At 47.3% G+C, this 1,153,433-nt stretch overlaps 10 protein-coding genes across 28 annotated transcripts; 4 read left to right on the plus strand and 6 right to left on the minus strand.

The window, feature by feature from the left end:
• Nucleotides 1-246,712: 246,712 nt before the first annotated feature.
• On the minus strand, nucleotides 246,713-257,287 carry Tex36 (testis expressed 36). Its single transcript, XM_047554216.1, has 4 exons — nucleotides 257,237-257,287; nucleotides 252,209-252,340; nucleotides 251,484-251,564; nucleotides 246,713-247,423 (listed from the first exon to the last, which is right to left on the minus strand). Exons 1-4 carry the CDS (start codon nucleotides 257,285-257,287, stop codon nucleotides 247,208-247,210), a joined length of 480 nt encoding a protein of 159 aa, XP_047410172.1. The 3' UTR covers nucleotides 246,713-247,207.
• A 30,885-nt stretch (nucleotides 257,288-288,172) lies between these two features.
• Nucleotides 288,173-325,972, plus strand: Edrf1 (erythroid differentiation regulatory factor 1). 5 transcript variants are annotated; one of them, XM_047552970.1, is made up of 25 exons: nucleotides 288,173-288,398; nucleotides 289,228-289,436; nucleotides 290,959-291,025; nucleotides 291,667-291,792; nucleotides 293,174-293,298; nucleotides 293,539-293,695; nucleotides 296,945-297,046; nucleotides 297,297-297,418; nucleotides 298,091-298,202; nucleotides 300,046-300,193; nucleotides 300,271-300,379; nucleotides 300,764-300,875; nucleotides 302,354-302,614; nucleotides 304,595-304,666; nucleotides 304,940-305,090; nucleotides 307,298-307,486; nucleotides 307,825-308,025; nucleotides 309,356-309,574; nucleotides 311,328-311,551; nucleotides 312,878-313,036; nucleotides 313,194-313,343; nucleotides 314,680-314,833; nucleotides 318,028-318,143; nucleotides 319,495-319,646; nucleotides 325,106-325,972. In XM_047552970.1, the coding sequence occupies exons 1-25, from the start codon at nucleotides 288,291-288,293 to the stop codon at nucleotides 325,179-325,181; spliced, it is 3,621 nt and encodes a 1,206-aa protein (XP_047408926.1). In that variant the 5' UTR covers nucleotides 288,173-288,290; the 3' UTR covers nucleotides 325,182-325,972. The 5 variants fall into 5 exon arrangements, with proteins under 5 accessions (XP_047408926.1, XP_047408924.1, XP_047408925.1 ...); XM_047552968.1 differs by having other exon boundaries at nucleotides 325,120-325,972; XM_047552969.1 differs by lacking the exon at nucleotides 296,945-297,046 and having other exon boundaries at nucleotides 325,105-325,972.
• Nucleotides 325,973-328,263: 2,291 nt separating this feature from the next.
• Mmp21 (matrix metallopeptidase 21) lies at nucleotides 328,264-334,904 on the minus strand. Its single transcript, XM_047554265.1, has 7 exons — nucleotides 334,743-334,904; nucleotides 333,091-333,610; nucleotides 332,503-332,642; nucleotides 332,135-332,276; nucleotides 331,046-331,303; nucleotides 328,797-328,966; nucleotides 328,264-328,563 (listed from the first exon to the last, which is right to left on the minus strand). Exons 1-7 carry the CDS (start codon nucleotides 334,902-334,904, stop codon nucleotides 328,264-328,266), a joined length of 1,692 nt encoding a protein of 563 aa, XP_047410221.1.
• A 6,384-nt stretch (nucleotides 334,905-341,288) lies between these two features.
• Uros (uroporphyrinogen III synthase) lies at nucleotides 341,289-370,182 on the minus strand. 10 transcript variants are annotated; one of them, XM_047553421.1, is made up of 11 exons: nucleotides 370,015-370,182; nucleotides 368,758-368,892; nucleotides 361,046-361,132; nucleotides 360,769-360,894; nucleotides 359,622-359,718; nucleotides 357,136-357,210; nucleotides 352,686-352,760; nucleotides 345,475-345,555; nucleotides 344,914-344,999; nucleotides 343,914-344,012; nucleotides 341,289-341,921 (listed from the first exon to the last, which is right to left on the minus strand). In XM_047553421.1, exons 3-11 carry the CDS (start codon nucleotides 361,106-361,108, stop codon nucleotides 341,784-341,786), a joined length of 840 nt encoding a protein of 279 aa, XP_047409377.1. In that variant the 5' UTR covers nucleotides 361,109-361,132; nucleotides 368,758-368,892; nucleotides 370,015-370,182; the 3' UTR covers nucleotides 341,289-341,783. The 10 variants fall into 10 exon arrangements, with proteins under 10 accessions (XP_047409377.1, XP_047409379.1, XP_047409381.1 ...); XM_047553423.1 differs by having other exon boundaries at nucleotides 369,616-370,182; XM_047553425.1 differs by lacking the exon at nucleotides 368,758-368,892 and having other exon boundaries at nucleotides 360,769-360,852.
• Nucleotides 370,183-370,475: 293 nt separating this feature from the next.
• Nucleotides 370,476-383,731, plus strand: Bccip (BRCA2 and CDKN1A interacting protein). The gene is made up of 7 exons (XM_047552528.1): nucleotides 370,476-370,657; nucleotides 374,768-374,842; nucleotides 375,488-375,568; nucleotides 379,406-379,495; nucleotides 380,442-380,629; nucleotides 381,950-382,121; nucleotides 383,282-383,731. The coding sequence occupies exons 1-7, from the start codon at nucleotides 370,490-370,492 to the stop codon at nucleotides 383,450-383,452; spliced, it is 945 nt and encodes a 314-aa protein (XP_047408484.1). The 5' UTR covers nucleotides 370,476-370,489; the 3' UTR covers nucleotides 383,453-383,731.
• Nucleotides 383,558-433,748, minus strand: Dhx32 (DEAH-box helicase 32 (putative)). Of its 2 annotated transcripts, none has more exons than XM_047552522.1 (12): nucleotides 433,492-433,748; nucleotides 418,750-419,267; nucleotides 410,885-411,078; nucleotides 405,177-405,549; nucleotides 400,051-400,296; nucleotides 398,728-398,827; nucleotides 398,480-398,638; nucleotides 388,890-389,081; nucleotides 388,018-388,167; nucleotides 386,266-386,453; nucleotides 385,241-385,422; nucleotides 383,558-384,039 (listed from the first exon to the last, which is right to left on the minus strand). In XM_047552522.1, the coding sequence occupies exons 2-12, from the start codon at nucleotides 419,029-419,031 to the stop codon at nucleotides 383,868-383,870; spliced, it is 2,238 nt and encodes a 745-aa protein (XP_047408478.1). In that variant the 5' UTR covers nucleotides 419,032-419,267; nucleotides 433,492-433,748; the 3' UTR covers nucleotides 383,558-383,867. The 2 variants fall into 2 exon arrangements, with proteins under 2 accessions (XP_047408478.1, XP_047408479.1); XM_047552523.1 differs by lacking the exon at nucleotides 433,492-433,748 and adding an exon at nucleotides 432,710-433,151.
• Nucleotides 432,829-519,347, plus strand: Fank1 (fibronectin type III and ankyrin repeat domains 1). 4 transcript variants are annotated; one of them, XR_007108732.1, is made up of 11 exons: nucleotides 432,833-433,113; nucleotides 497,887-498,064; nucleotides 500,982-501,106; nucleotides 509,631-509,712; nucleotides 510,734-510,808; nucleotides 511,564-511,629; nucleotides 515,172-515,337; nucleotides 518,022-518,214; nucleotides 518,718-518,795; nucleotides 518,931-518,975; nucleotides 519,081-519,167. XR_007108732.1 is itself a non-coding variant. In XM_047552524.1 (11 exons), exons 1-11 carry the CDS (start codon nucleotides 432,939-432,941, stop codon nucleotides 519,141-519,143), a joined length of 1,197 nt encoding a protein of 398 aa, XP_047408480.1. In that variant the 5' UTR covers nucleotides 432,836-432,938; the 3' UTR covers nucleotides 519,144-519,347. The 4 variants fall into 4 exon arrangements, 3 of the variants coding, with proteins under 3 accessions (XP_047408483.1, XP_047408480.1, XP_047408481.1); XM_047552524.1 differs by having other exon boundaries at nucleotides 432,836-433,113; nucleotides 518,022-518,165; nucleotides 519,081-519,347; XM_047552525.1 differs by lacking the exon at nucleotides 432,833-433,113 and adding an exon at nucleotides 433,500-433,889 and having other exon boundaries at nucleotides 518,022-518,165; nucleotides 519,081-519,347.
• Nucleotides 519,348-522,514: 3,167 nt separating this feature from the next.
• Nucleotides 522,515-855,118, minus strand: Adam12 (ADAM metallopeptidase domain 12). The gene is made up of 23 exons (XM_047554551.1): nucleotides 854,662-855,118; nucleotides 807,205-807,302; nucleotides 759,246-759,319; nucleotides 648,824-648,902; nucleotides 632,616-632,692; nucleotides 620,074-620,257; nucleotides 613,563-613,628; nucleotides 612,385-612,456; nucleotides 605,707-605,876; nucleotides 603,220-603,304; nucleotides 599,681-599,829; nucleotides 579,149-579,326; nucleotides 574,791-574,880; nucleotides 572,912-573,107; nucleotides 561,967-562,075; nucleotides 561,661-561,859; nucleotides 559,659-559,736; nucleotides 557,227-557,335; nucleotides 554,250-554,385; nucleotides 553,574-553,682; nucleotides 551,627-551,800; nucleotides 529,051-529,178; nucleotides 522,515-527,396 (listed from the first exon to the last, which is right to left on the minus strand). Exons 1-23 carry the CDS (start codon nucleotides 854,747-854,749, stop codon nucleotides 527,336-527,338), a joined length of 2,709 nt encoding a protein of 902 aa, XP_047410507.1. The 5' UTR covers nucleotides 854,750-855,118; the 3' UTR covers nucleotides 522,515-527,335.
• Nucleotides 855,119-888,527: 33,409 nt separating this feature from the next.
• On the minus strand, nucleotides 888,528-1,075,345 carry C5H10orf90 (chromosome 5 C10orf90 homolog). 2 transcript variants are annotated; one of them, XM_047553366.1, is made up of 10 exons: nucleotides 1,074,626-1,075,345; nucleotides 1,053,322-1,053,394; nucleotides 957,102-957,193; nucleotides 948,534-949,635; nucleotides 919,207-919,497; nucleotides 916,059-916,261; nucleotides 913,848-914,025; nucleotides 892,552-892,615; nucleotides 889,473-889,572; nucleotides 888,528-889,390 (listed from the first exon to the last, which is right to left on the minus strand). In XM_047553366.1, exons 1-10 carry the CDS (start codon nucleotides 1,074,863-1,074,865, stop codon nucleotides 889,352-889,354), a joined length of 2,382 nt encoding a protein of 793 aa, XP_047409322.1. In that variant the 5' UTR covers nucleotides 1,074,866-1,075,345; the 3' UTR covers nucleotides 888,528-889,351. The 2 variants fall into 2 exon arrangements, with proteins under 2 accessions (XP_047409322.1, XP_047409323.1); XM_047553367.1 differs by lacking the exon at nucleotides 919,207-919,497.
• A 27,134-nt stretch (nucleotides 1,075,346-1,102,479) lies between these two features.
• Nucleotides 1,102,480-1,110,641, plus strand: LOC124985814 (pantothenate kinase 3-like). The gene is made up of 2 exons (XM_047554414.1): nucleotides 1,102,480-1,102,490; nucleotides 1,109,383-1,110,641. The coding sequence occupies exons 1-2, from the start codon at nucleotides 1,102,480-1,102,482 to the stop codon at nucleotides 1,110,461-1,110,463; spliced, it is 1,092 nt and encodes a 363-aa protein (XP_047410370.1). The 3' UTR covers nucleotides 1,110,464-1,110,641.
• The last annotated feature ends 42,792 nt before the right edge of the window (nucleotides 1,110,642-1,153,433 follow it).

Raw genomic sequence — 1,153,433 nt, forward strand, 5'->3', positions numbered from 1 at the left:
GTCCTAGGACGGTGGTCATCTATTTCCCCTTGTAATTGTCTCCATTAGGATGGGGTAGAAGGGAGATCAATCAGAAAGCCACTGTCACAGAGAAGACGTCCCGGGTCTGTAATCCTGCTCCGAGCTGTAGCTGATGATGCTGGTGTGGCTCTGAGAGATGTCCCCTCGAGCCCCAGACCTGAGTGGAGCTGCGCTCCATCACTGGGAGCTGGGCTGGGCGGGCGACGGCCCTGGGCTCCCAGCTGGCCTTGTAAAACTTGAGTCATGGTGACAGAATTCTCTCCATCATCGCTTTCGCCGCACCTTCCCGGCTGCGTTGCTGTTATTTAGCGTCCTGCCGCCATCCATAAAGCACCTCTCTGCCACTGCCTTTTATTTCTCACTCTCCTGAGGTTGGCTGTTCTCAGTCCCTGTCTGGAGCTGAGAGAGAGAGATGAAAGGGCTCTGCCCCGGGCTGCTGCACACCAGCCCCTGCAGGGTGGGAGGCGGCCTCTCTCTGCAGGCCCCGGCCTGGGAGGTGCGCCTGTCAGGTGAGTGGGCAGGGCTGGAAAGCCGGGCGGGCCACTGTCCCCTACTGCTCTGCTTTATGACCCTGGGCAAAGCTTTCCGTCTCTTTTGTGTGTCCCGAGTCATAAAACAGACAAATGATGGTGGTCCCTGTGTTCCCCAGAGAGATGCCAGGCCAGATGTTGTGTTTCTCCCTTATGTAATAAATCCCAGAGACCAAGCAGGATCGTCAGGAAGAAAGCTCACCGGGTTCCTGAGAAGGGCACGGCTGGACTCTGCGGCTCGCCTGGATCCTTGCCAAGCAGGGCTGCTGGCTGGGAAGGCCCCGCCCCCCCTTCCACCTCCATAGTTCCTCCTCTGCTCTGTGGCCCTCCAAGGCCACCCCTGCCCCTCCGCTGGCCTCCTCCTCTGCTCACACACACCTGACAGCACCTCTGCCCCCGGCACTTGCTATTTCACAGAGCTGGTGGCTGCTCTGGCTCTTCCCTCCAACACCCCCTCCTCTGGGAGCACCTCCCTGACCGCCCTGGGCACCCTGCCTTAGTTTCTCCATGGCGCTCACACCAGCTGCGTGCTCTGGATCACACCTGTGTGTTCTACCTGCGCATCCCCTTGTCTCCGCCTCCCAGGCCACACCTGAAGGCCTCCAGGGCAGGGACGATGCTGCTTTGCCCCCGACTGAATCCCCAGCACCTTCCTCAGTGCCTGGCGCATGGTGGGTAGTAGCCACCGAGTGGTCGGTTGCGGCTGTTAGCTAGCAACGACACAGCCTGTGCGGCAAGTGGCAGAGTGCTCCGGACGCAAAGCCAAGTGGCCTTCAGGTTCTGCAGTCACAGTTGCCCATCAGGAACTCGACCTACCAAAGTGGTCACTTTATGTGCTGGGAGTGAGATTGTGCCCAATCCCTAATCCTGCCTCAGGGAGAGCCTTTCATCTTGCCAGCACGAGGACACAGCGTTCACTGTCCTCCTGCCCTGTCCCCAGGCCGATCCCAGGGCAGCAGACTCTGGCAGTGCTGCGCACTCTGACTGGCCTACCTCCCTCGGCGCTGGCTGCCTGGGCAGAGAATGGCCCTCACCCACCCCAGCCCTGGGGAGACCCACCCTCCTGCCGGTGCCGGGCTCAGCAGCCCCTGCAGCCTTGCTTTGGAGCCCCCATGTACCGGGTGCCAGGCAAGTCCTGACTCCTCAGCGACCGAGGACGGGCAGGGGGCACTTTTCCGAGCTTCCGAGCACACTGAGGAATAGCTTCTTCCCTTCTGCTTAGCAGCCACTCAGTCATTATTTCCCTCTGACTCTCTTCAAGGTCCTTTCTTCTCAGAATTCCACGAAGGAACAACTTTGGGTCTCCTGGTCCCTTAGATCTCAGAGGCCACCCGCGGGGTCGGGGAAGAGGAGGACCACGCCAGCTCTCCTCTCTCTGGCTTCCCTCAGCGTGGCTCCTGCCCCACCTGGCTTGCCCGCTTCTGGCACTGTGGCTCACACCCAGTCCACCAGTCCCAACCTTGATGGGTCAAATCCTCCAAGTCCTCTCTCTGCCAGGCTCTTGGCACCGCAAGGCTGGCTGTCAAACCACGGCTCAGGCAGGATCTTCCCAAGGTCTTTTTCAAACTCACAGGGGAAAAGCAAGGAAGCATCCAGAAGGGAGAACGTTTGGAACAATGCGTCAAAGCGTTATCTGCATCCAAGCTCACTTCTGACTCACAGTTTCCCCAAACATCTTCGCCTCCAGGGAACATTCCACCTGCATAATCCCGTTGTAGAGGCAAAGCGAAGGCCGAGGTCACGTGGGGCATGAAGAGCCCTTCCGTTCTGAAACCCTATCTTTGGTTCTAAAACTGGCCTTTTCCCTTTGGCCTCTGATGGGGCTCTGTGACAGATGGTCATCCACCCTGTAGGCCAGAGGCCTCGTGTGAGCACTGAGGTCTTCCCCAGCAGACAGGAAAAGCGTGAGTCCAGATGAATTTCTATCCCCAGCTGCGGCCACCCCAGAACGCCTCCTTAGTGGAATCACCTCCTTTGTCTCTTCACCTGTTGCTCTTGGTCTGCTTTCCTCATCCCAATGTTTGGGCCTCCTTCCCATCTGTCTTCAGTATATCTTGCTGGATAATGACTTTTTTTGTATGTTTCCCTGTCCAGTGGCAGACTCATAGGTACTTTATAATACTTTCAAGTAATAAAGGTTTTGTTAATTTTCCTCTTTAATAACTATAAAGCAGATAAAGTTGCTTTTTCAGAGAAATATTTTGTATGGGGCACAATGGTACCTGCCTGTAATTCCAGTGTCTTGGGAGGCTAGGGCAGGAGAATCTCAAGTTTGAGGTCAGCCTCAGTACCTTAGCAAGGTCCTAACAACTTAGTGAGACCCTGTCTCAGAATAGAAAATAAAAAGGGCTGGGGATGTAGCTCAGTGGTAGAGTACCACTGGGTTCAATCCTTGGTAACATGAAAGAAAGAAGGAAAAAAAAAAAAAGAAATATTTTGCAAACAACAGAAATAAGAAGTCCCTTTAGTGCCCAAAGTGGATTTTCAAAGATGCTAAAAACACCTAAGCATCCAGCTATTTCCTAAATGACTGCTTCCTTTTAGGTTAAGGAAATGATGTGTTTTTGCAAATGGTGGATTTTCTTTTATTTTATTTTTTGAAGCAATAGGACAGGTTTTGTTCAATAATAGGGTTGCAACAGGGAAAAGATCAAGTATGACTTGAACTCAGATCCCTGATAGCAAAGGCTGGAGACATTTCAAGGCTGGGGGTAACCGGGGATTTTAAAGATGTGTTTCTGCTTTGTTTGTCTCCTGCTGAGAACACTTCATCGACTCATCTGTCTTCATTCTGCTCACAAAGCATCTTTTGGTGAGAGGCTGGGTTGCGAATGCCTTCGAGTTGCCTGAAAAGTCTTCCTTATTTCTCTGGTAGTTAACCACACAGTACGCTGGGAGTTGCCTGTTTAACACACTTGAAGGGCTCCAAAATTTGGTTTCCTAATTGGTGGGAGATGCGAGCTACATTTCTAATTTTAGAGAGAGCAACAAATTAAGGTAACCTTTAGTAGTCGTTTTTATGTTGTAAAAGTACAAAGTCAGGCCAACTGTATCAAAATTCTGAGCTTGCTTTTCTGGTTTTCTTTCTACTTTCCCCCTCTTTTTTTAAAATATTTTTTTAAGTTCTAGATGGACCTTGATTTTTATTTATTTATATGTGGTGCTGAGAATGGAACCTAGTGCCTCACACAGGGTTGGCCAGTGCTCTGCCACTGGGCCACGGCCTCGGCGTCCCCCATTTATTTATCCGTTCAATAATTTTTAAGGTTAATTCACTGAGCACCTACCATATCCTGGGGACTGGGGAGCAGTCTCCAGGTAGGACCATGTCTAACCCCTCAGAGATGCACACAGAGGAGGAGGGGCCGGGAAAGCTTCCCCAGGGGAAGATGCTTGCCGTGGGCTTCGAAAGGGACCATCAGGCGAAGAAGAGCCGGGAGAGAACCTTTGCCAATTTCCAAAAGAAACTGCCTCCCCCCTTTCGCTGCAGGATCCCGCTTGGTTCTGCTGCCTCGCGCTTCTACCTGTAGCCCCTCCCTTTGTCAGCGCCTCCTCAGTTTACAGAATGACAATCTGTCTTCTGTCTCCTGCCAAACCCTTGGTCCATACAATGGTGTGGTAAGCCATTGGCTGACTGTGCCCAAGATCAGCAAGGCAAGGTCAGAAGTGTGTGTGTGCGTGGTTGGTGTGAGACAGGTTTTGTGGTGGGCTCCTCTGGGTCCCCCAGGATGGAACTGATGGAATGCGGTGCTGGAGATGAAAGAGAAGACCCCAGGGACAGAGGCAGGGGGGAGGAGAGGAGAGGGTCCGCTGGCTTCTCCAGGGTGGCCCACAAAAGTGACCCTCCAGGGAGCCAGTGAGGCGGCCTGAGTCTGGGTGCAGAGCCCATGTCTGGCAAGGAGCTGGCAGGGAGCTGGAGTAGACCAGCCATTTCCAAACCCCCACCTGGAAGGGGACATAGGGCCGATGTCATTTTCCTGAACTTTCTGTGAATACTTAGCTAACAGCAACCTTGTTCCATAATGGCTCCTCCACTTCTTCCACTGAAGGGATCACGGTACTGGATCTCCCTTGTCCGTTCTCCCCAAAGAAGGAAATGTCATCAGAGGCTGAGGCAGGAGGATGACTTGAACACAGGAATTTGAGGCTAACTTGGGCAAAACAGTGAGACGCCATTTAAAAATGAAACAACCCCAAATCATTGGAAGCAACCAAATGTTCAGCAACTGGGGACAAATTTATGTTTTTTCAGTGAAATAAAATCTAGCCACTGAAGAATGATAATTACAGAGATAATAGTGGACATGGAAAATGTTTTGATATATCTATTTGTTAAAAATGAACAAAAGGTCTACGTGCTCTAATTATAGCTGTGTAAAAATAAATCCATGCAGATTAAAAACTAGAAGGTATAGTCTGTACATAATAAAAGCAAGTTTGATTCTAGTGATTGTATTAGTTAAGGTAATACAGCAGTTATAAAAGAAAAACTTGGAAATCTCAGGGGCTTAATGTGCTAGAAGCAAATTTTTGCCCAGGTCAAGTCCAGAGCAAGTATCTGGGGGGCCCAGCTCCTTCCAGCCCTGGCTGCCTGGCCTCAGGGCCTTGCAATCGCCATTCAGAGGTGGACTAGGGGCTGCACTCCAACTCTCTGTGGCCCAGAGGCGTCAGTCTCTCTCTGCTCACATGTGATTGACCTGAATGAGTCACATGGTCCCATCTGGATGCAAGGAGGGCTGGGAAATGTAGTCCTGGCTGGGCTGCCACTTCCGGGTGACCTGCCCACACCGAGGAAGAGGTGCAACACTTCAGCACTATGCCTGGAATACTTGGGTGCTTTTAATCCTTCACGTACAGTTGTCTACACCCGCCCGTATCTTTTCTTTGTTTAAGCTTTCTTGAATTTTATTAGAAGTATTTTAAAAGAAACAAAACTAAAGACTCTGGTGAGTTCTTTCAGTTCAGAAGGGCAAAGCAGGGGCTTGTCCACTCAGGAAACCGGGTGGCTTCAGCACAGGCGGAAATGAGTGCGCAGGTCAGACGCAGCGTCCCCTGGGTGACTTACTGTTAGGGACTGAACAGCGCCCTCTCCCGCTCCTGTGCGGAAGCCTTAGCCCTAGGTACCACTGTATTTGGAATACGGCCTTTAAAGAGGCCATCAAGGTCATGTGAGGTCAGAAGAGTGGAGCCCTAACCCAATGACTGGTGTCCTTCTGAGAGGAGACACCAGGGATGTGTGTGCCCGCAGGAAAGCCAAGGAGAGGGCGGCCATCTGCCAGTCAAGCGGAGAGGCCTCAGCAGAAGCCAAACCTGCCAAGATGGCCCGCTCAGACTCCCAGCCTCCGGAGCTGAGGATGGAAATTTGTGAAGCCGCTCTGTGGCCTTTTGAAGCTGCTCTGTGGCCTTTCGTTACGGCAGCTCTTGAAAACAAACCCGTCGTTGCTGCTCCACCAACCTTTCTCGAGGACCCTAACCCCTTACTGCTCCGGTAGGTGCCACCTTGTGGGCGCCTTACCTTCACCCACGCTGTGCTGACCGCCCTCGGTGCAATCTTGTGCGTGGCTGTGTCGCTCCTGCTCTGCTGGGTACACCCCAGGCAACGGGAGAGGGGCTTGCTGGCATGGAGTGGCAGTGTTCGCTGTGACCTCCTGGCTCTGCGGAGGCAGATGCAGCGGGACCACCTCAAGCAGGCTCGGCCTCGGCACCGAGCACTTTCACACCCAGGGTGTGGTGCGGCCTCTGGATCATCTGAGTTCACGCTGCTTTTCTGCTCCACCGCGTTTCCTCTGCGCCTTCTGTCGCCATTCCTCCCTCCATGGTGAGCCAGCACCCCTGTGGCCACCGCTGCTGTTGGCTGCCCAGCCAGCCTGGCTCCAGGGTGCTCTTTCCTTTCCTTTGTTCCGAGTCTCCGAGACGCTCCTCCTGAACAAGACTGAGCTTACTGATTTCCCTCTCCACCCGCCTTCCCGAGAGGCAGAACTCCCGTGCTGGAATCCTGAGTCGGAGGGCGACCTGGAGGCAGCCTTCCTCTCTTCCGCTGTCCCTCTGGAAGTCTCTGTGGGACGGCAACATCCAGAAGGCCCTGGGTTGAGGTGCTGTCAGTAGAAAGGGTGGAGGGAAGGCCTCGAAAAATCAGCCCCTCTAAAGGAGTCATGAGAACGTGGACAAGAGGGGGCCTAACCAACTTTCCCACACTGCGGAAACTGACAAAAGGCTTGCAGCTACCTGGGGAGAATTTCCATGAGAATAAATGGCTGAATCTGGGTATAAAAAAAATGGAACTTGAAGGTGATTTAACTTGCCCCATTTCCATGTCCCTCTTCTTAGCACTGCTGTGTAACTTTGAGAACCAATGGCCTGCGATCATGGTGAAGAGCAGCAGGCCAGCAACCACTGGGAAAGGAAGAACAGAGCCGCAGCGCCCTCAAAGCCTGGTTCCCAGAGGAGAGCCCCTCTGAATGGTCTAGCGGCTTCGGGAAAGCCCCACGCACAAGGCTGACTTTATCTGTTTGTAGTTCTCCCAACGCAAACAGTCTCTTCCTCATGGACAATTTTTTAAAAATCCAAGCAAAAGAGTTGGGGCAAACAGTACACCCATCAGGAGCTTTGAAAAGCTCCGGCTTATTCTTAGCACCTAGAAGGTTATGCATACATTTATAGCCATGCATGTGCCCCGGGCTATGCACATACCCAGGAAAGATCTGAGAAAGCCCTGAACTTTTAGCTTTGGCTAATTTTGAGGCTCTGCAGAAGCAGAAAGTGAAGGCTAGGGCAGATTTCTTGCAGATTTTTTTTTTTTTTTTGGTGCTGGGGCTCGAACCCACGGCCTTGTGCTTGCAAGGCAAGCACTCTACCAACTGAGCTATCTCCCCAGCCCCTAAGGCAGATTTCTAAACTGCCCAGCTGAGTGTTGAAGGAGTGACTTAGCTGGCCCATAGAAGCCTTCAGCAAAGAACGCAAGACTCACCAGTTGTAAGCATTTAAGGAAATCTCCAGCCAATCTTTAGCTGACCACTGACCAAACTGAGACTTCAGTGGCCGCCCACAAAAAAGAACAAGACTTTACATAATTGGTCCAGAGAAGTCACTAAAAAAAATAAGAGCTCCAATAAACAGCAACAACAATAAACTCTGGGGAGGAGGTAGAATCTGATTCCCCAAGTTTCCACAGTATATTATTTTGCTTATCTAGTTTTCAGCAACAACAACAAAAACCCCATAAGATTTACAAACAAATTAGCAAAAAAAAAAAAAAAAAGATTGAGACATAGGGGGAAAATCTCAGTTAAGAGAAACTGTCCTTGTGGAAAATTTACTATTTATATAGAAATGTTTTTTGAGTGGTGCTGGGGATAGAACCCAGGGCCTCACACACGCCAGGCAAGTGCTTTGCCGATGATCCACATCCCCATGCCCGGATTTACTATTTAAATGATTTGAACTCATTCATTTAAAATGTGTGCAAAGAACTGAAGAAAACCATGCATAAGGAGCTAGGTGGAAGCATCAGAGTGATGATTCACCAAGAGGGAAGTTATGGGAAAGACCCAAAAGGAAGCTCTGGAGTTGAAAAGTACAGAGACTGAAGTGAACAGTTTACTAGAAGGGCTCAGTCACAGATCCGAGAACAGAAAGAAAAAAGAATGAAGAAAAATGAAGTTTTAAGATCTGTGTGGTTCTAGAAAGCCTAAGTACACATGCAGAGTGGGAAAGCTAGAGGAGACTGGGAGGGGCAGGGGCAGAAAAACACTTAAAGAAACAATCACACAAATCTCCCAAATTTGACAAAAACCTTCGCATAGTCAAGAAGCTCAATGAACTTCAAGTGGATGAATTCAAAACGATTCGCACCTAAACAAATTATAATCAAATTATTGAAAGTCAAAGACAGAGAGGCAGTCTTAGGATCTGTACGATAGAAGCAATTCTTCACAAAAAAAGATCCTCAAAAGATTAACAGCTGCATTCTCATCAGAAACCATGGAGACCAGGAAACATAGGGTGACATGCTCAAAGTAGCAAAAGAAAGACTGTCAAACAAAAATTAAATCCAGCAAAATCATCCTTCAAAAAAGGAAGGAGAGGTTAAAATATTCCTGGGTAAGCAAAAACTGAGAGATTTTGTTGCTAGCAGACCTCAGAAGAAATACTAAAAGAAGTGCTTAATGTTAAAATGAAGGGCACTAGACAGTGACTTGAATCCATTTAAAGAAGTAAAGAACAACAGTAAAGGTAATTTCTTAGGTAAGTATAAAAGACAATATTAATATATTTTTTTGTTTGCAATTATTTTATGACTTAAAAGAAAACATCATAAAACAATGTTTATAAATTTGTGTTAATTGACCTATAATGTATAAAAATGTAACTTGTATACCAATTAACATCACAAAATGGGAAAAGAACTATTTAGGCATAGAATTTTTATATAATATTGAAATTACATTGGCATTAATCTGAATGACTCAGTTAAAGTGTTAATTACAACCCTGGAGCAAGCACTAAGAAAATAACTGAAAGACAGGGTGTGTGAAAGAACTGCCAATGGAACTAAAATAATATATGAGACTACTTAAAATAGAAAGGAATAGAGGAAGAAGGAGTAGAGGAAGAAAAAAGATGTCAGACATATATGAAGTAAACAGACAATGGCAGACACAAAACTTACTAGTAATTATATTAAAATGGAATGGATTAAATGTTCCAACTAAAGGGCAGATATTAGCAGCATGAAAAATGATTCAATGATGTACAGTCTATAGGAAGTACATTTTAGATTAAAATATACAAATAGGTTGAAAGTCGAGGGATCAAAAAAGGTATACCATGCAAAAAGTAATTTAAGAAAGAACTATACTGAAGCCCCTCTACTTATGATGAGTTACATTCTTATAAGCCCATTGCAAGTTGAAAAATCACAAGTCAAAATGCATTTAATACACCTAACCTACCAATCATCATAGCTTAGCAGCACAGTCACAAGGATTTCTTACCCTGGTGATCATGCAGCTACTTGGGAGCCGTGGCTCACTGCTGTTGCCCAGAACTGTGAGAGAGATTGCACTGCATATTGCTAGCTTGGGAAAAGATCAAAATTCTAAGTTTGAAGTATAGTTCTACTGAATGTGTATTACTTTCACACCATCATAAAGAGAAAAAAAAATCCACAAACTAAAACATTAACCAGAGACTGTACTAATATTAGAGAAAATAGACTTTTAGAAAATAATTTTTATTAAAGACAAATAAAGATATTTTATAACAACTAAGGCGTGAAGGTAGCAAGAAGATTTAGCAATAATAAACATATATGCACCTAACAAAGAGTTCCAAAGGCATGCTACAAAGACTGATAGAATTGAAGGGAGAAATAGATGAATTCAACAGTAATACTTGGAGGCCTCAATTTCTCACTTTCATTAATAGACAAAAAGACAAAAGATAAACAAGGACATAAAAATTTGAGTAATGCTTTATACCAACTAGATCTCAAAGACATTTATAGAATACTACACTCAACAGCAGAATACTCATTCTCATGTACGCATGGGACATTCTCCTGGACAGACCCCATATATTTGCACATAAAACTACTCTCGGTTATTTTACAAGAGCTGATATTATATAAAGTATGTTCTTCAACTAAAATGGAATGAAATTGGAAATCAATTATGGAAGGAAATTGGAATATTCACAAGTATGCAGAAATTAAATAACACTTCTAGATAATGAATGAATTAAAGCAGAAGTCACAAGAGAAATTAGGAAATCCTTTGAATCAGTTAAAAAACTCCAACCCCACAGTACATCAAAAACAATGCTAGAAACTAGAAAAAGGAGAGCAATTAAATCCAAAGCTACCAAAGGAAGAAAATAATAAAAATTGGAAAGAAAGAAATAAAATAGAGATTAGAAGATTGACAAAACCGACAAATAAATCCAATGACCAGCCTCAGACTGACCAGGAAAAAAAGAGAGAATACATTTGAATAATTAAAATCAGAGGTGAAAGAAGGGACAATACTACCAAATAAGAAGGATGACAAGGGAGTCCTGTGAGCATTTGTATTCCTAGAAATAAAAAATATGAATAGAAGCAAAAAGATTAAATTGGTCATTTAAAAACTTTCTACAAAGAAAAGCTCAGGACCAAACGGCTTCACTGCTAAATCCTCTCAAAGAATAAAGAGGAATCAGCACCAAACTTTGACTATGTCTTCCAAACAGGACCACTCCCCTCCTCATTCTAGAAGCCAGTAGTACACAGACACCAACCCAGAGAAAAGAAAGCCCAAATCTCTTATGAATAGAGAGGGGGGAAAAGTCCACAAAATTCTAGTAAGCCAGATCTAGCAACACATGAAAAGGATCACACACCATGACTAGGTGGGATTTACCCAAGAATGCAGTTTGGAAGTAAATCCTAATGTACTATACCATATTCACGGAATACAGGGGAAAACCCACCAGGTTATCTCAATAGACTTCAGGAGAATCTGTGTCCAGCTCCTAACTCTGTTGCTCTCTGTGGTGTTATCTTGAGCAAATGGCTTGGCGTTCTAAGCCTTAGATTCCTCAATGGTAAAGGATCAAACTGGTTAACATGATCAGCATAATCGATAAAAGTTAATGTTTCTTATTAGGTGAGGAGTGGAGTTAGTTACATGTATGTGCATCTAACCCCAGTCTGGGGTTGAGACTTGGGGACATGCATGAAGCCTCCTGGCACATGGTAGATGCTCAGTGGATGCCAGTCCTTCCTTTCTTCCCTTGATGTGTTTCTTGTGCCTCTGGAATGATCTGGATGTGACTCATTACTGTGCATCTTGTTGTGCCCTGAATACTCTGTTGAACTCACTTATAAACTTCTTTGTGGAAGAGGGTCTGTCTTATGCCTCTGTTGGGCTTACCACAGATTACGTGCATAGTAGTTGCATAAGATTTGCTTGTGGATGATGATATATAATGGGGAGGTGGGGATGAGAGAAGACTGGAGGAACTTTACGTAGAGGGAAATGAGGGGGTTATGGAAAACGGTGGAATGAGACAGACATCATTACCTATGGACCTGTATGATTGCACAAATGGTATGAATCTACATCGTGCACAACCATAGAAACGAAAAGATGTACCCCATTTGTGTACAATGAATTAAAATGCAGTCTGTAAAAAAAATAATAATTAAAAAATAAATAAAATCACTTGTAAAAAAAGTTGTGAACTTATTAGAATTGGCAATCTACATGACACAATTAATTTTTATTTTATTTCAATTTATAAAGTCATTTGGAAATGTTATCATCTGGCAGCAATGAGCCAGATTCATTAGAGGTGCTCTTGGGGTCTCCCTACTAGCACATGATTGGCAGCTACGGTTGTACTGGGGCTCTATGGTGGCACAGCCCTGACTGCATAGTAGGTGCTTGATAAACTGGTTAAATTCACTGAGGAGCGGGAAAGCGCGGGCTCATTTTTATTGATGAGAGAACAAAGGAAAACACAGAACCTGTTTAAGACATGAGCGATGTTAGTGTCAGGATGAGCAATGTGTTCTTACCTGCACCAAATGCGCAAAGCAGACTTTCGGAGACAAAAACAAAAGGTTATTTTGAAGGCAATCAATTCTGCTTAATTTTAACATGACCACACTTATGCCAAGCGATTAGTGGTTTTCCCTAGCTTCGCAAATGTGATACAGTTAAAATATTTGGCAAATGCTGATTTTAGAAGTTAGATGTTGTGCCAACCTTGCTAAATGGCCTAGATATAATTTTTAAACCACCCAACCACTTCACGATTGTTTAAATGAGCCCTAATAGCTGCTCATCAGATGATATTTTTTTTCTTGAAGGAAAAGAAGATATTTAAACAATGGAAGATAATGTCAGAGATTAAGAAAAAAGGAACACATGTGAGGCATTTGAAAGGTGGATATATTGGACATTAAAGAAAAATCACTCCTTAGAGGAATCTGCCACCCAACTCCCACGGGGCTGTGTGCAAGGCTCTGAGTGAGTTGCTGGCCTAGATGGCATGGAAGATGCTCCGTGGGTCGCAGCAACAATGAAGGGTTCCTACTGTTCACCCTGGAATTCCATTTTGACTTTGCCTTTTCATGTCAATTAGAGACTCTTTGTTAAAATGATTACATAATTTTCACAGAACTATGTTACTGCAGACTGGAGGATATTAAGCCTCTTAAATGTGACTAATGTACTCACAAATTCCTGCCCAGAGCACACTTTCTCAAGGGGGCTTTTCACACACCATCTTTTTAAAGTATAGCAGAGAGAGATGCAAATGCCCAAGAGATGCAGGAGGCTTTGGCTGAGTTTATCCCCCGCACACTCCTGGTCGAGGCCTGGGTTGCAGAGTTTGCGGGCACTAACGCTGGCTTTGCCTGGGAACACATCTCCACGCTCGTCCCTGTCTTGTGATAAGGTTACACTGAATGGGGCTGGCATCCTTCAAGGTTACTGTTCCAGAAAATATTTGCAAATAATTTGACGTGCTGTCAGCTAGCAGGCTGCAGTGAATCCTTATAATTCAACATACTAATGTGGGTTTTCAAGCCTTAAGCTATAAATAAGTTGGATATGCAAAAGTTTCTGTAATGTTTATTTAATAACAATATTTTAAAAATAAATCTTGATTATTCCATCGCGCTCCAATGGAAGTCTTCCACTCTGACGGTTGTCTGTGACCTCGGGCGCTTCCTCCCTTCCTTTGTCTCATTTGATACCACTGAAGAAACACTCTTGCTTTTCTTTTCAGGCCTTTGCAGGATGCCTGTGCCTACTTGCTCCCCATCCAAGTCTTGGGCTGTGAAATGACTGAACTCAATTCAAGTTGAATAATCCCAGTGGGATGGAGTCCCTACGTGGGGCCTAGGCTGGGGCCACAGGGAAACGAAAGGGGCTCGCTGGGCATGGGAAGCCGCGGGCCAGCCGGAGCCCTAGGCTCAGAAAAGGCTGGCAGGGCCCTGGCACAAAATCAGTGCCCCTGGCTTTAGTAGAACATGGAGGGGGCAACTGACCAGCTTGTGGAGCAGGGGCCCTGTGGGGTCCTCTGCAGATTGTACTGCCCAGGATTCCACCAGGCACGGTGGGGAGCAGCCAGGTGGGAGGCCTGATGTCGGGGCCATGGTGACTGTGGCCCACGAGGGCAAGACAGATTGCAGTGGCAGTTCTCCCGCTGTTACTTCTTTGGAATGAGGTCATTTCAAGTCTGGGCCAGCTGAGTGTCTTGTGTGGCTCTGGGCACTCCTGAAGCTGCTGTTCAGCTGACTGCTAAGGTCAGAGTTCCAGTGAACCAGACCCTGGAGGACTGAAGGGCATCTGTCAAGCTGGGGCCCTTCTGAGTGTCCCTGAAGTCCGTGGCTACACATGCTTCCTTGGGGTGCTGCAGCCAGTTCTGAGGAAGCCTGGTGACTGAATGGAAGGACGCCGAAGGACGTCCTGCTTAAGTGGCAAGCACTTGCCCCCTGACCCACATTCGCATCGGGCTGAGTGGGGATGCTGAGGGGCAGGAGGCAGGAGGTGGGGTGACTTCCTGGCTTCACTCCATCCCCCCCACCCCCACACTTCTCTCCGGGGCCGCTTGTTCTCAGCCAAGACAGGTCCTGCCTTCTGGGCATGTGCAGAGGCAGGGTGCTAGGGACAGCTGGAGCCGAGGGCATCAGCAGCCACCTCCTTGCCAGGAGGCATAGCTTCTCAAGGAGCTGCACCGTTTAAAAAATTAAGGACCTTCATGGAGATAATTCTCGCACCACAGGATTTGGATTTGCGCATTTAAGGAGTCAGGTGACTTCAGCACATTGTTCTTTAGGGTGTTTGCAAAGGTGTGTCTCCTCCATGGCTATGGGTTTCAAGGCATGTCACCAGCCTTCAAAGAGACCCTGGTCCCTTGCACTCTTCCGTGGGTGCATCCTCACGAATCGCCTTCCTGTTCCTCCAGATCTGCCTTTTCTTACCCTACGTGTACTTGGAATCACGCAGGGGGTCTTTTGGGACAGTTTTTCCACTCAGCCCGGCGTTCTCTAGGCTCATTCTGTGGTGAACTGCAAGCTCCCAGCCAGCAGGAGCGGTGCTTTTTTGCATACCCCACTCCTACAGTTCCTAGGAAGCACCTGGTGCACAGTAGGTCTACGACACTGCAGATAGTAGTAGCTACGGGGCCTCTGTGGTCCTGGACTTGCCAGCTGCAGGCTCGGCTTCCTCCCGCTCGGCCGCAGGGTCCCGATCTTATCTGCACCCAGAGGGAGATTGCCTCTGCTTCATGGAGACTTAAAAGACTCAGAGATTTGTAAATGAGTTTGGTAAATCCTATTGTGGCATCTACATTTAGGGAAATGTGGTGGTGAGCACAGGTAAGGACTATGAAATTCTTTCAGCCTCTGGGGCTGGAGTGCCCATACTCAGTTCAGCAGCACAGACAATTTCATCAAGAGTTTACAGGTAAAAGGTTAAATCAGCCTTGAAAATATTTTTGTTGCTTTTCTGGTATACACATTATATTTGGAAAAAAAATGTACTCATTATGTTATACTCTGCTAACTAGAAATATATCTACAACTATGATTTCTTTTTACATTTTAAATAAGTAGACTGGCTTTTTTTCTCCTCAAGCAAAGTCATAATTGTATTTATTTTAAATTTATATCCTGTCTGCTTCAAAAAGGAATTTGAGGCAGCTAGGAAAATCATAAGCTATAAAATGAGCAAGCTCCATTTTATACTAATAAAATAAAAGTTAGGATCTCATCAGTGAAACAACTTCTCTTTGTGCTGTACTGTGTGCAAATATTTGGATTACTAAAGTGAATTTATGAAGCAATTACTTTTAATGCTATAAGAGGAAATTAAGTACTCATTGATTCTTGATTTATAAGCTTGAGCTAAAGATCATGAAAAAGCAAATATAACTTAATTAAATGTCCCTTGGCTTTGCTACTATTGAGGTCTTCACTCATAAAGTTAGTAAAACAAACCATTCCTAGAACATAAATGTATATTGGTTCTTCCAGTTGGGAAGGCAAATAATTTACTGGTTAAATATATTCAGCAAAGTTAACCCAAGTGAGAGATTTTCCCAGTGTCCTCCGGGGCTTGAAGAGATAAAAGCTATTGTAGTTTTAAGGAAACCATTGTCCTGGGAATGATAGGCACTAACTTGCTGTAAAAGGAGTAAACAAAGGGGTGCTTCATTTTTTTTTTCTATTAGAAAATATATTTTAATATGCTAACAAAATAGACTATAGATCTGTGAGGGAAATGGAGCTTTATAGTCTATTCATTGGCTGTACACTCGTGGTTATTCATTGCTGACAGTGAACACATTAACCTGGGATAATTTAATTGAATCTTCTAGTAATGTTGCTATTTTTCTACTCTGAAGTGTAAATGATTTTTAAAAATTGGGTTCTAAAATGTAACACTTCAAGTGATGTACACAGCAAATCAAGGAGCCATGGTGCGAGTCCCCCTTTGTACTCCATGAATTATTGACTAGAAGAGAAAGGATAAAGAAGGGGAAAATAAGAGAAAGAGAGACACAGCAGCAGAGGGATGTCAAGTGGAAATAAGACCCATTAGGACTGGGGGGTGGCTCACCGGAAGGAAGCTCCGTGTCCCACCTCCCCAGCCCTTGGCCCCCACTTACCCACAGTCAGTGCTTGGGTTGCCTGTCTAGCTGGGTAATGGAGGATTTATTCAATAGCATTTAAAGGAGAATAAACATTATGGGTTTTAGTTTCTAACGGAAAAATCAAGATTTTGAGAGTTTTTCTTTCCACCCTGGGGGCAGTTTAGAATCTCCTCTTCGGTGGTGCATGGTGGGGCTGGCTTTTGGAGGAGGTAGCACGAGCAGGGAAGGAGAGCGATGGACTCTAGACTCTGGCCAGGAAGTGTCAGGATGCTGGTTACGAGAAATGGCCACACTGGCTTTGCGAAGATGAAATCAGGCAGGGCCTGAACTGCAAAGCCACTGTTTCGGAGGCACGGTAGGCGGCCAGCCTTTCTCTTGGGTGGCTATGTAACTAGGTGGACATGTTTGCCTGGTGGCCAGTTGCAACTGGGGCACTTTTCAGTGGTGGTGATTGTTTTTCTCTCTGCAGGTCCTGTAATGGAGGGTGTGATTGACAGCATGCGCTAATCACAGGTACTAACAGGCCCAGATTGGCAGGCTGGGTATGGCAGTGGACTAAGAATGTAAGAAAATCAATGTAAGAAGATGTCTTAGTCTTTTAGGGCTGCCACAACACGGTACCACAGACCGAGTGGCCTGAGCAATAGATACTATTTTCCTAAATTTCCTGAGGCTAGATGTCCAAGATCAGGGTGTCTGCAGGGTTGGTTTTCCTGATGCCTCTCTTGGCTTAAAGACACTGCCTTCTGCCTGTGTCTTTATGTGGTCATTCCTCTGAGTGTGACTGTGTCTTAATCCCCTCTTCTTCTAAGAACATGAGTTTGTGTTGGATTAAGGTCCATCCTAATGACCTCATTGTAATTTAATTCCCTCTTTAAAGACTCCATCTCCCAATGTAGTCATATTCCAAGAGTTAGGCTTGGAACTTCAACATGAATTTGTTGGGGGAGATGGCAAGACAAATAAGTACAAACAAAAGACAAAACTGAGGTAGACACGCACAGATGGATCAATGAAAAAGGAACTGAGTGCCCAAGTCCCATCTTTCTTACAATCTGTGTTTTGTCCATTTTGACAGTGGTGTGCTGGTAAATGCTGGAATCAGCTCTCTGAGAAACAAGAAATTTGACTGGTAGTGCTTACTGATTTCCATGGTGTGACTGCCCCCTGTGTGGCCCATGTCAATCCACTAGCATGGCTTCCTCGAGTGTGGGATTGAGGCTCCCCTGTACAATCAGCTCTCCGGCAGCTGTCTCTAGAATGTCACTGGTTTCAGAGATTAAGACCAGAAGAGTAAAGGGGAAGAAATGAAAGCTCAGTTTTGGCAATTTCAAAGCTATCTCTATAAGGCTTGATAATAGGCAGAGGTTCAAAAATGTTAATTAAAATAAATTATCTATAATTTTGTGATTTTGTTCTTATTTTATCATAAAAAGTAAGTTTAGAGAAGTGGGGAGAGCAGGGACCTGGTGAAAGGAGATAATGACATAAAAAGTGTTGGAGGTGCTCCTCTTCCTGCAACGTGGCAGCCTCCGGACCCAGAGACACACACCTGGGCACATACCTTCTAGAGTCTCAGGGCCCTGATGAGTTGGTAAGGACCATTCAGAGTCCAACTCAGAGAAAGCAGAAACGGAGACAAGAAAAGGTGCCCAGAAGCAGGGTGATTCCCTGAGAGTAACCTTGAATTTTGATTCTCACAGTCCCATGGAAACAGAGAACCAGCTCAAGCTCCGCCCCAGCTCTCGGTGCGCAAGGACAACCCCTTCTGGAGCTCTGGAGCTGTTGCTTCGTAACTGGGCTGACTTCGCTACCCAGGGGACTTCGGCAGTGTCAGAAGACATTTTTGAATGTCATGGCCGGAGAGGTACTGCCGGACTCTAATAGGCTGAGACCAAGGATGCTTCTCAGCCTTCAATACAGGACATCCTCTCTCAGCATAGAACCATCTGGTTCACATGGCCAGCAATGGCCAGATTGAGAGATCCTGCTCTAAAGCCGTCAGTACGAGAGTGATCTAGAAATTAGAGGTGGTTACCTTTCTCTCAACACCCCTCCACAAAATTATGTCTTTGAACAAAATTTTTCTGGGGCTGATGTGCCTCCATAGGAACTCAGGAGCCCAAGTTCCCAAAGCAGACCTGCAGCTCAGATTTACTCTGAGGCTAATTATTCTCATGTGGCTCAGGCTGATTTAAAATAGTCCCAGGCTGGTTGTCCTCCTCATTGTTTGACAGACACAAGCCATCTCAATCCTCTCTGGGAAAATCCATCCTCAACCTAGACCACAAATTACCCATGCATGTAAAGTTCTGAGAAATATACACACCTAGTAAAAGGCTTGAGAAAATACCTCATGGAGAGTGAATGCCAACAGAAAGAGCCAAACTCCCAAAGACTTTACAGGGTACAAAAAAAGGATAGTTAATGTGCCTAAAGAAATGAAATGAGTGAAGAAAATATGATTAAAGAATAAGAGATTATAAACAATGAATGAGCAGATTTGAAAAATAAACAAGCAAAACTTTAAAAATGAAAAAAAAAAGGATTAATTTAAATACTCACTAGAAGGCAATTCTGATGAGTCAACAAACTAAAAAAGTATTCTGGAAGCTCCCAGAGCAAAGCAGAGGATGAAGAAGGACCAGGAGTGAGGGGGAGACGTGGAGGAGGGAGGGGTGGACTCAGTGGGAGTCTGGTCAGGGTCCAGCAAAGACAGGACCGAGACATCCCAGCAGACAGAAGAGTAGCCAAGACAATGGCCAGTTATTTCTCAGAACCCAGAAAAGGTGCCAACCCACAGATGAAGTCCAGATTCTCCAAACAAGATGGGCAAATAGAAAGGAATTCTACAATAGACCATCACAGGGGAACAAAGTAGAGACAACTTCTAAAAATCCAGAGGAAAGTCAGTGACCCTCTTGTCTTCAAAAGTGACAAACTGACCAATGACATTGCAATAGGACAAATGAAGCCCCAAAGCAGGGAAAGGTGTCATCACTACTGTGGGAGAAAATAACTACCAACCTAGAGTAACGTGCCAAGTGAGATACCGTCCAAGGAGACCAAGTCCTTGCTAGCAGCAGACTTGAACTTGAAGGAAATTCTAAAAGATAGAGGTTGGGCAGAAGGAATGTGATCCAGATGGATGGGCTGAGACGCAGGAAGGAACAAGGAGTGCAGACAGTCTGTGCAGCTAAACAAACACGGGCTGCATAAAGAGATACTGGCAATTCCCCTGGGCTAAGAAAGATAAGAAGACATCAAATAGCACCGACGTCTGCAGGAAGTGACCAGAATGAGAAGTGTTCTAAGGTGGATGTGGGAGTCAGATTTTTGTCACTGTCACCAAAATACTCAACAAGAACAATTTAGTGGAAGAAAGATTTATCTTGGCTCATGGTTTCAGAGGTTTCAGTCCATGGTGGGCTGGCTCCATCGGCCTGGGTGAGGCAGAACATCATGGCAGAAGGTCATGGTGGAGGAAAGCTGTTAGCTCAGGAAGAGGGGGTGCGGAGTCATGGAAGGGGCCCAGGGACAAGAGAGACCTTTCCAGGGCAGCTCCCAGCGACCTGCTTCCTCCAACGAAGCCCCACTTCCTGAAATTTCCACCACCTCCCCAAAATCTGTTCAGATTTGAATCCATCAACGGACCGATCAGAGTCCTCCTGATCCAGTCACTTTCTCAAGCACTACCTCTGAACACGCTGCATCGGGGATCACGGCTTCCACACATGGACCTTTGGGGGACACTTCACATCCAAACCAGGGCATCTTAAGGTTGTTTGAAGGGAGAGTAATACATTTTGAAATACCTATTTTGGCATAGGTAACATGCATGTTAAAATCTCTAGTGTAATCATTAAAATCACAAAAGCAAGATGCATGATTTCTAGTCTAATAGATAAGAAAGGGCCCACACACCGAGTTTAAAAATAAGCAAGGCCAGAACACACACACACACACACACACACACACGCACACACAAGAAGTGTCATGGTGTTTACTTGGTGGAGATGGAAGAATCAGATCAGAGAGAAGCACCCAGGGGACTGGCTTCAAAGACAATGCAAACCTTTTTTTAACTGGGTGATGATCATCGAACAGACATTTACATTTTAAATGTAATCAATAATATTTCATAGCTATTCAACTGCTCATCACACACACACACACACAAAGTCCAAAACACAATAACTCTCCCAAAGAAAAGATGCTCCCAGCAGGTCCCACTTCTTGGGGTGCTGATGACACTCCGGAAGTCACAGGGGTCAGGTAAATACAAGCCCTCTCCTTCTCAGCACCTGACCCAGAGCATCCCATGGCTGGGTTGGAAAACACGAGCTACTGGTTCTCTGAGCTTATATAAAAGAGAAGCTATAACTACCTAGTGTGAGTACTCAGAAATTATTCATTATTCTTCAAATAATTTAAATAAATGATTTTTCGTGGCAAAGCATACAATGGTGTCTTTCTTCTCTCAGAGGTGCTGTCTTGATTTGGGTTCCCCAGAATCAGATCTGGGGATAAGGACTAAGGCATAGGTGATTTGGGATTTGGGATTTGGGAGGTGGTTCCCGGAAGCACAGGGACGTGGGGAAGTGTGACTGGAGGGCACAGCTACGGGGCCGTCCCTGAGGGGGCTGCAGCCTGAGGCACCACCTTGTAGAAGGTGCAGAACACGCCTCGGAGCTGACCCGGACGGGCTCCCGTGTCACTGCACGGCTGCTTCCTGGGCCTGCGCTCTCCGAGGCTTCTGGCTTTCCAGTGAGCAGTGGAGCCTGCTCCGGGCCAGATGCCGCTCGCAGGAGAGGCCATGGTCTTGGGAGAAAGTGCCTTTGGCTGGCGCAGGGGATCTGGGGGAGAGGCAGATGTGTGCAAGCTCAGGAGGGGCTTCAATCGGAGGAAGTAAGTGAGAGAAGGGCCTCAGGGAGTCAAGGGATTGGAACGAAGGGGTGACCTCGGCCAGCGTCATGTCCCTATGGCAGAAGTGGCGGAGGTGCTTGTCACACAGACGGGACCCTGACAGTCCGTGCCCAGGAGGAGAATCGGAGGCGGGGCCATCACACGCACAAGCTCCGGACACTGGCTAGGTGAGACCAACGGGGAGTGTGAGGTCGCCACGAGAACTGGGAGCTTCTGCAGGGCGGGGTGAAGGGTCCACGTGGACCTTCAGGTGGACAGTGGGTGTGGCTCATTTCTAAAGGAAGAAATAATGAATATACAGAAACATACCGCATAGGACGGGCAGAGAGGGGCAAGCAGAATGGAAAGTAGAAAGAGGGGAGAGGCTACTGTGTGCATATCAAAGACTTCCAGGCACGGAATGAAACAGTCACATTGGGAAGGCGTTCCTTGGCTTTTCCCCCTTAGTATCATCCTAGTGCCCCCGCAAGGAACTTATCATCCTCCCATCACGGTGTCTCGGGTGGGAATGATATCCCTTCAGCTTTGGGATGGGCCCCAAACGAATATAGACACCTCAAAAGTCAGAGAGAAAAGAGGAAGAGAAACCAAGTTCTCGGCGACATCTTTAGGGGCTGGTGGATCAAGCCTAAAGCTTGTCTGTAAGTTACAAGAATCAGTGCATCCCATTTATTGTTTAGAGTTGGGTTCTCTATCATTTGCAAATGTTTGAGATTTTACTAATAAAAAGGGTACAGTACAAAATTAACATAAAATTGCCATAATCTTTATTAATTAAATAGTATATACCATTGAAATTCCATGAAGCAAAATCTCCAGAAGTTCAGGAGAAGATAAATAGCAATAAAATTGTAATGGAAGACTTGAAAATTCCTCTTCAGGGACCAAATATGAAACAAAACAAGCACGTGGAATCTGAGTGGTGTGAGGAGCTAGTGGGTACCTGAGCTTCACACTACAGGCCTCATGGTGGCCGGGGGTACAGGTGCACGTTTTCACAATTAAACCACCATAAAAACTGAAAGCAAAAGTCCCATGATCTTTGCCAGACAGTCAGTCTTGGGGCTAATGACAAAAACATAACAAATACCCTCAAATCCTCCAAGCCAACAAAAACCTCTGTAGTCCTTTTTTAAAAATGTTTTTAAACAAAAATTAAAACTTTAACTCTAGACTGACTATCTAGAAAATAATTGCAATAAAAATAAGACTTCAAAACCTTTGTGATGAAGTGCAAGTCAGACTCTCAGGGCATCTTCTACTGAGTGCTTCATTAAATAAGAAAGAGAAAACGCGACTCAAGCACCCAATTCAAGAGATAAAAGGAAACTGCACTTTGGGCTCCATTTTGCTGTGAACCCAAAGCTGCGCTAAGAAAGAAAGTGGATTTCAAAAAAAGGATTCATGAATCTTAGGGAAGTAGAAGTGAAAAATAGAAGTGGGTGAATTGGAAATTAATGATGGAGTTTCAGCAAAGCACAGGAGAGGGTTCCGGGGAGGCGCGCGTGCGGCGCACTCACCTGCTGGCTGCTGGCCGGGGCTGGGGCCCAGGCACAGAACCAGGATGCACACGGAGCACAGCTAAGACACGCAAGCGCCTGGAAGGTCTTCAGCTCGCTCTTGGCTCAATTTTATGCTAAGCAACTGAAATAAAAGGGCGAAGCAAACAATTTTCAAGGAAAATGTACAAGAGCATAACCAACCAAGAGATGAGTAGGAAATCCAAGGAGGAGAAGGCCGAGGAAGTCCTCTTCCTGGAGAAGGTTCCAGACCCGCGGGCATCGTGGACAATTCATTCAGACTGTCCAGGAGCAGAGTTCCAGGCCTCGCAGCCTCTCTCAGAGCCTCTCCAGCCTTGTGAGGAAGACAGGCTCGCTGGAGAAGAGAGGTGGTGACAAGCCAGCCGGCCGACTGGCAGAGGGAGCAGCCTGCCGTGGGGCCAGACTCACGTCCATGGGCTGCTGGGCGGGAAGACTGGGCAGCAGTGTGCTTGTGTGCTGCGCCCGTCCTGCGTAAGACAAGTAGGATCTTTAATATGGGACGTAAAGGAATGGCGACCGAGGGAAGCTCCAGTAAAGGGTAAAGACGGTCAGTGCAGCGGTTCTGGTACATCATCTGCCTCACAGTCTCCATAGACTAAGAATTCTTTTAGTAAGTTTCAATATCTACTCCTTATTTCAAGAAAACTCATGGCAAAATAAAGATAAATGGATACTTTGTGGATAAAATTTTAGGGTGTGTTTCAGACAAAACTATAACCAATACCCTGCTTAATGACAAAACCCCTGTGGGAACCCCCTTGTAGGCCGTAGAGAGAAGCATGGTCACTGCTGCAGTCTGACAGTTAGCACTGAGTTCCCATTCTCTGATACTGCTGCATTCAGAAATGAAGAGTTCTGGTCCTTGCCTTGTATCTGACACCTACTTTTCTGCTAAGAATGTCTTTAATCTTGATATGGTGACTTCTGACATGAAGAAACTTAAATGTTTCTACATAAGATTTTGCGTCTCATTTATTAGTAGTTTTCTGGTCTTGGTGTCTGTGTCGAGAGGACTCTGTATCCCGAGAGCAGGAAACCCTTCCCACTGTTTCATCCTGACAGTTCCCTTTTTTGGGGGAGGGTACCAGGGATTGAATTCAGGGGCACGCGACCACTGAGCCACGCCCCCAGCCCTGTTTTGTATTTCACTTAGAGACAGGGTCTCACTGAGTTGCTTAGCACCTCCCTTTTGCTGAGGCTGGCTTTGAACTTGTGATCCTCCTGCCTCAGCCTCTTGAGCCGCTGGGATGACAGGAGTGTGCCACCGCTCCTGGCTGGGACAGTTTTATAATTCTAGTTACAATTTCATGGTGAACCCTGATACGCCTGCAGCCTGTCGTGGGACGGGGCTGAGGTTCGGGTGTGGAGGGCACACAGGTTTCCCAAACCGTCCGTGACAGGCGGTCTGCTCTTCCGCCCTGGACTCCGGGCAGCGTCCCTCAACGCGGCTTCCTTCTGCGGCCTCAGGTTTGCAAGTGCACATCTGACTGGTTTCCTCGGTCTGACTATGGCCAACCTGGCACAGGTTCTAGAATCCACATTACAGGTTCTAATGTTTGCCATTATTCTAATGCAGTTTGTTTTCTTGTCATTCTCAGAAATGAGTTCTTGCAAATTAGTTTTAAAATTACTCTGTCAGCTTCCAAAAAAGTTCTGATGACATCTGACTGAGTCTCTGTTGAATTCTGGTTTGATTTAGAAGGAAAGAGTATTTGTAAGAGTAAAACATTTCTCTATTTTAAAAACCTTTTTTATTTCCCACAGTATGGGCTCATAATTTTATTCATGAGCATCCCATGCAGACTTCTCTTACTTCTTTCTGAAGACCGTTATAGTCTTGGTACTATCATAGTTCCCCCATTATATTTCTTTAACTCATAACTCTTTCCTAACTATAAGGCTATAAGGTAAAAGTTATCATCTGTATATTAATTTGAACTGGTAACCTTCTACTATTCTTCCTATTAATTTTTGAGTTCATACAAGATTCGTAATCAAACCTAAAAATAATTACTTTGCCTCCCCCTTTCCAATATTTATACATTTTATGTATTTCTATTTTCTAATAATGACTAACAATTCCAGTACAACATTAAATAATAATAGATTGCATTTGCTGAGCATGAATTATATACTATGTGCTGTACTAAAGTCTATACAGATCAACTCGTTTGATTCTCAGAGCAACCTAATAAAATTAACATTGTTATACCCATTTCTTTGATAAAGAAATTAAAATAGAGGCAGGTGAGGTATTGTACCTATATTTTCACAGCTAATAAGCAGTGAAACCAGTTTGGATCCACAAAGTCACTTCTTTGCAGAACTGTGATTTAAGACCTTGCAATTTGTCTCTGGCTTATTATTTGATTTTTATAAGTTTGTTTACAATGTGCTTGGATTGATTTTCTATTTATGAATTTTGCTTGGAATTAATTGAGCTCCTAGACTTGTGAATTGCTGTTTTGTTTAGCCAGTATGTCTTCAAATGTATTTTAGATCATATTATTCTCTTCTGGGATTCTAAATATCAGTGTGTTGGACTGCTTCATTCTGTTCTGCAGGTCAAGATTGTGTTCATTTATTTTCAATGTTTTCTATCTGTGCTTTGCATTGGATGATTTCTACAGGCCTATCTTCAAATCTACTAATTCTCTCTTTACTGAATCCCATCAACTGTTAATCTCATTCAGTGACTTAAATTCCCACTATTGTAAGTTTCCAGTTCTAGAATTTCCACTGGATTCTTTTTTATGGTTTCCATTTCTCCTCTCAAAGTCCCCTATATTTTCAGCCCCTGTGTTGATCTTTAACACATTTTCCATAGTTATTTTAAACATTTGTCTTCTAATTCCAACCTCTGTGTTGTCTGGGAGTGTTTCTATTCACCATTGCTCTTTTGACTAACTCTTCACTTGTCAGGGATTTTTAAAAATTTTATTTGTGTTTTGTATTTATACATGACAGCAGAATGCATTTTGACATATCATACATACTTGGAGTATAACTTCCCATTCTTGTGGTTATACATGATGTGGAGTTTCACTGGTCGTGTATTCACATATGAACATAGGAAAGTTATGTAGCTTCATTCTACTGTCTTCCTAGTCCCATCCTCCCTTCCTTTCCTTCATTCCTCTTTGTCTAGTCCAATGAACTTCAATTCTTCCCTTCTCCCCTATTGTGCGTTAGCATCTGCATATGAGAGGGAACACTTGACCTTTGGTTTTTTTGGGATTGGCTTATTTCATTTAGCATAATAGTCTTTAGTTTCATCCATTTACGGGCATCCACTTTCTTCTTTATGACTGAGTAATATTCCATTGTGTATATGTACCACATTTTCATTATCCATTCATTCCATTGTGTGGTACCTAGATTGGTTCCATAGCTTAGCTATTGTGAATCGAGGTGCAGAGAACATTGATGTGGCTGTGTCACTGTAGTATGCTGATTTTAAGTCCTTTGGGTATAAACGAAGGAGTGGGATAACTGGGTCAAATGGTGGTTCCATTCCAAGTTTTCTGAGGGATCTCCATACTCTTTCCAGAGTAGTTGCACCCATTTGCTGTCCCACCAAAAATGTAGAGTGTACCTTTCTCCCCACATCCTCGCCAATATATATTGATACTTGCATTCTTAATAATTGCCATTCAAGTCAGGGATTTTTTTATTGACAGCCACACACAGAGCTTGGGTCTTTCCGTCTTCCTTTGAAGAATGTCGATTTTCCTCGTAGCAGTGATTAAACTACTGACAGATCACCTTGAACTAACGGATATTTGGTTTTGGGCTTTCTTGTGGATCTCTGATGGGATCTAATTTTTGCCTCTAAGGCGTGGCCCTCTGAGATTCCAATGGATAGTCCAAGGTGTTTGCCAGATTCGCAGAGCTTGGTGACATCTGGGCCCTCAACCGGGTCTCCCCCGTGCTGAGCAGCAGCTACAGTTCTGACCAGCTCTTCAGGCCTCCAGCTGCTGTTTCCCTCAGGAGCCTGGAGGTCTAACCTGGGCATGTGCTGCTTAGGGCTCAGCCAGGAATTTGAGGTGAACATCAGATTGTGGATTTCCCTTCTCGGGGTTCTCCTTTTCAGGATCTGCCCCTCAGTTCCAACCCTCCCAGTTGCCCCTGCCTCTGTCCCATTACTCAGTCCAATAAACTTTAAACTTTCAGCCTGAATTCTTGTTGCCCTGAGTCAGGCAGAATAAGGAGACCCCCCAAGGCAAAATCCACGTAAGCGTGGATCAGTCTGTTGTTGGTTATTCTCTAGGCCTTTGAGACTTTAAATTAAAGACAGTGATTTTATTTGAGGGAGAACTATTCTGGCACACATCGCTGAATCCATGTGAGGGGTCCCGCTTCTGTCAGGACGGCCATCTCCACCCAGCACACAGAGCAGAGGGGCGCTTTAACTGGTGTTATTCAAAAGTTGTCATCACAATAAAACTTTTACCTTAAACCATGACATGCTGACATAAATAACAGATCTGTATGAAAAATAACAATATTTCCAGAAAAAGTATTATAATAACTGGAGTGGTATAAGTTTATCATTTTGTAAATTTCTTTAACGTTTGACCTAACCCAGGATGCCCTTATCTATGGTGACATCATAGAACACGTGCCCTCCGAAATTCCATTATACCCTTGTTAAAGAAGGTCAGCGAACATGACAAGCTGCATCTCTGTGTTACTATGCGATTCTCAAGATTCCCAAGGGTCCCCAAAGCTGCTCAAAACCACCATTACCGATATGGTTCACATTGGCTTGAAAACACTGTTCAAAATTGGAAGCTAGCTTTTACTTACTTTTTTGCGGTGCTGGGGATTGAACCCAGGGCCCTGTGCTTGCGAGGCAGGCGCTCTACCAACTGAGCTATCTCCCCAGCCCACTTTTACTTATTGAATGCCAACTTTGTGCCTGTTTTGCGCTAGACTCCATCCAGAATTTCAGAACAACCCTTCCTGTTAGGCACTGTCACCTCCTGCCCACTTCCACCCTGCGTCCTGTCCCTGTTCCTCCACGATTCAGAGATGAGCAAATTAAAAGACTTTGTCATTTCCTCAGCCTCCTGGATCCCACTGGGTTGTGGGTAGAACACAAACCAAGTCTGCCTAACGTCAAAGCCCAGTGCTTCTTGTTGTCCCCAGCTCCCAACACACTTCCCCTTATTAGAAATTCTGAATGAAGGTGAGGGGCCTGCTCCCCCAGCCATCTGCTTTAATGCAGTGAGCTCCCAGCACTCTGTGGCCGGGAGCCGGGCTAGCCCAGGACGTGCAGGGCTCCTGCAGGGGCTCCGCTGCCATTAATCCTGATACAGAGCTTGGAACATATTTTAGCATATTGCATCACACACTTTGGCATAAGGACGATTATTCTGTAATAAATGAAAGGCTCACATCCCCTCGTGAAGAATAGGCCGCGATGGTAGATCAATTCCTTAAAAAGATTTTCTCTTTATTACCGTCAAGGGGTTAGATCTAGGATAGTGTAGCATACAGATAATAAAGGTGAAATACAGGATACTTTGCAGATAACTACTATCCGCTTTCTTCTTTCTGACAGTTATGGAGGGAAAGGAAAACCACAGATGTCTGATAAGACCCAGAGACATCCTTTCATTATGTGTCTGAAGAGATAGGAGCAAGGGAGAGGAGAGTGGAAAGACACACAGGAAAGAAGCCGGGTCTGGAGACAGCTCCAAGCCCTCCCCACTGGAAGGACAGCTCGGCTACTGCAGATTGTGGCCAGAACTTGAGGTTTATTTCTTCTCTCTGGGGATTCCTTGGTGGGCTGGAGTTGATGTCTGCAGCTATATCTAGCTTTTGTGAAAGGATCCCTTGGCAAATTAAATTCCACGGTTTAGTCTTCATTCATAATGCATGCTCTATACATCTCTGCAAATAACCATTGGAATTTAAACGAGAAAGTGACAAAATAGGCCTGGCTGTGGGTCTAAACACAAGCGGAATGTTCGGCTATTCTGAAGTCATCTTGGATCACTCCAACTTCAGACTCGTCTTCTCCCCTGGAAATGGTTCTTTTTCGCCGTTAGGATCATCCACCGGGAAGAATGGAAGCGAGAGGCTGAAGCACAGTTTCTCGAAGTAAGTCTCTATGATAACCCCTCCACGTGCGAGATGGGAAGGCAACCACGGTGAAATTCAACAGAAAGGGACCCCAAGAAAGGCCACGGCCCCTCCCACGCTGGCCCATCCGAGAAGAGGACAGAGCCCGGGGGAGACGCAGCCTCTGTGGGCAGTCAACTCTTTTTGTTGTTGTTGTTGTTTTTAAATATATTTTTTAGTTGTAGCTGGACACAGTACCTTTGTTTATTTATTTTTATGTGGGGCCGAGAATCGAACCCAGTGCCTCACACGTGCTAGGCAAGCGTTCCACCGCTGAGCTACGACCCCTGTCCCCACACTCAAATTTTTAACACATTGATTTCAAGGTTTTGACCTTAAGTTTCCCATTAACACATTGTGAGTCCAGGTACACCTTTGGCCTTCACTCCTGTAACCTGGAGAACTAGGACACCCTCACACTGCCATTGGCCATTGAGATCACTAGCTCAGTGACTCGTGCTAACTCGTCAAAGCAGCGTCCAAGCTGCTGAGAACTGACGCTTCAGTCAGCGAGGCCGTCTGTGACCTCAGCAGATTCTTTGGAAATTTAGGTAAAACATGTTCTTTTTCTTTATTGTTTTATCTATCTATCTATCTATCTACACACACACACACACACACACACACACACCCAAAAATACATATAACTACATTTTGGCATTGGGAATTGAACCCAGGGACACTCTACCACTGAGCTACATCCCCAGTCCTTCTTTACTTTTATACAAGGTCTTGCTAAATTGCTGAGATTGGTTTTCAACTTGGGATCCTTTTGCCTCAGCTTGTGAGGTGCTGGGATTACAAGGTGTGCACCAGGGATTACAGGTGTGCACCACCATGCTTGGCTCAGCACACTGTTTTAAGGAAAGAGAAGTAAGACATAGATCACAAAGAAGCCATGAAACAGAGGATATGAAAATAAGTATTATAAAAATGTAAACAGAGAGAAAAAGAGTTGCCCATAATCTTGCCCTTTTAATGCTAATATTTGTAGCATTTTAATTTTTCCCTCCTGTTCTTTCTTCTCCCATATGTATATATAGGTACACATTCTTTTTTTAAAAAAAGGTTATATTTATATTATGATATAATACGCATCTTGTTTTTAAAAATTTAACTCCACGTCATAAGCATTCACCAAGCTCCCGTACCATCTCAACGTCAGTTTAGCGGGTGTGCCCGGAGAGGTCATTCCCTATGACTAAGTGCAAGTTGTGTCTGGTTTTGTGTCTGGTTTTGTAGGTGCTCCTTTTTGGAACATGCTGTGCACGTCTCTTTCTGGATCTATTTGAGAATTTCTTGGGATTTACGTCCAGGGTGACGTGGTGGAGTCGCAGGGCTCATGCTAACGTTGACTAAGAACAACCAGGTGGTTCTTGCAAAGGCGGTGACGCCCTGCCCTGGAGTGTGTGGAAGTTTCTCAGCTCCATGGCCCTTCCAGCGCCTGCAGTTACCTCCTTCCTAGTGTTAGCCCATCTCTTAGATGTGGGGTGGTATCTCACTGCCTGAGTAACTGTCGCTTGATTACAGCTTGCCTTTAAATTCACCTGTTCACCTTTGAGGGTGCCTCCTCTGTAAATTTCCTGTTCATATCTTCTATTTTTCTATGGGGCTCTTTTTCCTTTGATTTCCAGGACTTCCTTGAACATGCCAGATACCTCCTTTGCTTCAGGCATTGCGGATGACTTCTCCTGCTCTGTGATCTTCCTTTGATCTCTGTCTGTACTGTCTCTTGGACCAGAAGTCCTTGCTTTTAATATCATCCATTTCTGCCTCGTGACTTGTGCCTTTCTTCTAGACCATAAACCTCCTGCTTTGTGCTCTGCTGTATTGGGTTTATCATTTCATACTCCCTAATTCTACTTCAGTTCCTCTGGAGTTACTTCTGAAGATGGTCATAGGCAGCAATCTGGTTTTCTTTCCCCTTCACAGTCAGCAAGTTTTCCCAAGCCTGTCCATTAAAATGATCCGTCCTGTCCATGCCGCTGGGTGGTGTCCCCCTGTCCCGCATCAGGTTTTCCTAGAAACATGGCTCCTTCTCCATTCTCTTCTTCTTTGGTCCCCTGGTGTTGTAGCAGGTTCTAATGAATGTTAATCCTTCTTTTCATGGTTAATTTAGCTAATCATGAACCCCTTCCCATTTGTATGTCAGAAAAATAAATATATTGAATTCCTAACAAAATTCCAGAGAGAACACCGATTGAGATTTCTCTGTATTGTTACAGTAATTTGGAGACAATCAACATTTTTATGATATTAAGTCATCCTGTCCAAGGGCATGAAAGTCATGCTATTTATACAATTTCTGATCTATGTACTTTACTAAAATTTTAGTGTTTTCCATAAAACTCATTCTTTCTTAACTCCTATATTGTTTTTTATATTATAAATAGCATTTTAAAAAATTATATTTTCTAGTACACACTGCTGGTGTTCTCTAGCAATCTTACTGACTTTTCTTAGTTATTTGGTTGGTTATTTAGAAATAGAGATACTTATTTAATATTTATTTTATCAAAAGTTTAAGGGCTGGGGAGATAGCTCAGTCAGTAGAGTGCTTGCCTTGCAAGCACAAGGCCCTGGGTTCAAACTCCTGCACCACAAAAGAAAAAAAATTTAAAATTGGCACACAGTACTCAAAAATTTTTATCAAGTTTTAAAATCTCCATTGTTGGCAGTAATTTTTTCCTACATCTTTGATAATTTTGCTCTTTTCCTAAATAGATGATTATATGGTCTGCATGTAATAACCAATTAGTCTCCTCCTTCCTACAACCTACTGATCCCTCCAATCCTGTGTCTCTGTTCTACAGGAGACCACACTGGTATGAGTGGGCGTTTTTCCTCTTGTCTGATCTTAAAGAAAAGGAAACCAATGCAAAGTTGCTTCATTAAGTATAAATTTTGGTGCAAGTTTTTGATCCATAAGGTATCAAACTTCTATACTGAGTTTTCTAAGAAATATTTCCAAAACCACAAATAGCTGTTGTTTTATCATGTAGTGTTCAGGCTTCGATTTTGACAATCATTTGGTTTTCTCCTGGAAGGCTTGAGTGGGATGAGTCCCAACAGACTCTCCCCTCAGCCCTGACTAGCCCCAACAGATCCGGATGCGCTGTTAGACCTGGTTATGGTTTCGTTTGTCCATCTGTGTTCATAAATGAAGTAGATGTGTAATTTTCCTGTGTTCTTTAAATCTGACTAGGAAATTAAGAATACACTAACCTCATCAAATGATCTAGGCAGCCCCTTCTGACTTCTGGGACAACTTGCTTAAATAAATAAATTGTTTTGAAAGGTTGATACAACTCACTTGTAAAACTGGCAGGATGCTTTTTGGGAGTGCTGAGGAGGAAGATAAAATCTTTGAACACTTTTCAATTAACGACGTTTTCTTCACTGATGTCTTAAAGCACAGTTGCACATTATTGTTCTGAATTCTTTTTTATTGCACCTTAACTTTTCCACTGGGATGATAGTAATTTTATCCTCTACCTTTTGATATTCATTTATTCATTTTTTTCTCTTGATCAATAGTGGAATGGTCTATCCAACTTATCACTCTCTTGAAAGAAGTTTTGTCTCTCTTTAGTTTCCTTTATTATTTCTTTTTTCTCTATTATATTTAATTATGTTCCATTTATTATTTCTTGGTATTTGGCTTAGATTGTTCTGTAAGCTCATTTTCCAATTTCTGGCCTTAGCTTTATTCTAATCTGTGTCTTATCTTAAGCATTTGTTTTAACTGGCGTGTAATTTACATAGAGTGCCACGAGCCATCTTCAGCGTATCATTTGCTAAATATTGACAGTTATAGGCTCCTACGTGACCCAAACTCCAGTAGAAATTCATAGTGCTTCTGCAACCCCATGTTTTCTTCCTCTTTCCATTCCGTCTTCACCAGCCCTCGGGAAGGCTCCCTGTTGTGGCTCCATCTGTATGCACTGACTTGCCTGCTCTTCATCACGCGGAGGAACCCTGCAGGATGTGCTCTGGCTTCTTTGGCCTGTTGTGATCTTGAGATCCATCCTTTATTGTATGCATCAGCATTTTCCTCTTATAACTAGAAAGTATTTCATCGTGTAATTAAAAACATGGGTTGTTTATTATTCACCTGCTAGTGGACATTTACTGTTTCCCCCCCAGATCCTCATCAATAACTTTGCCAAGAACATTTTGCGTTAAGTCTTGCAGTGGACATATGTTTTCATTTTTCTTGAGTAAATCCCTAGGAGCAAAATTACTGAGTCATAGAGCAGATGTTATGTTGGGTTTATGAGAAACTACCAGAGCGTTTCCAGCGTTCCAAACACCATACTGTGCTCCCACCTCCAAGGTGGGAGAGTGGGAGTTGCCCCATATCCTTCCCGACATTTGGTATTGGCAGTCTTTTCAAATCCAGCCACGCTAGTGGTTGTGAAGCAGTTTGTCACGGAGATTTCAACGTATGTTTACCTCATTGCTAATGACCTTAAGCATCTTCTGTGTTTATTGACCATTCATATGTCTTCTTTTGTAAAGTATTGGATTATGGCCCTTGGCCAGTTTTAAGGCCGGGTCACCTTTTTAATACAATCATGTGACACCAGAATGGCTTTTCTGTCAGCGACAGACTACGCATGTGAAGGTGGTTCCATGAGATCACATCACGTTCTTTGATGCTCGTGTGCGATGACGCCTAATGACACACTTCTCACACGTGTCCCTGTTGTTCAGTGGTGCCTGGCCACACTGGCTGTGTGAATTGTTTGTGTGTCCTAAATTCGAGTCCTCTGTCAGATAGACTCATTAAGATGATTTCCTCCTGCTCTGTGGCTTGCTTTTTCCTTCTCTTAATGACATCTCCTGATAAACAGAAGTCTTAAATTTTTATAAAGTGCTACTTATCACTCTTTTCCTATCATGGCTAATGCTTCTCAGGGCCCTGCGAACAAGTAGTTGGGAAGATATTCTCATGCATACTCTTAAAATTAATTTTTATATTGCGCCCATGCTAAAATGGTAAGGGCGCCGGCGACATTGTCTGCAAAGACTTTTCTCACTGAATTGCATCGGTGCCTTGTCCAGTCTCGACGAACCATTACGGCGTGTGCCTTTGGACTCCCCATTCTGTGCCATCGATCTGTTTGTGTTATGCTAACGCCTCTCTGCTTTGATGACTGCAACTTTATAAGTCTCCAAATCATAGTATGTCTGTCAACTTTGTTTTGGTTATTTCACATCCTATGCATTTCCATAAAAACTTCAGAATCAGCTTGACAACTCAAACACGTGCACACACACACACACACACACACACACAAACCCAGCCTTTGAATTTGAATGCATTTTTTAAATCAAATCTATAGAATAATATAAGGAGTCTTAACAATTTTGAATCTTCCAGTACATGACTGGGATACATTTGTCCATTTAGGTAGGTCTAAGCAATGTTTTATAGATTTATATATGGGTCTTGCTCATGTTTTCTTACATTTATCATTAAGTATCTCATGTTATCTGAAGTTATTGTAAGTGATATTTAAAAGTTTTAATTTTACAGTTGCCCATTGTTGGTATGGAGAAATTAGTTAATTTTTAAAAACCTGACTATAATTTTCAAGTTTGTTAAATTTATTTATTAATATTAATAGCCTTTTTGTGGTTTCCTATATAGATTTGCTACGTGTGCATGAAGAAAGCTTCCCTTCTCTTTTCCAATATATATGCCTACTATAATCATAATCATTAGTATCACTTTGCTGCATTGGCCCAGGCGTTGGGTATGATGCTGGGTAGGACCAAAGGGTGAGAGTAGACAGTGTTTAGGGTTTTATCACTAATATGATACAGCTACAGGTATCTGTAGCTGTGCTTTATCAAGCTGAGAAAATTCTTTTTAATTCATAGTTTGGTGAAACTTTTCCTCTTGACTGGGTGTTGAATGTGTTTCCTCTTAAATGGGTTTCCTCCCATGATTTTTCTAAATCTATTAAGGTGATCATATGGTTTTCTTCTTTATTTGGTTTGATGTGGTGAATACATTGATTATTTAATGTTACATTAAATTGGCATTCCTATAATATAAATGGAAATCAAGAAAATGGAAAAATCAATAGTGGAGAAAATCAATAAAACCAAAAGCTGAAAAAAAAAAAAAAAACTGGTTGAGTTTTGCTTATGTTTGCAAATCAATCAAGGTTTAGGTCACCTATATGGCCTATATTGTTCTTTTTATATAATACTGGATTATCCTTGATAAATTATCATTTTATATCAAAATGAATTCGATTTACTAATATTTTGCTGAGGATTTTTACATTTATATTATTAAAGGGTATTTTAATTTCTTGGAATATTTTTTGCTTGGTCTTGATTTCAGTATAATTTTAGTCTCATACAATCAGTTGGAAATTGTAACAATATCATTTTTTTTGGTATAAAATGGATATTGTTAAAGTAAATTAAAATGGAGACCAGACCTGAAGAATCCCTGAGCAGAAAGAACCAGGTATGCCTTGAAAGTGACCTAAACCTTGTTTGATTTGCAAATGTGAGCAAAGCTCAACTTGAGCTATTTCTTTTTTTTTTTTTTTCTGTGTTTTTATTTAGTAAACCAACTTTTTTTTTGTATTGTTACTCACTTTTTTTTTATTATTGTATACAAATGGGATACATGTTGTTTCTCTATTTGTACATAGAGTCAAGGCATACCATTTGTGTAATCATACGTTTACATAGGGCAATGATGTTTGATTATTTTTTTTCCTTCCCCCCCACCCCTCCCACCCCTCTTTCCCCTCTATACAGTCCTTCTTTCCTTCATTCTTACCGCTTTCCTTATCCCTAACCCTAAACCTAACCCTAAACCTAATGATAATCCCTCCCACCCCCCATTATATGTCCTCATCCGCTTATCAGCGAGATCATTCGTCCTTTAGTTTTTTGAGATTGGCTTAGCTCACTTAGCATGATATTCTCCAATTTCATCCATTTGCCTGTAAATGCCATAATTTTATCATTCTTCATTGCGGAGTAATATTCCATTGTATATATATGCCACAGTTTCTTTATCCATTCATCAACTGAAGGGCATCTAGGTTGGTTCCACAATCTGGCTATGGTGAATTGAGCAGCAATGAACATTGATGTGGCTGTATCTCTGTAGTATGCTGATTGTAAGTCCTTTGGGTATAGGCCAAGGAGTGGGATAGCTGGGTCAAATGGTGGTTCCATTCCAAGCTTTCTGAGGAATCTCCACACTGCTTTCCAGAGTGGCTGCACTAATTTGCAACCCCACCAGCAATGTATGAGTGTTCCTTTTTCACCACATCCTCGCCAACACCTATTGTTGCTTGTATTCTTGATAATCGCCATTCTAATTGGGGTGAGATGAAATCTTAGGGTAGTTTTGATTTGCATTTCCCTTATTATTAGGGATGTTGAACATTTTTTCATATATCTGTTGATTACTTGTACATCTTCTTCTGTGAAGTGTCTGTTCATTTCCTTAGCCCATTTGTTGATTGGATTATTTGTATTCTTCGTGTAGAGTTTTTTGAGTTCTTTATAGATTCTGGAAATAAGCGCTCTATCTGAAGTATGGTTGGCAAAGATATTCTCCCACTCCGTAGGCTCTCTCTTCACATTGCTGATAGTTTCCTTTGCTGAGAGAAAGCTTTTTAGTTTGAATCTATCCCAGTTGTTGATTCTTGCTTTTATTTCTTGTGCTATGGGAGTCCTGTTAAGGAAGTCTGATCCTAAGCCAACAAGTTGAAGATTTGGACCTACTTTTTCTTCTATAAGATGCAGGGTCTCTGGTCTGATTCCGAGGTCCTTGATCCATTTTGAGTTGAGTTTTGTGTAGGGTGAGAGATAGGGGTTTAATTTCATTCTATTGCATATGGTTTTCCAGTTTTCCCAGCACCATTTGTTGAAGAGGCTATCTTTTCTCCATTGCATATTTTTGGAATCTTTGACTAGTATGAGAAAATTGTATTTATTTGGGTTTGTGTCCGTGTCCTCTATTCTGTACCATTGATCTACCTGTCTATTTTGGTACCAATACCATGCCGTTTTTGTTACTATTGCTTTGTAGTAGAGTTGAAGATCTGGTATTGCGATACCCCCTGCTTCACTCTTTCTGCCAAGGATTGCTTTAGCTATTCTGGGTTTTTTATTCTTCCAGATGAATTTCATAATTTCTTGCTCTATTTCTGTAAGGTACATCGTTGGGATTTTAATTGGAATTGCATTGAATCTGTATAGCACTTTTGGTAGTATGGCCATTTTGACAAAATTAATTCTTCCTATCCATGAACATGGGAGATCTTTCCATCTTCTAAGGTTTTCTTTAATTTCTTTCTTTAGTGTTCTGTAGTTCTCATTGTAGAGGTCTTTCACCTCTTTTGTGAGATTGATTCCCAAGTATTTTATTTTTTTCGAGGCTATTGTGAATGGGGTAGTTTTCCTAATTTCTCTTTCTGAAGATTCATCACTTATGTATAAAAATGCATTGGATTTATGAGCATTGATCTTGTAACCTGCTACTTTAATGAATTCACTTATGAGTTCTAAAAGTTTTCTGGTGGAATTTCCAGGTTCCTCTAAATATATAATCATGTCATCAGTGAACAGGGATAGTTTGAGTTCTTCTTTTCCTATTCATATCCCTTTAATTTCTTTGGTTTGTCTAATTGTTGAGCTATTTCTTATAAATGCCTGTATTTAAAAACGACAACAACAGATCGCAAAGTCAATCAATTAGAAATAGTCAACAAATTTAAAATTTAAAATTTTAGGAGTAGGAACTTTCCAATGGAACAGACCAAATTAGGCAACTGTATCACTGTGACCAATAAATGAGTTTTTATTGTGCTTCTGCATTTTCTGCATAAATACTTGCCTCTGACAGGTCATCATCAGAACACTGAACCTCTTTCTGTCTGATGATCCCCAGTTCATGAATGTCTTCTTACTCCAATAAACTCTTTCAAGGTGTGTTGTGCCTCAGATTTTTTTCTTTTCAATATCATTCCTTCCTTAAAAGTTAGATTAAATTCACCAGGGAAACATCTAGATCTAGAGTTTTCTTTGTGGGACGATTTTTGTGTTTTCACAAATTCTATTTTTAAAATTGATGCAGAGCTGTGCAAATTTTCTATTTTGTCTGGTGACAGTTTTGGTTATTTGTGTGTTTCAAGTCCTTGTCCATTGTATTCAGATTTTCAAAGTTATTGGCTTCACGTTGTCCACAATACTCCTGTCTCCTCGTTTCCACATCTACTGTAGGACCTGTAGTGATTTCCCCGCTTTCATTCCTACTATTGATAGTGTGTCATCTTTGTACTTAATCAATGTAACCAGAGTTTCATCATTTTATTGATGTTTTCAAAGAACTAGCTTTTGGTGTCATTGATTTATTACCATTATTTGTTTGTTTTCCATTTTATTGATCTCCATTTCTCTCTTCACTGTTTTCTTCTTTCTCTTTATTTTGGACTTCATTTGCTTTTTTTTTTTTTTTTTTTTTTTTTTCTAGATTCTTAAAGGGGAAGTTTAGATTTAAAGATTAGGCCATTATCTTTTCTAAAACAATCTTTGTAAAGTACATGTTTTCCTCTAAACACTGTTTTCATTTCAACCCCCGAAGTTAATACATTGCATTTTTATTATCTTTCAATTTGAAATATTTTCTAATTTTTCCTGTGGTTATTTCTTTGTCCCAGTAATGGTCTAGAAACGCATTGTTTAATTTCAACATTTTAAAGATATCATTTGTACTGATTTCCCATATAATTCTGCATCAGTTAGAGAATGAGCTTATGTCTGTCGATGGTGCTATTCTTTGCTTGATTTTCATCTTCTGGTCCACTGGTTACTGAGGGTGGAGTATTGAGAATCAACAACACTCGTTTCCTTTCCCCTACTTCTCCTTACAGTCATTTAATTTTCCAGATATGCTCTTGTGCTTTGTGGTGTTGTGTTGACACATTTAGGGTTGCTTTGTCTTCTGGGTCGCTGGACCCTTCCGTGATGAAGACTCTTCCAATTCATCGATTGCAGCATTCCTTGTCTGTGATCAGTTAATCATATACCTGGGTTGGGTTGTGGTGCGCCTTGTTCTCACCACCTGCTCGTAACCCACCGACACCTTAACAGCCTCCGTGTTTAGAGCAGAACTTTCGCAGAATGAATGTTTGGGTCTTGCTTCAATTTTAGACCAATGGAATTAGGTCTGGAAGAGACAACCCAGAGTAAAAAAAGCACTACCCCAAAAGGGGTCCAGAAACTGGTAGGAAATGGGAACAGCTTCAGTACCCAAGGGGATGTCTTGTTAATTTGGAATAAAGAACATTTTAAATCCAACAATCCAAGTGGTCTGAATTCATTAAACCATTTCTTAAGCCCTGGAATCCTGTTTTCTCGGCAGTCCTGACCCAGGAATATGTCAGAGGCATGGAGGGAGAAAGTCACTTAATTTCAACGCCTTTGGGGCAAAAACAACAAGCAAAAAAAAAAAGGTCAAATCAGGAATTTCTGCTTGTTTCGTCTCGACCTCTCCCGCTGAAGGTGTGCTCCCTGGGTCATTAAGCAGGCTGGCCATAGGGGGTCGTGGTGCGGATGCTGGGAGGCAAGATTTCACTGTTTTCCAGGAACCCGTGGCCTTAGGCTGAAGGCTCCTGAGGTGGGTGCTTCTGTCTGTGAGGGCAGCACCCCTTGGTCTTGCTGAGCACCAGCACTGCCCGGAGCTGCTGTTTCCCGCACGGTCTCCAGTGCTTGGGTATCTTAACAAATCGTCCACCGGCAAAAAGTGCTCCCAGTTCAACCAATGCGACTTCCAGGGGGTTTAATTTGCTTTTCTAATTTTTATTAATTTTTTATTTGTTCTAATTAGTGGTACAAGACAGTAGAATGCATTTATACATTTCGATAGATCATGCATCAATGGAGTGTAATCTCTCATTTTTCTGACTGTACATATTGCATTCGTACATGCACGTGAGGTCATAATGTCTGTCTCACTAATGAGCTTTTTCAAAGAAAATAATTATCAGCATCAAACAATTGGTTTTATCAGTTCTGTGTAAAATTATAAAGATCTGATTGCTCTTCAGCTAATCAATTTCCATGACATACTAATAACAGTTATAAGACTACATCTCCCAGTCTCAGCGCCTCAACAGTGGTATGTAAGCTGTAATTTTCATTAACCATAGTCATCTCAAAATACAAATCCGGAGATCATCCTACCTGATAACGTTTATGCAAGAGATATGGCTTAATATGCATATGTCCTGTGCTACCTGTCAGGGACCTAATAGTACAATCACGGTTTATCCCAGAATTTTTATATATCAGAATGTTTAACTTCACCTCAGGATTTAGTTTCTAAGTTCTCAACCTAATGTGGAATATTTTTTCTTCTTTTTTTTTCCACTTGGAAATATCGTTTTTAATACATTTGCAATTGCAACACAGGGTTGATGACCTTTTAGAAAGAGTTTGCTAAATGATTAGAATACTAATTTTAAATTCAGACTTCGAGAAACATATTGGACCATAAATTGCATTGCTATTTATAAAACTCTCCCTAAATCATGCTAAAGTTTTCTAAATTCAATAGGTTCTCTGCCACGCTGTGTTTGAAATCAGAAGGAGCGAGAATTTGTTGTTGCTGTTTCCGACTACATGTTCTGCTGCCCCGACCTTCGCTCATCCCTACTCTCTGAACTCCATACAACACTCGCTAAAACGGTGGCTGAGGCCCCTCTCGATAGCTGAAAATTCTAGATCATGAATCTTGATGGAGAAAGATGTCATTCCATAAATATGTAAGATGTCCTTAAGCTGAGAGATCTATCATTTTGGCTTAAATTGTCAGGTGCAGAGCAGCAGAACTGTTCTCCAGAGACTCTGGGGCTCCCACTGAAGTTCTTTTCTGCAAAAGAGACTTGCACACAAAGCTGTCCAGCAACTCTTTTCTTCCTGGCTGTGTTGCCCAACAGAGAAAAGCAAAGAAGCATTATTTAAAACCATGCAAAGGGAATACCCCAGCAGTCAGTACCTGGGCAAGTCTGATCTCTTCCACAGGGGAAGCCTAGGTGTAGGGGCAGGAGATTGATGTAGGTATGATTGTAGTTTGGGAACCACTGACACTTTAATTCTACTGCACGGAATTGACCTCTTGCTATTAGATGTAATATGAATCAGAGGTCAGAACTGAAATTTTGGGCTTAATTTCCTCATTTAATCATTTTGAGATACATGCAGGATGTGCAGGGTAAATGTTTAAAGCTGGTCTTCTATGAAAGCGATTTCATATAATGCCAAATAACTACAATTTATGGTTCTCTGGGAAAACAGGAGGAATCAAATTATTCATGAAGTCAGATTTAACATGGTTATGGATGGGCCATAGGAGACTGACTGACAGGTTAAAATGCTACCCGTCAACACCAAGTAGATAATGTGACCTTAAGTTCCTTCGTACTCTGCACACCTCCAGAATCAAGCCTGTCTTCCAAACTCAAAAATAGAAAGGCCACGAGAGGGGGCAGAGCCCGTGACTCAGTTATATTTGGGGGAGGGACACTCTGCTGTCACTTGCTCTTGTGAGTGTTCAGCGGAGCATTTATCATGGAGGTGGGGACAGAGGGGGAATCTCCTGAAAAACGGAATTGCAGCGAAAAGTCAACAAATAAAAGGCAAACTGGCCCTCTTGTATTTATGAAGACGTTTTCCGTTCATGTTTTCCTTTTCATTGATATACACTGGACACAACAGTTGGACTTCAGGGGAACATTCAACATTTGTTTTTGTCTCTTAATTGCAGGGTCTTGACATTTTAGAGCAGGGGTGCTCGGAGTTCTGCAGTTCAGTGTTGTCCCCCGTGGGAAGTGCTCACAGAATGTCTCTGACCAAGTTGTCCGGATTCCACTGGAACCTTCCAGATAACTGACACTTCCCTCTGGCTCAAGGCAACCCGTCAGAAGTCTCCCTCAAGGGATCAGAACTCCCACGACACCTGTTCTGCAAGGCCAACCACAACCTCTCTAACAACAGAGACGTTTTTGAAAAGACGACCCTTCCTTGTGGGAAGGCGGGGTTCCAGAACCTTCCAAAGTCCCTTTTCCAGGCTGAAGAGCTGTTCACACCCTTCTCCTTAGAAAGCATTGTGAAGCAAGCAAAAATGACTTTTAGCTTGTTTGGGTCTTTATACCCTTAGAAAACCAGATGCCAGGGAGGAACTTGTAAAGGAAACAGTTGATGCCCGTGGTCTTAAGAAAGGAGAAGAACCTCAGGACTGGCAGATCAATAAGCAACCCCTGGGTCTCCTGGCATTGCTTGGGTCATCTTGGGGGGGTATACAGGCCACTGATATCAAAGGGGAGTGGTCCGCGGAAGGAGCACTCAGCACAGGAAGGACCGGGGACATTTGCTTTTGTTTTCTTTTCAGCCAGTCTACTGACTCCAGGCTGCTTTGTTTGAAGAACTGAACGCTGACAACTTCTGCTTAACTGAAGGCCCAGGGAGCACCCAGGATCTCGTGAAGCTGTGTGCCTCTGCATGACCCGAGTCCCAGAGCGCCAGCAGCGTCAGCAGCATGCATGAGCCTGGCAGGAGACCCGCCGCTGGCCGCTCTCTCCCTTCTTCTGACCATTGTGAGCTGCGTGTGATGTCGTTGTCCCCACTGGCAGAGCTTCAGACGCTCATTACACAGCATCTGAATCACGGTGATGATGCTGGGGCCTCACAGGAAGCAGTGGGGAGAGTCCATCCCCCCCTTACTGAAGGGAAGCCAAGACTGGGTTACAGGGCCGGTGGTGGCTGCATGTGGCCACTGGACACCCTGCGTCCCCACCCACGAATCTTTCATTCACAGTGCTAATTTCCACCCAGTAGCCCAGGGAGCTGAACCTTAAGGTAGTCACACAACGAGAAGAGACTTCGGGCAATGCCATTTGTCCAAGGCTGTGTCTGTACAGCAGATGGGTTTCAAGTCCCAGGAGCAAACCTGTGTTTGTTAACTTTTGTCACTGTTAACGAAATTAGACAAGAGCAGCCTACAGGAGGAAAAGTTCCTATGTGCTTGTGGGTTCAGAGGGTCAGTCCATGGCCTGTTGACTAAATTGCTCTGGGCCGGAGATGAGGCAGAACATCGTTGCGGAAGGATGTGGTGGAGGGAAGAAGCTCGGCTCATGGCAGCGAGGAAGGGGTGGGGAGAGGTGGGCCAGGGCTGGCCCTGTGACCCACCTGCTCTAGCCATGCAGTTACCACCCAGTTAGTCCATTCAAGTCATTAGTCCATCAGATGACTCCACTGATCAGGTTACAGCTTTTACAATCTAATACTTCCATCTCTGAATATTCCTGCATCAACCCAATAATGGGGGGCACCTCATATTCAAACCATAGGGAAATCCTTTCCTGCTGGTCCCAGAGGAACCAGAGGTGGCTGGAGGAGGAGAAGCCCTAGGAGGGGAGGTCACTTATGAAAAGAGGTGGCCCTGTGCCCCTGGGGAGGTGGTTTGCCGAACTCCTGCCTCTGGGTGGTTTGAACCCTGAGACGGGGAACTGGATAACATCAAACAGAAAACACATTTCCCAAGAAGCCCCATCTTGCCCCTGGTCCCACCTAAGAATTGCCCCAGAGAACTCCATGGATAAAAACGGCCATGGGCGCAGTGGCAATTGGCTGCGTGGAGATTATCTCTGCTCTGGTTGTCGATGGCAGAGTCTGGTGACCTCCAACAACATCTGCTTCGTATTTACGCTCCTTTCTTCCCTTGCTGACCTTGAAAATGCTGGAAGATGGTGCTGGGACTGTTCACGTGGAGCTTCAGCAGTGAAGTCCAGGCACAGTGAGGAGGGAGCTGGCCACTCCTGTGTGGAAGGTCCACTAGTGTGGCAAGGCCCCGAGGGACAGGAAGCCACATCCAAGAGAGCTTGCTAGGCTCTCCAGGTAGCTGGAGGCCACATGCACGGGGTCACTGGGCAGAGAATGCACGACTCATGGGTCAGAGAAACAGAAACAGGGTGTGTGGGGAGACGCCCACAGGACTCAGGACACTTTGGGCACTCAGGGCCTAATGACAGGAAAACAGGCAGGCCATTCACTTGAAGTCTGTCAGCGAGACACTCATTTGGGGAAAATTAATAAAGAAAGACATTTAAAGATGATGAAGCTGTTTGCTTTTCTTTCTTTCTTTCTTTTTTTAGCCTCAGAAAACTGTGTGAATTCTTCAAGAACCTGGGAGATAACGGATGTCATTCCCTTTCAGTCCCTTTGCATGACCCAGGCTTTGCGGGACCTCAGTCCCAGCTGCTGTTGGACTTTTGCCCCTTTCTCAGCTGTCCTTGGGCTCTCCTCCTGCGGGCGCGGAGTCCAGCTGGCTGTTTAGGACACTGCTTGGTGCTCACTACCTTTTTTTTTTTTTGGTGCTGGGGATCGAACCCAGGGCCTTGTGCTTGCAAGGCAAGCACTCTACCAACTGAGCTATCTCCCAGCCCTGCTCACTGCCTTTTAAAATGATTTTTTTCTTATTTGCATCGAGTGATGCTTTTGTCCATTTATGGAGTGACCTGGAACTTAAAATCAATGTATCATTTTAATGAAAGTTAATCGAAGAAAAGTATTAATTAAGTTAGAGGACAGGGGTGCACAAATTCCTCCGAGCTTTGGAAAACACTGTACAAGACCAAGGGTGCAGACTCGAACTTGAACCCTGGCTCTGCCATTTCCTAATCGCCTAGCCCGCCAGGCCACTTAATCATTGTTAATTCTGTGAGCCCGCGCATGGGAGTTCTCCTCGAACGCTAAGGTAATAGTCAGTGGTCCCTTGTTACTGCCATCCGGTTCTTAGAAAGCGCCCCCTCCGAGGCACGCTGGTAGGTTTCCTTCTCGCTATGACCACTGTGGGTGGACAAGGGTCTGCAGCCGCCAGCACCTACGCTCTGAAGAATCACCCGGAGGAGTTTGCATGGAGAGCCCGGGGCTTGGGCCGGGGCAGGGAGGGGAAGGTCGGTGGTCTGGCCAGGAGCAGGAAATGCAGTTACCGTCAGTCTAATGGCCTCTTGATGGTGTCACAGAGCAAGAGCTGTCTGTCAGCGGGCTTGGGGCCCAAGCTCCTGGGCTCTCACCCCAGGAAGGGGAAGGTCTCTGCCAGCAGAGGATCCTGAGAGGGGCGCCAAGGACCCCAGCGCTGGAAGCCCATCTGTTACAGAAGGGAGCCCAGGCCTGGAGCCAGGTGGACCGTGCCAGGGAGGGATGCCCAGCCCTCCTTCGGGACCAGGTCCCTCCCCTGGGTGCCGGGAGTGTCATCTGCACTCAGAGGAGGGCAGCTTCTCAGAGCTCAGCCGCTCCCCACGGGCAGCACACTCCAGGGCCTTGTCCTCAGCGGGAGCAAAACCCAGCAGCCTCCGGCCAACACGGGAAAGCCTGTGCGCTGTCCCAGCTCCTGGGACTGCAGGCCTGGCTGAGGCTCCGTGGAGGAGCTGCGTGTCCCTGCCCAGCCCTGCCTCCTTGGTGCCCAAATGTCTGCGGCTGAGAGTGCTCCCCGGCCTTCTACACTCAGATCTCCCCTCGGAGTCCATTTCTGCAGAATATGACCTGTGACAAGAGGGACCAGGCTCACTGGCGGCCACCTGCGTGCTGCTCCAGAGCAGAACTCTGGGCCTGGCCCCTTGTCAGTCTCACGTAGACCCTGTGGTGTCCTAGGATGCAAAACAGCACGTTCCAGGCTCCATGCTTAGCGTGGTGCACGTTCAAATCCCAGGAGACCAGGCGACTTTCCCAGCTCCTGGCTAAGAAGGAGGAACGCCAGAGCCCCTCACCCCCTCCCAATCCGATTCCCGATTAGCTTGCTTCAACATTGGCCGAAATGGCTCCAGGCATTAAAGTTACAACAGGAAACCAAACGCAGGAAGAGCCCATCTTGCTCCTGCGGCGTGTCTTCCAGGTGGGACGTGGTCATCCTCCAGGCGGAGGAGTAAACTTCTGAGGCGGTCGGTAGCGGGGTGCACGTGTGTAACGCAGGCCGGAGGCTGGCAGAGGCCGCCTGATGGAGGGTCACAGAGGCAGAGAGCAGCGTGGAGTCATTGCCCGGAACTCAGAACCACGTGCCGGCTCCTGTGATTGTCGCTGGAGTCAAACCCACGAACAGGGTGCCATCTGGCCCTGATGCTAGAAGGCCAACGAGGGAAACAGACCCAGGAGGCCGCGACCCAAGGAAGGCCACCTGGCGGAGGGGCTGGGAAGAGTGAGCCGGAGGGAAGCCGGGCCTGCGGGGAGGTCGCTGGAGAGGCCCCTCTGAGGTTCCAGGATGTTTGCCAGGAGGGTGGGGTGGAGCTGAGGAGGGGAAAGTGTCACAGGCGGAGGGACCCGCAAGTGCAGAAGCCCTGAGGTCTGCAGGGCCGAGAGTCGGAAGTGGAAGACTACCATGTGCGGCGAGGGAGGCACGCAGCGCACACTTGACCCTAAGGAACACGCTCAACCTCTGGAATTGAAAGGACCGCGGGATGCGGGACAGGGCGGCCCCCAACGGAAGGCCACGGCTGATGCTCATTTTCTCACTTATCCACTGCTTTGTTTGCTTTTCCAAAAAACAGCTTTATTGAGGTATAATTGACACACGATGCGCGACACGTATTTGAAGCGTGTAATTTGATGAGTCTGGGCGTGTGTGCGCGGCGGCCGTCTCCACAGTCAAGACGGCGAGGGATCATCTCCCGCCAGCGTTTGCTCCTGTCCCTTGCTGATCCCTTCTCCCCACCCTCCCCGCACGCCCCATCTGCTTTCTGTCCTTGTGGATGAGCGCGCATTTCACAGAATTGTATGTAAACATTATTGTACAGTGTGCATTTTTTTTTAATTGCTCCTTCCACCGAGATGGCTATCCTGAGATGCAGCTCGCTGAGGGTCTCGCTCCTCAGGGCCCAAGGGTCCTGTCGGTGGATGAACCGCAGTCGGCTCCGCGATGGCCTGTGGGTGGGCGCCGGACGTCCCCCGCTCTTGGCTATGGTAAACAAAGTTGCCGCGGGCTCTTGTATACGGCCTTTGTATGAACACATGTTTTCATTTCTTTTGGGTAAATACTAGGAATGGAACCGCTGAGTCATATGGTAGGTCTATGTTTAACTTTTTAAGAAACTGCCAAAACGTTTTCAGAAGGAGTATCATTTTATATTCCAACGGAGCGCGTCTGGGGTCTTATTTCGGTGTCTCACGTCCTCGCCAGCATTTGGTGTGGTCAGTCTTTTTCGTCCTAGCCTTCCTGGTGGACTCGAGTGATGTGCGAGGGTATTCCTGGGCAGCTTGCAACCGCGTGAGAACTCTAAGCAGTTCCATGTTCTGTATTCTTCAGCAAAGTACCTGTTAAACATTTTCTCCATCCCTAATCTGGGTTGTTTGTCATCGCAGTTTAGTGATAAAAGTTCTTTATATATTCTAGATACAAGTCTTTTGACAGAAGTATTTTTACAAATTTTTTCTCCTGGACTTTCCGCTTGTGTTCTTCATGAAGAATACAGTTGTTCCAGCACCTTCTGCTGAGAGGTTACCCTTTCCCACCAACTGCCTTGGCCCCCTTGCTGGGGCAAACAAAACTGTCCACCTCTGTCCGGGCGAGCTCTGGGTTCTCTGTTGCTCTGGTTTCCCCGGCTACCTCTGGGCGGAGCCACCCTCTTGACCCCTGTAACTTCTGAGTAGGCTTGATGGCTAGGGTGCGCCTCCATTCGGGGTAGTCCATGCGGGGTGTTTCGAGGCTGCCTTCCAGTTCCAGCCTGCTGCCTGCAGGACGGCGGCTGCAGGTGTGGCTGGCCTCTTGGTGTGGGGAGCAGCCCCTCTGCTGCGTTAGCAGGGGCCAGGCAAGGCGTCGGTCTCTGTCCCTCTCTTTCCTCGAACCCTGGGCCCCTAACTTGTGTCATTATCAAGGAGCAGTCTGGTGACTAAAGTGTCTTCGTGGTGGGTCTCCCCCAGGGTGACTCCGCAGTCGGGACTGGCAGTGCAGGCGGCTGGCAGAGGGAGGGTAAGCTGGGGAGGGGGCCTTGCCGAACTGCAGCGGAAGAAGAGGCCCCTCGTCCCTGAGTGCTCCCAGCCTGTCCAGGCAGACTGACCACAGCCCTGCCCAGCGGGCAGCACCGCCTGCAGCCCAGCGCCCTGCCCCCTTCTCCTTCAATCCTCACGGCCCGTGTGGGCACATTGCGTGTGTCTTGCGAGTTTTGCACAAGTGTATATGTTATGGGTGTCTTGTGCATGCAGATCGCCCCCATTTCACAGGTAAGAAAATCTGGGCTCAGAGAAAGGCCAGGTCAGCTGCTGCTGGAGAGCTCAGGCTAAGACGGTTAAGAGCGCTGAGCCCAGGTGACCTTCCCTAGCAGCCCGGCATCGGCAGAGAAAACCCCTTCTTTATGACAAACGGACTCATTTAAAAGCTGAGTGGGAATATTTCAGGGCCTTTGGAATAGAATAGGCTCTCTCTCTCTCTCTCTCTCTCTAAGAATGTCTCACTATTCAGGTTTCAGTGCATGGAGGAGCCTGGCCGGCACAGGCGATCGTCTGGAAGGGCAAGTGCTGGGCTGAGCTGGCTGTACCTGCCCACGGCCTGCTGGGCACCCGCCGTGCTGCTCTTTGCCCTCTGTGCATTCAGGAAGCTGAATAAGACTTTTCTAGCCACAATAACACCCGCCAGTTATCTGTGCTGTAGTGTAAACAATGAAATTCTTATTATGTACTCAGAATCCACAAAGCCATTGCCATGGAAACTCTGTTTTCATGTCATATCTTTAATGAATAGGTAATGAAAGAAACGCCGCATTTACAACTTCATTACGAGTTTAAGAAACAGAGGCGCGCACGCACACACACAAACTCACACACACTCACACACACCCTCCTGGTCATAAATGTGAATCATGGTCCTTGTCATGTTTCAGAGCATGGTGAGCCTCAGAGGTATTTCCAAGGTTGTCATTTTGGAATGGAAAGCAGTCATTTCTGAGACCCTACTCACCGTGCCCACAAGCAGGGTGTTGGTTTCACTGTCTCGTTGGGATTCTAATTGTTTTGGCTCAGAACGATCCCCTGCCCTAGACCCAGCGAGCGAGCCTGGGGGTGGAGGCGGGTCTGCAGCGCGCTCCTGGGCCTGCCCCAGCGTCTCCTGCAAGACTGTTTCCTGGGGAAGCGGGGCCTGAGAGGGCCCGTGTGCTGGGCTCGGTCCAGCTGTTCCTCAGCTGCTGAGGGGAACCGATTCTGTGGCGTCCGTGCAGGTATCTTGAAAAGGAGTTCTGCAAGAATCATGAACAAAGCAAGTGATCTCCACACGGTCGGTGTGACCAGAACAGGCACGGCCGGCTGAAGCTGGGGCTGGCAAGGCGCCCCTGATGGAAGGGGCAGGGGGGTAAAATCAATCAACAGTCAATCAATTAGCCAATCACTCAATCTCAGCTGCTGTTCCATCAGCACAGAAAAAAAATTAAACCCTCATCCGCACTGTCAGTGTGTCCTGTGCCCCTTTCTTGCCCGGTCGGTTTCTTGGTGCTTGGGCAATGCCGCATGTTTTCCTGCCTGGTTATCCAGCCTCACGCCCTGAGCTGCGGAACCCCCTGAGCTTGAGGGTCGGCAGGTCCTCCTTCACCAGACCCCATGGTGGGGTTTGTGACCCACGCTGAGGGTGCCCCTCTTTCCACTCCTGGGGAGCACATGCTAAGAAGATTCACAGGGAAAGGAAAATTTCAGAGAAGATATGTCCAGTACTTTCAAGTGCCCTTGGGGGAAAGTGTCTATTTGTCTATAAAGCATGTTGTTTATTCATTAAAGTTCTTCCTCTAAGAGTTTTGGGCGGGAGTTTCAAAATTTTTTCAGTGTAACTCTGCAGTACTTGAAAATAGTCGAGCTGCGTTTCTGTCACAAGATGAGCCACACCCTGCTCCCGCGCAGCGCATGGCCTGGGCTTTGTCGCTAACTTGGCCATGTGGCCTTGGGAAACCCACTCTCTGGGTTTCTCTGGGCTTGGTTTCCTCATCTGCGCCTGGAATGGGTAGGAAAAGATGATGGCAGGACTTTCCGCTTTGACATTTTGTGAACTCCCAGCTGAGCCGCCTGCCGGAGAGACAGCTGCCTGCTGTGAACACGGAGGTGGGAGGGGCTTGGGACCGTCCCTGGACCGGTGCCCTGGGCCCCCGCCCCACTGTGGTTCATCTGCGTGCCCTGGAAAGACTCGCAGCTGGTCCTCCAGGTCGCGACCTCCATTCACAGCCTCTGCTCGCACTGCTCCGCCCTCCCCGGAGGAGGCTGGCCCAGGTCTTGGAGGTGTCCTGATGAGACACTGCTAGCGGGCTACGTGGTCCTGCGGGGAGCCCACCCCGCCCGCCGATTCCCTGCGGCGAGGCAGCAAAGACCAGAACACGATGAAGCCTGCAGTCCGCAGGGCTGGGGCGCAGGACGTGCCCTGGTTTTGAGGCCAGCTGTGGGATCCTGGGCACATCACTAGAGCTTGTGTGCAAGTGAGGACTCCAACAGCCCCCCACCAAGGATCTCTGTGAGGGTCCAAGGACCACCGAGGCCACGCGGAGGAACCGAGCTACATCCACACACGCCACACGCAGGCAGGGCTCCTTCCTGTAGGAAGCCAGAGCAGACCCAGGGCCCTCTCGGAGCTTGCAGGCTCCGTCCTGTGAGCCCCGGGGGCTGGTGCACTGGGGTCTTGGAGTCAGGCCGTGGCTGGGACCTCCATGTCCCACCACCACAGAGCAGCCTCTGCTCTCCCTGACTCAGAAGCCACTCTGCCTTCTTCCTGCCCCCAGCACCTTCCACAAGGCCAGCGACACCATATGCTTACTTCAGAAACCATGCAAAACGCAAAGCAGCGCTTCCCTGCAGAGTCATCTGCTAAAGGACACCAGGTCCTCTCGCACACGCTCCTTCCTAGGACTCAGGGCTGTAGCCAGTTTGATATGTGAAGATGTAGAGGCCGTCATCACACGTAGAGAGGTTCATTGCAGATTCGCACCTAACGAGACAAAACTTTAATTGATGTGAGCATCCAAAGCGTCTCAACTGCTTGAGGGTCCTCTGGAGAGAGGACGGCGAGCCTGGCACGTGCCCACCCTCTGGCATGCTTGAGATGCGTCTCGCCTGCCCACAGACAGCGCTCAATTATTTTTTCAGGTTTTTCATCGTAATTATTGAATCATCCTGATGGTCCAGGTTAACAGGTTTCGCTGTGACATTTCCACACAGGCCCCCTCCCCACTACGCTCTCCCCCTACCTCCTCCAGTCCCTTGCCCCTTTCCTGATAGTTTATCTTCTATTTTCAGGTCATCTTTTTTTCCCCCCAGCTTTTACATATGAGATAAAACACCCAATACTTGTCTTCCCGTGTCTGGCTGATTTTGCTTAACACGATGTTTCCAGTTCCATCCATTTTCCTGCAAACGACCTGATTTCATTCTTCTTTATGGCTGAGTAATACTCCATTGCATGTGCACACCATTTTCTTTATCCTCTCACCTGTGGACGGGCACGTGGGCTGACTCCAAAGCTTGGCCATGGTGGCAGGGCTGCAGTCAACGTGGGCGTGCCGGCACGTGTGTGCACGCTGACTTCCTTCCCTCTGGGCGTGCATGTGGAGTGGGAGAGCTGGGTGAGGCGTGGTTCTAGTCTTCTGAGGGACGCCCACCCTGATTTCCACAGTGGCTGTGCTGACGGACACTCTGCCAACTGTGTGCTGGGCTCCTTTTCTCCAGCGTTTGCCCTTTTTTGTGTTTTTGATCACGTCATTCTGAGGGCGAGGTGGAGTCTGGATGGAGACATGGTGAATGGTGTCCGTGTGCACACAGACGTCACTCGTGATGAATGACAAGCTATCACTTATTAACAGCCTTCTGCATGTCAAGAACAAGTGGCGTCTGTGCTTCCCAGGGCTTTGAACAACAGAAACGTATCGTCCACGGGCCTGGAAATGGGGGCAGGAAACCTGGGGCGATGGAGCGTTCCACCCTGGCGGAGGCCATTCGGTGTCCTGGTGTTGTAGCCCCCAGCACCCCCTGGGTCGCAGCAGCGTCTCCACTCTGCCTCGTCCCCCCGGGTGCTGTGTGTGTGGTTCTGTCCAGCGGGTGAGGACGGCGAGGCTGGCTGGCCGGCTTCATCAGCTCCATCTCACAGCCGACCGAGGCCCGGGGAGGCGTGGGGTCTGCCCGGCCGGTAGCTGCTCGTGGCCGGCTAGGCCTGGTCTCCAGACTCACCCTCTCCCCCACCCTCAAGGCGTTTCTCAAACTGGGATCCGAGGACACGTCCACAATAATTGGAATTATTTTCCTTTATTCTGACAATAGTCTCCTCAAAATCAGTGCCCTGGTGTCACAGAACTTGGCCCGGCAACCACACATCGCCCCGCGGCTCCCGAGTCCCTGAGAAGAGGCCAGGATGGTGCTGGGTGAGGGCGGACCCAGGTGAAGCCCCAGGCCGGCTGCGCGAGGAGCCTGGGGCCCAAAGGCCTGGGAACAGGGTGGAGAAAAGCACAGTGGGGGGAATGCGGAGGCCGGGAGTCGTTGGGAGACGTCCAGGAGACACCCGGGACTCGACGGCCGGGGGGGGGGGGCGGGCACGAGAGCGTCTCCAGGACAGGCCATGGGCTCTGGCGCAGTCATCCACGTGAAGGCCGTGCTTTCAACTGGACTTTTACGGGTTTTACGGTTTTCTTTGCATTTCATCTTGGAATTTGCGTGGCTTTACAGACGTGCAAGGACACAGGAAGCTGCGCCTCGCTCAGTCTGCACGCATGCGGGTGGTACTAGAGGAAGGGTCTGCGTGCCCTGGGGTTCCAGCTGCAGGGACCAGCCCTGCCCCGGCCTCCGGCCTCTGCTCCCGCCAGCGGCCCGCAGAGTAGAGCCTGCCGCCACCCTGCTCTGCAAAGGCCACCTAGCTCAGGGAAGGCCAGCGCCTCCCCAGGGGCATCGCGGGGAGGCTGACGCAGGAGCTGGGGAGACCCCAGGCGGGTCAGGACTTAGCTGTAAGTCGCAGGAAGCTCCACCCCAGCTGGCGCCACTTATCCGAGCGCGTGCAAGACCGCTCCGGGCGACGCGGGAGGTCGTTTTGACACGGGTCCCAGATGTGGGACGGACGTGGAGCAGGTCCCTCCCTGGCAGCCCGTCTTAATTCACAGGAAGGACTCTCCGGTCGGCTCTCCCAGGTCCACTCTGCCAGCCATGCCCAGAGCTGCATGTGTCTCTGGGCAGATACAAGGGGACCCAGGCCAAGGGGCAACCTGACCAGGCCACACGCTCACCTCCAAAGCATCCATGGACCGAGAGGAGCGGGTGACCAGTTGGCATATGTCCCATCACGTGCCTACCCAGAGCCCAGGGTTGCAGGAGGCCACCAGAAGCGCCTGGCCTCGGGTGGCAGAGGCAGCCTCCTCCAGAGGGAGATGGCGAGGCTCCTGGGAAAACAGAAGATGGACGATGGACACAAGAGTCACTGCCAATAGGGTCGGTGGCAGGCTCTTTCCTGCATCTGTCCCCAGCTCTACGGCTGTTCTGCTGAGCGACCTGAGCAAGTTGCTTAGCGTCCTGGAGGCTCAGGGTGCTCAGCAATGATGGAGTCAGGACAGCGGCCCCAGCAGGTGGGTTTCCGTTTGGTAAGAATTAAATGAGATACTACGCTGAAGGCAATAGCCACATCTGGGACACAGACATCTGGAAAAGTGCTGGCTGTCACCAGTAGTGGTTTCCAACTTGTCCCCAAACAGAAGCAAACAATGACAAGAAAGACATCTGGGTTGGGGCTGTGGGGACTTCTCCAGCTGGACCATGAGAACAAGTTGTACTTGTTTAGGGGGAAATATCCCCAAGTCACATGACCCTTAGGACTGGGGTTGAGGGCGAGGGTGACGGTGGAGCTTTGCAGATGTCCTGAGTTGATGGAGCAGCGTGTGTGTGTGTGTGTGTGTGTGTGTGTGTGTGTGTGAGACAGACAGTGTGGCAGAGGGGCCCCTTTGGCTGTCCGGCCAGCCAGGTCTTCCCTCGCTCTCCCTGTTTGGTGCTCAAAGGGCAAGCGACTCCTCCAGTGGGCATCAGGGGCAGAGGGTGCGTGTCCCTGGGGCGGTGTTCCTGACACGCGCAGACAGTCATCTACCCCGAGTCTGCAGAGAGGAGCCTGCGGAGGCCTTCCTCGCTGTGGCTGATCTGGAGCCCCTTGGAGGGGATGGCAGGCACCTAAACGCTCTGGGGTTCTGGTTAGGGCTCCAATTCAGGCCCATGCCGAGCATTTAATTTAACACCGTGAAGGGAATGCGGGGGTGGACCAGAGAGGGGACCCGGGTGGGCGCGGGGCGCCCGGGGAGTGCGGGCCTCTCTCCCAAGGCAGCGGAGCGTGTGCAGCGTGAAGCCCGGAACCGGGCGGCAGGGATCCGGTCTTAGAAACCCTGCCTCCCGCCGGGACGAGGGCGGAAGGCACAGCGGGTGACCCCGGGATGCATGTCCAGGGACGCTGGCCACCGTGGGCTTCCAGCCCCTGCGTGAGAGCCGCCTGCCCCCAGCGCCGAGAAGGGCCAGGCGCGTCGCTGCCGCTCGCTGGGCTCATAGCTCATCAGGAGCAGAACGGCGGCCTGTCCAGGGCGAAGTCGGGGGCTCAGAGGGAACCCGCGGGCTCCCGCCGGCTGGCTCTGCGTTTCCTTTTTAGTTTTTAATTAAAATTTCCAAAGTATTTAGGAACAGACACCCTTGACTTCAGGCTCGGTTTGAAAAAGCAGTTTAAGCCCCGCGTTCGGTCTGATTCCAGTTGCCTTCGAACGCTCGGACCCGGGCGGAAGGACCCGGGAGGGAGAGGCGCACTTCACCGGGCAGTTTCCTGATGCGGTGGCTCGCACGGGGACACGCCGCACGTCCCGCGGAGTGGACACGGGGCTACCGAGTACTGGGGCCTCCGGGATGCAGAGGCCAGCTCTCCAGGGACTCGGAAGTCCAGCAGTGCGCTTGCACCTGACAGACTGGGAAGAGGAAACTGTGGGGTGTGTCCAGGGACAGGTCCAGGCGAGCACGCACGTGCGCTGGTCCACACAGAGCCGCCCGCTGCACAGCCACCATGCTGCCTCTCAGGAGCTTCCAAGGGAGGCCAGCAGCTCCTTTGCACTCGAGGCTTCTTTCTTCTCTTACCTCATTTTTCTGCATCCAGCATGTTCTTCAAAAATTATTTTGAACACATGAAAACACACATCACAATCCCACACTTAGTATATGAAGTGAAAAAGAATATTCTTGCCCTGTCTATGGCCATACCACCCTGAACGCGCCCGATCTCGTCTGATCTCGGAAGAATATTCTTGCCCTTATGTCTATGGACACATACGCTTTAGAAAAATAGTATGGGATTATGGTATGTGTATTCTTCTGAAAATACCTTATACCCCCTTAAAAATATTTCATTTTCCCAGTCAGTATCTCTAGTTCTTCCTTTTTGACAGCTGTATAGTATTTCAGTATGTGGATGTATTATCAGTCTTATAATGCTATAAATTTTTGCAATGTAAATTTACATGTTCACAACTACAAGTAATATATCATTCTGAAGGAATTGTAATCCCAATAAAGAGCCACGGGCCTAGTCAATTGGCAAAAAAAAAAAAAAAAAAAGTGTTAAAATGCCTTATTGTGGGCTGGGATTGTGACTCAGTGGCAGAGTACTTGTCTGGCATACTGGGTTATAGTCTCAGCATCACATAAAAAATTTGAAGGTCTATCAATGACTAAAATTCTATATATGTATTGAAAATAAATTCTCTATATGTAAATAAAAAATAAATAAATAAAATGCCATATTGCTCCAAAAATGCTTTGTAATAGAAAAAAAAAAGTTTCTCTTTCCCTCCCTCCACAATTTTCAGGCTCAAGGGCTGCCCGTTGCAGATTACTGTAATATTTTACATTATCTGTGAAGTTTAGAAAAGCCGATGAGGAATTCTCTCCCTGGCAGAGCCCGTTATGGAGCAGGCCCACCTGTCTCCTGCCCGCCTTGCCCTCAGCCCAGCGCCTCGTCCGCCTTCGGTGCCCGTGGGGCAGGATATTTCAACAGGCTGCAGAAGCCTGGGTGGATGGCCTTTCCAACTGCGTGGGAATTTTTGAGGTTCGGGTTCCTGAGGTGACAGACAGGCCAGTCAATCATCAACAGCAAGGAAGCTCTGGGAATTGTCTGTCCCGAGCACCGTTCACAGACCGTGGGGTCCAGCAGACCATGGGATGGCCTTTCTGTCCGTCCCCCTGGAGGGCGCAGGGGTCTGGGAGGGGGGCTCCCTAGGTTCTCAGGCGGCAGCTCCGCGCAGCCCAGCACCAAGCTTTCTCCTTGGGGCGCCCCGACGGGCCTCCGCCATGAAGCCTGTTGTGCTCAGTTCACCTGAAACGTCCTCTAACTGGCAACCATGAGAAAAAGGGCTGCGTGTGGGACTTCAGGAGCCGATGCCCCTGGTGGGGCCGTGGGGCTGACCTTGAGCAGGGTCTGACCTTGTGCAGTGGAGACGGACGGATGGGCTGGCAAGACCCAGCGGGCGCACAGTCTGGCAGGCAGCTTGCGGTGTGGATTATGTGGTCCCCTGAGGGAGCTTGGGGGCCGTCTCCTCGCCACCTGCCCGGGGAATTTAAGTGGCATGGAATTTCACTGTCAGTATGAGCACTGGAAATGAAGCGACCCTGATGCAGAACCTTTCCCTCAGGTGCCAGGCTGCTGAGACCCGGGTGGGACAGGAGGTCTTCAGCTCCTGAGGGCGCATGCGCCCACGCGGAGCGTCTTGGGGTCCCTAGGAGTCACCTTGATTCACCCTCAGTGCCATGGCATCAGAAGACCACAGCCCATGGGCTTAGGGTTGGAGACTGGGCACAGGGCCAGCAGGTGGCCGAGGGGAAGGGCTGAGATCTGTGCCCAGTCCCCGGTGACGGCTCACGTGAGTACGTGCACAGAGGCTGACAAGAGCCCAGCGAGAAGGCGGGTCTGTTCTGCAAGATGCTGGAGCTGCTGAAACCTGCCATGTCTTCAAATGAGTTCCCAGGTCCACTCACAACCCGGGCAGCAAGCAGCAAGCAGGAGCCTTCCTGGTGACAGGCAGCCAAGGCAAGAACTTGAACTTGGCAAGGTAACTACACATTCGGGGGACCATAGAGAAGAAGAGTCCCACGATCCCAGTGGAACTGTGTCTGCCTGCCGAAGGGAGTGTGCAATGGAGTCTAGCAGTTGGAAGGTGTGCAAAGGCTTGGGCACCACGGTGGCTCCTGCCACTGCCACCGGCCTGTTGCTCCCCCTGCCGACGCCCACGGCCGTGTCCGCAGCCCCCGCCAGGCAGCCCTCAGCTTCTCTGACGCCTGGGCAGCACACAGACGTGGCTGTTTAGCCACTCCCTCAATCCCGTGAAGCCAAGCTGTGTGAGAGACTGAGTCTTCTCTGAGGCTCCAGGGGCTCTGGCTGTGGCCGTCGCTGTGCCCACACTCTGAGTGACGCAGCCTTCAACAGCAGCAAAGCAGGAGCCCCTGTGTTCCTGTCACCCGAAGTAAGTTCTTAGCCCAAGAAAATCGCTAGATACCCAGAGGGATACTCAATGGAGACAGGGGCGTTGGGGCAGGAGGTCGTAACAACCGCGCGCAGGTCTGAGTGACGCCGGCCACGAAAACTGTTGGCAGTACCAGCGGGAGGCGTGGAAGAGCCCACGGTCATGGCGGGAGGCTTCAGGCCGCCTGCGTCAGCACGGATTTAAGAAAATCCCTAAGGACACGAAGACTTGATCAATGCGACCAGCCGATCAGACTTGGGCGGCATTCATGACACCCCGCAGGAGCAGAGCAGCCTTTCCAAGGACATCTGGGACATCTACTGAGACACAGCGTGTGCTGGGCCGTGACAGGAGTCTCAGCAAATGCAGAGATTGAGGCAAGGCGGTACAGTGTTGCCTGGCCACAAGAGAATTAAACTAGGAGTCAGCAGAAACAGCTTTAGAATGTCCCCAAGCGCCTGGAAATTAAGCTAACACTTCCAAGTAAATCAGAGCAGAGAAGTGTGAAGACAAACTAGAAAATATATTGAGTGAAAATGAAGATACAACACACTGAAATGTATGATGTGCAGCTAAGGCAGAGCTTAGAGGGAAGCAGATAGCTCTCCGTGCTTACATCAGAGAAGAAACGAATTCTGGACTCGATGACCTGAGTGTCCACCTTAAAAAGCTAGAAATATAGGAGCAAATCACCCTAAATGGAAGTAACAAGGATGAAACAATGCAAAGTGGAAATCAAGAAGAGAACAAAAAGCTTGGAGAAAATTCTCAAAACCAAAAGGTTGTTCTTTGAAAGTGTCAGTAAACTGAATAAACCTCCACCTAAACTGAACCGACTGAAAAGAAAGACAGAAGATGGAATGTGCCAACAAATCAAGTGAGAGAAGGGACGCTGCCGGAGATCCCGTAGGGGCAGAAACTAGGGGTTATCAGGCGCCACAATGCCAATGCCAACCACGACCACTCAGAGGAACGAAAGACGCAGATCATCCGCGTGAACTTGAGGAAGAATAAAAACGTGAAGAGCCTCGTGCTGGCGAAGGGAAGCGACTTCTCAGTTCAGTCGTTCCTGAGAGGAATTCCAGGTACTCATGAATCTGGTGGCGAATCGTATCAAATATATAATGAAGAAATAAATAACAGAGTCTTACAGGAAACGGAGGGAGGGAGGACTCTTCCGTGTTGTTTTGGTGGTCCTGGGGATGTTCTGCCTCTGACCTACATCCCAGCCCCTCCTCCTCCTCCTCCTCTTCATCATGATCATCAGCAGCAGCATATTTGGGGACCCAAAATACAAGGTCAACATTCAAGAGTCAACGACCTTTTTATGCGCTAGCAGTGAACAATTAAAGAATAAAATTAATTTTATTATTTCCTTCTTACTACTTAATTCGGGTTTAATTTGCTTATTGATGAAAGCACCAAAAACCATAAAGTATTAATTTGACAAAATATGTGCAACACTGTACATTACAGAATAATACTGATGAGACAAAAATTAAAATGCAAAGAAAAGGAGAGACGTCAGGTGCACAAGGATCGGACGATAACATCATGACCATGTCAGGGTCCCCGACTTGAGGTAAAGTCATTCGGGTCCAACTCTTGGTTGGCTTTTTTTTTTTTTTTGCATACATTCTCAAGTTAATTCTAATTCATATGAAAATTCAAAGGACTAGAAGAGCCAAAATCTTCTTTAAAAAGCAACCACCTTGGAGGACTCACGTTACCTGATGGCAGGCTCAGCAGAGTCACAGTGATCAAGATGGTGTGGTGTTGACAGAAGGATGGAGTACAGTCTCCTATTTACACGGTTAACTATTTTTCCACCAAGGACCAGGGTGATTCACTGTAGAATTCTGGTCTTTCAACAGCTGTGTGGGGACAATCGGGTGATCCTATAGAAAATGAGGAACCTCCCCAACTTTCCACCATCCATAAAAATTAACTAAAAATAGATCCTAGACTTAACCACATGAACCTAAAACTCAAACTTTCTAAAGTCAACATCAGAGGGGGCCAATGTGACCTTCAGCTAAAAGAATATTTATAACACACACACACACAGACCCGCGCACACACACCCGCGTGCGCGCACACACACACACACACGAAGTGAAACGGCGTGGCTTTCAGTAGCGCCGGGGAAGCCAACGGGAAAGCCACAGCCGAGGGCACGTCTGAACTGAGATCCGGCAGAGGCCTCCGGGATAGGCCTCCGGAATAGGCCTCCGGGATAGGCCTCCAGGATGTGTGCAGAACTCTGCAACCAAGTGAATGAAAAATAAACGACACAATTTAGAAAACGATCAAGAGATCTGAACCAACACTTCACACGAGAAGAGGGACTGGTGGCCGGTGAGGAGACAGAAAGAGGCTCATGGACTCGAGTTAGGCCAGGGTGGACCCCACGCATCAGCCGCTGGACTGGCTCACGGGGACGCGGGGAAACAGAGGCGGTCCGGAGCCGGGCAGTTCTGCCAGAGTCCAGCCTGGCCCGGGTGAAGGAGTCCACACCCATCCAGTGCCCGCCCCGAGGGCAGAAGCCGCCCGCAGGGTCAGCGCCTGCCGGGCCCCCGCAGCGACGGCCCCTCCTTTCCTGCTGCGACTTCACCGCGCCCACCCTGCTCCGCACCCCTCCCTGCGGTCCAGCAGGACGCCCGAGGCAGGAGCAGCCCCAGAGCGGCGTCTGAACCCCAACGCCCACACTTCATCCAGCACCGTCCACACTTCATCCTCTTTCACTTGCTTCTTCTCTGATCCAGATCCCTAAGGCTTCCATCGCCTCTGATCCCCTTCCCTCCTTCCCTGGAAGTCAGCGAAGCAGAGGGCCAACCAGCTCCTGTGAACGGCCTTCCACACGGTGGAGGAGGGTCCTGAAACCATTCACACCCTTCCACCCTGACTAAGTACTCCCACTATTTGCATACTTTGTATTTCTCCCTAAAGAAAGGCCTCTGGGGCTTCTCCTTGAGAGGACACTGTGGGAAGATACACTGTTTGCCAGGAACTCAGAATCTAATATTTCAGGAAGCAGGAAATGAGTTTAACTTCAGTTTATGCTACTGATTCCTTGTGCAATCTTGAGGCAAGTGCCTCTCTGAACCTCAGTCTCTTCATCTGATTATTGGGCATCATACTGTCTATGAGATGTGCTGACAACGAATTTGTATCCTGCACCTTTGCTCCATAACACGGAAACATGCTGAGTCCCCTTGTCCCTTGGAAAGCGTTCCTTGGAGAGTGCTATGACTGAACTCTACTTATCTGGGTGATTAAGATATTGCTTAGACACTGTACTTTTGAAATTAATGTAGCAAGATAGTAATACCTAGTATTGATATAGTCTTTGGTCTGTTATCTTAATTATGCTTTATGAAGCTACTATAAAACTGTTAAGTAAGATTACTACAAATTAATTAATATTTATTATACTCTTGGAAGCAAAGTAGGCCTTTATAAATCAGGTAGAATGAACTAAAGAAAATTCTCCCTGAATTTGCAGGATCCAGTGCCACCAAAGCTAAATTAACCCTCGAATTTCAGCAACGATTGCTAAACTCATTAGGGGCCCTTTTGGCTGGAACTAGGACCTAAGGACTTACCGAGCTGCCTGCAAAGTGACAATAACTGATTTTTTTCATTTGATTTCCTTGCTTTTCTTTCATTCTCAAGGCTGACTTCCTAAGTTCTCTTTTCCCTTTAGCCCATGTGGGATAAGGGGGAAGGGAGAGGAGGGTGTGGCCAGTGGTTGGGAGGGGCCAAAAGATGCCAGAGCAGCTGTCGACCTGTCAATCAGTTTGATTTGTGCTGCTGCAAGGTTCAGTTGCCTGTGCCTGTTTGAGGTTGTGAAGCCTGGTGGGTGGTAGGTATTTACAGTTTGCTGACTCAATAAATAAGTACTAGTATTTGGTTTCCATACAGGCTCCAGGTCGGTGACCATGCAATGCCTTTGGTAAGGTATGAATATGCTTTGCAGAGTCTCTCTCTCTTTCAGTGCAGATTTTGTTTGAGTTTGTTTCAAAATTGGTTCACGTTTAATTCTCTTGACCAACGCGGGGAGAGAGGGTTGGTTACTCTATCTCTAAAAGCCTATCTTGGGCCCAGAACAGGCTTGTGTGTGCGTGTGCGTGTGTGCGCTCTGTGCACACATCGCTTGTATATAAATATTGACATAGTACCATATGTACAACCCATATTTCTAGGATTTGTTTAGATGTTGGGATTTGACTACAGTGTGGTGCAGGGGAAGGAACCACACTCAGTCGAACGGCCCGAGCGCAGATCCTGGCTCGGGCAAAGTCAGGGAGCCAGCTGAGCTTCCTCTGCCTGGGGTTCCTCATCCAGAGCACGAGACAACGGCACAGCAGTTCTAAGGATCCTGCCGCCACTGACCAGGCCTGTGCTTTCCAGGCACACACACCGGACACAGGAGAGCCAAGCACCGACCCCTGGACGCTGAAAACCGCCCAGTCACCTGGTGTCTTCTCCTTCCTTACGCCAGCCGTGAAGTCTGCAGGGCTGAGGACTGAATCCTGGGGACCAGCTGACCTTGGACCATCATCTGGCTCCATGCCTTAGCAGCCAGGCGATGCCAACAACGTAATCTCTATGAACTCTGGTTTTCTCATTTTGGAGTAAAAATATCATTAGCATCTATCCTGCAAAGTTGTCATAAAGATTAAATGAGACTACGATTACAAAATGATTTCTGATGTTAGTAAACGTTCAGGAAAGTCTAGCTGTTAAAAAAGAAAGAAAAAAGAAAGAAAGCTTCATAAACTTAAATTCTGCCCAACTGTAGTCACTGCTTCTAGATTTTCTGGTAGCAGATATCCAGACTCTTGGGTCGGAATCGGATTGCATTCAACATGAACAACAACTTCTCTGGTTTTCAAAGACATAAAGTCCATGTTTCCCACAATGGGTCAGCTCCTCGCACCACTAAGATGACTATTATCAAGGAACCCAGGGTAAAAAAACAAGCGTTGGCAAGGAGGAACACCAGAGCCCTGTGCAGCCTGGCGGAATGCAGCCCAGCGCTGCTGGGGAGAACCGCAGGGCCGCTCCCAGGACAGTCAGCAGGAAATCACCACGCCATTCGGAAACTCCACAAAAAAGTCCCAAAGCCTGTGGACGAGGGCTTGAGCAGATGTCTGTAAACCAACGTTCACGGCAGCATTATCCACAGTCACTCAAAAGAGAAAACCACCTACTGGCGGGTAAATGGATAAATGCGACCTATCCAGACAATGGAATATTATTCAGTCTTAAAAAGGAAGAAAATCCTGATATACGCTACAACATGGACGGATCTTGAAGACGTGCTAAATGGAATAAGCAGACACAAACGGACAAATGCCACATGATTCCACTTACTTGAGGTGCCCAGAGCTGCCAGATTCAGAGATGGAAGGTAGACCCGAGGTTGGCGGGGATCAGGAACGCTGGGCCGAAGTCATCCAACAGGGTTTCAGGCGGGGACGGTGCAGCGCTCTGGGGACGGATGGCGGTGATGGGCACACGGAAACGTGAACGGTGCACCCAACAACTAAACGGCGAATCGTTTGCTTCCAAAGCCTCGGGCTGGAAAGGCTCAGGAGCTGCCTCGCTGGCCGCGGATTTGGCGCGGAGGGTCCCGGTTCTGCCGCGCATTCGAGGCGTCCAGGGTCGGCTTGCGCCACGCCGCGCGACCGTCCGGGCCTTCCCAAGCAGTCCCTTGCTCCCGCCTCGGTGGCACCCCCTGGCCTTCCTCCGCGCCCAGACCCCGCGGCTTCGCCAAGGCCAGCTTCGTCGCAGCCGCGGGCCTCCTCCCGTCCCTCGTGCTGGCGCCCGGGGTCTCGGGAATTCATCGCCCGTCCGTCAAAGCACAGCCCGCCCGCTGCGCAGACCCTCAGATGACCTCAGACGACACTCAGACCGTCTAGTTCCCTCCCAGGGGAGGCCGAGTCACCCGCCGCGCCCCGGGCGCCGCCGGCCCAGCTCCCCTCCTCCGGGAACACCGGGTCTTCCTGGACCAGGACGTTTCCCACGGCAGGTCACCGTTCGTCCTGGGCGATGAAACGTTTTCTCACTTCTGCGTTCATCGTCCTCCATCCCGCCTCTCCCTGGACCTCGAAGCTGTCGCTGTTGGCCCGGCTCAAACCCTGGGCGTGTGTTGGGCTCCTCTTCCCCACCCGCCGAGATGCTGCGGCCTCTTCTCAAGTTCATTTCCGTCTCCCTTCGCCGGTGCTGACGCTTTTCACAGTGTCTCTGCCTTGGACATTGGAAACGTAAGCACGCTTTCTGGGCTCCTCCTTTCCAATTGCTGTGACGACATGAAGAAAACGCCGAGGGTCATGATGGCTCTTCCCCGCCGAGCCAGGTCCGCTCTTTCCATCATCCTGGCGTTTAATCACGGGGTCCTACATGTCCCATTTCCGTCTCCACCTCCCTTTGACCGAGTGCGGGCTCCAGCAGCCCCCAGGAGTGGCGGGCTGGAGGTGAGGCCTGCTGGCTGTGGACAGGGAGCCCTCCCTGGAGAGCTGACCCAGCCGCCCTGAGCAGGCGTGCAGGCTGGACACCAGCCCCGCTCTTGCTGGTCTGTTGTAGCTCTGTGAACCTGGGAATAGAACTCATCCCTGCGGCCCTGTTTCCTGGTCTGAGACCTGAGGGTCTTTATGGCTCCACACTGCAGTGGGACTTAGTGAGCAGAGCACAGAAGGGCTCTGTAGCTGCTGTGGTCCCTGTGTCCAGCGTCACTGGGCCTGGGCTCCCCAGCTGCCCTGGGCAGGACCTGCCTGGCCCACCACAGCGTCCCTGGGCCCAGCACCGGGCCAGCTGGCATGAGCCTGGAGGCACGGAGAGGGCTCAAGGCAGGCGGTGCCTTCTGGAACCGGGTGCGCCCTGAGGTTCTCTTTCTGAATGCTGAGCCCCCGGTGGCCGGATTTGCGTAGGAAACACACAGGCCTCCCTCTCCTGCCTCCGCCCTCCGACTCCCGCTCTGCTTGCCCTGTGCACGCCCCAGCCGTCCTGCCAGGCTCACCTACGGTCACTTTCCCTCCGCCCCTTCTCTGCCTGGGGCCTCCCTCCAGGAAAGGGAGTTGTGCCTGCCTTTGCTTGCATCTTGGGCAAGCACGTCAGCTGTCTAGGGAAAGCCCTGCGTGTTGCTAGAATGTGATTTTAACGGCGCCGGGCTCCCAGTCTTGGGAAACCTTCTTCCATTTAAACCATGTCTCAGCCGCTGCCCTGCCACTGCGTTTGAACCCAGCTCTCCTACTCTCTAACTGTGCAACCCCGGGCAGGTTGCTCAACCTCTCTCCGCACAATGGGAGTGTTAAAATCCACGCCTCACAGGGTTGTTATGGGGGTTAAACGAGATAACGTCTGTAAAATGCATGATGTTTACAATGTACTGTGGTTCCTGCTAAATATTTTTATTGTGATCCTAATACAAGTACCAAGTCAACCATAGTTTTCTGTTTCTGCTTTTGGCTCAGTCAAGCCACCCAGAGATCCCAGGGAGAAATCCTGGACCGAGCTCACCTCTGCTTCCTGCCCTGGGTGTCAGCGCCTCTCTCCTGACCAGCCATTGCTGTCCTGGGCCTTCGTCCAGGTGCCGGAAGCACTGGGCGGGGGGTGGAGGTCTTGCTGAGCGTCAGGGCAGGTGAAGCCACTCGACTGAAGTCGGCACGTTTGTCTCTGGGCCTCCCAGAACCACCAGCTCCAGCTCCTGGACAAACACTTCTGGGCTGGTCACCATGCGCGTGCGTCCCAGGGACACAGAGGAGGCAGGGCTGGGGCTGGAGGGTGGCCTGGGGGAGTGGGGCACATTCCAGGCAGAGGGGACATCCTGAGCTGAGGAACAGAGACCAGAAACATACCCGGCGAGCCCGGGGCTGGCTGCAGACAGGGTTTTCAGAGTGTTGGGAGACGTGGGGTGAGTTGGACACAGAGCCTGCCATCTGCGATGCTCCCGTCGGGTAACAAACACTTACAGACCTTAGTTAGAGACCTTAGTTAGTGACCGCTTCCCCCAAATAAACTTACCTCCCAAAGCTTTGGTCTCTCCCTCAGGGGCAGAGCCTGCCCGGGGCCATGGCAGCACACAGGTGGGCGCCAGGCAGGTGAGCCCCACACCTGAGGAGAGAGAGCTTCCAGAGTGAGACGCGGAGGGCCCCGGGCGCCGGCTCAGCTCCTCTCGCCTCTCTCCGGCGCACCAGGACCCCCAGTTCTCCTCTTTGGGAGCTGAGGAGAGGAGAGGGGGCCCCTGCCACGGTTGACCCACCTGGTCACTCGAGGTGCTTCTCGGTCCCCTGTGTGTGTAGAGAGTGCCGCTCGGTGCTGGCCTTCCCGTGCTCGGCTCTCCCACCCTGGGTACCAGAATCTTGCCCAGCCATCCCCTGCTGTGTGCGAGGTGCCGACTGCCTGGATGGATTTAAAACCAGAACTGTGCACAGACATCTGTCTGCAGGGCATCTCCCACTCCACCTTACTCCGTCCCCGGTCCTCGCTCAGTGTGGCCTGTGCCAGCAGTTGTCACCCCTGCCATCCATTCGCACAAGCAAGAGATTGGAGCCACCCTTGACGTTTCCTCTCCCACCCCTCCCTTGCCCGCCAGTTTCCCAACTGCCTCCCAGCCCATCCACATCTTCCCCTCTTCTTGTCGAACCCCAGATGTGAGCTGTCATCATGTCCTCCCGGGATTCCTAGGAGAAGTCCCAGCTGGGCTGTGCCTCAGCCTGGATTCCTCCTGGATCTCTCCCGTGCATTGCCAGCCCAAGCCCAGGGAGACTGTTTGCACACTAGAACTCTGACCAGGTCTCCACGGGGCAGCCCCTTCTCTGGTTTCCCACTGCAGCTAGGATGCAGAGCCCAACTCCTGCCAGGACCTGCGGGTGTCCTGGGGGCCCAGCCTCTCCTCCCACGCCTCTCCACCAGCGTCCCACACCCCCTGATTCCTCCCGGGCCTTTGCACGCCTTCTACAGGAGTTGTTCTGCACCCCAGCGTCACTCCCAGGAATCTTCCCCCAGGAAAGCCTTCCCTGACCCTCAGGGCCAGGTGGGTTCTGGTTAGAAGAGCTGGAGCATCCGGCTCCCTCCCAGCCCCTGCTGTGGCTTGTCACTTCTGCTTCTGCTGTCATTACTGCCAGTCTCTTTCACAAGACCACAGGTTCCCCGAGCAGGGTTTTCTTTACTCCTGTCTCCCCAGGGCCCAGGACAGTAGTAGAAATGCAATATAAATTAATGAGTTCATTATTAATTTAGAGGCCATTGAGCGGAGCCCCACCAATGGGCTCCTTCAGAATGAAATTTGGTGCCAAATTCCTATGAAATTTTAAATAGCCCTTTTACTAAAATGTGGGGAGACATGTCTTAATGAGAGCCACCCTGGGCAGGTGGCTATACATTTTGTATATATTTGCAGAGGTGGGGATGTGTATAAAAGGACATCCTCTGGAAGTATTCCCAGACTGTTAACATTCACTCCAGGTTAACACTCAGGCCATTTCCCCAGGGAGTTCACAGAACCATCAAATAAGCCGTGAGGGTGCGGCTCCGAAAAGGAGGTCCGAGCCTCTCCTGACTTCAGGAGAAGGAGGGGATCTTCCCCAAGCAGGAGGGAGCGAGACAGCGTGTTCGCAGCGACTGCTGTAACAGATTCATTTTCGGTTGTGAGATGGTGCAATACAGACGTGGAATTCATCATCTCTATCATTAGGGTGCTAATGAGAAAGCATCACACACATCTCACCTGAGAGCGTCAATTGAAAGAACCAGGGTATCACCGGAAGAAGCTAGAAATGGAGTAATCAACATCAACAAAATCTATTGTTCCCAGGTTGCAAAATTGAGGGATTATTTCTACTGCAAGTCAAAATGAAACCTGTTTACATTTGTCAGCAAAATGATCACATTTTACACCATTAACATTTGGCAAGACGGAGCACCCTCCATTAGCTAATCTGCAGATGCCCCAGCCGCAGATTCAGGAAAACAAAGAGCAGCCAGCCCAGGGCTGCCTGTCTCCATCAGGTCGGACGAGGAGCCGAAGCCGTGGCCGGGCTTCAGCTCGGCCATGGTGGGCAAGATGGCCATCAGCACTATCAGGAGCTGTTGGTGGCTGGGAAGAAATGGCATCGGGATGCTTGGAGTGTCAGGAGGTAGTCAGGTGGGGACCACTGGCAGGGCAGGACACAGAGAGTGTAGCCAGAAGAGGCTTGGGACACTGCAGTCCATAAAATGCACCCTCGTTAAGTGACCGTCCCAGGGACAGCGAGCAGTACCCGTGAGTTTGGCTCTGATGTCCTTTCTTGAGCACCACCTCCCGCCCCTGCCTTCGGCTCCCACTCTGCCATGACGGCTGCCGTGTGGCTGCCCAGGCAGCGGCATCTGTCCTGACTTCTCCCAAGGACGCAGTCACCTCCCTGTGTCCTCTGATTTTAGCGCTTCTTCACGGGGTCTAGCTAACAGCTTTCCAGCTTAAACTGCCCCCACGCCCAACTCCCCTTCTCAGCTCAGAAGGAGTCACCTGGGTGCTGTGGTTCACAGGTACCCAGACCCTGGCCACTGTGCATTCTCACCAGAGTGACCGGCCCTCACAAGAGACTGCAGAGTACCCCTTGCTGGCCTGGGAACGGATGGCGCCCTACAGCAAGCCGTGAACTCTGTTGTCGAGGATGCTCCTCGTGACTCAGTGGAGACTATCTGGCAGATCTTTCCAGATCAAACATTGGCAATTGCTTCCCAAATTTGTGTTAATAAATGGCCAGCTTTATAAATATGAATCTAAGAAACTAAAGTACCAACAATGTAAGATTTATTAAGAGAGAAGCATACTTCAGAATCTGTGCTGACACATAATGGGCATGAGTATTTATGGAAGGAAGGAAGAGGCCCGAGCCCAGGAACAGACCTAGCACCGTGGAGCAAAACTAGGCAGTCCGGACGTCTTAGTACCCGAACTATCTTACTCGGCAGAAACAGGACAAAAACCAGTCTACACGAAGTAAATAAATATAGGGCCCAGGAAGCAGAGTCGCACAAAGGCTTGCTTCATGCATCAGGATCAGTGATCGGGGAAACCGAGGACCATCAGCACAATGTCCCCTCAGTCAGCATACTGGTCATTGGTCTGTTCCAGCAGGACAGTTGCCAGTTGCAGCAGAATGGAACCTCTGGCTCAGAAGGCCACACCAATGCTTTGCCAGTGTCACCCGAGAGCTAGGAGGATGAGTCTGCGCCCTGGACAACAATGTTGGTGCTTTGCATCTGTGTCCTGCTCTGCAAACTGAACTCTTTCCTTTGAGTTTCATTTGCACACAGTGTCTCTGGGAGGAGAGGGGGCAGAACTGTCCTCTTTTGTGAAGCTACAAGAAGGGCTATGGCTGCTCCCGGTAGCCATGGCTCAGGTGACTGGACAGCTCAGCTCCACCTGAGCCTGCAGGGGACCCAGTTCCCCCAGGACTGCTAGTCTTCCTGCCTCTGGCTGCCGGTCGGAGATGCTCCCTCCCCACCCACCAGTCCTCAAATCTGTAAGGGGGCCTGTCTGCCACCCTTCACATCTCGGCTTGAGGGGATCCTTGGGGACGTCTCCCCAGGCCAGTCATGTCCTTCCCAGAACTTAGCAGGCTCTGCGATTATGTTCCCGGGCGTTTTCCAATGCCGGTCCATCTCAGGAGCCCTGAACACAAGGGGCAGAGACCTTGCGGAGGGTCCCTATAAGCCGGCTCAGGGTCCTCATCTGCCCCTGCTGTCTGTAATTAAGCCCTGCCTGTCAGCCCAAAGCTGGCCCTGCACTCAGGCACAGGCAGATCTCTGCAACGCCTCTCCTGGCCGGCGGGGCCCAGGCGGGCGCTAGAGGGAGCCCAGAGAGGGAGGCTGGCGGGCAGAGGAAGAGGGCTCAGCTGCGGTGGCTGCCTCTTCCGCGAGCTTCCCAGCAGTGTCTTCTGTGTTTGTGTCTTTCCCTACTGGTTGCAAGTGTGTTTCTTCTTTTTCTTTCCACACTTGGAGACGTTCTCACTGTGTCCCTGGGGGCTCAGCGGTCTGGTTCTCAGCTCAGCAGGGGCTCCCTGACAGACAGTCGGGGTCAGACAACAGAACAGCATGGCATGGCGCAAGAATACAGTACTCTAGGTAACAATGTCAGCGTCCCCAGCCCCAGCGCGCTGCTTCCTGCAGTCGCTCTGTCACTTCCCTGCGCCTTCACTTCTGCTCCCCAGTGACTATTTAACCAGTTTCTTATGTTACATTCTTTCTGCTAAAATCACCGGTGCAGCTTCTGCCTCCCTGAGGGTCGCAATCCCCACCTTCATCATCCTGGTGGGCGGGGGGGGGGGGGATCCTCGTGTTTATTGTGCGCCAGACTCTGTTCCGGGAGTTTCACATGAATCTGTATAATTGGCCCAACCCCGTGAGGTGGGCACAACCACTGCCCTCCGTTACAAAAGGAAGTGGAGAAGCAGAGGGCTCGGTAAGCTGCCCGTCTGCACAGCTACCGAACAGCAAGCTGCGTCCCTTCCGAAGGGCCAGTGAGCCGCTCAGACCACCAGGGATCTGCCACACCCAGGAACCGCCTGGTCAGTGCACGGGACCTGTTGGGCCATGGGTTTGCTGGGCTCAGAGGCCCTTTCATTTCTGCTGACGTCCAGTCTGAACGTTCCCAGCTGCTGCTCTTTAGGTCTTTCTCACACATAGGCCTGGCGGGGCTCCTGACCGTAGGTGCAGCCTCTACCCCCAGCTCGGGGCTCTGTGGGTGGCACTGGAAGCGTGACTGGGGGTGTCACCCGGGAAGTCGGTGGGGTCCTGCTGCAGGGCTGTGGGGTCCATCAGGCAATCCTGGTGCTGCACGACCCTCTGCTGCACCAGGCCCTGAAGAGCCTGCGGGAAAGGCAGAGCCCCTGGCGGGGGCATGATTCAGAGGATCCTTCAGAGGCTGGCGAGGCCTGACACTTAGCGGAGCTCTGGTTTGGGAGGAACGGTAGGAGGCGTTCCGCTGCACTCTTTGTCTAGGGTACTCTGGTAGAAGAGGTTTTCCTCTACTCTGCAGATAATTACTTCAATTTCCCTCACTCACACGGATGTTTAATTTTATAACATTGCTATTGGGCCCGGAAAAATCCCTCCAGAGTCCATTATTAACATCCTGAAAATGGAGAGCATAATCTCAGGACAAATAGCTAAAATAATATTTTTCCCGGGTTTTAGTTTTTGCGTTGTAAGGGAGGAATGGTAGGAGTCTCTCTCTTTCTCTCTCTTTCCCTTTTCCATCTGGAGTTTGGTGTGCTCACACAAAAATGCTTTAGAAACAAAGGACACTGGATGGAATGGGGTGGGAGGGGCCCGAGGCTTCTTTCCTCCCCAGCACCTGGGAGCTCCGTGATCATGGCCTTGGCAAAGAGGGGGCGTCAGCCAGCCATAGAGGGGAGGCCTCCTGGAAGACCCAGCCTCCTGCACCTCCCCTGCTCGCTCCTCTGTGGTGGCCTTGTCCCTCCCCACCATTTGCCTCTTGCATCTGTGAGCTCAGAATTACTCTCCCAAATAATCAATTCTTTCGACACACTGCACTCTTGGTCCTAGCTCCATTGCTCCGTATCTGTCCTCCTCCTCTCTGGAGCTTCAGGCGGGCAAATGGGGACTCTCAGTCCCCAGGCTGAGAGTCTGGCTCAGCCTCTTCCCAGGGCCCCAGTTCAAATGTCTCCCTGAAAACAAAGGACACTGCGGTTTCCCTCTTGCCTGAGTTCCCTGCTATCTGCATCCAGTTGGAACTATCGGTCGGTGGATCCTGGTGGACCTGTGGTCGGGCTTCCTGCCCCAGATCTTGCCCTAGGCGCAGGCGAGGACTCTAGCTCTGTGTCCTCTCCTGCAGGCATGATGCCTGGGCTGGAGCAGCCCTGGCTGAGCCATTTTCATGAAGCGCTTTACTAAAACACAGGATTTTAATGACATTCAATTTTATCTCATAAGCAATCATTAAGAGAGTGATGTATAAAATGCACGTACAGTTTCGTGGCACAGGAAGCCCTCACTTGGAGACTTAGGCAGAAAGAGGCATTAAAATCACAATCTGGAAATACAATTCAGACTGTAAATAAATCCACGCAGTGGTCCCCGCACTTTGAGATGTGGTGGGTGCCAAGTCAAGGTTGGCCTCCGTTCTGGCGTTCTGGCCCCTGACTTCCAATCCCTGCATTGCGTTGGGCAGGTTGGAGGGTGTGCGGGAACCCTCTAAGACTGCAGACGACGTTCCTCGGCCGAGAGGGAGGCCAAGGGAAGGGCCGGGGCTGGCCGCGCTGCAGAAGCAGGCTGGTCAATGCAGATGCCCGTGTGGTCCATCCGCAGTGTTCCGTGCCACATGTGGGAGGCGGTCCGCCCCCAGGAGGGGCCCTGCGCCGGCCCTGCGCTCTGGGCTCTATTTCATCCACTTAACGCCCTGCGCTCCCGCTCAGGTACTTACAATCTCCCATTACCATCGCTCTGGCTCCTTTACGGCTTTTTTTATTTGCTCTATCATTTCACAGTCCAGTTGTTCTTTTCGGTCAGGTGGACTATAAAATACTCCGATAACAAGTTCACACCGGCGGTCGGTGGCGGGCTCCCTCCGTAATGACCGCAGACTCTTCCATTATGAGCGTGTCCCAAGTCAGGGCTTTCCAAGCCGCCTCCCGCCCGAGGACCCACCTTCCCTGCTCTGCCCGGCGGCTCCGGCGAGGAAGCTCTTTTCATGCTCACATTTTTCTTTTAAATAATCAAAGCTTTTCCACCCTTGCCTCTTAATTACCTCTCTTCTCTAAAGGTGTTTTAATCTATTGCTGTGCATTTAATATTTTTCCTCTCTACATTAGTGTTCATAAATATGAAGGAAAGCGGTCTCCGTGGAATGGCTTCATTAGCATGCCACCTCCGTCCCTGTCTCCAGGGCACACCTTCACAGGCTCGGTACCTGGCGGTGAGGGACGCTGGCCGAGAGCCTGTTCCCAGGCAGTGGGGGGACCCAACTGCCTGTGGTCCCCCACGCTATCACTCCTGCCTCTTCTGTGCAGCGACCTTGACCTCTCTGGGCCTCTTTCCCATTTCATCTGTGATACAGGGATGCTGGTCCCTCCTTTCTTCCTTGGGGGTTCTCATGAGGTTGGAAGGAGATGGCCCGGCGAGCACGGGGCCCACGCCAGCCCTCACCGCGCAGGCGCCTGGACAGCCCTTCTCTCCTCGAGAATGGTGGCTCAGGCAACAGCACTGACCTTGCCTCTTCTGTCCAGCCTGTTCCCATCTCAAGAACGAAGGATCCAGCCAACGTTCAAAACCCACCATGCTGGGCCTGAGAACAGAGCTGGTCCTGAGCAGGTGGCTATGACGTGGGAAGTGGGGCATTTGCTACCAGGTCATGAATTCAGGGCCAAGACTACTTTCATGCTTGTGCTGACCCAGGAACAACCTGGGTCAGCACAATTTACTTTTAAATTTAAAGTAAATTCATGCCACCCAATTTACTTTTAAATTTATTTTCCAAAAACATATCCCATATAGCTTATCCTATCATTGACCAGAGTCTGGTACCCATCAGGACAAATTCAAGAGTATCATCGTTGCTGTTGTTCTTTAAACCTGATTTACTACATATTAACTGTGCTGGGCTGAGCGCAAGGTGCTTGGTAACACTCTTAACTTGTAACACCCTGTGTCATGAGCATTAATTCCACCCATTCCACAGGTAAGAAAACTGAGCTCAGAGAGGCTAAAAGTCTTTCCAAGGTCAAGTGGCCAGAAATTAAGTGGGGACAGGACACAAGCCCAAGCCTGCCATCCCCTGCTCTCAGATGCACTTCCCAGGTCCACCCTCTGCAAGGGCTTGGGCTTGGACAGGCCGACTCCTCACTCCCATGACCACCTTGTCTCCTAGTGCCTGAACCAGGGTCAGAATGTGCCGGTGGATCAGAGCAAGGTGTGGAAGGCACCAGAACATCAGCCCTGAGTGTGGGGGATGGAGAATTCATCGTCTGTGATGGTTCTTCACATTGAACTCCCGCTGTGCCGATTACCAGCTGGAACCCCATTCAGCTCCATCTAATGACAACAGTGTATTCGGATCACATCCATCTTATTTTGCATGAAATTTGGGAACTTTTTCCTCCCAATCTATTCAACTAAGAATAATAATCTAAAGTCGAGATTCTTCAATCTTCCATCTTACTTTCCTCTAAGATATTTTATCCTTGGAATAGAAAGAATCTTGAACATAAAGTGAATGGATAATTCATCAGCAGGATGTGAAATCCCCTGATGATCCCAGATAATTATATTTATTTGTAAGGTAGCCCCATTCATTTCTTAAAGTTATTTGTGGTGACATATGATAAAAACTATACAGAGGCCAAGATCATTAAAACAAGTAAAAAAAGAAGTTGAGGCCCATAGATCTGCAGGGAGCAGGCAACACCCAGCCAGGTGAGAATGGTCAGGACAGCACAGGTTGCTTCTGCTACTTCTGAACACGTACTCTGCTTCCCTCTCATCGAAACTGTAGTCAAGCATAGCACGAAGGTGTGAAGTCAATGACAGGTCAGGGGTCCTGTAGGTTGTGATGGAGCTGAAACATTCCTATTGTTTACTGATATCATGCCTCCTTGCAGGGCAAAGCCTCACTCACCTGCCTGTGCTGGTGCTGGTAAGCAAGCCTGCGCCTGCCTAGTGTTCAGAACGGGAGCACCTGCACAGGCCTGCAACGAGGAGCCACGGGCCACCTTCAGCCTAGGCGTTCTCAGTGACGATCACAGAGAAATGGCCTATTAACACATCCCACTGTTAACTACACAAGACTGTGTTTCACCAAAGCCATCCAATGCCCTGAGGATGTATGCGTTGTGCCCTGGCTTCAGGATGGGAGGACAGACCTGTGACTATGGGAATTCGTCCGATGCCCAGCTTCTGCAGGTCCCAAGGAACACACTGCCTGCAGGGCGGCTCACAGGGCTGCACAGAGCTCCACCCCACGGCTTCCCGCCCCCACGTCTTCGGAAACTGCTCTCTCCAGACTGTGCCTCTTCCCCACCCGCCCCTTCCTCTCCCTGTTCTTTGACGCTAGTCTGTCTTCTCAGATGCCTCGCTTGTTTTCCTCACCCCGTCGCCTTGTCATCTTCCCTCCTATCCCACATCCAGGGATGCCTGAATCAAGAAGCACAGCCTCCCTTGGTCGCAGGATAGCTCTTGCCATTGCAGTGGGACCTGCCAGCACTCAGACCACCCTGCTATTGGCCCCCATCACCCTGAGTAGGTCTTGAGCTACCTGGCTGTCACCTGCCAAATCATCCTCCTTTCTTCAAGGCCACAAGCTCCCAACCATCGCCCCTGGGTGACTTGTTTATTGCAAGGGCCCAGTGAGTATGTACTGAACAAGTGGGTCACTCACTAAGTGATGGGGAGATCACTGGCAGAAGCCACGGGCTTCTCAGACGCCTGAGACCACACCTGCAAGGGGCAGTACCCAAGTTTGCCATCTCCAAAGCTTAGGCTCTTTCCTCTGTGACTTCTTGATCTGTATCCAAGCGTGTTGGGCACTGAGTGTGCTGCACGGCCTCAGTCCTGTCCAACTTGGGTTCCCTGAGGATGGCGCTTCCTGGAGATATGCAGAGACCCACCCCTGTCCTCCCTCTGCCACCCTGGCCTTCTGTAAAATCTCCCCAACAGCAAGAAAGTCTACCCACTGCAATTCCGGAAGGCGGGATGTGGCCTGGTACCCTGCCTCTGCCATCAAAGATGTATCTGTTACCGTGCTGCTGCTGGCCAGTCCTCAGTGGGAGGGACTTAGACAAGGATCAAACTTCACAAGTTGAGGCGGCTGTCTCTGCCTGAAAAGGAACAATGGCATCTTCCGTGAGAGTCACACTTGGCTTCCTTATAATGCCCATTCAATAGATTGCTTTGATGGAAACATCACAAATCCATTTTGTGAAAAACCAATGATATTTGCACCCAAGAATTCAATAATAGGACATGAAACTCAGGGAAAGAAATAATCAAATTGTCCATCCAGAGTGGAGTTAAAATTGTCATAAACATTGATCCTTCATTGCAGGGAACAGAAATAATAAACAGTTGCTGAAATTGCATAGCTGCAGAGATTTCATTCTCTAATTGTCAGAAAGCATTAAACATCAACTATTTATTTTGCGGCGGAGGAAGCAGAAACAGACTTCAGTGCATCCCTTCACCAGAGGTTGTCCCTAATTGTCATGCATGGATTGCAACAGAGGTTACTGAGAAAAATTGTTTGCATTTATTAATCAAAAGGAGTCAAAGACACACAAAGATATCATCAAGGCTCCCTTGTGCTGGGGAGGCTGACAACGAACATTCCTGATGAAGTGTTTGCAGAGTGCTTGCAATCTGTTCAAAGGCTTTTTTCTTTGCAGGTGCAAACCTTTCTATCGGCAACATCAAAGAAACAATTGAGAATTAAACAGAGTAAACATGGCGATGCAGGTTTCAATCTTCCATTTTTTAAGACAATGGGAGAGGTATAATTAATTTCGAGGCAATATTTGTGTTCTTTCAAAATTCATTTGTGCACATTAGCATCTCGTTAGCTGTGTGGGAAGCACTGTTGCTCTTTCCCCCGCTTTTTTTTGCCCCTTTGTTTCTGAAAAATTAGGAAGTTGAACTGCTCCCGAGACCTCCTTTACTCCAAAGCGTCCATGCGTAGATAATTATCTTGTTCTGCCTGTTTGATCAGTAGAATAAGTCAGAACTGCCTGGGTAAAGTCAGGCCGCAGAAAGTAGATTAAGGGAGAAAGAATTCCTTTATGGGGATGGGGACGTAAGAACTTCAGAGGCAAATGTGGCCTTACTAAATGTTGCTACTGAATAATGTATTTTAATATACTCGTGGTAGGACCTTTTAATATGTTAATATTCTTTAATTGCTTCTCCCCATCCCCATTCCTTTTAGGTTTCAACTCCTTTCCACTCGAGATAAGTTAAATGAAAAGACAACCTGTAAATTTATTTTGTTTAACATCTGAATGTTAGAAGCGTGTTTTGCATATTTTGGTTTTAATCATATCTGGTCTTTGGATACTGTATTTAACTGGTGAGTTTTTTTTTTTTTTCCCTGAATTATCTGAGTTAGACACTAACAACTTTCTCCCGTAAGGTCTATTAATTTTACAGATTTTGGACAGGAGATAGACTTTCTCAGTGTACAAGGACACTAATCTTAATAAAAACACAACACTTTATTGTGCACCAGGAAATGGCACAATTTAACATGAGTTCTGTTGTCACTAATATTTTCTAGCAAATAAAATATTTGAGATTTTGATTGAAAATATTGAGATGATGAGTTGTTCAGTTAATTTGTCCAGTACTCAAACCTGATGTATACAACTATTCTATGCTTGTTTAAAATCCTTAATTTGTGTAGGGAATTAAATTTTTGTTAGAGAAAATTTAGCATTGAGACTAAATGACCTTAACCCTGTCCGTGGCAGATTGCCTTCGACCCACCTCCTGAGACAGCTCACGTAACAGGCTCAGTCACGCAACAAGCCGTGATCCACTGTTGAAATATGCTCATGAATATCATAGCCCCTTCTCGGGAGCGGGCCCTTCCCAAAACAAGAGTGGATGGAAGTGGTTCATGTTCAAGTTTCCCTGGCCCATTATAGCATTTCAGAAGTACGGTAACAGGAAACCCATAAACATGTTAATGGGGTGATTTTTTGCAATGACACAGGATGGTCACCCTGTCCTCCTACTCAGCCTGAGAGTGGTAGAGGAGCTGACCCTGAAGCACTCTACCTGGGTTATGAGTCTGACCAGCAGAATAGCCCCAGCCCGCCAGGCTGAGTCGGAGCCTGTGCGCCCGGTTTCTTCTCTTGCACGTGGAGATGCGCTACCGTCTCTCTGAGGGGCCCCTCTCCCAGATTTCCATCCCAGGATCTTAACCAAGTGCAGGCGAGGTGCAGTGTGACCCTGTACTCCGAGGAAAGGGGAAGAAAGTCTCAATCAATGGTTGGTCTGTTTTGTTCTTGTTTTAATGCTGATCTTTTGGTTGAAAATATTAAATAACCCAATGGGGAACAAATGAAGTGTTTTCCAGTCGTCGGGTTGGGAGGAGAGGTTTTCTGGCTTCCCACCTTACTGAGACAGGCACTGTGTAGGGGGTTTTCTTTTGAAAACCACAGAGAAGCCTCCGAGTCTTCTCGAGGGGCAGGCAAAGCCCTCTCTTCCCTTGCTCCTGCCCTCCCGGGGTGGGCTCTTGCACGTCAAGCCCCTCATTGTCCAAACAGTGTGAGGAAAATGGGGGAGATCAGCCCAGGCCTAGGAGTCAGTGTTCTGGGTGTGACAGCCCCGTGTCACCTGCGTGGCTGCCTTGGTGACCTCCTGCATTCTGCGTGGACTCGGGGCCCTCAGATGCCCGTCCAGCATCAGGCTGGGACACGTGGCACTGCTTTGAAGCCTGCAGCCGCTCTGGAGCAGGTGGTTGAGGAACACTCTGGAGCGCCCTGTAATCTCCGTGTGCGAGGACTCCTGGCAGGTGCATTTTGAGGCTGGAGAGAGTGGGCAGAGAGCAGTTTGCAGATGAAGCGGACCTGCTCTCCGGAGGGCTCACAGCTGGAGCAGCACTTTGACATCCTCCCAGGCTTTGGAGACAATCCGGCGCACTAGCTTCGTGTGCCCGGGAATGAAGGGTAAGTCCAGGGTAGCTTTGTTTATTTGCTAGGTCAATAATTTCAATGACTCTTTTCAAAGACCTCCTTCAGAGCGGAGGGAAGCAGTTGGCTCAGATGTGGAGTTAAAGGATCTTCGGTGAGAAACGCTGTGTTTTTCTTTTGAGAGCCTCAGGCCACATACTGATCAAGAAATACAACTTCCCTTTTACACGGAGTAGGGAGATTTGAGCTGCGATGAAACTCGAAGTGTAGAGTTCCCCAAATTTCGTACGCCTGCTGAGACCTGAAAATGATTCCGTTCTGGGGAGATTAAAATTTTCCATTCAAGTCCAAAAAGAACAGGATTATTTTATTCTTTTCTGTGGCTCTAAAGTGACTTGCTGTGTGACCAAAGAGGAAGGCAGTCACTCATTTCGTAGGAAAAATTCAGTGAGTACCAACTGTGTGACAAACCCTGAGTTCATTTCTAGATGTGCAGATGAAAGCGCCGGTCCTTCTGGGGCAGATTACCGAGGGGAAGGTGAGCAAGTCGTGGTTGGGAAGACCGGTCCCTTCCAGCAAGTGGCAGCGGTGCCTAAGTCCATGGTGCCGTCCCCTTGGGTCTGGGGCACAGAGCTGGACGGAGCATGGAGGCCCAGAATCAAAACCAGTGACTGCACGTTCGTTTAATGACCATGTGGCCAGAGTTGTGAGGGCATGGAGAGGGCACCTGTCCACACCCAAGGAGCCTGAGGAGGAAGTAACACACGTATCAGTCCACAAGGCCGCCAAAGGCAGAGTGTGCTTAAGATTTATATTTATGGTGATTTTTTAAAAGCCTCAATGTGGTCACTGTGTGAAAACTCAGAACTCTTGGGATGGCCGTCCTGTTATGGCATGATTCAGTCTTGTCTTTGATCTCGTGACGTTTTGCAGAGAGGCGCTCTCTGTCACTTCAGGGCTTCAGCCTTTAACAGTCTCATCCTGCTTCTGGGCTGCTTCTGGGCTGGGACCAGAGGAGGCTCATCCACAGAACCAGACTGAGAGTCAGGGGCATTGCTCTGAAGAGTGAAGAGACACCCACCTGGAGCTGACGGTCGTCAGGTTCGCGTGTTTAGGACCCTTCTGCCCGCTGTGGGGGGTGCAGAGGAAGTCCAGGTGCGCCTCTTACCCAGCTCAGCCTCCCAGCGCCCCTCCGCTTACGCCCAGCCTCCCCCCGCCCTTCCCAGCTGCCTAGCCCATCTCAGACCCTGGTGTCACTTAGCCACCTGCTTACCTGAGGACAGTGCCCAAACTATTGAAGTGTGCTGCAGAATTGAGCTCTGTCCTCACAAGGGCACCTGACACTACCTGACAGTCCCCCTAACCTCTCAGTATATTGAGTTTTCTCATCTACAAGTAACTATTTCATACCTTCCCTCTCTTCTGGAGTCTCCTGGACTCCTCCTGCTCTTGCCGTCACCATTCACTGTCACTACCCCGTCCCCGCCCTCTGACCTCGGCCACCTGCGCCTCCACTGCTGACCATATCTGGCTGCGCTGGTCTTCTGCTCTTCAGATGCATTAAGCTACTTCCCTGAGGAAAGAGAGGCCACTTTACCCATCGCCCCGCACGCACGCCTGCACTCTGGGCCCTTCCTCCTGCTGCCTCGAGCAGGCGTCTCCGCTCCTATGAAAGCAGAGCTGTGTCCCGGCGTCCAGCCCCCCACCCACCAGCCTCCGCCTGCACCTTTCTGCAGCCCAGCATCTCTTCCTTTCTGGCTTTCCCCACGGGCACTGGTGCAGGTCTGAACTTGCCGCGAGGCAAACATCACCTGCACAGGGCCGCTGAGGCTCTGCGGGGCGAGCATGAGTCCACGCACCCGCTCCTCCCACCCCACTTGCTCTTGGGCCCTCTCTCCCATACAGAGGGCTCCACTTCCAAGCCACAGCCTCAATCCCACCACGTCTGTCCATCTCGATGATCTCACCTCATCCAAACTCCTCGTGTTTCTTCCTAGCTGAGGGCAGCAGCCTCCAGACCTGTCCCCTGCAGCCAGACTCACCCTTGCTGTGCATCACCACAGAGTGGTCTTTGGAAACTCAGATGCTCCTGTGTCACTGCCGCTAGAACCTTCCACCAGACTGAATGCTTCCACCTGATCTCTTCGCCCATCCCGAACTGCACCCACCCCAGCTGCAAGTCTCTGCCTACCTTCTCTTCCTGCTGACCCCTGGGGTCTGTCTTCTGTCTCTTCCGCACGTCAAAGCCCTTGCGGCCTGGGCCTCTGCACCTGCAGCTCCCTCAGCAGGGAAGTTGCTCCCTGAGACCCGCTATGCTTGCTGCCCCTGCCTCCCCTCCTGTCTTCGAGTGTGTTTCCTTCATTGCCCCGTCACTGCCTGGGCTCGTCCTGATTTACCGGCTTACTTGTGGGCTGTTTCCTCTCCCACTGGGATAGATGCCTTGGGAGGATTGGGTTTGTTTGCTCGCAACTGGGTCTGCGACCCAGAACAGTGCTGAGCATGTGGGACTCGCTCAAGAACCAGTCACCTAAAAAGGAGTGCATTTAACGGGAACCTAAATAACCAAGGTGACTTTAACCTAAGTGTTGCAACATGGGAAGATCAAACTCACACTCAGTGCCCTGAGAAGTTAAAGGAAAGGAGGTCGGGAGGTTTCAGCTCCAGTGAGCTCTGAGCCGGTTGTCTCAGATGCCCCTGGCTGTGTGCTGGGGTTATGTCCCATAAATCTCTCATAAATTAGAAATATCACAAATCAAAACACACTTCACCCATCCTGGCCGGCAGTGGCGCTGTGGAGTGCCAGTTACGCCCCTCTCGGCCGAGGCGCTGTCCCATGTCCAGGGCGGAGCGGCAGGTTGTCAGACTGGGAGAAGGGCGAAATGCAAAATTTAATGTATGGCTTCTGCCAGATGCGTCTCCCTTTTGCACCATGGAAAAGTTGAAGAATTGTTAATGGAACTCTCGGGAATTGGAGAGAGTGTGTATGAGACCGTCGTGTATATGACCCTAGGATGTTGACCTTCTTTTGATACCTATTTTTATGAGGCGCTGAGGTTTGAACCCAGTGCCTCATCCATGCCAGGGACGCGCTCTACCTCTGAGCCACGGCCCAGCCCCGGTTGTTGCTATTTGTTGTCCTGTGGTGTAGATGAGGAAAAGGGAGGCCTATGGAGATTGAGGACAGGAGGTAGGCACTGGCCAGCTGCACTGGTTGGCTCTGGCCCAAGTCCGGTTCTGACTTGGGCTGTGGTAACCAGACACGAAGCGAACCATCACTCTGTATATTTCTGTGAAGGTGTTTTGGGGATGAGATTAACATTCACTTTGGACTTTGCATTAAAGCAAATCACCCTCCGTTCTGTGGGCAGGCCTCGTGCAGGCAGTCGAGGCCTGAAGAGAACAAACAACAACCACCTTGTCCAAGCAAGAAGGAGTTTGGACAGGAAACACAACTGCTCCGTCTAACCCTCGGACGTGGGGACTGGCCAGGCCGCTGTCTGTCAGCTGCCTCTCTCCTCATCTGAGACAACCGGCTCGGTTCTGTTTTTCTGGGAACCCTAACAGGGCCTCTGAAAGGAAATGGGATTTGTACCCTGGGTTAAAGAACTTCAAAGCCTGTACTCTTTCCACTGGCCCATGTGCTTCCCAGATAAAAAGGGAAGAAATAGGCACCAGGAAGAGAGATTCAGGGACAAGCAGCGGTGTGCGAGGGACTGAGTCTGTCTTCTCCTCCTGGGGCCCCATAAGCTGGGTCGAGTTCCCATCAAGAGAATTCCTGTGCCCTCCGAGGGCTAATGGTGGCCAGAGAGAGTGACGGCAGGACCACAAGTGGGTGGAAAATCTCTCCCCAGCCTGGTGTGTCTTTTCTTCACAAACCGATGGACTGTGACATCCGTTGCCCGGCGATGTCCCCACCAACCTGGGAGAGCTACATTTAGGGCTCTGGGGCTGAGGCCTGACCCTCAGACCTGGGAACAGTTCTCTGATGAGACTGTGTTGCTCCCGCAGCATGTCTGTGACACCGTGACCAAGAGAGGCAGCTCGACCAGAGGTTGGGACTATAATCCAATTAGCAACTCGAGGCCCCCATGTGCGATTATGTCCAAAAAATGCTTTTAAATCGCCATGTTTTTAATGGAGAGATGAAAAAAAGGGATTTTTTTATTAAATATTTATCTCATTAATAAACACAAGATAATCATTGCTTTTTATTTTGAATTAACTTTTCCATTTGGGTTCAATGCACATTTCACAGACGTTCTTTTCTCTTGATGTGAGGGACTTAATTACAAAAGCACAATTGGACTTCTACTCTGTATGAAAATGAAGCAGATGAAATTGCTTTTCTCCCCCCAATGGTTGTGGCTGCAAAGAAACAGGATTGAATTTGACAGTTCTCTGCTACCCCGGAATTGTTTGTGGATGAAGTTTGGGGATTATATGCAATTATACAACAGTGAATTTTCCATGACCACTCATGTTCAAGGACTTATTTTAAAAATCAAGTGAAAGCCAAGCTGCAGAATAAATGGAACTCTGATAACAAACGCCCTTGACACCTCTGTCATTCCAGCGTAGCAGAGACGGTGATGTAGCTGTGCATCAGAAGCCGGTCTAAGAAAACAGGCAGCAGGAGGCAGACAACCCAGCCTGCTAATTCAGTCCGCAGGAAAACCTTGTCCGCGCGGCATGGCGTCTTCTTGCACTTCCGTTTCTGTGTCCCAGATATTCATGGCTCTTCCTCCTCATGTGGTTCTTTCTTTCTTCTCTACTGTGTGGTCAGCTGAGATAAAGTGGAAGTTTAGGCCTTGGGCATCTGGTTAATCAGAACTGTGTAGCCCCTGTGGGTTGATGGATCGGCATCATCCCGTCTCCTTGCTCTCACCCCAGGCCCTGGCAATTAGTCTGCAGATGGTCCCAGCAAGAACCACAGCCTGAGAGTGCTGTGTACAACTGCACAGTGTGTGCACTGCCCAGTGGCCGAGGCAGGTGAGGGAGAGGGGACAGCGCTCACACAGACAGCGGGGTGGGTAGCGCCTCCACTTTCTAAAACAACCCCTCAGAGACAGGGGTGGTGTCTCAACCACCATCTGGTTGGCGTCTGTGACCTGGCCCTCAGCTCCTTGCATCTGCTGGTCCCTTAGTCCTAAGGGTCCTTCATGACGTCTAGCCCAGGAGCCCTTTGCCCCTGAGTGGACCCTGGAGCTGCAACACCACTTCCCCTGGTCACATAGGTTGGCTCAGGGCTCTGAGATCCGGCTTCTGACTCAGTTTTTCCTACCCCACTACTGATGGTTGTCTGGCTCTGGAGTCCAGCTCGTCCCTGCAGTGTGGGAGTCCCCCCAGCTGGCCCCCAGCCCTTGCTCACCCCTTCCAGAGTCCCAGCCGCCCTGATCCCACCTGGGATCACGGTCAGAGCCTCGGGAAGGAGCGCGGCCCGTCTTCCTGGGTTCCCACTTGTGTCTGTCGGGTCCCATCCTCTCACTGGACACTCAGAGCGTCCAGAGCTGGGCCTGAGGGGTGACGATGGCACTCCTTCCACCTGGTGTCCACCTGGTCTGGGACTGGGCCAGTCTCTGGGCAGTCTGGCAGCGCCCCTTCTCGGACAAGCATCCCGGGAGAAGAATTCCAGGAAAGAATTTTATCTGATCACTGCTGGCAATGATCAAAGAAAACTAATTCCACGGAGTTTGAAACAAGAACCCCAGTGAAAGGAGTCAAGAGTACGTCTCAGAAGGAACATCATGTATGCGATAAAGGTCGGTGAGCAATTAACGGATGCCTCGCCTGGGACACAGCACTGGTCAAAACCAAGCACACGGCAGCCACAGCCCGCACATGTCCCCAAGTAGGGCGTGGGTCGCTGGCCGCCCCGTGTGAATGAGCAAATGGGAGGAAAGTCCAGCCATCTCTTCAAAGGAAACCACCATGGAAAGGAGAATGGAACCCAATCATTTTGAAACCCAGTTGCAACTCAGTTAAAATGTCCCTATTGGTCTCCACTTCAGGCTTCCATGAGTCAGAGACAATCACTCGCTGGGCCTGAGTCACGGTTTATGGTGCTGAGAATCCCAGGGCTGTCCCAAATTCAAACCAGTTCACGTGTCACATGAGAAAACTAGTCTAATTATCTACAAATGGCGACGAGGACCCCGGGGAAGGACTCGTGACCAGTGCTGTGCTGTTGCAGCCCCAATCCCTGTCCCACCCGGCTCACCCCACCGTGCTCCTTGGGAGGCTGGAGTCAGTAGGTAGGTGGGTTACCAACTAAGGACTAGCTAACACACGCACTGGGCACACGGGCACACGGGCACACCCACCGTAGAGGAAGCCACTCTAGCAACTAAACTGCATCCACATTTCCTTTCACTCCAAAATGCTCAGCCCATCTGGATCACCCTCGTTACGCATCATAGTTGATTGGAAAGGGTTTTATTGTTGTTTCTGTTTTGTTTTGCTGTGCTGGGGATTAACTCAGAGGTGCTGTACCACTGAGCCACATCCCAGTCACTTTAATTTATTTTAAAGATTTTATTTTATTTATTTTTTCTCATTAAATTGCCCAGGCTGACCTTGAACTCGTGATCCTCCTGCCTTGGCCTCCAGAGTAGCTGGGATTACCGGTGCACACCACCACACACGTGTGTAATACACACATAGGTGCTTATAAAGTGAGAGGAGCCGAGTGCATCTAACAGAATGGTTTGTGTAATTCTAAAAGCAAAGGGGTTTTTCTGAAGGCTGGCAGACCCAGATGTCTCCAGGTAGGCGTCAGGGATGTGCTGAGTGTGGGCTTAAGACAATGTCACTAAACAGAGCGTGGCTTCAGGGGTGCGCGGTGGCCTGACGCCTGCTCACCGCAGCTTCTCGTGTGGACCGCCTGCCCCACTTTGCTGCCCTACTCCGGCCCTGCCTCCCTCTCACGTTCACAGAGAGAGTTTTAAGACAAGCACACGTAGATGACAGGTCACGCTCAGCCTTCAGTCTTGCCTTCACCTTTGTGTCCTAAAAACCGGTCTGGTCGGGGGGTCCTGATGGCTTTGGCTGCGGCCACCCCGGTTGCCCACTGAAGCCAGCCTAACCATGTCCCGGGCCTGGGCTTTCGTTTGCTCTCTTTTCGCTGTTAGAGTGGAAACTGCTCCAGTGCGGCAGCCGAATTTCTGCCCAGCCTCGCGATGAGACGTCACTTGGGAAGTGCCTCCTCGAACCCGTGCTGAGCTCGGCCAACGCAAAGGATCTCAAAGCTCAGGCACGCCTCATTCTTGTGGGCTCCGAGGAAGCGCTTTCTCACCCAAAGGCCCCCTGCACCGCAGCTGCGTCCCGTCCGTCAAACACCGCTGCGTCCCATCAGTGCGGAGCGCGTTGTGTCTTCCTTCACCAAGTCCTACGAGAGCCCACAGGCCATTCCTATTACGATGCCTGTTTCTCAGGACAGAAACTCGGCAGAGAGCTCCCAGCCATACCCAGGTGACACAGCCGCTAGGGACAGACCTGGGCTCAGAACCACACTGTGTGACCTGGCAGACCCCACCCGTGCACAGCGGCCTCTGTGACTGTAAGACTGCCCGTGTTCTTGTGCAGACCTCTTGCTCCCCACGCCAGCTTCCCATCAGACCTCGGAACACGTGTGATAATAACGGAAGGGCAGGGCTGACCAGCAGCTCTCCCCCCTCCTGCCCTACGCCCTGGGCAGAGCAGGAAAACAGCTCTGTTGTTTAAATGACTCCATGGCATTGGACAGGAAAGAAGTGCGCAGGACTTCCTAGATAAAAGAAAACTCTGGGACAGCCTCCTGGGGCGAGGCGGCTGGGGGCCTTTCCAGGAACCCGCAGGCCGGCAGACCAGCAGAAGCCGCCCTGGGATAGCATAGTCTAGAAGCCCCAGCGAATATCCTTGCTATAGAACTCGCTAAACCAAAACAGAGAATAAACATTCTCTCAAACCTCCACGAAGCAGCCACAGCAAACAAACATGATTTATGCCGAAAATAATATCCCAAGACATTCCAAGAGGCAGAAAGTTCAGTGCCCACCTTGCCTGCTGTGCTGCATCCGAATGTGAAACTGGCAATGAAGAGTGGGAGACTCGGGAACGGGGGTGGCCATGGTCTGAACGGGCCACCCAAAGCTCGGTGTTGGGAACTTAGTCCCCAGGGCAACAGGGTGGTGATCAGACCGGAGGGCTCGGTCATCGGGATGAACGGACGCTGGGATTTCACATCGGTGGGCCGGTTATGACGGTGAGTTTGGCCCAACGGGCCCTTGTTCTTTACTCACCCACCTTCCAAGGATGCAGCAGAAAGTCCCCACCACAGTGGGCCCCTGGTGCCCGCCTTCCCAGACTTCAGAACTTCAGAACTTCAAGAAATACAGCTCTTTCTTATTTTTTTTTTTTTTATCTTTTTGTGCTGGGGATTGAACCCAGGCCTTGGGCTTGACAGGCAAGCACTCTACCCACTGAGCTACATCCCCAGCCCCACAGCTCTTTGCTTTATTAATGATCCAGTCTGTGGTATTCTGTGGTAGCAGCACAAAACAGATTAAGATGGGGTAAGAAAATTCATCTTTTTGATTTGTTTATTATTTATGAATGAAATATTGAAGTGCCATGTCATAGGTATAAGCAAAGATATGATGAGGGACAATTTTACGATGAAGTGGGTGGAAGATAAAACCCAAAGCACTCAGGAATGGAGTCCTCCTTGACTGCGGTCCAGTCTCGCTTGCCTGAGCATGAGCCCGTCTTGTTCACCACTGGATCTGAGTCTAGCAAAGGCCCAGTGATTATTTTTGGTGTAAGTCTGTATTTAGACCTATCCACAAGCATGTGATCCTACTTGATGGGCCATTGACACTTAGCTACCAATCCCATGCCTGGTCAAACCTTGAGAGATGATGACCATCTTACTTGACAAAGCTTTTCAACCTCAGCTATTTAGTTCCAAACCTTAAAACAAGATTATTATTCCTATTTTTGAGATGCTGAAACCAAGGCCTGATTCATCCAATATCACAACTGGCAAGTGGCTGAGCTAAGATCTGGACTCATCTATTCTAGAAGGAAATCAAGGAGTCTAAGAAAATTAGTAAACAAACTAATGTTTACTAAGGGTTTATTGTGATAGATGCTTTTTATAATTATATTTTTTATAATATTTTTATTTTCTAGTTTTTATAATCATTAACATTTTCCTACATAAGAACCTTGGAAGAGTATTTACAATCTGTATTAATTTTATATACCCATGAGGACTCTGTCCAAGATCACATGGCCAACAAGTGTAGGAGCTTGAACGTGAATCCAGGTCATGGGTCAAGGTTCATGCTCTCCTCACGCTGACCCTGAAGTGTGGTCAGAGCACCACCCAGTGAAAATGTCAATGCAATTTAAGTCTGACCTGGAACTTTCCTCAAGGAGAATGGAGCTTTTGGAATTTGAAAGTGATGTTTTTGAAACTGAGCTAAGGAACTATTTGAGGAAGGGAAATACCATTGATTGCTTAATAGCCACTGCATAAATCACCAGGGGACACAAGTCATCCGTTGCTCCCGAAAGAGCAGGAGCTGAGCATCCGGGAGAGGAGAGCCAGTGACGACATGTGTGTATTAGAATCCCGGGGAGGCCCACCATGGCGGTGGCTGATAAATATTTCATGGGCTCAAGCGTTATTTGTCCTATAGTTCTGGTTTTTATAAGACATCATAATCCATTATTTTTAAGGGAATATCTAGAAGAGGATCTTAAATTCTGGTAGGTAAATACAATAGTATTATAAAAGCACAAATCATCTGGGTTAATTTTAAGCGAAGCCTAGTCTAAAAGATATCAATTTATTGATTTAAGAAATAGGTTTGGAGACACAAGCAATTCTGGGAGCCTTTCATACAGCAAAATGAATAGCTTTAATTATTAAGTATAACACCCACTCTCTGTTTGCTACAAATTTTACAGCCATAAATTTAAAAGCTACTTAGTGCTCTATATTTTAAAAGTGAACTGAAATTAGGATCAATTTCCACTCATACTAGAATATTGCCTTGAAAGAACAAACAACAAACTCCCATTTTTTTTTTCCCCCAGAGGGGAAAAACACAAAGACTGAGAAGTTTACGTTGGGACGTAGACCAGGTTGGTGACGGGTGTGCCCATGCATTCTCTCCCTTATTCACAACTTCAAGGAGCATTTGTGGAAGAGCTACAAGGTGCCATTTGGTTAACTGTTTGGGGCAGGAGATGAGGTATAGGTAAGTTGGAGGCAGCATGAGTCATTGATTAGTATCCCCTAAAAACTTCAGGGACATTGGTGCTCTGGCTTGGAACTGGAGAGTGCCCCAGAGTCCAGATGTTGAAGACTTGGACCAATCAGCAGTGTTCAGAGGCGGGCTCTAGGAAGTGATTGGCACATGAGGCTCTGACCTCCTCACTGGATTAGTCTAGTGATGGGTTCATAGCTGATGACACTGTTGGGGGGTAGTGCATACTGCAGGATGTGGGACCTCTCTAAAGGTCATAGGTCCTTGGGAGTGTGTCCTTGGGGACTGAGTTAGTCAGCTTTTCATTGCTGTGACCAAAATATCTGACAAGAACAGCTTAACAGAGGAAAAGTTCATTTTGGTTCATGGTTTCAGAGGTTCAGAACATGGTGACTCCTTAGCTATGGGCCTGAGGTGAGGCAGAGTATCATGGCGGACACGACTGAGGAACGCTTCTCAGCTCATGGCAGCCAAGAAGCAAAGAGAGACAGAGAGAGAGGGAGAGAAAGACAGAGAGAGAGGGAGGGAGAGCACTAGCCATCCAGGGACAAAATATAATCCCCAAGGAAATGCCCCCCGCCACCTACTTCCCCCAGTTACCCCCCACCTGCCTACAGTTAGCACCCAGTACACTAGTCCTTTCCGATTATCAATCCAGCAAATGGATAATCCACTGATTAGGTTACAGATCTCATAATCCAATCACTTTACCTCTGAACATTCCTACATTGCTCCATGAGCTCTTGGGGGGACATCTCCTGTCCAAACCATAAGAGACTCTATTTTGCCCCTGACCCCTTCTGCTCTCTTTCTCATACATTAGCATGTATTTTGTAGAATTTCATATAACTGAAATCATGGCATGTACTATTTCATCTGGCTTCTTAAGTCAGCATAATGATTTTAAGATTCATCCACATGGTTACGTGTATCAATAGTTTATTTCCTAAAGTTCTGAGTAGCACTCCACTGTGAAGCTGTAACTTCCGCATCTGTTCACTTGTTGATAGACACTGGTATTTCTAGTTTGGGTCTATGACAAATCAATCCATGGTGAACATTTGCGTACCAGCCTTTGAGTGAATTTAAGTTTTCATTTCTCTTGGTCAAATACCCAGCCGTGTGACAGCTGATTCATATGGTAGGTCTAGGTTTAACTTTTTCAGAAACTGAATTCCACCCAGGCTTGATTCAGGTGGACCTAAACACACCCTGGTTCCTCCCACTGCGGGCGTTCCAGTTGCTCCTCATTCTCTCCAATGCTCCTTTGGCCCTTTAGCCACTTGTCATTTGTAAACAAGTTCTCCAGTCAGCTCATCTTCTCATTCTCTTAACAATGTCTTTTGAAAAGCAGGAAGATCCATATAGCTGGATCTTGTTTTATTTTTCTAAATCCAGTCAGATGACCCCCGCGTGTTGAAGTGCCTAATCCAGTCAAGTTAAGGTCATCGCTGGTGGTCAGCTTACGTCCGCCATTTTGCTTTTGTCTTCTCCATGACCCAGGAGAACGCTCTCCTTCCTTCTTTGCTGCACTCCTGGGTCCTAAGTAGGCATTTCCGAGTCAACCTCCTGCCTCCTTTCTTGGTGCTACTGCTATTATGTACATTTCATCTACACACTTTAGAAGTCCAACCATACAGTTTATAATTATTACTTTTTAAAATCTTATGTCTTTTAAAGAGAAGAAAGAAGGAAAGTGGCCACATTGTCTTCCACGGGAGGCCGCATGCTTTCCACGTTGGTGGGCATTTGTCACTCATGTCATATTGTGTTGTGTGTTCAGTCACACAACTTGATAACTGTTGTTTATGCAATTGTCACTTAAATAAATCCATGGAAGGAAGCAGGAGAGATGCTCTTCTGCCGTCCTTTGTAATTCCTCTTGCAGTGACTTTTGCTGGTACTGGTTTCTTTGTGTGATTCGAGCTGTATTCTCTTTCCTTCCAACCTGAAGAACTTCTCTTAGTACTTTGGGTGTAGGGTTTGTGCCCTCTGCTCTGAAGGAAGTCGGCCCTGGTAACCTGGCTGCTCCGTGAGCTGGGGCTCGGTGTCGGGGAGAAAGGTGGAGCTGGTTGTGACCCTCTGGGTGTGCTGCTCGCCAGACACCTGGTCTTGCAAGACCACCATTGAAGTCTCACTTCACTGCCCCTGTGTCGCCCCGTCCATTCTTTGAATTGGGGCAGGTGAGCATGTTTCTTGCAGGTGCAAAATCAGGGGTGTAGAGACCTGAGTCCCAGGAAGCCAATAACGGCAGCAAATGACCCAGGAGTTCCAAAGCAAGACATGTCCTTCCCTGAGGGGTCGGGAAGGCTCACAACCGCTGCGTTTGAATTCTTGCAGGATTTTCTCAGAGCACGGTGCACTTTGAGGGAGGACAGTGGTGAGAACAGGAAGGCGTTGCAGGCAGATGTCTGCCTGCAGCAGGGTCTTCCGCAAGCTGGGTGGGGGAGGTCGGGAGAGGGCAGCGTGGGGCCAACCTACAGAAGACCTGATGGACAGCCTGAGAGTTGGGCCCTGATTTTGCTAGAATTGTGCAGGAAATCGAAGTTCCAGAAGCACCACTCACCTCCGCATGCCCTAGAAGGATAGATTCAAAACGTGGGCTCATGGCGTCAGCATGATGGCGAGTGGCTCTGTGAGGGGTCACGTTGGACCTTGAGTGAGGACAGGAGGGCGGCAACATCTCTCAAAGAATCGACAGCACTTGCATGCGCAGCGGGGCGTGGGGTCCACCATGTCACTGGGTTTTACACTAATCGTGAAGGCTGAAGCTCAGGGCCTGTAGAACAAGATGGAAGCGGAGTCTTTCCTGGAAGAACGAGCCAACTCAAAAAACCTCAGAGCGCTGACTCTAAACTGGCTTTTCACTATTCCTTTTCTGGATCCACCAATAGGACAGTGGTGCCATCCACTCTGGTGATAGAACAGATCTTCAAGTGAACAGCTCGAATCCACTGAGACGCCCACTTCCCCTGCCAAGCAAGGCTTCACATTATAAAAACCAGCACTTTCAGAAAGGCTTTTCGGTTTCTGCATCAGGACCAAGATTTCTAAGAAGACAGAGGCGAGCTCCTTCAGACGTCCCACGCTGGGAACCACACTTGAGGGACAGTCACAAATAAACCAGGAGAAGCCACAGGCAGGTGAGTAGATGCGACCAACACCCGTCACATTCCAAATGGTCCATCAGACTCAGAGCAACTCGAATGTGACCGAGGCCTGTGACGATGGAAATAAGGATCTCAGGACAAGGGACACTTCTTGATTTGCAAATTTAAGTACACAGCAAATATTCATCCACATCCAACTGGCAACTTTCGAGATCTGACCATTTTGTATGACTGAACAGTGGGGATACTTTGAGAATGAAAGGAGAAACAAATAATTCACCTTCAATTTTAATTCCAATACAATGGCAGAAGACAGTGCCACACTAGCCATGTGAACGATACACAGAGGGTATCCGTTTTACATTCCAGAGTATCTCTGTTTGGGCAGAATGGTTCTCTTACTGGAATTGTTCACAAAGCAACCTATTATATGGTGAGAGGTACCCTCCGGGCACCATTGAAATTAATATGAAAGGAACAATCGAGATGCCAAGCGCAGTGCATAAAGCACAGGTAGGTGGTGGGAGACAGATAAGAAGCCGAGGAGGTTTAAGTTTCAGAATCCGAAGCTGCAGAAAGATGGGTCGTGTGTTTTGCATTACAACCACTCACGATTTTAGAATGGGTAATGAAAAGCTCATATAGTTAAGTATTGAATCCATAAAAAACACAAAAAGCTTTGCAGCACAGGCAGCTAAATGATGGGCAAGAGACAAAGGAGGTATCAGGGAGCGGGAGGAGAGAGCTGGATGCGCGGGCACAAAATTCGTCTGGTTCTGGCGGCTTCACCTCCACGTTCAACGTGGTGATGTGACCGTAGTTGGGTCATTTTAAAAACAGGGTTTGTCATCCTCGGCATGACTGATACTTTTGGTCAGATGAGTCTCGTGGTGGGGAGTCGTCCTGTGCGTCCTTAGCAGCACTTCAGACCTTACTTTCTGGATGCTGGCAGCACCTGCCCCCCAGTTGTGACCATCCAAAATATCAAAATGTCACCAAATGGTCCCTGGAAGGAAAAATCATCCCCTCCTTTGAGAACCATTACCTTAAAGGAAGGCAGCAGTATAAACAATTTCAGTGAATTACTTCACCTTATGATCTTAGGTACTTCACCCTTTAAAGATCATTACTTATAATAAAATGTTAATATTGGTCAAAAAGTCAAATTCATCCGGAGGGTAAGCTACTCATAGTTTCAATAAACCAATTTGCAAGCGATCTAGAGACATCTCTTTGTTGATTTCTCCCTCAATCTATCTTAAAGCCACTGGGGAAGTGTTTGGTCTCCCACCCATTCATGTAGTGAACGTCGCTTTGCCAACTAAATAGAACCACAGGCTGACACCCTCCTGAGGAGGAGGCCAGAGAGTGGTCCCACACTTTCTCCACTTGAGGACATGTGAAAAGAAAGCCGGGTATGTTTCTTATTCAGAGAGTGAGAGGAGAACCCGAGAGGGGCAGATCTGCAGGGCTGAGGCCCGGCGGCATAGGTCTCCCGGTCAGTCAGCTCTCAGAGGCGTGAGGTGGCCCTTTGATTCTTTCTAGTGAGTTCCTCTTAAGCTCTGCTGATGTCATTTGTGCTACGTCTTTTTCTGACCCAGAGATAGAACGGGATTGTTACCTCCACGAGGGCAGCCATGCTATCTTTATATCAGCAATGCCTGGCCCAGAGCCTGCTCCATCGCCATCACCCTGCTAATGCTTCCTGAATGAATGGGCGGGACGGCGATGCCAGCTTCCCAGCAAATAGGCCACAGGCCTGCTCCTTCACAAGGTCTGGTTTCTGTGCCCAGTCAGCTCCTTGGATGGTGCACGGAGTGTTTGCAGAGCTTGTCACGTGAGATTCTGTCGGTGCTGTTGGGGCAGCAGAGCCATCTGGCTGGGCCCTGGCAGTGTGCGGCCTGAACCTTGGTTCAGATCCCTGGAGCACCGACTGGCTCCCTGCTCACCTGTTTGGTTGTGTCCTTGTGCATCACAAGGACGATCTTCCACCAGAAAGACCAGAATTAAGACATCTTGAGTGAAAGACGTCAGTGCAAGCTTTGCCAAAGGATAGCCTCTCGGTTTGGCAGAAGAGGACACATGCAGAGTTGGTTCTTCAGTGTCACAGTCCTGTTACTGGAGAATTTCTCAGGCGCCATTACAGCCACCCACAAGCAGGACGGGACCTTACCCGCCATGCTGCAGTTTGGGCCAAGTCTGTGCAGATGAAATCATCTGAGCCATCAGGAGCTCATCCTCATCCTAAGGGCGTTCTCTCTCATGCTGAAACTTTAACAACGCATCTAAAATGAAAATTCAGGAGAGTGCCAAAGAGCAGAGCTGCTGGGGGTACGTGGACGTGGCTCCTGGGGAAGGGCTGAGGCTCTCCCCAAGAGCGCAGGGCTCCGGGAGTGGCCCGCAGGGATGTGCGGAGGCTGGTGGGACGACCGTGCCCAGACTTTGCTGTGGATGGCAATGACAGACAAGAAAATGCCCCTTTAAGAATCCAGCAAAAGATAAAGACAGTAGATTGTAGCAGTGCTGCAAAAACCAGCCATTGCAGATGAGCATAGGCAGGGCAAGGAAACACAACTTAGAATTATTCAATCATACCAAATGCTTGCCGGGAAACTAGGCCAAGAAAGCAATCCAAATCAACGAGAAGCAAGGTGTGTTTATACAACTCAGCGGCTCGAAAAAATCGGAAATGTATTGCAAAGATGTTTCAAGGGGTTCTAGCTCCAATTTAAGAGGGAAAAACTAATGAAGCACACAGTTCTGTGTTCTCAACCCACCTCCCAAGAGGCCTTTCCAGAGTCATGGCGGTTCCCGTGAGAATTCCAGGATGAGATCATAACGCAGGACACACTGAGGCAATTTGAGTCAAGTTTGCTTGTACCACGTGTGTGGCAGACCTCTTGAATTAATTGCATTAAATGTTTTCAGTTATAGAAAGAAGATTCATGACTCACCAAGGCCGTAAATGAAACACGGCATACAGGTGGTAATTACCTCGAATTGCATTCTTGGGTCTTTGAAGATAAATTAGCCAACAATGAGAATTTGATAGCTAATGTTGTAATTAGTTATAGGTACGGCACGGTGACCTATATAACTTACTATTTTTTAAAAAAAAAATCTAAAATTTACACAGGTTAATGGCATAAAGGATTCTTTGCTGTTACTCACGGCTTGCTCCAGCATGGCCTTCTTATAATAATGGCTGAACTTCATAAGGAGGTAGAATTACCCAGGCTAATTCTTTGGCTATGAACAGGAAAGGCTCTGATTAGCATTCACTTCTGTGTCCTCGACACGGAGGGTTCCTCATTCCATCTTCCTGTTGGTTGTGTGGGGTGAGATATGTCCCATCCCACAAAGGTGGGAAAGGTAGGAGGTGGTGGTGACACGGATCCCCCTGAGGAAGTGCATCCCCTTCTCATCACCGGGCAAGGGCTGGAGATCCTGTCAAAGCGCTCTGGGTGAGTCAATAGGCAGGGCTGGTCTTCAAACACAAGCTGTGGGCTGCCAGTCATTCCTTCTTCCAGGAATCTTCCAGCTCTCCCTCAGCCCCAAGAGTCTTGCTAGACATAGGGCTGAGTGGCACCCACCCAAGTCCAGGAAGGAACATGTGGTCCTGGCTGGCCACTCAGCACAGGACAGTGCTGGGTCAACCCCAGAACCTACTCCCTGGGTTCCTAAGCTCAAAGGACCACAAGGTCTGAGCTGCAGCAGTTACGCCGTTTAATGTGAGGCACACCTGCCTGAGAAGAGACCATCCGGGGACTCAAGATGGACAGAGATGCCTGATCACCCTCTGGTTAACTCCAGCCTGAAGCTTTCTGTCTATGAAGCACACATTTTTAAAAAACCAACCAGGTTCCCTGCACTATTAAAATTTTTATTAATTTTTTTCCCAATGACCCTCTTCTGTCCCAGTCCCCCAACCAGATCACCATGTGACATTAAGTTGCCAGGTTTCCTTAGACCTCACCGCACTGTGGCAGTTTCTCAGATTTTCCTCCTTTTGTTGACCTTGGTAGTTTTGAGGAGGGCTGGTCAGGACTTGGTGGAATGCCCTCCATGTTGGTTTGTCTGATCGTCTCATGGTTCGGTTGGCGTGATGGTGTGTGGGAAGAAGCCACGAAGGCTGAGAGTCACTCTCATCTCACGTGTGTCAAGGGCACAAGAGTTGTCACTGAGGCTCTGAGTGTCCTTTGAAGACCCCCAGGACACACCTGCATGCACACAGGTTTCTTACTCCTTGCAGTGAGAGAGGATGCACGCCACAGGGAGCTGTGGGCATCTCAGGAGGACGATGTTGCAAAGAATTTGTGGTAGAATTCAGGCTTTGGTCGGGCCATTTGGGGGCAGACCTAAGGAAGCAGAGCTCCCACCAGGTTTTCAGCTAGCAGGACGATTCTATGGCTAGGTGTCTCCATAAATCATATCTGTAGAGAGGAAAGACTAGCCCAAGTGGTTCCACCCCTCCTCTGGACCGAAATAAAAATTGTCATTGAAAAACTGACACCAAACAGGAGATCACTGCAAATTGTATCAGTCTGATTTTCATTACAACAAACTGACCAAGGCTGGGTAACTTATAAAGAAAAGGAGTTTGTTTAGATTACAGTTTTGAAGCATGATGCAGGCTCTGGCGAGGCCCCCGGCTGTGTCACCTCGTGGATGATCTGGCCGGCCTGTGTGCCAGAGGAAAACAGGAAGCCAGAGATGGGGAAGGGCCAGGTCCATCTTTTAAGCCAGTCACTCCCTCAGAACTGAGGTCCTACAGGAACCACATGATCCCTTCCAAGGGTGATGTCCCCAGTGACCCAATCATCTCCCAGCCAGCTCCACTTTTTTAGGATCCCACCACCTCCTCACATCACCACACTGGGGACCAACTTTTGACATATGAACCCTTGGGGGACACACTTAAACCATACCCAAATCATGGCATATCGTTGGAACTGGATTTCATGGAGATGTGAGACGGGGACCACAGGGACCAATGGCAAGTGCACTCCTGGGTCTGGGCTCACAGTCTGTCAGGAGAGCCCAGGAGGCTTGGGGTGTGCCACCCTCTCCCAGTGTTGGCTTTGCATCACTAAGGCAGCACCCTGTGCGAGTGCCCTTGAACAACTGGGGTAACTGAGCACAGGGCAGGGTGCTTGAGCTGAGTACACCTAGGCCAACTGGCAGCCCCACCCTGCAAGTAACCCATGGGACAGGGTTACTTCTTTGGATCAGGGAGCCAGGCTGACGTCTTCTCATTGGAGCTGTGTCCCTTCCTGAACGGAAGCCCCAGGGAAAGTCGCCTGTGTGTTTGCTCTGCTGACTTGATTTCACTTCCATCATCACTGGGTGAAAACACCCCAGCGTCCGGCATCACGGGGCGGGATTTCCAAACTCCAGAACTGCCAACTGCGAACTCTTTCTGCAACAAAACACAAAGCCAGGAAGCTGCGTGGGTGACCGCGGTCGCCTCCTTGTCAATGAACGTCCTTTTCTGAGCCAGGCTTCTCCTTTGCTGGCTGGCACAGCCCTGCTGACCAGCCTACACAAGGAATTACTCTGAGCATGGCGGCTAGTCGTCAAGATCTTGTAGCAACCTGGACATTTTACATCCACAAAATAAGCACATTGGATTTTGAGCTGGTTGCTTCTTTTTGTAATTTTTCTTTTCCTTTTCCAGGGATGGACGTAGTAAATCTCTAGCCACAGACACGCTGGTCCTTGCCTGGGCCATCTCTCTGTGGGTCGCCGGCTGTGGCTCTCGGAATCTTATCATTAGGAAGGGGAGACCAACTCAGGGGAAGGTCTGGTTGTAAAGAGGTAGCCGGTGCTGGTTTGGGCTGGCCTAGAGGGAGTGTTTGGTATTTTCTGGGAGGCAGAGTGATTAGTCTGTGATTAGACAAAATTATGAAGTGCTTTGTCTCATTTTATCACAGTCTCAGAATAATTTGGAGTTTGCTTTCCTGAGAGATTGTCTGTCAAATTGGAAAATAGTCTGGTCTGGCTGTGGAAGACAGAACGGCCTCTGAATGTCAGGACGCCTTCTCTCAGGGCCGCCCCTGACCCCTCTGCCGGCCACGTCCTCCTCTGTGGAGACACTGCCCGTCCTCCCATACGCTCTTTGAGGGAAGTTGTAAAGGGTAACTGAGATGGGGGGGGTCATGCTCCAGCTCCTCGAGGGGTTATCTCTGAAATCCTAGGTCTCTTTCTGACATAAGCTGCTTTGAGTTGGGACTGGGGAGCCCCAGATAGCTCTGACGACTCTTCTCAGCCTGTCTCCTTCTTCCCGGAGGTCCTTTGCCTCTGCCTGGGCCTGGCCTCCTCTCTGCAGTTCCTGATCCAGGAAGGCCCCTGACAGGAAGTCATGTCCACCTGGCCTCCCCAGAACACCTCCTGGGGAGGGCCAGCTTTCCTCCCTGATTCTGGTCACCTGGCTCTGTCCTCTGCAGCCTGGAGTGGCTCCCTTGCACCACTCACCTGGCTCCGGTGAGGGGGGCCACTGGGAGAGCCATGCTGGAAAGGGTTAGTCCCATGAGGAGGCTGTTGAAGGGGAACTTGGGGTGCTTCCCTGGAATGGACCGAGACACGGGATGGAAATGGGATGGAAATGGGAGTGAACTGAAGCCTGCAGAGGTGGGAACGCCCGGGGCCATTTCTCTCCCTGGTTTTCCTGAAGATGGGACTGGTTTCCAAGCTCCCAACAGGAGCAGGGCCTTGTCAGCCATCTTTGGCTCCCAGCCCTCCCACTTCAACCAAGTCCCATACCACTTGGATCCCTCCACGTGCTCCTGACCTTCAGAGCAGTAGGGGGAGCTTCAGATGGCTGCCCCGGGGAGAGTGTGAGGTGCAGGGATTGTCCCCTCTCACCCTCAAGCCAGAGGGATGGCAGCTGACAGGGAAAGAAGGCGTGAGCTCCGTGGTCGAGCGTGCTTGGCATCTCCCCCGCCCAAGGCCCGAGCCTGGTTCCTTCCACGGTGACTGTGTGACTCTGCAGGTACTTAACCTTCCAGCGCCTGATGTTCTCGTCGGTAAAATGAGAATAAAATCAGGACGAGACACACAAAATGATCTCTTCAACCACTTTATGTGGCAATGACAGCCGAGTCATATATCCTCCTGCCAGCACCCAGTCGTGTCTGGGAAGATGCAGTGAGAGACCAAGGCCAGCTCCGGCCACGTCAGGGCCCAGCATGGACCCCTCCTTAGCAATGGGGCAGCTGTCTGTGGCCCTCTCATTGGTGAGGTCACCAAGATTTCTTTAAAGTCAGACTAAGGGAGGTGACATGTCCAGACACCGAGCTGGGCCCTGGTTTTTCCAGGCATGGTGCTGGGGGAAGGGCCCTCTGTGGCAATCCAGACCCCGCCCGGCGAGGGATCCTGAGTGTGGGGGAAATGCAGCCGCCTCTGGGAGCTGCGAGTCTCCTGGGCTCAGAGAAGAACCAAGTCTAAAGGTCCAGCCCCAGCAGAAAGCCAAGTGCCCTGCTGCCCAGTGAGTCCACCAGCAGCAGGAGCCTGCCCACTGATGGACAAGTAGCCGCCTTCTGGCCCCGGCTGGCAAGATCTGAGGAAAAGAGGTTGCTCTTAAAAAGAGAGAGAGAGAAAAAAAAATAGGAGCTTTTGTTCAGCACTAGAGAAGATAGAGTTCTTTCGCTTCAGCCGCCAGTTTCCGTACACCACGGGCGTTCTCCTGCCCAGGAAAATCAATAAAGACAATAAATAAATGGCAATCCCATTGAGGGCTGCTTACCAAGTGATTAAATGTTTCAAAGCCCAAAGACTCGCACGCTTCAGGGAGACAAGTCTGAATGAACATATGTAAATGGAATTAATGCTCAAATAATTTTCTAGTTACTTAGCACAAATGTGCAATTATTAATACCACCATAATTTATGTTTGAATATTTATCCCCATTTTCCTCTGCATAAAACCTTTAATCTACTTTTCTGACATAATTTGAAAATAGACATGGGAATCTTTTTTAATCATCTCATGCTTTTCATGGAGAAGGGAAAGAGACAAAAATAAAAAAATAAAACCCCAAATCCAAAAGCCTGCCAGGGCACCTGTTCCCAAGGTGAGGAGGGACACTCAGAGTTTCTCCAAACGCTGCCGAATTTGTCATGAGAAATCAGGTTTCTATTTTTCTCTCACTTGCAAGGATTGACAATGAAAATAAGGTTTCACATGGTTTTCGCAGGAAAGGGTGTCCCCTTGCCTTGGCTTCAAAATCTTGCTCTTCGAGGTGCTTCCCAAGATGGCCTCAACGTCCATGCAGGACCAGAAGTTCTGCAACCACTCCTTCGCCCCACACTCCCACCACCCCCTAGAAGGAGACACACCAACACTCAGCAAGGCCATGAAGACAGCCACGCCATCCCCACCATCTGTGTCCCTTCTCTGAAAAAGGTTTGGGTTTGAGTTCCAGTTCTGCCCCCACTCGCTCAGTGGCCTTGGAGAAAGTTCTCTGCTGCAAACCTCCTTTTATCATCTGTGAAAGATGAAAGGGGGAAAGGCTGGGGCAGAGGTGAGGAAGCGGGAGGGAGGACGGAAGAGGGGAAGAGAAGAGAGGGAGAGGTGGGAGGAAGAGGAGCAGCTTCTCCTGAGCTGGGCAGCCTGTGGATCTGAATTCCCAGCTCCCTGGACCCTGGTTCACTGGGCCTTCTGCTGGCTGATGTGCCCTGCCCCCTCCCACAGGCTGACTACATTGTGACTGTGATCTTACTCTGTCAAAAAGTCCAACAAAGTAAGATTAGAATCCAGAACTGTCACTGCCCACAAGGCTCCAGAGTTCCAGGGACCTTGGGATTGGGGAAGGAAGCTGGTCTGAGGGCCAGTGGGACCAGCATATCCCTGTGGCACCAGGGAATGTGTTTGACTTAAACATTGGAGAGTGGAGAATCAGGAGGAAGAAAACTATTAAAGGTTGATTTGGTTATAAAAGTAAATAATAGTGTTATTTATGTTGAACCCTTACTTATATCTCATTGCCACGAAGAATAATGTTACCCAGAAATATATGCTAGATTAAATTGCTTAAAAATTTAAATATATATTTATTGTGTATCGCTAAGCAGCATCTCATTCACCAAGGTTGAGCAGTGCGGAGCTGGCTGGCAGCCCCCGTTCGCCTCCCTAGAGGCAAACATCAACACTGGGCTCCGGCACACCTTGTTTACAAAAGAAAACATATGGGTTATAAATAACGAGTGGCCATAACCTGTGTACATTTTATATCATTAAAAAACCAACTGGTCATGTGGGTTCAGCCCTCACAATTGCTCATTAACTTGAAAAAACTTGGGCATATAGTGATCATCACTGACTGCACGCAGTGCTTTCTGTGTGGTTTTCTTATACCTGGAACATCCAGGAACACGCCATGTAAACCAGGGAGGGCGTATTTTGTTTTACTGGTCACTTGAATGCACGACCTTTGCTGTTTGAGGAAATCCTGCAGCCAGCCTGCCGGCGCCTGTGCCCACCTTGACGCTCAGGCTCATTCTGTCTGATCATGATTTAGAAACCAAAGACCTAGAGATGGGCATCGGGTATGATTTCAAATCGAGTGAGCAGGAAAATATCAACAAAATTAGCACAAAAAGAAAAGGCAAGGCATCAATAAAGATAAATGCAGATATGAATAAATTTGCAAACAGAAATGGCTGAATAAAGTCAAGAGTACTTTTTTTCCTAGTAGGAAAGAAAGAAACCCACAGTAACATAAACAAACCACTTGCTAGACAAATAAAAAAAAAAGTGAGAAAGTATGAAAATTAGAAATAAAAATAGGAAAATAACCACGGGTATAAAGGGAGTTAAAAGAATTCAAAATAGTGTTTTGCACAAATCTAGATAAAACATTTGAAAAAGTGGATAAGAAGCCAATCACAGTTCTGTTCCTGTTCCCAGCCTCCCTCGCCAGGGCCATCTGTGGGGAGTGTCCGTCTTCCTGATAAAGGGTCAGAGCAGAGGTCTCTGGGAGCCATTGCGGCTTGCAGCCACGGGGGAAAGCCCGGGGGCTCAGGCGTGGTGGAGCCTTGGAGGGAACGACATCTCTCGTTTCCTTGTTATCGGAGAAAAGGAACTTTTGTTAGACTCTCTGTTGCCGTGTTTTCTGTATCCATTCGTCTGTTGAAGGGCATGTAGGTTGGTTCCGTAGTTCAGCTATTGTGAATTGACCCGCTATAAACATTGATGTGGCTGTGTCACTGTAGTGTGCTGATTTTAAGTCCTTTGGGATAACCGAGTCAAATGGCGGTTCCATTCCAAGTTTCCTGAGAATCATTGGATTAGACAAAGGGGAATGAAGGGAAGAGGGATGGGATTAGGAAGGACAGTAGAATGAGTCAGACATCACTTTCCTATGTTCATGTTTGAACCAGTGAAACTCCACATCATGTCCAGCCACAAGAATGGGATCCCAATTAGAATAAGTTATATTCTGTGTATATACAATATGTCAAAATTGTATATACAAATTGACAACACTCTGTTGTCATGTGTTTACAAAAAGAACAAATAAAAAATATTACCTGAGCCTTCTCTTATTTGCAGTAAAATACATTTCTAACTGGAAAGGTTCCCTTTTCACCTTGCCAAAGCCAATGCCTTGCATTCATTTAGAAAACAGAACAAGACCAGGACAACTCTGTGGCAGTTACCTCTTGTGCTGAAAGCACTGGCCAGTGAAAAACCAAACGAGAAACCCAAGTGGAAAATGGAGAAGGCAAATTATCATTATTTTTGATTCTATGTCTGATAATTAGAGTACCCAAATGAATTGAAAACAATTAGAAGTATAACTTAATAAGGTGACTGGCTACAAAATTAATTGACAAAAGTAAATGCATCAACTATAAATATGATCACTAACTAGAAAATATAATGAAGGAGAAGATCCTACTTATAATAGCTTACAAACTGATGAAATAATTAGGAACACATTTGGAAACAGGGTTTAAACCTGTATAATTTTTCTTATTCTTAAAGGGTGATGCTTAATATTATAATGCAAGTCCTCTCTATATAAATTACAAATTCAATGCAATATTAAGAAGAAAGTTAGTGGAAAATTAAAGCAAACACAGATGGAAATCAGGAGGAAAATGTTAAATGGAACAAAGATACTTGATCTTGTTAGAGAACCAATCAACTAAGCAAATTAAACAGTTAAAATTATCTGTATGTTTAGAATTGTGAAATGTAAGAACTGTTAGAAAAATCAAAGCAATACTAGCAAAATCACACTAACAGAATTTGGGAGATCCAAGATGGCAGACTAGAGGGAGGCTCGTTCCTTATCGCTCCCTAACTCCAGTTTCAAGCAGAGGATATCTGTTTCTTGATTGCTCACTGTCAGGCACCTATCATCCTCCATTTGCCTGCCTCTTGCCTGTCCATCGCCTGCCTTACACCTATCCATCACCCAATGCATGAGGTTCACCTCCCGATCATCCAACAACAGTCAGCAAACTGATCACCAACCGCCAGTGGAGCACCAGCTGCCTGCTGTTACCTGGAAGTTCACTTTTACAGTACCTGCAGGATCCCTCAGCCTGACCAATCACTCCCTGCCTCTGGGGCCCTCACATCGACTGACTGCTTCCTGCCACCAGGACCCCCAGACCAACTGACTGCTCCCTATCACCGGGACCCCAGACGGACTGATTGCACCCTGCCTCCAGGATCCCACAACCACACCAAACACACCGGACCTCCAGGACCCCTGCATGATCAACTGCATCCCACCTCCAGGACCTCCAGCTGACTACGTCCACACGCTGAGCTGCAGCTCCCCATTTGCCAACACTTTTCGAAGTCAGAGCAGCCATCTTGGATAATCCCGGAAACTGTAGCTCCAATCTTTAGGTGGGGCAAAACCCATGCTGAGACGCCTGCTGGAGGCTTGAAGCTCATTGGCAGGGTCTATTTGGTCTAGGATTGCATAGTGTCTGATTTGGGCACTGCTAATATTGATCTCTCCTTAAAGAAAGGGTTTTGGAAACCTACAGGGCCACTATAAGCCTATAGGGGGAAATCTGTAATATCCCAGATCTGCACTGCTAGAGGGGAAGATACATGAACAACATGAAAAAACAAGGGAAGAAAATGATCCAAACAAATTTAGATTCTATATTAATAGAATCCAATGACAGTATGTTAGAAGAAATGTCAGAAAAGGACTTCAGATGATTAAGATGATTCATGAAGCAAAGGATGAGATAAGAGAGCAAATGCAGGCAATGAATGATAATACCAATAAGCTGAAAGAGCAACTGCAGGAAGCAAAAGATCATTTCAACAAAGAGATAGAGATTCTCAAAAAAAAAACCAAACAGAAATCCTTAAAATGAAGGAAACAATAAGCCAAATAAAAAACTCAATGGAAAGCATCACCAAAGACTAGACCACTTGGAAGACAGAACCTCAGACAATGAAGACAAAATATTTAATCTTGAAAATAAAGTTGCCCAAACAGAGAAGATGGTAAAAATCATGAACAGAATCTCCAAGAACTATGGGACATCATGAAAAGACCAAATTTAAGAATTATTGGGATTGAGGAAGGCACAGAGATACAAACCAAAGGAATGAACAACCTATTCAATGAAATAATATCAGAAAATTTCCCAAACCTGAAGAATGAAATGGAAAATCAAATACAAGAGGCTTACAGAACACCAAATGCACAAAATCACAACAGGTAACACCAAGGCGCATTATAATGAAAATGCCTAACATTCAAAATAAAGATAGGATTTTGAAGGTCATAAGAGAAAAGCATCAGATTACATATAGGGGGAGACCAATAAGGATAGCAGCCAACTTCTCCACCCAGACTCTAAAAGCTAGAAGGGCCTGGAACAACGTATTTCAAGCTCTGAAAGAACATGGTTGCCAACCAAGAATCCTATACCCAGCAAAACTAACCTTCAGATTTGAAGATGAAATAAAATCCTTCCATGATAAACAAAAGTTAAAAGAATTTACAAATAGAAAGCCTGCACTACAGAATGTTCTCAACAAAATATTCCATGAGGAGGAAATGAAAAACAACAATGTAGGTCAGCAAAGGGAGGAACTATCTTAGAGAAAAACCACTCAAAGGAGAAACCAAGCCAACTTAAAAAACCAAAAATAAGCCAAATGACTGGGAATTCAAATCATATCTCAATAATAACCCTGAACGTTAATGGCCTAAACTCATCAATCAAAAGACATAGACTGGCAGAATGGATTAAAAAGAAAGATCCAACAATATGCTGCCTGAAAGAGACTCATCTCATAGAAAAAGACATCCACAGACTAAAGGTGAAAGGATGGGAAAAAACCTACCACTCACATGGGCTCAGTAAAAAAGCGGGGGTTTCCATCCTTATATCAGATAAAGTGGACTTCAAGCCAAAGTTAGTCAGAAGGGATAAAGAAGGACATTTCATACTGCTTAAGGGAACCATAAATCAGGAAGACATAACGATAGTAATATTTATGCCCCAAACAATGGTGCATCCCTGTATATCAAACAAATTCTTCTCAACTTCAGGAATCGCATAGACCACAACACAATAATTCTGGGTGACTTTAATGCACCGCTGTCACCACTAGATAGATCTTCCAAACAAAATCCAACCAAAGAAACCATAGAACTCAATAACACAATCAATAACCTAGACTTAATAGACATATATAGAATATTTCATCCATCAATGAGCGGATTCACTTTCTTCTCAGCAGCACATGGAACCTTCTTGAAAATAGACCATATGTTATGCCACAAAGCAGTCCTTAGGAAATGCAAAAAAACAGAGTTACTGCCATGTGTTCTATCAGATCATAATGGACTGAGAATAGAAATCAATGACAAAATAAAAAACAGAAATTACTTTAACACCTGGAGACTAAATAATATGCTATTGAATGAAACATGGATAACAAAAAACATCCAGGAGGAGATAAAAAAATTCTTAGAGGTCAATGAGAATGATGATACAACATATCAAAATCTCTGGGACACTATGAAAGCAGTACTAAGAGGAAAATTCATTGCATCGAGTGCATTCCAGAAAAGAATGAAAAGTCAACAACTAAATGACCTACCATTACAGCTCAAAGCCCTAGAAAAAGAGGAACAGAATAACAGCAAATGTAGTAGAAGACAGGAATAATTAAAATCAGAGCTGAAATCAATGAAATTGAAACAAAAGAAACAATTCAAAAAATCAACAAAACAAAAAGTTGGTTCTTTGAGAAAGTAAACAAATAGAGAAACCCTTAGCCACACTAACAAAGAGAAGGAGAGAGAAAACTCAAATTACTAAAATTCATGATGAAAAAGGAAATATCACGACAGACACCACTGAGATACAGAACATAATGAGAAGCTACTTTGAAAATCTGTATTCCCAACAAAATAGAAACTACTGAAGACATTGACAAATTTCTAGAGACATATGCTCCTCCCAAACTGAACCAGGAAGACTTACACAATTTAAACAGATCAATATCAAGCAATGAAATAGAAGAAGCCATTAAAAATCTACCATCCAAGAAAAGCCCAGGACCAGACAGATTCTCAACCGAGTTCTACAAGACCTTCAAAGAAGAACTCATTCCAATACTTCTCAAAATATTCCAGACAACATAAAAGGAGGGTACCCTACCTAACTCATTCTATGAAGCTAATATCACCCTCATACCCAAACCAGGCAAAGACACATCAAGGAAAGAAAATTTTAGACCAATATCCTTGATGAATATAGATGCAAAGATCCTTAATGAAATATTGGCAAACTGTATCCAAAAACATATTAAGAAAATCGTGCACCACGATCAAGTGGGGTTCATCCCTGGAATGCAAGGATGATTTAACATTCGTAAATCAATAAACATAATCCATCATGTCAATAGACTTAAGGATAAGAATCATATGGTTATTTCAATTGACACAGAAAAAGCGTTCAACAAAATACAACACCCCTTCATGCTCAAAACACTAGAAAAAATAGGGATAGTAGGAACATACCTGAACATTGTAAAGGCTATTTATGCTAAGCCCATGGCCAACATCATTCTTAATGGGGAAAAACTGAAACCATTCCCTTTAAAAACGGGAACAAGACAGGGATGTCCTCTTTCACCACTTCTATTCAACATTGTCCTCTAAACTCTAGCCAGAGCAATTAGGCAGACTAAAGAAATTAAAGGGATACGAATAGGAAAAGAGGAACTTAAGCTGTCACTATTTGCTGATGACATGATTCTATATTTAGAGGATCCAAAAACCTCCTCCAGAAAACTTCTAGACCTCATCAATGAATTCAGCAAAATAGCAGGCTATAAAATCAACATGCCTAAATCTAAAGCATTTTTATATGCAAGCGATGAAACAGCTGAAAGGGAAATGAGGAAAACAACTCCATTTGCAATAGCCTCAAAAAAATAAAATACTTGGGAATTAATCTAACCAAAGAGGTAAAAGATCTCTACAATCAAAACTACAAAACATTGAAGAAAGAAATTGAGGAAGACCTTAGTAGATGGAAAGATCTCCCATGTTCTTGGATAGGCAGAATTAATATTGTCAAAATGGCCACACTACCAAAAGTGCTATACAGATTCAATGCAATTCCATTTAAAATCCCAATGATGTACCTTACAGAAATAGAGCAAGCACTCATGAAATTTATCTGGAAGAATAAGAAACCCAGAATAGCTAAAGCAATCCTTAGCAGGAAGAATGAAACAGGGGATATCGCAATACCAGAACTTCAACTATACTACAAAGCAATAGTAACAAAAACGGCATGGTATTGACACCAAAACAGACAGGTAGATCAATGGTACAGAATAGAGGACACGGACACAAACCCAAATAAATACAATTTTCCTATACTAGACAAAGGTGCCAAAAATATGCAATGGAGAAAAGATAGCCTCTTCAACAAATGGTCTTGGGAAAACTGGAAACTCATATGCAACAGAATGAAACTAAACCCCTATCTCTCACCCTGCACAAAAATCAACTCACAACGGATCAAGGACCTTGAAATCAGACCAGAGACCCTGCATCTTATAGAAGAAAAAGTAGGTCCAGATCTTCAACTTGTTGGCTTAGGCTCAGACTTCCTTAACAGGACTCCCATAGCACAAGAAATAAAAGCAAGAATCAACAACTGGGATAGATTCACACTAAATAGCTTTCTCTCAGCAAAGGAAACTATCAGCAATGTGAAGAGAGAGCCTACAGAGTGGGAGAATATCTTTGCCACTCATACTTCAGGTAGAGTGCTAATTTCTAGAATATATAAAGAACTCAAAAAACTCTACACCAAGAATACAAATAACCCAATCAACAAATGGGCTAAGGATATGAACAGACGTTTCACAGAAGAAGATCTACAAGCAATCAACAAACATATGAAAAAATGTTCAACATCTTTAGTAATAAGAGAAATGCAAATCAAAACTACACTAAGATTCCATCTCACCCCAATTAGAATGGCGATTATCAAGAATACAAGCAACAATAGGTGTTGGAGAGGATGTGGGGAAAAAGGAACACTCATACATTGCTGATGGGGCTGAAAATTAGTGCAGCCACTCTGGAAAGCAGTATGGAGACTCCTTAGAAAACTTGGAATGGACCCACCATTTGACCCAGCTATCCCACTCCTTGGCCTATACCCAAAGGACTTACAATCAGCATACTACAGAGATACAGCCACATCAATGTTCATAGCTGCTCAATTCACAATTGCCAGATTGTGGAACCAAACTAGATGTCCTTCAAATGATGAATGGATAAAGAAACTCCGGTATATATATACAATGGCATATTACTCAGCTATAAAGAATAATAAAATTATGGCATTTGCAGGCAAATGGATGAAATTGGAGAATATCATGCTAAGTGAGATAAGCCAATCTCAAAAATCCAAAGGACGAATGATCTCACTGATAAGCGGATGATGACACATAATGGGGGGTGGGAGGGGGGCAAGAATGGAGGAAGGAGGGACTATATAGTGGGAAAAGAGGGGTGAGAGGGGTGGGGGGGAAGGAGAAAAATAACAGAATGAATCAAACATCATTATCCTATGTAAATGTATGATTACACAAATGATATGTTGTTACTTCATGTACAAACAGAAACAACATGTATCCCATTTGTTTACAATAAAAATAAATAAAAAAACACAGAATTTAACAGGACTCTTTCAGAAACTGACAGATAAACGAAGACATGAGGAATTTGAGTGACATAACAAAGAGTCAAAATCTAATAGATACACACAGAAAACGCTCATTCCACTCAAAATCATGTAACATTTCAAAATATATGTTCATATATTATGCCACACAGAAATCTCAGTTTGTGAAGGAGGCAGAAATCGTAAATGCTGCTTTCCCTGGTTGTAACTAAATCAGAGAAACTTAGGCATTTAAAAACTTTACTTTGGATAATGCAATTGAGAAAAGAAAATACAAATGGAAGTTTAGAACATTTACAAACTAACAAACACCCACGTTCAACAAATCAAAGTTCTTGGGATGTGGCCAAAACAATACTAATAGAAGAAAACTGTCTTAAAGCACATTTATTTGAAAACAAGGAAGACAAGTTAAATGAGTAAGCACGCCATTCAGAAGTTACCAAAAGAAGAGCAGTAACACGAACAAAGGTGAATCTACGCCTAGGTCAAGAAAGAAGCTAGAGGTACTGAAATAGAAAGCAAAGAGGTGAAGTTGACAAACACCACTGAGAGTTGGCTCTTCAAAATAGCCAGGAAAAAGGACCAATCTCTGGCAAATCTAATGGAAAAACAGGCTTAAAAATGTTACAAAAGAAACACAGTCATTATCAAAGTCAGGGGGAAAATCACGTAAAAAAAACACTTGCACACTTTCTCTGTGCTAAGAAGAGGTTTTAATAAACATTATGAATTATGTTACAAGAACCCTCACAGCTTCCCGGCAGAGGAGCGCATGGGTGAACTCAGCTCTGCTTCGAAGCTCTCTCCTCCTGCCGCTGGCCTCAGTGTTGTTAGTAACACTGGAGGTACCATAAGCAGTTGGATTTTTCACCTAAATTGACACCCCTTGGGGTCCCATGAAAGACACCAAATGTCCTCAAAGCTGACCACACCTCGATGGAATATTGACGAGGTGGTTTAGCTCAGAAGTTGCCTGGAGTTCAAATCTGTCTAGTGTTGATATTGTAGACCCTGGTTTCTTTCCACTTAACGCCTGTTGTGTTGTGAAAGTTGTCAGAATAAAAATGAAATCACTTTGTTTACAATAAAAAAAAAAATGAAATCACTTACATCAAACTCTAATAAAATGGAGTTGGGAGACCTTGGAGGGAGGCTTTCAAGGTCAAGGGTCCATCTGTTGCAGGGAGACTCCGGGAGCAGAGAGGACCCATCCTTGGCTGCTTCCTAGGAGAGACCACAGAATCATGGGACAATTCTAGCTATGAAAACAACGTGATTGCATGCCCAGGGCAGGTACTTGTATCAAAAGGGAACTGGAAAGAAACAGTGCCCCAGAGGATGGACCCCGGACCCAAGGCTAGTCACATGATCCTGTTCTTCAGTAGAGGAAACAAGGCTCCTTGGAGAAATGGAGATTCAAGGACAGGGGCAAGGTGCAGCCTGGAGCTCCTGTTAGGACAGGAGGTAAGAGGGGCTCAAAAACAGACCAGAAAACGGGGGGCTAGGGGAAAGACCCACAATGACAATGAGAGGGTGTGGTAGAGGGACACAGGAGCTAAATGAAAAGAAATTCCAGAAGCTGAAGATGGAGCAATTTGAGCAAAAGGAAATAAATACATAGTAGTATTTGACTATAATCCAAAGCATGAAATAAGTATCCAGAAATCCATACTGATGTAAGCAATGAATGAATAGACTCATCAGTGGAGAGAAGAGGGGGTCTCCTGCAGAATCCCAAACTACTCAGGTGGGTGCTCTGCCCGCAGCTGGGAAGCACGAGCTCCCTCGGTAGGTGTCCACTGCACACAGCACCTTCCTTCCCAAGTGCACGGCAGGGACAGGGAAAGAACCGCTTGACAGCAGAGGGACCTCACACACGACCTCAGCCAACCTTCAACCAGCATCCACAGTTGTAAACCAGGTGGGCAGCAGGTTCGGGTGAACGCTTAGCGAACTGGTATGGTACCTCTGTGGCCTTCCTGCCAAAGACCCAGAGCCCAATCTTATGATGGAAAAAGTATGGGACAGATTCCAAGGGGGGACATCTGAGAAGGCTCCTCAGAACTGTCAAGGTCATTGGAAACAGGAAAGTGAGAAACTGCCATGGCCAAGAGGAAGCTAAGCAGACATGGCAGGGAAAGTCACGTGGGCTCGGAGATGGGACCTTGGATGAGAAAAGGGACACTAAGAAGAAACTAAAGGAAGCTAAATCAACTATGATCTTCAGCTAGCAACCATGGAGGAACCTTTATTCATTCATTATAGCAAATGTGGCCTAGTAATGTAACTTGTTAATAACAGAGGAAACTGCATGTGGGGTATGTAGGAACTCAGTTTTCTATAAACCTAAAACTAAAACTAAAAATAAAGTCTACTCAAAAAATGGTTAAGTGGTGGTGGCAGAATATAGACAGGCAGCTGGACTCCCCAGACCATATTGTGAACCAAGTAAATACTTCATAGGAGAATAAAAATGACTGTTTTCTCAACAGAGGGAATAAAAGCCTGCACAGGGCAGGGCACCTGATGGGTGGAACGGGTCATCACACCCAATGCCTTTGGCCTTCCCTCCCCAAAAGGCACCGGGCCCACGTGGCTTAACAAACAAGTTTGGCCAAAAGAACTCAGGACTCTTGTGGCACTTGGTTTTTCAGAAGAATTAAAAGAAAAAAATCACAAACACAAATGTAACCCGATGCCTTTAGTGAACATTCATATAAAATCTGAAGCAGCAATGTTAGGAGGGTGCTGGGGTAGTCCAGGGGTCTACAGGGAGGCCGGGGGCTGCAGCTGTTTGCCACCTAGGATGGAACTAGTTCAGAATCGGACAGCTTTTCTGGTATGTTCTGGCTGACGGTCAGCCAGCCCTGGAACAAGCCCATTTATGTGGCATGTCTGCACGTGTTTACGTTTCTAAGTCTGTAAAGATGTCACTGGGACGGGAAGGGTGCACCACGAACTGCCGGCAGGGGTGAAGGGATTAGAATTAGGACCAGGGTTGGTTGTAAAGGCAACTTGTGCCTTCCACTCAATTGTCTTCTGTTACTTGGTTTTTTAATAGGGAAAGTATGAGTTATGTGTTCAATACAGTTCAACCATAATTCCAGTGAAAACTTGTTTGATATGATGATATGATAAAGGGGCTGGAAAACCCGGCTGTGAAAACAGCATGTGCAAATGGAGAATCAGGAGCTTACGGGGTGAGGCCCGGGACAGCTAGGTTCAAGCACATTGGAAAGGCGGTGTTTTACAGTGTCATTGTGACTCAGGGCGAGGGAGAAATGTCGATAGATCAGAACACACTGTCCGGAAATAGACTCCAGCATATACAGAAATTTAACGCATGATAAAAGTGGCATTTCAAATCAATGGGGAAATGATGGATGACTCAGATGGCTAGCCATTTGGAAAACATAAAGTTAGATCTCTATTGCACTATTTACACTGAAATAGATGGTACATGCTTCAAGGATTTAAATGTAAAAATCTACAACCAGGAAAGCACTAGAAGAATACATGAGTGACATATACTCTTGGCGTGGGAAAGACTTCTAGAGTGGTGAGAAAACCAGAAATCATGCAGAACTGGATGACGAGGCTCCCTAAAAATTAAACACTTTGCACATAATCAGAGTTAAAAGATATATCGGGAGGGGGAATGGGGATCTTTGCTCTACAGGAAGGACTAAAATTCATCTTTTGCAAGGAATACAAAAAGTTGAAAATTTCAAAGACCAACTTGAATGGGAAGTGCTGATCGGGGAAATGGCTAACTCCTCATGACAAGCCGTTTCAAGGTCCTTCTTGACCTCATAAAATGGGCATGCTCTGGTCTGGACATTCCACTCCTAGGAATCCACTCTCTAGAAGTCCAAAAATGGCAACATTGGTTGACATAAGAAAATTCTGTAAAAATCCAAATGTACATGAGTAGTATTGATTTAATAAATTGTGGTCTATCCATAGAAGGGGATATTCTGCAAGCATGGAAAATGAAAAGGTAAATCTGTAGCTGCTGCTGTGGAAGTGCTGAAGACAATTAAGTGAAAAAAGTCGCCCGGCGGAATGGTCACATTTTTGTGAAATAATCAGAACATGCGTATTTGTATGAATGCAGAAAAACGTCTCTTGACTACATATCAATCTGTTGCAAGGACGCTTTCTGAGGAGTGGAAAAAGGGAAATTACAGGAGATATCTCTGTTCCGTTCCCTACATGACACTCTGTGCTATTTGAATTTTTTTTGTTTGCAATCTATCATCAAGTAAAATAACAATTAGAATTCAGGAATGACTTTGAAATTGTTAAGGTTCTTTTCTCACTTCCATATTCTGCATTATTAGCAAAATGAAAACTTCCAGAACTGAGAGCAGGCCACCCGTCGGACCCGGAAGGCGGCTGAATGAGTTGGGTGTCCTAGGAAACTCAGTTCTGGGCTCAAGTGTCGGGTCATTCCGAGGGAACTTTCAGACACAGGAGTAAGAGACAAGCCTGGGGCAGAGGCAGGGGAGACCACTGCAAGTGGTGTCCTGTCCCTCCCTGTCCTAGCAGGCCCATGGTAGCATTAGCTCAGGACATTGAATGGTGAATGAAAAGCTTTGGACAGGAAGTTGTCACTCAGTAGGAAACTTGGCACAAAAACCAAATGAACAGAGGGAAGGGAGCCCACCAGCTGCGGGACAGGACGGGCAGCCATGGTCCAGCGAAGGGGACGTGGAGTGGGGCAGCTGGGTCGGGCGTCCCTTGGTGAGGAAGATGAAGAATCAGATAATGTCTTGGAGCCTCACTTTCTTCACCTAGAAGTGGGATGGACGCCGCCTACCTCACAGGGTTGGCTGGAGGTGATATTTCAATCTGTGCTTCATGAATGGCCCATGTGTGAGTTGGTGCCCTGCCATGTGTGGCATGTGCTGACTCACAGAGGGCAGGAGTGGGGCCACAGCACTCAGCTCCTGGAGACAAACACCACCCAGGCTGCGGCTGCTGGTAAACACAGGATGCCCAGCTGAACTGGATTTCAAGTATCAATGAATAATTTTTTGAGTGTAAGCATGTCCCATGCTAACGGAGTCCAAGCTAGCTTTAGTTTTAACTATTTTTTGTTCTCTCTGCATTTCTCATAACCCCAGCAATTTTAAAAGCTCCACGGAAGTAAAGATTGCCTGGTGTGTTAATCTTGGATCCTCCAGGCTGCTTCAGCACTGTCTCATGCTGAGTGGGTGCTAAATAAATGCCATCCAGAGCAGGGCTTGCTTTGGATGTCATTAGCACCCCTGATCCCATCAGGCCTTGCACACACAACCGGATATCCGGTGACCCTGTCTCTCATCTGGCTGCTCTGAAACTGTGAATCTGCTGGTGCTCAGGAGCTTAGGTATTGGCCTACCCTGGGAATCAGGGAAAGAAGATCTCAGAGATGTGGGCTCCCACATCAAGTAATAACTCCGGGGTGTTCCTAAGTCTCCTGGACCTCGGCTCAAAAATCTTAAAATTGCTTTCTGGTTATGATTCACTGGGGGATAAATAGAAAAGTTTAAACTTTATTTGAGGCATTTAAAAAGAAAAGATAATTTACGCCTTTAAACACAGGAACTAAAGTTTGGCTGGGTTTTAAGCTGCTGGATTTTGAAAAGGAGGCAGCTTTTCCTAAACCACTGATCTCTGTCATTCTTTCTTATTTGGCTCTTTTTTGCTAAACTTCTCAATGAGATTTTGGAACTGCCACAAATATCCTTGAGTTAAAAGAACATATTGAATCAGTGTTTGTAAGAAGGGAGAGGAAAACAAAGAATATGGGAATCATTCCAACCACGGGCAAGGCGATAACCTGGATGCACTCTGCATAACCAATGGTATTTTTTTTTTTTAAGGGAAGATACAAGGTTTCCTCAGAATTCTTTGATAAAATATACACTGACTCGCAAAAAAGAAAATGTGGTAAGAAATGCTTTGCATACAGAGCGGTGGCCATGGTTATGTAGGAGTGTACACCATTTCCAATTAAACAAAGAAATAGGCAGTAGAAAACACTTTAAAAAAAACAACAACTGCAGAGTCTCTTTGAAAGAAGAGTGGAATTTTCACTCTACCTTATTCATTAAAGTTAGAAACTGCCATCCCTTTAATGAGCAGCCCGAGGGTGGAGAAACAGTCTTGAATAGCTATATTCCAGAGAGAGCTTGGCATCATCACTGAAACATAATGTGGGATTGCAATTGTGTGGAGTTTTTTCCCAGTGAATAGGAAGTGATCAAAGATAACATTGCTTGAGAAAGAATTAAAATAGTGTAACATTGCATCAAGTTATAGCCAATGCCAATCATTACATGGGTGAATGAACAAGACCCTTTAAATAGTGGTATGGACGTGCTGTGGCATTCAAAATATAATGACCAACTTCAGTGGGGTTCAAATAAAAATGCAAAAGCATGTGCCCACTCATCTGGCCAGAACAGTGAAGTGTAAGCACGTCGCTCTAAGTAGATCTGTAAGCCACATCCTTCATTTACATCATCTATAAAACACTGGACTCTGGGAAGTAAATTAATTCACAAAGGCTGCCTTAGGAATTTTATTTTAGAAATGGAAATGCTATCTATGAGGAAACTAGAAAAATTAGAGGCACAATCAGGAAAGAATAAAGTAAAAGGACTTAAATAATTGCCTGTGATCACCTTTCCCTCTGTCAAAGGACAGGAAAGCACAGCGTAGGAACTGAATTCATCAGTGTGCAGATGAGAGCTCCTGGCATATAATGCCAGACAGAGCTATTTACTGGAGAAAGTGCTGGTTTATTTACATGCTAAACAGCACCACCTTCTACCTTCCACAGACGAATAACAACCTCGCAGGGAAGAGAAAGAAAAGGCAGTCCCCATTCCAGAGAGAACCAGGACAGGACAGGCAGGGATTGTCACAGACAGACATCTTGTATCTTGACCCCATCGTTACAGAATGGAATGCTCGGCTTCTCCAAATGTCTCCCAGGAGCTAATCTTTGATCTTTTTTTTTTTTTAAAGACAAGAATCCTAGCAAGGAAACCTGACTTCGCCGCAGAAGGTGAGAGGTGGGGAAATCAGCATCCTCCTAAATCTAGGCAATCCCTCGTACAACTCTTTACAACCAAGGGAAAAGAGACATTTAATCTTTGTCCGAGGATTCACAAATAGGGCCAAATGCACCGCCTTGTGCACTTCGCAACAAAACAACAACAAGTAAAGCTGAAAAAATCTGCGCCGATGAGCAAAGGCGGACCGATGAACGGAGCTGATCATTTTAATACCGCAAACAGGAGATCTGAGCGAAGAGATGGAAGGAGCCCGGGGAGCAGAAGGCACCCACAACCCGGTTGCTCCCGGCCGGAGGCTGGAGTAGAACTGGTGACTGTGCAGGGCCACTCTGTCACTGATTCTAATCTTGTCGGGCACAACCTTGGTGCTCCCACTGAAAGCTGTCCCTTTTAAGATTTAGAAAATAAGGCTTGAACTTGCAGTTGGTGTATGTAAATTCTGACCGACACCAGGAGGGCACTGCATGGGAAAATGGGTTAGGATCTTGTCCCAGACCTGTCATTCCTTGCCATATACAAGCTTTGGAAGATAATTTTGTCTCAGGTTACTTTCGTGTGTTTACCTCATCCTAAACATTGTTTTTACAACAATTTTTTTTTTTTTTTTTTTTTTTTTTTTTTTTTTTTTTTTTTGCGGTGCTGGGGCTCGAACCCAGGGCCTTGTGCTTGCAAGGCAAGCACTCTACCGACTGAGCTATCTCCACAGCCCCAACAATTTTTTAATACACCAAAAAGAGATTTTTTTTTTCCCTTAAAAACAAAACAACGATGACAAAGACTGGAGAGAAAACTCACCTCAGGAGCTGTATGGAGGACGTCCACGTTTGTTTTTCCTCATTCAGTGCGGAGTGAGGTGAAGCCTAGGAGGAGGACGTCCAGGTGACATTCCTCTACACGACTCCAAGTGTGTTCACGTGGCTGTAAAGAGGTGACTGGACTAAGATGGGCAATCCTTGTTGGCACTACTCTGTGGGGTTTTACCAGAATGAGAGCCACCTCACAGCGGAGCAGCGCTGGGACGGAGGCGGGGCCATGACAGGGAAGGCAGGTGGTGGGCGGCCCAGAACCTGATCGTGTTCTTTCGTCCATGGAAGCGCTTCAGTGTGTCAGCCAGTGGCTTTGAAGGTGGTGGGCCCTCACCAAGGGTGTGCCCTGTGAGGAAGTGGGCCACACGTCGCCATGGTTTCTCTGAGCCCAGCTGGGCCCAGCCACCATTGCTGGCGGTGGTTGGAGGGCAAGATGTCACCCTGCCATCCTGCTGAGTTTAAAGGGATGCAGAGAAAACTGTGTGCACCACGGCTTGCTTCTGGGTGGAGAAGGACTGGTTGGGACACTGTGTGGTGGGACAGCCTGTCCAAGAGTGGGACAACCATAAGCTTCTGCTTTCCCTGCTGCCAGCCCTTGTTGGGTCCACCCCTGGGCTTCCTCCCTCATCCCTCATCCCATCTATAAGTAAATCCATGGGATGGTGCTCAGAGATGGAGCAGGAGGACTTGGGTTCAGCAGGAGTGTCACCCTGTCGTGTTCCAGACCCAAGTGTGGTGACTTTGGTGTGGGTAGGACAGGCCCAGGTTTGGATGCCTCTGTATCAGAGGTGTCCCCATGAAGCACGAACTGGAACAGAGCTCCAGAGCATCAGGAGGACTCATCCACAGCAACTGGGAAGGGCCGGGAGAGAGCTGGGGAGCAGCACAGGGGTCCTGGCTCCATGGGGAGAGGAATCAGGGAAATGTGCTTTGAGGCTGCCATTGTGTCTATTTTCTGCACAGGCTCTGTGGCCTGGGGAACGTGGGTAATTGAAGCTGCCACAGCACCTCTGAGGCTGGACTTCTGACAAACAAGGGCTGGCAGAGACTGGCTTTGGGAGCTCAATTGGCAAGCAGGCCCTGTTGCTGAGAGTGTTCCACTCGCCTTCCTGTGTTCAGGAGTGACCTGGGTCTTGGCACCCTGGACCAGTCCAGCACACCAGACGTCCCCAAGCACAGTGGGCCTCTCCTTCCCGCTGAACTCATCTGTGGCCCGTTGGGTTTGGCTCAAGTGTTCATATTAATGAGGTTTCCAGGCCCAATCTCAAGGGGTAGAAAGATTTCTGAGAAGAAACCAATGGCAACTGGATTTGCTCCTTTTCAAGACTTCAAAATCCACCCCAGACCTATATGCAAATTGTAGACTTGAATGACATCCTAGGACAGCATGAAGGAGGAAAGGTTTTGAAGGAGAAATGGAACCTCCAGCCTGGATGTAAGATTTCATCTTGGAAACATCAAGGTCAAAAGCTTATCACAATCTTCTCGGTATGAACGGATTAGGTAAACAAAGAGATGCAGCTATTGTATCATTTCTGAAAGAAAATATTACGCATCACTAGCACCCCTTGGGTAAGGTCAATTTCTTGGTCTTGTTTTGCATTTTTAGGAGAAGGCATTCCTGATGAAAACAGACTTCACGAGGAGATGGCCCAAGTGCTGGCCCCCCGGAAGCCTGGCCAGCGGGCAGTGGATCTTCGTAGCACAGGACGTGGTCTTTACTGGGCACCTTCACCCAGTGCTCAAGCAGAAAGTATGTAGGCTCCTATTGGAACTTCTAGGGTAAACTCAACAGCTGGTGGAGAAAGACACTCCACAGACTTGCTCTGCTCCTGATGCAAATCACAGACGTTGAAGCTTGACAATAATTTTTGATACCGGGGATGTGCAAAGAAAGAGAGGGACCATGTAAGTCATTAAAAGGAAAAAACACAGGTTGAGAGATTGTCTTGATTATTAAGTAATTTATCTACTAAGGAACTTAGGTGAACATGAGCATATAAAGAAATAAACTATGACATAAAATGATGGAATCTTCCAGATATCTGGATTAAAAATTCACCAGTATTGCATTAGAAAACTTCAGTCATCGGCATGAATGAAGGATTGTAGCACCCAAGATTTCCCAAATTAAGGGACTAAGATAATGAAATTCACCTTCTAATCCTTATCTTTTAGACCAAAATAAACTTAGATTTAAATTTGAAAGCAGGCAAGTATTCAGATCCTTACACTGTGATTTTATTCTGAATAATCGCCTTTTATTTTCAACGCCTATTGTGTCTTTACTGCACCTCATGTCACAATTTAATCTCTCTTTAAACTTAATTTAATGCCCAATTTAATCTCAATATGACAGCTAATAATTAAGAGAGCTCATGTCGTGTGGCTTAATGTTTGGTTGTGGTGGTCATGTGTACATGTCATGGACGATCTTGTTTCATACCATGCAATTTAATGAGCAGCATCACTTGATATGTTTATTCCCAAAGAACAAAAAACCAAGCCATCATTGTTTGAGAGTCAAAACAGAGGTTCTTGTGGTCCTATCATGAACAGCAAAAGACTTCACAAGTGACAGAGGTCTGCTGTTAATATTTGGACATCACATACATAAATCTGGAGTTTACATGTTCCTTCCATGCACAAATCTGAACATGATATGCACAAATCTGAGACGATCATTTCATAGTCTTGGATTTCATATCATAGTCATTTCAATTACTTGGATTTGGGATTTGTATATTACTGTTACAATAATTTGTACTAGATACAAACTATCTGTAATTTTTATTGGTAGTGATTTTTATTGCCAGTTATTTTTATTGTCAGTGAGACCTTTCAAAGTAACCCTCACCTGGAAGTCCACTATGCAAAACAGGCCAGGTGGCTCTGCTTTGATGGGAGTGGGGGGGGGGGCGGGAGATGGCCACAGGGCCAGAGGCAGCCTCCTGGTCCCCTGCGTGGCCCTCCCACCCTCCTGGCAGCCCTGGGATTCCTGGAGCACCCTGGGGACCATGGGCTTTGACAATGTCCTCCGCGTGCAGAGGGCTTCCCTATGTTACTGCATCTCAGCCTCACAACGTGGGTCAGGGCCGGCCACTCCACAGGTGGGCATGTGAGGACACAGAGCCGTTCATTTCCCAGAAGCCATGTGAGCGATTCGGGCTGGAATCTGCACCCGAGCCTCTGACTCCAGCCTTCTCCCCACACACCATGTTTCATACTGAGTATGACAAGAGAAAAGGAGTCCAAGAAGGATGAGACAGCTCACGTGCAGTGCAAGGGTGCCTTGGTCCTTGCCCGCCTCGGCTGCTGTGACCCACCATCCTCATGGGGGGTCACGCTCCTCTGCTCCCCAGATCCCCAGCTGCAGAGAGCCATAGGTGTGTGGACCCTGGCTGCCAGCCGAGCACCGGGACAGGGTGATGTCGTTGTCTGAATCTGTGCTTATTTACAAACAAGGTGAACAGTTCATGAATTTGAGTAGTTTCCTTATTAGTGGCAATAATTGCCTTCTGTCATCTTTGCAAGAGACACTTATATAAAGAAGTAGAATCTGTGATTTGCACCTTGAGAAATGACATTAGAACCGCAAGTTACCTTGGCGGGAAGAAACCCTGTAGGAATCAAGGAAAAAGGAAAATCCAGAAAGAAAGATAAACGACCTATGAGATGGGGAATGTTTGACTGGAATTAATGCAGCGTAGGAACCGTGAGTTTCAGGACAGTGACAAAGCCTTCATTTCTCATGTGGTCAGATGTTCCCCAAGTCTCCCAGTTCTACACACGTTTTCTAGAACATGGTAAGAAGCAACTACGACCTAAGGTCCTTGAGAAGAAGGTAGAGAGGGAATATTGTGGGAATGGGAGGAAATAACTGGAGGCCTGCGACCCCGAAGCAGGAGCAGGGGACCCTCCTGCCCCGTCTCTGACAGGTGGGATGAGGCGCCACAGGAGCGGCACCAGAGACCTTCCTGGAGATGAGTGTGCAGACGGACTGGGGTGGGAGGAAGGGCAGCCGAAGGGACCCTGTGGCAAGAGTCTCCCTTATCGCAACAGCTGTTTCCGAAGGCGAGGGTGAGGACCAACCAGGGCCTTGGAGGTTTTACGACTCCTGTGGCCATCCCAGTGCCAGAGAGTTTTCAGCAGAGGAATTGTAGACACGTAGTAGCGTCCCACTCAATGTTAGTAAATGCCACGAGGTTCTGGGTTTGTGTTCAGATCCCGTTGGGAGGCAGAACGTCTGCCAGTTATACGAGGGCCTTGGGGAAGGACTTCTCAGAGCACTTGATGTGTTCATTTGCACTGTAAAGCTGAGCACGAAAACTAGAGGCAGCTGATAAACTTAAGAATCCCCCCTCCTCACACTTCCCAGAACACTAGAGTTCCCTGAGCCGGTTTGGGAAGGGCTGAGGCCGTGTTTTGGGGCAAGGATGCACAGTTAGGAAATTGGCAGATAGCTCTTAATTAATAAGAAAATTGGCTCTGCCTGGGGCCCAACTTAGCGATTTGACTGCAGTTCTTCTCTGCCCACCACGAACCACACAGGATAAGGGCTCCGTGTCCCTCGAGACATGCCATCCCACACCAACACTTTCTGCTCTCCCAGTGCAACCTGTAAATTCCCACTCCCCTTCCGGCTTCACTGGTGTTCCTCTCTTAGGGTGCCCTGCACTGAACACCCCTTGAACACCCACAGAGCAGAGAGCTGCGGCTGGCCAGGAGGCAGGTGAAGGGTCCTGTCCTGGTTCCGCACGCAGCCTGGCCCGGGACTTCCTAAAGCCCACTGTTGTGTTGGCCCTTTGGATCCTGTAGCTGGGTTCACACCTCTCTTGTTAACTCTTACCATATTTGGCTTTGCACAACAGTACTTTAAAGTTAATATTGACTGGGCACTGACCCCATGCCAGGCGCTGGGCCAGTGCTGCAGAGGCCCAGCGGTGGAGCCTGGCCTTTGTAGCAGTTAGCATCAGGGTGCACGGAATACATGCAGAGGTAGGTGTCGTTCGCCAACATAGGACTCAAACGCTGTCTGGGGGGAAAGGCATGTGGTTTCCCTTAGTTTTAGACAGGCAGATGGACAGACACACCCTCCAATGCTGGTTTTCCCTGCCTGCCCTTTCTAGCCTCCGGTCCCAAACAGGAAATGAAAGCCTTCTTCCTAATAAAGCTTCAAATTCATATATCTCTGTACATAGACATGTGACCATGTCTAAAGTGCCCTGAACTGGCTTTTAAATTAAATGATTTGAAGGAGAGGAGGAAATTTAATATCCATGTTGCCCAATATTATATCCTTTCTTTTTTCTTTGCAATCTTTTGGGCTTACCCTTTATTTCTTAATTGTTTTCTTCTTCCACATGTGTTTTTTCCACTTGAAGTCAAATAGCACAAAATGAAACGAAAGTGGAAATATTAAAAAGAAAACAATTATTCAGTATTACCCCTTAGAATTTTGCTTTATGAAAATATTTTTAAAGCTATTACTCATGTTGAAGTTCTAGCATTCATTAATATATGTATTTTGTGCAAAATCAGCAAATTCTACATTCCCAGTTTGGCTGTTATACACACAAATTAATGAATGTACTTAAATGAATTTGATTAATATGCAAGCCATTTAAGATCCACTTTGTATTATTAGCACAGAAATTTTCCTCATTGAATGCTGCTGAATCAGAATGCTGTGTTTGCTTGGAGAGCCTATCACACCACATGCACACACGCACACTCACACACCCCACAAATAATGTAAAGCTAAGATTTTCATAATTATCATAATTCACTCATTAAGATATTAGCAAACTGTCATAACCACAAGAGATTCTCCATGCATGGAATTTTCCATCTTCTGCCTGCACCAAAGATGTACATGAAGTGCCAGTGCCAGAGTGTTAAATGGAAACTCTACTTCTGCATTTTATTAGCGAATTTTGCAAACTACAAACAGCTTGAGTGTTGTATAAATTTATAGTTGTACTTGCACATTTGTGATGGTGGTTTTCAGAAGGCAAGTTTTATCTAAGAGCTTTTACTTGGAACTGCACAGAGCAATTCCAAAGCCTCAAAACTAAAGGAAAATAAAATTGAAGTGCCTTTACAATTGAGTGATTTATACATTAAAGTATTTATTTTAAAACAAGATTAAAAATATTGCACTTCTAGAAACATTCTCTCCTGGTAGAAGCACTCAGATGGAAAATTTCATCCATTTCAAACTGATTTTTTGCCTGAATGGCTCTCCAATATTTTCCTAAAACCTAGTCATGTCAAATGATTTATTCTACTTTAACAATACAGTGCCGGTAGCCTGGAAGCTGCAAGTGTTGAAGGAATGGAAGGTAGCTGGCCAATTAGGCATTGGACTGTATTTTGAATTTTTATGCTAACTCATATTTAATCTTTTCTTCCCTTCTGATCCCCTACTCTGCAGTACCTTCTTCTAGATGAGGATTTTTTGCATATTTCTGTCTTGGAAGTTTTTAGCAAAAGTTGAACTATGAAATACATTTTAGATCAAAATCCCAAATAAAGATCAAGTGGAAAAACCCATTTTCCCATAGTTTAGGAATTAATAGAAAGAGACCAGGTATGCCACATAAAGGACACACTTATTACCAATGTCCCCTCCCAAGGTGCACTCCGATTCCACCCTCATGTCCAGCACAGTGCCACCTGTGCCATCCCATGCCCCTTAGTGTGGGATGCTCTGAACCTTGCCAACAATGGCTCACGTCACTCAGGAAGTCACTTTTCAGATAACTGATGCCCTCCAGATTTTTCATTCTTTTAATGCAAACTTTTTCCTCCCTACTTCAACTATTGCCATTTATTCACCATCCTCCGTGGCAACATATATTGTTTTGGGAAACTTGATTATAAGGAAAACAAGTAACATGTGACTTTCCTAAGAAGCACTTAGGAGGCAGAGAAGTTAGTGGGAGTCTGTTTTTCTCTGGATGGGTTCATGTCATGAACTGAGATCTCAATTTATGATCTCAGGTGGAGAAAGCTACAAACAGGTCCAAACTTTGAAAGATGGAACTCGGTGTGACTGTTGGAAGGAGACGGCAGTGGCAGCAACGGTCTGAGGATTTTCTCAGCAGCCATTCTGATTCCACTGGAGTCATCCAGGGAGCCACCACTGTCTTTGTAAATAGCAGAACCAGAGGTGAACCAAGAGACAAGCAGGCTGGGCAAGGTTGCTACCTTAAAGCCTCGGCACTCCTGAGGAAGTCCCCGAGTGAGCGGCGATGGAGCTTCCTGGGGCCACGTCAGGCCGTGCACAGAGAAAGAGCCACGGTCAGCAAGGCCTGCCTGAAGCACTGTGCAACTCTGACGCCAGCAGACTGAGCAGGCCTGTCTCAGCCTTCCTCCTTTACAATACGCCATTGAGAACAAAGCGATCACATCACAACAGCTCAACTATGGAGCCAACCTAGGGGGCCCTTCAACAGGTGAATGGATCTTTCTGTGGTGTGTATTCACAGTGGAATATTACTTAGACTTAAAGAAGAATGAAATGACAGCATTTGCCAGTAAATGGATGGAGCTGGAGACTATCATGCTAAGTGAAATAAGCCAATCCCAAAGAACCAAAGCCAGAATGTTTCCTCTGACAAGCAGATGCTAATTCATAATAAGGGAGTGAAGGGAATAGTGGTATTTTGGACTAAACAGAGAGGAGTGAAGGGAGAGGAGGGGACTTGGGGTAGAAATGATATAGAATGAATCAGACATTACTACCCTATGTGCATATATGATTATATGACCTGTGTAACTCTGCATCATGTTTAACCAGAAAAATGAGAAGTTATACTCCATTTATGTATGATGTGTCAAATGCATTCTAATGTATAACTAATCAGAACAAATTTTAAAAAGAAAAAAAATAAAAAGAGTAAAGAAATGAACCCTTTCTTGCTATATCCTGACATAGTTTGTGCAGGGGTAGAAAGATAACCTGTCAGTGCTGTCCATCAAATGTTATTGTGACTTCCAGCTGTTCCTTAAGGGCTATTTTTACTGTTCCTAATTCAAAGACACTCATTTAATCAAAATGAAAATATGAGGTTCCCTAGAAAAACAGGGTGCCTCTTTTCCACCATCCAATGACACTTTGAACTTCACAAAGCCACAGATTTGTTTGTGATGTACAGTTTAAGGCACAAGTGGTGCCCCTGGACCTATGGCTAACTTGGAATGCCAGGAGAAAAACATCTGTGGACCACTAAGTCTTTGAAGAACACACATTAATAGCATTCTTCCCCAATTTGGGGAAATGTGTGTTGACGATGTATCAGTCAGGGTTCTGGAAATAGAAAGCATTGTCACTATTGTTAACAGAAAGAAGTGCTGCACAGGGAACCAGGGACTCATGCATTGGAAGTCTTGGTGGCTTTAGGGTGACCCCCAGGCAGAGCCTGGCTCCCAAGGACACTGAATCAGGAAGCTGTAGTGGTAACTGCCTCCAGGATCACTCCATATCTCCCAGTTTAACTGGTTTCCAGAGACTGGAAGGTCACTGCTACAAGTCACCTAGGTGGTGACCACCTAGGCTACAGTCTGCAGATGAGAAACGGCAGTTAGAGCTGTTGGCCTTGGGGCCATGCTACGTCCTTGAAATCCACAAGAGGAAAATGGGCGTTTCCCACATCACCGCCTGTCCACCCCTCCACTGCTTGTAAGAGTGCCTCTGATTGGTTGACCCTAAATCACATCTGGTTCTTTAGGGGCAAGGGAGTCTGGAGAATGCAGTTTTTGGGAGATTTCTAGCCTTTTCAATGCGGAAAGGCTGCTGAGAGGAGGTTAGAACAGAGTTGAGATAGTTTACCAAATCTACTCCAATATCTGTAGACTCACTTTCTACGACTGATTAACTTGGCACAAAATGCTTCATAGTTCATTTAAAAATTGGTATTATTCCCTCTCTTAGTCCTTACATAGGGTTATCTTAAGGCCATTTTGAGGTTGCCCCATCCCTTCCTCCTCCAGGAATGAGTTGGTCTAGTGTAGAAAGCACATCATACCCTCAGGAGTTGTCCACCTCCTAATCCTCAGGACCTGTGAATAGGTTATATGGAAAGGGAGTGTTAAGCTTGCAGACGGAACTGAAGTTGTTAATCGACTGGCCTTAGCACAGAGAGGTTATCCTGGATTATCAGTATGGGTCTGAGGAAATCAGCTCCTTATGTATGAAAGAAGGAGGGGGAAGAGGATGGGGGCGTAGCGTGAGAAGGACTTGCAACTGCTGCTGGCTGTGATGATGGTGTGTGTTCCTTCGAGTCTCTAACTTCACAGTAATTTGTTACAGCAGCCATAGGAGACTAATACGCCTGATATTTGAGACAGCTGGCTGCTCTTCTGGCTGTTTCTTTTCCCCCTGAGCTTTGACATCTCAGCTCACAGAATTAACCTGAGTAGGGGTTCCTGCTTTGCTGTTTGTGCCCGCTAGGAAGCTCCCAGGACCCCAGGTCTTCACCTGGCTGATCAGCAGCCAGTCCCACAGTGCTGTTGGCCAGCACCAGGCTAACAGGCGCATGGCCCAGGTGCTGGAACACGCGTCCCTCTGCTGGCTCCCGCCACTCCACTCCAGCATCCAGGGCACGGCAGCTAGGGCCTCTTGGCTCCTTTGCATATCAGAATGCCCGACCCTCCCTCGGTTGTATGAAGATCAGCTCCGGTCCCTGGCTGCACATGCTTGCTCCCCACAGGAGTCAGTCCTCCCACCCTGCCGGGCCCTAGTGCCCAGAGCCCTCAGACCCATGGCTGATGACACAGTGTGTACCTTGTCATTCTGTTTCTGGCACCCAAGGAGTGTCACACCCTCCTGAACACAACCATGCCTGTACCTCTGTGTTATCCATCGAATGTGAAATGCAGCAGGTACAACACATATGAACGCTTGCCTGCGTATTTTGTCACGGCCGTGTTTGCAGCAGAGGGTGAAACCCCAAGCGCTCTCTGGACCAAAGAACCGCCCCGTGGGGGATGGAAGATGTGCACCGGACCTTCCACCGGGCCCTGCGCCCCAGCGTACACCCTGGCTTAGCTGAAGAGACGGTGCAGTGGGTGGTGAGGGAACACCGTCGCTGTTAGCAGTCGCTTTCTGTTCCCAGGCGTGTCACTTTCTCTAACAAATAATACCCTCTTGGCAAAGGCTGGGCTGGTGGAAAATTATAAGAGAAAGTTTCATTGTATTGCACTTTCAGGCGGTCGTTCCAGAGATTCATCCTGAAACTTGCTATTTCGGGAAGCTGGCTCAGCTCCTGATTCTTCCGTCGTCCATCCATTCCATAAATTGGTGAGGCGAGACTGGAGGATGATTGTTAGGGTCAGGAGTGGGGAGGAACAGAACACCAGGTGTTACATTAAAAAGGTGGCATAAGTCCCTGGTTTAGTCATGTACTTTAAGAGTGTGGAAAAAGCTGTTCACAGTTAACACCAGAAGTGCTCATTAAACTGATTTTCTGTTGGGAATGATTCCTCCAAAATGTCGCAAGCTATCAAGTAGCTAGAATTCTATCAGGATTATGATGCCCACTGAGTTGCAAGTCATAAGAAATGATACTTGAAATAAAGGCTTTGCAGGCAAATTAAAATAGTAATAATTTCAGTTAATGTAATGATATCTTTTTTTAAATCCCTTAATATCATTCAGCCAAAATTACATATTTGGAAAAAAATGAGCCACTAAAGAAGATTTCCTAATTGTATGTAATGTGCCTGAAGGCAGATTGCGGATGTAATTCAGATGCCTGGACGCGGAGGAAGATGGTTCTGACGACCACTGTTCTGACGCTGTGCGACAGAACACATTTAGTCACAAACAGTCATAATGTAGCATTATTTCCAGAAAGAGAAAGCCAGGAGAAAGCGACAGTATCCACAGCCAGCTCTGTAATCCTGGCTGCACTCAGAAGATCATATGTCTACGTAGGCAGACTTCTCTGTGAGCCCCCAACCTTTCAGATCAAATCTTGACATCTAACATCTCGGTATTGTGTAAGTGATAGCACTTATTTTCCTGAAATTCAGTCGCGTCTTTGGCTTTCTCCAGTTTATGCCCATGTGGTGTTCTTTCAGTTGGTTCATTCTGGTTCTCCTCCCGTCTCATCTACAGGATAACAAAACCCCAAATACATTTTTTTGAGGTGAAAGGAGAATCACATAAACCATGAATCCTTTTAACTTTGTACAAGGGGCTGGGGCTGTAGCTCCATGATAAAGTGTGCATTTAGCCTGTGTGAGGTCCTAGGTTCAATCCCCAGCACCACAAAAATAAACAAACTAACCAAAACACCACAAACCAAAGTGAACTTGCAACAGGTATTTGTACTTGCAAATTGTGTGTGCGTGTGTGCGTGCATGCGTGCGTGTGTGTGTGTGTGTGTGTGTGTGTGTGTGTGTTTTGCTGGAGATTGAGCCCAGGGCCTCACTAACTTGTTTTTATCTTTTATATCATTCTTGAGCTACAACTTGCTGTCTATCAATTGTCCATTAAAGTTCTTACATTTATTACTGTCCAGGGACCATAGGGTTTTGCACAGACGCTCATGAAGATGCACAAGTGATCTTGAACAACTCCTTTAGTGTGCCATGTGCTGACCTCTGGTCCTGCTCAGGAGAGTAAACTTGACATTGGAGTTTTGTCTGTTACTCAGGCAAGGCTCCACACCAGGTTGGGAAGGCATTCCTGAAAGCCAGTGTCCTGCTGGTTGAGTCACTGAGCTGCCCAACACAGAACCATTAAAGCACCAGGATCCATGTTCCCTTCCAACCCCCTAATCCCGTGGTTTCTTTTCTTGCCTTTGCTGGCTCAGAGATCTGATACCATCCCCTCTACTGTGCTGATTTCAATCTTCCTGAGATAAAGGCTCAAAAACCCATCTGGTCTGCACTGTGGCGGGCTTAGCCTGGGGTCAGCCCTGGGCAACACAGTGTGGACCTACTCCTTCAGCAAGGTGGGCTCCCTTTCTGTCTTCCCACATTCCTTCTGCACTGGGATAAATGCAGCCCACAGGGCGGCAGAGCAGAGGGCTGTACCGCTCCTGGTTGCCTGTGGGTGGTCACAGCTTCCACGGGCTTCTGGGCTGGTGAGTCTGGGCTCAACGCCCCGCCTCCTTCATAGGCCAGTGGTCCATTTGCACCTGTCTCCCAGGCATCGTGCCAGCTTTGTGGTGGCTTGTCAGTTGCCGCTCAGCCCTGCCGGAGCCCAGCTGATGGTCAGGACTATCATGGGTGGGGCTTAATGCATCCAAGGCAGAGCCAGGGATGGGAGAGCAAAACAAAAAAGAACAAAAAAGAGTTGAGAGTCTCTCAACTCTTTCCAGACACTTAGAGAGAAAGATGGTGTTCAGGACAAGATCCAGACTCAAGTCCTTCCAGAAGATGAGATGAAGGCCCATTCCTAACTTCAGGCCAGGCCCCGTAAGATTTCCTCCACTGCAGAGGCTCGGTGAGGTGCCTCCAGAAGAGAGGAGGCCTAGCTTCTGTGTGTTTCCAAGGGAAGATGGGCAGGTGCGATTGGGAGGAGAATGGCCGAGGCTGGCAGGCATAACCAGCAGTGAGGAGGAGGTGGATCGAGCCGTGCTTTGTCAGAGGCAGTGTGATAATGCAGAGCAAGGCAGGGACTTTGGCTAAGCCTTGTGGGTGACCTCCCATTTCATGAGGCTAGAGGTCACCCTTCCTGCCTGGCCTGCTGTCAGCAGTATGGAGAGAGACTCAGGGTGTCTCCCCTCCCTTCACAGGACCAAGGTCTGCGTCCTTGTCTGTTTCTTCGGTCTACCTTTGTGTTTCTTAAGCTACTCGTGTGCAGCCTTCGTGCACGTGGGGAAGGAAGGGAGAGGCTTTGAACTAGGACCTGAGGACCCAGGGTCCCATTCAGACCCATGAGCCAGTGCTCCCTGGTTCTCAGTTGTTTCCTCTGCAAAGAGAGTTGACAGAACCAAAGCTGCTCTGGGGTCCTGGTTTTGTTGAGGAGGGCAGATCAGGAAAGGGGTGTGCACACCCTTGGAAAGAAGTTCACAGACATGTATGAGAGCTGTGTGGCGGGCAGCCAGTGGCGCACCAGGTATTGGGGTTTAAAGGGGAAGGGGTGGAGTGTCTTCAGGAGACCTGGGCTTTTAGCGGCTGAGAGGTGGACCCAACCCTCAGGTGATGGCACTTCATATGTCCGCCTGATTGCCCCTGGACGCCAACTTCCTCTTGCAGCATGGCAGCACTGGGGGAGGAAAGGGCAGTGAGGATGGAGAGACACGTCAGACCTGCACCCTCAGCACCACCAACCCCTGTCCCTCTTCAAGATGTGCAGGTGGAGTCTCGGTGCTCAGGGTCTCAGTTTGCTATTCGTAGGAAAGGCTGGGACAGGGCTGGGGACCTGCCTGCCCAGGGTACAGACCAAGACGATGATGATTTGAGACCTTTGAGGAACTCTTCATCTTAAACAAAAGAACCGGGGAAGTTCTCCAAGGTCCGGCTGCCTCGAATTCATTGTGTAATTTATTGTTATTTATTTGGATCCCCTTCACTGAGTGGTGAGCAAAAGAGGTAATTTCTTATTCTTTCTCTCAATAAGTCAATAAAGAAGAAAGAGTTCCTGTGCATTCTAACCTATGTGGTCTCCCACAGTGCCCTTTAATTTGAAAGATGAAGAATTATTATAGAAATGCACCAAAATATTTTAATGCAAAATGAGCAGAGCTGTTTTGTTTCTGGGCTGGTGGTGCAATATTTTCTCACGGTTATGTTCTTGAACCATGAATCTGTGATAGTTTAAGAGCTGAATACATAATTTAATACTGCCCAAGGCTAGCATTCGCTAAAGCAGATGTTTGTGAAAGACGCGTGCCTTCGTGAGGGTCGTGCTGCCCGGTCCCATCCACTTCCCATGCCCAGCCCATCCAGCCCCTCTGCAATGAAGATCATTGGTGCCTCCCTAGAAGGTCTACCTGGAGGGTGGACCTGCAGGCTGCCCGGTAGGCTTTCAAGGTAAAGCTGCCCAAGACAGATAGGGTGACTGTCTTTGGGGGCTATATGCATGTCCTTCCATTGGCACGTCATTACATCCCTGAAGTTCACAAGTGGAAGGCCTGAGAAGGCCACTGGTTGTCCTTGATGCCTGGGTCATCAGCTGGCTGAACACCTTCACGGACGGGAAGCTTCAGAGCTGCACACTTGCCCTGGCAGCGTAACTCTCACAGGGAAGGGGCTGGAAGATGGAGACGAATAGCAAGATCCCAGCCCGAGGCCATGGGGCTCTGGAACCCTCGCTCTGCCCTGTCTTGAATGGGGCATGTGGATGCCCTTGTGCTAGCTGATTCAACCTGCCCGTAGCTGCCTTCTTGTGACATGTTCCCCACAGGGCCGCCCTGAGGATCCAGTGAGATGGTGGCTATAACCCGCTAACAGCGTCTGGCATGTCCCAGGGATGAAGTCGGGGCAGCCATTGCCACAGCCTAGTTTCTAGTCAGCGTCTTCGCTGGGATCTCCACCCACTGGCTCTGGCTCTTCCGCTAGAACTTCCGGCTCACAGCAGAGCCCCGTCCCTCTCCCAGGTGACCATCTTTCAGAGGTTTGAACGCAGTCCTTGTCTTTGCCTCTTTCCCTCCAGCCTTTGGACTCTGTGCCCTCACCCGGAAGCACTTTGCTTTCTCCCTGTGCCCTGTGCTTCTCACGCAGGCTTTTGCTCATGCTGTTTTCGCTCAGCCTGGGTTTCCTTCTGGTCAGTTCCATCCCTCCTTAGGCCTCTGTCCTTCAGGTCTCTGCTAAGATGGTACTTACATAAGGACTCTGTAAGTAACAAGTATCTCAACTGGAAAATCATGTCAAGTGGAGGGCCAGGCCAGCAGATGTCATTTTCTTGAAGAGGCTTCCACCCACCAGCACCAGCAGTGGTCTGTGTGAGGGAGCAGAGGGCCTGAGACAGGGAGGGCAGGGTTGCCCCGAGGCCGCCGGAAATGCAGCAAAGTGGAAACATCCCTGCCCCTTTCTGCTCCCCTCTAAAGCACACGGGAGAGGCGCCGATCTTTGCCAGCCAGGCTTAGGCACATTCAGTAGGAAACAGACAACCCCAGCGGCACAGCCAGCCGCCCCCGAGGCTGGGGGAAGAGCAAGGAGGGTTTTGGTGTGATCACTGCGGGGACTGACAGAGCCTACCATGTGGGCAGGCAGAGGGGTGCTGGTGTGCACTGGTGTGTACCCAGAGCCCATGTGGCTCTGACCCCTGCAGCCCGGCAGTGTGACCAGCCAGGCCTCTGGACACGCGGAGGACCCTGTACCAGTGACTAAGCGGCTGGAGAAGTTGAAGGCAATCCCAGGCTTCCTGCTCACGGGGCCGGTGCCCTCGGAGATGCAGCTGGCCTGATCTCACCACACTGTCCCCTCTCAGTGAGGTCCAGCAGAACCCACGGGAGGGTCTTGGCCAAGCTTTTTTGCCCTCCCAACTTCGTGCTCCGTTTGAGATCTGTTAGTGTGTGCTGCCAATGTTCTTTATTCCTCCAAAAACCATGTTTCAGGTTGTGTATGTGTGTGCGTTAAAACTGAAAGACATCCGTCAAAAAATTGTTTCATTTAAAATAGTTTTTGTTTGTCTTTTCGTGGGTTGGGAAATGTTTTACTTTCCTCTACTGTTTGTCTTCCTTCATCTGGCAAAGCTGAAGCCTTCTGTCTGTCCCCGGTGATTGAGGACAGAGGAGGAATTCATATCAGGGCCTTTGTGTAACAGCAGTGACTTCAGCTGCCATTAAACAATTTTACTTCCTCCCTGAGTAGCCGAGAAACTGTCTTTCCTCAACCGAAATGTCAAATGAACACCGTCCTTAAATAAGAACATGAATTTGACCTTTACCAGATGTCTTTATTCTTTAGCATTCTTTAGAGATGCACACTTGGAAAGTTAGTGCATATGATACCCAGCTCGATGCTTCCTTGTCTGCTGTTTCCAAGCTGCCTGAGGCTTTCTGATGTGGACAACATGACTATTTCTGTCATAATGGGACACAATTATTTATTCACCTAGCATAGCTGAGGAAATAATTTTTAGATGAAAAACACGAAAAGGTTTGTTCCTACCACAAACTTCCCACAAAAGCAGAAATCCTATTTCCTAAGTAGAACCAGACCCTCACTCCATTCTTTGCCCAGCAGAAAAAAATTACATGGCTTTTAGCTTTAATGGCCTTTTAGGCTTGTCGCCAAAAGAAGTTCCAAAAAACTTTGCTGGTCCCAATTTGCCCTCTTGGTCCAGCTCTTTTGAGGGCGGGGAGGAGCCGCTGGAGAGGGGCCAGCACCAGGCTCATGCAACGAAGCCAGGGGCCCGAGAGCCACTCCACACAATTGAGAGGAGAGAAAAGGAGCCCCAGGGTCGCGGGGAATCAGACTGAACCGGGCAGGTTTCAGGATGGCGCTGTGCTTAACTGATGGAGCGACTTGTCGGTGCAGCGTTATTAAGGGGATACAGCTCAGCGTGGGCTCCTGAGGTGGGCTGGGCGCACTTGGCACAGGCTCCCTGCTGCCCGGTGCCCGAGCTCATCTGTTTCCGCCTGCGGTAAACAAGCCTGGCCTTCTCTGGAAAGGTTGAGGTTTCATCTCACCACGTCACACCCCAGTGCTGAGCCGACTTTGCAGCAAAGAGCCTTTGAGTTCTTCTAGGGACTCCAAGTGCGGAGGTTCCAGGAGAGTCTGGGAACGAAGAAGGCATGGACACGGGGTATCTGAGGGCCACATCCCTCCTTGCCTGGCAGGATGTCGCCCTCGTACTCCCTCAGGGCCTCCCCGGGCTGCGGATCAGCTGCGCCCGTGCCAGCTCTTCCTCCCCCAGTCGCTGGCCCCCGCCTCCATCTGGTCCTCCCTCCATCCCTTCCACTGGTCACGTGCTGCTGGAGTTTGAATTCAGTGCAGTACTAGCTTCAGAGAACTCGGAGTTCTGCTGGGAGGTCCGGGAGTGGGGCACGACGACAGGAAGAGCAGCCCTGCTTGTCTGAAATCTCGAGTGACCTTGGAAGGTTCCAGAAGGACAGCTGAGTTCCCATGCAGCGCCGACCACGCAGAGGCGCATCCCCGTGGCCAGGTCTGCAGGGACCAGGGCCCTTCCCGCTCAGCTGCCTGAGCATGAAGAGTCACTTCTCTCCACTTCCTGAGGGAGCTGGAAAATGCCTCGGTGAGCCTGGTGGCTGTGCCCCAGGCACTGGCTCCCAGTCATCCAGGGCGACACATTTTTGCATCTTTTTTTTTTTTTTTTTTTTTTGGTGGTGCTGGGGATTGAACCTGGGGCCTTGTGCGACACATTTTAAAAGCTGACACAAATAACAAAAAATAAAAGCCTTCAACGATCTGAATTTGAGGAACTTTTATACATACATATATTCAAAACAAAGAGGGGAATGTTCCAGTGCATAATTCAACTGGGACGGAAACTGTGCTGAGGTGCTCTCTGGGCCCCACCTTGGAGTCGTGTAATGTTCTGGACAGCTGGGAGATTCTCAGACTCGAGGAGCAGGCCAGCACCCCGCTATCCTCTGGAGATGGAGCTGGTGTGACTGTTATCAAAATAAAAGATGATTCCTGAGAAACAGGCGCCTGCAGAGGCGTTGACAAACTCACACCTCAGTTTGGTACGCACACACCTGAACCTGTGACTGCAGTGTGCTCACAGTTCTTAAGTTCCCAGAGCTCGAAGTGTTTCTCCCGACCGGGTCATGACTGTGGAGATGCCAGAGAAGACAGCCGGGAGAAAATGACACCCGTCTGTGTAAGGGTCAGAGAGCCAGAAATGCCATCTCTAGGCACAAACATCCCCAAACCTTTCAAATAGATGACAACACAGTCAAATCATTTTTATAATCGGCATAAAATAAAACTTAGTATAGAATATTAAGTGTTTATGAGTACAGACGCTGCTTTTAACAATGTCCCATTTAGATGGGATGATTTTAGTCATGGAAATTATCTGGCGATTACTCTCCTTGATTCATTAAGTCCCCTCAGTTTCACCCCCAGGCATCTCATGGCAGGAGACAATGGCGTCCTCATCACATTTGAAATGCCAGCTCTGCGGCTGGGGGACTCTGCCACAGCGCCTTTGCCTCTCTGTCCCTCTTCTCTCAACGGTGCAGGTTCCAGACCCTGGAGGCTGCGCTGGGCACAGAGCTCCACCCCTCTCGGCTGCACCCTACAAGTTCTGCCCTCAGCTGAATTGAGCAAGGGCGCCCCAGGGGAAAGGCTGCGGGTGGCAAAGCTATCCTGCTGCAGAGGCCACTTGTCCAGGCTTGGTGGGGTGTGGGAGCTTTCGCCCAGGCAGACCGGGTGGATGGGGACAGGCTCCATTGCCCCCCACCGTTTTCTGGGATCATGCCGCCCCCAGACACCCCACCTGGGTTACATCTGGCTACTGCAGTATGAGTGATAAAGAAGCTGGTAGAAATCCATCCCAAAGCCCGTGGGGTCGAGCAAGGTAGTCTCTGTGCATGAAACCACCGTGGCCGGAGCAGGTGCCTAGGCTGGGGGAAGGTGGCTTACGGGGCCAGGTGTGCATCGAGGAGGAGCGGCCTCAGGGTGCGGTGCTCACGAAGAGGCGGAGCCTGCGTGAGTGGAGAGGGCACGCCCACGGGGCTGGGACTGAAGCCACACTTCTGATCAGGGTAATGGGATCCGGTTTCTGGTTGTTGGAGAAGGGAGGGACATCCACAGGGAAGAAGAAAGCCAAGCCTGCGAGGGCGGCGTGGACTTGCAGTTTTTAGTGCGCGTATGGGTAGGAGGGTCCCCCTCCGTGTGCATGTGTGTGTGTGCACACCAGCTTCCCAGCTCTGTCCGCAGGAAGGACTTGGACGCTGGCCCCCGCAGCAGCGCTAACCACACCCACACTCAGATGCGGGCTAATTAGTTCCATTCTTTGCTGAAAGAAACCAGGGCTCCTTGGAGAAATGGCTGATCCCATGAGTGACACAGAGAAAGGGCAAGATGAGCTTGGAATTCCCTTTTGTGCCCCAAAGTGAGCAAATGCCTAAAGAATGATGGGGGTATGTCAAAAGGACACAAAAGTCAGTAGAAGGGGCCAATTTGAGGGTCAAAGTAAGTGACTGTAGTAATGCATTATAACTGATGGAGTAAGATAGGAAACCCCGAGTCTACGTCAATATGGATAAATGAACAGAAGTCCACAAACACTCGTTCACTACAAATGGCAAAGAACTTCCGCAGTGGCAAAGCTGAAGGACCCCAGATTCATCCATCGGTCAGTGGCCAATATCAGCGACAGGACCAGGGAGACAAGTGCCACCCAAAGAGGGCAAGACCCAGCGTTGTGTCTGTCACAGGTGTCAAAGCAGACCGAGACTCCCAGCACGAGGAAATATCAAGCCCAAACCAAAGGAAAGTCCGCTAAATACCAGCCTGTAATCCTGAAGTATGAAGATCGTGAAGTCAAGGAAAAACTGTAAGAGAAACAAGGACTGCAGCTCTGGACTCTGAACTGGATCTTCTGCTAGAAAGGACATCCCTGGGCCCTGAGTCGAACCCCAGTACTGCAAAAAAAAAAAAAAAAAAAAAAAAAAAAAAAGGACATCCCTGAGACTACTGAAAACTGTGAGTGACTCTGTCACTCAGCGAGTCCTTTCTGTCCACGTTAATTTCCCGATCGTAGGATTGGGTTTTCTTATACAGGAATCCACCAAGCAAGCTGGATGTTCATGTTGGCAACTTCTTCTGCAATGTTCCTAAGAAGAATTCTCTGTGCCACACGTGTCTTTTTTATTTTCCTGTGACTGCTTTTGAGTAGCTGATCAACTGCCTCTCTCTGCAATGTACCTTGACTCTAACGATGAAATCTGCCCTGGGCCATTCTGAAATACACACACGGATGAGAAGATGGAGTTTGAAAGCCTTAAGAACAGTTTGCTGTATACAAAATTCAATTTCTGTTCTTATTACAAACAGATCCTGAATTTTCTTTGTCAGTCACATATTCTCTCAGGAATTACCCCACTGCCGAAGATTTCGGCTAGTGACAGTACCCATTTCAATTATTTAGTTACAGTGTTGCATATGACCAGATCATCTTGATGTATACAGCTTCCAATATAGATTTGCCTGGTTCTTGAACCTCAGGTGCACCAGACCGAGGCCCAGTAAGTAAACACCTGGCAAGTGAACTGGCCCTTCGGTTACTTTCTTCTTGATCTCAACCATTATTATTTCTTAAAAGCCATGCTGTGGTTAATCTCTTGGAGAGAGCCTTTGAGTCACCCCACCCTCAGAATTTTCTGGATTTCTGTTCTGCTTCATAATTGCTTTGTTTCTCTATTAGAAAGTAAACTGCTTTTGTACGAATCATCAATGAAGTAACATCCTTTTAAAGTGGAACGATTATTTTTATTTCTTTCGTATGTTTGCATTATTTCTCAGTAGATTGTATGCACTCATTTCATGTCGTTGGCAAACTTAATAGTTTTTAATACTAATAATTCCATTTTTTATGTTTCAGTACTTATACATAAAAAGGATCATATTATGCACATATTTCTGCATCTTGCTTTTGAAACTCAACAAACCTCAGGGTAATTCCTTCCAAACAACAAGTATAACTTTAATTCATTGTAAAGTGCTGTAATAATATTTTATAATGTGGGTATGCCATAATTTACTCAGCCTCCTACTATGGACAGGATATTTAATTTCTCTCTCCTTTTAGCTATTTTTTTTTGACCAAGTTATGCACAGGTAAACATTCTCTTATATATGTCTTCAATCTGCTTTTATGTCTATGGGTTAGTTTTCTTTTTCCTTTTCAGTACTAGGGATTCAACCCTGGAGCATCAGTCTCTGTAGGTTGGATCCTTAAAAGTGACGACTATAAACCGGGCTTGGTGGTGCATACCTGTGATCCCAGCAACTCAGGAGGCTGAGCAGGAGGATCACAGGTGTGAGGTCAGCCTCAGCAATTTATCCAGACCCTGTCTCAAAATAAAAAAATAAAAAGGACTGGGGATGTAGCTCAGTGACAGGACACCTCTGTGTTCCATCCCCAGGACCAAAAAATAAAAAAGAGCAATGGCTATACATTTGCCCCCATGGGTTCCACACTTATAGACCCAACCATCCATTTAATGTTTCAACCAACTACTCAGTATCTTCAGATCAAAAATATTGGAAACAATACTGTGTGTGTACTGAAGATACACTTTCCCGTCATTATTCCTTAGCAGGGTACAGAACAGCGACTATTTATGTCGCATTCACTTTGTAATAGGCACTGTGAGGTGCAGGAGGCTGTGTGTGGGGTACATGCAGACACTATGTCACTTTGTATTCAGGACCTGTGCATCTGAAGTCTTAGGTACCATGGGATTCCTGGAACCAATCCCTGAAGTTACCAGGGGATGACGCCACTTTGTTAATTTTGACAGACCTTTCCAGATAGCATCTAAAATTGACTGTAACTTTTATTCTGTGCACAGATCCTTTTATGCTTATTCCTAACAATACTCAATATTAGAACTTGAGTGATGTAAGCCTTTTTATAGTGGGGCTGTGCTGCCATTCACTCAGTTAACAAACATATATAGGACACTGTCTGTATACAGTTGTTGGCACCAGGGATGCAGCAGTGAACCAAGCTGGTCTGGGGCCTGCATCCACTGAGCTTCCAGTAAACACCTAGGTCCCCCTGGTGGGTCAGAGGGGACCTGAAGAAGAGGGGCAGGAAGGGCAAATGTGGTGCCTTGTGGGGGCGGTGCTCAGGAACGGTGTCTAGAGGTGACATTCAAGCACAAACCTGAAGTGAGTGTGGAACTGGGGCGGTGCAAGGTGGGGTGTCGGGGAGGAAAGCCAGGGCAGGTGGATTGCAGAGGAACCTGCCACTGCACACCTCCAAACTTCCTGGAAAGCCAGCTGAGAGGCGGTGTCCCTGGAACTCTCTGGGGCTGGGCACTGCCAGGTGTCCCACGTGCTATCCACAGCAGGAGCATGCTGAGACATGCGGGGACCAGGAAGACCCCTTCTACCATTTCCTCTAGTGCCTCTGTAGGTAAAACTGGCACCTGACTGTTGTCCTGTTCTGCTTGACAAATGTTTTCCCCAAAATCGTCTTCTGCCTGTTGACTTTGTAAAGAGCCAAACTTGTCTTCTAAAAGTTTAAAAACTAGATCTAGTCATATCTATATTTCACTATTATTTTGGTAACCTATAACTTTAAGGTTTCTAACCATAGTTAACAAAAACAGCGCCTCAGTCCCTAGATGGACAGTACAGACACGCAGGCTGTGTTGGAATTTTCAGCTTGATTTTTTTACATTTAAGTCTGGAGTCCACCTAGGTTTTATTTTTTCACTGTGATGTACGATAGGGATCCAATTATATTTTCTTTCAGATAGCCTTTGTGCTGACACTATTTATTAAATAATCCATCTTTTTCCCACTGAAATGAAACTTTGTCATATATTATGGTTTTGTCTTTGCTAGCATCTATTTTTGGGTTCTCTGTTCAGTTCCACGGATCTATTTGTCTATTCCTCTCGGCTACCCCATGACTTGATTGTAGGGCTCTATGTCTCAAACTGTTATTCTGCAAGGAAATGTACTTGCTGTTCTTTTCCATAACTTCCTTAGCTACTCTGGAGGCATTATTCCTCTATGTTAGCTTTAACATCATTTTATTCAACTAAAAAAGAAAGAAAGAAAGAAAGAAAACTCTCACTGAGGCTCTAATCAAAATTAGATTTCTTTTACACATTAATTTGGGAGAACTGACATTTTATGATATTAAGTCTTTTGGATTATTTGCTCAGATCTTGTTTTATGCCATTCAAGGAGAGTCTTTGGTTTTCTTCTTTTAGATCCTGCTTTTGATGGATTGATGAATTCATTTCGAAGCCTGGTGGCTTGTACTATGGCTGTGAATGAGATTTGCCACTTTCTACCTCGAGGTGCTCTCTCAGCGACCCAGCAGGAACACATGGACGGCTCAACAGGCTGGGAAGCCCAGGAGAATTTCGGAAAAAAGCATCTGGAAGGGTACGAGCTGAGTTAGGAAGTCAAGAGCAGGGGAGAGGCAGCCCCGGGAGAACTAGGGCCGGGGCTGGCACGGAAGGAAGCAGTTCCTAGAACCTGCAGGGAAAGGCGGTCGCTCCAGGAGAGGTTCCCTGGAGAGGGGCTGAGCCTTTGGTGGAAGAGTCTGGCTCACCTACCCTCAGTCCTGCAGAAAGACAGCTCCTCTGCTGCATCCCATTGGTGGAACCAGCTGGAAGCCTTGAACTGGCCACCTTGGATTTTATCACATTGATTCCAGTAACCTAAAATAATTGGAGCCCTTAGGTTTTGAGGGTACACAGTGTGTCATTTTTTAAAGAGGGTGATTCTATCTCTTCCAATGTTTGTATCACTTGTTCCATTTTCTTATTATATTAGTTATATAAGCTGGTTGAAATGCCTGAAATTTCTGGGGAAAGAAGTCCAATATCAAGGTATTGGTAGGGTCTGCTTCTTCCAAGGCCACGTGGTCAGCTTTTCATCACTGTGACAAAATACCTGAGAATAACGACTAAAAGAGGGAAGCTTTCTCTTGGCTGGTGGTTGCAGAGGTTTCAGTTCATGGTTGTCTGGCACCAACAGTTTCTGGGCCCGGATGAGTCAACATCACTGCGCAAGGCTGTAGTGGAAAAGCTGCTCCCTCTCCGGGCAAGAAAGCAGAGAGAGAGAATGGGAGGGGAAGCCTGCTCCCTTCAACCGCGTCCCCCTGCAGTGTCCGCCACCTCTCGGTAATGTCACCAAAGCGTGACTCCATTGGGGGATGAATCCACTGGCGAGATCAGAGTCCTCAAGACCCATTTACTTCCCCAAAGCCCCTGAGCACTCGGCTCTGGGGACCAAGCTCCAACACATGCACCTCGGGGGACTTTCCAGATCAAACCACGGTGGACGTAGAATCTGTTCCAGTCACCCCCTGGCTTCTGGCTTCTTGCTGGCCATCTGTGGTGTGACTGGGCTTGGGGGCTCCCTCCAGCTCTGCCTTTGTGTTTTCAGGACATCCTTCTGTGTGTGCCCATGTCCAGAATTGCCCCTGATGAGGACCCTGGTCACACTGGATCAGGGCCCAACCCCAGTGACTGCATCATGGCTGACCTTCTGTGAAGAGCTCATTTCCAGATGAGATCACATTCACAGGGACCAGGGGTTAGGACATCCACAGTCTTTGGGGGGACAAGTTTGCATAATATAGATTTATTTATCTAATCTTTAAAAGTTGGATAAAGTGCAACTGGGAACCCACCTTATTCTGTATGGTTTGTTTTCTCTTTTTTTTGTTGCTTTATTTTATTTTATTATTTTTTATTTCCATGTGGATCAAATCAGTGCCTCCCGTGTGCTAGGCAAGCGCTCTTCCACTGAGCCACAACTCCAGCCCATTCTGTGTGTTTCCTGTGTGTTTCTCTAAGCTGTCTTACGATTTCGTCTATGGTCATTGTCTTATTAAATGTGTTCACCTCTTATTGAGTCACTTAGGCAATTTCTAATCAGTTTTTTTTAATCCACATTTTTAAAGTATTTGCTATGCTGTTACACAAAAATCTTGTATATTTTTGCTCTCTCACTATCCCTCCGTTAATTAAGCTGGAAAGGAATTGATCTTTTGGGTTGTTCTTTTCAGAGAAACAGCTTTGGGATTAATTTGCCTTTCTACTATTTTTCTTGCTATGGTTCTTTATTTTATTAGTTTCATCTTTTAAATTAATGAATCTCCATTTTCTAGCTTCTTTTTATTTTTTGTAGTTCCCTTTCTAATTTTGATTTAGTTTGATCATTTTATCTTACTTTTAATTTTATTGCTTTATTTTCACCTATGATGATTAAATATATAGATTCAAAAGCCTGTATGTGTGTACCATAGGTATTTATTTATTAAAAACTGTACATATTTAAGGTATACAACATGGTGTTTTGAATTACATGTACCATACATAATACCATATATACTATATATTACTACAGATACATCCATCACCTCACATAAATAACATTTTTTTTGGTATGGTACAATTAAGACCTATTCTAATAGCGATTTCAAGTATACAGTTCAGAATTAACTACAGTCACCATGCAATTCATTTGACTTTCAGAACTTGCTCCTACTTAACGGAAATCTTCCGTCCTTTGACTAATATCCCCATCTCCTCACCTGCCTGTGTCTGGTAATCACATTCTACTTTTCTGCTTCTACGACTGAACTTTCCTAGATTCTATGTATAGGTGACATCATCCAATATTTTCCTTTCTGTGTCTGGTTTACTTCATTTAGCATAGTGCCCTTCAGGTTCATCCATATGGCCACAAGTGGCAGAATGTTCTTCTTTCTAAAGCCTGAAAAATATTCCCCTCTGTGTGTGTGTGTGCGCATGTGTGTGCACACACATGCACAGACCCTTGGGTGGCTTCCACAGCTTGCCTCTTGTTAACAGAGCTGCAGTGAACTTGGGTGTGCAGGTATCTCTTCCATATACCGATTTCATTTCCTTGGGGATTCCATATTCTGGACCCTATGGCTGTTCTCGTTTTAGTCTTCTGAGGAATCTCCATGCTGCTTTCCGTAGTGGCTCTATCCATTTGTGTTTCTAACAACATTGTACGAGTGTTCCCTTTTCTCTGATCCTCCCCTACACTCTCTATCTTTGTTTTTCTTAGAGAAACTGTCCTGGCAGGGGTGAGAGGCTGGCTCACAGTGATTTTGGTTTGCCTCTTCCCAGTGATGAGTGATGAGCCATTTGTCTTCTTGGGAAAATATCTGTTTAGGGACTTTGCCCCTTTTGGGATTGGGTTATTTTAACTTTATTTTAGTTTTGCTACTGATTCCCAAGTTCCTTTCGTATTTTGGAATTGACCTTAGAATCATGGTGTATCCTTTTCCTTGCCAATCGTTTCTTTGCTATGTAGAAGCTTTAGTTGGAGGTAGTGCAACTTATTGTTGCTTTGGTTGTCTGTGCTTTTGATGTCACATGCAAGAGAACCATTGCCAAGACCCGTGCCAAGGAGCTTCTTATCCTATTTTCTTCTAGGAGTTTTATGGTTTTGGATTTTATGCTTAAATTTTTAATCCTTTTGAGTTGATTCTCGGGTGTGGTGTAAGATGATCGTCCGGTTTCGTTCCTTGCTCACGTGGGTATTGGGTTCCCCAGCACCACCTGGGAAGAGACAATGTGCAGGTTTGCTCCTGGGCTGTCCATCCTGTGCCAGCGGATACAGCATTCTTCTCATTGTTTTCTAAGTAGTTTTCTATTCCTGTTTAATTTTCTATTACTTGATCCAATGGTTAACTGGGATTGTGATTCTTAATTTACAAAATTTTTCATTGGTATTTAATTATTTGTTTATTTTGGAAATTAATATAATAATGCAACCTTTAAATGTCTGTTTTCCGTTTTAAGATTGGTTTATGGGAACAAGAGGGACATGAGTGACTTTTGTAAATGATTAATGTACACAGAAACAAAGAGTACCTTATCAATTTGAGCAATATAAGGTTCAAATTTGCCAGTGGAGTCAAATTTATTGACAGTATTATTGAATTCCTTCACATCCTTCCTTTATATCTAAATACTATTTATATCATGATAATACTATTTGGAGAGGGGTACTGGAGATCTAACCCAGAGGTACTTAACCATCAAGTCACATCCCCAACCCTTTTTATATTTTGAGACAGGGCCTTGCCAAGTTGCTGAGGTTGTCCTTGAACTTGTGATCCTCCTGCCTCAGCCCCCTGAATCACTGGGATTATGGACATGTGCCACCACATCTGGTCATAACAGTATTCTTTAGATAAGTTTCCCCTGCATTTGTAATAGTTCAGATATTTAATTAATTGCTACATTGTTGGGCACACATTTATGACTATCATTTCTTCTTTATAAGCTTTGCCTTTATCATTATACAATGCACTCATTATTCTATTTAGTGTTTTGAACCCAGAAGTCCATTTTGTGATATTAATATTGTCATGCCAACTTTTTTTAGTGTGCTTTGTCTGCTAGCTCTTTGATTACTAGCATTTCCAATTTTTCCACTAAGCTTTGCTCCAGTGCGTTTCTTATAAACACAGAGCGCTGGGTTTTGATTTTGAACCTAATCTGATTCTCTGTCTCTTACCAGGATCATTTGGCACTTCGCACAGTGTAATAACTGATATCCTTGGTTCTGATCCTCTGTCTTCATGCTTGTTTTTCATTTTTGTCTCCTCTCTTTCTTGTTTCTTTTTTTGTCAAGTTCTTATTGGTTTCATTTTCTTCTGGTTAATGTGGAACTTCAACCAAACATTTCTATGCAATTAATGGCCACGGGCTTTCCCCCAGAACTCTTAATCAGAAACATACTTCTAAATGATTATTTGAAATTGAGATACTAAGACGATTTCCCTCACAAGAATGAACTATTTCTTCTTCTACTCCATTCTAGTAAGATGAAACCACTCTCAAGATGTTCTTAGTTACTTTTGAGATTTGATTCCCATAAAATTTAGAGTTGACTTGTTAAGCAAAAATAAACAAAAAACTCAAAACTCAGAAGGAAAAGGGGATCTTGGCGGGAACTGCAGCAACCTGGCCTTGAGGGATGGTGGCCCTTCCGACATTGTCTCTTCCGGTCTGAAATCATCACCTGTCTCCACCTCTTCAGGGGTATATATTTCTGTACAACTGCATTTGTCTTTTCATATTAAAGTTATGCATTTGCCAATTTCATTGCCAGATTTTATACTTTTAATTGCTATTGTGAGTGGGAGCTCTGTTTCCATTATCAGTCTCTAGCTGGTTGTCACTCTTATAAAGGAAAGCAACTGAATTTTGTATAATCATTGTTTGGTAGGTGGTAGCTGTAGGTGATGGGGGAGACTGGAGGAAGGAGGTCACTGGGGTGTGGTGTGGGGACTCTATCTGTCCTTTGACCCTGCCCCTCATGAGCTGAGCAGCTTGCCTCCACCACACCCTCCCACCACGATGTCTCTGTTTTAGAGGTAAACAACCGTGGACTGAATCCTCTGAAACAGTGAGCTAAAAGAAGTCCTTCCTCCTCTAAGTTGTTCTTGTCTTTTTTTTGGTCACAGTGGTGAAAAGCTAACAAATACAATCATCATGTAACTATTCAGAAAATAGCCAGCATTAGGAGAGAATTAGTTGCCATAATTATTCCACTGATTCTCTTGAATTGTCTAGATAGGCAATCATTCAATCTGTTATTAATGATGATTTTCAACATTTACATCTTTTATTTTGTTTTTCTTGTTCTATTGCACTGGCTAGACCTAAAGCATATGAGGAATCATGGCACTAGGTGTCTTATTCCTAACTTCATCTTCAGTGTAATCCTATTGAGTAGTAGTTTGTTATGTTCTAATACATGTTCTATAACACTGCAACAAACCTTGATTTCACAGCTATTTTCTAAGAGTTTTTGCTTTTTTAAAAATGTCCAGACTAAATCTGAATTTTTAAGGATATCTTGTTGTCTCTTGAGATGATCACATGAGATTTTCTTTCCTCATCTCAATGTAATGATTTGCCTTAGTAGAATTCCTAAAAGTTGATCTTCTTCACATTTTTAACCTGTTTTATATCCTATTAATTGATTTGCTTAAAATTTTGTTTTGCAGTTGCATTTTTGTTCATTAGTGTAAATGACCTGTAATTTTCCTATCTTCAGTTGTATTTGTCTGATTTTGATATAAGGGATATGTTAGTCCTTTGAGATGTCTGAAAGATGCTTTGAATGTGTTTTTCCAAAAAAATAAATAAATAAAAAAAGGAATACATCTTAATTGTATTGAGAAGTGTGAGGCAGGCTGATCAACTCTCTTGAAAGGAAAGGATTCCATGGTCCAGCAGTTCTGGGAATGTATCTCTCCATTAGAGGTCATACCACGTGCAAAACCTCTGAAGTTCTTGCAGGGAAGAAGCCCATTTCTTCAATCCAGCCTTGGTTAATTCAGCCCTTTCCAAACTAATTCAAGCACAGGGCACTTGTAAGGGGAGGGGTGAAGATTACCTATTAAACATTCTGATGGCTTTTTCTCTTTTTTTGATACAGGGAATTGAACCCAGGGAGCTATTTATCACTGAGCTACATCCCCTGGCCTTTTCATTATTTTTTAAAAATCTTTTTTTTTTTTTTCAAATTAGGGTGAATGTATTAGATTAGAGCTGTCATATTCCAATCATTTCACCTCTGAACATTCCTGCATTAACACAGAAGCTTTTGGGGGACACCTTATATCTTAACCATAATATTCCACCTCTGGCCCCCAAAAGCTCATGTCTACCTCACAATGCAAAATGTTTTTAGTTTGTCTCCAAGTGTCCCATAGTGTTAACCGTTACAACATTGTCCAAAAGTTCAATTCCAAGGACTCTTCTGAGACTCAAGGTAAACTGTTGGCTATGAGCCCCTGTAAAGAAAAAAAGCAAGTTGCATATAGCCAGTATACAGTGGCACAAAGCAAACATTTCCATTTCAAAAGGGCATGGAATGAAGGCATAGGGCCAAAACAAGACCAAAATACTGTTGGGCTAAAAGCTCCCAGAACTCCATCCGACCTATTCATACAGCACCTAGGACGCCTGACTGTGAGGTATTAGTTTCAAAGGACTTGGGCAGTCCTGCCCCTTTGCTCTTGCTGGTTGCTGCTCACATGGGCTCTCTTTTATCTGCAATCATCAGGTTTTCTTGATAGACAGTCCTTGTTACTGGCATCTCTTAATTACTGGGGTCTTCATTCCAGTTTCAGATTCACCTCTACCGTTTCACACGTGGCCCTCTCAGGGGTGGCCTGCAGGGACTCTGATCCTGTTACACTTTACCTGCCCTCCCAGGCTTTCCTTTTATTTTATTTTTATTTTTATTTTTATTTTTTGGATTACTTTGGAATTTATTCTCAGTTTCTGACCATAAGGTCAAATGGATTCTTCATATGCTCATAATTCATCCATGAGAATACAGTGTGAATAAAACATTAAATGCTTATGCAAACTCGGAATGAGAGTTATTCAAAACCGCATTATTGAGTGGCAACCGTAGCCTCCTATCTTCTGAAGTTAGGAAGTCTTCCAAGTTCTCTTTTCTATCTGAAGATCGGAGTTCCTCCAGAGAAGATAATCCCAGTATTTCCTAGTTTCTCACTTCAGGTATATTCTTGGAAATATTTAATTTACCTGATCCATATTTTATCATAAAAAGAAATTGACATTTATTTAATTATCTTCTATCATTTCCTAAGTTCATGTAAAATATGGGCACATTTAAATTCCCTTTAGAGAAAGGGCTCATGTATTCTGTGTGTTCTGATCCATGCTCTTAGCTTCCCATGGAGTATTATGCCCATTGTGTGTCCCCAATAAACTTTATTAATATTGTAATAAAAATGAAATTCCTCTATTCATGCTAATCTTGTTGCTTCAGGGGATTCCCTTTCTTCCACTATTTTTTTTTATTGTAAACAAATGGGATACATTTTGATTCTCTGTACATGGAGTAAAGGCATACCATTCGTGTAATCATAAATTTACACAGGGCAATGTTGTTTGATTCATTCTGCCATTTTCCCCCCGTCCCCCCCCCACCCCTCCCACCCCTCTTTTCCCTCTATACAGTCCCTCCTTCCTCCATTCTTGCCCCCCTCCCTAATCCTAACCCTAAACCTAACCCTAACCCTAACGCTAATCCTTCCCACCCCCCATTATATGTCATCATCTGCTTATCAGCGAGATCATTCGTCCTTTGGTTTTTTGAGATTGGCTTATCTCACTTAGCATGATATTCTCCAATTTCATCCATTTGCCTGCAAATGCCATAATTTTATCATTCTTTATGGCAGAGTAGTATTCCATTGTATATATATATGCCACAGTTTCTTTATCCATTCATCAATTGAAGGACATCTAGGTTGGTTCCACAATCTGGCTATGGTGAATTGAGCAGCAATGAACATTGATGTGGCTGTATCTCTGTAGTATGCTGATTTTAAGTCCTTTGGGTATAGGCCAAGGAGTGGGATAGCTGTGTCAAATGGTGGTTCCATTCCAAGCTTTCTGAGGAATCTCCATACTGCTTTCCAGAGTGGTTGCACTAATTTGCAACCCCACCAGCAATGTATGAGTGTTCCTTTTTCCCCACATCCTCGCCAAAACCTATTGTTGCTTGTGTTCTTGATAATCGCCATTCTAATTGGGGTGAGATGAAATCTTAGGGTAGTTTTGATTTGCATTTCTCTTATTACTAGAGATGTTGAACATATCTTCATATATCTGTTGATTGCTTGTACATCTTCTTCTGTGAAGTGTCTGTTCATTTCCTTAGCCCATTTGTTGATTGGATTATTTGCATTCTTGGTGTAGAGTTTTTTGAGTTCTTTATAGATTCTGGAGATTAGTGCTCTATCTGAAGTATGAGTGGCAAAGATTTTCTCCCACTCTGTAGGCTCTCTCTTCACATTACTGATAGTTTCCTTTGCTGAGAGAAAGCTTTTTAGATTGAATCTATCCCAGTTATTGATTCTTGCTTTTATTTCTTGTGCTATGGGAGCCCTATTAAGGAAGTCTGATCCTAAGCCGACATGTTGAAGATTTGGACCTACTTTTTCTTCTATAAGATGCAGGGTCTCTGGTCTGATTTCAAGGTCCTTGATCCATTGTGAGTTGATTTTTGTGCAGGCTGAGAGATAGGGGTTTAATTTCATTCTGTTGCATATGGTTTTCCAGTTTTCCCAGGACCATTTGTTGAAGAGGCTATCTTTTTTCCATTGCATTTTTTTTGGCACCTTTGTCTAGTATAGGAAAATTGTATTTATTTGGGTTTATGTCCATGTTCTCTATTCTGTACCATTGATTTACCTGTCTATTTTGGTGCCAATACCATGCCATTTTTGTTACTATTGCTTTGTAGTATAGTTGAAGTTCTGGTATTGCGATACTCCCTGCTTCGCTCTTTCTGCTGAGGATTGCTTTAGCTATTCTGGGTTTCTTATTCTTCCAGATGAATCTCATAATTGCATGCTCTATTTCTGTAAGGTACGTCATTGGGATTTTAATTGGAATTGCATTGAATCTGTATAGCACTTTTGGTAGTATGGCCATTTTGACAATATTAATTCTGCCTATCCAAGAACATGGGAGATCTTTCTATCTTCTAAGGTTTTCTTTAATTTCTTTCTTTAGTGTTCTGTAGTTCTCATTGTAGAGGTCTTTCACCTCTTCTGTGAGATTGATTCCCAAGTATTTTATTTTTTTCGAGGCTATTGTGAATGGGGTAGTTTTCCTAACTTCTCTTTCTGAAGATTCATCACTTATGTATAAAAATGCATTGGATTTATGAGCATTGATCTTGTAACCTGCTACTTTACTGAATTCACTTATGAGTTCTAAAAGTTTCCTGGTGGAATTTCCAGGTTCCTCTAAATATATAATCATGTCATCAGCGAACAGGGATAGTTTGAGTTCTTCTTTTCCTATTCATATCCCTTTAATTTCTTTGGTTTGTCTAATTGCTCTGGCTAGAGTTTCAAGGACGATGTTGAATAGAAGTGGTAAAAGAGTGCATCCCTGCCTTGTTCCAGTTTTTAGGGGGAATGCTTTCAGTTTTTCACCATTTAGAATGATATTGGCCATGGGCTTAGCGTAGATGGCCTTTACAATGTTAAGGAATGTTCCCACTATCCCTATTTTTTCTAGTGTTTTGAGCATGAAGGGATGCTGTATTTTCTCGAATGCTTTTTCTACATCTATCGAAATAATCATGTGATTCTTAACTTTAAGTCTGTTGATATGGTGAATGACATTTATTGATTTCCAGATGTTGAACCAACCTTGCATCCCTGGGATAAAACCCACTTGATCATGGTGCACTATCTTTTTAATATATTTTTGGATGTGATTTGCTAAAATTTTATTGAGAATTTTTGTGTTGATGTTCATTAAGGATATTGGTCTGAAATTTTATTTCCTCAATGTGTCTCTGTCTGGTTTAGGTATCAGGGTGATATTGGCTTCATAGAATGAGTTTGGGAGGGTTCCCTCCTCTTCTATTTCATGGAATACTTTGAGGAGTATTGGAATGAGCTCTTCTTTAAAGGTTTTGTAGAACTCGGCTGAGAACCCATCTGGTCCCGGACTTTTCTTTGTTGGTAGGTTTTTGATGACCTCATCTATTTCATTGCTTGAAATTGATTTATTTAAGTTGTTGTATGTGTCCTCCTCGTTCAGTTTAGGTAATTCATATGTGTCTAGAAACTTGTTGATGTCTTTGAGGTTTCCTGTTTTGTTGGAATATAGATTTTCAAAATAGCTTCAAAATACAAAATTATGTTTTGTATTTCACTCGTGTCTGTTGTGATATTTCCTTGTTCATTCCGAATTTTAGTAATTTGAGTTTTCTCCCTCTTTCTCTTTGTTAGTGTGGCTAAGGGTTTATCAATTTTGTTTATTTTTTCAAAGAACCAACTATTTATTTTGTTAATTTTTCCAATTATTTCTTTTGTTTCAATTTCGTTGATTTCGGCTCTTATTTTAACTATTTCCTGTCTTCTACTACTTTTGGTGTTGGTCTGCTCTTCTTTTTCTAGGGCTTTGAGCTGTAGTATTAAGTCATTTATTTGTTGATTTTTACTTCTTTTTTTGAATGTGCCCCATGAAATAAATCTTCCTCTAAGTACTGCTTTCATAGTGTACCAGAGATTTTAATATGATGTGTCTTTGTTCTCGTTTACTTCTAAGAATTTTTTTATTTCCCTACTGATGTCTTCTGTTGTCCGTTCATCATATAATAGCGTATTATTTAATCTCCAGGTATTGGAGTAGTTTCTGTTTTTTATTCTGTCATTTATTTCTAATTTCAATCCATTATGATCTGATATAATACAAGGTAGTATCTCTACCTTCTTGTATTTGCTAACAGTAGCTTTGTGGCATAAAATATGGTCTATTTTAGAGAAGGATCCATGTGCTGCTGAGAAGAAAGTGTATTCGTTCTTTGTTGGGTGGTATATTCTATATATGTCCGTTAATGTTGATTGTGTTATTGAGATCTATGTTTTCTTTATTCAGTTTTTGTTTGGAAGATCTATCCAGTGGTGAGAGAGGTGTGCTAAAATCGCCTAGTATTATTGTGTTGTGGTCTATTTGATTTCTGGAATTGAGAAGGATTTGTTTGACGTACATGGATGAGCCAATGTTTGGGGCATAGATATTTATGACTGTTATATCTTGCTGATTTATGCTTCCCTTAAGCAGTATGTAATGTCCTTCTTTATCCCTTCTGACTAGTTTTGGCTTGAAGTCCACATTATCTGAAATGAGGATGGATACTCCAGCTTTTTTGCTGTGTCCAAGTGCATGGTATGTTTTTTCCCATTCTTTCACCTTTAGTCTATGGGTACCTCTTTCTATGAGATGAGTCTCTTGCAGGCAACATATTGTTGGATTTTTCTTTTAAATCCAATCTGCCAGTCTATGTCTTTTGATTGATGAGTTCAGGCCATTAACATTCAGGGTTATTATTGTGATATGATTTGTATTCCCAGTCATTTGACTCATTTTTGTTTTTTGACACAACTTGGTTTCTCCTTTATTTGGCTATTCCTTTAGGTTAGTTCCTCCTGTTGCTGATTTGCATCGTTGTTTTTCATCTCTTCCTCATGGAATATTTTGCTGAGAATGTTCTGTAATGCCGGCTTTCTTTTTGTAAATTCTTTTAGCTTTTGTTTATCATGGAAGGATTTTATTTCGTCGTCAAATCTGAAAGTAAGTTTTGCTGTGTATAAGATTCTTGATTGGCATCCGTTTTCTTTCAGGACTTGGTAAATGTTGTTCCAGGCCCTTCTAGCTTTTAGGATCTGGATTGAAAAATCTGCTGATATTCTTATTGGTTTCCCCTGAATGTAATTTGATTCTTTTCTCTCGCAGCTTTAAAATTCTGTCTTTATTTGTATGTCAGGTATTTTCATAATAATGTGCCTTGGTGTGGGTCTGTTGTAATTTTGTATATTTGGAGTCCTATAAGTCTCTTGTATCTGGTTTTCCATTTCATTCTTCAGATTTGGGAAATTTTCTGATATTATGTCATTGAATAGATTGTTCATTCCTTTGGTTTGTTTCTCTAAGCCTTCCTCAATCCCAATAATTCTTAAATTTGGCCTTTTCATGATATCCCATAATTCTTGTAGATTCTGTTCATGATTTCTTACCATCTTCTCTGTTTGTTCAACTTTGTTTTCAAGATTAAATATTTTTTCTTCAGTGCCTGAGGTTTTGTCTTCCAGGTGTTCTATCCTATTGGTTATGCTTTCTATGGAGTTTTTAACTTGGTTTATTGTTTCCTTCATTTCAAGGATTTCTGTTTGGTTTTTTTTTCAGTATCTCTAACTCTTTATTGAAATGATCTCTTGCTTCCTGTATTTGCTCTTTTAACTGTTGATTGGTGCTATCATTTAATGCCTGCATTTGCTCTTTCATCTCCTCCTTCAATGGCTGCATTTGCTCTTTCATCTCCTCGTTTGCTTCTCTGATTGTTTTAATTATGTACATTCTGAACTCCCTTTCTGACATTTCTTCTGCTGTGCTGTCATTGGGTTTTATTGATATAGTATCTAGGTTTGTTTGGGACATTTTCTTCCCTTGTTTTCTCATATTGGTCAGATGTCAATGGGACTCTGAGATATTGCAGATTTCCTCTTTGGCTTATAGTGTCCCTGTAGATTTCCAGTGTATCACCTCCCAGCCTTCAGTAGCCTGAAGTCTTGGAAGAACTTGATAATGCAGTGCTTCCGAAGAAAGCTGCCCCTAGCCCGCTACTGGTTCCAGGGCTGGGGGCTGGCTCTGTGTGGAAAGGCTCTCACTGGGCGGCCTGCTCCAAGAAGCTGGCTGTGGAAGGAGCCTGCTGCCGGAGGGAGCAAGGCTGCCTGGGGAAGTCTCTGGCTGCCCTGTCCTACTCCGAGAAGCCGCCCCTGTCTGGGCCTGCCGCCCAGGCCGAGCTTTGCCTGGTGGGAGAGACTCACCCCGGGGCTCTCTGTTAGTCTGAGTCTCTCATTGCCTCCCCTTCTTGAATCCTGGGTTCTGGAGCGATGGGAGATGCAGTCACCCTCTAGTCCGCCATCTTGGATCCTCCTCTCTTTAAAAATCTTGATAGTGTCTTGCTAAGTCACCATGGCTGGCCTTGAACTTGCAGTTCTCCTGCCTCTGTCTCCTGAGTCGCTGGGATTGTAGGTGTGCACCACACACCCAACTCCTACAGAATATCTTTTTTAAAAAGCAGTTTTAGAAATGTTGCTTTAAGCACAAAGGTTCTTTTTGCAAATTATTTATAATAGCAAAGATTAGGGAACAAGAGGGGAATGTTTAGGTAAATTATAATAGACTGGAACATGATAAGGTCATAAGCTGATGTGTACCAAATGTTATCAAAAGCATGTAAATGCATTCATTTTAACATTAACTGGAAAATCAAGACAAAAATTCTATGTGATCACACCTATATTAAAACCAGAGTACTGGCCCAAGCCCTGCGGATGCTGCCTGCGCTGCAGCTTCCTACCTTACAATGCTTTGGGATGCCTCTGCCGCCATCCTGGATTATCCCTGACACTGCCATCTTTAGTTGGGGTGGCTTCCATCCTGGGACACCTGGAGACTAGAAGCTCATTATCAAGGTACCTACAGGTTAACTGCTGCTACTGCCACCAACTTGGGACATGGCCGCTTACAGCCAGGGGTATCAGCCAGGCCCTGAAAGATCATCACCAAGGGCCCTGAAGGCTTGGTCCCATCTGAGCTATCCCTGCCAGGTGTGCTAATGGCCACCGTCTTGCTGCAGAGGGAGGAGAGAACCTTGCAAGGGGTTGGTAGGTGGGAAAAGCGTGTGAGGGCATCTTGACTCTGCTCGTCCAGTCAACCAGCCAGGCACCCACCGCGATCCCAGAGACAACTTGGGAGCATTTGCTGGGACCCAACGTCTGCCTCGTCCATGACTCCACTGAGGACCTGGTCTCTCCAGTTTGACAATCAACAGGGCCCTTTGGCTCCTCAATCCCCAGTCTCCCAACCATCCCCTGGCTACCAACCGGCCCAGTGCCTACAGCTACGTGACTGACCCACAGCTTTCAACGTCTGGTCCTGATTTGCCCAATACATGACAGCTTTCCAAGTAGGTGCACAGGTCCTGGTGCGCAGCCCTAAGGACCTAGGGACAGAGGTCCTGACTGGGAAGTCAAAGGGCAGGAGAGACACAATTTAGAGAGTAAATTATAGACCAGGAATTGTCGGGTACACAAGTGAGGGAAGGGGCTAACACCAGGATCCTCTGTCACATGAGTGGACCCCAAAGGAGAGTCCTGGGGTACAGTCTTCCAGAGGGACTGGCAATTGCTACACCCTGCCTCCGGGAGTCCCAGCTCCCAGTCTAATCCTCCCACTTGAGTAACCGTCACCATCCTGAGGGTGGAGTCACCAGAAAACTCCAGACGACCCTGCCTACCAGAGAGAGGGAGGCAGAGAAGATACGGAACTCCAACAGAAACAATTGTTCAGTTTTCCTTCAAGACACTTTTTTTTTCTTTTCTCCTTTTTTTTTTTTTCTTTTGGCGTTTCCCACTCTCACATCCCCATCATCTTTGAAAGCAAGTACCTTTCATGCATCAGGCTAATGAAGTCTGGGAGGCCTGAATAGCATATTACAGTTTTGTTGTCGATTCTTTTAAAAATATTATTATTATTTTAAAAATATTTTTTATTTTCATTTTTATTTTCTTACTCTATTTTCCCCTTATTTATCTGTTTCCTCAGTGTCTTTCTCCCTTTTCTTCTGCTAACAACCAACTTCTTTTTGATTCCTCTTTCACTCTCCCTATGATCTAGTACCTCTATATTCTCACTTCTTACCTCATTAACTTTCCATTCTACACCCCTCCCCTGTCCTCTTTGTCCACCATTAGAAATTGTAGACCTTATTGCAAAGCTATTATTTATGATGTAGAGAATAACCAAATACATCACATATGTTTATTATGACAATACTATTAATGTCTTAATAGGGGATATTTGGTTTAAGGCTGTATATTGATCACATTGGGTGCTGTTAACATTGATCTTCCCCTTAAAGGTGAGGTTTTGGAAACCTGTAGGGACACTATAAATCTATAGAGTGGAAACTGAAATACCTCGGATCCTCATTGCTAGAGGGGAAGACACACAAACAACATGAAAAACAAGGAAGGGGTTCTATAAATATAGCATCGTGGTTTGTTTGGGGTGCTTTCTTCCCTTGTTTTTTCATGTTGTTTGTGTATCTTCCCCTCTAGCAGTGAGGATCCGAGGTATTACATTGACAGAATGGTAGAAGAAATATCAGAAAAGGAGTTCAGAATGTACATAATTAAAATGATCTGTGAAGTAAAGGATGATATAAGAGAGCAAATGCAGGAAGCAAAAGATTATGTCAACAAAGAGATAGAGATTCTGGGAAAAAAATAGAAATCCTTGAAATGAAGGAAACAATAAACCAAATCAAAAACTCAATAGAAAGCATCACCAACAGACTAGATCATTTGGAAGACAGAACCTCAGACAAGGAAGACAAGATATTTAATCTTGAAAATAAAGTTAACCAAACAGAGAAGATGGTAAGAAATCATGAAAGGAATGTCCAAGAATTATGGGACATCATGAAAAGACTGAATTTAAGAATAATTGGGATTGAGGAAGGCAGAGATACAAACCAAAGGAATGAACAACCTATTCAATGAAATAATTTCAGAAAATTTCCCTAACCTATATTAAAACCAAATAAACAAATAAAAACATTAAAAATCTAGGGTTAAATTCATAGAGATATCAAAGAGCTATCTTGGATTTTTTTTTTTTAATTTTCTTCTTTCTACATTTTGATGAGCATGTACTGCTTTCATACTTTGGAAGAAATGACAAAGTCAAAAGAAAAGAAACCTTTCATTTCCACCCAAAGGGAGCACGGAGGTAGTAGTGTGTTGGCAGACGGCCAGGAGAAGGTGTGGGTGTGAGTGCCTCAAATGTTCTTTTTTCCTACTGTGGGCAGTGCCCCTGGTGTGGTCTCGAGTGACAGCATTCCCACTGCAGACCGACGCCGGGTTCCACCTTAGCACAACAGGCTGCCGCAGCACCCTCTGCACCCACTCCTGCTTACTCCCTTCCCTTCCCATCCTGGACTCTCCGCTATGGCTCTTTCCCACTGGACCATAGGCTTCTCTGAGGATGGGGACATGGCCCCCTCTGGCAACAACACAGGGCTTCATGCATGACACATGTCAACAAGTGTCTGTTCACATTCTGGACGTTAAGTAGAGTCCTTCTCTTTAGGTGCCTTTGTAAGTCAGCCCTGCTCAGCACAGAACACGGAGAAAGCAGCGGGTTCCCGCAGCTCTGGGAAAATGGCAGGCTTCGGAGGGACAATAGGTGCTGTGGGTTCTCTTCCTCCAAATCCAGTTTCTTCCCTCTGGAATCTTGGTCCCCCTCACTTTCAAAGTAAGAATTTTCATCTATTGAGGGGCACCTAGGTTGGTTGGCTATTGTGAACTGAGCTGCTATAAACATTGATGTGACTGTGTCACTGTAGTGTGCTGACTTTAAATCCTTTGGATGTAAACCAAGGAGTGGGGTAACTGGGTGAAATGGTGGTTCCATTCCCAGTTTTTTGAGGAATCTCCATACTGCTTTCCAGAGTGGTTGCACTGATTTACAGCCCCACCAGTAATGTATGAGTGTACCCTTTGTATTCGTGATAATTGCCATTTTGACCGGAATAAGATGAAATTCCAATGTAGTTTTGATTTGCATTTCCCTAATTGTTAGAGATGCTGAACATTTTTTCATATATTTGTTGACCATTTGTATTTTTTCTTATGAGAGTTATCTGTCTAGTTCTTTTTCCCATTTATTGAATGGGTTATTTATTCTTTTAGTGTTAAGTTTTTCTAAAAATAATTTTTAGTTGTTGATGGACATTTATTTAATTTGTTTATTTATATGTGGTGCTGAGAATCGAACCCAGTGCCTCACACGTGCTAAGCAAGCGCTCCACCACTGAGCCACCCCGGCCCTAGTGTTAAGTTTTTTGAGTCCTTTGTATATTCTGGATATTAATGCCCTATCTGAGGAGCAGGTGGCAAAGATCTTCTCCCCTTCTGTAGGCTCTCTCTTCATGCTCTTAATGGTTTCCTTTGCTGTGCAGCAGCTTTTAAATTTGATGCCATCCACTTATTGATTTTTTTCTTTTATTTCTTGTGCTTTAGGAGACTTGTTAAGGAAGTTGGTTCCTGTGCCGACATGTTGAATGGATAAAGAAAATGTGGTATGTATACACAGTGGAGTATTAGCCATAAAGAAGAGTGACATTATGGCATTTTCCAGTAAATGGATGGAACTGGAGACTATAAGCTAGGTGCAACAAGCCAATCCCAAATGTCAAAGGTCCAGTGTTTTCTCTGATCTATGGAGCTTATCCAAAATGGGGGTTGGGTGGGTGGGACATAAAAAAACAAAAGAAAGAGAGAGAGAGAGAGAAAAGGGAGAAGGAATTTTATCAAAATTAAGGAAAGATTAGTAGAGAAGATGAAGGGGAATGAGGAAGAGGAAGAAAGGACTGGAAAAGGGAGGAAGGGTGGAGGTAATCTGACAGAACTGCCCTCCGCGCATGCATGGATGTGGCAGGGTGGGTCCAGGCATCTGGACGCTAATTAAAAAGAACAGTAAACTGTAAATGGATTTGAGAGGGGTTGTGGCGTGGGGGAGAGTGCTGGGGACCGAATCCCAGCGGGTTGTGTTCCAGGCTTCTGTGATTATTGGGGTGTATCCTGGTGTCCTATATAACTAAAAAAGAAAAAAATGAAAATCTAAAAAGTAAGGGTCTTCTGCCTGCAGAATGGAGGTCTAACGGACCACATATGACTAGTGCCCAGTTTCAGAGTAACAGTGAAATACTGTATATGGGACAGTCATCGGTGAGGGACATCTGTTTTTCAGACAGAGAGAACTGATTTATCTGGTGGCAGCTCCAACTCTTGCCATGTTTATTAATGGTAGGCTGATTCTAACCAATTACACAAGGGTTTACAAATCCTTTACCTCTCCTAACACAGGGAACATCTTGTTATCCAATTTCTGAAGGCTTAGGGGACCGAATGTCCTGCAAGGGCTAAACCCACACCACCCCAAGGAGGATCCCTGTCCGACCTTCAAAATCCAACATGCAGTCCAGAATCCGTCTGGCCGCTCCATAACTCTATTATTTTCATCTTCTCTGACAAGTAAGACAAAGTCTCATTTCCTAAGTTCTTAGCCTGGTTTAGATAAGCGACAGCCTCCTACCAAGAGCAGATGATCACGTCAGTCCCCATGGACTGAGCTCTTCCTAGGTGCCAGTGCTGCCTGTGTCATAGTCCCCCTGGCACTGAGTCCTGCTGCCAAAGATAAGCCAGCCAGGGCACAGGGAGGGTAGGTCACTACACAGATGGCACAGTTAGTAAGTCTGTGGCAGACCAGGCCTTGGGTACAAGTCTTGGTGATTTTCTGCAACGCCCTGCCATTTGTCGGTAACTGCTGCATGGAAAAAGTGCACTTAGCACCTAGACGCCAGGCATCAGAAAGGCATGGAGGGGGAGCCCCAGTTGGCTCACCCCAAGCAGCACTTCACCCGAGCCAGGCACTGTTCTGAGTCCTCGTCGGATCTGAGCTTATTGCATTCTCTGATTGACTCTCCGAGGTAGGACCTGTTGTCTCCAGCTCACAGGTGAAGCTATCAAGTGCTGGGAGGTTTGCCAACTGGTCCAAGGCCAGGTTCCCTTCTGCAGCAGGGTGGGGCCTGGAAGCCAAGGAGTCCAACTCCACCTCCGGGGGGAAAAAGGTGCTCTACCTCTGGTGAGAACAGCGGGACCTGGCGGCTCTCTTGTAGCTGCTGGTCATCCCCATTCATCAGGATTCCCTGCCATCCCCAGCATGGAGGCTGGATGATCCTTGGACACCAGGGCCCATGTTTGCTGTGACTCAGTCAAGCTGCCCAGTCTCCTTTCAGCTGGATGCACCTTCAAGCACTTTGGGGGAAGGGGGTGGAGAAAACCTGGCTGTTGAGTCAGTTTTGCTCAACCTGCGTGTCACTTTGGGCTTTGCACTGACCTTTTGCCTTAATCCAACATCTCTATCCTGGTGGGGGTGTGTCCTGGGAGAGGACCTCCCTCCAGATCTTACTGAGTCCGGCTTATTATTTAACAAGATGGCAGAAGGAAGCAAGTTATGTATCGTGCATCGGCTGCCCTAGAGCCACGTCGCTGACACTGATGAAGGACTGTTTTCCTAAGAGGTTTTTGTTCTCAGAAAGGAGCCTCATGTTCACATTTTCCTCTTCACATTTATTATTTGGCTTCAAATTACCTCAGTCAATAAAATTACCATTGTTGGTTCGCACCTTTCAGAAAATTTGTGTGCATTAAGCACTTTGGCAATATTTATTTATTCTGCCATCTGTCTCAGCATCTACACATTCTCAACAGTCTGGCCTAGAAAGAGCCCGAAATCACCTGAGCATCGTAAAATTAGTCCACGGCTGTCAGAGTATCGCATGGAGAACACAGCTGCTGTCCTGCTGCCTGACTTAATGAGGTTCCGAAAGTATGTGGACGAGGATGCTTTCCCTTGGTTGCCATGGAAACAGAGGTGCTCAGAGCCGTGCCAGCAGCACGGAAATCAGGATGAATCAGCTGATGGTTTGTCATCTGAGGAGGAGCTGGCCACACCCCGGTGGCCCCAGTGCTGGATAGTCTCTGTTCCTCCAGAACAGAAATCCAACTCTCTCCAGACTTCATTCTAAACATATTGTGTTGCCATATAAACTTTGTCAGCCTAGAAGAACTTACACTTGGAGGATTTCAAAATTAGAAATTCAGAGTACTTCTGTTCTTTCAGATCCTAATTAATTGGTGATCTGTTGTTTTATTTAAGAAGACAGAAACAATACAAGATGGACCCCAGTTCCAACCTCCTCCAATCTGGGTGTATTTAATTTTATTCGAAGTCAAACTTGCTTCAGGAAGAAACTTTTTGTTTTAATGAGCAGGTTAGAATACCCAGTGCTCTGTCTCCACTCACAGTGGGTAGGGCCAAAGCTTTTTGCACAAAGCGGTTTTTCCTCCTGAATTCTGCTGCCAAGGTGATGCAGCATAATTGATAAACTTCAGTGTGAGCTCTGTGGGTGATTTCTCAGGCTCCACATCACCTGGGAAGAATAGAAAACATTAATGTTAAATAAATTAAAATTCTCCTTAGTTCATTGTATATTCACAATACTGCTTTCAGGTGAGAAGGCAGGAGTGGAGAAGGGGGTAACTAAGTGGAAAAGTTCCTGGAGAACCAAGAAAAGATGGAACACTACTCTTTGGAAAGTTCCAGTTAGTCATCAGACTCTTAAAGCAGAATGACCCCCCTCTCCAACTTTTGCAAAGGGAAGGAAACTTTAAGCCTCTAACTTGATCTTCTTAAGATTTTTCTCCATCTTTGCAGGGGATCAAATAGAGTGCATTAGCCAATTAGCTCAGAGAAAATAAGGCAGTGTATATGCTACTTCATGTAGAAAAAGAGCAAAGTGTTCAATTTTTCTGCTTTTTGGCTGAACTGACAGATATTCTTTGTTCTTTGGGAATGTGATGATTTAGACCAAAATTCTGCTTCCTGAATAATTCAGATAATTGCCTCAACTCCACACTTTGCTCGGGTGTAAGAGATTTGACTTCAAAAGGCAGGTGGTCGAATCAGAATGTTTTGATGGATTTTGAAAGTCCTTTTAGAAAGAAAAAGATATTTACTGCTTAATTAAGCATCTTGATGTTTTTTGAAAACATAAATGAACCACACAAATGCTGAACATGACGGGCAGAACGCTGAGTGGTGAGCAGTGGAACCCTCTTTCCGAATGAGAGCAGGACGTGTCTGGGCCACCAGACTTTGTTCCATAGGAATCATCCAATCAGGCGTTCTTGTCAAGCAGATGTTACCGTTTCCGTGTTTGAGGAGACGAAGCTTTCATCCCGGCCCTCGGGAGCTGTGTGCACAAAGTGATGCTTGTTACGCGGCTCTGTAGCTGTCAGTCCGTGTCATGTCACTCAGCGCCAGTGTCCTGTGCTGTAAACAGAAGAGACTGTGGGTTAGAGTCAGATGAGCATTTCTCGGGGCATTATTGACATAGGAACCTGAAACACGTGCACATAGAACAAAAGTTACCGCATAAAAAGAAATTCAATAAAAAGATTTAAAGAAGCTGTCACGTCGTTAGACTGATGGAACACGCGTTTCACGTTGAACCCCAGTGTGGTTGTCTGTTCACTTTGTGGACATGTTCTCAGGCCCTGGGCAGCCCTCCTAACTTAGAATAGCTTTCTACACCAACATAGTTTAACCACCGAGTTGTCTGCCTGGCAAGTCCATAATTTAACACGAGCCATCTGCATGGTGTCCCGAGGGAACAAAGCGCCAGGTTTGTGCGCCACTAGTTCCAGAGCAGGAAAGAATCAGAGGGAGTTATGTGGTCCTCACAGGTGACCCCAGAGTCAGAGTGCACCCCAAAGTGCTCTTGCCACAGTCCAGGAAGCAGGTGATGGGGCCTGAGCAGAGCCATTTAGTAAGAGTCAACAGCTGGTGGGAGGCTGGGTGTGGGGGTGAAGGAGAAGACACCCCCACCACGCACACACACACCCCTAAGGCATCTGACTGGAGGCTCTGGAAACACACAGACTTTTCTCCTGGAAGGGACCCCAGAGCCCAGCTGGCCCACAGACCTTTATTCATGTGATGAGCGTGCATGAATCACGCCTGTAAACAGATCAAAAGTGGAGCCTCCTGTGGATGGGCGCTCAAGTCTTGCCGTATAGCCTCCCCCTCTCCTGCACTAGAGGCCCCTGAGCATGCCCAGAGGAGCCCCCGCAGGCCCTGAGCTGCAGGCAGACAGCACACCAGAGCCAGGCGGGGGGTAAGTGGCTCAAGTTCTGCAGGCCCCTTAGCCTCATTGGTGACAGGCCATAAAGACGGTCCTGCCTGCTTGGCGCTGGTGCACTTGACAGATGAGGCCACAGAGCACACTACGTGTGCGAGAGTCCGCACTGCGTACAGGCCGCTGCGAGGCCTGCTCTGCCCAGGGCAGCTCTCTGGGCTGGGGGTGGACCCGTGGCTCCAGTGGGGTGGGATGAGTGACCAGGCTGGCCTGTGCTAGCTCAGGGGCTGGCACTCATCTGCCAGGGGTATTTCATGATATGTATTTTAGGCTCTGGGGGCCCCGCGGTCTGCCCACAGCTCACTCCTGCCTTGTGGGAGGAAGCAGCCACCCACGAGATGCAAATGGCAGACCTGGCTGTGTGCCAACAGCACTTTATAAAACCAGGGGCCGGCCATGGCTCTCAGTTGTCAAGAATGACAGCACATCTTTGGTCCCAGAATTCTGGGACCCCTGACTACCCGTGGCTGGAGTAATTCAGCCAGCACTCAGCCTGGCCTGGTCACCATGACCACCTCCTGCCTGTGGTGTGTCCACCCGGGGTCAGGGTGTGTCGGCGACCTCTCCCTTGACACCTTCCACCTCCCAAGGGTCAGACCCCTCCAGTGCGCATGGCTCCCCGAGCCCAGGGACCGCCTGTCCTCGGGGAGCTGCTCGGCCCCTGTGGTGCTGGCCGAGGCTTCCACCTCTGCAAGCCCAGAGCTGCCTCCTACTTGGGCCCCCTGCAGGGGAGTGTGGGACGGGGCCTGGGTGCAGTGGTCCTTGGGAGGGCGTCCCAAGAAGCATGAGTGGCAGCGTGAGGGGCGCAGGACGGGCTGTGGCAACATGTGCTGACCTGCTGTCTCAAGCCGAAGCCGCTGACGGCCCTGGGACTCCAGAAAGGCGGCGGGGCCTGTCTTCAACGTGCGGCAAGCTGGCAGACCTTCGGGGAGGACGTCCTCCACATTCCAAGGCCGGAAAAGAGCCTCGGTCACCAGAGACTGATAGTCGGGGCTGCAGCGAACCGGAGTGAACGGCCCCGTGGAGTCGCCTTATCTTCGACTCGCCCCCATTTCTCTTAGTGACAGCCCTGGAATTTAACCCTGGAGCTGTCCTTCCCTCACAGAACCACTGGTTTTTGTCCAAAGAGTCAACGGCGTCATGCTTTGGTCATTTCTTTGACTTCACTCTCTCGTGAAGATCCTCATACATGTAAAATTAATAAAACTGTTACGCTTTGTTCTTATGAATCGGCTCTAGTATTAACTGGGTGCCCAGATCCAGCCACGGAGCCCACAGAAGAACTAAGGGAGGGAGGAGGACTCTCTCTCCTACAAGAGGAAAGTGGCAGGGGAGAGAGGAGCCTGCAGAGGGTGCGTCCTGCAGAGACCTTGAAGGAGCTGTGGGACCTTCCAGAACTGGCCCACTAGCAAGCAGGAGTAGGGGGTGTTTAACAGCCGTCCGCCCCTCCTCGACCCTGGCGTGCTGTACCCCTGGTACTTGTGAGCAGCCCTCCTGGTGGAAATCACTGCAGCGCTGCCGAGAGCAGAGACTGGACCCTGGAGGTTCAGGTAGTCCTGGGGCCAGAACCTGACCCCAGGAAAGGCCGGTGACAAGGAGCCATGGCCGCCAGGACAGCCTCCAGCCCGCCTCTCCCTGTCCTTCCGTGTCACACTGCCTGGCTGCACCTCCACCCTGCCCTGGCCCCGAGGCAGGCCCTGGGCTCAGTGACTCCCTCCCGGGCCCCTGACTGTCACATACCCTGCCCCCACATCCCCGTCACTCTCCACCGCCCGGCAGCTCCAGGCTGTCACTGCTCAGCGCACTCCCTCCGCCTCGCTGCCCAGGCCCGGCCTGACCTCCGTCTTTCCTCCTGACTTGCTGGCCCTCGATGTGTGCTCAGCAGGTCTTTGCCAAGCCCTCCATGAAAGGCTGTGGCACAGGGTGAGCAGGGACCAGGACAGACACAGCCCTGCCGCCAAGGAGCCGCCTTTCCACACGGCCTCCCCCTGCGTGCACTTGGCCCTCCGTGGTTCGGCCATTGAGCCCTGCAGCCTCTCCTGGCCTCTGCTTCCTGCTCCCTGCCCTCTTCTGCCTGCAGCACAGAGACCTTCTAGATTTAGCCTCACCATCCTATGCTGCCTGCTGCATCGCGGGTCCAGAGACCCACAGGCAACATCCCTACTGGCATGTGCAGCCCCCACCTGGCCCTGGGCTCTCACCCTCCTGGGCCCTCAGCCTCGCCCTTCCCATCGACCACCAAACACGAGCAAGCACACCCAGCTGCCAGCTTTAGAAAGGCCCGGACCCCCTCCTGGCCCGCCTCCCTTTCCCTCCCTCTTTCTCCTCTCCCCTTCGCAGAGCTGCTTCTGCTTCAGCACTGGCCCATGGGCCCCCTTCCTCCCCTCCCACCCCGCACACCACAGGGTCCTGCGTGGGCCTCCTGCCCACCCCACTATGCCCACTGGGAGCCGCCGGGCTGGGGTCTCCCATTTGCACCATGAACAGACCCTGGAGGAGACACTCGGGCACGACAGAGTTGCAGGACCCCCACCCCACAACCACCGACTAGTGATCACCCTCCGAGCAATTAGACTGAACACCATAAGTAGAGATTCCGCTTTGAGGACACCCACAGACCCAAAGGGAAAGCCAGCGCCACCCTCGGCTTGCTTGAGATGATGCATGGGGTCCCATCTGTGCTGGCCTGGCCATTGTGACCCGCCCCTCCATCAAGGCTGCCGCCAATCGTTGCCACAACAGAGCTAGGGCAGTGCAGTCGAGGCCGGGACGAGGCCTCCAGGCCAGGGCCAGCTTCTGCTGTTCTCTCTGCTCGCGCTCTGGGGACCAAGAACGTCTTCCTTAGCCAGCACAACTGCTCAGAGAAACGTGGAAGGGACGGCTCCTGCCCTTGGTGGCATCACCCCACGCCGCCTGGGCTCCAGCACGGTCCCCTCGCCCCAGGACGGGGTGGACGGGCAGCCTCGCATCCCTCTTCTCTCACACCCAGCGGGTGCCTCTCGGGTGTGTGGTGCCAGCCCAGGTGCCACAGGAACAGCTGTCTCACAGGATGCTCCCCGGCTGCTGGAGGAGATAGGCCAAGGACGGGCCACCAGCACGACCTTGAGAGTAGACTGCGGATTCCTCGAAGAAAGGAGACCATTGTGCGTGACCTCGGTGCCAAGCTGAACGAGGCTGGGTGAAGGGAGCTGCTCAGGTGCGCTGGGAACGGGCGTCGGGCTGGACGGGAGGGCCACGTCCTGTTGGGGCCGTGCGGGAGGGTCAGGGCGCCCCGGAGGTGGGCCTGTGGGAGCAGGGGCTCCCGAGAGCCCGTAGGCCTTCTTTGCTGAAGCCTCTGCAGGTAGTGAGCCCTGGGGCTCCTTCTGCCGCCATCTTCCCCGCCCAGCACCACTGCCAGGAGGGTCGCCTCGCAGGCCCTTCACGTCACAGGGTTTGCTCCTGGGTTTTTGTTTGTATTTTATTTTACACTGTAGTTAGGATACCGAATGTCCCCAAGTGCTCTTCTGTTAAAATTTTGGTCCCCGGGGTGGCACTGTGGGGAGATGGTGGAACCCTCAGAAGTGGGGCCTACCTTAGACGGCTGGGGGTGCCTGTGGGACCCTGTCCTGCCCTCGTGGTCACTTCTGTTTCCTGACTTGAGAGGCGAGCAGCTGGCTCTGCAGCACACTCCTACCATGACCTGTGGACTTGTCAGAGATCCAACGTGATGAGGAGACTCAATCTTGGACTCAAACCATGAGCCAAAATAAACTTTTTCCCTTTATAAGCTAATTGCTTCAGGTATTTTGTTATAGTGACAGCAAGCTGACTAATATATTTTGATCCAAACAAATTAATGCAGTTTCATCATAAATTTTAAAAGTAGAAAATAGTTTGAAGAATTAGGGGGACACTCACCTATAACCCCATTACCTAGAACTAACCGTGATTATTTTTGGCATATTTCCTTATGGTGTTCTTATATGCATTTTTAATGTTGATGAACACATATTAAATACACAATTTAGAGCTTTTCCTCTGTCATTAAAAACTCTTTAAAAAAGTAAAAGAAGACTGGATTTTTTTTCCTTGTGGTAGAGTGCTTGCCTAGCTTGTGCAAGGTCCTGGGTTTGATCCCCAACATTGCAAAAAACAAAACTTACCCAAACTAAACTAAAATACTCTTAAAAACTCTAAAGACATTACAGTTTATGCCGTAACTTAAATTTCCATCATGCTTGATATTTGGGTTGTTCTAATTTTACATTAACGTGAACAATGCTGAAATGCCACCTCTGGGCCCCAGAGTGCAGCATGAGAGGGAATTACGGGATCATGGAGTTGGCACTCAGGGTCCTTCTAGAAGGCTGCCCCACCAGCCTGCACTGTGCCGGCAATACTGAGCCCGAGACCTTCTCGAGCACGCCGCTGCAAGACCAAGGATCCCCAGACAAAGGGACTTAAAGTACCAGCCATTTATTATCTCTCACAATTTTGAGGGTCAGGAATTCAGACAGGCTCAACAGGTTCTGCCCGACAGGCATGGACTGAGGTTTCCTGGGGGTGTCCAGCTAGCAGCTGGTCAGAGGGTCCAAAGGAGCATCCCACATGGCCAGAGCCCAGGATGGTCACTGGAAAGTGGACTGAGTGGCCTCCCTTCCCCTCTCCCTGAGTTCTCAGGGCCACTCCACCAGTCCTCTGCCATGGGACGGGCAGGTGGGCTCAGGACACCATGAGGGAGCAGGGGTCCCAGAGGCCAGGGGTGGAAGCTGCCTGTCTCTTAAGGCAGAGTTGTCTCTACCATATTCAGCTGCTCAAAGCAGTGAGAGGGCCACCTACGTTCAAGGGCAGAGACTAAGACCTCCTCAATGGAGGAAGTGTCAAAAAGTGCGTGGCCACCTCTGACTTACCACGCTGGTACTGAATGTCAGCAAGGGACATATTGGTTGGCTTGCAAGTTTGAAAATGAGACATAGGAAACCAGGGTAGCTTCTGTTTGAATTTACTCATTCCAATCTTCGACTTTTTCATACACATATTAGCTACTGGAATGTTCCCACCTGTGCCTTGTTTGATCCTACCCTTGGGTCCCCAGCTCTGCCACAGCCAGTGTGGGGTGTTGGACGGGCTAGCTGAGCACTGAGCCCCCTCTTCGTCTGAAAATGAGGGTACAATGACCTATCTGCAAACCAGAGAGGGCTACCTTGAAGTTCAAGCAAGAGAGACTCTGGGTGCTTATTTAGCACCACGCTGACCCCGAGAGATGCTGGCCATGCTGCTGCTCAGAGTACCGTTGTCCAGAGCCTGTCACAGAGCTCAGGTGCCATGTATCTGGGAAAGGCAGGCCCTGGATTACTGGAGGGCCTGGCGACTCCAGAGGAAAGAAAAGCCAAGCCCCCTCTGTGCTCTGCCCCGTGCCAGGTTAAAGCCACGATTCCTGGCACCTCCGCCCAAGGGCAGGAGCTGCCGGCTCTGAGCGGGCGCCATGCCATCCGCGAGATGGGAATGAGTGCAGGCGGCCAGGGGATCATGTGTGTCCTGCCGTGTCTGTTAAACAAACTGCTCCCAGCCGGGCGCCCGGAAACAGCTGTCAGTCCTGGTCTCAGGGCCCGAAACAGACACGCAGCCATTAACCCAGCCCTGCGAGGAGCTGCCTTCCGACTTTCTTTTCTTAAAGAAGCAGTACGGCGCTCCCCCCAGATGCAGAGCAAAGGGGGTTTGGCATTGATTAATCCTCACGCCTCAACGAAATAAATGCTGTTCCACGGAAACAAGACCCAAGCTTGGACCTGGAGGAGTAACTGTGCTTGCGGCCCTGACTGAGGAGGACTCCTGCTTGTCACTCCCTCCTCTTGCCTGCAAGTGACACTGCACCTGCCACCACCAGCCCAAGGGCTTCTAGTGACTTCCTCCCCACCAGTGACAGTGGGCGCTGTCCCACCACCTGTTCCCTTCCCGATTTGAGCCTCTCAAAGCTGACCCAAGGTGGGAGCCTTTTGGGGTGACATCCTGGACCACAAGGAGACAGGCCACAGCCTTGCTGACCCTCTGCAGGCACCCCGAGATGTTCCAGGTGAGTGAAGGGCCTGGGCAGACAATAGGCAGGTGACAGAGAGGGAGAGGCAGGCAGCGAGGACTCAGAAGGCAAGGGCTCCCCATCACCAAAACTCCTGACTCGGGCTTCCTGGGCCTCGGTTTCTACATCTGCTGAGTGGAGATGCACATGCTGCCCTGCCTGCTTCATAGGAGCACGAAAGCACCCGAAATGGGGTCCTCGTCACCGTATGAGGTGCAGCCCGAATGGAGACAAGCATCCTGTGTTCTTTCTATGTGGTCCTCCAAAAAGGGCTTTGGGGTCTGGCATGTTACGCTGTCAGGTCTGGAAGGGGTTAAGAAGCCTTATTTTCCATTTTACAGAGTGGAAAGCTGAGGTGTGCTCAGAACCAGGGACTCGCCAAGGTCACAGAGTGGACCCAGGTCTCTGGCTTCCCAGCAGTCCTGCCCTGGACCTCCCTGGCTCCAGGTGGCAGGAGGCAGGACCTGGATTGCGTCCCAGCAGGTCAGTTCCGGCTGGGCCTACCACGCCACACACAGGTCCTGCAGCTGTGGGTTTGTCACTGGAAGCTCCTGGAAGTCTTATCTTCATCCCTCTCAGTCCTCAGACCTGACCAGGTCTGGGCTCGCTGGGAGGGACTCAGGGGACAGCGTGGCATGAGTGTGGCAAGGCAAGCACCCTCCTGGAAAAGCCCGGCTGCCAGTCAGCAAGATTGGTCTCAACTCCTCCACCTGCCGGGTGGGTGAGGCCCTCAACCTCTCAACCAGCTGTGGGATTAGATGATGCTCAGCGTGTGCAGTATCAGACCTGGTGCCTGGGGCAGCACAGCGGGACCATGTGCTCCTCCTTCCCTCCTTCCTCCTTCTTTCCTCCCTCCCCTCTCCCTCCTTCCTTCCTTCCTCCCTCCCTCCTTCCCTCCCTCCTTCCTTCCTTCCTCCTTCCTTCACATTGTCTCTTTCTTTTCTTTCTGCCTTTCACTCTTTCCTTGGGGATCTTGGAAATGCCACTCACATGAACCATAATAACTTGGATTTGGGGCTCATCGAGCTGACCCACCTACACTTCTGTTCTTCAGATCTGCTCAGACAATGAGGGGCTCAAGCAGACACACTGCAAGCTCTCTGGGTTCCACGGGGCTTCGAAAGGACCAGGCGATGAGGAAAGGGGAGACATCTGCCCGGAGATTGATTCCCAGCCCTCGAGCGTTGGCCGTGGGCACATGGCTCCTCTCTTGTTGGGCAGTAAGGGGTCTCGGAACCCTGAGAGCTGTTCTTTTCCAAGCCAACCGAGTGCAACCCGAGCAAGTCCTCGGCCCCATGTGGCCCAGTGTCTGCACTGTGTGTCACATCTGAAACTGCTGAGCAAGAACAAATGAGTGAAATACTTCCAACCTCCTTCACAAGGGTATCAGCAGAAATCCCAATCCCAATATCCAGAGGCACGTTTCCAGCCCCCTTTTCCTTCTTTTCTCTCCAGTTCTTACACCATCTGCACTGGGGCTCTGAACGCTGAACACTCAAAATAAGGCCTCCAGGTGTCCAAGAAACCACAGTCCAGAGCTCTCTGGTCTGTTCCTTTGATTCCTCTTCCGGTCACCTCTCCAGCCCTGTCTTGCTTTGCTCAGTCTCCTGACTGTAACTCAGAAGTCTGGGACCAAACTCTCTTTGAGGACAGGGAGCGAGGAGCAGATGAGCCAAGCACGCGTGATTGTCGTTCCCCTCCATGTCTGGGGCCAGCAAGACTCCCCAGCATAAGGTGCTTGGGAGGCCAAGATGATGGAGCAGAGACGGGACATGGTGGCCCCCACCGTCCCCGGTATTCCTGAGGGTGGGAATGAGGACCCAGGGACCTGTGTGTAAGGGGTCTCCAGCACGATGAGGTCTCTTCCTTTTGCTTAGAAGTACTGTGCAATTTTAAAATCACTGTGTAACTGGGAATAAACTTTGTAGATTTCTCTAACATAGCCACTGGGTTTCTGTCCCAACCAAAGACATTTTCGAACCTGCCTGCATGGAGTGAAGTTTGGGCAAGGCTTATCATATTCCAGGATAGAGCGAGGCCTTTCTTCCCTGGACGGCTGTAGTTCCACCTGACTCCGCCATGTGCTCGGTCGTATCACTGCCTCTCCAAACTCTTGTCTGGCGGGGTGTACCGCCCGCAGCGGCTCCACTTCCTGTCGCTAGCTTAGCTACAGAACGTTGGCTTAGACGCCTGCCTGCTCATTTAACCTGGTGGTGGATGACAGAGTCCTGCTGAAAGGAAGGCTCCTCCCTTTCCCAAGACAGACACCACCCTCCTGTAATCCTGCAGGCGTGCTGTGCCCTCCGAACAGTACCCTGTCCCCACACCCTTCCTCATCCAGCCACCGAGGCTTAGTTCAGTCCCAGGCAGCCTTCCCGGCGCCCCTCAGCCTTCATCCAGCAAACACCTGTTGGCTGTCTGCGGAACTAAAGCACAGGAGACAGGGCAGAGCCTGATTCCAGAGCTTTCTGCATCTGGGCTGTCGCCTGGGTTGTCTGCATCCTGCTGTGTGAACTCCTGGGCGGGGTCGTGACCCTGTTGGTGTGCCTCCTCCCACTCCGACACAGGCTCCAGCTTTGTGTCCCAGGTACTCACTGAGCACAAGGATCAAGTGGGTCAAGGACCCTCCCCAGGAAGTCCACCCCAGGTCTGTACTGCACTGTACCATCTGAGATGCCACCATTATTCATACTGTCCCCTCAAGAAGTTGCCAACAGCCCATGTGCCGAGTGGAGAAGTTCTCTGGAGTTCCCTGGGGAACAAGGCGACTCCCTTTCAAGGAGATTCCCTCTGAGTCCAGTTGAAATGCCCACTTTCCGCCACTGTGTGCCTTTCCTGCAAACTCGAGTCAGGTTAGGTTGCTCCGAGACAAGCGTGCCAGCACCCAGTGCAGGGGATTATGAAGGGTGTGCTCCTGGGGACACAGGTGGGTCAGGGAGCAGGAAGGGGGAAGGGGACATGCCAAGCCAGGGGGCAATTCTGGGAAAATTTGGCCTTGGCCTGGTCCCATGGGCAATCTCTAGTTGGAATGGCACCTCAGCGTTGAGGCTAGCAGTGGGCTTCATTGCCTGAGCCCCTGGCATAGGCTGGGAGCCCCAGGGGAACAGTCCCTCAGGCCCTTTGGGTTCCAGGACCTGTGGCCCTCAGACAGGGCTGTGAAGGAGCCACGGGTACAGGGGTGACAAAGCCAGAAGAGACAAAGCCTGCAAACTGGGGTCGGGGGGAGAAGAGGTTGTCCTCTACAGCCTGTGGGGACAAGGAGACCAAAGAGCCTTGTTTCTATGACTACTTCGGGGTCTGTGCCTAACTCACCGGATGCTGTGCTGGGCAGGAGCCTGGCTCACCTCTGCTCGCGCACGGCTGGTTGATGCCATGGACGTAGCCTCACCCAAACGTGGGCTCCTTGTCCAGTTCCACACGGGCCTGTACTGCAGGTGAACTGCATCATACGGTGCTGGGCAGGGGACGCTTGGTCACCCTTTGCCTTGCCAGGAGGACAGAGGAAGATCCTCCTGGGGAGCAAGCATGTTCCTCTGACAGCTGGCAGTTTGGTGCAGGCTGCACAAGAAGGCAAGGAAGCCTCCCCTGGCTTCTCTGGGGTGGGTTTGTTTCTAGAAAAGATTACTGTTTGAACATCATTAAGAGTTACATTCACGGACACGGTGGCCAAGCACAGTAGGACATACTATCACCGCTTTAGTCCCTAGTGTCCCCAATTCATAGGAATGAAAGTGTTTTTCTCCAGGAAGATAAAGACTAATGTTAGAACTAAGCACTTGGGGAATGAGACCACTTAACTAATTTCTTAAGTGTTTACAGCAAACACAGCCTTGGTATAAACTTCAGAAGGCAAGAGGGAGCCTTTCAAAGCCTTTGCATAAGGTAGCAGCACCCCTCTGACACCAGGAACAAGGGGGGCCACACATAAAAGCGTGTCTTCAAACTCCAAAGGAAGAAAGGACAGGGGCCAGGGAGGGAAGCAGCGGACACATAAAAAGACATTATTCCCACCCGTGCTGATGGTGGAGCCCGGGCCCGTCCTCCCACGCCGGAAAGAACAAAGTGCTCATTTTTAGCAACTTGAGAACAGAAGAAGGGGATATTGGCGGAACCTCTTCATATTAAGGGGCAATTAAGTTATTAGGAGCTTTTGGGGAAGTCCCAGCTGCACAGAGGCCCTTTTCCACATCAGCAGGCGCCCAAGCCGTTGGAAACCACCAAACCCAAGGCTGCCATGTTGCTTTGACTGTTAGTCACTCATTCGTTCAACAAATATTTATAAAGTGATCTGCATGTGTGGGTCCTAGAAAATGATCTTATGGACACAACAAAATACTGTAAAAAAAAAAAAAAAAAAAAAAAATCTAAGGGCTGGAGCCGGGAACCCTAGATCAGAGTGACTGCTTTGACAGGCAGAGATTTTAACATGACATTGAAAAGCCAATTCCTGGGCCTCAGTTTTCTTATCTGGGAAATGACACTCCAACACTGCTGTGCAGAGCACATGAAGCAGAACCGCAAATGCCAAAGTCCTTCCCAAGCCGCGTTGCCATTATTTTTATCACATTTCCTAACAGCCTGGAAAGACCTCTCACCCTGGTTTGCCCAAAACAGTCCCAACTGCACCTGTTCCCCCCCCCCTTGCCATTCCCACAGGAGTGCCACCTTGGCAAACCAATGATCCAGGCCCACTGACTGGGCCCTCTGTGTCAGAGAAGAGTGAGAGAGGGTGACCCGAGTCCCACAGTTGGGTGGCAGTAAATTCCCAGACCTTACTGTTTGTAGACATTTCTCTCTGCCTAGTGATATCAGAGCTCTTTGAAGTTGCAACCAACTCAGATGTGAAAATTAAGTGTGGGCAGCAGTGAGTATTCTGTGGAGGTTTAAGTGCACAGAGGTTTCTCGAAAAAAAAGAAAAAAGAAAAGAAAGAAAGGAAGGAGCAATTAGTGGGGCACTTCCCAAACGCAGGATGTGGACGTAGGAAGCATTGGGCAGAAGGCACTCTTTAACTCATAAGCAGAAACGTGTCTCAAGCCAACATCGCTGTCCCAGTGGTGAACGTGGCGACTGGGACTTACTAAGTGGGACCGGGCTGCTGAGTTGCAGCCGGGCGGAGACATGGCCCAGGGGCGGGTCTTGCATTGGACTCTGGCTCAGCTGCCCTTGGCTGGGTCCCATGGCCTCGCCCAGGTTTTGCCTGCTGACGGGGGAGCAGGTCTGACGTGGCACTTCGAGGATTGGGAGGGGCTACAGAGTTTGACACTGAAAAGCACCCGCGGGATTCCTCTGGGCCTCAGGAAACCCTCTGCAGGAAGATACAGCTCTCACGCCCCAGCGACGAAGAAGCGGAAAAGAGAGAAACCCGAGGAAGGAGGCACGCTCTCTCCATGTTATAGGTGGGGCCACGGGGGTGAGCGTGGCAGCCATTAGTTCTGCTGCAAAACAAAGCATTCCCAAGCGCTGTCTCAACGCCACGCTCTCAGTCCACTATGCTGCCGTCACCCGTGTGGGCTGGACTGGGTGGGTCGCTAAGCATTCCTGGTCAGCTGGCAGGTCAGCTGGAGGCCAACAATCTGCAATGGCCTCACCCACCTGTCTGCTAGTTGGCTGGCCATCGGCCAGTGACGTAGATGGCTGGCCCAGGTCTCTCATCTCCCATCAGTCTATGCTGGGTCCATTTGTACGGTGGTGGCCTGGTTCCAAGGGCAGCAGGAGAGTCAGCCTCCACGTGCAAGCACTTTTGAAGCCCTTGCTGTCTTCTTTGCTAATGTCCCAGTATCCAAAGTGTGACCTAAGGCCAGCGCAGAGTGTGGGGGGAGACAATGGGGGGAGGGGTTGATAGAGGAAGTCAAATAAGTCATGGCTATTTTTGTAACCTACCACAAGCACCTTGCTCGAGGCACACAGTGAAAGCATGTCGAACTTCCTTTTGTCCGTGGGGCTGACAGGCATGTGGCAAGCACAGCCTTACATGAACCTAATGTGCTCCAGACGCACATATCACTTCCCACATGGCCGTGTTAACTCCCTGGTCCTCACCAGACCTTTGGTCTACTGATCCCAAGAGCCTCGTGTCTCCGGAGTTAAACAGAAACGAATAAACGCATTTGCACAGCCTTTGGAAAAACTGTATGAATGTCTTCAAAGCAACATTTACTTTCAGAAAAAGAAACTTGTGTGTGTGATTCAAGACTGAATCCCTGAAAGCATTTCTATACAGTGAAGTAGGGGATCCACAGATCTCTGCCCGCAGGCCGGCCTGGTTCCTCAAGAAGCACCAAGGAGTCCTCAGGTCTCGACAAGTGAGCTTCTGTGATGTAGCTGTGTTCAGATCCACCCACACATCTCGCACCGTGTATCTGTCAAAGGGCAAAATCATTTTCCAAATTGGAGAGGACAGAGAATGGGAGAAACATAGTCAGAGTGATTGCAATTCGTTACACTTTGGAATATCCTGGAGAAAGGCTGCTCTTGAGTTATTACTGATACTGCGAAATTGGGGGGGCTAAAAAGACCACAGGCCCCGTTAATTAACCGCCCCATCCTTTTTATTTCCCTGTGCATTGTTTCTGATGGGCAGAAGATCATGGGGTCAAACCCTTCTAGAACTGCTGGCATCCAGGCATTCTCAGAGCCCAGGCCACTGGCCTTCCAGAAACGGGAAGCACTGTGGGCAGGGGCCACACTCGGTGGGTTGGGCTCCCAGGTGTTTGTCAGATAGGTCCCTCCTCCATGTCTGCTGGCCTCCAAAGCTCACAGGGAGCTTCCTGGGGGACTTCTCCTTCTTCCATAACCTCCACCTTTCTTGGTGCCTTGCAGTGGACACTGGGGCCTCTGCCCTGATCCCGGTTATGACTTCTTTCCTGCACTTCTCATAGCTGCAGCACTCATTGGTAATTGCCGCCAGCCATGGAAAACAGCCTCATCCAAGGTTCTGACCCTCCTGGGGCAGTCTGCAGTCAGCAACTGGCTGAGTCCAACCCATTTCCCTCAACTTGGGGACAATGCTAAAGAACCCACCTGGCTTCAGAACTCCCAGGAGATCAGCTGAGGCCCCTGCTGCACCTGGGTTACTTTCTGATGGCTTCTGGTCCCGAGGACACTCCCTAAGGACCTTCCCCACAGTTCCTGAGGACACTCCCTAAGGACCTTCCCCACAGTTCCCTGCCTCCCCTCTTTCCAGGGAGTTGGAGCTGGGACTCTTCGTCACAGCCCCTGTATCTTATTTTATGTTTGTAAGCTGGGTGCTCTGAGGCTGAATTCTCCCTGATACAGTTTTGTAAATCTAATGACTAAAAATGAGGAAAACTCTTATTTTTGAAGTTGTCTGCAGTTTCCTGTTTGCCTATAGAAAGAGGCCAATCATGTCCCTGGGGATAGACTGCACAGCTGTTTGTTTGAGGGTGGAAAGGACTTTCCAGTGTTCTTGTGGTCATGTGAAGTAGAACCCCATACCCGTTCTGGGGATGAAGTGGTTGAGATCACAACATGACTGAGTTCAAGGTCATCCTTGCCAGACAAGGAGTCCCATCTCAGTTGAGACTGTGGTGATGCTGGGAAAACCAGTCACGGGGAGGAGTGGGTTCCCTCCCTTCTCCCTCCTCCGACTTGAATTGACTCAGGGTCAGAGGAGTATAATGAAAGCTGTCCCTTCATTCCTGTGACCAGCTGGCCTGCCTTGCCAACAGCAGCAGTCCCAGATGGACATCTAGGAAGAGAGTCAGAGTAGACGCTTGTGAGCTGGTTGTGGTGGCACATGCCTGTAATCCCAGTGACTCAGGAGTCTGAAGCACGAGGTCTGCAAGTTTGAGGTCAGCTTCCTCAACTTAGCAAGACTGTCTCAAAATAAAAAATAAAAATGGGTTAGGGATGTGTAGCTTGATGGTAGAGAACCACTGGGTTCAGTCCCCAATATTGGGAAAAAACAAAAAGGCAGTCCCTTGATAAGGGCATGGCCAGTGGACTCTGCATGGGGGTTTCAGAAATAATCCAGTTTCTAGACTGTGCCCTGATGCCACCCCCAAGCCTCCCCGGCCTTCATCCCGGCCTGGTCTTTGCTAAACTCTGTCGGGTTGAGGTAGGTGCCTGTGTTCACACTCAGGGTGGACGAGGAGACACCCGGCAGCCTAGATGCTGAGAGTGACCAGGGGGTCCTGTGCCACAGGGCAGCCTTGGACTTGAGTGCGGGGCACTGGAGGAAGAGGGCCTCCTGGAGAATAGGCCTGATGACGCCGGGCTGATTGCCGACTGCAGCACAGGGACCCGGCCTCCCTCCTTTCCTGGGACACCTGACTAATATTTGGTTTTGGACTCAAAACCATCTCTGCACCCAGTGATTGCTCAGAGGAGATGTGTGCTGCTGGGGTCCCTGAGCGAGAAGTGACTGAGCAAAGACCTGGATGTGCAGACCCCAGGCTTCGCTCCTCCCATCTGGACACCCTTATGCTTAGGGCGTAGAGAAGTAGGGCCAGCTTCAAGCTCCTGGAGGAAGACTCTGAGTTTCCCTGGGTCAAGGGGGCACTGCCGAGCAGCCAGGGGCCAGTGACTCCAGTCCAAGGTCTCTGAGGGGGCAGGATTCTGAGAGGGCCCTGCCCCTTGTGCATCTCCCCCGAGGTGGGTACCATGAGACCTCACTCCTGTGATCATGATGTGGAAAGGGACTTAGCAGCTGTCATTAAGGTTACTAATCAGGTGACCTTCCGGAAAGGACATTATTTAGGTTGGTCTAACAGTTTTCTCAGGCTGGTGGTAGACAGGGAAGTTTTGAAGCACGAAGAGCAGTCGGCATGCTGTGTGGCCTGGGAAGGAGGAGAGGCAGTGCAAGGGCTGGAGAGCGTGCTACAGCGTCCAGAGCAAGCCCATCCAGCCATCAGCAGGGCTCGGGACCCGACCCGACAACCACGGGGGAACCAAATTCTGCCAGCGACCCCAAGGAGCCTGGAAGCATCTTGACTTCAGTCCTGTGAGGCCCTAAGCAGAACCCCACTGAGTCCAGCGGTCTCGTGATCTACAGCACTGTGACATAAATACATGAAACTTACCTGATTGAGCTCCGGTGACACTGCTTGTTCCCTGTACCACCTCTGACCTCACTGTTGTCATCTGTAAAGTGATGGGTGTAAAACCGACCTTGCAGGGTTGTCCCAGTTACTAGAGTCTGGGAATCTGGGGTCATGGACTCTATTCCCTAGGAGGTGGCTGCTCATGGTAGAATCACTTAACCATTCTGCATCTCAGTTTTCCCCTCTGCGAAATGGCCACATGATTCCTCACCACTTTTCTAAGGATTATATCAAGGAAAGCAATGATTCGGGACACAACACCATGCTCCTTATTTATTCTACCAGCCTGATCACAAGCCACAGACATCACACACTCAAGAACAGTCCGTAAAGGGCCATTTCCTGCAAACATTGTCAAGCACCATCAGTTCTGTATAACTTTTTGTGTGGTTTAGGGCCCTTTGTTTAAGAAATGTGATAAACATTTAAGAAAACTGCCTAAATACCATGTTATCCTTTTGGTAACCAAGTATCTTAGTGCAATATATTCTTCAATTAAAAAATAAGACATCAGGCTGGGGATATAACTCAGTTGGTAGAGTGCTTGCCTTGCATGCATGAGTCCCTGGTTCCATCCCCAGCACCAATAAATAAATAAACAAAGAAAGAAAGAAAGAAGGCATCATGGGAACCCAGAGGAGGTCCTGCACTTAGAGCTTGTATCAGGAACGAGCTGGATTGACTTCGCTCTTCTCCAGAGAACCCTATCGCCAAGAGCTTTTGCCATGAGAAGCTGTCAAATCAGAAACTATGTTGTCATTCATCTGTTCACTCAGATCGCCTCCTGGATGTCACACAGGAAAAGCTCCTGCTTAACATCCAGGTGGGCTGTGAATTAGGAGACGGAGCTGCCTGGTTCTGCCCGAGGAAGCCTTGTGGCCAGCTGATAGGCCCCTGGGAGGTGGCTGTCTCCCAGGTGCACCCTCTTGAGCCCAGCGTCCCAGGCAGTGATTCATGGGTGCCCCCATCACAAGCCCCATGTTATCTAATAGATTGCTGAAGTTTTCCACCAAGCATTTTATTTTCAATGACAGTTATTTCTATTAATGGGTGGGCCCTGTCAGTTTCCTGACCCCGGGCAGGAAGGATGTCTCTCTGTTCAAATGGCAGTCATCATTTCTGTGAAGTGATGCATGTAAAAGACACAGCCAGGGCGAGGCACCTCACACGGGGCTGTCACTCAACTTGACATCTCCATGTGGGAGCATTTCTCCAAGTTTTCTCCATGTGACCTGCAAGTTAAAGATCAGGGGGCTCCCTTCATCCAAGCCATCCACGTGCCAATCATCCTTACCTAAAAATGAAAGTTACAAACAAGCCAGGCCTACGATTTCTACCCCTGCCTGGCCCATCTTTTGCCTGTCACTCTCTCTCCTTAAGGATACAGGGCGCCTCTTAGCCACGGAGACCGAGGATGAGCTGCCCCCTCTCTATGGCGCTTTCCCTCTACCTTTTGTGATGTTTTGTAAAACAATTATGTCCCCCTGGCCCTACGGCTTTTCTCTACTAGTGGAAGAAGACGTTCCCCTCTTTTGTTCCTCCTGTTTCTCTCCCTCCCTTTCTGGCCGGCCCTCTTTCCTTCCTCCCTCCCCCCTTCCTCCTTCCATCTTTCCTCTTTCCTCCTTCCCGCTTTTCTCTGGTCTCCTCTTCCTCGTTCTTTTCCACTCCTCATTCTTCCTCTGCCTCGGTGTCTCCTTTCTTCCCTCCCTTTCCTGAGGTCTTCACAGAGGCTGGTAGGAGGTCACCAGTGCTGTTCAGTCCTCCCTGGAGCCGACTTGCTGTCTGCCCTGCAAGGGCCCCTCCTGCACCTGCCAGGCCTCTTGCTGGGCTGCCAGTCTGACTGCAGGTGACACCCTCTTCTGCCAGTTGAACTGTCCACTTCTGACAGACTCACCTCCTGCTGAGCCTTTCCTGTCCCCTGGGATCAGCCTCCCCATGAAGCACCGTCTTGAGTCAACCCCCTGCTTGTTCCCTGGACAGGTACCCACTGCACATCTCCTGGGTGTGGCCCTGAAGAGGCTCTGGAGCATGTGGTTAGCTGGACAGTCAGAACCCTGCCAGCAAGAAGCATGACACCCACCAGGGAGAAGAGACCCATGTAAAAGGAAGCCTCTGTCATCTGTCAACACTTGGCCTTGTGAGCCCTGCTCCCCATGAGGTCCCCCTGACCCCAGTGCTGCCGGTCAGTAAAGCTACTCCTTAAGAACATTCTGGTTTGAAGACCCTCCCTCCCTTGAGCACGGTCCCCATCTCAGGGTGGATGAGTCCCCTTGCTGTTGAAGGACATCGTCAGAGCCACGCTGGATGCCGGGAGGGGAACGGAGAAGACCTGCCGAGCTGCGTGGTCCCTCGCGGCCCGGGGCGCCCAGGCCCGTTCACGCCATGTCTGAAGTGTTTTGCTCAGTCTCAAGTGTATTGTCGAGTGTCTTGACCTGAAGTGAGGCCCTCTGAGCCCTGCTCGGCCCTCCCTCCCACGCAGGCGCCTCTGCCAGCCCTGCCCGGCAGCCCCCGCTCAGCAGCCCCCACCCAGCAGCCTGGCACCGAAGCCTGGGCACTGAGCTGCGGCAGCCCACAGGGCCTGTTCAGCAGGGGGAAGGAGAAGAAAGCGAGTCCTGAAGCTCAGAGGCAGTGGAGAGAGAAGACGGGTTGGCCAGTGTCCCCGCCTGCTCTCTCAGGTGTTAGATGGGGTGACGAAAGTCGCTTCTGGAGCGTTGCAGATCATTCGCCCCCGTGAACGTGGACCCCCCACTGGCGTTGGCAGTTTAAAAGTCCCGTTGAGAATGCAGCTATGACGTGTCCGAGGGGGCAGGGGACTCTGCACGGGAAGTCAGCCCTGGTGGGTGCGGGTGCCGGGAGGGGCGTGGAAGGAGTCTGTCGTCAGAACAGGACAGGGAGAAGGGAGGAGACAGGGCACACGCCTTCTCTACCTCTTCCTCTCCTTCTTGGTCATGTGAAAGGAGGTGCCTGGGAGTGAACCGAGGAGGCAGTGACCGAGAGAGATGACGAACCACGCTGCGGGCACTGGGTTCCCTGCTCAGGCCAGCCTTGGGGTCTTCCACGGAGGTGCTGGCAAATGGAGACCGTGACAGCCTTGTGAACTTTCCTACCGGGCGTCTCTCCTGGAATCTCAGGAAGTTAATGCACGCGCACAACTATGGGAGGCAGACATTGCCAACCTAACTGACTCGGTGGCTGGGGAATCGCACACTTGACCTGGACAGCCGACTCCAAGACAACAGACATTAAAATAAGAAAGAAAAAAAAAACCTACTGTTAACTTTAAAATCGCAACCCAAAGTCAGACAATTAAATGGCGAAGCCATGCACAAATGTCACACAAAGGAGAGGAGATCAAAGAAACTGCGATCCCTGATAAAGATCAAGAGGGACCGCTCAGATTTTTAGAGCATTTGCTGACAAATGGCTGAAGTGGAAAAAACAGCCCATGATTTGGTTTCTCAGTATCTCTGCAGACTGACCAAGGATCCTCTGCAGGGATCAAAGGCTGGCCTTGGACATAGCGCACCACAAGAAATGGCATGTGCTTTGTTTTTATTGTTATGTGGGTCTCAAGGCTGGGAGCCTGGGAGCCTGTGTCGGGAGAGCTGGAACAGTGGACACTACTGGGAGACGCCTGTCCCTCTCATCCTGCCCTTTCCTGTATCTCTCAGACCCTCCCGGTGAAGCACAGGTCAGGTGTTCTACCACTGTAACTTCTGGAATTTCTTTCTCAAAAAACATCCCCACGGGGCTGGGGAGATAGCTCAGTTGGTAGAGTGCTTGCCTTGCAAGCACAAGGCCCTGGGTTCGATCCCCAGCACCGCAAAAAAAAAAAAAAAAAAAATCCCCATGCCCTGGCCTTTCCCCCACCAGCTCTATCTTCTGCATCTTGTTCATCACCCATCGTCTGAGGTTGGTCTCCTTTGAGTCACCATAGTTACATCTGTGTCCACAGCCCTGAAAATCAACCATGCCCTGGTCCATCCACATGCATAGATGTTGAGTGGCAGCAGGCCAATAAAGAATCCAGATATGAGACTCCTTCAGTTTTCATCTGGAACTTTGGCATAAGGTCATGATCTCTTGGAGAGAAGCAGGACCATTCTTTGGAGATTCCATACTTGGTCACCATTATGCTAGCTTTTGTTATGTTTGTGTATTTACCAACTCATCTAGGTAACTCTCGATGAGCATAATAATGTGGTTAATATTTTACACAAACAATTATTCTTCAAATGTAAGTTAGTAAATGGATTACGAGTGAATCCAAGAATATTTTGGCAGATATCCCTGGGAAGCTGTGTGGAGACTAAAGCCATGGTAACAGAGCAAGGTATTCCGGCTGGGGAATCAATGGTTTGTTTGGAAAGCTTAATAAACATTAAGATTGTTGATACTGCTTATGCCAGGAAGGCAGGTAGAGAAGTTTAATCAGTGACCAGGTGACATAGACAACATAAGTAAAATAGGACAGAAATGTGTGTCCTATAATTGTGATATTTATTTCTCTCTGGTAGAAAAGTACATCACAGAACCGTGCTCAGGTTTTATGACGTGTTAGAGGAACCGAAGAAGCCCTTGCGGATGATGCTCCTGTTGGGTGTGGTCCGGTCTCGCAGCACAGAGCTGCCCTCGTCCTCTTTCCTGGAAGCCATTCCTGTGGAAACTGTGGTTTAGTCCAAGCTCCTACATCGTTGGAACTTCTGGACGTTCCAGAAATCCAGATCCTCTATGGCTGTCTCTCAAAGTAGCTGTTGCTAAAAAGAGCTATCTTCTTTTCTTAGTTGCTTTTTATTATGGATATTTTCAAGCATACACTTTCCTAAATTTTACTCCATTCTAAGTGTATTTACTAAATTTATTCTAAATGAATTTTACTAAATTCTATTTCACTAGAATAGAGACAGCAGCATAATGAACTTCAATGGACCCATCACTCAGCTTCCACACTGAACATCTTTTCAGTCTTAGAGCTTTCTTCTCTTTTTTATTGTAGTAAAAAAAAACGACATAAAATTCACCATCCTAACCATTTTTAAGTGCACACTGCAGTAGTGTTAAGTATATTCACGTTGCTTTAAAATAGATCTGTAGCACTTTTCCATCTTGCAAATCAGAAACTGGACCCGTTACACACCAACCCCCGGGGGCCCCCTCCTCGCAGGCCTGGCAGCCATTGTGCTTTCCGTCCCTATGAATTTGGCTACTTCGGAGACCCGTATATGGAATCACACAGCATTTGACTTTCTCCTCACTGACTTATTTCGCTCAGCATAATGTCCTCAAGGCCCGTCCACGTTGTAGTATGAACTGTTTTAAGGCTGGGACGTCCCACTGTGCATGTACGCCATGCTGTTTAGCCCTTCATCCCTCGATGGGGAAGTTTCTTCCACCTCTGGGCCATTGTGAATACTGCTGCTATAAACAGGGGAGCACGTGCGTGTCTCTGAGACCCAGCTTTCAGTTCTTGGTCATATACCCAGGAAGGGCACACTGGACCCCTTGGCAGTTCTATTTCTGTTCTTCGAGGAACCTTAGTGCTGTTCTCCATGCAGAGGCATCATTTTTCAATTCCACTGACGAGGGTCCTGATTTCTCCACGTCTTCGCCAACACTTCTCATTTTCTGTTTTTGACAGTAGCCGGTCAGTGGGTGTTAAGGTGGGCATTTGCATTTCCCTGATGATTAGCAATAGAGCATTTTGCTTGTGCTTGCTAGCCATTTCTCTATCATCTTCCAAGAAATATCTGTTCCAGGCATTTGCCTCCCCCTTCCCCCAGGTACCAGGGATTGAACCCAGGGGCGCTCAACCACTAAACCACATCCTCAGCCCTTTTCTATTTTTTATTTTGAGACAGGGTCTTGCTAAGTTGCTTAGGTCCTTGCTAAATTGCTGGGGCTGGCTTTGAACTTGTGACCCTCCTGCCTCAGCCTCCAGAGTTACTGGGATTAGAGGCGGGCACCACCACGCCTGGCTTATTGGCCCACTTTTTAATTGGGTTATTTGATTTTTTGCTGAGCTGGGATTTTTTTCAGGAAAGACATAAGGAAGATTTTCTGTTTTGTTTTTAACCATAACAAAAGAAAAAGAAAACAAATGGCTAGATTGTTGTAATGGAGATACAGATGGTCACACAGAGGTGGTTTCCAACACGAGCCAGAGACAATTGGTAGGCAAACTTGGACTGTGGACCTGGCCAACAGGACTCGGGGAACAGGCCCCAAGGCCCTGGGATCTGACTGGGTAAAAGGCGAGACTTCCATCTAGGAGTCTATAGCGGTTCTGGGCAAGACAAGGCCTTTCGGTTTTACTTTGACTTTGTTTTTTATTTTTGCTGTGCTGGGGGTCAGCCCAGAGCCTCACCCGTGTCAGGCCAGCGCTGTACCGCTGAGCACACTGCACCCCTCGGTTTCATTTTTAAAAACAGCTTTACTGAGACAGACTGCCTATACCACACACTTCGTCAATTTCAAGAATGCGATTAAATGGGTCTGGTACAAAACCTTAACTAATTTTTAAAATTACGGTAAAAAATAAATAGCATAAATCTTTCCATTGGAGCCATTGTTAAGTTGTTTGACTTTTTAGATCCCAGGACTGTCCAGCTGTTGAAGGCGTCTGCCTGCGTGCTGCCTGCAGGGCCTGTGGAGTCTCTGGGAGGTGAAAATGGAATGACGGACAGACAGAGTCAGATGACCCAGCTCTGAACCCCTAGACTCACACTTGCTGGGCCTGCTTCATAGGCAGCTCCAGACCCATACCACAGCTGGGGAAGTGGCAAATCAGACCTCTGCACAGGCCCTCTATGGGTGCTGAGTCACTGTCCCGGTAACCTGGTCCTCCTACGACCTCAGACTGGAGAGTCGGGTGCTCTTCCTGATTGCATGTGAGAGAAGGTAAACACAAAGACCTCATTCCTGCCTCCTTGTTACCCTCACTCAAAGGACAAATACGACAGATTTTCCATTAAATAAGTATTTGATATTTTAACAAATTATTCCTTCACTAGCCTCAAATATGGAAGGCATCAAGTAAAAACCCTTCAGTTCCTTCCCATCCCATCTGCTGATGCCCCAAACCACAGGGGACCAGGATTATTAGATTTGCTTTTTGCTGTTCTTTTTCCTTAAAGACATTTAAAAACATTTATAAGCCAACACAGATGTATACCCTTCTCCTCCCAACTTTTGCCATAAATGGTAGCATATTATACAGCGCATTGTTCTGCATCTTGCATTTTTCACTTAACAATATATTTGGAGAGCCTTCGTGATGAGTTTTTGATCATCACAAATAGTAAGAAATCAAGACCCCTGATGGGAGTAATTTTTGCAAAGTGTTTGGTTATTACTTGATGACTATGTGAGTCATTTACAATCAGTGTCTACAGAGTGCAACACAGTTCACAGCCCCCATTACCTGGATCACTTAGGTGGAGAGAGACCCCGTTTCCCTGAATTATCCAGGCAATTGTGGTTGATTAGAGTGGATCTAAAAATACATAGCCCCTTCCTGTTTCCCATCAGGGACACACAGCGATCCAGATCCCAACTTATTTTCAAAATGAGCATAGCTGGGTGGAGGCTCAAATTGATTCGCCAGCTTTTTAAACGCAAGGCCATAGCTCAGAAAGATGAGAAGTGGCTCAACAGAGCCATTTTGTATTCTAGAACATGGCAGAACACTCTGGAGAGTAAATAAAGAGAGGCCTGAAACACGAAAGCCATTTACGAATGTGAGGTGGCAGGTTCTGAATCAGTAGATCAGCTCCCCTAAGCAAATGGCATCATTTATCAAAAGTGAAAGGAATTGCCTTTTCATGAGTGATGTATATTGTGGGAAACTCAACTCGAAAATTCACCTCGTCACTACTGATGGGCTTGTCTTGAGCAGAGCTTTGATTCTCGGCCAGAGCTTAGGTCACACGGCAAAGGTGTGTGGGATTAATTCCATCAGAGGAAGCAATGGAGCACAGAGGTGGGTTATTGAGGATTAAAAGGGACTAACTTAATGCACGGCAAGTAACGAAACTTCGCTCTGGAACTTGTGTGGGGGGAAAAAACAGGTAAAAAAGAAATGGGCAAGTTTCATGGGGGTGGGAATATTCCATGTAGAAGTCTCGGTGATAACATTCACCATCACCCACCTGCAAAATCATCTTCTCCCTGTAAAATTGTCACCTGAGTCAGACCCACAGCTACCTCATCCCACCTCTCTTCCTCCTCTCTTGGCGTCTCAGCTGTCAGTTCATTTGAAATCGGTGCTACCAAACACTCCATCTCCCCTTCAGTCCTAACGAAAGGGAGGGCTCCGTGCAGGTGTGTGCGTCCTGCGTGGGCTCTGTTCCCGAGGCTGTCTCCATCCCTGATGGACAGCGCCTGCCACCTTGTTCTTTCACCCGCAAGCAGCTCCTTCCTTTCTCCTCTGGCAATGCTCAGGAATTTGCAGAATGTTAATATCATCCCCAGATGTCCCACAATTGTGCCAATTCAATGTTTTAAAATACTCTTTATTTTATTCCGTTGATCCCGTTAAACAGATTTATGACTTAACATTTCCTTAGTAGCACAAATTTGCGAGGGTTTTAACCAGAGAAAGCGGGTTAAATCACTGGAAATTGTCTGTTGCAACATTATTCTTAAGCCTCTGGTGAGAGGGGCTGGCCGAGAGCTTCGGTGTGTGCCAGGGGATGAATTCATTTGTGCCACCTGCCCCAAAGCCGTGACATGGTTTGAGCAGGGAGAAAGCTGGGGTTTGCAAGTGCATTGTTTTGGAGAAAGATAACGTGGCAGGAGGTTGTTATTTAATAACCAGTTGCCTTCTGAGCTGGAGAGTTAATCACTACCATTAAGCAGGGATCGCTCCAGGTGAGACGATGAGAACGTTTCACGTTTGTGAAAGTTTGGAAGTCAAAAGCTAATGGGATGATGCAGCCGAGCTTGATAAGAAGGATGTTTTTTGTTTCAAGTGCATTCCAGCTTCAATGCCTTGCTTTTGGGTTGAGTTCCTCTCCTTTTTTTTTTTTTTTTTTTTTTTTGGCTAAATAAAAATTAAAACAAAACAACTAGATACCAGGAGACTGGCCCTTTCTAGGTTTTATCTGTCCATCATGCTTGGAAATGTCTACAATAAGCCTGTATAATTTTTTGTAATTAGAAAAAGCAATTGACATTTTTGAAAACAAAAGGCAACAGTTTGTATTTTCATTCTTGCTTTTTGTCTAGCTCAGTCTTCTGTGGCGAACAGTAGGAGCTCAGGGTTCAAGGCTGTTGATCCAATTGTGGTAAACAATGGCAGATTCTTGCTTGTGCTTTCTGACTCTGTGAAAGCTGAGATCCGCGAAGACTGTTTCCAAGTAAGACAGCAAAATTAAAAACAACAAAGAAGACGGAGATGAAAATAGTCATCATTTCTATCCCACTAGGCATTTGTCTTTGAGTTCCCTGAAGCCATTCGGAGCCTCTGCCAAGAATCAGCTCCGGCATTAAGAGTCAGAGAACTTAATGTGCGGGTGGGAGTGGCATGTTCATGGAGGGATAAATTCAGCTGATCCTGGCTGGGTGACGCTGCCACTCAAACTTGCCGCATTTTTAATCACCTGGGGAGCCTTACAAGTCGCTGACGTCTGAGTCCGCCCCCAGAGACTCTGATGCTATTGGTCTGGATACAGGCCAGGTGCTTCTATTGTGCTGTGAAGTCTAGGACCGTCACCGGACTCCTCCCCGTTTCCACCCCCTGCCACCCCTCCCAGCCTCAACTACCCAAGCGCACCCCTAGTTCCCTAGGGGTCTCCTCTTCAAGATCATCTCCTTATTGAAGAGGTCCAGAACAAGCCACTGAGACATAAAATTATTTTGAGCTAAAGGCAGTTGGTTCCTGAAATCCCTTTCTCTGCCTTAAAAACAGAGATCCTTAAAAGAATTCGATGATCATAAATTCCCCCTGGAAGCAACTTTATACCCTCTGAGGTGAGAAATCAGCTCCATACTCAGACTGACAATGTCACAAAAACATCGGACCACCCATCTCTTTCCCTGAGGGCACATTTATTTTTCAAAAGAGGCATTTGTTTTGCCATGCGTGTCCTTTGTCCACTCTTCTAAGACGTTATTTGTCCTCCCAGAAGTGCCCTCTGTCCTTCCCCATCACTTGCTAAGATGGCACTCGAGCCCCAAGTCCTCACCACCTCCTTGAGTCATGTTCCTCGTGACCCCTCAGTTGCATCCATATGGAATTTAATCTGGTTTTGTTTCTCTTGCTAATTTGTCTTTTGTCAGGTTAATTTGCAAGTCTTAAAGCAGAACCAAGGGGTACAGGGCAGGAGCTTCCCTCCCTGGCACTGATGCCCAGCTCAGGCTGCAGCAAAGCCACCTGGTGCCAGGCTCCACCCAGATCCCTCGACTTCCTGCGTGTCCCTGGACACTCGAAGCCCCACCTCCAGCCCCGACCAAAGCCTTATCCCGTCTGGTCCCCTACTTAGTCTTCCTCACTCTTCTCCCCTGGGATATCCCACTCTTCAAACCAGCCTCAGCATTGCCCCATCCAGGATGGCTGTCCCCATTTTCTTCCAAAAAGGGTTTGGTCACAGTGGTCGCTTCTCTGGGAGGTATCCTGGCCAGACTTGCTTCCTCTGCCTTTGCCCACCTAACTAAATTCTAAAGAAAAACCGCACCCAAGTGATCACGATGTTGACTGCTAACTAATCTGTTTTCAGAGTTACAGAAACCAGAACATCTGGAGACCCTCCTTATTCTTTCGTCCTGTGCATGAACTGACACAGGCATTAAGTCACTGTGGGGAGAATTGTCTATAGAATTAGAGGAACTGGCCCCAGGTCAGTTGTGAAGTTCTGGACAGGGAAAGAAAAGAACAAGACCCCTGCCCTGGAGGTGAGGCCGCCCAGCACCGTCTTCACTGCCCTGCATCCTCCCTCCCTCCCTACTGAGCCTTTTCCAGGACCTGGGTTCCCAAAGATGGTCTTTTAGGTGGATAGCCCCCATCTTCTCAGGGTGGTTGCCCCGTGAATACACTTCATTCCTTCCATCACTGGTGTCCCTGAGTGCTGGCTCTCCACTGGTGGACAGACGGCCTGGGGTCTGGTTACAGGTACCTAGTGCCCCCATCCCAGAACCTATGTGGTACCTTGTACTGGGGAGGTGCTTGGAAAACAGTTGGTTTGAATAAGTGGATGGATGGAATAAAAACCTTGTTTTCCAAAGCTTGCCATCCACAATATGGAGAATATTTGAAGATCAGGACTACCATTAGTTCCAGGCAAGAGGGGCCTCCATCCCGGGTTCTGACTTTCCAAGGGCTCTTCATATCACAAATACACTTGGTGAATGTTTTAAAGAAGCATGGATGCAGCTGTCACCTGGGGTGTGACAGGTAATAAATATTGGAATAGTGTCACCAGCAACCCTAAGGGTCCCTGAGGGTGAATAACAGAGAAGCACTTGTCAACATCTGTTTCCCTATTCCTCCAAACCAAAACCAACTGAGCTGGCCACAGTGAGGGTCTCTGGGCGTGCCTCTCCTGTCAGGAACACACTGTGGCAGAATGGGGGCCCGGAGAGGGGCCGGAGCAGCAGGCGTGCTTAGGTGAGATCCACGACTGATCAGCTACCTCCTGAAACCCGTCTCCTGCAGAAGTGCCCATAGTGGAATCCCGCAGGAGGAAGCTTCTCTCTCTGCTAGGCTGCAGGTTCATTTTTGCATGCCTCTTCATTTTCTAATTGTGGCCCAGAGATACTGAAGAGTCAGTGCTTCCCTTGCAACCATTACATCTGATCTCTGAAGAGTATATTGCAATACTGAAGTATTTCATATTACTTTTAAATTTGCAAACACAGGAATCTAGGCGTAACGGGAAGAAAGCCTGATACTGACATGTGTTTGCAGCTAGGTGGCCATCGATACCAGGGCTGAAAGGTGCCCTGTTTTTGTTAACTATTTAATAACATTTAGTTGGATTTTCAAAATTAAATGAAAGTCTCATGTCAATGTTTCCCTTTTTTTTTTTTTTTTGCAATGCTGGGGTTTGAACCCAGGATCTTATGCTTGTGAGACAAGCACTCTAGCAACTGAGCTAAATCCCCAGTCCCCGTTTCACTTTTGTATAACCATTAATTCTACTTTTCCCTTTTAATTGTAATATTTAATGTTATTAAAGTAATTTTTTCAAACATATAAAATAATATTTTTCACATTTACTTTGTTTTTGACCCAAGTATTTGAATTTCTTTTACTTTAAATACAAATCTATTCTCTTTTTAATCTTTAAATCATTGATTATTATTAGGCAGTTATTAGAAGAATAAAAAATAGTAAGTGCAACTCAGAAAATCTTAAAAAAATTTAAAAGAAAAGAGAAATATAATATCTTTCTAGCAAGTGGATTTTTAGAGCTAGAAACAATAAAAGTAAGAAGTCTTATATCAGGCATGATTCACATAAAATTTGCTAGTATAAATTACAAATTCTATTTTGAACAAGTTTTAATAACCAATCAAAACAAATGTGAACAAGAAAATTATTCTCATGAAATTCACAGTTTCACAAGGTCAGCAGAAATATCTGAAGCCTCCTATTCTTCACTACGGGGAGATTAAATTAGGAATCAAAGAATGAGACTGAGAAAGGCGATTGTTCATAACTAATCCATACCGAGGGGCAGCGAGGGGAACTGGCCTGTCCTGCCGAGGAAGAAACTGAGCTCATTCATGAGTTCAGCAACCTGGGAGGGAGGCGACCGCTCCCGAGTTTCACTCACTTGAGATAATCTGAAAAACTGTGCTGGCCACGTCCTGCTGATGGCCAGAGACTCTCTAGAAAAACGAAATCTGATTCAATCAGCAAACATGATTTTTCAGAGGATGAGGCTGACAGAGAACTTACCTTTTCACTTTACCATCATTCTTTCAGATGGAGAAAGACCCAGGAGCGGAGCGCATTTCACATCCCGAGGCAAAAGGTGTTTTGTTCCGTGTGCTATGTGAGTCACGCCAATTTTCAAGATCAATTTTAGCCCAAGAAGTTCTCTGGGAACAGAAGCATTTGAATTTTTAACCAAAATAACACAAAGTATCACTCACACACATGCAAAAAAATACACATGCAAGTACTAGTAATTTTTAAATAGCAAACTTGTAACAGCGTTCAACAATGATAAAGAAATGCCAGTTTAGAACACCGTTAGAATGTTCTAAAAATATACTTTAGGTCTACTATTTAGCCAGGAGTAATGTGGTTTTCATAACACTAATAAGCATAATACTTACAGAAAGCAATAAACAATTTCTAGACTTAATAGAAATAATTTCAATTTTTGTTCTAGCATGGTTAAAAATGTAAGCCGGACAAAAGTAATGAAATAATCACTGTGTAGGATAAATAATTAAAAATGAGATTATTAATTTAGTATGTAAGAAAGTGAAAGAATAATACATTCATAAAATACAAACACAAGCAAATATTAGTTAATGTAACTAGTTGGTACCAGAGACAAAAGACAGGTGGAACAACTAACTCATATTTCATGTGCTTTTGAAGAAGGGAACAAGAACTGGCTACATTGTGGTTACACCTGGAAGTACAAGCTTGGATTTCAGTGAAAGATAGTTTCCAATTTTAGGCATTGAATTGAAAGGTTGTTGAGGGTAATGTGAGAAATAAAAAGTGCAGTGGTTCATTTTCAGAATACAGCATTTAGCCTTAAATGTAAAATTGGGATGGAAGAAAGGCAGCAGGAGGAGAGAGCAGAGTGTGAAGTTGCAAGCAGGTGACACTTGGGTGTGACAGATTCACAGCCCCTTGACAGACAGAAGGTGAGGGGGAAGAGGCTGAACATGGCCAACTGCATACCCCACACAAGGCACTCAATCCAAGAAGACTTCCTGCCACAGGAGAGCAGATGGGGAGGGGACTAAGGTGCATTTCTTTAAATAATCCAACAGGAGACAGTGAGACCTGAGTGGCACTGGGAAAACTGTGCCCCCACAGTGCTCAGCCAATGAGGACCGGGGGAGGGCCCTCACTCTGTGGGATAAGATGCTGGGGTAACCGCTCTCAGGGGTGCCTGCTTCCCCAGACACCAGACTTTGCAAGACCCTCAGTAAAGCCTCCCTTTCTCTGTACCTTTGTCTCTCAGTCCATTCTTTGGGTTTGGACAGGTGAGCCTGTTTCTCACAGGTAAAGAAAATGATGTATGTACCAGAAAGTTGGTCAAAAATTCAGAAGCCTCCCAGGTAAAGCTCACAGTTGGAATCTGCTGTTAGAACATGAGGTCTCAACTTGAACCATTGTGACATTCTCAGAGCAACAATGCATATAGATGGATATATTTTGGATCTACCCCAAAAGGGAACATCTTAATGAAACATACCGAATTTGACCTTAGAATCTCTCAGCACAGGATGGGAAGTCCCATAATTGCTGTTCAAGCACTTAGATTGAACTTAAGATACAAGAAGAGGTAAGTAGACTAACATAAGACCCACTAAAAAAGATTAAATTAAGTTATATATATATATATGTATATATATATATATATTTGTAATGTATGTGGTATGCATTATTGCCTACTCTTAATTATATTATCAAAATCATTACAAAGAAGCTTCTAAATTTTCCAAGCTTCCAAAAGAAAAAATAATTTAAGTGTGGGTATTTCATTTTTTTAATTATTCAAAAGTATTTTTTTTAATTTTGAAGAAATAATTTTCTTAAAGGGAAATGCATGTAAAATATGTGGCATTCCGATAGAATGTAAAGGAATTAGAACAGGGAACCAAAAAGAATCGGATAACCACAGAGGAGATCAACATGAGAATAATTACCAAATTACCAAATAATTACCAAATAAAAAAGGAATAATTCCCTAATTGGTTTCTGGATAGCAGAAGAGTCTTAGTTGAGTAGGGTTATGAAAAAACTGAGCAAATTTACTGAAAACTGAGCAGTTTTCTTTATAATATCCCATGACTGAAAAATTTGAGAGGAGATTAAGAAATACTCAATCAGACAGTGTCCCTCTGGGGACGGCCGCGCTCCCTGGAGAGCCAATGCATGCTCTCTCTGGGGCAGCCCTCCTCCTCCTGGAACCTGTCTCTGCTTTCCGACCTCCGCCATTGTCTGTGTCTCTGAGTGGCACATGCTGAAGTTCTTTTCCATACGCCAAGGACCCCCTTGTCCTGAGCCAAGGACCCCTCTCTGGGCCTCCTCGGACCTCCGGTGTCATCTCTTTTCTGGTGACCACAGCAGGACTACTCACTGAGGTAAGCTCTCCAGAGAAACTTAGAAAGAACCAGCCAAAACCACCAACCAGGTCACTCTGACTCACCCCGTTAGATGACGGCGTCAGCGTTGCCCATCGTAATCCCAAATTCCCTGCCCAGGGTGTTCCTGTCTGCCGTGTTTTTGAACATGCAATATGTGACCTGAGACTGACAGACTCAGGAGTGTGCCCATCTCCACATGTGATGAGGAGTCTTTCCTACGTGAGTATGTAAAAGTTCACCCCAATAAAACACTCTTGCTTTCTTGATTTGGGGAGACACTACTTTTAAAGTACATCTATTAAATCAATCTAGATACTCCTTTAAAACATGGATGAAACTGCCAAATAAATGACTTGATAAAACTGTAATGTTTTCCATAAGTCGTCAGAAGTGCTTCCATTAGCTGTGCGAATGTGATATCTCAAATCCTCAGTCTGCTTTGGAATCTTGCTTACAGAAGCTGACTGATGCTTCACAGAGCAGCTTCTTCGATTTGAAGCTAACAAAATAAAATAAGAAGTATGTTAACTCAAGAAGTGTCTAATTTGGCATTATTCTATAAAGTGTGTAAATTATATGGAAATCTTAATTATAACAATATAATTAGTGATTTTATTGACATAAAAATGAGAAATAAACTTTATGGAAGAAGTATGTAATTTCTGAGTTATGTATATCTATTTTATTTATTTTGGGATGCCTGGAATTAAACCCCCACATCCCAGTCCTTTTTATTTTATTTCGAAACAGGGTCTCACTAAGTTGTTTAGTGCCTTGCTAAACTGCTGAGGCTGGCCTTGGACTTGTGATCCTCCTACCTCGGCCTCCAAGCCACTGGGATTACAGGTGTGTGCTACCATGCCCAGCTCTCTATTCTTTTCACCAATCTATCACCGAAGCATCCATAAATACTCAGACATTCACAATAATAACTGAATTCTGTCAAGTTGGAGAGTTTGCCAACGTTTTGTCATGTCAGACAAAAATTACAGTCAAACATTTTAACATACCTAACATATTTATTTATCATGTTAGCATTTAACCTACGTTTAAATTTCTAACATAAACATTTCTAATTGTTCTTATGAGGTGTAGCTCTTGAGTTAGGGACAGGACTTATTTAACTACCTGTTGGCTTGGTGATATTTTTAGCAGTAGGGTATGTGGCAGGAAGGCCTCTACTTGCATCTTGTCCCAGGCCCTGCAAGGGTCAGGAGCAGCCTTCTTGGGCCCAGCGACGTACCCCTAACCCCAGGCTCTTCAGTGTCACTCCTGGGATGCCAACTGCCTCTTCCTTTCCTCTCACGTTGGCTTGAACTCAGCTGCTGGGAGGTGGAGATGGGGCTGGGGAGTGCCCATTATTGCCTTTCCCCACGGACCCTGGGGGCTCAGGCTGCCCTGTGCCAGGCATAGTGCCCGGTTGGGGACACTGCAGAAGGGACATACGGGCCTTCCCTGCACACAGAACCAGATGGGGCAAAGGCTGTGGTGGACAGGAGCGGGGGAGGGACGGGTAGCTGCCTCCCCGCCCTGCAGCCTCACCCACTCCCTCTGCAGGATGCTGCACCCAGGCTGGTTCTCACACCCAGACCCAACCATGGCGCTCTGCTGGAAACCCTTCCATCTTGCCCCACAGCCCCTGTGGGGAAGACGGCCCTCCAACCCGGTTTACAGGCCCTTGGATGTGGGGCCTTGGCCTCCCCTCCCCCAAGTCTCTCATGACTTCTCCTCTTACAGCCTCCTGTGTCTTGGCTCTGGGCCTTTGAACATGCTGTTTCCTCAGCCAGGAATGCCTTTCTACCATGTCCACCCCTCACCTCCCTGGCCTCTCTTCCCTTCTCCACCCTTCTTCAGGGCTCGGGTAGGACACAGGCTCCATCTTAAACATTTCCGAATTGGTTTATGGAATAAAGCTGAACTAAATCACATTCCACCCAGCGGTCTCACAACCTGCCATGGCAGTTTTCTTGTCCTTGTCCCTGGCTCCTCTGAAGTTCCCTGAGATCTGGGACCACACTCCTTATTGTGTTGTATTGCCAGTACCTGATGTGGTACCTGGCGTATAGACGATGCTCAGAATGTTTGTGGATGGATGGGTGGATGGATGTATGGATGGATGGACAGACTGGTCTCAGTTTTCCCACCCTAACCCATCAACCCCTCCTGGGTCAGAGCCCATCCTGCCTCCCAGTCTCCAGTCTGGGCAGGAGTCCTGCTCTCGGTCTCCAGCCTGTACACACCCCTCAGAACCACAGTGCTGTAAGCCTCCCTCAGCACCTCCATCCCCCAGTGCACCCACCCTCCATGGAGCCTGGGACCACCCCCACACCAGGCCAGCCTCTCCAACTCCTGAGTCCCTCCGAGTCCTTCCTGCCTCCCCAACCCCCGGATGGAGGAAATGCCCTAGCTTATGGCCTGGGACCGTACATCCAGGAGCTGTATTTTATTCCCTAGAGCACTCTCAGTTTTATATGTGGCTTTTTCTGATAGCATGACATGACACTGAGAGAACTTTATCTATTCGGTGTGTTAGTTACCCTTTTGGATTTCTGAGCAAGGTGCACCCTTTTAGATGCTCTCAAACAACTGAAGACGATGTTTCATCGGGAGAAAATGGTCCCATCTGACTTCGAGGATTTATCTATTTACTCTGAGAGTGAAACAATAGAATATATCTCACTGCCTTAAGAAGCAGAAAGAGCACATCATTAGAGCACTTTTTCTGCCTGAGACACTGTCCCGTGACGTGGCTTCAATTTATTTCTCAAAGGAGACTATGAATACAGAGGTCCCTTCTTATTCACTGTTTGCTTTCTGAGCTTTTGTTTACCCACAGTCTAAAAATAAAGTGGAATATTCTAGAAATAGACAAATCGTGTTTCAAATTGCCTGAGTAGTGTGATGAATCCTTGTGCTGTCTGACTGTGTCCAACGTGAAACATGAATCATCCCACTGTCCAGAGGGTCCATGCTGCGTACACTACCTGCCTGGGAGTCTTTCGCTGAGCAGCCATCTTGGTTACCAGATGACTGTCACAGCACTGAGTGCTTGTGTTCAGGTGATCCTTATTCTGTTTAATGGTCCCAAAGCCCCAGAGTAGCGATGCTAGCACCAGATAGGCCACAGGGAAGCCAGGAAGTATTTCCTTGAAGAGAAAAGGTAAAAGTAGAATAAGATATTTTAAGAGAAAGCTCATGTTCACGTAACTTTTATCACAGTGTTTTATACTTGCTCTATTTTATTATTTATTGTAGTTACCCTCTTACTGGGCCTAATTTATAAACTTTATTATAGATGAGAATAGGAAAAGGCATAGTGTGTATAAAGTTCAGCACTACGAGTGGTTTCAGGTCCCCCCTGGGGAACCTGGAACACACTCTGCTCCTGTAGATAAGAGGGGACTCTGTAAATACTAACCAAGCAGGCAAGACTAAATGGTATTGTTTTTTCCCTAAATAATACACATTCTATTAGTTAGGATTCTGGGGCAACTGACAGAAACCTGTCCCCAAAGAGCTTGAGCTATAAGAAGGGGGATCATCCAGTTCTCAGAGGCAGCAACAGGATACTCAATGGCTTCTGGGACCCCGGGCCTCCTGTCTGATCCCCTGAGGGTCTACTGATGCCACCCTTCCTGTGAGGAAGAGGAGAAATCACGCACAGCCTCGCGCTGGAATCCTAGCAGTTCAACCATCACAGCAGGAAGGGAAACTTGCTCTTAAACTAAAAACCAAAATCCAGTGGAAGGATGTAGTGTGACCTGTCCCAAGTTCTGTGCCCGTTGCTGAACTGGGGCCAGAGTCTGGGCGTCCCTGATGGCTCCCTCCGAATCACACGTGTCCACACATGTCACAGCAGGAACAGCGATGGGCACACTTTGAGGGCCAGGTGAAGAAAGGGTCTCCGAAGCTCAGTAGGTAGCGACTACAGATTTTCAGTAGTCAAATCATGGAAAAAATCCTGGAAATGTGGAGTGAGACCCTTCCCCACAAGGCCGTGGTCTTGAAACAATGTAATCAACAGTGTGGAGTATTTCCCTCCAAGCCTCCCCCAGGCGCCGATGCAGTCCTATCACACGGTAGAGACAAGTTGGCTTCCTACTCCTTTCATTTGAAATTAAAGTAGAAGACTTTTCTCCTGTTATCTGGTCCCTGCACAATCTACCTCCCCTCCCACTCAGCTCTGGCAGAAAATGTTGCAGACTGCACAAGGAACTCAAAGGAGTACTGGCTTTGGGGGCTTGGGGGATTTAAACAAAGAGAAGAGAAAGAAGGATTAAAGGGCAGGTTTCTGGGACCCTCACAGGCCGCTCCGATGACCAAACGGTGTTCCGTGGAGGGCTGGGCCGCTGTCTATCAGAGCCAGAGTCCTTATCCGTGCACAAGCTTTGCCCAATTTTTAAATAACGGATCCCAGCAGACAGTCTTGACCTGGCGGGGAGTTGTCCTCTCCGACCACAGGCAGGGTAAGTTGTTTAGGGCCTCTCTGAGTGCCCCTTGGACTTCTCTACTAGCTTCCGGAAAGCTGAATTAATCTTCGAGCTATAAAAGGGGCCCCTACCATTCATTAGGGTCAGGAAAGTGCAAGTCGTATTTCTGGTAAGGGAAAGTAAAAGCAGGAATCTAACTAAAATGTCAATTGCCCTAAGGTGTGACAAGTATTTTAAAATTCTTCATTTGCTCTTTTGTGAACACATTCTTTGTCAAAAACCTCTTCTCCAAATTTTATTCAAGTTTGATAAATGGAAGAGAGTTTCCCTGAACACCACAAAACACTCCTAGCTAGATGAAGCTTAGGAGTCTAACACTTTCCTGATTGTCCCAGTGTCTAGAGGGGTGAAATTAAGAGGTGGAAAACGGAGGCGGGTAGTAAGGATCTGTAGAACGTGAAGACTGCCGGGACAGCAAAGGACGGTCTTGAATCTTGAGCCCAGCAGCCTGCTGAGAGGGAAAGAATCAACACCCAAACCCCTTTCATCAACGTGCACTACTGAGCCCGGCTAGATCAGCTGGCGGGTGCTGGCCAAAGTCCGAGGGCCAGAAAGGACCACACGCTTCTCCCGGCCTCACTGACACACGCTCCCACTTCGGTTGACAGGCGGTCACTAGGCATGCGCAAGGAATCTATCCTGGGCCAATCATAACCCTCCATCACCTAACTACCGTGATTGGACCAAGGAACGGTCACATGACCCAACCAGGCCAATCAGAATCCTCCCTGGAATTTCCCAGTTGGGAGCTGCAAAGGAAGAATCCCTCTTCATCTCTGAGGACTCAGTCCAGAGAGGCTTCAGGTGAGTTCCCTGGAGAAAGGCCACGTGCTTCAGAGGGAGCGAAACAGCCCAGCAGAACGGACGGAGGAGACAGAGTCCCTGGGGCATGCGTGTCCAGACGGAAGGTGCTGCTCGCCTGGGCCGCCTGGGTCCTCCAGCCGCAGCACGGCTTCCCAGCTAACATCCCTGGGTCTCTCTTCTCTGCCCGAGGCCTTTCTCCAGGGGCCTTCTGGCTGGGATGCAGCCCCAGGCACAGCCCCAAGGAGAAGCGTATGTTCCCAGGGCACCCCTCCACCAAGAAGGGAAGAGAGGTGCTGGATCAGCTCCCACGGAGGCAGCCGTGCGAGCAGACAGCCCGCTCACACGAGGCCGCAGTGACACGTCATTCTCAGGGCAAGCAGGGGTCCCCCAGATTGGGGTGATGGCAGTTTTAGAGCAACCACCTGGAGAAGGCAAGAGGAGGTAACTGAGTAAGAAGCAGAGACATGCGGCCCTTTCCGCTGAGCTTACTGCTCAGGGAGCCCCCACTGACGTCCAGGGGTGGAGACCTGCTGGACCTGCAGCCCAGACATCGCTGCCGCGTCACTTCCAGAAAAACTGTGCCTTTCTTCTGGGCGACGTCAGATTATAAAGCACTTTTGCTCCTGTTATTTACGTCCATCTCCTTTTTTAAAAAATATTTGTTACTTTATGATTAGTTTTTGTGTTGGACATTGAATCTAGGGCGCTTAACCATTGAGCCACAACCCGGCTCTTTTTAATTTTTTTATTCTGAGACAGGTCTTGCTAGGTTGCTTCGGGCCTTGCAAGTTGCTAAGGCTGGCTTTGAACTTGCCGTCCTCTTGCATCAGCCTACTGAGTTGCTGGGATTGCAGGCAAGCACCACTACACCTGGCTACATCCATCTTCCTAACCTAGAATTCTGGAGCATAGATTTTGTGCACATTTCGAAAGGGAGGGTGATAAGGTTCTGACTCTGGAGGGTGGGGTGGTTGCCAGTTCTGCAAGAACAAGGGGCATCCTCTAGAAGAAAAAGTAACTTCCTAGACTCCAGAGCACAGGCATGCCATTCAAATACACAGAGAGCCTCAAGTTTGGCTACTCCCTTTGCTGAATGTGGGCTTACAGATCCAAATTGGTGGCCAAAACGCACTATATTCCTCCTGTTGATTTGAGTGAACTTGATGACTTAATTAGCCTCTTGAGGGTTCAGCTTATGAGTGACTCAACTGCATACACCTATCAGCACAAATCCATTTGTTCTCGCAGACAATCAGCAAATAAACCTCCGGAATTTACGGGGATTAAGAATTCAGAGACTTCTTGAGATGTCATTTTTCAATGCTTATTCACTTTGGGTTGCTAGGAGATAAATTGGGTTTTTTTAAAGCAATTTGCATAAAGACCAGGAAAGCATTTTAATAATGTCGATGTATAGCCAAATGGACTAAAGTGCTAAAGTGACCATTTTTCACTGGATAATTAAGCTTCCAAATTTAAATGTTATAAAAGAGATATACTTGTATTCCATGGAGGTCTATTCCACTTAGGTAGCTAATTATTTCTCAAGAACAACAGTGAGTCATGTTAGACATCTTCTTGCTAATCTAATAATAGGCCACCGGGAGATGGTTCCTGTCCCACCACATCATCAGCAATGGGAAACTGGTAGGGCTTTAGTTGCAGAATTCCAGGAAATTCATTCTTCTAATCACTAGTACAAATGTGACAATCTGTCCGGCAGCCAGGAACCAAATTGAAACCTGGAAGCATAGAGCCCAGGCATAATTGAAGTGTTCTTTCTTTAAAACATATGCTGTAAATTTTACTAATTCACAGTAAGTGAGAGGAAGAGGGTCTTGGTCTACTTTTGCTACCATCACATAATGCCTGAGAATGGGTAATTTATAAAGAACAGAAATTTATTGCTCATGGTTTTTGAGGCTGAAGCCCATGATCAAGGCACTGATCTGCTTCCAAGATGGCTCCACGCTGCCTCATCCTCCAAGGAGACAAATGTTGTGTCCTCACAAGGTGGGAGAGACAGAAGGGTAAAGGTCTTAATCCCATTCATAACAAAAAAAGCTCTCACAACGTCAATCTGCTCCAGAAGTCCCCACACCTGAATACTGGCCCATTGACTGTCGAGTTTCAAAGTAAGAATTTCAGGAGACATGTTTAGACCCTAGTAAAAAGCTAGTTGATTTGGGTAAAGCATCATCAACTCTAAGACCTCCCCAATACTTTTTAAAGTTTCCTCCCATAGGAAGTATGGGACTCAGAACACAAGACCCCAAAACAAGATGCCTTGGCTTGCGGAGAGTCGTGACCTGTGGCAAAGTGGGAGGCCCAGAAGCAAGGTCCCTTGGACCCCCTCCTGCTCTCTCCCCGCCAGTGGGCTTCATGGAATCTAGAACGTCTTTTCCCCAAAGCAGGCCACACTACCCAAGGGTCAGTCTCTGACCTCCTGTCCTCCCCGCACTGAAGTCCTCAAGTGACAAGTGTCCGCCCATCCCTAGGGGAAGTGTCTGCACAAGCAGGCCTGGCTGTGTTTGCCCCGAAATCTCACTGACTTCTCTTTTTAGGTCAGTTGATCCTCTTGGGTTTTCAGGTCAACAACTGTAACACCTGCAAATAACGGCCACTCTTCCTGTCCTCTCCCACCATGCCATATGATATTCCTTTCTTTCCCGGGGGTCTCTTCTTACACTGATGTAGTTTCCAGAGGGCAGCAGGTCATAGGGTGGTAGTGGCCAGGTTTCTCTCACCCCTGACTGTCGGGTTTCCAGCATGGCACAGTTATGTGTGATTTGGGTTGATAGTTTGAGATAGATACTCTTTAAACAGCATAAAGAAGTGTCCTTCAATTTTTGTTACTGAGAGACTGTTTTTTAAAAATTTAATCAATGATACTGGACATGAAGTTTTAGTAAAATCTTTTCAGAATATATTCAGAGAATCACATTTTTTCTTTGTCATTTATGATGAAGTGTATGGATAGATTTCTGACCCTGAACTGTCCCTGCATTCCTGGAATAGGTGTTAAGCTTCTGACAGTGCACGATTCAGTTACACAGTGTATCAGTCAGGATTTCTGCATCTCGTATGTATAATCCCATGAAAAGCTACAGAATGCTTTTCTGGGGGGGTTTGCTTGTTTGTTTTCTAAGAAGTTCATTGTATGACCTTGGGCTATTACTGGAATAATACCATCTGATGAAGACACACAATTTCTCTTATGCCGATCTTGACCGATGTTCGTAAAGTCTGGATGTCACGATTGGATTGTTCTTGAGCAGTCTTCATCTGCAAGTGGAATTTTCTCTTCCAGATTTGCACAGTCAAGTCGCAGCTTAATCTTACAGCCAGCATCACCTGTCTGCAGGTGTCGGCAGGGCGGACACTTTTAGTGGATTCTCTTCGATGGATCGGAAGACATTTTATAAAAACATCAGCGTAGTGTTCTAGAGTGAGTGCTCAAAACCTGGCGGATTATTAGCCATTGCTGTTGCTGAGGCTCAAAGCCTCTCATGCTGGCCAGTCCCGTCTGGTGGACGTGAACGCCGCAGTGGACTTCCTGGCTGTGAGTCTGGTGGAGGCACAAGGAAGACCATGCTTGTGACACTAAAGCAGTACCCAGATGTCTGCTGTTGTCAGAATCACACTCCTAACAAGGAACCCGAATTGCCTCAGAACACAAAGCACCTTCTGAATTGACATGCTCTGCAGGGACACGCTGTGGCAGCACACAGACATATGAACACACACACGCGCGTGTATGGACGATACTGTACAAGAGTACTCAGAAAGTCGTTCCACTGCACAGTTTCAGTGTTCCCCTGCGGTTCTGCAACATGCGTGATTTTAACGGAATGCAGATTTCCCAACATCTGGCTGGAGGTAAGGGGTCTCCACGTTGGAGCCAGTCCGTGTGGCCCCACACCCGACGGACAGCACGACCTGGTGGTGGGAGTGGGGATTGGGAGCCCATGGATGGCGCCGGGGGATCTTTGCTTTTTCCTTCCTCTCTGCCTACTCTGAGATTCGCACAAATGATTGTCTTCCCTGCATCTTGGAATGATAGTGACAGAAATCGCCCTCATCTGGAACTGTAAGCATCAAAACGTGAATTAGCGACAGTGAAATGTTTGGACTCACGCCTGGCCTCCGGGAAGCCCTCCTGAGGGTGACACCGTTCGTATTATTTTAACTGCTGTGCTCTAGGTATCCACAGGAGAGACTCGGGTGGCGGATGGTGAAAGTGTGAAAGATGGCAGGAGTTGGTTTTCACAGGAGATCCCACCCCCAACCCCACTCCCCGACTCCTCACCGTTCAGTTCTGCCCTTCGTAACTGGGAGCCAGCAAGGCCCAACGCGAGGGGCCCCAGATTGCACGGGTGTCCTGCAGATCTCCTGCCAGGGCAGTTGAGAGCAGGGCCTTCCTTCTCTGTGTGCCCACACTGGGGACCTCCCTGGGAGACGCCCACGTGGGCAAGGTTCTCCCTCCACTCTGATTTACTGGGTCAACAGAAGGTGACTGTCCCTATCAGAGCAGACTGCAGTCTCCACCGTGATGGTGCACCAGTAACGCACACTGTTATGGTTTGGATGTGAGGCGTCCCCAAAGGCTCACATGTGAGACGATGCAGGAGTGTTCAGAGAAGGAATAATTGGTTACAGGAGCCTTAACACAACCCATGAGCTAATCAGCTGATGGGATGAACTGAGTGGTTACAGAGGGCAGGTGGGGTGTGGCTGGAGGAGGTGGGAATCGGGGCGTGACTTTGGGGTATATATTTGTATCTGGCGAGGGGAGTCTCTCTCTGCTTTCTGATCATCATGTGAGCTGCTTCCCTCCACCACACTCTTCCTCCATGATGTTCAGTCTCACCTTGAGCCCCAAGGAACAGAGTCTGCTGTCTATGGATTGAGACCTCGGAAACCCTGAGCCCCTAAATAAACTTTTCCTCCCCCAACATTGTTCTGATCAGGTCTTTTAGTTCCAGCAGTGAAAAAGCTGACTAGAACAACATCCGTGTGCATGCAGCTGCCATGTTAAAGGGAATGTCCCTCAAACTCAGAGGAGCAATTGGCAGATACTGGTCTGTTTACTCAACCATTGTCAACTTTTCTTTGCTGAAACCAACCTCCTGGTCTTTGTGAGAATCATCAGCACCCAAAAGGAAAGACAGGCCTTTGCCTTTCCCAAGCCAGGGAGCCTTCGATTCTGGGCCGGACCCAGGCTCACCAATATTTTTACGAAGTGATAGTTATAATCAAGCCCTGATGCATGACCGTCCCACATGACAGGACAAATAAAACCCCACATGCTGAAGGCACATGCCGTTCCTTTCTGTTTGCAAACATGCTCTGTGAGATTTGGACTGTTTAAGGGTCAGGAGAAACAAAGTGGTTTTCAGCACATTTGGGCCCTGGTTGATTTTTCTGGCCTTCGAGAAATGCCCAGCATTCCCCGCCCCTGGGAGAAAACCCTTGGTGCAATGACCAGCAGGAGAAAGTAAAGTGGGAGGTGGCAGATGGATGCCACCATGTGAGGCCAGCCAGGCATCAGGCCGCTCTCTCCAGTGAGCACCGTGGACCCCTGACCTCCACACAAGGACCCTCTTCTAGCTGCATGCTCACAAATTCAACACAGACCTTTCTTTGTCCAGGTAAAATGCAGTTACTTGAATTTTGTGTTTCAATTTCTATAGGAGAAACAGAAATAAAACAAAGCCAAATGTTTTTCCTACTCTCTTACAAAGTCATTCAACTCAACATTCCTGACACGGGTTTCCGCCCCCACCACACACACACACACACACACACACACACACACACACACACGCTCGCATGCACAATGCTCCAGCAGACACCAGTTCACTCGGATAACATCTACCTGGGGTAGCATCCGCTTCCAAACGTCGAGTTTCAGTCCCACTGGCTACCCCCAGCTTTCCATGGCAATCGCAGACCCCAGGCTGTGGCCCGTGCTTCGGAACTTACAGCTCTAGAGGGGAGCCCGAGACCCGCTCCCTCTCTCAGGTTGGAGGAGTCTGCTACTGCAGGTAGCGCTTTGCTTAGATCTTGTAAAGGGTGTTCCAAAGGATACAGGTGGACAGCCAGGCATTAGAGAACCACAGGGCGGGCCATGGGAAGGCGCCTGGACTTCCCGGCCCTCTAGGTGAGCCATCCTCCAGGTGCCGCCCCCTGTTCTGCTGTTACACGGAGTCTTTCTTACACAGTCATCGTGACTGATCGAGTGCTTGGCCCTGGGTGACACGTGGCCCTTCAACCCCAGCCACCCCCAGGCTGGAAAAGGGGCTGGAAATGCCAACCCTCCAATCCCACCATTGGCTCCTCCAGCTGTCAGCCCCACCCTGCGGGTATCCATCCCAGAGCCTCCAGTCCCAGTCATTTATTAGCCTACAAAAAGACGCTGGTGACTTTAGAGATTCCAAGGTTTTAAAGGAGTTGTGTACCAGGAACCATGGGTAGGTATCAAATATGATTCCTTCTTTCCTTCCTTCCTGCCTTCCTTCCTTCCTTCCTTTCTTCCTTTCTTTCATACTGGGAATTGATCCCAGGCGCTCTCTACCACTGAGTACACCCCAACTCTTTTTATATTTTTTTATTTTGAGACAGGGTCTCGCTAAACTGCCAAAGCTCACCTTGAATTGGCAATTCTCCTACCTCAGCCTCCTGAGTTGCTGGGATCATGGGTGTGCGTCACTGCGCCTGGCTCTGTTTCTTCTTTTATCTTATCAGCAGATTCAAGAGGAAAGAAAGAAACCTCAACTTCTGAGAATTTGCCAGATTCCAGGAAGAATAACAGAATCTGAAGTTATGGGCTTCTTTCCTAATTCTGCCACTGCCGTGTGACTTTAGACAGTACAGCAGCTTCTCTGGACTTCAGTTCATTTAGGGTGGTCAGCTCTGCTGAGGTGCCTTCTGGTATCATGCATTAAAAAAATCCTCAGAGGGTGCAAAGTGTCACATAAGATATAAAGTATTCTTTTTAAAGTGACATGTGAGGCTAACTTAGGAAATGCTTTGATGAGGAATAGTAAAATAAAATTTAAAAACGAACAGATGTGCAAAAGGACTACTGTGGTTCCCTGGGGACGCCACCCCTTGCATAGGCCAATTCACAGACCGGTGGTCATTTGGGAGCAGTGGGAGGGTGGGGAGAGGGTGCTGAATGGGGGGATCTCCATGCAGGACCAGGGGCAGCCCTGGAGGTAGGTGGATGATGGTGGCCAGAGAACCTGAGTACACCTGATGATCTTGAACTGCGCAGGCCGGCGGTTACTTGTGTCTTATGTAAATTCCATCCAAATCCTGTTGAAAAAGAAAAAGAAAACAAAGGTATGGGTTGTCCCAGCAGAGCTGGGTCAGGGACAGAGGAGTCCAGAGGAGGGATGAGCATGCTGTCCTTCCTGGGCAAGAGGGGCCGCCTGAGTAGAGTCTCCAACACCCAGATTCCCCCGGTGGGAGCCCAGCTGCCACCTGGGCCACACTGGGGGAGGGACCTGCTGTACCTTCGCCCACAGGAACTTAAATTTTAAACTTTTGGTTTCTCCTGTAGTAGCCAATGGTCTTCTCCAACCAGGAGAGAGATAGTCCATTTACTAGATCACTCTTAAATAAGTGATGAACACAGGTCCCCACTAAGAAAAAACAAAAAGAAAGCAGATGTGATGAAATTAATACCAGACAAATTTTCATGATGAAAATCATTAAAGGAGACAACAGGGATATTTAATATTGATGGAAAGTTTAAGCTTGAGCTCGCCTATGCTTAGCAATGCAGCTTTCAGATCTGTGAGATCAGAAGGGATTGATAAGCCCACATTGTGGGTTAACACATCTCTCAGAAATTGATCAGGCATATGAAAAAGTTTCTACCCAAAGAGTCCCCAAACCCACGTATTTAGAAATTTAAAAATCACAATTCTTCAGAATGCATATTTGAAGAAGAAATTATGCTGACATTTTTTTAAATATTAGGATGTACATGGTCAAGAAAGTGTAAAATATCAAAATTTGTGTGTTTTTACTAAACATTATTTAGGGAGAAAATCAGAATTATATATATTCGAAAAAAGAAAAGATTACGAATTGATAAGTTTGGTTTAACTTAGAACAGAAGCAAGAAAAGCAGAAGGGAGGGAATAAATGATAAGACTAGCCAGAAATAAATGGAACAGAGGAACGGGGGAGCCACAAAGCCCACACCTGCTTTGTTTAACTGAAACAAACATCTGGCATGATCGAAGAAGAGATAAAAGAAGAAAGAGAGAGGGGTCATGGCAACGTGTATTAGTCATAGAAAGGGGGATTTAACTACAGCAATAATTAAGATCTCAAAATTCAAAGGAAGGTGGTGCAGTAGATAATATTCTTTGTACCACAATGTTTAAAAACAAGTGAGATGGATAATTTTCTATAAATATATATATTACAAGTGGTGGGTTTAGAAAATGAGAATGTGCCTATTAAATAAGAGAAATCAGGGTCAGAAATTTTCTCACACCATAGGGCTCTGACCCAGCCATCTTGACGGGTGAGTTTTACCAGACCTTAGAATAGTAAATGACTTGTTCCTTCTTATATAAACCACCCTCCCTCCAAAATAAATACATAGAGGAACTGTTCCACAATGCATTCTGTGAAGCTAACATCACCCTGATATCAAAGCCAGACTGGAATGTTCAGAAGAAGGACAATTGTTGGTGATTTTCTGGGTAATCTTCAGTCACCTGACAATTCTCCCAGCTCCTGTTCTCGTCACCTTAGGGTTTAGCTTCCTTGCAGCCCAGAGTGAGCTACTTAAAGAATAAGTAGGTTATGTCAGTGCCCTGCTTAAAGTTGCCTTCTGCTCAGTAAGTCCTGCATGCCTTCTGTGCTCTGGCCCTAGTCACAGCTTCCTGTCCTCTACTGCTGACTGTACAACCCCTTTGCTGCCCCATCACACCAAGAGTGCTCCTGTCTCAGACCTTTGCACTGGCCATTCCCCTGACGTTCACATGTCCCACTCCCCTTTCTCCAGCCTCTGCTTGAAAGCCCCCTCCTCAGAAGAGCCTGCCCTGAATCCTCAATCTAAGATGCTAGTCACTTCCCACTTCCTTCCCCTAATTAAAAATAATATAACACATTTACATATTAATATAACATGCATAGAATATAACAAGTCTTCATATAGTAAATATTCATCGTGTGTTTATTATTGTCTTCCCCTCTAGAGTGTAAAGTCCACAAGGAAGTGACTTTGTCTATCTTGTCTCTTGATGAATGCTAAAGTCCTGGAACAGCATCTGATATATTGTTAATACTCTGGAATATTTGTTAAAGAAAGAAATCTCATTTACAAAGTTAGATGCCAAGATCCTTATTAAAATTGGCAATCTGAATACAGAAATTGCTTAAAAATAGTAATTACAATAGCATCCTGAGTAGGTGGTGTTTATCTCAGGAATGCAAGGATGGTTCAACATGAGAAAATGTGCTAATGGAATGTGGTAGCTGAACAATGGCCCCAATTATACTATACCTAATTCCTGGAACCTGTGAGTATGTGACCTTATATGACAAAAGGACCTTTGCAGGTGGGGTTTACATGCTGACACTGAACCATCGTCCTGGATGATTCAGTTGGACCCAAATTTATCACCAAGATCCTTCTGAGAGAGCAGGGATCAGTGTCTGAGAACCAGATGTGAGAGCAAAAACAGAGGTGAGGGGAAGGGAAAAGGAGTTGGAGGAGAGAGACAGACTGACTTTTGAAGAGCTAAACTGTTCCCTTTGAAGACAAGAAAGGGACCATGACAGAGGAACGAATGCCAGAGGTCCGAGAATCAGGAAAAGACAAGAAGACAGACCTCCTGCACCTGTAGAAGGAGTGCTGACAGCTTGATTTCAAGACTTTTGGTCTCCAGAATGAAAGGCCTGGTCAGCCATTCTCTGCAATGAGAAGAACAGGTGACCTGGGACCCTGGATTCAGGCCTTCCTGCCTGGGATGCTGGTAGCTCCAGCTACTTTCCTCGTCTGTAAAACAGACTGAAGAACAACCCACACTTCAGAAACCCACCCTGGGATCTCATGACACCACCCAGGAACACTGCCAGAATCCGCGCCCGTGAGCCGCCCAGGAAGAGTGCTGGCTGCGCCCTGTGGGTGAGCTCGACCAGCTCAGGGTGGTGACCCTTCAAACCGCAGGTGTCGCTGCCACCCAGAACTGCAGGGCAGGAGCACCTCCTGGCTCCGTGCTCCACCTGTCTCTCCCTCCCCTGCAGGGGAGCCTTCGAACCTGAGGCTCGGCCTTCACAGCTCCACCACGTTAGGTCAGCCCATCGTCCCATGTGGTGAGCTCCCTCCAGAGCCCAGCCACGTCCTCAGGCTGTGTCCACCTCCATGGTTGATTCCAGCTTGGTGCTGGGGACAGCAGGACACACTGGTCTCCTCACTCTCTCATGCGTGGTTGTTTGCCCTGTTCCCCAGCTTCCATGTGGGGCTGTGATGCCAGTAGTAAATGTAACGATGACAATCATAAGGCACGTTGTGGGCTGGGGAGGTAGCTCAGTTGGTGAAGTGCCTGCCTTACAAGCACAGGACCCTGGGTTCTGGGTTCGATCCCCAGCACCACAAAAAAAAAAAAAAAAAAAAAAAAAAAAAAAAATAAGGCACGTTTTGGGGCTGGTATTGGGGCTCAGTGGTAGAGCGCTTGCCTGGCATGTGTGAGGCCTTGGGTTTGATACTCAGCACTGCATATAAATAAATAAAAGATCCATTGACAAATAAAAAAATTGTTTAAATAATAAGGCACTTTTGTTGAAGTCTTAGTTTAGGTTGGGACCTGCCCATCTGTTTTTTATAAGGTCACAATAACCCCATAGGGTAGCTAGCAACAGTGGAGGATGTAAGATCACAAAGACTGAGCCAGTCACCCCATTCAGTGACCCTGAGGCCATTGCGCTCTCTGTCTGCACCCTGGGCCTGGTCTGGGTTTGCACACTGTTCCCACTAATCCCTAGGAACAGATCCTTGGGAAAGTCTGTCCTTTGGGACCATGACAAGGCCAGCTGTCCCGGACCAAAAGAGCCCATTGCTGATTATCCATTGCCAAATCGGCCACACTGGTGCTGAGAAAATAAATTCAGAAAGTGCATTTTTACCATTCTCAACATCTCTTTGTAACTCCATATTTTGCTAATCAGTAGATTTTACTGATTTTTCCTTGAAGGTTTTTAGAGACCCAGCAGATTCATTATAGGAAATCAAACCCACTCAGAGTGGCCGAGCCACGCTTCATCATCAGCCAGGCCCAGCATTGTCTACACAACAGCTCACGCCACTTGAATTAAGCTGCACCCTGGCAAACATTGACTGAGTTGCCTTGAAAACGCCGTACCAGGGTTGGAACCTCCAATCCAAAAGTGCATCTTGAGTCCTATTGATTAACAAATCAGGTGAATATGAAGCCGACCACATCAACCGTATTCTTCCATAAATGGGAAGTTCTCTGTGGAGTCTCACTTTTTCTTAGCTATAGCCTTCTCTGCCCTGCCCCTTGCCCTCTCCCTCACCTTCCTGAAGAACAATGGAGGATTAAAAGGGAACTCATCTGAAATTTCTTTCCTTAACAAAATGAGGGGGGCATCCTTTCATTATAAAATACAAACCATAAGAATTTGGCAAATGGGGGAGAAAATACCACACCATCGTCCCAGCAAACAAAACAGTTAATGGCACATGGCCACACTGTGGTTCTTCAAGATGTTAAGACTGAAATCCAGCTCAATGTGTAACCATGGAGACTTGCGTACCTGGCCTTGGGACGGGCTGAGGACCAGCTGACATGGGGAACAGGCCACCGCACTGCCCGTCAGGGGCAGCATCCTAGTGTCCATGCAAGTAGGAACAAAGCCCCTCTTGTCCTTTGGTGGAGGCCCATTCCTATTCATTTTGTGTTTTCGGCTCCTCCTTCCAGGCAAGGCTGCTGAGAGATGCATCTTCTGTTACCCACGTGCACAAGCTCCACCTACAGGACACGGGGAAGTACTAGGTGGCCGTTGCCCGTCTGCTGTGGAGATGGCCACCAAGCTCTGAGGTGCACCCTCCCCAGGGTCACACTTCTGCTGCTCCAAACAACTTGCTAGAACATTCTTTAATGACATCTCCCCAAAGTGCAGAAGCGCCTCGTCTCCTGTTTGTGCCCAAGTCACTTCATAACCCAGTATTTGGGGATGGGCACTGGTCAGAAGCTCCCAAAGTGTGACTCCTTCTCTGAGTCTCAGCTTCCCCATCTGTAAGTAGGAGGAGTCTCTCTGGGCCCCGCAGGTGGGCCTCCCCCAGCTCCCCGGCCACCCCAGCCCTCCTCAAAGGCAGCTGTGACTGAGAGACCCTCCTCCCCCACGCAGCCCTGTCCTAGACTGCAGGCCCAGGCTGACCTGAGGAAGGTAGAGTTCTGAAGCTCCAGCCCCACGGACAGGATTGTCCACTTGATCCAACCCTAAGGTCCCTAGTCCAGTTCAGGAATCTGGACTTGGGTTCAATTTATTCAGGCAGCAAATATGATGACCACCTTTCCCCTGTGCCTGGTTTACTACAACGAACTTCGTGCCTTCAACATCCTCTAACCTCTAGCCGATGTGATTGTCCTGAATGTAAATCTGCCTGGCACCTCCCTGCTTAAATCCCTTCTGTGGGTCAATACCCTACGCTCTGTGGGCTTGTCTGCCATCCCCTTTTCCCTGGCCGTCCACCCACCTGATGCTAGGCTCCTGCCACGCTGGCCTGTTTTCACTTCCTCCTGCAGTCCCTCTCACCTCAGGACATTTACACGTGCCACAATTCCTTTCTGTCTACCCCTGGCTCCCTCCCTCCCTCTGGATCAGCCCAGGTCACTATCCTGCCCTGACAGTCTGCCCACTGCTGCCCCTACCTCCAGGACAAGAGTTTCTCCTGCACTGTGCTTACCATGCCCTGCTGTGGCGATTCTCAAGGACCAACAGCAGCAGCACCTGGAAACGTGTTAGAAAGACAAATTCAGGCCCCAACCCAGCCCTCCTGAGTCAGAGACCAGGCAAGGCCTAGTCATCCTTGCTTTAACTAGCCCTCCACTGAGTCTGATGCCCTCGCCCTTCGGAACCTCGGCTGCGTCGTCACCGCAGGTCTTTGGTCCTCCTTGCTCTTGTGAAAGCTTTGAGAGTGGTAGAAAGACCAGCACATGGTAGTTTCTGGGTAAATATTTGTGGAAGGAAGGGAAAAAGAAAAGGAGGAAAGGAGGGAAAGTGGAGGAGGCAGGGAAAGAGGCGGGGAGGCAGGGAGGCCCAGTCCCGGGAAGATGCGAGATTTCAAAACATCTGGTCACAGATAAGAAAGCCGAGGGTCAGGGAGACAGGACTTGGCTCATGAGGATAGTCGCTGAGACAGGAAGTCAGGTCTGCAGATGCATTGGCTAACTCTCATTCCCCTGCCCACGAGCTTCCCTGTCAGATAAGGGCAGAACTGAAACAAAAAATGCCAAGAAAGTCCTGTGCAGAGAAGCCTCTGGAAGCCTGGCCAAGCCAAGGGAAGTCCTCAGAGGCCGTCCTGTGTCAACACCCTCCAGATGCGGGAAGAAGGTGGGAAGCAGCACAAAAGGAAATAAAAAGCATCTCTGGGTATTTTCTGGGCAGTTTCACGCTGCTTGATCCCTGAAGGACATGTCCCTGTCCCTGATTTGCTGAGGGGTGCGAGAAGGCTCCCCTCTCTACCCCAGGCCACACCCAAGGAGCAGGCAATTGATCCAGGGGGAGCCTGTCCACAGGTTGGTCAGTGATTCGTGGCCCATTTCACCTACTGCAAGGGTCCCATTCCTTCCTCGAGGAAATCCGGGGAATTGGGACAGTCAGCTGGCGGGGCATGAGATGCCTGAGTCTGCGTTGAGGGCCAGGAGGTCCTGAGGGGTCACATGCAGGCTGATGAGGGAGTGGAAAATGGGAACCTGGGGCCGGAAGAGCCAGCCTGGGGGCAGAAACACAGGGAGCTGGAGAGAGGTCCTAAGGACCACCCGTAGCTGTCCCGCCTCACCCCCAACAGCCACGCCTGTTGTACTGCCGATAGCCCTTCTCCTCGAGCTGCTATGAATGGGTTCTGCTCCTACTTGAATTATTTAAAAATAAGAAAAAGGGAAGGGCTCAGATCTAGGTGGAAACCTAGAATCACTGGCAGGCAAGTCCCTGGCCCGACCACCCAGTGATACCCCAGGATTCAATCATAGCCTGTTGAGTTATACAGCAAAAGAGGGCAGCCCTCCCATGTTTGACCTAAACACAAGTCATTTCGATTCTAAATATAACCCCGTGGTATGACCTGGAAATCTCTGGGCATCTCATTAGTGCTTCAAGGTACATGAATCCCTATCTATTACACTGTATAAAGATTCGGTTTCACAAATGTGAGCTGCTGACTACCACAGTTGATTGCCACGTGGGTCTTACCTGGCACTGCACTCATCTCAAGAGCCCAGCTGATGCCTTAGCAAGCAAGACCAATTGCAAAAGAATACCATATATTTCCAGAGTCCCAAAGCAATTTTATTTGAGCTCACTTGTTTGGCCAGAGGAGTTGGCATGTGTACATGTTGATTCAATTTGGTTCTCTGGTTGAAATAGAAGATTGGGGAAACTAAACATATTTGTGACATCTAAGCATATTTGTGTCTATTAATGCCTATATCCTAATATTTGGAGTTTACTTTTCAGTTAATAAGGACAACTGACGTTTATTGTAAGTTCACTATGTGCAAGGAACTTTTAATTAATATTCACATTTAATCTTTACAGTAACCCTATGAGACAGGCATATTATTGAGGAAACGTGATAATGACTACAAGAGGGAACTTCCTGTAACTTGCTGAAGATGTACAGCCAGGAAGTGGCAGCACCAGGTGCTCACCTCAGAGGTCTACTCTCTCCCAACCTTTTAGCCTTATCTTCCCGAGGAGGGTCAGCTAAGGAAACAGATGATTGCCTGTTTGTTTGAGGTACAGACAGAAGATAATTCAGGAATCCCTGCTGGGGGATATTAGCTGGCATTAGTCTAATGTGAATCGCGACACTTGTTTCTGGCTGAGTTATTACCTGTGCACAATGGTGCTCCCAGCTTGCCAGCTCAGCTTAGAAAATGCCGGGAAAGATGTCACTCGCTGCCTACTGCCAATGGCTCAACCCAACAACCAAGGTCCAGTCTGCCCTATATTGTTAGCTGACCATGTCGCACCTCAGTCCTACCTCTGGAGGTGAGTGGAGACCCTGGACATGTGTCACCGCCCACGGACTCTTCAGGTGCCCTCTGAGAACACTACACTGCTAAAGCAGGAAGTGGCAGCACCAAGTGCCCACCTCAGAGGTCTACTCTCTCCCAACCTTTTAGCCCTATCTTCCCAAAGAAGGTCAGCTAAGGAAACAGATGGAAGGGCAGCGCTCAGCTCAGCCAGACTGGATGGCAAGCTTCCTCAGGGTCTCCTCCCTGAACAGGGCCCAGGGGCAGCAGCTAAACTCTGGAAGCATTCGCGTCCCTAGTCTTGTTGCTCTGCAGGAGACCCAGGGTGTACATCCAAGAGCTGTGCCCATGCCCCCAGCAGGGAGATGACCACGTTCTCAGCCAGACCCAGGGAAGCTGTGGGGCAGAGAGCCTGTCCAAGTGCCCCGTCTGGAATCTCAGCTTCCTTACCTGTCTAAAAGAAAAGGCAAGGCTGTCCTGGGTGGACAGGGCTCAGCTGCACCGAGAGGCAGAGACGCCTCCCATTTTACTCTTGGGATGTGGGGCTAGCCCAGCGTCTGTCTCCTGCCAGGTCCACCTAGAAAAACCAGGCCGCTCTTTCGCCATGAAATCTGAAGTGAAATTTGCCGTTCTTTGCCTTAAAACGTGAGAGGGGAAGCCCTCTTCATCTGTTCGGTAAGTTCCCGCCTCCAGCACAGCCCTCAGCGCTCGGGCTGTGTCCACGCCGGGGAGGAATGGTTGGTTTGCTCTGCCCAGGCCCCCTCACACCCACGGACGGGCTCAGGTGGTCCTTCAGCCCCAGGCTCCCCGGCAGCTGGGAGGCAAGTGCGTGTCCCTGCGCCCAGCCCCAGGGAGGCTCTCCTTCTGTCCACCCTCGCAAGGCAGCGAAGGCCCAGCTCACTCCTTCCACCTGCAACCCGCCATCCGGGTGCTCCCAGAAGAGCCTCGCGGTCCTTCCTTCGACCCTCTGAGCGGGGAGAGGTCACCACGGGAAGCGGAAGAGGAGCCTCCCCAGACCCTCCTGCCAGGTTTTTGCTTATTTTAAGTTCTTGATTATATCTCCACACCCCGTGCTCCACGCCCCGTGGAACTTCGCCCAATTTGGAGGAATGACCTTGATCCTTCCCTGGATGCCGCTGATCCACTGGAGGCGCGCCGGCCGGGGAGGCCAGCGCCGTCGCCCACCCACCCGTGCACCCCGCGGCTGAGCGCACGTCCCCGGCCCGGAGGCCGCCACCCGCGCCGGCCCGGCGCTGGCTGGGAGGAGGGAGCGCGGCGGCCCTTTTCCCAGGAGCGACCCCGGCAGGCGCCTGTCCTGAGAGTCGCGTGGCTCCCACCAAAACCATTTAAATGCATTGCCGCTCCGGCTACGGCTACGGCAGGAGGCGGTTTCCCGGTCCCCCGGTTCCCAAGGACCGGACGCCCTGCCCTGCGCCCGAGAAGGGAGCAGGGTTAGGGGAAAGCCCTGGGCTCCCGCGCCCCGTGCCCTGCCCCGCGCCCTGCCCCGCGGCCCTCGGCCGCGCCCTCGGCCTCCCGCCCTCCCGCGTGCCACCCACTCTCCTGTGACAGGCCCCACGCTTGCCGATCGCTCGCCGCAGTGGGCACCCAGAGGCTGGGTCATCCTGGCACCCAGACTGGCACTCGCTGACCGCGAAGTGTGGGAGCAGCTAAGGTGAAACTGACGCTGCAACCCGGAGGTTGATTCCGGGGCCGCGCAGCCACCTGCCTGGGCTGCAGGGGCAGTGTGGCCGGCGTGAGCCTGGACTCCTGTCCTGGGACCTCTCTAGGAACAGAGCACAGCTCCCCACAGCTGCGCTAGTGTGAAACTCACACCCCCAACCCACAAGTCCCCGCTCTCACGCCGCCGGAGAGCAGGACCCTCCAGAGGACACCCTGGCAAGTGCCACAGTCCAGAACAGGGTCCAGGTCAAAGGGAGACCCTGGGTGGGCACAGGGGGCCGGTCAGTTGAACAGTGCATTTGACTCTGCCGCCGCAGGATGAAAACTTGGGCCTTAGTCTGGTTCGGTCCAGGACACTCCCGGGAGCCGCGCTGGGGGTCCTCAGAAAAGACTCGCGAAGGAGCATCGGAGGAGGATCCAGGTGCAAGAGTTGGTAAGTGGGAGGCATGCCTCGGAAAAAAGATGTTTCCTATAAAACAGTGTGAGATAAAATTTGTCAAAAGCAGGGAGAAAGGACTTGGTATGGGAGGGGGCAGAGTGGCCAGTCCTCGCCCCTGCTGGGACAGGGCTGCAGTGCCAAGGCTTCCTTCTCCCACCCCTTTCCTGCCCTCCCTCACTTTATTTTCTTGCCAGACTGTGACGTCTATAAGGTCAGACCACACCTTCCCGGTTAATCTCAGTATCCAGCATAGTGATGTGACAAGTGCTTACTATGTTTTTTGTTGAATGAAAAAAATAAAAGATGTATAAATAAATGATGAAAGGAATGAAGGAAACCCAGAGTCCAAGATTTGTCTACTTTTAGATTCCAGTGGCAGAGAATCTATCCACATTTCTCCTTATTTATCAAAAACAATTATTTGAATTTTAAAAATGCATTCACTTTATTCATTGGCAAAGCTTTTATTTAACATCTACTATGTACTTTTTGTATGGGCAGTTTGCTAGACCTGTGGGAATGTTCTTAGATTGTATCAGGGTTCTAAAAATCAATTCCTAGAATACTGGCAGTCGCCTTAATAGGAAAGAGAAAGAAAAAGTCCTTCTAACTGAGCACTTCGGTAGGATTATTTTTTTTCCTTTGGTGAAATATATTCAAGAAAGACGAGATGTCAATAGAGTCCTAAATTTTCAAACATGTCTGCAAAAATCCAAACCTTAGACCACATCTTCCCGCCTGTCCAAACAGGTAATTATGCTTTGTGTATTAAAGCCTTATATCTTTGACCTATCCAGTGCACAAAAAACAGTTTAACCTTTAAACCAAGTCATGTACACCATTTTACTCCTAGAAAGATGAATTTGTGTTATTCCGTCAAATCAGTATCAACCTGACCTTTAAACACATCAGTGTTTCTTGGAAAAGTATTATGGCTGGGATACCTACCGCGGTAAACAATATGAGCTGCCGCCGCCCAGGGTTGAGCCATGCTGTGCTGTGGCTTATCAAAATAAGGGGTTGGGAGCCAGAGCTCTTCTGACAAACTCTACAGGATATGAAGAACAATGTAAATGCACCAGAGTTGGCAGATGTATTCCTCTATTACTGTTCCAGAGATAACAGCTAAGGTGAATCATTTCCCACCACCTACCATTCCAAATTATTTCAAATTCTGAAGGGACCCTATTTATTTCATTGGTAGCTAGCAATTTACTTAGCTGAAGATCATTATATTTATGTGTCTGTGAAATCCTCACAATAATTACACATTTGAGCTGTCTCAGATGTGCTATACGTATTCTCATTAGTCATATACTTGCAAGGATATTATCACATTTTTTGTAGCAACCTTCACAACATTCATATAAAACGCCCAACAGGATGTGAACTTTGATTCTTGTGGTTTTCTTACATATCAGATTTATCAAACAGCAGGACAGCCTGCATTCACATGCAAATGCTTACAGAATGCTGGGAAATTGTCTTAATTTCCCTTTTCTCTGGATCACTTTAGTGCCGCAGCCCTGGAAGATATTGTATTGGGCAGCAGGGAGAACAAACCTAGCTGAGGTCTGAAATTACTTTAGGAGCTTACCAGAAAGTTCCATAATAGGAAATATTTATAAGGCAGTACACTTCCTTCCAAATCATAAAGTCACTGAAGGGTAAGTATGAAGCATTTCTATTTCCAGCATTCTCAAGCAAGCATCCTCAGGTTGAATTCTGGACAGTATTTGGGCAGCTGATCAGTTTATCTGAGAGGTTTGTTTCGTCGTTTTAAAGCCAGAATCATAAAAGGGAGCAGTCTGGTGGCTTTGCTTGTTTCTACCTTCCCTGTGCCTCTACCATCATAAACGTGATTCTTGGAACATCTCTATCCTTGACAGCAGGCAAGAACGGTTCTCTCTCCTGAGCAATGACTTCAGGAAACATGGGGTTTATTCAGGTGGCAAAGAACATTATAGAACCTGAGCTCAGGGTCAGGTTTATACTGCGTTCACCATGATCTGGCAGAACACATTATTCTGTGTGGTCTTTGGATTTACCTCGCCCCCAACCTCATGGGAAGCCCCGTGAGCATGTGGACTATACCTGCTGTATCCTCCTTCATCTCCCAGCATCTAGGTGCTCCATGAATATCTACTGGTTAGGAAATGAGGGAGTTATCTAAAGCAGCTCCGTGTCTTTCATCTGTAATCCACGTCATACTTGATCTGTCAGAGGCTGAGAATTCTCATGGTTTTCCCATAGAAGGTTGAAGCCAGAATGAGAAGTCAAATCTCTAGACCCATCGGGTGCCATCCACATCCCTCTGTTCATGAAATAATGGTTTAATGAGCACCTACTAGGAACAGCCACGGTGAACAAATCACACAGACGGGGCCCTGACAGAGCTCAATCTTAACAGGAAACATGTCTAGCAAGAGCTCACAAGCAAATAGAGAAACAACATGTATCCCATTTGTATACAATTAAAAAAAAATAAATAAATATATATATAAAAAAAAAAGCATGAAAGAAAAAAAAAAAAGAGCTCACAAGAAAGGAGATTCCGTAGCATGAAAAGAGACAAGAACTAAGTACATCCTTCACAATAAAAAGAGCCCACGCTGGCCTTCCTGTGAAAACAACCACACCAAAGGCTGGTGGCTTAGGAGGGTGCTGTGGATGGTTCAAATGTCCTGCATTTCCATGTGACGGTCACACCAGGTCTGTGCATTTGTCCAAATTCATCAAACTGTAAAGGATGAATTTTCTAAACAGAAATGATTTCTCAAAATCTGACTATATAGACTAAACAACCAGAACACAGCACGCACAGAAGGTATCCCAACTGGGACTCAGGGGTGGACATGGTGAGAAGTTTGTCTCTCCTCCCTGAAGCCTGGGACCTGGGCTGGGAAGTCCCACAGGCTAGAAGTGGCCAAGAGCTTCAGTCCCTCCAGGGCCTTGCACTTGTCTGTTGCCTGGGTGCTGGGGTCCAGTGACCAGAAGGCTAGAGTGTCACCTGAACACCCCCGCTTCAGCCTCTCCATGCCACAGATCCTACCAGCACCAGGCACCGTTGAGGACCCTAGGGACACACTAACATCATGGACACATATCCACCCTGCTGGTGTTCCAGAGGGAAGACAGACAAGGAACAAACATTGTGGGTAGTAAAGCCATGGAATGTTAGAGGTAGCACACACGGAGTAAAACTTTAAAGAAAAGAAAGGAGAATGGGGAGGGAGGGGAGGGACGATTCCCCAAGAATGCCATTTCCTGTAGCTGAGCAGCTGGTGGCCCTGATGTGCTGTTTTGCCAATCTGACAGTGAAAAATGATTTTAATCACATTTCCTTGGTTACTAGTGAGCTGAGTAACTCTTCAGAAATGTGGCAGAGACTGCTAGCTGGTTGGCAGCAGGGTGCCTTTTTCTTGGACACGGTTTGACTACATCTCCCAGCCTCCCCTGAAATGAGCTGTGGCCTTAAATGGCGTTCCAGTCAATGGGTGTGAAGGGAAGCTCAGGCACCATTTCCAGGTCCAGCAGAGCTCCGCCTCCCCTCAGCAGCCTAGAACACATCTCTGTTTATATAAGCAAGAAAGAAACTTCCGTGGTCGGGTCTGGACGTCGCAGCAGCACCCACATCCTAATACCCGTTTATTGGCCATTTGGTTTCTCTTTTCCAAGGATCACCTGCTTGGTGCCTCTGCCACAGTTACTCTGAGGTTCTTATTCTATATATTTACTTATCTGTAGGAGTCTTTTATGTCCTCTTTATTCAAAATGTGGTCTGTGGACCAGCAGCATCAACTGCACCTGAGACTTTGTTAAAAATGCCCCACCCCACCCAGACCTGCTGAATCAAAACCTGTGTTTCAAAAACCTCCCAGTGAGTCCTGTATACATTAATTTTAACGTGCACTGTTTCAAATGTTCAGAGATCATTTTTTTCCCTTTTTTTCTGTGCACTAAATTCATTTCTGTCAGTCTACAGCTGCCTTTGCATTTTTTGGCTCTGAATCCTAATGTACAGATTTTTTAACAAATTTGAGCATTGTCATATTTATCAATATTTTACTTTATGGTTCATCTGTTCCCTTTGTCACTTAAGAACTACCTGTTCATGAGTTCTCTCATTGCATCTTCAATTACATAAAAGCATTAATATATTAAAAAAAAAAAAGAAATCCTTTCTCCGAGGTCATCCAGACCTGTGCTACGTTGTCTCCTAGGAGTCTCAGGTGTCCCCTCCCAGATTCTCATTCCCTCTGGAACCTACCTTTGTCTGTGGTGTGCTGGAATGCTCCTGTTTGCTTTCTCATATGGACCCTCAATGAGCCCAGTGCCGTTCACTGAATTAGCCACCCATTCTCTCATGCTCTGGGGCCTGGTCACAGGCAGTGAATCGGGTTTCCAGTCACTGGTGTGGGCTCCATGTCTTTGGTCTCCCTATTTGCTTTCCCCCCATTGAGTCACATACTGGGAACGTGTACCCCCTCAGCAGGTGTTCTACCATGTAACTGTCACTGTTCATTTTGTTAGTGATGTTGTTTTCAGTTTTCCTCTTTGGTAAATAATGCTGGGGTTAATATCCTTCTCTCTGTCTCTGCACACAAGTGCATTGATTTCCTTAAGACAAATTCTTTGGGTGAAATTACCAAGTAGGCATATTTTTAAAGCCTTCGATGGATACTGCCAAATTACCTTCCAGAAAAATCGTACCAATTTATATTCCCACCTGTTTCCTGCCACTCTCCTCAGCATTTTAGTACCTCGCCACTTGAATCCCTGTCAATTTCAAAATAAATAAATAATAATGGCATACTGTTGTTATAATTCATTTGCCTTTGATTCCAACCAAAAGCAAATGTTTTTATGTGTTTCTTGGCCTTTTATATTGACTTATTCTAATGTGTGTGCTAACTGTCCTAAGTTCACTCTATTTTGGTAGTCGTAAGTGTCTTTTATTGATAGAAAAAGCTTTTTGTATTTGAAAATTATAACTTCTGCTTGAGTTGACTGCAAACAGGTTTTTCTGGCTTGCACTTGCCTTTGGCTCTTGCTGATGGTGTCTTTTCAATGCAGAAGCTTTAAACGTGGACAGGGTCAAATCTAGCAGGGTTTTGTTTTGTTCATTTGGTTGGTTGGGGTTTTTTGTATGATGCTAATAAGTAAATAAGTCCTATCCTTAAATTATTCCTCTAAGTTTTCTTTCAGATTTTGTTTTTCACACTTACTGTTTAATTTACTTTTTAGCCACGCTCAGCCCTCAGGTGGCGACTGTGTCTTTCCTGACTTCCCAGGCCAGGTGAAGTCCCAGCGATGCTCAGCACCAGGTTCCCTTTGTGGCACCTGGGGCAGTGTTTTCCAGGTGTGCCGCTTCTGACGAATGTTGTGTCCTTCCATAGCACGCAGGCCCCGTGAAGCAGCTGCTCTTTCTCTTTTCCACTCTTGCGTGGAAGTGTCAGGCACCTGCATCAGCTCAGGTGTGACCACTCAGGGTTAAAAATGCAGAAATCTTGGACCTACCAGCCCCTGCCTGTATCTAGTTGGCTCCAGCAGTGTGCATCTAGACATAACATGTGTCTGTACACACACACACACACACACACACACACACACACAGTTTCATAGTTGTACAGTGATGTCCTGTCAGGCCTTTCATAATGACCCTGCAGTCAGGGAGGGGCCTGTTGTGTCTTAGTGCCCTGTTGTCCCCTTCTTACCTACAGTAGCTTTCTAGGTAATTCTCTGGGCTTTAGAAGCAGGCAGATATAATATCTGAAAGTAATCGAGGTCATCTGCAGTTGTAACTCACATTTGTGTTTATTGCATTGGCTAAAACTTCCTGTACACATAACTCTTTTATAATCAGAAAACAAAGCATATAAAACCAAAATAAAAGGTGGCTACATTTCATTTAGGTTGTAAGTTTTTTCAGGTACAATTTTAAAAGTCACCCAGAAGATCTCTGGAGGGGCGCACAAAGACAGTGTTCATTCCCCAACAGCAGCCCCAGCGGCCCCTGGGGTCATTTTGCACCAGCTTGGTGAGTCTAGCATTCCAGCTGGAAGCAGGGGTCACGCCCCCCCAGCCAAGAGCTTCAGGGGGCATGGTGGGTGCTGTGTGCTGCTGCACCCCCAGGCTGTCAGGAGGCTGCCCCTGAGCTGGCACCCCGTCTTAAACACATCACTGTCCCTCTGCCCATCTCCCCTCCCTGCTTTCCAGTGGGGTGACTGCCAACCAACCAGCCTGCACCCCGGCACCTCCCGGGGCTCCGGGCTCTGCCACAATGATCCTTCTGACAATATAAGGTCCTGCCACCTCCCACCCTTGGTCTCCATCTCGGAGAAGGGCCATCTTTGAGGGAGGGGACACAAGCCAAGTGGCGACTTAGCTGATCTGTGCTCACTCCCACCTGCTGCAGTGAGGGTGATGAGGGGCTGCATGTTGGTAGCTGTCCTCCATTGGCTGAGTGGGGCCTGTCCAGGCCACGTGGAGGACAAGCCCCAAAGCCCTGTAAGCCCCACACAGGTGCAGAGCACTGACGCCGGGAAGGACAAAGGCACCCAGGCCAGTGGCAGCAGAGACCAGCAATGGCACCACCCGCAGGCATCCCTCCTGTGCCCTCCCAGGCCCCCGCCAGCGCCGTCACACCTGGAGGTCAGGGACCTGCCTCCTCCTCTCTGTCTTCTCTGAGAGGCTCAGGTAGTGGCATGTTCTTCATTTTTTTCGAATCTTGTTTTTTCTAGTTCGGAAATATCAAATGCTGGCTTTCTAGTATTTAGAAGCTACGGAAAATCAGAGGAAAACCCATCATCGCCACCTCCAGAATCCAGAATCTAGAAATCACGGATCGCATTTTGGTGTATTGTATTTCTTCTCTGCTTTCTATAGATTTTTTTAAACAAAACTGATCCTACTGTACACACGACCTACATGCTTATGTCATTGTAAACTTTTCTTAAATCATTAAATATCCTTCTAAAATATGATTGTTCTGGTTTGGATGTGAGAGTTCCACAAAAGCTCACGAGTGAGACAATGCAAGGTTTGGAGGAGAAATGATTGGGCTATAACCTTAACCTAATCAGTGGGTTAATTCCCGATGGGAGTACGGAGTGGTAACTGGAGGCAGGTGGGGTGTGGCTGGAGGAGGTGGTTAATCGGGGTCGTGGCTTTGGGGTGTATATTTTGTATCTGGAGAGTGGAGTCTCTCTCTGCTTCCTGATCACCATGTGGGCTCCTTCCCTCCACCACCCTCTCCCACCATGATGCTCTGCCTCATCTCAAGCCCTGAGGAATGGAGCCTGCTGCCAGGAATGGAGCCAGACCTCTGAAACTGTGAGCCCCAAGATAAACTTTTCCTCCTCTACAATTGTTCTGGTTGGCTCTTTTAGTCACATAGACTAAAAAGCTGACTTAAACAATATTTCAATCAATTTTTTCATCTTGGTGTTAAGTATTCTGTTTTGCCAGGAATTTAGTCCTGGACTTTGAGCTGTTATAAATACCTCAGTAATAGGCATCTTTGCTCCCAAATTTTTGTCTAAGTATTTTGTTGGTCCTTCAGATTAATCCTTATTAGGTCAAAAGATTTGAACTCTTACTGGCTACTGATAGTGCTATCACCCTTCCTTAGAGAAATGTGCCAATTCTCAAGCTATCCATCTAACAAAATCCTTGCCAGTTTTAGATATTTAAATCATCATAATAAAAATCTTTACTCGTTTCATAGTGAGAAATGGAAACTCATTGTTGCTTTAATGGGCTTTTCTTTGATTGTTAGTGAAGCCGAACATTTTCTCATTTGGTGACTATCCATTTGTAATTTACCTTTTGTGGATTTTCTATTCATTCCTTCTTCCCTTCCTCCCTCTATCACTCCTGATTTTCCTTTAACATTCAGTAGAAAGTGCTTAGCATCTATTTGTTGGATCCTGGTCCAGACCTCAGTAGACATGGATCAGGAAGACACAGTCAAGGACTCAACACACCTGGGGCCCAGACTCCACCTGGCAGCTGAGGTCAACTGCTTTGAGAGGGCAGCCATGAATGATTTCTGAATTTTAATAAAACTTGCCATCTTATCTTTTCTTTTCAGTTCTGAGCTGGAACACAGGTTCTCGTACGTGCCAGGCAATCGCTCTGCCACTGGGCTCCGTCCTAACCATTTTTAAATGTTCACTTCGGTGCTGTTAAGTATGTTCATATTGTCATGCAATCAGTCTCTAGAACTTTTCATCTTGCAAAACTGAAACTCCACCCCCTTTAGGTGACAGTTCTCCACCTCTGCCTCCACCCACCCTGGTAGCTAGCATTCCACCTCCTGTCCCTACAAACATGGCGGCTTTAGGAACCTTGCATAAGTGGAACCGCACGGAGATTGTCTCTCTGTGGCAGCTTATTTCATTTAGCAGAAAGTCCTCAAAGTTCATCCACATTGTCACAGGCATCAAGCTTTCCATCCTCTTTAAAGCCAATGGTCTTCCATTCTACGTAGAGACCCATTCGTCTGTTGGTGGGCCTTGGGTTTCTTCTGCCTTTCGTAGATCGTGCTACTTGAGAAATGGCTGTACAGAGATCTTCAAATAACTTCTGCGTAGATATCCAAAATATTTTGGAATAAGTGGAATTGCTAAATCATACAATGATTCTGCTTATAACCTTTTGAGGAACCACCATACCGTTTCCCAGGGTTGTATTATTTTACGTTTCCACCAGTAGTGCTCAAGGGCTCTGGTTTCTCCATATCCAAACCAACACGTGGCGTTTGGGGCATTTTCTTCCCATTCCTCCTCCTCCTCCTCCTCCTCCTCCTCCCTCCCCTCCCCTTTTCCTGTTCTTCTTCCATATAGCAGTCATCCTGGTATGTTTGAGGGGCTATCTCAGTGGTTTTGGTTAGCATTTATTTCCCTGATGGTTAGTGATACTGAGCGCTTCCTTGCGTGCTGCTTGGCCATTTGTATATCTTCCTGACACACGATTTATGGCACTGCCCTTACCACCGTTGTGTGTAGCATAGTGTGTGTAGCATAGTGATGCTGGGGGTTGGGATTCTGCTTTAGCTCACACCTTTAGAATACCTGTCATACCAGGCGGGCTTGAAATCGTCCCGTCAGCCCCTGAGACAGTAAGGTGGAGACCCAGCAGGGACCCGGTAGGTAGGGCTGAAGTGGCTCTGTGTGTGTGAGAAAATCACTCTGCCTTCCTCCCAGCTCCTCTCAGCCTTACTGTGAATGTTGTATCAGCAAATATGTACCCAGGGATTTAATAACACATTAAAGAAAGGATTGGAGGTAAATTATTTTGAATGACTGTCTATGCCGTTTGAATCTACAAATATTCAGTTCCCCTTTGCTTTGACTCTGGAGACGTGGGGACACATGAATGGCAATCATCTTATCCCCACCTTAGAGTGGACACATGTGAGAATCAGTGGGATTAACATGTCTGGACAGCCGGAAGGTTTTCCAAGACATTGATTTTCTCCTCTTTAGTATCATCAATTCTTAAGTCTCTGCTTTCAAAATTATCTGCAGTACTTTTTAAATCCTCAGCTTAGCAAATGTTGTGGACCAGTTCCCTTCTCCAAGCTGTGAATTGTTATGGACTCAGAGAAGCAAGTTAATCTCAGCATTTGTAGATGCAAAATGCATTCTGGCTGTTGGATCTTTTGATCTCCTCCCTAAAGTCCACTATCAAACAGACCAAGAACCTCCCAATGATAGCGGAGGACGCGGATGCTCATGTGAATTTTGGCAGGATTCTCCTTCCCCTGAGAGGGAGCAGGTGTGACTCGGCACTGGGTGAGCTTGCTAGCAAGCTGTTTGGGGTCAAAGGACTTGATTCTGCACCGTGTTCTGCAGAAGAGATCAGTCAGGCTAGAGGAGGAGATGGGGCAGGTCATTACTGGCCCAGCCGGGTGGTAGCCAGTCAGAGGAGATCATCTGGGCCCCCACAGCCTGCTGTGCTCCCTGTCTAGCTTATTCTTGTGAGCTGATCTTAATGGAGCGGGTGAGGAAGGACGTTTCCTCGAGAAGACTCATGAGAAGCACAGTTCTACAGCTAAAAAAAAAAAGGGGCATGCAAGCAACAGCTGAAACCATACGCACTTGTCCAGTGACCGGGGGGAAATGGACGCACAGAGGGCTTTGTGAGAGGAGGCTCAGAGGCAGAGGATTCCAAGCAAAGCAACCGTCCCTCCAACGGGCAAGCACAGAGATCTGAGAGCAAGCTGCCTTTGTGCATGGAAAGATAAGGAAGGGGCAAGAGAGGCAAACCGAGGAGCCATGACTGCAGAGAGGGCCAGGGTGACCTTGGCGTTTGGAGAATAAACATGAGCGAAAAGCAGTTTCCAGGAGACGGGCCAAAGACTCCAGATAGCAATCTCATCACGTCTGGCAAGGACAGCACCTCTTCCAGAAAACCCGTGCCGACCCTGGCCCTCCCTTGTCCTCTGGTGGCTCGGCCACCCCTTAGCTCTTCTCATGACACACACCTGGAGCTCTGGCCACACAGGAGTCTCTCCCGGGCAGGGACTGTGCCTCATTCGGCCTGTGTCTAAGCCCAGAGCCGGCCACGGTGCCCAGCACTAAGGGGGTGCTCAATTAAACTTCGAGGGAAAGGAACTGGAGATAGGTTAGATCCTGCCCAAGGGTCTTGCTTACTTTTTAGTCTTTATTCGACTGAGATGGGAGGCTGTTGAAGAGTTTGAGTAGAGAGTGGAGTGTTGTTTAAATTTAAAGTAAAATTCAGGATCGAGCCAAAGGTTATTTTGATGTCCTGGCTCTGTTCACAACTTAGCTCTAAAGTGTCCGTTTTAGACATTTGTGGTTGGCAGACCTGTTTGCTTATGATATTTTCTCTTTTAAAAGGAATAATAGGCTGAATGGAAGTTTAAACAAATGCAGTTGCTACAAAGTGTTGAGCAATTGCAACAACTTTATGGAGGTGTAGTTTTTATAATGTATAATCAGAGAGTAAATATGTCACTCAACACAACCCCACCCCCAGAGCAAGAAACAACATTGTCAGAAGCCCACGGGACCTGGCCTCCCGAGGGCCCCAGCACCTGTCCAAGTGCAGAAATACTGTGGCCACAAAGACCCTCCTGTCCACCTTGGCTGTTTTTTCCAGTGGAAGCCACTGCACAGTGGGTGAAGGTTGTGCAGAACCCAACACCCTCAGCTCCAAGAATGCTCCCTGTAAGATTAGTGTAGTGGACACTGTTGTGTGCTGCCCAGACTCCCTTCATAGAGGGAGGTCTTAGCTCTGGGGGCTGCAGCTGTGAAGACCTGCTTCTAAGTCTCATCCCTTCCTGGGGAGACCATGTCCAGGGATGGTCAGTGCAGGGTCTGGAGGTCGAGCCAACTCAGGGCAACTCCAGAGGGCCACTTGAGCTCAGGGCTCCCGAGGGCCTGCCAAGGCTGTCACTGAGCTGCCAGTCTTGCAGCCCAGCCTCCACCTCTGCCCTGCCCAGGCTCCTTGCTCTCAATCCTCTCCACAGGTCGGGTCCCCTGGGCCTTCCTGCTACGAACATCCTGGACCCTGAACTCACTTCATACTCTGTGTCCAGGGTCCAGACCTCCTGTGGTTGAGCTCCATCAGCAATCCTGCCTTCACTTTCCCTCGAGGGATCTGAGTGCCCTCTCCTTGCCAGGTGAGGCACCAGGGGAGGCACCAGGTGGGGCACCAGGTGCCAGCAACCACAGGGCGCAGTCATGGCCACGGGTTCTTCTCGTGGTGCTACACTGTCCACAAAGCATGTCCTCACACCTTCTGGTTTGCTTCTTCGTCTGATCTTTCTTTCTTTCTTTCTTTCTTTCTTTCTTTCTTTCTTTGGTGCTGGGGATTGTACCCAGGACCTTGTGCTTACAAGGCAAGCACTCTACCCACTGAGCTATCTCCCCAGCCCCTCGTCTGATCTTTCATTCACTTATTTACCCAAGGGACATTGCCAGCTTACCTGCTTCCCACAGGAGTGAGAAAAAAGGAAGAAAAGGAAACATCCCCATCTCAGAGAGCTCACATCCTGTGCACCAGGTTGATGCCAAGTTAGAGAATTCTCCCGGGCACTGAAGGCCAGCACAGGAAGGGTGCAGAAGGATGGTAACTGGGGAGGACTGTCTGCGGAGATGAGGCTGCTGGCTGACCACACAACCAACCTTGGGAGAATGGGCTGAACCGAGCACTGACTCAGTTCAGACCCAGACGGCCCCAACAGCAATGTCCCCTGCACGCGGCACCACCAGCCACAGGAAGTGGGGGAGACCCAGTGGACTCTGCATTCCTCTAGTGAGGTCTCCCAGGACCTCCTTCCCACTGCTGCTGGGTTCAGGCAATAAAGCTGGAAAGAGAGAGGGACTTTCTAGGTGGTGGGCAATGGGATTCCGAAAAAGAGTAACATGATCTTGGCAGACTGCCCCAGCTCCCGCTTCAAACCTGGATTAGCTTAAATCCTCCTTTGCTACTTTCCAGAGTCAACAGGATTTTCTTAATTTTGTATCTCCTGCAGGGGAGAACCTCGAGAAAACCAGATGAAAAACTCAGGGAAGTGAGATGTTTTCACTGATCTGAATTTGGGGCATGTTACACTTGGGAAAAAAAAAACTAAATGCTAACTGTGGGGTCAGGCATTCTTCTTTAGAGCAAATTCGGAGAGAAGAACAATGGACATCAGTTCATGCTTTTGGATGTTGCAAAGATGAGAATATATCTTGGCTATTTATCAACTTAATCACCCTATAATGTAAAGACAAATGGGATTCCTAGGGCAATATTCAGCTGGTAATTTAATGCCCAAGTTTTTCTGATCAATAAACCATTGGCCTGTTAGAATATTTAAGTCATGCTTAAAGTCATTCATGAAAAAAAAAAATCTATTAACTTAAGTTCTTTGAAAGCGTGTCTTTAATTTAAAATGTCATTTCCTATTTAAGCATTGCATTGTACATTATTCTAAAACCACCCTGATCTTGATTTTATTAAAAAAGATTAAAACAAATATTTTGGGTCAAAAATGTCATAATTTATTGTCTTCTCTTCAACAAATATTTGAGAGCCTATCTATACACCACCTCATTATACAACTCCAGGGGGCACCATTCAAGTTGTGGTCTCAAGAAAGGGGCCAGGTCCGTGTGAGGCTCCTGGGATACCAAGGGATAAAAGATATTCTCTTGGGAGCGTTGGACATAAGCTCAGGGCCCTGCAGGTCCCAGAGGAGAGTAGTGACCTCTTCATGGGATTTGGGAAGGGGTCGGGTGGTGATTCCTAGCATTGTAAAAGCTGCAAGACTCCTTGAAGATGATCCACGTAAAAGACTTAGAGGCTTGTCCAGGCTCACCCAAGTGACTTTAAGACTGCAGTGATGATTTATTCCCTGTCCAGATTTAGTATGCTTATACTCATGGGCTAAAAGTGATGCAAGTTATAGGTGCCTTATAAAAAACCCTAATATTCTATATTTGACATAATGTAATGATAAGAAACATTTGGCACGTGAAGGATAACAAAAATGCAAGTGTAAAATTCTTCCCTGACAAAACATCTGCTTTGTATGCTTGTCCTGGAGGAGCGACGCTTTCCTGAGGTCCATTTAGAGCCGCAGCATAAGCCAGCCCCGCTTAATGCAAACAGGCTGCAGAGCAGTGTGTGTCCTGTCGAGGGTGATTTCCCACTCAGCACCTGGAACGTGGAAGCACAGTTAATGTCCCACTACATCTTACTTGTTACTGTGGCCTCTGGTGGGGTCTGGTGGCAGTAGTGCAAAACCTTCCTAGAGTCATAATGCAGGGAGCCTTCAGAGAGGGGATCAGAAAATGAGCCATTCTGGAAGTTGCTTCCTTTTGGAATAGATGAGCGTGTAGGTCTCTGGTGACATCGACCAGGAAAATGGGCTGAGAAGGCGTCATCCATCTCCATGTTTTCCCCAGAGATAATAGATCCTCAGATGCAAAGAGTCACAAAAGGAGCATCCGTGTTGGAGGAATCTTCTAAAAGACCTCGGAGAGGTCGTGCATGTGTATACAGCTGCTAAAGTAGGTGTAAAATTTATCTAACATCTTTGTCTTCAAACCTTTAAGACTTTTAAAGAACAGAAAGTGGAGCAGTAAAAAGTAGCTAACAGTCTAGCGAGTGTCTGCTGCACCCCAGGCCCAGTGGATGTTCTGCAGGTGACGTGTGACCTCAGGTGTGGGTGGGGTGGAGCAGTCACTGAGTGCTAGTCATAGACCAGGCACAGAGCTTGGTGCTTTACGTCTGTTATCCCATCCAATGCTCCCAGCATCTTCTTGGGGAAAATAGACATGTGATCCCCATTTTACAGATGGGAAACTGAGGTTCAGAAGAGCCGATGAGGTGCCCAGAGACACACGCTCTTACCCACGCTCAGGGCAAACGGCAAGGGGTCCACCCATTAGTCCTCGCTCTTCCAGCGCTGCCTGCACCGTGGCAGCAATCAGTCATAAAACTCAGGCCGAGTGTGGGCAGGTCTGAAGCCTCCATGAAACATTTTGAGAGGACAATTTGTTATCAGCAAAAAAAAAAAAAAAAAAAAAAAAAAAAAAGACCACAGGTTCTAAGAAGGCTGTTTCTTCATCTTTCTTGGAGAAATGAAGGAGACTTCAAATTACCCGACAAATTAGTTCATTTTAATGTCAGAATGCATGGGGGGTTCTGAGGTGAAAGAAAAATAAGTGTAATTGCTTCTTTTTTCAAAATCGCATATTACTTTGTTCATTATGAAATAATGAAGCATTATTTAATCCCATTATGAAGTAAATGAGATTGAGTAAATAGCACATCTGCATTCATGCAGTGACACAAAGTCAGGAAATGTTTATCCCACTGACATTTAAAAATAGCAGCTCAATTTTTCTTAGTAATGAAATTGTAGGTGTTTTCATTATAAAAATATATTTTATAATAAACACAAATATGGCATTGTTAAATTAACTGTTAGGAAACTCACTGAAGGCTTTCCTAGCTGGCCGGGTTTTGAAATGCAGACTCACTTCTTCAAAACCGAAGCTTGTCTGTGGACAGTGATCAATAGGAAACAAAGTCACTGGTGAAATTAAAAAAGGAAAAAAGAAAAAAATCCTTAAGAGAGACGAGGATTAAGTGAAGGAAACCCTATTCCAGTATGTGCACCTGCCCTCTTGTGGCATGCATCTGTACCATCACTGAGCATTTTTAAGACTGAGAAATGGGGTATCCCAATCAATATTCAGAGTGGCTGTCCATACATCTGACCACAGAGCCTTATCCCCAAATAGTACTGATTTCTTTCATCAACCATTTCCTAGATGCTGCCTCTCCCAGGACTTAACCCCAATCCCACCAGAGGTGCCCACAGCTGGTGACGGCAGTATTGGAACAAAATTTTCCTTCAGACTTTTCATTATTTTTTTTTCCAGGCCCTAGGGCTATGCAACATGTCACCCCAAAACTTAATGGTACACACAACCCTTCTATGAGTCAGGAATTCAGACGGAAGGTGGTTTGTGCGGGTCCTCAGGTGGAAGACTCAAAAGGTGGGGACCTGTTATATTTGAAGGTCTTTTCACTTGAGTCAGATGATTGAGACTGGCTGTAGGCTGGGGGTCTCAGGTTCTTTCATTATGTGTGGGTTTGTCCCATATGCTGCTTTGGACTTTCTTCAAATCAGAGTGACTGTGATCTAAGGTTCAGGAGAGAGAGAGAGAGAGAGAGAGAGTGAGAGAGAGAGAGAGAGAGAGAGAGAGAGAGAGAGAGAGAGAGAGAGAGCCAGGCAGAAGCTCTATCCATTTTCTGACTTAGTCTCAGAAGTTAGAAATGCAGTACACTTGTATACAGGCATTGAAATGCCACACTTTACCTTGTAAATATGTACAATTATTGCATGTTCAATAAAAGGAAAAATCAAATTTTAAAAAAGTATGCAGGAGCGTGTGTATAGATTACATGCACATGTTGCACCCTGGCATCAGCAGAATGTGGTTTCCTTGGGGGTCCTGAGAACTAACCCCTGTGGATGCTGAGGCAAGACTGTCCCTGCCAAGTATGTCATTCTGACTCTTGGTGGCAAAGACCAAAGCTTGCACAAGGCCTCAAGCCAGGGGTGTGTGATTCAGAGCCAGGGAGCAGACGGCCCTGGGGTCCAAGGCAGCTCTTCCCGTCATTGTTCCAACAAGGATCTTGTCCCCCTGCTCTGCCTTTGCTGCCTCTCTGCCCGCTCTTGGCCTTTGCTTTCTTTGTAGTTTTTTTTTTGTTTGTTTGTTTGTTATTTCTCCACTCATTAGTGGGTTCTCCCCCCATTTTATCATCCAAATTCCAAATGGAAAAAACTGACCCATTTGGCCAAAATGAAGAAAGGTAGCTAGGATGGCTTCCACAGTATCGTGCTGGTCACTAAGGGTCAGCCCTCATTCAGGATGGGAGGGGAACACCGAGGCCAAGGAGGGAGGGAGGCCTGGGGCCCTGGGGCCCCCCTGAGGACTACCATGTGCCGCAGTAACAGCAGTCTTGCGGAGGGGCAGGCACCCAGTCCTGACACTCTCCACCCAGTGTGGACCTGAGGGCGTCTCCAGGAAAATGATCAAGGGAGAAGTCCTAAAAGAGGAAACACTTCCAGAGAAGAGGCTAACGCTTCCCGGATTTGGCTCTGGAAAAAAAAAAAAAAAAAAATGAGAGGGAGGGGAGGGACTCTAGTGCAGAGGATGAGGAGTGATGGGGCTCCCGGGGAGGGGGCGTGGGGACTTCTTTCCACCCTCCTCTTTAGCCTGCCTTGGAGGCCCCCTTTCCCTACCGTCCTCCACCTAGCATTTTAAGAGAATTCTATCAACGACTTCTCAGAGAAATACAAAGGATTAATAAACATAAAAAAAAAAAAAAAACCCAACTCAGTCTCACCAGTAACCCTGGAAACAGACATTGAAGCAATAATCAGACACCCTGGGAGGGATTTTTAGGTAGGAAAGGTGTGGTCAGAAGGTCATCTCCAATGCAAATGCATTTAATCCAAAAATGCAAGGCTGTCTATAATTACCAAGAAGTCTCATCCGAATTCAGATTCATTTTTAAAAAGATGAGTGTTCTGATTCTTTAAAGTGCATCCTGATGTTCAGAAAGATCAGATGCTGGTACTATGCTCACTATTCACAAGTTATCTCAGGAGGCAGCTGGGCAGCAAAGGCGCTCTCTGGGAGTAGCCAAACCAGTAAGACAGAGGAGGTCTCACTGCCGATCTTGAATGTTCCACTGTCAGAATGAGAGACGCATGTAGTCTGCAAATACGGTATGAATGACCAACCAACGGGACCCCAGGAGGCCGTCACTCATCGTGCTTGGGACTGGGGTAGAAAGATGATCAGAGTGAGGTTTGGGTATGTCAGGATATACAGAAGGTGGGTGGCCCTGGAGTCTTGAGTGGCAGGTGAACAGGAGGTGCGACCTCCTTTCTGGGGAGAGACGTTCTAGGTGAAGAGAGCAGTGTGCCCCCGAGCTCAGTGGTGTTGAAGGGGCCCTGGACTTGGGAAATGGTATGCATTCGGGGGCCCTGGTTGGTGACACAGGAAGTAGGTGGTTGTGAGCAAGCCATCTACTCGTGGAGGTTGGTCAGGGCGACTGCAGGGGAGCTGGGCTCCGTCCACTCGCCAGGAGCCTTTGATGATCTGAGCAAGGGCACCATGAGTTTTTAGGGGAATCAGTCTGTGCCAGGTGGTTCACGGAGCAGGGAAAGGTTGTGCCTGAAGACAACAGAGGGAAGTTAAAAGTGAAGGGTAACTGGGGTACTGGCCATGCACGTGGAAAGAAGGAAATGATTAGGGACATTTCTCAAGCAGGAGGGTAAATTTGCAGCCTGCTGGTGTCTATGATTATATACATGGTGGTGTCCTAAACCAAAATGTGGACTCCAGAAAGGAGGAAAAGTGAGTCTGGGGAGGGCTTGAGCCCACATTTTGACTGGCTGAGTTACATGCTTAAGAGACATCCAGGGAGTAAGTCCAGGAGGAACCGACCCTGGCCCTGCCTTGGAACCTCGATCTTGTGAAATCAGTGTGGCTCATCCATATGTCTTCCAGCCACAGGAAAGCATGCGTTTCATGATCCCCGGGGAAAGAGACTCTCCTGGTCCTGCCTGGCTCCTTGAAGGAGTTCTACAGATTTTGCTGCATAAATGGCTGCCCATAGAAGTGATCAGCCCACAGGCTGCAAGGGAGAGGAGAGGAAGTGGAGGGCAGGGGAAGGGAGACTAACTCTGAGACCATTAGAGAGGTGTTGAAAACAGAGAAGCCAGAGAAGGTTAGGGAACAGAACAGAAGGGAGGAGCAAGAGCTCGGGCCAGCAGGTGTACTTGCCCCTGAGCTGTAGTCCCTCTTCAGGCTGACAGCTTGGGCTGGCCGGTCAAAGCTGGTTCTGCCCATCTTCATGAAGGGTGAACAGTCCCAGGAATATTCCTACTTGGATCTCTCAAGCCATTTGTCACTAAAGATGGGAATTGTGTGCACAGCTGATAGCCCCTCTTCCCACTTCATCTCTTCTTAAAAAGAGATGGAAAAGCTTCTTAAACACTGTTGACGACTGAGAGAACCCAACAGGTGGAGAGACACGATGAGGGCTTGTATTTTTTAATGAATGGTCGCAACTTAGGACGTCTGTAGGAGTCAACCAGTCTGCAGACGAAAGCTAAGGAATTCTCTTAGGGCAGTCACTTGAATTTCCCCAATTTGAGCTGATTTGCTTAAGCTTGCCAGCCTCGAGGGGTGCATTGTTCTGACTAATAATGTCTATTAAGCAATCAAATAATTGTTTGATTTTTTTAAAACAATGCTTTGTTGTAAAGCTAAGAAAGCAGCAGAAAGCTTAGAAAACCGGGTGAACGGCCTCCCCATCCCTGCCCAGCAGGACTATGCTGGGAGGGCCGTGCCTGCCCACCCGCCACGGGCGGCCACTCACAGCTGGAGGCAGTGTGCCTATGGCCTGCTTGTTCTCACTCGACATTATCTGATTCTTTTTTATGAGCAGTGAAATGTGATCCGAGGCGCTGCTCCCATGATGTTTTGAAAGACCATTGTTGGGAGGCTTGGGGGGCACTTTCCAAGCCCCATCGACTTCGGGGAATCAGGAAATTAAACTTTTTATTTATGGGTCTTCGACTTGCCCATAAATGGACACAGTTCTACCTTGTTTGACTGCATTGTTAAAGCAGACCGGGCGGGACCGACAAAGGCCTGCCGACAGTCATTAGGCCCTGGCGGGAGGTGGGGCGGAGCTTGATGGGCCACTAGCACCCACTCTGCCTCTGAGGTTCAAGTCTGCCCCTCTGCCGCTCCAGGCCTTTAGTTTCTCTGTTTTTTTGTTTTGTTTTGTTTTGTTTTTGTTTTTTAATGACCTTACATGATTTTTGCTTTGTGTTATCCAAATGTTTAAAAACAACAAACTCATCTTTTCACAGTCATTTAAGGGAAAGGATAAAGGAAGTTTGTGGTTTAAAAAGGAAAAGAACCCTGCTCTCCGATTCTGATTCACCTCTCGTAGCACTTGAGTGCTGGGGACTTGAATGGTAGGGAGTGTCGTTTGTTCTGCCGAACCAATGGGAGCCCGTGCCCAAGCTGTCAGCGTCCCTCTTTGGCACAAAGAAGAAGAGGTGCCCTGATCTCATTGGCCTCTGCACACTGTGTGGCGCCCCAAGCTCCTTGGAAGGCCCTGGACCGGTGAGCCCCCACCGCGTGCTGGGAAGCCGGTGTCTGCTTCAGACCCTTCCTTGTGGAATGCTTCGCTTGATGTGCTTAGTCTAGAGCGAAATTGCCATCTTCCCTACCTGTGATCACAGCTATTAAGTAAATAACCGAAGGGACTCTGTCTTCAGAGAAGACGCGCTGGAGAGTCTTTCCCACAAATACAACCTTAGTAAAATGTTGTTGTCTTTGCAGGCACAGTTTTACTCACTGCTGCAGCTTTGTAAAACAAATGGCTCGTTGCTGCTTGCTAGAAGGGTAACGTCCACTTTGTGAAAACCAGATGGTTAAAAACACCCAGATCTGCAAACACTGGTTTAGTGGTTGGCTGTTTTGAAAACATTCATTAGTGCACTAACTCCTTTAATGCACTAAATCATCACTGGGGGGCTGTGAAAGAGAGAGAAGAGAGAAAGAGAGAAAGAAGAGGGAGGGAGAGAGAGAGAGAAGCACGCTAATCTCTGGGGCTAAATGTGACTTGAATGGACATGGAACCCAGGCTCTTGAAGCCTGGGAGGAAGATGAAGCTGGGCAGAGTGCCTCAGTGGCCAGCAGGCATGCCAAGGTTGTGAGGGGTTCAGAGGAGGGGTAATGTTAGCTGCAGCTGGGCTGGTAGGAAATGACCAGATCTTCTCTTAGCAAAGGAAGAAGGGGCGAGGTCACACCAGGCCCACCGCCAATCAACATTCCTCTATTCTCCAGGAACCAGCAGACTCTACTGTGAGTGCATATGCATTGTAACGAGGCACCTGATTTCAACTTAATGGCAATCTTTACAGTCATGGCTCCATCCAACTAGAAGGGACACAGAAGGGTCACCCTGAGGCCTCACTGACTGGCTGTTAGAATCTTCCAGATAGTTTGGAAGCAGCTTGCCCAAGGTAATAAAGATAGAAAGTAACTGGGCTGGGTACCATAGCTTTGCTCCCAGTCAGTAAGCCAAGACAAGCCTTGTGAAGACCTTCTGGAAAGCTCTTTTAGCCATCCCCTGCAATAAGGCCCTGTATGTTGCGCAGGGCACTGCGTGCTAGTGTTGAAGGTCTTGTCCCCAAATACTGCCACCCTGTGAGCCTGGGAGCCTGGCACTGTCCTGGTGTTCTCTCACCCCTGGGGCCTCCTTTCATTCTCTGTGCACACTGGCCAGCGCCCCGGTCAGGACATGAGTGAGCTTCTCGGATGGCAGGTTCCACTCACAGCCTGAATGTCTAAGGCTTTCCTAATGTTTACACATTGTGTTTGCTGAACCCTACTACACAGGTGATTCACTAAGTGAATGGCCAAATGAGACTTGACTTTGATACCTACATGTAAGTTCTGAACAACTTCCCAAGTATGACTTTAAAATCCTGTTTCATTTCTGCAAATCTGCTCCACATATTGTGACCCACCATCATACCAGTTCTGGTCCGCCCCACCCCCCTCATCTCCCTGCTCCCATGCAGGTTGGCTCTAGTCTTCTCCAGAAACGTGCCTCTCACCCTCCCTCTTACCCTCAGTCCCCTTCCAGCATCTTCAAGAGACCTAGTGTATTTTCTTGTGACTGTGTAAGAACACTTACCCTGAGATCTAGCCTCTTAGATTCTAAGTGTACATACAACACATTGTCCTTGGCTATTGGCACAGAGCTGTGTGGCACAGCTCTGGAGCCGATTCATCTTATTTAAGTGAAATTTCTTGCTTATGCCCCAGCCCCTTGGAACCACTATTATAGTGTTTGTTCTTATGAATTTGACAGTTTTAAAGACATTGTATAAGCAGAATTGGGCAAAATTTGTCCTTCCATTTCTATTTATTCTGCTTAACCTCTGCCCACAAAGTCCGTACATGTCGTTGCCTATCACAGAAGTTTCTTCCTCTTCAAGACTGACTAGCTTCTTGCTGTGTCTATGCATGGTCTTTATCTGCTCATCCACTGGTGGACACTTTGGGGGTTTCCATATCATGACCATAGTGCATCATGCTGCAAAGTTGTGAACATGCAGATGTCTCTCTTTTTTTGATTTTTAGTTGTAGATGGACACAAACACCTTTATTTACTTACTTCTATGTGGAGCTCACAGTGCCTCACATGTACAGGGCAAGTGCTCTCCCACTGAGCTGCAACGCCAGCCCTGCAGATGCCTCTTTGAGACCCTAGTTTCAGTCCTTTGAATAGACTTTTCTTTGCATCCACCAGCAGTGCTCAGCCCTGCTGACCTTGCACCACCTGGGGTAGCCTTTGTAAAATGCTGAAGCTGGTCCTACCTTGGCTGGCCCAGTGGGACCCAGGACCTGGCGGTTCTAGTTGGGCTCCCCAGGACACCTGCAGGGCGGCCAGCCTGGGGAGCCTCGCCGGCCTCCTCCTGCACACGTCTCCTAATTTCCCCCCAGGGCCGTTTTCACGCCACTTTTATAATTTCTCCTGCCCCACACTGCACCTGCTGAGCCCAGTTGGGAAAATCCTGAGAAAGGATGGTGGGCCCTCTACAAATCCAGACCATGTCTCTGCTTCTGAGCCTCCTCCAGCTTCATCTGGTGTGGCCTTCCCGAACCGTGCCCACTTCCCGTCTCGGAACCTCATTCCCAGTCGAAGACCCACCTCCACCTCTCTACATGAAGCAGCTGCTCCAGGCTCAGCTGCCTCCCTCCCCCTTTGAAGTTCCTCTCATCTCTTCCCAGCTATCCATGCACCAGGGGATCCCACCCAGAGGTGAGCCCCTTTCCAGGTGCCCACCTTGCCCAACACTGGACAGCCCTCTCACACTCCTGTCCTCCAGAGAGCCCTGTCGATTTCTGTCCCCTTCTTTGCCTTGGTCTGTGAGCATCACCCTTTCCCATGTTAGGAAGAAAGGGAAGGAGGGAAGAAGGAAGGAAGGAAAACCTAAAACAGAGAGTGGGAGGGGAGGGACTTAGGGGACAGAACCAGAGACCCGGTGTGAGTGGGACTTGGCTCAGCGTAGCTGGCTCTGCAGATGAAGGAAGGGCCACACACCCAGGCTGCCTGCAGAACTTGGACAGGGAGAGCGAATAGCCTTCCCCTGGAGCCACCGGACAGGAAAGCAGCCCTGCTGACACTGTGATTTTTGTCCAGTGAGACCTATTGTGGACTTTTGACCTTCCTGCAAAACTATAATAAATTCGTGTTGTTTTCAGAAAAGAAAAATTCTTCTGCTGCCTGATCCCCCATCAGACATCATCGTCTCTCCCTCAGTATCTCATCCTCCTCCTGAGCTACTCCAGAGCTGAGCCACCATGCTCAGCTCTGTGCTAGGGACCTCCCTCTGCCTCCTCCCACACCACAAACTGAACCTGTCTGCAGCTCTCCGGTGGGCTTCCCAGCCTGGTCCCCCCGCTGGGTCCTGCAGATCTCTCAGTTCCAGCAGGAGCCGCACACTCCCGACGTCACCCAAGAGCAATCCCTGTAACTTTGAGTTCCCAGATGTAAGGTGGGAAAACAGCAGACCTCGCTCCATCTGCTGAATAAACCTATTATCCCTCCCTGTTACACTATTAATTCTTCATTTTACCTATCATTAGGTTTTCAGTAAATAAATAAATGAAGCCAAAATAACTGCTTATATCCATAAGTAATCAAAATGTATTTAGTGCATTAGTAAGTAGTTTGTTTTTCTAATTTTCTTCTAATTAGCAGAGAAAGAATTAAAATCAATTCCTTATCCAACAGACAAAAAATTAAGCTCAGCTTTTGCCTTTACATGTATCCAAATTTTAATGTATACAAGAAACAAATTCATAATTGTTCTATAATATAATATGTATCCCATATTAAACACGTTGCTATGACATTTATCTTCTCTCCCTGATCACGGCTTACTACAATTATAATTATGACCTTTCAAAGTCTCATCGCCTGATCCACACTTACTTGGCATCCTTAGCTCAGCCTGGGCTGTCGTAAGTGGCGGGGGGCTGCACTCTGCCGTCTGACATTCTGGTCTGGATGCACTGTTGCCCGCCCTTGTACCCCAGGGACCAGCAGAGTGCTGATCACAGAGCAAGGGCTCAACAAATAGTCCCTGAATGATGAGTAAGTACGTGAGCCTTTGGCATGGCTTTCGGCATGCTTGCTGGGACACACGGAGAGTGGCAGCACACCCATCCCAAAAGGGAGCAGCTGGGGGGTGGGAGGTGAGAGGCAGGGCTGTGTTTGGGCTGAGTTGTAGGACAGTTGGCAAACGTGTCTGCTTTGACACAAGCTATCCTAATTGACTGAGAGACCAAACTCTCAGGCTGCTGTGTGTCAGCAAAGCCAGATCCTTCCTTGACAGACTTGGAATGTCACAGATATTGTGAAATATTCTTTTGAGGAACAAGAAGACTTCCCCTGAGGGATCACACTGAGAATGCTCAGCCCCTTCGGAACCACAGTGGCATTCGCTGGATACACAGATCGTGGCTGATACCAGCCGTGGAGTTTTAGACAGGGTTATAGACGGCAGGAGAATGTTCAGGATGGTTCAGTGTTTCTTTTTCTGGCCTACGGAGCAACTGCATATCTCCAGAAGAGAAGAGTTCTCTGCTCTGGCCCCTTACAACCCAGCAAGGAGCTGCTTGCAAGGTGGAGAATGAGCAGCGTTGTCCCTTCCTGCGGGTACGCACATGCCCTCTGCAACAGCACAGGTGAAGCAGAGCTGAGAGGCCTGGAAGTCATGGCCCTTGGACCCAAACTTCCGATGCCAGCTCCTACTGGGGCAGCAGGAGCAGCAGAAGGGAAGAAAAGATGAACCGCATTGTGGGGCCTGTGGTAACTGACCTGGGAACTGGGTCTGCTTCGTCCTGACTAGGAGACAGACACAGCAGTTGAGGTTATTTTGGTCCCTCTGTAGAAATCACAGGCGACACCTAACAAACTCAATTCCACAGAGCTGCAGACAAGCACACGGGTTACAATTTTATTCATTCCATTTATTCAGTGAGTCAGGCTCTGACAGGGGGCTGATTTGTTGTTTCTATTTGGGGGGATTATTTTGGTGTATTGGTGAGTTGTTTACTTAAATACTGCGTGTGCGACAAGATGCCTTTATTTTGAGGGGTGCTTGCAAGGGCAGCGTGCCGCACATCACACTTAGCACGCTCCTGCCGTGACAGTGCTCCTGGTTCCGACTGCCCTGTGTGTCTGGGAGGTGCCATCCTGGCCCACTCAGAGAAAGGCAGAGTTCCTGCAGGACTGCCCAGCCTCAAGACCCAGGGCAGAGGGAAGGGGTCTTCCCCAGTGCTGACCACCCACCATGCTAGGACTAAAGAGGTGGGCAGCCTCACAGAGCCTAGAGGAGAAAATCGATTATTCTTGCTTGTTTTATGGTTCTTAGGGTGTTACCATAACAGCACAGATTCCTCTCCGAACTCCACATAACATATGGGCAGGCTATACTTAGCTTACCACTTCAAGCCCTCCTCCCCCACAGCCACCTCTCCCCCCAGGAATCCTCAGTATGGGACCAGTTCTTCTGTAGATGGAAATACAAAAGTTGAAGTGAGTGAAGTGTCCTCTCCTCCTGACCCGAGGGACAGCAGTGACAATTTCTGAACTTTGGAGTTGCAGCTGAGCACTGAACTATGAGGTGGAGAGATTTCTAGAATGGCGATTGTTCTTGTCTGCCCCAGGAGAACAGTCACTGTGTTTGACTCAGGAGCTTGGCCACCAGAGCAGAACGACTTTGGCCAAAGCCAGGCCCAATTTGCTCTAAACAAAAGGAAGTCACAAGGAATTTTTAATCATCGACATCAACATCAAACAGACCAACTGAGAATGTGCTTCTCCGTCTAAAAATAGGTGGCACTTAAGAGTTGACTTCAAAGAGGAAACTGTCAATCTGCTCCTTTAACCGTGGTATCTAAGGACCCCTAAATCTGACTTTTGCGAATATAGAGACTCAGCAGTTAAGCACATGCCTACTATGCCCTGGAGTGACCAGGACTTCCCGGGATGGTTCAGGATGGGGAACTAGATAGCATCTCTCCAAAACACGATTACTAAGCCGTCAGTCGTTACTTTAGTGTCTAAGTCATTCACTCCCAGGATGGCCCAGGTCCAAGTCTAATTCATTAAAACCAAGGAAATCTATAAACACCTGCATGTAATTGATTAGTAAGTTGGGGTTTCCTTAACTGGCTGCTTGTTTATTTCTCTGTTCTAAACAACCCACTAAAACAAGGAGCCAACAAAAGCAAGTCACTGGCACTGTGCCAGGCTACTGAAGACTTTTATTTACCTAAAGTGGGTTATTGTACCTGGGGCCCCAGACCTACCCTCCCATTAAAGCATGACTTTCTTTTGTTTGTAGTCCACTGAATTGAGAATCATGAGATCTTTGGATGGTGTTTTTTGTTTGTTTGTTTGTTTGTTTTTTATAGAGAAAACATTTGAGTGAAACAAGATGATAAAAATAACCCCAAATCATTAGACCCCACAGTCCTCCTTTACCTGCTTGCAGATTTGGTTTTGTATACTTCTTTGGTAATTTTTTAAAAATTTGATTCCCAGGAAATTGAATTACAAGTCACTCTTATTGGAGATTGTTGGTGTTTGGGCAGAGAAAGAAGAGGTGGGAAGCTCTGTGAGTGAGGATTTTTTCTGAGGATTCTTGGGAGAAGAAAAGAAAGCAGAGGAAAATGCATTCATTGAGAACAACACTCCTGCATGTCAGTTGGGTAGCAAAGTGCTTCTTAGACAACGTGCAGAGCTGAAGCTGTGCCACCCTGTGTATCGGACATGAACTTGAGAAGTTATACACCATGCAACCCCAAAACGCATCCAGTGACTGGGTCTGCAACAGAGGTGAGACCCACAGGGCGGGACTGGACATCAGAGGCACCTCCATTGTCACAAAAGCTGCCTGTTACCAGGTCTTCTGCAAAAAGAGCCACCAGAAAAACTGAGTGTCTTTCTGAATCTAGGGACAGGAGGGATGCCAACAAGGCTTCCTTCAGAAAGGAAACAGAAGGCAGAACTACCATGATTACTGACTTAGGGTGCCTAAGGTGTCATTTGCTATTCTCTTCATGTCCGCTTTTTAAATTTAGTTTTAATAAGTATTAAGCCCCTTAGTCTGTATTTCCTAAGGTATGGGAGGCAGTTTTTAGGTAGTTACCAGATGCAGCATTAAATAATACTGACTTACATATTAAGAAAGGTATTTCTTTTTCTATTCTATTTCGAAGCGTCTGTTGAGGTCAAGCAGAGAATCTTGGGTTTGGTGATAATATGTTTAACATCCCTCTAATACTTACTAATCTCCTATTTCAACAAACCAAGGGCAGGCCTCGACACCAGCTGGAATTTAATCACATCGGCTTGTTTGTTTGTTTCCCTCTGTGTTGTCTTTAGATTACCCTCTGCCTATGACACATTATCCTAATCTTCTAAGGGATGGAAGACTGACAGGATCAAATTGTACCCACCAGATCTGCTGTGAAAGTGCTAACTTTTGCCCCCACGGTGCTGACATGGAGGCAGTGAATGAAAGAACAGCTAGGACCCAGGGCACTGGGAAGTGTTCTTTATCGGGATTCTCCACCTGGCAGGTTCCCATCTCTACTATGGACTGGGTTCACGCCAGTGCCTAGGTGGGTAAGTCCAGGGGATCAAAGCAGTGTCCCAGGAAAATGTCAGGAGACAAACTGGGACCCCCCTCCCAAAGAGGAGTCAGTGGCCACAGCCATGGCCATCAGTTCCAGCCTCGTGCTGACAGTGTGAGAACATAAATGCTGCTTACGGATGATGAGCTTTCAGGGACCCTCAAAAACCAATATGAGCATCAAACCAAGAATCAAAATATGTCTGCACTATGCGAGAGAAGCAAGCACAGCAATACCTGAGGAGGAGCATGTGGAGGATGCAACAAGGTATTGTCACAAGTACAGTTAGGATCAGGCAGAATTAAACATGGTGTCATGAAGAGAGTCCTTGGAGATTAAAATGTTGTTTGGTTGTAGGAAAACGTCAGTAGATTGGTCAAAGAACAGAATGGATAAGTGAAGAGCCCCTTATTGAACTGAAAGATGAAGCTTAGGGATTCTTCCCCTATGACCCTATTGTTATTCTCCCCTCAAAAAAATTATTTAAAAAGGAGATTACACATCCATTAAACATACATGTAGAACACTCTCAGAAATTGGCCATGCATTGAACCACAAGAACATTTTAAAACTCTCAGTAAACAGAAATCATACAAACCTCAATGGCTGAATATGTAGAAATTAATCATCAATCAATTAATAGAACAGTGACAAAATAAAAGAACAAACTTTAAAATATAATTTTTAATAGTTCTTGGATTTTGTAAAGAAAGCAATTACAAGGTATTTTTAAATGATACAAATGAACAAAATGAGAGGACCATAATGATGATGTGATGACAGTGTGACGGTGATGGTAGTGATGATGGTGGTGATGGTGATGTTGATGATGGTGATGATGATGGTGGTGATGGTGATGGTGATGGTGATGGTGATGATGGTGATGGTGATGATGATGGTGGTGGTGATGGTGATGGTGGTGATGACAGTGGTGATGGTGATGGTGGTGATGGTAGTGATGAATGTGGTAATGGTGATGATGGTGATGATGATGGTAGTGATGATGGTGGGGATGGTGATGGTGATGATGGTGATGATGATGGTGGTGATGGTGATGGTGGTGATAATGGTGGTGATGATGGTGGTGATGATGGTGATGGTGGTAATGATGATGATGGTGGTGGTGGTGATGGTGATGATGGTGATGGTGATGGTGATGGTAGTGATGACAGTGGTGATGGTGGTGATGGTAGTGATGAAGGTGGTAATGGTGAGATGGTGATGATGATGGTGGTGGTGGTGACGATGATGATGTTGATGATGATGGTGATGGAGATGTGGTGATGATGATGGTGATGATGGTGATGATGGTGGTGATCATGGTGATGGTGGTGACGGTGATGATGATATGTGTATTTGAAAGAAATAGCCTTAGTTACATTTATAATAAAATAGAAAAGACTGAAAATAATTGGGTTCTGCTTTTACCTGGAAAAACTAGAAAAAGAAAAATCAAAATAAACCCAAGCAAGGAAATCAGTAAATATAAAAGCATAATTTAGAATCAAAAGCAAAGAACAGGGTAGGGAATGAGAGAATAATGGGGGAACTTTAGAATATGTAGAAGGAAATGAAAGGGGGGGTATGAAAAATGGTGGAATGAGACAGGCATCATTACCCTATGTACATATATGATTACACGAATGGTATGAATCTACATTGTGTACAGCCATAGAAACAAAATTTTGTACCCCATTTGTGTACAAGGAATCAAAATGCAGTCTGTAAAAAATTAAAAGCTAAATAAAAATAATAATAATAATTTAAAAAGCAAAGAACAGCAACAAACTGTGGAGTTGATAAACAGCAGAGGCATGTGAACAACTTCAAAATGTCAAAGGGTGGGACATGGTTTCACAGTCCTAAAGAGAAGAAATTAAAACACTGAAAATGATTAAATCCTCACAGAGCAAATGATTTTTTCCAAAAATAAATATGATCAAAATTAGAAAGAAAAGAAATAAATAGCACCATACAGACCAATTCTCATAAAGTAAAGGGAACGGACTTCTAAGATCTGCACCTGACAACGGCACCAGCTCCGGGAGCTTCCCCGGAGAGTCCTGGATACTTGCAATTGGTGTGCACAGAGTAGGAGGGCGGAACAGGAGAGCAAGCTGTCTTCACCCTCAACTAAAGCTACAGGAGTCAAACAAAGGCGACAGGTGAAATATTTGCATGTCAGATCCTGAAAGTATCCACAGAATTAGTCATCATGACCAAATGAAGATCGACCCAGTACAGTAGAATGGTTCAAGAGTAGAAAACCCATTACTACGCTTCTTACATTAACGGATAAACGCACAACATTTATATGATCCTCTCAATAAATGCTAGAGATTGCTATGTCACCGTATGCATGAACACTAAGAACTATAACAGAAATTTAGACTGATTTAATGTCAAAAATAGTTCTAAGCAAGGCACAAAATCCAGAAATCATCAAGTAAAAGATTCATTCATTTTACTACGTTAAAAAACGTGCAGGGCTGAAAATACAGGTAGGTACGGCACCAATGCAAAATGCTAATAGAGGAGGACCTGGAAGGGGAGAACAGAGAGAGGGACCTTGGGGAATTCTGTACTTTCAATTTTTCTTTAAACTTTAGACTAAGAAAGAGTCTCTTAATTTAAAATATGTGGGTGCTTGCGCATGTGTGTGTGTACATGTGTGTATGTGTATAAAACACAGGAACAAAAACCAACAAACTACATAAATTATTTGGAATATGTTTGATTTAAAAAACTTAATACTGTATATAGGCAGATCATCCGAATGATTGAAGAATAATATAAACTAACAGAAAACTAGTGAGCAGTTCACAGCAAGAATAATAGGATAGCTTTTTTATAACTACACACAATGAAAGAGATGTGAATTAAAATTCAGTACCATTTTTAGGCTAACGAATTGGCAAACATAAAGTTTGATCATGCAAGGGTGTAGGAAGATAGGCGCTCTCTTATCTCTCACGTCTCCTTAGCGAAACTGGAAGCTGGAATATAACCTCTTCCAGAAAATTTGACAATATGAACTAAAATGAAAAATCTACATACTCTTTAATTAACAAGTTTATTTTTATAGGTTTACATAAAGAAATGTTCATAGATGGATGCAAATGCTTATCTGTAAAGCTGTTTGCCCCAGGTTATTTATGGTAGGGAAAGACCAGGAATTGCCTAGCTGGCCCTCAGATTATAGGAGCTGTAGCACATCCCTGGGCAAAGATCATATTTTTTTTTCAGAAAGTAGATTTTTAAGTGTTAATATGGAATGTCTTGGAGGACATATTCAGAAGTGAGGAGGTGGGAAAATGTCAGGCATCCAGAATGGAAAAGGTCTACCCTAGTGTTCCTTAAAGTGAGGAGTGTGTAAGAGAGACAGACTTCCCAGGGAAGGATGCAGAGGTATGAGGGAGGGGTTTTTATTTTTATTATTTAGTCTTACTTTCTTCAAACTTTCCCCATATACATACACTTTAAAAATATTTTAGGGCCAAAACAAAAACAAAACAAAACAGAAACCTAAAAAACTAATAACATCAGAAAACAGGCTTAACTAGATATTAAGTAAAAGTTACCTGTCTGAAAAATAAAATAACCTACAATAAAAGTCAGGTTTCTTGGTGACACATTAGAAGTAGCCCATTAAATCCAGATAGAAAATAAAGATATTCACTGTCCATGATGATGGTGACATTGTACCCAGGTCCACTCCAATGCAATGAGATGGGGGGAAATGGAAATGTTAGAAATTACACAAAATTGTCACTTTTGCAAATGATTTAATTGTTTCGATAGAAAATCCAGAAAAGAGTCAATTGCAATGTTATTAGAACTTAATTTTTATTATTAGAAGGTTTTATTTATTGGAAGGTTAGCAAGTGATTAAATACAAGATTCATAAACAGAAATCAATGACTTTCTCACACTTTCACCAAAACCAACCTAAAAGTGCAACTGGAAAAAAACATTGAAATAGCCACAAATTTTCAAAGTATGCAAGAATGAGGATAGGAAAAAACATGTCAGATCTATGTGAGGAAAATTATGAACTTCACTGAAGAATATAAAATAAAATTAATAGGGAGATACACCACAGTATAAAGTTGTCAACTTACCCATAAATTGATGTCTAAATTTGGGAAAATTCCTATCAACTTGGCAGTGGATTTTTTTTTTAACTTGACAAGCCTATTATAAAATTTATGTATAGGAAAAATGTCAAAAATAAACAGGCAAATTTTGGTAGAGAATAACAGTAATACTGCTCAGTTAAGGAAGGGAAATAAAAATGACAGTTGTATGGGAAAAGATATCAAATTTTGCCAGTAATTAGAGAAAGGCAAAATAAAAAAAGAATGACTTTTTTTGTCCTTAAACATTGTCCTTTTTTGTTCTTAAATATCCAAAAGATAAAGTGAAGGGAGAGAAACAGAGCTCACAGATACCATTGGCAGGGGTTAATGGGTCACTCTTTCGAGGACAGTTTGGCAGTAAACTCCGACTGCGTCCTGTCCCCTCCAGCACTAGCCAGATATGTGTTCAATATCTGCTCCTGAGATGGGTGCACTCCGAGAGTGTGATCTAGCATGCTCTTGTGACATCGTGTCTGACCCAAAAAGTTATTTACAATTCAAATTCCCATCAATTAAAAAAAATAATAATTAAAAAAAAATAGGCTGAGTGTAGTGGCCACACCTGTAATTCCAGCTACTCGGGAGGCTGAGGCAAGAGGATCACAAGTTCGAGACCAGCCAGGACGACTCAGCCAGAACCTGACCCAAAATAAAATTTAAAAAGGTGGTCTGAAAACGTATCTCAGAAGTAAAAGCCATCCCTGTGTTTAATTCCATATGGCAAATAAATAATCACTCTATTTATAGTGACATAACAAGAATGCCAAGATACATAATTAACTATCAAAAGGAAGTTATTATATGGTGGATATCATGAGACAAAGTTCATGTTCCAATGTTACACATGCACATACATGTGCAAAGACATGGAATAAAAACCAGTGTCTGGCTGACTTGGGGGACAAGGGCTGGAGATGTGGTGGAATCGGAAGTCTTTTGCTTCCTCTGCATTGTTTGAAATTACAAAATTAAAACATGACCATATAGGAAGTGTGTAATTTCTTAAGCTCCCCCAAAAGTAAATGTGACAATTTTAAATGTTTATTTACACGTGTATATAGCTGCACATATCTTACTTTATAAGGATCTGAATGTTTTCCAACTTATTAAAAACTATGAAAGTATTTCAAAGACCGAAGGGTAACATTGGATCAGAAGGCACATGCTTTCAGAATGCCTGGTTAAAAAGTAACATCACAAAACTCTTCATGAGTCTTCTGGGAGGATCGGGGCTCCCGTAGAAGGGCTGCATTTTTGCCAATTGGGAATTTGTCTTTTGGTTTCTTTATCAAAAACTCTGTGTAGTTTCACCGGGAAATAAATGTGAAACAGCTCCATAGCTCATTATATCGTCTTGGAAAGCGTCTGAAGTTTGGGCTCGTCACGGCCTCCTGGTAGACATAGGATATTCGGTTATTTGAAAAGCCATCAACACAAGATGGAACATAGTCACATGCCCAGAGATTGAAATTTCTAGAAACGTGTTGCCTTTTATCTGGGGGAATCTTCTTACGTCCGAAACCCTGGGGAAGAATGGTAAGATCAGAGAGGAAACATTCAAGATCGCGTAGTTTCGAGATTTGCAATGAAACCAGCTACATGATGTGTTATGTTGAAATGTACCCGTGCCAAGAGGTCCCCTATGCCAGCCTGCTGAACACCATAAACCCACAACAGCCTGGTAGCGTCTCATTATTGTTCTCACGCTTTCCCGTACTACCAAGGGGACTGGACTTTCAGAGACACGGAAGGCAAAACCAGAGCAAGACCAGCCAGCAATGCCTGGTAACCAGCCTCAAGTCCCAGGGACCTCGGCGGTTCTTTGAACGCCAGTGACTCCTGCGGATCCTTTCCCTGGCTGCCTCCCCATCATGCTGCAGGACAGATGCGTCTTTCTCAAAGAAGATGGGAGGCTGAATTCCTTCCCAACCCGGGGGTTCCCTGGAAGGAAGCAGAACCTTTGTCTCTGCCTACAGGCTTGCTTGTTAATTTGTGGCACCAGACATGGGAACCTGAAAATTACGGTGAACTCAAAGTTGTACATTTGCTTTTATCACAAGTAGGTGAAAGAAAACCCTATGTTAACACAAAGGACCAAGAGGAGGTGGCCACTAGATCACCCAGACTTCGCGTCAGTCCAGTGAGGGGCTCAGTTCGCAGTGGCCAGCAGCAGTCAGGTTTGCAGAGTGAAATGGTGGCACAGCTAAACTCAGACCATCCGAGCCGAGCTTCTAAAGGGACAGCAGGTGGCCACCTATATTCTTGAGTTCTACGACCTTGGATGGAAGCGACCAACCTCCAATTCTCTGACTGTGGATTGAAAATATTTTTTAAATTGCATCTGTGTTAGACGTGTACAGAATTTTTGTGTCATTATTCCCTAAACAATACAACAATTACTGACCCTGCGTTTACATTGTTTGAAGTACTATAATTAATCTAGAGATGATTTATAGTGCACGGGAGTGTTGCCGAGGTTGTATGTAGATACTATACCATTTACATAAGGGACTCAAGCATGCTGGTGATTGTAGCCTTGGGGGTCTCAGAACCAGTCCCTGTGAACACCGAGGGACGAGGTGTGAGGGACCTGCAGGGGCCGTGCAATGGCTCTGATGTAGTCCACAGACCAGCCTGTGGGCCAGGGCAGCAGGGAGCAGGGGGCAAGTGACTCTGGAGGGACAAACAAGGTGCTGGACACACCAGCAAAATGAAAAAGATACAGTAGGAAAGACAAAGAGAAAGGGGAAGAGCAGCAAGGAAAACCTGCCATCAAGTCTAAGTAATTGGTGAGAACATTTGTGCTTGAACTTGAGTAAGAATTCACAGAAAGGAAGGAAGGGAGGTTGCAAGAAGTAATGAGAAAGAAGGAGAAGGAGAAGGAGGAGGAGGAGGAGGAGGAGGAAAGGAAGAAGAGGAAGGAGGAGGAGGAAGGAAGAGGAGGAAGAGGAAAAAGAACAAGAGAGGGAGAGAGAGAGAGAGAGAGAATGACTCTACAACTGAAATTGCAGGTTGGCCCTCCCTGGGGAAACCAGGTCTGTGCTTCCATCTCCAGGAGCCAGAGAGGCCAGCCAGAGCCACCAACAGCTCCAGGAAGGGACGTGCAAGGATAAGCACTCAAAGACCTGCCTTATCCTTGGGGGAGAGCTAGAGATAACTGTTTCTATAATCAGAATAATATGATATTATTATGTTTATTAAACATGTGTACTTGAAGGCAACTACTATAGAAAAGCAACAGAAATCAAAGGGAGCAAATAAGTTCAACCTAGCAAAATCAGAAGAGGGGGGAAAAAAAGAAAGAATGGAGACCTGCCCTGATAAACAAGAAACACGAGAGAGGACAGAAACAAAACCAAAAACACAAACCATCGACATAATGTGAATGGGTTAGATTCTTATATGAAGAAACAAAAATTCTTGGATGCCGTAAAAAGCTCTGCTATATACTATGTATAACAGAAGATAAACCCAAAGCAATCTCACTGAAAATGATGAAGACAAAGGCGTGCAGCCTAACACAGATAACAGGCATGGGTACCCTGCGGACAGGTGGAGCCCAGGCCGGGGCACTGAGGCCCCTCAGAGGTGCCTGCACGCAGGTGGGTGGGCGAAGGATGCCATGAGCCCAGGAGGATCTTAGGCTGAAAGACGGGGTCAGACAAAACCAAAGCTGTTTAGAAATTCAAGGATAATTCTAGAGACAGAAACTGGCAGATCAAACCGAAAACAGAACAAGAAAGATTTCAATAACAAGTCATGAATTAATAAAGAACTTTGTAACTAAAAGGGGAAATTATACTATTTTAAACACTGATAAAAAAAAAAACACTTTAAAATTACTCACAAAGATAATTTCTATAATTGAAAAAATTCAAAATCACAGATTGTGCTCTATAAACTTATTATTGCCCATAAAACTAGGTAGCAGCAACATACAGCAACTTTGTTAGATGGTCTGACAAAACTCTAACCATGTAGAAAATTCAAAATACTCTTATATTTTTTAGTTAAAAAGGAAATTAAAAATTAAATCATAGACTATTTAGAAGCACATAATGATAACTTAATTAGAAGGAACTTTGAGATGTAGCCAAAGCAATACTCTGAAGAACATTCATGGTTTTCATAAATGTATTAACCAAAAATTACAACTGAAAAAATTTCTAAAATAATAGTATTTTAAGAGATAGTATACCACTAAATTGAAATGAATTATATAAAATTCAGTCAAATACATCAGCAAAATCTACACAAAAGGAGGTAGAATGTTTGAATAGATTAATTCTCAAGCAGAAAAGGAAAATGTAGTAAAACTTATTCCAAAAGGCAACAGGACACAGGCATACCGCAGTAGCTACTGAGCACTTGGAATTGGGTATGTAAAATATAAACTGGATTTTAAAGACAGATTGGATTAATTAATTGATATATTATTAAAAATTTGTTTATATTGATTACATATTGAATTGGTAATTTGGGGAAAATATTGTGTTAAATAAAATGTGCAAATTCTCCTTGACATATATTCTGATAAACCTGTCGGAAGTTGAAAATAAGTAGAAAATGCATGTAGGCTGGGTGCGGTGTAGGCATGCCTGTAATCCCAGCAATATGGGAAACTGAAGCAGAAGGATCACAAGTTCAAGACCAACCTCAGCAACTTATCAAGACCCTGTCTCGAAATTAAAAATAAAAAGGGCTGGGGATGTGGCTCAGTAGTTAAGCACTCCTGGGTTCAGTCTCCAGTACCAAAAAAAAAAGAGCCTCTGAAGCAGCAAGCCTCCAGCTGACCTAGCTCAGCACTACCACACACTGTCATGGCCGGGAGTTTCCCTGGTGATTGGGTGACTGCCTGCGAGCTGTGGCTGCATGCTACTGTCAGGCTTCACAAGAGAGTGTGGTACCACATATTGACACCTGGGAGAAGAGCAAAGTTCAAAATTTATGTACGGTTCCTACTGAACGCCCATTACTCTTGAACCCCCATAAAGTTGAAAAACTTGTAAATCAAACCATCTTAAGTAGGAAAACATTAACTTCATGTTTCTCTTTACTTACTATAGCTACAAGAAAACTTAAAATCACATATGCAACTTGCTCTATATTCCTGTCACACAGTGCAGTTAACCACCACTAACAAGTGCTAGCCAGCTTTAAGTTCACCAGTGACGGGGAACTCACCACCTTTAGAGAAAAAAACAACTCCGTGTGTTCCGAAGTCCTTCCTTCTGTTCTGTTCGCTCCTCCCTCCTGGAGAGCCTAGCTCTGCCGCCCAGAGACACGCACACCCCTCCTTCCCAGGACAGATCGGCACAAGAAAGCTCCCAAGGGAAGGGCACTTTGAGAAGCAGGACAGGCACATTAACAGGACAGAAGGCTGGTGCAGCCTCGGAAAGCTACTGGCCACTTGAGAGTTCCCAGAGGTGTTTCCTGCAACCTGTTCTGAGTCTTCTTTAAGACCCCACTCTGTTTGGACCTTGTTCGGTTTTGGGATCAGTCGTGTCCCCCCACAGGCCTGTGAAAATCAAGAGCCCTGAGGTCACTCCCTGTGTTATCAGTCATTTGGAAAGAAATACTCACGGAGTCGAGGTAGTATCCAGAGTTCTCAAAACTGTGGCGATTGTCGTGCACAGAGAAGGGGAAGCTGTTCTTCGCTGCTTCCTGGAGGAGGTGAAAAGGCACTGTCAGAACTCCGGGGCCCTGTAACACTAGATTATGACAGGAAGAGGGCCCACAGGGCACAGCGTCTCAGGGAGACTACTAGACCCGCCCCAGCCAGCAGCAAGGGCTCAGGAACGTGGAGGGCACGGGAACGTGGGGGGTGGGGGGCATGTCAGGGATCTGAAAATCAACCTTATTGCCAATTTTCTGAAAATCAGAAAAATCCTCTTTCCAAACACCTTCTTTGGGTACAGGTTCACAGAATAAAAGCTGAAAAGGAACTGCGGTCACATGGGCCAGCTTCTTTAACCAGTAAGGATCCCAGAAGACCAGAACCCTGGCCTGGTGGCCTAGCACCGTGCCAGCCCCTCCCCATGCCACCACAGCGCCCCTGAGTTGCTCCTGAGCTGGCCAGGGAGGCAGAGTGGGGGCCAATGAACCAAGAGCACCACCTGAGATGACTCTGGAGGAGCCGGGCTCACTGTGGACCAGGAGGCAGCCGCTTTGACAGAATACCCAGCCTGGCACAAGGACCCAGCAGGAAGTGGTCACTGAGCGAGTTTCTTGCAAGGCAGAACTGCCTGGCCAGAATGCTAAGGGGCTGTCCCTCAAGAGTCACAGCTTGCGGCTGCAGCCCGACTCACCTTCTCCCGGACTTTGTATATGGGCGGCAGCTTCCCCTCCACTCGCCCAGATGAATGTGGATAATGAGGCTCTTTCAAAGTAGCACTTGTGATGGATTCTGGAGTCTTCTGTGTTAGTCCAACATGAGGGAACTGGAAATCAGCACGCACCCTGTTTAGAACTGGACCCTATGACAGTAACCAAGGTTCAGGGTCTCCTCCGTGAAGTGATTAAAGTGCAGCTTGGGTGCTTCTGGCATGCAGTGGAAATGGGATAATTTGGTAATTCTCAAGTATTTTATCCAAGACAAAAAAAAAAAAATTGAAATGGCCCAGGTCCATCCCTGTGGTTGTCTCAGGCTGCAGGGGCGACCCTGCCGTGTGGGAGCCTGGGAATGTTTCCATGGTCTGGTGAGGAGACGTGGACTCTGGAGCAAGCACCTGCACACTGGGAGACTGCAGACTGAAACAGGCTCTCTAGACTCCACTGCCCAGGGAGCTCCCATGTAGGAGCCCATCAGAGGGATGGGCCGACCTCCGGCCACGCAGGCATGAGGTGGACCTGGGGGGAAGGTGAGGGGGAGGACAGCGACTCTCACGGTGGTGTGAGGCAGCAGAGGACAGGAGAAGTCAAGGAGGGAAAGAGGAGGAGGAGGAAATGAAGGAAAAATAGGACAAGGAAGGTTATTTGGAGTTGCCCTCAGCTCTTCCTACAACAGGAAGAAAGGGGCAGAGCAAGATTGTCCTAACTAGGGCCTCAGCTGACACTCTGGGAAGTTCTGGGCACAGGTCGGTCCTTCAAAGTTGCCTTGAGTTGGGGCAAAGGGGCCCTGGCCTTTGTGGGCTTGGATTGATTCCCGGGTGACCTTGAGGAAGCAGGCTCTTTGGTCATGGGGTCCTAAGGTGGTCTTGGCAGCTGGAGCAATGGTCCTTCTTTCCTGAAGGCAAGCATGATCAGCACTGGGTACACCAGTAGCTCACTCTAGTTTTATTTGAATGGCACCTCTTAAAAGCCACCCCCCAAAAAATGAACTTTCATGGAGGGATCTCTAGGAGAAGAAAACAAATGGAAACCAAAGTCAGCAAAAGAGGAGACTCAACACTAGGCGGGAATTCCCACAAAGGGAAGAGGAAGCGTCCACAGTGGCTGGGGCCCGGGCTACAGACTCAGAGGGCCTGCGTGAGGCCAGCTCTCTCCCTCCTGCTATGTAGAGAGAACTCTCCAGGTCTCCGCTTCGTTATCTGTGAAGTGGGAATAATAGTGCCGACTCAACAGGGTAGATTTGGTTAAAGGAGAAAACTCAGGTACCAGATAGTGCTCTATAAAGGTCAGCAGGTCCTATATTCACACACAGCTGTCCCCTTCCTTGTCCCCAACCCATGGCCATTGCCTTGGGTCAGTCCCCCTTTCTTCCCTGTTGGAGTATGACATTGACCAACTCTGTGATTCCCTTTCCACCCTCTCAAGCCACAAGACAAGTGTATATTCAGGAGGATGTGATGAATGTCTGCACAAGGGTGTGTTCAGTAGGTTACATTTGTGTAAAAAGGTCCAATGATATGTTACAAGTGTTATGTATGTGAGAGGGGGCATGTTCTCTGCAGCCACAAGAAGTAAGTCTCTAGAGGACACAAGGCAATGGGTACATCTTTTAAATGCAGGGCAGAGTGGGAGGAATAAAGACATAGAATGAGATATACCAGCCATCACCATTGATGTGAGTCGACTATCCGCAAACACAAAACCACATACTGGTTGACAAGAACACATGGAAAGAGAAGAATTCCCACTGAACACATTTAATGGCTGCCTGTGGGTGAGGGGAGGGGAAATGGGTGTCAAGGGGACTATGCCTGTCTGTGCCTCTCTGTGCTCAGACTCTCCAGAGTACACACAGGGGACTGGCCACCGGGTCCTCTGAGGAAGGGCCCCAGGGAAGGGGCAACTTCCTCTCCACTGACCACCACTGTGCATCATTTAAGTGTTTCCTAACTAACTTGTGTGTATTACATTGTCTTTTTTCATCAAAAAAATAAATGTATTTGTTTCCATTGAGAAATCTAATACATACTCCCAGTTTTCAAAACTCAAACGATAAAGAAAAACATGGAAAATAAAACACCCCTGAACTCCTATGACCCTTTCCCCTTAACTCTGTGAAGACCACCCCTTCATGATCCTACACAAATGTGCATCTATGTGCATGGATGACCTGACATGATATGATATGATACAGTACATGACATGATATTGTGGATAATTATTTTATCAGTCTGACTTCCAAAAGCTGTGGATACCTTTTCATGTGTTGGTACTTTTATATATTAGTACTTCTGCCCACTCTCTTCACTCCAACTGCACCCCATGGTGGTACTGAGCCCTCATGTGATCACAAACGCGTGTACACATTGAGAGTTCTACTGCTTTACAGATCAGATGGCATCTTGCTTTTGCCATTTAACAATAGACACTAGAAGACTTCCAGTCAACTCACATGCGTATGTTTCTAGCTCATTCCGTGTTCTATATTTCAAATATTTTTGAAGGTGAATGCAGTTAATACAAAGGGGCTCCAGGTTTGCCACCTTCCCTTTGCCCTCCCTCAGGTCTGACTGAGCCCCACCCCACTGGGGGAGGTTGGGGCCGCCTGTTCTGACATCAGGAATGATTGCTCTCTCCCTGTAAATGACAACTGACTTGAGTTCATTTGTATTCTGCAAGTCTGTGGACTAAATCGCTATAAAAAAAAAATGGCTCTAGCATTTTAATTTCACTCTTTTAACATATATATTTAATGGCTATAACATGATAGCTGTGAAATAAACCCTTCTGTTAGATATTGTAACCGTGAAATATAGCTTTTTAACTAGTTGGCGGTGAAATTTTTGCTGCATTCAATCACTCAATGACTGAAATATTAAATAGGAAAGTGAAAGTATGTGGAAAAAGCCTTTGCTATGCGACGACAGCCAGATTACAACCAGCAAGGTCAACTGCAAAATGACTGTCACCTCTAATGTGGCAATTACTGTCCTCCCAAATGGGCCGCTGCTGACTCAAAGCCAACAATTTCTTTAATTTTCTCAACTCGTCTACAAGTTACTTTGGGAAACTTCCTGATCAGCAATATTCTTTTTATACTCTTAGGTGCTGACAGCAGAAAGGACTCATGCCAAAGACTCAAGTCAAACCCTGGGGGAGAGTGACCTTCCACCTAAAACCCGGGCACTAGGCTGCATTCCTGGGCTCTTGACTAGAGAATGAAATGAAATGTGGATTCTTGCTTTCTCTTGGCTCCATTTGAAATGACAGTGTGGTTATTTAGGAAACACCTCCCTAGACTCTCTCACAGCCATGTGACCCAGTGAGCCAGAGGCAAGTGTCTGCAGGGTCCAGCTCCTGGGAAAGCAGAAAGGACAGCCTTACTGCCAGGCGCCTTGGAACAGCCCTGCACTAAGGACAGCAGAACACAAGGCCAAGGAGAACGTGGGCCTCTGAGGACTCGGGGACAGTTTCTCAGCCCTGCATCCCTGCACCCCTGCTTCGGGATTGTATTGTTACTTGAGAAATAGAAACTCTCCCTGATAAGACACTATAGTAGCTTTTTATTCAGGCAAACATAATCTTAAATGATATGTAAGTGATAGAAAAGTAGAAGCTTTTTGTATTTTTCTCTTCACAGGAAATTAGTATTATATAGTTGACACTATTTCCCATTTAAAGCTCAATTTCTTCCCAATCTCAGTCTCTTATTCTAACCTACATTTAGATTGACTATATATTTTAATTTTATTTCTACTTATTTTATTTTGTATATTTTCCATATATTACTTCCAATGTCAGTGAAATGAAACAGGGTATGCAGTGTGTGTGTATGTGTGTGTGTGTGTGTGTGTGTGTGTGTGTGTGTGTGTGTGTTGCTGGGGTTGAAACCCAGGGCCTTGTGCGAGCTGGGCCCCAGCCTTACCCTGAGCACTTCTGAACACATCATTTCATTAACCCTACCGTGGTACACCACGCTCCCATTTTACAGGTAAAGAAACAGATTAGACCATTAGTCTCAGTTCAAGGTTATATCTAACTGGCTGCAATCAGTTTTTTAAAGACTATGGACCCAAATTTGCCAAGGTCTTTCTATTTTTCTTTTCTGCTTTAAACAAACAAACAAAAATGTAACCGTTTTCTGCATATTGCTGCTCTGAAAGAAGTCAGCCAAGCTTTTCCTCGGGTTTTGCCTCTCCCGTGAGTGTTGGGGAGGACCAGGACAACCCTCTGCTGCCGGGATTCCCCTTAAACTTCCTTTTGTGAGTGAGCTGTGGAAATCAGAAAGGGGAAATACCTGTCAGACCTGGAATGCACACATCAAAGAGCCAAAAAGAGAAGCCAGGGTCCACAGCACTAGCCACACACAGGAGGTTTCCTGAAGGTGCTGGAAGGGCATACACCCCCCTGGACAGAGGGGTCCTGCTGGCAGGTTGCCTTGAACCCAGGGGTTTGGGAACAGCCTGAGCAACATTTAAAAAGTGGGGAGGGGCCTAAGGCCATGCACAAAGCTGGGAAGGGAAGGTTTCCCGATGACAGAGAGGGGTGGACGTGCATTCTTGAACTCTGCTGGCTTCCTAGGGTGGGCCTGAGGGAATTCCCAGAGGACGGAATTTGTTTAGGTGTCTAGTATCATGTTAGCTCCTTCAACAATGCTTACCAAGTGTGTCTTGTGCATTAGATCACGTTCCAGGCTTTGGGGAAACATCAGTGAGCAAAAAAGACCAAGGTCCCAGCCCCATGAAGCTTAAGCTCTAGGAAGCAGAGACAACCAGAGCCGGCTGCCTAGCGGGCAGCCACGCGGTCCCCGCATGCCAGGAAGTCTACACGCGTTATTTCAACTTTCCTATGAATGCAGAGACTCCCACTTCACAGAAGGGATTGAGGCCAGTGGAAGGAGCTTGTCAAAGCTCAGGCTGCGTTAGCGGAAGGGGCTCTGCAGTCCTCTGTGCCCTCGACTATAGCGGGTGGCACAAGAAGTGTCCGGAGGGCGCCATCTCTCTTACCCATGTTCCGTCCTTGTCTAGTGGGGGGTTGAAGCGTCTGCCTTTGGGCATTCTCTCCAGAAGCTGAAGGGGCGAGGTTGGCACCCCCACCTCCCGGGGTCCCAGAAGCTCCACGCTGGTGGGGAGCCACACCCCTCCTCTTCCTGGACGTTAGTCCTCAGCCTCTGCCGGGAGGGGAAGCCCGGGTGCCATTGTTGTCATGGAGCCACCATCACAATGGGTGGGCCAGTCTTTGAAGCCCCTGAGGATTCCTGTCTCTGGTTCCTTGCAGCTGAGGTTCCCCAAAGTACCAATCAGAGAGCTACCAGGTCCCAGCGGGGGAGTCCCAGGGAGAGGTCAAAAGGGGAGGACAAGGTAATCTTGGAGTAATGGAGAACATTTTGCACCTCAAAATCCTGGAACCGATAATATTTGAGTTGACATCCCCATAATAACCCCCATCTAACCTCTTAGTTATAATCCTGGGGAGAGGACAACCCGTCCACATCAGGAGCACTTCTGTGCCAGATCCCATGCCTGCTACTGTCTCCTTCCCTGGCTGTCCCTGTGTCCCAGTTAAGCTTTAGCTTAGGACACTCTCATGCGTGCTCTCTCTCGCCTGCACAGCATGGAGGCACAGGAAGTAACGTTCCTGAATAATTATCATATGCCAGGAGCTGCGCTAAAGGAGACAGACACTTCCCTGTGTTTTCCTTTTCTTTTTTAATGTTTTATGTCATAGATGGACACGATACCTTTATTTGATTTATTTATTTATGTGCGGTGCTAAGGATCGAACCCAGTGCCTCACACACGCTAGGCAAACACTCTACCACTGAGCCACAACCCCAGTCCCTTTATTTGTTTTCCATAACAAATTTCAGCATCGATAAATGGGAAATGAGGGTCACACAGTAAATGGATGGGACACTGGAAGTCAAACCAAGGTTGTGGGGTAGTTCCAGAGCCCATGAGCCTTTCCAAGGACCACCTGGCCTCCCTCAGGCTACAAAGGCTGTGCCTGAAACCTGGCCTTCCTCCCAGGACCTGAACACACAAGTACCACCTCACTTCTGTTTCTTACCGTTTCTCTGTCTTTCTCCTTTGCGGTCTGACAGATTCTCTCAGCTGTCCCATGGGAAGGTAGAGTAAGCATCTACAGGATCATCTGTCTGGCTCTCTTGCTAAGAAAGTATGTCCCCAGCCTCACCCCCCAGATCCTCTCCCTGGGTTCCAACAAGAGTTGCCATGGAAGTGAGATGGAACCTTATCCTCTGCCGTACTGACAACCAGTCTGAGGAGGGCTCCTGCCTCTGACTCCAGGGGTGCAACAGCCCTGCTACAGCCGGGACGCCAAGCTACATGTTTGAGAGACGGCAGGAGGCACAGCAGGCTCTGCTGGTGCTCGGAGCCACTGTGCCAGCCCCAGGCAGGCCACGCTGACCCCGGTCACACGCCTTCCTGGGATTCCGCCACGGGCATCTAACGCAGCCTTCTTCACCTTTGAAAGGCGCTGCTGCCTGCTCCCCAGGGCCACGGTGGAACCCTCCCTCCCAGCAGCAGCACCAGAGTCCTGTTGTTCCCCAGCCTGGCCAAGATTTGGTGTGTGGCTTAGGATCAAGTTCAGTCAGGACAGGAAACCCAAAATAACAGGGGCTTAAACACAATCAATGTTCATTCTCTCTGTCCAGGGGGAGAGTCCAGGCTGTGCCACCAGGGTCCTCAGAGATGAGGCTCCCACCTGTCACCTCTCCACCATCCCCAGAGAACAGCTGCTACCTCGTGGCCCCAGCCAGATGTGACATCTGTATTCCAGGTAGCACAGAGGAGGAAGTGGGGACGGGGGTTCCAATGTTCACACTGGGCCAATCCTGACCCCTGGCCAGGACACACACTTGTCACCAGCTCTCAAAAGGTAAGGGGGCAGCTGCACACAGCACTTCCTCTCATATGACCCAGCTTAAGCCACAGGACCACACCTTGCTATTGGCTCCATTGGTGGGGGCCAGGATACAGCTGGTCCTGACCCCAGGGTCAAGGCAAAATAGGCTTTGTTCTGGTGGGGTCTCTGTCCTGCTAGGAGCTCTGACACCACCACAGGAGAGACAGAGACCGCATGCACATCAAAGGACAGGCCGCAGCCCTGCCGACCCAAGGGGTGCTCCCTAACCTTGAATTTGAATTTCCTGGAATCCTGACAGGGATAAGCCTGACTTCATTCCTTACAGCAATGTTAGTCAGTTAGCCAGCATAGCAGAAGAGGAGGAAGCCTGCCGTCCACTCTCAGCACCATGGCAACATGGACCCAAAAAGTCCTTGGTCAATTCTAAAGCACTTTACAAAAACAAGGAAGGACTTCAAGGTCTAAGTTTTTCAATGTTCACTTTCAATAACTTTCCCATCAACCCCAAGACATAGGCTGGTTACTTTTCTTTGCATGTACCCCCACCGACCCCATTCAGTGTCTGTCCATTCCCACCCTGTTCTGCACCCCAGAGTCCAGCTACAAAGACTGCATCACCTACTCCTTGACCCTTTGGTTGGATTCACCCAATAGGAAGTACCAGTGTGAATTGGAACTAGAACCCAGGTGTAGTGAAGACAAGGTCAATACCTGCACCAAACAGGGTTTACTATGCTACAGTTCCTTGACCCTGTTAGACTACTGGGCAGTTACGTTGCAAAGGTTGCCTTTAATTCCCTTTTCTAATCGCCTAAAACAGGGCCTGTTGAAATGCCTACCACTGGGCCCTCCAAGGTGAGCTCTTGTAGACCAAGGGCCAGCTGGTTGACACTATGTGCTGCCCCAGGGCCATCTCCAGTGGAAGCAGAGATGGGGGTTGGGGACAGGCAGGGGGGTCTAACAGGTGGAGGAGGTGGGCCATGTAGGATGCAGCTGGTCCTGACCTTAGGTTTAAAGATGGAGTCTGTAAGAGGTGGGGAAGCCACAGGCCCGGACCTAAAACCTAAAACCTAAAACCAGTGCCATCTCCACACAGCACTCTTTGTATGTCACTTTGTCCCCAACAGTGGAGTCAAAAATCTTGTAGAGCAGAAACCTCATTGTTAAATATATTGGGCATCTTTTAGTCTTATCCTCTGTTAAACCATGTAGATGAACACTGGTTAAGGTAATTCCAATCTGGGCCTTTTAAATGGTTGTTCAGACTTCTAACAAAGTTGTCCAAGAAAATCAAAACCAAGTTGAGAAACCTTGGTCAGGAAAAATGAAATAGAATTTTTCTTCAGCTAGGATTTCTCAGTCACAGATTGGGGTGGGGCTGTTCATCACTGGTGCTGTTATCTTCAAAGGTTAAGTTACAGGGCTGGACTTTGTGACCCGCCATTCTGAAAACACGACCTGTAGCACTCAGGGACCTCAAACCACGGGGTTGAGAACGCAGAGGGTCAGGGCGATCCTGCTCCTTCCTTTGCTTGTTCCGTGTCCAAAATGGCCTGCTAGGGAGTGTCTGCAGGGCAGCACCAGTGCATGGCAGGGCTTACCGGTTCCTCCAACAACTATGATTGCACATCCACCGTGGGTCAGCATGATTTCTAGATAACACTACAGCAAACACCAAAGGGCAGTTCTTTAAAAATAAATAAAGCAAATCATGACTTTAGCAATGCATCCAATGATTGGTGCCCCAAGTTACTGACTAACCACAAATTATTATTTTCACTGAACTATCTACAATGTGAATAGCAAATTATTTTGCTCACTGTATTTTTTGACATGACAGTTTTTGTGTGCTTGGAATTTTAGCTCTCTTTCAGCCAGTGTTAAGGATTTTACAAAGGTGGATATGTCTGTTTCAGGCCTTTCGTGCAGTGTACCATTCCTTGTCCTACTTAATGATTCGCTGTCTTTTGCAGAAGATAAAGCGGTAGAATTACGGCTGCTGTGCAGGAGCATTCTCACATAGGTGTGTACATGTGCCCCCCCAGGAATGCACCCAAACACTCAGGTTCTGCACACGGCACACTATGTTTTGTCACACTACCAAATCAAAGTTTCATTTCCAGTTTGTGCCCACAAACCCTGGACAATTAAACAGGCACTCAGGGAAAGCCAATCCATTCGCAGGTGGAAGTCTGGCTGACTATCTGAGATGTTCCCAGGTGTCTGAATACCAAGCACATGTTTGTTTCACCCTGCAAGAGCGAATCTGGATTCTTTCTGCAAACAGCCCACGAATCGAGGGGACTCAGTTACACTAACTTTGTCACAATGAGTGGTGCATATGGTTCCAATGGAAACTGGACAGGAGGAAAAGGATGTTTGTACAACATCTTGACAAGTACCCAGGCATCAGTAATAGGAAGCAGTTTTGGTTTTATCTTGAGCTGCAAACTCTCTGGAAGATTCCCTGCATGTCTCCCTCATACTCAAGAAAGCAATTCCTGCGTGAAGACAATTGAGACTATCTGAAAGACAAGAAGGGTACGGTGACCAACCAGAAAGTCCTTCAATGGACGGTATAAACTTGCTGTAACCTTTATTTTAGAAACTCTTGATTCTGCTGACTCTTGACCAGTCTGACATCCCAAATTCAAATTCCATATGACACTGTCTTTGACATTACTGAATATTTGATTTTCTGACTGAAATACAAATTGCCATAAACTTTTCAAATGCTTTCTAGAAACGTTCCTGGTTGGTAATCTGGAGAAATGGTCACCCCAAGCATTGCTGCAACGTGGCAACTTGTTCTCCATGCAGCGATGGCTGTGTGGATATGTCACTGTCCTCGTGAAATGGCTGTCTGGCAGAGAGAGACATTGCCACAGAGTTAATAGGGAATACCTGTGAAGGGTACAGGGTGCCCCCAAAGCATATGACGGGGGACACTAAGTTAATCTGAAAGGTTATGAAGGAGTGAAGAAGGACCCCAGTGAGCCCGGGGAAGGGGAGTGAGCATCCCAGGCAGATGGACAACCTGATGGAGTCCCGGTGCTGGGAGGAGCCTGGCTCACTCAAATGAAGAGACCAGAGCGGCTTCCCCACCCGCTGGAGCGAGAGGCGGGCCATCCAGGCGGTCCCCAGCGCTGTGGACAGCACCTGACTCGCCGTGACCTTGACCGGCTCAGCGTCAGCAGGTGACAGAGATGCTGGCAAGAGGCGACAATAACAGCAACAGCAGCAAAAAGGAAGAGCCGAGCTTTGACCTTTGGATGAAAAGGATCTTTTCTTCTGCAGGGTGAGAAATAAGACTCACCCTAAGATGTAGCAGGCAGGTTGAGTTTGTTTGTTCTTTCTCTAAATTCTGAAAGGAACAAAAAGAGAGAGAGAGAGAGGGAGAGAGAAAGAGAGAGAGAGAGAGAAATCGCTGGTTCAATTCCTGCCTCTCGGCTTGCTGGGGTTTGTGCCCATTTCCCCTTCTGTGTTTCAGTTCTGATGCTGGGCTGTGCTTCACCCCCTGGAAAGGCAGCTACTTCCGTCCTTGCAGTTTGAATGGGACAGTCCTCGGAAAACCCAGGATAAAAGACAGCAGTGATCACACGTAGGTTCAGAACAAGGAGCCCGAGGTGGAAAACACCAGCCTCCAGGATCGCACAACAAAATACACATCTATTTTTCAGCTGAAGAGAAAATAAACAGTGTCTTGGAACATGACCGAAAGTTCATTTCTACCTCACACTGAGAAAGAGGCAGGGGAGGAAGGGCCCCAGAAACGAAGATATCTTTGAAAAAACCTCCCTGATCCTCTTATTTTGCACTATAAAACATAATGGAGATTTCATCAACTTGGCAGGAAATTGTGAGCTAATAAAAGAGCCTTGTTACAAAGATAATAAGAAGACAAAGTCATAAAAGAGACTCGGGCTGAATTCTGGCTGCAGGCCTCACTCTCTCCAACTCTGCCGGGACCCAGGGTTCATCAACTCGGTTAATCGTGTGGACGGCCAGGCATTTGTCCTTTCTTGCTCTTGTTCTTCCTTCACATTCCAGGGCGTTTCGCCCACAGGGTTGCCTTGAAAGGCAGATAGGAAATGCGCCTGGACTCAAGCCTTACCGCGCTGCCTTCTACACACCCGCCTCTCCAGCTCAGTGAGGTCCCCTGATGGAGGTAGAGGGGTGTGCCTCAAGTGGACTCTTCCTCCTGGGTTTTAACCTACCCACGGACTTCCAACATGTCTTGGCACCAAAATATTAGCAGCCTTTTCTCCCTTCCTTCCCTGAAATTTGAGAACCCTCCTCCCTGTTCCAGTTGCAGAGTTGGAGCAGCACCAACTTACCTGGGAGTTTCTCTCGGGCCTGACCCAGACCTTCTGAATCAGAATCTACCTTTTAACAGATTCCCAGGTGATTCACGTGCACACTGAGGTTCCAGCAGAGCTGTCTGAGAGAGCCAGGAAGTGCACCTTCACCCTATCTGTGTTGAGTGGTTCCCTCAGTTCTAGGGAAGAACCCATAAAGTGAGGTGCCTTCAAGCACCTTAGCTATTGCACCTACAGATAAGCACCGAAGCCTGGTCTCAACCTGCTACCTTCAGTTGAACAGTAGTCTCTAGACTTTTAAAGATTCTGAAGGCTAAGTTGGAAGCTAAAGGGGTGAGTTTGCCCTGTTACCTTGCAGGTTTCCCCTTGGGACCTATGAAACTTTCTGGAGGGTACCACAGCCACCTTCCAATGTGCCTGATACGGAAGTAGAGAAGTGGCTAATGTCTTCCCCCATAGAGTCCTGAGACATGCCGCTGCCCTGCACAGTTACATAAACAAGCGGCAGTGTGCTTGCCTTAATGTTTATTTAGATTGCTGCCCCATTGATTCAACTGTGGCTCAGGCAAATGAGAGTAAACCAAAATCATGGTTTTGCCACGCCATGGTCCAGCCGTTCTGACTGTACAAGAATGACCACATAAGGGCTGTGCGCCTAATTAAGCACTTAGTCAATAACCCACTCCCTCTGGACTAAGTCATTTGCTTTATCCATTGCGGGGATGAGATCAAGCTGGGCAGTGAATGTGGGTAATTCATGCAGGAAGAACTCATTTAAGGTGCAGCTGGATTGATTGGAATTAGTTATTGCAGACAGCAGAGAGAAAGTGGGTTCCCTCCTCAGGTGATTCCAATACTCCTTTAGAAATGATCATGCAAGGTCTGAATCCAGATGTCAGGACCACCTGTGTGTGAGGGGACCCTTTAGGGCTAGTATCCCAACGCAGAGGAGATCGCCTTGCCCCGAGGAGCTCAGATACTCGGGGACAGGCTCTGCTACTGGTATGCATGCAGCTGGCTGCTGTATGATTTTTTAAAAGTAATTTGATGCGTCTAATTGTTCTGCGGTGAGATAAGAACACTCCATTTTATCTGAAGGCACAAGGCAGCTTATTGACTGCACTGTCTTTCTGGTGCAGCACATAATAGCATTGTTAGGGGAAATGTCAGCGAAGGCACTGGAGGGTGGAAAAACACGAAATCAAATTTCTCACATGACAATAGCTTGAATATCTGTTGGGCTTTTGCTCCTACCGAATATGGCTGAGCATTCTTTTCCGGCTGATTCGATCAGCCACAGTACAGTGTTTGTCCAGCCAATCTTGCCGGCAGTTACACATTTTAACAAGCCCCCTACTCTCCTTCCTCCCAGGAAGAGGTCTGGACCCTCTTCCCCACGTTTCTCCTCCCAGAGAAATCAGTTTTCCAACATCCAGCGTCTATGACTTCATGCTGTATTCTTTCATCAGCCATCTGCCAGGGTAGAGGCATCCGCAAGACGTCTTCCTTTGCCGGCATAATTAGAAGAGATTCTCTCCTTTCAAATGTTGTGTTACATTTACATTCAAAGTTATTTTGCTCTCTCTTTGCCCTTGCCCTCAAGGAATTGTGGGAATTCAAGTTAATAGGCTTTTAATGGTTCTGTGATAACTGTGATTATAAACTGTGAATCAGATCAGGGGGAGCATCCAAGTTCAGCGGAATCTCGTGCAAAGACTCCACCGTTGCTTTTGATCCTTGGTGGAGATTAGTTTTCAGTGTTCAGACACCACCATCCTTTAAAAAAAAAAAAAAATTAAAGGCATCTCATTTGCTTTGCAATTGCTTTGATAATAATTTTAAAGCCTTTAACTACAATTCTCCTTTTGATATGTTAGCAGTATTTAGAAACACATCCTGTTGCTAAAAATTAAATTTCAAAGCCTACAATTGTATTTCCTGCTTCCTTTTAGAGGGGAAGATGCTGAGTTTATTTAAAACACATGCAACACGTTGGGGGTCACACCACACACGCTCGCACACGCACACATACCGCCTTCAACCTTTCACTGCCAAATATTTAGAAATAAATTTTTACTGTGTTCTCTGAACATATAATTATTGCTTTGAGGCTAGTTAATGAAAATACACTTTTCTTTGAAACATGTTGGCTCTACTAAATGAGCCTGTCCTTGTGAGTCCATAGATGAATCGGTTGTGAGCCTCCTTGAAAAAAGAGGCATCTGATCATTGTTGCCAGATGTCTCAAGAAAGCCTGCCAAGCTGGGGCTAGAAACACAGCCTTAAAATAGTAGGCACGTAATTGCACCATCAGCCAATTAGGGCCCTTAGAGCAAATTAGCTCTTGTTGCCATTGGCCAGAGCAGCTGCGACTTTAGCCCGGCTAGCCCAGGGCCATTCCCGCAAGCCTCGCCTTCTCTGGCCAATTACTGCTGGCATCTGAACAGGCCACACAGCATGGCGGCCCTCCTTTTAAAACCAGCTCCCCTCCCAGCAAAATCCCTACGGCCAACCCTGGAGACCAGGCCATTGTCAAGGCAGAATAACTCCTGTGGGTGGAGGATTCCCCAGTGGGAAAGACCCTGGAGAGCAGGGCTTGACCACAGGGCTGCCCACCCTGGAGACCCAGGAGAATACGAGATGAGCAAGGAGCACAGTCTTCTCAAGAGCCGGTCTCAAGGTGGAGACCACATCACCCATTTTGGAGAGAGATTTGAATATGAAGCGGTGGGAAGGAGGGGACACTTGGAGGCGAGTTGGGGAACAGAGCACTGATAGCCAGAGGTCTCCTCCAGCAAGTCTGGCTGGCAGCAGCCCAGGGCCACAGGGCAGGGGGCACACTGTGCAGTTGTGCTTCCAGGACTGGCATTGGGACTGAGAACCAGGAAATAACTATTGGCAGCAAGGCTTCTATCGGTAGCAGTGGCTCCCCGAATCCTTTATGATCCAATAATTCTACCTCTGAGAATTTACCCCAAGGAAATACCCACATATTTGCACAAAGATTTATCCTTAAGTATGCTCATTACAGTATTTGTTAGGGTGAAAGACTGAAACATAACAAAAATGCAATTGAACCCAATGCAGTTATGAAGAATACGAAAGAATGGCACAGAAAAAATACATGGTTCCATAAGACAGAAAGGCGAATACATACATAGGATGATTCTATTTTTGTAAAAATCATATACAAGATTAGTGAAAAAATAAAAGATTACACAAATATTTTAGAATTGTTTTTTTTTTTTTTTCTTCTTGGGTTTTTCCAAATTTCTAATAATGAATGTATATTGTTATTGAGATCAGGAAGAAAATTAATTTTTTCGTGCTAGGTATTGAACTCAGGGGAGTTTTACCATTAAGCTACATCCCCAGTCCTTTAAAAAATATATTTATACATACTTATATGTATATGACCAAGACTGGCCTTGAACTTGGAGTCCTCTTGCCTCAGCCTCCCAACTCTCTGGGATTATAAATGTGCACTGCCACACCCAGCTCAGCTTTTTAAAGAAAGCTTTAAAGAGGTTTGTTTTTAAAAGAGAAGGCAATGAATCAACCAATGGATTGCCAATGTCTTGCAGCCCTTTGGGATCCAGACGCGAAGGCCACGTAATTAACCTGCAGCATACACAGAATTGGTGACGTCTGCTAAGAACAGAGGGCAAGACTGGCTATGGTCAGAAAATGAACTTGCAGCCATCCAGAAATGTGCTGTGCAGGCAGTCCTCCAGACTGCCACAGGATGGGAGGTAGCCCACTCTCCAGGACTCAGCCTGAAGAATACGTCCCCATTTCCATGGAGCCTTGTCACTTGAGCCCTGTGGCCGGCACAGAAGTTCTCCTGTCAGCTCCTTGGAATCCACTGTGATGTGTCTTGCATTATGGAAAGGGAAATCATAAAAAGCACCAAGTCTGCTGGGGCGGCACTTGGCTTTGCCCCAGACTCTGAAGGGAGAAGGCTTGTAGTCCAGCAACCAGGCCTAGCAAAGCTCTGGCTCCAGCAGCCCTCTGACAAGAGCTGTGAGTGGGAAATCCAGGACCGGCTGAAGACTTCTTTCTCAGAACACAGCTGAGACACTTTCAAAGCTTCCACCCCTAGGAATCAGACCCCCCAAAAGCTATAGCATGTCTGTTTTGGAGGGATGTGTGTGTATATCCTCTGCAATATTGAAAAACTTTTGAAGCTTTCAGTATGATTCCTTGAGTATCAGTACTAATTTTTATAATAATTATACCACCTAATAAATTCTTCCTCAAAGGATTTTGGGCAGATCCTGTGATCAAGACCAGGAGTTAGTGCCGGGAACCAGATCTTATTTATTTATTTATTTATTTGGTACCAGAGATAGAACTCGGGGGTGCTTAACCACTGAGCCACATCCCCAACCCCTTTTTATGTTATATTTTAAGACAGGGTCTCACTACGTTGCTTAGGACCTCCCTACGTTGTTGAGGCTGGCTTTGAACTAGTAGTGATCCTCCTGCCTCAGCCTTCTGAGTTGCTGAGATCAGAGGTGTACACCACCACACCTGGCCCAAATCTTATTTTAAAGGGTAATCATGGGGTACTAGGAGGCAGGAGAAACAGGTGTTGGGGAGGGGATTTAGAGCTTGCCTCTCCAGCATCCCTCCTTCTCTCAGCAATGACCCTCATTTCCTCACCCCATTGTGTTCCTGGTGGTTTAGGCAGAGCTAAGTCTGCTTCTTGCTCCCACACCAGCCAATCAGAGCATCGAATTCCCCTGAGAATGTTTGGTTCTGGAACTAGCACATGACCCACACTGGAGCGAGTCAAACTCCATTCCAGAACTCTTACTGGAGCAGAGGGAGAATCTCCACCTTTCCTGACTCGGGCTGCTGTTTCTGCTGCCACCGTCCCGCCCACACCTCCACACCCTGCGGGCGAGGCCAGCTCACAGAGGAGACCTGTTAGAGCTGCGGAGGAAGCTTGGACACATGGTTGGACCTGCTCCAGAGCCAGCAGCTCCCATGAACTCTTCAGGACGTGAGGCAACAGAGTTTCCTTCTTGCTGTCAAAAGAGAACTAGGAGTGCGGGAGAAGTAGGGGAAGAAGGTGTGGACGCGGCGGTGGAGAGAAGGAAGAAACCGGAGATTGGGCTCCTAGATCCCTAGTTTCTAGTTGCCCCAGGAACTGTGCCTGTGGAGAGCCCAGCACGGTGGGGTGAGGAGGGAAGGGCTCCAGATCCCCAGTCCTCATGGACCCTCCAGTGCCCGACTCTAACTCCTACTCTGGGTTTGAACTCAACCCCAAACACCATCTGTTTCTCCCTGGGAAGGGCTTCTCTCAGCAATCTCAGGGTCTCCGTGACAGCCCCATGTCCTGTGATTTGGGCTCTTCCTCCAGCTGGCAGACAGCCCCAGACACTTGCCCCAGGGATGTAACGACCCCTTCTTATGCATACATAGCACACGCTCATGTGCTGCCCACAGGACCGTTTCTGCCTTTGGGATATCACCACCCAGCATGGAAACCATAATGACTTTAAAAGCAAATAGCAAAAGCCCCACCAGTCCCATTTCACTGAATAAGGATCTTAAGTTCCATATTTAATTGATTTCCTTACTAATCTTCATATCAGTATCATTAACATAAAGTTATATCTTTTTTCTGTTAAAAAATAGACACTTGTATGCTGCACCTTTGTTGATCATAAAATTTTCTCAATTTTCTTGTCCTTGGACTCTGAAAAGTGCCAGCCCCTGGTCTGACCCAATCTCCAGTGGTTTATCTAGAATTGCCTGTTGTCTGTTCTCCGAGTCATACTTGGAAGCAACTACCACCTGGGTGCTGATGCCTCACTAGTTCTCTGAATAACAGGAAAACCGTCCAGGGGTTGGCCAGCAAGCAGAGAAAGCCCTGGAAAAAGCCACCCAGAATGGCCCTGGGGACACCATAGCCCTGTGGGTAACAGCTCGAGTTTCAGGGGTAGCCAGCCTGGCTCACCCCTGGCAGTGCCACTTGAGATGTGCAGTCTTGGACAGGTTACTTTACTGCTTCCTGCATCAGTTTTCCCATCTGTAAAAGGGAGATAATCATAGTGCTTACCTGGAGCACTGGAGAAGGCAGAAGAAGGCAGTGTAGGAAACCAGAAAGGAGCACAGTGCTCTTTCACAGCTGCTGCAGCCAGGAGGCTCTGAAAATCCACCCTGCAGTCCAACTGTGAGATAGCAGGGGAGGTGCAGAGGCGGATGCCCTCCACAAAATCCAAAGAGCCATCTAGAAGGTTCTCCTTGCTGGCATCTCTGCCAGCTCTGCCCACTGTCCTGCCCCTGGAGCTTGCCTCCCGCTCTCATCCCTGTTCTGCTTGGTGTATCTGTCCTTCTGATGGCTTGGGGCAGAGGGAATGCAGCCAGGTGGCAGGTAGCTAGAGGTCCTAATGGAGAAGGGTACCCAGCAACAATTCAGGGGTGTGGAAGTCTCTCAGGCACATATGGATTCCTTACGGCTCTCCTGATGGGAAGCCTTGCTTCAGTGTGAATTCAGGTCCTACAAGAAAACCCGTGAGCAGAGACGGGCTGTCCGCTATGTGTTCAGTCACAGGCCAAAGATCGAGCTTTGCTGAACCAGAGTGAAGAAAAGAAAGGCAGTGAAACATCTTCTTTGTGGGCACATGGGCTGCAACGGGCTGTCCACAAGGTCATCCTGGAAAGCCAAGGACAGCGCAGACACCTCCTGGCTCTCCCAGTAATAGACGGAAGCAATGGTGCAGATAATCCAGCCAAATGGTGGGTAATCCAAAAGCCATTTCTCTTTGGCCTTGGGAGAAGTTCCTCAGTGTGGGTGGATGTTAACCTCCCTGCCAGATGGGTGTGCACAGAGAGTTCTGGGCACTGCTGGACATCCCGGCTGTCCCCCGGGGAGGGTGGCCCTGGCCGGCAGCAGCAGAGGTGCTGGGCTTAGCAGGGAGCAGGTGAGGAAGAGGTGGTTCAGGAGGTGCTTCTCTGTTTTCATCCTCCTCAGCCCTGCCCGGAAGTCTGACCCCTGTGGGCAGCACGGCCTGGGCACCCTTGCTCTCTGGCTTCCAAGTAGGTTTGAGCCATAGGAGACGAAAAAAAGAAAGAGAGAAGCTAGGGCATCTTGCCCTGCTCCCTTCCTGCCCTGGCACCGCCTCTCCAGGTGCCCCTGCTGCCCGCCCCCTCCTCCCTGACCCATTTTCCGTGGGCATCTGGGACGCCATTCTCCCCCATATCCCAGTACTCTGGGTGTGTAAGAGAGCCTCGCCACTCGTAGGTCCCCTCACCTGCCCACACTTTTCACCAGCGGTTCCTTCACCAAAGCTTTTCCTACAGGGCATCTGAGGCGAGCTCTGTTTCCTGTGCACATGCTGCCGGGGGCGGTGGAGAGTAGGGTGCAGGTGGGGTTGGGGAAGTGTGAGCGCTTAACCAGACAGGGACCTAGGGACCCTGCTGGGAGGGCGGCCCCCTCACTAGCTAGACCTTCCTGAAGCCCATGGCCTCTTTGCTCAGAGCCAGCCTGCCCCAGGTCCCATACAGGTGGGGTCAGCTGCTTCCACCTGGATCTCCATCCAGTGTTGGAGGCTGGCTTGCCTCCTCCTTTTGGTCACCAAGGAGGATACAACCCTCCAGATAGGTTTGGTTCCCCTTGGAAATGATGGTTTCAAGTTTGAAAAGGAGGAATTTACCCAACAGCCTTGAGTTTTCTTTCTCTGGAACCTTTTCCTCCAAGACCAGAATTGAGAATTTGTCAGCTGGTCCCTTGGTCCACGCATGATCTTGACCCTGACCCTATTTTCTAGATTCATGACTCGCGTTCTTCCTCCCTGGTCTGTCTGACTTTCTGTCAGGTTAAGGTCCTGGATGCTTCCATTTTGCTTCTCTCACAGTCTATTTGATCTTGTAATTCGGTTGATGAATGATCCTGTTGCTTCTGGTAGTTGTTAAATTTGGTTACTTTCTGAGTTTCCTGCTCCTGTGTCACCACCGTCTCTCAAGTTCTAGACACCAAAGACGCAGCCATCATCCTGTCTTCTCCTCCACGCCCAAATCAAGTCATTCCCAAGCCCCGCCATGTCTCCCGCTTCGGCTCCGGACGCTGGTCTAAGTCACCACTACTTTGTAGCTAGCTGACTACCTCCTTCCTGGAATCGCTCTCTTCACACCAGCCTCCTTCACCCTGTGCCTTTGAAAATATGAATCAGGCCATGTCAATGCTGGAAAACCCCTTCAGTGGCCTCCATGACCCAGCACTGGAGATGGAAGTCCTGCGTACACTGTGCACGTGCGAAGCTCCGGCCTGCCTTCGTCCTGGCTGCGCCTCCGCTCTGGACTCCTCCACACGCTGTGCTCTCTGCCACCACATGGCCTCTGGAAGCTCTCTGCCTGTGCTCCAAAGTTCCCGCTCCCTTGTCTACCCCACTCCCATGCATCCTTCAGATCTCAAGCATCACCTCTGCAGAGATCTGAGAACTCCTCTAGACCAAGTCCAGGGCCCCCGTTAAGGGAGGAAACCCACACCCTCCTCTGGAGCAGCTACCACAGTTTGCAATGGGACACGCACTCACGCTGCAGTCCGAGGGCGAGCTCCAGGCCAGAGCTGTCCCTGGTTGGCACGCACCAGCACAGACCCTCCGTCGGCAGGGCGTGGCGCCTCTCAGTAGTCCTGCACCAGTGAAGCTTTGCCATTAAAATACACCTCAGAGTCCTTCCGTGGCAAGTTGACCACATGCTTCGATTCCCTGTCCTTCTAGAAGCCCTCCACTAGTGGAAGCTTTCAACGGCGTAGATCCACCAGAACTAAGAAAACCACGGGGGAGACCACAATGAAAGGATTTTGGCAAGTCTGGGAATGTCAGACGCAGGCAGAGAAACAGTAGTTTGTGCAGAAAAGAATAGCCATATCCCAGGGGCTGACAGGAAGTTAACCAGGTGGTACCCAGACCCAGGGAAACCAAGCCCTGGAGACACCACAAGGGAACACTGGGCTGAAATGGAAAGTTGCCTAAAACTCTGTGCACAGAGTAGCTAAGCCCTCAGACTCCTCAGCCCATGGAATCAAGCACCCCTTTCTCCACGCCTACACCCCCAGGTAGAGAGCAGAGGCTTGCTCTCCAAAGAAAAGTGAGCCTGGGAGTCTCCACAGGTGGGGAGCTGAAGCAGGAACTGAGAGTGCCCAGGGCAGCCGCAGCTGGGGAGCAGAGCCCTCGGGCACAGGTGAGCGGGTGCTGAGGGACCAAGCTGGACTCATGTTATAAATATCTTGCTATGGTAAGACAATTGGGGAATGTGAGAGAACGTCTCTGTCCTTAGAACAGCCACACTGATGTATTTAGGATGGAAGCATGATGATGTCTACACCTGTCAAAAGTTCAACAAATACATTATGTGATACAAATGTTTATGAATATGTGCATAGATAGCCAAAGGGGCAAGTCAACGCACAGAAAGAAACAAGAAACAAGAAGCCAATGTATCAAATGTTGCAATAATGAATCAAATGTGTAGTATTTAGATGTTCATTATTCTTTTCTTTAGTTTTTTATTTTTTTGTGTAGGTTTAAAATTTTGCCAAATAAAAGAGAAAAAAAGAAAGTAACACAAGATTTCTCAACAGCAAAACTGAGGGCTTAAGACCAAGAACAAGGTTGGCTTACAGGATACTAAGGAAAACTGATGTTCAGCCCAGAAGACTGTCCCCAGCTGTCTGATCTACCAAAATAGTGAGGGTAGAACAGATACACGAATAGATACTTTGTTTTCTGTTTGTTTTTGTGGTGCTAGGGATTGAATTTAGGGCTTTGTGCATGCTAAACAAATGCTCTACCACTGAGTCACATCCCCAGTCCTTTTCAAAAATATTTCATTTAGAGACAGGGTCTGGCTGAGTTACTTAGGGCCACGCTATGTTACTGAGGCTGGCTTTAAACTTGCAATCCTCCTGCGTGTGCCACCGCGCCTGGCAGCACATTTGAAATCTCAAAATATTGATCTCCTGTGCACTTTCCTTATGAAGCTATTAAGAGATGTACTTTGAACTACAAAGTTGGGATGCAAGAAATAGCACCAAAAAGAAGGGAAGTCTGGGGACAGTGGAAAATGGGAGCCACAAGATGACAAGGGCACAACTCATACATTGCTGGCGGGACTGCAATTTGGTGCAACCTCTCTGGAAAGCAGTATGGAGATTCCTCAAATTCTTGGAATGGAACCACCATCTGACCCAGTTATCCTACTCCTTCCTTGGCATATATCCAAAGGTTTTTAAATCAGCATACTACAGTGATGCAGCCATATCAAAGTTTATAGCAGCTCAATTCACAGTAGCTAAGCTATGGAACCAACCTAGGTGCCCTTTAACTGATGAATGGATAAAGAAAATGTGGCACACATACACAGTGGAATATTACTCAACCATAAAGAAGAATGGAATTATGGCATTTGCTGGTAAATGGATGGAACTGGAGACTATCATGCTAAGTGAAGTAAGCCAATCCCAAAAAACCAAAGGTCAAATGTTTTCTCTGACATGCAGAAGCTAATCCAAAATAAGATGGTCGGGGGCGGGGGGATAAAAAAGGAATAGAAGAAGGATCAGGGAGAATACATAAAGGGAAATGAAGGGACAGGATGAAAGATGTGAAATGAATGTGACCTAACTTTCCTGTGTACATATATAAATAAACCACAGTGAATCTCAACATCATGCACAAACATAAGATGCTAATTTTTAGAAAATAACCTAAAGTAAATAGCAGATCAGAAGAGTAGAGGGAAGAGAACAGGGAGGGAGGGGAAAGAGATGGGATGTACTGGGGACTGAATTAGAACAGATTATGCTCCATGCTCCTCTAATCATGTCAAAATGAATTCTTTTGACATGCATAACTATAAAGAGTTGATTTTTTAAAAAGATGGCCAAGGGGAACATCCAGACCAAAGCTGAAGGATACTTGGCTTCTGGAAAAAAGAAGGAAAAGAGAACAAAAGAGAAAATTAAAAAGAAAAAAGAATACCTGGTTTTGACCAAAAGGAACTCGTTTTGGTCAACATGCAGCAGGGTATTGAGGAAAATGTACTGATGAGACAGAGACACCATGGCAAATGTAAACTGACACCGTCGCTAACTGCAGAGAAAAGGGGCAAGTATTCAGAAACAGAGATATGAGCCTAGAATACATTTGGCTTCACAGCTGATCATATCTTATAGTTATAATAAAGTGCTAATTTTCACCAAAGTTGGGGTGTGGGTGGGAAGTATGTAGGTAAAAGGACAGGGAGTTGATTAAAATCAGGATCTCTTCTGCACATTGACCATGGAAGTAATGAGATAATGTAAAAAACTGATACACCAAGAAAGAACTACAGGGCACAGTGGCACATGCCTGTAATCCTAGCAACTCAGGAGGCTGAGACAGAAGGATCACAAGTTCGAGGACAAACTAGACAACTTAGCGAAGCCCTAAAAAACTTAGTGAGACCCTGTCTCAAAAATAAAATGGGCTGGGAATGCACCTCAGTAATACAGTACCTGGATTCGATCCCTAAAACCAAAAAAGATCTGCCCAGAAGAATTGAACAGGGGCTTCAACAGTTACGTGTGCACCCATGCTTTAGCAGCATTATTCACAGTAGCAATAGTCAGTTAAAACCAAATATCCATTGATGGATAAATGGTTAAACAAAATGTGGTATATCTACATGGTGGAATATTATTCAACCTTAAAGAAGAATGACATTCTGGTACATGCTACAGCATGACTGATGCTTGAGAACATTTTGCTAAGTGTTAACAAGCTAGTCACAAAAGGACAAATGGTGTATGATTCCACTTCTGTGGGGTCCCTAGTGTGGTCACGTTCTTAGAGACAGAAGGCGGAATGGTGGCTGGCAAGGGCTGGTGGAGGGGGATGTTCAGAGTTTTTTGGGGACAGTGTTTTCATTTGGGAAGGTGAAAAAGGGTTAGAAATGGGTAACAGTGAAGATCGTGCAACGCTGTGCATGTAAACAAGACACTTAAAACAGTTAAGATGGTTTTAAAAATAGCCATATTAGGATAACATTTGAGGTCATGGTGGGCACTATCGGGAAGCAGAGCAGTCACTAACTCAGTGCTGGGAGACTGAGGTGCTGCAAGACACTGAGGGTTTCCATTACACTCTTCAGTGCTGTTTTACTTTGAAAAGTGCCACAACAAGGGCTGGAGTTGGGGCTCCGTGAGGAGCGCTTGCCTGGCACGTGTGAGTCCCTGGGTTCCATCCTCAGCTCCGCATATAAATAAATAAATAAAATAAAGATTCATTGACAACTAAAAAATGTTTTCAAAAAAAGTGCTGCAATAACATTTATACTGCACTTACTGTGTGCCAAGCATGCTTTAGATACATCGCGGACAGGCCCACGGATCCCATCGCTGCTACAAAGCAGGGGCCATGGTCCACGTGTTGCAGAGAAGGAAACGGGGACACTCAGAGGCAGAGGAGCTCCCCGCCCGGGGAAGGCTGCCCCAGAGTCCTCTCTGCCCCTGGCTGCCCTCTTTTGCTGCCTCTTTTGAATCTATGTGACTGGGATGAGGGTAAAAAATTAATTTAAAAAACATGCTGCGGTGAAAATCCTTATATGCGCATTGTATACGCGTGTTTGAGGATATCTGATTCCTAAAAGCAAAATAACTTCCACTTTTATAACAAGACCCAATATGACATTGGATCACCACGTAGGCATAAAAACTATTAGAATAATGCCAACACTGACCTTGTACTCGCTGAATTATGGAATTGAATCACAGAAGCAAATGACTTTTCTCCATATTCATGATTTTTATCAGGTCCCCGGTTCTTCCAGCCCCTCAAATTTGTCCCCTCACCTCCCTGCACAGTAATCATGGGAACAGTACCTGTGAAAAAAACATAAGAAAAATGAGTGCCACCAGCTAAATCCTGCGCCTTTAGAAGGAGAGGGACATAATTTTGCAGTTGGAAAACACGTTGAAATACTATCTTTTACAGGGAAAATAGTTACATCACAATCCTAAATTACATTTCCATTTGAAATGGAGTTGATTTGCACCACCTACTGGAATATATAGCTCTATATAGTCACAGGTTCAAAATTACGGAACCACTTTTAAGAATTATAGAGTTACATTTCCCGTTATCTGTAGGAGACCCGCCCCTGTGACGTGTTAGGAAGGCCAAGCACTGATTTCCTTCAGGGACCATTTTCTAAAACACGCTCTCTTCAGAAGCCAAATTTAATCATCTAGCTAAATTAACGAATTGTACAACTGCTTATAAAAATAAAATGGTTAAGCCAAATACATCAACCAAAGAGATAAAAATGTAAATTAGAGGCAAAACTGAAATCAATACACATTATCAGTCACTAAATCACTTTTAAAAAACAGGATTCAAGCAGACAACTGGAAAACGACAGGAAACATAAGCAAACGGGACAATAAACAGAACATAACTCGACATTAATTAAAAAAGAACTTGCCCCATGAAAATTTGATCGAGTTTATATCAAAAGCAATAATCATCGTCACAGCTTAATTACAGTGTGAACATCGAGATAAAAGTCTTCATATTTAGGCTCTTTGACATTTAAAAGGAAATCGCAACAAAAATTCTCATTTTTCATGACAAACTACTCCAAGCAATAAATTTCTGACTATGTAGGAGCAACATTTATTATTGTATAATTGACAGAGATTTGTAAAAAATTACATCTACAACATCTACTATTCTAGATGAAATTGCTTTAGAATAGAAGCCTAAATATATTACATTTTAATTTCTTGAAACCTATTACACCATTTCACTTATTTTATGGGTATTTTGTCTGAAAATTGATTTTATTTTTATATGTCAACTAAATTAGATGTCAACTAAATTAACTGAAGCATAAAATATGCTGGCAAGATATACTTACAAATCCACATGGCGGAATGGTGTGCAGGGAACAGGAAGCTGACTTAGACTCCTCCTGGTCCTGGCCCCTCTCGGCCATGGCAGGCGATTCGTGGATGACAAGGCCGGTGTCCTCCAGGTGAGCTGGTCTTCCTTTTCAGCTCACTCCGGCACTCGGCGGGATTTCATTTTTAAAGTTCTCACCGGCTTTGGGAAGCTTGGGTGGCTCCACTTCCATCAGTAGCAGCCCTCGCCCAGAGTCACCGCCAGCTGCTTGGAGGGACTCCTGCACCTGTCCTCCGAAGCCCCATCTGCAGCTCAGCTCGTATCTCCTCCTGCCTCCTGGCGGTCCTCCTGGATGCCCGGTGGGTCCACGACCATGTGTCTCGGGGTCGACTTGTGACCTGCCCATACAACCTCATTCCCCCTCACATCCCCAGCTCACTGGCCCTGTTCCTCCAACCAGGCATCCCTGCTCCCGAGTGTCCCCTGCATTCCTGATCCAATCCCCACCCCACCCAGCAAGGGTCTGACTTTCTAAACCTCCTTGGAGCCCCGAGGCCTCTCTCCATCTCCACCACTACCCAACTCCTCGAAGAAGGAACCTGTCCCAGGACTGCGGGCAGACGCCTGTCTGGGTGGGTCTGCTTTGGGCTGCCTAGGTGGCCCCTGGTCTGCTACCCCCTGCAGCCCCTCTCCCTCCTGGGTTGGGCCTGCTTCCGCCCCACCTCCCTGGTCTTCCCGCGTTCCCCGCTGCGTCCTCGAGGACAGGGCCCAGGGCTCTTTGCCTGTGGTTCTCTTCTGGCTCACTTTTTTGCACAGCTATTCACTGGGTCAACTTGCACCATAGGGTACAGCCTGGGAGGCACTGAAAGTTCCCGTGCGTGCCCACAACTATCTTTACTCAGCTTTGTGTTCCCAGCACCCGTCGACGGGCACCAGGGAAAAGTGGAATGATTCACTCAGAGCAGAGCCAAATGCGGAGGTGCCCCAGGGGACACGCGGGGCTCACCAGGAGCGACTGGGAGCCTGTCCCGTGAGCTCCAGTCCTGGTCCCAGACCCTGTCCTCCAGAGGAACCCTGTGCACAGCCTGCCCCAAGGGGTGGCCCAGGGGGCCGCTGTTGCAGAGGTAGCAGAACAGGACATCATTATACTTAAGACTTTCCAAAGGAAAGCTGTTATGAAGATGTGTGTCACGGAAGGAGGACAGAACATGTTCCAGTGAACAATTTGCTAGCTTCGCCCAGGGCAGCTTTAAGTATGTAGGCATGAGCTACGCAGGCGTCCACTTCAGCCTTCCCCAGGCCTGCAGTGTTGACCGACATTAACTTCAGTATCTGAGGATAAACTTTATTCTGACCCACTAAGGAGTATCTCTACGAAAAAGGGCAGAGAAGAGAATTCCAGCCAAGATATCCATCCAGAGGGTCCCCGGGACCCCTTCTGAAATCTGATCAAAGGAGAATTGATTCCTCAAGTCAACAGAAGTATAGACACAATTGCCCAAGCTCACGGAGAAGCATGCTGGGTGGGGAGAGGGTGAGTACTGGAGTCTTTCAGTCCTGAAAAAATGTTGCAAAATCATTATACGACACCAAAGTACCGAAGATGGTGTTCTCAGGGTTGTGGGACAATGAATTTTCCTGCCTTTTCACATTTTGCTGCCACTTCAGTATTCTTTTATTAAAGTGTTAACATTTGTAATGAAAATCCTATTCTTTAAAAAAAAAAAAACAAGTTACTATTCTGTTTCACTACAAAATAGGAACATTTTGCCAAAACTTTCCATCTTCTTTGTCATCCCTCACATGAAAGCAATGCTAGCAATGTCCTGTCCATGGATTTACTGCCCTGGCCGTGGCAAATACCTTACATTTTCAGAATCTGGTGGAAAGAACTATGGCTTAACTTATACCTTATGTATCAGAAATCGTGGACAAGCCTCGTATACAAATTAAAAACGACCTGTTGCTGACAATCCCAGTGACTTGGGGGCTGAGTCAGGAGGGTTGCAAGTTGGAGGCCAATTTACTGAGGCCCTGTCTCAAAAAAAAAAAGCGTTGCTGCATTCCCTGGTGGGTGGACCAGCGCGCACCAAGTTTGGGTTGCTGCCCGAGTGTCCACGTGTCGCCCCTGGTGTCTGCTTCTCACTGAGCCCGCCTCGGTCTCTTTGTTTCCCAACTGGGGTCTGCAGTTTGTTTCCTAGGAGCTGGGCTTCTAGAAATCCAGTTTTGTTTCTCGTTACTTAGAATCACCAGGATATTAAGCTAGGAAGAACCCAGGGTTTCTTCAAGAGCCTGCCCACCTGTCTGCCCTGACCGGGTGTCCCCCACAGGGCCCTTGCACAGTGCGTTCCAGCCCACTGGTCTCCTGCAGGGACATCCCACCTCCCTGCCCCAGTGTTTTCCTCTGTCTCTCCCGCCCCTGCCCAGCCCTCCCGTCTCTCCACGGCCCCGGGTTCACAATGCTCCTGAGCCTCCTCCACCGTCAGCCTCTGTGGGCACATGCTCATCACGCCTGGTACCTTTCCTTCCTTCACTGGTGACCACATCCTGCCTTTCAGGGTTCAATACCTGCCACTGCCCCCATCCACTGCCCAGACCTAGAGCACAGTCCCCAGAGGCCAGGTATCACCTTTCCGGATGACGCCTTCCCTCCAGCACTGCACCCAGGACTCCAGGGACTGTTGAATGACGCATACCTTCTTGGTCAACCCCAAAACTGCAATCGCTCAAAACTGCCGAGAGCTCTCTGGAGACGTGTCTTTCCTGGCTAACTCCACAGACTGACTGACAACACTGATTGACAGAACAGAAGAAATGCAACAGGGAGGATTAAATCAAACGTAATTAAGCGTCAACTAACTTCACTAATAACCTGAGAAGGGAGGAAGGGGGGTGGAAAGAAGTAGATCACCCCTGTGGAGAAAGGTGGGAGGGAGGGTCATGGTGATGGGCACTTGGAGGCTTGTTTTCCATCTCATTTGGTTTGAACTTGAAATTATTTGTGATGAAAAGATGTGAAGAAGACAAGAGAGAAAGAGAGGCAGCAGCTGATTTGCAGAGAGTAAGGAGGTCCGGGTGGAGGTGTGAGGGAGGGGCTCCGGAACGCCAGCCTCCCACCCTTGGACCCCCTTCCTGTGGCAGCCCTCCAGTCCTCCCAGCACCCCACCCCGTTCATTCATGTCGACCTGGCGTCAGACTTTTGACCCAAGTAACACCACCCCAGGCTCTGCCCCTGGGGTTGCTCCATGGGAAGGTCCTGGAACCTTCCCAAATGGGAAGGGATTCCCTAGGAGCCAGGCTCCACACCAACTCATCCAGCTAGCACCCCCTGTGACAAGACACACACCAAGATCTTCTGGGACAGAGAGTCCCTTTGGTGCCTCTTAAGTCACACTGGGCAGCCCTCCCTGAGAAAGGTCACGAGAACCATCTTGGTGGAACTCCTCCTTTGTCCTGGGAGGCCAGTGCAGACTGTGCCCTGTCCAAGGTCACTGCCTTCTAGATGGTTCCTCAGGGTGGCCTCCCTCTGGCGACTCTCCCCAAGGTCACTGCAACCAGATAATAAATATCCTTGTGCATTATCCCAAAACAATTCATTAGGCCCACACTGATTAGGTCCGACCAGTTCTGCAGATAAACAAGCCCCAGGCCCTCCCAGGCAAGAGCCCATGTTTGGGTCCCTCTCCTCCGTGTGGCTTGTGTCTTCCCCACCTCCAGAACATTGAGTGATGATACTTATGATGCCGATGAGGTCAGTCCTTTTGCCCAGACAGACTAAGGAAGATTCCAGGAGAAATGCTGCAGCGGCAAATGAATATAAATGATGCTTTTCCACTTTGTGCTTATGAAATGCCTTTTGTAGCCGAGTCTCAAAGCTCTCCAGGAAGCGAGGATTTGACTGGCACTTTCGCTTGGGGTAAATGTGAATGGTCAGAGCTTCCTAAGTCATTTGTGATAAGAAAGAACAAACATCCGAGGCTTTTAAAATGCAATATTCTTGCCTTCTGGGTAGTAAACAAAAGTGTGCAGATGGATAATGACATCTGTGGATTCTGGCTCCATTTCCTAGAGAGGGAAAAAATGTAAATAAATATGTAAAAAATTGTCATATGCGGGTAACACCCGTGGTTCTTCCAGTGGTCGCTGTCCTGCTCAGCCTTCGCAAGCAGCGGATTCCATGGCTGGGTGCCTTGAGACCGAGTGACACTGAGCAGGCAGAGCAAGTCTCAATGCCCAGGGGAAGACAGATGCTACGGAAATGTTTAGTGAAAGGTCCAAGCAGTGGCTTTGACACTTGATGCCTTGCACGAGGGACTGATTTCCTTTTGTTCTCTCTGTGGGAAGCCTCCTTATAAATGTTTAATAGCTAAATGATTCACTTGGGTCTGCAAAGGCCACACCCTGAACTGGAAAGGCCGGGGAGGCTCACCAGCAGTGCCTGACCGTCAGGCTGACTGGAAGGTTCACTGGAGAATTCTTCCCCTCTCATCCTCAGCTTAAGATGCACGTGCGGCAGCACAAATATCTGCTTGGGCTCCAGCCACCGACATGCCTGAAGAGCAGATGTTAGCGACTTTGCAACCATTCCTAGGATTCATTTAGGGTATTAATCAGCCTCAGAAGATAAAACTCAAAGACTCTAAGAATATTGCTGCTGATGCGAAAGTGATGCTGAACTGTCTGCCCTTAGGATCGCTCGCCTCGTTGTTCTGAAAGCCAATGCCAAGAGCTTGCAAAAGAATCTGGGTTCCCAGGAGTCCAGAAAACAGACTCCTTCCAACAAAGCCCTAAATACTGTGCTTCAATGTTGTTAATCTTCAGAACAGCAATAATTATCAGTTAATGATTAAATCCGATATCAGATAGCCAGGACCAACAGTATCTTGCTATCACACTGGTAAGCAGCACACCCAGACTCGCATTGTCTTACACACTAACATTTTTCCACTCTTGTCAAATTAAAGTGTAAAGCGAAGTGTAGCTCATTAACTTGCTAATTGTTCTTGACTTGAACAGTAGCTACCATTTGGTCGTCAGTACCGCAGTGAGTCTAAAATAGTCGTTCTAAAAGCAGTAGTCTATAAACTTTTTAAAATCACTACTCCTTATTAAAAAGATGTTCGAACGTAGGACCCTGACATATGCATATTTATCTGTTTGTAAATATGTATTAGCACTAATCATTAACATAAAACATTGAAGTAAGAAAACAGAAGTGTCAAACAATATTTGAAACATTTTTATTCATGAACTACAAACCAGTTCTGTTCACGTTAATGTTTTTTGAAATGAAAGCAAAGTGGAAAACTTGGTTGAAAACTTTGCTATGTAACAGTCTGAAGTCTCCTTCCAAATCAGTTCATTTTAAAACTTGGCTTAATGGCTGTCCTCCCTTACCATATCTCAAAGACAAGCCCATTGCATGGGCTCAGGGCTCACCAAATGAAACTGCTCATTTCAATTGTATCCACAAATTATGCAAAGGTTTTAACTGAAATTTGGCTGGTTAAATTTCCATTTTCTTTGAAGTCCACCAGTCGTTCCTACAAACCAATTAAACAGTGTCAAGGAAGAACTCAGAGGTCATTCATCAGTCATTTTATGTGCGTTGGACTTGCTCATACATGAAAAAGAATGGTTGACAGACTGTTGTCATGAAATAAAATTAAAAGCAGGATGTGCGACAGGAGAAAGGGAAAGACCTGCTAGCTGCCTGCAAGGAGGAGATATTACAGGTATGTCCTTTGGTGAACACATCACTCTGCAGCTGATGAAGAGATTCATCTGGGTATCAGAGTTAGCCAACTACAGTATCAAAATCACAATTAAGGAGCTGGGGTTGTGGCTCAGTGGTAGAGCACTCGCCTGGCATGTGTGAGGCACTGGGTTCCATTCTCAGCACCACATATAAATAAATGAAGGTCCATCGATAACTAAAAAAAAATTTCTTTTAAATCACAATTAAGCGTGGGTAGCTTTTTTAGAACACCCTGACAGTGCTCTGAGAAACACAGGAGCTTGCTGCCTCTGCGTGACCTCATCTGGCTCCCTTCCCTTAGCAACTGCCCTTCCTGGACCAGACTTGAGCCACCGGCCTCCCAAGAAAGCCTCCCTGTTTAAAACCCAGCTCCCCCGGGAAGGTTTCCCCAGGCAGTGAGAAACTTCACTTCTAAGTTGGGTGTGCAGATACGAGATGTTACCAGCAACACATCATTTTTGGCAACAAAATCACATAATGTTGGAAAGATTTCCAAACATCTATTTTCAAAGGTGCTGCCTCCATAGGATAAGATTCTTCTGAAAGCCAAACACTTTCTCCTCACTGCTAAGGCAGCACCTTCTTCTTGAAGGAACACATTAAGTCTGTTTGTGTTTGTGAGACTATCTCCTCTGTAGTATCCTAATGACAGCTACTTGTCATCACAGACAAGGAGAGAAAATGTGGAGCCCTCTTTGTTAAAGAAAACAGCAACTTGTTTCTAAGCTTGACGACTCTTCTGAGTACTTCCTCACTGAAGACCCGTGACCTCTGTGGCACATGAGGTGCCCAAGGTCATTCCCCATCTCATTACAAAATTCCAAAAAGATTCTCCTGGCAGCCACATTTTCTTACCAAATTCAACTGGACCATGGCATCTGGCTGCAGCCTATTCAGGCCACCCTGTCCTTGGGGCAGGCTGCTCGATGGTCACAAATAGCCAATATCCTCCTCAGGGGAGCCTTAGTCTCCCTTTCCTCACTGATGCCAGGGTTGGCCCTGTGTTTTATCCCTACCCCTCAAAAAAGTAAGAGGCAGTGATGTTTGTTACTTCTGATGGGAAGATTTAGGAGACAGCTGACTGTTCCCAATCTCTCCTCGTCCCTCTGCCCTTCCAACAGGCAATGCTCCATCAGCCTGGGTTCAGAAGAGAGATGACATGGACTAAGCATAAGTATGTCTCAAACATTACATGGGACATACTTATGCTGCTACTCCATACATTTCTCAGCCTAATTATTTTTTCACTGTTCACCTGAAATCCAAATTTAAATCAGTTTCTTGTATCTTACCTGGCAACTTTAGCTGTAAGCTACTGACATTTTGAGACCATTTATTCCAGTTGCATACCAAATCTCACTTGACTGATAGGCCAGCTGACCATGACCCAAGGAAGGGCTTCTGTAATAATCTTATGTTTAGTAAAGCTTAAGTTTGCCCTGATTTGCAGATTTAAAAAAATGTTATAGTTCTTCTTGCATCCAGAGGATTGTCCCGAGAGACCTCTGTGCCAAGGTGATAGTTACAGACCAACGTCTGCTAAAACTAGTAGTCTCTCCAAATAAGGCAGATTCCTTGGCGGCACCCTAGAGATCCTGATTTAGAATCTGGTGGTGGTAGGAAGATCTGCTCTCTTAACAGGTGGTTATGAAACAAATTAACTATGGACTATGCCTGCAATGAAACTTTTTAGAAGGCTGCCTGAATAGGAAACCTAAGAACTAGTCCTGGCTTTGCTACTTAACTGGGTTTTTAAAAAATTTTTTCCTTAGTTGTCAATGGACCTTTATTTATTCATATGCAGTGCTGAGAATCAAACCCAGTGCCTCACATATGCTAGGCAAGTGCTTTAACACTGAGCTACAACCCCAGCCCTGCTACTTACTAGTTTTGTATGATGTTCAGCCAATCAATTCTATTTTCCTTTCTGGAGTTCATTGCTCTCTTCTAAAGGAAGAAGTTGGTTCAGATCATCTCAAAGTCCTCTCCCAGCTCAGTCCAGGATCAGGACTTAGAAACAGAGCCTTCTAGCATCCCACAAGCAAATTAATGAGGCTAGTTAGGTGGAAGATACTAAGTTATAGAGGGGTCTGTAGCAAACTGAAGAGCAAGCACCCCAAATTTCACTGAGTGTAGAAGTTTGGGAGTTTGGCATCCTCTGCCAGTATATCTGTATAGGCACTAAGTATGCCAGGTTCTCCTATTTCCTGCAGCATCCCAAAATCGCGTCTGCCTTTTATATAGTTGTCTTGTTGAAAAAGTTTTTGAAAGGGTTTCTAATTTTGCTTTGGAAAACACTGTGCACTGTGAATAACAAAATGAATTTAGGATTGACTGGGATTTTGCAGAAATCATCCTGCATGCTGGGAGGAATTTTGCAAACTGTGAAAGTCTAACCTACAAAATTGTTTTGGAATAGAACAAACTGTATGTCAATACTAACTTTAATAATTAATGACATTGACAGTGTAATGTTTTAGAGTTACTTCATTAGACAGCCTAGCTTTGATTTTGCAGATTAAAAAATATTTTGGAGTCAACAACATTGTTTTTATGTCTCATACATTTTGATAAGCGTTTTTAAAGCCTGTCATCCCTAGTCGTTTTCCCTACATTGCCTAAGGGCTAAAACAGTTCTGTCAGCTGCTGCTGTGCTCGGTGTTGGTGAAAGGAAGATGATCAGACAGGACACCCGCCTTTGAGGAGCTCACAGGCAGCAAGAGAGGCAGATAGAAACAGGTAATTTTTCTATAATGTGACAAGTGCGGGATAAAGCCATGCAAGCGATGGGAACAAAGAAAGGGACCCTGAGGGGTAAGAAGAGAGAGGTGTGAGGAGAGACTTGAGATGATACCTGAATCTTGAAGATGGTTAGGAATAAGCCAGGTGAGGCAGGGAAAGGTATTCTAAGCAGAGGGAAAGCTCAGCTCATGTGGATCTTATGGAATAAGTTGTGGGAGCAGCACATTCTAGACAGCTCACTAACTCAACAAACACAGGGCAGCTGGCAAGCATGTGAGTGCCCCAGCTGGGTACCAGAACCAGTAGCCCTGACAGGGCATGGATGAAGAGGCCATCCCCGATAGACCTGGGGTGGGGCACTCTGGTATGATAGAAAAAGGAAGATCAATTAGGGTCTTAAAATTTGAAATTGTGTAATAAATCATGTTTTCCCCATGTTATATTTCAGCCATTTACATTAGAAACAATTATGACTTAAAAAAAAAAAAAAACAAACCCACAGCATGTAAAAAGCATTTGAATACAGAAAAAGAAAAATAAGCCCTTAGAGTTAGAAGAATGTTCAAATTTTATGTAACCCAGATGTGCCCAGTTTCTGCAGCCTCAGGGATCACCCTCCTTTACTAACTAAATTAGTCCCAGCCCTGTGGGTGGGCCGTTGGAGACTCAGGCCCTTCCCGGGCATCCCTCCACAAGTAGTTCCTGAGGGGCCTGAAGCCCTCATCTCTCCCAACCTAACCAACTGCCCTAGGAGTCTTTCTTTTCCTGTGCAAGATCTTCATTGTCTCATTCTTCTCTGGCTTTTCACCAGAGGTTTTCAGCCCATCTTCCCACTAGGCAACATTAACAAGGATCCAGGAACTTCCTTCTCAAGAGGCATGCATAATATTTGAGTCCTGAGAAAAGAATTACCTCACTCCTTACATAGACTTATACAACAAAATTGAAACATTACCAAAAGCTAAATTCCATATGTGCAAAAGCTTAATAAAATTATAGTTAATTATAAAATGAAGGATCATAGGGGAAACTTGAAAAAAACGAATGTTTAATCACCTCATCTCACTCCGATCTTTTTTGTGGACAAAGACAGAAATAAGACACGCTTTTGAGACTGGGATTATAGTGCATATTTACTTTTACAAATTTGACTTATTTAATGTAATATGATGTACAATTTATGCATTTTGAATATTCTTGAAAAGTGAGATAATGATTGCATAGGTCTTATTATGTACCAAAAATAAGCTTAACCATCCTCCTGTTTTAGATATTTAAGTTCAACTTTTTACTAATATATAACTTGCAAAAAGCAATTACTGACTGCAAAATATGAACGAGTAAACATTAAAATGAATACGTTAAAATCTCCAAAGTATTGTCAAATTGTTATATTAATCCACAACTTTTTTTGTTACATTTGAAAACAATTTGTAAGTTGGGCTTGCTCATTCATAAGGATTCCTGAAGATGCCCACGATTAGTAAGCTGTTAGAGTCAAATGTAAATTACAAATTGAGGTAGACCCACTTCAAAGGCAAAATTAATTAAAAAAAAAAACTTTTATTACTGAAAAAGAAACAAGTTTTGCCAAACATTTTTAGGACGTTTCTCTGTTTAATCTCGGTTGGTTAGTCCAAAAGCAAGAGAGCCTAAGCTTTCTAACATTTAAACAACCCTGGTTATTTCTGTGAGAAATGCAGACGCTCAGGCCCTGGCAGAGCCAGAGTCAGAACCTGCACGCTGGCAGGAGCCCAGGCACTCTGACGCCTAAGGCAGGCATCACCTGGAGGTTCTCGGCTCCCGCCCCGGGCTCCCGGCAGGCACTCCCGGCCCACCTAAGCAGCGCCTCCCGTCCAGCTGCGCCAGCTCAGAGTGCGCCCCGCGCCCCGCGCCCCGCGGCCGCGAAGCCCCCGCCCTGCACCCCTGCATTGTGATGCAGGAGTAACTGGCTGCGGCCGGGAGCCGGCACCTGAGCGCGCCTCTCCCTTGGGTCTCGTGTGCACTGCAGGACGCGGAGGGAGGAGGGCTGACGCTACCAACTCGTACAACCCGTGAGGGCGTCCCGCCCCGCGCAGAGGGCACCTCCCGGACTCCGACTTTGTCCCAAGCTTCGGTCCGAGAACTACATGCCAACAAAGACAAGCGGCGTGAGAGGGGCGGAGCCTGGGCGGCAAGTACCGCGAGAAGTGGCCTCGCGAAGCAGCTTTGACAGGCTCTGGCGCTCGACAGCCCTCGCCCCCGGAGGCGGCCTCCGCAGCAGGAGGCGGGGCCCGGCCTCTGTTACAAAGATCGCGAGATTTGGCCGCGTCACCGCCAGCCTTCCTGTCAGGGGCCGGAAGCGCGGTCCGCGGAGTGTCTCCGGCGCTTGGGCCGCGGGGCTGCTGCGCCTGTGGGCCGGGGTTCGCGTTGCCGCCCCTCGGCTGCCGCCGGGTCGCGTCCGCCCTGGGCCGCAGTGATGGGGGACCTCAAGGAGTCCGGAGCCGAGGCTCCGCCGGCGGGAGCCGGTGCTCGAGGCGGGCTGAGCCTCCTGTCCCAGGGAGATTCCGAGGAACCTTGCGCGCAGGTGAGTCCTCCGCGGGCCGCGCGGCCGGGGCGGCTGGCAGGACCCCCGCGGCCCCCGGCGCCGTCCACGCCCCCGACACTCCGCGGCGCGGAGGCCCGTTGCCGTGCGCAGTGTGCAGGTCCCGGAGCCGACGCGCCCTCGGCCCCCCACCGGCGGCCAGCGCGGCGCGGCGGACGCGGTCTCCGCCCTGGAGCCGGCGTGTGAGCGCGGGGCCGGGACGCGCCAGGCAGCAGGGAGGGCCTCCCGGGGCGCGCACGGCCGGCGGCCGGGCGAGGGGAGGCTGGACGCACCCGGCTGAGCCTGCCGGGGTGCGGGAGCGCTCGTGGGGCCGGCGCCTTGCTGCGGGTGCCGCGCTTCCGAGTGCGAGGGCCACGGACCGACCGAGCGGTGCGCCCAGCGGCAAGACAGGCCCAGATGCCCCACCAGAAGCTACTTTGCGCATGGTGTGCACTGTGGAAGTGAAAATGTTTCTCGGATACGGAAGAGCTGCTTTATGAAAGTTTGCATTTCGTCAACACGACGCTATTGAGTGCCCTTGGTTTGCGCTCCTGTGTTTTATATAAGTAGATTGAAAAAGGCAGATTGGTTGACCTGTTTCCAAGCTGAAAACCATAACCATCATGCTTCTTGATGCATCCATCCTTTTTTCTCTGAAATTATTGGAAAAGAGCTAAGTAAATGTGATAATGTATGCTAAGATTTATTGTTATCAGTAACAGGTGATACACATTCCTGGTGAAGCCTGCTGTAGTGGGTTCCTGCTTTTTATAAAGGTGAGATTTTCATTCCTAAGAGTGTCCATTATAGTGTCATTCAATATGTTAATTAGGGGTCAGCTTTATTTCTTGGAGGCAATGAAGTGAAGAGCCGAGCTGTGGTGAAATATTCTTCAGCCCCTCCTCGAACAGCATTTGCACGCCTGGAAGAGAAAACAGACTTGAAACTCCCACCTGCCAACTGGTTAAGAGAGAGTGCCAAACTTGGGCCAGCAGGAACTACCATTCTTGGCAATAGTAAGAAAAGCAAGCCATTTTCAAGGTAAGTATTAGTAGATTGAATTTTTACCTCCCGCTTCACCCCCACTTAAAACTAATAACTTTTCAACTTAATTTGTGATGTACGTTAACTTGTTGAGTTTTTTACCCCAAAGATCACATTTGATTTTTCAAAGTGTGTCCCCCCCCAGAATAGGATATGTAACAATATGAAGATATTGGTTGCATGTGTTTCTTTTATGTCTACATCATGTTATAACAAAGATGAATTTTGACTACAAATCGGTTGATTTTATTTTAGCTAATTTGCATATGTTTTGAATGCATGAAAACAAAAGAATCAGGGTGGTACATGAGAAGGAAAACCCTTACCACTCTCTGATCTGTTCTCCTGAGTTTTGCCTTAAACTATGGTGTACTGTCTGGTCTGGAAAAGCCTGATGTAAAATTCTAGCATATTGGGTGACCTATACCTTTGACTTTGGACCTGAGAATTCTGTTAGTGGTATTTAAAGATGAGAGAGTGGCCTGGCATCTTATAGAGAAAAATGTACTTGTGTCGTATTCTTGTAGGCCATTTAAAATGTGGGGTTCTTTTCTTTTTCTCTGTAATTCAACCTAAAACATTTGCTTTTAGCTTATAGTAAGAGCCATAAACACATTAATGTCTTATGAGCTCATGGTTTTAGAAATTATCTTACTGCCTCAGAAAGTAAAAGTTATGTATACAAATTGTTTATATGTGACATTATTTATATTAGCAAAAAGTTGAAAATAACCCAAATACCTTTTTTGGAAGAATAGCTTAATAGATTATGATATTGTTATGAGATGATTTAAATAATTATATTGACAATAGGAACACTGTGCTATTTTATGTTTATCTCATTTAATGCTCATAGCAGTCTTTTGAGCGAGTTACTGTTAACTATTTTGCACATGAGAAAACTGAAACTAAGAAAGGGTAAGTAATTTACCTAAAGCATATGATAGATTGTAAGAGCATGCTCCAGTATTTGGCAGTCCTGGGTAAGCATTCCTGACTGCCATTTACTAACTGGAATACGGTGACAACGGCTACTTATTCTCCTTATAAACTACAGATGTATCTCATGTGGTACCTGGCATGAGTTGGGTGTACATGTGTTTTTCTTTTCTAAATTGGTGTCTGGTGCATTTTTCTCATTTTTTTTAAAACAATATCTTTCTATAAACAGTTCAGTCCTAGAAACTAAAATCATAATTAATTGTTTGTTTTTATCTTTCCATGTAAAAAGAATAAATCTTAAACTGGAGGAGATTTTTTGAGTTTTAAAGGACAAAAATAAAAATACCCACTAAGTATTCTAAATGTTTCCTAATGACTTCTTATAATTATTACTGATTCATTAAATCAAAGATGCTTTTGATTTTAAGATACTATTTTATGTATGAAAAGGAAACACTAGCCAACTCTAATTCATGTTGATTTCAGAGACATTAGAATGTGGAAAATGTGTATCCTAGAAGCAAGGATATCTGGTGTTCTGTTCACCTTTAACCCGTGGCCTCTTTTCCTTTGGTAGTTTTGGCATGGCGTATGACTTTATTGATTCTGTGGGAAATGATGTGGATGTTGTCTCTGATTCTGAAGTAAGTGTTCCTTATTATTTAAGTGGAAATTTTGGATGTTTTATGCTAAGTGTTTTATATCATGTACTGTTTCACAGTCTTGAGAAATTCCTGATTAAATGATATGATTATCCAATTTTTTGTTACCTTTTTTGTTTCTAAATTATTACTCTTTACCACATGTCCTTTCCTCAAAGAAAAGGGAACAGTTCCCAAAACAACAGTAGTGATAATATCAATACTAATACTATCTGCTGAATTTTAATAATGGTAATTGAAATAGATTATACTGCTTGGGATTATTCTGACATAGGTTACCAATCGAGAATTATATTTCCAGTAAATTCTATTGATTTTTAGTTGGCAGTTTTTTTTTTAATATGCTAAAAATTTAGATCAGTGCAATAGTGTGATGGGTATGCACTTATCCTTAAGAAATTCTATCTCATAAAAATAAACCTTTGACTATCATTTACATTAACATGTTAGTATGACTCATAAAGTACAGTGGTTCTGATTTTAAAGGTCCATCTGTGTAAATTACAGTATGTATAACCTTAAGGAGAGGTTCGTTATCCTTAACATTGAATGAAGTTGAAATTTGAAATTACAGATAACTCTAAAAAGGTCTTTCTAAATTATCTTTCCTTATTGCTTCTAAGAATATAAAAAAGCTCCTGAAGATCCCTTACAGCAAGTCTCACGTGAGCATGGCGGTGCACCGCATAGGAAGGACCCTGCTGCTGGACGAGCTGGACATCCAGGAACTCTTTATGAGGTCATCTCAGGTAAACTCGTGAAAGACACCCCGAAAAGTGTTGCACAACCGAAGAGCACTAGAAATGTTTGTGTTCCAGAGAAAGCCCAGAGTGAAAATGAAGTGGAGTATTTCAGCAATCAAAAGTTGAAAAAATTGACTGAAGATAAGAAAGCTTTAGTAAAGAAAAATAGAATGGGGAAGAAAATTATTTTGTTCCTTCTGACAGCCAGGATTCTTTCTTACAAGGAAAGGAGTGAAGTTAGTAAAGAAAAAGTTCAGAAAAATATGGGAAATTTAAGAAGCAGTTTAAATTATTAAAAAATACTTTCTCTCCATTATAGAAATTCTCCTGAAACAATTGTTACCAGATGTGAAAAATGTCTTAAAGCCTGGTTTTTCAAACTGCGTGTTGATAAACTGCTATTTTTCCTTTATGTGTCAATGTTGGACACTTTTATAAAATATAATAACAATATTTCAGTTTCTCTAGGCTTGTTCTCCAGTTCTGTACCCAACCTTTAGTTTACTGGTATCAAGTAGTTGATGGTTCTGCTGGTTCATAGGCTACTCTTTAAATAGCATCACTTCAGTGTTTTGATAGAGGAAAATGAGTTAGTGATTTAAATTGACATTTAAAATATTATTCTCTTCGAAAAAATAATGGTTAAGTTTAATCTGTGTGTGCACTGGGTACTGGACAATGTTTTGGGAGATGTGAGTGAGTAAATCACAGCCCTCAATCTCAGTAGTTCACAGTTTTGATGTAAGAACACAGGTGTTGATATTTCCATGAAGTATGAAGTAGGTCATACTTCAGGCACTCAAGAAAATATACAGAAGGTTACTTCTCTTGGCCTGGCCTAGGAGATGAAAAATATGTGGACTTCTTAAAAGAGTTAAAAAGAGGTAATATGAATTGAGTCTAGAAAGATAGGTGTTTTGTGAGTGTGCTTATGCAATGATATTCAAAAAATAGAGACTCAGTTATAAAAGAGTAATAGGTATGTCTTAGCTTTCATTCTGTGACAAAATACCCAAGATATTCAGTTTAAAAGGAGGAAAGTTTTATTTTGGCTCGTAGTTTCAGAGGTTTCAGTTATGACAAGCTGGCTTCTTTGCTTTGGGCCTGTGGTGAGGGAACATATTATGTTGGGGAGCACATGGTAGAGGAGTGCTTACCTCATGGTGGCTAGGGAAAGCAGGGTCCCCATGTCCTCTCCAAGAGTATGTCCCAATGACCTAACTTCTTCCACAAGGTCCCGCTCCTAAATGTTCCACCACCTCCTAATAGTGCCACAGACAGGGGACCAAGCTTTCAACACCGAGTCTTTGGGAAACATTCAGGATCCAAATAGTAGCAAGTTTCAACTACATGTGTGTTGTATTTGTTTAATTTTTCTCTTACTCAGACTGGTGATTGGACTTGGTTGAAAGAATTTTATCAAAGACTAATAGATCAGAAGTGGCAGAGGAAGAAAAAGAGCAAGGAGCACTGGTACCAGAAGGCTATTCTTTCTAAGTTTTTGTATTACAGGTACTTGGCTACTTGTTTATTTTTATCTTAAGAAGAAAAAGGAAATTCTGATCTAAAAGTTAATTTGAAGTTAGTAAAATTAATTTTTTTTCACTGTGATATATTTACATTTTTCTTTTTTTTTAGAAGATACATGCTTCATTACAAAGTCTAATTTTACAAATGGTAGATTGTTACATAAAGTTAACCTTGTCAAAAACGTGTGGGTTTTTTTTTTTTTTTAATTTCTGATTTGGGCAGTATCAATGGTGATGGAGCTGCTCAGCCTGTCCCATCAGCTGCAGAACAACAGGAATCAACCAGCTCCCATCAGACACATGACTCAGAAGGGGCTTCCTGGCCTGCTCCTTTTGAAATGCCTTCCTCAGTTTCTGAAGACCCCAGTGCTTCCAGTCAGGTTTGTTCATACTTGAATTCTTCTTCCATAAACTCACATTTAGAAAACAGAACTGTCTTATTAAAAAACTAGACAAGTGGAATAAGAAATCTTGTATCAGTTTGTTTCACAATTAGTGGAAAAAAGCACATTTCAGTTTTTCATGATAGAACTTATAAGAACTATTACAAATAGCCAGATCAGTTTTATAATTAAATCAAACTGTTCTAAAGAAGCCTACTGCCAAGCATAACCATATAGATTTTCTCCTTAAAGTCATAAGAATACTATATAGCATAGAGATAAAGTGTATTTTTTAACTTTAGACATGAAGTACCTACCAAATATTGAGACTGATAGGCCTGTTCATAATGTAAATATTATTTTAACCAAAACTTCTAGTCAGATTGTTAGTCCTAAAATATCCCTTAAGATTTTCTGAATGAAATCCCTGAGTGTTAGCCCACATTCCTATTATAAAACTTTTAAAAAGAAAAAGAGAAAGAATATGCTGTCTGATTTGTATTTTATATTCTTGATTTCTTAATATTGTTTATGTTGTCCTTGTTGTGTCTATTAAGGAGTAAAGTGGCTCCACAGACATAACTGTGGCATGTGTGTATTTAGGAACATATATTGACAAACCTGATTTAAAATACACACACACACACACACCCAGGCCCTTTTGTGTGCTAGGCAAGCACTCTACTATTGTACTATATCCCAAGCCCTTTTTATTTATTTATTTATTTTTTTGTGAATGCGCTCTTTTATCATTTTTTTTTCTTTTTAGTTATACATGACAATAGAATATATTTTGACATATTATACGTACATGTAATATAACTTCCCATTCTTGTGATTGTACATGATATGGAGTTATACTGGTGGTGTATTCATACATGAATATAGGCAAGTTATGTCTCATTCATTCTACTGTTTTTACAGTTCCCATCCCCCCTCCCTTCCCTTCATTCCCCTTCGTCTGATCTAATACCCAGTCCTTTGTATTTCTTATTTTAAGATAGGGTCTTAATAAGTTGCCAGAGCTGGCCTTGAATTTGCCATCCTGCTGCCTTAGCTTTCTGAATACCTGAGATTATAGGTATCTGTGCCACCATGTCTGGCTAAAAAATAAGATCTTTAACTTGGTAAATTGTTTTTTTTCCCCTCTTCTGTGTTTCCATAAGCTGAACACTATTCAACCAGATTGTTTTAGTCTTCACAAATTATAGGGTTACAGGGAATGAGCACATTTAACTTGATTTTGATTATAGTAGGTTTTAAAGTAGAGAACCCTTCCATAAAACTACACAATGAATTTTTTTTCCAAAGTTAGAAAATTATAAAAAAAGGAAATAATTAACATGCAAGTCAGAATGGTAACTACCAAGAGGTGGGGATGTTTTGTGACTAAGAGGGGACGTGGTAGGTACTAAGTGCTAAAACAGTGTCCCACATTATGATTTGGGTAATAGTTGTATGGTAATTTGCTTTGTAATTAAGGAGGCAGCGGTGTAGCTCAGTGGTAGAGCATTTACCTAGTATGGTGAGGCCTTGGTTCAATCCACAGTATTGTCAGAAAAATAATAAAACCTAAATTTATTTGTATTTATTATTCTGAATTCTTTGGTTTTTATACTTTATTATGTGTGAATATTTGTCACTGAAGAATTTTTTATTTGATATTCCTTGTTTTCAAAACCTATTCCTTACAAAAATAACCACATAATAGAAATACCACTCTGTGGCTGCCCATCTTACCCTTGTCCTGGCCTTTTCCTTGTGTCCTTACCTTGATTAGGAGTTACTGTGAGAAATCTTAGAGATTTTGCAGAATCTGTAGGCTTGATGTGCCAGAAGCAGACCAGCATTTACTTAGTGCCCCCCGTAGGCCATGTACTTTAATATGTGTTTGTAGAAATTTATTTTCACCCCTGGAGCTGCATGTGCAGTGAGTATTGTTGATGAAAGCTCCTAAGCAGGAGGTGATCTTCTGTGATAATACAGCTGGTGAAGTCCAGGCTAGGTTTCCATACAGCTCTCTCTGGCCTCAGAGACCTGTTCTTACAGCAGGACTCCACTGTGACCCTACACACCACACATTTAGGAAGGCTCTAGAAGCAGATTGTATTAGCAATGGCATGCCCCTCAGCAGAACTAGCCTGCCATAAAAACAATACTTTACAGAATATTTTTCTATGTGGATTTCAAAATTTGGAGATCTGTTTGCAAACTGTCACCTCTTTAATTCTTGTTCTCACAACTAAAACCACCAGGTTGAGGCCTTCGTTTAGCAGTGATAGAAGTTACTCAGGTGTCTGAGATATAGCCTAAGAGCCAAACCTTTTTTTGAGACCAGTGAGCCTGTCACAGTCTATACTCCCTCTGAAGCTACCTCACAAATTTAATTTTGGGAAGTGACCCATTAGGTTGATAATTTGCATAAACAAATGATGAAATAAAAAGATCAGTGTCCTCTTTGGATTCCTGAGGGAGGAAACAAGACAGCAAAGGTGCTGACAGTCTCCCCTGGCTTGACTCGTGCACACCACACAGAGGGGCACAAGCCTCTTGGGTGCGCACACAGATAGAGTAAGATGGACCTTCATGGAATAAGCAACACATACAGATGTCCATCTTGGGGTCAGATAGAACACTGACATTAAATTAGGCTTAAAGTACCATTTCTTAGTAACAACTGTTCTAATGGTTGAAAAACTGAAGAGTGGGCTGAGTTTACCCATTTCCAAAATGCCTGCCATAGAATATGTTAAGAACAAAAAGTGTTCTGAGATTAACTACATTTGGAAAACCTTGGTTTATACAGGGATGAAGTAGATTTTTCTATTGCAAGACCATTTTTTTAGTCGTTGAACAATAAACATTGTTACTCTCAAAAGCAAGTATAAAATGGTAAGTAGCATTTTTTTCAACCTGACTCTGAAAAGTTTCACTGGGTGTCCAGGAGTAGGATTCTGTGAAGCTCCTGTTAGGACATGCTAAACTAGAGACTATTCAGATGACAGATCTCTCAAATTATGACTGAGGTATTTAGGAATTTTCTATTCAGTAGAGATGGGGTAACCCAAAAGAGCAATGGTAATCATTGTTACTAAAAAAATGAGGGAATGAAAACTTTGTATTGGCTAATTCACTAAGGTAGACTTGAGATGAGCGCTTCAGTGTTTGGATAACACTCTTTAAAAGTGGGTCAATTTTAAGAAGTGTTGGCAGCAGAATCACTCCTTATCCTTGCACTTTTCACAGGGAAGTGAGCCTCTTGAGCCCTCATACATAGTGGGGCATGTGGCCTCAGCACCCAAAGAACAAAACCTGACTACTTTATTCAATGACGGGGAGAACAGTCAGGTATGCTTTCCACATTGCCAAGTCGAAACACCTAGTCCCCGGTCGACTTTGTCATCCAAAAACCAGTCTCGATTGGAATGGATAGGGAAAAAAATCCACTTGATCCTGAGAATTCCTTGTACACATCTCTCTGATCTCATAGCTCTGGGTACTTACTCTGTCTTCTTTTTTCTTTTTTCTGGTCTGTCTGTGGATCATGGGGAAACCGTGGATCTCCCTTTTCTTATAATCTCTCCATTTTAAATCAAAGGGTCTTAAAAATGATTTTGTTCGGAATATCCTGTGGACATTTGAGGACATCCACATGTTGGTGGGATCTAACATGCCTATCTTTGGTGGAGGCAGGTATCCAGCAGTCAGCTTACGTCTCAGGTAAACAGCGTGCCCCCTCATGCTTATGTTATTTTAAATGCTTCCTTTAGAATCAGCATTCCATCTGCTTTTCCTTATCTGTCTAGGTATCCTCTTTTTCTAGGCTTTCTTACCTCCCTTCTTCCCCTGCCATTTGAAATGGCAAATGTCCTGAAAGCCCCATAGCTAAGTGCTCATTCTAGACCTAATTTAATGGAGCCAAAGGTCTGTTGAACTGGCATAGTCTTATGCTTGAATCTACAACTTGTGAGCGTACAAGAAAATTTATTGGTTAAGGAGATGTTTTGCTAACTTCCTGTTAACTAATTGTGAACATTCTTCTTAATGCTTCATGAGTATTCATATTACCCAATGTGAATTCTGGCTTGGGCATTATTATCTGTGCTCAATCTTGATTCAGATTGTGTAAGGAGCAGTAGGCTTAGTCATCTATTTTTCTTTTCTTACTGAAAACATAGTACCAATTAGAAATAGAAACAGCTTTTGGAAAGATGTGAGATATAACACCATTGAGTTTTGTGTGTGTGTATGTATCTCATCAGATGAAGCATATATGGCATCTTCCATCTAGGGAGCATAGAGTAAAATACTTAAATGGGAAAATAAGTCTTAGATGATTCATTATGGAACATCTCAATTAAACCAAATAACATTAGAAATATATATTTTTAGGGATAACAACAAACCAATTAATGTGCTAACTGGAATTGACTATTGGTTGGACAACTTGATATGCAATGTACCCGAGCTTGTGATGTGTTTTCATGTAAATGGAATTGTACAGGTAAGACACAGTGTGACTTTTCTAATAATCTCTCAAAAGCAAATTGGTACGGAGAATACCTCACCAAAGTTTTTAAGGCCTCTGAATACTATGGTTTATTTTGTCAGGGGAGGTAGGTGTGAATTAACTGAAATTTGAGTGTTTTCACTTGAAAGTTCATAAGTGTACTTAAGCATAGATTTGTAACCACAGAACTCTTTAAGTGTCAAGTCCATGATGGCAAAGTGAAAATGCCAGTGGTTGGATGTGTTCTTCATTGTATAGCTGTCTACTCGATTTGAGCCTGTATCTGCCAAATAATTTTTTTTCTTTTTCTTTTTTTTCTTTGTTTTTTGTTTTGCTTTTTTGTTCTCATTTTTGGTGCTGGGATTGAACCTGGGATGCTCTAACATTAAGCTACATCTCCTAGCACTTTTTATTTTTTATTTTGAGACAGGGTCTCACTAAGTTGCTGAGACTGGCCTTTCTCCTTTCTCAACCTCCCAAGTAACTGGAGTAACAGGTGTGCACCACCACACCCAGCCAGAAGCCATCCTTTTAACCTTTATAACTTTTCTTCACCTGGGCTGTCATCAGAATCACTTGGCACCCCTGTGTGCCCAGCATGGTAGGGTCTGTGTATTTTTTTTTTTTTTTTCCAGGAAGTTTTGCATGTGATTGATTTGCAGCCCTGGTTGAGAACCTCTGTCACACCATTACCTTAAGTGGCAACATTTAGTGAGAGGCTTATGGTGGGGGCAGGGGAGAGGGGAGAGGTAGGTACAGTATTAGTGAAACTGAAGGGAGGAAGATACCAAGGAACCCAGGATCCTAGGACAACAATAATGGTGGTATCTCTTGCTAAGATAGGGGCACTGAACTGGTGTAGGCAGGGAAGGTGATGTGTTTTTATCACACACTCAGCTTGAGGAAGTCTTAAGAGGTCCAGTGAGCATTCTGCAGTGACAGTCTTCAGAGAAGATGGGGCTGGAAGAAATACTGAAGCACCATGGGGTACTGCTGGGTTCATCACTGTGGAATCTCTCCGAATCACATGTTGGAGCCTTTCCCTGTGTGGGTGGATGGGGGAGAGGGCATTTGAGAGAGGAACCAGAATAGTGCAGTATGGATTGTGGGAGGAAGGGAAGTACAACCGTGGGGCCTTTAGATGATCTCAGGAGGATGAAAACCAACCTTAGGCAGCCTTGTCTGGTGTCCTGATCAGTTGCTTCAGGGCTTTCAGTCTTACAGTACTTCAGGAAATATGGAAAGAAACAAAGAGGTACTTTAAAAATGGTAGTAGTACCGGCCATGCAGCCTTTGCTCCTATTGCCACCTCCAGCTCTGTGCTCTGTCCCTGCAAAAGAACAGTCCCTAACTCAAGGGAAGAGAAGTGACTACCAGGAAAACATCTCAAGTGATGCTCTTCCTTTGAGCCATGCTCTGGTGTGTATGTGGGTGGGTGGAAGAGACCAGAAACACATTATTTTTAAAAAGCTTACAGAGTAAAGTCTACCTTCACTTACTAACTTCCCTATTGAAACCAGCAGAATGGGGAAGGAAGTGTTCAGTACTGTGTGCAGTTAGAACAGAAACAGTGGTAAACCTGAAGCTCTAGATCTGGTATGACACCTGCCCCCTCACCCCGCACCCCAAGAGTGTTTCCAGTAGTGGGCCACGGTCAGTACTGGGTCTGGATCCTGGGGATGTTGGAGCAGGAAGAGATAGAAAATCACTGACTTACACTCTTGGATGCTACATGGATCTCTGTTTGCAGATTTGTGTTTGGTTGCTTTTTAGGAAGAAAGGTGTTTCTGCCTCAGGTTACCTTTCTCTTGAACTGCCTCCCATCCATGTTTTACAGAAGTATGAAATGATAAAGACGGAAGAGATTCCCAATTTGGAGAACTCTAATTTTTCTACTAAAGTCATAAAGGACATTGCACAGAATATTTTATCATTTCTGAAATCTAATTGTACCAAAGAAGGACATACCTATTGGCTCTTTAAAGGTAAACTAGTTCTTGAATAGACAATGATTGATCTGGATGACTGCTGTAAAATGAGGTTTATTTGTTTTTCTTTTTAGCAAGTGGCAGTGATATAGTGAAGCTCTATGATCTCACTACTCTTTGTGAAGAAACAGAAGACAAATACCAGAATCCATTCACAATGCCAGTAGCCATTCTCTTATATAAGTGAGTGCTTTAAAAATTTAAGTTGAATTAGCCTTATGTAAAATTTTAGTGTATATTCACACTCTTCAAGTCAAGGCTGTAAAATACTTAAGGTTTTCAAAGTGGGAAAAATGTTTACATATATGTGTATATATGTACATATGTGCGTGTGTGTGTATAGGAGAGACAGGCACGCATTCACACATATAAACACATTGTACCAAATATCATTCTGTTTTCTTGTGAAACCATAGTATAATATAAACCTTTCGGGGTAGGTGGGCAAAATGCAATATTTAGTTTTTTCTTATAACCCTTATTCTGCTGGGAAGATGCAGGAGTGTTCCCAGACTTGAGTGTTGCAGAGGATGAGGGGGAGTAAAGTGATATAACCTTCTCTTTCAGGGTTGCTTGTAACATGATGATGAAGAAGAATCAAAATAAAAAACACTATGGGACTATTAGAACATTGCTTCTTAATTGTGTCAAATTGCTGGACAAAAGCAGACATCCTCAAGTAAGATAACATTCATACGCTTTCTGACAAAATGTTAACAATCTGACCAAGAACTGTCTGTCGCCTGGGCAGTGAAACCTCCTTAGCCAGGTCCTAGCCTGCCTCACCTGGCATGGCAGCAGCAGCCTCTATGGCTGTGGAGCACTTAATAATGTGCCTTATCCGAATTGAGATGTGCTGTCAGTATAAAATACAGACAATTTTGGGGCGTGTGTTTGTATGTACACGTCATAGTTTGTAGATATTGGATTAAATATAATAATTTTACCAGATTTCACTTTTTTGATGCAACTACTTAAAATGTATGTCATTCACGTTATAATTCTTTTAGTTAGCATTGCTTAATCCATTTAGATCTTGTGCGATTTTAACAGTTCTATCACTATTTGAAGATCAGAAACTTGTATCTTAAAATTATTTACACAACTGGGCCATGTTATTTATTAGTGTAAATAGGTTCGCCTCCCATACTTTGGTACATAAAAACACCTCTTAAACTATTCTCTTAGACATACTCCTTGCAATTTTATGCCACTCTTATCCTCAGTTGTTGGAATTTGATAGCTGTATTTTTTGGTACAAGACTAATTGTATGCTACTTAGATCAGAAAAGGTATATAGGATATGCACTTTTCCTTTAAAGATTCAAATTAATTTTTATTGTAGCCACATCCAGATTGTAAATACATTATCCCAGAGGCCAAACTTAAAAATTTTTTGTTTGAATAAAAATGAGAAAAGAATTTTTTTTTTTTTTTTGAGATGGGGGGGGCAGTTTCACTACATTGCCCAGACTGGCCTTGAACTCACATTCTTCGAGCCTCAACCTCCTGAGTAGCTGGGATTACAGACACAGAACAATTTCCGACTTAAGTATCTAATTACTGTGTGAGATGGTGGTGGTTAGTGGCACTTGAATGTTTTATGTGAAAGTTAAAAAGTGTTTATTGTCTATGATAGAGAATCAATAAATAATAGCAAGATAAATGGTAATATGCAAGTGCTGACTTAAGAGCAATCAGGGAGGGACTTTTCCCTTTTTAATCTAGTGAGGTTTTTGCCTTTAGAAGTATAAGTCATATAGTAAATATTGCCTTTTAAAGATAAGCTGTAATCAGATTATAAAGAAAAGTTCCCATTTCTCACTTGGTTTGGGTGGGATTTACTGACATTTGAGTTAACCCTTAAAAGCTTTTGCTTGTCCCCTGTGAAATGCAGTAGACACCTGTTTTCAGAGGGAAGGCTCAGGGTGGAATAATTTCCAGAAATGAAACTTTGAACCACGAGGATCTCACAGAGCACACTCAGGACTTTTAGCTTTGAGAACCTTTCTGTGTGTGCGATGGTCTGTATGGTGAAAATAGACCAATGTGCAGACACCCTACCAGACCTGTGCATGTGGTGGTGAAATTGCTTCGTCTTCAGATGATGAGACAATTTTGGTGACAGTCACTTACACTTATTTTTCTTTTTATAAGATTATTGCCTCAGCCAATTACATGCTTTCAGAACTTTTTCAATTGGATGAGCCTAAAAAGGAAGAAAATTCAGAATCTCCTTTACATGAGAATTCTGATGAAAGTTACAGTGAAGAGGAGGAGGAGATGCCTGACAGTGATGAAAATGGGTCCTACAGCACCAGCTCCGACCCATCGGACGATAACAAAGCAGTCGCCATCATCAAGTCTGTTGGAGAACTGTCAGTGCCAGAAAAGTACAAATCCATCCACCAGATCAGAGTGAGCAAGTGGGATTTCTATTAAAGGTCTATTAGTGGAAAAAGAAACAGGTGTTAATTGAATGCAATTAGCCTCTCAAACATGGTGTGCTTTAGTAAGTCTTTTGTGATTCAGGGTCTAATAATTCTTGGCTTTCTGAATTCTAAACTTGGTTTTAGAACCCCACAGTGAAATAGTCTTGTCCTGGGATAACTGACCCACATTGTGCAATGCTGGTGGCCTGAGTATACCAGCAGCCACCAGGGCATGCCTGCCAGGTTTTGAGTTGCTGGGAAATGGCATATACGGGTTGTTTTTGAACGTAGAGTCAGAGGAGAAGTGGGAGGTTGTACTTTGATCCATATGTAGAGCTATCTGGTATGTTGTCCTGCTGCAGGTAGGACTGTACTTTTCTATGACCTGGGGTAGACAGTCTCTAACACTGCACACCCTTTACCTTTCCCTTGGCATGGGCTTTAAGACTTCTATCAGTCTGTCGCCAGTGTGCTTTCCTGTGTGCTGCCTCCCTACGATTAGATCCAGTCAGCCTTGGGAGAGTTCTGGCTGTTCCATGAGCGGAGATAGTCACATTTACAGATAATCTCTTAAGCTCCAAGTGTGATGTTCAGTTGGAAACTTTATATCCAACCAAGTTTTGTGAGGCCATCTCTTTGTTACTTTAAAAGATAGCCTGTGTCTCTGGCCTTCTCATCCTTCACTTTCCCCTTCCTTTCCCACAGCCCCACTAGTTCTGTTGTCTGTCTCAAAAGGTTCAAGGGTATCTAAGGGCCTTTGCCTTGATTGCTGTGCGCCTCTGATTGGACATACCTCTCCCTAGAACTTACTCATGGCTGCCCTTTCAACTGAACTGTTACCTCTTAGAGGAGACCTCCCCTGACCACTCTGCGGCACCGCCCTGTGTCAGCTCCTTGGGCCTCTCTGTACCCACCTTGGTGTGTGCCATCTCCGCTCTCTGGAATGTGAGCACACTGCAGGTAGATCCTTCTCCGCCTCCCGTGTCTGGGACACGGTGTGTGCTCAGGAAGTACTCGACTCCATGACCGTAGGGAAGAGCCACTAACTGTTCATCTGAGTCTTAGTTCACTTTCAGCCTGAGCCCCACAGTGGAGCAAAAACCGTTTTTCTGGTTAAATCATCTATTGTGAAAGTTACATGTACTTGGGAAGCTGCATTATAGCACAAGGCCCTGGACTGTGAGGCAGTTAGATGATGATTAAAGATGCAGCAGTATGTCGTCATCACTCTTGAAGAGACAGCACTTTACTAGCATCTGAGGCATTCAGAAGTGCAGTCATAGTATTCACTAAAACATGCTGTAGCTAGTTTTGTCTGTGTTGGCTGATTTGAAAAATGGGCAATCAGAGTCCAGAGTCCCTGCTTTTCCACTCATTCACTTTGTCCTCAGATTCCTGTGCCATCTTGTGGGCATCTCTGTGAAAGGATTCAGCCTTCCAGGATTCTGCAAAATGAAATGCTTCTAGAGGCCTGTACACATGCTGATACTTAGTGGGTGTACATTGTTAACTAGTTTTGCTCCTCATTTAAGCAGATAAACTATACAGTGAGTCCTTGGGTGATGAGTGATTCTTGTTAACCTTCTGGTAAATTAATGGTATTGTTTACTGAGCTACCAAGTATCAGTGCTTATTAAAGTTGAGCTAATCTATTGGATTTAATATGCATTTATATAAAACATTACTACCCCTCATTGCTTTTTTGTTAGAATTAGTTTTAGAATTTTAAGTACTTAAAGCAGTCATATGCTGGAAGATCTTTTTTTAAGCTAGATTTGTTGATGATGCTTATAATAATTTAATCTACAGAAACAGTGCATAAACCTTTGTATCAGAAACCTCGCCAAGTTGAATATAAGAGCATATTTCTAACTTACTGGTTTGTAGAGTTTTTGAAATTTCCAGAGGTGAGCTAGGAGATGTGTTGTTGTAGCACAGTAATAACTTTAAATGTTTGTTTCTGAAGCCCAGTTGTGCATTTCCAGTTTGCCATGATACAGAAGAGCGCTGCAGACTAGTACTTAGCTATGTTCTGGAGGTAAGTCAAAGTTTAGTCTTCGTTTTCCTCAGTGAAGTTTTTACTTGATATGCAAATAGCACTTGTTCATAGGTGTCTGAATGTTATTCTGAGTATTGTTCTGTGATTTTTTGTTCTTTAAGCCTAAAGTGAAAACCAAATTAGTGCTTCCCAAATCTTGCAGATCAAACATAGTTTTTTGAAATCTGTTTCTAAAACAGAAATTTTGCCTTATGTTTTTCATTTGACCATTAGTAAATAATATATAGTAAATGTGTTTCCTTCTTTTTAAAGGGTTTAAAATCTGTAGATAACAGCATCAAAAAAGAAAGTGACCTTCCAGCAGCTGATCCCAGCACCCCAATCCCCTTAAAATATGAAGATGAATCAGCAAGGGGGGGTCCTGAGGGACTAGAGAAGCAGATGGCCTTGTTTTTGGACAAAAGTAAGTTGAATTGATGTGCAAATAAGGCCTTCAATAGAGTAATATATTGGTCCTTTATGTCAATTAAGGCATTCCATTGAAAGGAATTGAGAAAAAGGATGTCATGTGAATGAGAAGTAGGGCAACATAGCTTTTCATTCAAAATATAGAACAAAGCAGGGTAATTTTGATATTCCTTAAACATTTTTCTTTTTTAAAAAATATATTTTTAGTTATAGGTGAATACTATACCTTTATTTATTCTATTTTTATGTGGTGCTGAGGATAGAACCCAGTGCCTCACATTCCAGCCCCCATAAATATTTCTGATAAGAGCATAAGGACCCTGCGTTTCTCCCTAGCCTCTGTGAGGAACTGGTGCCTTCAGCCCTGTAGAGTTCTTCAGAGCAGTTGCTGCACCCACAAGAGCTTGGGATGGTGCTGAGCACAGGCTGACCAAACCGCCCAGCCACCGGCCCTGGCTTGCTGAGGGCTCATTTCCCATTTCCTTGAATTGCCTTTTCTCTCTCAAATTGGACCTAATAATAGTGCCGACTTTTGAAGGTTGTCACAATGATTAAATGCTTAACATAGGACCGTGTACGCAGTAAGTGCCATAGAAGTGGTGGCTGTAGTCATTTCACATCTGATAAGCTGGCAGGGCCACCTTAGATGATCTGACGTGTTTCAGGAATGTCCCTTTATGAAGAACTTGTGGACTTTGAGATAAAAGTCTTGAGATTTTGGAGGTTTTTTAAATCTGTCATATTTCTTAATCCAGCCTTATCTCTTCTCCCATTTTAAACAATTTCAATTGTTTTAAAAACAATTCTTTTGAAAGCCTGCAAATTTGAAATAATACTGAGTGCTTTCTGGACCTTTCTTCTTTTCATGAACAGGGTTGCAGAGGTGGAGGTGAGGTGACTTTGCTCTCCCAGCAGCTGTGTATGGTGCTTCTTATGTGCCAGGCTTACCTGCCTGCAGTGAGAACCACACTGTGACTTCTGTTCTTTTTCTGAAACACCTTTTCTATCTCTTCTTCCCTCTCCATTATCCCAGTTGAAAATCCTGTTCAAATTCAAAATCACCATGCTCGCCTCTCTCTCCAGTCAGTTTCTTCATCCATTACCATCGAGAGCTGGGAGCACACACCAAAGCCTGTCTGTCCTACTCACTAGTATTAAATAGTTTCCCAAACCACACACATAGTTGTGAGCATGACCTTCATCTTACTCAGTGTCTGGTTTTTTCAATGCTTCACACACAAATAATGCTTACAGCAGCGAGGAAAAGGAAATCAACGCACAATGATATCATCGTAGAGACTAAGTAGTTTTTGTTGACTTGAAAGATTCATATGTCTAGCTGATGATAAAATGGAAACTCTTTTTTTTTTTTTTTTTTTTTTTTGCGGTGCTGGGGATTGAACCCAGCGCCTCGTGCTTGCAAGGCAAGCTTTATCTCCAGCCCTAAAATGAGAACTCTTAAGGCTGGGGAAAAGGCATGTGTTTTTGTTCTTTGTTCCAAAGCATGTTGCTCTTACCTCTGTGATTACACCCAGCATATTTTGGTGTGCTTCGTGTTGTCAAGGCAGAGACCTTATAACTCCACGTCACTGTTCCTGGTGCCTGGCACTGTGCTTGGCACAAAGGTGGTCACTGGTGGAGTGGAGCAGGCTGGGCTTTTGAGTGTTCCTGACAGGAAACCGTGGGCTGCTGTGGGAGCCAGGAGAAGCCAGGCCTCTGCAGAGGCGATAAGCAGTGATTGAGTTTAGCTGATGCGCAGTAGGGGTGGAGCAGCAGGAAGACTGAAAAATGGCACCCAGGAAGCAGCCCAGATGTGTAAGGTTAGCAAGTGGTAGAAGCCTTGTCCTGTCTAGGACCTGCTTTGACTGAGGTTGGGGCTGTGCTTTAGGAGGTCATGCTATTTGGCAGGTTGCTTTAGACTGGACACCAGAGGCAGTTGTCAGTCATGAATTGGCTCTGTCAGCACTCCTGGAAGAGAGTGACAGTTACCCCCCATGGGAAGCGGAAGGCTTTGGAAAACTTCCACGCAAGGGTTTGAACACTGCCGTTCGATGCCCTTGAGTTTAGGCAGGAAGCGTTGTATTCACCGGTCTCATCATGGCATAGCACTCAAGTCTCGTGTTTCTGTCAAGAACAGGCGATATCTTTTTATTGTGAGATGTGCCTTCAAGTAAAAATGTGCTCTTTTCCCCCGTGTTACAGTGGGCTCCCTTCAGAAGGGTAATTATTCCAGTCAATCTGGAATGATCCCTGGTTCTTGGCAACATAAAATGAAACTCCAGCTGATTCTCAAGTCATCAAAGGCCTACTATGTCTTGTCCGATGCTGCCATGAGTCTTCAGAAATATGGGAGAGCTCTGCGATACATTAAGCTGGCCTTGCAGAGCCATGGTAAGCCACCAAGCATGAGTGGGGACGTGGGAGGGAGGCCAAGGCATCCGTCACTGTGGGCCCTCGCTCCGGCTTCCATTGTGGAGTCTGATCTTAAAACAACTTCTTCCATTCCTCTGTATGTTACCTAGTATTTTATTTTGTGCTCAGTTGCTTAGTATCTCTTCATTTTAGAATACATAAAGCCACCTGAAATACGTCTGCTACCTGGCGTAAAATGAACTTTGAGCAGATGCAGTGCTACGTAACTTTCAGCTGGTAACAGGTTTTCTTCATTTACTGTGTTCGATAATTTTAATGCCCCTGTGTTTTTCTCCTTCCCACTATTTTCCAAATAGATACTTACTGCTGCCTCTGCACCAATATGCTTTCTGAAGTGCTGCTGTTTCTTTCTCAATATTTGACCCTGTGTGGTGATATCCAACTCATGCTGGCCCAGAATGCAAATAATAGAGCAGCACACCTGGAAGAGTTTCACTACCAAACCAAAGAAGATCAGGAGATCCTGCACAGCCTCCACAGGGAGTCCAGCTGCCAGGGTATGCCACAGAGGCCTCTTTTGGCTCACAGTGGTGTTGTCCATAAGCTTATTTGTGCCTGGACAATGGTAGAAACATAAGTCTTTAACATTTGCTATATTGTCTCATTCTTAGTTTTAAAATCAAGCATGATCTTGTTTTTATTAAAAGTTTAAAATATTTTATAATTACTGTTGATGAGTATAAAGCAAGGTGTGAAGACAGTTTTGAGTTGTCTCTGAGCACATTTCTTTCTAGGAGGGTTTTCTAGGTATCACTTCTGGTCACAGACCAAGCCATACTTTGAAAAATAGTAAGTTGGTGAGAGTGGATTAATTAACTTCTGAATGAAGATAAAGAGATGATCATTTTTAAAATCAGTTCACAGCCACTGTCTTACGTGGCTCTGCTCAGGGTGTCTGGTTCTGAAGCTGGGACGAGGTCATGTAATACATAACTGCAGTCTCAGCCCAGCGCTGGTCAGTGCACAGGCTGCGGTCAGGGCAGATGAGGCAGAAGACCAGTCTGCTGCAGGAGCTTGTGAAATGTATCATGTGGTGGTGGTTGTTGTTTTAATTTTTCTTTTAGTTGTAGATGGACACAATACCTTTTTGTGTCTTTATTTTTATGTGGTGCTGAGGATTGAAGCCAGTGCCTCACACATGCCAGGCAGGTGCTCTACCACTGAGCTACAGCTCTAACCCCCTGTGGTTGTTTTTTATGCTCTAAAATTTTTCATAACATTTGATATTCACCTCCCAGAGAATCCTGCACAGTGGGCGGCTGAAGGAGCATAGGAGGGTGTACTGGCCTTGCCTGATATTTTGCCCTCTTTCTTCCCTGTCTCCCCCTCTCTCAAGTGGTCATTGTATGTTAATAGACACAGTAGAAAAACCTGTAGGTTTGACTACTCCTGTCAGTTTCCTTTAAAACACTTCTTTGTGCAAATGACCTTCTCCCATATCTAAGTGTTAGAAAGAGGAACACTGTCTTTTCTCCCCTTGAACATTGGGTTCTGCGCTTACTTAATCCAGTCCACTAGAAGGCATTTGTAAGTTTGAGGACTTATCTAGGACTTATATGCTTTAGTGACTTTATATTGGCACTTTACTTCAAGAATTATTTCTATTAATACTAAAAACTGTTTACCATGTGAATAGCTTTTGGTCTGTACTAGTTCACCTGGAAAAATCTGGGTATTTATGAAACTATAAAATTGTGTTTATTGATTTAAAATAGTATATTTATGCTACATTGCATTTTGTATTTTCACTAAAATATCTGACTCACATAGATATTAAGGAAGAAGAGTTTATATGGCTTATGCTGACATTTCTTTCTTTTTTTTAAGGATTTGCATGGGCAACTGATTTGTCTACAGACTTAGAAAGTCAACTTTCAGTTAGTTGTAAATGTTATGAGGCTGCTAATGAAATCTTACAGTTTAGTGACTTAAAAAGCCAAAATCCAGAACATTATGTACAAGTGTTGAAGAGAATGGGCAACATTAGAAATGAAATTGGTGTGTTTTACATGAATCAGGCTGCTGCATTACAGACTGAGAGAATAGGTGAGTATCTTGGGATTCTTTCTCTTCTCTGTTCTGTTATATAAGTCATGCTGATTTTATGTGGGCTGGTAAGAACTGTTGCATTTGACTGTAGGTTATTAAAAGGAACTCTGTTTAGGGGCTGGGGAGATAGCTCAGTCAGTAGAGTGCTTGCCTTGTAAGCACAAGGCCCTGTGTTCAATCCCCAGCACCAAAAAAAAAAAAAAAAAAGGAACTCTGTTTAAAAAGCTTTTATTGTGGGGCTGGAGTTGTGGCTCAGTGGTACAGCACTTGCCTGGGATGTATGAGGCCCTAGGTTTGATACTCAGTACCACGTATAAATAAATAAAAGATCCATTGACAACTAAAAATATTTTTTGAAAAAGCTTTTATTGTTAAATTCTCAAGAAATAAAATTAGGGGAAAACATTAATTTCTCCTAGAATCCATCAGTTCCGTGTCTTCTTCCATTCCCACTTTTATACTTCATACCATCTGGTCAGTTCAGAGACCACTTGAACAGTGAGCCAAGTGCCAGGCTCTCTGTTGGATGTTTAACTGGTCCCCTTCTGGTTGGCAAGCCTGCTGTACATAGGTTCAAATGCAGTACAGTAGGAGAGTGGGGAAGGAAGATGTTTATCGAGGTTGTAGGGTTCTCTGTGCTTGAGAGGAGCAGTGTGCCCTGTGGAACTCACAGGCAAATGTGAAGGAAGGAGAACTTTACGGATGGGGCAGCACAGGGGAGGGGTCGGGGGAGGGTGCGGTGCACTGGAGAGGAGCAGCAGGGCCTTGAGGGCCACGGGCCCCTGTGGGACCTGTGTGCGCAGAGGCCTGTTGGCAGTGTGCTTGGAGCTGCCAGGGCCACTGCAGCACCGAGAGCCCTTCCCAGGGGTCACAGCTAAAGCCATAGTAGCTGACAACAACCTGAAAGCTGGCAGTGAGAAGGATGGGGCTGGGATGGAGCTGCAGCTGAATTGAATACAGCTGGGCGCCTGCTGAGTTGCGCATGTGCCTGTCCAGGAGTCACACGTGGGGCGAGTAGAAGAACCTGTGCAATGAAGGGCGTCTGGAGAGGTGGCTGGTGAGGGGCATGGAAGTGGCTGTCCAGAACCTGGGACAGCCTGACAAAACACTGTGCCCTTGTAAAAGTCAAGGGACCACAGCGTTTGAGTCTATAAAAATAGCACTTTGCTCAGGTGTCTTACCTTGCTTGTCTTGATGTCTATCCATTAACAATGAGGGCTCTGCGTAAATGTTGGATTGTTTTACTGGGGCTGATACAAAATACCCCAGACTGTGATTTGAACCATAGAAATTTACTTGCTCATGGTTCAAGAGGCCAGAGCCCAAAACCAAGGTGCCAATAGGATTGAATTCCTCTGAGGCTGCTTTCTGTGGCCTGAAGTTATGTCCCTGCTTTATCCTTTCTCTGCACCGCCCTGGGTCACCCCTCCAATTACAGGCCCACCAGTCATGTTGACTCGGGGCCCCACCTCATGACCCCATTTAACCTGAGTTTCCTCTTTAAAGTCCTGATTCAAATACAGTCACATTTTAAGGTGGGGGGGAGTTAGGGCTTCAGCCAAGTGGACTTGGGGGACACCTTCCGTCTGTGTAAGTCATGGTGGGAGCAGAGCGCTGCAGTGGACCAGGTGGCTGGCTTTCCACCAGGCTCCTGTCACTGCTTTGCTCCTGTCACCCTCTCCTGGAGGGACGGTGCTGGGTTCACTCTGATGTCTGCTCATGCAATTGTTTTCTTTCTTTCTTTGTGAAGTGAGCAAATCTGTGTCTGCTGCAGAGCAACAGTTGTGGAAAAAAAGCTTTTCTTGTTTTGAAAAGGGGATTCACAACTTCGAGTCCATCGATGATGCTACGAATGCCGCCCTTCTGTTGTGTAACACGGGGAGACTGATGCGCATCTGCGCTCAGGCACACTGTAGCGTGGGAGACGAGTTCAAACGCGAGTTCTCGCCAGAAGAGGGCTTGTACTATAACAAGGTAACCTCCACATGTATGTCTGTCTGGTCTGTTCACTCCTGGCATCTGCGTACATTAAAATATTACACAACTAAAAGCTGTTGACCCATGGCGATGACAGGATGTGACATGCTTAGAAACTGGCCTAATAGTGGTGAGAGTTTACTGTCGATGCATCTCAAGTTAGGGAAAAGGTGATTCAGTAAATCGTGTGGGTGTATCCAGAGAAAATCCAGTAGATTGAGGGTTGACCTGGAGAAGGTGAAGCTAAAGGCTCCAGAAGAAAATGGAGGTAGAGGTTGGCCTGATGGATGGGGAAGGACCTCCCCAGTGTGGCGCAGGAAGCAGAAGATGAACGAACTTCAGCATGTGAACATGCACCGCAGAAGGTAAAGTTGAGAGCAGATCATGATCCAGGGTAGTAACTCACTTCCTATTACACAGATGATCATCAGTTAGTACTCCTTTAGTATACGAAGAATTAAAAACCATGAAAAGAAACCACTCCAGTAGAAAAAGGGCAAATAAATGCGAACTAAAAATATACACACGTAAAAAAAGTAAATGCCTTTATATAAAATTTAAAATTGTCCAATGACCACATGGTAGCATCTGTTGTCAGAGAGGTCACAGGAAATGAGCACTTCCATAATTGATTATTTTTATGCTATTTGATGACATTTGTGAAGAATGTTCACGGTGTAGTAAATTTTAAGTTTCTACATACACTGAAGAAAACACCAGAAATTTAGCAGTTACTGTGATTTAAGTGCAAGGGTCACATATTTGAGGATGAGGGAGATAGGGTGAGAGGAGTGATTTCTTATAGTAAAATCTCTAGTTGTTTTCTCCAGTTGACTAGCTATACACACTGTAATTTTCATTCAGAAAGGGAAAAAAATGCAGCTTGTGCACCAGGATGTTAGAAAGCAGCACTGAGGACTGACCTGCTGGAGGCTTCGATAAAAGGTTCAGTCCACTGTAAATAAATTTGTTAAAATGTTTTCATTGGCTTTCTTTTTCCCTTTCTTCATAATATTATCCTTTTATAAGTTTTCCCCACATTAAATTGACATCTGGGTGGTTTTGATTATTTTTTTGCCAGACATGGTGGTGCATACCTGTAATCCCACTGGCTAGGGAGGCTGAGGTAGGAGGATCACAAATTCAAAGCCAGCCTCAGCAATTTAGCAAGGACGTAAGCAACTTAGCAAGACCCTATTTCAAAATAACAAGGGCTGGAGATGGTTCAATCCCTAGTACCAAAAAAAAGTATGCTTTATTTTAATGCAGTATTGGCATATGTGTAAACAAAGTCAAAAATTTATACCTCTTCTTCCCTTGCAGGCTGTTGATTACTATTTGAAAGCTCTGAGGTCATTGGGAACACGAGACATACACCCAGCTGTCTGGGACTCGGTGAACTGGGAGTTGTCCACAACTTATTTTACCATGGCAACTCTACAACAGGATTATGCTCCATTATCCAGAAAGGCTCAGGAGCAGGTAGGGAGTTTGCTGGATTACAAAATAAGTCTTCAACCTAATTTATTCCTTTTTTGTCACCTTTTCCTTGACAACCAATATTTAAACATTATGAAATTCTTAGTCTGTGATTGCAAGCTTGTCATTTTTTTCTGCCCCTTTAAAAAAAAATAAACAGATTGAAAAAGAAGTCAGCGAGGCTATGATGAAGTCCCTGAAGTATTGTGACGTTGACTTGGTGTCTGCTCGACAGCCTCTCTGTCAGTACCGAGCTGCGACCATCCATCACAGGCTGGCCTCCATGTACCACAGTTGTCTGAGGAATCAGGTATGACTGTTTCAGACCAAGACCATTCTCAAGTGCTCTGGGCGCTTTTCTCACATTCCATGCTGTGATTCTAAGTAGCCACTTGAGAAAACCCGTGGAATAGGTGTTCTTCCCTCTCCCCTGTACCATGTTTTCTGCTACAGTTGATCAGGTCTTGGTTGAAGATTGCACATTTGCTGGGTGGGTTCTTAGTTGGTCTTATACTCAGGCCTGTAGTAATGGTTCTAAGGCAACTTTGAAGTTCACTCTCCTAGGTTTTTTATTGTGACGCAAAGCATCCCCCCCACCCCACCCCAGAGCACAGGTGGAGCAGAGGTGCAGGTAAAGACTGACAGAGGAAACCCCTGTGAACCTGGCCTGGAGTTTGAGCACAGCGCTCTCAGAGAGCCCCCGCGCACCCTTCTGGTGTCGCCCTGCCAGGCACCCAGATTGGTGCAGAACTGAGACCACTTGGTGCATTACACTGTACGTGGTTGTAAGCCTTGTGGAGTGATTTGGGTTGCGAGTGTCCTTCTGTGGCTTACTGCCCTCTGCTTAAAGGCATGTTTTTGAGATCCACCTTCTTGGTGTATGTAGCTGTTCCTTTCACAGCTTGGTAGTGCTTGTTCAACGAAGCTATCATAGTTTATTTACCCGTATTAGGGTAATTGAACTTCATATTTTTCAGTTTGAGGTGGATCCTGGTGCTCAGTTGCCCTGGGTTGCTAGAAAGCACCTGATGCCCAGGTTGAAGCTGCCCTCTTCCAGAGAGTTTGCTTTGCTTCTGCAGAAGACTTGTGCTTATAGTTTCTCAGTTTGTTGTTGTTTCATTGTTTGTTCCCCTTTTTTGGCTAAATACCTGGATACCATACCTTACAGTCCCTTGGGCCTGCTTGTCTTCTGGGATTCCCTCATCCTGAGTATTGGCCTTTGAGACCCAGCTTCACCTGGAAAGGGTTTCTTTCCACTCTGCTGTAGGAGCTCCCCATCCAGGTCCCCTTACTGTAGGTGACCCCCAGCTGAAATTCAAGTTTGCCCAAATGGCCTAGTACCCTCAGGGCAAAAGCAGGCTGAAGGTTGCTGAGACAGTTCAGTGGGGGAAGAGTAGTCTCCTCAGCATACAGGGCTGGCACAAGTGGCCATCCACATGCAGAAGAATGGAAGTGGACTCCTGCTTCACCTCATAGGTGAAAACTAACTGTAAGTGACTTGAAGACCTAAGAGCTAAAACTTAAAGAGTTATAGGAAGAAAGTGAAAAACTGAAAAGCATTGATCCAGTCAGAATACTTGAATGACTAATTTCTGTGAAACCCAGGTCTTAGGAATTGCTTTTTTAAATTTTGTTTTTGGTTCTAGGTTGGTGATGAACATCTTAGGAAGCAGCACCGGGTGCTGGCGGATCTTCATTACAGCAAAGCCGTCAAGCTCTTTCAGCTCCTCAGAGATGCTCCGTGTGAACTGCTCAGAGTACAGTTAGAAAGAGTAGCGTTCGCAGAATTTCAGATGACGAGTAAGTCTGATGTCTCACTCCTCAGATCATGTGCGTCGGCTCAGTGTGGGATCGTCCTAGAGCCTGTGGGTTGCTCTTGGATATAACCGGTGGTGTTTTCGTATTAATTTGCCCACAGTCATGCCTTTGTGTAGGGACCAGGTGAAGTTTCTATGCTTTTTGAGGTACTTTTTAAAACAGCATTTTAGACAGAGTTTTAAGTCAGCAGGCAGAACTTGGGGATGGAGAAGCAGAAGTAAAAAGTCCTGATTGGGTGCCTTTAAATATGGAACTGACGCTCGGCAACTTTGGGTTGTGGTTCTACAATAGACTCTAAAGTAGAGCCCACCCAAGTTCAGGATAATTTGGAACATGGGAGAATGTTGAAAGGAAGGGAGCACTTCCTGTGTTGCTTCCATGACAGGAGCCAAGTGGCCACTCCAACCACTTAGAGACAGGATCTTGCTGAGTTGCTTAGGGCCTTGCTAAGTTACTAAGGATGGGTTAGAATTCACGATCCTCCTGCCTCAGCCTCCCTAGCTGCTGGGGTCGTAGGCATGTGCTACTATACTCGGCTGAAAAATATCTCTTGTGTGGTAAGGAAACAAATGTAGCAGTTCATTTGGCTACATTTTGGTATTTTTCTTTTTAAAATTAAAATTTTAATTTAAAGTTTCAGATTTTGGAGTCTTTCATATTTCTGATTTTGTGAATAAGGATGCTCGACCCATAAAGTTTATGCAAATACTACAAAATCGAGAAAGTCTGAAATTTGAAACACAATCCCAAGTGTTTTGGATAAGGAACATTCAGTTACCCCATACTTTTCAAAATATGTATGTGTGTGTGTGCATATATACACATATGTACATGTGTCTTAGTGTGTAGGTGTTCAGCAGCCCTGGAAGGATGTGCAGGAAAATGATACATTACTGCCTCAGGAGGGAACTGGGAAGGCATTTCTACTGCAGACTTATTTGAACCTTGTAAACTTAGGGAAAGTATTATCTTTTTAACAGTTTCTAAAAATACTTTCTTAAAATTTTGCTGTTGTATTAATGCGTGTTATACATATGGGTTGACCTCCAGGACCAACAGTAGCTCTTTGTGGGATGGGTTTGAGATGAACTTTTTGCCATGTTTGAGTTCGTTCGGAAAAACAGGCTTTTTTTTTTTTTTTTTTTCCTTTGTGTGCACGGAGATGGGGACAAGGGAGTATTGGGATTTGAATCCAGAGGTGCTGTACCATGGAGATACATACATACACATGCACGCAAGCACGCATGCATACATCCATACATTCTTTTTTTTTTTCTTCCCTGAGTTAGGGTCTCACTAAGCTGCCCAGACTGGCTTCAAACTTGTGATCCTCCTGCCTCAGCCTTCCAAGTCCCTGGCATTATAGGTGTGCACCACCACACCCAGCTTTAGTAGGCATCATTTTTACAAAATGAATAGAGATTTTGAGAATAAGTCTGCTAAGATGATGTAGTTAATTCTGTTTTTTAAGTGTTTTAGTAGCTGGAGTGGTAGACACTTGCCTAAAATGTATGATATCCTGGGTTTAATCCCAATGTTACTTAAAAAGAAAGAAAAAAAAGAGTTTTAATAGTGTGTGTGCCTTAAGTACTTCAGAAGGTTTTGTTAGCCAAGCTTGTGGGTTTTGTAAGCCACCTTAATAAATACTTTATAAAACCTTCAGAGGATCATTTGACCTTGTATTTTTTTGTCCAGTACGTGTGACTCAGATTTACCTCCTTTGTTGTCTCTCTGCCCCAACAGCTTTTCCATACATAGGCCATGGCTTTCTTCCCCATGTCAGAGCTACCCTGAAAACAAATCTATCCACTGATTTTTTCCCCCAGTGACATTTTTTATTTCTTCTCTTTAGATACGTGACAATTGAGTGTATTTTGACAACTTATTCTAATTAGGATTCCATTCTTCTTGTTGTACATGATGTGGCATTTCACTAGTTATATGTTCATATATGAACATAGGAAAGTTATGTCCAGTTCATTCTAGTGTTTCCCACTGATTTTTAAAGATTGGTTGTTTTAAAGTTCGGGCTTATGCTCCAAAGGAAGACAGCAACGATTGTCCCAGGCCCACTTCCACTTCTGACACTATCCTCAAGTTTGAGGGTCCCCCTCCGGCTTGGCAGTTCACTGGTACAACGCACTGAATTCACTGAAAGCTGTTCCACTCTTGAGTGTGGCTTCTTAGAGAAACAGGGTACGTGTTAAAGTCAACCGCAGGAAGAGGTACTTGGGGTCGAGTCCAGGAGAGGGCTGAGCACATGACTTCCAGTCGTCGTCTCTGGTGAAGCTGTAAGTGGTGCCGGCACTCCCCACAGTGGTGTGGGATGTTATGTGTAGTGGATTGCTAAGGGAGCTCACCCATGCTTGGTGTCCAGAGTTTTTGTTGGGATTTAGTCACGTAGACATGGTTAACTACCACATGGTTGATCTTGGTCTCCAGGCTTTCTGGAGGTTGAACTATTACCATGAGGCCAAAGACCCCCATGATAAGTTACATCCTTATGGTGTGGCCCAAGGCCTCCCAGGTAAGCAGATACGTTTACCAGAGGGGGACATTCCAGAGGCTAAGAAATCACTCTCCAGGAGCCAAGGACGAAGCGTAGACCTCCCTCTGGAGAAGATGAGTGCTCTAGTGCATGCCACCGCACATACATTGGCATAAGCTCCAGGAGAGTAGGGTCAAAGGTGCTTTGTGCTGTCTGATAGCTTTAGAAATACTTTATCAAAAGGCCCTAGAGTAGAATTAAACTTACTCATCTGGTCTGACTTCCTGACTTCAAACAGAAAGATAATGTGCTTACTATGTAATGGGACAGCTGACACAAAGTGCTAAGTGATTTGACCTACATTGTGCAGCTGGCGAATAGTGGGATGGCCTTCAACCAGACTCTTCTCTATTGGTCCCCTTGACCCTAATGCTCCAGATAGGGCTCCTGTCCCAAGGTGTGTTCTCAACCTGACAAAATCAATAATGAGGCTGGGGAACAATGACTTTATTGCTTTGTCTAGATTTAATACTTTTCTCAAGGGAAAATTAAACAGAAGTTAGAAGATTTGTTGGGATTCTCATGAGCTACCCCTATCACATTTGAAAAGCAGTTTTTCATTGAAACATTAATGTGGACGGGTTTCTAGGTTGGTAGATAAATGATCATTTTGTGTTTACTATTTTAGGTCAGAATAGCAACGTTGGAAAGTTAAAAACGCTCTCTGGGGCTCTGGATATCATGGTGAGGACTGAACATGCATTCCAGCTCATCCGGAAGGAGCTTGTAGAGGAATTTGACCAGGTAGACGAAGAAAATCACCATTTTAATGCTAAAGGGTGCATGTTTATAGTGCTCATATGGCATGTCCTTATGAATGTGTCTGTACACACATGTATGTGTACATATATATGCTCTGCATAAAACATGTTGAAAATGGTTTTTTAATGTCATAGTCTGTCTTGTATTGCTATAACAAAATTCTGGAGGCTGGTTAACTTACAAAGGAGTATATTTAGTTCACAGTTCTGGTAGCAGAGGGTCCAAACAGCGTGGAACCATTGTCCTAGTAAGGGCCCCTGTCTGTGTCACAACATGTTGGAGAGTCAGAAAAGGAACTTAACATGTACAGAAGGGGCCAAGGTGTGAGGTGGCTGCTTTCCAGCTGCCTGCTCTTGTGAGAACTAAGCCAGTCACAGGAGACCTGACCCACTTCTGAGAGATGGCATTTGTGAGGGTGGAGCCCCCATGACCCAGTTACCTCCCACTAGACCACACCTGTTCAAGGCTCCACCAGCTCAGCACCATCACCCTAGAGACCCAGCCTACACTGCATGTGTGAACCATAGCAGTTATATCTGCATGGTAGAATTAAACATTTTTAGTCAGTTTGCAAGTATATCTTTTATGTATTAAAAGTTTTTTAAGAACATGCCATAATGAGGCAGGCACAGTGGCTCATGCCTGTAATCCCAGCAATTTGAGAGGCTGAGGCAGGAGGATTATGAGTTCAAACCCAGCCTCAGCAGATTAGCAAGGCACGGAACAACTCAGTGAGACCCTGTATCTAAATAAAATATAAACAAGGGCCGGCGACATGGCTTAGTGGTTAAGCACCCCTGGGTTCAATCGCCAATACCAAAACCAAAAAAAAAAAAAAAAAAGAAAGAAAGAAAGAATATGCTATAGTGAGGCACTGGTTAGCAAGTTATAAAGTCTCTTCAATTTTTATGTTTGGGGTTTGTTTTGGTTTTGCTCTTGAAAGAAAAAGTCTGAGCCTCTTTTCTTAATTTCTACTGTACTGCCTGGAACTGTTGAATGGTGAGTGGCTTAAACAGACACCCTCCTGGGGAAGGAATTTCTAGTTTTCAGGGTGATCTAGAACTCAGACTGCCTTTAGAAAGCTGCCCTGAATGTCCTGGGTGGTACCCTTTCCATGGTATTCCTGCAGGGAGTGATGTGGGGAGTCAGGAGCTTGTCATGCAGGGTTAAGTACTTTTATTATGTGTTTTCCTCTATCAAAATGATTTTGGTCTGGTTTTTATTTTGATTTTGGTTTTAAATTAATGGATAAATGAAACTGCAGCTCCATCACTTCCATGTGAAACTATAGTTGCTGGATAGCTTAGGAAAGTAACAATTTTGGTTTTTTTAGCCTAAGGGTGATGAGACCAGTCCAGCTGCTGATTCTTCTCCTAGTCTTAACAGAGAAGAAGTAATCAAACTCCTCAGTATATTCGAATCTCGGTTGTCCTTCCTCCTCCTGCAGTCCATCAAACTGCTGTCTTCAACTAAAAAGAAAACAAGGTAAATCACATGGTTATTAGTGAAAACGTCTTTGCCTATGAAAATAGTGTGAATAATCTCTACTGACATTGTAAAGAAATAGTTGTATCCTTTCTTGTCTTTTATTTGGAAAATCCAAATTTTAAGTGGAATTCTTTCTTAACTTCAACTAGGTGAGAAGCATCTCTGTCTGGCCCACTGCATGTCAGTTTATAGATAGAAAAGTCTTGCTGCCTAGAGTAGATACCTGTTGTGATCTGTTCCATGAAAGGGATGAGTGACCCCGAGAGGAAGACTCCAGATGTTCAAATGACGCTTCTGAATGTCACCGTTAGTGGGAAGTCTGGGCTGTAGTTTGGATACCAGGGTGACTTGTACCATAAAAGGAGATGACAGTGGGGCACAGTGGTGCAGGCCTCTAATCCCAGCAGCTTGGGAGGCTGAGACAAGAGGAGTACAAGTTTGAGACCAACTTAGCAGTTTAACAAGGCCCTAAGCAACTCAGTGAGATCCTGTCTCAAAATAAAAAATTAAAAGGACTAGAGATGTGGCTTAGTAGATAAGTGCCTCTGGTTTCAATCCCCAGTACCCGCTTGCAAAGAACACTGAAGTCTCTAAAGTCAGGAAATTGGAGAAAAAAGGAGTGAGCACCTCGGCCAATATGTTCCCAGGCCCCTCTGCCATCTTGTGCAGTACCTGGGTTTGCCAGAGCTTTCATTATGGCAGTATTGATTTAATTTGGAATTTCAATAGATCGGGAAAGTAATGGGAATAGTATACCTTTCTTTTTAAAAATGTAAGTACAGTCTGGCTCATAATACAAAAATTGGAAAATAGAGAAGAGAACCGTCCTAATGTATCCATTGTTAGTTGTCTTGTGTGTGAATTACCAGTTTATGATATAAGGGTATAGATACTTTTTGTATTTTATTTACAGTGACATTCTGTGTGGTATACAGTTCTTCAAGCTTTAACAAATACGTCCAAGTATGCCAATCACATTTGGGACCCAGCATGGTTCCATCACTCCAAAACCTCTTTCTCTGCTGAGATTACGGGGCTGGTCATGAATGTATCCGAGTTTCCCGTTGGAACCTCAGACATACCAGCCACTGTCCTTGGCAGTGCTGTGAGCAGTTCCCACCTTGGCATCCGAGTCTGGTTCTGTGGATCTTGCATCTCTAATCAGGTTGCTGCTCCTGCCTTTCCTTTCACAATCTCCAGTTGTTGAAAACTGGGCGTCTCGTGTCAGTCAGGAGAGACTGAGGGAGATAATTATTGTGTCTGGAAAGTTTTTATGTCCTTCACCTGCTAGGCCATTGGTGCGAACTGAGTTCAGTTTTGTAGCTTGGAGTTGAGTTGTGGTTTTTTTGTTGTTGCCATGGTTACCATACATGGGCCACGGGCTTAGTTCTTCCAGCAGTGTAGTAGACCCCCGAGAGCTAGACTTTCACTTCTTAAGGTTTCAGTAACCCATGGTCAGCTCTGGTGCCAAACTATCAAATGGAAAATTCAAGAAGTAAGTTTTTGCACAGCATTCTGAGTATGGCGATGAACCCTGGGGCTGTCCCTCCGGGGCCTGGACCATCCCTTTGGCTAGCACGTGCTTGTGTGTCGCTTCTACCCGCTGATCCTTGGCAGCTGCCTCTGTCATTAGCTTGGCTGTTGCAGTGGCTGTGCTGTGTTTCAGTGGCTTAGTTTACGTAAGAACGGCCCAAAGCATAAGAGTAGCCATGCTGGCAACTCAGATATGACAAAGAAGATCCCTAAGGTGGCAAGGTGATAGTTTCTTTTTCTTTTTCTTTTTCTTTTTTCTTTTTTTTTTTTTCTTTTTTGGTAGTTGTAGATGGACAGAATGCCTTTATTTTGTTTGTTTATTTTCTATGCTAAAGATTGAACCCACTGCCTCACACATGCTAGGCGAGCGCTCTGCCACTGAGCCCCAGCCCAATAGTTCTTGACTTAAGAAAAAACAGGAGGTCGAGGTGACTGAGGGCTGTGCTAAATTGTTGTTAATCTCTTGCCATGCCTAATTTATAAACATCACAGGTGTGTGTACTTCCAGGCGTCCACTGGGGACCTTGGAAGATGCCTGCTGGCTCAGAGGAAATGACTGCACCTTCAGGGTGGGCAAGTCCGCAGAGATGGCTCTGATGTCTGCTCCACCTGGCAGAGCACCTCTGCACTGTCAGGCTCTGCCAGCCACATTCCACCGAGTCTTTGGTGCTTACTAGTCTTCTTAGGAGAGGAGGGCCAGCTGGTCAGGACTTCTTAGTTGTTCAGGATACACCTGGGTCTCAGGAGACCGACTGCTTTTGAATTGTATGTACCAGGAGAGCTCTTTAAGAGTATTGCCATCTTGGTCAGCCCCGTGGTCGAGCTTCAGTTTCTGCTGCACCAGGTTCGGGTACCCAGTACAGTGTGTTGATGTGTCCACTGCAGTTAGCAGATAAATCTGTCTTCTCAAAGAATCAAAGAGAAAGGTAGGTAGTGCATGTAGTGACACACAGTTGACAAAGTGATGTGGCTTTTCTCGCTGGGCAACAGTAGGTAACTTTTTAAAATTTTTACTATTTTATTGGTGATATAAATATATGTGAGAAACAGTAATTCATTGATTTGCACAAATTGATGGTTAGGGTAATAGACTGACAGGTAATAGTTTCAGTCTTACAATAGTGTTATAACAGTCCTCTATGTGAGCTAAGTAATTTTTATCTTAGTGAATGGTTTCCCAACCTGTTTATTCAAGTTATTAATATTCTGTTGGAAGACAATTTTAATCTAGAGTTTCATGTATGATACTTAAAGTAATTAGCAAATTTGGGCTTTTTTTTCAGATTTATTAAAGACTATTAAATGGTATTACAACAAATACTGTTGACAGGTTTAGAAACAACTGCCTTGGTTACTAAGTCCATGCCTGGTTCTGTCTCGCTTCACTAACATGCAAATCAGGCCTCTGGTTCTGTTGTGAAGAGGCCTCTATGCAGGCCTAGTTATTCCACCACAAAGCGGAGGGCATACCCTCGTGGATGAAAGGGAAATCAGAATGAGACCTTAAAAGAAAGAAAACATTAATAATTTGTTTTATTTTGACTGCTATTCCTTTTCAGTCCCCTAAGGGAAGAAACAAAAATAAGAAAGGAAATTGGGTATAATAATAATAACGCTCAATTTTCTTAGATTGCTACAAAATTACAGTGAAATCTAAGAAAATTAAGATGCATTTAATTTGTTCAAGAATTTTCGTTTCCAGCTCATGAAGGCACTTCATCTTGTGACAGTGGCATTAGCATTGCTCTGCTAGAAATGCTAGTTTATTAGGTTGTGGAGGGCCTGATTCGTTGTTGTGTTGTTGCTTATTTTTGGATTAAGACTTTATTTGCTCTTAGTATTCATTGCTTTAGCAAAAGAGGCCTCTTGACATTTTGGTGGCTTTGGGGTTTAATTTAATGAAAAAGCAGAAGTAATATGTGCCAGTGACACTGGTGATGAGAATGGATTAAGGAAGGGCATGATTTGTAGTAACTAGGAGATGAAGAGCTAAGATGTAGAAGTATGATCTGAAGAAATCAAAGGGTTTAGCATTTGATTCCAGTGACCATCAGTTACCTCAGGCATCCAACCAAAGTAACAAAATGATGTTATTGTCCTAAGAAAATAATTCATATTCTGAACACCTTTACTTATTGTTAAATGTTATTGCCCGATTACTGTAAAAAAATGATGTAAATTTCCTGTTAAGGTTATCAGGAGTTCTGTGATTAGTAATATTCTGCCCCCGCCCCCCCCAAAAAAAAACCTATAGCTAAAACACAGCCAATCTTATGTCCAAGTACAGACGACTTGTGACTGGTATGCTGTGGTAGATTTGGGGGAAGAAGCACTCGCCTGATAAAAAGAAGTGGCAATTGAAAGGGAGGAATGATCCTAAAGAGGGCGTCAGGCTGTGGGAGAGGGTGACTAGAGTCTGACCTCGGGAAGGGGAAGGGGCCTTCCTGACAGCTCAGTCGCCAGGGAAGCAGCTTGGCACCTGGGTGCTCTCTGGCAGGCCCAAAGGTCACCTGGGCAAAGGGAGAGGATTCGCACACTAGAAAGGAGAAAGCACAGCATTAGACATCAGGAAGCAAGCCCTGTGTAGCGGCGCACGCCTGTAATCCTAGTAGCTCAGGAGGCTGAGGCAGGAGGATCACAAGTTCAAAGCCTGCCTCTGCAACTTAGCAAGGCCCTAAGCAACCTAGCAAGACCCTGTCTCAAAAGATCAAAAGGACTGGGGGTGTGGCTCAGTGGTAAGCACCTCTAGGTCAGTTCCAAGGGAAAAAAAAGTGGGAAACATGATGCTTTGGCCTCCATCCAAAGTGTAGGCCTTTTGTGGGCCCTATCATTCTCTGTAAAATCAAACCAGTCCTTGCCTTTGCAGGGGGCAGTGTTGTCCTGTGGTGGTGTGTCACGTACTGGAACGAGCTGTGGAACTGCCCTGTGACCTGGTTACGTGAGCCAGGCCTCTGCGTATGGACTCATTGAAAGGAGGGTGGCTAGATTGGAACCACATAATTACCAGTCTTACATATAAAGTATTGATCCATTATAAAGGGTAAAAATTTTCAGCATCAACTAAGCAGTTTTAAAATGGGGTGGTTTAACGTGCTCCTGGGCTGAGAGGCATCGCCACCAGAAGGTGCACAGTGTCCTTAGAACAGAGGCTCCGCTACCCTGAGTCTGCTTCCCATCCTGGGGCTCCAGCACACTAGCTGGCACTCTGCAGTTGGTTCAGAGTAGAGGACACAGAAGTGGTGGCACAGGCCCCTAACCCCAGCGACTCAGGAGGCCGAAATGGAAGAATTAGGAGTTCGAGGCCAGCCTGAGCAATTTAGAGAGCCCGTTTCAAAATTCAAGGGCTGAAGGTATAGCTCAGTGGTAGTCTGTGTGCGAAGCCCTGGGTTCAATCCCCAATACTGTTAAAAAAAAGAGTGGAGGAATACCATCTGGCTTCCCAGTGCCCTCGCCCATGTCAGCTTGCTTTCTTTCAGGGGATGTGACAGTCGCCTGTCACTGTCTTTGTTTTGTTTTCTCCGGGTTCTGGAGGTTGAACTTGACCTGGGGCATGCTGGGCAAGCACTCCACCTCTGAGCTACGTCCCCGTCATGGTTGTTCATTGTACGTCTTCTCCCGGTGCCCCACCACCCCTCACACAAAGCAGGGACTTTTGTGTGTTTGGTTCACTGCCAAGAGCAGTTCCTGGTGGAGGAGATGTGCCGATTAACCGTGTGAACTCTGGTTTTAGTTGATTTATCGACATGAGTGTCAGGCCCAGGAGCAGAAGACAGAAGGTAGGTATGGGGAGGCACTGCTGGGGGCTGCCTCTCCGAGCACCACTGTGCACCACTGCCAAGCGCTCGATGTTACTGTTTGCTTCCAGACCCTTCACTGTGCCCTTCACCTGTCTTTTTTTTTTTTTTTTTTTTTTTTTTTTTTGGTGGGGGGACCCTAGCAATAACGTTGAAGAAGATGTACTTCTCAAATCCAACAAGCAAATCTACTCCCAGCTTTTGAGAGCTACTGCCAACAAAAGTGCAAGTCTTTTGGAAAGAATCGATGTCATCATCCATTTGCTGGGGCAGCTTGCTCACGGGGGCAGCGGAGCGAGCAGTGGCGCCGTTCAGTGACCTCGCACAGAGCTGCGTCCGCAGACGCGCTGACAGTGCCTTCTGACCACAGGAGTGGCTTTGTCCATTCGGTGCTGAGTTTCATTAAATGTGAGGAAATACCCATTGAAACGGGCATGGCGGTGCAAGCAGTTATTTCCCACAACAGACAGATGGTGGCGGAGCCCTTAGGCTTCCTCATTGGAAGCGTTAAAGCCCGAACTGAACTGAAAGCTTCAACTTTTCTTTCTCTGAGGCGGACATGGTACCTCCATATTAATAGACTTTCTGTGATGCAATTACACTTTCAGATAATTTTGAAGTATGGTAGACTACAAGAGTTTTAAGATATTATTTTGGATAAAATGTTACTTCCATCAAGAGAACTTTTATCCAAGTAGTAGTACAGATTCAAATGGGTTAAAGAAACTTCTGTAAATCTACAGTATTTCCTTCTAAATTGCACAAAAAAGTCTCCCCTTTCTAAATTTCAGTGCAGGACTTTTTGAAGACTAGCCATCGCACAATACTCTATATTTAATGCATGTGTTGAAGGGATTCACTTTTCTTTGACTTTATATGACAGTTGATCAAGAATACTATTTCCCCTCCCCCTTTTTTCATTTTAAACTTGAAACTGTGAATAAGGTAAACAAAAACAAAACTATTTTGAATAAACTATTTATTTAAAATATCTTATTTTCCATTTTGCATTCTTCACATTGAATTATGACTTGAACTCAGTTTGATAATTACAAAATAAAGATAACGTTAAAAGTAAAACTCTGCCATCAGTGTTCACTGGAATATTTTACTTACTACTTGCTGTTACGTAGATCTTGTCTAGTTGCATACATTCACTACAGTCTGAACAAGGCTGTACCTGTCCCTTGTAATTAATACTCAATTTCAAGAAAGACGGTGTAATGTGAGTCAGATTCTTTCATGTGGTGAGTCTAGGTTCCTGTGCATTGACATGTTGTGACACGCCTGCTGGCTGGGCTCAGTGGCAGGAATAGATGTCACCCGCCCCATTCAGGCCCAGGGTTGGTTGGTTCCTCCTGCAGGTCCTCCATGACCAGCAGCCCCTCCCACACCGACCACACCTGAAAGAATCTGAGCTCTACCACGAGGTTGTCTGGAATAAACTGGTTTTAAGCTGAATTTTTACAAACTGCTTACTCCTGACAGATTTCTAGTTTTCATAGAAAATGAATTGGCACCTATCAGCTTGGCAGAACTCTTCTGCCATTTGTCTAGTTCTTGATTTACGTTGTCCTTGGGACAGATTCACATCAGATTGCAAAAATCAATCATTGATGCGGTTCATGTCTTGCCTGAATGGCCAAGCACGTGCTCCAGATCAGCATCGGCTAGCTTCAGGAGCAGCGTCCTCCTCTTCCCGGGCAGCTGAGCCCAGGCAGATTTGTGCTGTTCTCCTCTGCTTTTCAGCTCTGGGCACCTCCAGTGGTGGCGTCGTCCTCTGGGTTTAGGGATTCAAAAAGGATTTTCCCTCGGGTAACCTGAGCTGGAGCTAGGGATGTTAGAGGGTTGCTGACCTTGTCTCCCGCACCCTCTCTAGCTGAACAGCCTTTGGTCAAGAGGAAAATTGTTTTTAAGCAAGAAAACAAATTGTTTATCTTTTGTCAAAGCAATAACATGAAGACTTCTACAGAGGGAATAAAAAGCTTTTAAAATGCATTTTTAATTTGCTGATTTTAAAACTTCTTATTGTACCTGTGTTTTAACTGTTCCATTAGGAGAAATGTGGTTTTTTTGTGTCCTGGTCACCGAGGCTACTGAGTCTCTTTTTACTGAGTTAATTTTGTTGCCCACATCATTGCATATGGTATTGTGGGGTTTTTTTCCCCCGTGTGTGTGTGAAGAATTAATAGCCAGGGTTGAGATATATGGCCCAGCCTGCATGAGGCCCTGGGTTCCATCCCCAGTACCTCAAAACAAAACAAAACAAAACAAATAAACAAAATCTCATATTAAGCCATATTATTTAAACTTAAAGGAACATAAAGCATGTCCTTAATATAACTGATATGGAGAAAATAAAACTATGCAGCCAGCTCCCAGAGCTGGTTTTGTGATCTGATCGACATGTAAGTGCTTGCTGCTCTGCAAGGAAAGTAGAGCACAAATGAATTCCAGAAAGACACAAGAGCCACCTGTCCAGGACCAACGAGATGCAGGCCTGTGTGTGCAGATGGCACGTCTGCTCCATGGCTTCAGGGCCAGAGGCCATAAGTGAACTTAAGCATTTCAGGCTGGAAACGTGCAGTTGTGTCCGTCCTGAAGATCAAGACAGACGTGAAAACCTTTCAGAGTCTCACCTGTTAAAAAAGTATCGTTATGACAAGGATTTTGTGTGTACTTGATTTTTCTTTTTTTTTCTTTTTTTTTTTTTTTTTTTTTTTTTTTTTTGAGACAGGGTCTTAACTGAGTTGCTTAGGGCCTCGCTTAGTTGCTGAGGCTGGGTTTGAACTTAGGATCCTCCTGCCTCAGCCTCTGAACCGATGGGATTACAGGCATGTGCCACCACACCTAGCACTTAATTCAAATTCTGTGACCTTTCCCATCACATCTGTTTTTAGTGCAGTAAACATGCACTTACCCCATGGCGCCTCCCTGGCCCCCAAGCAGCAGGACTGGGGGCAATGTTGGGGCACAGCTACAGAGTGCAGAACAGAAAGCAAAAGGAGGGCGGCCTCAGGGTGCTTGCTTTAAATAAAAAAATTAAAAAAAAAAAAAAAACTCTTCTAAAAAGCCAATAAAATTATTTGGGAATTGATTGATTTTGCCAGAGCAACTGATCTTTAAAACCAAGTATTTTTAAAGTTCCAGTAGTGTTTTTTCCATTGGTTTTAACTCAGTGAGCCATATTTAACTAGTAAAAGCCTGGCTTTCTTTGTAAAAGAAATCAGACTTTTTCTCCTGGAAAAAAAAAATCCTACCCTGACTTGGTTTTCCTGTTTTCCTTGTTACATGTCCAGTGTGGAGGTGTGGACGTCACAAACATCAAACCACTTCTCTGAAATAGACCTTTTTGGAAATACACCATTTGAAGGAAGCCAGGAATTCTTTTGTTTGTCCTTGTCATTAACTACTTTCCAATAGGCATTTCCTTTGAAAAAGAAAATGGAGCCATGTGCATAGGAGTAGTAAGCTGAATCTATGTTTCTGAAGGGATGGTTTTGTGGTGTTATTGCTGGAAAAACTTCAGTAATCTTCTTTGGATAAGAATTAAGTACTTGGTTTCTGTTGACATCAAATGCAAATACCTACAAGTTAGAAAGCAAGACTGAGTGTTCTGAAGCTCATTGATTTTTAGGTTAACTTACAGCAGTGAGTTAATTACATCCAGCTGTGCACTGAGTTCTTCAGACTTGTTCTAAATAGTTCTCCACCTAATGCTCTGCGGCTGCTGTTAGATCTGAAGCAAAGAGAACAGCTCCCAACTAAGAATTTGTTCATTCCACACCTCAGACATGGTTACATAAGCAGTGCTACTTACAAAGGACGCCTTGAAGAAGTAAATTAGCTGTTGCCTTCTGTCATAAAAGGCAGTGTCCAGGGGACTGGGGATTCCAGGAAACCTTTCTGAAATCAGTTTGGGGTAGCTTCTTCCTTCTTCATCCATGTGGACCTGGTCCTTGTCACTGTCGTATCTCCAGTATTGGTTTCCTGAGAGTTAACCAAAAAATAAGAATATAATTTATTAATGTTAAATCACAGGAAACCTCACGAAGAGGACAGCCTCCCAGACAGGCCCAGCCCATCCTGCATAATGCTGTGCTGGGATTCCCAGAGGAAGCCAGGCTAGTGGCACCTAGCGAAGCCTTTGGTTTCCTCAGGTTTGGGATGGCTTCTCAGTTTGAGCCCAGTACAGTTTTCTGTACGTGGCACTGCTGCAGCCGGATCGTTGATGGCGTCTCACGGCGAGCCCTGACCCGTTCACATCATCCTGTTGGCTCTCAGAATGACAAATGGGGTCTTTTTCACCCGAGCATCTTAATTTTTTCCCTCATTCGTGGTCTGACAGTGTTCCTTTTGCATGTCAGTGGTCCGCGTGTTGGCCAGAATCCCTTCCCTACCCTAATTGATGTAAGGCCTCTTAACAGAAGAAATTCTGATGCTTATTGCTGGGTGATACCTTTTCCCAGTGTTTTTGAATCATCTGATTGTCTCTCCATCCCCATCTGCAAATAAGGAAACAGGAGTAGAGCCTCGAAGTGACCAGTGCAAACTCAGTCTGGAGGTACAACCCTGGACTCCCAGACAAAATAATACATTCTGGTCCATTTTGTTTTAACACTCAAATGCTGATTTCATGCTCTGAAACAGGAGAGGCTCATTCTAGGCTTTCCTTATTGGTTCCTAAATATCTCACCTATTGCCAGCACACAATAGAATAAATAAGCCCACTCAGTTAGACATTCTGTGGGCACAACTCGAGGCACACCTCGAGCAGTGACGTCCCTTAGCAGCCACGCACGCACAATGAGTGGCAATTCACTCCAGCTGGGATTTTTTTTTTAATTTAAAATATTAACAGCATATTAAAGATGTTTTTAAAGAAGTACCCCCATGGTGACCATATTCTGTAATGATTCCAGTTACCAACGTAAGTTCCTTAAAGCATTGAAAGATGTGCTTCCAACTCCAAAAGACTTCACTGTGAAAACTTGCCAAAGGGCCATAGCTAATGTAACCAAACTGAAATGATTCTTCCTTTGTGTGATATGAAGGGAGCTGAAGACCAAATCTACACGTAGGATCCTGATAATAAAGTCTGCACATGACGTTCTTACAGCTTAGCTCTTGCCTTGTTAACTCAGCAGTTTAAAGCAGCGTAGTGTGTGTCGCTGAGATTCAAGACCAGGTACACACAACTTTCCTGCAAAACGATGGACAGGAGCCACAGCGTCACGTTTGGGATTGGACGCAGCCCACTGGGTTTGTGAAGCAGCATGTCTACATGAGCTGGGAGCAGATGCTGGACAGGGTGGCGTGTGAATAAGGAGAGGCAGTAGCAGGACAGCCCCCACCTGCCCTCACATGGTCACCCCTCCCTGGCCCCATCCATCACCTTCCTGCTAAACATTGATCTTCCCCGTTCAGAAATGGATTCCTTGCTGCCTGCTGGATGAGGTCGGGCCCCTAGCCCGGCATCTGAGGCTCTCCAAGGTCAGGCCAGCCCAGTCTTCCCAGTCTCATCCCACACGAGTCCCCCGCCACCTCTGAATGGACTCCAGTCTCGCAGACGTGCCTTCCCCATTCCCCACTCCTGCTTGTCTGGCCACGGCACACCCCACACTGCAGGCACTGGGTGCCCTCCTCTGAGCGTTCCGGATCCCCCCATCCTTAGTCCAGGTCGACTCCTGACTCCTGGTAACACCAGCGTGGATTCCAGGTGGTCAGCTCCCTGCTTGGCCACCCTGGAAACATGCCTGCCTGTACTGCTGGCCTTCCAAGGCACCCTTTTTCCTCCAGAACCAGGTAAAAGTGCCTTGTCAGCCACCTCAAGTGCCTCTCAAAGGTCTCTCACTCATCCATTCGATGCCCTAAGTGCCTTCTTTTAAAAGATCGCAGATGTGACCCAACCCCTGTACCCACAAAGCCCACAGTCTAATGGTGCAGACAGGGATCAAGCAAGTAATTACCAGAGCGTTACAAAGGATTCCTTGACAGGGGCTGGAAACATTTATTCAGAATGCATTTCTCTTATTAAGAGAAATGGCACCACCCATGAAGAATTTTTACCTTTAAAAAAATAACGTTCGTCTCTTCTCCACGTCCAGATGTGAACGAACGCATCGATCTTTCGTGCTGGGATTCCGTGCCAACCGGTGAGGATCGGCAGTGGATCCCCATAGCGGGTCCTGTTGTTTCGATTTTCATAAAGCCAGTACCAGCCGTTGCGGAAGAAGTAGGTGCTGAACCTCACCATCACCTCACCGTACTGGTTTCTCTCTTTGCGAATCCAGTCAAATGCGGTGTCAAATGATCCCTGGCACGAACCTGAAAAGACAACTCCAGCCACTTGTCACATGGTACAAATGCCAGTTTTCAGGTGACCGGAATAGAGACAACTGCAGGTTGGGGTTCTCTGTTGGTACACCTTAGAGCAAGATGCCATCTGCTCTTAGCAGTGGGCTGAGCAGGAGCAGGGACCCAGGGAGCCTGCAAGAGGCAGGCCACACAAGTGGCTCACAGGGCCCCCAGACTCGGTCCGGATGGCACGTTATATGACCACCTGATGCCTCTCCTGATGGCCAGTCTGACTTAGAGGAAGGCACTCTGGTTCTGGGCACACGCTGGAGGACGAGTTCCACCGGGGAAATAAGTGTGTCCTGCTTCCGTTGTCTCCAAAGGCCCTGAACGCCAAGAACAGGAGCAAGTGAGTAGAATAGAAGCAGCATGGTCTCCGGGAGGGGCCTCTACATGGGAATTGGGAGGCCAGCTCTCCCTGCCGTGGGCATCCTGTTAATTCACTGATCGTTTTCATTAAATAATGGACCCCAGGTGCCTCAGCCTGAACAGCTATAGAAATCAAAGCTGCCCCTGCAAGGGAAGGGGTTCTTTGCCTTAGAATTGCAAGAAAGCTTCCAGCGGCCTCCCTTCACAAAGCTCCTGTGTGAGACGGAGGCACAGATGGCTCTTCCTCCCAGCCAACGCAGGTGGCATGTGGAGGGGAGTGTGCGCTGCCTGCTTGTGCCCTGCAGTCTGGGCATGACCACAAGGAAATTGCCCCATGGAGTTAGAGGGCAGATACTAAGTGGGATATTGTGTCTTGGCACCCCGAGTGTCCTCTGGGAGCCCTGGGGAGAACCAGCCCAGGAACCGTCTTACCGTACAGTTTCTGAATTGCTTTTCTATCTGACCAGTCCAGCTCAAACGCAGGTTTCTGGGGAATATAATTTGGTTGCATTACGGATCCTGTCCTGTAGGAATGTGGCAGGCCGAGGACATGGCCAATTTCATGGACAGCCACCTAAGAGGGGAACACAAACTATGGGTGCAGGGCCAATCCCAGGCCTTTGAGCACCACTGGGACTGGCCCCTGAATGGCAGAGGCCAGGCCTGTGCCTCACGTGGAGCTGTGCTTGTTCAGAACGGGAAGCCGGTGAGAACTGGCAAGCGCCCGCCGCAAGAAGCTCTGGCTCTCAGACTGGCCCGTGCTGCCCTGCCCTCTCGGGAGAGCAGCGCGAGCGACTTACTTTGAGAAGGCCGATGCCCGTGTCACTGGTGGGCGGTGTGAAGTGCTCATCATCGTCAAAGTGAATGTCACCCAGGTGCCAGGCGTGTGCAAACTCCTGCCCGCTTCCGTCGAACACCCGAGGACAGCCTAGGTGCCGGCCTGGCAAGGGGTCAGGGTGGTTCTGGTGAACGAGGGGTGCTCCTGCGGCTTCCCCACCTAACCAGGCCGACTTCGCGGCCACCAGCCTCCAGGAGCTCACGCCAGCAGCACCCGCAGGCCCGGTCCTGCCGCACAGGAGTGCCGAGCCACAGTCGTCTGCAAACCCTGATTCTGAAGGAGACTAGAAACGGAGCAGGGAGACAGCAGTGTGGGGACGGGGAGATAGGTGGTGTCTGAAGCGCTCATGGACGGGAGGGCATTGGAGCTGGGTCCTGCCAGCTGGGCAGGTCACAGAAGGTCACTGTCCCTGAGGCAACCGAGGTTGGACTGACCCAAGTAAGCCCAGTGCCCAGCATGGAGGTGAGGTGCCCCAGCGGGAAAGGGCAGAGGCGTGCGCCTGCAGAGCAGGCGGGAGGTAGGGGAGGTCCTGAGCCTGCACCCTTATTACCTCTCCCAAAACCCAGTTTTATGTCCACCGTGGCCCCAGCAGCAGTGAGATCCTCCCGGAAGTCCAGCGGCGTCACCTCACTCCACATCCTGAAGGCCAGTCTGAAGATGTATCTCTGCTCGTCCACGGAGAGCTGGCTGCTGTAGGCCTCGCCCACCAGCCTCCAAGTCAGGGTCTTCTTGGAGAAGGCCCTGGGGGCCCCGCTGTCTGAGTAGTCGTCCTGCTGCCCCCCTGGCCTGGGTAGCAGCATTTGTAGGAAACGCTTTGGTCGGGCCCTGGGCTGTGGGCCTAGAGAGGTCAACAGGGCCGGCAGCTGGGTGTCAGGGACACCACAGCGAGGCCTGTTCATGGCCGCCAGTGTGGCTGCATCCAGCTCCCCGCTGGCTGGCAGTGCATTCACCCTCTGGAACCTGCGCACAGCTTCGGCCAGGGTGGTGCCCGCAGGGGCCTCTGCTGGCTCCTTGGGGCTGAGACCCCAGACTGAAGGCCCCTCCGACCAGCCGTATCTGGACAAGAACTTCTGTGGGAGAGAAATGCACCCAAGTCCATGGGGCTGCCACCACAGGGCCTTTCCACTGCCTCATGCCTGCCCTGGGGGCTGTGTGACAGAAAGGAGATGGAGAGGAACGAGACAGAGAGGGAGCAGACAGGGTGAGTGTGTGGTGTGGAGAGTGTGGCCCGAGATGAGGATGTGGTGCTGTGAGTGGGGCTGGCTCAGGTCATGGCTGCTTTCTGGCAGCAGAGCACTGGCTGGTTGGGGCGCAGGTCATGTTGCCACGTGACCTGAGGAGGGACAGAACTGGAGCAGGCCGGGTGGGGTGGGGCTGGCAGCAGGAGAGGGGGGTCCGGGGAGGTGTGGGCGGCTGCGGGAGGCCTGGCCCGGCTGCTGGAGACTGGGAGTGAGGGCCTGGGAGGGGGGTCTGAGGACCGGAAATTCCAGCCCAGCACAGGGCAGGGAGGTGGGGCTGCAGCCCGTGGTCCTTGGCAGCCACCGCAGGCCCAGCCAGCCCCCTTCTCAAGACCCTCCACCTTTGGGTGCACCGGAGCCAGGGCTTAATGTGGGAGATCCTGACATCTGCTTGTGGAGTATGGTGACCACTGGGCCAGGGTGACCTGAGGCCTCCTCCTGTCCACTCCCTGTCCAACCCATGTCCTGAGGAATTCTCAGGAGCGCCTGTGCCCAGGTCGTGGTGGAGCTCCCGCAGGGTCTGGGATGCCCCCCCAGATGGCTCTGCTGGGGACCCCAGATTTGGCAGTCGGGCCCTGCCTTGCTGCAGCTGCCCTTCCTCCAGAGAGTGCCTCCAGAGAGTGCCATCAGAACAGTGTGGTGGCCTCTGGCTACCTCACTGGCTGGCATTTAGAAAAGCCAGAGTCTGCTGCTCTTTTGCACGGGGCAGCTTTCATCACGACTAGAGGCTGACCCCGGGGCTGTCAGTCAACGTCGGGTTGGGCTGGGGTATGGCTTGGTGGTCTAGCGCTTGCCCAGCATGCGCAGGACCTTGGGTTCTAGCCCAGCACTGCAAAAACAGTGAGCCTCAGGTTAAGTGCAGTCACTGCCTGCTCCTCACGAGGCCTGCAGCCATGCCTGCCTGTGTCCACATGTCTACGTGTCACGTGCACGTGGACAACGCTGCTCTGGGGTCTTCTCCTACCTGAGCAGCATGGAGGTCGGTGATGGGCTTGGCCCTGCGCAGTGGGGATGGTTCCAGGTCGGAGCGGTCCCGGCTGTGGAAGAGGGTCTCCGCCTGGGCAGGCCAGGGGATGGCCAGGCAGCTGAGCAGCAGCGTCAGACACAAGACAGAGGCAGCCAGCATGGCCTGGCCTGGACTCTGCCCTCCTGCCCTGCTCTGTCCCTGTCTCTCTCTAACCAGCAGGGCCTGAAACCCTTTTATGAGCAAACGAGCTTTCTCACCCAGTCTCGAAGTGTGCCCGTGTGCTGCCTTTGAAGACCCCAGGGCCACCCTTCTTGTTAGCATGAGAACTCCTTCTTCAGCCCAGGGAGTTCCTCCCCAAGCTGCAGGGACCTGAGAATCGCAGCACTCTGCAGGTAGGCACTGCGCTCTGCTGCCGGAAAGCAATGGCTGGTGGGCAGAAGCATCTTAAGATGAGATCTGAGCACGGACAGAGACAGGAGGGAGGCTTTCCCGTGCCATCGGGCTTGGGGGCTGCATTGTCGGCCACGGGCAGGAGCAAAGCCCCTGCAAGGAAGGAGGTTGGCAATTCTGCAGCGCAAGGGAAGGAGACAGTGTGGCGGGATTTGGGGGGGAAGGAGCTCAGAGGGGAGGATGGAAGAGAGCAGGGGATGGTCTGTGGGGAAAGACTGTGTGGCAGAGGAGCAGTGTGGATTTTTCTAAATTGCATGGAACGTTTCGGTGGAGTAACAGAATCTCCCAGGTAGCTCTGTGGAGGTCCAAGGTGGGTGGAGCCTGGGTTTCCAAGGTGGGAACCTTCCTGGCCACCCTGCCCCTTCTGTGTTGCTCTTATTGCTCTGCAGTCCAGAAACCCTCACTGGGGCCCAGGATAAGGGGCTTCAGGGGAAGGGAACTAAGTCCCAGGGGATCTGTTCATCTCACACCTGATAATTCAGCAGCAAGGCAGCCCCTGTGACACTGGGCAGTGGTGCTCATGAGGAGCTGGACAGCCCAAGGTCCCTGCACAGCTGCATTCTGGCCAGCATAGATGGAGCCACAGTCCTGCCTACTCTGCTAGTTCTGGCCAAAGCCTGTGCTTCTGAAAGTCAGACCTTACCCCTGCATGACAGCCCTCGTCATGGGATAGGATGTTCTTCCTAGGGCTTTCTGTGGATTGAATGTTGGTGTCCCATCCTAAATAAACATTGCAACTTATCCCCAAAGCAAGTGTCAAGCTAGGGGGACTTTCAGGGGTCATTAGGCCAGGAGAGCTCCGCCGTGTGAATGGATTGATCCCCTTATAAAAGAGGCTTCCAAGGGCATCAGTCTTTTGCCCTTCCATCTGTTCTGCATCTTGGAAGAGGAGATCAGGCCCTCCCGAGACACTGAACCTGTTCTCACCTTGATCTTGGATTTCCCAGGCTCTACATTTTTAGTATTTATAAATTACTAAGGTATTTGGTCCTAGCAGCACAAATGCACCAAGACAGGGATCAGAGGCTTGAGAAATTCACTCCTCGAGGGTCTTGTTCCCTAAAATTATTTGTTTTGATGGTGTGCACTTGGCCTTGTGCTGCGTGGATGGCCACACTCAGGCAACCGTGGCTGAGGACGGGCAGCAGGAGCCATGGTGGGAAAGGCCAGTCAGCCCAAGGTGGGACACCTCGAAGGCCCTGCTTGGGAGTCTGGCCAAGAAACGATTTGAAATATTGTAAGAATGAGGTCACAGGATCCTTGGGTCCTGGAGGAAACATGAGGCGGGAGGCTGCAGTCACCTCGGTTGCTCTGACCTAGCACAGTGGGCTTCTGCAGGCTCCGTGACACCCCGAAAAGCCTCTTCCGGCAGTTCCTTCCTGAAAGCGATCACCTAGTAGTCGGCCAGTCAGTGTCCTGTGCCCACTGTTGACCACTGTGCTGGCAACAACTGGTGGGCTGTGGCCTCCTTCTGGTTAGGTTTTCAGTCTACGAAAACCTGGACCCTCAGATGCCATTGTAGGGGTGCTTATTCTGGGCGACTAGAATTCGTGTTTCCTCCCAGGGGCCGCCTTATCTGGGCCAGCTCTGTCCACAGTCAGTGGGCTGAGTGGCAGCCCGGAGTCCCTTGACGCTGGCTTCTCTCAGCCTCACCCTGACATTCCTCCAAACCCACTTCCCTGTCTGCAAAGTGGAGGGGACAGGACCTGGCAGATAGGATTGTTTCAAGGGACTCATTTGATGCCGAGAGGAACATTTAAACCATTCTTAATTCAGAGAGAGATAAATGGAGAGTTTTTCTATGAGTGCTCACCAGGAAGACTAAGTGACAACTGTCATGGCAAATACCTGACTGTGGCTTTTGTAGGTTTTATCAATATTTTTTTGAAAATAAGAATTCTTTGACTGCTAAGGACATTAACACCTTTATCTTTTTGTTGTTCCAATCCAATTGCTTTTGAAATATTTCACAGAATGGCACAAGTCATAAATCTATAAACATGAAAACACCCTTTAAAATTGCACTGTTGAGATGAATAGATAAAGAAAATGTGGTGTGTATATACACAATGGAATATTACTCAGCCATAAAGAAGAATGAAACTATGGCATTTGCTGGTAAATGGATGGCACTAGAGACTATCATGCTAAGTGAAATAAGCCAATCCCAAGAAACCAAAGGCTGAATGTTCTCTCTGATATGCAGATGCTAACTCACAATGGGTTGGTAGGGAAGAATAGAAATACTTGGGATTAGACAAAGGGGAATAAAGGGAAGGGAGGGGAAATGGGAATAGGAAAGATAGTGGAATGAACAGGACATTACTATTCTCTGTGCATAAATGATTACACAACCAATATAATTCTAAATCATGTACAACCAGAAGAATGAGAAGTTATAGTCCATATATGTATAATATGTCAAAATATATCCTACTATCATGTATAACTAATATAAATAAAAAATATATAATAAAAATGAAATTTCACTATTGATTAAAAAAATGGCATGCAGCAAGTGTAGGAGGAACTCACAGTGTCCACAGACTTTAAGGTGGCATTTTATTCAAACTGTGAATAAGTTTGACCTGATGTTCATTCTGCCCATCACTTACCATTTCAGATTAGATTTGGTTGTAACAGAAGAATCTCATAGTAACAGTGACTTAAACACAGAGTTGGACATGTCTCTTATATTAAGAAGTCCAGAGTTGGGATAATCACTGGGCCCACAGTGTCATTCTGTGTGATTAGGCTTCTTCCCAGGTCATCTCAGAGCCCGCGATGAGTGCGCGAGTGCAAGCTCTTTCACCTGCATTCCAGGAGCAGGAGGGAGGCGGTGCAGGGGGTGCCCTTTTCACTTCTGTCCCTGTGCCCTTGGCTACGCTCATCCTATGGCCAGGCCTGTCTGCAAGGGAGGCTAGGAAACGCAGTGCTTATTCCAGCTCGTCACCTACTCTGGGAAACAAGGGTTCTTTTTCCACAGTGGCGGGTGTCCAGGCCACCGTCATCTTTGGTAGAATTTCTAGTACAAGGTTCCTGCTGGCCAACGACACGGCTCTAGGCACCCTGTTCCTCCCCGGGTGCCCGCCTGCTGAGGCCTGTCTGATCCTAGGAACCCCCACCTGTTCGTCCTCCCTAGGAGGTTGTTTCCGGTTGCTGTGGGGTTGAACGAGTACCAGTGGCAAGTACCCTCTCCCAGAAGGCTGTGGGAAGGAGCTGCCTGCCTTCCCGGTCCTCGCATGGCGCCCCTTCTTCCTCAGAAGCCCAGCACCCCGTTCCCCTCTCTCCCATTTTCACTTAAAACCCCTCCTCCTCTGGGTCTCTGTTGCTTCCTGCCTGTCTCGGTGGGCTTCTCCACCACGCTCCCCAGCACTCATGCGGTTGTGGATTTCAAAGGCCCAGCACACTGGGGTCTGTTGGAGGGCTTCAGCTCTCAGACACGGGCTTCGCCCCGAGACATCAGCAGGACCCCCAGGACACCAGCCAGGTGGGTCTGCCCTGCAGCCAAAGTCCTGAGCACGGTCCAGTCCACTTCACTCCGGTGCCTAGAGAAGGGCACGTGTAAAATGCACTGCCTTCCCTGATTTTTTAAGCCTTGGGACAGTGGGCGCCCCGTGCAGCTGTCACCACGCTGCGAGGGCAGGGCCACCCGTCACCCTCGAAGTCCTCCTGCCCACGCATCAGGCTGGCCTTTCCCTGTCCATGGCACTTCTCCTCGTGGGCAGCCTGGTCCTTCAGTGGCACTGCATCCCCAGGACATCACTGTCAAATGTCTGCCCAGCCTGCTGCCCACCCTCTGGCCCGAGGGGGACAGCAGAGGGTGAGTCAGCTTCCCGCCAGGTTCAGCACTTGGTGAAAGAGCTCAGGGTCTTCACCTCCCGCTCTGGTCCACTGGGCCCCTGTACAGTGGCGAGCTGGCAGGACAGGGACAAACCCGAAGCCTGAGCCAGAGCTGAGGGCAGGGCCACAGCACCTCTAGGCCTCTGGCCACAGGCTCCCGAAACTGATCCCAACTCCTGCAGATTTCCAAGAACAAATGCTTCTTGACGTCTTGTCAGACTTCAGTCAACTTCCAGGACCCTACAATGGGTTCTTTTGGACATTTCATCCAGTTCCGCCCTTTCTTCTTTCTGAGACAATGCACCTGCCCCCTCACACCTGCAAGTGCTTCCCTCATTCAGGTTTAAAGTGACAGGTACGCAGGGCTGTGCCCTGCCTGGGACAGCCTCCTGCACCATCTGCATCCCTAGGTCTGCAGCGGCCTGTCCTTGAGAAGATGGGGAAGCTGGACAGGAGTGGAAGGGCAGCGGTGTTGGCTGCCTCACTGAGGGTTTGGCTATGTGGACTTTGATTTTGTTTATAACCCTAAACTTTTGTCGCGTGCAGTTTTTCCTTGGCCAAGCCTACAGGAAGAGTGAGTTTTGAGAAAGAACACCTGGTAGTCCATTTTCACAGATAGTGTTCAGCCTTCACTGGGCCCATTTGTAGCCATTTTAATTGTACCCTGGGCTATAAACAGGTGGACCCGCCCGGCCTTGCGAGGTGCGGGGGCAGCCCTTCTGGCAGCACGGAGTTTTGCCTTGCCGCCCACTTTCGAATGCGTGTTTGATTTCTTGGGGTGCCTCCATATTTGTAAAAGTGAAAACAGAAACTCTTAGAGCAAGTTGGTGCTGCTCTGACCTCTGGGCACATGATCTCATCTCACCCAGTTCAGGAATCGTCAACCCCCAGGGTGAGTCTTCTCTCTATAGTACAGCCACATTGTAATCTGCAGTATTTTAGGGTTAGTTGCCGTCTCTGGTCCAAGGAGGGGACATTATACCAGGAGAACTGCCTCAAAACCTCACTGCATGCCCCTGATGTAATGACACCACTTCTTGGCCACCGTGGGTTCCTTCCTGCACAGCCAGGGATGCAGAGTGGTGTCAGGTTGGCTCCTGGAGGCCAGTCCCTTAGCTTCCTTCACCAAGGGGCCTTAGAAGGCGCTGCCAGCGTCCTCAGCATGGACGGCTGGGGCTGGGCTCTTCCCGAGCACAGGTAACTCCTTGACAAGGGAAGACTGTAAACTTACTCTAGGTTTGACTTTCAAATCAGGAAGATCTGTGGGATAGAAGCCTGTGATTCTGGGCAGAAAAGCAGGGCACTGCAGTGCCTTTGTTCCAAAATTTCTGTCCAAATGCATGTAACAAAACATCAGAGGCAAGCCAAGTTTGGAAAGAAGGGAGGTTTATTTAGCTCACAGTTTTGGAGGCTGAAAGTCCAAACAGCATGCCACAAGCTCTTTCGAGGACACCCTCATGCTGTGCTGCCTCACGTCCAATGGCAGGGATGGGACATGTGTGGGGAACAAAGATCACCTCTCAAAACAGGAAGCCAGGGAGGGAACGGGGTCCTGCAACCCTTGTGAGGGCACACCCCTAGTGACCTAGGGACCTCCTGCCAGGCCCCACAGCATCACACTGGGGACCAAGCTCCCAACACATGAAGCTTTGGGGACATATTCAAACCATGTCAAGTATCAAGTCACACTGAGATCTGGGGATCTGGAGAATCAGTCATCACTGGATTCTTCTCTAATGCTGATCTGACAGGAGGTGTGCTGCATTCATAAATGTCTTTTAAATTTGTCCTGTTTTTGTCATTCACTAGCTATGACCTTAAACAAGGTCTCTTGAAGAGCCTGTTTTTACACCAGAAAAGTGGGAATAATAGCAATGCCCACTCCCCAAGGTTGTTATGAGAAAAGGCATAAAGCCTTTCCCTTCCCTGGGGGCATGGCAGGTGCTCAGCAAGCACCTAGACCATCCCAAGATGATCTTTTAAGGAGACAGAGCCCCAGGGGTGTAATGATTTTTCACACCAAGGCCATTAGAGAACAAATGCCGGTCTCCTTAACCAGCTCACACACCAGCCAGGATTAAAAAGTGGAGATAGAGTCAGAGCCAGATTCTCCAAGGGAACTACATTTCTCAGTCAATGGAGATGCCAGGGGCCAGCTGGTCTAACACAGGAGTGCTGTTTTCATTCATTTCTGAATGAAAAAAGAAAAAAGTCTCTTTATATTTGAATCCCAGTTGTCCACAGCTCACGAGCAGGAACTTCAAGGTCTTTTTTTTTTTTTTTTTTTTTTAATAGAGTGAATAAACCTGCTTCATACACTGCAAATTTTATCCTTAATACCAGGCTTGTCAGCCATGGGAGGTGGACATATCTGCTCCCCCACGCCCCAAACACAGCTTCGCACTGAAAACCACACAGGTTGAATAAAGACACTCAGTGGGCACAGGCAGCCAGAGTGCTTTATTTGATTTCCTTCCTGCCAGGCACAGGAAGCTCTCGCAGAGTCCAGGAGCCAGCACCTGGCTGGTTCCAAGCTGGCCTTCACGGAGGGCAGTGACATGCACAGAGGCCTGCTGCTGGCCTGGGCAGCCCCGCGTTCCATCCAGGTGCTTCCATTCAGGAATGAGGGAGGAGCTCACGGTGGCAGCCTCCCCAGAGCCACTGCCCGATGCTGGGCTCCATCCCAGAGGCAGCAGGTCGCCCTCCCCTGTGGGCAGGCCATGTGGGGCCAGGGCCGCAGCTGACTCAGCAGGAGCCTTGGGGCTGCAGTGCCTTCCAGATGCCAGCAGCCAGCGCTTGAGGGGTGGGGCTCTCGGCCGTGCAGCTCACGGGCAGGCCCTGGGCAGCCAGGGCGCGGGCCGTGGTGGGACCGATGGCTGCGAACTGCGAGGAGGAAAGAGAGGAAGCCTGAGCCAGCCTTCGGCACCCCGCCTGGGAGGTCGGGCAAACGGCTGCACTGCCTCTCCGAGCCGGCTTCACAGCCCGGAGACACGGAGAACCACGGACTCGTGCCCTTCGAGGTACACGCGTTGAATGCGTGAGACAGTAAATGTCAGGGTTCGTGGATTTCATCTCAGTAAGATGTTACAAGACATTAAGAGAAAGAAAAACTGCTTGAGGCTGGGGGCAGCAAGCACAAACGCCATCCTAGCCGAAGAGCTGGTAGCGGGACAGTTGCCAACGGTTTGGTTGCAGAGAGCGCCCCTTTCCACCTGAGCCCTTTCCTCTGTGGGTTCCTCAGCAGTCGCAGGACAGCACCCACACTGGCCCGGGAAGCCCCCCTGCTTGGGCTCCTCCTCCATTGCCAGCCACTGATCAGGGGGCCGGGCGTGTCCGCTCGGTGCAGCCCGTCAGCAGCCTGTGGCTCCAGCCCAGCTCTGCACTGCTGGCCTGCGACCGCTGGGTGAGAGGGCAGGTGGGAACGAGGCAACGTACTCGCTTTGATTCGTTTCTTGGTGGTGGTTGTGAATGGCTCACTTGCGGCCCTGGTGTGACGCCTTTGTGGCATTTACACACCTGTGTACCATCTTCCCAAGTCACTGTAAGTAGTGAATTCAGGGCAAAAGTTACCCACTTGACTTTTTTGTGCAGAGCTGTATACAAACAGTGGGTCCCACAAAGATTCCTCAGGAATGAGGAAGGACACCTTGCAAATCTAGGGCAGAGCTGAGGCAGAAAGACCAAGCCACCAACCCACAGGTCTCAGTGCCTGTGAGCCAATGCTAAGTCCTAGTGGTGAAGGACGAGTCCACAGATGCAGGCTTCGTGGCTCCTGAACCACCCGGAACTGCTGACAGTGTCATGCCGCTTAGTTCTCCTCCCTGGCAATGGCCGTGCTGATGGCCCAGTGGCATCTCAACTACTTGTGTGTGGTACAGAACCTGCCAGGGAACTGCAGCTGCTGAGAACTGGAGGAGGTCTGGAGGGGCCGAGAAATGGGCTGTGCCAAGTTAAGACAGGCGCCCTCACCAGCCCCAGCTGCTGCGTGGATGGTGCTAATAGTAGCCTATTCTAAACAGCTTGAGTTTCACTTGAGACTTTAAGGGTTCATTTGTGCTTTTAAACAGGTTTGTTTAGAAACAGGCTAGAGTATAATGATGTCAATGTCAGGCACACACCTCTAATCCCAGTGACTCAGGAGGCTGAAGCGAGAGGATCACGAGTTCAAACCCAGCCTCAGCAACTTAGCAAGGCCCTGAGCAACTCAGTGAGACCCTGTCTCTAATAAAATGTAAAAAAGGGCTGGGTTCTAATCCTTGGTACCAAAAAAAAAAGGGGGAGGTGATTTTTTAAAAAATAGGTAACTTTTTGAAGATGGCTAGCTGGAAAAAAGGAAGAGGAGGATGCCAAGACCCGCACCAAGCTCAGCACCAAGCTCAGGACTTCACTCAAACTCTCATTAACCTGAGATGAGTACTAGGCGGGGAAGAACATCCACACGTCTACAGCGACCACAGAGAACCACCCCATGTCACAAGTGAGGAAACAGGCCCAGAGTTCCAGACAGAAAGTGGTCTTCCCTTCCTGACTCCACAGCGCCCCTGACGGCGTCTGCTGGGCCTGTCCAGGGTGCTGCGACTCGATACGGAAACCGACAATAATCAGTGAAGATCCAAAAGCGAAACACAGCCAGGCCTGGTGGCACACACCTCTGACCCCAGCAACGGGGAGGCCGGGCAGGAGGCAGCAAGTTCAAGGCCAGTCTTAGCAGCTTAGCCAGACCCTGTCTCAAAATAAAAATATAAAAAAGGACTGGGCTGTATCTTAGTGGTGAAGCACCCTGTATTCCACCCCTAGTAGCAAAGAAGAAAAAACAGTGACAAAAACTCCCCAAATACCAATCTGAAAAAGTCCAAAGCCCATAGAAAACCATACCTTAATTTGATCAAGGCTGGCACCAGACAACTCTTGAATGTGTTTGAGACTGTACGTCAGGCCGGAGGGACTGAAGAATGTGATGCTGGCTGGGACGCCCTGGGGGAAGAGCAAACAAGACCATCCCTTGCCCAGGAGGCCAAGCAGAGAGGATGCCGAGACCGACTCCAGCAGCACTGACACCCCGAGCCACAGGCATCCCGCACCTTCACGGCGGGAGGAGCTCATGGTTGTGCTGGGACTCTCTGTCCGGCAGAGGCAGAATTCTGCTAAGGACCTGTTCAAAGAGCAGGCTGGGATCAGACAGGTTGGTGAACAGGGCCCCTTGGTGGCTCTGCTGGTCCCCAGGGCTGGATCTGGCCAGAGAACATGGGCACCACAGAGCCCACATGCCCAGCAGCCTGGATAATGCCCCTAGCTCCTGTGGTCAAATGGCGCCAAGTCAGGCTGGCTCCCTGTCACCTTGTCCTCCCCTTTTGGTGGAGCAGAGGGCCTGCATGGCTTCTGCATTTGGTTTGTCCTGTCAGGACCCCCAGAATCAAGCAAGGCATTGGGAAGCCTGTCGGGGAGAGCAGGAGGTGTCTTCTGAATACGAACGGTAAAGACACCAACTCAGCTGGAGCTGCCCACTCTCCTGCCCCAGGCCTCCCGAAGTCAGTGCAGACTCCACAGTGGCTCCTCCCAGCATGGGCTCAGCCTCTGCCGCATGGAAATCAATGGCAACATCAAGGCCACTGTGCACCTCAGGCTTGTATACCCCTTGGATGCTACATGAAGGGGTTTGCACAAGTATCTCCTTATTAATCCTTACACAAATTTACTAGATAATTCCTATCACAGACATAAAAATGGAGCCCCAGAAAGGCCACTTCCTTAAAGCCACTCAGCTGGGTACAGTGCAACCATGTGGACAACCAGCAGCTACAAGTTCATGCCCCTCAGCCTGTGCTCACCACTGGGGGGCTGTCCTGCCAGGGATCTCCCTGGAAACGCCACATACCTTCTTAGAATAGTAGCTGTCCAGGTTCACTTGGATTCCGGGGTGTGGAATTGTCTGATAGACAGTTATGCTTTCCATTGGAATTCCTGGGCACAATCAAAACAAGGAAACAGACGTCACTGCACCAGGAACATGATGGAACGTCTGCCACCCAGTATGCAGCTGGTGGGGACCTCCCAATGCAACAGAATCCTACTGGAGCAAACTGCTCAGAATCTGAGAGGCAGAGGTGAGAGCACGAGGACCAGCTAGTCCTCTGCAGCCTGCTGAACACCGAGGAGCAGCCCCCATGATGGAGGAGGATGAGCAAGGATAAAGGGCCCAGACTACAGCCTTTATTTGTACCCATGTTTGTGCAAGTTTGATGACATAGGACTGTCCCTGGCCACTCCATGAATTCCAGATAGGATACTTATGCCAGGAAACATGCCCAAGGACAGCTCCTGGGAGAGGCTGCGAGTCAGGAGCCCCAGCTGCATCCCAGCCCTGCCTCTCCACGGCCATGTGCACCTCAGCCTCAGGGCATCATCCCCAGGGACATGGTCAATGTGCTTTAGTCACCTTTGTCCTTCAGCATTTTTGGCAGGATTTCTCTTTTGAGGTTTCCACAGGGAAAGAGAAGAGGCAACACCGATGACTCTCCTGTGAACACAAAACCAGACTTTAAAGACTCAGGTGCAGGGCTGTGCACGGGCCTGCGGAGGCAGCTCCTGGGAGGCAGCTCCAGGGATCCAAGCCCGGCTCTGCTCTGGATCTCAGTTCTGGCACCTGTAAATGGGAAGGGCAACTGCTACCTTGCTGACCCTGAAAACCACTGTATGAGGATAATGAGAGCTATGTGGTGAAGGTGCTTAGAAAACCAATGGCCACAGGAAAAGGAGCTGCTGTCCCACATGCTTCCAGCTCCTGCTGGTCCTGAAGTGGCTCCTGGGCTGCAGGTGTTATTTAGAAAGCAAGTTTGCAACTTACCTCAGTCAGAAGGATAAGGATCAGGCCTCGTGTTGGCACTGGGATGAAGATTTTCCACCTCTCAAGAAGGCCCTGGATGGGCCAGGGCTCACACTCAGGAGTCAGCAGGGAACTGACAGCCAGGGTGGCCCTGCAGCCACCTCCAAAAATGACAGGCTTCCTTCCCACTCTCTCCCAGCTATGCCAGCAGCCACAAGACCACATGCCCAAAGGGCCAAGAGACAAGTTGCTCAGGAGGACCCTGCCTCTTACCATGCTCCTCTACCCCATCTCCATTCTGCAAAGACTGAAGGGCGTTTGGGCTCTAAACTCTTTGCAGAAATGGTGATGACAGCAGGAAATCTGAATGCCAACCTGAAACAATACCATTCAACAAGACTGACGGGCTACAGATGCCAGAATCTTCCCCAACTATGAAAAAAAAAAAAAGCATTTTAGTAGAACCAACTATTTCCCCGCCACATCTGTCCACCAGATGCAAGAAATTTTAATGGGTGTTGGTCATGCAGAGACATTGCGTTTTTCTACATCCTCAGGCTCTCCCTGAACACATGTTCTTTGATGAATGGAGCGAAAGATGCCCCATCCAGCAGTATCTCCCTGAAGCAGCAGCTAAGCAACTAGAACGTGTTTGCTGCTCCAGGTCAGTATGTATAACAGCTATCTACTGCTGGATATTTTCTTCATATAAAATACTCTACAAATATCAGTTCCACCACAAAAGAATCAGGAAATTGTTAGGTATTCATAACAGATGCCGAGTTCTTTTCCAGAGTGAAGAAATGCTTCACACACAGATGTCATGTTCAGGAGCTGTTCTCCTAACCTGGGTCCAGGCATTCCCCCCATCTACATATGCTGGGGTGGCAGGTGCAGGATGCTGGGGGCCATAGCTGTCCCTGGAGCAGCTGTGGGAATGCAGTAGCAAAACCAGGTATCCAATTTTTCAGCAAGCCCAGCCCCAAAGGCATGCAAGAGACCTTCAGGAGTCAAGAATCTCCTCTCTGCCACATTTCCTCCCAGGGTCCCGTGGAGAAGTGAGCTGCTCATTCTTATCCTCTGTTCCTACATGGGCGGGAAGTTCAGGACTGGGTCCCTCCATGGCACTCAGGAGGCTGGGCTGCAGGGATCCCTGAGGGCAGTGCTTGTCTTTCTCACACCACACACACTGTCTGGCCTGTGCCTGGCCTGCAGGCACTCAGGGCTCACGTAGGTTCAATCAGCTCAGCTGGCTTCGCTGGAAAGGCATGGCCCTATTGATGTGACAGAGACCTGAGTATGTCCGGAGGAACTCTTTGCTGTGGAGGGGCCACCTGCTGCAGCTGTATCTCCTGAGAGAGCTCCCCTTAGGAGTCAAACACCATCCATTCTTTTTTGGGATAAGCTGAAGGCCTAAACAGGACCAAGGTCAGTAAGCTGCCGATTTCCAATCTAAAGAGGTCAACACGACACGAACACCAACACAGAAATGGTGAATGGGGCAGCCCACAGTCTGCCCTCCCTTCCTCTCACGAGAAGGAGGCCTGGCCTTCTGGGCTGTCAGGGCTGAGGAGCAACAGTGCTGCAAGTCCTTGGAGAGAGTTACGCAGCCAGGAGGAAGCTTCGTCAACAGTCACTAAGCCGGTAAAGAAAAGGAGCCTGGTTTTTAAAAACGTCTCACTGGAGGAAATGTGCATGTCTGTAAAACTGTGACCCTCTCCAGGTCTCCATCAGAGTGCCATCACTGGGATACAGAGGTCAACTGAGGGCATGGAAGAAGGGCCCAGCAAGCCTGCCTGGCTGCAAGGACTTCCCAAGTCCAGGAGGACAGTCCACATGAACTGCAGTGCAATCTGCTTTTTAATTTGTTTGTTTACTTATTTACTTATTTATTTATTTTGCACCAGGGATTAAACCCAGGGGCACTCAACCACTGAGTCACATCCCTAGCCCTTTTTTATATTTTATTTAGAGAGAGGGTCTTGCTGAGTTGCTGAGGCTGCTTTTGAATTTGTGATCCTCCTGCCTCAGCCTCCTGAGCTGCTGGGATTATAGGTGTGCACCACCACACCTGGCCACTTTTGTTTTTATTTTGAGACAGGGTCTCGCTAAGTTGCTTAGGGTCTCACAAAGTTGCTGAGGCTGACTTTGGCCTTGGCAATCCTCCTGACTCAGCCTCCCAAGCTGCTGGGATTACAGGTGTACCCCACTGTGCCTGACTGCAATCTGCTTTTGACTCTCCCTCTTCTCTCTTTTTCAAGTTATAACTGTCCTCTACACTTTACCATTTAACTTGTAATTGCTTTTCCATTAGAAGAGAGGTCCTAGGAGAGGAGGATCTTCCACGCATTAGATTAAATAAATTAACAGTTTCACGTGCTTACAATAGTACCTGTCTCATAGTAAATCATAGTTAAAATAAATAAGCAGTAACTAAGAATTAGACTGTTCACCATAGCATTGGAAGTAGATTTTTAGCTTTTGAAATTGGGCTTTAAAGTTGGGAGAGAAAATCATTAATGCTTTGATAAAACCAAGGTGAAGATTCTCATTAGCAGTCAACTTGGATTTTATTTGGATATTCTAATTGTAAGTGGAAGACATGCTGGTGACAAATTAGAGGATGTTAACAAAGGCTCTGCAAAGAGTGCAGACCAGTACCACCCATGACAAGGACAGAATACGTTAACATCTCCCCTACCAGGCTGTGCCATATCTGCCTTTATATTGCATCTGTCTCTTCTGCTGCCTTAATCTTTGAGTCAAATTCTACTGAATGTAGACACAGTGATCATTTGAGAAATGTTTCACTCAAAACTTCAACATGGGGTTAACTTGACCTGGACTTGCCTAGACTCTCTCTTCTCCTCATTTCAGGCTAACAACACCTACCAGCCACCATTTCTGGAAATATCGGACCATGAAAGGAGTGACAAGAGGTGGCACCCAAGCTGCCAGAAGATCTCCTCCTAGTCCCCTTCATTAGCCTCTCCTCTCCTGGAATGGAGGAGTGGATCCTCTTCTCCATTCTTTGGCCACTGAATAAGCCCTCCTCTCTATCACTCATCTCTCAGTTTTTCCATGACGAGCTTCCAAACCTGGGTTCAGTAACAAAGATATTAGACAAACTGAGGTGTTACTCACAAATGCCAGTGTGTGCCCAGCCAGGCAGCCAGGCCGCAGGACTTTGCAAGTCCAGGAGAACATCTCACACAAACTACAGTACAACCTGCCTTTGACTCTCTCTTCTTTACTTGACCTTCTTTTGGACATCCCTGTGATACTGTGGAGTAACAGAAAATACATACATTTGGCCTTCATTCCTGGTTCCTGGCACACAGCTTTTGAAACACTTGGAACTTCCTGAGTGTTAGGTGTGGGAAGAGCATCTTCCATTAGCCAAAGCGAGCCCTTTTCAACCTTACTTTATGCTAATGAGGTGGCTCTTGGTGGTTCTAGTTTCAGAATAGGTGCTAGTGACCAAAGGAGCCAACCATGTGATCAGAGGACTGGCATTTTCAGCCCCACACCCTGACTTCCAGGGAAGAGAAAGGGGCCAGGGACGGATTTAAACACCAATGGTCTGTGACTGACAATGAAGCCTACACAGTGGGACCTTTATAAATTCCCCAACTATGGGTCTGGAGAGCCTCTGGGCCAGGGAACGTGTCTACATGCAGAAGGGTGACATCTCCCAACCTTGCAGGAAGAAGCACCTGTGCTTGAGGCCCTCTGGTCCTCGCCCTACGCTCCCCTTACTCTGGCTCTCCGCCTGTATGCTGACATCCTTCGTAACAGACCAGGTAACAGGAAGTTATCCCTGAGTTCTGTGAGTCACTCTAGCAAGTTACTGAGCCCAAGTGGACAGAGTGTGGATACCTGGGCACCAACACTTGTACCTGAAGTAGGGGACAGTCTTGCAAGACTGAGCCCCTAAGTGTGGGGTCTGCACTAGCTTTGGGCAGTTAGTGTAAGTACTGGATTAAATTGTGGAGTGCCCAGCTCATATCTGGAGAGTCGGGGAACTGGTGGTTGGCATGAGGAAAACCCCTCATAGCTGGTGTCAGAAGTAGTTTGTGGGTAGGAAGAAGTCCCAGTAGAGCAGCAGCCAAACTGCTCACACCTGTTCTTATCAGTTAATAAACCCTGCCTCCCAAAGCTCTGAAAAGGCAGGAGTAAAGTCAGGCCCCGCCCCAGCCCCTGTTCTCTGCAGAGGGTATGGTTCCTCTGTAAATGTCTGCTATCCATGTCGAACTGACTTGGTCTCCTGTGATACGGCAGGGGTGAGGGTGGGGAAAGAGGGTCAGTCAATGCATCAGTGCCCCACAGTTCTGCCCAGGCCAGTGAACACACAATGCAGGTCTTGGGAGAGCACAGGAGGACGTGGTTGGAACTCACTCTATTAAGGAGGGTAATCAGAAAAGGCCTGGGGAGACTCTTCCAAGCTGCAGGCCCCTTGAGGCTACTCTGCTGGCACCGGGGTCACTGAACCCTCCCTTGGGTGGAGTCCCATCACTCTGACCGCATGGATGAAGGTGCTTGGCCAGCACTCCTGGATGGCAGGTGGGTGCAGAGTAGTGCTGCCAAGTGTGCTGAGGGTGCAGGCCACGGAGAGCAGTGGCCCTGCAGTGCAGCCTGAACCCCCAACTCTGCCACCTCAAAGCTCATGGCGTTGGACAAGACCTGTGTTCCCCCAGAGCTTCTATGGCAGCACAGTGAAGAGAACCTCTGGCAACAGTGGAACATCCTGTGCTGTCCAGCGCGGGCTGCTAGCCACGAGGGCCGCTGAGTCTGTGAAACCCCCTCTGTGGGACTGGAGAACTAGACTTTTAGTTTCATTTAATTTGAATGGGTTAAAATTTAAATTTACGTAGCTGCTCATGGCTAGTGGCTACTGTCCTGGACGACACAGCTTTTTGTGGAGATGATTCTGACTTCGCCAGGTGGTGGTAAAGACGGAGACAAGGCAGGCCAGGGGCCTAAGTTCCTTGGGTACAACAGGCACTCAGTAAGTGACTGTTCACATACAGCATACAGGGTGCTGGCAAAGGCAAGAGCAGAGTCTTCATTTCTGTGGTGCTGGGGATGGAAACAATGCTCGTGCACTGGACAAGTACTCTACCACTAAGCCACATCCCTAGCCCTGAAGTTATTTCTAAAAGAAAACTAATGTTCAATTGATATGCACAATTTTATCATTATGTTTCAGTTAGAATTAATTTTAATAAAAAGTATATTTGGGGCTGGGGTTGTAACTCAGTGGTAGAGTGCTTGCCTAGCACATGTGAGGCACTGGGTTCAATCCTGAGCACCACATAAAAATAAATAAATAAAGTTATTGTGTCTAGCCACAACTAAAAAAAATTTAAAAAAATAAATAAAAATTAAATTTATAAAATAAATAATTTATTTAAAATAAATAAAAGTAAATTTGGGGGAAAAAAAGAGGGAGAGAATTGGGGACTTGGGAAGAAACTGCTGGGCCCAGCAGTCCCCTGTGGTTCCCAGAATGCCCACTGCCCCTCGTCTGCCCGGGGCTTACCTGAGTCCTGCAGAGCCCCAGTTACAGTGCAGTGCAGGAGGCAGCGCTTTCTCCAGGACCAGCTCCCAGGGCTGCACAGAGACCTACAAGCTAGAGAACCTCCAGGCAACCGTAATGGCTTATATCAGGTTTACCCCAGGACTTCCATACAAGTTTGAAAACTAGATGCCAGCACCACCTTAGAAGGCGTATTCCTTAACATACACACTACGGCCTAAAAACAAAACCATTCAGCACAGTTTCAGAAGCCATAAAAAACCTGCTGAAGGTGTCACCTCTCCCTACCTGCCCTGATAATGCTACTCAAAGGGCAAAGAAGATGCCTTCTCCCTAGGGAGCTTTCGAGTACCTCGGCTGCCAGTGCTCTGCCCAGCCTCTCCTCCCAGCTCTGTAGACACCCAAGCAACCACCAACCAAGCCTGGGTGAGAACCAGGCCCCAGGCTTGCGCCTTCTCTGCTGTTGCCCTCCTATAACTGTAGTTCACTAGTTCTGATGAGACAACTGCTTGCCAAGTCGAAAATACCTAGTCCGAATGGATGGCGTCTGCCAGCCCCAGATCTTGAGGAGCAAGGCCCTGGTTTCCTCTTCAGTGACATGAGGCAAGAGGATTCTAAACTCCTGTGGTTATGTGGCCTACTGTGAGACCTGAGTCTGCAGCTGGAGTAGACGCAGGGGAAGAGAGGAAGGGAGATGTGACCCAGAGGAAGGATTTCCCTACGTGTGCGCGTTCAATCTTCCCATCCCTACACTCCGAAAGTCCTTGCCCAGTCGTTCTTCAGAGGCCTAAAGTTAAGGTTTAATCCTCATATAGATGCAAATATCCCTAGAAACATTCTAAATCCAGGTCCACCCACTGCTGCCAAAAAAGTGAGCTTACTAAGCCAGTCAGCTCTTTACCTGGGAGCAAGTTTTAGTGGGAGGGAATTCAGAGAAGGAAGCAGTTCCTCAGAGGAAGGAAAGGACAAGATTGAGAAGGGAAGAGTCTCCATCCATACCAGCAGCCTCTGCTGTTTTAAGAACAGTTTCAAATGGCCTCTCTGCTTGTTCCTGTTGCCAGACATTGTATTCTGTGTTATGTTCAAAATTTCCCCAGTCCTTGGGTACAGAAGAGGTGAACTAAATCCCAAGTGAGTACAGCCAGACTCATACAACAGGTTCTGGTTGTGAGTGGTTTACAAGCTGACTGTTAATCAGCATTACCACTGAGAACACAGCAGTGACGGTTGTGAGATCAACAAGCAATACAAATGGTCTACATTTGAGGTGTCTTTTTCTACTTACTGGAACAAATATATTCAGCCAGCTTTTCTGCATTTCCACAGTTTTCTCCTTCTACATCCAGGCCAATTTTATTGACTGGAAAACAACAAAGAAATGTCATTTCTTTAATTGGTTATCGAAGTCCTTTTGTTCCTGTGTTGTTTTTTTAATCAGAAAATATACAAATGTGCACTTCTTCTCAGTCAAGGTAGGAAGATCACAGGTGTCCACTGCCCCTCACCCCTGACAAGAAGTTTTGGGGAAGGACTTAACTCACTTCTCTGAAACCCACTTGCCCATCTATAAGAGGGGAAATGTTAACCCTATGTGACTGTCTCAAAGATCATGTAAGATAATGAAAGCAAACTGCTGGCCTCCTGGGAGGAGTTCAACAAAGGCCATTTTCTTATCAGTCAGTCAGGAGATGGTGAGCATGTGAGAGCCACTGCTTTTTGCAGAAATCTCATTAAAGTGCCTTCATTTGTTACCAGACAAGTGCCATCCAGAAAGGGACTGTGGGCTGACATACCCAGATAGAGACGCCAGGGAAGACAAGCAGGGGTTCACAGCGACCTGCCAACAGACACCCACACACTATGAATGCAAGTCATTTAGGGTGAGGGGTGTCCTGTTTTTGAGGCTCCTATTCACGACCTGAGTAAGGTGCAGAAGACCAAGGCTGCCCCGCACTTTTCCAGACAGCGAACAGGTGGCTACTCTGCAGAGGATGACTGCTGCTGCCTATGCTCCAGAATGTGGGACTTCCAGGGGAGAAGAGGTATGGGCATTCCACGTAGGAGCACAAAAAGGCTACCCGTTAACAAATGATAGCTTCAGCGCAAACGCCATTGGCTTTTGATGTATGTGCTGAGTCAAAGAGAAAAAAATCTCATGCATGTATAAACTATTCAGGTTGCAGTGCGAATGCAGGCCCAGTCTCCCTCCTGTTAAGAGTCTGGAAGGGCTAAGTGCATGACGGAACCCTAAAAAAACCCAGGAACTGAATGGAAACATGAGACTTTCCCCTGAGGTTCTAACTTAACACAGCAGATCTGTTCCCTTGCTGTCACAGTGCCCATAAGGAGTGCCAGGCAATAATGAAGGTTCTTTTACTGAAAGATGCAAAGGAAGACGGTTGTTGTCCTGGACATTGAACTTGGGGCCTTGTACATACTAGTCAATCACTCTACCACTGAGTTACATCCTCATCACTTAATAAAAAATTTGAGACAGGGCCCCACTAAGTTGCCAGACTGACCTTTAACCTGGGATCCTCCTGTCTTGGCCTCCCAGGTAACTGGGATTACAGGTGTGTGCCACCATGCCCTGCTGCTGTTTATCATTACTGTGTCTAATTTCTAAATTAAAATTTCATCATAGATATGTATGTATAGGAAAAAATGTAGCCCATGTAGGGTCAGTACTATCTGAGTTTTCAGGCATCTACTGGAGGTGGTGGATCGTATCCCTGTGGATGAGGGGGACTACTGTATTGACATCAATATGCATTTTGCTCTTAAGTAATGAGACAATGGGATCCATGCCTAGAATACTAGTGCATGTACAATTTGCTGTTTGTAAAGTCAGCACTTGCTCATTTGATTTGTACTTCAATCCTGTAAACACGACAATTACTCCTACACCTGAGAGGGGAGGAAGTTGAGGGTCTGAGCAGTTAGTGGCTCCAGCTCTGTCTGCAAGGACAGGGACTGGGGCTGTCTATTCTGCCCTGCAACCCACAAAGACTCTCAAGTAATGATTGAAGAATACGTGTTTGGTTTAGCCCCGGTGTAGAAAGGCTGAATCTGTTCCAATTCAGTTCAAGTGCATCAACCAACACTTGAGCCTGAGCAAGCCCATCTGCAGGGCCTTCCCAGGCAACAGCCGACAGGGAAACTGCAGATTCGCCGAAGTTGCACTAAATAAATCCCACCAAGTGTGGACAAGCCTGATGTAGAACACTTTAACATTTGAAACATTAAGATATTGCCACAATGGATCAAATTATTTGGACTCATGTAAACCCGTGAAGTAAAATCTGCCAGCTGACACCTACACCAAAAAAATGCCATTTGGAAAATCAGGAGGTAAAATAAAATCCTTAGTGCAAAATCAAAGTGGACCAAGAAATGAGATTTGAAGATATTAACAAGGTAATGGTTAAGACTGTTACAAATCTTTTCAAAAGTTATGAGAAACCATGGAAATGGAAGTTGTATCTGTAAGAAAGATGTGGCTAAAAGTGGTAAAACATCTGCCTGCTTATGCAGTAGGGCATGGTGGCTTTGGAAAAATTTTGTCACAGATCTGGACAATGACTATCTCATTTTGTTTGTGACACTGGCAAGTAACATCCTCCCTCTTAGGCTCAGTTGTTTCATTTTGTTTAAATCGGGAAACAGGGTTTATTAGAGTTTGTTTATGAAAATGAGAAATCATGGCACAGGGTCTGGTGGTTAACAGGAACTCCAAACAGTAGGTGTCATGAATGATATTAATAACTGTAGATGGTAATGTGTTCAAAAGTATAAATATATATGTTTTTCTGAGTTCTGAATTGTTATTGCTAAGTTGTCAACCAGGAGGTCACTGGTCTGGGTTTAAAGCCAAGCAGCAGTGGCCATACATGGCTCTCGGGTACCAACCCTGCCATCAGAAGGGTGGGCACTTTACCTTTGGGCAGCCAAATGGAAGTGTTCCCTGGGGTGGGGGCTGGCTGAGTTACAGTGAATCAGCCCACAAGCCAATTAACCCTGTTTCTTAAAAGAAACCAAAATCTTAATAAAATATGCATAAATTATTCAGTCAAAACCTCTTCTCAGGGTATTTTATGCAGACCAAGTGCAAAGGTACACAGCATGTACTGTCCCCCATCTATTAGTAATCAATTACATCTGCAAATTCAAAGTTAAGTTGTAACATCTGTGAAGAAACACAGACATCTCTCACTGGACTTCCATACTGACAAGGCTGCACTGGACGTGGACTTGACCAGGGTCACTCAGCTGTTGTAGGTCTCAAGCACAGCTTGCTCATTTTCATTTCATTTGACAGAATGGAAGAGCAAAATACATAGTGATGCTGCTAAAATCAAAGGGAAGGATATGTGATAGCTCAAAATCTTTTATCAGCTAATGTGTGGAAATCTGAATTTAGAGTACAAAAATCCAAGTTGGAAAATTTACAACTATAATGTGTATGGAATAGTTGAGTTTTGGGTACACGAATTAGTCAGCTTTTCATCACTATGACCTAAATACCTGAACCACTTAGAAGAGGAAAGACTTATTTTGGCTCATGGTTTCAGAAGTCTCAGCCTTGGTCAGCTGTGGACCTGCGGTGAGGTAGAGCATGATGGCGGAAGGGTGTGGTGGAGCAAAAGCCTCTCAGTTCATGTTGGCCAGAGCAGAGAGGGAGGGGATGGGAGGAGACAGTCCTCAGGATCCACGCCCTCCAACTGGGCCCCACCCCCTTTCAACAGGCTGCTGGGATTAGGAACCTGTGGATGGACTCATCCACTGGTGAGGTCACAGCCATCAAGACCCAGTCACTTCCCAAAAGCCCATCTCTGAACACTGCTACACTGGGGACCAAGCCTTCCTCATATAAGTCTTTTGGGGAACATTCCCAAAACCATAAGAGGATATAAGTCAGAAATTGCCTATATTGTTTTCTTACCTCTTCTCATTCACGGGGAAAAAAACAAAAAAGAAATAGTAAAGTAAAACAATTTCTTAACTTATTTTGGAGAACTGATGTGGAGAGTACAGGTGGTTCCTTTGGCAACCAAGCACTGAGTCCCTCACCTGGCTGACTTGCTGAGCCTGTGGCAAGTTCTCCAGCACACAAGAGCAAGGAGTCATCTCTAATTAGTCAACAATTTCCAGCCCATTCCTTCCCTCACCTCATTTTGTCCTCTGGAAAATACTATTTTCATTCATACTACGCTTTTCCCCAATATTTTTAAACTCATTTATACAAATTGAACTGTTTTGAAACTAAGTTACAGGCTAATTTACTTGCAATTGGTAAGCATTGTTCTAAATATTTAAAATGTTATATTAACTCTTAACAAATCACTCTGTGTGTGTGTGTGTGTGAGAGAGAGAGAGAGAGAACTAATAAACTATTACCTGGAGATTGCCATTTTAGCTATTTCTTCAAAGAATAATTCAGTGGCATTAAGTACATTCACAATAGAATTCATGGGTCAAAGGTTATAAACATTTAAATAAAACTTCTGAACATGTACTGATCAAGAATTTCTTAAGAGATGTGAACCACTTTTTAATGTCACTTAGCAATGTTTGAATATATTTCACTGCACCCTATCAGTAGCATTAAATATTTAACTAATTACTTTCAGCAAATTTTATAAATAAAAAATATTTTAAAACTTAATTGAAGTGTTTTAAAAAACAAAGAAGGCCAAGTCATTTTTTGGTGCTTTATTTTTACCTGGCTCCCTTACCTAGAGAGGCGGTAGCATTTCCAACCACATACACTGTCTTAGCATTCCATTTTTCTTTCAGAGACTTTCCCCAGACTGTAAAATATGAAATTACACATGATTTGTTAATACCAAAGTTGCCATTTGGATTGCTGCCCAAGGTTGCTTGTTCACCCTAGGAAACTCATGAGCAAAGCAAATTATTAACGGCCAAATGTGAAAGAACAATATCTCAAACTGGAATTCCATTTTCCTGTTGTTCATATTCTGCAGGCAAAGTTTTAAAAATCACTTAGGTAAATGTTTCAGCATGACTTGCTTAAAATAACTAATTTCCATAACTGTCATAGAGCCATATCCCTAACCCTATTTTGTATTTTATTTAGAGACAGGGTCTCACTGAGTTGCTTAGCATCTCACTTTTACTGAGGCTGGCTTTGAACTCTTAGAGATCCTCCTGCCTCAGCCTCCTGAACTGCTGGGATTACAGGCATGTGCCCCTGTGCCCGGCAGAAGCATTTTTAATGTGTGTTAGAAAACAAACGTAACTCGAAGAATTAATTTGCATGGTGAGATTAAGATTTTAAAAAATCTAGACTTTTAAAGAAAAAGTCACTGGTCATTAAAAAATGCAACTTAAATGTCTAATAAATCAATAGGTGGGTTTTACTTGGGAAATAGATCTGAAAGTAGTTAATAAACTAAAATCTCAAATGAAAGGGATCATTACCCATTAGTTCAAAGTAGAAATAATAAATTTCACCTTCATTTAACAAACACAATATAATACAGAAAACTACCATTTTATGACAAAGATAGATCTTTTAAATATGGATTAAGGACATATAAAAAATGGATTATATATACATATTATAAGGTCACTGTTGCTTCAAAACATTTTAAGAAGAAAAATAATAGATTTTTGTCCTAAAATCTAATAAGAGCAAAATTTTCACCTAAATTTACCTGTGTTATAGTGAATCTACTCTTCATATCCCAAGGGAAATTCCTTTTTAAACAACCCCAAATTGAGCTTTACCTTCTTTCCTACCCTACAATTTAAGTAATATTTATCGGGAATTATCCATAGCGGGTAACAAACTGCTTCCCGAGGTCCACACACAACAGTGATGGGAAGAAGTGCAGGGCTGCTACCTTCGCAGCTTTACCCCTTCGGCAGCGGGGGACCCCTGGCCAGTGGGACAGCCCTGTCTTTCGCTTCTTCATTAAGTTAATGGGATTAACATACTGCTCCTATCACATACGGATGTCAAGAGAATCAAGATAAAAACATGTACAGGAAATGCTTTTTAAACTGCAAAGCATGCCTAAGTTACAGCACTCACCCTGGGTTTTCTCCTTTCTCATAACTTTCTCCTTCCAAGCACACACAAAGGAAAAATTCGACTGTAGGACAGGCACCCCCAAACCCCACTGGGAGTGCTCTCCATGTTAGAAACAACAGCGATCCGAGTTTAGTTTCTTAGGGTCCTCACTCCAGAGAAGAGGCTCAGGCCCTCTCTTCAGCAGGAGGCCCACGTGTGCACAGGCCTGCAGCAAGCCCAGCTTCATGTGGAGACAATGACAACCCATTTCCACAGTGACTCATGACCACCCTGTTCCAGGCAACGTCCTGGATGCCCTTCTCTGGGACTTGGACTCTGCAGCAAGAGTCACGAACGAACATGCAACTTAAGAGTGTGTGCGCAAGAGCTCTGCACTCCTTGTTCTTCAGGTTCCTCATCTGTCAAGAGGAACTATGAATCCATCTCACAGGGTAAAGACTGAGGACAGCACCTGGCACAAAGTGGTCATCTGGTGCGCTCCAGCTAGTGAGGGGTGGCAGAGTACTCCTGCGGTGCAAGGACTACCAGGCCTGCTCCAAGGAAAGGGGACTGACGGCAGAGAGGTCGAGGGGCTGACCGAGGTCAGGATGGTGAGCCTCTGCGTTTTGAGTTGTAGAATGAGACTGCAGAGTGGGGTGCCTCTGGATTGCTCTCTGGGGTTCAGTGAGATAATGAACTGAGGAATTTCACAGCGCCTGATGCACAACAATGGTGCCTGATGCACCATAATGTCAGCTCACAGGTTGTTCAGCCACAGTTATGAAAAAGGTGGCTGTTCAGTCTGCAGCCCAGGGTTCAGTGAAAGGGCTGTGCCTTTTTATACCACTGTGATGGAAAGAAAGGGTCAAGGAGACGGCTTGTCACCAAAGGGCATGGACATTCTCATACATGGTCAAGTTTTCTCATCATCACTTTGAGGAAAGTGGTATTTACCATATTCTCTGCAGAAGAAAACTGGCACTCCTATGTTTTGAGGAGATATATAAATGCCCAGCAAGCTGCGGAGGTGCCCTGTCTGCTGTCTCCCAGGAAACACCTGGGACCCAGCACCACCTTGCACACATCTCTGTCACAGTGCAGCTACTTCTGGAATTTAGTATCTCAGTGGGAGAAGTAGAGTAAATAAAAGCCCAGTGGAATTCAGATCAGACCCCCACTCACCTTCGGTTTTATTGTCTTTCTTCAAACACAACTCCACTGCTTCCACTGCTCTGGGGCTGGTAAAAATGAGTCCCCCGTAATGTTCTGGATGAGACAGCTGCATGTCAGAAAGTGATAAAGGCATTTTATATGATAACTTAAGTTCAACATCTACCAAGGAGCTATGACTCAGAGTTCCAAATGCTTCCCAGAAGTAGCAGGCAAACTAATTCCTCCACACATCCACCACCTGCAATACTTACCAAAGGCTCACGCTGGACCTGGAACTATTCTAGGCCTTTTGGGATGTACAGGTGAAATATCCTAGTACTTCCCTCAAGAAGCTAAGAGTCTAGGGGAGAAGCAGACAAGTGCAACCCAGCTGATTGCAGCAGAGGGGGCCTGACCCAGCCTGGGAATGGGCGGGGTGCAGGACGGAGGCAGACTTGATCTGTGTCTTAATACGACTGGAATATTCAGGAAGTGATGCCCAGGCTGAAAGCCCTGAGTCTCACAGCTAGTAATGGTGATATGATCACCAGACGTTTACCTGAGCCAGGCACCAGGCCGTTGTCTAGATCTGACTCACTCAAACTGTGGGTGCGGATCTTTTGTTTTTTGCAATGTCGGGCATCAAACTGAGGGTCTTGTGCATGCCACGCAAGCCCTCTGCCACTGGACTCATCTCCAGCCTAGCGCCTTTAATCTGGATCATTTGGAAGACTTTCCGGGTGTGTCTCCTGAAATATTTGTCACTCCTACCCTTGGATGTAAAACTCAAGTGGTGGACAGAGCCCTGGGTTGGAGTTCTAGTCCTGTCTTTGCTGGCTGTCTAAAATGGGAAAATATCTATCTGGTCTACTGTGTAGAGGTCAGGCACCCGGGATTAAATGAGAGGATGAACAGGTTCTAGAATTCTGAGAACCACACAGGTACGGTGCTCTCATAGGCCCTGCTCTCCCTGGCCCACCTCTGGGCGTGGGTGGCTTCCTGGAGGAGCTGGTGGAGGCTTAGTAGGAGAAGCCCAGCAGGGCAGCCTCCCGGAGCCAGGTGTGCTATCCCTGTGTTTAAGTCTGGTGGTAGAATGAGGGGCTAGGAAAACAGCTTGGGCTGGCAAGGTTTCTAGAGACCAAGCACTAACATGGAGTTCAGACATGACAGGCCTTACCTTCTCAGAAAAACTGGGAAGAGATAAAAACTCAAAGGATAAAACAGGGATCAATGTGGCTTCAAGTCCATGTAATTCTAATTCCTGCAAATGAAAGAATATAGTTCTGGATTGGCAGGGGCTGCTCTGAAAATAAGGAAAGGAAATGGTATCATTAACTTTATTCTGTGTCAAGTATGAGTGTTAGCAGCTCCCCACGACCACCTCAGCTCCAGGACCTTGATTCCGTTAGCAAGGAAGCTCCAGTTTAGGGGACAACGAGTCTCAGGCCACTTACCCTGATGTATGGATCCTGGCCACAATCATCCTCCTTTGCATCTTTCAGTAAAAGAACCTTCATATTGCCTGGTGCTCCTTATGGGTACTGTGACAGAGGAAAGGAAGAGATCTTAATTGTATCTCAAAGACTCTTCCTAAGCAAGGCTGGGTGGGGGCAGTGAGAGAAGGAGGTGATCAAATGCTTGCTGAAGAGATCTGTCCTTCCCACGTGGTGACTGGGCGTTAATGGGCTTGTTCTTTCTGAAGACCCCTGTCACTGATAAGGCCAAGGGAGGGCATGTTAGCAGTTGATATCACCTGGAAAGGCAGATGAAAGCCATCAGTGAGAGTCAAGTGTCCCATGTCAATGGCTCACCATGAAAAATGCCAATTTTGGGTTGTATCAATAACAGATAGTGAAATGCGTATCCTAACGTTTATGAAGGTAAATTAATAATTATTTCCATTTCAAGACAAATATACTAAGCAGCTTAGAAGTACTTTAGGAAATGACAGCATTGACTTTTGCACTTCTCAAATATTGTTTATAAATGTTGTCAAGTATAAGGAGACAATTTAACAGACTGAAAAATTATCTGTAGACAGTTAGCTAAAATCTTACAGACTTCATAACACTTCTTCCAGTAATTTCTCTTCTAAGATAAACCCAGACAATACTCAAAAATACTCATAAATGTATACAAAGATTATCATAAAGATTTCATCATCCAGAGGATATAGCTCAGTTGGTAGAGTACTTGCCTTTCAAACACAAGGCCCTGGGTTCAATCCCCAGTACTGGGAAAAAAAAAAAAAAAAAAAAAAAAAAAAAAAGATTGCATCATTCCACAGATAGCACTAGACCCATCAGTTACTTAAATGCTGTGTGTACTGATTGCTAAGACTGAACACAGTACACTGTTTGAAGCAGAAGGATGTTAACTCTGAAAGCCATTATTTATAAATTACTACTAATTATATTACTGGAATAGCTATACTACATTTTAGGATAACCTGGCTCAAAATGAATTGCCCTGTGTTTAAGCAACTAAACCTAGATGAACATATTATTAAACAATGAAGTTCTAATTATTGCTGTCCAGGGGTTAACTGGAGAGATTGGGGGTTTAAGGAAATGGGCAGTATTTCTCAACTTCTCAAAATGTGTCTGACAAAAATTAAGAGCCTAGTTTTCGGTGATGGTCTTTTTTGTGTCGCCGTGGCTAGTTATAGTTTCTGATGACTTACAAATGTTCATCTAGGTGTTGCTGTGAAGGTGTTCTGGGGACACAGTGCCTCATCAAAGGCTTTTCATGGGCAAGTGCTCTACCACTGAGCTATAACCCCAGCCTATTTTTTTTTTTTAACAGTGCTGGGGATTGAACCCAGGGCCTCCAGCATGCTAGGTGTGCCCTCTGCCACTGAGCACACCCTCAGCTCTCTCCTACTTCTTTATGGAGATGGTGTAAGGAGGCAAGCATGGTGTCACAGAGGAAGCACAGGATTAAGGGCCAAGGGACCTGGACCTTATCACTTACTAAGGTTTGACCTTGTTTTCTCCCTTGTTAAACTGGAATAACCTCTACCCTACCAAGTCACAGGGCTGCTGAGGCATTCAAAGATAACATGGCAGCTAGCATGCTTCATGAGCGTTTACTACCTGCCAGGCTTTACATACATTCAATTGATGAGGTTTATGCAGAAGTCGATGTACACTCATTCAGTTTCAGAAAGGCTAAGTGGCAGCTGGGGGTCACAGGTGATCTGGCCCCAAATTCTGTGTTCTTAATTCCCCTGCACTATCTGCCTCTTATATGCTTGGCAAATGAAAATGTTTGGGAAAGATAAAGGTATGAAGATATAAAGTTATCACTGTAGTATAAAGTACTTCATTTAAATATACAAATATGTGAAAGCAAAATCAATCCATCCACTGCAAGCAGAAAAATATTCCTTCTGAGTTCTGCTCTGATTTTCTTAGGATAAAATCAACATCAGCAAGAAGCTTGGGCTTCCAGATAGTAACTATTCCTCACATGTGCTACAGAACTCAACAACAACAACAACAAAACAAATTACTACCCTTATCCTTCCTGTTGCTGGTGATGCCCTGCTGTGCTGGAGTCTCCCAAGTAGGCAAGAAAGAAGTCCAGGATAAGCACACACGGTTGTCAGTAAACGAACACGCTGCTCTCTGAACCTGAGGAAGAGGCTGGTGGAGGGAGGAGCCTGCACAGGAGGGCCCAGGCTTGGATTCTGGTCTGGCTGCTCTTTTTTTTTTTTTTCTTTTTTCAGTCTAGGGACTGAATTCAGGGGTGCTCTACCACTGAGCTACATCCAAGTCCCCTTTTATAAAAAAATTTATTGAGACTAGAATCTTGTTAAGTTACCAGTGCTGTCCTTGAACTTGGAATTCTCCTGCCTCAGCCTTCTGAGCAGCTGGACAGCAGCTGTGCGCCAGCTATTCTTCTGTTAGTCTCAGTTCCTACATCTATGAAGTGGGCTGGGGGCTTCTCAGTGGCTGGATTTTCTGAGGGCCCTTCTTTCCCACAGTAGATGCTCAATAAATATTTATTCACACTGTGGGAAAACACTTTTAACTTTACCCAGCATCTTTGAAACAGGAAATGATTAAAGAAATGGGAAACTGACTAGATTAAGACTACTTCATTGTTAAGAATGAGGCCTCGGGGCTGGGGAGATAGCTCAGCTGGTAGAGTGCTTGCCTCCCAAGCACAAGGCCCTGAGTTCAATCCCTGGTATTGCAAAAAAAAAAAAAAAAAAAAAAAAAAAAAAGATAGTATCAGCAATAACAGCTGCCCTTTTATTGAGCACTTACTCTGTATTATTTACTATGTATATTAGTATATACTATGTATATACTATGTATATACTTTTGTTTCTACAGATAAACAAAATCAACAGGATATATCTATTTCTACAAATGTATGGAAAACTTGCTCATGTGATTATAGAAGCTGAAGAGTCTCACAAACTGTCATTTGCAAGAATGTGAAAAGAAAAATTTTGAGATGTCTTAACTTTAATTATAAAATCCAGCAGGCAGAGGGGGATTTAAGAAAAGCTCATCAGCTAACAGCTAGTGACCCAAACCAACAGACTGTTCTACATGCCTGAATTATGTTGAATCAAAACCCTGACAGCTGACCCCAGGCAACACCGACCTCTGGCTTCTGGGTGGACATTCTGGACTCCTAACCCCAACCAATCCAGAAACAATAAGGACTTTTCCTTATGGAATGCCCTCCTAGCCCACATTTTCTTCTTCACTTCATGTGATCCCACCCCTTTCATGTATAGCCAATGTAAGTTCAGTGTAAACAATTTAGGATTTCCTTCACCAAATCTTCATTATGAAAGTGCTTTGAGCTCTTGTGAATATTTTTCTGGTTGATACCTAGCTCTGCTGTGGTAATTGTGGCACTCATCCAGGATCTGGTTCCTTTCTGGCTAGCATATGTAGCAGCTCAATAAACCTTTTTATTTAAGAGAATTCTTGGTCTAGAGACGCAGGAAAGCTAGTGGTGTAGTTTGAAGGGCTGAGATCTGATGGTGTCGTTTCCAGTCCAAGTCTGAAGGACTGGGAACCAGGAGCACCACGGGCAGGTGAAGGACAAAGAGAGCTGAATCCTCTTTCTCCCCGACCTTTTTTTCTCTATTCAGGCCCTTAGTGGATTATGGATTATGCCCACCCACTTGGGGAAGAACGATGCCCTTTACTCAGTCAATGGATTCAAACACTAATCTACAAACTCTCTCACAGACACACACTGAAATAATATAGTTATATATCTGGGCAACCCATGATCCAGTCCAGCTGACACATAAAATTAACTTATTAACTATCATACTGGGCTAATAAGCATTTTACATGCAAGACTAAAATCCCCAGTTAAGCCTGCAATGTAGCTATCCTCATCTACACACTAAAGGACAAGGAAAAGGCTCTGCAAGGTTTGAGGCACTTGTCCATTGTCATGCAGATTGTAAGTGACTATGAATCCAAGCCTCTCTACTCTTTTAAGGGAAATTCTGTGCTAAAGAGGAAGAGACAGTGTTAATCAATCCCGTCCCTAACTAAGGGATGACCCCTGGGACCTGTACTATATTTTTCTTGACTGTCAAAACCACAGGTGAGAGATCCAAGATGGCGGACTAGAGGGGGGCTGCATTCCTTGTCCCTCTGTAACTCAGGATTCAAGCAGAGGAAATACTGATTCTCTGCAAGGCAGTTGTTGCTACCCACCCATACCCTGCTGTTTACCCCATTTGTCCTCCGTGAGTACCAACCATCTGCCAGCATATCACCTGCCCTTTGAGCACAGATCACTCACTAATCGCTGCCTATCATTTGCCATTTGCCCACCTCTTGCCTGCCCATTGCCCAGTGCCCAATGTTCAACTGCTGATTGTCTGCTGTTAGCCTGCAGACTGCCCGCAGACCACCAGTGGATCTTGCCTACTGTTGTCTGGAAGTTCATTGTCACAGTACCCGCGGGTTTGGTTACATGTGACTGCCACCATCTTGGGACACCTGCCAGGGCCTGCAGGCTTGCCACCACAGCCACCGCCATCTCAGGGGATGACCACCTCAGTCTGTGGACTCAGGTCAGGGCCTGGAGATACACTGGGTACCTGCAGGTCTGGTTGCACCTGAGGTCTTCCTGCTGGGTGTGGTAGTGGCTGCCATCTGGCTGCCTCTTTGCAGGGTTGCTCCTTCGTGTGATCTCTCTGCAAGTTGAAAGGGCACTGAGATCTTGGGACTGCAGCAAGGCAGAGACTGGGGAAGCTGAAGCCCAGGTCCATCAGCTTGCAGCTGGGTTTGTGTGGGTCAGTCTGGGCCTCGAAAGCCTGCGGAAAGCCGGAGACTAGGGGCAGTTCCCTCGGGGGGAGCACAGGTTGGAGAAACTGGGCTCTCTCCAGCTCAGTGAGTCCTGAAGTGTGCAGGGACAGAAAGGGCCAGCTATATAATGTGTGGGAAGACTATAAGAGGGTGTAAGGAGGGCTGGGGAGATAGCTCAGTCGGTAGAGTGCTTGCCTTATAAGCACAAGGCCCTGGGTTCGAGCCCCAGCACCAAAAAAAAAAAAAAAAAAAAAAAGAGGGTGTAAGTGCATCTTGCTATTTGCTATCAGCTCACCCACCCAACCAGTCCAGCACCCACTGGACTGGAGCTAACACCAAACTTCAGACAATTTGACCTATTAGCAGAGAAGGGAAGCTGAGGAAAAATTTTGAAAGTCAACAGACGAAATCATGCAATTTTCCAATGAGACTTTCCTCTTTTTTATCTTTTTTTGCCCTCATCTTACACCTCTACCATCTTTGAATCAAATATTTTTCATGCATCAATTTATTGAGGAATGGCATGTCTGAATAATAGTTCAGACAACAGTTTTGTTTGTATTCTTATATCTTTACTTTTTAAAAAAAATCTGTACATATTTTTTTCTCTCACCTCCCTGTCTCCCTTGATTCTTTCTCATTTCTTTCATGCTAACAGTTAACCTCTACTAATTCCTCCCTCTCTTACTATAAATTTTTACCTCTATCTTCTCTCCCTCTCCCTCATAAACATCACAACTTACACTACTTCTGTTCTCTCATTGTCCATCATTTGATGGTAAACCCTTTTAGCAAACTTATTGTTTATAATGTAGAAAATAATTGAATACTTCATTTCTACTATTATAAAACTGTAAATGCCTTCATAGGAGCCATTTGGTTTAAGGTGGTGTATCATTTGCACTGGGTGCTATTAATATTGGTCTTCCCCTTAAAGGCGATGTACTGGAAGCTTTCAGGAACACTGTAAGACTACAGGGTAGAATCTGTACTGCCTCAGCTCCATACGGCTAGATGAGAAGACACACAAACAACATGAGAAAACAAGGGAACAAAGGGCCTCAAATAAACTAAGACGTTCCAACAACTGAATTCATAGAAAACACAGTAGAAGAAATGTCAGAGGAGTTTAGAAAATACATAGATTGATCTTTGAAATAAAGTATGGTACTGGAGAGAAAATACAGAAGTGAAAGATCACTTCAGTAAAGTGGCAGAGATTATAAAAAAGAATGAAGAAGAAATGCTCAAAATGAAGGAAACAATAATCCAAATTAAAAATTCAATAGAAAGTATCACCAACAGACTACACCACTTGGAATACAGAACCTCAGACAATGATGACAAAATATATATTCTTGAAAATGAAGTTGACTGCAGAGAAGTTGGTAAGAAACCATGAACAGAACTTCCAAGAAATATGGGACAACATGATAACACCAAATTTAAGATTAATTGGAATAGACGAAGGGGTGGAGATACAAACCAAAGGAATGCACAATCTTTTCAGTGACATAATATGGGAAAACTTCCCTGATCTAAAGAATGAAATGGAAAATCAACTACAAGAGGTTTACAGGATCCCAAATCTACAAAATTACGGCAGACCCACACCAAGGCACATTAAAATAATGTCTAACATACAGAATAAAGATAGAATTTTAAAGCCTGTGAGGAAAAAATCGAATTACATATAGGGGGAAACCAATTTGGATCTCAGCTGATTTCTCAACCCAGACCCTCAGCACTTCACAGACACTTCATAGAAGAAATAATCAATCAAGAAACATGAAAAAATGTTCATCATCTCTTGCAATTAGAGAACTGCAAATCAAAACTGCTCTAAGATTTCATTACACTCCAGTCAGAATGGCAATTATCAAGAATAGAAGCAATAAGTGTTGGTGAGGATGTGGGAAAAAGGCATACTCATGCATTTTTAGTAGAACTACAGACTGGTGCAACCACTTTGGAAAGCAGTATGGAGATTCCTAAGAAAACTTGGAATGGAACCACCATTTGACCCAGTTATCCCACTACTTGGCCTATACCCAAAGGACTTAAAGTCAGCACACTACAGTGACACAGTCACATCAATGTTTATAGCAGCTCAATTCACAATAGCTAAACTATGGAACCAATCTAGATGCCCTTCAACAGATGACTAGACAGAAAAATGTGGTACAGATACACAATAGAATACTATTCAGACTTAAAGAAAAATGAAATTACGGCATTTGCAGGTAAATGGATGGAATTAGAGAATATCATACTCAGTGAAATAAGCCAACCCCAAAAAACCAAAGGCCAAATGTTTTCTCTGTTAAGCAGATGCTGATCCATAGTCAGGGGTGGGTTAGGGAAGAATGACGGAACTTTGGATTATGCAGAGGAAAGTGAGGGGAGGGGTCCGGTAGTGGGGATGGGAAGGACTGTAGAATGAGACAGACATTACCCTATACACATGTATGAAACTTAAAAAAAAAAAAAAGTAAAAAGAAAAAAACCACAAATGAGCCATTTATTCACATTTGCCATTCTGTTTCACACTCTGACAAGTCAGGAAGCAATCTGGGGCACAGAGACTTTCACTCTTTTCTCTTAGGAAAGTAATACATGCTCATTGTGAAAGTTTTGCATACACAAAAAAGTACAGTTTCTCAAAAAATGAACAAACCATGTGATTCATCAATTCCATTTCTTGTCATATACCCCAAAGAACTGAAAGTAGGAGCTTGAAGAGATGTTTTTACACTCATATTCATAGTAGAATTATTTAAATAGCTAAAATGGTGTCCATCAACAGTCAGTGGACAAACAAAATGCAGTACATATACACAATAGGATGTTTTATTATATGGTCATACCAAGGAAGGAAATCCTGACACATGAAGATTACTATATGAGTCCAATTTAAAACAATACGAAGAGGGCTGGGGATGTAGCTCAGTGGGTACAGCGTTTGCCTAGCGTGTGCAAAGTCCTGGGTTCAATACTGAGCACTGAAAAACAAAACAAAAGAAAACATGACAAAACATACACACACAAATACAAGCAGGGAAATTACCCATGATGTCTCAGTGTTACACTATTGTCATGTTTGCATTGGTGAATTCTACTTTCTAATCTTAGCCTTTTTGATAGGTGTGCCTTATAGGATTTGTGTACAATTGGGGAGCCCAATGGGGCCACTTCAAGCAGTTCCAGCAGATGTGGAGCCTTGATGTTTAAGTATATCAACATCCACAACATGGCCTGGTGGACAAGACACTTTCAGGAAAAAAGTACCTCACAGAATAGCAACATGACTCTGAACTAATGGGGATCTTCAGGGTATACTGACTTCTACTGTGAAGAACCACTGACAATGGATTACCATGTTTCTGCCTAAAGCTCTTACACAAAGGTCACCTTACTCCTAGGAAGGGCTCATTCTGTTTTTCGCACCAAACACATCAGGCCTTCACTTTACAGAGGGGAAAAAAAAGGGGGTAACCAAAGATCTCATTCTCAGAAAGCTGATGTCTTCCCTAACTAATGACCTTCTCTCGCATAGCCTTTACAAGGAGCTGAAAACTGGTACTCTGTGCGGTAATCCTGATGGTGGATCCACCTTAGTTGGTTGCTTCCTTTTTTAAATGAATTTGGATCCCCCCAGTATTTTTGTTGGTGCATCACAATTACACATAGTAGAGCGGTTTGTTGCTGCACACATCCACACGAACGACAGTGCAAGGTGGTCAACACGTCCCCTTCCTCTTTACTGGGCTCCCTCGCCTTCTCACGATTGGTTTTAACGCTCAAGTTGTTTCTGGTGGAAATCCGGACTCCAGCTTCTCTCGAAGCAGACACACAACCCTGGGCCAGTACTTCCGCGCGCGCACCTGGTGGCCGCCGAAGGCCACTCTCTTGTTTGTCACAGCCCTTCACTCGATTCTCTCAAAGTAGGCTCAGGACCTTAAGACCCCTTAAGCCTTCAGACCCCGTCCCCGGCGCCGAAGCACCGAAGGTGCAAGTCTGCTTAGGAAGAACTTCGGGGCCCCGGCCGGCCGCCCCACGCTGCCGCACGTCGCTGAGGCCCGCGAGCCCGTGTCCTCCTCGGCACCATGGGCAGCGACACCTACCTCGCGGGTCGGCGAGGCCCCAGGGCTAAGAGGCGCGGACTCGGCCAGCGCGGGTCGGTGCGGGATCTCGCGGTCCCAGCAGAGGGCTCAGAGGTAATGACAACAGGGTGGGCGACCCGGGAAGCTCCGCACCGCCGACCGGCCCCGCCGCGCGTGCGCACAGGTGGGTGGCCGCGCGTGCGCACCGGTGTCCAGGCCGGCGGAAGGAAGCCGGCTCGATGGGTCGAACCACTGCGCGCAGGGGGAACCTCTAGGGGAGTGGTGATGAAGGGAGGACGGAGGGAGGAGGAAAGGGCCAGGCGGGGACCCACGCTGGGTCTGACTCCAGGAGATCACGGCTGAGTCCAGCAGGGCCTCTGGGGTTCTGGTCGGGTCAGTGCCGAGGGGCTTCGTGGTCGCCCACTCCCTCGGCCAGTATGGGTCGGCCCGGAAGGGCGGGCCGTAGAGCTTGCGCAGGCGCAGTGTGGACGGCAGCATGGCGTCCCGGGCCAAACGGCGGGCGGTGGGTAGCCGGGCCCCGCGGCCTCCCGAAGACCCCGTCAGGCGCGACGAGGAAGAAGAGGAAAACGAAGTCGAGGATGAGGACGAAGACGATGAGGATAGTGAGGAAGAGGAGGACGAAGACGATGAGGTCGTTGACGAGGTGAGAAGCACGCGGGACCTGAGAAAAAGCTCCCTGCCAGAGCTGGTTGAGGTGGTGGCGCCCTGCCCCTAGGTCGGCGGGCAGAAAGGGGTGCCAGCCGCTTGCCGGCGTGCAGCTGGCGGACCCGCGCGGGCTCCTCTGCCCTCACCCCCACGCCCGCTGCCTGGCCGCCTCTGCCCGCTCAGCTCTGCAGGCTGCGCCCGCGGCCCGCCTGGTCCTGGCACTGCCCGCGCCGTTGTTCAGTCTTTGCAGATGCTCTTCGTCCTGCAGTTCTCCCTTTCGGGGCTCGGCTGAGCTGCATTTTCTGCCTCTTTGGGACAGCCGACCTGCTCAGATGGGCTAGTCTTGTGAACTCAGAGCTGGATTTCTTTCTTTGGAGTCGTCAGCACCTATAGACATTCGTTGAGTGAATAATTAAGACCGAGTAACGTGTAGGACTACTGAATGTCTAAGTAGGTACATCAGACTTAACTGTAAAGCAGAGTTTGTAATTCACGCCCCTCCTAAGCTTCGCCATTTCTGTAAATAGTCCCCACGTCGACCGGTTGCTCACACCTCAAATGTAGGAGTTATTTTCAGTTCCCTTTCTTTCCTCCTCCCACGCCGGCCCACCAGTAAATCCTTCAGTATCCAGACACTGCGCATTGATTCTGTAACCACCTTAGTTCACACTGCCATCATCTCTTGCCTGTGCTACTGTAATATTTTATAACTGACTTGCCTTTTCCATTCTTGTCACCTTATGAACTGTCCGCTTACAGCTAGAGATCTTGTAGTTTTGTTCTCATTCTCTTGCTCAGAATACTCCTCTGACTTCCTATTTTATTTAAAACAAACAAACAAACAAAACCACCTCCTCTTGGTCGACTAGCAGAAAGGCAGCCAAGAAAACTGATTCAGAATAAGCAAAACAGAATAATGGAAAATAAAGTCAAAGGGGTAAATGAGCATAGAGGAGAGGATACAGAGAAGTGTGGGTCCACGTTTAGGAATGAGACTGGTTTGGGCACATGACATCTTCCCTATCAGAGCAGCTCTTTGGCTGCTTGCTTGATTACCATATTACCACTTTTCACTTGGAAAAACTTTTGCTGTTTTGCTAATTTTGTGTCTATAGAAACCAATGCTTCTTGCAGTAACATGGAAAATCTAATAGACTTCCAGTGACTTAAAATACTCTTAATAGCCATCATTGATGATTGTATAGGAAATAGGCACTTACGTGTACTGTTGGAATGAAAATTTGTACAATATCTTTGGAGGTAATATGGCATTATTGATCAAAATTTAAAGTGTTTACATCTCCTGATTCAGTAATTCTACTTGTAAGAATTTACCTTCCAACAATAACAATAATAGATGATGTTCTAGACTATGAGCATTTTATATTAGTTCATTAATGCTCACATCAATCCTATGAAGTTAGGAATTATTCCTATCTTACAAGTGAGACCACACAGTAAATTAAGTGGCAATAACATGTATATGGTCTTTATGTGGAGGAAAAAGGAGACAGAAAATTACATCAGATTATGTGTGTGTTTGTCACTGACCTCTGGAGAGTAGGAGTAGGTGCTCTCAGGAGTAGGGAATAAGGCCTTTTAACTCTCCTCTTCACTCACTGTATGTAGTTTTTACTATGGGAATGTATGACTTTTTTTGATGGAAGAAATTGTTAAAAGTTTTGAGGGTAGTTTCCCATGCTGAAATACTGAGTGGATATTTACTTTTTTTTTTTATTTGAAGGAGGCTTTCGTTTTCTGAGATGTTCACTCATTCACAACTTATTTCCCTTATGTAGGAAACCATGAGAATTATGATAAATTCAAAATCAGCCTCAGATCTTTTCTGAAACAAGATGGTATATAAGGACATGTGCAAAGAGTCTAGCTTAAAGGACAAGGTGAGGCAGCTGGCTGAGTAGCAATAGAAAGTGGTTATTTGAACTTCAAGCAGGAGCAGTGGGTTTAGTGAAAAGATGAGAAGAAAAGGCTTAGGTATGTTTATTAAGTGTCTTGTGATCTTGGGTGAGGACTGTTGTTTGTGCATAATAGAAACCCTTGCAGGATCACTTCAGCAGAGGGGATGTGTGATGAGGATGCAGTTATCTTAAATATCTCCAAGGGCAGGAAAGTAGGTGAGCTTCAGGATTTGACTGAGACCCTGAGCCCGGAGTGCTGTCAGGAACCTTGGAAGTCTCACATTTGTCCTCCCTACCTTACTCTTCTCCATTGTATTCTTGCTCTTCTGTATCTGCTCCATATAACAGAAAATCAAAATGCCTATAGCTTCAGAGTTTCATTTGAAAGAGCAAGAAGGCTAGATGCCACATTCTTTTTTTTTTTTTTTTTTTTTTTTTTGGGTACTGGGGATCGAACCCAGGGCCTTGTGCTTACAAGGCAAGCACTCTACCGACTGACTGAGCTATCTCCCCAGCCCCCCGACGCCACATTCTTAATTATGAATGCTAAATCACCTGGGATTATGGGAATGTATGACTTTTTTTGATGGAAGAAATTGTTAAAAGTTTTGAGGGTAGTTTCCCATGCTGAAATACTGAGTGGATATTTACTTTTTTGGGGGTAAGTGACGGGTTGTTCTACAAAGATGGCTGTTGCTATGGAACTATAAGAAGGAAGCCCATATGCAGGAAAGAGGTGTGGTCTGGTAATTTCTTTGGTAGCCATTGCAATGGCTATGCTATCATAGTTTAAGGCAGAGGTCTGAGACTTCTATCTAGATAAGGAAGAAACACTTAAAGAGCATTATTTAAATAATTTATTTCTAAGGAATAAAGTCAACCTGAATAATGACAATTTGTTATTCAGTTTAGTTTGATCCTGTTTGGAATGCTCCCACCCAGTCCCAGGGTTTTGCTGTTATATAATCTGGCCTACTTCAGAGAGATTTGAAGTCTGCAAGCTGAGCTTGATCTCCATGCCCTGGCTAGTTGACAGTCAAGGGAGCACTGAAATGTACACACAGTCAGGATAACAAGGCAAAAGTAGGTCTGTTTTCCCTGCAAAGTCCCCAAGACCCAAATTCCAAAACCTATAAAACCTGAAGTGCATGTAAATATACTGCATCATCAGAGCTCAGTCAGTGTCAGTTATCACGGTATGATTTAGATACGTTTAAAAGCATTAAAGATTTTGTTGTTGGTGTGAAGTAATAGTTTCATTTCTTTGTGGGAATACTTCAGTGGCATCTTCTTAGATTCTGTTGTTTTACAGAGATAGGTCATGGAGCCCAGCTACCTACTTGTTCTTCTAGTCCTTTAGACTCACCACATTTCCTCCTGACTTAGGGCCTTAGTATGTGCTATTCCCTTTGTCAGGAGTTCCCTATATTTGTTCTCAGTTCCCAGTTTGTGTCACTTGGTTAAGTGTGCTTTTCTTGACTTTCTCACTCCTGTTTTTCAAGTTATACCTTATGTTCCTTTCTTTAATGGCACATATAATCATAATTTTGCATTTATTTGAGTGTCTCCTTGAGTGTCATCCCAAATAAACCATAAGCTCCATGAGAGGCGGATCATTCATGTCTGCTTCCCAAATCAATTGATCTCAAGTGCTTAGTACCTGGTGAGATTCAGTAAATATTTGCTAAGTAAATGAAGTGTAGTCTCAAACCCATGGGCTAAATCAAGCTGTAGGCAGTACCAGGATCTTTTGAAATGATTTTGTTTTTCACTCTTTTTGTAGGCAGGTAAATGACAATTTTTCCTTTGTGACTGCTGTGGCTATGTTATATGGACTAGATTTTCTCAGCATTTAAACTAGGTCACTGAGTGTTTTGTTTCCTCAGGCTTTTGTGTCACATGAGGAAATGGTATGAATGTCCTTTGTAATCTGTACAGGTGGCAGTCTTAGCAGTGTTTGTCTGTTTGAAAACCTAGACATTTATAGCTGTTGGAGTGACATCATCTCTCTCCTGTCTTTTTTTTTTTTTTTTTTTTTTTTTCCCCTCAACGTCTTCTGTAGGGGACTAAAAAAAGAAGCTAAATAAGAATGGAAGTTGGTGAAAAAGAAAAAATTGCAAAGAGGAAAATAATGCCTGAATTGTCTTAGGAAGTTACATATGATGATCTATTTTGTGTGTTCTTTACAGGAAGTGAATGTTGAATTTGAAGCTTATTCCATCTCAGATAATGATTATGATGGAATTAAGAAATTACTACAGCAGGTATTGTCTTTTACTTATTACACATAAATTTGCTCTTCTCAGAAAATGCACGTTGTTTGACACAGTTCCTCTCAGATTTCATCCTTTCAGAATTCCCATTTCTATCCTCTTCACTTTGCCTGGAAGGAAGAATTGTTCCCCTTTTAAGATTTTTGTGTCCTGAATTACACTCCTTTTCATCTGTTAATTGCTTGAGCTACTGTTCTGTTTCCTCTAATTCACATCCACACTTTGTGGGGTAAAACAGTTTTTACATAATAGTCATTTAACTTTCTAGTCCTCAGGATCATTTTTGCTGCTCCTACTTATCCCTTTAACCATATAATATGGCTTTGGTTCTCTAACCTTTATAGCCTTCAGTGGCCTGTCAGTAAATTCTTTGACCCTATGTCTGTCCTCCTCCTCCCTTGCTTCCCCTCCCCCATACCTCCTTATTACCACTGACTGCCTCTTCTCTGAAATTTCCTAACCTTTAGGTGCTTTGACTCTCCTGGGCTTTTCTGTTCCTCTTGGAGTACTTTTCTAGGTCATCATCTTGGTCAAGTGATTAAAGTTTCATTTTTTAAAACTTTAAATAAGAGATTTTAATTTTTATTAGAAATCATGTTTTGATCTTAATTTAAGATATTTTTTTTCTCCTCTTAGCTTTTTCTAAAAGCTCCTGTGAACACTGCAGAACTAACAGATCTCTTAATTCAACAGAACCATATTGGGAGTGTGATTAAGGTAAGCAGGACAGTTGTGTTTCTTCTGAGTACATACCCTGTTGAGCTCCAGTTGAGAGGAGGTACCACTGGAGATTGGGTCATAAGGCCACTGCAGTGATCCAAGGATATTAAATGCAGTAATCCAGGAAGCAGCAGTGGATTCAAGATGCTTGGGAGGTGAAATATGATGGGGCTTCTTGTGTGGCTGATTTGAGAGTGAGGAAAAAGGGAGTCAAGGATGAGCTCCCAGGTTTCTGGTTGGAGCAACTGGGCCAGCAAACATGGAGGAAGATCAGGAGGGAGAACATCACTTTGTGTACATTTAGTTTGGGGTACAAATGAGATACTGAGCAGCAGAAGGAGCCTTGGAGACTTGGGCATTTTCAGTGGGTGAGTAGTCATTGAAGTCATAGGGGTGATTGGGATTGCCCAGGGAGGGAGGAGATAGACACCTGGTAATACTAGTGCTTAGATGAGCAAATAAGTGGCAGTAGCAGCAGAAGAGATTGACAGGAGTGACTGGAGAGGTGGAAGGAAAAGCAGTGGAGTGGCGTCATAAAATCAAGGGAGGAACATTTGAAGGAGGAGGAAATTGTCATCATAAGTATCATAGAGGAAGTGGGTGATTAGCTGGGCCTGTAGAGCACTTGCCGAGCGTGTGCACGGGCCCGGGTTTGAATCCCTAGCACCTCGGAAGAAAGCAAAAAATGAAAAAATAAGTATCATAGAGAGTTCAAGAAAATAAGGTCTTGGTTGAATCCTGGCTCTGCTGCTTATCTCCTGGTGGCTCTCTTGATTATTGTTTGCTGCATAACAAAGTACCCTAGAGTTTAATATAGAATAGCAATGGGGATGTTCATCTCTTGTAGTTTGGACAGAGCTCAGTAGGAATGACTCTTCTCTGCTCCTGCTCTGGGTCATATTAGCTGAGGAGGCTCCACAGGCGGCTGGTGAATTCACTCTTAGGGTGGCTCACTCTGACTAGCAAGTTAGTGCTGGCTGTCTCTTGGAAACCCAGCTGGACTCTGGGCCGTGGCTTTCGTTCCTTTCCATGTGGGCCTCTCTACACATTGGTTGGGTTCCAAGAGCAACTAGGCCAAAAGAACCAGCTAGAAATGCATAGCATTTTATGGTACAGTGTCATTTCCTTTATTTGCTTAATTTGCATGGATAAGAGATTTTCTACAGGGGAGGGAAGGTCTGGTAGGAGTGGGTACGTAAAGTCTACCATTCAGTGGGCAGTGTGAGGTCACTTTGTCAGAAGAGAATATAGGATACTAGATGTCTTTGGAACCATTTATGGAAGATGCAGTCTTTCCCAGAGATGTTAATCTATTTCCATCTCTGCACACGAGCATGATCTAAGCACCTTCCTTGCAGGTTGGGTAGGTGAACAAAATGAGTTGCTGAATGAATAGAAAAGTTTCTGGCACATGAAAGAGCATGAGTAATCTCTGTTGGTGTCTTCTCATTCTCGGCACCTACACTCTAGGCTGATGTGAAAAACAAAATAAGAACTCCAGTTCAATCTGCTGTGCACTCTGATTGCTCACCTTCAGGAATTTTGCTTTGTCTTCAGAAACAAAGTTCTTGAAAAGTATCCTTAGACCATGACCACCACTTCTTGTCCTATGCATTTCTCAAGCACCCCAATCTGGCTTTTTTGCCCCTACAGTTCTGACACTGAATGACTTACCAATATCTTCGTTACTAACTACAGTGGATACTTTTAGACCATCCGACAATGTGAGTAATCTCTGGTGCTAAATGTAAAGAAAATGAGAGAAATAAATCTGTGCTGGTCGTTTGAGTGAGTCCTCTAGTCCTCTGTTGAGCCTCCCCAGCTGATACAACACAGCAGGCAGTAAGAAAAAGCAGACCACCTACCTGCTGTTCCATCTGTAGCTGATTAATGTCTTATAAGTTCTGATGGATGTGTATGAGATGCAGTTGCCTTTGTCCTTGAAACAGCTTGTCATGGGAAGGAATTTGCCCTTTAAACAGCTGTCCAGTTATAATTAAGGTTTCTTTGACTTCCAAAACACTTGAGGTGTCCTAGGGATAGAGACTTCTTGTTCCTAGGATTCATATTGCCTAGAGCATTTGCTGGAGCCTTTGGGATTAGGTGGATGTGAACTCTAAAAGAGAGGCTGTCCCTAAAGTCATAGCGAAAAGGGCAGGGGGAGAATAGCAAATTGCATATGCATGAGTCTGAGAGAAGCTAGAGATGGAGGAGTGATTCAGTTCTCCTTGGCTGTTGTGAATTGCTTAGTACTTAGGTACTAAAAGCTGTTGAGGAACAGGCTTAGGAGAGGGTTAGGGTTAGGGGTGAATGGGCTGGGCAGGAAATGGGTTTATATGCCTCTTGCTGGAGAGGCATATGTTGGGAGAGGAATATGATGTAGGTGTGATTGTGACTCTAGGCCTTTGATAGAGGAAGGCAACTCTTTTATGGCTCAGCCTGGATGGTTGACAGGGCCTGTTATAAGGAGAACAATCAGGGTGACTGAGGGGATGCAGATTACTTAGAAGCTAAGAAACCAGTCTTTTTGGATTTCTTAGGGCTTAAAATGGAGGGTCCCATTTACTTCCCCTGCTCTTCTGTCTGTAGTTACTGCACAGGTTTTGCTGCAATAGCTGGTGGTCTGCTGAAGTGCAGGAAAACTGTCATGTTGACCTTGATCTTGTCATGTTGATCTGTGTATCTATTCCTTTTTTCCTGAACTTCTTTCCCCTTTCTCCTTCATGAGCAAACATTCCCTTGGTCTTTGCACTGGTGGAATTGTCAGTCTCATGAATTAGCTTGTCAGTTTCCATTTTTGTGTCATCTGGCCGGTTGAACTTAAGACATCCTGCTCAGTGCTGTAGACTATACTAACTGAACCACTGCAGGATGCTGCTGGAGCTTTGTAAGTCCCTTCCCTTGAGAACAGGTCCCAGGGCGTGGGGCAGTTGTGCATCCCTGCTGTCCTTTGGTATGGAAGCAGCAGCCTCATTTTATTCCCAGGTCTGTGTCACCTGAGTACTTACTCTGTGCCAGGCCCTGGGCTGGGTGTAGGGATGGAGTTATCAGACACACATGGAAGAGAAACTGGACAGTGCTTTGAGGCCTCCAGTGACGGGCCATCACAGTAGAGCTGGGAAGTTCATGTTGGAGTTAACCATTTCGTTGGTTTTCTTAATTTATCATTCCCTCTCTTGCTCTCTTTTTCCTTCTCTCCTACCCAAGGTGGTAGGTAGAACGTGTTAGGTATTAGTGAAGAACCTTGTTCAGTTTCACTGATGGTTAGTATTGGCAGGTGTTGTGGAAGTATGAGTTTTGGGTGGAATAGTGTCTTGGGTCCACAGAGAAACAAGCAGGGCTGACTCCAGTGTGGTAAAGGAAAATGTCTTAAAAACCTTGAAAGAAAATTTAGCTGGGCATGGTGACCCACACCTGTATCCCAGCAACTTGGAAGGCCAAGGCAGGAGGATCACAAGTTTGAGGCCCTAAGCAACTTAGTGAGACCCTGTCTCTAAATAAATAAATAGATAGGGGCTGGGGTCATGGCTCAGTGGTAAACTACCCCTGGGTTTGATCCCCAGTCTCTCCCCCCCCTGCACAAAAGAAGAAGAAGAAGAGGAAAAAGAAATGTAGAGCAGGATGAGCTTGAGCAGCATGTAAAGGAGGAACAGTGGAGGGAGGTTAGGTGAGAGAAGCAAGTCATACAGGTTAGGATATGATGCATTCTGAGCGACAGCAGGAAAACAGTTTTTTTGCTTTTGAAAATGAAAAGATAAATGAGACAAGATTTGGTAGTATACATCTTCCCAACCAAATACAAAATTTAAATATTTTTTTTCTTTTTTAAAATAGCAAACAAATGTTTCGGAAGACAGCGATGATGATGTGGATGAAGATGAAATTTTTGGTTTCATAAGCCTTTTAAATTTAACTGAAAGAAAGGTTAGTTTCACTGGGCGGCATCTGAATGGTTATTCCTTAGGCCAAACCCACTTCTACTTCATGCATGGTGGAGATTGTTTTTTATGTCAGACATTGATGTTCACCTGTAAGGATATGTGCTCTCACAGAGTCTTACTGAATCCTTTCAATATGAAGGTAGTGTTTTATTTTTGAATACACTGTACCCAGTTGAAGCTCTTTACTCCTGTGGCCCTCCAGGAGTAAAGTGTCCGACATCGGTACTGGCATAGGAGCTCTTTTGCTGTGTCTGCAGCTGGTCTGTGCTACTTTGTGCAGTGTGGCTGCTCTGAGATTTTGCTGCTTTCTGAAGTTGAGGCACTTATTGACGTCTACTTGGTGTTTTGATTCATTTCCTTTTATTGACTCATGATGAGTTCTAGTAAAAACAATGCCAGCTCTTGGGAATAAGACCACACTTAATAATCTTTAATTTCAAAATGAAGCTTCCAGTTATTTCCACCTATTTTGTGAATAGATAGAATTTCTACTCCTGTGGATGAGATTTAATTATAATCCTCTCTGACCACCAGTCATGGGAGGATAACTAAGCAGATGTAGTTGTTTTTCCTTTTTTTTTTTTTTTTTTGTAATAAATAAATTGTAAAAAAAAAATTTTCCACATTTTTATTGGTGCATTATAGTTGTATATAAAATGGTGGGATTTGTTGTTACATATTCGTATATGCACACAATATAATTTGGCCAGGATCACTCCCCAGCACCTCCCTCCTCTCCCTACCGCCCAACCCCTGGACATGTAATTAGAGAAATACTTAAGCAGCCTCAGTAAGACATAGCAGATGTTAGTGGCTATGGCAGGAAACGCCCCTTGTACATATGGGATAAAAAGCCATAGCTCTTACTCTCGAGTTTTCTCCTGTAAGCAATGGCCTGTAGTAAAGCAAGCCTTCTCTTTGCTTTCTAGGGTACCCAGTGTGCTGAACAAATTAAAGAGTTGGTTCTAAGCTTTTGTGAGAAGAACTGTGAAAAGAGTGTGGTTGAACAGCTGGACAAGCTTTTAAATGACACCACCAAGCCTGTGGGCTTTCTCCTAAGTGAAAGATTCATCAATGTCCCTCCTCAGATTGCTCTGCCCATGCACCAGCAGCTTCAGTAAGAGACTTTTGAAAATGCCTTCAAACAGTAGTTTTATTTTGTTTTTCCCAGTAGACTTAGAAATATGATTTAAGTGGACTGTGGTACAGAAAGAGTCCTGGCCTGGGTTGAAACAAGTGTAGTGTGAGGAGGATGGGAGAAAGATTGCAAGAGCTGGTTTTTTGAAGAGTCTAAATTATTTATGACAATAATTTTCATATTCTTTAAGATTTTAAATGGAATAAAGTAGATGCATTTCCTTTAGACTTTTTAATCCATTTGATGACATTTTTCTCTTAAAAGATTTTTGTAACATGAATAAAATGCTGATGACATTTCTGTTGATCTGTTTCATACCTAATTGAAGCACAGTTCTGATACTGAATCTTGCTTCTCAGCATAATTGTTATTGTTTGAGGCAGAAATTTTAAGTTACACAATATGTTCATTCCAAACTTTAAGATCTTGTAGACTAAATGAACTAGGAATTGTAGCCTGTGCTGTGAAATAAAGGATGAAATACAGACAGGTCCTTTACCCAGTATTGTGTCTCAGCTTGTCGCATTTCAGTTGTGATTTCCCATAAATAGCTCTAGGGTTGTGCACTCTGCAAACTTCGTTTGCCATTCTTACTTTTTGATTCAGTGCTTTTTAGTTTTATACTCATTCTCCTGTTCCCTTACCTTTTTAGCTGCTACTCAGGTTGTACTTCTTTTGTCCTCAGTGGTTCTTGTTGGTCATGTTTTGCTTTTTCTTAAGCAGTTGCAGCTCATGTTTATTTGGTTTCTATTAGAGATGAAGAGGATTGTTCTTTAATCTACACCTTTGTTCAGGGGTAGCCAGATACACAGGGCTGTGTAATTTTTAGGAGGAAAAAATGATTTCATTGCATTTCATTAACTACTCTAGAATTTAGGATCTCCACGTCCATGCAACTTCTGCTGTGTGTTAGAAGTTAATCCCAAACCCTAGCAATGAGAGACTGTATAGTGGTCATATTGGTTGTGTGTCTTTGTAAGTTACATGGTCACTGCTTTATAAAATTAAGATTCTTAAGATATTTTAAGTTTGCACAGAGTAGCGGTGCTGAGTGAATTTGAGACTCATGTCTACACAAACTTGGATTCATCACATTATTATTCGAAGTGGTGGCATAATTATTCCAAAGTGTAGCTGTCTGCATAAATAAAAATCACTGCTTTAGAAGTGTTCAGATTGACTCATTAGGCCTGTGTCACAGCTGGACCCACTGAAGATGCCTTACGGGGTTTCTGTGCTCTTGGTGAGGACACATTTAACCTGATCCACCAGGTAAAAGTTGTGTTGTGTGCCTTGTAGGAAAGAACTAGCAGAATCACACAAAACTAATAAGCCATGTGGGAAGTGCTCCTTCTACCTTCTGATTAGTAAGACATTTGTGGAAGCAGGAAAAACCAATTCCAAAAAGAGATGGAGCAACCAGAAGGATGAATTAATGTTTGCAAATGCAGAGGAAGAGTTTTTCTATGAGGTAAGTAAGACTGTCCTGTTTTGTCTATCTGTTTGGATGTTTAGTAATCAGGATATTTTATTCTTCCATGTTAGGTCAAAGTCCTTTAGGTATGGCCAGCCCACTTTTCTGGTGGCCGCTGGCTAGCCACTGACAAATGTAGTGCCTGGCACATGGTACTCAAAAGGCTCACCACCACCTTCCCACCCACTGTAGTGACAGCATTTGGGAGGAGGAAAATGTGATGAACTTGCTCCACCTGATCAGGCACTTGTGATAGGCTTATTCTGAGGTCTTAATTCTAAAACTGTGTCATGAGGTAGACATGAGCTGCTTTGCAGGTGAGGATGTTGGGTTTAGAGACATGTGGGAACTTACCTGAGATCACACAGCCAGTTAGTGTAGAATCTGGGGTGTCCCTGTTGCTTGGTGTCCTTAGGTGGAGATGCTGCTTTCCATAGTGCTCACTGGTACTGTGATGGACACCCAGATACTAAAGAATGTTCTTTCTCACACTGTCCTTCAAAAATCTTGAAATAACTTTCTGAAGGGGGGGCATATTTTCCTGAATCAGATGTCACTTATCACTTTAAAGGCTTCACTGAATATAGATGCAGCTCTGCATAATCTCTTAAAAATATGTGCCTCAGCACCTCAGACCATTTCAGGGACATGGGTGTGGGTGTTTCTGTACAACCAGGCCAGATTTTACAGATTGAATCTGTTCATACAACTGCTAAGGATATGGCAGAGGGAGTATGGAAAGCCAGCATTTGAAGATGATGCTTCTCATGACATTCTTCAAATGTTAGGAGTCTCAATTTCACTTATCTGTCACAAGATTATTTTGAGAGTCAAATGAGATGAATGCGATTAACTTTGGAATTAGAAACAGTGTACAAATGGGTAGAAGTACAGTTATCACTTAGCTGCCTGTTTACCTCTTAGAAATGGCATGCCTCAGTCCATGTTCCCAGTAATGGCTTAAAATCTATTTGGAGAGTGTTTCTTAATTTCTGCCTGAGCCTCCCATTGGAGCATATTTTATTCTGAGTTTTGCTTCCTTTAGCTGTCATTCTTACTTGAATATATGCCAAACATACTATTCTTTATTGGAGATTGAATGAGTTTTATCTTTGTTTTGTCCATATTTTTAATTCCTGGTTTTACTTTTGCTGTAGAAGGCAGTGCTGAAGTTCAACTATTCAGTGCAAGAGGAGAGTGACACTTGCCTGGGAGGCAGGTGGTCTTTTGATGATACACCAATGAAGCCCTTGCGAACTGTGATGTTAATTCCAGACAGCAAGATGAGTGAAATCATGGATAAACTGAAAGATCATCTATCTATCTAGCCTATTTTTCATGGACATCGATGGGCTTATTTTTATAAAATTACCAGAAAACCCAGTGGAGCTTTACTGAAAACTCGTGACTTTATTCAGATTTAAGTCCTCTACAAAAAGTAGGGTTCTTTTCCATGTGTCTATGACACATTTACAAAATATCTCTTTTTTTTTTTTTTTGGTCAAATTATGAATGGTTGATTAAAAACTTCCACCAAGAAGAAAAACATGGGAGTAGTAATTTGAGGAATTCAATAAAACTCCTATTTTTTTATTTTAAAATAATATACAAAGTGTTATTTCTTCAAGACTATCCTGTGGGGTGTGACACCCAGCTTCCTGTTAAGCATTCACACGTGGCTCAAGCACACCCACCATGGGCTCACTTTGGGATCATTATTGCACTTTGTGTTTGGCGGGCAGGTCACTGAATAGTGCATCTCTGCTCAGTAGTCTCAGGGCACTTCTCACACATCTTCTGTTCCTTCTTCGTGGTTGAAATGGGGGACAGGTGGTCCATGACTTGCTGTAGAATATCCTTACTTTCACTAGGAGGCAGATTAGTGAAATAGTATTGTGGTGCCATCTGCATAAATCTGTTTGTTTAAAACAAAAAAATTAGATGGGAGCAGGGGTGTAACAGATATCAAACCTTGTGTCTGGGCCCTTCCCAGCCCTAGGGAATTTACGTATAGAACTGGTGTTTAATTTGAACTCCCCAGCTGGACATGGTAGCACATGCCTATAATCCCAGCAACTCAAGAGATAGGAGGATCCCATGTTTGCGACCAGCCTCAGCAACTTAGCAAGATCCTGTCTTTCAGAAAAGTGCCCCTGGGTTCAATTCCCAGTACCAAAAAAAAAAAAAAAAAAAAAAAATTGAATTCCCATCTGCCTTTGTAGAACACATTCTGATTTTCATGTAACCAATCCAATCGCATTTCTAGAACAAGTCGGCTTCTCTACCATTAAGCCAGATGATGGAAGTGCCCCCCACCATTGACCCCTGGTAGAAATGGGTACTTCCCCTAAGGCTCAAGACCACCTAAGAAGGATCAGGTCTGAAGCTTGACAGAACTTTAGGTGAGCAACAGAGGGAGTGTCTGACTTTTCTCAACTAGTACCACTCCCCATCCTGTAGCTTAAGCTGGACACCTATGAAAATATTCTCCGTTGCTGCCTTGAACGTCACATTGCTCAGGCAGTAGTGGTACCTTTACCTTCAAAATTTGTAGTATTTGTACCTCCAGAATTTGTAGTAGCCTCTGAGAGACTTGCCTCCATCTTTGATATTGCCCCTCCTATTCATCCTCCATTTAGCAGCCACAGAGATGTCCTTGCTTAAAAACTCCAATTGCTATGTGCTACATTCAGGATAAAATCCAAACCCTTTATCTGGCCCACAAAGCTCTACACCCTCTGATATCTGCCTGTCAACCTCACCTTCCCTCCTTCCTCTTCCCCACTAGCTCCAGCCACAGCTGCTCTTCTATTCCTAAAAGATGGCTATGCCTATTCCTCCTCAGTGAACAATGTGGTCCCCTGTAGCATTTTGTTCCTCTTATAGATATATCATGCTTTAATACTGCTACACTATCTCTCTCTGTTTAAGCTGTAATCTCAAAGGCAGGAATGTTTCTTAGGTATCATCCACACAGATCCCTGTGGTAGGTACTCTCCAGAAAGTAAGACAGTGACCAGTATAATTTAATATAACTGAACATAGAATAAAAACCAAATTTGTTCTTTACCCTGACAGGTGAATTCACAAGAAGCCCTTTTCTTTATTAAACTTACAGTTCAGGAGAGATTGCAGAGGTGACCCTGATGTAGTTGTTCTCAGATATGCTGAACTGATGGAAGAGGACCCACTCGGGCATCTTCTTGGTGATGGAGTAACCAGACAGGGGATGCAGCTGAGCTACCTGCTTATGTGTCAGCATTAAGTAGTTACCTGACCCATCCACATCTCGAGCGATCTAAAAGGTGTGGTTTTAAAGATTGGGCATCAGTATGGTGATTAATACACAAAGACGTTAGCTAAAAAAATTCCAAAGTGTTCAATATGGAATAGTTTAAGATTTACCACCAGTGCTTCCTATTTTCATAGAGAAAATAAGCTAAAAATACCTTTTGCCCAAAACTTTGAGATAGTGATGACGTTAACTAACTTGGGCAACTTAAGGGCAACATGCTAAAACTGCAGCTGTGAGATCATGATAAAATGACATGTCACCTGCCACATGGTGGAGAACACAGAAGCAGATGTCAGCGGCTTCACCCTTGCTGTTTACCTCATTTAACTCTTAACAGGACCCGTAACATGTACTCTTCAGTATGAGGGAACCCATACTGAAATGTCTGTCATTTTTCTCCATTAAAATGACATTAGAATTCTGTGGAAAGACTACCTTTTTTTTTTTTTTTTTTCATACTATGATGTGAGGGGCATACTTCTGTAATGTGCTTTGATTAGTCAGCCTTCACTATGGGAAAGAGCAAATGAGACACTACTTTTATTTGTTGGGTATTAGTATCACCACCGAAAAGGTGAGATGAGGGATTGAGTCAGGTGTTCAACTTCCCTCTGTAGTGAAATTTTTTTTTTGCCCTCCTGGACAAAGTTAACATATTATTCTTGCTTGGACCTTCATTTCCCATGAGGAAGTATATTTAAATGCCAAGTCTTAAATAACATGTGTTTTTAGTATTATTTAAACTTAAGATCAATAAAACCATTGCCCAGTGTAAGAGAACTGGCTGAATGTCCTGAACACGTGGCATTTGCTATAACCCTGCCCATGCAGCCCTGGCCTGCTGACCTGCATGAAGTAACCAGACAGTAGCGCTTTCTTGATGTTCAGGCTGTTTTCCTTGGAACCAAAAGCAGGTTCTGCATAAGGAAGCTCGATTCGCTTGATAATTTCTAAGAGTTCAGCTCGGATAGCATCTGCCATCCTGAGAGCAGAGGAGTTGAGGAAGTGATCATGACACCACTTTTCCACACAGTCTAGGAGGGAAACAAAGGGGTATTTAGAAGTGATCTGTCACAAGCTGGAAAGAGCCCAGGCCAAGCAGGCGCTGTCTCTAAGCCCTGTGTACTCTCCCCAAGAGAAGGTACTGCGAGTAGGTAGCAGGAAGATAGCAAAGACAAGGGTCTCTGGTGGCTGTGGGGTTGGCTGTCCATGTAGCAGTAGAGGTTCTGTGACCCAGTGCACTGGGGAAACAGCATGTTCCCAGTGCTGATTAAAAGTGTAGCCCCTTAATCTGTGGATGTTAAGGCAGAGAAGATTGTGTTAAGATCTACATTTCCATCTCATGTGCACAGTGAAATATACAAGGCCACAATATTTAATCAAACTAGGAAGGAAAGACTTCTAAGTTCCTCTGATCCATGAAGACATTTCACATTTTATTTAATAAGAAAAGGATCACTACCAGGCCGACTTGGGAGCCAATTATGTTAAGGTAAGCACATCTATCTACCCTAGCTGTAGCTTTTTATTAAAATTCACTTACCTGGTTCAGTTTGGTTACTCTTTCATGCCACTTGTAATTATTCAAGTTTTGCTGCAAGCTGGGAGTGTACAAGGCCTTGGCACAGCGGCCAGAAGGCCCTCCTTTACTCTGTCCTGCCCACTTAGGCCTACTTGCAGCAGTAAGAACCCACATGTGGTCAAACACCAGCACCTGTCCTTCCTGTTCCCAAAAGATGCCACCAAGTCCCCTGGGTACTTTCTGGTTCTACTGACAACTTTTTCTTCTCAGCTCTGAAACACGAACTGATCTTTATGCAGTTCTGTTGCCTTTCAAATTGCTGTCATTTCCCCCCATCATTTCAAAAAATTTTCACACCATCTTTTAAAGCAAAGGAGGTAAAGATTCCTTATGGAAAATAAAAGTGAGAAAAGCCCTCCTTCAGGAAAGGAGCTCCTCACGGCTGCCTTTGGGAGCTCCAACCTCTGCCATGCTGCTTTGCCTCTGCCTGCTGCATAGGAGCTTCTGGTCACTTAGCATCAGCACCCTCCTATGGAGTTATAATACAGCCACTGCCATTCAGGACACAGGCTCCTGCCTCTGTGTCTGCACACACCCTTCTGCTTTGTGTGGCACACTCCTGTCAGATCCTCACCAGCTCTCAACACAGCAGCCTGGTCTCCACTCCTGCCTTGAGCAGGGGTTGGTTTTTAGTGCTTTGTGTCTTCTCCATGTGAAGAGTGAGTGTGCTAGGTTATACAAGGAGATGGAGATGTCTGTACCATGTTGTCAAGTCTCTGTCTCCTGTGCCCCAAGCAAGCTTGGTCTGAAGACTGGCTGAGCAGAGTACCAGAGCTCTAGAAACAGGCAGGCATGTGTGGTGGCCCACCCGCTCTATGGGAGCAAGGATGAGGGTCCACTGCTCAGCAGGAAACCACGGGTGTGTTTAGGGCCTCAAGCAGTACTCCCCTCCAGTGGCCAGTGGGGCTAAAGGAGAACGGTGGTGGACAAACAACAGCACTTCAGAGCTCAGCCTTCTGTGGGAAAAGAAGATGTAATCAGGAGGTAAGAGCTGAGAGCCACCATCACCCACTTACGCTCACTGGTGGAGTTCAGAGTTGTGTCTTGGTAGGCTTTGTAGATGTTGATGAGGGTGAAGTGATCTCCTTCAGGATGCAGAAATGTCTCCCAACAGGTCATGGCGGCCTCCTCAGCTCCAGGAGGCAGATGTGAAAAGCAATTAGGAGCTTTAAAACACAAAGGTCACATGGTCAGCAGTAATGAGGATATTCCATCTTGGCATAGCATGCAGAGGGTCAGGGTTATTATTGCTTGTGCTGCTTCACCTATCTTGGTTCTCTTAATAAACATGTTACCTTATTTACTTACGAGCCAAAGAAATTTAGAGCCAGTCATCCTATAATTCTTTCTCCTCTTTGCTAAGGGCTGCATAATAGTTTTGACACCCTGCTTGTATTCCAGGGAAGCTGGGAGGCCCCGTCACAGGACAGGGTTAGCATTTAGGACTGTGGTCTGATGCAGCCCAGGGGCTGGTCTGTGCTGCCAGCCAAGGAACACACACACCTATAGCCAGGAGGAACGGTGCTGGCAGATGAAAGCCATGCACACAGTTACCTGGGGAATGACACTTAGTGACACTTTCTTGATCTGCACAGAACCCTTGAGCAAAAGCAAACTCGGTATGTTTTCATGTGGCTGATTAGGAAATCCACTGGATTTTGATTTAGAGTTTTCATATTAAGATAATTTTTAACAATTTTCCCTTTTTATAATTTAAAATTTTATCCTCCTTAGTTGTACATGACATTAAATACTTCACTAGTATGTCAAAAGTTTAAATGAATGGATCTCTGTGCTGTGTACTCTTTGAATTATAATTTCAAATGGGTCATTTAAATCTATACCTGATACAGATTCACAGTACCAAAGAACAGTCATTAAGGAATACCTGTTACCATGGCAGCAATGGTTAGCATCTCATCTACACAGTCAAATTCACAGGATGCCAAAATAGACTTTGAGAGCTGTGGATCCAGAGGAAACTCTGACATGATGATTCCAAATTCAGAAAGATTCCCGTCATTATCCAGTGCTGCCAGATAATCTAAGTCTTCCAGTGCCTGCATCAAACTTTCTGGTGCTAGAAAAGGAAAGAAAAAATAAATAAATAGAAACCAGTCTCATACAGCCAAGATGGAATAACAGTATAACAGTACTGGATTTTCTCTCCTGCATAAAAAAAGCAAACAACAGGTAGCAGGACACTGAACATCAGGCAACCATGGATGGTAATTCCTGAGTGGAAATTAACAAGGTGAGCCTTATGGTAATCCAGGTAGTACCTTGGCAGAGTTTGTAGGGAGGGAAGTCCCAGTGGTTCATGCCAGGCTCAGTACATTCTGAAGCAGTACAGAGGGACCTGAGAGCTCTACAGAGATAGGACTGGGGTTGAGAGTCCTCCCTGACCAGGCTGCAGAGTACAGGTCCACAGACATACAAGGCACTGCCCCCGGTCAGAGGAGGAGCCACAGGAGAAGACTAGAAGGAATGGTGCCTGGTGCCCACACAGGACTGAGGCTGGGCCCTGCTCTCATGAGCCAGACCGGAAAATCTGATTTGCAGGCAGAGAGTCATGATCCAGATGAGCGCTGCTCTGGTGCTACCAGACAAATCTACCAAGCAAATTCTGAAAGGATCACATTGCGACCTAGGGCAAAGCTCATAAATATTTGTAACAATACAAAAATATTCAGTGCCAAGGTACAATATACAATGCCTTGCATCCAAATGAAAAAATATGATGCACAAAAACACACTGCATAAAAACAGAAAAGAAAACAGAACGCAGATGATAGAAATAGTAGACAGGGCACTAATCTCCAGAATCTATAAAGAACTCAAAAAACTCAACACCAAGACTACGAATAACCCAATCAACAAATGGTCTAAGGAAATGAACAGACACTTCACAGAAGAAGACCTACAAACAATCAACAAACATATGGAAAATTGTTCAACATCTCTAGTAATAAGAGAAATGCAAATCAAAACCACCCTAAGATTCCATCTCACCCCAATCAGAATGGCGATTATCAAGAATACAAGCAACAACAGGTGTTGGCGAGGATGTGGGGAAAAAGGTACACTCATACATTGCTGGTGGGGTTGCAAATTAGTGCAGCCACTCTGGAAGGCAGTGTGGAGATTCCTTAGAAAACTTGGAATGGAACTACCATTTGACCCAGCTATCCCACTCCTTGGCCTATACCCAAAGGACTTAAAATCAGCATACTACAGAGATACAGCCACATCAATGTTCATTGCTGCTCAATTCACCATAGCCAGATTGTGGAACCAACCTAGATGCCCTTCAGTTGATGAATGGATAAAGAAACTGTGGCATATATATACAATGGAATATTACTCAGCCATAAAGAATGATAAAATTATGGCATTTGCAGGCAAATGGACGAAATTGGAGAATATCATGCTAAGTGAGATAAGCCAATCTCAAAAAACCAAAGGAAGAATGATCTCGCTGATAAGTGGATGATGATACATAATGGGGCGTGGGAGGGGTTAGTTTTAGGGTTAGAGTGAGGGTTAGGGAGGGGGGCAAGAATGGGGGAAGGAAGGACTGTATAGAGGGAAAAGAGGGATGGGAGGGGTGGGGGGAAGGGGAAAAATAACAATGAATCAACCAACATCACCCTATGTAAATTTATGATTACACAAATGGTATGCCTTTATGTACAAACAGAGAGACAACATGTATCCCATTTGTTTACAATAAAAAAAAAGAAAAAAATCAAACATTTTGACTTAAAAAAAAAAAAAAGAAATAGTAGACAGGATGTTCAAAGTTATTTGCCAGTGCAAATAAAGACCGAAAACTCAACTTTATTTATCCCTTTCTATTTTAGATTTATATAACACTGCAAATGGTATGGTGTTATTATATATGCTTGATCTCCACCAAAAAAAAAAATCCATTATTTCAAAGCAATCTATTTATTCTCTTTGTTCTTGCAGAATCATTATATTAAAATAAATACATGTGTTTTTTTCACCTGTTTGGTACCTGGTATAGCAGCAAAGGCCACACAAGGAAGCAAATCACACAGTATAAAGCTGCTGTGTTGTTCCAGAAACTGAAGGATTTATGAGAGCTGCTGGATTGCTTTCATTTGGCTCAATCCCAGTATGTGCAAGGTGGTGGAGATGAAGACTGGGGACCTGAGAAGCAATTTAGCCTGTCTGCATTTGGGAGTTCAAAGTAACAAACAGTAAAAACTTACTTATTTGCTGTCCAAACTTTGACCATTATGCTATTTATCAAAATTTCAGGCAACTCAAAAGCCCAGTCCAGGCTCTGATCTGAGCAGACCCCACGACTGTCAGACCAGCAGCAAAGCTTTGGGAAGCCACTAGTGTGGTGTGAGGAACAAAACAGGCTGTGCTGCAGGTCACCGCACCTCTGGCCCTGCTGGAGAAGAGCAGAGCCCACCAACAGATGATTTTAACCTCTGATATACATGATTTGCCAATATTACATTCTTCATTTTAAGACATTTGCCCATGTGGCCTGTAAAACTATGTGAGCTAAAAAGCAGAAGGATTTAGAAGTTTCTTTATGACAGTGGTCCACGGTAAATAATGATGCTAACAAAAACAAAAATATGTGGTATGCCTCCTCTTTTTCATCTCCGGGCCAGAGTAGACTGGTATTCTGAAGGCAGCGTTGAACAAAGTATCCTATTCGTTAAGTTTTCTTGGCAACAGCAGCCAGCTACCTGTGGCAAAGCTCACTGAAGGTCAGACACCTTCCTGCTGCCATCACTCACAGGAACTTGAAGGGCCATCTATCATTACAGCAGCTCTTCACTGTTTTGTGTGTCCTTTCTCCGTGGAATCCCAAATGCCAAGATGCACTTTTCTCCCATGGCATCAGCAGAAAGGCTGGTTAATTTGCAACAAGGCTGAAGCCCACCAGCGGCAGTGGGGCCGAGGCAGGGCTATCTTGGAGCAAAACCACAGGACAAGTGAGGAGTCCCAGGGCTGCACCGTGACAGCCTCACACAGCACATTTCCTGTGTTCTTGAAATGCATGCCAAAATTTGAAGCATGAAATGGGAGGGATCCTAGTCTGGCCTCTTCCCTTTGCAGGGGCATCTGTGCCCTCAGGTGCTCAGCAGGATTCCTCCAGCTAGGTCACCTTTGCTATGACAATCTCTTCTCCTACTTTCTGCCTCACTTGCCAAAATGACTCCGAAACATTCATTTCCTCTCAAGGTAGATGATGTTATGCAAATTTGTCAATAACTTTATGAATGTAATGCTTTAGTCTCCTGTTATTCCTGGGAGTATACTTGGTGGGGCACCATGCCTTCTTGTGTCTAGAGTGGACAAGTATTTCCAGGCACAGAACAGGGCAGGGAGTCGCTTGATGAGCAGTCCCCAAAGTCACAGCTGGTCCTTCTCCTTCAGCCATCTCCTTAGCCCCTCTTTTATTAGCAAGGGCAGAAGATTAAGGCTCAATCTGTCACTAGGGATGGAAAGGGCTGTAGAGGTAGAGTGACCTTCGGTAGTAAACTGGAGAGAAGCATTTTCATCTCTCTGACTCTCAAAGCCAGGATTCTTTTGTGTCCAGCCCAGGCCCTAATGGCAGTGTCCAGTTAGGCCAAGCTTAGCTGTGCCCTGAGAACTCTCAGGTGCCAGCTCTGCTTCTGCCCATGCAAGGAAGGAAACATGAGCGGACAACAGACAGACATGGGCAACTCCCAGAACTTTCTCTCTCTGCAAGCCACATCGCCACCCAGCCCAGGCCTCAGACAGGACCAGAGGCAAGAAAGAGGCCGAGTTCACTGCCCCGCATGGCTGCCTTTGCTAGTGTTCTTGGGGAGCTACCGGACTTCCACGGGGCACAGCTCCACCCGCGTTCCTCAAGGACAGGGCACCCTGAGTGCTGCCACTTCAAAAGCTACGAGCGGCTCCACCCCCGTTATGGTTCTGAGAGCTGTCCCCGCCGGGCACGGCACTTCCAGTGCACTCCCCGCACCTGGTGACGCGTGGTGCTAACCCTCTCCTCTGTGCCTCTCAGCGACCCCGTGATGCAGGAGGGCAGGCACTTCACTCTCATTTTACAGCTGAGGAAAAGGCAAGTGACTTGCCAAAGCCACATGGCCAGCCAGCTGTTTCCTTGCTTGTGAAATGAGGACTTGATGTGAGGCTTTACCTGCAGCAGCAGAGCTGCTATTGGACCCCAGCAGGCCCCAGGGCCCACGTGCCTGCTGTCATTCACACCACGGCTGTCCCTGCGCAGCCTGTCTCATGAGCAATCTGACGTCTCCTAATACCTGTGGCTCATTATCTGTTTCTCACACCCATGAAAATTGCCCTCTGCAGCCGGGGCCTTTTGGCCTTGCACTTCAGAGCTCAGGGGGGAGTCAGTATATGCCAGTCACTTTTGTAAGGGGCCCACGTATGTTAATTAACAACTCTGTGAACCGATTACTTTGATTATCCTCATATTAAAAGTATGTCCACTCTGTGCCTTTTAAAATCTGTGCCAGATTGTTTTTACTTTTTGTAACATTATTCAGCTGACTGCTTCCAGGATGCTCCTAAATACTGGCTTTCAGAAGCTATGTTTGCACATTTGCCTCTTTTTCACACACACAACCCTTCTGAGTATGGCAGTAAGTTCTGTTTGGCCTTTAAACAGATAATACTGTTTAACTTAAAAATCTAGGTGTGAAGTCAGGCACGGTGGCCACACCTCTAATCTGGTGGCTCAGGAGGCTGAAGCAGGAGGATTGTGAGTTCAAAGCCAGCCTCAACAACAGCAAGGTGCTAAGCAACTCGGTGAGACCCTGTCTCTAAATAAAATACAAAATAGGGCTGGGGGTGTGGCTCAGTGGTCCAGTGCCCCTGAGTTCAATCCCTGCTACCAGAAAACAAAACAAAACATACCCCCAGATGTGGGCTCTGTCCATGGTGGAGGATCTGCTTAACCCGGCTGTGAGCGGTGACTTGCAGCGTGTCGTGCCTGCAGTCAGCAGCTGCAAAAGGGCTACGTGCAAGGGCCACAGGGGAGCCTGCGTTCTCACTCTCTCCTCTAAGCAGACTTCACAATTTTAAAGCCACTTGAAGTTTCAAAGCAAATTCCCAAGTTTCCAAAGATTTACAAACATGCAGATACGTTTCTCTGGCATACTCACAGATGTCCTTTAGCATGACAAATGTGATTCCAGAAGGTCATGGTTAACTATCTATGACTCCTCTGGTTGAAAATCTGCACCTTCCCACAGACAAAGCCTTTGCAGCCTTCCTTGCCTCTCCACCTGCACCAGCACGGGCCTCTGCAGCCCAGCCTCTGTCTGCCCACGCTTTCCCGTTTTCAGGAGGCCTGGTCTTGTCTTACACGCCTGGCAGTTTGTGTTGGGTTCATTCTTCTTTTCACAATCCAAGGAATCACAGGTTCCAAAGCCAGTTGTCGGGCCACCACCAACAATTCTGAGTCTGATTACAAAGATGACATCTGGTATAGCCTGGTACATTTTGGCCCCTTTTCTCTGCAAATTTCTGCCCAGGTGTCCTTGCTTACCAGGGGCAGCAGCAGTCTTGGGCTGTTTCTACTGAGGTGGTCAGTCGGTCCGGAGCCTCCTAACCCAGATGCATAGCGGCTGTCATTCATGATGGAGGTCAATTCTCATGCAGCCAGGGAGGAAAAAAACCCTGGTTTTTAAAAGGAGGTTCATATCAAGGGAATTCAATTAATAGCCTGTAGCCTAGTTATGCCAAGTTCATTTTCACATGGTTCATGAATCCCAAAAAGGGTAACAAGTTTGCTGTGTTTGCGTATTTCAATTATATGTTGAATTAAATGCAGCAGCTGCAAGCATCTTTTATTTATTTATTTTGCTTCCAAAATGATGAGTCAGACTTAATCCAGTTATATTTTTCCCAAGCACAGCAGAAAATAGTTGTGTGTGTATTGCCAGGGGACAAAAATAAATGGTCACCATGTCCCTTTTGTCCCCAGTTATTGGCTTAAGCCTCAGGGAGAAAGCAGCGCAGAGGGGCCCCAGAGAGCACACAGGGGTCCCTGGCACCACCGTGGCTGTGCTTCTAGGAATGACATTGCAAGTCTGCCTTTTCCTTTCCCTTGGTGACAGTCCACAAATGTCCCCTGCCCTGAGCAGGAAGAAGGCTGGGACATCAACAGGTGGTGATTCCTGGGCCTAGAGATGAGCAGTGGGGCTAGAAGAGCCATTTACAAGAATGAAACGTGTTTCTCCAGAGGAAGATTCCTGGTGACTGTGGTGGCAGCAGATCCATTGATTACAAGAGCCAAGCACCAGAAGCTCTGCGTCACCAGTGAGACAGAATGAAGGTGGAGGAGGCCCCCGACTCCTGCCCCAGACTCCTTCTTCAGGGCCAGAAGAAAAAGCCCAGAGGGTGACATTGCTGTTCGAAAGCAGAGACCCCACAGGGGAACACTGCTCTTATCATCTAGCCTATCAGGGTCATCTGACCCCTCCACCATGTCCGTACCCAGCTCCCTAACTCACGGCCAGTTCTCTCTCTCTAAAAATGTCTATGTAAGAAATATCAGTTGGATTGGAGTTTGCCACATACATTTTACAACTCCATATCACTTTCCGTAACTGTTTCTTTCTTCAGAGTCACCCCTTTCAGACAAATAAGTCCATCGCTTCAGCAAGCTAAGAAGGGGCCGGGCCTAATGAACCCTTTTTTAGGGCAGGAAACCAGGAGCCAAGAAAAGCTGGCTAACATATGCTCTGAGCCTCGCAGGTAGGAACAGGAGCCCTGGCTGTTAGCCAGGTGATGTGCTGACTTCCCCCAGGAGCACAGGGGACACAGCACACTTTGCAGTCTAAATGTCAAGGTTGTCCTTCCATGCATTCCCTCCAGGCTTCTCTTTCCTGCAAGCCTCTGCATTTCCAGTCTCTTCCTCCTCATTCCAGAACCTTCCCTGTGATCTTGATCTCCTAAGCTCTGGGGAAGCCAGTTTTCTGCTCAAGGACAACTCCCCTCTAATTTAATTCCTGGCTTCCAGGGACACTGCCTACTTCCACAGACTTAGCACAAAGGCAGCAAGTGTATGTGTCGGGGGTCGGGGAGGGACACCATATTCCTTGCAGGACCACTGCCCACAACCCTTTCACTGTAAGGACAGACAGTCGGATAGGGGAAATGGCCGCAGGAAGGAAGCTATTTAGAAGAGACAGGAGCTTGTCTGGTTCTAGGAGGCTACTGCTCCTTTAGGTAATGATCTTTTTTGAAAATCAAAGATTCCAGAGTCTCTAAAAGTAAATTTGAAAATCTCAAATTTTCAAAAAAGATTGTCACCCAGAGCAGTGGCCTCTTGGAACACAGTAACCGTTTTTCAAGGTGTTTATTAGGAGAATTCAGTAGGAAATTCCCGGGGAGGCCTGGGGGGGACTGGGCATGTTGATGGGCAGGATCCACTCCTGCCACTGGCCTGGCACGCTGTAGCTGTTTCCCAGGCCCCTGGGGACTTTAGCACTGCTCTTCCTCTGATGGCAAACTGTCTCTACCCCATCTGTCTTCCTACCTTTTATTTTCAAGGTTAGCATCCTCAGGTCACCCTCTTCTTACTAGAAAATGATTATTCCTGAGACAACCACAGAACAGCATCCCTCTGTTGTTCTCTGCCCAGAGATGGCCCATTCTTTCTGGAGAGTACTTTCTGCTTGAGCCTTTTACCCTGCTCTCACCTACCTTCCACTTTCCCTTCACTTAGAATGAAATTCTCTTGTATGAAAAAAAAAAATTCCTTATTCTAAATTCCACCAGTATTGTAAAACATTTTTTTGAGAAAAATTAACTCTAAAATAATTGACATTTTCTCGCGTGCCCCTAAATCCTATTGGTGCCACTGGGTAAATGATGGGAGAGAGGCACTGCAAACAAGTAGAAGCTGTACAGTTCCCACCCGAGGACCCTCTGCTTCCAAGGCCTCTGGCTGACTTTTCTCTTCCTTGTGCAATGTAACAACTGACAAGAATACCAGAGCATCCAGATCAGTAAGCTGTCACTTACATCTTTGGTAAACACACTGCAAATTACAAACACTAGCTTAAAGTGTGGAAAAAATTAAGTTCCTTTAATGTAGAGCCCAAGTGAAAACTAAAATATCAGCTGAAAGGTCGCCACACTAAGCCAGGAGCCTTTCCATGAGAAACCCACGCCCACTCAGCTTTACTGAGCCTAAGCTGCAGGTCAGGGGGCAAAGCAGCAGGTCCAAGGGCTTGGGGGCCTGGAGCTAGGAGCAGGCGCAGGTGGGTGGAAGCCAGGACCACGTTGGCCAATGCTCCCGGCTGCGTTTGCAGGCTCCTGGTGACTGCGGGAGAGGAGAACCTGATGAGAAGTGCCTGTTGACATGGAGAGTGAAGGGAAGAAAGAGCCATCAGGGAACTTTCAAAGGAAAAGAAGACACGACTACCAGAAGGTTCTCTGAGAATACGCCAACAGGGCTTTAAGGAGACATGGTGGCAGTGGGGGTTGGAGGGCTCTAACCACTGCTGGGGCTTGAAGTTCACTTTCTTCAATGGCATGAGTCACCTCCTTTCTTTGTGACTCAGTCCCTCATCTGTAAAATGGAGCAAATAATAGCACTCACTTCACAGCGTCGCTATATTAAATTATTCCATGATACTAAACCACCAGTCATTATAAACATCACTGTTGATATTCCTGAAGGGACAGACGGGTATCGAAGTGGACAGGAATAAGCACAGCACTGCTGCCTGCAAATCGCCAGCTGGTTGTTGACTTAAAATGAAGTAACCCCACTGCTGTACCCGCAGGCAGGACAAACCACCGGAATGCTCAAGAAACCACGGGCCGGCTTCCTCTTGTGAGCACACTGAGCCACTCTGCCCTGGGTATGGCCTGCTCCCGGTGTCCTGGGTGTTTTGCTCAGCGTCTGGTGGCTCTGTGCTGCAGAGTCAGCACAGGTCCCAACAAAGCATGGACTCAAGGGAGAAAGCCAGGGGGCCCCAGGGCAGGGTTGTTCTCGGTGTATCCATTAGATGCCCAGGAGGAACACACTCAGAGTTGAGGAACATTACCTCCCTCGGGTCAGATCTGCCTCACTATGAAGGACTGGAATGCCACTGGATTTTCCTCAGTGACATCGTGGCTCACAGGAAGGACTGCTGGCCTGCGAAATCCCTTCCAAGCACCTCCGAGCTGCAGGAGTGCGCCTTTCGCCTGTGCCCACCTCACCCTGCACTCTGAGACTCCACTGCCCCATCCTATTTCCGCAGACCTAGCCGGTCCAGCATCCATGACAGACCTTTTCCAGTGACAAAAGATACTTCCTAGAGGTTTGGGGGTTTGAGGTTATTGTCAGGAGAATCTGGCCTCTAATAGGAAAAATGCTTCCGCCCCAACCAGATGGGCACTGCTTGCACTTGCAGGTGCCACCTGCTCCCACAGTCGGGAGGGGCAGGAGATCGAAGTTAAGTGCTGGCCCCACCCTGCTACCTGGCCTGTTCAGGAAGTCGCAGTGGCCCAAGCCGGCGATGTCTACCCTCTTCATGAAGAGCACCATGCTGGTTAGGCTGGCTTCCTGCATCTCCGCTGGTTTCAGTGGCCTCATGTCTTTGGAGGCAAATTCTTCAGTGTACAGACAGAAAAGTTTTCCTGGAAGAAATCAAGGAAAGTGACTTTAGGGCCTGTGTGGACTTCACCTAGGAATTCTCATCTCTTGGTTTCTGTGTCCACAGTGCTACCTGAAGAAGATGCCCCGAGAATCTGCTTGCGAATCTCTGCTTGGCTCTGGCTGATGGGCTGTGTGACGAGCGAGTTGGCTCTGATTCTGGGGTTGTACACCTTTAAAGGAAAGAGAGCAGCGTTAGCCTCAGGAAACTCAGCATGCAGCAGCTGGCTGCGCCTGTGGCTGCGGTGCCCTGCTGCATGTTGCTTTGGGGACGCTCTCTACAGGTTCCTGTCCTTTGTCCACATGTACTATTTCCCTTCCATGGAACTGCAAGTGCTTCACACCTGTCTGTAAGGCTGTCTGCTCTCCATGGCTTCCGTAACGCCATCGGCTGAGACACTAGTGCTGTCGACTGTCCAGGCACTACGCTGGTGAAGGGAACGGACACCCTGTGCTGCCTGGAGAAAAGCACTGCGGCTAGTGGTGATGCTCTGACGTGTCCTGCCTACCGCCTGCGACAGAAAACCACGGATAGCAGGAGGCCGATTTTTACACAAACCACTTCAAGGGCAGGCAACGGCCGGGTTCTCTGAAAGACGGACTACTTCAGCCAAGATCAACTCTAACTGGCTCCAAGGGAATCTTCGTAACTTTTGGGACTATTTTGTCACAGTAACACAAGGATACTTAGGAAGCCCATGGTCTCCTGGAGAGAGAAAAGCTGCTCAACGCCTAATAAGGGTAAATGAATCAATATTTGGTAATTTCCTTTCAGTTCTCAAAAGCTAGGATTTCTTTAGTCCCCATGTCTTTGGAGTTTGAGATACCTATTTTCACTTTTCATAATTTTTTATTTTAAAGGGACTGATAAAGATATTTTATCTAAAATAACCTTATTTAAGCAATATACTTTCTAAAAAACTTCAGTCCACTGCAAATCAGTATTTGCTAAAATTAAAGATGGTGCACTTGAAACTGATTTCTAATAAGTTCCCTGGGCAAGATGCTAATCACTTTGGCAAAGAGGCTACCAAAAATTATCCAATAGATGTACACAGGAGAAGGTAAATGTAGGTCAAATATTTGGTACGCCAGGACCTTATCTAAAGAAAACCCAGCCAAGGGGCACTGCTACCCGCGTGCTAAAGTTCTGTCTTTCCTCAAAAGCTCCTCTGGTACTTCAGATTAATTTGCTTCCAGACTACCAACATGCTCATGAAAGATGTGAACATGACGTGCTTCCACTGTAATCCCTCTTCTTTACATTGTGACCAAATTTAGAGACCCGCAAGGCACATGGTTCATTCGCCCTTTCTGGCCAGCAAAATGGAGGGAACCCATGAAAGTGGAGCCCTTGATCATCAGCGCACTGTTTCACCTCCTTGGTGATAATTACCCTTCTTCTCTCCACACCCACATCAATAACAAATCTGACTGTGTTGCTCCATATCAAAGATTCCCCAGAGCTGGTGGTCAGCACCACTCTTCGAGGATAAGCTTGGCGTTTCTTCTCGGTTTCATCCGTGGGCTTGAACAATGCACACTTCTCTCTGGGGTATAAAGGAACCACCACCAATTCTCCAAGGTCGGGGTTTAAGTTAGATCCTTCCTGGCAGACAATCTCATAGGCTTTTCCAATATCCTAGTGTTTAAAAAGAAAAAAAAAAAAAAATTCATGAGAAAAAGCACAATACAGTTTTGCTACTTTAAAAAAAATGTCAGAATTCAATAAAATTGTAGGCAATTCTGCATAATGCAGACAGGGAAAGAAATGCCTGTGTTGTTGCCTACATATATCTTTAAATAAGAAGATGTAACTGGAGGAGGAAATTTCTTTGGGGACATTAAATATAATTTATAAATGATTTCATTGCTTTTGGTACAAAATGGGTTTCCTCTTGTGAGATGTACTCTCTTTGCCTTTGCATCTGTCTCTGGTTATTTCTCCAGCTTGACATGGCTGCTCATATCTATAAGCAATGACAGGTAGACGAAACTTAATCTCCTATCAGTGAGGATGCAGTGCTGCACTTTAACACAAGCAGAACTGGGGAATATACACAAGCGCCACATAAAGGCACAAATACAAACATAATCAGGATCCCCATCTGGATCATTCAAAAAATTATTTTAACCCATTAGCACTTTAAAGTAGCAGAAATGCAGTAAAGTACAGAGCACATAGTCAGTACTACTGACATCTTTGTGGGACTCGGGTGTCTAGAAATATGTTGAAATACATGTAAAATACAGTGGGGGGGGAAATGTGAATTATAGTTGGGCATGGTGGCACATGCCTCAAACCCCAGAACTCAGAAGCCTGGGGCAGGAGGATTGCAAGCTTGGGTCAACCTCAGCAATTTAGCAAGAACCCATCTCAAAATTTTAAGGAGTAAAAAGGGTTGGGGATGTAGTTTGGTAGTACAGCACTTCTGAGCTCAATCCCCAGAACCACCAAAAATAAAAAGCAAACTATTTGCCATAAAACTATATACAAATAATCAGCACAAAATGCTTAAAAGGTAAGGCATTTTATTTTATTTTTTTCTATTTTGTGGTCCTGGGGATCAAACTCAGGGCCTTGTGCTTGTGAGGCAAGCACTCTACCAGCTGAGCTATCCCCCAGCCCAGGTAAGGCATTTTAGATAGTGTTTTTCTGTTTCTCAAATCACACCTAAGTTTTTAGAAGGTCATATAAAAAAGATTGCCACAATATAATTTTTACTCCTCTTTATGTTTCCAGATTTTTAACCTTTTGGAGGGTCTAACAAAATACCAAGTGGAAGAAGCCTCACTGAATTTGTCAGATTGCACTAAGTTGAAAGATGGCTTCCTGTGGCCCTTAAAGTTTAGGACTGGCCTGCACTCTGTTTCTTTAGCTCATGATGTCTTTCTCCGTTTGTAGAAAGGGACTGAGTAAACTCAAGGGTTTTGGAGGAAGACAGACCTGTCTGAAAAAAGGGTCAATCTTCACAGATCTCTAATAATTGGAGTGAGCTACTTTTTTTTTTTCCCTTGGTACCAGGGATTGAACCCAGGGATTCTTAACCACTGAGCCACATCTCTAGCCCTTTTTATTTTGAGACAGGGCCTTGCTAAGTTGACCTTAGGATCCTCCTGCCTCAGCCTCACTGAGGACACCACCGTGTCCAGCATGACTGTTGATCATAAGAAAATGAAAACTTGCCAATTGGAACAGTAAGAACAAACTATTTTTCCACTTTTATAATTCCGACCACTTAATTTTATCTCACATATTTTGTGAGGACAGCCTAGAAACTAAAAGAAAAGCGGCTGAGCCCCGAGCTGCTGGACCGTGCTGCTGCTGGCCTGCCCAGAGCAGGCAGCCCTCCTCCCAAAGGCACCGTGAGTAGCTCTTCACAGGTTAACACCGCCACAACTAACCCAGGTGGGGAGGGAGGTTCCCTTCCAGGTGCCCTGAAGTATTTACTCTTATTTTTAGAATACTATGGAAAAAGTCATTTTGGTAACAATTTTTTATTTGCTTCTAGTTGCTAAAACTTTTTAGTTGGGGGTGGGTTCAGATGTTGAATTTTGTTCCAAAGTGGGAGGGGGGGATAGACCTTTAGGAGGAAAAAGCAGAATGAGATACAAATATAGACCATATAAAAGTCAGACTCGCTGGGCATGGTGGACACCCTGAAATCCCAGAGGCTTTGGGGGGCCCTAAGCAATTTAGCAAGGTCCTGTCTCAAAATAAAAAATAAAGAAGGCTGGGATGTGGTTCAGTGGGTAAGTGCCCCTTACAAAAATACAAACAAACAAAACACACACACACACACACACACACACACAATTTAGACTCTTCAAGCACAGAGGATACAGAGTTTTGAGGCCATAATCTGTAGAAATTTTTAAAAATGCTTAAAATGCACCTGGTGTGTAATACCTTTAACCTTTGTTCATTCATTTCTTTGACTCTTCTTACTCCTTGTGTCCTGAGCATTTGTATGTACAGGACTTTACCTGCACAGCTATGCAAAACGGCAACACCTACTGAAGGTCAATATCCAGCACATGTTCGGCCTCAAAACGAGCAGATCCACAAATACACACAACTCTTCCCCAGAAAATGCCAGTCTGACAACAGTTTCTTTGACAGTTTGTCGCAGCACCATAATCTGGTTAAACACCACCATAAACCTACCTTACCACTTCTACTTGTTTCACTTTTTGTTTTTGGCTAAAAGATAGCTAAGTGCTAAGGAACAATACACTGTGAACATTCAGGGCTCTACGTCTCAAGTGCCAAGATCTTGGGCAGCAGGTGAATTATGGGAATTAATTCACAGCAGGTGTGGTGCTCAGCAAGGACCTTGAGAAAATGTCACACACCTAATGTGACTGCATTACTGACTCAATGAAACCAAAATGTTTTGGCAATCTGAAATGTACTTCTTCAAATAAAAAAAAATCACAGTCGGCACTATTCTGTCAACTGCTTGAGTTTGTTCTCATGTGCTACGTAGGCACTATGGTGGGTTTTAAAGCTTTATATGGGAATCAAACAAACTTCAAACAGCACGGGGAATAATGATCAACAGCTGTGAACAGGGATTTCCGAGCAAGACAAACCTTTCCAAGACCATAAAAGAGGAAAATCTAAGTGATGGGACCAGAGGGGTAAAAAGAGAAGCCCATTACCACACAAACTGCCTGCACCTGTCGGGTGGAGGGAACGGAAGACCAGACGACACCTGTGGAGTGTGGCTGGCTCACAGAAGGTCTGTGGGAGCCAGCACAGCTGCAGTGCTGCCCCCTGTGGACCAGAGGTGCCTCCAGCATCCTCAGCATCTCAGTGCAGCACCCCCATTCTCAGAGGCCCGCCTGCAGAATGCCCTGCAGCTATCACAGCCTATCATTTTCCAGAATTTCAGACTGAGACGGAGGGCTTCTTGACAGAAAATACCCTGCCCGTCTGACTACTTCCCGTGGACTTGGTTTCCACTACCTGCACTGAAAGTGTGCCTTCTGAAGTCCAGCAGTTCAACAGTCCCTGCCACCATTAGTTAACAGCTCATAGTACTTACAAGAATCAAATACTCTAAGGCCACCATCTCAATTCCATTGAGCTTTTATTTTCCAAAAGTCCATTTTGAAATTTTTATTTACGTCAACTTGAAAGATGGAAAATGACTGACTATTCATCCTATCAGTCTTAATTACACTTTTTTTTTTCCTTTTGCAGAAACGTATGTCCTCTCTTGTTCACCTGGCAATTCTAACTCTCCAATGTCTTAGATTTCTCATGTTGCCGTTCTTCCCTTCCTTAGGTTCACTCAGACAGGGACCTCTGTTTTTGCAGATGGTCTGCCTCCTTAGTCATTTTATTATGTTCCTGAGGACTTTTTTGAACATCCTAAATCACACAGGGTTAGGACATGACAATAGAATAAATCACTCTAATAGGTAGATTACTATTTAAGAGAATGTTATTATGTACAAAAAATTGATAAATTCACTGTAGCATATACACGTTTAAGGAAACAGGCAGCATTTAAGTTGTAGGAAAACCATCTCAAGTTCCCAAGGCCAGGAGGATCGCTGCTCCTCCTGCTCTGACAGGCACTTCTGTGCCACTCCTGGCAGCACAGGAACGTGTCAGCAGAGGCTCCCCAGGCAGCGGGGATGCCCTCTCTTCAGCAGGTGGCAGAGCCTAGAGTGAGCAGCTTCCTTCTTGGTTTCCGTTAAATCACTAGAACCACTATGTGTTTGGGTCATGGTCTAAGAACTAGTATTTTCACTCTATAAGTGGACAGATTTGAAGGAGGAAAAGACCAGGCAATCAGTCTCCAAGAAGAGGTGGAATTCTGGTGAGCCTGGGGCCTCTTAGATTCTGCCCATGGTCAACAGAGCTCTAATAAGTAATGAAAGTAACCCCAAATGGCAACTTGCCTGTATAAAAGCAGTCACAGAATAGAAGAGGTTCTACTGGAAATTTCTAAGCATTCTTTTGAAGAGAAGTTTGCAAGAACTCCAAGTCAAATTTTTCTCTCATCTTCAAGAAAAGGCAGCTCATTCTAGGGAGCTGGCCTTCTGGGGAGTACAATTCACTGTTTCTGCTTTGTACCCCACTGTCATAGGGACATTTGTGGGAATTTTGTTGCTGTTGAACTCCATCCCAAGAGCTTAGGTTAGATTTCTGATCTCCACAAATGCGCCCGGGCACCAGGAAGCTATCGAGAGTCCCTGTGTGTCTACAGTACAGAGAAAAGAGGACGCCAGCAGGCCTGGGATGGCCAGCCCTTTGCAGGGAGCTGGTCTGGAGCTCACTTCCACAGGTGTCTGGCGGCCCTGCTTTCTGTTTGCAGAACAGCATGTGCCTTCAGCAACACCTCCCTGTTCCCCTTTCTTTACCCTGCCTAGGCTTTGAGAAAGTGTCAAAGAATGAGGTGTTTCACAGTTACCTGGCAGATGGAAACTGTGTTAGATGGAAACTGTTAAAAGTGTCCTAAGTGAATACCTCATTACACACGCTGGGTCAGAGTAGCACTTACTTACTTGTTCACAGGCCAGAAAGACTACAATGTCGCCCTTCTCACCCGACTGGTGAATTTCAAAGATAAGGCGTGAAATAGACTGGAAAGAATCCTTTTGAGCCCCACTAAGGTACACAACTTCCACAGGGTGCTTATTTTTCACCTCTATGAGAGGCACGTTGCCATAGTAAGAGCTGAGTTTGCTGACCAGGAGAGGGGCGCAGTTAATTATGAGCTTCAGCTCTGGCCTCGCTAGCAAGACGTCCTTGAGAAGTCCAAGTAACACATCGGTGGCAATGCTGCTTTCATGGACATCATCCAGGATGACGACCCCATAGCTACCCAGGAAGGGACTGGACATCATTTCTCTTTGCAGCATGTCATCAGTACAGTACCTGTAGACAAGAAACATTACAGTCAGAATACTCTGAGGAAAAGTCATGCAAAGAACTTCCTACAACAAACATCTTTCCCTTCTATCCTTTTCTTTCAATCAGAGGCTCTACTACACTTTTATTGGGGCCAGGAGACCTTTGAGGTGATAGCATCTACAGCCTCCAACGCAGGAAAACAGATGTAAACAAAATTTACACCCAGTTTGTATACATTCACGGGCTCTCTAAGGACCATCACAGAACCCCAGGTTAGAGACTTCTGCTTACATGCTTATTATGAATAGAAATAAGAGCTGTGTTTAACATGGACCCCCAGCTTTATAAACAAAAAAGTATTACCACAAAACACCCTCATCAGGTAAGCACTGTCCGCCCCCCTGCATCAGTGGGAGAATTCTAAGTAGCAGCGTCCACTTTCCAGAGAAAGGGTCACTGGCTCAGGCTCCAGCCAGCTCCCTCTGGGAGGCCTCCACCCCTGGTGGTGCATGGCGGGAGACTGTGTCCCCAACATGTTGGCATTAACAAGCTTGAGCTCGCACTCCAATAATAAACACGGTCTCTAAGAGATAATCTTCATAGAAGGACAGCATGCAAATTGGCCAGAATGCCTGGAGGCAGCAGGGATCATCAATGATTTTAATGGATTTTTCCAGCAGTTCTTGTGATTGTATTAAAATAATAAAAAATAACCTGTCACTCAAATGTTTCTGACAGTTTATATATTTACCTCTATATTGCTTGAAGAAACTGATTTTATGCATTTTCTCCCCTTTTAAGGTATTATTAATCCTTGTACATAGTGGCTCTGAGTCTGCTATTCTCAGAAGGCACTGATTGCAAGGCTTCTCCTTACTGGCATCTAGAAACAGATTTAGGGAGGGTTTTCACTTCTGTCTTCCCAGAACTGGTAGAGTTGGTTCACTTGCCTGAACTGTACAAGCAACATGGCTGATGCTGAACTTGCACTGTCCTCCTGGGAGCCTAGAATTTTGCAATATACTAAGGAGAGGGAGATTAAGTGACCAGCCTCCACTCAAAACTCTGGGCACTGAGTCTAGTGAGTTTCCCGGGAGGACACCGCTCTGCATGTTGTCACGACTCACTGTGTGACCCACAGGGAGAGGACTCCTAGAAGCTCATGCCTGGTTTCCTCCGAGCTTCATCCCATATCCCATTTCCTGTGCTGGTCTTGCTTTGTATCCTTTCACTAAATAAATCTTGGTTGACTACATCTTAGTTGTGAATAAGCTATATTCTGAATCCTCCTGGCAAATCATCGAATCTGGTGGTGGTCTTGGGGACTCTGACAGCCCTCAGTTAACCACTTTCAAGGAAGAAAGAAAAGAATGGAAACACCGTTTTAGCAACTAGCGTGTCAGGCATGCTGCCAGCCCAGTGCGGACATTTTCCCCATTAACCTTAGGATAAAACTTCAAAGTAGGTTCATATTTATGAATATGAATTCATATTTATGAATGAGGAACCCAAGGTTCAGAAAGGCTAAGCACCTTGACCTGGGTCACAAAGCCAGGCACAGAGTCAAGATCTCAACCGGAACATCCATTACATCTGATGCCACTGTCAAATTACAGCTTGCTTCCTTGACCTCCACAGCTCGGGGATGTTTCCTGCTCTTTCTCTGTTGCTTTGTGAGATCAACACATTTGCTCTCTGCCTTCCTTTACACACATATTCTCATCTTGTGTCTTATCAAACAAGCAGTAACAAACTGCGATCATTCCTTTCCTCAAACTTAAAGAAGAAATTATCTTGACTGCTTCAGCATTGCACTTCATGCAAGATGCAGATGAAGAAACGCAGGCATGCAAAGCCTGGCTTTCAGGTTCCCTTTTGCTGAGGTTAGTAGGATACAGTGGCATCTTGTTATCGTTTCATTTTAAAACAAATCTTTTTAATGTATGCTACTTCTTTAATGGTAGAAACTGAATCTCTGTTCCTTTTGCAGCAAACCCATCTGAGCACTGCTGTTGCAGGAAGCAGAACTCACCATCAGACAGGAGGCATGTGTGTTACATAAACACACCTAGACATAATTTAAAAAGAGAAGATGGTGACCTATTTAAAACTCTGAGACTCAGCAAGTGAGGCCTGGCTTCCAGAGGATTATATCAGACTAAAGGAATCACAAAGCCTCAACCCTAAAACTTACTACACAAATCTTATTTTTTTTCAACATAGATATATTTCAAAGATAAACTTTTTACCTCTATGCTAATAAGGTATCATGTGTACAATGCTTTAAAAAGTGCTGTTATTGATAACCATGAAAAACATAGACACACTGCCAAGGTTTCAGGAAATGCAGTGCAAATTTTAAATTCCTAAGACTGCCAGGTGCAGTGGTACACCCCTATAATTCCAGCTAGGTAGAGCGCCTCTAGGTTCAATCCCCAGTACTGCAACAAACAACAAACAAACAAATAAAAAAACCCTAAGACTTAAAAATGCTAAGAATATAATAAAATATTTAAAAGTTTTAGTATTGATATTTTCTAAAATTTTATATGTTGATCTTAATGAAATTTGAGAGCTTTGTTTTCAAAACTGAAAAGGTCAGTACTTAAAATCCATGTCACTTCTGTAAGTGACACATGTAGTGTGTCCAAGAAGACTTTTAGGTATATAGTATTCATTTATCTTCTGTTTCAAAAAAGGCCAGAAAAAAAGCTTAAAGAAGAACTAAATTTTAATACATAGCGTCAAAAAAAAAAAAAAAAAAAAAAAGAGGATATAAAGACGGCTTGACTGAGTGCCTACTATGTACCTATTGATTAGATATCAAGGGGTTACAAAAAATAGAGAACACTGCCTCCTCTGGTCAACAATCAGCCTTAAATCCTCTGATTTAAGTAGCTATTCAATCTGAGCTTATTCAAAATTATGGCTAGCATACCTCTCCAGGAAAATGAATCTGGCTCCACTTATAAAATATAATTACAAATTTAATTATAATTACAAAACAGCTACCACCTACATACACTACGCTTCAGTCCCCTGTATTGACTCACCCAGGCCTCACAACACCCCTCTAAGCAGGTGTATCAATCGTCTGATTGTAGGGATGAGGAAACTGAAGCATGGAGGGCAGGTCACAATGTGGTAAGTGATAGAGACAGTCACTCTATAATCCTGCTGCCTTCTCCAGAGCACAGAACTCCAGAAGGAAAATTAGGTACTGTTTTCTTTTACCCTAGGGACTTTTCATTTTTTCATCTTGGCCTCCTACCCAAGACAGAAACCTCGTTCACAGCAACAGCGAGCAGTGTGTCTGCCGACTCTGCTTTGGGGGAGGTCATGGTAGAAAAGAAAGCTCCAGGTCCCAGCAGCAGCGCTGTTAATTTGAAACTACAAAAACATGAGAGGACAAGCGGGCCAGCAATAGCCACACAGCAGCCTGCAGTGGCTGAAGCAGGCTGTCACCAGAGTGCCCTGCACTGCAGTCCCACTGCACCTGAAGCTCTTGTCCTTTAAGAAAGGAATACTTTAATGTAAACTGTGGACCTCCCTTGGCTGTCAGAATTGAATGCTTGGGTTTTTCATCTTGAACAATCTCACAAAAGAAAGTTTAAGTGGTAAGGATTGTCTGGACCTACTCTCAAACACGAATGGATTCCCACAGCTACTCATCTCTGTGGCTTTCTAAATAAATGAACACACACACACACACACACACACACACACACCTGATTTCATATTAAGAAAAAACTTACTTCATTTTTAAAATGACTATGTCCAAGAGTTTGCTGAAGGATTTCCAAAGTCTAAGCGACATTAAAGACATAAAAACACAAGCACGTACTTTAGAACCTAGTCAAAGCCATCATTTAATTAAAATCATGACAATTCAAAAGACTACTTTAGCCTGTAAAAGCTGAAAAATGACAGTTACCCCAGGGTGCCTGTTCAACTCTGCACCTAGTCTGGGAGCTCCAAGAGGCAGAGAAGGTTTCCGCTTCTCGTTACTCATGCACCTTTAACGTAACAGGTAATTTATAAACATGGACTAACTTGATGACTTGGGCCATCAGGCTGCTGCATCACTAAGGTAATGTGTCCTCAAGAAGCTCAAGTCAGAGTCAGAGTGCTTTTGGTGTGAAGATTCCCTATGGCGTGACCCTAGCCTGAAGTCAGAGGTCTTCTATTTCTGAAGACGGACATTTGCAGGAAAGCAGCTTAGTGCAAAGGAAACCAGTCTCGGGGGCTTTTTGACTGGACATGGAGCTGCACCCGAGCCTGTAGCTGAAGCTGGGCCAGAGCAGTGTCACTTCCTTCCACTAGCAAATTTGCTAGTATCCTCCATGGGACAAGCACATTGAAGGCTGGGGATGTGGGTATGCAGAAGGCAGTCCTGCCCTGTTCTTCTGAAGCACGTGGGCATGCCACAAGAGTGGGTCACGGATGTGCAGATACGCCCATACTGATCTCGGTATTGACCCATCTCCTCAGTCCCTGGAGGGGCGGGCTCACCAGGGCAGGTGGAGCCTGTGGATGGCCACCTCTGGTGGCAAGCAGCATCCATCATTTCCTCGAGGTGCTGACAGATGCGTTGCTGTCTGTGAGGGCTGTGGTATAAACTGCTCAAGAAGCACTGGCCCAGAGCAGGGGCTTTCCTCATTTTCCTACTTCCTTTTTCCTTCTCCTTTTCTCTTTTCTTCTTAGTATCAAGCTCTTAGAAGGCTTTACTCAAAAGAAGTCTCACATGGAAGCTACATGCAAAGAAGAGGTACCATGACTTACAGCAGCCTCAGAGAAGGCTCCTGGGATCCCCTAAGACACTGAGAAACGGAGTGGCAGAGCACAGAAGGGTGAGGTGGGGCTGACGCACAGGAGCACGTAAGGGTTCGAATTCCTATCGGCAGAGGGTCAGGAAGCCTTCCTGGTGTGGGTGACTCTCCCTCTGAGTCTTGAGTGACTGGGAAGAAAGTGCCATGCTCACAGAGGCCTGGATTCTATGCAGAGGGAACCACAGGTTAAAGCCACAGAAGCGCAGAGGCCCCGGCCGCTGGCACACAGGCAACGATGCGGACCCGTGAGCGGGCAGAGTTCTACAAGCACGAGCCTGAGGGCCTCTGGGCACCAAACTAACAAGGTGCAACTTTTTCCTGAAGATTATGGGGAGCCTGGAAGACGTCTGGCACACAATCTCTGGTGATGCCAGTGTGGGGGCCCAGCTGGTGCGGTCAGGCTGGAAACTGAGACACAGTTGTTATTACCCCAGATGCTCAACCCACAGAAAGTAAGAATAACGCTCTTCCAGGACTGCAGAACCCGGGCCAAGAGTCGTCAGGGAGCAGATGAAGCCTCCAAAACTAACCTCAGGATTGTTTCACTGGTACAGCAGTTTTCAAAAGGGATCACGTAGCCAACTTCATGCCCGATGTTCACATCCATCTCATCCGCTACCCTCAGGGCAAGCTGGACTGCAGTCTGCTTACGGACCTGAGTGCACACCACGCCCCCATGCTGGTACTGAACGGAAAGGCAATATTCAGCACACCACTGAGGAACCTTAACAGGGAAAAATGACACAGGGTCAGCTCCCACTATGACAAACATGACAACAACAGCAAGGGACAGCTCTTTGTTACAGCAGAGTCCGACTTATAAAGGGCTTTCTCTTCACCAATCACCAAAGGACTGTATTGGATCTTCCTCAGTGGAACTCTGACCAAACTGAATTATGCACCGTCACCAAATGAAGAATATTCCAGAGTCAGTGGGGAAATTGAAACTGTTTGACTCCCAAAGAAAGATAAATATAAATAAGGAGAAAAATGAAAAAAAAAATTCTTAATCTAAGCTATTTCTGAAAGGTTAACATATTTACAGATTATTATTTTCTTCTGGTAATAAGAAAGGCTCATCAAAAATACAGCTTCTGGCATCTGCTATTATGTTTTAAGCAATGTAAATATTAAATAGCATCTAAATGAAAAACAGTGACTCAAAGCATTTACATTTAAGTTTAAATGATCATAATAAATATCCAAGTAAACCAACTTAAAATTTCTCTGGTATGAAAATGAAAATATTCTGGTAATTTGTTATCTAATTTATTATCTAAATACAAGGGGTTGGGGAGATAACCAACCAACCCATATAGATTTGGAAAGCAAGGCTGCTTAGAAAATATTTTTACCTTTTATCAAGTTAAGTTGTGTAAGAATTGTTATAGCAGAAAGAACTGAATGTATAAGCTGCAATCTTAACATATTGTCCATAAATTTGCCTTCTTAAATGTATTTAAAAAATCATTCCAAGAGTGTTTTTAAATAGATCTAAGGCATCTGAAAGTTGCAGAATTTTTGATGACCTGAGGTCTGCTATTTGCTAGCCTCATCATGGAATTCTTAGAGTTTAATCCTGACTGTAATTTGAAAATGTTAGTCATTTCGAGATGCGTGAGTGTGGCAGGCACCCACTTGCCTTGAAAAGAAGGCCTGCACTCCCTCCATCTGAAGACAGGTGTCAGCCTCGTCAGCAGGCTGAACTACCAGTAATCACTTACTCAGTGTCTGTTTTGTTCTATGAAAGAAGCAAGTTTAAGATGCTGTGCTTGGGAAACCTGGAATCAAGGTGAGATCCAGGAAATCACACAGCACCTGAGGGCCAAAGCCAGCGTAGGCCTGGCTTGCCAGATCACGTCAAGCATGGCTCTCCTCAGCTTCAGCTTCCTCGCCTCGGGAGGAACGTGTTGAATGGATGTGAACTGTCCTCAGGCCTGAGCTCCACGCGCCCCTACCCCTAGGTGTGAGATCCCTGGTGTTTTTCCTGACCAGGCAGAGCCACCACTCCCTAACTCCCCAACTACACTATGAACTCTGAGAGCAGAGATCTGTCTGTCTTGGTCACCAAACTATTCCAGTGCTCAATAAATGTATGATAATTGAACAAATTACTTACTTATACTTTCCAGATATATTTTAAAATTATATGATTCTATAGTCTGTCTAGAATTGTTTCACAATCACCAACCTGAGAATTCACATGATATTTTGTCTCCCTTCTTCCTTAGCGAATATATTTGTCCTAGTCAAATCCTTAGTTTTTAAATTGATTTCCTTCATGTAAGGGTCCACTCTCTAGGGTCCCTAGCCCAGACTTCAAATAACATTCATGTGAAAAACTGCATTAAAATCATTTTTTGAACCTTTGTCTTCCCACTAGACTGGAAGATCCCTAAAACTGAACATGTATGACTCATATTTGTCCCCAATATTTAAAAGAGGACCTGACACATCGTGGGGAAAATAGATATTTGGATGGATGATGAAGACATAATAACTGAAAAGAAGGCAGAGAAAGGCTGGGCTCGGGACTAAGCATTAGAGAATAAGACCCACTAATTAGGCAGAGGAAGAAAATATTCTATGGTTTCTAACTTAAAACACCAGAGTAATGGCATAATTAGCAACAACTGGAAATTGGAAAGTAAAATAAAATGAATGAGTGAAGCAAAATAATACTAAGTTCTTTCGAAGGGAGTAAGGAGTTGGTAGGGAAAGGAGATAGACTTTGGGATCGTCGGGAAGATGGTCATGTGAAGGTCCCTGAATAAGTAACCAGGAGAGACATTAGGTGGAGTTGTCCTGAGGTCAACTGAGAAGCAGGCCTAGCGAGGTTAGAGCTAGACACAGGCATGGCAATCCCAGAATTTCAGAGCTAAAAGGAACCTCTGGAAGCCATGTAGGCCAATCTCCTCATTTTTACTCAAGAAAATAAAATAGGAAGTCCTTCCATATGTCAGATAATTTCTAGGGCAAGGTTGAGCCCACACATTGAGTGGCCAAGTTCCTAGCTGCATAGAAATTACGACTCATTACAGAGAGCACACTCGACTGTGGTTCTGACTGCATAAGACGCGACTCTGCTTTTGGTGACAACTTTTTGTGGGTAGTAACAGTAAGCAATACAAATGCAAATGGAAAGGTCATCTCTGAACAGAACAGGAAGGGACGCAGAGCTAGTTGGCCTCTGCATTAAAACTCCTGCACTCTGGCACGTCTTGGAATCACTCTAGGAAAGCAAAGGTGCATTCTGAAGTTTGATTCCTCAGCACACCCCAAATACTGGCTGAAAAAGTTATGAAGCAGCAAATGCTGGAAATTTGGCCATTTCTACTTTCAAGGGACACTGAGAGAACAACCCTCTAAGGAGCCCTGGAATTCTCTGCACCATAATAAATAGGGTGCCTGTTGGTGGGTGTGCTCCTTGCCCTGACTGCGATTCTCCTCTGAGTAACTAACTACTCTGCAGCTTTTCCACTGTCCCCAAGAACACCTTCCCCTTCTTACCACTGAATTACCTACTAGATAGAGGTCTCAAGGACATTCCCCATCAGAAAGCATTATCCTGGACAGGCTGGTCACCAAGTTGACTCTATGGGAACTAGGAAGGTTTGCGAGCTGTGTCTCTCCACAAAGCATTTGGCTTTAGTTGTCTTCAGAGAATCCTGGGCCACTTTGTGACTTAAATGGCCCTGATCATTTAACAAAAGTTGTGCAATGTGGTGATAAAAATAGGAAATTGCTCCTTTAACATATGAAAAAAAGAACTTATCTATAAAGCAACTTACTTGGGAGTTTGGTGATAAACAACGCCTAAGTTTATATATTGGGTCTAGAAACTCTCCCCAACTAGAAAGCAATACTTTAATAATTTTCTTTCTGAGCTTGTCTAATGATTTCTCAATTCATTTTCTAGATGCAGTTTCCTATAATGTATGATATGCCAAGTGTGTTCAGGCCAGAGCCCCAAAGCCCATGTCCCAACTCACTCTGGGGCCCACAAGGCGGGCAATTAGTGTTAAGCAAAGACCAAAATGTGCATCCCAGCCTTGCACCTCCTGCCTGAAGGGAAATGGCTAGGACTCAGGCCAATCTGCTGCTGTGACAGAAGGCCAGAGACCACCTCTGGGGGACCAAACCCAATCCACACTTGGGCTTTGTCATCTTCAATTGTACAAATTCAGAAAGTGAAGCAAAGGTGCTCCATTCCTGACTCTGAGCAGCATGCATCCTGGTGAGGCAGGATCCAGGGTCCTTGGGTTGGCTGCAGATTTCCTGCTAAGAATCTGCAGCCAGCTCCAAAGGAGAACCAGAGCACATCAGCAGTAACAAGGAGCAAGCATGGTCTTGTCACTGATGTGTGCAGGAGGATGTCTGTGTGAGCCATACTGTTTAGGACCTCTGCCCTCCCTGGTTCACCCCATCTAGGGCAAAATGGCTAAGTAAGAATAAAGGAAGTGAGAAAAGAGACGCTGTGGGACAGGATACTACTACTGCTGGGTTTAACACATCCTAGTCCCAAAGGCCCCCAAGCCTTATTTTTAAATTACTAGTCTGTCCATGAGGCCAGATTCCTCTCTGCTTTCTTCTCTTGGTGTCACTAGGACCCCCAGTTCTGTGGCAAGTGCCAAGGTCTCAATCACTCACTTGTATTTCAGTACCAGAAGCACAGAATTTACAAGGTAAACAAAACCCTGAGAACCACCAACTCCCCAGAGGTATGACTCCCTTCAAGAGGGTCTCTGCAGAGTGCCCGTGCCTAAGGTGCCTCATCCTGCCCAGCAGAAGCTCTCCACAGAGCGGTGGGGCCTTCTGAATCAAAGTCACACATCCCTGGGAATCATAATTCACACACATCTTGATTTTGGGTGAATACAGGTACAATCTACCAGCAGAAAATGACGGGCGAGTTCGCCTAGTCAGCAAGGTGGAGATGTTCTCTGCCTCCCAGCTTCTTAGGTTAAATCTTAGATATTTCATGCTTATTCACTTCACTGACCCATTGATTTGTGGGGAATTTCAGGACAAGTTAGAGGAAAAGCAAGCAAAATAGAGAGTTCTAAAAATGTTTCACTTTCTTTCAAGTTCTTTCACAAGCTTGCCCCAAAAAATGGAATAGGGAGAGGCTCTATAAACAGACAAGAAACTGTCCTCTTTCTCCCCAGGGCAGTCACAAAATAGCCTCCATAGCATCTGGCCAAACAAAGATGGAATTTTTAGGATCTTTGGAAGGGTTGGCTCTAAAGACAGGTTTTTATTTGAAAGTCTTTTAAACTGTGAGGAACAAGAAAATAGTCTTGAACCTCTGGAAAAAAAAATCCATTTCTCATCATTTGAGTACGATTTTGATTACTCTGAACCTGAAATACACACTGCCTTCCCACTTAACAGAAAGCAGGCATGATTTATTGAAGTGACTGGGAAGTTAAAAATAACAGGAGAAATCATGGCTAGGTATTAATGTATTCCAAAATAGAAACAATTACTTCTCTTAAAGATCACAAATTCTAAGAGTAAACCCAAAGAGTATATGTGGAAATTTTAAAAACTGTCATGTGGGTTAACAATTCTGAAACTAAGTATTCTAAGATTAAACAAGTAAATAAAAAATTGTAAATAATGAGAGCCAGATTTCTTGGGGAGAAGGGAGTTACAAAAAATACGGCAATTTTTATTATTTAATTATATGCCACAGCTAAACAAAAAAGTATCAGCAATTCAGATGTCATAATTCAGATGTTACAGTTCAGCCCTGAGGTGCTGAACTGGTATGGGAGGCTCCACCAGGAAGTATGATCTATGACAGACAGACAGACAGGCAGGACAGAGGGCCTTGAAGAAATGACAAACCAACGCCAATGGGCAGAGCTAGTGCCCAGGTCTTGGTTCGAAATGCAACTTGCTACTAAAAGGAACCGGTCTCCTTGAGAATGGCCATGGCCTAGGCTGGCACAGGGGTAGCCTGGATGAGCCTGGAACATCTTACTGCGCCAAGAAGCAAAGAAGCACTCAGAATTATTCAGATGAGTCAAGGACACAGAAGTGACTTTGATGTTCCTACTGGGCACATCAGGGACAATCCGAGTGACAAAAATAATGGGTTTTGTAATGAACTATAATCAATAGAATAAAATAAGAGTCTGCACTGACATAAATAACTGAATAAATGACAAGAGAAAGCTGGCGAATTCTAAATAATAAATACAGAAGGGATGCTGAAATTAGAAAAATCATCATGTGGCGACCACCAGTGCAGCCTTTGAACTAAGGCGCATCATAGCACGTGGACGACAGGAGGCGCACCTCACCGCGGTCTCCAAGTGCAGAGCTACTAAGGGAGGGGGCAACAGTCACCCTACAGTGAAGAATCAGGCGGGCAGCACTCGCCAAATGATCAGATCTAACATCACCAGCCTGGGAAGAAGCCACGTTATGCCTCCTGACAGGACACTCTGAGAGAGGGGTCATTAGGGCACTTCTGTGGTCTTCCTGCCATGAAGGCAGAGCCTGAATCCAACTCTGAGGACACACCAGACCATTCAAACAGGGGAAGTTCCACTGAAGATCTCACTTGTGCTCTTCAAAAATGTCAAGGTCATGAAGGACAAGGAGAGGCCGAGGTGCTGTTATAGATCCAAGGAAAATTTTTAAATGACATGGAAATACAACATAATTTTGGATTGGATTTTTGAACTAGAAAAATTTTTAATAAATTTATAATTCCCCCCATTGGTGGAATTGAGTAAATGTGAATGTCTAGAAATTAGATAATAATGAGATATCAGCAGTACACTCCCTGTTTAGGTAATTACATGGTGACTGTGGACTGTTTTTTAGCACTTGCGGAAGTATTTGATGACCCAGGGCATTGTGTGATCAACTTACTCTTAAAGCTTCAGAATAAAAATGTGTGTGTATGTGTGGAACAGTGCAGGGGAGGGAGAGAATAATAAATCACCTATGGTAAAATATTATACTTGAGAAATCCTGGTGAATAAAATATGAAAAATGGGACTGAAATCACTGCAATGTAAAACTTAAAAAAAAATTAAACTTGGGCTGGGGAGATAGCTCAGTTGGTAGAGTGCTTGCCTTGCAAGTACAAGGCCCTGGGTTCAATCCCCAGCACCGCAAAAAAAAAAAAAAAAAAAAAATAATGTAAACTTGTCATTTCTTCACAGAAACCAGGAAAATTATACTCATTTAGTTCTATTAAAGACTTGAAACTGAACCCTAATGACAATTAGCTTCTGTGGTGAACTAAAATCATTCGTTATAACAATACTTCATCACAAAAACAACAAATCATAATTACCCTTGATACTGGTAGTTATAAACCAGATTAAAAACACCTACTTCCCACCTTCCTCTCCTAAATATATTAAAAACAAGAAAGTGCCAGAGGTCACAAACAACTTGGAAGTGACTCTGCAGAGTGGAGAGTTTTCTTTCCATCCCAATTCAGAAAGCCACATGACCTCAGACAGGCCAATTATCAACTCCTTCTCAGCTACAGTTTTGTGATCTGAAAAATGACTTGGGTTCTATCAGATGCTCTTTGTGTTCTATTCTAATTCTTTCATTATAAAAATCTAAAATTTAAGAGTGAAGGGCAGATCTCGCTTCAGTCGAAACTCAAAGTTCCACTACAATAGGAGAACCTGGACAGGAAAGATTCATAAACACTCCAACTTTTGGACTGAGAACAAACCATCCTAACATGACCATGGGAGGCCGGAACATACCACCCAAAATATGCCACTCTGCTGTATTGCTATTTCGAGAAATGCAGGCCCGGGAGCAGCTCTGCAAAGCCTTCCTTCTGTCTCACTTGCAGGGTGGCCTGCAGAACTCAATGCCCGCCCTGCTGCAGCAGAGTCCGCTCTTCTGGTTCCAAGTGCTGCCCAATCCATAAGTCCTCCTTGGCTCAAGTAAACTCTTGAAAATTTTAGTATCACAAAGTTTATCTTTTAATAACCCTAATCTCAATTATTCCTTACAGTCATGAAAATAAGAACTTCCAGGGCCTTGGATCTTAGCCAGCTTCACCAACCAGCACGACCACATATTTTGATTATCAGAACCCTGGGCACATGCATGTAGCAGTTAACCCCCAAATGCCTGGCGGGCAGATAACACCTACTATGTTTTTTAAAATATAGCATGCAAAATAAGATAGTTTGAATGGGTTATTCTAGAGATAATTCAGTGGCACACTAAACACAATTGATTTCCATATAAGTATTAACTGTTATTCAGCTGTCATAAATAAAATAAGTTGACTTAATTATGACATCTGAATTGCTGATGCTTTTTTGTTTAGCTGTGGCATATAATTAAATAATAAAACACCCAACACCTAAACCAAATTGTTTTTGTAGAGGTCACTCACCTGAGAGCTCTTGCCACATTTAGCATCTCCTGAAATGATCACAATTTGATTTTGAAGCAGATTCTCCATGAAGGAGTATTTTTCTTTCCATATTGGAAGCTCTTCTCTTTCTTTCAGAAGTTTATAGTAACGTGATGAATACGGCAATCCATCAAAAGGGTTCAGTTCCAAGTCCTCACAGGCCAGGGCCCCTTCCTCATCCCCATCGCTAGAATCTAGGGATTCAGGAAAATAGCGCTTTTCCGAGGCGGAGTTCAGACATTCCAGTTCTCCCTCTTCCATCTTGTCCACCGATGAGCTCAGGAGGCTGACGCCACGACGGAGCCTCTCCTATCAGTAACCCATTGCAAAGGGTTTGAAAGCCTACTCACACACACCGGGATAGCCTAGTCTTATCTCAGTTGCAGTTTCTGGCAAGGGAAATCCTTCAAGACTGGGCGCCTGTTCCTCTTGCTGTGGACCCGCTGTGCTGCTGCTTCAGTGCGCTTCACATGTTCAATGACCATCAAGAAGCCAGGCTGAAAATAAACACGCGAAAAAGAATGCAAAATCAGGCCTACTATACGAGAAGTTAAAAAGTACAGGCATTCAAACAAAAAGCAAGATTTCTTGAGCTCACTGGCTACCGTCTGTCATTTCTGCCACTTGCTAAAGGACCACGAATGATTTCAGGTGGCTCTTACAGGTTAGTGGGCTGCAACTTCTCCACGGCCAGTTTGGAAAATGATCCCACAGTAGGCCTGGTGCTCTCTGCCCCAACTGTCACAGGCCGCTGCCTCTCCCTCACTGCGAATGGAAAGCTACCAGTGGGGCTGAGGTTGTAATTGTGAGGCTGATCAATCACTGGGTGACCTAATCCCATGACAAAAGAGACACCCGACCATAAAAAGGGAAAGCTGTGAAGGCCTGGTGAGCGTTCCCCTGATGTGGGCTTCCAGAAGTCTCTTATTATTCAAAAAACCTCTAGTTTAAAGAAAGGCGGTTAAAAAACTTTCCATTTTACTTTTGTTTGTGCCAGTTTGGGGAAAGTAAAGTGAGGGATGTGAACGTATTTTTTCTTTCCATGTGTGGTTATAGCCAGCCTTTGCTAGTAAGTCTTTTGTTTAATTAAATTGAAATCTCCTACATGTTTCTTGAGATTACTAGATCTTCACTCAACATGTCAGATCCAAGAGTTAACAAAGGACACCCTCTAATTCAAATAAAGAAGAGAAATTACCTAAGAAAGGGTAAGATGCACAGAAAAAAAAAAAAAAAAATGCCCCAACGTCAGGCAAGTGGTCTTTCCTCCTTCAGATGCTAGTGGTTAAAAAAGGAAAAAAATCCAACCAGCATTGCTGGGGGGAAAGTCCCTTCTCACATTAATCAGGTAAAAATTAAAGACCAAAAACTCAAGAAAAAAAGAACAAACTGTAAAACACAGTTCAATATATGCTTTCATTTAATTACTCTCTTCACAGCACCCAAGTGGCCTTAGAGTCAGTGGGCTTAAAGGACTAGTTAGTTAGTCCCTAGGGCTAAGAAAGGCCCTCGTGTTGGCCAAGTGGGGCTCCAGGGAACAGTTACTCAGGGAGCATTTGACTCTGAGGCTCAGATCAATAAACTAGCCCCCCGACCCCCTGACACACAAGGGTAAAGGGGTGAGAGCGAGAGCCAGGTAGAACTTTCATAACCTCACACATGAGCAAGTTGAGAGGGAGAAACTAAGAACCAGAGGAGAAGGACTTTTTAGCTCTATGCAGGCAGAGTTCTTAAGAATTCATTCTGAAAGACAGTTTCACAATTAAAATGGAATTACAATGGCATGTAACCCAAACACTGCACATGGCTTCACTTCAGATCTTGCTGCCCGCTGTGGTGTGAGACACAGACCAGCTTTAGAAAACCTGTGGCTTCACATCCCAGGACAAGTGAACTCCAAGAAGGTATCCAAGAACCAGAACATTCTACTGCCAAGACAAGTGAAAACTTAGTATTATATTCAATTTTTTTTTGTTCTAATTAGAATCCCTTCCAAGGATTTTCATACTACATGTAAATTAAACTGCTCTTACAATCCATGACTGCCTTAAAAAAAAAAAAAAAAACATTGATTATTTTTATTTTTACCAAATGTTTCTATAAAACTCCCTCAGTATAATAATCCTATAATTAGCTGGGCATGGTGGTGCACACCTGTAATTCCAGCAGCTCAAGAGGCTGAGGCAGAAGCATCAGGAGTTCAAAGCCAGCCTCAGTAATGGCAAGGCACTAAGCAACTCGGTGAGACCCTGTCTCTAAATAAAATACAAAATACGGGTGGAGATGTGGCTCAGTGGTCGAGTGCCTCTGAGTTCAATCCCCAGTACCAAAAAAATAAAAAATGATAATAATAATAATCGTGTAATTATAATAAAGTCATATAAAGCAGTGACCTTCAGGGAACAGGCACAGTTTCTAAAAAGGCCTCTTTCTAGAGACCAGAGGCTCACCTAGCCCTTGGTTACACATTTTATCCCCACTGTACTAACACGGTGGAAGTAACAATGGCCACCAATTCCTTACCACTGCTCCAGTGGAGAGGTGGAGTGATTTCCTCTTGCCTAGAACCTGAGCTGGCCCTGTGACTCACCAGGACCAGAAGAATGCCGTGATGCGCAATCACTTCCAAGGCACTCCACGCTTGGAACACTCTATTTTGCAACCAGCTGTCACTCTGAGATGCCCAAGCCACAGCAGTTGACAGTCAGCCCAGACTCCCACCAGGTGAGTGAGCTGCCGAAGATGCTGCATTGATCTCCAGATGACTGTAACCCCAGTCACCGCCAGACTAAGTGGAAAAGGTGCCCTTGGGAGCCCACTCAACATGAAGGAGTGTAAGAGATGATGCAAGTGACTGGGTGGTCACTTTCATTGTAAGCTACTACATTTCAGGGTAGTCTGTCCTGCAGCAGCAGACAACCAAACTTCTACCTTCTAAAGAAAGTACAGGCAAATTTCAAATTTTTCCTCATGCTGCTGGGTCACCATTACAACAGTTTCCATAACAGGAGGATGTCCTCAGATTTCCCTGAAGTAAACAGGGGCAAAACCAAGTCCCCAGAGCCCCTCCTGTCAGGGCTTCAGTGCCCGTGCCACCCTGTGGTCAGCCTGCCTTCCTAGGGAGGCTCTTCTCGGCTCTTCTAGCCTGCCCCACTCACAGGCACAACAGACATCACAGGTTTATTGGCAGATGTATCTGTAAAGGTTAAGTCCACAAAGGGCCCTATATGGAATTCAATGAGTCTGAGGTGCAAAATATCAAGTTCATAGACTCTGGAACATACTTCACCCAGTTTGAGGAACTTTTTGTTGCTATGCCATTTGGGTTCTAGATTTGGAAGGGGGAGTGGTTGAGACCCACGGAGGCTGAGTTCTGGGCCCACCAACTCCACTGATATTCCCACACCTCTCTCCACTAGTCCTGCATATGGACTGAGTCAGGCTAAATGTTTTTTTTTTTTTTTTTTCCCCCTGGGAGGTAATTAAAAATGTACAAGAGGTCCATGTCCTGCTTTGGCAAATTGAATAGTGCCAAGCTAAAGAAGGAAAAACAAATATGGTAGGCTATATATCACCCAAATTCAATGAAAACTGTTCTGTTACCAGTATAAAGATTCCACTATAAGACTTTTAAATCTAAAAGACTGGCATTCACTCCTTTTCAAAGCTATCCTGCGTGTATGCTACATGAACTACAGTTTGTCAGTGACTACCCTCTGAAGTGAATCTATTAGAACTCTTAAATGGACATCCATGAAAACACACATCTAATTAGCAGACAACCTCAATAAAATGGAATCAGAAGTTGATTCCAGATGAAAACATGTCTTAGTCATTTATATACGTTGGATAATTCTGGAAATATAGTTCATAGAAAAGGAAGGATGAAATTTTCAAGGGATTAAGTGAAACAAGATTGTAAAATTGACCCAGAATAACATTTTATGTTTTATGGTTTGATGTACCTTGTTAAGAGTTTAGATAAGAGGTATCCCCAAAAGCTCCTGTGTTAATACAGGAATGTTTGGAGGTGAAATGATTGAATCGGGAAAGCTGTAACCTAATCAGTCCATCCTAGTGTGACGGACTGGGTGGTAACTGGAGGAGGGTGGGGCATGACTGGAGGAGGTGGGTCACTAGGGGTGTGTCCTGGAAGGGTGCCTCTTCCCTGTGCCCTTCCTAACTCCACGTCCTTCTACCATGATGTGCTGCCTCATCTGGGACCCAGGGAAATGGAGTCAGCTCTCTGTGGACTGAGACCACTGAAACCGTGAGTCCCAAATAAGATTTTCCCCTTTTAAGTTGGTCTGGTCAGGTATTTTGGTCACAGTGATGAAGAACTGACTAACATACAGCTCTTCTGCATTTTTTCTCTGTGTTCAATTCAATACAAATGGATTCTTCACACCTATCAAATCCTCAGCGATCTCACCCACCTTCCATTTTATGTCAAGATTCACACCCCTAAACTCGAGTCTCCTGTACTCAACTACTCATCCATTATCTTCTGCTTGGATATTTAAAGGGCATTTCAAACTCTGCATGTCTGAAACTGAGCTCCCAACATCCACCCCAAAGCCACAAATCTGTTCCTACCGCCATCTCAGTTTATCAATTCTTTCAGTTGCTCAGGTCCAAATATTTAAAGTTATCCTAAATTTTTTAAATTTCAGATCCCACATTTGAGTTTCAACTGATGTGGTAGGCGGAGTAATGGCCCCCAAACATGTCCTAATCTCTGCAATGTGTGAATCTGTTCTTTGCATGGCAAAGAATGTGAATAAGGACCTCAAGACCAGGATAGTCTAGGAAGCCCTAGGGGCAAGAAAGGGATTTTCCTCAGGTCTCCAGAAAAGACATAGCCCCCCGACACCTTGATTTTAGTTTACTGAAGACTTTTAAAAAAATTTTTATTTATTTATTTTCTTATTTATTTTTTAGTCGCAGTGACAGAGCAGCAAGAGCTATACTCAAAGCACAAAGTAGACCATTGTTACAGTTGCATTATTTCTGTATTCTTTTTATTAATTTTACTATTATTATTATTTTTTTGGTACCAGGAATTGAACTCAGGGGCACTCGATCACTGAGCCACATCCCCAGCCCTACTTTGTATTTTATTTAGAGACAGGGTCTCACTGAGTTGTGGAGGCTGACTTTGAACCTCCTGCCTCAGGCTCCCAAGCCACTGGGATTAGAAGCATGTGCCACCACACCCAGCTTGTATTTATTTTATTATAAGCCACCTCAAATACTCAAAGTTTAATAGTGGTCCACACTGAAGACTTTTAACCTAAAGAACTAAAAGACAATAAATTTTATTACCAAACTCATGGTAATTCATTACAGAAGCAATAAAAAAACTAACACACCCCATCACATCAGCTCTACCTTTACAAAATACCAAGGAACCCATAACCTCTACTGTGAACGCTGGGTCTGAGCTCCATCTTCTCACCTGGATTACTGCAATGGCTTCCTTCCCTATCTCCACCTTCAGCCCCTTTCAGTTCATTCCCCGCATAGCAGCAATCCTGCTAAAAGTCAATGTGAAAATATCCAACAGCCTCCCATCTCACCTCGCCCCCAGGAAAACCCCAAATCCTCCATGGAGTCAAGGGGCCCTGTGTGATCTGGACCCACTGCCCCTCGCCCAGCTGGCAACAGCGGGCTGCCCAGCTCACTCTCCTCCAGCCCTATGCCATCGGGACACTCGGGGAGCTGGCACTTGCTTTTCCTGGGTCTGAAGTGTTGCTCCCTCAGATATCCAGTGGCTAGCTCCCCTACTTTCTAAAGGTTTCCACCCTGTGGCAGCCCTGCAAGGGCTTCCCTGGCTGCCCTATCTAAACTTTACCAACTTCTGTGCCGCCCAAACTCACTTCCCACCCTCTTCAGCTGCTGCAGGGTTCTCCTTAACACCCCCCAACAGAGCACATCCACCCCCTCATTGTTTATCGTCGGTGTCCTCCACCAGCAGGCAGCTCCGTGAGGGGGGTCCGTGCCTCCCTTGCTCATCATGCCCATGACAAGCCACCATGCTGGCACACTCGAAGCTTTAATGAGTATTTGCTGAATGAATGATGGCACTTTGGAGATAGCTTATCAAGTGTTCCAAGTTGCCCTATGTTACAGCAGTCCCCAGGCCCTTTAAACTTCCCCAGAATCCTATCCCTTTCCTTTCCCTAGGCCATCTACCTTCCCTTCCTCACCTCTCCACCTCAGGCTGTCTTGCATACAGTTATACTTCTGTCACCTCTCAGTTCTCCAAGTTCAAGGCAGCTTGTACTAAAGACCCAAGTTCAAACACTCCTGTCAGGAATTCACTATGCTTTCAGATTTTTGTGACTTTTTATGCCCTTTCATTGATGAGTACAATGGACTTGCTAGACTTAGAGGATATCCATCACCTGAAATCTGGGCCAATCTGCAAACTGGAATATTTATATAGGTTTTTGGTTTTCCCCCAAATTATCATCCTAAGACCCAAATTAACACCTTTTCAATGTCTATTAAGGTCGTTTTTTCCTCCATCGCTTCAGGAGAGTTACTGTATAACAACGCAGCTGTTCACACCATGACACCCCACACTTGATCCGGGAGCACTGGTGTTCAGGCCACCAACCCACTGGCACCAAGGATGTGAACAATTTACTATCTTTCCCCAACCTGATTTTGTTTGTTTGGAGTTATCTGCATCTTTATTCTGACTATCATTGGAGCTATAGCTTCTTCACTGGTAATTTCCAGTCTTAAACCCACATATAGTGGGGCTCAGAATTATAAGCTGATGCATAATAAAGGTATCGTTCTACACTCTTCAAGGATTTGTTTCTTCTTTTGTGTACTGGCGACTGGACCCAGGGCCTCTCACATGGTAGGCAAGTGCTCTACCACTGGGCTACATCCCCAGCCCTTTTGAATTTTATTCAAGACAGGGTCTAAGTTGCCTAGGCTGGCCTTGAGTTTGTTATCCTCCTGCCTCAGTCTCTCAAATAGCTGGGATTACAAGGGTGTGTCACTGTACCTGGCTGATTTGATGCCTTTAAAATGAACATCTAATTGCATTTTATCATAGGTTTGTTGATAATATAATAGGTTTTCTTCATCCTCATTTTCTCATCCTGGATACCTACATTTTCAGGTCTTTCCTCTACTAATTCAACAAATACTTGAGGACCTGCTGTGCACTGGCACTGAGACCATGCAGAAAGACACAGTGTGAAGAGGCAGGGCTGGCTTTAGTCTTATGGAGCTGATAAGGCTCCAAGGCTGAGGTGGGGTGTAAAAATGGAAATTCTTTGTCCATGACATGCAGAGGCTCTTAATCTTATAGATGGGTAGCTAAAAGAAGCGAAGTCGGCTGGTACATAATAGGAGAGAAAGACTGTCACGAAATGAGTTCAAATATGAGACGGGTCCGATCACAAAAGGCCTATATGCTATGATAAAATGCTGTGTTTTATGTAAGTGTCGTGGGACTAACTCACCAAGCTATTTCTTGATCATTGTTTCTCTTTCTTACTGCTTTCCTTTTTCCTTAAATTTTATATTACTCTTCTTTAACATTAGCTATAACCTTTCCAAGACCCAACTTTGATTTTCTTAAAGTTCTTAGTGAGACCAGGTTCTAGGAGAGCCGATGGCAGTTTAAGGTACATGGCACCATGGAAGTAGTTTTGAGCAGGTGCACCAAGTAGGTCAGCAAGAGAAACCAGTAGGTCCACTTTCATGACCCACCAAATGGAAGAAATGCTAAAAACTAAACATTTCTCAACTTTAACATTGAAAAAATTTTTCCAACTGGAAGTAAAACAAGTACACCCCATGATCTAATTCACAGGGCATATATAATAATACACAACACACATACTATCTTCTCTTTTGAAAGGTTGTTCTTTTTTTAAGATTCTCAAATTCATTTTAGCACCATTTGACTAGTGTATTGTTTGAAGAATCTGTATAATTTTTAGAAAAACTTTACAAATATTTTAATATCTAATACTTCTTCATATTCTACAGAGCAATAAATCATTATTCATGTTTGTATAAAAGAGCAGTGATTTAAAAACAATTCTAAATGATACATCTTCCATAGTAGTAATCTTAAAAATTTATAATTTTATAATTTATCTAAAGATTCAGATGTTTCCTAATTTCACAGATTTCCAGGAGATTCAAACACTACCTTGCTAACATGAATGCTGATTCTATTATGATAGTACTATGTTGAAAAATTTATTAATTCTGTCCTTTTATGGGGCAGCTTAGCAAAAGGAGACCTTTGAAACAAAGCTGTAAGTAAACAAACAAACAAAAAACCCTAGTGCAAACACTGCATGTGCTCTACACCTTTAACCATATTTTCACATTTTCCTCTTGCCCTAGGCTTATGGTAGTCTTCCTGAAGGTGAGATTAATTTCTGAGCCATCTCTGCAACTCCTCCAAAATTAGACATAGGGCTCTGCACAGACTATATGATCAATAAGTATTTGCTAACCAATAGGCAATATATTTATAATCCATAATAAGATTTAGAAAAGAGAAGGTTAATGAGGTATTACAAGTGAACAGTAACTGTCTTCAGAATAAAGGGATTTACTTTTTGGAGAATGGGATCCTGGGTTCAATATTCCACGGAGATTCTACTCAGAACGCAGTGTGGGAGACGAGGGGTTTCATTAGAATGTAAACCAGTCCCTGGATTCCTTCAGTGAAGAAAGCTTGTTACTAAAAAAAGGCAGCTGAGCCACATACCTATAATCCCAGTGACTTTGGAGGTTGAGGCAGGAGGGATGACAAGTCTGTGTAACTCAGCAAGACCCTTTCTCAAATAATGAGAAGGGCTGGGGATGGAGCCAGGTGGTGGAGCGCCCCTGGGTTCAATCCCTGGTACCAAAGGGCGGGGATGTCAGTTGGAGTACACACAGAGAATGTTTAGTGACATGGCCTGCTGTCATCCAGTTACCATCTCACAGTGAGGCTGTGGACTGGCACTGGTCTGCAGACCACTGGGAAGCATGGTTCCATACTACCACTAATGTTGGACTAATGATGATAATTCTACTGATTAGCATTTAGACCCTGCTTCCTTCATGCCAGATGCTATGCTAAGCAATTAAGTACTTTCTATGGATTATTTCATTTAAACTCTTAAACCCCAGAGGGGTTTACTTTACTATTTCCATTTTTCAAATGAGGAAATTTAAGCCTTCAGAGGTTTGACTCATTTATCCAACTTCCAGCAGCTCGTCCGTGATAGAGCAAGTGGCTGAAGTTAGGCAGTTTGGTCCCAGTGTGACCCTAGTTATGTGCACAGCACAGGCTTCACCAATAACTATGCTGTTGCCCAAACTCACTGAAGACTGGGGTCATGTTGCACCACCGTGGGCTGAAGAAATACTGACACTATGGGAGATGTCAGGCAGCATAAGACAGAAAAACACGCCAAAGACAGATTTCTAAATCTTTTTGATGGATTTAAAAAACCACTGTTCTAATTGCTCAGATAAAGTTAGACAGATATTTAATATGTGAAATTTTTTTTTTTTTTTTTTTTTGGTACTGGGGATTGAGCCCACATGTGCTCTATCATTGAGCTACACCCCAAGTTATTTTTATTTATTTATTTATTTATTTTTGAGATGGGGTCTCACTATGTCACCTGGAATGGCCTGGAACTTGTAATTCTTCTGTGTTGGCTGGGATTGCAGGGTTGAGTCACTGTGCCCAGCTTACTGTATCTTTTGAGCATGGTGTGCCTTACTGGAAACAATGGACTTAATCATTACCAAGACTTTTGGAAAGCCACTTTGTTTGCCTCAGTTTTAATAGGCTCAAACTCCCCCCAAAGACATCATACTTGTTTTTCAACATCTATTTAAAACCTTGCTAGAAAACATAAGGTCAAAATTCAAAATTTATTTGCAAAACCTTATTTGTGGACCTCTAATAAATCACCTCATTTTGATTTCAAGTAATTAGCTTTTTTTTTTTTTTGGTACTGGTGACTGAACTCAAAGGTGATTAACCACTGAGCCACATCCCTATCCCCCCAACCCCCCCCCCCTTTTTTTTGGGTGGTACTGGGGATTGAACTCACAGCCTTGTGCTTGCAAGGCAAGCACTCTACCTACTGAGCTATATCCCCAGTCTCCCCCCCCCATCCCTTTTTATATTTTCTTTTGAGACAGGGTCTTGCCATATTGCTCAGGACCTTGCTAAGTTGCTGAAGCTGGCTTTGAACTCAAGATTCTCCTGCCTCAGCCTCCTGAGCCACTGGGATTATAGGCATGTGCCAGCCACCAGCCTGGCTCAGCTTTTTAAATAACACTCAAATGAAAAATTATTCACTTTTAATTTGATATTGCTTCATATTAAATATAACTTGAATAATCAATTTTTGAAGAATTCTACATTCTAATGGTACTTTAAAAATATTTAAATTAGATATAGAAAGACCTCCCAAGTTCAGTCAATGTTTATGTACCATAATAATATATATACCACTCCCTACAATTAAGTTTGAGAGTCAGAGGTTTTATTAGAAGTTCAAATGAATGGGCTATGTAGTGCTTTTCAATAACATTTTTATGATTTTTTTGATTGCATAACATTTTAAAAGCCAATTTACTATTTAAAAAAGTATAGTTAGTACAATATGCTAAAATACTGACTTGGCTTATTTAATGTAGTTTAGTTTGATACTTGAGCAAATGAATAAGATCCAACAAAGCTAATATCTAAAGAAGAGAGAGAGTATCACCAGACTCCCTAAGGAAGTGAACATATTTATTTTACCTCTGACATTTACTAAGCGAACTTTTAGCCATCTGAAAGAAAAACCCACAGTATTTGCTTGCAGTATCACTACTGTCAACTTCTGAAGTTACATTTTATATGAATTGTCCCCCTAAATGAAGGCGGTGAAAACCCATAAATATTAGAAAACTTCTGTGTTGTTAACAAAGTAAAGGACAGTCCTATTACATTAGCTTTAATAAAACAGTTGATGAACTATAATCATTTAAGGGAACTCCTCAAGAGTAGGGGTTCTTGCCTGGCATGGTGGCGCAAGCCTGTAAACCCTGCGACTTGGGAGGCTAAGGCAGGGGTTCACAAGTTCAAAGTCAGTCTTAGCAACTAAGTGAGATCCTGTCTCAAAAAAAAAAAAAAAAAAAAAGAAAGAAAGAAAGAAAAGAAAAAGAAAAAAAAAGTAAAAGGGGATGGGGATGTGGCTCAATGGTTAAGTACCCCTGCTTCACTCTCCAGCACACACACACACACAAAAGAGTAGGGGCTCTTTTTATCAATCTCTCCAGGTTTTCAGCTTACTTTTATGGCTACTCCCCTTTAGCCCCCTTGGGTTTTTCTGCCACCAGCTACCCTCCTCTGATGTGAAATGTCTGTACCCCAGAGTTCCATCCTTGATTCTCTTCTCATTCCATATAATTTCCCTGGAGAAAATCACTCACATTTAAACTTCGATGGTGCAACGTTTAATCCGATGGCCTCTGTCTCAGATCTTTCTTCGGTTGCAGGCTCACAGACTGAGCTTGGCCTACAGGACATCCCCATCTAAATGGCAGGACTTGCAAACGTTCATATTCAAAACCAAATTCAGTATCTAACCTGTTTCTTACGTTCCTTAAAAAGAGTATTTCTTCTTTTGTGTTTCAGACAAATAGAAGAACCCACCAAGTCCAACACCAGGAGTCATCCTGACCTCTCTCTTTTCAGCCCCTCTATCACCAAAATCTGCCAATGCTGCCCCTCACGGAGGCCCCCTGCTCCCTATTCCTATCACCATCTCCTCGATTATCTCATCATCTCCTCACTAAATGACTCAAAAGTCTCCCAGTTTTTTCCTGTCTCTAATTTTGGTTTTCCACTAATCTGTGATCCTTTTCAAATTCAAAATTGATCATGTCACTGACCCAAAGCCTATAACCTTTAGGAAAAAAGTCTACAGCCCTTATGTTCTTTTTGGTCTATTTGTCTCTCCAGCTTAACTTCCTCCCACACTGTTCTAATGTACACGAAGAACACTCTGCTTCAGCCACAATGACCTACTGCCAACAGCTGCCCTCTTTTCCTCCTACCCTTGCCCAAGCCATTCCTCTGCCTCAGAAGCCCTCCTGTCCTCATACAAAATCCACCTGGGCATCTCCTCTTCACCCTTTATAAAAAACAAGCCCAGGACTGAGGAAGTACCTTATCTACTGTGAGTACTCAATACAGGTTTGCTCTGGGACTGAATCAATAATAATCCTTTACATGAGAAAATTTATTTACAATATACCAATACTATCATTCATATCTATAATCATATTTATTTTGATTCTCACAACTAGACTATTAGACAACCACTTTACATTACTAATGATCAAATAAAAGTCCCTGCCTTTCCCAAGGTAGCATGGCCAGAAATTAATACAATCATCCTTGACCAAAGGCTTGTCCTCTCTATTACTGTCCTACTCAAATTATCAGGTACACAATGAAGGAATGCAAAAGTCTTGCTCCAAATAGGCTTAACCTAATCAGAGATGCAAGATTCATAGTATAAAACAAGATAAAAATCTACAAGACGGTATAGCTCTGTAGAAGTACAGAACTAAGTGATAAATTATGTAGCCTCGCCAGTATGGGAGAGAAGTGCCTTTAGTGGGCGTTGCTGGCCTTATCCTGGAAGACTTTACAGGCAGGGTGGGGGAGGGACAACAAGTTCCTGCAGCAGGATTATACTATGAGTAGAAATGGCGAAGAAGACAGGCATTTCTGGGAGTCCAACAATTTGAGTGCAGTGCAAGACAGGTTTGGGGGACAAGGAGAAAACACAACCTAAATGGAACTTTCTACCTTTGACTGAACTCCTAGGAGTTTCAGAAAGTAACAGAGAAGAAAGTATCCTCACAATGAAGCAAAGAAAAACTTGTATCAATTTATGATAGAAGACAGCAGGAACACATTCCTTTGCTATATTTTTGTCATTCTTTTGCATTTAATTAGGTTAACTTCCCACCAGTTATTTTTGAGTTCTGATATGACCAAGAGATAAGAAAAAGAAAGGCTACCCTGTCTCTTCACTGCTACCTCCTTACTCCTTGCTAACATCCTTCAGTTTGCTACATTAAGTTGAGCATCAGAGGAGTGAAGAGCCATGCAGGGATGAGCCTGGAAACTCACACAAGCAAACACCCCCCCCCCCCCATAGGATTTCATTGTTTTGTCTTATCTCTATATGGAAACCTGTTTCTCTAAAGCTCTTATCCATTAACAAACACTGTACAAGGTGCTGGAGGGAAAAAGAGATTTTGAAAATTGTCCCTGCAGTGGACATTTCAGTGCCTTTTTCTTTCCACTTCCACCTCCTAACCAGCCTGTTCTTTCATAAGTGCACCGGCAAGCCCTAAAATAAAAAATGTTGCTTTTCACAGTTGCCTTCATTTGCTGAATAAGAGTTCATTCAAGTCAACTTTGAGAATCGTAAAATAATTCTTCTAACCCACAACGAAATACTTTGTAGTACATATCCCCATTTTCCAACCTCAAAATCCAGGTGTAACTACCAAATAGAATCCTTGTTACCTTAGCATGGAGATCACAATGCCGTTTCCTCTTTTTTCAAAAAATACAACCGCCTAGTCTTTACTGTTAAGGAAGATTTAACCTCACCTTTTTTTGTGTGTCAATAACGCCAGATGTTTTTAAATCCTTATCTTGACAATTTGTTGTATTTCTAATGAGCATCACTGTGTTCGTATCTGGGGTGAGAAGGCCGCTTGGTAATTTTGCTTATGAAAATTAGAGCTTGAGGAACATGAAATACAGAAGTACTACTAATCATTGATACTGTCTAAAAACGAATCCCCCCTTCTCTAAATGTCAGGAGCAAGTAGTTAAGCTTCATGAAGTGTTCAACCTGAAGTTATTACTTACACGTACTTCAGCTTGTAGATTATGAGTTCTGAATAAATCACTTGTTTGGACAATTAATCTGGAAAAAGTCCCCATATAGTTTCAGAGGGGAAAGCCTAATCTGGAGAAATATGATAAATGTCATATTCTCAGCTTCAATTAATCTCTGAATGATTTCCTTGTTAAGTGGAAAGGAATTCTTCTTGGTGAACCTGTCATCCATGGAGGAGAAATCTCCCTAGTGGCAAAGATGAATCATCTCCTACACGACCCCAAAGGGGCTCTTCCCTTTCCCTCTGGCACCGTCTGCGCGGCGGTGGGAACGGACGGAGGGCCATCGAATCCAGGCCTGCTCGCCCTCTCTACCCTCTCCGGTTTTCCTTCCTCCTCCCGGCCGGCTGCTCCTGGCCCGCGCCCCTCTCCGGGTAGAATTCCTACAACCCCAAAGCTTCCCCCGCAACACTCGGGCCGGAGCCTTCAGCCCAGTGCCCCGGGCACGGGCGGCCCGAGTCTGCGGCACCCCTGCGGGCTGAGTCAGCACTCGAGGGCTCGACCGGCGCGCTCAGACCCGCCCGGGGCAGGCCGGGCGCACGCGGGCGGACGCGGGTGACAGGGCGGCGGCGCGCCGACCCGGCCGTGCTCGCGCTCCCGCCGCCCGCAGGGCCCCGCCCGGCCGCCCCGCACGCAGGGCCCGCGGGGCGTCTCGGGGCGCGGCGGGGCGGCGGCGGCCAACGGCGGGCGGGCAACAGGTGCGCCGCCGCCGGCAGCCCGGTCCGCCCTCCCGCCGCGCGCCGCGCCTTTACCTGCAGCGGCCGCCGATCCCGGAGCGGGGCGGACCGGCGCCTTCCCGCGGGGGGCCGGTCGCCCGGCGCTCGGGCGATCGCGGCCGACGCCTGGCCTGGGACAGCGACGGGGAGGCGCGGGCGAAGCGGGGGAGGCGCGGCCGCGCGACCAGGCCTCAGGGGCAGCCACGTCCGCCGGCGACCCGGCCGCCACTTCGCTCGGTGCCCCCGGCGACGCGCGCGGGTCGGCGTTCCCTCGCGGCTTTTGGTCCCTCCCTCTCGCCGTCCTTCTGGCCCCGCCCCAGCCCCGGTTGTCAGGGCAACCCGCGCGACGCCTGCCGCGAAGGAGAGGCGTTAGGAAGGCGGCGGCGCCGGGGCTCCGCCCGTGGGGCCCGAGAGCAGCTGAGCCTGGAGCCCGAGTAAGGGCGGCGGGGCGGGGCGGCCAGGGCGCGGGGCGGCCGGCGCCTGCGCTGCGGGCGGAGGGCTGGGCCGGCGGGGCCGCGGCGCGGGACCCGAGCTCAGGGCAGCGCCCTCCCCGAAGCGCAGGCCTGGCGCTGGTACCCCGCCGCCGCTGCCGGCGGTTCAGGGGATGGTTCGGGTCTCAGCGCCAAGTGCCGCCGCTGCTGTCGAAGGCCGGGCGCCGACCGTGCGCGGCTGGGCCTCGGGTGCGCGTCGGAGCGCGTCGCTGCGCCGGGTCTGCCCGGAGGAGGGCCGGCCGCCCGAGCAGACGCGCGCGGTTGTTCTCCTTTCTTACTTTTCAAATACGTTTTTGCTTTTCTGTTTCCCCACAGTATATCTGCGGTGCGGCCAGAGGCGTGCAGTTCACAGTTACCGGCTCTAGCAGAGCCATTGCTTTATTTAGGGACTTTGCCCTATGCCGGTCTTTCCTTGTCTCCACCCAAGCTGTTTTATTACCCTTTTTGTTGTTAAAGGACAGTGTTTTATATGGAGACTACAAAGATCCTGAACCTTTATACAAGAATGCAGTTCGCCTCTCAACACCAAATCTTTTCTTGCACAATTACAGCAATTAAGTATTCAGGCCAAATCTAAAATTCTTTGGTGGGGGGAATGGAGACATTTTTAAGGGTCATTTATTTTCAATAAGAAAGTTTTAAAAACTTTTTCCTTTTTTCTAACTCATTTGCTGAGGAGAGAGCTGACAAGTTGGAAGTTAAGGTTGCTTGGGTGGATAGGATTTTTATACGGTATTACTTACATTTGTAACTTTTTGGATTCTGTTTGTATCTAACCTACTGAAGGAAGCTTAGCATACAGCAATGTTAACGTTTTTCTGTCCCCGGGATTATTCCTTGGAGAAGAAATAATTTGAAATGAAATATCTTAAAAAGAGCAGGCTTATTTCTTCAGGTTTTTGTTATTGTTTAAAGGTGCAAACTATAAACTTCAAAACCTTCAGTGCTCACTGCCTCTATCCGTTCTTTCATACATAGTTCCTGATATGATACGGCTCTGCTTTAGAACTGGGGATAGAATGACAAACAGGACAATGCTAGTTTTGGTCATCCCAAGAAAACTAAGCAGAGACTCTCAAGGACTTCTGATGTCCCTGGGATCTGAGATGAACAGAAGGCTTTCTGCAGAAAGCAAAACCAACTTGCAGGATGAGGGAAAGGGATTCCAGAGAGAGGAAGTCTCTTGTGCATAGACAGACCCTGAGACCTGAGAGAATGCTGGGGTTGGAAACTCAAAGTAGGGAGATTGGTAGCGCTGCAACTGCGGGGGTGGGGAGGGTTGGTTGAGAGAAGGGATGCAGGGAGGAGGCCATGCTGGAAAAGTCAACAGGAGCCAGATCAGGAAGGCTTTGTAAAATTGTATAAGAAATGTAATACAGAGATGAACCGCACAGTAGTATCTCATCTCTTTGAATTTTTAGGCGGAAATATTTATTTGGTACTGGGGATTGAACCCAGGTGTCCTTTACCACTGAGCTACATCACCAGCCCTTATTAAGTAATTTATGCCTAAGAAATAACTAGATTTATTTCTTTTCACATATTTAATTTTAAGTGATTCAAATAATCACATTTTACCTTAGGAAATTCTATCACAGTCTAATAAGCACCATTTTGGGTAAATATTTACTAAGTCATTCACAGTAAATTATTTAAAAGGACAAGATTAAATCATCTCTAATGTTCCTTTTAACTTCATCGTTTATATCCAACTAGATTTTACCTGAGACTGCAGTTATTTTATTCTGTCAAAGACAATGGAAGCACCATGAATATGCTTACAATTATAATTATACTGTTGTTATATTAGCGATATATTGTTATATGTGCCTCATGATATTTTAAGATTTGCGTTTATATAGAACCTTTAGTTATTGAGGGGTTTCAAATAACATTTTACAATAGTAGTTGAAAGTAGCATTAGTAAATTGATGGAGAGGAAAGATCCTTAATTGCTTTTAAGGCTGAAGCATGTAAGGACAACACCAAGGACATATTAGAGCTACCCCTCGAGTCCGTCACATCCATACTATTTCCACAGCTTTGGTTTTCCATTACTTTTAGGAATGACCTTTATTAATTAAGTCATTAAAATCCAATAAACATAAACTCTTCAAATCCCAGAACCGAATTTTACTGTGGGAATAAGCAAAGGGAAATGGTCTGCGGCTGTTCTACAGAATAATAGTTGGTCAATGAGCCTAGAAACAATTCCTCAGGGAAAGGGTGAATCAAATAGTTCCTGACCTTGTACTCCTCAGCACACTCGGGCACTTGGCTTGTGCTGTTCCATCTTTGTTCTTTTCCTAAACTAATTTCACTGTTGGAAAGATATCCCACGCATAAAACAACATGGAAAAGGTACATTGTTTTTTTCAACAATACTATCTCTTCCCTGACTTCTTAGTGACAATACCAAGGCTCTGGAGTTCTTTAGACCAAATCTAAACCCAAAGTAAATAAACAGACAAACCTAAAGAAATACACAATCTGGTAAAAACTCTGTCAAGTGAAACATTGAGATAAACCCAACTCCTGATCCCTAAACTCTCCAGGTCAACTACAGATTTGATGTTGATTATGTCAGGTTTGATTACAAGTACAGCTTCACACACACATATGCATACATACACACATATATACATATATATATACACACATATATATATTTTCATACACCTAGATATACACATCTATGTACCTGAGCCTAATTTAGGTAGCAGTTTCCTGCTACACATCAGTCATTTTAAAGAAATGCTAAGTGGAGATCTAAACTGTTTCAGTCACCGAGGGACGGGTGCATACGCTTAAGAGTGGACTTCTGTCTCTAAATGTGTTTCCCCATCCGTCTTCCCCATCAGTTACTGCAGCCTGAAATCTGAATCGCCCTTACTCCTTGGGTTCACTCACCACCCCTCACCCCTGCTTCTTCCAACCTGCATGTCTGTTTTTTGCACCTTCCAAGTGTACCCTGAGTGTGCTCCCTTCTGTGCTTCCCAGCTAGAATCCCCAAGCCACGATCTCACTTAAGCAAGATTATAGGCTCTGCCAACTTCTGCATTTCCTTTCCCCTACTCCCACCTGTGCTCCGTCTGAGAGCCACTTTTCCAAGATGTGAATCAGACTGTCACTTCCTTGCTCAAAAGCCCTCTCAAATTCTTATCCTGACATAGCTGCCTCTTCAAACTGTGCATTTTGGGTCCTAGAGATATCATGCTTCTTTTAGTCACTCAAGCAGACCAAACTCCTTTCAGAACTGTGGATCTTTGCACAAACTATCCTCTGCTAGGAATGTTATTCCCTTGTCTAGTACACATGCCTCCTAGTGTCCTTCAGGCTTTGTTTAAATGTCACTTTCTTACAGAGTCCTTTCCTGACTCCCTGAAGTAGGTAGTGCCCCCCCCCATGTTATTTTGACACACCTCTCTCTCTCTTTTCCCCTCTCTCCCTCTCCTGGAGATTGAATCCAGGGGTGCTATATCCTTAGTCTGTTTTATTCTTTATTTTGAGACAGAGTCTCACTGTTTCCCAGACTGGCCTTGAATTTTTGATCCTCCTGCTGTAGCTTCCGGAGTGGTTGAGATTACAGGCGTGGCCACTGCTCCCAGTTTGTGCTTTTCTCTTCATAGCAATAATTACAATTTGTAATTATTTTGTTAATTTTTTAAAAATCTACTTCCTCTACCAGACTTTAGAGTGGTGAAAGAGGGCAGGGGCCCTGTCTGTCTTGTCATTTTGTTCCTTCTGCCTAAAGGGAGTGTGCCTTAATCAAACATTAACTTAACAAATAGCATTGCTGTTAACAGCTGGATGCCTAATTTTATTTGCTTAAGAATATCATAGTATACTTTAAAAAAAAGTAGAAAGCCCGTTTACTGTACAGCAGAAAGGGTGGTGCCAATTTGAAGTGCTTCTTATGAGTATGTTTGGGCAAAATTCATTTAAATCAGGTGCTTATAAATGTCAGGTCTATTTCAAATATGGTGTTTCATTTTCTTTTCTTACTAAATGGATATTTTAAGAGTTTTATTTTATCCAGTAAGATTAAGGATATAGGTGAAGTAGTCTAATTGTTTTGTACTAAATGGTCATTAGGTCATAAGGCCTAACAAAATTTTTGTAATACCATGAAGTACTTGCTCATTAATTATCAGGGAGACTGGTCAGGATTTTAAAGTAATTTCTTACCTCACCCAGGAGCCATTTAACAAATCTGTATAACATTTTTTTTTCTCAAGTAATCTTAGCCCCTAAAGAATATTAACTCTGTCAGTTAAATTATAATTCACATCTCATTATTAAGAAATACTTATATAAGTCAAGTTTAAAACTTTTTTTTAAAATCAATTTGAAAGCATCACCTTTTAAATGGTTCTATTTTTAAATCCCCATAAAAATACTAAAAGTTGTTGCAGTCCTGACCTCTGATGCTCAGTGAACCCCAGGAAGGGACAAAAACGATTCGGTGGTTGAAGCCCTGTCCCCAGAAGCTTGGCTCCCCGACCCCCCACATTCTCTCCTGCTGCACCTCTTCTTGCTGACTTGCTGTGCTTGATCTTGACAGGCAGAGGAGAGCACTGTTAGGACTTGTCCAATCCTACCCAGCCAACCAGATTCAAGGAGGGGCTTCTGTTTACCAGCATCATTCAAGAATGACCTGGATGACTCATTAAATTCAGAAGGTGGTGCAAACTTACTAAGTAAACAACTCACACATGTGTCCTGTGCTCGTGTGTTCACAGGCACAGGGCTGGGGGTGTTTATCCTCAGGATGCTGTGGGGCGTCTTGGGTTCTTCTCTTAGGGAAGGATGCCCTTCTCATGACACAAGAGCCAGTTCTGTGTCCCCTTCCAGGTGGTCAGGGACCCTTCTTGGGCATCTCATTTTCCTCTCTTGTCTCCTACTCTGCCTGGAATGCACTCACTGTCCATTTCTCCGTCTGTCCTCTACGGCCTCTCCTGGATAGTACCATCTCTTAGCAACTTTGTGCATCTGTTTAACCTCCTCCTGAACACAAGTGAATTTCCTCTCCTCAGTACTGTGTCTGCTTTTTATTAATATTTTTGTTATTCTAACATGCTGTAATCAATATATGTGCTCAGCTCTCTGGTGAGAAAGTTCCTTGAGAAAGGGATTAGATCTTCACCTTTCAGATGCTAGTGGATCCCTTATTCACATTATTACAAGTGAATAAAGGAATGGGAAAATCAGTCACAGAATTTTAGTTTTTAAAATGATCTACATATCTTATTTACCCAAGACAATTAGATTAATCAATCAGACTTGTGCAAGTTCTTTTGTTCTGTAGTCAACTAATGGAGCCCAGGTTGAGTAACACACTCAATACTAATTGAGTGTACTGTTCCTCCCTAGGCAGTCAATATTTGCTTTTTGCTGGGGCGGGGGGGATGTACCGGGGATTGAACTCAGGGGCACTCAACCACTGAGCCACATTCCCACCCCTATTTTGTATTTTATTTAGAGACAGGGCCTCACTGAGTTGCTTAGTGCACTGCTTTTGCTGAGCCTGGCTTTGAACTCTTGATCCTCCTGTCTCAGCCTCCCGAATGGCTGGGATTGGCCTGCGCCACCAATACTGGCCAATATTTGCTTTTTAATTGAAGTATATGGATATAGTAAAACATACAAATCTTAACTGTGCAGTTTGATGCATATTTGCAAATTGAACACATCATGTTGTCATCACCCAGATAAAATATTGAAAATTTCTTGTACCCCAGATACTGTCTTTTCGTACCTTTCCAGTAACTACTTTTGGGATTTCTATCATGGTGGATTAATTTCACCTCTTTTGAACTTTATTTAAACAGAGTGTTGTAGTGTAGATTTTTTGTTTTTCCTCTATTTAGCTCCTTTTGATTTGCATTTTGTGATAATAGGGGCTCAGAGAAGCTGCCTTTGCTAAAGCACAGAGTCTTTGACCCGCAGATGCCCAATGGCATTTTTCTGAAAGCTGGATAAATCTTGGCATATCTGCCTTCATTTTGTCTGTCTCCTTAACTTTGTGAACTCTTAAGCTCTGCATGTAGTCAGGTTAATCATTTTAAGGAGTGTTCATCCGAACACTAGTAATATGAGGTTTATTAACCCTAACCTTACCTAACCTATCTCGTCCCCCTTGAAGACTGAGGCAAGATTTGCAGCATTCTGTTTCAGTCCCCTAGGGTTGTGCCTTGAAGTCATTGCCCTACAGTGGATACTTCCAGGCACATCACCCCATGAGGAGATGGCCTCCCAAAGAAGGAGTGATCATCTCATGAATTTCCACCTCTCAGGATCCCAGATCTAATGGATAAACACCCTGAGCAACAAATGGAAATTGCCCCCTAAGTGATAAGGACTTCTTCAAAGCCACCGTGCAGAACCAGAGCTGAGATAATGATCAAGCAGCCCACAGCTCAACAACACTGTTAACTATGCAGACCTCTCACCCCTGCCCCATTTCCTCCTCCATTTAAAACTAAAGCTCTTATCAGTGCCCCAGACAGGGCTGAGATGCTCGCTCTCACTATGCCTTCCCAGCATTGCCATATTGATCAGAGTTCTTTTCCTGATTGTCATCATTATATCAGTTTGGTGTTTGAGGGAAGTGACCAGGCCTGGTTTGTTGGGCTGCTGGAGTCAGTTGCCACTTAGGACTCCAGCAGCAGTTTTACCTGTGAGATTCAGCCAGGCTGCTGCACAGAGCTGTGGATTGTCCTCTTTTATTATTGTTCAGTGCCCTGTTGTAAGTATATCTCACAATTTACCTATTTGTTTTTTAGACAATAGATGTTTGGCTTATTTCCAGTTTGGGGCTATTACAAATAATGCCGCTGTGAGTATTCTCACACACGTTTGTATCTTTCTGTGGTATATACCCCTCGGAGTGGAATGCGCTGCTGCTGAGGTATGTTCAGCTTCAGTAGATGTTACCAGTGTTGCAAAGTAAAGTTGTCCTTCTAGAACTACATGAGAGTTCAGTTGCTCCACTTTCTTGGCAATGCTTGGGTTTTGCTCTTTCTTAATTCAGCTAGTTTAAAGCATGCACAGAAGTATCTTGCATGTTAAACTTTTTCCTCAATGACTAAACGATATCACATACTTTCCATGTACTTGAATAGGCTCCTTGAATATCCTTTCACAAAGCACCTGTTCAAGTCTTTCACTCATATTTCTATTTGGTTATCTGTCCCACAAAATCTGTGAGATAATAAAGGTTTGCTGTTTGAAGCCACTAAGTTTTGGGGCACTTGGTTCTGCAGCAGTGGAATCTGATCCCATCTTGTGGTAATATCTTTTACCATGGAACCTGGCCTTTCTGTTTCCAGCCTACACTGACCTTTCACATCTATGATTCCTTTTACACATTGTTTTCATTTTATCTTCCTGGGTTTTATTATACTGTTACAAGTTTTAAAAGTCAAAAGTTTTACAATAGACAGTGAGCGGTCATACGGCAAGGCCACCACCTAGTTCCTGTCCTCAGGCAGCCACCATTGTGAGTTTGTTATACCATTTCTGAGATAGAGCAACATGCTAGGTATACTGCATTCCTTTATCTGCCCTGGACTTTGCTGTTTTCACCTAACATTATATTTTGGAGAGCTTACTATTTAGTACATAATGAGTTTTCTCATTTTTAAAAGAACCATTTTGTTGCATGAATTTATCATAATGTATTTAACCAGCCCACAACTGATGAATATTCGTTTTATTCCCATTTGGTTCCTATTGTGAGGCTCAGTAAGAGATATCCACATCTGCCAGGTCAGTGGTGCACACCTGTAACCCCAGCTACCAGGGTGGCTGACGTGGGAGGATTGCAAGTTCAAGGCCAGAGTGGGCAACTTAGACCCAGTCTCAAATTCATTTTTTATTTTTACAGACTGCATTTTGATTCATTGTACACAAATGGGGTACGACTTTTTCTGCGGTTCTGCACGATGTAGATTCACACGTGTGGTTGTACATGATGTAGATTCGCACCATTCGTGTAATCATACATGTAAATTGCAGGACTGGGACACAGCTCAGTGCTCCACTGCTCATGCACAAGGCCTGGGTTCCTGTCACTTTTTTTTTTTTTTTTTTTTTTTTTTTTTTTTTGTGCTGGGGATCGAACCCAGGGCCTTGTGCTTGCAAGGCAAGCACTCTACCGAGTGAGCTATATCCCCAGCCCAAGGCCTGGGTTCCATCCTGACAGCAGCACCAGCAACAAAAACCACCACCCTAATCCCCTGGACCTGGAAATGTCACCTTACATGGCAAAAGGGATTCATGACCAAGGATTGTCAGATGGGCCCATTATTATCCAGGTGGGCCTGGTGTAATCTATCACAAGCGTCCTTATAAGAGGGAGGCAGAGGGCCGGAGCCAGAGAGGTGAGGTGAAGATGGAAGCAGAGGTTGGAGTGAAACAAGATCAGGAGCCAAGAACTCTGGGAAGCCTCTAGAAACTGGAAAAGCATAGACATGGACTGTCCCCTATTGCCTGCAGAAGGAACCAGCATTTGATTTTAGCCCTGCAAGACTCATTTTGGACTTCTGACCTCCAACTGTAAGAAAAAAATTTGTATTGTTTTAAGTCACTGTGTTTTTGGTAATTAGCTACAGCAGCAATACGATTCTAGGACAATTATTATAAAAAAAAATTGCAGTGAAGAACTTTCTGTATCTGACATTTTACTTTGGGTAAAAGTAATCTAAAGAGTAGATGTCTAGCTGGGCATGGTGGTGCATGCCTAATCCCAGGCATCCAGGAGGCTGAGACAGGAGCATTGCAACTTTGAAACACTGTCTCACTAAATTGAAAGTTTACAAGTGCAGGTTTGTGTAGGGTGTGCCAGGCTGGCTCAGGCACAGGTAAGAGCCATGGAGTCAGGACTCAGACCCCGGGAGTTGGGTAGGAGCAGGCTTGTGGCGAGCAGCCTGCAAACTCATTTATTGCAGGAAAAACCATACATTTTATAGACTTTTAGCCCAATCACAGTGTGCCACAGGGGATCAGACCAGCAGGCTCCTGTAAAGGTTCCCTTGGTGACACTAGGTCAACTTGGGGCAGTTGTTTACATTCCTAGGTGGTCAGAGCGGAATGCTCCTCTCTGCAAGTTTACACACTTGAGACATTAGCTGCTGCAAGCCAAGAACTAGGATTCCTCCCAACAGGTTTGCAGGGGCCACACTGGGGACCATGTCTTTAACACATGGACCTTCCTCCATGGGGGCTGAGCCAGTTTACACTTTCAGCAATGAAGTACATGAGTTCCTCTTTCTCTACAGCCTCCTCAACACAGGGTGTTATCAAACAGGGATTTTGACCCTTCCATTAGTGAAAAGTCCCAGTTTCTTTGAACAACCTAATTATTAAACGTTCTTCATGTGACATGTTTAAAATCTCCTTCAGTGTAAGGACTTGGTCTTTTATTCTCCTCTCAACATTTACCTGCCTGGCTCTGCCATCTTATACAGAATGGGTTCTCTGCCTAAACTGAGAAAAGGAAATATATCCAATGACGTCCAGACCATAATAGTGGATGAGCAATGTGTGGTGGTAGAACATATTCTATCCACCTGTATTTCTATACTTCTTTCTTTCTTTCCTTTTTTTTTTTTTTTTTTTGGTACTGGGAATTGAACCCAGGGGTGTTTTACCACTGAGTTTGTGAGACCCTGTCTCACTAAGTTCTTTAGGCTGGCCTAAGATCCTCCTACCTTAGTCCTACCTCACTAGATAAGAGGCATGAACCACCAGGCCTGACTTTTCCCCATCTCTCTCCATATATTTTTTAGTTTTCCCTTTTAAAAATTTGTTTTAATTAGTTAAACATAACAGAAGAATGCATTTTGATACATCATATATTATGGAGTATAATTTTTCATTCTGGTTATTCATGATGTTGAATACCACTGGTATTATAGTTATATATAAATAATATCTGATTCATTCTACTATCCTTCCTATCCTGATACCTTCTCCCCTCCCTTCACTCCCCTCTACCTAATCTAAAGTAACTGTTTTTCCCTAAGCACCCCCCATTATGAATTAGCATCCGCATATCAGAGAAAACATTTGGCTTTCGGTTTTTTGGAATTGGCTTATTTCACTTAGCATGATATTCTCCAACTCCATCCATTTACCAGCAAATGCCATAATTTCATTCTTCTTTAAGGCTTAGTAATATTCCAGTGTGTATGTATATATACATATATATACGCCACATTTTTTAAATCCATTCATCTGTTGAAGAGCACCTAGGTTGGTTCCATAGTTTAGCTATTGTGAATTGAGCTGCTAGAAACATTGATGTGGCAACATCACTGTAATATGCTGATTTTAAGTCCTTTGGGTATAAACCAAGAAGTGGGATAGCTGAGTCAAATGGTAGTTCAATGCTAAGTTTTCTGAGGAATCTCCATACCTCTTTTTATAACTGTTGCACCAATTTGCAGTCCCACCAGCAATGTATGAGCGAACCTTTTCACCACATGCCCCATCTATATTTCTATCAAGTCCTGTTTGTGAGAAGAAAATATTTTGGACTTATGCACAATTATTGATTAATGAAGACCAAGGAATCCGTTGCTGGGCAACATCCTGATTGTTGTTGATGTTGACTCATTGATATAAGGTGGAATCAGTGAGCACATGGCATGTGCATTCTGTGCCCGTGGTAACAACTGCAGATCTTCCCTTCTAAGGCCCACATGATCCCAGTTCCTGGAGGTAGCCTCTCCTTATCAGTTCTTTACACACGAGCTAGAACCTATTTGTTCTACCATTGAAGAACTAATACCTGTACCACAAACTCAAGTGTCTTCCAGTGAGCAGTGAACCATAAATAGGAACTTCCACCCCCTTCCTTCCTCCTCCCTTAGCTTGGGGATCAGTATTACCTGCATTTTTTGTTTCCTTCTAATGTATTGTCACTGCCAATTATTCCTTTCTTCATGTGAAAACATCAGGGAAAAAGACAAATATTACCTTAAAAACATTGGCAACTTGAATTAATTGCTTTTTGTAGCCTGAATGCTTTGAAATTTAAATTGGTAGTCGATAAAAATACTAATCAGATAAGTCTGGTTACTAACTTAAGCTTTTGGCTAAAATGTCTGATCTATCTAATATATAGTGCCTAACTTCAATATGAACCAGTTTAGAGTACATGATTGAAATTTTAAGTAACTTCCAAGAAACTATAAAACTTCATGAATTATGTATCATGGAAATGCAAACCAAGACAAAAATCTATTGACAACATGCACAATTATTATAATTTTTGTTTCCTGAAAAGGATGTGAACAGATGAGGCCTGTTAAGAGAATCATGTGACTTCTTGCTATTCTGATTTGATGCATATTGACACAAACACTCAACAGATGAGTTCTAAAGTTACACTGATGACTCTTCACCCTTTTCTGATTATGCACCCACTTTTTATTGTTGCTCTTGTGTGACACCTAAACTCTGTCCTTTTGTGGTCTGCCAAAGAAAGGGCATGTTTGTGAAACTGACAACTGTCCTAAGGCTTGGTGCTCCTCGAGCTTTGTTCCCAAATTGGCTGTCAGATGGTAACTTGATTACCTTCAGCGTGAGTCAGGCTGGCTCGCCACAGCTGTTTCTGCTAACACTTTCTCCTCTGATAATGATCACCGCCACCACTCGTTCCAACTGGCATCTGTTTACTTTGAGTTAATTTTAGATAAAAATGGAATCATGTACAAAATTGTGACAATGTGAATTGGGGAAAGGTAGCTAGGAGGATGGGCATCTGTCTGGCCTGGGCTGCTGTGTACCTGCTCTGGGATTTGTAGCCAGTCAAAGCAGCGCAGAGCCTGCTGCCACTTCACCCAACCCCAGGGTCTGCTGAGACCTGCCTTCCAAGGCGCCTGTGAGGAGTGAATGAGATAACGTGTGCAGGTGCCCACCAGGGGCCCGGCTCGGGATCACTGGGCTTGTTGCACAAAAATCTTTGACAGACTATGAAATAAGATCTGTAAGAGAACAAATGTGAATCCAACCTCATCAGCTGAGTAAGTAGATGTCTGAAAAGCACGTGGTGTTGAAGGCGGTATGGGATGGACCTGTCTTCTTTCCAGAGCTGTGGGAATCATGGGAATCCTCTCTGTATGAACCCAAAACCTCTTATTGTAATTCTTCAGGTATCTTCTGTCACCATTAGAATGGTGACTTCTGAACTCCCTAAATCCTCGTTACAGTGTGGAACACTGCTCTCCCTCCCCCAGTCAACTCCTTATGGATGGCAGTGTTTTTGTTTTGTTAATTAAAATCTTTTTGATTTTTACAGACTGCATTTTGATTCATTGTACACAAATGGGGTACAACTTTTCATTTCTATGGTTGTACACAATGTAGATTCACGTCATTCATGTAATCATACATATATATAAGGTAATACTGTTTCATTCTACTATCTTTCTGTCCTCCACCCCCTTCCACCCCATTTTCCTCTACACCTTCGAAGTTCCTTCATTCTTCTCTTCCCCCTGCCATCCCCTCCATTATATTTTGTCATGCACTTATCAGAGAAAACATTTGGCCTTTGGTTTTGGGGCTTGGCCTATTTCGCTTAGCACGATATTTTCCAACTCTATCCATTTACCAGCAAATGCCATAATTTTATTCTTCTTTATGGCTGAGTAATATTCCATTGTGTATATATACCACAGTTTCTTTAGCTATTCATTAATTGAAGGGCATCTAGGTTGGTTCCACAATCTAGCTATTGTGAATTGAGCTGCTATGAACATTGATGTGGCTGCATCACTGTAGTATGCTCATTTTAAGTCCTTTGGGTATAAACCGAAGAGTGGAATAGCTGGGTCAAATGATGGGTCCAATCCAAGCTTTCTGAGAAATCTCCATACTGCTTTCCAGAGTGGCTGGACCAATTTGCAACTCCACCAGCAATGTATGAGTGTGGACGGCAGTGTTTTTTAACCTAGCAATACTGGAGACTGGCTCCTGGGGTCCCAACAAACCAGGCCTGGCCACTTGCCCCAAACACCAAACGGCAAGGTAATGGTAAAGAGCAAGAAAGGAACTTTAATTGATATGGCCATATTGGGAAGGTAGAGTGAGACCCAGCATCTCAGCCCTGTCTTGAGGTGCTGACATGAGCTTTAGGTTTGAATAGAGGGAGAATTGGGACTGGGGCGAGGGGGCTGCATAATTAAGTAGTTTTGGTTGAGCTGTGGTCTGATTGATCGTCCTCTCAGTTCTGGCTATGCAAAGGCCTCGGAGAAGTCTTCATCGTCTTGGGGGTCAGTTTTTACTTGCTGCTTAGAATGTTTAGCTGTCAGACTTGTGATCCTGAAAGGGGGGAGTTCACCTCCCCCGGAAGGACTGCTCCTGCCTGGGGGCAGCCTCCCTGTGGGCTAATGTGCCTGCCTCCTGCTGCTCCTGGTAGGGTCGGACAATGACTGAGATTTCTAGCCCTACTCCAGGGCTGAAACAGGATGCTGCAAATCTTGCCTCAGTCTTCAGGGGGCCAACATAGGTTAAGTTTCACGCTAATAAACGGTGCATTGCTAGTTCTCAGATGAACACTCCTTAAATGGTTAGAGCCGAGTAGGAACCTGAAGACAAATACAAAATGAAGGTAGAGATGCCAAACTTTATCCTGCCTTTAGTTGCTCATGGAGCATCTGCAGGCCTAGGAGAAGTGTCACTGCTTTTAGCAAAGGCAGCCTCTGAAAGTCCTGTTACAACAGCATATGCAAAGCTACAGCGTTCACACTGTAAATCTGCACCACTTTCTTCATTTTCCAAAACTCTTAGCATCCTTTTGTGCCTTTTTATTCTTTCTTTCGTCCCAGTAGTCTTTTCAGATGGTCATTTCTACATCCCATCCTTAGTCGTGGCTCTACTGTGAGGTCCAGGAGGCCAGTCTCTTCACTCTGTCACCGGCCTGTTAACATGGCAAATGCGAAGTAGGCGCTGCAGAACTGGTTGAATTTGGAAATGGAAGAGCTGAACATGGAGGCAGGGTTGCACACTGAGGATAGAGAAGGCTCACAGTGATGTGGGAAAGGGAAGATCTGCCCAAAGCTGCCTCTCCCTCCCCACTCCCGGGGCTGCTGGGTGGAGCCCAGAGCCTCAGGCATGCTGGGCCCAGGCTCTGCCAGCTACATCCCCAGCCCACAAAGCGTGTTGCTTAACCAGATTTTCATTATTAAGGAAAACATCTCCGAATTCTCTCAAAAAAAAAAAAAAAATACTAAGGAATATATATTTATTTTTTCCAGGTGTGACTGAGCTTTGAATAGCCACAAATTTCTCTAAATAGCTGAGATCCTCCCCACTGCTTCACTCTCAAGAATAAGTCATCTTCCCAATACTGTCCCTGTGGATACTTCCTTATGAGGACTATGTCATGTTAAGTTTATATTAAATTGTTGACTTTCCTCTTGTTAATCTGCATTTTGTTACAGGTGTCACAGCAGAGGATTTAGATGGGTAGAGGAAAAGCATATTTTTCCTCCCCTGCATACAATTCACTTACATGAGGCACCTCATGAGCCAAGTTAGTAGAAGCAGAAAGCAAAATGGAGGTAGCCTGGGGTGGTGGGGGTGGAAGGAATGCCGAGACGTCAGATCCAGAAATTTAAACCGGGAATCCTAGATGAAGTTAAAGCACAAGCACAGCCAGCTCTCTTTAGGTGCAGAATAGATCGGCAAGTGGGGAAGCGCAGTCCAGGTAGAGCACACCAGCATCTGAGCGGTAACAGTGGTCCTGGGCTTTAGCTGCAGCGAGGGCTGTGTCTATGCAGCTAGAGGTTTGGGGGAGGTGCAGATCAGGGTGGTCATAAATTTTGTTAAGTCGGTTGGAATGTCCAGATCAAGGAGCAAAACTAGTTACTCTGGTACTTCTAAATCTTACACAAGTGTTGTCAGACTAGACAATTGTTCCCCTGCTGAATTCAGTTCCTGATGTGATAGCTGCATGGCAGTAGTCTCCCTCCTGTCAGAAAAGGATTTTTTAAAAACTATTTGGCAGCTATTTTAATTATTTTATTAGTACAGAGTTTCAGTTGGGGATGACAGAGAAGTTTGAGAGATGGATAGTAGTGACAGTTGTGCAATGATATATACACATTTAATGCCACTGAACTCTACACTCAAAGATGGTTAAAATGGTAAATCTCATGCTATATATATTTTCCCATGATGAAGTTTTTAAGAACCACTTATTTCAGTACCTGTTAATTGCTAAGTGCTTTATATGTGTTTTACCAATTCTTAAGATAACCTTGCACAGAAAATATCCCCAGTTCACAGATGAAGAAACTGAGACTCAGAGAGGCTAGCTGTTCACCCAAAGAGCCACAAATAGTATGATGCAGGCCTTTATAAAAATGTTGTGTATTTTTTATCCTATTATATTTCTTTCTACATGTTCGGGGGAAAAAAACAACTTCAGGGTAGGGTCTCAGAAATAACCAATAGAATTAAAGTTGTAATAATAAAAATTCACTGTATAGAGACCAACTGAAGGTTGTTGGGATGGATTCAGTCTACTTATAATTAAAAGGTAAATCAATAGGAAAGGGAATGAATTTCTAGGCTTTCAGATGAAATAGAAGTTTGGGAATTACATAAATTTAAATGTTAGTCCACTGAAGAGAAGCAGTGGCCAGCTACCCTTTGCTACCAAAAGTAGAAAATATTCAGTAAGGAGCTGACTTCTAATATCATCATCCTGGGAAAGTATTTAATGTCAAATGCAAAGACTCGGAAACACCTCCTGAAGGTGAGGCTGCTTCCATGAATCTCCAGTGATCCATGGGAAAGACTTGAGGCATGGAGGGAGTTTTTCATCTTTGAACCACATGGGAGTCGAAAACTTCAAGCTAGTGGTGGTTGCTGCTGTTCCATTGTCAAACATGAACTAGGACTTTTAGAAAGAACCAGATTTTTGTGGAAATTTGAATTGGATCAAAGATGTGTAAACCCAACTGATTATGATAGCTTCAGGTGATTCTTTTTTCCACTGCATTTGATTTTTTTTGTTTGAGGTTTGTTTCTGGCCTGACTTTTTAACCAACTCCAAAGCTAGGTGATTTTACTTTGATAATTGCATTAATTCTATGGTGGAGTGCACATTCCTGATTCCTTGTTTCTGCCTATAATAATTCTGAAAATTCTGAAATTTTTATTACTGTGATTTTTTTTAAATGAGAAGACTATAGATTTTACTAATCTTGTAATCAATATTAGTTCCTTAGTTCAAAGGACACTAAGACCTTGTATAATAATACAGGGGTGGGCCTGGGCATGGGAGACCCTTCCTACCTCCTGCGCTTTCTCTCTGCTTTTGGGTGCTTTTAACATGATATGCCGGTTTTGTCCCTTTGCTGAGGGGAATTGTCAAACAAATGTACTTTTAGGCTACAATGAAGAAACATGATATAATATACCAAGAAATCTGCAATTGTTCGGCCTGTACATTTTGCTTTTTGTTTTTGCTGGCCTTCTGATGTAGATCAAACCTTGTCTTCTGTGGTCATTGAATCTTCCAGAACTATGAGGATGGGTTAGTTTAGTTTCATGAGGTAGATGTGGCTTTGGATTAAATGCTTCCTTCCAGCTGTTCCCTCAGCGTCCAGGTGAATTTATGTTGCTCAGCACAGTTCACTAGATTTATTAAGTAGGAAGCTTAGGAAAGCTTTTTCTTTTTAGCTATGTTTTCCTTGTTTAGAAAACTTCTATTCTGTCTCTTGCAGTAGTCCTAGTAATAAGTGCAAGTACTCTGGAATGGTTGTTTTGGGCAGAAGGCCACATAAATACTTCTGCTTCTCTGTGAGTTATGAGTAGGACTGACAAATTGTTAAAAACAATGATCATAAATAGAGAATGTGTCAGAGGTTGACTTGACCACTGTGCCTGTTGTTGAGCTGGAAAGAGTCCTGAGATCCTGCTGTCTCAGTGTGACATATTACTTGCACCAATGATTGGTTTTGCAAATTGTTTGCCAGAACTTTCTTTTAGTAGACAAACACTTCATGAAATTGGGTGAGATATTTTGGTTATGACCTTTTTCTTTTCTTTCTTTTTTTTTTTTTAGAGGCTTAATAAGGGCTTAGATCTATTTAAAAATCAGTTTCCAGTACATTTTAAAGATGTCTGTGTTTATTTTAAAACAATGCTTATGGATGCTTCGCATTGTTGTTCTGTGGTGCTTTAGAAATTCTGGTTTAGTGGCACACACTAATTTTGCTGACCTTCTAATTATTCATTAATCAGAAAATATGTCAATTTCCCTACTTCCTCTTCCTTGATCTTGGCTATTTTGCATAATTTTAGAAATGATTATTGGGTTTCACAAAACTTGTTGGGATTTCTTTTTTTTTTAAATATTTTTACTGGAAACATTTTTATTTTTTTAGAGGAAAGATATGAAGAATTAGAGATTTCAAGGTAAAATGAGAGAGGGTTGTCATTCAGTGTGCTAGAGCCTAGGGAGAGGAGTCAGTAAGTATCTCAATGTAGCAGCAATCAGGTTGAGATAAGATGCCTGGGAACAGGCTTGTGGCCTTTCAGGATAAGTGGGAGACTGGAAATGTGGGTAGGACAGGGCAGCAATTCTTCAAGAAAGGATATAGGCTAGGGGAATAAGGTGTTATGCTCATGAACTTCGTCATGATGCGGTGGAGGACAGTGGGGAAAGCAGGAGAGTTGTCCAGGGTACACTGTCCACAGGGCCCAAAACCTGATGCTGTCACAGTCTCCACTGCATGTCTCATGAAACAAGTGTGGGGGCAGAAGTGCAGGGCCCCTTCTCTATAATGGAGGTGACCCTGCCGCTGCCACTGCTCTGCCCCCTCCACGACATGGCGAAGGGTGGAGGAAATTCCCAGGAGCATGTGTCCCAGACCTCGCAGCAGTGAGGAAATCAAACGAAGGAGCTCCCTGAGTACTTTTTTGGGACCAACTCCTTGAAAGTCACAGCTCATGGAGTAGAGTCCATGGAATGTGGCTTTGATGTTCAGGCTGCCCTCATTGGGATTTCTAATGGGATTACACAGGTCTTTTGGGGGAGAATTTGATAATATTGAACCTTCTGAAGATGCATGGAATTCTCTTATTTCCCCCTTTTATTGTGTCATCTTTGATATATTACAAAATTACACGATTTTCTTTATGACGAGGATTTATTCTAGATTCCACTCCTAGAGGTAGCTACTAGAGCATTGTGATTTGTTTCTTGGTCCTTGGGTATAATTGTGTAAGATTAGGCAATTCCCCCAGCAGAGAGACACAGGTGTACAATGAGGACCAGACAGTGTTTAGGGCAGGTTTAATCCAAGGGGGGAGGGCAAGAGAAAGTGACTCAGACCCCAGAGGAGAGTTCAAACACCGAAAGCCTTTTCGCCTTTGTTAGGATAGGGGCAGGAACTTGGCAGCGTCCCTTTGGGCCTGGTGCTTCGTGCAGCTATTTCCTGTTCGGCAGAAGTAGTACACCTGCGCTGTGTGAAAGTCAAGGGCCCGCACCTGCGTACTTAGTCACTGCCCTTTTTGACTGAGCGCCACTTGTGGAAGGTCATAACTGGTTAACTGACCCTTGGAGCAGCTAATGGGTGCACATGTGACCTTGGGAAAATGATGTGTGTCCTTGAATTTACAGGAGACGGTGCTGGGCCTCTTTCTGGATGTGGGAGAAGACTGGTGACCTGGGTCAATTCCAGGTTGGGGGCTTTGTACAAAAAAATTTTTTTCTCCCCCTTCTCCCATTTCTGTTCTTCTCTAGCTAACTACCTATGCTAACAGTTCTTTGGATCCATTCAAACTCTGAGGCTGTAAAATAACTTTATTTGTAGTCTTAGGGATTGCAATTCAGGAGAGATTCAGATAGCCCTGTGTTGCCTGGGCCAACCTGAAGCTCCTGGACTCAGGTGATCCTCTTGCCGCAGCCTCCGGAATAGCCAGAACTATAGGCATCTGCTACCCCGTCTTCTAAACACATTTTAAAATTTTATGCCCAGTGAACTAGACTGTCCTATAAATATTTTTTTTCTTGTACTTGCCTTGTTTGATATCAAGGATATTTTTATTTTTTAACCTCATTAATTGAATTGGGGAATTTTTCTGTTCACTGAGTTTGGTTGGTGATTTTCATCTGTTCTTTTTTTTTTTTTTTAACATGTATTTTTCATGAAAAAGCAACCTTTCGTAAAGCCACCTGGGCCTGGAATTTATTTATAGGATTTTTTTTATTGTGATTCAATATATTTGGTATCAAAAAGTTTTTCTGCTTTTGAGTAATTTTTAATGTTACTTTTCTCTAGAAATTTATTTTTCATCTGTTCTTTAAAGTCTGTTAGCATGAAGTTATTCAAAATTGTGAGTTGTCTTTTCCAAGTCTTCATATCTATAGTTTTTTTCTATAAGATTATTTTTTGACTGTTCTTTTTCTTGATAAATCTTGCTGGGGCTTGTGAATTTTATTATGCTTTTTAAAGAACCAAGTTTTAGCTTGACTGATTCTATTGTGTTTCTTGTTTCTATTGTGTTTTCCCTTTTTCTTTCTTTATCTTGTTCTCTGTTCTACTTATTGGTTGATCTTACTGATTCTCTTTTCTCTAAGTTTTTCCTTTTCTACCACACACATTTGAGACCATAAATTTCCCTTTAGGAATGGATTTGACTACACCTCACAGGCTGATATGTAGAATTGATGATAATTATAGTGAATTTTTTATAATTTTATCTTGAGCTGTAGGTTATTTAGAACTATATTTCTCAATTTCTAAACACTTGGTCTTTCTAGTTAGCATTTCATTTCCCATTCTTAGCTTCATTATGTTTTTATCAGTATTTGCAATCTGTTATTTCACATCTTTGAAATTTGTTACTTGCTTAAACATTCAAGCATGTGGTTAATTTTTGAAATTGTTTCACATTTTATTGAAGTATTCTGCAGTTGTTAAGGGATCTTGTGTTCTGTTACGTCCATTGAGTTTTTTTTTTTTTTCAAATTTTGTTAAAATCTTCATCCTTCTTAATCATTTTTACACTTACTCTGTTTACTGAGAAATAAGTTAAATGAAATGTATTTGTTTATGAATTTTTCTGTCTTCTCCTATTTTGTCATCCTTTCCTTTTGGAGGCTGTTTTGGATGCATATGATTTCAAAAAATACCTTTGTGATTTGAACTGTTATCAAGATGTTTCCCGCCATTTAGGTGTACTTTCAATTTTATGCATGATTAATATTGCTGTGGTAACTTTGGTAAGACTTTGCACTGTGTTCATCACGTATACATTTTAATACCTTTCATTTTAAACCATTCTGCACTCTTATATTTTAAATATGACTCATAAACAACATAGAATTGAATTTTGATAACTTAATAATTTAAATTGGGTTACTTAGCCATTTGCATATGAATCCACATATGGGAGCACCGTATGTGTGGTTGTGTCTCTGATGGGTGCAAATGAGTGTGCACATGTGATTGTTTCACCTTGTTCTGTGCTTTCTGGTTCTCCTACTTCTTTTCACATGTCTTGCTTTCCTTCAGGTTTTCTTCTCTAGTCATTTGGAAGTTAAAGTCTTCATTTATATCCTTGTAGTAGCTGTCCTCCTCATTTCAAAGTGCATACGTTAATTACGAAAGTGTAAAGTTAGTTTATTCTTTTCTGGGTGATATAAAAACTTTAGAATACAATTAATTCCTCTTGGGTTATGCTTCTATAGTAGATTTTAAATTTGTTTTCAATTTTTTATTTTGACACAATTATAGATTCATATACAATTGCAAGAAATAATATAAAGAAGCGGGGCATAGTGGCACATGTCTGTATTCCAGTGACTTGGGAGGGTGACTTGGGAGGATTATAAGTTTGAAATCAGTCTGGGCAACTTAGTAAGACCCTGTCTCAAAATAAACAAAAAGTACTGGGGATATAGTTCAGTGGTAAAGCACCTCTGGGTTCAATCTTCTGTACCAAAATAATAATGATAATTCTATAATAATTTTAGGTAGATTCCATATACCCCCTACTTAGTTTCTCCCAAAGTTCTTGTGTAAGGATAGCATAGTGTCACACCAGGACACTGACATTCATACACTCACTGACTGCTCAGATTTTGCCATCTTCTGTATCTCATTCACAACGTGTAGTTACACAGGTACACCACCACCAAGACACCCCCAGTTCCATTCGAAGGATTCCTTGTGATACCTTTTCTTAGCTGCAGTTTGTCTCTCCTTCTCTCCTTTACTCCTGGAAACTATTAATCTATTCATCATTACAATTTTGTCACCTCAAGAACATATACAAATGAAATGATACAGAATCCAGCACTCAGAGATTGATTTTTTTCATTCAGCAAAAATCTCTTAGGGTTCATCAGTTGTTTTGATAGACTTCCATTTTCTTTTTGTGTATTTCATGGAATATTACTTCTATTGTTTTATATATTTAAATTTTGCTTTATCTACACTTAGGGTTTGGATTTGGAATGCTCCCCAAAGTCATGTGCTGGTCTTGGCCCCCAGTGCAGCAGTATTCAGAGGTGGGGCTTTTGGGAAGTGATTGGCTCTAACCTCATCAATGGATTAAGCCACTGATAGATTCAGAGCTGAATGAACTATTGGGAGGTGGGACCTAGTTGAAGAGAATGAGTCCTCAGGGGCGTGCCCTTAGGGACTACATCTTGTCCCTGATTCCTTCCTCTCTCTGTCAGCTTCCAGACCAGGGGGTTTCACTCTGCTATACACTCACCACTGTGATGTTCTGACTCACCACAGCACCGGGGCCAAGTGGCTATGGACTGAAACCTACAACTGAGCCAAGATGGACTTTTCCTCCTTCAAGTTGGTCTTGGGTCATTTTGTCACAGTGATGAAAAACTGACTAGCACATCTGCATGTTCATTTTATTTTTTCCTGCTTTTCGTTTCTTTTGTATCTCGTACCTTCCACTTGGGATCACTTTATTCCTGCCAGGAATTCTTTTTTTTTAATTGATTTTTATTGTAAACAAATGGGGTACATCTTGTTTCTGTTTGTACTTGAAGTAGAGGCATACCATATGTGTACCACATCATACATTTACATAGGGTAATGGTGTTTGATTCATTCTGTTGATTTTTCCTCCCCCCCACCCCTACCACCCCTCTTTTCCCTGGCTGGAATTCTTGAGTGTTTTGTTTAGTAGTGGTCTTTTGGGGTCAGCTCCCTCAATTTTTGTGCACCTTAAACAGCCTTTATTTCATTCTCATACTTTTAAACTTTTATTATGTGTAAGATACATATAGGTAAGTGTATGGATTATCAAAATACAACTCAATTTTCATAATTAACACACAAGAAATGGAATATTGCCTGCAACCCAGAAGCCTGCTTATATTTCCCAGCTGCCTTGCTTGCCTCCACCCAAAGGAATTGCCTATCAGGGCTTCTTACTCCACCTTTGCCTGTATCAGTAGAGTCTTGCTTTCCTCTCTCTGGCTTCTTTCCTCAATACTGGGCTGAGATATGTCCCTGGTGTGGCACAGAGCACTAGCTGATTCATCCATCCGCTGTCATGTACTGGTGCTCCACAGTATGTGTGTTCTTCCTGCTGGTGGGAGGCCTCTGGGTCTGTCATAAGTCATCTGCTGTAGACTTTCTTGTACTTAAGTTTGGTGCAATTGTATGTATCTTATTGGATATATACTGGGGAGTGGAAGTGTTTTACAGGGTTTATGTATGTTTGACTCTAAGAGATACTGCTAAAAATTTACCAGAGTGGGTGTATCAACATATTCTCTACCAGCTATGAATATTTTTCATCCTTACCAAGAGTCACATTTCAAACTTTTAAATTTTAATGTAGTCATTCTGGAGGGTGTGCAGTACTCTCTTTGAGTGTTTGTAATTTGGATTTCTTTGATGCCTAATCAGGCCAACTGTCTTTTCATATGTTTTAATATTGGCCGCCTGGGCATATTCTTTGGGGAAAATGCCTTTTGGAGTTCTTGCCCAACTTGCCTATCGGGTTGTCTGTCTTTTTTTAAAAAATTGATTTGTAGGAATTCTTAAATATATTCTAGATCAAAGTTCTTGGATTATATTTTTTTCTACCTAGTACCTTGATTTTCTTTTCTTACCCTTCCTAAGGGTTTCTTTTTTTTGGAATAAATTTTAAACATAGTCAATTTTATCAGTCTTTTAAGTGTGTGTGTGTCTGTGTGTGTGTTTGTGTTTGTGTGTATGTATGTGGTACTGGGAATTGAACCCGGGGGTGTTCTATCACTGACTACATCCCTAGACCTTTTTGTCTTTTTAAAATTTTGTAACAGGGTTTCACTGAGTTGCTGATGCTGACCTTCAACTTGTGATCCTCCTGAGTTTCTGGAATTACAGGTGAGCACTACCATACCCAGGACAATGTTTTTGGTGTTCTTTGTGAAAATGTTTTGTCTAATCTAAGGTCATGAAGATATCCTATGTTGTATTTTAGAAACCTTTCCACATATAATCTAAAATCTATCTGGGATTTAAAAAAATTTTTTTTTAGATGTTGATGGGTCTTTATTTTATTCATTTATTTACATGTGCTGCTGAGAATCGAACCCAGTGCCTCGCTCATGCTAGGCAAGTGTTGTACCACTGAGCCACAACCTCAGCCCATCTGGGATTGTTTTTTATGTATGATATAAAGGACTATTTTTTTTTTCATATCACTATCCGGTTGACTTGGCACCGTTTATTATGACCACCTTTACTGTTCTTTAGTGTCACCGTCATTATAAATCACACACCATGGCTCTACAGACATGTTCCTGGCTCTTTCTGTGCTTTCATTGTTTCATTTGTCTACGTTTTGTTTGATTCTGGGAATAAGAAGAGTAACAAAACAGAGTCCTTACTTTCAAGGTGCTTATAAGGTAGTGGAGGAATGAGTTAAATAACTTCAGTATAAGGCAGTACAGTTGAAAAAAAGTTAAGATTGTGCTTGTATTTAAGGTTTTAGAAGTAAAATGTTAACTTCTTCACAGAAGTGACTCTGATAATGCAGTAGGAAACTGCTTTCATAATTGAAACTTATTTTGCTTTTGGTTACTTGCCTTTTTCTTATAGTTTACTGCATGTAAATATCTTCCTAAACATATTGGACTTTTGTCTGTTTTGGGGCAGCATCTACCCGAGAAGGCTGGATAGGACTGGCATGAACGGGGCTGCCAGGGAATCCGTGGTGGGCGGTAGGTGGCGGTGTTGGGCAAGCAGATGAAGGCTTCCGGATGTCTGGCTATTTCTGGGGACTGAGCTGTGGATAGAATTTCTGTCCTGAAAGAAGAAAGTCTGGTCCTAGGAGCAAGTGGAAGCTCACTGGGGCGAGGAGTCCATGACAAGAGCAGCTACCATTTATTTAGTGCTGTGCCAACACCTGACAGCTTGCACAGTGGCTCAGCTCCCTACTGCCCACCACCCACTCTCTCTGCCTCCCTGGTCCCATCTGTAAGGGGCGGGGGCAGAATTTCTCTCCCTCCCTCAGCTCGTTTTGCCAGAGTTGTCCTGCTCCCACAGAGGCGCTGCTTGGGATGTTTCTTCCCTAGGATTCATTCCCTCCCTGAACATGGCCCATTTTATTCTGGTGATCTGTAGTCCTCTGTCACTGCCTTGATTGCTGATGATCCCTTTACAAACTAGAGTGTGTGTGTCTGTCTCTGTCTCGTGGAGTGTGAGCTTCAGGAAGGCAGGGGGCCATGGCTGCTCACCGCTATACTCCAGAGCCTAGCCCAAGTCCGATGTCCTTTGAAACTAGATGAATGAACATGAGACGACCTCTTAAATTAGCTTTGGTTCTTAGTTGCTGGGTGGACTGTAGATACAGACCTGCTATCTCATATTTGGCATGGTGAGAAATTGAAGTCTTGCTGTGAACTTAAATCCCACTCAGGGGCAATCAATGCTTTGTGGTTCTGAAACAATTCCTTTTTCCTTGAGAAAAAAATGTAAACTATAAACACAAAATTGATTATAAAGGTATGTATTTATTTAAAATGGCAAAAGGGCAACCAATTAAAACTATAAAAAACTGACAAATATTACAAGTACCATAAAAATCCAGAAAAATAACATTTACCAACTGATCACCATAAACATTTCCATAACTTTCCTCATATTTTGGCTGTATGTCATTATACCACCTTTTATATAATGATTTTTTTTTTCTTTTTGGTACTAGGAGTCCAACTGAGGGCCTGACACATGCTAGCCAGAGGCTCTACCACTCAACTACCTCCCCAGCCCTTATATAACAATTTTATAGTAACTTCTGTGGCCAGAATAGAAAGATACTTTACTCTTTCCATTAATATAGTTGTTAAACTTTTTTCCTTAGTCTAAAATGGTTAGACTTCTTACATACCTTTCTTGCTATGTTATATAATAACTGCATTTTTCCAAGCTAATGAGGTCCAGCAGGAGGCAGGTTTGCCTACTTCACCGACTCTGCACCTTCAGTCTGTCTTCAGTAGTGTGTGCTTGATGGCAGGTTTTCACACCACAGGGAGTGGGGAACCTCCTCAGGGCTGTTAATGCTGATAAGATTTATCTGTATTGTTGTACAGAGTGAAAGATTCTTCCTCCTCTTTGCCATTCCATTGTATGAATAGACCACCATTTATTTACTGTACTACTGTTGATGGACATCTGGGTAGTTTCCAGGTTTTGGAAATTATAGATAGTATATTATGAACATTCTAGTTCATGTCTTTTTGATGAGCATATATATTTCTGTTGAATATATACCTTAGAGTGGAATTGAATTATGCAGTTTTGCCTATGACCATCAGTTAGATACTGCTAAACGGCACTCCCCCTCAGCGCATGGGGATTCTGATCCCTCCTCATCTTCACTGACACTTGGTATATGCATCCTTTTACTTTTAGACTTTCCAGTGACTGTTTAATGGTATCTTGTAGTTTTAATTTGCATTGTAATTTGCTTTATATTAATGACAGCTTAAAACAGGTTCTGCTACACATTTTGGTTTGGGCATTAAGTAAATTTTTAGCATTGTTGTCAGATTTGGAAATAGTTCTATCAACTTTTTTCATATATGCACTCTACAATTTTAGGTTACTTCCCAGACAATAGGATTCTGGTTCAATAAACTATAGTATGTTTGCACAGTGATATACCATGTGACTCTATTAAAATGAAAAAAGAATGAAGACAATCTCTGTGAGCTGTTGAGGAGTGGTTTGCTATGATAAGTTTTAAAAAAAGGCAAGAAGTAAGAGTGTAGTGATACATTTTGGGTACATGTATATATTTTTTTTCACAAAAATAAGCAAAAGAATATAAATCAAAGACTAATGAAATCAAACATAGCATAAGGTGAGCAGGAATAAGGTTGAAGAGAAAGTTAAGAGTGAAACTAAAAGATACCTGTAAAGGTACAATTAGTAGTTAAGCCACGTAATATTTCTCATATTTAAAACACAAAATTTAAGAGTTTGGGAAAAAACCCTCAGATTTAATATAAGTGTAGCAAGTGTACCTGTTTTCCCCAGATTATTACATATAGAACAACAATTCATTTAACTTTCAAACACATTTTATTTTTCACATTTTTTATTAGTACACTATAGGTGTACATAATGCTGGGATTTGTAGTTATATATTTGTCCATGCACACGATTTAACAATATAATTTGGCCAACATCATTCCCCAGTATTTCTCCTTTTGTTTTCTTCCTCCACCTGGTCCCTTTCCTCTCTTCTCCTGGTCTCCCTTTGGTTTTCATGAGATCCTGTCCCTGCCCTGCCCCACCTTTCTTTTCCTTTCTCCTCTAGCTTCTACATGTGAGAGAAAACATAAGGCCCTTGACCTTCTGAGTTTGGCTTATTTAGCTTAGCATAATGTTCTCAAGTTCCATCCATTCTCCTGTAGTTGACATAGTTTCATTTTCCTTTGTTTTTTTTTTTTTTTTTTTTTTTTTTCCAGGACTGGGAATTGATCCTTTTTGGTTGAATAAACTGTTGTGTATATGTACCATATTTCTTTTATCCGTTCATCTGTTGATGGACACCTACGCTGGTTCCATTGTTGGCTATTGTGAATTGTGCTGCTATGAACATGTGTATGTATGTATTTCTATAGCATGATGACTTTAATTCTGTAGGATAAATACAAAAGAGTGGTATAATTGGATCATATGGCAATCCCATTCCAAGTCTTTTAAGGAAACTCCACACTAATTTTCATAGTGGTTGTATTCATTTAAAATCCCACTAACAGCACAAGTATTGCTTTTTTCTCTGCATTCTCTCTAGCATTTATTATTGTTTGTATTCTTGATGACTACCATTCTGACTGCTGTGAGATACAGTCTCAGTGTAGTTTTGATTTACATTTCTGTAATTTTAATGATGTTGAACATTATTTCATAATTTCATATATTTGTTGACCATTTGTATTTATTTCCCCTTTTGAGAAGTATCTAATTCATTTTTCCATTTATTAATTGGGTTATTTGTTTTTTTGATGGTAAGTTGAACACATTTTAACTTTCTTAACGTACAAGAACAGACTATGAAGATATATATATATATATAGTATGTGTGTGTGTGTGTGGTGCTGGAGATTGAACCTAGGGCCTTATGCATTAAAGGCAAGCACTCTACCAACTGAGTTATATCCACAGTCCTGTAAAGGCATATTGAACATAATTTTCTATAGTGCTTTTGAGACTTATTTTGTGTGTATTCTGGGATTAAGGAATGTTGAAAATATGTTGATACTGCTGAAAACCAGAATTATCCTTTTGAAAGAAGGAATATATAATTATGGAAGGATAAAAAAATAATATTTTCATTTTGGATTTGAATTTCAGTGATTGGTATGAACTCAGGATTAAAAAAAAAAAATCCTGACAATCTACTGGAAAGTCCTAGAAATAATAAACGACTCCCCAGTAGGAATGAACAAACTTTCCAGATCTTAGTTTCTAAACATATTTCCCATTAAAAGAAGTGGGAAACTACCTTAGTGAATCGAATGGCTGCACCATTGGGTTATAGAAAGTACAGGTGACTCTAGAATATCCAGTGTGCCAGAAAAGCAAGGAAGTGCTTAAAAATCTATAGGAACATGCTACACAGGTACAGAAACTAGCTTGGAGGGTCTCCCACTGGCAAAATTTGGAACAGTTTGAGCATCAAAAAAGATAATGTTCATACCTTTCCAGTGGAGAGATCTGGCAAAAATCACTGTAACCAAGTGATCACTTAGTATCACTAATAATGGAACATGCCAACATCAGGTGCTGCCTGATGTGTACAGGAAGTACCTGTGTGTCCTTACCATAAGAATCTTCAATATGAGCTGATTGTGAACATACAGTTAGACAAACTCAAATTGTGACATGTTCTATAAAATAATTGACCTGGACTCTTGAAAATCTGAATGTGATTGGAGACAACAAAAATGGAAAAAAGGGACTAACAGACCAACCAGATACAGTTCACCATCCTTCACTAGACCTTTAATTTGAAGAAGAAAAAAATCTAGCTACAAGAATATAATTATGGTAATTGGGGGAAATCTGAATATGGACTGTGTATTAGGTAACATTGTGGGTGGGATTGCCTTAATGTAGGAGACTGTCCCTCTTCTTAAGAGATCCATGCTGGAGTATTTAGAGAAGTGTTCTAATATCTGCAACTTACATTTAAATGATTTAATGAAGAAGAAAGTGCACACATAAAGCAAGTGTGGCAACAGATTTTGGGGGGTGGGGTGGTACCCGGGATTGAACCCAGGGACGCTTAACCACTGAGCCACATCCCAAACCCCTTTTTTAATTTTTTGAGGCTGGGTCTCACTAAGTTGCTTAGGGCCTTGCTTAATTGATGAGGCTGGCTTTGAACTTGAGATCCTCCTGCCTCAGCCTCCTAAACATCAGGGAATACAGGTGTGTGCCACTGCACCCGAAGAAAATTTTTACACTGTTTTTGAATCTTTCTGTGGGTTTGAAACCTATGAATTGGGGAGTTGGAAAGTGATTTCAGGACATTTCAAGTTTTTTCATGCAGTATCTAATGCTCATCTTTTTTCATTAAGGATACTAATTTACCATTTGTCATTGATAGTTCCCTAGTAGCAAATCTGTTAATAAAGTATCAAAAGAATGGTGAAAAAGCATTTGATAAAAGTAAAAATCTTTTTCAGTTCTAAACACTTTTAAATGAAGCAGGAACATACAGATGATTCCTTTATGTGACAATTGCATACATTCTTCTAAATGCTAGCATTGTGATTTGAGGCAGCCACACGTGGAAGCATTCTCATTAAAGACAGGGTCAGGAAAATAATACCTGATGTCACTATTCATTTTTGTAATTGAGTGGTATTAGCTTAAATAGACAAGAGAAAAAATAGAAATAAAAGTTATAAAAGAAGAAATTTTTCATTGGTTGGTGATATTATGAATTTTTAACTAGAAAATCCAAGAGAAGTGACAAACCATTATTAAGCGATATGTTCTTGTTAAAAATTAACAGAATTCTGCTTCCAAAACTATGGAAAATGAGGTATTTGGAAGGACCTTCCCATCTGTTACCAAATAGCTGGGTCCTGGCTATGGCTCATGAGTTGCTGGGATCACAGGAAGTGGAGGATACTTTCCCAGACCTACTCTTTCCTGAAAGAACCACCAGACTGTGAGAAGTGGAAGCAGTGAGTTTTAGGCTCTAAAACAGAAATGTGGAAGGTTAACGTGTCACCAGCATTTTGTTTATTTAGAAATATGAGCCACAGTCTTGTAGAAACTCCCCATTTGCAACTTATCTGACAAAGGATTAGATTCCGGAGTAAATGAAGGCCTCCTATAAATAAAAACAATAAACTCAATGGAAAAACAAGCAATGTTCAGACAATGGACATCTCACAGAAGAGGGAACATGTCAATATCACAAGAAGTTAGTTGCTTTGGTAAACAAATTTAAACCCTGATGGTATACCATTTTGCATTTACAGAATTGGCAATAATTAAGAAATATAATATTTTTGAGGGACAATTTGGCATTATCACAGAAGGCTGAATATTTGTGTACTATAGACCAACAGATTTCACTACTTAGCCTAGACCCAAAGAAACTCTTGTGTGTGGAACCAGGAGACCATGAATGTTCATAGCTGTCCTGCCTGTGATACAAAAAACCTGGAGGGACCCATGTGTCCATTGTTAGGAGACTAGCTGAATAAATTACTGTAAGTGCACATGATGGAATATAACACAGATAACCCAGTTAATACTCCAAACCTACCAAACAGCAGAGTGTAGCAGCACAGCATGGTTGTTTCCCCTTGTGACTTCATAGCTGATTGGGGATTGTGGCTCACTGCAGCTGCACTGCTGGGTGACAAAGTATCAATTGGCATATGTTGAGCCCAGGAAAATATCAAAACAAAATTCATGGTATGGTTTCCACCAAATATACATGAAATCAAAAGATTATGAGCAGAACCCCTGTTAAATTGGGACGTGTCTTGTATGGCAGTGGAAAAGTGAGCTGGTTACTTAACAACTCGGTATATATCTCAGTAATGACACTGAAACAGCAAGTCTTGGAAAATAACACAATTTAGTCCATTGTTAAAATGTATCAGCAAAACTCCATAGGAATTCATACATATGTTAAATCACTTTTAGAATTACAGGAATAATCAATGCAAAATTGATGGTAGTGTTGTCTTTGGTGGGTAAATGAAAGGGATTGGGCAGTGAACACGGAGAGCCCTGGTGTGGGTTCTGATGGCTGATCCACAGCACGTTTGATTATTGCTTTATTGTGTATGTATTCCATGTACTTTTGCAATACCAAATAGCATGATCATGATGAAGAGACCATGCAATGACTAATAAAAAAATAACCTTTCATACATATAAAGTGTTAATCGATTAGAAGATAGAGGAAGGGACTCTCCCAGGTAAAATACTAGGAAGACATCTCAGGAAGTGTCAGACCTGTGCCAGGACAATTTGGGAAGGCTACTGAGAGCCACAAAAGGAGTGTGAGCAAGTGAAAAGGCATAACTTGTTCTTAGAAAAATTTATTCTCAGACATCAGTTCTTCCTAATTCTATAATCTTAATATTTTATAAAAATGCTAAAACTTTTGTCCATCTAGACATGCTGAAAATCCTCAATAAATTTTAATTTGGGGGCTGGGGGGCATTGCTTAAGGAAAAGACTACAAAATAAAACAAAAATAGATATAAAAGTTAATGTTAATTACAAATGAGCACATAAATATAAATATTAAAAATTTGACAAATATGATACCACCAATTTCAAACATTCAGACAAATAACATTTTTTAAATCAACTTTTGGAGACAGTCATTATATTTCCCCCTTAGTTTGGCTATGTATTTATTAAATTTTTAGTATTTTCTTTGGGAAAGAAGATCATTGGATGGAACTTTCTGATGGTTTAGGAGAGGTTTAGCTTTGCAGCCCAGTGTTGGTGGTGACGTGTTTTCAGGATTGTGATCACAGTGAAACTCTTCAAGTGTCCTTCCAGTAGGAAAAGCATGTCTACAGATTATTTCAGGGTTTCTTGGGCTAGGATACTCCTAACATTAGTACTTATTAAATTGAGGATACTTTCTATTAACTGGTTTGTCATTGATGTCTTTCTAAGAGTGACAGTTATGAGTTTCATTCATCTTTAAGTACATGTTTCATGAAAATTCAGGAGTTTAATATTTTCTCCATGTGTTCATGACTCACTTTTCATTAATTACTAAATAATCCAAGAACCCATTCATTCTATTTGAAAACTTATCTCTTTCCCTTAATTACTGCTTTTAGGCAGTTCTGAGAAGTTTCACTATAATTTGCCTCTTGATGTTAAAGTAATTTCTGTTTGTTTCATTGTTCATTTTTAATCGCTTGCTTTATGGTTCATTAATTTTATATATTTTGTTATTTAATGAATAAATGGAGACCCTTCATGTATGTCTAAATAAGGAATGTAAAATTTAAAAACTTTAAACTACTCTGAAATTGGTTTTCCAAATTGCAGTTAAAATGGCATATTCAGACAGGCACAATGGCACATACCTGTAATCCCAGTGACTTAGGAGGCTGAGGCAGGAGGATTGTGAGTCTGAGACCAGCCTGGGTGCCGGGGTCCAGCCCTAGCAGGAGTCCATGGGTTCCACACTGGTAAACGGGGTGCAGGGAGACAGCGTCGGCGATGGATGGAGAATGAAAGACGCAGACTCTAGTTCTGGTGCAATCAATCCCACTTTATTCTGGGGAAGGCTGGGTTTATATACATTTTTCTTCAGGCTATAATGGCAGTCTTGTGGTTAATATTAAAGAAGTTTCCAAAGCATAGGCAGAAAACAACAACCTTACAGATCATCCTTACCTAATCACAATTGTTTTAAGAATATTTAACTACGTTGATGAGCTAATACAATGTTTATTTCCTTAATATCTAAACTCTATGTGACTTAAGACTATTCTTATTATTCTCGCGGTTAAAGCAATAGACAAGTAATCTCATGTGACCATTTTTGTTAGGTCCCTCTGGTTAATATCTAAATTGCTGAGTTAAGGTTACAGGAGGGCAGTGGTCCCAATGGTTATTGTGTACCAACATTTATTATAGGGGTGACATATTCTTTGTATGAAGGAAGGAATGTTGTGAAACCTTATTTTTTTACCTTACTACCACACATAAACAAAACCATCGTTAGAATTTAACCAGTCTGTTGGAGACAAAGGCAGATCTATAACTATTTTCTCCAGAGGCATTCATTGCACGGTTGCAAAATTATTTTTAATTTTGTTAGTGGTAAAGACCCATTGTTTTTCAGATTGTAGGTAATATTTTCTGGAATTTTTGTTGTATTCCCCTCGTCCCCTTAAGCAATCTGTTCAGACTGAAATGAGTAATATATTATCAGAAAAACACAGCAGAAAAAACACCATGCTTTGGAGCAAAACATCCGGCAATTCCTTTTAGGATGAGCCTTTGCAATCATCCTCCAGAGGATCTTTGTCAAGCACTGGATGGAATTCCGGACACCCCCGCACCTGGGCAATTTATTGAGATCCTATCTTGAAAGGACTGGGGAACTTAGCTCAGTGGTAGAGAGCCCCTGGTTAATTCTAAGTAGCACACATAAAAACAAACAAACAAAAAACCCCATATTCAACTTTCATTAACTTTTAAATTATTGAGCTATAATTGACATACCATAAAATTCACCCCTTAAAAATGTAATTCAGAAAGTTGTGCAATCATTGCCACTATCTAATTTCAGGGCATGTTCATCACCTCCAAAAGAATTCAATTCCCATTAACAGTCATTTCTCACCCCTCCTCCCAGTTCCTTGCAGTCATTAATTCATTCTTTCATATAGTATTGTACAATATGGGACCTTTTGTGCAACCTTTATTAACTTTTTGAGCAAACTTTGAGTCTTGTTTGTGTTCAAGTTTTCCTTTTGAGTCATAGAAAATGTATTTTAGAGCCTTTAAAATATTGTGTGCTTATGCTAGAAGAGATCCATACTTTATAATGGGCAAACCATTTCATGATCCTTAGAATCTGAAAAGGAAATCCCAGTTGACATGGATGTTTAAATAATACATCTAACATAAGGGGGAAATTCAAGAAGAATGTGTAGCTCTGGCAAAATCTGAAGTAATCAGTAACTTCAAGGGGAAGGAAGACTGTTTTCCCAGTCAGTGACTGATCAGTTGGGCTACATCCAGAATGTATTTTAAGTACTTGGTGATGTTTTTGAAGAGCATTGGAAACTCCATCACCTCTTCTGATAGTTATGTTGTTATATGATGGATCACAAGTGTGAATTATAGACTGTGTTATCCAGAGATGATGCTTTGTTCTGTAGAAATGCCGAAACTATGTTTGGTTTATCCTTGTGTATGCTTTAATTTTAGATGGACTTTGACAAAGCTAAAACTTGAGTTTTCTGTATGGCAGGTAGTTTCTAAGCTCACTGGACTGGAACTTACAAAGCAATTTGGATTGTGGATTTTGCAGCAGGAATATAGTTGGTACTTAGTTCATTGTTTACTTACTTGATTTCTCATTTAATTTCATGTTTTTCATTATTTTGATTAATTCTTCATGAATTGTTTTGGATAAATTTGTCACATTTTTTATCTTGATAATTTTCCAGGCACTTATGTAAAAGTAGATCAAATCAAGCAATTAATTTGATGATTCCCTGAGATTTCTGTTATTTGCTGAGTATTACTTTTGAATGGTTTTGTGATGCTGGGGATGGAACCCAGGGCCTTGCTCATGATGGGAAGATAAATCCTTCCCTGTCCTGATCCCTGATAGGCAGAACAATTCATTTAACAATTTAAGACCTCCCACTATTATTTATACTATTTTAAGAATAATACTGTATAGTCTCTCTTGTATATCCTTCAAGTCAATGCTAAAGTACCTTTTAATTCATTTAAATGGTGTAATCAGAGTAAACATAGCTTCACTGTGTTCTGTGATGATTTCTGATTTTTGGGAGCCCTCAATACATTTAATCGAGTGTGAAAACTCACCTGGTATCAGTAATGTATGTTTTGTTTAAAAGACTTAATAACATCTACTTATGAGAGATAACATTTGATCCTTGACTTTCTGAGGCTGGCTTATTTCACTTAGCATGATGTTCTCCATATCCATCCATTTACCAGCAAATGCCATACTTTCATTCTTCTTTATGGTTGCGTAAAACTCCATTGTGTGTATGTATCACATTTTCTTTATCCATCCATCGGTTGACTGGTGTCTGAGTTGCTTCCATAACTGGGCTATTGTGGATTAGTGCTCCTATAAACATGGATGCGCCTGTATCATTATAGTAATGCTAAGCTAGACCAAAGTAAGGAGAAAGGGTGTGTGGGGATCCCATGATAATAGAAGGGAGATCAGTGGAGTGGAGGAAGGGGATTGAAGGGGAGGGAAGAGGGACAGGAAAAGAGGAACAATAGAACAAAATTGACCAAATCATGCTCTGTACATGTATGAGTATAGCACAGTGAATTTTCACTTTCATGTATATAAAGTAGTATTTTAAAAGAGAAATATTAATGAATACAAGTAAAATCAGCACAGTAGAGGAATAGGAGCAGAGGGAAGGAGGAGCAGAGGGAAAAGGGAAGCACTGGGAACTGAAGTGGAGCAAATCATTTCCATGCATGTATGATTATGTAAAAATGAACCCTAATATTATGTACAGCTATAACAATCTAATAAAAACATACAAAGACAATTACAAAAAGCATTATATTGAATAAATGATTCTTTATTATGGAAGAGACTTGCCATATCTTACAGCAATTTGTTCATGTTTATGTTTGTTTTATAATACCTATTTGGCAATCATTTTTAGCAACTCTTTGATATGTTCTATTTGACTTGGGGTAATCAGAATCAGAATTTTGGAGTTGAGAAATGTGCATTCATAGTGTTGCAGTGAAGACATCTTCGTAACAGGCCAGGAGGAGACTTCTCCCACTTTCAGAAGTCAACACCTTTGTTAAAATGAGGCTATGGAAATGAAATGATGTTTCTTTTTACAAGTGCCTGTGTTCTGCTTGGATGTATTCTGATTCTTACCATGTTATTTATTGCGTTTGTTGTCATTGTTCTACATGTTTTCTGGACTATCGTGATTCTTTTTGAAATGGTTCTGCATATCATTTCAACCATCAGGAGTTTTTAGTTTCCATTGTTTTATGGTATGGAGTTTTTTGACATTTTGAAGCTCCTGCCAATCTTTCTTTCTTTCCTTCATTTTTTAGCTTCAATGAGGATACTTAATTTCCAGTGAGCTTAAATTTTGGAATGATCAGTAATTGTAGAAAAAGTAAAAAATTGATTTGAAATTAAGGCACACATAAGAGAAATTCTAATGTGTTTAGAAATTGCTACTGTGTTCAATTGTGCCCCACAATTGTGTAAGCAGATTATTCATGTACTACAAATATTGAATTATTGATGGGATATGCATGGGTGTTTTTCACTGGAACATTTATTTCTTTGGGCTGGTTTGCTGTAATGGTGGCAATTTTGCATGCTGTTTTATCTGGAACTGTCAGATGTTGTGAGGACAAGACGCATCAGATGAGTTAAGGTGTGCATGAGAAATGCATGAGTCATGGCGCCGCATCCTCAAGGGGGTTTGCTACTTGTAGTAGAACTTTGTCGGTGTCCTACAAACCCAGGATTTTGACAAATTTTATTTTGTGTGATTTGTTGCAAAAAAAAAAAAAAAAAAAGCACGCTGCTTCATAAAACTCCATGCACTATTTATTGAGTATATTTTTAAGAAGCAGAAACTTCTGTTTTAATTAGATATCAATGAGATCAAAATCCTCTGCTAAATGCTTTCAAACTTTAGAATTTCCATAGACTAGCTTCTGGCATATACATTGAAAACCTTGTTTCTTCCCCAGTGAAGTGCACATTTGTCTGTATGACCTGTCACCCTGTCCCTGTGTGATGGGGAGTGAGCACTGTAGTGGCGGGAGTAGCTCTGGAAGTGATGGCTAGGTAGGTCCTGTTAAACCAAACTAAATGTATTTCTCAGCCAACTGCCTTTTAGTCAGATCCCAGGAATACTTACACCTGCAATATCATGAGTCACAATAAGTGGATAGAGGAGAATTTGGAATAGGAAGAGAATGTTTTCATAATACCTGGAGTTTAAACATTGCTTGCAAATTCTTTCTTCCTTCCTCCCTTCCTTCATTTTTGTTTCAGGACTGGGGATCGAAACCCCCAGTCTACCACTGAGCTCCATCCCCAGCCTTTTTTGTTTTTTATTTTGAGACAGGGTCTTGCTTAGTTGCTGAGGTTGGCCTTGAACTTGTGATCCTCCTCTGTAGCTGGATTGTTTGCAAATTCACAAAACAGTTTGACCATGGGAACACATGCTGGGACCCTCTGTGGTCTTGGAAGGGGCCCATTACAAGTGAAAGAGTCTTTTACTTAGGCTTCATTAGTCTTCTAGCGAGTCTTCCTCCAGGGGCCTTCTCCTCATATATTCAGTAAATGTGAGTTTGACTCAACAATATTTGTTTACAATGTCATTGTAAACAAATTTGCCTGCACTGTTTCCAAGATCCAAGGTACAAGCATGTTGTATGCCCCATCTCTGTGTCACAGAGTTGCTTTCTGCATGTTTTCCTGCCAGCTGCAGGATTCTGCCCAGGTCTGCCCACATGCTGTGTGTGGACAAGTTGCCTTTAGCCTCCCCTTGGGGTCTGGAGGAAGGGGGCAAGCAGAACTGCTTTCTGTAATAGAGGAAGCTCCTTTGGGTACCAGATTCCAGTTCCAGATATATTGCACCTTCCCTGTTCCCCATTTCTAGCTCAGTTAAAACTAAAATAAGGACAAAGTTAAAACTAAAATAAGGACAAAGGTCCATAGCACAAGTTTCAGAACCTCAGGTTAGACCTACTTTCAACACTTTATCTTTGGGTCCCAATTGTGGCTGATAATTTTTGCGTGGTCCCAGCTGAGAGCACTTTTCTGGAGCTTTCTGTATCAATATAGGTAAACAGCCCAAGGCTGCTAACCACGTGGAGTTGGTCTGTCTTGCCCAAGGGTACCACTGCAGAGCTTCCATTTAAAAACAAACAAACAAACAAACAAACAAAAAAAAAAAAGTTTTGAGATGGTTTCCCTACCCTGTGAATACACTGAAAATCACTGAACTGTCTGCTTTAAATCGGTAAATTTAAGTGTGTGAATTATAGCTCAAGGTTGTTTTAAAAAAATCAGATGTTCTTGACTGAACTCTGACCCAAACCAGCATCACAAATGTGTTTGTCCCTGGTGCTGGAGGGAAGTTTGGACACCAAAACTTCCTTTTGTCTCTGGAAACTTCTTATCCACTCTGCCCAGAAACTCAGGTGCCATCTTGGTGGGAGAGCCCTTTAGTGTCTGAGGCAGAGCCCAACACCCTGCCTGTTGGAACACCTCTGCTAGGCCTGTCCCACTGGATGGCACTCTGGGTGTTTGCTTATTGAATAGCTCCCTCTAGCCCCCAAAGACCCTGCTGCAGTGAGCAAACCCTGACCTCCTAGAGAAAGGTCCTGTGGCGCCACAGGGTTGGGGTGGCAGCCTTCTCCCATGGGGATGTCAGCAGAGAGTGCTGGGCTTATGGCAGCGTATTTCAGGTCTCTGCATATCTTCTGTCACTTTGTAGTGGTTCTTAGGATTGGGCATGTGTCAGAACTACCTGAAAGGCTCTTAACCCATGAAATGACTGGCCCTGCCTCAGAGTTTGATTCACTTAGGTCTTGGCTCAGAACTGAGAATTTGCTTTTCTGACAGGTTACCAGTGATGAGCCAGGAACCCTGCTTTGAGAACTGCTGACCATCTGACCAGGGCCCATGTGTTCTGGGGGGGCGCCGCCAGTCCCACCTCTTTGTGTAGATGCATGCACTGCATCAGCTTTGGCAAAGTGGAATCTCCCGTTGCTCAGACCTAGGGCTGAGTCAAGTCTGAGGGTAGTGACTGTCCCACTTTGCTCTCCAGTCCCTCTGAGTAGGGTAGAGCTACCTGAGGGTGAGCTCTGCAGATGGGGAGACTTCAGACCTTGGGTTCTAACCAGATCAGCTGCTTTTCTATCTTAGGCTTTATCTTTTTTATCAGATCTCCAGGCAAGTTTGTCTGGAGAGTGAATTACAGCACAGGAAAAAACAGAAACAACAACAACAAAACTAACCATTTTTTAATGGTAACAACTTGCGTCCTGGACTCTGGAAAATGAACAGCATATAAATGTTCTGAAATTTCCTTTGAGGTCTGGGTACCAGAGAGCCAGGGGGCCAGAGGACCTCTTGGGTGTTAAGCTGTACTTTTCCATGTCACAGGGAGCCACCTCTCCAGGTTCAGTCTGGTTTTGTGGGTCGGAACTCTGGAGCCAGACAGACCTGGGATCGTGTCCTGCACTGCTGGTTTTACCTTTATGTATCCTTTATATATATAATGCTCTTATCTGAGGTGGCCTTTTATTTTTTTTTCTCTTACCTGATTTCTCTGGCCATAATTTTGAGTATCGAATAGGAGTGATGATAGTGGACCCCTTTGTCTTGTTCCTGTTTTTTCTCATTCAGTATGATGTTGACAATGGGTTTGTCCTGTATAGCCCTTATTATGTTGGGCTATGCTCTTTCTATCCCTGGTTTATTCAGGACATTTATCATGAGGGGTGTTGAATATTATCAAAGGCTTTGTCTGTACCCATTGAAATGATCATGTGATTTTTGTTCTTGGTTTTATTATGTAGTATTATGTATTATGGTTTTTGATTTACATATATTGATCCATTCTGAAATGAAACTAACTTGATCATTCATAAAGCTGTATGATATCTTTAATGTGTTGTTGAATTTGATTTTCAAGTATTTTTGTTGAGGATTTTTGCATTTTTGTTCATCAAGGATATTGGTCTATAATTTTCTTTTTTTGTTGTTGTATCCTTACCAGATTTTGGTAGCAGGGAGTTTGAAAGGGCTCCTTCCTTTCCTTTTTAGTGAAATAGTTTGAGTGTTGGTTTCTTCTTTAAAAGTTCAGTAAAAATCTGCTGTGAATCCATCCTTTTGGGGATTTTACTTGAGAGATTTTTATTATTGATTTAATCTCATTGCTTGTTATTGGTCTGTTTGGGTTTTTAATATCCTTTGGGTTCAGTTTTGCTGGGCTATTTGTTTTAGTCAGCTGTTTTGTCACTGTGACTCAGAGACCTGACAATAACAATTAGAGGAGGAAAAGTTTATTTGGCGCTCACAGTTTCAGAGATGGCAGTTCATAGCTGCTGACTCCACTGCTCTGGAGGAACCAAGGCAGAGCATCATGGTGGAAGGGCATGGAGGAGGAAAGCACCTCAAGACATGGCAGCAGAAATGCAGAGACAGAACTCCATGCACCAGGACAAAGCATAAACCCATATGCAAACCTCCAGTGATCTAACTCTTGCCTGCCTATAATTACCATACAGTTAACCCACATCGGTGAATTCGTCTACTGATTAGGTCAAACCTCTCAAATCTAATTATTTCATGTCTGAAGATTCTTATACTTTTTATGTTCACTCATGAGCTTTTTGGGGATACCTCATATCTAAATCATAGCAGCTGTATGTATCTATAAATTTGTCCATTTCTTCTAAATTTTCTTTTATTGGAATATAATTTTGACAAATACTCCCTACTGATTCTCTGGATTTCAGTGGTATCTGTTATAATATCCCTCCTTTCTTCCCTAATTTTATTAATTTGTGTCTTTCTTTTGGTTAGTTTGGCTAAAGGGTCTGTGGATTTTATTTATCTTTTCAAAGAGTCAACTCTTTATTTCACTGATTGTATTATTCTTTTAGTCTTTATTTCATTTATTTCTGCTCTGGTCTTTCTTTCCTTCCACTGATTTTGGATTTGCTTTTTCTTATATTTCTTGAACCTTAAGATGCCTCACTGGGGTATTTGAGATCTATATTTTTAATGTAGACACTTATAAACTTCCCTCTTATAACTGCTTTTACTGTGTCCCAAAGGTAGGTTGTGTTTTCTTAAAATATATTTACTTTTAGATGGACACAATGCCTTTATTTTATTTATTTTTATGTGGTGCTAAGGATCAAATCCAGTGCCTCACATGTGCTAGGTAAGTGTTCTACCACTGAGCTACAACCCCAGCCTGGTAGATTGTATTTTTATTTTAATTTGATTCTAAAAAAGTTTTAATTTCCCCCTGATTTCTTAAGTGACTCACTGCTCATTCAGAAGTATGTTGTTTAGTCTCCATGTGTTTGCCTATTTCCTGTAGTTACTCTTGCTGCTAATTTCTAATTTCATTCCATTATAATCTGGTGAGATGCAAGAAATTATTTCAATTTTTTTGTGTTTATTAAGATTTGCTTTATGGACTAAAATGTGATCAATTTTAGATAAGTTAAAAAAATTTTTTTTAGTTGTCAATGTACCTTTATTTTTAATTTATTTATATGTGGTACTGTTTTAATTATATATATGTGGTGCTGAGAATTGAACCCAGTGCCTCACACATGCTAGGCAAGTGCTGTACCACTGAGTTACAACCCCAGCCCTTGGATAAGGTTCTGTGTGCCAGTGAGGAGAATGTGTATTCTATAGCTGTTGGATGGAATATTCTGTAAATGTCTGTTAAATCGATTACATTTATAGTGTAATTAAACTCATATCTTCCAGACCCCCTCCCCCCCAAAAAATCAATCTATTGATGAGAGTAAGTGTTGAAGTCACCCACTATTATCACAATGTGTTCCATTTCTACCTTTAGGTCCTGTAGTGTTTTGTTTTGTTTTTTTTTAAATGAAATCGAGTGCTCTCACATTAAGCACAAATATTTTTAGAATCATTTTATCTTCTTATGTATTGTTCCTTTTATAAATGTTCAGTGACCTTATTTGTCTCTTCTGACATATTTTGGCTCAAAGTCTATTTTACTGGATATGATTATAGCTACTCCTACTTGCTTTTAGTTTCCATTTACTTGTTTTTCATCTTTTTACTTTCTGTCTGTATATGTCTTTGCCAGAGAGGTGAGTTTCTTTCGAGGAGATTTTTGGGTCTCATTTTATAATTGAATCAGCCAGTTTGCAACCTTTAATTGGAGAATTGAGGCCATTTACATTCAGGATCATTATTGAATGGTATGCGTTAATTCCTGCCATTTTATTGTTCTTCTGGTTGTTTCAAATCCATGTTTATTTCTTTCTTCCTTATTTGTTTTAGAGGTTTAATGGTTTACTGAATTAATCAACATTTGATCTTACCTAATTCTCTTTTATCTACTCTTCTAGTGAAATTTATTCTTTCCTGTATTATGGTGATTGTGTTTATTTTACTTTCTCTTCTGTGTATAGGATTCCTTTAAGTATCTTCTATAATGCTAGGTTAGTGGTCATGAATTCCTTTAGTTCGTGTTTTTCTTGAAGGTTTTTATTTCTTCTTTGATTCTGAAGGACAGCTTTGCTAGACCTAGTAATCTAGGCTGGCAGTTATTTTCTTTCGGGGCTTTAAATGCAGCATTCCATGTCCACCTGGCCTATAGAGTTTCTTCCAAAAAAATCTGTTATTCTGATGGATTTGCCTTTATAAGTAACTTGGCACTTCTCTCTTGCAACCCTCAATATTCTTTCTTTTGTAATTTTGGCAGTTTAATTTTCCTAAGATTTGGGAAATTTTCTGATACTATATCACTAAATAGGTTTTCTATGCCTATAACTTGTACCTCTGCTCCTTTGTCAGTACTGCATGTCTGGTCTCTTAATCATGTCCCATAGGTCTTGTATGTTTTGTTCTCATTTGTTTCTTTACTACTGTCTAAATGTGATAATTTATAAACTTTGTCTTCAGGTCTTGATGTTCTTTCTTTCACTTGAACTATTTTATTGGTGAGGCTTTCAGCCAAGTTTTTAAATTTGATTTATTGAACTTTTCATTTGCAAGATTTCTGTTTGGTTCTTTTTCCAAAATCTGTATCTGTTTATCAAATTGCTCTTTCACATTCTGTATTATCTTCCTTAATTCATTCAATTACTTATTTATATTCTATTTGAATTTACTAATCACTTTTAACATTATTATGCCTTTGAACTCTTTTCCATTTCATCTACTTCAATATCTTTGGAATCAGTTACTAGGAGTTACGAACTTTTGGAGGGGTTATTTTGCCTTTTTGGTCATATGTTGGGATGAATATATCTTTTACTTTTATGTGAGGAAATTTCTTAGAGAATAGTCATCTCTTGATGTGTCCTGGGCTATTGGTTTGTTATATAGTGTTTAATTTAATTCCAAATGGACTTAGTAATATATTTTCTCTCTGGCTTCTCTGGGTGTGACTGGTTAATTTTGACCCAGCACATACTCTGTGGGAGTCTGATGGACCCTTCCTGTGTAGGTCTTGGGAGAGGGGGGTTCCCTCTTTTAGTTTAGGTAGCTGTACTGTAGGCAGCAGGACATATGGGGTACATCCTCTGTAATTATCCCTCCAGTCTTATCTAGAATGCACTGTCTATAAGGGTATGAGGGTAACCTACGCTGAGGTCCCTTTGTAGGTGGAGTCTTCACAATAGTTTTGTTATTTCTCTCTGCTGTTAGTCTCCGGGCAAGTGCGTAGGAACAGGATATGGGGCCCATCCCAGTTATGCCTAGTTGAGGCTGTGTTATTGGCTGGGGTCTTTTTATCTCCCCTGTTCTTAAAATTGAAGTTTCACTCAGGTTCAAGTGTCATGGCTAAAATAAAATGCAGTTTCTCTCAACTGTGCTGTAGCTCAGTAGTAGAGCATCCATCCAATTTGCTTGGAGATTCTAGGTTTGAACATTTGCTCCACTTAGAAGGGAAAAACAAAACAAAACAAAACAGTACATAAACAAACCAGCTATAGAAACATACTAACAATTAGTTGAAAACTACAATGCCAATAACTACAGTAAAGAAAGGCAAAATATTGTAGAATAAATTAAAATATTAAAAATTAATAAAAAGTAAAAAAAGTGAGACAATAGAGAGAAAAGTCCTATTAAATGTAATAAAAAATAATCATAATAAAACATTAATAATAACAAAATAAAAGTAGAAGATGGACTGGATGGAGGAAAAAGAAAAGAAAATGAGTCAAATATTCCCCCCTGAGGTGTTTAGATTCCAGATGCTTCTTTCCAGGTGTGTGCACACTGTTCCCGAGGCCTTAGTCTGCCTGCCATGGCATGGCTGATGTCTGGGCCACAGCAAACCTTTCTCAGTAGTCTAGCTTTGGTGTTATGGAGCTCGTTCCAGTTGGGTCAATGCTCAGCTCTGTAGACTTCAGCCAGTGCACCCAAGGGCATGGCAAATGTCCAAGCTGTGCCATGTACCCAAGATGCCTCAGGATGTGAGGGGACATAGTTGAACCAGTCTCTTCTGTGTTGGAGAGGGAGGTGTGGGAACCAAGCAGTTTTGTACCTTCGGTACCAGCATTCTTAAACCTGGCTCCCAGCCACATTGCTTGTCACAGAGGATGGGACCACTGACCACTGTGTCTTCCACTCTCCATCTAAGCCATCCTCTGTGCTGCTCAAACCACTTGGTTGGCTTGTTTCTGGCTCTCCCCCCAGGCACAACTATCTTGCATGTTTGTCTCCTGCCCAGTCACTATGGTGAAGTGTCCACAGGGACACTTCACTGAATTTTCTGTTCCCTAGAGCAGTCTGTTTCCTAACGATTAGACCCCTCTCAAGATGGCCTCTGGTCATAGTGGTCTGAGAGTTTGCTGAGAAATGTGTTGACTTTCTTTTCTGAAACGAGTGTGTTGTGCAGGAGGAGATACTCTTATACCAAATCCCCAAGCTGGATTTGAAAATTGCATGAACTGTGGATCCTCCCACAATTAGGACTGCCAGCCTGCAGCCATTACGAGGGCTAAACATACCCTTCTGCCTCCCTGAAGCTTGTGGTGTCTGGTTCCCCTCCCCTCGCCTGGGATGGAGCTGCCGAGACTTGCTTTGCCATTTTCTCTCCATCACTTCTGGCTCTCCATACTGCTTAGATTCCCCATCACTTCTCTGTTGCGTCTCAGTTTTTTCTTCCTTCCTCTCCCAGGAATATAGATTCTCCTTTGTTTCCTTGGCTCTTCCCCCTTGCAGAGTTGCACAAAGGGAACTTCTCTTCTTCCATCTTGTGTAGGCTTATTCACAATTTAAGATCAGAGGAAAATGGAGATTGAGATAAAAAAAAAATGTTGCTGTCTCACAGTTGAACTGGAAAGCATTCGTTCTACTTAGCAAGAACAAACAGTGCACATAAAACATCAGCTCTTGAGTCTTGAGCCAGCACTTCTGTGTGGTAGAGGGGGCAACAGCCGGCATGAGGATTGAATGTATTTGAAGTGGAATTCAAAGTGATATTTTCTGAGCACTTTAGAAAAGCAAAGAATCAAAGACTTTCCTAAAGATTGTACAGGAAATATGATTTATTGGCAATATCCCTTGCCTGCAAGCCTCCATATATAATGCAAGTTATACTAGTATAGAAAATGGGAAGGAACAGGCAGATTTATTGTCATGTGTGAGCATGAATAATTTTTAGTTTTACTACTTCCCCACTTTAGACCAAGTTGGAATTTTTTTGCTTTTGACCTAAAGATGGTTGGGTTTGCAAAAAATAATAGCATAGGTATGTGAAATATATTTATTGTGTATATTTGTAATGGTGTAAAGTAATTAAAGTAATTTAAAAGTTATGGTTAGGCAGTTTAAAATTAAAGTCATAGTTTAGTAATTGTAAGAGTTCAATAATTGTGTGGTAATCTGTGGGTGTATTTATGTAGGGGTTTTGGTGACATGAATGGACTCAGTCAGGCTCTTTACGAAAATTTCTGACAAACTAGAGGGAAGATATCTAAACGGACAATTAATGAGGAGAAACATGAACTTGTTATAAGCTTGCATCCTGGTAGATCCTGCGTGGTATAGACTTGTAGTGTGTGATGAATCTTTTCCTCTGGCGGTTGCTCTAGGATTTGAAGTTGGCATCTTTAACTTACCACAATCTTTCTTCAACATATATCTTTACACTGTGCCCAAGAGCACTGCAGCAGGGTGCTGCTCCCCCACGTTCTGGACTGTTGTCACACATCTTCTCTATCCTATTAACTTCACAGGACACTTTTATTTTGCTTTAGGAAGGCAACATATTTTATATTTGCCCACATATTTTACCTCTTTTGCTTTTAAGCATTCTTAGTTTCTTAGTAGAGATTGAGTTTTGCTTCTTGTTTGGATTCTTTTCTGCCAGAAACAGTTCCTTTAAAAATTTTTTATAGTTCAGGTGTCCTTGTGATGAATTCTTCCAGCTCTTTTTCTTTTGTTTTTTTTTTTTTTTTTTAAACCTAAAAAAGGCTCTATTTTACTTTTATTTCAAAAGCATAATGTTGCTGGGTAAAGAATTCTAGATTGATACTTTTTCCCCCTTGAGTTCTTTAAACATCTCTCTCTGTTGGGATTTGTGTACTTGTTTCTGAGCAGAGTTTTGCAGTCCCGTGTGTGTGTGTGTGTGTGTGTGTGTGTGTGTGTGTGTGTGTGCGCGCGTGTGCACCTGTATCTGTTCCTCCCTTGTCCCTGTCATAGCCCGGTTTCGCTCATTAACAACTTATACTGGAGATTCAAGATGGCGGACTAGAGGGAGGATGCGTGCGTTCCTTGTCGCTCTGTAACTCTGGTTTCAAGCAGAGGATATCTGTTTCTTGGTGAGGCAGTTTTTGCTGCTTATCGATCCCCTGCTGTTTACCCCATTTGTCTGCCGTGATCACCTGCAGTCTGCCAGCATATCGAGGCCTTTTTTGAGTGCAGATTGCTCACTGTCAGGCACCTATCATCCACCATTTGCCTGCCTCTCGCCTGTCCATCGTCTGCCTTACACCTATCCATCACCCACCGCAGGAGGTTCACCTCCTGATCGTCCGACAACAGTCAGCACACTGATCGCTGACCGCCAGTGGAGCACCAGCTGCCTGCTGTTGCCTGGAAGTTCTCTGTCACTACCTGCAGGTTTGATTGCACGTGGCTGCTGCCATTTTGAGACAACAGCCAGGCCCCGTAGGACCCTTGGCTGGACTGACTGAGCCCCGTCTCCAGGATACCTCAGCCCGACCAATCACTTCCTGCCTCTGGGGCCCTCAAATCGCCTGACTGCTCCCTGCCGCCAGGACCCCCAGACCAACTGACTGTGCCCTATCACCGGGACCCCAGACCGACTGATTGCACCTGGCATCCAGGATCCCACAACCACACCAAACATACCGGACCTCCAGGACCCCTGCCAGACCAACGGCATCCCGCCTCCAGGACCTCCAGCTGACCACATCCACCCCTGAACTGCAGCTCCCCATTTGCCAACACATTTCGAAGCCAGAGCGGCCATCTTGGGTTATCCTGGAAGCCGGAGCTCCGATCTTTAGGTGGGGCAAATCTCATCCTGAGACGCCTGCTGGAGGCTTGAAGTTCAATATCAGGTACCTCTCCTGCTTCAGGCTACTAAAGACTGGGAAGTTTTATTACTATATGACTGTTATACTATAGATTTTCTTTTTTCTCCTTATTGAAAAATTTTAAGTTTTTATTTCTTTACTTTTCTTGCTCTCTTTTCTTTTTGTTTACCTGTTCCCTCAGAGTCTCTTTCTCCCTTTTTTGCATGCTAACATCCAATTTCATTTGATTACACTCTCACCTTTTCTTTAATCTAGAACTTCTGTATATTCTTTTCTTAGCCCATTAACAGCCAAATTCTACATCCATCTGCATCCTCTTTGTCCTCCATTAGAAACTGCAGACCTTATTGAAAATCTGTTTGTTTTACTGAAGATAATATTTGAACTCATTCTGTTTATTATGACAATTTTGTTATTGTCCTCATAGGGGCTATTTGGTCTAGGATTGCATAGTGTCTGAATTGGGCACTGCTAATACTGATCTTCCCTTAAAGAAAGGATTTTGGAAACCTATAGGGCCAATATAAGCCTCTAGGGGGAAATCTGCAATACCCCAGATCTGCACTGCTAGAGGGGAAGGTACATAAACAACATGAAAAAACAAGGGAAGAAAATGATCCAAACAAATCTAGATTCTATATTAATAGAATCCAATGACAGTATGTTAGAAGAAATGTCAGAAAAGGACCTCAGATTATACATGATTAAGATGATTCGCGAAGCAAAGGATGAGAAAAGAGAGCAAATGCAGGCAATGAATGATAATACCAATAAGCTGACAGAGCAACTGCAGGAAGCAAAAGATCATTTCAAAAAAGAGATTCTCAAAAAAAAAAAAAAAAAAAAAAAAAAAAACCAAACAGAAATCCTTGAAATGAAGGAAACAATACACCAAATAAAAAACTCAATGGAAAGCATCACCAAAAGAATAGACCACTTGGAAGACAGAACCTCAGACAATGAAGACAAAATATTTAATCTTGAAAATAAAGTTGCCCAAACAGAGAAGATGGTAAGAAATCATGAACAGAATCTCCAAGAACTATGGGACATCATGAAAAGACCAAATTTAAGAATTATTGGGGTTGAGGAAGGCACAGAGATACAAACCAAAGGAATAAACAACCTATTCAATGAAATAATATCAGAAAATTTCCCAAACCTGAAGAATGAAATGGAAGATCAAATACAAGAGGCTTACAGAACACCAACTGCACAAAATCACAACAGATCCACACCAAGGCACATTGTAATGAAAATGTCTAACATTCAAAATAAAGACAGGATTTTGAAGACTGCAAGAGAAAAGCATCAGATTACATATAGGGGGAGATCAATATGGATAGCAGCCGACTTCTCAACCCAAACTCTAAAAGCTAGAAGGGCCTGGAACAACATATTTCAAGCTCTGAAGGAACATGGCTGCCAACCAAGAATCCTTTACCCAGCAAAACTAACCTTCAGATTTGAAGATGAAATAAAATCCTTCCATGATAAACAAAAGTTAAAAGAATTTACAAATAGAAAGCCTGCGCTACAGAATGTTCTCAACAAAATATTCCATGAGGAGGAAATGAAAAACAACAATGTAGGTCAACTTATACCAACATGGTACATTTGTTACAAATAATGAACCCATGTTGACACATTGACCAGAGCCCATGCTTTATTTAGATGTCCTTAGTCCTTACCCAGTGTCCTCTTCCTGTCCCTGGATTTCATCCAGAGCATCCCATTACACACAGTGTCACATCCTCTTAAGTTCCTTTCCATGTGAGAGCTCCTCAGACTCCTCTTTCTGATGACCTTGGCAGTTCTGAGGAGGGCTGGCCAGGTGTTTTGCAGGTGTTGCTCAGCTGGGATACGACTGGAGTCTTTCTCACAATCAGGCTGATTTGATGGCCTTTCTGGAGCAGTGCTGTCGTCATCACCTTCAGCCAGCTACACCTGCCATCCACATGATGGCCCTGCCGGCGCTCATGCTGGTCACTCGGCCGTGGTGTTTGTTGGCCTTCACTGTGAGTTGAAGGTCTCCCTCCTTTCCACCCGGCAGTGGGAGGGAAGTCTGCCCACCATGTTTAGGGAACGGAGAGTGAGGCTCCACTTCCTTAGGCAGAGCGTTCTTTGCACTTCTCCTGTGTGGACGTTTGTTTCTTCTACTTCTCTTCATTCATTTATTTATGTTAGTACAAATTTATGAATTTTTCATGCTTTTGATTGTAATCCAATAGTATTTATTTGTTGCTTAATTGTTCCAGGTTTGATCATGGGGAGTTTCAGGTTTTCCTATGCCCCTTGACCTACCCTGGTGGGTAGTGGGCTTTTAAATTTTTTCATTTTAGCAGTAATTAACTTTTTGGCACTATATAGTGCTCCAGACTCATTTTGTACTACTTCCTGCCCCAGTTCTAGGATTGGCTATTTCTCCCAGGAATTCTGTTTCTTTAATTGAAGAATATTAGGAACCAAGACCTGGATGCCAGATGTGCTCATTGCTTGTGGGGTATCATTGCTTTAGGCTTTCTCAGCTGTCAGAGCAAATAAATATGTGACTCTAGAATGACTGTCTGCATGTCACATCTACAAACACTTGTGTAAGCGAAGCTGGGCATGAGCTGGTACTGATGTCCCCACCTTAGTTCATTTGTCACATGTATCATTCTGGCCTCTTCCCATGTTTGTATGTAACTCCCACCATCTGCTACCCATTTTCTTAATTGTTCAGTTCCTATAGATTCCAGTATACCTGCACAGCAGCATCAGAATTGCTCACCTGTGGCCCTGTGGGAACGTTATCCACCAGAGCACCGCACAGTGCTCATGTCCCCTTTCCTATGCCTTGGAGACTGCTCTCATTTACAAAGCTACTTGGGGCAAAACCTTTCTTCCCACCCCTTCAGGAGGTGGTTTCTTATGTTTGTAATACAGTTATGTTGTTTGGTCATATTCTGTAATCTTGGGAGTCCCCAAGCCCCTAAGTGATTCTTCAAAGTTCACACACATTAAGCTTTATTCTTTTTTAGTACCGTGGATTGAACTCGGGCACTTGACCACTGAGCCACATCACCAACCAGTTTTTGTATTTTGCTTAGATACAGGGTCTCACTGAGTTGCTTAGCTCCTTGCTTTTGCTGAGGCTGGTTTTGAACTCACCATCCTCCTGCCTCAGCTTCCTGAGCTACTAGGATTACAGGCGTCCGCCACCACACTTGGCCTTATTCTTAGTGTTGCAAAATTCTGTGGGTTTTGACAAATGTAGTGTTGTGTAGCCACTATTACAATATCACAAAAAAATAGTTTTACAACCATAATAAACTCCCCTTTTTTCATCTATCTAGCCATTCTTTCCCCCTGAAATCTATGGCACCCACTGACCTTTTTAACAGTTATCAAAGTTTATCTTTTCCAGAATGTCCGAGTTAGGATCATAGAGATGGATACTTTTCAGTCAAGCTTCTTTCTCTCAGCAATATACATTTAAGTTTCCTCCGTGTCTTTTCAGGACTTGACAGTTTTTTTTTTCTTTTTTTTCTTTTTTTTTTGGTACCCAGAGGGCGCTTAACCACTGAACCACATCCCCAACCCTTTTTACATTTTTAAAATTTTGAGGCAGGGTCTTGATAAGTTGCCTAGAGCCTTGTTAAATTGCTGAGACTGACTTTGAACTTGTGATCCTCCTGCCTCAGCCTCCTTAGCCACTGGGATTACAGGCATGTGCCACCATGCCTGACTTGACCGATCATTTTTAAAACACGACACACAATAACAAACATCCCATTGTTGGGGTATATCAGTTTCTTTATCCATTCACTTCCTGTAGGACCCTGTTGCTTCCAGTTTCTGGCAATTATGAATAAAGGTGATATAAACATTCGTGTGCAAATGTCCACAGAGAGTCAATATAAGTTTTTAAATCACCTGAGCATTTACCTAAATGCATGATTGCTGAGTCATACGATAAGAGTATGTTATCTTCGTAAAAAAGTTGCCAAATGATATTCTAAACTTTTTTGCATCTCCACTAGCAATGAATGAGAGTCCCTGTTTTTCAGCATCTTTTCTGCCTTTTGGTATTGTCAGGCTTTTGGATTTTATCCATTCTAATAAATGTGTAGTGTTATCATAATTTGCAGTTCCTTAAGGATAATGGTGCGTCTTTACATATGCTTGTCATCTGTTCTATCTTCTTTGCTGAGCTATCGACTTAGACCTTAATTGCTTAATTGGGTTTCCTTATTGTTGAATTTTAAGAATTCATTGTATATTTTGGCTGTAAATCTTGTATCCAAATGTTTTGCATATTTTAAAAAATTGATAAATGTGCTTAATTTCATCCTTGTCCTGAAGGAACTCTTGCTGGTATATAGTCCTAGATTGACAACTGCTTGTCCCTTCTTTCTGAAGGTCTTATTATACTTTGTTTTGGTTTCCATTGTCATCTTTGAAGATTCTGCTGTTATCCTGACCTCTTTTTTGTCAGTGCTGTGTATTTTATCTTTAGTTGCTTTTGGGATCATATCACTGCCTTTGATGTTCTGCTGTTTCATTTTTAATGTTGAGGCATGTTTTTATTTATCCTGATTGAGATGTGTTTTGCTTCCTGGAACTGTGAATTCATATTCTTTTTTGTGTGATTTGTTTTGAGACAGTGTCTTACTGTGTTTCACAGGCCGGTCTTGAATTTGTGTTCCTCTTGCCCCAGTCTCCTGCATAGTTGGGATGATAGGTGTGCACCACCATGCCCAGATTCTTCTGTTCTTTTTATTTTCCCTTTTTGGCTCTCTGGTTAACTGTATGGTGGCTCTTCTCATTCTATTTTTCATTCTGTTGTCTTACCCTCTATTCTATATCTTACTTCTTAAATTTGCCATTTAATCCATCCACTTAATTTCTTACTCCAACAATTCTTTTTTCATTTTTATAATCTTCATTTGCCTTTTTCCTTGAATATTTCTGACCAATCCTAGTTTTGCCATTGTATATTCACTTTGTAACTGGATCCTCTGTTTCTTCACACTTTGGTCCATAGCTTCCAGATATTATGGGTCTGACAATTCCAACTCCTCAGTTCTCAGAGACTCCGTGTTTTGACTCTGTGACTGCTTGCCTTCCTTGGTGTCTGCCAGTCTTTGCTTGATTTAAAACCACGTGGCTGATGTGGCAAGTCTCACTTTCAGATAGCACTTGGTCTGCCTCTGCAGGTAGTCAGGGGCTTCCTGAACCAGGACTGCTGTGGATGCCCTAGAGGTTTTTGATCAGAGCAGGAGTCTCAAAGTCTACTTCTTTTTGTTTGCTTGCTTGTTTTTGTTTGTGGTACTAGGGATTCCACCCAGGACCTCGCACAAGTGAGGCAGGTGCTCTACCACTGAGCCCCACCTTCAGCCTCTCAGAAGTCAACTTTTTGCTGCTTTCCAAGCCCAGAATCCCTGCAGCACCGTTGCTGTATTTACCTGTCCTGCCGAAGCTCATCCCTCCTCCTGGATGCCCGTCAGGGCAGCTCTGCTTCTCCACTGCTGACTCCAGCTTCTCTGCCTCCGTACATTCCTTGGTTTGTCTTTTGAGTGTTCCTGCAGTGGCTTTGAGACATTGAGAAATTGGTTTCTGTTCTCTCTGGTTCCTAATTAGTCTGAGTCCTGCTCAAATACTAACTTTTATTTTGGAGAGAGGGGTATGGGGAGAAAGGGTGGACTGTCTTTTATGGTCCTTCTACCTTTTGCAAACATAGAGGTGTCTTAAAGCATTCTTGTAAAGTAACAAGAAAGTTTGGTGTTCTGTTTATGTATTGGCTTGTTCTTCTGTTGAGCAGGCTTTCTCCTTTCTCATGACCACATTGCTAACGCTGCACTGATCATCCTTGACGGGTGCTCTCGCAACACGTGTGAGTGTCTCCAGACCTCACACCTGCTAGAGGAGGGGTTGATAGCACTTCTTTTGGTCCAGATGTGAGAAAATGGATCTCTTGCATACAGTTATCAATATGTACCAAAATTAAACATATGCACATACAGAGACTCAATCATTCTTCTTCCAGGAATTTATCTTGCCAATATTTTTTAGGTAATATCTTTATCACTGTGTGAAATTAAATGCACAACTTATGTTAAAGTGTCATCTATCATAAATCATTATACAGAGAGAAGTTTGTTTTTAAAAATTGAGTTAAAGTCACATGGCAGCATACAAAAACATCTACCAGTAGCTTAAGTTAAAAAGGCAGACTGCAAAACAGTACCTTGAATACAATGCCTTTTTGTAAAAGTTTTGTAAAACTATCCATACTAAAGGTATCTTTGAAAGATCTTTCAACAAGCTGCTTGTGTAGCCATCTCCTGTGGGCAGGAGTGGGTCAGATAGAACTTTTATTTCCTACTTAAAAATGTCTGTGTTACTTGATTTTTTAAAAAAGAAAATCACAAGCAGGATCTATTTTCTTTTAAGAAAATTATATTGACATTTTGGGAAAAATTTTGCTTAATGAAGAAAGAAGTATTTTTAAAAATTTCCAATATCTAGATATTGGAATATTTTTGGAGACACTAAACCTTGTTTCTAGAACCCCTCTTAGTTCATGGTAGTTATTATACGCCTTGTTAAGCAAGATTATGCCAAGATGCCCTACATGTACCAATTTTCATTAGCAGGATTATTTTGTAGTTTGAGATATGAAAGGGCTGTACATTTTATACTGAAGTAAGATAGTGTGAATAAAAACAAAAATTGGTGATTTAAAGATAATTTCAAGTAGAATTCCCTTAAACATTTTTAGGAGGTTTAATGAAATGGTTGGAAGCGGTGCGGAGCTGGGATAGGGATTGGGGAGGAGGCTGGAAAGCTAGGAGAGGGATCCATACCTGAGGGGGAGGTGGAAGGGTTTTTGTCTTTGAGCTGAGACATTGGTGACTCGTGCAGAGAGGGAAATAAATTTTTCTTTCAGCTGTGTTTTGTAAGCAGGAGGAGAGACCTTTTGAAGGACATGATGACGTAGTAGCTGCCTTTGAAATTTGTGTGCAGAACAGGGTCAGCTGCCCTTTGCAGTGAAGGGCTGAACATGAATTGTGACCGCTGAGACGTGCGTGGAGCCAAGAAACGGGTGAATGTGAGAACCATTGTACAGCAGAAGCAGGGGATTTCTCAGATAGGCTGTCATTCTGATAATCGCAGAGAACAACGACCTGATTTACAATTAATATCCAATTTATGGTCTTGATTCTTTATGTACTGGCTCCAATAATACAGTGTATTTTTCTGTGTATACCCTGGTGACCTATTCAGAGTTAAGTGTGTTTGGGGTAATTTATGGTACTAAATTTGTACTTGTATGTTAAATTCATCCAGCTCTTTTATTTATTAATTTCTTTTTATTGCAAACCTGTCTTGGGAAAACTGGGAGAAGCAGGGACATGGTTGCAGGTTATCTAGGGACCCCATTTGGAAAAGGCACAGCAGATGGCAAATTTTATGGATTAATATAAATAGAACGGTGTCATGTTTTCAAAACTAAATTATAACTTAAAGATTTCTGTTTCTGGTATGTGGATGACGAGGGTTGGATTTTTCTCCAGAGGTATTGATATTAGTTGGACTACTCTATTGCTGTTAAAATAACTGGATTCATTTTTAGATTTGGATTTTCATTTCCAAGTTTGCAGAGCCAGTTACTGCCAATGTAAGTGGAAGAATGATCCCTTTTCTTGCCATGTTGGTCTTGGCTGCCCTCTCTGTGCTTAGTCCTTGAGGCATGAATGCAAACATCTCTTGGGCCCTCAGGCTTTTCCTTTATTTCAGTGACAGCAACTTGGGTAACTCTGGGGTGGAGCAGCAGTCTCTGTCAGGTTGGATCTCCTGTGACACAGTAGCCTGGGCGGGGGCTGAACTTGCCTGCCCCACACTCCTTATTCAGAATGCCTGGCAGAAACCCATCCCATAGTAATATCCAAAAAGGTATTACAAACAAAAAGACAGAGAATGACAGGACAGCAGGAAACAGCAGTGGAGGGTAGCTTACGGAGAAGATCCCAGAGTAATCATGACCCCTGTTGCACACTGCACCATGCGCTGAATCTGGCTCCCTGATTCTTGTGTTAAGTCTGCATCGTTTCATTTTCTACATATGGATGAGAGAGGTGGGGTCCTCACAGGGGAATGATTTCTGTTCCTTGCTGGATGGAGAGTGTTTCTTCAGAGTTCCTTGGAAGACCAATGAGTAGACTTAGAGTTGGAAGACAGTGTCACATTCCAGGGAATGACTTGTTGAACTGGAAGTCAGGCTCATGAGATGATTTGAACTCACGCGACAGAGGCATTGGAAACCTCTGCATATTTGAAGTGAGTAGCTGTCTCCTTTTCACACCTACTGGTAAATAATGTATAATCTAAATGTCAAAAAGCACTGACAGTTATAGAGTAAAATGTGATATTGTGTGTTAAGATACTACTTACTGGGGCTGGGGAGATAGCTCAGTCGGTAGAGTGCTTGCCTTGTAAGCACAAGGCCCTAGGTTCCATCCCCAGCACCACCCCCCCCCCAAAAAAAAAAAAAAAGATACTACTTACTTGCCCTGGTTAGATTACCTGCAACACATTGTAGGGAGTTATACAACAGAACCTCATGAATATCTAAATCTCATCTGATCAGCTCAAACTAAATCAAACAGGTTTTGAGTAAGGCAGAGAGTGAAGGAACCTCAGCTCACCTCCTCAAGGAGCTTGGTCTCCAGGTGAACTGAAAAGTGTCATCAGAACACAGAAAATGGTGGACTCTCAGCTCTCACAGAGTTTCTGAATTTGAGACTGAACTACTTTGATTTGACATTTTAAGATTATTTTGAAGTACAGCTTACCTGGATACCCATTTGCTAGGGAAATGGGTAAGATGAGAATAAGGATAAAAACATATCCATGCACTCAGGACCTTGTTATTTTCTTTTATTCAGTAGTTTAGAAATAAAGTATATAAAATAACAGAATAAATATCCATGCTACCACCCAAGCTTAAGAAACAAGCCATTGCCAATAAAATGATTTTTCTGCCATCACTTTCCTTTCCCTCCATCCTGCACGAATATAGATTTTTCCTATAGATTGTGTCCCTGCAGGTCATTTTATACCTTTCTTTTGTGATTCAACCTCTGTAACTAGGGGTGGGATTGCTGGGTGATGTCCTGAGCTTTGCTCAGCCTCTCCGAGTTGCTCCGAAGAAACTCCACAGCTTGCCCTGTGCAGGTGGGAGCTTTCCCACTCTTCTCTTCATGGCTATTAGCAAATTAATTCTAACAAATTTTGTGAATGGGAAATGTGGTCATTTTAATTGCATTGTCCTGATGATCAGCGAGGTTGAGTGTATTTGGTTAGCATTCCTCTTCTGCTGAATTTGCTTGGAAATTACCTTTGTAGTCCATTTTTCTTAAGAATGCATATGAGCTAATCATATGCATTTTGGACATTTCCTAGTGCTTCAGCTAAATTATCCTACCATTTTCATTGTAATTTAAACATCAGTGACATACTGTGTTGCAAGAATGTATATATAGCAATTTGACTTTCAATAACTGATTTTGAAAGACTGTCATTTTACAGATTCATTGTTCATTTACACAGAAAAGTCCCAGAGCTGCCTTTTAGGTGCAGCCGGGGAAAGAGCACAGTGTGAAGTTAGAGACCTGGGATGGAACCTCTGCTCCCCACGCAGGGTCTGCAGCCTTGAAAAGCTGCTTTCTCTCTCCTCTTCTCCCCTCATCAGTGGGTTGAGAACACTATTGATGGAGTGTCCTGTACAATGCTTTGCTTAGCACACACCTGCAGGAAATTGAAGTTATTACATTTAAGTAAAAGAAATGCCTTGGAAGCACATTTGCTATTTTGCCTACCGCCTGCTACTTGTATGGAATCCCAAGCAGGGTTTCCATGTAGCAAAAATTGTGAAAGAGGTGTGTGCTTTGGTGTTTTTCAAAAGTATTACCCCTACCTTAGGTTTGAGGAGCCTTTTTGATATTTGATCATGTTATTTTTTTTCTCTATAGTAAATCTAATAGAAAGGCAGGATAGGATCCTTATTTATTCCCATTTTCCTGATGAGGAAAATCCATGGTAGAGCCAGAAGAGGAAGTAGTGCCCGGATTTCCACTCTAGGGGGCGATGTCTTTGGTTGTCTTTTGTGTCTAAGCTGATTTTTGACCTTGAAGAGAGGTGAAGGTCCTGGCCCTGGAGTCAAGTTCCTGGACCCCAATCCTGCCCTGTTGCTTGATAAGTGACCTACTGGGTGAGTTATGTGACTCACGCTGATAGTTCTATCTGCAGAATGGGGCAAATTCTCCCACCTCACTAGGAGGGTCGTTGTACAGTTTAAGTGTTGTATGTAAAGAACTTATAATACAGATACAGAGTGATATCTCATTAAAATTTTACCACTGAGTAGCCCAAGTTGGGGAGAGGTGAGGTGGTTGAAAGATGAGACATACCCTGATCATGCTGATGGCTGATGAAGCCGGATGATGGGGGATTTGCTCTAGTATTCAGTTTTTTATATCTGAAAATGTCTTTTATAATAAAAACTAAAAGTATGCATAATTAAAAATCATTTTTACTATTTGCACATTTGGGTTTCTGAATTCTTTCCTTTGGATGCTTTCGGAGGCGTGGGATCCGCAGTGGGGCATCTTACAATCATGTTGATGTGGCTGACCTGCCGTGGTAGAGAGTGGTTGCAATCCACAAGCACAGTTTCGCTGGAGCTTTAACCACACGGGCCATCACAGTTACATGTTTTCATCCACTGTCATAAATAAGATGATACCTCAGGATTATTTTAATGCCCCCTTTTTGATTAGTAGAAACTGAACATTTTCTTAATTGTGTTTAGTGGTTGTTATCACTTTAAAAAATCTGTACACTATCTACTTGTGTGCTTGGTGCTTTCATCCATTAGGGCTTTATAGGACTACCTAGAAGAGTGGTAGAATTAAACTGATTTTAGCTGCCTAATTTTTAAAAAATATTTTTAGTTGTCGATGGACCTTTATTTTATTCATTTATTTATATGCGGTGCTGAGGATCAAACCCAGTGCCTCACACATGTGAGGCAAGTGCTCTACCACTGAGCCACAACCCCAGCCCAAGGCTGCCTAATTTTTAAGTGAAAGGAGAAACTGTCCTCACTAGGTGACTTTTAATATTTGGTTTTAAAAATTCCTTCTTCAATATGTATTCACAGCAAACATGTTTTTGATACTTTAAAAATCCAAAATGCAGGGATGCTTGTGATTGCCACGGCATCTTGATTGTGAGTGCTCTGGATTCGTGGGCTGTAAGTACCTGGCCAAGAGGGGTCAGCTGCTCTGAGGTGCAGCCCCCGCTGCTCTTTGCTCAGTGCTCCCTCAACCTGGTGTCCTGTTCATTGTGGACATCTGCTGCAGGATGCCAGGCTGCCGTGGTCCCTTGTCAGTGAGATTTGGCCTCAGTAAGTTTTCAGGTGTTTTTCCAGAAGGACAAGGAAACAATTTTGCTCCTGATGTCTCTACCTATATAATGAGTATACTCACTGTTTCTCTTTGTTTCCCACTTTCATCGATACAAACTATAACTGCTAATTCCAATTTAGAGTGGGCCCACCAGTTATCTATGTAGATTTTGAATTATGATTAGCTAGTTTTAAGAAAGATCCCGAGTGATCTGATATTTTTCAGGAATTTGTCTTTTGAGTCTTATGGTATTGATACTTTTCTCTTGTATTAATTTTAAAGATTAGAATCCTTTTAAGGAAATTTGGATACTAAATCTTAGCACCATATATTAATTTACTTAGACTCTATAGATTTCTTCTTTTAAACCTATGATTTGTAAGATAGCTTTTTACTGTGGGTTTCTTATGTACTTGAGAGTGGAGTTTTATGCCGTCTTCTAAGTAACCATGGGGACTGAATAGTGACAGTGCATGAAGTCTTTCATCCTTCATATTCACATTATTTATTACTTGGCAAATGGCATCAGGGCATAAAAGTGTTTTATTTGTCATATTTGCATGAGGACTTCCTTATGAAAAACTTTTATGGTATATAACATGTACATAAATTCTCACATAATCACCCTTTTGAGCTATTTCTTGTAGTATTGTTGTTTTTCATTTTTCATTTTGGGGGAAACATTCAAGATAAGAAAAGTTGGAAGATCATGTCAGTTACTTAAAGGTACCATGCAAAATTGAATGCAAGGTCTGCTTTAATTTTTGTTAGTAATCTTTAGAAAAGTTAATTATTATTATTTTTTTGGTACTGGGGATTGAACTTGGGGGCACTGAACCACTGAGCCATATCCCCAACCTTTCTTTGTATTTTATTTAGAGACAAGATCTCACTGAGTTGCTTAGCTCCTCACTTTTGCTGAGGCTGGCTTTGAACTCTCCATCCTCCTGCCTCAGCCTCCCAAGCTGCTGTGATTACAGACCTGTGCCACCATGCCCAGCTAGAAAAGTTAAATTTTAAACCTTAGTTTGAGATTTGAGATTGAGATCGTTTGTAACCTGGTTATTAGACTTAAAATAAGTAGGTAAAAGCTCCCTTTAAAAGATCTGACCAGGAAAAAAGTAGAGTTTTAAAGTATTGTGTATAAAAATTATGCAAATTGTGCCTATGGATGTCTGACTATGGATAGGTTGCACACATTTTATAAAACTCTTAACATTTATGAAAACATTCTGGTTAAATAAAAAGCACAAAGGTCAGCTTTTGAGTTTTTGAATTTTTTTTTTTTTGTCTTGGGAAAGATGTGTTACTTGTTACACAGACAGTAGATTAAATCCCAGGGCAGAGTGAGCCAGGGTTATAGTCATAGATTCATGTACCTGTCTGCAATCCTAGCTTACAATGGAAGTAGGGAATGATGAGTTTACAAGAGGAAGAGCTTGCTCACCTCGTGGTGCTCAAGCCAGCTCAGAGCGCCTTCCGCTGGAAGTGTGTTCTCTGCTGAAGCTCGGAACCTTTCCACACGCAGCTGCGCGCTGCCTCACTACTGGTTTCACCCACATTCTGGGACCTTTTCTTGCCTGTCACTGTGACTCTTGCTCTTCCATGTCCCATGCTGAGCCTGAGGAAGCACCTGGCTGGCTTCTGCCCTCTGGTGTTTACAGATGGACACGGGCCTCCTGGCCTCCACTTCTGGTGGCTGTGGACTTCTTAGACCCTCTTTCTTTTCAAGGACTGAGTTCCTGAAGATCAGTGGACTCTGACCTCCTGTGCTGGGATGCAGCTGCCTTCACTTCCTCCTCCTGTGCTCAGCAGCCCTGTATTTCATTCAAGCAATTTCCTGGCTCCCCTGGCCTCCCTTTTTTGGGTCAAGTTTTCTTATTTTAAAATTTCATCATGGTTAAATCTGAGTTAAAAATGAATGATCTGAGAAAATCTGGAGAATAAGTCCAGGTCTGCATTTTATTTCTGTACTCTTAAGAGACAGTAGGGCCTGGAGTTAAGTTAGAGACCACTGAGCCAGACTGTTGTTTTGTAATACTGATTCTGCCAGCTACTTCTGTGTGAACTTGGGCAACTTACTTTAACTGTTATATGGAGTTGGTGAAGTGGAAGAAGAAGGGTGAGGGTCTGCAACCGTACCTGGCATGCACCGTCACCTAACGTGGCTGCTGTTGCTCTTCTCCTAGAGGCTGGGCCTGTGACTTTCCATTTCTGTCAGCTCTCATTGAAACTCTGGCCTCTGCTGTCTTGCCAAGGTGGAGTTTTCACTTGGTCAATGACTTGCTAATATACATATTTTAGGATCCCAAAACAAACATTCTAAAATATGCATGTTAGAATGTTATAATGAATATACCCCAATTTTTATCACAGAATACATCAACTCTCTGTATAATGTTGTAAGGATTAAAACACACCTGTCAGATTACTCTAGGTTGCCAAGAAACAAAGTGAAACAAACATAAGCTACAAACATAAAAACCCTTGCCCTCTTGTACTATTCATTTCTTGGCCACCCAAGAACACCAGCTCTTACCTGACGAGGGCACTCGTTCAGGTCTCGACCACCAGGTTCCGTCTGGCATGAATTGCTTCCTATGAACAGCAGTCCCTGCCTGAGCGGACTCCTGCATCCTGCTAAGTTTTGTATCAGAGTAACAGTTGATGGAGGACGTCAGTTCTATCCATCATGACCTGCAGGATTGTGGCTGGTGTGCTCACGTTCTTGGGTGCTATGACTCCATGTCAGCAGGTGCAGGCAGCAAGGCTCACACAGCCAGCGCCCTCCCAGAGGCACAGCACCTTTACATTTAAGGAGCGTTCCTGGAAACGCTCCTTGAATGGGTGAGGAGAAATAAATTGCTTTCCAAGCCCCACCAGATCTGGAGGGTGACGCTCAGCAGCAGGGCCCACTCTACCTCTGTGAGCTGGCTGGGAGTGGCCTGTGACCAGTTCTGGCAGGGTGGACAATCTGTGGCCGGTGCCAAGTGTGCTGAGGGAGATCTCTTGTCATTTTTCTACACCAATGCTTAGTAGGGAGAAGGCACGAAAAACTCTCATGAAGAGTTTTTCTACTCCTCGTAGAAATCCATTGTGAACCATTTGGTTTGTCCCTTTTGAGATTTGATATTAATTTGGAATTTCTCCGCTGTCCTGGTTTCTAGTATTTCCAGGTTCCAGGCCAGCTGTCTTTGGAATTGACATATTAGTTGACTTTTAGCTATGTTGGGGTGATCTATAATACTAAGCAATCCTGGCCTTTGGTTTCAGGGAGCTCTGAAGATCAAGTGAGCGGCCCCTGAGTGGTGTCATGGTGTGACACCGTGAGTGGTGGCATTTAGGCCAGGAAGCTGGATCAAATGAGAGGCTCAGGCTGGAGGGTTGGGGTCTGGCTCGTTGGCTCCTTCCCCACCTGTGCAGTGTGGACCTACAACATGGGCATCTTTTCTCCAAGAGCCCTGAAAGAGTAATGTGTGCCAGTTATTTTTATAGTTATTTCCAAAAATTAATATTTTAGGCCTGGGTGCACATAGTAATGCACCCAAATGTACCATGTAGGTTTAAAGTGTGAACATGTTGCCATATATGTGCTGGGTCTTTTCATACAGAAATAAAACCTTGCAATACACGGTGAGCATGCTTCCTGCCCCATGTCTCCACACTTCCCTCCTCTCTGAGGCCGTCTCTATTCTTCCCCTCGCTGTCTTCAACTTTGACTACATATCTACATATTCACAAATGACAGTGTTGCTGTGCTTGTTTTTTAAAATTACAGAAGTGTACGATACTGTCGTGTATCCTTTGCAGTTCGTTTTCCCTCATTCATTTCAGACTTATCTATACGGATGCACATAGAATTAGTTTCTTTTAGCTGCTATACAGGATTTGACTGCATGAAATGTACCATAATTTATTTAGATCCTTTGTACATGTTATTTAATGACCATAAAACACTTTGACGTAAGTAACTTTGGTTCTGTTTTGGAGCGGGTATTCAAATTCAGCTTTTTCCGATTCCATCATGCTTTTTATAAATATTTGGAAAAATAAAGTTAGGAAGCATGAGCTTGCATGCTGCCCCCTAGAGTATCTCTGGGATCTCAGTGCAAAGGAAATGGCTGGTTGTGTCAGTCTGGCTGTGTTCAGGCAAGACCAGGGTGGCCCTGTCTTCCTCAGTGGGCCACACTGCAGGAGGGCCTCAGGGTCTGCAGAGAGCAGTCCTCCGGCTAGGTGGGACTCAAATGAAACGCAAAGGCCTTCCTTTTGGAGTAACTGATTTAACAAATCAATGATGAATTTGAGTTTTGAAAGGTACCAAGCATGGGAGGCGTTTTGAAAGCGTAGGGCCTGGAGCCAGCCCTCCAGAAGCGTGAGTGTGGCAGGGAGAGAACACTGCCCTGACACAGCTGCGTGCAGACAGCTGCGTGCATGCTGCGCTGTACGCCTTGTCGCTCGTGGAAGCAGGTGGTGGCGTGTTTCCCTCTCTACCGTGGTGTCTCATCTAACAAACCTCCTGGAGTCCTCTCAAAGCACTGGTGCAGACCCGTGCGTGTCAGTGGCTGCATGCCGTTAGATGTTGGGGGCACATCGTGAGTCACCTGCCCCTCCCCTCATTAACGGGCTTTTCCTCTGCAAGCTGCACGGGGCTGCAGTCGTGAATGTCCTCGTACGTGTGGCCCTGTGTTCTCCGTGCCTCCATTTCTAAGAGATTCAGGGGTGGGATGACTGCAGGGGAGGGCTCATGCCTTTGAGTTTTTAATGGATGCTGCTGTGCTCCTTTCTAAAGAGGCCGTTGCTTGTATTTCCCCACCGATGAGAGTGTTCCTCTCACATGAGAGCAGCTTCTCCCCATATTATTGCCCCAGAAGTGCTGGGCTCTAAGGTTCTAGCCCTTTGCTGCCCTTCCCTGAACACTGGGAACGTGAGCACCTTGTGTGTCACGTTGGCTGTTGGCTTCTGCTGTCCCATGCTCTGCTCATCGTTTATGTGGTTCAGGGTTAGCCTTTTTTTTTTTTTTTTTTTTTTTTTTTCTTAGTTTATTAGAGCTGTTTATATATAATAGGTGTCAACCTGTTTTCATCTGGGTTACCAATATTTGGTTCAGATTTGGTGTTTGTCTCTTGGCTCAATCTCATAACTGGTTCGCTGAAAGATTATAGCAACAAACTGAGTTTCATCAACTGAAAGAGCCACTGATTTGGTTTGATGAATTATCCCTTTGGGAGGGTCTGGATGATCTCAGGGAAGTCCTCCTGGGGAGGAGTGTGGGCACTCCCTGCACCTGCTGAGCTTGGTGTCCCCTCAGTTTCCAGGTGTCAGCACAGACATGTGCCAGATATGCCAGAAACAGTTGGCTCACTGGACAGCTGAAGTCCACTCGGCAGTCTCTCTTCCTTATGGAAATGGGGTTCTGAAATCCTGTATTGTTCTTTTTTTTAGAAATCATGTCATCCTCAAAGCCGCATCCACCTGTTGTGGGCAAAGTGACTCATCACAGCATTGAGTTATACTGGGATCTGGAAAAGAAGGCGAGACGGCATGGACCTCAGGAACAATGGCTTAGATTTTCAATTGAGGAAGAAGATCCCAAAATACACAGTTACGGTATCATTTATACGTAGGTGCACAGTTGGATTGCTTACCATTTTGCTTTCCTGATCATCGAAAATAATTTCCATTATCTCTGAAAAGCCATTGCTTGTTTTGAAATCAGAAGAATGAGTCAGCATAATTTGCATTCATGCTCTTTTCTGAATTATAATTTTTGGAAAAAAGCATTAGCAGTGACTTTAAAATTAAGCCTCCTGTACCTTGAGGGCTTCTTTGACTTCTGAACTATTCTGAGGGTATGTTTTAGAAATCCAAAATGTAGAGAAAGAAAAGACACTCTGATTAAATTAAGCAATTTAACAATTAGGCCACATTGTTCAGAGTTGTGGGATGGCGCCCCACATGGTTCACGGTGGCCAATTTCCTGATCTTACATTACACCAGTGTCCCCTTGCCAACTCTCTCCAGCTCCCTTCACATGCACACGTATGCACACACATGAAACCTGGTTACCCTAAGCGTTAATATCCCCAATATTTAAGAAACATTTCTCTGTACCAGAGGGAGGAAAAAGGTAACCTGAAATGTAGTTACCATGGGAAAATAACTCCTGGCCTAACTCGATTTTATTGTAATCATGCCATGTATTCTACTGTGATGGCGGTTTGCCTCTGAAAGCATGAATCACAGTATTTTAAGCATTTCTGTGGAGAAAGAAACAAGGTGTCACTTCTTTTCCTTTATCCCTCCTGCCACAGCCGTGTGGGCCTGGAGGGAGCTGTCCTAGGTGTTGCTTTGCTTCCTCTTGGCTCTTTCCTTCTGCTCCATGGCTAGGCAGGTGTTTGCCTTGTGAAAGGAAAGGGAGGTGCGCAGGCCCAGGCTCATGTGTGCATCAGCACCTTTACACTCTCCCCAGAGACCAGGTTGCCTTGAGGCCAGGGGATGTCCTTGGATGCTGGCTGGCATTGCTGAGTGGTGGCCCTGCTGCAGACCCCAGCTGCAGGGACGTGGGGAAACTCCTGTGGTCCCTGGGAGACTTGGGTGCTCCAAACTTGACGCTAGGTGGCAGGAGTACACTATGTTAGCCTTGACCTCTTTTGCTCTGTTGCATCCTGTTCTCTAGATTGCATTAAACCAGCAAATGTCTTCCTTCAAAAAAGCAATTACCAGATCATCTGACGTTGGGCCTGTAAATTTAGGAACTTCTTCCTGACTTGGGCAATCCTCCATAGCTTCTCGGAAATGGTCAGCTACCTGGTTTTGTGAGCTGTCCCTTTGTAAGGTCCTCCTATGCCCCCTCATTAGGCAGGGGCATTTTAGTCTGGTAGGATGCAAGCTCCATTGTGGACCCTGGCCGACTGAGGAGTGGGCTTTGCCCCTCTTTTCTACTTTCTATCCCTTCATTCTGTCCTGTAGGTTAATTTTCTTGCTAATCCTCATTTTGTCAAATTATCTCCAGTGGGTGTCCTCTGCCTGGAGGACGAAGGTCAGACTCCTTACCCTAAGGTTTGCTGCTCCTCACCGTTTGCCCCCAAGCTACCTCTCCTGTTGCCTCATTTCTGAGCCCAGCCCTCTAAGTTGGACCTACTTCTGTCTTGAAAATGCCTTGACTTTTCCTGCATGTGTGTTCAGCTCTTCTCCCTATTTGTCAAGCGGCCTCATCCCATCCTTTCTCCTGCTAGGTCAGATTCTCCTTGGGTTGAGAAACTTCCTGCCTGCCCTTCTGTTCCTGTGGTGACTGGCCCCATCTCGCTCTCTGTCTGTCCCATTGGCATATATTACCGAGTTCCTGCATTGTGCCAGACACTGTCCTGGATTCTGAGGACATGGCACTGGGGACAGCAGAAATTCCCTGTGGTGAGAGAGACCAGTGATAAATAAGATACTTAAATAAAAATAGTGTGTTAGATGGTGATGTCTTAAGGAGAAAAAGCACAGGGAAAGCTGGCCTCTGGGGTCAAGGGGAGGGGATTTCACAAGAGGTAACTTCTGGGTGATTACCTGAAGCAAGCAAGCTGTACCTGGAACATTCCAGGCAGAACAAGTGACAAGCAGAAAGCCTTGAGGTGGGAGTGCGCAGGCACCGATCCAGGTGCACAGGGTGGCTCCAACAAGGGTGAGGTCAGTGAGGTGGTGAGAGGTGACCTCTGAGCCCATGGGTCATGGTGAGAACTCTGAGGTGGGAAGCCAAAGGAGGTGGGCCAGTTGAGCAGGCCTGATCTGGCTCAAGCTCTGAGGACCCCGCTGTCTGTGTTGAGATGAGGCTGGGGACAAGGGCGCCTGCTGCAGAAGGGTCAGTTAGGACGCTTGTGCAGTGACAGACAGCGACAGTGACCAGCATGAGGAGAGGCTGAAGTCAAGATGCGTTTTAAAGAGTTGAAAAGCTTGCCAGTGTAGCTGGGGGGCTGAGACAGGAGGGTTGCCTGGCGGCAGCCTGGGCAACATAGGGAGATCCTGACTCAAAAAAGTAATAATTAAAAAAACCCTACTGGTGGACCAATCTCATCACACGTTGTTAGAGATCTCTCACGTGCGGCTGAGCCTCCAGTTGCTGTTGGTGGCCCGCAGGCTGCTGGCAGTCATTCAGGGCCCCTCCCCAGCCCTCCCTGCAGTGTTGGGCTGGACGGTATGGAGCTGTGTGGGAGGCGGGCTCCACCCGCTTGCATACGTGCAGTTTCAAACTTGGAACTTTGTCATTTAAGGATAAATGTCAGGGTCAGAATGATTATTTCTCCAAAGTGCAAAACTGTATGCAAGCCCTGAGCCAGGCGTGGATGAGGACCTGTGGGCATGTGCTGGGAAGGGATGGAGGTGCCAGTGTGACCTGTCCTTTATTCTAAAAGCGTTACAAAAACCAAGACCAGCTCTGTACTGGAAACAGATGGTCTTCAAAAGTTGCTCCCCCGCTCTTGTTACAATCCACGCAGAAGGCTGGTCGGATGACCTGGGGTCATCAGCGGTGTGTCGTGTCTCCTCCCATCTAGCGGATATGCAACAAAGCACGTGGTTGAAGGCCTGGAACCGAGGACGCTATACAGATTCCGACTGAAGGTCACCAGCCCCTCTGGAGAATGCGAGTACAGCCCTGTCACCTCCGTGTTCACAACCAGTGAGTACACGAGGCTCCACACACACCTGTCCAGACACACGCAGACGGTACGCAGTGTAGAGGTGCAAGTGTCCTGCCTTTTCCCAGCTTTGCCAGGGCAGGGAGGAGTCCATTCTCAGCACTGTGGCAACCTTCTCTGCTGCCTGGCTGGCTGGACATGACTCAAGGGAAGTCCACGTGTGCTCTCACAGAGCGGGAGACACCGATTCTGTACCAGGACTGTTCTGCTGGTGGACATTGGCTCAGGGTGCAGTTGCCTTGCTTAGGAAGTGGCCAGGAGCGTGGGCTTGGCATCGGTGTGTTTGCCTGTCCTTTGTGAAGGGGTCCTCTCCTTGTGTGTCCACTTTGGACACTTCAGCCTGTGTCTTGACTGGCCAGACACACCTGATTCTTGGGGTGCATGCACAGTGCTGCCCCCAGCCACAGAGTGGTCTGAGGGAAGACTTGTGGTGTGGAGGGGGTAGCCTGGGAGGCTGGCCACAGTGCCTGTGACTACTTTGTCCTTGTTCCAGTTTTATGATATTTTCTGAGATTGATATTTTAAAACATTTTAGTTAGTGTCCAGTGTCATCTTTGGGTTAGAATATTGAATAGGTTAAAATGATCGGAAAAGTCCTTCATGGCAAATTACAATACAGATTAGTCTTTTTTGGATTATGCAAAGGAAATCTTCCTTTTGTGAGCAAAGGTATTTTTCAATTATATTCACTGTGGCATTTGGCTTTTATGTACATTTTATGTGGCTTTTGATTGTGTCCTTTAGACATTTATTCGAGTGTGAATTAGGAGTAGGAAAAGAAACCCTGGTTTTATTGGCTCAAACTTGTGTCTGTTAGGAAGTGGATCCATTTCCCTCCAGTCAGGGCCTGTCCACCTGGACCTACAGGGGAAGTGACCATGGCAGGTTCTGCAGCCAGCCATGGTGGGCTTCAGGTGGTTACTAATACCCTCTTAATAACCCAGCAAAGCTGGAGCAGGGACTTCTAGGTCTTCTGTCCAGAGTTCACCTGGAGTTGGTGTGCCATGTGGAACTCTCAAGAAGGCAGAGAGCAGCCTAACTGCCATCTGCTGACAGGCTTGTTGTGCCTCCTTCTTGCCCAGCTGTCTCTGGAGAGGCTGCAGAGATAGCTGGTCCAGACACTTGTGCTTAACCACAGCTTCTGTGGGCAGTTAGGTAAGACCTCCTGTGGAACCAGGGCATGCTGGTGATGGACAGGTGTGCTGGGGCGTCACACTGCCGCACTGCTAGGTCCAGGCCTCCTGGGGTGCTGCTGGGCGGTAGGAATCGGGCATACTCTGCCTCCTGGCTGAGGCAGGCTCTGCCTCCTGGCTGGCTGGCTGCTGCTCCCTTATGCTATTGTTATAATAACCCGTGCAGACTCTCTTAAGGAGGCAGCTTGTGCTAAACAAAGAATTAAAAATGCACACATTATACAAAGCAAGTGAAAATGCTTCTGTGGGTTGATAATTTGCATTCAGTTTGAGAGTGTTTTAATGAATCACAAAAGCATGTACTTTGTTTGAATAAAGGATGCTCAGCCTTTTTTTTTTTTTTTCCCTTCCCAGGTAAAGTACATGAGACTCTTGCTTAAATGAGGCATGCAATTTTAATCAGCTGGGCCCTTAAAAAGAAAGAAAAACAGCTGCTACTTGTTAATTGGCAAATATCTTCCCCAATGAGCTCATGATTTATTCACTGCTTTTAATAAAGACCTAAATTCCATCAAGAAAGGTGTTATTGCCATATTATCCTATCTGTGGGCACATCTGCAATTAAATGACCCCCTTGCATAGCATGAGCTATGTCTTCCCAAAGACAGCTCTGCCCTCCCCTCCCGAGCGTCCAGGCCATATGCATTACATGTAGCTCAGACAAGTGTCCAAGGACATTCTTCCCTGAGCAGGATCAGTGTGACGTCTGTAATTGCAGCACTGGTGACCCTTGGAAGTACCCTGCAAAGACCCGCCTTCTTTGTATTCAGTTGCGCTCAACAATGGCCTTCCCTGGGCCACAGTCTTCAAGGCCTTCTGAGGGTGAGAGGAGAGGAGCATTCTGCCCACTCTGGAATTTCCTTTCTGTTCTTTGCGACTCCGGCCCAGAGCGGGAGCAGGAGAAACTGGCCATGCGTTGCACACAGGCCTTCTCATGTCTCTGTGTCTGCCACGTTCTTGTAATCTCGGAAACCCGTCTGTGGCTGGGGTCAGTTCACATGGTTCCAGGGGACGTGTGCGGTTCTGTTTTGCCTCCTGGGCAGCATCCTCAGGGGAACAGGGTGAATGGACTGGTGCTGAGGAGGGCTCTCGTTCTCTGCCTAACGGCCATTACTGCCTTCTGCTGAAACTCAGCTAGCAAGGAGTGATGAGCGATTATATTGTCCTTCCTTCTCTTCTGCAAGGGGCCCCTTATCTTTGAAAACATGAAGTGCTGAGTACCTCTTACAGAGGCTGCAATCATACATTGGTCTTAATTCTCTCATAAAATCAAAATACTCTGGTCTTATAAGTACAAGATGAACTTATTGGGATGTCACATTTGCATGCTGCAGTTTCCTGGTTAGGAGGGTCCAGGATGCAAGTCGCGCATCGGGAGAACCTTGCTGAGCGGGTAAGATGGGTGGTATGGAATGGAAGTGGTCAGTGGATAGAGGTGGAACACTGAAGTGCTTTTAGACTTTTTCTGAGCTTCTCAAACATCCCTTCATTGAACACTTTGGAGGCAGGGGATCAGTGTGTATTTTTTTTTAAAGTTTTTTACTTTTATTTTTAATTGACACAACACATACATACATGTATGGGGTACAGCATTGATATTTTGATACATGCATATAATGTGCACTAACCAAATTGGGGTGATTAACATATCTATCACCTCAAATATTCATTCTTTGCGTTGCATTCATTCGAAATCTCATCTTTATTTTGAAATGTGCAATTATCATTAGTTAATTGCTGCAGAACTTGGGAACTTATTCCTCCTAGTTTACCGTATTTTTTTGTACCCAGTATCCAGCTTCTCTTCATACCCCACCCCCAGCCTCTGGAAGCCAATATTCTATTCTCTGCTTCTCAGATTCTGAATATGAATGTGAACCTGCAGTATTTATGTGTTTATTTCATTTATCATGACTCTTTCAGGCTCATCCATGTTGAAAAAGGCAGGATTTCATCCTTTTAAGAGGCCGAGTAGTATTCCATTGTGTAAATGTACCACATATTCTTTAGACATTCACCCACCGATGGACTCTCTGGTTGATTCCATACCCTGGTTATTGTAAATAGTGCTGCTATGAACAAGGGGTATAGTTGTGTCTCCAACTCACTGCTCTCATCCCCTTTGGGGGGTCAGTGTTTTAAGATGTCTGTATTCAAAATTTAGTTAGAATGGAAGTGTATAGCAAATTGGTCAGATACCTCAAAATTCTTCTTTTTTTGGTACTGGTACTGGGAATTGAATCCAGAGGCACTCTACCACTGGGCTACATCCCCAGTCCTTGTTTAGTTTTTTGAGACAGAATCTCATTAAGTTGCTGAGGGTCTTGTATAATTGCTGAGGCTGGCCTCAGACTTGTGATCTTCCTGTTTCAGCCTCCTGAGTTGCTGCAATTACATGCATGAGCCACATCACCCAGCTTCACTTCTTAAATACTAAAGGAAAGTAGTATGACCTTAGGAAAGACTTGACCGTGAACTCTGATGTTGGGTGACCTTGGGCAATTTAGCCTTCCTTATCTTGATTTTATGGCTTGGAGAACTTAAAAAGCATTGTGGGTGTTGGGGGGCGGCATCACGTAAAGTCCTATGAACATCCTAACTTACAGGATTGGATTTAGGACACCACACATCTCTTTTTTAATCAGTATTTTAATATTGACCTCTAAAAACTAAAGACATTTTTTAAAAAAATCTAAAATTACAAAAATTTTCTGTTTTAAATTCTATTTAGTTACACATGACAGCAGAATGCTTTTGGATTCATTGTACACAGATGAGGTACAACTTTTCATTTCTCTGGTTGTACACAATGTAGTCACACCATTCAAGTAATCATACATGTACATAGGGTGATGATGTCTGTCTCATTCCACCATCTTTCCTTCCCCCTGCCTCTGCCCCTCCCTCACTTCCCTCTACATAGTCCAAAGTTCCTCCATTCTTCCCTAACCACCCCCCATCGTGTATCAGCATCCACTTATCAGAGAAAACATTTGGCCTTTGGTTTTTTGGGATTGGCTTATCTCACTTAGCATGATATTCTTCAACTCCATCCATTTACCTGCAAATGCCATAATTTTATTCTTTATGGCTGAGTAAGTAATATTCCATTGCATACATATACCGCAGTTTCTTTGTCCATTCATGTACTGAAGGGCATTTAGGTTGGTTCTACAATCTATCTATTGTAAATTGACCTACTATTGATGTGGCTGTGTCACTGTAGTATGCTAATTTTAAGTCCTTTGGGTATAGGCCAAGGAGTGGGATAGCTGGGTCAAATGGTGGTCCCATTCCAAGTTTTCTAAGGAATTTCCACACTGCTTTCCAGAGTGGCTACACCAATTTGCAATCCAACCAGCAGTGTATGAGTGTAGCTTTTCTCCCACATCCTTGCCAAAACGTTTTGTTACTTGTATTCTTGATAATAGCCAATCTAATTGGAGTGAGATGAAATCTTAGGGTAGTTTTGATTTGCATTTCTCTAATTACTAGAGATGTTGAACATTTTTTCATATATTTGTTGATATATCTTCTGTGGAGTGTCTGCTCAGTTCCTTAGCCCATTTGTTGACTGGGTTATTTGTATTTTTGGTGTTTTTAGTGTTCTTTATAATTCTGGAGATTAGTGTTCTATCTGAAGTGCGTGTAGTAAAGATTTTCTCCCACTCTGTAGGCTCTCTCTTCACATTGTTGATTGTTTCCTTTTCTGAGAAAAAGCTTTTTATTTTGAATCCGTCCCATTTCTTGATTCTTGTTTTTATTTCTTGTGCCTGGGAATCTTGTTAAGGAAGTCAGGTCCTAAGACGAAATGATGACAATTTGGGACTACTTTTTCTTCTATTTGGTGCAGGGTCTCTGGTCTAATTCCTAGGTCCTTGATCCATTTGAGTTGAGTTTTGTGCAGGGTGAGAGATAGGGGTTTAATTTCATTTTGCTGCATATGGATTTCCAGTTTTCCTAGCACCATTTGTTGAAGAGGCTATCTTTTCTTTAAATGTTTTTAGCTCCTTTGTCTATATGAGATAACTGTACTTATGTGGGTTTGTCTCTGTGTCTTCTATTTTGTACCATTGGTCTACATGTCTATTTTGGTGCCAATACCATGCCATTTTTGTTACTATTGCTCTGTAGTATAGTTTAAGGTCTGGTATTGTGATGCCTCCTGTTTCACCCTTGCTGCTAAGGATTGCCTTGGCTATTCTGGGTCTCTGATTTTTCCCAGTGAATTTCATGATTGCTTTCTCTATTTTTGTGAGGTACGTCATTGGGATTTTAATTGGAATTTCATTGAATCTGTATAGTGTTTTTGGTAGAATGGCCATTTTGACAATATTAATTCTGCTTGTCCAAAAACATGGGAGATCTTTCCATCTTCTAAGGTTTTCTTCAATTTCTTTCTTTAGCGTTCTGTAGTTTTCTTTGTAGAGGTCTTTCACGTCTTTTGTTAGATTGATTCCCAAGTATTTTATTTATTTATTTTTTTGAGACTATTGTGAATGGGGTAGTTTTCCTAATTTCTCTTTCAGAGGATTCATCACTTATAAATTGAAATGCATTAGATTTATGAGTGTTGATTTTATATCCTGCTACTTTGCTGAATTCATTTACTAATTTTAGAAGTTTTCTGGTGGAATTTTTTGGATCTTCTAAATATAGAATCATATCTTCAGCAAAGAGATAGTTTGAGTTCTTCTTTTCCTATTCATATCCCTTTGATTTCTTTGGTCTGTGTAATTGCTCTGGCTAGTGTTTCAAGGACGATGTTGAATAGAAATGGTGAAAGAGGGCATCCCTGCCTTGTTCCGGTTTTAGAGGGATGCTATTTAGAATGATGTTGCCCTTGTACTTAGCATAGATAGCCTTTACAATGTTGAGGTATGTTCCTACTCTAATTTTTTTAGTGTTTTGAGCATGAAGGGGTACTGTATTTATCAAATGCTTTTTCTGCAGCTATTGATATAATCATATGATTCTTAACTTTAAGTCTATTGATGTGATGAATTACATTTATTGATTTCCTCATGTTGAACCAACCTTGCATCCCTGCATGAACCCTACTTGATCATGGTGCACTGTCTTTTTAATATGTTTTTGTAAGCAATTTGCCAGAATTTTGTTAAGAATTTTTACATCTGTGTTTATCAGGGATATTGATCTGAAGTTTTCTTTCCTTGATGTGTCTTTGTCTGGTTTTGGTATCAGGGTGATACTAGTTTCATAGAATGAGTTCGTAGGGTTCCCTCCTCTTCTAGTTCATGAACTACTTTGAGGAGTATTGGAATGAGCTCTTCTTTGAAGTTCTTGTAGAACTCAGCTGAGAATCCATCTGGTCCCGACCTTTTCTTGGTTGGTAGGCTTTTGATGGCATCTTATATTTCATTGCTTGAAATTGATCTGTTTAAGTTGGATACCACACATCCTAAATTTCAGTCGTGATAGGATGAATTTGCCTGTTCCTTCAGGTGAATATACCCAGATAATCCTGCCTTTGGTGACAGTTGGATTTTGAGGGTCACAGAAATGGGGGCTGTATGGTGGGACAACAGACTTTACATCCACACTGCTTGCTTCCTCTTTCCAGGAGGAAGAGGGGAAGGGAAATAGTCCATGCTTAGTTTGTCTACCAGAAGAGTGGGTGGGTCACATGGCAGGTGATTTAAGTCCTCTTCATCTGTCCCAGGGTTCGCGACCCAGTGCTTTGAACACCATGGCTGTTGGTGGCCTGGGCTGTGCCCTGCAGGTGTCAGCAGCATCCCTGCCTCCCTCTGCTGGCTGCCAGGAGCACCCCTTCAGTTTGTGACAACAAGGTCACCAGATGTTTCCACATGTCCTTTGGAGTATGTCCCCTTTCCTTAGTTCCTCTGGAGAAACCCCTAGGCGGGGCGGGCCCTCCCTCGGAGGGCCACAGAGCGCGTGGGCCCTGGCCTCTGATAGTTTATCATGGGCTTTCATTTGAAGACTTCAGTTTAAAAACATGTGGGATGATGAAAAGGAAGTATTAATGTAGCTGAAAACCTCCTAGAGCTTGGCAAACTTGGAATTGTGGCTTCACATAATTTTAAAGTAGCATACCTTGATTTTTACCTGAAAAGAGAAAAGAGGTCAGCTCAGGCTTCTCTGGTGGAGGCCCCTTTATTCTTACCCAGGGCCCCGAGTTCCTGCCCTGCCCAGTTACCTTCACGGCCAATGCTGTCTGAAGGAGCCAGGAGGAAAGGGCTGCCGTGCCGGGAAGGGCTGCCGTCCTGGAGAGATGTGCCACCTGGGAGCGGGCAGGGAGGCCGGCTGACCTGCAGGCCAGGCTGTGGGAGGTGAAGTGAGCACAGGCCCCAGGGGTGGCGGCAGTCTGGGTGCAGGGCCAGATAGGGCGTGAGGCGCAGGCCCTTTTCTTCTAGGATATAGACAGTAACGGGCTAAAAGTGGACACTGCAGTGTCAACCAGCAAGAGAGGACCCTGTTTGTCTCACTGCGAGACCCCGGAGCCTAGGACCACTTGGTTTGCAGGCCGCTCTGTAGTGTTGGCTTGACTGGTACAGGAGGCCCAGGAGAGGGACAGAGTGGGGATTGTCAGCTCGGGCCTGTGGAGGGCGGGTGGGCTTGCGGGGGGATGGGACTGCTGGCTCCACGGCCACGTAGAGGCCACAGGGTAGCTGTCGCCTGACACTCCTGCCTCAGCAGCGGGGTGTATGGGACACTTCCCATGTGCCAGGGCAGTTCTAAGTGCTTCCCTTGCCTTCATTATGATAGTTCAAAAAACCTGAACGGCATGGTATGGGAGACAAAGGCATGCAACGATGGCCTCGGAAGATGGTGGGCTGCTTCACGTGTGCATCCTGGTTCCCACACTGCTTCTGTTGCTCTCCTGCCTCGTCCTCATCCCCGTGGGGGTGACGGTCCCAGCAGGATCCCCCACCTGTTGATCTTTTCTTCTCACTCAGCTTCTCCCCTGCTCTTCTCTAGGCTTTCTCCAGGGATTGGGTTTGCACTTTGGCAAATAGCTCATTGTGACAATTGCTGAGTTTTCCCCTGCATGGAGGAGACATTTACTGAGTCTTATAAGGGCTAAAGGATTATTTTCAAATATCTGAAATAACACAAAGCAATACATACTAACGTGACACCATCCCAAGCTGTAGGTCAGTCTGAGTGTTCTCTTCCAATGAGTTCTCTTTGAAAGAAGTGGTCATGTAAGAAATGTAGGATCTCCTTAGGGGAACAGAGCCAGAGCCCAGGCACAGCTGCGGGAGGACCACAGTGGCACTGAGTCATCTTCCCTGCCTGTGAATGACTGCTTTCCCTCTTGTTTCTTCAGGGGAACCCATTAGCAGTGAGCACCTCCATCGAGCTGTCAATGTGAATGATGAAGATTTGCTTGTTCAAATACTTGAAGGAGGGTGAGAGAACTCTGCCAGCTTATTATTTTTTTAATACATAAAGTGCATAGAAATACATGATGTAGCTTTATTTTGTTTTCCTAAAAATTCCATGCCTTTCAAACTGCCTCCCAATTGATCTCAGGTGTCTGGTTCGAGTTAAAGCATGGTTAATAAAGGTGATCGTGAAGTCCCACATCAGGGTCATAGTCATTATTTAATGAAAATTGTAAAAGGAAATTACAAGTCTGGTTGTAATATTTTATTCCCAGAAGCAATTCCTGTCCCTTGTTTATATGCCAGAGCATTTAGGCAAATCTTACTCCCCAAATGCCCCCACCTAATTCTGATGAGGCTAGGGAATCGCTAAATGAGCTGCTTTCTAATTGAGGAGGTTGGGAGAATGCTGGAGAAAATGGTGGGCACGGCTGCTGCAGATGAGGCATGAAGCTGCCTCCCAAATGCAAAGACATTATCTGGAGTCCTTTTGAGTTGGTGTGTTTTTGAGCTCCTTGTCATATAAATGACAAGTGGTTTGTAAGTTGGGGCTCTGTCAGTGGGAACAGAGAAGGTTCCCACTGAAAGCCAGCTCCTGAGCTGACAGGAAGAGCTCTGCTCTCCGCTGAGCAGCACTGACTCCTATCCAGTAGGTGAGGGGGAAGTCGAGGACAGAACGTGGGTCTCCACCAACATCAGCCTGTGCTTGGGGGCGCCATGGACGCCTGCAGTGAAGAACTGTCCTCCCCTAACTTCAAGAAGCCGTGTCCAGCTAGTGCATTACCAATGGTACCAAATGGTGATTTGAGTCAAAGGTAGTGTCCATTTTATGTGAACTTACAGCTTTACTTTTCTTATGAATTTGAATATTTAAGAATATTAGGCAAGGCATTTTAAACAACAAAAACTTGCTGACCCCAAAGAATTGGGATTTTTGGTCAAATGAGTCATGGTAGCTATCTGTGCCTTGCAAATGTCACCAGGGACAAAACTGCAGGGAGCTGCACTGAGCACATTGATCTCTTTTCTCTGTGTTTTTCCCAAGCCATGTCAAAGTTGATGTTCCCAATAAGTTTGGCTTTACTGCTCTGATGGTTGCTGCCCAGAAAGGATATACCAGGTAGGGCGCTTGCTCATCCCTGAGTGACGGGTTCAACATTGCCCTTCCCCCAGAGTCTCCAGTCAGGATGGGGGTGGAAGGGAAGTGGGTCCAGGGAACCTTGTTTCTATTGTCTTTACCAAATGCACCCATCGGAATTCAGCTGCTTTTATCATAAAGTTATGTACATGTAGAAGAGAACATAAGATACGTAGTTGTATATTAGGGAAGAGAGGGAACCATTTAATTCCATGCAATTTATCTTCTATCTCCTGGGAACACTGGCTATTGGAATTTGAATTTCTTTAAACCAATTTAAAAAGGGTAGGTGAGGAACATTCTGGAAAACAAACTTCCCTGTTAGGCTCCCAAGATATGGTTTTGATAACACATTCTATTATCTGTCCCACAAAGTAAGGTATGATACTAACATCTGTTTTCCAATCTTATTTATATTTTGGTTCAATTGCATTTTGAAAAAAATAGAAATGTTTTCATTAAATGCTACTATTTGAGAATATAGTTAAAATGACTGTAAAATGATAGTTTCGTGCCATGTGGGTAGTTCGATCTTAATGACTAATTCATGTAAAGGGCATAAACCTGATTTTTGGTGTGGCGAGGGTTTTCCACCTTAATGATGTCCTGTCTGGTTTTGAAGATGGAGAAGGTGTTGCAGGATGTACCTTCAACATCCCAGTATTGATTTTTACTGTTATCACGGGTTCCATGTCATTAAAGCAACTTATCTGTACTTCTAACTTTGTTTCCTTTAGGCTTGTGAAAATCTTAGTTTCTAATGGTACAGATGTGAATCTGAAGAATGGCAGTGGCAAGGACAGGTAGGAGGGGAGATGCCTAAAATGTGCTGATGTGACTGTGATTGTATCACTCAGCTGGGGCCCAGAGGGTCTTTGACTTAACCTGAAAGTTTTCTTTAGCTTCTTTTGACAGTACGGAGGGCGAGCACAAACCTGGTCTGTGCACTTGGGCTCTCATTCACCCGCCTTCTCCAGCCCAGTGAAGAACATTGGAACAGTACCCATCTCTGTGCGGGGTGACCACAAGTGCTGGCCCTGACGCTGTTCCTCTCTCAGGACTCTCCTTGCACTTGAGCCTTTCTCTGTTTCCTGAGAACTCCTGGTGTTTCTAGAGAAGTAGCCAGAGACACAGCATCAAAAGTACAACCACAGAACTTTCCTAAAGTTTCCCTCTGGGCGGGCTGAGGGCAATAAGGAAAAGTTCATGGAAAGAGTGTGATACTTGTAAAGATGAAGGAATGTTTCTGAAAGACTTAAGTACGTGACAATTTATTAATTAGATTTAATTAGTTAATCAAAACCAGCCAATGTTTATTGAATGACTCACACCTGTCAGGCACTGTGCTTGGTGCTTGGGTAAGAGGGCACAAAAGGCCAAGCTTTGCTCTCATGGTCACATAATGCACACAGGTCAAAGGTCTGGACACCACACACAAATGTCTGTGGACAGCCATAACACACCAATCGTTCAGTTTCTAAAGTCAGAAGGCCCACCTGCTACACTCTTTGGACATAGTGCAGTAACAGATTTAAATAACATTTAAAAACTTATAAATTTGAGAAGTATTTTCTAAGTAATTAGGTTAGTTGCTGGCTTAGTTCCAAATTTAAAGAGTTTGAAAAGAATAATGCCAATTTACAAAGAAAAAAGGACAGGAAACAAAAAAGTGAGGAAGGAAATAAAATAGAGAGAGAACTTGGTTAATCAAAAAATGGAAGATTATTGAGAAATGTAAGAGTTGACTCTTAAACAAGAACTTGTCTGATAACATAAAACAATCTCTTGTAAATCTAAAATAAAAGTAGAAATACGGAAGGGAAATAACAGAGGAAATTTACACCTGAAAAGAAAATGGTGCATTTGTGTCTAATATATCTGATGATTTCATTGAATTGGATACTTTATTGGAGAAACTTTAAACCACCAAAATCAGGCATGAAGCGGAAAATCTGAAATAACCTATATCCATGCAGCAAATTAGAAAATTTATGGAAGCATTACCTCCAGCATTGGTTCTGTGGCTTAACTATTCTACCTGAAAGTTGGAGTGCTCCGAGTTTCAAAGGACTATTAATAATCTTGAGCTTTCCCAGAAGAGAGAGGAATCTAAAAACCTACCTTCTGCTAAAACCTGGTAGTAAGAGAAAGAAACCTGTGTGTGTGTGTGTGTTGACAAATCTCTTCCTTCCTGACTCGGGGTATTGGAGGCAAGGAAATTCAGTATTAGGAGATTCCCACTCTAATGCTTCCCATCAGTAGGTTAGAGATGAACATGGAAGTAGCGTGCACCCCAGTGCCTTTGCTCAAGTGTCTTATTTTTCAAAGTGAAGGATGCTTCCAGCCTCTAGCGTGTCTGGCTCGCGACTGGCAGAAGTGCATACCCACCATTAACAGCATGCGAGAAGTTCGTGTTTTGTTTTTGAGGCAGGTCTCACTGCATTGTCAGGCTGGCCCTGAACCCACAAACTGCCTGCCTCGGGAGTTGCTGGGATTACGGGTGTGTGACACTGCGTAGACCATGCAAACTTAGAAAAGATTCCCGACGGTCATCCAGGGTCATTCTTGGTGCTGGAGAATTCCTTTTCTCAATGGCTGTGGTGCCCATAGGAGAGCAGTAAGGATCACAGGCAGAGCAGGCACTTCGATGTCGGATCCTGGCTCTGTGGATGCGGGGTGTGGCTTTGGGCAGGTTACGTGCCTTCTCTGTACCTCTATAAAATGGGGAGGAGAGAAGTGCTTTACTACTGTATTGTTGTGAGAGTTTATTGAGTTAATATATGAAAACTGTAAGACAGTACTTTGAATGTGGTAAGTCCAGGTTGTATTTTGTTATTTCATGACTGGACAGTACTTTGGAAGGCTGATCATGGTGAGATGTGAGTGTGATTCCTGTCCTGCAGAACCCAGGAGAACCAACTTTCAAATACTAGGATGTGGTGAGGAGGTTCAGTTATGTGACCAACTGCAAAGCAAATTTTTTTAAATACCTGAAATTACTGCTTAATAGGTATAATGTGAAAAATAAAGTAGAATAAAAGATATCTTGAAAAGCAGCAAGCTGTTTGCTGAGTGTAATGGTGCACACCTGTAATCTCAGCAACTCAGGAGGCTGAGATAAAAGGATGGCAACTTCAAGGCCAATCTCAAAAAATATTTAAAAAATAAAAAATAAAAATAAATAAAAGGATGGGATGTAATTCAATGGTAAAGCACCCCTGGGTTTAATCCCCAGTATCAACCAAAACAATTTTTTTTTTTTGCATGAGAAAATAAAGCTAGAAAATTATACTGAGAGATATAAAGATTTTAAAAATAGATACATATTTTTAGTTTTTCCAAATTAACATACAGATTGAATGTAGCTTCAGATAGAATTACTCCTGGGAACTTGTCAGAATGTAACTTATCTGGAAGAACAAATAGATGATAATAGCTCATGTAACGTTGTCACAGAGGACTGTGGAAAGATTTGCTTTGGCAGTTATTAAAATACCCTAAAATTTAGAGTAATTAAAGTAGTATGATACTGTACAAATAATTGTAAAAGTATAGAATGTAATAGAAATCCTAAAGTAGATCCCCATATGCATAGGAACTTAGTATATGATAACAGAAGCAACACAAACCAACAAGGAAGGGTTTGGAAAAATAGACTTTTTGAAGAAAAAATATTGTTAGATTCAAGGCTTAAAGCATGTACCAAAATTTCTTTCAGGTGAATGAAGACTTAACTGTAAAAGCATTATAAACTAGAAGGAAGGGCATGTCCTTATCTGATCTTGTAATGTGAAAGACAAGAACATGAAAGAAATCAGTGGGGAAAAATCATGTGCATGTCACATGTTTTAAAGAACTGAGTTGCAGAGTTGAGGGTAATTGAGCTATTCATGAGTGGCATGGACGTGTGATGGGCATCTTTAGTGTGCAGAAGACATGTACCCACATACGTGCACTGAAAAACCTCTCCACACAGGAGGAAAAAATGCAATAAAAGTGAAAAGACAATTTAAAACAAAATCAATGTAAACAATTTGTATGAAAAATGTTTTACCTGGCTAGAATAAAAAAATACCATCTGTAACATTTGTAATTGGAAAAGGTAGAATAAATAGATGTTTTCAGAAAGTGTGGATAGAAGTATAAATTGATATAACCTTTTTGGAAAGCAGTTTGGAAATATGCATCAAAAGCAAGCCTCAGTCATTGATGTAGAGATTCCACTTTAGGAATTGTGCCCTCAGGAAGCGGTCAGGAGAGCAAGTAAGATTTACAAAGTAAGGGTGCAGTGTGCCTGAACTTGACCGCTACATGCACAGCCCAATGCTTCTCCCACGTGTTGCAGCCTCATGCTTGCGTGTTACGCCGGACACCTGGATGTTGTGAAATACCTCCGCAGACATGGGGCTTCTTGGGAGGCTCGAGACCTGGGAGGCTGTACAGCTCTGCACTGGGCTGCAGATGGAGGCCACTGCACCGTGATCGACTGGATGATAAAGGATGGCTGTGAGGTAGGTAGAGGGCCTGCCTTATTAGCCACCCAGGACTGTTAAGAACCTGAAATGCCATTCCACAGGGTCTAGGAGAAGCAGGACCTCTGATTGGCCTGACTTAGAAATGATGGAGAAAGATCTCTGACCTATCAGCAAGAAAGCCCCTGAAGTCTTAGAAAAAAGAGATCACTGTGGCATAGATGTGACAATAGGCCTCAGGTTGTCATGGATGTTGGTCTCCCCTAGGAAAAAGAATCAAGGCTGAAATCAGAGCTGGACCAGATGCGTCTGTTTCTATTCCTTTGTTCATTTGCTTATTTGTCTCTAATGCAGTCCATAAACAAAGCTTCCCTGAGCATACTCTTCTGCCTGGTACTGTCTTCAGTGCTGGCAACACAAAGATGTTAAGAGCTCTTCCAGCCTCAGTGCTTCTTGTTGCTTCTAAAACTAGATCATTTTTACTCTTAATTTGCTTTAAAGATTAATCATTACAAAGAGTCTCTAGAGGGCAAGAGACCATGCTGAAGAACGGAGCCTCTCAGCTGTTGGTCTTTACCTAGGCATGTTGGTTTGCTTGTGTTTTGTGTCATCAGGATGTACAATCTGATGTAGCAAATAGAAATCATGTTGTATGAAGTTCTATAGATCTTTGAAATTGGCTAGTTATAATTAGATCAATTATGGTAACTGCTGATAACTCTGGAAACTTCTCCAAAGGCTTGAACTAAAAAATTCAAGGCACAAAGTAAAGAATGACAGACAAAATGCTGTGCTAACTGATTGCCAGGCCCTGCAGAGTCCTGAGAAATTAAATTGATGACCCGAAACGTCACCCCAATTTGAGCAACACATCTCCCAGAAGATGTTAATTATTTATTCTAGTTTGTCCCCAAAGTGTGTCTGAAAGAAAGCAGGTCTCATGCTGGTGGATCTCACTGGTTCCTGCCACTGCTATGGGAGAGTGGAGAACAAGGATCCCTTGGAGAAAAAATTTCAGTCATTGAGTCCTTTTTATTACATCTCTTATTTCCTTATGTTTAGAGATACGCATAAGAGGTCAGAAGGCTTCTCCTCAGTGGTAGATCTGTGTGCTAGCAATAATATCATGTTCCCCTGGTTTGGTTTATGATGAGCTGTGTTCATGCTCTGGACCCAGTAAAAGTCTGTGGTTGAAGAAAAGGATCCAGACAAAGGAAGGTTCCTGCTATGAACACTTACATACTAGAATTTTGGAAATGTAGGCTCTCGGGACTTCAGACATGAGTCTAGTTCTTTGGGATAAATCCTTGTTTCTGTGGCACAGAGTCATTTTGCAGAGGGCACATCCATATGCTGAAGGTTTTGGGTGGCTGGCTAGTGGGGGTGTCCCCTGCATTTCTGTGTGCTTGCAGATGGCTCACCTGATGCTTCTGAAGATCACGGAGCCCAGTGGGGGTGTAGCCACCCTCTTCCCAAATGTGATGGCTTTATACTGAGAGTGAGAGATTTTCTTGAATAGGGAACATTTCTACTATGAGCCATGTGACCTCAGGAAAGGCACATGACTTCAGAGGTTTGGTTTGATCATTTCTAAACCAGAAATAGGAATACCTACTCCTGTTTAACCCTGGGGACCAAAAGAGAACGTGTGTGGGATTGTGCTGGCAAGTGCGTGCAGCATCTGGCTTTATGATCTCAGTATGAGACGTGATGGCCCCATTGCCCACTGGTCGTTTGTTTGCATGGGGGAGAGCACTGTGCAGCGGGTGGGCTCCTGCCAGTCGCTGTTCGCCATCTCCACTAGCGCTCGACCACCCGAGTGACTCGGCCAGCCTGTGTGTGTCTGCGCTCGCACACCTGTCTACAGCACTGCTCTTCTGGATTGACTAGGGCCTCTGTGGACCTGGGAGCACCAACGTTTGCACCTTCTCGTTCTGCAGCATTCCTTTTTGAAACAGTTGGGACAGCTCAGTGTGGAGCAGATCACTGGGAAGTGACCCTCTTCCTTCTTGGTGCACACTGTCTTGCAGAGGCATTGGGTTGGTGAGCTCTTCAAATTGGAGTTGTGTCATGGGTCTGGTCACTGTGCTTACTGCAGGTCTCCTGCTTCAAACTGAGAATGTCGTTAAACACAGGGTGTGTGTTTATATTATTACTGTCTTGTTCCAGAAAGGACCTAAAGCACCTATAAAGATAGATAAGAGTAAGCATCATCTTACATGGGTGAAGAAGCGAGGCAAGGGACTCACTGCAGGGGCTTCCCTGGGCCAAGAGTAAGGTGCCAGATGAAGCGTTGCCTCAGCCTGGCTGCTTCCCGTTGCGTTGTCCACCTCCAACGTATGGAGGGAAGGTCTGCCTGCCCTGCCTCCCCAACCTGTCCAGATTCCACACAGGTTGACTGGACTTCACCTGCCCAAGTCCCGCCTCTGTGGGTTACAATCACATTGGGGTCCCCTCTGCTGAGAGACTTTGGGGACTGACCCTCAGCATCATCTTGTCCCTGTGGCCTCTCAGCAGAGGGGACCCTTAATGTGACTCTAACACATCTTCTCACTGGCCCCAGGCGGGAGTCAGCAAGTGCAGTCCAGTCCACCTGTACCGAGTCTGGACGGGCTGCCCACCAATGGGGGGCCAGGGCAGGCAGACCTTCCCTCTGTGCGTTGGAGGTGGATAGTGCTGAGGAGAAGCAGCCAGGCTGAAGCCGAGCTTCATCTGGCACCCAGGTGGACGTTGTGGACACTGGCTCAGGGTGGACGCCGCTCATGAGAGTCTCCGTGGTGTCGGGCAGCCAGAAGGTGGCCTCGCTCCTCATTGAGGCCGGGGCTGATGTGAACGTGAGGGACAAAGACGGAAAGACGCCACTCATGGTACGCCTTTCCCCTGAAGGCCAGAGCTTTTCTACGATCGGACGTTCTTGTGAGTTTGGCCGCCCCTCCAAGGCCCCAGGTTGGGTTGTGTGTGCCCCTGCCAGCCAGCCTTTTAAGAAAGGTATGAGGCCGTCACTTGTTGTTTAATGAGGTCTCACTGTGTGGCCCCAGCTGACCTCACACTCCTGGGTCCAGTGATCCTGCTGCACGGCTGGAACTACAGACACGCACCACCGCGCTGCCCGGTGACCTTTCTGTTGTCCTTTACAAGTCCTCCTTTAAGGATTGTCAACCTTGGTCCCTAGGGCCACGGTGGAACTAAAACAGATCAGAACAGCTGGTCTCCTGTGCTGCCTGGCCTGCCTGCCCAGCGCCCCTTCAGGTGGGAGGGAGGTGGCGCTTCCCTCATCCTTGCAATTGTGCTGCTCCAGATGGGGCAGGGCCAGGCCTGGCAGGCACAGCCGGTGCGGCCAGCTCCGCCCTCAGCGGGGCGTGCTGTCGGCTCTCTGGGGAGGGAGGGGGCCTCAGGCAGCACCGCTCTGTGTCTTCCAGGTGGCCGTGTTAAACAATCATGAACAGTTGGTTGAGTTACTTCTTGACAAAGGGGCAGATGCAAGTGTAAAAAATGAGGTAAATAATCTTTATTGACAGATTTTCTTGGTGAAGAAAGAAATATATGGACAAATATTTATACAGATATAAATATATACTTATGTATATTCTAATATGCATTATAATTACAATTTTCATTGTTTCCTCTTTCAGTTTGGCAAAGGGGTCCTAGAAATGGCCAGAGTGTTTGACAGACAGGTGGGGATGTCCTTCTGCCCATCAAGGCTAATTTCATAGAACTTTCAGAATCACAGAACCACCAAAAGTTTGGAAGACATTCACCTGCTTGTCTTGTTTTTCTAGAATGTAGTCTCCTTATTAGAAGAAAGGAAAAAAAAGCTGCCAAAGAAGTCCTGTGTCCACTGATCAGAGCACCAACTGCCTGCGAAATTCAAGCAAAATAAAACAAAAAGTGACCGTTGAACTGGACGTGATATTCTGCATCCTTGAGGGCTATATTTATTTACTTAGTTGAAGATTCACAATATTTTTTTTTGTAATGGACAGCTATTCCCACATTGAAATACATCTTTTTACTTAAGCACGCGCACATGTGGTCTCATCATTGGGCGTCTACAGAGCAGGAATGTTTTCTTGCACTTGTGCTTTGGAGTTAGATATGAAACAAAATATTTATGCACTGGAGCTACACAAACATGCACAGGTCTCCTGGCTTCTGGCCTGCAGCTGTCCTCTGGCCACTGCAGCCCCTTGGTGCGCTCTCCCCCACGCATTTTCTGTTATCTCCCCTCGGGGCCACGCGGCCAGGCTGCCGTCACCTCGTGCAGTGGTGCTCCTCCTTAGAGCCCAGAGTGTTCTCTCCAGCTCTTGGCCTCACATCAGAGCTCGAGATACTTATCTCAAGACTCTGGTCCTGTCCTGCTTGAGGTGCATGGTTGAGGGTCAGTCTTTGCAGAACAGACCTGTCTGTGCGCGTGTGTGGACATACTGACGCTCCAATAAGGGAAGACCCAGCCTGCTGGATCTGAAGACTTTGCCACAGAGTAGTGCAGTGTATTGAACTTAGTCTTTCAAGCAGAAAGCTTTTGATGCTGATCATGCAGTTCGTAGACAGTGGAGGTAACTGCCACAAGACTGCTGGTTGGGAGCAAGACAAACTCGGTGGAGCTTTAACTCAGCAAAGATGTTAACTCGCACACCATGTGCATTTCTCATCCTCAGAGAAAAACCAGTTAACTTGGCCTGTGAGTAGACCAGCTACAAAGGCCTGCACAGGAGTGAAATTTTCAGGATAGGGAGACACCAGTTAAAAGGTAGTTAGAGCTCCAAAACTTTTGAGGAGGGGCATAGAGAAAACACACGATCAATTTTATTGATGCTGGCAATTTTCAGCTCTGTTCTATGTAGTTCATGGAATATTCACCTTCAGTTGATGCTTCATTAGCGTTTTATCTTTTGTGCAAATGCCTATCTTTTTATATTTGCTAGATTTGATTTTTTTAAATCTAAAAATTAGCATGTTCACAACTGTCCAAAGCCTCTCTCCCTCTTTTCCATGGTCAGTGTTGACTGTCACCTGGGCTTCATTTTTGGTCTGCTGTAGGTTGCGTTTGATAGCCAGGCACACTCATTCCTTCTGGCAGAAATCAAGGTGGCAGTGTCGTCACCTCTGGGCTAGATTTTGAGCCATCTTGACACCACTGAGACCATCTCACTGGGCTACGGTGGGCTGCTAGGTTCTATGTGCTCATCATGTACTATGTTTATTTGTTTAATAAGATTTGAAGGTGGTTAATAGCCTGTTTTAATTTTCCCTGGGAGCAACTTAGGATTTTATTCTATTTTTCTATTTAATTTTTAATTTATTTTTACTTCTATAAATTCATTTCTTCTTCTTCTTCTTCTTCTTCTTTTTTTTTTTTGTCGTTACTAGGGATTAAACCCAGGGCCCTTAACCACTGAGCTATACCCACAGCCCTTTTTTATATTTTATTTAGAGATAGGGTCTCACTAATTTGCTGAGGCTGACTTTGAACTTGCAATCCTCCTGCCTCAGCCTCTCAAGTTGCTGGTATTATGGGCTTGCACTACTGTGCCTGATAATAACAAGCATCTTGCATTTTTGGCTTTTGTTCTTGTTACTGTGTTGGTGCTGGGGATAGGACCCAGGGCCTTGTGCATGGTGGGTGAGCAGTCCGCCACTGAGCTACACCCACCTTCTTCCATTCCCTCCAGGCTTATTTTATTGTTCCTTTTATAACTTTTTTGTTAGACATTAAGTTCATTCATCTTCATCGTTTCTGTCTAGTAATACTTATTTAAGGGCTGTGCATTTTCCCCTAAGCTCTGCTTTGGTTTTATTACTGTGAGAAATTTTTTCTAAATCTTCCTGATCCAAAGATTCAATTGGGAGTGTTTCAGTCAGCTTTTGTGTAGCTGTGACCAAAAGAAACCTGACAAGAACAACTTTGAGGAGAAACATTTTATTTTGGCTCACGGTTTTAGAGGTTCAGCCTGTGATCGGCCAACTCCACAGTTCTGGGACCTGAGGGGAGGCAGAACAAGATGGTAGAAGGGTATGGCAGGGAAAAGCAGCTCAGGAAATGACAACCAGGAAGCAGAGAGAGCTCTGCTCATCAAAGACAAAATATAAACCCCAAAGTCATGCCCCCAGGGACCCACCTCCTCCAGCCATATCCTACCTACCAACAGTTGCCACCCAGTTAATCCCTAGCAGTGGATTAATCCACTGGTTAGGTTATGGCTCTCATAATCTAATCTATTTCCCCTCAACAGTCCTGCATTGTCTCACATATGTCTTTTTGGAAGACACCTCATATCTAAACTGTTACAGAGTACTTACTAAAAACAAATTTCTTGGGCCTGTCTCAGGTTCACCGAATTGGAATGTCCCAGGAAAGGGCATGGGTAGTGTACCCTAACACACATCACAGGTGAGTTCTTATTGTTCAAGGAGTTTTGGAAATATGCCCATAGTATGTGGTATTTCAAATTTTCTAATTTGCTTTCTTCTAGATAATCTGTAATTCACTTTTGAGTAAAGAATCATTACATTTCTAGGACACAGCATTGTTTTTCTGAGAATTTCTCACTCCCTTTTTCCCCCCAGAGGCACTTGGAAAAAAAAGTTCTTTTCTGTGTGTTTAGAGTATCACATTTGATAACTTTATTACCTATATTTGAAGTTATCCTTATATTTACTTTTGTCTTGTTTGTCATGAGTGAAGAGTGCTAAGAATAAATACCCTTTATTCTTGTTACCAGTTTTCTTTTTGAACTTGGGTGCTATTTTTAAAATTTGTAAGTAGATATCAATCACACTTAGATTTTCATTGCCTGTTTGATGTGTCTTTACTGCTACTTTGTGAATTTATCTCTTATCTGAATAAGGTAAGTTTTAAAACATTCTTTGATAGGTTATGAATTAATGTTATTCAAATAATCAGTTTCTTCCCACCTACCAATGGTGTGGCTGAACAGGCACCGTCTTCCCTCCTTGTCCCTCATCCGTCCAGTTCCCAAGAATTAGCAGATGCACCCCTTGCTTCCCACCCACCCCACCCCGGAGTTGTTCTTAGTTTCTTGTACCTTTATGCACTTATAAACAAATGAGAAGGTGGATACATTTTTTTCTATTTGCGTTCTCCCCGTTTTCATAACATCCTCAGTAACGAATGAGACACTCTATTTACTGTTTACCATTTATTGGATATAATATTCTTAACAATGACTTTTTACTGAAATAGCAAGTCAGTGTGTACCTGTAGATCCCCAATATGAGAAATGTTTACAAAAGTAACAGAACATAACATAAAAAGGCATGTGAACAAATTAGCAAACCAAAGCATTATAAATGATTGAAGCACTACAAAATGACTGTGCTGGTTTATGTAGCTGTAACTTTAATCTGTACTGTGCTAAATAGCCTGTAGCCATGTTAAGGAGTGGCCTTTCAGTTGCCACACACATTGAGACACAGGCTTCCTGACCACCTGCCAATTTGACCTGATAGAAGGAGCTAAGGGAGCTGCTAGTTCTGCTTCCACCTGTCCTGCCTTGGAGCCTTGGGGGACGCTATCTGTCTATCTTGTTTTCCTCTGGCTGCCCTATGAAGATACCGATACCTGCTTAAAGACCATGAATACAAAAAAGGATTCAACTTTTTTGAAAACTAAAATGATCACATGATATTTATTCTTTTGTCTGGATTTAAATGTGTTAAATTGACTAAAAAATTACTTTCTTGGAGAGTTACAGGGAACATAGAACATGCTTCTTGACAATGACGTGGAAGATGAGTGTGGGTCACAGGGCCTTCAGCCTGGGGAAGCTGAGGCACTTTGAGGAGGCCTTTGTTCAATCTTTTGGCTGTCACTATCCATTCCTGGATATTTTAACAGTATTCTTTGCAGTATTTCTTTTCCTAGTTTTTCTCATATGAAACGAGTTTATAATGACTGGGTTTTAAGCTTCCAGTACTGTCCCAGAAGTAAAAGGGGGGTTTCCTCTTCAAGAGGCAGGGAAACACCCACGCTTACGTGGGTGAATGGCTTGGGGAAGTATCTTCACTGCCCAGAATGGTTCTGAGCATGGGGCTCACAAACCTTTTAGTGTTACTTATTTCACTATTGGAATTCTCAAGCAGGTTTAAAAGCAATACCTGTCAAAGGGAACTCTGGAGTGAGTCGAGAGAATTTTGCATGCATAGCTAAATTGATTTTTCTATGGCCAACTTCCCCTTCTAATTAGAACAAGGCACAAGGTGAGAGGTCACTGTGATTAATGTGCTTGTGAGAGGGATTCTGCAGGACTCGAGGCTGTTGGGTGCTGGTGGGGTTGCTCTGAGCTGCGACCCTGGAGGATGTTGGGCTTTGGGTGTCAAGTAGGTGGACTTTGCAGGCCTGTCACGCACTGCAACAGTAGCCACTGACTGACCTGAAGTAGCAACTTGACTGCTGAGATTGGAGGGCCATTGGCACTGAGTTTGGCCTGAGTTAGGCACTTGTGTCTGGTGACAGGGAAAGGCAAACAGATATATTAGCTTCTGGCTTGCTGTGTTCAGGTGAGAGGATGCTGATGGGTCATGAGGAATAACTGGTAGCATGGAGATGGCTTCTAGCATGGGTGGGAGGAAAGAAGGTGGTATCTGCAGTGTCCCCACCAGGCAGTCACTGTGTGTGAGACTCCAAGCCTGAGTGACTTTTTGGGAGGGCTGGTGGAAGGTGCCTCTGGGTGGCTTGTGTGTGGCTGGAGCCATGGTAAGATCAGTGAGGAAGGCTCTGAGGAGTAAGTCTGCCCTGGACTTTACCTGGAACACCTAGCGGAGCGCTGCCCAGCAAAGCGCAGGAATGAAGTGGGCCTCGCCAGGCGGGACCGTCAGAGGTCTGGTGCCGGCTGCCCATGCATTGTGCATTCGCCGTCATCCCGGTCACCCTGGCGCTCAGTGCTTGGTAAACATCGGTGGAGAGAGGCGGGAGGAGGCCAGGCATTCTAGAGGGGTCAGCACCGGGGGCATCTCAGGCTCTCTGATCTCTGATGCAGATCAGAGTCTTAGCGGCTTAGGGAATGCATTCATGTGTTGGGATGATTTGCCAGAGAACAATAGCCTATAGTTTCAGCCTGAGAATTCCTGATAAAGTTAAAAAGGCATATTAATGTCTCCTTGGAGACTAGTCAGGAATATTTATTCCCATGTAGTTTAATTTGTTGCTTTGTGGTCTCTGTGGTATCATCCACATGTGTAGGCTGGGGAAGTTCCCACTGGGACGTGGGACCTCGGCATGCACATGTTGACAATAGACAGCATTAGGCATTGTTTCCCTTGGCTGCTACAGTCTCGTTCCATGTGTCAGGAAAACAAGAACATTCTAGGAGATAAACGGAATGCCTGGAAGTTTGGCCATATACCTCCCTGTAGGGGGGGGGGGGTCACATAACCTACAGCTGTCGCTAGGTGTAGGAAGAAAAGTGAGTAGCTTTCTGGCCTGCTTTTGGGTCTAGGCACTGAGCTTTCTCAGTGATGGGCTTATAAACCTCAAAACAACTATTATTTGTCCCTCTGAAGTATTTTAGAAATATTAAAGAATAATCAGATTGCTACTAAAATATAAGTACTGATTTTTGTTTCCCTTGTTTAAAATTTAAAGGATATAAAAAAGTGAGAGAAAACCATCCCCACCAAGAAAAACCAACCCTGGTTATTGGTTTCTAAGTTACATTAAAATGGAAGTGATTGCTAAATATGCTTTATTTGATAAATATTGAATTTTGGAGGTATTCTTTTAATGATATTATCTGTATTGTAAGGCAATGTTAGGTTTAAATATATTCATATTCAGAAATAAATTGCATGGCTCTATAAAAGCAATTAGTATTGTAGAGATAAAAATGTGTCATCAGCCATAACCACGAAGTGGCCATTGATGACATGGCAAAAGATCACAGTTTTAACCTCCCTTAATATCAAACTCTTCCTGGTTCTCTGAAACAAAAGCACAGGAATTACAGTTAAGAAAGAACAAAATCAGAAAAGGCAGTTCCTGTCCTCCCTCTTCTGTACGATAGGAGGAGGGGCAAGAAGGCCAGCGCCAGGCGCGGTGTGGAGAAAGGCGACATCCATGCATGTGCCAGGAGAGTCTGTGAACTTCTCAAGAGGATGTGTTTTGGCCTTGATACAATTACCAAATGTAACATCAGTACATATAATGATTCTGAATGTATCTCATCCACAGTAATATCGCCTAACACAGCTTTGCTTTTTAAAGAAACTAATTGCATAATAAACAGATGCATGCTACAAGAGTTGGAATGTCTTTGAGTTGGGTTCCCTTTTGTGTGTTTGAGACATGGATTTGTTTATTCATAGTCATGCTGCCTAGATATATGGGGGGAACTTGGCAAAGTTAAATGTAGTTTTGTTTTCTGGAAGGCAAACCAAGATTCTCAGTATGTATTTTTCTTTCTGCTTCAAGGCATAGGAAAACCATTGAAATGACCCCAAAAGAAGTCTCATCATGAAACACTCAGTGACATATGGAACTGTTGTCAATTGCCTTCTAACGTGAAAACTAGTCATTCATGACCTCACCGAGGACAGTGAGGGACATAATGGCATTTTGCCTTATCTGAGTATTTTTGTATTTTTCATACTATTAGATACAGGCATCTTGAGGATCTCAGGAAATGAGACCCTGGAAGAGTGAAATGTTTGGAGGGGCTGATTGCCCCTACCGGCCTTTTGTGAACATATGGGGTTGGGAAATTGGTTTCCTGATCACATCTTGTGATGCACAACAGGTAAGTTGCAAGTGTTTAAGATTCCAACTCTGCCAAAAACATTCCTGCAGCCTAGCTGAGAAAATAGGGTGTCTCAGAGAGAACTTCACGGTCCCTTGTGGTTCTTTGTCCAATGTGTACTAATAAGGACAGCAGATAGTCTGTGCCAGTGAGCACGGCATTACACTTAGTTGTTGTTTTGTAACTGTAGGGATTCTCCCTAATTTTTAATAAGTTGAACCTTGGAGCTTGTTATATAAAGAATTGATTGACTAGATCTGGTTACTAGTTCACAGCTGAAAAGAATTATGGTCCCACGGGAAGCCTCATCTGTTTGAACACAGGGTCGTCATATTACAGTTGAGAAGACAAGGTGGTAATTTGCTCAGCCCCAAACAGTACAGAGATGGTGGTTTGCAGCGCTGGGGTGGTGGCGTTCTTGTAGAAATACCACTGTTCCCCATCTAAATAATGTGCTGAGGCCAGAACGCCATGAAGAGCAGCCAGAGAGAGAAGTTCTTGATGTTTCTATAAAGTAAACCTTGAGCAATCCTGCAGACCTCTTTCTTGTCTGCCCCCCAGTGGGCTCATGGCAGCTCAGCTCAAGGTCAAGTTTCTGCTTGGCCTACTGTTCCAGTCTCTGTCCTGGTATGGCCACATCTCAAAACTCCTATCTGCAACCCAGGTTCTCTCCAAAGCTTTCTGGCCCCAAACCAGGTCATTCGCTGCTGTCCCTGCTCCAAGGTCCAGCCTGTAGGGGCCTGTTAGCACATATGGGCCCAGGGCCTCCCTGAAGGCCAAGCACAGCTGGACCTGCAGCCCTGGCCTGGGCTAGGGGGTTCCAGAAAATCACTCAAGGTTCTACCAGGGGTCCTGAACTGTGTCTGGTACCATAAACACAGTGGGTAATTAGGGAACTGCTTTCTAATAAAGCCTTGATCAGAAAGTAAACATCTGGTCCAGACTCCCATCAAGCAGGACATTTCAAGTTAACTAAAATATTAAAAGCACAACAAGCCTTCCTTCCACGGAAAACTCAGTGATGGTAAAAATGCCTAGTACAGCGCACTGCGCTGCATAAACATTCTGCATAAATTAATAATTTACAAGTACCTGAGCAAGTACACAGAGCACCATAGCACAGCACAGCACCAACGGCAGTAGCTCAAAGTTCTTGAAATAATGGTGTTTAAAACATTAAAAAAAATTCTGAAAGTTGGTACAAAAAGTCACTCCACGTGGAGTTTAAAGATAGTGCAAACTTCTGTCTTCACTGTTGAACGAAGGTGTCGGCTTTCTCCTCACTGAGGACAGGTGCCGTGGGCAGGTCTGGGCACGTGGTGTGGATACTTAGGAGCAGGTCTGAGTTAAGAGCAGTCAAGAGGAGAAAGCAAAATTATAGTTAGAGGTCTCGTGAACGGTTTCTGTAGACACAGAAATCTGGGGCGGGAGAAGTCTTTTCGTACACTCCTAGGCCAGATTCCATTGGCCCGCCTCTGGAGGTCAGGAGACCACTCTTTCTTTTGGCAGGAATTTTAGATTCCCATCAGGAACCCTACGAGAGCTGCAGAATTCCCAGTGGTTTATAACAGATGCCACCAGAGGAACCCTCTCCAAAGATACACCTCTTATCCACAAGTGGATTGGGGAACAGCACCATCCAACAGAAAAAAGATGTGAGCTACTTAGGTAACACTCGCCACATGAAAAAAAGCAGAGAAATAAGTGAAACTCATTTTAATAATAAATTTCACTTATATCTAGATATATTTCAACATGTCATAAAGTTAAGAGAATCGGCATTTTAGGGGAGCTAAGACTTCAACATTTAGCATGCGTTTACACTTACAGCATATTTTGACTTTTCACCAGCCACAAATGCCCACTGGCTACTGGACTGAACATCACAGCTCAAGACAACCAGAGCAAAAGCAGGACACATGGGGACCCTCAAAAATTAATGTGCAGAATGAGATCAAATAGGCTTGCCCTGTTCTCAACGACAACAGGCAAGACCAGCCACTGCTTGAGGGCATTTAAACGAGGAGCCTTTCCCTCATAGAGTCCATGTGAAGTAGTATATTTTACTTCAAATAGGATAAGGAAAGTAACTTTAAGATCAACATATAAACCACAATGAAATAACTAGGATGCTATGCAGTCTTTCTGTGTTTCTGCAGTCGGGAATTAAAACATTGTACTGACCCTTTGACCGGCTTTATCTCTGAGATTTATGAGGCAACTATTTCTTCCACAGGCCCAACATTCTTCACAAGAGCTGTAATGAAATCACTAAAGTGTGTCTTCCTCTCTAGAGATAGGAATAACTGAGCACAGGGCCTGGTCAACACAGTCAGTACTACTGATTATTTTTGAGCTTGAAAAGTGAGCATCATGCCAAGGGGCACCCAGTCAGAGGAGAGCTTCGGCTGCGGGCTCGATGCCTCTGTGTGCTGGTCAGCATTGAACAACCCCCCGGGGCGTGGGGAGCCAGGCTGCAGTGTCTGACTGACCATTCCCTCGGTGTAAATGCTCCTGCTGTGGCTGGTTCCAAGCCACCACCACCTTGTCACCAAACATGGAAGATCTGTGAGGGACCACCATGACGTTGGATGTTACCACACAGAAATAACAGATGTGGGCAACTCCAGCGGCACAATTATAGCACAGGCAATAAAGAATTGTAAGGGATGTTTTCCAAGTTTACTACCTATGTTTTTCATTAAGTTTATATAAACGTTGAACGCTGAGTTTATACAATGCTTAAAATTGACCTGGTTTAACACCTACCTTGCAGAATTTCAGCAAATTTAATAGCCTTCACCAACCGGCTTGAGCCAGCTCCAAGTGCCGAGGTCCTTGGCCCTTGCTGAAAGTGCCCTGGCAGTGCCTACTCTAGTGACTCATGCTGACTACTGCCTGTTTTCGTATCCATTTCCTGCCATTCTCAGTTGTGGGGACCGCAGAAAGCTTGGCCGAGCCCACCACACATGTCCTGGCTTGGTTGGAGCCCTACCTGGTGGGTGCAGGGCGGAGCCCTGGCTCCTGCTGCCCTGGGGTTCTGGAGGTGTTGGTGAGCCGAGTTGTCCTGCTCAGAGGATCAGCGGGCAGAGGCTTCTGAGGAGGGTTGGGTTTCCGCATTCCCTGCAATAAAGAGCAGATTATATAGGGTCCCTCATCTCTGTGACCAGAGATGGAACTTAGGAGCTGTCAGAGTCCCCTGGACAGCGGGATTGGCAAGCTGCTGTGTGCAGGCTTCGTTTGTGGACTACAATCCTCTCACCTTTGCTAGTCTTCTTGCCAGCATTTTTTCTGACATTTAAAAGATGTGTTACAGACTTGTTGAGTTACAAACATTCAGACGTGGTCCTCTGCTCTCACGTGCTCACAGGCCTTGGGCGGGAGCCGACATTGCCAGTGCTACCCAGGGGGTGCATACTTTCCTGTAAGGAGCTGGTGGAAGTCTTTCAAGCACGTCACTAATCCCCTCATGGCTTCAGAATTACATCATAGGAGTGGTTCCACTCTGGCAGGACTGAACAAAGATGACTCCCTTTGCCCATCCACACAGGCTCAGTACTCAAATGCCAATTGGGATTGCTCAGTGCCTTTTCCTGGAGTTCTTCCACCCACATACTTACTGTTCAGAAAACTGACCTTGGAGTTTGAGGGGCAAGTTTGAGGAAGCTGAGGGGAGGGAAGCCATTGATCAGAGGCCGGTGCCATCAGCTAAAGGCAGCAGGCAGTGCGTGCACTTGACTTTTATGGGGTTTTAGCCAAGACCAGTGCTCTGGGATTTGTGCAAATCTCTTTGACTTCTGAATCTGAATTTCTTCCTCTAGCAAATGGGAGAAAACAAGGCCTATCGCAGAGCATTGTTGTGAGGACTAAATAAAATAATGCACAGGAAGTTCCCAACACATAGACAATAATATCAGCATTCCCTCATGGCACACATTTAAAAAAGCTTAATGGAAATAGAAGAGCAACGGAAAAAGTATAATAGCAAAATCACAAGTCACCTCTTTTCATGGGGCCCACCCTTGGCTACCCCGAGGAGCGGGCGGGTCAGTAAGTGTTGGACATAACGCCCCCCTGGGGCCCAGGGAGAGGCTGGGTGCCAAGGTACAGTCTGCTTTGGACCTTGGGGAACTCATGAATGCATAGAAGGTCTATAGGAAATGGTACTGGGCCCTTCAGGGAGAGAACAGTCTAACAAAAAGATCTAATGTACTGGGAAGTTGGGGCTGGAGGATGGTGGATCCCAGGAGTACAAGACCAACCTGGGCAACATGGGAAGACACTGTCTCAGAAAACAAAATCCAAATAAAATATCGTATCGCAGGACTCAGTATTTCATCATCCGGGAACACTCAAAAATGATTTAGAAAAATGGCAAGAAGATAAGAGGTACTCAGCTCCAACCAGCTGTTCCATGAGATTGAACCAAGTCAACAGGTGTGCAGATGCATGTTAGGTGGGGTGGTTTGTAGGAAAATGCTGGAATATAGCTGCAGAGAGTAGTGATCAGGTGATACCCAAAACACTGATTTTAGAATAAGAGAAACAGAGTCACTGTCATCGGGCTCAGTGTGGTGCTGGATGGGGGAGATGCCCGTCAGCAGGCTAAAAGAGTCCCAGCGATCTCTAGGATAGTAGGTTCTGCCACCTGGCAAGCAGGAGACCTGGGCAGTGCACAGTGGGCCGTTGCAGGAGAAGAGGTCCCGGCACTGCCAGCAAGTTCACACAGTGCTGTAGCGGGGAACCATCTTGAGAAGGGTCCATGGCAGGGGCTTCTCACCTCCCGAGCAGCAAGTTTTTGTTTCTAAGACCCAACAGCCTCTTCCTTTCACTAACTCCATGGTCGCCAACACAGAGTTTAGGTGCAAGGAAGTGACTGTGATAAAGATCTTGAGAATTCTAGGCAGTGGGAAATGTGGCCTTCGAGGCACAGAGAAGCAGAGGGCATTTCCACTTAAAATCGGTGGGTTGGCCTCTGTGAGCCCAGTGTGTTTGAATTCACAAGGGCTAGGGTCTAGGAGTGCTGAGCCAGGGCTGGCAAAGTGCTTGGTCGCCACAAGGTCCCACCACAGTGCGGATGCCACTGTCTGGCCACTTCCTCCATGCTCAGAAGCATTCAGAGGACACATTGCGATGCTTGGACATTTGTTACGCCCCTGAGCACACTGACCGAGAGTGTCTGGGTCAAGGGTGTGCAAACCCCATCAGTCTACAGGCTTGGTGGGTGAGGGGCTAGCAGGGGCTCCTCCTGTCACCAAGCCCCATCCCTGGGTGCAAAGAGAGAAGCCTGGAGAGTGAATTTAGCCCTTTTATGGACAACCTTACCTTAGCCCTCGGGTGGGCAAGGAGGGATGGAGCTCACCTACAGACTGCCTAACTGGTTTGGACTGTGGAGGCTGGAACAGAGAAGGAACATACCATACTGCAGACAACCTGACCCACAAGCCCTCCTCCCATGCCTGTGGAGTCCAAAATTAGAGGTCCCAAAAAGAAGTGTCTGCAGTTTAAACACCTCAGCAAGGAAAAACCTTTGACATTTTTTCTTTTGTTTTCCTTTATTATTCTTTTCTTTCATGCTTTGATTTTATACATATATTTAAATTTTTTAAAATTTGTTTTAATTGGTTAATTTTATATATTTTAAAATTATTTTTCTCTTCTCATTGCATTTATTCCCTTCCCCCTTTTCAAAAAAATAATTTTTAATTTTATTTTCATTAACGTCTAACATTTTAGCCTGTTCTATATTATTGCTGCCCTTCCTTTGCCATAGTTAGTGGTGGTGTTGATGTTGTTTTTAATAGGTTCTTATTGTATATATGTGGTTTAAGTTGTTGCTGGTACTGGTGGTGGTTTTCTCCTCTCAAAGCAGGGCTGAGGATTGAACGGGCACTTTGAAAATGTTGGTAAGTAGTTGATGCTGAGCTATACTCCCAGCCTTGTTGAAAGAAATTGTACCTTACTCTATCCAAGACCTTGTCCTGCTCAAACCTTGGTGGAAACCTCAACTTAAAAAAGGGAGAGGTGAAACACCCCAGCTGATGACCCAACACCAGAGTAGGGCAGTCCTGAAGACCCATTACTGGACCATTCACCTCCTTAGAAATAACATACTGTCAGGCCACCTCACTCATGAGGGGCCCTCACACAGATTGCTCCCGGACCCTAGTAGAATGCACAGTGCTGAGAAGTCTGGAGGAGCAACCAAAGAGTATACCTCATATACACCACTGTCTGTATCACACATGCCTAAGCTAGCAGCAGGATCCCACTCATGGAAGTCCTACAGAGAAAGGGCCCCTCAGGTTCTGATACAGTACCACAGTCAAAATTCACCAAGCACAGCCTAAGAAGCCACAGGGAAACTATAATGCAAAGTCCATTTGGAATTAAACTCAACACTGCACAATAAGCCAATATCCCAGGGCACACTATCAACAAAAAGCTGCTAAGAGCCTTCCATAATAGAGACACTTCCATTCCAACAGAAGTGCAAAACTCAGCAAAGAAGCACACACACACACACAAAATGAAAAAACAAGCAACACAACTCTCAAATCCATAACTCCCTAGTAACTGAATCCCTAGATACTGAAGCGGATGTAATGCCAAATAATTAAAAAATTGTTAAAATGATCAGTGAATTCAAAGAAGATATGAATAAACAGCTGGAGGAACTAAGGAAGACAATGGATAAGAAAGAGCAATTCAATAGAGATTCTGAAAAAGAGCCAAACAGAAATCTTGGAAATGAAAAGCTCAATAAGTCAAACAAAAAACTCAGCTGAAGCTCACTGATAGACTAGATCAACAGAAGAAAGAATATCAGGGCTTGAAGAGAGGGTGAATGAACAGGCACATTCAGACAGTAATAAAAAGAAAAGTATGAACGGAACATACAAGATCTTTAGGACAACAGTAAAAGACTAAACTTACAGGGTTGCGGTTGTGGCTCAATGGTAGAGCGCTTGCCTAGCATGTGTGAGGCACTGGGTTTGATTTTCAGCATTGCATATAAATAAATAATAAAGATCCATCAACAACTTAAAAAAGACTGAACTTATAACCCACAGGTTTAGATGAAGAAGTAGAACTACAGGGATATGTCATAAAATCCACCGTGAAGTAATAGCAAAGCATTTCCTAGATCTTGGGTATGATTTGGACATCCAGGTGCTAGAGTCATTCAGAACCACAAATAAACATGACCAAACACCTCTCCATGACATATTATAAACTGCCAAAAATATAGAATGACAAAACAAAAAGAATGTTAAAGACTACAAAGAGAAGCTTCAAGTCATGTATAAAAGCAAAACTATCAGAATAACACATATCTCACCAGAAACTCTAAAGGCCAGGAGGGCATGCAATGGTATGTTTCAAGATCTGGAATAAAACAACTGTCAACCTAGGTTACTTTATCCAGCAAAGTTACACTTCAGAAGGGAAGAAGAAATAAAGACCTTCCAATATAAGCATCTAACCAAGAGAATTGTGACCACTAAACCAGAATTGTAGAAGAGACTCAAAGGAATCCTACTCTCAGTTGAAGAAGCAAGATAAACACAAGCATAGGAGCACGGGAAAGAATAAATCTCACTAGAAGAATAATTAAACAAGTGAGGAATAGGAAAAAAATGTATTTCAGCAAAACATTGAACCTCTAAGATGAATAAGAGAGAAAGAAACAATTCTCAAAACAACAAAAACAATGAAATCTCAGGATCTTGTAATTTCTAAGTAATAACACTGAATGGAAATGTTCTGAATTCTCCAATGAAAAGGCGCAGACTAGTTGGTTGTATCAAAAAAACTATTTGCAAGAAATTTATCTCACTGGAAAAATGATACAGATTGAAAGTGAAAGGATGAAGAATCATATTCTAATCAAATGGAATCTAAAAGCAAGCAGGAGGAGCTATACTTGTATCCAACAAAATACACTTCAAACCAAAATTGGTCAGAAGAGACAAAAATGTCACTACCTATTGATAAAGGGAATAAATCATCAAAAGATCAAAAGATATACTTATTATAAATATATATGCACTGAATGTGGGGAGAGATAAACCCCAATGCAATAAAAGTGGTGACTTCAATACTTCATTCTTACCAATAGATTGATGTATTTTATTGTTTGGAAAATCTGAGTTAAATGACACTAGAGATCAAATGGACTTAACAGAGATCTACGGAATATTCCACCCCAAAACTACCATTACCCTGCTATATTCTCTTTATTGGCACACAGAATATTATCCCAAATTGATCATATTTCAGGCCATAAGGCAAATATTAACAAATACAAATACATTGAAATAATTTCTTGCATCTTCTCAGATTATAATGGAATGAAATTAGAAACCAGCATCAAGGGTAACTGCAGGAAATATGCAAACATACAGAGATTGAACAACCCACTCCTGAATGAGCAGTGGGTCACTGAAGAAATCAGGAGGAAACTAAGAAATTCCTAGAATCAAATGAAAATGAAAATACAACCTATCAGAACCTATGGGACACAGCAGTTGTAAGAGGAAAATGTATAGCTGTATGTGTCTACATTAGAAAACAGATCTCAAATAGGTAACTTAATGATGGGTATCAAGGTCCTAAAAAAAAGAAGAAAACCCAGAATCGAAGGAAGGAAAGAAATAAAGACCAGAGCAGAAATAAATGAAATAGAACAATATAAAGGATCAATGAAACAGAGTGGGTTTGCTGAAAAAACAGACAAAATTGATGACCTTTTAGCTAAACTAACGAAAAGAAAGAGAAGACCCAAATTAATAAAGTGAGGGCTGAAAAGGGATGCCACTGAGATCCAGAGGATCATTAGGGACTATTTCGAGTAAGTATGTGGTGTTAAATTGGAAGAATGGGCACATTTTTAGATACACATATCCTACCACAGCAGAACCAGGAGCATTTAAAGAGTCTGAACAGAATATAGCCAGGGGAATCTGCAGCCGTAATGACAAGTTCCCAGTAAAACAAAGGCTGGGATTGGCATGGATTCACAGCTGAGTTTATCAGACTCTTAAAGAAGAACTAACACCAATGCTCCTCAAACCACTGTACAAGTAGAAGGGGAGGAAACTCCTCCAAAGTCATTGTGAAGCTAATGTTACCTTGCTACCAATACCTGATAAGGACACAACTATGGATCAATATTTTTTTCTTAACTCATCTGCATTGATTACTCTTTAAAGAGGAATATGGACTTGGGTACTACGTATTTCCATTCACAAGTCTTAGTAAGTTACTTACTTTTGATGTACATAAACACAAAGATCCCCAATAAAATACCTGCAAATTGAATTTGGCTTCACATTCAAAAGACTATTCACCATGGTCAAGTTGGTCTCATTCCAGGGAAGGAAGGTGTGGGTTCAACATAAGCAAATATAACACGTTTAGAACCAAGAATAAAAATCACATGATCATCTATCTCAATAGATGCAGAATAATCCTTCAATAAAATTCAACATCATGATAAAAACCCTGAATAAGCTAGGTATAGAAAGATCAAACCTTAACATAATAAAGGTCATATATGAAAAACCCATTTCCAACATCATACTGAATGGGGGAAAACTGAATGCATTTCCTCCAAAATCAGGAATGAGACAAGGGTATTCTCAGTCTTACTACTTCTATTCAACATAGTACCAGAAACTATCCAGAGCTGTCAGGTAAGAGAAAGAATAGGTCTACAGATAGGAAAGGGGAGAGTCAAATTATTCCTGTTTGCAGATGGTAGGATTCTATCTCTAGAAAAACCTTGGAGTTCACCGAAAAGCTCTCAGACTTGATAAGCAAATTCAGCAAAATAGCAGGATACAAAATCAATACACAAAAACCATCAACAATGAACTCACAGAGAAAGAAAGTGTCAAAACAATTCCATTTACAATAGCCTCAGATTAAAAAAAAAAAAAAAAAAGGTACCTAGAAAGACACCTAACCAGGGAGGTCAAAGATCTCTAGGATGAAAATGATAAAACACTGAAGAAAGAATCAAAGAAGATTCCAGAAGATGGAAAGGCATCCATGGCTGGGAGAATTAAGACCATAGTACCCAAAGTGACCAATAGATAGGTTCAACACAATCCTATCAAAATACCCAAGTCATTCTTCATAGAGAAACAACAACAATACAAAAAATTCCTAAAATCCCTATGGAAGCAAGAGAGACCCTGAATCTCCAAAGTCATCCTAAGCACAAAGAACAATGCTGGCAGCATCACAATGCCCAATTTCAAATTATACTAGAGCCACTGCAGCAAAACGGCATGGTATTGGCATCGAAATAGACACGTAGGCCAATGGAATGGAACAGAGAACCCAGGGATACATCCACGCATCCGCAACTATGGGATTCTCAACAAAGAGTTAAAACCACGTCAGAGAAGACAGCCTCGCCACACCCACCTGCAGAAGACTGAGACCAGATCCCTCTCACCCTGTACGAAAATCAGCTGGAAATGGATGGAAGACCTAAATGTAAGAGCTGAGACTCCGAAACTACCAGGGGACAACATAGGAGAGACTCTTCATGATGCAGGCACCGGCAACAACTTCCTGAACAGACTCCAGCAGCTTAGGAAATACTAGCAGGAGCGGACAAAGGGGATGGAGTCAATTAAAAAGTGTCTGCTCAGCAATCAATCAATAGAATGAAGGGATAACCCACAGAATGGGAGAAAATCTATGCCAGCTATTCATCTATCAGGATTAATATACAGAATGTATAATGAACTTGAAAAATCCCACAACAAAACAGCAATCCAATTAACAAATGGGTAAAAGAGTTTAAAGAGACACTTTTCAGAACAGGTACAAATGGGAATAAATATGTGAATAAAATGCCCCAATTCTTCAGCAAACAGGGAAGTGCACATCAAGGTTATACCGAGATTCTATCTCAGCCTGGTCAGGATGGCTACTAACAAGAACACAAAAAATAAACAATGCTGGTGAGGATTTGCAGAAATAGAAATCCTCATACACCACTGGGGGAATATTAATTAGCACGGCCACTGTGGAAAATAGTATGCAGGTTCCCCACAAAACTAAAAATGGAACTGCCACACAAGACAGCTATCCCAGTCCTGGTTATATAGCTGAAGGACTCAAACTCAGCACACCACAGGGACACCTGCACGTCCAGGTTCACTGAAGCACTGTCCACGCTAGCCAAGTTATAGAACCAGCCTAGATGCCCGTTAGCAGACGAATGGATAGAGAAAATATGGTGTATACACACAGTGGAGTGTGATTTGGCCACAGGGGGAGCGGTGCCATGGCATGCAGGAAAATGGATGGAGCTGGATATCATCATGTCAAACACAATAAGCCAGACTAGGAAAGACAAGTGTCACACATGGTCACTCATGTGGAATCAAGAGAGGGAGGGAGGGAGGAAGGGAGGAAGGAAGGAAGGAGGAAGAAGGAAGGAGGAAGGAAAGGGATGCCATGGAAGTCGAAGGGGCTTATTAGGTAAGGAGGAGACCAAGGGAAAAGGGAAGAGAAGAGGAGGTAGATGGATCATGCCATACACATGTGTGAAACTGTCACAGGGAAACCCATTGTTTTGTGCAATTGATGTGCACTAGTACTTATAATAAAAAATGATTTTAAAACACTTGGGTTGAATTTCTCATTGTACTTATCAACACTAAAATTCTCTCTCCAGCCATTATAGAGCTCAATTGAAAAATGCAATAGGGCATACTGGACTAGGAAAGAGCCATTGAACCAGGGGCAGACTTATAAGTGACATTTCTACATTGGATTTCATTAAAGGAAATATTAACAGGCTGGAACACAAAGCCAATTCCTTAGCCAGGGATGAAGCCCTGTATGGCCTCCAAGCATGGGCTGCGGATCTATTCAACCAGGCAGCATTCACTAGCTCCAGAGCACATGTGGTTTCCTTGTGGGCAGGGAGTAGATGATGGCTGTCCCTTCCTCGGGTTGACGTGAAGACTGAATTTGGAAGCTCTCAGCGTGCTTACTCTGAGTCAGTGCCAGCTGCTGTGCTGCTCTGCAGCCAATTGATGGACAGAAAGCACCACAAACTACTAATAAACTTTGGGTAATGAACTAAGGCTACAAATCCAGCTCCATTCCTATAACGGAAAACTAGGAGCAAGATATCAGTGTGTATTACAGAAATGAATGTGCACACTCATAAAATTAAAAGACTTTAGGGATTAAATAACTCATTACTAAATGATACAAGTTTTGCTGCTAAGTATGACAAAGTATCTAGGCTTGGCAGTAAAGATAATGTCAGGTTTTCATTGTAGCTGCAGGAAAAGTGAGGCAATGCTACAGACTATCATAATGTAGTTGAATTTATCATGGAAACGGAAGATAATTAGGTTGGCTCTTCATTCTGGTTTGCTGGGACATCCCCAACTTATGCTGATGGGCTTGTTTAATTATTAATCATGATCTCAGATGTATTCCTTGCTTTAGAGGATAAACAACATGGTCACCATAGTCACAAAACCCCAAGCAGCTGGATGCTGATGGAAAGCTCTGCCTTTGGATCTGGAGACAGCACAGACTGCTATTTGCTTCCTCTCACCACGACCAGGAAATGGTTCAGAGAGAAGCACAAAACAGGCCACATGCAAAAATGGTGCCGGGCAAGATGCTGGCTTCCTGCCAGTGCTAATGGGACTCGATGGCCCTGGAACAGCAGTTTTGGTCAGGAAGATGACCCTCATTTTTCAGGTGAACTGGGGCAAGGAGCCCCTTCTGCACATGCTGTGACTTGGTACAAGTTCAGGTCCTCTTCTGGTGTCACTGTTCATGCTGCTTTTGCAAAGCCTGAACCTGGGCTTCCTGGGCAGCCCAGCCTAGGGGCCCTGGGGTTTGTGGCAGGGAGCTGAGCAGGGACTCCAGGCTGCTCTCGCTCTATAAATATTTCTTTAGATCTGTTTTCATTTTAAACAAGGAAACCTCATTCCTCTTGCCTCTCAACTTCCAGACACTGGAGAAAAATCCAGGGACACCGTTAGATGGTTTGGTCCAACACTTTCTGCTTACTTTCTAGCAAGAGTCGCATATTTCAAAGTTTTTAGAGATTAAATGGACATTTTAAAATCCAAGTCTGTCTCCTCTTCCTTGACCATCATTCTAAGGAATTCTCAACTGCTATCAGCTTCCATCTGATAAGAATAAACATAACCTGTCATCCAGAGATTTCTGCAGGAAGACTGGTGGCATCACCAGAAAGCACCAGAGATGCCACGGCATCTCTGCCTGCATGCTGTCAACACACCTCACTGTGTGTGTCCAGCCCATCTCCGGCTAAATATAAACAAACAAATAAAAAATGAAAAATAGAAAATCTGGGAATTATGGCTACAGAAGAATAGAAATGTAATAAGCCACACCAGTGTAGGCATTACAGAACTAACCCAAGTTGAGTTGGGGGAGGGTCTTCCATATCCAGTTATGGCAGGATGGTCACTGTGACCCACCCTGTTTCTAAAAACCATTGCAATTGTTGGATAAGATATGCATTTTAAATTTTTCTTACAAGCATCAGATAGCTACAAAATGGAGAGAGAGTACAGTATCATCAGGCCAAAAATCTAAGCAGAAGCAGTAGTCAGTGGAGGTAAGTGGTACATGGAAGCTGGAGGCATCTATCAAATTGGGGAAACTGAGTTTTGGTTTTGAAACCTTTTCACAGGAATACAGGAATCAAAGTTCAGGACCTTTGAGCAGAAATCAAGACCCTGGTTTATGGACATCATTGTCTCCCTGACCCCTCTCCATAAAGTCAGGCTCTGTAAGGGAAACCTCAGGTTAGGAGTTTCCTACTGTTTATCCTCAGGGACTACAAAGAGAAGTCCCTTGGTGCTGGGCAGACTGTGCTAGGAAAATAAACCTGTAGCCCCAAGCCATCCTTGAGGCCTTAAAGCTGAAATCACATCAGGTGGATGGTTCAACAAGCACAGAGCCATTTAAGGTGGTCACGAGTGGTGGTGACCCGGGCATCTGGCAAGGCAAAACCGACCCTCCGTGTAGGGACACATCTTCATCCAACACCTCACAGGTTATGTCCCTTCCCCACCTGCCCCAGCTCATGGTAAATAATCAGCAGCAGTAGACATCTCAGCAGCATCACGCTCCAGACTTCAGATTCTGGAATTATTGGAACAAATTTCCTTACTGTGCTTAAAGAAATAAAAGACAAGTTAGCATATTTCAATTTGGGACAAAGAGAATGAGAAACAAAAAATAAAACTAGAACAAAGATGAGTATAAGTAAAAATTATATGGAGGGAAGGACAAGGTGACACATGTATGTGAATTTAAAAATACTAGATGTTGTTTACAAATACTTTTTTATATATAAAAATACCCAAAGTCTCTACAAAACATCAAATTTAAGACAGTGAGTTTATCTGGAGAGGAACTGACTTTCTCTGTAATCTTTGTCCTGTTTTTTTTTTTTTAGGGATCATATGCGTATTATATATCTGATATTTAAAGAGCATATATGTAGAATAACAGACTGATGGCTATTTTTTTGTAAAATAAATGTGGATAAATTTTAGATCATTTTTATTTTTCTATATTTTAAATATTATAAAAGCTAGCAAAACAGAAAAAAAAATTTCAATTTCTGGATCAAAGTAGAAAACAAAAGAGAAAATAAAGACTATTTTAAAAATATAAAATTTAGTACAAATTAGAACAAACAAGTACAGGTAAAGCCCGGTATAGAGAGAAATTCTTTAACTCAAATACTCAAGTATATTGAAAAACAGCAAAATATAGATACAAATGAAAAAAGGATCTAATATATGTTAGAGAAACAAGGAGATAGCAAAGATAAAGGCATATAATACTCAGAAAAATAGAAAAATTATCACTTATCCAAGGTTTATTTATGCATATTTTCTAACAACGTTGGATACTTTAAGTCAACGTTGGATATTATGAAGCCACACAAGGCAGCTGCCCTCATCATCTGGACCCTGTGGAGGGGAGATGACAGGGGCACGGAGGTCTCACGGTAGCACAGTGACAGTAACACTGTACTGTTCTGTAAAGCCACAAGCAGATTCTCTAAAGGGCTGGTGGAGTCGGGAATCAGGTGAACACAACATAGAAAAACGTGGTCCACAGAAGGCGTGAGTGTGCTGAGGATTTCCAGCTCACCTAGCAAAAATAGTTAAGCTCCTACTTTATTTTACACACTAATATCAACAGCAAGTGGATCCAATATTTAAATGTGAAAATGAGCATGAAACTAAGAATCTTGGTGTGGTCTGGATTTTCTAAACACGACAATAAAAAATGGCTAGGATGAAAAGGTGATTCATGAAAAAGAAGAAAAAAATGGATCTTAAATCTGTGGAAAGATGTTCCACCCTACATATAGGAAGGAAAGTAGACGCAGGTTTTTTTTTTTAACTTATTGGATTGGCAAAGATAAATCTCTGAACATATTGTCACTGGGTAAAGAGCTGGGGATGGGAAATTGGGTTCAGAGGGAGTTCTGCCCAATCCATCAAAGTTCTAAAGGCGTGCGTGGCCTTTGCACGGCGATCGTGGCTTCAGGAATTTATCCTACCGTCATCCTGGGCAGAAATATGCCTGTTTGAAGTAGCGAATGCTGGGGGCAAATCCACATGGCCCTCGGCCAGGGACAGGTTTAAATAAGACATGTTGTAGCTCATGGTGACACACCTGGGAGCCAGTGGAAAGGACGAGGCACCTGGAATAAGGATGTGATGTGCTGTCCTTTGAATGCAAACCAAGGACATGAGGCGAAGCAAGAACAATGGGAAGGTGAGGTTGCCAAAGCTGGGAGACAAAATTTCACTGTACTCATCCCCATTTTAAGTGTTTGAAAATTTCCCTAATTGAGAGAGAGGTGGGGGTGGAACCTGAAGTAGACTGAGACTTGTCACCATAACCCACATTGTTTTCTGTGGAAGCCGGTAGCAGGGCTTGCCTCTGCGAAGGCAGGGGCTGGCAGGTGGAGGTGCCCTCCATACACTGAGATGCTTGATTACAGCCACATCACCTATTAGACATGAAGGGCAGGACACTGGGCACCAGTTTTTCATGTGTGATCTGCATGTTTATAATGACAGAAGTGAGTGGAAAACAAACACTCCTTTTAATATTGTAATGACTACCCTGGCAATTTTGTGTTCTCTGAAGTTATTCATCTCCACAGAGGGGAAGAGAGGGCAGGGAGATACTTCCACTGTAGTGTAGATCTTTAAAGATGGTTGATAATGTGAATGGGGTTGTAATGTGAATAATTAGGCTGTTAGGTTTCCATAAAACCAAGGAAAGTTCATCTAAAGTTTCTCAAGCACTGGGCAGGTGGAGGTAGAAGTTAACAGGAGTCTTAAGACCTTGGGAGCCATGTTTTAAATTTATAGAAGGACTGGACTCAAATTTTCTTTAATCCATGAGCCATTGAATTTGATGTACCCATAGAGAATAGCAGATGCTGTGACGAAACCTAGTTTACACCATCTGAAGCTTACATCAGCGTATTTCCTATAGGTCTAACCCGCACAAGGGACTTTGGTGGGCCTGAGAGGAACAGCCCTACCAGGCCTCTGAACGGGGCAGAACAGGTGCATAGGTAGCCCAGCTCCAGCAGAGGCAGGGGGCCTCCCGGGACTCTGGGGAAGCTCAGGGCAGAGGTGGTCTTGAGGAAGGACTTGGGCACAAGGGCCAGACCGGAAAGCAGAGGGCAGCCCTGAGGCTGCTGTGCTCACCCTCTCTGTTATGGGCCTGAGGTTTGCCTGAGGGAATGAGGCTTTTTATAGATTGGCTCTCTCATGCATATTTCATCTCATTTCCTCAGGACAACATATTGATGAATGGATTTCCTTTTCTCATTATGTATTGGCATTTCTGATAAACAAGGACTCAAACTGTCAGATTTCCAAACTCTACAAATCGCCAACTGCACAGGTCAGAGGGTACACGCCCCATTCATTCCGAGTTGAATTTTTTGTGTTGAAGAACAGTTTGGAAGCGTGGGCTCAGCCTCAGGCCATTACTGATGGTCCTAAAGTCACAGTTCAGATCAGTGTGTTCTGCTCACATTTCTATCTTGACAAAGTACCTGCGGCCCATGGGTAACAGCCCCAGTGAATCACTCAGTGCCCCCCCCCCCTTTTTTTTTTTTTTTGGTACCAAATTTCTTTCTTTGAAGGAATGGTACAAATTAAAGAATGTAAGTGGATGTTTTGGTCCAACTTATAGAAAAGGTGAAGGTAGCCCCAACACGCAGGCACTGCCTTGGTGACCAGGGAGGTCACTCCCATGGCTATGGGGCAGTCAGCCTAAGGTTCAGGTCTCCTTATCACTGTCTCCAGGGTGCGCTTGTCAGAGATCCGCTGCCCGTGCCCGACTCTGGGGCTCCCATCTCGCCAAGTTGGTTACAGGGTCACCCAATTCTTCGATGGATCGCACCTGGTCATTCAGGTAGTGAGTCTCAATGACGTCACACCAGTGGGGGTCATTTTTGTCAGCGGCCAGTTTGTGCAGATCCAGAAGTGACTGATCCACGCTTTTCTCCAAGTGCAGAGCACCTTCCGCTGCACAGAGCCCCTCCCAGGCGGCACGGCCTGGTTTCTTGACCTCCTGAAGGAAGATCCGGCCACCCCGACGGTACTGCGGCTTCTGTTTCTCAGCACGTTGCTGCTCCTCAGGAGACTGGAGAAGGAAGTACTTGGCAAAGTCCTTCAAAGCTGCCCCATCTCCCCCAAAGTAGGAGGAAGTGGACAGCTAGACGTGGGAGGCGGAGAGCTCCAGGTGGACCTGGTGGTTGACGGCGGCCTCCGAGGCCCGGTGGTGGTTCTGATGCACCTGCAGCGGGGACGGGACGCGGTCCTCAGGGCGCGGTGGCTGCGTGGGGCTGGAGCTGCGGCGCTGGAGCTGCGGCGGAGGCCTGGGGCGGTCGGAGGGCGCCGGAGGAGCTGGGCAGGGCTGCGGGCCCCGAGCGGCCTGCCCGGGTGGGGGTCAAGCGCCAGTTCCGTCTTTTTTTTTTTTTTTAATGGGAAGGGGACTGGACCTTTCCATGCCACCGCGGCCCCTCCTGGCTGCTTAAGCAAAGCTCAGTTGTTCTGTGGTTTTCTCCTGGAAGAGCCCGTCCCACCTGGCCAGTCTTAGGAGAGCAGTGTCGTGCACAGTTCTGACCCAGGGAGCTGTTGATGAGCCATGTGTCTATCAAAACACTGCCCTGCAGAAAACGCAGTCGCCTCCGTGAGGACCCTGCTGGCAGCCACCACGCAGCTCCTCCTACCCTCACCGTCTAACAATGTCTGATTCCAGTTAAGGCAAGAACCACGGGGTACCTGTTGGCACTATAGGCAACGCAAATGAGGAGTGAGAGCAGGCTCCGTCTACAGCCTGGAGGCCAAGGGCACCCGCCCCTCAGGCCTGGCTTCTCGGTGGCACGACTGGTAAAGAGAGGCTTGAAAGACAGCTCAGGCGGTGGGGTGGCCTCAAGTGTGCCAGCCAGCTGTTCCGCTGTGGCGTCTGCCTCCCTCCCTGACTCCCCAGGCACGCCCCTCAGGTGGGGTGCGCCCTGGCTCTCCCCGCTTGAGCCACCTTAGGAGATGGCAGTCTCCTTGCGCCTGCTCTGTAAAGTGGGGATCGTGGGCGTATCTCCTCTGTGCATCCACAGGGTAGAATTCTCTGTGCCAGCCAGGGAGTCCTTTGCTATTTTTTCTTATTTTTACAGACTGCATTTTGATTCATTGTACACAAATCGGGCACAACGTTTGCTGTTTTGTAACAATTTAAAGCACAACTTTGAAGCTCCTTGTACCCAACAACCGCTCTAAACAGTAGAAATGATGGAACTGTAGAAATTGAATCCTGCCTCTGCTGCTTTACTGGAACGTCCGTGGCAGACACATGGTACCCGAAATGGGGTTGGCAAATATTCTCATGGGCCTATCAGACTTTTTAGGAAAAGATTTTGATTCAATGACAATTATTCTGCAAAAGATGGATTCAGTTGACCTTTGAAAAATTTCCTTTTGTTCTATCAAGAAGCAGCAGCTAATCTGACAGGAAAGACAATCTTAGCACTTGGTTCAATTCTCTGTTTCACTGAGGAAAACCACTTCCTAGCGTTTTCCACTTAAATTGTCAGATTTCCAAACTCTACAAATTGCCACCCACACAGGTTTTTTTCTTAACCCCAAGAGGGTTAAGAGAACAATGACAATAAAAAATCCCCAGACTGAGTGTGACCATTGGTCAACAGGGATAGTTCAAGTGTATTCGTGGGACCAGCGTTCAGGAAAGCCGGTGGGCACTGTTGGGAGGGCCTGCTGGGGTAGAGTTGCCATGGGCCCCGGGTCCCTGCACATTCCCATGCGGTAGCAGGAGGTCGTCTTAGTCGCCACTTCTTAGCCCGCTCCTCTAGACGTGATTTTCTTTGAGCCCAGAGATTTATGACCTTGAGTATGCTTTTGATTAAATGTTAAATGAATCAATTAATCCGATGACCCAGAGTAAACTGCATGAGGGTCTCAGTCAGGCATGTCCTGGAAACCCCACAACCCCCGCAGATCTTGTCCTTGTCCCTTCCGTCTTCTGCTTGAGGAATAAAGTCTGGCAGTTGGGGCTAGCCCCTAAGTGGCCTCATGTTTTCTAGCCTTTTGTGGGTCACGCTTAGTTTTCATTTGACATTGAGCAATTTGAGTCCCTCTCTTGTGGGACAGTGGGACACTCAGTCTGTGCCCGAGCTCGCCTGGGTGGCCTGTGTTTCTTTGCTGCCTGCCACCTCCCAGGCTGCTCCTCCAGCCGCTGCCACTCCCTCCTCCCAAGCAGCTCCATGCTGACTCAGCAGGATGCTGTCCTCTCCCGCAGGTGGAACCCCGTGTGAATGCAGCCTCCCCTCCTTCCCCTAGCCGCCTCAGGCCTCACACCAGCCTCAGACTCTTCTTCGGAAGGCTTAGCATGTGGTGAGAGAGTCAGCAGGCAGAAGAAAGAAATGAGAGCGGTATCAGATGTCCCTGGCCTTCCCAGGGTTTCAGGGACTTCCTCCTCTTTGACTTGAGGGCAGTCTCAGAATCCAAAGCTGAGTGAGTGTCTGAAATCAAGGGCAAGATCCTCTCCGCTGCTGTTCCTCAGTGTGCGCCCGGCCCCACCCTCCCAGGACACCCTTTCAGGATTCTGCTTAACACATGTGCTTGGTATGCCCTTGTGTATTCTCCGCTTCATGCATATAATTCTTTTTAAGAATTCTATAGTGAAATTGACTTTTTCAGTCTTAAGACTTAAGTCTCTCATAAGCCCTCTCAGATCCATCCTTAACTTCTTAGCCCTCCTGCAACGTCTCATTTTTATTTCCTCTTCTTTCCCTTCTAGAGCCCAGCAGGAACTCTGCCCACCCTCAGTAGGTACACAAAACCTCCCCTGGTGCTTCCAAAGGGACCTGTAATATGCAAATTTGCACTGGCTTGTCTCAGCCCCCCACTCTGGTGCGTGTTTCTGGGGAACCGCAAACCTAACACACAAGCCAGGGCAAATTCGCCACCAGGCACAGAGATGTTCTGTCGTGCTCCCTGCCATAGGGGGTCTGACACCCCTTCGCTTATTCTTTTCCTCGTGGACTATTCTTTTCTCCAGCCCACACTTGGCCATTCACGCTTGGCTGGGGTTCTGGAGAGCTTGGTAGAAGCTGGTTAGAAGTGAGATGAATACACTGAATTTATTTTCCTCTAAAATAGCTGATGGGGATGAAAAAGAATTAAGCTTTGCCTCCTTTTTCAAGACTGGGGGTCTGGGATGAGGAGTTTCAATTCCAAGGATTGTTTACCATGCAGTAAATGGTACTTTGGAAAGGTAACTTCACAGACAAGAACAACTTAATTCAACTGTCCTTGATTTTTTAAAACCAAACAGAACAGTTTAGAGAAGATGAAATTTTTTCTATTAAGAACTAGCTTAGATGTGAGCTCGATCAATATAGTGTTAGTAATGGCGTTCTCTTTCCTCTAGGAATGATTACGCGGTGAATTTGGACAAATGAAGCAGGATTAGTTGTGTGGCTGTGTCAGGTGGCGCAGGGCAGAGCACAGAGAATTCTAAAATGCAGTGGATCAATAAGTGGATTCAATCTGTGCTGCCAAACAAGAGCCACCTCCAAACACTCCCCACACCTGCGTGGAGTTACTCCAGGTCTGTGTGTGGCAGGTGAGAAGCCATGAACTCACTCTGCCTCCCATGTCTTAGAAGTTTCCAGACAGACCCCAGCCTGGAATGAACAGCTGGACTTTTCAGTGAGTAGTGGCTGAAGGATAGCAAAGGCAGGGCTCTTCCAAAGCCTGCTTGAGCGGGAACCTCGAAGGCCTCACTTCTGTGGGCATGCACAGCTGGTGGGGGAAAGACACCAGTAGGGAGAAATGGCTTCCCCCATCCCACAGCCTGGGAGTGGCAGTCCCTGTTTGGCACAGTGCACAGGTGAGCTGCTTAAAAGCAGGAATAAAAAACCCCAGCTGAGGAAATCCACAGGGCAGACACTTAGGGGCTCTGAGGAAACTGGGGACATGTGCAGAGTGCTGAGTGTTGCTGTTCGCCACTTCCTCAGGTCCTCAAATAAGTCCACACACAGGCCAGGAAGCTGACGATGGGCCACTGCCTCGCACCAACTTAAATCCCCGACAGGTTAGAAAGGCACATGGAAAAACAGAACCGTGGACAGCCACCCAAGTCAGCAGAAGCGATCACGTGTGGGCCCTGCCTGCTGCTGAAACGGGAGCATGGAAGAAATGGGGGATTCACAAGGAAACATTAATATGCAGAATATCCCAAACGGGACTCTTCCTGGGCCAAAATGCAATAAAATTACAACAAATTACACCATCCATTAAGAAAGAAACTCATAATCAGGGAGACAACTCTATCTTTCAATAGAAGAAAAAAAAAGACAAAGAATAGGAGCAGATAATGCACAGAACAGTCCCTGGCAATGGATGTGGGAGCTGGCCGGTCCCTGCTTCTCATGCAGTGATGTCACATCAATAGCTTGCAGTTGGCTCTAGTGGGAGCTACATCCCCAGCCCTTCATTTTTCATGAACCCCAGCCCTTCATTTTTTTTTTTTTTAATGTTGAGACAGGGTCTTGCTAAGTTTCTAATGGTTTCACTAATTTGCTGAGGCTGGCCTTGAACTTGAGATCTTGCTGCCTCAGCCTCCCAAGTCACTGGGTTTATAGATGTGCACCACTGTGTCCAGCACTGGCTTTTTAAAATTTATTTATTTCTTAAGAGTCAGTTTCCAGCATATCATTGGCTACTAGACATTCATGAAGCAGTTTGAATGCCAGTAACCAAAGAAATACAAAAGGTATAGAGGTCTGGACAAGGTGGACTAAGCATATTACACTCTATTCTTCCTGTTAATTACAACAAAAAAGTCTGGACGGAACTCATAAGGCAGCTGATGGAAGACTCTGAAAGTTGAGAAAGAAAGTAGACTGGCCAGTGGCCCCAGGACTCAAGGAACTACCAGTGGTGAGTCCCTGTGTGTGTGCCAGTGTCCTGGTTAGGTACATAAAAGGAAAAGACACATAAGCACACCACAGGACCTGGAAGTGACTAAACGATACCAAAGAAACAAAAATGAATCCAAGAAAAGTCTGCCCTCTGAAGCCAAAAGGGCAGCCCAGAAAACAGAAACATTTTGACCTTAAAAGACATTTCTCCAACACACTAGGAAAACCCCCTCCCTGCCCGCTCACTGAGTATCATGGCTTGGGGGGGCGGGTGTTGGCACATTCTGCTTTCCTTCTCTCCTTACAAGAGAAGGCCACGTTCCTTCCCTGGAGCAAGACTGTGGATAGAAATTTTAGAGGATTTCTCATCACCATGGAGTCTAGAAGGAAGGAGAACATCATCTTTTCAAGTGCTGAAAGAAATAACAGTCAACCCAGAATTCTACACCCAGCGAAATATCCTTCATAAATAGAAGTGAAATTAAAGACATGCTCAGATGAAGGGAAACTAAGACCTTGTCACCAATTAACTTGCTTGAAAGACTAGCTACAGGAAGTTTTCACACAGAAAGTAAGTGATAACAAAGAAAGTTGGAATGAGTAAATATAGTGGTCTCTTCTTAAGTTTTAAGACTATGTCTGGGAAAAATTTCTGAGGGTTAAACAAAGGGGTGATAAGCCACTATGAGAGAATAGGACAAAACAAAGGGGCTCCAAATCCTTAAACACAAAACTCTGTACTGGACATGCCATCATCCCTGGTTGCAGCCCATTCAGTGTCCTGAATGTCTGTATTTGGTTCTAGTAAATTCCTACTTGTTATTTTAAAAACAACAGCAAGAAGCTATATTTGGCTGAAAGCAAAAATAAGACATTTGAAGTGGTTCTCAATGTACTTAAAGGTGAAAAAGGAGGATGAATGGACCTAAAATCTGGTAGTTTCTGTATCCCACCTAAAGTGATAAAATATTGATACTAGCAGACCATAATAAGTAATGACATTTATTGTAAGATTTAGAGTAGTAGTTTTGAATTGAGGTGTTTTTTCCCCCCTTGGGGGACATTTGGCAATGTTTAGAGACATGATTACAAAGTGTTATCGCTGTCTAGCTGGTAGAGGTCAAAGATGATGCTGAACTTCCTAAACTTCAAGAAAATCCCAAATAACAAAGAATTATCCAGCACAAAATGCCAAATATCAAGCTCTGCCCTGGAGTGATCATACCTAGAACTATACAAATATACATATTTCATAACAGTTTAGTTAAATCAACGTGGGATACTAAAGAACTAAATCACAAGGATGCAGGAAAGGGAGCGCCCTGAAACAAAAACCAGAGGCAACAAACAAAATCTGAAACAACAGACTTAAATCCTAACATGACTGTGTTAAGTGTAAATGGTTTAAACTTCTGTTAAAAGATAGTGACTGGTAGAACGGATGGAAAAAATACATGACCCAACTGTATGTTGTCTACAAGAAACTCTTTTCTAATGCAATGACGTAGGCAGGTCAAAGGTAACAAAAAGGAAAAGACATACTCTGCAAATGCTGAGGGTGTTTTAAGATCAGCTGAAGTAGACTTTAGAACAGACATAGCCAGAGTAAAGAGGGACAATTCATAATGACAACAGGGACCTTACTGTTCCCCAAGAAGACACAACAATCCTAATTATGTGTATCAAAAATAGGAGAGTTTCAACATATTTGAAGCGAAAACTGATGGACTGATAGGAGACACATTCATAGCTGGACCCTTCACCCCTTCCCTCAGTACCTGATTGAACACAGGAAGGGAATGGTTGTTTTATCTATCAAACTGGAAAGGCTTTGAAATGCGGATGTTTGGTACTAGAAAATCATGGTTAGAAAGACAAAAGCAACGTGGGAACATAAATCTATACAACAGTTCTGAAAAAACATTTAACTCCCATATTCTGAGCCTTTAAATGATCAGACCTTTTTTTCAATCCACTATTTCACTTTTAAGACTTTCCTAAGGGAATAAAGAGGTCCAAAATTTTATCTATCTAGACTTTCATAACAGAGCTGCTCATAAGAGCAAAAACTAGAGACATCCAAACATGCCCACTAATGGCAAGTCCTTACATCTTTTTTGTGTGGGGGGGGTACTGGGGATAGAACCTTGGGGGCTCTAACAGTGAGCTACATTCTCAGTCCTTTTTTTATTTATTATTATTATTTTTTAAAATTTGAGACAGGGTCTTGCTGAGTTGCTGAGTCTGGTCTTGAACTTAAGATCCTCACTGGGTTTACAGGTGTGTGCTACCACGCCAGGCTCCAGAAACTAGTCTATATTCCAACAGAGTGTTACTGTTAAAATAACATTTTATAGGATTAATAATGCCATGCTCTATGGGAATGATTTTAAGGCAAAAATGCAGGTTATAAAGCTGGGTATATAGTATATAATTTAAATTATTTTAAAAACAGTTATATAAAAATTACCAATGATCTGTGTTTTCCATCTGCTGGTGTTTCCCCCCCAAGTTCTGTATTGTGAAATGCTATATTCATACTCAAAACAAACCATTACTTCCAAAAAAGCAAAAAAATGAGAAGATGTGCACAAAATATCCAACCTAAGTCTAGAACAGAGAGAGTCAATCAGTGATGAAATTTTTGTAGTTAATTTTGAAAATAAAAAATGTAAGAAAGTGTAACCTTTATTATTCTTAGAGTGACCATCTGTCTTGATTGTCTGTCTCTGGCTTATGGTCCAGGTTACTTATTAGCAGTGTCCTCTGCCCTTCTCAAAAGTATCACAGTTTAGATGATAAGTGAAAGGATCACCTTAACTATTCTGAATATTTAAAAAAATTGCTCCTAGGAAGTTAAAATACATTGTGCCCTGACTATATTCCAGCACTGTGTCCAGTGCTTCATGCCAGTGATCTCAGTCAACCATCTGAGTAGCTGAATCATCTTCATTTTATGGAGGTGCCAGGAGTCGAGCAGTTGGCTCAAGTCACACAGTGGCAAGCAGCAGGGTCTGGGTTTGGACTGCATTTGAGCGGGGCGGCCTACCTGGGTCTGCCTGAGCACTGGGTTGGCCGGCAGGGGTCTGGCAGGGCCGCTGGGTGCCCGCGGGGCCTGGTGGAGGGGTGGAAGCACTCGCCGAGGTGACTGGGGCTGAGGGACGGCAAGGGCGTTGAGGGGTCTGCTGATGTCCACGTTCTGACCCTGCGGCCATCTCCTGTCCTGCGTGGTCAGAGCAAAGAACCATGAGGCAGTGGGTTCACCACGTGGGCGATTCCACCGGGAAGGGCGGCACCCACCCTCCGCTGTAGCTGAGGGTGGCGGGTGCAGGGCGCCCACGGAAGAAGGAGCCCTTTAGTCACTCCCCCTTCGAAATTCTAACAGAAGCACATGCCCCCCCCGCCACGTCTGGAGTGGAGGAATCCGTGTTTTATTTAGATTTTCGAAAACTAATTTGACTACTAAATAGGTGTAGAACACCCGTGGAAGTGCCAAGAGGGAAGACCCCGACCTCCAGGAAATGACAGAGGAGGTGTGAAGGCAAGATGGCCCCGCGTGACAGGCTCAAGGTGACAGAGAAAACAGACGGCCGACCGGAGGGGGCCGGCCCTCGGGACGCATGCCAGGGGCTGCTCTGGACCCTGGTCCCACGGTCCCTGTGTTTAGCGACAAATGGGAACAGGCAATGCAGGGCCTTGTACTCCATGCCCCTTCCCCCCACTCCTCTCCCCCCTTCTGTCTTTTAAACCCCGGCTGCACTGAGGCGTGATTGACATGTGATTGCCGGGGACACTCAACGTGCAGGGTTTGGTGACTGCTGACCTAGGTGTACACCCACGAGGCCATCAGGACAAGCACAATCATGAACCTGTCACCCGAGGAGCTTTCTTGTCCTTCTCTCCTCCCCTACCTCCACCTCCTGCCTCTGGCCTCGGTGGATATGTGTTCTGTCACCATGAATCAGTGCGCATTTCGTAGAGTCACATACACACCTAAATGAGATCTTTTGTGTGGTTCTTTCACTCAGAATAATTGAGATTCATCCACCATATTGTGGACGTCAGTGGCTGATTCCTTCTAAACACTGAGTAGTGCTCTGCTCTGTAAATGTGTCACAGCTTGTTCCTAATTTCCCCTGTTGATGGACATCTGGGTTGTTTCAAGTTTGGGGCTCTTAAGGCAAAGTTGTGCTTTGCTGTTCTAGAGTCAGCCATTCTTGCTCACGACCCCAGGTCTGGGAGGAATGGGGGACCCCGATGAAACCCCTCTTTCTACTTTCTGGATCAAGGGAGACAAAATGGTTTATTGCCTGCTGACTATGAGATGGTGATTTTTTTTCAATCGTTTATCATTTCTTGACTTCAATCTTGTTCCCTGTTAAGATCTGAATCCTTTCATTGGATGAGTTCAACATTCAAGAATTCTTACAGATACATCAAAAACACTTGGTGGGAAAAAACTAAGCATGAGAACAAACTGGGGTAATAATTCAGTGGGGTAGCAGGAAAACAAAGCGACCGAAGGGAACCAGGAGGTGCTCTGGCCGAGGGCTCTCGCTCTTTGAAAGAACGGGGCCAACTGGCTTCCCCAGCCCTGGGCTGGAGCAGAATGGGCAAAAGTGGGGCTGAGTGACATTCATAGAAATATCGCGGAGTGACAGCAGCCACAGAAGCTCACCAAACCCAGCTGGCGGCCTCTGGAAGCTGCAGGAGGGTCCCAGTGACAGAAGCTGCTTGGGTCAGCCTGTGATTGGCGGAGTCGTGGTTTGCAGTATCCCACATGCCACGACACATCTCAGCAGGATCTCGGAGGGCTACCATGGGTCACCGTGGGCCTCCTCCAAACCCACCGTCACAGGGACCCTGACTTATCAGCAGGACCTGAATGTGCGGACTGTCTCCTGGGAATCAGCCAGGACCCCCTCCCTACCAATCTTGTGCTGCAAACCTCATGTCCTCCCAGGCCTGCCCAGGCCCATATCTGTCCAACACTCACCTTTGGGATGCTGGAGTGCGGTGGTCTGCTCGATGGGCCCTTCCCAAGGTGGGCGAGGTGCGCCTGGGCGGGCTGGGAGCCGCCGGGTGGCCGGGAGGGTCGCACACACCTGTAAGGCAATCCGACTTGCTGGCCACAGCCGTTCCTTCTCCTTGGTGTCCTTCAGCTTTGTGCATTGTGACACAATATCATTTACTTATTCTAACTGGGTGTGGCAAACACGCAAAGGAAAATGATCTAACACTCTTATCAGATTAAAAACTAGATGTGACCTTCTTTCCCCAGAGCCTCTGTTCTGTCAAATTAGCTCTTGCTCCTCATAGACCCGGCTCTGAGGTGCCCAGGGGGCGTCTGGTAAGGAGCTGGAGCCCCAGCAATGGTGGCTTTGAACGTGCTTGGACCTAAAGCCACCACATCTGGTGGGAACACCTCGGGGCCCCCAGGTGTGGTCAGACTTCCCAGCGTCAGGGTGGGAGAAAACCCATCTGCACATGTCGCCAGCACCCTGCTCAGTCACGCAACCAGCAGCACAGAGTTCAGAAGGAGTACCACACGTAGCTGCCCCCAGGCTTCCCATGCAAAGCCTGGTCCCTTCTTCCCTCAGGACAGTGACGGGAGAAGCAGCTACGTCCTCCCACCACCCTCTGGGGAAGGAAGACAGCCCCGCCCAGCCCACCTCAGCTTCTCAATGGTGGTTTTTTTGTTTGTAAACAGCAGTCGGATCAAGGTCCTCCTTTTGAGATAAACCGCAAATCCAGCAGCGAGAAGACACAGCACGGCCACCAGGGTCCCTATGGTCAAGCCTCGGTGATCTGAAACACACAGGGGCCCCGGAAGGCGGCAGTTACAGTGAAATGTGGGGGGTATCAACCTGTGACGTTTATGGCAGAAGACTCTGAAGGAACAGGCAGACTGGAGGTGAGGGACCCCGGACGATGTGCTAACAAATTAGTTTTACTCTGAAGACCGTGTTTGAGGCTCCACCTCCGCAGCCATCGTTCATTTGTGACAGGTGCTAAGCAGGATCACCATGAGGTCGGTGGGACCACGGTAGGGCCACAGGGCCTCCTGTGCAGGGCCGCAGCGGAGAGAATGGCAGAACCACAGAAGGTGACGGGAACTGCCGCTGGAGTCCCAGCACGGGGGCACCCCGGGCCACGAGGGCGGTGGCCCCTTCGCACAGCCGCCACTCCTGGGCTGCTTCTCTCAGTGCTTATGCCAGAGCCTGCTTTCTCTTTTCTTGTGTTATTTTTTATTTCCAGACACCTCAAATTAGTGAAAAGAGAAAAAGAAAGATCATAGCTTAAAGAAGCGCCCCGGGTTTTGTTCTGCCACGTTCGGGACTTGGGAAGGCGGCCTTTTGCTGGAGAACCTTTCCTCCGGGAGGAGCTGTTTCTTTTCTCTGCGGAGACCTCACCTGTGTGCAGGTCCAGGGTGGGAGGAAGGGCGCATGCAACCTGGGCGGGTTGTGACGGCAGCCGAGTCTCCCCACCTTCTGGGGTTTGTTTTCAATCCCCTGGACTGTGAGCGCCTTGAGGGCGGACACTGCCACTCGCCTGTCTCTGCTTTCCTGCCAGTGAAGATCAGGGTGTGCTTCACATAGTAGGTGCACGACAGTCCCTTCCGGCTGCTGGTGATGGCCAGGAAGGCGCCTTCCGTTAGGCAGGCCCTCGCTCAGCCTCGCTGTCCTCCACACTGAGATGCTGCCGAGCTGGACACTGAGCAGGGCTGTGACTCCGTCCGCCTCGTCCGTGCCTGCCGTGCGGGCCCCTCTCTCTCCTGCCTCTGCCGCTAGCACCTGGCCTGCCCTAGCCAGACCCTAGGCCTCTGCACAGTCAGCTCTTCCTGCGCCTGCAGATCTCTAAAGACACCCCAAGTCCCTGGAGCCTGCGGACTGCCCCTGCTGTTCCTGAGCCTCTGGGACTGCTGCCCTCCCATAATGCCCTGCCTTCCTGGACGAGCGGTTAGCAAGCCTCATGGCACCTGCTTAACGCCTCTCCAGGACTGCACAGTGGCTGGCAGGGGCACCAGACCAGAGAGCGGCGGGGACTCACATCTGCTCCCTTGGGAACGTCTTTGAGGGCAGGTGCTTACAATGACCTTCTTTTACAAAATGACAGCAACAGGGTGGGGGTGGAGTGAGCTCTGCAGGGTTCTCGCCTTCACTCTGAGTAGGAGCAGAGGAGGGTGAGGCGTCTCTGTGGGTCTGACTTTTTGGAAACCCCAAGACCTGAGTACACAGGTCACACGTGCCCACGCCCAGCGACACGGAGCACGCCGCCTTCTCCAGCTCCTCTGAACGCCACCAGTTTTACTTGATCGGAGACAGTATGGGTGGCAGCATCCTTGATGGACTAAAAAATAAGCCCTGTTATTTTTTACAAAAAAAACTTGAAGTCCTGCTGAGGTATTGAGTTGCAGCAAGAGGCCACTTGTCATCAAGGCTGCGAGGTCACTGAGGGAAGGGGATGCAGACTCGGCCCTTGCTCACCCCACCACAATGGAGGCTGGATGAGGGCAAGACTCTGGTCCTTTTCCTACTCGCTCGGGGCCTGAGGCTACTGGCGCTCTCTCAGAAACGGTGCCCAGGCTCCTTCTTATTTAGGGGGGTGACCAGGCACTCGCTGCCCTTCCTCTGTTGCTTCTGCAGATATGCCTGGGACCTTGGCCTCACCCCTGGGCCTGTGTGCTCTGCCTGGCCCTGCAGAGCTGTGTTGTGTCTGTTGTCATAGAAACGATGGCAAAGCCACACTTTCAACACTGCCAGTCACAGCAGGCCTTGGGGACTCGTGACCTCCCCTCTGGCAGCACTGGTCATGGTCTAAGCATCATGGGGGGCTCAGGAAGTGTCAAGAGGGTCGTGCAGTCCATCCCATCCATACCGCCTGCTCTGGCACCCCAGCTGCACACCTTCCTGGTTTCTTTCATTTTAAAAGGGACATCTTCAGACTTGTCCCTGAATTGCCCACCCCCGGAATCCAGAGAAAACAGCACCATACCAGGAGACCATTTTGAAAGTTGCCTGAGAAGAAATGAAGGAAGAGTTCAGGCCCAGCTGCTATCAGGAGCCTCTCTGGGGACAGACAGATTTGGGTCTCAATCTTAGCTGGGTGACACTGGGCAAGTTACTTCACTTCTCTGAGCCTCAGGTCCTGTTATCCAATCGTAATGCCTGCTTCAGAGTTGTGCAAGGAGCAGGTGACGTCAAGCGTGTGAAGGGCTCGGCCTGGCACCTGCACACACCTAAGCCACAAGTACAGCGGCTGCTCCTGCTGCTACCTTTACTAGGAGAGGGCTTCTTTCTGGCCAGGAGTTTAAAAGGCACTGAACTTCACACCTCGTGCCCCAGGGCAGAGGCTGGCCCTCTCAGAGCCTTCAGATGGGACTTGGAGTTCATGGCCACTTGGCCGTTCACTGTGGATGCTGCCTTAGCTGAGCAAAGGGTCACGGCCCAGGGAAGCAGCAAACCAGCCTCTCTTCAGAGCAGGAGCCAGGAGCCTCAGGGAAGTTCAGGTGAGAACATGGCCACGCTGGGACCTGGGAGAGGCCTCAGGCTCTGTCCGGCCATGTCTGCACCCACACTGACTGCCCACTGGCTGTCACTGCCCCCGGAGCTCAGTGTCCGCCTGCTGGGACACAGGGACCTCACTGACCTGCTTGCCGGATGGGGCCGCTGTCGGTGCTTCCTCCAAAGCCGAACTTGTCACAGAAGGGAGGTGCCCAGTGGGCCTCGCAGTGGCAGTTCTTCCTGTTGTTGCACACCTTTGGGGGCAGCAGGGAAGACACGCAGCAGCAGTGTTAGGGCGCCCCCTCCGCCTGGGCCGGGCTAGGTACTTGAGCCCTAACTGAGCACCACAGCCAAAGCAAGGGCCCTGCGGCCAAGCCCCACTGGCACCTGCACAGCCAGACTCTAGATGTCACTGAGAGAATCAGCCCAAAATAGTACAGTAAGGCCAGGGCCTGAGGCTGTGAGTGTGGACCATCTGCCCATCACCAGCCACCCAGAGGCTGGGGGGTTATGAAGCCTCCCCAGCTCTTTCTCCCTTGCCTCTTCTCACTCTCCCTGTCCTTCTTAAGTTTGGGAAGCCCTCCCAGCAGTAAGGAGGGCCCTGGAACCAGACTGCTGGGGCATTGTGAGAGCCAGCAGCCTCCTGGCATGGTCCTCCTCCTCCAGGAACGAGGCTCTGGAGGCTGAGTGCTCTGGGTCCCTGCAGGCTGGGGCTGAGGCAGCCCTGAGGCAGGGCCCCCCGTTCCTGGTGGCGGCTCTTCCTGCACTGGTGGGACTCACTCTTGCTATTCATATAATTTGCTGAACTAGTGCACAAGCCAATGGAATATGACCCTGAAGACCAGAGGACCTGTTTCTAGGGTGATTTGGGAACACCGGACAAAGGCGAGTCACTAGAAAGCATCTGACAACTTAGGAGTGTGTGGGACAAGGGCAGGGTGACTTGGGAAAGTGGGGACAAGAAGCGCTGAGTACTGAGTTGGCTGTGGAGTGTCCAAGTTTCCCCTCCACTTAAGGAAACCAGACTGTAAATTGCAGATGGTGACCTTCCTGGTGGTTTAGTCACAGAGGTGAAAGCAGAACAACCATCAGTAAACAACCCTGAAGTCCCTGCACCAAAACATGGGTGCCAGATACATCCCAATATTTTAAGGCAAAATAAAACATTTGGAGAGTGTCTCCTGTGAGGGTCCCCACTTCACTGACTCTGATGGATCCAACACTGGCAGTCACTTGTTTTGGTGCGATTGCCTCCCCGCATCCCCCACTTCACGTATGAAGACTGACAGTCCAGATGGGCCGTCATGAGTCGGAAGCATCTGTGAGGCTACAAGCAGCATTAACCAGCCTGCGGTGCTGCCCGTGCCGACTGTCGTGACTGTTCCTCGCAGGTGCTGGGGCTAAAGAACCACCCGGGAGATTCACACGCTGCCCTGGAGGGTCCCTGCAGTTCCTGCTGCAGCATGTGGACCCTGCCCATTTTGCAGCTTGTGGCAGAGAAATCGCAGTCCTGACACGCTGCTTGTTGGGGCTACAGGTGAGCCTGGTCTCATCAGGGAGGGACTGTGGCCATGGTTCTTGTCACTAGATCATGGCCAGCTGGTCCAGAAGATATGGGCTTTTCCTCTCCAGTGTACACGTGAGGTGCCAGGGATATTGGAAAGGGAGGCTTCAGCCCCCACCCTGGCTGCTGACTGGTTATTGGGGACACATCATCCCCCCATGTATGTCTAGATTTGTCAGTAAGACGATGGGGTGGGACTAGCTGGCCTCTGACAGCCAACAGAGGGAGACCTATGACCCAGCGGAGACAGCGCTCCTGAGCTATGCCACCAGCCAGCCAAGCAGCAGCAACAAGCCCAGGAGGAGCAACACACGCCATCCATCATAGCTGTGGCTCGGCCTGAGCTCACCAGGACCCCACAGTGCTACGCTGGAATCATGGCAAGTGTCTGGAGGCCTTAGAAATAGATGTTAGAGCGTGATTTCTGTAGAAAAGGTTTCAGGAAAACAATGAGCCGCTGCACAGCTAATCAAGATGCATATGATTCCACTGGAAATAATTAAGCCCATCAGGAAGAATAAATCACGTTCTGAACAGTCCTCTTCTCCCCTCAAGCACCTCCAACCATGACGGCCTGTTGTGGTGGGGACCGGTCGCGAGGGGCTTCAGCCCATGGACACCATGGTGGACTGTTTGCCTTCCTCCCTTCGGGAAGAACTTTGGTTCAGACGCTATTTGGAGCGATGGGTCAAGACGGACAGCTCTATTTGAAATGCTAATGGGAGGCTCCCCACAAGCTAGGTGAGCTTTCAAATGACTCTGAAGCTGACAAAATTCTCAAAATCACGGAACGCTAATTTAAAAGATAATGACCACTCAACCTGATTTTCTCCGTGAAATGAAGATGACATTTCTTCTGCTATGTAAAGGTCGAAGAAAATTAACGTCTTTAGAAGAAAATATGGAGAAGGCGCAGGCTGCTCTAGTTTTAAAAAGCTGTGGGTTGCAAGAGCCTCTAGGAAGAGTGACTTCTCGCTCAGCCTGTGGGGGCCTGGTGGCGGGTGGCTACTTACTCCTCGGCCGTGGCATCGCAGCGCACACTCCTGGACACCGAAGACGCTGATGTTTTGACACCGCCGGTTGAGGCAGATCTGCAGGAGGGAAACACAGCAAGACCTCAGAACTTCTGCTCCCCTCCCCGTGGCTACGTACGAAAAATAAGGAGACCGAGGAAGCTTGGAGGAGACTCCCCTTTCAGGTACTGTGGGGGCAGTACTTGGTGCATGTGCCATGTGGACACGCTCCTGCCTTCTAACTCCAAGCTCAGCACTTTGCAAGAGCAAATCCAATGACTGAATTCAGTACTCACGAATCCTCTTATGCTTCATGGCGTTTCAAACGGCTTTAGTGCATCCTGAAATTGTAACTGATTTTCTCATGACTTTTGTTCAGGGATTACAATGAAACCTACATATTCTGGGTGAGATGGGTTAGTCCTGACTCTGGGGCCTGGGAAGACTCCAAGAATTCGGGGTCCAAGAGCCTTCAAAGAGAGATATGGAAACCGGGGAACATTTTCAAAATTCCAGCTGACAAGTAGCATCATCATGACACAAACCATCAACAGAAATGTCTGGCAGAGGGACCAGGCTCCTCTGTGTTTATCAAGCATTGCAGAGGCAGGAATTTGCCAGATAACACTGTACTGGTTGAGAGACACAGTCTCATCGAAGGTATGTGACCTGCTTCTGATCCAGGGATCAGGCCCTTTCTCCTCATAAGATGTTACAAATGGTGGGGTCAAAGGTGAAGGGTCGAATGTTTGCAATGCAGAAGCATTTTAATTAGGTAGACCCTTCCTATGGGAAGGTCCCCATTTGACCCAACAGCTCATGTAAAGCATGACAAACACTCTTCCAAGCAAGCACTGACCCATGCAGATCCGAGGGATGGGTGAACCCTGGCCAAGCACACTGTCACATTCCAGCTGATAAAAACACTGTCTCAGGTGACAGTGAACGCAGGTGCACCCAGTCAGAACTGCAGTGCACAGGTGCTGCTGGCCTCCTGATCCCAGGGGCAAGGCCAACTATGTCCCAAAGGTAAGCAGAGTCCCTGGCACTCCTGTTTCTGGCTGCTCAGACTTAGAAACTGCTGTCACTGTAATGTCAAGGCCTGGGATCTAACTTGGCCAAGGAGACACGCAGGGTGTGCGGCCTGCCTCATGTACCGTCCTACCTCAGGAAAACAGCGTTGTGGCTGCAGGTGCATGGGGAGAGGGGACGGGGGACAGGGGCTGCGACTGCAGGCCATTCCTGCCTTCCAGACTCTCAAGGGAAACAGTCTGCATCTGTCCTTTCTGTCCTGTGACCTCTGTGCTAGTGAGAGAGTCCAAATCATGCTGAAAATGTGCCTAAAAAAGGCATTTGGGAGTTGATTCATTTTTTTCCTAAAACATTTGGTTAACTTCCTATCATTTTGGTAAAAAAAAAAAATCATAACGTGTCAGAACATGAGAATCTCAATTTCTTTTTTCCTTCGAAAAACTGATTTTATTTCTATATCTTAAAATACCTGTGGCTACCTTTCCCTGTTGTCTGCCAGGACACCGCTCTGGCTCTCAGCTGCCCCTCTTCCCCTCCTATTCTTTCTATGAGGACTCTAGATATACATCTGACTTCCCATTCTCTCCAGGTGAGAAAGGTCGCCAGAATCCTGTGCCCAAAACCGAAACCACATTTCCCAGAACAATATGCTACCCATTGTATTTCTTTCCAGAGTTATTTCTTCGTCTGAAACTCTCATGACATCCGGGGTATAGGAATGACTTATTGACACTAAACGGCCATAAAAACAAGTTGGATTTTCCCAAATCCGCAACTCAGTGGTCAGTCTGGAATCTAGGTTTTACTGACTTTTTCTTATTGGTGCAAAGAACTGGATTCCAGAGACCACATCCTGAGAAGTGGACTTAGGGAAACAAGCCAACCTCAGGCACTGATCTTGAACAGTCGTCTTTCAACGGGCACCATTCCAGACTTACATTAATGATACGATTGAGCATTTGGGTCTTACTTTTCCATCTGCACACTTCGTCCCAGCAAGCACGAGACCTGGGTCCGGCATGTCGTCACCCAAGTACACGTGGGTCCCCCGGCACAGAATCCGCCCTCCTTCCTGCAGTGGGATATTTGTTTCTATGGAAACAGCATTGGTACCGATGACTGGCCGGCTGGCACCTCCTTGACACTGGATTTTTCCACATTTAGCATCTCTGGAGGAGTAAAGAGAGAGAGCCTCAAAGAGGAGCAGTCTGGAACCAACCCTAAGCCACATGGGAAGGCACAGCGATGACCTCGTCAGGATGTACCAAGGCCTTACCTCACGTCGCATTTGGCGAAGGAGCTCTTGGAATCCTTGCCACAGTTGCCATAGGGATCGCCTGCGGAATTGACTCTCTCAAAGCAGATCCTGGGGGCAGGTTTAGCACCTGGAATAGAAGCACAACAGCACCTTCACCTCCAGCAAGTGTTTCTGGTTTTCTCTGGGCAGCACTAGGCTTCGGGGGAGGGGAGGTATGTTCTGTTCAGAGGAATGGCGCCCAGTTCCCCGCTGACCCCTCGAAAGTCACCCGGTGCAAGGTCAACGGCTAGCACACACTCGGCTCAGCTGGCCACAGAGCCCAGATTTCATGGCTCGCTGTGCCTGAGGCCTGCTGTCCAGGGCCCAGGGCACGTGCAGCCTCTCAGGGGAGGAGGCCTGGCTCTGCAGCCAGACTGGATCCGGAGCAGGAAGCAGCTGATGGCTGGCTGCAGAGGGGGAAGATTGCTCTCTTTAGCAACATCCCACACAATTCCGGTGAGAGAACGCACGCCAGGGCAGGCTCCAGAAAGTCATGATGACTAACGTGGGGAGCGATGAGAGAGAGAACGAGAACAAATGAGCAAAGCAGTGATTCTGTACGATACTTTCAGTCCCAGAAAGCTTCCTACGGGAGTGAGCACTGGCTTCAATTAGTGCCTATTCTTTGCAAGGCAGAGAATGCTCTTGGAGGCCACAGAGTCATAAGCCCTGGCAGTCTGTGCACAGCATGACAGCCCCCTGCAGCGGGGGTCATGGCAGCTGGAGAGCTCAGGAAGTGGCCATTTGTAGCTCATCTTGCAGCCAGGGAAGGAGACGGCATGTAATTGGAGCCTGCGGTGTCATGGCTTTGGAGGTCTCTTGAATCCTGTGCACAGAGGCAGGGTTGAAGGCTAGCAGGAAGGCTGGAAGACACAGCGGTATCCTCCTTGGGCACCTCCTTTCACATCACTTCCAACTGCCAGGTTCCAACTTCCTGGAGCCCACATCTGCCCCTGCCCTTCTCTGCTCCCAACTCCAGGATGTTCCATTGGCCTTCCAAGGTGACAGCAGACTTTAGATTCTGACTGGAATATGGGCAAGGCTGGCCCTCTTCCCTAAACGCATTCACAGTTCTTTAACGTCTGCCTGTTTCCTTCTCCTCGCTGCTGACAAACACGACTGTTGCACAGAACCGACACAACAGCCCAACACAACCTGCCTTGCCCCAGGAGGGGTCAGCAGCATGCCCAGTCCTGGGTCTCCGCACTGGGCTCCCCAGGCCGCACCTCGCACTTTCCCATTCTTTAATTTTTAAAAGCCATTTTACAGAGGTCCCCCAAACTCTTTTTTTTGGGGGGGTTACTAGGGATTGAACCCAGAGATACCCTACCACTGATCCACACCCCAGTCCCCTTTTCTTTACTGTTTTGAGACAGGATCTCACCGAGATACCCAGGGCCTTGTCAAGTTGCTGAGTCTGGCTTTGAGCTTGTGATCCTCTTGCCTCAGCCTCCCCGGCTGCTGGGATACCAGGCTCCTTCTTAAGGGGCGCCGCCCAACCCGGATACAGTTCTGCCCAGGAAAAATGGCGAGGGGTCGGCCCTTGCTCCTCCCTTTCCTTGCCCACCGGGGGTGCACCTCTGACATCCTCAGCTTCTGCCCGGCACGCCTCAGGCTCTTCCCCATTCTGCCCTCTAAGTTTGCGTTTGTCTCCCTCTTCAAGAGGGAGCGATGTGGAAGGCGAGGCTCAGTGTGGAACTTGTAGCTTGTACTTAAATGGCTCCTTTGATCAAGGAGCTTGGCGGGGTTGACGCGCGTAGCCCGTGGCACCTGGCTCTGGACAGCGCGGCAGTGGTTGTGCTTCGCAGGAGCCCATGCACTCTGGCTTGCCTGTCAGTCTGTCTCCCTTCCAGGCTTCTTTCCTTCCTCACCATCCTCCTTCCATCCACCGTGTCGCTGGCTTGGACCATGCACAGGTATTTAGTCAGCCCTTCTGGTCTTCCAGACACCAGCGCCATGACCCAACCGGACAATACTGCCTGCTTACAAATTGCAACAAGAAAGAGAAAACAGAGTAACGAACATGTTCCTCTGAAGTCCGGTGGTGGGGTGCTACGAAGGGAAATAAAGAGTGTTTGGGGGGGGCGCTGGTTTTTAAATATCGGTCAGGAAAAAGCTCTTGAAGAAGAGGCTCCGAGCTGAATCCCACCACTCAGTCCTACAGGGTGGGTCTCACTCCATACCTAGCCAAAAAGCCTGGGAATGATGGTGGAAAATGCAGCCTGACTTCCCAGCGCTTCCAGGGCAGGACAATCTGAGGCGGGCTGGGCCCTTCCCTCCAGGACGGTGACGGAGGTCTCCTGAGGGCGCTGCCCTGGGCCTCCGGGGCAGAGAGCAGAGTAAGTCCAGCCCTGTAGCCCAAGTGAAGCCAGGTCAGTGATGTGGGACGCACTGTGCTGATGCCACCTGCCAAAGGGCTGAAGAAATGGGGCAGGAAACGGCGGGTTCCTCTTCCCCACCTCATGATATCACACAAGGAAGGCCAGGAGCTTCTGGGGGACAGGACTCCTGGGCCTGGGGGCGAGTTGGTGCCGCTCTGCCCGTACCTCCACGCTGCCTTGATGCTCCTGTGGATTCTGTCTCTGTGGTTACAATTTCTCTCATGAGAATTGCAAAGTTGATTGTTTTCTCTTTCTTGTTGCAATTTGTAAGCAGACAGTATTGTCCGATTGGGTCACTCCATGGCGCTGGTGTCTGGAAGACCAGAAGGGCTGACTAAATACCTGTGCGTGGTCCAAGCCTGCAACACGGTGGACGGAAGGAGGGTGGTGAGGAAGGAAAGAAGGCTGGACGGTTGGAAGGGAGACAGACTGACAGGCAAGCCATCAATTTTGCAATTGATTGCAAAGATTGCGAGTAAGCAGGTGCCTTGGGAAATGCAGGGAGAGAGGCTTGCGGGAGCCTGGAGTCTGGCATGCGCTCTGCACAGTGGCACTGTTGGAACCGTGAGGAGGTCCTCAGAACTTCGGTCGCAGCTCAGGGACTTGCCCATCCCATCTCCTCCTTGCTGCTCCCGAGGCCTGGGTCATTCTGGGAACCTGCACAGCTTGGGCCTCCGAACCTTGCCTTTCTAAGGAGGCACCAAGTGTCTTTTAGAAAGAGACACCAGGACCCTCAGTAAAGACTCCTGAGTTGACTCCTTTTTGGTTCCACTGGGAATGAATCACCTTTCTGGTGAGTCCTCTCTGTCTTAGCAAACTCTTCAAGTGAGTGCCACATCTTGGGTCAGGGGCATGCCATCTGTGGGCACCCACTGGTAGGCATTGCTCTGGGAATGACATGCAGTGTCTTCAGTCCTTGTAACCACCTCATAGAAGTCCACTTACCCTCATTTCACAGATTTTCACACCAAGGCTCAGAGTTTAAGTAACTTACTGAAGATCTCTGTAGACGTGGCTAAGGTGGGCTTAACTCATGGATCTAGAGCCCAAAGCATGCTACGTCCACCCGGCCACAGTCCTGTGCTCCTCCCCCTTAGAATCACTTGGTTATCAACAGACACCTGTCATTCATTCCTCCTCAGGATGCAAACATGCCCCAATACGCCACAGATGCAAGACTGGGTTCCAGCTCCACCAAATCCTTTCCAGAGAATAACTGACAGGCTACAAGGCCAGCCGCTCCGTGCTGAAATGAATCGGATGGTAGATCCCGTGAGTCTGAGTATGTCTAGTGGATCTTCCCTCCAAGAGGTGGGCTCTGGAGATAGTTTTATGACTACTGATTTGGGAAAAAAAGAAATCCCGAGTAGGATGGCTTGGAAACTTCTGGGAGAGAAGTCAGTTTCTAAACTAGCAAAGCTCGTTAGAATTTGGCCAGCAAAACTCATTCTACTCTGGGGTTGGTTTGTCCAGTGTCTTGAAGGATGCGGGATTCTAAAGGTTAACTATCTGACACTCCCAGGAAAGCAATATTGGTCTCTTTTCAAGAGTTTTATTCCTTTGATCTGTCACCCAGAACACGAGGGAGTAGGAGATGCCACATCGCTGTTTACTGTTGTATGGCCAGGACATGCCGTTGCCAGTGGGGCACAGCAATAACACGGCTCGCCACTGTGAGGATGCCTGTTCTCGTCCCTTCAGCCAGTGGTTCCTGTCCTCAAGTCTCCAGGCCGTGAAGAGAAATTGCCAATTTGAAACAAAGATGTTTAAAGACCAAGGGTTCAAAACAAATCAAGCTTATAAAGGCACAAGCACTTAGGACTTGGTCTAGTTCACAACCTGCCCCTGCTACCCTACCTCTGATATTAGCTTGCAGGATGGTGTCAGGTGGGTTCTGGGTCATTTCCTGGGCCAGTGAGGTCCCTGCTAGAGCTCTCCAGCACACCTCTCCCAGGGTGGAAGCCTCGCTTCCAGGAGAGCTTGTGCAGTGGGAGGGGTTCCCTCTGCTGGCTTGGGGCAACATCCGGGGTTCACAACAATGGTTTGTGCTGCGGTAGACAGCTGTGAACATTCCTTTCCCATGCCCCTTCTTCCAGGAGCAAAGACAGGGAATCCATTTTGCATGGTTCAGATGGAGTTCACTTTCCCACCCAAGCCAGAGGGGTGATCTAAGATCCAAATTTGTCTAATCAGAGAGGTTCATCTCACAGGCTCTATGATTGGTCAATGCTGGGCATGTGGCCAAAGCAGGTAAGTCAGTGTCTTCCCTGGATCATGGGCTGCTGACAAGGGTCCAGGTTGCTGTGTCCTCCGGGTCTTCCTTGCTGTGGAAGCTGGGCTCGGACTCCCCCTCTCCTCCCTCCTGCAGATGTGACCTCTCCTGTGTTTGCTGTGCTTGCTTTTGCCCCTTGGGAGGCTCCAAGCCTCCGCAGAGCAGCTGAGTGAGGCAGGAGTGAGGACAAGGCCACTGGGGCCAGCCTGTCCTGCCCCCAGCCCTCCCAGAGGGGACCTTGTGTGCCCTGCAGTGAAGAGCTTGGGGCAGATGCCCCGGGAGATGACTGTCTCCTGTGTTATCTTTTCTGAGACTCTGGATTTTCACGCATTCCTTCCATCTAATGTGGTAAGGTCATGAGAAGAGAGACACTTCACTTCCTGGGAAGAGAAACCGTTTCCTCCAAGTTGAAGTACAGTAAGAAAACTTATAAGTGGGAACCCAAGTGCTGTGGTTGGGAGCAGATGTAGCTGGAGCTTCAGAAGAAAATGTTACAGGAAATGGATGCGAAGGGCCAACCCCAGCCTGCCTCCCGAGGGTCAGGGCTCTCCTGACCCTGATCCGTTAGAGTAGAGGAGGGTCCCCCATAGTGACACTGCTGGCTGTTGTATGTGACTGGCAGCTGGCATTTCTCAGAGGCAGAATGATCAATGATTTGGGAGTGTGAATGGCTTCTGTCCACTTGCAAGACAATGCAGAGGCACATTTTGGGTTCAAAGTTGCTGCCCTTAAAAGTGCCTGTCTTCAAGCCTCAACGAAGACAAGGGATCTCAGGTCTATATCCTGGAAAGAGTTTTCTTATTGCTTCTCAGTTACATCAATTTCATGTCTTTGAGTTCTTAATAATGGAACACTTAGATGTTTTGCCATTATCAAGAGATAAAATTCAGTCTTTCAGAGGGAATTTTGACAGCATGCTGTATTTTATAATTATGTCAGAAGTGATAGATTTTAATTACCAGTTTTATCTTCAGAGTGATATGACTTATATTTGTAATTGTGGTTTGGAAGTTCCCAATGTCATTATGTCTTTTGAAGGAGACACGATGCCATCTCAAATGAAGCCCACAATTTACTCATTCTAATCTTTTACTTAAAATGATTCTATTATGCAAATGGACTTCTCCAGCTCAATCAGCTCCTCCTGCCTGCTGCTCATCACCCACAGACGAGGTGCTTCCACAGACAACTGGAGACTCTTCTCCCTGTCTCTCTTCTACAGAGTAGCCTTGGCATTCATCAGAAAATGAAGTCCATGGGAACGAATGTGATCACTTCCTTCTTATGCACTGGGATAAAAGGAAGACTTGCTCGATTCCTCTTGGTAAAAATGTCTTTTCTTCCCATCTGTAGTCACCAGCATTGTAAATGATCAGTAAATGCACAGCCCCAGGTGGGTTTCAGCAATCCGAACTCATTTAAACCAGCCTTGCAGATAAACACTGAATGTTTACTAGCCCATAAAAATCGTCTGGCCGGCTCACACTGCATAAATCAAATGACACTAGATTCTGGTAGGTGATAAAACAGATAACACTGACATATTTCAGAACTTCTCCAAGGCAAATTGTTTGTGGCTCTAGGCATGTAGTTATCATGGAATTATCTGCGAGATTGGTTGCTGAGTCCCATTCTCAGTCACCATGCTAGGGCTTCTGACAAACAATAGCACAAAAGTAAATTTGCTCCTTAAAGAAAAATATCCAGCCATATTTTAGCAGGGAGAAAGGTCATGTCACAATGACAGACAATCTTTGTGGATATTGAGACTAAGCTGGACAAAGAGAGCTAAACCAAGGGGTGCTGTTTGAACTACAGATGACATTTATGTCTGTGACGGCAACACATGAAGTCTTGAGATGCAAGACTTGTGGGAGAAAAATTGATGAGAAAAACAATTAAGTCCTCAGCCAACAGGAAAATTATCAACAGTATCAATGAGAGCAATTGAAAAATAAATTAGTGAATAAAAAAAAATCCAAAAGGTATTCTGAAAGCATATCACTTTGCCAGTTAGGAACTGAAGGCATATGTTTTGAATTTTCTGTCATTTCATTTGCAGAAAGATTTGGAAGGAGGATTATTGTATTGAAATATAATGCTGGATTGAGAAAAGTCCATTTCAGGAGGAAGGAAGGGCTGCATCCGGTTCACATTTGGGTAGCCAGCTCTGGGGCATGAGTAATGGACTCCTGGATATGCCTGGAGAATTCTGGGTGACTCAGCATGTTGGCCAGGTCACCAGGATGTGAGGGGCATGGCCATCAGGCAGGGACTCAGTGGGTCCTGGGTTCTGAGTTATTGTGCTTCCCAGGGGCCTCCAATAGCCCCGGGGCCTTCACTGATAGTGGGGCAACAGACCCTGCCATGTGTTCTCCACAGTAAGTCCCCTTTCTCTATCAGGAAAAGCTAATTCAAACCAAGCTCCGCAGCAACTCATTTCAACGCGCTCAACCCAGTACATCTGGCTGGCCAGGGGCCCGGCTGAGGAAGTCACCTCTGCCCCCAGGACTGCATCTGCCCAGGATCAGTGCTTCCCGAGAGGACACTGGGATGGAGTCACATCCTGACTCCACTCCAGGGCTGAGCAAGAGCACCGAGGGACTGTGGGAAGCCTGTGCCTCTGGCAAAATCGGAGCTGTTGAGTCAGCATCTTACACAGAGCAGACGTCAGTAAATAGTTCACAAATGAGAGAATGGGGTGGCAGATGAGGATCTCCGCTCTCCAAGTCACAGCTCCAGCTCTGCACAAATGTAGCACATGCACTTCCCTGGTTGGTCCCACGGACCCCGTGCACTTCCGTCTATCCCACTCTGGATGCCGGAAACACCCTTCCTCTTCCACTCTGGCACATGGCTACTCAGAGGCACCTCAGCCATAAAGTATCCTAGATGGCTGCTCTCCTCCTCCCGATGTGTCTTTTCAAAAAAAAAAAAAATTTAAACATGATTTTTAGTTGCAGGTGGACACGATATCTCTATTTATTTATTTTTATGTGGTACTGTGAGGATCGAACCCAGTGCTGTGCATGTGCGAGGCAAGTGCTCTGCCTCGCTACAGCCCCAGCCCCCATCGAATGTACCTTGACCATGATCCTCTTACAACCCTTTTCATGAGCTCCAAGGACTTTAGCATTTTGCTCATGAGTCTGTGAATAAGTTTCACCTTGTTCACAGAGTTGAGGCACCAGGTACTGTGCATCGGGAGTCATCCTACAACGTATTACATAGAACAGGCTATGGGCTGCGTTAGAGGGTAACGATACGCTCACGGGGTAAGTAGGGCACTATCCCCATTTTATAGATGAGGCACAACAAGGCTCAGCAATTGGCTGAAGGCAGCCCTGCTAGCAAGTTATGTGTTCAGTGCCAGTCCCTCCCCCAAATAAGGTCATCCCACCTGAGGGAGGAGGGAGGGAAGAAGGAGGGAGACAGATTTAGAGATGCTGCGTCGGGGCCCTGAAGATGGAGGGGCCGTGAGCCAAGGAACGCAGGTGGCCTCTGGAGGCTGGAGGCGGCAGGAAACAGGCTGTCCTCCGGAGTCTCCAGAAGCAGCGCTGGCTGCCAACATCTTGAGTTTAGGATTTCTAGTCTCCAGGAGTGTGAGATGATGAATCTGTGTGGTCCTGAGCCACTAAGGTCACAGTCATTCTTTCCAGCAGTTACAGAAATTCACGGGGTGCCCTTCACCTGGAGAACTGAGCTGCCCTGCCAGTGTGGCAGGAGGGGTCACACTGCACTTGCAAGGGGGTATTTGGGGCACATTCTAAGAAGGCCCTGGCACCAAAGGCCACAGCTGGTGGTTGTCCTCCATTTTCTCTTCTCTCCTGGGGAAGTCTGTTGTATAGAGAAGCGACTGGAAGAGGTACATGAAACCAGGCAGTCATGAGCCCGAGGTAGGTCTCCAGACCGGGTCCCCATGATGTGTTTGGGGCTTTGTGCAATAAACCACTCTTGACAAACCCCACCGTGGCCAGGCAAAGGCCTTCCCAGCTACCAGCAAGAGGGTGGGCAGGAGTGAGCAGAGCCAAGTTGGAGGGCCTGAGAAGTCCCTCCTCAAGGAACGGTGCAGCTTCTTGGGCAGTCAGGCTTCTGTGCTCACCCTCGGCTGCAAGGATGAGTTTCAGGGTAACTTCTCATTGCGTCACTTCTGAGAAGCCCATCTGTGGGTCAGGTCATGTCTGTCAGCCGGTCTGACTGGCTCCTTCTCTCTACGGCCAGGCAGCTTGGGAAGGATTAGTCTGATGAGATAATAAATACCAGCCTTGGTCACCATGACTCAAGGGCACGCAGCCAGCTGAGTCACGCAGTGCGGTGGTTCGGAGAGAGCTGTGGAGTTCCATCTGACCTCACTGTGGAAACGGGGCCAGGCGTTACATCACGCAGGGCACGAAGCAGCCTGCTCTTCTCCAGAGCTCTGCGGGCTGCGTGTGCTCTGGCCGCTGAATGCTCCTTGGAAGGGAGCAGATAATGGCCCTTGTAACTCGAGAAGGGAGATTACTGACTGCAGAAGGGCTGGGACAGTTGGCCATGGGTGATGCTTGAGGCTCTGAGTCTCTGGCCTGCAGCAGTAGCCACTGTCCCAAAGTGACCTTGCTTGCCAGAAGGTGTCTGGTCACTGAACCATTCAGAGCCCTATGGCCATGTGGTACAGGAATAGTGAGTGCCTCTCAGTGCTCGCCATTACGACGAGGTGCCCACCCCTGCCTGGAGAGCCTCATGGCAGCCTCTGAAGCGGCCAGGGCTGAGGGCAGCTCAGGGTCCAAGGATGAAGCACTCCGGGCCAGGAACCGCAGGCCTCATCCCACCTGCCCAGGCACGTTCATGAGTGAAGGTCACCATGTCCAGCCTGCTCCTCCTTCAACCTTAGAAGTGCCAATGCAGAGGGGCATCATGGCTGGCCAGGGCATTGGGCTCTGTGGTGGGACTCAGCTCCTGGTGACCTTCTCCACGATTGGTCACTGCTTCCACGTCACATTAAGTCTTCTGTGCTTAGTCATCAGTTTTGGCTCCAGTTTACTTCCCTCAAACCCCTAAAACCAGAACCTCACAGAAGAGCCTGGCAGGGATCTGGATCGGCGTCTCTCCAGCCAGAGCTGCTGTCTGAGCATGCTTGGCTTGTGGCCTGAGGCTGGCTGAACACAGTGGCCTTGCCACCACTGGGCTCTCTGGCCAGGACTGAGGTCATCCCTATAGCCAACGAAATGGGGAGCGGGCGAGGGCAGGGGAGAATTACAAGGCACTCTGAGAAAACCCTCCCCAGGATCCTCAGCTGGAATCCTGAGCTGGAGACAGGCAGCAATCCCAATGGCTCCCGGGGGGTGGCGCCCTGGGCCCCATGAGGCCCAGTGTAGGAGACACACACAGGGTGCTGGTTCCACCCCTCTCCATCTGAGCTTCTGCTTCCTCTTACAGACCCCACTCACTTGTTGGGGTGACCGTGTACGGTGGGAGTCACATCTGCACACCGGTCACCATGGCGGATCCCCATCCCAGCCACATGTCCTTGGGAAGCTGGTTCCCAATCTCGGAGTCTGAGCCCTTTCTGGGGCGAATTGGAGGGTCAGAAAGGATAAATGGGTGGGTGCCCCCCAAATATGCTGCCCAGGAGGTGGTGGACCTGATGATCTCCTTTGAGTCGGCCCTGTGGCAGCCGTGTCCTGGCCACACGGTGCCTTTTCTAGGACACACGTCAAGCCCATCATGCTGCCTTCAGATCAAACGCATCCCAGGCCCTCGCGCTCCCGTCTCACGTCCCCTACTGGGTCTTGGTGCCCAGCCTCCCATCCTACTGACCCTTCTACACCATGGGCTCCCATCCAAGTGCTCCCTGTCCTTCCTGGTCACAGATCCTCTGGTGCACCAAGTCCCAGTGGGGGCCCTCCTGGCAGCCCTCCCAGCCCTCTGGAAGCAGCGGCTTCCTCAGACCTTGGTCGGCACCCTTGTCAGAACATGAGGAGGCATCCCCGCAACCTGAGTGGTGGTGGGAAGTTCTGTCTGTCCCCCTCGGTGCCTGTGGAGTCCTGGCTGACCCATCTCTGTCACCCCATGGAGCACGCAGGAGCTGCTCACGCCTCTCTGGCTGCTCCTCAGGTGCAGTGCCAGCCAGTGTCCATTTTGCCCGCTTTATCTCAGCATGTTCCCAGCCCCTTGCTGGTAGCCGGCTGCCCCCAACAGGACAGAACGGTTGCTTCATGGGTGGTCACTCCAGGAGCAAGGACTTAGGAACAGGGCACACTTGCCCAGTGTCAAGATGGTGGCAGCCACATACCTGGTCCCCAGAGTGTGACGCACTGCTGCTCGTGGGTCTGGCAGACACCGTTGTAGCAGTAGCCATCCAGCCCCTGACACTGGTGCCCGTCATGCAGGTACACGTTGGCCGGGCAGTGAGGACTGGCTCCTGTGCAGAACTCCGGGAGGTCGCAGGAGTTGCTGGAGCCCCGGCACGCGGTCCCCGCAGGCTTCAGCTGAAAGGAGAGGGTGGCTCGGAGTGTGCACAGAGGGAAGAGGGAACAGCCAAGGCAGAGAGGCCACCTTAATACGGCCCACAGGAAGGGACAAGAATTTGGAAGCAGAGAGCGCTCAAAGCCCTGCCCTGGCTATGGGGTTCACCTCTCTGCCAGGGGGTGGGGCAACCAAGAGCAGCGTCTTTTTCATTGCAGGAAAGTAACGAGCACGCAAGCTGCTGGCTGGCACCTGTCACCTTGGGTCACCTGCAGGGAGATTCTTCTCTGGTTGCCAGCACCATCCCCAGATCTAAGCTGACATTGGCATGCAAAGTGTTGGCATTTGTGGGCAAGTCCACATAAATGATTCCAAGGGCATAATCTGAATGGCAATGTCACATTGTCATGAAGTCATGGGACTATCACCCTCTTAGCACTTAGTGGGGAGCAGGGAGAGGTAAAGAGGGAGCATGGTAAAGGACATCAGAAAGTCTCTGACCAATGCCTCATCTTTTTGCAGTTGGGGAAATTAAGGCTCAGAGTGACTTGTCTGAGGCTACATAGTCAGGGACCCCCAAGTCCTGGGCTTGGTTTCCTGCATATTCCTCTCAAAGGCAATCGATAAGACACTAGTCAACTTCTAGAAGGTCTGGGATCTGAAAGAACTTGCTTAAAGTCATAAATGTGGATCACACTTGTACTGCCAAGTGACTTTCCCTGCTCTTCCTCCCTGTGACCGTCCTGAGCCTCACCTGAGCTGGGTTCAGTCCACCTTCCCCTGGCCCTTCTAGACACCTCTCACCACCAGCAGCTGGGCCAGGGAGTCCCAGCTTCTTAGCAACATTCCCCTCAGGTCAATGACCACCAGAAAGGCTATCTTGATGCTGAAGGTAAAATGTTACAATGCACTGCTAAATCACCAGGCTCCAGCAGCGCAGCAGAAAGTTTCCTGTAAGTGGCCTGCCAAGGTCGATTGCTCAATTAACAAGAAAAAAGACTCTACCATAGAATCTTTGAATCCAAAACTCGGGCTTCTATTCTGTGAGATATCAACAAGACAGAGGACGGCCAAAGCAAGTGCCCTCAAGCAGCAAGGACGGCCAGGGCCTAAGACTGCCGCCCTCAGCTGTGCCAGCCAGGGGGACACTAAGGTCGAGATGTTGACACGAAACCTCTGGACCAGCCCAGAGAGGTTCTTAGCCCACCTGCCAGATGTTCTTGGCATCAGGCAGATGGACCTGGCAGGAGTCTGGTGGAGGGTGTGTCTGATTTTCCGTGCACCGGCCTGTCATGGGGCGGGAGCCACATGCCACTGACGACATAAATGTGGAGCACAAGTGCTGTGGTCCTGCTGGCTTTCCACTGGCATATGAGCAATCTCTTACAGACGGCCAGTGATTGACAATCTCTCACAGACGGCCAGTGATTGACAATCTCTCACAGACGACTTGTGATTGACAATCTCTGACAGACGGCTAGTGATTGACAATCTCTCACAGACGACTAGTGATTAACATGTGCCTTTCACTGGAAGCTTGGAAGATATTGAAAAATAAGAGATGGCTAACATGCACTTGCCTGAGAAGGAGCCACAGTTCTTACTGCGTGAGTGCTGGAATGTCCTGCCCTACTGCTGGCCCTGTACTGGATCTGAACCACTGAGCCCATCTGTGACCGGGTGCCAAGGCCGCCCTGTGGACTCACCCGACAGTCCTCGCAGCAGAGTCCGTGTGCGCACACAGCATCCGGCTTCAGGGTACAGGTGGTGGCATTGCAGCAGCGATTTGTGCATTCCTGGGGAGTGAAGGGGATCTGTCTGACCCGGTCCCACGGAGCAACGACTCACCCTAATGTCACACCCTAAACGGCAGAAGAACCCGTGGGCCTAGCTCCTGAAGAGCAAGCCTGCCTCAGGGTCAGGTTCACCTTGTTGAACTGACCGTGCCTGCAAGTCCCTGGCCAGGTCAGTAGCGCTCGAATGCCTTCAGGAGAGGTAAAGTGGCTGGACAGCAGCACGCTGGGCCTTTCAGAGCAGACTCCACGTAGGGCTCACCGCAACGAACAGCAGCACGACCGCCGGAGGATGGGGAATTGCTCATCCAAACACAAGCCTACAATCTCTGCTTCTCAAAAACGGACACTTTGAATAGGGCTGGGGATGTAGCTCAGCGGTAGAGCGCTAGCCTAGCACGCGTGAGGTTCTGGGTCCAGTCGCTGGTACCACAACAGAACAGAACAGACGCAGAATGCTTTCATCTCAGGGGAAGTCAGATGTCAGGTTCGAGCCCCGGTTCCCTGCAGTCTAGACTGATGGACGTGGATGAGCCCCTTCCAGCACACGTAGGCTGTTGGCTGAAGGTGCTCTGGGTGCCAGAACCCAACATCAGAATGGCTAAGAAGCAGGAAGGAGGGCTGGGGCCGAGCCCACCAGCTGTCAAGGGATTTAAGCAGGTGGAAGGTCAGTGCCCTGCCCTTTCTGAAACAGAAACCAGGGAAGGAGCTCTGTTAGTAGGCTGTGCTTCGTAAGCACCGTTTTTTCCTAACAAAAGAAATATGAGCTTAACATCTTTAACTTAGTTCAAACGCCTGCATACATTTAGCAAATGTATGAAGTCTGTGTGCAGTTGAGCATTCTGATGACCGAGACTCCACATTTTAGAAGAAATTGTAATTATCATAAGAGGGAACGATTTATAGAGTCCTTAATACTGTTTAATTTATCAATGTTCTTTTAGTCAATGTACAATATACTCTGAAGAATTTATAGAGTATTGGCTAGGGTGAACCTAATTGTATGCAAGTTTAATAGTGTAATACTTTATTCCCAAGCACCATCTTTTTTGAAAAAAATTATCATTCGTATCACAAATGTAATTAATAAATTGCCTGGGTACCTGAACTGTGTCCTGTGGGAAACCATAAATTATGCCCTCATTTGGTGTTTACCATTTGCTGCTATCATACAAACTTCCAGAGTTATTACATTTTAAATGTTTGAGAACTTTATAAACATCTGGAATGTGTAATATATACAATAAGATAAAACTGCCAACCAGAAGTCATGGCTATAACTTTCATGCCAGCAAGGGTTTCTAGCTCATGGACTTACAATTCAAAAAAAAGTTTAGCAACTGATTTGATTTTTTAAAAGGAACTCATTGATTGCAATACCGATAGGTGCCATCAAGTGTACAGCCACGCTGTACTGCTTGTTGTGGTCTAAGTGGCTCAACTGGTGATAGATTAACCAAATTAGAGTTGCCCATAAAATTCTCAATTAAGTCAGCCATCCAATATCTGGGTCCCTAAATCCTTTAATAACCCTGCCCCCACCCCAAATCACTAAAAATATAAGCAGCAACTCAAATGGAAATTCAGCCAAGTAGAATGTCTGACTTCAAAGGGGATTGATAACGTGAGAAAGATAAGTAAGTTTAAGAGATATTTGCAGGCTCCTGGCCTGCTAGTGACTTTAAACAAGGAGATAAGGTTGCCTTCCCAGCCTACCGGCTGCAGGAGTGAGCAAGTCACCAGGATGTCCTTCTGCGGATATGAATCCAATGCCCAGTGCTTCAAGGCTGCGACAATCGCCTGCCTTTTAACTACTCTGAATCCATTTCCTCTGCAGTACCATATTTCTCAGAAGAGACAACTTCTTATTGGGTGATACATTTATTATTTTAGTACTCAACAGAGGAGCAACAGAACCAATGAATACTAAGTCTCCAAAGAAGGAAGAATAATGGAGCCATTACGGAGGGCTCTGCATGGCCCTAATTGTCATTCCACACAGGGGGTGGCAGATGAGGATTCTCAGTTCCAGTGCCCTGGGATAGAACGGGAATGCTTCTTCCTGGAATGGAGAGGGGGAGACTGTTTCTGGGAGTCGGGCTGAGGCTGGGTCCAACCCTGTGCAGGTACAAGTCCTTCTGTTCCCAGCGCTGGCTGGTTGCCAGCTGTGGCGACACACTGAGCCCTTCTCTGGGCCAGAAGACACAGGAGTACCCGCAGGGCCGAGCACTGGGGAGTGGGAGGGAGCCCGGGGAGCAGGTCTATAGTCCAACCAGACCAAGAGTTCTACTAAGACCAAAAGCCTCAGGCAGAGCAGTTCGGAAACCGGAAATGGGCTCTCTGTCACACTGCTGGTTGCAGTTGGAGCCTGAGTCTAGGGAGGCACATCATGAAAAATTTAAAGAGCAAAACTACCAAGTAAGGCAGAAAGCTCACTGTGACTCTGAAAAATGTCTTGGAAGGGAGAACTTTAGATGGGGGGAAGAAGTCTCTTTAAATATCGAGAACTCACTTTATGAAAAAGGACCCTCACCACAGAAAACCAAGTTGGAAATTACAGGCCAGTAGAATGTGGCTTGACACCCGGCTGTGATGCCGGGTGCGACCTGGGGAGAGTAAGCACCCTCCAAATCTGCGCCCCTCTTCACGGAGATGAGCACGAGCAGCCGGCAGTGTCAGGCACTGGCTGATGCGATGGTGGTGGGGTGGCAGCTTGGAGATGCCGTGGCGGTAGGGTTTATTGGCAGGGGAAGCTGGTGTGGTGATGGGGAGGACTGGAGATGCCGGTGGTGGCTAGGTGAGCCGAGGCGGTGATAGGGAGCAAGCGCTGCTCACAGTCATTCCAAGCCTGAGAGCTCACGGCTCCATGAAGAGCCATCATTAGTAAACAATTACAGGGAGTTCGAATCAAAGACTAGCCATTTTAAGTCAACATGGCCTCTCCTGAGAAATATGGGTAATTTAAGCTAATTATGTTTCTTCTTTAGGTAATTAACAAGGCCTCCTCCCCTGTGCAAACCCCATCCCGAGTCGGCGCTACGTTTTCCTTTGCTCGTCTTAAGGAGTTTCTCTAAGGCTGTAATTAGGACTTGTTCCTCTACAACAATCACTCCCGGAGCATCCTGAGCACAATTAACCACCGCTGCGAACAAGGCCATTATCCTTAAGTTCTGAGTTTGGCAAGGGCATGAGACACTGTACAAAACCACCTCCACAGCCCTCTGTGACCCAGCCTCCACCGTGCTTGTACAAACTGTCAGGCCAAGACCAAGACCAAGCCTCCTGGTATGGCAGGCCCCCGAGATGGGTCACCGCGAGGCTTCTCCTAACCACAGGGACAAGCTGGATGCTTCTGAGTCTGGGCAGTTTTCCTTCCACCCTAGTCCCCTTTTCAGAGGGACCCTCTGAGACACTCTCTTTCTGAACCCTTCTTAGCCCATCTTCGAATTTAGCTAAGCCGTCCTTGAACCTGATGATGGCTTTGGCTTGGGTAAGCCCTCAGGGAGGGAGGGGCCTCAGAGCAGCTGCCTGCTACACAAACTCCTTGCTTTGATTGATTCTAAACGCGACTTCCTCCAAGCTCTGAGGGAGCTCTTGCTTCACAGGGGGTGCTACCGTGTCCTCTCCTTCTCAGGACTCTTGAGAGACTAAAAGCTCTGTTAGACTTCTCACACTGATGGACTTTATCTTGGGACCTATAGAAACAAGAGCATTTCCTGAGACTGATGGGGTTGAACAAGCCCTGTGCTGGACACAAACACTGCTGCTTCACTTCCTGCTTCTAAGAGCCAGCAAGGGCCAGAGCCAGCAGCCCGGGAGCCCTGCATGCAGAGGAGGCTGCGGCAGAATTTCAACTTGAGCGCGGACTCTTGGTCAAGGGCTCTGCCTATTCTAATTCCCCTCTAGCAGCATGCCCCACACAGAGGGAGAAATGGTGCTCAGTGGCTCTTTGAAGCTACAATTCCAAGGCTTCCTTCTCAGTCAAACTCAAAGCTAAAAGCTTCTCTATTGTTCTTGTCCTCACCTCACCCAGACTGCTGCTCTGCCTTCAGTAGGGAAGATTCTTCATCTATTTAAATCAAGTGATACAACTTATTTTGTGCAATAGTTAAAATTCAAGAAAGCCACCCCAGCGAGTGGGGCTTGTTCTAGGTGGCCACGCGGGACTCTTCCATCCTGAGCTTCCAGCACGTTCCCTCTGCTGCACGGCTTCTCCAAGGTCTTTGCCCAGCAAGAACCCAAGGGGAACGTTCTGGAGACGGCTCCCTTACCTCGGGCTCCCCGCAGTCACACTCCTCGCCTTCCTCCACGTATCCGTTCCCACACTTCTGCCCCCCGAAAGCCTGCTTGACCTCCGGCAGGTTGAAGAGGCACATCCCCATTCCTTTCTCCAGGCTGGTCTCCAGGTCCTTGCGGCTGCAGCTGCTGAACACCATGGGGAAGGGGAACCTGAGGGGAGAGAGCGCAGTGAGCGTGGGCCCCACGGCCTCCCGCCTTCTCCTGGGCTGTCCGGGCAACGCCTGCTGGGGTGCACTGCAGGTCTCCGTGGACAGAGCTTACGTACGCAGGGTAAAAGGAGGCAGGTGCAGAACCTGCCCACATCTGTCCCACACGGAGCCAACGCCACTACAAGAAGTGTCCAGTCAAATGGACACAAACCCAAATAAATACAATTTTCTCATACTAGACAAAGGGGCCAAAAATATGCAATGGAGGAAAGAGAGCCTTTTTAACAAATGGTGCTGGGAAAACTGGAAAACCATATGCAACAGAATGAAATTAAACCCCTATCTCTCACCCTGCACAAAACTCAACTCAAAATGGATCAAGGACCTCGGAATCAGACCAGAGACCCTGCATCTTATAGAAGAAAAAGTAGGTCCAAATCTTCAACTTGTTGGCTTAGGCTCAGACTTCCTCAACAGGACTCCCATAGCACAAGAAATAAAAGCAAGAATCAATAACTGGGATAGATTCAAACTAAAAAGCTTTCTCTCAGCAAAGGAAACTATCGGTAATGTGAAGAGAGAGCCTACAGAGTGTGAGAAAATCTTTGCCACTCATACTACAGATAGAGCGCTAATTTCCAGAATTTATAAAGAATTCAAAAAACTACACCAAGAATACAGATAACCCAATCAACAAATGGGCTAAGGAAATGAATAGACACTTCACAGAAGAGGATCTACAAGCAATCAACAAACATATGAAAAAATGTTCACCATCTTTAGTAATAAGAGAAATGCAAATCAAAAGTACCCTAAGATTCCATCTCACCCCAATTAGAATGGCAATTATCAAGAATACAAGCAACAATAGGTTTTGGCGAGGATGTGGGGAAAAAGGAACACTCATACATTGCTGGTGGGGTTGCAAATTAGTGCAGCCACTCTGGAAAGCAGTGTGGAGATTCCTCAGAAAACTTGGAATGGATTCACCATTTGACCCAGCTATCCCACTCCTTGGCCTATACCCAAAGGACTTAAAATCAGCGTACTACAGAGATACAGCCACATCAATGTTCATTGCTGCTCAATTCACAATAGCCAGACTGTGGAACCAACCTAGAGGCCCTTCAATTGATGAATGGATAAAGAAACTGTGGTATATATATACAATGGAATATTACTCAGCTATAAAGAATGATAAAATTATGGCATTTGCAGGCAAATGGATAGAATTGGAGAATATCATGCTAAGTGAGATAAGCCAATCTCAAAAAACTAAAGGATGAATGATCTCGCTGATAAGTGGATGAGGACATATAATGAGGGGTGGGAGAGGTTAGCGTTAGGGTTAGGGTTAGGTTTAGGGTTAGGGTTAAGGAGGGTGGTAAGAATGGAGGAAGGAAGGACTGTATGGAGGGAAAAGAAAGGTGGGAGGGGTGGGGGGAAGGGAAAAAAATAACAGAATGAATCAAACAACATTGCCCTATGTAAATTTATGATTACACAAATGGTATGCCTTGACTCCATGTACAAATAGAGAAACAACACGTATCCCATTTGTTTACAATAAAAAAAAAGAATTAAAAAAGAAAACATATAGCATATAGCCACTAGGAAAAAAAAAAGAAAAAAAGAAGAAGTGTCCAGTCAGAACAGAAATGGTCTTTTGAAAGTTTTCAAACCAACAACTTCAGACAGAGTGGCTACACAGGGGTCAGTACAGGAGGAAATGTGACAGGAGTGAGTTCTCAGGACCTGGAGCTTACAACAGAGCACACGCAGTGTCCTTACTGGTCAATGCCAAGGACCCAAAGGTACAAGTGATCAGTCCCATGGATCCAGGGACACATAGTCCCACTGTAGGGCAGGGATGGCTGATACTGGCACTCAGCTTCCCAAAGTTCGATTGGTTGGCTTCCCTGGCACCCGTGGAAGAGGGCAGAGGTGGCCCACAAATGCAGGTCCTGTTCTTGCCTCAAATTTTCAGGACAACCAAGGAGTGTGGTCGAGTCAGCCAACTCCCAGCAAAGCCATGCACCCTCCCGTGGTCTAGAGAGGCTGCCCAGGCCCCTGGCCCTTGGGTGGGCTGCGTGACTGATTCTTGTCAAGGGACACAAGAGTCTCTTTGGGTCTGTGGCATCTAAGCAGGTGTTTCTTCCCTGTGTCCTCCTTTCTCTCCCTGCAGTTGCGATCAGGGAATTCCACACTGTAGGAGAGGCAGAGCCAGACCTGTCCCTGGGTCCTGGCTCGCTGCAGGGAGGGCAGCTGCAACCTGAAGCCCCCGTGTCACGTGGAAGGGAAACGCACCTCTCACCCGCAGGCCACTCAGCATTTGGGGCTTCTTCCTATGGTAGCTCATGTTGTGGATGTGGCTCGAGGGTGGACCATGGGGGTCGTGTGCTGGAAGCCTGGTTCTGGGATGCTGATGTGGTGAGGTGGCAGGGCCTTTACTGGGAGGGGCCTGGAGGAAGGCGGTCAGGTCCCTGGGGGTGCTGCCCTCGAGGGGTCAGTATGGTTTCCGAGGGACCCTGGCTAGCTCCTGCAAAAGTGAGATGCCCTGGGCCCTGAGTCCCTCTTGCTTCCTGTTTTGCCATGTGACCCCTCCCTCTTACACACACTCCTGCCATCGTGATGCCATCTGCCATGAGTGGAGCAGAAGATGGCACCATGCCCTTGAACCTCCAGAGCCGTCATCTAAATAAACCTCTTTTCTTTATAAAGAATCCTGCACCACGTGTTTTATTTCAGCAACAAAAAAACAGACTAACTCAGGTACATGACGTACAGTATGTCACTGCTGCCCTTTTACAAAGACAGTTTCCCTTGCCTTGGGGCGGCAAGGGCTGTAAGGGGCAGGCATGCCAGAAATGCAGGCTTACTACTTAGTGAGGGAGCAAGGCCTGCTTTCCAGAACGCCCAGCCTTCTTTCCCCATGGAGACATTTACAGGATGACATTGTAACTGGAGCTCAGCCAAGTGGCCAAACCAACACAAGTGCTTAGCTTCCCTGAAGAAGGCAGACTAGCCGCCATGAATGACTGAGCCTGGCAATGACTCGAGATCCTGATCTGACCACAGCCAAACCCAGGACTCTGCTCCAGCCCCACTGCTTTCCGTTCACCCCGGGCTTCCACCTGCGGAGCACGATTCTGATCCACAGATGGATTAGCGAGTGGACGTCCTGCTCCGTCGGGTGCAGAGGCAGTAAACGGGACCGCCTTGCCGCGCTGGGACAGAGTCCCCTTCCAGGTCTATGTAACTAACTGCCTTGGCGGATTGAGTGACCATTCCTGGTATCTAGTGATGCCGGACCGCTTCGACACGCTGCGGAGTGTAGTGCTTTCAACTTCTAGAGTTTTGTCTTGAAGAGACTGATCTGTCACCCAGGGAACTGAGAGCAGTTCTCTTTGCAGGAAGACAGGCACCGTGGGACCTTCCCAGGTTTGAGTTTTCCGAGGACACGCGCGTCTCCAGACCAGGAGGCGAGCCCCGCTCTCACTGAGGGACGGGAAACTCAGTGTCGGCAGGACCTGCTCCTTCTGGCAGGCAAGCGATTTCTAGACAGGGTTGAAAAGCGAGCTGGCAAAGACACTGGGGTGAGCCTCAGCGCGTGGTGCAGGAGCCGAGGAAGGGGAGGCGAGACCGCTCCTCACAGCCCAGCCCCGGCGAGCATCCCCGCTCCATGGCTTCCGTGTGGCACACGCTCCGGTTCTGAAGGAAGGGGTTGACGTTAAAGAAAAGGGGTAGAAGCAGATAAGACGAACGAGCTCAGTTTCAATGCAGGAATTGAACTGCAGGGGCCTGGGGAGGACCTCTTGCCAGGTTTGTGCCTGCGCTGGATGTCGTCAGGTGGATGCACAGTTTCTGCACGATGACAGATTCCTGTCTCCTTGGCTTCTTCTTACGCTGTTGAAGGACAAACCCCAAGTGCTGGTCAAGTTCTCTCCCCTTTAGAATCCCAGGCGACTACTACCTGTCCAGTGCCCAGGGTTTTAGCTTTGCTCTGAGGAATGACTTGCAGGTGTCAATCCCCTGAGGTGCCTTAACACGGCGGCAGCACCCTCCTCGGGTGTCAAGGGAGGTCTCGAGATGCGGCTGCCCTCAGGACCCTCGGCGGGGATTGCCCACGTGCGGCGTGGAGGGGGTCTACACCACAGGGCCGTCGGGCTTCACAGACAGACTATGGTTCCTCCCCAGGTAGTCCTGCCTCTCCTGGGCCTGGGTCACTCAGTGCTCCTACCACGGCCTCTCCCTGGGAGAGAGGCCAGGCCGTCATCTGAAGGCCAAGGTTTTTCTTCCTTTTTCTTCTGGGGATGGAAACCGGGGCTTCGAGTGTCCCAGGTGAACTCCACGTTGAGCCTAACTCCAGCCTAAAAGTGGTCTTTTGAAGACAAATGGTGGTAAGAGCAAGGAGCACTTTCTGCTGGTGGACAATCTGCTGGCTCTGTCCTTTGGGACTCCTCCCCAGGGAGGCCAGGTGACCTTCTCTCAAGCGCCCTTGTACTTAGGGGAAGTCAGGCTTTAGGGGGAAAGCAGAGCCCCGGACACTCATCCTCCCACGATTCTGCAAGTATGAGCTCAACACAAAACGTACACACCCCAGGCCTGTGGAGCGAGCGTGACTGGGCGGATGGGTAAGCAGGAAAGGGAGACCAGTAAGGGTGAGAGAGGGACGGGCTGAGGAGAGAAATGAGACCGCGACGGGGGAGGATGCACGTCGAATGGGAGGAGGGTGGGCCCCACGTGGATCCCCACCCGGAGGCCTTCCTGGGAAGGACGCGCATCTGAGTCCCTCATGCAAAGGACAAGAGGAAGAAGTAGCGGACACACGGGGGGAAGAGCCAGCACCAAGGGCCATGGTGGGACATGCCTGTCCCGGAGGGCTTATCCAACAGCGGGAAGGAGGCTCTTCTTGCCAAACCACACTCAGAGCGGCAGCCCCTGCTCCAGAGGGGCCCCAGTGGGGTGGTGTCATTCACGGTTCAGAGCAGGTCCTGCGGATGGCAAGAAGACCCCAAGTGTCCTTAGACAGGGAGCTTTGCCGAGTAGGAGCGGGCGCTGCCATGACTGAGGCATGTTCTTAAGGACTCCAAGCCCTTATTACCCCTCTTAGCAACTATTTTTGAACTATGAGTCAAAGGCCTGCTCTCTCCCTTCTCTGCACTGAGACATCCTTAGTGGATTGATGCTCAGCACTGAGAAAGTATCAAAAAAATTATCGTTAGCCTTGTGACGCCCCATGCATGAAATGTAATAATCTGAAGTTATTTCAGGTCTCAAGAGAAGAATTTAATAGCACCAAATATTAGATTGTACTCATTATAATCCTGTCCTGAGCTACCCATATCATAATACCTTTCACATCCCAGAGAGCCCCTGGGGCTTGGGGCCCGGTAGGAGCCAAGGACTCAGGCTCAGGCATCATTTGTCAGTGGGTGTGTATAAATGATGCACCCACCAAACGCGAGTCCCACGGTCCCAGACACCCTGTCATGATTGCTGGCGGCCACCATGACTCCAGCCACGCCAGACCAGAGGGAGCACCGAGGAGATGCTCGGCAATCAAGTGCAGTATCCTGCTTCCTAGTCAGCTGCCTCCGACTCTCCAGGATGGCAGGATTCAGCTGCCTTGGCGGGGGGGGGGGGGGGGGGGGGGTTGGTGCCTCCCTCCCTCCCTCCGTCCCTCACTCATTCACTCACCCAGGAAGTGTTTCCAGGGTACATTGTATTCAAAGCTCTGAGGACCTCAAGATAATTCAGATATGGCCTGAGTGCAGCCCACCGTCCCCGCAGCAGGGCTTCACCAAGCTCCTTGCCTACCTGCCCCACTGTCCAAAACCCTGAAGATTCCTGTCCTGCGCGATGGTCCTTGAAATGGCAAGTGCCCAGGCACCCTAGCATTCACGCCACCTCAGTGGAGTCCCGGGCTTGACACAGCTTCTCATTCTTTTCCCCGTCTTAGTTTTCCTACCACAAGATTATAGATTCCCAAGAGTAGCAACTGAGTAAAGACTCATATTTTCAGTCTATACTGAGCGCCTGCTCTGATGCAGGCAGTAGGGCCATAGTCATAGTTTCCTTCTTATATTTTTTTAAAATATTCAAAATTATCCAGTGAGACCCACCTCATTATAACCATGTGCCAATGAGGTGAAGGAACTCTGGAATTCATGGTCATGGGATGGCGGACACTAGATTTGACCACAGTTTTCAGCTCCAAATTCAGTGATTAAAAATCATTTTCTTTATTACTGATGTCAGGCCAGCACTGGATTGCCTGTAGGGAACTGCAGAAATGTGGAAGGTGATCAGGACACTCTGGACACACAGGTGTGGGCACAGGGCACACGCCATTGGTACCCAGCATGTACCCGGCCAGGTTCTCACTGGGCCTCAGAGCCAGCAGCACCAACAACTTCTAGAGACAAAAATCCCCAGCCACAGCCAGGACTTCTGAGTCAGGAATACTCAGGGGAAGGTCCAGAAACCCGTTTTAACCAGTCCTCCAGCTTAATTGATATAAAAATTCAAAGAACATAAGATTCATCCCTTAAACCATTTAAGAATGTCCACTCTGTGGTTCCTAGAACATTCAGTGCCGTGCAACCTTGCCACTTTGATTTCAGGACCTCCTCTCTGCCTGCCAGACACAGCCCTGCCCGTCAGACACAGCCCTGCCTTCTCCCTCCTCCAGGCTTCTGGACACATCTGTGAGGACTGGGCAGTTCCTGTCACTCCGGGTGGGTGGACTCATGGCATCTGGTTCCTTTGCCTTAGCACGGGGCTGTCACCGTTGCTCCGCACAGCACATGTGTAGGTTCCGTGTTCCTATGGCTGAGTAGGCGACCACTCTGGGGCCTCACCGGCTCATCGCTCAGCTGATGGCCCAAGAGACTTCGATGTCCATTTGAGTTCGTGAACGACTTGCCTAGATTTAAAATTCACCTGTTTTACTAGAAAAAATAGGGATAGTAGGAATATACCTGAACATTGTAAAGGCTATTTATGCTAAGCCCATGGCCAACATCATTCTTAATGGGGAAAAACTGAAACCATTCCCTTTAAAAACGGGAACAAGACAGGGATGTCCTCTTTCATCACTTCTATTCAACATTGTCCTCGAAACTCTAGCCAGAGCAATTAGGCAGACCAAAGAAATTAAAGGGATACAAATAGGAAAAGAGGAACTTAAGCTGTCCCTATTTGTGGATGACATGATTCTTTATTTAGAGGATCCAAAAACCTCCTCCAGAAAACTTCTAGACCTCATCAATGAATTCAGCAAAATAGCAGGTTATAAAATCAACACGCATAAATCTAAAGCATTTTTATACGCAAGCGACAAAACAACTGAAAGGGAAATGAGGAAAACAACTCCATTTGCAATAGCCTCAAAAAAAAAAAAATACTTGGGCATCAATCTAATCAAAGAGGTAAAAGATCTCTACAATGAAAACTACAAAACATTGAAGAAAGAAATAGAGGAAGACCTTAGAAGATGGAAAGATTTCCCATGTTCTTGGATAGGCAGAATTAATATTGTCAAAATGGCCATACTACCAAAAGTGCTATACAGATTCAATGCAATTCCAATTAAAATCCCAATGACGTGCCTTACAGAAATAGAGCAATCAATCATGAAATTCATCTGGAAGAATAAGAAACCCAGAACAGCTAAAGCAATCCTTAGCAGGAAGAATGAAACAGGGGGTATCGCAATACCAGAACTTCAACTATACTACAAAGCAATAGTAACAAAAACGGCATGGTATTGGCACCAAAATAGGCAGGTAGATCAATGGTACACAATAGAGGACACGGACACAAACCCAAATAAATACAATTTTCTCATATTAGACAAAGGGGCCAAAAATATGCAGTGGAGAAAAGATAGCCTCTTCAACAAATGGTCCTGGGAAAACTGGAAAACCATATGCAACAGAATGAAACTAAACCCCTATCTCTCACCCTGCACAAAAATCAACTCACAATGGATCAAGGATCTTGCAATCATACCAGAGACCCTGCATCTTATAGAAGAAAAAGTAGGTCCAAATCTTCAACTTGTTGGCTTAGGATCAGACTTCCTTAACAGGACTCCCATAGCACAAGAAATAAAAGCCAGAATCAATAACTGGGATAGATTCAAACTAAATATTTTTCTCTCAGCAAAGGAAACTATCAGCAATGCGAAGAGAGAGCCTACAGAGTGGGAGAATATCTTTGCCACTCATACTTCAGATAGAGCACTAATTTCCAGAATATATAAAGAACTCAAAAAACTCTACACCAAGAATACAAATAACCCAATCAACAAATGGGCTAAGGATATGAACAGACACTTCACAGAAGATCTACAAGCAATCAACAAACATATGAAAAATGTTCAACATCTTTAGTAATAAGAGAAATGCAAATCAAAAGTACCCTAAGATTCCATCTCACCCTAATTAGAATGGCGATTATCAAGAATACAAGCAACAACAGGTGTTGGCGAGGATGTGGGGAAAAAGGTACACTCATACATTGCTGGTGGGGCTGCAAATTAGTGCAGCCACTCTGGAAAGCAGTGTGGAGATTCCTTAGAAAACTTGGAATGGATTCACCATTTGACCCAGCTATCCTACTCCTCGGCCTATACCCAAAGGACTTAAAATCAGCATACTACAGAGATACAGCCACATCAGTGTTCATAGCTGCTCAATTCACAATAGCCAGACTGTGGAACCAACCTAGATGTCCTTCAATTGATGAATGGACACAATGGAATATTACTCGGCTATAAAGAATAATAAAATTATGGCATTTTCTAGGCAAATGGATAAAATTGGAGAATATCATGCTAAGTGAGATAAACCAATCTCAAAAATCCAAAAGACGAATGATCTCACTGATAAGCGGATGATGACACATAATGGGGGGTAGGAGGGGGGCAAGAATGGAGGAAGGAGGGACTGTATAGAGGGAAAAGAGAGGTGGGAGGGGTGGGGGGAAGGAAAAAAATAATGGAATGAATCAAACACCATTACCCTATGTAAATGTATGAATATGCAAATGGTATGCTGTTACTCCATGTACAAACAGAAACAACATGTATCCCATTTTTTACAATAAAAATAAATTAAAAAAAAATTCAAGGGTGTTTCAAGGGTGCTATGTGGGCCAGTGCACACCTCTTATTACACATTTCCTGTACTTTGCTTAGAAATAGCCCCGTGGGACCCCATAGTTCCCATTTCTAAAAGTCCAAAGTGCAGCATTTGGAAACCTTATCTCATTTTAGGCATGAGTAAACTTCCATGAGTTTCTGTCTCCAAACCAGGAATGACTTCTCAAAGACCTTTAAGAATCACGATCACCGGGCTGATTCTCATCCTGCACACTGAAGAAGGTGCGGAACAACGTCTGGGTGTGCGCTATGGATGCTTCCCTTCCATGTGCTTCAGAAACCTGCCGTGTGGCGATTCTGCCTTCCCCTCACTCCTGTTTCTCTTTTCTTATTCAGCAGCGTATCCCCTGGAGCATCCATGAAGGGAACACCGATCTGGGCTCTGTGGTTGCTGCTAAGGTCCAGGATCGGCACTGCGCATGGTCTGTACTTAAAAAGACAATCCCGCTTTCTTCCACAGCAGGTGGAAAGCTCATCCCAGGGAACTTTTTAATACGTCTAATGAATCATCCCCAATATGCCAGGACAGCAGCTAATTGAATTGACGTATAGCAATGATAGACTGGGGCAGAGCAATAAAGTCGGAGAACTACTCGGAAAAGGAGCATTTCCTGTACTTTCACTTGGCACAAAAACGCTTTAAAATCGTTATACCTCAGACACGGGAAAAAGTGCTGCTTTCAGCTCAGGGGCAGAGGATTGACCTCGGATACCACGGCAGGGTGACGGCGGCCCCTGCTTGGGTGCGACCTCTCTGGCTGGACACATTCTCCTCTTACGTAAGATTTAACTACCAGAGATACTCGGGGCACGTCTACCACGCTGAATTCAAGGTTAGGAATAAAAAGAAGATGAAATGGAAAGCCGGCGATTTTTAAAAAGAGGAAGACCACTTAGAACTTCCCACCATGAATGCCGTCACGGCTCAATATGCTGCCTGTCACAAAACTGCCCAGTGGAACGTTGTTAGGGGTTACTTGTACTTTGACAAATCTGCAGTCAGAAGATTCTTTTCTTGTAGGAGCCTATGGCGCTTTTCACCGCTGCATTCTTGGGGTGAGTCACACTAAGCCAATCCATCAACCCTGACAGTGGGAGTCGGGAGTTATCTCCTTGCAAAAGCTCTCTGGGGAGCAGCGGAGACAACCGTGTTTTTTGTTAGAAGTTAGGCCACCAAGGGAAGCAGCCAGAATCAGGCTGGAGTCTGAGCGGCGGCAGGTCACGGTCCTGCTGTTCCCGGTGACCCTGCTGCCTTGTCAATAAATGTGCAGAAGTCTTGGTTCCCCAGGATTGAGATCCAGGCTGCCATTAGTCCAAATGCCGACCACAGGAAGCCCTGGGAGTGATGGAGGAAGAAGAATGGAAGAGACAGGCAGCCGCTGAGGACAGCTCCGGGCTGTTGGGAGAAGCCAGCTCGCACCAACCCCAGGGATGGGAAGCCATCCAGGCTGCTCTCTTTAAATCCACTGGGGGGAAAAAACTCCCAAAGTCGCACTGTCAGCCATTGATAAATGAGTAGCCGGCGAAGACCCAGTGGTTCGGGGAAGTGGGTTGCTGGCCTTCTGAGGCCCACTTGTTTCTCTTTGCAGGTCAAGATGGAGTTTCAGTTTTTCCGCACAGAGGAAGCTGCAGATTGGGCAGACCTGGGGCCCTCCTCTCCCGGGACTGTGGCGCAGGGGAGGTCAGGGAGAAGCACAACCAGCAGACTGTGAACCCCATCTACAAAGTGGGATCACCACCCCCCACCAAGGAGGAGGATAAATGAGCTTCAACCAAAATGTGGAGGCCTCTGGTCAACTTCGCAGACCCACCACCCCAGCAGAATGTCCAGTTCTTTTCCTCGCTTCGAGTTGCCACTGCACCTATTTCAAGTCACAGACTCAGGCTCAGAAGCGTTCCCGACATGGGGCGGGTGTGTTATGACTGTGGCCAGAATGTAGCAGTCTCTAATCTGTAAAACCACAAGTACAAGGAAACTGGAGACCCAAAGGCCTCAGGAGGCGGAGAGTGATCGCTGGTCCACCCCATCCTCGACCCCGTACATCTGTGGTGTTCAAGAAGCACCAAGACCCTGCTCCATGCTAAGAGGGCCGGGTTTTCTCTAGCTCATCAAGAACGCAACAAGGGAGTCAGTGAGCTGTGGGCAGGAAAGAGTGACTTGTCCAAGTAGCACTCTGGTCCTCACGGGGTGACGGGAGAGGGGTATGGACGGAGTCCCCCCACTCTGCCACGGGAGGGCACACGCACAGCATGGGGGACACTGGGCTCAAATGACAGAAGCAAAGCCAGGTGCAGTTAGCAGGCCAGATACCCTCACTTCTCCAGGACAGAAAGTATCGGCGCTGGCTGCTGACCCAGCGGGCCTGCCAGATGGGCCCCAGAAGGCTAGAGAAACCACGGGACCAGGCATGAGTGACCAGAACCGTCCTCAGTGGGACAGTTCAACTGCTAACAGCAAACACCTGGGCCCAGAGTGGAGTCATCTGCAGCACATTGTCATTCGTGGTCGAAACATGTGAACTTTAACCTCTCCTCCTCCTCCCTGGAAGCCAATTAAAGTGCAAATAAAATCTCCCAGAAATTATAATCAAGAGAGACACCAACTGAGCTCTGCTATGCTGAGACGAACACAGGAGGCCTCTGGAAGTTACCACAGTGGGCTTCTTTCTTCTGTGCCTGAGGCTGTCTCCTCCTGAACCAAGTCCTGCAAGGCAGGGGACACAGCCCACAGTGAGGGACCTCGGCTCCTCAGAGGTGGCGCTTAGCTGAGCTGCTTAGCTTTGTTAAAAGGAAGAGTGGCTGACAGCAGGGCTCGCTGGGACAGATTTCTGCAGATGGAAACAGATCCCCCGGCTAAAGCGAGTGTTCATAGGTCTGCGATGACATGGGTCTCCCGCCTGTCCCTGGACTGGTCTTCCTGCTGACTCTGCAAGATGCTTCTAATCCAGTATGGCAGGAAAAGTGATCTCAGCAGAGACCCCTGAGCCACTCACCCAGGGCTGAGACCTGCATGTGCCCTGTCCTTGCCTCACAAGCAACTGGGGTCACCACCAGGGTGACACGGGACCCAAGAGCATGATCATGGTGAAGGAAGACTTGTCCCTCTTGCCCCCCAAGGTTGGGGACCAAAGGCTTCTCAGCTCACAGCACCTGCGAGAGGCAATGGCATACGGGGGCCACAGGCTAATGTCCAGGAGCCAGTCTGCCCACGTGGGGCCTCTGGCCTTTCTGACCTGTTCTACCATCACGCGCTTTTCCTCCTCAGTGCTGTGCAGATGACGTGAGAAAGGAGTTCTTTGTGAAGTGGAGTGAGGTCACTGGGCGGTGGGATTTTTTTGTTCCTAGCTGTTACGATGTTTTAGAGTTTATGCTTTTGATCTGCCCCCTCTTGATTGGCTGAGTCAAGCAATGGTCCTAAGAGAAGCCCTGACTGGGAGGACAAGGGCCCTGTCGCCTTGCTCTCCACGGAGATGTGCTTGGTCTCCTAGTTACCTGGGTTCTCTCGGCTCTTGTTTTCTGTTGATTTTGAATTTTTTCTATTGATTGTATTGTGTCCATTGTAAGCTATGGAAAATCTACCGTAGAACGATGTGGGGTGAACATAAAAACAAGTGGGCGATGCCGCACACGCGAGAGTCCGTGTAAAACACAGTGGCCTCGGAGTCTTCTCCCCAGAGAGTTTGCCAGACTCAAAATGTGAAGAGACACCCTCACTGGGCAGCCATCTCAGAGCACTGCAGTTACCACCCACCTGCCCATCTGCCCACCCGTCCACCATGCCACCCGTCCGCCCACCCTTCCTTCCACCCACACTGTGCGCCTGTCCTCCCATGCATCCATCTTTCAGCTCGTCTATCAATTCATCCGTCCCTCCTGCTGTCCACCCACCTTCCCCGTCACTCCCCCACCCCTTACACACTCTTCACTGACCCTCTTACTACTCATCCTCCATCCTGCCACCCACTCACTTCTCCACCCACCCGCCAACCCATGTGTCCTTCACTCGGAGGTATTTATTGAACTCCGCTTCCCGCCAGCTACTTTTCTGGGTGTGGGGATCCCGCAGTGAACAAAACACAAACACCTGACCTCGTGGAGCTTAGCATAAATTCTTCCAGGGACTGTGGTTGCAGAGAGGCCCAGAAATCACCTTTGGCCTCACACTGCAGCCTGCGTGCTGCACCCTGGGGAGAGGAGGGAGCCGTGGGGTACGTGTGTGGGAGGGCGTGTGGAGGGCTTGGCAGGAGTCCTGCCGCAGCATCTTCACCGTGTCCCACTGCAGATAAAATGCTGGGTTAGGGAGCCAGCGGCAGGAAATAAGTTCCTGCTGTTGTAATATAATTTGAAGGAGGTTTGCACAACTAAATGATCTAAAAACGGGGCTGACTTCCAGCTCCCAGAAGTTGCCCAGGGACACTGTTTTGTCCTAAGAAGGCCTTCATGGTCACACGAAGCCCAGACACGGCTGTGGTCACTTCCATGTGGCAAACACACCAGGAGGCAAGTCCACTTTAGGTCCCTGGGCTTCACAGGGACAGTTTTGACAGTGCAGGCAGCTTGCCGAGCTTTCTGAGTTCCAGTTCCTTTACCTCTAAGATGGGTACAGTCACCCACCTCACCACGCTCATGATGCATGGAACCCAAGTCCGATCCCTCAGGGTTAATGTCAAGTTGGCCGCATTCATTTCCCCTGAACTGGGTAGCGAGAGAGCAGTGCCCATGCCAAGTCAGTTTCCCTGGCTTGACCTCTGTTTTGTGTCCAGCTGGAGAGAGGAGGACAATTCTGCCATGCCCCAGGGTGCTGTGGTCAGCATTCTAACTGCATCGATTGCAGATGAATTCCTTAATTTTCCAATGAGCAGGATCTAATTATACAGAGAGGAAACAAGAGCATGCTCCGTATTGATGTGCCCTTCCTCCATGTTCTCCAGAATCCCTCCTGCCGGCACTGATAATGCAGGACGCAGCTGGGCAGACCACTTGGGGACAGTGGCATTGGTGCTGAGCCCCGTAGTGCTCATCCTCAGCAGCTCCTCCTCTCTTCTCCTTCTCTTTGGACAGAGATTTCCATTTTTCTTCCCCTCAAAAGATGAGAGGGCAAACAGATCCTCAAAGTTCACAAGGGGTTGGCTTTCAGTGATTTTCAAGACAGTGGACTTCACAGTGAGTGGACTTCCCATTACACTACATTTTTATCAACCACCACAACATCCAAAATCCAGGGACTTTTCACTGGAATTGCTGTTTATTTTGCTCCCTTGAAATGCATTCTCGGGCACCGGCCTTCCCCCAGAGACACCTGGTTTTAGCACAGGATTTTCAGGGAGGGGCCCACCTAACCCCTATTCAATTCTGTAGAGATCACTTCAAACTGGACATTAGTCCTGCCCACGCCCCCTCCAACCTTGGCATCAGTTCACCAGGAATTATTGGTCATTTTAATAAAGATGTCAAATGGTTTTATGGCTATGTTGCAACATTTCTCATTACCTTCTAGAGATGGAAATTGCAATTCTTACAGATGAGAGGCTGTGATGTCCAGGACCTGCAGACAGATTGGGCAAGGTGCCCCGAGGCCACGTGCCTGGCACCCAATGTATCTTCTGTCAGAATCCTGAGCTTTCCAGTCTGTCCTCCCCAGCTCACCTGCCTGTCTCCCCACTACAGTGGGTGTCCCTTGAAGTCAAGGTGTCCCCTAGGATCTGACTCATAGTAGGTGAATAGTAAATGCTGGCTGGATAGACGAATGGTTTCACTCCAGTTTGTGGCCATTGCTCTTGTACTGACCCTGTTTCCTGCAGTGGGCTTGTCCCCAAGTCCGAGGCGTGGCTGAGATCTTTTCAGCTGTTGATAGGGAAGGGGGAAGGCTATGCAGGTCCAGTGGCTCATCCAGATGTGACCCATGTCCAGACCATGGTGGAGCAAATGGGTGCAGCGTGGACGTGTCCAGGGTTGCGGCCAGTGGAACCCAATGAGCCAGCTGTACAAACTTCTGGGGAAGGAGAATGGCATGGCTGGTCCTTAAACAGGGGTATTTGATCTCACTGCGGATATTATGGCTGAAGTTCCAACTCTGTTTAGGGGGAGTCATTGTCATCCCTGGAGAGTAAGGAGCACCCCTCGTGTGCTCACTTTCACCGTCTACACTGGACGCTCGACATACTGTTCTCCATGCTGCGATGGCAGCTGGGGACACATTCTTTGCTTAGGCCATTTTCCAGCCTGGACTACACAGAACCAGACCTGGTCCAAACCCCCAGCCTTAGGGGCAGTGTGGAAACGGGCAGCGATCCCTTTCAGATGCACACAAGGGAAAGTGAAGGTGCTCTTTCGTGGCTTTTTACCACAGTCCTCAAAGGGTACCTAATGTAGGAGAGGGAAAGAGGACCGGAGTCTTAAACAGAAGAGAATCCTGTCCGTCAGGCTGTGAGGGTTTGGTGTGAGCGGCCAGAGGCGCGAGGATGCAGGGTCCCTCCTCTTCGCAGTTCCCAAATGCCTGTTGGTCACACTAAAATGAATCTTGAATTTACATGCTGTTACTTTTGTTCTTTACAGGAAGCCCCTTCATCTGGCAAGCTACAAGATCGAAGCAAACTCAGACCGTATTACGTTTGACCTGAAAACCCTCAGCGATCCCCCACTGCTCCGGAGAGAAGGACCTGTGCTCCTGCCGCGGGAGCTGGGCTTGGCCTCACCTGGCTCCTCATTCCTACGCAGCAGCAGCGGCATCTCCTCCTGCCTGGTGCCCTGGCCTCTGGCGACAAGGCTCCCCTCCAATCCCCGCTACAGCCCCCTCTGCTGAGCTCACGTCCTTCTGTGTTCTCTGGCAGGCACACTCTCTCTGTGGGATTGGGCCCAGGGACGCTTCACACTGACCACTGAGCTACACCTCTGGCCATTTTCCTTTCTTTCTTTATGTTTATTTTGAGGGTCTCACTAAGTTGCCAAGGCTGGCCTCAAACTTGGGATCCTCCTGCCTCAGCCTCCTAGTGGCTGGGATTATAGGCATGCACCACCACACCCAGCCTCTTCACTGGCTGGCTGGCTGGCTGGCTGGCACTCTCTCTCTCTCTCCTCTCTCCTTCTTCCAACCCCTTTCGCCCTCCTTATACTCTCTGTGTGCTTCCTTCATAACAGTTCTTCCAGTTTGCAATGTTTTCATTTGCTGTTTTCTCAGGATGTTTTCCCCACTATAAGTTCCATGAGGGCAAGACAGCGTGCCTGCCCTGTTCGTGGCGTGACACCCTCAAGGAGCTTGATGTGTGGCAGGGGCCCAGTTAACAAGTTCTGCTGCCCCCACTGCTTTCCCTGCACAAGATGGCCCCAGCACCCCAATACTTATTTTAACAGAAAAATTTTCTGCAAAATAGAGGAATCCGTGGGGTTGATTTTTTAATATAAATATTGCCTTGTCTCCACTCCAGGATGTGATCTTCATCATGATGCTAAATATTCTCTACTAAAAGTACTCACATCATTTCCATTTTCTTACTGCTATAAATGCAGCCTACTCAGCCCTCAGCTCCGTACCAGCAAGTACTGCAGGAAGGTCATTAATGGACAGACTCCAGCAAGCTGAACTCCCACAGGAACCCCCTGATCCTGCATTTGCCAAGAAGTGATTTCCAAGACAGGTCTTAAATGTTAACTACCCGAAGACATAAAACACACACGCTCGCACACACTCAAAGGCACTCCGTAATTAATGATACGACCCATAAGGAAACTCCCTCTGACCATTCCTGCAATATGTAAAGGAAGTTACAACACCCAAGTTCACGCAGGACCCCACTCTGTGCTGTATGTGTAGGCCCTTGGGTCCATCCATCAGTGGTGACAGTTGGCTGATATTTTCGGAGCTAGGATCCTGCAATGCTCTGATAAAGGATAAACCTAGTATATCAGGGGATATATTTTCCCCTTTAAGCCACTTATAATACTTGGTTCTTTTTGATTCAGAGACTATAATATTAAGACAGTTATGGATTCATCTCTTCCTGAATCCCTTTGAGGCTAAGACTTCAATCAACTCACCTTTTTAACCCTTGCTACTATGGTTGGATCAGTGTGGGCGGGAAGAAGTCAGAAAGAAGGCCGGTGTTTGGATGTGGCTGTTTTAACAAGAGCCATTTGCACAGAAACAGGACGCATTGCTGAGGGACAGGTCTGCGGCGCTGCAAGTCCTTCCCAGCAGCTGCCAGTGGGCATTCTGATAAAGCCCCGTAAGGTTTTGGCAGTTCCGACATCTCTGTGAACTGTACAGTGGGAATACTGCCTTGCATCTGTGGAATGATTTACAATCTACAAGGACACATGAGCTCATTTCATCCACTCTCCCACTCTCCTGGGGACACCGTGAGGTAGGGGAACCACCACTTTGAGATAGCGCTGGGGCAGCCTGGGAAATTCTGCGTGGTGATGGATGATTGGCGCTGCTGAGCCGCCCCCTCGCTGTGGCTTTGTGATTAATTCACCCACTTGCTTAGGAAGTTGCTTTCCATCTGAGAAAATTAAAAACACCACTCTCTGGACAGGGATGTGGGATCATAAATGAGAACCAAATAGAAAAGGTTGACGCAAAAGCACAAGCTCAGCAGAAGAGGGAACTTAGAAATTGCTAATAAGGTATAAATCAAATGAGGACTATTAACAAACCCCTGGCAACAGAGGGGAAAAGCCTTTTAAATATTTTGCTGAGCTCTTAACAATACCATCTCTACCTGAGGTGTTCAAATGCTCCCTGGCTGCTGTGACTGGCCACAGGGAGCAGAGAGCAAGCCTTCAGGACCATACTCGGGCGGGCTGGGGGTCTTCTGCCTCTGGGCTCTCCTCCAGACAGTGCGCAGGGAAGAATTATTTGCTGAACATGAGAACAAATCAAGGGGTGCGGGGGGAGAAGGAAGGGAGGGCAGATGGGTGAACCAAGACTGCCGTTCCTTCTCGTGACCAGGCACGTGAGGGCCGGAGGGGTCGCTCATCGGCAGAGCAGTTGGGTTGAACCGTCAGGTCTCTCTAGCGCTCCCAAACGGAACTTCCCTTTTTTCCCAGTGGTTTCTTTTATCAAGAATAAAAAAGCATTAGCAACATCGATGGACAACCAGATCTTGGTCACTGGGGACCAATTTCTGGAAGCTAGGAGGTTAATGTAACTGTGCCCACTTGATAATCAGGGAAATTAAGCACACAGAGCATTTGCTGCGGCCACTTTATGAGTTCATCAGGAACAAGAAAGCACAAGACCTCTCGGTTCCACGTCCACTTCCTATCCACTGTCCTCGCCAGGAGCCGCACAGCACCAGCTACTCCGGGAGACTGGCTCCATCTGGACTCACAGCATGTTGGAGACACAACACCAACAGGCCCCGGGGCCACTTCGCACCCAAAGAGGGAACTCCTTGCCCTAAATGTCCAACAGTGCTTCTGCCTCTGCTCGGACACCCTAAATGGCAAAGAGCAGGGCTACGCGTCAGAGTGGCCTGAAGAACCACGTTTTAGTATCTAGAGTTTTGCGATATTTCACTTCCTGTTGATGCTGGTCTGGGACATTTTGGGGGCAGTCCTTGGTTCTGTTGTCACAGATGCAGAGAGCGACTTCCTCCACACAAATTCTCCGTGACTCCCTTGAGTTACGCTTAACAGAGAACTTGAGGCTGTGCTGGACTTCTGATGGCGGGGAAGAGCGCGAGGAGGCAGCGTGTGCTGCAAGACACCTTGCCACGGCTCACGCCGAGTGAGGCTGCGCCTGGCGTGGGCTGTGGTTTGTTGCAGGGGCAATTCGGTGCCCTTGAAGCCACTTGGCAGGAGGCCCTTTGGCTATGGCTCGCAAAGCACCACCACATTCTTTGATGACCGCTCGCTCTTGTGGGACTTTAGACCCCTCTTTTAGGTCTGCCCCCAGCCAGCAGGTCTCACGAGCCCAGTCTTGGTCCACTCAGTCAACCCTCATTTCTTGTTCCCAATGTTTCCTTACAGCAAACCCCAGAGCAGGCTCAGTTTGGAAAGTTCCATGAAGGGAAGTGTCTGCACAGTCTCAGGATTAATGTAAGAAGATGGCATGGCCCCCGTGCATGTTTTCCCTCACTAATGAGAATCCTGTGTCAGCGTGATATTCTAGTCTGGGGTAGATGCTTAGGGGTTTGTTAGGGTTTACATATGTGGTGTCCCCCAAGAACGCATGTGAGGTACAATGCAAGAATTTTTACTGGTGAAATAGATTATGAGCAGCATGAACTAATTAGTGGATTAATCCACTGATAAGAATTAACTGGGTGGTAACTAAGCTGGAGGAAGCGGGTCCCTGGGGGGTGTCTTTGGAGTTCACATTTTGTCCTTGGTGAGAGGAGCTCTCTGCTTCCTGGGCTGCTTTCCTCTGCCATGTTCTTCTGCCATGATGTTCTGCCTCACCTCTGCCCCAGAATTATGGAGTTAGCTGACTGTGGCCTGAACCTCTGAAATCATGAGCCCCCCAAACTTTTGCTCCTTTATGCTATTGTAGGATCTTTTGTTTATAGTGATGAAAAGCTAAAAGGAGGTACAGCATATCGGAATCTCTAATCAGCGGCATTAGTTTCCATCTCTTTGGAGGGCTCTGGTGATGGGGTTCTCTCCCTCTACTTGAACCAAGTCTGGAGTTACAGAAAGGCGTTAAATAAGGAGAAAAGTCTAATTCATGGAAGCAGAAAAATGATTTCACTTAAACCTCTGAGCTCTGGTGTAGTAATATGTCAGTGAGGACACTACAAACCCCCAAGCTACCAACACATTCGGATATGCCCCTGGGCCAACCCGGAGGGAGGAAATGCCTCCATCTGCTCTCTCCTGAGTCAGGGGACTGTCCCAACTCGGCCCACAGGGTGTGCGAGGCCTTCACACAGCTGGCTCTTCAGATTGCTGGGGAGCCCCCGTAGGCTCTAATCAAAACCACATGCTGGGATGACATGATTTGCAAACACAGCACCCATCCCGCCCCTTCCCGGGGAGTGGGCCGGCCTCGGGCCGGGGGGTGTGCACCCGGGTCGCCGTGGCTCTGCAGGGCGGTCCAGTCTGCTCTTGCTATTTGGGCAGGGATTTCCTTGGGGAAGCTCCCAGGAAGACTCTGACCAGACAACCAGGGGAGCTGGGGACCAGCTTTGCTTTGCTCAGCGGTCGCCCCCACACACTCTGAGCCACACAGCCTTGGTACTTGCCCGGTGGAAGGGTTCATGATGCAGCCTCCTTTGTCGGCAGCCATCTTGCAGCTACAGCCCCTCTCCAGCGTGTCGTGGTTCATCCCGAAATTGTGGCCCAGCTCGTGTGCGAGGGTCACAGCCGCACCAAGGGGGCTGTCTGAATGGTCCTCAAAGAAAACACAAGAGCACAGCATATAGTTGACGTCTCCTCGGCCTCCTCCGTCCTGTCCTTCCCCTGCTAGACAGTTTCCTATCACCAACACTTGACTTCATCAAATCCCCTCCAAAGGACCCACGTAGCTGCCTGTCATCTACTTTGAACCTAAGGAAAACTGACGTAGTCTATTAATCCAGTTCGGGGCCTCTTCTCTTGAGGACTGTGTACCTCACGTGCACCCACAGATTTTCAAGTCTACGTGAAAGCGTCTCGGCTGCGATCTCCACCCCGCGCCCTCCAATCCTCACAAACATCCCACTGAACGAAGCAGAACTTGTTCCGCAGCACAGGAGGCGAAAGCTCACTCCTCCCTGGGAAGCGGAAGCAGCACCATCTCATGCTGCTTGTGAGGACACCTGAAGGAAGCCGTGCTGTCAGGAAGGTGCCCGGTGACGTCACTGCATGGCCTGAGCAGCCGTGACCGGCCTGCCTCTCCTGCCTACTGGTAGGGAGGACACTGGGAAAGTTCATGCTAATTCCCAGTGACGGCTGACCACGTGGAGTCATTGGCTTGAAGACTCACTGGACTCAGATTATACAGTGTCTGACTCCCGCTGGCCCTTGGTGGTCAGGTTGACTGTAGACGTGAACAGAGGCGCCTGATTCTCTGTGCTGCTAGGGGTTCACTGACGTCCTTGCCAGGCTGAGGAAGGTGGTTCTCCATTCAGCAAGTGCTGCCTGGCCACCCAGCTAGTGGTATGCTCAGCGGGTTTGGCCGTGTAGACACTAGAAACCAACTAAACAGCATGGTTTCTTAAACCTAAATTAGTCAGTTAATTAGTATAGGTGATTTACAGAAATTGTATCCAGGAATGGTGTTTTTGAAAGGGCCTACTGGTCACAGAGTAAGGATCTTCCTGGACTCTTCGTTTGTGCTACCCAGGGAAGAGACAAAGAGGTTTTTCCAATATGGATCCAGGAAGCAGTGTGGTTCTGCATGTTAGAGAAAACATTCTTCCTGATACACAGTATTTGTGAGGACATGGATAAAAGCATGTTCTCGTAAGTTCTTATGGATTGGCTGGTGTTATTTATGGTGGTGGCTTTCTCTCCTCCTAGACCTCAGCCTCAGTAAAGAATGGCATGTCAAGGAAGCAAGTTATTTTGAGAAATTCCTAATAAATTACTGTTTTTTTTGTATTTTACAGTTTCCTTCTTTAGGAAGCTTTATAAATATGTTTCAGGAAATCAATTCTTAGGACTAACACACATTGGTGAAGAAAGTGTAGAGTGACTTTAGCATGCATTGGCACAAAATTCTTTCATATCACTGACTCTTTTGCATCACTGGAAATTGCAGTTTGGGTTTTAATTGCAGTTATTATATATTCTTTCATGCATAAATAATTACAAACAGAATGTCTCTTAAGAGACTTTGATAAACAGTTCATATTTGTAATAAGGAGGAGAATAACTCTATTTCTGGTATAGTCCCTGAATCAAGACCTTTTTTAGGCCGGTTAGATATAAGAGAACTGTTTTAAGTTGCTGAAGTTGGTGATTGAATAAATGAGGAAATGGTACTAGAAACCATATTCTTAATTTTTTGATGATTCCTACTTCCTGGTCACATTATTTCATTCCGTTTAGATTTGAGAATCCTTTGAGTGACACGTGGTCACCTGCAACACCCATGAATTTAACTTTAGGGAAATAAGAAGAGAAAATAAGCATAGAAGTTTTAGACCTGGTCAAAATGTTGAGCTTGCTGATCTCATGAATTTTATAGAAATTAAAGGGGCCATGCAGCATTTCCACTTTATCTGATGTTTCTCTTATATGTTGAATAAACAAGGAATTTGTTAAGCTCTCAAATTGGTAGAATCCATTTCTGATAATTAACTTTGGTTTTGACTAGATTCTCCTGCCATCACACATGATTTGCTGATATTTCTCACATCATTCTCATACATCTGTTTAAAAAGTAAACTTCCCAGCATGCTTTTAAAGAAGAAATCTTGATAAAATGCTTCTATGGAAACAGAATCAGGATGTGAACTGAAGAAAGCCCTTCACCTCTCTGGCAGGTTACAGGATGGCTTCAGCACTACACAGCGGCATGAGGGCCTTGCTTATAAGCAATCTGGTTTCAGCTCTCAGGACATATATCTATGCCAATTTTAAGTGGCAAAGTCGGTAGCAGCTAACCATGGAACCATGAAACAGAAAATGTTTCCCTCTTAAAACTTTATGGGCTGCTCTATAAAAATACAGTTGTGATCGGACTTGAAATTAACCTGGCATCAACAAAAAACCAAACTTTCCAATGACTTCCATGGTGGAGGTCACCTACAAGACTTCCAGGTTCAAAGGAAACCAGAGAGTAGCTCCTGGAATCCGCCATCCTGTGAGCGGGCACAGTCCCTCCAAAGAGCAGCCCTGTGCAGGGCATGCACCCAGAGAGGAGGGACACGCTTAGCACGCTCCATGTGAAGGTCGGAGTGGGCGAGACGTGGGGAGAAAGTAACAGTCAGCAGAACACAGCTCCTCCCGCCCTTCTCCACAACCCAACACTCATGAATGTTCTGTTTGGAAAACGTGGAGGAGCTGTGGTTTCTTGGGCGGACGAGGCTGTGCTTGGTGAGTGGAGATGGAGGAACAGTGTCTGAGGGTCCCGCCTGTCCAAGGGCTGCGGCTCCCCAGGACTCACTGCAGTTCAGAGCAGGACAGTGGAGGGTGGACACCTCTTCTGGAGCAGGAGTCCCTGTTGGGCAGCCATCGAAGGTCCCTCCCTTCTAAATCCATAAGAAGGCCCAAATAGTCTTCTTGTTTTATTTCCTTCTACAAACACGTACGGCCTGTATGTGACAAAGTTCCCCTTGCAAAGCTATAAACTTAGGTCTCTGCCTTCCAAGAATAAGGTTATTATAGAGACAAATTGTACCCTGGCCAGAAGGTATGTAAAGCATTTGCAGTGGTACGCGGTTGAAAACCTCAGACTTCTGGCTGTTGGGCTTGGAGGCAGAACCCTCTGAACGGTAACATCTGAGGGACCACAGTCGATCCAAAGAGCTGACTGGAGAGGGCAACCCCAATGCCTGGCTCATCCCCGCACTAGAGGCATTTCTGGACTGGAATGCACTGATTGGATGTCCCAGTTGAAAATGTTTTCCATAAAAGGGGAAGGCCGACCTCCACCGAGATGATCGTTGTTTTATGACATGCCCGCCTTTGCTGTGTGTGATTCTGTTTTCTAAACAGCCCCTAAAATATTGTGGGTTGTAGAGGATTACAAACGTGGCTAGGGTAAGGGCAGATTGCATCCAAAAAGCAGGAACAGAAGCCTGGCGAGAGTAGTGGTTCCCTGGAACCCTCGGCAGGGAAGCAGCCCTTGGCTTACCATGACGACACCTCCAGACTGCTCCGCCGTGCACATGCTCATGATTGGGGCCATGCCGATGGTGGTCCCTTGGAAATAAACCCCACTAGGAAACAAAAGGAAGGGCTTTCTTTACTACTATGTAGAGTGGACACATTTTCTAAAGTTTCAAAATCTGTCATGCAGGCCTACTAGAGACTAGGCTCCCAGGAAGACAGCCATAGGAGGGCGGGTCACGGACGTACCCTGGGGCAGATTTTGCTGCCTGAGGTGCACAAAGGTGCGGAAAAGACTTTCATCTTTTGTTCTGTACTCTTCATCTTTCCAGTTGCATTTTGGTCTCACGGTTCCTACAGAGTTTTGTTGCCAGACTTGGACAGCACCCGTCATCACTGCATTTATAAGCTGCAGCCTGCTTATTTCCTGATGGGCCGCAGGGACTCGCTCCTTTAACAACTGAGAATCACCGGTAACTAAAGGCCCGTGAGACGGAGCAGTAGCTCTTCTGTCACGGATGAATACTGTGGACCTTCTCGTTAAGAGTTTTGCCAGAGGTCCAAACTCCTTCAAAGTGTCCTGCCAATATAGCTTGTAAAATTGCAATCGACAGAGGAGTGACTGTTCCCTGGGAGCCCGGGTGGCATACCTAAGCACCCATGAAGTCAGCACCCTTGGAGGAAGCTTCTGGAAGGGGGCTTAGTGGCTTTGGTGCAGGCTGCCTTCTATCTGGATTCTTAACCTGATCATGGATCCAATGGCACCACCGGCCTGTTCAAGTGAATGTTGTTAATTTCAACCTTGAACATCGTATGCGCTGGATCCTTTAAAGGAAGTGAAGCCCGGACGTGTGCCACGTTGGTCATGTATGCATGCAGATGATGCTAGGTGGATGGAAAAGTCAGCCACTGTAGCTGTGGGCTATTGGACAGAGGTGGAGAGTAGACCTCGTCTACCTATCCCTCCTGCTCTTTCTCCCTGCATACCCACAAGGGGTTGGTTAGGGCACCCCCCGGGATTTCCAAACCCACGGATACTCACATCCCTCGTGTACCATGGCATAGGATTTGCATATATCCTAAGCACATCCTCCCACAGAATTTACATCACCTCTAGATTATCTGTAATACCAATACAATGTAAATTCTATGCAGATAGTTCAGGGAATAATGACAAGGAAAGAAAGTCTACACATATCCAGTACAGAAGGAATCCCCACCCAGGAATTTTCAGGCCAAGGCTGGGTGGATCCACAGAGGCGGAGCCCACAGAGGTGGAGAGTGGACCCGGTGCTCGTGTTGGTAGACAGAGGGGCTTGGCCTTTGTACTCACCTGGGCAGGCCATCTGAACAGGCACAACAGACATGCATATGAATAATGAAGTTACGTAAGATGTTAATTTATTTCCAGATGTTCAAGTTGGACAGACTCCACTGGGGGGTGGGGGAGGTTGAAACAAAATACTCTGACTCAAAATGCAAGAAATGTGCTTTTAGCAGTTCGGGGCTCATCAATTCATAAAATGTGAGGTGACCACAAGTATCCAAGGCGGGGGAACCCCTGTGAGAATGGCCAAAGTAAATGACGGGAGCACCAGTGGCCTCAGGCAGACGGCGCCTCCGAAGCAAGGGCGGGCGGGTGGTCTGAAGGCCCCGTGAGTCTCCAATAAACCAGACCTGAGTTGCCAAGGAAAGCAGCCTGCGCCCCTGCGGCCTCGGCTTGGAGATGTTAGCTACGTGAGAACAAAAGGACAGCAGCGTAGGCTGCGGGAAGAGTCGAGTGAACAGGCACCCCCTCCGGAAAGTCTGCTTGGTGCCGACTGAGACTACCTAAGAGCGGCCTTTGCTCGCGAGTCTGAAGGCGTCTGCCATCTCTCCTCGTGTATCTCGGCACCTCCCAGTGAGCGCTCCTTATCTTATTATCTTTAGGACTCTTGCTGCTCTCTGAAAGTTTGTCGCCTGCCATTTTCTCTAGGTAGATGGAAACTTCTCGGAGTGGGGAGGTTGGTCACCATGGTGATCAAACCCGCGATGCTGCCTGGCTTCCGACAGGTGCCACTGCATGCCCATTAAAGAAGGAACACGAGGCCAGCAGGCGACCCCGCTCTGACCAGGAAGCCCAAGACCAACAGCTCAGAGGAGGAATGGAGGCCGTCACTCCAGACCGACGATATTCACCCCAATGTCCTGTCCTTAGATCTTCTGTAAACACGTTTTTCATCAATAAGTAAAACAAATGAGACTTTGGAAAAGGTAATCTACTCAGGTCAATTTTATATCAAGACAGAAAACCTGGCCCCGAGGAGCATACTCAGACGGTGGAAGAAGGAGCGGAGGCTTCTGTAGAGGGACAGGTTCCCTGGTGTCCAGGGGGTTTCCTAACAGACTGGACTCCAGGGGGAGATGGCACCTGCCCCACCGAGGTGGCCAGGAGCCCTGTGGGAGCCAGTGTGCCCTGCGGAAAGGGACGGGACAGAGGAGCGCTAGGAGGGCGCGGGGCGCAGGCACCCACCTGATGAGCTGCGCGTTGTCGTGGGATTTGCGCGGTAGCAGCTTCATCCTCCTCCAGTCCAAAAATTCGTGGAGGCTGGTAAACGGGTCCTGACTTATGGAGCACTTGTCGCTGTCGGTCCACACTTCCACACCCGCCAGCACTATCCGAATGTTCAGGGGTCTGTAAAACTGAGAGGGACAGGCGCCTTGGAGGGTCACATCTAAGAGAACTGAAAATGAGAACCAGCACAGATTTGCATGGCTTGGCATCACCAGCACGGGTGAGAGGCACACCCTGGGAACCTTGTCCCTGTGTTTGAGAATTTAAGAAATATCAGCTGTGCCTGATGCAAGCGGGTGAGCTCCCTGGGTTCTCAAAGGCAAATAACTGGACACCGAAGCTGCCAACCTTTCTGCTGTCTGCCCCGAAGAACCCACTGGTGATTAAGTGTGCACGTAGGGTCTACCACAGATAAAGCCTGCCAGCTAATATCCCCTGCAAGGATACCAGCAGTGAATCAGGATCTTTTAGACATTTCTGCTAAGGACAATAATGTTTGTTTTGAGCAGAATATTCTCCTTTAAGGTACTGAAAATAAATTTTATTAACTTTTCAGCAGAGTCTCAGCCTTGGCTGGCACTATTGTATTCTGTCACCTATTGTCATCCTAGGACATTTTAATTAAATGAACAAGTCAGTATCTCTCCGAATAAGACAGACATGAACAGCTCTCTGCAGGATTCCCATGGCCGTCCCCGTCCAGCCCCTGCCAGCAGTTTGGTTGGCACGTGCATCACAGGAAGACTGTTAGAAGACCCTTGTGTGGGGACTCATGAGGTGAAGCTCAGGCCTTGGCATTCTCTGCTGTCCCAACCTTCAGGGGGTCACGGCTTCAACCTGCAGCCTGCATTCCACAAGAGACTGTTCCCACGGCCAGAGGCTGGCTTTGTCTTCTCTGAGCCTAGATGGGCAGTTGGGTTTCAGGGCAGAGACAGGAACTATCCATTGTCCCACTGCCCCTATGTGTTTCACACAAGCAGGGTCGTGGCTCTGTGGTTACAGTTGATGGGGAGAGGACACAGGGTCAGGACCTATAAAACCTCTCAATGTCTGTAATGTATGAGGCAGCACACGATGAGAAAGTCCCCTCTTCTGAGACCACGAGTCGGAAGGAGAAAAATGTAGCTGGTGATAGCAGCCACAGCCAAGCTCCGGATGTGAGCAGGACCTACTTTCAGTTGCTAGAAGCACCTGGCCAAAAAGTAACAAAAATCATAAGAAGCTCCAAACTTGAGAGCTAAGCACCATTCCAATGTGGTGAGCTAAAGTTCAAGGAACTCCCAAGGTTGAGCCTCTGACGCCAGATCCTAACCCACATCAGGAAGCTCATCTTTTCCCCTGCTGGTCCCTACAGTCACATGGTGAGCATTGGCTCAGCAGGAGAAGGGACCTGGAGCACAAGCTACGTCACAGGACCTCTGATTGCAGAGGTCCAACTTGGTTTCAAACAGATAACAGTGACAGCATTACATTAATACGTTAATGAGACAACTACACAACCAAAACCCTGCCCAAGAGTGTGTTTCTAATCAAGAATTGCTTGACTTGGGCGTCTGCTTGCAAGCTCCCAGCCCAGGCTTCCCAGGCAAAATGAGGTCTCTGTCCTGCCTACTCTGCACGCGTGTGTTCTGCTGTCCTTGGCATGATTACATTTCAGCGGCGTCCTATCCAGGGGTAGCAGTAATCGGGAAGTGGAAATGCAGAAGGTCCAGTGCTGATGTTCACAGCAGCTTGTTAGGTGCCCTCAGGGCCAGATACCCTCTGTGGGCTTCAGCATGGTCGTCTGAGGAGGAGACTCCTTTTGCCCCCCAGGAGTGCTGAAGGGAAGCAGGAGCCAGGGTCTGCAAAGCACTCATTTGTTGTCCTCTCTCAGTGCTACTTTTCCGTTTACTAATTAGGGAGTTTTTCAGAATAATGAAGGGGTTCACACTTGCACTGATAAACCCTCCTAAGCTGTGTCCCAGAACAGATGTCGGATGTAGCATAATACAACACACACCCGTCTCGCAGGTGAAAGCCACGGATCAGCTGTCACATGTGCGGGATCACATCAAGCCATCAGTCACATCCTTTACTGGGCTGGGAATGCTCATTGCAGGGCTGCTGGGGCTTTCTTTTGGTTTCTGCCACTAATGGCGACCACAGCTCATGTGCTGTGAGTGTTGCCACGTTCCAGGCTGGATGCTGAGGTGCTCTCTGAACCGTGGCTTAGTCCTCAGAACGATTCTGAGTTAAGAATTGTTATTGTTCTCGTTTTATTGTGGAAGACCCTGAGGCTGGGAGAGGCCAGGTAAATAAATGCCTGAGTTCGTGAGTTCATGGCTGGGCTGGGACACAGGAGGCTGACGGGCACGTTGACCCGGGTTTGAACCACTGAGTAACGCTGCCACCTCATGAAGATGCTGAGACCCAGGCCCGAGAAGCTGCTTTCGGGCCAAATGGAGCATGGCAGCAGCTGCCCGGCTGAGCCCCCAGTGTGTCTGTGGACGTTAGAGACCAGCTGAGTGGCTCTCCTGCTGACACAACAGCTACACATTTGCTCAGTCCTTGCTGTGGGCTGGGCTTGGCACAGCAGAGAGAGCCAAGAGCAGGGTGCCTTTGCCCTGGCCCTTGCTACTGCTGAGAGGTCAGCAGGAGGCTTAAGGCAGGGGACGTCACTGTTGTTCCAGAACTCTGCTCTTGCCTTCCAAGAGAAGTGCACACAGGAAGTCCAGGGGGTGCTGTGCTGGGGTGGGGTGCGGGCAAGGAGAGCTTTCTGGAAGGACCAGGTCTGAAATGAGAGTGTGGAATTCCCTGGGGTCCAGGGACTGCATTTGCATCCTTCAGGCAACTGGCTTGGGGGAGGGTCAAAATGCCGGCGTGAGAGAAAAGGCCCTAAGGAGTAAGCAAAAGCCGCGTCCCTTCAGAAGGTCGCTGAGGATCAGCCTTATTCACAGCCGGTGCTGACTTCTTAGGAATGGGAACAGCTGCTGGAGTAAAGGCTTCAAGAGGCAAAGCTCTGGAGGTCACCTGGTCTGCAGGTGCACACTCTGCTGCTTCTGCTGTGCTTACTCGGGATGCCAGGTGGAGGGGAGCAGGCTGCCTCACAGTTTGGCCTAGAAGTATGAGTGTCAGACAGGTGTCTGCCTCTCACAGGGGTTTCCCAAACATTTCAGAACGTCACCCTTGTCTCCCAGTCACTTCCCTGTCTTCCAGCCTGGCAGGTCCTCTTCCTCCAAGCCAGTGCAGCCAGGCAGGTATTCATTTGGAATGGTCAGCAGAGCCACAGTGTCAGAAAATGAGGAAGTGGCCTCTGGGATGGTCACTATTTTGGGGGCCAAGAATGTCCCATGTGTAGAGTTGGGAAACTGAAAATTGGAACACTCAACAGAGCTAGGGTCATCAGCCAACAGACTTGGATACATCGAGTCTCCTAAGGAGCCTGGGTATCCCCACCAGGGCCTCTGGGGTCTGTGGGGGTGGGCAGGGACACTGGGGCTGTGTGCACAGCCAACAGACTCTGCCAGAAGCACCAGAGCCGGGCTGGCACACTGGTCGGAGCCCACCAGGACTTCCCTGAGGCACGTTGGTCTTTAACGACCAGTGCAGGCTATTAGCAAACCCCCAATTGCTCATTTTTGTTTTGCAAACTAAAGCAAGATCCATCCTAGAATAATATGTAAAGACACAGAGGACCCAAACATACCACTGTAAAAAATGGGGCTTCAGCAATTTCGAGTTTGATTTTAATAGAGTCATTTTTTTCCTTTTTCTTCCAAGGCCTAAGAAGAACTCGCGGTCACTTCCTTTTGTGCTACAGTCTGAGGCCTTCGGGCAGAGTCAGTCACCCTGTCCCCTGTGTGGCAGCCTGTGCTCATGGATCAGGGGTCGTGCTCTCCTGCCTTTTGGTCAGCCACTCAGTCTCGCCCTACATTGGAATCCCTGGAGGACCCTGGCCAGCAACTCCCTGTGCCCCTCCCAGGCCGATTAATCAGAGTCCCTGTACCCAGACTTGAGCATCTCAGAGAGTGAGCACCAGAGCAAGCAAACAAAACTGCCCAGGGATTCTAACCCCAGCTGGACACACGTGACCCGGCTTTAACTCTGTCACTGTCAGGCAGGGATCCTGGTGTGATTGGTCTGGGTCAGGCTTGGGTACAGATACTGTCCAGGGTCCTCTAGTGAGTTGTCCTTCACCTTCCTGTCAGAGGGGCTTACCTTTATCAGGATTCTGCTGCATCTGCCTGACTTTGAGATCAAATTTAATGTTCAAAGAATTACTACTGAAAATAAATCAATAAGAGTGAGTTTCCTGGGAGTTTGACTTGCCTCAAAGGACAGTGGACAAGAGCAATGTCATCCTGGGATATCAATGACCATCTGTATTTTTCTGACTTTTAAAAAGTTCCATCTGGCATGGCTCCTCCTGAGTGCTGAGCCAGGTCTCTGCCTCCTGAGCCCCCCGCTCTGTTCCTAGTCCTGCTCTCCCTGGCTCTGAGGTGTCCCCAAGGGCTGCCCTACCACTTGCAGCCATGTGGACTCTGCTCTCCCAGCTTCTGATCCTCCTGAGTCACAGGGTCCTGGGACTCACAGTGAGTGGCACAGAGTTAAGGCCAAGAGTCCCTGTGGAGGTAGAGAAATGAAGACTTGCGTGGTCCTGCCTTTTGCCTGCTTGGACACGTGCAAACTGCTCACCTCTGAAAACCTCACCTCCCTGTCATGAAAATGGGCACAATAGTGCCTACCAGGAGGGTGCACGGAGCCCCAGCTGGCACAGAGAGACCGCTGGAGACATGGCCCTCGAACGCCTCCAGACCCTCCTCCTTCTCATGTGCCCTGCCCTGGCTCAGCCTTCATCACGCCTATGTCATGGATCCTCCTGGCCCCTCCTGCCACTGGTTATGCCATCTCCACACCAACTGCAGGACAGCTTTGCGCCCTGCGTGTCTCTCCTGCAGACCAGCCAGGGCCTGAATCCCTTCTGTCAAGTAAAACCAGAGCAGCTGTGAAGGGTGTTGGGGCCTCGGGCAGTCTGAACCCCTGCAGCGTCCTCTCATCCCGCAGGGTTGGCACGTGCGTGCATACACACACACACAGGCAGATGGAGCGCACACGCGCGCGCGCGCGCGCACACGCGCACACACACACACACACACCCCAAAACACAGGCGTGCGTTCGTGGATACTCATGGATGCACATGGGAGCACACATGGATGTGGACACGTGTGTGTGCGCGCATACACACACACACACACACACACACACACACCCTTTAGTCACAGGAGCTGCTTGCCATGTCCAGACTCATGGGGCACAGGACAGACCCTCCTGTTCTGCTTGTGGGTTTGTGGGTCTGCCCTTGCCTTTCAGCATTCCCTTCCTGCAACCCCCCGGCCCTGAAGAAGCGAGCGTCTCTCTTCTGCACTGTGCAGACCTGGTGGAGGCCACCTTGGCAGCACTGTCACCTGGACCCTGCCGCGTGGTTTACACGTCTGCTTCCCTGATGCCGTGACTTAAAGTGGACGGACTGTGTCAGATTCTTTCTGAATTCTTGAGGCTCAGTACAGAAGACCTTGTAGAATGGAGACAAATTTCTGGAAGGGTCTGTGCCTTCCTTTCCCTGAAAACTTAGAAAATTTACTTTGAATATAATAGGATCGCATAGAAAGAGGCAGTTGTGAGCCGCAGAGGGCTCTCTCACAAACTGCTCTGTGTGAAAGGGGCCATTCAGGGGAGCCTGGCTCTAAGAGGCTTTGCAATGACCTGCTGAGATTCTGTCACACGTCCTCACAGGCCCGAGACAGTCTTGTTGAGAAGCCAGCACATTGCACATGCTAACCGCTGGGGAGCTCTGGAAAGACTGAAATCCATCCTGTCCCCCCTCCCAGTGGACAGTCAGCCACCAACACCTTGGCAAGCTGTCCAGGCAACACCCACATGCAGGCCAGCATGAGAAACTGCTTGACACCAAGTCATCAGCCCCAAACTGCCCTGTCTGTCCTACAGGAGGTGTGGATGGAGGACAGGTGCCTCAGACAGCATCCCTATTTCCCTGTAAGCAGGGGGTGGAAGGAGCACTTCATGAGCAAACACCTCCAGGATGGAGATTTCTAAGGGCTCTTTTGGCCATGAAATCCTTGTCATGAAGGGAGGTTTTCTAACCTGCTTGTCTCATTAAGGGATTTTCCTATAGCTGCTTGAGCCAAAAATCAATCTCTACATATCAGGATAGTGGAGCCTGAGGGTCTCTTACAGATGAGAACCCATCCACAGGGCCATATTGGCAGAGGACTAAACCAACAGGATCTGCCGTGGGAGACCTGGGAAAAGGCCCATCTCAGGAAGGTTCAGAATGTTCTGGATCTGACTGTAAAATCAAGATCCCTTCTGACTGGAATTCTGCATGGCTAGAACAGTGTCTGGAAGAAGTTGTGTCCCCAAGGCCAGCATCGTTCAGAAGTCGTGGGTTGGCACCCCATGAAGCTATTAGCACCTGGGAATCGCATGCTCAGAGAATGGGATGCTCAGGACCAGCCTGGGACCCAGAGGCAGAGCTGGGCTCCTTGCTGCTGCAGACGCATGCACTTAGTTCTGTCAACCTCACTTCCAAACATTTACATGATTTGGATGATTTAATTACCTGAGAATGAACTCACCTTGTCAACGTGATTAGCGATCTCAATTAATCGCTGCTTAACTTTCTCCAGATCTTTTCCTTGCCTCTGAAACTTAACAATTTTAAATGTCAGCATTAATAACAGCAAGATTATCAATCAAAATTCATCTTCCCAGCTCCTGAAAATGCCAAAATCTCAGGCTTTTATGAACCACCCGGGGCCTCCATGGTCTACGGTGAAATGAGCTAGCATCCTGCTGAGTAATTTCCCCAGCTGGGGACTCCTGAAACTCCCTGAAATTCACCCAAGCCAAGTGCTCATAAGACGGTAACTTCTGCAATTTTTCCAGGCTCATAAATGATGGAGGCAGTGACATGTTTTGGCAAAGAGAAAATGGACAACGAGAAAGCAGTCCAAACCCATTTTTCATATCATCAACTTGATTTTAACTTGCCCAGAAACTTGCTTTATATTTGTTTTTAAAAATTAAACAGTGAAAGCAATAGGAGGTCATGGCGACATGTCACAAAGCAGAGGGTGATGGATAAAAAGTTAATGAACTTCCCACTCTCTTCTCCAATCTGAACTCCAGGACAGGAACATTTCTGAGAAATCACCAAACTTACTTCAATCATGTGTGTGGCATGAGTCTATGGGAATCTGTCAACCTGATTCATTATATGTCAGTGACACAATAAATAAGCACAGAGAAGATAATCTAAGAGACACCTAATGCAAAATTAACTAAAAGAACATAGTACCAAGTACCATAGTACCAAGTCACAGCTCAGAGGGAAGGACTTTCCTGCCATCTCTCTATAACCTTCATTTATCCATTCATTCTGGTTTAGGACAAATTAGACATTTGAGAAGTTTAACTTTCCCCTAAAAGGTTTGAGAACACAATCTAAAGACATTCATCGTCATTTACCTAATTAACTCTTGTTGGGAGAGCTTAGCGACAGATAAAAACTTTTTTTTTTTCTTGCAGGTTTTGCTAGTATTTTATAACATTAAATATATTGTAGCATTTTACACTTTATAAAATTAGAGTATCACTTTATATATGGGTTGTTTCTGATGCTTTTAAGAATGCGCAGACCATGAACTTAAAACTTAATTCCTTCAGTAAGTAATACCTTGCTAATAAACATTTTCATTTTTCTTTCTTTTTCTATTTTAACCAACTCTACTGAGAAGTTTCAAACAGGTCTTACCTCTCGGTTGTCTGCTACAATAACCAGCTCTACATACTTGGTCATCTTGAGGGTCTCTCTTTTATGCTGCAAAAGTAAACATGAATTTAATTTCCTGTACCTCCTCCCTGAGGCTTCCAGAACTCTGTCCACATCTTCCATCTAGCCACTTGAAGCTGAGAGTGGATCCTAACCCACCCATCCCACCCATCGGGCCCTATGCCTACAGTCCAGCACAGGTTGCACCTGCCCCAAAAAGTGTTTGTAAAACCTTCTCAATGTGAGTGGTTGTCTCCATTTCCACTTGGGAAATCCTAAAAAGGACTTACACCTTCCTGCTGAATCACGGATGACAGGATCAGCAAAGGTCAAGATCACTACTAGCCAAATAAGTACTCTAAGGACCAGGAAGCCCCTCCCTACAGGGGCAGCTGGCTAGAGGCCACCGCTTCCCATGTGTGGAGGTCCTGGAAGAAGAGGGTGGGATTTGGTGTGTCCTGGGCGTCCTTTCACTTTTATGATCCAAGTGTACCTGATTTGTGATTTGGGAAAAGTGGAGAATACTTTTCAAACAGGAACTGCAAAATCCTCTGGGATGCTAAGTAGTCCACCCCAGGAGCTAATATAGTTAATATAATTAGAATATAGTTATAATATAGAATATATATATATATAATATATAGAATATATATATATATAGAATATAGTTCTAATATAGTTAGAAAAAATGGCAGACTGGGGTGTCCTAGAGGGAACAGCTAGGCTGATAAACAGAGAGGCAAGAAGGAGGTGTCTGAAGGCCAAACACAAAGGAGAACAGGAAACAGAACAAAGAAACCAGCAAACAAAGGACTGGCATAGCCCCGGGGGCACAGGGGTTTGGTAAGAGGGGAACGTGGACCTGTGCATCAAGTTGCAGGGGGGAGGTGAGGTGGGTGGCCGAGTCTGAACTCCATCCCAAACCAGGCAGCTTCTGAACTGGGTTACCTTTGAACCAAGCTTCCTCAAAAAGCATTCACAATCTTCTGTGAATTACTGGGCAAATCCCAGAGGCATTTTCTTTTTTAAAGGAGAAATAAAGCAATTCATGGAGGGTGGTCTCCAAAAGCAAACATTAAAAACAAAACCCAAAGCTTCTGTTTCTGCAATAACATGCCGCTTCAGGAAGTGGGAGCTGAACGACTCTCCGGTCCTCCCGAGTGAAATGGCTGGTTTATGAGTTAAGTGCACACACGGCTTAGCGGAAGCCTGGCCTGGTCTAACCACTCTCTCAGACAAAGCAAAAGGGACTAAAGAATGCTTTGAATCAGATTTCCAGTCACATAATCCTGAGGGAAACATCTTTTTATAAAATGAATCCCCATCAGTCCAGGATCTTCCAGACAGATTTTTACAAGAAAAATGTTTGTATTTCAGCCGTGTTCCTGTTCGCCACCCAGCTGTGCTGATTCATGAATTTAGGTGTCCCGAAAGAAATCTGGAAACCTTGTGGAGGAATGAAAACGAAGCTCCAGGAAGGTATCATTTCTCATGCTTTTACAATCTTGAAGGAAAATGTCAAGTTTTGCAACTCTCTGTCTGGCAGGCTTTGTGGTGATTACTGTGCATTTATAAAGGGAAAATGGAAAACAGCCCCCGCAGCACCCAGGCGTGAGCTCAAAATGAGACACTTTCTGAAGGGCGAAGGTCTAGCCCCCTTTCCTGATCAAAGGGTCAAAGAAACAGAAATCTCTCTTTTGCCCCTAAATTCCCTGATTGGCCATGAACAAACTTAGCTAATTATGCAGAAGAAAAATACAACTCTGAAAATGAATAAATAAATTAATCTCCCATTGGAAAACTCGTTGAAAGGGCCCTGGCTCTTCAGACTGAAGGGTGAAATCAACGACCAGCGGGTATTTCCAACTGGCCTCGGATCATCATGTAGAAAATACACAATTCCAGATAATGAAAACAAACACATGAACACAATTTCCCTGTCTCTGCAGTTTTCAGAGAAGATTTTTCTCATGAATTCAGAGGATTGCAAGCTCGGAGAGAAGCTTAACCACATCATAATAAAAAGCCATGAGGGAATGGCCGGCCGGGGAGGTTTGCTCTCAGGGACGGAGGGGCTTAAATAACCTCCCCATGATTTCCACCCATCAAGGATGTCCGATGAAAGAACATCACAGTTTGAATCCGTGATGTGGGAGCAGCACTAGGAACTGGTTGTCTGCCTCGATTTCCTTTTCAGGGGCTGTGAACAAAAGCCTGTCCCCAAAGAGGAACCTCAGTGTCTGCGGATGGCCCAGTGGTCTCCGTGCCAAGGTGGGGACAGAGGCATCCTTTGAGTCTTGCTCAGGGGAAAACCGGTTCCTGGGCCTTTCAAGGTCATCACAGCCAAGCTCCCAGAGACAGGCTACCCCCAACAGCCTGCCACCAACTCTGGTGCCGAGAGCTCAGCCCAGTCCAAGTCAGAAGAGCAAGCTGAGGTCAGGGTTTCAGGAGGCGCGTGGCGCTCCCTTCTCCACGTGGGCCAGAGCACTGCAGCGGGAGCGTCCACCCCACAGCGCCTGAGGGAGCTCACTGTGTGACAGGTGCTGTGCTGGGCCATGGGGATACGGGGACGGACAAGGCCACGGTCACTGGCCGCAGGAAGCTCACATTCTAGTGAGGCTGGGAGGAGGGCTAAGAGTAAAGAATCAACAAAAATAAAACCTACTGTGTGAAAAGGGCAACGAAGGAAATAAACAGGCTTCTGCAATCGGACGATGATGGTGAGGAGCAGGGGCTGAGTTAGCGGGGGCTACAGGGTGGGGAGTGGACGTGTGTGGCAGGAGTTGTGGGAACAGTGTTTCAGGTAGGTGGAACAGCAGCAGTGGGAGTCCAGAGGTGGGGAGGAGCCTGGAGACCTGCAGCCACAGTCAGTGTGCGCGGGTGAGGGGCAAAGAGAGCCCAGGGCTCGGGGCATGGCGAGGAAGCTGGTGGTGATCTAACAATCGAAGAGAGCGGGAGCGCTTGAATGTGAGATTGGAGAAACGCCAGTGTGGCTGCGGGGAGGGTCAGCTGTGAGTGCAGAAGGGCCGAGCAGCCACCTGGGTAGGCGCTGGTGTAAAGGTGGAGGTGGCGGAGAGGGCCAGGCACGTTCCGGCCAGGCATGCCTCTGGCAGACAGCAAACCTCTGTGGCAATGGCCCAGGCCCAGGGGTTCCAGGTCTGGCAAGATCAGCCAGTTAGATGGACCGAAAGTTTGGCTTAGTTTCCTGATTAAGGAAGCCTGGCTCCAGGGTGGCTTCGTGCATCTTCAGAGTGGAGCCCTGAGCTCACTCTGAAGGCCACCTCCCCTACTTGACAATGACATGAGTGTGGACTGTGTGGCTGGCCGGTGTGTGGACCGGCAGGACTCACCAGCAAATGAGACAGTTCATCCAGGAGACGCTGGACTGGACCGACTAAATGCTGATGGGGACAAAAGCCAGTCATAAGATTGACTCCGAGAATCCCGGGCACAAAGGAGACGTGCTATTTATGCAGTTTGCGTGAATCTGAGACCCGGTAGGCTTGCATACGGGAACCGTGGAGCCAGCTCACAATGACCGCAATGCTGAGGCTGGCCGCCGCCCCACCCTCGAAGAGAGCATGGCAGCCGCCCCTGGGGGCTCCCCCGGTGTGCAAGGTGAGGGTGGTTATGCTGGGAAATAGAGATGCCTGCTGACTAGAGAACGGACAGGTGGAGACCGGGCACGCCCAGGAGCTGCCTGGCAGGTCTTTCCTTACAGTGGTCAGCGCCACCCCACAAGGCTCCTGGCCAACAGGCGATGGGCTGCCTGGAAACACTGTCCATCCAAGGACGCGCCGTGGCTCTCCCAGCCTTGCTGTCCTCTGCTACTCGGTAGCCCAAGCGAACACTTCCTCCCAGAGAAGGCAGCGATTTTATCCTGGACTCGTGATTATCCTCCTGGTGGCGGGAGCAATGGTGGAGACCATCCCTAAGGAAAGGGCGACTCAAACATCACTTCCACTTGGAAGTCCTGTGGCTATTCTCCGGAGCAGGTCTCACCTTTGCCTGCTTTATGGCTTCATGAGGCGGAGGTTGAAATCAGCTTCCGTTCTTGAGTGCAGAGCCCATAGGGAGGGAAGGCGGCCGGGGGAACGGAGGGGTCAGGGTGCTTTAGCAGGACTTAAGAGCCCACGCTCCTGTCCCTTGTGCCCCTCCAGAGCAGCCTGGGCTCTTGCTAAACTCCAACGTAGAGCCTTGTAAAAATGACAAACAATAGCTCACGTTTGTATCATGGCTGGTGTATACCCCGAGTGCAGATCGACTCCTGAGGCTTGGTGAAGACACATGCCAACATCTACAGAAATCTCGCACCCGTAAACTATCTCTGCGAGAGTTAACCGTTCCTGCAAATGCTGCAACCTGTGAAGCAGCCGCTGTGCTGCATGGCCAGGCTTAATTAGCGGCAGTTACATTGGTTTGTTTTTGGTGTTAAAACAAAGGCAGCAATAAGTTAGGCAGGTGAGTGGCATCCGACTTTTATAAGATGTGCCTGTCGTATTGATCACAGGTGTCATCCAAAGCAATCTTCTGGGTGATTCTAATTCCCAAGCGTTCTGCTTATTTGAAAATGATCGTTTGTACCATCTTCATTACATACGCACAGTTGAGGTCAAGGTCGCTTTGCTTGCTCAGAAACAATCACAGCTATTTCTAGAGCGATCCGGAGAAACAAGCTGAACAGCATCAATGCCGTTCCCTTTTCAATTTAAAGGTTCATTTACACTCCAATATGTATTATTAACGAAACAGCATCGTTATCAAGTTCTCCCCATTTTGCTATCAGTCACAGTGACTGGAAATTACAGTGCCAATCATTGTCCTAGAGAACTGTGCCGAAAGAATTGAGATATGGTGGGAAAGTACAGATCAGGTTTGTTCTTCTAAATGAAATGGCAAACATATTCAAGAGACATCTAAACTGTCAAGTTATACATCACATAACGCGGATACCTGTCATTCAACCAGGTACTCAAAGCCAGGAGCCTGGGAAACAAAACTCAGATGTCCTTCTTGTTCCTGACTCGTCAAGTTATGGCTTAATCACATCTCATCCAAGGTCTTCAACCGAAGCAAGCATGCCCCAGGAGTGGAATAATCCAGTCCGAGGCTGCATGGGTCCTGGAGGTCTGGACCCTTAGATCTGTCCCTCAAGAAGGTGGAGCAGGGGCTCCGGGTGACTCTCCTTAGTGGTTGCTGCTGTGGTGCATTTTTCAAGCCCTGCTTTTCAGTATTCAGATACAACGTCCCCACCACACGTCCAGGTGAGCCACGGTGCCTGAGGGAGAGCTCGTCCCTCTTGTGACGGGGACAGAAGTTTCAAGAAGGAGCTTTCAAGCACCCACCAGAGAAAACCCTGGGAGCCCAACAATAGGGGAGGTCAGGGTCACAGGCAGAAAACCTGTGAGTCCTGGACTGGTGTAGTTAAGAGCAGTTTAGGGCAGGACAATCCACGGGTAAGCAGGAGATGTCAGGAAGGAGAAGTCAGAAGGATCCCTTGCTGTTGGAATTTGGAAAAGGGATTGATTGAGAGCGAACCAAATAATACTCATGAAATGTGGACTTTTATGCAGTGGTCTACTCAAATTCAAGTTAGAAAAGACAGAATGTGTCAAGAGGGTCAAGAGATGCATTCCCAGACAGTCATTTGACTGTCTCATCTTTGATTTTTTTCCTTTTGATTTCTGTAAATTGAGGAATAGGAAATCTGTACACATGATACCAGGAAATTGTGGATAATGTCCTTTCTGGTTGTGCTTATTTAAATTCAGAGCCCCCAACTTAATGGGGGAGGGAAACTCTTTACCTCTAGTACCCTAGTGCTCCTGCGAACGGCTGGGGCGGCCACTGTGAGGGACAGAGTTTTCACCACGTCCCTCGGGAAGGGTCAGGGAGGGGACTCTGTTTGCGACCACTCTTTCCAGTGCTGTGGCAGAAGGAGGACCTTCTAAGAGCAGAGCCAGGGAAGGTGGCCAGAAAACATGGATGGCCATGGAGGGCGGGGACAGGTGCTGGGGCGTGGTCTGTGTGTCAGCAAGGTCCCTTAGCAAGCAGCCCGGTGGAGGACACAGGACAGCTCTGCAAGGCAGGTTGGCAAGCGCCAAGCGTTTTCTGTCCCCTCTTATGGGGACGCTAACCATAAAGCAGATTGAATGAAGGAACCTGGTGCCACAGAGCCTAGGGCCATTTTGGTCTTGTTTGCCTGGTTGTGGTCCGACCTTGGGACAGGACAAACGGCAGCGTTGTCATCCTCTGACCCTGAGGATGTTTTAGCATATTTTAGCATGTCTGAGACTGACATGTGCCCCACAGCGAGGCAGATCTTGGACCCTGATCATGCTCTGCCGTGCCATGCCCACCCCTCCTGATAAATGGGGACGTCCATTCTGGGGCCCTGGCATCCTGAGGCAAGGTGTCTCCGGGGCTCCCAGCACCCAGGGTCCCTTGCTTGAGCTCAGTGTCCCAGAAGCATGGGACTGGGTCTCCCACATACCCTTCTCGGAGGCGTCTGGGAGGCAGGGTGGAACAGGTCCGCAGGGTGGCCGGTGCCGTTGTGCTGGGAGCCACACCAGCCCCAGCTGCTCCTCAGGTCCTTGGCTGGGTAGAGTTTGAATCGACTGGTGGCATTTGCCATTGGTTCTAAGATGTATGTTTTATTTTCAAACATAATAAGTCCCCTGTTGGAAAAGAAGTAAGAAAAAAGAATTAAGGAGGGCTTCTCGTTGGAGGCTAAAGTGCAGTTCTTAATGGGGAGAGAAGAAAGGGAGAAACACCCATTTGTTTATAGCCTCGGCTGAACTCAGAAAGGACATTTCTGTGTCATGGGTGTGCATTCATTCATTTTGCAAATCTTTTGAGAAACAACCCTGAGGATTTTTTCGTTTGAAATACTTTATGGCAAAGAACAGATTACATTTTGCTTTTATGTGCCTTTTCTCTTTTATGTCTCCAAGATATATTGCGAGGAAGAAGTCCTGAGAAAGGACACCTCATCTGCCATGCCCCATCTGAATCAGCAGACACCAGTCACAGGGGAAATCTTTCTTTTCTTCTTTTAAAGGACAATCCTAAATTATTTATCCTGAGCAGCCCTATTTCCTAAATATTTGAAGAGATTCAGATGAATACAAATTTATATATTTTTAAATTTTATTTATATAATTTGTGAGGGATGTGCAAATAAGGAACCAATGGAAGTTTTCAAAGCATTTGAACTGCTCCTCAGAGGCCAGGTCTGGCTCTGGATCCTGGGGAAGTCTCCTTATAGAACCCAGGGGCACCACGCGGAGTTGCTCCAGCCCCACAGCTGAGCAGGTGGCCTTTGGAGTCCAGCAGATCTAAGTCTGAGCTCCGGATCTGCCGCTTTCTAACTGCAAGACCTCGACCAGGCTCCCCTCTCACTGAGCCTTGGTTCTTCCAGCTGGAAGGTGGGGCTGATGGGAACCCCCGGTCAGGGCGGTTGTGCTATCCTGTAAGAAGCTGGAGCCAGTGGAGGATCAGGGAGTGCTTGAATGGCAGCACCTCTCTTTGCCACCGGTAAGGGTGGACCCATGGGTGAGGCTGCTGTGTGTGTGTTGCTCCAAACACTGAGCGTTTTGGAATGTGTTTGGAATGTTAACATATCCGCCCAGAGGAACAGGGGCCATCTGTGACTCCCTGATTCAAAACACAACACCCACAAGATACAGTTACTTCTGGAAATAACAATACCTAAGAAAAGAGCCCTTCCTGAGCCAACATTTAGGTTTGGGAATAAAAGTATAGATTGTTTTAAAAAATGGACAAATTTGCTAAACATTCTAATAAGCAGAGGCAGAGGTGGCGTTCAGCCGTGGTCCATGACTCTTGTCTGACCTTTGGAGCAGAGTGGGGCCTTGTCCCGGGACCTGAGCAACACGCTTAAGGATCTCTGCTTCCTTCAAGCCAGGGGTATGTTGGCTCGACTGCTGTTTTCATTGCTCTCTTTTCCAACGTAGGACAGCAAAGTATTTTAATTTAAAAGGGGCCTCCTGATGCCGAAGGAAAGGTTTCCCAGGAGAGGTGGCAGTTTGGTCACAGTAAACTGGCAGCTCTGCACACTGCACACATCCAGTGCCTCCCACCATGTAGCAAAGGGACCACAGTCTCGGCTTCAGAAACGCACAGTATTTCCATGCAGATTCACCTGAGTGTAAAGGGACAGTCCAACACCGTGACTCACCTTTTCTTGAGACATGAACTTCCGCAGACTCAATGGCATAATTCACATACGCATTCCATGTAAACCACAGGATGGTTCACGTCATGTTAGCAGATTTAGGCTGAGGGTATGGCCCATGGACCGCAGTTCAGGGCATTAGTTCTAGTATGTAATTTTTCCTGCATCCACCCCAGGGTGTGGGGACACCTTTGTCTTTCAGAAACAGCTGGTGAATTACATTCTCCATCAGTGTCCCGGACGCTGGGGGCTTGCCCCAGAGGAGGGACCTTGTGAGGGCTCCTGGGTCAGTCATGCTTGCTCACTGTTTGTGCAGCCCTACGCTCATCCTCGGCTTCCTGATGGTGCCTCAGTGGTTGGCTAGTTAGGCACTCTTAAGTTTTGATAGGATGCCAGTATTTCCATACTCAAATGGAAGAGGTTGGAATTGGTCAGTTTTTGTTGTTGTTGTTGTTGTGTTGTTGTTGTACCAGGGATTGAACTGAGGGGCACTTTACTACTGAGCCACATCCACAACCCTTTTTAAAATTTTTTTTTTTTTTAGAAACAGGGTCTCACTGAGTTGCTAAGTGCCTTGCAAAGTTGCTGAGGCTGACTTGATCCTCCTGCCTCATCCTCCTGAGCCGCTGGGATTGCAGGCATGTGCCACAGTGCCTGGCCCACATGAGAGGCAGCACCAAGGCCAGGGGTCATTAGAAACCATGGAGAGTTAGGCTGTGGGTTACCCTGTCCAGAGATGGGGAGTCCATAGGGTTTGGAATATATGAATAATTTTGGGTTATGTCAAATCCCAAAGTCATCATGCATGGCTCTTCTACCCTGACCCCAAGCTAGCATCTGCAGGTATCACCAAGTTGGTCATTTGGTCCTGATTCTGGTCATCACCTCTGTGGGGCAGGTGCTGTGTCTTTCCTTGAGCTGTTCCTTATAATAAGACATTTCTAATTTTAGAAACAGGTCATGGGGACTTTATTAATGTTGATTCTTGGAGGCCTAAATTAAGATAGAGAACTTTTAAAAAACAAGCAAAGGGAAAGTGGAGATTAACACACTTGGAGAGGAAATATAGATTTGCTACAAAAGGGACTTTCCTTCCCTAAAAAAAAAAAAAGGGTTCTATTTGTGTTGCATTGATCTATTTCTATTTTGCATTGATCTAAATAAGCTGAAGACGTACAGTAAAACATGTCAGCATGTTCTAATCACAAGAAGCAGATTATTGCAAAAGTTCTCTACTTAATGGAAAATTTCTAGAAATTGTTACTTGGTCATAAAAATGTTCACATATCTCCTTTTATCTTTTAAGTCATCCAGAGGCCAGATGTTGAGAAACAGGGGTGAAACCCTGCCCTATGCTCCACACCATTGGCAGCTTGTAATACAGCATAATTAAATAAGTGCTTTGGACTATCTTGGGCATAATTAATCACTTCACTGTAACGATTGTTGGAAACAACAGTGGATACAAAACTGAAGCACTCAGGGGTTCTGAGATGCAAAAATCTGATGTTCTCACAGTCCTCTCTGGCCCCAAGTTAGATAAGGCAATGTAATTTGTTTTAAGTCGAATGTCATAGATATTTGGTTGTAAACTTGGAAGAGTCTCAGAATATGGATTTAATTCTAGCAGTCTTTGAACTTTCAAGGGAAAAGGGGTTCTTTTCCCTGGACAGATAGGGAGGAAAAGATCAGAAGGGAGTCTCCAGTGTTTGGGAAGGATGGAGAGGGTGGCAACTGCTTTAAAGAGACAGTAGGAGGGCACGTTGATGAGCTGTCATGGGGAAGCTAAGGCCACGTTCTGGGGCTGCTGGGGGTGAGGAGGGCTGCCCCCCGTGGTGCCCTCCTGGAGTCTGGGCTCTGGCTGGGCTCCTTCCACCTGCAGCTTGACTGATCCTCATACAGCAGTGCCTGGGCCTTCATGTCTTGCCCAGGCTGCCCTGGTGCAAGAGGCAGAGCTGGTCCTAAGCCAGGCCTGTGTGTCCCCCACACTCTCCTACCTCCCAGCTCTGTTTGGAGAGGGAAAAGATGCCCAGAGGGACAAGCCCCCTGATACAGAGATAGAAGACAGGGGCCAGAGAATGAGCTGCTCCTGTGAAAATCCACAGCCTTCCTTTAAAATCTAAAATCCTGTTGTTTTCTTCTTGAATGGAAAGTAAGAGGAATCTGTTAGAACTTTAAGTTGATTTTATCAGCTCTCAAAGTGAAAAACTCAGGAGACCTATTCTCCCTAAAGATAAGTTTCGGTCCTCTGAAAATTCAGTTTTAATCTCTGAAGCAATGGTGCATTGGGCAATCACACAGCTTAATGCTTTTGCTCTTATTGTGGTTTTCTTACTCCTCCCAGGCAGGAAGAGAGTGGCACATGGATTCTGACTACCTGCAATAAGCTAGTGATTAGAAAATGAGAATTATCCCGGTCAGTTCAGTGTTTAACCGCTAATTGAATTTCCTGGAAAAGGACTTTTGGTCTCAATATCATACCAGCAATCGTAAGTTAGAAATGCAGTTGGCATGAAATTTAATTTCAGTCCTTCTCTCGGAGGAGCTGATGGTTAAAAGCAATGTCCTGCCTCAGAGTTGTTTGACAAACAGTACACGAGTGAGCTACGTCAATACTCGGGGCTCATGCTCAGTCCCATGTCCACGGGAACTGCCTGTGCGCATGCAGAACGAATACCCATCACCCCGGCCATGGCAGGTACAGGTGAGGCTCAAAGTCACCTTGCCTGTGGCTCCTGTTTCCATGTAACCCACCACCAGGGTGGCGATGTGAGAAAAAAAGTGGAAGTCTGAACCATCATAGAGGATTTTAAGAATAGCTCCTACAGGTTGAGCATCCCTCATCCAGGATTCAGAGTTCTAAATGTGTGTAAATCGGAAGCACTTCTGGTCCCAGGGCTTTGGGATACTCAACCTGTGCTGGCATATCCATAATAACAATAGCAGCTACGAAGAGCCTGCCCCAGGAAAACCCCTCTTTTACAATGACAGCTTAGCTGAGCAATAACCTGTATGCCATTAGGTTTACCCCATTAAAGTGTGAGATTTAGTGGTTTTTAGAATACTGAGTTGTGCAAACAGCACCCCTAATTTCTGGACACTTTCATTAACTCTCAGAGAAATTTTGTTATTAAATATTAAATATTTGTTACTAGCAGCCACTGCCCACCCACCCCCACCCCCATGAACCCGGCTTTTAAATGTACTATTTTTCTCTAATTTTTGCAGAAATTCTGTAAAGCAGATGCCTTGAGCCCATTTTGCTAATGAGAAAACCATGAAGAGAGCCCAAGGTCACTCTAGCCCCAGGTCACCCCCGGCCACAAAAAGACATGCTTCAGTGCTGATCCCTGGTACCTGTGTGAATGGGACCTTACGTGGACAAAGGTTCTTTGGAGTTGTAATCAAATTCAGTTTCTTAAAATGAGACCGTTTGGGATGAAGGCAAGCCCTAAATCTAACGACATGTGTCCCTGGAAGAGACAGAGAGGTGACGCACAGGGATGAAGGCCAAATGAGGATGGAGGCAGAGCCAGAGTGACATCCCCATAAGTCAAGGGACACAAGGATTGGCAGGAGTCACCAGCAGGCACAGGAGGGACTCTCACCTGGAGCCTCCATGGACACCTGGACCTTGGACTTCTGGCCTCCAGAAAGCAGAGAGAAGTTCTGCTTGCCAGCCACTCAGTGTATGGTAGTCTGTGATGGTGGCCTCGGCACACTAACTCAGCAGCACATGGTCAGGTCCCAGAGGACCTGCCTCCTGAGCCTGCTCACTGCCCATGGCCACACTGGCTGGTCAGCACTCACGCTTGGGAGGAGTAGCTGACTTGAATGCCAAGTGCAGAGCTATTCAGTGCAACTGGGTGGCCAGCACAGTGCTGTGGGCAAGGTTGAGAAATAGCCCTGTGTGGAACAGGGGTCTTGAATGGCAGGGAGGATAGAGGCAGGGAGCATGGGGGCTAGTGAGTGGCCATGGGTGAGTAAGGATGCAGAATAAGGAAGGTCTGTGCTCCGAGAGAGAGACTGCAGTCAGACTGGGGGACACGTGCCGATGGACGGTAGGAGCCACAGTGGAGAGGGGGGTGCTGGACTGGGCATTCCACGGAGGCCAGGCTCTCCTGGCTGCGTTCACTGCCATTAGGTCGCACCTGGCTGCTAGGCCTCAGGTGGCTCATCCTTCCACACACACTTCATGCAGACTGAGACCCACCTGTCACTCACACTCGGAATTCCCAGCTTCCAGGACTCTGCTCCTGCTGTGCCCCCACCCTCGGCCTTCCTCACACCTGTCCCGGGAAGCCTAAGCAGTCTACCTGCCCCTTGTATTGTGACTGTTGTGGCCACACCACTGGCCTCACTAGAAGCAAGTTGCTTCAGGGCCAGGTGTCCCCACCCAAAGGCCTCAGACCATTCCTGAGGCAGGTGTCTGCTGGAATGACCTTCCAGAGGCCGAGGGAGCAGGAAGTCTTGAGGGCCAAGGTTAAGGTCAAATGGGTTTTATTTTCACTCGATGCAAATTTCTTGCTTGGTATGATCCACTGGACTTTAAAGAGCCTTAAATACCAGGACTGGCTGGGATCAAGGGGCCTTGGCACTTCATCGTGTGGGCAGAGCACATTATCCCACGGACACTTCCTGAGGGTCAGTACACAGCAGAGTCTGGGTTCTGGTTTCTCAGAACTTGCAGCCTGCAGACAGGAAGGTGGTGGCAAACCACTTCCATGTGCCTGAACTTCTGGGGCTTTAGACCTCTTGGCAACAGCCATTTAGGCTGAACTATGAATCTCAAAAAGACCACATCTGTCCAGGTTACAGAACTTCAGATGTGAACTGAGAGGGGCTGGGGGGACATGTGGCCCCTGGCTGGGCCTGGCCCTGCAGGAAGGCCATGCTCATTCCATAGCCCCAGCCTCCCCCATGTTTTTCTCCTAAGGGTTTTTTTCCTTTTGGTTTCTCAGCTGAGACTTCTGTTTGGACTTCTTAAATGTGCCAGATTGTTAAATTATAAACAATAATGCTGTGTCCATGCAGTACTTAAGTTTGCAATGACTGTGCTTGTCCTGATTGTTAAATTGCAAATTATTATTTTCATTATAGTGGTTATCCCAGATTCCATGGGCCATAACACTGATCAATTCGAATCTTGGAGAAAATAAGTTGATGGCTATTTTTAAATAGTATGGGGCAAGAAATTTTCCTGCATTGTGTGTTATATTGGTATTTACTATATAAAAGTTGGTGTAGTAAATATTGTATTACACAGTTAAAAATCGATGCAAAACTTTCAAAGAGTACGATAATGTGTGTTCAGGTACAAAGAGCCTCCCATCTTGATATAGTTATTTAATTGGCTTTCTAAATGCATTTTGTGCTGTCTTTCCTATCTAAAACCTAGTGTCGCTCCAGCTTATAGCCAGGGGCTATGAGGAAAGTGTCAGAAATATTCTTTGCCCTGAAGCCTGTTACCACAGGGCAGGTGGAGCAGAGCAAGAAATGGCAACCAGCTCCCGAGGGGGCAAGGAAAGGGCGCCTGAGGACAGGATGTAGACAGTATTTATGAAGCACCAACTCTGCACAGGAACTGTGCTGTTCCTGATAAGTCAAGGTGGTACCACAGTGGGGTGGGGAGAGGTCAGGGAAGCTTCAGGGAGGTGTCATTTGATCTAGGCCTCGATGGAAGATAGGACCCTCCAAAGCCACATGGGAGGTGGGGAGAGAGGTGTGTCCCAGGCAGAAGGACAGCAGGGACAAAGTCAGCAAGATATGTGTGGTACATGCTCTGGACACAGCTGTCAGGAACAGGGTGGCTTCCTCAGGCAGGAGGATTGCTGGATCCGAATTGTGCAATGGGAACGAATGTTGGAACCAGGAGCCAGCAGACATGGGTCAGGGTTGGGTTGTGCCTGTTGTCTCTGGGGGCTGTGAGGAGGACACCTTCACAGTCTGCTTCTCTTTGTAAACCAAGGAGTCTCGCACCTGCACATGGCTTCTGTGAGCATCTCATGAGAACATGCAAGAGCTGGGGGCAAATGCAGGCCGGGTCTCCCCCGACTTGAGGTGGCAACGGGAGTGGCGGGGACGAGCTGGCAGATACCAGCTGCATCTGGGGATGGGGTGTTTGAAGGGCCACAAGAAGGAGCACTGGGCTTACTAGTACCAGGCTACAGCATAGAGACCAGGCCCTGAGGACGCTGAGCCCCTGGTTGCTCTGTAAGACAGTGGGCTTGACGCCTGCCCATGCGCTCATGGGAGCAGAGATTGTAACAGTGCTGAGAAGTGGAGTCTGACACATGCCAGTCATCATCACCCAGGTAGTGTGTGTAGGTGTGAGCGTGCACATGAAGATGTGCATGTGCATGTGTGGGTGGCTGGTGTGCATAGGTGTGTCTGTGTGCGTGCATACCTGGTGCTCAGGAGTTGTGACTCCATTTAAGAATGAAATAACCTGCTCTAAACCACTTCTATCCACAATGCTAGATGCCATTTCCTCACCTCATCGACCACCGCTCAGCCCGTCTGTCCAAGTCTCTGTGATTTCATAAGAAATTAAGCCACAGTTCCGCCCTGCACCTGCAGGTGATGGGCACACCCGGGGCTCACCCTGGAAGCATGAGCCCTGGACACTCCTGGTGCCAAACGTCTGAGCAGGAGCTACAGGGTGGGGCAGGGAACAAGAGCAGGTGAGAGACAACTTTCCCCCAGGAGGTCGGGCGGCAGCCAGAGAGCTGCAGGCGACAGGAGCGTGGTGTTCATGAACAAGAGCTGAACTTGGGCACCTGGCTGCTCTGGTGCTCCAGCAGGATCCCGTTGGGGCTGGACATCCGTCACATTCTGAAGGACACCAGCTGAGCTCCTCCAGGCTGGGAGCTGGGTTCTCTCCCCGTCATGGTGACAGGAGGCTCCCGTGCACTGTGGTTGGCAGAGCATCGCGTGCATGGCATGCCCGGGCGCTGACTCGCTAGCAGGGATGAGGGGCAGGAGCAGCAGGAGCCCCGAGACACTGGCATGGAAGGACAGGGGAACAGGAGGGCTGCTGCCGCAAGATGGTACTGACCGGGTGGCACGTCGTGGGGAGACTCGGACATGGGCCAGGGTAACCCAGCCTGAGCTTCCAGCCTGACTTGGAGCTGGCTCCACGCTGACCTGGCTTCTGTGACTTCCTCTGTGTCGCACTTCTTCTCTCCTCTACAGAGCTGCTTCCTTTCCAGCCCCTCTTTCCCCTGGGCTCTTCATGTCTCCCCGCTGTCCCACCTTTTATTCCCTGAAAGCTTCGAGAGGTGAAGGGCGACCTGCTGGTTCCTTCCCCTCGTGGCCGTTCCAGGACAGTTCTCACCGGCCCACCTTCCAGCAAGCCTCTTAGCAGTGCGGCTGCCCGCTCTGCCTTTCCCCTGAGCGCCTGGAGCCTGCGGGTTCCAGCTGCTATGTCCGAGGGCGCCCGGCTTGCTCCACCTTCCTGGGTCTCCACGTACTCGCAGAGCCCACCGTAGTCAACAGGATTTTTATTCCTATTTCCTTTTTTAACGTCTGCCAGGCGGGTGCCATGTAGATGAAGACGTTCTCCCTTCCCTCCCAGCCCCAGCCGATTGCTCTGTCAGGGAGCAGCTGATGGAACACAGCTTTCCCCTGGTCTGATTTTCAGCTGGCAAGACTGTAAAGTTTGGCTGCACAGTCCCAGGATTTCTCTGCTGATGGACGGTCTGCTGCGTTCGAAACAGTGGCACAAAGATCTGGGTACTGGAATCCTCGGGGGCACACATGAGGTGTGCCTTAGGCCCGCACAGTGCTCCCAGTCCCTGTCCTACTCTGTTTTGGTGACCAACACTAGACAACCAGCACTTAATCTAGATTTCCTGAGACCCTCACAATGCTTTTCTCTACCAAATCTGGGGACACAGCAGAGACGGATCCCCCTCCAGGCACTGGGAGAAGTGGGTGCTGACACTCGGACCCTCCAGGTGGGCCAAGAGAAGGCACCTGGACCATGTGGAAGGAACTGGGGACCCTCAGTTTTCTGTGCCTTGTGGGAACTGGAGAGCTTTGGCAGCAGGCCTGGGACAGAGGGACAGTGGGCAGTCCAGGGGTGGAGTCATAACTGAGTGGCGTGACAAGTGCCGGGGCAGCTTTGTCCTGTTTGGACCTTGCTCTGCAGGACACAGGTGTTCATCTAACTAGCTAACCATCCTGGTTCATGAAGAGTTTTATTGAGGGTGAGAAGGAGCTGTCAGGAATCCCTGGAAAACCCCTTTTTCTTTTCCCAACAAGGATTTGATTTCCTGTGGGAAGAACCTGTTGAAGATCAGACCATCGGGATGCCGCAGAGGTCACTCACTGGTCTCAGGCTTGATGGCTTGCATTGCTGAAGGGGTCCTTTTGCTCCTGAGGATCCCTGGGTCTCATCTGTCCACCTTCTGGCAAAACCTCACTGCTTTTCTTTGGTGCCTCGACCCTCCCTGCTCCCTGTGGGGCTGGGGCAGACTCCCCTCCACCTGGCCCACCGCATTCCCTCCTCACTAGCCCTTCCCACTGTGCTCCGAAGGCTCGTGGTCCACCCTCCAGTCCTGCTCCACCAAACCTCCCCCTGAACCTCTCTGTCACCTCCTTCCCCAGCTGAAACCTGGCTGAGCCCACATCCCTGTAGCTTCTCCGCATGGCACTTCATTTCAACCTCTGCCTTGTGGACCTGGACTCCTGGAGGATGGCTGGTTGTCCCCTGCCACCTGTCACTTCCAGACTCTCCTTCTCTGAGCGCCCACCATGCACGCTGGGCCAGTACTTGCGTTGGGGATCCCGCCTGCTCAGGGACTGCCTGTCTTCCTCCCAAATGCTCTAGTAGCAGGACCTTGGTGCTCTTGCACATCGGCGCCCATACTACCCCGGGAAGTGTTTCTGACGCCAGCAAAACTGGAGGGGGCATGTCTAACACTCCTGGAGAGGCTGCTAGACGCTCATGTGTGTGGTCGCCACCTCTGTGCAGGCCCACCGTCGTCACCATGACACTGCAAGGCACCTGGCTGGGTTCTGCCCCTGCAGTCTACTTCACTTCCAGCTCCTGGTGGAAACTTAAGTCTGGCCACGTCACCCCCATGCCACACTCCTAAGGTCCTCATCATAGTCAGGGGCCATGGGCAGACTGCTGGGTCCCAAAAGCAAATACTTAAAGAATAAACCTGACATCACACATTGGGGAGGAAGTGAGGAAATGCAGCCCCCGTCCTCTGGGCTGGAGTGGGTTGGGGGCTGAGCAAAGAGCCCTGTGGGAGGACAGGGGTCACCCACTTTCTCACTGGCAGGTGAGCACTGGGCAGATGAGAAGCTTGCTCACTGTGCTGGGGCCAGGGCCAGGGGGTACGCAGCCTCCGTTAGCTGGGTCAGCACAGCCTAGGAAGGGCTCTCCCGCCGGTGCCAGCAGGGACACGAAACCATGAGCTGCCCTGGCCAGGCCTCTCCTGAGGGTCCCCTTTTCCCTTCCCCTTTATTTTCACTCAAGTCTCAAGTGCCCAGGACAGAGCACCGCTCAGTCACGTCCCTCAGTGTCCAGCCTTTCCTCGGCACCTTTGAACCCCACGTGAATTCCACGCCCTCCACCCAATGCCGCCCACAGAGCCTGGGAGCTTCATTTCCTTGCGTCCCCCCATCAGACACGCTGAGTAGCCATCAGCTCAAGAGTCCTTATGCACGCCGCTTACGTACCAGGGCTGAGGGTGGCTGGGTTTCCTCAGGTGCCCACCTGCCAGCCTCACGGGGCTTCTGTTTTGCTGGTGGCATAGTGACCCCACTGCAGCCATTGCCACGCTCACAATCGCAGTTTACTGACGTGTGTGTGTGTGTGTGTGTGTGTGGCACATTGCATGTGGCACGCCGTTCGTGGTGCTGTGTTACGTTACTTGTGGTGCATGTGTGTTGAGATGTTATGCACGTGTGTGCGCTCCTCATCTGTGGTGTGGTGTGTTGTCACCTGTGTGTGTGCTCCATGGTGTGTGTGAGGTGAGCTGCGCTGCTATGTGCACCTATGTGCCGCACGGGGTATCCCCTTCTCCACTGTCCCAACAGAACTCACAGACACGGAGGCGGCTGCTGTTGGGCCCCACGCAGTCCTGCTTTCTAACTCTGGCTGGCACCCTCCTGCAGGCCCTCCCCTCCTCTCGCACTCTGTTGCCAGGGCCCAAACCACCCCAGGATTTGAGGATACAGGCTGTTAGTCCACAACTCAATAAATAAGCCCAGTAAGAAGGCTGAGGCAGCTGGATATTTGTCAGACAAATGGTTTTCCTGGGGAGCGTAAGAGCCAGCTGATGGTTCACAACTGTGATTTGCAAGGACCGGAGCTGTGAGTCATGCCCAGGGCTGGCCTTCCAGCCGCAGAAGGCAATTATTTCTTGCACTGTGCCCACGGCCCAGCAGCAGCCCCTACCCATGCAGCCTGTAAGCAACTCACCTGGGTCACTGTTAAATTAGTTCTTTTATTTTGTTTCCTAATGAGAAGAGGCCCTTTACAATTTTTATTAAGTCAGCAGCTTCAACATTAATACCTAATGTCCAATCTATCACAGTGGGAATCACTAAGCATCAGAGTCAGGAAAATGAAAGGTAATTCACACAGCGCTCCAATGTGGAAACTCACTAGTTTAGCGGCCGGCAGCCTACCAGGCTTGAGGTCAGCCCTCAAAAGGAGCAGGTAACGAGAAGCTAAGACCCCCCCGTGCGCTGTGCTGCTATGAGCAGTCAGGCCAGGACCCTGTTGCCCGGGTGGAGGGGCACCTGGTCTTTGAGGCCTGGTCACTCACTCTTAGTGATTTAGAGTGAATGGCAAGAGCTGCTGGGGTCATGGCACTTACCTGAGACCAGAACAGGTGCTGAGGCTGGCCACGGAATCATCATATCCTTGCACATGTCCATGATAGTAACAATGACCCTGAAAGGGACAGGGGAGAAAGCTGGTTCACTCATAATGCCTTTTGCCCACGTTTAAGCCAATGGCCTGCAATCCTCCACTTGTTTGAGCTGTAGAATGTCATTGTTCATGACATATTTAATGCCAAGTCTAATGTGACCTAGCCGGGAGTACTTGATCTACTCAGAAATTAACAACAGGGCTTTAAAATTCATCAGTTCCATCCTTGCCCCTTTGACGTCCTACAGGGAAGCCCCGATGCAGACTGTTTCACAGAATCCAGCAGCAGAACAAATCACGTTGACATTGCCATTTGACCCTCATGTAAATTGTCTTTCATAATGAGATGAGGAGCTGTATGGGGTATTTCAGCACACTGCGAAACGCAATAAAACCAGGCCTAAATCTATGGCTTATGAAAACAGAAGAGCCCAGGAGCGGAAGAGGGGAGGAGAGGGGAGGAAAGGAGAGAAAGAGAGAACTGCCCCGCATTACCCGAAGGAGGGCTGGAGGTCTCTCAGCAGGAAAACAAACAGGAAGGTCCTCTAAGACAGAAGTGCCGTGTGACATGCCTGAAACATTCTGTTCTTTAATAATGTCATGCTCGAAGAAAGAAACCACAGCACGCCGCCTCCATAGTGAAGATGGATATCCATCCAGAACCAGGCTGGACTTCACCGTGGAACACAGTCATGCTGCAGTGCCCATTAACGGTCACTGGCGAGGAATGGCTGAGCACATCCAGTGCTCCTCACCAGGTCCTCGGGAAGCGGGCTGCACCCAGGGTCCCTGCGGGGGAACTCAGGTTTCAGCCTGTTTCCATCTCAGCAAAGGGCTCTCTCACTCAGGAGGACAGAACTTCGTGTCCAGTTGTCCTGGGTGCCCAGCAGACTTCCTCGGCTTTGCTAAGAGTAAAGGACCAGAGGGGTCTGAGTGATGGAAGAACTCGGATGACACCTTAAGAAAGGCGTGAAGATGATTGTCACAAAGTGGAGGACAAGATTTGGGGATCATTTGAAAAGCAAGGAAAGGAGGGAATTGTGGGGAGATTTGCTATTTTGGCTTTTTCTTATTGATGTGGAAGTTCTTTATATATTCCAAATATTAATAGTCCACTTGTTATGCAAGAATTATCTTTTATCTTTCTTTGCTTATGATATTTTCTGTTTTCGAGAGCTTCTGATTTTTATAAATTCAAGGTTATCCAGCTTGTTCTTTCTGAATTTTGTGCTTTGGTAAAGATGGCTTTCTGAAGGTCACAGATACATCTTTCTTTATTTTCTTCTGTTTTTTATAGTCTTGGCAATCAGCTCTTTTAATCTCTCCAGAGTTTATTTAATATCTGGGAGTGTGGGGTTGGCATCCAACTTTCCCCTACAAACCAAGCACCAGTTATTCTCTGTGGCCACTTGTCCTCCTGATTTAGGGTACTACCCTGTCACACACTGAATATCCACAGTAAGTTCGTGGCTCCACTTTTAGGTCCTGAAGTCTACTGAGGCAAACTGCCACTGATATTTTCCTATGCCAATACCCCACTGTTTTAATTACAATTGTTCTCTATTACATTCTGATATCAGATAGAACAAGTTCTCCTTTAAATTTAAGATTAAATCCCCACACCACTGATATCACCATTTTTTTTTTTTTTTTTTTTTGGCGGGGTGGGGTACCGGGGATTGAACTCCGGGGCACTTGACCACTGAGCCACATCCCCAGCCCTATTCTGTATTATATTTAGAGACAGGGTCTCAATGAGTTGCTTAGTGCATTGTCATTGCTGAGGCTGGCTTTGAACTCACAATCCTCCCGTCTCAGCCTCCCAGGCTGCTGGGATTACAGGTGTGCACCACTGCTCCCGGCTGATCTCACCATTTTAAAGTGCACCATGTCATTTGTTTATGCCACACCGTTCACAGTACCCGTGGTGTCTCATGGCCTCCATCACTCAGCTCCTTAAGGTGGAGCAGACCATTGCTATCTAATTCCAAAATGTTTTTTATCACCCCAAAGAAGCCTGGAGCCCTTCAGCAGCTCCTTCTTCTCCCTTCCCAGTCCGTCTATGGATTTTCTGGTTCCCTCATTTCATATCCACAGAAGCACACATACACGGCCTGGTGTCTGGTTTCTTTCACTTAGCATAATGTTTCCCAGGTTCCTTTCCACTGTAGCAAGTACAGGGCTTTGTTCCTCTCAGGCCGAGCGACACTCCACCCTATGGATACACGGGTTACCATTTGCCAGGTGACTGGAGAGCCTTGTTTCTGCTTTTTGCTGTTATGAGTAATGCATTCTGAACATTTCAGCACCAGTTCTCGTGTGGACATGGTTTCAGCTCCCCTGGATACACACCATGGTAGGAACTGGCTGTACAGCTGCCTGTGGATTGGCTGGATCCCATGGAGGCTGTGTTTAGCTGTGTGAAATCCTGCCACTCTGCCTTCCCAAGCAGCTGAGCCTGTTTATATTTCCGTGATCAGCACGTGGGGGCCGCAGCTTCCCCACATCCTCACCGACACCAGCCGTCCCAGTGGGCAGGAGCAGCAACTCCATGTGGGGTGGGTTTCTCTTTTCAAAATGACTAAAGATATGGTACAGCTTTTCATGAGCTGTGGGTCATTTTTACGTCTTTGAAGAAATGTCTCTTCAAATCCTTAGCTTGTTTTTAAACTGTGTTGTTGTCTTTTTATTGTAGAGTTGGGGAAATCTTTTGTATTTGGGACATGATTCCTTTATCAGATGTATGGTTTGCAAATGTTTTCTTTAATTTTTTGGGTCATCTTTTTATTTTGTCATTTTATTTTTTATCATTTTCCCCATTTAATTGTCTTGGCAACCTTGTTTAGAGCAAGTTTTCAATTAGGAATGTTTTGTTTAAAAGTTTCTGTGCTCTTACTTCCTATTTTCTCTTTTGGACAAATTTGGAATCAAACTTTAAGCTCCATAATACTCCATTAGGACCTTTGCTCCATTGGAGGGTAGGTCAATTTGGGAAAAGTCTGTGTTTGCACAATAAAGTCCTATCCTGTTCATGTATGTGGCAAGTCTCTCCTTTTAATTGGGTCATTTTAATGCCCTTCAGTCTAGTTAAAAACATTTTTTACATGCAGCTATTGGAGAGCTTTTGTTAAATTTATGCATAGGTATTGTATAGCTTTGTCAATATTATTAATAAGATCTTTTTTCTGCTCTGACTTGTATATGGTTATTTTTAACGTAAAGGGAAGGTTAGGGTTTTGTAAGCTGATCTCATATCAGACATCTTGCTGGGCCACCTTATCAGTTTCACGGTTGGGGTTTTCTGTTGTTGATCGCCTCAACTGCAAACAGCACTCATCTTCTGGGTTCCTCTTTGGATCTTCCCTAGCACACTGGGAGTGTGATGGCTGGTGTCCACGGCCAAGGCAGGCCAGGGTGGGAGAGGGCATAGCCTGCAGAGGGAAAGCACATTGCAAGGCAGTGGGTGTGAGGGGCGGGGAATAGATCAGGGATGGACTGAGTTCTGCCTGGCTGAGGACGCAGGGGCGGGACTGTGGGCTCACAGTGCCCATCCCTCCCCAGAGCGTCCATTCTCTTTGGTAAGCATGTGGCTTGGGCGTGGGGTACTGGGTGGTGGTACCAGCCAGCCACAGCACACATCCCCCATGCTGGGAGGGAGGGAGGGCAGTCCTTACAGCAAGCATGCCTCCCAGCAGCTCTGTGAGATGGTTTAGGACGGCTCCTGCTCCCTTCTCTGGATAACTCTCAGTCAGCCACCTGTGGGAGGCACAAGGGTAATTCTCCAAAGGATTCCATACTGGATTGTAACACCTCGGGGCACCAGAGGGGTCGCACGGCTCCCGGCCTCTGCCAGTGTGGCAGATGCAGCCTCAGGGATTTCAGGACGGGACTTCAGCCCTGGGTACCCAACAGGCACATGAAAGCTGAGGATGATTCCAAGTCATCTGCCACTGGAGTTCAGACGCTGGGCTGCACTCCCTCCCAGAATCACCACCTGGGTTTTGACTGTTGCTGACCTTTGGGGATCAATGTAGAATTTCCCCCATTTTATAAATATGACATAGCACTCTAGGGAGCTAAATACTGGTTAAAACTTAAAAACCACTTGAAAATTCTTTTTTTTTTTTTTTGGGGGGGTGCTGGGGATCGAACCCAGGGCCTTGTGCTTGCAAGGCAAGCACTCTACTGACTGAGCAATCTCCCCAGCCCCAAAACTTAAAAACCAAATGATGACAATAATCTTTAGTGTTTTTTTTTTTTTTTTTTTGCATTAAGTGACAATAATCTTAATTACGGACCTTTGAAATCACAAACTCATCTATTCTTAGTCTCAATTTATTTTTAATAGATTATTTATCAATGTACTTTCAAATTAAATACCCAGAAATATAAGCTCATTAAAGCATAAGCCAAGAACAAATTGGTATCAAATTAATTTCTAATTCAACAACTTGGTTGAATAGGTACTTATGAAGGAGGAGGGCGTGGATTTCGGCTTTCATAAATTGTCCCCTAAAGGAGACCATCCCTCCTCTCCCACTCAGCCATCACTTCTCAGCTGACCCCACCTTTGGTCCTCCAGACCATTGGCTGACATGCCCATTGTCACTCGGGCAGGGATCCCCTGCTAAGGTCACTAAGCACATCTCCTAGAGCTCTGAACTGAAGGTTCTCCAGGATAACTCCAGCTTCCCTAAATGTAGTGTTTTCAATATGATTCACCAAATGTGAACAAACGTGATTAGTTTTTACCATGAGCAAGTTTTCATAAGGATAACTGCACAGCTCAGGAAGACTTTGTCATACCATGCATCACCTGGCTGGCTGGGAATTTGTGGGAGTAAAGGAGATGCTTTCTGTCCCTTGAAGGGGGGCTGTGACTTCCAGGGCAGGGACCGAGGCAGAGAGGGCCATGCGGGCAGCACCACGTTCAGTGTGCACCTGTATCTGTGGCCAGGCTGTCTCCATGCCCAGCAGGCCTCCTGAACTCAGGGACATTTGGCCTGTTGGGTCTGGACGTGCCACACCAGTGAGTGACATTGCAGGCATCTTCGTGCCAGAGGAGGTCTGTGCCCCAGGGTCCCTCAGCCCTACTGGTCATCTCTGCCCTTGCTAGGGAACTGTGGCCTCTGCTCTCCACACTTCCTGGCCTGCATCCTTCCTCTCTCTGATGCCACCAAAGACAACAAGCCCTATGGTCTTTTTGTCCTGGTCATCTAAAGGCATTGCTGGACAACACATGGTCCCATGAGGACGGGCTACTTGGCCTCATTCTGCTGATTCAATGCATTCTATTTCTACCAACAAAACCTAATGTAGACAGGAGTCCCAAGCATGCCTAACCACAAAATTACATCTTTCCCTTTGCAAAACCTCAAACCATGTATTTTATATACTTATTATTTAGCCTAATGCATTTCCCCACTCCAGTAAAATACATTGCCTTCTTTTTAATACTATCAATCAAATATAATGGTGGGTAAGAAGAAGATGGAATAAGAACTCTTGAACTTGAAAATTGGTAGCCCTCAACTGGATGCCCTGTGGGAAGTCAGATCAAGCTTCTGTTACTCAACTCTCAGTGACTAGAAAGAAGGGAATTTTATGTGCTAAAGTGGTAAAAAAAAAAAAAAAAAAAAAAAAATGGCCCAACCTTGTGATTACAAAGGACTGCGACCAGACAATTCTGTCAGAAACTCTGCTGAGAGAACATATTTTAAGTGCTGTTTTTCTAGGGACTCAGAGGGCTCCTCACCCTGCCACAAGCCACATGGCAAACTACCTGGATTGAGTGTTGGATCACAAGATGCTTTAGCTGGAAGGAAGCACTGGGCCATCTGAGGCCAACTTTGCTCTTCCAGCCAGATTCTACCCTGAACAGACATGGAAACTGAGGCTCCACTGGCTAAACAGTCACCAGAGGTCACAGAGGCAGAGGATGGCAGGCAGGAACTCAATGCAGCCGCTGACTCCAGGTCAGACAGGTCCCTCCGTCCATCCTTGCTGGGAACATGAGCCTTCATAAGTACCTCTCCTTTTGAAAAGAAAAGCTTTCATCTAAAATGCAGACTTGGCTTGGGCTGTAGCTCAGTGGTAGAGTGACTGCCTAGCCTGTGTGAGACGCTGGTTTGATCCTCAGCACCACGTTAAAAATAAATAAAGGTATTGTGCCCTTCAACACAAAGTATTTTTTAAAAATGCAGACATGCATGGGATGTCGCTCCTCCTCATGATGTCCCTTGAGGGATGGCAGGACAGTGAAGTCATTTGCACATTCAGAGCATACAGACAGACAGGTGAAGGGTGTGTGGCCCACAAACTGCTGGCCTGCATTTCGGCACGACCGTGGTCAAGCCCTTGTTCCCTCTGCAGAATGTCAAGCCTCCAAAGACCAATGTTGAGACTCAAGCAAGGTGACAGGCACTCAAGCAAAGGGCAAAGTGGCTTTGCAGCCTGTGTGCCCACAGAGACGCTACCCCTACTTCACCCTGAGCTTGTGCAGGACAGGATGGCTAAGGAGTAGTGGCCACACCCATCCTCTGGGCCATCTCTGCTCCAGGGCTCTAACAAGAACCAGGCCTGGTTGAAGACTGCAGAGAACAAACCTCGGGCCATTTGAGTCACGTTGCTGGGCTGGAACTCCACCTTAGCGAACACGCCTTAAGAAATCCTGTTCACTTCCTTGGACCTCCTTGCAAGTAGACCTCCTGGAGGCAGGAGCCTGCGATCGCCATACCACGAGACTGACCAGAGGTGGAGTCTTGGGTGGAGGCACGAGTGTTAGGTCTTAATCTACGAAATGGGATAGGTGCTTAGTTTCCCAGGGGTTTAAGGCTTGAATAAACAAGACACGGGGGACACTGTGAAACCCAAGTCACCGCCACAGTGTGGAACACCAGGTCAGGTGTGCTTTTAAGGCAGGATGGAGTGAGGCCTGTTTTCCACTCGCTGTTCTCCTCCCATGAGCCTTTGCTCGGTGTGCCTTGCTGGATGACAGGGAGAGAAACAGACACCTTGATGAGCGGTGCTACTGGCTCTGCTCTCTCTTGGCTCCACACCCCCAGCTCCCCATCTTCTAGGGTGCTGTGTGGATTTCCTGAAGATCCTTGAGAGGGCAAGAGCGGGTTGGGGTGGAGGGCAGGGGCAGAAGACCTAAGGGCCAGCTGCTGTCCGATGGAGACATGGAGCCTCGAGAGCACACTTGTGGACTTTGTGGACCGTAGCTCAAGTTCTCCTGCCGTCTTGACCTGTGAGGATTCTGGAAGGAACTGGCTAGGAGGAGGCAAGGTAGTGCACACTTGACCTCCCACGGAGCAGAGGCTTTGGTGGCCTGACTGTGCGCGCAGACTGGATGTCGCTCCTGCACATCCCACGGCTGGGTGAGTGCCGCAGCTGCCATGTGGCCCAGGCACCTCCTCCCATGCTTCTGACGTGCACAGCTGCTGCCCCAGAGGGTCTGGCCCAGAGCCTTCTCTGTGGGGATGGACAGTCACCAGGGTCGGCAGTTCCTCTGGAACGTGCCTGGGCTCTTCCGTTGCTCGGCCCTGCAGGATTCTCATCAGACACACTCCGCCATCTGCTGTCAGCCTGTGAGTTCCCTGGGGAAAGGGCATGTCCCCCTCTCTTCTACAGAACCACAGAGGGCCTGGGATCTTGCCCATGGGGCTCAGGGGCCCTCGCGGCAATGATGACACACTTGTGAATCCCCAGAGGACTGCTCTGGCCTCTTCTCCCTTCACGTGCCAGGACTTGTCCAGTCACATGTCCTCTGCTGTCCCCGGAAGCATTCCCCAGGGGCTCCCTTTGTCTGAGCCCCAGTCCGCCCACTGCCTCCACAGACTTCCTGCACAACTCCATGGACAAACGCACAAAGCAGGACTGCTCTGTCCAGGCGAGAGAGCCCGCGTGTCACAGTGGCCAGGAGCTCGGACTCCAGAGTCAGATTTCAGGGCTGGAATCCTTGTGAGCTGCGGCTTGGCCTGCTCACTTTGCCCTTGACGTCTCAGTTTCCGCAGCTGGGTATGAAAGAGCAAAAGCTGACTGAGGGTGAGGATGGACACCAGCTGCTGGGGGGGGCTCCTCCAACTCCATCAACGCTCCTTGGGTGGGTGAATGAATGCCAGCACAGAAAGGTGGGCGTGTCACCGCCGTCAATGGCAATTCTGGAAATTTGGACTTGATTGAGAAGGTGGTGTGGGGAACTTGAAATTCGGGAGGATCAAAGTAAAAATGTAAGAGTGATGGAAATACAGGTTTTAGAAGGATCATTTGGCAGGAGGGGTCTGGGTTGAGACTGGTGAGGTGGGAAGTGGGGGGAACAGGGGTCAAGGCATCTCAAGGTGAAGTAGGAGGGGTGTCTGTGGTGAAGGGTGAGCTGGGGAGGTGGAAGTCACAGGGAATGTGGGGAGTCTGGGGGAGGAACTAACATGAGGTTTGTGGCCAGAGAGGGGCAACCCAAGAGCTGGGGAGCCGGTGTGGAGTTCAGTGACAGGAAGTCCACACACTTCAGATTGTCCTCTGAGCGTGATGATGAGCCAGCTCCTGCCTGGTGTGCTCCTGAACGTGATGCTCTCTGGCTTCCCTCTCACTTCCGGAACCATCCCTCTTCTCTTCAGAGGCTCTCTAGCTGCAGTGGACTGTGGTCACTCTCTAACGTCCATCTCTCTGACATGTGGAGTCCAAGCTGGTTGCCCAAGTTTCTACTGCTGTTTCATAGGAAGCGGTTGCCATGGAAACACCCAGGATGTCACCCAAGCAACACTTTGATCAAAATACTGAACCCAGCCTCCTGGATGGTTGGCCTTGGTTAAAAGCTTCTGACAAATGCTTTCACTATTTTTTCCCAAGGAGCAGCACAGACGGCTCTTGGAACACTGGGTGATGCTTCCACGTGCTGGTCAGGCATGTCCCTTCTCCACATCTCTGCGCACCTGGCCCCATGGCAGCTCCTCACACCAGGCTTCTGGCTTTTCCACGAGGGCCGCCTGCCTGATCTGTGCTCCCTGACTAGCACTCATGTTCCAACTGGAGGAGTCTTTTCAGAGCCCCCATGTGGTTGCCACACCCTGAGGACACCCTTTAATGGTTGCCCCGTTTTCCTTTATCATGACCAAGTCTGTCCCGTGGTCTCCAAGTCCTGTACACTCAGGTCTGTCAACACCCATCCCCCACCAGCTGGGATAACTGCTCCAGCCTAGAATGTTCTCTTTCGTCTGGTTCATGCCTCCTCGACCCTCAGACTTGGCTGGTATGTCCTTTCTGCCACTCAGCCTTCCACCATCCCGGGTCCAGATTCACCCTCCTCAGCCGTTCTTTCTGGGCCTTCAGCATGGTTTCTGTTTGTGGTTTTTGGGTGTCTCCTTCCAGCCCCAGTGAGTTTCCTTGTCTGGTTCTAATCCCTGCTGCTCTCAGGGGCAGGCGTGGGGCCTGGCACAGGGTCGAGGTTCAGTGAACATGCATACAGCAGACAAACGCTCTTCCACCAAGTGCTGGGGCATCTGGGAGCCACCCTGGCTGAGGACTCTGGCTTCCCCAGGGCTGTTCTGGGGTATTTAAATAGCACAAATGTCATGTGTATTGTCTCCCATTGGCATTATTAGAAGTGACAATATAAAACATAATCCTCCCTTACATGTGGCCAGCAAAGGACAAAGTCACAAATACTTTATCCTTTCAGGGTAACAGAGACAAGGAACAGAGATCAATTTCAAAATTAAAATCAGCCACTACTCTGAGTCAACAGCTTACACTGATGGTTGAAATATTAAAAACAACAACAAATGCACTGTAGCCAAAGTGGTTCTAAATTTACGTATGATTTTTAGGAGAACACAGCATGGGCTGACTGTAGAGGATGAGATGAGTCAGCAGATTTCTTTTTGTTTTCCAGCCTGAGTCACTAAGAACAAAGCCCCCAAGGCTGCATCTGTCTCTTCTGCACCAATAGCAAGGCCAGACCTTGGCCTCTGCTTAAGGACCAGCTGTCCAGGCTGTGGGCTCTGCAGAGTGGACACTCTTGTTCATGCCTTTTCTTTAGAGTAACCTGGCTGTGGTTTGGGTAGCCCTCGAAGGCATGGGGGGAGGTGGCTGCTGGATGAAAAGAAGAGCCACTGTTTTTCTAAATAGAAAAGCAAATGTGCTATTGTTTGCAGGGACTTGGGGGTGTCAATCTGTTCCCCAGTTGCTTCTCCTACTGAGGATATATTTAAAAAGTCTGTTGATGAGCAGAATATAGCATTGGCTCAATCGCCTTTTGCATATTCTGTAGAGAACACCGGCTTAGGCCTGGGCAGAAGGCAATTTCTAGTACCCTCTCCACCCACTCTTGTTAGATCATGCTTTGGGACCCATCCTGGGGAAGGACCCTTCCACATAGTCACTTCATGGAGAAACAAGGAGACACAGACCCCTGACCCTGTACATGCATCAATCATAGAAAAGTACAGAGCTCCCCTTATGGAGATGGTGGCTCCTAGGGTTCCAGAACCTTCTATCCCAGCTATAGTCTAAGACACCTGGATTTCCAGCCTTCAGCTTTTCAATCCACATCCAAAACAGACCTGCCACTCTTAGACCCACCCTCATTTACCAAGCCCCATATTTCTGATGATTCTTTACTCTTGTTGCATTTTTCCTCTCAAAGGAGCAATAACGTCGTGTGTGTGTGTGTGTGTGTGTGTGTGTGTGTGTGTGTTGCTTAAGAAGGAAATAAGCAAGGCAGATGGAGCAGAAAGCAGGAGACTGTGGAAATAACTTCAGCGGCGCCTCTTACGCATCCTTGGTCTGTCACGTCAGGCGAGCACCCTCCACTGCCTTAGTGCGGATTTGGAGGACCCGAGCCTGACGTCCCTGCTTCCCAGGCTCTCCCTGTCTGTTCATTTTTGGAATAACAATTTACTCTGTGGAGAGAGCCTCCATGCGGAGTCTAAAAGTATATTTTAAATAAGATCTTAGGAAAAAAATAGACAAGTCAAGTGTAAACTTGCGGCACTACTGTCAGTTAGGTGCGAACTGGGTCCTCGGTCTGAGTTTGGCCTCTGTCTTTCTCCCGTGGTCACTTGACCCTGACACCTGTGCCTGGCTGTCCTGGCACCAACCCAGCACAGACACACCAGGGCTTATGTCCTCTCTGCCTTTCAGCCATTGGCTGCTCCTGAGTGGCACCGGCGAGGACCAGGTTGCCCATCTCCTGGCTTAGATGTGGGAGCACCCAGCTGGTGATACTCCCCTCACCTACCACCACCAGGCGGGCCTCTCCTGGGTCGTCCACGCATCTGGATGATTCTGTCCATCGAGAGCCCAGGTCTGTGGGTAGCTCCTCAACACCACAGCAGGCCCCTGACAAATCCGTCCTCTGTGACATTCCTCCCAGTCTTCTTGTTCTGCTCTGAGTCCCTTGAAAGCCCAGAACTGGTCATTCTCTACAGTTCCCAGATTTGCAGCGAGAGGAAGTCAAAACACCTTAGGAGCGAAGGTTTCACACCACTCTTGCTCTTCTTCACCCACTTTTAAAGAGTCGGATCAAAGATCCTCCCTCAGTGAACTGACTCCCAGGAACTAACTCTGTTCCCTGCACGCACTTCGGACCGTAACCGGTGTAGTGAAACATACTTGTTTTTATGTTTTTCAAATGCCATGCCTCTCCAGTAGAATTTTTTCCCCTTGATTGATATGCCGAGGATACATTTCATTCTACGTCCTTCAACCCTGGGTCAACGAATGGACACGTGGATGAATTCTGAATGGCAGAAACGGACAGGTGAATCATTTTTTGAAAACCTCTTATACGCAAGATGCTCTGTGAGGCTCTGGGGCAGAGAGGGACATCAGAAACATTCCCCACCCATACAGGCTGTTACGATCTACATATGAAAGAGTATATATTAGAATAGAGACACGGTACCCATTGTAACAACACTTCTCATCTGAAGCTATTAATGTTCTGAGTGGCATTTTAAGATAGACCAATGCTATGTATCCTTGCTTTCTTCTTAAAGGATTTTGAACATATATGCTGGAGAGGGTTTATACTACTTAGAATTTTTGCAACTATGTTCATATTTCAAAAGATTCATTTTGTATTTATTCTTTCCCTAATTTCTCTAGTTCTTCTTCTCCTTTTTAAAATTTTTGTTTTTCTCAGAAGTTATTCATTTCTTATAGATTTGAGAAAATTCATCTGATTATTTTTGTGTGTAGAATTTTAAAAATTCTCAATTTAATTTCTTAGTATAATTATGTCTAAAATTTTTCTTTTTCCCTTTGAACCAATTTTAAGAATTTACACTCTCAAGAAAATAGTATGTTGATAAAAGTCTTGTGAGTTTAAAAATCTCTATTTAGCAATAGCTATATTCCTCTTTGCATCCCTAAGATTGTTTACTTGGGAACTTTTTCCTTGATTAATTTCATAAATGTTTGGTGGCTTTTATTGCCATACTCAGATGACCAGCTTTTGGTTTAAGGAACACTTCCTCATGATTCTTTTGTCTTCCTTTCATAACTTCTGCTAATTTTTAAAATCTCCATTTCCAGGAGAGACATATTTAAGTCTCCCGTTTTGTTGTGAAAGTGTCAAGGTATTTTCAGTGTCTTGCATTATGAATAAATTATATCAACAATATATTTAGAGAATTTTCTCTTGAAGAAAAATTGCTAAGTTCAAGAGTTACATTGATAAGGGAGTTTTTCTTTTCCTAAGATTTTTCCTAAGTAAACATAACTGAGAAGCAAAAACAACTTCAGCCCATTACACCTAATTTTTAATGGGGTCATTAGATTCTAAGAAAACTTTTAATTAGCCTAGATTAATCTATAATTAGATTTAAAAGTTATCATTTGACCCTTTCAATTATTTTAAAACATATTTGGAGACTTCTGCTGGTACCTGCAGTTTCCTGGTCATTCCCTGCCCTTTTGAGCGGTTTCTGCTATCAGTACGTTGTGATCCCTTGATCCCTAGTGATGACATTTTGCTTGAAGACTGAGTTTGTCTGATGTCCGTAGACCACAGCCGCTTTCCTGGACTGAGATCCATCTGTTCTTTCTGGTTTCCTTTCCTTTCCTGTCACAAGTATTTTGTATTTGAGGTGGGGTGTGAGTCTTGTAAAAATTATGCAACTGGACTTTTAAGTTCTAAGGATATAGTTTGTTTTTATTTTAACAAACAATAATGAGATGAATATGCTGTCTCATTTTTATCCTGTTATTTTATTTTCTGTTTGCTCTGCTCTTTTTTCTACTCTTTTCCTTCTTTCCTGCTCTCTACTGGTGGATGCACTATTTTTATTTGTCATTACTCAGAATTCTACATTCTGCTTTTCCGTTCCTTAAATGGTTATACTTAAAGTTGCCGAAACACACTTTAATTACCCAAATCTAATTAGTATGTCTATTATTCTCCAGTGCAATACGAATTCTTAAACCTTTAAATCTATTCTTTTATCATGTTTCAGAACACCCAAATTTAGTCATTAATGTTATAATTATTATTTTAAATGGACTATTTGGACTTATTCACATGCAATTATTTTGCTTATGATTACTTTTGACGTCCTACCCAGCCTCTTGGGTTCCCACTTCTTACAAAGAATTCTTGGGTAGATAGTCTTTGTTAGACTGGGAGAGTAGTAAGTCTTTTCCTCTTTATGTGAAAATGTCTATTTCACTCTTATTTTTGTAAATTCATTTGAGTACAAAATTGAGGGAGACAATAATTTATCCTCGGCTCCTGGAAGCTCTGGTCCAGGGCTGCTGCTGGGAAATCTACTGTTGCTTCAACAGAAAATATTCTGTAAAGTTTCTCTTTCATCCCAGGTGGTTTTGGGGCTTCGTTACTGAAGTTCTGCAGTTTCTCTGTGACCCACCTGGGAACAGGTGGTTCATTTTTGTTATTCTTGCCTGACTTGGTGGATTTTCTTCAAGATCTGTGTCTTTCTTCAGTTCAGGGACATTTTCATGATATTCGGCTTAAACATTGTTTCTTTCCTGTTTTTAAAATGTGTTTTAATTGTGGAATTGCCATCAGACCTATCTTGTTCTCTTTTGATTTTTCCCTCTGTTTTTCCTATGATCTCGTGTTCTCGGAAGCACTAATTCTCTTGTTTCTTTTTTCCGCAGATGACTGCTGAGAGTGGCTTTGCTCATTGTTTGCTTTGTGATTTTGACTTGGGGCTGATCCTTAATATTTTTATGATGCTCTTTATTATCTCTGCAAGGGCATCTCATGTAGTCTGGGCTGTAAAAAAACATCCCTCTGGAACGCTTGGGGGTTGGCTTCAGCCTGGGCCCATGGGGTTCTCTGATTTGGGACCAGTTTTGAGGTCAGGATCTTGACTGGGAATTCCATTCTTATGATGGTATTAGAATTTTGGATCTGGGCCCAGCCCATTCTCAGCATGCACACAGGCTAGATGGGGTTTCTGTTTTCTAATTTTTGTGTGTGTGTGTGAAATCTTTTTCCAGAATACCTGGCAGACATTTTTATCCTGTCTTTCTGTGGGGTGGACTGGTTCTCCCTCTCTCTCTCTCTGTCTCTCTCTCTCTCTCTGTGTGTGTGTCTCTGTCTCTTTCTCTTTGTTTTTACACAGAAAGCAGCAGCTCTCCTGGGGAGTGATGTGAGACTCACAGCTGCACAAGCCCACCTCTCTTGCCCTGTCCCACATACCTGGTTCTCTCTGGGTCCTGAACAGCCCTTTGGGGTCCCTTGGCCCCACTCAACAGCCAATGCTCTCCTTGGTTTCTGCCTCTGGGGGATTTCTAGAATTCTCTTTTAAGTTTGATCAGGCATTAACAAAAATTCTTACACGCTTGTTTTGTGCAGGACTTTATATGTCTTCTTGGGGCTTTGTTATGATTGTATCTGAAATGTTCTCTAAAAGCTCACATGTTGGGGCTTGGTCCCCAGTTCAGCAGTGTTCAGAGATGGGCCTTTGGGAGGCGACAGGAGGTTGAGGATCTGTCCTCATCAATAGATTCATCCACTGGTGGATTCATTACTTAATGGACTGTTGGAAGTGAAAACTTCAGGAGGAAGCAGGTCACTGGGGTGCCCTGGGAGGGTGAATTTTGTCCCTGCCCCCTTCTCTCTCTCTGCTTCCCAGCTTTGCTCCACCATGCATTCCCTGCCATGCAGTTCCACCTCACCTCAGGCCCAAAGCCACAGGGCCAAGCAACCATGGACTGAAACCTTTGAAACCAGGAGCCCAAATAAATCCTCCTTCTTGTAAGACGATTTTCTCAGGGATTTTGTCACAGCAATGGAAAGCTGAGTAAGGCAGGGTGGGAGGTCTGCAGCAGTGATCGACTGTGTCCCGGAAAGGAAGAAGGAAGTACCAGTCCCAAAGCGCCAGGTGCCAGACACACTTAAAGAATGGTGTTGGCAACATGCAGAGAAAAGAGGCACTGAGACAATGAGGGCGGCCTGCCGGCACTCCCAGGAAGGCTGACTTCCTTGTTCCTTGTTTAAAAGCATGTTCTTTTAAAACAAACCCCACAGCTTTTTAAAGCAAGGGAACACCCTACCCTCAGAAGGCAGCGACTATCTTTTCCCTCTGAATCTCCATGATCACGCACGGCCATATGCACATAAGAATGGCGTGCAATAAATGGGAAAGGAACAAATAAATGAATGTTTTCTCAAAATCACATATAAAAGTTCAAATATCAGAAAAACTGGGGGTGATAAATGCCATATTACAGTAATACTCTTGTCAAGGAATCATGTCAATGTTTCGGGTACATTTATAGCAAGTTAAGCAGAGTCAGTCAGTTTTCTTTTAAATTTCTTTAAGGTACTTCAAAGTTTAATGCACCAAAATTCAGCCCAGGTAGGACTGCTTTGCAAGTGACCTCTGATTTTGGCTGGGTTTTCTGAAAAGAACTCACTCAAGTGAACACCCCGAAGACCTTGAAGGTGGCTTCAAGTTCAGCCCTGCCATAAAGCCTCCACAGCTGTTCTGACACGGACCTGGACAAAACCAAATTGTTCTGAAGTGACAAAGGAACACCTAAACGTTAAGGGATGTGCGGGTGCTTCTTAGGACCTAAGTGAAGAATCTGGGCTTGTGATGTGGCTCAGAACAAAATGGCTACCAAGCTTAAGCACAGATCCAAGAGCGCAGAGTTATGCCGATGTAAAAGGGCAGGAGTTACCGTGTAATTCCGAGTGAGGGAGACATCAGTACCGTCTTGCAGATAATGGGTTTCTGTGAACCCACTGGCGATGAGGCCTCTGTGGAGACATAAAAACAGCATAAAAGATGAGTGCAGAACTGCAAGATGTGGTGCTGTGAGCATCGGGCCGGGCCACGGCAGGGGTGACCTCCTCATCTGCAGATAATCTGGTGAGGCTCCCAAAGGCCCAGTGCGGGTCAGCCCTGGAGAACTCGGAGGAGACCCGGCGGGAGAGGGGTGACTCAGATGTGCGCTCTGAACCCTCCCGTGTGGTGCATGGGGGCCGCCCTGGTTCCTGCTGCCTCATTTTCAAGTGCACACACATGAGTGCACATTTGCACACACGCACATGCACACTTGGACACTCTTCCCTGAACGGCATGGGCAGGTTCCTAAGCTGGGAGACGCCAGGCCCCTGGAAGTCCCGAGGCTCCAGGGACTGTAGGCAACGTCCAAGCCACTTGCTGGAGAAAGAAGTTTGGATCCATGGCAACTGCCCCGACTGTGTCACCCCTCCCGAGGGAGAAGAGGTGCCAGCGTCGAAATAGCACAGCAAACTAGAGGAATAGCACAACGTTGAGTCTGCGATGTCGTCAGAAGTAAAGAAAAACTGCCTTGGACACATGGAAATGTTGACCTTCTGAGACAAATGGAATGAGGGGAAACCCCGTTTACCCTAAAACCACACGCCATTCACCAGGCCCTGTCAGGGGCAGCAAAGCAGGGGGCAATTTAGGTCTTACATAATTTCTCAACTTCTTCAACTGTGTGCACTATTTTATCCTGTTCAGCACAAACACCGGAAGCGTTCCCTTGTGCACCTACTATGTGCCACCTTCTCACTTGCTGGAATTCAAAGATAAATAAGACCAGCCCCCGCTCTTGAGGACACTGCAATGCAAGAGGGGACAGAGACACACCATCCAGTGGGGAGGGCTCTCACGGGTGGAAGCTGCATCTTCCGTGGGGACCGGCTGCAAGGCACCTGGCGGGCAGCAGCTGGGAGGCGCTGCAGAGGTGACCCACGCTGCTGGGCCCTGACACTGGAGCAGGGGTGGTCAGCACAGAGGCAGGTGGGAGGGGGAGGGAACTCGGGGCGAGGTGGCACGGTCAGGAGACCCGAAGGTCTGGAATCTGGGGAACCAGGTTGGTGTGAGGCAAGAAGGGGCTTTAAACAGAAGCTACAGTCCATCTGTCTGGGCCAGGGGGAGTCGAGGTGGCTCTGGATTCTGAGCTTCGCAGGAGGTCTGCGCAAGGGTGATGGCGTGGTGTGCCTCCCCGACTTCAGAGAACGCGCTCACACTGCCTGGTTCTGCTGGGGGTCACTCCACGCCAGGCTGGGGAAGAACATGTGACCCAAGCCGAGCCAATCACAGATCTACCCTCATCATGCTCTGAGCTGGGGCTTCTGGGAAAGAGGCCTTTTCTCTTACTCTCAGGCATGGGATGTGGTCAGACAGCTGCCTTCTTCCTAGTCCCTGTTTCTAGGGGACCCAGGTAGGGACACAAAGCTGTCATCCTGTGGTAAGAAAGGGGAGGAGAAAGACTGTCCAGGTGGCGCCCTGGGTCCACAGATGCCCTTCTTCAGCAAGTCCCTCTTGGGTCAAGGTTTTACAGCCACATCGGTCGCTGCAGCTGGGAAGGTGGCAGTGGGAACGCCGTGCACACGTGGGAGGACACCCGCCCTCCGAGTCACACTGCCGCTGCCTCGCCCCGCCAGTCAGAAGTGAGGCCAGTGGCTCTCACGTGGATTCCAGTGCAGTCAGGGCACGCCTGGTGGACAGCAGACCCACCCTGAGTCCCAGCTGCGCTTCACAGTGGATAGTTGAGAAGATTGTGCTAAAAGTACAGAAGGCCACCGCGGGTTCCCCGCTGAGGCCCGTGGATTTCCCTCTGCTCCTCCTTTGTTTTTCACTCAGCTCAGGATCCGGGAATCATGCTGGAGAAGATGAGCCTCCCTGGTCGCGCCTGGCTCTTAAGACCAGGGTGCCCAGGACCCCAGCCCTGCCATGTGGTCAGGAGCAGAGGGAGGGGGCAAGGCAGCTGGGGAAGGGGGAGGCCCTGGCTGCTGCTCACGTGGCAGAGGCTCCAGGAAGCTGGAGGAGGCTGGTGGCCTTGAAAGGGAAGGTGTGGGAAGGGGCAGGGGACAGGGGACTCTTGAGAGGGCGGTTAGTGTTCAGGGGAAGCAGAGATGGGGCTGGGAAGTCAGGAACTGGGACCTGGCAGAAAGGGGTGGGCTGGGGAGGTGACAGGGAGGGAGCCGGGAGCCACTCCGCAGGTGCACCACGCACAGAGGAGGCAGAGACCATTGCCCCACGGAGACAGGACTCAGGGTGGCCCCCGTGGCTCAGAAGAACACTCGGCCAGACTCAAGACCACAGCAAAATAAGGAAAACAGTACCGTTCAAAACATATAGTTACTTATCATATTACTGACTAGTCACTTATACTTTTACTCAGCTCATGTGTTATCAATAACTCAGCAATTCAGGTCTTAGCAATGCTGGATCCTTGTTCTGAACTAACAAGACTCGTGAATCACAACCTCGGGGAATCACGTGGGAGAGCAGAGGCGTCCTCCGTGGCTACTCTACCTCTTCTACAGACATATCCAATGGAAGGGGAGGCAGGGACAGCTAGCTGCTGGGCCTGCACAGCCCCCACGCTGTGAGCTGGGACGGGGGCGCCTTCTGGAGCCCTGTCACCGTGGGGAGTCAAAGAAGAGATGAGCAAGTCGATGCCAACCCGGAGGGAGGCCATCCTGCTTTTGGGGTCCAGAGTCTGCACATCACGTGGCAGGAATTGGCGAGGCAGGAGCCACAACTTGCTAGCAGACCCACCCCAGGGCTCCCTGCATGCCTGCTCTGACCTCCTCAGTGCCAGCTGTGTCCCCACAGGTCCCCGGGGTGAGGCTCAGAGCATGCGGATGAGGTTCGGCCTCTGCACCCTGGACTCCAGGGCACTCTCCCTCTGGTTTTCATTTTCGCCGGCCAGCATGGGCCTCTGGCTGGTTCCGGACGCTCCAGCCTCTCCCTTGCACAGCCCTGGTGTTTGCAGTGCCCTGTGCGGAACGTTCTGCACGCTGCTCCTGTGGCTGGCTCCCTTTCCTCCTGGGCTTAGTCTAGGTGTTGTCTTGCTACAGGGCCCCTTCCTGATGTCTTATCTGAAGAATCCCCATCACCCCATGTCACAGAGTCCCTCTGGTTTTCCAAATAGCATTCCTATGTGATTTGTTCATCTGTTTATTTATTTGTCACAAGAATATAACCACGGGGGTGGGGGCTCTCTGAGCACCGCTGTCCTCCAGCCCTGCAGAGAGCCTGCTGCGCCCCTCCCTTCCACGCTGGCTACGACTTGCTGAGTACTGACTCTGGGCCAGGCATTTATAAGCCTGCTATATCTCATTTAATCTTCAATGTCTCTAGCTTTATGGGTTAGATACTAATTTTAACTGCAATTTAAAGGAGGAGGATGGAGGGAGGTCAGGTGACCTGCCAAAGTTATACTGCAAGTGGCAGTGCCTGGCTGGGTTGGCTTTAGAATGTGTGCCCTTAACCACAGTGTGGAACTCCTGGACTCTGCAAGCTGGTCAAGGGATCTTTTCTGACATCTGCTGCTGGCGCTGTGCTAAGGGCCGGGTCAACCCGTGTGCAGCGGAATAGTGCAAGAATGCAGGAGGGACTCTGAGGAGACTGCGGCAGATGCCTGGGTGACACGCGTCTCATGTCCTTCTCCAGTGCCATGGATGAAGCCAAGAAGGTGCTTAGAAGGCAGCCTAAGAAGCACGTCTAATTTTAAAATGGCTGGAAATCAAAGGCCCCTGGAGAAAATGAAGAAGGGCAGATGAACATGACTGCACTGGAATGTGACAGTGGTGAGCCTGTAGACGTCCCCGAGAGCAAGGCCGAGGAGATGGACTCTCCCACGTCAGTGTATGGAGACAGGAGGTGAAGGCCTGACTCCACGCACACTCCTCTTCTGTGCGTATTAGACTAGCTGATGTTACAACAAGGCCTTCTGCTGCCCTCTCACCGGAAAGTAGAGCACATCTTAATGGTGCCAGGAGTTGACTTCGTTGTTTTCCATTTGTTTTGCTGTTACAGATGATTACCTAAATGTTCTCACTTCACCAGTACTTATCGTGCTGGGCACTGGGAGTAAGGTACTCCAAGAACTCCGCCTCTGGGAAGGACAGACCCCAGTGGTCAGAGCTCTGTGACCAAGATGCCCAAAGCTCAGGTGCAGTCAAGGAAGGGTGTCTAAGACCGAGGCCAGCTCTGGGGCTGGCACCACGTGAGTCCTGACCCGGGTGGGGAAGGACAAGGCAGGCTGGACAGGTGAGGCAGGGGGAGTGAGGAGAGCAGTCCAAGAAGAGGCGGCAGCAACGAAAGGCACAGAGGTGCCGGAACAGCAGGCCAGTGGGCCTGGGCTCAGGGATGGGAGGTGAGGTGGAGTCCCCAGGGGTGCCGTTGGCGGTGGGGTGCTGCTGCTGAGAGGGGCAGGCGGGGTCAGCTCCGACAGACGTCTCTGGCTTCATCCCGTGCAATGGGAGCCATTACGCCCAGTGACCTGGACACGCAGCAGCTTTGGAGTTAAAGCCACTGTGACCCCATGTGGATAAGACTTTGGAGGACAAAGAGGGAAGACAGACAGCAGAAGGTTAGTGAGCAGGCTGGTGTGAGCAGCCAGGGACCACACCAGGCCACCCACTTCCAGGAAGCAGAACTCTGGAGGGCACAGCACCAGGACACATGTGACAGCAGGACCTGGGTGTCACCAGGGACAGGAATGGAGACCAGGAGCTCAGACGTGCCATCAGCAGCTGCGGCAGAGTGTGAGGTCTGGAGAGCCGCTTGGAGGGAGGGCAGAGACGGGACACTGGGCAGAACCGTAGGGCCCTGGCCTTTCCACCGAAGTGCTCTGTCTTCTGGTTTCAGAGTCTCTGGGTCCACATGGCTGAGAGCCATCATTTAGAATTTAGTTTATGACATTATGATGCAGGTAAAGTTCTTCTAATTTTTTTTTTTTTTTTGCATTTCTGAAAAGATTTGAGTATTGAACCAAAAAAACCAAATGACCTCCAAATTGATTTTTAAGAACAATATTGAAATTAGCCTTCCTTACATTTACCATTATATCATTAGTTATATAGTTTGAATGAGATGCATTTCATGAAAATGATGCGTTTTATTCCCTACTGCACAGGGCAGCAGAAGAGAGCCCTCCCCCAGGCTCTGTTCCAGGACTTTCTCTTTGCTACCTTGTTTCTTGCTTGCTCTTCCCCACTCAGCTGACCCCCACCTAGCTCAATGCCTGGCTCACAGGGATGGCTCAGTGCATGAGAAGACAACAGACTATTATTGCAAGAAGCAACTCAATCTGGAGAGAATGTACCCAAACTAATTGGATCAATTAAGCATAAAGGACACCTGGTTCCAGTGTCTCCACTGAACTTGGCAGGGGTGGGCTGGGCTGGGTGGGACGGTCACAGCACTACCTTGTTATCTCAAGAATCTCAATGCTCTAGGTCATCCCCATCTACCCTCGCTCCTTGTTATCTATGTTGGAACTGTTCAAATGAGCGAAGCAGAAAGAACAGGCAGAGATTGGCATCAATTACTTAGACGATAGAAGAATTCATTGATAGCTTGTCAACATTTTCCTATTATTTCCTTGAAGACCATACATATGGTTTGCGGGTTTAATTATTCTGTGCAACATGTTCATACGAAAGTGTCACAAGACAGTCCTTGTTTGTCAATTAACACCAGCAGGCACCACGAATCCTCTTTGCAATTAAACCACACGTGACATGCAGGCTCCGGTGCTTCCTGCATCTGGGTTGACCCATTTGGTATTCAGAGCATCCAACCTGGTTCTCTGCTGAAGATTCACTTGATCACACGTTATTATTCTGCAAATTACAAAATCATTCATATATAAATTTAGGTAATGGTTTTCTCCTACTAGAATGTGGATATCAGCTACTGATTCTCTCATTTGAGGGCTAAATCACCCAGAGCTTTAACAAAGTATGGTACACAATCAAAATCAGAATTAACAACCATCATCAATATTTTCCTAGTTACCAAAGTGAATCTTCTATTGAATATTATCTATTCTTGAATCTGAGCTAAATAAATTTGGAGAAAAAATCAGGAGATGAGCCCGTGTGCACCCTGCCCGGGCCTCATGGTCTCTGAGGACCTCTCTCTGGTTTTCAGCAAAAACCCTCGCCTGGCTGGAATCACGGTCCCGTCATCCTCGGATCATCTGGACTATTTTGCAGAGGGATCAGACAGTGCACTATAGGCCAGTGCACTGAGCTAGGAAATAGGAGGAGGAAAAGGGAATCAAGAAAAGGAATCAGCTGGGTCTTGGCCCATCTCAGCTTTGCCTGAGCTTCTTTGAGAACTTGGTCTTTGTAAATGTTACACTTTTTTTTTTGGTACTAGGGCTTGAACCCAGGGGCTCTTAACCACCGAGCCACATCCCCAGCCCTTTTTTATATTTTACTTACAGACGGGGTCTCACTGAGTTGCTTAGGGCGTTGCTAAGTTGCTAAGGCTGGCCTTGAACTCATGATCCTCCTGCCTCAGCCTCCGGAGCTGCAGGGAGTACAGGCGTGCTTCACGGAGCCTGGCATGTCTATCTTTCTCATTTTCCTCGTGGAGGGTGAGAGCATCTCCTGGCTTATCTTCTGGGTTTGTGATTCTGGGAGGCAGAGCAAAGCATCACCACCGTCACCCTCTTGGTTTGTCATCCTTCCGATGCTGCCACCGCCCTCCTCCTGTCTGTCATCGTGCCCTAGCCTCGAGCCCCTGGCGTTCTTACATGCACTGGAGGGACCGGCCTGCTAAGGAAGAGGAAACACTCAGAGAGGCTCAGCCACTTGTGCAAAGCCACACAGCGCAGCCCAGCGAGAGTGAACGTGCCCATCTGGCTGTAAAGCCCACCCCGTCCCAGCCACGGGCCAGCACTGCCTACCCAGAGGAGGGCGGCCCGTGGTGCTGAAGGTCTGAAAAAGCAGCAGCTGCGAGTCATGTTCTGTGTCTTTCTGCAGTGCGTGTTTCCACAGTGCTGGAACAAGCGGCTGAACATGGCCTTCTGCTGTTTCTCTTCGTGTTCAATTCAATTTTGTCACAAAATTCCGATTATTTTTGGTTATAATTTCAGCATTTTGGGATCCTAACTATTCAGAACTGTACATCTGTGAGAACAATGGGGCATTTACATTCCATTTCTTTTGTTATTCTCCATTTACTAAAATACTCAAAATGATTACAACATTTTTGTGTGTGTTTTCCTCTGGAATTAAAAAAGCAGCAGCAGCAGCAGCTCCCTTCGCCCAGCTCTTTTTCATGTAGTTTCAAAAACTATAATAAATAAAACTGTTGATATAGCATTTTGGAAGCTGTAGGGAACAATTAAGTTTCCTCTAAAATAATTTCTTAAAATGCTGCTTCCATGGCAGCCACAAATACCCAGGGGCGGGTTAAGTCGTGGGCATCTATGCTGAGCTAAGCTGCCGTCACTGTCCCTGGGGACCGCCTAGGTGACCTTACTGATCACGCAGGTGACCTTCGACGCAGAGGAGGCGGGTTCACCTGCTACTTTGCTCTCTGGCTGGAACGTAAGGGCAGGTGGAGCGGATGGGCCCCCTCTGCAGCCCAGAGCTCTGGTGACGTCTGGCCTTTGCAGGACCAGTGAGTCTGAATCTGGATGTGGGCTCACGTGCCCAAGTGATACAACTCTCCCCAAAGTACGAGATTCATCGCATTAAATAACACAATTTTAAGAAAAAATACAGCTCCAGATAGAGTAAAAGTTGAAACCCAATAAACCACCGTTCCCCAGGTAAATAAGGCCCATGCCCACGTCCCCAGAGTGCACGAGCACACAGCGTCAGCGGGTCCACGCCGGCTGCCCCCGTCCTCGTTTCTACCACACAGGTATTACAGGGCTTCCTCTCAAGCTTCAGAAATTTCCTTTAAAGAAATAACCATTGGCTGTTACAAGGCAGCAGGGCTGAAGTCGTTTGAGCTCTTACTAAGCCAACGTGCTTTACATTCAACTTTTACAACAACCCGGTAGTGCTTGTTTTGAGAAGAGAAACTGAGGCACAGAGAGGGTGGGCCAGCTGCCCAGGGCTGCCCAGCTGGCACCGTGGAGGCAGTTTGACTTCAGAGCTCAAGCTTTTGTTGCTGAGCCTGCACAGCTCCCACGTCCCCTTGGTCCACACTGGCCTTTCCCACCCACTTCTTTTGAATGAACAGTTTTATGCGACTTGGCAATCTCTGTCTTTGTAAGTAGTCATGAAAAATTTCTAGCTGGGCGAGTGGGTCTATTTCCCACTCATTGCCAAAGGTCAGAATGAAAAGGAGCAATAAGGAACTGTGTGGCTTAGGGTTCGTTTGATTTCGTTCTTTGTTCCTCTAATCTGGAGAATGTGTGCCACACACGGTCATTTTATGGGTGTTAGGACAGGAGAGGTTGATGCTCTATCATATGTAAAGGCGTGTGATAAACTAAATCTTGCAAGGGAAGAACCAAGCCCATGTGCATTTATAATATTTCATGATCTACAACTTTAAGATAACCTAAATATTTCTAAAAACAATCAAGTAGGCTCGACCCCAGAGGCAAAGGGAACCTCTCATTCATGTTCCGATAGTCCATCCTGCTCTGAATTGGGAGTGATGTTTGTGAGCTGCTGTTCTCTGGCCACCCTCAAGGACTACGATGTGCCAGAACCTGTTACGTACGACCAGTTGTTTGTGAAACCTTTACAATAACACTCTGGGTACGTGGCCATTTGGCGGATGGAGGAACTGAGGTTCAGAGGGGTTAAGAAACTTGTCCAAGATCACACAGCTCTTGAGAGGCAGTGGACAGGGGTTGCTCCAGGCTGATACCTTCTGCCCAACCTGTGCCTGTGTACACTTGTGAGTGGGAAGCATGCCTTCCACCCTCTGGCGACACAAGACTCGCTCAATCATTTTAGGGAACACAGTTTGCTCGACTGAATAACTGGCGCTGTGGGGCAGGCTGCTCAGTGGGGCTCGGTGCTGTCCCGTCAGGTGGGGTCTTCCTCATTCACTTCTGGGGTCAGTTCTGGCTCCCAGAGGCTTTCAGCCGACATCTCCAGGATGCCTGGGCAGAGAGCGTCCCTGGAGCAGCCACCGGACGAGAAGCCCAATCTACCTGCAGAACACCTCCCGACAGCCGCGCGGCCCTGGTGGCTGGGAGCGAACCTGGACCCCGCTTTCTTCTTCTGCGACTTGGGGTGGGCAACTGACTCAGGCCGAGCTTCCTCGTCCTCGGTGCAAACGCCTGCCCTGTCCCAGGAGCGCTCGTGAGTGGACAGTCCCCTGCTGCACTGTGGGAGCATGGCTGCCGCTCACAGGCCCGCGGCTTCCTACTGCAGCCTCTCCCTCTGGTCCAGGGGGCCACTGCCCTCCCCGAGGAAGGGCCGGACCAGACCTGCGCTCACTCTTGCCGTGTTCCAGTTCTTTTCCAGAGAAAAGTTTTAAAGCGAAACTCCAATCATGCTGCTCTTCCACCTAAAACCCGCCCGTGGTCCGGCCTGGCCAGGCTTCCCACTCAGCCTCCCGGGCTGCCCGAGGATCCGGGGCCTCCGGCTTTCTCGTCCTGGTCCTGACATCCTTCCCCCGTCCTCAGCTGGCAGGCTGTTGGCGTCCCTGCTCCCTGGGCCCCTTTCTGGGCGACCTGGCCTCGGCCCCTGTCTCCGCTGGCTCTCCACGTCCGCCCCGTCCTGCGGGCGCCTACTGCCATCCACATTTCTTCTTTACTTGCTCTGGGGGTTCTCTGAGGTCGTGTCCCTGTCAAGGCGTTTAGTAACCCCTCTACCTGGGTCCTTGGAACTTCAGACGTAGTCAATAACGTTTGTCGGGGGGATGTAATAATTGAGAATGAGAAAAACACACCACAGGAACTTGCAGATAGTACTATGATGATTGTTACCCTTTCCTTTAGGGTATGAGAAGTTTTGTTTGTTTGTTTTTTCCCCTACTCTAAAAAAATAACCACCATCAATGACGACAAAAAACCCAAAACCTCTGATGGATGGAGGATACTTTGGCACTAAAAGTTCCACCTACTTCAAACATACCTGGCCTTTAGCTCATACTGTAGAATGAAAACATATAGACTTAAAATTTATCTTTAAAGGGAATTTTCTTAATTATTAGCATAAAAAACCACTTGGGAGTATATCAGGAACCATCAAACAAAACGCCTTTCAGTCCCTGGACACGCAGGCCTGGATTCTGGAGCTGCCCCCGGGAGGCCGCGTGGCCAGGGCTAAGAGGCCGGGAGCCTCAGGTCCCGGGCCTGGTAAGTGCTTCCACAGAGGGCTGGCCGCGCTTCAGCCGCATGTTCCCGCCCACGCTAGGCCGTGAAGAACTTTTATTAATTGGCGCTCTGAGGCCAGAGGGGATTTTCTTGGCCTCGTGGAAACCAGTCAGCCGGCTCCCAGGCCGACTTGCAGACCAGCCAGCTGGGCACTCTTAAAAACTGACCTACATCGAACCAAACTCGTAGAATGTGTGTTAGATCAAATCTCTTCCTTTTTACTCGAAGTCAGTTATGCTCTGCAAATTTCCATGCCATCTTTGCCAGTGACAGATACGAGGGGTGTTTTCCTGCAGGGAAAAGGACCCTCACTTTCTAGAGTTTTCTAACAATTTAAAAAACCCATAGAATGACTCAGATCCTCTTGAGGAGGCTACCAAACAATGTGCTTGGGTTTCAGAATGGATGACTTTCTCCTTTGGAAAAATGAGGCCCCCAAATGCCAACCCAGGCACAGAGAGCCACCAGCAACAGCATGTCCTGTTTTCTGTGGGTCCTTTGCCACCCACTTCTGCCAGCTCTAAGCGGGCATCACTGCCTTCAGGAGAGCCGTTGGAAAAGAAAAGTACGTGTCTTTGAGAAAACAAGTGGTTGTAAAACATGAAATTGTGAAATGAAATCATGAATTCCATCTGAATTCTAGTTGCTGGGTTCTTTATGGAGAGTGTTCTTCCGCTTTCCTTGTTTTAAAGAAACCACAGCAAGAAGAACTGGGGACGCCCGAGCTGGTGTCTGCTTCCCGGAGCTGCGCTCAGAGTGCACAGCTGATGTAGGGCTTCATCAGCAACTGGGCTCTTTCTCTCTCTCTTTTCTTTAAATTCTGGAAGGATTTTTGCATTTAGAGCGAATGCTGCTGAAAACCATGGAAAAGAAACACTAAAGGACAGACCAGTGACAGTGGGCCACGGATGGATTTGTCTCCAGGATGATGGTCACCCCAGTCAATATTCCCACAGCCGGACTTTTGAGACACCTCCCTCCTCTGCATGGGCTCTCCCAGGGCGAATGAGCACTTTACACGGTGCCTTAATTTCTTATTCATTCCAGCCCTGTAGGTCGCAAAAGGGTTCAACTAATTCTAACAACTAATTTTCTACAAGCACTTAAGTGCTTTGGTCAGAAAGATGCTCGGGAATATTTTATGTTACTCTCTTTATTCTTAGGCTACAGTCACATGAATTACCTTGTGGATTTAGTTAAGTGATGCAATACATGACAAAATATCACCCTGGGTCATGAAAAAAAGAGGTCTTTAATGAGCAGCAGGGTCTCAGACTGTGAAATTAGTCAAAAACCACGACAGGGTGATGAGTCGGTTCATATTTGATTGAAGTGGTAATCTACTACATTTATGAAACCTTCAGAGTTCACAGCTGGGCAGCCATGCCAAAGCATTACCTCCTTGGAGCACATTTTTTAAAAGCCCCTGGCACCCAGGCAATAGCAAATCCTCAGCACCTCTTCTCTTCTGGTTGTGGCTTCTCTAGGACTGTGTCTCACTTTGTCCTGGGGAACAGGGCAAAAGCAGATGCCTGCTTGGTGCATTGATCCCCAGCAAAACTTCACTCCTCGAATGCACTTTGGTCAGACCTGCTTCCAGTCTTTTTGGTTTTCCAGCCATGGCTCTGCTCCTCGGATGACAATGCTGTGGTTTCTTTAAAAAAGGAAAATCGAAGAATACTTCCTGCAAAGAACCCAGCAACTAGAATTCAGATGGGATTTATGGTTTCATTTTCACACAGCATCCTGCACGCAAAGCTGGGAATTGGGATTACATCATGTGTGCTACTAAACTCACATTCTAAAAGCATGCTCCAGAAAGAAGTTCTTCATTAAAAGCTGAAAGCTTTCCATGTGTCTGGGAAAAAAATAGCTAACTATGTTGAAGAGGAGGGAGGCACAGTTTAATGACTAAAAAATGTAATTTACAAAGATCTGCCTCAGTAATCCCTCCTAATAGCTTCATGGAGAAAAAGCCACGATCACCTGCAGGCTTTCTGAATTAATCAACACTTCTTGAGGTCAGAAAATAATTAAGCATTAAGTGCACTTTCTGTCCATTCAAAGACCAAGGAAGTGGATCCATCCGGAAAATGGATAAAATGTTGCATTAGTGATCTTTTCTTTTCAAAAGGGTGGATGTTTCCAAAATTAAACAATCACATTTCAACTCCCCGCAGGTCAGAGCTCTATGAGGCCTGGCACCTTTGAATCTGGACCAGTCGTTAGGTGGCCCTGTGGAATGGCGGTTGGTCTGGTCCGCGGTGGCAACGGCACTCGGTTCCATTAGAAGGCGTCTGGGTCATTTCAGAAGTCCATGTGAAGTGTGAAGAGGGGAGAGGACCCCACGGCTGGCGTCTTTACCGTGACCTCGGGGAGGGAGCACGGGAAGAGTGTGGCGAAGTCTTGGTGCCTGCATCTGGGTGACAGGCCTGTGCTGGGGCTTCCCCACCTCACACTCCTGACACTGGTTCTGGAAGGTTCTTTGCCTGGGCGATGTAGCAGTCACCAGCAACCCTGGCCTCCGCTCCCTAGACCCAGTGACAATTCCCTCTGGGGCAACTGTCTCCCAAAGTTGTCAGCTGTCCCTGGGGGATCGCATCACCTCCAACTCAGAACCTTGGCTACCAGGGAGGGATTAATATACCATTTTCTCTTCTCTTGAATATATTTAAAAGGTTTGGAATGTAAGTTTTAAAGTAAATGGAGGGACAAAAATATGAAAAACTGGTATGCTACTTCAGTCTCCTAGACTGCTTGGAGAAGATTCCTGAGTGGGGGGCAGCGTAAGTCTGGGCCCAGAGACCACAGGCCCTGGATGGACAGGACCTCAGCATCAGAGCCCAGGAGAGGAGTGGAGTCCCCCAGGCCCAGGCAGCCAGCATTCAGGGACCTGGGGTCCAGGAATGTGCATTATATGAAAAGAGCATCAATATTTCAAACCTACAGGAAAACCTTCCAAAAAATTCATACAAAGATACATCTATACCTCTAATATCCACATTCATCCATAGTTGCCTTTTATTGTTTACTTTATTCTTTCCTTTTTAATTTCCTCTGACCAGCTACACAGACATGCGCGTGCACACGCGCACGCACACACACACACACACACACACACACACGCACACACGCACATTTTTTTTCCCCTGAACTACTTGTGGGTAAGTTATACACATCAAGGACCTTTACCCTCAAATCCTTCACTGGGCATTTCCGGCTAATCACAGCACAGTCAGCAAAGGTCGGTAAGTGGCCCCCGGGTGTGATGCTTTCTCCACCACATCCCGGTGTCCCCCGCTTACCCGGCACAGCTAGTCATCTCTTCCTCGCTGACAGAGTCCTGTCCAGAGTTAGGTCTTGCATTAGGTTATCAGGACCCTTTGCGTTTTTTCTGAAAACAACTTGGAGACACAATTCACCCACGTGAAACTTGGAGTTCCGAGCTTTGCGGCATACTCGCAGACCCTGTTCCCTCACCACAGTGTGGTCTCGGAATGTTCCGTCCCCCTTTGTCCTTCACCCTGTGCTCATTATCCTTCATGGGCGTGAGCTTGGAACATTTGCACTACTTCTCTGTGTCTTTCCTGATAATGACATTTTGGAAGAATTTAGTTCCCTCTTTTTTTAAGTTAAAAAATTGGGGTTTGTCTGATATTCCTGTGGCTCAACTGAGGCCATGCTTTCTCACCTCAAACATTTCCCAGGTGTCCCACCTGGAGAGGCTTCGTGTCCCTCTGTCCCTCACTGATGTTAGCTGTGGCCACTTGGCAGGGTGGGGGCTGATTTCCCCTCTGCATCTTTACCTCAATGGGAGCTAGTCTGGGGGAAATCCGATGAAGAATAAGACTTTGCACAATCATCCAATGTCTCCTTACGGGCTGCTTGCCCCTTGGAAGGAGAGGGGCAAGGCCATCTTCAGGTGCCATCTGCTGCTCTGCTCTCTGGGCGCTCCTGGCATGCACCTGCTCTTCCGGCCCTGACTTGTAGCCTTCCTGCTCAAAATCTACCTGAAGTTGGACTGCCTGGTCTCTTGCAGACCCCTCTAGGACCCAAGGAGAGAAACAGAACATACTTGTGGAAGGAAGAAGGCTATTGTAAATGTCCCACAGCATCGCATGCCTCTGATGAGTCACCCAGCCTGTCCAACTCTCTCTGGACTCAGGCGGCTTCACAAATGGTTTCCCTGAAATGCCCAGCTCCCTTTCGAGGAGGGTCCCCTGTGTCCCCGGGCCTCTGCCTTTCTTCTGCTTTGCTTCAGGCCTTTCGTCACCTCCCTAAAATCTCCAATGCAACATGCAGAAGCTAGGGAGGGCAGATTGCCCCTGTCCTCTCTCAAGAGCAGGAGGCACAGAGGGTGAGGCTGAAGGAGCCCCCCAGGGAGCACGAGTGGGCGTGGGGGAGTTGAACATGGGCGAGGGCCACAGATGGTTGGTGTGGAACCGCTCTCCCCGCAGGCTGAAGCTGACCTGGCCTCGGGACTTGCCGCCCCAACACAGCCCAGAGCCAGAGCGGTGGGGCGGACCCCGTGAGCTGAGCATTCCTGCTGGAGAAGCGTGGGGCCGGGGGAGGTGGCCTCGGAGGGAGAGGGCCAGACCACCTCAGAGCCAGAGTCCTGTGAGCACAGCCGGAAACAGTGGCCTCCCCAGGACCCAGAGCCAAAGGAAGCAGACCAGCACACAGGAGGCGGGTATTTACAAACAGGGAAGGACACATCCAGAGACCCGGCTCCACGGGAGAGCCCCGCGGGCCACACGGCCAGGTGCCGAGAGCTTCGGCTCGCCCTGGCTTTGGCCTCCCTGCTCCCAGGGCAACTCCACAAAACATTATTATTATTTAATCATAACAAAAACAATGGCTCAGAAAATAAAAACCAAAACAGGCAAACTATTGGAATACCAAGAAGGGATTTCTGAAGGTTTTTATTTTAAACACATGTTTCTAAAAGTCAGGGAGCGTCGCCAGAAACTCTGTTTCCCTCTTCTGCGTCCGGGGTTTGCTTTGGAAACTGCCTGTAAATGCCCTGAAAGCTTTCCTCTCGTCAAAACCCAGGACAGCTCGGGGAGGTCTGCAGCCTCACCTCGTTACCTCACTGGAGCCGGTGGGTGATTCACGCCACACCAGGGTGGGCCTGGGGGTCTTGCTGCCTGCAGGGGGTCGAGGCTGGGGAGGAAGGCCTCCATCTCCGTCCCGTTCCACGGGGCCACGGCCTCCTGCAGGGGAGCCCAAAGGGCATGTGAACCCCAAAGTCAGGCCGGACACTCTGTTCCCCTCAGGAACAGATGCAGCCTCAGGAAACGGCTGGCCTCCCTTCCCTCGCAAGCACAGAACTCCCACAGGGAGTCCGGTCGCCTTGGTCCCGAGCCCAGGGCAGAGGACTGGGCAGCTCACAAGAGACCCCAGGCCGAGTTGAGAGCTGACTGGGTGAAGTCACTGGGCATGCACGACAGCCACGGAAGGAGACCGGGTGCAGCACACTCAAGGGACTCTGCTGGAAAAGCATGGTGAACGAGCAAGGCCCTCCCGGGACAGCCGCCTCTGCTTCCAAGGACTCCCGACACCAGGGAGAGGGATGGATATTGCTCTTTGCTCAAAACCATGATTCAACATTCTGGCTGTGTCATTCTTCAGGGTGGGATTAATTAGCAACAGGCCTCTCAGGGGGTTCATTTGTCTGTGATATTAAATAGAGTTTACTGTCATTTTAAATGAAGACACTGGGTGAGATTGAAGTCATACGAAGATTGGAGAGGATGCGCGGGAGGGGCAGGATGTTGCAATTCCAAGGAGGATTCTGAGCTCTCCGTGCTGGCGCGGAGTTCATCTTGCTTCAGAGGAAGCAAATAACTGAATTAAGTACATTGTGTATTATTTATGGGTCACAGAGTGATGCAATCCTTTTGTTTCAATTGCATAGGAAGCAACAGTGTAACTAAAATATGATCATCTTCTTGTAGCCTAAAAGTAATGACCTTATACAAATAAGAGGGAATAAAAAAATTCATAAGGCCTTGGAATAAAATCTCTCACGGTCTCCTACCATATGGAGACTCCCAGGGTTAACCGTCAGGTGGCTCTTCACTGTGACGTCAACAGGCTGCAGGGTTTTTCCTGTAAGTTTACTGCAGAACCCCAGGGAGAAGACTACACAGAGAGACACCTGCAGCTGTGACTTCTACTCTCTCGAAACTGGGCTCCTATCATTTAAATAAGAGCCACTCCTTTGTGGAGAGTCATCAGGGACCTGTCCTTGCATCCAGTTTCCTAAGTGGGGTGTGTCTAAGCAGAGTAGGAGGGTGTCCTGGTTGTAAGTAACGCACGTGGCATTCACTCGGGGCTGAACATGGCTGTAGTTGTGCTGTGGGGGATGTTGGTGAGAACATTCGTGAAAGGGGAGGCCAGGAGTTCAGAAATACCAAGGAATACAGAATCACTTCACCTGGGAGGAGGATGGAAGGCAGTAGGAACTGTACATGCAAAAAGAAAATGAGGCAAGCCATCAGAGGACGGGAGGCTCGATGCTGGAGAGGCGCAGGGCAGTGGGAATACCAACACAGGACAGTGGCCACTGCTCACGGCGTCCCTACTTTGCATCATGAAAGGTGCTCATATTCTATAAGCACATGCTCATTTAATACCAAAAAGACTCATAAGGGGCCATGATTCTGACCATTTGAAAAGACACAACCAAGGCACAAGATGACCTTGCTTATTTAAGTTGTAAAGCTCCATATCACAGAAGAGGCAGGGCTAGCCTGGACCTAAGGTAGTCTGACTCCAGGACCTATTGGAAGGTTTCCTGATGAAGATTGGAGACTGTGGTAGGAATAGGCATTTTGTTCTCCTCCCGATTGTTTATTTAAAAAATAAAAGTAAACAACATTTTAAGAATGTGGGAAGGGAATTCATAGGAGAACCCAGATAGCCATCTGCAAATAAGCAAACAAAAAATAAATATATGAATTCAAAATAAAACTTAAATAATAAAATCAAGAGTTACCCCTGCTTGATGGTATGGCCAAAAGGTATGGGGACACAGCTGCTAAGGAAGGGCTCGCATCTGGATGGTGGTACCTGGGTGCAGGAGAGGATCCACTCTGGTCTTTGGCAGCTCAATTCAGCTTCATTTAATTCATTTAATTAAGAGTCCTCATGTGTTTATTTAAGTTAATTTATTAACCTCACTTTGAATAAAATTTTAGTCTAACTTAATTTGGGATTTAAAAAGCTAATCATAACTGGCAACCTTTTGTGTGTTATTTATAGCTGTGTTAGTTTCTCAGCACCTACATCAGACAAGGCCACACATCACAGCCATTTCAAAATCTTTTCTATATGAATGGGATCTTTTTGCTTATTTTCTTTCATAGCAAATAAATGTGGTCTACAAGAGTAAGAAAAAAAAAAACATAGTCTTAAAGCTCCATATCACAGGAATTTGGTTAATGATACCATGGTTCTGTTGTCAATTAATATTTCTCTAGAATTAAGGAAATTTTACATCATAAATTCAAATCAGTCAAATGTGTTAGAAAAGTTTAAAAATGCTTATCTTTTCCTTTTGTCTTACTCCAGTCCTCATGGGGGATATTATTATTATTATTATTATTAATAATAATAATAAACATCTTTAGGATAGGTCTTTAACTAGTAATCAAAAACTTACACAAGTTGCCAGTCTCTTTCATATGTCTCCTTACATGGTTAAGAAAATAATGATTTGTTTCCCACCCTTTCTTTTGTGACACTGAAAGTATAGGAACATCATAAAAACAGGTTGCTGGAAGAAAAAAAAAAAAAATCAAAGACAAAGGGGAACGCAGCAAGCCCAACGAGCGGTGCCGCTGGTGGGACCTTGTAGGGAGAGGAGAGATGTCTCCGTGCAGGCCGGCTGTCTCAGCCCCTCCAGCAGACCCAGGCGACAGGGCCATGCAGTGTGTCTCACCAGCTGAGCGGAGCCAGTGGGAACTTCCCATCTTCCCGCCAAAGCTGCCTGGAGTAGTGATAGTGGGGTGGAGGGGAAAGTTCCACACCCATCCACCCTCCCGGTATGCTCACAAGGCCCAGAGTAAGCCATGGTGCCTCTGGTGTCATCTTCTAGTCCATTCTACGCCAGCTTCTTGTTTATGCAATCAAGTCCTCTACAGGATCAACTCCATTGGCATGACCTTTTTTTTTTTTTTTTTTTTAACACATTGGACTCACAATGAGCCGGTCTGATTGGTCAGAATCAGTGTAAATTTCTAATTCTTCTATCTCTTTGACCAAGAGTGGTAGGTTATTATTATGCTGTTATTACTGATAAGCATCTTTAAGAGAGGTCTGTGACCAGTGCTCAAACCAGTAAGGCCAACTCTAGTGATAAACAGAAAGGCAGGTCCTAGAGAGAGTTGACTTTGTGGGGGGAAATGGGTGGCATCTTTTGAATGCAAAAATATGTTATGGGTCACAGAAACTCTGTCTTTTGACAGTGTTCAACATTATGTAGGGGATAAGAATCAACTTGCTAATTAAGTCTATAACGTCACATGCCTATACATGCTTGGCTGGGGTCAAGGGTCAAGAAGACATTGGAGATACTGGGATGGCACCCAGGCATTACAGAGGAAGGGTCAAGTGTCACCAGGTGGGTAGGCTGAGGATGGGGTGAGGGCCTAAGAAAGCCTTGCTGGGCATGATGGCTACAATGGATGCTCCTCTATTTGTTTCCAAAGAAGTTCTTCCACTTTTTGAAACTTATGCAAAAGCGATAGGTATTCTTCAAAGAGAAATATTCCTTAGGTCTCGAGGTCTGTATAACACCCATCTAAGAAGTATTGACACAGACGATATGTCTGTACATGACTGTCATGTCCCAGGCAGGACATTAAAACTTTTTAATTCTTCCAGCAACTCAGGCATGACTGGTCTCCTAATTTACACGTGAAGGCCGAGGCTTGGAAAGATCCAGCATGACTAAGGGTCACCCGTCCAGTAAGCAGCTAAACCAAGGTTTGAATCTGAGCTCTCTGACTGAAGGGCTCAAGGCCTCAGCTCCAGCCAGGCTTGTGAGGAAAACCATTCCAAGTGTTCAGCGCCCTGCATGCAAGAACCAGGCTCTGTGACTCTGACCTCAGGATCCAGCACTGTGGCTTGGTACTTGTGAGCGTGTGCCTATGTGTGGGTTCATCCAGTGCTCATCGCCACATGCACAAGGAACAAAACACGAAATACTGAAGTATTAAGCAGAGGAAGAGGGGAAAGCTGAAGGTCAAAGTTACATGTGGTGACTCCTATCATACGTATCATTTTTCCAAGGAAAGGTAAGTCCTTGCTCCAAAGGACTTAAGACCAAGCAGCATGAGTGCCTCCTTTTCCTCACATTAATATTTATGAAGTTTCAATTGGCTTTTGCATTTGAAGTTATTGATCCATTTCCTCACTCAATTATAAAACCTTAAAATGTACAAAGAAGTTCCTGAGGAAGAAAGCTAATGAAGGGTGAGCGTGCTCTTTGGCTGGGCATTGGTTCCCCTCACGGACTGAACCTCGGCAGAGGGATTGTTATCATTGCGACTAGACTAAACACATTTGCCCTATTTAACTACCAGCCAACCACATTCTGGAAGAAGAAGTACTGCTAGAGTTTGGATGAAGAAGCGTGAGGTATTACTTTTAGTCTGATCATTTAAATAGCTTAGTAAGATCAAAACTATTAAAGTATCTAGTAAAAATGAATACAGATAGTGCTACATAGGTATTTTGCTCTTGGTTTTATATTTCCTCAAAATGATTCTAATAATTACATTCATGTATATTACATGGTATCCATACCCTACTCAATACATTATGATTACCATTATTTCATCAGTAAGTAAAGTATTTGTGAATATATCCATTCATCCACCCACCCATCCATCTGCCCACCCACCCACCCACTTACCCATCCATGTATCAGCCATCCATCTATCCCACGCAGTCACCCACCCATCCATCCACTCTCCATCCATCCACCCTCCATCCCACCCACCCACCTATCCATCAATCCATCCATCACTCCAGTCCCCCAGCCATCTGACCAGTCAAGAAATGCTAATTATGTGTGTGCTAAATGTCATGCACTGTGTAAGGCAGTGGAAGACAAATGGATCAGGTGAATCAAAGAAAAATAGCCAGAGGAAGAGGAGACCCCGGAGAGGCGCACTGAGGGATTTCATCTCCATTTCTTAGTTGGTTAAAATTGCAGCTTTTGATTTGCCTCAACTAGCACTGCTTCTCCTGGATCTGGGTCAGCTGGTGACCGTCAGATCAGGACCCCATGGGCAGTTCTTCTGGGCTGATGGATTGTTGCAGGAATGTCTCCTGACTCGGAAGGAGCTGAGATCCACGAGGCCATCTGGTGGTTTCTCTGCCTTTTATTGCACGGCCTGCTCAGTGCTGTCAGTCTGCTGCCGGCATGGCACCTGTCTCTCAGGTGGTGGCTGAGTAAATAACGTCCTTAAGAAGACATTTGAAGCGCACGACTAGGGAAACAGATCGAGGCTGAAACTTTATCTCGCACCATGAAGGCAATGCAACTTAATCTCAGGAGGGGACAACTGGAGAGATGGCATGCACAGGCAATGGTGGCCCTGCTAGGAGGTATTAATCTGTCTGGTGGCTGCAAAGTTTCCTTTCACATGGCTCGTCAGGAACATTTTAATTTCAAAACAAAAATGTGGAGGGAGCCTGGCACGGTGGCACACGCCGGTAATCCCAGTGTCTCAGGAGGCTGAGGCAGGAGGATCGCAAGTTTGAGGTCAGCCTCAGTAACTCAGTGAGGCCCAAAGTAACCTAGTGAGATCCTGTCTCAAAATAAAAAATAAAATAAAGGGCTGGGATATGGCTCAGGGGTAGAGTGCCTCTGGAATCAATCCCCAGTACAAAAAAAAAAAAAAAAAAAAAAAAAAAAACCACCAAAAACATGGAGGGAGAGTGCAAAGTACTGCGCAGGAGAGCCGGGTAGGGCACGGCTGGTAATGCTACCTCCTCTCCCCGCCTGACCCTGCGGGACGTGATGCCAAGTCCACTGCCAGCGGCGAGGAAATCCGGGCTGTGTCCCAGCTGAGTGCGGGCTGGTGGCCCTCTGGTCTCCTGGTCTGTGCACGAGTCCCCCTGAAGAAACAGCTCCCCGTAAGAGCTCAGCGTGTGCAGCCAGCTGCCCGGATTCCCGGCCAACAGCCACTTCTCCCAGATATTTTCCAAGCATGGCAAAGTCGTGAGGGTCTTCATCACAGAGGACGAAGGTGCCAGGACGAGGAAAGGGGTGCACTTGTGTGACGTTGGGTGAAGACTCCACACGAGGCTGCGCTGGAGCCATAGGTGACCAGCAGTCGTTTGGTAGCGCGAGAAAGGCAGGCGGTGCCGCGGCCCATGGGGAGCCACGGAGCCCGTCCGCAAGCCACGCCGCGCCCTTGAATCCAAGAGTTATGAACATGGGGAAGTGGACACTCCTCATATCTGACCTAAAAACAGGCCTGGAGAACGGAACCTCCAGAGAGGAAAGAAGAGAAAAAGAAAGGAAATTCCTGAACCAGAAGAAGAAACCGGGGAGAAGAGAGTGAAGACCACAGGGAAGAGGCTGCTCTTGATGGTCTCAGTGGACCACAGCATTCCACCAGCCAACACTGAAGGGGAACAGGCATGGACACCCAGAGCAGGGTCCCAACACCAGACAGCTCAAGATGCCCAGGGACAGAGGAAAATACTGTTCCGCAGTGATGAGGAAGAACTTAGTGATTAAAATTTGTTAATTATGTAAATAGCATTAAAAGAAAACAGATCTTGGAGTATAAAGTTCCTGGGGGACTAAAGATTACTTTTAGTGCATATAAGAACACTTAATACCAAATAGTCTTACTGTAAAATAGTTCAAAGGAAATTTAAAAATAATTTTAAAGCACTGTTTCTATCTTGCCTTAGCAAAGTACAGGTTGAGCAAAAGTCCAAAATGATTCAAAACGCTCCAAAAGCCAAAACTTTGAGCACAAAAATTCCATGTGAGGCGGAAAATTTCATACCATAGAATTTTGTTTCATCCACATTACTAACAATACTGTCTAAGCCACGTGCAGTGACACACCTATGATCCCACTGACTTGGGAGGCTGAAGCAGAAGGTTCACAAGTTGTAGACCAGCTCAGCAACTAGCAAAGCAAAAAATAAAAAAAAATTTTTACTTCAAGATAAAAATTTTAAAAAGGTTGGGGAGACAGATCCAGTGACAGTGCCCTGGGTTCAAACCACAGTACTGTGAAAAAATAAATATATAAAAAAAATAAAAATATCTTCATGTTATATGCAAAAGACATATATGGAGCACAAGTGAATTTCATGTTTATATTAAACTCTCATTCCTAAAATATCTCTATGTAAGTATAAATATTCCCAAATCCAAAACACTTCTGGGCTTAAGCATTTTTGATAAGGAAAGCTCAACCTGTATTAAAAAAAAAAATCAGGATCTGTTAGTTGTACTCTTGTAAACAACTAATTGTAATAAAAATAAGAAAACTATTATAGTAATATTTTTGTTATCCCATGGTAAAAAGGTAAAAATTAAAAAAAAAAATTTAAATCTTTAATAAAAACTTCATAGTAAAAGCTTTATTCATGTCTAGTTGAATTACATGAAGATTTTTCAAATAAATTTAATCTCTAAAACAAAATATCATAAAGACTGGGAAGTTGAATGGTCTATTATTAGTAATATTAATAACCTTTTCAAGAGAATTTTCCTTTTAGATATGGGTACTTTATCATCTTTTTTTCTTTTAGCTAAATCTTAATCTGAATGTTATAAATACCCACAAAATATAAAGTAGCTCTAAAAATCTTACACCAAAACTATTTGTCTGTCCTTCCTGTAGCACCAAATTCTTTTCCCCAGGAGCAACTACTTCTAACCTCATTAACCATTTCTTTTCATATTTATGTACATATTACTAAGTCAAATGTGTATATTTCTGTCATTTATTCATTGAGGGATAAGGGAGGATTTTTTTCAAGTTGTTATATATCCCTCTGTCTTCTCCAACTTCCTAATATGACTATGTTAAAATGGTTGGTTAAATCCATAGTTACTGTTTTGGTTTTTTATGACAATATAAATAGTTTTCATTTCACATATTTATTACATTTCTTTCTATCTATGACCCAATCTTTCCATACCTCCTGAAGTTGGTTACTCAGGAATGGGATTTTGGAACCTTTAACTTTCGACTTTGTGTGTTTCTATACTGTTTGAATGCTTTGTAAGAACACCCATATATTACCTTTTTAATTACTAAAATCAATAAAAATATTTCTACTTTGAAAACTAAAGAGAAAGAGAGAAAAAAAGAAAGACAGAAAGAAAGAGAGAAAGAAAAAAAAGAAAGAAAACAAGCAAGTTGAGGTTCAGATTCTGTGACATTACAGAGTCCTTACTTATCCACCATGTTGAAGACGTAACAGACATCTAATAAAAAATGTCAAAGGAACCAAAAACACATCCACATATTCTGGCAGATGGAATTTCCTTAACAAGGGACTTAGGTTTATCCAGAAAACAAAAAAAGTCCACTCTGGATTATTCTCCTGTATGCATTCACTCACTTAATAAAGATTGATTGAATCCTTGATCTTCTCAAGATCATCTCTGCGTGATATGGGGAGGACATGAGAGATGTAGAAGACAAAGATACTGTGTCTGTCTTTGGGGAATTTACAATGCCACTGGGTTTGGAAGACGTATCACACATGCAATATCAAGAGAGGAACTGGCCAGGATATGAAGGGCCAGCCTGGGCAAGCCGCTGAGAGGCTCCGTGAACCGATCATAGTGGAGCAGAACAAACGTCCGTCCTGGAGTCCAGCTGGGGTGAGCTTGATCGGTGTCACAGGGAGCCTTGCTAATATGGTTTGTTAGTCAGCTTTTAGTCGCTGTGACCAAAAGACCTGACAAGAACAACATGAAGGAGGAAACGTTTATTTTGGCTCAGGGTTTCAGAGGTCCAGTCCATGGTCTGCCCTGCTCCCTTGCTGTGGGCCTTGGGTGAGGCAGAACATCATGGCAGAAGGACATGCCAGAGGAAAGCAGCTCAGGACATGACAGCCAGGGGGCAGAGAGAGAGAGAGAGCTGGGCTCACCAGGGACAAGATACAACCCCCAAAGTCCACCCCCAGTGACCTACTTCCTCTATCCACACCCTACCTGCCTACAATTTCAGACCAGTTAACCCTTATCTGTGGCTTAGTCCAGTGATCAAGTTACAGCTTTCATAATCTAGTCATTTCACCTGTGAACATTCTTGCAATGTCTGATGCCTGAGCTTCTGTCATGTAACACATGACGTCTCCTCTGTCTGGATCACTCAGTCTGATTTCTCAGGACAGCAGGAAGGGCCCATCTACCACCAGAAGGACCTCCTGGCACAGAGCAGCCACCTATGAGAATCCACTGTTGCGCAGGCAGAGATTTGCACTTTAGAATACCTCAGTCCAGTCCCTGACATCTAGTCTGGACAGGCCGGTGTCACTTCTTGCCTTGCCTTTTACACCCTCTTCCAGAAAGCACAGCAGGGGTGAAACAGGCCTTGGGGGGCCAGCACGGAGGTTGAACCAAGCTAACAAGTGATGAGCTTTCCGTTCAGACGTTTAGCTCAGACCTCCACTTTAAAATTATCTATTTCTCTTAGCTCACTCGGACGTTTCTTGGACGTCCCTTGTTTTCCCACGCGCTGTCCCAAGTGTTGAGAGCGTGACAAAGATGGAAAATGTGGGGTTCGCCGCCACCCGAGGCGGCAGGCATCCCACAGCAGCTGTTCTCCCAGAGCCACGCCACAGGCTCCGGCAAAGGTCTCATGAATGGACGGACTGCTGGAAAAGTGAATAAATGAGAGGATGTTTTGAAATCCAAACACAGAGATGTTATGGCAGTTTCCATGTAACTATAGAAGAATCTGTTACTGAGTTCTGTGACTAACACTCAAAATCTTGGCATCACAGATGTTTCCTAAATCCACACTTAATAAATGATTGTATAACACAATGAAATATTTAATATTCTTTCCTGACTTTATTACTGTCCTTATACTTGCTTGATTTTCTTGAAAAAGAGCATGAAATCTGTATTAACAGCATGACTCATAAGCCAAGGAGTCTGAACCTGTCTTCCCACGTCTGTACCAGAACCAGCGCTGCGTCCTACTGAGAGGACACATTTCAGTCCCTTGCAAGCACCAGCCCAGCACCCCCTAGTCCCTGGGTCTTCCAGGCTAAATCCAAAGCACATCCAAATGAACTACCAGAAAAAAGATGGAACTGTAAAACTACATTTCAGGGGCATTAAATGTTGTTTTGTTACATCAGCAACTCTTAGATGAGACTAACATGTGAACCCACCGTAGGTTCTGTTCCCTAAGTGATGAGGGGTTCTCTACAGAGCCCACAGCCCTTGAGGGCTACATCCAAGTGACCTCCAAGCTTTAACATGGCCCAATACTCACTAATCATGCTTAGATTTCATGCTTAAGCATTCATTATTAAATTAGTCTTGCAAATATGATTTATTTAGACGTAAGTATTCCGATGGTTGTGATGAAATGGCAAATTCTGTAACACATCTCACAAATGGCAAATGGCACTGTCTAGTCTGGAACTGAGGGGTCAGCCCTGGAGCAAAATCTTGCTGCACGTGGTCTTGGGGAAAGCCTGCCATGGCCTCCTCTCCCCACGCCATCTCTGATCACTGGGCCTTGTCCACTGACCACTGTGCTGCAGGAAGAACCAACCCAGCCCAGAGCAGCGAAAAGCACAGAGGGTCATGTGGGGAGACCAGAGTTCAGGTCCTGACCTGCCACCTCCCTTTCCCGTGCTCATGCCCAAGGGGATAAAGGACAAAGCCAAGATTGCCTATCCCTCCTGGGCCACGTGAAGATACAAAAGCTAAACCTCAGTGACCAACTAGACCCGCATGCGGGGAGCTAGGCATCACAAGGAGAGCCTTCTACGGGATTTAGACCACGGCCGCACTCCTTCTTGGGCCTGACCTCTGGTCGGGGTCACCTGTCACAAGGATGGGGGTTTTACAATGCTTAACAGAGCCCTGGCTCACATTCAGGGGTAAGGAGTGGTCTGGGGATGTTGCTTTGTCTGTCCTCTAAGTCACTGACTATTTTTTTATTTTTTAATTAAATTTTTTAAAAATTTTTACAGACTGCATTTTGATTCATTGTACACAAATGGGGTGCAACTTTTCATTTCTATGGTTGTGCATGACGTAGATTCATACCATTCGTGTAATCATATATATGTACACGGGTTAATACCGTCTACTATCTTTCCGTCCCCCACCCTCTTCCACCCCACTTTCCTCTATACCATCCAAAGTTCTTTTATTCTGACACCCTTGAAGAAAGGTGTTGCCACAGGTTGAGTGTCCCCGAGCTGAGAATCTGAAATGCTCCAAAATTTGAAACTTCTTGAGCATCAACAGGTATAAGATCCCACCTCTGCCTTTATGTGATGGGTCACAGTCAAGAGCAGGACACTAGAGATATTGTATAAAATCAAGTTCAGGCTACGGTTTTAAGGTGCATGGGAATCAGAAATAAATTTCATGTTCAGACTTGGGTCCCCTCGGTATTGCATTATTATGTGCAAATATTCTAAAATCTGGAAAGAACTGGAAGTCTGAGGTATTTCTGGTCCCAAGCATTTCGGATAAGAACCCTCAACCCGTGCTGTATGGCAGTTTCCTAAGGTATTTTTACGTTGTAACAATGGCACTCAATGCCCTGGAGCCCGAGTGAGGAGATCTGGTGGCCCGCCCGAGGCAGGGGAGGGGCCCTTTGCCCAGTGCAGCACTCCCCTTTGCAAGAGGCGAGGGTTGCAGGACTATCCAGATTTCCATTAACATCTGTTTTCTAGGGAGACGTAATTCTTAGAAAATATGTCTTGGGCCCCCTGTGCTGTTACATGCTCACGTGGGCTCTTCAAGGGGAAATCATGGCAAAAGGCCTCTAGAAGACGGAACGTGGCAATCAGAGTCCACGCAGGGATAGCACCTAGGATGGCCATCCATGGAGGCAGGGGGGAGCAGAGGGCACAGCTGGAGGGTGAGGGGGAGCAGCGGCGGAGGCTGCACTGGCTGCTCATGTGAGTGACAACTCACTATCGTTCCTGCCTCTAACGTGAGCAGGGCTCTTGGCTTTGGTTATGAAGGAGCCATTGAGGGAATGTTCTCCAAGATATTAGAAAGTTAGCCAAAGGCGCACGCTAGGCAACTATCAACGTCCTTTGTAATCCCATTACAAAGGGACTTTTTGACATTTTGTTTAAATGTGCCACCAAGAGTCATGTGTCAAGAGGGGCCACTGCCCTCTACCTGTAGTGCTGTCCTCTGCCCTGGCCCAGGCAGGACTGAAGAGCTGAGAGCCGGCACTGCTTCTCTCTGAGTTCCCAGGGGTCAGGTAAGACCACAAGCAGGCACCGGCAGGCGCCAGTCTGCACGAGGGAGTCCGTCCCTGTGGCTCTCTGTCTTCCAACTGGACAGTGTGTGATGCTCGGCCGCCAGGCTCTCCAGGCGGCCATCCCAGTGGGACAGCGAGATCCTATTAACAGCGCTACCTTTGGGAGTATCATTTACAGCAAGGAAGCACAAACAAAAGCCTGTGCCTGCAGAGCAGCCCACGGAGCTGGCCGACGCAGACTTGGAGTGCCCCATCTGGGGAGTTCACTCCTGTCCGAGTCAGCGCTGTGGACGGGATGGGCAAGGCCAGCCCTCATCCTGGGTTCACTAGAACAAAGTGCATTTTCACTCTTGCACTCAGTTCTGTGTCCACAGTGGGGAGTTGAGGTGTGCGGGCCGCTGGGGCAGAGCCTGCCGTATCTGGGAACAGTAGACATCAGGACGGCCGGGTTCCTGGTTTACCAGGGAGGAGTCAGGTGGTCAAGAGAGGAGAGACCAACAGCAGAGATAGGGAGCCCGAGGGGTGGGACGCACCGGGAGGGGTGTAAGGGTGACTGGAAGTCTCTCGTGGAATAAGCTGACCTGGCCACAGGCTCGCTAGCTGTCACTCTCGTGCACATTACTTTCCACTGATCCTCAGAACAGCCCTGGGAAGCAGGTGCTGCCATCTTTCTCCTGTAGACAGGTGACCAAGGCTCAGTGAGTGAATGTTCCGCCCCAGGCCATGCAGTCACGAGGTCCAGGCACACCAACCCCTGGCCGGCTCTGGTGTCGCCATTGCCCCGTCTCCTTAGGGTTCGGCTGGCCTTGCCTGCCTGGCGGCCTCCGCACTATTTAAGTGAGTTCTGTGAGGGATGTGTGAATTCCTTCCCTCCCTCTAATGTGCACAGGTGCTGTTTACATAGAACAACCTTTATGTTGTGGAAATTACTACAGAGGCAGACTTTTTACATTCCTTCCTAAAATACAGACACCATAAAGGACAGGCATCCTCAGAGAAATCGTCCACTTTGGGGAATTAGTCTCCACAAGATTTTTATTGCTCTCATTCTCTCCCTTTTTAAGCTCTCCCCGACTGTGAAGGAAATGAAATAAAAAATAAATGTCATGCTGCAAATGAAATATCAAGTGCCTTTCTTCTGCTGGGGGCACTTGGGTAAATGATTTCAACCTTCCTTCTAGCTCCTTGGGAAAGCTTAGGCCAACGTGCAGCCTCGCAGTGCTGGGCATCTAGCATGACCATGTGGTGTCTGCGTGCAGAAGCTGGGGGCCTGTGCAGCCACCACCACCGGAGGAGGAACTGGAGAGAGCCGGGTCAGCCGGGAGATGCCCTGGCTGGAGACCCCACGCCGGCAGCAGCGCAGCTATTCTGCCCTGAGGGTGGTAGCTACCCTCAGCCACTTTGAAGTGACCTCAAAGTTCGGAAGGGGCACCTAGAGGGGCAGCCCAGCAACCCCTGGTGCAGAGGTGCTCTTGCTGGTTCTCTGCTGAGACCAGGTCAGAGCCCCCTGAAAAGCTCTTGCCTCATGTTCTGCTAGGTCCAGGGTAGGTGACACATGGCAGTCACGCTCTGCTCCCTGTCCTGACAATGACGGGGGTACCTGGGACAGGCAGCCGAGGAGCAAGGTCTGCCTGAGTGCTTGGTGCCAATCAGACACATGAGGGACCTGCAGAGAGCAGGTTCAGGCTCGGAGGCCATCTCACTGGGAAAGCCCTCACGGGGCCACCAGCAGCCAGAGCTGACGGGCACTCTAACAGGTCCTTGCTCTTCATTGTCCTCTTCCTCATGTCCCCATGTCACTCACTACTCAGCGGTTCTCCTCTGACAAGTCTGGCTCATAAGGAAAATATTCTCCGGGAGCAGATTCTGAGGCCTGAGGTGGATTATGTTCTGTTAATAACCCAAAGCAAAGCCCGTTCCTGTGGACCTGCCCGACCTAAGTTTCTTGGCGACATCACAGTTGAAAGGCCCTTCAGGATGGAGGGTGGCCTCCTGCAGTTACCCTGACACACAGTGTCCCCGTTCCACAGGCAGGCCTCGGCAGGTGGGAGCATCTGCTGTCACCCAGGGCCCTCTAAGCCAGTAGGTGTCAGGAGGCTGCCGGGCGCCTGCGTGGGGACTGGAGACTCAGTGTCAAGAACACTCCTCCTTCCTAACTATTTCCGGGGTCTTTGTCAGTCACAGGTCTCTTCTGTGACTGGAATTGTTTTCCTTGTGTTTGACCTCGTGACATGTCTTTGTACCTTTGGAGTCTTTCCTCTTATGTTTGGAATCCTTTGGTTCATCTGCATTTTAATTTTCCTCCTGTCCCAGTCTTATCATCCCTCATCTATCCTTGCACCATCTGTCTATCCATCATACATTCATCCTGCCCCCCACCCACCCACCCATCCATCCACCATCCTTCTGCCATCTCTCCTCTACGATCCACCCAGCCCGGGCATGAACTTGTTCTTTGCACCAGGTGCAGTATGAGCTCCTGCACCGACATGTACTGTCAAGAAGCTCGCTTAGAGGGGGGAGATAGGAAAACCGGAAGCGCGTTCAGGTGCTGAGGAGGGAGCCCTGGGTTACTCCAGGAGTCAAGGAAGGCCCTGCACGCCAATGGCACAGGGAAGGATCGTGGGGGAGGACGAGGGTCCACAGGCAGGGGAGGCCAGCGAGGTGTTGAGACAGGGGGGACGGGCATGGAGGGAACTAAAGTGGGAAGGAGCAGGGCAGCCACGGAGGGGGAGGAGTCCAGCTGGGATGCGGCAGGCGCTACACGGCAGGGGTGGCCGGGGGGCAGGAAGGACGAGTGGTTGGAAGGGTATTAAGGCCTCCAAGACCAGGGTTGACCATCACCTCCTGCCCTCCTTCTCCCTCCTCCTGTCCTAGGCTTCTCATGGCACCAGCAGCCACCCTGGTTCCTGTACTTGCTGATGCCACGTCGTGGCTGATCTTCAAGTTGACAGCGTGTAGGCACCTGCTGCACATGCGCTGTCTTGCCCACCCCTCGCGGTGTCATGGGTGGGTGCTCTTATTATTCCCCCGAGATGACAAAGCGGGACTGGCGGCCAACGCTGGGGCACTGGGATCCACACATGGGAAGACTTGCTGTGGAGTGCCTTCAACCCCACACACCCGCTCTACTTGAGCTACTCTCTCTGCCATGTTAGGCTGACCTCCTGTGGAACCTTCCAGAAGATGGCCCTGCAGGGGTTCCCAGCACACTGACTGCCTTGGCCTTCTGGGGCTCGGTGACTCAGTGTCTTGGGCACGTGCTCCCACGCAGTTCTTAGGCCCTGTAGGTCTTTGCCAGTCTGCATGAGGTGGGCACCGAGGACCCGCTCTTGCCTCCCCAGCTGCTGAGCCATGCCCTCGGGTAAACGCTCTGCTGCCACTCCAGCCTCCTTGGGTTGGGGCAGACGGGACTGGCAGATGGGCAGGGAGAGGGGCCATGATGTGACACCACCAGGCTGGCGGGTTGAAAGCCCAGGGTGAAGAGTTGGGTCTTAGCTGCAGAGGGAGCCTGTAAAGTCTTGAGCAGAAGTGCCTTCACCTGGGTTATACTCCCAACCTCCCGCTGTTGAGTGGGGTCCCATGGGGGGCTCCAGGGAAGCCTGAGGGTCAGGGGGCCTGGACGAGGGCAGGGTCACTGGGGATGGAGGGAGACGGACGGATCAGAGAAGATGCACGAGAGCAGATGGGAGAGAGGCCTCACGAAGGACTCCTGGTGTTCTGGTATGAGCCACGCTGTGGTGACACGTCCCTGAGATGGAGACACCTGAGGTGGGGCAGAGGGGCCAGCAACAGGACAAAACGCAAGGGTCTCTGGGTCGCCAACGATGGCGAAGACGTTTCCTCAGTCCTGAATGCAGTGAGTAACAGCCGGACCTGGGGTTTGAGAGGCTGGAACTTGGGAGCTGGCAAGTTCGGGTTGAATCTTGGCTCTGCTAATGACTAACTCTGCATCTTTGAAATGTTGCTAAACATTTCTGTGACTCGCTTTTTCCATTTAAAAAATGGGGATGACTTTTTTGTGGTTATTATGAAATTATATGAGTTAACACATATGTAAGGTATTTCAACAGTGCCTGGTACATATATATATATATTTTTTAAAGGAACCAAAAGATGGTAACTATTGTTACTATCCACAGAGGTACACTGAGCATGCCAAACGATCCCTGATCTGAGTGCCAGGGGACGCAGGACGTCAGCTTTACATTCTGTAGGAATAACACACTCATGTTCAAAAGATAGCCCTTCAACTATCCTTGTTATAGCCAATGACCTGAAACCACAGGTAGAGACTGTCAGGACCCCCAGAGGATCTTGCCCTAGGAACGCTCTGTCTACACCCACCGATGCCACCTGCTTGTTAATTTCTAAATCTCTATTTTGTATTCCAGTAATGTGAGTCTGCCCTCCACCCTGGGCTGATCACATGAGGTCCAAAGTTCTAATGGAATATTTGAAAAGATTGAATTTAAGCAAGGAGGCCAGCGGCATTTTATAAAGTGTGCCGAAACGCCTTTCCACGTGAAGCTGGTCCTCCACGGTGGCCTCGTCATGACGGGTCTAGAGCTGCGGCTTCTACCACGCAAAATAGTGAGAGGCAGAAACCCTCGGCCTGCCTCCCAAGGCAGGGGAGGCCCAGCTGGCCAAAGGAGTACCACGACGGATTATTTCAGTTAAAAAAACAAACAAATACATAAATAAAAGACCGAGCGTATGCAATGAGCACGACCAAGCAAAGGACTCCAGGAGACTGAAGCCGGGCAACCAGTGTGACCAAGGGTCTAGTGGACGTGCACAGTCTGCAGCCTGGTGGCAACAAAGGAGAAAATTGTCCGATTCTGGTGGGATGCCCCAGAGAAGGGCACAAGAAAACTGGGGGCTTGAAAGTGAGGAAACCCGGGGAACCCACGAATCTCCCCGAAGACAAGCAACAAAAGCAGCATTAACGACACCTTTAAAACACATGAGGAAGGCCCCGTGTGGAACCAACCTTGAGGGGCTGATTGAAAATGGAGTGGAGACGATGCTGCCGTGTGCACCCGAAATACTTGAGAATGGGGTCCCTCTTCCTGGGAATCCCACCCGTGAACTGCGGAGATGGTGATTCCACAAACACTCCAGGTACTTACCAGAAGAAAATGAGAAAAAGCAAAAGGGGAACGTCTGTGGACAGTGTGTGTTATGTGGGGAAGTGCCAAATCCGACCTTGGAGTGTCCCAGTGTTAAATGACCACATGCCCCCATGACAGCAGAGCTGCACACTCCACAAGAGCCCCACGTGCTCGGGGGACGAAGCTCTCTGGAGCCGTTAGCTCTCTGTACTAAGACCAGGGCGGAAGGTCTGACCATCCAAGGCGAGGAGGGAAGGGGCGAGGGTGTCCCCTGCTCGCGGGGAGGCCGGGGGGAGTTTTTGCTGAGCCAGTGGCAGATCCAGCAGGTGGTTGAAAGTAGTATTTCTCACATGTGGAGAAAAATTCTCTGATTCTCAGATTCCCCCGCCCCCCATCCCGTGTGGACTTGGATCCTTCTTATTAGAATATTATTTAGATGTGTGGAAGAGTAGAACAGGGCTAAACGTCTGCTCATAGCACTCTATCAATCAAATTTACAGATGAAATGCAGTCAACCCCCCCAACTCGATTGAACAACATTAATTCAGCCTAATGGATAATGCAGTTTTGTTGACTCAAAAGTCCTCACATTAAATTTCAAAGAAGCCCTGATCCTCGTTCTACATGGAATGCTTGTGTCTGATTTTCACGGAACCCTGTGAGGTTTGTTCATACGCTTACCTAACAGAATGGTACGAAAGTCTTCAGAACAGGATGATCAGACCTCATATGCTCCCCAAATTCTGCCAGGAAGCAGTCTTTGAACGACAGCAGCAGTAGGTAGAATTCGATCACTGTCACTTGATGCTAGGCAGCATGATCATAGGATTAAAAATCTGCACGTTATGTATTAATCTTAAGTACTGTTCTCACATGAGGAATCTGAAAGAACTGAACTCACAGGCACAGACAGTGAAATGGTGGTTACCAAGGGACGGGGGAGGAGGGCTGGGGACACAATGATCCAGGAATATCACATTTCAGTTAGATAAGAGGAACGAGGTCAAGAGAGCTATTGTTCAACTTGGTGACTACAGTTAACCACAACACACTATGTTCTTGCCAACTGCTGAGAGATTTTAAGTGTCCTCAAAAAAAAAAAAAAGAAAAAAGAAAAAGAAAGAAAGAAAAACCCCCAAAAAAACAAACGTTCAATGTGTGAAGCTAATCAGCTTGCCATTGCCATTCTATGATGTATATGCTTCAAAACAACGTGTACACAACAAATATATACGATTTTTTCCATTTGTCAATTAAAATAAATGGATAAATGTTTTAAAATCTGTGTTAATGACATCTCGATCTTAAATAGTGCCGGACTCCTGGAAAACATTTTTAAATTTTATTTTTATTCCTCTCTTTATGTGATAAACTCTTAGGAACCGAAATCAAAAGATAGGGGTCCTGAACTGTTAAGAAAAAATTAACTAAAGCTTGGGAATAAGGCAAGAAGTTGACTGTGAGCACCTTTAAAGCTGCCAGTGCACCATCTAAACTTGCATTGGATTCACTGGGTTGAGGACAGTAGGGTCGGTCAGTGAGTTGCCACTGGGGGCCTAACTCTTTTAACTAAAGCTTTCTAGGACACAGCCATTCATGGTCATTCAGGCCCACTTCTGGGCTTCGACGGTGGAGTGGAGTCATGTGACAGAGACTGTGGCCAGTAAAGACATTTAATACCTTCCCTTTTGCAGAAAATGCTTGTGGGCCCCTGTTCTAGACTGCTATATGGGTTGATTCACCATTTGCTATTGATTACAGACCAGATTCTTTAAGTTAGAGGTTAACTTGTAGAAGACTGATAAGCTGCAAGTCGTTTCTGTTGGATAGAAAAGATAACCCGCAATACTACGGTTTAACTGTTACCCTGCTCCATATCCCAGCCAGCCCACAGCCTGTCCTTACCTGTTCACCTCTGAGCTGGCCTGGTCCTCCTGCTGGGGACCTGGCCAATATAGCTGGATAAACCTCTGACAGACTCTGTCTACGAATTTGTGGGAGTCATGTTTTTTAACTTTCTGGAATTTCTACTTAAATACATAATGTGTTTGCTTACATTTGATCAGTGGGAACACATTTATTGAGCAACTCTGATTGGCTCTCTGGCCCACAGAGTCCTTTCTGGAGAGGAGTATTACGTTTGATGCTATGTGGAACTTGAGAGTGGACTGGGGTTGGCAGAACCGTGTGGAACAGAACCTGTCAACTGAAGCAATGCTGATGCACTGGGCTCGTGAGCTCATGATGCATTTGCACAGTGAATGTCAGTCAACAGTAACAGACTGGTCAGTTACAGTGACTGGTTGGTGAAATGGTGAATACGTGAAGTTTTCCTCCTTTCCTTTCTACATTTTCTATAAACTTTCTGTTTGTTGCATCTTACAAGATGAAAAAAGTGGGGGTTTAATTTTACAAAAGTGTCAGTCAATTCCAGTAAAAATACAAGGTAAAAACACAAAGGACTTGAAGAAGTGACTTTTCTGAGAAAGTCAGGGAGGAGCATGTGATCTGCTCAGAGGATCAGGGAGCGGAGGGAAGCTTAGATGGGGTGGGGCAGTGGACAGCAGGGGACCTGGGGGCCAGGCCGACAGAGATGACCCATGATCTTGAGCAAGAGGGAGCGGCTGTGGCTTTCATCCTGGTGGGGAGAGAGACAGGTGGACACTGCAGGCAGCCCAGGCCAGCAACGTGGAAGGCACAGACCTGGGGAGCAGGGCTGGTGGGCAGGAAGAGCAGTCAGGGTCTGATCTCAAGATGATGAAGGGTGGGCGGGGTGAAAAGACCACCCATGAGGGGACCTGCAGGGAGTGGCCAGGCATCTGTTGAGCAACCTCCCGGGAAAGCTGGCTGTGCCTTATCTGCCCTCAAGTTCCTGAGGCTGAGCCCCTCACCGGGGACCTGAACATGCTGAGGAACTGCGTAACAGGAGGGGCACGGGAGGGAAGCTATGGGTCTGTCCATGCAGGCTAGAAGCCGTGCACCAGGGATTGGTGAACTAAAGGAATCCAACTTAGGAAGCCTGGTTGACGGAGCACCTCAGGATGCAGAGATGAGCTCAGAGAAGGAGACTAGGTCTGGCATGAGAAGCCTGGCACACCGTGTTGGGTGCCCCCCAAATAATCAACGAACTTGGATATTTGTTCATTCATTTAAAAAATATGTGTTGAACATCCACGATGTCCTAGATATGGTCCCAGGCACGGGAATATAGCAGTGGACCACCAAGCTAGGTATCTGCCGCTGTGCAGTTTCACTCTCCACGAAGGCACACAAAGTGAATTGGCAGAGTGTCCACACAAAGTGAATTGGCAGAGTGTCCAAACGTGGAGGAGAGGGAAGCTGTGAGGCCACCAGGGAGCAGAGGTGCCCTTCTACATGGTAGGATCAGAGACGCCTTCTCGACGGAGTGACGCCTGACTGGAGACCCAAGGAACCAGCTGGGAGGACTCAAGGGTTTGCTCTGAGCAAGGAGGTAAGACCTGGGAGGGTTGTGTGTGCAGGCCGGAGAGAGCCAACTGGTGTCCTGCAGGGACATGTGGCTGCTGTGCTGGGCCCAGCCCGGAGGTCCAGACAGGGAGGACGGTGACTTTGGTCATTGAGGGTGTGGTGCCGGGGGGACAGGTGCAGGACCTGTATGCACGTAAGGTCAGCCTGAGAGGTTTCACATTGGGCTGTCTTTGGGGTAAAAGGAACAGCAGCGTCAAAAAATGAGGAATCATTCAAAACATCGACCTTGGCAGCCAAGTGGACAGAGATGCTTTTTGCTGTGATGGAGAAGCTTGCAGGTGGGACAGGTGTGGGGAGAAGCCAGGAATTGTATAGGGGATGGAAGTTAGGGTGACCTTCCCTTTGGAGGGCTCTCTTGACCTGAGTGATGAGGGCACCAAGAATGAGTGACAGCCCTGAGCAGGCAGCTTCTCGAGAGAGGGGAAGAGGCAGAGGGGGCTGGAAAGGGAAGGGAGCGCCTGCAGGTCCTCGGGCTGCAGAGGGAAGCAAAGCGGGCAGGGCCCAGTTGAGGAGCAGCAGGAAAGCTCTCCTGGGCCTGCAAACCCGGCATCTGGAGGGCTCAGTCTGCAACCTGCACGAGGTGATGCTGCCTTCCGAAGCTGCAGGACAGGCCAGGGAGGAGAAGGGACTGGGGTTTATCGCTCTCACATGACGTCACACGTTCAGGATGCACATCACTGATCTGAGAATGGGAGCAAGGCCCCCTCACAAGCTGGCCCAGCTTTGACTCAAGACCAGACCTCCTCAGGTGGCTCTGCGGCCTCCCTGGCCAGTTCCCACCCAGAATCTGCAAGCGTGGGATGGAGCCGGCTGAGTCACTGCTGGCAGATGTCCCGCGATCTCCAGCATCCACAGACACATTTCAGAGATTTAATCTCAGCCCTGCCAGGGCAGAGGAGAGGTCACACTACCTGGAGAGGGGTCTGATGAAGTGTCAGATGACAGAATTTATATGCCAGGAGAAGGGCCGGGACCGCCCCGGCAAGTTCCCTTTCCCAATGCCAGAGCTGTTCCCAGTCCTGAAAGGGAGCCATCCGGCTGGGGCCAGATGTTTTGCGTTGCAGTGAAATATCTGCCATCTGGTTTGCGGAGGCAAGACGTGCGGCTCAGGCCAGCACAGCCTCTACCTCAGTGTTAAGCCTGCTGCTCCTGTTTCCGTCCTGAAGATGGGTCTCCCACCTCCCCCCACGCCTGTGGGCGCAGGTATTTCTGCCCACATCTCTATCTTGGGGTCCAGGGCCTGGCTTCCGTCCTTGCAAAGCAAATGAACGACTCGTGAGAAACAAACTCAGTTTTGTCTCAAGGTACATCTGGGCTTAAGCCTGACAATATGCTCTTTCAATTCTATTTTTCTTTAAACCCCACCAAATTTCATGTGTATTTATGAATATACTATTACTGCCAAATTCCTGGCAATTTATTCATATTCGAAACTCCCAGCTGTGGTGAGAAAAGAGGAGCACATTTTTCAGGAGGGGAAGAATGACTTTTCCCAATTTATCAAAAATACGTCCCATTTTATGACTACATATCTGGTATCAAAGAGGAAGGAAGGAGGTCTGCATTTTCCAGAGCTTTCCTTCCGGGGAACCTGAGCTTTTGTGCCTCTGAGCTCGAGGAACAGGGATGTCATGGAGTGTGTCCTCGCTCTCACTCGTAAAACTTCCTCAAAAGTGGTTTTGGACTCAAAGACACTCTACTAACTCTTGCTAACAAACAAAGCATGGCTTGGGGCAACTATCTGGATAACTCAGGAAAGCCCAAGAGAAGGCGATTTCAAGGACCCAGACCAGCGACAATAGTGAAGTATCACCTGTCAATCCCCCACCTAACCTCGAGCCACAGAGGCAGGACTAGCATTCTGGCTGAAATGGCCGTGTCTGTCCCACCATGGTCAGGTCTGCTGGCTGTGTGCGGGCCGTTTCAGGTGTGAGGGCAGCCAGCCAGTCTCCCTAGGATCTGCTTGTGACTCCAGGAGGTGCCATTAAGGACCCTCCTGGCTTCCAGGAGACAAGCTGGTCCTCAACCCTGGCGCTCACGGGGCCCACTGGATGCCAGCGGTGGTGCACCTTCGTCCTGCCAGATCCCTGCTCCCCGCCACCCAATTCAGAGGCTCTCCTGTCACCACCCACAGCCCTGCTTGCCAGGCTTCTCCCACCACACGGGGCTGGGTGTCATCTGGCCACAAGCGGGCTCTCCAGGGTGTTTCCTGAGCCCCGGTCTCAAGGAGCTAAAAACAAGCTTTTCCCTGGCAGACTTCAGTGAGTTAGTTTTCCACTAAATCAGTGAAAAACAAATAGACATTTAAGGCTGAAAGTAAAAGACTAAAAAATAAATAAATAGAACATTTCCCCACATGTCAACAACATTCTCCAATAATGGAACAAGGAGGATGCCTTTGTTTAAAGTAAGTGTGTCCCTCGCTCTTGGAGATTACGCATGATCTCGAAACAAGAGTTAGTGTTTGTTCTACAAACAAATGTAGGTAGTAATTATTTGATCAAAGTAACAATCTTTGTTCAAATAACTGGCTAATAAAAACAAGCTGTCCCCTGGCTACACTAAAGAGAAGGCTCTTGGGCCACACGTGGTCCGTGAGCGGGGCCTTCCACAGGCGTTGTGATCCGCAGAATCTACTAGCAGTGCAGGGACACTGACCCACTGGTTGTCAGCTGACCCCTGTCCCGAGAAGCTGTGCCTTGACATTCACCCGCCTGGTAGTCAGGGCCCCACCTGAGCCAGGTGATGGGGAGCAGGTGCAAGCTGTTGAGCGTGGAGACAGGAGCAGTCACACGGGGCCCTGAGGGGTGGCAGGGGAGCAGGGAGGACTCCAGAGCCGCCCCGTTGCAGCTAGCCCAGAGGCTTGCGTCTCTGAGGGCCTCGGATTCGGGTTGCCCCTCACACAGGATCGAGACCTGTGAAATCACCAAGGATTCCAGGTAGAGTGTCAACACTCAGGAAGCTTCTACTTATGAAAATGAAATCGAATGGTAACCAACACCAGTGGAAGCGGGGGCGTCGGGGCCAAGAACCAGAATTCTGGAGACAGAGAAATCAGTGCGACTCCTGGCTCCGTCTCTCACTAGCTTGTGGGATCTTGGACGAGGTATTTACCTCTCTCAGCCACACATCCTGATCCACAATGCCAGGACCCCACGGTGCCCACACTAGGGTGCTGTGGGACTTGACAGGGTGACGTGTGCAAAGCGCTCAGTGGCAGAGCTGTGTGCTTCCTCTGTGGGCCTTAGCTGTGCACAGCACAGGGCCCTCAGCATGGAGGGAGCGCCAGAGGATAGCTCCATGTGGTGCAGAAATCACAGAGAAGGGACCCAGCAGGTGAGGCCCTCAAGACCAAGGCCCCAGTGAAAGAGACCCAGTGTGGCTTGACGTGCACCTTGGAGAGCTGCTAGTACTTAGATTTGAGTGGGGGGTGGGTGCAGGGAGATGGCAGTTAATTCATGATAACAGGGACACTAAACAAAGACACAGCTATAGAGAATGCATACAGAATGTTCTGGAGCAGTGTGTGACTCAGGCTGGGTGGGGCGCAGGGCTCTCTGGTGGGGCTGAGGAAGCAGCTCCGGAAAGACAGGCATGGCTGGGCTGTGAGCGTCAAGCTGAAGGAGTCAGCTCCCTTCACAGGCACTGTTTCTGAGCAATGGTGGACAGGGAAAGTCATATGGGAGAAAGGACGACGGAGGTTGAACTGTGTTGTCTTGACAGGTACATTCAACTCCTGACCTCGATACCGGGAATGTGACCTTATATGCAAATGGGATCTTTGCAGACAAAATCAAGTTAAAATGACGTCCCATTGGAGTGAGGCAGACCCTGTAAACAGAAGACGATCTAGACATAGACACCCAGAGAAGAGCATGCCAGGTGAAGGGCCAGAAGAGATCCAGGGACAAAGGCCACGGGACAGTGGAGGCAGAGGCTGGAGCAATACAGTCACAGGCCAGGGAGCACAGAATGCCAGACCCGACAGTGGTGGGTGAAGCAAGGAAGGACCCTTTCCCAGTACCTTCAGAGACAACGTGGCCCTGCTGGAAACCAGTAGTCCATGGTTTTGAGCTTCTGGCTTCTAGAATGTGAGAGAATAAGTCTGTTGTTCCAGCCCCCCAGGTTGTGCTGCTGGGGCGTGCCAGCCCTGGGAGATGAATAACCATGGAGCTGCCCCAAGGCAGAGCAGGACAGAGCCTGGGACGACCTAACCAGAAGAGAGGGTGGTGACTGGGGGGAGCAGGGAAACCATCCCCAGAACGAGTCAGCAGATTTGGAGATTCAATGGCCACGCAGGGAAGGGAAAGGAAAGTGGTAAGAGGACGAGGGGGCCTCGCCTGGTCCACAGACAGCCCAGAGTGGAAGGAAGCACTGGTGCTGTGGGTTAGAGCTCCTCACCTTGGGTGAAGGACATCCCTGCCAAGAATGGGTGGCCCGCCATATTGTTCATGCCAGAACTCGCCGGTGGCAAAGCTCTGGGGCTCTGATTCAGAGTACAAGCCCCAGAGGCGAGGTGCCCTACCCCACCACCCCGTCCATTCTGGAAATGCACAGGATCGGAAAACCACAGGCTGTGAGCCTCTTGGTCAGCCTCGCCCATGGAGGCTGGAGACCCACCCCGTGGGAGTGAAGTGTCCTGCTCCAAACCTGCTCATGTGGGTTGGAGCTAATCGTACCTGTGGAGTAGTTTGTTTTGTTTCAGATCTTTAGAAAAGTAAACAAGTCATGCCTTAATTGTTGGTTAATTTGTTTCCAGTTAATTGATTCCAGATTTTGGCCTTTCCCATTATTGCCACTCTTAACCTCTTTGGGTACACCCTGAAGTTCACTGAACTGTAATTTTGTATAAATGGAATGACTATCCAATGACATGAAGAAGTCTGAAAATGTTCCTTTTTCATCTCGAGGTGTCCCACCCCATAATCCAAGGGTTTGAAAAACCCCAAACTGCTCTTCTCCTTCTCCATCCCTCTCTTTTTTTAACCAGAAGAAAATAAAGATTACTCTCCAGTCAGAATAATTGCTACAGTGGAGAGAAGATATTTTTAAAAACTTTCTCTCAAAATTACAGATTTAAGTAATGATGAAAGTAAAATTGCAGCTGAACCCTAAACAAAACCTTCGACTGAAAATACCAGCTACTCGCAATGTTTTGCCTGGGCCGAGAGAAAAGAGAGCACTTTGTGCAACAGAATTCTCATCGCCCCGAGTGTCTACAGAATCCAAGTGGCTTCTAGTCATTGCAGGTCCCCCGATGACCACAGGCTCGAGTCTCTGAAATGCTGCCCTGACCTTTCTCCAGTGATTGAATGGAGACTCCATTTCCAGCCCACTGCAAAGAAAAACATGACTCTTTTAAAGACTTCTTTCCTCTCACACGGTTGCTGGTGGTAGCGCACAGGACCTTAGGGACCAACCTTCACACTGGCTCTTATGGAGGCTCCTTACGTGAGGTTCCTGTGTCCGGAGGCCCCTTGTCGGAGGCAGAAGGTTGCTAAGATGGCAGAGCCTGAGCAGATTTGTTCCTAAATTGAAAGGTTTTGACCTTAATACCTAATGATAGTATGAATTTTAGTTAATTGGTAGGAATCTTAGCTGTGATTTTCAATAAGTAGAAAGCAGTCTCGATTGGATATGCATATTAATATGGTAATATGCCGTCCTACCATCTATTCAAAAGAATTACAGTTTGAGGGAAAAAATACCTTGGTTCAATTGTAACAAAAATCATATTTAAGGTAAATACTGCAACAGACGTTTTAACTTTATTTTATAAAAACAAGTACAGTGGAATTCCTATGGAATGTAGGTGCTTTGGCCAAGAAAAATTATGTTTTACAGATTTCAGACGTTCGTTTTGAACAAATATAGAAACATAAACACGCGGAAACAGAAGTCAGTGAGAAAAATGACTTAGGCAGACACTCTCTGAAAGGATCAAATGCCATTTTACTGAAGAGTCATTCAAGTTGTAGATAAGAAGTCATTTTTCACAAACATCGCCTGGACATCCTTTACTAATCTGACAGGATCTGGCTGAATATCTCTCCAGGTACAATTTCCCTCCCACTCCCACGAATTCCTCAGAAACTGCTCAGCGGCACTGGTTTTTAAGTTTCCTAACTGTGGGCAACAGGAGGGTGTGGCCCCGAGACTGCACCAGGTCCAGTGCTCTGGCCCAGCTCCAGGGAGGCACCTCACTTTCTATGGGCGCGTGTTGGAGAAATGGAGACCAGGCTGTGTGTGTGTGTGTGTGTGTGGATCAGGTCGTTTCTCAAAGCCCTCAGGAGCTCACCCCAGAGCCCCAGGGACGCTGCTGGGAACTCTTTGCACCAGCGACTACCAGCATGAGACTGCCTGGGAGGAAGGCGGCCAGGGGCTCCCAGCTGCCACTCCCACCCTTCCTCCTCAGGGAGGCTGAGCGCGGCAGACAGCCCTGTGGCAGGAGGGTGGGGGGCTCTCCTGACGAGGTTTGCTTCCGAGAGAACAGAGCGATGCGCGGGAGAAAAGGTGGCTTCCTCGACGTTTAAACAGTCATGCCTCCGGGTGACAGGGTGATGCTTGGCACTGCAGCTGTGCCCTGTGACTAGGAGGAAAGCCCCGGAAGCCTCAGAGGAGCTGCCCCCGAGTGTGGGGTGCCAGCTGCTGAGTTAACCACGCCAGGAGCGCCACGGTAGATGGGCGGGTTGCATGGGGCAGCTCCTCACCCCCTGCCTTCGCGGCTGAGGGTCCTCTGGGAATTCCTCTGGCCCTCAAGGCTAGTCCACAGTTAACTGGGGAGGCCTGTCCTCCCCACCTGGGAGGAGGCTCGCTGCCCTTCCAGGGCCCCTGTGCACTGTGCGGCGCAGCACTCGTGAGGCCTGCTGTCCATCGCTCATAAGCAGGACCAGCTACGCCACGTCTCCCAGCACAGATGTAGGTGTGGCACCCCTGCTCGTGAATGATTGAGAAGTCACAGACGGTGACAGCAGAGCCTTCAGCCAACCACAGGCCTTTCCAAGTGCAGGACCTACCTGTGCGACCACTGGTCCACTCGCTTATGAAAACAGTGCTGCTTACCTGCTAGGAGAGGGGCCAGCGGGTTTCTTCTGTAAAGGGCTAGACGGCAAATGGCTTATGCTTTGTGAGGCACACGATTTTGGCACCGTTACTCAACTTTGTCATTGTGGAGTCAAAGCAGCTGTGGACAATGTCTAAATGAACAGGTGTGGCCACATTTCAACTGAAAGTTTACAGCAACAGACATGTTATGGTTGGGATATTAGCTGCCTCCTGAAAGCCCGTGATTAGACTATGAGAGTTGTGATCCAATCTGTGGATTAATCCATTTGATGGATTAATAATTTGAAAGGACTACTGAACTGGGTGGTGACTGCAGGCAGGTAGGGTGTGGCTAGAGAAGCAGGCCACTGGGGCAGGCCTTTGGGCATATGTTCTGTCACTGGTACTGAAGCCAGAATTAAGGACAGGTAGTTAGTGTAGAAATAGGGAATCAGGTCAATTCGAGGAAATGAAGCCATGAAACCGTCTGCCTCTGGAAGTTGGAGACTGCCCCTGGGAGAATGGAATGTCAAGGATCTCCGGAGCCCATTGATTACCAAATTTACCTGCCTTTATCAAAGACTGCAAGCAAGGAGCTGCTAATTAATGCCCCCTGGGCCCTTGCCTGCCTGAATCACCCTGGCCCTCCCCCTGCCCATGGCTTCTCAGTTAATGCAAAACCAGGCCTAGTCACATAGGCAGGAAGGAGAGATAAGGGGGGAGGGAACTGGAGAACAAAAGAAAATTTAACCTATAAAAGATGGAGGGTGCGCTCACTTCTTGGGACTTTAGAACATCAGCCATGGCCCCCTTCTTCCTGCCGGGAGAAGTCTGTATTATTATCTTTAAATAAAACCTGCTTAATCTGCTTGCCTTGGCTGCTTCTCTAGTGTTCAATCTTCAACATGAGAAGGAGCAGAACTCGTCACCGGTAAACGGCGGTATCAGTACCTCTGCTGCTCCGTTTCCCGGCTGCTGTAAGCTGAGCAGCTTTCCTCTACCATGCCCTTCCGCCATGATGTTCTGCCTCGCCAGGAGCCAGAACAATGGAGTTGACGAGCCATTGACTGAACTTCTGAAACTGTGATTCCAGAATAAACTACTCCTTTAAGTTGTTCTTGTCAGTTATCTTGGTCACAGAAACAAAAGCTGACTGACACAAGACGGATCCGGCTCCGAGGTGCACGTTTGCTGACTACGGAAACACAGCAGAGCCTCTTCAACTTACACATACAGGTGAACCATCTGGAGATCTTATGAAAACGTGGGTTTGGCAGCAGAGCAGAGTGTTGGTGTGTCCCAATCTTTGGTACTAATGATCCCTCAGGGGATGCTGATGGCGGGCCGTGGACTGCACTTGGGGCTGAACGTCCATGCCTGAGACTCACTGGAGAGGACTGGAGGCCTGTGTGGTTTCCCTCTGTGACCAGAGCTCCCGCAGGAAGCCCTCGTCCCCACCCCCCTTCCAGCCCAGACTGCACTGGTCCTGTTCTGCTCACCTGCCACCATGCCCGTCATGCCTAAGCACACACTCGGACGTCCATAAGCAGCTGCTGAATGACTCGCTGGGACAGTCACCTGGGACAGAAATGGTAGCTTACACTTCTGGCTTCTTCCAGGCCCCCTAAGAAAGTGCCTCGTGTTCTAGATTTTAAACATGCGCACTGGCTGTCTTTGAGGAAGGTCTTGTATCCAGCCTCCGCCGTTGCCGTTCTGATCACCTTTGTCTTTCTTTCTCTCCAACACTCCTCTTCCTCTGCTGGTGACACAACACGGCTCTCCTGTGGACTAGGTAGATCCGACCCCCATCTACAGTCACAGGAATGGGCACAAGAGGTCACGTTGGGCAGAACAAGCCTGGAGTCCTGACCATGGCGCTTGGTTCTGGGACAGATTCGTGAGAAAAGCCAGGCCACTTGCATGTCCTCTCGACTCTTCCGCATAGTCTCCTAGGAGAGGCAGTCCTTTCTCCTGGGGCTCCAGCAGCCAGTGTGTGAGTCTGGGGATGCCACAGGCCTTCTTGAGCATCACAGCAGGTGATCCTGACCGTGAGACCGTGAGACAGCCCGAAGGACAGGGCCCGATAGAATGTTGAGCCCTTTATCTGGCCACATCCGAAGTGGCTTGCAGCTTGCTTCCCAGTTACATGCAGAACGTCTTCACCTTTTGTTCAAGCCACTTCAGTTAGTTTTCTGTCACTTGTCACCAAAAGAATTCTGACTGTACAGGGAAAAATCTTGTGTACTTTTGGCCAACTTCATTTACCTTAAACTCAGTTTCTTTGATCACAGTAAGCCACTTTACGTAGGACAGTGAAAGAAGATGTAAAACTGAGAGGAAGGAACCACACACACCCACAGGCTTGTTCCTGCGACTTCAGGCCCAGCTGGGTCCACGCCAACCTGGCATGAGAACACAGGTCAGACGAGGTTCGTTCTTCACGTGGCACCTTCTCCTGGTGCAGAGGGGCTGTGGTTGCACTTTGGATCTGGAAGTTCTCCCAGAGGCTCATGCGTTCGAGGCCTGGTCCCCAGCACAGTCTTCAAAGGTGGGACTGGGGAGCCATGGGACTGAGGACTCCAACCTCTTTGGTGGAGAGTTCACTGATGACTCGTAACTTGATGGCGTTACTGGGGGTGGGGGTGGAAACTGTGGGAGGTGGGGTCTAATAGGAGGCAGGGGTCTTTGGGCTGTCCCCACCCTGACCCCTGCTTCCCCGCTGCCACAAGGCGAGTGGCTATGCCCCACCATGCCTCCTCTGCCATGTGGCTCTGCCTCAGCACAGGCCACGGCCACGGAGTCAGCCAACCGTGGGCTGACACCTCTGAAACCACTTGCCAAAATAAATCTTTCCTCCTTTAAGTTGATTTTCTCAGGTATCCTATCACAGTGATGAATAGCTGCCTCACACAGCTTCTTTCGCTCCCTAGCGTCAGTTAGGTGAAGTAAAAATCCCCAGTGTATTTTCCAGAAGGGAAGCCAAAACCCAGACTAAGACACGTTGCCTCGGATTTGGCGAAACTTCTCTCCTCTCTTCCCTTCCATCTCTTCATGGCTTTGTTTGGCAGCCCAAGAACATGCATCAAGCTGTTGTTTAGGAAAAGCTGACTGGTATCAGTGGCAACCCTCCTTTTTGTTGTTTATGAGCTGATATCTTTTTAAATTTGAGATGGTCTGGCCACCAGATGAGCAGATTTATAGACAAAACATCGCTGGTATCTGAGCACATTCTAGCAATGCATGCTAGTACACATGCTCACCCACATTAAACACACACACATCATAGTCTAAAAATCTTGGTGGAAAGACTGAAACTCAGCCCTTCCAGCAAGACTTCATGGATCTGGATGAATGTCTATTTTTTTTTTTTGTTTTCTTTAACAGCATCTAAACAAATTAGCAAAGCCAGGTCTAAACTGAACTCAAATAACTGGCCCACAGAAATCTCCAGTGCTGTGCTGTAGTTAAACTTTCACTGCTGAGAGGAAAGAGATGGTAAGAAAGCATCATTGTTCTGGTCGAGAGGACTAGCGCCTGGATGTGAACTCCTCTCTTACCCTTTTAGGAAAGTGCTTGCCACGCACACACCCAGAGAGACCTCAACATGCTAAATCCACAAGCAGCAGCCACCCATTCAGCTCTACTGAGTGGGGACACTCTCCTGCCTAGAGACACAAATCCGATTTTGAGAACATTTTCAAACACAAGCATTAAAGCAGAAGTCAGCCTGGTGCTCAGCTTGGGAGTCAAGCAAATCGTAACATCACACAAGTAAAGAGAAACGGGCTCCTCTTCCCAGAGCAGGTGCAGTTGTATCAGTGTGGAAAAGCAGACCCCAGACTGCCTGGGAGCACATCTTCGTCTGCTACAGGATGTTCACTTGTATCTGCTGAGGCCAACGCTGGGGAACGCTAAGATGACCTGGAGGACGTCAACATTTAAAGAAAGAAACATGGGAGGGCCATGCTCTAGCCCGAAGATGGGTTTTCTCTTTTCAGGAAGACTTGGCAACTCTTTGGAGGCAGGCAGGAAAGCGAGGGTGAAGAACAAAGTGGAAGTCACTCCGATGGACATTTTGTGATCTGGGAGCAGGGAGAACCAGCACAGGAAAGGGAAGGCGGCATTACGCAACTTTGTTGAGAAAATGAAGGGCTACCTGGTTCACACATATCAGCAGAGTTGACATACTTTTCATTTTATAAGAAGTAAAAGTACATTAGGGTCTTTTCTAAAGCCTCAGCTGTGTTAGCACAGATGAGGCAAATTATTATAATAATTGATGTCTGATCTTTTATGTGAAACTACATTAAAATGATCATTTAAGAGAAAGTTCTCCAAGAAATGCTCAGCAGCCATCTGTGGACTTCAAATGTCATTTCTCCAGGTGGACATGGCATTGGTATGGAGGACTCTGCCCAGGCCTTGTCTATTGACAAAAAGCTCAGTATAAAATAGGACTGCTTCCACTCCATATAGCAACTGGTTTCTGATGCACAATTGCTCTTGCGGTTAACATTTTTGTAAAAGTTTATATTATTCTAGATGATTTACTGATACTGAGCAGATTACAGCTGCTGCTATTTAAATGGTTGCTCAAACACCAGTATTCTCCCAGATTCTTGTTCCACTCATCTCCTTATCATCATCCCTTAGGAATTAGAGATTAAATTCCACAATTAATTGCTGATAAGAGTACAAGAATATACAAAAACTTACATGTTTTAAAATGAATTATACTAAAAGGAAAAACAGTGGACTTCCAAGTAAGGAACACAGCCTTTTCTGATAACGCGTGGTTTAACCCAGAGTCATCTCCATATTGCGCTCCATGTACAGCATCACTCAAGTTTGCAAGTCTCGTGTTTCTTAACAAGGGTCTTAGGCTGCTCTGATGAAATTTATACTTGTAGCACATGACTAAGAGAAGGGAAAGAAATTCCTGGGGGATTTCAAAATGCTGCCAAAATAGTTCCTGATTTTAAAGGAGTGGTTCTCGAATGCAGTCGAATTTTATCCCTTTGGGGACATTGGCAATGTCTGGAGACATTTTTGGTTATTGTAACCTGGGGCATGGGCTGTGGCTGAGGCCAGGGATGCAGCTTCACATCTGGCAATGCACACAGCAACCCCGCAAGATCCTGACGCTCTGTATGTTGACAGGGCCAAGGCTGAGAAACCTGTCGGACATCATCAGGCACTCAGTGTTGGTTGGGTGGGTGGCTTTCAGAGCCCTTGAAAACTCACATGCAATTTGTACACAAGAACAAATAAATGTGGAGACATGAGGCAGGCATAGCACCCAGAGTTAGTTCTTCATGAAGCTCCGACGAAGGGAAATAGTATTAGGGGTTCTTTCTGCTTTCCAGTGGTAGATGATTGACAACTTGGCTAATCAGGTGTGTTGGTTGGGGGGTCAAACCAACATCCCAAAAGGCATACAGAAGGGAACAGTGGCCCACAACCCGGGAAGCCAGAGCAGAGCAATGGAGCGACCTAGTTAAGAGGATCATTTGAATGCTGCAGGGAGAATGCTACGAAGCCCAACGGCTGGTCGGCTCCTCTGAATCACGTCCATCAGAAACCCTGCTCTGCAGGTTAGAAGAGAGGTGAAGAAACGAAGTTTTTTTTTTTCCTGTTACCTCTCCCATCTTTCTTGATAATTGCATCCCCTGGCCTATACAAATGGAGCTTTTTCTCAATTATATGCCAACTTCTTGTCACAAGAATATTCTCTGAGAACCGTCAAATGGCAGAACATTTCTTTTCAAGAATTAATGAAACTTTTCTATTACCCATTATACTGCTGTCAAAATTGAGACTGGTGAGAGAGCAATGAAAACCAGAATTCTAAAGGCAAGAATATTGTCAAGTCACAGTTGGGGATTTTGGCAGTGAACCAAAATCCCATCAACGTAGGAGGGACATTTTTCATCCTTTAATTGCTTCTCATGGCTACTTCCAGAAAATGTAGACTGTTCACACCTTGATGAAGAGGGGTGAAAAGATAATGCAGCTTTTGAAATCTCTATTACAGCAGAAAACCTGGGTATAAATTTTCTAGACACCTCTATAAAATTCTGCTGCACATGTGAATTATTTCAAACTGATAAAAATGCATAAAAATTATGTGATCCACGGTGCTGTTCATCTCTTGTCTTGGAAAACAAGACAGTCTCAAGCAGTGACTGTCCTTTGGAATGTGTAAGGATTACTAATGGTAAAAAGTAAATCCTGGGAGTCCTGTTGTCACATAGAATGAGTTAGGATTTACCCCAACGACCACAAGGTGGTGATTTGTCATGCCTTTGATTGTGACATACACATGTCAGACTTTACCAACTCTACAGAGCTTAAGGAAAATGGTCACATGCTATCAAAATAGTCCAGATATTTCAGTTGCATTCCATCAACAGCTGTTCAAGGTTTCAGTGGAGATGGCAAAACAGGGACTTATAGTCACACTGGGTATAGGTCTTAAGCCACAGAAGATCAAGAAAAAGATTATAGCAAATAAGAAGTCCTTCACGCTTCTATTACTGTGACTTTCAGTACTGTGAGTATTGAGCTCAATAGCAGAACCCCTGTTTGAGCAGAGTTAGGGTTTGGGCCCATGTGAAGTTCAGAGTAGCTGGTTATCCCAGCTAGACAGGACACAGCAGCACGACCTCACCAGGACAGTCTATGCTGGTAACTCAGGAGCAGGGTATTCTCCATGGTGTGCTTACGATGTAGAAACATATGGTTACATCTTGGGATTGATTCTCCCGACACCATGTTAATTCCTAGGCTTGACTCTTGTTCTTTTTGGATGCAGCTGTCAATTTGACCACAGAATCTCCTGTTCTCCCCAAACTGCCAAGGGCCTTCCAGCACACTAGCTTCCTCCTGGGTTGACCCTCTATGGCACAGGTCCATCCTTCATCTCTTCCTGGTGAACTCGATTCCAATCTTGCAGAAATAGCACCTGACAAAGCTAGATGGCTGCAGCTCCTGCTGACTGACACTCCATTCTATGCCAGTTGCCAAGCCTGAGAGAGGGAGCTATTGCCTACAGCAGCTCCTTCTTCTCTCTCTTGGGTGCCAGACCCACGTGTGTCACCTAGCACCTGGCCCCAGCACGTCCCATTCGGTTGGCATCACTGGTTACAGTGTACCATGTGCTAGATGGGAACAATAAAGTGTGACAGAGTAGGGCGGGGGCAGGCCCAGGGGAAAGTATAGGAAGGTGTCCTGGTGGACAGGAAGTGTGTGTCTCCTCCTGGTTGAATGAGCCAATGAAGAAGGCAGTAGAGCGGGTGGAAATTGGCAATGATTGGTGAATCTGCACTTTGGAAGAAAGCAGGGAGTGGAGGGTGTGTTGACCCAGGACTGGGCTCTCTCTGCATCACAGTAGGTTGAAAGGGGGACCCTTCAGCTAGAGTTTGAACTTCCCTTGGGTCAATACCCCTAAACCTATTGAATCATGAGTTCTCCTAAATTCTACTGGTTTTATCTTGAACCCAGGATTAAAAGGCATATCTGCAATACATGTGTGTCCTGCCCATTAGTTTTATGAAAAAATTGAGTAGACTTGATTAAACATTAGTTCATCTTTGGTAATTATCTCCAGAAGCAAATACAAATTAATGGAGCATTAAATGAAAGCTCTTCTTTCCTTTCTGTTTTTGTTTGTGTGGACCAATTATTCCATTCCTGCACAGGTGAAGAAAAGGAGACTCTTGCAGTTTCGTGTGTTCTAGATGCCGATGTGTTCTACACGTCAGTCTTGCTTTTCTCTCTAACTTTATCACTTCCAGTGATTGATGGAGGTGGCTCTTGAACATGCACGTTTGGATCCTTCTGAGTTGAACTGAGTGGTTTTGATTACGGAAAGATCAATTCTTTTCAATCTTGCTGAAATAGTGGGCAAAGGATTTTTCCTCCTTGTCATGACTAATACAAACAATGTTGTGGGACCCGAGCTCTGTCCTGATGGTGGACTCAGGTGCTTCTCCCTCCTGCACCAGAGAGAGCTGTTTTTGTTGTTGTTTTTTAAATGACAGCCTTCTTGAGATATAATTCACAAACCATAAAATTCACCTTACAGATGTGCAGTTCAGAGGTTTGCACTCAATTCATAGAACTGTGGGAGGGATCTTTTCCCAAAGGCACAACTGGTCTCACCTGCACTCCTCAAACCCCCACAAAGTTTTACAAGATTCACATTCTGCCACCATCTCTTTTCCTGCAGAGTCTAGTGCAGTGTGGAGCAGATAAGATTCTCAATTAACAAGAGGAAGGTAGCCATAATTTTAGAGAAGGGCTAAGCTCAGAGATCTACTAAATCTGGAAATGTTTGTATTCTTGCAAAAGTATTATAAATCAGAATTTTATAAACAATAAAAAGTTATAGGTTATGGTGTGCCATGTGTAAGTTTTGTCTTTTTTTAAAAAAATAAATACAATTTATCCTACTTTTGGACTGGGATGTTTCAACATCTGATACCCAGATTAGATGCCAGTGGGAGTCAGCAATTCTTAAGCATCTCCACCAGACAGGAGGAAAAAAAAGTCAATAATTGATAAAATGTCTGTTTCAAGTGGGATTGTGAGGCAATGGGCTACAATCTATCAACTCACTGAATAAACAGCCACCCGTTGAATACATTCAAACTTTTCTCTAGGGGGTTGCAGAGTAATTGCTGAGTATAAAAATATGCACAGATTAAATCACCCATAAAACTGAATATTTATTCTTATCCTGAAATCTCCATGTGACTTAAACTAATAATTGTTATGATTAATAATCCATATTTTAAAAAATTCCCAGGATGCTGAAAGTATTCACACTGGCAGAGCCCCAAGAGAGTGTCTCACGCTGTTCTTGGGTTTCCATGCAAAATCACTAGAAAGTGCTCTGCTTGGTTTACCCCTTAACACAGGGACTGTCTGCTGCCTTGACCTTCCTTGGACATACTAACAGCAAATGAAAGCAGGTTCCTTCTTTTCAAATCCAGTTTTCTGATGTTGGATGAGTTCTAGGCTTAGTAATATCAGCTTCACAAGTTCTCATTACCCCTCTTTAAGAAAATAGCATAGTGATAACGGAAGCCCTATTTTATGATGTGATCCCATGAATCACTTCAAAACATGGCTAAAATCAGAAGACTGGAAACAACCTAAATGTCCATCATAAGAAGCTGGTTAGCTGAGCCCGTGCAGCCTGTGGCGCTCTGTGCAACCACTACGACTGGTCCATGTGACTGGTGAAGAACAACAGTCAGCTGTGGGGTTATGGCAGAGCCCAGATGCAGAGGGACAAGTGTCACATGGCCACATCCCAGCTCTGCCCTTCATACGCTGGGCGTCTTAAGCAGGTCCTGCCCCTCCTCTGCTTCTCCACGAGTACAATAGGGGAGAGGGCAGGAGTTGCCCCCCTTGGGTTGTAACAACCCCAAAGCGGTGTTCTTGCACGGGGTGAGGCACAGAGCACTTAGAAGGCTGCCTACATAATGAAGAGAACACGAATATCTGCTACGGTTCTTGTCCCCATGCCATCATTATCATCAGCAGCAGAACCCAGACAGGTTCATCTGGGCCTAGAAATGTGTGGAAGGAAGTGGGAACTGTGGTTGCCTCTGAGAGAAGGTACTGGAAGCTCTGGACAAGGTGGTCAGAGGAAGGTCTCCTAGTCACAATACCCTTTGGAAATCATTGAGTTTGTTGTGCATTACTTTAAAAAAAAATGGGGGGTTGGGGATATAGCTCAGTTGGATATAGCTCAGTTGTGCTTGCAAGGCAAGCACAAGGCCCTGGGTTCAATCCCCAGCACCGCAAAAACAAAACAAAAAAACAAAAAAAAAACATGGAGTTTTTAAAAACATGAGCAAACAGAACCTTTGGCAGAAGCAAATGTGTTTGAGATGAGTGTCTATGGTGCTCCTTGTGACTCAGCCTGGACTCTGAGTTAGACTCTGAGCCCCACCTTGAAGCTGAAGGCAGGTGGCCATGCACTGACCACGTCCAGCCATGGAATAGCCAGGACTCTGGAATGGGACCCCTGGGCATGATGGCTGCCTGGCCTAGGGCCCTCCTCTCCTGCTGGCCTCTCTGGTCTCCACGCATCCGGCTCTCATCCACCTGTGATCAGGTGGGACATCTCTGGGTACTTTCCCTGCCCCACAGCCTTCTCTTGGCGCCGGGTCCGAGCTCCTGGGTCAGGCTCCCCCGGTCCTGCAGCTCACCTGACCACGCTGTCTGCCTGACCAGCCTCACTGCAGGCTGCTCTCTCCACCTAGGCCTTCCTCCAGGGAACACGGGGCACTGAACTGTGGCTCCAGGCCGCCTGGGTCCAAATCAGCTCTGTCACTGACATTGTGTCTGTAGAACCTGGGAGGGGCCCGTCCTTCCTGTCCTCGGCCTCCCCAGGGTGCGCAGGGATGGTACCACCCACGGGCCACACAGGCAGGAGGTGAAGGAGAGCGGCGTGGGCTCGGGGGCAATCCCGTGTTGCGTTTCTCTTTCCTCTCGCCCTTCCCCGGCTCCACTCTTTCAACTCGGTGTCAGCAGGGGGAGAAAGGGTAGGGCAGAGCCCTTGGGCAGCTGGCAGTTCCACTCAGTCACAATACTTGGTGGAGTCATGGAGGGGCTTGGCTTTTGGGGGGATCGTGGGAATGTGAGGGCGGTGGGCTGACTGGGGACCAGCCCACAGGGAAGTCTTTGTGTAAACAATACCCGCGAGGCGAATGGACAGGAAGCAACTGGACAGTGTGGGAGAAGAGAGAGGGTACATGGTGGCAAGGCAGGAGGACCAGGGAGGATGCAGCCCCAGTGTGAAACTGGAGCCCTGGGCGAAGACCAGGCCATTTTTCAAAAGCAGAGTGTGCACTAGTGACCGTGAACGTCCGCTGGTCACCCCTGAACCACAACAGCCATGCATACTGTGTGAACACTACCCCGGCGGCGGTCTGTTCTCTGGCTAACGTCCTCCTGCTCGTGACCCCTGAGGACATCTGCGCTATTGCCTTAGACATGACCCACCCAAGGGGCCGCAGTAGCCTGTAGCCACACGCCACGTCACCTGCGCTTGCAGGCTTGCGCTGGCCTTCAGCGTTTAAAAGTATTTGCTCACAACTTGCTTCTTTTGAAATTGTTGGAGTAATTGGAAGAGGGTGGAGCTCCCAAGTCACATGCTGTCCCGAGTACAGAGTGTTATCGTTGTTCCTGCCGAGGCTCTGTCCCACTTGGGCCTCCTCTGTACAGAACACTGTCATGGAATCGGGAGATAAGGCTGGGCCGTGGGCAGTGAGGACAAGCTGCGGCCTTCCCTGTGACAGGAAAGCCCCTCCAAAGTCAAAAGAATTCCCATAAAGATTAAAAAACAAACTCCAGGCGAGCGCGTCAGCTCACAGAGGCGTGACCCTCAGTTCCCCATGGCTCCCCAGCTCCAGGGCGCTCCATGTCACCTCTAACAAGATGTATTCTGTCGGCACTTTCTCCATAAATCCTGGCTTGTGAGCAGCCTTTTGTTCCAGTCTCAAGAAACTGTTGGGTCTGAGCAACTCCAGGAAAAGTGCCGATGGTTCAGGACCATAAATCTTCTCTTCCCAGTGTGCTGTGAGATACATGGCGGCCCTTCACATGTGGCCCAGACAGAAGGACCTGAGCTCCAGGTAGGTCAGGGCAGAGGACCCCTCCCTGCCTGGAACTCAGCCAGCCTCCTGGGTGACCCTGGGCCAAGCCAGAGGACTTTGCCTGGGGGCCAAATAGCCAATTCCAGATTTTGAGATTTTGAGTGATGAGGCGTCTTGAGATGCCCCCGGGGTGCTCAGGGTTCTCATCCCTGTACGTACCCTGAATCTGCAGTGCTTGGTCCCTACTCCCTTGACTCTGCCTCGAGTCCCACGTGACCAAGGAGCAGCCTTTTCTGCTTCTCCTGTTTCTTGGTGCTCAACTTTGACGCTGAGCTCAAGAGTCAGCCATGCTACCAAGTAAGTCCTGCTGCGTAGAGGAGCTTAGTTCATAGAATGAGGACAAAAAGTGAGAACATCTCTGGGGACAGAGATGACGCACTCTTATGACAATAGCCACGAGAGGCTGCGCTTCGGTTCCCTGACAAAGGTCCTACATGAGCACGGTGTTTGAAATGAAGAACTGAAGTTTTCCTAGAAGAGAGCAAAGGTAACTGCGGAAAAGATGATCAGTCCCATAGGTTTTTACAAAAGAAGAAAAATAAACCCCCAATCTATGAGGCTATCATAGGAAAACAGGAGCATTTGTGTGTGTTGCACATTTTGCTCAGACACAGGATATTTTCTAATAGGAAAAATGAGAAATTTTTAATTGCATGCAAGTACAATATAAAAGAAGATCTTTTAAAAACTTTGGTGTATGTACTTCAATATCACTGAGCTGCTAGGCATAGTAGTGACATCACAATTAGGATTATTAATCCTTATCAACAATAAAAGCAAATACAATATTTGGTATCTATTTATTCAAGAGTGTTGTCATCTAACGTAGGCCACTCTGGGGGGTACAAAGCTGTTAGTAAGCACCTCCCGAGGGTAGGCTGCGTGGGCCACCCGGGCCGGCCTGGACAGGGTCCTCCTGCCTTGCCTGGTGGTGTTCTTACCCCCGTTTCTCAGGTGAGCGAGTGGAGGCGTGCTCAGCATCATACAGCTATCCACAGAAGAGCTGGGGTTAGAACTGGTGGCAAAGCATTTGCTCTCCTGGGCAGACTCCCAGCCAGAGACACGACCTGGGCATCTTGGTACTTCCTCCCCTCAGGGTCTGGGAGAAGGACCAGGGCAGCTCAGATAAGAAGACTCTCCCTCCTGCCAAAGAGTCTGGGACAGGGGCAGCAGGACGGGGAGCAGAAAGGCCCTGGACAATGGGTGTCTGGTTGGAGCCCTTGACCTCTCACCCCACAGCACAGGATTTATACCCTGGCTTGTTTCATCTCTGTTCAGAGGAGACTTTCTTATCCAATGTTTGACTGAACACAAGAGGGAACTCCAGAAACAAACCCTTCAAAGGAGAGAGCACTGTTCTTTCCCATTCTTCACAGAACGTCACCCGCCATAGGACGGAGGGGCGTGGGTGCCAGGAGCGAGGGAGCCGGGGAGATGCCTGCGGTGAGCACCACCAGCTCCCGTCAGCTCTGCCTGCCCGCACCTGGCCTGGAGTCCACGCTCTACAGACACTGCGTCTCCTCCTCCCAATCCTGCCGGTTAGCCCCACTTCACAGGTGAGGAGGACGAGAAGCAGAGGTCCAGGTAAGGAACAGGGCCAGGACGTGGTAGTGGGAATGGCTAACTCCCTACCCGTGCCCTGGACTCTGGTGGCACCACCCCCCGCGTGGCTCAGGCTACCTGGGGACTATGCTTGAAAGAGAAAGAATTAAAGACAGAAGAAACCCGCTGCTGCAAGCCTCCAGCAGATTCATCACCCCGGATGTCACGGGAGGCTGCAGGACCTCGGAGATCAGAGCCTGCTACCATGGTCCTCGATGCCGGCCCAGCCCTGCTAGTGGCTACCTCAGGCGCTTCCACTCAGCTCAGAAGGCTCCTGCAGCAGCCCGGTCCCCCTACCCCGAGACCCTTGGGTTCTTTTGCTTATCTGGACACAAATTCATCTCTTTAGCTCAGTGCAGTATGTATGCCTTTGACCTTTTCCTTTTTCTTTTTTTCTTTTAAGATGGCAGAGCTATAAAATGTCCACATTTTATGGAGAAGGGGAATGTCCATAAATCCAATTGTAAGCATTACTATAATATTATATTTTAACAACTCAGAGGAGTCTGGTGAAAATCCTTATAGTTGAACAACCTCAGGGCAATGTAACAGCTTACGATGGAAGCAGGTTGCCCTTGCTCAGAATTCGAATTCGCCTTCTCTGGTGATACCAGTGAAGTCGTTGACTTTATAGGTGCATTAATTAATTTCACCTCTTTCCTATTGTTAGTATCAGATAACTCTGGGCAAGTGAAAAATGACTGTCAGTTTGTAGGGAAAGTAGGAAATAGGTGTTTTCCCTTGAATTGGATAACCAATGGCAATTGACCTGGATCATGATTGTTAAATCTAGGTCACTGGGAACTGGAAATAAGTGGAATGAACAGAAATAGGAGCTGGATAATTCTGAAATTTGCCATGAAAATAAACCAGCACCTCCCCATACCCAGTAGGATGACAACCTCTGCAGACACCAAACCTGGGCAGGTGCACACTCAGTGTCCTTCGGATGGCATATGCCCACACATCTGTCAGGATGTGGGACTTCATTCTTCAGAGGGAAGCAGACTGTACCTCCATATGGCTACAGGACTAGAGTTTCATTCACTCTAATGACTGAGTTGTCCTTTGCCTGACAGCAAGGGTGCCAGTGAATATTTCCAGAGTACCTACTAGGTGCCACGCCCCTTAGAGCCCTCTCCAAGTGCAGCTAGAGTCAGCTGTCCTATCTGCAGGTTCCACATACACAAATCCAACCAACCGTAGACTGAAACGCTTCTTTTAGAAATTGCTTTTGTACTGAACATGTACAGATCTTTTCTTGTCGTTACACCATGAACACCACAGTGTTTACATGGTGTTTCCCTTGCATTAGGCATTACGAGTAACCCGGAGATGATGTAGCCTGTCCAGGGGGACATACTTAGGTTTAATGGAGGCCATTTAATACAAGGGGCTGAGCCTCTGCAGATGCTGGCTTCCCCAAGTTTCCTGGAACCAATACCCCGTGGGTGTTGAGGGACAACTGTACTACCGTCCTGCGTGGCTGAGGAAGAGAGGTCAGAGGGTAGCTAGCCAGTCCAGGGCTCTCGGCCCTCACCTCACACTCAACAAGGACACTGGCACCTTTGTCACGCTTGAAGAGCAGCAGTTGCTGGATGAGACACGAGATGCCCTGCGAAATCTGAATTTCAGATAAACAAGGAATAAGTTCTTTCAGTGAAGCGTGCTTTCCATACTGCTGGGGCACACTTATAGAAAACCCTTCGTCACTCGAGTTTAGTGGGGCCCCCTATTGGGGCCTGCTGGATCTGGCTGCCCTGGGCGTCTTCCTGTCTGCCATGCTGATGATCTTTTGCAGTGTCATCAGTGCCTTGCTCACAAAGTGGCTTTGCAAACCTGACCTAACCGGTCTACACCGGGGAGCAGCTCCCCACGGACACGAGCCTGGCAGTGTCTGTGCCCCTGAGGGCAACGCGAGTTCCTTCTTCTGAGGCACCAGCTGCCCCAGGCAGAGGAACTGCGCATCTCCTGCAGGTCACAGAGGCCCAGAGACTTTCAGAACGTATTTTGGTCCCTTCCCTTTAAGGGTTGAAAAGAACCCCCACCCCACCCCATCCCCTTGGAGACACTCATACATCCTCTTGGAAAGGAATTTGGCCAAACACCCAGAACTGTAAATGTACCCAGCCCTGACAAGCTTCCTATGACCCCCTCTTGAGGAGTAGGTAACAGTCCTATTGGGCCGGGCTATCAAGATGCTCATCCAAGTCTAGCTTGTAATATTCCAAACCCAAGGCTCATCTAGTTGTCCAGCAATAGGGGAATGGCTCCAACAGATGGCCAAGGCACTTGGTGAACTAGTTTCCAGGCCTTAACGACTGTGATGTTGACGATTTTGCAGCAGTATTTGAAATGCATATGTTGTACTATAGAGAAAGCAGGACGCAGAGTCATGTTGACATTATGATGTAACACACATGAAAAAGATCTGAGTGGGACCTATAAATTAACAATTATGCTCAGGTTATTGGATTATGGGTCATTTTAACATGTACCAGTTTCTACCCATGTTATAATGTTATAACATGTGGACAAGGTTAAAATGCTTAAAATAAGCTCTTCACCATCTGTCTTTTCTTTCTCACTTAAGGAAAAGGAATTTGGCCAGCAAGTTGCAGTTCATTGTTCAGATCCAACAAAGAGGGGAGAGAAGTGTTGAAATCTGTCCCAGGGGAACTGGAGGCAGGACTGAAATCCAAAAGAGCTGGAGTCCCCCTTCTTCCAGGAGATCATGCAGCTCCCAGCCACTGGTCTGGGCCAGGTGCTCTGGAACCCTATTATGTTGAAGAGAGACCAAGTCCCCAGGACTGGCACAAATCACATGTGAAAATGGGGGCATCTCTGTCCTTCTGGAGTATTACGTGTATGTCTAAATCCCCAACTTGTCATAGACTGTTGGAACCAACAGGCCAGATGTCCCCAGGTTATCTCGTCCTGAACCACTGTGGGGACAGTCCCACTGTCCATCAGAAGTCCCTTACTCCCGAGGTCCTCAGCCGTGGGGTTCAGCCCCCTTTGAACTGTGATGTCATGTCACACAAACCAGGTGCGAGGTGGAACTGGGGGCACATGATCTCTCTAGCGAAGCAGGGAGGCAGGCCGTTCCCACTGCTCACAGGCTGCTGGCTTACTCAGGGCACGCCCTGGGCTCCTGCACAGAACTTTTCTTTGCAGAGAGGGTGCCAGACTTGAACACCCCTGCAACGTCGCATGCTCCCGCATCCAGAGCATCCTGCTCGGGGGTTGGCCCTGGGAGTCTCTATGAAGGAATGTGCAGGTTCATAAGGCGTGGCCCCATACCTAGGGGTGTTTCTAGGGGCAAGCATGTCAGCCTCTGTGAGTAGTTTCTTTATCTGAGAAATTGGTACAAGGCTGGTGCTTATTCCATTGGGTGGCTGGAGGAAGAGCCTGTGGTCTGGTAAATGCTGCATATGGGCCAAATGGGAGTATGGTTGTGTCTCCTCCTGGCTTCCAAGCAGCCACTGAGCTCTGACCACAGCTGCTGGGTGACACTCACTGGGGTCCTCTGGTGAATCTGATGGTGGCAATGCCCAGACAGTTGCTTCCTTTTTGGCTGGAATCCTGCACTGGGTTTTCCCCACCATCTCATGGCATCGAGGTAGTGACAACCTCTCCAGAGTGGCCTGGGTAGCAGAGGGCACTGCAGACCTGCAATGTCAGGCTTTCCTGGTGTCAGAGTCAGTAGATGAGAAGCAGAGACGGTCTGCACAGTCCCCCATGCCGGCTACTGCCTGCCTGTCCTGGGAGACCTCGGTCTTTACTCAATGCATACTCCAATTTCCTGGGAAATTAGACTTGTGATAGGAAATTTTCCATCGTCTCACACAGGGCCAAGGGAAAAAGCCTTTGTCAGCTGATTCATCACACTTGCTAATTGTTCCTTGTTCCTCGGAGACTTAGACAGCCCTGCTCTGCCAAATCCACGGCAAATGCTTTATTCAGACGAAAAGTATTCTTCATTTTGCCTCATGTCATTTTTCCTATCAGTTTATGGTTTAAAGCTTTTACAAGTTCTTCCACTCAGATAGCATGCAGCCCAAGGGGGGCGGTTGGTTGCTTGTAATAAGCACAATCCTGAACGACCGTGTGCCATTTGATCTGGTAGTTCTTGCTTCCTTAATAAGTCCAAAGTGTAATGCTCTCGCAGACACACACGTGATTCCAAAGGGCATCTCCTATTGTCGCCCCTGCCTGTCACGTTCTTCCCTTCGCTCACTCAGCCAGGCTAAGAGCCGGGAGTAGGGAGGCTAACCAGGATGGGTGCTGCTCCTCCATGGGAATTCTCTTGGGACTGGCCTCTGCCGTAAGTACCACGAGCACCAAAATGAAGCATAACCTTCCATTTTAAATGCCCTTGAATGAGCCAGCTGAGAACCTATTAGTTGTCCATATAAATATTTTAAAAAGCCACAACTCACATTTGAGAAAGCACAACAAAGGCAAGTAAGGCTGGGGAATCTCCTTGGCACCCGTGGCAGGAACCTGTAGGGCCAGGGAAGACAGCAGGCAGCACCTGCTTGGGCACGTTGGGTAGGAGATGGGCCGAGGCCAGGCTGGCTGGACAGATTCAGAGCAGAAGCTCCGCAGGACTAGAGGAAGTTCCCCAAGGCCTTTGGACTCTACCTGCTGGGAAGGGCAACGGCGGGCACGGGCACGGTTGATCTTGGGCATGATTGTAATGCCTGGCATCTGGGAGTGTGCTTTCTACGAAGCCAAGGCTGACCTTTCCACCCTGGTACTTCACCAATGACTGTTGTCACTGTATCCCCTGGGGACAGTGCTCAGTTATGTGGAGGAGGAAAGTGACCTCAGAGAGGTTGGGCAGAGGGTCCAGGGTGGTGCAGTCCAGGAGAGGCGGGGCCTGGATTTGAACCCAGCATTGTGCCCTCAAGCAACTCATGACCCCACCCTGACTCAGGTTGCGGGGCTCCAGACCTCTGGACTCCTGCAGTGGTGGGGGACAGTGCTGGGAGTGTGGAAGTGCCACTTAAAGGCGTCATGGTTGACAGAGGGTGGCATCATCCAGGTCTCTGCCTCTGGAGGAGCCAGAGGGGGGCCAGCTCCCCACAGGGCAGCCTGGAGAGGCAGCCTTGGGGACCCTTTCCTCACCCCCTCGCCGGCCCCAGGTTGGAGCCTCTCCGCGTTCAGCTCCTCTGTTGATAGACAGTCCCTGTGGCTTCCAGGCTGGGCCGTGCTGGCCAGGGAAGGAGAGGAGCCCCACCAGGCCCGTCCCCACGTCCAGGCATCTCCTCTGTCAGGCCCTGTCCTGCCCTGGAGCCGGGAGTGCTCTGGACGATCCCTCTTGGGTGGGGCACTCCTCCAGAAGTGTGTCCCCAGGCAGGAATAGGCTGGCAGCTCGGGCACTGGCTGTTGGGAAGCCTCCCAGATGCCTGGCCCCGACCGCTGGGGGCTCCGGGTGTCTTCCCACCACCCACGGCCCTCAGCCGCCATCTGCCTGGATCACTCCTCAGCTTCCTGCCGTCCCTGCTCACTCAGCTCTGGATGGCCACAGAGCCATGGTCACAGTGTCACACTGTCACCTCTACCTGGCCAGTCATAGACGTGCCTCTGGCCACCTGGGAGCAAGTTCGGGGTGGGAAGCCGCTCTCAGAAGGAAGGGGGCTCAGGAGAGGGCAGGGGTGTGGGACTGCTCTGCACCGCTGCTCTGGGAGGGGCTGCCCTGGGGCGGAGGCAGTGCCTCTCCCAGGGAGGAAGAAGACTCTTGGTGTCAGACTCATAATTGCCCAGCCTCCTGGGACGCGTGGGCAACTGCGGCTGCATCTGTTACAGCTTTGTATCTATATTATATGTCACAGCCTAAGATTACAAAGCACGGGGGTGGAACGGAAACGAGGAGAAAACTTGTTTCAAAATTTGTCACACGCTCAGGGACTGTGGTCTGGCAGCCAGAGTTTCAAAGCTGAACTATCTCTGTACAGTGTTCTAGTTAAGTGACTTCATTTTACAGGCGAGGAAACAAGCTCAGAGAGATGAAATCTGAACAAGGTCACACAGCAGATTAGGGTGAGGTCAGGAAAGGAACTTCTGCGGTTCTTGTATTATCTCACCTAATCGTTTGGAAAATTGGTCTGCTTTTACTTGTCAACTGGAAGCCAGCCTTCCCTGCAGAAGTAAAGGCATGCGTGCCTGTGTGTCACAAGGGATTGGAAAGCAAGCATACACTGAGGCCTGCAATCAGGACGGGGGAGTTCAGAGCCCCCCTGCACAAAGCAGGCTGGTCTTGTCTGACAGTCTGATAACCAGCTGGGATCTCAGCACATTCCACGGTCAGTCTTCGTCACAGAAATAAAGAGTTCACTATGAACCCCAGCTCACAGATGTGTGGCTAAGAGTCTCGCTCCTCTCTGGCCTCCCTGGAATTGCAGTTGGGAACTCCTGGGTCACAAAGCCACCATTATACCACTGATCACAGGATGCCAGAGCCCGCTGAGTGGCAATCCCAGTCTACTTGCCCCGTGGAACAGAGTGGAAGCCTTTCGTAACTAACAGGAACAGGGACCTGGAAGGAAGTTTATCCAGACACGAAAGGGGCACCCGGGGTTCAGCCTGAGACCCCTGGAGGACAGCTGGGGTGGGCATCTTTCTGGGGACAGCTGCAGCCCGGGACGCCTGGCACAGACAGCCCACGCAAGCTGGAGTGGTGTTCCGCACACGTCGTGTAGACAGCTTAAGGACGAGGCACCCCAAGGACACAGCAGCCCACGTCATTCCCGGGCCAGAGTCGTTTCTTCAGTCACTGGACATCTGCCTGAGCAGAGCTCCAGGCTGGGCTTGGAACCATGTGGGCAGGATGCACGAGCTCGGGGGCAGGAGCGGAGCGAGGGGAGGACAAGGGTGGGCACGCGGCCCCTGGTGGGCAGCCTCCCTGGGAAGGGGAGGTAATCGCTGCCCTCCTGCCCTCAGGCCACCCGGACCAAGGGAGAGGCTCTCACCCATGAGGCAGCAGCATGGCTGCAGAACCTTCCATCAAAACAGCAGGACCAGGATGGCACAGGGTGATGGGTTCAGGCAGTGGGTGGCGTGGGCCTGAGTCTGAGTGCTGGCTCTGCCCCCACTGGCTAAGTGACTTTGGGGAAGACTTAACATCAGCACCTGGAATAGAATAGTAATCACGCCCCTGCCCTTGTGGTCAGGCTAAGTCAGAAAAGTGTTTGGAGAGCTTGGCATAGAGTATGTGCTCAGTGAGGAGCCCTGAGGGGCCAGTCCAGTCCAGGGACTTCCAGGTCAGTGCAGTCCAGGACACAGGGATGAAGAAGACGAACTGCTTCAGTGCTGCCCGCTGGAAGTGCTTTGGGAGCTGAGGAAGGACAGCTGATGGTCAAGCCACTGAATGTGAAGCTTTAAAAATATGAACAAGGCCTATACCGTGTCAGTGAATCTGATTCCTATTTTACTCCTTATTCTTGTTGCTTATCCCCAAAATAATTCTTTACCTTGTATCAGTTTCAACAATGACACTCCCAGGAAGATGAAATTATGGCTGTTATCAACATTACAGTCATGACCACCACCACCACCTCCACCACCACCACCACCACCATCATTATAACCATAACCATCATCATCATAACCATCACCCCACCATCACCATCATCATAACCATCACCACCACCACCACCATCATAACCATCACCACTATCACCATCATCATAACCACCATCACCATCATAACTACCACCACCACCACCACCACCATCATCATAACCATAACCATCATCATCATCATAACCATCACCCCACTATCACTACCATCATCACAGCCATCACTATCATTATCACCACCACCATCACCACCACCTCCATCATCATCATCACCACCATCACCATCATCATAACCATCACCACCATCACTTCCATCATGATCATCTTCTCCATCAATCCTGTCTCCATTAGCTTCCTCATCATCGAGCTTGTTATTAAGCACTTACTATACACCAGGCCCCTTACTCAACCCCCTCGTGAATTAGCTCTTTGACTTTCATGTCAAGTGCCCTTAGCAGAGGGCACTCTGGGTATTCAGAGCATGAACCAGCAGCACCGGCCTCACCCGGATCTTGTTGGAGACACAAATTCCCAGGCCCTACCCCAGAACTACTGGCTCATAATCTGCACATCAACTCTACCCCAGTGACTTGTGACCAGTTCAAGTCTGAGGAGCACTGGCTTATGTAAGAAGATGAGGCTCAGCATGGTGCTGTCAGCAAAGTGACGCGTCTGCAGAGAGCACCCACTCCCTCCTCAGCCCTTCTCCCGCTTCCTTTCCAGGGACCTGGAACAACTCTGACAACCTCAGAGTCCTAGGAAGTAAATGGGCAGGAAACAAAGGTCCCAGTACTTCTGGGAGCCTGAGAGAGCTGGGAGCAGGGAGGAGTCGAGGAGGAAGCGGGTGGGCAGCCCCGCCCCCAGTCGCTCCCTGTGCACCAGCCCAGGGACTGGAGGCCTGGAGGCCTGGAGGAGGGCTGGGCGGGGCCTCCTGTGAGCACACCCTGAGTGTGTGGCCTGGGTGGAGGAGCACCAGGCAGACACTCCAGGTCCTGAGCAGACACAGAGGAGGCTGCATGGCGGGAACCCTGCGGCCTCACTTCCCAATTCTCCAGTGAAGACCAACTCCTGCTGGCAAAAGCCTAGGAGCGCCCCAGCCTGCCAGCAGATAACTGGTATCAACAAGAGCTTAGCGCTCGGAATGTGAGGGGTTTCCTCCCACCAACGTGCGTCCTAAGATTTTTTTTCCACTCAACTTCTGTTAAATTTATGACTCCAAGAGATCATTCCATTGAAGACCAGGAACCAGCAGTGAGCAAAATCAGAAGCAAAACAGATTTTTAATTAGTGACTTCAAATGTACAATGCTGGGTTCAGATAGAAGGATTTAATTTTTATAAATCCCTGAGAAGATTTAGTCATATTTTTCAAACATATGTTTTTGAAATATTTAAATGGAAAACATCCTACTCAGAAGTGTATTTCATACCAGAGTGAAAACAGATAATTAGAATTTTTTTCTAGTAGGATATTTTTACACTCAATAAATGTGGGAAATTTTTCTACTAAATGAAATGGTCACACATATCTGCTCTTCTTTGTGGTACTTTCTGGTTCTAAGGAGGAAGGGGTGAACTTTGTGTCCATCTTCCTGTCCATAAATTGTGACCTGCAGCAAACGTGGGCCAAGCCTCCCACCCTCACAGTCAAATGTCCTATGGTGCCCACGCCTCCTCTCTCTTTCAATGAATATGGCATCTCCCTGCAAGGACATGATAAGCAAAGGTAAATCCAGGGTTCACACAGAGTGAGATTTGATAGACAAGGTTTAGGATCGAAAGGGTCCTCAGCAGAGCACACAGGGGAGCCAGGCCATCCTGAGTCCACAGGTGCAAGGAGAGGGGGCGGGGAATCCATTGCTTTTCTGTGACTCTGCTTCTTGCCCAGGAAAAAAAAATCTGAGAAGACCACGTGAATGGACACACTTCTTCATGGAACCCAGAGATTTCCTGATTCAAGTGAGACAGAGGTGAATGCTGTGGCATCTCCCCCATCCCACGGGGCAGTTGGGGCTGTGGGCGGAGGGAGAGTGGGTGGAGGGACAAACATTATTACTCAACCTGCAGGTGCTGAACTTCCTTTTGGAAAAAAAAAGTTTGTAAAAACCAAATCCCAATCTTGCACAATTCCTGTGATTATTAGTTTCAATTTGGGGGTTGTTGGGTGGTATCTCCTCTTATGAGCAAAGCAGGTAGAAGAAGTTGTGTTTGCAAAAATTGCAACAGTCTTTAAAGATGTTTTAGAATTACAGAAGTAATATATTTTAGAGAAAATTATAAAGAAGGAAAATTCAAGTCCTGGGTAACACACCCTGGAATGGCCGGTCAGCCTCTTGAGCGTCTTCCTCCACAGGTGCGTGTCCTCTCCTCTCCGGTCCCCTCTTCCTCCCTCCTCCCACTCACCCCATCTTCTTCTAATTGCAAAAGCCACACTTTCCTCTGGAACCTGTCCCTTCACACCATGCCCGTGGGTCAGGTGGAGTTTGCACTGTTCTAGAAATTGCTCTGCGTTTGTTTTAATCTCCTTGACTTCATTCCCTGGTTCTCCCTGTAGGGGGGCTGAGACAGGCCCCCGAGGCCCTGGTGCAACCTTCCGACATGCCACAAGCCTGCCCCCCACCAGGAGGGCTTCCCCAGCATGCCAGCCCCCTTCCTTTAGCCTGGCCAGTCCCTGCCTGCCCTTACATGAGGTCAACTCCCTGGGACTCTTCCCTCTGGCCTGGGAGATGGCTTCCTCCAAGCAGCTTTCTCCAGGTCCTCCCTACTTGGTCTCTCCAAGCCCAGGCGTGATCTTCCAGCACCGAAAGCCCCCTGGCTATGACCTTGCTAAAGTGATGCTGATGACCTCTGGCAGACTCTCACACTGCTCTGCTCTGCGACTGCAGCCAGCCATAGCTTCCAGTCACTGGGAACACAGGGGAATCCAGACCCTCTCCAGGTGCCTTCCTGAGGGAGGACACTCTGGTTTGGTGCACCCAACGCATTTCCACTTAACGATGGTGGTGTGGTTTGGATCTGGAAGGGCCCCCCAGAGGCTCATGTTGAAGGCTTGGTCCCAAACGAGCCAAGTTCAGAGGTGGGACTTGTAGGAAATGATCGGTTGTGAGGGCAGCAACCTCGCCAGTGGATCAATCCACTCGATAGATGAATAGTTTGAATGGATTTACCAGCAGGTGGTTACAACTATAGGCAGGTGGGGTGTGGAAGTAGCTCACTAGGGGTGTGGCCTTAGGGACTCTATCTGTCCCTGACCCCTTCCTGTCTCTGCTTCCCAGCTGCCATGAGCTGATAGCTTTTCTCCGCCATGTTCCTTCATGATGCTTCTGCCTTGGAGCCAGATGATCAGGGATCATGGGCTAAAATAAATATTTCCTCCTCTAAGTCGTCCTCATGAGATATTTTGATCTTGGTGACAAAAAGCTGAGTAAGCAGATGGGTTTATCTGGATGTCACACTAGCAGCCTCTGAGGCCTTAAAACCTCACACCAGAAACAGGTCCAGCTCCCTCACACCACAAACTGTGGACTTGCTGCCTCTACATCCTTTTTATCCTTTCTCCTGCCATGGCCTCTTGTCTCCACGAACAGGTCCCCTCCCCAGGTCACCTTCACCCCAGCTCTTGTCCTTACTGCCTTCTCCCCAAGTCGGGGCAGTGCCCTGCCCCGTCAACGCTGCCTCAGATCCCGACTGCCTCCCACCTGACTGGGTGACCCTCTGTGGGCCCTTCTTGTCTTCCCCACCTGTCCCCTGTTGGGGACAGAGTGTTGACAGGGTCGGTCCTTGACCCACTCTTCTTCCATATCTTCTCCCTTAGCTCACTCAAGTGAGCCTCCATGTATCTTCTTCTGACCCCCAGCTGTTCTTCTGGGCCTGGACTCCAGACCTATCTCTAGTTGCTCTCTTGACATTTCCACTTGACCCTCAGTAGACACTGTAAACTTCATGCCTGGAAGTCTGGATATTAGTGTCCCCTCTGGAGGATGGCCTCCTGAAGAGGCCGTATCCTAATGCCTGGAATCTGTGGATGTCGCTTTAGCTGGCAGAGGGGCCTTTGTTGATGTGACTTAACGAGACAAGAAGGATGGCTCAGGGTAACCCCAAGGGTCCTTACAAGGCAGGCAGGAGTGTCCGAGTCAGAGAAATTGGAAGATATCCCACTGCTGGCTTTGCAAAAGGAGGATGAGCCAAGGGCAAGGGATGCAGCAGGCTCCGGAGGCTGGAAAGGTGAGGGAGCCTCCAGGGAGCACCATGCTGTTTGCCCCTCGACACTGACCGAGGAGGGGGGACCACAGAAGAGAGAGAGGCCTAGAAGAGCCCTCACAGATTCAGCGAGGAGAGGCGCTCATGGAGAAGCCGAGGTTCTGTGACGAGTATGGGGGGCCACCTCCAGGGAGCACTGGACAGAGCCACTGTGGGGAAGAGGGAGCACAGACCACAGGGACAGGGAAGAGGGCGGTGGGGAAGGGAGCAGGCAGAGGCACTGCAAGGTGCACGGAGCTCAGGTGCTCTTGGGGAAAGGAGCCCCGTTTTAGGGCAGGTTTCAAGACACATTTTTATGGGTTGTGTGGAGCTGGGAAGGAGGGAGGGGCTGGAGATGGGGGAGACGGACATGGGACGCCTGGCCTTCGAGAGCCTCAACGACCCAGGGGCTCAGCCATGCCACTCATCCAGCACTTGTGAGCCCAGCGCTCCTCCTGAGGGGCTCCTGTCACTGGCCAGCTTTGGTGAGTCCCCCTGTATTGGCAGGTGCTTCTCAGGCTGCAGTGAAGCAGTTTTTGATTTATGACAGCAGATAAAGAGGTAAGCGGCCACTGTATTTACACATCGTACTTGGTGTTTTATGATCCTACATATTCATAATTCTGTATCCCAGAAGGTTCCATAAAGGAAACAAGAGGAGATGAAGGGAGAGCGGTAGATCATTGCACGTGCATGACAGGAACATCAACATACACCTAGCTTACCATGAAGAACGTTCAAGCTGCAGCTCTCCCTCCCAGAAAGCAGTGGAGACCTGGAAACACCCAGCAGGCTGGGTACTGAAACCCCGGGCCAGGCGGCAGGCAAGGCACACTGGTCCTGCATGGAGAAAGCCACTAGCCCTAGCCTCAGCATGTCACAGGGAAAGGCAGAACGGGAGCGCACCAAAACGGGAGAAGACAGTGTCATTTCTATTTTGCTGTTGCTTTCCTGTGTTTTCTCTATTTTATATAATTATCACAAGTTCCATTTATAATAAAAAAGTAATGAAAGCAGTTAAAACATATCCTGCATGTGTTAATAAAGACTCCAAATGGTTCTTCAAGCATTTGTAAGGGAGCGCAGTGTTTTTTTGCTTGAAAGCTAGTCAGATTGCAATTGTTCACTCACACAAACAAATACAAACTGTGAGTTTGCTCCTTTTTGAGGTGCTGGGGATCGAACCCAGGGCTTTGGGCTTGCAAAGCAAGCACTCTACCAACTGAGCTATCTCCCCAACCTGACGCTCACAATCTTGAGAGGTATTTGATGGAAGCCACATGATCCAACATCCAGCTTCCGTCTTAGGAAGTCGTCTTATCTTAGGAAGTAGTCTGATCGCACTGCCCGTTGTTCATTAATACGATTCCTTTACTAGTCCTCGAATGCCTGGTCTGTGTGAAACGATGAGTTGGGTGAGTAGAGAAAATAGAGATGAACACAGTCTGGTATCCAAACGTAAAACTTGCTTGACTGGGGGGACCAGAGACATTACACACCCCTGATTCTGTTGACCCATCTGGACGCCCAGCCTTCTAGAGTATGGATTTGCATCCCCACCCCATCTGTGTGGGTGAGGGAAGGGATGTGCAGCAACAGAGGCTGGCCGGTTAATCTGAAAAAGAGGAATAACTCCAAAAAGAGGGAGGGGTGACATGGCGTTGGTCACACCAGGCCACAGCCAAGTCCAACCAGAGGGAATGGAGGGTGGCTCAGGAGCCCAGAGCAAGTCCCTGACTCAGGGAAAAAGACTGGGGGCAGGGACAGATGGCAATGAGACATTAGTAGGCATCGTGCTGTAGGTGGGAACCTGGGGCAAGGCATCCTGGGTCTAGGACCAAGAGCCAGGGGGAGCTGAGGCTGGGCTGGGGAGGGTTGGAGACAGGAGGGGGACACGTGTCCATGTTGTACACAAGTCAGATGTCCCAGGTTAGGGCAACCGAGCATCTCCTGCTCTGTGGCCTCTGTCAGGGAAGGACCGGGCCTGACAGGGACTGAGACCTGAGGGCGTGTGGCTCCCCCGTGGTGGGCTGAGCCACAGGCCTGCCTGGGTCTAAGAAGGCTGTGTCTCCTCCAGGGAGCAACACGACCAGAGCTCAAACGTGGTTGCCCAGAGGCAGGAGCAAACCTGCCTGGAGGGAGGTGGGTGAGGCTGGAGAAGCCAGAAGGCTCCTGCCGAGGGCTAGAGGGCTCAGCTCGCGGGTGGACAGGTTCCCAGTGACCAGCCCGCCAAGTCCCAGCTCTGCCCTCACCGCCTCTCGAGCTCCCCAAGTGACATGAACTTTCCACGTGAGTGCGTCCCCATCTGTGGGATGGGGATCTGCCTGTCTGCCGGGCTTAGAGAACAGGCCAGCCTGGTGTGTGCTCACGGAACACTAAGGATTCATCTCCCTTCCCGGCCTCACTGTGCACTCCTGCTGTCCTCCCACTTCATGCTCTGGGGCTCACTGGTTTGTGAGAAAAATGATGGCGGTGTTCCAGGAGGGTGGTGGCAACAGGAACAAGGGGTTCAAATCACGGCCTTGGTATCCTGCTGGGCAGGAGAAGGCAGAGCCCAGAGGATGTGGGGATTCAGAGGGGTGGGCCACTCAGGAGCAGGTGATGGCTGGATCCATAGTGAGCAGGGGGTGGCTGAACCAAGGGGCGGTGGAGATGGCACCAGGGAGGGCAGCGGTGGGCAGGCAGAGAGGCAGGAGTCTGGGCGGGCGAGAGTGGGGCTCAGGTCGGCTCCATTGCCACGCTGGGGAGGGCCGGGGCGTCCTCCAGCAGAGACACACTTGGGATTTGGAAGGGACTCCCTCGCTCCAGTGCTGAGCATCAACAGAGCTGGCAGCCTGTGCCCAAGCTCCCAGAGGAGAAGGCCGGGCCTGGGGGTGATGGGAGACCAGAGAGAAGGGAAGCGGAAGCTGTGCGGAGATGGCTCCAGAGGGCCTGGTGCATGCTGGGTTGCTGATGCCAGGGCCTGCACCCGGGCACCCCAGGTGTGAGCTCAGGCTTGGATTTGCTGGGCCTGTGATGCCTGTGGGGCAGCTGAGCTGGTCCCTGGAATTACCAGACTCGTTGGCAACTCCAGAGAAGCTGAGTTGGGGACAGAGATCTGTGGTCATATGGCAGAGGGTGGAGGGGAAGGAAGGATGGAGAGAGGTGGCCAGAAGAGCATGGAGGGGAGGGGCTTGGGCTGAAGGAGACCCCCCAGGGTGTGGCATGGGAGGCGGGGGGAGCAGCCTCCCTGGCAGGGCTGTCGGGGGCATCGCCTGCAGAGGCTCCAAAACTGACCAGAGTCCGCCTGCTCTCCATTATCAGCAGGTGTTGGCAATCCTCAGCATCGTCAGTGATCACACATTCCTCCAGCTGGACCAGTCCTGCCCCCACCCTGAACCCCACTTCCCCAGACACCTCCGCCTCCATCAGTGCGTTTCCCAAAACTCTTCAAATAAATACCCTCGGCATAGCATTTAATGTGGGGGCTTTAAAAAAATCTACTAACTTCCATTTCTATACTGAGACATCAGCCACTATTTTATTCTTTGCCTTGGCTTTTAGAACTCTATGGGAATTTCAGCTTGCTTCTCTTTGCCAGCCTGTTAATTTACAAGTTAAAATTTTTCTGGAAACTTTCAATCCTACATAAAATAAAGAGGGCCCCCACCCATCCCCGCCACCCCTGCCGTCAGCCCCGTAGACTCATCACCCACAGTAACCATCAGCAGCTCAAGGCCAACCTCATCCCGCCATGTGCAGCTGGACTGGTAGGAAGCAAATCCCAGAAGTCCTTTCTGGAAACATCCAGCCAAGTTTGCTTCCAAACACTTGTTCCCTGCAGCTCCTCAGTGTGTTCTGTCCTCCTCCTTCCCTTGCCTTTATGCTGGGCCGTGATCCTCATTAGTTTAGCTGAACCACTTCAAACACCATTCAGCTATGGGTAAGACCCCAACAAAAACAGAACTCAGGTACCAAAACCTTCCTAATGGCAGTGACAATCAGCCCACCAGATATGGCGTGTGTCCTGCACCCCCTCAGGGGCTGCCATTCAAAAGAACACAACGTAAACCCCTGCCCCCAAACCTACAGTGACCAACTGCGGAGGCCTTGGGACCATCTGTGCAGATGCAAAGGTCAGGGTGTCTCCTGTGCTGCTCTCTCGTGGTGCCCAGCCTGCACTGGAGGAGGGCAGTGCCCTCACAACAGTGCAGGACCAACAAAGCTGGAGCCATTTTTAGCTCCAGAAAGGAATGGTCCAAAGTCTTCCTTTAAAATAAATTATTCCTGAAAACTCAACTTTAATTCCATTTTAGAAATGCATGTATCATTTTAAAATGAGGTCCCTCAAAACTCTTGCTACCATGGAATTTAAAATTAAATCAGGAGTTTTAAGTTCTAGGTCCATATTGTAACCATTTTGCCATCTGCACATACTCCATACCATCATGGGGTACACCTTAAATATTCACAATAAAAATTTTTTAGAAGTTGCGAGTCCAAACAACATGTAGCATACTCTAGAAATTGACACCAGAACATGAAATGTCATATGCAAAATAAGAAATTGCCTGTTCTCATGCTTAAAAACTATGTCATTTCTTCTTCCAGGCAAGAGCTCATGGGCTAAATCCAGTTATCTACGGCTTCAGAATCACAACAAACAGAATCCAAGCTTGTCTGAGGCAAACCTGAGACTTCATTAGCACTTATTCTACTCTCTACATCCTCCCTCCTTTTTTTTTTTTTAAATAAGGAGGGCTTTCTTTTGAGGCTACACAGACACATGGATTATTCATATGCCAGGAGATAAAAGAGAGAAAGTTTCAGGGACTAGAATAGTGAGGCCTCAGGTTCTAGGAGTGGGATCACACGGACTAAGTGGGCACCTTGAGGGTTGAAATAAATAAACCAAACAGGCAGGAACTGTGGCAATGATTTGTTTTAGTACGGGGAGGGTGAGGGGAGCCCCTTCCAGCAACAGTGTGTAAGACCAACTTCCAAAGCAGGAGTGCATGGATTCAAGTACATCGTACAAACATCTAATGCGGCATTTTCTAGCTGTAGGTAGGACAGACACTGCAGAAATAAAGTCACATAGAAAACAATCTCATGGCCTCCACAGAGTCATGAGATCCAGTGTGCTGTTGGATGGGACCTCAGCACGGAGCGTGGTGGACGCTGGGGAGACCTACCAGTCCTGTGAGACACCTCAGGACAGGGCAGAGGCTGCAGCTCTGCTCTTCCTGTGCTTGTGAAATCTGTTCTTGGATTTGCATGGCATCAACTTTCTAGAAAACTTGGGAATGTCTAGACCAATCGAGATGCGAAGCTGTTGCCCCTGGGAACAAATATTACCTTTCTAAATTGGATAGCTACATGCATGACATGTTCCCTTCAGAAATTAAAGCATACAATATCTATGTAGTTTTTATTTCCCAGGAAATATTTATCTTAATAGGAACAATTAGGACAGAATGCTCCACTGTGGGATCTAAGGAATGATGTAACACATTTGTATTTCTTTGATTATGAATTCTAATATTAAACTCCTGGAACTTTGTAAGTTGAAGAGAAACACTCTTGTCATTTGGAACTATCTGATTATGTGTCACTTATCTGAAATGCTTGAGTCCAGAAGTGATTCAGATTTCTGCGATTTTCAGATTTTGGAATATTTTATGACTTTATTAGTTAAGCAGCCCTATTCTGAAAATCTGAAATCAGAAATTCTATAAAAGCTGAGACTTTCTGAGCATTGGGAGAATGCTGGGAAAGTTTCAAATGTCAGAACACTTTGTATTTGGGATTTGGGGATTAGGGATGCTTAGCCTATAGTAATCTTCTAAGGCTCCCTTCTGAATAAAGGCCTGCACCTTGCCCCATAATGGACAGGTGGACTCTGTACATGCTCTGGTTGGTGTGGTTTCCAAGCCAGGACTGCACACTAATTGCTGGGTGTCCACACATACCTGGGGGCCTCCCCCTCCGCCCTCCTCTGTCCTGTGCCCAGCTCAGGTGGTGAGTCCTCCAGGACACATGCTCAGGTCTGTCTGTGTCAGCCCAGACCCTCTTTCCAGGCTTTCTCTGGCACACCCATGCTGCATGCTGGGGCTTGTGGTGCTCAGCAGCAAGGTGCGCTGTCTACTCTACGCTCTCTTTGCCTGAAGCCTGGATCGTGCATTGCTAAGGACTCATTGCTTGCTGAAGAAAAGGCACACAGCCAAGTCATATACATTCTTTGAGAAAAACTTTTATTCACCTGCTCTGAGTAAGTTCTGGGCACCATGGATACAGGCAATGCTCAGTGGGAACATCAGCCCCTAAGAGAATGACAGAAGCTGCCCCATAAATAAGAGCCATCAGGGCTACTTTAGGATATCTGTGATTTCGGGAGAGAAATCAGTGTCAGGAAATCCTCAGGGTGAGTATTGGTGGCAGGGAAGGCTCTATCTCCTGGTGTGACATGGTGACATCTCATACCCTGTGTCCAAGTAGAACAGCCCAGGTCCTCCTTTTGCTTTCCTCTCCAGATTAATCGAGGAATAATCGACAACTGCATGTATTTATGGTGAACAACATGATCTCTTGGTATATGTATGCATTGCAAAATGGTTCCCATGATCAAGCTAGCTGATCTGTCTCATCTTTTGGTAGTGAGAACATTTAAGACCTCATCTCAGCAAATTCCAAGGGTACAGACTATACAGTCACCATGCTGCATGACAGGTCTCCAGAGTTTATTCTTCCTTCTTGGAACTTTATATTCTTTACCAACATCTCTTCGTCCTCCTCCTTCTTAGACGTTGGCAATCACTTCTCCACTATCTGCTTCTATGAATTTCACCTCTTTGGATTCCACACAGAAGCAGTCATTCAGTTCTATCTTTCTGTGTCTGGTTTATTGTACTTAGCACAGTGTCCTCAGGTTCATCCATGTGGTTGCAACTGACAAGATTCCCCTTTTTCTAAGACTGAACAATAGTACATTGTGTGTGTGTCTGTGTGCACATTTCTGAATCCATTTTTCAGTTTGTGGACATGCAGGTTGGTTGCATATCCTGACTATTGTGCAGACTGTTGCAGTGAACATGGGAGTCAAGGTATCTCTCTGAGAGCTATACTTCATTTCCTTTGGGTATACACCAGAGGTAGGATTTCTGGATCATAAAACAGTTCTATTTTTTCCTACTGAAGAAAGAGTCATGCAATAAGTAGGAGGCCTGGGTGCTGCGTCCACCTTCACTGTGAGACTTAGGAGCCTCTCCTGACCCCTGTGAGTCATTCTGGGGACCAAGGGTTCAACCTGGAGAGGGAGCTCTAACGCGAGGGCAGTAATAAGGGTGGCTTTGGTGGTGGTTTCTTTGCCAGTGCTTTTCAAATTACAGCAACCACCAGAGTCCCCTGAAGGCTGACCTCATGCCCATAGTTCCTCAGGTGGGCCAAGAACTGGCATGGCAAGAGGTTCCCAGGGGATGCTGGCGGAGCTGATCTGGCTCATGGACCACTGCCCTCGCCGCAAGGCACCCAGCTTGTCCAGGAGCATCAAGGCGGCCCTCTGATCCCACATGTGTTGACTCAGTTAGGTGCGAGAGACAGAGCAACAAAACCAGAAAGAGTCCCACCAGTAACACCGAAAAGGAAACCAGCACAGAAAGAGTAAACCCACCATAGTATATAATATGTTGTGAAATGTGCTTCAGTGGGAAAGAGAGATGCCCCAGGAGGGAGGAAGCAGTGGGCAGGCCCGTTCAGACGGTGGTCAGTTGAGCTCGTTCAACATTTAGACAGAACTGAAGGCTGAAAGGAAGCAGCCAGCACCAGTGGGAGGCAGAGCTTTCCAGGCAGAGAACAGAACGTGGAGACTCTGCAGTGTAAAAACACATCGGGGAACAAGAGAACTGGCGCTGACAAGGGGGGCCTGACTGAGGAGGCCGATGGCTGGGTATGCCAGGGGGTCGTGGTCAGGGGTCGCCATGGTGTTCCCATGGCAACAGGAAGCCACTGGAGAGTTTTACCTGCTGGGCCAGTGCTTCTGATGACTATGTGGCCTCTATTTTGAAGTGACAGGTGTCATTTTTCTGATTTTTCTAATTCCTTGATTTGAGAGAAGCCTCCACGGGTCATTCCATGATGGATAAACCCAGGAGTGAGCAAAGCACACCCATGCAGTGGAATATCACTCAGGCCTCAAACGCAGCTCTGGCACACGCCACCACGTGGACGCCTTGAAAGCATTCTTCTCAGTGAAAGGACAGGCGGGAAGGGACAACTCCTGTTCAATTCCATTCATATGAAATGTCGACAAGGTGAAGCCACAGAGACCGAAGGATGAGCACCTTGGGGAGGTGGAGGAGGGCGATACTGAGTGACGGTCCGGGCCTGGGTTTCCCTGGGGGCTGATGGAAACTCTGGAATGAGACCGTGGTGAAAGTCGTACATTGTGAACACACCCAAGCTCGCCGAAACTAGGCACTTTAAATGGCGAGGCACATGTTTTTACGAATCATACATTAGAAAAATCATAACCAGGGGGCGGGCCAAGATGGCGGACTAGAGGGTGGCTGCGTTTCACGTTGCTCCAGGACGCAAGATTCAAAAGAGGAGATAGTGAGAGACTTGGGACCAACTCAAAGCCGCCGGGTGAGTCTCTCCTGTTGGGGAGGCGTCCCGGATGGGGCGGTAGCCCCGGAACGCAGGGAATTTGTGAAGTAGAGTTGCTCGGCGAGACGCCCCTCCCCCCGCTGGAGCGGTAAACACGGACAACTGGGATCATCGTAGAGGAGGTGGCTCAGCACAGCGCTTGGACTCGGAGCCACCACTGGGGCTCCGGGCAGCTGCCTGAGGAGGAGCTGCGTGGCGAGCTGTTTAGACACAGAACGACCTCTTCTGAACACCGGGGGACTGCCCGGAGGAAGAGGAGGAGCCTGGCGGGACGCTTGACCTAGGAGTGACTGCATCAGAGCCACAGGCGGTTGCCAGAGGAGGAGCTGCGTGGCGAGCTGTTTGAACTCAGAACAACTGCTCTAGAACACTGGTGGCCTGCCTGGAGGAGGAGAGCGGTGGGACGCTTGGTCTAGGAGTGACTGCATCAGAGCCACAGGTGGTTGCCAGAGGAGGAGGCGAGTGGTGAGTTGATTGGACTAAAAGCGACCGCTCCTGAACACCGGTGGCCTGCCTGGAGGAGGAGCGTGGTGAGTCACTTGGTCTCGGAGCCACCACTCCTGAACACCCGGGGGGCTACCCCAAGGAGGAGGAGGAGGAACAGGGCGGGTCATTTGGACTTGGAGTGACTGCCTAGGGCTACGGGTGGTTGGCGGGAGGAGGAGACCCGAAGTGAGTTGTTTGGACTCCTAGTGACTGCGTCGGAAACCGGGCGGCTGTCCGGAGGAGGTGTGTGGCGGGTCTCTGGGTCTTGGAGCTATTGTACGGGGCTCCAGGTGGTGGCTCAGAGGAGGGGCTGCATAGCCAGGCGATTGGTGCAGAGCAGGGTCCCAGGAGCTTGGTGGCTTCTTGTTGGAAGAGCCGCACAGAGACACGCCTAGGGGCGGAGCGAAGTTTCCAGGGCGGCGGGCAGATTCTCTGGGAGAGGCAGCCTAAGGAGACTTGCCTGCGAAGGGTGAGGCTCCCAGGCCCAGGACGTAGGTCCGGGCCCCTGGGATCGTTGCAGAGGAAGACAGCCCAGCCCAGGTGGTAGTTGTAGATTGAGGGGAACCTCTAGGAGGGCAACTGACCAGCGAGACGTCCCTACCGAGTGAGTCTTCCCGGTCGGGGGAGGTTTTCCCACAGGGACAGTAAAACCAGAGACACAGGCACAAACAGGCCTTGCCTCAGCCAGCAGTCTAGTTCGCCATTGGATGACCATTGGTCAACAAGTGGAGGCACCTCTGCCACTAGCAGGGAATATACCCCACCTGAGGGTCACCACCCCTAGAGAGGCAGCTTCTTCGTGGAGCTCTGCATTATCAACCTCCTCCAAGACTTCAGGCTACTGAAGGATAAGAGGGGATATACTTGCAATCTTCAGGGACATTATAAGTTGATAGAGGAAATCTGCAATATCTTAATGACCCACTGACTCCTGAACAATATGAGAAAACAAGGGAAGAAAATGCCCCAAACGAATCTAGATGTTACATCAATAAAATCCAACGACAGCATGGCAGAAGAAATGACAGAAAGGGAGTTCAGAATGTACATAATTAAAATGATTAGGGAAGCAAACGATGAGATGAAAGAGCAAATGCAGGCATTGAACGATCGCACCAATCGACAGTTAACAGAGCAAATTCAGGAAGCAAAAGATCATTTCAATAAAGAGTTAGAGATATTGAAAAAAAACCAAACAGAAATCCTTGAAATGAAGGAAACAATAAACCAAATTAAGAACTCCATAGAAAGCATAACCAATAGGATAGAACAGCTGGAAGATAGAACTTCAGATATTGAAGACAAAATATTTAACCTCGAAAACAAAGTTGAACAAACAGAGAAGATGGTGAGAAATCATGAACAGAATCTCCAAGAACTATGGGATATCATGAAAAGGCCAAATTTGAGAATTATTGGGATTGAGGACGGCTTAGAGAAACAAACCAAAGGAATGAACAATCTATTTGAAGAAATAATATCAGAAAATTTCCCAAATCTGAAGAATGAAATGGAAAATCAAGTCCAAGAGGCTTATAGGACTCCAAATATACAAAATTACAACAGACCCACACCAAGGCACATTATAATGAAAATACCTAACATACAAAATAAAGACAGAATTTTAAAGGCGGTGAGAGAAAAGAACCAAATTACATTCAGGGGGAAACCAATACAGATATCAGCAGATTTTTCAATCCAGACCCTAAAAGCTAGAAGGGCCTAGAACAACATTTTTCAAGCTCTGAAAGAAAATGGATGCCAACCAAGAATCTTATACCCAGCAAAACTTACCTTCAAATTTGACGATGAAATAAAATCATTCCATGATAAACAAAAGCTAAAAGAATTTACAAAAAGAAAGCCAGCATTACAGAACATTCTCAGCAAAATATTTCATGAGGAAGAGATAAAAATCAAAGAAGCAAATCAGCAAGGGAGGAATTATCCTAAAGGAACTGTCAAATAAAGGAGGAACCAAGATGTGTCAAAAATTTTAAATATGAACCAAATGACCGGGAATACAAATCATATCTCAATAATAACCCTGAATGTTAATGGCCTGAATTCATCAATCAAAAGACATAAACTGGCAGATTGGATTAAAAAGAAAGATCCAACAATATGTTGCCTGCAAGAGACTCACCTCATAGAAAGAGATACCCATAGACTAAAGGTGAAAGGATGGGAAAAAACATACCATGCACATGGACTCAGCAAAAAAGCTGGAGTATCCATCCTCATTTCAGATAATGTGGACTTCAAGCCAAAGTTAGTCAGAAGGGATAAAGAAGGACATTTCATACTGCTTAAGGGAAGCATAAATCAGCAAGATATAACAATCATAAACATCTATGCCCCAAACAGTGGCTCATCCATGTATGTTAAACAAATTCTTCTCAATTTTAGAAACCAAATAGACCATAACACAATAATACTAGGTGATTTTAACACGCCTCTTTCACCACTGGACAGATCTTCCAAACAAAAATTGAACAAAGAAACCATAGATCTCAATAACACAATCAATAATTTAGATTTAACAGACATTTATAGAATATACCATCCAACCAAGAGCGAATACACTTTCTTCTCAGCAGCACATGGATCCTTCTCTAAAATAGACCATATAATATGCCACAAAGCTAATGTCAGCAAATACAAGAAGATAGAGACACTACCTTGTATTCTATCAGATCATAATGGATTGAAGTTAGAAATAAATGAAAGAGTAAAAAACAGAAACTACTCCAACACCTGGAGATTAAACAATATGCTACTATATGATGAATGGATAACAGAAGATATTAGGAAGGAAATTAAAAAATTCTTAGAGGTAAACGAGAACAAAGAAACATCATATCAAAATCTCTGGGACACTATGAAAGCAGTACTTAGAGGAAGATTTATTTCATGGAGCGCATTTAATAAAAGAAGTAAAACTCAAAAAATAAATGACCTAACACTACAGCTCAAAGCCCTAGAAAAAGAAGAACAGACCAACACCAAAAGTAGTAGAAGACAGGAAATAGTTAAACTGGGAGCTGAAATCAACGAAATTGAAACGAAAGAAACAATACAAAAAATTGACCAAATAAATAGTTGGTTCTTCGAAAAAATAAACAAAATTGATAAACCTTTAGCCACACTAACAAAGAGAAGATGAGAGAAAACCCAAATCACTAAAATTCAGAATGAACAAGGAAATATCACAACAGACACGACTGAAATACAAAACATAATTAGATGCTATTTTGAAAATCTATACTCCAACAAAATAGAAAAATTTGAAGACATCAACAGGTTTCTAGAGACATATGAATTGACTAAACTGAACGAGGAGGACATACACAATTTAAATAGACCAATTTCAAGTAATGAAATAGAAGAAGTCATCAAAAGCCTTCCAACAAAGAAAAGTCCAGGACCAGATGGGTTCTCAGCCGAGTTCTACAAAACTTTTAAAGAAGAGCTCATTCCAATACTTCTCAAAGTATTCCAGAAAATAGAAGAGGAGGGAACTCTCCCAAACTCATTCTATGAAGTCAATATTACCCTGATTCCTAAACCAGACAGAGACACATCAAGGAAAGAAAATTTCTGACCAATATCCTTAATGAACATCGACGCAAAAATTCTCAACAAAATTTTAGCAAATCGCATACAAAAACATATTAAAAAGATAGTGCACCATGATCAAGTGGGTTTCATCCCAGGGATGCAAGTTGGTTCAACATCAGGAAATCAATAAATGTAATTCACCATATTAATAGACTTAAAGTCAAGAATCACATGATTATTTCGATAGATGCAGAAAAAGCATTTGATAAAATACAGCACCCCTTCATGCTCAAAACACTAGAAAAAATAGGGATAGTGGGAACATTCCTTAACATTGTAAAGGCCATCTACGCTAAACCCATGGCTAATATCATTCTAAATGGTGAAAAACTGAAAGCATTCCCTCTAAAAACTGGAACAAGGCAGGGATGCCCTCTTTCACCACTTCTATTCAATATCGTCCTTGAAACTCTAGCCAGAGCAATTAGACAGACCAAAGAAATTAAAGGGATACGAATAGGAAAAGAAGAACTCAAACTATCCCTATTTGCTGATGATATGATGGTATACTTAGAGGAACCAGGAAATTCCACCAGAAAACTTTTAGATCTCATAAGTGAATTCAGTAAAGTAGCGGGATATAAGATCAATGCACATAAATCTAAGGCATTTTTATACATAAGCGATGAATCTTCAGAAAGAGAAATTAGGAAAACTACCCCATTCACAATAACTTCGAAAAAAATAAAGTATTTGGGAATCAATCTCACAAAAGAGGTGAAAGACCTCTACAATGAGAACTACAGAACACTAAAGAAAGAAATTCAAGAAAACCTTAGAAGATGGAAAGATCTCCCATGTTCTTGGATAGGAAGAATTAATATTGTCAAAATGACCATACTACCAAAAGTGCTATACAGATTCAATGCAATTCCAATTAAAATCCCAATGATGTACCTTACAGAAATAGAGCAAGCAATTATGAAATTCATCTGGAAGAATAAAAAACCCAGAATAGCTAAAGCAATCCTTGGCAGAAAGAGTGAAGCAGGGGGTATCGCAATACCAGATCTTCAACTCTACTACAAAGCAATAGTAACAAAAACGGCATGGTATTGGTACCAAAATAGAAAGGTGGATCAATGGTACAGAATAGAGGACACGGACACAAACCCAAATAAATACAATTTTCTCATACTGGACAAAGGGGCCAAAAATATGCAATGGAGAAAAGATAGCCTCTTCAACAAATGGTGCTGGGAGAATTGGAAATCCATATGCAACAGAATGAAACTAAACCCATATCTCTCACCATGCACGAAACTAAACTCAAAATGGATTAAGGATCTCGGAATCAGACCAGAGACCTTGCATCTTATAGAAGAAAAAGTAGGTCCAGAGCTTCAACATGTCGACTTAGGACCAGACTTCCTCAACAGGACTCCCATAGCACAAGAAATAAAAGCAAGAATTAATAACTGGGATAGATTCAAACTAAGAAGCTTTCTCTCAGCAAAGGAAACTATCAGCAATGCGAAGAAAGAGCCTACAGAGTGGGAGAAAATCTTTGCCAATCATACTTCAGATAGAGCGCTAATCTCCAGAATCTATAAAGAACTCAAAAAACTCTACACCAAGAATACAAATAATCCAATTGACAAATGGGCTAAAGAAATGAATAGACACTTCACAGAAGAAGATATACAAGCAATCAACAAACATATGGAAAAATGTTCAACATCTCTAGTAATAAGAGAAATGCAAATCAAAACCACCCTAAGATTCCATCTCACCCCAATTAGAATGGCGATTATCAAGAATACAAGCAACAACAGGTGTTGGCGAGGATGTGGGGAGAAAGGTACACTCTTACATTGCTGGTGGGGCTGCAAATTAGTGCAGCCACTCTGGAAAGCAGTGTGGAGATTCCTTAGAAAATTTGGAATGGAACCACCATTTGACCCAGCTATCCCACTCCTTGGCCTATACCCAAAGGACTTAAAATCAGCATATTACAGAGATACAGCCACATCAATGTTCATAGCTGCTCAGTTCACAATAGCCAGATTGTGGAACCAACCTAGATGTCCTTCAATTGATGAATGGATAAAGAAAATGTGGTATATATATACAATGGAATATTACTCAGCCATAAAGAATGATAAAATTATGGCATTTGCAGGCAAATGGATGAAACTGGAGAATATCATGCTAAGTGAGATAAGCCAATCTCAAAAAACCAAAGGAAGAATGATATCGCTAATAAGTGGATGATGACACATAATGGGGGGTGGGAAGGGTTAGTGTTGGGGTTGGAGTTGGGTTTAGGGAGGGGGGCAGGAATGGAGGAAGGAAGGACTGTATAGATGGAGGGGAGGGGTGGGAGGGGTGGGGGGGGAGGGGAAAAAATGGCAGAATGAATCAAACAACATTACCCTATGTAAATTTATGATTACACAAATGGTATGCCTTTACGCCATGTACAGACAGAGAAACAACATGTATCCCATTTGTTTACAATAAAAAAAAATAAATTCAGAAGTGTGCAAATATAAAAAAAAAAAAAAAGAAAAATCATAACCAGACTGACTTCCAGAAAAATGTCATTCAGTAAATTGTCTCCCGCCTTCCAGAAACCACGACTGGTACTTGAACAGGCAGAACCTCTATCTTGGGTTAAGTCTCTGTCACTCAAGTGCAATGCACGCACTAGGCCATTCAGTCTACGGTTTAAAGACGTGTTGAGGCCACGACAGGAAGTTGCCTCTCCCAGCCCATGGCTTGCTTGGAGGCCCTGGGAGGTCCTGGGAAAGCAGGTGTAGTTAAGGCTAACGTGGACTGAGCCTGGATCATGACTGTCACTCAAGAGCTATGTTACCTGGGGCAAGCTGCATGAATGTTACAAACAGTGTCCTCATCTGTAAAATGGGAACAAGAACACTTGCAAGATCATTACTATAATTTTAGAGATAATGGGTGCCTGGATTAAACACTAGCAGCAGGTACTTGATTCATGGTGCTATTAATTGTCTTATTTATGTATTCTACAGGGTCCTGGCAGTTTGGAGATTTCATAAATCCTCTTCGGAATCCTTCAGGGTGAGAAAGAGTTATTGGAGTAAAACAAGCTTTGGGTTTTGTTTTTTTTCCAAATTCAATAATCATCTCCCGACATACATGTTTGGAAACCTAGACTGATTTCCTCCCCATTACATGAGTCAGTCTGCTTGTTTCAATTTGTGCTTGCAAAGCTACATTTCTAAAAAGTTGCATGCAAATCAAATTTTACAATTCTGATAATATTTTCCCATGGTTCCACATTATATGCTCAGGGGTGATTTATCTTCATTTTCGATTCATTTTCGATTGGCAGCAGGTCCTAACACTTTAGTTTTAAGCCTCTTTTCTCCCCAGACTTTGTCAAGTTGTAAAAACATAGTTTAAAATGCCCTTGACATTGGCAGAAACCCCCATTTACCTATTTTGTACAATTGGACTTTGATTTCTAAGGCTTTTCCACACGCGGGGCCTGGAATCGTATTTCTGGGTCAGCAGTGAACCCAGAGCGGGCTTGCTCATGCTCCATGGGAATTCCCCAACCATTTTCAAATCAAGGCAAAATGGTGCAAAATTAAGCATCACGTAGGCAGTTCCAGCAGGCGGGGCAGCTGAGGCTGTTCCCCTCCACAACGGGGCCAGTGCAGCAGTGCAAAGCACGGGTTGCTCGTCCCTCCACAGGGTCTGGACAAAGCCTCAGACACAAGCTGTGAGAACCTGTTTAATGAAGATCACTTTTGCTTTATCTGAGTTGGAACAGGTACGGAAGTGCTCTCCCTGGGTTTTCCACACAAATAACAAAGAAAGCCATGGCCGGGGTCCCAGGCTCCTCAGGATGTCCAGATGTCCATGTTTGGGCAGAAGGAGGTGGACCGGGATCTGCCTCTAGCTCTGGGCTTAGACACAGTGGGAAGTATCATCCATTGGTTCCTTTGAATGCCTGGTTTTAATATCACAAATTATGGGGGACTTTTGTGATCTCATGTAAGAGAACATCTTTCTCGTCTCCATGTAAAAGCCGTCCCCTGAAAACAATGTGACCCAGCCACAGCTGTGACACAGAGACATACCTGCACAGGCAAGCCCAGGGGCAGCCACCAGCCGCCCACTGTGTGACTGAACGAGTTCATCCTTTCTCTTCTGGCCTGTGGACACAGTCCTCACCTGCACGCTCAGGGCTGCAGGGCCCTGCCACTCAGTGACACTGCAGCTGTCCAGCGCAGCATTGAGGCTGCCCTGCCGCAGGCGACTCTTGCATGAGGCTCACGCCCCAAATTGCCCATGGGACCAACGTGTCAGAAGTCTTGAGCCCAACTCTTGGATGTTTAAGCAGCACAAAAATAAAATTGATAATAATTGAGAGGGCAATCTTGAGTGTGATCATAGCCAGAACCTTTGTTTGGATTCTTACTTTGTACTAAGCTTCTCTGGGGCATCCTGTCACTTCTCCGGTGCCCTGGGAGGCAGAGACAACACTGTCCTCAGTGCCATCCAGTGGACAGTCACATCCTGTGTGTCTGAAGAGTCACGCAGCCAGGTCAGAGTGCTTATGGGACGCCTGTTTTACTTTCAGGGTGAATGAATTTTTACCAACTTCTTTTTAGGGGTGATGCAAACGCTATTCTTATAGATACCAACTCAATGAATGTAAGAATACTAATGGGAAAACCTGCTTTGGGGTTTATGCACTTACATGCAAACTTCTAGACATTTTGGAGAAGTAGCCCAGTGGAAGTAATTATTTCTATCTTTTGTCCTGTGGCTAGGACTTGGCTGTTTTTCAGAGGTAGAAGAGCTTTTGATTGTTCTGGAATGGTGTAGACATTGACACTGAGAAATGTGAGACTCAACACCAGTGACCAACCTCTATGAGCTTTGAAATTCTAGAGTAAGCAGTTGAGAGAAGATTTGCAGTGCTATTAAAATCTGCTGGAGGGCACGGTACCAACTGGATCAGGAGGGTTAGGAGGTTTCTGTTGCTCAGATTCTAGTCATTTCTAGACTGCCTACTCATGCTTTGGCAGCTCTGTGATTAGGACACAAGGGTTCAGCCATAAAACTGTGGGTTTGACTGTCTTGAATACTTGGAAATGAAGCAGGAGTTATCTAAACAACTCATCAAGTTTTGATGCACTGCTCTGTGTCTGCCACAAGTCCAACACTGGTGGTAGTCAAGGCAAGCGTACAACACAGCCTCTGCCTTCATGTGGCTCAGAGCTCCGGAGGCTAGACAGAGAGCACAAGACAGCTGGAGAGCAGACTCATATCCGGGCCCGTGCGGACACCGCCTGCTTTTGATGTAGTGCAGACTGTGTGGACCAGAAAAGGAGCTACAGACAGTGAGGAAGACCGGCTCTGGAGAGGCAGAGAGAAGAGAGGGCGCAGGAACAAAGGGCAGGAATCTATCCAGGCATTTTCTGGAAAACTTTGTGTGTTGGAGAAGCATGATAAATATGGTGGAAAGTTTGGACTGCATAATCCAATTACTAGGGGAGGAAAGTGTCACTTAAAATTTAATTCAATCAGCCTTCACTGACATCTGTTAATGTACTAGTGTGGTATTAGGGATACAGAGAGAAGATCCTATGTGTCACATCCCAATCCATGAGTGTACACAAACCTACAAATAGATTGAACAGAAGGTTTTTGTTGTGGTGAAGAGAGGTATAGAGTTGTATGGACCTGGAGAGAAGGGAAGTGTCCACCTGAGGGGGGACAAGGTGGGGAATGAGGTGGAGCAGATAAACTCTGGAAGAGGCCTTGGGTTGCACTTGGAAAATGGGCAGGTGGAATTTGCCCACAAAGGCGAAGGTGGCGTTCCAGCAGGAGAGCTTGCATGAGGAGATGTTGACAGCCAGTCGGTTGGAAGATGAGGAATCACTTCATGGAGCTGAAGACATGTCAGGAGTGTTGCATTGAGGAGAGGAAAGACATCGGCAGAGCAGGAAGGCGAGAGGCACGGCATGGCATGTGGAGAGGAGGAGCCTCCTGGAGGCACAGGACGTCCCCTCCCAGCCTCAGGGGACTACCAGGGCAAGTGAGCGTCACGGTCATGTGCTCCTTTCCGCACCATGGGAAGCACACTCAGCTGGCAGGGGACAGGAATGTGAGAAGTCTGGGGATCTAGTCTGGCATATTTGTAAGACAAATTAGTGGCAGGCAATTTCTGGAAGGTTATAGAGAAGATTATTGAAACAACACAAGTGTGTACTGATGTGAACCTGGTGTGGGGCTGGGAGGATAAAGAGCCAGAAGGAAGAAGCCCAAGAGCTTGGATTAAATCTAAATAGTGAAGGCAGTTACTTCTGGCCCTGGGAAAAGGGAATACCCACAGTGGGGAATTATAGCCAATGACAGAAGCATGGGAGAGACCAGGAGCTCATGTTTGGAGAGACTGGCCTTGGAAGATAATGGGACATCTCTGAAGGACTGGACAGTGGGCAACAGGGCAGGGTTAGAGGAATCCCTTTTGGAACTGATTGTAGTAGAAGACAGGTCTCAAAGGAAACCTACGGAATTCAGAGCTGAGGGCAGAGGACCAGGTCCTGCACCCATCTACATGCAGAGGAGGGAGGAGAAGAAAACAAAGAGCTGGACAAGTGGGGACACCAAGAAAAGAGACCATCATGGAAGTCAGCATAGGAGATTCCTCAAGAGGATGATGGACAACAGTCAGGAGGAGGAGGCAGTGGGCTGAGAGAGAACACTGGATTTGGAAAGAAAGGGCTTTCTCTTGGGGCTCTCCCTTGGGGATCTCTGAAAAAAAGAAGGAGAGAAGGGAGCCAGTATGAGAGGGGAAGGAGTGGCAACAGTTCAGCCAGAAGATGAAGGAGAAAAACTTGCCTGGGGATGGATGGATGGATGGATGAATGGATGGATGGGTGTATGTATGTATGTATGTATGTATGTATGAGTGGATGGGTGAGTGGATGGGTGGGTGGGTAGATGGATGGATGGATGAGTGGATAGGTGGATGGATGGGTAGATGGATGAGTGGATAGGTGGATGGATGGGTAGATGGATGAGTGAATGAGTAGATGGATGGATGGATGGGTGAATGGATAGATGGATAGATGGATGAATGAATGAATGAGTGGATAGGTGGATAGATGCGTGGATGGATGGGTGGATGGGTGGATCAATGAGTAGACAGATGAGTGGATGAGTGAATGAGTGGTTAGGTAGATGAATGGATGGATGGATAGATGAATGAATGGATGTTCGGATGGACAGGCAGACAGGTAAGCAGACAGATTTTTTTTTAAACAATGGTGATTCTAGTGTGTGTTTAGAGTGAATGGTAAAGGCTCAGGAAAGACAGTGAAGACTGAGAAAATAACTGAGAGCAAACCCCTAGTGTTCTGCAGGAGAGAGACAGAAATAAACAGGACCAAAGACACAGTGAAAAAATGACTCTAGGGACAGAAAGATCACCTTCTTTCTCATAAATTGGAGAAGGATGACAAGATAACTACGGAAATGCTGATCTGTGGGTGTGAAGTTACAGGTAATTGCTTCCTTCCCCACTTTGTTTTGAACCTGTTATGATGTGCCCCAGATTTCACAGTTTTATCCTCAAGAAAATGGCCCCGGACAACTCAAGGTAGATTCTGCTGATGTCCAGCTATCCATGCAGGTACAAATTTACACTTTCATTTTTCTATAGCAAAGAAGAAATGTCACTGGATATTTAAATGAAAATGCTTTCAAAATTGTATAAAATCACATCTTATTGGAAAATAGCCACAATTATCATTTAAAAGATTTAAAAGTGGTCCCTGAGAAAACCTTTTCTGTGTCAACCTTAATGTGTCCATCTCGAGTCAACCTTGCTAATATACTAAGTCAGAAAATGTAAGAAGAATTGGGTATAAGCTGTAGTTAGCACTACTGGAGATAGCTTGAAAATATTACTGTATAAAACATTTGAGTCTAACATTAACTCTTCTCACCCTATCTCTAGACGAAATGATGAGAAAGATCTCACAGCACAGATACCCTGACCAAATTTCACTCATATATCACAATAGTAGTAGGAACTTGGAGACCACAGTCCACTCAGCAATTACTGCTCGATACTTCGGAGAGAGCCTGCCATCTGTTACATACGGTTATTCCCAAGGCCCCACCATTCCTGATAAGCCCATGTACTTTCTGGCCCCATGTCATGAGGGACGGCTGGCATTCCGCAGCCTGAGAAGAAAGAAAATCATTTACAACAGGGCTCGGCACCATCCTTGAGAATATGTCACCCACCAGGAATTCCTTGCTGTTATCTAGTTTTCAGTACTAGTAAAAATGTCAACCATGAGTAATGAACATGTGACTCTAAAAATACCTCTCAAATCAGCACGGTGGCGACAAGCAGATTACACACTGCATGGTGGCCATGACCCCACTCCCATTTCTGTCTGACCAGTTGCAAAAACCCCAGGAATGAAGAGGAAACCCACTTCCCGTGACCCCGAGACTCACTGAGCCCGTGACTCAGCAGTGTCACCCTGAACTCAAGATTCTTCAGATGGAAAACTGAAGAACCAGAGGGCGTCCGCGGGCCATGAGGGCAGCAGCCCAGGTGGAGGACTGCAGGAGAAGCGTGGTGCGCTTCAGGCTGACCCTCACCTGCAGCTGCAGTGCTCAGGGCTTCCGGTACCTGGGCCACGTGCCTCACCCCTCGGCTTCTGTATGCGCCTCTGCGACATGAGGCAGGCCTGCTTCCGACACATCCCTGGCCAGTGGGGAGAGAGGAGGCCTGATTTACCTAGTCCTTCCTGGAAAGCGCCTCCTGTGTGTGCAGGTGCTGGTCTAAACACTGAGCCTGAACGAACGAGCTCAGAGATGAGCACACCCAGCAAAATACCCCCTCCCCAACACCCCCCTCCCCAACACCCACCCGCTGTGAGAGCACTCAGCACAGGAGCCAGCACATGGCTGGTAATCCTCAGCATTCAGTCTCTCAGCCAGAACCCACAGGCACCACTGGCCAGGGGTGGGGTGCCACACGTCCATGGGGTCATGGTGGCCCTCCCAGAGGCAGGCCTCGCTCCTCCTAGGCAGCTCAACTCATGTGCAGAGCTGTGAGTACTGGTCCTTCTCTCCATTTCTCTACTGTGTCTGCCACTCACTGGTCCATTTCCACCCTTAGTGGCCAATCAGAAGACATCTCTGCCCTCTGACAGGCTCATTGACTTGCAAAGACATTTAGTATTTTTGTTAGTAAGTGCATTTATACTCAGGTATCACTCTGAGTATTTCACAAGCATCTACCTGTTTCATGACAAAACCACCTCTGGACTACAATTACTATCCTTACTTTGCAGTTGGGGAAAACTGAGGCAGAGAGAAGTGTATTAATCTGCCTGAGACCACGCAGCTTGGGTTTCTCCTAAGTCTTGCCTCCTCTAAACCAAAATGTCCCTATTCTCCCATTCCACTTGGCTCTAGAAGACATTTTTCTCCCACGTAATCTGTTTTCCCTCCAAAATCTAGCCACACTGACTAGCCAATAGCATGAGATGCAAACAGTCCTCAGGACTACCAAGAGAGCTGTGAGTGGCAGTTAGTGGCCATGGTGGAGGCGGAGAGAGCATTTGAGTCTGTGAGGGGAAACGGAGAACTTATGAGTTTGCAGAAATGCCTTAGCAAGCCAACACCAGCATGTTGCCCTCACTTTCAGAGTAAGGAGATGCCAGGAATCCTAAATGCAGTTCAGGGCTGAATTTGGTAATGCACCAGTCGCATGGAACTCTGCCTTGCCTGGTTGTCCCAGGGTTACGAGGCATGGTCCACTATTAGACTGCAAGTATCTCTAGAATGGAACGGGGTCTTGGTAACCACACTGCTTGGCTACCAGCAAATAGGGGCTGGAAGAAATACAAAGGGGAACAATGAACATGGGAGGATCTGGTGAGTGGCCTGCACCTACCTTCCACCAGGGCAGGGCTCCAGGCAGGCTGGCTGCTGGGCTCTTCAAAATCTTCGGATGAGGCTTCTTTCCAGCATAATCCCAGAGTGCATAAACAGGGAGGACTCCCTACACCTAACAAACAGTCCTTGGGAGGTGACACTCCTTGGAGCCCACCTTTACTTAAATAAACTACCATTGAAGAGATTAGAGGAGAACAAACAACTCTCCCTAAAATAAACCATCAGGGACAGAGCGGGCTGGCAGTTGGCTCATATGCTTCCTGGGAGGGCAGAAGCATGCGTGTGGGAGAGAGTGGTCACGTTAATCAAATGCCCCATGTTAAGCATTTAATAAAGGGAATATTCTAACCTGGCATGTTCTTTTATTGTACTGAAGTTTTTCTCAAATGTTGAAAAATAATTTTTAATCCATCAAGACTTTTACACTTACACAGCACTTTTCTAATGATTTTTTTTGAAATATGGGAAATTAAAATGATCAATTTCAAAAGAGAAAAAAGACCTGCTGGGATTTTGAAGTCATCATTAGTTTTTTGGAACTAACTGAAATATCTGTTGAGACCATCATAGATTCACGTGCCAAAGTCAAGAAATAATTCAGAGACAATCTTTGCACCCTTTGTCCAGTTCCCCCAGTGGAAAGATCTCCCAAACCTCCTCTACAACAGGGCAACTGGGAGACCGACCGGGATGCAATTTGAGGATCTTATTCAGACTTCCCACTTAAATTAAAAGCATGTGTGGGCATCGTTAGCTTTTGTTCAGAAAGTTTATGTTATTGATCAGCGACTAATCACCCTAATTTAGAATTGTAAAAGCACAACTGCTCAGTGTTCAGTTCTGTGATGTGCTAGCCACGGTGCTAAGAACCTGCCCCGCAGGATGCTAATCAACCCCATGACAGCCACGCTTACTGCGGCTCTTAATGGAAACCCTGTTTCTCCCTCTAGCCAAAGTCAAGGGGGTTTGTTCTCCAGCCAGGAGGTCAGGATGTGACCAGAGGCACCCATCAGATACTCTCTCTGGACTTGACCCTGACAAGATGACAAAGGGTGGGTCTTATCAGACCCTGACAAGCCCATCCATTGATTCTTCTTCCGAGACGCCCATGTGGTGAATTCCTGTTCTTCCTGAGACTGGCTGCAGCGTGTCTTCCCCTCTTTCTGAGAGCTGTTCCACATCCTTGCTATCATCTCCTCTCTGCTTAAGAAAGCCAAGTCTGTCTCTATCGCCTGCAATTAAAGAGCCCTCTCCAGAGTGGGTCCTGTGGTTGTATCCTCTTTAGATGAGAAGCAGGCTTAAAGAAGTCAGGGAACTATGCAGCCCAAGGCTGAAGGGCTCAGCACCGGGGGCCACTGGTGCTAGTCCTAGAGTCTCCAGGCCAGAAAGCCCTGAGTTCCGACGTCCAAGGTCAGGAGAAGACGGGACCCCCATCTTCAGAAGAGGGAGAGCGAATTCGCCTTCCCTTTGTGTTCTCTCCAGGCCTCATCTGATTGGATGGCTAGGCCTTCCTTCTCCAGTCCACTGATTCAATGCCAATCTCTTCCATGACCACCCTCACAGACACACACAAAATAAATCTTCTTCAGCTCTCTGGGTGTCCCTGAGGCCAGTCAAACTGATACCTGAGATTAACCGCTGCAGTCTCAGGACTAGGAAGTGGAAGAGCGGGGACGCTGAGCTGGTTGCCCATGTACAGACCTGATGCCAGCCCTGGGCATCCTGCCTGGTGCTTGTGGGAATGGCGGAAGGTGGCACCGGCACATCCGTGTCCCTTCTTTGGAACACCTCTGATGGTAAGTCCGCCCATGCTCTAACCCATGCGCTCAGGCCTTGGAAGTGAGGCGCTGTTGTGGCTGCTTTCACGTGGCAGGACCTCCCTAGGGAGGATGGGGGCCCACATTTTTGAGGCCACTCCAGAATTTCTGTGCAAAACTATCTTTTGAGCTTCCCAATCCAAGTGTCCACCCTTCTCCCCAGGCTCCACACAGGGAAGACGATTCTGCCACTCCTGACGTTTCCTGGAGAACAATATCTGTAAGACTGAGACGGAAGCTGGGGACTCCGTGCTGCCGGCTGGCTGACGTCTTCCCACCACCGGTCTCCACCAGAGGCTTCCCTGGGCTCCCGACGTGGCCTCTGTCCTAACAAGCCACGACGGGCCTCGGTGCTTGGCATGATTCATACCAGCTTATCATCTCCTTGTCCTCCAGGGGAAGCTGCTCGACTGCGCGTGCTCAGCCACGCGGGAGCCACCACTAGCCAGCCGTCGCCTCCTGGTAAGAAACCAGCTCACGGTCCTGCCCAGGAAGGAGCCACTGGGCGGTAGGACGGAGACCCCACCAGCTGTGTGAACTCGGCAAGTGCCTGAACCTCCAGCCCTGCAAGTCTCCTTCTCTGCAAGGGTGGCATGGACACCGTGATCCCTGAGGTCCCTCAAGCACCCAACACCCTAGCACCACTGTGTGCCAGGCTCTGTCCTGGGTGCTGGGCGTGCAGCCCGGGGCCAGTCTGGCACCTGTCTTCCAGGAGCTTACGTTCTAGTTGGCACTCTCACTTCCACCTCCTTCTCCTTTGGAAACTCTGCAAACCTGAGGGTCTGCTTTACATATCTGGACAACAGCCCAGTTCATAGGAACCACATACTAACTAAAAAGTTGAGCAAATAGAGGAAAATTTCCTGCAGGTCACTCTGCAGGACTTTAAAATGACCAAGAGGAGGTTAGATAGGAGCCGCTGGGGATAGGGAAATAATGGAGTTATCCAGAAGTCTTTCCTAGTAACACCAACACTGCAAAGGCTATGTTTTACGTCCCATTCAAACAGATTCATTCCTAATGAGTGCTGATCCCACAGCTTTGAGGAGGGACTATGATAATGATGATAATAAGGGGATTTCTGTGGTTTTCAACTTGCCATTTCTTACAGCAGGTTCTCATCCACTCTCAGCAGCTGCCTGTGCACCAGCCACTGGGGGCTCCTTCCCACCCGCTCTGTCCCCTGCCCAGAGCATGGCCCCCACTCCTGACCCTTCTCCCCAAACATTTACAATTGCTGACTGATGCAGCCAGCCGGCATTCTCTCCCACTCAATAGCAGCCACCTGACCCTAACTCTGCTCTGCCGATTTGGTGGCACACACAGTTGCTCCCAGAAGGCGGGCCTGGGGAGGAATGATGTCCAATGTCATCCTAATGCCATATGCCACTTGTGTCCATCTGTTCACCAAACACAAATAAAGGACCTTGGAGCACTGATGTCATCTTCATTCAACTGAAGTCAAAATGCCCATTTGTATTGAGATGGCTTTTTCAGGTACAGAAAGCAGGGGCTGAGCTGTTTTATGGAAAAAAAAGAACATTTCTGACCCAAATAATCTTAGAACAAAGAACTCCTAGAGCACACAAGAATCTATTATGTTCACTAACTTTCTCAGGTGTGCAAAAATGGTATTTTGATGTTGCATTAAAAACATGCATGCAATATTTTATTGACTCTTTAAATAAAACTCAACCCATAATAATAAAAGAAAAATGGGAAAATGTGACCTGTCAGAGCAATCACCGAAGAATTACGTTGCATATAAAAGACTACGATAGCTTCATGAAATAACTTTCATCCATCAACCATGGAGATGGGCAAGGAAATATAACTGTCCTCCCTTTATAGAGGTAATAACAAAGATAAAGAGAAAAATATATAAATACAGAATTAAAAAAAAAAAAAAAAGAACCAGTCCCTGCCATAATGGTGGGTAAATGCCCACCATTATTTCCTCTGCCAGGTCTCTCCCTGCAGGTGATTTTTCAACCAGAGGTTGTGGATTTCTGCACAAAGGGAGGCAGAAATCTGAGCATCATGCTTGGGGACAGCTAGAAAGAACCACATCCACTGCACTTGCCAAGAATAAGGGCACTGTCACTGCTAGTCAGCTTTTCACTGCTGTGACCAAAATACCTGACGGGAACAATGGAAAGAAGAGAAGGTTTATTTTAGCTTAGATTTCAGAGGTTTTGTCTGCAGCCCGCCAGCTCCACCGCTTGGGGTCCGCGGCGCGGCAGAACTTCCTGGTGGAGGAAAGCTGCTCGGCTCATGGCAGTCAAGAAGCAGGTGGAGGAAGGGGCCAGGGACAAGGTATAGTCCCCAAGGTCACACCCCTGGTGACCTACTCCTGTGACTGTGCCCCCTGCCTACAGCTTCCACCACCTCCCTTGTCATGCAGCATCAAGGAGCGAATCCACTCCTGAGTTCAGAGCCCTCCTGATCGGTCGCTTCCCAGGATCCCCACCTCCGGATGCTGCTGCCTCGGGGACAAAGCCCTAGACACATGAGCTTTGGGGGACATTCCAAATGCAGCCCTGACAGTCAGGTGGAAGATATCTTCTGATTGCCACAAAGAGAAGGAGCTGAAAGGATCTCTAGCCACCACGCATCTGTGCCTTCGTATTCATATTTGATTTGTACAGCCACCTGCACATTGAGGGAACAGACCCCTGACCGCATGCTAGTTCAGTTACACAGTTAGAGGAAGGTTTGCCTCAGTTAATTTATTGATCTTGCTTTCCCACTCTCGTCTCTCAACACTCCCATGTGAAGTCTGTCCTCATCCTCATTAGACCCGAGTCTCCTAACACCCCAGCAGTGTTTGAGACCTGTCTTCCCCCGCTGCATCTCATCTTGTGGTTGGGGTTCAGGATTCCCCCACCCAGCTATTCCTGGAATCCTCCCACCACCTCGATGCCCACCAATCCCATCAGCCCTGTGTGAACCACGGCACCGTCTCTCCACAGTCCTCTGCCGTCAGCCTTGGTCCTCCAGCTTCATTGGGGTGCTGTTCATAAGAGACAGGTTTTGTCCTGTGGCTGCCTCCTGACCCCTCAGGGCTGCAGGGGCACTGCATGGGATGAAACTCACACAGAGCCTCAGTTCCTGGCCTTTGCTGGCCCTTCCCTCTCGTCCAGGTTGCTCTTGGCCTGGAGCCCACGCTCTGCCAGGGTGCCAGTGCTGTACCCTTGCCTCCCTGTCTCTCCAGCTGGCTGGACTCCTCAGGGCTCCTTTCTTGCTCTCACTCCCTGCCCCACGAGCACGGCTGGTGTCCTTGAAGGTGCCATTCAGCACTGCAGGCTTGTCTGCCTGGTGTCTCCCTGATCCACTGACCTGCAAACTCTCGGCTTCAAGGACTGTTGCTCCCCTGCCTCCCCCATATCCCAGCATGTTGTGCGAGGCTCAGTATACAGCAGGAGCTCAAATCACTGGCTGAGTTAGTAACAGCAGCACCGCTAACATCTGTGGAGCCTTGACTGTACCTGGGACCATGTGCTAAGAGCTTGGAACACCAGGTAGGATCGTTGCTAGGGATGGAGAAATGATGGACGCACCGTGTGAAGGGGCCCTCTCGGAATGAGGAAGGGAACAGCCTTTCTTCTGCAAGTTAAACTGGCCAAACCCACACAAACAAACCCATTCCGAGGGTCACTGAAGCCTCACCCTGAAACAAAGAGCCGCCTCTGGGGTCTGAAGCCAGAGGTGGGCTGCAGGGTTGTCTGTAGCAGGGGCCAGCAGGGGCCTGGCGGGCATGAACGCTGCCACCAGAGGAGGGACTTGTGGATAGAAAGGGCAGCTCCGAATGGAACTGGAAGTGCACTGTCCCGGACACAGACGTCACACTGCAGGGTTGGTACGACACAGCCACTCAGACAGAGAGGAGGGAAGCGAGGCCAAAAGGCTTCTGTTCCCTCGAAGGGAGACCTGTGGGGGCAGGAACCCTGGGATCGTTCTGCCCAGAACGAAATCAAGTTAGCAGACTGGGCACTGGCAAAATGCACTGCGGAATCGCAGAATTCAATCCAGCTCCTCTTTAGAGGGGTTACTTCCACTTTATGGAAGAGGAAACCAAGAAGAGTATAGTGGTTGACCAGGTCACCAGGAGTGCTTGAGGGGGCCTCTGAGGCTGGCCCTCTCATGCCAGGACTTGCGGGTCACCACCTGACTATCCCCACCCTCCTCCGAATGGGTGTCCCTCAGCCTTTGTTCTGGCCCTGATCGTGGACATGGCTGCCTGGGGCTTCTGGGAGCACTTGCCGGTTCAGATGCCCATCAGCATGAGTTTCATCACTGTGAGTCACAACACAAGTCTGTCAAGAATCATTTCTGGACGTAGAAAGCCGGGGTAACATTGCTGGGGTGACAGCCTGGCCTGTGAGGTCAGCTGCCACCTCAAGTGACACCTGGGTCCCATCTGCCTACAATAGCCCCAGCATTTCTGCCACATGCATTACCCAACTGTCCATGGAGGGAGGCTGAAGAGTCACCTCCAGTTTTCCAGATCTGTCCCGGGATGACGGGACCAATGACCTGGAGCCAGGGCTCCAGGATGCAGGCGGAATTCTCTGTGCTCGCGGGTAACTGTGGATACGCGTTTGCACTTTAAGCATTGGTCTCTGTTTCTGCCTGGGATTGTCGTGAGTTGGAAATAGTCAGTGTTTACAACCGTCCAAAGAGAGAGCTGTTGGGAGAGCCCCGGGTGCTCAGAAGTTCTGCGTGGGGACCTGAAAGACTTCCTCTGAGGACAGCAGGCTGAAACAGTGGAAGAGCTGCTTCTCTTCTGGCTCTCCTTGAGAAAAGCCAGAGCGTGTGCAGAAAGGATAAAAATAAGAATAGGAAACCGAGTCTTGCAGGCAAGCAGGTCCCTCATTCTGAACGGAGAGAGGGGGATACGTGCGGTGCTGCCTTTGCCCGGGTGGTGAAGACAGCACCGTGGAGAGCTGGCGAGGGACAGGGTGGTGGCCCCACCCAGGAGAAGGTCTGCTGCTCAGCTGGTCAGATCTCAAGACCATCGACCTCAGGAGAGAGTGTGTCACTATGGCACTGCCGGTGATGACATCATCTCTACCATGTCCCCAAAGAACAGAGCACCCTCAACTCTGATCATAGAGCAGGTGAGATCGAGTTAGCCAAACATTCACGCACAAGCACACCCAGATACAGACATGCATACACGGACAAGTTAAAGCATTTCAGAATGTACGAGAAAAAGGCCAAACTTACTCAATTCTTGGGAGAAAAAGGCAGATGAAGATTTGGGAAGGAAGTGTCACATAGTATTTATCGAATTTTCCCATAACATTAATCAGAAATCTTAATTTAGCTCTGCCCCATGATGTTTGGTGAATCAACCCAGACAAGCCCCCCCCTCGGCTGTGCTGTGCAGTGGAGGGGGGTTTACATTCTGTGAAGAGCAGGATCTCTGCCAACGAATGAGTGAATCCCAGCGAATGGACAGAACATGTGGCATATCGTCAAGCACTTTAACGTCAGATGCAAAAATAAAACATGAAAACACACCCCAGGTTAAGATCCACTTCTCTCTCGGTAAGCAAGGATGGATCGTATTTTCAACACTCAGCCTATAAACTGTTGGAAGCAATCGATGTTCAAGTCTTAGCTTCAGAAGCCCTACTATCTGTTTCTAAATCGAGAGCTATAGCTTATTTTTAGGGCATAAGTGAAATTTGCGTTGCTGCAGAATTTTTTGAAAAGTCATCTAAGGTGTAGCCTGAATGAGTAGATTTCTTAAATGTAACACTTTGGTGACTGACTCAACCTAACCTAATAAAATGAATCATTGCTTCTTAGACACAAAACGCATACTTAAGTAACTGTATAAAGTAGACGTAGAATGCGAGTGTATTTATGTGTGCCTGAGTAGGTACTGCAATTTAATTACAAGTACATTTGAAAAATCCCACTCTCTGTGTACTATTTGTGTGTTTTCCCTATTTCCACTTATAAAACTTCTATACCAATGATGATAGAGAAAAAGATGCCAAGTTGTAAATACCTAGGCAAGTCTTTCTTCGGCAACCAAATGCGGTTGCTTTCCTTAAACTCGTTCCACGACATCATCCTCTACGCCCCCCTCTGGATTCCGACCCCAGAAAGTCAGAGGGGAGATGAAAACAAGTGGTCCCAGGGAGCGGAACAGTTGCCCTTTGTGGACAGAGAATGGTGTGAGGTTTGGCCACCAAGAGATGGTGGGGTTTTATTTTCGTGACCTCAAACGTTCATATAGGAGGATGTGGGAAAGGAGCTGAGACAACGCCCGCACCCTCGTAGCCTGGGAAAGAAAGAGCTGGTGGTCAGCTTCCAGGGCCCCCCACTCCTCGCCATCGTCCTTGCTATATTTTAAATTATTTCAAGAGCTTCTAAGGAGGTCAAGGTGGCCACCACATATCAGAGCATCACGTAGACTCTCTGTCACCAGACATCATTCAGGCTGCAGAATGAGGGGCTTTGTCCTCCCCTAAGCAGTGACTACCCTGCCTCCTTCCCAGCAGGAGTTCCCAAGCTCACATGGGAGTGTCCTGCAGCAGAGCACTCCCTCCTGTGTAAATCCTCCAGCAAAAAAGAGACGTGAGGGGTCTCAGGTCTCCAGGGACCAGCACCGCGTGGAAGGGGCCACTCACTTGGGGTTTGCTGGTCCACTAGAATACAACTCAGTAAGAAATCCTGTCCCCACGGGAATGGTTTAATTGGTCTCCATGCATAAACGCAGCTTGCTCAACACAATTCCTTGCGGAGGTCATAAGTACAGCATCTGCCCGTGTGATCAGGGCAAGTGCAGATCCAAGGCAGAAAGTCCCAAGGCCGCAGACCCCAGAGAGGCGGAGGGCCCTGACTGGGATCTGGGCCAGGCCTGGAACTGATAAGGCCTACCTTCAGATTACAGATGGGAGCCCTCGGGACCAGGCGCTGATTCCAGCCCCTCTGGTCCTGTAAGTCACACGGCTTACAAGTGTCAGAGATTACACGAGCCTGTCCCCTGACCCAAGGCCTCTCTCCTACGCCACACTACCTCCTCTCTTAAAAAATAAAAACAAAAGGGTAAAGCTGGGAGAGGTAGACATGTATTTCCTCTAATGATCATCTTCAGAATTTATATCAGCTGCTTTGAAAACAGCAAAACACAAGAGAGAGTTTGCTGGTGAGGACATGCCCATGTGTAGACGAGGGGAATTTATGCATATTTTAGCAATCTTGGATCTTTTCTGGACTATGACTGGGCCTAAATCAACTGATAAACTGGTTAATAATGATTGTCCTCTACATCAATGATTATGGATTCCTACATACAAAATTATTGAGAAAAAAACATGGTCTGGAATAACAATTTTTTCTAAATATAAAGCAGTTTGTATATAACATCTAAACAGGTACTTTATGGCCCGGTGTGAACATACAAGGCTCTTGGACAAAGTGTTTATAGAATATAACACAAAGTGTTTATAGAACATAAGCAGTGGTGTAATCCAATCACAATTGTTACCTTACTTGTAAGAAAACAAATTTGATCCAAAATTTAAATGAATCTTAAATGTATTTACTAAATTAAGGGGGATAACACAGTAAAATGTTAACGACACTTCACATTTCTTTTATTTAACCGACCTAACTTTCTCTACACTTTGTTGATATGAATTGCACAAAAGCCATCAGGACTTTACTGAAAACATGAATACTTTTTTATTTTGTGAAGCTTCACCAAAGCCCACATCCCACCCTGGACACTACCTGTCCCGGGTGCCGCAGGACGACTAGCAGAGCATAGAGGGAATCTCCACTGGAGCCTGTCGCTTTTCAAAAGCCATCATGACACTGACCAGCAAAATCCTCCAGGCTGGTTGGAACGGAAGGAACGGCCTTAGAAGAACTGTGAAAATAATTCTATGTAAATAAATTGTCCCTGAAAGGACCATCCTGCTGAGGGGCGGTCTATCATGCTCTATCTGCCCACGGATTTTATGAGGAAGAAGGTCATAAAAGTCACAGAGGCTCTTGCTCCGCACTCAGCCCCGGCTCGCCCCGGGCCCACCGGCGTGCTCAGAAGACGTGGACACGAACGGCAGTGGCCCTGGACACCCTGGTTCTTTTCCTGGTGGGGCCTGGGTTCACATGGTCGCCACTGCATCTTTTCAGCCACTGTTTTCTGAGGAACCGAACCCCTTTCTCCTTCTGTCTGAGTGACACAGTTGCTTCACTTTGCGGTCGCTGTCTGCGTGGACAGAGCCCCAGGGACAGGCTGTGCCTGGGCTCCACCTCGGACCCCTCGTTTCCCTGCCAGCGATTCCTGTTCCTGCTTTGACCCTGCAGCATCCCTGCCTAGCTATGCAGGATGCAGGGGTGCTTTTGCCCTAAAGGATAAGAGAACGGGGTCTCTGCAGAGCAGTTAGTCTGTGTCCCATGTGCTCACAACTGCGCAGGGAAGGTGGCTCAACCACGCTGCTACACGTGCCAGGGCTTTCCTATTCCTTTATACGACTGAATAATATTTCACTGAACGTACAACCATGACTTGTTTATCTGTTCGTCTCTTAAAGGACATTTGGGTTGCTTCACTTTTTGGCTCTTGGGAATAATGCTGCTATGAACACGGTGTATGGAAATTTGTTCCAGTTCCTGACAGAGTCCAGCCTAGTAATGAAGACTGTATACAATGAGAAATGGAGGCTCACCATACACTATCCATGTATCGTGAGTGACGATTGGTGAACAGCGTCATATTATAGCTCGTTATCATCTCTAATTAAGTATGAACGCTCAGTATGGATAAGAGACAAGGAAGAGGGAATCCAAAAAACAGAGCCATAACTGCCAAGTCCAAGTTTTTCCAAGCACATTATGAAGCACGGCCAACGACAGACAAGGGTTCCAATTCCATCAGGGTAATGAGTTTGAAATAAACATTTCAGAAAAAAGTCATCTAGAGTGTTGGCTTCCTGTGGCGTTATATTACCAGAATCCCACAGAATCCGTGTCTGTAAACTTTGTAAGATTATATTGGCGTTTTGAGCTCTCTGAGAGCTGTCTTCAGATCACTAATGTCTTCGTGTGTCACTCAAGCAGAAGAGTGGCAGAGAGGTTGCCATCAGCACAGTGGCCCAGGCAGGCTGTGTGCATAACCACCCTGGCCATGGTGCAGGAATGGGCACTGACAGGCAGGGGTCACCTGTGGCCATTTGGGATGTAGGGCTGCGGGGAGGGATCCTAAGGACTCTCACCAGAAAACCACCAACCCCTGGACCCGAGAGGAATCCACTTCCATGTCAGTGCCCTGCCAGGGTCTGCTAACTGGGAGGGTCTCCTCGGAAGCCCCACTCTCAAATCGGAATGAGGGACGCTGTTTTGAAAAGGTCAGCTCAACCAGCTTAGGCACTTTCAAGTCATGTCAGGCTGGGGAACAAAATCTCTAAAACTGGTGTTCTGCCCTTTTCTAATGTCTACAAGGCCAAGAATGAAACGAGGAGGGAGCTCGAGGGGTTTAGCTCATATTCAGGAAATAAAATTCAGCCCAATCAAAAGGACCTTGAATGTTCCAGCTGAGAGGCTGTAACTTAGATCTGAAGGAGTCTGTCCATGGGGCTGGCCTCAGTTCCACAGTGGACGGCTCTGCTCACGGCACTTGCCCCTGGACCTCCTCTACTTATCAAAGTGCAGAGGTGGTCCCAGGGCAGGGGCTGGGCTCGTCACTGCCACTGGCCCTGGGAAACCTTGGGAGGCACGATCACTCCCCGTAGGAAGGAACATTCCACAGCTGATCATCTGCTGAGACAGGAACCCCAAACTGGAGGGATTTGTGGGCTGCCATTTTCCTGCCAGTCCCAGCACCGTCCACAAAATAAAAGCTTTCTGAGATGGTGGAAGTGTCCCTCAGGGGTCACTAAGCACTTGCACTGTGGCTACGACGATCCAGGAACTGAAGTTTTATTTTTATTTTAAATTAACTTTAATTTGAATTGCCATATGTGGCTCAGGTCTCTCCAAGAAAAATGAGAGTATGTTTCCTTCCTTATCTGTTAAAAATACAGATACCCAGGCCCTACAGCTGGGGCTCTGGGTCAACAGAGAGAGGCGGCACCAGGCACCTGCCTTCTTGACCAGCTCCCCAGTGGTCCCCACGCGGGAGCTGGTGGTCCAGGAGCAAGGCCTGCACGTCCAGGACCTCGGATTCTCTGACGCACACTGAATGGGAGCGGACTCTAGGAAACGGGTGGACGAGAGGCCGGGGGCCCAGGAGGGAGCCTGGAGGCAGAGGCTCAGTCCAGTGACCCCAGATTAGAAGTTAATGGAACCACTGCCTTGGGTTGTGACAGCTCTTTGGATACCTCAGGGCCACTGCTAATGGCTCCTCCTGGTCCACCCGCTGCAGACTGGTGCTCTCCAGCTCAGTCGCCAGCCACTGCCAAACTTAGGACAGCTGCAGACAACCAAAGGAAGGCCACCGCCGTTCCGCCTGACAGCGCCCACTGGCCACCTCCAGAACGGACTCTGGTGAAAGCATCCGCCTGCTCAAGGGGCGCAGGACCTGGCCACCACCATCTCCACCACATCTGTGTCCCTGGCCACTGCTCAAAGGCAAGTCCTTGGTCCTTTTTCCAGGGCTCTCTATTCTGGTCACAGACGCCACTGTCCTCCGGGGCTTGGTGCACAGGAACCACCCTCGATGTCTTCCCTTCCATCTCCCCACGTTCAGTCCTCACCGCGTTCTGTCCCTTCTGCCCCCTGGACACTGAGCCTCCTCCACCTTCCCCCAGACGCTCCCACGGCTCTAGCCACTCCTCTGCCCTGGACGGCCACTCTTCCTCCTCCAGCCCAGTCTTCCCGTGCGGCCAGGAGAGTCCTAGGAAACTGAGTCCTGGCAAACCACTGCCGTGCTTACAGGCCGGCTCTCCAGGGTACACCACTGTCCTTGTGAAAAGGTGCAGATGACCCCATGTGGTCTGGCGTCCTCTCCCGCTCTGTCTGCCACTCTCCTCCTGGCTCGCTAGCACAGTGCCCTCCTAGTTTCTGGAATGCTCCTTCTTCCTCCCTCAGGACCTACACATGCCCTCTGTATCTGGTTTGGCCCTATTCACGCACAGCTTAAGTGCCATTTAATGACATGGCCTCCTTCTCCAGACCGGGCGAGGGCCCTGCGCTTTCCTTCCTTGGCCCTGGGCGTGGCTATCATCCAGGTATTGTTTTGCGATGACCTGTTTAGTGCTGGGTTCCCTGACTCACCTACGAGGGGCGAGGCTGCTCGCTCGCTTCTGTCTCCAGGGTCAATCGCAGTGTCTGGTCATTCAAAATCTGTGAGTAGATGGTCAGGGGAGGGGGCGAACGAACAAACGATCTCACTGTTGTGTCAAGAAAGATCCTGACACAGGTCTGTGAACGGGAGAAGGGACGCCGAGACATGGAGTCATGAACTAAACGGTCATGTGTCTGAGGTGGTCTCCTCCTCATTCCATCAATATTTAGAGCCACCGAGCAGATGAGACCAGCAGTTCCACGGGTAGGTTGGGCTGCTTCTGCGAGAGGCGATCCAGAAGGACCTTAGGATGGCACCTCTCGAGGACGTCAAGTCTATGAAATGAAGATCCTCAAAGCAACATGAACCCCAGGGAGGAACCTGGCCAATCCTGCGGGTCTCGTCAGGACTGAGATGTTCAGCCATCTCCAAGACCTACGGTGACGAGTGGGCATAGCCTGGTTTTCATCAATTTAGAAGGTGTGGAGTGAAACAGTGAAGCCAAGGGTGTGGCTGGGTATCGTGGGCCCACAGGAAAGGTCGCTGAGTCGTTCACACCCGCCCCCCAAAACCAGCCTGAGTCCTCATCTCTCACCACCACTGCGCAGACCAGGACACGGAGAGAGCGGGAGCAGCGTGCTGCTGGAAGCACAGCTGGCTTCAAGGCTTTTCTCCTGGAATTGTTTCACATCCCCTTCAGGATAATGTCCTCAAACCCTTGGTGACTCACATCCAGCTTGGTTCAAGTCATTCAGTTTCCATCATGCACTCATGTGATAAGTGCTAATCAAGGGCCTGTGACAAGCCAGGTAGTGGGAAAAGTGGTAGAGGTGTTGGGGGCATTAAGACCCTACCCCTAAGCTGGGCAGAGTGCTACACACCTGTAATCCCAGTGGCTCGGGAGGCTAAGGCAGGAGGATCACAAATTCAAAACCAGCCTCCGAAACTTAGCAAGGTCCTAAGCGACATAGTGAGACCCTGCCTCAAAATAAAAAATAAAAAGAGCTGGGGATGTGGCTCAGTAGTTAAGTTCCCCTGGGTTCAATCCGTGCTACCAAAAAATAAAATAAAATAAGACCCTGCCCCTGACCTCGGTGATGTCCCTGTTTTATGGGAGAAGACAGGCATGTCCAAAGGTGGCAATGAGAACACAGTAGTCATTGGTTCTCAGCTGTGGCGCACAGGGTGCAGGATCCGGGCTCCCAGTTCAGGGCCCGCTGTATCACCCCACAAATGTTTTGGTGACTGTCACCTATCTCAGCAGCCACATTGTCTCCAGGGCTCTTGTTGAGCTTGCAGGTCTCATTTGTGTGAATTACTAGCGAACATCCCCTGAACTCGCAACACTTGTTTATTTACTTATTTTTGTTAACCCACGCACAGGACTTCGTATCTGTCCCACTAGATCTCATCTTGTTAGTTTTGGCCTATTGATCCAAACTCTGAAATCTCCATAATCCAGATTTGGCTGCCTGGAGCACAGCGGTCCCCCAGCTTTGTGTTGCCAGGGAATGTGATTAGGCCTCCTTTTCACATCTTCCTAGAGACGCCTGACACACAGCCCTGCAGCCACCAGCAGCAGCAGCAGCACAGCTGCCTGACACAGGTCGGGTCAGTGTTCACAATGGGCTAACATCCTCTGGATTGTCTCTTAGCCAGCTCCTGACCCGTCCAGTGCCATCTCCATACTGACCACATCTCTCTATTCAGCACATGGTAGTCTGAAAGATGAACAAAAATACATGCCCTGCCAAACATTTGTGTCCAATGTTTGATGATTTTTAAATGTCCTTTCTACAGTTGTTCTAGAATGTACTGTAATTAAAGTTGCTCCTGAAGAGATGTCTGGTATCATTCCAGACAGAATAGAAGTCAGTGCTGAAGGGCTTCCAGCCCAGAGACACATCAGTCCAGTGGGCATGGCCTCCCCACGGCAGCTGACGTCCACGGTGCTGGGAGCCAGGCTTGAAGACAGAGTGCCCGCCGGGCTTGAGGGAGGCAGGCAGTGTGATGTATGGCCCTCACTTTTAATTACCCTAAACTGGAAAGCGATGGCAGAGCTGGCCTGCCTGTCCAATAAACCATTTTGATCAAAGATACACAGAGCACCTGCGAGCAAGGGCCTGAGAGTCCACGGGGATCCCGCTGAGTTATGGAAGTTATAAGCCGCCTGCCCTCCCTCCGCAGACAGCAGTGAGGAAAAGCGCTTCCCCGGGGAGTCCGGGAAGCGGGTGTTCCTTTAAACATTCAATTATGCTGTACAAACAGATTTAAGTGAGCAGACCATCAGCACAAGTTAGGGATGCTAGAAGGCAAATAAAACAGAGTCCCTGGAACAACTATTTATTAGAAGTTGGGCCCTGCTCCGTGAACTGGTTTACCATGGTAGCGTTTCCGAGGAGGGATAATGAGGTGACTTTCTTTCAGCATTAGCCTTAGAGTATAGATCTTATGACTTAAGGAACTGGGGCCTCATTTATTTAGGTTTTAATTTCTAAGCAAATTTTTTCCATTAAAACCAATTTCTAGACATTCAAAGACAATATTCAATGGGTAGGCCTATTTTGCCCTTTGGAAGTTTCTGGAGGCTTATAAAGGCCTTTCAAAGTAGCCTTTCCCTGTTTTCTTTTTATGAATCATAAACACTTAAGCCTTTTTCTTTTCAAGTATTTTCAAGTTTTTATGACAGTTTCTCTTTCAAAACAAAAGCTTTTTTTCTAATTTCAAAAGTAATATTTTCTTCTTGTGAAATGTTAAGACAATAAGACTTTCATAATCATACTACTGAGAGATCTGTGTCATGTGTATAGTTTTAAAACAAATACCATGTGAACTATTTTCTAACATATTTATATTGATTGCACTATAAATTTCTTTGCAAAGATTTAGTTCTTCACTTTTAACTATCACATAGTATTCTGCTCCATAGCTGAGCCATAATTTATTTAATTAAATCCCTATCAATGAGATTCTAAGTAAAACATTCTGCAAAGAACATCCTTGAACTCAGGGCTGATTCCTGGCCCACAGGCACTGAAGCAGCATGCCAACAGGTCAACCTTCCGTGGTCCAATCAGAGTGGTCAGGCCTTCTACTACACTGGTTGTTAGATATGTAAATGGCCTCTGCTTATATTTTTAGCATTGGGTTCTTATAGCTTCATTTGAATAAGCTTTCTGTTCTATTGCACCAAAGGCTATGCAAATTAAAAATTACATTATAAACCAGTGATTTATACCTTTTGTGTCTGATAGCATTAAAAGCTAGTAGCATAAAAGCATTTCACTTTATTAATAAAATTGTAGATTTTTTTGGTGTTCATTGCCTCAGGAATTTTCCATTTGAAATAGATGTATAGACTCTTTCGAAAACAATTGTCATTCTGAAGTATTTGGGAAATGCATTATTAAAATAGTAATATTGGCATGCTTTATGAAAATATTACTTTTAACAGAATGCGATTCTTCAAATTGGTACAAGTAGTATTACTAAAATAAAGCTACAGGATATCATATTTTTTTTAATGTCAGCTGACAAAGCAATTGGGAAGAGAGAAATAAATTGAGAAAAGATGGTTTTATGTTTTCGACTTTTCTAATTTCAAGATTATCTTATATGAAAGGCCCAGGATTGGAAGGGAGCAAATTAACACACCTTTTAAAATAACATTTTATACAAATTAGTCCTGGCCCAGTTGTCGATGTATATTGTACTATCTGCAGTAATGAAAGGTAAATCATTTTCTCAGGGAACCGTGAATGAGGCTATTAAACCACTTTACACACTCAGAGGACCAGATGGGCTCTGAGAAGTCATTTCTACCTGGAAAAGCATGTTCCTTATGAAGCTAAATGAAGACATAGTATATAAAGTCACACAAAGACTACAATATCAGAAAGACCAAAGAAGAAAAGCCTTATTTGTGAGGACATAATCTACCTTAGCATGTACCATGTCAACCAGGGTTATGTTAGAAGGAGTATTTTTTTTTTTTAATTCTTTGTTCCTTCTTTTTCCTCTACAGTGTTCAATTTTCTGCTGGTGTTCCTTTTATAGTAAAAACAAATAACTTCAGGACTTTATTAAGGTTATTTCCGCTCCTCTACCTGCAGTCATAATACCACCTACAAAGTTTAGGATCAGCCTCCCCCAAGTTGGGCACCACAACCCTGCCTAACAATAGGGTCAGTCACAATTCAGCTGCCAATCATAACAACCCCACTGAGTGCATGCGTGGCAGATGGAAGCCCTCCCTCTGCTCTTTCGAGGAATACCTAGCTTCCTCCATGGAGATGTTTTCAAAAACACATAGAAACAGTAATTTAAATTAGACTAGAAAAGGCAAATGAAGGGAAGGGAGGGGGAGGAATAGGAAAGACGGTAGAATGAATAGGACATGACTTTCCTACGTTCATGTATGAATACATGACCAGTGAAACTCCACACCATGCACAACCACAAGAATGGGATCCTAAGTTATATTCCATGTATGTAGATATGTCAAAAATACACTCTACTGTCATGTCCATTTAAAAAGAGCAAATAATAAAATAGAAACAGCAATTTATAAAAATGTAAATGCCCCCACAATATTCTTACATGAAAACAAGGAAAGAAAGACCATCAAAGGGTTTGTTTTCCTAAGAGAGGCACCAGAAGCAGCAACAGTTTCTAGTTCACATCCCTGCTTATTCCATATGCGTGCTGCAATCTCTATTTTAAGATCATTGGCACCAGAAAAGCTAAAACACATTACTTATTTATTGTTGACGAAGCTTTAGATCCATCTAATGGTGAGGGGTACACATGTAAGATAAAAATAAATAAAGAGGCGTTTTTGCCCTATTTTCAAGTTCTGGATCAGTTTTAGTGAATGTTGTCTCTACCATCACAAATAAACTGAGTATTCTCCTTTGGGTGGTAGGGGGAGGCAGATTATGGATCCCGAGGAGGAGGTCATATGATTTTATGTGACTTTATATACTCATGGCACCAGAGGCCACACGCTAGGATGGCCATGAGTGGTCCCTTTCCTCTGACTTGCTCAGTATCCTCAAATCACAGCTCTGATAAAAATGACCTGACTTTTTACATAAAGATGCTGACTGGAGTTTGTATGATTTCGTATCTCTTGGGGGAACTCCTTCCAGAGGATTCCCATCCACACCATCAATTCAGCAAAAACGGGTGAGGAGAGGAACCCACACACTGGAAGAGTGAAGTGCCACTTTGCATCGAGCCCCAGGAGGTTGGCTGACAGCTCCATCTCTGACTGCCACGCAGAAGGGCTTCCTAACTGGACGCTAGTCCAAAGGAATGGGAAGGGCCCTCTAGAGTTGAAGAATTTGTGGGGACAACCAGAGTGTAAGGAACAACACAAACAGGAGCAGAAACAGCTTCTCCTGGAAGCCATGCAAATATGTAGTAATATCCATATTCTCTGGGATAAAATATAAAACCATTTTCCGGAAATTTATATGATTTTTCCAGAAAAGTGTCAAATTTTTAAATGAAAAAATAAAGTTTATACCACTGGAGACAAGCTTTGAAAGATAAAATAAACTCTTGGTATTTCCCAGGGATGAAAGAGTTTCTACCTATTTGAAACTATCCCTTCTCTCTTTTTTTGCAGTGCTGGGGATTTGAACCCAGGGCCTTGTGCTTATGAGGCAAGCACTCGACCAACTGAGCTATATCCCCAACCCAGAAACCATCCCTTCTTATACAACTCAGGAACTACCTATGGAACACTCTTATCTGAATGAGCTAGAGATGCTTAAATTCTTCCCTTGAAAAATCAGCCTGAAAAAAAGAAACATCCGAACAATGAGAAAACCTGCTGAGTTATCAGGTTTTTCAGAGTGATAAAATTCTTCATTTTTTCCTCTGGGTAATTGTTTAAAGTTAACTTCATCCTCCAATCTGAATCTGGACTACAGACCCAGGCATGGAGTTTGCTTCTCTCAACGCCAACACATATCACACAGTACTTCCCAGTCACGTTGTCTTAACTTGGTCCTGTCATTCCATAAACAAGGATTAGCTTGACTTACTCATTTCTTTCCAGATTTATGACCAGTTCTCTGCTTTCCAGTTGCATGTGGACATTCAACACTTCTGGATGATCCTGAAAGGTAAACAAGAGGGGTTGGTTGAAAACATTGGGCTTTGACTTGCCAACATCAGGCTGTGCTCCACTGGCAGTCAGCAGAGGGAGAAAAATCCACATTCCCCTAAGGAACATTCGGAGACTCCAAGTACGGAAGAGCAGAGCAGAGCTGGAACCGTGACTCAGGCCCTGATGTGGCCTCAACACCCACTCCTTCCCTCATGGACTCTCGGGCCTCTTCTCCCTTGGACATGGCCCATCGATTCCTTCCTCGATCCTCCCTGCCTCTAGGAAGGGCACCTTCCTTTCCCCAGCCGCTTAGGACTTCCACCAGAAGTCGTCTGCAGCCCCCCACCCTCACCAACTCCATCAATCCATGAGGAAGTCCTGCTGAGAGGCCCATGAAGTTCCACTGCTGGTGTCCAGCAGACCACCGTAGTCTTTCACCCAGGATTCCTGCAAAACCTTCCAACACAGGCCCTCTGTGCTGGCTTCCCATCCATTCTCCAATGACAGTGTAGGGGTACCTTTAAAATCACCCCCTGATCAATCCACCCCTGCTTGAAACAAACCACACTGACAAGACACCAACACTTGAACACAGTCTGCACCTCACCTGTCTCCACACCCACCTACACCACTCTTCCCCTGGCTCACCTGGCGCTAGCCCCTGGCCTTGCCGGCTCCTCTCGAGATAAGAACCCAGGTGCAGTTCATTCATGAAGGATGAGGTCTACCTAAGAAAAGCCAAACGCCACCACAGCCCTGTGTGCAAATGAAGGTTTCTTAGAAGTTTAAGAACGCGTCAGGGAGGCACCCCGTACAGGCACCGCGCCTCGCAGGCCCCTGGGTCTGTCCAGTCAGCACAGTGCGAGCACCTCAGGTGGCCGCTGCCTTGCCGATTGCAGTCACCACGTTAAATGAGAGCCAACTTCAGTGGCATTGGCTTTTTTTGCCTTTGCTTTGTGAATTCTTTTGTTTCTCTGCTTTTATAAGAGCTGTGAGAATAAAATATTTATATGTAGTTTTCTAATATTCCATATCTGAAAGGCACTATTACTGCTCGGAAGTTCAAGAGACATTTTAAAAATACAATGAATTAACTAACCACATGTGACACTTAAGACAAAGTGGACTATAAATTCCAAATAGGCTACATTAAAATAATTAGTGAAAAATGAAACAAGATTTGAAAAACCCACAACCGAAGGGCACATGAGTTCTGGGGAAATGTCAAGGCCCCGCTAGCTGGCGCACACCACTGAGGGGAGTCCTAAACCTCCCTTCCTGGGGCGGCCGTTTGACACTTCTCGTGGTCTCACTGTGTCTAATATGGTGGCCATTGCCACGCAGGGTTATTTAAATTAAAATAAAATAAAATTCAGCTCATCGGTTGCACCAGACGCATTTCAGAGCACGACAGCTGCACGCGGCAGGCAGACAGCGCAGATGTGGAGCACCCGCACCTGCGCGGAAGGTCTTCTGGCAGCTGCAAAGGGGCGGGAACACCAAGACCTGCCTGGGCCATTGCTGCCTGCGTAGCAGTATTCTAACAGCTGGTGTGTTCAGGTGCTGCAGCTGTGTGAGCCCAGGGTGGGGTTCAGCGTGCCTGCGGTGCCTCTCCTACGTAACTATCACCATCTGTATAAGATGCTATCTTCTGTATCACAGGAATCTACATATTGTAATGACAGAAAATAATATCCTTTTAATTGACGGATGATAATATTTTAAATAATGACTTGAGCTTGAGTTAAACAGGGGAATTCCCATATACATGAAATCTTTGTGCATTTTTCTGGGTTTAAACAGGTTGTTTTATGGATCCATTCTGGCAAAAGATTACATAAACACAGTTCTTAGTTTTTGTATTTTGACACTGGTATTGATAAGAACTGCATGGATTTCTGAACTTTTAAAATTAATATTACTATTCAATCCTATGTAACATTAAACATACACCACATCCTTGTAACAGTGCGTGAGAATGTTTTTGTTTGTTTCTGTGTCTGTCAGGGATTTTTCCCTATGTACTTAACTGACCCTCAGACTTAATTACCAACACTTAACCAATGTTTCCTCCAGGGTTACAATTTGGACTCATTAATCATATCTTAGAAAAACTAGATTATTAATTATGTTTACAATAAAATATTAAAACAAAAATATGTCTCCATATTCTGTCAAGATGTGCCCAAACACCATGTGTATGTATCCTCATGTGTATAACTGTTTTACCTATGTGTATTTATAAATATTACTTTAGTTACAAATTGTGCTTGCCTAAGCTATTGATACACAAAGTACCATCTTAAAGAGAAATCCTGAAAATTGTATTTGTAAATAAAAATAAAGTACCAGGGATACAGCTCATTGATAGAGGAAGTACTTAGCTCTGGGTTTGATCTCCAACACCACCAATAAATAAATAATCTGCAGCACCCTTTTCCCTAAAATAATTGAGCGAGTTTAAATATTAACATTTGTGCTAATTCCACATAAAGTACCTACAAATGCTATTATAACATGCCAACATCAACATCTTTCAAAAGAATACATTTTCTTCCAGGAAGATGAGAAAATCTCTGTGTCCATTTTAGTGGATGTATGGGGAATACAGGAAAAATCCAATGGAGAGAGAGAACAGAGCACTACTTTGATTCAAAACCACTAATTGCATTAGACCTCTTAGTTTAAAAGCATGCATTCATTCCATTTTCTCTTGGTTGTTAGCCACTGGAGATAATGAACTGGTACTGGTTAATGCACCATTCCTATTCTTAAAAATGATATATTGATTATCCTAATGGAACTGTGTCTTGTGCTGAATGCTTAAGGAACTGCATTTGCTGAATAAATCCGTTAAGTGCTAATCAATAGACCAGACATCTTTGGGCAATAATTATAATTCTATCTTTTAAGTTGGGGAAAGTATATCCTAAGGAGTATTTAAAATGTCTGAGGCTTTAGAAAACAACAATACACTAATTGCCAGGGCACCTTCCACCCAGCTGAAAGCAGAATATGACCAAAATGTTAGGAGCTCTCTGGGGTGTCAGGGTGGGGTCTCTGGGGTGGGGTTTGCACATCTTTGCCTCTGTTAGTGGACAGAGGTTCCCTTCACACCACGTCCTCATGAATATTTGACAAAATTTTAATGTTAGTCAAGACCAGTCTGCTGAGTGTGCAATTGTGCCCCTGGGTTTTAGCTTCTGTGTCCCTCATCAGTAAGAGGCCTCAGGTCTGGTGCTCCTGGGACCTCCTCTTCCCGGGAAGGCCAGCTCCTGCGTCGGACCCCTGCCCTTCCGCTGTTTCTGTCCTTGTCTCATCCCTGTTAATCCCTCTGTCTTCTGGGTGCTACTCCTGCCTGTGTGTGGGTCCTTCCTCCTCCCATGGCTGTCCTTTCACCCCTCCTGTGTGTTGGTGAAAGAGAGACTTCATTTTAATAAACCCCTCCATGATCTAAATTTTCTGTGCCTCATTTGAGAAATTCTTCCCTACTCCTAGGTCAAAAAGCAGCCTGTGCTGCCTTCTAAATAACAAACAGCTCTGCCTTTCCCACGGAACCTCCTCCATTGAACTTGGCTTTGTGAGCGGTAGACAGGAGGAGGCCACCTGCACTTTTAAAATCTGGCAAGCGAATTATCCCAGCACTGCATGGTAAAGCATCTGTCTGCCCTCTCCCACCCTGTCACAGCCTGTCTCCCTGCTTTCCACGTCCCCTGCCACCCTCTGCTAATGGCTATAGCTGTATCACAAGTCCTAGCATCTGGGAGGGTGGCCACAGCCATTGCCCTACCATCTCCAGCTGCCCTTGTTGAGAACTCGGCCCTCAGGCTTCCTGGCCAGGACCCGTCCCTTCTCAATGACAGCTTTTCTGATCTCCCGTTCTCTTCCATGTTCCATGTCACCACAATAAGTTCAAGGGCAGACCTCTCTTATTTGTTCTCCTCTGCACATCCTCCTTAGGAGAAAGGAGTGTTCCCTCGCGCTCTCTTCTTCTTGGCAGGGTTCTTTCTCATTTACCTGCGCACACTTGTCTTTCTCCAGGTTGGAGACAGCAGGCAGGGAGCCATCCAGGACCAGGAACAGCACGGAAAAGAGGCCAGGGGAGAAAATGGGGCCGGAAGCTAGGGCGCCGTCAAGAGCAGTCAGTGGAACCAGGAGGTGCTTCCCAAAAAAGGCCCACAGAGAGACTGGACGGGATCTGTGGGCTGAACATCCCAGAGAGAACAGGGCCACTTCCTATGGGATGTTGGGCAGGGGGAAGGAGAAAGCTGTGCAGAGAATCACTGGACCTTGGAGGCAAGTTCTCTTCAACACCAGTGACAAAAGTCAGCAACACAAACAGCTTCCTCCAGAGGCTTAAGGAAGACATTCTGTAAGTTTTAGAGGATCAGTGAAGCCAGGCACGGTGGTGCACGCCTGTAGTCCCAGCGGCTCTGGAGGCTGAGACAGGAGGATTGAAAGTTCAAAGCCAGCCTCAGCAACAGCGAGGCACTGTCTCTAAATAAAATACAAAACAGGGCTGGGGATGTGGCTCAGTGGTCGAGTGCCCCTGAGATCAATCCCCTGAATAAAAGAAAAGGATGAGTGAATCGGGATTTTTCTTCTTGCAGTGCCTCTTAAGCACGTGCGAGAATGTGCATGTCCACGTGTGTCACGTGTGCTCATGTTATAATGCAGGCCCCCTCGGACATCCCGATTTCTTATCCAGTGTTTTATCAGTTCTCACTGTTCCCCCTTTCTCTCCACCCTAACTCCACCCAAGACTCAGCTCCAAGTCCCTGACTGGGGCGTGTGGGCTGGGAGATAAATCCCACGGCTGACTCAGCATTTTCCCAGGGTCTTCCTTTCCTCCCAGCTTTGTCCCTGGGTCACATTTACCAGACACTCTACCTTAGAGGTGCATGTCTCCAGAAATGAGTTTCAGCAGGCTCCCCTGGGGGCAGGACCAGGCCAGCCTGCAAGGAAGGACCTGGCCAGGCCGGTGGCTCCCTCCCAGGCCCTCTGCTGCCTGTGCTGCTGAGGGGCCCCACAGTGCACCGGGCCGGGGTGGTCTACCGACTGCAGTATTTACAGATGGCTAAGAAGTGATTTATGGATCAGCCATGATTCCTTCTTCCTCTTGGCATCTCAGAGCCTGTCGTCCTGCCCTTTAATTTGTGTAATTGGGAAACCACCCAAACTTGAATTTAAACTATTTCACCCATAATGACTGTAAAATTTCTGTCCATACGAGTAGATTTACACAGATACAGAGATATATATCCCTATTATTTCCCTCTGATGGACAGGGCGATGCACAGGATCCTCTCCTCGGCGTTTGTCCTTAAAGCATATCCACTTTCCAATGACTTAGGAAAATCTGACCCTGATCATGAAGTTAAAATTATGGGCATCAGAATGGCAGCAGGGTTGGTGGGCAGGAGGGAGTCCCCACTCGGTGGCCATGTCCACTCCTGTGGCATCCTCTAGGACATCCTTTCAAAGACTGTGGCCCGTTCTGAGTCAAAGCCATTCATCTTACCTGTCGATACTAGAAGCTCAGAGGGCTTTAATTTTCCAGGCAGAACAACAATATTAAAATACTGCATCCAAGGGAACTCTGAAATAACCAGATCCCTCTCCAGCACTAAATAAATGCTTCAGACTGCAGCCCTGGCATTCATGGGACACCAGGGAGTCATTCATTGCTATGAATATTTAGAGGCAATCTTGGTCACCACTTGAATATTAGTGTGCTGGTTCCAGAGCAGAAGGAGAGGCACATGGTGGAGTTCAGAGAGGACACAGTTGAACCAACTGCAGCACAATGTGAGAAGGAGCCAGAGCCCTGCAGCACTGTCATGGGATGTCCCTGGCTTGGGCCCCTTAGTTATCAACATAAGTGATGATGATTTTTACTTGTGAATTGTTCATTTTTTTTTTTAAGGTGGAAAACTGACATTAGCAAACAACTTGCCAAAATGTGCAGGATTACACATTCTTAGGAGGAAACTGCTTTTGAAAGATACGTAATGTAGTTTTAGGTTGTTTGTGGGTTGTTGCTGGACATCCGGAGCATGGAATCTTCCCTCCTTCTGTGCTCAACCACCTCCCCTTCCACCCAGGGAAAGACACCCGCGTCCTCCTTTGGCCCAGCACTCCTGACCCTGTTGCTCGGGGTGATCAGCAGTCCTGAGTCTGCAGCAAACCCTTAGATCTGTGTGGCTGGGGTTCAAGTGGCTTAAGGCCTAGTGAAGCCATCTACCCATTTCTGCTCTGTCTCCTGCTGCATCTGAGAGCTGTGGGAGGGCAGTCCATGAGACCTCACGTGCCCCTGGGGACCACAGTGACTCTGTCCACCCTGCACTCTCCTCTAGGAGTTGCAAAGTCTCTGGTGTAATTCCAAGTCTTTGATCCATTTTGAGCTGATTTTTGTGCAGGGTGAGAGATAAGGGTCTAGTTTCATTCTTCTGCACATGGATAACCAGTTGTCCCAGCACCATTTCTTAAAAAGGCTGCCTTTTCTCCCATGCACGTCTTCGGCACCTTTGTTGAGGACCAGTGACTGTATCTGTCTGGGATTGTCTCTGTGTGTTCTATTCTGTACCATCAGTCTGTGTGTCTGTTTTTATGCCAGTACATGCAGTTTCTGTTACTGTAGCTCTGTAGTATAATTTGAAGTCAGGTATTGGGAAGCCTCTGTGACTTAGACTTGCGTTGGCTATTCTTTGGGTCTTCTCTTCTTCAGAATGAATTTTAGGGCTCTCTTTTCTAGTTTTGTGAAGACTGTCACTGGAATTTTGATGGGATTGCATGCAGCTGTAGATTGCTTTTGCCAGTATGGACATTTTAACACTATCAATTCTGCCTGTCCATGAACAAGGCAGTCTTTCCATCTTCTAGTGTATTCTTCAATTTCTTCTACGGTTTCCATTGTGGAGGTCTTTTACTTCCTTGATTAGATATATTCCTAGGGTTTTTTTCTTTTTTTTGTTGAGGCTATCTTGAATGGGATTGTTTTCCTAGTTTCTATCTCAGCAGATTCGTTATTGGTGTATAGGAAAGCTACTGATTTTTGTAGGCTGATTTTGTAATCAGATCCTTGGCTGAATTTGTTAATTTGCTCTAGCGCTCCTCCGGTGAAGCATTTTGGGTCTTCTGAGTATAGGATCCTATCATCTACCAACAGTGATAATTTGACTTCTTTCTATCTTATTTTATTGGTTTTATTTCCTTCTCTTGCCTAAGTGCTCTGGCTAAAATTTCTAGTACTATAGTAAATAGAAGTAGTGAGAGTGGACATCCTTGTCTTGTTCCAAAATTTAAAGAAAACACTTTTGGTTTTTCCCCTGTTCACTATGATGTCAGCTTTGGGTGTGTCATATATAACCTTTATGATGTTGAGGTAAGTTCCTTCTACCCCTAGTGTCTTCAGTACTTTTATCACGAATGGGTGTTGAATTTTGTCAAAGGCCTTCTCTGCATCTATTAAGACGACTAAGTGGCTTTTGTCATTAATTCCATTTAAGTGGTGAACTACATTTATTGACATGCGTATTTTAAACCATCCTTGCATTTCTGGGATAAAACCAACTTGGTCATGATGTACAATCTCCTTAATGTGCTGTTGAATATGATCTGCTAAAATTTTATTAAGGATTTTTGCATCAAAGTTCATCAGGGATATTAGTCTGAGGTTTTCTTTCCTTGCTGTGTCCTTATTTGGTTTTGGTATGAGCAATACTGGCTTCACAGAGTGAATTTGGAAGTGTTCCATTTCTTTATATTTCATGGAATAATTTGAGAAGCATTGGCATTAGTTCTCCTTTAAAGGTCTGATAGAATTCAGCTGAGAATCCATCTGTTCTGGGCTTCTCTTTGTTTAAAGGCTTTTTATTACTGCTTCTATCTCATTCCTTGTTATCAATCTTTTAAGGGTTTCTAAGCCCTTTTGATTTAATTCTGGCAGAAATGTGTCCATTTCTTCTAGGCTTTCCAATTTATTGGAGTATATGTTTCAAAAAAAGTCCCTAATGATTCTCAGGATTTCTGTGATGTCTGTGGTAATTTCTCCTTTTTTATCTCTAATTTTATTAACTTGGGTCTTCTCTCTTTTTCTTTTGGTTAGTTTAGCGAAGGGTTTATCAATCTGGTTTTTCTATCGAAAAAACCAACTCCCCGTTTCATCGTTCCTTTGTATTTTTTTATTCTCTATGTCATTGACTTTGGTCATGATTATTTCCTTTCTTCTGCTGGCTTTGGAACTGGTGTGTTCTTTCTTCGAGGGCCTTGAGATGCACCATCAGGTTGTTTATCTGGGATTTTTCTAAGTGTTCGATGTTAGGTATTCAGAGTTATAAACTTTCCTCTTGGCACTGCTGTCAGAGTGTCCCAAAGGCTCTGGTATGTTCTGTCACTATTCTTGCTTGATTCTAAGAATTTTTAAATTTCCCCTCTGATTTTTTCTGTCACCCCTTTGTCATTTAAAAATTCAGGGGCTGGGCTGGGGCTCAGTGGCGGAGCGCTTCCCTGGCAGTGTGAGGCTGTGGGTTCCATCCTCAGCACCACAGAAAAATAAAAAAATTAAATAAAATAAAGGTATTATGTCCATTCACAACTAAAAAAAAAATAAAAGAAATGTATCATTTGAGCTCCACATGTTGATTTGGTTTCTGTAGGTTCTTTTCCCCTTTGGTGTTGATTTCTAATTTTATTCCATTTTGATCAAATTAGATGCAAAGAATTTTCTTGATTCTTAAAAATGTATTCAGTTGCCTTGTGGCCTAAAACACGGTCTGTTACACACTGATTCTGGAGCCAACACCAGCACTCTTGTTCCCCTGGTGAGTTCACAAGTTGGGTTGGAAGAGGGACATGACCGGCGACTCAACAAGGCAGTCTGGAAAGTCCTATTGGATGCAGATGTCTCAACCTTCACACACCTGAAATTCAGTTTTTATCTTACACTCCCTCCCCGTCCATCACAACGGAGGAAAAATCCACCCCAGGTTTCCACCAGAATTCCCCAGCTTGGTGATGCTCTTTCTTAAGGGTCATTAATGGTGACCTGTCATACTTAGAACGAAGCCAAAGGCCTGGAACCCCTGCCCCATGCTCAGTGGGAGCCCATCCCCAGCTTGCTCACTGCTGGACGGGCCAGGCCCAGCTCTCTGATCCTGCTGATCTTCCTGGAGTGCCCTGTCTGCGTGCTCTGTGTGGCCGATCCACCAGCGGCCTGCCTGGCCCTCGCTGCCTCTGAGAGGCCCTGACGTCTAGCGGGGCAGTAGGCGCCTGCCCAGCAGTTCTGCCTCTTCCTAGAGTATTTCATCATCTGCAGTAATTCGTTAGATTTTATTTTACTTGTTTATGGTCTATCTCCCCCAGGAAAATAGAAACTTTGCAAGGCGGGGCACTTATCATCCGTGTCCACACGTGCTCCCCTGTCAGAGTGTGGCCCCTGCGGACGCCTGTGGGTGAAGGACATAGGTGGGAAGCTTGGGAGCTGGCAGGAGAACACGGTCTAGGGGAGAGGAGAGACCCCAGGCTGCAGACTTCGCCTCCGGAGGCGTGAGGGCCCTCAGGATGCTCCTCCAGGGCACACGCTGTCCCTGAGCAGGAGGCTGCTGTCCTCCTCTCAGACCCTGACAGGCCACCTGCCCAGTCCTAGGAGGCTGATGTTCCCAAGGGACCAGAGTGGCTGTACAAAGGATCCAGGCACAGCAAGTGAGGAACCCAGGCCTTTGAAAGTAGCCTTGCCATAGAGAGGAGGCAGGGCTCCCTCCCTCTCTCCTTCCCTCCCTCTCTCCCTTGAGGGGCGAGAACCCGGCACACACCACGTGAGCGTACTACTCTCTCACAGCTCTGTCCCCAAGGGAGCTGGATTTCTTACACTCATACCTGAGACTGGATAAAAAATGACCAATACACTCATTCCTAGCCTGGTCCCCAGTGTCCTCAGCTCTCTAGAGAGAATTCTGGGTAATCCTGCTCAGTTTCTTTGGACCTTAAAGATTAAAAATCCAGAATAGGACAGAGAGACACAGAGAGAGGCAGCAGAAGGAGGAAAGGAGTTTTAATAAAATGTGAATCGATATAAAATCCAAAGCAAAGAGTGGAGGGGTGGGGTGGAGAGCATCGGTAGTCAGGGCCATGAGGGGGGTGGTGTGGAGGAGGCAGGGTTGGGGGGTGAGGCTCTGCCTCCTCGTGCTGACCACCCCCCCCCCAGAACCCTGAAACGGGTCATCTTACTTGGCAAAAGGACTGTGAAGGTGCGATTAAGTTGCACCTTGGGACCAGGACATTATTCTAAAATATTTGATGGGCCCAATATAACCACGAGGGTACTTAAAAGCAGCAAACCTTTCATCACTGGGGTCAGAAACAGGGAACGAGGGAAGGACCGGACCATGCTGCACACTTCAAAGATGGAGCAAGGGAGCCCAGAGCCTGGGAGGAGCTTTCCGCCACTTTCCGCCACTGCTGCAGGAGAACAGACCTGTCCTTCAGCTCAGAGAAGCGGGCAGGAGAGGGAGGGGCCCCCGCCACCACCCCGGGCCTCGGCAAAAGAAGACCCGACTTTCCTTCAACTCAGCCAGATGGAGCATCAGCTCCACCCCACCAGCCTGGACTTCTGACCCAGAGAACGGCAGATGATGAATGGGTATTGTTTCAAGTCACCCACATCAGGGCAATTTGTTATAGCAGCACTCAAAAACCAAACATATCATCCAAATATAATTGGGATGATCACTATGAGATTCAAATGATGAATGTCTGGAAACTCTCACACAGGATAAAACAACAGCACATTCTTACGGCAGAAACAGTCACAAATGAAACTGCCGCCTCGCCAGACAGGGACCAGACACCATTCCACTTGTTATTTATTGCTATTTACCCGGACTGCTCCCCTCTTGTAAAAGCTTTTCGTATTCAGATCCAAATGGGCATAATAATGTAGTTTGTTAAAGCCTTCTGAAAGGCATGTTTATTAATTGAAGGTCTATTTGGAAGCCAGGTACCAAGCTAGTCCCGATGCCTTCTTAAACGTGGAAAACAAATTGGCTTTTTTCTCCTTCCATAGGAGAAGATGATCTTATGTAATATATATTTACATCTTTATATATCTATATATCTATATCCAGTGTCATAGAAGGAGATAGAAGCTTCTAAATCCCCTGTGCAGATACAGCACGAATATGTGAATACACTTCATGCTGATGTGAAATGTTTTATAGGCAATAACTCCCATGCTTGCTTACTGATATAATCAGGATATTAAAATCTTATAAACTAACACAGAGCATTGCTTTTTGGAATGGCTTGCCTACCCTTACAAGACAGCCAGCCGTGAAATAGCACACACTGTGTTTATTAACCAGAAAACTTGGTTTCCAATTCAAAGTTCATTTATCTAGCTAATTTGATGTCTGGAAACATTCACGTACCATTTTTTTCTGCAAACCATTTCAAAACTGTCAGTCAGAGAAAGTTATTAGCTTAAGTTTCTACTTTGTTTGCATGCAAGCTCCAGAGGACACCCATTCGCATGTTGACTAAGGGCCACTTACAAAAAGCATCATTGCAATCTCTTTCAAATAAACATTAGCAGAATATAATAAGCCCTTTAAAGAATAATCCTGCTATCGATCACAGCAGCACTGCCAAGTGGCTGTGGACTAATGAAGCCAAGTGCAAACAAGTTTTTCTATTACAAACAGGATCACAGCTAATTGCTAACTTTTTGCAAACCCATTCTAATTGCACCAAGAAAATTCAGGTTTCAAGCCTCACAGAGACCTTGCAAAGAAAATTCACATTTCGCAATATTCAAACAGTCAAGTAGGAGGACTGCCAGCTTTTCCCTTGGCTTGCCTGTCCTGCTGTTTCTTCGGGTGCCGGAGACTCAGAAGCTGGAGGAAGGAGCAGGAAGAAGAGGCGGGGGTTGCAGGTAGGGTTGGTGGAGGAACCACCCCAGAGCTGGGAGAACGGAGCCTGAAAGAGCAGGGTTGGGGGTGAGGTCCAGGCAGCCCTCTTCCCCTTCTTGAGGACTCCAAGATTCAGGAAGAGCAAGGCAAGCACTTGGCTCCTTTAAGTCACCTGGCTGTTTGTGTGGTCCCTGGGAGCCACCACATGACCCTTGTGTCACTGGACTGAAAGGACACTGCACTGCCTGAGGATGTGGTTTCCATCTCCCGCCCAGCCCCTTCTGGGACAGCGTGGTCCTCAGTCAGGATATTCTGCTAAGTGAAAAATGGGATTCACGTCATTTCCTGTTAAAATAGTCCAGTCAGGAAGTCCAGTGGCACCCACGGGAAGCCTTGTCCTCCGTGTGGAAGACCTCTCTGGAGCCCAGCCCCAGTGTGTGCCGTAAACACCCTGCGAGACGGGTCCAACAGGTCTCTGCAGCAGCTCAGATCTGCAGGGTTGAGGCTCACCAGCACACTCTGCTCCTCCCGCCACACCCCCACTCCTCACCTTGTCACCAGCACACTCTGCTCCTCCCGCCACACCCCCACGCGATTCCTCACCTTGGGACACTCCTCTTTTCCACTGCCATCTTTATCCTTTGGGCCACGTTGGTACCATCTTTGGAAGCACCTCTTTCTCTTAGCTCTGTGCTGAGGGGACAGGTAAGCTCTGGCTCCTCCTCTGGACCCTGCAATTCTGCTCCTGCCACACGGTCCTCATTCCACCTCTCCTCCTGGCGCTGCTGTCAGCCAGTCCTAGACAGAGGCTCCCGCACTTGTGATGGTGGTAAGTCCCAATAAACGCACAGCAAGTTGAAAATGCCTCAAGTGAAAATGCGCTTCCTCCACATGACCTGCTGGACTCACCCCTCAGCACAGCACACCCAAGAGCAGCGGGTGTCACCTGTGGTGGCCAGGGGGACTGGGAGCATGGCTCACCGGTGCTGCTGAGAGGACAGCAGAGTGTGAAGCGAGCCCAGGAAAGGAGCAAGATTCAAATGCAAAGCCTGGTTTCTGCGGAAGGAAGGCACTCTCGTGAAATTCAGCCTCACGCTCACAGGTTGGGCCCTGAGCACTGTTCCCCAGGCTGCTTAACGCGGGGCTCAAATGCTGCTCGCTGCCCGCTTCATCTTGCTTTCCTGAGCATCCCATACACCTCGGTCTGCAATCCCTTTGGTTTATAGGGTATATAAAACAGCTAGAAGAGGGCACCTTGGATGGTCTCGTCTCTAAGGGATGAGAAACGCTTGAGGTGGCGGGTAATCTAATCTGCTTAGCGGATCCTTACGTAACGCGTACCTGCACTGAAACATCCCACTGTCCCCCATGATATGTTCAGTTACCTGCCAGTTAATTGTAACAAGTGAGAGAGCCCCAAGATGATGGCATGCGTTACAGACATGCGTGAACGCAACCCCGTTCCTCCCCTCGCCTCTCCCCCACTTTCTGAATATCCCCCAACTGTAGGCACCCAGCTGCTCCTGGCCCCCGGGCCTCTCTGATGGCTCAGGTGGACCTCTCCCCTCCAGTCTCTGCAGCTGCTCCCTCCCTGGGCTACCAGCTCCTCAAGGCCTTGGCTGATGTGGGAATCCATCAAGCTGCCAGGACACTGCTTTCTTATATTCAGAAAGCACAGTCTCGATGCTTTTTAATTCACATTACTGGTGCACCATAAAATGCTGTTCACTATTCCTTCATCGAATTTTTACATAGCAATCCTGATAGTGTGCAAAACACGGGCTGTCTTCCCTGGTAACCAATCTGGATCTCTACTAGAAAGACAGTCATTAGAATATCTTCTTGTGCTGAACAAATGAATATGGTAGCTACTTGGTTGTTGATGTTGTATGGACAGGTTAAGTACTTAGATTTGTCCTTACCATAGATGACTTTCAGATCAAAGGGGACAGTCCAGTCCTCACTGAGGTGGGGTCTGGAATGACCACATGTGCAGGCTACCAAATCCTGAACCACTTTGGGCCTCCCCGGACCAGCCCATTTGAAACGAACCCACCAGAGGAAATGTGAGAGAGAGCATTGGAGAGGTCATTGTGAGACCTGCAGGATTTCTACCAGGACGGTATCGACAGGCTCCTGGCGGACCTGATGACGAGGGTCACAGGAACGGGCTGTGATTGGGGAAGACCGGGTGGGCTGCTCAGGGCTCCCTCCCAGTCCTTCGGGGAAGAGCCAAGAGCGGCTCCCTTCCCAAGCGTGACCTTAGAAAAGTAATGCAGAACCGGGCACTTCCCAACTTAAGTGGAAAACAAAACTAAATAATATAATGTTGAGTCAACACAAGGAAAAGCAGAGGAGGAGGCAGGACAGCCAGCAGATGCAGCAGACGGGAGTGAGCACCACGTATCCGACCAGGACTTCCAAACAGGGAAACCAAAGCTCCCTTATTCTCTGGGGCTAGAATGTCATGCAGCGATTCTTGAAAAATCCTCACAGAAAATCTTTTTATTCTGCTGAAAAATCTTTTATTTGTAATGATTTCAAAGAGAACAGTTCAGAATAAATTACTAGCCAGGAGACGTCGGAACAGGATCGCGGGTATGCCTTCTCTTGGTGAGGGTGGGAGGCTCTTCACCAAAGGCGGACTAGAATGGGGCAGTCACCACCCGCTCCTCGGGATGAAGTGCTGACGCCTTATCAACAGAAAATCCGGGTTTAGTGGAGGAGGAAAGTGGTCCCAAAACCCACCGGTAGTTTCACATGAAAGTGGAACTCATCTTTCCATGACCTCCTCTCCCTCCCCACAAACGAATTCGGATCACACAGACGTGGGGTCGAACCCAAGCTTCACCACGTACGGAACATGATGACGGAACACTGTTAGCCTCTCTGAGCTCTGATCTCCTCATCTGTGAATCACCATACACCGGCTGAGAGGGTTAAGCCCACAGTCATGTCACCCCAGGGCAAGGCTGTCACATGGCTGACACAAGCTTATGCCCCTCTGCCATTTGCATTGGTCAGACCTTGGTCGCCTTGTGAATTTTTTTTTTTTTTTTTTTTTTTTTTTGTCCTCCAATCCATCACAACACACCTGTTCTTCACTTGAGTTTTCATTTTGTTGCAAGATATCTGAGTATATGTACATGCACTTATTTCTGTTCTCCTACCAGAACCGAGAAAAAGAACCACTGGTATGAACCTCATCCAAACTGCCAATCATAGTCATCTGAACGGAAAGCTAAGACCTCCCTTTCCAATAAGCCTGGAGGCCTTTATCCCTTCACCCTAAAAACACACACACCCTCTGCCCCTATTCCATCTGCTTATCCTGGAAGAATGTGTTTATAAAGGAAACAAATGAAATAAATGAAACCACGGGACATGGAGTAGACAGAAGACGAGTCCATCTTCCTTTGGACAGTCAAAGCTAAAAGTGAACTGCTGTGCAGTATGGAACAGAGGAAGGTGCAGCCCAGAGGGAGACCCTGCAGCACCCCTCCTCTGCTACAGCCCCTTCCCAGTCCTGGCAGGTGGAGGTCATGAAAGGCAGGGACTGGAGAAGCAGCAGGCTCATACCCAGCTCCAGCCCTGTGTGGGGACTAGCGGGAACTAGGTGCCAAACATTTTCCAAACTACAATGTTTGGTAGGCAGCTTTCAATTTCTTATTTTAAAATATTTCTAAATGAGGTTAAGAAGAAAAGTCATGCAAAACCATCATGCCCTGTGCCAGGCACAGCTTTTGTGGGGACTCATCAGTCCTGTTCCTTCAGATATCTTCCCCAGAGTAAGCTCACTGACCAGCCATCATCCTGTACCTGCCTGGAACCACACAGGTGCATCAGGTTCTTGAAATGCAGCCATACTTCAAATAGTTCAGATATGAGCCCCCTTCGGTCTGCACCTTCACAGTGTGCAGATGCAGCCCAGGAGAGCATTAGCTCATCTACGTGCTCCCAAGGTTTGCACGAGAACTGCTCTCACACCAGACTTTCCATGCTATACCTGCTCTGCTGGCTTTTTATCGGACCTCAGGCCTTGTCTTCTTACCTATTGATTTACCCTTTGAGATTTGACCCATAGGTCCAAAGTATTGAGAACTTGGGAAGTCATGATTCTTTAGCCAACCTAGTAGCCGCCTAGGGCCATGCCAGGTTTATTTAAGTATGAAATGCTAGTGTTGGTGTAAGGCCAAGAAACGGGTACTTTCATGCACAGCTGGTAAAAGTGTAAGTTGGTACGACCTTTTGTGAGGCAGTCTGGAAATAGTTATCATGTGCCTCAAAAATGTGCATAGCTTTGATTCAACAATTTCCCTCCCAAGAATTCATCTAAAGGAAATAACCAGAAAAGTATGCACAGATATGAGCGGCAAGATGTTCAGCATGGTTCACAGTGGAAAGACAGAAAACTCCTACACGTCCTTCCCAGGGGTGGGGTTGCAAAGTGACACAAGATCAAATGTGTGACATGCACAGTGATTAAGCTGAAGATGCAAAAATGGAGTTTTGCTTCTGGCAATGATAGCCTGAGTCATCTGAACCCATACCCCCAAGGAAAGAGAAGCTGGGGAAATATTTTAAAATGGTATTTGAAAGCAATGTAGAATTTCCAAAGCAATGAAGACTTGCGGGACCACGGCCCAGGTAGACAGGGAAACCCAAAGTGTTGTCCCAGAATTGGGGCATAGCTATCCCACTTGAGACCACTGATGGGTCTGGAAAACTCAGCAGAACTTTCGCAAACTTTCACAGGGCTAAGGGCACAAGATGGGAGAGCCTGTTAAGATGTGGCACTACAACCCCCACTCTGGGCTTGGGAGCCCAAAATGCTGTGCCCTAGAAAAGAGGACAATGAGATGTCGACCAGCTCTTACAGAGACTGAAAGCAGCTCAGTCCCTGTTCACAAGGGCCCCCAGCTTAGATACTATCCTATACCATTAGCCCGTGCCTCCAGTTATCTTGAAACTTGTCCTGTGTTTCTGCCCCCAGAAACTAGCCAGGTATATGTGGAAACCAAGATCAGAGCAATCTACAGGAGAAAGAAGAGGTCATAGAAGTTGACATATAGCAGATCTAGTCAAAGAAACCCAGACGTAGAATTTAAAGAGCTTTGCTTAATATGCTCAAGGAAGTTAAGAAACAGAAATTCCAGCAGAGAGCTAGGCCATGTGGAAATTCTAAGGCAATTGTAACTCAATTGAAATTGTAACTCAACTGTTGAATAGTTTCAACTGTATTTAAACATCACCAAAGAGAGAAACAGTGCAGTGGAAAATGACTATGAAGGAAAGAGGCAGGACTGCAGCATAAGGAGGTAAAAGGTTGGGAGGTTTAGAAAAGAGTTTCTGAGATGCCTGGGGCATCATGGGAAGTAAATGCGAGCAGAGGCCCAGAGCAGACAGGAAGAGAAAGCACAGGAGGAGAATATTTCAAGAGAAAATAAGAATTTTCTAAAAGTGACTAAAAACAACAAGTCACACAATTAAAAAAAAAAAAAAAAAAAAAAAAACCAAGAATACAAAGAAGCCGTGCCTTGAGCAATCATAGCAAAATTGCTGAAAAAACAGAGACAAAGAAAGATATATCTTAATAAGAATGAAAATAAATGACAAGTGTCAATATAATATACTGCAAGTCTTAAAGAAAGCAACTGCCAACTAGAATCCCACGTTCCATGAAATATTCTTCAAAACTGAAGATGAAATAAAGATATTATGGACAAAGAAATGTTGAGAGAATTTGGCAGCAGTGGGTCACAGCAAAGCAATACTGAGGACTTTCCTCCAGGCAGGGGGAAGGTCGCCTCTGACAGCGGCTGAGGCCCAGGGACACATCTGCAGGAATCTCTCAGTGAGACCTGAAGCCAGGACCAACCAGAAGGAAGGGCTGAAGTCAACCAACACCAACAAGCCACGCACAGCAGTTCAAACAGTGAGTATGGCTTCTGATGCCCGCTTCCGGCCCACGAGCTTCAGCGGGAGGAAGACTCCACGACCCCAGGCCTTGGCCTTCCTGCTTGGAGCTTCGGTGGCTGGAGATACAGGCCAGGTTTAGCTCTAGTTCTTTATCTTCCCCCATTTGTTCACCAAGCCTGCTGAATGCCTGCTGAATGCCTGCTGGGTGCCAGCTCTGCACAGCAACTGGGACCCCAGAAATGAAGACCCCCATTCTACAGGCTGTAAGAAAAACTCAGGAAGTCACAACTTGCCCAAGGTCACCTGACTTCCCCGTGGCAGGGCCAAAACCAGAATCTGTTCCCTTGTCCTGGATTTTCCACTCAGCAGCCCGACTCCAGTTACAGTGTGTGCATGAATGGTGGGTCCGTCTGTCACCTCACTAACTTCCAAATGTCACTGCCACCCCCTCTCAGCTTTTCCTCTCACCTCCCTTCTCCCCAGCACTGTCTCCAAATTATTCCCTGTAACTCTCATGCCTACTCTTTCTGCCTCTTTCAGATCAAAACGTCTTGAGTCTGCACTAAAACCTGCAGCTTTCCCTTTCGTGAGAGGCCTGCACACACCCCGAGGTTGGAAAATTCCCAAGTTCTTCAGTGATGCTGCTGGAGGGGGGCTCCCCGCCTCTCACTCTGGCCAAGAGGGGGTCAGGGTCAAAGCTGAGGCTCCAGAGTGGCCCAGGCAAGAAGGAGGCTGCTGCTTCCCCATGTGCCTGACGCCTCCCCTGCCAAGCGGGTGTTGCCATCCAGCGATGGACAGGGACAAGGCCATCGGTGGGGTCTCTTTGGCCTGGCCACTCTCCTTCCTTCACTCACCACCAATTCCAGGCCCTCCGAATCCCAGCCCTGGTGGTGGCTCCTGCAGATGTCTGCATTACCACTCAACAGCTTGGAGGGGGATTATTCCTACAGCACAACACTCAGTCTCATGTCTGTGCGTAATGTAGGATCGAGGTCCATTTTTAAAATACTGAAATACCATTTAAACATTTCTGCTCGTAGCATGAAAGAGCAATTTACCGAGACTGTGGAAACATGGGGCCTCAGGGGTTTTTATTAGCAGAAAACACAAAAATCTGACTCTTCTGGATATTAAAAGTCTACACAGAAAAATTAACATAACCTTCCAAGCCCCGATGCAGAAGTCGCGGGGAGTACAGTGTCTCCCCTTGCCGCGTGTCTGCAGGTCAGCCCTGCGGTGTGAAACACAGCTGGGGCATCCTGAGACTGCACAGCCCTGTCACCGTGAGGCCTGATGTGGCAGGGGCCCAAACAGTCTGCCAACAGGCCTCTCGGTGTGGTCTGCTAAACCAAAAACAGGCACTTAAAACATGCAACTATCTCAATAGGTAGGTAACCATCAATGGTCTCAACCTGGGGCAATTTTGTCCCCCAGATGTGGCATTGTCTGGGGACATTTTTGGGGTGTCACAACAGGGTGAAGCTGCCATTGGCATCTAGAGGGTAGAGACTGAGGAATGCTGCTGGACACCCTACAGGGCGGAGGACAGCACCCTCCCAGGACACGGGCAGCACCACGGTGGAGAAAGCCTGGCTTGAGACTTTCTGCCCCAGTTGTTTGTAACCATATGGTCTGTAACTCAGCAAGTGCTCTCAACCCATTGCCTCGCGCAGCCCCCAAGCTTGTTATTTTTTAACATGCAAACAGATGTCTTTTGTATTTTTGAAGACCACCTTTGAATGAGAGAACACTCTCCAAAATATCACTATACTCGACCTGTGTCTGTGTGAGCCTAGATCCTGTTCAGCCCCAGACGTGACACTTGCTGAGAAACAGGTGAACGTGCATTTTCCTGGGAAGGCTTTCCACAAGCGGCACGTTTTCAGTCTCCTGTTGAAGGAGAAGAGAGCATTGGGTAGCCGGGAAGGAGCAGCTCCAGGTCCTGGGTCCAATGTGCCAAACTTGAGCCAAAAGGACATGGGTGTGGCCGCATCTGTGGGTTCTTAAAGGGCAGGGGTGTGTCCCTGTGAGCTCACGGCTAGGGTGCAACTAGCTGGCAAGAAGCTATGAAGACTGTCACCAAAGTGTGTATTGAATCCTGAGCCGTGAAAAGGCAGGGACCACTACGAATCCATGGAAAAATACTCAGAAGGCAAAAAACACACTGGTCCACGCTCCTGTCCAAACTGCAGACGTCGTCCTCGCAAACACAATGCATCTTCCCCTATTTGAAGGCAGTTAATATGCCTTAAATCATATTTATACTCTGTGACTGGGGTCCAACCACGAATCTTTTTCAAATTTAAGGAACATATATGGGTAGTATGTATCACGGCCATGGGACAGCTTGAGACGCTTAAGAAAAACTTTGAGTTCAAATAGAGTACAAGAACATCCTGGTCTTATCTAAAATTTCGACATTCTCTGGAGAAGCAACCATCTATAGTGTGCTCTCCAGAGGGATTCTTGGGTCATCCAATTCTGAAGCTTAAATCAAACAATTCCTGGGCTCAGTTCTCTGACTGCTCCTCAGACTCTGCCCCACGCCGGGCTTCTGTCCCCAAGCTCCATCCTGCTCCACCAAAGGTGCTTCTTGCCAAACTCTGCAAGTGTAACCTTTAGCCTTCAGACCCTCCTTCTGGGAATCGGGGGCGCAGATAAAGTCCTCGCTGACTCCCTCCAGGACCACAGATGTGCCTCTGGACCCATGGTCCCCTGGTGCATGAGCTCAAGGAGTTTAGGCTGAACGGGGAAAGTCAGTAACTTTTAGAAAGTAATGGGTCTTTTATGATATTTTGAACATGATAAATGAGTTTCAGCAAAAACAAAAATTAACAAGAGAAGAAAGAACTCGGAGAAATGGAAAGAATTGACCCCTGTGTGAGGACACTGAGATCGTTGACTAAGGGTCCAAACACAGAGGGGTGAAAGGGGATGGGGAATCTGAGGCAGAAAGGTCTGTAGACTTAAAAAGCACAGTTGTTTCCTGTCCAACGTCGGTTTGGACTCAGTTGTTTTTTAAAAAGGAGACCACCAGTGGCGGGGACAGTCCCCTAGGCTCAGTTGTAGCTCACTACCGGAAGATGACACTTGGGAAGGAAAGCGCTGGGCCCTGTGTTCCGGGTGCGGTTCCCAGAACGCGCCCCTGCAGATGGAGCAGCGCGCAGAGGCGCTTCAGTTCCCTGCGGCGAAGTCGGTGAAGTCAAGTCGCTGCTCTCACCCGCCTCTCCTCGAACACAAGGGCGGCGACATAGGAAGGGACACGCCCCTCGGGGAGCAGAGGAGAGCTGGCGTGGCTTGGCAAGGACTGGGCGTCGGGGTGGAGGGTCCCAAGTTCAGTATGGCGCCAGGGGAAGCCGGTACCGCGGGCCCCGGTAGCGGGGATTGTGCCAGTTCACATTTGATGTGCCGATCATTCTCACGAATGTGAAACGGCGTCTCTAAGTGCACGCGGCCCGTGGCTGCCGTGGGAGGCACAGACCTCCGTCCTCCCACGCGCTGAGACAGGCTTCCCGTCCTGCGGGCGTCTCCAGCTGCTCATGCTGACGGGCGTTTGTTGCTGCTGTAGGAACAGTTGCTTTGCTGCTGCTGTCATCCTGCGGGGACTCAGAGGTGCTTGTGTGGCTTTTCTAGACAGGGCTGTCACTTTCCCTTTTGTTGGTCTTTTGTGATTTTGGGGAGAGGTCAATTGCTGAGGAAATCCAGTGAGAAAGGAATGTAACCATGCGCATGGTGGCCCCAGGACATTTACCAAAACAGGTCTTCAGATCACATAGTTTTAAGAGGAGAAGATCCATGAAGGGCTTCTCCCCCAAGGTACTTAGTTGGTAGTTGCCCTGCCTGACTCCTGGCTCTTGGGCATTTGAAAGGTGAGGCCTTATCTTTAGGGAAAATGGTAACATTATTTCCACCCAGCCCTTGGAAGGCAGCTGAACCCGGAGAAGCAATACACTTGAACCTGGCATGATGGCCAGCCGGCTCTCAGGCAGACTTGCTGCATATTACAGCTCTTCACCCACACTGGCTCCACACATGGTAACACAATGCCCTGCCCATATCTCCTGGCAGTGCCGCCAACATCACACTATCCACCCTATTGGCTGGTTTACAAAAGGGAAAAGACCCCAGGATAAAGGTGTTTTAAAATTCTCCACCATGGCATAGTACTACTTGATAGTAGACTGCGTGTGTTAAAGAACCTATTTTAAATTCCAAATCCTCCCTCCATCTGACCTCCCATAGTGACCTCCCATAGTGACCTCCCATAGTGCCTTAAAGCACCCATTGAACATGGTGAACTAGCTTCTCTCCCGTGCACGTGGCGTGATGGTGGGTATATATGATTCTCGAGAGAACTGAGAAGTTACTCAAATCATATTCTTTTTGTGGTTCAGATGAGAAAATCAGGAAGACACTATGGTTTATGCTTTGCACAAACACCAAAAGTAAACTATTATCAAATAAACAATACAATGAAGACCAATAACTAAGAAACCAACAGCGTAGAAAAATTAAATACTTAAAAATAAAAAAATACACAAATCCTAAACAAAGTAAAAAGAAACAAAAAATCCAGTTGGAAAAATACAAAATAAATAACATTCACTTCAGTAAAGTCAGGATATAAATAATTGTATTAAACATAAATGATCTAAATACTTAGGATAAAAGGTAGAGAGGGTCAGATAGTGAAAAAGCAAGACTTAACTCTATTGTGTCAGCATGAAACCCATCTTAATTATAAAGATGCAGATGGATTTAAGCATGATAGGACAGAAAGTGATGTACAATTGAAATAGCTGATAAATTAGACTTTAAATTTTGATAATTTTGCTTATCAAAAGATAACATTTACATATAATTGAGTCTTCCACATATAATCAGAGAGGGAGAAAATATTTGCAATACAAAGGGATGGTATACAGAGTATATAAAGAATCACTAATGCTCAAGAAGAAGAGTATAAACAACTCATCTTAAAATGGGCAAAAATTTGAACAAATATTTACAAAAACAAAAAGATACTGGGATGGCCAATAAGTGCATGTAAACGTGGTCCCCCTCATTAGATATCAAGAAAATATGAACTCAAACTACAAAGAGATACTAATATTCAATTATTAGAATGACCAGAACTAAAAAGACTAAAATACCCAGTGCCGATGAGGACAGCAGCAATTGCAGGGGAGAACAACATGCAATTTCTTAGAAACTCAGTGCATGCTTAGCATTTGAAACAGGAATTCCGCTCCTGCGTATTTCCCAAGAGAAATAAAAATATATATTCACAAAACCACTAACACAGGGTCAATCATAATAGCTTCATTTTTAATAGCTCACATCTTGACTTAACTCAAAAGTCCATTAACAGGAGAATGTATCAACTGTGGAATATCTAACAAGGGTTACTACCCAGCATTAGAAGGGAATAGACTGATACCAAAAGCACGAATCAATCTCGAAAGCATTGTGCTGACCAAGAGGCCAGACACAAAATAGTGTATGTCATGTGATTCCATGTTTATGAGTATCTAAAAGAATAATTCCCTGATCCTCAAATTTTTCTTTGTAGTCTTACAGTTTCTTTGTGGTATTCTTTGCAATCAGTCCTTCCTACTACCCTGATCCCAGGTAATCACCAATCTGGTTTTTGTTTTTATCACTATAAGATTAAATTTAATCTCAGCCACTATCTTTTCAGATATTGCTTCTACTCCATTCTTCCTTATAGAAATCCAACTGCAGGAACATCAGACTCTTCACTTTGCATGTCTTCTATGCTCTGTTCTGTTTTTCCCATTCATTTTCTCTCTGTATTTCATTTTGTCTATTTGTCTGCCTAGTTCACAATCCCTAACTTCTTTACCCATTCCAATGATTACTTAACCTTTGACATTGCATTTTTCAGTTACAGAATGTCCATTTGATCCATAACTGTGACTTCTAAGCCACTACTGAAATTCTGCCTAATTTTCTCCAGTTCAAACTTTTGTTTAACCATACCAATCCTAATCATTTGTAAATTCTTCTCAACTTATCCCAATATCTACGCCATCTACTACTCTGCTTCAGTTTTTCTCCTGTCAATTAGTTTCCCACCTTTTAAATAAATGTGTCTAGTCCTTTTTATTTCATGGCAGACACTATGTATGAAAAGTCGACAGGGCTCCAGATATTTCCTACCAGAGGCAGTACAGTCTTTCATGGATACCCAGATTAGATGGACGTGGTCCGTTTCTCACTTGTCAGAAATTGAGCTGGGTTAGGGCTGGGTTGCACTTTTATAAGGTTTAGTCCACTTCCAGTTAATGCCTAGTCCTTGAGGTGATCTTCCTAGGTTTTTCACTGAAAGCTTGGAGGATTTTTGTCTTCCAGTCCCAAAACATTACAGGAACGGTTCTGTTCCTGGAAGCTAGAATCTTACTCTTTTGCTTCCTTGACCATGCAGCTTTAAAACATGGTATGAGCAGACCACAAGTCATGTGTGTGTCAAATCCCACTCCTCTCTCTGCATGGTGTCTTCCCGACCACGAGGAGGGTGTACGTGGAAAATTTCACTCTGCCATTCTCCCCTAGCACTCAAATCTTCTAAACTCTGCCAGAACCCACGTGTACATTTGTACTACTGATTCAACAAGTCTTTTTTACTTTAAACATCACCATGGAAACCCTGCTTTTGCTGTTGGCTTAACATGTTTTGATAGTATAAATGAAAGAAAAAATGGTGGAATGAGCCAAATCTCATTACCCTATGTACATGTATGATTACATGAATGGTATGAATCTACATCATGTACAACCATAGAAATGAAATGATGTACTCCATTTGTTTACAATGAATCAAAATGCAGTTTGTAAAAAAAATGTAAAAATAAATAATTTAAAAAAAACTCTACATGGTCACTGTTTAAAAATTAACTCAATTTTTGAGTAAGTAGTGCTTTGACTATTTTTTAACTTGATTTTTCTATTTGAGGAAATGCCCTCAAACTATATCCTAGAAGTTTAAAAACATTCATTTGCAAATTGATTGGCGCCTGATGTGCTTTGTAGAGGATATTTGAATATCTCATCTTGGATGAGGAGCTTTATTATCCCATAGTTAGCAACTCCAAATAGCAGCTGTGATATTTCAAAATCCCTTCAGCTCTATATCCTTCACAGGGGTCAGATCTTACCATTTACTAGTCCAAGGATGATGACCCTGTCAGCCCTCATGGGTCTCCTGGGATGACTGGAGAGACGTGTTTATACAACAGAATGGACGTGGGCTCTCCTGCCTGCTCTCATGCAGCACTGGAATACCAGGTTCTTCTGTGGGTTCATCAATTTCTAACTCAGTCCTTGAGACTTTGGTTGACTACTTCCTCCTCCCCAGGGGAGTATCTACAGCTCAGGCTTGGACAGTCACTCTATTCCACAGCTTCAGGCCACATCAGTCACTTGAAATGTAGACATTGAATCAGTCCTCAGAAGACATTCAGTTACATCATTGAGAGGCTTTGCAGCTGAGGTTCCTGAGGAGAGGATGACCCTACAGCTACCGGCTGCCATCTTACCACCATGAAGGTAGGCCCTCTCCAGGAACAGGGCCAGCAGAGAGGAGCTGAGCTAAGAGCAATAGAGAACAAGCACCAGTCTTGAGGATATTAGTAGTGCCCCTGGTGTCTTGTGTATAAAGCAGGGAAATATTCCAGTATTCTTCAGTTTTTGGATAGAGAAAAAATTTCTGGTTTAACACCAGCAGGATTTATTTAGGTTTATGTCATTGGTAACCAAGAGTCAGTTTATTTATTAGATAATTCTCAATAATGGATTATCATTCTTGATCCATTCCAAGAAAAAGACTAGAATGGTGAGTGTAGTACAGAATGGAGATAAAATTAAAGTGCTCACGTTGAATCAAAATTCATAGTTCGGAGTTGGCCATGTCACGGTGCAAATATGAATATCAGTAAGCCACTCAACTTTGGAGAAGCAGCGGAGAAATTCAGTTTGGGAAGCTAGTAGCTAGGGAGAGAGGTCTAGTAACCAGACTGAGATGGTCCGAGACAGCTGTAAATATGGACTTGAACCTTATAAAAGATCAGGACTGGAGGCGAGGACTGTGTCGTGTTAACGGAAATGAAGTTAAATCTTGGAGTATGCCGGAAGGGGCCAGGGAGGAATGTGATAAAAAGGGAACAGACTGAAAATAAAGCCTGGGAGTTGCATCAACTCAGGAGGCTGTGGAGGAGAGTAAGAGTGGAGGAGAAAGCCTGTGGTCGAGAGGTCGGAGGAGCAGGGAAACTGGAACCAAGAACTCCGGGAGCGGAGTTGCGAGGAGGAGAAAGAAACCTCAAGGAATTGGAGACTGCAGAGACTGGACGGAGGCCAGGGATCCGCCACGCCACATGGACTTTGCCAAAAGATGGTCTATGCACGTGCAGGGAAGAGCCAGGTTGAGAAAGTCACACAGCAAAACCACGATACACAGCAGACACCATGAGCCTCGGCTGCCTCTGAGACACCCGGTGGCTGGCTGTGCCTCTGGATGGATGTGACTACATCTGGATGGATGTAACCAAACACAAGAGGAGGAACCCTGCATGCAGCCACGTGACCATGGGGCAGTGGGATTTGTGTGGTCAGGGAAGCCATCAGCAAGGAGGCAGCCTGGGTAGAGACTTCAAGGAGAGGGAAACAGGATCATGCAGAAAACTCTTCTGAGATCCTAATTCTGAGATCCTTCCCTGCTTCAATAGCAGGCAACTCTCTTCTCTCATTAGGTAACAGTTCTACAAAACCTGTTGGTATCAGCACATCTTAGGTCCTGTCAACACAGGAACTACACCCTCTCATCATAGGCCACCTGTGCAAACACACGTACACGTACATACAGGGGCACCACCAAGGCCAAGCCTTCAGAATTAGCGTTTTCCTTTCTGTAATTTTCATAACACTCTATTACTTACTGCATAAATTAATCACTTCTGTTCAAATGAAGGCAACATCTGAGCTTGCTTCTTTGCTTATAACTTCTGTGGAGCTGCAATTTGAAGCAGCTTGACCAAGAGGGTCTAGCTTGTGAGTCTCTCATGAAATGCAATCAGGCATCAGTGGGAGCTCCACTAGGATTGGAGGAGCCATTGTAAGACAGAGCACTCACATGTTGGCGGGTTGGAGCTGGCTGTTGGCTGGAGGCCTCAGCTCTCCACACGGCCCTCCCCACCCAGCTCTTCAAGTAGTTTCCTGGCTTGGCAGCTGACTCTCCCACCCTAGAAGCCCAGGTGAAAATGGTTGTTTGTCGTGCTTAACCTCAAGGACACGGTAACAACCAAGTGAACGGACACCAGCTTCAAGTGGATATTGACGGAAGGGAAGTCCTCCTAAGGAGCGGATTTAAGGGCAGAAATGAGAAAAGACCCATCCAGCAGTGGCCAAATAGGGTGGTAATGGATGCCATTGTGCCCAGTTACAAGCCCCCTGACCTGAGACCTGTGCATGCCAGCGAGGACGGCAGCCCCTCACTTCCACCACAGGCACCCCGTGCCACATCAGACAGACTACAATACCTCTACCGTAGACCCCCACTGCCCCACACTCTGAAATACACACAGGGAGCCCAAACTGACAGCACAGGATACACAGAGCTTTTCTTCAGGAGGGTACACAAGACAACCCCTCCCAACAGGGAGTAACTGGGTTGTTAAGTCACAGATAATTACAGACCAACTCCAAACCAGAAAGCTAGTGAGTACCTAGATATACTAACGATGGGAGGGGACCTCCTGGAATCGTCTCTGAGGTGAGCCGCCGGCACGATCACTACCTCCACACTCAGGGAAACACAGTTAAAGCTGAAGAATGGTGGACATCTTCTAAAGGTTCTGAATTCCAATGAACCAAACTAGAAAGACTCAATAAGAAATCGCTCCACATTGACATGATTATAAATAACTCAAATGCCAGTTTTTATCTCATTTACATTATTCTTCATTTTAAATTGAGAGATGTTCCCCTATTATTCGATACTGTACCCTCAAACCATTTGATTGCATTTCTTATAATGTTTCAAAGCATTAGCTGAACTCATTCTCTTTGTTTTCCTAGCTCAGGTATACTTGCTCCTCTTAGTCCCCCTTTACTCTCTGGCATTACTTTGTGATTGCCTCAAAACATACCCATCCATAATTTTCTTCTTTTTACCTTGGTTTGTATTATTCTTTTCTATCTTTTCTTTTCTCTTTCTTTTTTTTTTTTTCTTTGTCCAATTTTTCTCTCTTCCTCTTTTCAGCTCCTAAATAATGTGATGGTAATTTTACTACCTTTAATAACTAATTTCTCAACATTAATCTATTCCAGAATATTAATATAATTTTATACCCAGTTTAAAGGAACTGTGGAGAACATTTCAAGTTTTTTCCTCTAAGATTCATTAGTACATGGATTTGCTCTGAATTGATGACAGTTATCAGGATTTAATATCTTCTCTCAAAGTGATACTGATATTGGGAAAAGCAGAGGATATATGTTGAGTGGGAATATCAATACCTGGATATTCACCAGCCTGGGGTACTTCAGAGAAGGAAGTTCACTAAATAATCCTTTGCATGAAGGTAAAAGTGATAATCATTGCAGAAGATGGGTGGCTAAATAACAAAAAAAAAAAAAAAAAAAGGAAAAATCAAGGGAACAAACTACCCCAAACAACCCAACACTTCAGCAACTGATCCCACTGACACCACAATGGAGGAAATGTCAGAGAAAGAATTTAGATGGTTATTAGTTAAAATGTTCAACAAGCTAAAAGGAGATGAGAAGAATGAGTTTGGAAAGTACAAGAAATAAAAGATCATTTCAATAAAGAGATGGGAATTCTGAAAAAGAACAAAACAGAAATCCTGGAAATTAAAGACTCAGTAAGTCACATTAAAATTCCAGTTGAACACATTACAATAAACTAGACCACTTTGAAGACATATCTTCAGGCCTTGAAGACAAACTATGTAATCTTGAAAATAAAATAAATGATAAAGAAATGATGTTAAGAGACTATAACCAGAATATTCAAGAAATCTCAGATAACATTAAGAGACCAAATCTAAGAATCATTGGCATAAACAAAGGCATCAAAATGCAAAGTAAAGGAATGCACATAGTTTTCAATGAAATAATAGCAGAAAAATTTTCACACCTTAGGAACAAAATGGATATCCAAATACAAGAGGCATTTAGAACCCTGAATAGGCAAGATAAAAAAAATTCTCTCTAAGACACATTATAATTAAAATGCCTAATATACAGAATAAGGATAGAATTTTAAGAGCTACAAGAGAAAAATGGCAGGTCATATTTAGAAGTGAGTCACTTAGGATACCCAATGTTTTCTTAGCCTAGACCCTAAAAGCAAGGAAGACTTGGAGTAATATGTACTGAGTCCTGAAAGAAAACAGCTATCAACAAGATTTCTATGTCAAGAAAACCTATCATGCAGAATTGAATATGAAATAAAAATATTCCATGATAAACAGAAACTAAAAGAATTCATGATCACCAAGTCTGCATTGCAAAACATCCTCAATGAAATATTTCATGCAGAAGAAATAAAAAATAATGAGAGCAGCATAGGGATAAATCTCACTAGAACAATAGTCAATTAAAGGAGAAATGAGTCTGAATTAAACATTAGAAATAAATCAAAATGGCAGGAAATAAAAATCATCTCTCTTTAACACTGAATGTAAATGGTCTACTCTCCAGTCAAATACATAGATTGGCAGAATGGATTAAAAAAACAAGATTCAACCACATGTTGTTTAAAAGACATTCACCTTACAGGCAAATACCTCCATAGACTGAAGGGAAAAGGATGAAAACAGATATACCATGCAAATGGAGTCTGAAAACAAGTAGGAGTAGCTACTATAATTTTTGACAATGTAGACATTAAGCCAAAATTAATCAGAAGAGACAAAGAAATTCACTTTATGCTGGTTAAGGGAATCCTCCAATAATAATATATAATTATTGCAATTATTTTTGCCCCAAATCTCAGTGCACCTATGTACATAAACAAACTCTTTTCCACATAAAGAATCAGGCCACCATAATTATACTGGGTAATTTCAACAAACCTCTCTCACCACTAGATAGTTCATACAAACAAAAAAGTAAAGATCCTTCAGAACTAAAAGGTACTATTAATCAAATGGACCTAACTGACATCTATAGAATATTTCATCCACTGACAACTGAACTCACTTTTTCTCAGCAGCATGTGGAACTTTATCTAAAATATATCATACTTTAAAGCACAAAGCAAGTCTTAGCAAATTCATAAAAACAGATAATTTCTTTCATCCTATCAGATCACAATGGAATGAAATTAGAAATAAACAACAAAATGAAAACAGAAACCATTTTAACACCTGGTGATTAAATAATATACTTTTGAATAGGAATAGATCATAGAAGAAATCAGGGGAGAAATTAAAAATTCTTACAAACAAATGAAACTAGAGATATGAGATATCAAAATCTCTAGGACAGTATGAAGGAAGTTCTAATAGGAAAGTTTATAGCACTCAGTTCCTACATTTAAAAGAAATAGAGAAAAACAGAAAGATCACAAATAAATAATGTGATGTTACACCTCAAGTTCCTAAAAATAAAAAAATAACAAACTAATTTCAAAATCAGTAGAAGACAGAAAACAATTAAGATCAGAGACAAAATTAATAAAATTGAGGATAAAATAACAATACAAGGGATAAATGCAACAAAGAGTTGGTTCTTTGAAAAGATAATCAAAACTAATAAACCTTTAGCCAAACTAACCAAAGGAGAGAGAGAAGATCCAAATCACAAAATTAGAGATGAAAAAGAAAAAAAATCACCACAGACACTTCTGAAATCCAGGAGATCATTAGAAATTTTTTGAAAAGTTGTACTCCAATAAACTGGACAATCTAGAAGATATAGACAGATTTCTGGACACATATCACATACTCAAATTGAACCTTAAGGTTCAATTGAAACTTAGACCAACATCAAGGAATGAGATTATAGCAAGCTATAAAAAAAATTTCAATTATGGAAATGTAGATTGAAAAAAAATTCTTCCAACAAAAAAAGTCAGATAGATTCTCAGTCAAGTTCTACCTGACTTTTACAGAACTAATACCAATCCTCCTTAAATTATTCCATGAAGTAGAATTGAAGGGAACACTGCTAAATTCATTCTATGAAGCCAGTATCACTCTGATACCAAAACCAGATAAAAACACATCAAGGAAAAAAGAAAAAAAAAAAAAAAAAGACCAATATCCCTGATGAATAGATGTGAAATCAGGAACAAGACAATGTTGGCCACCCTTGCCACTCTTATTCAACATAGATCTTGAAACTCTAGCCAGAACAATATGGCAAGAAATAAAAATTAAAGGGATATGAATAGGGAAAGAAGAAGTCAGATTATTGCTATTTGCTGATGACATGGTCCTAAATCTAGACCATCCCAAATACTCCACCAGAAGACTTTAGAGATGATAAATAAATTAAGTAAAATAGTAGGATACAAGATAAATACTCACAAATCCATCATTTTCCTTTACTCCAATAATGAATCTGCTGAGAAATCAGGAAAACTATCCCATTTACAATAACCTAAAAACAAACAAACAAAAACAACCCTGGGAATAAATCTAACCAAGGAGGCAAAAGATTTCGACAATGAAAACTATAGAACACTGAAGAAATAAATTGAAGAAGACCTTAGAAGATGTAAAGACCTCCAATGCTTTTAAAGAGACAAAACTAATATTGGCAAAATGGTCATACAACCAAAAGTATTGGACAGATTCAATGCAATCCCTTCAAAAATACCAATGATATTCTTCACAGAACTACAAAAAGCAGTCCTAAAATTCACTTAAAAGAACAGAAAACCCAGAATACCCAAAGCAATCCTGCATAAGAAGAGTAATTCTGTCATGATAGTAGATCTCCAATTATACTACAGAGCTATAGTAACAAAAAACAGCATGGTACTAGCATCAAAACAGACATGAAGCCCAATGGAATAGCACAGAAGAACAGAGACAAATCCACACAGATGCAGTCATGATCTTGAAAAAGTGCCAAAAAGTGAAGAAAAGATAGCCTTTTTAACAAATGGTACTGGGGAAACTGGATATAAATAAGTAGAAGAATGAAGCTAGATCCCTATCTTTTACCCTGCGTGAACATCAGTTCAAAATAGGTGAAAGACCTAAAAATTATACCAGCAACTCTGAAACTGCTTAGAAGCAAACATAGGGTCAACACTACAACATACTGATGTGGGCACCCAGCTTCCTTAACAAGAATCTTAAAGTTCAAGACATAACCCTGAGAATCAATAGTTGAGATGCCGTGAGATTAAAAAGCTTCTGCACAAGAAAGGAGATGAAGAAGAGCATGAAGAGGAAGCAAGTGGGAGATGACCTTTACCAGTGACTCCTCTGAAAGAGGAGTGATATCTAGAATACACAAAGAACTCAAAAAACTTAACACCAAAAACATTCAACAAATGGGCAAAAGAACTAAGCAAAATACAAATGGCCAAAAAATATGAAAAACTGTTCCACATCCCTAGAAATCAGGGAAATGCAAATCAAAATGACACTGAAATTTCATCTCACTCCAGTCAGAATGGTAATCACCAAGAAGACAAATAATCATAAATGCTCGTGAGGGTGTGGGAGAAAAGGTACACTCACTCATTGTTGGTTGGACTCCAAATTGATACAACCACACTGGAAAGTAGTATTTGAGACTCCTTAAAAGACTAGGAATGGAACCACTATATGACAGACTAACCTACTCCTCAGTATTTATCCAAAAGAAATAAAATCAAAATACTATAGTGACACAGCCATATCGATGTTTATGGCAGCACAATTCACAATAGCCAAGTTATGGAACCAGTTCAGATGTCCATAAATAGATGAATGGATATACACAATGGAATATTATTCATCCAAAGAAGAATTAAATTATGGCATTTACTGGTAAATGCAAGGAAGTGGAGAACATTGTGCTAAGTGAAATAAGCAAGTCTCAGAAAGTCAAAGGCCAAATGGTTTCTCTCATATGCAAAAACTAGAACAAAATAGGGGTAAAAGGGGGCGGGAATCCCCTGATACTAGAAGGGAGGTCAGTGGAGTAGAGGAAGAGTTTGAGGGGGAGGAAGGAGGGACAGGAAGAGAGGAACATGGAATGGAATTTACCAAAGTATTCTCTGTACACATACGAATATACCACAGTGAATTCCACCTTTATGCATATCTATAAAACACTAATTAAAAAAATCTTTAAAAAAATATTAGGAAGACCTGTAGAGTAGAGGAAGGAGAACGGGGGAGGAAAGAAGGGAGGGGAAGGGGGAGCACTGGGGACTGAGGGGAGCAGATGACACTCCTTCCATGTAGGAGTAAGTCAGAGTGAACCCCAATATTATGTATGACCAAAAGCACTAATGAAATCATAACCCCCTGAAAAGGATGGGGTGGTGGAGGGAGCACCCCCAGAGCAGGAGCTGGGGCTCCCAGGAGGGTTTTCAGGGCTCTTCTGGATAAACAGCAGGGAGGCGCCCAGTCAGGAAGGAGGTGAGAAGCTGGCATGGGGTGAGGGATGCGGTGGCTCTGGAGCAGCCTTAGGCTGTGAGTGTGGCAGAGAGGGCGAGGGCACGGAGCCTGGAGAGAGGGACAGGGACAGATGTCTGGGCATGGAGCCTGGAGAGAGGGACAGGGACAGACATCTCAAGATGTGGCCAAAGGAGTCTGTCTGTTTGCAAAACTGAGAGGAGGCCGGAGGGCCCAGAGGAGGGCAGCAGAGGCAGCCCCAGGCCTGGGCAGGAGTGCAGCAGCGTGAGCTCCAGGGCGACCTCCGGCTGCCCCACCGGGCACACCCAGCGTCCTGCTCCTCACTGGGGGCAAATTGAGGAGCACTACCCACCTTTGAACTGGGACAAGCTTGAGTCAGAGGAAGACATGGGCGTTTGCAAAGTCACACGCTCTATCTAAGGGCCCACCGTTTACAATGACCTTGGCAAGCAGGCTTTCTGTTTAAAACTCCTCTAAGACCACAGTCCCCAAATGTCACTTGAGAGAAACCTTCAGGGGCTCCCGGTCACCTTCAGAAGAGAGTTCTAACTCCTCTGTCTGACATCAAGGTGCTGCTTAACCTGACAACTCCTTGTCCTAAACCAAAGTCCTGACAGTACCTCATCTGTAACAGGAACTCCAGTCACTTGTGAAAAATAAACAGAGAGCTGCACCTGGTCACTCAGAGCGCCGTCCGAGCAGAGCCTGCTGCGCTCTTTCTGTGAGAGGAGGAGACTGGGGTCTCTGGGTGCCTCAGTCTGTACAGGCACTAAGGCTTGAGGAGCCAATATCCTCCCCGTGGGAGCCGAAATGCAGAGCAAGGAAGGGCCAAGAGTGGCTGTCCCATCTGGCCCGCTTCAGTACTAGTGACATTGATCTGCTGTCCTGGCCACAGGACTTCTTGTGAGGAGTTGCCTCTGCGCCCAGTGAGTACCGCAGGCCACCGCTGTGCGGGCTGAAATTCATGGGATTTAGAAATAGGGGCAGTTGTCGCTGGTAGGATTTCACTGAAAAATGCACACGTGTTGTCTGCCAGCCTCGTTACGGAACTGAAGCCGGGATGTTTCCACAGCGTTTTGTCATTTATAAGAAAAGATGGTCCAAGCTCCTGCGGCTCATTCTCCCACCTGCCAGCTCCACTGGCCAGCTCTTTCCTCCCAAGGCCTGCTGGGAGCAAAACCCTGTCTCCACGTTCCCGTCACGCGTCTGAGGTCCAGCGTGACTTCAGACGGCCTCTCCTCCTGCCCAGTGACACGCCTCCCAGCCCTGTCTGGGCACCGAGCACACGTGCTGTGAAGGGAGAACACGCCTTTGGTCCTGGAGACGTGGGGGTGACCAGTTCGTGTGTGTCCATTGCAGGCGTTTCCACGGCAGCTGCATCCCCAGAAACTTCCCGCCTGCACCAGGTGAGGCTCAACACCTGCCAATGAAACAGCAGGTGGAACACCTGTTCCAGGTCTCCAAGACCACCCTGGAGATGGGCCTTGAGAAGCTCCCTCCTGGGGCTGGACGTGTGGCCCCCAGGTGCAGCACTGGCCAGCATGCCGATGCCCTGGGGTCCGCGGGCATAGGGGCGGCTCCTGTTTTCCTTAAGTCTATGAAGCGCAGAGGGCTCCAGAACGAGGTTCTGACTTCCAAAGACATGAGAATGGCAGAAGAGCAGAAGTCTGTGCTCAGGGCTCCCTGTACATGAGGACACGGGCAGGCAGGCTGCTGTCCCTGTGGCTTAGAAATTTGCCTGTGTCAAAGAACACTCAGATAGCAATCACTCTGGCAATGCAGACACATCCCTATCAGCCGAGCAGATAGGACCACAGAGTGTGCACCCAGTGGTCTCATTTTGAACTGTAAAAGGAGGGGCTGTGTTTCCAAGAATACAGGACAGAATCCTCACCCCTGGGGCGCCCTTACCTCCTCCCTGTGTTGGCATCACGGTTGGGGCTGACAGTTCCAAGGGTTCTGTTTGAGCAAGTGCAAAGGACTTCTGAAACACAACCACCTGTTTTTATGCATCTTGCAAAGGCTTATTGCCTCCAGCTCCCAGCTCAGGCTTGGCACATACCAGAGTCTCAATACAGATTTGTCGATTAAGCAAACATACAGAATAAACTCAATAGAAAGGTAGGATAATCTCCAATTAGTAATTATTCCCCTCAAAAGTTATCAAAACTCTTAGGTAGAACTCCCGCTGCATGGCACCCTGGTCCCAGGTAGGACAGCCCCTCAGCAGCAGAGCTGGTCCTACAACACTCGCCTTGGGATCGAGCACCCTGCCAGTCCCTGATGTACTCAGGGCTCTATTTGCCCGGCAGTATGTGGGCACCTGATGAGGTATTCAATACACATCTATTGCCTGGGAAAAACAGAGCAATTGTAAATGTCTGAAACAAAATTTCCAAGATGGTATGATGAGTTCCCCAAAGATAGGCAAATACAGCTTAAGAGATATTCAGCACACTTCATTTTAGTCATTTATGTTATTTTGTGTGTTTAAGAAAAATCAGTTAAGTATGTTAAGCACATATAAACTATTATGTTTATAGAAGCTGCTTCTATAATTAGGTTAGGACCATGCCACTGGGTGACTGAAGTCCGGGAAGCAGATATAAAATATGTCACTTACATACGAAGATAGAACCTTGCTAGCTCATCAGTGGTGAGAAATACCACATGAACAGTGCTTCCCAATTTGGGTCAGTCCAGCCACATATATTCAGAGGTGCCCCCTGGGAGATGTCTGGGGAGGACAGGAGCTGAGTCATGCCAACAGCTCCTGTGGGGATCAGGAATGCCAGCGGAGACATAATCCTCCCTGGTCCTCTTAGCTCTGTGCTCTCACCAACTCTGTTTTGGGTTCACGACCAAGTCTTTAAATTATATGCTCAGAAAATTAGTAGGTTCAAGCAAAAAGAAGACCCCGAGTGCCTTTGCTGAGTAAAGACTGCATATGAAAGCGGTTATGCCAGCTGAATAAAATCTTTCTGTGTGCCACTTTAGGAAAAGGTCAAATTAATTTCAAGTAATTAGCTGAAAGGCAGACTTGAGGCATAGATCAGCCCGGGGAACAGGAAACGCCAGTTAGGTCAGAAGCAGCCGAGGCGGGAGTTGATTTTTAAGAGGAGAGAACTTCATGATTAAGTTGATTACTGGAAATAGCCCTTCTTATTTTGACCTTCATAGGTATAGACTTAAAAAGCCAGATTTCTGGTATATTTTCTTTGATGTTATTTCTACAATTAATCATGTGAAAGGATACAGTGTGCCTCAGCCATGACCCAGTATTGGAAATTTGTTTCTTTAAAACCTACTGAGAGTGTACACGAATGTGCACTCTCCCTCCCTCCCTCCCTCTTCCTCTCTCTCTCTTTCTCTCTCTCTCTCTCTCTTATACACATATGCCCTGTGTTCTGACAGCTGGCAACCCTGAACATGTCTAAGGTTACGCCTTGGTTTCTCATACCACTCTCCTGCGAACTGGAACCCCTTGGAGAAATGGTTAATTTTAGGACAGGTACTGGAAGTATATCAGATGAACCTGGTGTACTTCAGGTGACAGGAAGAAAGTGCTAACACACACACACGGTCACACACCAACCAATGGGTGTATGTCAAAGGCATATGGGAGTCTGTTGAAAGAACTCCCACCACCAAAGCAGGAGAAATTTGATCAAACTAAATTTTAAAAAGAGCATTGGATTGCAACCTACAGCATAAACTAAATATCCATAGCGCCCTATGATATGGATAAATGATTAAATACATAAATAAATAGGAAGAGTAGACAAACATCATATGCCCAAGAATTCATTCATTTATGCAGCTACTTGCTCCTCAAAGAGGGGAGCATGTGTCCCTCCTCAGGAGTGGCTGCACAATGACTTGCTTTTCATGAACACCTCCTGAAAACTGCCAATCGCCAAAATCAAGGAAAGCCCAAGACACTGACACAAGCAAGAGGAACCCAAGGGAACATGAGATGAAGTGGAATGCAGAGTCCTGGAAGGGCTCCCAGGACAGAAGGAAGACATCAGGAAAGAGCTAAGGAAATCCGAACAGGTCTGAGTTTAGGTAACAGCAGTACCTCAACATTCGTTCACCAGTGGTACCAAGGGTGGTCCCAGTGTCAGAGGCTGACCGCAGGGAGCTGGGCTGAGGTCTACAGGAACTCTGCACCATCTTTGCAATTTTTTTTCATGAATTTTAAACTGCTCCTTTATAAAAACTGCTCTTTCACAAAAGCTTATTATCAGCCTATCAAGAGCAGTCTTTGGGTGGGGTTGGTGGGCAGAATCAACTTTTGTTCTCTTGGCCCCAAATCTCCAGTGGGAGGATTTCCTAAAGACACATGGTCTTTTACCCACTTATAGGGAGTGCCGTTGGTGCATCTCAGTGGGGCCAGATCTTGTCCCCGAAGGGGTGAGACTTGGCACTCAGGAAGCAGGTGAAACTTCTCCGGCGTTGGTCATCGCGGCCCTCCCACGCCCAGCACGGTTCAGGAAGTCTTAGTCCTTAGCGCTCGATTTCTCTTGTTAGGCAGACTTCAAATTTTAATTTTAAATAGTGTGATTTCCCTTTTGGCAGGCAATGTGACAAACAGTGTAAAACACGGGTCCCACCAACAGGACACGTGTCTGATGCGTGTAGCACGAGGGCAAGACACAGGGTCATCAGGAGCATGGCCAGTCCACACAGGAGACCCTCACATGCACCTGCCCTGGCATAGGTCACAGCCACCTAATGGCCCTGTACACAGCTGCCACCTTTAACACAACTTTACACACTTGGCTGCTCTTTTGGGAGGTTTGAAAAATCTATAAAGGAAAAGAATAGGAGGACTTTTTTTAAAAATCTTGAAATTTTGGTTGAGCAAAAACATCATCATCACTACCTCACTGAGCAGCTCTGAGGGAACTCGTGATTTTGGAGGCACTTCCAGTGAGCAGGGGGATGGCTTCCTTGGCCTTCCTGTGACGTGAAGCTAGGGAACACACAGTGACACATGGCAAATCTCTTTGGGGAAGATGAGCTCTTTGGTTGAAAGTCAAATTCTGAATCATATCCTTTCTAGAAGTTCTATTTTCTATTAAATGACCTCAATTCCTTAAATCCCTCTCCCCTATTAAAAGATGTCAGGCTGAAAAGAAAAATGTATATTCTAAAATTAAATGAAATCTCTATGTCCTTGTGTGTGTAAAATATGTTACAAACACCATGCAAACGTAAATGTGAATGGCATGGGAAACGGGCGCGGGTAACATGGCAATGTTCTGCACAGTCTCTGTAAATTTTCAGGGAATCTAAACCTGTTCTAAAATAAGCTGTTCATGTTTTAAGATCACGTGTTGCTCAGTTCTCAGTGAAGTGCACTAAAATCCGTGAGCTTCTCCAGAGCAGGACTGGTCTCCCGCATCCCTGGGTCATGGGAACTTGACTCAGGCTCTGGGACACAGCGGGCATCCATGTGTCCTTGGACGAGTGAAATACAGAAAACAGACTTCGCCCTGCTTCTTTTCTCCTGACATCAAGAAACCATTGCCTACATGTCAGTCAAACATATAAAGTGTTTTCTAACGATTACTAAAAACAAACAAACAAACAAACAAAAAATACAAAAAACAAAAAAAAAAAAACCCGTAATCTCTAAACAGTGCAGGCTATGATCTCACCTGATATTGTGCAAATATGTTCAGGCATTTTAAAATATGCTTTCTTAAAAAAAGCTCTGTCATGATGTTCGTTATGTTAGAGGTTTACAGGGGGTTAGAAAAAGATGGAGCTGATTCAATAAAGAACGGTTTTAAAAAATGGAAACAGCCCCGGCCCCCACAGGAAGAAATGGAGAGCCCCCTGCAGGGGACCCCACCGTGACAAGCAGGATACCTTGGCCTGCTTCCCCCTCTTCGTGGGTTGGCTGGAAAGGAAGAGGGAACAGGGAAGACCCTGGCAGGGAAGGGGGCTGGAGCAGTCAGTGCTTGAAGAAAGCCAGAGCTCCTAGCGCTGGGGAGACTGCCAGGGAGCGCCAGGGCCAGCTCACCAGTCTGCCCTCTGACCCCTGACCTTGGCGTCTGGAGTCAACAGTGCCTGTCCTGGTCCCATGTGCGCGTAGGGAAAGAGAGCTAAGGATCCTGGGAGGCAGCAGAGCACTGTGGGAAGGACAGGAGACCCCGGGGTCTGAGCAGCAGGGTGCTCACAGGGCCCCGTCTGCAGGGTGTCAGGGTGGATCCAGGAGGGACGTCTGTGGACCGTCCAGACTGGCAGTTCCACCTGCAGCCCCCAGGAAGGCAGCCTGCTGCCTGGGTTGGTACAGCCTGTGAGCCAAGACTGACTTCATGGTTTTAAATGTCTTTTTCTTTCTTTTTTTTTTTAAGAATATTTCATGACTCATGAAAATCATACTAAAGTCAAATTTCAGAGTCAGGAGAGAAGTTTTAGGGTTACACGGTGTTACCCGCCCATCTTCTCCACATCGTGTGCGGCTGCTTTGGCTACCACAGCATCATCGAGTAGTGCGCCAGCGGTCGCATGGCCCGCACAGCCAACCCACCAGTGGGCACCTGGCAACGCTGGAGACCGACTGTCACCATGGGGAGACATCATGGCATCAGCTGGGACAACAGGGATGCTGTGCTAAATAGCCCACCAGGCACAGGACAGCCTCCCCCTCTACGCTTGGCCAAGAGTCATCCAGCCGGACAGCAAGGTCGCCCGGTCGGGAGGCCTGCCGCGACGTAGGCGGAAACTCAGAACGAGTCGGAGGAAGAGGAGAGGGGCTGAGACGCGTCAAGGTCATGCGTGCTGTGCCCACTGGTGAGGCGACCATCACCACCTCCCGCACAGGAGAGGAATGGGCGGAGCAAGGGCTAGTGACGCCGACATCACACAGCAAGCGGGAGCTGAATCCACTCTGCAGGTCCAACCTCCACCCTCCTCGGCCTCCTCTGCTTGGCCTCCGTTCTTGAAAACAGCTGAATTCCAGACTCAGACACCAGGGTGCTGCCTTTTTTCCCTCCCTACATCCTCTCTCCAGAAGGGAGCAACGGGGGCGGCTGGGTGGGCTCTGAGACCCTCAGCAGGAGTGAGGTCTCTTGCCCCTCTCCTGTCCAGACACAGCTTCCTGCCGTCGGGCCAGGGGTGGCCAAGGGCGGGGCAGACCTTCCCTGGGGTCTGCAGAGCCTGGAGGTGAAGCTCCAGCTCCCGAGTACCGCAGGGTCTTCTGAGGAGCTCCCCTGCGGGGCCCCGGAAAACTCCGGCTCTCGGGAGGAAGCCACTGGCAGGCTGGCAAGCTAACGTGGGCCAGTGTTCCCCCGGTCAGGACACCCAACCCTGGGCAGCTTGCCCACGTGTCGGCACCACTGCCCAGCCTGCAGCAACTCCTGCAGCATCTGGAACAGCCCCTTGGACGAGGAAAACCATCCTGGCTAAATAACCCACTGAGAGTAAGGGAACTGCCCCTGGCATGGAGAGGTGCGTGCGGGGGCCATCGGGACGTTAGCAGCCCCCAGTGGAAGGCAGCCTTCTACCAACCTGTGGGAGGCCTCCAAGTAACCGCAAGGACCCACGCTGGCTAGAAGGAAGTGGGCAGCGTGTACAAATTTGAGACAGTTTGCAATCTGAAGAGTGGTTTCGAACTCTCAGCAGAAATGGGAGGCCCTCCCCGCAGCCCCTGCTGGTGTTAGGAGAGGATGTGATGTCGACTTCCTCCTGTGCCTTTCTGAAGCTGCCAGACATCTGCACAGCAGGGAGTGACCCTGGCCAAGGCGGGTCTCAGAGTGATCATCCAATGTCCTGTGGTCACCCCAGGGGTGCCACTAAGGGAGGAGGGAGAACAGGGTGTGGCTCTGGTAGAGGCTTACCTACATACAATGAGACCCTGGGCTTCCCCAGCACCACAACCAAAAAGGGGGTGGGGGGCTGAGGGCTTAGAGCTGCTGACAAGGACCAGCCTGATCCGGCCAGGGTGCTGAGTCCCAAGTCAGCCTGAGGGCTGAGGCCAGTAGCAGAGGAGCCTCACAGCAGCCTGCGGTTTGCAGCTTCCATCCCAGTCCAACACGGCCACTGCTTCCCTGAGCAGTGGGAGCCTGTGGGGTGGGTCCAGTGGAGTTGAGCCTATTTTTAAGGCTGTGCTGTATCATGATATCCAACAGAAAGAGCCAGCGTTGCTCTGGAGGAGGGAGACATGTGTCCCCTGGAGACAGAAGGGACCACAGACACAGCAGAGGCTGCGCTCCCCTGGCACACACTCTGGTCACGAGTTCCGGGGACACTAGAGGTTGTGCTCACATGTACCATTGACGTGGTGTTGTAGTTGGCTTTCGCTGCTGTGACTAGAGGATCCAAGGAGAACAACTGTAGAGGGGAAGGTTTACTTAAGGGCTCATGGTTTCAGATGTCTCAGTCCACAGAAGGCCAACTCCGTTCCTCCAGGTTCCAGGTGAGGCACATCATGGCGGAAGAGGGTGGTGAAGGGAAGCAGCTCACATGCTGATCAGAAGCAGAGAGAGACTCCACTTGTGGGAGACAAAGCTACACCCACCGCTTTAGTTACCACTCAGTTAATCCCTATGGGGGATTAAAGCACGGATTGGGTTAAGGCTCTCACCCAGTAATAACCCATCATTTCCTCTGAACCTCTTGCACTGTCTCACAGGTGAGCTTCAGGGGACACCTCCACAGCACATGCTATCTCTGTGGCACCTATTTCTACATGTGGTAGGCTGTGCATCACAGAGACGGGTCTCACTTGCTAAAGAAGGTACGGGAAGGAAACACTCGGTCGTGCAGTAGGAGGCCAGGACAGAGTTCCCAAGACCTAGCGCCATACAAGCTGGGACTTCAAGAATGGGGGGCAGAAGAACATGGGGACGTGGCCGATCTGGGCAATCTGCCGCCACTCACACGCTGCGGGAGAGGTGGGAGGCGCCCCAGGCCCAGGGCAGCTGGGCTGGCAGAGCACTGTGACTTCATGCTAAAGAACTGACTTTGAGGGATCAAGGTGGCTTCTGAAGGTTTGGAGGGCAGACAGGGGACCCAGTCCACAGGGTCTCCACAGACCACCCTGTCTCCACTTATGGACTGGGATAGGCAGCACCAGGCATGGAGTGCACGGGGCACGTAGCGGTGCCAGGCCAGAGTCAGTTGCTGCCTCCAACCGTATGACTCGTGAACAGAAACAAGGTGACAACTTTATCTTCTAGGGGTTGTTCTGTGACATAGAGAACACAAGGTGACCAGAGGGCGTGGTGTCCACTCTGGGGCGCAGTGAATTTGAGGTAACTGGGAACTTTTCTATGAAGGTAGTTGTAGTTCGTCAGAAGCCAAAGACTGAACCTCAGGCGTCAAAGCAGAGTGCAGGGTGTGGATTTCAAGTCCACTCATGGAAGACGACACACGTTAAGCTCACAGGAGCTGAGGGTGTGGCTCGGTGGCGGAGCACTCAGCACGCCCGAGGCCCGGGGTTCCAGCCCCGGGACCGCGGTCAGCCAGCCAAGTCCCAGCACAGACAGTGCCCGAGGCCCTTCCTGCCTGTGGCCCTCAGTGAGTGGCAGCCCTCCCCTGCATCATTCATGTGCGCCCGAGGCTCAGGGACTGTGAGGTCATGGGGGTGAGCAGCAGGGCCAGTGGAGCCTCGGTGGGGTCTACAGAGCAATCAGAGGAGAGCAACGGGGAAGGAAGAAAGCAGGAAGAGCCACGAGAGGCTAGAATTAAAACACGCAAGGAACGGAGAGGGAACAGGGTCTCGGGCCAGAAGAGCAGATTTCAGAGAGGGAAAGCGAGCCAGCCGCCAGGTAAGTAAGACAAAGCAGAGAGGTGGCGCTGGCCTAGAGGTCCACCGTGACTTCGGAAAGGCAGTTTTGGTGAAGTGTTAGGGTTGGAAGGTGCTACCAGGGGCTGCCAGGCAGGAGGTGAGCTCGCCGACATGGGCCAGCCCTCTGGGGAGTCCGACTAAAGGAATGGACAGGCAGGGCTACTTCATGGGAGAGTAGGGCTTAGTTTTTATCTTCATCGGCTTTGGGAAAAAGCAAGAGGAAATGTGTGGAGCAGAATCTCCCGGAGCCATTTGAGTTAGCTGCACAGGGGAGGCGCTGGCTTCCTGTCCTGATCCCTTTGCCCTTGATTCTGCACTCCGCAGGCTAGCTCCCTAATTCCAGTCTCATGTGGGAAAGCTGGAAACTGGAAGTCTCCTGGAGCGTTCGGAGGCCGAGCTCCACCATCAGCCAAACTGTGACCTGCCTCCCTGGGTTGGGCTGGGTGCTTTCCAAGGTTGGAGATTGGTCCCTAACTCATTTCACCTCACACTTGGGGGGTGAGGTTCCATTCCTAGCGAAACGTGGAAGCCATTGTTTCATCTTGTTTTTACAATGACCCTCGGAGGAGGGAAGGCAGATAAGTTATCACCACGCCACAGACGGCAGCCAGCTCAGCCCAGAAGCTGGGGCCTTCCTGTGGGCACAGGCCACGCCCTTGCGTCCCTCCACTCTTTCTACTGAGTTCTCACTGGCTGCAATGGCTTGAGACCTGGTTTGAAAGGGACACACTAATGTCCCATCCAGATCTGTTTCAACCACAGATCTGAGAGGGGGTGGTGGCTGGGACGGAGCTGAGGCAGGAGTACCCAAGGCACCTCTGTCTAAATCCCTGGGTCAAGGTGGCCGGCCCTCCAGTGCCAGATGCAGTCTCAACGCCCCAGGTGCTTCTGGACCTTGTGTGCTCATGAGACCACTTTGGGCAGTTTTTTAAAGGGAAGATAGGTGGGTCTTCCCCAAAACAGATTAAATAAACTCTCAGAGAGACACTGACCACTGATATTTGTCAACATTTCCAGGTGATTCTAATATGCAGCCAGATCCACAACAAGTGTGCGGAGCAAGTGAATGGTGTAGTGAAAACCAGATTAGCCGGGGGTCCTTTTTCTCGGAGGATATTTATGACAGCAGTCCCTCCCTCCCATGTAGCCAGGACCCAAGTATGGAGTTTGTCCTCAAGGTCACTAACGCTCTGGCAAATCTAATTGACTCTTCCTTCTAAATACATCTGCAGTCTGGCTGGTGTAGCCACTGCCCACGAGCAGGTCAGAGCGGCTCCCTCTCCTTCCCAGAGTGGCTCAGCCTCCTGACCACGCTCCTTATCTCCACTCAGGGATCCGTGTGTGATTTTGTGTAGCGGTCCGAGCTGGAACAGAGCACATTTGGGCAAGTAAGCACAGTTCGCAGACTGCACAGATGGCCTCACAGGATGATGGAAAATAGGCACAGGAAGGGGTGCAGACCGGAACCTGGGTCGGTGGTTGAGGGGGGCAGTGGTTAGTGACGAGCCCCTAGACCATGAAGTAATGTACTTTTAGGCCAAGACTCAAGTTTGCCTTCCTGCTGTGGACGTGAAGTTCACCTGTGAAGGTGAAGCAGATGGCAATGAGTTAGATCCTCGAAGGAAATCCTTCTGGCAATTTACCCGGAGGGAGCCCAGCCTGGGATCTGGCCCCCTTCTCTCCTGCCTAGGCTCTAGTGGCCTTCCCAGGAGGCACCATCTGATGGCCACGAGGACAGATGCTAAGAGGCAGGTGTGTCCAGCCAGGCGTGATGGCGCACGGCTCGGGAGGCGGAGGCAGGAGCAAGTTTGAGGCCAGCCTGGGCAACTCAGCAAGACCTTGTCCCAAAATCTAAAAAAATATACAGAGGGCTGGGGACAGAGCTGGTGACAGAGCGTTGCTGGGTTCCATCCCCAGCACTACAGACAGAGAAGAGAGAGTGTGTCATTGTCTCTGTGCCAACAGGAACGCCTTTCATTGCTCTGAATTCTGCACATGTCCTCTCTGGGGAAGAATAATTACCAAAAAAATTGATGTCAAGGTTGGTAAGTGCCATCAAATCATGATGCAAATGTTTAACTGCCAGAGAAGGAGGGTCACGCTTTGTCACCTTCTCAGGACCGGTGTGTTTTCTCCGGGCGAGGTCATGTGTGGGAGCCCTGTGGGGCGCACCCCCATTGTGGCTGCTTCTGCCCACTCCTGACTCCCATGGGTCTGATGTCCACACTGCAGACGCACTCAGCGCCCCGGCTCCCTGCAGACCAGCCACTCACACCCGCCCTTTTCCGGCGGCTCTCGGAATCTCGCTGAAAAAGGTGAGATTCCTCTTACCATCGTCCTTCCTGGCGCCCCTCCCCCGTGGGTTCCCGGAATGATCTGTGTGTCTTTCTTAACACTTGCTGCAATCTGAATTCAGCTACGTGTCCCTCACTGGAAGGTGAGGCCCAGGGGTGGTCACGTTCTGCCACCCTCGCAGGTGGCACGCCCAGCCCCTGGCACATCAGAGGCACTCTATTAAATGTGGCTGGACGGCAAGAGGCAGATCTGAACGTCTGTTTACTGCAGTAAGACAGGCAGAGATTTGCGGCAAAAGTGCTCATCTCCGTGAGTACCCTTCATCCCCATGAAGATGCTCCGTGATGATACAGCTGGAAACTAAAATCTCGACTGCTTTGACAATAAGGACAGATACACACACACACAGCCCTAGGCAGATCCCTCCTCCCGCGCTCACTCGTGTCCTCTCCAGGGAGAATCCTGGCAAGCACCCACGCACTTGCTAACAGGCCACTCACACACACCCTGTCGCATGCAGGCTTTGGGCAGCTGCCCACTAGACATGAGCACGCACGGTGATCACAGAGCCAGCACACTGATGTCACAGACTGCATGCTGAGCTGAGCTGTGTGGCACCACAGCAAAAGGCTATTCCCCACTCTCCCAGGTCCCCATTCTCTTAAATGACACCAGCATCATGGAACTGGTTCATGGAACTAGTTCAGTGCAGTCTCTTTTATGACCTTGTGGTTCTAATTCTGGAGTAGAATCCCTAGAGGAGCCGGGCATCCACCAAACAAGAATGGCTTTCCAAGTTTCCTACAAAGATGGTGCTCATGACCCAGGATCATTAGCTATGAAGTAACTATGGCCAGCAGCGGGTGTGCCAACCCCTCCTCCCGCTGCGGGTAGGCAGGACGGAAGAAGCCAGGTCAGAAAACAGAGCGAAGCTGAATTGGTCCATGCCCCTGGCAACACAGTTCTTAGCAACTTGCTCTGATTTCCCCGAGATAGGGGACACCAGTGAAGCCTACATTTCAGAGGGACGATGCTGGGCAAAAATACTTTCTTAACATAAGTATGTCCCAAAAGTTGCATAGAATATACTTATGCTAAAAAAAAAATTCATTGTTTATCTGAAATCTAATTTTGGGGGGTATTCTGTGCTTTTATTTGCAAAATCTGGCAACTCTACCCCCAGGGGAGGTCTCCATAAGAGCTTCTACCACCCAAGTAACTTAGACCATTCTTTACTTTTATATTATTAGTACCTTTGAATATTTTAAATAGACATACGTTCTCTATCAAGCAGGATACTCCTCTTTCTTCTGTATCTATCATATTGTTTCTAATTTTGCTTATTAACATCAAGATGAATCTTTTTTTCTATCTTGAGCTTTTCTCCCAGGAAATGTCACTAATCCTGCAATGCTTGACTAGCCCTTTGCCTATTTAGTTTGCAACTATCTCCATGAAACAGAAATGTTTTTAAAAAGTGAGGGTTTGGCATTGGGATCCTTTAGTCAAACGACCAACCTTTCTTAAGATAATTTCTAATGCCAGCTTTCTAGAAAGTGAACTCACGATTTAAATCGTCCTATCATGACTCACAGAGTGGGTTCCTGCAACCATCCCAGAGAGCTACCTAGGGTTTTCGCACTCTTGACTGCTCTTTTTAAAAATCTGTTTTCTATCATGAAAAATGATCTAAAAATAGTTCCAATAACACAAGGATAAAGCCATCTGTCTGATCTCTCCAAAAAGCTCATATTTCTATAGATTTTATCACTTTCCAACTGTTCCCTGCAAGTTCTGAAATGTAAGAAATTCTTGCCAATTTGGCAGATAAAACTCAGTGAAATATTGAATTTAATCACTAATATTTCAATTATTTTATATCAGTCTTTTGTATCATAGAAGGTGCAAATCAAATACGTCAAAATAAAAAAATGCAGACTCCATTAAAACTCATTACACATTTCGTAAGTTGCATGAAAACAGTTGTACCGATAATCAATTGAAAAAAGTGAAATGTTGGTTAAACAGACATGAATCTTAAAACGCTTATCAATCAAGTAAACTGAACCTGGAAGTTGTATATCTAGTAATGGAATCCTTGATGTTTGCTTGAAAAATAAATTTCAATAGATGCAATATTGTTGGGTCACTCCTTGGAACTGTCACATGGACACTGGGTTCCATTTTATCTTCTGAAGACAAAAGCTTTGGTTCTACTACAAAGTTAGCATTGCAACAGGTGAAGACAAACTTGCATAAAAGCATATCAGTGCAGTGAATGTGATTTGAAAAGTTCAACAGTCTCAGAGCTGGAGGAAAAAACGAGAGTAAAAAGCAGCTGACCTTTGCCCCGTCGCCCTTGACTGGGATCCCGAGGTCTCCGTTCAGAAGAAAGGCACTGGCAACTTCATAGGCTCCTCCCTGGTCCCATAAGCTCGCCCCTGAATCAAAAGAAAAGCAGCCCGTGTTTCATTTTCTTGGGAGGAGTCTGGCATCAGAGGCTTATTTCGTAAAAGACACAGTGGAAATATTTGGAAGTTGAGTAGGGGGAAACACCAAAATCCATTAAATCACGGTAGGTGTTAGAACTGATGAATTCTCTGTCCATCTCACCCTGAAAATACCATACCTTAAAGAAAACAAATTTCATGTTTCCTTCCAGACCTATGACACGTGCTGGGCTGTTGTCACAGACCAAGTGTGTAGTTCAGTCCTTCAACAAACAACAAAAACACACGAGTTGCGACTTTTTAAAATGATGCATTAATGTCTTACCTAAGAGCAGCTCTCTATTAAAAGTCTCAAGGCTTTAGCTGTATTAAGACTAAATCCATTTACGTAAGTCCCAGTGAATCTGTTAAACACAATGCCAAAACTCCTTTCCATACTTACGAAGCCTAATTTTATAAGCTTCACTAAGTGATTCTATAGACAAAATTAATTTGCCAGTTCAGACTGACTAGACTGGTTTATGTTTTAAAAAATCAAGTCTTCCAATAAACTCTTACGTGCTCTTGTTTCTTGGGGTCCCGTCTGTCGCACCAGTTAATAGACTGACACAGGTCCAATCCAACCCCATTTCCATAAACAATCTTAATGGAAAGTGTAACGTTCTTCTCTTCTGGAGAGTATATCACTTTCCTAACGAATCCCATCACTTCTAGGACCTGCTCTCCTATGAGGTCATGCTGCTGCTATTCGGTGCAGCCACGGTACGGCCCCCAAGGTAAAGATGGGACCAGAGCCCCTCACATGTTATTCCCATTTCTTCAACCAGGACTCATAATTTTCAGACCTGAGTCATAATAGCACAGTTTTAAGTTACTAAAGAGTTCACATTTATTGGGCACGAATGGTATTGAAATTTTAATCCTAGACATTTTACAATTCCCCCAATACTTTTAACTCCACACCATGTTATCATCCGCGATGTGGAAGTCTGCAGCTATAGTCAGGTTACAAAAGGATCACTACCGCAGTATTGACTGTCTGACGCAGCCTCTCCAGAAGATTCCCAAGCTGTCACCAGGCATTTCGAAACGCCTGGTCTACGAGGGCAGAGGGAACAGGGATGAACTGAAAGCCAGGCACGTGGCCAAGACAGAGGAATGAGCTGGGTCTCTCGGCCATGTGGGGAGGATGGAGCCGTCTCAGGCCTATGCATCTAAGGGAGGGACACAGATGCCCCCTTGACAGACATTCTTGTACCTGGAGAGACCACTAAGCCAGCACAAACTGAGCATCCCTAACCTAAAAATCTGAAATCCAAAATGATCCAAAATATGACACTTTTTGAGCCCAAAATGACACAAGTGGAAAATTCCACACCTGACTTCTTGTGACAGCTCACGGTCAAAACATAGGTGCACTAAAATTGTTCTGTATGGCACCTTGTTCATACAAGCCTATGCATATAAAGTGTATATGAAGGATGAATTAGTTTTGTTTTTGGACTTGGGTCCTATCCCCAAGATACTTCACTATGCACATGCAAATATCCCCAAAACTAAAAAACTTCTACAAAATCCAAAACCCAAATGCTTCTTGTCCCTAGGGACCAGATAAGGGCCACTCATCCTGCAAGACATTTCAGAGCAGCTGGTGCTACTGAAGGGCAGGACGTGGGAGTCTGCATTGTACTTGAGACCCTCTTGCAAATCTACCACCATCTCAAGATAAAAAGTTAGTAGGAAATGTAGCAGGACAGGAGGGTTCTGGGGAATGGTACTCTTGATGGAGAAGCCAGGAAGACCCTTGCCTTTGGTTGAGGATGGGAAGTGCACCAACTAAGACCCAAGAAGGAGCACCCAGCCCCACTGGGGCCAGGAGAAGGGCAGTCAGCTGAAGAGGTTGAGTTTTGTCTTTTCCTGCCTCAGGGCAGAGTACGCAAGCCCGGGAGACGACCCACGGGATATGTACGCAGAGTACAGATCAGCCCCCAGGGCACTGCCCTCAAGGCTGTGCCAGCACCTGGTCTCTTGCTTGGGACCCCATGGGATTCACATGTGAGAGTGGGTTCTGATCCGGTTGTAGTCTTGAAGGTCAGACTACAGAGTACAAAGTGCAACTAAGTGCACTTATCAGAGAGCTCATGGAGTTTGAATTGGGTTAAATCTGCTTGGAAATAGCAGCAACCGCGGAGTGAAAAGTACAGATCCCTTTGGACTTCCCTTCAACCACTGAAAACCACATCCTGCACCCCCAGGGCCACAGCACCTCAACGTCTGCTCCTCACAGACAAACCGGCTGGGTTACAGGCTACTCCTGGCACTCAGAGTTTGCAACAGGAGTACGTTGCTAGTTAACTGCAAATCCAGTTGTCCCAGGGTCCGTCCCATTGGGTGGAGGAAGAGATATAAATGCAGCCAGGGGAGTACAGGAGGTCTCCAAGGGTGTGAGAGATGTCACCCAGGCCTCGTGCTTGGGGGAGAGGTCTTTGCATCCTCTAGAACTCCCCTGAAAAGCTACTTTAGGAGGAAGGACACGGAGCATGAGCCCGGGTCTCCCAGGCGAGCTCCAGGTCTGCACCCCTGCTGTGAGGGGACCGGAGGCAGCAACTCCACAGCTGGACTTTGGGGACACTGGGGAACCCCTGGTGGGGCCCCGATTTGGTCAGACTGAGGCTGCACAAACCAAATGTAAAGAACATTCTGAGTCCTCAGGACCAGTTCCTCCAAAGCAAAATACTGCAACCACTGAGTGTTTCCCTGCTTACCCACCTATTCCAGCCTCTGAATCCAAAAGAAACCACCCCTCCTGGCTCGAATGTGCTCCTCAAGGAGGCCTTATTTCTAAGTATTCCTAGGAGAATCTGAAGGCAGACCGTGCCAGCACTTGTGGGACATTGTGCAACCCTTTTAAGAACTTAAGGAACTGCGCTATTTGCTGAGCACAGTATTTATTATCTATGTACATGGATAATGAAGCCATCTCAGCTCTTTATCTGGTTGCGCAACATCCCCCCGGCAGGGTCTGTAGTCCGAGACTGTTTCTTAAGCGTTTTGCTTATGTATTTATACACTGGTATTTCTTTTAGATGATGCAAATAAAATTTTTATTTGTGCTGCATGGATAGACAGAATAAATTCTGCACAGCTGTGAGATATCAGAAAGTAGTTTATGGAGTGATCTTGTTGACAAACCATAAAAGCAGGTCTTGAATGACATGCCCATTCAAAAATACGACCTTATAAAATACTCAGTTTGCATACATTTTGTTTTTCATAATATGTATTTGGGCACCAGTAAAACTCACTGTTATCTTAATAAGAAATGTGGACAGCTTATACTGGGGAGGAACCTGCAGCTCTAGCTGCTGGGTGACCCAACACTGACCTCCATGTTGATAAAATGGCCAGTCTACACCAGCCTTGTAGGGGAAAGAGCAAGGAGAGAGTTTGCTTTTGAATACAAGTATCTTCTGTGACCATCAGCTCCACTGTCCCACGGGATGCTTTGCCCTACTCTTCATCTGAGCTTGTTGTTAAGACTTAAGGCTGACTGAGGGGCAAGTTACAGTCATAGCTGTTAGGCAAGCATCGTTTAGTGATGACTTTGATGTTTATGGAAAAGGTGGCAAAGACTCCCCGTAAATGGGACCCCAACATGAATCTCTCAGAACCCGGCTGCCTGAAGAGTTCTGCCCCAACCCAGTCCCAACCACTCTGCTTCAGCTAGTTTGTGAAGGGAAGCATGGCAGAGAGGGGGACCACGTCCACAGCACCCCAATACCCACCTAAGGGCTTCAGTTCATCAGAGATGGAGACCGACAGAGTGGCTCTAAGACATGCGTGGTGAACAAGGGACCTCTCGGAGCGTAAGACCTGGCCCTGGTCCCGACTCCTTCGCTCATCGCCTTCCGCCAGTGTCTGCCCGGAGGATCCCCATCCCCACACTGGAAGCCTTGTGATTCCATTCTCTCTCCCCTTATGATTCTCACCAAGTTAAAAATACTCTCATACAACCAGACGGCACAGGGCCTTCGAAAGGTGGAGAGCGTGACGTCAGCCTAGGATATCGGACTCCAAGCTCCGGGACTCTGAGGCAGTGTTCCTGTAACTATCGGTGTGGAAACCAGAAGTCGAGGTGTCACCTGATGGGCCATCAAGAAGACAAACTCAAGAGAAAACCCGGTGGTGCTGTAAGGGGGAATCACCAGCACCAACAGAAACTCAGGAGAGGGAATTAATCAGAGACGCCAAAAGTGGAACTGAGATAAATATTTTTTTGAAAATCTAATAGAAAAAAGTCAAAGCAGCCCTTATGACCTGCAGAAGCAGCCAGAGCCAAGGACTCAGAAACTCAGTCACCTCAATAAAACCACGCAGAACTGACGGAGCCGCTCCCGTTTCAGGGTAACGCAGTGGCGATGCTCCCCTAGAGACAAAAATGTGCCTGGTTCTGAGTTACATCTTTGGTTTCAACCAATAGTGACGTTCTCTCCTCTTACCTGCACATCCCCCAAGTGGAAATTAGTGGAGCAATCTGACAACAGCACAGCTCAACGGTCCCCAAAAGAACCAAAGGCAAAAGTTAACCTGAAAAGAGCAACTGTGTCGTGGAGAGGCCCGGGCCATCCCAGCCATCGACCATGACAAAGCTCATGGGTGGGATATGTGGTTGACATACGTGGAGAGAACGTACCTGAAGTCTGCGCTCCTCCTCCCTAGGACCCGAAACCCCATCTAACCAGGAGATAAGTCCCCAGAGGGAGGCTTCCCACAATACCCACCCCAGTCCTCCTCAAAACCGTCATCACCGAAAACCAGGACAGTCCAAGATGCTGTTGCAGATGAGAGGAGACAAAGGAGATGTGATGACTAAATACAGTGTGGGGCCCTGACTGGGACTGAGGACCAGAGAAGGCACGCTGGGCAAAACCAAGGAAACCCGGTGTGGGTTGTAGCAAATGTGAGACCTGAGGAGGAGGAAAATGGGAGGTAGGGTATCCGGCTATCTCAATGTTTCCCTAAGTCAAAAACTGTTCCGGAAACACAGCCCATTAATATTAATGTTTCAGAGTGAACCTGGATCTTGCAAGAACAACCATGTCACTCAGGAGCTGTCTGGTACCCACAGGCCCAGAGGGGGCGGGCCATCACGGGGCTCCCAACCTCAGCAGGCCACGAGCTCCCGGCCTCGCTTCCACGTTCCTGGGCACAGTGGCCGCAGCCAGGCTGGAAGGTTCTGGGACAGGTTTCCCAGCACGTGGAAGGACAGAGGTGCGTGAAAACAGTTGCCCTTAAGCAACTGGAAGACCCTTCCGTGCACTCGGGCGGCTATTAGAGAACAGAGAAGTCATAGGCTGAGAGAGAAACCAGATCCAGGGCTCTGGGGCAGGAGAGATGCGAACAGGAGAACTGCGACTTGACTTGGGGAGGGGACACCCCCCACAGAATCACACTGGTAAACCTGTGTTGAAACAGAACCCAGATTGTCTCAGAGCTAAGGCTGAAGCTTCTACCCAAGGCGGGCATCATCAGGCATCATCGGGCATCATCAGGACGCAGCTGTAAACTTCTGAGTCAGAAGCCGCCTCCTGCGCCCTCTGGCACACTATTTGGTGTGCCACCTTGGGTGTGTTACTTGCATTTCTCGATGCTTTCATACTTTGACTCAAGCGAAGCTGCGGACCACCGCCAGGCGCTGGGCAAGAGGAACAAGTGAGATCATAGACGCAAAAGGGTACCTGGCCATCCATTAGTTCAGCTTTCTGCTTTGTCTTTTAAGACCAGTGTCTAGAGAACAAACAAACCAAAATGCTATTGCTGGTTTTCTTTTGAGTGTTGGGGCCATGAATTCATTGTTTTTATTCTCCATGTTTGTATTTTTCTGATTTTTCTATAATCAGCACATATTACTTTCATTATGGAAAAAATAAATTTAAAAAAATCAATCCCCTGGACTCATGACTACAAACCAACAATTTTCCTGGCATTACAGCCACATAGCCCTGGGCATGCTAGAGGACAGAGCCCATTTGGAAATAAAAAGCAATCAAGTACTATGGAACAATGACAATTTTGAAAAGATGTTTTATATGTCATTTGGAAATTCAGAGAAAGCTAGTTATAGCTTCCCGTAAATGTTTCAAATGGATTCACGACCCAAGCACGAGTCATCTCTAGCACACATAAACATCACTTTCCTGCCTGTGGTGTCTCCGTGTGTGGGAGCAAGACCATTTACAACAAGAGCTTACAACTTTGCTGGTCAGCGGAAGCAAATGCAAATCCTATTTTACAGATTGTGAGACTAAACTATAGAGTTGTACAAGCTTTTTCTCAAAGTTGCCAATAATACAGATCAGAACTAATGGCAAAACCTGAACCCTCTGCATTTCCAAAGGCATTCAAGGCTTCGTCTCACAGAGGAATGGCTTGTTCATTTGTAACACTTTTGGGGTAGGGAGTAGGGGATGTCAGAATTCTTCAAAACTTACCTTGCAGGAAATGATGTAAAGAGAAAAATCGAACGAAGTACTAAAATTTGTGTTCTATGAACAATTTGGGGATGAAAGCAGCAAATGAACAAGAAGGAAATGCAGTTCATTGCATTCGGTGTTACGGTGCATTAAATGGAACTGGGTAACAACGAGAAAGAGGTCACTGCCTTTGCACCAAGCCCTGGCTCCGCCTAAGAGTGCTAACATCGTTGCTGCATCTTTGGGCATCCCTGACCCTGTTTCCCAAAGCCCACCCCTGCCTTAGCAGCACCAGGTCATTCTGGATTTCTCCAGTTTCTCTGGCCAGATCTTGCCTTCTCCACTTGAACATCCCTAGCCTCAGTTCCTGGTCCTCTTCCCCTGTACCCTCAGAGCTCCCAAGGGAATTCATGAAGTCCAAAGCTGATGTGTTGAATCAATATTTTTCCATCTTGCCCTTTCACCCCAGCACGGTCTGAGCCCTCGTATCTACTGGACACGTTCATTTCAATGTCTTCTCACCATTACCACCTCAAATTCAAAGTGTTCCAAAATCAAAGCTTTTCATCTCTGTCCTTCAGCCAAAATGCTTTCCATCCCACATCTGGGCAATGCCACCACCAGTCAGCATCCCTCATGAGCCTCCTGGCTGGGTGACGTCTCTCAATCTTCACTTCACTATCCTGAGTCAAAATTTGTAATCGGGTGACTAGTGCTGTTTTAGTCAGCTTTTTCACTGCTGTGGTTCAGTGATCTGACCAGGACAATTATAGAGGAGGAAAGGTTTATTTCAGGGTTCACGGTTTCAGAGATCTTAGTCCATAGAAGGCCAGTTCCCTTCCTTGGGGCTCATGGTGAGGCAGAACATCATGGCAGAAGGGTGAGGCGGAGGGAAGCAGCTCACATCATCAGGAAGCAGAGAGAGAGAGAGAGATCTACTCTCCAGATACAAAATGTATGCCCCAAAGCCATGCCCCAATTCCCACCTCCTCCAGCCACACCCCACCACTTCAATTATTCCCATCAGGGATTAATTCACTGATTGGGTTAAGACTCTTACAGCCCAATCATCTCTCCTCTGAACCTTCCTGTATTGTCTCACATGTGAGTTTTTGGGGGACACCTCACATCCAAATCATCACAAGTGCTCTGTTTTGCTCTTTTGTTTTCGAAAACCTCTCCCACTTCTTAAGCAAACACCTGTAGAGGGTCTCATCACCTGCAGGACGATGTGAAGAGAGCTAGAGAGCAAGATGGCGGGGTCTTCAATCAGGAGAGCAGGCGTGTGAACACCCTCAAGGCGCAGGGAGCGAGGTGAGTTCCAGGAGCAGAGAGGCGCCCTGTGTGACTGACGTGGTGCCAGCCATGGGGTGCAGAAGCACAGGAGTCACAGGACCCAGGCTGGTGGGCTTCCCAAGGCAGGATTTGGATTTTGAGCGCTGTGGGAATCCCTTCTAGGAATGCAAGCAGGGCAACTCTGACTCATTCTGAAAATATTCTCTGCTCAGAAGGAGCACACGAAACTTGTAGAATGGAGAGAACAGCTCACGGGTCAGAACTCCAGTGCTGAGCACAGATTGCAGAATCAATACTCTCTCATTGGAGCAATTGCCAAGCTGCCGACCCCATTCTGATGCTTAATAAGGATCCACTTGTCTAAACCTGACAATAATGCTATCATATTTACCCTTCTCCAACAGATGACAAAACTGAGGCCCAGAGCCTCAGTTAAGCTACTTGCCTAGAGTCACAGAGTCATGAAGCCCAAGGGAGGCCAACCCATATGGCCAAGTTCTAGATCTGAATTCTTAGCCACACTCCTGCTCGCCCCGGCCAGGAAAGCCTGGGAATGGAACTCAGATTTCTCCCCGAGTCCTGCAAGTTCTGGAAACTCAGCTCCTGACAGTGCTCATTCTGATGTGGCCACACTGAACACCCTCCTGACCCTTGATGTGCTCAGCTGTGACGGACCTCAGGTCCTTCGTGTTTGCTGTTCCCTCTGCTCAGAAGACTCTATGCCCAAACCTTCATATGACCCCCAAATCGTATTATTCAAGTCCCAGTGTTCCCCTTGAGAGGCTGCCCTATGCCCGGTGCCTCTCTCTAGGCCCAAGCTGCCCCCGGCTACCCACCGTTCCTCCGCAACACTTCCCACCACCCAAGCTTTTCTTTATTTACCCCTGTCTGTCTCCACCACCTTCCAATCAAGACTGGAAATACCAAGGGGCAGGAGCCTGGATCAACGACCCCAGCTGCAGACAGGCACTCGTTCACTGAAGCAGTAACAACTGCGTTTCCTCGGCCCGGCTGTGATTGTGATGACAGGAGACTGGGGCTCGTTTCTCATCTTTGAAGTTCTGACCGGGGATTTTAGGCTCACCAGCAATGTCTGGTCTCTTGCAGGTTGTCGTACAGAGCCACATCCACGTGAGCCTTATTTATAATCCCAAATTCCAATTGACTTATTTTTAATGAGAAAGAATTGCCATGTCAACCAGAGTCCTAATCTAAAACAGTTTGCTCATTATCTACCCAGCAGGAAAGCTTCCTTGAGCAACAGGAAACTGAAGGATCATAAGAGGAAACCGCATCATGGCGGCCAGAGAGCTTCTCTGCTCAAGAGTGAGCACCCTCCTCACTGACCAGGGGACAGCCAAACCCCAGTGAGCACACGAAGAGTTGAGAGCGTGGGAATATTATTTGAAATTTAAATGCACTCTTTATACTCTCTATAGGCTCAGTGAGTTCCTGAAAGCTAGCTTGCAAAATAATTTTTTTGTTGCCCAGACTGGCCTAGAAGTCAACATCTTCCTGCCTCAGCCGCCTGTTAAAATGCTTATTAACTCTTAATGTAGGGACTCTCATGCCATCAATCGGAACCCTTCATTTTCTTTATGAGAAAAATGCACTGTGGCCTCTAATTCAGGTAAGAGTTTTATGGACGTGCTATTATGGGGAAGTGACTTAGAACCCTGGGAGACAGCAGCAGGTGAGTGTCCTCCTGTGCTCTGGCTGCAGGATCCTTCATTTCCGTACTTTCCATCTGATGGACTCTCAGTGGTAGGGATGCTGTGGCTCAGCTGGGATGGGTGGGGACCTGGATGAGATGGAGAGGAAGGTGGGACTTGAAGCAGGGGGAGCTGGGCCTGCCCATGTCCCAGTGACCAATGGCAGAGTGTGACTATCTGGAGGTAGGTGCTGATGAGATTTTTACCTTTCAAGTTGTTGAATTTGGGAAACCCAAATGGGAAATCCTAATTTATATAATCAAATAGGATAACCCAATTTGTTACAATATACAGAGTCCTGAGTTCGGAGAAGTTTTAATCCTGTTCCATTTGGCAAATGTTCGTTAGGCATACAGATCGACTTAACAGCAGCTGTAGGAGTTTTTATTAGAGATTCTCACATCCTGAGTTTTTGTAACTACACAGTGTGCTTTAAATCCTTGCTTCGTCTTACAAGGAGAAAGTCAAAGAGGAAAGAAAATGGTTCTGTTTAGGAACTCTTAACAACTCTCCCAACGGCACCCTGCTGGTTTCGATCCATTCTCACAAGCGGGGGACCTGGCTGCTGTGGGATCAAGAGATCTGTGGGCGAGAGCCACCGCCTTGGTTAAACTGCACACTAATGGATGCGTTAATTGTTCTAAATGGGTTTTCAACTCTCTGTAAAATTAGCACTGACGCGTCAGCCAAGTGTCATGGGCTGTGAGTGGGGTGTTGGCAGTGCTGGGGACTCGCTCCGTTTTTATTTCCCTCGGCTTCTGATCACAAAATATAGCCCGGTTGAGTCCCCAGGAGGAGTTACCCTTCACCATAGCCTCCCTTGAGCGCTACAGGGGGTGGCGGGAGGCCCCCTCCTTCTCTTCCTTGGATCTGAAGTGTGACTAGGCCCAGGTGGGCTGGCAAATCAGTAACCAATTATCATAGAAAGAAAGTCCCATGAATTACATGTATAGAGGAAAAGCCCACAATTTTTATATTAATGTGCAGTTGTTTTTCTCTTAAGTGGAACTCTTTCATATTTTTATCATATCGGTCGTTTTTTATTTCTTAACCTGGGGATCACTTGCTCTTATCTATTCACCTTTTTCTCTTCTTTTCTTTGGTGCTGGGCATTGGACCCATGGCCTTGGGCATGTTGGGCACGTGCTTTGCCTCTGGGCCCCCTCCCCACCCTCACTGCCATTTTTAATTGGTCTATTTTTTCTATTTTATATGAAACTCTGTGTGTTAAGATGTTCAACAGACTTGTTTCCAAAACAAAACCACTTGCTATATCACGCTGAGCCCTTGCCTGAGCTGTACACCGGGTGGGTGGGGGGTCCCCTGGGTGGGGACCCCTCTGCGGTTCAGAGGCAGTGCAGGTGCTGTCTGCAGGCAGCGAGCAGCTCTTTCGGCTCGCTGGGAGTCCGGGACAGCTCTGCCTTCTGATGCACACAGTGGCACATGGCTTAGCCCGGGAGGGTGGGAAGTGAATGGGAAAGGCTTGCAGAAAGCCTGTCAATCAACACGAGCGCGTGGTGCTGCTCAGGCAGAGTCAGCATCACACAGAGGAGTCAGACAGACCCCTGGTCTGGGCCGCCCTTGCCTGCCAGCTCCTTGCCGCCACGTGCTCCCCTTAGACTGGACAGGGCTCACCTTCGGGGAGCAGAGTGTCTCGTGGGCAGACGGGGTGGGGGCCGCACTGCAGGCTCCATGCAGCCAGGATGGTCCTGGAGGCTGCACAAGGCCATAGGTCGCACCTGGTTTTGAGCAGGTGGCATTCACATGCATGAGGGCAGGGAGAAGGCTCCTGAGCTGGGGTGTCACCTAAGGACACCCGCAGTCACCCCATCCTGTCCACTCTCTGCTTACACAAGGCTGAAACATGACCAGCGGGGAATCATGAGAAAATGGATGTACATGGGGTGAGGAGTGCCCGCGGGCGACCCATCCGAAGCCCAGTGGGGGTGGCCGTCTGCACCTGCACCCCACCTGCACAGAAGTTCCTGGTTCCACAAGAGGCCACCAAAGCTTCCTCTATCTGCACACCATGTGGCCCTCCAAACCTATCCAGCCCGTCGTGAGGAAGTTTGTATGACGGGCACTGTTCAGGCTGTGGGGCACAATCGGGAGAAGCCCCCTGACTGAGGAAATAAGAATTTAGCATTTCCAGTGAAATCCGAATTTCAGATTAACCCTGGCTAATTATTTAGTATAGATATATCCCATATAATATTGGGGGAATACATACATTTAAAAACTTATCTGTTGTTTATCCCAAGTTCAGGTTAAACTGGGAGTCCTCTGTTTTCTTGGGCAACCCTAGACTCAGGCTTCCTTGAGTACTTCATGGAAGCCAAAGCAAAGTCTCAATAATTCCTCAGGAAAATGTCCTAGTTTCCAATCTTAAAGGCAGCACGGGAATGCCTTACACCTAATTATTCCCTATCAATTAAGAGTGCACAACAATTTCTGACACAGAATTTGAGACCAAATAAACTAGTGACATATTTGAAGGGGGAGGAAAAGGGATTCATGCACAGCAATGAACACACCTCCCTGCAATTGGATCTGCTTAATCTCCCAGCTTCTCCAGCCCAAAGGCTGGAAGACAAGTCACACACAAAAGTGTTTCATTCAAGGCTCACATGACGCCATCCATCACCAAAGCACATGTCTGGCACAGACTGAAAGCCAAAAGCAGTCTCACAAATATTTCAAAACTGAATTTATATCTTTCTAACACATGGTTTATATACGGATGTAATACCTAGAGAGCTTTGCAGTTCTCAAATAATATCCTGGCTAAACTACAAATGATGTCTGCAGCAGACCACAATACCAAAATGATTTGCTTTTAAAACATGTTAGAGAAAGCTAAGTTTCTGAGGGGCCGCTGCCAGAGATGCCTGCTTTAGTATGCAATTGTTGTAAAATAAGGGACAAGAATCCAAATAGACCCACTGTAAGCCAAATATTTGCATAGTTCCCTACACAGAGAGGAAGCCCTCCTTTAAAGCTCCAGCTGTACAGTGGAAGCGTCAGGAGTGGCAGCTCGCGCCTGAATGAACTTGAGAAGTCCTCGCAGTCCCCACAATTCCGAGTACCTCTTCCACCCGGAAAACCGAACAGCCATCTAACAGCGCAGACGACACCATGTTTATCTCTGCTACTCCAAAGTGGGAAAAGTTCCCGCCCTGGCTGCTCTGCGCACAAGCCCTCTGGGGAGGCGGCGGCTCTCCCATGTCCTTCCCCCGTCAGACGCGCTTCGAGAGGAAAGCTGAGAACATGCAAGGCAGACACTTTGTCTTCAGTGTCCAACAGCCACGCGGGGCGACGTAGGCTCCTTTTCCTCCAACTGAGATGGCGTGCAGACAGCTCCGGAGGGCAGGCCCTGCGCACTGCCAGATGCCAACGAGGTTCCTGCGAATATGTCAATACCCTCCCTGTTCCCAGGGAGACAGCGGACAAACTGAAACAACTAAAAGAAAGCAGGGTCCCCGTGCTGGCCCAGACTGCGATGTCACCGGCTCTGCCAGCGTGCCCTGGAAATCGCTCTTCATGGGAGGGGCCGGGGCAGAGCACGTCACATGGATTTTCCGTGGAAATCATGCCCTCGATATTTTCAACTTGGCAATATCGGTGTGAATCAGACCCACATGGAGGGAAACTCCCATCTCAAGAACCACCCGCACTCAGGCAGGGTCGGCCAGGCGGCGTGCAGGCCAGTCTTCCAGGCCAACCGTGCCGGACAGAGAGTGACAGCACCGGGTTTCTTGCCAGCAGGGGGCTCACCTTGCTCCCATGGTCCCGACCTTGCTGGGAAGGCCGCCACACAAGCCCGCTCCTCCCGGGGCACTCTGTGGTCGCCATGAGTGGGTTGCCCGTGCTGTCGATGGCAACTGTGCTGACGCTGCCCTGCACTTTACAGCTTGCATTGCGCCTCCACAGCCACGGGTGCTGGTGCCACGGTTCATGGCCATTCCACGCCGGGCGGGCCCCTGTGAGCAGTGAACCGCGGGGGCCAGGGCTTCTCCCATGCAGAGCCCACTCCTCTGGCAGCCAGCGAACGCCAGGGCTTCTGCTCATTTGCCCCCATCACCTCCGATCTGGAGTTGCTGTGGTCCCCGCAGTTGGCTGGTCCCCAAATCCCGTTCTCTTTAACATCCCTCACATCCAAACTCTGCTCACGTTGGTCTCCCATCTGCCTGGCCCAGTCCCTCCCAGCCCTTCAGGTGCAGCCATGACTGTGGCTGGGGCTAGACAAAGCAGGGCTTGGAGGCAGGCAGAGGTCAAGGTGAACTGGGCTGTGGCAGACGGCGCTGAGGACAGCAGCCCGAGGTCCAGGTCTCAGTGCCCACCTGTGCCAGGAGACCTGGCCCCCGACCCTTCGCTCTGACCCTGAGCTTGCCTTCAGCTGTGGTTTTCCCATTGCCCTCTTGCCCTCCTAGATGTGGCCTGGTCACGACTGGGTCCTACCAGCTCTGTCCTCTCCTGACCTCCTCTGAATCAATAGGGTCCCCATGTTCATGGGCAGGCTGGATCTTGGCCTCTCTGGAAGTCCCTGCGTTCCTGAAATACAACAGTCCTCAGAAGCATCTCCGTCTTGCCTGACCTGGGAACACCGGCGTTCCCCTTCCTGGGGTGGAGCTGAGTCACTGGCCACAGGGAGCTGGCTGTTTGAAACAGCACTATGGCTTCCTCTCCTCTGGGCCCCATCCCAGCACCATGGACTGACTACACACTAGACAAATGTGTCAACGGGTGTGATAGAGGGCGAGGTTGCCAAGCTGTCAGGTGTCAGGCATGGAAATGTGGCCTGGTTGATTGACGTCCAGGGTCGGGAACAGGACGTCCCCTCCTCACTGACATGCCAACACACCCGCTGTGTGCTGCCCCTGGGACTTCTGCAGCAAGGGCAGGAGGCCCCAGGGGTCCCTTTGGCTCCAGGAGCTGGGTGTACGTGCCTGGATTCCAACACTCAGTCTCTCCAGCCTTTGGACACACACCTGAGGAGTGGACCTGACGTCCCTCAGCTACTGGAGGACCCTGGCCCTTCCACCTCAAGGGAAAGCTCCTGAGTCATTCTGTCATTCCCTGAAGGGACTCAGACCCCAGCACTGGTCAGGACACCTCAGAAGGCCAGGCTGGATGCTGGGTGCTCCCAGGCAGAACTAAAAACATAAGGTTGAGGGGGCAGGTCATTCCCTTTTCAGTTCTTCTAAGAAGAACGAAGTCCACTTTGTAAAACATGCTAGAACCTCCCCAGCAATTGACTATTGGCCGTCTTTCATGAAAGAAGCAGGGCCCGACTCAGGGACATAACAGACATGACTGTCTGGCTGGAATTAAATAACCCTGTTTTGCTTTCCTTTGATTTATTTTTATAGTATTTATGTCAAGTGATACTGGTCTTCTATTTATAATATGGAAGTACAATTTTCCTCTTAAATAAATGGAAGCAAAATGGATAAATTGACAAAGGAGAACTTAAGATAAACTAAGAGAAATTGTTTAATAATAGCACAGGTGATATATAAAAACTCATGAGGGTGGTTCTCGGATAACACTGAGGCACGGGGAGCTGAGGGGACTGCTGAGCGAGACCACACCAGGCATGTTACCTGAGGAGCTGGACAAATTCGCTGGGTCCCACCACACAGCAGAGATGCCATCCTGACCCGGGGGGGTTCAGGACTGCTTTTATAATGAGCTCCCAGGGTGTGGTTTCCATGCAGGCCATGAGGGAGACCAGAGGTCTCAGCGACCCTGGTCTTTGAGCCCAAGTCTGACCACCACACCAAAATCAAAGCACACGGACTGCTCTTTCTGTGGGCATGTGTCCCTGTCCCCACTGTGTTCAGAGTAGGCTTCTCTCCACTGCTCCAGAGCACTCTTCCTTCACTCCACAGGCATTCGAGCATCTTCTACATACCAAACGCAGTTTGTGGATTTGAGGGGAACTCCCCTGAGCTCCTTAACCCCAAAGGAATGCAGCATCCATGAGTGGACACGTGCAGGACATGAACTTGATGTCTATGAGCTGAAAGCTTCATAAGGTCACTATGGAACATGCCAGGCTTATGAGCACCTACTATGTGCCAGGCAGACTCTTGCAGTTGATAATTGGGAGCCTGAGAGATTTCACAGTCCATGTGGGGGAGACAAGGGGGTTCACCGAAGACAACACAGCACCTAGGCACGATGCCTTCTGCAACCCAGAAAAAGGAACCAGGGACAGGGGTGGGAGGGCAGAGGGTCTTCCCAGGGGCTGGCGGTAGTAGGCACCCAGGGGAGGCCTGCAGGACAGCATTCCAGGGTGCTCCACAATAACACATGGCAGGCACTACGTCTACATGAGCTTGACATCTTTCCCACTTTATTTGCAGAGTCCCTCAACCTGTTTATAGAAGAGCTGAGTTACATGAGGGCTGCTGGTAGCAAAAGAAAAAAGAAAAATAATCGATCTATGACTCCTCTGCACTAAGCACTGTCTGCGAACAGATGAACCTGATGGAATCCAGTCCACCGAGCCCTGCTCGCCCTCCGTGGGCTGTTTGTGGATGATTGGTGGGCACACTCCCAGCCCAGAGCCAGGGGGCTCCTGTGGCCACTGGTGCTCTGGCAACAGCCAGCTGCAGGCTTCAGCGGCCCTGAGGGAGGACATTCCCCAGGGCAAAGCCCCCTTCACAGGTCTGTGAGATCATGCTGGGACCAGCCAGGAGAGTCATGTTCGCAGGAGTGCCCCGTCTCCAAAGGTCATCCCAAACGAAGTCAACCGATTGCAACGCGAGAGGACAGGTTTGAAATGTGTTCAAGCTGATAAAATGGTTTCATGCTCACAATTATCTACCTGGCTGCCTTCGCCCTTGCCCCCGAAGGCCTGCTCTTTCACAAGTCGTGCAGCCACCTTAGCACAAGTCACGTTCCTGTCCCGGCCTGGCCTGCGTCACCTGAAAAACGACAGACTGACGGGTGTCATCTGACTTCTTGGGATGCCAAGAACCTCACGTCGTAGTCCTAGGAGTCACCTTTCTTACAGTAAAAGTCCCAGGGTACCCTCCGATGATGCCAGTGTGTTTAAGGCAGTCGGCTCCACCCTCCACCAGTCTCAACCCTCAACTCTCAGGGAGGTCTCAGCGGGAGCACCCCTGGTCTCTGCCGCGCAGGTGCTCAGCGAGCCCGTGCGGGGCTGTGGAACGGCTGGCAACCATGAGTCGGGGCGAGTTTCTAGTTTCTGCTGTATTTCTAAAATTCTATCATTCCTTATATTCCATAGGTCTCACTGGCCATTAAATACGCAAATGACACTTGACAATCCTAACTAAAATAGTAACCATTCTTTTTTTACAAAGTAGAGTTTTAATGGGGAAAATAATGCCAAGAGTGCCCTGGCTGTCCATTCAACCAGCAGCTCTGTGGAGCAGACTTGAGGGAGGAAAGAGTGACTGTGAAAGTCCAAGTCTTCTAGAGAATGCGTGGAACTGGCCGTGGTGAGATTCTAGGTGACCACGGCTCAGCATTTTTGAAAACCGAGCACTCACAGAAGGTACTTGATAAACAAAATTCTAAAGTGAGGCTCATTTCATTTCGGAGATGTGGCAAAACAGGGAGAGGGAGGTTTTCATGTTTATATTGGTCATGAGATGTGTAGTAGTTCACGGAAAATCCGTCCCACAACAACTCTTATGTCAATTTTTAAACAGCTATTCATCACAGAAACAAAAATTTTAAAGGTGGAAATCTTTAAAAAAAAATTCTGTTTAAAGAATTTACACATCAAAGAACATGAAATGAAACCAAAAATTTATGAACAGAAAAATGTACAGTTTAGAATGCTTTTCTTTTTAAAATATTTTTAGTTGTTGATGAACCTTTATTTATTTATTTATTTATATGCAGTGCTAAGAATCGAACCCAGTGCCTCATGCATGCCAGGCAAGTGCTCCACCACTGAGCCACAACCCCAGTCCCTAGAATGCTTTTCTTATCTATGAATATGAACATAGATGAGCTAAGCACCAACTAGAAAGTCAAACAATGAAAATTAAGATGAAGGATTCAATAAAAGCAGAAATTACTAAACCAGAAGCCATATATGTAAGCAATAGATTTGATTAATAAATTCCTGATTTAATTCTCTGGCAGAGCAAATTCATATCTAAATCTCTGACAGGTGTAAAAAAAAAAAAATCATACAGAGAAATGGGCAAAGATGGCAGAGGGGGTTCCCAAGTTTTACTACCCCACAACAGAAAGTTCAGCTAGCAACTATCCACAGACATGAATATTTTGATGAAAACCCCAAAGCTCAGAAGTAGATCTGAATATCTGTGTGATTGCAGAAGTGAGCAGACATCCCATTGAAAGGGCGGAAAAACAGTCTCACTTTTGACTCATCACCTCTCTCCCTCCCACAAGTCAGCCTGGCACCTCTCAGAGAGGATTCCCCAGTTCGTGGTTCCTGCGGTTTAAGGGAGAACCAGAGGCAGACTTCTTACTTCTCTAGCACTCCAAGATGCTTCCCAAAAAGACCTCTCTGGTTTTGGAAGATGGGGGATATCATCAGGGCCAGACCGCCTGAGGCAGGTGGAAACAAGCAGGAGGGCAGAACCCATAACAGCCAGCACACAGATCTCAGTACCAACTCTATGCACCTGTAACTGGCAGTGCCCACCAGAGGTACCAGCTAATACATAGCCTACCCCCAGCGTCAAGCTGCTCACTCCCAGAACTGGCAGGAAATTCTACGCATGGCTCCCCAGATGGACAGCTTCCAGGTCTAGCCTCAAACCCTAAAGGAAGACCTCACTGCCACCTCACATTTCAGCAAAAAGCAGGAGTTAGTGCTGCCACACCCAGGAAATTAAAATATTCAGTGTATCTTGAGGCCTTCCTCCAAGGCCCTGCCTAGGGATGGAGGCAAATCTCAATCATACATTTATAGTGTGAATGGCAGTTCATCCTGTCCATCCCAAGTGGCAACTCTGCCTCATCTTAGGGACATACTACAACCCTATACAACCACAGAACTCAATGAGCAGTACCTCTGGCCAAGGAATACACCCCGGGCTCTGGTCCAGTCAGAAGCAACTGCAGAACACCCAGCAACTTTACTTGATTGCAGAGCTCAGAAAGTAGTCTTGACAGATGTCAGAGCACAGTCGGCTGCCCCCTCTGAAGTCAGAGCAAAGACAATAGCCGAGCCATCTAGACAACCTAAAAGTATCCTGCCTGCCCATTCCCATTTGGCCCATCCAGAGTCACAGGCTAGACTAAATAGTGAAGGTCTATCCCTGCCAAAGACACCTGAAGAAGCCAGAAGAGGTGACTGCCTCTTCAAATGTGCAAACACCAAAACATAACCACAGGGAATACACAGACTCAGGAAATCATGACACTACAAAACAAAGTAGCAAAATTCTACCAAAGGACCATAAAAATTACAGTTCTCTGAAGTGACAATGAATTTATAATAATCCCCTTAAAAATTTCAGTGAATGAAAAAATATATGGGTAAAAAAATAAATGTAATTTGGAAAATAACACATGAACAAAACAAAAAGTTTTGCTGGACAAAGAAACAAAAACATTTAAAACACAGAAATCCTAGAGATGAAGAATACAATGACTGAATTGAACAGTACAGTAGGAAGTTTCAACAATGGGTGTAAACAAGCTGAAGAAAGTTCCAGTGAGCTGAAAGATAGAGCATATTAAATCATGTAAACAGAAAACAAAAGGGAATTTTAATTTAAAAGAAGGAAGAAGGCCTATGGGATGTATGGGATATCATCAAATGACCTAATATTTTCATAATAGGAGTTACAGAAAGAGAAAAAGGGTTAGAAAACATGTTAAAACACATTTAACATTAAATATGTTAATATTTAATAAATTAGCTGAAAACTTCCCTCATCTGGGGAAAGATGCCAATATTCATGTACAGGAAGCTCAGAGCTCTCCAATCAAATGCAACCCAAAGAGAAGTTTGCCAAGACACATAATAATGTCAATGTCAAATACAAAGAAAAAAGTTGAGAGCAGGAAGAGATAAGAAACACATTACATACACAGGAGGGATAATTCAACTCTCAGTGAATTTCTTGGCAAAAGCCCTGCAGGCAGGAGAGAGTGAGCTGATATATTTGAATTGCCGAAGGGAAAAATATTGTCAACCAAGAAATTTTACCCAGCAAAGCTGTCTTTTAGAAATGAGAGAGAAATAAAAACTTTCTCAGTTAAGCCAAAGCTAAGGAGATTGAAAAAATAATGAAAAGGTGAACAGCTGAAAGGCATTCTGTTAAAATCTGGATCCAGACAAGGATGCCTGCTTTCACCACTTTTGTTAAACCTAGTATTGGAAATCCTTGCTACAGGAATTATGCAAAGGAGGAGATAAAATGCATCCAAAGAGGAAAAGATGTAAAACTGTCACTGTTTGTTGATGACTTGATCTTATATAGAAAAAGACTAAAATTTCCACCCAAAAAACAGTAAAAAATACAGTGAATTTGCAGAATACAAAATCTACACATGAAAATCAGTAGCATTTCTATACACTGACAATGAATTACTTGAAAAAGAAATTAAAAGAACAAGTTCATTTCAATAACTACAAATATATTTAATAATATAACCAATGAGGTGAAGAACCTGTACACTGACAACTATAAAATATTAATGAAATAAATTGAACAAGTTGCACATCAATGGAAAGCTATCCCTTACTCAGGGATTAGAAAAAATTAACACTGTTAAAAGGTCCATACCACCCAGAGTTATCTATAAATTCAATGTAATTCCTAGCAAAACCCCTATGTCATTTTAATTGAAATATAAAACATCATAAAACTAATAAGGTACCATAAAATATTCCTCAGCAGCCAAAGCATTGTGAGCAAAAAAAACAAAGCCAGAGGCACATGTTGCTTGATTTCAAACTATACTACAAAGTGATCATAATTAAAATGGCATGGCATTGGCATGCCTCAATCACTGGAATAGAAAGGAGAGTCCAGAAATGCACTCATGCATGCACAGACAATTGATTTTCAACAAAGATGCCAAGAACACACAATGGGAAAAGAACCATCTCTTCAATTGATAATGTTGGAAAAACATATATCCATGTACAGAAGAAGGAGACTGAACCCTTACCTCACACCATATAAAAAATCTACACAGCATTGGTCTAGGTAGTGATTCTTTTAGACTTGCCCCCAGAGCACAGGTAATTAAAGCAAAAACAGACCAATGAGATTATATCAAACTAAAAAGTTTCTACACAATAAAGAAAATAGTTAATAGAATGAAGAGACAACCCATGACCTGGGAGAAAATATTTCCAAGTTCTGTGTGTAAAAAGGGGTTAATGTTCAGAGTGAATAAGGAACTCCAACAACTCTACAAATAAAAAGACTGGATTTTAAAAGGGGCAAGGAATCTGAATAGAGATTTCTCAAAAGAAGATATGCAAAAGGTCAATGGATATATGAAAAGTGCCCAACCTCATAATCATGAGGGAAAAGTACATTAAAACTACACTGAGATTTCTTCTCACACCTGATGGAACAGCTATTCTCAGAAAGACAAAAGATAAAAATGTTGGTGAGGTTTTGGGGAAGAGAGCATCCCACACACTGTTGGGGAGTGTAAGCCAGTACAGCTATTGTGGAAAAATGTAGGGATTCCTTTAAAGACCAAAAATGGAATTGTCATATGATCCAGCAATCCTATGAAGGGGCATTTATCCCAAAGAGTTGGAGTTAGTATGTCAAAATCAACAGATAAATAGACAGAGAAAATGCTATATATATACACGATAGAATACTACTCAGCCTTAAAAAGTAAATTCCGTCATCTGCAACCACAGGGAGCAAGTAAGAACACCACACTAGGATAGGCACAGAAAAGTAACACCATGCACTCTCATTCACATGGAATCCAAAACATTCATACTCAGAAACAGAGGATAGGAGGCGGCAACCAGAGGCGTGGGGCTAGGGGGGTGTTCAAAGAACAAAAAGCCTCAAATGAGAGAATAAGAACATTCTGATTTGTTTTGAGATTCATTGCATGGCAAATAGAGCTAATAATAGTGCATTGTACATTTCAAAATCTCCAAGAAAATAAATTTGAAATGTTCTCACTAGAAAACATTATAAATATTTGAGGTGATGGATATGTTAGCATTACTTAATTATTCCACATCATACTCATAAATCATGACATCCCTTCATACCCTTTGTATCATTCAACAATTTACAATAAATTTTAAAAGAGAAATGGGAATAAGTATAGCTATAAAAAATTAAATTACAATCAAGTATTACATATTCACATACTAATGAATCTGAAAATATGTATATAATACAAGATTTTCCAGAAAAGAATAAGTTACCAAAATCAACTCAATAACTTAAGAGGAAGATCACTGAACATGTAAGAAGGTGAAATTTTTGTAAGGACTTAATATTTATGTCCCATAAAGATGTTGGGCCCAGAAAATGATGAGGGAGAGTTTTTAAAGCCTCCCAAACCAGATTATTTTCATATAGCTTTTATTGTCCTAAACATACACAGACACAGAGTCTAAGACAGGATAAAAGAGACTTGGAGACTGTGGCCGACTGCAAGCATAATTCACTCTCCCTCTGTGCTGGGCTGGTGCTGTTCCCATGGGCGATGCCCAGGCTGGCCTGCAGCAAGAACCAGCCAGACACACGGAGAAGGACCACTTACCTTCTCAGTGGTGGGTGGTGCCCCGAAATGCCAGCAAGCCCAGCAGAAGCCAGAGCTGCCCTACCTAAATCCCTGACACACACTAAAGACAGGTCGCATTGTTTTAAACCACTGACTTTGTATCAACAATTTATGTAAGAATTCTTTTCCATCTTAATATAGATGCAAAAAATCATAATTCAAACACCTGGAAATTAAATTCAGCAGCATATTATGCATATAACATACATTGACAACATTGGCTATGTCTCAAAATGTAAGGATATTTTGATGTACCCATTTCTACAGCAAAATTTACATCAAAACATCAATGAGTATTGTATCAATAGGTCTAAGGATTAAGAGAGAAGGGGAATTTCATGATTGCTTTTTCTACGATGAAGAATGCCTTTGGGATTTTAATAGGAATTGCATTAAATTTGTATAACCTTTTGGTAGTGTGGCCATTTTGACAATATTAATTGTGCCTATCCAGGAGCATGGGAGGTCTTCCCAACTTCTAAGGTTTTCTTCAATTTCTTTCTTTAGTATTCTGTAGTTTTCACTGGAGAGGTCTTTTCCCTCTTTTATTAGATTGATTCCCAGGTAAAAAGCAACCATGAAATTCATTTGGAAAAATAAGAGACCCAGAATAGCCAAAGCAATCCTTAGCAAGAACAGTAAAACAGGAGGCATCACAATACCAGGATTTAAACTATACTACAGAGCCATAGTAAAAAAATGGCATGGTGTTGGCACCAAAACAGACACGTAGACCACTGGTATAGAATAGAAAACACAGAGATAAAACTGCATAAATATGGTTATCTCATACTAGACAAAGGTACCAAAAACATTCACTGAGAACAGATAGCCTATTCAACAAATGGTGCTGGGAAAATTGGAAATTCATATGTAATAAAATGAAATTAAATCCCTATCTCTCACCATGCACAAAACAAATCCAAAGTCAATCCTCATGTACATACATGACTGCATGACTGATGTGATCTTACAGTATGTACAGCCAGAAAAATGAGAGATTACACTCCATTTATGTATGATCTATCAAAATGTATAAATGCATTCTACTGTCAGGTACCACAAATTAGAACAAATACAAACATTTTTTAAAAATTAATTAATTTTAAAAAGTGGATTAAAGACTTAGGCACTACAACAGAGACCCTGTGCATAATAGAAGAAAAAGTAGGTCCAAATTCCCTCAGCTAGTGGGAATGCAAATTGGTGTCAGCTTAGGATCTGACTTCCTTAACTAGACTCCTAAAGCACAAGAAGTAAAATCAAGAATCAATAAATGGGATGGACTCAAACTAAAAAGCTTCTTCTCAGCAAAGGAACAATCAATAATGTGAAGAAAGAGCCTACAGAGTGGGAGTAAATCTTTACCACATGCATCTCAGATAGGGCACTGATCTCCAGGATATATAAAGACTTCAAAAAACTTAACACTAAAAAACCAAATAACCCAATCAATAAGTGGGCTAAGGAGCTGAACAGACACTTCACAGAAGAAGAAATACAATCAATCAACAAATACATAAAAGAATGTTCAATATCTCTAGCAATTAGAGAAATCAAAATCAAAATTACTTTAAGATTTCATCTCACTTCAATCAGAATGGCAATTATTAAGAATACAAGAAACAATAAATGTCGGTGAGGATGTAGGGGAAAAGGTATACTCATACATTGCTAGTGGGAATGCAAATTGGTGCAACCATTATGGAAAGCAGTACGGAGACTTCTCTGTACTGGAGGAATGGAGTGAAACCACCATTTAACCCAGTTATCCCACTCCTCGGCTTATACCCAAAGGACTTAAAATCAGCACACTACAGTGACACAGTCACATCAATATTTATAGCAGCTCAATTCACAATAGCTATACTCTGGAACCAAACTAGGTGTCCTTAACAGATGACTGGATAAAGAAAATGTGGTGTATATATATATATATAGAATGGAATTTTACTAGCCTTAAAGAAGAATGAAATGATGGAATTTGCTGGTAAATGGATAGAACCGAATAATATCATGCTAAGTGAAATAAGCTAATACCAAAAACAAAGGCTGAATGTTTTCTCTGATATGCAATTATTAATTCACAATGGGGAGGGGCACTAGGGAAAAATAAAGCTACTTTTGATTAGGCAGAAGGGAGTGAAGGGAGGCCGGGTAAGGGGGTAGGAAAGATAGTAGAATGAACCAGACATTATTACCCCGCTATGTGCATACATGACCAGTGTGATACTACATCACGTACCACCAGAAGAATGAGAAGTTATACTCCACTTATGTACCATGTGTCAGGATGTGCTCTACTGTCATGTATAACTAATTAGAATAAAAGAGAGAGAAAAAAAAAAGAGGAGAAATAAAGACGGCCCACAGTGTCTAAAAAGTCGTTAATGCAATTCTATATCCAACGCTGTTTTTTGTTTCAAATTGTTTTGAAAACTATAAATAGATTCCTCTTTAATATGATAAACTTGCATCTTAAATCAACAGCCAATTCTATAATCAATGGTGAAACACCAGGAGCCTTCACATCAAAGAATGAGACAGAGGAGGGGTTCCTACTACTGGGACACATTTTTAAAGCTGTTCTTTATGTGCGAGACATTGTAATAAAATAATGAGAAAGAACTCTGAGAAATCAAGGTTAGAAAAGAGAAATTATTTATAGATGATGTGATTAGTTACCTAGGAAACCCAAGAAAATCAACATCTACTAAAACCAGTCAAATATTTTAATGAAGAAACCAGTTTCAGAATGTGTGTGTAAATCAATATGAGAAAATACTAAATAAAATTGAAAATTGGGTCCTATTTGTAATGACAAGAAAATTAAAATAGCTAGGAAAAAATTCACCTGAAAATACTCAGTAAAAAATGAGCGGCAATGCTGTTCACAGGAAATGACGGCTCACATTCATGAGGAGTAAGAACTATAATATATAAAGAGACCTTAAAAGTTAACTAAGAGAGGAGAGATTCCTTCATGAGTGACCAGGGAATATGAACCAACAATTCAAAGCAAGAATCACAAATTGTTGATAAAAATAAGGAAAAAATGTTCCACGACCCTGGTGTTTCCAGGGGACCTCCCCAGGAGCCCCCCAGCACACCACCTTCTCTTCTGTGCAGGTGAGCAGCCTTAGAGTTCCACTCCTGTCCCCATGACTCTCCAAGGAGGAGGCGTGACAGGATGAGCGTCACAGAAGACTCTGGGGAAGAACTGGGAGCTGTGGGCTCGTTCCCAGGTCCTCACTCTCCTACGGCACCTGCATTCTGGTCTGCCCTCTGCAACGTGTTGAGGGATAGGGTCCCACCAGTCAGTACTCCACGCTGTCAACACTGCCAGCAGGTCTGGTGACTCTCCAGCCTGGAGGTAAAGAAGTCGCAGGCCAAAGACCTGAAGCCGAATTCTCTGATCAGCTTCCCAGTACAGTAGTCCTCAGTGTCCCCAGAGGACTGGTTCCAGGACCCCCCGAGGATACCAAAATCCAGGGATGCTCAGCCCCTCCTGTACAGTGGCACCGTATTTGCCCATAACCCACACGATCCTCCTGTGTACCTCCAGGCACCTCTGGATCACTTACCATGCCTTACACCGTGCACATGCCGTGTCGTGTGTTGTTCAGGGTTGATGACATGGAAAAGGCTGCACAGGGTTCCTACAGACACACACTTTTAAAAATATTCTCAGTCTGCAGTGGGTTGACCCTGCAGAGGTGGAACCCACACAGAGGGCTGACCCTCACAAGTGATAGTGTGGTCTCTAACACAGCCTCCTGAGCAATCAGCTGGTTCTGACCCTGACAGGGAAAGGGGGGTGTTGCTTGATAACTCCTAAAACTCCAACAATCAATTTAAAATTCAAGTTAACTATTTGAATCAAGAAATTTGGCAAAGAAAACATGATAATTGATAACAAACTAACACTAGCTAGGGAAGAAGAACATAAATGAACATAACCTTTGGAAGAAAAATTACAACACCAAGACAGATTGTCAAAGGTGCTTATGCCTCTCGGAATTCACCTGCAGTTTTGATCCTGCCCACCAGATTTATTTTAGGACCCTAAACTCTATTGTGGAAAGTAATCAAGAAGATATAGAAAGATTTTGAAAGGATAAAGTGTCCAGATCTGCCAGATACCAGAATTATCAGGTAGCAATAAGCAAGCCTGAAGTACCAGTACCTGAGCAGATGGACCCACCCAAGCCAATGAAAGTGAGGAGATTGACCCAAACATGTATGGAAATTTAGTATGTGATCAAGGTATTACATCCAGTCAACTGAAATAAAACAGCAGTCACAGCTGGGCAGCCAGGTGGAAAAAAAAAAGAATTTGTATTCTCATTTTTATATAAAAATAAATGCTAGGAGGATGTATGATTTAAATGTAAAAATATAAAACTACAAAATTACTAGATGAGAACAATTGTCCGTATCAATTTCATGCAGCCTTTCTAGATCTCACAGATGCATGCTCCTCCTATAACTTTGTAAGTTAAAGATACATATTCCAATCCCTATAGAAACTCCTGAAATATAATAGTAAAACTAAGAAATACAACTAAAAAAATAGGGGACACTATTCAATCCAGAAGAAAACAGGAAAAGAAAGAAGAACATGTTGGGCAAATATATAAGAAATAGCAACACAGTGAACCTAACTCCTATTAAGAGTAATTAAATTGGATTAAATACTCCAATTAAAAGGCTGATACCCTCAGAATGGATTAAAATGTAAAACCAACTGCATACTATTTAAAAGAAATGCACTATAAGCATCAATATAGACATGTTGAAAGTAAAATTTAAAAAATGGAATAAGATACTCTGCATACATGTGCATGCCCTGAGCAAAGGAAAGTCAGAGTGGCTGTTCTAAGATCAGTCACAGCAGACTTCAGGACAAGAATTACTACCAAACACAGAGGAATTCCTAGTGATATGTGTGTAAATCTTAAAAGTTTCAAATATATGGAGAAAACTGATAGAACAGAAAGGAGAAATAGACAGATTGACAATTTTAATCAAAGGTTTTACTATTGCTTTAGTAATCAATAGAAAAGATACAAAAATAATCAGTAAGCTCACATGAGATTCAATAACACTATCAACTAACTATGCCATTTGTAGTTACCCTGTTTAACAGCTGCAGAATACACCTTCTTTTCAAATGCCCATGGAGATTTCACCACTATAAGCTACAAGCTGGGACTGAAACAAGCCTCAACAAGTGTAAAGATCACAATCATAGGCTGGGCGCTGTCCCAGCAGCTGGGGAAGCTGAGGCAGGAGGATCTCGAGTTCAAAGCCAGTCTCAGCAAAAGCAAGGCACTAAACAACTGAGTGAGACCCTGTCTCTAAATAAAATACAAAATAGGGCTGGGGATGTGGCTCAGAGGGTGAGTGCCCCTGAATTCAATCCCCAGTACCCACCTCCACTCCCCCGCAAGAAAGATCACAAAGGATACACTCTCTAATTGTAAGAAAATGAAACCAGAAATAACAAAAAGTTGTCCTTAAAAATTCTCAAATGTGCAATTAAGAAAAATTCTTCTAAATAAGCCAAAGGTCAGAGAAAACATTAGAATGGAAATTTTTAATGTTTTGAACTAACAATAATTAAAATACTTCCCATAGATATTTGCGATATGCAACTAAAGAGTACTTTACAGGGAGTTTGTATTTCCAAGTGGCTATACTAGAAAATGAGAATGCTTTTATTGTTAGTTGCCAAAGATCCACCCAAAGCAGCTAAAGCAAGAGTACACCAAAGATAAATAGAAGGAAAGAAAGACTAAAGCACAGAAATCAATAAAAACAGACAAGGAATTCTTTGAAACCCAAGTCGGTTGTTTGAAAACATTGATAAAATTGTTACATTCCTAGCAAGATAAAAGAAGAGATGAGACAATAGCATGATTTAGCAATTTCAAAAGTTGAGGGGGCCATCATTACAGATAACATGGGCATGAAATGGTAAGAAAACAGTGTGAAAAATATTATGCCAATACATTTATCTCAGATGATATGGACATTTTTTCTGAAAGATAGAAATGACCAAAACTGACACAAGAATGAGAAATACCTACAGAGCCTTAGCTCTCTCAGAGAAATTGAATTAATCATGAACCCCTTTTCCCAACACACATACACACCTCCAGCCCCAGATGGCTACAGTAATAAATTCTACCCACATTTAAGAGAGAAATAATAACAATCTGTAACTCTTTCACAAAATACAGGAGGAGGGAAATCCTCCTGACTCTTATTATGAAGCCAGTAGAACCCTGACACCAAAACCAGACAAGAACAAGAAAAACGCCACAGATCAATCTCTCTTGTGAACAGACATAAAACCCTTAATAAAATATCAGGAAATCAAACCCAGATCTCCCTGCATATGTGCATAAATGATATGTGTACATGCATGCACACATGCATGTACATTAACAGGATAAACAGAAAACAAAGTGCATGCTAATTTGTAGAACCTAATTGATCTGAAGTCCACGTTCCCAGGCCTATAACTAATTAGGCTACCCAGTAGTCATTCTCAGTAAAACTCTTCAAAAACAGGCATTTCGTTATTCTTTTGATAACCTCCTTTGATATTTCATAATCTGAGCTTAGTTTTTATATTCCTTCCAAATGATGGGAAACACCAGGAGAAAAATGTATTATAAAAATAAATAGGACATAACCCTAAGAAATACAGTTTATTCACAATAATCTTTCATGTTAAGTTTTCAAAATTTTGCAAATTAAAAATGTGGTTTTTTTTTTCCCCCAAAACCATTGAAATCACCCATCATGTACATAAATGAAAGGAAAACCAAGGTCAATGTAAGGAAGCAACATAAAACAGAGTGAAATTCCTGGTTTGAAAATTGACCTGGTTTATTTCACTTCTCCTTTTGTAGCTGCTGAAGTTGAATTCTGTTTTAGAAAGTCATTTTATCTCCCAAGTGAGATTTCACTTATTTGAGTCAAAAATCACTTCAAAAGTTTAAAATAGGGCCAGGGGAAATAAAAAGGAAACAAAAAGTAAGTACAGCCATGTTTACCATCAGTAGATCATTAAATTCAAGCTGTAGAAAAACACCTACAGTTATTCACATGTGTCCTCCCACCTGCGCGCTTCCCAGGGCGATTAGAGGAACCAGTTAAAATTAGGAGTGACCTCTTCAGATCGCTATTAATCAGTGTTGTATTGTCCACTCGATATAAAAGATACTCTGTCCTACAGATGCTTCTTTGGGATCCTGCACTACCTTTTCACACTGCATATTAGGATGTGTGGTCTTTTCTTAAAAAGACTTCACAATGTGCCTGTTCAATTACATGAAAGGTCGTACAAAGGCAAAAGTTTAAGAACAGAGCCGTCGTAAGCCACGTTTGTCAAGTATAAGAAGAAACATGAGGTGGGATTCTTCACTCACTGTGCCAGTGTGTACAGAGCAGCTGAGAGGTCCCAGACACCAGGGACCCAGCAGGAAACAAGGTGGACCACTGTGGAGCTGGAATTCTAACCAGGAGGACAGCGGGTGATTCCACGTGGGCAGAACTCTGATGGGGAACTGGCACTTGAAGAGCACTTGACAGGGGACCTCGCCTGACCTGGGGATGGGTGGCCAAGACCAAGAATACCTTGGGAAGAAGTGAAGTCTACACCCAGTGTTGAGTGAGGGTGGGAGAGAACTATCCGGCAGAGGCATGGAAGACGCCGTGGTCAAACAGAACCTAGGGCCTCTGGGAGACTCAGACAGGCAAGGAAGCAGCTGTACCAGCCAGGCTTCCAGCTGCCAGGCCCACACGGCCACGTGAAGCACTGCTAGTGTCTCACTAACACGCCCTGGGGTGCACACAGTGACTGACTTCCAACCAACAGAAGGTGGCTCTTGCTTCTGGGGCTAGATGACAAACCTGTGACTCTTGTCTTGCTAGCAGACCCTTCTGGTTCCTTAACTGGCAGCCTCCATGGAGCGAACAGCCCTTCCAGAGAGGGAACTTATTTGGGAAATGAGAGGGGACGTTGGCAACGGTCATCTAGGAACTAGGACCCTTGATCCAGCAGCTCCAGGAACTGTATTCTGCATGGTCCTTTAGGCTCAGGAGCAGATCCTTCCGGCTCGGGAGCAGATCCTTCCGAGGCTGGCCTTCGGATGAGGCTCAGCCCTGGCTGGTACCTTGTTCACAGCCAGCAAGAGCAGCTGCATCAGAGGAGCCAGGTTAGGTGTGGGCAGACTCCTGACCCACCAACACTGGGTGGTCCTTAGTGTTATGCTGAGACTAAGTTGTGGGAATTTGTCACACAACACAGGGTAACTAATGTATGTGCATTTATAATTTTCATGAATATTTTCTCCAGTCATCATAGAAAAAGCTATCAGGCTGAGTCCTGTATTTTACACACCTGGGAGACTGAACATTAACTATGAAATAGTAAGTTTCTCCTGTACAGAAAATGCAGTTTTAGCTGCTAAGTCCTCATGTCCCTATGTTAAAACATAGAAACAGAAAGGCAGAGGTGTTAGGCCCTGAGAAGGGGCCCACCGGACCACCGCACAGTGGGAGAGTCGAGTACTCAGAGGGTGTCTTCCTGGAAAGCTGAGCTGCTCTCTCTGCAAACCCAGGGCCCTGGGAGCAGCACAAGCTGAGAGCTGGGAAGGTCCGGGAGTCGGAAGGACGCCTGGAGGCCGAGGGCGGCCTGTGAAAATCACACAAGCAAAACTTCTTTCATGTTTTCCTTTTTTATTCCCCTTTCAGTGGGTATTTATATTTGAAAATTTTGCTAAGTTGGAAGATAAGACCAATATCAATCCATATAAATATACAAAGCAGAGAACTATAAGATGTTTAGCAATGTAACGGGACTAACAAAGAGGATTCCTCTGATTTTAAACACCAGCTTTAGCAACATAACTTGGAGCTGGATAAACACGTGCATGCTGCATTAGTTCAGAGAGGCAATGATTGTGACACACGCTTGTGACCCTTTCTTCTGTAAATGAAATCTCTTTGCCTAATGAAACTTGACCTGTGAAGATGTTCATATGAAAAAATAAGTCTGCCTGTGTGTAGCGTGAAGATGGGAGAGAAGAACCAAGAAGTCCTGATTCGATTCCGACCCGAGCCTTCCTGTCCTTTCATGTTTTCTTGGTTCCCTTTATTGTAGGTAACATTAGGATTCCCTCTGACACGATTGTATGGTGTGGAAAATAACCAGCTCTCCTTCAGGCCCCGGCGCTTCCCCTTCCCTCACCCCGCTCCCGGTTCCCTTCCTCTGCTGACCTGCCCTCTTACAGTGCTCCTTAATCCCGTCCTTCCATGCAAGAGCAGGTACCCTCAGGAACTACGGCTGTTCTCCAGGCAAGGAACCTGTGGCAGGAGCCCTTGGGTGCCACCTGGTTAGGTGTTGGACTGAGTGGACATGTTTGAAAATTCTTTGGCTTCTTGACAACTCCGGGGAGATAGTAGTTGTAACCAACAATGTAGGAAAGATTCCAGAGATAAACCATATTAGCAGTGGCAGGACCAGGGGAGTGGGGGTCTTTCCATTTACTTTTTTTGTGTGTGTGTAAATTGGGAAAATAACACTAGCACTTGGTCCTAGAGTGGAACGTTTCTGTCAGATTCTGCAATGTCCTAAATTTGTATTGTTCAGAACCACAAGGCTGCAGAGCATCTAACTGGCTACACCACTGAAATCACGTGCTCTAGTGGGCAAAGGACACTAAAGTGCAGCACTTCCTGTGTGCTTCCTCCATGACACTGGAAGATTCCTATCTCCAGGCAGTTCTTCTGCACCGCCCAGCACCCTCGGGGCTCTCTGCGTTTATCTGCCTTGCAGTTCTACTCTCTGTCCTCCCTGGAAAGCCCCTCAGAGCTGGAAAGTTCATTTCCCTGGCCTGGGCCTCTGCCGCCTCATCCCCTCACTCCAGTCCTTCCTCCCAGACCTGCTTGTGTCCCCACTGGGGGAGGAGGACACTAATAATCACTGTTGGCTGTAAGTAAACAAGATTCGAAAGAGTCACCATTACGAGGACGCTCTAAAAAAGTCCTGTTAGCCGCCTGCCAAGGTGCACGCCTGTCATCCCAGCGGCTCAGGAGGCTGAGGCAGGAGGATCATGAGTTCAAAACTAACCTCAGCAAAAGCGAGGTGCTGAGCAACTCAGTGAGGCCCCGTGTCTAAATAAAAATACAAAATAGGGTTGGAGATGTGGCTCAGTGGTCGAGTGCCCCTGAGTTCAATCCGATACCCCAAAAATAAAGAAATAAAAAATAGTCCTGTTAACAAAGAGAAGCCTCTAACCCCAGCTCAATCCAAAGACTGAAACCTAAGACCTAAGGTGGGAGGAAAAGGGATAGTCTGCCCTGCTCCCCCAGTCGCCTGCCTGCCTCTGTTGAACTCTGGGGCCAACTGACACCATCCACCAAAAGCAGAGGGGAGGCGGTTAGGGATGCCGAGAACCTGCAGCATCTAGAGAGAAAATCTTAAACGAAAACCTTTCCCCAACATTTCCTCACGCAGTGCTCACCACATCCCAGTCAAGAGGCTGTGTCCTCGCTAGTCATTGACAAAGAAATTGAAAGATTTAATGGGCTCCTCAGGGTCACATGTTCATAAAGGAGCCAGAGCTCAGAGCTGCTTTTCACTCCAAGTTCTGAATTCTGGGCCTGATCCAAACCACCTGCCAGAACCCAGCACCCGCCACCCATTCCACCAGGATGTGACAGAGAGAGACGTGAAGGGAACCTCATAACCTGATGCCACTGACATCACAGGAGATGCAGATGCCCCTGTTAGGGACCCTCCATGCTTGGGCACAGCTGTCTTGATTTGGCTTTCCAACTATTTCCCATCCTGTCCCCGCTCCCACCCCCTTTTGAAACTGCTTTCTTACTGAGCCTCTGTAACCAATGGCTTAGTCCTCAGCTGTGCCAAGGAGAAAGAAGAATGAAAGCTCTTTCTAAAGGCAGCAGAGCCGAGATGCAGAGGGAAGAGACTAGAATGTATGTGAGCAAACTGGGAGAGTGGGTTTCAGGAGGACTGTCCACCACAGCTGGACAGATGATGCTCCGGGAACCGGCTCTAAGAAACTGAGTGTGAAACCTCACCAGATAGGCCACATCCAACACAAGCAAATTTTGATGGCAATCAGGTGTCTGTTTTCTAGACAAACCAGTGGAGAAATCCACCTACACAGAATCATGGCATTGATTCCCAAAGTTGCAAAGTTCCCCGGGTGAGTGTTTCCATCGCTGGCTCATTTCACTGTTCAGTTCCCTCTGAGATCTGTAAGCGGGGAGTAAACCCGGAGCTTACTCCTGGAAGGTTCGGGCGGCGGAGTTCCACTGACACCTCTGCTGGCAGCCAGGCAGCCTCCGGGAGTCTATCAGCCCCACTCTCCAGCTGTTCTCATTTTCCTCAGCCAGAGGACAATGGGAACAGCGGATGGCTTCACCCCCAAGCTCAGCTAGGCCTCATCATTAGCACAGCTCACATCTCGCCCTTGCAGCTGCCAAGCCAAGACTAACACGACAGCAGGAGGGCAGCTGGCTGGGTTTTATGACAGAGTGTTGGGAGCGTGGAAGCTGGGAATCACGCCTCTGGGGGTTCAATGCATCCTCTGCATGACCTTAGGATCCGATCGCTCACTCTCTATGCCAGAAGGTGGGGGTCTGTGTCTGGTGTTCACACTGTCGTATCCCCAGCTCCCAGCACAAATCTGGGACTAAAATAGGCAGAAACAAATGTGTGGACTAAAAAACCAAAGCATCAATACTGGTGATCTCTAGTTCTGAAAGCATGGTGGACTGCATATTTATTCCTATTGAAACATATAGAAACATTAAGTGCAACAACACTTTTAGAGGAACTATATAACTGATCTAGAAAGAAAGGGGAAAAAATTATAGGGAATTAGAGAAATTCCCAGCCAGAACACGACATTGCCAATGGAGCCCAATGGCTACCTAGAGTCCAGGAGCTATCAGTTTAGTAACAGGGCATATGATCTTGAAGACAGGAGGCAGAGTCCTGTAGCTGAGACCCTCCAGTAACACCAGGGCTTTGCAAGAGTGTCCTTGCCAAGTTAACAGGGTTAGAACAACTCTAACAAATGCCCAGGGAAGCAGCAATGTGGCTCATCGCTACCCAGAAATCTGGTGAAGGCTGGGGAATCTCCCAAGAGAAATTGAAACTAAGACCTTTGCCACATGGAGACCAAAATTACAATAACCATGTGTTGTGAATTCCTAAGATGAGAAGTTCACACAAAAACTGAGCTCAGACAAGTGAATTCCATAAGGCACCTGTCACATGTGAATAAGCTCTGCTTCACAGGAAAGTTCCATTTGTATCATAATCCATCTATACAGGACTCCCGTGGAGGGGGTAGAGGTGGAGGGGAAAAAACTGAAAGTTTACTTTTCAAAATTGTAAAGCATTAGAAGAGATAATCCATGATAATAAATAATCTATATCCTAAACACTTGAGATAATGGAATAATCTGAAGGATAACAATACATCCTCCAAAATTATTAAAGATAGGAAAGAATACAAAGAAACCATAATGAAAGGCATTGAAAGGACATTACTTTTTTAAAAGATCTAGCAAGTTTGAGAAAAAACAGAAGAAATCTTCCATAGATGAAAAATTAAAGACATTGGAAAGTGTAAAAAAAAAAAAAAAAAGTCAATAGTTTAAAAGCAATTTAGACACATATCAAGAGAGAATTGGTGAAATGGAATTTAGAGTTGGGGACATCACCCAGAATATAAAGCAAAGGGTAATGAAGAGACAAAGAGAAGCTAAAAACAGGATGACTAGCAAGTTCCAATCATAAATAACAGTTCCAAAGGAGGTAGCTGAGAAGAAAGAGCAAGAAGGTAACTAAAGAGATAATGGCTAAGAATATTTCATAACTGACTAGATTTGAAAAGCACATCAATCAAATCAGATATACATAAAAATAAAACCATATCAAAGCAGATGATAATAAACTACAGAAGCACCAGTACACACCCACGCACATACACGCACACACAAAAACAACAGAGAACTACCTTAATAGCAGGCAGAGAAAAAGGCAGTTGTATTGCAAAGGAATAATCACGAACACTGTAGAGTTCGCAACAATCGCAGAGACCAGGACCCAACACGCATCATTTGCTCAAGGAAAACAACTGCCAGCCTGGAACTTGGCACAGAGCTAAGCTAACATTCATGTAAAAGATAAAACAACACTTTCCAGACCAACAAGTGCAGAGAACTGCTCTTACAGACTGCCAGTAGAGGCTACTTATTGTAAAAAGGAGCAAAATGAATCTGGAAGCAGAGTGATTTGCAAGCAATCACAATGTAAAATGGGAATCTGTTACACTGACTAAGCCAGAATAAACATGCACCCTAGACACAAAAAGAGCCTCCTACTGCTTCACAGAATTCCTTGATGAGTGATGCATTTCAAGAGGGTAGAACTAATACCAGACAACAATGCCCATTAAAGTGGGAGGGGCCGGGAGAAGCATGAACGCATGCTCGGCCTGCCGATGGCCTGGGAGAAGGCCCGGGAACTTACCACCTCTAGCTAGACTCTGCCAAGTGCAGACATTAAAAATTTAATGGTACTACTGAGATGTGGAGACAGATAACCTTTAATAGAACTAGGAGGAGAAGGTGTAAATAACCCTTTAGCAATCTAATAGGAGGCAGACAAGAAGAAAAAGGTGTCTAAAAATGGTAAAAGCTAAAGTTATTCTCATTAAAATTTAAAAAATAAAAGCAAGGACACTACTTTGAATCACTGCTTTTGTGATCACTGTCCCGGCCTGCAAAGGCTGCGAGACACCATGGGCAGTGCTGAGGAACCTGCAGGAAGAAAGATAACCGCACCATCATTCTCGGATGATAATTCTTACCATTTCTATGAAGTCGATCCACGAACTAGAATTAATAAACATTAGGCCAAAATCCACTCACAAAACTAAGTAAAAAGGGAACCATCAATTAGAACTGTTTAGAAAAACACATGCATGGAGAAAACAAGAACACCCATGGGGTGGGGGGCGCGAGGGTGTCTACAGCAGTCTGCTTGCTTAATTTCTGTTATTAAAATGTTTAATGTTCCATGTTAAAGGGTGAAAATGTTTGAAGCCCAGTGGTACCATCCAGAATGATAACAAATCCATTAGGTACTTAGGGTCTCTACGGATATATTTTATAAAGATTTGTAAGAACTTGGGGAAGAAAATTATTTAAAACTTATTGACTAACATTAAAAAGAACAAATAGAGAAATGAGCACAGTCACCCTGGGAGTCTTGATGCCATGAGGATCCCAATTCTCCCACAAAATTAATCTTTAAGTCCTCATGGGGTGTTCTGTGGAACTTAGCAAGACGATTCCAAAATTCATACAAAACACTGCAGTCTCAAAACTAGTCAAGATAGCTTTGAAGGAGAAGAGGAGAGGAGATCAGTCTTCTTGGGTGCTTAGCATGGGCCAGGCACAGCTCAAAGTAATTTGCCTCCGTCTTCCCCTGGTCCTCATGACACACCTGTGCTTATACTCGCCGTGGGTGAGCCTGGGGAAGAAAGAATACGTGGCTGTCCGAGGCCTAGGGTAGCCAACCAGCCTGTGTGCCCAGCCCCAAGAGGTTTCCTTAGATGTGGGACTTTCAGTGCTGAACTTGGACTTCTGGCACTCCAGAGTGGTCAGTCACCTTCCTAGCAAGTAGCCAGCAGAGCTAGTATGCACACTGCCACCCGCTGACTCAGCTCCCCTTGGGCACCACGATGTACCAACTGTTCTAAACGCTGACAACATGTATGAAGCACAGGACACGGAAAACAGTAGGAATTGGGATAAATAAACAGTCCAATGGAACCCAGAAGCGTATCTGTCTGTAACTGGTGTTGATAGAAGAGGGCAAGAATTCAACAAAGGTCACTAGGACGGTTGGTTATCTAGATGTGATAAAAAGAAATAGATCCTGACCTCAAACAATAAATAGAAAATAAATTCAGTGGACTAAAAGTAAGTGCAAAAAGTTAAAATTTAGAAGAAATTATTTTAAAATCTCTTTGGTAGCCCAGAAAAGAGAGAAGGAATTGTTAAAAACCAAATTTAAAAAGGAACATGGGCAAATGATAAGAATAAATACTTCAAAAATGAAACAAAGAAGGTGCAAACACATAAAAATAGTCTGAGAATCTCTAGTAATCAGGAAAATGCCAGTTAAAACAATGAACTCTTTAGCCTGTCAAATCTGAAAATATCAAATATTGTAAATTTGGGGTAACCAAAACTCGCTGTGTAATAATTCAGGCAACCAAATTAGAAAGTAATTTAACAAAAAATATTAAAGTATAAAATGGGTGACTCTACAACTCAGCAATTCACTGAGTGGACTCACACCTGTGCATAGGAGAGAGGAACCAGAAGCCACAACATCAAAGAGTTGGAGAAAACAGGCATTTACCAACAAACATGTGAGCACTCACAATTTAGTCACTTGGTTAACAGGAGCAAGCTGAGCACCTATAGCAACAGGAGTTGTTCTTAAAAATATATTGATTTTTTAAAAAAAGCAAGTTGGAGAATTTTCAACACAGTAGAGGGCCATATGGCTAACATTGAAATCCAGTATCAGAATTGATTAAGGTATGTATACACCCAAACCCACCAACCTTAGAGAAGAGGATGGGCCAGGGGAAGGGGGCCCATTTCAACAATTTACATCATTAAATTTTAAAAATCCTGAGCACACAAAATAAAATCTAGTTGGCAAGAATATGGGTGTAGGACTTATTCTACATCTTTTATTCAATTTTTTAAATTTTCATATTTTATGAAAGAATGAACAATGGGGCCAAAATGGTTTTTCATTCATCATTTTCATGATCCTATCTCAAAGTATACTGAAATTGGCTGAAAAAAAGTGATTTTAATTTTAAAAATCTACTTGGCAGGCTCCATTTCAGAGTGCGCCTGTCCCACAAGCCACAGAGCAGGCGCACTTGTAGCTATAACACAGACCAAACCCCATGTGGGTTCCCAAGAACACGAGGGACCCCGCCATCAAAACCAAAGCAAGCTCCTTCTCGACAAGCTTGCCCCAGAGCACAGGAGGCACGAAGGCACTGCTGACGCAAAGCCAAGCGGAAAGAGAGGCTCCTCAATGAGGTCATCACCGGACTCGCCGGCCAGGACCTGGTGGCTACTGGCCACCCCTTCTACACACTGGTGGGATCCACAGAAGGATCATGGGAGGAGGCAGCTGCTGAGATGGAGAGTCCCTGCATGTGCGCCTGGGTCTCAGACTGAAAGCTGAGTGTGAGCCTGGTGTCACCCCTGATGTCCCCCTGAGGACATCTGAGCCCAGAAGGTACCATGTGACCACCTTCGATGCCCCAGGATACAGACTGCATCAGAATCATGATTCCAGGCTCATCTCAGGCTGACTGCTCTGCTGACGTGCTGTCGGTGTTGGTGAATTTTTAGCTGGTATGGCCGAGAACAGGCAGCCCACGTGCGTCCTGGCTCGTGGCTCACCCACACTGAGTGTGGAACAGCTAATGGTTGGGGTTAGCAAACTGGATTCTGCTGAGCCACCCTCCAGCCAGAAGAGACACGAGGACACCACTCAGGAAGTGAGCACCCACGTTACGAAGACTGGTAGAACCCTGACATGGTGGCACTCGTGCCCCTTTCTGGTTGGAGTGGTGCCAACAGCTGTTGTCCAGCGCTGACATGCCTTGGTTCGGGGATGGAAAGCCAGCCGTGAAGTGGGCAGTGGACCTACACTGCTTGAACCTCTGGGTGGCACCCAACCACCACTCGTCTAGGGCCTTTGTGTCTGTCCCCCAGGATGTCTGTGACATGGATGGGAGTGGCACTGTCCTAGAGGACCAAAGGGAGACCGCCATTCTCCACCCAGCATGGTGGCTACCTTTGCCAATGTCACAACATTGACAATGTCAATGTCACAACTAAGGTAAAGTCTTAAAATGCACCATGAAGGTGTGAGCACATCTCTCCTTGGGGAGAGTGTGGACATCAAAGTCAATAAGGTGTCTGTCAGACGTTCACTGTGGCAACCTCGTGAGTGACAGCAAAAACAGGGCACTGATGGGCTCAGCTGGCCTCACTGCTCGGTTGGTTATCCTGAGCCCATGCCCCTGTCCCACACGGTCACTCGGCTTACACTGCTTGCAAGATTGCTGAGCTGAGGGGAGAGGCTGATACCACTCTGGAAGGAAGCTGGAAGACCCTAGAGACTCAAACCTGGGGAGATGGCGACTCCGGCGTTGACAGTCCTGCTCACTCTCCTCCTCCGACTTTCTGCTGCTCCTGAGATAGACTCTCGCTACCGAGTCATCAGAGTATGACAAGAAGACTTGGGAGCTGGCAAGGTTGCCCACTCTGCCCAGAAAGCTAAGCAAATAACAAATCTAACCCGTCACCCTGTCTTAACCCGTGGTAGAATAACCAGCTCGGAGCCATGTCTCCACTGTCACATGAGATGACTAGTAAAGGGCAGGTTAGTGGCAACAGAGCCTGGTGAAACCTTCAGAAGAAAGGAGAATGTTTTGTGAACCATTTGTGTGTGTGTGTGTGTGTGTGTGTGTGTGTGTATGGAAATTTTGTTACTTGTTTTTAAAATCAGTGCTTTTTAATGGAAACAACTTGACCAAAAATCTGTCACAGAATGTTAAGACCCATTATAACAAAGTTGAATGAGGAAAAAAAAAATAAACAAATCAAAATAAACAAGCAAAACCAGGTTCTCAGATCTCATTCAGATTCAAGTGAGCATAGATCCCAAGACAAAGGCTCAAGTTCTATCCTGGCTTTAATTACAAACACAGCAAAACCCAAAACAAGGGAACTTTTGGTTAAATTGCGGGTCAGTGCTCACCATGCCCTGCTGGGGGAAGGAATGTGCAGGACATGAGCCGTCCAAGAGTGGATCATCTGACCCGAAAGGGGAGGCCCAAGCTGCCCCCCGTTATCTGATGAGGCTGCCCCATTTTTTAAACAGTTGCCGAGTAAGCTAAGCGCTCACTGTAGTCCTGGGACAACCTAAAAGCTTAAGGATAAAAAATATCAATACGAGGCTGAATTATTTGGCTTCTCCATCTATCTATCAATGGAAAGCAAGGTAACTGGGCATCAAACAAAGCACAAGGAAACTGGAGGAAAAGGCCCTGGAGAAAGTGCGAGGTTGAGACGGCAGCCCGTCAGAAGGCAACGTCTGAAGCACACCTGTCACCTGGAAACAGTTCACTTGAACTGCAGTGTCATTTGCTTTAAAACCAGACCAGTTCACAGTCTCGTTGCCCCAGGCGTTATCGTGATGCAAAGAGAGAGAATGCAGATCACAAAATGTTCTCCACGGCTCTGGAGAGGGCTCACATCTGCCACGCTGCAGATGGCCTCCTCTTCTGGAGGTGTGGCCAGATTCTTCCACCAGGACTGCGTGAGTTGGAGCACAGCACCAATGCAGAGTGGCACCAATACAGTGCCTGGCACAGCGCACTCCATAAATGTCCTTTAGGTGACCACACGCTGATACGACAGCTTCAGGGTTAATAAAGTACTAACCAAACCTATACAAAGAAACAGCTACTGGAAAGGCACAGAAGTTGTCTTCTGAAACATTCTGTCTCCATGCCGTTGACTTCCCTCCTCAACCCCTGAGGCCTGGTGATACAGCGCTGGCCAGCTCTGCTCCCAGTGGGCATCTGCCAAGAGGCAACAGGGCCGAACACCTGAGACGGCTGCTCACACCTGCCTGTGAATCACGGGTCCTGCACAACAATGTAGCTTTAAAAGTCTCCAGGAACACACTCCGTACAGAAGCTTGGGGGTTGTTTTGCAATGGTAATGAGTTCGTTACAGCATCATGTACACCAGGAAGAAACGTGCTTAGCTTCTTTAAATGATATAGCATTGGTTCTTAGATTTTTTTTTTTTATAGTTTCCACAGCTGCAACATTTATCTAATTAGGTATATGTTGACTTTGAGTTCTTAAAGATGTTGGAAAGAAAGCTTCAAAACATTTAAAAGTGGATTTAATTTTTGTTTCCACAAGGAAGGAATAGAAAGAGCCAAAGGACAAGCGAGAGGAAGAAGTCGTCTCTATCCGCACAGCATGGTAATAAGAACGTGGGCTGGCTTCTAGAGCACACGGCAGCTTCGCAGGTGTCTATCTGTGTCACCACCTGAAACCCTGCAATAAAGGAACACTCCTAATGACAATAAAAGGCAAAGGCTTGGGAAGAAGATATCATCAGGTAAGAGAAAGCCCCACAGCTTTGAGGATGGACCAGTGGAGAAGAGAAAGCTGGAAAGGACTCATGGAAAGGAGGGGCCTCCAACATGAGAAGGACGAGAACCCCTGAAGGCTCAGGAAGAGGCCCCTGCGCACCTCTGAGGGTCAGTCCAGGCTGGGGCTAAGACAAGCTGAGGAGAGGTCACAGCCCTAAGTCCCTTGCAAAGCCAGCACCTCCAGGGGCCTGATCTCCCTCTGTGCAGATAGGTCTGCCAGGCAGCAAAGTTCTGAGCTTAAGGTCTCTCAGGCACAGAGAGGGATGGCAGTCAAGAGCCAAAGTGAAACAAAAGGATTAAGTAAAAACAAACAACAACAACAAAGCATTATGGGATGACATCATCTTGTACCCTGTTCCCTGCTCAACTCACAGGCTGGGGCCAGGCTTAAATCTCTCCGGTCAGAGGCCAGAGGACTCTTCTTTTTTTAGACAAACTGGCCAGCCTAAGGGGGGAAAAATAAAGAATCAGTGGCCTTGGAGGTTTTCTGACAAAACAAAGGTCTTCCAGTCAATAAATCCATCTAGCAAATGGGGGAAAGAATCTCAAAACTAATAGTGACCACAAAGTAAACAAAGAATGCTTAGCAAGTATTAATACACTCAGAGTTAACAGATATCTTGTATCCACTACAAAAAAAAAAAAAAAAAAAAAAACCAGGAAGACACCATATAAAAGAAAGGACATTCAGGCAGCAAAAACATCACTTGGAAATTAAATATATGGTAGTAAAAAATTAAAAAGAACCAATAAAAATAAATTGAAAAACAAAAATTGAATAGAAGGGTTGGAAAATATAAACAACTATTCTAGAAAATAGAACAAAAAATGCAGAAATGAAAAACATAAAAAAATTGAAGACTATTTTCAGGAAGAAGAAGAAATAGTTGAAGAAATAATACAAGAAAGTATACTAGGATTTTTACAACATGAATTTTCAAGCTGAAAGGGGTGACTGAGTTCCCAGCACAATTACTGGTAAGAATTTCACTAACATACATCGTCATGAAATGTAAAAGCAACTGTGACAAACGGAAGATAACAGCTTCCAGAAAGAAAGAGAAAGACAACGTTTGAAGGATTAATAATCAGAATGTTGTTAATTTTCTCAAGCAGTAATGGGCATAAAGACAACAAACAAATACCTCATAAAATACATTGGAGATATGATTTTCACTTTGATATTTTATACCCAAATGAACCCAAACAAGGACGGAATGACTAGAAACCATATACGTGTATTTGTGCATGTGTACATACACATATATACATACATACACACCCACACATATGCATATGCACACATGCACACCATGTATGCATGGTGTGGCAAATATTCCAATCTTCTTTCTCACAAAACTGTTTTGTTTGAATCACAAAATGTGTGTAGCAAAAAATATTTACTTTCCTACCATCCTATGCAGCAAAAGATGACCTGCATCAGAAACTGACCAATAAAATGTACAAGAAAGTCTGCTAAAAGGCTTATGAAAATGTTATTTTCCTGTTAAGAATAAAATTGGCTCTGGTTGGTTGGTTTGTGGGGGTGTTTTTGTTTTTGTTTTTGTTTTGGCCTCTTTTTCCCTATTACTGCCTAAAATGCAGATCTGAACCCAAGAGGTACAGCAGTCACCATGGAATCCTGAGGTAGCACCATAAATACAAAAGCTGACATCTAATATGGCAGAAAAAATGGAAGAGATAACTTGGTTGTATCACTAACCAGCTGCTACACAGTATCATCAGCTACTCTACTGCTCACTTCACAACTGCTTGTTATGTATGGCATTTGCAGATAAATAGATGGAATTGGAGAATATCATGCTAAGTGAAATAAGCCAGTCCCAAAAAACCAAAGGCCGAATGTTTTCCCTGATAAATGGATGATGATATATAATGAGGGTGGGGGATGAGTGAAGAATGGAGGAACTTTAGATTACGTAGAGGGAAATGAGAGGGAGGGGGTGTGAAAAATGGAATGAGACAGACATCATTACCCTATGTGCATGTATGTTTGCACAAATGGTATGAATCTACATTGTGCACAACCATAGAAACGAAATGATGTATCCCATTTGTGTACAATGAATCAAAATGCAGTCTGTAAAAATAAAGAAAGAAAAGAAAAAAATTTGAATAGTTACTGTGTCAGGTTTTCTGTTATTCGCAGTTAAAAGCATCCTTGACACATTCACAAGCTAGCAAGATAACTCTCTCAAACACTCTTCCTTAGGAAATTATGGAAGATGTGTGCCACAAAAATAAGGAACAACCTAAGAAAAAGTTATAGTGCTCAGAAAACAGGGGCTCCAACATGGGAAGGGTGTGAGAGGAATTTCCATCATCTTGGTACTAAGTCCTGAAACAACAGCTGAGATGTAGACCTAAAAAGTAGCCAGTTAACGTTGGAACAGGAGGGTAAAGGACTCCAGGAAAGAGGACACTAAGCAAAAATAAATAATTAATAAGTCATCTGGTGGGTTTGCTCATATTGAAAGATTCATAGTATTTCCAGAAAGTTTGGAGATAAAGCAGAGGTTATGTGACAAGAAAGGCCAAAAACCAAAGTGTTTTTCCTATTCTCAAGCTCAATACAGACGCCTTCACCTCTAGTCACCAAAATGTGTAGGGATTTCTTCCCATCAATAACCAGTTCTTCAGTGAATACTAACTGGATATCCTAAATTTTAACTCAATTCTGACACTATCTACCCAGAGATACCTTCAAAGGATCTTAACTTATGATTATCACTTCAGATGCTAATCATAGCCCTAGGTTGTCACCTGTACTTCTAATCAACTGGCTATAAGTAGTAAACAAACAAACATACAAAAAGAAAAGGCAACTGTTAACTCAAGAGAAAACGAAAAGTTGCTATAAATAGGGGTCTCTATCTCCTCCTGAGGCCTGATTAATTTTCTAGGACAGTTCACAGAACTCAGGGAAACATGTATGTTTACTGGTTTATTATATTAATGAAGGGTACAATAAAGGATAGATGAACAACTAGGTGGAAGAGATACACAGGACAAAGAATGTGGGAAGGGTGCGAAGCTTCCATTCCTTCTCCAGGTTGCTTTCACATATTCAGCAAACTGGAAACTCTCAAATCCCATCATATTGGGTTGCAATGGCGACTTCATGACATAGGTATGACAGAGAAATCATTGACCATTCATGATCACTGGACTTTGAGGAGATAAGCCTGAAAGACCTAACTCTCTTTCACTAGTATTTCTAGTGGCCAGGCCCATCCATAGCCACCAGTCATCTCATTAACATACAAAGGACACTTATCACTCCAGAGGTTTTGAGGAGCTATGTGCCAGGAACCAGGACAGAGTTCAATATTTATTACTTATTATATCATAGTATCACAGTTTGGTGCACAGAAAACAAAATGAACAGTAAAACAAACAAACATACCAAAAAAAAAAAAAAAAAAGGCAACCATTAACTCGAGGGAAAGCAAAAAAGTTGCAAAGGGGCTGAAATAGAGTCATAGTACACACGGCCTGGTTCAACTGTGAAAAATATTTGCAAAGTCTTCATGGTGAAAACATTGAATTTTTTAAAAATTAAAGCAAATCAGTAAATCTTAAAGAGGTTTGAATTTTCTTTCCCATGGGTAAGAGGAAACCATTAAAGAATTTTAAACAGGAAACTAGCTGGAGCTAACTCATGATTGAGAATAGTGACTTTGTCTATGGCATTGAACACACCATGCCAGGACAAGAGAAAAAGTCAGTTGCTCGTGAGGAGGCTGCTACTCTTAGAGATAAGAGTTTTCTACAGAAGGAATTTTTTAAAGCAGACTGGATTGGGGAAATTGCTTAAAAAGCCCATTTTGAGATGGAAGGATGTGGACAGATGGGAATATATGCTGGAGTTTGATTGCTTATGATGTGGAAGGGAGACTGGGGATGACATCCTAAGTGTTAGCAGGAGGCCTCTGGGGAAGGAGGACATTACTACTGAATTGGGGAAGACTTGAAAGGAAGCACTTGGCAATGGAGGGTTTGGAGTCCAGGGTTCTGTTTTAGGACCTGACAGGGTTGATTTGTCACAGAGGGTACCAAGTGGGCAACTGTGCAGGGGCTCAGGATAACAGACAAGGCTGGGGACGAACCCAGAATGTGCTCTGTCTTCAACAAGTTTTAATTCCTCTCGCCATCAAGAAGAAATGTTTCAGTCTGAGTTTCTAAACAACCTCAATGGCATGACTAGAGGCGCTGACTAATATTAGGAACTGAGAATCCAAGGGTTAACAGCAATGCTTGGTTTCTGTCTGGGGTCACATCTATTCTAAGGAAAACTGCACCAAAGTCGTAGTCATAAGATGATAAAAGCCCAAACTCATGAAATAATTTCCTATTGTTCACTTGATTTAATAGACGTTTTCCTCTAAGATCAGCAGACTTCTGTTTTCATGTATGGAGTATGTTCCAAATTAAAGACCACCTCATGCACACTTTGAGGCGGTTTCAACTTTTTTGGAAGTTCCTTTGCAAAAAACATTCAAAAGGACCCATTTGTAAGACTTTCAAGACACTTTTGACGACTGTTCTTTTTATTTGCTAATCATGGGGCTCCTGGAGAGTCTGCTGTGTTCTTTCTGGGTTTTCTCATTGCTTCTTCTTTTCTGCAGTCCTTTTATTTAATCACTAATTCCCAAATTGGTCTTTATTGCTGGGTGGATTTTAACAAGAACTGGGTTTTAGCCACATTACAGTAGGCATGGTGGGGGTGGATGGTAGCAGTGGCAATTGCGAAATAAAACGTACCATAAAGTGGTAACGGTTCGTGATTGAGGCCAGTTGTTGAAAAATAAATGCCTGTTATATAGAATCATAGAAATGTGGAGTTCGAGGCCAAGGCAAATCATTCTTTGGTGGACTGACAGCGCCTCTAGAGGCAGAAAAAGGGCGACGGAAACGGGGACTAGAGGAAGCTCACGAATTCTTAAAAAGGCACCTGCTGAGTGAGTCCTCATTATGCAAACAAGATCCACAGGTGTCCGGTTTTAAGGGGATTCGGCTTGGGAAAGCCTAAGTCTGTAAAGCAGCTATAATACACGCATTTTGGTTTAACTCTGAAATGAGGACACGCTTTACACACGGTTGATGTAAGCGAATATTTACGGTCAAGAATCTGGATAGGCAGATGAATTTGGCTGAAGTTGGGCCGCTGCCTACAGCTAGGGAAAGACTGAAAAGGGCGGAGAGGGATGTAGTAGGTAAGAGGGACAATTTTAAAAAAGAAATGAGACCGCGGGGAATCGCTGCAGGCACAGCTGCAGAGGAGGGTCTGGTTCACCTGCGTGGCTACTGCCGGTCCCCCAAGTGCATGGGTCGGGGGCGTGGGGGGGAGAACCTCCTGGAGGGTTGACCCAGAAGTTGGGGTGGGGGGTTCACCGCGGGGCAGGTTTGGTATGATAGCCCCACGAGCATCATTCGGGGCGACACGTGTAACTGTCAAGATATTAAGACTTTCGAGCGAATGTCACCCAAGAGGGGAGGGGACGGGGGAGTAGCCCAGGGCTGGTGCCATCCGAGCCCGGCGCTGGCTGCTTCAGGGTCCGAGCCCAGTGTCCCCACCTCTCCCCCGGGAACTGGTCCCTGGGAGGGGATCTGTCCCGCGGCTCGGGGCGCGCGAGCCGGGCTTCTCAGATGCGCCCCGTTGCGCCGCCTCCGGGGCCGCCCTGGCACTCCGCAAGCCCGGGCGCAGCGCGTGGTGCCCCGGGGCGGGGGTGGCAGGCCGCCTCCTGCGCTCGGTGACTTACCTCGGGCCGCGCGGGGCGCGAGCAGAACCCCGGCCAGGGCGAGCAGGAGGGCGCGGGCGGGGGACGCGGGCGGCGGGCGCGCTGCCATGGTCGCCAGCCTTCCGTGCAGCAGCTCTCGGGCCCGGCGGCCAGCGCTGCACCATCCCACGCGGGCGCCAAGCCGGGCCGGGCGTCGCGGTCGGGGGGTTTCCTGCTGCAGCGAGGCGGCTCCGAGCCCCTCGCGCAGCGCCCGCGCGGCGAGGAGCGAGTCTAGCCTTTCATTTTTTTAAAAAGTTTCCCCGTGTGTGTGCGTGCGCGCGCGCGCCGCTCTGGCAAGAGCCAGCCTTGACCGTTGCAATAAATGAGCAAACTGTCCGAGTTGGCCCGGGGACAGAGATCGCTGGTGAGAGGAGGCAGGCCTGTGAAATGGATCCACGGCCAGCAGTCACCGTTCTCATCTCCACGGAACAAATTATCGTCTCCCCCGCACCCCGCCCGCCGCCGGCGTCCCGCGGGTCCTAGAGACCGCAGCGGGGACCCGGCCCGCCAGGGTCCCGCCCAGCGCCGAGGCTCGCCCACCCGGGGGCGGCCGGCGCAGGGCGCCTCCCGGGCCGCGCGAACCGGCGGCACAGACGTGGCTCGGTGGCGGCGCGGGCCCGGAGCGCACACGCCCCCGCCCCAGGATGATGTGGCTGCGGGGCCCCGGGCGCCCGGCTGCCAAGAGCACACGCGGCGGCACGGTCCAGCTTTCCAGGCTGAGCCTGGAAAGGATGACTCGGCCGCTTGCTGCCGGCTCGCCGAGAACCGGCGGGACAGGAGTAACGGGTCTGAATGGCGATCTACAGCCCAGGCTGGCGCCCCGGCCCCAAGTCCCCAAACCGGCATCTCACCCCGGAGGGATAGGTCTGGGATTCGCAGGCACGAGGCATCTGGACATGGCGCTTTTCATGTGTTGCTTTAAGTTTCACGTTGATCATTGGCTCATGTTTCTTTTCTTTGGCCAGGATTCGGAAAAAGGTGAACTGCGACGTTCCCCAAACTTCTCCGATCTTAAGAAGCATTTAGGTTGGCTGCTAGAAATACAGATTCAGGGCGCCCTCCTATGTCTTCAGAACGGGGCACTCAGTCCATGGTGCCAGGTAGCTCAGGGGTTGGGGAAACACCACCGCAGGAATGGACGGCCTTGCCTTCCTAGTGCAAGGCCTACTTGGCTGACAGCCTCCTGACCCTGGGTATTATTTCTGTCATAGGCTTGTTGCCCTCACTCTGACCATGTCAGCAGCAGCAAGTCAGCCACACAGACAAAAGTGGCTGGACATATTCAGGATGATGAGCACCCACCTTAGGGTGCTACTGTGGTTCCCAGCCTTGGGGATTTCTTAGAATAGTAAGGGTTAAAGACTCTGCCGTCCTAGTCCAGACCAATGAATTCAAAATCCCCCCAGGTGATTGTGCTGCAGCCAGGGCCAGATCCACCCAGGGAATCCACCCTGGTCCTGAGACCTCCCAAGACTCCTGCCACCCTCCACTGGGCAGGCTCTCTCCTCACCAGCTCCCCCACCCCCAGGTGATTGCAGTGTTCCCAAACAGCACATCAACCCACTAACAAGATGCGGGACTTTTTAAAGGAAGAAAAAAAAAAAGTCAGAGGCAGGGCTCACAGCCCCTTCGCAGAGCACAGTCTCAGGCCTGGAGTAAGGCCCCAGCTGAAATCCAACCTGCTACTAAGCAGCTTTGCATGTCCTCCTTTGTTTCATCCATTCAATCAGAATGAGCGTCGCTATGTAGGGACCTAGGAAGCCAAACTAAAGAGAAATGCCTCTTGCCTTCCAAGTTTTCTGTCTTGGAGGATAAGACAATAAATCAGCATTATCAGATAGTGCAAGCTGGTTGCTTAATAATTAGGCTGTTCCTTAACTACTATGCATAATATTTATTGCATGCTTTGTACCATCTGAGTACTGTGCGCAGGTGCTTCACTGAATTATTTTAATCCCAAGTCTGAATATACAGATATGAGAGCGCAGAATACAGAGGTCAAGGACCTTTCCACCACATAGGGAAGAAGTTGGACAGAGCCCAGCCTCAGATCTGTTTAACCCTGAGTTCCAAGCTTTAGTTTTGCAAACCTCTTGGGGTGGTGGTGGTGATGGCAGGCACTGAAGGAGCTAATACAGAGCCTTCCCCACTTCCTGGTCCCGGGGCTGTTTGCTAAGGATTCCGGTCCCTGGCCTTTGGGTTGGGGTTCTGATTAGGAAGGCCTGGGAAGGATATGTTTAGGTGGTTCTGTTACTACTGGCTTCATGGAGCTTCAGAATCAACGAGCAAGAGAATTGGAGTTTCCTTTGTGGTCCACACGCAGACCTGCTTTAGGGGTGCAGCTGTCCGCCTGTTGACTCACTGTGATGCACAGAAGAGCTCTGTTCACAGTGGCCCTTGTGTGCTGGGCCCTGGGCCTTACTTTCTCTCCTGATGATCCACTTCTTTTTACTCTTAAATATTCAGCTGTTGCTCTTTACAGTAAAAGTTTGATTTTTTTCTAATCCAGAAGTTGCAAAGCTTTCTCTAAAAGGTTAAATGTGCCCTGAGACTGTCCTGACTTTTTGACTGAAACAAAATAGCCATTGCAAAAAAAAAGAAAATCCTAGCTGCAAGCCCTGGCTTGTCACCCCTCTAATTCACTCTCTCTGTGAAGCAAGGAGACTGCTCTGACACTCTATCCATAAAGACTTCGTGCACGTCAACAGCAGCCAGCTAAGGCAAAGAGCAGAGCCTGCGTCGGTCTGGCAGATGGTCTGCCTTTGGAAGGGAATTCTGCCTCCTCATTCATAGGAAATGGAAGCCGATGTCGCATTCAATACTGGATTGTTAGGTAATGGGGTAGGGTCAGAGGCCAGGATCTGCTCATTAAAATTTCAGATAGATGGCTTGTTGTCCCTTCCTTTCTAGAAGAATTGACCTTTGCAATACCGTTTCCTGTGTGCTATTTTTGTCTAACAGCCTAGGCATTCACAATGAAAGGGCACTTATTTCTTACCCCGCACTTACATGCAGCTTAGTCCACTTCGAGTACAGCAGAGGAAAATTGGAGGCAAAATTTGACGGGCAGCCACTCCTGATGTGGCAGTGAGTGAAGGTCAGCCTCCTCTCGCTCAACCTAATGACGGAACTTGAGACACAAGCTCACAGAACAGCTTTTATCTCTCCAAGCACAGTTCCCAAGGCTTGTTGCAAAAGTAAACAAACACAGTCACCCCGTGATGAAGATTCTTGGAAATCTTTTTTGTTCCATCTCTTGAGGAGATTGAAAGTCTTGCTCCCATCAGCCTATAAGAACACAGAGTCTGCTTTTCTTTCCATAGATCTCACTTCAAGAACTTCCGCTTTCATCTCCTGGAAACCTGTCCTCCGCTAAGCCTCCCAGGCAGAATCAACCCTCCAGGTCCATGATCGCACAGACTCGGTACGTAAGCAAGTGGCAGCCAGCCTAGATGCTAAAGGAAGCCAGCTGGGGCAGGGAACATGGTCATCGATGCGCTGGGTTGGAAGGGTGGGGAAGATGGCCTCCTCCATATGCACCTGTGCCACCTGCCAGTGGACCTTCAGCCTCCGTACCTCCAAAACTGTGATGGGAACTCAGTAGCTGTCCCCCATCAACAGTGACTTAGCACCCAGGAGGAACCCCAATGGCGGGGACAGCCCTCCTGGCTGCACATGCCCATCTTTCCTGCTCTCGCTTGAGAGAGGGGAGTGAACAGGCAGTACTCGGAGGAAGGCCAACGGACTGTCAAAAACAAACAACTCACACAAGACGACCAAACGTTTGTGGACGCTCCTTCCTTGAAGTTCAGTGCGGGCTGTGCCTGGTGACATGGCCCCAAGGTGACACTGTGAGTTCTCAGTCTGACCCATGAAGGGCTTTCCCCCTTTACTCAGGTCCCTGGCTCTGGGGAAAGCCAGCCACCATCCTGTGAGAGGACTGAGTAAGGGACCCTTCTCCTGCCAGTGCCGCATCAGTGAGTCATCTGGGAGGGGACCCTTCCTGCTGAGGTCAGGTTTTCATACGGGCAACTCTGAGAGGCCCTGAGGCAGAGCCCCCAGGAACACCATGAGATCACAAATGTCATTTTAAGCCACTAATGTGGGGGCTGGATTTGTTACACAGCGATAACTAGTGCACATTTAATAAAGCGAGCACCTTCCGAGCTCTGTCCCTCCAGCCTGCAGGATTCACGGTCACCTCGAGGGCAAGCGCACCTTGCTGGCAAGCGCACCTCGCTGCCGGTTTCCGAGCTCTGAGTGGGTTTTAAACCAGGTGGCTGTGGCCTTCCATCCTGTCCTGCTGCGATCACCAACAGCACTGCTGCCCTTCGGGAGCTGTCGTGGTCAGCTTTGCACTGCTGTAACTGAAAGGCCCGCCACAACGCCTCGGAGGAGGAAGGTTTGGGGCTCGTGGTTCAGAGGCCTTAGTCCACGGCAGGCCGGCTCCATTCCTCGGGGCTTGAGGTGAGGCAGAACACTGTGGCCGAGGGAAGCAGCTCAGGTGGTGATCAGGAAGCAGAGAGAGGGACTCCGCCCACCAGGTAAAAAATACATACCCCAAAGCCACAGCCAGCGCCCACCTCCCCCGCCACTCCCGCCACCTCAGTGAGCACTCGGTGGATCCCTGTCAGGGATTAAGTCACTGATTGGGTGAAGACTCTCACAACCCAATCATTTCTCCTCTGAACTGTCTTGCGTTGTCTCACCCATGAGCTTTTGGGGGACCCCTCGCATCCCAACCATTGCTCTAACAGCAGCGTGCAGCTCTGTTATGTGGCGTGTTGGGGCAGGAGGAGACAGACACACGCTTGGCTCCGCATCTTGACTCGGCTCCTTTCGTGTGGATGGGTGGGCGAGTCGGGGCTGACTCAGGTGATGGATATAAACCCAGGACTGGCAGGAGCCGCCACAGCCAAGGCAAAACCACGCCAGGCGTGAAGTCCCGCAGTTTCTCTGAGCATCCTCACTGCACGCCTAGCCAGTCTCCAGTGATCTCATCTAAACCGCCAGTTCTGGAAGCTCTACGCTGTCTTCGTCCCAGCTGCCAAAGAAGCCGCAGGCTTTGCTGATGGCTGTGTCTTGAATTCAGCAATGAGAAACCGTGATGGAAAGTCCCGCTTGCTCTCGGGTGGAGAGACCCACCAGAGGTGGCCGGGGTGCCCCACCACTGGGTTTCTGTTCCCATACAGACTGCATGGACTCCCTGAGACTGGGAGAACCGGGCCAGGGAGGACTTGAAGGCTTTCTGGGGACAAGCCAAGCTCTGTATCTGGTCTCCAGCTGGTTTCCTCCTGGGGAAGGGCAGGACCGGCTTTGCCATAGCTGTAGGGAAGTTCCTTCCAAGAAAGGCATGTGAGGCAGCTCCCTTACCTGATCTCGCTGGCCATTTGCCTCTTCCTCTGCGCTACTGAAATTAGAAACTAACTGGACACGGGCCTCTCTCCGTGCACTCGAACACAGTCCCCACTTCCTCTTTACTGTTTTAGGCAAATCAACCCCAATTTCTTTAACGTGCCTCTCGGGTCCCATTCTCACTCTCCTTAATCACGTTTGCTGCTCTCCTCTGGATCCACTCCAGCTTCTTGGTTTCTCTTAAATGGAGGAGGCGGAGTGAGGCTGCAGAGCTCCAAGCAGGGTCCGCACGAGGTCGAGGGAGGCGCAGGGCTGGCTTGTGCAGGTGCAGGGACTCTGCCACTGTTCACTCCCGGGTGCTTCTGCGTCCCCACGAAGGAGCAGCTCTGGGCAGCGCTAGGGAGGCTGTCTACTGGACGCAGGTGGGTCCATGCCATTCACAGCCCACCTCGCGTGTGGCTCGTAGCCCCCCTTCTCCACCATAGTTATCTCGGTCCACTTCCTGGATTTCAGTTTTCTGTGCCTCTCACCCCCTTAGTTCTGCAGCCTGGTGGGCACTTTTATCTGGGGCTCCTTTCTCCCATTAACCCCTCAATGAACTCAGACAGGAAAAACTCACGATTTCTGAGGCTGGAACCAATTGTTCTTCCTTCTACACTAAGCTCCGGCTTGGCACCTGATGCAGCTTTAAGTTTTTAGCAGTTACCAAGCACTGAAGTTTCCACCTCCTCAAGCTCCTGACCCAGCGGGACCCTACTCCCTCCAGCCCACAGACACCCATTAACAGGGCAAGTACGCGGCTGCTTCCCTTGACCTAAACTCACCAGTCTTCCTTGCTCCTCATGTTCCCAAGCCATTCTCACAGGTGACTTTCTAAGCTTGCTTCATCCCAGGCCGAACTGAAAAACCAAGAACCAAAAGTTCAGCAAACATCTCCAAGTACTAAGGGCAGAGTGGTTCCTGTCCCCACGGACTTCTTACTCTTATGATACAGAGGACGGCCTGAGCCCACAGAAAGTCATCCTGAGAGACTGGCCTCGGCCCTGCAGCCACCTGCCCCAGCCCCAAGAGCTCGTCACCATTATGGACTCCAGTGAGCCTCTGGAACTGACTGGTCCAAGAGCTCAAGGGCACAACCCAGCTGGGACTGGAAGCTGAGTCTCTCTGACTCCAAGGACCTTCTGTTCCATTTCCTCCCTGCTGATGCCACCCCAGAATTTGACAGTCCTGTTTGGCTCCTTCCTGCCTTTTCCCCTTAACCACATCCTTCGTCAGTCCTCCTACCCTCTGTCCCCCAGGCTAGACAATCATGGCACCTCCCCTTGAAGACAGTCACTGGCTCCCAGGACTCCCTGTGCTATCCCAGCTACTGCCATGCAGAGACCCTTCCAAAATGAACACTGACAAAACTTCAGTGTCCCTGTTGCCTTCAGAAATGAATCAAATCTGCCAGACGCCACTTGGCACACGCCTGTAATCCCAGCAGCTCAGGAGGCTGAGGCAGAAGGGTTGAAAGTTCAAAGCCAACCCCACCCAAAGGGAGGCACTAAGCAACTCAGCGAGACCTTGTCTCTAAATAAAATACAAAATAGGGCTGGGAATGTGGCTCAGTGGTTAGTGCCCCTGAGTTCAATCCCTGGTACCAAAAAAAAAAAAAAAAAGGAAGGAGAAAGAGAAAAACAGAAAGAAATAGATCAAATTTGCTTTCCTGGGATACACAAGGCACTCACTGGGGTCCCAGGCTCACCTCTCCCCTACCACCCCGAGCACAGTCCCCTCCTCCAGTCCAACGGGGCCCCGTGTCTGCAAATCGTTGACCACTGGTGGTTTTCCATATCTTCTCCCAAGGTCAGCGTAACCACCCTTGCAGGCCTGCGTGTGAGCACTTCCTCCGTGGTGCCTTTTCTGCCATGCCAGGCAACATGAAGCCTTCTGTTTTGCCTCTAGGTCCTGTGTAGCCACGCCAGCTTGAGGCTCACTGCTGGGTGCTGGGGGAGGTGCCAGTCTTGCTCACTATTGTATCTGGAATGCCTGTGCCCAACCCAGAGCCAGGGCAAGAGAAGGGACGGCAGTCAAGGCGAGAAGTGCCAATGTGCCCACCTGTTCCACGGGGCCTTGAAGAATGTTCCTCTTGAGGGCTGTCCGAGCCAGGCTCCAGGTCGGGGATCCCAACTAAGCATATTTATTGCTGAGGTTCAAGAAGATAAGTGGACAATATTTTATTTGTCTCTAAAACCAGTCCCCCAATAACCTCCCTTCCATTCCAGTTAAGGCCCCTGACCATTGTAAATCAAGTTAGGGCTGATTTTTACAGAGCAGCAATCTATATTGGGATATGTTTTATTTTCTAAAATTCTTGACTTTTTACGAAGTTTATTACTTGTGGTACTATTTTTAAATTTAATAGAAATAAAATGAAACTCTTTTAAGGTTGCAAACAACCTCAAACTCCGTTTTGTTCTGGTAATCAGACAATGGATATGGAGTGCGGTTCCTTGAGAATATTGCCAACAATGGAAAAAACAAATAAGAGCCTGAGTCAGGATGATTTGAAACCAGAAATGTGTGTGGGTAATAACTCAGAAATTTATGCTGAAGAGCCCTGGATACAAAATCAAACATGGTGTGTGTCGTTGCTTTAAATCACAATCTCACGTGTTGGAGAGCCCCTGCCACCTGGCTGGGTGCCAAGAAACCTTACAGAGTCTTGGGAAATCAAAATGCTGCAACATCAGGAAAGCGCGATCTCTCCCATCTCCCCAGGTGAGGTGTAGACTTCGGTGTGCCGAGGGGAAGGTGCCCCACAGTGATGAGCAAGCGGTGGCGCCCTTAGAGAGGAGGCCCAGGAGAGGCCAAGGCAGGAGCCCCTTCTGAGAACTGCCCTTCCGTGCGCCTCCCGCAGCACCAGGTACCACCCTGGCTGGGGACGTTGTGGAACTGGGGTCCACATCCAGCTCCTTTGCCCTGAAATGCCAGAAGCATGATCCCATAGTGTGGTTTTGCTCTTCAAGCCAGTCACTTACTCACCTATCCACAGAGGGAAGAAAGTATGCTGCTCATTCATCCCCAGGCAGAGTGGGCCCCGCCTGTGCTCCGCTCCCTCTTGACCATCAGACCTAAACCTGTGGGCGTGGTCACCATGACCAGCACCAGCCATCTCCGTCCTGAGGAGAGAGAATGCATGCCACCAGCACCGGAGTCACCGCCCCTGACATGTCCCTTTAGACCTTTGCAGAACAGGCCCCAGGATCTAAGCACAAAGGCGCCAGGGATCTAAGCCTGGAGCCGGCCGCTACTTCCTGTTGTTAGAGTTATTGCAATTGGCCTACTTTATGGTTCTTTTGCTGACCTACTTTTAAGTTCTATTTTGGAAAGTGACACAAAAGTCTCTTATACCCCTGCAAAAGAAGAAGAGGAAGATGCTCATGCTCAGCACCCAAGGGCATGCACATATCGGAAATCAGGGCTGCAGGGACTTTCCACCAAGGAGCATTTGTTGGGTCACAGAAACACAAAACAAAAATTTTGTTAACAGTCCTTTCGAAACTAAAAACATATATGTGGTTCATTTATTAGATGCTTGTTTTCTGGTAAAATTACCCCAGGATAATGTCAGTACGTGTTGGTGGAAAACCTCTTACAGACAGAACCAGGAGACTCACTTGTGAGTCATGGCAGATTCAGATGCCCCCTGAAACTCTCCCTCTGCTCAGGGTCACTTGACTCAGAGGCTGAACATCTGAGCTGTTACCCCACAGTCAGCTGGTGGAATAAAATCACATATCTGTTTTGTCAGAGAGGTTTATGTCTTAGATGCAGATATCAGGCCTCCAGTTCCCAAATGCTAGTCACAGGCCAGCCTGACAGTAATGCTGTGATAATGGCAATCACTGCTTAATGAGCACTTACTAAGGTCCAAAACTTCACATGTTATGTATAAACTTCCCTATTGCCCTGTGAGGCATATTTTCACATCCTGTGTTACACATAACAAACTAAGGCTCAGTGGTATTAAATAAAGTATTCAAGACCTCACAACAGTAATAGATACCCAAGCAAAGACTTAGACCCGGGTATGCCTAAATGCAGAATCTACATTTTCTTCCCCTAAACCAGACTGCCTCTAATAAATAGATTTTACCCAGATTTGTACTTAAATCCTGCGATCATCCTGCTGGCAATGAACTGCTTGGTTTCTGTCCCCTACTACTTATAAAATGTGAGCACTCTTTAGCACATATAGATTTTTAGGTAAATTAAAAATCAAAAAATACTAAATGCAACATCGTGTCCTAGATTGAATCTGGGAACAGAAAAAGGGCATCAGTAGAAAAGCTAGTAATTGGGAATAAGACCTGGAATTGAGTTACCAGCCATGGACTAATGTTGGGACCTTAGTTTTTGCAAATGTTTCACGTTGTTTTAGATGTGGACAATAGGGGAAGATGGGTGAGGGACAAGGGAGAACTTCTGTACTGCTTTTGTGACTTCCATTAAATATGAAGTCATTCCAGAATTTAAAAGGGAAAATAAAAATAGGAAAAACAGCAGCTCTCCTGTGGTTCCTGACTGTCTGGGCAACTCAAATCAAGACTCATACCAAGTATTGTTTATCAAAGGCCAAACCAACATGTGGACTAACATTTTACAATTACACATCAATGCACTGCAATTAATAAATCTATTTAAGAGAGCTACCGAATGCATTGTTGGTTATTGTCCTTAAATATTTTCTTAGTCAATGAATGCCAAAAATGAAACTACGATTTAGCGTCAAAGTCCTTGACATTCTCAGAAGGCAGGTGGAGAAGAGTATGTGGGTTGTGCTATTTGTACAAGAAGTTGTGATGTGGACACTTGTGTCTACCATTACACAATTATTGTACTGCTTTTAAATAAAGGAATAAGCCACAGATATTTTAAAAAACTATTCCATATAAGGGGATGAAGGACTCAAGACAGGAGAGGAAGAGGTGAGATTTCTCTGAGCATACTTTGGTACATAGACTTGGTTTTGAAATCATGAAAATATTTTTATATAATTATAAAACAAATTGAGATAATAAAAAGTTAGTCCCTAGAAGTCAAAAATAAACTGAAACAAATTAACCTGGTTACTATATTGGTTAACTGCATGACCACAAAGAAATGATTCCCTATAACTTTCAAATATAAAAAGAACATAAGAGGAAAAATAACATAGTTTTTAACAATCATGTTATTGGCTATAGGGTTGGGGTGGTTATTCTGAGATTTAAGAGTAATTAAATCAAGCAAAATGCCCCCTAAATTCCAACTGAAAGTATTCGAATTTTGGGGGACAGGGTGGTGGAACTGGGGATTGAACTCAGGGGCACTCAACCACTGAGCCACATCCCCAGACGTATATTTTGTACTTTAGAGACAGGATCTCACTGAGTTGCTTAGTGCCTTGCTTTTGCTGAGGTTGGCTTTGAACTCAAGATCCTCCTGCCTCAGCCTCCAGAGCCACTGGGATTACAGGCATGCACCACCACATCTGGTCTTGGTATTTTTTATTTTCAAAAAATAAAACTTTTCCTAGCTTTATGCCCTGAAAAATTCAAAACATTGACCAATCCACCAGTAACAAGAGCTTCTAAAAAGTAGCATTTCCCTTCAAAGCAACTGAGGCTTACAGATCTGGGGCAAGAAACAGATAAGATGACCCTTCAGTATCTTGTCTTAGCACAAGAAAGAGGCTATCAAAGGTCACCACAATCACATCAAAAGAACCCTGGAGCTAACCTAAGCTTCCATTACTCAAAGGAGGGGTAATCTGAAAAAAGATAGCTCTGTGTATTGAAACACACCAAATAAATTTGTGTTCATGATTTTATTAGGGTTGGTAAAAACCAAATAGCAACAACAAAAAGGATTTTCTCCAATTCTGTTGGCTCTAAGAGAGATTGTTTTCTTTGATTGATTCCTTTGCTGTGAAGAAGGTTTTTAGTCTGATGCCATCTCATTTATTGATTATTGATTTCACTTTTTGCACTTTAGGAATCTTGTTAAAGAAGTCAGTTGCTGAGCTGACATGTTGGGGCGTTGGGTCTATATTTTCTTCTAGCAGATACAGGGGTTCTTGTCTAATTCCTAGGTCTTTACTTTTCTCACTAAGGATTGCTTTGGCTATTCTGGGTCTCTTATTTTTCCAAATGAATTTCATGACTGCTTTTTCTATTTCTGTGAAGAACATCATTGGAATTTTGCTGGGAATTGTGTTGAATCTGTATAGCACTTTTGGTAGTACGGTCATTTTGACAATATTAGTTCTGCCTATCCAAGAGCATGGGAGGTCTTTCCATCTTCTAAGGTCTTCTTCAATTTCATTCTTTAGTCTTCTAAAGTTTTCATTATAGAGATCCTTTACCTTTTTGTTAGATTAATTCCCAAGTATTGTGTGTGTGGCTATTGTGAATGGGGTAGTTTTCCTAATTGCTTTTTCAGCAGGTTCACTATTGGGGTATAAGATGTGACTTAGTTATAGATGTTGATTTAGTATCCTGCTACTTTGTTGAATTCATCTGTGAGTTCTAGAAGTCTTCCAGTGGAGAATTTTTGGTCTTAAATATAGGATCATGTTGTCAGCAAATGGAGATGATTTGAGCTCTTCTTTTCCTATTGGTATCCCTTTAATTTCTTTCTCTTGCCTGATTGCTCTGGCTGGAGTTTCAAGGACTACGTTAAATAGGAGTGGTGAAAGTGGGCATTCCTGTCTTGCTCCAGTTTTTGGAGTAAATGCTTTCAGTTTTTCTCCATTCAGAATAATGTTGACTTTGGGTTTATCATAAAAAGCCTTTACAATGTTGAGGGATGTTCCTTTTATCCCTAGTTTTGCTAGTGTTTTAATCTGAATGGGTGCTATACTTTGTCAAATGCTTCTTCTGCATCTATTGAGATAATCATGTGATCCTTGTCTTAATAGTCTATTGATGTGATGAATTACACTTATTGATCTCCATATGTTGAGCCAATCTTGCACCCATGGAATGAAGCCCACTTGATCATGGTGCACTAACTTTTTAATGTATTTTTGCATGCAATTTGCCAATATTTTATTAAGAATTGTTTCATGCATGTTCATCAAGGATATTGGTCTGAAGTTTTCTTTCCTTTGAGTGTCTTTTTCTGGTTTTGGTGTCAGGGTGATGCTGGCTTTGTTACTTGAAATTGATCTGTTTAACTTTTCTATATCCTCCTGGTTCAATTTGGGTAGGTCATAAGGAACTAAAAAAACTGAACACCAAAAAACAAATAAACAAATCAATAAATGGGCAAAGGAACTAAGCAGACCCTTCTCAAAAGTAGAACTGCAAATATATGAAAAACTGTTCACCATCTCTACAACTAGAGAAATGAAAATTAAAACTACACTGAAATTCCATCTCTAGTGAGAATGGCAATTATCAGGAATACAAGTAACGAGGAAGGTTGGCAAGGATATGGGAAATAAGGGAACACTCATACATTGCTGTGGGACTGCAAATTGATGCAACCACTTTGGAAAGCAGTATGGAGATTCCTGAAAAAACTAGGAATGGAACCACCATTTGACCCAGTTATCCCACTGCTTGGTATATATCCAAAGGATCTAAAATCAGCATACTACAGTGACATAGCCACATCAATGTTTATAGCAGCTCAAGTCACAATAGCTAAGCTATGGAACCAACCTAGGTGCCCTTCAACAGAAGAATGGATAAAGAAAATGGGGTATATATACACATATGGAATACTACTTAGCCATAAAGAAGAATGACTTAATGGCATTTGCCAGTAAATGGATGGAACTGGAGACTATCAGGCTAAGTGAAATAAGCTAATCCCAAAAAATCAAAGGTCAAATGTTTTCTCTGATATGCAGAAGCTAATTTAAAATAAGGCGTATGGGGGGATTAAAAAAAGAATAGAAGAAGGATCAGTGGAGAATAGACAAAGGAAAATGAAGGGAAAGGAGGAAGGGTGTGAAAGGAATGTGACCTAGCTTTCCTGTGCACATATGTGAATATACCACAGTGAATCTCACCACCAGGTCATCCACAAGACACTAATTTTTAAAAAAGAAACGATTAGTAAATAGCAGAAAGATCAGTACAGGAGAGGGAAGGGAGGAGGGAGAGGGAAGGGGACTGAATGAGAACAGACTATGTTCCATGCTTCTATCACGATTCAAAATGAATTCTAATATCATGTATAACTAAAAGGAAGGAATAAAAAGAAAAAGGAAGTTATTTACCTTCAAAAACAACAACAACAAAAAAAGAATGTCTTTGGTTGTTCCGGATGCTAGGAAGCTCCTTTCCAAAATGGGTTCACCGACGGATTCAAGCACTTGCCCCGGCTCTTCTGTGTGAGCTCTGTCCTAGGGTATCCAAGCGGTTGGTGAGAGGAAGTCTCTCTTTCTGGAACAAGACAAGGTAATAAATGAAGAAAGAACAGTTGAATGAGGATTTGTCCCCTTTGCAACCCAGATGAAAACAGAGATTGAGAAATAGTCTTCTGCAGCTTCTAACTGACCAGGGATCGCGCCTCCAGATGAAGTGCACAGGCTACACACAACCCCAGCCCAGGGATCGTGGGAACAGGAAGGGGAGAGCATGTCCCAAGGCACCCGGGATGCAGCTGGCCCAGGGAAGCCTGGGGAAGCCGCAGTGGCTCCTCCATGTGGGTCACAGACTGCCATCAGCGCCTACGGGAGCAGGTTGGACTGCAACTTCTCGGGCCCACTGTGGACCTACTGCCTCAGACCCTCAGCCGGCCCACAACTCTGTTCTGAGAAACTCACCTGCTGACTCTTCTGCATGCAAAACCGTGGGCGGCACTGCTGGCAGACAAGCAAGTGGTGTCTTTAACAGGTGAACTGCAAGAGCGCGAGGAGAGCCCGTGATTTAAAAAGAACGTATGCAAACCTTGCTGGAGTCCTGGTCAGAACAACCTGTAAAATCTTTTATGAGAGACATCTGAACATGAACTTGGTATTAGATATTAAGAAAGTTGTTGATTTGTAAAGGTCTGATGCTGCTCTCATGGTTATGCTTTACAAGAGACGGATCATCACTACAGTATTTGGGATGGAATGACGTCAGAACTGAAATGTGTTTCTAAGTGATTCTTGGGCAGAAGGTGGGGGACAACTAAAACAGGTTAGCCATGACTTGATCATGAAGTCCAGGCTGGGCAGTGGGGCAGGGGGCTCACTACAATTCTGTACTCTTTTTTTAAATTTTCAATTTTTGTTCAACTTTCCTTATAAGACAGTTGACAACTAAATTCAGGAAAATACAGCAAATACAATTCAATGTCAACAATGGTTAAATTAGATTGATTAGGGTGGATATTAGAATTTCTCTGAACTTTCGTATGCTTGAAAATTACACTCATAATTGTTTTAGTCAGCTTTCTCGCTGCTGTGACTGAATGACCCAGCCAGCACAACTGCAGAGGAGGAAAGTTTATCTCGGGGCTCAGGGTTTCGGAGGTCTGTCCATCGGCAGCAGGTGCCATTCCTCAGGGCTGGAGGTGAGGCTGAACATCATGGTGGGAGAGGGTGGTGGAGGGAAGGAGCTCACATCAGGAAGCAGAGAGACAGAGACTTCACTCTCCAGATACAAAACATACACCCCAAAGTCACACCTTCTCCAGCCACATCCCACCAGCCTCCAGGTACCACTCATTAACCCCATCAGGGATCAATTCACTGGTTGGGTTAAGACTCTCACAACCCAATCATTTCTCCTCTGCATTGTCTCACACATGAGCTTTTGGGAACACCTCACATCCAAACCATAACAATAATTAAAAATTTTAAAGCTTCATAAAAAATAGAAATAGGCTCTCATGCTTGGAAACAGGGGTATCACTGTAGAAAATATGGACAGATTCACCTGGGCTATTATTGATCAATTTTTTGTGGGTGCAGAGACTACTAAACAATTTTGGATGCTATTAGCTCACATGCCATTAGCACCAATTTAAAGATGCAGGAGGTGGGGCCGTAGTGCTGGGGGTGGGGCCAATGCCATGTTGGTCTCTGTCCATTTCCGTGCTCTTCCGGTCTCTCTGCTAGGATGCTCAAAAATAAAACCTTTTAATCTGGCATATTGTTCACCATTCCTGTAAACTTAGGGATCCTTCAAGTGTTCCAGAGCATTAAGTGACAGCATCCTCCTTGTTACTTCTTAGTTGGATTTTTTGTTGTTGTTCTTAATTCTATTTTCTTTATCAATTTTTCTTTGTTCTAATTAGTTGTATGTGACAGTAGAATGCATTTGCATTTTGATAGATCATACATAAATTAGTGTAATTTCTCATTTTTCTGATTGTACATGTTGTAGGATCACATGGGTCATGCAGCCGTACACATACATGAGGTAATGCTGTCTGTCTCACTCTACTATCATTCCTTCCCCCACACCCCTTCCCCACCTTCACTCCCCTTTACCTGAAGTAACTCTGTTCCTCCCTAGCACCAGCACATTGTGAATTAGCATCTGCATATCGGAGAAAACATTTGGCCTTGGGTTTCATTGGTTTGGCTTATTTCACTTAGTATGATGTTCTCTAACTCCATCCATTTACCAGCAAATGCCATAATTTCATTCTTCTGTAAAACTAAGTAATATTCCATTATATATATATATATGTATATATATATACCATATATATATATATATATCCATATATATACATACACCACATTTTCTTTATCCATTCATCTTAGTTGGATTTTGAATTTTAAAAATTTCATTGAGCTGTAGCAGATGCACAGCAGGGTGTATGGATATTAAGTATACAGCTTCGTGAGTCTTACCTATGAAAACCTTCTATGGCCACCAGATTATGAGGCAGAATGCTTCCGGCACCCCCACCCTTGGGCCCTTCCTTATTCCACCTTCCCTCATAGGTAACAACTATGCTGACTTCTCTCCACATAATCTAAATGGCAGCATTGTAGGTACTCTCTTGTGTCTGCTTCTGCCACTCATGTTCAAGTCTGTGAGGTTCATGCAAAGTATTATGTGTGGCAGTAGCTTATTCTTTTTTGTTGTTGTGTAGTGGTCCATTGCGTGAGTAGATCTCTATTCACCCCTCCCCATTTGATGGAATTTTGGGGTGCTTCCCTTTTTAAACTATTATTTATATTCCCTCTATGAATACTCTTGTACACACATTTCACGGACACGTGCACACTCTTCTTGGGTGTGATCCTGATAGGAGTAGGGTTGCAGGCTCACAGGAGCATTCGGCAGGAGAGAACGTCCAAGAGTCTCCAACACAGTTGTACCAACTGTCACTCACGCCTGCACAACATAAAAGTCCGGGTTGCTTCACTTCACGGGGCACCTGGGGTTGCCACGTTTGGCGGTTCTGGTGTCCGCCTGCCCGGGAGAGTCTGGGAAACCCGAGTTCTGCTGATCGCAGACCCTCCTCGGCTACCACTTCACTTTCTCCATACCATGGCTAAATGCTTATCGCTCATAGCAGAAGCATTGGCTTCCTGTTTGTTTCTACTCCTGGGAATCTAAGTCCCTCCAGGATAGGGGCAGCTTCTCGTTCTTGGGGTCCTGCTGTTTGTCCCAGGGCCTAGCTCAAGCAATGTTTGATTGAATGAGTGAATCAATCAATCAACCTTTTCAAGAGCCTAAACCTACTTACCCTGGAGGGCTTGATAACATTATATAAACAACTAAATTCTTTGGCCCAAGTTTTCCCAGCTGTAATGAACAGGAGAAGGTGGCCTGGAATTCCGAGAGCCCTCGTGCACTGGGAACTGTGCTCTGTCTCCACCGCCTCATTTGCATGGGCCTGGGGGCAGAAGGATGGGCTGCGGGAAAAGGCCCCACTGGTCGGCACCTAGCACAGACAGTGTGGATCTGGATGGAAAAGTGCACCTCTTCTCCAGCCACCAAATTGCCATGATCACGGCAAACAGCATGGATACGCTCCATGTTGGCAATACTCACCAAGACCAGCGCGTCCTCTGGGTGGTACCCCCATGGGATGCAAATGCCTTGGCTGACCGCTCTGCCTCTGCCTCTCCAATTCCCAGCAGCGACCTCAAGTCCAGGGCAAGAGAAGCATCCCGGAGACACCCCACTGGATTGCTCTAACGGACACATCCTCAGAAAGACTGACATTCGTGCAACGGGGGATTGCGAATTCACTGCTGCGTTAAAACAACCTGGTGCCTGCCGGAACCAGAGGCAACTGAAGGGAAAAGCCCGTCTTCCAGGCAAATATTTGGCTGTCGTTGAACTTCTGCAAATGATCACACCTGTGGACTGACACCTCTGCATGGGCCATGAGCAGCTCATGAGCGTTTCTCCAGGCAGCGGCTGTTGCGGTCGGAAAGCAACAGCAAGGGCACTGAGCATGAGGGGCCGACCATGGGGAGGCTGAGGGGCCGCGGCTTCTGCAGGTCCCCTGGGCATGGTGGCAGGAAGGGCGGTCCTCACTGCACTCTGCTGGCTCGTCACTGCCTGCCTTTCCTAGGTGGCTCAGCCCTTTACCTCCAAGCTGGCCCCAGGACTGTGACACGTGCTTTTGAGCCGATGCCCTTAGCCTCCCGCCCCCGCCGGCATGGCCCTCGGCTCCATCTCCTTGGGGCTGTGCATCTGGAAACCTTGCCAGGGCCAGGCGGTCAGTGCTGGGCTCCGACCGTGAGGGGTGACACGCAGCCCTTGTCGACTGCCTTCTTTCCAGACGTCTCCTCGGAGCCCTAGTGAATTCAGCACCGGTCTGTCTGGGCTGAAGAAAGGGATGCCACAGGAGCCTTCTCCACGTTCTCACGCTTACCCCCCTCCCAAGAGAAGGACATCCTGTAGGGACAGACCTCATCTCTCCAGGGGTAACTGATTTCTGCCAGGCCAGCTCCTGGGCTTTGTGCTGCAGGACGAGGGATGGGCAGAGTGGGGAGACCAGCGAGGGGGCCGAAGACTTCAACTAGAAGCCCAGGAAGTGCAGTATCTCCATGAGAGAGCTGAATGGGGAGGGGCCTGGTGGCGGGAGAGGGATGGAGTGACAGGTGCCTGACTGGCAGGTGGAAAGTAGTTGCAGGGAGAACTGAAAATGGAGGACTTCAAAGAATGGGGTGTAAGTTTCCGAGGATTATGATTTTGTGGACTTTCAAGTCATGCTTTTTAAAGTACCACCAGCCGTAACCTGAGTAGGTCTCACTCACTGACCCCTCCCGCTAGGACCAGACGTGAATGCATCTGCAGCAACAGGTTCTCAGACGGCCCTGGTCTTCCTATTAGACCTGCAGCCTAGGGTGAGGCCCGTGCAGGAATGGCTGGTGGTGTGCCCAGCCAGGTCCACGTTCCCAGGGTCAGCAAGGCCGGAGTCCAGCTGGTAGAGGCACACCGGAAAGGAGTAAATGCCGGGGAAGGGGCTGTGTTCAGCAGCAGTGATGATCTGCTGCTCTTCCTGTCCCGTCAGCTACTTCCTGTCCTGGACCAAAAGAAACATGCCTCACAGGAAGCCAGGGAAGCAGGTCAGCTTCCTGTCCCAAGGCAAAGGACCAGCCGACCCTCAAGCTCTTTCAGCCGCTTAGAAACATGTGAACAACATACGATAACCAATAAAATCTTGTGTCTTTTTAAAATTTTAAATCAGTTAGACTGAACAATTTTGGTATTTGAATTTATAGGCTCAGAAATTGACAAAGGACCTCACATAGGTGACATTACTTAATAAAGTGACTATTAGGGAAATTACAATGTTTAAAGATGCTACCAAGTCAAGGAAAGCTGTATTATCTAGAAATAGTAAATGACATGAAATAATGCTAGTTAGATATGGGGAAAAGCAGGATTTAAAGAAAAGAGCTTATAAACTCAGTGTGGGTTTACATCTTCTTTCCATTTATGATTCTCTCTCTCTCTCTCTCTCTCTTAATCTCCAGCTATGTAACTAACTAAATATAAAAATGCACAAAAAATATACCCAAACATCTCCACCAGTTATTTTGGGTTGATGGAATTATGAGTGACTTATGTTTCTTATTAAAATTTTCTGCAATTACAATTTTTTTCTTAAAATATGTTTTGGTTAGCTTTTGCTATGTCGCAAACTACTTTAAAATTGAGTGGCATAAAGCAGGACACATTTCTCATTTCTCATGCTGCTGCAGGTCCCTGGAGTTGGTCCTGGAGTCCAGGCTGGCTTGGTGGGTCTTGTGATCAGGAAGCCCTAGCAGGCCAGCACTCTCACTTTTGGTGGCCAGACACTGAGCTGGTACAAGATGTGAGGTAGGACAGGTGTCTGTATGTCCTGCTGTTCTTTGTTTTCCCAGGGGCCGGCCCAGGCCTCATCATGTGGTGGCCTCGGGTTCAAGTCCTCAGAGGCTCTTCTCATGCCTCCACCTGCCCCTGTTTGTTCATGGCTGTTGGTCAGAGCAAGTCACGTGCCAAAATGGGACTGATAGGGTGGAGGGGGTCCCCACACTGGCAGGGTCACCCTGCAAAGGGCTGTGCACACCAGGATGGCAAGTTGTGGCCAGGTGGGAGAACACACATGACATTTGAAAAGAGAAACACAAAGATCATTTTCAAAAAACAAAAATAGAAGAAACTTTTTGCCAACAGATCTGGAACTTTGGTTGAGAGTCACAAAAGCCAGAGTATCTAAGAAAATCAGACCTTCACAGAAGCAATGAGCCGTTTTTACCCACAATTGACTATGTGATTATTTTTTTAAAGGTCAAAAGTTGGTGGATACTCCTTGACCTCACTTAAGCTGTTTCCTTTTTCAATGACCTTTTGTTTCATTGATTATAAGTAAGTGCTTGTGGTAGGCAGGGGTCAGGTCCGCAGGACCTTCACTGCAGTATTAGGCCTGCAGATGTGTCACGCAAGAGAGAACCCAGGGGGCAGAGGAGTTAAGGTCCCTGATATTGGCTGGCCTGAGAACAGGGACATCCTGGACTATCCAGGGGGCTTATGTCCTTAAAAACAGAACAGGGGCAGAGGACCAAGAAGGGGCTTAGAGATTTCTGAGGGGATCCCCTGGCAATTGCTGGCTTTGAGGGAGAGCGCCTGACCCAGGCTGGGCGTGGCTTCTGTGAGGGGGCGTGGCCTTAGTGAACATCCAGGCAGGAGCAGAGATCAAGGGATCCTGCCAGCAGAATTCTGCTGACCACCCTGATGAGCTCAGAAGTGGAACTGTCCCAGCCAGCAGAAAGAAGCACAGCCCGTCCCGCTGCCATCTGAAGTTTTTCCCATTGAGGCTCTGCCAGACTTTGACCTACAAAACTAAAACTTCCTGAAACCATGTAGTTTTAAGTCATGCCCATTTGTTACAGCAGCAACAGAAAACAAGTATAATCTTCATGAAAATACCGCAAGAAACTGTGGAAAAGCACAAGGAACAAAGCAAGTCCCACGCATAGGCCTATGCTGCTGGGACGTCATGATTTAGCTCACACACATTTTTATCTCCTCAGCTACCCCAGCCCGATTGGGATCGTACTGGACATATTTCTTATAATGAACATTTTTTGTTTCTTACAGAACAGATATGGACCATTTCCCATGCCAATAAATTGTCTTTCCTGTTTCTGAAATCAGGATTTAATCAGATCATGCAAGTGATTATGTAGAGGTCACATGGGGTATGAGAACTTGGTGGCAGGGGCCAGGACCTCTTCCTGGAAGAGAGGAGGGCTTGGAGACAGTGGGCGTCCAGAGGGGAGGACTCCGCATGGATTTCCTGGGGAGCAAGGATGTCGAACAAAGGCCCTGGGGATGGAGCAGAGTGCACCAGGGACAGAGCAGAGTGCTGTTCTGTGCCAGTCTTGCTTGTAGACGGAGCAGGAGGGGCCCTGGGCCTAGCACTGAGGCATTTGGAAAGCAACTTCCGAAGATCTTCCTCCTGCCTGGGTCTGCTCAGTGTTCCCTTTAGGAGAATCCTTGACAAATGACTGATGACTTCCCTCTAAAGGGCAGCTATCTCCACTCCAGAGGGAACCGCACCAGTCAGAAAACCACCTTCCCCAACAAGGCCATCCAGGCCGGACCCTGACTTTCCGAGGACCACCTGCGCAGAGTGGGTCTCAGCAGATTACACACACACACACACACACACACATCTTTAAGTACCGCCAAGTTACAAGCAAGGTTGGCAGCTGACATCACCATCATGGCTGGGATGTGCCAACCTTACACAGGCTGGGGCTGCGAGCTGCGGGCCGCTCTGCCCTGGGTGTGCCCTGGTGGCCACTTAAATGGGCACCAGACAGGGGAGGTGAGTAGGGGAGAGTACATCTTTTTCCCTTGGGACACAGACAAGACAGATGCCTCAGTGTGAACGCTCCTGCAGGTTTCCCTTCGCCCATCTTTGCCAAGTGACCTTCAGCTTTTTCCAGAGCCGGAGGTGCACAGGGCAGAGTCTCCCTCAACTCATCACTCTAAGACCGTAAGCCCTGGAACAGCTAAGTCACTCCCGCTCTCGGACCCGGGGATGAGCAGCGGGCTAGGCAGGGTGTGAGCCTGCCCTCCCGGCCCACACTGTCTGCCGCCAGACCTGACGTGGCAGGGCCCTTTCTCCCAGCCTCCAGCCTGACCGCCTCCTAATCCAGCCTAATTCCACCTGGGCACTCTGTCTGCTGCCCTTTAAGACATCAAAGCGCAGCTGCTCTTTGCAGCATAATGGTCGTCTTTGTTATTCCTGCAGGACGGGAACCTTTAAAATATCACTTCCTCGCAGATCTCATTTGGTATAAGTGAAGCGGATTTGAAAGTCAGAACTTGCACGTGAGGGTGTGTTCCTGGGGACCGCGTCTCTTGCTGCCTTCTGCTGGCTCAGCCCTTGGATCTGACACAGACGTACAGGGCTCCTCTGCAAATCCTGGCCTGGCTCACCATTTCTAACCCCGTCCTATCTGAGCTTAGAGTGAGACGTCCCCAGGACAATCTCGCGCTCAGCTGCACGTTGGGCATCGAGACTGCTGCTGCTTTCAAAGAGGGCTTTTCTCTTCCAGCAGCTGTTACGGTTGTGTCCATCTTAGAAGGAATTTCTGTGTGTGCAACGCTGGACACGGTATTAAAGAGGACCAGTTTCGTCATGTCCTGGACTGGCCTCCACGACAGTCACATGACCCAGTCGACTCTGCTCCTTGGCGGTCATGGGCTGGTCCTCTGCCTGCTCAGGAATGAGGGCCTGAATCCTGGCACCCACCCTGGCCCTGGCAAGAAGGTTGGCACACATAACATTCTGTCTTTAAAGGTCACAGCGCATCAGGATTTGTCCCCATTGTAGCTGACTTCCCCCGAGACAACCCGAAGTCCTCTGTTCAGGACTTGGGAGACAGTTACTACCTCCACCCACAAAGGGCCCTAAATCTTTTGGGTCATTCACTCAGTCTAGGGCAGCAGCTTGGGAGCCATCAATGAAGGTCGCCTAAGCCTTGAGTGACATGCGAGTGGAACTATGACGATTTTAAAACAAATGCTCTTGTCAAGGCAGCAGCCACTACTCCTGAGCACTGGCCTTCATGCAGTGGGTCTTCACGGTCAGGTGCTGATGACTCCTGGTCACTGCCATCTGGCCCTCAGTGGCCCTCCACCCTGCCCCCTACCCTGTGGCCCATGAGACTCCCCTGGTGCTCTTACCTCCAGGCTCAGTCGAGTGGCCGGTAGGCGTGTGTCATAAAGTCACTTCATCCAAGCAGTGGCTTCTGGGAATGCTGAGTCCAGGGCGATTCTGAGGCCGGCGACACCTGGGCTTGGTGGAAGGCGGCAGCAGCTGGCAGGAGGTCTGCCTTGGGCACAGGCTGGGTCCCTGCTCAGCTCCCGGAGAGCCCCGCTGTGCTCACTGTCCCTGCTAGAGAGGCCCCTGGCAGGGGACGCTTGGGACTCTAGGTCTGCCTGTGGACTCAGCTTCCCGATGGAAGAGGTGAGCCTGGTGCAAAGGACAGACGGGCTCACATGTGGGGGTTTCCTTCCCACGGGCTCTGCTGGGGGCTGTTCAGGACAGCCCTGCGCATGCTCCCTCCCGTCCAAACCTCCATTGGTGCTGCCGTGCCCAGAGCCCTGTGTGCATTTCCAGCAGTAAGTCCCTCGTAAGTGCTGAGTTCTCATAACAGTGAAACCATTTCATAAGCCCTTTACCTTATTCAGCTTTTCTCTTAAGATACAAACAACAATAAATGCTGGCTTGGATATGGGGAAAAAGGTCCACACATATAATGCTGGGGGAATGCAAATTCGTGCAGCCACTCTGGAAAGCAGTATGGAGAGTCCTCAGAAAACTTGGAATGGAACCACCATTTGACCCAACTATCCCACTCCTGGTTTATACCCAAAGGCCTTAAAATCAGCATACCACAGTGACGCATCCACATCAAAGTTTATAGCAGCTCAATTCACAATAGCTAAGCTATGGAACCAACCTAGGTACCCTTCAAAAGATGAACAGATAAGGAAAATGTGAAATATATATATATATATATATATATAAAATATATATATATATATAATGGAATATTACTCAGCTTTAAAGAAGAATGAAGTTCTGGCATTTGCTGGTAAATGGATGGAGTTGAAGAATATCTTGCTAAGTGGAAGAAGTCAAACCCCCAAAACCAAAGGCTGTGAATGTTTTCTCTGATATGTGGAAGCTAATTCACAATAAGGGGTGGGGGCCCTAGGAAAGAATAGAGTTACTTTATATTAGGTAGAGGGGAGTGAAGGTAGGGGAAGGGGTATGGGAGTAGGAATCATAGTAGAGTGAAACAGACATTATTACCTCACAGACATGTATGACTGCATGACCGATATGCAATATGTATAATCAGAAAAATGAGAGATTACACTCCATTTATGTATGATCTATCAAAATGTATAAATGCATTCTACTGTCATGTACAACTAATTAGAATAAAATAATTTTTAAAAAGAGTAGTTAGTGCATTTTGTATATAAAATCCCTTTAAGATTTTAGAATAGTTTCTTAGAATAGATTTCCAGATATAGCATTAATAATTCAAAAGAAATGTAAAATTTCAAACCTTACATATGTATGTCTCAGTTGACTTCAAAAGAATTGCATCATCTCATTGTCCAGCCAGTAATTTCAACATTACTTTAAAAACCGAGAGGTTGACCAGTTAAGACCTGCTTCCTAAGGTAACATGTTATTTTTGTCTGATGACAATTTGGATATTACGAAGTAACAGAAGAGGGAGAAGAAAACCTAAAGGTCATTAGGAGTAAAGGGACATGTTTTCTACAAATTATGCTCAAATGGTTCAGAAAAAAAAGTCATGTATAACTTTACCTAACACATGTAATAGTACATCCTCAACACCAGGTCATAGTATATAAGGTACATGTTATATATAGATTATATAAAATTCAATGTTATACGATATTTAGTCTGCATGCAGTATGTAGAATCGTGTTACTTTAGATGGCCACATAACACATGTCACGTGTGCATGCGTGAATGTCTGTATGGAGAGAACCGTGAGGCACGTGAAGCAGGATGTCAGTGGGTGAGCCTAGCTGATAATTGTCCCTAGCCTAGTGGGTGATTCTTTCTGCTATTCTTCTAAACCAACCTATAAATTTGACATTATTGCAAAATAAAAGATTAAAGACCTCGGTGACATCTTTTCAGGTTTCCTCTCCATGCATAAAGGCACTGCTTTCTGCTGGTCTTGGGTCCAATCCCCTCACTTTCTGGGCAGCAGGTGTGGCCCTGTGAGTCACTGCATACAAGGTCGTGACCTCTGTGGACCCTCCCACGATGTCAACATCTGCCTCTGGAACTTGAGTCGTCTCCAAAACCCCTTATCAGTTTTTTACTGATAAAGCAGTATCTCCCTGGACCTGGATCTTTGATACAGTCCCTGCCTCGCAGCTGTGGGGTGAGAGGTGCTCCCGTCTGAAAGTTGCTAACGCTCGCCACGGGCCCAGAGGTTCTGCCTTCACTCTGAACCCCACTTTCTGCAGCAGCCCTGTTTCCCAGTTGCCAGATACAGAGCCCAGCTCCGAGCAGCTTGCATGGGGCTCAGTGGGCTGCAGGCCCAGGGGACCTGGCGCAGCCTGGCCACAGGACAGCCCAGGGCTGCCGCCGCGAGCTGCCTGCAGTGACTCCCCTGCTCCTCTCTCTCTTCCAGGCCCTGAGTCTGATCCTTGTTCGGCTCTGCTCCGGGACCTCCGCTTTGCTGTGGCGTGCACACCCCACCCCAGGCCCTGGCCAGGGAGCCGCGCCCCGCTCTCTCTACCCGGAGTGCAGTACAGAGACGTGCAGGCTGGCTGGGAAGGGCTGCGGAGGGACGAGACCCTACAGCAGCACAGGAAGTGGAGGACCCTCCATGTCAGAGTCCCCTGGGTTTTTCATAAGTTTCCTGTGACTCTAAAAAAGAAAAAAAGTGAGGGGAATTTGATAGATTTAAATGTTTCCTTGCTATTTTAATTGCAGTTCTTCCAATGCCAGCCCAACTTAGCATTTCCGTGTTTGTTATCCATGTATATTTTTTCTGTGAAGGGCTTATTTCTCTTCTGGAGTATTTGTCACGCTTGAGTTACACGAAGTCTTTTTAAAGGACCTCACCCTTTGTCCTGTCGCTCTAAATATTTGTCCAGGTTTCCTCTCTGCCCTCCTGATTCTGTTGACAGTGTCCTTCGATGTTCGGCAGTGTCTTAGTCCATTTAGGCTTCTAAGGAAACAGTGTGGACTGGAGATTTACAGAAGAAGCTCACCTCTCACGGTTCCGGAGGCCGCAGGTACAAGGTCAGGGCCCCAGCAGACGTGGTATCTGGTGAGGGCTGTGCACTGCTTTGTCCTGGCCCAGGGGAGGACAGGAAGGCCCCCCCAGGCTGTCAGGAGTCACTTGTCCCACTCGTGAGGCCTTGTCCCATGACTGAACTGCACGAAAGGCCCACCTCTCAGTACGGTCACATTGGTGGGGAAACTTCAGCTTTGATGTGTGGGGGGGTGGACACCATTCCGACCATGGCAAGTGGTCTCTCAGTTTTGTACACTCAAATCTAAGTTCATTCACTTGTAAATTCTTTTCTCCATCCTTCCTTCCATTTTGTTTCTTCCTACTACAGTTCTCTTGCAGAAAGGCGTCTCTCATTCATTAGAATGCTGTGCCTCCCATGTGCTTATGCATTATCTGTATATTTTCTTCCACCACTTAGGCCTTGTGACCCGTACCCTCCATGTCCTAGGTGGCACTAGCTCAGTGTACTAAGCAGGAACTCAGCTAAAATGCGCTGCTGTTGACTTGAGTGAAGGGTAATGAAAACCCCTTCTGGTCTAAAGACTTTGAAAATCGTTTGCAGAGTGAGAATTCAAGCAGCAGCATCCTACATGAACTTACTCCTTCCCTGGGAGCCGTTCCTCCTGGGACACTGTACCCTGGGAGCTTTTTAGAGTCTGGGAGTCTCGAAACAGGATGAGTGACGACTGCAGTCAAGGCCTGCCTTCGTGCTCTTTGGAGGTTTGAGCTGTCACCTTCTGATGCCCACAACTTCTGAAATCCCTCCCGTTGGCAGCTAGGACTCGGCTGCAAGCCGCAGAGCCAGACCTGTTTTAAGGTGCAGGTGGGCGCCAGCTCGCAGTAACAGCGGTGCCGCTGCAGAGACTTCCTGGTGCCCCAAACACGCACGCTGGAGACAAGAACGTTGTCTGGGGGCCTCCGGTGGTTCCCGGACTTCAGATCCTGTTTTAAGAAAGGGCCCCAAAACAACAAAACAGCTAGTACATTCCTAAAAACACGCAGAAGCACAGTGCCTCTGTGCTTCTGCAACTCTAAGAAACAATCTTTGATTTTAAATCTTGCTTTCTGGGTAAGAATCATTGATTCTGAGTTGACTCCTTGACTACACGATTATGAACTTTCTGGATCAATACAGAGCTACATTGGTAGGCCTGTCTCACGTCAAGAAAAAGCAGCTTAGGATTCTAAATACAGTGTCTGGAGAAAACCAGTGTGTGTACTGCACAGATTATGTTGTTAATAATGCATTTTCAGATGAAGTTAATGTTTCACAGGTTATTAATAATACATGTGTTTGGGGAGATGCATGCATCCTACAGAAGGAAGATAAAGTTATGGGCTCCGCACCTTTGTATCACAGAGCTCTCGTGGTCTGTTTGACAGAGCCTTGTCTTGGAAGTTCCTTCACCGACGAGACCTGGATGGTGGGTGCAGGCAGCACCTCCACCTTTCCTTACCCATTCACAGCCCCGTACAGAGTCGGTGGCCAGATGTCCACTGTGGAGTGCTGACCTGGGCGTGTGAACAACACGTGCTTACACATACATACAAGAAGCCTTTCCTAGCCAGGCCCCAAAGCGCCACCTGTGATCCTAGAGACTCGGCTGGCTGAGGCAGGAGGACCCAAGTTCGAGCACCTCAGCAAGGCCCTGTCTCAAAATAAAAAGTAAAAAGGGATAGGGATGGAGCTCGGGGTAAAGCAGCCTGGGGTTCAATATCCAGTACCAAAAGGAAGGAAGGGAGGGAGGGAGGAAGGAAGGAAGGAGCCTTTCTCACCTCCTAGATGTGATCCAAACTTAGCAGCATTTTCGGGGTCTGAAGAGCAGCTCCCTGCCCACTGCCCTTGGGGAGAGGCCTTGAGCAGCACCAGCTGTCTCAGATGGCCGGAGACACACAGGAAAGAGTGGTCACAGCAGCTGGTGCTGGTCCTGCTGCAGGCCAACCAAGTCAGCTGGCGGATGACACCAAGGTGAGAAAGCCCTGTGAACCCACAGCACCCGCTTCTGCCTGGGGTGCTTCAGCCTGGTTGGAAGACGGCCCTGCTCCATTATCCCTGCCACGCCACACCTGCGGACTCACCCGCTCTGCAGCACCCGACACGTCTGCTAAGGATGCATGTTTTCCAGGCAAATGTTTTCTAGATTTTTCCTTGAAGCTCTGAGGTATCCTGTTCCATAATCCAAGACATTTGAGGGTCAGTGATTTTACACTTGAAAGTTTTAGTGAAATCCAAACGTATGTCCCCACATCCACACCTAGACACACTTCTGTATCCGCAGCCTGCGGTTGACGTGAGTACTCTCGGTTCTGCAGGGAGCCAGACAGGCTTCCAGTCAGCCCAGCTGCAGCATGACATCACCTGATGAGTCACATGTGTCCTCTGGCCAACTCTGTCCGGGTGCAGGGAGAGCGTTCAGTGGGAGCACTGTCCAGTCCAGAGATGAGAGCGGCATCTGCCCCGCGTTCACACACTGCCCACCTTGGGCAGGTCCAGCCGGGAGGCCTGGGCTGGGGCTTCCCTTGCTCCTGAGCATGACCCCCTCACCATGCTGAGCGGATTCTAGGATTTTAAGGGACGTGGTTTTTGCCCATTATGTTGCCTAGACACACCCACATCTCCACCTGATGGTCAGTTTGTTTTGGAGCTGGGAAAACTCCGCCTGGGTGAGCTGACCCGTGTGGAGAGGTGCCCGTCTGCTTTCAGTACTGAAGGGCATTTTGGAGTGATCTTGGCATCACAGTGCTCCACTTGTCTCTGACTTTAGAAACTATTGCCACCATCTCCTGCAGCCCCTATGAAAAGGAAGCCAATCCAGAGCCTGCCTCCCTGCTACCTCGCAGGACCTCCTGTGAAATGGCCATGTTTGTAAATGCATAGGGAACATCAGTGTTCGGTGGACTCGGCTCTGACACCTTGCCCTGTGCTGGAGAAGTTCCTGTACCTGTTCAAGAGATGCACACCAGGCACCCTGACCTCGGCGGTGCAAAGCCCACATGTAGAGGGTGGCACATACCAAGCCTCCTGGGCCACAAGCCCAGGTCCATAAGTGCCTTTGCTATTTGTCCCTGTGGTGGTTCTCAATCAAGCTGCGTGTGGTTAGCACTTAACCAAAATTTTTTTTTCCTAATCTCTTATTGCTAAAAACATTAGGAATGTGCTCTGGGTTCCACATTCTCCATTCGGGTCCTCTCCTCTGTTTAGAGGTGGCTCACCTTCAACCAGCCTGAAGCCACTTCATCCACTGGGGCCATGGGCAGAGGCAGAGTCCTACTCCACTGCCAGTTGAGAATTAGGTTAACACACCCAAATCTGAAGCAAATGCTCCCACACAGATGTATTTCACCCATCTAAATCAATTCCACCAGAAATATTGACATTCATATATCCCAATATAATCCATGCAAAATATTTAATATCCATTGTAAAGAGCCAGGGTCAGCCTTGACAATGAAACATGACAGGCTACCAAAGCAAAAAAGTCCTAGAGCAAGAGCCTCAGTTATTTTGTCATTTTTGCTGTAATAAACATTTCAGCTAAGAAAGCAAGACCTAGTACTATAATTATGTTAGCATATAATAATTAAACCTGGCCTAATTAGCCTTCTGGTATATTTTTAAACAATAACAAAGACGCTCTGTGTACACTCCGAAGCTTCTAATGTGAAGCACATACATAGCCATACTGGCCTGTCAAGGGGGCCATGAATCCCTTTGGTGTCATGGAGGACCATCAGGCCAGAGGAACACAGTGGCTCTAACTCGGAAGGGTGTTCTATGCGTGTATCAGTTGGCAGTGGCACACAGGCTTGTCATTTCCCTCTCTGATTACTGCACAGGTAAGTCCGCAGCCCGCTGTCTCCATGAAAGGGGAGTCCCCACCACGTGTGGCGACATGGGTGGCAGCTGTGGCCTTTCCCGGGTGCCCGTTTCAGCCATGGCCCCCTTGGAGGCCCGTTGGGAAGATGTTGAGACAGAAGAGAGCTCTAAAGGCCTCAAAAGGACACTTTCTGTACTGTTCGCTCTTGGTGCTGTGTACCAAAAACCATCTAGAGAAACTCACTTTTTTCTCTTAGATGCTGTTTGGACCCTCAGCTTCTCTGTCTTCCCTTTCAAGCATTGATAAGAACAACTTGATGCTCTTTCAAGATGCCAGATGCAAGCCAGGTCTCATTCCCTGCCCCTCTCCCATCTCCGGATGTAGAGAGATCTGAGAGAAAGGCCGCTAGTCCCGGCGCCCCGGCAGGTCAGACGGCGCGCAGGACACGCACGTGAACATTCTCCGAGGAGCAAGGGAAAAGCGGAGTCCGCGCCTCCTCCACGCACACCCCAGACAGCGACGTCAGGCAGCCTCCCGGGTCTGAGGCTCAGATCTGAGCCTGAGGCAACCGACACGGCTTGAGAAAGGCCCTGGATTCCCGGGGAGCCCTGCCAAAGTTGATGCGGCGTTCCATGTGGCCAACACATCTGCCGAGTGAGGGAGCTGCCACTCTCAGACGGCCGCCGCCTGGGAGGGGGGCACCGCGTCTCCAGATTTCCGACAGCCGCTCTCCTGCCCGAGCCCGAAACCTCCTGTTGGTGTGGGACAGACAGGAGAGGCCTGGAGGGTTTCCAGGAAGATTCAGTCCGTGCAGCAGACCGCGGCAGCCAGTACAGCAGTGCCAGAGGCCGGCAGAGCTGGATGCCCCGGGCAGTCAGCGAGCCCTGATGGACGCTCAGGGCCCCCGGACCCCGCCGCTGCACCATCTGCCGCCCGCTGCGCTCTTCTTGAGACAGCGCCTCTGCCGCGGTCAGTGTGCACGCAAACACCCCCGCGCAGACCCTCAGCCGGTCACTTTTCTATCACATTCTTATTCTGTAGCCCAGAGCCCTCACGTAGCGACGGTGAGGTCACCCCCTCCACGCTGGGCAGCCACATCCGTCCCCAGCTCCGCGTCTCCTGTGGGCCTGTTTAACGGGCCTCATACTCAGACTCTTGGTCATCTGGCGCGCAGAGGCCAGCTCCACGGCCCGCGATTTTTCACCAAGTGCTGAAACGAGAGAACTTCATGAGACAGCGACTTTCCAAGCACTCTCCCACGACTGCCTGTTTCACAAATAGCTCCTCCAAAGAGCCTTGTTCCGTCTGCGCAGGCATCTGCTGACTCACTCGGGCGCACACAACTTCCAGGAAGTTTGGCTGGCAGTAGACGCTGGCTGCAAAACCAAAGTGATTGTTTTTCCATTATTCCATTACCAGCTGGCAGAGAGGACACACAACCAAAATAGGAATTTCTGCTTCAACCTGAAGTCATGGCGACCACAGTGAGACAGCCTGATGCTGTCACCACTGGGACATCCCAGTGATTCCAAATTTTGCCGTGTCCAACCTTGGGCGCCTCAGCTAAAGCTGTTTAATCCCAGCTACCTGCTGCATTGTTGAGGACCCCGTCCCATTCCAGAACCAAACATACTCAGATGCAAATAAATCAATTCCAGGACAGAATTTGTTTATTGAAGCCAAAATGGTAAATTCTATTCAGAATTTTCAAAACCCTCCAAGTCTTTCCTGAAGTCTTATTTTAAGAAAAGAATCCAGTAAATGGTGACCAATTCCTAAGAGATATACAAGGGATGGCTGCTTTGACTCAAACGGGTCTTTATTTCCATATTTATTACATTATTATATTTTTGTTATAACCTGATTACAATAGACAAGAAATCCTGGTATCTAAAACTCACTTGTCAGCATTAAAAGCAATTTCTACAATAATAGGGAAAAGTCACTTCAACAGTAAACCAAACTTTAATTTCCAGCGTGTCCTAAGCTGCCTATCCAGGGGCAGGACCAGTTCAAACCAGACTTCATGTCTTCCTGCTCAATGCCCCGGGCATTAGTTAGGGACTGTCCCCAGAAGCACATTTTTCAATGTATTTAATCTCAGGTTGACTTGTACTGTTCTTTAGACTTCAGGACTCAGCGACAGGTTTGCCAGAAGGGCAAGTTCTTCAGGGACTTTTTCAAAGTTGACTCCCTCTAGATATTTTTCTTTTAAAAAATGTTAGTGGACATAAATCTATTTCTTGAAAAATGTCAGTGACAGTCTAGAAGTGGTCGGGCCCTGGGTTTAAATGGTTAGGAAAAGCTTTGGAAACTCTGAAGGTACTCAACAACAGCGACAAAAGGTGTGTCAGCCACACTAGCTAGGAAAGGCAGTCCTTAAATGTCATGGACTGAAAATATTTCTTTAAAAAAGCACTTGAGAGGCAAATAGGACTTGAGTGTAGCATCCTGGGAGAGCTTAATAGATCGAGGAAACAGGAACTGACCTTACCGCGAGCTTGCTGAGGCTGGCGTGGTCCTGGGGTGAGGGAGGGCACTGGCAGGGTGAGGTGGTGTGAGGCACCTGCTAGCACAGCTGGCTGCAGCTGGGGCGGCCGGGAGCTGGGGCCTCGGGAGCCACTCACCGCCAGGCTCCGGCATGAACAGCGTGCCTCTTGCTCCTCCTCCCACCTCTGCCATGGCGGGAAATACTCGCAGGTGTGTGCCTGGGCCAGGGGTCCTCGCACGCACTCTGCTCAGGTTGACTCACCGTTTCCATAGCAACCCCGTGAAGGAAGCAGGACAGTTCTCTGCATGTGGCAGCTGAGGAAACTGAAGCAAGGTTACATGACTCACTGTGCCAGCTCTTGGTTGTATTCTGTCGCCTCCAGATTCACCCTTTTTGCCTGCTCTTTTAAAATGGATCCAGGCCCGTGGGAAGACCTCCCGTTGCCGGCTGGCACAGTGGTGAGCTTTGTCGGTAGGTGGCGCTAGAGAGAGAGACTGCGGGACCGGAAGGCGCGGCTTCCTGGCTCCCAGCTTAGCTCAGCCTGGTCCCTGCCGCGCACGTGCGGGGCCTTCGTGAGCCGGTGTTGTACCGCAGAGGAGGGCGCTCCTCGTGCAGATTTCTGGCAGGTTCCAGAGGGGGGACTTTCAACAAGTTTCATCTGCATAGCAGCACAGAGACTTCTCTGTTATCTGCCGAGCCACACTATTCCCTGTCCTCCGGGGCACGAGGGACACTCTTCTAGCGGTGGCGCTGTTCCTTGCATCTGCTGTTCCTACCGTGTTCTTTGGAGGTGTCTTAGCTTCTCACGGTGCCCATCCTTCGTGTGGTTAATAAGGACATTAAACTTTCTCAAACGGCCCTGTGGGTCCCTCCTGGGCCTTGGCTGATAGCCCTGCCAAAGACTGAGACGGCGTGCTGGGCTCCCAAGTCAGCCCCTGCTCTCATTGTTGGCCTCTCAGGGACGGGAGGGTCAAGTGGAGAACGTGGACAGAGCAGTGGGGGTGTCAGGAGAGAAGCTGCGGTGGAGCTTTGAAGGCAGTTGGCTAGCAGACAGGGAAGGCACAGGCACAGGCAGAGACCCCTGTGCCCTGTGTGCCCTGGCCGGTAGGGAAGGGAGGCTGCAGCCATGGAGGCTACAGCCTCCAGACTTCTCTCATTCCTGGGGACACCCCTAGTGAGATGGGGGCCTTCAGGACCCTAAATCTTGCTCCCAGCAGTTTTCTCTGCTTCTCTTGTATCAGTTTTCAGGAGGTAATATTCTCCGCTGGGGCATCTGGAAGCCAAGGACTTTGGTGGTATCCAGAGGGGGCAGAGGAGGAGGGTGTCACCCCAGGGGCCACAATGACCTCTCACCCCATGTGTTATTGATCTCTGCTGTTTAAGCCGGATCAGAATACAAGAGAGAAATACTTGAGTTTTTGAATAAGTGCATTTATTTCCTTTTTGCTGTAAAAACTAGACTTTCTTAACTTCCCAAATACATTTATAAATACTGGACATTGTAAGTGTCTGGAAAAAACAAATAGCAGAGTGGGAGCCATTAGGCCATTTTAACAAGACAGCTTTTGAGGGAGGGGTGCCTTTGCAGAGGACCCTGATGTTCCTACACATTGGTCAGCTGATTCTGTCCTCAGAGCTCCTAGTGAAACAGACCCTCGCTAAGCCAAGTCCAGGCTGTGAGTGGGGCCAGGCAGCGGAGGGACACAGCCTGAGCCCGCCACTGTCTCTGGTATCTCACCTGCTCATTTCCAAAGCCAGCCTCTGGTCTTAGGGGTGCACATTTTAAAACACACTGTGATGACCCACATTTTGGAGCTTACCAGAATTGGCAGCTGTTGGGATTTGTATATAAAAAACGATGGATTTTGGTCCCAGAAATTTTATTAAAAAAAAAAAAAAAAATCCCCAGAGATGGAAGCACACTTGAGTGTTCAGGTCTGTCCGCTTGAGTGGAAATGGCAGGGAGGAAGCACCAGAAGCAAAAGGGAAAATTCAGAAGCTAAAAAAAAAGAAGGGGACTAAGACTAGCAGTTTACACAGAGTTGCTGTCCCTGTGAGGTTGCTGACCTACTTCCTCAAGGCATGTTGTTTGTTTGGGTCATTCAGGAAGCAATTCTTTCCTTTATGAAAAAAAAAATCAAAAATCAAAAGTAAAATAACTGTTTTCAGGTCATGAAGGTAATGCTAAGTTTAATGGCTTATCCAGCGTTTGAAGTCTTGCCGGGTCCAGGTAGTGGTCAGCAAGGCAGCCCGGGGTCAGACCGCGTTCCTTTGGAGGATCTGGTCCAGTAATTGCTGCAGGGGTGGGAACAGAGAGGTCATGCGCACATCGGGACTCTGGGCTGCACGCCCCACCCCTGCTGGTACACACTGTTACCTTTTTGAAGACTTCCGCCCGGAGTCTGTTACTCTGTAAGATCACCCTTTTCTTTTGTTCTTCTTTCTTCTTTTTAACTTCTGGCAAGTTGTTATAGATTCTGAAACAGATGCAGAGAACATTTTGAATGGGTAGCAGAAGCGTGTGCCTGCGGCACTGAGCATCCAGCCTCGTCCTCTGCGACTGACATTTCAAAGGGAATGTGGGCTCACTCCACATGGGGAGGTGCCAACACGAGGGCTTCCCTGATGTCCCCAAGAATGGCTCCACACTGGGACAGCACCTCGTCTCTGTGCTTGCAGGGCCAGTGCAGCAGGCAAGCTGGAGAGGCCAGGTGTGTCCTTGGAAGTCACTTTCCTTGTCTCTGCACCCTCAGTGATAACTAACTAACCTGGAAAATGGGGGATTTTAACCCTGCTTTGCCGTTCTGAGGGTTATGCAACCTTGACCCCAATTACCCTTTTTTTTTAACCACTCAGTTTTTGCCTTCTTGAGACTTGGAGGAGGAGCAGCTAGAAATGGCAGGATCACAATGCTGGAATGTGCAAGTCAAAACGTGTGCTTCCTCCTAAGAGAGTGCATGTCTACCCAAGCCGTTTCCAGATATCTCCCAGGCGTCCTTATCATGTCCTTGTCTTGATGTACAAGCGGGAGTTGCCAAGTTACGTGCAGGGCCCACGGGACTCTTCGGACACGTCCGTCCCCCTCGCCAGCAGGAACTCTTCATGCACCATGCCAGCCGGTCATTCTACTAGAACCTGCTGACCACAGGGCTGCTGCAGCGCAAGCTGCTGGGTTGCCGTACACGTGGCACTCAGCTATAATACCTCTTTTTCATTTTATCTCATGTTTAAAAGCCAACAAAATCTGTTCTATTATTAAAACTATAGAACAAAGTACAAAAATAACGATGATAGCAGTGTCAGCAGGTGACACCTTAGTTACAGGGCAGCAGGCTGGTCCTTGACATGAATGAACTCAGCCCACGTGACTGTCGGAGGACGCAGGTGGTGTCCCGCTGTAAGCAACACGAGGAGCCCAAGGCCTCATTTACCAGGAGACTTGGTGAGGCCCTCCCTGCTCACAGGGAGCTGGCGTGCAGACCTGGGTCACTGTCCCTTACCCTCTACACCGTGCTCACCCACCTAGACAGCTCCAAGCTGTTCAGGGGTCGGGAGACATTTGCGAATACACAACAATACACTGAAGATGATTCTAGAAAGGCCCAGGAAAGGAGCCCCTAGGGGACTCAGAAGGAAGAGCTATCATGTCCCAAGCTTCCCAGTGGGAAGTCCTTCAGATCTACGACTTCTCTTTCTGACACTGGCCACCAAATCAGCTGGGGAGTTTAAAGTAAAAACCGAGGTCCCACCTCGGGTGCTTCTGATTTAGTATTTTCTCAAAAGAAATCTCCAAACAAAGCATTGTATACCATCCCACGGGCCACGCTCCGCATAGAGTCGGAGCCCCAGGAAGATAATCCGAGTCTTCTGACATATTACAACGTGAAGAGAGTCAGCTACAGGACACGGCACAACACCACTGTGGTTAGAAGCCACCTAACTGAACGTGAGCCAACAGAAGCCGACTTCGAGGCAGAGCTAAAGGAGACGTGATTATGGTCCGTGCAGTGGACGGGCGGGGCTGGGAAGGAGGTGGAGAGGAGCGCAGGGGTGACCAGGGGACTTGCCTTTATCTCCCTTGTTTGATTTTTTTCAACTGAAAATATGATTTAACAGTACAATTAATCACAGAGAGTGCAAAGAGGGGAAAGCTCCTTGAGAACCAGGGCCAGCACCCAGCAGGGGCACGTTTCACAGAGCAGAGAGAAAACCAGCTGCTGAAGCCTTCGGAGACCAGGCGGGAGAGCCAACGGCTGGGGCTGGGTCACCCACCTCTCGAGTCTTCCTCACCCCTCGGTTCCTCCGTATGAGGGATAGAGCCGTACTCTGCTCCCGGTGCTGCTGGAACATCGATTATTTTTGTGGCTTGGTTTGCAGGGCTCCATAATAGTGGCTCTGGGGTTGGGGCGTGTGTGCGTGTGGCGGTGAGGGTGGGCATCTGGCTATTTCCCCACTAAATTGAAAACTAGATGCTTTTGGCCGGAGAACACACGATTTTGCACTTCAGAAAGTCTTCAAACCCAGCACCCCTTACGGACCCCGGAGGGAGAGAAGGCTGTGAATCAGGTCTCTAATAGAAAGGTCCGCCTTCTCGTAGCTTTCATTTCCTTATTGACAAAGGCGCTCCCTGGGGATGATCAAAGTAGCCTAATTATCATGGAAACCACATGATCATGGTGAGAGCAGAGATGTGGGGCTGGAGTGGATGTGGGGCTATTCTTTCCATTTCCAAGCGCACTATCAATCCGGTTTAATTATTATAATTCCTCGCAGTGCCAGATACTTCATTATGGCCTAATGACGGTACTTGCACGAACGTGGCCCACACCGCTGAGCTTGAGCGTTTTGGTGAAGAGGCCAGGTCTCTGGAAGAATGGGAGCTTTTGTGTGCACAGGTCGGTGAGAATGAGTGGGAGTCTTGGCAAACGACAGCCCAGCAGAACAGGGAGAATTTGTCGGCAGCGGAGCCACCAAGCCTGCCAGAGTCAGAGTGCCAGGAAAGCTGGCCTGTGGCCCCTCCGAGGCCCGCTGGCTCCCTCGCTCTGCTGGCTTCCAGCTTGAATCCTGTCCTCAGGCCCTGCTGCTGTCAAGCCCTCGGGGAAGCAGCTTCTCACCTCCCATCAAATCACCTTGGGGTGCAGCCCCACCGCTCCAGCCCACAGACACGATGCCAAAGTGCTGGAGAGTTCCTGCTCGGAGGCTGGGACCTCTCAGAGGCCAGGACTGCCTGGGTCCAGAACCAAAGGCCTGCCCTTTCCTGGGGCTTCTCCAAGAGCAGTACAGAAGCACTCATCCACGACCACGCTCAGTAAGCCCGAGTCTCAGATCCGCAGCCAAGAGGACCTCAGACCTCAAACATGGACCCAGAAAGTGGTCACGCTGGTCAGCACCCGGGTCTGTCAGGTCGTCCCCATGCCTCCTCCCAATGTCCTCCCATGTCACGAATAACCAAGTACCTTTTAGATCGCATATGCATCTCCTTCTCTGAAATGCACCTTTCTTTGGGTTTGAACAAATTATCTGGAACAAAAAAAAAAAGGTAAAAGGATTAATTACAGAAGGCACAGAATTATTGCACATCTCTGGAGAGACCCTGTGGTGGATTCGGCACATTCTCTGAGCCGGTCCTTCCCTAAGCCACAGTGAGCACTGAGGACTCAGACACAATAAATGGCCGTGCTGACCCCTAGGCAGCCATCGGGTTGGTCTTGACGACGGGTTCGGAGGCCCCAGGGGAATGTTAGCGCCCCACCTCGTTCATGAGAGCCCCTCCTCTGGGTGCTTCCTGCAGCCAGAGTTGTGGTTTTCCGGGGGAAGTGCCAGGGTACACAGCTCTTCCACTCAGAAAAATCCACACAGTAGATTTTTGAGGCCCCTAAGGACAAAGAAATGTCCCAGTTGCCCTCGAGCCTTTGAGAGCAGGAGACCTCACCACGCTTACAGTCTTCCATCCAGGCTGCTCGGCATCTGCAAAATGAAGGCCTCCTTCCCCCGTTTCTAATGTCAGAAGAGTCACGGACAACACCACGGACCTGTATCTTTGGGGTCCTTTGATTAAGTGCAGTGACAAACACGTCGCGTGGCCCTGCATTGTTCTCAGTGTAAGAACACATCCCAACCATCGTGATGTTCACGGACGGCACGCTTGGCAACGTTCTACGTCTTAAAAAATGGCAAGCACTCTTGCAGGAACTGGAAACAAGTTCAAAATGCCGGAGGAATGGCCCCACAGATCAGCCGAGGCGCGGCGCGCGTGCCTGGGGTGCTTGCAGCTTGGGGTGATCTGAGCAGCTGCCGTGCTTCCCGGAACCTAGACTGGCCAGCTCACGGCCATCATTTGGCGTAAGCAAACCGGTGGCTCTGTGTCCTTGCTGAGCTTCCGAGTCGGCGCAGGCCCTGCCGTCCCACAGAGGCCTGGGCTGGGTTCTGCTCGCCTCCCCCCCGCCCAGGACTGTCTTGTTCATCTGACCAGCGGAACATCAAGGTCAGCTCGAGGACACGAGAATTCTCCCGGGATGTGCAAGAAGGTGGGGTAGGGTAGGGCCACTGAGAAACGTCTTCCCCTCTGAAGGCCCGGACCTGTGCACTACGTGGAGAGCAGCACAGGGGCTGAGCTTCCGCCTGCCCAGCGATGGGGACGCACGTCATGGCCCCACTGCTTCACTCAAAGACAAGACTCAAAGGAGAAACAGCACAAGGAAGAAAGATCGGAATATTCCCAACTAAGAGGACAAGTCGCCAGCGCTTAGAAAAAGAAGGGGAAGGTGACGTTGCCACAGACCATGGGCTAGGGGCCTCCCAGGGTCCCACCCCAGCTCCACTCTGGACAGGGCCAGGCAGAGACAAGAAGTCCTGGAAAATCCCAGGAAGGAGCAGCATCTAAGTCAGCCAGGGTCTTGGGTGAGCAAATGTGTGAGAACTTAGGCCTCCCACCCGGGGACAGGGGACAAGGAACCTCGCAGGAAGACAGACAGGTGGGATGGTGTTCCCAGGCACTGCTCAAGGTTGGGATGGATTCCATGCAGATAGACAGGAGGGTCCTGAGGGATAAAAAATGACTACAAATTACATTTGATTTCATGATCGTCACTCAATCACAGGTGGTCTGTTTTGGAAACTGATATTTTCTTTTTTCTTTCAGTTTGTTTCTTTAGACCACTGAGACCACACTTAGGCTTTGGTTTTATTTCTAAGAAACAGAAACAACATGAGCTGTCTGCCACTGCACTGTTTTCCAAACCTTTCTCAGCCTGTGCAGGTTCAAGTCCGGCCAAGCGGCCCACGTTAGTTAAAGCCAGCAGGCCTGTGACCCGGAGGGTTCCAGTTGGCGGGCTCCACCCTGACCTTGGGGAAGTACCTACAAGTTAGTTACTGTAGATTTGAGGTTGTGTTGCTGTTGTTGTTGTTAGATATACATGACTGTAGGGTATATTTAGTCAAGCTATGGAATCAACCATGGTGCCCTTTAACAGATGAATGGATAAAGAAAATGTGGTATATATACACAATGGAATATTACTCAGCCATAAAGAAGAATGAAATGATGGCATTTGCCAATTTGAGTTTTGATAGCAGCACTGAGCCCTGCTGATAAATAGCAGGGGCCTCCCAGGTAGAGGCAGAAAGGGGAGGGTCTGCCTTCCTGGAGGAAGCTGCTGAAATAAATTAAGTGCACTGTTGCAAATGGCTCCACCCCCACCGGAGTAGAAAGAGCACCTGGCAACTGCTGGCACTTTGAGGGGGCAGTGGCCAGGGAAGGGGAGGGGACTCTACTGTACACCTGAGGGGTCCACATGTGCTGTACAGTGCTAGCATTTATTGATGCCCTTCGTGAATTCAGTCTTCCCAAAGCCCGTGGTGCTCAGGGCGTTGTGCGTTTCAGGGTGGAGGTCGCTGACGGGCCTGCTCAGGTTTTTGCGGGTGTGGATGAGGAGGTGGCAGAGTGGGGCTTCGCCTCGCAGGCTCTGCCCTCGCTGTACCGCCACCCACTCCTGGTGGTGGAATCTGTACTTTGGGAGCCTGAACAGAAGTTCCTCCATTTCCCGTGACGCCATTCCTCACGCGCTCCTCTCTCCTTCCTTCCACCTCACCCATCTTGGTGGGAGATGCTGGCGAGCAGAGCAGTGGATGCCGTCCTGCCTCGGTGAGGCCAGTGCTTGGACAAAGTCAAAGTACCACCCTATGGTACAAGATCTGGGGCGGTTAAGAGGGCCCCTCGGGAGTGAGCTCTCTTTCCCAGGATGGAAGCTGCCCCAACTAAAGATGGCGTGTATACTAATTACCCAGGATGGAAGCTGCCCCAACTAAAGATGGTGTGTATACTAATTACCCAGGATGGAAGCTGCCCCAACTAAAGATGGCATTGGAAAACTGGAGATCCATATGCAGCAAAATGAAGTTAGACCCCTCTCTCTCACCCTGCACAAAACACAACTCAAAATGGATCAAGGACGTAGGAATTAGACCAGAGACCCCACAACTGATACTAATAGAAGAAAAAGTAGGCCCAAGTCTTCACCAAGTTGGACTAGGACCTGACTTCCTTAACAACTCCCGAAGCGCAAGAAATAAAAACAAGAATCAATAAATGGGACGGATTCAAACTAAAAAGCTTTTTCTCAGCAAAGAAAACAATCAATAATGTGAAAAGAGAGCCTACAGAGTGCGAGAAAATCTTTATCACATGCACTTCAGATAGAGCACCAATCTCCAGGCTATATAAAGAACTCAAAAAACTTAACACCTATAAAAACCAAATAACCCAATCAACAAATGGACTAAGGAACTGAGTAGACACTTCAAAGAAGATATACAATCAATCAACAGATATATGAAAAAACATTCAACATCTCTAGTAATTAGAGAAATGCAAATCAAAACTACCCTAAGATTTCATGTCACTCCATTTAGAATGGATAGTGTCAAGAACACAAGCAACAATAGGTGTTGGTGAGGATGTGGGAGAAAAGGCACACTCATATATTCCTGGTGAGATTGCAAATTCGTGCAGCCACCCTGGAAAGCAGTATGGAGATTTCTCAGAAAACTTGGAATGGACCCACCAGTTGACCCAACTATCCCACTCCTTGGTTTATACCCAAAGAACTTATTAAAATCAGCATACTACAGTGACACAGCCACATCAATGTTTATAGCAGTTCAATTCACAATAGATAGATTGTGGAACCAACCTAGGTGCCCTTCAATAGATGAATGGATAAAGAAAATGGGGTATGTATACACGCTGGAATATTACTCAGCCATAAAGAAGAATAAAATTATGGCATTTGCAGGTAAATGGATGGAGTTGGAGAATATCATACTAAGTAAAATAAGCCAAACCCCAGAAACCAAAGGTCAAATGTTTTCTGTGATAAGTAGATGCTGATACATAACAGTATCAGTGGGGAGGGGTTAAGGGAAGAATGGAGGAATGTTGGATTGTGTAGAGGGAAATGAGGGGAAGGGGGAGGGCGGGGGGGGAGGAAAGACGGTGGAATGAGTCAGACATCATCACCCTATGTACATGTATGATTATACAAATGGTGTGACTACATTGTGTACAACCAGAGAAATGAAATGTTGTAACCCCATTTGTGTACAATGAATCCAAATGCATTCTACTGTCATATGTAACTAAATAGAACAAAGAATAACAAAAAAAATCACCCAGGGTAGTGGTCTTCAATGTGGCGTGTTCACCCATGCACATATGGAATCTATTTCAACCCCTAGTAAGGGGTAGAGATCTTTAAGCCAAGACCCAGTGACCACAAGAGCCAGCTTGGGACCCTCAGGGCGAAGGGGACAGTGAGATCCTGTGACTGGAAAGCAGCTGCACTGAGGGAGGAGGGGCAGTGAGCGCAGAGACCACCGGGCCCCCTGGCCGGTCACACTGCCCGGCCTTCTGGGGATCTTGACGCACGCGTGTCGGAATCCCAACCAGATCTGCAGAGGGTCCTGGTGTGCACAGCACTGGGAACCTTGCAAACCCTGCTCACGGACTCGCCTGCTGGGCGGGCCTGCAGGGGGCAGGGAGAGGGACTGCAGGCCCCTCGTAGATGACTGCAGGTGCTCCTCTAACACGGTCCTCAGGGAGCACACTCGGAGGTGCCGCAGGCCCCGAGCCAGCAGTCGCAACCCGGGTGGGTGAGAGATGGCCGTGCTTGGACGGAGGGCAGCCTCGGGGCTCCTCCACCATGGACAGGTGGAGCGGTGGGGTCTGGAGACAGGAATCAAGATGACTCCAGGCTTTGGGTTAAGCAGCACGTTCATTTGACAATTGCTAAGTTTTTATCTCCTTGGTGCCAGGCAGTGGGACACAAAGATAAACAAGACGGAGAGCTCAGAGTCCAGGATGAAACTCGGATAAACAGGGCCTTTCAGCACCAGGACCACGACACAGGGAGGGGAGCAGCCTCAGGGTGGTGTGGTCAGGTCCCCCAGGAGGGGAGGACCCAGGGAGACTCCAGAGCACAAGACAGCCAGAACCCGAAGCAGGGATTCCCCAGCAGCTGGCCGGGCAGGGCTGGGTGTGGAAGGAAGGGGGCCAGGACCACTGCTCGGCCCGAACCCCAGGGGTCTCATTCATGACATGGAAACTCGCCCTGTGTGAGCTCAAATGTTCAGTGAAATCCCATCAATTCCCTTTCAATCTAAATTGTGCCTTTATAAAATTAAAGTAACTGGAGAGAATAATTTTCAGTCCACTTATGGGTCTTTTATGGACGTCCTTAAGGCTTCCACGTACTAGTTCACTGGCAGGAAAGAGACCGTCGTCGTATTTACCTCCTACTGTTATTCAAATGGAGGATGATTTCTCCCTCCAAGAGAATCACTAAGGTAAGTTGCCTATTTCTGCATTTCTGGAAACTTTTTCTCCTAGAAAAAAAAAAACTCTTGCATCTGGCTCTTTACTGGATACAGACCACAGGGCCTGTTGCTAGCGTAATCGGGTGAGGCCAGGCTTCCGAAGCCTCTGCCTGTTTCAAAGTCAACTAACAACCAGGTACCAAGGCGAATCTGGAGCCCAACTTCCATTCATCTCCATACACACACGCGGCATGTCTTACGATCCCTACGTCGCGTGTGTGCACAGGCATGTGTGTCTGCATAGGCACGTGCACCCACCCACAGGGACAGGTGGCCTTCCCCACCAGACAGCTGCCAGGGTCGCCAGGAAGCAGCAAGGACCATCTGACACAGCAGCATTGGCTGTTGCCGGCGGGGCTGCTATTCCTCCCGAAACCGTTGTCCACAGCTCCCACCGCAGAGCTCGGGTCCCCCACTGGCCCTGACCTGCGCGATCAAGTTCACGGCAGCTGTGAGGAGGACACCCTACCAGAAGCTTCGTCTTCTGCAGTCACCCTGAGCTCCGAGACACTTCCTACCCGTCCCAGAAACGCCAAGGCCCAGACATGCCAGCTGGAGCACATTCAGCAGCCCCCACACCAGCGTGGAATACGGACAGAGTCCGCGCCCCCCAACAAGAAAGGAAATGGGGTGTGTTTTAGGGGGACCTGTAGGTGTGTTTCCTGAGACCACAGGCGGTTCATTACGCTGATTTGAAAGCAGTGAGCAGCTGATGGTGCTGCCGCTGGGTGAGATTCAAATTCCAAGTTTCCGATTCTGTTCTGGGCACTCGGTTTCTATTCCACTTGCTGCCGTGGAACCTCAGACATCCTTGGACTAACCAGCCCTGTGGAATGAAGCAGAGGGGTCGCACCGCACGAAGGCACCTTGAAGACACACCGGCTGTTTGCCTCTGACGTGCTCTTGTGCTGGGCCAACGGTCTCCTTTCTCTAAGATCTTGTCTTGCTTCAGCGGACTCCTGTCCCTGCATGACAGTCACACTTGGTGAGCAGCTTGGTGGAGGGGCCAGGAAGGCCAGCTGGCCTCTACATGAAAGCGACAGCGTTTTCACCTCCTCAGGGATTCCGTGGAAGGACGGGGCAGCAGGGAGCTACAGGATGAATCGGAGAGAGGGTCTTGTCCCTGAAGAGCGGTGGTGATGAGAGGGGCCGCCCTGGACGTGGCCGCCCAGCAGCCTCTGGCAGAGCCTCCTTCAAAAGAACCCTGGAGGCAGCATGGGCGGAGGGGGCTGGGCCACAGGGAAGAGGCAGCCCAGACCCCATTCCTCGAGACACGTGGACGCCTCCTCCTGCCCTGTCTTGGTGACCCCTGAGCACCGTCTATGGCCCCCTTCTCTCTCCAGCTCCTTGGGTCTTCTCCTATGCAGGTCTAGACGTGGTTTACGGCTACCTGCCCAACTCTCTCCTCCTAGAGGAAGGGAGTCTCTTCTCTGTCCCTCCCCAGCCCAGCATACCGCTCCTTCTGCCCACACTCCATCCTGTGGCTGAAAGCACTAGATGCTTCTTATTTGTACCTGTTGACTGGACACCCCTCAAGAGACCAGGTGAGGGACAGAAAGGTCCAAGGATCTCCTTGGGCTCCCCACATGCACCCGGGGTACTGCCAAGGCGGGCAGCTTGCACCCATGTCAGACAGTAGTCCAGCCAGGACCCACCTGGCCACGAGCTCCTTCTGCTCTGGTATCAGCAGGATCAGAGGCTCCCCAACTAAACCAGGTTCCTATTCAGGACCAAGACTCCCAAAGCAAACCCCACCAACGGGCTACAGTCCATTATCAAAAGGTACAAGCCCCAGGGAGCCCTGGAGTGGTCACACAGCAGTACAGAGTATGTTGGAGAACACCGTGGACCTTGAAGGAGATCCAGCTGCAAAACGGTCAACTGCATCCAGCCCTTAGAATTCGCGGACCCCTGATTCTCAATGACCTCACTCAAAACGGCAGGAACTTCAGTTTCTTCCTGCTCACATAAGGCAATGTGAGAACCAGTAAGCTAACATCAAGCTTGTATGATGTCGCAGGTGATTCTCTGGGCCCGCCTGGTGCTGTGTCCCCCGGTACAAGCTACTTGAGCTCTCTGAGGTCCAGTTTCTCATCTGCTCAGTCGGAGCACAGGAAGTGCTTTGAGAACGCTCTATAAACTGGGAAGAAGCTGATGGCCTTAACAAACTAACCAGTGCCACTCACCACAGGGACACTAACCAGAGCCACTACCCAAGTGCCCTGTCGCTGAGGCAGCAGCCCGCAGCTTCCCCTGCATCTTGGACTGGTGTAGATCTGCCTCACCCCAGGCCTGTGCCAGGAACTCTGGGCGTCGGCCAATAGCCTGGACACTGGCACTCCAGGTGACTCTGATGTTGCCTACCTCTGTGGACCACTGTTGCTTCGATAGAAGGAAATAAGAGAAACCGGGAGATAGCCCAGTCCTTCCTGAGTGGCAGAGCCTGAGGTTAAATTTGCATTTCAGATAAATAACGAAACTTTTTATAGTATCAGTATGTCTCAAATATTGCATGGAAAAGATTTATGCAAATATTATTTCTTGTTGATCTGAAATGCAAATTTAACCTGGCATCCAAAATTTTCACTTGATACATCTGGCAACCCTTTTTTGAGAAAGCTTCATGCCACTGCATCAAAGCCTCAGGCCCCCAGCCGTAGGGCTCCAGTGTCACCGTGTGAGTGGCTGTGTGTGAAGACAGACCTGGGGACAGCGGTTCTCTACCACTGCTACGAAGTTATTAGTCTGGAAGTTTCTCACTTCTTCCATTCAATTTGTCAGCTTTGTGGTAGCACGAAGCTTTTCCCCACCTGACATGATTCTCTCTTTCCTGCGGTCACTTCATCCTGTGATATTTGTGACGCACTTTCCAAAAGGAAGGTGACTGACACTTCTTTTTCTAGAAGACTGAGCGCCAGCATGGAAGCTCTGTTACAAGTGTCCAGGGGCCAACATGGAGGCTGCTCTGAGCAGGACCTTTGCTGGGTGAGCTTCTAGAGAGGCAAAGGCAGCCACAGATGGAAACCAGGACCACACCACACGACCCAGAGGGTCCCAGGGCCCTCAGCCATCACTTTATGGCACTGCTAGGACAAAGCACAACAGGTGAAGAGTAAGACCACTTTCCACAGTCCCAGATTTCTAGGGGAAAACGACAAATTGAAACCCCAGCTGGATTTCCTTTAGCAGAGCATGGTAGATACGCAAGCAAAGAGTCCCACAGCGATGTCGCCAAAATGGGCTTTTCAGAATTAGATGAAAGCATTTCAAGGTAAAAGAAGCTTAGGGAAACAAAGTTAAATGAATTTACGCAGTTTACTTAACTGCAGGACTTATATGGAAGTATAAAACTCACTGGCCAAAGTATATACATAGTCAAAATCAAAATACTCTAATACTGTAACGGTGGTATGTAAATGACTTACATCGCCAATAGAAAGGTTCAAAGACAAAACTATTAAAAATAACTAGCTAAAATAATTTAAAGGATTCATAATATAAAATATGTAAATTGTGACGCCAAAACCAAAAATAATATGGAGGTAGGAGGAGTAAAACTATAGAGATTTTGTATGCAATAAAGTGAAATTTTTAGTTGTTTTCTGAAAGAGTCATGGTAACCACAATGCAAAAACCTATGGTAAGTACAAGTGATAAAGTAACCAATGCACACCACTACAAAGTAATCATCAAATCACAGAGGAAGGTAGCAAGAGAAGAAGGATGAGACAAAGGTGCTACAAAAATAAGAGAAAAGGAAAGGAGAACAATTAACAAAAAGACAGTAGTAAATCTTTACTTTCCAATAACTACCTTGAACGTAAACAGATTAAATTCTTCCATCAAAAGATATTGGGTGAATTTTAAAAGATCCAACTATATTTTGCTTACAAGAGACTTGCTATAGCCTTAAGGACACATGTAGGCTGAAAGTAAAGGAAGAGGAAGACAATCCATGTAAATGGAAACCCCCAAAAAGCAGGAGGAGCTATACCTATATAATAAAAAATAGACTTTTAGTCAAAAACTGGAAAAAAAAAAAAAAAGACAAAGTAAGTCATCAAATAATGACAAAAGGGTCAATTCATCAATAGGATAGGACAACTATAAATATATATGTACCCAATGTCAGAACATCCAAATATATCAGGTAAATAACAGATCTGAAGGGAGACATAAACAGCAATTCATAGTACTATGGGACTTCAATATCTCACTCTCAACGATGGATAGATCACCCAGACAGAAAATCAATATGGAAACATTGGACTTGAATGTGTTTGAGACCAAATGGACCTAACAGACATATACAGAACATTCCATCCAAAAGCTTCAAAATGCAAGCTCTTCTCAAGGGCACACAGAACATTCTCCAGAATAGATTATGTTGGGCCACAAAACAAGTCTAGCAAATTTAAGAAGGTTAAAATCGTATCAAGTATCTTTTTAAGCTACAATGGTATTAAACTAAAAATTAATAACAAGAGAAATTTTGGAAAATTTCACAAATATGTAGCTATTAAACAACATACTCTGGAACACCCAATGGGTCAAAGAAGAAATAAAAAGGGAAATTTTAAAAATCCTAAGATCAGCTGGGTGTGGTGGCACATGCCTGTAATACAAGTAGCTCTGGAGACTGAGGCAGGAGGATTGCAAGTTCAAAGTCAGTCTCAGCAACTTAGCAACACCCTAAACAACTTAGTGAGACCCTGTCTCAAATTAAAAAATAAAAAAAGTTCTGGGGATGTGGCTCAGTGGTAAAGTACCTCTGGGTTCAATCCCCAGTACCAAAAGAAAAAGAAAATTCCAACACAGACAAAAATGGAAACAGCACACTGAAACATATAGGATGCATGAAAAGCAATTCTGAGAGAGAAGTTTATTGCAATAAATTAAGTTTACAGCACTAAACTAAAAAAAGAAGAAAGATCTTAATCAATATAACACTATGCCCCCTAGCAAGCAGAAAAGAAAGAAAAAACTAAAGCCAAAGTTAGTAGACGGAAGAAAATAACAAAGATTAGGGAAGAAATTAATGAAATAAAGACCAGAAAGACAATACAAAAGTTCAAATAAATGATTGGGTCTTGAAAAGAAAGAAAATGGATAAACTTTTAGTAAGACCAATGAAAAGAAGAAAAATCTCAAAATAATAAAATCAGAAATGAGTGCAGACATCACAACTTACCCACAGAAATATGAAGGATCATAATGAGACCACTATGAACAGTCATATGCCTACAAATTGTATAACCTAGAAGAAATGGATAAGTTCCCAGAAAGGTAAGACCTACCAAAAATGAATCAAAAATAGGAAATCAGAACAGACCAATGTAAGTAAGGGTATTGGATCAGAATAAAAAATCTCCCGTTCAAAGAAAAGCCCAAGACCTCAGGACTTCGTGACTGAGTTCTGTCAAACATCTGAGGAAGAACCAATACAATCCTTCTGAAACTCCTCCCGAAAAATTAAAGAGGAAGAAACACTTCCAAACTCAATTTTTTGAGGCCAGTATTATCCTGATTTCAAATCTAGACAAGGTTGCTACAAGCAAAGAAAATTACAGAACAATATCCATGATGATCATAAATGTAAAGCTCAATAAAATACCAGCACGCTAAATTCAATAGCATATTAAAAGAATCATTCACCATTATCAAGTGGGATTTGTCTCTGGGAAATGAGAATGGTTCAACATATGCAAATTAACATATGTAACCTACAACACTAGTAGCACGAAGATCAAAAACCACAATATGACAAATTTCAACATCCTTTTATGATTAAAAAACATTCGGTAAGTTAGATATAGAAAGGATGTATCTCAACACAACAGAGATTAGATATGACAAGCCCAAGTTAATACCATACTTAACACCGAAGCTCTTCCTCTAAGATCAGGAATAGGACAGGATGACAATCGTGTTAGTGAATTTTTCATAACTGTGACCACAATACCCATCTGAAAGGAGGAAAGATGTATTTTGGCTCATGGTTTCAGAGGTTTCAGTCTGTGGTTGGCTGGATGTATTGTTATTAATAATACATGTGTTCATGACACTGGTCTGGGCAATGTGGGCAACAACCCAAACACTGATGAGGGATTTCATCCCATGAAAACCCTTCTGTATGGTCAAGAAAATGGTCCACAGAACAGAGACATATGTGGGGTGCGAGGAAATGTTTGCAAATCATACACCTGACAATGGGTCAATATTCAAAATAAATGAAGAAGAAGAAAAAAACAGCACTTCAGGAGCAAGAAAACCACCTAGTTAAAAAGTGGGCGAAGGACCTGAATAGGCATTTCTCAAAAGATGTACAAAGGGATAGCAGTTGTATGAAAATAGATTAATGTCACTCAACTACAGGGAAACAAAAACTGAAACCACGATATCACGTCCCACCTGTCAGGAGGCCACAGACAAGTGTGGGCAAGCAGGTGGAGGAAAGGACCCAGGGACCCTGTCAGTGTGCATCTGCGTTAGCACCACCATTGTGGAAAATACCAGGGGGCTCCTCAAAAATTCAAATTAGAACTGCCGTAGGATGTGGCAACCCCACTGCTGGGTACAGACACAAAGGGGGCAAAGTCAGTGTGTCAAAGAGGTGTCGGCTCCTATGTTCATCAGAGCATTGTGCATAATACCCAAGGTGTGGAAGCAGCGTAAGTGTCCAGTGAATGGGTAACGGAATGTGATGTGTGCCTACACACACACACACACACACACACACACACACACACACCCTGCAACGCCAGTTTGCTTTAAAGGAAAAAAAGAAATCTGTGACATCACAGATGAACCTAGAGAACAACAAGTTTCAGTCAGAAGGAAGTTCTAAAGATCTATTATATAGCATGATAACTGTGGTTGATAGTAAAGAAATATATTTGAAAATTGTGAGAGAGGAGATCACCACAAAAAAAATTAGTGAATGATTTCATGAAAGTCACGTTCACTCCAAGTCCAGGGCTTACCAGAATTTCAGAGCACTCCTAACTACCATGGTTTAGAGATGACTGACAGCTTTCATCTGTTGGCCAAGTGGATTTACATGCTCAGCTTAGGACTGCAAGGTTTAGGACTTTACTGCTTCATGAAATACGAAGAGAAACCATTTGGAAAACAAAATCAAAGCAATTTGGAAAGCAATCTCCCGTTTTCCTTACCACTCTGCAATTTGACTTTTGCACCTTATGCTATTTTAACTCAAAGTAACCTTTTCTTTGTTCTTTAACTCTAATTCTAACCAATAGGCATAAATCAGTCTTTTGTTCCCATATTTCTTTTAAACACAGTGTTGCACAGTCGCGGAGTCTGAAGGGCATAGGAACTGTGCGTGGGAATGTCTCTAAAATGCGGAAACGGTATTTAAGAAACTCAGGCTTCCTGTTTTCTCTGTGGATGGATGAAATTTTAAAAAATACTTTTATCTGATAAGTACATTCTGAAATTCCTTTGTGATTAATATTGGGAGTACTAACCACAAATATTTATTTAAATGTTTTATGGAAAAACATTCATGAGATTGGCTCGGGCGATCGGAAGGACGTCGTGGCCCCTGCTCAGCCGCCGCGTGACGAACGGCACATTTTCATTACTGTGATGACTTCTGCTGCCATCTCCTATCTGCTGGGTCACATTTCCAGCTAGATGCTCTGGGAATGCAAATTAATGTTAATGCATGCTCCAGCCACGAATCATCAGTGAAGGCAGCTCTCCTAGAGAGGGAAATGTGCAGTGCCTTCTGGAGAATTCCATTCCTCTACTGGTCGGTGATTTGAAAGGCTAGGACGTGGCTCCCTTTGGGAAGTGTGGATAATGCAATTCAGATGGACTCGGTCTGATGCCCTAGGTGCAGTAGGGAGACTCAGGGCTGCTCGGCAGGGTGTGCGCCCACTAGTGCTGCCAGTCTAGGGAGATGTCCCCAGCAGGCCCACAGGACTCGATTCCAAGAGAAGAAGGAACGAGGCAGGCAGCTGACCAGAACACAAGCCAGGAATGGCAAGTATCAGTGGAGAGGGTCAGGGAGGGCCCCAGGGGGGAGGGCATGCTCCTCACGGGCGTTCTGCCTACCAGACAGCCATGGAGAGAACCCTGATGGGCAGACAGGAAGGCAGCCAGGCCACGTGGACTGTGTCTGGCACTGTCTGGCCTCCTGTGTGGCTGCAGCATGGAGCACAGGTAGCAGCCATGTCATCCGGAGCAAAGCTCTCAACTAAGAAGGGAGAGCCAGCACAGGCCTGGTCCTGTGTCACAGGGAGCAGAGGAAATGCCTAGGGCAGGAGTCTGAGGGAGAGGCCGGCCTACAGAAGGGCTGGTGTGATCAGACAGGTGCTTGGGGTTCCCTGTGTGTCAATGCTCCTGCCTTGAGGAAGAACAGCAAATGGACCACCCGGTGGGCAGGGCCTGAGTTCCAGGGAGGCTCAGCAGCTGGGGACCCATCACAAAAGGAGGTGATTAGGGCCAGATTGAGGAGTTGCACTGGGTGTAGGGCAAACCACAGTACTTCAATGGATGGTGAGGGCTGCCACTGACCATTACCAGGGCGGCACCTCCTGGGTACAGGCACTGAACCCTGCTGTGTGCCGATGCTCACCCCTTCTACCTGCAAAGGCTGCACTCCTAATGCCTGCAGAGGCTGCACCCCTTCTACCTGCAGAGGCTGCACCCCTTCTACCTGCAGGTGCTAAACCCCTTCCACCTGCAGAGGCTACACCCCTTCCGCCTGCAGAGGATGAACCCCTTCTACCTGCAGAGGCTGAACCCCTAATGCCTGCAGAGGATGAACCCCTTCTACCTGCAGAGGCTGCACCCCTTCTGCCTGCAGGTGCTGCACCCCTTCTACCTGCAGGTGCTGAACCCCTTCTGCCTGCAGGTGCTGAACCCCTTCTACCTGCAGGTGCTGAACCCTTCTACCTGCAGATGCTGAACCCCTTCTACCTGCAGAGGCTGCACCCCTTCTGCCTGCAGATGCTCACCCCTTCCACCTGCAGAGGCTGCACCCCTAATGCCTGCATAGGCTGCACCCCTTCTACCTGCAGGTGCTGAAACACTTCTGCCTGCAGGTGCTGAACCCCTTCTACCTGCAGATGCTGAACCCCTTCTACCTGCAGAGGATGAACCCCTTCTACCTGCAGAGGCTGAACCCCTTCTACCTGCAGATGCTGAACCCCTTCTACCTGCAGAGGCTGAACCCCTTCTACCTGCAGAGGCTGCACCCCTAATGCCTGCAGGTGCTGAACCCCTTCTACCTGCAGAGGATGAACCCCTTCTACCTGCAGATGCTGAACCCCTTCTACCTGCAGAGGATGAACTCCTACTTTCTGCAGTGCTGAACCCCTTCTACCTGCAGATGCTGAACCCCTTCTACCTGCAGATGCTGCACCCCTTCTACCTGCAGGTGCTGAACCCCTTCTGCCAGCAGATGCTGAACCCCTTCTACCTGCAGATGCTGAACCCCTTCTACCTGCAGAGGCTGAACCCCTTCTGCCTGCAGGTGCTGAACCCCTTCTACCTGCAGAGGATGAACCCCTTCTACCTGCAGGTGCTGAACCCCTTCTACCTGCAGATGCTGAACCCCTTCTACCTGCAGATGCTGCACCCCTTCTACCTGCAGATGCTGAACCCCTTCTACCTGCAGATGCTGAACCCCTTCTACCTGCAGATGCTGAACACCCCTACTTCCTGCAGGTGCTGAACCCCTTCTACCTGCAGGTGCTGAACCCCTTCTACCTGCAGATGCTGCACCCCATCTACATGCAGATGCTGCACCCCTTCTACCTGCAGGTGCTGAACCCCTTCTATCTGCAGGTGCTGAACCCCTTCTGCCTGCAGATGCTGAACCCCTTCTGCCTGCAGATGCTGAACCCCTTCTGCCTGCAGATGCTGAACCCCTACTTCCTGCAGATGCTGAACCCCTACTTCCTGCAGATGCTGCACCCCTACTGCCTGCAGATGCTGCACACCTACTGCCTGTAGAAGATGCACCCCTACTGCCTGGAGAGGGTGAACCCCTACTTCCTGCAGGTGCTGAACCCCTTCTACCTGCAGGTGCTGAACCCCTACTGCCTACAGGTGCTGAACCCCTTCTACCTGCAAGTGCTGAACCCCTTCTACCTGCAGAGGATGAACCCCTTCTACCTGCAGAGGATGAACCCCTTCTGCCTGCAATGCTGAACCCCTTCTGCCTGCAGGTGCTGAACCCCTTCTACCTGCAGGTGCTGAACCCCTTCTGCCTGCAAGTGCTGAACCCCTTCTACCTGCAGAGGATGAACCCCTTCTACCTGCAGAGGCTGAACCCCTAATGCCTGCAGAGGATGAACCCCTTCTACCTGCAGAGGCTGCACCCCTTCTGCCTGCAGGTGCTGCACCCCTTCTACCTGCAGGTGCTGAACCCCTTCTGCCTGCAGGTGCTGAACCCCTTCTACCTGCAGGTGCTGAACCCTTCTACCTGCAGATGCTGAACCCCTTCTACCTGCAGAGGCTGCACCCCTTCTGCCTGCAGATGCTCACCCCTTCCACCTGCAGAGGCTGCACCCCTAATGCCTGCATAGGCTGCACCCCTTCTACCTGCAGGTGCTGAAACACTTCTGCCTGCAGGTGCTGAACCCCTTCTACCTGCAGATGCTGAACCCCTTCTACCTGCAGAGGATGAACCCCTTCTACCTGCAGAGGCTGAACCCCTTCTACCTGCAGATGCTGAACCCCTTCTACCTGCAGAGGCTGAACCCCTTCTACCTGCAGAGGCTGCACCCCTAATGCCTGCAGGTGCTGAACCCCTTCTACCTGCAGAGGATGAACCCCTTCTACCTGCAGATGCTGAACCCCTTCTACCTGCAGAGGATGAACTCCTACTTTCTGCAGTGCTGAACCCCTTCTACCTGCAGATGCTGAACCCCTTCTACCTGCAGATGCTGCACCCCTTCTACCTGCAGGTGCTGAACCCCTTCTGCCAGCAGATGCTGAACCCCTTCTACCTGCAGATGCTGAACCCCTTCTACCTGCAGAGGCTGAACCCCTTCTGCCTGCAGGTGCTGAACCCCTTCTACCTGCAGAGGATGAACCCCTTCTGCCTGCAGGTGCTGAACCCCTACTACCTGCAGAGGATGAACCCCTTCTGCCAGCAGATGCTGAACCCCTTCTACCTGCAGATGCTGAACCCCTTCTACCTGCAGATGCTGCACCCCTTCTACCTGCAGGTGCTGAACCCCTTCTACCTGCAGATGCTGAACCCCTTCTACCTGCAGATGCTGAACACCCCTACTTCCTGCAGGTGCTGAACCCCTTCTACCTGCAGGTGCTGAACCCCTTCTACCTGCAGATGCTGCACCCCATCTACATGCAGATGCTGCACCCCTTCTACCTGCAGGTGCTGAACCCCTTCTATCTGCAGGTGCTGAACCCCTTCTGCCTGCAGATGCTGAACCCCTTCTGCCTGCAGATGCTGAACCCCTTCTGCCTGCAGATGCTGAACCCCTACTTCCTGCAGATGCTGAACCCCTACTTCCTGCAGATGCTGCACACCTACTGCCTGCAGATGCTGCACACCTACTGCCTGTAGAAGATGCACCCCTACTGCCTGGAGAGGGTGAACCCCTACTTCCTGCAGGTGCTGAACCCCTTCTACCTGCAGGTGCTGAACCCCTACTGCCTACAGGTGCTGAACCCCTTCTACCTGCAGGTGCTGAACCCCTTCTACCTGCAGAGGATGAACCCCTTCTACCTGCAGAGGATGAACCCCTTCTGCCTGCAATGCTGAACCCCTTCTGCCTGCAGGTGCTGAACCCCTTCTACCTGCAGGTGCTGAACCCCTTCTGCCTGCAGATGCTGAACCCCTACTTCCTGCAGATGCTGAATCCCTACTACCTGCAGGTGCTGAAACACTTCTGCCAGCAGATGCTGCACCCCTTCTGCCTGCAGAGGCTGAACCCCTTCTGCCTGCAGGTGCTGAACCCCTTCTGACTGCAGGTGCTGAACCCCTACTGCCTGCAGGTGCTGATGCTTCCCACTTGCTTCCAGACTCTCCTACTTTGGATGTCATCTGCAAGCTAGAAGCATGGCTGATTCTGAAACACTCTCATTCCCAGGCCATGGCTGGCCTCTGAACATGACCCAGTCCCCCGGGTACCTGTGGCAATGATGGAGGAGCCTTGTTATGGCCTCCAGGTAACTCTAGGGAATTCGCCAGGTGGAGCCCCAACTTGAGGAGGAGGGGGCCCCTCACGCTGGAGACTTGGCCATGTGAGAGGCTGAGAGCAAGCCCTCCAGCACCTTCCTCCTGTCCTCCATCTCAGCGTCCCTCCTCCAGGACTCAGCCACCACACCTTCTCCTGACGACCCTCTCACCCCATGCCCGCCCTAGGCTGCACCTTTGTCACATCTTGTTAAAGTCAGTAGTGGTGTTTGCAGGGCCTGCTGGCCTCCTGGGCTTCATTTCCCTTGAGCTCTCTGGGCCCCCCAGCGCCACCACCTGTCCCCCCACAGCGGAACTGAGCACCCCCATGACTCTCCTCACTGTGCTTCTGCCTCCTCATCCAGCTGCACCATTACCAGCCTCATCCCTTCGACTCACCCTACTGCATGCAAGGTCTCCATCAGGAGCTGGGGATGTAGCCGGAACCATCATAATGCTACCTCCTAGTCCCTCTGTTATCCCCAATTATTCATGAAAGTTCCCTTGCCCACACAGAGGGTTTTCACCTTCATTAACACTTACATACATCCACATGTGCACATCCATGCACACACACACACCACACTTGACCCTGAACCTCAGTGCTGCTCAGAATTCATCAGTAAACCTGAAACATCTGACCCACGGTCCTTGCCAGAACTGTCCCTGCAAACCCAGGGACTGGCTTCTCCTGGCTTTGGCAGTTGCTGAAGCTCCCACCTGAACCTCCTGGGTCTGTCTCTGAGCCAAGACTGCTGTGAGCCCTGATCAGAGGCAGAAAGCCCAGCACCCAAAGCGAGCATGAGTCTTCTTACCAGACGCCTGGACACCACAGCCAGAGCGCGCTCACGCATATGATTTATTAACTAATTCAGCATGTAAGAAAAACATCTGCATTTTGCTTTTATCAGCTTGCCAGCAGACAGGCTGAAGACAAGATGTGCACTGTAGGCTTGTTTAATGGGGCCTTAAATGTTCCCTCTCACTTGCCTGAGCTCTGGTTTCAGAAGTCGTCTGATTTAACTGACCTAACACGAGCAAACACGAAAGCAAAGCTCTCGTCAACACATAATACCTCAGGGATGGCAGGAATGGCCAAGTCACCCGAGAGCATTCCAGTGGCCAGGACTGTCTTGGAATTTGGGGTGTAAAAAGGTGCCTCAGTTAGTTAACACCATCAGTGGGGCTGGATCCCCTTTCATTATATACAATTTTAAGATTTTCATTTATAAGAATGTGAACTTGTGAGGACATTTGTTTTGAGCAAAACATCAAAATTGGATTATGTTGAATTGTGCCCCTCCCGCAAAAAAGATTCATTAGGGTCCAACCCCCACGCCCGCACCTGTGGATGTGATCTTATTTTGACCTTATTATTAGAAATATGGTCCTTGCAGATACAGTCAGATTAAGATAAGGTCATGCTGGGTTAGAAAGACCCCAGCCTCATGAATGAGAAGAGAAAATCAGGACACAAAGACAGACACAGGGAGGAAGCCAGGTGAAGACAGAGGCAGAGAGGGGAGGGAGTGTGGTGTGCACACACCAAGGACCCCAGGACGGCCAGGAGCTGCGGGAGCAGGGGGAGGGTCAGGGGACGTTTCCTCTGAGGCTTCAGGAGGAACTGACTCTGTGGACACTCGATTTTGACTTCTGGCCCCAGACTGAGCATAAATTTCTGTAATTTTGAGTCATGCCATGTGTGGTACTTTCTACAGCAAATACTATGGATGACCAAGGTCATATCACCCGTGACACTCAGGACACTTGCAAACTCTGGCCCAGGAGAGAAGGATCCCATCCTGGCATCTGCTGTGGTTTAGGTCTGAAAATGTCCCTCAGCTGAGAGCTATTGGAAGGTGGTGGGGACTTTAAAAAGTAGGTGTAGTAGGAAGATTTAGGTCATTAAGGATGTGCCTTCAAAGGGACTGAGTCCTGGTCTCTTCCTTCTCCCTTTTGCTTCCTGCCTGCCATGAAGTTAGCAGCTTTTTCTACCACGTACTCCTACCATGATGTGCCACCTTGCCACAGGCCTAAAAGCAATAGGGTCAACCAACCATGAACTGAAACCTCCCAAACTATGAGCCAACATAAACCTTTTCTCTTTTTAAGTTGACTTATCTTGGGTATTTGTTACAGTGATGGAAACCATCAAACAACACCACACTGCACAAGTTCCCTCCCGCCCTGGCTCTCCATTCCTTGCTACGCAGAGTTAAGAGACTTGACTGACAAGGAAACCCTCAGATGCCGTTAGGTAGGTAGAATGTGAGTATGGAAGGCTCTAAAGTGACATCATGTTGTGTTTATTGACAACAGCTTTGTTTGCCTGACCATTTTTATCAAGCAGCATCATGAAAACTGGGGAGGGTTAGCGGCCACACGGTATGGACACCACCTCCCAGTCTGCCCAGAGCAAGCCCAGCTCTGCAATCCAAGACATGCCCATGTCTGGCTTTCAGTCCTTGGAGCACCTTAAGAAGTCTGTGCCTGAACCCAGTTGCCTTTGTGGAGCCAGAGGCTAGACAGTCCCTTGTAGAACACACCCAGGCCTAGCCTGCTCTGCCACAAGCTTGAGACACTGGGAGACAGCCACTGTCCAGTGGGGGACTCTGCCTACGCCTCCTGTTGGTTCCATCCCTCAGCCTCCTGGAGCGCAGGGTGTTGTGCCAAACCCTTTGAGTGAGAAGATGCATTCAAGTCCACCCTGGCCAGCCTCTCCAGACAGCTCCCATGGTTCTCCGGGAGGCGGGAAGAACAGGGCCTGCCGTGGACCACGGGAGCATGGAATTCTAGTACCACGCCCTTTTCCCTCTGTGCCCGACCGAATGCCCCTTACAGGAGCTTGGTGAGGTTTGCTAAGCTGCACTTTATTGCATATGGTCATTTCCCCAGAGGAATTTTATTCAGAATTTTACTCATGATTCCACCTCCTGGGAGCCAAAACATTTTCCTAGGAAGAGAGACCTCATTCCTTTGTACAAAGGAATAAAACGGAGGGTTCTTCAGGCCTCCAGGTTCTAACATTTGGGTTGGCAGGCTGTGAAGTGTGTCCTCTGGTGTCTCCCGCCCTCGCCTCCTCTTTGCTTGTGATTCCTGTGAGTTTCATGGTCTCTTCATGAGCTCCATGAGGAAAGGACTGAGGTCACTCTGGCTCACTGGGGTGTCCCCAGCTCCCTGCATGATGCTTGCCCAGAAGGTTCTGGACAGCTCCTTCTCCCAAGAGAGAGCGAGTGCCCTCCCTCCCAGGCAGCTCGACCCTGGCCTCCCGGTGCCCCGAGAGCTGGCCACCCCTCCTCCAGCTCGCAGCAGGGAAGGGGTTTCAAGATGACGAATGTTGATGCAGACACGCTGGAGACAACCTCTGGCCCTGAGATCTGTTTTGCAATCTATAAAGGGCAAAGGGGATCTCTTGCAAACATGAGTTGGGAGCCAAGAATTTGAACTTCTATCCTGGCTGCTGTGGTGGTGTGGCTTCTTTCCCAGCTAGAATGGTAAATTGTGTCCTGTGATTGTCCTGCTGAGTGAGACGCCCTCACGTAATCTCCTGAAAAGGGCTGATCCCAGAACAGCCGTCGCGATGCCGTGGGGTGCTTCTGCCCGAGTCAAGGGCATTGTCTGGAACCGTCATGCCAGGTGAAGCTCCAGCCCCAGGGCCCCTGCCCGTCTCCTCCATCCTGCCCGCCACCTGTCACTCACCACTGAGAGGATGGGGAACCGTGAACTGCTTCTTGTTGGCTCGGACGGGGAGCAGGCTCTGCGTCTGCCCTGGGTTCTCCTTCCGCTGTGCCTTCCTCTGCTGCACCATGTGCTCCAGCTTTCTCAGCCGTTCTTGGGATCGAGAAATGAACTGGGGCCTCCGGGCCTCCAGTGCTTCCTGATCAGAACAAAGAAAAGGTTTTGTTTTTAAGATAAGTGATATCGAAAGGCAACGCATCCATTGATTTGGCCAAGATAAGCCAATCGAAAGTGTGATGCTCAGAGACCAAAAGCCACAGAGCAAAAGCACATCACAGTTTTCTACCATGACCTCACGTGAAGATTGCAGACGTGCGGATGACACAGGTCTTGGCAGTAGGTTCTGGCCAGCACCCAGGGCCCTGCTGCAGCGGCGCTGGGCAGTAACTAGCACCAAAACTCTGAGAACCTAAGGTGAACATCTGCCCGTTTTACTTCCACCTCTCAAATCACTTGTCGCCAACAGACCCAAACCTGGGTGCCTGGTATCCCATATTCCAGAGATACACCGTGGGGACAGAACGCAGGACCTAAGCCACTTACTCCTGCTGGGTGGGGTCAGAGCCTTCAGAACCACAGACACGCATCATCCGTGCACCAGGTGGGAAACGGGCCTCTTTGGGAGAGGCGATAACTGTGGCCAAAGGAAAGCACCTCTCACCCTGGGTGGAAATCTCTGCTGTGCAGAATGGTCTGTGGGTTCTTCAGGTCTGTGAGAAGTCCCTACCATACCCCAGGGCCCTGTGTCCCCGCCTCCATATACTAAGCCACTCACACCGGTCTGCTGAAAGATGGAGTGCCACCAAGCCAGACGCAGCTACGTGCTCCCTGGGGACCTAACTCTGGGACTCCCCATATCCCTTTTGGAAGGCAGGTGTGTCTACTCCCACTGGACAGAGGTGCTCACAGAGGCTCCAAGCTTGGAAGATTACATGGTGGCCCTCAGCTCTGCCAGTCCTGTGCTTTCTGCTCTGCTGCCTTTCCTGACTTGACTTCCCACCTCAGAATGTCTCTGCTCAAGTCACCCCTGCCCGAAGTACGCACAGCCAGGCCCCGGCTGAGCTCCTTCCCTGCAAGCAAGCCCTGTCGGCTCTCCCTGCTCCGCTTGAGCGTCACAGGACCCCACAGACAACCTTGCGCAATGGCGAACCCCACGATTTGCTCCGTGCGAGGCTGTGAGCTCCTAGAAGGCCTGGGCCGTGTCTCCTGGACAGCGTATCCCTTACGGGCCCCTCCCTGAGCTCTGCAGAGGCTCCTGGGCCTGCTCCGCTACCCCGTTCCCACCCTAACCCACTGGGAACTCAGGGTTCCCATTGGAGGGGGCATGTGGGTTCCATCTGTGTCACGTATATGTCCCTGGCAGCTGTTCCAGGAGAGAAGTCTCCTTGCTATATGCCAGCTGTGGCTACTAGGGGCACAAGGCACCTGTCACTGGATATGCAGAGGCTTCAGAGGAGGTCCAAGCCAGGAGAGGTGACCCTGAACACACCCCTGTGGGCCCAAGAGTGGACATCACTTGGCTGTCCTCCCATCTGAGGATAGCCCTGGAGGCTCAGGAAGCTTTGGGGTGCCACGAACATTTGGGTGCCCATGAGCCCCCAAGGGTGAGGAGCTGACCAATGGGGCCATCTCCACCTTTGCAGGGAGGTTCACAGCAGGCCAGCGCTGGCCTGGAGGCGTGGCCATGAGTACACCGTGGCAGGCCTGAGTCCAGCCGCCCTCCTAAAAAATGTGCACATATCATTTCTGCAGTTAGGAAATATCCACATCAAATCAGCTCTGTCCTTCCCCTCATGGCCACATGGTTTTGGCAACTTCCTTAATCTTCCTTGATCTTCCCAAGGCTCACTGGAAGATGGGGTATCTGCCTGCTAGGGGGTTTTTCAAGGATCAAAGGTGCTGAGGTCTATAAAGTGACCAGTGTGAACTCTGAGCCCCTCTGCTGTTGCTCTGATCACTGTCACTGTTGATAGTATTTGATCCTCACTCTAACCTGGGCAAGTCAGTATCTCTATATCCATCATTCAAACAGGGAAGCAGAGGCTCAGAAAGGTTAGGGAGGCTGCCCAGTGTCACACAGTCATTAGGAAGGGGAATCAACTTCCAGCTTCGGAGGCCAGGGAAGCCCCCCACCAACCTGTGGGACTCTGACTGGATACGTGGAGGCCTTACCTGCAAGGTCAAGGAGTTGGCAGGTGTGTGCTGAAGCTCAGAACCCTCCTCCAGCAGGCCAAGGGTCTCTGGTGCTGGCGAGGGTGGCGCCGGCGAGGGTGGCGCCGGCGAGGGTGGCGCCGGCGAGGGCTCAGGCGAGGTGGGTTCCTCGCTCTTCTTACATTCCTTTATTTTTACAACCAAGTCACAGCACGTGTAATCTCCTAGGAGAGATTTAGAATTCCATTTAGAGGGCACCAAAGGATTCTCGCCTGGCTCCTCAACACCATTAGGCACAGAAGACAATTTTGAAAATAGAAATGCCGGTGGGTTATTAATGGGCCTCGTTAAGCCAACGAGATGAGGCCCCGTCAGACCTTCCCGGCAGCCCTGGTCACAGGGAGGAGCAGTCAGTCAGCTCGACTTCACGACGGCTAATTATGTCATGGAGGTATTTCCTGGCTCCCGGTGTTGAGAATGCCTTGCTCCAAAATGAAAGGAAACTTTCCTGTCCGTGCTTCCTATTAAGTGTGTCCCGCACGGTTGCTACAGTCGGGTTGTTTCAGGACAGCATGTTAATCTACCTCGTGTTTGCCACAGTAATGATATAAGGACAGGGGATGGTATTCAATTATTCATCCCTCCCCTTCACTTTCCAGCGTCTACCACTGGCTTTACACAAGTAATTGGAATGATTGCTCTCTCAGGACCGGTTCCGTCTCTTCCTGGGGCCATTTTGATTTTCCTTTGTGGAGAAGGTCAGGAAATGAGTAGATTCCTTAGCACCATGGGTAGGGCAGCCTCTGAAGAGGTAGGAGGGAGGTTAAGTCAGTAGGCCTTCACTGGCCCCCTCCTGAACAGCACAGCCTGGGACACATGACAGAGCCTTCGGTCCATCCTTAGCTCACCCTCTCCAGCTGGGCTCCCTCTGCTGCTCCCAGCGCACCCTCCCCGCCCCAACCACAGCCGCGCAGCCCACTGCCCCCGACCTGGCAGTACTTTCCTTCCCTCGCATGGCCTCCACCCGCACTGAGCCCCTTCACCTCCGCTGCCTGTGACGTGCCACCTGCAGCCCCAGTTCCAACTTTCAAGGCAGCTCCACCCTCCCCAGGACAGAGGCCATCCCTGACCCTGCTGTGTTCCTGCAGGGGAGCCCTGTCCACACACCCCGCAGCCTGTGCCATGAGGGGGTCAGGAGACTGAGGCTCTCTCAAGGACTGGACCAGGTCCTGCTCGGTCTGCATCTGCCCATAGCTCCAGGCCAGGTGCTTAGAAGAGTTTGGTCCTTCTGGGAGAGGTGAGGTGGCCTCAGGAGTCTCAATCTGGCCACAGGATTCAGCTCATCCAACCCTCAGCTGTCTCTGTCACTGTCACACCAAATCTTCTCTGGTGGACTGGCTTCACTCAAAGTCCAGTGATGTTCCCTACTCCCCCCACGCCCAAGCAGGCTGGGCCTCCAGGACTTGTCCTCGGTGAGTGTCCACCCCCATGCCCAAGCAGGCTGGGCCTTCAGGACTTGTCCTTGGTGAGTGTCCACCTCTCTGTGACTCTCTACCAACACCACTCTACTTGGAGGCTCCCATACCATCAGCCGTTTGCCCTCGTCCCTCTGGAGGACTTCCCTCTGCTCCCTCCACTTCAGAAATGACCGCTCGGCTGGGTTGGCCCAGCGCTCACCATTCACCCTCCAGGCCCCTCCCCAGAGTACCTGCCCCCACGCTGTCCGGGTCTTCCTGTGAGGGTGCTCTCAGCTCACAGGGACGCCAGATTCTCGGCCTCCTTCTCCAACACTGTCCCCCTCAGCACAGCCAGCAGCCCAGCCCTAACAGCCCTCTCTTCCTCTCTGCCATCACAAGAGCTGTCCATCAGATCCAGAGGTCTCTACCACAGTGCCCTTCTGACCCGTGACCATCGGCTTCCTTCCTCGCTGGGTCTCGGCTCAGCCTTGCCTCGCTCTGTCTGTCCACTCTGCTCACGAGACGGTACCTTTGGAGCCCATCTCGTTATGTCTCTCCCCTTCAAGCCTCAGTCCTGCCCTTGCCCAGACCCCTTGGTGGGTTTAGAAGGTCTTCTGACCTGACCCACAAGACCCTTGATGACCACGCCAGGCCCTGCCCCTGTGCTCCGGCACCCGCCCCCCAGGCTGCCCTGCGTCAGCTCTCAGAGTGTGGGCCTCCCGGCCAGCAGAGCCCACTGCCCGCAGGTCTGATTTTTAAACCTCTAAGGTTTCAAGTAAGATTTCGAGTTTTTCCTCAAAGTCATTTTTGAGGGGAAGACACTCTGCCCAGCCTGTCCCTGTGCCCGGCTTCCTGTGACCCACCTCTCAGACGCAGCCCTGTGGCCAGCCCTCCTGCAGGACGGACAGCCTGGAGGTGGACACGCTGACCACAGAGCCTGGTGTGCACTGGGGACCTCAGAATCGCTCCTGTGAGGGGCTAATGAGCGAAGCGTCAGGGATCAGCCTAGGTTTGGAGGGACACGATTTTTATTAGTTTCTGTTGCCATTTTAACTTCTACAGCTCAGAGGGATGTAACCAAGTCTCTTTCCTTCTGTCCTTTCTATGGTTCTTTGAGAAACTCTTCAGTCACAGGAAACCCAACTCTTAGGCTGACGTGACTGGGCAGCACAGACTATTCTGCTACATGTGAGTCTCCTCACACATCATGGTTCCCTGCACATTCAGGCGTGGTCAGCAGCGTGGCCTCCAGAGAGACCCAGGCCTGTGTTCCACTGGGCTGCCTTCTCTGTGAGAGGCTGAGAACAGGACCTGCCTCATGGGCATGGAGGTCCATGTGCTCATATTGTTACGTGTCACATGGGCCACACTCTGCACCGCTCTGCACCATTGCCCCTGCCCATGAGTGACCTGCCTTGGTCAGTCTGGTGGGCTTGCTGTCTCCCCAGCAACCATACCAGCCTCTGAAATCCTCCAGTGAGGCCGGGAGCCTGCTGTGGACCTGGGAGTAGCCTCAGCTGGCACCAGCCTCATTCAGCTTGGGGTTGGGGACCCAGGCCCACTGGGGGCTGCCTCTGACTGCGTGCCAGGTGTAGCTCGGCCTCCAAGTAAAGCTGCCGAGCTGCTCCCTTCCTGCTCTCACAGGTGCGCGTGGGAGCCGCAGCCAGGAGGCTCTGCGCCGAGCATCCTCCGGACCCGCCCCTACTCCTTACCTCCGGGGAGCCCTTTTTCTATCTGAGCACCATTGTCTTCCTGCAGAGAAGGGCATGTATCTTGCAAGGGGCAAAGAAACCCAGGCAAAGGGACTCTGGGTTTCAGGAGGCTCGGACGTCGTCTCACTCTGGGTTCAAAAAGGTCGCTAGTCTGACAGTCATCACTTGGTGGCCTGTCCCCGTCAGAAGGGAACGGTTCAATGGGCTTCTGTTCCACTGGGGGAGCAGACAATGTCACACGCGCTGCTCCGAGCTGCTCCTTGCTGCTTCCAGAATACACTTTTGTTTCTACTAAAAATAAAATGAGAGTTGTGCTCAAAATATCTGAAAGACCACATCTGAAATCTGACACCTACCGCCCAGGGCACTGGAGACGGTGGGGAGCTTCACACTCAGGGCCCCGATGGCTGATTTAGTACTTCAGCTTTGGGGCCAGAGTACCTGGGTCCAAATCCCATGTCCATACCACCCAGCCTCCACTATAAAATCTAAGCTAGGTAATAATGTAATAAATTAATAATATTAAATAGTATTCATTTAATTTATTACATCATTTACTTTTATATAATAAATAAGATGCAATGTATTTTATATAGTTTATATATCAAATAACATTAATTACATAAATACTAAATTAAAATGGAGGTATAGAATAATAATGCATGTGAAGTGCTCAGTACAGTACCTGATACACAGTGAGCATCTCATAAACATCAGTCATCATTATCATGGCAGAAATACTGATGTCAGCTAAGGTCCTGGGGCAAGTACAGAGGCAGAAGTGCCTTATCGCGTCACTGCACAGTCCACAGGCAGTGGCTCCACAGACGTGGGCAACATGCTGCCTGCTTCCACGTTGCAGCAGCAAACCCGGACACTTCCCTGTGCCCACCAGTAGTGGACTAGATCGATAAATCATGTGTGATCACGTTTCGCAGCAGTTAAAAAGAACGAGGCAGATGCTCCTGTGCAGGTTTGGAATCATCCCTAAGATACGTTACTAAGTGAGCAAAGCGAAACACAGGACCGGGTGCTGCGTCCCATTTCCAGCAAACACCCTCCACAGGAGGCTCTGGAGGAACCTGCGGGCCAGGGAGCCCTGCTGCCCCCCTGAGAGGGCAATGCAGGACGGGGAGACGGGGGAGGCTTTCTCTTCACCGCCCACTGACACGCTTTGACATTTTGATTTCTTTGGCTTTGGAGTACTCTATAAACCATAAGAAGAATCACTTGTAAATAAGGCAGTGACTCTTCGCTGGATGCCCCTTCCCCACGTTGACACGCCCCCAGGGGAAGGGTCCCGTGTGGGGCGCCGGGCCCAAGGCTGCAGTGAGGGCCTGCCCAGCCTCCCTGTGCGCTGGGGCCAGCAGGGAAACACGGAGCTGCTGGGAGGACCACAGTTGCTGGAGGAGTCTCGCTCTGTCCCTCCAGGATCTTCTACACAATAAAGAAACCAGCCCACGGCCGTCTGCTCTGGCAACAGCACCCGGCTCAGCGAGGCCTGGGGTGAGGAGCACCCCAGCCCTCTGCCTGGCCCAGGAACCGCTGTGCGGGTGAGGCCAGGCCCTGCAGCACTGCGAGGAGGACGAGGCTTGAGGGCTCCTGGCAGCACGGCGCCCTCCTGGCGGTGGCATCCAGCACAGGAGCCCCAGCGTGGCAGCTCTCAAGGTCCTGATTCACCCCGGGGTTTGTTCTGAACAAACAAACAAACAAAATGTAGTGACTTTCCCACCAGGTTCCAGGGGTGCTATATTGAAAGGGTTAAAATAAATAAATAAAAGACCATTGTTACTAGCTCCTGTCATTTGGAGAGGCGATTTATCCACTAATCGTAAAGTTGCACTTTGCTAAGTTGCACAGAAATATCTTTCCAAACTTTTATCTCTCAAAAATCATCAATTCTATTTAAGTAAAACATATTGTAGGCAGAAAAAAACCCTAAGATAGTCTTTCCTTTATGCATTGCCTCCTTCGATGTGAAGCTCTCTTAAAGAATCAAAAAACAAACGAGTCAGCAGTGATGAGAGTCTCAGTCTGGCCATGACACAGATCCATCCTGTGCTGGGTTCTTTAAGTGGGTGTGCTTATTTACAGGTTCACGGGCATCAGCCGGTCAATATTTTCACCTATGTATTACCTGCTGATCTTTTCATCCATTGTCCGACGGCTAGAGTTTGGCTCTTAAATGTCCCCAGAGGTCTGTGTACTGAAGGTCTAGCTCCAGCTGGTGTCATCGGGCAACTCAAGAGGTGGCCTAGTGGAGGACTAGGGTGGGAGGGGACACGGACGCAGCCTCTGCCCCGCTCCTCCATCCCAGCCAGGAGGTGAACGTCTGCTACACTCTGAGCTGGCCAGGCTGTGCTGCCCACCCCACGCTGGAGGCCCCAACACAGTGGATCCACCCAATGGTGGACCAAGACCTCCCGAATGGTGAGCCAGAATCGGCTCTTCCGCCTGCTGGTTGTCTTGGGGTCTCTGCCCTGAGAGAGAGCTGCCTGGCACTCCACAGCGGGCTCATGTACATCCTGGAGGGAGTGAAGGCAGACGTCCCACCAGCGGCTTGAGAGCACTACATCAGCGGCAGAAAGTAGAATGCAGTCCGTTTAGTGGAGAAAAGAGAAAACGCAGCCAAAGAAGGACTTTCCCGACAGCTTTCTGATGGGGTCTGTTTTGGTGCTGGCAGGCAGGCCACTGCAGGGCGGGCAGCGGCCAGTGCTCTGTCCCATGTGCTGTGGGGACAGACTGGACTTCAGAGTTCTTTAGTAGTGCCCTAAGTTTCAAACTTCTCCACCTCAGGGAGGACCCATGGCCGCCGCAGGCCCTGAAGTGGCCTGTGCCAGGCACCTCTATTTACTGAAGCTCAACGCCCCCTGCGTCCGGCATGTGGAGGAGCTGGGGTAGCACAGATTTCCTTCAAATAGTGACATTCTCAAGTTCCTTTTCCTAAAATCAGTTGATAGTTCACAGCTCAACCATCCAGCAAACCCTCCTATCCCAGAACTGAGCCGTGTACCAGGGGGTGAGCGAAAACCAGCAGACAGGATCTGCCCGACAGGTATGAATGGTTTCTATTAATTTCAGATCCTTGACTCACAGAAGAGGCCCTCAGACCACAGGCAGTGCCTGGCTGTGCTTTCCCTCAAGCTCATTGCCATCGAGAGATGCATTGTATTCCCAATATAAAGATAACCAAGAACCCACCAAGCCACCTCCTAGGTGAAGAAGCAGAACATTCCCCAGGCTTGGGTGGCATGCACAGGTTCTTCCAGATACAACCACACACCTGAATTGAACATTGCCTCATTCGTTTCTTTTGTCTCCAGGTCTCCTTAACCAATACGTTCTTCATACCAAAATCCTGAATAACAAGCACAAAGCCAGCTGTTTTAAGGTAAGGATGCCGTTGTGTCTGTTAGACAAAAGCTTCCAGCAGAGAGTTCAACAGATTGGCTGAACCATAGCCTCCCCGAGAGCTTATAGATACCATCCTGGGGAGGATATTGGTAACTCATGTCCTGAACACAGGGGCTGACCCAGGTGGCATCAGAAAGGCTGGTGTGTGGTCAGTATGCTGGCTGCAGGGATAGGAAGAGAGTGGGCGGCTCCAGATTTTCTGCTCTTGACCTCAACCTGCTCAACTGAGGGCCTTGGGGACAGGTTTAAATGCAAGACACTCTCTGCAGTAAAAAGCGCATCCCAAGCCAACCCAGGCAGCAGGGCAGGAATGGGAGAGCCAGAACCCCATCATCCGGACCAGCTGAGACAAGATGCGAATCGGGGCTAGATGGGGCACCAGCAGGTCCTTGGTGCAGCATGAGAATAAGATGGCCCTTCCCCAGCCAGAAAATGTCACTGGTATAAACCAATTTTATAGAGACAGGCACTCTCCTGCTATTTCCCAGCATGAAGGAGACACACAGCTCTTTGTCCTTAGATGAGCTCTTCTGGAGCCATTGGCACTTCCAGGGCACAGTTCTAAGAATGTGGCACTCTGGTTCATAGTAGACGACTAGAATGTGCCGAGTGGTTGCCGAGAAGGACCAGCACCCCTGTAGGACTGTCAGCCAAATCGCAAGGAAGAGCAAGAAAACCACAAAAAGAAGTCACACAAGCCCAACGGGGACAGTCGGCTGGGACACTCAATGGCCCAAGGCAGGGAAATCTCATGTAGAACGCATTTTAGAATCATTTGTACACAAATCGGTTTAAATTCTGTTAAAAGTGTTAAAGAACATTCATCCTGGTAGAGATTTTGTGGGGTCTCAGCTTTGTGCAGGTTCCTGCCTTCTTGAAACAGGTTTCAACCATCCAACTAACCAAAGAGGCATTTCTGAACAAAGCAGGCCTCCTTGAATCTAAGACACATTCATCCCTCCCCAAGTTCAGTGTCCCTGGTGGTGATATTCCCCCTTGAAAGCTGGACCATCTTACAACCTACTGCCTGTTTCTTAGACATGCAGTGGTGGAAGCTTGTGTTGGTATTGGGCCATTAACATAAACACCGATTTCTAAACTTAACTGCAGGTGGGCCTCAGGATCTCCTAAAAGTCCCAATGCTATTAGTCTCCACCCTAAGTAGCCCTAGCTGCCCTCCACTCCACCACCTTTTAAAGCCCCGTGTCTGCATTATATGCAGCTAACCATCTCACCTTCCTTCTTCACCTGTTTCTTCTTCAGCAACCCCCAGAACTACAGCATCAAACTGGAAACCAAATAAGTGAGCTTGATAGGGTGGGTGTCAATCAGATGGAAGCCTGCTATGAGCGACGCCCATGGGTGAATGGAAGAGTCTTTTAGTAGAACTTTGCTGCCCCTTCTTTGGGCACTGAGACAGGAGAGATGGCTGTGGAGGCAGGCTGGGAGGTCTTCTGCTTGATGCATGCTCATTTATGGACAGAGAAGCCACCAAAGAGGAAGGAAGATAGAATAATGCGAGCTCAATAGGCACATGTTATGATTTGGATGTCAAATGTCCTCTAAAGGCCATGTGTTGAAGGCTTGGTCACCGGCCTGTGGCAGTATTGGAAGCAGAGGAACCTTTAAAAGGTGGGCCTAGTGGAAGAAAGTTCTGGTCCATGCCTAGAAAGAGATACTGGGACCCGGCCTCTTCCTCTCTCTCTGCTTCCTGGCCGCCATGATGGTAGCAGCTCCACCATGATGTACTCTCTCACCACTGGCCCCAGACAAGCAGCCAATCAACCATGGACTGAAACCTCTGAAACTGGAAGCCAAAATAAATCTTTCCTCCTTTTAAGTCATTTATCTCAGGTATTTTGTTACCATGAAAGACACTTGACGAACACAGCACACAACCACCTAGCAAGTTTATTATTCTTTACCTCTCAAACCTGAAACGACCTTCCGTTCTAACACATGGAAAATGAAATAAAGAACACAGAGGTAGCTGGCGGCCTCTGGAGAAACAAGGAAGAGAAACACAGAACAAGCCTTTTATACGGCAAGGTGGTGATATGCTCTCTGCTTTTTTTTTTTTTTTTTTCCCTAACTGGTGGAGGCTTCCTCTTTTGGCTGCAGGTTAAAATAATTTCCTCATGTGAACACGGGTCTCCCTTTGGTACCGACGCCCAGCCCTCCTCCCAGACTTCTGTTTAAAGTCAACTGATAATCGTTTCAGCATACTTCTGTTCAATTTCTCTGTGGCCGCATGGCAGCCAGGAAGGAAGGAAGGAACGGGGAGGAGGCAGACAGCAGTGGAGTAAAACAGTCCCACTGGTGTGGAGGAGCGAGCCCCCCAGCCCTCGGGGTCCTGAGACAATCCACTCAGCAAAGGCAGAGCCAGAGCTGGCGCCACTGGGAAGAGAAAGACAGACAAAATGGGAGTCCCAAGGCCGACCTGGAAGTCAGCTGGGAAGGATGAAGGGCGTCCAGAGACAAAGCACACCGAGCGAGAGTCCTCCCCTGGCAGGAAACGAGACTTCCTGCAGACGCCAGGCCCCCTAGATGGCGAACAGATTGCCTCTGCTATAAACGTTAGCCACTGGACAGAGCTGATGGGGAGAGGGGCCGTGGCCAGGAGACTGACTTGCAAAAAGGGGTAGCCGTCCCTGGTGGTCTAGGAAAAGAGCGCTCCCTCTGAGAGCCAGGGAAGACAGCGGTCCGGATGGCCACCAGACATTAGGACACAAATGTGCAAGGCCAGTGAGCAGTCGGAGAACAGGAGGGAAGCCCAGTGTCCCCACGGTTGTTGTTCTGGGTCAAGTTTCAAGACATCATGTGGGGAACTAATTGTACATGCAACTCGCACAATAAGATTCATGCGAGAAGTTGCTGCAAAGTAGGAACACATGTTTCCCCCAACCCAGAGAATATCCAGAAAGGATGCTGGAAAACTGTCCAGGGCTGATTTTCCAATTATGTCATTAGAGGCTTCAGTATGAGGAACAAAAGTCTTTAAACAAACATATTTGGATAGCAGAAATAACAATACACACACACACACACTCACACACACCTGTCTTCTAGCAACAGGATGACCTCCACTGCATTGCAAATGGTGATCACAAGACACATTCCAGGTAACTGTTAGCTTGCGTCTAGACCTTCCACTAGTTCTAGGCTATCAATTTTCCCAGGATCCTTTGGCCCAAAGCATGACCCAGACCCCGAACCACATAGAAAGTGTTTTAAGCATTTCTCACAGTTGAAGTGATCATTAAATTTTTCATCAAGACATATCTCTGTTAAAAACTTCTTCTAAATTATAAAAAGAATAAATAACTACTGTAAAAACATTCAAACTACAGAAAAGTAGGCAAAAATTAAAATACTGGACTTTGGGTTTGGCTCAGTGGTAATGCACATGCTTAGCATCACAGACAACAACAACAATGTAAAATACTGACTATCTGATACTGTTGGAAATGCTCTGAGGCACATTTCTGGTGAATTCGTGCATGATCTTCTCCTGCAGTTCTTCACTGCCAGTGTGGACATGGCTGTAACCGGAACATTCCAGGAGCTTTTGTCTCTCCTCTACTTCTGTTTTTCCTGGATGTTCTGAACAATTATGAAGCAAGAAATGCTGCATATTAAAGCTGATAAAAAAAATGAGCTAATCTGCCAGGTGTCAAAGGGAAGAGCAGAGCAGAATGTTGGTCAGGACCCTCAGGGAAGTATCTGCTCAGGTCTAGAGTCTTGTCCCTGAATCACGGTAAGTGTGAGCATGTGTGCATGGTGAGCTGTGTTTGGGTGGTGGAGACCCTCACCTGTTCCCTGGAACCCAGAGTTTTCAGTATTCCAGGGAAGAGAAACAGGGTTTGTGTTGGTCTCTCTGATTCTCTGAGGAAACATCTTGAGGAAATAGCAATATCTTTACCTGTCATTTAACAACTCTTTGTTGAGTAACTACTACGCCAGGCTCAGTTACGGGCACTTAGCATGCAGCAGCGAAAACTTGACACTCTTGCCTTCATGAATCCTATAACCAATAACCATTGCCTCCACAGCAGTCTCACCTCCACCCCAGCCTTCCTTCTGCAACCAGTGTCCACCAGCTCCACCCCAGTCCTTCCACAGGTAACCAGTGTCCACCAGCTCCACTCCAGTCCTTCCACAGGCAACCAGTGTCCACCAGCTCCACTCCAGTCCTTCCACAGGTAACCAGTGTCCACCAGCTCCACTCCAGTCCTTCCACAGGCAACCAGTGTCCACCAGCTCCACTCCAGTCCTTCCACAGGTAACCAGTGTCCACCAGCTCCACTCCAGTCCTTCCACAGGCAACCAGTGTCCACCAGCTCCACTCCAGTCCTTCCACAGGTAACCAGTGTCCACCAGCTCCACTCCAGTCCTTCCACAGGCAACCAGTGTCCACCAGCTCCACTCCAGCCCTTCCTTCTATAACCAATGTCCACCAGCTCCATTTTGACCCATCACAGCTGGACTGTAGCTGCACCTAGAGCTGCTTCACTCTTGAACTGGTAAATGACAACCTCCTGCTCCTTGATGACAACCACTAAATCTCCTAGCTCACAGATTTGACTGTCTTTTCACTCAGCATCATGGAGACTTCAAGTCCCACCACTTCTGTGGCAGACGCAGTCGACTGCCTACACAATATATATCCTAGTTTTCTTTCTTTTGACCTAGAAAATCCTCCTTTTGTTCAAAATGGCAACTTGGGTCTGCCATTCCTGCCCTCAACTGCCCACCTCTAGATTTCTTCCATTCTTTCTTGTAGTTCCAAGTCACTTCTTGTTGAGTGCAATAGTTGGTCAGTGCAAGACAAAAGTCCTAACTGATGAGGGACGGCCTGGATAGCTATGTTAATGGCAACATGATCAGATTCCCACGGGGCTGTGTTAAAACTCTGACCACTGGGCCCAGCCCAAGTTTCCGGTTCAGCAGATATGGAGTGGGGCCCAGGAACGTGTGCCTCAGTCCTGGTACTGCTGATGCCACTGTTCCAGTACCCACACTCGAGAACCACAAGTTTAAGTTACATTGCAAGTAAGAAATAAAAGAACAAAAGCAAGTAAATTTCAGTGGCTTGGCACTTGCTAATAAAAATGTGTTCTATAAACTAGCAGCTCTGACAACACCTGGGAACTTGTAAGAGACGCAGAATCCCAGCCCCGACCTCACACCCACAGCATCAGAATCCGCATCACCGCCTGTCCCTCGGCAGCTCCAGGTGTGTCCAGCTGGGGAGCAGCACAAAGCTGCCGGACCTGGGTAGGCCCCCAGGAGGCTCTGCTCGTCAGTCCCTTGGAAAGGGGACACCGGCCCCCCAGGACCACAGAGACTGGGAGAAGGACCGCAGTCTGCACTGGCCTCCAACATGACCCTCATACGGGGCTCACATTCCTCAGAGTTTCCGTGGCCAAAGATGTGATGTCAAAGATGGAGACATGCAGTCCAGCCCTGTGCCCACAGGAGAGGAGAAGGTGGAACACAGTGGAGCCCCCCACAGTCCGCCCAGCTCCCCTTCTTTTCCTTCCCCCCAAATAGCCTTAGGCCAGAGACCAAGGGAATGTAGAAAAATGTATCCATGTAGTCATTAGAACAAAACCGCAAAACTTCTAAAATACATATGTGTGTGCATGTGTGGAGAAATACAGATACTGCAACGCAGAAAACACACACCTTAGAAATATAGTAAATATGGCAAATGCAAATATTGCAGTTAAAACATTAGACAGGATCGACACCAGTCATACCAATAAATGCAAACGGACCAAGCTCACTGTTTTAAAGAAAAAGATGGAACATGAGTCAGCAGGGGCTTTGGTGGTGGCTGACAGAATCACCCGTGAGCTTCCTGCTGGGGCTCCACGACGTGGACCTCTCGTGGGCATCACGGGCTCAGTGCTCTAGTCCTGCCAGGCAAGGGCCAGCTGCACAGATGCAGGACGAGGGGTCAGGCCAGGAGCAGTGATGGCCTGGCCACAGAATGCACAGACATCGCTGATCTGCACTTGGCCAGACAGGTGGCTCCTGCAGATGGCCCACTCCAACTGCAGCAGGGAGCTGAGGGCGGTGTCCCCTGTTCCGAACAGTCCCAATCACCAGACCACGAGCACATCCAATATGTGGAGGCCAGGGGACAGAGCCCGGCAAGGTCGTACGGCTAAGCGCACGGTACAGCAGACACAAAAGAACATCAGGAGAGTCAAAAGCAGCGAGCTCAAGACTCCTCAGGGGAGGCTCCAGCTAAGTAGTGGTGTCCGCCCAGCAAGATGGACTGAGGCCTCGCCCACCCCGCAGCTGGCAGACACACTTGGCTGGCCTTGACCTACACACAACATCCGCCCTCTGCACACGAGCTCAGCAACCCCAGCCTGCACACCACACGCCCGGGCTGCCTCCAGCTCTGCACAGGCCTCGTTCTGTCGGGACAGCTGTTTTCTGCTAATAATCTGAGCGTATGATCTGTTTCTCCCTTTTCAGGAACATGTGGCGTGAGTATCCGTGGGCGTCCTGGGTAAACTGAAGAACCATCATTAAATGGAGACAGAACTCACCCAGGGGTGAGAGGCAGCCAGTCCTCACCCTCAACTTGTGGTCACAGAGCTCAGGCCAGTCGCCAGCGGAGTGTGCTGAGTTGAGAAGGAAATGAACAATCTGAAACGCTCGATATCCATGACCAAGGACCAGGCCTCGACGTGTGAACTGCAACAGCGGACTTCGCAACCCTGCTGAGGGCTCCGGCAGCAGATCCCCTGCCTGATATGGTTTTCTAGGCATATTCAACATTGTCAGGAAATGGGCTGTAGGGGGTCCTGGGTTTGGTGCTCTGTGGGGCTGGGACTGGAAAGAGGCACACCTGCCTGACACAGTGTCCCCCTCCCTGCCTCTCTTGGTCCGTCTGTTTCCCTCCAACCGTTCAGACCCTCTTTTCCACGACAAGATCTGGAAACCCCATTTGAGGAGGATATAAATACCTCAGAGGAAAAGGAAGTGAATTCCAAGACCCTGGAGCCCCACCGAGGAGGCCGCAGCTCCCGTCTCAGGCTGACGGGCTGCTGGACACACTTAGCCAGGCTCACGTCATCTTCTGGTTCTCTCCAACACTTTTTATAAACTTCAGTCATGTCAAGTCCCAACTCAGCTGGAAACTCGTGGCCTGCGTGCATCTTCCCCTAAGAATGCCGTGCCCTTTGAAGGGTTATTTTGGAGAATTATAACTGGAGAGGCTCCCGGGGCCTCTGAAGAGAAGCACATGCCACATGAAAATAGCAACCAGGAATAAATCAAGCGAGAAGAGGAGGCTGAGTCAGCTCGGGCTGCAGTCCGGAAGCAAAGAAAGAGACACTGAGCAGGCTGGTTTTCCCTGCCCCCCTCTGCGAGGACTTCAGGGCTTCCACACTAGGGTCCTTTCATCCCAGCTCCCTCCCCAAATGACCATCATTTCCCAATGAAATAAACAGGTGGCATCACAACAGACAAACGCTCTGCTTTCTAATCACTCCCATTCACTGCAGACTTCCGCGTCACTTGTTCCTCACTGAGAGCGATTCACAGGAAACAAGACGTGCTTCTTCTATGGGCTTGCCTCCTGAGACCAGTTAGGGTATGGAAAAATGGAAATGTTTAGCTGTTTTTAAAAAGATACTGTAAAAGCATTTCCCTTATGCCCTGAAGAAGAGAGAGACGTCTTTGTGAAAACAAACATCTCACCATCTTACTGTGGAAAAAACATCATTTTGGAACAAGGCGGAGAAGGCGAAGATCACTGGCAAGTGAAGGCTTTCTCTGAACCCATGGTTGCGCGGGATGCGGGAGAGGCACAAGGCGGCTCGAGCTCCGCTCTGTCTGGCTGTGTCACACAGCAACCCACAGTTGAGGGCTGTCTTCTGTGGACTGGCACTACAGCAGCCAGTGACAGAACAGCTGCAGGATGTGGCTTCTATCGCCATACCTCAGCACCATCTCCCACCCTACCCGCTGATGTTCATCAGAATAGTCTAGAAGTTCACAACGTTAGTGAAGAAAGAGAGCTGATATATTTCCACTGGGCTTCTAAATCTCTGACCATCCTGGTCAAGTTGTCCAGAGCTTCTCTTGGGACATCGGGTCTGCTACATTTCACACCCAAGAGTCCACTCCACCCCTGCTGTATGGGAGCCCTCTTTGTGTTCTCTCCTGACACCTTTCAAAGGCAGTCATGAGAGTTGTCCTTTGGGTAGAGCAAACCCAGCCATCTTTTGGGGGACAGGGCTGTGCTCATCAACCCCCTGGCTGCTAGCTCTCTCCTTGAGTCATGTCACCTGGGGAGCAAGTGAGTAACAAGGACATGGAGTTAGAAAGAGCCGAAGGAGACCTGCAAACTCAAGGCTGAAGAGTGTGCACCAGAGCCCCTGCCCCTGCCTGCTCGCTGCTGGCACGGGCTCCTTTTGGTGACAGTGCTCTAAAGCTTCTCACCTTCAAAGAGGCCCCTGAGCATGTCGGATCTTTACGGTGGGGGTGGCCAGCAAGGGTGAGAGAGACTGGGGCCAAGCTCCCAAGGAGCGACAGACCTGGTGTCCAGGGCCAAGGTGTGAGTAGAAACCTTTGGACCCTCCATTACAAGGCTGCAAGTGCTGCAGGAAGGGCCCAACTTATTCCAAGAGGCAACGTCCTGCTATGTCCCCTGGAGCAGGGTGCAGGTGTGGGCTGGTGAGACTGAAATGCAAGCCCCATCCACGGCACAAGTCCTGCGTCCCACAGCTTCACCCCGGAGTCGGCAGGAGGATGCACTAAGGTGGGCCATCGTCTGAAATGCATGGGGTTTTCCAACAGACCCTGCAGGGCCTGCCCTGTCCAGGTCCGGAGGACTCAGAGCTGGGCCAGAGAAGGCCCACTGAGCTCCCTGGGGACCCTGATCCTCAGTACAACTCACTGGTGTGGGAGTCTGACTCCACTCCACCCAGGGACCCAGCCTGTGATGTGCATGGCAGCCAGGTCACCTGGCCACAGCCTGCTCTTATTTATACATTTGGGGATTGCTCTTTTCCTCCACAAAATGCTCTTCTCCCATTAAGGCTAATAGGAGTCACGTGGCCTAACTGAAGGCATTTCATTTTCCAGATTTTCTAAAAATAAATTGCAGGGACGGAAAACACATGTATTGTCTCTAGTTGGGATTGCAAACACACAAACAACATGGAACTAGAGAGACTCACTGCCCTGGAGATCCAATCCCAACCCGACGAGGAGGGCAGGTCAGGCACCGGTCCTTACACAGGTTTGGATGTGGGATGAGGAAGTCAGGCTCCACTTGTGATGGGAACGTGGTTCAGCAATGCCCTTTCCATCCCTGAAGGAGCTCATCCTGTCCTGTCTTTGGTGGCCAGCACACTGACAGGTGTGCTCTGGCAAGTCAGCCATGGAAGGTTCTGCTTAAGAGAGATGCATTCCAGAAAAGCTTACGGTCTAGAAAATCTGTTTCGATGGCCTCAAGGACTGGAAAACATTGCTTTGAGATTTGATCCACATCCCAAATGGCAGAGGCATTTCTGTACCCTTCTGGGCCTTCTTCTTCCTGATCATTCACTCTGTGCTCAGGAAGGTGGCGGAAACCGCGGTAGGGTAGGAGAAATGAAAAAGAGGTAGGAAGGAGACAAAGAAGGAAAAGGAAAATGCCATCCACTCTGCAGCCCGTGCTGAGCTCCTCATCCCTCAGCTGGGAGCCAGGAGTTCTCTCTCCCGGGCCTGTCGTACCCAGTTTGGAACAATCTACAACTCCTCACTCAAAATCTTAGTTAGTGGAAATTCAACCCCTTATGAAAATGGCTTATGTACCACTAATCAGCATGATCATACTTGTGTTTTTTGAACAGAGGAGCAAAGGGACATACAGGGTACTTTCCCAATGCTACCTATTGATCAGACACCAGGGGAGACGTCAGACTGAGGATCCTGAGCAGCCAGGCCACCGTACACCACCTTGCATCACCATCCTCGCATGCCTTCCCACGTCCGCCCCATCGGGTTAAGAACCCCAGAGCGCCTCCACTAGCTGCGACAGATCTTGAGGCACAGGGGTGTATTAGGAAAGCGAGGGGGTTTGTCAAGGATCCTGTCAGCCTGAGTTGAGGTCCCCCTCTCTAGGAACTCCTCGAACCCCCTCCAGTGACAGAAGCCACCATAGCAGCAAGGATCCCCTTGGGAAATGGGATCCTGGGCATCCTGGCCCATCCGGCGCCTGCCTGAGCAGCAGCTCAAACACACAGACTTCATGACCGCCGCTCGTCACGGACCTCGGTTCCCACACTGTCCACTCTGAAACTCTTATAAAGCAGGTGGCAGTTGGCCCCTTCCCGAGTGGAGGAGTAGCCAGGAGCCAGGTGGGAAGCCAGGAGCTCTGCAGCTCAGCCACCGGGACTGTTGCTTCCCCAACTTGCCAGTGGCTTTTCCCCGGATTTGAAATGACATGTTTTCCCTTTCTGACACCATCAGGAAGGAGCAGGCAACTTAACAGGCCACGCAGACCAGAGAGCAAGCCTGGGTGTGTCACCAGGGAAACAGGACCCTCAGGCCTCCTCTGCGTTGGGAAGGAATGTGCATTTCCTAGCAGGAAGAAAACACTCCAAGTGTCAGGGGGAATCTTTCTGCTGGAAAAGGAGTTAAGGGACAAGTCTGGTTTGGGGGACCCTTAAATTTAGGTTCCCTGCACCAGTAGTGTTAGGTACTTTCTGAATATTACATAACATTTAGGAATACAGTGTATTTTTAAATATTAATGTCTGCTGATTGAAGTAGCAGTGCAAGACAGTTATGGAATGTGAATTGTGTCTCCACGAATTAGAGTGTTTTAAACATATAAAAGCTGTGAGTTATAAATAAGTTATATATAAACTTATATACACTCATTTATAAGTTATAAATACATCTTTAAGAAAGCAACACCAACAGGCATGTGGCAGGCAGGTCCCGAAGGAGGCAGGGACAGCTGGGAGTCATGTGGTACCAAGCTAAAAGCGTTCCTGTTTCGCGGGTGGCGCCTGAGTGAAATCCACTGCTCTGCACTTGGCATTCTGGCCTTTGCTAGTCTTTAGACTTGAGCTCTAATTTCTTTTGGTGGAGGAACTAATTCAACTCAGCTGCAGAGACTCGGGTCTGTGTGCTTTAAGTTTCATAATGTAATTAACGATTCACATCCAATTACATCATGTTAAAAATGCTCTCCCAATCCTTTCTCCACTAATCCCCGGTCTCAGTGCCTCCTGTGCGGACTTGATGGATGCTCAGGAGGAAAGCAGAAAGCTCATTTGCAAACACCCGGAGCTGAGTTTGAAATGATCAGTGGTATTTCAACCTCTCCAAGGTTGCATGCTTTTGGGTTGTGACTAGAGATCACAGGATCTATTTTTATCAGGGACTACTAAGAAAGGAGGAATACAACTTCAGAGCAAGACATTAGCATTTGCTCAATAAACACACATAACAATCTCATGCAGGCACTGCCCTCCTCTGCCCTGGAGAAGAGCAGCCTAAGATCTCTGGTGTGGCTGCCCCCTCCCCCAGGGCTCCTGAACTTCCTTTCCATTCTAACATCCTGTTTGCAACCACTTGGCCCCCAGGGACCCAAGAACAGGTTCTGTTTGTGAATCCCCAAGCTTTTTGCCTTTTTAATCCCCTTGAGATGGCTCAGCAGAGGGGTTGGATACCCCAGAGAACTTTCTTTGGCTAATTTGGGGAATGTGGTTGCTGGTGACCCCTCTCTCTCCCTCTCTCCTCTCTCCTTTTCTCTTTGTCCTCTCCTCTGTCTCCTGAATACATCTTGGGACAGAGAAAGTTACCTCCTTCACTGTATCACCAAGTACCGTAGCTCACGCTATATTCAACAAAACTATAAAATAAGTCATTTTTACATTCCAGTGTTCTTCATGCCTGTGCCATTTTCCTCTAAATCCATCCTTATTTTGAATTGTCACAATTACCCCATTCTCCAAAGACAAGTCAGAAGACAATTGTGGAAATGTAAGGCACAAGTTCATGATGACTTGGGGTTCACCAATGCACTGGCCCAAATGGTGCAGGCTGACCCCCCTGGGCCCTAGTGCATAAGAGTGAGGACATTAAAGTTTCCTCTTCTTAGGAGGAAACCCCTAACTCTCAATAGCTGAAGGAGATGTGGGACAGAAGAGAATTTCAACAGAATGAAATAAATGTGGCCCAATAAGCAAACAGGAAATCCTGCCTTGTTTGTGATTTGAAAATGCACAAAATTAAGGTGCTAATTTTAGCTGTGAAATTAGCAAAATGTAAAAATGTATATACTCAATTCCAGACATATTGCAGTGAAACACAAATTTGACTGGCCAGTGGTGGACACTAATCATTGTTTTCTAGAGTGCAGGAAATTCAGACTTTCCCCTGAAGGCTGGCATCTGAGTCTCCTGAACCAAACAGAACCTTGGAGACCATCCATCCCTACTTCAGTGAGTCAAAGCTCTGTACTAGGAGTAAGTTTTCTGAACCCCCACAGAGCAAATGATAATACAACATTCAAAGCCTGAACAATGCTCAAACTACTACCCAACAGCTCTCCTACCAGAAATATAGCTTGGGAACATGTGCAGATGTGGTCAAAGTTTTATAGATATAGATATGCAGTCAGTATTACTTAAAGTGGTGAAAAATTATGAATCAAGTTAACTGCTCAACATTAGAGAGGGAGTTAAAAAGTTATATAACTATATGATGTGAATATTGGCTATTTCCCATGTTTACAAAGAAATTTTAATAGCAATGGAAACAGGTCACTGATTCAGGGCTTGATAAAAACTGTTAACAATGTTAGAAAAATTCTAAGTAGGTCAGAAAATACTTTTTAAACAAAGAATAGATACTGTGCAATGATCTGAATGTTCATGTCTGCTCCCAGTCCTACCCAAAATCTTTAATCCCAGTGTGGTGACACCAAAAAGCAAGTCCTAGGGGAGATGCTTAGGCCACAAAGGTGGAACCCTCATGAAGAGGTACTGCATGCACATCTACAGGGAAATTAATAGTGTAATAATAATAATTCATTTACAAAACTTAATTTTTAAAAAATCTCAAAAATTCTAACTTAAAAAAATGGCTGGCCAATGTTCAAACTCTAGTAGAAAATAAATGCATGAGATCAATCATTTCCTGCAATATGGTGAGCTAGATAGTCCACTCTCTCATGCTATGAAGCAATTAAAAACCTTGGAAATAAGCATCAAAACATTTTAAATATATGGCTCAACTTGCAAGGAAATAAGGAAACCCTTCCGAGGTTAAGAAAACCGGAGAGGAATCCAGCTGCTGTGGGGCTTCTGCTAATTTTTGGGCACCTGGAGTTTGGGATTTAAGGTCAAACAGATGCCAGGAGACAAAGCATGGGACTTGAAAATGTGGAAAGTCACCCTGGAAACTTCGGCATACAGGTACAACACAGAGTTAGTCCTTCATCAGCTCCACGTCAAGGCTTGCACGATCTGCAGACTATGATCAACCACAAGCTAAAAAGTTAGTACAATGTGAGCACGGGAGTGCCTTCTGATCCTCAGGTCCAGAGACTTTCCAATAAGCACAGTCTAGGAATTACAGTGAATAGATACATATTTAATATTTGTGTGTGCATGTGTGTGTATGTGTGCATGTGTGTGTGTGTAAATTTTTTACTGAGCACATCACAGTCAAAGAAATGGAAAATGAGAAAGGTTAGGAGAAAGGAAAATAGAATGTAGCAGTATAAAATACTTCTAATCAAGAGTCCTGAAGGGAGATAATAGGAAATGAAGGAAAGGACAAAAAGAAATGTCTAGGGAATACCCAGAATGAATTGACACAATAACTTGGTTCCAGAAACATAACACATCTTGAACACAATAAAAAAGAAACCCATATTTAAATATATCATAACGCCAAACGCAAAGACCTTAAACACAGCCCAAACAAAAGTATGAAGGTTTAGCAACTAAACTTACAGTTGCCTTCTCCATAGCAACAATGGAAGCCAAAGGCACTAGGATAAGATTTTCAAAAGGACTGAGTGGAAATAACTGTCAACAAGAACAAGACACCTTGTCAAGGCCTCCTGCAAGAAGATGGTGAAATAAACATGCTGTTAGAATCACTATCTCCTCTCAGTCCCAAACCAATTTGAGACAGTTTATCACCAAAAGTCCCTCCATTTTCATGAATCATCAAAAATGACAGGGGAAATATACCCTTCAGGGAGATGGAAATTGATAACTAATACTAGAAAACGAGATCTGACGTGCATAAAGGAAAAGAAAGAAAGGCAATGGCAAACACGAGGTGACTCTACTTACCTATAAAAGTGACATTCGATTTGTAGGACTCAAAATAGAAAGGTAGACTAGGGCACAAGAGAGCAGCAGGGCTTCTGCCCCAGGGTGACGAGGGTGAAAGTGTTCCAAGACTAAGTCGTTGGAAGTGTGAGCGGAAATACTGAGGAACTTTGGGCTTTGCCAAGTTCACAGGTTACGATTCCTAGCTGGTCCCTGCAATAACAGAAGTAAAGAGTACAACTTCCAACCAAAGAGTAGGATGGGGGAAAATTGATTCAACACATGGCAATTAGAGAGAGGAAAAGACAGAGGGATAAGACAACCCAAAACCTAAATAGCATGACAGGAATACATTAAAATAACTGTAAATGGCCTAAATTTTCTACTTAAATAAGAACAGTTCATAAAAATTTCCCCCAAATTGTAGTGATCATAATCTTGCCCTATCAGATAGTGAAGCTCATCAGGAAGATACAACTAAAATAAAGTGATATGGATGAGAATATGCAGAAAAAATTTTGAACTGAAGGAAAATAAAAATAATACATATCCAAATTAGAAGGAAATTGAGCTTAAAATGATCCTGTGAAAACACTCCTGATATGCACATTTAATCCAAGCTTTCTCCTGAGAGGCCAACTAAAATAAAATAAAATAAAATGAGGGGTCAACTCAGGACAAATAACAATGTGAACACAAACTACCAATAAATTATAGGACATCACTGGAGCTCCAGGGATGATAAGAAAATACTGCCAAGAACTTTATGCCAATAACTCAAACAACTTTGATGAAATGGCAAATTCCTTGAAAGACACAAATTGTCAAAACAGACTTAAGAAATAGAAACCCTTACTGGTCACACTGCAAGCAAAGAAATTGAATTCATCATTAAAAACTTCCCCACAAAGAAAACTTCAGTCAAGAAAATTTCACTATTGATTTCAAACAAACACTTCAGAAGTAAAACCACAAAATCTCTTTCAGAGTCAAAGGAGAAAATATTCCCCAGTTTATTTTATAAAGTTGGTGTTTTCCTGGTACCAAAACCAAAAACATTTCCAAAAGAAAACTACAGACCAATATTTCTAACAGATAAAATGAAAAACAGATTCCTGGAAAATATTAGTAAAAATGATCCAGTGATATATTTATTTTTTAAAAGTATATTATATTCTGACCAGTTTAACATGAAAATCAATGTAACTCCCCATGTTCATGAAACAATTTGAAAAAAACCCTATTATTATCCCAATGGATGAATAGAAGGATTTGTCAATATTCAACACTCATGTATAATCAGAGCTCTCATCAAATTAGCAGTAGAAACAATAACAACACAAAACCCAAACAACCTGCATAAAAAACGGACAAAGGACTTGAATAGACATTTCTCCAAAGGTTTTGAATGGCCAACAGGCACACAAAAATGTTCAACATCACTAGGAAAGTTCGATCAAAACCACAATGAGATATTAGGATGGATATTATCAAAATAAAAAATAAGGAAGTGCTGGCAACGATGGGAACCTTTGTAGATTGGCAGCAGGGTGTATGACGTGCAGCTGTCACAGAAAACAGCTTGATAGCTCCTCCAACCGTTAGTGGCAGAATTCACCAGATTCACAATCCTGCTCCTGGGTATACACCCCAAGATCTGAAAGCAGGGACCGAAAGGATGGGTACATGCTGGTTGAGGCATTGTTCCAATAGTCTAAAGGTAAGAGCAAACCAGCTGTCCATCAGCAGATGACTGTGTAAAAGCAACGTGGCAAATATGTGCCATAGAACACTGCCAGCTAGCAAGGAAAGAAGTCCTGTCGTGCTTCGACACTGACAGGCCTCAGGGGCATTGTGCCAAGGTGGAACGTGCATCTCAGAGGACACATGTCACGTGATTCCACTTGCATGAGGCACCTGGGGCAGGCAAGTCCAAAGGGACAGAGATAGAAGATTGGTTGACAGGGAATGGGAAGCTAGGGTCTTTCAGGACAGAGTTTCACTTTTGAATCTATCTGCCTACATGCTTTTAAAATCTCTATGGCCAATAAGAGGTGAGACGGATGTTTCCTCTCCTTACTTCTCCTCACATTCCACTGAGGTCTTACCTTGCGCAAAAGGCAAGGGAGAAAGGTAGATGTCATCAGTGGAGCAAGAATAAGTGAGACCCTAATCATGCATAGTATTGTTATATACAGACAACCCTAAGGAATCCATAAAAATACTGCTGTACTTATTAAGCAATTTTACCAAAGTTGCAGAATTCAGGGTCACTACCCAGAAATTGATTATCTATGTATAAAATTCAATCAAAGATTTGGAAATGAAATTTTTAAAAATCAGTACTTTTCATTTATAGAAGCATTCAGAATATAAATAAGGATAAATTTCACAAAATACATAAATGATCTCTATACTGAGAACCACAAAACATTTCTGAGAGAAATTAAAGATCCGTGCAAAGATGTGAAAGAATTTCAAAAGCATTACCAAGGGTAAGAGTTACCAAAATTAACTTACCAGATTGAGAGGGTTTTTTGAATATAAAATTAAATTTTGAACAAGTGTAATGGTAGCCAGAGACTGTCCTTGCCTATAGCCTACAGGATAGGATAGTCAAATGCCGAACACTCACAGTTAGGAGAAGCTAAAAGAGTCCCCCTCTTTCAGATCCACACTTGGGAGCAGAGCAATTTTTTTGATTCATGTAATATCCAAATTGCATGAAAATTTCTACAAGGAAACAACTGTGAAGGAATCCTTAGATTCGGTACTAAAAGATTTAGTCAGCTTTTTCACTACTGTGACTAAATGATCTAACCAGCACAATCATAGAGGAGGAAAGGTTTATTCGAGGGCTCACTAAGACTTTCAGAAGTCTTAGTTCATAGAAGGCCAGCTCCATTCCTTGGGGCTAGAGGTGAGGCTGAATATCATGGCAGAAGAGAGAGTGGCAGAGGGAAGCAGCTGGCATCATCAGGAAGCAGAGAGAGAGAGAGAGAGAGAGAGAGAGAGAGAGACTTCACTCTCCAGATACAAAATATATACCCCAAAGTCACGCCCCAATTCCCACCTCCTCCAGCCACACCCCACCATTTCACTTCGTCCCATCAGGGACTCATTCATGGATTGGGTTAAGACTCTTACAACCCAATCACTTCTCCTCTGAACCTTCCTGCATTGTCCCACATGTGACTTTTGGGGGACACCTCACCTCCAAACCAGAGCAGTACATGAGTGGTGCCAGCAGCCTAGGGCCGTACTGCAGTGACAGAGCCTCTCACCAATGATTCCCCTGGCAGACCATTTAGGAACAGACTCCAGCCAAGTACCACGGCTCTCAGCAAGAGCACTGGTGAGCAAGGCAGGCTGGCAAAGGCCTTCCCAAGCCCTTCAGGGGAAAGACCATGGGAAAATGACCAAGGTGACAAGGAATCTGAATGCCAAAAATTACCATGAACGGGCAGGAAGACTAAGGGTGAGGTGGCTGGGCTGAACCCTGGCACAGAGTGGGCATGAGTGGGGACAGGGTGAAATCTGAGCAATGTCTACAGTACCAGCATCGGTTTCCCAGTTTAGATCGGTGGCTCTCAATGGGGCCCATTTTACTCCCAAAGCATCTGGCACGGTTTGGAGACACTTTTGGCTGTGCACCTGAAGCATCTATGGGTAGAGACACCCTTGGACCACAGGACAGACCCACACCAGGACCCATCCAGTCCAAGGGCCCTCGGTACCCAGGGTGAGAAACATCTCAGTAGACAGACCACGGTTACCAAGGAGGTTCACAGGAGTGGCACCCAGTGAGGGTGCTATGGGGACTCTCTGCTAATGGTGACCCTTCTGTTCACTCAGAATTACTGCAGAATGAATTTACCATAAGCAATGTTAAAATGTAAACATAAAGGGATATTCTTACATAAGTAAAAATACAAATAAAAAAACTAAAGAAAAGTGAACAAAGAAAATAGAGGCAACTCCTAAGAGAAGAAATGTGCATGTGAAATAAATGCAGAAAGTTGGACCTCTATGAAAAAGTACAGCTGACATCATAAATGCCATTTTTCATGCATCAAAGAAGTGTTTGTACCCAGTGCTTGTGTCTGTTTAGGGAAGCGGATAGTACAACTAAGGATACAGATAGTACAATTAAGGATACAGATAGTACAACTAAGGATACACATAGTACAACTAAGGATACACATAGTACAAGTAAGAGTGTCATTTGGAAACCTTCATTAAAAGGCCTTAAAATTGTTCCTACCTTCTGACTAGAAATTCTAGGAATCTGGTTTTAAAAAGTCAGATGAAATGCCCACATTTCTCCCCAAAGAGATTTACTAGCACACTGTTATAAAAATGTAAAAATGGAAATGATCTGTTTAAAAGGAAGTTAAAAAAAAAAAGTTTAGGAGATCTCATGTGATGGGAGCCTCTGTAGCCACTAAATGATGAAAAGGGAGGGAAACAGGACACGGAGCTGGCCAGGGTGCCTGCTACCCAGCTGCTCAGGAGGCTGAGGAGGAGGATTGCAAGTTCAAAGCCAGCCTTGGCAACTTAGCAAGGCCCTAAGCAACTTAGTGAGACCTGTCTCTAAATAAAATATAAAAAGGGCTGGAGAGGTGGCTCAGGGGTTAAGAGTCCCTGGGTTCAATCTGGTATGAAAAAAACAAAAAACAATAACAAAAAAGAATGAACAAACAAAAAAGAAAAAGATTATTGTACTCAAGGGAGAATATAAGTAGCCAATTGTGGAATATCTAGTAAATATTAGTGATATTTCCCTGAGTGTTATGGTTAATTTTCACTTTTCTCTTTTTACTTAATTATATTTTAAATTCTACAAAGCCCATGCTTTATTTTTTTCAATAAGGGAGAAAAAAAGAATGATATAAGTGAAGAAATTAAAGAAGAAACTGATTCCACTTAAACCTGTGTCTTCATGGGTGATGTTAAACCTGCAGCCCCAGCAGGCCTTGGGGCTGAGTTTTTCTTGATGGAGTTTTTTTTGACAACTAAACCATCAATTCTCCCTGATATCCAGCAAGCCAGAGCTCCCCTCCCAGACCTCACCAGCTGGGGTCTGCTGCTGATGTTCCCAGCTTCTGTGGCTCTCTTTCTGCACTGAAAAGGTCCACTTGGTCTTATGATGGTCCAGGACAGGATGCCAGAGAAACTCACAGCCTTTTCTTCACCAACTACATTAAACCCAAAACACCTAAATGTGTTGCACCCACATGCAAAACTGAATAAGCCTCTATCTTCTTCAGACACCAAGGCATTAGCATGTTGACCACTCTCCTGGGGTTCTAGTTCATGTGTTCACCAGCAAGTGTGGTCCTTGGATTCAGCATCCTGCTGTCAGAGTGAGGGAGAGTTCAAGTAAACTATGTAATTTCCCCTTTATTTCAGTCACCTAGTATGTATACGTGTGAGTTTTGCACAACAAATACCACCATGGAATGACATGTATTGGCAAGTGGTGGCTCTAAAGTTGACACAATGCAGGAAGTTTCACTGAAGCCCGGGGCCAGAGCTCTGAGAGAGAAAACTAGAGTTGCTCAAAAGATGCACAACTCTGGAAAACAGGGAGAACTGAGTTTACTTCTGTGTGGGGCCCACAATAAAGCATTATTTAATAACATGATGGGCCGTGTGCTTAATGCAGACTTCTGGGGGCAACTCTGAAGCACAAGGAAAACCATCCAAGTTCACAGATCAGATGATGCAGTCTCTCTATGCAAATGCTTCAACTCACTGAGAAACCAGCTAAGAAAAACTGAATTTTTGCAGCTTTTTTGTTTTCAACTTCTGATTCCATACACAAGAACTTCCTAAGCGACCCATTCATAAAGTCCTCATCTGGCAGGACATTTTTCACAAGAATCAGAGTAGGCAAGGGTAGGGTAGCTGAGGGAACCAATTCAAATCTTATGTGGCATGACAAAGGTTTTGAAAAGAACATGCCTACTACGTACCTGCCCTTCAAGACCCCTCAGGGACCTCAGCCTGTGAGAGTCTGGTGATTGTCCCTGAGGACCTGAGGATTGCCACCCAGAGAGGATCCACCATGCTGAAGGACTCTCAGCAGGGAGTCAATGACCTGGACGTGCCAATTCCAGCGTCAGGTCAGGACAACAGCTGTGGAAAAGCACCCGATGTGTCTGACGTGCTCCCTGGGTAGGAATGCCCTTGTCACTCTCTAGTGACAGCTCCCAACCAGGGAAGGTCACCTGTGGGCCACAGCACTTTAACTGCAGTGACACCCTCCTGCGGCTAGGACCGACGGGAGAAATAGACCAACCAGTGGTTGCAACATGAAAAATGTTTCTGTGTTTAAGAAACTACTTTGAAAACATAGTTCAAGATGAATTCATGAGCCCATTCTACCATCTCCGTTCATCTCTTGTTCTCCACAGTTATTAGCACAAAAGAAAATCATATTTTACAGAAAGATATGAGCTCTGCTTTAAGAGTTTTGGAGGGAGAAGAAAACCAAGCCACAGGAATCAAGCACACCATTTATAGCTCACAGTTTTTCCTACTTTCCAGAGTCATCTGTATCTTGAAGACTTTCCCTTACAGAATTCATCACTTCCTCTTTCCAAGATGGTGTCTGAATCGACTTCCTGTAGAAAGGAAGATGATCCTGAAGACTAATGATAATTACAAAACAGTATTGAGTCTCCATTTTAAACCCAAACTGCTCCTCATGGGAATTGCTTGGTAAAGGACATGGCAAACTGAAATTCACCTGGGCCCCATTTCCAAGCCCACCAAGCTTCCTCAAGGTATCCTGATTTTCACTGTGACTCATGTATAGCAGGTGCCTATTTAAAAAGATCAGACTGTTGAATCAGGCCTTGAATTTATTCCTCTTTATCTCTCCCTGGTAAAGTTGGGCAAATGGTTCACCAGCAATGGCTCTCTCCTAAACACTGGAAAGACACAGCCCATTCAATTGAAGGGGTTACTCAGAGAAAAAGGGGGCCTGTCTCCAGAGAGCTCACTGGGATGACTTTAAGTCTTCATATAGTATACGCTCTAGGGAAGGATCCGAAAATACTATTTATGATCCTGGAAGAAATGCCCCAATGTCATTAAGACTTACCATGAGTTAAACCAATGAAACTTTAAATTTTTTCAAAATATTTTTGTGACATTGCTCACATGTTTTCTCTTCTTTATCATTAAATTTGGCCTTCTGAAGGATAATAAAGTTGTTCCATGACAATACTTGACTATTCTGGTTGAGTTTCTGGAGGGAAACAATATTTGGGGACTTTCACCCTTCAGTTTTCAAACCAAGTGGGAACTCTCGTTTTTGCCTGACTTTTCACAACCTACCCCTTGAGAGTGACTCTTACATGGCTTCCACCCTGCTAGCCAGAGAGGTTGTAGGTGTGGGTACCAAGGTAGGTGGTATGAGGAAGAAGAGACAGAGAGCTTAAGTGGCCCTGATGTCACATCAGTGGCTCTGTTGGGTCATCAGTGTGACTATCATCTGGTCCCCAGGTCCTGAGCACCTTTTCTGAGCTCCAAGGGACTCTGCTGGGTGTGAAGAGGTCAATACCAATGACTCCGCCCTGCCTCCTGCCCTCTGGGAACATACAGAAGAGGAACAACCTCCACAGGAAGAGGCTGTCAGCCGCAGGGGAGGGCCCACATCTGAGCTTTGCTTTAGCACCGCAGACCAGAGGCCAGCCCAATGCCTGCTACCACTGTGGACATGATAAATGTCAGGTGAGTGAGGAAAGATTGTCCACGTGGGTCTCTGGTCTGGAGCTAGCAGCAGGTGCCAGGGTTGGGCATATGCCCCATCCATTTAGTGACAATGGCAAGTGGCATTAGTAACAGAAGTGACTGACTTGTCACCAACAGGAAGAGGCAGGAGACTAGATGCCAAGGTGGAAATAGGAGGGCATCTACATTTAGGAAACAGGAAAAGAATCAGAGAGAACCAGGAAGGTACTGGCCAGAAGTAGTGAGAGACCCTGGGGTAAAAGGGGCAAGGAGGCTAAGGACAGAGAGCTTGAGCTTGAACTTGAGCTTGAACTTGAGCTCCTTCACCACATCTGAGAATCACCCTGAAAACCTGGCTTGTCTGACAGCTACTGTGACAGAAAATCACAGCCTCCCCCTCCCAAAAATATATATAAAACCAGACTAGCAGTGAAGAATTAAAGACTTAAAAGATCAACTGGCTGGCCTCTATCACTCCTCAGAGGAACAAACAGAGTCTCACAGGCAAGTGGCCTGCCCAAAGGCATCTGGGGAGGTGGCCCTCAGCAGGGGTGGCACACTTTCTCTGAAAAAGCCCAGATAGTACCTGTTGGAGGCTTTGTGGGCAGAACCATCTGGATCAATATTGCTTATCCCCTTATCTCTCTAGGGAGAGCAGTATGAAGAATGGAATTTTATCTGGGAAGGATTTCTGAGCTGATAAACTTTAACTGCTTCAAATGACTTATTATATTTCATAAGAAATTCACTTGTAGCTCACTGGCCACCAAACGCTGATATTGCTGCAGGTGTCTGTGAGCACTCTTCAAACACCACCTTCTGCAGTGACAGTGGAGCTGGACCCAGCATCCGAAGCCACCAGCATTCCGACCGCTCTGCACGGGGCTCCCACTGACAAGGGCCCTACAAGCACCATACTCTGGCACTTGACAGACACATGGATTTGGGCAAATTATTTGCTCTTTAAGGCTCAATTGTCTCATCTGCAAAATAGGAATGATTATCCTTCCTTACAGAATGGTTTGAGCAAGTCAAAGGCATGGATGTAGCCCAGGACCTGGCCCCCAGGATTCTGACAGTCTATGCTGTGCTAATGCATGGGATGGTGACAACAGCAATGACAATAATGATGATAAGATTTTCCCTGATTATCACAGCTGAGATTTCACAAAGCCCACCCCCACGATGCCAGTGGGATGCTTACCAACAGTCAGATAAAACCTCAAAGACCAAGATGAGCAGAGAGAACCAACCTAAACCTCAGGCCCAAAGGAGAACAGTCTCCATGTGTCTACCGGGAAGACAGGGCCACCAGCCTTGCACAGAGCATTGGTGAGCATCTAGTTTCCCCTAATCACAGTAATGTTTCTGAGTGCGTGTCCTGGAGGCTCACTCAAGGCTATACTCTGTAAGACTTTTGGCCCAACACCTAATGACTAGAACTAAAATTGCCTAGCCTGTTGGTAGAACCTCCCAGGTGACACCTATGAAGCAGCGGAACATCAGTTACAGTGGCCTAGAGAAGACCCTGCTCAGGAGGGGTTTTGGAATCCTTCAGATAAAAAGAATCAGATTCAGTAACTATGAAGTATGAAGATCGCTAATAGCATGTGTAACCACGGGAGGCTGTCAAGGGTGCCTATGATGAAATTCAGGTTTCAGGAAGGAAAATTCAAATAGCTCCTGTGAGCTTTAATGAGCTCGGCCAGGCTCTGAGAGCACTTGTATTACGGCTAAAAAGCTCCGGGAATGGAGGTCAGCAGCTACCCCTGGAAACACTGCGTAGGTTCTGCCAGGACAGACTGGTCCTTCAGAGTCATGAGCTGTGCTGATAAACCTCAGCAAGATTTCTATAGTGTGGACACAGTACTTCTGAGTAAAACAAGCCCCTGAAAATAAGTTTCTGAATGAAAGCATTCTCAACCCCAAGGGTGCCTGCGTATGGGGGCATGTGCTCCCAGGGGTGTGCCCCAAGACTCTGGCTTTGGACATTATGAAGCAGGGGCCCAGAGTCCCATGGAGTCTCTTCCCTCAGAGATGTCACCTCCAGCAGACAGGGCATATTCTTTCAAGCTTGAAGATCTTCAAGAACAACAGGCCACCTCCTGCGCTCGTTACCCAGAGGAGGAAAAAGGCTCAGAGAGCAAATACTGTTGGCCCACCCCCACTGAGACAGAAAACAAGACACTCACAGCTCTAAAGAAGGAGTCCATGGCTCCCCTGGCCTCTGGGAGTCTTTCCTTACATGCAGAATGTAAGGCACAATTTAGAGCCATTCAAGTGCCTCAGAAGTGACTCTTTGGGATATATGGTTATTCCGAGAGATGTTGGTCCATGGGAAGCAGAATTAAGTTACACGACTTGCTAAGAAAACCTCTTAGAGAACCAACCATTTCACAAAGTCACAATCAAAAACCTCTGCACCAAAGCCAGAAGTGAGTGGGGGAGCTATCTCTGCTCTTGCTCTGCTGCTCTGAGATGAATGCTAAAGATCTGGCTCTGGTTATTTTTAAAGATCCTTTGGTGAAAAGTGCTATAAATGTGAATTATTCTTTCACGTCATGAGACACAGTACCAAGACGAGGATGTGCTTCCACCGGGGCAGCATGTGATGGTGCAGGTTCTCTATTTCTGGAATCTTCATCAATAAGGAAGATGGAGTGCTTAGCACCAGCAATTCCTTTAAATACTAAAGTGGGTTTATCTTTGGAACACGGACGGCGACTATATTTTCCTTCTTGCAGTAAGTCTGCAAGACTCAGGCATTTCAACGGTTTAATCAATCTGAAAGCCATGTCAAAATTGCTTTTAAAATCTCTGAGCATTCAATATATACACACTTGTTAAAATTAATTACATCATTTAACATTTCTACACACATTATGGTTTTAAATGTTTTACAGTCATTTTTATTAATTACTAAACGTTCATGGACAAAATTTGCACTGTAAAATTATTATGCATATGCTGCATTTTCAATTTTACTACTATTATCTTTGAATAGTTCCCCAAGTGGAAAGTCACTAATTCATAAACCAGTCTTTCACAGAAAGTAAAGCTGAAAGTCAGAAGTTTGTACAGAAAAAAAAAAAAATCTGATTTCCTCCAAAATAGACTCACTTCCTCCCTTGATCTCCCCAAGAAAGGTGAAGGGTCTCAGGGAAGTCCACCTGGAGAATTCTGCCTGGCCTTGGAAATGGCAGAAACAGCAACGATTCCCAGCCAAGTTACCCCAGAAGACGCAACTGGGACTGAAAATTGCTTTTGCTGCTGTTTGGCACGGAGATTCCCTGGCTTCCTCATTTAGAAAATGTCCTATAGTTACTACACACACACACACACACACACACTCTCTCTCTCTCTCTCTCTCTCTCTCTCTCTCCATTACGGGGCTTTGTGGTCTGGGTTTTTATGATATTTATGAGGTTAATTCATAAATACGACTATGTAATTGAAAAGTAAAAAGTGCAGAATTCTGGACATTCCCAAATATGCAGGTGTTTAACTCGAGACAAAACATCTAAGTGTGGATGGTATTTTGTCCTTTTCCCCCTACTTTGGAAGGTGGAGCAGGCATGACCTAAATTAGCTTTTGCGGGGGCCCTTTCTTACTCTTTGCATGCATGGTGGCACCATTGTTAGCAATGATGAACTGAGGGGACGTGGCTCATATCCACAGAAGTCTCATGGAAGAAATCTATCAAAGCTGAGCTGCATCAGTTGCCAACTTGGCCACTGCGGATCAAAGCCAAGTCTACTGCAAAACGGCCCTTGAACTACTTAGAAGCCCCTCACTTAATATCCCCGCGGCAGGGCGTTCATATCCCCCGCCCTCCTGCAGAGGGCAGCACCACTCACCTGCCTTGTAACTCCAGCCAGGAATGTGAATGGCCAGTTGCTCAGGGTGATTGCTGTTGCGAGGAGCTGCATGATCCTCTTTCCCTTTTCTCACAGTGTCTTGGTTTGTCCCAACATCTGTAAATTCTATATTTTCCGACGGAGGAGAGCCACTCCAAGGACATATGCCAGTCCCCAGGTGCACCCGCCCCAACGATGGGTTTTCCTTGGAATGACTTTCTTGTAAAGCTGGGTTCCAGCGTGGCCCTCCGAGGTCCCGGTTTCCCTCCGGGAGCTCCAGCTTCAGGCCTCTGCCCATTGGCTCTCTGTTAGCCAAGCTGTCTACTCCATCTGCTGTTAACCCGTGGGAACTACAACTGAGGTTGAGCGACAGGACGGATCTGTGCACTTTGGGGCTTGTAGTTTGAGGTTGCTCAACAGGGACAGACAGAGACCTGTCCAAGTAGTAGATGGAATTCGGACACTGCCGAGACACCCGGAGGTGGACACAGGAACTGAATACCAGCGGAGCCTTTCCCGGTGGCGGAGTGTCTGCAGAAAAGCCGCTCTCTTTGTGGTCTACGTGGGTGACCCAGTACTCGTTCCCCGCACACAGCCCAGCGTGGGCCTCGGGGACCTTCAGCCTCATCACCGAGCCATTTCTGGGGAACTCTGCGCAGGCAAAAGGTCCACGGTGCTGGACATTGTCAGTCACTGCCGATCGGCCCCGGAGCAGAGCGTCTTCCGCCCTGCACCTGGGACACAGCGGCTCCGCATCAGTGCCCCACACCAGGGCGCTGGCCGCGGGGCGAACACGCCGGGCGGTGATGGTGATGGACGCGAACCCCCTGCGGGGGTCCACTGTGGGCGGCAGTTCAGCTTCAGGGCCTCGCTCGTCCCACCGTCTAGGAACCCCCAGCTTGCCCGGCAGTAATGCAAACGCCCTGTGGATGCTGACTCCGCCGCGGTTGGTGGAGGCCGGCTTGTGGGGGCACGCTCGAGGCTGAGCGATCGCGCACGGCAGGGGTAAGGTGGCCCCGGGTTCTCTCGGCTTATTCTCATCAATCAGCTGCGAAATGACTATAGATGAAATCATTTTTGTGTTTTGCGATGCCAGAGCCTCCTGCAAATGGAAAAAGATCCCAATTATTGAAGCAGTCCGTTGTAATACAGCCAGAGAACGCCCCGGGGCCAACGCCCCTGTTCTTGCCCACGGGATCTCCCCCTCTGAGAGCTGGAGAGGGAGGGAACCCTAGATCTGTTTGTGAAAAAGCTACACGTCCTGCCAACACTAGCCTGACGTGGGCTGGTTTTCTCTGTGGGGTATCCAGTCTTAGTTTATTTAAGCATGAACTCTGTCCGTGGAGATGGTGAGATTTTGAGAGTCACCTCTACCAGATCCAGGAATCCCCGAATGGGAGTTAGCAGACTCAATGCTCAGGGAAGACCAAATTCTGGAGTTGGGCTGCGTGAGACTTGGGGTGCAGGTTTTGAGGGTGATGGGTCAGAATTGTGGCATGGAAGCCCAAGAGAGGTTACAGGGAGCCCTGCCCACTTGGGTCTCTCTCACTATCCTCCACCTTTGCTAGTTTAGAACCTAATTCAATCTCTCCCTGTTGCTTGGGTTCACAGGAGCCCAAGTGCAGAGAATGAGAAGATGGAAAGCAAATGACCAAGCTCTCACAATTGCCCCGACCAACACTGTGACAATAGGTGACTTCACTCATCAGGATGGGGGGAGGGTAGACCAGAACTGATGAAAATCACTGAAGTTTTGCATTTCAACATAAGCATGGGCTTTTGTCCACTATTTTAAAATGATCAAGGCATTTCATACTTTCTACTCAGAAGATCGTAAGTCCTAACAATAAATTATTCGCATGTACAAAACTATGTGCTCTGATTTTTTTTTTTTTTTTTGTGTGTGTGTGTGTGTGTATGTGTGCTATGATTTTTAACAAAGCACTTAAGCAGGTTAAGGCCAGGAGAAGAATCTCTTCTGTCCTCATTTGGTTTTTATTGTTTATTATAAAGCACTGCAAAAAATGGCATAGAAGGCTGACCATACCCTAGCACTTAGTGAATGCACACAGGGTCCTGAGCACCTCGACATTGTTATATGTGCTTAAAATGAACCCTTTAAAGAAACTGCATGGGACCAGAAATACTAGTAACTACTAAGTTCCCATTGCTTGCAGAGAATCTTTTTTGCCTTGGAGCCTGAATGTATAACTCAGGGTGCTTAGTACAGGAAGCAGTAATTCCCAGATTCCAACATGCATGCGTATCACCAGCAGTGTTAGTTATAATTGCAGGTTCCACAGCTCAGAGATTCTGATTCTGTGGGTTGTAGGTGGAGCCCACGCATCTGCATTGCAACCTATGTCTTGGTGATTCTTATGTAGGTGATCTGGGTAGCACACAGTGAGTGGTGAGGCTACTGATCATGTCAAGAGAACACTTTTGGGGGGTAAGTGTTGGCATCGGGTGAGAGCAGGGGCGTTCTCTGCCCAGGATGTGGTAAGCCAGCAGAGGAATAGTTTTCTTCAGGGCAGGATTAATTTTCTCAAATAATTGAGAGTTCTCCTCCAGTTGGATCCTACATGTCCACACATCCACAGGAGGGCCCTCGTGTGTGATCTTAGCAACCCCAGGGCCTTGCATCCTTCCTATGGGGTCTGGGAAGACAGTCATCAGCTTGCTGCTCACGGCATCTCGACCACCTTACGCATGCCTACTTTTTAAAGATTTGTGAGAAGTTGCAAATTCAGAAGATGACAAGAAATGGATAAATCAGAAATGGATAGGAAAGTTCTTTTAAAATCTTCATTATTTAAAAAATAAAAATATATATCTCTGGCTCTAAGACATGGAGGAAGACATCTAACTTTCTCTTTGAGCCTCACGGCTACTCCCTGCTTCAAGGTCTCACCTTTGGCTCCCTTGAGGGAGTCTCTGAGGTCCCTGGCTCCTGCGAGCACTTCTGAGACCGCACTGCAAAATCCTAATGGCAAGGCCTCATCACCAAGAGCAGTAGAGTCCCTGGGAGAGGGGGCTTGGGGGAAGAGCAAGAATCAGTGTTTCTTTAAGCTCTCAGCATGACTTCAGCTTCTGATTCTGCAGCACCCCACCCCTCTCCCCAGAGCACCTTTCCTGGCTGTGGTTTACATACAAGAAAACTGAAGTGCACCTGGACTTATTTGATGGCACAGTCCCTCCCATTTTAGTTAAATTTAGCTCCGATAATAATTGTTTCCATGCACCCCACGAGGTGCATAATCACACCCAGTAGGAACTCCTTTGACATTGGTCTTTGAAGGAAAAAGCAAATACTGATCTTAGAAACTGCAGCATCGGTCTTAAGTTTCCCAAAGTTCAAACCAGTGATAACCTGCATAAAAGACACCTTGGGAGGGGGCTGCAGATCTGGGGGCACCTACCTTCCTAGTCTAGGTTGGATCAGGGCCTATGGAGATAAGTTACATCATTTGTATTTTCATCAGCTCTCGGGTAGCTCTTCCACATGAATTTGGGGGAAAGAGGTTGAGATGACTCGGACCACCTGGCGCCCAACCACAGCAATGCCTAAGGGGACTCAGTCCTCCTGGCACTGCGGTCTCCGGCATCAAGGTGCGTTGCTAAGGATGAGCAGATGCCATCTCAGCTTGGTTGCTAGGGACGAGTAGACATCATCTCAGCTTGGAACCAGCACAGAAAAGACCCTGACTGGCGAGGCCAGTCTGGCCCCACTCCTGGGCCAAGGCAGGGAGCTCCCCGGGGTGCCCTGCAGAGGGTTGTCCTGGGTTGCGTTGGGGCGCTGGCCATGGGGCTACTCTGGAAGGACCCAGGACGACTGGATCGGGAGTCAGCCTCATTTCATTACCTGGAACTTGGTAAATGGAACTGTGATGTTGACTCTACCCGAAGAAAGAGGGGAAAGCAATAATGAACAGCATGAATTTGAACCAATTTCTGAAGCTCTAGAATCCTTCACAATGTCAGGGTGACATTGTTCTTGGCGGATAAACACTGATGACAGCCCAATTCCAAAGAAAAAACTATTTGCCCTCTCTTCTCCCAGGGAAGGTGTGGACAGCAAACAGACGACAGGTAGAAAGGAGGTGCCTCTTACAACTCCAGGGAACATCTTTTCCTGACCCAGCAGATGTCAGCGGCCGATCGAGCACACCTAGAGAAGTGAGGTGGCAGCTTGGCAAAGCTGCTCTGTATTCCAGAAGAAGGTGTGAGGAATATATTTGGGTTTATCTGAATTGCATGAATGGAACTGCTTCAGCACGTATCCCGTACATTAAAAATTTGTTACTGGGAATGTATAGTTGGTTCACTTTTTAGGTGCCGAATCTGTTATCCATCACATATAGTCATGATGAGACCATCCGTTTAATTGCTCACCTGAAAAATACTTATTAAGCACCTACTACATGCCAGGTGCCACGATAGGCACAGGAGAAAACACTTGGTCTCATGCAGTTAACAGCCTGGAGGAGACATATAACAAGAAATCAAGTTTCCAAGACAGGGTAATTTCTGGGATTTGGACTTAACTTTATTGGACAAGAGTTCCAGAAAATAAATTGAGAGAAATTAAAAAGGAAAAAGACTCTTGGCTCTTAAATATATATGCTCATCTTATAACTCTTAGTTATTAAATTCCTATTTTCTTGTTGAGATCCATTAAATCATCGAAGATAATCTCCAACCACTTAAAGCGTTTAGTAGTTTGCTAGGGCTGCGATGGCAACATCCCCAGTCTGGTTGTTTAAATGGCAGCAAGTTATTGTCTCACAGTTCTGGAGACTGGGAGTCCAACAGCAAGGTGTCTGCAGGGCTCTCCTGAGGGCTGTCTTCTTGGCTTACAGATGCTGTCCCCTCCCAGTGTCCCCATACCATCTTCCCTTTGAACTTGTGTCCTATTCTCTCTCTCTCTCTCTCTCTGAACCCAAGTCTGCATCCCCAGCTTTCTCTTCTTTTAGGACAGCAGTCATATTGGATTTGGGCCCATTCAGATGGCCTCATTTTAACTTAATTATCCCTTTAAAAATCTATCACTAACTACAGTCATGTTCTGAGGTACTGAGGGTTAGGACCAGCAGAACGAGGGGACTAGGATATGATTCAGCCCATTACAGAATATAGCACATCCTTTTGGGTATGGGATATTAAAGAGATGAAAAAGAGTGTTTGGTGCTCCTAAGTCACCTGCTACTTAGAAAACTGGGCAAGTTTAAAAAGTAGTCTCCTCTTCTTCAGCAAACATCTTCCCAAATCAAGTTATTTCAGGGTGACACTCCATCTGCTTTTTAGATTGGCTAACTAAATGTGGCTTTGTAGAGAGATTTCTTTCATCTAGAATAAAGTTAACTGATATAAGATTTGATTTGAAAGGAGGAAGAAAATCATCGTGTATTTAAAGTAGCACGTTCAAGGTCGGAGACAGGTCAGATGAACGGTTGGGTTTAATGTCTTGCTTCCTCAGCAAACCATCCATTGCCTGACTGTCTCTGTCCAACCCAGTTTTACAATTTCTTTCTCATAGATGCTGCTTTAAGTATTGATTTCTTTTAAATGTTGCAAACATGATTTTGTAGAGCTGGTAACTGCTTTCATAGTTTTATGTTTTTTATTGACTGCTTTTAACTTTATATTTATGCCGCAAGGCACATTACTAAGAAGGGCAACATTTCATAAATTGAAATAAGAAAGAGATAAGAGGTGGGTGATCAGAGAAATCAGATCCTGAGCCACTGGAGTGAGGACGCCTCTATTCCTGTAGCAATTTATTTCTCCAAAGGATAAGCATCTAATCCGATCTGTACCTTTGAAATCTGTACTTTTTTCCACAACGCAATTCTTCCCTTTTCCATTTTTGCTCTGCAACCTGCAATGTCTTTCCCGGACAGATCCTCTGGATACAGCTCCCCGCAGATACTACTGCAGTTACTCCCACAACTGTGCAAATCTGCTCAGTCCCACTGGGTGGATCTAGAATAATCACTAGGCCTTCCGGTAACCTAGTAGCATTTCATCCAGAATGTAAGAGCATTTTCAAATGAATGTGTCCACTCTGGTAAGAAGCAATGGGGAAACACAATCTTGAGATGAATGGAAAAATCCAAGCTCTCCTCGCTGCCCACTGTGAACATTGTCTTTCCATGCAGTTACTAAAAACTAAAGGATCCATGCAGCGTAATAGACAGCAGTGAAAAGCTGGCAGGAATCAGTTTTCTCCAATGTTTTCATTGTAGTACAAACACAATTTACTATCTTAACCATTTTTGAGCGAACTTTAATTTCGGTGGTATCCAGCACATTGATCAAGTTCCTCAGCCATCACCACCACCCATCTCCAGAACTCTTTTTATCTTATAAAACTGAAGCTCCATATGTATTAAACAAAAACTCTCCATTGCTTCTGCACCACAGCCCCCAGAAATCAGCAAGAACTAATACCTTTTAAAAGGGGGAAGCAGGAGAGTAAATCCTGGTATGCACAACAGCAATTTGCATCCTTCTTGCAGCAATTACAAATAATTTTAAATGACATGGAGAATTATTATGCAATAAAAGACAGTTATGGAAGTTGATGTGCATTACAGTCTTAAACTTTTGTAAAACAATTCAGGGGGAAACTAAGGGAGGGAAGTACACATATGTATTTTCTTATTTTTATATGTCTGTATTTTCCTAACTTTGCAGAGTTGTCATTTTATTACCAGGAAAAGTTAAAAAGTTTTAGAAGACAACTGTGTTCCATATTTCACTCCTTTTAAATAAGCACTTGGCAGAAGAGGTGCCTTCATATCATTGCTGCGACTTAGATGCATTTTGGAAGGGAAAGCTATCAATCTTGTGCAGGCTCTGGAGAGAGGCAGAGATTTATGGCGCTTACCCAGGCAGGGCATCTGCTGGCTTGTTCTATCATCTCACAGCCACCTTCTGACACGCACAGGCACAAGCTTTAAAAGCTCAAAGTTAGGAGGGGATCTTGAAAGTCACACTGCCCATCAAATTAGATGACCCAGGTCATCCCTGGTAGGTGTTTAGAAGGTGTGGTTTCTGGGACCTAACTGGGTCATGGATGACCCTGTGCAAGTTTGAGTGTGTGTTCCCGAGATCCAGTCACCTGGCTCCAAAGAGCTACATCATCATTAATGACCAAAAACTGATTAATTTTGACACCAATAGGAAAATACTAAAATCTGCCAGCTCAATGTGAAAGGCTGGTGGGAAAGATAGTCAGCTGGCTTCTTTCTCTTAGTAAAAGAGCAACAATCCATCTCGGCAGTGCCCCTGCCCACCCTCGATCCCCGCCCCTTCCAGCCCGCATCTCCTCCCAGCCTGGCTCTCAAGAATCTGCTGCTGCTCCTGCTCATTTTCCTCCCTCTGCCAGGGATCCTGCTCCTGTTCCCAGGAAGCAAGTCAACTGCTGTGGCACGTGTTTATGTTCTGAGACGGTGAGCTCAGTGCTCCGGCAGGAAGGCTTTCAGTGTCCAGAACCGAACCTCGGGACCCAAGCGGCATCCTTTTCCATCTTGTAGGATTTGGGGGCTGTGGTCCCTGAGGGACATGCAGAGCTTTATTAAATGCAGAGCTAAAGCAAAGTAATATCTGACTAAACAAAACTAAAGGATTTCAGGGAAAAAACATTTTAACAGATATGTCTGTTAGCTGAATCTGCTATCAGAGGATAATTTTATGATCCACTTTCTCTTAGAATCACAAAAGTCTGGCAACAGAGTATCCATTTGTGACAGCCAGCAGATGTCTTGTAAACCCTAAGACCTGGGACAGGTCTCTAAGGTGAGGCCATCCATACTTGTATGTTCTTTTCGCAGGAACAAGCCTTCCTCTGTGATGATCCTTCAGAGCAAGTTGAAACAGAAGCCCCAGAGCCAGACAGCTTGGGAGAGCAAGATTTGGGACAAGTTATATGGTGAAGCTTAGTTTTCCCAACTGCAAAATGGGTACAACAGTATCTGCCTCCTGGTGTTGGCAGAAGGATTAAATGAGTCAGTGGATTACACAGCATGGCCTGCAATCAGGTGACAATATTAACCACTGTGTGTGGAGCTCTTTGTTCTCTAGAATCTGAAACGTTTCATTGCCTAAATATGACCCCAAATTTTCTTCCCTACTTCACACAGTGGTACTTCTTGCAGTTAAAACAACAGCCTATACTACTAGCTTTTCAGATTTCAAAGTACTTCTTCCGGACCTCCAAAAATGGTAGACAGCATAATATCTTCTCTCTCTCTCTCTCTCTCTCTCTCTCTCTCTCTCTCTCTCAACATACTAGATTTGGTATAAAATTGAGATCAACCACCACATTCCCCCATGATACCACAAACTTAACAATTGTTGGTGAAGATTATAAAGGAATCATTAAAGACATAGTGTGAACATTCACGTAACAATTCTCAAGTCTTTGGTGGTTAGATTTGCTGCTGTGTTAATTCAAGTTTAGACTAAACAAAACTAAAGTGCAGACCCTTCTCTAGTAGGCCAGGGATCATGTTTCATGGTCAGATGTGCTTGGCTGACTGCTCCAGAGTCACAAACGGGTGTTACCTTGGTGAAGTCAGGTTTCCTCTCTGTAACATCGGACTGGAGATTTCTACGGGCAATTGGCTCGTTTGGACTGTAGTGGCTGTCCCTTGGTCCTAGAGAAGAGAAGATAACATTGCTACTCTCAGTACATGTAAGGATAAAATGGAATATATAACTTGAACTTGACTATAAGATTTAATGTGCTCCACTCTCACAATACCAGCCCACAGTGAATCTAGCACATTCCACCCGAGGAAAACTTGCATATTCCCTCACATATCTGGCTCCCTTCCATTGGCACTCTCATGGTTCATTCTTATTTGGTTTATGAGACTGCAAGATTTCTTCTTCCACACGGTTGTTTATGTTTCCTAGATTCACTAATAATTGAACCAGAATAGTTCTATCATATCCTCTGGCATCCCGAGTTTTTGGCCAGCAGAAGAGAAAATCATACCTTCAGATTGTCCAGCACCACTGGAGTTAAGAAGGTACAAAAATCCCAGTGGCTTAGAGGCTGAGGCAGGAGGATCGTGAGTCCAAAGCCAGCCTCAGCAACTTAGGGAGACCCTAAGCAACTCAGTGAGACTCTGTCTCTAAATAAAATATTTTTAAAAGAGTTGGGATGTGACTCGGTGGTTAAATACTCTTGGGTTCAATCCCTGGTACCAAAGAAAAAAAAGAAGGTGGAAATACAAGATCAACCTCCATCCAATCTCTTAATGCCACCACAATCGCAGGGGCCATGATGACTCAGACACTGCTGTTAAAATCCTGCTAGAGCATCTGTGGATGATTCTGGAGCGTGCTGTGAGACGTGTGTGCAAACCCATGAGCATTTCCACCGGATGGCTCAGCGCGGACACATCTCCACGCCTCTCAGCCTACTCTTCCTGTCCCTCTAAACCTGCACTGCCTGACTCACACAGCCCTGAGTAGATATGCTCTTGGGTAAAAGCACTCTGGGAAGGAAGTCGGGTTTCCAACTCTGCCTGGGGCCTCAGGCAAGACTGAGACAACCTTAGCTGCAGGCCCTGAGCACCAACAACCCGGAAGAGGTCACGGGACATTGGCCAGACTGCTCATGTGGGAATGTGAGTCAAACAGGAAGCCACATGCAAGGGAGGACTCTGAGCAGGCCCCCGGAGGCCCAGTCCCCACACCCCAGGATTGTCTTTTGTCTCCATAAGGGGAAAATCGACTGGGTGGAAGGCTACAACGATGGTCCCCAGCTGCTGGTGCAGGCATGAGGAAGAAGAGCCTTTGGGGAGTGGCCTCTACACTGGAGCCCCACATCAGGAGCCGGCTGGTGGGGGGTTGTACACCTGTAACCACAGCTACTGGGAAAGCTGAGACAGAGGATTGCAAGATGGGGGTCAGCCTGGGCATCAAGGCGAGACCCGGTGCCAAAAAAGAGACAGGTTTATTAGAAGTTGTAGACAGCATTTAAAGCATTTCATGGAGAAAATAATATGCTACAGAGTTTTCAAGTTGGTAGGTTTGCAAAGGGGTCAGGATGTGGCTGGAGAGAATTTCAAGGGTCACCACTGTCCCATTTGAAGCCTGTCTCTGAGTCATTTTGTCCTTGGGTGGCAGCAAGCCGTCAGCTCTAGCCCAGATGTGTGGCTTCGGTTCCCTCTATGGTGTCAAGAGTGATGGAGACGGTCATCCCGGAGGATGGTCCAGATTGCTTTTCACAGAAAGCACAAATCGGAGACCTTGCAGGTCTCAGGGATTTCTGCGCACAGTCCCTGTGTGTCTTGAGCTGACAGTAAAACTCAAGGAGACAGAAATCATCTGGCTCCAGTTCTGTGCCACTGTGCATGGGTAAGGACTTCAGAGTCTGCACAGCCATTGGGCCCAGACAGTTCTGGGTCTGATCCAAGCTCAGCCCTGGGCTGACCTTCAGTAAATGAGCTGTGTACCCTCTCTGAGCTTCTTCATCCATAAAATGCAGACGCTAACACTGCCTGCAAGAACGCAGCCTGTCCCTCAGCGTGCTGAGGGACCACACGAAAGCTCGGGCAGAGATGGGGCAAGTGGCTAACGTTCCATGAAGGGCAGCAGCTGCAGGTGTTAATGGGCAAGATCAGGGCAGCTCTCCCAGGGCACAAGTAGTCACTCACGCTGTGCCTTGGTGCTCAGGCCACCACTGGAATCAGACCAGGGTCCCTGGACCTGAATCCCAGCTCTGGGTACGTGTGTGACTTTGGGCAAGTTGCAATCAAGCCTAGTTCCTCACAGTGAAATGGGGAGAGTGACTTCTGAGAAGGGTTAAGTGAAGCCACCAACTGACCTGAGTGCCGTGTGCAGAACCTAGCATCCTGCAACAAGTGCCAGCTGCGGGGAAGCAATTCATCTGGAGCAGGGAGGAGGGAAATGGCCGCCACGGGCGGTTCATCGGGGGCCATGTATGTTTCCTGTGGCCGCTGTAACAAGTGACCACACACAAGTGCCTGATGCTGCAGTTCTGGAGGTTGGAAGCCCAGCAGAGGTCTCGCTGGCTAATACCAAGCTGTCTACAGGGCAGTCCTCCCTTCTGAAGGCTCCAGGGAGAATTCTCTTCCCTGCCCTCAGCTCCCACATCACTCCAGCCTGTTTCCACCATGGCAACTCCTCCCCTGTTTCCACCATGGCAACTCCTCCCCTGCCTCTGCTCTCCTGCCTCCCCTAGTGAGGACTGCTGAATTTGACTGAGCCCCTGATCATCCAGGTACTCTCCCCATCTCAAAGTCATTGACCCCATCACATCTGCCCTTTTGCCACAGACGGTCACATATCCACAGTCCCCAGGACACATCTGTGGGGGTTTTTCTCACCCGCCACAGCCTGGCTGGGGAGATTCAGGTAGATGTATTGGTTGGAATGTGGGCCCTTTTAACATAATGAAATTTACATAGCAGTCTGCAGAAGTATTTACGATGCAAAGTTTATGGAGGGAAAGGAATCCAAAGCCTATGAACCACGTGACTGCACAGTTAAAAAAAGTGTGTGGGAGAATCTACAAAAATTGGTAAAATGGTAACTGCAAGAAATCGCCCTGGTTAAAAGGAACTGGCAGCGGTGCAGACCCTGAGCAAGTTCAGAACAGAGGCCAGACGGGCTTTGTCTCCAGAGTCTGGTAGTCAAGTTCAAATGCGAGCTGTGTGGCTTTGCATAATTCACTCAGCCTCGCTGATGCTGGTCTCCCATCTATGAAGTGGAGAGGTGGAGCTGGCGCGGTTCATGCCTGCTCAGTTCCCCTGTGCTGGGGCCACTTTTGTGAGGCAGTCACTGTCAATAGCTCAGCTTCCTTCCCCTCTGGGAATGATCCTGAACTTTGGGTGCAAAGGCCCCAGCAGGAGTCTGCTCTAGAGCTGCACCAGAGGCCAGTTGCTGTCTGCAGCAGCACCCTGGCGGGCTCCTCCCTCCCTGCCAAGTCCCTCTGCGCCCCGGGGCTGTTCCTGGAGCACATCCCCCACACCAACACGCCCTCGGGCTCTGCTTCTTGGGGACCCACTTGAGCAGGTCCTGCCTCCAGAGCTGTCTCCAGCATGACATCCTGGAAAAACTATGAGGAAGCCATACCCATGGGCCTGCCCAGAACTGCAGAGCTGCAGAGCTGCAGAGCAAGGGCCTGGGGCTCCGCGTCTGTGCTGCCAACCTTCCAGGACCTCTGAGGTCCCCAAGTCCAGAGCACCTGCTGGCCTCAGACCAGCCCCTTTATAGATGGTGAGTCTGAGCCCCAGAAGGGAACCATACTGCTATGATCCAAAAACCATCCATGACCTTCAGAAAGCTACAGCTGCAGTGGGCATGGGGCTAGGGACCCGGGTGGAGGCAGCTGCGGACTTTTAGCCCAAGGCCAAGACCTGCCCACACTGCACTGCCATTGCTGGATCAGGAGCGAATCGTTAGGGGCAGCACCCAGTCCTCCTGGCCTGGGAATGTGTGTGCCAAGGGTTTTTCCCTCCTGAGATGGTTGGAGAGAGAGGACATGGCTGCGTGAAGCAGCACCAAGGGGCACCATGAGGCCCTGAGCCTGCACCTGGGCACTCTGGGCTCCCCCGGAGACCGGCAGCATCGCAGGGAGGGAGCGAGGCAGCCTGCCAGGCGTGGACGGCCCTGGGCTGAGAGACAAGGTGGAGAGATGCTCTCCTCCCCGGGACTCTAACAGGAAGCCAGGCTTGCTGCCCCAGGCCTCAAAGTGCCTTCCAGGGATCTTCCCACCAAGCGACCAGGACAAGTCTGGGGGAGGGAGAGGACACTTAGATGGCCTTTCTCTGTGTGGACTTGGACAAAAGTGGGAGGGGGCAGAGGCCATGCAGAGGTCCACGGGGAAGGCAGCAACGGCTCAAGGTCAAGTTTCCCACCGACGTTCAGGGAAGCCCAGCACGTGGGGAGAGGGCCAGCTCCGCTCGGACGAAGGCCAGCTGCCACCCGTGCTGTTGGGTTGTCTCCACAGATAGCAGAGGAGCACCACGGGGTGGTGACCAACGACCCCTGCATCCCAGCACCTGCCGGTGCCAGCTCGGGGCGCACTCGCCGCCACACCGAAGCCTGGCAGGCACCCCCACTCCCCCCGAGGGACCTGTATGGCCTTCCCACCTTTCTCATCTTCAGGAGCCCAGGTTCACTCAGAAAGTCTCACCCCGCCTTTAAAAGCGCCCTCATTTCTTTTCAAAGCAGATGCTTCTCAGAGAGAATGACTTCTCAGGTTTGGATTCAACCGATCATCTCTGTGAGAGGTGAGGTGCTGACGGCTGATGCCTCTGGAAAGCCTTCCACCTCTGACTTAGAGAACAACCAGGACTCCTTACTGTCTGTCTGCTCCTGGGCTGCTGCGTCCTGCTTGCTCTGTGGGGTCTCTCCCTGACAGCGGCCCACTCTCTGACGGAGACCAACCTGGAAAGACCTGAGCTCTGCCCTGGGACTAGCTGCCTCCTGGTCGCCTTCAACTTGGCTCCTCAAGAGGGAACAAAGCCCCTCGTGGCCTTCCTCCTCCTGGGCCCATCGCCTCGGTGAGCCAACGCCCCCCGCCCACCACCCACAAGGCCAGCAGCGTCCCCTCCGCCACCCTCCCTCCCCCCTCGGGTGCCCACCTGAAGCTGAGGCTGATTTTCTATGTGGAAAAGGTCTGCCTCATGGCACCAGTGACCTCCCTGTGCCTCCTGGTCTTGGCAAGGTCACAATCAGGCTGGTGACCCAGCAGCCGCATCTCCGGACAGGTTTTGCCAAGCTCCCTGGACGTGGCCAGTTTGTGACCTTGTGGGAATCAAAAACTGCTCTCTTAAGAACTCTTAGGCAAGAAAACACGTTGCCCCCAGAACAGGGCCTAGCAAGCGTACAAACCCGAGAGCCTGTGGGGGCTGGGGGTCCAGGAGCCCAGGATGGGACCCTGATAACAAGGCCCTTCCCCACCGGGCTGGTTCCTGATTCCCCCCTCGGCACAGAGCAAGGTTGCCTCCTCTTAAAGGCTTCCTGTTACCCCACCTGATACCCCCACACTCGCTGGAGCCTGGACTGTCCCCTGAGGCTGCCATAACTAATCACCACAAACCAAGTGCCTCACAGCATCCGGGGCTTATTCCCTCTCAGTTCTGGGGCTGGGTTTGAAACGAGGTGTCAGCAGGGTCGCGCTCCCTGGAGGCTCAATGGGAGGGTCCTTCCTGGCCTCCCAGCTGCTGGTGGTTGTGTCATTAGTGCTCCTTGGCTCGTGGCAGCCTCACTGGGGTCCCCTGCCCATCTTCCCTGGGTGCACGTGCCTCAAAACCTCTCTCTCCTTAGAGACACTGGTTGAGGGATTTAATCCAGGCTGGCCCCATCCTAACTCGATGACAGCTGCAAACACCTTCTTCCGCATGAGGTCTCACTCAGGAGCGCCAGGGCTAGGGCTGGAACACCCTCTGGGCGAGGCAGTTCAACCACAGCACGCCCAGGCGTCCGTACGCTCCGCAACGTCTGATCAGTCTCTCCCGACCACCATGGCCTTTGGAGGACATCTTGTCCTCCTCCTTTCCTGAGCCCAGCGCAGTGGCCAGCCAGCGGAAGCACTCGCTAGGTGAGGACTGAATGAACACAGTGTTTGTGTTTTGATGTCGGTGGGGGAATCAGACCGTACCTTCCTCACACAGTTTGAATGTACTCCACCGATGTTTCAGAGCCATATTAGACAGATCCAAAGGCCTTTTAATGACAAGGACATGTTTCATAAACAAAAGAAAAAGCGGCCACCGTTTACGTCTGTAACTATGCTCGGAAGGGGCCAGCCCCAACCTTCCACCCTGGGCCTCAAGGCCTCTGGGTGTGATGAAGTCACCGGAATGTTTGCACGGCGACCTGGAGGAGCAGGGACCACCCTGGAGCCCTGCTGGTCAGGAGGAGCAGCAGCCTCCGCTCAGACGCATCTGAGGCCTCTCTGACAGGCGCCACGAGGGTCAGGAGCGTTAGCTGAAGGCTGTCCGCAGCGCGCTCCACGTGGGGCCGAGCTGCCTCTGCGCTGCTCGCAGCCGGAGGAGCGTCTCTTCCCAACCGTGCGCTGCTTTTACTTCCCATTTGTCTTGATAGGCTGGTTCCTCGTCCAGCAGCATTTTAGTTGGTCTGAGAGCATTATTCTACCCAGACACAGCACCATGCTAGATCATTTAACCTACTTGCTAGCAATGTTTACATGGAGTTTATCTAAGCAGTTGCGCAAAACGACCCCTGGTCCAGCCACTGGGCGAGCATCCTGAGTGATCTGTTTCCACGCAATCTAACAAAACATCTTTGATACTGAGTTATGATGAATATTCTTTTATGATTTATACGCAGCTACATTTGAGGGGGCTTATACAGTAGTCAGCCCCTTATCTGCAGGGGATACATCCCAAGACCCCAAGTAAATGCCTAAAGCCATAATGTGTATCAAACTATAGATATCATGTTTCTTCCTACGTGGATATTTATAGTAAAGTACAGTTTTTTAAACCAGGCACAGTAAGAGACTGGTAAAAATAGCTGATAATGACAGAACAATTATAACATTATAATGAAACTTTTAAAACTTGTGAGTTATTTCTGGCATTTGCTACTGTCTGAAAGAGGAAGACCTGGTGTAGGACAGGCATCCTGGAGCACGGGTCTCCTCCGAGGACAGGCAGGCACCCAGCCCGAGGACGGTGGGCGAGCCAGCAGGCGGAGGCCCAGTGCGGCTGCGGGGCCTGCTCACCCCACACCATCCACGTTACCACCCCTGCCTCAGCGCAGCCAAGGGTCCCCGAGAGTCCTGGCCAGTGAGGCCCTGCATCGGGTGCCTGGGATCAGCACAGAGTCTGTTCCTCTGAAAAGCTCACAGCCCGATGGGGGATGAGACCAAGGTCTTCTCCACGCCATGGGGATTTGGCCATTTCCTCTCGGGGTTGATAAAGTACACAGAACGCAGAATTCACCCTTCAGTCACCTCAACATCTGGTTCAGTACCACGTCGCCACCACCCACCTCCAGAACTCTCTCCGTCTTGCAAAACTGAAACTCTGACCCCACTGAACAACAGCCCCTCCTTCCCACCTCCCCATCAGGGACCGGAAGACAGTGCCTGGGCTGCAGGGCAGGGCCAGCTCTGCCACCCGTCCTGTCCTCTGTGGCCATGAGGGAGGGTGTGAGGAGAGCACAGGCCTCCACCCGAGCCTGCTCCTTCCATTAGGCGGAAAACGGCCCCGCCCACCCTGGGATCTCGTCTTCGTCCAGCCCACTGCACGAGAATCGTCACTACACTGTACTAAATGTCACGGAGCAGTTTGATTTCAGAGGTGACCGCTTTTGTCCTCACAAGCAGATACTAGTAGAAAATTGGGACCCTGCTCTGGACAACGGTGACCAAAAAGAGGACACACCCCTCTCCCCCCCAATTCAGCCTAAGTGGGACCCAGGCTGCAAGAGGATCCCAATTACCAGACTCATTAGCTGGGCAACTTTCTGTAGGATGAGCAAGGGCGATGGTCGGATCTGTGTTCGAGTCTGAAGGATAACCAGCTCACCCGGAAGAGACATGGGACATCTTCGAATTCTATTGCAAACGAGGACCAGAGTAGTTTCGGCCCAGCTGCAAAGTCACACATCCAGTGAGACCCAAGAGCATGTTGGCTCCGGGTTCATTAAGGAGACAAGGCAACAAAAATATCCTCCTAAGAAGTAGGATGGATTTCCTCTCCTGTGCAGGTGCAACGTGACACTGGTTTGTGGGATGGTGCATCTTCTTATCTCTCCTCTGTTCAGAACAGGGAGTCTGGAGGCCGGAGCTGGAGCCTGCAGAGATGATCACAGGCTCCGCGCGCGGGGACGAACGAGGTTGGTGTAGCACTCGAAATGCCCAGTCGTGAATCTCATTGCAAGAGCCATTAGTGGCACCCTGCACACCGGGGCCTGGGGAGAGTCGCCGTCCCTGAAGCAAAGTCGAGAGCCCAGCATCCGAGAAGCAACCCAGGCTGGAGATGCCCGCCCGCTTTGCCATTAGCAGGCCTCCCCACTTAGAAAACCAAAGGGGCCCCTCTACAAAGCTCTCAGCAGCTCAGCAGCTCTGAGACAAGAGCCAGGCTGCAGGCTCCCCTGTGGGTTTTTGTCTTGAGTTCTTTGGGGGTTTTGTGGTTGTTACCAAGCGCCCAGCCGCACTCCCTGTCCTCTGCCCCCTACCTCCTGAGTGCAGACCTCACTTGCCCAAGAACCAAGGAAACTGTCCCTTAAATGTGCAGGTACACAGGACCCAAAGCTGCCCACTTATCCACACCTACCACAATGCAAAAACAGGGAACAGCGGCCTAGATAGGAGAAAGGACTTCCCCAGGAAGCCACAGCTGGGAAGTAGCAGCCGCAGGCTCATTTCGGCGAGTCCAACCAAGGCCCCAGATCTAGGACTGTGTCTAGTTCTCTTCTGAACACGTCCCTCCCTGCAGGGCTGAGCTGCTCACTCTCTCTCCAATGGATATTATATATACTTATTGAAACAGTATGAAGTCTATCCCTTTAAAGGGCACAATTCAGTGGTTCCAGAACATTTTGATCATCCCTACAAGATGCCTCACACCTACTTATTCCCTACATTCTCCTGCCCCAGTTCCTGGATTCACCAACGTACTTCTTCTCTGTGTTCACCTACTCTGGACATTGGAGGTAATGGGATCACAAGACACTCAGTCTCCTGGGGTTTGCTTGTGTCACTGAGTATCATGTTTATGAGGCCCAACCATGTGTAGCACACATCAGGATTTTGTTCTTTTTCATAGCCAAATAATATTCCATGGCATGGACATGCAGATGGTGTGCCTTTCTTTGTCACCTGATGGCCTCTGGGTTATTTCTACTTTTTGGTTATGATGGATAATGATACCATGAACAGTTATGTTCAAATTTTTTGTGGAAAACCACATGAATACCTAGGAGTGGAACAGCTGAGGCCTGTGGTAACTCCATGTTTAAATTTCTGAGGAACTGCCAAACTTTTCCAAAGCGACTGCCATTTTGAATTCCCACCAATAGCACATGAGGGTTCCACTGTCCCCTCCTGGCCACCTCTTGTTACTGCCACATTTTTCATCACAGGCATCCTCGTAGATGTGCTGTGATAGCTGCTTGTGGTTTTGACTTTGTTTGTTCATTTGTCTCTGTGCTTTTTGGTACTGGGGATTGACTCCAGGGACCCTTAACCCCTGAGCCACATCCTTCAGTTCATTTTCTATTTTTATTTTGAGACAGGGTCTCCCTAAGTTGCTTAGGGCCTCACCAAGTTGCTGAGGCTGACTTTGAACTTGGGACGTCCCACTTCAGCCTACAGAGCCTCTGGGATTACAGGGCTGCATCACCACGCCCGGCTCTTTGTGGGTTTGATTTTCATTTCCCTAATCACCTACCACGTTGAGTGCCTTTCCCTACGCTTATTGGCTATTTATCTTCTTTGGACAAATGTCTATTTCAGATCCTTGCCTCATTTCAAAAGTTTGTCTTCCTACAGAATCTCCAGGAAAAGATGCCTTATGATGCCTCCCCTCCATACCCATGAGCCCAGGAACAAGGGTAAGACAGTGCGTCATAGCCACGCACTTGGACTCTAATAGAGGCTTTGAAGGCTAAGAAAACGTTCGTCAGCTTGAACCTCACTTGATCACTTACAAAGTTTTGACAAGCAGACAAATCATCTAACTTATCTACGCCTCAGTTTCCCCACCTGCCAAACAGGGATCGTGACACCTATTACATTGGATTGTTACATGAGCTAATCGAGGTGACACCTGGAGAGCCCTTAGCATACTACCTGGTGTGTTGGAAGCACAACTCACTTCTTTCTTTATGCAGCTAGTGTCTACACAGCATCCACTGTGGGATAGGACCCCATCTAGACACTGAGGTCACAGCAATGAGCAAAACAGGGAGAAAATTCTCTGTCTTCATGGAGCTCACCTGCAGCTTAATGTTCTCGAGACAGTTCCCGAGGCTGGTTATTATAACACTTTTGCTCTTGGTTGCAAATACGTAGTAGCTCCTCAGAAAGTGGAAGGACAAGACAAAGGAAGTTTCACGAACGAACGTGAACTTTAGAGAGAAACGGAGCATAAGCTCTGGTAACCGCGCTCTCCGCCAGCTCCTGCTTGGCCTTCCCTTCACCCACACTTACAAAGAGACTCGAGGGGACAGGGACCTGCGAGGCCCGCGGCAGATCCACCAGGTCTCAGGAACTGAACAAGGGGCACACCCAGACTGAGCACGCCCAGAGATCTGAACCAAGAACCACGAGGCTCACTGCCGAGCTCAAGAACTGTAGAATCATAAAATCACATCTTCTTTTTAAAGAAGGATGGGGAAGCACCTGAGCTGGGCGCTGGGAAGACAGCGAGGACGGTGGCTCCTGTTGCTTAGGAAACAGGCCCAACCCGGCTGGCGGGAAGCTCCAAGAGTAAAGTTGGTGGCCTGTAGGATCCTGGGTGTGGGAGCAAACCCCTGAGGTCACCAGGGACACAGCCGAGAGGTCGGCCCAGCTCTGGAGACTGGCTCAGCGGAGCTGCGCTCACAGCCAGGTCACCACGGGTCCGCTGTGAGAGCTGAAGGCGCCTCCAGTTTCCTCATCTGCAAAACAGGCGTGGCACGCTGACCTCACATGGCAGGCTGGCCGCAGGTCCTCCTGTAAGAACGCTCCCCTGGCCCAAGGAGAGGCTTCTAGCAGGACGTGGCCGGTGACCCCAGCTTCCCTATGGGCAGCAGTGCTGCTTCCTTGCTGCACACCTGTAATCCCAGCCACTCAGGAGGCTCAGGCAAGAGGATCGAGAGTTCAAGGCCAGCCTTAGTGACTTGGCAAGACTAGTCACAAGACAAGAAATAAAAAGGGCAAGATCAGTGCTAGAGCTACAGTAGTGGAAGAAGAAAGACACAGAAATAGGGATTTAGTATAAAGATGAAGGAAGGGGCAGCGTATTGCCACAGAAGGAACAAGACAGACGGGCAGATAAGAACCAGGAATCTAGAAAGAGGTCCTCAGACACATGGAAATGTGGAAAACAAGGAGGTGGCCTAGGATATCAATGGGTACTCACGGTAGAACGAAATGAAAAACCAAAGCACCAGACATGGTGCCGGATCAATCAGTTATGATTTTGAAAACCCAAACCGAATGCCTGCTCCCAACCAAACCCACACATCAGCTGCAAGTAACCTTCAAACTCACATGTGAAAGGCACAACTTTAGCAACTTCTAACGAGATAAGGTAGCTAATGTTTCCACAATCCCGAGTAGGAAGGGTGCCTTGACCCTCCCACAGCAGGTAAGAATTGTAACCGGGTACTTTCTGATCAGTAGATTCCACGAAGAGAGGAGGTCACCCAGAGATGGCATATTTGTACCCCACAGAGCAGACAAAGGACTGGCATCAAAACAATGTTAAAACGCCTGTAAATTAATTTGAAAAACACCAGAAACCCAGTGGAAAAGAGTCAAAGACTAAGCAGATTTCTCAAAATAGAAGTAGTGCAGAGAGAAATGCAAAGTGAGATCACAACTTGAGACCGTCTCACATCTGCCACGTTGGCAGAAAATCAGCCACGCGAAATCCTGGTGAGGAGAGAACCCCAAGCCTTCCTGCACGGCTGGTGAGCACAAGCTGATAAGACCCGGTGAAGTCACCGGGTAAGCAGGGAGATGGAAACACCCAGCAATCCAGCAAGTCTTTTATGAATAGTGATCAAAAACTAACGCTCCATTGATTGTACAAGGTACTGTTTTTTTGAAGTATCACCAAAAAAATTTAAAAATGGCAAATTATATCTCAAGATGTCATTAATTTTACATATTCTAATTTCAGACATTTAATATAAATTTTTAAAATGCATATTAAACAAAATGAACACAGTGTGTGCATTTAAAAATTCCTGCACATTTGCATTAGGGTACATAAGACTGTTCATAGCATCTTTGCTTATAATGGGATTTAAAAATAGAAACATTGGAAAAAACCAAAATTTTGGCAGAATTTACAAGTGAGTTGTATGATATTCATCCCTCCATCAAGCAGAGAAAATGAATGAACTAGAGGTCGGCATATTAACAAGGATAATACAAAAGCAAATCAAAATAAAGGCAAAAATCAGTGAAAAAAGTAATAGAAAAAATCAACAAAGTAAAAAACCTGGTTCTTCAAAACCATCAACGAAATTGATCAAGAAAAAGAATTTAAAATATACACACAGTCATTGTCAGGAATGAACAGGGTGCCATCACTAGGAAGTCTTTAGACCCAAAAAGGCTAATGAGGCTGTATTATGCATTATTTCTATGGGAATAAGTTCAACAACTTTGAAAAAATATACTAACTGCTTAAAAAATACCCCTTACCAAAACGACACAAAATGAAACAGAAAGTCTTCAAAGTCCTGTAGCTGTTACAGGAATTGATTTGATTATCAAAAATCTTCCTTTTCCAGCCCAAAGAGAGCCCCAGGCCCAGACGGCTTCACCAGAGGTGGGAAGGAGGCTGGAGGGAAGGAGGTGAAAGAGAACAGCTGTGCCAGGAAATGTGAGCTCTGCAAACATTCGATAAGAAACAGAACCGATACTGCAGAACCTGGAAAGCCAGAGGCCTGTCTGACTCTAATAGCAAAACCCGATAAAGACATTACAAGAAGAATAGCATCAAAAGGAAAAAAGTGACAGCTCAGGTGCCCCCTGAGCACAGACCAACAGTCCCCAATGGTTGATTTTGGCCCCCAGGAGACATTTCTTGGTTGTCACCACATGGGAGGGGATGCTGTTGGCCTAGAGCAGGTCACGGCCCAGGATGCTGCAAAGGTCCTAGACACACGGGGAGACCTTCGCAACAGAGCACGCGCTCGCTTTCTGACCCCAGATTTCAACAGTTCTGCAGCTGAGGAATCCTGACACGGGCACAAAAATTCCTAACAAAAAATTAACCAGTAGAATCCGACAGTACCTACACAGGTCCACTCCTGCTGGCCGCACGGTGCTCCTCAGGAATGGCGCTGGGCCTGCCGGATATCCCTCTGGGAGAAAGGGCGCCAGAGGACTCCACCTCCCAAAACTGACTTGAGGTGAATCACTGACCTGAGCCTGAAGCTAAAGCTCTCAGAAGGAAGCTCGGCAGGACGGCCCTGAGAATCCCAGGAAGCAAAGTCTTCTTACGCCGTACCAGAAAGTGACCATAAGGGAAAAGTAGACGATGAATTCAACGTGATCAAAGTTAAAAATGGCTCACGAGGAGAGACTATGAAGGAAAGGAAAGGCAAGCCACATGGGGACAGGGGCAAAGCCCTTGAGAAGTCCTCCTGCGAGGGCTCGGCCATCAGGGATATTTGACAAATTAACCACAAATAGACAACCCAACGTACGAGGGAGTTAGGAGCACTGGGCTGCTCACGTGGTGGCCGGCAGCTGAGCGACGGTGGCCACACAGCTCCCACAAAACGTACTCTGAGGTGAGGACGGGAGTGTCCCTGGCCACATCTCCCTTCCTCCCAGCCCTTTCCACCCCAGCCTCTCGTCTCCACCTCCACCTGTGGCTCCAGTGGCCTGCGGCAGGGATGATCCTCTGGGGTCTCAAAAGCTCAGTCTCATAATGACTGTAGTCACGATAATGTGACCTTCCAAGAGGCCACCCTCCCCTCCCGGTTGCATCCCAGCTGCATCTTTATCCCTCACCCACCCCTCTGTCCCTAGGAACCATGGGGGGAAAGCACTCCTCCTCTCTCAGCTTTGGCCTGGGGCTCAATCAAGGTAGGGAAGTCGGGTCTGGATGCAGGGAAGAGGAAGAGTGTGCAGGAGGCAAGCACCACCATCCAGGTCACTTGGTCCGCGGGAACCCTGCAGGTCACTGGCCGAGGACTGAGTCTGGGGTTGGCCCTTAGCTGCACAGGTGACGAGCTCACACAGGTTCCTTCCCAGCCATGGTGTGCACAGCTCGTCCCTGAGAACCCGAGGTCCAGGGCACACGTTCCCACGTCTTTTGAACACAGAAGTGAGAGAGTCCTTACTGAAGTGAGAAGTAAGTCCTTGGCAACTCAGGGGAAGGCTGTCCTCTCACCTGTGGTCCATTCAGGTCATTTCCTTCCAGAAGTTTTGTCCCCAAAAGCAAGCCGCTTGTCCTGGTTCCCAGCCCGCCTTGTGCTGTGGAGATAGGGGTCGCTTCCGGGAGGGAGGTGCAGGGGCCCCACCTTGTGCCCTTAGGGCCGAATCCTGACATGGAAGACCAGGTACCTGCGTGAGCTCAGACTCCAGAGGACCTGGCACCCACCTGACTTCTGCAGTTAGCCCCTGGCCTGCTAACTCTCCGCAGCCTGAGAGCACCCACCACACCTTTCTGGAATTCCGACTGCTTGGAAAGCTCTTGGCGCAGGTGCGAGGCGCCTGGCAGAAGCTAAGAAGTGGTCGCTGCCGACGGGAAGAGAGATACTCAAAGGGGTGCTGAGCTGGGCTGCCCGACCTGCACTGGGTCTCCGGGGACAGATGACCCAGAGCGCTCACGGTGACCTTCCTTTGGGACCAGGACCCCGGTGGTAGCTGTGGCCGGAGCAGGCCAGAATCAAGCTGCAGGTCCTTCTAGGAGGAGGAGGAGGGCATTCAAGAGGGCACGGTGCGGGGAGGAGCTGCCAGCCCACGCCACCCTCGGGCCGAGTCTCGCCTTGCCACCCAGCTTCCACGGGAGGCCCTACCTGGCACAGTGGGGTGCAGTCCCTGCCCCCCGCCAAGGCAGGGGCTTGATTGGTGGTGCTGCCCGAGTCCAGATGCCCACACTCTGGGCGTCCTGAGGCCCCTGCATTTCCTGCCCAGCGGTCCTTCCGATCCTGTCACCTGAGGATTTCTGGACACCCCTCCGTGCCACCTTCCTGGGTGTCGAGGTCTGCTGCTCCAACAGTCGTGCCTGGAAAATTTCCCTCCAGTTCTCTAGTCCTGAGCATCTGTCCCAAAGCTGCTTTGCCCAGCAGGGGCTCCCATGGCATTTGGAAGACAAAGTTCCTTGTCTCCCAGGGGAATCAGGGGAATGAGGGGCATAAACCAAGACCAGGAAGCACATGCGGCTCTGCGTGGGGACGGTGGCCAGTTCCCTAAGCTACTCACTTCCAGAGGAGGGCGTGAGGCACGGGGCCCTGCGACCTCTTTCTACTAAGGATGCCCAAGGCCCAGACGTGAGCTCAGGCTTATGGCTCGTCCTGCGTCCCCTCCCCGGCAACAAGCTGAAAACCAAGGAGCAACTGTGGGGCTGGACATGCTCGGAAAGCTCCTGTCCACCCGCCTCCACCCCCAGAGGATGGCGCTGTGCTGGGCCCCTTCTGGTGCTCCCCCTGCCAGCCTCTGCCGATGTCAGTCACCCCATCAGCACGGACCCCCGGAGCCACCGTGGGCCTGGCTCCTGGAAGGAGCAGAGGAAGAGGCGGCTGCTCAGGGCATCTGAGACCTACGTATTATCACTGTGGCCCTGGGAAACCTTAAAACAGATTCCCAAACGTATCACTGCATTCTTAATAGATTCCTCTTACGAGACTATAAAGCATGAAGCTGTGCGCAGACCTCTATCAATCAAGTGCATTGTTGGAAATTTCTGGGTGCAAAGGAAATTGTGAGACAAGTATTCACAATTTAAAGCCATGGCAGCATAGATTCTGAGATATGTATATTCATATGATATATATCACAAGCAAAATGGTAACTTTTTTTTCATTTTTCTTTAATTTATCTTGGATCTTCCTGTTAGAAATAAATGTATAGAAAATATGGCCATTTCTTTCCCGGGTGACAGAGGAACATTCTCTTTCTGCCTAGTCAGTCAGGCCTCTCCCTCCAGAACATTCTCTCCAGGGAGCTTGGCAGGAATAATAATGAGCCATAAACCCTGTGGGAAGTAGAGCTGCCTTGAACCCGGAGCACCTGCCCGCTCAGCTTGGTCCACGCCGGGAGCAGGAACCAGCAGTCCTGGCCAGCAGCAGCTCTCTCCAGGAACAAGCTGAGCCTTCACCACCCAGAGGCCATCGCTCCGTGACAGGTTTGTCCTGAAGTCCTTTTAGAGTGGAACAAAGAGGCAGCTCCACTCAGGGCCATGGGGTTACAGGAGGGCCATCGCTGGGAAAGGCCTCGTCCACATGTTCACTTTATGTGTTTCCCAAAGGGCCATGTGGCAGGATGCTGCATGGGAATCCATGGGCCCCCTCCGTCTGGGACAGTCGACTCCACAGGGGATACAGATGTCTCCCTCTGGGTGTGGGCTCTTCAGAGGACTTTGACCTTGGGGAAGGTCAGGTGGTGGTAGCAGGAGGTAGGGCCCAGCTGGGAAGCAGTTTTTCCTGTCTCGGGAAGACAGGGAAGGCTTCTGCTGCGTCCCGACTTCAGGAAAGAGTGAAGGGCAAGGTGGCTCTCATTTGCAAGCAGCTGGTTGCTGTGAGGAGCTTGGCTGCATCTGATCTAGCCTCATGGTTGCCCTGCTGTGGAGGAGACATCCAACTCCCAAGTTAAGGAAGACGAAACCCAGGCTCTCATGGAGAAAGGGGCCTCTGAGCGACCTGCTACCAACAAACCAGGGACCACCCCCACCATGCTCACCACATGAGACCCCACACCACACACCAGTGAGCCATGCCCATGCCGTAGTTGAGTTGTGCGTTTACAGACAGGACTGCTCTTGAATCCATTCACAGCCCTGCCTCCATCTGATAAAAACATCTCCTGTTCAAAGGAGCCCTGAAATCCCACAGGGAGGGGCCGGGCCAGGATGGAGGCTGGGGGCACTTTGTCATGCAAACTTGGTATTTCCCTAAAGCTCCAGGCTCCCGAGAGAACTGGATTGGGCAATTCAGCCACTGCCCTGCCTCTGCCTAGGAATCTGCAATAGGAACACCTGAGATTAAACAAACACCGGAAAGTAAAAATAAAGAGGACTATAAGTGGGTTTGCCCTTTATCTTCTTCTCCAACAAAAGATAACAGGTAATTGCTTTTTTATCACTAGCACTTGAAATTTGAAAGTAAAGAAGGAGCGAGGCTCAATATTGGCCCCAGACTCTGCAGCCTGTCTATCCTCAAGGTCCACTTCTGCTGAGGACCTAAGTCAAGTGTCCCTGATGCTCTAATACGTTCAATAAGAAACACAGCCACATTGCAACAAAGGAATGTCAGCCACATCATTTCCAAGAGGATCCACATCATTTCATGAACTGATCACACGCATAAATCCACTTCCCCTGGAAAGAGGGAGCTATAAGTTGTCATATATTCTCTAAATGCAGCCTTTACCTAAAAAGGGAATTTTGGACAAGGGGAATTGAGGTCTGTGGCCTTCCCCTGACATGAGTGCTGTTGCCTGTTAACCCCAAATCCCTGCTGGTCACCTGGCTGCCCTGAAACAGAACATCTCGAATCGCTCCTGCCTGTAGCAGCCGAGGCCAGCCAGTCCGTCTGAGCTGAACGGTGTTTCCCTCCAGTGTTGAGAGCCTTGGATTCTACACCGCTTTTCCAGTTTCCCTACAGTCTGGCTCAATGACCAAGAACTGTCTCCTGTCTGTGGAGTTTTCTGGATGCTCAAGAAATTCCACCATCTAGCAGAGCATTGTATCTGGAGGTAATTCCCTAGATTTCAATGCATTGTTGGAAAATGTGAAATTGAATATGCTTAAAGAATGTTGGTATGAATTGAATCAAGTCCCCTCAGAATTCCCACCTTCAAATCCTAACTTGCAGCACCTCAGACTCTGACCTTACTTGGAGAGAGGACCTTGACAGAGGTAATGGAGTTAAAATGAGGCTATTAGGGTGGAGCCTGACCCAATATGACTAGGGTATGATAAGGGAAAATTGGGAGGCAGATCCACGTACTGGGAGAATATCACATGAAGCTGCAGCCAGAGATTAGGCGATGCTTTTATCAGCCAGGAACCCCAGGACTGCCAGGAAGCCACCAGAAGCCAGGGGAGAGGAATGCAGCTGCAGAATCCAACCCTGCTGTCACCTTTCTGAGACTTCTGGCCTCTAGAACAGGAGTCGACACATTTCTGTTGGCTAAGCCACCAAATTTTTGTGAACTTTGTCACAGCATCCTTGGGAAACTTGCACAAAGATGTTCCCATTGCCATGATGGTTACAGGTGGATAATTTCCCTTTCTCTTTAAGCTATTTAACACGTAAGAAAGCTGTGGTTTGAAGAAGCCAGTAACTAACTGCACCTTCCACACTCCCAATCATGGAACAAACCCAAGTGGGAACGTCTGGAAGCCCAGGGTCTCCACCTGTACCCTCTGCCTCCAGCACGCACAGTGAGGTGGCTCTTCCAAAGTGACTCCAAGCAAAACCACCTGCGCACCAGGCCCAGGAAACCCAAAGGCCATGGCACTACGAAATATCTCATATGTTGATGGAGGCACATAGCCAGCTGAACTGGAGCCAGGAACTGGTCCTCGGCTGATGGGCCTGCTGCAGAAAGCTGAGCCTGGAGCTAAGATGGCTTTGAAGTTGATGAAACCTCCACAGCTCCAGGGAGAAAGAGGAGGCAACTGCCGTGTCCCAGCACTGAGCAGGACAGAAGGAGGGACCTTGCCGCCCCCCTGGCTCATGGGGCATGTGGGAAGGAGATCTCATCCTGGAAATACTCAGCAGCCCTGGTGTACTTTGGACGAGAGCATTTAGCAGGAAAAGCAAACCTGACATGAATGGAGTGACACCCCATGCCAGGGTTCTGTTCTGCAGCAGAGGAGAGGGGAATTTCTGTAGGAGGTGCACATGCGTGTGTGCGCGCGCATGAGTGTGCACGGGTGTGCACCTGTGTGCACGTGTGTAAGGACTCTTGTTAGCGGGATCCTCTGCAGTAGCATTGTATGACTGCATGAAGATTTCCTTCAAGAAATCCATCAAGAGGACACCTCCAGGTACTGCTGTTTAAAATGGGAGCCCATATAAATAAATGCATTTCAGGTCACACAGACCTTCAGCCAAACTAATACAAAAATAAATTCATTCCATTACCATAGTCTGAATGTGCTGTGGTTTGGATATGAGGTGTCTCCTGAAAGCTGATGTGCAGGAATGCTCAGAGGTAAAGTGATTAGATTCTGAGAGCTGTAACCTAATCAGTGGATTAATCCATTGGATGGATTAATAATTAAAACGGATACCTGGGTGGTAATTGTAGGCAGGCGGGGCATGGAGGAGGAAGTAGGTCACTGGGCCGTGCCTGTGGAAGTTACATTTTTTCCCTGCCTCCTTGTTCTCTCTGCTTCCTGGCAGCCATGAGTGGAGAAGCTTTCCTCCGCCACACCTTCCACCATGATGTGCCCCCTCATCTCAGGCCCCAAGAGGTGGAGTCAGCTGACCGTGGATTAAAACCTCTGAAACCTAAGCCCAGAGTGAACTCTTCCTCCTCCAAGTAGTTCTTCTCAGGTGTTTTGGTCACCGTGAAGAAAAACTGACTCACACAGAATAAAATGGGCAAAGAGTAAAACCCAGGATAAAATGTAAAATAAAGTGAAAGAAGTATAATGCTCATTTTGTGATTTGTACAACATGGACAAAATTTCAAAATTTACAAATTAACTTTCTTCCAGCATATAATTATCAAACGTGTTACTTGACTTGAGGATTTTTCACAATGAAGACTAAACAATGAGACTTCCTGTGCCGAAACATGAAGTGCCAAATAATCCCATGTGAGCAGCCAGGAACCGAGCAACAATCTCGGGACCATGGGCGCTGCCTGTGGGGTAACACAGGAAGTGAGAGGTGTGAGGGAGGATTGGGGGTGATGCCCACAGGGCTTCTGAGTATGGTTGTCCACCTCTAAACCCAGGGTCTAGAACAATGATAAGGACCAAGAGCAGGCAGTCTAACCAGAGTGAAGCAACTCCAAAAAGCCAGGAGCAGCCATGCTGAGGAGCACCAACACTCAAGTAGAAAATGCCAGGCAAAAAAAAAGTCAACAATAGAAACAAATGACATAGCATCCAGGCACGCGTCTGAAACCAGACGAGCGGTATCCACGTGGGGGTGTCATGGAATTGTACTGCAGGAAGCACCACAGCTCCCGGATGCAAAAGCAACAATTATGGAGGTCGTTCTGTCCAGATTCATCTATAAAGTTCCATGTCCTCCTGAATGTGACCATCCGATTCACGAATTTATGTGGAAGGAAGAAGGCATGAGACTAGCCAAGACAATTTTGATGACAGACAATGCATGGGGGATATTGCCACCCTGTGAATCAAAGCTCCGTCTCCAGCGTCTTAATTACAATAATGTGGTCTCAGCACAGGAAGAGGGAGGTAGGTCAGGACAGAAGAAGGGAGGGTGATTTCTAAGAATGTGTATGAGAGTTTAGTTTACAAAAGACATTTCAAACCAAGGAACAGGTTAGCCTGTAATATTAGTAGTCCATTGTGGGTAAAACAACATTATGGTCTTTATTTAAAGCCATACACAAAACTAAATTTAAGATGAATTAAAATTGCAAACATACAAATGTGAAAAATTTAAAAACAGAAGAATATTTTTGGTACTATCAAAAGTGTTTCTAAAGAAGACAAAATACACAGAGGCCATAAAAGATTAACAATTGGACTGTAAAATGAGTAACTTCATTACATAAAAAATTATAAGATGAGCAACAGAATGGAAGAAAATATTACTATCCAGCTTATAAAAGTAACTCCATGATCCTATTAGAAGGAAACACTTAAGAAAAGTATACGAATTATTTGAGCATGTATTTCACTGAAAAATAAATATAGTGAGATAATATTTATTGAAAAGACACGAGAGCCATTTAGCAATTGGAGAAATATAAATTAAAACAATAACATCTAAAGAAAATGTATTAAAAGCATACCTAGTAATCAAAGGACATTCTCAAGAAATTAGAAAGACAATCCACAGAATGGAAGAAAATATTCACAAATGATGTATCAAGGGTTAAACAGCCAGAATACATAAAGCACTCGTACAACTCACTAATGCAAAGGTAAGCAACGTGACTTAAACATGGGCAAAGAACCTGGACAGAAGTTCTCCAGAAAGATGCACAACTGGCCAACAAGCACGTGGAAAGATGTCCAATGTCATCAGTCATCAGGGACCGTAAATCAAAACCCCAGTGGGATACCACTCCACGCCCACTAAGACAGTTATAATGACAACAGAACAAAACAGAAAGCAGCAACCGTGGTGCGGACCTAGGGAGATGACAGCCCATAACTGCCGGTGTCCTGGTGGAATGTTATACAGGGAGCTGCTGTGAAGGGTTTGGCAGGTCCTTGCAAAATTCCATTCGGAGTTGCCACAGGACCACGTGACCGTAGACACAGACCCCAAACAGCAGAGCGCGCACAAGATGAACTCTTACAAAAATGTCCTTACCAGCACTGTACACAAGAGCCAAAGGAGCCACCCCAAATGCCTGGTGACAGATGAACTTTCAGACATACACACAACCGAATGCAGGTCAGACCCAAGCAGCAGCGTGTGGGCAAGCTCCAGCGTGCAGGGACCTGGGGAGCATCTCCCCGACGGTGGAAGCCTAGGCGAGACGCTGCGGAGCCCTCGTATGTGGAATGTCGGAGCGGGCAAGTACACGGAGGTGGGAGGCCGATGAGCACTGTCCAGGGACCAGGGAGCAGGGTGGGACGGCTCAACAACCACCGGCAACTTTGGGGCCATGGGAGTGTTTGGGGACTAGACAGCAGTGGTGGATGCACAATGACACTGTGGGTGTGCTGGACACCTCTGGGGTGTTGGCTTAAGATGGTTCCATGCCATAGGAATTTTATGCCAGTTAAAGAAGCAGTGGTGAGATGCCTTGTCCTTCTCTTAACTTGGGCACCCCGCGCACGTGGACACACACTCACATCCGCGTGGACTCCGAGTGGAGTTGGGGGTGGTGTCCTCCCAGGCTGCTGCTCAAGGCCACTGGCTAGAGCACAGGAGAGTCCGGCAGTGTCTGTGAAAACCTGAAACGCACACCCTGTGGCCCCGGGCCTCCAGGACTCCATTCCTCGAGGATCTCAAGGCAGACAGATATGTCCACTGGTGTTTTATTTGTTTGAAAAATGAAGTAAATCAAAGCTAAAGATCTGGCAAATGTGTGCTGCGGGTTACCTGGAGAGCCCCAAAGAGAAACCGAAGAACCCGCTGGTCCCCACTTGCCCATGAATCACACAGGAGCCGTGTGTGAACAGGTCCACGCAGTCATAAAAGTGCACGCATGGAGTAACGTACACGGCGACGTGTACGCGCAGTTCCACAACATGGCTGTCACGAATGTAAGTCACCCAAGTGCCACCCGCTCAGACACTTCAACAAATCCACACTCACACCTTTGATGAAGGGTCCACCTGCTCTACGCCTCTGCTCTTCTATCTGAAAAATGGGGATGGTTCCCACCCCTGCCTCCGAGGGCTCTTCAGAGGACGCAATGAGTTCATGCAGGTAAGCGTCCGGCATTACACCTGACAGCTTATGCACTCCAAATGTGGGGTGTCACTGGGCACTTGGGGTTGACACGTGGGGGCAGTTTGACAATTCACAATGTTTCTATGATCCAAGGCGAGGAGGACTGGGCAGCTATGGGTACGGGTGCAGGGGGTGCAGGGATGCAGGGAAGGGTGATGGTGGGCAGGCCTCCCTGCCGGTCCCCTAGGCCTCATAGCTGAGGCCAGCAGCTCACATCTCTCCCTCCGGTGGCCACAGACCCTGTCTCTCCAAGTCTGTGTTATCTACCATTAGCACATATGCTGAGAAGTTCCCTGTGTTTGTTCTCTGGAAAATAAACTGTTGGGAGGAAAAATCAATTTTCATTAGCAGTGCCATTACTTTCAAGAAAATCCTTTCTCAAATAAAAGTGGAAAGGACACCCTGAGACCAATACCAGTTTGACCTTCCCTGAAGGACTCTGCTGCTGCTGGAGCTCCTCACTGTCCTCCCCGGCCCCTGGTCAGGGCCCCGAGGTGACGCATCAGGAGCAGGGAAGTGCCACAGGGGGAGGGCGGGCAGGTGGGTCTGGGGTACACAGGACAGCCCCTCCCCCACAGTGGTCCCACGAAATTGGATGATTCCATTCAATTCGACACAGGTCTGGTGTTGCTGAGCCTCCTAATTTTTTAAAAAGAAACTCTATGTTTTTGGAGAAATCTTCTAACTTTTTAATACCGTCAGTGAAATCAAAGTCAATGACAAAAACTCTTTGAGCTCAATCAAGCACTTCCAAAGGATGAACCTAGCCCAAGGGCCACTGCTGACGATGTTCGGACCTCGAGTTTCCCATGGGATTTGAAACTCTGCTCCCCACAGACCGTGCAGTGGGTTTTGCAGGAGAGGATCTGTTGTCTGTGGGTCCTGCCGATCCCATTCTGGAACGGGTGGTTCCCCTCCCGCGCTGTCACCGACTTGCCCCATCTCCCCCCACGGGGCCATTGCTAGAAATAATACTAAAAACAAATCATAAAACACGTCCTCCAGCCAGCAAGCACGTCCTCCTTTCTGTTAAAAGAGTCAACAATGGGTGACATTTGGCATTTCTGCTTTGTCAGTAAAGCTTTTAGAAAGATTATCTTAAATGAAAGTAAAAAAGAATAACGGAATTAGGTGGAAAGAAGCTAAAAAGCTGCCACACAGCGCTGGAGCAGAATCGATTTTCCCTGAGCGAGGTGACTGAATAATTGCATCCCGTGGTGAGAGAGTCGCTGGAACCCATTCTTCCCTGGTGGCAGCGTGACCCTGCCTGGGCCCATGGCTCTCCCTGTGCGCACCACCAAAGGGCGGGGACCTCTGCTGGCCTGTGAATTTCCAGCATCGCTCCTTCCCTCCTGATCAGCGGTAGGATGACTGAGGTCGAAGCCAGTTCCCATCCCTGGTGTGGAAGACGGATCTTTAAACACCACCATCATTGCGGAGATAAATGTGGGCTGGGTCGGTATCCCTGCAGAAAGCAAGCGACTTCCGCTCTCGCCAAGACCCTGTGAGCTGCACCCACCCCAGGCTTCCCAACAGCCTCCTTCAGCTTGGGTACCCAGTCACCCAGCTTGTCACCTCTCTCACCCAGAGATGCACAACACCGGAGGTGGGGTGACCGAGTCCAGTTTGCCCTCTGTACCTTGGTGACTCAACCAGCCTCAGACTAAAAACATGAAGAACCGTGTGCCCTACTGAGTATATACACACGTTTTCTTCCATTGTTCCCTGTACAGTACAGTGTAACAACCACGTGCACAGCGTTTACGCTGTACAGATCTCAGACGTAATCTGGAGGTGACTTGGGTAATTATAGGACCCAGGAGGACATGTGTGCATCATAGGAAATAGCGCCCCTCAAGGGGTTGAGTATCTGTGGATCTGGGTATCTGCGGGATGTGTGGAAACTTCTCCCACAGATACCAAGGAATGAACCTGGTATCTGTTCATCGCAAAAACTCCAACTGTCCAAATATGTAAGCCAGGGTGGTCTCCAGGAGGACCCTCTTTGTCAGCGTTTCTGCTGCCTTGATTACTTATTCCTCCCTTTTTATAATGCTAAGGACAGCCTCAGGGTCTAGCACCTGGCCCGGTGGTCCGTGCATGATTCACTTTCATGGGTGACTGGGAAAGACGTCTTTAAAATCATTCTCTTTTTCTTCCCAATATGCCAGGGCTATTTCAGGCTCAGCTCTGTCCATGGCCTATGATCTCAAGGTAGTTGCAGAACCCAGAGCAGAAACCCTTACAATATTTAAATGGTGCTCTCATAATATTTAAACAGCAATCTCTCTCCTTTTCTCCCTTTGGCAAATCCATTCTCGGGAAATCCTCAGGTCAAGTACGAGAGTGGTGCAGGCTCCCTGCATAGTTAGCCTCCCGTGCGGCCAACCTCCCGTGTGGACAGCTTCCCTGCACAGCACTTGTCTCACCTTCCCACCCTCTGCAGGGGAGTCCCTCCCCGACTCCTGGTGGGTGCAGTTTTCTAGCTCTTTCAGGCCCCATGAAGGTGTAGCAGGCAGGTGGAGGCTGCTCCTGGGGAGAGGTGTCTGGGAATGAGTGGGGGCTGCAGAGCTGGCAGGGTCCGCCTGGCCAGCTAGGGGGCCAGGGCTTCAGGGCTGTGCTACTGGGTGAAAATTCACTGGGCTGTAGTGTTTGACTGCAGCTCTGCATATGAATGTGCACTTTGATAAAGGTTATTTAACAAATCGGAAAAAATCATAGACTTAGAGACATACTTCAAAAACTTAAGAGCACCAAAGATGTCGTTATCATTGCTCTGGGGAGAGGGAGAGGTAAGACTTTCTCCTTCTTCTCTCTAAACATGATGTGAGCACTGGATGTCGTCTACCAAACAACCTCAGGAAGACTCAGGAGGGGATGAGAAGGTGCAGCCCAGCTAGGGCCTCAGGGACCCCAGTAAGAGCAGGACTGTAAGTTCCCGGGTTTTCCGTTGCCTGGCATATCTCACACTCGGAGCTGCAGGAACAGAAACCTGAAAACATTAAAGGACAAAGACCCCTCAAAAATGCTCCCCTAAAACCTGCTCTCCAGCCAAAGGACCAGGAGAGAAAGATGCAAGCCAGCTAGACAGAAAGGCCTAAAAGACAATAACCAACTCTGCTCCAGTCAAACCCCCAGGAAATACTGTACCCCGATATCCACAAGGCAACAAAGGTCAGTGAGGACCTGGACTCCCGCATGTGTGAGGTAATAGGAGGTACCCTATTGCCGCTGGCCACTAGTGATGTAGAAGAAGGCCAGGAAGCTAGAGCTTTGGTCCCTGCCACTAACGTGGCTACCCCAGTGCCAGTGAAGGTCACTTGGCAGTGTGGACTTCACCCTCACTGGACAGTAACGGGCACCCTTCCCTCCTCACTGGGTGGAACCACAGGAGGCCAAGGGGAGATGAGGGCTTTTACACCCACTGGCGATCACAAGGCCACCCCCACCACAGTGCCAGTGGGAGGTCTAGGGCAGGAACAAGCCACTGCCCACTCTCCCACCAGAGAGCCATCAGTGAAGGTCCAGCGGGCATTCAGTAGCTCCATCACTGCCCGACAGTGGTGAGGTGCCTCCAGAGCACCAGCAGATTCCAAGTGAGAGAACCAGGACTTCATCCCCACCTGGCTGCACCGAGGTGGCCCCTGCCCATTTCCCAGCAAAGGCCAGGGGAGTAAAAGCCAACTCAAGCAGAAGGCTTAAGTAAGATCTTGAGTTTCATCATGTGGTATAAAAATGTCCAGACTGTAATTGAAAATATCACTTGTCAAAACACGAAGCAGGAATATCTCAAAGTAAATGAAAAAAAAAGAGACAATCAATAGATACCTACACAGACATCCAACAAATATGTTGGAATTACCTGAGAAGATATTAAAATAGCCACGGTAAAGATGCGTCAGCAAGCAGTTCCAACCATGCGGGAAGCAAAGGGAGAAAAACAGCATCAGCGAAGAAACAAAGCCTTTCCAAAGAAGTGAACAACACAAGACCAAAGGGAAGGAAGTGTTACCATCAAAAATACAATAAAGAAGCAAAGGCTCAGAATGGAGGAGACAGAGGGAAGAGTCAGTGAGCAAGAGGAGAGAACACCCAACACTACCCAGACTGAACGACAGGGAGAAAATGGGCCAGAAGAAAAGATGGAACACAGCCTCAAGGAGCTGAGAGACTAATTAAAGGCCTAACATGCATGTCATTGGAGGGTGAAAGAGAGGAACTAGAAAAGTACTTGAAGAAAAAATGCCTGGAATTTTCTTAAATTTGACAAAAAAGACAAATAAATATAGTAGGCAAACTCAGTAAACACCAAAGGTAATAAATAAGCAAAAAATTCCACACCAAAATCATCATAATCAAGCTTCTAAAAGTCAAAATAAAATCTCCGAAAGCATCAGGTAAAAATGCATCTTATCATGGGGGAAAACATTTCCTTGCTGGTGGATTTCTCAGCAGAAGCTGCGGAGGGCAGAAGGAAACACAGCAGTTTTTCAAGTACTAAAACAAAAGAACTGTCAATCCAGAATCCCTAGCTTGGTGAAAATCCTCTTGGAAGGAAGAGGAAATCGAAACTTCTCAGATGAAAAGGAAAAAAAAAAAAAAACTAAGAGAATTTGTGGCCAGTAGCCTTAACCTAGGAGAAGAGCCAAGTGCAGCTCTCCCCACTGAACGAGAAAGGCAGAGGAAGGGATACGGAGCGGAGGCAGAAAGTGCACTCAGGCAGGGTCTGGGGATGCAGTGGCTTTCCTCCGCCTCCGAGTTTTGTGAATTATGTCTGTAGTTAAAGTACGGTGAATAACACTGTCTGATGTGGTGCAAAGTGAATTTAAACAAAGTATTTAAAACAATTAACAGATGAGGAAAAGTGACGTGTCCATGCTTGACTTGAATCATTAAAATGATGACATCATAGCCTGTTATTCGATATATGTGTGTGATGAACCCTAAAGTGTTCAATAAGCTACATAAAGACATTCGATCGCTGCAGTTGTTATAACAGAATTATTAAAAACATCCGAGTAACCCACAGGAAGGCGGAATAAAAAAATCCTTTGAAATGAAAAACGGAACAGCAGGCAACAATAAATAAAATGGCTTACTTAAGCTTTAACATATCAATAATCATATTAAATGCAAATTGGAAAATTGCACAAATTGAAGGAGAGAGCCTAGCAAAGTTGATGGCAAAGTATGACCCAACAACCTGCTGTCTACAGGAAACTCATTTCAAAGATGAAAACATTGCCAGGTTGAAAGTAAAAGGTTAGAAACAGATAACATTCAAATACTAATCAAAGAAAGATAAGGGTATACCAATACCAAATAAAGGCGACTTCAAAGCAAACAAGTCTACAGAGTAAGAAAAAGACAATATGTAACAGTAAAAGGATCAATTAGGCAAAAGACAATAGAAATCATAAATGTGCATATTCCAAAATATAGGGTTGTGAAAAATGTGAAACAAAAACTGATAGGACTAAAAGAATTAATAGAAAATCTGAATCACATTTAGAGACTTGAAAAATCCCTCCCTCATTTATTGATAGAACTTGATAGAAAATCTGCAAGCATACAAAAAACTTTAACAACATATTCTAAGACAGGATCTAATCAACTTTTACTGTACCCAAGAGTAGCATTGACACCAATTCTACATAATTTCTTCCTAATAAAAAATAAGAACACATCCCAGCTCAGTTTATGAATCTTCTATTTTCCAAATACCAAAATCAGACAAAATAATACAAAGAAGAAAAGTACAATACAAGAAGAAAAAAACAATAAAAGAAGAAAATTATAACTCAACTATATCACCTGACTATGGACACAAAGTTCTTTAACAAAATATTAGGAAGTAGAATTTAGTAATATGTGAACAAGAATTATACATTATGTCCAAGAGGTGTTTTGTTACAGAAATGCAAGGCTAGAAGAATATTTAAAAATCAACATTTAAGAGGCTAAAAATATCACATGACCCTATCAATAGGGAAAAAGCATTTAACAAAATCTGACATGACTTCATGACAAAAACTCTCAGCAAAATCCTCAAAATATACAAAAAAATCTACAAGTAACATTTGCCTAATAAGATTATGCCTAATCTGAATGTATTTCCTATGTCTAGGCCGAATGTATTTCCTATGAGATCAGTAAGGAAGCAAGATGTCTTCTTTAGGTGTCTTACTCAAGATGACATGGGAAGTTCTAACCAGTGAAACAAGGAAACGAAAACATACAGATCAAACCAAAAATGAAAGAAAGAGGGCTCAGTGATAGGGCACTTGTCTAGCATGCATAAGGCTCTGGATTCAATCCCCAGCACATAAAGAAAAATGAATAAATAAAATTGCCCCTATTTGCAGACAACATGACTCTACATGGAATATTTCATGGAATATCCTTGTAAATTCCGAGGAGTCCCAAAAAAGTTCATAGAACTAGTAAGTGAGTTCAATGAGGTTGTAAGATGTGAGATACACATAACAAAAACATTGAATTTTTATATACTGACTAGGAACATTGAGTTTTTATATACCTACTGAATTATGAACACAAAAAGTTCAATTATAGTACTATTTAAAATTGCTCAAAAGAATGAAATACTTAAGTATAAATCTAACAAAATAGGTACAAGATTTTTGTGTTGGAAACTATACAACACTGAGGAAATCAAAGATCTAAATAAGTGGACGTTCTGCATTATGGATTGAAAGACTGGACATAGTAAGGATGTCCATTCCTCCCAAATTGATACAGAGGTTCAATATGATTCCTATCAAAATCTCAACAAGATTTTTTGTGGATATGGACAAGATGTTTAATGTATATGAAAATGCAATGGTGTTAGAATGACTAAAAGAACAAAGTGGAATAAACCAGACTACTTGATTTCAAGACTACGGCAGAGGCTGGGGCTGGGGCTCAGTGGTAGAGCACTCACTTAGCATGTGTGAGGCACTGCGCCACATATAAATAAATTTTAAAAAAGGTTCAGCAACAACTAAAAAAATAAAAAAAAAATAAAAAGACGATGGCAGAGGCAGAGGGACAGGCACATCTCCAATGGAGTAGAACAGAAACAGCCTGACACAAATGGCACCAAATGACTCTCAGTGAAGGTACCAAAGCTGTTCAGTGGAGGAAGGAGCCTTTCAACCATCAAAAGCAACTGGACATGCACAGGCCAAAAAAATCCTAGACCTAAGTCTCACAGCTTCATAAAAATAACTCAAAAGTGCATTTCAAACCTACTTGTAAAATATAAAACTATATATTTTTTAAAGAAAACATTGGAAGAAACTTCAAGATCTAAGACTAGGCAAGGAATTCTTGCAGGTGAAACCAAAAAGACGATCCATAAAAGGAAAAATTAACAAACTGGACTCCATCAAAGTTGAACATTTTTGCTCTTTGAAAGCCCTTGTCCAGAGGATGAAAGCTACTAAGTGAGAGGAATGTTTGGAAACCACGTATCTGACAAAGGACTAGTATTTACAATACATAAAGAACTCTCAAAGCTCGAGAGTAAGACAAACGATCCAATTAGAAAACAGGCCAAGAAGATATAAATGGCACTAAGCACAGGAAGAGATGTTCAACCTCAGTAGCCCAGGGGGAAAAACGAGTTAAGACCACCGTGAGATCCCACCGCAAGACTCTCAGAACAGCTAATCAAAAAATTAACAGCCCCAAATACGGGCAAAGACACGGGAAAACTGAATCCGTCATACTTAACTGGTGAGAGTTTAAAATCACACAGACACTGTGGTAAGGAGTTTGGCAGTTTCTAGAAAAGCTAAACATGAAGCTACCGTATGACCCAGGGAAGGCAATCCTGGACGCCCGTCCCAGGGAAACGAGGACTTGAGGTGTCTGGTTAAGCAAACTGAGGTCCCTGCACAGCCTCCCAGAATGAACCGTCAACACAGGGGCAACCTGATGTAATGCACAGGTGACGATGAGTGGAAGTCACCCCAGGGCTACAGCGTCTGCGATTCCGCTCAGGTGACACGCTCCACACGGTAAAATCATAGAAATGGGAAACAGGCGAGTCGTTGCCAGAGGTGTGGAAGAAGCGGGAGCAAGAGGAACGTGTGTGGGGCCCAGGTGCCATGGAGATGCGGGGTCCTGACCTTGTGGGTGGCCTCTCCTGCTGTGATTCCGCACTGCGGCTGTGTGAGATCTTACCACGCTGCGGGCGGGCGCGGGAGCCCAACGGGAGGTCAAGGGTGGGCGGGCGAGTTCCAGTGGTCTCTTAAAACTGCACGGAGGCCTACACGGTCTCAAGATTTTAAAATGTGAAATTTAAAACAGTTCCAATGCCACTGGCCCTCTTGACACTGGAATGACTCTGCCCCTCCTCTGTGTTTGCTCCTTTTTGGGGTGAGGAGGGAGGAGGGGGGGAGGAACCAGACAGATCGGGTGTAAATCCTCGCTCCTCAACTACCAGCCTCAAAACCTTGAAGGAGCCATTCACCCCTCCAATCCTCTTCCCCAAAAGGAGGACAACCAAATGTACTTTGCCCTGGGGTTAAGAGAGCATTGACAAGTTGTGCTTGGGGTGCTGGGCGGATAATAAGTGCTTCCTAACAATTAACTGTGTCTACGGCTCCCTTCCCTCCCTTCCCCCACCGTGCTGACTCATCCCTCCACCTGGCTTGGTGGAAGCTGTCGGGACAAGAGTTCCCACGCTGGATTGGACTTCCCTTAAGAAATGTAGTGGGTGGGCTTCATTCATTTGCCGCTCCTCCAGGATATGCAGTTTTCATATGGCAGCTGTCTGGTAAATGCAGTTGGATTGAGTCCATGGACTAAAGTAGCATACAAGGAGGACATGGGCAAACCAACTTAAGGCAGAAAAACTGAAGATTAATAAAGAGAATGGAAAGAACCTCATTCAATGAAACCCACTGCATCTCAGCAGATCCAAGGGCATAAGATCCCAATACTGGAGCTAATTGCTCTACATTCACGTCCTAGGTCACAGGCTGCATCTGAGGTCATTTCATATGCCTCAAAGAAAAAGGCAGAGGGGAAGAGAAACCAGCGGCTTGCATGATGAAGTCCAGAACTGTTGCCCTTGTTAACGAGGATGCTGTGTGCCCTTGGCGCACACAATCTGGAAAGATCCGCGTGACAGTGAGGGATGCAGTCGAGTGTCAGCACCATGAACAGCAACGCCTGAGACGGTGCCCGAGCCAGACCTGACCCACGGCCCCTCAAGGCTCATCCGTGCCCCTTCCACTTCCCAGTCTTTGGAGGCAAAGCAGAATTTACTAGAAATAGTTAAGGACCTGGAAGACGACAGCGTGAACTGAGCAGACAGTGTGGGTGGAGAAGCTTGGGGTGGAGGCAGGCTGTTCAAGTTCCGTTGACCTGTGATTGAAAACACATCAGGTTTGCCAGCTTGAAGAGCTTTTCTGAGGCGATTCTTCCTCACAGGTAAGTTCCTTGCAAGCAGGGGGCTCCATCTCTCAGCTCACTGCCATTTTGCCAATGCCTGGAACCAGGCGGTAACACTCAAATGCTGGCTGGGTGAATGAAGGGTTTGCCTGTGCTCAGGGTGCCGACTGTCGCCATAACACTGTCCACCTTGGTCTATGTCAAATCCAGACCCAGGACCAAAGGCTCCACCCTGGTCCAGAATCTTCTTCCACAACACCCAAGCACTAGAGATGGGCACCCTCAGTCAAGGAAGAGGAAGCCCTCTTCTCCTGGTGAGCAGAGGAGGACTGCAGAGTGGTCTCCACACAGGAGTTCTCTCAGCCAAGATGGGACCCAGCTCCACCATCCCAGGCTGCTAAGCCCAAAGAAGGCTCTTCTCCAGGACAGTCAGCAGCGATCACATCTCCTTTCAGAGCCAGTGGAGAGAGAACCTGAGGCCAGGCTGAGCCCCGGCAGGAGATGCTGGCTTGCAATGGACTCGCCGGAGATGCAACACCATCCCACTCCCCTGCAGTCTAATCACACAGCTCAACAGGCTTCCCTGCCCTTTTCCTTGCCACACGTTCACTCAGCGTGAAGAGAAGTGCACCAGCAGTGTGTCTTAGCAAAGACGGGGGATGAAGTGGGGAGGAACTTCAACTCTCTGAGCCTCAGTTTCCTCGTGGTGGGGATGAAATCAGTATCCTTACCTTGGGGTTACTGTGAGCACTGAATGACAGAAAACAGGTAAAACACCCTGCATCCACTTGCAAGGCAGTGGGACGAAGAAATGACGTCTGTGGGGGAGGATAATGAACCTTGATCCCGGACTCACACCATAACCACCCGCCAATTCCAGAAGAATCACAGGCCCAAGTGAGAAAAGTCAAACTGTGATCTTCTAGAAGAAAACATCGGAGAATATCTCCAGGGATTTGGGACATGCAAATTTTTTCTAAAAAACACCAAAAAGCTCTGGTTTTAAAAGAAAAGATGGATGAATTTGACTTCAGAGAAATCAGGAACTTATATTCATCAAAAGACACCATTAAAAGAATGAAAAATCAAGCTGTACATGGAGAAAGTATTACATATATCTTATGTCCTAAAAATTTAAAGAACTCCTACAGATAAAGAAGAACAAGATACAAAGCACAATTCAAAAACTGGTCAAAGGACTAGAAAAGGCATTTCATAAAAGAGGGAATCTAGTGCCCAACACACATGAACAGATGCTCAACACCATTCGCCATCAGAACAACCAGAGTGAAAAACACAATGGAAGAGGTAGAACTGAATGCTGGTCGATGTCAAGTGTCAGAGGGGATGCAGGGCAGACAGGCTCTCAGCATCGCAGGGAGAGCAGGGAGTGGTACCGCCACTTTGAAAACTGCTGGACCTTATCCACAGCATAAACTCCAGCCTGGTCCCTGGTGTGACCGTTCTATTTCTAGGCCTTTATCCAGGAGAAGTGATAGACACGTCCACTGAAGACACATATAAGAGTGTTTATGTTGACTTTGTTTATAAAGCCAGGGTAGAAAGGACCCAGATATTCACCACTAGTAGAACAGATAAATAGTAGTATAATTGTGTAATTGAATATTATGCAGCCCTGAAAAAGAATGTGAGGCCATCACATACACCAGAACAGGGAGGCTTCCAGATACAATGTCAAGCAAAAGCAGCCAGACACCAGAGGACATGCTCCATGATTCTGTTCCCAACCAGTCTAGGGACAAAAGTAATTCATTGCAATAGAAGTCAGAGTAGGGACCCTTAGTGGGGTAGCTGGAGCTAAGAATGAGGAAAGGGCATGAAGGATCCTCTGACACACTGGACACAGTCTGTCTAGATCGGAGTTGGTTGTAGGGTACACACATGTAAAAATGCATCAAGCCACACACAACGTCTGTGTCCATATTGTGCACATGTATGATAGCCTGTTAAGCATATAAAATTCCATTAAGCACAGTGCAAGATACTTAGTGATCACTGAGAAAGAGAGCCATCTATCACTTTTGCTAATTTTGCGATCACAATGATACTTCCTCCTCCAGCCCTGCTACTAATTTTCTCTAGAAATGCTACAGAGGCAATACAATACGTTTTAAGCTAAAAATAACTTCTGTTTTTGCTTTTGTCTCAGAAAATGTGTATGCAAGTCAAAGGCGCTTTTATTTCAAATGACGGCTCCTGCTGATTGTACCTGGGTGAGATGCTCAGCAAAATGGTGGCACGATCAAGCCAGCATCAAAACAGGAAAGAAACCAGGGAGGAAGGCGGCTCGCCAGGTGCCCGGCCTGGGAACCGCCAGCCTTCTGACTTCAACCTCCTGCACTCGCCTTCTCCGGGAATTTTCAAAACGCTCAGAAACCTCCCCTGAATATCCCTCTTATTCAGGGAGGACGAGCTGGCTGTGGGCCACATGATAGGAGCCCCTTCTCCTGAGATGCCCTGGGCACGTGCTCAGCAGAATTTCACCTGGGAACCGCAATTAAGTAAGGACGGTTGGGTGGTAACGTGGCGGGTCCCACCTGACCACCAGCCTTTCATTTCTGACTAACTCACACCTGACCTTGGGTTAACCTTGAATGTTTACAAGATGAGTGGACTGGGCTTTGGGGCTAGAGGGTGTGAGTGGTAAATAAGAGTCGACACAGGCATCCAAGCACCAGCTCCCGAAAAGAAAAGGACCTGGGACACGTTGGCTAACAGGTCTCACGGCCGGTCACACTGGGGTCACACTTGGTCAAGGTCACAGGAGTCGAAGCAAGTGGAATGAGCATCTGCGGGAAATGCCGGTGGGCGCTGGCAGGTGCAAGTCCCTCTTTCTCTGGGAACTCTTAGCTCGTCTCCAGAGACTCCCATTCTTAGAAATAGAGACGATGGCATTCCACAAAGGTCCCGACCTGCTGATGCCTGAGTCCATTTAGCATTTCCACCTGCCATAAAAGTTCTGTAAGATTATACAATTTTGGAGAATGCCTGTGAATCTGTGAAGCGAGTCGATCTCCCCTTAATCAAAACTGGTGAAAAATATCTGGCTCGGTCCACATCGCATCACAGATGAGCCTCCACTTTCTGATATTATCAAAACCAGCTGGAGGCTGGGCAGGTGGTCAAGTCCCACCAGTGGCTGGCCAGAGCCACCCGTGGCTGCCGCCCTCCACCTGGGAAGCCCAGGCCCCTATCACGCACAAGAAGCATGCCCCACATGTGACACGCACAGTTGAAAATATCAACGGCAAGCACCACAGAGGCACTGGAAGGTGAGAAGCAGGGCGGAGAGGGAGACGCGGAGCCAGCGAGCGCCACCGCTCCCATCGGGCTCAAGATAGAACACGGCCCGTTCCTCCCCGTGGTTATCGAACCTCCACGGTTTCAGAGACTCCTCCAGCTGCAAACTCATGAAATGATCCTTGAAATTATATTACCAAGAGAAATTTTCCTTCATTGCTTATTTTGATATAATTTCAATAAATGTATAGTATGTGAAATTATTTCTTCATTTCATCCTGGTTCTGAAAATGAAATTCAATTTATGAACCAGCCTGTGGAACTCCAGCTGAGCACAACACACCAGCAGCTCGGTGCTAGCTGGAGAGCCAGGTTCCCGGCACAGAACCAACAGCCCTTCCGGGGCACGGTGGCCTTCAGTTCATCTCCAGAGTCTGCAGTCGTGGATTTGGGATTCTTAAGCTTGCGTGTCAACTCAGACACCCTATTGCTTGGATCTGTTCTGTGATCTCTGAAAAGAAGGGGCAGGAAGGCGTTCTTGCAGAAGTCACGAGGGTCCAACGCCTTGAACACCTCTGTGCACCCTCGCCCACTGTGACCCCAGACCAGGGCCTGAGGGAGCATCCTGAGCCTGAGGGCCAGGCAGTGCCCTGGGACCTGGGGTGTCTCCACCAAGGTCCCACGTAAGGCAGGACAGTTATTCCTAGGAAACAAGTTAAAATGATGGTCTTGGGTGATGAGTTTTGAATGATTAAAAAAATATATATTTAAGGCATATGGAGGTATGAAGCACAGCAAATTGCACACACTCACCATCTGGCATGAGGAACGAATGCTGCCCTGTGTCCCCCCTCAGATAAACAGCATCCTGCGTTGATGTTTGCCCTCTCTCTGGCCGTAGACATTGTACCTCTCCCTGTTGTGCGTGTTGCTAGATGTTTCCAAGGGCTATTAAACTGTTCACCGGCTGGAAGTCTCTGGCTTTGCTTTTGAGATGGACCCAGGTGAACTCCGAGGAGTTCTTCTCTCTGCTCTATCATGTGAAGAGAGCTTCTCTTCCGGCCCCTCTTTTTCTTTTCTCCTGCCACCCCCACACCAGCTTTAAATTGTCTGTCTGCAGGCGTCGCTTTTACTATCGGGGAGAAGAAGTCTGCATCCTCTGCAGGCCTGCCTCCACTCCTCCCAGGGGCTCTCTCGTGGGATCTGGCCCTGTGGGATCAGAAGCCCTCTCTCCCCCAGCAGTCAATGACCCAGCTGCTGGCAGTCCCTCCTGGCAGCCCTGGACGGCGCCTGGCTCTCTGGCTCAAGGGAGCCCATCTCTCCTGCTTGCTCTGCGCTGATGCACCCACCCAGCCTCCTCTGCTTTCTCCTGGTTCAACTCCACCGTCCTTGTCTCAGCACCAACCCGGCTCCTCATCTCCTATTACTTTACGAGCTTCATTAAGGACAAGACTAGAGCCGCCTCTGGGCTCAATGCCAGAGCATCTTTCTAAGACAGAAACTTGAGCCCGATCAAGCCCCCTCCCTCCCATCTTAGAAGTCCCTCAGTAGCTGCTCCTTGTCTTCAGGATGAAATCCAAACCCCGAAGCATGACACATAAGACTCCTTGTAATCTGCTCCCTGTCCACCTGGCCAGCCTCATCCCCTAAGGCTCTACCACCAGAGAGCCGGGAAATCCTGCGGACTGGCTGCGTGCCACCCGACCTCACACGTGGTTGCTGCTGGTGTGTCTCCCCTCCTTTCCCTGCCTGGGCAGTGCCAGCCGCTGGTCCTCAGAGGCTGTCCAGAGCCCTGCTCCATGGCCCTCGGCATCCCTGTGGCTGGTGCCCACATCTCTCCCAGAGGTGGGCCACAAGGGAGCAGGGACTGTGCCCACACCTGGCAGTGATAGGGGAGAGCAGAGAGCTGTACCAGGCCCCTGAGGATCCTGGGAAAGGGCAATGAGCTCATTACCGGAATCACTGAGGGAACGGTGGTCTGAAGACGGGCTTTCCCACATCACCGACATCCGTCCCTTCGAGGCAGAAATGCTTAGTGATCTGTACAGAAACGTTCCTTAATATATTACCTGCTGGCTGAATTTGGCCAACATCCCGGCACGCTGGACGGGTTGTCCACGACCTTGCTTACCCACTGGTGCCGGCCCCTGCTGTTGCGCATCGTGGGGTCGCTCCTGAGCGCTGGCTCTCAGGAATCTTAAGTAGGCAGTCATGACGTTTATGGCATCTCCTGAGGCCCCATTAGCACCGCATCCATTTCTAAGGAGGGAATCCCACAGCGGCCCCTGCCCTCAGGGCCCTGTGGCTCACGTTCACACAGACTCCCCTTCCTCCGTGACTTGGCCCTCTTGGCCCCTGTCAGTCATTGAGGGCAAGTCCTGTGCTGCACATGCCCTAGATGGTGCCATTCAGGCTGCCACTGGGCACAGCACTGATGGGGCAGGGAAGGTCCAGTGTCAGTGTGGCCGCAGGTCCATCCCACTACCCTGACTCTCCTTCCTCTCCTCTGTCTGCTGCCCCAGAGCAGAAGAGCTTCTTGCAATGGTCACTGATGGCCAGTGTGGGTAGAAGTGATCAGAAGGTGGGCCAGAGAAGTTGGACCATCTCTGCTATACCTAAACAGCACCTACTGGCTTAAAAACCACACCAATCTCTATCCAGAAACCTCCACTTGTCCTTAGATGGTGTTGACTTCAACTTAGCTGACTTTAATGGTGCTGTTTTCCATTGCTATCACAGAATACCTGAGACTGAATGATTTAAAAAGAAAAGAGTTTTATTGGCTCATGGTTCTGGAGGCTAAAGTGTCCAAGAACTTGGCACTGGTGAGGGCCTCAGGTTGCTTCGATTCATGGCAGAGAGTAGAAGGGAAATGGGAACGTGCAGAAGAGCAAGGACGGGAAGAGCGGACCTGCCGTGGGATAACTGGCTTTCATGGGGACCTGTCAGGCCCTTGAGTGAGGCCTCGGGTAGCAGCCCATTCAGTGGACCCTGCCCCATGACCAGCACCTCCCCCAGGTCCTGCCTGCCACTACCATGGTGCTGAGGGACTGAGTCCCTGCTGAGCCTGCGGGAGGCACACAGCCAGCAGATGCCGACTGACCAGGCAGGGTATTTCACGAACTACCCAACTTCCAGTTGGTCTGCTCAGCCAGCAGGTCAGGGAGAGCCTTCCCACAGTTACTGACATTAGTCAATCTAATACGCCATGCGCGCTCTTTACAGTGGATGACGTACAGTCGGGCACCGTGGAGGGCAGCATACATGGCCGTGTAGGGTCCAGTCCTTTTCTACTCCCCTGTAGGGCTCACAGGAAGCGAGGCTGCCCGGGGGCGACACACTTCCAATTTACAGTATTCCCTCTTCCTTACCAACACCGTCTGGTTACACTCACGCCACTGTCCCCCTGACTGTCCCCAGTGTGCTCCCTGAGCAAAGCCGTGCAGAGAAGTTATTTCCCTTCTCACTACACTGCTGCCGCTGGCCAGCAGCATTATTTTCAGAATAAAACAAGCAATACCCAGCCTGCCATTTAGAGTGGGTAAGACTTAGCCAAAGGTTAAACCACACCAGTGATTAGAGCCTTCATCTCTAATTTCAGCATTTTCTTGCAAATGGAGGAAAGCCGAAATTAATTTTCCACTTTACTTCATTGGCAAACTATTTTTCACTTTGCTGAACGTTCAAGGCACAGTGATAAATGGCAACTAATAAGCCGCTAGCGTGCTCTGTGCATGGCTGGAGGCCCGGCGACTTCATCTCATGATACAGTCACGTGTCTGTCCCCACCACGGATGGAGCCTCCCCACCAAGGGTGGCCCTGACTCCCAGAAGCCAATGGTGCTACTGGAGGGTCCCAGAGTGACCTCATTCATGGGCCTCACCAAATGTAGCACCCAACCCTGAGCAAGACATACAGCACAGCGTCTCCTGGGCAGTGGCTGGGGATCAAAGCCGCCCTCGCAGAGGCACCTGACCTTCTGTCCCAGGGGTGGTCTGCAGATGTTTTCTAGAGGGGTCAGAGAGAAAGTACCGTAGGTTCCAAGGGCCGCCGTACCTGTGCCCCAAGGATTCGACTTGGCCACAGCAGCAGCCAGGGACCATATGTAAATGAACAGGCACGGCTGTGTTCCCCTCAACTTTATTTCTGAACCATAAAACGCGACTTTTGTTTAATTTTCACATCATGTGAGAGAATGCTCTTTTAGAGTATTTTTCCCCAACCATTTACAAAGGAAGAGGGCTCATGAAAACAGGCAGTATGATTTCCTAGGACAACATTTCCAGGTCCCACGGGCTCCATATTCCAAGTGCACCCCTCAGGCCCTGGAGGTAGGCTCCCAGGGGTCATTAAGACGCAAGCCCCCGTCACTGGCTTCTACCCTGGCTTCTCGCAAAGCGGTGCTCAGACTGGACCAAAACTGAGTCGCTGTGTGCAGACAAAAGCAGGAGATGGGCTGGGGGCATGGTGAGGTGTTCTGGAGGAAGGCGCCCCTGAAGGGCAGAGAATGTGCACGCCAGCCGCAGGCTCCCAAGCCGGGCCCTCGCCCTCTGATTAATCTTAATGGCAACGTTGCCTCTTCTGCTCGCGGAGTCCTGATGAAATTCAGCGCACATTCCATTCAGGCATCTGCAGCGCTGGCTGGCGGGCTGGAGAGAATCCACCGTCATGCAACTGCGGAGCGCGGCCGGTGGGGCTCCGCTCACGGAGGCCAGCTTGGGTGGGAGATTGTGAACAACTGCCCTTTATCATTGCTACACAAGCTTCGGTGGAAGTCATTAAAATCGGGGTGCGGGACGGTGGAATTTCGGTGGCCCTGATGACAAAAATGAAGTCCATTTTTGCTCTCTGTTCCAAGGGGAACAGAGACCGCCCACAGGGCAATGGGGCTTGGAAGTGATTGAGAAATGTCACCTCCTGGAACTGCAGCTGCAAACCAAACAAGGAGACGCTCTCAGAGAAACAAAGTCTACTGTTCCAAGCAGAGCGGAGGGCAGGAACAGAGGCCGGGCAAACAGCGGGCGGGGATGTGTGCCAGGCGCAGAGGGCCAGCCCCGCTGGTTGGCTCCCGGCCCCACTGGGCCCTGCTAAGCACCCATCAACACCTCCAGATAGAAGCACCAGGCAGACAGCGAGGTGTAAATTTGGAAGATAAGTGAGAAAGAACCCCCCACTGGGAGCTGCATTAGGGAGCTAATGCTGCGACCAGGAAGGTCCCAGCAATCAGGAGGCAGTGAGGAAAGTACACACTGGGCCAAGCATGAAGACCATTTCCTGGCAGCTGGAGAGCCAGTGTTGGTGCCAGCTGAGGCACTGACTGGCTCTGTCCCCTCTGCCCCACAGGACGGCCCGCCCTGCGGAAGGCTCGGGCCCAGCAGCTGCCTGCCAGTGTTGGTGCATCGGGGCCCTTGTTAGTGGCCAGGGGCTCCGGGGGCAGTGGAGGAGCCCTGTCTCACTGCACGTCCTGCTGGCCGCTGCTGGCCTCCTAGGCCCAGGAGGCTGTGCCTGGCTACCCTGCCCCTCAGGCAGTGCAGGAGCCAAGTCCAAAGGCAAGGCCCTGCCCGGGCTGGACGGCCATAACTAACGCTCTGGGCGTTCTTCCTCCACCAAGACCAAACAGTGGACACGGAATGGAGCCTACTGACCCGCAGGAGGAAAGAGACTTCTCCACAGAACGGCTCACGTCTACAGGCAGCATGAGGCAGAACGCGCCAGGTGGAAGTGCTGGCTCGTCTCCTTGCTACCTGAGCCACCCAAGGGAGCCCAAGGAGCCTGCTGACACGCAGAGTGGCCCACCTGTCAGCCCGGAGCAATGCTTCGTTCCTAATCCCGGAAAGGGGGTTCCGATTCTGAAGTCACAGTCAGCCTTAGTGGGCATCAGTCACGGGTTCCAGACAACGCTCCTCTAGCCTGCTGGAGCCCCGTGGGCCCTGGGGTCAGCACGGTGCTGGGGACAGGCCTGTGGCGTGCCCCTCCCTGCCCCAGGGCAGCCGAGCTCTCAGGAGGCCCCTCCTTTCATGATTCACTAAACGTGCATCACCCCATCTGCCCGGCAGGCTGCTGTTTGCAAACTCTGCAGAAGCTGAGACTGGCGGTGGTGGGGTGTCCGGGTTTGTGGGCTCCTTGTGGCCCCGGCAGGGGTGTGCTGTGGCCAGCTCCCCCTGGCTGTGAGAAAAGCCAGTTTCCTTTCCAGCACTGAGTTCAGGGCATCATGATGGGGCATGGACATGACCATGGGGGGTTCACACCAGAAGGAGCAGCAACACCACAACGCACGCCCACGCTCACGCTGTTAGCCTGCCCAGCACCCTGCTGACCGGGCCAGCTGTGGGCTCAGTGGAGAGAGCTCTCCCAGCAACACCCACTGCGTGGCCCAACACAGGGCCCGCGTCCACAGCACACCTGTCACATGCCCCACGTCACGTGTCACGTGTCACTCCTCTGACACGTACAGAACGGACCCCGAGGCCCCAGCTTTCACCCAAAGGCACCTAGCAATGGATCCTGGGCAGCCCAGTGGAGCCCTGCGGGACTTCAGCAGGCTCACCAAGGAGCACAGATGGCCAAATGCAGGACTCCCAGCTCACCTGATATGCGCCTGTGGGCAGGAGGAAGCTGACCCCTGGAGTCCATTTCCTAACTCTAGTAGGGGACTACTGTTGGCGCTCAGGACACACGCACACCCTCAAAATATTCTGTAGGAGACCAGAATCTGCCACCCCAAAATAGACTTCAGAAAATTTTACTCTGGTTCTTCTGTGAAACTGTAGAGTCAGGAGTGGTTTTGAAAAGCTGCCCTTTGTTTAAAGTAAAATTTACATTAAAAAATTGGAATGTATCTGCTGTTGTAAAAATACGTGCATCAGGAAGAGGTTGCTCTAGACAGCCCAGGTGACCGAGAGACTGTCTGCAGAACAAGACGAACCTCTCCAGCCTGCATTCTCCCCACCCTGTCCCAGACCTCGTCTCCCCACTTCCCCAGCACCTGTTCCTGCCCATAGCTCAGGACGCTGGTGAGCCTCCGTCACTTGGTCCTCCTTCCAGGCTCAGGACTCCCACGTGTGCAGTAATTAAGATGGCTTTCCCTGCTGGGCTCTCTCCAGTCATTCCCACTTGTAACCCTGCCAAAGAACCCTTCTGGGTAGAGGGAAGCCACTGTCCTCCCCTAAACGATCATAGTCACTTCCCTAGAGGTCTGTCCCGTGGACTGCAGGAAGATGCTCCTGTGGAAATATGAGGCCAGCCTGAGGCCCTGCCAAGCCACACTGATGGCCGTGATGAGCAAACACCCTGCCTATGCCGCTGAGGATCCATGAGCTAAACAGGAGAGCAGAGCCCCGTGGCCCTGCCCTACACCTGCACACTGTGGTCCCTGGACGGAGGAGTCAGCTGTGCGGCCAGCACACAGGGGAAAGGCGTCCTCCCTCCCTCACCACTGACGCTCCAAGGACCAGCCGGAGGTGGCCTGCTTTCAAGTGGCTCACAGCCTGGCGCCAGGCAGGTGAGTTCAGGGCAAGACCAGCACTGCTGCCATCGGGGCCCGAGTACCCTCTGTGCAGGGCAGGGTGTCCAGCAGCCTCCCTGGCCTCTGCCCACTGGATGCCAGCCATCCCCCCAACACACCTTGGGTGCGGCAACCAAAAATGTGCCCAGGCATTATAAGTGCCTCAAGCGAGCTGTTTGAGAACCAGCTCCAAGGTAGCTACCTGCTCCTGGGGCTGTGGGGACAATGGTTGGGCACAGGACGCACAGCACTTGGTAAGAGCAGAGCGAGGGATCCAAACTGTGAAGTCCAGGGGACCTGTGGGCGCCAGAGAAATGTCGGCAGCGACGGGCCCTTCAAGATGAGCGTCTTGGGATCGGTGGGCTCGTAACCATCTTTGTAATCAGCAAGGATAAAGTCCAACTCCCAGGATTCAGCCGCACCCTGATCTAATGCCCAAAGGCTGTGCCCAAGAGGCAGCAAAGGAGCAGCAGCAGAGACAGAGCTCCTGGGCACCAGCCTCCATCCACTCCAGGCAGAAGCCACAGGCAAGCGGCTGGGCCTCCAGAGGAGCCACGGGGAGACAAGTCTCACTGGATTGCATGTGCTGGGGACCCACCCAACGCCTGGCTCTTTGTCAGGACACCATCAGTACTGGCAGAAAACACTTGCTTAGCAAAGAAACTGGTCCCAAACTCAAAGTCTCAGACGATGTCAATAGTGAACCAAGATAAGGAGAAAAATCATAATGACACATGAAAGTCACCACCCCCAAGTGTGGCAAATGTCATCGTGCCTAGTCTTCAAGGTACCCCATGAGTTAGGTACAAGGTGGTCCCCACCGACAGAGTGGCAGCTGGAAATCAGAGTCCACACCCCCAACATCAAGCCAGATGGACTCTACTGGGCAGAGTGATGGGCCGGCAGTGCACAAGGGCAGGAGGTGGCACGTGGGTCCCAAAGCCAGGCGAACGCTACCACCAGCCCCACCGTGGAATCCGCTCCATGGACTTCCACACGCAGGAGGCGCCGCGCTCCGAGTGCTCTTCATCAGGAAGGAAGGTCACCGTGGAAACCATGGCAGCCCCCGCCTCCCCGCCCACAGGTGTGCCGAGCACCCTGGCCTCCCCGCCTCCCCAGGACGTCCGATTAAGTAGCAAACATACTTGAGTCCCCTTCTGGGGCCTCCATTACAAGCTCAGGAGGAGGACCACCGTGGAGCCGTGGAGCCGCGGCTTAATTGCACACTTCTGAGCTCAACCCCTTCTGTCCCTGAAATGGAGGCACTTGTGCGAGCATCTGGCCCTTGACGCTCAGCGGCCCGGCCTGCGCTGGGGTGGCTGAGGCACTTCAAAGCTCGGGGTCCTTTCAACAAATTGGAAACAGAAAGCAAAGGGATGAGAGAGAAGCCGGCTGGGCAAAGGCTGTCCATCCAGCAGGGAAGCCAAGCTCCCCGGCCCTCGGCCACTTTCCACTAAAGCCCCCAGGCTGGCCCAGCACCCTCGACTGCCTGTTTAGAAACGGAGCCAACAGGCTTCCTTCTGACGCCCGCTGTGCACCCAGCGCTCCTGGCAGGGCCACCACCTCTGAAGGCACAGACCTCGCTCCGCAGCCTCCGCTGCCTCCGCCACCTCCGCTCACCACCCGCCAGTCACAGACCAGGGCCCTCCCTGCGGCTCCGCCTACTTCCAGAGGAGTCTCTGGTCATTAGCTACTAAACCCCGCCTGGAGTCGAGGGGCCCCCGAGCCAGGAGGAGGCTGTGAGGTGGGCGCTGGAGCCGAACACGGGGCTCCAACTCCAGCCCTGGCAGCTCCAGGGGATGAGCCGGGGGAGGCCACGGGCCTCGGGCACTCGGGTTTCTTCTCCACTCACTCACTCACTCGCAGAGCTGGGGACTAAAGCCAGGGCCTCGCACGCTGGGCGCGTTCCGCCTCCGCTCTGCCTCCTCCCCCTTTTAAATATTCCTGTTCGTACCTCAGAGGTGGGCCACGGAGCGGATCAGGGCAACAACTGGCTGAAAGAGCACAGGTCGACCTGGACGCAGGCCGACTGGAGGCGGTTCATTACTTTTCAAGTCAACAAGTGTTCCCCCAGGGCCTGACACATGCAGGCCCCGGTCAAATGCTGGAGAGTGGACGGGGACCTTGCCCACAGGAAGAGCACAGTCCTTCAGGAGAGAGGAAAGGACAAAAAATGCCTTTCAAGGGTCCGTACGTTCCAGGATGGAACCCCAAGGGCTAAGGGACACCAGGCAGCAGGGTTAGCCTTCCCAGAGAGCCAGAGGAAAGGGGAGAGGGCAGCAGCCACAGGGAGAAGGGGAAGGCCTCGCAAGCCAAGGCCAAGCCAAGGCCCAGCTGAGGCCCTGCCCTGAAGCAGGACCTGAAAGAGAACAAGAGACGGGGGCTGCTGAGCAGGGTGGGGGCACCCGAGACCAGAGGTGCAGACCTTTCAAGAAAAGCACCTTTGCAGATGCATAGAGGGACCAGTGGGGGCAAAGCAGAGGTAGGGAGGCCAGCGAGGGGTCCTGCTTAGGAGGAAGGATGGTAGGATCGATGACGGAGTGCGTGAGGCAAAGATTGGAAGGGAGGGAGTGGTTAGTGGTCTCCAGATCACGAAGACCGGGACGCTCCGGGGCAGGATGGAAACCAGTGGAAATTTCCATTCAGGCACAAGCACGCTGAGATGTGTGTCACCTACCCAAGGGTGCCCCTGAACGGGACGCGGGCCGCCTGTTGTGTTGGCCAGTTTTCCATCGCTGTGACATAACACCTGAGACAAACGACGCACAGAAGGAAAAACGTGCCTGGGCTCCTGTCTTCCGAGTTTCTGGTCTCGTGGCTCCACCGTCTCTGGGCCTGTGTGAGGCTGGGCACCCTTGTGGGGAGCAAGGCAGAGCGAGGCTGCTGGCCTCACGGTGGCCAGGAAGCAGGGACAGCAAGGAAGAGAAGAGGGGCCTGGACGGGATGGTCCCCGCAAGGACAGCTGGCCCACCTCCCGAAGCTTCCACTCTTCAGGCCCTGGGGTCCTTCCAGATCCTCAGCACCACAACTGTTCGAGGGGGGACACGCCTGAGAGCCCCCAGGAGGGATGGCCGGGAGGGTCAGGTCCAGCGCTGAAGCAGGCGAGAGGGGAGGAGTCTGCAAAGGCACGAGCAGGCGCATAAAGGGGGCCAGCAGAGGGCCCGCGGGGAGGCCCCAGCCAGAGCAGACGAGGCTGGGCGGCACGCGGTGCTGCCAGAGGTCGCGTGCGGCCAGGTGGGGCATGGGGCCACTGTCGGCCTGGGAGGGCAAGGCCAGGCCGAGCGGGTGAGAGGTGAGCCCTGTGCCACCAGGGGAGCGGAGAGCCAGCAAGGGCGGTTTTAGGACGGAGCAGGTTTGTACACCGAAAGGGACAATCCAGGAGAGAAGCAAGAAGTGGTGCTGTCCAGGACAGGGGCAAGAGCAGGACCGCTGTGACCAGGGAGGGGACGGGGCGGGTGGGGGACCGGCCACATGCGGGGACTCTGTTGCTGAGTCACAGATGCCACAGGCTCAGTCCCAAACCACACGAGCTCACAGTCACAGGGTCCGCCGGGGCAGGAGCCAGGCAGGACCAGTCTCAAGTCTGCAAGGCTGGAACGGAGCTGCCGGCCAGGGCTGCCTCTCATCCGTGGCTCAGGTTCCTCCGCCAAGGTCATTCGGGTTGTTGGCAGGGGGAATTCAATTCCCTGTGGTCGTAGGACTGGGGTCCCTGTATTCTTACCCACTCTGGGTCAGGGGTCACCTCTCTCGGGTCCTCACTCCATGGCCGCTCCTCAGCACCATCAGAAGAATCCCTCACATTGGACATCTGTGACCTCAGTTAGCAAGAGCCTGGTTCTGCCCAGGGCTCACCTGGTTAGGTCAGACCCACCCAGATACTCTTGCTTTTGATTAAATTCAAATTTGATGGATGAATGATTTTATCATGGGAGTGGTGTCCCATCATAGCCACAGGTTCTGCCTACGCTTATGGGGAGGGCACCACATAGGGTGTGAGCACCAGGTGGGGGCAGATTCTTATAATTCTGTGTGTGGAGAATAAGAATCTCCATAGAGGGAAAAGGTGGAGAAGGAAGAGGCGTGTTCGAAAGCTTCCAGTGGGAAGACAAGTGCCCAGTGCTCAGTGCAACGTGGACAGGTCCCTCTGCCGAGGAACAGGAGGAAAGGGTGTGTGAGGGCTGCAGGGTGAAGAGGAGGCTGAGCAACGCTGAGGCCAGGCTGGCAGGAGGAGGAGGAGGACGGCCAGCCCTGCCGGGTCAGGGGCATGCTGGGCACAGCCACAGGTGCACGGCAAAGCCAGCAGGAACCAGCTTCACTCAAGCAGGGCTCTGCGAGAAGGGAGGGAGACCGTCGGAGGACAGGAGCAGGGGCAGAGGGGGCAAGAACTTCTCTAATTCCAAGCATGGCCTCCAGGGGAGGAGCGGCCACAGGGCAACCCCGACGGCCCGCACAGCCTGTGACCCTGCGGCTGGGGCCGGGAGCCTGTTCCTAGCACTGTACCGGACACCCAAAGAGCAGCCCCTCCTGCGTCCCAAGGAATTGCAGCCTCCTCGTCTCTGCCGGGCCCACCAGCCGGCTCCATGGGAAGCAGCTCAAGCTGCTCGCGCCTGCAGGCCCCCCACCCCATCCAGGTGTGGTGTGATTACGGAGGGTTTGAGGGACTGGGCGGGTCCTCAAGGAGACACGAACAAGGAGACACCACCAAAACAGGGGTCTGGAGCAGGGCACACGCCCCGGCACAACCGTGTGCACAGAGGCATGAAGATAAGAACCCGAAGCAGAGGAAGGGGTGAGTAGAAAGAGGGGGACTCCTCGGGAAAATGGCCAGGAGGCCATGGAGGAGCAGGGTCCCATCTCTCAGCACGACCCATGGGTGTCTACGGCTAATCTACGCTAATGAGCGTTACATTGAAAAGGGTTCCTGCAGTTATCCTCACAAAGCCAACGCCTGACATGGCAAAACCAACTTAGAAAGAAATCCCCCCATTCCAGAAGGACTTCTGAACCATGAAGAAGGCGAGTCTGTATCACCTTCAGGTTTAAAAAGAGAAGGAGAGAGAGAACAGGGACACTTCTTTCTAGCTGGTGACCCAGCACGTTGTTTGGTGGCTACACTAAATGATTCATTGTCATCCTTGCGAACCGGAGGCAACAGCATGCATCTAAAAGAAAGATCTCTTTAAAAATTCAATAAAGCCAAAACTCTCCACAAGGGCTGGTGCAACCCCGGCCCAGCTCCGCACTACTCACACCCCCGCCTCCTGGCAGTTCAGGTTGGCGCTGCCTTCTCCCTCTCCATCTAATTCCCCTGCACCGCACATGCCGTGCCTGCAGACCAGAAGCTCCTTAGGGCAGGGACTTCATTAAGGCTGTGTCAATCAGTGGAGAGCTGTGTGCATTTTCAAAAGCAATGCACACGGTGGACTTCACGCCCAACCCTCCTCTCCTCCTTCACTTCCTACTCCGACAACCAGTTCTTTAAGTTGCAGGACTCGAATGCATTTAAATGGACCCCAAGAAGTTAATATATTATTACCCCGCTAGCACAGTTTTATTTCATGGAACCATAATATAATGCCCAATGATTCTTAAGCAATAAAAGGAGTTACTTTAAAACTTAATTAGGAGAATTTAGAGACTGTCTAGGGTTCCTAGTGAATTTCTTAAAACTTTGGAATAATAGACTGATACTCCTAAGATTTATCTCCTGGAAATCCCAGAAAGGATATTTTCTTTTGCGGGGGGTGGGGGACATATTGCAAAGTCATTCTCAGGGGTACTGCTTCTGTCAGTCTCCCTGAAGATAGTTTACAGAAAAGAAGTAAGAAACCAAACAAGAATACCACCTATGAGAAGCAGATCCCAGCTTTCTGTCCCACCTCTGGGTTCTTTGGAGAGACCCATAGGTATCCTTCATGTATCATCTCACACCTGCTAGTTAGCCTCTGCCACGCCTCCTGGTTTGTCACAGTCTTTCGAACAAAGGTGATCACAGTTACAAGTGGTTCCCAAGATCCCAGAACGTGTTTCTAAGGCTCCAGCAGCACTTCCACCCGCTGCAGCTGATGCCTCCCTTCCCCTTGGTCAAGCCCTTCCTAGGCCCAGCCTTTCTCTGTTTCCCTTAGAATAGATGCACTTGCCAGCCAGAGATTGGGAGGGAAGAAAAAGTCAGGTTTGGCACCAGTTCCTGCTCAAGAGATCACAGCTGAGGATGTACAGCAATTAGAAGAGGCGTCAACTGGCACTGTCCTGCAAGGCCCTGCCGGGGACACCGGAACTTCTTCACACCGTGAGCAGCCCCCATTCACAGACAGGAGTCTGTCACTCACAGTGTCATTGCAGGCCAAGGGGCAGGCGAGGTTCAGCAGGGCATTGGAGCCATGGCGCACTCACCTGGGACCGTGCAGTTGGGAACCTGGGCAGCCATACTACTCCTGCCATGTAGATGCCCCGTGACAGCCTGTTGCTCTGGCTCCAGAATCCTCTAGGGAGTCCAATTGCAGGAAGGAGGCCAAGGATGGAGGCCCACGTGAATAATGAATGGGCTTCACCTCCCACCATCAGCATTCCATTCAGAGGAACCCCAGCTTCCAAGGGGAAGCACTGCCTCAGGGACCAGCCAGGAAGACCTGGAGAGGCCAGGCCTCCGCCACATCTCTAGGATTGACCCTCCACCTACCAGGAGGCTTGTCAGGAGAACAGTATCTCCTGGGAACCAGAGCACCTGGCAAGGGTATGCCAGGCCACAGGCCTCTAGCTCCCAGACCCAAAGGGGCACCAACCACAGGTGGTGCGCACGTATCCCAGGCTGGTACGCTTCCCCAGAGAGCCTCTGCCCAGGTCCCTGCCACGAGTCCCTGCTGGAGATGGTGCTAACTCTGCAAATGGCCTTCCAGGGAGGAGAGCCCTGACTTGGTGAGTGTTCTCAAAGCTCAGAAGCCTATGCTGCAGAAAGGACCCCATAACCCCCATTCCCGCGAGGGACCAGCACAGCAGGCCCGCAGCCCCGGCCTCCCGGGTTTCCCTGCCTGGAAGCTCTTCTAGGAGCCCCTGAGGTGGGGGTGCTCCGGAGCTTCCTCTCTCCAGGAGGATGTCCCCTCTTTCCAGGACCCCAGCCCAGCCCAGTCAGCGCACAGCGCACTGCCTGTGCCGGCCACACCATCCCCAGGCAACAAGGCACACTGACAGCGTTTCAGAAGCACCAAAGATCCCTGAACTCCGCCTTTTAACCCGGAATAAACCGTGTTGCTATTCTGAGAGGTTGTTGGTAAATAAGGAAAGCGTTCCCTCCGAGCCTCAGGAAGGAGATGGAGACGCCTCCGCAACCACCTTTATATCCCAGGAAAGGGGACAGGCAGCAGCGCTAGAAAGGAAGGTACGGAGCGCTCATTTTCCAGAGGTAACTTGACTATGTGCGTGGAAACATATGTGAACTTAAAAAGGAGTAACATTATGAGTAAAACAAGGGGCTTCTGGGTATAAGAAAGCCGGATACAAACTCAGTTGTATTTTACTTACTATCAGCAAATAGAAAACAATGTTAAAAAATGATTCATAATAGCATTGGAAAATCAGAAACCCAGGAATAAACCTCACAGAAGCTATCCAAGACACCTGGGATAATCTTGTTCTAATTATTGAGGTCAAAAAGACAAATAATGGAGGGACATACAGAAGACCCTGTATTTTAATGATGGTAATTTCCCCCAAAATTGATCTGTAAATATGCCAGCAAAATGCTCGCATGATTTTTTGACAAAATGATTCTAAGATTCAAGTTTGAAGAACAAAGTTGAGGATTTACATGAACAAATAGTAATTCATGCTAAAGTCACAAATACTGAGCCAGCATGGTGCTGTGAGGGGAGAGAGAACAGGTAGAGTCCACAGCAGATGGAGCCACGGCATGGCCCTCCCCTGTCCATGGCATGTCCTCCCTTGTCCCATGGCATGTCCCTTACTTGACCCATGACATGTCCCTCCCCTGTCCCATGACATGTCCCTCACCATTCACAAAAGCCAATTCCAGATGGACAGATCTTAAGGTAAAAACTTAAATAAATAAATAAATCCGTTTCCAGGAGAAAATAAAACAGTAACATCTTTACAGTCCTGAAGTTAGCAAATGTCGTAAGAAAAAATAATCCCCTTGTTCATGAAGCATTAAAGATTAATAACTGGACCTTGTTAAGAACTCTGGAATGAAAGAGACCCTTAGGAGAGAGAAAATGCAGTCCACACTGCGGGAAAGATATGTACAATGTGCATAGCTAGTAAAGAATGTGTGCCCGGATATGTAAAGAAGTTCTACAAATTAGCTGGAAGTTCTAAATGGGCCCAGGACCTAAACAACTTCACACAAGGGCTAAAGCTAATGAAGGAATGTGCCCGTCCTCGTTAGCCATCAGGGACAGGCTCCTTAAGACCAGGCAGAGAAGCAACGTGCACCCATCAGAAGGGCTGAAGCCAAACCTCTGGGCAGTGCCAAGTGTTGGCAAGGAACGGAGCTAGTGGGATCCTCAAACGGTGCTGCTGGGAGGGTAAGGGAACCTGTCACAGGATCGCCCGGAATGCTCTAGGACCCACCAGCCGGCTCCGAGCACCTTCTCTACAGAACGCTGTTCAAATATAGATGTGAGAGAGCTTATCGCTTCTGTTCATTACTGCCAGTCTGAAAATTATTCAGATTATCCAAATGCCCAGCAACAGCAGAAGTGAATTCTACGTGGACACACAGAAATGCTGCTTAGCACTGAGAATAAATGAGCCGCAGCAACGCGACCATCTCACAGTCACCATGTGTGTGCAGGAAGCCAAATGCAAAGAAAAAACAGCACATGCTGCACAACTCCATCGACACATACCAACCGGGCTGTGTGTGGATCCCGGGACGGAGTGACTGGGAAGACCTGTGGGGACGGGGGCTGCGGGGCGCTGGTCACAGTCTCCTTCTGAGACTGGTCACGCAGGCATGGTCATTTTGAGGAAAACCACGGAACTGTGCACTTGCCTGCGTTGTTCTCTATAGGTTATAGGCTCCGATTTTAGAAATCAGCTCTGCCCACCTCGCAGATGTTTGGTGCTGCCTGCCGAGGGAAAGGTGCACACACCTTATCCTTTTCTCGTCAGAAGCACAGGCCGCCAGCTCAGACTTATCAACGCTCGCACATGGGTGTTTCAGTGAGATTTCTTTCTGGAAGGGGTTCACAGATCTACATTTTCTGATTCAATTTTGCACCGAGCAAATTTCATCAAACTCTGTTCAAATCAAAGACAGATTGACACTTATAAAAAGTTTACCATGCGTATATTATTCATGGCAAGGGAAAAGACCACACACACACACACACACACACACACACACAGAAGTTTTCAGGAGCAACCTCCGAGGTATCCAGCATTGTGATATTGGGTTCTATTGCAAAATATCCACTTGTGAACACACGTTGGTGAAGCAGCAAAGGCCTGCTGCTTCCTACTGAGCACTATCGTGGTGATTCTCACCCTCAGAACAGCCTCATGGTGCAAAGATTATCTTCTCTATTTTACAGTTGGGAACCTGGACAATCAAGCGGTGTGTTCAGAATCACAAACTCCTTCTAGAAAGCTGAGGGACAGGCACTCTCAGGGCCCCCTGGGGGCCCTCACCAGCAGGGTGAGCTCTGTGTCTTGCTACTGGTGAACGTGCCTCTCCTGGGCCACGTAGGGTTTCCTAGGGGTGGACCCTGGTTGGTGGGAATGGGTCTGTTTCATGGCAGTGTCCGGAAGCTGATGTGAAAGCTGTCACACGGGAGAGGTGGGCACAGTAAAGACCAACACCAGAGGGATGAAGGCTAAGGATTCTGGCTGCCCCAGGCCTGGGGCCCCTGGCTTGTCCTTTCCTGAACTTTGGACCTTGTAAGATCTGGATCTTTTCCAAAAAGCTACATTTGTTTCTCCCATGCTGGTCTTGGATCACCATGACCTTCTTTTTCCTCTGGCAAAAGAAGCATGTGTGTGCATGCACTGTACGTGCTAGGTGCCAGCGAGTGTGTATGCTTGTGCATACTGGGCCTGTTTGTGCAAGTGTAGGGAGTGTGTATGTGTGTGAGTGTACGTGCGTGTTTTCTGGACAGATTTCTGTCCTCCTTCCCTCTGTGCGTCTCTCCCGCTGCCCCAACAGGTGACTAGTGACACTGTCAGTTTTCTCCTGTGCTCCTGGCCCAGGAGACAGTCGTAATTGACATTCGCAGTTGTTACATGAGCATTAACTCACCGTTGTTACAAGGGAGAACTACAGGTGTCCAGCCAGAGAACACGGCACCACTTGCCTAAGCCACGACCTCTGAGAGGAGCTGCTGTGCAGAGTGGAGACCCGGGAAGGTGCGTGGTTCCCCTGCTGTTTGCTGAGCCAGGGCCTCAGTTATCCCAACTCTCCTGCCTCTGCCTCACAGGGCCCCCTCAGGGCCCCCTTGCAAACAGGACTAACAGGAAAGTTCATGCAGGGCCTTTTGTTCTGAAGAATTCTGGCCTCTGGCCCCCACATGCCTGGCAGCAGGGGGCGCTCTGCGGGAGCTCCACCATCAGGCGGGTGAGCATCCCCTGGGCTCCCTGCTTAGGATCAGGCCTCTGCCTTCCACCTTTCCACAGCTGCTAGCCAGGGCGGAGGGTGAAGAGCCGCCCACATTCACCAGGGCTAAACCCGGAAGCTACACAGGCACCATACGCGGCCATGTAAAACATGCAGAACATCCTCTCCTTGGTTTTAAATTCTATACTCTCAGCTAGAATCTCCAAGTAGAAAAGACATGGCTATTTCCCAGCATACATTCTGTGGAAGCAGCCATTTGACCCAGATGCATCCATCAGACGTGCTCCTGCAGACCTGGATTCAGCGGGAGCTGCAGGAGAGCCCCAGGGTCAGAAGGGCAGTGTGGTTCGGATCAGCCACTGCGGGGTAGCCGGGACTATGCTCCTGCCAGGACAGGGCAGGAGGATGCAGCAGCTCGGGAACAGCCTCCTCCTGGCATCCGCAGCAGCTCCTCTGACAGGGCCTCCCACGGAGGCCAGGAACTTCTTCCTGGAGTCCATCCCCCCGGGCGCCAGGCCTGCAGGGATGCCCCTGGATAAACCCCCGAACCTGCAGCCGGGGACTTCCTGTTCTGCAGCTAAGCCCCTCGTCCTTTTCTACAGTTTGCTAACATGTGCTAAGGGATCTAAAGAATAGGACTTAAGGAATTTGAAGAACAGGACTGTGCTCCCAGCTCCCTCCACCTTGACCCCTTCCACAAGGTTGGTTCCATGTACGCAGGTGCCCCTCTTACTCCACCCACCTCCCCGAGTGATCCCTTCTGGTTTCCTGTATGCCCTTCCACAATCCACAGGGAGCCTGTGTGCCCTGGCTAAGCCTCCATGGCAGGCAGGTGAGCAGGGAGCACCTGCTGAGAACACAGCTCTAATTGTGGATTGTCTCTGCGATCTTGGAGAACAGCAGGAGGGAGCTGGCGTTTCCAGATTCCCTTGGGATTGCTGAGGAAGGTGGGCCTCCAGTGAAAGAGATACCACACGAATGAAAGAGGAGAGTGCATCTTTCCACTCAGGTCTCTGTCTCCTTCTTCCCATTAGGTCTCTATTTTCTTCTCATTACTATATTTATTTCCTGTTTTCTAATCATAAAACTGATCCAATCCAGAGGTATGAGCAGTACCCCCGAGCATCACAGACTCAGCCAAGGCCTCAAAACGAAAGGAATATTAAACTATTTACACCTTGAAAATAGGTACCACCACTCAGGAGGAGGACCTGGCTTTACAAAATCACAGGTCCTAAGACCTCTCCCCAAGACGGTCAGCCACCCTCCAGAGGGCTTCTCAGCCTCTGCTGACGCTGCTGGGATCCAGGGCTGGGGACTCCCAGCTGCGGGGAGCACCCTGGACACAGTCGATTGTCTGCAGCATCCCATCCTCCACGCACCAGTGTGACAATCAAAGATGTCTCCGGACATTGTCACATGTCCCCGGGGGAAGAAACCGCCTGCAGGTATGAACCGAGACTTAGAGGTAGAAGCACAGACCACTCTGCTGAATCAAACGCAGGAAGCGCTTCTGTGCGCGCACACGCACACCAACACTGTGGCTTAAGAAACCGCGAGAGGGGTCCCCTAAATCTGAGGGCAATTTCCTTTTATCTCTGGATGTTTCAGAGAAGGAAAGTGATTACAAATTCTAATATAAAGAACTCAAAAGTCTCTCATCCTCCAAAGTCACCTCTCTCTACTTGGGATTTTGTATTGAAAACAGATCCTAGGCTGCTAAAAGATCCCTTATCCAACTTAATATTTCAGGTTTAAAAGCTCTGACTTGATATTCTTGAATTTCATTCTGTTTCATATTTATGAGGGTGAGCGTTATCAGCTCTCTTCTTCTAATAATCATTTCCTGGCTGTTTCTGCTCAGACTTTAGATGGCGAGGGGCTGTTTTCTCGGTTGGTGGAGAGGTGCCTGGTCCACCCCTGGCATGGTGGGGCTGCCCGCTCAATCTGGCTCTGGCCCTGGCGCACCACAGCTGGTCAGGGTTTCTGTGCTGGCTCTGTCAGCTCTCCCAGGGCTCGGGGACCACAAGGACACTTCCTCAGCACCAAAGAGGCTCTTTGAAATGAGAAGCAAAACTGGACAAATATTCAGAGCCCTCCTTGGAAGGAAAAGAAATTCAACCAGAATGTCCGCCAAGGTTCTGGTCTGCTGAGCTGCCCAGCATGGTCCTGCACATCTCCACCTGGAAGTGGAAGCTGGAGGGTGAGAAGAGCCACGTGCAGGGAGTGGGTGCGCTTCATGGCCTCCGGAGACCCAGGGAAGCCGGCCTGCAGCTTCCAGCGCAGGAGAGGTGCTCCTGGAGAGCTCGCCCATGCTCCGTTCCTCGCCTGGGTGTTCAGCAGCACGTGGGACCCATGCTGCCTCCTCCCCAAATCCAGCCCACTAGAGTGGCTGATGCTTCTGGAACCCAGGATAGGGGTGAGGAATATCATTACTTTTTAGAATTGCAAATTTTTATTTCATTTTAGAAGTTTACCTTCCAGCTTCTCAGTGATTTGTTATAATTCTCATGCCTGTCTACCTTAATTCCCAAGTAACACCATATAACATGTGTCGTGGTCCCTTGGGCGGGTCTAACAAGCTTTCCCTCCCCCTCCCACCCACAACAAGTTTGCGCATGTGCACACACGCGCATGCATGAGGAACCCCACAGGTTGGTGAATGCGGTCCGTCTGCGGCACTCTGCAGAGCCCCTGGAGAGCAGACGTGCTGGGGGAGGCCTCTCCCTCACTGTGGGGTAACCTGGAGGCCTCTGCTGGAGACAGGATCTCAGGCTGGGGATCCAGCTGTTAGGGCAGAGATGGAGAATAGGGATTACAATAACTCTCATCCTTGAAGGAAGATTTGGGTGGGTCTTGGAAGAAAATTGGAAAGGAGGGAAGGAGAAGGGAAAAGGATGGAGAGGCAGAGTGCATGGGAGAGGTGTAAAGAATCTGGACCAAAGAAAGGGATTTAGGGACCGAAGGGCAGATTGGAGAGCCCAGCCAGGGTGAGAACAGAGCGTTCAGGGCCAGGTTGAGGCCCTGGAGCCTTAGGCCACAAGTTGCTGGTTCTGCAGGGGGTCTGCAGCCCACAGCATCCGTGTCAGCAGCATCACCGGGAACTAGACAGAAATGCAGGTTCCCGTGACTCCTTTCTGTTCCCTCCTGCAGTACCGATTACCTGCGTAGACCTAGCATCATGACGATGCCAATGCTCGCTGAAGCTTAGGACTCACAGCTGAAAGCAAGAAGGAATCCTGAAGATTCCCCAGCAGAGAAGTAACTTCCCTGTCATAAAAATCAAGGCTACTTAACCTTGTCCAGATGTACAAAATATGAGTGGCTGATTCAAAGTTCACCTTGTTTCACGTCCTAATTCCAGAACCTCGAAGGTCTTCTGTGCACCTTAGATGTTCAGGAACAAGTGTGCTCCTCTGATGGTCTCACTGCAGAAACCACCAGCATCCAGGAGCCACGGGACAGCTGTCCAGGCAGAGCGAGATGAGAGGCTGCTGCCTTCAACCCGAGCCCTAACATCCCATGCCACCACCTGAAGCTGCCAGAGGGTCGCACAGCCAGGACAGAGTGGGCTGTGAGGCTGGCAGGAGAGGCCATGCAAACCTCAGAACGCACGCAGAGCATGAAAGGATCCTACCGGCTGGCCCAAGGTCACGTGGCTGTCAGGTAGACTTTTCTCACCGCCCATCGTTCACCGAATATCAGGTGAGAAGTCAGGGCCACCATTGCCACCAGCCACTTTGAAATGACCATTTACATCCTTGTTGTTCCTGAAGGTCTGGAGTTTCACATGGTCCCTCAGGATAGTCCCATAGAACATGTTCTTAATTGGGTCCCTTAATCCCCAGAAGGTCAGAGAAAGGAGTCAGATCTGGAGGGTCAGAGGCTTGGGAGGCTTGCTAGGTCCTGGATAGAAGGGCGGCAGCAGGCAGGAGAGCAAGATCTGGGTTTAATGAGAAAGATCTTGAATTTCAAAACAAGTGCTTTGTCCTCCCTCCACGACTGCTTCTCTGTGGTTTCCCACTCCTCCCTGCCCCACATCTTGGGGTCCAACCCTGGGGACCAAGGCTCAGCCTGAACAGGCTCTCAGAGGCCTACACTGAAAAGGACCCCTGCTGGTCTCTGTTCCATCCAGAAAGAGGCAACTAGGCTGTGGGTGTCCGACGCTGGAGCCCCTCCAAAGGTGACGTGATGGCCTGCGTGTGGATGCACGTCGTCGCAAAAGCTGGGACGTCTGCTGGGAGCTGCCACACCAGCAGTGACAGAATCCAATCTGTGATTGTCGATGATGTCACAGCAGTGACACCTCAGAGGCCTCCCTCTTCCTGGCCATTTCTAAACATTATCACCTACCTGCTGTTTTAAAGCTCGACGGGGGCCTGGGCATTTAAAAGCCTCTGACTTCTCCACATCCTCTGCACCCTCTGCAAAGGAAGCCACAGAAGAGTGGCTTCAACAGCTGGCATGTATTTCTCCCAGTTCTGGGGGCTGTAAGACTAAGGTCAGGGTGCTGGCATGGCTGGGCTTGGTGAGGGCTCTTCCTGTCTCTCAGACGTGTCCCCAGATGGCAGAGAGATAGGGGGTCTTGCCTGTGGTCCTGTTCTCACCGGAGCACCTCCCGGAGACCCCTCCCCAGCACCACCACTGGGGCCTCACCCCTGGTGGTGTGCGTTGCAGGGACACCTCGGCCCACAGTGCTGCCCTGCTACGGGGCCCCAGGAGCTGAGCGGCGGGTGCCCAGCTGATACAGTGTGACCGTTTGTAGCGAATTCAGTGATTTTGATAGTAACGTTGTGTTTTCTTTCTGGTAAAAGGATTTTTAGGCTCCAGCCATGTCACAGGTGGGCGAAAAATGGGCAGTGAAGCTCTGGGCCTGGAGGACTTTGTATAAAAGCTGCTGTGCACCTGCTGTCCCAGCAGGCCTGTCACCCAACAGGACCCCACGTGGCCTCTGCTCACCCCAAACCACAATCCTGGGTCCACCACAGGGAACGCTGTGCCAAGAGGAGGCGGGGGGCCTCCCAGGCGTGCAAGAGAGGGGCGTGTGCTTGCCACCACAGAGAGCCACGTGGGGTCACAGGGAAGGGCAGTTCTGGACTACGGGGATGGTGGCGCTTTCACCTGACGCGTGTTACTTTAAACCCATCCGTTCCCCTCGGCTGTGGTCTTGGTCTTTCTGTTGCTGCTGTGTTTTCAAACTCTGTGCTTGGGAGGGGCAGGGATGCCATCCTGCCTGCGCCCTAGGGGAGGAGCCTGCTAGAATCTGAGGGCAGGCAGGAAGGGCTGTGCCAGCAGGGTCAAGTGAGCACTGGACAGCAGGGTCCCCCGGGGAAGGCAGCTGGTGACGTCCTGGGGCCACGGGAGCCAGGACCACCATGGTTACCTGAAGAGCCGGCTGAACATTATTACCCAAGGATGGAATGGATCTCCATGTGCTCAAGGGAAAGTCCCTCCAGCCGCAACCCTAAGTGACAAGAGCCAGCTGCAACACAGCCTGGGTGGAGCTCACTTAGTGGAGAAACCAAAAGGCAGCAAAAACAGACGTGTGTGTGGTTAGAGAGAGGGGCGGGGGGAGGGGGGAGAGAGAGAGCGCACATGTATGTGTGAGAGAACACACAGGAAAGGGCTGAAAGGAACAACATGACAACGTTAGCAGTGGTGGCCTTGGGGAACAGTGTAGATGGGAAGATGGCGCCCCGGGGGTGGGTGTCCTCCTGAACGGCTCCACTCATCAGCAAGCACATCTGAACGCCTTGCTGGACCCGCTCTAGACACTGCAAACACCACGAAGCAGTGCAGGAGGAGAGAGTGAGGCCTACAGTAAATCCAGGCGTATGAACAAGGCTGTGGGCAAGAGTGAGTGACTTGCTAGGAGCAGCAGGTGGAGCTGGAGGGGACCGAGGCAGGATGGAACCTTGGCAGGCTCAGAGAAAGAGCGTTCTTCACCAAGGGGTCCACCAGAGCCAAGGTCCTGAGGCAGGAAGAGCTAGGTGATGAGGTCGGAGAGTGACCAACTGAGGAGGTGGGAGGAGGTGGGCTCAGAGGTGGACGGGGCCTCGCAGGAAGTGTAGGACCTGAGGTTTCCCTAGTGCAAAGGGAACCCTGTCCAATCTTCGGTGGAAGAGGAGAGACATGATCAGGTATCAGAGAGACAGCTCTGTCTGCTATGGAGGGAAGGGACTGCTTTATGCAGAGGACCCCAGGGGTTCAGGCAGGGGTGACATGGGGTGACAGGGGCAGTAGACACATCTAAAGATCTTGTTCTCAGGACCTCATTTTGAAGGAGGATTTGGCAGGACTTCCACATGAACTCTATGGCATGTGGCAAAGGAGAGGAAGGACCCACTGTCACTACTGGGCGAAGTCCCCAGCACCTTGGTGGAACATGGTTTATTGTTGAGACCAATTAGATGGGGTGGCTGGGAGTGTGAGTGAGCCATGTCAGAGAAGGTGAGATGGAAGCCATGAGCCAGCGGGTGCATCACGCTCTGGGGCAAGACAGCGTGGCCCCGAGACAGAAGTGGGCAGATAAGTGGATAGGGTTCACCAACATTTAGCACCTGGAAAGAGAAGCCATCATGGAAGACAAGGGAGGAAAAGGAATAGCTGGTGACCAAGTGGCCCGAAGACCAGAACAGAAAGAGGCTGGGGAAGAAGAAGGCCATCTGCAGTCTCAGATACTTCTGAAGAGGGTGTCCCACCCACCGAGGTGGTCACATGACCAGGTGACTGCCTCCCTTGTGACCCTGGCCAATTCAGTCTCAGCGGTGGGAAGGACACAAGTCTGATCAGAGCAGATTGAGAAGAGGATAGACCATGTCCTACGTGTGCACTTTAAAAAAGTCTTCCGTCGACGTTCAAACTTTTTGAAAGACCAAAACGATGTGCAGGAAACAGTGGCACCATAAGGTCTGCAGGAGGGGTTCCCAGAGCTCTCCAGCCTTATTCTTGGCGTGGGGGATTCAGCCCTTACTGTGTGTCCGCCTGCGCTGCAGTTATTAGTTAGTTGCAAGAATGCAGACACTTTGGGAACCCAAGCAAATCATTATACTGTCAGGCCCTGTTTCAGAAAGCAGAGGAAGGGTCCTAACTGATACCCGCAGAGCTGACCTCTGCTCCACATGGATTCATGGATTGGATCCGCCCGTGGAGAGTTTGCAGCCTTTGGGTGACTGCCACCCCTCCTGACAAACCCCTCTTTTATCTCCCCTGCAAGCGACAGCACCAGAAAAAGAAAATCTAAAGTATTCAGCTTTACGCATTGCCCACTTTCAACGTTTAAAATGCTAGAAAGGTGAGAACCGCAAGTGAGGGACTCTGTGGAATCCCTGTGGAATCCCTGGCCGCTCTGCTCACCACCAGAAGCAGGGAGGGAACTTGCTGGTGGAGCAGATCTGGCCTGGATTCAGTCAGAAACTGGAATCTTCTCTGGCCCCATCTCCCATCTCCTACTGTAGGGATAGGATAGAATTTCTAAGGTTATTACATGTGAAACCCTGGGTCAAATGAAACTTTATGCAGAGAACCCCTAAAGGCATAAATAAAAGCAGAGGGGTGCTGGTCAGCGGGGGCACTAGGACACCCCAGTGCTAGTGTGGCCCATGTGCCCCTCTGTGCACCGGCGTCAGCACGGTCCCATCCTGGTGCCTCTCAGTCCTCAAGCTGTGGAGTCTGTCAGTTAGAAAAAAATGAACCTCAACCCTTACCTCACACCACATGCAAAAATTAATTTGAAAGGGATCATAAACTTGAATGTAAAAATTGCAACTATAAACCTTAAAGACTAAAACGTAGGAGATAATTCTCCTACCTTGGGGGATGAAAGATACCTTTGTCAGAATGCCAAAAACATTAACCATGAAGGAAAAAAAACTCACTGGACTTCATCAGAATGAATATTTCTGCTCTTTGAAAGAAACCATTAAGAAAATGGACAGATCACAAACTCAACAAAAATATTTGCATTACCTATATCTGGCAAAAGATTTGTACCCATATTATATAAAAAAAAACTCTGATGACTCAATAAGACAGCTCAATTTTAAGAAATGAGCTAAATATTTATAAACGCATCACAAAGAAAGATGCGGTAATTATAAATAAGCACATGAAAAGATGCTAATATCTTATTCATCAAGGAAACGCACATTAAAACCTCAGTGAGAGTTCATTAATCACCCGCTGAAACGACCCAGACTACAAACACTGACCACTGGAAGTGCTGACCAGTGTGGAGGACAGATCCAACCTTTCCTCTGCTGTCACTGGGGACCTGAAGCAAGAGTTCACCTTGGAAGCAGTTTGGCAGTTTCTTAGAAGGTCCACGTGCTCACCACATGACCCAGCAATTCCCAGGGATTTACATCCCCCCACCCCTCCCTCTCACCACAAAAGCAAAACTCGTGTCCACAGAGAGTCCAGTGAGGAAGTTCATGACCACATTAACCCAGCAAGAACCGTCCACATAATGGAATGTCCCTCTGCAATAACAAGGAATGAATGCTCACCCTAGGCAGAGCCTTCCCGTGAGCCTGGGGGTGAGTGACACCCAGGGTGCTTGAGGACTGTGTGGTTGGGGCAGAGTGGAGAGGTGTAAGGAGGCCGGAGAGGAGGCTGGAAGGAGGCTGGAGAGAGGGTTGGCCCCAGACGACCACAGACCTGTGAGCCGGGCTAATGCTCTAGCTTTGAACTTGGGGCAGCTGACTCGATCATATGTGCATATTTTAAAAAACAGCTGACTTCTGGGAAGAGAAAAAACAAGAAGAGCAAGAGAGGAGGCTGAGAGCCCTCCTGGAAGACAGGCGGTCGGCAGGGATGGGGTGGGGCTGGCGGGGTGCGTGTGTGTACAAAGGGAGGGCTTCAGAGGTGCCAAGGACCCCAGGACCCATTGCCTCGGGGACACCGTTCTATCTATCCAGTGAGTTTTCATCTTCTTAGCTGCTGCTCCCCACTTCGGAGTCTGTCGCCCAGCGCGGGAGCAGTTCCTTACGCTTCTGATCGGAATCTGCCTCTGTCACCCGAGTCATTGCTCTGAATATTGAAATGAGATGAGGCCACTAAGCCCAGGGAGACGGCTCTCCACACTGACGTGGGCAGCGCCCTCAACCTTCATGGCTGCCCTCCTCCTCAGGGCCTCGGGAGAGACCTGGCCCACTGCCTGGTGGGCACGCAGATGCCCTCGGCCATGGCAGTCCCCACACTGCTGCTCTGTAAGCACAGGAAGAAGAAGAGCAGAGCAACGCCACCCGAGGCCCGGGGACCTCCAAGGACCTGCGTGGTCCACGCCCCTCGCCACCAGCCAGGGGCAGAGCTGGTCCCATACATGGGACACCAAGCACCACTCGCCTCTGCCCCTCCCCTGGCCGCCGGGGACTGGAACGCCACTTCCAGCAGAGCCGCTTTCTGCCCTCCTGGGTAGTGGGCTTCAGGTTCAGGTGCATCATTCACCTGGTGCGCTCTACTTGGCAGAGGGAGAGAAGCAGCGAGCATTCTCCCGACACGTTTTCTGTTTTTGTTTTTTAGATGTCCAGTCCTCTGACCACGTGGGAATTAATATCTTTAAGCATCAAATGAACTGAAAGTGGATATTTGGAGCAAAACGCACCCTGTCCTAGCCGGGTGACCCGCCCCGTTGTGATTTAAGCAACATGATGGTGGCACCTGCCCTCACCTGTGCTGTCCTGGCTTCTCACAGGCCTGTGTCCCCCTCAAGCAGACCCATAATCACACCCCTCTTGCAGCACTTGCGGCTGGCATGTGAGCTGGTCCTTAGGAGGGAAGCAGTCACCAGCTGGAAGGTGTGCTTATTCTCGGGGGCATTTCTAAGGTGATTTTAAGCAAACTGTCAACACTGAGTGAGATTAAGGAATATATCGGAGCATGTCCCCTTCTCTGGCATTGGGGATGGCAAACCTGCTATTCTTCCTTTTCTTCCTTGTCTCCCTCATCCTTTCCTCCTCCTTCCCTCCCTCCTCTCTTCCTCTTCCCTCCTTCCCTCTTTATTTCCCTTTCCTTTCTCTCCTTCCCTCTCTCCATCTCCTCCCTCCCACCACTGCCTTCTCTCTTCCAAACAGATGATGAAGGATCTGCTGGTTCCAGGTGGACTATCACTCAACTGGCTCTGCCTTCAAACCCACCTTCCTGTGTGTGCATACACACTGCCAAACCTCTCACTGCAATAACTCAGAAACCTGAAGCCATTTCTGCTGGGGACACAGCCTCAGCTTAAGCCTGCTGGCATTTCCCGAGTCCTGGCTCTTTCTGGAAAGATCTCTCCTGTGCAGAAGGTAAGAACACTGGCCACACTGGAGCTCCACTCTTGAGAGGCAAACCTGGAAGCCTCCCAGAGTGCTTCACTGATGGAAGGGCAGACCACAGGGGAGACTGGGGACAGAGGCTGGGCACCAGGGCCACCCCTGTCTGCCTGCCAGCCTGGTTGGTTTCGAAGTGCTTCACCAACAGCCGCACACACAATTAGGTGGATTAGACAAATTGGTAACAGGGGATTTGGACACTAATCCCTTACAATTGTTAATATTAATTAAAGTGCTTCCTCTTCTCGTTACGCAGCAAACACTGTTTCCCTAAGAGGAGAGTGTGGTGCGGTGGGTTGTGTTTGGTTTGTTTTCCAGCAGGAAAGGGCTGTGTGGGTAGGACAGCACCTTGACTGTGTGAAGCCAGGAGGAGGGAGCTCACCAGGCCCTTCCCAGCGCTGCGTCAGGTGGTGTCCTGCCTAACATGCGCTCAGATATAGATCTTTCCTCCCTGGAATGTTACTGTAGGCCACTGCAGTTAAATGACTTAGGTTGAGGCAGAGAGGGTTCAGGAATGTGGACAGGCTCCTGTGTGTGCATGTGTGTGTACGTGTGCAGGTGGTGCTTGGTCCAGAGGCTTCAGGTGGCCTGTGGGCCAGGGCAGCCCTGAGCCCCGCTTGCCGCACCTCGCAGATCTGGGCTGCCGGGAGAGGCTACAGAAAATGCCCAGCGCAAGGTTGCTGGGTGCTCGTGCCCCGTCGAATGGAAACTTCGCCACACCTGCTGTGTGCAGAGGAGATCGGGGAAAAGCGCAGGCACAAGGAAGTCATGGTGTAGACATGGCCACGCAGGTGAAGCCCACCACGAGCAACACTCGGGAGACTTGGAGATGCGCAGCGCCCACCCTGCCTCGGAGGCCAGGGCATCCTGAATTTCAAACTGAGCTAAAGACACCTACATCCTTTCAGCTCAAGCTGGGAAACTTTCAAGTGCACTACAGACTCAACTGTACCAAGGCATGTGTGCGCATGTGTGTGTCTCTTCAGGCATCTGTATGGGCATGTGAGTGCAGAGCATGCCTGTGTAAGCAAGTGTGCGTGTGTGCAGGTGTTTCCCCAGACGTGTGCATGCATATGTATGTATATGTTTATGTTTGTGTGAATGTGTGTATGTACATGTGTGTACATTTCCTCAGGAATGTGTGTGTACACACATGCACCCTTGCATGTGTGTGTGTTTGTGTGTGTATGTGTGTGGCTGTGTGTTTTTCCCCCTGCGTGTGTGGTCTCCTCAGGCACAGGTTTAAGGGCGTCTTTACTTTGATTTAGGGACACCAGGACAGGATTGTGTTTTCCTGGTCTTAATTCTTTCCCAAAACCTCGTACACAATACTCGACCTCAAACCACCAGTTTCCAGTCTCTGGCTGTTTTTCTGTACTTAAGCACCAATCATCTCATTTGACTTACATGGCTTTTCACTTTACTGAATAAGGTGACTTTTTTGGTGACACCCAGAATTCAGGTGCTGGAAGAGTCCATGCTCGGAGGCTGAGTGAGATGAGCCCCGCTCGACAGGTGACAGCAAGGTCCGCCACGCCCGCCAGGACCTCTGACCACGCCACACTGACTCTACCTGTCCAGGCAGCATGTCATCCTCACGACCACTTACGTAATTGCTGAGAAGTTCCAGGCGTCTCCTCTCTTCTCCTGAGGCCTCACCAGAACTGCCCTCAGTGCTCGTCAGTCTAGGCTTTCCCTGGCTGCCCCTCAGTCTCCAGCCTCTGCCCGCTGCGTTTCAGACGCTCCGCGCTGTCAGGCATCTGCAGGAGCAACCCCGTTTCCCCGCTTCACATTTCTGTCTTAGTCCGTTTACCACTGACTGGGTCATTTGTAAATAAAAGAAATTTGCTTCTTGCTGTTTTGGAGGCCAGGAAGTCCAAGTTCAAGGAGCAGGCGTCTGCAAGGGCTTCCCTCCGCATTACGGTGGAGCGGGAAGGAAGAGCACAGTGGGGGGCGCAATAACTAACCACTCCCACCTCAGGACATCTGTCCACTCACGAGGCCCCCCAGCTGTGGCTGGAGATTAAGAATCCAAATGTGAACTCCAGGGGACACATTCCAGCTGGGGCGCCCTTGATCCTTCAGGACTCCACAGGGTGAAGCCATTTCTGAACCTTATCAAGGTGCGATCTGCCTCCCCACGGGGCTGACTCTGCTCTGATGGGCGTAAGGTAGCGGCGGGTGAGGCAGCCGTCCCTTTACCAGGACACCAGCAGCAGCACCTCAGTCCCCAGTAGTCGCTGTGTTCTTCACCACCACATGCTCAGGATAAAACAAACCCAAACTGCCAACCTCACTCAACAGTGCTCCCGGTGACGCAGGAGAAATGGTTAGATTTTATCACACAGCCACCCTCCAGGCCTCGTCCCCTCACTCCCACGTGACCCAATGGAAAGTTCTCGCTGGTTGTAGCGCGTGGACTCTCGTGATGAAAAGCCCTGTGGAACTGCTCCTCGCTGCCGCTGCACCCCAGACTTGTTCCCGTGAACCACCACTCTGCCTCGGCAGAACTGCTGGCAGACAGACCCGGGCCCAGAGCTGGGTGTTAGGCCGAAGAGGAATAAAGTGAGCCTGCTGTTAAACAGCCGATGTTCTTAGTAGTCAATGATCAGATTTGAACTTTCAAGGAAGATTAGAATTTTGAAACCTCATATATACTTCCCGGAGCCTGACAGCTTCTCAATACACAGGGACTTGCCTGATGTGTTCAGAAAGAGTCATGAATTCTTGTTTCCATTGTAAAATACAATGTGTCGACATTTTGAAAATCTTCATAACTCAGGAAATCAATATTTCCCAAATCACCAAAGCAGGGCGTTACCAAATCACACATGGATAAAAGATTCATTCACAGTGTCAGATCAACCAATGGGTTTTAAGATAACACAGTCAGAAAATGTCCCTAATGTGGCTTCCCATCCAACATTACAGCTAACAATTAAGGAGATACTGCTTGTCACTCTGTGCAAAGTGAAATAAGCCAGTCTCAAAAAGACCAATACTGTACAATTCCACAGACACAAGGTACTTAGAGTGTCCAGCACTGTGAAGGTAGGAAGGAGAGTGGTGGTCACCAGGGCTGGGTGGGCAAGGAAGAGTTCCGTGCTTAGTGGAGACGGAGTGTCAGTCTTATGAGGAAAAAGCACCTGGATGCATGGGTAATGGTCGCCCAAAGCTGTGACTGTCCTAACAGCAGTGACAAAGGCGGACTTCATGTTAACTGCTTTCTACCACCAAAAAATTAGAAAAAGAAAGCATCCCTTTTTGCGTTTTGGTGTAGTATAAAACAAGAATATACACAATTTGCTGAAAAGACAGTTACACTATTCTTCCTCCTCCAACTACGTATACGTGCAGATTTTCTTCACATAATTCAACCAAGAAAAACCACTGCAACAGAGTGCATGCAGAGGTAGATGCAAGAACTGTTATTTTCTCTAATTCAGACATGAAAGAGGTGCACAGGACTAGAACACAATGCCAGACTCCTCATAATTTTTGTCACAAAAATATTATTATTTTTGATTTTAAAAAGTTGTTTCAACTTCAATAGGATTTTAACCTGCCTATGACTAACAGTAATAGGCTCACTACTTTAAGTGAGCCAGTAATTAATATTCTCCTTTTCCTTGGTGTAATTCCCAGCTCAGTTAAATGGATAGATACTGACCACATGATTTAAAGCTCTTGGTCCCCAGTGACTTTGGAGAGGACACAGAACTCCAGATGACAAACTTAGAGAACATGGCTTGAAAGTCGCCGTCGGCCACTCACGGGCTGGGTGGACTTGGGCGGGAGCTTCAGTCCTTTCCTCCATTTCAAAATGGAGGTGATAAGGACACAGGGAGCCTCTGTCATTTATTTGGTGCAGCGCCTGGTTGACAGTGCACCACCGGGGAGAGCCAGGGCGCCCCCAGGGCCTGGTTTAGGGTGGCACCAGGGCCCCTCTGGGAGGGCAGCAGGCGAGTGAAGGCCAGAGGGGACGGAACCACAGCAGACACCGGGCATGACCACTCCTGTGGCTCAGCAGGAGCGCGGCCCCATCTGTGCCGAGTGAGATGAGCCCCGCTGGACAGGTCACAGCGAGGTCTGCCTCGCTCGGCCCAGCAGACTGCCAGGACCGCTCACGCCACACTGGACTCTACCTGTCCAGGCAGAATGCCACCCTCTGCTGCTCCATGGGCCCTCGGGCTCTCGAGTGTCTGGCTTAGAGGAGTCCCCTCCCCGCCGGAGCCCTCTGCTTCTGCTTTCTCTCTGTCCCCGACTCCAGATCCATCCCACCTCTGCCATCAGCACATGACCCTGGCGGGCTGACCTGCAGGGACCATGTCCGCAGGACTCCCCTGCCCCTGGCTTCCAGTGGTGCTGGCCAGGGACCCTGGGTCAGGTGCAAGAGGGAGGGATCAGCCTTTGCTCCTCCTGCTGGCCTCTGGGCTGGCCAAGTCCAGGTACCTCGGCTTTCTTCTCTTCCTCCTTGCCTCCTGCCCTCAGGCTGCGAAACCTGGCCTCGCCCGCCTTGGCAGGAGCCTGGGGTCGGGCATCATTCCCTCCCACAGCTTATAACTGGCCCCATCTTAAACCTAGAACTACCCAGAGCGTGTTCTCTACCTCCTTCCAGGCCTCAGACGTCGATGCCCTCACGAAGGGCAGGTGCCTCCTCTGTCCTCCAGGGATGAGAAGAGTCCCAGGCACATAGTAGGTACTATTAAACATTTACTGGATGATTGAATGACACATGGATTTTCATTGCAGTTCTCTCCACTTATTAAATCAAATGCTTCGAAACACTTTAGAATGGGAATTAATTGCCTCCCCTTGTCATTATTTAATCCATAGCTATAATCAAATCTCCACTCACCCAAAGGCAGACCCAGGACAGGACAGCAGCAAGGAAGCTCAGAGGAAGCCCGCGTGGGAACTCCCGCGTCCCCCAGATGTGATTGATCCCTGCACCTGGAGGAGTAGGGGGAAGTCTCTCTGTTCCGCTTTCCTTTCCTTTTTAAAAAATTTGTCTTTTGTTTCTATTTTATGGTATTTTTAAAGATAGCAACTTGATTTAGGTGTAATTTACATATAATTCACCCATTTAAAGGGCATGAATCAGTGGTTTTTAGTGTATTCGGTTATACAAACTCCAAAAAGAAACTCCATACCGTTTGCACACACACATTTCCCATTTGCCTGCATCCCTAGCCCTAGGCAACACTAAGCTACTTTCTGGTTCTTGAATTTCCCTACCCTGGACATTTTATAGAGATGTAATCATAAACTGTGGAGTCCACTGCATTTGGCTTCTTTCACTTTAAGGTAATGACCTCAAGATTCACCTGACTAGTGGCATGGGTCAGTACTCCATTCCTTTTTATTGCCAGATAATATGCTATTGTATGAATAGACCACATTTTATCGATCCATTTATCAGTTGATGGATGTTTGATTTGTTCCCACTTCTTGGCTCTTATGAATAATGCCTCTGTGAATGTTTGTGCACAAGTTTTATGTGGACATATGTTTTCATTTCTCTTGGGTGGAACTGCCGGGTCACATGGTAACTCTGTTTATCCTTTTGAGGAACTACCAGATTATTTCCCAAAGCAGCTGCGCCATTTTACATCCCCACCAGCTTTGTCTGAGGATTCTGGTTTCCTCACCCTGTCGGCCTGGATTACCATGTGTCTTTCTGTTAACGCTCTATGCTCATCCTTAAACATTCCGAAGAGAGGACTTCTGTTGCAGGAGCTTCCATCTACTCTCTGAACTCCCCCCTCTAGGGACCACAAGGTGAAGTGATCGCTCTGGAACTATTTCCCCAGAACCTGACCATTTCCGTTTTCTCTAGGTTCCAAGGACATGGCAGTTGTGGCCCCAAGTAGTACATATGGAATCCAGACAAATTCTACACATGAATCCTGCATGCTCTAGAGCTGTCCTGCCAATGTGGCCACCACCAGGCAGATGTGATCAGAAAAGCTGAATTCATTAAAATGAAACTAAATTCAGCATTCAGTTGCTCAGTCACATGAGACACATTTCAAGTGCTCAGCAGTCACATGTGGCTAGTGGCTTCCGTGCTGGATAATGCAGAAGATGAAACACACTTCCCTAATCATAGAAGGTTCTATTGGACAGCACTGAAGGCACCATTAAAAAGGCACTGTACGTCACCAGCCTGTGAGCAACGCTCATCAGAGAGACTTTGTCTCCAGACCCTCCACTCGAGCCCCCTGTCTTTCTCTCTCTCTCTCCCTCTCTCTCTCTTTCACACCAACACCCCCCCACACACACACCCATTTTGCTAGTTATCCAAAGAAGCTCAGGATTCTTGGGGATGCTAGATACAATGAAGATTGTAGGGTTTGTTCATTTTATCCTTAAAGCAGAAATGCTGAAAGTTAGGCCTCTGCATTCCCAACAGCGCTGTACGGGGACTCGGGGCCTCTCAGGTGGACTACAGCGCTCTCTAGCCAGTTCAACAACATTTACACTATTCCTGTCACTACTCAGCGTCCAACCACACAAACCTCAAGGTCTGGAATGAGACGTGCTGAACATCTAATGTGACCTCTTTCTGAGAACTGATCTGGGAAAGACTGCCAACACCTATGCATTTCTAAAACCAGAATGTGCTGCATATGTGCTATTAATAATTAGCAGTCAATTAACACTTTTTCGCTTCCAGCATGTTAGAAATGTTAACTGAGTCATTTATAGGAGAAAACTTGCCCTAACAGCAGTAATGGTGTCCCACATACTAAAGGGGAGAATCAGCCTTGAGCTCTGGGGCTGGAACCCAGGGAGGCATGTGAAACATTGGATTCCGCACCCGCTTGGTCCCTGCTACTCAGAGAGCATACTCACTTAAACCTTGAAAGAAGGCAAACGCCTTCCCAATTGCATCTAAGATTTTATGGCCACTAGACTAATCTCTAAAATTATGATTCTACACTTCTGCCACAAGTTAAACGATGTCCAAAGACCAAAGCTACAGATGACCATTTTAATCCACCGACACAAATGTTTTCAATCACAAACTCAAATCTGAAAAGCTGTGTGAAGCAACTTAAAAGTCAAATTCAACACAGAGATTTTTTTTCCTTCATTTAGATTACTATATGCAAATGAGCTCTGGCCAGGGCTGGTTTTAAAAAGGCAACAAGGAATTTTTCCAAACAGGATGGATCAAAATCACAAGGGAGCCCCAAGTAGCTGTTGTAGGGAACAGGGAATTCTGCCTCTGGACATGAGCCTCTGGTCTACACGAGCTAAGAGCTTCCAAGCGTCACATTTGTGCTGGTTGACATTTTGCCACTGTGACAAAATACTTGAGATAAACAACTTAAAAGGAGGAAAGATTGATGTCAGCGCATGATGTCAGAGATTTTGACCCATGGCCTGCTGGCTACCCTGTCTAGGCCTGTGGGGAGGCAGACAGCATGGAGGGGAGCCCACAAGGAGCAGGGCTGCTCAGCTCATGGCAGCCAAGGAGGAAGGGGGAGGGGGAGGGGTGGGAACAGGGACAAACACGCCCTTCAAGGTCGAGTCCTCAGTGACCTGCTTCCTCCAACCAGGCCCACTTCCAAAGGTTTCACTGCCTCCCAGTTGCACCGCTGACTAGTCACCAAGCCTTTAGCACACGGCCTTTAGGGGACATTGCAGATCCAAACATAGCAACATCTGAACAGATACGCTCTACCCTGGCTGCTGCGATGGCCAAGCCCTGCTCTAGAGGAAGCCCGGAGGACCAGGGCTCCGTGGACACTGGTACCACTCTCCTTCCTTAAAGACCCCTGTTCTATTCTCCATGAACGTGGAGGGTCACAGGTTCACACCCGCCTCCACCTCCCTGCGTGGGGTGTCCCAACAGCAGCAGGACCTCAGGAAACGGCAAGCAGTTGCAAAGCGGGTTCAAAGGTGTGGAGTGTGAGGTTGATGGGGACAGAGTGAGAGCACAGTGCTCGTGACAGGAGCCCCCGGGACGCCCTTGCCCAAGGCCTTATCATCCCTGCCTTACTAAGAAAGCCACAGAAATTGAACAATTCACCCAAGGTCACCAGGGTGGGATAAGAATGAAAGCATCGTGTCATCCTAAAGGGAATAGAAAGGATCCTAAAATGTGGGAATTAACTTAAAAAAAAAAAAAACACCCAAGCCCAGCCCACCTTGGTCAGTGGACTCAGACAGGCATGCACAAGCCCATGGAGACTTGTATCTCTTCCTGCTGAATCGGAAGCTGAGCAATCAAAGCCAGGTTACCCCTGCCCTCCTGGCCTGCGGGCTGAGGCTGCCTCGAAGGGTGGAGAAGGGGAATCAGGCCTCCAGCTGAAGAGGCCAGTCGTCCCACCCCTGGTGCTCCTCAGGGAGGTCAAATCCCCCCACGGCCTCTTGTCCTTGGCTCAGTCTTTCAACATCTGGGAAGGTTCATCAAACCTTAGGGGTGACAGTGAATGGACAGGACGTGGCTCGGGGACCCCATGGCACCCTTCCAGTAGATGTGACAGAAGCAGAAGTTGCAGCACCAGCTTCCCTTACTTAATCTCCGTCCTCGGACAGCATCTGAGGGGATCCGGAATGCCGCGGGAGCAGCACCCCTCTCTGCCAACCCTGGGCTCAGCCGTGCATCAGCTGGAACCCGGGCATGACTAAGTGCTGTGAAACACAGTGTCAGGGCAACAGACTTGTTTCTCATGCCTTGGTGCATTGCTGGGTGCTTCTTCGGGTCAGGCTGGATTGACTGAGGCTAGATGGTCAAGGGTGGCCTCCCTGAGATGTTTGGTCCACAGCTGGGATGCTAGGCTTCTCCCCATGTGCTTGCAGACCCTCCGGAAGGCTAGCCTGGGCGTAGGGTCATGGAGGCACACAGGTTCTCAGGAAAGGCCACCTCAGAGGGTCTTTTCACACCTCTGTTTACTTCTCACTTGCTAATGTCCCTCTGGCCAAAGCAAGTCACATGGTCCAGCTCAGGGGCAGCTGGGAGGAACTACCCAGGGTTGTAGCTACGAGGAGTCAATTGGCTGCCATTTCTGCAACAATCCACCCTTGTTTGCCCCAGATGTGAGATCCTGGATACCGTAAATCAGAAAGGTCCATCTCTTCTGTCCAACATTATATAAAGAGCACCGTCCCACTGCTGTAAGCCCAATTAGTATACTTATTAGTAATTTTTCATGATGTGACTTTAGAAAACACTATCTTGATAAAAGATGCCTTTGGAGCAAGGCTATGAAAAACATCAACTCTAAATAAAATGATCTGATTCAGCTCATACTTTCAATTTCCATATATTTTACTGGCTAATCAAATCCTTATGTCTTAACACCCTAAGTTTTCTTTCAGTTATTCAGCAAATGTCTTTTTCCAGCACCATGTAAGACATGGCAGAGACCAAAGATGGAGTAAGAAATGTCATTTCTGCCCCTCAGGGCAGTATTCTGTCTATACTCAGAACACTACAAAACTTGCCCAAAAAGAGAAAGACAAGCACATGGGAGGAGAGAGGGAGAGAAGTCCAGATGGCTCCAGGACAGCTCTGCACACATACAGTGGTACCCCAAGGTTAAAGCGTCGTGAAATCCCTATGCACTTACCACCCGTCATAGGGCCATGTGTGATGTGCCAGGGCCTTCCCATCAGGCCACCACCATCTTTATTGGTGTCCAAGGTCTTGGCATCAGTGATAGGGGCCTTCTGAGGTCCTGTACTATTGATCAGGGGAGTGTCCCCTGGGATGGCCAGATGTGGGTCTGATCGACATCTCTGGGCATAAATGAGCATTGTTTCCGCTGGACCATGGCCAGTGATATGCCATGCACCTGGCTGCTGGTGCAGTGGTCTGCCCGATCCCTGCTCTTCCTCCCTGGGTGGACTGGTCTTCTGAGTTTTCTCTATCGGGGGTGGGATACATTACTTCTGCAAATATGCATCCAGATCTGCTGCCTCACACTGAAACCAGGGACTTTGGAACTTATTAATCAAGGTTCAGTCTCCATCTGTGCTTCCTTTCCTGCAGGGGCCCTCTTCCAACAAACAGCAGGTAAACCATGTCCCACAGTCTCAGGGGAATGGTTTTGGGGACGCACTGAAGGAATCCGATGAGTGTAGGGGTAGGAGGTAAGAGAAGTGTGCCAAATAGTCATTCAAATATGATTTTACCCACCCACTGAATCTCCCAGAGATTCTTCATGTGACTGGCATTTGTCCATGTAAGAGGTGACAGCTGAGCTGGGCCTTGGGAGGATTTCAAGAGAAGAAAGACATAGGCAAAGGCACCAAGGACAGCCACACGGACCACCCGGCAGCTCCCAGTACTCTCCCGGCCAGCGACATGGTGGTTCTTGGTCTATCAACTTGATTCTGAGGCTTTTGAGTACATGAACCTCGTCTTCCTGGTCCTTACAATCCATCTCCTTAGATGCTAGCTACTCACAACTTAAGCCAAGCTTATGCAATTCACGCCACTTGAAGAGCAAACCTTTTGACACTTGTCCTATGTTTGTCTGATCCTAACTGAATTTCAGGCAGAAAGAAAAATAGCAACAAATTTCCCCCGCTGGAGCCAGTGCCCATCAGTGTCCCTGCAAGGTAGACCACCTTCTTGCTTCCTAGACCTTCTGTTGTAGTCACTGATGTAACCTAACATGGATGGCAACATCCATGGGACACAAAAGTCCCTGGATGGTATTTCTACTAAATCTGCTGGAAAACTAAATGGACTCGATTTCTGCCCTGAGGAACTTACTCCCAGTTCTCATAACCCAAAGAGACATAAAATAACAAACACATTGTGCCCAATTAAAAACTGCCACTTCTCTCTGTGTGCTGGGCCGATTTTCTCTGACCTGTCTCCTCTTTAGCTTCCCAAACCCACTCTAGACACCAACCCCCAACCCCAATGGTGAAAATTTTAGGGATTTGGTCTAATTTTGTCTCCAACCAGAGAGTGCCAAAAGACCGATGCTTGATCCTCTCCCCAGGGTACTAGTAAGAAGAATATTCTACTTACAAATTGGCCCAAATGAGCCTCGCAGCGTGCCAAGTGTCTCAGGGCAACACCACCGCTCATGTGAGCACCAATGTCAGATGCTATGACCTCCCACCCCTTGGGTCTGGCGTGGACCCAAACAACTGGGTCAAGTCAACCTGGCTGGGCGTCTTGGGTGCTCCAGCCCAGAGTCATCTCCTTAGCAGACGTGTATATTCCGTCCTTGGGTGTGCACCACAGACAAAGCTCCCTGTCCATTCTCTGCAGGAGAGCATTCTCCAGCACTCTGCCTCATTTACTAGAGTGGCTTCTAAGGTCTTTGCTATGGCAAGAGTTCTGTGTCCCAGGGTCCTCTCTCACATAAGATGCCCCAGACGTTCTTCCTCCCCATCGCACTGTTTACCTCTACAGAAAAGAGCATCCACCACCAAGAACTCTCCTCTGTCCCTCCTTGGGTTTGCCATTATGAGCATAGATTATACAGTCAGAGAGAGAGAGAGGGGGAAGGATCATCAGTCACAAAATCCATGAGCAATAAATGTTAACATATGCCAATTTTTATTCAGAGCTGGCTGTGCGCCATGGCTGATGCTTAATATTTATTGAGTGCCCATAATGGACGAGGCCCCTTCTGACCCTCTTGTGGAACAATCCTCCATAAGGACAGAAAATGCTTTCCTAAGGGAATAAGCCTCCCTCACTGTGAGGCTTAGAAGAGAATCTTAGAGCGAGAAGTAATTTTATTACCATATTTCATCAAATTGAAGGTGACTTTCAATCTCGCAATCTTATATTGATGCATGACTATTTTCTGGGCCCACGAAAGGAAGACACTACCATTAATTGTAAAGTGTTACGCATGATGGGATGCATCCCAATTGCAGAGATGTTAAAATGCAACAAAATGTGCACTTTGGAATCAATGAGACAAGCTGTTGTCATCAAGCTTTGCCCTTGACCTTGGCACAGAGGCTCTGAACCATGGGACAGGCACTGACCATCCTCATTAAAAGTCTAAGACAGAGGCCTCTGACTCCCAGAGGCCCTTGTTGTATTTGAACCAACGCTATTCTCTAGAAACCCTTCTCCTGCCTGGCCAAATGCTCTTGCACTTATGGAAACTGTCTGATCTTCCACTTACTTGGATATAAGCTAGGCCTCTCCTTCCTTATTTTAAATACAACTCTGCATTTGCTTAAGGCAGCAAGCACACTGTCTTTCCTCCTTTAAGTCCAACCGCCATTACATTTCACCAACTCCTATCTACATAAAGGAGCAGATTGCAAGTGTCCAACTACAAAGATTTTACAAAGGGGACACATCTGGGGAATAGCTTCACAGATTTAAAAAAGAAAAGGAAAGTCCACCTCCCCTCAGACCTCCATGCCTCCTCCTCAGTGCCAAGTTAACCAGTTTGACTTTGGTCAGAATGGGAGCTTCGCCTGCCTGCTTGGAAAGCAGCGTGCATCCTCTGTATCCCGCCCCTTTGCTTAATGTCACACGCCCACCTTGGGACATTGGAGTACCGTCATTGGGGCCCATGGGCCTGCGCCCAGCCAGGAACACAGGAGGGTTGAACACCTGGTCATAGGCCAGCACCTGCCCAGCTTGGGTCCCCAGCGCCCGGTGGTTTCCCATAGCCCCTGTGCCGATGCTCACTCCTTCCAGCAACGTGCCAGCGTTTCCCACAGCCCTGATCCTCATCAGCACCTGGAAGCATCCACTGCATTTTGCCCATTCTGGTAGCTATCTCATTATAGCTTTAACTTCCGTTTCCCGAATGACAAATGAACTTGAGAACCTTTTCATGTATTTATTGGCTCCTCAGTGAAGACCTGTTCCAGTCTCTGGTGCTTTTAAAAAACTGATTTTGTTTTCTTATTGAGTTTTAGAAATTCCTTATATGCTCTGGGTGTTGAATCTGGAGCCTGTGCTGCTCACCCACACTCACCTAGGTGGGGACAGCCATCCATTATCCTCAGACATCCTGTGGCTCGTGGTTTAATCATCTTACAGAACGAATTCTGATGAGCAGGAGTCCTTGATTTTAATTTGATTTTGAAATAATTCAACTCAGAGTCTTTTTCCTCTGTGGTTAGTGAGAGCTTTACATCCCCCTCCTCCTGTATCTGAAAGCATGCCCCCATGTCGTCTCCCAAAGCCTGATTGCTTTCACTTGTACATTGAGGCCTCCATTTCCATCCAGAGTTGAATTTTTGTGCAAATTCCTAACAGGCTCAGGACCATTTTCCCCACTTTGGTGACCCTTGGCTGGACCCCAGGTGACCACACATGTGGGTTTGTGTCTGGGTTATCTATTCTACCCTGGGCCACTTCTACACTCTCTTGATTACATTAGCTTTATTGTCTTAATTAATGTTAAGAACATATTAAAATTTACATTATCAAACAGCCACCCAGGTGATTCATCATCTCAGTGTCTTGATCAAAAGAACACAGGCTATTGAAATTCAAGGAATCTCAGATTAATTCAGCAACTTTATTTGCATTCCTTCAATACTGTTTCTTCTCCCTTCCACTCATCCATGCTCCTATTTTCTGTCTCAGAACCCAGAAAAATATAAAAGACTCTGCTTGGAGAGTAGGGGAGAGAAAGTCAGCAAATTCAGAATCTTTGGTCCTGGCCAGGGAGCAGGAAAGAAGCACGGTCAGTCATTCGCTTGTACCGTTTGGTTTTCAACTTAGAAAAGCCATAAAAACGGCTCAGACATTTCAGTAGATAGTAGGGGGGTGATCGCCATTCTCAACTAACTCAACAATTATACATTTGTTGTATTCTGACTGGTTTTTATTTCATACATATAGTTAGTCATCAATTTCTAATTGGACATAAGCATTATAAGGTATTTTGCATTATTGCAACTTCTCCATAATTTTCAGTTAAATGAATATTTGATTGAATATATAACCAAAATTTACATAATCTTTTCCCTACTATCAAATTTTCAGATTTCTCATTTTTCTCTGAATAGATAACACCATACTGAACATCTTTAAGTATATCGTTATCCTGCTGAATTTTTTTTCCCAGTGGATTTTACTAGTTGACAGGGCCACTGGCAATATTCAGTTTCAATACATAAATGGAGAATTAATTTGCATTTTCATGAGGCTGAAGATTCCTGGGGGTTTTTGTAGTTCCCTCTCCTTGTTCATTCATAGAGCAAGGTCTTAATATTTTCCTTACCAAATTGTATGATGCCTCACAGATGATCAAAATCGTAGCCATTTGTGTTTATCTAGACTTTGTGACCCTGCAGTTCAGGACAGTCCAGGATTTATCTTCAGGTTATCAGAGGCTGGCACGTGACTGGCGTGTGGCGTGTGCTTGATCGATATTGCGAGTGAATGAAGTCATATTTGTTTCAAGTATTCTTCCCATATATTGTTGCCATCTGTGCCTCGTGCATAGAAGGAACTAATGAATGTTGATTGTTTATTATGATAATGATGACATATGGTGTATTTATTTTTAGTGGCATCTGTCATGAGTAAGAGTCCCTAAATTGGTTATTTCGGTCTAATGGTCTTATGGATTGTTTTTCTGAGCCATTCCACTTATTCTTGATATTAATAAAAATTCCTCTATCTGATTAATGCAGTATAAATATGGAAACTTTAGAGAGAATTCACGACTTTGCTTTCACCCACAATACACAACTCTTCCTGCTCGGCGATTACTTTGCATTTCAGCAACACCGAGCGAGAAGCGCCGACTCTTGCTCCATGACCTTGGAACACTGCTCTCCACCCTGCCTGCCTGCCGGCCCATCCCTACCACACTGGCTTACTCCCAGAACCTTCCACTCCCAGTCCCCATGGTGGCACTTGGTGTCAAGTGTTAGAACTGTCTGCAGGGAGTGTATCAGACTCCTTGGTCCCCACCCTTCACTTGTGAACTGAGTCCCTGGGACGTGAGAGCAATCCAAGATCTTTCATTCATAAGTGAAAGTGCTTGAAATAAACTCCATGGTCCCTCAACTCTGCAGCTCGGCCCATGAACAATTTTATCAGAGAGGAGATGCTAGCCTCCTCTCTGCTCTTTAGAACCCCTGACACTGGTGAGCCCTCCTCTCCCCACTGTGGCCTGGACAAATCCTCGGATTTGTCCTCATTACAAAGCCTCAGTACTCTGACAGTGGTTCTCAACTAGGGTGGTGCCTGCTGTTGGGGGCTTATCTGCCAATGTCCAGAGACATTTGGGACTTTCATAACTAGAGGGAGGAGGTGCTGCTGGTGGTCAAAAGCCAGGGATGCAGAGAATGGACAGCGCCCAGGACAGCTGCCACCACAAAGAAATAGCTGACTCCCAATGTCAAGTGCTGAGGTCAAGAAATTCTGCTCTATGGACTCCTTTCCGACTCCTGCTGGCCCCGGCTCTCTTTCCCCTCCACTGAGCAGTCTCCATCCCCCCAGAAGCCTGAGTGGCGGGTGGGGGTGGGAGTGCAGAACGCTCCTGGATGCTGCCAAGGGCCTGGCTCTGCAGTTCCAGCCACACTGCAGTCAGAAAGCCGCACAGGCTCCTATAATGCGGACGCCTCAACAGCCCTTCAGATACACACTCAACACCAAATTATTGAATTTCCATGTGCAATCACATATTTTCATACCTACTTCTCATTGACACAAATTAAGTAGCAATATTGGAAAGCCTCACATGAAATATTAACAATATGATTTGATTTCTGAATGTTCTATGCAGCTGGCCTCTCAGGAAACAGGGAAGGCAGAGGAACAGCCCTGCCCAACACCTCTGGAGCATCCCTGCCAGGCCAGCGGCTCTGGAACGAGCTGCAGTCTGATGTCCCCGCAGACACAAGGTATGCCCTCCCTGCTCAAAACCTTCCCTGGCTGCTGGTGACCCCGGCCCTCAGCTCTGTGATGGCCCGACCACTGCGCTCTTGTTCTTCGGCTCCAGACTGGCCTCTGAGCCGTTCTCAAACCCTCTACACACAGGGGGCGTGGGCGGGGACGCTGTCCTCTCCAAATTTCAACACAAGCTGCCTGTGGTTAACCTAAGTCAGTGGAATTTGGGGAGCTCACAGAATTGCTAAGAAGACTAAAAACCGTGTGGGCACCTGGTAGAAACTAAGGGGGTTCCTGGGAACTAACAGCAGAAGTTGGGAATTGTTTTACAACCAAACCCACAGCCTGGGGGTCTCCTTAGGTTAGTTTCTCCTCGTGTTACTCATTTGAGGGTCTAAGTCCCCAGAAAGAACATCCATGATCACATTTTAGACGCATATTGAACATACAGAGTGGGATGAAGAAAGGGCTGGAGGAAAAACCTGCCTCCTGGGAGGGGGCGGCCCCAGGGTTTATGCCCAGCAAGGCAGTGCGCTGGGGGCTGGACTGGCCAGGAGAGAACTCGACGCGCTGATGGGAAAGGAGATGGACTCTGTGCAGCCAAAGATGGGCAGATACCCCTCTGCCCTTGCCTGCCGAGAGCTGGCAGCTGTTTATGGTTAGGTCCCAGCGGAAGGCTGGATCCAGTCCAATGACCTGAAGGCCATGTCAATTCAGGTAGCTGAGGGGGCCTGAGGAGGGCGCCTTGGGGGGCCCTAGACTCCCTCGTGCATGCTTCCTGCTTGGAAGCCCAGAGATCACACCTGAGCAGGTCAGAGCTTCTCACCTCCTACCACCAGCTCAGGGCCCAGCAAGACAGGCATTCGGGAAGTGTTGGGGAGCCCTCAAGCTCGAGCAGCACCCCAACACGTGGCCTGGAGACTGCTTGTCATCCCAAGGTCATGCAGGTTTGCAGAGCTTGCACAGGTGTGCCCATTAGCTTCTCAAGGACTCCAGAATCCCTCAGCAAAGGAAAGGCTCACCCCAGCACCCAGCGTTACCTCCCAAACTGATTTGACCGAGGGACGTCTTAACACAACAGACTATTTAGCATCCTGCGTCAGTGGCATCCAATGGAAGGAGCTTTAGAAAACGCAGCCCGGGGAGAGCATTCTTCCAGGGTGTATGTCCCCCACCCTTCTCATGTCTAGTTGGTCCTGGCATATCCAGGAGAACCTCAGGGGGCTGTGGGGGACCCCTGTTGGGAAGAACACCACACACTCGAGTTGGTTGAGCTCACTTCTCAGTGATTCTTCCATTGTTCTAGAACATTCTCTCCATGTTTTTCATTGTACTCAAAGGGGAGTAAATGAACTAGAATCCAATCTGTTCCTTCACGTTGTTCATCAGAGTTTGTAGTACAACCTTTAACTTCTACGGTGGATGATTTTGAGATTAGAGACCTTCCAGGGAATGTTGGGTTCCTTCACAAATCATAGGTAGGCTCAGGTGCCTCCCTCTGCCTGGGAAGGACCCACTCCCCACTGAGATGAAGTTGGTCAATCATGGAAGCTGGCCTGAGCCCAGAAGATCCTGGACAGGGCTTGTTCCTTTATGATGACTTGTATCTCTATAGTCCCACAGGGCCCATTTGCCTCCCAGAACCCGCAGTTGTCCTGGCAAGAAGGAAGGAAAAGAGGTCACCTGGCTGGTCAGCTGCTGACCAGAGCCATTTCCATTCAACTGGGATGCTGGATACTTGGGGTCAGTTCAGGAACCCAGGAGTCTACCTCCTTGCCTGGCATGTGACAGGCTCATTATCATGATGACAAAATCTTGTCCTGGCTTTAGTTCCTCCAGTTTCAGACGGGATTACTGCATCTTTGATATCACAATTAAAATGGATCGGTCGGGGGATAATGATTGATCCCTGAACTATTGTGCTGGTCTGTTGGGAGTGCTAAAATATGCCTTGAGCAGAAAGAGCGAATCACAGGGATCAATAACCAGAGCTATATTGGTACAGTCGCTGCAGGCATCCTGGGTAGGCTGTGCTGGCAATTAAAGAAAGGGGGTGGACTTCAAAACTGCTTCACCGGGATCATGTGACCTTGCTTTTTAAGTGAAAGTCTAAGTGTCCTTGGGGCTGTCAAAACTTCCAAATCTTCTCTGACTGTCTGCAAGGACATTTCCATCCAGCAGCTCATCGCTGTCACCACAAAGGCCATCTTGCTAAATTTAATTAAGACTGGGAATCCAGGTCAGCTACACAGGAGTGGTGACTTTTTAAAAAAAATTATGGAGGTAACTGGTTATCTTAATTTTTAAAATAAATTTAAACTCACATGCTTCAAGAATAGCAAGCCTTGTGGTGCATGGGGAAACCTGTGGCTTATGCTGGTGACGCAGCTGTGCAATGACCCCAGTTGCCTGCGAGTGAGTCCTAAAGAGAACCCAGCAGTGGAGTCACTTCATGCTTCTCTGTGTGTCTCAGGCCTCCCGTCCAGAAGCCATTCCAGAGTCTTAAACAAAAGTGGTGAGGCATGAGGAAAAGGAGAGAAGTCACCCCTAGCTCCTGTCCACCTTTAGGCAGTTAAAAGTGGCGGAGGCTAGCAGGTGGACTTTGCACTTCCACTTCCTGGTCCCTGCAGTGGAGAAACGTGGACCCCAGCTGCTTGGCACGGCCTGATTTCATGTCACAGTGAATTTACTTGGTTTGTGCTGGGAAAGTTTTCTCTGGATCTGAGGCCTGTTGTCCCCTGTGTTCAGAATAGCACAGCTCTCTTGGACAAATGTGTGGACTTATTCCAAGTCTGCAAAGCATAGCTCTGCTCCTGCTATGGAGAGATTCCTCTGAGCCACACATGAAATCTCCTTCCATGGGCACTGGAGAGGCCTAGATGCCAGCCTACTGGCTTGTATCATGCATCTGCTCCGTGGTTCAGTTTTCTTTTGGTCAAATCTGACAAGCAAGTCTCTAAAGACTCTTTGGCTTTGACATACTTGGGATCTCCAAATCTCCATTTGCTGTAGAAAATTCAAAACACCTAAGAGGTATCTTATTCATTTATGTATTTTTTTCAAGGTCTTTCTCACAGTTGGCATCCACTCAATACTGGATGGGTGAATGGAAGGGAGAGTGGGTGGGTAGATGGATAGATGGATGGATGGATGAATGGACGGAGGGAGGGAGGGAGGGAAGAAGAGGGGGAAGGGAGGGAGGAATGAATGGAGTTTGGTGATTGATTGCTGTGCCTTTTGCTGTTTCACAGGTCCCTTGGCTGTGGAGAATTCTAGGACTTCCCATAAGGCCTCTGCTTGAGTTTGGACTGTCACTGGAACACCAAGCAAAGCCCAGGGGAAGGTGCTGACTTGCTAAAGGTCAGCCTCCAGGATGCAAGGGTGCTCCGCTGGCTTTGCTTATCAGCAGTTAGAATAGAGGAATAAGTAATTTGGGACTGGTTTTGCCAAGTGGGCAGTTCCAAACACTTGGGCATCCCTCCGGCCACTAGGATGCCCGTGGGCCCTTCATCCCATCCCTGCAGCTTCTGAGTACCTGGTTCACGATGCCTGCCTGCTTCCACTTCCTCTCAGTCAGGACTGCCCCGGCCATTCCAGGCCACTGCCGAGGGGCTGGGCTCCAGCTGGGCCTGCTACATTCCTTCTAGTCACCTTGCTACTTTTGTGCACCCCACTCCACCCCCACTGCTGTCCATTTGGTCCGCCCTCCGGCACACTCTGGCACTTGTAGAGACCTTCTAATGGCCCCTCCGTAAGAATCTGGGGTCTTAAGAGGACTTTCTATGACACTGCCAATGGACAAATTAAGATTCCAAACACAAGCCACTGTTCCATGCAATTACATCCGCCTCAGAACTGGAAGGCAGAAGCAGCCTTCAAATGTGGCATTTAGGGCCCTAACTGCTCATGAATGATGAAGGCTGATTTCTGCAGCATTAATCTACCGTCATTGACCTCTTGCTGCATTAATTGTGAAGGGTGAAAACTCTTATGATGGCAGCTTCTTAAATGCTAATTCCATCTTTTTGGAGAGGGAACAAGAAGCCCAGCTTATCCTAATAGGGTGACACGGGCACACTCCCTCTGGCAAGGATTTCTCTTGAGTGGTGTCTGATGGACACATTCTAATGACGGGAAAGCAGCTGGCTGGAGACCAGACCTTCGGCACCCTTCAGTGAGTCCCCAGTCTCATGCATGACACATCTCAATTACCTAGAAATGCCCGTGCGGGGACAAAAGGCAGGTGCTGAAACAGGAGCAGGGATGGAGCTCCCAGCTGCCTGACAGATGCAGACATCTGAAGGGCTCTACCCACATGGTGATTTACAAGGAGGTCGTTTCCAAAGAAATTTGGAATTCTAAACCTTTAAAATTTTAGTTAAACTCATCAGAAAAATGGATGCTCCCAAGGGATAAACAGCCATTTGCTGAAAAATGGGCTTATGCTTCATATGAGTTTTGATAATATGAGCTAATATATAACATAGCAATGCTTTGTTCTCCGTGTGGACAGGACATCCCTGCCCAACAGCGAATCTGCATGCACAACTGGGCATGGGTGCAGACGGGGCCACCAACCCTGCAAAGTCTGTCTGTAGGTGGAGCAGGCAGAACAGGGCGTGACGGATGCCAGCTGCCAGGAAAGCTAAACGCAGGGGGCGGGGGGTCTCCAGACCCCAAGGACTGCCTGGGACTTCCTGCAGGCCAGCCTTCTGCCTTCACCAGCTTCTCTTTTGACTTGCAAATGTGCCTCGGTGCTTGCTTTCTCCTACCTTAACTTAATTGTCCATATTTCTTTCCTCTTAAAATCCAGATAATAAAACAGTGACTGCCTGCACGTGCTCGATGTGCTGGGCACGGGGCCAGCATGACCTCACTTACTCCTGTCTGACTGACTTGGGGCCCATGCCCTGCTCTGATGACAGCAGGCAGAACCTTCAACCAGCCGGGCCCTCAGCCTTCCTGTGGAGGTCGCACGACACAATTGACCAGACTTCTACCATGGCCGAGTCCTGAAGGTGCTGCTGGAGAGGGACAGGGGCCCTGCAGTGGCCACTCTGAGAATGAGCCGACGGGAGGAGGGTGCAGAGGCAGGAGGGAGGGGACCCAGCAGGGCTACGCAAGTGGCAGGAGCCAGGAGCCCCAGGAGAGCACAGGGGCAAGGAAGGCAAGGAGGTGGAGCCTCTGCCTGGCAGACCTGCTGGGCCTGCGGACGCCTGCCTGACGTCACCAGGGAGCCGGGGAGCCTCTCCCAGGCGCTGAACCCCCACAAGCAGCACGGTGACAGCGGGCTTTGGGTGCGCCAGATGCCCAAAACAGCTCCACCCACACCTGGCAGGAAGCCCTCCAGGACCTTGGGACCTTGGCAGGTCTCTGACCCTCCCCGGCCTCAGTTCCGCACCCCTGGACTGAAGGCAAGCAGCAGCACTTCTGGAGCTGGACTCTGTACTTAGTGCCCAGTGGTCCTGGCAGGTAGCAAGTGCTCACTGAAAGGGAACCCCCATCAGATCCACCCCGCCTCTCCCTCCCCAGTCTTCCAGACCACTGAACTGCCTGGAGGGCGCAGCCCAGGACTGGCAGCAGAAGCTCCACCACCCGCGAGCAGAGTCCACAGCACAGGAAGGGGTCCACACAGGGACCACGGGGAGCCCCGAGGCACACCTTCCTCTGCAGGGGAAGGACCACATGGCAGAAGCAGAGGGGCGGCAGGCAGACACGGACCCCGTCGTACGGCCACGGAAGCCCCACAGGGTCAGCACACAGTGACCTCGGGGAGCAGCCCCAGACTTGCAAACTGGCCAAGCACGGTGGCAGAGAGGAGCTGGCCAATTTCAAGAATGACCTAAAGAGACGCCTGTCTCCAGAGGCTCCACTGTCCATGGGGACGGCAGGTCCAGGCTCACGCCTTAGCACAGCGCCTCCTGGTGCCGCGTGCCTGCCGCAGTGGGGACTGGTCCTGACACCCTGCTCCGGCCACTGCTGCCACGTCGGTGGTGCCCATGGTGTCGGGCAGCGGGCATCTCCTGAGCCCTGCTGTGTACCAGGCACAGCCCCGGCATAGACCCGGGGATGGAAATCAGGGCCTCTGGGGCTGGGGCTGCTGCTCAGTGGTGAGCACTTGCCCGGCCTGTGCGAGGCACAGGGTCTGCCCCTCAGCACCTCCTAGGAATGAGCAGATGAAGGTGTGCTGTCCACCTACACCTGGGAAGATTGTTCTAGAAAGGAAAGGAAAACAGGGTCTCTGCCTTAGGGATAAAAACGCAGCAGCCTACTTTTCTGAAGCCCAGGATTCTCACCCGTCAAGTGGGATATCTGTGGCTTCCTGGTGGCAACCGCACAGACCCTCCCAATGCCCAGTGGGTTTCCGTGTGTGGAACTGGTCCCCAGAAATGCAGGCTGCTGGGAGGCAGAGCGATGGCCACAGGGGGCCCGGATTCTCACGCCCCAGAGTCTGTATTCCTCTCCATGAACCTCGCTGTCCAGGGAGGTGGGCCTACGTCCTGGTCTCTGGGGTTCTGCCGCTGGGCCGGCTTTGGCCTGGATGTGGCCTGTGCTTGTCCACTTCTGCTCTTGGCCCCGTAGTCGCCTTGGAGCATTCTCGAACCCCTGGATGGAGCCGAGGGTCACCCAGATGACAGCCTGCTGATCCCAAACGCAGGAAGAGACCACCAGCACGCTGCCAGCTGGCCTAGGGGCTGCAGGATGCTGGCTGCTCTACCAGCCACCGAGGCCACCAAGGCTAGCGATGGTGCTGTGTCCACAGACACTGAACCTCATGACTGTGGTTTATGCCTCCGCCCCAAGTCTTCTGACAGCGTCTCCTCCGGGTCTCACTCTGGTGCCCGCTGCCATCCCTGGATAAGGCCCTGCCCCAGCCCCACATGCCAAAACCCTTCCTGCTGGCATTTCCCACCGTCCCTCCACCGACTGCCCAGAGCCCATGAGGTGGGAGCTTTGCTGACAGTGGTGGGTAAGGGGGGTTGTGGGACGTCCAGCTCCCACGATTCCTCAGAGAAGGCCCGGCAGAGAACGAGGTGGGGAGGCACACAGCAGCGAGGTCACCTGCGGTGTGGAAGCACAGGCCAGGACACAGGCCTGACCAAGGGGCCGAGGTCACCATTGTAGGCTAGGTGGCCAGGGAGGAGGTGGGGCAGGAGGCTCTGTGGTGAGCTGGCAGAGAGGAGGCGGCTAGGATAGCGAGGAAGGCAGGCGAGGGGACAGGCTGAGCCTGGGACTGAGGTGCGCGTCACTGCCGAGTGCCAAGCTGCCGATGGCCACGTGGCAGGCCTGGAGCGAGGCCCAGTTGTCCCCGTGTGGGCTTCCCCTCTGCGTGCCCACCTGGACCCACCCCTGCTCCCCAGCAGACAGCACAACCCTCGTGCTTCAGAAAAGAAAATAATGACACATAAACTCCTGCGGACATCTGCGTTTTTTAGCAGGTGGGGGGATCAACATGCAAAGCTCATCTAAAAATCAAAGATTAGGATCAGTCACGAATCATCAGGGAGACAATCAAAAGTGCAGTGGGTCTCAAAGGTCGATTAAGTTGCCCAAGGTCACAGAGTCCTCAGGGGAAGAACTGGGGTTTCACCCAGGAGACAGACTCCCAGGCCCGTCTCCCGGGCCAGGACAGCAAATGCCCTTCGATGTGCAGGGCACACCCAGCTCAGAATCCACGTTCCCAATCTCAGCACGGGCACGGCTTCTGAAGGGAGGCTGGAGCCCAGGATGCCTGTCCTCAAAGCCATCTAGGAACGGGCTTGGCCGTCGCCCCAGGAACCTGTCTCCTCCTCTAACCACCTCATAGATCCTCTCCTAAGTCCCATAAAAAGAACAAGTCAAACTCAGGCACACGCGAGCCATCAGGGGGCCACGTGGGAGCCGAGTGGGCAGCAGGCACCCTGCCAGCGCCCAGGAAGGATCCGAAGGAAAGGGCAGTGCCCAGGCCTTGCAGCAAAGCCGTTTAAGGACGGTCTTGTCATAGGCTATCCCGAAACAAGGACCCGGGATTCAGGAACTCTGGTGCAGATCAGTAAGGAAGGGGGACATGGCTGGGTTAAAACAGACGCTCCTCACTGATGACCTACTCATCCCACGGGTTTCAGGTCACCCACGAGAAATCGCGACACTCAGAGAGAAAGCACGGGGGTTTTGTCCCAACAGCGCCCAGCCCCCTTCCAGTTCTGAGGATGGTTCTCAAGTCATCCTGGGATGCGCCACGGGCAGCCCCCCTGCTCAGGGGAGAGTGTGGCCTGCATACCCAACGCCCTCGGCCAGAGCACTTATGAGTTTGTGTGTTTTCTAAATTGGTTTCTCCTAAGCATCTGGTAGAAGGAAGGTTTTCATTTAAAAACAACATAAACTGCTTTAGGGAGACTCAGGCCCCTGTGATCTGTGCTGGCCCCTAGGGTCAAGGTAGTGTGTGGAAAACAGAAACTGCTATTCAGGAGTCTCCCCTCAGCACAGAGGTCAAACACAGCCTTGCAAATGCCAGCCTGGGGGAGGTGACCTGGGAGGTTCTACAGTCACAGGATCTCCTGGTGTGCCTGAGACCGAAGGTGACATGAGACCTGGGCTCTTTCAGAAATAGCAGCACTTGGGAACAGGAGACCAGAGCCTACCCGTCCCCTGCTCCAGCAGGTTGTAGACCGTTTGCACTAGACATGTGATGTCCTCACGTCCCCTGGGAATCTGCAAGGGTCATAGGTCCTCATCTCTGCCTCTGGCAATTATCAGCTCTCACGTGCATCAGAGCCCTCAGCCAGGCACGGGCCTCCCTGCCAGCTGCACATCCCCAAGAGCAACCCCGGGGAAGACCATCGGCAACCACAGAGAGAGGGCAGAGAGAGAGCAGAGAGAGCACTGCGAGGGACAAGCAGGAGGAAGTGGGTCGGGAGTCACTTTTCAAAAGAAAATTCTTCAAGGAAGGTCTTATGGTCAACGTGCTGGTGTTTACCGAGAGGTACAGTAAGCAGTGAGCAGCCCGGGTCCCTCCAGGGAGGGTAGATGGTTGGTTGCTTCCAAGTCCCCTCTGCTGTCACAGTCCAGCTGCCAGATAAGTATCCCTTCCGTTCTGGGATGCTGGACATCAACAGGGGCATCGCAGTAAACAGCACGTGGGCTTCCCCGGCGCGTTGGGTCCCGCGTGTGGCTTTCCAACGCTGCTCTCGTTCACGCACGTCTGGGTGTCTTCGGTTGTGCTTACGAGTGCGTGATAGTCCCCACAACGCTGGGTTCGTTTGGACCTGAAGGTGCAGGCAACCTAAGTCCTCCCGTCAGTCCCCCGTGCTCCTCTCCGCTGGCTTCCTCTGTCGCTTTTGATTGATGCTCTGCAGATACACACAAGGGTGGGGCTCACTGTGGGGGACTCGGGTGCACACGCATGGCTTGGTCAGCTCCCCCTGCGCTTCCTGCCTTTCGCCCTCCTTCCCCCTCAATCCTCCATGGGATCCTCCCCACACACTCTTCTTCTTCCTTGCTGCACTCTAGCTTCTGCCTATGAGAGAAAACGTTCAACCCTTGACGTCCTGGGTCTGGCTTATTTCACATAGCACGATGGTCTCCAGTTCCGCCCACCTGCCAGCAAATGCCATCATTTCATTCTTCTTTATGGCTGAGTAGAACTCCGTCGTGTATGTTTTAAAAGTCCTTTCCTCAGCCAGCTGGGCAAATGCCACTGAAGTCTTACCAGCTCGTGACCAAGTGGCTTCTCTCTGTGCCTGATGAATGGTATTGCTGAATGGATAGCACGTTGCACAGCAGGGCCACCAGCATCTGGGACGAGCCTTCCATCTCTGCTGTAGCCATCCGTGGCCCTCGGGTGGTACACAGGACTCCCAGCGGTTATTTATGTCATTTTTCTCTTGGGGACTTGATATGAGACCAACAACAAGGACATGGGAATGAACAGACTGCCTTATTTGAAGCAGCCTAAAATCACATCAAAATGAGTTTTCAGTCCAGCTGGGACTTGGAGGGATCAGGGCTCTTGGCCGTGGGTCAGGCAGCAGGGAGAAGACCCAGTCCGGAGTGTGAGGGTGACTGAGACCCAGTGCTGGGGGATTCAAGGCTGAGGAGGGACACATGCCTAGTGTCACCTCCAGTCCTTTCAAAGGCAGCCATGGTGGCGTGCTGAATCCCTGTCCCCACCACCTCCAACTCCACAGGTGGTGTGGCTCCAGAAGCCAGTCAGCCAGCTCCGTCCCCAGCAGAGTTCACTGGGCACAGAGGCCCTGGGGCTGGCCAGCGAGTCCAGGCAGGACCCCTGCGCTTGTAAGCATGTAGTCTGGAAGGGAGCAGAGGTTCATCACACCCAGACAAGCGAGAAGTCGTCACTGTGACGAGAGCCACCGAGGACGGGGAGGTGGGTCAATCAGGCCTGGACGTCACGGTGGCTTCCTCAGGACACTTGGTGGAGGCTCCGTAGGGTGGGCCAGATTCACTTAGGAGACTGGAGTCGGCAGCAGAGCGCAGGCGGGAGCACACAGGTGCACAGGAGCAGGGGCAGGTCAGCGCACGCGGGGCCCGGTTCTCTGGCCTTCTGGGCCACAGTGCCATTTGTCTTCATTCCCAGGGCAACTGGAAGGCATGGAAGGGCTCTAAGTGGGCTGTGGCATGACCCGAGGAGGATCGTCCACTCCGCGTCCACCCAGGGTCCGACTCTCCCACATCCGGATGAGTCCTGGGGCTGATTCCTTCATGCTGCACTCACACGCGTCTGAGAGGAGGGATAAGATCCATGGAAGAGTCTCTGAGGGACTTGAAGGTGCAGCACATGGTTTTACCAGCTGTTCCTGCCGGCGGGTGATGGGCAAGAGGAAGCTAGTGGCTGAGCTCATGGGGAAGAACCCCTGGCTGCTCTCTTCACAGGGAGGACAGAACCCAGGGTGGAGCCAGCAGGGAGCCAGCAGTGTTCAGGAGATGGGAGCTGCGGGCTGTCCCCAGGGAGCCGGGGGACTAGCTCCGTCCAGGGGGCCGTCTGGTCTGCTTCCTTTCCCTTAGTGTCCTGAGCAGGCACAATAAGCCCACGTGAGTCTCTTCACGTCTCCTCAGGAAGGGCTGGGCATGTTTTATTCTTCAGTGGTCAGAGCAGAGCAGGGTGGACGTGGGCAGAGGAAGCACCCAGTAGACCCAAAGTGGACACTAAAGGGAAACGTTTGTCCCTCTGGACAAAAAAGGTCAAGCCACGGGTCAGGAGCCTGATATTAAAGCTGGTGGAAGATTCCTGGGAGACCCGAGCACGACGTCTCCCTGCCTGGCTCGGACCTCTGCCACACATCAGGCTCCGCCCTGCCCGTGGGCTGGTCTGGGACCCAGGAAGGCCTGACTAGAAGGGCTCCAAGGAGCTGCGCCACACACACAAGGCTTCTCTCTCCAGGAAACGACTTCTCCCCGCGGACCCCTGAGCTGGGGAGTGTAATGAGGAGGGTCCCGTCCTCAGAGCCCACGCCATGAGGCGGGAGAGGAGGGGTCAGCACCGTGGCCAGCAGCGCTGGGAGGACTCCAATGGAGGCGGGTGGGGGCAGGAGGGGAGCCTCTGGACAGGGGGAGAGCTGGCTGGTGGAGAGGCAGCGGGATTGGAGAGGAGTCTAGAAGCAGAGGCAGAGGCCCGAGGGCGAAGGGCACTGTGCTGCCCACGAGTTTACCCTGTCCTCTGAGGACTGATGTGATCTTGGACCCTAGAAGTCGCACCGATTAAAGACACTCTCCCAAATTGCTCAGGAGACGAGTTCTCCCCGAGGGCAGCGAGGAGTCAAGGAAAGGAGCAGGAGGAATGAAGAGCGGCCTCTGAGGGAAAAATAATAAGCGTACGTGCTTCAGCGACAGACCCAGAGCCTCCACGGAGTCGGGCTGCAGGGGAGCCAGCAGGTGCGCCCTCCCGCCCCGTCTCCTCCAGAGGCGCTGCATTCGCAAGACACTTCTGAGGGACGCGCTCTGCTCACCGTCGGGCCCAGGGCTCTGCTCCAGGAAACAGGCCAGCACCCCCTCAAGCAGGCCCAGGGTGTGGCTGGTGGACAGGATAACTGACTCATCCCCTACACAACGAAAACCCTTGCCGGCAGGACAGGGAAGCCCTGCTCTCCGGATGCTGGAATGAGGGAACAGCTATCCTCCGGTTTTAAATGAAATGGAATTACTTTGTGCCTCCCATCCATCAAAGACCTACCCTTTAAAAACTGCCACTTGTGAAGGTCGGGCTTTACTGATCAGGAGGAAGAAATTTCATGCGGTCCCACTTCCTTCCTGAGCCAAGCAAGTGAGTAATTAAAAATTCCAAGAGGCCTCCATCAATCCCCGTGACTTACGTTTCCACGACCCAGTTTCCCTGCAAGTGCCCCCGACGAGGCAGACTCACAAGTCGCCCCCAGTCCTACATCCAGCGGTCCAATCTGCAGACAGGTAGCACAGTGGCGTGGAAATGGCAAACGGAATCTTCATAACTTGGAGAATGGGAATTGGAAGGGGACTTTCTACCTTCCTCTGATTTTAAAACCAGATGTGAACTTGGGTAGATATAGTCATCTTTCCTACATTTTTTCTCCCTTAGTGTTCAGATCCTATTAATCATAGTAAACTGAAATTTTACACAAGCCAACAGATTTCAAAGTCCTCGCCAAGAGGGCTGTTCAACCATAAGACCTCAGCTCCCTGCCCTTCCCAGTCTGGAAATTCCGGTGACTAAGGCAGCAAACAGTGGCATGGCAGATATGAAGGAAGCAAAAGTCAAAACCTGGAGACAGTGTTTCCTGCAGACTTCCACCGGGGCACGATGCACCCTACTCAGACCCAGGACCCCTCTGCTGCAGCTTCTCCAACAGAGCCGACTGCCTGGTCCTGACCTTGGGAGTAGCCCCACAGAGACCGGGAATCCTGAACCCTCACTGGTCAGAGAGAACTGAGAAGCCAGGAGGTGGAAGAACAGTCCTAAAGAAAGTCTGACCAAAGGCAAAGTCCACAGTGACACCAAGACACCTCCACGTGAAAATCAACCTGAGGCCAGGAGGGTGACTCCCAGGACGACACTTCCTCCCGTGCCACGCGCGGGGGCTCCTTCAGGTCTTGAGCCCCCCTCTCCCCAGCCCACGTGGTCATCACGGCTGTCCTTGTGGTTCCTCATATCACCCACCTGTATGTGACAGTCACATCAACACTCTAACCCTGCCCTGTCTCCCGACCTCTGCACAAAGCCCAGCCATCTCCTGGACATCTGGAGCAGGGGCCACACTGCCCTCCCCCAGGAAGCAGCCAAACCCCACACATCCAGGACCACCCCCCAGGACCACCCCTTGACCCCATAAGCCCCCTGCACCCTGCATTCCCTGCCCCATTGTTGGTGGTACGAACTGTCCAGGAACATCTTTAACTTGTCCCTTATCCCAACAGCCGGTAAATAATTAGGTCGCTTCCTTGGTGCTCCAACAGTCCACCACACAGTCCCTGCCCTGGCTAGAACTGTCTTTCAGCAACTCGGACCAGGTCATATACTCCAACAACTTAAAATATTGAATGGTCCCCCTTTAGCCTACTCAGTAAATACCAAAGGGAAATAAATAAATAAGGCCGGTTATTTATTTTGGCTCACCACAGCTAAAAGCTTCCTGACAGTTCCAACTGGGTACAACCCTGGGGGCCTGCTATGTATCAGCCATGCCACTGTGAGAGCGAGGGTCTCACACATCAGCTTGGCCAAGTAGCTGCAGGAAGTGACTGCTGCAGCACCCACTGACCTTGAGATGCCATAGGCCTACTCCTGCCTCTGGGACAGGGGCCTGGCCCACGGTGCCCAGTGGGAGAACTGCCCTGCCAGCCGGTCCCCCACACGTTGGGTCCATGGAAGCCATGTGTCCAGTATGGCCCTGTCTCCTCACCAGAGGTGACCACCTCAGGTTGGAGCAGACCCTGCAGCTCTGGATGAAGTCCACGCTTCTTCTGCTGAGGCCCTGGAGGCCCTGGTTCCTCGACCTTTGCACCCAGGGGTCATTCCTTCCATGACATTAACTGGTTTCCTTACAACTTCCCTTTTGTCTGTGATAAAGAGTCTCTGGTCCTTGACACCCAGAATTTGATCCACCCAGAACTCTGCTCTTGGGTTTCCCAAAGCCTCTGAGAAGGCTGAGCAAGACCTCGTCCTGTGCTGGGCCCTTCTCACAGGGGTAGGAGTGGGCGTGCCTTGGTCGTGTCTGCTCCAGCGCTGTGCAGGAAGAGGATGCCTTCACCGCAGCGTGGCTGGCGAGGCGGAACCTGAGAGGTGTCGGCTCGCCACACACGGACCCTCCGCCGTGGACTTCCCCAGCTCCAGGCCTGGACGCCAAATGAGCCCTGTTGTCTGTAATTTGCCCCGGATAGGGTGTCCCCGTGAAGCAACAGCAACAGGCTAAGACAGCCGACAGATTCCTGATGCGAGGTCATGGTGCTTTCCTGGGGGAGAAAGCTGGACCATCAGCACACAGAGGCCCCGGATGCTGCTCCAGCCCATTCTCTAGAGGAGGTGAGGCAGGACTCCGCCCTCTCTGCTTCACACCTGCTCCTCGGTGCCCTCTTCATGCCTGGGCCTCGCCTGGGACTGCTGAGTCCAGTTCCAGCAAAGAGTTCCACTGAGCCCAGTTCTAGCAAGGCTCCTGCCGAGCCAGCCTAGGGACAATCCCCGACCTGGAGAGCTGATCAAGCCCCCACCTTGGCCAGCAAGTTCTTCTGGGTAATTTCCATCCATTGGGTGTCTCCCCCTGCCCAGAGGCCACCCATCCCAGCGGCCCCTGCTGTATCCAGAGTCGAGTGTAGCTCTTGTCTCTTAACAAGGGCCAGGAAAATTTCTAAAAGACAGAAACAACCCTAGAGGAAGACACCCCGGGCACAAGAGGACTCCGTGGAAAATCCACCCAAGGGAAAGCACAGTGCCCATTCATGTAGGGGATCCTTGCCGTGCCCCAGAACACCCGGGATTTAGGGCGGCTTTCTATTGGACAGTACTGGCACATTTTTTAAAAATGCCAGGAAACTTGCCTCCCTCCCCTCCCAGGGTTGCTTGGGCACGTTTTCTGTAGTCTGGACCATTAAACCCAGCCTGGGACGAGCATGTCCTTGATTAACCTGCCAAACCCCCACGGAGCAGCACCCAGTGTGCAAGCACCCAAGGCCACTTTGATCTGGCCCAGTCCTGAGATAAAGAGGAGTCAGTCACCAGGCCTGATGGCTCCAGCAGCCCCCTTGATTGATCTAGGAAAACACACCCGGTCCCCAGGCTCCCTGCAGGGAGCAGGGCCAGACGCGCTTCCCGGGCTGCCTCCGGTGCCAGGGAAGCAGAACTCAATGGAGCCGCATTCCTACCACAGGCAATTTCAGGCTAGGTTTGCAAAGGGTGCACGCGAAATACCTGCCACTATTAAAGAATAAGTCGCAAGCCACGCTTGGGGCTTCCAGGGAGGATTAAACAGGAAAGTTTCTTTCAGATAATATTTCTGTCTTGGGTGAACCATGTCAGTTATGGAAAGAAATTCAGTTTCCCAATATCTTTGATATGGGCAGGTGGTGGCAGGTAATGAAAGATTTAAATGCGAGTGTGTGTTCAAATATATATGAATCACATCCATAGATAAATACATACACATGTACATATATATATATACAAACATACATAAATACTTTTCATCTGCAACAACCCATCTGCCACATGTATGAAGTAAAATGAGGATTCAAAACCAAAATGGACTACATTACAACATCCTTTTAGAATTCATTTTGCCCTGAATTGACTGTTCTATTAATCTAGTAGTCCGCAGTGCCATCAGAACATTTGACCTAAATCCATGTGACTTCTAACATGAAGGGTGTGGAGGGAGCTTGTTTTCCCATAATTTATGTTAACAAACTTAATAAAAGTTATGAACTGTATCCGTCTCACCTAGTGTTTTTACATTTTAATGGCTATGAATTGAAGCTTCATAAAAACTGATTTATGAACGCACAGCCACCTGCCCACACCGAATAGGCATCCACGGCGCCCCAGGAAGAGCCCACGCTGGCCACACTGCTGGTTCCCGGAGGAACCTGCCTGGGTCCGCCTGATCTGCTCCCAGCGGGCTGCCATCAGGAGCATCCCAGGCACCACCTGAGGAGAGGACAGCCCTTGCCCTTCATTGGCTGCTCTGTGGATACTGGTCTGCAGCGGGGTGGAAAGTCAAACCAGTTTCCAATCTTGCTGGAGCCACTGAGCTCTCATCTCATGTTTAGGAGGAAACCAGGCTCCAAAGTACCTTTCATTATTAATAAAAATAAAGGTGTGAGATAGAGAGATAGAGATAGAGAGAGAGAGAGAGAGAGAGAGAGAGAGGGAGAGAGAGAGAGAGAGAGAGAGAGGGAGAGAGAGAGAGAGGGAGAGAGAGAGAGAGAGAGAGAGAGAGGGAGAGAGAGAGAGAGAGAATACAACGGGGGCCACCAGCAGAGCCCAGTTCTTTACCTGTGTTGGAAAGACTTTCATCTCTTTCCCAGGAAGACTGATCTTTGGGGGCTGAGAAAAGCCGACTGTGGATCTGGAAAATAAACAGAGACCGTTTCCAGTTTTATATCTTTACTTGCCAGATACATAAGCATAATAATAAGCATTATATATAAAAAAAAAACAGGAACACCCCTAGAACCTCTCCTTTCCCCCAAGAAAGAACGTGTAATGAATACATATTCCCACTTTCTCCTGAGTTAACTCTGTCAATGAATAAAAGATAAGTATCTGGTGATTTCCAGGAGGAGGGAAGAAAGGAGAAAAGCTGTAATCAGCCAGCATTGATTCTGCTGAGGATTTTGTTAGTAGATCAAAAAACCACATCTAATGTTTCTGCTCTGGCCCATCCCAGGACTGAATGGGTGTTGAGCTAAACTGAACATTCAATAAATATTGATAAATTGATTAACCACAAGCAATTAAATTTCAGAAATTAGCCTGTAAAGCCCAATGAAAATAAGATTAACGTACACAAAAGTGTTCTGCTCTCTACACGTGTGATCATCATGCTGATTTTCTCTGCTGAAAGGCGAAGGTTTATTCTGCAAATTTGTTCTGCTTGTCATGAGCCTTTGGGCTCTGATGACAGTCAGATGTGGCTCCAGAGCCTCTCCGTCCCCGCGGGCCTCTCATGTCCCCTGCGCCTCTGGTCCCTTGGAACGCCCTCTGACCTCACCCCACGAGAACCCCGCTTCCAGCGGCCCCCTGGCGGCTGGGCGCGATTGGGAGGGCAGCTCCCTCTGGGGCTCAGCTCAGCTCCGTCCGGAGTCCGGCCACTTCTTAGCTTCCGGTGCTCAGTTCCCCTTCCCGACCCTTCCTGCCCAGCTCCTGGGCCACAAGCTGCAGCCACACAGTTCTGTCCCAGGGAGAAGGCTGGCTCTTCCTGGGGACAGATGAAGGGCGTGTGGGACGAGGAAGGGGCTGGACTGAGCTCTGGAGGGTTCTCCAGTGGCCTCTGCTCCTGCTCCCGAGCCCCGTCCCAGGCCTCACAGTCTCCTGCACGTGCTGGCTGCTGGGCTCAGGCCTCGTGGACAGCATCGCGCTGAATTCCCGCGCGTGTTAGACGTGCTGTCGTTACCCTGCTGTGACGGCAGACTCAGCTCAGGCCTCCGGGCAGCTTCCCCTCACCCGTTCCTCCGAGGTCACCAGCTGCTTGCAGCCCCGTCCCAGTGCTGTTGTGACCACCATTACGGACTCGTTGGCCAAACCCAACAGCACTTACGTAGCCATTATACATCCACGTGTCCTCCTCTCAGATTTAGCACGGACTTGCCACAGGAAATACTGGCTGATGCATGAGAAGTTTCCACAGGGAAAGAGGGCAGCACGGCACTAGACAGCGACTGGAAAATAACTTCAACCCCAAGTTGGACAGCAGAAGTGGGCTCCAGGCCACTGTTGGACACAGCCCGCCAGGTAGGCCTGGCACTGTGGGGAGGCGGGGCGCAGGGGAAGCGGCCCAAGGAGGCCTCGCTCTGCATACCTCCTGGGGGGCTCTCTTCGGGCTCTTTTAAGGACGACAGCAATGCAGACATTTTACTGTGACCCTATCAAATCCAGCAGGTTAATTAACGTGGGACTAATCAGGGAATTAATCTCCACTTGTATACTCCCCGTGCGCTCTGCAAGCTCTGGTAAGGCCACATGTGAGTGACAATGGAGTGGGCTGCCTAGGATGGAGGACAGTCCCTCTCTCTCTCTCTCTCTCTCTCTGGGTCCCCAGAGGTCCCAATGGGTGCAAACTGACAAGGACCATCAGCCTTCTGCAAATGCCTGGCTTCTCCAAAGCTGAGAACCTTCTTCTGATGCTCTGGGCACTACGGATCTGTGAAGCTCACAGGTGATTCAAGAACCGCTTTAACTGACCCCAGGGCACAATTCGAACACAGCACCATAGGAAGACTTGCGTTAGCTCTACTTCCTGCTGGTTGCTTTTTGTCATCCCTTCATGCTGAAGAGCATGACTCTTCACAGTTCCTAGGATAAAGTCTCAGGAGGGCCCTGTGTCTGCCCCTGCTAATCTTATGGATGACTGGGCACCTATCTCCCAGCCACATGCCATGTGTGAGCTTCCCCTCACCCTGACTGCACACATGCTCATCCACCACAGGGCCTTTGCACATGTCATTACATTAGCGTAAACTGTTTCCCTGGTCTTCTTCTGGATCTCGGCTCCCATGACCTGGTCATGCGTCTCTCCTGACACCACCTTCAAAACCAAGGCAGGTTCCTATTTACAGGCTCTTTCTCCTTCAGAGCATGTGCCTCCAGTTGTAAATACAGTGACTGTGACTCTGCAGCTGATGTCTACTTCCCCTCCACTGGAACCCCTACTGGAGCAGAAGCAATTACGCCTTTCTTGCCAAGGATTCCAAGCTCCTAAGAGAAGGTTGGACACACAGGGAGCCCTTAGGAAATAATTGTTGGAGAAAAAGAATGAATGAGTAATAAATGTGGGAACCCACAAAAGCAAAGCCTCTTACGCAGGGAACATGGTGTCCAGAGCCCTCTGGAGTCCACTCCCTGTCCTCTGGAGCCCTGCACCACCCAGGATCCTCAGCACTTCCACCCAAGCCAGCTTTCCTTTTGTTTTTGGGTTTTTGTTTTACAGGTACCAGGTGTGCCTAACCACTGAGCCACATGCGCAGCCTTCTTCACGTGTTTTATTTATTTTTATTTTATTTTATTTTTTTGCAGTGCTGGGGATCGACCCCAGGGCCTTGTGCTTGCGAGGCGAGCACTCTACCCACTGAACTATCTCCCCAGCCCACGTGTTTTATTTCTAGACAGGGTCTTGCCAAGTTGCTAAGTCGCCCAGGCGGCTCTGAACGCCTCCTGCCTCAGGCAGCGCCTCTGCACCGCTCCAGGCACCCTCCTCCCCTCCTCCTGCCGGCAGCAAGCCCTCCGGGAGCCCACTGCACCCCCGCTCAGGCCTCGGCTTGCCAGGGTCTGAATGAGCCCCCTGACCCACGACCCAGGGATTCCTCTTGCTCTGCTCCCGGTGGCCACGGGCCACAGCTCCGGCCACAGCTCCGGTGGATGGCTTGTACTGACAGCCACCGTGGGTCTCTCTCCCCACCTGGCATGCCTGCCACCTGCTCCCTCGCTGCATCACCCCGACGGTCTGTAGCCAGGCAGGCTGTGCCCTCGCCAGCTTACACGCCTGGGATGCTTTTAAAATGAATTCAGAACAGAGCGAAGGCCACACTCGGGAAGTTTTCTTCGGAACAGCATAATGTCAAAATGCCAGGTGTACCCCAGTTATCCAACCGTGGGAAGGCTCGTGGCCTGCAGCACACACGCACAAGGAAATCCCAGACGCCGGCCCCTCCAACAAAGCATGTCACCTATGCCACAGCCGCCCGTCCACAAAGGACAGCCCCGAGTCGCGCGGGGGCTCTGAGGCCAGGTCTATGTGGATCCTACTTCCTAAGCCGCGGGAAGCGCAGGGTGTTTCTGAATAAGGAGAACTAGCGCCTCACATTCCGTTCTGTGCGCAAGTCCTGTGCAGAGTGACAGCAGAGTTTGGACTTTGGGTCCTTTGAAGTCCAACCTTAGCTGCTGCTTCTGAAAGAGGAGACAAGGTTCAGCTGTCTCTACGTGTCTAACACCGGAGGACGTTTATGGGCTTGTTTTCACTTCTACCCGCTGGACTGCAATCCCCAAGGGTCAGTTCTGTGCCCAATGCTGCACCGGAAAGTCTAGAACAGCCCCGGGTCTAGCGCGTGCCCTCGGAGATGCGCACGCACGCAATGAATGAACCAAGGGCCTGGGAGCCAGCTGGGGAATGCTCATGATTTACGGTTAAAGCGACAGGTAACACCCTTAACTGTCCACTGTGATTTGTGGTCTCCACTCATCGAAAGATCTATGGAAAATAAAAATTTTTAATGGAAGATTTTTTAATGGAAAATATTCCATTAAAATTTTAAGAAAGAAAGAATGGAAAGAGCATTCACAGTGAACAGGACCCCTTGGTTTCTCAGAACTGGTAATTTTCTGTCTTTTTGAAATGACCGCCAAGCAGCTCTTCAAAAATCAAGTGTCTCCTCTACCATGAAGCCTCCTGGGGACCCGAGGTGTGCTAGGTCCACTTGTCCACCAGACTGGGAGTCCCCAGGGCAGGCCACCTGCTCATCTGTTGATTTAAGCACTGATCAGTGCCTAGGAAAGCCCGCAGTGAGAGGTGGACTCTAAAGAATGTGATAAAGAAGGAGATGGAGAGGAGACCTGGCCAATGCCCATAGTACCAATCATTTTTTAAATTTTTTATTTGTTCTTTTTAGTTTTACATGATTCTAGAATGTATTTTGACATGTCATACATACATGGAGTATGACTTCTCAATTCCTGTGGTTGTACATGGTGTGGAGTTTCACTGGTTGTGTGTTCATATGCGAACATAGAAAAGCTACGTCTGATTCACTCCACTGTCTTCCTATTCCTGTCCCCCCTCCCTTCCCTTCATTCCCCCTTGTCTAATCCAAAGTACTTCTATTCTCCCCCCACCTCTTATGGTGTGTTAGCATCCACATATCAGAGAGAATATTCGACCTTTGGTTTTTGGGGATTGTCATATTTCACTTAGCATGACATTCTTCAGCTTTATCCATTTACCTGCAAATGCCATAATTTCATTCCTCTTTATGGCTAATATTCTAATATGTGTATGCACCACATTTCCTTTATCCACTCATCTGTTTAGGGTGTCTACGTTGGTTCCACAGCTTAGCTGTTGTGAATTGAGCTGCTGTGAACATTGATGTGGCTGTATCCCTGTAGTATGCTGATTTTAAGTCCCTCGGGCATATGCCAAAGAGTAGGATAGCTGGGTCAAATGGTGGTTCCATTCCAAGTTTTCTGAAGAATCTCCGTACTGCTTTCCAGAGTGCTTGCACCAATTTACAGTCCCACCAGCAATGTGAGTGTGCCCTTTCCCCACATCCTCGCCAATATTTACCGTTGCTTGTGTTCTTGATAATTGCCATTCTGACTGGAGTGAGATGGAAGCTCAGTGGAGTTTTTTGTTGTTGTTGTTGTTGTTGTTGTTGTTGTTGTTGTTTGCAGTGCTGGGGATTGAACCCAGGGCCTCGTGCTCAGTGGAGTTTTAATTGGCATTTCTCTAATTGCTGGAGATGTGAACATTTTCTCACATATTTGTTGACTGATCACATATCTTCTGTGACGTGTCTGTTGGGTTCATTTGCCCACTTATTGATTGGGTTATTTGGTTTTTTGGTGTTAAGTTTGTGAGTTCTTCATATATCCCGGAGATTAAGGCTCTATCCGAGGTGTGTGTGGTGAAGATTTCCCCCCACTCTGTAGGCTCTCTTGTCACGTCTTGACTGTTTCCTTTGCTGTGAAGAACTCAGCTCCAATCTTTAGGTGAGGATCTGAACACAGTGACTTTGGTGGTGAAGTAAAAGAACGTACTCATAAGACATCTGGAGACCTCCACCTGTGCAGGGGCATGTGACCTGTCCTATGGACGCCCCTGCGGTAGGCGTGGTGGCCCTGCGTGGTTTCCCCAGCTGCCACCACTGAGGAGGGAGGAAGTAAGAACACGTCCTCTAAGTTTTTTCCTTGGGATTGGTTAATAGTGTGCTCGGGGTGTTTGCAACCCTAGGGCTGAACTACACCTCAGGTGTGCCGCACGGCAGCCATGATGGAGAGGCTCAGTGAAGGCTTGCAGGAAAAGAGGAGGGAGGAAGGGAGGGGGAGGGGGGGAGGGAGGGGGAGGAGAGGGAGGGAGAGGGAGGGAGGGGGGGAGAGGGAGGGAGGTGGGAGAGGGAGGGAGGGGGGGAGAGGGAGGGAGAGGGAGGGGAGAGGGAGGGAGGGGGGGAGAGGGAGGGGAGAGGGAGGGGAGAGCCTGCCCAAGGTGAGCGGCTAGGGTGGACACCAGCCCCTGGCCTGCGACACCTGGGGTTTATGTGACACTCTTTCTATGAGTAGAAACATTTTGTCGCCAACAAATGAGGTCTTGCTCTAGTTCTTACCATGCACCACACAGAGGGAGCCCTGATCAGCCCAACCACTTCCCAAGTGATCAAGTGACTCCTAACACACTCCTTCCAAGCCTGTCAGCATTAGGTCTCTGAACACGACATGTCCTTTAGTGAAAGGACAATAATCTACCAAAGCCACCTAATGGGGAAAAGACAAGCCCCTTTTCAGCTGCCAGTGGCCCGGGGCCTGTTCAGACAGGTCACAGGAGGAACCAGCTCATGCATCCCCCAGCCACTCTCTGAGAGGGGCAAGAAACTATCATTGCCACTTACAGTTGGGAGCTTGAGAGGCTAAGCACCACGTCCAAGGCCACACATACCCGGTGAGCAAGTTAAGGAGCTCAGGCCGAACCTGGGTGGAGAGGCTCCCTCCTCGGGATGGAAAACCACGACTAGGACCAAGCACCTTAAAAAGTCCAAGGCACCACAGGGACGTGGGCGCTCTGGGGGGCAAAGCCCCTTGGTGTGCTTTGCTGCGTTTTGATTCTCCAAAGTCCATGAGAAGCAGCCTGGACACTAAGTTGTTTTCTTTTCTTTTCTTTTTTAATTATTGTAGAAAATAAAACTGAGGCCCAGAGAGAGTAAAGGATGCATGTGTCCAAGGGCCCTGTCACGCACACCAGCCTCCTGGCCTCACCCCTGCATGGCGGCCCCTCACCGAGCAGTGCGTCTTCCTCCAGTGCCACTCCACAGGAGCTCCGTGGTCAAACCTGAGGTCCACTAGGACAACAGCGTCATCCACAACAGACTGACGCTCCTGGACTGAGTGTTGCAGTCTGAACAGGGAACCCCGTGTGTGAGACCAAGTGCTGGGGAGCAGCTCTCACGTCCTGAACTCGGTCTCCCAGGTCCTCGGGAGGACGGGGCTCCAGAGAACACTCGTGTTCTGGTCTGGCAGTTTCTGTTGTTTCCCGGCCCTCTCCTCAAGCTGCTCCACTCTGGACCCACAACCCTTTATCTGCAATCCTAAGGCACGGAACTCTGAAATCCACGGGGTTTTCTCCCTGTGTTTGTAGCAAATTAATATGCCAGCAAAACCTTAACTAAGCTAACCCGAGGCTATTTATAATATTAATTTATTCCATTTAGTGTGAATATTCATAAATTTTATGGCAAAAACATCGGCAAGCTTAATTACAGGTGCCACCTCAGATCCCATTGGAGATACCGCACAGACTCATCCTGGTAAAATCCGAAGGACTGAATCACGTTTGGTCCACAGAGTTTAGCGTGGAGGATGCAGGTCAGTATTGTAGGCATTACTGACGAACACTTGTCCCCAGGCCCTCTCAGTCAGTCCAGATAGCAACCCCAAGACAGGGGTGGTCCCTGCATGTTACAGACGGATGCATCAGCCACTTGCTCTGGGTCACAGATCCGCTAAACCCAGAGGCAGAGAAGACTCATCCTGATTCAAATGCTGCCACTTTATCCCCCACACCACAGTACTTGGGCCCTCCCTTCCCCAACTAGCGTGAGTGCCGTGCGTGTGTAGGAGTGTGCAGGTGTGTGCATTTGCCTGGTGGGGGTCGAGAAGGCTCCTGAGTTCCTTAGGTCACTGGGCTCACAAATCGGGATGGAAACTTCATACACCCAGGAAAGAAGAAAGGGGAGAAAACAGCTGGGGTTCCAGGGCTACAAGAGCCCTGCTACCAAGACTGCCGCCCGCTGCGAATCTGCTCGCCGGACACGTGCTTGGTCCACAGGGAAACAGGGGAGATCTCAAATCTACTTGTATCCCAGGGAGCCAAAGACCAAGGTGGATTTTGGGCTGGGTCTCCTCTTGAGAACAATGATCGGCATTGTTCTAACAATGAAAACAAGGCTATCTCTTTTCAGCACCCAGATGCCTTCTCTCCGAAAGGGGGCAGAGAGCTTGTGGGTGGCTGGGTCCCCGTCGGAGGGCTGTTAGTGCAGCCTCTCTTGGGAACGGTACACACTGTCCAACGCCAATCCGGATGCATGACCAATCTTTGCCAGTGCTACACGTTTGTTTTCAATCTTCTGAACTCTCTTCTGCAACAATAATTAATGTCAGACAGTGTATTTTCAGGTTAATGCAACCCTGCACCTCTAATAACTCAAAGCTGAGATTTATCTCTCCACCATGACTCCCTCTTCATGCTTCAGCTCTTCATGTTTACATCTGGTTTAACTTTTTCTAATCTAAAATAAATCAGCATGAAAAGCATTAGATTTTTCATTTAGATTCTCAATTGCTTTTTATTACTGAGATAATGTCCCTTATCTGATTGCAAGTGGTGGATTGTTCCCTCGCTAGGATCTGAAGGAGGACGCCACAGTCCAGGCTTCCCGAGGCTCCGTGTTTCTCCTTCACTCTTGTGTTCAAGGGTAGTAAGCGTCTGTGAGGCTCTGCTTTCAACACGAGCCACGTCCACCTGGGCAGAGGCCACCTCATTGCCATCACTCCTTCTCTTGAGAGGTTCCTGCAGGAACGGCGTGCCCTGGCCACCTAGTGAGAAGGGGTCCGCAGTGAGTTCTTTCTTCAGGCCCCCACCCCAGGGTAACCAAGGGACCACAGCACCCGCTCTGGATGCAGGTACAAAGGAGGCAGCAGGATGAGGCATGGGCTGGAGGTTTCTGTGCAAGTGTCAGGCACAGGGAGGGGACGGTGACTTCCAAACACTGGCAAGTTAATTACCCAGTTTCAGAGTCAAAATTTAGCTCAACTGGTTTGCATATCAAAGTGGTAGATCCCGATTCCTTAAGTGTTCCTTCCAGCGGGTTCTATCATGTTTCCTTTCATTGGTGACATGTCCAGAAACAGAGTCCGTTTCTGGAAGCGCTCCCCCATGATCGTTCACCATCGCCTCCTACTTTCCCTCAATCAGAGTCCCGCGTGGTGTGAGCTACTTAAGAATCAAGTGTGCTGAGGTCCCCTTGACCTTGGAATCCCTCAGGAAGTCCTGAGAATTCATCATAGCTCACTAAGCTCTACAACTCCATGGATGTTCTTCTCCTTTCAAAGCAAAGGAAACAGAAAGAAAAACAAATCACTAAGCAGGACCAAGGTGCTCCTGACCCCCTGGCTCACCTGCTCCCCCGGAGCTCCTCCCTGGCCCAGGCAAAAGACTTCACATTTTACACAAAGCATATCATTCACACTGGCGGCTCCTTCTTGCGATTGTTTTTATTTCAACCAGACTGATAGTGACCTAAAAGGTGCCCTTCTGTATACCTGATGTCACACCTTCTCAGACCTGGGGGAGCCGCTGGCTTCTGCTAATTGCAGGGTAGCAGGTTTGATCCTCAATGGCTCTGTCACAGTTGCACCGCCGAGTGCTAAATGCTTCATAGGCATTGTGCAATCTCCATGGCAACCCTAGGGGAAAGGGTCTACTCCAGCTCAGCTTCAAGGCTAGGAAGACTATTCTCAGTATGATTACTCATAAGAATAGCAGCAGTCTGTGATCAGCAGCCAAATGGGAGAGGCTCCTACTGCGAGACAAGGGTGGCCCTAAGCACTTTCCTCAGGGGACCTTAATCTGCGCCCACAGCAGCACAAGAGGATGGTACTGTTGTGGCTCCATTAGATACAGAAGCTACTGACACTGGAGAAGGCAAGAATCCAACAAAGTCAGAGTTAAAACTGGCAGATCCGGTTGTGCCTGCACCAGGCCCAGACCCTCAGCCCTCCCCTGCCTCAAGAGAACGTCGTGGATTTAATCGAGATGCTGGTACTCGTGACATAAACTCACGTAGCACAAACGACTGCGCGCTGCAGGATCTCCATCACGAACGTTCCAGAACAGTCCAGAACAGCAGCAGCTGGATCCGCGGGTGCCAGGGACTAGGTTGCCGGGGCTCCGAGGGTACAGGGCCCAAAGGAACCTCTGGGGTTGGTGAAAACGTCCTAGATTGCAATTTGGGACTGGTTATACCACTGTTTGCATCTGCCAGAACAAAATGAGTTGCGCCTTTTAAATGCATGAATATGTATGAATGTAAATTATACCTTAATAAGGCTGACTTTTTAAAAACGCCGATTTAGCTTAGAGTTGCAATTCAACAAACACAGGGTACAAGAAATAAGACCCAGACACTGCCCTCAGAGATCTCACCATCTGGTGACAGAGCCCACGCAGAGACAGTCTCAGGTACGTAGAATCTGTGTTCTTTAAGCACAAGCAAGGGCAGGGCCGGCTTCCTGGGGGGACCTGTGCATTCACACAGTTGGCCTCTGTACCTCAAATGGTTTTTTATTGTAAGACATAAGATTCATCACATTAACCATTTTTGGTGTACAGTGATGTGCGTTCCCAATGCTGCGTGACCATGCCGCCGTCCCCTGCAGAACTCCTCATCCCTGAATGGAAACTCCGTACCTGGCACAGAGTAGCCCCACCCCCTCCCACAGTCACGGCCTCCAGTCTACTTGTCTCTGTTCACTTGACCATTCCAGGTGCCTCATGGGAGTGGAGTCCGGTGGCATTTGTCCTTGTGTCTGGGTCTTTGACCCAGCAGAGTGTCCTCGGGTCCCTCATGTTGTCGGAAGGTTGCCAGTTCACCCTGCTGATGGTCCTTTGACGCATGCTTGTCTTTAATTTAGATGAAGTCTAACTTACCAGTTTCAAGCCTACGCCTTTGGAATCGCCATCTTGAATTTTTGATAATTCTGTCTTTGAACTTGAAGTGCAGTGGGACCGTGGAGGAGACAGTGCCACGTGTGTGCTCACCCATTTCCTTGCTGCCCCTTGACATAGTGTGTCTTTCAATCACCGAGGCTGGGTGAGCCCACCAGGCCTGGGAGCTGGGCAAGGTCCACGGGGCCTGGGACATGAGCAGGTGCAGCCAGGACGGGTGGTAGGAACGGCCGTCCAGGCCTGGCCCTCCGGAACCAGACCACGCCAACGCAGGAGGGAGGCGGTGCTGGGAAGCACCATACCCGGAAGCCCTGTCCCGCCCTTCTTACCCGGGTCACCTCCCAGAGTCAGTCAGCCACCATGGCCAAAGGGGACAGGGCAGGAGGAGAGACCGGGCAGCCCAGAGCCGCCTCTCCGGGCAGTCCTGCCTCACTCCTCAGCAAGCCCAGAGCAGACGGTCACCAGAACCTGGTGAGATCCGGGAAGGAAGGGAGACAGTTGAGCTGGTTTCTGCAGTGCTTGTGGTGCTTGTAAGAATGAGATACGCAAACGCTCGACGAGCTAAAAAACACACATCATGTCCTTTGGGCGACTCCACACATGAACGAAATGCTCTTTGGGTTGGAAATCAGCACAGCACAATATGAAGACGAAGAGTAGAATGCACGGTAATGATACAAAACTCTAATTTTTCTCTCCTGAGGCCACCTGAAGGAGCAAATTTAAAACACCATGAAGAATCAAGAGGGAGAAAGGATGTGGCTAGAATGAGAAGGGTTTGTATTTGAACACCTGTCGTGACAGTGTCCCTGTTTTCCTTTGAACCAGGAGACCCCGTTTTCATTTAGCCACGGGCCCCACTAATTTGATAGGTGAATGCGGATAAGTGGACACCGTGGTGACCTCTTTCAAGCAGAGCTTTTGTACTTTGTTCCTGTACACCTAGCTCAGCGGTGGGCCCACATGGGGAGCTTCAAAGCTTCCTTCCTCCCAACCTACAGAGCGCACTTCAGCACACCCGGCTCTCCTGGGACGCTCTTTGCATGTCCATCGCTGCCTCTCGGGAACTGCAGAGCAAGGCCAGGCAGCTAAGAGGGCCAGCACCCAGAAACCAGCAGCGTCCAGACTCATCAGCCAAGAGTTGAGCACATTTGCAGCCAAAACAATGATTTTTCTGAACTTTCAGTAAATACAGGACTGAATCAGAGGCATCTGGGTCCTGGTGCAGACAAGCCCTCTGGGTGCCTGGCTGGCCCTGGCTACAGGCAGCTGTCCTGGGAGTGGCTTCTTGCCTTAGCTACAAAAGGGTGAGCGATCTGCTGTCTCCTCTGAGGAGCCATTTCCCTGATTTGCTTTCAGACCTATTTCCTTCTCTGAGACATTATTTCTAAATCCTGGCTTTTTCCCAAGGCACTCATTTTTTGGAGCTCCCTCAAAGTCCTTTATGGATGGAGAAGGGATAGAAATCAGACTCACAAAGAGCAAAGGAAATTATTTCACTGCTTAGAATTTGATTAATGAGAAGAATGGTAAAGCAAGTGACCTCCAATCTGTGACTTCACTTGGACAAGCTAGAGATGACACCTGTCCATCCACCCACTCATCAGTCTGTCTATTCCTGGAAATGAGTGCCTCTGCAGGGAGCTGAATGAGCATCGAATCAAAGGACAATCTCCATGGCAACGGCATGGACACCAGGCACCTGGTTTCACGTTTCCACCTGAGATGAACACCTTGTGCTTTCTTTTCTTTCTTTTTTTTTTTTATTGTAAACAAATGGGGTACAACTTGTTTCTCTGTTTGTACATGAAGTAGAGGCATACCATTTGCGTAATCATACATTTACATAGGGTAATGGTGTTTGATTCATTCTGTTATTTTTCCTTCCCCCCCACCCCTCCCACCCCTCTTATCCCTCTATACAGTCCCTCCTTCCTCCATTCTTGCCCTCCATTATGTGTCATCATCCACTTATCAGCAAGAGCATTCGTCCTTTGGTTTTTTGAGATTGGCTTATCTCACTTAGCATGGTATTCTCCAATTTCATCCATTTGCCTGCAAATGCCACAATTTTATTATTCCTTATAGCTGAGTAATATTCCATTGTGTATATATACCACAGTTTCTTTATCTATTACACCTTGTGCTTTCTATCCCTCATTCACGCCACAGCCCCAAGCATCTACTGCAAGCTGACCTGGTGCCAGGAGCACACAGTGCACCCTTCCTCAGAGCTCTTGGAGGGCCCAACACAGGCATCCTCAATCCCAAGACCTCCTTTTAGTTCCTTTTCTCTGCAGATACAAAAATTTAGAAAACAGTTGATAAGCAGACAGCACAGATGGTCCCTAAGGGTCCCAGCTTTGGTGCATGTACCCATCCCTTAAATGTGCACAGAACCTGTGAATATGATGGGCTATCACTTCCACCAGTAAGTTATGTGACATGGCAGCAGAGTTTTGATATAATTAAGGTTGCTAATCAGTTGACATTGAATCATTCAAAAGGAAATTATATCAGTGGGTCTGACCTAATCAGGTGAGCCTTTTAAAGAGGGAAGAGGGATTCAAAGCAGCAGAAAATCTCCTGATGACCTTACCAGGCAAAAGAACATGCCATCTATGACCTGTGGCTGGAGTCCCATGTCAGGGACCTGAGGGTAGCCTCTAGCAAGAATGGTCTTTGGATAATAGCAAAAAATAAGAAACTGAATTCTTCCAGTAACCAGCAATCTTGGAAGAGGACACCGAGGCTCATGTGAGAGCTAAGTCTTGGCCAGCACCTTGCTTCAGCCTAGAGAGACCTTCTCTAAGCAGAGGCGCCATCAGACCCACACCAGGACTTCTGACCTACAAAGCTGCAAAATCATAAACGGATGCAGTTTTTCTCTGCTAAGCATGTGATCCTCTGTGATGCAGCAAAAGAAAATAGACATCGCAATTGCCAGGGAATCGGCCCGTCAGATCTGAAGCCATCTGTGGTCCTACACCATGCTGACACCAACTTAGACAAGTAAAGAAACCGCCTCAGCTGCACAGTGCAGGGAGACCACAGGCAATAAGCACCCCCGGCTGGGGCACCTGGCTGACAGCCCTGGGCACCGTCATCTGAGGAATGCACATGGCTGACAAGCAAAGCTTTTATGTACATTCCACTCATTTTGTAAAAATGAGCGTAAGCCATTGTCTCTTTCTTCTCTTCACCCCTTCCACTTCAAGACACTAATCACGCATGAATGGAACCACTCAGTCCCGGCCCTGTATACGTCACCCCTGCTCTGTTCTCTGTCTCCCAGTTCTACACGTTCTCATCTGCTGTCACTCCTATTCAGTAAGAAAAAAAATCCCATTTCAAGTGATATCCTTTTTTCTCTCCTATAGATGTTCTATTTGGTTATCTCTCTATATATCATCTATTTCTCTCTCCATTATGGTGAAATCTCCCTTTAAATCCTGAAATGTAAAGGAAAAGTAGTATATTTGCAATGTCTATAATAACTTTTAAAAAGTTCTTGCCTTATAATTTCATCATAATTAACGAATCTTCTATTTACAATCACTTTCTGGATTCCTTGAGTCCTATTTTCTAGACTCTTTGAATGTCTATTAATTTTTCACTGGATGCCAGACATTGTAAAATTTCATACTATTGGTTGCTGGGCGTGGGCATGGTCTTATACAGAGCACTGAACTTTGGCTAACCAGTCCCAGTCCTGAGGAATGGTCTGTTTCTTTCAACAACTGATTTTTAAATAGCTATGGGATGAGCCTAGGGCGGCTTTTCCTCTCCTCCCAGCAGGACCTTCTAGAGACTCTCCTAACTTGCCCCTGAATTCAGTGTGGTCCAAATGTCGGGCAGCATAGATGCTCACTGCGGAGAAGGTGCTGGGAGGTTCAGGCGCAGTGCCCAGCAGCCACTCCCTGGTCTCTGTCTCCTCTTGCAGAGCTTCATCCACGACACACAGACTCCATTTTAGCTGGACTGGGGAACCTGGGGCAAACTTGCGACGCCTGGCATCCTCCTCTCAGGAACTTGGACTCTGGTGGCAATCCCCTCTGCTCAGTTCGGGGACCCCTGGGTTCTACGAGGCTCTGCTGTCCTGCCCCACCACCGCGAAGGTGCCATTCTTTCCGCCTGCCCTCACCCTGCTGGACCTTGCCCAGTTTTCTTTCCCTTTCCCAGGCCTCTGTGGAGGAGGAGCCCGCGTCCTTCCCTGCGCAGCTTGCGGCCCTCTCCGCAGCTGTGACACACGGGCTGCACCCCAGAGGGCGAGCAGGCTGGGCGCTGAGCCTGGCCCAGAGTCAGCTTCCAGAGACGCTTAACAGGTGTTTCCCCTTCAGTTCCGCCTCTCTTCAGGGGAGGAACAGAACCCCGAGCCGCAAACCCGGAGTGGCAGACCCCTTGCTCGGTGGACAGTGCGCGAGGGCCAGCGTTGTCACCTCCTGACCCTGGCCTGCCCGCCCCTGGTCCGCGGCAGGCTTGCTGCGTCCCCCTGCTCCTGCCCTCTGCCCTCCTGTCACTGCCAGCCTGCCGGACCGCTCAGGCCTCACAGAATTTTCTCCCTGGAGAGACAGGGCTGGCCTGTCACAGCTACGGGAGGATCAGTGGGCATTCGGAAGCAGCCGGCACCAGCCGCCTTTGTCCCCTCTGGCTCCACGCCCCTTGCACGCGTGGCCCCGCCCCTCGCACGTGTGGCCCCGCCCCTCCGCCCCGCTATGAGGCCGGTGCCCCCGCCCCCCGGGCTCCTTCACAGGTCGGTGCTCCTGCCAGGCCGTTCACACCGGCTTCTCTCTCACCTGCTTCCCACCCGGGCTCACAGACTGCAAAACGTTGGTCCGGAGCATCAGATACGGGATTCAGACCTGCATAAAATCAGGTTTTCACACCGAAAACAGACTTCTAGGGTGCGGTCATAGCTCGTGGTTAAGTGCTTGCCCGGCATGTGCGAGACCTCGGGTTCCATCCCCACCACGAATCAACACAGCAAAAACCAGCTTCAGGACCCTGGGCCTCCCAGAGCCCATGGGCCTGCACTTTTCAAAAATTCTCCTCAGTGTTCTAGAGCATACTGAGGCGTGAGGGTCATGCGACCTCTCTAGGTGGCAATGCCCCTGGAAGTCCCCTGGCAGGAGAGCCGAGAGAGGGCCATCTTGATCAGAATCGCCTGCTAATGCCCTGACACGTGCCCCAGCTTCATCCGGCAGGAGCAGAGAGGCGTGACGCGTCTTCCCAAGAATCTCCTGTCAGTGGCTGAATCGGCAGCTGACACAGGGAGGGCTCTCAGCGGACACTGCCTTGAACTCAGGGCCCACTTGTAACTGACCTCTGGATTTCTTAACACACAGGGATGACCCCAGGTCAAGGTGCTCACAGGCCCCCATCACCTGCCTCTTGCACGTAGGGAAGGAGGCCAGGAGCTGTTGAAGGTTGCTCACGCAGCACCCACAAAACACAGATCACTATTTGCCCAGGCCCAGGGGCCATGTCTTCATGCCGCAGCTCCATGGCTGGGTTGGAGCTGGCAGGAAAAGGTGTACTGGAACTCAGGGCAGTAATGACTCACTGTGGGGTGCTGCCTTCACGCCGGCTTATTCCTTTAGACAGATGATCTCCGTAATCCTGAACAAACCCGTAAGGTAGAGACCACCATCGTTCTCATGAACATAAATGAAACCAAGCTCAGACAGGACAAGGAAATGGCTAAGCCCCTCAGTCAGCAGGAGCCCAGAGGACTTCGTCCAGTGCTCACTCCCTAACCACACCCACACGCTCCACCCGTCTTCCCTCCCTGATCTTCCTGAAGGGTGGACATGGCCTGCCCACCAACGCCCAATCCCCCATGCAAATTGACCAATATGATGTCAGATGGACCAAATGCCCTCCATCGACAACAGAGCGGCACGGTGAGATGAGAGACTTCAGATTCACCATCGTGCCTCCTGATTCCAGACCTGATCCTTCCCACCTTTCAGGACATCAACCTCTGACAGTCGGCAGCCAAGAGATGGCTGGTAGCACAGGGACCCACAGATACTCATGTCACCCCCCCCCCCTTCAGCTCTAGAACTTCCCCTTCCTGCCTTTCAGTAGAGGCCACCAGAAATTGCCTTTCCAGGCTACCAGCCATTACCAGTGGAGGCTGAGTTGTGGAGGCTTCTAGAAGGAGCACTAAGCACACTTCCAGACAGCAGGCAAGGCACAGGAAATGGCAGAGATTGTGGAAATATTCATTGTTAAGACAGGTTTCTCCAAGTCCTCAGCACAGGCCAGTTACCACCAAACGCCAGCAACATCACTTGAAGACCAGGACTTCAGGAAGAAAGCGAGGGGGGCCTTTGATCTGGCTGAAGCTTTCGGCTCGGTTGGGAAATACATAAAATCGTGTTGTGCCTTTTGATAACTGCCAGGGGAAAGGCGATGTTTGTTTTTCTTCCTCTTGGGTCTCAGTGACTTCTTTATTCCCTGAATCAAGTTATCTTGAAGCCCAAACACTTAAAACTTGAGCACTCTCATTTCACAAAACCTAAACCTGCTCCCAACCACTCACAGACGATTATCAAAGCCAGCGCGGAGTGTCCCAGCCTTGGTGGGATGTCAGAGCCACCGGGCAGACATCTACCTTCAAGATGGAGTAGCCAGGCAGGAGCTGTGCCGCAGGGTTCCTGGACACTGGTCAACAAGCTCCACAGGACTGTGACCCCTGAGATGGGAAACGAGAGGGGGAGGCCGGCCAGGGTCCCTGGAGGCAGATTCCACGCTCTGGGAGGGGAAAGGCCCAGACCTGGGGTCCCACTGAGCAGGGGTGGTAGAGACAGGCAGGATTCAGGTAGCCAGAATCTATGGAAAGCAGGGAACTGCGAGGAGAGAGCACCAGCCGCCTGCGGCGACCCCTGAGTCTCTGGATAAACGCCGGCCTGCACCTGCTTCAGAGACAACTCCCTACAGTTAGAAAGAAAGAAAAAACAAAAGCTGCCAGAAAGTGGTAGGTCAGACGATGGCAGGACCTCGCCCAGGGCTGGAAAGAGTTCACGCCCACCAGCCGAGAGCAGGTCGATTCCTCAGAAGGGTTGCGTCTTGACAGCAGAGCTGACCTAGGAGCCTCACGCCACGGATGTTGCAGGCTGGATAATCCTCTGCTGGAGGGAGGGAGCTGCCCTGGGCATTGGCTGGATGTCTCTACCGCTGGAGCCAGGGGCATCTTCCCCTGAGGGGTCACAACACAAACTGTCTCCAGACAGCAGCAAACATCCCCAGGGTGGGGGCAAAAATCATCCAGGTCGAGAACCACTGCTGAGGAAGGCCTGCTCGGGACCTGCGCCCACGGATCTCCAAAGCAAGCCTCAGCAGGACCAGGCTGTGTGCAAAGAGCTTAACCTCACGCCAGCACACAGTTCAATACCATTCACAGGAATACAACGAAATCGAGCACAAGACAAAGCAAAATTCTCAGTGCATTAATTTAGAAATTGCCTTGTATGCGAAAAAGAAAACATGACCCATATCAGGAGGAAAACCAATCATTAGAAACAGGTATTGTAATAACAGAGATCACGGAATGAGCAGAGGTGGACCTTCAAACCACTATCATGAATCTGCTCCACATGCTCGCGATCATGGAGGAAGCGGGAACCCGTGAGGAGGGAGGTAGAGTGGGGAAGTGGTCAGTGGTCACTGGTCAACATTTGTGTTGGTCATTTTTTGCCAATGCTTAACACTGCCCTGGGCCCACTGTCACAGTGGCTTTAGCCAGTGCATGGGTATGCGCAGTGCTTTTAGGTCACCGTGACCCTGATACCCAGCCAGAATTGAGCACTACTGGCCGAATCCTCCCTACATACCAACCCCAAACCCCCACAAAAGATGAGTAGGAAGGAGAGATGCCGATATATCAGAGGTTTTGAAAAACACAGAGCAGCATGTTCAAATCCTGATTTCCAAATACAAAAGCTTTGCCTGGTTCATCTCAAGATCAAGTGTGTATAAGCTGTCACCTGTCAGAAGGCAGACAGACGGGCCAGCCCTGGCTTGCAGCCCCAGCTTATACCTGATGTCACAGAGGTGACAATCTGCCATCAGTTCAGAGCCGCTCGCCCACACTCACATTCTGGGGACACAGCATGTCATGAACTCTACCTGGCTTCCCTCCTGAAACTGGTGGAAACCCCTGAGCTCTGCTTTACAGGAGCTTCGGAACACCTCCACCTAGCCGTATAGACTGCAGACGGGGCACAGGTGCCGGTCTACTCCAGGGCCCGGTTACGGCTTTGCTGATGTCTGAAATTTTTCAAATTCATATGCAGAGGGAGAACTGCATATGAACATACCAGTTTCCTGTTGGTTTGGGGCATTTTGGAGTCACAGAGATCTAGGTTTGCACATATGAGCACAAGGCTCTCCAGCATCTGCCCTGCTTCCACCCTAGCTGCCTCCTAGCCAGCAGCTTTCCTCCCGCCTCCTACTGAAGGCAGGGGAAGGAAGCGGGCGAGTGTGCGGGAGCATCCCAGGGCTGCAGTTACGCTGCCAGACCCAAGGGAGAGGGGGGTTCTCCATGCATAAACATTAGGCTGTGGCTTTAGGAAAACCTGTCTGTAGACCTTGCCCTCAGCTCAAGCAGATCTGCAGAGTCTCACGGGAAGAATTTGAAATCTGAAAGTTTTCACGGAACAAGTCTCCCCAACTCACTTTTACTGGGAAACCAACTAGATTAAAGAAGCTGCGAGTTTATCCCGGTGATCTTACTCATTCTTCACACCATTGGGCACTGCATGGTGAAGCCTGGGCTGGTTAAGGAATGGCCTTGGAGCTGACGGAAGAGAACTCAGTGGGCCACGTCTAGGGGCAGCACCCAGAGGCTGTTAATTGGGCTCACTCATCTGTTCAGCCTGGGAAATTGAGCAAGGAGGTTTGCTGCTTCCTGGTTTCCTCAATCTAAATGGTGCTGACATGCCCCAGTGGGAATAATAAGAAGAGTCGTTCAATGGATGTGGAATATTTTAAATTCTGAAATGTTTGCTACTAAAAGTTGAGCAAAGCTCCAAATTCAGAGGGAGCAGAGGCACAGATCCTACCTGATGGTTTTCACATGGGCCTGTCCAAGAGCCCGGAAGCAGACCCCGCTCAGACCACCTCTCACATCACGGACAGTGAGAAGCAGGCCGTGGTTGGGTCTGTTGTGGGGGAGGGGCCTGGACTTATCTCAGATTCGTGGCCCCATCGGGGGCTGTGAAGGGCGGAGTGAAGGATTAAACCACAGGAAAATGTAGCTGTGACAATCAGTGTACTCCAGGGTTTTACAACCTCCTTCTGAGGTGCACATCACCAACTGCAGTGTGGCTGTAATATTGAGGAATAGATGAAGTTTTATGCATGAAAAAAATGGAAATGCAAGAGAGAGTACTTGCTATGTAGGGTTTTAAGTGGAGCCATGAACACTGTTGTAAAATGCATGAAACTATAATTCAACAAGTTTTTCCCTCTCTGGAGGACTGAAAAATAACCTCAGTGAAAATTATAGAATGATAAAATTCTGTCCCCATCTGATTAATTACTTGTGAATAATAACATCTCTGGTTTCTTTCAATTATATTCTAATTGCATACCTTTTGCTCTGGTTGATTGGGCAATGAAGTAATGAACAACTATTACTGAATTTAATTAACACCATTATTTCGTTGGCCTTTCCATCTCTGTTGTGAACACGGAAATTCACACTCCTGGGGCTGGATCTGGAAGAAGCCTGCCTTGAACCTTGCAAAACCTGTTCCTTCCACATTTCGCTGGCTCCTTTCTGCCAAGTGTGGGGAACAAAAGATCTGAAGTATTTGCCAGCATTCATGGGAAGGCCTTCCTAATAACAGCATCAATATTCAGAAAGGTTACCTTTTCATAAAGCATTAGCAATTTGCATATTGCATTTATCAAAAGAGATGGGCAACTGAGCTACCTGGGAGTCAATTACAATGTCATTCATAATTTATTCCATGTATAATAAAGAGCTGATCAGATTTCATGTGTGTTTATTTTCTGTAAAGAAAACTGCTTGCGGCTGATACCAGTTGCAGAATACAAATATATTTTAGAGTAATGTGTCTATCTCACTTGGACATTTAAATCTCCGAAGTTCTCCTTTTTACAACAGTTTCTGTGTTTGGAAATTAGAGCTCACCCTCAAAAAATGAAAGTCTATCTCTGACTCATCCCAATTTAACAGGATCGAGCAAACCACACAGATTCTCCCACATAACAAATCAGGAAACAACTAGGAATTTCTTCTTAAGACAGTTAATTGCCAACTTACAGAGCTAAGAATTTCTGGCTCACAGTGCACTGCTGTTTCTAAATGTGGATACTATGACCCACCCAAAGAAGTCTTTGGAGTCCTATAAAATATTTGTAAGTGCAGATGATTGTCATGTGTCAGTTACATTCATCCGATATGCACCCCCCCACACCACTACCAAGTTGCCCAAACTGGAATAAATCAAAGGATAAGAAATTCTTCCCTAAATCCCCTGGAAACCACTACAAACTTGAGATGAATTCATCAGACCAGATGAACACCTAGACTGTCCAAAGACACGCAGCACCTGCATCTCTTTTGGAACCAGGGTGCACCAGGGTGCGCGGGCGGCTCCCCACCCGGCCCCGCCGTACCTCGTATCTGCCGGCTGGCTGCTCTGCCGTCCTCAGGCCTCGACACATGTGGACGATACAAACTTTGGCTCTTCTCTGAGAGGGAAACCAGTTACTCTTCACAAAATCCATGACCATCACATGGTTTTTCAACTCCGTACTGAACGTCTTGATTTGAAAAGTAGGATGAGCGTCCGTTCCTGCATGGCCAGCAGCGCGCCCCTCCCGAGGAGAGGTGCCAGGTGCTCCGGAGTGCAGCATGACACTCGGAATCTTGTGACTGCAGCGAGCCGGCCTGGCGAACACACTTTTCTTTGTTTCACCCAGGTATTGAGTGCGGCAGGAAGCGCCTGCTGGGCATCTCTGCCCTTCCCCTCCGTGGCTGCAATGGTGACCAACGTGGATGCAGAAACCTCACGGGTGATCTTTACATGCCACGAGACCTCCTCAGGCTGTGATCTGGCCCCCTCCAGCCTGACGCCTGAGCCCTGGGGTCACTCTGTCTTCTCTGATTTCAAAGAAACATTTCTCTTTGGCGCTGCATTCCAAGTTCTGAATGCAGAATCCTCCTGGTTACCAAGAGGCTCGATATGCTTTTTGGTCTCTAGGCCCTTAAATCCAAATAAATTATTTACAGAGCTCTGTGCAAAAGAACCAGGAGGGATAATTGCAGCCTTTTAGAATTCCTGCTTTTTCTGGCCAGAACTGAAAGGAAAAAGTACAGACTGCCTACCGACAGACACAAAGAGTGTCCTCAGCCCCGGGGAAGATAAGGGACACATTCAAGGCCGAGAGAGCTCCTGGCACACAAGTGACGGCTGTGAGCGGGTACAGGAAGCCAGTGCGCGGCGTGAGGCACTGCACGGGCTCAGCAGGGCTGTGGTACTTCCAGCCTGGAAGGTTTCCTCAGGAAGAACACGGAATCAAAATGCTCGGGCTGCCACGCACGGGGCTGGGGCTGGGGCTGAGACGTGGTGAGCTGTGAATAAGAGTAGGTGTAACCGAGTCGCCGTGGGCACGTTCTCAAGGTGTAGTCACACATTTTCTGCCCAAATTCTTTTGCACTGTTCTCTCTTGGCACCTATGACATAGTGGAAAGTGATATGATGCTAAAATGATCGGACTCTGAATCCCACATGGTTTGAAGACACAGAGCAGGACGTGCTTCTCGCCTCCTGTGCTGCATGTTTGCTGCCTCCCCTACTCGCCTCGTGTTCTACAGGAGAAAATGAGAAGTCTGGGTCAAGGGCGTGTGCCAGGAGGAAGCAGGTGACCAGCCCCGAGTCAGCCTCAGGTCCGACACAGACTCTTCTCCGCAGGCTGCGTCCTCCTGGCTTTCTACAAAGATGACCCCCTTGAAACATCGGCTCCCCTGCCCACACGGCAGGTTGTGGGGGAGATCAGGGAAGGGCCTGGATGACTTTCCTAGAAACAGAACTGCAGCTCCCAGGACTTCATTCCTCCCAGCTGGACTCGGACTTGGAGATGGCAAGCTAAACCTCCCCCTCTGGAGGCTCAGAGATGTTGCACCTGAGAAGTAAGAGACGGAGGAGACGGAGGAGACCTCAGAGAGCCTTACAGCCGAGGGTTTCATTTGAGGATGAAGAGAACAGACCCGTAGAGATTGAACGCTGGCCCACGTTCGGAACGGCATTCACCCTTCCTTCAGCAGCACACTGCCCGCTTCTGCCTGTGGTTCTCCTGAGGATGCCAGGGCCAATGTCAAGACCCAGCTGGTGACAGTTTGGTTTAAACCTGAGAGTCATGCAGGAAACTCCCTGATGAGCTACTCTAAGGAGTTCCATCTTGGATTTGGAAGCTCCATGGTAAAGACAGCCAGGGAAGAAATTTGGGCCAAGAAGAAAATTATATTAAACAAGGACCTCAAAGAAAGAAGGACACTGCTTGCCTGTTTTAGGACCGTGAAGACCAATGCCTGGTCCCCCAAAGTCACCAATTGAACCAGCTCACGCTGGTGCCTCTGTTCCCAGCAACCCTACAGGTCTTTTGACAAATCCTCAGATCTTCCAGCACCACTGCACACTGCAGGACCCTGGGCTTGTAGAGGCCACCAGGGCTCCCCACAGCTCTCCAAGACCAGCAAGGAAAGGTTTGCTGAGGGTTGACTGACAGCTAAGGAAGGTCACTTGTCATAGGCCGTGCCAGAGATTCCAGAGTCATCAAGAATCTGGGTGCCTTTTCCCTCTACCTGGACCACCAGGGGTGGCTGGACTTTAACCAGCCAGTATGGCCGCAAGAGGAAGCTGAAGCATGGCCTTGGGAAGGCCACCAGAATTATTAGCCACAAGTGCTGAATAAAGGAGGCTTGGGATCATCAAACCCCTCCCTACATTGGGCAGGAAATGGAAGCTCAGAGGGAGGGAAGTTTGGGTCAGAGAGCTGGAAAGGGCGCCAGGCAGACAGCCAGGGATGAGTTTGCATGTAGGCCTCAAACTGGCATGTGATGTGCTCAAGGCCCCGCCCCTCCAGGTAAAGTCCCTCTCACCCACTCACCCATGGCCACTATGATACCCTGGACCTGAGGGACCCGTCCAGACCATCTGTAGACATTTGTCAGCAGAGAGCCTCTCCACCCACCTGGGGAAGTAATAGGCCCCTTTCCAAGGGGCTGCTGAGGGAGGGCTGGCTACTTGCCTCCTTTGACCTGAGGCCACTGCTCCCCAGGCCCAGCAGGACCATGCTCCACAGCCCAGTCACTGAGTCTTGAAGCAAGTCTCTGTATCGGACACCCTGAGTTCCCTCTGGCGGTCACAACACTGGCCCCACCCCTCGTGCAAACGGCAAAGCTCTCCTCAGCTCCACTTCCCTGTCCACGCCACAGGAGACCAGTACTCCCTTCCGGTGGGCCACTGTGAGGACTCAGCCGCTGGCACAATGCAGTGCGAGTAACAACACCTGGCGTGTGTCATCACCCAAAGGGCAAAGACCTTAAAACAGTCAACGACTGGAAGCATCGCTTTAACGCTTGAAAGGAAGAAAAGTTGCCTTGGTCAGCTTTGTTGCCCCTGTGACTGAAGGACCCAGCCGGAACAACTAAAGGGGAGGAAAAGCTTATTTGACGGCTCACGGCTTGAGGTCTCAGTCCATAGACAGGGGGCTCCATTCCTCAGGGCTCCTGGCCCAAGAGTGTGGCGGATGGAAGCAGCTGACATGTTGATCAGGAAGCAGAGGGAGACTCCACTTGCCAGATGCAGGTAAACACCCAAAGCCAGGCCCCAGCGCCCACCTCCTCCTGCCACACCCACCACTTCAGTTACCACTCGGTCAATCCCTGTCAGGGGTTCATTACTGACTGGGTTCATTCACACCCCAATTTCCTCCTCTGAACCTTCTTGTATTGCCTCATATGTGAGTTTTTGGGGGACACCTTGTATCCAAACCATAACAATTGCTAAGGTTAAAGAGGAACTACCCTATCTCCAGGGTTCCTGTGCTGTGTGGTGGCACCTATGACTGGGGCAGGGGCCAGCCTTAATTTCCTTAAATGAGAAATAGAGATGGCGCCCTGAGGAGACGGCTGTGAGCATCGTTAGGTAGCTGCTGTGTGTGGAACTGTTTTATTTACATATATACTTATTATATATAAACTTGGGGGGGGTACTGGGGATTGAACTCAGGGGTACTCAACCACTGAGTCACACCCCCAGCCCTTTTTTATTTTATTTAGAGCCAGGATATCTCACTGAGTTGCTTAGTCCCTTGATGTTGCTGAGGCTGGCTTGGAACTTGCAATCCTCCTGCCTCAGCCTCCTGAGCTGCTGGGATTACAGGTGTGCCCCACCTTGCCCAGCAACAATGCATTTTTAAAGTTGTTCAGATGCAGATTTTTAATACCAGCACCAAAAGACAGTAGCAGACTGTGCCACGCACAAACACGAGCTGAGCTCGTTCCCATTCGCTGGGCAGAAAGTCTGTCACAGCTCGTCACAGAACACAGCGGAGTCAGGCAAAGCCCTGCCACTGATGTCCCTCTGCTGCTCTAGGACATGGAACACTCCGTGATGTGCTCAGATCCCTGTCCTCGGAACCCCTCCCGGCCTCTACCCCAAACCCCCAAACAGCCCCATGGGAGCTGACCTGTCCTACTCCACCAGGGGTCCCACTCACTGGCTGGCCTAAGGGTGGACATCAGGCTCAATGGGCCAGTTAGACTCTCTCCTCACTGATGATCTGCATGTCCCTAAATTCACATATCGACGCCCTGACCCTTGTGTGTGGTGTTGGGAGACGGGGCCTTCGGGAGACCGTGAGGCTTAAGTTAGTCCATGAGGGTGGGACTCTCATGGTAGGATCAGTGGCCTCAAGAGAAACGGGAACCTCCTTCTGCCCCTCACAGAAACGCACATGGCAGGCTACGTGGGGACAAGACGAGAAGGTGGCCACCAGCAAGCCAGAACAGCCATCCCGGGGACCCTGTCATCTGGTACGCTGATCTCAGACTGCCAGCCTCCAAAATATGAGAAATTCTCCCCAAGTACTCAAACCACCAAGTTATGGCACTTTGTGACGGCAGTGTAAGCTGGCTGAGACAGTCCCAGAGGACCCTAATTCTGGTTCCACTTGACGGCCTGGGGTGGACACCCAGGCCATGAGAGGCCAACCCAAGGCTGGCCTGGAGCACCTGGATCCTGGGTCTGCACAGGCACAGGAGGCTGGCCGTGCAGATGGCACGCGTTGGGCACTGTTGGTACAAGCGGCTGCTGTCACGGAGAGGCAGCAGCCAGAGACGGGAGCACTGGATGGTGCCAGAGCCCTGGCTCCTGCCCAACCTCCTTCTGCCTGTGGGGTCAGTGAGAGACCCCAGTGTCTTTATGATCCTTTCTGCACTAGATGTAAGAGATTCAACTGGGGTTCATTACTTGCAACCAACAGAGTAGGGGCTATTCTGCAAAATGTCACTTTAAAAGAATGCAAAGTGCCGTGCCGGGCTCTGTGGCAGGTGCCAGAGACCCAGCGATGAACAGGACCCTCCACATCCATGAGGGTCACTGCTCCGCAGCAGGACCAAGACCTTGGCAGGCAGCCAGCACAAGAGTGTGTGCGTCACTGCGATGGGACCTGAGAACCCCTAGGAGAAGGGTCGGGGCCTGGGGTCTGGGCAGGTGACTGGCTGGCAGCCGAGCCCCACGATCAGTGTTGCAGGGACAGGAGTCGACTTAGGACGCCGCTCTCCACTGCCTCACAGGTCTCATCCCAAAGCAGCCGAGAACCGGGAGGCCCTGCTGAAGCCTGGTGACAGCTTGTTGCAAACGGCTTCCTGGAGCCTTTGCTGCTCTTTCTCTAAAACAAGTAATTCAGTCAACTATGAAAGTGAGACCTCTGACCTTGTTAACGTCCCGCAGAAGTTCCCATTTAATTTCCCTAAATGGGTCCCTGGGGTGACTAGCAGAAACTAGCACAGTTCTTGATTGTCATCCAATGACACCAAATCCACACCAGTGCACCTTGAAAAACGTTTACTGCTGAAATACATGGGGAAAGAGAATCCCTCCCCTGCTCCTGATGCACCCTGCGGGGCCGAAGGATAGGCACCCAAGTATGTAAATAATGAATTATTCAAAAAGAAAAGGAACTACAGGTACCTGATGCCAGGAACTCATGCCTGTGAATTCTTAATCTGTTCTCCAATGGGATTAGCATTTACGACTATGAAGGATGTCCTAATTATGCAGCTTCAGAGTTGATTTTCTGCAGGGCCTGCGCACATCTAAAAAGCATTAGGCAACAATAAAAACAGATGACTATGAATTTCTGAATTCATAATTTAGTTTCCCTTTCGGGGGGAAGTGACATTTTTATTTATGGGTGCTTCACTCATCAGGTGGCTCCTGAAGTCTCTCTCCTTCTCCAAGGCGCAATGCTTACTGCCAGCGCATCTGATCTTCCTTTTAAGAAGCAGATGCAGGAGGTGCTCCGGGCAGCCGATGGGACACGTGGCTCGTTCCCTCTCCCATGGGTCCCTGCTGCTCCAGCACAGGAAAGAGGCAAAAGGACCCAGGATAACAGGGCCTGTGACAGGATCCTGGTGGGGCTCTGTGATTCCATCCTCTCACCGCCCATTTCAGTCCTGCTCAGCAAGGCCTTGAGGTGCTGGGAAAGATGCTGTCCCTTCTTCAGTCACCAGGGCCTTGACGAGTTCTCGTTCAATGGATGGAGGGAAATGAAAGGGGTCTATTGTCTCATGTGTGTACCTGTCTCTATTCTGTAAGCAAAACACTTTTCTCGGCTTCTTTCGAGATGTTTGGAAATCATGATGATTCGACCCGTGGGAAGGGAGAGGACACAGGGACGCTGGGCAGGAATGCGGGCAGTCTTACCCCTTTACCACCACAGTCTCTGTTCCCCGCTTGTGCAGGCGACTGATAATCATTTGTGAGGAACCCACTGGGTGTTCAGCATGTGCCAACGACTCCAATTAAATACTCAAAACCACTCCTAACGCTGCCAAAACCAAAGCCACTCCGGGCGGGGAGAGATCCTACCTCCCATTCAAACCCACGGGAGAAATGAGTTATTTGAAGACAACAAATAGTATTTTCCTGTTTTCCCTCCAATGTCTCCAGCAGATTTTGAATAAAGAAAACCAATGACCTTGTTAGAAACTGTGTTTGGCTGTAAAGCGTGTAGGCTGGCAGGCAGGAGGAGGGCTAGGATGAGGGCTGAAGTTTTAAAGAACAGGAGCTCAAGGCCTCTTCCTAACCCCCAGGCAAGTCCTAGCATGCCCGCCACCCGCCTCTGCCTCAGTGTGGAGCTGCTGAGCCTTCCGTTGACACAGGTGGGCGATGCGTTTGTTGCAGGCCAGCAGAGCAGTAGAGGACAGAGACCCGTTGCTGCGCCCGGAGAGGGGCACGCCACCCTTCCACATTACATCATAACCACGTTCACATCCTTCCCAGCCACATTTTCTTAAGTGGGTCAATTAGTTTTCTGACGAATCGTGCTAAACAAATTCTTGAAATGTGATATTTACTAGCAAAATACCCAGGCAAACAACAGGTCCAGCCTAGAGTGACTGCTGACCTCTCTTCTGCCCATTAGGACAGCAGGTGGAGATGACGTGGGCGGCAGCCAGATTCCCATCTGCAGTGCAGGGATGGCCCTGGGAGGTGTGGACCCCCCCACACTCCCACCTCTAAGCCAGGCCCACACCCCAGGCCAGGGGTCCAGTCATGACTTGGAGGGCTTTCATGAGCCCCTGAAGGATCCACCTGTTTGGCATCAGGTGATAAACCCCAGACTTTCTTCAACATTATGGGGTGGGAAGGGACGCAGGTGACGGATTGTGAGGTCATCCTCGCAGAACAAGAAAAACAATGGATGTGAACAGAATCCTGATTTCCCCAGCATCATTATGAAAGCCAGTCCCTTGTAAATGATTGTCACAAAATGAGAAGGTAAAGAAAACTGAAATTAAAATGCACACATGCACACGCACACATCCAAAAATGTAGATCTATAATCGTCCGCGTGTTTTCTGAAAATGACATACCAACACGTCCTGTAAACACTCCAACTGTCTAGGAATGAATGAGAGCAGAGGTTTGTAAAGTGTGGTCTGCAGGCCATATAAGTAAAGTTCTGTTGGTAATGGCCCTGGCTGTTTGTGTGCACGTTGTCTATGGTTCCTTCACTCTTCCTAAGATGGAAGAGTTGGGTTGTTACCACACAGAGTGTATGGTCTCCAAAGTCCAAAATATTTATCATCTGGCTCTTGGCAGGGAAAATTCCCATTGCCTGCAACGAGACCATCTGATGAGCAGATTCAGTTGACCACAGCGAGGGAGATCTGCCAGGGTTTACCAAACCTACCTGTGGGTGCTTCTAAAACTATGCCCTCCCGGGCCCCACCTGGCCCCTGCATCTCAATCGCCAGGTGAGCAGGTGTGGCAGGTGGGTTTGGGAATGAATCTGCTCCCAGCAGCTCAGTGACCACCTCTGGCCGTCCCTCACCCTGTCCTCTTTCCAGGGTGGCTCCTGTGACGGTCTTGCTGAGTGAGAAGACGCAGTCGTCATCCACACGCTGCAGAGGAGGAGGTGAGGCTCCTGGGATCTGTGCTGGACAGCCATGGAGCCAGGGCTCAGACGCAGGGGCAAAACCTCTTCCCTGAGCCCCGGACCTCTCACAGCCTTCAAGATCTGTGACCCCACAGAGTCTCAAATACAATGGGAAAATAATCCTCAAAGACGGCCAGCTTATGTAACCTGTAATCTGGCAAATGCACCCAGTTTGGGTTTGGTAGGCCAAGGGCGAGAGGAGCGTGTGCTCTGGGAAGCAGGCCTGGCACAGGTGGGCAAGTTCACGTGTTCAACCATCCACTAGGCTTTCCCAAGAGCCAGCACCAGGTAAGATAGGACTGTGACCAAGACCCTGACAGTGGGCCCTGCCCCTGTGCAAGAGGTTTGTGGGGAAAGTGACCCAGATAATCCCATGAGCATTCACATGCCGTTGGGACTTGCCAACCACTCTCCACCTGGGCCCTTCCCGCATGTCTGCTGGCTTCCTCCTTCACTTCATGTGGGTCCCAAGTCAACTCAGACCTTCCCAGAGGGACCTCTGCTGCCTGGTGCCTGCCGACCCCCCTCACCCACTGGGGCTTGATTCAAGGTGCTTCCTCCTCCTACAGCACACTGAGCACCGTCTGCTAGTCTCTCCCTCACCCTTGAACTTGAACTCCGGGAGAGCAGAGCACACTCTCATTCACGGTGGTGGTCTCCATCCGTGTTTCTTCCCCCTTTGGACCTGACTTCACTCCCTCCACTCCTCCTCTCCTTCCTTCTTTTTGTTACCAAACCATGAGTGAAGACTGGGTTCTACCAGGGCACATGTGAGAATACGGGTACTGGGACATTTTCCTCAATGAAGGAACTAGAGGGATAGACGCCATCTACAACATTTGGTAGCAAACAGATTTTGTTATATGTGCACCTGGGTCACACTGGGGCCCTTAAAAGCTGGGCAGGATGTATCCTGTGGGACCGTCCACTCTCCAACCCCATGCCTTGCCTGTTGCGTGCAGGCTTTGGCTGGCTTAGTGCAGGGCCACCTAGGCCATTGGATTATGGAGTTTGGTGGCTCCCAGAGGATAGGCCTGAGACGCACCTCACAAGACTCGTGGAAGGGCATGTGACCCTTGAGGTGATGGCACACAGTGCTCCTTGCTTTTGTCTTTTACCTTCCCTGGGTCCAGGCCCTTGGCCCCTGACCCTCTCCTGTTCCTGAGCTATGCTCCCCAGATCAGCCACTGCTGCAAGGATTTCTCAGGCTCTGCTCTCAGAAGAACCCAACTCAGCCCAATTCTACCTCACCCCTTATATCTCCCCATTGAGCAGCCCATCCCACGCTTGACCTTGAACTCTAGTCCCCCAGCACTTTGGAGGGACCCTGTCTGCTCTCGATGGGATAAGATTCAGGCTCTCCGCCAGGTGGGCCTGAGTGGCTGGGAGTGCCACCTTAGAAACAGAATCCTGATAAACAGGATCCTGAGAGTGCAGTAGCACCAGAGCAAAGCAAAGAGCTCCCCCACACAAGGACGTAGTCAGAGTTCACGTCAGCGCTTCTCATGGAATGTGCAGTTAAGCGCCACTGAAGCAGCTATGGCCTAGTAACTCCTACCGTCAGGCCTGCAGGTGAGTGACCGCCCAACACTCGGCGCAGCCACAGGTCACCAAGGCCTCTCTCTGATTCTGAACAGTCTTCAGAGTGGATGCGAACTGTGCAAGCGTGACCAAGGTGTTCTTTAACACGTGCCCAGATAGTTATCGCCTGCTCTATTCCAAAAGGGGCAAATGTGAATACAGCTGTTTTGGCTGAGCAGGAGAAAGTGACAGGAGAGAGTGGGCTCCTCTCCTGCTGCTTCTCTGCAGCTCTGCAGCACTGCCTGTCACGGCAGGACGCAGCAAATGGTGGCCGACTGGAATCTCCCCACGTGGAGGCCACAGGTGTCTGTCAGCAGGTTTGGGTGTAGTGCAGCGCAGCACCCAGCACTTCCAAGCAAGCTCCATCCCTGTGCAGCCCTGGAGCCAGCTCACACCAAGAAACCCACAATGCTCTGCAGCACCATGGCCTATTGCCCCCAGCGAGGCCGGCTGGAGGAGTCTGCTCCGTATCCCTGTGGAGCGCTCACTGTTGCTCTCCCACTTCCTGTGCCGGGGCACCGGGCCCGGGGTGAGGCCACCCGCCTGTGCAGTCTGTTCTCTCCCCTCTCATGGGTCCTCTGTGGTCTCAGCCTTGCAGCCTGGCTCTCTGGGTGGCTCTGCCAGCCTGTGTTCCCAACCAGCCCAGTTGCCAAGGGGAAATGGGCCTCGGATTCTGTTTCTCCTGCTGGCCTGTCGGCCACAAAGCCCTCCCTCCTCGGATTTCCAGTGCACTTTTTCTAACCAGGCTTCTGTTTCCCCCTCCTGAGTCTGCTCTGGTCACAGGTTTCTCTCTTCCTCTCCCTGCACTTAACATTCAAATAGGATGGAGCCCTATTCTGAAGCAAAGAAAACAGCCTTCCGCGGGAGAAGTGACATGCACGGAGGAACACAGGGCCAGGGCCGGCGAGCAGCCTCTACCCAAGGGGGAGAGGAGAAAGCCTTGCTTTGTTTGGTTTTAGTGGAGAAACCATATTACTAGCTACCTGCAAGAACTAATTAGTTTTTAAATTTTAGTTTAGGCTCTCAGAGGAAGAAGGCAGCCATTTGGCATGGTAGCTGGCAAAGGAATTTAGTCCAGTGCCCAGGCCCTGTGGGCAGGTCTTGGTGGGACCTGGTCTGCAAATCTGGCATCTCCCTCAGGCTCCAAACCTGCCCCAGCCCCAGAACTGCACCTGAAACCTCAGTGAGGTGGAATTTCCTCTGCACTCTTGTATTCGTGCCGGGGACATTTCTGAACAGCCCCCACCTCTGCGTCCCCATGCTGGGCACGGTTCTAGGCACGAGGGATGCCAAGCTGAGTAAACTCCTTTCAGTGTGCAGGGAAGGTGTGAGCCGCTGCCTTCTCCCAGAGGCCAATGAGCTCCCCCTGTGTTCTGGGTTTGGGTTTTGGTAGTGATCCTACACGGGTTGCTTTCCTTTTCACCCGGCAGCTTCCTGAATCCACTGACTGATCCAACATGTTCTGGCGGAGACATTAGAGCTCTCTACGTAGGAGGTCAAGTCCTCTGCAGGCAGACAGCTCCGTGCTCCTTTCTGACCTGGATGTTCTCGTCTGGGTGCTCTGGTGAGCACCTCCCAACCCGTGGAACAAAAGATGGGGCACCCCCGCCCCGGCCCTTCTGCTCTGAGAGGACCAGCTTCTAACTCTTCCCCACAGCGTGATGTTAATGGACTTGGGTAAGGCCTGTGTCCTGCTGCCGTACATTCCCCAATCACCTGATTTGTTGAAAGTTTTATCATGATGTTTGATTTTGTCAAATGTCTGTTCTGCATCTCTTCAGACGACAGTGTGGGCCATGTCCTTCATGCGCTTTGGTGCTGTTGCTTGACTTGCATGCATTGAACCATCCTTGCATCCCACTTGCTCATGGGGAATGATCCTTTTAATGTGCTACTGGATTCCATTTGCTAGCATTTTTTGAGGACTTTTGCATCTATATTCATCAGGATATTGGTCTGTAATTTCCTATAGTGACCTTGTCTGGCTCTGGTACCTGGGTGATGCTGGCCCCACAAAATGACTTGGGAGTAGGCCCACTTGTTCCGTTTCTCTTTTGTAAGAGACTGAGCATCAGAGTCAGTTCTTTGAGCGTTGGGAGAATTCAGCAGTGGTGCTGTCCCGGGGTTTCCTCTGAGGGAGACTTAACTCCTGATTCAACCTCTTTCTCATCATTGGTCCATTCAGATTTCTGTTTCTTCAGGACGTAGCCTCAGGAGGTGTTATGCTTCTAGGAATCCACCCATTTCTTCCAGCTTATTTCAGCTATTAGCACGTAATGGTGCATAGTAGTTGCTTACGGTTCTCTGTATTTCTGTGATATCAGTTTAACATTTTCTCCTTCATTTCTGGTTTTGAATCTTCATTTTTTTTTCTTAGCCTATCCAAAGGTTTGTTTATTTGGTTTATATTTCTAGAAAGTAAACTCAATTTTTACTTTTTCTACTATTTCACTAGTGTCTATTAAATTTATTTCTGTTCTGATCTTTGTTATTTCCCCCCTCCTAAGGTGGACACAGTTTGCTCTCCTCTTTCTTACTCCATGAGATATGAACTAGTTTATTTGGGATTGTCCTTTGATTTTGAGACAGCAGCCACAGCTGTAAACTTCCATCTTAGGACAGCTTTTGCCACATCCCCAAGTCTTCCCATGCTCTGCTTCCATTTTTGTCTCAGGAAATATTTTAATTTCTTCTTGGACCCATTAGTTGTTCAAGAGTGTGTTGTTTAATGTCCATGTACTTGTGAGGTTTCCAAAATTCCTCTCATTGATTTCCAGTTTCATACCATCATGTTTGGAAAAGAACTTGGTATGGTTTCAGTCTTCTTTCATTGGTTAAGTCTTGTCTTATAAATGAACATGCGACCTATCCCGGAGAAGGTTCTGTGTGTGTGTGAGAAGAAGGTATGTCCTAATGCCGTTGGATGGAATGTTCAGTGTATGTCAAGTTCATTTGACAAAATGTGTAGGACAAGTTCAATGTTTCCTAATTGAAAACAACCATTTTCTGTCTGAATGACCTGCCCCACATTGAAAGTAGAATACTGAAGTCCCCTATTGTTACTCTCTCTCCCTTTCAGCTCTATTCATATTTGCTTTATATATTTAGGTGCTCCAATATTTGGTGCGTATGTATTTATAATTATTCTGATTTCTTGACACACTGACCACTTTATCATCATTGGTGATCTTGTCTCTTTTTACACCTTTTCCTTGAGGTCTATTTTATCTCACATAAGTATAACTACACTTTTTCTTTTTAAATTTCCATTTGCCTGGAATATCTTTTTCCATCTTCAATCTGTTTCTTCTTGAGTTGAAGTGAGTCTTTTGTAGGCAGCATATAGCTGGGTCTTGTTCAGTTTTTTGCTTTAGGGTTGTTTTTTTTTTGTGGGGGGTGGTTATTGTTTTGTTTTGTTTTAATCCGTTCAGCCACGCTGTCTTTTGGTTGGAAAAAATCGATCCACTTATGTTCACGGTAATCGTTGTCTGGTAAAGACTTATTGCCTGTTTTCTGGTTGTTACAGGTCTTCACCCCTCTCCTCCTCCCGTGATGCTCTCCGGGATTGGCAGGTGGTCAGCTTTAATGACTTTATTTTGATCTTCGTGTTTCTACTCATGTTTTTGCTTTGTGGTGCCATGAGGCTGACTTGCAGCCCAGCCACAGGAGACAAAGAACAGGGGACAGTGACAAGACTCTGCCTCGACTTGGAGCAGAGGAAAGAGCCAGCCTGGGAGCTGAGGCATCTCTGACACTCTCACGCTGGCCCCCCATTACCGTATTTCCTTCCTCGCTCACCTGTCTCTTAGTAGATACAGGGACGTGTGTATGTTTTCTTGTATCTCAGTCAATTGTGTTCACAGGATGCTTCCTGCGCTGTGATCTTTCCTCTGATTAATAGGCTTAAGCCCTGCTCTTACTTCCTCTTGTCTTGTCCTGCTTATGTTCCATCAATCAAGTCACTATGTAGAAAGTAGCCAAACGAACAGCAGGTTATTCTTCCCCAACACACACATCCTGGTTTCATTTATCTTCCTTCTGCTCTTCTGCCTTATTGCTTTGAAGGATTACATGCACATTCACATGTGTTAAATTAGAAAAATATGCAACCTTGTACAAGGGAGTTAGCGTGTGCATGAAAGACTGCCACCTGACAGCCGCAGGAGCCTCGGGAAGCACGCCGTCCACGGCTGCCTTGCCACACACAGCCGGCGTATCCTGGGAAAAGTAAGGGCAGGTGGGAATGTTGTAACAGTGCAGGTCCCACCTGAAATACTCAAAAGGACCTGGATTTTTAAAAAAAAAATAAATCTAATGGTAAGTTATATGCTACAATCATGAATGCTTCCAGAGATAATAATTACTTGCAAAGGTAGCTCCAAGTTAAGTTGTTGCTCGGTTTCTTTCCTTTTTTATGTTAGTCCTCTTTTTTCATATTTCTATTGGTACATTACAGTTGCACATCATGGTGGGACTTGGCGTTCCATAGTCTCACACAGGCACACAACATGACAATGTAGTTTGGCCCATATCACCCCCCAGTTCTTCCCCTTCCCTTCCCTTCCTCCCCCAGTCCCTTTCCTCTACTCTGCTGATCTCCCTTTGCATTTCATGAGACCCCCAAACACACACAATGCCTTTTCCTTTTTCCTTTTTAGCTTCCACACATGAGAGAAAATGCATGACCCTAGACTTTGAGTTTGGCTGATTTCACTTAACATAATGTTCCATTCATTTTTTTCTGCAAATAACAGAATTGCATTCTTTCATGACTAAATAAAATTCCATCGTGTATACAAACCACATTTTCTTTATTCACTGTTCTATCAACAAACACCTAAGATGATTGGCTGTTGGGAATTGTGCTGCTACATACATGGGTGTGCATGTATCACTATAGTAAGAAGACTTTAATTACTCAGGGTAAACACTGAGGAGTGGTGGGGCTGGGTCCTGTGGTGGTTCCATGCCTCGTCTTTCGAGGAGCCTCCATACTGACTTCCACAGTGGTGGTCCTGATTCACAATCCCACCCACAGTGTGAAAGCTCCTTTTCCTCCGCATCCTCTCCGGCATTTATCATTACTTGTATTCTCGATGATGCCATTCTGACCTGTGAGATGAAACGTCAGAGTGGTTTTGATTTGCATTTCCCTAATGGCTAATGATGTTGAACCTTTTTTCATATATTTTATGGCCATTTCTTCTTTTGAGAAGTCTCTGTTCATTTGGCCTTTATTGTTTATTTGGGGTTTTGGTGTTTTTTGAGTTCTTTATGTATCCTGGTTATCAATCCTCTGTCAGAAGAGCAGCTAGCAAAGGTTTTCTCCCCTTCTGTTCTCTCTTCACATTCTCACTTGTGTCCTTTGCCGTACAGAAGTTTTTTAACTCGGGGCCATCCCACTTATTCCCTCTGGTTGCCATGTTTTCTTAAGAAAGTTCTAGCTGCCTAACAATTTGCCTCCTGGTAGAGGTGGCCCTAAACCACAAGCCCTGAGTTCCACACAGCTGGATAAGGTGTGGAGGTTTGATTCACACTTGGCCAGTCAAATTGTCTCCAAAGACCTTCGTAACAAGGGACAGAGAGACAGAGTCAACCATGCTCAGCCACACACCGGGAAGGAGCTGTAGACGGAGGCCTGCCACTGGGGCCAGGCGTGGTGGACCACGGATGTGGGGATGATAAGAGAAGTCTGGCTGTGGAGAAAAGCACTTGAAGAGAAAAGTGATTGAGAGAGAAACGTCGGAGGAGTCGGACATGGTAGCCAGGCCTCCCGGCGCACCTGTGCTCTCACCGAGTCCTGCAGAGCTGCACCTACGTGAGGAGACTACTGTCCCTTGTCGCAGCCCTGGCACCGGTGGGGATGCCCTGGAGGATGTTTGTGTTGGACGACTTTTCGATTCTGTGACCAAACCTGACACAAAGAATGTGACGAAAGAAGGGCTCGTCATGGTGAAGGGCTTCAGCGTTTCCGGCCCCTGTTCAGCTGGCTCCGCTGCTCTGGGTCTGAGGCACGGCATCATGGCAGGAGAACATGGCAAAGGACAGCTCTCAGCTCAGGGCACTCAGGAAGCAGAGAGACAGAGGGGAAAGGGTCAGGGACAGGAGCGAGTCCCAGTGACCTACTTCTTCCAACCACGTCCACCTACCTACAGCTCCTACCGCCTCCCCGTGGTGCATTCAGCTTTTGATGGATTAATCCCCTGATGAAGACAGAGCCCTCAGATCGGCCACTTCTCAAAAGCCCCACCTCTGAACACTGCTGCTCTGGGGGCCAAGCCTTCATTACATGCGTCTTTGGGGAACATTCCAGATCCAGATCATGACGGCGCCTTGGACGGTGCAGCCCAGGCGAGGATGCACCAGAGGAGGCTTCACCTGGAGCAGCGCAGGTACCGCACCCGCCTTGCCCACCCGCCTCCCAACCCCAGGCTTCTCCCTGTGGTCAGCTTCACTCTGACGCCTCCTTTTCTTTTTTCTTTCTAATTTACCAGCTGCTCAGGAATGGCCTCTAGAGAAGGCTTCAGGGACACATGCCAATCATCTCCTGAGAAGAAGGCCAAGTCCTCCTGGTGGGAGTTTCCAAGGCTTAGTGCACGCATCCCTTAGTTGTAACTAACAGAATTTTCAGGTTCAAAGGAACTTTAAATTAAAAGAACCCAAACCCATGGCCCAAATTTAGAAGCTAGTCCTGATCTTAAATATCCTATCCAATTTGCAACCAATCTAATCTTTATATGTGTTTCAGAAAAGGATCCCCTTCCTTTTGCTGGGATCAGAGGATGAGTACACTCTGATAATCCCAGAGGGCGTACAGTCTAGTGGAAATTTAATGAGTACACTTATTAGGTCCAGTTTCTTGAGTTCGCAAGTGACAGAAGTCCACCCACACTAGGCTGGACAAAGAAGACAACTCATTTGAGGAAGGAAACCTGGGAAGGATTCAAGAATCAGACTCCCAGAAAGCCAAGGATCCGTTGGGAAAGTGAGACCAAGTGGACGCTCCTCTGAGCTCCTCCCCCACTTCGCCCACACCATGGAGATCTAACTTACTCGTCAATAAATGCGAGGGTAACGTCTAAGTTAGACGGTTGGGAACTTTTACACTTTAAACATCTCAGGGAGTTGTAAAGAATGATGCAGGAAAGAGGCTCAGGAAATTCCCTCCTTGCCGTGACAGATGCCCAGTACTTAGGAAACACCACACGCAGGACAGCCCACGATCATACAGTCTGCTACCTAACGCGCTCTAGGTGGGAAGAAATGGAAGACTGAGAAGAAGAGAGGGAAGAAAAATATGGGAATTCTTAGTGATTGAGAAGAATCTTCCAGGCATCTTACAATTTAACAGATACAGTCTTTCCTCATAAAACCAGAGGTATATCCAACATCCCTCCCCATCGGGACAGCGACAGGAAATTGTTATCTTAAAGAAAGAGTTAGCAGAAAGAAAGCCAAGCCTCTTGAATTCTCAACACTGCATGATACATAAGATATTTAAATGAAGCATCTAGAGCTAGGAAAATAGGCAAATATTCCCAATGCCATAGACTGGAGTCAGAAAATTTCCATAGATTCAAGAATGAATTTTAAATCACTTGAACTGAAAAGTCTCTGGAATTAGCATATAAAAAAGGTGAGCATTCTGAAATCAAGTGACATGGAACCGATGCCTATTCGTAGATCAGAAGTAGAAAAGCCGGGAAGACAGAGGACCAGAGGACCAGAACAGAACCACCCTTGCCATCCCAAGCTAAGGGTGAAGAGAGTGCAGGAGTCAAAAAACAGAAATGACACAAAAGGCCTCTTTTAAATGTCAAAGGGATTATTTATAATATAAAAAAGAAAACGACTGAAATGTCTAGGTTAAAAAAAAAAGGCAAATAATGAATCATAAGTTTGTACACTCAGAAAGCTGCGCAAGAGAAGCTGCTGAACGGTGCTGGTTCCCCGTTTGGGGGCCTCACGGCAACTTGCCCCTCCTGCCGTGCTTCTCTGTGATGACTATGTGCGGCTCTTCATTAAAGTAATGTCGGGAACATTGTGGAAGATGACTTCTGTGCTTGCTCAGCAAGGTACCTGGAAGGTCATCCTGGAGACGGGGGCAGGGGAGGAGGCGGGCACTCAGGGCTTGATAAGGGGGGCAGCCACTCGTGAACCCCACACCTGTCCCGTGACCCCCGCTGCCCCATCTCCCACCCCGTCTATCCAAGGGTGGAACGGGCATAGGAAAGGAGAGGCACGCTAGGGTCACTGCCAGGAGGTGGACTCACTTCTGCTGCCTCTGCGCCGGCCCTCCAAACCGCCGCCCAAGCCCGTCCATCCAGATAAGACGCCCAGTCAACTATCAGAAAAAAGGACTCCTTAGTTCTCAGACGGGTCCTGGAGTAGGTGCAGAAATCCAGTCTCAAAAATATCAGGCAGCGAGATCACTGTCACCCACAGGAAGGGGCCGCACGCAGGTCACCCTCCTCCTGTGGCCACACACACCTGTGACCAGGAGGCTGGGACACCCACTCTGGTCTCCTCACTCCCAGCCAGAGGTTTTTCCAGAAAATATAGCACCTTCAACAGCTATTCCTGAAGTGTTATCTGGGTGCTGATCACCAGGATCTAAAGACAGAAATAAGGTCCTCTTACAGGAAAGCAGATTCCACCTGAAGAGCCACACTGGCAGCAGATGCAGCAACGTGGTATGGGATCTTCAAGTCTTCCAGGAGGCCAGGCAGTGAGGAGCACACCAATCAGCACTAACTGCTATGGAATGGAGGCCACGTCCCCCCAGAGTCCTGACCAGGACACTGGCAAGAAGCTTAGTTAAGCTGGCACCCAGGGCACGTCCTGCCCCTTGTCCCTCCTGTCCTCCCCTGGGATCCAGGGAGCACCCTGCTTATTTGAACTTCCATCGGTCACTGTGTCACAGGCTGCATGCCTGTGCAATGCGAGGCAGAGACACAAGCAGGAGACCCGACGTCCAGCAGGCGTTCACACCCCTAGTTGTCCCAGAAGGGCCACTGCCACTGTGGCTCGGTGGTGCCGAGTCAGACTGAGCAACAGCCCACGGTGAGCTGGAACGGTGGACAGAGGAAGAGCCAGTGAGAGAGGGAGGGGTGACTGATTTCAAATGCCAGTCCCTGGCTCTCTCGCCCCTGCATCCCTGCCCTCTTTCCAAAGCAACCATCACGAATACTAGACTCGCTGAACTTCACACCTAGATTCTTGGACCAGGGGAAAGGAACGTGCAAGGGGCCACACAGTGTCTGGGTGCCCTCCCTATTCCTTCTGCTTGGAGCTGAGGGCAGAGTGCATGGTCTAAGAAGCCAGTGGGAACCCTACATTCAGAAGTCCCTAGCGCTGCAGTCCCAGGGTTGTGATTTGCTCTGTGGACCAAAGGGTGGGAGCCTCGGTCTCTTTTCAGTAAAATGGGAGCAAGGTGCATACGATAAACATTGCTCCTGTTTTACTGAAAAGAAACTAAGAATCCTTGTCAAGTCACAGAATTGAGGTGGGCACTCACTCCAGTGTCCAGATAGGAGACTAGGAAGAACTACCTGTGTAAACTTTTATGAGTCTACCTCTTACAGTCATTTGCTGTGAGAGTTATTTAGCAATAGTTTGTATTTAATAACTGATAAAATACAGCTGGCACTTCAAATCTAATCAAATCAAATGCACAGTCTTTAGGCCCAGAAACTCTGAGAATCAAAGAGTCTCCCAAACCAATAATGCTATGGCCAATGTTACGGTGAATTGCTTTTCGCCAACATCAGAGCTTAGGCCGAGTCCTCAGGCATCTGAGTGATGGGCCCGGCCAGTCTCCCGTGAGCCTGGAGAGAAGGCTCAGAGTTCAGCCCACAGGGGGCTGAGCTGGTGGATTCTGCACTTCCCGCCAGAGGGAAAGCAGAAGTAGCAATGAATCGGAGAGGAACTTTCCCGGCATGTATCGAGGGTTCCTAATGGTTTTAAAGATCGTTGTATAATAACTGTTAGGATGCTAGGAGGTCATTTAAAAATCATTTCATAGATTTGAGTGAGTCTCCAAGAAAACATCTCTGGGCCAGACAGGAGTTTTCCCCTGCAAATGGAGCACCTCTCTGTCCCTCTGGAAGCTTTGGTATAATCTGCCTGCCTTTTCCTGAGGTTCCTACCTATAGTCAAATATAAGAAGAAGCCAGTCCTCTTATCAACAGCAAATGGAGCTGGACGTGCTGAGCATGCCTGTAACCCCAACTGGTCGGGAGGCTGAGCCAGGAGGATTGCATATTCAAGACCCGTCTCAAAATAAAATTAAAAAATTGAAGAACCTGGGGGTGTAGCTCGGTGGTAGAGCACCTTGGGTTCAACCCCAGTGCACCTCACAGACTGGAGCTTGGAAGGTCCTGATCAACATCCTAATCTTGCCCCTCCCCTTTCCCGTTCTCCCCTGGAGACGCGGGCTGCTCTCCACAGGGGGGTGGCTCCAGGCGGCCCCACGGGACCCACCTCCACAGACACCTGCTCTTACAGCTAACCCCTAACTAACCCCTGAAATTTCACATGTGGACGATGAGGGCCCTCAGTCACCCTGGGGATGCAGTCTCAGCACTGCCCATCGGTCCCCCTCCTCCTGTGAGGACCAAGGCTTGGGAGAAGTCCCAGAACACCTCGGGGCTGGACCTAGGAAGGCCTTTTTCCTTCTGGATGGGAAGCATGGGACAGAGGAAACGTGGTCCTCCCTTAAGGGGCACCAGCCGCCATGGACGAGCTCACCCCACCACAGGGCTGAATCCACGGCGGGTCGGTGGCCGTTTCTCTCACTCTCACAGAATCAGGGCAGCCTGGGAGTGAGGAGGGGAAGCTCTCAGAACACTTGGGAGCACTGAAGATTTGATTCCATTAACCTGCTGAGCCTAATAAAAGAAAACCCTCTTCAAAGGAGGTGACACAAATATTTATATGACGGGGGAAGGCTATGTCCCTCAGGAACCAGGCAGGAAAGTGGAAATGTGATCAGGGAATAAGAGATCTGCTCACCGACCTAGCTGGCGTCGGGCTCCTCGGAACAGCAGATACCAGACGACCCACAGGTTGGGGGCCATCTCTCCAGGCCCCACCCCTGGGACTCAGTGTCCCCCAAGCTGCGACTGGCAGAGCCCCCGTGCTATCTAGAGAGGTGGGGTCAGGGGTCAGAGGACCCAAGCTCACTCACAGGCTGCCCCCTCCTCAGAGGTGACCTGGCTCCCATGGACTAGGGAAGCAGTGTGCCCTGGAGCTGCCAGCCAGCTGCCAGCCACGGGGAGCTTCAGAGGCCAGATGCAGGCAGGACGCTGGAGCTGCTGGCCCTCCACCAACTGAGACCAACTCTTTACAACCGGGGATGATTCTGGGACCCTGCCCACCCCCCAGGTACAGTTGACACTGTCTGGAGACATTTGCAGGCAGCACCAGTGGGAAGCTCAACTGGCATCTGGTGGCAGAAACCAGGGGTTTAGCTAGTGTCCTACAATGCCCAGGGAAGCTCCTGCCACAAAGTATGTCCAGCCACCCCTGCTGCCTGTGCTGACAGCCCCCTGAGTCATGCAGCAGCCATGGAAAGTTCTAATGCAACTCTGTGCTGCCCCTGCCCCCAGCCGAGGGCTCCGCCTCCAAATTCCGGCCCAGGCATCTGTGGTCCCAGCTACTCGGGAGGCTGAGGCAAGAGGATCACTTGAGCCCAGGAGTTTGAGACCAGCCTGAGTGACAGCAAGGCCTTGTCTCAGAAAAACGGAAACACAAAAAGGATTCCAGTTCTACCTCAAACTCTGACATGCCATATCCTCGATCCACCAGGAGCAGTGACCTGAGGCACAGACGGCCACCGATTTTACCCACCAGGCTGTTCCTGGGTAGGGGTAAGACCCCCCTAAAAAAAACCAATTTAGGGAAGATAAATTGCTCATTCCTCTTGCAATGAATTCGGAGAGCTGCCACCTGACTAAAGAGGGGTCGTTACCCTTTGAAAATGTCTTCTCTTTTGTCTGATTCAAGCTAGCCATTTTCCATGTAAAATGCAAGCTAACTGGGAAATTATATTTCTACTCCTCTATAATACAGATTAGAAAGATGAAGAAAAATCTGCCAGAAACGATAGGAAAAGCCATGATTCAGATGAGGAGCAGCCCGCGGGAGGCCCGTCTGCTGGAGAGCGAGCTCTGAGCGCTGGCTGTGGCTCCAGTTCTGCTTCTCCAGCTCAGACACGCGTGGCAGTCACATGGGGAGCTTAAGCCACACCTGACAATCCACCTTCCCGCCCAGACAGTGTCTCCCTAGGGGCGCACGAGAATCCCCTGGAGGACAGGTCACAGATCAGCCTGGACCCACTGCCACGTGTCCAGCGCTGAAGGAGGAGCCTACCATCTGCATAGTTCCCTGAGGCCCCAGAGACCACACACTGAGATCCGTAGCTGCCACGGAGGGACCCCGGGCTCTGTGGAGAACCAGGACTCCAGTGGCTCAGGGCTGCCTCCACCCAGGGAGGCAGGGAGGAGAAGCAAAGTGAGGTAGGTTCTTTGTGCCTCCCATTTTATACAGAGCCAGTGCGATCCTAAACATGAGCGTCTTGGGTGCACAGGGCAGGGAAGGAGAGCTGGAGGGTGCGTGCCATGGTTTAGGTATGAAGTCTTCCCAAGGCTCAGGTGTGACTGTGATCATGTTGAGGAAATGTTATAAAATGGTGCAATTTGTGAAATACAGGTATTACGCAAAGAACCGAGCCCTCCTGCCCGGGTGCACGTGGTGAACCCCAGGTCCTGAAACCGGGGACTGAGATAGAATATCCCAGTGCTCAACCTTCGTGTTTATGCCGGCTCTCGAAGTAACTGGCTTTTTGGAGAACAACCATTCTTATCTTAAACGCACTGAGAAGTTGGAAGGGATATCAGTAGTGATCTTTAAATACCTTACTGGTGATTTAAGTTTATTCTTTAGACTTTCAATTGCAAGAAGTATTCTATATGCATTTCTGTTTTATAAATCAGGAAAAAAATGACTAAAACAATCACACAAAATCACAAAAACTTCCATGATCAAGATATGCAGAAAACAAGTCACCTCTGCCAAGGCCACATGATTCGGAGCCATTCCAAACTTCCCTGAGTGACATTCCACAGTGATAAACTGTAAACATGAACGCCTGAAGGTTCAACAAGACACTGAGAGAAAACTGCTACTCTATTTTCTACAACACAGAGCAGGTTGTTCTCATGCCTTGAAGCCTCAGATTATGCTGTTTTGAACCCAAGACTGAACATTACAGTGTGAAGAATATCTCAGATGATTAAATAAAAACCAAATGGTGTCTCCATGTCTGGCCACAGCAGAGTGACAGGTGTCAGGTCCACCTCCTACAAACCGCCACCAAGGCTGAATGTTAACCACCCCCAAGATCATGTGTGGCAGCCCCGATGCTCAATGGGAAGGCAGGTGGGGGTGGGGCGATCGAGAGGTAATAGGTTTAGAGGAGGTCAGGGGCTGGCACCCTAAGGAGGGATTGGCACTCCTAGAAGAGACATCAGAGAACTTGTCCACACACATAAAGAAGAGGTCACCTGAGCGTCCAGCCAGGTGGCAGCCACCTACAAGGCAAGGGAAGAGGCTGCAGAAGGTAACCTACCTAGCTGACACTTGATTTAGACACAGACCTCGACCACATAAGCCTCACGGCAGCCTGGGAGACCACAGCAACAGCGATTCATAAAACTGAACTAGTGCTTTGAGGCACTGGGCCAAGGCAGTGTGGGCAAGTAATTCCTAAAAGGAGGGTCGCACACCAGGTAGGCTGCACATTTTGCTGGGAGTAATTTCCAGAACCCAGTATGGGAGGTAAAGCCCAAATACAGGATGATGGTCCCACCAAGTGGAGAGGTTGGGGCTGGCGAGGCAATTGGAATTTGTGGGAGGATTCGCAAGGAAGGAAGGAACTCTGCTAGAAGCTTCTCTCCATTCCTTGACCAGTGGCTGGACCGAGCAATTCCTTGACCAGGAGCTGGACCAAGCAAACACAGCTTGAGACTGAAATTTAAGCAAAGACCTGAGAGGTGACTGTGATATGTATACACACACATACACACACGCACACAGGAGGAATTTAGAAATAAACAGACTGGCACGTATGCGTGTTCAGAGTGTATGTTCGTGTATGTGTTTGTACACATAAGTGTGTGTTTCCCAGCTCTGTCTGCTGAGAGCTGGAGACACCAGAAGCAGTGAGCACTTCTTCTGTCCAGATCTTAACTTTTAAATATCTTTTTCTCCTAAAAGCAACAAGGAATCCCAGGCTGGTCTCAGGGCGGGACAGGATAAACACAAGATAAACCTGCAACATCGATTTGTACCTGAAAGTAAGGAGGTGCCTAGGGAATAATGTGGAGATATCAGGAGGGCACAGGGTCCAGCCTGAAGAAACTCACAGCGACTGCGAGGACGGGAGCGTTAACATTCTTTTTAGTAACAGATGATGACCCACCAAGTAAAACCAGGGTCCCTGGGTCCATGAATAAATGAATCGGCAAGTGAGAGAGACGGAAAGGCTTTCCATTCTGCTGAAGGCCAGCTAATGAATACAGAAAGCAAAGTGGGATTTAGAGACTCACCAGTGGATGCTGAACCCAAGGGATGGAAGTTGGAGAAGGCAGAGTGCCCACGTAGTTGCTAAGTGTGTCGCTACAATTAATTGCAAAGGAAAATGGCAAGTCTACCCACAGCAGGTGGGCAGATTCTACCTCAGCTGAGTAATCGAATCCAACATCACGCAGATTGAGACCAGCAACCAGAGCCCTGCCCCTCTGCACCCTGTGTGGCATCTTTCACTGAAACGTAGAGGGTCATTGGCCTGCACTGAAGGACATGGTAAGAAACCAGCTTTTATGCCCAGGTCCACTGGCGCTGCTTCCAAGGACAAAGGTCACAGTAGCTAACTCTGTCACTTGAAAGGTCCCTGAGCAGAAGCTCTTCTCAGGTGTCAGTCACGGGTGAAGCTGGTTGTCTCCCAGACAATGCACCCGCCCTGGGCTCCCCTGGGTGAGCTCTGCAGCCGGCCTGCCTCCTCTCAGCCTGTGAGCAGGGACAGCAGAACCCGGGTCGGGGACACTTCAGTGAGCAGGAATCAACCCTCGAGCGGCATTGTTTCCCCTAGAAACCTGCCCTTTCCTGTCCCCGCTGCTCACTCCAGCATCACATGTGTGTCCGGAAGTTGAAAAGATCATAGGGCCTCAGAAGGGCCACAGCCCTGCAGTGCCTTGGCACCAGTCTCGCCAGCCGCCTTTCTGACTGCTGACATACAGCCGTAAAATAATACGACAGCATTGCCTCAGCCACCGAGCTCTGGTCATCTGTCACGGAAGTCACAGGAAAATCACGCGTAGGATAACGCAGGACACGCAGGATCGCATCCAGGACTCGTATACATAGGCCTAAACTTCCCACCTCCCATCTCTCCGTGAGCCATTCCTCCGTCTCTGAATCCCTGTCCCCCCACTTCCCTCCTCCCCACTCCCCACTTGGTGTCCACTGGACCCCTTGGCCTGCCGTGCTCTGTCCTTACTCCACCTCCTCTTCCAATCTGTCTACTGCCAATCTCCTGCTCATCTATCAAGGACTCAGTGGTCACCTCCACACTGGAGCCCTCCTGAGTCCATTCCTGCCCCACACACAGCTCCCGGCCACACAGTAAGGAGCACGCACACAGTATACTGCTCCCTTGGCATCATGGGCTGGTGTTCCCACAGCTTTCCCCAGAGCCAGCCCCACGAAGGCCAAGATAGCATCTTGGTCGCCTTCCTCTCCCTGTACCTGGCTCCTAGGAAGCACCTTATAAAGATGGCCCTCTCAGATCAGAGTGAAACTGAACAGAAGCCCAAGCACGTCACCCGGGCTAGCAGAACTCCACCATCTGTACAAATCATGTGTCAACAAATTAGAGGCAGCACGAGGCCAAGAGGCTGCTCTGCCACCAGGTCACCTGGACACCCTCCCAGCTCTGCCACCAGCTGTGCTCCCATCAGCAAGTTCCTGGGTGTCTCTGTGCTTCCTGATTTATATCGCTGGGTTGTAGAAAGAGAGCGTCCATCTCTCGGAGCTGCCAAGATAAATTGCAAGGATCGAACATTCGATAAATGCTACGGATCAGTATCTGTTACCCTGAAAGAAAGTCTTCGTTGTACCAAAGTCCAAACATGACACAAGTTTCAGCTTTGGCTAATGAAGAAAAATATTTGCATGGCCTTAAAGGTCTTCACTGCTAGTGGCAAAGTCTCTCTACCTCTACCCTTTCCAGACACCTTCAGCCCTGCGTGCTCTGTCCCTGGCCAGTGTGCTTCAGGGGTGGAGACTCCTGGAGCGTGATATTCAGGGAGCTAGAGAGCAGTCAGCACATCACGCTTAAAACCCAGGAGGCTGGAGGGCAAGCTGGGGCCAAGGCTGAGCTTGCAGACGACTGAGGAAGTGTGCCAAGATCCAGATGCTGAACGCCGTGCGTGTGTGCAACACGCTCATGGTGCACCCGTTTTGACTCTGGGGCGGGACCAGGCTCAGGGATCCGCTCTTCCGGGCTCCCCATGCAATTCCTATCTGCAGAGCACATTTGGGAAAACACCAGATCATGAGGCTGGTGATCCTCTGCCCTCCCTTGTTTGGCCGTAGAAGTCACCCAGGAAGCAGAACTCCTGAGGAGTTCCTGTCGCCCACCCGCCGCCTGCAGAGGAGCTGGTGCACTTGTCTGCCCACTGCTGTCCCCTCTTTTGCACGGGCAGCCACACGCGTGGCCTGTGGGACGCACCCCTCCAACAGAGGACGCAGTGATGGGGGTTGGGAGCCCCGGTCACTACCCTCTACCGGCCCCTGGCGCAGCTCCACCTGAATGGTGCCCAGCAGAGGCCCTTCCCTCTGCCCCGGTGAAGCGGAGCTCCCCACAAGGCCTCCCCGAGTGGCTCTGCACCTTCAGGGCAAATCCCTCTGTGTGATGGCAGCTGCTGTGGCCCCAAACTGAGCCACATGGGCAGGATTTCGACAGGTATTTGCCAAGAGGGCTTCCCAGTAAGGGCTGCATCCAAAACAGGAATGAAAAAAAATGGTGTTTTCCCTTAGTTTCTGCAAAACAGCCCTCAGTATCCAAGCAGCACTCAGATGACAACACGAGAGAGCAGCCTTGCAGGCAGGACCTCCGCCTCTCGTGCCGCATCTGAAGAGGATGAAGAGCACCCGGAGCGCTGGAGGGAGAGACGACATGTGGCGACCAGAGACGTGTGAGGAAGCAAAGAGCAGAACGCGGGCTCTCGTGACTCCCCGGGCTTCGGCTCTCTGGAAACCAGGAGGACTTCCAAGCCACAGGTGGACTCCTAGAGAGCAGGCAGCTACCTTCGTGGAGACAGCAGGAGGACACCCAGGATGGAGGAGAGCCCCAGGGCCTGGGCGCTGTAAGAACAGTCCCCCCTGGGGACCAGGAGGCCTTGAGAGCCCTGGTGGGGGTGCAGGAGGCCACCTCCTCAGAGTCACCCCCAGAAACTCAGGGAGTCTGATGGGCCAGGAGGCAGCCTTCTTGGACCAAGGGAAGGAGACAGTCCTTCACGCCCCAGCACACCCTTTCTGAGCTCCTTCTACCCCCAGACACTTGCCTGGGAGCCTGGAGTGCAGCTGCGGAGAAACCAATGTCTCCCACCCGCCAGCTCCAGCCACTAGGATGGCGAAGATCACAAAAAGGAGAGAAGCAGCACGCGTCAGCGAGGACGTGGGGGAACCGCACTCTTCACGGCGCGCGGGCAGGAAGGGAAAGCCGTGCAGCTGCTGGGGAAGCCACAGAGGCTCCTCGAGAAGGTCAACACAGGCACCATGCGACGCCGAGTCCACGCTTCGGTATGAGCCCAACTGAGCGGAGAGCAGCATTCAAACAAGAGGTCGCACCCGAAGGTCCATGGCAGCATCATTTGCAAGAGCCAAAAGGCAGAACCTGCCAGACGCTTATCAACACACATGTGGATGGAGTGTGGTCTGTCCACACCAGGGGCCACTCAGACATGAGACAAGAACCAGGTACCGAAGACACATCCCATCACGGCTGGCTGCCAGGCAGCGTGTCTCCCAGACACCAAAACGCCTAGGAGTAACTTAGACTGGGGGAGATTTATTAGGTTCCTGGCCTCAGAGGATTCAGCCTGTCCGTGGTTGGCCAGTTCCATTGCTTTGGATCTAAAGTGAGGCGGAACATCATGGCGGAAAGGTCAGCCAAGCTGCTCATCCCACAGCAGCCAGGAAGGGGTTTGGGGCAGAAAGAAGACAGACCATCCAGGGCCTGCGCCCAGTGACCTGCTTCCCTCAGCCAGCTCCAACTCCCAGTAGTCCACGCAGCCATCGGTGGATTAACGCGTCAACTGAATCAATCCACCGCGGAGGTCAGAGCCCTCACGATCCCATGGCTGCCTGAAAGCCCACCTCTGAGCCATGCTGTCAAACACATGAGCTTTGGGGGAACATTCCAGATCCAAGCCGTAACAGATGGCCCTGACAACATGCCAAGTGCCAGGCGCCAAAGGCTACGTATTGTCTGCTCCATTTATACGGGACTCCCAGAGGCAGAGCCACCGAGACGGGAGGGAGATCAGAGGTTGCCTGGGGCTGGAGAGGCAAGGCAAAGGGCGAGGGTGGGGGACGCTGAAGGTTGCAGTCAGTCGTGTGACACTACGAATGTACTGAATGTCCCTCCATCGTCACTTTAAAATGGGCAAAGTGGTAACTTTTATGTTGGATGTATTTTACCACAATTTAAAAAAGGAAACTCAACAGCTTGAATTTTAAAGGGAAAAGTAAAAAAGAAGCTTAATGATAGCAATCCATGTGGTAAAGGCATCGTGGGGGAGGCTGTACCCTGTGGTCACAGAAAAGGGGTTTGAGCCAGGCCTGGTGGCACAAACCTACAATCCCAGTGGCTCTGGAGGCTGAGGCAGGAGGATCATGAGTTCAAAGCCAGCCTCAGTAATTTAGCAAGGCTCTAAGCAACTCAGGGAGACCCTGTCTCTAAATAAAATACAAAAAAGGGCTGGGGATATGATTCAGTGGTTAAGTACCCCAGGGTTCAATCCCCAGTAAAAAGAAAGAAAAGGAGTTCAAAACTTGGATGTGGGAGGGCTTCAGCAAGGCAGGACTCTGGGAGGCAGCTAGCCAGCCTAGGCATGATGAAGGGGTGAGGTGTGGAGAAGGCTGTGGGAGGAGAGGCTGAGGACACGGGCAGGTGCGGAGGCCGGGACACAGTTCCCTTGGTATCTTCCAGGACATTTGGAGATGCAGTGAGAGGGGGAACGTGTGGAGGGGCAAGTCAGGGCTGGGTCTGCCCACCCTCTGGAGGGGAACTCTACCAAGGTCGCTGGCCACCCTGCCCCGGCTGACCGCGGAGCAGAGTGAAGCATCTGCAGCAATGCCCCAGCCCTAGGGCCTGTCCTCTCCCCTCAGGGCTCCCCTCTGCTGTACCGTTGTGTGTGCTCATGGGTCTGTCTCCTCGCACCTGCCAAGGGACCACACACTCCTGTTGGGGCTCTGGATGATGGAAGTGAAGAGACCTGGCTTCTAAGATCAGGCAGGAATTGCTCGGGTCCCCAGGACTGCTGACCGGACACCATCCAGTTCCGTAGAGCAGCCACACTTTCAGGTAGTTAGTCAGCCAGGAACAAGGGGGTGGGTGGGGAAGGTGACTTACAGGGAGGACCTCAGACCCATACATCAGAGTCCGTGGTCACCAGACGGGGAACCACCGAGAACCTTATCAAAACAGACGTCTGGACAGCGGGAACTGGCACGCCAGACCGCCCCAGCCTCAGTCAGCTACAGCCCCTTAAGAGAACCGTGGTTTTAAGATCACGTCATGACCCTCCGCTTGTGACCAGGTCATCATCAAAACCATGTCACACACCCCTTGTGACCAGTCAGCAGGAACCTCACAAAGAAAACGTGTTGAGGACTAAACAAAAGGGTAAAGCCCACTTAAGGGTTCATGAGAGACTAGACCAAGAACGAAGGACCCAAGATCCTTAAAGCCCCGGATTCTGGAAGAGCCACCCGCCTCCCTGAGGCAGCCCCCGGAGCCTGACCTGAACCCTCGCTCTTCCTAACAGGCTCCTGCTTCCTGCTTTGCTCAGACTGATTGAAATCTTCCTTGCAGGATCCGCAAGAACCAGTGGCTGCAGCCGCCCAGGGTTGCTTTGTCTCCGGGTCGCCTCCTCTCCAACACCACTCAGCCTTGGAAGAACTTGCTGCTGGCGGGGCCCTGAGACAGGGTATTATGAATGTCTATTCCTGGGCACTTAGATCCAGAGGGCCTCGAAGTGTTAACAGAGCTTCCTAAGTCAGCGGTCATGGGCAACTTCTCTGCCTTTCCTGCCTGGGGCAGTCCTGACCTCCTGCGCTTCCCCCAGAAAGACGTTCTCTGCAAAAGACTGGAACATCACCTTTATCAAAGATGGGTCACTGGGAGTCCAGGAAGCCTTGAACTGAGTTAAAACAATGAAAGCAGCAGTAATGCCGTAATTAGGGAAGGAAATGAAAGATAAAAGGCTTCATCTAACACCTCGGAACTCAAGTGAGACGTTCGTCCTGGGTATTAGCTAACGGATACCCCTCCTCCAGTCGAGGCTCCAACTTTGGAATCGCTCACTGCTCCGGAAGCAGAGGCTGACACTCTGCCGTGGTGCACGGCCCCTCTTGTGACTCTCTGTGCTCTGCCCACCCCACGGCCAGCTGGAAACTTCTACTCGGCCGCGGAGCCCCAGCTCCAAGGGCCTCCCTCTAGGAAGCTGGGTGACTCTCTCTGGCTAGCCTGGTGACCCCTCCTCTGAGCTCCCTCAGGACCACGAGCATATCCTGATGTGGCACCAGGGAGCCACCTAGGCATCCTCCCTGGATCCCTGGGAGAAGCAGCCCCCCAAGGTGGAGATCAGCTCACCCTGGCTCACAGGCTGCTCAGGGCAAGGAAGGGACCCCTGGAACCACCCTCAGACTCCTCCCAGCCAATGCCACAGGAACGTTTATTTCTTTTCAAGAGCAAGAAAATTGGCACTTTAAATCCTCTTCTGAATTTTATGCATCTTATATCTGTACCTCAACTTTTGAAATCAAAGATGAAAACTGACTCTCCTCATTTTTTTTTTTTTTTCCATTTTGGTTAAACTGACCTTATTAACCCTACCTTAAAGGGAATGAGTTTAGGGGAATACAAACAAACTGGGATAAAGTGAAAAGATTATTCATTCAAAATATTATTGAGACATTTTCTTCCAAAATGGTCAAGGTCACTGGTGGATGACCAGAGTTCTCACCTAGAAGAGGCACAACAGCTGATAAAACACAGGAACAACCTATGTCAACCCAGGTCCCCAAGGAACAGAAAGGAGTAGATTGTCTTACAATCAAGACTTCATTAGAGAGTCAGGCATGGTGGTGCACACCTGTAATCCCAGCAGCTCAGGAGACTGAGGCAGGAGGATCACAAGTTCAAAGTCAGCCTCAGCTATTTAGCAAAGCCCTAGGTAACTTGACAAGACCCTGTCTCAAAATTAAAAAAATACAAAGGGCTGGGGATGTGGCTCAGTGGTTAAGCACCCCTGGGTTTAATCCCTGGTACACACACACACAAAATAGACTTCATCAGGAAAAATGTCATGTGACAGAAAATCACAAAGAAGTTGAGAAAAGGGAGAGTCATCTGGTCATAATGGACATGAAGGACTAAGAGTGAGAAAGATGTTCCAGCCTAGGGAACTTCAGGGAAAGCTGCCAGGAAGCCCTGGAGCTAAGGCCAGCTGGTAGATGATGCCCGAGTCCCTCAGCAATGGGTCCACATTATGTACTAGAGACCCTCCGTCACTGCTGGGAGCAACCCAGGGGAGGAGTGGTCTCGGCACAAAGGCAGTGATAGATTCCAGAACTCAGCACTGAGGGGCTGGGCCCATCCTGCTCCCGATAATTGGAGTTTTACAAGGTTTATTTCATGCCCACCACATCATCTATTTGGAAGCAGTTCAGAGCTGCCAAGGAAATGAGAATCAGTGGAGCTAAGACTCCAGAAAAGAAAGAATTTTAGAGAGGAGAGTTGGCCGCCTCTGGCTGCTGTTACTCTGGAGGCATTTTCCAATCCTGGGTTGGAAAGGAAGCTAAAAATCTGGTGTAAAGCTCAATGAGAAGCTTCATGGAGGATCACTGCAGAGGGACCAAAGCCAGCAGAGTCCTGGTGGTCAGCTGGGGTCCTCAAACACAGGAACCTCTTTCTCCTCCACATTAGCTAAATGTTAGGAAAACACAGAATTTAAGCTAAAATATAGGCAGAAACTTGTGAAAAGCACAGTCTCTGGCCCAAGCCTGTAGCTACAACTACTTGGGAGACTGAGACAGGAGTATCACAAGTATGAGGCCAACCTGGGCAATATAGCAAGACACCATCTCAAAATAGAAAAAGAAAATTTCAGTTCCGTGACACAAATGATTAGATCCAAGTATCTCCAAGTAAAGACACCTTGCAGAATATACTTGGATCTTAGTAAAGCAAGGAAAACAAACAAATCTCTGTAGAGTCAGAGATTGATCAAAGTAGACCGAAACTCGCCAACACTGCAAACCCTAACTCAGTACAGACCTTGATCACATTGTAGTAAACAGCCGAGGTTCTGTTTCCATCAGAGAAAAGGATTAAGTCCTATCCAGAAGAAATCAAAACCATTTGCAGTCTCTAATTTTAAAAATTACTAGGCACACCAAAAGAACAAACCTCATGACTAAAAACCAAGAGAAAAAAGTGAAATAACACCAATCTGGGTACAGGATCCAGGTAGTAAAATACGTTGACAAAATTGATAGAATAACTATGATTAAAAAGTTATTATAATAAAAAATGGATAATGAACATGATAATGTAGATAACTTTAATATAGAACTATTGCCTACAATAAAATTAAATGAATGAACAGTATTTGAAATTGGGAACTCATTAGTTGAACTTAGCAGATTTAACATTGCAGAATACAAGATTGTTGAACTGCACTGAAAGATATTTCAATAGAGCATATTCAAACTGAGACATGGAAAGAAAAAAAATGGAAAAGAGTATAAAGGAACATTTAAATATTGGGACATGGTTAAAATGTCTACTACTTCTTAAGAACAGGAGAAATAATGGGAGAGGGCAATATTTGAAGACATAATGCCAGAGAATATTCTAAAATTGATGAAAGACACTAAGACACATATGTAAGATGTTCTGCATAAATATTGACGAAGCCATATCAAGATATATCACCATAACACTAATGAAAATCAAAGACAGAAAATCATACAACTAGTTGAGAACAGGAAACAAATTTCCTTCAGAAGACCAACAAAACACCTCATAGCTGACCTGTCAAGAGATGCTTGATACCAATAGAAAAACAAATTAAAATTTTTGCATGGAAATACTGCCAGCCTGAAATTTTAAACTCTGGAAAACATTTTCAAAGATAAAGGGAAAATAAAGACTGTTTCAGAAAAATAAAACTTGTGAAAATTAGTTGCAAAACCTCACTCAAAGAAATACTTAAAGGGCTAGGCATGGTGGTACACACCTCTGATCCCAGAAGCTTGGCATCCTGAGACAGGAGGATCACAAGTTCTAAGCCAGCTTCAGCAACGTAGTCAAAAATAAGAAAGGGCTGTGGCTGTAGCTCAGAGGTGAAGCATCCCTCGGTTAAATTCCTAGTACCAAACAAACTGAAAAGATTTCTTTGAGCCAAACAGGGGGAAAAAAAAAAAAAGGCAAAGAAAAATGAGGACAAATCGGAAATGTAAAACTACAGGTAAATATTTTTTAAAGTTGATTGGAAATGAACTGCACAAAACAATTATAATAATGGGATTTTAAATATATGTAAAATAAAAAATAAAAATATATCTAGTCTGTATGGCAGTGTTAAGGCAAGAGATGCAGAGGTAAATGAAGTTAGAATATTCCAACGCTACTGAAGAAATTATAAAGTGTTTGTTTTAGACTACAATTAAACAATATTCATTCTTTGTTCTCTAAAACCATAAAAATTAACAAAAGAATATATAATTACCAAGTTAAGAGAGGAAAAATATAAAAACTTTTATTAACCCAAAAGAAGAGAAATGAATAATAAACAGGTTATGATAACATAAACATAAAATGAAGATATAAACCCAAATATATTCCTAATTAAACTAATGTAAATGAATAAGGTATTTCAATTAAAAGACCCAAATTGTCAGACTTAATTTTTAAAAATAACTTTATGCTGTTCACACAATTCAGACACAAAATATAAACACACTGGAAGGTTGAAAAAATGTTAGGAAAAGCCATGTGAACAATAACTTAGAAGAAAGATGGTGCTAGTATCTGAGTGTTTGTGTCCCCCTCCAAAACTCTTATGTTGAAACCCACCCCAAAAGTGGAAGTATTAAGAGTGGGATCTTTGAAAGATGATAGGTTACAAGGGCTGCACTCTCATAAACGGGATTAGTGTCCTCATAAGAAAGTCCCAAGTTTATTCACAATATCCAAGGTAGGGAACCAACCAAGGTATCCATCAATGGATAAACAGATGAAGAAAATGTGATATATATGCACAATGAAATATTATTCAGCCATGAAAAAGAGCAAAACACTGATTTATGGCAATATGGATGGAACTAAGACATTAAATGCAATAAATCAGACAACAAAAGACAAATACCACTGCTCACTCATGTGTGGAAGCTAAAAAATGTTTACTTCATAGAAATAAAGGGTAGAGCTGAGTGGGCTATTTCTCAGTGCAGCGGCAGCGGCTCGGGGGACCGGGGCCTTTTGTTCGGAGCGGCTGCGCGGGGGGGCCAGGAGCGGCGAGGCCGGTGGCCTGGCGGCCTTCCCCAGAGCGCTCCCCGGTCAACCCTAGCAGGGGTGGGGGGCCGCCTCCTGGGCCGGGCGTTGCCCCAGGCACCAACGCCCCGCCCTAAGCCTGCCCTGCCCGGCCTGAGGGGAGGAACCAGCAGGGCCTCTTGGCGCGGCCCTGCCAGCTCCGGAGTCCCCGAGTCCCCACAGCGCTTCCCCGTGCTCCGGACCCGAGGCTTCCCCTCAGGTCAACGCCATGAAGATCATGGTTTGGCATGGACATTGGGGGAACTCTAGTAAAGCTCTCGTATTTTGAACCTATTGATATCACAGCAGAGGAAGAGCAAGAGGAAGTTGAGAGCTTAAAAAGTATTCGGAAATATTTGACTTCTAATGTAGCATATGGATCCACTGGCATTCGGGATGTACACCTTGAACTTAAGGATTTAACACTTTTTGGCCGAAGAGGGAACTTGCACTTTATCAGATTTCCAACTCATGACCTGCCTACTTTTATCCAAATGGGAAGAGACAAAAACTTCTCAACATTACAAACGGTGCTGTGTGCTACGGGAGGTGGTGCTTACAAGTTTGAAAAAGATTTTCGCACAATTGGAAACCTCCACCTGCACAAACTGGATGAACTTGACTGCCTTGTAAAGGGCTTGCTGTATATAGATTCTGTCAGTTTCAATGGACAAGCAGAGTGCTATTATTTTGCTAATGCCTCAGAACCTGAGCGATGCCAAAAGATGCCTTTTAACCTAGATGACCCCTATCCACTACTGGTGGTGAACATTGGTTCAGGAGTCAGTATCTTAGCAGTCCACTCCAAAGATAACTATAAACGAGTGACCAGGACAAGCCTTGGAGGGGGTACCTTTCTGGGTTTATGCAGTTTACTGACTGGCTGTGAAAGTTTTGAAGAGGTTCTTGAAATGGCATCCAAAGGTGACAGCACCCAAGCTGACAAATTGGTCCGTGATATTTATGGAGGCGATTATGAAAGATTTGGTCTGCCAGGTTGGACAGTAGCATCTAGTTTTGGCAATATGATTTATAAAGAGAAGCAAGAATCTGTTAGTAAAGAAGATCTGGCAAGAGCTACTTTAGTTACTATCACCAATAATATTGGTTCTGTGGCACGAATGTGCACTGTTAATGAGAAAATAAACAGAGTTGTCTTTGTTGGGAACTTTTTACGTGTCAATACTCTATCAATGAAACTTCTGGCATATGCACTGGATTATTGGTCCAAAGGTCAACTGAAAGCATTGTTTCTAGAACATGAGGGATACTTTGGAGCAGTTGGTGCACTTCTTGGGCTGCCAAACTTCAGCTGAAGCATCAGAGGTTACTCTGCTAATGAATGTCATCCTAGAGGAACTAAAACCAGAGGCGTTTTAACTGCATTGTTTGTCCTTGGAAACCAAAGGATAAAAGAATTTCACTATTCCTGTTAATTTTGAATGTCAGAATGGAAAACTCATGAATGCCATATTAAAAGAGAGAACTCTGTAACATGAAAAAAAAAAAAAAAAAGAAATAAAGGGTAGAATAGCAGTCACTAGAGGCCAGGAATAGGAGGGGGAAAGCATACAGAGAGGATATATAGTAAGTACCAAAACACAATTAGACAGGAAGAATGAGTTCTTATGTTCTATAGCACAACAGAATAACTATAGTTAACAATAATGTATTTTATACTTTATAAAGAAATGGAAGAGAGGAGTTTGAAAGTTACCAACACAAGGAAATAATAAATGTTGAAGGAGACAGAAATGCTAATTTCCATAATTTGATAATAACACATGTATTCACGTATCAAACTATCATACTGCACCCCATAAATATGTGCAATCAATTAATCAATAAATCAATAAATAAAAGAGATGCCCTGTAACTTGACAGCCCCTTCTATCATGTGAAGAAATAGCTGGAAGACACAATCTTTGAAGCTGAGACCAAGCCCTCACCAGACACCAGACCTGCTGATCTTAGACTTCCCAGACAGTAAACTAAGAAAGCACCATCACATCTCAACCTTCAGAACTGTAAGCAATAAGTTTCTGTTGTTGATAAATTCTCTAGTCTAAAGCATTTGTCATAGCAGGCCAAATGGACTAGGACAGCTGTAGTCACACTAATATCAGAGCATAATTTCAGGCATGAGGCCTACAGATAAAGAGGAACATTTCATATTGATACAACAATGTCACAAGTCTAAACATATATGCACTCAATTACTAATGATAGTTTTTAAAAATTAAAATAATTTTAAATTGATCTTTTAAATTATTTTAATTTTTTAAAAACTGTAATGGATGCATTCATTACATAGTACATGAAATATATCTCAATAAGCTGTTTTCAAAGTTCAAAAATCACTTATTAAAAAAAACTATTAGCAAACTTATAAGGAGGGTACCTTCTTTGTCCTATAGAGATTCACAGCAAAAATCACAACCAACATCATATTCAATGGTGAATTATTAGAATTTTTTCCTTGAGATTGGAAACAAGATAAATATGTTCACTGTTGCTACTTCATTAACTTTGGAACAGAGTTTCTGGCTGGTGAAATAAGGCAAAACAAGGAACAAAAGGCACAAGGGTTGGAAATGAATTGACTGCATGTGGAGAATAACCAAATTAATTCACAGGTAAATGACTAAGATTAATGAGTGCACTTAGCAGGGTTGCTAGATATAAGTTAAATATACAAAAAAAAATTTCCATATATGAGAAATGTAGTAATAGAAAATGAAATTTAAGCAATTTCCATGGAAATAACTTCACAAAACTCCAAATGTGAGTAAATATTTTTTAAATGTGGAAAACCTCTAGAAATTTTAAAACCATACCAGGATATACTAAGAACTGAATTCTAATTTTATAAACTGAGAGGCCCAATATGGTAAACAAACCAGCTCTCCCAAACTGACATATATTTAAGGTGGTCTCAATCAAAAGTCTATCATTTTTGTGAACACTAAGAAACTGAATCTAGAATTTAGATGTGCAAAGGATAAAGGACAAGCAGAGAAAATCCTAAAGAACGACAGAGGGAAGGGGGTCCACATTCACAAAAACTGAGCTGTATCCCACAGTGACGTCAGTAAGAGAGTGTTGACACAAAGGCAGCCAAGAGACCAGTGGGAAGGAAGAGGCAGAACCAGTCCTTCCTGGCTCGAGGCACCAACACAGCTCTGGGAAAGGAAAGGAAGCGATTTTCAGTAAATGGCACAGGGCCAACTGGGTGTGCATGCACATTAAAATTCAGAACTTCTCCTAAGTCAGTAGACAACACTAAAAAATAAGACAAGCTACAGAGTGGGCAAGGATATGTGTTTAAGGCAACAGCCTGATTTGTCCAAGAACTCATTTCCAGAATATATCAAGAATATCTACAAGTCAGTAAGAAAAAGACTGTCTAATTTAAAAATAGGCAAATCACAAAAAAAGAATATCCAAATAGCTAAGAAGATATGGCAAAGGAACTCTGCTTCCCTAGTTATGGTCTAGCCGTGAGGTGCCCCCCAAAAACTCATGTGTGAGCAATACAAGGTTTAGCAGTAAAACAATTGGGTTGTGAGAGTCTTAACGTAGTCAGTGTGTATTTCCTGATAGGGTTAAGTGGGTGGTAACTGTAGGCAGACAGGGTGGGTCCCTGGGGGGTGGGCCTTGGGTCTTCTGTTTGTCAATGGTGAGGAGGGTCTCTCTCTCTCTCTCTCTCTCTCTCTCTCGCTCTCGCTCTCGCTCTCTTTCTCTCTCTTCACCCCTCCACCTAGTACAATGTGAGCTGCGTTTCTCCAACACACTCTTCCTCCATGATGTTCCGCCTCATCTGTGCCCAGAGCAATGGAGCCCTTTGAACTGAGACCTTTGAAACCATGAGCCCCAAATAAACCCTTCCTCCTCTAATTGTTCTTGTCAGGTCTTTTGGTCACAGTGGCAAAAAAACCTGACTAAAACCCTAGTCATTTGGGAACCACACTAGCATACCAATACACCATCACTGAAATGCTTAAAACGAACAGGTCGAGGTCAGAGACGTGGACAACCACATCCAGCAACTGGACACTCACACAGGGCACCTGGGACTGTAAACCATTACCACCAATTTGGAAAACTGACCAAATCTCCCAAAGATAAATAAAAACAATAGGTTTATTATATGATCACAATTTCATTGCAAATTAAATATCCAAAATAGACACCTACATACTTTCAGCAAACCCTAGTACACTCATGCGTCCCCTAACGGCAGGGACGCGTCTGAGACACGTGCCGTTGGTGATGTTGCCATTGTGGGCACCTCATGAAGAGTGCCCGCACAACCAAGATGGCTCTGACATCACCAGGCCCACGACCTTCCAGGACGCGGCCACCGTGCAGCCTGTCCTGACCACGACCGTTGCGGTACGCAGGGCTGTGCTAGGTTACCCAAGGCTGCGCTTTTCATGGCGGTCCCAAGGGGAAAACGGTCCAGAGGTCAGGCGACAGCAGAGCAGATCAATCAGCTGTGACACATATGATATGATGTCACCACATCAAAATGAGTGAATCAACATCAAGGAATCTTGCAAGATGATTTCTTGGGTTAAAGAAATAAGAAACAAAAATACCACTCCAGTGTTTTCAAATGTGCCCACACAATTCTTGGGCTCTCCCTTGAAAAAGTAGGACCCAATTCCTCTCCCCTGGATGGTGGGCTGGACTCCAAACAAGAGGAAACCTTTCACTTTCTCGCTCTGTGCAGAAGAGAGCCACCATGTCATAACCGAGCCCGGGCCACAGCACCAACATGAGGCCCTGCAAGGAGAGAAGCCACACAGGGGCCCTGAGGGGCCAGACGCCCACGAGGCCTTCCAACCGACAGAAGGCACCCGGGTGATTGGCCCAAACAGGCCAGAGAGCGCAGACCACCAGCAGAGACCTGCCCACACCCCTGGCCGCCATGTCACAAGGATGAACGAATCGTACTGGTGAGAAGCCACAGAGTTTGCGGTAGTTCGCTCTGCAGTCTTGGAGAACTAACACGGGCTTCATGGGGTGGCAGGGCCCTGGCCATCTTCCAGTTCTTAACCTGGCAAGATCGTCTCCTGAAACGCGTGGAGCTTCTATGCACTTAGACAATTTTCTGCACATTAAACTTCAATTTTAAAAAACTACCCCCAGAACTTTTTCTCAATCTACTTATTTACCTATTTACATACCCATTCATTCATTCATTCCCCTAGCACACAGGTGTTCAGAGGACTATGGGAACACCTGTGAAGGAGGAATATTTGAGAACAGAACAGTGGGTAGGAAGAGGCTTTGGGAAAGGCCTACATGAAGAGGAAGTGACCAGCTGTCCCAGTTTGCCCGGGACTGTCCTGAGTCTAGCACTGGGCAGCCTCTCGGTCTGGAGGTGAGGCAGAGGCTGGGCATGGGAAGGATGTCGGTCGTATCCCAGCAACTGTGGACCCAGGTGGACAAGGGATGGGATTATTTCTGCCTTTAAAGAATTAATGTGGACCAGAGCTTAGTCAATTTGATTAATTATCTGGGGACTTGATCCTCCCCCATTGTCCCCTAAGTTGACGTAACTGACTGACCTCTCCAGCCACAACTGCAGCCTACAACCTCAGTGATCAGGAGGCTGTCCTGCTGCCGTCAGTCCAACACTCATCTGCCTGTGGACGCTTGCACCTGGCCTCCTGTGAGCCCTTCCAGCTGGCTCCTGACCAGCAGAGCCTCTGGCAGATGACGGAGGCAGCGCAGCTGAGGCTCTCTGGGCGATTCCAGCGGATGACTGGAGACACAGCTGACTCTGGCCTGTCCTGAAGGGAGGCAGAGTCTCCACCAGGGCAGCCGCAGTCACAAGGGTCTTGAAGAGGAGATGCTCATTCAGCTTGGAGGCTGGTAAGGGCGGTTTGCATAAAGGGGACAAAGCTACAGAGCGCGTGTGGTGCTGTCAGTAGATTCGGCTACACAGCGGGTACGGGGAGTGCAAAAGCAGAGGGGTGATGGGTCATCAGCAGGGACACCCAGACCAGATCCTCAGCACCCAGCAGGTTTTCGAGGAGCGCTAGAGACCACGTGAGGAGGCTCTGCGGCAGCCCACACTCCCTCCTGGACACACAAAAGCTTCTGTCAGTCTCACAAGTTATGCAGACCTCTGTGATCAGGCCTGCGGGTCCCAGCCAAGTCCCTTGTGGAAGGTCGTGGTTCCCGGAAAGGGGAGCCAGGCCTTTCACATCCTGGAACTCCAGTCAGCACCGGGCACATGCTGGGCGGGTGGAACACCAGGAATGCCAGGCCTGCCGGTCATTTGACCCTGAGGCACTGATTCCAGCTTCCATAGGTCCAGCGGAGTCCAGCTGTTTTCCTCAGGGAAATACGAAGGCATAACTTGTAGGCTAGGTGAGCTCGACAGGTAAGAGACTGTGGCCCAAAGAACTCACCTGAGCTTTAAAATGCTTAGTGCCTCTGTACCTGGTGAGCCAGTTCACCTCTAGGAAACGCGGCACTCTCTCACCTGGGGAGTCGGGGCCTCCGTTGGTTGGGTGACGCAGTCAGAGCCCTCTCCAGAGTTCAGGGAGGATGGAGGGAAGCTGGTTTCTTGGCACAAGAGCACTCTACGAGAAGACCTCTGTGCGCTCTGACAGGCCGTCTGAGCGGTTAGGAAGGATGCCACCTGGCCACACTTTAACCCTGAGGTCTCCGAGGCACCGGTACCAACAGCTGAGGGAGCGGTGGGGTCCACAAAGAGCATTTGTCTCTAAGTGCTGGAGACGCTCGGGGGCCCTCAGTACTGTCTGAAGTTGTTGGTCGCGTTTTCAGATGTTCTATGACAGGTCTGGGGATGTCCAGGAATGTGCTGTGCTTCAGGCCACCTTCGAAAGGTGAAGGAGCGAGAGCAGAAACGTGCTCCGGTTCTGAAGTGACTGTCTCTCAGGCTGCAACACTTCCCCCCAGGAGCCGAGAAATCCCACAGTGCTGCTACCAGCATTAAAATCAAAACGGTGGTCACCCTTACCAGAAACCATGATAATATACACCGAGGGAAAGTCCCCTGAGTTCCCCTCTGGCTCTTTTTGATCCCAGGTACAATCACTGCTAACTATTGCTATGTCTCTTTTTCTTAAGCATTTACAAGCATCTAACTCTGCACGTAGAAATGTATAGGGTTTTTATTGCCTAAATATTATGTCTGTGTCTACGACTTTCTTTTTCTTTTTAACCTTTTCTTTTTTCTCTTTTTCCTGGAAGAACTTCCCAGGTCAGCATGCACAGGGTAAAGTATCAAGAACAACCATTGCTTAGTAGAAGGCTACCTCGATTATGGTTTTAAAAGGCAAGGTCAAAATGACCTCCGAAGGGTCCCCAGAGTTAAGTAACAGCGTGGCCAAATAGAACCCAGCCCTGGGAATCCACTTTCCCTATCCGTGCCTCAGTTTCCTGCCTGCTACAGAGATAATTAGTCCATCCCCTGCCTCCATCCTAGGGCCGGCGCAAGGACTGATCAGCCTTGTGGCTGTAACAACACAGAGAGCAAATGTTAGCGATTCCTCCACAAGAAACATCAAAGGGATAGGCGTCCTCCCCGGTGGGCTGGGCAGGCCTGAACTGCAGCGCCTGCTTCTGTTACTGTGTTTAGAAATCACTCTGCTGCTTTGTCCCCAGCACTGCCGAGCAGGCAGCAGCCCTCCTGGCTGCAGAGGGAAGGAGGCAGGCTCCGCCAGGCATTGGAAGCGCTGGCCCCTTAATACATTCAGGGCATGCACCTCGGCATTAACCTGAAGTCATTCACTGCACTTCTTATCAGGTAAAGGACATCGGTGCATTTTAGTGTTATCTCAGAGTTAATTTGAGGCTTTAAATATTTAAGTGTTTGATAACTTGTAGTCTGGGAGGATGGAACACCAAGAGAGCGTGGGTTGTTTTTATTTATCTCCAGGTTCGATACAGGCGGCCCTCTCCACTCCCCAAATATCACTGACTTTTAAAGAAGTCCTTTTAAAAATTTATTTTCAGTTTATCGATCCTTTCAAAATGGAGATGCTTTAATCCAAGAGGTAAAGGAATGACTTTCGCCTGGTTTCCTCTTCTATGGAAGATGCGGGGTGGAGCCAATGCTCAGTGACTTACGCAACCTGCAGGGATGTCCTGGGACCTGAACTATTGGCATCTGAAACCAACCCTGGGGCCTGGGCCTTGCCCTCAGCAGAGGCTCACCCCGCAGAGGAGGCATGAACTCTGCCTTCCCAGGGCCGGGGGAGCCCCTGACGCCCTCCCCGCTGCTCAGCCCTTGTCTGCCTCACTCGGGAGACTGGGCCTCAGCCGACAGCAGGCCGGGCATAAGACTTGCCCATCCCTGTTTCATCCCCACGCTCTCCTCCACGCTGCACCAGAGGTTTGACCTTGGGCAAGCATCTCTTCCGCTTAAGGCAAAACGGAGATTTTTCAGAAGCACCTACTTCAGGCGCCTTCTGAGGACTAATTACATAACACACGATAGCACAGAGCACGGAGCCAGGCATGTGAGGCGCAGTGAACCCGTGCCTTGCGGCACACACTCGGCCGCGTGCAGGTGACGTGAAGGCTCCTGGCCGTGCCCTGGTGGGGACGGACGACACCTGCAGCTCGGAGCCCAGATGATATTTAAATTGAAGTCGCAGAGCTCGCAGAGAGTTTCAGAATACAGAGTCTGTGGCATTGGAGACCCCAGCTTCCAAGGAGGTGCAGCAGAGAGAGAAACACCAGGAGGGGGGACCCCGGAGTCATAGCCGAGCACCTTCCCCAGAACAGAAGCAAGGTGGGGGTGACCACCTCCTGGAGCAGGGGACAGGGATCTGCAGATGGACATCCGTGTCTGGAAACAGGAGCAGGCACGGTTTGGGGCACATTCACAAACACTGCCCCATCCCTGGAAAGACCCATGGGGCAGAGAGGGTGGCGCCTTACACGTTGACGCAGACCTGAGACCTGGCTAGACGGGAAAAGGGCCTCTCTGTGCCGTTCAGCAAAGCAGTCAGGGACGTCATCGGACCCAGGCTCTGTGAGGGGTAATCTGGCAGCAGGGTGGAGAACAGTGGAGAAGACAAGTCTAGAAACAGGAGACCAGGTGGACTCTCACAGGGACGCTCCCTGACATGTGGTCACCGTGGGGCTGGTCACCTGAGTGATGACCTGCTCCTTACGTGGGTCCTGCCCAGCAGCCTCTGAGCAAGCTGATGGTGCCACTATTGAGCAGGAGACAGGAGCGCACATCAGGCTCAGAGGAAGACTTGAAAGATCAACTGTCACCAAGCAAATGAAAATCATAAAAATGTGCCTTTCTGCTGGGAAACCCAACATCAGCGATTCCAGTTTGAGGACATCACCCACCATCGCGCTGTTGTGGTTTTAACTTCATTGCTATTGTGATTTGGTTTGTATTTAACTGACCACCTGATGTGACGTGGGGTTGTGTTGGAGCTGGCGACGGGAGGATGGCTGCTGGCCTGTGTGCGCACAGCCTCCATCACGCGCTGAGGAACCCGCATCCGTGGCCTCAGGCCAGACTCTACCCGGAAAGCCGGGTGAGTGTTCCACTCAACCTCCCCACCTGCACGCGACCAGTGTCTTGAACTCCAACCCTGAACCCCAGGTTCCCTGCCCCCCTGCAGTGTCCTGTCCCTTCTGCAATGTCCACAGCCCCATTGGGCAGCCACGGCGTCCTCCGCACTGCTGGGGCAGAAGACGTGGGGTCAACCCTGACTCTTCTCTCTCCCGCTTCCCAGGTCCACTCGGTCAGCAGGTCCTGCAAATCTTCCTTCACAGCTCTCTCGTGACCCTGCGTGCCATCTCCATCACGGACACCTGGGGCCAAGCCACACTGGTCTCTCCTGGATGATGGCAAGGGCCTCTGCTGGCCCTGGCCTCTGTCCTTTACCTCTGTCATGCTTTGGATGTGGTTTAAGCATGTCCCCCAAGGGTCCATGTGCTGACAGCCTGGTCCTCAGTGGGCCCATGTTGAGAGGTCGTGTGACCTTTAAGAGCAGGAAGCAGTGAGGTCCTTAGGTCACTGGGGGCGAGCTCTCAGGAGAGATCAATGCCGTTCTCATGCAGCCCAGCTGGGGCTCCCTGTCTGTCATGCACTCTCTCCTCCACATGCTCCTGCCTCGATATCATTCACCGAGGCCCTCCCAGAGCTGAGCTGGCACCGGCTCCATGTCCTCGAACCTCCAGAAATGTGAGATCAATGAACCTCTTTTCTCTTTAAAGCACCCAGGCTCGTGTATTTCACTGTGGTAATGGAAAACGGAATAAAACACCCCTTTACAACACTTCAGAATTGCAAACCAGATCAAGTGAGTCTTCTCCCCGAACCTCTCAAAGTCTTTACTTTTTATACAAAGAGAAAAACCAAAGTTCTTGCATTGATCTGCAGGGTCCATGACTTGGACCCAGGTTGCATTTTTTAATTTTAATTGTGATTTTTGAAAACACGTAACGTGATGTTTACCATCCTGACCACTTTTCAGTGTGCAGTTCAGCAGTGTCCGATAGATTCATCGTGTGAACCGATCTCCAGAATGTTTTCATCTTGCAAATCCATGCTCGGCATCCGCTAAATCACTCCCCCTTTGGCCCTGGCCCCTGCCCTGGCCAGCACTGCTCTTCCTGTCTCTATGAATCTGACTGCATGGTCACCTGGCACACGAGGAACCGTGCAGTATCTGTCCCTGTGAGATTGGCTCCCTGCACTTGGCCCCAGCCTGCCTCTTAAATCCATCTTCTCTGTCCCCATTGCTCAGTCCACGCCTGCCATGGGACCCTCCTGCATCCCCGGACCACACCCTCACCCTCTGGTCCGTGGTGTGCTGGAGCTGACTAGCACCCACCCCCTCCGGCTCACAGAGAGGGTTCTGAGCCTCTCCCCTGCTGCACATTCAGTGACCTGTGGTGGTGGCTAGAAACAGCCGTGGTGGGCACGTTCATTGCATGGGAATTAGCAAGTGTTGAATATAAGGACTTCTTTGTTTTTCCCAGTGAGCTGGTTCTTAGTCATTTGCCAACACACCACGACTTTGCCCGGGACAATCTTCCCGACTTATTCACTTACCTCTTTGCTTCCTGGAGTTTCTGCTCAAATGTGCCCTCACTAGCAGGTTCTCACCCACCACACTCTATAATCCAGGGCCCCACGTGACCCTCGCCGCTCCCCTACGCTATTCTCTGATATACAATGTACTCAAGTTCACCTGCTTCTTGTGTCTCTCCCTTCTCGTTTCCAGCTCTGCAGTGGTTCATAGCCAAGAACAGTGCTTGCACCATGACAGTGCTCAATAAACATTTACTGAAGGAATATGTGTATTTTCAGTGGGTCATTCCATGCATGTCTTAATTATTTGCAGTAATTATTTAATGCATTCAAATATTACAAAGTAAAACATACACATATGTACATAGACAGAAAAGCATATCTAAGATTTGAAGAGAAAGTTACTAGAAGTCATAATAATTTATATAACATGTACATGTGTATATTCATATTTACAAAAATGTGTAAGAGAATATAGAAGGCTTTCACATTTTTATAGTATGTCCTTTGAGAAAAGGCATTTTTTAAAAAAATGAACCTACATTGCTTTGATTTCTATGCATTTCAAATCTATAAAGTGATTTTACAGTTTTGAGCTCCGTGTAGGGAGATGAGTCCTATTCATCTGGATGTCTGTAGCTTATTAGAAATCTCCTGGTCAACAGTAGGTGTTTAAAGATGCTATGAAGAGAGCCAGGTGCTGTGGTACACACCTGTAATTCTCTCTCATCTGGAGGATGGTAAGTTGGAGGCCAGCCTGGGAACTTAGCAAGACCCAGTCTCAAAAAAGAGAAAGGACTGGGGATGTAGCTCAATGGTAGAGAACCTCCGGGTGCAATCCTCAGTACTAAAAAAAATAAAAATTAAGAAATGCTGTGGTGTGGATGTGGTTGCCAGGGAGGGCTCGTCAGCACCCACCTGAATCCAGAAGGATTGGAGGAGGTGACAGTGCAGGACCCACAGAGGGGACAGAACAGCCAGCACTTAGGCATGAGGGACCACAGGACTGGGAGGGCCAGGGAAAGGGAGGCCAACAAAGTGATTGCTAATGAGCAGAAGGGGTCATGCCAAGTTCCCACCTTGGGCCCACACTGTGCTGTTCTGGGAACAAGGGGACGAGCCTGCAACTGGCCCTGCAGACTGCAGCACTTGGAGCTGAAGCACAGACAAATAAGAGATGCACTTGGGCAGAAAAGCGGGGTGCTTCCTTGGAGAAGCGTTGTGCTTTCAGAGAGTAGACACCTACCGGCCCAGACAGCAGCTGGCGCTGGATGGGAGCCTGCATGCTTGGCTGGGGTTATCCTCACACTGGGCTCTCCCCAGCAGGACACGGCTGATACTTAGCACTGACAAAGTGGCCACCATATTGAATTGACAAGGTGTCCACCATATTGATTTCCAATTTAGGGTGCAAGACCATTTCTCTTAGCAGCTAAGTAAGTTTACTTTATGAGCAGTGGATAAGATTAGACATGGACACTGACGCTTTTCTTCTTGGGAGATCAAACTATTTGCTCTCATCCTGGGTCCCTGATGGTGCTCTATTACACACACCATTATCTACACACTCAATTAGGAGACATTTGTCTTCTATTTTAAGGAATCGTGACAACTCATTATAGAAAAGAAAAAAAAAAGATCAGGCATACTTCATTATGTGTTTTCCCTCAATTAGTTAGTGATCTCATTGAGTTAATATGCAAAACGATGTAGTTCTTTCTTCTGACTAGGCTTTTCATTGGATTTTCTCAGTATTAGGCAGTAGATATGGAAATAAAACCCAATGATGCATGGTTAAAAGAAAAAGTACACATCACTGCATTTTAAAGTTTTCTTAAACCAACTGTTTAGGTCGTGATAACTTGATGAAAATAAAGAATTTCCTTCCCACTGTTTTCAATGATTTTCTTTCTAGAAGTGTGATGGATTTGACAGGGAAAGTTTTTAGACTGATACAAAAAAACTTAATTCTGCAACTAACTATCTGGGTGACTTACAGCAAGTCACACTTACTTTATAACCTCTCTACTACTCACTTCTTCATCTGTAAAAATAGAACAATAAGCATCTCACAGGCTGTCATGAGGGTGAATAATGCACTTTATAAAATCTTCACAATAAATTCCAGCAAGAGCTATATGACTTGTGTTTATTTATTAAATAAGAGTTTTGGTTGTATGTTATTAAAAATCATTGTGTCTTACTTAAGCTTTTTGTAACTAGCAATTGCATATGTTTTCCTGCAACTCCTGCTCAATAACATGCTTTAAAAAAAAAAAAGTTATCATGTGAATCGTACTTCCTTTCCCCAATGGCCTTAGCTAACCATCATCTCCTCTGCTCCCAAATTGTCCTATAAGCCCCTTCATCCACCCCGGGAATAGCCCTACATGATCCCAGTATTTATCACATGCATGGTCAATTTTAAGACACTTTATATTCTTTGGGGAAAATAGCACATAAATAAAATGGAAAGGCATGAATCTATCCAGCAAAAGCACAAAAGGACTATTTATAAGCCTGAAGTCTCTGTAGGTTGTTTGGTGGTGAAATGAATGTGCAAAAGCCGGCTTCCAAACACGTTCCACGAAGGGGTTCTTCTCAACCTGAGCAAAGCATTTCCACTCAGCCAGCTCTGCTGCAGAGCTGAGCAGCCTGGCATCGACAAAGCCAGCAGAAAACCGTGGGAAGGACCTGTCGTCAGTGCCCAGGGGACGTGGAGGTTGACGGGCTCTGGTTCTTGGGGTACAGACACTCCACACACGTCTCTGCAGGGACGTAATGGTGCCCACAGAGCACCAGTCTCTCTCTTCCTGCTACCTCTCTCATTTTCTCTCCCGGCATCTTCCTTTTGTTTTCTCCCTCCAAAGTCTTTACCCTCCAAAATCCCAGAGGCCAAGGGGACAGGGAGGGAGACAGGGAAGCAAATGCTGTAGGACCTGAGCTTTTCCACCATTCCGACATTTTTATTTGCTCATTACAGTGAGCTTCAGATCCTCTCTCTCTCCCACATTTAGGTCTCGGCGTGTGTGCACTTGAGTTTCTCTCCTGAAAGGCAGCTGTGTGCTTAAATTACCCACACTGTGGCAAAACCTTCATCTTTCAAAGTGACCCTGTCGTCCGAGGCCTTTACGCTAAATGAAGGTGAGGGTTAAAATTCAGTTCCTTCCACCAGCGTTTTTTTAATGAGAAAAACCAGATCGGGTTTGAAGTCAATTAACTCGTCTGGGCCTCTCGAGGCGAACCCAGCAGACACCCAGCAGAGACGGATGTGGTACCAGTCACCTCAGTGGCCTGAGGGTCAAGTCACTGAGCAGTTGGTCACCCACAGACCCTTGTGACTGTCAGCCAAACCCAAAGCTTCCAAATGCAAAGACTTGTTCTTACTTCTTGGACCCTTCCCATATTATGCAGGATCACAGAATTTTAATCCTTAGGAAATATCCAGACTCCCGAGCCTTGCAGTGCCTGAGAACCACCTGAGTTGTTCTAAATCCACGTTCCCAGGCTGGGACAGGCCAGGCACACCGGAGCTCAGCTGAGCAGGCCCCACGCGGAGGTGGTGCAGTGGCCCTGGGCAAGCACTGCAAATCCTGAGCAGCAGGGGGTGTTTTCCAACTGAGGTCCCTTCATCCACGCTGTGGCCTTTGATGTCACCAGTGCCTCAGAAACAACCCACACATGCGTCACTATCAAAAGGACAAACCCAACAGGAAAAGGCGCTGCCCACCACGAGTCCTCCCCAGGTCTTCAGCAACCTCATTACCTCCCTGCCGCAGACTCCATGACAGGGGTTGACAGATTAGATTGATATCATACCCAAATATTCATTTCATCCACATACAAATTCCCTGTCAGTCCTTCCAAACTGAGCTGGGCTCATCTTAGTAAATCGATGGCTTTATTCAGTTTTGCCTCCAAGTCTGGCATCTTTAAGATGGCTTTGGATGTTCGGGAAGGTCTGAAAAAGGACACAGTCAACAACCCCAGAACACAGCTGAACTTTGGAAGGAACCATACCTACAACCCTGGAGGTCATGGCTCAGAAGCAGGGAATCCTCCTGCTTAGAGTCACAAGAATTACCCAAGTGGATATGATCAGCCATTAACGTCAACATTAAACCAGTGACGGAAGTTATAATTGCAGAAATGTTCATTTAAAACGCATTGAGTTTAGCAAACGCTGCGGTGGTGCCTTGTTTATCATTCATCCATCAGAATTTCTTGAGCTCCCACTGTGCCGGGGAAGTACCGCAAACTGGTGATGCTAATGGCCGCATTCCCACTGGGACCCAGAGGGAGTGGCCAGTCATCTCTGCCTGTCCCTGACTCACATTGGGATGCCTGTGGCTGGGGATTCCAATCACCAACGGGTGGTTGCAATCTAGCTAGTAGAGGAAGGGCTCACGGTTTTGAAAAGTTCATCAAAGTTGCCTCTTGTCCGAAATTTTCCGGGCATCCTTGACGAAAGATCTGAAAGGATGAGAAACGAGTACACTGGCCACAATCCCGCCAGCGTCTCAAGGTGGAGACACACAACGGCTCCCTGCGGCTGCTCTGGCTACGCATGCACTTGCTGAGGACACGGAACAAGCCCCGCTGCTCCTTCTGAATGCAGGACCCCCTTGGTCCAGGACTTCAGGAGCTCTGGCTCCAGGTAGGGGTGTGACAATCAGCTCTTAAATGACATGCCCAGGGATCACAGATCTGTGTGGCACCTGACTGCAGTCAGTGTGGACGCCTCGGTACGAGAGACGCTTTTCTTGACTCCTACTGCTGACAGTAGTCTGATAGAGGATATTGCCTTTGCCACCTGGTGGACCCACTCGCTATAGGGGAAACTCCTGGAAGCAGATCAGAGGGGCCATGTGCCATCTGTGAATGGAGACAGCCCCGTCAGGAGTGGCCAGCTTGAACGTGAGCCTCTGGCATGGGATTTTACTAAGTCAGCGTTTATCCCATTTACATAATCCGCTACTGGGGGCTTTCTAAAGACCTGAAATTTGGTGTTAAAGGGAACCCCCGCAGAGGGGGCTGCTGAGGACAGCTTCATCTTTGGAACCTATGGGCCTTTTCCTGCGGTGACGGATCTGCTGCACAACTCAGGCAGGTGGGCAGGCAGAAAGGGGCGGGGGATTTGTACAGCCACGAGGCACACACTCCAGTGCCTGTAAGGGGCAGAGGAAACAGAAACAAGGGAAGCTGGCCGCTTGGGACAGTGGCTAATTTTGTAGGACACTCCCATACAAGATGGCAGACTGGAGCTGCCTGGGTTCCTAGTTTTCTCCCCAAAGCAGAAATGTGCTTTATAGGTAAAAGTAAAAGTCACTGCTTCATATAAACACTTAGTTTAAAAATCAAAAACTTAAAATAACAGCAGTCCTCGCCTCAGCCCTCTCCAAATATCATTCCCACTCTTGTTGACCAACATTGTCTACTCTCCTTTCTTCTAGTGTTTTCCTCCATATTAATAAAAATTGTCTTGCTATTCTTAATCTGGTTACTCCAAACTTTCCCTACATATTCTCTGCCTTCAACAAGGTGGTTTTTAGTGGGTGGTAGCTCTCAAGGTACCCAACTATCCCAGCAGTTGTCCCCCTCTGGCATCGGATCACAGCCCCGTGTCCTCTGTAGCTCTGTTGCTGGAGGGGAGTTCTTTGAGGGTTCACTTGTTTGGTTTGTATTCTGCTCTCACACTCGATCAGGAATGGGTTTGGATTTCTGCATTGGAAACCACGGTCCTTCAGAATTTCAAAGGCATCCTCCCATTTCCAAGGTTGCCATAGATACGTCTGATATTGTCCGACTTGTGTTCCTTGGTGTGTGTTCCGGTTTTGTTTCAGCAAGCCTGAGGATCTTCCTTTCATGTGCAGTATTCTGTCATTTCATGGTGACATAGAGAGATGTCAGACTACGTGTGTCTGAAGCCTGACAACATCATTTGTGGCCGTGAAGTGTAGACATAGAACTTGACCTCACTGTGCCTCTGTAAGCGGGGAGGAGAAAGCCCCCCGGGAAGCGAGTGTGTGGACCCAGGAGACGACACAACTCTGCCCTTAGAACAGTACTTGGCGGGTAGGGAGCCGTCAATCAACACGGGGTTGTGTGCACAGACGCTTCCATCTCCCATCTTTCTCCGGTTGGTCCTTCTGTGAGACTGGTTTGTGCTCTTCGTCCCGTCTCTTGGACGACGTCTTTGATAACTTCCTCCATCTTCTCCCTTCGTTTCTTGGAATTCCTATCAGGCAGATATGGGACGCTCTGTCCTTCAGCTCCCATGTTTTCCTAATTTCTGTTTCTACTTTCTGAGCTTTCCCTGGACCTTTTCCATCGGTGTCACTGATGGGAATCGTAGCTGCGTTTTCCGCAGCTCACTCTGTCTCCCTGATGCTTCCTTTCCATTTGCATTTTGCTCTTGGTTTCTGGATGTGGCTGTCCTCTTGCCTCTGAGAAGAGGCACAGCTTCCACTGCATCGACTTCTGATTCCTATGATCACGTTTCCTCGGGGCCCTTTCTACCATGCATGTGTTTTGTTCTCTCGTTTTCATGGCGGAGACTTTCTTCCTCAAAGCGCTGACCCTCCCTGGCCACTCATTCACATCCTGGAAGTCTGAGCAGTGCTCCAGACCTGCAGCCTGTGCCTCCTGACCAGTCAGGTGATCAGGGGGTCTTTCCCCCAGAGTCCTCCCCTGGGCTCCAGAGACCCTTCTAGTGCCCTGCCTCACCTGGGGTCTCCTGGTTCTGAGCCTGGGGGGCTTCTGGGTGCTTTGGCTGCTTCCCCACCACCACCTCACAGGCCCATCAGGGTGGGACCTCTTTTGCTCTATTAACTCAGTTTTCACTTCTTCACCCACTTTTCTGCCTTCAGAAAACTAAAAAGTCCTAATTTTTGAAAGTTGCCGACCAACTCAAACTTTTTAGATTATTTGGCACTGGTTAGGGTCAAAAACCATGTGAGGGGCCATGAGAAGTCCTCTGGCCACTTGTTCGCCCGGGTCAGACAGGGGTTCCTGAATGGTGGAACACCTTCACCCTGACCCACCCAAATAAAAGTGAGAAAAGATCAATATTGCCAGACCTTCCTAACTTGAAGCCCTGTGGGTGGGGCTCAGGAACCTGACTGTTTAGCCGGTGGTCCTGGGAGGTGCTAATGGGAGTGGCCTGGAGTTTGTCCCATGATGATGAACAGTGTCCACAGGAGAGGGAACTGGAGCTAAGCCTGGAGGCCCAGCCAGCGGAGGCCAGCGACTGCTCACCTGTGTATATACAACCCAGCCCCGGCTGTGCTAGTTACTCTCTGGCCAGTCAGCAATTACGTACTGAGAGTGCACTTGGCATTGCCCTAACAGAGAGCTTCTTGGGCTTGGTGAGCCGTGAGGCACAGCCCAGGGATCCATCCATTCCATCTGGGCAGGCAGGGAGAAGTCGAGCCAATGTTCTGCTGGATCCTGCACTGGGAGAACATGTTAGTAGAAGCAAAGATAAACTCCACCCTCTGTACAGGTGACTCAGCAGCAGCTCACGCCACAGGGAGGGCGGGAGAGCACCACCAGCTAGAGGAAGGAGTCACTCCAGTTAGCAGCTGGAGGAGCAGGACGCGGGGCTGCAGCTTCCAGAGAGGCTGGAGTGGAAGACGGGAGACGCGGGCAATGGTTTCTGAGCAGCGAAGCTCCTGGGGACCTCCAGAGGCTGGAGAAGAGGGAAGAAGGACCAAAAGGAGGCTGCCAATGGGGAGCTCAGGCCCACGTGGGGACCCTCTGGATGCTGCCCCATCTCCTTGAGTTGCCCACTGCCTGGAACAAGCCAGCGTGAGAACCAGACCTTGGTGTGGTCAGAGAAGCCCTGCTGCTTTGTCAACTAACTTTCCCATAGGACCCAGCAGGGCCCTAAGCAATGAGCACAGAGAGACTAATCCTCACTCTCTGTCATTCAGCCTCTTTACCTGCTAGTGCCTCACCCTTTTCTGAAGTGTCCGTGAGCCGGTCCAGGTTTACACCCAGCTATTTTTCCCATAATGTACGTCTTTTCTCCCCAGTAGCATCTTTGCTCCGAGGACACAGACCATCTTCATCATTTCTGCATGCTCAGCAATGAACACCATGTAGCCCTTAGTAGGTGATCTATACGTGGTTTTTGTTGACACACTGTTAACCTGACCAGGTATTTAACTGACTGCTCTGTGGTTGACCTTTCCCATTGGTCTTGGCACCATTGGGATGTGCCATCTTGGGAAGCCATTTCACATCATCACAAATGTTACATCAGCAGGCCTGAGGATCACAGAAACGTGGAGACGTGAGATTGCGTGGACTTCATATCAGGTATGAGAGACATAATGTTTGATGCTGACCATCCACTGGAAGGAGGAGGACTACGCATGACTGTTTTAACGTGGAGGACATTTTCTACAAAAACTCACGAGAGCAGAGCAGAGTATCCTGGTTGATATGAAATAACAGAACGGGTGTGTGTAGTGTGTGGGCACATATGTGCGTGTCACCCAGGAGACAGTGCCACAGAAGAAGGCAGAAACGGCGTCCTTCTCCTAGGTGAACTAACTTCTTTAATGTGCGGTGGGGACGGTGGTGAGGGAGCCTTGCCAGCCCTGCTCACTTCCTCATCTAGAATCTGAGCTGGAAGCAGGGAAGGGGAGATGGAGCTGCTGTTGAAGAGTTTCCTGTTCAGGAGAGGATGGTGAGCCTCTGGGCGTGAGCAAAGGGGACACACTCCGCAGTGCCTCCCCCCTAGGCCACAGGCCCTCCCCCAGGACGGCTCAGGCTGAGCGCCGCTGTGCATCACCCCGCAAGCCTTCCATGGCCCAGGTCTCTGCGACCACAACTTCATTTCGTTGTCATTTTTCTCAGCATTAGGACTTTGTATTCTTCAAAATTCCTACTGAAAATAAACTGGGGCCATCTTGCTAATGCCTAGGCCTGGCCAAATGCACATACCTTTCCATCCTGTAACCTCAGGGAGCCCAGAGTATCGGTGAAACTGTGTCCTCCACCGTCTTGAATGTAATGCAAGAAACTGAAGATCTCCCAAAATCCTCCAGTAGAAACTGCCCGTGAACTGTGCTACTGCTGCGCGTCAGAACTCTGTGCAGGACTCGGAATGAGCCAGGGTACCCTCTGTTCTCCTTGGCAGGACACCCATGCACTGTTGCTGGGAAGACCATCCATTGCAGATCGTATACAGTTTTGTTGAAAAAGTAAGAGTATGGATCAATATACATGGAAGTAATATTAGAAGTATGTTGGTTTCTAGGCACAGAAAAGTTCACAGAAGAATACACAGAAATGACCCCCAGAGAAGGTCAAGGACAAGGAGGGGGTGGTAACAGAGGATAATTTCAGTCTTTATTAAATGGGCTAGTGCTATGATTTGGCAAAATCCTCAATTCTCTATTAAAGTTCAGATCCCTGTGGGAGGTGATCATTCCCTGTCGCCATCCAGTAGCCCGGCTGAAGCCAAGGGGAGCCCTGGCTTATAACTCATTCTTCCAAGAAGCATCCCTGGGCCAGGAGCAGCCTGCTGGGGAAGGGTCAGAACTGAGAAGAGTCCGAGTTCACCCATTCAGGCCCAGTCCTTCCCATGAGCAAACCAAGACCTGGAAAGAAGAAGGACTCTCACAGGAAAGAGGTGGCAGAATCCAGACAGCGAGAACGCCCTGCCCAGGCAATTCCTCACCCTGCTACCAGAGCACGCCATGCGCCAAGCCCCTCCATCTGTGGGGTGCTGCCCAGCAGCCTTGCTCCGGTTTGGGGGGCCTGATACATCACCGGCCAGCTTCAGTCCTCTGTGTCCTGTCTCTACCATGTATTTGTTTTCTCAAGGATGCACAGAATACGAAAAAGACTGGGCCATACTGCACATGCCCCTGCCTCGGACTCAGCCTGGGGTTTCCCTCTAGTAACGTTCTACTTACTTTATGTTTTCAATGTCGGGGCCTCTACTTGTTCAGAAGAATTTAAAGTCAGGCACATTAGGGCAGCTTGATACTAGAGATGAAAGTACTTCCCATGACGTAATGAAGTATGTCCCTGTCCCCCTCCCAAGGTGACTGAGCTGCCCACTGGCAACCAAATGCTGTGTGCCACCAAAACCAACCAGGGCAGGAAGCCTGGGATGCAGCTCACAACTCCAGGCAACCTGCTGACCTTTCTCTGACATGACTTATTATATTTTAGTGTCGGGATCAATTGAACGGTGGGCTCTAAAGAGAACAACTGAATACGTTTGTGCTTGGGGAAAGGCAGCCTCAGCGCTCACCATCCATCACTGTTGGAGGGAAGGGGAGATGCCGTAGAGTGACTGGTTTTCTTTCGACTGCAATGTGCCGGCAGAGCACATAAGGATTCCATAAGATGCAGCAACCACTGTGATTTATCCTCATAAGGCAGTGTCTGAGCCAAAGGAGAATGTAAATCTCAGCGAAATCACCTTCTCTGGTGGGAGAGCTGATGGGGCCATTTGTCCTCTAGGTACCAACCACATAAGGGTTACAGTGCCCCCTGGTGGTCACTGCTTTTTTCAGCACTGCGCAATCCTATGCTTCTATTTGCCCCACGGAAGACCAAGGCTACCCTGTTCAGAGCACCCCATAGCTGGATGGCTTGGGGAAATGGGGAGATGCACAGGACTACATGTGCTTCCCTGAGGAAGACAGTCTGAAGTTGAAAGTAAAACATCAACATTAAAGAGTATGGTAGGGCCTGGGGCTTTAGCTCAGTTGGTAGAGTGCTTGCATCACAAGCAAAAGGCCCTGTGTTCAATCCCCAGCACCACCCAAAGAGGAAGAGGAGGAAAAGGAGGAGGAGGAGGAGGAGGAGGAGGAGGAGGAGGAGGAGGAGGAGGAGAAGGAGAAGTAGTCATTTGGTGGGACTGATTGGCAGATACAGGTCGGACTCCCACGCATCCTGCTGCGAATGGGTACCTGACCAACAAGGCAAGAGCTCTACAAAGTTATGGTGGTCTCTTCTCCAGAGCTGCTGAAAACTCAGGGTGAAATGTCCAGTCAAGAAGAAAAAAACAGGCTGGGCACTGTAGCACACCTGTAATCCCAGCTCCTCAGGAGGCTGAGGCAGGAAGGATCACAAGTTTAAGGCTAGCCTGGGCAACCAGGCAAAGTCCTGCCTCAAGATCAAACTGGGGATGTAGCTCAGTGGTGAGCACTTGCCTAACCCGTGTGAGGCCCTGGATTCCATTCCTAGTACCAAATAAGTTAATATGAAGAGGGGGTGGAAAAGGGGTGACAGAGGAGGAGGAGAAGAGCACCATCCAGTGGAAGAACAAAGATCTGGGGATCAAAGAAGCTGGGCTGGGACCTGGCTCAGTCACTTGCTGGTTGAGTGACAGGGACGAGACATTTAGCTTCCACAGTTTGCCCAACAGTTTGTTCCTCTGTGAAGGTGGGAGGAGGAGATCCTGCTTTGAGGTCACCATCCAAACACGACAACATGCATCCTGGCCCATGGCAAGGTCTGGAGAGAGCACAGTCCCAAGCAGGAATGGCAGCTGAAAGTGGGTCAAGACCCACAGGCGATTCAGACTCTTTATGCAACTCGACAAGACAGGAAGATAACGGGCATTGAAAACCACAGAGGTGCATGACAAGATCATGCCCTCTTCCCGCTAAAGATGAGGCCTAAAGAAGGAGACTCTGACATGAGCAATCGGACATGTGTTATTTCCCAAATTCTGCACTGCTTCCTGTACCTCACGCTGAAGTTAACAGACCCCTATGGCTCTTTTTAGAAATCGCTCTCAAATTAGTTTCCAGGCAGCAAATCCCTATTTTGGACAAGCCTACTTGCTCAAGTTGATGCAGAGTATTTCAAGAAATCGAAACCATCAACCATTTGCCCATTATCTTTATTTTAAGGTGCAAAGAGGCAAAGGTTTTATGAGTCATCTGTTTGAACCCTGAGCTCCTGTGTATAAAATTTACTGTAGCATCACACAGAGCATAGCAATGGTCTGTATCTCAAGAGAGGTTGCAGTTACACAGTCTACACCTTAATCAACCACATGGACACACACACACAAGTACACGTAAAACTGGTGAAATCCAAGTAAGCTCTGCCTCTTGTACGGACGGACATCAACACTCTGGATGTGACACTACAGGACAGTCACACACACTGCTGCCATCAAGGAAACTGGGCGAAGGGCAGGTGGGATTTCCCTGTACGTTATTCACAGTTAAAATGAACCTACAGCTATTTCAAAATAAAAAGTTAAAATAATAACACCAATGCATTCGCTCAATCCTACAGTTACTCATAGGTACAAAAATTATGTCCTGAGATAATAAGACATAAAGAGTAAGCTGTGAACATAATTTATGATCATTTATATACTTTTTCTGTTCAAATACAATGTTTTCCTCTATCTTCTATATTCCTTCAATTTTTAGTTTAAGCATTTTTACATTTTCACTGTCTTGAGATTCAGATGAGCCTCGGCAAAGTCTGGCAGAGAGCAAAGTAGGAAGTGATGTCATGGTTAAATTGGCAGTGGTTTTTCTTTCTCAGTGGTATGGATGAAGAGTCTTCTCTTCAAGCCTGCTGAGCTCTCTCCTTCACCTGGGTTCAACCTTAGCCCACAAGGACTAGAAAAACCCAAAGTTTCTCCTCCCTCAGATGATCTTAATTCCTTTAAAATACCTGCTTGAGGAAACCAAAACTGCCAAAAGATTTGCTATTGATCCCAACCAGCACCTGTGGACAGAGCTGCCTCTGTTTCTTGGGAGGGTAGGACCCTAACTCTGATTATCTCCATCAGCAGACACAGCTGGTCCACAGGCATATGCACTGACCCACCCTTGGTCATCTTTCACTGCTGGACTCTGCTAAGTCACCACTCACCCCTTCTCTACTTACCCCTTTCTCTGTTTAAAATGCCCAATACCTGTTTGCCAGTCTAGGCTGGTTTCAGTTGACACTGGGCTTTCTTCCCTACGGCAATAGCTATTGCTGATTAACATCTCTCTTTACCACGTTAGCATCCTGCTTTGTCATTGATAGTACACGAAACAATGATGCATTTCAATTGAGGGCATCCAGGATTGATGGCATGTCATGAATGTGATAGTCGTGAGCACTGTTTACCCAACTGAAATTACCTGCTCTCCTCCTGGACTAAGGGTAGTGTTGCCTTGGAAATTCAGTGTGGCTGCAGAATTGACTTTGGCCAACAAAATGTTAGTAGAAACAATGCTCCTTGAAAAAGAACACTTTTAAATACCTGTGAGCCACATGACCTTCTGCTGCCAACATGGCCAGCAATGTTCCAGGTACTAGGGATTTGGTCAACCCACATCTCAGAGGGAGGAAAATGTGCAGAAGAACCCAGAACAAACATGAAACACGAGCAAGAAACTAAATTGTTACCACCGAGAATCACTCAAATTCAGGGCATGTTGTTACTGCAGCACAACTTGACCTATGCTACCTAATAAAGAGATGGTCAAAGTGGACCATATTCTCTTAGATGGTCAACTCTTTTGTCATAGTAATTATGTTCTATCAAATCACTGGAAATGCTGATTTAATGAATACTGAATCATCGCCGCTCAGGGAAATAGAAGCCAGCCTCTGGTCATGACATTTTCAGCAAGTAATCAATGCATACTCTTGTTTTATGGGCGTTATATTTAAAGACATCTCTCGTAATACATATTGTTGATTCATTAACAAAACCCACAGCACTGCAACTCAGGCCTGCACAAAGCTGATTTAATGAACATGTTCTTCTTAAGGGACACCAGTCTCTTTGGTTTAGGAACACTAGACCACACTTCAATGCAGCACATGGGGTCCTTCTTAAGCAGCCAGATCACCAACATAAAGAACAAAAATGTAAAACCCATGGCACAAGACAAACCGCATAAAAGGCACTGGTTTACAATAGAAGAACAAGCCAAGAAAGTAGAGGCAGGCCTCGTCCAGCCTGAGCAGGGCCATGCACTTTGGATGGCTCGGAGCTGAGTGGTTCCGTGCACGCATGTGTCTGCAAATGACCTAGGGAGCACACTCAGATTCAGGGTTACACGTCACTCCTAAGGAGGTGAATCTGCAGGTACTGCCTGTGTGCAAACGAGGTCTGACCGTGCCAGAAGTTCACCAAGTACAATCCCAGGGATGCCGAGACTTCCAGAGAATCTGAAAGATCAAAATTATCCTCATGGCACAACTAAGATACTATCGCGTTTTTCCCTATGTTGACATTTGCACCAAACAACTGCAGGTGGAATCCCTGGTGCCCAGTGACTAATGACAGCCGCAGTGTCCACCTGCTCTGCTTGACCTTGGGCTCTATTCCCTGTGCACTCACAGAAAGGAAAAAAGTCAGTTGCAGTTGGGAACATTCTTGATGAAGCAGTGAAATTAGTAACATTCAGGTCTCCCCATAAAAGCGCACCTTTTAACATCCCTCCCAACAACCTTGGGAAGTGCTCGTAAGTGCGTGTGCCGTCTACTGCAGTGCCATCATTGTTGCGAATAAAATATCGCATGCAATTATTTGCCTTGTGCCTGGAACCAGCCAGTTTTCCATGAAACACTCTTCTTGCTCGAAAGAAGCTCTGACAAACTATGGTTATTCAGACGTGGGTAATTGGCAGACATTTTCTCAGGACTGAACGAGCTGAGCCTGTCACTTCAAGGAAAACAATTGATGTTATTTGTTGCCAAAGATAAAATTCAAGCTTTCAAGTGAAAATTAGATTTTGGAAAACACGTATATGCTGCCATGAGCTGGACAGCTTTTCAATATTTAAATACTTTCTTGTGTGGCTGGTGCTGACTTTAACAAATATTTTTTGATAGCATCTAACGAAAAGTGTCAACATTTGTTAGAGCTGCCCAACTTGAGGAAAGGAGTATGCTCCAAAATTCACGCCTGGGTAACAGATCCATTCAAAGTGCAAGATAGGAAAATCTCAATGACGCCATTCCATATTTGACATTGTAACAAACTTTTGAGACACTATCACTGCCCAGTTTTATTCTGTAAAGCAGAATATCTACACTATTAGGACAGCCATCCCCTTCCCAGCTACCGGCTGGAGGCCAGTTGGTCCTCACACGTTCAACCAAACATCACACCCATCACCCAAAGAAACCGGAGGCGCAGCTGTCTGCCATCCAGTCAAATGTTAGAGATTTGCAAAAATGTAAAATAATAACACTCTCCTCACTATCTATTTCTTGAAAGTAGAGGTTCCCTTGGTGGGACTTTTCTAAGAAAATAAAGCAATGGAGAAAAACTAAGGAAGGAAAAAAAAAATCACAAAAGTAAAAGCCTGAATATCAACTACAGGGGCAAACTGGACTTCAAATATCACTTTTTTTCCTTTAGAATTAGTTGTAATACATTGTTCATGGAACTAAGTAATGGGTTTTTATGTTATTATTAAATTAATAAATGTTTTACATGTCTCAGGAGTAAGTTCTAAAATGGTGCATCTCAGTAGATGTAACAGATCAGGAGAGGTTTTTTTAGGTTATCAACTTTTTTTTTAATTGTTGTTTTCTGGCACTAGGGTTACATCACTGGCCTTTCTGATTTTTTTATTTTGAGACGGGACCTTGCAGATTGCTGAGGCTGGCCTTGAACTTGGATCCTCCTGTGTCCCTGAGATTACTGGTGTGCATGCCCACACTAGGTAGGTTCTCAATACCTTTCCGGAGTCTTGAGAACGGCTTTGCACGCCACAGCCTGTGTGGTGAACACTCCCACCGCCCCACTACACACACACTACCGTACGCGGGCTACGGGGAAGGAGCGCAGGAAGAGAGGCGCTGGCAGAACTGGAGGCCCGGAGACAAACCCTCAGTCCCTGGACCCCACACTCATTGGCTGCCCTCGTCTGCACCAGAACAGAACACCGGAGGCGAAGCAGCCAAGTCCTGTGAGCACTTCAGGACAAAACTGTGATCTTCACAAAGGGCAGACTCTGCAGAGCTCTGACAGTGCAGGTCCTAAGGGTCAGTGGATGGAGGATCACCACGCCATGTCCCCACCCTGGGCTCTCACACCACCTCACCGACCTCCAGTCACTGTCCTCAGCAGGATTCCTCAGCACGGTACTGCCAGCTGTCAAACCTCCTCCTGTTACTGCAGTGAAAACGCAGTAGGGGAACAAGAGCGACACCCAACGCCTGAACCCCCATGCAGGTTGTTGGAGCCTGTGACAGAGGGGATGGCTCAAAGTCCTGCTCCTCAGGCAGCCACATCTTCCCTCCCCTCCTCCCTCCTGCAGACCCTCCAGTCCACATGCCCTTGGGTCCTGCTCTTCTCCACAGGCACATCTCCCCACCCCACCCCGCCTTAAACAGCTCCTCCAGCATCTTCCCTTTTCTCTCCTACACAGATCAACACACAAAAACCCCAAGACAAACTATTAGAGCCCTACCCCTTGCAAAGAGGATGGGGAGGCAGAAAATCTCACAGGCAAATATTTTTGTACCAATCGTTTCCTTTCCTGACAGACAGATGACATGCAATTCCAAAGTTTTTATTTTTATAAGACTAAGAGATACCCAAGAAATACGTTTCTAAACTTGGAGCTCTTAAACAGAAATCAAGCCCAGTGTTAGAGTTCGCCAAGGGCTGGGCCCTTGACAGTATCTCTCCTACGTCCTGTGCAACAAGCCCTGGGACTTTCCAGGGACAAGCTTTGTCACTAAGGCACCGTCAGCATTCCTGAGCTGTGCCTTAGACTTGCTGCTGCTATTCCATTTTAATTAGAAGTCTTTATTAGTTTGACTTCATCATTATCACCTTAATTTCTTGCAAGCTATTTGCTTTGTTATGTAATGAGATGCCTATTAGTATCCATAGCATTTTGGGCCCATAATTTTCCAATGCCTAGATTCAGCACAATGTGCAGTTGTACAACTATGAACCCTTCAGACTCCTGTTGCTGAGATTTGTGAGACATTATTACAGATAATTATATAATGATGAAAAGTCATACATATTATTTTGTCATCATATAACGACTCCCCTTGCAATGTCTTTGGACAGTGAGATGTTGTGGTTGACAGGGCTGCTTCAATTGAGAAGTTGAGTCATTTAGAGCCACAACCTTTGTATCTCAAATAACTAGTGTGAAAATTCTTAAGATACAATGATTTGTGCATAGACTGATAATTCCCAAATTGAAATCCCCAGTGCGTGATTTTCTGCAAGCTCTGGGCCTGTGTACTCAACTTACTCATCTTTTTCAAAATGGAAACCATCCTTCTCTCCCTCCACCAAACCACCAAACCGGCTCTTCGTAGCTCTACACCAGCCACCCACTAGTCTGTGCTTCCTCTTTGCCAGGCCAATCCCTAGGTCCAGTCTGTTCTGCCTCCACGACATCCATTAAACCACCCTTTGCAGGTCATGCCTCCTGCAATGACCCCAAGGCAGTGACGATGCTCACCTGCACCTCCCCAGCTTTGCTCTCAGGCTCTGGGTTCTTCCTGGTGCACGACAGGAGCTCACGCAGGATCCCTCTCATTTTCCCTTTGCATTCACTTTCCTCCTATCTCCAGGAGTTGTGGGTCTAGGAGGCTGCCTTAGTGGACCGTCAGCTGGTTGGCTTGAGCTCCAGCTTTGGCAGTAGAGCTGTTCAACAGAAATAATCGGTTACATTGTGTGCACTTACAAATATGTAACAACAAATCCTATTCTTGTGTATAATTGTAATGCCAGCCACTCAGGAGACTAAAGGAGCAGGAGTTCAAAGCCAGCCTCAGCAACTTAGCAAGGCCCTGAGCAACTTAGCGAGGCCCTGATTTCCTGTCTGTAAATAAAAAAATAAAATAAAAGGGCAGTAGATGTGGCTCATTGGTTAAGCATCCCAGGTTTAATCCCAGGTATTAAAAGAAAAATTATAATGCATCAAAGAAAAGGAAAACTAAAATAAAAAGAAATTTAGTGAAGTTAATTTTAACAATACCTTTTGTTTAACCCAATGCATCTAAAATGTTACATCAACGTGTAACCGATATTTTAAAAGCACTCAACTGGTGAACTATCTTACAAGATTTCTCACGCCTGTGTTTATGATCCAGCTGGTGGGCTGAGCTCACAGCACGGCTCAGTGCAGATGAGCCACACATCAAGTGCACTGTGGCCACATGAGATGAGTGGCCGCCGTTCTGGGCAGCTTGCACAGTGAGGTCAGAGTCCAAGTCCTGACCTGGGCTGGCGGGGTCTCAACCTGCAGCCTCTCGCCTCCAGGCCCAGCGAAGTGGCCTGGTGTCCTAGGGCTGCTGGGTGGCTTAGCACCACAGGAACTGTTCTCTCACCATCGATCCTACAGTCTGAAATCAGGTTGCTGGCAGGGCTGAGCTCTCTCTTAAGTTCCTGGGGGAGGATCTGTTCTGTGTCTCTCTCAGCCCCTGGTGTTGCTGGAAGTCCTTCGTGTTTCTTGACTCGCAGGCACATGGCTCCCGTCTCTGCCTCCATCAGCCCGTGGACTTCCCTCTGCTGAGCTGGGTGTCTCTACTCTTCGTACAAGGACATCAGTCATATTAGATTAAGGGCCTGCCTGACCCCAGTATCACTGCATCCAGATGAATCACACTTGCAACAACCTTGCTTCCAAAGAAGGTGCACCCTGCATTAGCTCCTCCTCTGAGCAAAGGGTGAGTGTGTCCACGCCGTTTCCACAGGCCTGCGATCCAGTCTTCAGCAAGAGCAGACTCACTGTCACAGAGCCACACAGGGAGGTGGCCCTGTGACCACAGAGGCAGAAACTGGAGTGACACATCTACAAGCCAAGGATAGCCAGCAACCCCAGAGGCCAAGAGAGGCCCGGAGCAGACTCTTCCCGTCTGGGTTTAGATACGAGGTACCTCCCACAAGCCCATGTGTGAGACAACGCAAGAAAGTCTAGAGGCAAATGATTGGGTTATGAGTGCCTTAACCTTGTCAGTGGATTTACCCCACAGGGATTAACTGGGTGGTAATGGCTGGCAGGTGGGGTATGGCTGGAGGAGGTGGGCATATCTTTGCGGCTTATCTTTTGACACTGTAAACAGAGCTCTGCTTCCTGGCGGGACATCCTGAGCTGCTTTCCTCCGCCACCCCTTTCTGCCATACTGTTCTTCCCCACCCAAGGCTCACAGCAACCGAGTCCAACAACTCTGGACTGAGACGTGTGAAACCATGAGCCCCAAAGAAACTTTTCCTCCTCTAATTGTTCTTGTCAGGTCTTTTGATCACAGCCCCAGAAAAGCTGACAAATCATCCTCTGTGATTTTAGAGAGAGCATGACCCTGCCAATGGCCTGGGTCTTCCCGGGTTCTTCTGTTCTGCTCCGTTGGTCAGTCTGTACATGAACCAACCCTGCGGTACTTTGCTCATAGACACCTAAAGATACATTTCGACACTTTCATGCTGAAGGTGTACAGCACATTTAACCTGTCCTCCCCAAACTATGCACCTCTTCTTCCAGGTTCTCCTAGTGACTCCTCCCCACTTTTCCCTCTAAATATCTTTCATAAGCTATTTTTCCTCCAGGTAACATAGTAATTGATATTTTTTTCTGAGTTATTATGGAGAGATAATTCTGTTTGTATTATTTTTGTTCCTTTAAATTCACTGAGATCTTCTTTGTGGGATAAGATTTGGTCAACTTTTCAAATGTCCCCTATGCTTTAAAAGGTGACTCACATTATTGAGATTTCAATGTATGCCTATAAGATTTACCTTATTGATTATGTGAATGAGGTCTTCTGTATTCTTACTAAATTTTTGGCCATGTGACACTCCTTCAATTGAGAGAGCTGGATGAAGACTAACATTAGTATATCAGACTCCTTCTCCTTGAATCTCTCACGGATTCTGCTGCATGCCGTCACTGGATGCCTCGACTGACCCTCTTCACTGTGACCTGGGTGCCTCTCAGCTCTCAGATCCTCTCTGATCTGAACCGCATCTTCCAGGTACCAAGCTTCCCTCCTTGCATTTATCCTTCTTTGCCTTTTTACTTTCTTGATGCACTATTTGACATTGCATACGTTTTTCCATTCTTTAATTGTTAACCTTTCTGGACCTCTTGGTACATCTCTTACACAGAGCACAGGGTTGAATTTTTCTTTGGTGGCCAAACTGTAAAACTTTTTCATTTACTAGAGTAGTCGAATTTGTATTATGATATAATGTTTTTATTTCTGGCATATTATGTTTATGTGTATATAGACATAAAATATATGTGCCCCATGCATGCTTATACACGTTTATTGAAATACACACACACACACACACACACACACACACACACATATATAAATAATAGTCTTTCAGTGTTTGGCCTTTTTTGTTATCTTTCTGTTTTTTGTCTTTTGTAATTTATGGAGGTTTTCATTTCTGTGCACATAATTACCTCTATAACAATTATAACCCCCTTATAATACTTCAGTTTCTCTCCTTGTAGTTTTTATCTATTTTTATCTGTCAAAATATTATAATGAGCTAGTAATCTCCTGTTTGCACTTTCATTCTCTTCCCTACCTTCTAACTTAAAACACTCCCATGCTACTCCTAGGAATTACCACTAAGGCCATCGATGATCTGTTCTTCACAAGCTCTTCCCATTTCGATAGTTGCACAGCATCAACAAGCTGAAGTCACTATGCACTGAACTTTCCTGATGACCAGAATTTATCTGTCTATACTCAGCAGCAGGCCTGCCAACACCCCTCCGGTCAGCTCAGTTGCATGGAACTTTCTCCTCCCCAGCAAGGCCCATGGCAACCACAGGCCTGGGTCCCTGCATGTTCGTCAGAGTTCTCTGTGGTCTTTGCTTTTTTATTCATGCATTAATTATGTGGAGTGGTGACTTTCACTGTGGTATATTCACACTTGCATATGACAAATTTGATGGGTGGCTTCAGTCCTGTTACCTCCTCCCTCCCACACACCCCCTCCTTTGCCCCAGTGGTTGCCTCCTACTTTTATGACATCCCAGTTTTCCTGGTATTTTTTCATCCTCTAGTTTTGATATATGAGAGAAAACACGCAGCCCTTCACTTTCTAAATCTGGCTTAATTCATTTAACATTATACTCTCCAGATCCATCCATTTTCCTGCAAATGGCATGATTTCATTTTCCTTTATGACTAAATAAAATTCCATTGTGTATATATACCACATTTTCCTTATCCATTCATCTGTCGACAGATGCCTAGGCTGAATCCATTACTGGACTATGTAAATTGCGCTGCAATAAATGTGAATATGCGTTTCTCTCTAAAGTATATTGACTTTAATTGTTTTGAATAAATAACAAGGAATGATAGAGAACACTGAAGAAAGAAATTGAAGAAGGTACTAGAAGATAGAAAGAACTCCCATGTTCATGGAGAGACAGAATTAATTTTGTTAATATGGTCATATTACCAAAAGCAATACATTCAATGCAATTCCCATCAAAATACCAAAAACATTTTTCACAGAACTAGAAATAAAATCCTAAAATTCACATTGAAGAACAAAAGACTCAAAGTAGCCAAAACAATCCTGGGCAAAAAAAATCAATGCTGGAGGCATTACAATCCCCAATTTCAAATGATCCTACAAGGTCATAACAAGAACAGCATGGTACTACCATAAAAAGCAGACCTGCAGACCAATGGAACAAAACGGAAGACAGACAACCCACACAGACTCAGTCCTCTGACTCCAGACAAAGGTGCCAAAAACATGTTGGAGAAAAGACAGCGTCTTTGACAAATGGTGCTGGGAAGACTGGATATCCATATGGAGAAGAATGAAACCACATCCCTCTCTCGCCCTGAACAAAGTCAGATCAAAACCGATGGAAGACCTGCATAGGAGACCAGAAGCCTTGCAACTGCTGGAGATCCCCGGGAGCTCTCCGACACCCAGGCACAGGTGGGGACCCCTGAACAGACCCCACAGCTCAGGGCACAAAACCGCAAACTGATGAGAGGTGGCACCGAATTTAAAAACTTCTGCACAGCCAAGGGAACAAGTAGCAGAGTGAAGACACAGCCCAGGGAACAGAAGCAGATCTTTACCGACTGCTCTTCCCGCAGAGGGTGGACATCCACCATAGGTACGGAACGCAAAAACCTCAACACCAAAAAAGCCACAAATGAGCCACTGGACAAATGGGCGAGTGAACTACACAGATCCTTCTCTAAAGAAAAAGTGCAAACAGCCAACAGTTACGTTTAGAAGTGTTGCACAACACTCTGGCCACCAGAGAAATGCAAATCCAAACGATACAGACTCCGTCTCTCTCCGGTCAGAATGGCGTCCACCAAGAACACAAACCTAAGTAAATGCTGGCGAGGACGTAGAGGAATAACGGGAATCAGTGTGGCCGCTACAGAAGTCGGTGTAAGGTTTAGGTTCCTCAAGGAAACTAAACCTGCCTTTACCCTCGAAGGATGCTTGGCCTGGAAATAAAATCCTTGGCTCACAATCGCTTTCCTTGAGCATCTGAAATACACACTCAGTTATCTTCTAGTATGAATTTGTGCTGCTAAAGAGCCCAGGGACATTGTGAGTTTTCCTTCCCTTTCATCTGCGCATCCAAAGATGTTTTTCCTCTCATTTTACTAAAATGTATTTATTAAAAGTCCCAAAATTTTACTAGAAGATGGCTATTCTGTGTCAATGTGGGGACATTATTCACCCTTTCCATTTTTAGTTTAATTTTTTAAAATATTTTTTTAGTTGTCAATGAACTTCTATTTTATTTATTTACTTATATGTGGTGCTGAGGATTGAACCCAGGGCCTCACACATACCAGGAAAGCGCGCTACCGCTGAGCCACAGTGGTAAGTAATTTTTAATTCAGGTTCGCAATTTATATAAGACGTGGCCCTGTGAACACATTGCAAAGGTCCCCTTCAGACTCTTAGGAGGGACCACTGCTCATGCTAGGCCCTGGTGCCAAGTCTCTATAACAAACCACTGCTGTGAGGCCCCTGGGGTTAGTAATTCCAATCTCCATAGTTCAGTGAGCTACTGTTCACTGAGCAGCCCCTGCCCCAGGGGATTCCTCTGAATACCCTGCACCCTGAATGACACCAAGAGGTGTTTGTGGCTCGGGTCTGTTACTGAGCACCAAGCATTTAACAGTAGGAGCATCACATGTGCCAGGAAGGGCCAATGGCCCAACCCCGACAGCCACCCTCCCTCGGGGTTCCTTCTTCGGGCATCGTTAATCAGTGGTCCAGGCCAGGGGGCGTGCATTCCGGGGTCCAGTATGGCCAGCACTGCGCTAGTTACACATAAAAGCCAGAGCATGTGAGTAGATAGGGTGGGAATGTCTAAACAGAGCGGGTCACGGGCATCTTATCAACAGATACCAAGGCCCATCCAGGACGGTGTCCTACAGGGGCAGCCGTGGCACCCAGGCCTTGTGGAATCTGACCGTGGCTACGCAGACCCTCTGCTGGCAGTGGGTATTCAGACTTTCTTCCATGATCTCCTGGAGTCTCTTCTACTTCATTTGGTAAACATACCCATATTTCTTGCTGGGAAAGCACCTCCACCAAACTTTCATTCCTTGTTGTGAGAAGAGACTTGGCCTCATCTCAGCTCCAGAGTGGAGCCCTTGAGTAAGATCTAAGCCAATTAGTGCATACATCACTTGTCCTCAGACACAGGGACATGTGTTCAAGGATGGACATGTGATTGATGAGAAGCAACAAGATACAATGAGACTTCTAGGTCTCCTGGGAAAGAAATAGTATTTTCTGCTTAGGAAAAAAAAAAGGCAAGGTCCGGAGTTGCTGCAACCCTTCTGTGATATGAGAGAGAGGACTCCCTGGGCTGGACATGGTGGCACATGCCTGTAATCCCAGCAACTTGGTAGGCTGAGGCAGAGGGATTAGATGTTCAAGCCCAGGCTCAGCAGCTTAGTGAGACCCTGTCTCCAAATAAAAAAATAAAAATGGAGTGTTGATGGGTAGCTCAGTGGTAGAGCACTTACCTAACATGAGTAAAGCCCTGATTTCAAGCCCCAGCACCACAAAACAAAAAATAATAAGGTCTAGGGATGGAACTCAGTGGTAAAGCACCCCAGGTCTCATCCCAGAAGAAACTCTTCTGGGATGAAGCCCACAGCTGAGGTCAAGGGACAAGATGAGGAAAAACAGGTCTGGACATTTTTGAGTCATGCTCAAACCTGCTGCCTTCACTTAACATGAAAAATAAACTCCTTTCATGGAGAGTTGGCTGGTATTGGACTCTGTCACCCACAACCGGATGGCCCAAGTGCCGCCTGACCTGGTCTTACTTTCTGTGAGTTCCCCCACCTGTGTGGGCTCCAAGTTTCCCCACCTCTTGCCTTTGTCAAGCGAATCCATCTCTCAGGGGTATCCCTGCATCCCAGATTCCCCTCATTGCTCCTCTTTTGGCTCAGATGGTATCTTCTCCATAGCAAATTCCCTAAAGTGTTCAGAGACGAGTCATGGATCACTAGCTTACTCTCCAGTGATCTAGAGATCGATGGTACGTCATCCTGGCAACTGACCTATAACTTCGTGATTGTTTCTAATTTCTTTCTTTTTTTTTTTCTTTTTTCTTTTCTTTTTGTGGTGCTGGGGATTGAACCAGGGCCTTGTGCAGGCCAGGCATACATGTTACCAACGGAGCTATATCCCCAGCCCTCTAATCTTTTTAAATAACCCTAAAAAAACTCTTAAGCCCTTTGATAAACTTATTGTCAGCAGAGGAAACTTCACAATAGTATTATAAATAACACTTCCTCTTGAGGTTGGTTTGAAATAGTCCTAAACATGTCCACCCTCTGGACAAGGAAGATGGGCCCCTCACCAAGTGGGCCTAAGCATCCAGGATCTGCCCCGGGTCTGGCAGGCAGTAGGCCCTCCGTGGGTGCTTTCTGAATGAGTGCCCAGAGACGCAGCCATCCACGCCCTGGTTGCACGTGAACATCCACAAGGCATGTTCCTCTCTGTTTTATGAGATTTAAGAAAAGTTTATTAGTGTTCTGGGGTCTGATCCCTCTGTTTAAATACTTAGGAGAATAAAAAAGAGATTTTCCCTCAACTGAAACAGCCGCCTCTTCACTGTGTAACGGGATAATTGAAGACCCACGCAAGACTAATGGATCCTTTGTGGAAGGAATGGAGGCAGGAAGGGGACCTGCTGTCACCGCACGCTGACCAGAGCAGCCGTTACTTATCAGAAAAGTAAACTGGATCCACTCTGCTCCCGAAGCCACCCCGTTATGGTGCTAAGTACACATCTGTGCCAACTTCTCTGCTCCTCTCCTCCGCCTGCTGTCTGTGCTCATCCGTGGGCACTGTCTGCATGGGGTGGTCGACTCGCCAGCCCCAGAGAGGAACAGCCATGCGTTCAGTGTGAAACCCACCCAACACCATCCTGGATACGACACCTTGGAAAACACAGGTCCCACCCTCTGGTCATTAGCAAGAGACCACACTCTGTCTGCAGCCGGGATGGAGTGGCCACCTCTCCCCGATGACGCTGGCTCCACCCGGCAGCGTGGGTGGGACCAGGAAGGTCTGCCGTGAGATGGGGCTGTATAGGCCCAGTGTTATCATCCTGGCACACGCGACTTCCACCGCACCTGCCCGACGGCGTGGGGGTACTGGGTGCGTTTGGTCTTACTTTCTGTGAGTTCCCCCACCTGTGTGGGCTCCAAGTTTCCCCACCTCTTGCCTTTGTCAAGCGAATCCATCTCTCAGGGGTATCCCTGCATCCCAGATTCCCCTCATTGCTCCTCTTTTGGCTCAGATGGTATCTTCTCCATAGCAAATTCCCTAAAGTGTTCAGAGACGAGTCATGGATGGGGTACTGGGTGCGTTTGGAACAGCAGAGAGAGGAGCATATTGGACTGGTCTGCGTAGCTTCACTTCTCCACCCACCCAGGAGGAAGTGGCCATTGTGCGCCGGAGCCCGTGCATGACCAGCCAGTTTTGATCTCAGGCCTTTGAAGTCAGAGAAGATAAAGGGATAACAGGAAGGCCGTGACATCGGTGGCCGTTGGTGACTTGCCACTGGACAGGCAGGGAGAGTCACTTGCTCCATGGAAAGAGCCTTGTACTTGCTCGGAAGATGATTCCAGTGACCACCTTGCTCTAGTAAGTCAGCCTCTGAAGGCTCTTGGGAAAAGTTCCCGTTCTGGAGGAGGGAGCAGTAGCACCCCTTCCACGAAAGGCTTCCACGTGGAACCAACCGACCAGTTAAAAGTGGTAATATGCAAATGTCTCTGGCATTTATGCTCATAAATATGTTTACAAATACTCCGGGGCCGCATGTCTTGACTACAAATGATGCAGCTGCTAGCCTTCTGGAGCATTCCTCAAAATTCCCTTTTAGAAAATGCCATTACATGGCCGTAAATAGTTTCCATCCACAATTTGCAAGTTCCCTTACGTGGGACATCTTGGGCAGGGATCCTCTTTCTTTCACACCTGAGAAAGCCATCCTCGGCTTATCAGAAGAAGGAAGGAAACCGTGGCAGGCAAGGCCTGCGCTGCGGGAACTGGAGGGCTTACCCACAGGCTTGTCCTGTGATGCATTTTGGCTTTGACAGCTTGACTGTAATGATATCACTTTCTTATGAAATAGCTAATGAAGATGATAAGATCTTCCTGTGCTGGCTGCACTTCTCGTTGCATCTTGGAATCCACTGCGTGAAGGGAGGAAGTGACGGTGAACCCGTTACCCAGCCAATCAAGGCGCTATGTCCACACAGTCTGCAAGAACAGTGCCAAGCGACCCGGGTTCCAAGAGCAGGTGAGCTGAATTCATCTGCATGGTGGGAACGTCCCCCATGCTGTCCCTACCAGCTTGATGTGGGACTCATTGACAACGGCTGTGCCGGGGGCGGGGAGAGGCAGGAGAGAAGAGAGCACTGGACGCAGAGGGTCAGGGCCTTTCGCCAAGAAGCGCCCCTGCGGCCCTGTAAGCTGGAATGGCCTCCATCCCCAACCTCCCTTCAGGCCCACCGCCCCACAGATGCCTCACGTATCGAATTCTCAGGACAGGGCAGCACTGCCCACCCGGGCCAGCCTGGCAGAGGCCGGGTCCTGTGCAAGCAGGGCACTTGCTTAGCCAGCAGAGGGAGACGGCCACCTGGTACTGCCCTGCCTGGGAGGCCCCCGCCTCCAGCCACCAGCCTCCTAAAGGAAAATATTTCCCCCTGGAAACTTGGCCCTGAGGTTTGGGATTTGTTTCTTAGAGGACTTGAGGGGTCACCCGTGGCTTCCACCTCAATCCACACAAGGAGTTCCCACCGGCAAGGCTGTGAGGCCTAAAGAGGAAACAGGACCCTCCCCACAGGTCCCCTCGCAGTTCCTCAGGACGGGATACAAGCTGTGCAGCAGCCCTGCAGCCCACAGGAGCCTGGACAACAGGACCCTGTCCTTCAGAGCCCCTGGAAGTCATACCTGCACCCCTCACGGTCCTCCTCCTCGTTTCCCATCTCCAGCGTATACAGGTGTCTTCTGAGCACCAACTGTGCTCAGATCCAGAGGCAGGCTTGCTCAAGTGCAGATATCCCCGTTCAGCAAGAAAGTAAGAAATGGCCAGAGAAAGAGGACATAATAGGGAAACACGCCCTGAGAGTAGGCACACTAAATAACTAACCCGCGCTGACCCGGAGCTGTGACTCAGCCACCAAGGCTGAGCCCAGCTCTGCAAGCCCACGCCGTACCGCCCACTGGTAAGTTCTAAAACCACCTCTTCTAGTCTTTTCAGTGATTCCTCACTCTGGGACCTAGGAGACAACAACCAAATAAAGCCATTGCATTCCAGAACCACATGAAGGACAGTGCGGGAGAGCTGGGTCACCTTGGCTTTTGTGAACCCAGGTGAAGGTGGAACGGGAATTCTTCCCCGTGTGTGAGCAGTCTCTTGCTGAGCAGAAGGTACTTGGCTTCACATTTTGACACAGTTCCTGAGTTCTGGGGAAAAGAGGCAAGGGTCCTTCAGATATCCACATATCCACGGAGCAAGAGATACTTCAAAGGAAGGAGTTTACAAAAGGTGACCTCAGGGTGCCAGGCACCTCCACACCCATCCCAGGCGCTGCGACTCCTGGGGGAGAGGTGGTGGCTCTGCAGGGTGCTCCAGACAAGGCAGGGTTTCTCTGCTGAGTGAGGGCTGAGCCTGACCTCTGTTGCTTCGTCTCTATGCAGACTGGTTCCAGGACCCTCAGAATCGGACCTCTGGCCTAGAATTCGGGTAACATCCTCTTGTATAAAATGACATGTCATTTGAGGCTACACAAGTCCTATAGCAGAGGTTAGAGAAGCTGCCTTTGTTAAAAGCTGTGGCTCTTCACTTGGGCCTGCAGATGCCCAGTGGGCTACTGAAGGCAGGATAAAGCTGGGTGTCTCTGCCTTCGTGTTGTATCTGTCTCTTCCCTACGTTAAACTTTGTGACCTGCTCAGTTCTGCACATAGCCACGTTGACCTTTTAAGGAGTGTTCATCTAAAAACTGCTAACCCAAGGTTGATGAGCCCCAAATTCACCCTCTTCAGGACTCAAGCAAGATTTGCAACATCCTTTCAGACCTCTGGAGTGGTCCTGAAGGTCTCTAGTTACACCTTCCAGGGACAGCAGAGTCACATCACCCCATCGTGAGACTGTCCCCACCCATCGTCACATGGAAACTGAACTGTCCCCTCCCAGGATCGCAGGTCTGAGAGACAAACACACTGAGCAGCAAATGGAGATGGGCCCTCGAGGGTGCGGCCCTGCAGAGCCACACTGCAGGACAGAGCAGAGGTCTCCATCCGCGAGGCCACAGCGGGAGCAAGGCTGCTGGACCGCAGACCTCTGGCCTGCCAGCCCCTCCTCCACTTAAACCTAAAGCCCCCACCAGGCCCAGGACGCGGCTGGGACCCTGGCTCTCCCAGTGTGGCCTTCCCAGTGTGGCCGTATCGGCTAAAGCCCTTTCCTGCTTCTCACTGTGACTTTTCTTCATTTGGTTTTTGAGGCGACTGACTGGATCTCGTTTGTTGAATCGCCATCAGACCTGTGGCCCAGGTCTCTATAAAATGGTGTCAGATTTTCATATAATCATTACACTTCTTCCCACGTACTTTAACTCACCTCTGAACTACTTATAACACCAAATACAATATAAATGTTGCAGGATTAGCAGTTTTACTATATTGATTAAAGAATAATGACAAGAAAAGGAGTCTGTACATGTTCAGTATAGACACAGTTTTTTAAAAGTATTTCCTATCCAAGTTTGGTCAAAGCCACAGACGTGGAACCTGCGGGCACAGAGGGCCAACTGTATGCTTTGTGGTTCTGAGGAGTAGTGTGGGTGTTCTCAGGGCAGTTGTGGGACAATGAGGAATATGCTGAGGCCTACCAGAGGGTCACACAGGCCCATTTGTCAGCCTGGAGTGCAGGCAGGATTTAAGACCAGGTCACCAGCCTGGAGGGAAGTTCTTCCATCCTGTGCCTGGTGACTGACAAACCAATGGTCTGAAAGAGATCAAACCTTGACGGGCTTCATGTCGCTATTCGGGGCAAAGAATGTCCATCCCCCTAGTCTTGGGGTTTGGGAGAATTTTTCTTGGGCACCAGCAATGAGGGGAAGCCCATGGAGAACCCAGCCGGGAGGGGACCTGGGCCCGGGCTGTGGACTCTGCCCACCCCTGGAGATCGTGCATGGTTCATTAACATTATTCAAGAGGTTGGAATCCATTCTTTGCTGTACTGTGGTGTTACTGAATCCAGGTCCATTTGCTGACCCCTCCAGGAAGACTCCATGAACAGCCGACAAGTTGTTGAGATAGGAAAAAGATGGATTCAGTGAGCCAGGAAGATGGTAGACACAAGTCTTAGTGGCCTAAAACACAAGCCATCTTAATTTGGCACAGGCACTTGGCTCCCTTTATCTTCAGGCCCAGGGGAGGGAAAAGGGCTCCATTAGGAAAGGCCCTGCTCGGTGGTCTGGAATAGGAGGTCGCAAGGCCTGGTGGCGGGTGACCTGTTGACGGCAATGCCCCTGTAAACCTTGAAAACACCTTAGTTCCTCTTTTCTTGGCATCTTCAGCCTTGAAGGGGGAGAAGGGAGGCTAGGAAGTTCCAGGAGAATCGACCCTGTGCTGTTCTGTTCAAGCCAACATTCCTTAAATGACGAACAGGTCACAGAGAAGTGAGCAGGAACAGGCTGACCTGTTAAGGCACACGGGAGGCAGATAGAGCAGGAAGGCAGAGGCCAGCCTCCTCCGTCTCCATCACCCGCAGGCCCAGGTGAAGACTCTGTGCCTCTTCAAAACCAGCCTTGAGGTCCCTGAAAGTAACCCAGGCAACCACGGTCACCATGGTCACCCACCCGGGTGTCTTCTACAGCGGAGCTGTTTTGCTCAGCTGTGGGGCCTCCGCCACTGGCGACTTGAAAAGCCCACCAGAAGCGCAGCAAGAGGAGCTCGAGGGTTTCCTGAGGCTCCCCTGTCTCAGGAGCCAGAGAGAAGCCAACGCGTTAATTTCCTACTGCTTCTGAAACAGATTGCCACAAATCCAGGGGCTTAAGGCAGCACAAAGGCATCCCTGCCCCTCGGTACTGTGGAAGTCCTGCAGAGTCGGGCCTCCCGAGGACCTCTGTTCCCACCTCGGCCACCTCCCCCGCACCTCCCACACGCCTGGGCTCCAGGCTGCGTGACTGCAGCCTCCACTGCCTGCCTCAGGCCTCCTCCACCTCTGGCCTCCTCATCCTCCTCTTATCAGGACCCTGGTGAAAGCGTGGCAAGGTCCCTGCCCCACAGCAAGTCTCTTAACCTCATCTTCAATTAACAGTTAGGAATTCTTTAGCATAAGATGACACAAATATTGCCTGGGTCATACTTCTACTGAAAACTATTTCTTATTTACCCCCTATTCTGATTTAATTAGGTGTCCTTTATTTGTATTTGCTAAATCTCACAGATGCAGGCGGACAGCACCTGGGAAGAGGTCATGTGGGAGACGGTGGCGGGATGAAGCCCCCAGGGGGTTTGGTACTGTGACGTAAGCTGCCCTCAGGATCCGCCAGTTTTATAAATTGCAATCATAGTTCCCTTAACACTATCTTATTTCCACATTGATGGTTTTCTGATCTTAATTTCACTGTCTTCTCTAGCATAGGCTTTTCCGCATTTTTGAAATTTGTCCAGAGTTACTCAGATACTAAACATATACTTCAAAACCATGATTCCAACCAACATATTCATAAAATTTTCATAAAGTACAGATACCACCTGTTGCTTCAATAAACAGCTGTGTGACCCAGCCTAACCTGTGATGGAATCCTTTGCTATAGAACTCCTCTTAGATGCCACAAAGCCAGCTTGTGCTAATAGGCAGTGATATTCCTTGGGCATCAGATAAGTCCCAGAGGTCTTTTATAAAATGCAGTAACTCTTCAAATGGCATTATAGCCTGGGCATTTTTAGCAAATTAATATAGCATGTAGTCTTTCCTTGGCAGTGGAAAAACAGAAGTGAGAGCAAGCCCAGAGACGATTTGACGTCATTTCTGAGCGATGGGTATTTTTGTTTCAGTTGCACACTCACCTGGACTATCTAGACCAACCCTGTCCAACAGAAGTAATGCCAGCCACGTACCTGAGTACAAATTACCTGGAAGTCATGTTAAAAAGTAGAAAGAGGTGACATTAATTTTAATATAGTCTATTTTACTCAATATAACCAAAGTACTATCCTTACATGATGTGATCAATAAGAATAATATTTATGAGATAACATCCCATTTTCCTTTTCCTACCAAGTCTCCAACATGCAGGCTGTATGTCCCCTCTCTGCCCATTTCCAGTACTCAGTAGCCACATGTGGCTGGTGGCTCCACCCTGGACAGGGCAGCTTGGACTGTCCCACTCAGCCAGCCAGCGCAGAGCTCTCTGAGCCAGTCAGCCCAGCGTGATGGACACGACTGGGGTATTCCGAGTCCTCACCGGGGCATCATTTCTAAAATCCAAAGCAGTCATCCCATTTTTTTCCACTGTCATTCCCTCAAAAATAAAAGACGTGTGCTCAGACACACAAAGGCAATTAATTGCAATCAAGCAATTAGGAGAAAACTATATGTTAATTTATTCCTTTATACCTACAGGAAGAGAGAGATGATAAATTTAACAGCCCGAGGCTGAGGACCGGAAAAGTAAGCTCCCTAAAAAAGAACAAGTTTCCAATCTGCCGCAAATGTAAAGTGACTCTCAATGCTGCTAAGAAGAGCTGTGGCATTTTAAAGTTTTCAGGGTAAATGGGAGTCTGGGACCCCAAGGGACCATGAGCCCCAGAGAAGCAGGCTTGGATGAACCCCTGATCTCCCTGGACCACGTGTCTGGGAGAAAGAGAACAGGCTGTGGGGAAAGCAGACTGGCCTACCGACCCCGAGGCTCATGACCAGGGCGGGTCCTCCCAGGAGTGAGATGCCGCCTGTCACCAGAATACGGGGGTTTCAAGGCCACAGCTGGGAACAGGAACTTCTTTATCCCAGAACACCCGTTGCCCCAGGAGCCTCGCCCCTGGGGTTCTTCCCGGGGCCCTGCTCCTGGCATCAGCTGGGAGGAGGCGGGGGCCTGGCTGGAGCAAGGGCCGCACGGGAACTTGCGCGTGTCTACGGTCACACGGTCCATTTTTGAGGCTAACAAAATGCACCTTCAGAGCTGTAACTGCTTCCTCGGAGCCCGAGCTCTCAGGCCCTGAGGGTTTTCACCACGCACAAGACCCCTGTGAACAGACTCCAACGGTAGCTGTTGGGATGTCCCTGCAGCCACCACAGAAGCAGAACTCGCAGGGCGCGTGCTGGAGGAGCGCGGCGGACATTCCAAAGGCGCCTCGGAACCAGTGCCTGCTGGGCAGCTCGTCCCGCTGCAGCTGACATCTGGCCTCCTCCCCGTGGTTTCCACCAAGAGAGTGATAACCCGACTGAGCCACCAACAGAATTCCGAGGAGTCACGTCTTCACGAGGCCGCGTGCGGGCAGGGAGGGGAGGGAGTGCAGGCAACCAGCCTGGTGCTTCCAGGTGCGCACCACCTACTATCCCCTGAAGGTAGCCGCTTCTCAGCCACAGGGCTCCTCAGGACGAGACGCCGCCTCCTCCGCGCCAGGCTAGGGCACAGGTATCCAATCATGGAACCTGATAAGTAACACACATGCTCCTCTAGGAGGACTTCTTGTGAGGGAGATCTTTAGGACAGGACGTGGAGGGAGACTGTGCACCCTCTCCAGGCCTCTT

Source organism: Sciurus carolinensis, chromosome 5 (assembly GCF_902686445.1).
Source record: "Sciurus carolinensis chromosome 5, mSciCar1.2, whole genome shotgun sequence".
NCBI lineage: Eukaryota > Metazoa > Chordata > Mammalia > Rodentia > Sciuridae > Sciurus > Sciurus carolinensis.

Coding starts and splice junctions, on each gene's coding strand:
- C5H10orf90 (XM_047553366.1), bottom strand. CDS start 1,074,865: ATGCTGCACTCCGGAGCACCTGGCACCTCTCCTCGGGAGGGGCGCGCT. Junction 919,498..948,533: donor TGGCTGGAGTTACAAGGCAG/GTGAGTGGTGCT, acceptor TTTTATTTTTAG/TAGAAACAAAAGTGTATTCT. Junction 914,026..916,058: donor CCAACTCCTTGACCTTGCAG/GTAAGGCCTCCA, acceptor TGTTCTGATCAG/GAAGCACTGGAGGCCCGGAG.
- Mmp21 (XM_047554265.1), bottom strand. CDS start 334,904: ATGCTGGCTGCCTCTGTCTTGTGTCTGACGCTGCTGCTCAGCTGCCTG. Junction 332,277..332,502: donor CGGGCATCGGCCTTCTCAAA/GTAAGTCGCTCG, acceptor TTCCCCTCTTAG/GTGGCTGTCCATGAAATTGG. Junction 331,304..332,134: donor AGCAATTCAGAAACTGTACG/GTAAGACGGTTC, acceptor TTGTCTTTTCAG/GTTCGTGCCAGGGATCATTT.
- Dhx32 (XM_047552522.1), bottom strand. CDS start 419,031: ATGGAAGAGGGAGAACTGGAATGTCTGAACTCCGCCTCGGAAAAGCGC. Junction 405,550..410,884: donor ACCAGTGAAACAATCCTGAG/GTTAGTTTTGGA, acceptor TCTTGTCTACAG/GTACTGTACTGATGACATGC. Junction 388,168..388,889: donor CATTGCTGCCATGGTAACAG/GTATTCCTTAAT, acceptor TGTGTTTTAAAG/CTCCTAATTGCTTTTCACAT.
- Adam12 (XM_047554551.1), bottom strand. CDS start 854,749: ATGGCAGCGCGCCCGCCGCCCGCGTCCCCCGCCCGCGCCCTCCTGCTC. Junction 613,629..620,073: donor CCCAGACGCCTCCGAGAAGG/GTATGTGGGAGA, acceptor TTACTTTTGCAG/CATAAAAGAGAGACCCTCAA. Junction 573,108..574,790: donor TCTGCTGCGAGGACTGTCGG/GTGAGTCCACAG, acceptor CTCTCCTTTCAG/CTGAAGCCTGCGGGGACCGC.
- Tex36 (XM_047554216.1), bottom strand. CDS start 257,287: ATGCCCAAAGGCAGACGCTTCAACCCCCCACTAGACAAGGACGGAACA. Junction 251,565..252,208: donor TATACAAAGTCCGGGAGAAG/GTGAGTCGGGCT, acceptor CACCTCCTCCAG/GAAGCAGCGAAGAACAGCTT. Junction 247,424..251,483: donor CTGGATACTACCTCGACTCC/GTGAGTATTTCT, acceptor ATTCTTCCCCAG/GGTTTCGGACGTAAGAAGAT.
- Bccip (XM_047552528.1), top strand. CDS start 370,490: ATGGCGTCCCGGGCCAAACGGCGGGCGGTGGGTAGCCGGGCCCCGCGG. Junction 370,658..374,767: donor ACGATGAGGTCGTTGACGAG/GTGAGAAGCACG, acceptor TGTTCTTTACAG/GAAGTGAATGTTGAATTTGA. Junction 379,496..380,441: donor TAAATTTAACTGAAAGAAAG/GTTAGTTTCACT, acceptor TTTGCTTTCTAG/GGTACCCAGTGTGCTGAACA.
- Fank1 (XM_047552524.1), top strand. CDS start 432,939: ATGAATCATCTCCTACACGACCCCAAAGGGGCTCTTCCCTTTCCCTCT. Junction 501,107..509,630: donor CACCTCCGTGTTCACAACCA/GTGAGTACACGA, acceptor TTGTTTCTTCAG/GGGAACCCATTAGCAGTGAG. Junction 518,166..518,717: donor ACGGAAAGACGCCACTCATG/GTACGCCTTTCC, acceptor TGTGTCTTCCAG/GTGGCCGTGTTAAACAATCA.
- Edrf1 (XM_047552968.1), top strand. CDS start 288,291: ATGGGGGACCTCAAGGAGTCCGGAGCCGAGGCTCCGCCGGCGGGAGCC. Junction 291,793..293,173: donor TCTTTATGAGGTCATCTCAG/GTAAACTCGTGA, acceptor TCTCTTACTCAG/ACTGGTGATTGGACTTGGTT. Junction 308,026..309,355: donor CAGGGAGTCCAGCTGCCAGG/GTATGCCACAGA, acceptor CTTTTTTTTAAG/GATTTGCATGGGCAACTGAT.
- Uros (XM_047553422.1), bottom strand. CDS start 361,108: ATGAAGGTTCTTTTACTGAAAGATGCAAAGGAGGATGATTGTGGCCAG. Junction 357,211..359,621: donor GAAAGACAATAAAACCGAAG/GTGAGTGGGGGT, acceptor CATATTTTACAG/TCTGGGGAAAGTCTCTGAAA. Junction 352,761..357,135: donor AAATGCTACCGCCTCTCTAG/GTAAGGGAGCCA, acceptor GTTGTTTTCCAG/TCAATAAAATTGGCCTGGAT.